Source organism: Schistocerca americana, chromosome 6 (genome assembly GCF_021461395.2).
Source record: "Schistocerca americana isolate TAMUIC-IGC-003095 chromosome 6, iqSchAmer2.1, whole genome shotgun sequence".
NCBI lineage: Eukaryota > Metazoa > Arthropoda > Insecta > Orthoptera > Acrididae > Schistocerca > Schistocerca americana.
Genome location: NC_060124.1, coordinates 127,816,983 through 128,970,415, shown reverse-complemented (window position 1 = coordinate 128,970,415; position 1,153,433 = coordinate 127,816,983).

Genomic DNA, 1,153,433 nt, shown 5'->3' with positions numbered 1-1,153,433 from the left:
CTATAGAAAATGAAGTCAAACAATTATCGAAGGATGTCAGATCACAGGCAACGCAAACCACACCTACCGAAGCAAAAGCAGTAGGCAATTTGCAGATGACAGCCACAGAGGTAGCGAGTGCAAATTTGTCGCGACAAAATCCGGGTTCTGAGTAACGCGGGACACGGATATTTCAGCCGGCTTCAGACAGAAAGCGTGCTTGACCAAACAACGGGCGGTTTCCAGTGGTATAACCCCTGCGTTCGCACAGCGGCTTGTGGCGTCACAAATACAATACTGGCCATTAAAATTGCTACACCACGAAGATGACGTGCAACAGACGCGAAATTTAGCCGACAGGAAGAAGATGCTGTGATATGCAAATGATTAGCTTTTCAGAGCACCCACACAAGGTTGGCGCCGGTGGCGACACCTACAACATGCTGACATGAGGAAAATTTCCAACCGATTTCTCATACACAAACAGCAGTTGACCGGCATTGCCTGGTGAAACGTTGTTGTGATGCCTCGTGTAAGGAGGAGAAATGCGTACCATCACGTTTCCGACTTTGATAAAGGGCGGATTGTATCCTATCGCGATTGCGGTTAATCGTATCGCGACATTGCTGCTCGCGTTGGTCGAGATCCAATGACTGTTAGCAGAATATGGAATCGGTGGGTTCAGGAGGGTAATACGGAACGCCGTGCTGGATCCCAACGGCCTCGTATCACTAGCAGTCGAGATGACAGGCATGTTATCCGCATGACTGTAACGGATCGTTCAGCCACGTCTCGATCCCTGAGTCAACAGATGGGGACGTTTGCAAGATACAACCATCTGCACGAACAGTTCGACGACGTTTGCAGGAGCATGGACTATCAGCTCGAAGGCCATGGCTGCGATTACTGCATCACATACAGGAGCGCCTGCGATGGTGTACTCAACGACGAACCTGTGTGCACGAATGGCAAAACGTCATTTTTTAGGATGAATCCAGGTTCTGTTTACAGCATCACGATGGTCGCATCCGTGTTTGGCGACATCGCGGTGAACGCACATTGAAAGCGTGTATTCGTCATCGCCTTACTGGCGTTATCACCCGGCGTGATGGTATGGGGTTCCATTGTTTACACGTCTCGGTCACCTCTTGTTCGCATTGACGGCACTTTGAACAGTGGACGTTACATATCAGATGTGTTACGACCCGTGGCTCTACCCTTCATTCGATTCCTGCGAAACCCTATATTTCAGCAGGATAATGCACGACCGCATGTTGCAGGTCCTGTACGGGCCTTTCTGGATACAGAAAATGTTCGACAGCTGCCCTGGCCAGCACATTCTCCAGATCTCTCACCAATTGAAAATGTCTGGTCAGTGGTGACCGAGCCAGTCACTACTGTTGATGAACTGTGGTATCGTGTTGAAGCTGCATGGGCAGCTGTACCTGTACACGCCATCCAAGCTCTGTTTGACTCAATGCCCAGGCTTATCAAGCCGTTATTATGGCTATAGGTGGTTGTTCTGGGTAATGGTTTCTCAGGATCTATGCACCCAAATTGCGTGAAAATGTAATCACATGTCAGTTCTAGTATAATATATTTGCCCAATGAATAGCTATTTGTCATCTGCATTTCTTGTTGGTGTAGCAATTTTAATGGCCAGTAGTGTAGTTAACGAGCGGAGCGGCAACGGCATGTACGATGTGCTTAACTGTTGCCCGATTATGCTCACCACGCCACACTTTCCAAGTGCTGCTAGCTTGATGGAGAGTAGGAGAGAGTATGGCCAAGGTAGCGTATGACACCAGGTGCGCGAAAGAAATGAAAGTGTGGTAGCTCGAAAGGCCCGATATCCTCAGGGAACTTTTCGATTTTAAACACTTCCAGTGAGAAAGTTTCAGCCCTGTAAGCCTTTCGCGGGCACATTTTTTGTAGCAACTCAGCGAAGATTTTTTTTTTTTTGCTTCCCTATTACAATTGTGGTCAACTGACTATATTTATTTTTTGCTTATCTTATTTTTGTGATTTACGACCAAAAACTATGGTGGGACATATATCACAACGGTACCTTTTTGAGGTAAATGGATTTCCTTCATCCTTTTTGTGAGCTGTTATGTGTTGCCATTACACCTAAAAATATAATGAACAATGTTTTCCGTTTTTATTTTTTTTACTTTATTTAAAAAATCGATATTGAAGTTTACTTACCACAATCTGAAAACAATCCTAGAAACTTTATAACGCTATAAGCTGATACGGGTCACAATAATGCACGTACATTGCAGAAGCAAAACAATGTGTTCCGACAACTGTAGTGTTTCCACGATAAATATAAACTGATTGATGTAGCAGTTTTCATACACGTGGTGCAGTGTAGTACCACAAGTTGTCAGACATAGACAGAGATAGTAAGACGTATTCCCAAAACCGTTGGTCTAGCCCTACGTTAGTGGCAAATATGCTTCACAAGGACCACGAATGACAGATTAATTCTGTGGTAGGTATACTTCACAAACCCCTTTCAGAAACTGCTTTGGTGATAACCATACTTCCCAAGAACGATTAAAATACCATTGTTTGGTGGGATATACACTTAACACAGTCTTGAAGGCTATATTTAATAACAAACAGTAACTACAGCCGTTGCAGCGGACTGCGTCTAGATACCAGGACCGTACAGAAGTGGTAACACGTATTTCCTTAAACGGTATGTTCAATGAACAACAGATCCGACAGAATCGAAGGCAAAAGTAATTAGAGAATGAAAGAAGAGAAAATAACGGTGGAAACAACAGGGAAAAAAATTGACAGAATAACGGAAACAGGCAGCTGCAACAAAGCACAAATCAAAGAAACTACCGTGGCAACAGATACATTGGAAAAATAACGGAAGCGGCAGCACGATCAAAAGTGCCAGCGGCAGAACAGTGGTGCAACGTGGCGAGACAACAGTAAGGACAACCACCCGCGTTTCGAGCAAAGATGGCGGGGAGCAGATAATAACAATAATCGGGACTAAACGGTGGAAATCATACCACCAAACCCGGAGTGGGGCGGGGGGGGGGGGGGGGGGAGCGAGGGGGATGGGACACGTCAAGAAGACATCGAGCAACAAGACTGACTGGGCTGGGGACCGGGGAGGTCTGAAAACGCGCCCGTAATTAGACTCTGAGCCACTCATATGAGTGTTACTTGAAGAAAAAGAGAATCAACTACAAAAATAAATCCATCCCTACGTCAAAATAAGAGAGGGGAGAGCACGTGCACGGCAGTAATTGTCAGCGAGAGCCAACTCTCAGCAATTTCAGACTATGTTTTCGCTAAATGTTGATATTCATCAACCCGCCGACTCTCGCAGTCCAGAAAACAAAAGTAAAGGGTGGGGTGATTGGGAAAAGTACTGAATTATAGCAGCAGAGACACTTAGAATTTTAATGCCAAGGTCATAAGCTAACTAGCAATCAGTTTATCGTAAAAAAATTGACGACTGATGTAATAATCGGTATGGACATTCGTTCCATTCAGGAAGCCATCTTAATATTGGACGAGGCGAGCTGTAGCTAGGGAAAGATAATAAAATCAAAATCCGATTCGGTGAACAAGCAATAAAAGCCCAGATTCCGGCGAGCTGCTTGAAATTGCAGCACTCAAATCAGCAAGCGCATAAGGACGAGGCACACGAGAGGAATTACGGAGGTAAAGAAGAATGAAAATTAGAGAGAGCAGCTAGTAGAAATTCACCGTGAGATAGATGCCAAACTAGGGCACTATCTCGACTTCGACGAGTAATGACTTAAAAAATATTTTGTATAGTGCAGATTTGCATTTACTCTCTCAGTAGAGATTAGTTTCACTTGATCGTGATTTTTATTGTTTTGCGTTCCTTTCTTATATTAATAATGTTCAGATGCAATACTTACTTTGGGTGAGTTTGGGTACGAGAATATAGTCTGAATATCCTAGAAAATCACTGAGCAATCCACGAAATATCCTCGAGTTATAGGACTTTCATCGTGATGTAACTATCTGTTGTTGTCGGTTAGGTATTGTTTCTATTCACTACCTCCAGGCGGTATCTATAAGGGACAGGGCCACTCTTAGTATCGCGTTACTTAAATCTGTTGCGCAAATTTACACACTTGTAGCTACCTCCATACTTCGAGAGTTCAGGGGTGTGTAACACACACACACACATTCTCAATTCACAAGCCATGAGGGCTAGAAAAATAAAGGGTAATCTCCATGAAAAAAATTATTTCTGTCTCTGAAACCTCCATTCTCCGTCGTGTCCGGTCACGTGGTTTTTCAGAAATTGTAATGATGGATGAAAATTTTTAATGAAATGCAGAGGCATTTCAGCAATAAGAGTCAAGTTTTTGTGTACGATGCACGTATTACGAACAAATACATTTCGCTTGACTTCAACGGAAATAGTAGCCTAAAAGTACCTATAGTACCTTTGTATAACATACATCGGGGACTCTACATTTACATCTACATCCATACTCCGCAAGCCACCTGACGGTGTGTGGCGGAAGGTACTTTGAGTACCTCTATCGGTTCTCCCTTCTATTCCTGTCTCGTATTGTTCGTGGGAAGAAAGATTGTCGTCGGTATGCCTCTGTGTGGGCTCTAATCTCTCTGATTTTATCCTCATTGCCTCTTCCCGAGATATACGTAGCAGGGAGCAATATATTGCTTGACTCCTCGGTGAAAGTATGTTCTCGAAACTTCAACAAAAGCCCGTACCGAGCTACTGAGCGTCTCTCTTGCAGAGTCTTCCACTCTTCGCGATTACTAAATGATCCCGTAACGAAGCGCGCTGCTCTCCGTTGGATCTTCTCCATCTCTTCTATCACCCCATCTGGTACGGATCCCACACCGGTGAGCAGAATTCAAGTAGAGCCGGTCGATGTGGCGGAGCGGTTCTAGGCGCTTCAGTCTGGAACCGCGCGACCTCTACGGTCGCAGGTTCGCATCCTGCCTCAGGCATGGATGTGTGTGATGTCCTAACGTTAGTTAGGTTTAAGTAGTTCTAAGTTCTAGGGGACTAATGAACTCAGATGTTAAGTCCAATAGTGCTCAGAGCCATTTGAACCATTTTTATTCAAGCAGAGGGCGTACAAGTGTACTGTAACCTACTTTCTTTGTTTTCGGGTTGCATTTCCTTAGGATTCTTCCAATGAATCTCAGTGTGGCATCTGCTTTACCGACGATTAATTTTATATGGTCATTCCATTTTAAATCACTCCTAATGCCTGCTCCGAGATAATTTATGGAATTAACTGCTTCCAGTTGCTGACCTGCTATGTTGCAGCTAAATGATAAAGGATCTTCTTTTTCTATGTATTCGCAGCACATTACACTTGTCTACATTGAGATTCAATTGCCATTCCCTGCACCATGCGTCATTTCGTTGCAGATCCTCCTGCATTTCAGTACAATTTTCCATTGTTACAGCCTCTCGATATACTACAGCATCATCCGCAAAAAGCCTCAGTGAACTTCCGATGTTATCCACGAGGTCATTTATATATATTGTGAATAGCAACGGTCCTACGACACTCCCCTGCGGCACACCTGAAATCACTCTTGCTTCGGAAGACTTCTCTCCATTGAGAATGACATGCTGCGTTCTGTTATCTAGGAACTTTTCAATCCAATCACACAATTGGTCTGATAGTCCATATGCTCTTACTTTGTTCATTAAACGACTGTAGGAAACTGTATCAAACGCCCTGCGGAAGTCAAGAAACACAGCATCTACTTGGGAACCAGTGTCTATGACCCTCTGAGTCTCGTGGACGAATAGCGCGAGCTGGGTTTCACACGATCTTCTGTTTCGAAACCCATGCTGATTCCTACAGAGTAGATTTCTAGTCTCCAGAAAAGTCATTATACTCGAACATAATACGTGTTCCAAAATTCTACAACCGATCGACGTTAGAGATATAGGTCTATAGTTCTGCACATCGGTTCGACGTCCCTTCTTGAAAACGGGGATGACCTGTGCCCTTTTCCAATCTTTTGGAACGCAGCAGCTCGTGGTCTCGCGGTAGCGTTCTCGCTTCCCGAGCACGGGGTCCCGTGTTCGATTCCCGGCGGGGTCAGGGATTTTTCCTGCCTCGAGATGACTGGGTGCTGTTGTGTCGTCTTCATCATCATATTTCTTCCCCATTACGGTCGGAGGAAGGCAATGGCAAACCACCTCCACTAGGACCTTGCCTAGTAAGGCGGCGCGGGTCTCCCGCGTCGCTGCCCTACGCTGTGTAAAGAAGTATGGGAATCATCATCATCACGCATGATGAAGGATTTGTCTCAGCTGCAAGTAAAAGGTTTTCGAGAGATAGGAATATTTTTTTGGTCCTTCTAAGGCAAGTAGTCTGAAAAAAAAAATCCAGGCAGTGGTATACAAACCAGAGCCCTGCGTGGCTCCCCGTCTCACGGGCGGCCACCGCACTGAGCTTCAGCAGTCTATGACGAACGGAGCCCCCGTGACGTCACCGCACGGACAGGGCTGGGCCACCTGTCTGTGATAGGAATGCGGGGGGCCGGCGTTGACCTCTCAACCCCTAAAATCGGCCCGACCCACGAGCTGACACCGCACTGCTTCGCAATGGGCAATAGACTGTCTGATAAAGAGAGACCGTGACGTAACCGCGCAGGCCAGGCTGTTCCGCACAGTATTTTACCTTTTATTCCCACAATAAGGAACACATACTTTATTTTATCTTTAATTTACATAATTCTACTTCACAAATGAAATTTTACTCCAACAGTTTAATCAAAACTAAATGTCGTTGGCGTCGCCTCATGTAGGGCAATTAGCGCTATGTTGGGAAAAACGTTTCAGCCAACACATGCAATTCGGTGTCGGAACTGCAGCATTTGCAGGCCGCTGCCTCGTCATGAAGCTCAGTTTAGCTTTTATTGTAGATAGATGCAAACCCAGTTCTAAGCAAAGAAGGGAAAGCAGAAAGGTGGAAGGAGTATATAGAGGGTCTATACAGGGGCGATGTTCTTGAGGACAATATTATGGAACTGGAAGAGGAGGTAGATGAAGATGAAATGGGAAAAATGATACTGCGTGAAGAGTTTGACAGAGCACCAAAAGACCTATGTCGAAACAAGGCCTCGGGAGCAGACAACATTCCATTAGAACTACTGACAGCCTTGGGAGAGCCTATCCTGACAAAACTCTACCATCTGGTGAGCAAGATGTATGAGACAGGCGAAATTCCCTCAGACTTCAAGAAGAATATAATAATTTCAATCCCAAAGCAAGCAGGTGTTGACAGATGTGAAAATTACCAAACTATCAGCTTAACAAGTCACAGCTGCAAAATACTAACGCGAATTCTTCACAGACGAATGGAAAAACTGGTAGAAGCCGACCTCGGGGAAGATCAGCTTGGATTCCGTAGAAATTCTGGAACACGTGAGGCAACACTGACCCTACGACTTATTTTAGAAGAAAGAATAAGGAAAGGCAAACCTATGTTTGTAGCATTTGTAGACTTAGAGAAAGCTTTTGACAATGTTGACTGGAATACTCTCTTTCAAAATCTAAAGGTGGCAGGAGTAAAATACAGGGAGCAAAAGGCTATTTACAATTTGTACAGAAATCAGATGGCAGTTATAAGAGTCTAGGGACATGAAAGGGAAGCAGTGGTTGGGAAGGGAGTGAGACAGGATTGTAGCCTATCCCCGATGCTATTCAATCTGTATATTGAGCAAGCAGTAAAGGAAACAAAAGAAAAGTTCGGATTAGGTAATAAAATCCATGGAGAAGGAGTAAAAACTTTGAAGTTCGCCGATGACATTGTAATTCTGTCAGAGACAGCAAAGAACTTGGAAGAGCAGTTGAACGGAATGGACAGTGTCTTGAAAGGAGGGTATAAGATGAACATCAACAAAAGCAAAACGAGGATAATGGAATGTAGTCGGATTAAGTCGGGTGACGCTGAGAGAATTAGATTAGGAAATGAGACACTTAAAGTAGTAAAGGAGTTTTGCTATTTGGGGAGCAAAATAACTGATGATGGTCGAAGTAGAGAGGATATAAAATGTAGACTGGCAATGGGAAGGAAAGCGTTTCTGAAGAAGAGAAATTTGTTAACATCGAGTATAGATTTAAGTGTCAGGAAGTCGTTTCTGAAAGTATTTGTATGGAGTGTAGCCATGTATGGAAGTGAAACGTGTGCGATAAATATTTCAGACAAGAAGCGAATAGAAGCTTTCGAAATGTGGTGCTACAGAAGAATGCTGAAGATTAGATGGGTAGATCACATAACTAATGAGGAAGTATTGAATAGCATTGGGCAGAAGTGGAGTTTGTGGTACAACTTGACTAGAAGAAGGGATCGGTTGGTAGAACATGTTCTAAGGCATCAAGGGATCACCAATTTAGTACTGGAGTACAGCGCGGAGGCTAAAAATCGTAGAGGGAGGCCAAGAGATGAATACACTAAGCAGATTCAGAAGGATGCAGACTGCAGTAAGTACTGGGAGTTGAAGAAACTTGCACAGGATAGAGTAGCATGGAGAGCTGCATCAAACCAGTCTCAGGGCTGAAGACCACCACATCACAACAACATCTGACTTTTTATTAATTTTAGTGTATCATGGTTTCCGAAATTATGTATAGTTTTTGTAGTCTCTCAAGTTGGAATATGACGATGTCAGTTGTAAGAAATCCTAATGTGGCGTCTTACGTACACCTGGATTGCAAAAAAAAAGAAAAAAAAAAGCAGTAGTCTATTTCCTGGAGTTTGTCGTTGTGCACCTGCAAATATTTGCTTCTGTTGGCGAAAGTTGTAGGTTTGGCCCCATTTCCACATAGAACTTCAAATAACGATCATTTTTCCAATGCTGTAAGCATGTGGCATAAGCAAAATATGGTAGAACTCAGTACATAAAAAGTGTTAATACGTAATCAAGTATGTACCGTACGAAATATCGCATGGAATGTGAAACAAAGATAACCCACTAGCAATCCTATAGTGAACGTTGGCCATGGCTATTGTTAAAGGAAGTCGAATCAAAATACGTTGGAAAATTCTTGTTTGGAAAAAAAATAGAGACAAATACGCTCGGTCTGGAAAATACCTCAAGGAATTCATTACTACAGACAAAGAGTAAGAAGTTATTACTTTGCCTTATTTGTGAATTGAGGGTGCCCGCATGAGATCTGTGTCGGTATTTGTCAAAGGAAATAATTTTTATTAACGATCCTATGTGAAAACATTGACAAACATTTCACGATATGTGTTTATTTATCTTCCTACTACAGCGTAGAACTATTATTAATTTCATTAGATGCATCTACAGCCTTCATCCAATTATAAATGAACTGCTTTTATTGCTTCGATGTACACAGTCATACAGCAATACGTTCCCTGTCGTTTCTCGATTTTCGTTGTCTTTCTTTAAGGCTATTCTTCTCCCTATACAGGCGTATTCACATTATTTCACATGCAGTCTAGATAGTTATCAGACAGAGGCTATCTTTCTTTCTCAACGTATTTTGATTTTTGTGTTCTAACCCACAAACGTACGTAATTATGTCTGAAATCTTCGAGTCTCACTTTATAGTTTAATACGACTTTTCAGAAGCACTCATAGAAACACTGGCATTCTGTGTTTTGAAACGTATTATGCGTCGAACAGAAGAGATGGTATAAGAGACTTCCATGTTTTTCTTACTGTATAGAAGATAAGTACGGAAATTGGAGGTGCTTCGAAAAGAAAGGGAAGTGTGTCAAGAAAACGGGAAAGAACAGAAAAACTAATGGCTGGTGAGTACAGAACCATAGAGTCTGATGCAAAGCTCAGAAGTTCAATTTGGTCAGTATTTAAAACTGTAGCAGATGGTGATGACAACTTGTTGTGTGGAGTGCAATGAACTTTACTTGCATACTTAAGAGTCGTCTGGAGCTTCGCATATTTCTCACTATTCGTGTGTGTCTAAGAAACAAGTGGCATGTGTTGACCAAAAAGGCTTTTCTAAAATCTGCTCAAGGCCAGATTACTGACAAATGCGTCACTATGTGTGCATGAAATTTTAGATCTTATGAAGTTATTGGAGGTGAAGGGTTTTTGGATCTGACTCAGAGATTATTCGACACTGCAGCGACTTAAGGGGAAGTGTCCGCAAAATCTCATCCACAATTGTCTCACGACACATAACAGAAAAAGAGAGAAACCTTAGAAAGAAAATTATGCGTGAAGTAATTTATTGCGTGAACGGAAGCGAATATTCGCCGACATGGATATGCCGATATGTAGCGCAAGAGAATTCGTTACCTGACAGGTGCAGTTCCTTATTTTGTTAATGGTGACCTCAGGTCACGCTTCTTGTTTACGGCCCCGTTTTCCGACGAGTCTAAAACAAATGACAGCATTAGAAAGGAATTTTTGAGACGATTTATCTCAAAGATGTGGTGCTGTACACCGTGGACGTCCCGTAATGTAGCGCCTAGGCACGTTTCCTGTCTGCTGGAATCGTTGCCATAATCTTGAGATCACACTTTGTGGCACACGTAGGGCCCATGCTACGACCTGCTGTGTTTGAGCAGCCTCCAGTCGCCCTCGTATTGTACCCCTCATAACGTCATCAGTATGTTTTCTTTGAGCTATTTTCAACACATAGTCACCCTTAACACGTCTGAAAACGTCTGCACACTTACTCGCTGTACCGTACTCTGTCATGTACCAACACACCTGCCAGCGCCACCGTGCGACGACCACGGATCAAATGCACCGCATGGTCATACCCCGAGGTGATTTAAACCCACAAACCGCCCACCAGAGCGTTGTTTCACCATGTATCTGCATTATCCTAAATTTATGAGCATGAGTGTATTAAAGGTCGAGTGTGAGTCAAAGCAGATTGTCAAATTGAGTTACGTTGTCGATGGAATACGACACAGCTGCTACTCTTAGCTACAATCAGTTAGTAAACTAAATTGCTTCGCACAAAGCAATGAATTGCAGAATAAAGTTGTAATAAAATCACAGTTCCTGAGAGATAATAAATAATTCACGGATTATCGTTAATTTATGAGGAGCAAATCAAATATTTTCTGTATTACACATGATGATAAAACCAAAGAGGTGTTGTGATATATTTAATTTGTTTTGCGAAATATTTTTCATCGATATAGTTCATTTCAGTAATGCTTTTCAATAACACTTCATGTTTATTAAGTCTACTGACGAAATTACAAAATTTTGCTAAATCTGAGTAGAAAACAACAGCTCTTTACTGGCAAGCTATGGAAACCATTACTTCGGGCACAGAGGGCATATCAAGACTCTTTTAGCATGAGAAGAATAGAAACTGCACCTTAAAGATTTTTTTACTGGAAATACACAGTCAAAATGTTACGAGATAAAACGTTGTTTTTTATACTACGGGCTAAATATTCAAAAGTAATGTGTTCAGTTTATTGTTGACTTTCGGCGCCAGAATAAAACCAATAAATTTATCTCATGTACAGTGTGAACTTTACATAACACAGTAACTACATACGAACTATAAGTGCAGTGTTTTATCACTTCTTCTCCTCTCTCTCTGGCAGTTCCTAAATAAAACACCAACTGCAGTTTCTAAAAACTCCTTAGAAAAGTCAGGGGTGCCTATTTTTATTTGATTTAGAAGTTTTCATCTTAAGAGGCATCGAAAAACAACTAGAAGCTGCTGTCCACGTCCTACTTACGCTTCCGCTTCTCGTTTATTGCCTCGGGACAAACAAGGTGTTCGTTTAAGTGTATGTATGTGCGTGTGTGTGTTGTGTGTGTGTGTGTGTATTTGTACTGGCGTACTGGCGGCAAAAGCAGATGGCTGCTGATCCGTGTTCTGTCATACACCTCTTCAAAGCGACAAAGCTGCAATTTATCTTCGGAAGCGGAAAGACGACGCAAGTGGAGAACAGGGAGAACGAGAAGGCAGGAGGGGCGAAAGAGAATTCCACTCCCCCTCGTCCCCCCCCCCCCCCTTCCCAGGGAAGCGAGAACGCGGACGCTTGTTAGCCGTGTCGCAGTTCAGCGAACGAAATTTATTTCTGCCGGAGAATACGTCGTTTTTAATATCTGGCGCATTATTTTACATAGATTTAAGCGAACTCTGCAAAGTTTTATGGTCGCGCTGTACCGGCGAATCGCACTGAATTGCTAATAAAATTTTCCGGGTCCATAGTTCCCGATATCCTGCAGTGCGCTGCACTCCGCTCCGCCCGCGTTCGCCTTGTAAAACTGATCGGGAAATTTCTCTCGTCTTTCCTGAAATATTCCCCGGGGCGGTACGAGCCCTCATGACGCTACGTAAGTTGTAATTGAGCCAACTACTAAAGCACTCTGACCCTGGCCAAGCGCACACTTGAGATGCTCGGATGTTACATACAGCAAATCCGTGGCGCCATTCCAAGAAACTCGACCTGACTTGTGCTATTTTACGTTAACGAGTATAATGTTCTAGGAAATTCTACTATCTGTGAATTAATTTCTCTCTTCACAGCGTCTGTGTAGGTCTTTTGTGTACTTAACAATAGCTCCGAGTATGATGGTAATTCTGATGCTACGAATAGATAGTAAGGAAAAGGAAGGGGTTATTGCGCTGACTGAATGTTTTGTAAGAGGATTTCCACGTTTATAGACGATAACATAATCTGCTTAATGAAATACAACAGTAAAATTATAAACTTCGCTACTATCGATAGACAATTACGCTGAGGGATTAGATCTACATTCAGAAACAGCTTGTACGGACTTGGATGCCCCAAGCTAGAGTCATCGGTACAAATGGACGCTACACAAAAGGCGTCTAAAAATACACATCCGCTGATAATTTAACTATTTCACCTAACGAGTCCCGGATATTCTTGTCGATAGTCTGACTTCGTATTCAGTATGAGAAGAAATTCGAACGATCACGACTTCAAAGAATCTTCGCTTCTACAGCATCAGGGAATGAACAGTCTGTCACTTTGAGATGCGTATTTTTACACACAATAGCGAATGTTCCTCTTCATGTGTGGGAACTCTGATTTCCCTTATTTTATCATGATGATCATTTCTCGATATGTACATGGGAGCCAACAGAATATTTTCGATATAAGACTTCAAACAAGCAAGCATATTAACAAATTCGCTCGATAAAGTCCACTAGAAATTACAAGTCAGGAATCTCAGGAAATCAGTAGCAGTATACCCTTCTTAGTAGTATATATATATATATATATATATATATATATATATATATATATATATATATATATACAGAGTGTCCCAAAAAACCACCGACAAACTTTATGGACAGCTTCCTTGTACAGAAATAAGCAAGAAATGTCTACTAAACATGGGCTCTAGAAAGCTTACTTAAGAAGAATGAGCGCTTATTCATCTTCCATAGTGTGAAACATATCTCCTCTAGTGTAAGATCTTTGCTTTCCATATTTGGTGTGTAGGAAATATTGACTAAACCAAAAAGAAAGTGTCTGGTAAACATGTGGTCTAAAATGCGTACTATAGGAGCTACGAGCATTTGTTCATTTGTGCTAGTGTGGAACACATCTTTTCTACTGAACAAGTGTTCATAGCTCTTAAGGCATGCATTCAAGAGCCTACGTTTCCTAGACTTATTTTTGTTTTCGTCTATATTACCTCCTCTCAAAATATGTAAAAAGCAAAGAGCTTGCAATAGAAGAGACATGTCTCTTAGTATCGAAGATAAATAAGTGCTCATACAGGGTGTCCAGAAAAGGGCTCCCTGATTTCAAAATTAAATATCTCGAAAACAAAGATCGATAGAGAAATGCAGTAAACGGTATGTTTATTGTGAAAGCTGTAAGAAGTTTATACAGCACTTTGAAATAATAGTTACAAAAGCTGCTAACAGATGGCGCTGTAGGCTGTACAGCACATATCAGCATACATAAGCGAAATAATCGTATGAAAATAATCTTTGCAAACAATCACATCACAATGTTTTCAAAATGTTCACAACAGAGGTGGCGCAAACGAAGAATGAAATTCGCCATCACATTTCGTAGTGTCTCAACCGAAATGGATTCACATGCCGCAGAGATCGCCGATTCAAGCTCGTCCAGTGTGGCGGGATGCTTCGGGTAGACCATGTCTTTCACTGTGCCCCACAAAAAAAGTCACAGGGAGACAAATCCGGCGAATACGGGGGCCAATCCATGCCTGCACCAGTAAATTTGGGATATTCCAAAGCAATGACTCGATTCCCGAAGTATTCCTCAAGAAAGCGAAACACTTGTTCGGTCCTATGTGGTCGGGCTCCATCTTGCATAAACCATTCAGTACCCGGTCGATCCTCTAACGCTTGCTGTGTGGCGACAAATTGTTCCAAAATTGCAATGTAACGTGCACCAGTGACCGTTTCTCGAATGAAAAAAGGGCCAATAATGCCTCTGCTGCATACTGCAGCCCACACAGTAACATTAGGAGAATACAGGGGTTTCGCTTCACACCAATATGACTTTTCTGAACCCCAAAATCCTTCACTATCAATCATTGAAATCATATGATTAGCAAAGGCAACCCTTTGTTGCACAGCTCGTAGGGGTATGGCCTGGTGCGTTTGAATTTTGAATGGAAACATGTATAGGCTCTTTCTCAGTATTTTCTGCGTGCTGGAAAGCTTCAAACCAGTCTCAGATGCAATTCTACGGACGGATGACATTGGATTTCGCTGAATAATTCCAGAAACTGTGGCGATATTTTCAGGCATAACTGCGGTTTGCTTGCGGCCAACATGCCCCACTAGATCATCAGTTACGCTGCCTGTTCGTTGAAATTTTGCGAAGAGCGTACGAATGGTTTTCGCGTCGGGTCCTTTTGGAACATTAAATCGTGCTTGAAAACTTCGCCTTGTTGCCGTAGGACTCTCTTCTAACCTGTGGTACTCTAGCACCAGAAAAACGCGTTGTTCAGTGGAGTACATGGTTTTAATCTCTTCCTTCGGTACGCTAACCTCCTTTCACGTTTCAATAGTGGAACTGGTCGCTCTGGGCTTCGGATCACTATTTATACTAGGCATTAGGTATGGCGATTACAGCGCCATCTGTTAGCAGCTTTTGTAACTATTATTTCAAACTGCTGTATAAACCTCTTACAGCTTTCACAATAAACTTACTGTTTACTGCATTCCTCTATCGATCTTTGTCTTCGAGATATTTAATTTTGAAATCAGGGTATCTCTTAAGGTATTCCCTCTAGAGCCCTTGTTTACTAGCCATTTTTTTCTTTTGGTGTAAGGAACCTATCGCTAAAGTTTGACGCTGTTTTTTTGGGACACCCTGCAGGTGCCGCACTGTAATTCCCTTAATTTCGGTAACATTTCAATTAAAATTCAAATCGAGTTGATCTAAACTGCTGACATCTCTCTTCATAAAATAATACAAAGCTTATTTTTAACATTGTATTCAAATATATTCAGACGACCACGGGCACAGTCGGGCGTTACGTCACCGCCACTGTGTTATCGCCTCGCTGTCGACAAGTTGGCTCACAACGACCGCTTGTTGCTGCTCCACTGCTCGCGTCAGTGCCAGCGTTGCTCCAGTAATTTAAATTTTCCTGGAACAGTTTTAAGCTATTTGGTAGACAGAATATTCCCCCTCGCCAGTAGTTGAAATATTAAAATTAGGACATGACGGTCGGTATAAGCGAACTGTCACATTTCTTTGCTACTTCCACTAAGAAACTAAGCAAGGAAGATTCAGTTTAACGTCCCGCCGATAACGAAGGCATTAGAGGTGGAGCACAAACTCAGAGTCTATAAAGGGTGGGGAAAGAAACTGGTTCTACAAAAGGTTTCTGTAAAATCACAGTTCAACAACTAACGTGTAGTTAAGTAAAAGAAAGGATATGCTGTTTTCTTGGGGTACTGTGCATAGTAAACTGTGTGTGATGTTTAATACACGTGAGTTTCGGCTGAGTGTGTAACAAGACAACTATAACAAAACAATTTTAATTCGGAGTTAGCTCCATACAACGATATATCATTAATTAAAAACTTTCACACGTTTATTGTTTTCAGTGTAAGCGGCTGAACAATACATCACCTCGCACATCTAAAACACCACGAATAAAAGGTTTAAACCATAAACGCCCTTAAAAGTGGGAATCATTTCTCGAAACGTGCCGTGCGAAAGATAAATAATAAATTCGTGACTGGCAGCAGAAAAGTATTTTTATACACAAATTCATTGTTGTTACAGCCGCAGAGTTTCACCAACCATTTCTAATGGATTAAGTGAAAGAATCTGTATCTTTCTTTTTTTGTTTGGAATGTCTCATTCATTTATGAAAGAAAAAGTGTTTCCAAAAATCCTACTGGACGGTTGGATGTTAAGAAGAATTCCTCTGAAAGGTGGTAGAATACAAGTTTTATTGACATACCACCGGTTACGGGGCCTACAGCCGCGTCGTCATGTGTAACCTACATGGTAAAGAGTAATACATAGTGACTCAACTTGGTGAATATTAAAATTAGTGAACGTAATATCTAAAACTGACACACAATGTTAAAGGGTCATGGATCAGTAAATGTTGCCTACTTTATCTTGGCGAACGAAGCTTGAAAAGAAGTGCTCCACTAATTTCGGAAAAATTGCTGACGGGTGGAGCATCTAGATACAGATTCTCGTTTTAAAATTAGCCTGCATCTAAAAGAAGAAAAATTAAATGATGAGAGGACGCAATTTTTTTTAAAAGGCGAACTGACAACAAAAAAATAGTCACTACTAACGATGTGTATCAATAAAACAAATACTTTAACAACTGTCAGAGTAACTCTTTCTAACATTGCGACTTTCAACAGCAGCGGATGCCTGGAGTACAAAACACTTCGTGACTACTGGACGGCGTCGGAAATTTAATATGTTGTTGCGTAAGTTGCGCAAAAATTGAATTTTTACTCCATTAACTGCAGTTAACAAAGTGGATTTGTTTTCGGGAGACCTGGGCTCAAATTCATACCCTGCCATCCACGGGTACGTTTCTATTCCTTTTTCGTATCTTAATATCCAACTGTGCAAAAAGACACAGTTTGTTTCCTTTCCCATACTCGTCCCATACGAGTTTGTCTTCTGTCCCTACTGATCATATCGTTATCGAGGAGTTATAACTCTGTGTTTCTCGTTTAGAAGGCAACGGAAGTATACCGAATTGAGTTATCGAACTGATGAAACGCCCATTCAGTCTGAGAAGATGGTATTCGTTTGCTAATAAACGTGTCGCGGAAAAGCGAATGGTCCAGTGTTACTCGTTTTTGCAGTGTAGACACACAGAGTCTCATTAATGTCCCATCTCGAATTACTGATATTACAGCGACGCGGAGCGTAACTCTCATAACAGTACACACGACAGCGTTTTTAATTAAAACCTGCGCACCTAAAACGTAGAGGTGCAAGTTTTTTAATGCAATGTTACTTTATACTAGCGTAATTCAGAGGGAAGTTATAATACGTTGTGGATGCCAATGTACTAGATCCATTTCCCATTGACAATGTTAAATTTATTTTCCTCTTTGTAGAAAAAAAATCAATGTAACCTTAACAGACTACCTTTTGCAGTTCATCTACATGTTGAATGTGCGTTCCAGAGGTCGCTGCATTTGTATAAAGTTCCATTCAGATATGAGAAATTTACAAACTACTTAAACAATTCTCTCTACTTTGTAATAGGAAATCTGAAGACTGGGATAATGGAGCACCTCCCAATATGTTAGCGACCTCAAGCTCGGTTTAGCTTACAGTTGCGGAGCATCATATTGAACTTCCGTGAGCCAATTTTATCTTATCATCTTTCTTTATTCTGGTTCGTATTTACGTCTGGAACGATTTCTGGAAACAGTAGAATTTCCATGATATTAGCCGCACTTTAATACAAGGGGCGTTTAGTACGTAATGCAGTACTTCTTTTTTTTACCTACAGCAGGCTGGTTCTATCCAAGATTCCAATATACCACGTTATTCACCAAGTTTTTGGCTGCAAAATCCTATTTTTTCAACACAATCTGCGTGAGCCGTACGTGGCTCGTGTTCGTGCCAGTTCTTATTTTACATCTTGTTTTTACCGTACTGCCACCTCGTTATGTTAAATTTCAATTACCAGTGTCACTGAGCTACTACCTTGCCTGCCCGTGAGCGGCAGCAGCAGCGCTTATCGATATAGGCCCTGCCGTATTATCTTTGCTGGACTGCTATTACTTCCCGGGCGTCGTGTGATGAGTTACTTCGGACCTAGCAGTGTTTGAGTTGGCACGCGGTATAAGTTCAATCGGGGCGCGGCAGCAGTGAGGTCCGAAACGCCATGACTCGCCCGACGGTTGCCGACACACATGACTGGAATGGCGACGACATTGGTCGGTCGTCGGCCTGTCGTCTTGCCGGACGACATGTATTTCGCAGGCGATCGCTTATGGGTTGGCTGTGTGTGCCGACTCGTGATTCCTCCCTGTTATTGTACAGTCACTGCCGTTAGCATTGTCTAGCTCTTCGTGCAAGTGTTCGTGAAACTGTGTGTAGTTGGTGTGATTTTGACTGACAAGTTATTTTAAAGGTTGTCGGCGTACTGGTTCTGAGCAGTCGGTCGGTTGACGTGGAGCAGCGAGGAATTCTCGGCGGGGCGTAGTTTGGCCTGGCCCGCTGGTGGTCTCTACGCGGTGTCAGAGAGTATGGCGCTGTTCCCATTGCTACAAGATCCGTGGCTCACCGACCCTGGACACGAAATTTGAGTTTTGATTTAACCTACCAGCAAGTCAAGACCGTTCACATTGTGTCGTTCGGAGTTCGTTGTCTGCTGTTGTGATATTCCCGGGAGCAACAACGTGGTTTTCAGGTTGGAAATTCTAGACACCCTCCGGTGGAGTTTCACTTTGAATTGAAGTGCACCAGCGGAATCTTCTGCCTTATGGTCGTTAACGTTTCGGTTGCCTGGCCTGGGCGTTGACGTAAATTTCAGGCAGTGTAGTTTCCTCATTGTGTTGTTGCTGTCCAGTATGGTGTGTAGTTTGACTGCTCCGTGTATGATTGGTTTTGGGCGCCAATATCTTCTACGTTGTTCCGTTCAACTTCCTCTTGCGCCCTGGTCGGGTGAAGTGGAAGTTATCTTGTCGGTGCGTCCGCTGACAGTCGGTCAGTTTGGTTGTCCTCGGATCGTGGATGGTTGGCCCGACTACCTGTCTCACCTAAGCGAGCGTTAGTGTTTGAATTACAGGCTGACCCTCAAACATCTTGGCACCCTTGTGTGAACTGCCTTTTTTTTAAATTTGTTCTTGTTGTTGGTACTATTGTGGCTTCTAGCCGGTTTTGTGTTTTGAATTAGAGTTGTTTTACTCTTAAGGCCTTCAGGCTAGTTTAAAGTACTGTTTCACGTAAGCCCTTTGGCATTTTGAAAAAAAAATTGAATTTTTATGTCTTCGGCCTTCAGCGAACTTGAATTTAACTTGTTTACTTCAACCTATTGAATTTTTAAGTATTCGGCCTTCAGCCGTTTTGAGTTTCAGTTATTTGTTCTTAAGGTCTTCAGCCGAAATTAAAGAACTGTTTCACGTAAGGACTTTGGTATTAAAAAAATTAATGTTTTGGAGTTTTAAGTGTTCGGGCTTCAGCCGATTTGAATTTAACTTCTTTGTTTCAGCCTAACTAAAGAACTGTTTTAAGATAAGGCTTGCCTTTTAAAAATGGTTCAAATGGCCCTGAGCACTATGGGACTCAACTTCTCAGGTCATTAGTCCCCTAGAACGTAGAACTAGTTAAACCTAATTAACCTAAGGACATCACACACATCCATGCCCGAGGCAGGATTCGAACCTGCGACCGTAGCGGTCTCGCGGTTCCAGACTGCAGCGCTTAGAACCGCACGGCCACTTTGGCCGGCCACTTGCCTTTTAAATTTGTGATTATGCTTACGTTTTAAGTTATTGGCCTTCAGTCGTTTTTAAATGAAAGTGGCATTTAGCCTAAGAGGGCCTGTATGCCTTCACGATATCACTCTACTGGTCGACGTCGGAGCCAACATGCTGCTTCATCAATAACCTTCCCATCATCCTCATTGGGACAAACATTTGGAAGTCGGAAGATGAGAGATCTGGGCTGTAGGGTAGATGAGGAACAACAGTAGAAAGGCGTTTTGTGGGCTCCTCTCGGGTAGGAGGCCTTGTTTTGTCATGGAGAAGCAGTTCGTTTGCATTTTTGTGGCGACGAACATGCTGAAGTCGTTCCTTCAGTTTCCTGAAGGCAGCACAATACACTTCAGAGCTGATGGTTGCGTCATGAGAGAGGACATCAATCAGAATAACCCCTTCGGAGACGCAAAAGACCCTCGCCGTGGCTTCACCAGGTGAGAGCGCAGCTTTGAACTTCTTCGAAAGAGATGGTGTGGCGCGAATTCTTGGATTGTCAGTTTGTTTCCGGTTTTCGACGTGATAAACACATCCTCTGTGACAATTCTATCTATCTAGCTATCGCTTGAGCCTTGTCCCACAGTTACGCAGGGCCAGCCATCGTTAATCGGATTTGGCATTTTAATGTTTAATGGGTGGCCGGATGCCCTTCCTGCAGCCACCCGTACCCCCCAGGACGGAATCAGTGTACCCCAACTGTCTGCGTCGACTTTAATCCAGGGAATAGTGCGAATGTGTTCAGATGTCTGTGAGCCGTGTAACTGAGGCGGAACATGGAGACCAGCCCAGTATTCACCAAGCGGGATGTGGAAAACCGCCTAAAAACCACATCCAGGCTGGCCGGCACATCGGCCCTCCTCGCTAATCCGCAGGTTGGATTCGATCCAGGGCCGGCGCGCCTACCCGAGTCCAGGAAGCAGCGCGTTAATGCCCTCGGCTACCCTCTGTGACAATGTTCGACAGAAAATTTTCGCGATCAGCCTCGTAACGCGCAAGCAGTTCCACACAGACGATCATTCGCTGCTCTTTGTGGTCTCCTGTTAGGCGGCCAGGAACGCAACGGGCACACAACTTTGAGTACCCCAACTGGTGGACGAGTGTGTCAGCACTACCAACAGAGACGTCGAGTTGAGCGGCGAGGTGTCTAATTGTGATTCTTTGATCACCTCGAGTGAGAGTCTCCGCACGTTCCAACACTGCAGAAGTCACAGCTATGAGCGGCCGTCCGGCACGCAGGAGATCGGACAGGTTTCCGCGACCTTGTAGCGGTGATGACAGAGGCCTCACCCGTTGACTCACCGTACTTTTGTTCACTTCCAGGTCTCCGTACACATTATCCAAGTGCCTATGAATACATCTGCGATGCTTTGGTTTTCCGCGAAAAGAAACCAAGTGACAGCTCGGGTTTGGAAAGCATCTCCGTTACGAACGCCATTTTTAAGGCTACGTATAGCGCTGCCACCGATTGGAGCATCAAGAAACTATAGGAGTTGAAGCGGGAATATTTCGCGATGTACCACAACAAATTCCGCATTTTTTCAAGCGAAATTGGTCGTGACAAAAATTGTTGCATTACTCATTGAACACGCCTCGTAGCTATTGAGACAGTGTACCGAAGAATTAATGCTTAGATATCTTTGACAACATTGGAATTATTTTGGGATGTACACTCTTGATCTAATTTCCAGTTCTAATAAAAGCTCCATGCTATGAATGTAGCACACGAGTGTGAAAAAAACTACAAACTGGTGAAAACTGTGAACCTTATAAAATTGTTAAAAAAGAAGCAATAGACGCAACTGCTGTGGCCAGTAGAACCATTATCAATCAACTTATGATCTAAGTCTAAGAGTTGGCAAAAAAACGGAAGGGCAGGAAACACAACTGTATGTGTATGCGTGTGTCCATGCATAAGAGCTCAAGTGCACCTTTTCTGTGTGTATGTGTGTGTACGTGTGTGTGCATAAAGGAAAAAAATCGATATCGTTTACATGACAATCAAATGAAACAGTGTGAAGAGCATTCGGGAAATGCATCAAATGTATAATTCCTCATCTACTAATCCCAGAGAGACCGACACGTCTACGCCAGTTGGATGCATCAACAGTAAGGAGGTTTCTAGGGATATGAACCATTCACAGCTATCAGACCTAGTGACTTGAGAGGATTCGCTTAGGGCGACAGTCAGTACATTATTTTAATCCTCGAGTATATCGAGAAGACCGCGAATTTTAGATGAGAGACCAGGCGAACTACAAGTGAGGGGATGTATTTGTGCTGATGGAAAGCTGTTGCTGGAAGGTATTTACTGTGACGAGCCAGGCAGTACCCAGAGATGCTGAGGGAGATGAAATTAGCTGTACGAACAACGACAGCAGAACGACAACACCGGCCAAAAAGAATGAAGGATAACCATTGCTGCTGAACGCAATACAGGAAAAAATCTAATATTGTGCATTTTTCTCCTTTTCCTGTACGGTTTTTCTCAAGGGCCAAGCTTTTTCTATGTATTGTTGCTTTCTGTCGATACTGTTCCATTCACAGAGAAAGCAAGGGATCTTTTTATAACCACATTGTTGACCAAGCAGCATTGAAATCACTCTTAAATCACCACATAGTGTCCATTTGTGGTCTAAATAGCAGAGTTTGTTTAAAACCAGTTCAGGGTTTTCGTAACATTCTTTTAAGTGAACCGAGTGTCCATCTTGTATAGAAGCATACTTACTGCCATTGTGTAGAAGTACTGCTTTAAGGCTTCTTTCTGAAGAATCAATAAGAAGTCTCCACTCTTCAGGAGCATATTCTATTTTGAAACGTGCCATAAATCGAAGAACATCACTGCAAAACACCAGGTCACCTTCTTGAGAGAAGAAAGATACAAACTTCTTTTCCCTAGATCGATACCAAGAAAAGGATGTACCCGGAGCCAACATTTTATCTTTCAATCCAGATCCTAAAACCTCTGCCGATTCTTTAGAAAGGCCTAGGTCTCTAACTAAATCGTCCAGTTCAGATTGTGGAAATGGAATGGGATCGGTTGTGCCAGGATCTTAGCAATCTCTGCCTTCTTCACTATTACCCTCCTCAGCCAATGGCTCGTGATCATCTATATCATCCAAAGAATCTCGAAGAGAGGCTATTGGTACTTCAGGTCCGTGAGGAACAAGGTGATCGAATGTTAGGGTAAGAAATATCCTTTTTGTTTTTCAAATTGAAACCTCGTACGTTGCAAGAACAAAAATAGCAGTCATCACTATGATTTTTGGGCTCCCTCCAACCCACTGGTACTCCAAAACGTAAGGACTTTTTTTTACGTTGAAACCATTGCCTCAGATTTTCAACACACACTGAACAAACTTTGTGTGGGGCCCAAGGCTTATCTTGATCGCCCAACTTTATACCAAAATATGCAAAATATACTTTACAACAAAATCGGAAATGTTTCTTTGTTGCTTTTTAACGGTATAGTTACCACAAATGTGGCAGAAGCAATCTGGCGAATTTATACATCCTCTGGTAGCCATTGTCCATTGTCCATAAAACAACTTCACAACACAAGAAAACAGTCACTACTTTAAAGCACTAGTAACAACGACACTGAACAGCACAGAGTGAAGTGTTACTGTGAACTGAAGGACAATAGCAGAAGCTCACTGCTTGGTGCTGGCGAGGGAAGGGGCAGCGTGACAGAAAGGCACTGACATGAAAATACTGCTGGTTTCTCCTAATTACTCTTTATTTTATGTATATCTAGTATGAAAACGGCAAAATAACAGTTTATGGAGATCCTAAAAACCAAAATTCAGATTCACTAGAGTGCTGAAATATCGAAAAAAGCTAAAAGTAGACAAGTAGTTTGTGAAATGACTGTACGTGATGGAATTTTTTCACTATTTTTCCCGAAATCAGCGTCGAAAACACTATAAATATCACTTACTGAATTTGCAACAATTTTTATGTCGCAGACCTGTGATAATTAACTATCTCTAAAATGTAATGCACAAAAATAACGTTTAGTCTTCCGCCACAAGTACAAATTGTGAATAAGGTACAGAATCTGGTCTGCTTAGAGTTCCTCACAGTGATTATCATGGGACTCCTTTCTCAATGCCAGTGTATCTGTGTTTGTCATGTACTGGTTTGAAGTCGTTTGTTTCTTTTTTGTATTGTACCCACTTCTAAAATTTCAGACGAACATGTTCTCCATTTCTGTGACACAGACATTACGTTTATAGTCTAAATATGTCAACTTCAGCAATAAAAAAACTTAAATTTATTAATATTGTTATAATTATTGTATCAGCCTCCAATTCGGTTTACAATATATTTAATAAAGGATAGTTCTAATAGAGTAAGGAATTTATAATGTTAAATTTTCTGTAGAAACATATCACTCACTTCTTTACAAAATACGTAAAACCTACAAAGAAGTGTTACACCCCAAAAAGCGCGAATCGCTGCATTACTGACCAGAGAAGAATGTCCACTAATTCGAAAAGTTGGTTTTGATGTTTGTGGAAGTTAATTTTCATTTTATGGACTTTTGCAAAACTATTCTCTTTTAATGTTTTTCTTTTAAAATACATTTGTAAAACAGATTCATTGCTATTAGTAGCCTGCCAATTTAATGTTTCCCTCTGCAGCCTTACACTAGCCTTTATCCATACTGCAAATTTGTTGTGACGCAGTTTAGTGGCATGATGCGGCTCTGTGATGAAGACGAGGAGTTCGTCAAAAGGGAATGGTGGAGACTACAACATTCCTCACAGAGAGACTGAGCGAAGAGGATTATAATTCCGCCAGTAAAGTTCCAAGAGTCGAGAGAATAGCACGGAAGAGACAATGGTGACCCGTTCTGTAGAACATGACGCAGGAGAACAGTGCGACGAACCGCCAAGCGCATTCGACATGAAGATGTGCGGCGGATGGCCGCATTGCACTCGCGTACACACATAGCGCTTACGTTAATAGAGATGACGACGAAGAGGCACGAATGTCTGCTATGTCTCCCTGCCTTTGATATTCATGCGGTGGGAATTAATAAGGTCCTTCAACAAGGCCCTGGTACTACGAGCTGTTGGATTCTGGGGCGTACACCTTTTGTGGCGAAAGACAGAAACGAGTATTATTTGACTGGTGGCCGCAGTCATTTATGCATACACATAATACCTCCTTGGAAAGTTGTGTTATACTCGCCTAGGTGTACGCTTCCGGCGGTGCAGGCCGAAAAGTCTATTTCATTTGTTATAGAAAGGAGGGCGAACAATAGTTTCCGAAAAATGTTTTAAAAGAGTCCGTATGGACACTGCGCAAGATAATAGATATCGAATTTTCTTTCGCAGGACGTAAAATGTGGAAGAGTGATTTGACAATTGCTGACACATAACTGTTTTCTTAAAAATGTGTTTTGTGAATTAAAAACGACTAAAATTCACTGTAAAATCGCCTAATTGCGGAATTCATTCTAATAATAGGTCAATAAATACGGATGATGAAACAGTTACTGAGCAGGTTACTACCTGCTAATGTAATGATTTGAATGCAGTATTATGAAATAATCGGAAGCAAATGTAATTAGTGTGTTATTCCTTTATTCACCTCAAGAGGAAATCATTTTTACACCTTCAGTGTAGGGTATTTTGCAGGATTTGTTTTAAGAAGTTCTTTCACAGATTTTCGGTTTAGGTAGGTAGAACAAATGATTTCTGTCCTCCAGCGACTTAGTCTTAAAATGGTCGAGCGAATCCTGACCAGGTTTGAGATTCACATGTATTTAAGGCCTTCCAATATAACATGATTTCAGTTGACTTAACTTTGTTGTTTCTTCCATAAGTTTTATTTATTTCGGCTGAAATGTAGAGTTCATTATCATTTGAATTACGCTATTAGTAAAACGAACATTGAATGTAAATTTTCGATTATGTGTAGCGATGCTGTTATACTACCATCAGTGACGTACACCGTTTCCAGTGACTCAGGCAACATATAGCAAACAGAACGTTAAAGCAACCATTTCAAAATAGACTTTGACAAATCTCTCGGATGGATTTCTACAAAATTGGCAACTACGAAACGTTCGTTTTTGCTAGAATCAGCACTGGGAAAACATCCTATATGGCGACACTGCAGATAAGAGAGAGCCCAGTTCGGCCTAATGAGAATAATACCTCATATAAAAAAATTGGACGAAGTTACTTGCCATCTAACAGTATGCTGCCGTTTCACGTCCTTGTTGTTGTTGTTGTGGTCTTCAATCCTGAGACTGGTTTGATGCAGCTCTCCATGCTACTCTATCCTGTGCAAGCTTCTTCATCTCCCAGTACCTACTGCAACCTACATCCTTCTGAATCTGCTTAGTGTATTCATCTCTTGGTCTCCCTCTACGATTTTTACCCTCCACGGTGCCCTCCAATGCTGAATTTGTGATCCCTCGATGCCTCAAAACATGTCCTACCAACCGATCCCTTCTTCTAGTCAAGTTGTGCCACAAACTCCTCTTCTCCCCAATCCTACTCAATACCTCCTCATTAGTTACGTGATCTACCCACCTTATCTTCAGCATTCTTCTATAGCACCACATTTCGAAAGCTTCTATTCTCTTCTTGTCCAAACTAGTTATCGTCCATGTTTCACTTCCGTACATGGCTACACTCCATACAAATACTTTCAGAGACGACTTCCTGACACTTAAATCTATACTCGATGTTAACAAGTTTCTCTTCTTGAGAAACGCTTTCCTTGCCATTGCCAGTCTACATTTTATATCCTCTCTGCTTCGACCATCATCGGTTATTTTACTCCCTAAATAGCAAAACTCCTTCACTACTCTAAGTGTCTCATTTCCTAATCTGATTCCCTCAGCATCACCCGACTTAATTTGACTACATTCCATTATCCTCGTTTTGCTTTTGTTGATGTTCATCTTATAACCTCCTTTCATGACACTGTCCATTCCGTTCAACTGCTCTTCCAAGTCCTTTGCTGTCTCTGACAGAATTACAATGTCATCGGCGAACCTCAAAGTTTTTACTTCTTCTCCATGAATTTTAATACCCACTCTGAATTTTTCTTTTGTTTCCTTTACTGCTTGCTCAATATACAGATTGAATAACATCGGGGAAAGGCTACAACCCTGTCTCACTCCTTTCCCAACCACTGCTTCCCTTTCATGCCCCTCGACTCTTATAACTGCCATATTGTTTCTGTACAAGTTGTAAATAGCCTTTCGCTACCTGTATTTTACCCCTGCCACCTTCAGAATTTGAAAGAGAGTATTCCAGTTAACATTGTCAAAAGCTTTCTCTAAGTCTAAAAATGCTAGAAACGTACGTTTGCCTTTTCTTAATCTTTCTTCTAAGATAAGTCGTAAGGTCAGTATTGCCTCACGAGTTCCAACATTTCTACGGAATCCAAACTGATCTTCCCCGAGGTCGGCTTCTGCCAGTTTTTCCATTCGTCTGTAAAGAATTCGCGTTAGTATTTTGCAGCTGTGACTTATTAAACTGATAGTTCGGTAATTTTCACATCTGTCAACACCTGCTTTCTTTGGGATTGGGATTATTATATTCTTCTTGAAGTCTGAGGGTGTTTCGCCTGTCTCATACATCGTGCTCACCAGATGGTAGAGTTTTGTCATGACTGGCTCTCCCGAGGCCATCAGTAGTTCTAATGGAATGTTGTCTACTCCTGGGGCCTTGTTTCGACTCAGGTCTTTCAGTGCAAACTCTTCACGCAGTGCAATGCGGCCATCCGCCGCACATTTTCATGTCGAATGCGCTTGGCGGTTCGTCGCACTGTTCTCCTGCGTCATGTGCAAACTCTTCACGCAGTATCTTATCTCCCATTTCGTCTTCATCTACATCCTCTTCCATTTCCATAATATTGTCCTCAAGTGCATCACCCTTTTATAAACCCTGTATATACTCCATCCACCTTTCTGCCTTCCCTTCTTTGCTTAGAAATGAGTTGCCATCTGAGCTCTTGATATTCATACAAGTGGTTCTCTTCTCTCCAAAGGTCTCCTTAATTTTCCTGTAGGCAGTATCTATCTTACCCCTAGTGAGACAATCCTCTACATCCTTACATTTGTCCTCTAGCCATCCCTGCTTAGCCATTTTGCACTTCCTGTCGATATCATTTTTGAGACGTTTGTATTCCTTTTTGCCTGCTTCATTTACTGCATTTTTATACTTTCTCCTTTCATCAATTAAATTCAATATTTCTTCTGTTACCCAAGGATTTCTATTAGCCCTCGTCTTTTTACCTACTTGATCGTCTGCTGCCTTCACTACTTCATCCCTCAGAGCTACCCATTCTTCTTCTACTGTATTTCTTTCCCCCATTCCTGTCAATTGTTCCCTTATGCTCTCCCTGAAACTCTCTACAACCTCTGGTTCTTTCAGTTTATCCAGGTCCCATCTCCTTAAATTCCCACCTTTTTGCAGTTTCTTCAGTTTCAATCTGCAGTTCATAACCAATAGATTGTGGTCAGGATCCACATCTGCCCCTGGAAATGTCTTACAATTTAAAACCTGGTTCCTAAATCTCTGTCTTACCATTATATAATCTATCTGATATCTTTTAGTTGGTTGGTTGGTTGGTTGGTTTGGGGAAGGAGACCAGACAGCGTGGTCATCGGTCTCATCGGATTAGGGAAGGATTGGGAAGGAAGTCGGCCGTGCCCTTTCAGAGGAACCATCCCGGCATTTGCCTGGAGTGATTTAGGGAAATCACGGAAAACCTAAATCAGGATGGCCAGACGCGGGATTGAACCGTCGTCCTCCCGAATGCGAGTCCAGTGTCTAACCACTGCGCCACCCCGCTCGGTTCTTTTAGTATCTCCAGGATTCTTCCAGGTGTACAACCTTCTTTTATGATTCTTGAACCAAGTGTTAGCTATGATTAAGTTATGCTCTGTGCAAAATTCTGCAAGGCGGCTTCCTCTCTCATTCCTTCCCCCCAATCCATATTCACCTACTATGTTTCCTTCTCTCCATTTTCCTACTGACGAATTCCAGTCACCCATGACTATTAAAATTTCGTCTCCCTTCACTACCTGAATAATTTCTTTTATCTCGTCATACATTTCATCTATTTCTTCATCAACTGCAGAGCTAGTTGGCATATAAACTTGTACTACTGTAGTAGGCATGGGCTTTGTGTCTATCTTGGCCACAATAATACGTTCACTATGCTGTTTGTAGTAGCTAACCCGCACTCCTATTTTTTATTCATTATTAAACCTACTCCTGCATTACCCCTATTTGATTTTGTATTTATAACCCTGTATTCACCTGACCAAAAGTCTTGTTCCTCCTGCCACCGAACTTCACTAATTCCCACTATATCTAACTTTAACCTATCCATTTCCCTTTTTAAATTTTCTAACCTACCTGCCCGATTAAGGGATCTGACATTCTACGCTCCGATCCGTAGAATACCAGTTTTCTTTCTCCTGATAATGACGTTCTCTTGAGTAGTCCCCGCCCGGAGATCCGAATGGGGGACTATTTCACCTCCGGAATATTTTACCCAAGAGGACGCCATCATCATTTAATCATACAGTAAAGCTGCATGTCCTCGGGAAATTCTCTTTTACGCTTTTCTTTCAAACGATCGCCTATATTTTTTGTTTAGATGCGCAGCAAGTTCCGTTGGGAATGATACAGACATTTCCTTCTCAGTAACAGCAACAACATTTCATTCAGTCGACGACAGTCATCGTACGATACTGAATACTTGAACGTAAGTTTTTCATTGCTTTTCATAAATGTTTCGCTTACATAAGTACAATATCACTCTATAAATTGTAAACGACATAATTTAGCAACAAAATTTCTGCGTAAGTATGTCATAACACGATATGGGCACTTTGTAGTTTAATGACTCATTCAAACAGTGTACTACATAAAACATCAAGGAGGAAAGCGCTCAGGGATATGGATCGAATCAGTTTACAAAATGATAAGCAGAAGCGCCACGATCGTTTAAGGACATATTGTTATGCTCTCACACTGCGCAACAAAATTAAAGGATCACTTTTTCGAAAGCCTGTAACTCTCTTTCAGTCCAAGGCATGTGGTTGAATTTGGCTCAAAGGTGCCAGTAACCTTCCTCTGCAATTGTGCAAAAGCGTGGAGCCCTGCGACGTCACACTTGAGCTCGGCTACTCTTGAAGAACCTAGATATCGGCACAAGAACAAGAAAAAAGAGAAAATACCACAGATAGATGTTCATGTGAGGTAGAAGACAGAAGATGGTTAATTAAGTCTCATTGACGCCAAATTTTGCCACAAATCTACTCAACGCCACCTTGGACGTGTAACTCGATGTGAAGTTCAAAACACCCACTCTTACCCACATTTCACTCCATCCTTTGGCGCCTCTGTGATGTAGGTTAGAAACGTGACACTCATATTGAAATCACACGGTTTTCTTCTGGGTGGCCGAGGCAAACATTTCAGACATACCACCGCTCAGATCCCACGAGAAAAGGGTGTGACACAAAGGAGATTAACGGAACCGTCCCTTCTCTTGGGGCGTTGATCCCCACACATTTCGCAGCGGAAAGGACAGGTCGCAGTGCGATGAGCAACAAGAAGACGTTGTTGACAGCGTTGTAAACTGCTAGCACCTCTTTGATGTTTCTGTTCTATTCTATATCGTGTGGCTGCAACCACGTTGAACGTAAACTCACTCCTTTGGGGCGTAGTGCGGCCACAATTTTAACTCCAGTATACGGCATGGAATCACTAGGAATCGTTCAAAACCGTTGGACGAAGTTTGAATGTGACCCGAAGCCACTAAGGGTGCTTATGCTTTTTCAGATCTTCTACTTTGTGTCCACCTGTGGCGTGATCATAGGTGGATGTGACATTAACGTGTTCAAATGGCTCTGAGCACTATGGGACTCAACTGCTGAGGTCATTAGTCCCCTAGAACTTAGAACTAGTTAAACCTAACTAACCTAAGGACATCACAAACATCCATGCCCGAGGCAGGATTCGAACCTGCGACCGTAGCGGTCTTGCGGTTCTAGACTGCAGCGCCTTTAACCGCACGGCCACTTCGGCCGGCACATTAACGTGTGCGTGGATGAAATGGCAAAAGGTCCCTCTAATCCCCTCATTTCGCCAACACGTTCGGTGTCACCAACGCACCTTTACTGTCTATGTTACAAATGTAGCGGTCACAAACATCGACCCACATTCAGCCTCGCGGCTGTGCTAGCGCCTGAAGGTTAGGCAACCCCTCCGGTACCCTGCTGCCTGCCTTGAGGGGCTGGAGCAGCCGCGACGCAAAATGTTGGTCTAAGTTTCTGACAGGTACATTTATAGGGTGGTCAAAAAAAGTGCGTAGGTGGCATCGATGTTGCTGCCGAATTGGGGGGGGGGGAGGGGTGTTTGAGGAACCCTTTGCCATTCTGCTGAACAGCTAACAAAGCATGGTCGTTAGCCATACAATATCGAACAGGACATGAAAATTATTTGAGGAAACGATTACAACAAAAAACTCCTGAAATTACTGGAAAACTTTCATATACAAAGAGCCCTTGCAATAAAAATGAAAGCAATTAATGACCAAATCAATGTAAGCAATAATTCACTGATCATATTAGCCACTAAACCAATGACAAACAGAAATGTGAAACATAACCAGAATAAATAATAAATAAATCCTAGTCTTCCCCCTCTCTCCCTCTCCCTCTCTCCCCACTCTCTCTCTCTCTCTCCCTCTCTCTCTCTCTCTCTCTCTCTCTCTCTCTCTCTCTCTCTCTCTCTCACACACACACACACACTAATAGTAAAAATAAATACAAATGCATTCACACAAAGAATAACATATCCCCACATAATAAAATACACAGACACCCCCCCCCCCCCCCCCCACACACACACATACACAATGAAACAGCTATAACCTGTAAATACACACAAGTTTAACACACAATGAAAAGTGCAAGTGAAGAGTTGTAATAAATGTGGAAGAAAGAAACTCTGGAAATCTTGCCATCTGAAGTATGAGGACCGAATAAACCCATATCCAGAACCAAACACAGGGATGAGCGAAACTGAAACCGTAAAACCAGGTGACACTTTAATCTCATGAAAATTGTGTTGCAAAGTTGTTTCCAACCTGAAAAACAAGAGAGAAAAACGAGAAAACGTAACATAGTAACATGTTTGTAATTACTATATAATGCTATTATGAGTGTTATATATACAGGGTGTTACAAAAAGGTACGGCCAAACTTTCAGGAAACATTCCTCACACACAAATAAAGAAAAGATGTTATGTGGACATGTGTCCGGAAACGCTTAATTTCCATGTTAGAGCTCACTTTAGTTTCCTCAGTACGTACTGTACTTCATCGATTCACCGCCAGTTGGCCCAATTGAAGGAAGGTAATGGTGAATTCGGTGTTTGTGTTGACATGCGACTCATTGCTCTACAGTTCTAGCATCAAGCACATCAGTACGTAGCATCAACAAGTTAGTGTCCATCACTCAGTGCAATGTTTACAAATGCGGCGTTGGCAGATACCCATTTGATGTATGGATTAGCACGGGGCAATAGCCGTGGCGCGGTACTTTTGTATCGAGACAGATTTCCAGAACGAAGGTGTCCCGACAGGAAGACGTTCGAAGCAATTGATCGGCGTCTTAGGGAGCACGGAACATTCCAGCCTATGACTCGCGACTGGGGAAGACCTAGAACGACGAGGACAAATGCAATGGACGAGGCAATTCTTATGCAGTTGACGATAACCCTAATGTCGGCGTCAGAGAAGTTGCTGCTGTACAAGGTAACGTTGACCACGTCACTGTATGGAGAGTGCTACGGGAGAACCAATTGTTTCAGTACCATGTACAGCGTGTGCAGGCACTGTCAGCAGCTGATTGGCCTCCACGGGTACACTTCTGCGAATGGTTCTTCCAACAATGTGTCAATCCTCATTTCAGTGCAAATGACTTACAGTCTATCATTTCTGCTAGCATACTCTGTAGCAGGCCGCTGTCTCTTACCCAATTTAAAACGCGAATTTTATTCTGCTTTTAAAATACTGTCTGCACGTTGTCGGCCATTAAATTCGGCAAAGTATTTCTCATGAGAAGTTAAACTACTATAGCACTATCGGCGCACTGCCGTCCTTTAAAACGACCAACTAAAAGTTACACTGCTATACAGATATTATCGGTGCATTACCGTCCTTCCCCCCCACCCCCCCTCCCGTGAACCATGGACGTTGCCGTTGTTGGGGAGGCTTGCGTGCCTCAACGATACAGATAGCCGTACCGTAGGCGCAACCACAACGGAGGGGTATCTGTTGAGAGGCCAGACAACTGTGTGGTTCCTGAAGAGGGGCAGCAGCCTTTTCAGTAGTTGCAGGGTCAACAGTCTCGGTGACTGACTGATCTGGCCTTGTAACACTAATCAAAATGGCCTTGCTGTTCTGGTACTGCGAACGGCTGAAAACAAGGGGAAACTATAGCCGTAATTTTTCCCGAGGTCATCCAACTTTACCGTATGATTAAATGATGATGACGTCCTCTTGGGTAGAATATTCAGGAGGTAAGATAGTCCCCCATTCGGATTTCCAGGTGGGGGCTACTCAAGAGGACGTCGTTATCAGGAGAAAGAAAACTGGCGTTCTACGGATCGGAGCGTGGAATATGAGCGTGGAATATCAGATCCCTTAATCGGGCAGGTAGGTTAGAAAATTTAAAAAGGGAAATGGATAGGTTAAAGTTAGATATAGTGGGAATTAGTCTGGGTGCTGTGTGCTGTCCTTAGGTTAGTTAGGTTTAAGTAGTTCTAAGTTCTAGGGGACTTATGACCACAGCAGTTGAGTCCCATAGTGCTCAGAGCCATTTGAACCAAGTGGGAATTAGTGAAGTTCGGTGGCAGGAGGAACAAGACTTTTGGTCAGGTGAATACAGCGTTATAAATACAAAATCAAATAGGGGTAATGCAGGAGTAGGTTTAATAATGAATAAAAAAATTGGAATGCGGGTAAGCTACTACAAACAGCATAGTGAACGCATTATTAGGGCCAAGATAGACACGAAGCAAACGCCTACTACAGTAGTACAAGTTTATATACCAACTAGCTCTGCAGTTGATGAAGAAATAGATGAAATGTATGATGAGATAAAAGAAATTATTCAGGTAGTGAAGGGAGACGAAAATTTAATAGTCATGGGTGACTGGAATTCGAAAGTAGGAAAACGGAGAGAAGGAAATATAGTAGGTGAATATGGATTGGGGGTAAGAAATGAAAGAGGAAGACGCCTGGTAGAATTTTGCACAGAGCATAACTTAATCATAGCTAACACTTGGTTCAAGAATCATGAAAGAAGGTTGTATACATGGAAGAACCCTGGAGATACTAAAAGGTGTCAGATAGATTATATAATGGTAAGACAGAGATTTAGGAACCAGGTTTTAAATTGTAAGACATTTCCAGGGGCAGATGTGGACTCTGACCACAATCTATTGGTTATGAACTGTAGATTAAAACTGAAGAAACTGCAAAAAGGTGGGAATTTAAGGAGATGGGACCTGGATAAACTGAAAGAACCAGAGGTCGTAGAGAGCTTCAGGGAGAGCATGAGGGAACAATTGACAGGAATGGGGGAAAGAAATACAGCAGAAGAAGAATGGGTAGCTTTGAGGGATGAAATAGTGAAAGCAGCACAGGGTCAAATAGGTAAAAAGACGAGGGCTAGTAGAAACCCTTGGGTAACAGAAGAAATATTGAATTTAATTGATGAAAGGAGAAAACATACAAATGCAGTAAATGAAGCAGGCAAAAATGAATACAAATGTCTCAAAAATGATATTAACAGGAAGTGCAAAATGGCTAAGCAGGGATGGCTAGAGGACAAATGTAAGGATGTAGAGGCTTATCTCACTAGGGGTAACATAGATACTGCCTACAGGAAAATTAAAGAGACCTTTGGAGAAAGGAGAACCACTTGCATGAATATCAAGAGCTTTGATGGAAACCCAGTTCTAAGCAAAGAAGGGAAAGCAGAAAGGTGGGAGGAGTATATAGATGTACTTGAGGACAATATTGTGGAAATGCAAGAGGGTGTAGATGAAGATGAAATGGGAAATACGATACTGCGTGAAGAGTTTGACAGAGCACTGAAAGACTTGAGTCGAAACAAAGCCCCCGGAGTAGACAACATTCCATTAGAACTACTGACAGCTTTGGGAGAGCCAGTCCTGACAAACCTCTACCACCTGGTGAGCAAGATGTATGAGACAGGCGAAATTCCCTCAGACTTCAAGAAGAATATAATAATTCCAATCCCAAAGATAGCAGGTGTCGACAGATGTGAAAATTACCGAACTATCAGTTTAATAAGTCACAGCTGCAAAATACTAACGCGAATTCTTTACAGACGAATGGAAAAACTAGTAGAACCGACCTCGGGGAAGATCAGTTTGGATTCCGTAGAAATGTTGGAATACGTGAGGCAATACTGACTCTACGACTTATCCTAGAAGAAAGATTAAGGAAAGGCAACCTACGTTTCTAGCATTTGTAGACTTAGAGAAAGCTTTTGACAACTTTGATTGGAATACTCTCTTTCAAATTCTGAAGGTGGCAGGGCTAAAATACAGGGAGCGAAAGGCTATTTACAATTTGTACAGAAAGCAGATGGCATTTATAAGAGTCGAGGGGTATGAAAGGGAGGCAGTGGTTGGAAATGGGAGTGAGACAGGGTTGTAGCCTATCCCCGATGCTATTCAATCTGTATATTGAGCAAGCAATAAAGGAAACAAAAGAAAAGTTCTGAGTAGGAATTAAAATTCATGGAGAAGAAATAAAAACTTTGAGGTTCGCCGATTACATTGTAATTCTGTTAGAGACAGCAGAGGATTTGGAAGAGCAGTTGAACGAAATGGACAGTGTCTTGAAAGGAGGGTATAAGATGAACATCAACAAAAGCAAAACGAGGATAATGGAATGTAGTCGAATTAAATCGGTTGATGTTGCGGGAATTAGATTAGGAAATGAGATACTTAAAGTAGTAAATGAGTTTTGCTATTTGGGGAGCAAAATAACTGATGATGGTCGAAGTAGAGAGGATATAAAATGTAGACTGGCAGTGGCAAGGAAAGCGTTTCTGAAGATGAAAAATTTGTTAACATCGAGTATAGATTTAAATGTCAGGAAGTCGTTTTTGAAAGTATTTGTATGGAGTGTAGCCATTTATGGACGTAAAACGTGGACGATAAATAGTTTAGACAAGAAGAGAATAGAAGCTTTCGAAATGTGGTGCTACAGAAGAATGCTGAAGATTAGATGGGTTGATCACATAACTAATGAGGGGGTATTGAATAGAATTGGGGAGAAGAGGAGTTTGTGGCACAACTTGACTAGAAGAAGGGATCGGTTGGTAGGACACGTTCGGAGACATCGAGGGATCACCAATTTAGTATTGGAGGGCAGCGTGGTGGGTACAAATTGTAGAGGGAGACCAAGAGATGAATACACTAAGCAGATTCAGAAGGATGTAGGCTGCAGTAGGTACTGGGAGATGAAGAAGCTTGCACAGGATAGAGTAGCAAGGAGAGCTGCATCAAACCAGTCTCAGTACTGAAGACCACAACAACAACAACCGTCCTTTCAGTAAGATGAAAGATTATGTACACTCTACACTTTTTCTCTATTGTATCGGCACATGCCGTACTGCACTTATTTATGTTTGAATGCGTCATAAAGACGTTTACGTCACATTGTTACAAATAAAACAAACACAACACCTATACAGTTCACAAATACGTGAAGATGGAAGAACTTCACATTCACACCTTTTACTAGAGCATACGAAAGCAGCCCACAACAGCAACACATACTGATGATTCTGTAGTCCGTGATGTGGTCTTGCGTCATGCAACTCCAGACTTTCCAAAGTGGTGTTGAGCTCAACAACTGTCAGCCCATTCTCTCATCTCCAGCCTCAGCATGTAGCTCCAGTACAATTCCATGTTAATCAATGTCTGTGTTTTCGTCACAGCTGTAACTGCATACGTCTGGGGCATTGGCCTTCGCACTCTTTAACTTGTCTGTGCTTGTTCTCACCATCTGCTACTTCGCTAGCTGGCGTCACCTTTCCTTACAATTGCGATTCACATCTACAGTGAGTGAACGTTTTAGAATCTCGCTTTAATCGTAATGCACGAATTTTTATTTAGCAAATCGTTGCTTCATTACAAAGTATGAGGCCTCATTCCATCTATATTTGAGTGTTATTGTTACTAAATAAAAAAAAATGGTTCAAATGGCTCTGAGCACTATGGGACTTAACATCTTAGGTCATCAGTCCCCTAGAACTTAGAACTACTTAAACCTAACTAACTTAAGGACATCACACACAGCCATGCCCGAGGCAGGATTCGAACCTGCGACCGTAGCAGTCCCGCGGTTCCGGACTGCAGCGCCTAGAACCGCACGGCCACCGCGGCCGGCTATTGTTACTACAAACCATACTAGTGGAACAGTATTCATGTAATCATAGCGTTTTTCTACTGTCTTACATATACGAGCATTATGTGACTTTTTAATACCTTTGGGCTAATTACCTTATTCTTAGCTAGACCTTTATCCCCTTCCTTTCATATTTTTAACCAATGTGTGGTATTACTTTCTATTTTTCATATTATGTGGCCTTGTATTTACTACGTTTATGACTTTTATGAGATCTCCATGTCAGTGTAGTGTCCTATGTCGACAATACGTGTACTCCCTTGTACTCCATAAAATGGATGGCGGAAACCACTTTGCCCATAAATACTACATAACGCCGACTTTTGCCTTTCCTCCCAGACTCTTCATTAAACATTGACAGACTTTCCTGTCGCTTGGCCATCATACTTCTCCTTTCTCTCTCTATGTACGTAATTGACCGACTTTTCTGCCACCTAATAACAATAAGTCTCCATTTATTACAAACCTCTTCCCGGGGACTGTTCCTAGCCTATCAGTGTATCATAATACATTGCAGTATAAATCACTTCACCTTTGAACGCATACTAAAGAGTAACGATGTGTCTACGTTGACACAATCTGTATATAGACTCAAGACAACATTTAATTATATCCATTATATTTGTCACCAGAATTTGTGCTACTATACGTATATTGTCATATTCACTTACCTGGTTTAGCGTCTTCCTCTTATTACGCAGTCTTCTGATTATTTTTATGCATTATTTCATCTGTGTTATATATAATAAATAGCCCTCGTCTAGCTTTCTTATTCTTAAAATTTTTTCAGACATAAAGGTTTGTGTATCGTTGTTGTAAATATTTAAAAATTGTTCCACTGCAAGCTTTATAATATGCTTTTGTTATGGTATTGGTGTTTTGTTCATGTATCTTTAATTCTATATTTCGTATATTTTGGCCTGTCCGCATACATTCCATCAAATGGCAGTTTTTCACCCCTGCTAAGCAGATATTTATTCTTCTGGTAAACCTTGCGGGATGTAAGGTCGTGGTCCATGAAACTCTTCAGCTCCTAACGTTTCGTCCAGTTCTTCGCTGGACATCTTCAGAGGGGTGTTTCTCCTCCGGTGAGTCTTGCAAGACTCACCGGGGGAGAAACACCCCTCTGAAGATGTCCAGCGAAGCACTGGACGAAACGTTAGGAGCTGAAGAGTTTCATGGACCACGACCTTACATCCCGCAAGGTTTACCAGAAGATATGTCATCCGGTCGTGAAAGCCTTCATACTAAGATGTTTATTCTGCTGGGTTACTTTATTTGTGTCACAGCTTGTTTCTTTGTTGTTATGTTCAGTGCAAGAAAATTTACTCATCTTAACCTTTATAGTAAAGAATGTTAAAGAAGACAGATATAAATTATGCGATCAAAAGTATCCGGACACACCCAAAAAAATACGTTTTTCATACTAGGTGCATTGTGCTGCCACCTGCTACCAGGTACTCCATATCAGCGACCTCAGTAGTCATTAGACATCGTGAGAGAGCAGAATGGGGCGCTCCGCGGAACTGACGGTCTTCGAACGTGGTCAGGTGATTGGGTGTCACTTGTCTTATACGTCCGTACGCGGGATTTCCACACTCCTAAACATCCCTAGGTCGACTGTTTCCGATGTGATAGTGAAGTGGAAACTTGAAGGGACACGTACAGCACAAAAGCGTACTGACCGATCTCGTCTGTTCACTGACAGACCGCCGACAGTTGAAGAGGGTCGTAATGTGTAATAGGCAGTCATCTATCCAGACCATCAAACAGCAATTCCATACTGCATCAGGATCCACTGGGAGGTGAGAACTTGGACTTCATGTTCCAGCGCCGGTAAACGCTAAACGCCGCCTCGCTTGGTGCAACGAGCGTAAACATTGGATAACTGAACAGCGGAAAAACGTTGTGTGGAGTGATGAATCACAGTATACAATGTGGCGATCCGATGGCAAGGTGTGGATATGGCGAATGCCCGGTGAACGTCATCTGCCAACGTGTGTAGTGCCAAAATTGAAATTCGGAGGCGGTGGTGTTATGGTGTGGTCGTGGAGGGGGTTTGCACCCCTTGTTGTTTTGCCTGGTACTATTACAGCACAGGTCTACATTGATGTTTTAAGCACCTTCTTGCTTCCCACTGTTGAAGAGCAATTCGAGGATGGCGATTGCATCTTTCAACACGATCGAGCACCTGTTCATAATGCACGGCCTGTGTCGGAGTGGTTACACGACAGTAACATCCCTGTAATGGACTCGCCTGTGCGGAGTCCTGACTTGAAACCTATAGAACACCTTTGGAATGTTCTGGAACGCCGATTTCGTGCCAGGCCTCACCGACCGACATCGATACCTCTTCTAAGTGCAGCACTCCTTGAAGAATGGGTTGCCATTTCCCAAGAAACCTTGCAGCACCTGATTGAACGTATGCCGGCGAGAGTGGAAGCTGTCATCAAGGCTAAGGGGTGGCCAACACCATATTAAATTCCAGCATTAGCGATGGAGGACGCCACGAACTCGTAAGTCATTTTCAGCCAGGTGTCCGGATACTTTTGATCACATAGTGTAGTTCTGAATGGAAGAAGGGGAAGAACTAACAGCAGGAAAAGAAAATGAAGTATGCTGTCAGTTAACTCCGGCACCTGATAATCGTCAAAAACCTAGCAATACAAAGAACATTATTGGCTCCTGCTGTCAGTATTCACAATATTTTTTCATGTCACTGATTTTTATTTCATTTAATAATTGTTGTGCCAGTATTTCCGTGATAGAATGAGGCACTTCATTCACAACTGTCTCAAATTCAACCTAGTAATCTAGACCCAATTGATGCTTTTTAGAACTAAACTGGTAACTTCGTCTCCCACAGACGAATGCAGTATACAGTTGACCATTTTTTGCTAGCGGCCTCTGACAGAAGCTGGCTGTCACGTCTATGTTTACTAATATCTTGACGTCACTGAACTTCTGTACCGGACTTTCTAGTACCTTACTCCTATCCATCTCTGTTGCAATGGCATTTTCATCATCAAACTCTATGTTCACAACTACTTCACCTCTTGCTCTGTTTGTTGTGCTCCAAGACCAGTCTTGATTCAAGAATGCTTGAACAAATTCTTTATATGTTTTACTTATGTTATTGGCCTTTGTTCCCCACGATTTTGTCTCTCATTCTCGCCCACTGGCCACGATTCTATTTTCTGTTATTCAATCATGTTTTTGAGAATGGTGCCCTCGAACTGTCTAATGAAGGCTACTGGGCGTACAGTTCCCTTACTAAATAAATGATGGATTTTATGCGCATCAGCTTGATTGCTACGTCACTACGTGAACAATACCTTTCTTTCTTGTTCACACCAAATTTCTACCTTTTGTTTAACTTCATTCTATATTTTATCTTGTGTCTTAGTAAGAACTTTTTGCTCTACTCCTCTCAATTTACCCTCAATCGCACGTTTGTCGCCTTTACAAGAGGATTCTACATGTGAAATGTTGCAACTAAGCATTTCATGATCTTTTTTGATATTTTGTAAATTATTCCATTGTAATGTGTGCTTATCCTGACGTAGTTTGAAAGCTTTGCCTTGCTCTTGTCTTAAATTACTAATTTCATTAATTGTTGTTGCTATTATCCCCTTTGGATTCTACAAATACTCATTTAACTTTTCGAATTCATGGTCAACCCTCTGAAGTATACATGACCTACAGACTTCTTCTTTACCCCATTCTTTTGTTTCGGAATCCATTTTCTTGCTACATCCCTAAGTTTTTGCTTCAAGATTTGTATCCTTTTATTCCATAGCATCGAACTTAGCAATAGTTTGAACAATTCCTACCTTAACTTCTTTTAATTCCTCCTCATTTTCTTTTAATCCCTTATCTAATTTATTACTTAATTCCTCCCTATTTTCTTTTAGTGCTTTACTTCATTGTTCTTTCAAAATTAATTTTAACGTTGATCTTATATACTGATCAACATCCTGAGATGGTACAGTGTCAGCTGACGCTGTACGACTTACTTTCTTTACCCCACACAAGTTATTAATACTAATGTTCCAATTATAAATCTAAGACTGCTATACGCAAGCCCAACACTTACACTACTTTTCTTCCTCGATGTACTGACGCTGATTCTCGTAGCTATGGGTTGCACCTCTGGACGCAGCTCTGCTGCTGTGGTGTGCTGAAACTGGCGCATGTAACGCGCCTTGTATTGCTAACTGCGCCGGCAGTTGCTTGCTGCCACCTCACCTGTTGTCTGTGGCTGCCTCAAGCTGCTTTGCAGGATGCGCCGTCTCGTGGCATGAAGAATCTTTAAGCGATGATTAATAACATAATCCCATGGACCGCGCACACAACGGTAACTTTTGTTCTCGTGACATTTCCGTGCTGCCCATTCCTCAGTTACCGATACTACTTTGTAATCGGAAAATTTGGTTTTGCGGCATCAGATATTACAGTTGAACTAAAACATTTCAAACATAGTCAAAAGCCTGATTATCACAGTTCACATGCAGCTCTCTGGTCATTTACAGTTCACACGATTTACAGTCCTTACATAGTTCGCCGGTCGGTTACAGTTCACATTTCTCGATAATAAAATCTAGCCTCATAATTCCAAAGCACTTCGACTTCAACGATTTTTTCACCGTAGGAGATGTCATGTACGGCAAGCTGAAGAAGGGAGAGTGGGGAGAGAGCTAGGGTGATTTATACGTGCGCATCACAAACCATTTCCCTCGAAAGTATTTCTCTCCTTCATATCTCCCCTGTGGTAACGCGATCGTTACGAGATTGTCATGTAAGTGCATACAAACTGCACTATGTGTTACTACTTTATGTTTGTGTAATATACCGATACGTTTATTCAACTTCTTCTCCGTTATGGTTGTGAAGTGTTAGATACGGATGGGTAACGGTAATTACACAGCAGGAAACGAGGTTAATGTGTTTAAGTTTCCTAAAGACAATGTACTGATACTGAAACTGGTCGATTTAATTTCAAGACAGGGTTTCATACTCATTAATTATTCACGGTAAATTTAACAAGAATCTTTGTTTTGAATGTAACTTACTAGTGCATGTTTTCAGAGAATGGTATATTGTTTGTCGGATCTCTTGGCTTGAATACATTATGATTATTGCACTTCTTGCTCACTTTTCGATTGTCTCAGAAGCATTTCAAAGCTAGTGACATTATCTAGGAAGTATCTGTCATAGATGGAGAAACCATAACTGTCCCACTTTCAAAATCACGGCTTGATTCAAATGACACATCATGCATTATTGAAGTCTCTGAGTACATACTCTCTCTCTCTCTCTCTCTGATCAAGAGCTGGTCAAATTAATAGATCGCTCATTTATATCGCATAATTGTTCCCTTGGACTTTCCCGCTCGTGGTAGCCGCGGGGTCTGAGGTGTTCTGCACGGTTCGCGCGGCTCCTCCCTTGGAGGATCGAGTCCTCCCTCGGGCATGCATGTATGTGTTGTCCTTAGCGTAAGTGAGTTTAAGTTAGAGTAAGTAGTGTGTAAGCTTAGGGACCGATGACCTCAGCAGTTTGGTCCCGTAAGATCATACTATAAATTTCCAAATTTTTTCCCTTTGTCTTGTCCCGCACCATAAAGTATCCAATACCTCAATTGTAACAGGCCGCCTCGCATTTCCATTTCTGGAAACATATGCAAGATTTTACCAGACCCGTCCGACTTATAATCTCTCTGATTAATATTCAGAAACCACTGCTAGAAGATATCAAGTTGGACGCTGGCCACGTTCAAGACAGTAGTAGATTAGCGGGTAAGGTTAAATTTGCCTGTTAATTGGGAACAGAAAGTCAACAGCTATTTGAATTTCTATCGATCCTACCGGCCCTATCGTCACGTTGGTTCTTTTAAAAGAACCGAAGCTTCAGCATCTACAAGACGAGTCCTACATACTCCCATGCTGACTGAACAAAAAAATCAGTTACATCAGTAGTAGGCATGAAGTCATCGAGATTGCACTAGGTCGATGATAGTGTCCAGATACACTGTCTTCCAGGCGAACACGGACGCAGGCTAGAGATGGCAGTATCACGCTGCCTGGGCTTCCCTGTGATGTGTGGTGGTAAGAGAAGGCACGGTGACAGCTGAGGACTATGTAGACGCTTCTGCCTACCACCTATATCCCATAATGCATGATGTCTTCCCGACGATGATGGCATCTCCCAGTAGAATAAACACCTGTGTCACCAGGCCAGAATAGTGCTTTAGAGGTTTAAGAAGCATAATTCTGAACTCAAGCTGACGTCTCGACTACCAAACCCGACGGATCTGGACGGTACATATCTGGGACAGTGTCAGGCGTTACCACCGCATCCACAAACCAGCAGCCCGTAATTTGCGGGAACTGAGTTACCTGTGAGTAGAAATCTGATTCCACATACCTCTGGAAACCTACCTAGGTTGAATCCACGCCACTCACAATCGCTGTCATACGGAGTTCCAGAGGCGGACCAATAAGCTAATAAGGAGATGGTCATAATGTATTGACTCATCATTGTACGAGGGGCATTCAGTAAGTAATGCAAATTTCTTTTTTCTCGGCCAGTTTCTGTTGAAAAAGGGTGTAATTTGTTGTGAGACATCTTGGAATATTCCCTCTTCAGCCCCTATAGTACCGATAGGTAGTGGTGCTATACGTAGCCTTCAAAAATAACGTCTATAGCGGAGGTGCGTTCCAAGCAGCGAGCTGTGCTTGAAGTTTTATTTAGCGAAAAATCAGAGCATCGCAGATATTTATAGGGGCTTGCAGAATGTCTACGGAGATCTGGACGTGAACAAAAGCACGGTGAGTCTTTGGGCGAGGCGTCTGTCATCTTCGCAGAAAGGTCGCGCAAGCCTGTTCGATCTACTGCGTGTCGGTCGGATTTCTCCTTCCTTCTCCATGACTACGCAAGGCCTCACACAAGTCTGCACACTCCAGTGGAGCCCACGAAACTACAATGGACTGTTCTTCCTCATCCTTCCTCACGCTCTGCTCTCTGACTTGCATCTGTTCACCCTCAATGAAGGACTCACTCCGAGCGAAGCAGTTCGTGGATGATGAGGCAGGTTACCAATGCAGCAACACGTTGTCTTCGACATCGACCAGTAGAGTGTTACCATGCGAGCATACAGGACCTCTTGGTAAGGTGACGTAAGGCCGTCGCATTGAACACAGATAATGTTGAAAAATTGGGTTTTGTAGCCAAAAGAGTGAGGAATAATGTGGTGTATTGGAACCCTGAATAAAATCAATCTGCTTTCAGCAAAAAAATGTGTTGCATTACTTACTGAACGCCCCTCGTATATGTTATGGAAAGCTAGAAGGAATGTTAGTAAGTAATTGATCTTAAATAAGTGAGGTACTGATTTTTAGAGAGACTGTTCAAAGGTTGAGGTACCGGAAAACTACTGTCGTGGTGGTTATGGTTGTATGATAGCATTTTGCACACAGGGAAGGGACGCAACACGTCATCCGATGGGTGAAATCGGAGAGAACAATTCTTTGTATCTTCATACATGCATTCATTAAAAAATTATTTTTGACGCAGTCCGACGGAAAAGCGTTATCTGTTGGTGTTGTATGTTATACCTAAGCGCTCCACAAGAGAGTGGAAAATTTATAAACGTGACGCACTGGTGTGGCTGACAGGCGAATTTCGCCAAAAGTGGTCTCTCTGGTAGAGGGAATGACAAGGAAATTGCAGCTTTCAAACGTGCCATTACACAGCGAAATTCTTTGAAGGCAAGTTACGGTGACACCCTGTATGATATGGCAACTTTTTTATATTAGGCAGACCGTATACATTGTCTACAGGGAACTGCGAGAGTAGCCGGCCGCTGTGGGCGGTTCTAGGTGCTTCAGTCCGGAACCGCGCTGCTGCTACGGTCGCAAATTCGAATCCTGCCTCGGGCATGGATGTGTGTGATTTCCTTAGGTTAGTCAGGTTTAGGTAGTTCTAAGTCTAGGGGACTGGTGACCTCAGATGTTAAGTCCCATAGTGCTTAGAGCCATTTGAACCATCTACGAGAGTATATTGTACTGCGCCGGCTTTATGACCAGTAACGAGGAACATAATGACTTAAGAGACGAATTAAAAGGTCCATTGCTGTGGGTTCATGAACATGCTCTGAAGCATTTCTGTATTCTGATAATGTTCCCTTACTCTTTGGAAGATATGAAGAATGACTAGGTTCGGAGACCTTTACCATGGGTGTTAACAAGCAATGTTGCACTCCTGCCCCTTCGTACACTATTCTCCCGTTGATGCACAACGGTGGCTATGGTATACACTTACCGAATGTGTTTATATATTATATGGATAGTTTATAAACGTTCGGAGACCTTCGACAGACCGTAGGTAAGTACACTTAAATCACAAATGGAGTAAAACTTCACGTTTCACACACGTTAAGAATACTGGGTTACGTTAATAAAGTGCACAAAAGGAAGAATAGAAACAACCGTATAGTGTCACATAGGGTCTCATACTGGAGCCTCTACTATTATTATGAACATACATGAGTAATGAGATTAGCGATAAACTTAAAATCAGAACTGAAAACCAAGAAGTGAACAAGTGAAGAAATTCTGCTGCCTTGGAACAAAAATAACGCATGACGTACGAAGGAAGAACGACACGAATACCAGACTAGCACAGGAGACGGGTATTCACAGCAAAAAAAAAGGCTTCTAGTATAATACATCATCCTTAATTTTACGAAAAAATTTCTGGGACCGTACCTTTGGAGCAAATTATGGACTGTGGTTATATCGGAAAAGAAGAGAATAGAAGCATTCGAGATATTGTGCTGTAGAAGGAAGTTGAAAATGAGTTGGAATGATGAGATGAGATATGAGGAGGTTCTCCGCAGAATCAGCGAAGAAAGGAACGTTTGGAAAACACAAGAGGGAGGGACAGGGTAAGAGGACATGTGTTAAGACGTCCGTTATAACTTCCATGGTACTAGAGGGAGCTGCAGAGAGTAAAAACTGAATGGGAAGTTAGTGCAAGTACTAATGTGAGAGGAAAAGAATGAAAAAGCAGAGGAAGACATGACGGGCTGCATCCAACCAGTCTGAATGCTGACAGTAAAAAGACGTTCTAGCGACTTCACAATGTTCAAAAAATTGCACTGATGGCATAAGAAAGTTAATCATAGGCATAGTAGCAACCATTTCAGATACAGCGCAGTAGACAGCTAAGGGGCTGTACAAGAAGTTCATAGCAAATTAAAGTGACAATCTCTCAAGTACTCATATATTCTGATTTCAAATATATGAAAATGCCTTTTCTCCATAGGAAATTGGAATGTATATTTGCATAATGAATGGAACACTGTATGTAAAATTATTTTTGGTTTAACTGGATAACTAGCTGTAACTGAATAAGTTCTGGGAGAAATTTTCAGAGGACACCTTCGACCTGCTTGGCCTTGAGACGTGCAATATGTTGCACTACGTTGACTTCAACATGTTTATTAGTTTGATTTTCATACTTTCACTCTTTATTTTCTTATAGAATGAACTTTAGATGTGATACTGCTCAAGTAAATAAATAACCTACACAGTACGAGTGAGGAAAGCGATCATTGTGCAAAGCAGGTAAGATTTCACTTGAAGAAGCTTCTTTAAGGATTTTGGAATTCACACTCCAAGAACTGCGTTCACAGTCAACAATAAAAAGCGGTTTCACATGACCACTTATTAACAAAACTGTAATAGAAGACACGTAAATAATTTGTTTGCAGACTTTTGTTCCTTACCTAGGTTTCATAACGGAATTTTGATGTCAATTTCATTCCTCTTGTCGCGAATGATAGAAAACAGGGTTAAAAATCAAGTAAGATGTAGGCTTGGAAATTCTTGCTACCAGCGAGGCGGACGTGACCGGACGTAGCTTATGTGTAATGTTTACACTGCTAACAGGAGCGGACTATGCCGCATCACGAGGCTCGAGAGCCGTTACAAGCCGCAACCCCTGGACACAGCGAACATAGCGGAGTACGGCCTGTTCGTCACGTAGGCATCACGTGCTGCCGTGTGACACACACGCAATGCTCGAGAGTACTGGAAACCTCTAGAACAAGTGGTGCCTGTGCACTACCGACTTTAAAAAGGCCAGCCGCCGTAGTGTTGGGGGGGGGGGGGGGGGGGTGATGGCAGTGATGGAGCAGCTGGTCAGTCGGTCAGATGTGGTTTAGCTGGAGTTATGATGCTGTGAGATTGTAGTGCAGTGCTGCATAACCACGAGGGGACTTAGACTCATTTCCATGTAGTCAACACTTAGGCGGGTGCGCCCGCCTCTGCTATATTGGGACTTAGACTAAGGGAGCTATGAGAAGTTATACTGCTAAGAAGGCAGTTAGTAGACTTTGTATATAGAACTGTTTATAAAACGGATGTGCTTCCAGTGTACATATCCTCAAGCAATGGTTTATGATTGCATCCAGCGTACCCTGAGATCCCAGCCGAGTTCCGTATTTTAACTCACCCTACAGCCCTCTTTTCAGTGGAGCAGGTGCACAGAAGAGAGCCCACGACTACGAGACCTCCTGCCAATGAAGTTCTTTGACGCACATTCCTGCAGTCCTTCCACTCCCTCTCAGGACTTGTCAGTGGGACACGACACTCTTAACATTTAACTGACAGATGTAAGTCAAGAAAATTTGTGTACCAAGGCCAGAATGGGTCCTGATTACTAAACAGGTGCGTTAGCCACTAAACTACTTTGGCACAGCGGTTCACACAACTGCACAGATTACCCTGGCATGCTTCCCTGCTCGATCCAAATTATCACTGCCGCCCCAGTCCACTTCAAATTCCCCCTTACACATGAACAGAATTGCAGAGGCTCTTCAAATTCTGGAATAGCACCTTAGCATCCAACGTAAATGGGGGATACAGTCTGAAACGCAGGTTCAGATACTTACGCAAATGAAATGACACAATTTCAGAGACTGGTCTCGTACAGATATGATTTTTTATGAATATAAACTAAAGCAATGTGTGAAAATTCTACCAAGGCAGGGAATCGAACCTGGGTCTCCTGCTTACTAGGCAGATGCATTAGCCACAAAGCTACCTTGGCACAGCGATTCAAACAACTGCACAGATTACCGTGGTATGCTTCGCTGCTTGATCCACATTATCACTGCCGCCCCAATCCTCTTCAAATTCTCCCTTACACACAAACAGAGTTGCCGGGGCTCTCCATGTTCTTGATTAGCACCTCAGCATCGTTCGTAAAGGGGGGTTCCAGCCTGAAACCCAGGGAGTAAGGTTTCCAGAACAAAACACGGAAAAATATAGTATGAAAGTCGTTATGTGGAATGATAGATGTTTTGTTATCGTTATTATTGTTTACCTGTATTACATTTTTACTAAACCCCCTAGTCTATGTTATTCAGGTTATCCTTCGGTGTACCGGGTGGTTATAACTAAACTTTCCCTATTTAACACGTTCTAACACGAAAACTAGTTACCGTAGGAGCACCAGACTTGGTAGCATTAATGTCCAGATGCATGATTTCCATGTGTCACAGCCCCACCGTCCAGTTCCAACTATGGCCACCAGCTGCCGTGATCAGTCATTGTGATTCATAGTCTGCACACCTCACCAGTCACAGTGCACTTGCTCACGTGTCAACATGAGCTTGAGCATAAGGAGCAGGGCATTATTGGTGAAGCTCTATTATCAAAACAACAGTAATGCTGCGCTTCGAGAATATCTCCGGCTGAAAGGATTACGGAAGAGTCTTCTTTCACTACCTGGTGTGCGGACCATGATGGAGAAGTTCGAATCATCTGGAGAACTGGGCGTCGCTCTGGAAAGAGGCCGACGACTGGTTGCTCCACAGGTGGTTGATGAAATCGTTGTTCCTGTGGAAGCCAACGCTGCGCGCAATTCCCGATCGTCAAGCAGTGCGTGTGCCGTGTCACGACTGTTGAACATCCCGTGGTCCACTTTACGGAAGGTATTTCGAATCATTCTCAAATGGTATCCGTACAAGATCCGTATCGTGTAGCAGCTTGCACAAGAGGGCGCACAACGACTTTCTGACAAGGACCGAAGATGACGAGGGCTGGCCCTGGACCATCCTATGGATAGACGAAGCTCATTTTTTCTCTGACGGGTGATGTGAACACACAGGATTACCGAGTGTGCGAATCTTCACCTCCAGTCACTGTGCATGAAGCTCCTCTGTATGCTGAACGTGTCACCGTTTGGTGTGGCTTCACGGCTACTTTCATCATTGGCCCATTCGTTTTTGAACAGGTTGGCGCTCAAGGACCAAAGACGTGCAGCGTGACTGGCCAGCGCTACTGCGATTTGCTTCGCTAGCATTTCATACCCGCCCTACAAGAGAGAGACGCATTGAACTCGACAGTTTTCACGCAAGATGGGGCCTCACCGCACATCGCTAGTTAAGTTCATCTGCTTCTCTGAAAAACATTTGGAAACGATCGAATTATCAGGCCAGCATACCTACGGACATCGTTCGTTTTGCTGTGCAAAATGCAATCCTTCGCTTTCAGACTCTTCTGGACACTGATGGGCGCCATATTGAGCCCTTTTTGCAGAAGTAATGTTACAGATATGTAATGGTATGATGTGCCGTAGCAGCACATTAAAAGTGTTTCATGTGAACTGATTCTGCTTTATTTCTCTTTCCCATGCCCTTTCATTAATCCTACCAAATTTGGTCCTCGTACGAGAATTAGTTTCCCTGTTATAACGTGTTAAATAGGGAAAGTTTGATTATAACTACCCAGTATTCAAAATATTGTTTAGCAGGTACGTTTTAACTGGCCTTTTAAGTAAATTTGTTTTATCGAGTTCATTAATCTCCTTTGACAGTTATTTGTACAGTTTTATTCCTCAGTAAAAAATGCTGTTTTGAGTTTTATGTTTATTGTTTCTTTGAAAATGTAAGTTCACTTTAAATCTTGTTACAAAAGCATGTTTGTGTAGTAATTATTAATGTGATTTTTGGTGTGTACAACTGACTGGTAAATTTACTCATACAGTGTAATTAAAATCCCCAAAGTTTTGAACAGATCTTTACTATCAGCTCGACTACTATTTTTGGTTCTTATTCTTATGGTTCTTTTATGAAATTTGGAAACCATGTTCATATCTTGTAGATTTGTTCCCCAGAAAATAACGTGACAGCTAAGAGCCGAATATAAAGTAAAACACATTCGCTGTTACTGAAGGCAGACTGTTACTGCTGACGGGACCCTAAGAGCAAAATGTGCTGATGATATTCTGTTTGCAAGTATCTTTGTGTGTTTAAATTACTTCTGCTGAGAATCAGTTTTCATTCCCAGAAATTTTGCGCTTGTTAGAGTCTATAAAGGTGTCATCTACATTTAATTTAACGCTGTAATTTTCCGTCTTCAAGCTGAAATTCATGGCATTTGTTTTCTTTATATGTCGCTTTATTTCTTATTGACCAATTGTAAACTATCTTGAGGGTTTAAATTGCTTTCTCTGCATAGAGTTCTTTTGTCTTTTTATTGACTATGATAATGCTGTCATCAAAAAACATAATTTTCTCTCCACGACTAACGCTACTGGGAAAGTTTTCGATGTATATCAAGTACGGCACTGGTCCTAATATGCTACGCTGAGGGACTCCTGCATTAATGTATTTTTTTAGCTTCTGGTAAGTGTTTTATTGAAAGCTTAAACTTATTTGAGGTACGTGTTACCTCATCTTTATGTATTCTATCAGCTAGATATGATCGGGACCAGTCGTTAGTTGCGCCTCTTATTTCTATTGTTTCTTGTTTATTTAGTAGAATCTTATGCCCAACAGTAACAGAAGCCTTAGAAAGATATGAAAATATGGCTGCGACACATTCGTCTTCGCCGAGAGCATCAAGTACGTCTTTTGTGAATTGTACTATAGAAGATTCTACAGTATATTTCTACCCCTCGGAAACCAAACTGTGATTTACTTAAAAGGCTATATTTATTCAATTAATTTATTAATCTGTCTTTTATAATAGATTCTGTTATTTCTGAGAATGATTAAAGAAGCGAACAGACAGGTAATTTTCTTCTGCATTACTTTGCTTTAGCAGACATAGAACTCTTGTCTGTTTTAAATACTCTCGAAATTCACCCGAGACGAAGGATTTATTGCGTTCAGTGATAGCTGTAACTGTTCATAATTATACACTCATGGAAATGGAAAAAAGAATACATTGACACCGGTGTGTCAGACCCACCATACTTGCTCCGGACACTGCGAGAGGGCTGTACAAGCAATGATCACACGCACGGCACAGCGGACACACCAGGAACCGCGGTGTTGGCCGTCGAATGGCTCTAGCTGCGCTGCATTTGTGCACCGCCGCCGTCAGTGTCAGCCAGTTTGCCGTGGCATACGGAGCTCCATCGCAGTCTTTAACACTGGTAGCATGCCGCGACAGCGTGGACGTGAACCGTATGTGCAGTTGACGGACTTCGAGTGAGGGCGTATAGTGGGCATGCGGGAGGCCGGGTGGACGTACCGCCGAATTGCTCAACACGTGGGACGTGAGGTCTCCACAGTACATCGATGTTGTCGCCAGTGGTCGGCGGAAGGTGCACGTGCCCGTCGACCTGGGACCGGACCGCAGCGACGCACAGATGCACGCCAAGACCGTAGGATCCTACGCAGTGCCGTAGGGGACCGCACCGCCACTTCCCAGCAAATTAGGGACACTGTTGCTCCTGGGGTATCGGCGAGGACCATTCGCAACCGTCTCCATGAAGCTGGGCTACGGTCCCGCACACCGTTAGGCCGTATTCCGCTCACGCCCCAACATCGTGCAGCCCGCCTCCAGTGGTGTCGCGACAGGCGTGAATGGAGGGACGAATGGAGACGTGTCGTCTTCAGCGATGAGAGTCGCTTCTGCCTTGGTGCCAATGATGGTCGTATGCGTGTTTGGCGCCGTGCAGGTGAGCGCCACAATCAGGACTGCATACGACCGAGGCACACAGGACCAACACCCGGCATCATGGTGTGGGGAGCGATCTCCTACACTGGCCGTACACCACTGGTGATCGTCGAGGGGACACTGAATAGTGCACGGTACATCCAAACCGTCATCGAACCCATCGTTCTACCATTCCTAGACCGGCAAGGGAACTTGCTGTTCCAACAGGACAATGCACGTCCGCATGTATCCCGTGCCACCCACTGTGCTCTAGAAGGTGTAAGTCAACTACCCTGGCCAGCAAGATCTCCGGATCTGTCCCCCATTGAGCATGTTTGGGACTGGATGAAGCGTCGTCTCACGCGGTCTGCACGTCCAGCACGAACGCTGGTCCAACTGAGGTGGAAATGGCATGGCAAGTCGTTCCACAGGACTACATCCAGCATCTCTACGATCGTCTCCATGGGAGAATAGCAGCCTGCATTGCTGCGAAAGGTGGATATACACTGTACTAGTGCCGACATTGTGCATGTTCTGTTGCCTGTGTCTATGTGCCTGTGGTTCTGTCAGTGTGATCATGTGATGTATCTGACCCCAGGAATGTGTCAATAAAGTTTCCCCTTCCTGGGACAATGAATTCACGGTGTTCTTACTTCAATTTCCAGGAGTGTATATCACGAATAGTTCCATATCCTTGAAGAGTGTATTTCATGGTGTGATCTATATGCCATGGCAAATGAATGTATAAGTATCAATTAAAACACATGATTAATCAAGAAGTAATAAATAAACAGCAGGTATTTAGAATGTACAGCTGAAGAAAACAGTAGAATTGTTTAAAACGATTTTTTAGCTGCTGGGTTTAAATAATTTGAGCACAAACCACGTGTACCAGATTAGTAATAGTTAATTGAGATAGAGCGTACAAAATTAGCTTGTCTCATCTATTACTCTTTAATAATGTATGCCTCGAATAATTTAATTTTGTTGGCGGTTGTATTTCATGATGGGATATATGGGGAGCGACGAATCAAAGTATGAATATTCAAACGAATGGACTGGTCGTCAGCTTTCGAAGCATGATTTGTATACATCATTTTGGTTTTGTGATGTATTAACGCAGCTCCATCCATGTACTTTTCTAGAAGAAAATGTACAAAATACTGAGTGCACCATAAAACCTTGTGAAGGAAATTCAGTGTACACATAACATGCTGAAGATGATATTTCTTATTTAATTCAGAGACCTCGAGGCGAATATTTAAATTTTAACAGTGGATTGACTTATCTTCTACTTTTGAGTTAAATCACAACTCAATTTGATTGTGAAGGACACCATCTGGTTTTTCTGTTGGTTACAGTTTTGAATATTGAGATAGTGCAGGAAGCGAGCACTGAACTTGATTAATATCAAATTTCGTTGGTGTAAAATAAAATAATAAATTTATTTCTTCATATAAAAAGTATAAAAAGATGAATCTTCGACAATGTGTGTAAATTAAATATCGGTTACAATTATATGGTGCGGAGATCAGTGTCTTCGTGAACTGTATTGAGTTTTTGTAACTGGAAACTGTTTGTGATCTGGCTAATGCTGATGATGTATGTTATGTTGAGTGCAGCAACATGAAAATATTCTTTAAAGTTCATTAGATTGGTGAATGAGTTTCACAAATCGACAGTGTAATAACTATAGGAAATATTAGACAAAATTAGTTGTAACAGTTTTACTATTAATCAACTCGAAGCTTGTGGTTGTTAAGTTATGCTTAGCACTACCGGGTATCAGATAGCAGCAATGTTACGTTAGTCATTAATAGTGGACATTCAAGATCTGCCACAGTCGTCAACAGTATGAGGAAATGATTGGCGAAAAGTTGTCGGGTTTCCAGCCAATTGGCAGTGTAAAAGTACTGCGCCGTTTCGAAGAATGTCATACTCAGCATTTACATTCCCCAAACCCTACGGAATTTTTCGTTAAAAATAATTTTCATAGTCGTTTGTTACAAGAAGTAGTCACCTACTTCTGTTTTAATACCAATTATGAAAGTGATGAGTAATAATGCGTATAGACTTACTTTTTATAAATGATGTTTTAAAACGAAGCTATACAGCGGTCATTTTTCACTACTGTTAAAGCGTATCGGTCTGTCTTCCATAACGGCTCTCTATAAATCTGATGGTGGCTATATTTAGATCGCCTTGTTGTACTGTCTACACCGTTATACTCCGATCGTTTTTCTAAGGAAAAAAAAAACGTGCTCTGCAGAAACACTGACCTTCAGCAAATGCCAGCTCGTAAACTATCGTTCCTTCTTATTTGTTCATTAAAAGTGTTAGACTTTTTATGGAGAATGAAAAGCAACTCCAGCACCATCTCACTTAATTACTGGCCCTCATCTACGCATCATATACCGGTTTGTGTGTGTGTGTGTGTGTGTGTCAGCAAAAGAGAAAGAGAGAGAGAGAGAGAGAGAGAGAGAGAGAGAACGATTGCCGGATAGAGCAGGTAGAGAGGATGGGGACAGGGAGGCAGGGAGGAAGAGCAATTGCCCATCGGATGTATTCTGTGTGTGGTGCAATTAGTTTTACATTAAATACATAAAAGGGCGGCGTGGTTCATGCAGTCCTTTACCCACTATCGCGAATGTCAATTTCCGTTTAATATCCGGAGACAAGCTCTCTTGTATGGATGCACAAGCAGCGACCGAAATGTGAAAGTAATCTAAATTCAATGTAGAGCCTTGCATATGAAGCAACAGCTCGAAATACATACTATTCTCCAGCAATCGTTAGTATTTTTCGAACTCTAAGAGACAGAAATGAAAATAACCGGTTAGAGAAAATACGTAAGGTGGGTAATATACTGTATATCGCGTGTTAGTTATGTTTTTCTTCCTCAGCAACACCTTACCTTCATTGCAGGGTCCGCATCTACATAATATCAGCTCATTACAAACGTGATATTCATTGGGTTGTTGAATATTTCAGTTTGCAGCGGAATGAGAGCTGTTTTGAAACGTTCTGGTGATTAGAGTGTGGCTAAGCGAGTTCTCCGCCATGTCCTATCTGCCAAGAGTGTTAGTCCCGCAGGGTACTGAGGAGAGCGTGTGTGTAGTTTGGAAGGGACTGAAAGAACTGAAACAAGGAAGGCTGGTTGTGGTTCGTGTCTGGGTACCTCAGTCGGCAGTCTGCATTCCACACTCGTGAGGGTCGGATGTCTGTTTACGTTCCTGACGCAGAGCTCCGAGCGCACGTTGTTGGTTATTTTGTGTTAGTCGGCGCTAGTGCTTGCATTTTCGATCTGTAATGGCTCATTCGTACCGACAGTCTACCATCAGGATGAGTTTCAATAATGACTTTGCACGACCGGTTTATACGTGAAGAAACTAAAACTGAATCGCAAGATATGATTGGAATCCACTTCTCTATTACGAGCAGTGTGGTCTATATCAGACTGATCAAAGGTGCGATGTGTGACAAGATCGTACGCGATCATAAAAATAGACTTAAATTTAAACATTCTGACGGCCATGTCGGAGCGGTAGCTATTGGTTCTGCGCTATAACCCTATGTTAGGGTGCTCAGTCATATAGCAGAAAAATGGACAACCTTTACGACGTACCCGGTCCTTAATACTGTGCAACAAATACGGCTCGAGCTATCAAAAGATGTGCCGTCTTATCTCACAACTGAAGGCTGCAGAGCGATAGTCATTTATGATGGTCAGCCGAAAACTAGCTGAGGTTGTCAGGAAGGTCACGTCCGCTCGGTATGTCCCCAACGGAGAAGTGTACAGGTATAGAGAGGCGAAGTTTTAGAAACACCTATGGCGACATCCCTCCCTCTCAGATATACAAGTGTGTTCCGGAAGGACGCCCCACTGAACACTGACCTCACCCAACAGCTGGACAGACCCGTCGAAAAGCCAACGACATGACCATGGGGGCGGCGGCGACGCCCCCCGCCGAGTAGCACCGAACAATGCTTGCAGCACTGAAAAAATAGTCATCGACTGCCTTCGTCTGAGATTGCTGTGGCGACGGAGACGCACTCCCACATTCTGATACAGAAACACATACGATGAACTAACGATCCCCGAAGTGGCGCAAGAAACGACGCTTTACCCCGTCGGACGACTGCTTAATGCGTATGCAGGGCGACGAGCCAGGAACGACCGAGGAAGGCTTCCCATCCAGAACACCACAGTCTAGACAGCAGCATACGTCAAGAGCGACCTGGAAAGCTTGACAACGCAGAACTACAAGCAGTCCGGAGTCAATCCAAGGTAGTAGAAGAGGCGGCACAGAGAGACAAAGCTGGAAAGACCTCGCCGAAGACAACCTTATCCCAAGGAGACTGGGCTGATGATTGTGAAGGGGACCTACTGACAGTCGTAACAGATGATACTGCAGGGGCGGCGCCACTTAAGTTTGAAAAATAACCAACGACGGCGGGCAGGACGGTGTCACCCAGCGTGACAGTAGAACAGATGACGTTAGCTCCCATGGCTGATAAACATGCGACAGAACTTGCCTCTATCAGCATCAATACCATAACGTACTGATGTCTTTACTCGAAGATATGCTACAAGCAGCGGACATCGACATCGTTCTCCTAATAGAAGTATACGTTGATGAATTTCCTATCACGTACGGATATGAATCCTGCTTATCACACGTCTCGGAAACTGGCAGCGGCCTAGCAATACTTCTCACAGAAGGCATCACAGCAGACGATGTACTGTATCTACTGCTGGCGCGGGAATTAGAAATGATAGTGCCTGTTGGATGACTCATCAACATCTTTGCACCGTCCGGTACAGACAGCGTCCCCCTTCTTCGCAGAAAACAACTCTGTTCTGCCAAGGTCGACGCGACCGTTCACTCCTAGGTGGCGGTTTATGTGTGTACTTGCACCGAAAGATCAATTTACTCGATCTACCCCGTGCCCAGAACTAAGGATGTTGGTGCAGAATACGCGTGGCCGTGCGGTTAAAGGCGCTGCAGTCTGGAACCGCAAGACCGCTACGGTCGCAGGTTCGAATCCTGCCTCGGGCATGGATGTTTGTGATGTCCTTAGGTTAGTTAGGTTTAACTAGTTCTAAGTTCTAGGGGACTAATGACCTCAGCAGTTGAGTCCCATAGTGCTTGAACCATTTTTTTTTTTTTTTTTTTTTTTTTTTTTTTTTTTTTGCAGAATATGCATTTGGTTTACACCTGGGAGAACGCCCTTGGCCTACGTCCTGGATACACCGATTCGTCGAGTCATTCCGCTAGTCGTCTCGATCGAATATACGAGGGCCGTTCAGAAAGTAACCTCCGGTTGATTTAAAAAAATACACCAAGTTAAATAAAAATATTTTAATATATGCATTTTACAACTACATCTTTGCACTATTTTTCTACATAGTCTCCATAGCGATTGAGGCACTTATCGTATCTCTTCACAAGCTTTGAAATTCCTTCTGCATAAAAATCACGCGCTTGTGCCTGGAGCCAGCCTGTGACCGCATCTTTGAGCTCTTCGTCGTCATCAAACCGCTGTGACCCGAGCCATTTCTTCAAATGCATGAAGAGGTGATAATCACTTGGCGCCAGGTCTGGGGTGTAAGGTGGATGGTTGATAACGTCCCACTTGAAGGACTCAAGAAGGGCCGTTGTTCTGCGAGCAGAGTGAGGACGGGCGTTATCGTGCAAAAAAACGATACCGGAAGTCAGCATACCACGGCGTTTGTTCTGTATAGCCCGTCGTAACTTTTTTATTGTTTCACAGTACACGTCTTGATTAATGGTCGTACCACGTTCCATGAATTCAACCAACAACACCCCTTTGGCATCCCAAAACACCGTTGCCATCAGTTTTCTGGCAGAAAAATCTTGCGAGGCTTTTCTTGGTTTGGTAGGCGAATTTGAATGTGCCCACATCTTTGATTGTTCTTTTGTCTCAGGGTTCACGTACTTAATCCAGGTTTCGTCACCGGTCACGATTCTGTTTAACAATGGTTCTTCTTCGTTCTCATAACGTGACAGAAAGTCTAATGCAGAGGCCATTCTTTGAGTTTTGTGGTGGTCGGTAAGAATTTTGGGCACCCATCGTGCACAGAACTTACGGTAACCCAATCTTGCTGTCACTATCTCGTACAAGAGAGTCTTAGAAATCTGTGGAAAACCAGTAGACAACTCCGACATTGAGAAACGTCGATTTTCACGAACTTTTGCATCAACTGTCTGAACGAGTTCGTCAGTCACCAATGATGGTCTACCACTCCTCTCTTCATCATGAACGTTTTCTCGTCCACTTTTAAATAAACGTACCCATTCACGGACAACTCCTTCACTCATAACTCTTGGTCCGTACACGGCACAAAGCTCACGATGAATAGCTGCTGCAGAATATCCTTTGGCTGTAAAAAACCTTATGACAGCACGCACTTCACATTTGGCGGGGTTTTCTATTGCAGCACACATTTCAAACTGCCACAAAAACTAAACTAGCGCAGGTACGACGTTCACTCGACCACGGCTTGATGCCGACTGACCTGTTGAGTGCGTGAACGCACAGAAGGCGTCGCTACTCCCCCCACAACCCGCACTGTGACCAATCGGAGGTTACTTTCTGAACCGCCCTCGTATGTTACATTCAATACTAACGCTGACGCCCTCAAAGCGGAATTGTGGCAGCACGTCTGGTTTAGCCTCGATCCTTGTCGAGACACCATTGGAAATGTTTGGAGATCCTACGAACGACGCCTTCAGGCGTATTCCACATCCCAGCGTTGGTGACTGGGCTGCGCCAGACCGACATTACACCATGCAATTATGACATATGCTCGTGAGCAGGCGATGTAGCGACGTCAGATGATGGAATTCTGTTTCACGGTGCTACGGGAATGCGCCGACCAAGTGGCATCTCCGGAGCGCCAAGGGGCGGTACAATGAGCTAAGGGCGAAATTATGTCCACCGTGCGATGCCACCTCGAAGGCACAGTAGTCAAGCACGGACCCTCGACCGGGTCACAGGTGAACGCGGATCGATGTTTCACATCATCAACGAAATCAAAAGACGATGAAGAAGCCTGGTACATGCCATGGACATGGAGGATGGCACACACCTAACATCGCTACAAGAAATAGGCGATGCCTCTGGAGAACATTACACTCAGCTTTACACTGCAGTGGATAGCGACATGGCGGCCATTACGGAAGTTATATGTACGATTTTCGGCATCATTGAACCATAGACGGAAGCACAACTCATGGAAAATATTACAGAAGAGGAAGTGATAGAGGCTGCTGGTACGGGAGCAGTGAATAAATCGCCGGGAATTCTATAGGACCTTTGGCTGTGTGATAGCACCACGATGGACTGTTATCCGTCTCGAATTAATGTCTCCTGACATGCCCTTTTAGCTGGCTTTTGTGTAGCGGCATATAATCCCGATACAAAAACCTTCGGGTGGCACGCGGATGCTGTAATGTAATGTAATGTCGTGTGACGAGGGCCTCCCGTCGGGTAGACCGCTCGCCTGGTGCAAGTCTTTCGATTTGACGCCACTTCGGAGACCTGCGCGTCGATGAGGATGAAATGATGATGATTAGGACAACACAACACCCGGTCCCTGAGCGGAGAAAATCTCCGACCCAGCCGGGAATCTAATCGGGGCCCTTAGGATTGATAGTCTGTCGCGCTGACCACTCAGCTACCGGGAGCGGACACGCGGATACTGGGACACGGTGACTCTCTTCAACTGCGACTTTAAAATATTCGCTAGACTAATAGCAGCTCGCCTTCGAAGAGTATTGGGCGAAGTGATCTCACTCGATCAAACGTCGCTCGGGGGAGAAAACAACATAAAGATGGCGTTTTGTGAATATTGCGATTTGATCGCACAAGCAAAGACATGCCGCCTCCGTGCACCACTAGAGTCGACAGATTTTGATCAAGCCTTTGACAGAGTAAGCCATAGCTATCTTGCAGAAGTCGTGACACACACACACACAGTTTCCACGACCATTTATCCCTGTCGAGATGCGACTACCCCGCAATGCCTCCTCCAAAGTGATTGTCAATGGCCGTACGGCGAAATCTTTCATCGCAGCGAGATCGGTCAGACAAGGATGACTTTTATCTACGATATGATATGCACTGGCCCTCGATCCGTTGCTCTCCGGCCTTCGTCATCGCTTGACGGGATTGACTTTGCGAGGATACACATTTAAGTGCACGTCGTTTGATGATGACTTGGTGCTGGGAGTGCGGAATCAAAACGATATGCGTGTGGGCAACCGCATATGTAGACAAGACTGTACCAATGAATGTTGGCGTTGGGCTAACGGAAGAATGTGTAGCGGTTTTGCGGCTCATGGATACCTTTACCAACGACGTACACCGCACAGCAGCGTACAGCTATATGAGATTACTACAGTTAATCCGGACGGGAGTCAAAGGAAATACTACACAGCCATTAGACGTGATTCAGTGGGTCACATATGTTAACACCTGCCTAGTTTAACTAATTCTGCACTTTGCCCAAGTACTCCAGATGCCGTTGATGATAGCACGACGGTGGCGGCGTTCAGTTCCTTCGTGAGTGCAGGTCTACTGTTTAAAGTAAGATACGACACGCTTATCCCCCCTCTGGCTAGGGATGGACTGGGTCTTGTGGATATTCACTATCGAACAGTTGCGCTATATATTAGCACGATATTAAAACTGTGAGGACGACGTCAGATAGGTCTGTCAGGAATCTTAACAGAAGAATTAGCACCAGTTTCTCGAATGGCTCCAGTGACGGTCCAGCACATTTCCCAATATACACGTTCAGATGGCTCATCCATCGGCGCTCGATATCTGTCGAATACTAACTTCTGGACGAGGTAGCAATCTTATTGAGGGGAGGCATCCGCATATCAATTGGCATTTAGTATGGCGATCGATACACCATGTTCCCTTAGACGCAGAGACACGTGCAGTATGGTACCTGACAGTTAATGGTAAAAGTGTCACCCCATCAAGACACCACGCAGTTGATGTGCCAAACTCTCGACAACTATGAACACCGCCTCGAATGCGGCCCCTCGGCAGAAGTGGGACATTTGCTGACACAAATGATCGTTGTCTTCCTTCGAATAGGACAACACAACATTGTACCGGGGATTGTATTCTTCCCAGACAGGTCGTACTACCCATGTACTAAAACAAATGCAGTAATGCGGCTTCGAGACCACATCGTGTTGGCCCAATGAACTTGATGATTTTTTGGACCTTGTTTTTTTTTTTTTTTTTTTTTACAGGAACGATCATGAGTAATCAGAAATACCTACAGTATTTGTATAACTTCCTATAGAGTGCGTTTCAAGAAACCCCCCCCCCCGCATCCCGCATAGCTGGAACGTCCAGGGTAACAAAAGTTGAATTATTTGAATTATCAGTGCGCTGAAAGAACGAAGGGAAGATAAGATCGCTGTCCATCCCGTCCTCATCCTCTCTCTACCTCTTCTCCTCACCCTCTTTTTGTGCATCTTCACCTCCCCATCTCTCTGACTGTCCTACCCTACCTCACTATCTGCGCATGTCCTCCTACAACCTCTCTATCCATCTCACCCTCACCCCTTTCTATATCCATCTTCTCCACCCGCCTCTCTCGGTCCATATCCTCCACTCCCCTTTCTTTGTCATCTCCTGCTCCTCCCCTCCTCTTCTCTTCGTCCATCCCGTGTTTCACCTCTCTATGTCCAACATATGGTCACTTAGTAAAACCTCATTAACTGGTGATCGAATGACTTCGATATTACGCTATCGGAGTAATCCATAATCAGATATCTATGAAAGAAAATATGCCATGTAATAAGATCAACAGCAATGCCATGGCGCATCACAAAAACATCCATAGGCTGCATGCAAAAGACACATATCAAATACATCGAACTGTAAATGGTTCAAATGGCTCTGAGTACTATGGGACTGAACTTCTGAGGTCATCAGTTGCCTAGAACTTAGAACTACTTAAACCTAACTAACCTAAGGACATCACACACATCCATGCCCGAGGCAGGATTCGAAACTGCGACCGTAGCGGTCACGCGGTTCCAGACCGTAGCGCCTAGAACCGCTCGGCCACTCCGGCCGGCAGTCTCAGGCATCTGAGCCCACAGTTGCCTGAGACTGCAGTCGTGTGTGTGTGTGTGTGTGTGTGTGTGTGTGTGTGTGTATGTGTGTGTGTCTCTATTGTTGACGAAGGCCAATGGCCGAAAGCTTTAATTGTGAGACTTTTTTTTTATTGTGCTTATCTGCGACTCAGCATTCTTGGTTCTGAAATCCAAGAACTTGACTATGGGGAAAGATAAACAGCCATGCATGATTGTCAGTTTGAACATCTGAATAGGAATAACTGTTGGATATTTAGTGTCATTTTTACGAGTTGCATTTTTGAATAGACCTCATTCGATGTTAAAGACTACTTACATTTGCCCACTCAAAAACTGTAATTTTTTGTGTATTAATGTCTTTGAAGCGAAGAAAGAGATAATTTTTCTGTGTAGAACTTTTCTAATCTGAAAACTAATTACAATTGATGCTATAATTTATTCCAAGTCATTGAGCACATCCAAAATCCATGCCAATATATGAGTTATCATATTTACTTAGTTAGATCTGTTATGAACCAAGTACGACTTGCTTTTTTTTTATTTTAAAAAAAAAAAGGTGAGCGTATTGCACCAGGGGCAGAAAGGGGACTAGGAGGCACTTTCAAGTTAATTTCTCGAAGTCAGGCCTTGCAACACATTCTCGCAGGATTTTTATGTTAAAGTTTACGAATGCCTTTGTTGAAAGAGTATGTAAGCTTACAAAGAGCCTACACTGCCACCAAGCATAACTTATAATGAATAACAACAAAACGGTTCAAATGGCTCTGAGCATTATGGGACTTAACATCTGGGTTATCAGTCCCCTAGAACTTAGAACTAATTAAACCTAACTAACCTAAGGACATGACACACAGCCATGCCCGAGGCGGGATTCGAACCTGCGACCGTAGCGGTCACGCGGTTCCAGACTGTAGCGCCTAGAACCGCCCGGCCAATAGGGTCGGTGAATAACAACAATCACATTATTTTAATTAAGATAACTTCCACGGCAATTACACTGACCTCTTTCCAAAATGACAGATGTTGTAAGTAATGATCAAGATAAAATAGACGTGGCTCATGAGTGCCAATGTAGCAGACCTAAAAAGTGGAGGTAATTTTATTTTATACAAGTAAAATGAAAAAATTTACTAAAAATGTACAGACATGTACAAAACAATCATTTTGTACAATCCTATGAAAATACGGGGCACGAAAAAAGGAAGGAAGCAATACCTTGTCGACATCGAGGTCATTAGAGACGGAGACCAAACTCGGATTATGTCAAGGATGGCGAAGGAAATCGGCCGCGCCCTTTTCAAAGAAACCAACCCGACATTTTCCTGGAGCGATTTACGAAAAACACGGCAAAACTTAAATCTGGATGGCTGGACATGGGTTTGCACCGTCGTCATCCCGAATGGGTGTGAAGAACTTAAATTACAATTTATTGATTATGCATCTTTTGGTGTTCCAGTACACGTATTGTACAGATGGTAGTAGTCGTAACAAATATAAATCGCTAAAATAAAGTTGGGCACCAGACAACCGGAAGAATATGCCATCTAGAAATACGCAGAATCAGCCAAATTGAATATACATTAGAACAAGAAGAAAGCAAAGGTAGCTACGTAGGGGTTGCGGTGTACTAAAAATTACGTACTCAAAATATCGTTAAAAATATCAAAAAACCACGGCGGTTGGAGTGTAACCTTTGATTCAGAATTTTAAGCAGATTATACACTCCTGGAAATGGAAAAAAGAACACATTGACAACGGTGTGTCAGACCCACCATACTTGCTCCGGACACTGCGAGAGGGCTGTACAAGCAATGATCACACGCACGGCACAGCGGACACACCAGGAACCGCGGTGTTGGCCGTCGAATGGCGCTAGCTGCGCAGCATTTGTGCACCGCCGCCGTCAGTGTCAGCCAGTTTGCCGTGGCATACGGAGCTCCATCGCAGTCTTTAACACTGGTAGCATGCCGCGACAGCGTGGACGTGAACCGTATGTGCAGTTGACGGACTTTGAGCGAGGGCGTATAGTGGGCATGCGGGAGGCCGGGTGGACGTACCGCCGAATTGCTCAACACGTGGGGCGTGAGGTCTCCACAGTACATCGATGTTGTCGCCAGTGGTCGGCGGAAGGTGCACGTGCCCGTCGACCTGAGACCGGACCGCAGCGACGCACGGATGCACGCCAAGACCGTAGGATCCTACGCAGTGCCGTAGGGGACCGCACCGCCACTTCCCAGCAAATTAGGGACACTGTTGCTCCTGGGGTATCGGCGAGGACCATTCGCAACCGTCTCCATGAAGCTGGGCTACGGTCCCGCACACCGTTAGGCCATCTTCCGCTCACGCCCCAACATCGTGCAGCCCGCCTCCAGTGGTGTCGCGACAGGCGTGAATGGAGGGACGAACGGAGACGTGTCATCTTCAGCGATGAGAGTCGCTTCTGCCTTGGTGCCAATGATGGTCGTATGCGTGTTTGGCGCCGTGCAGGTGAGCGCCACAATCAGGACTGCATACGACCGAGGCACACAGGGCCAACACCCGGCATCATGGTGTGGGGAGCGATCTCCTACACTGGCCGTACACCACTGGTAATCGTCGAGGGGACACTGAATAGTGCACGGTACATCCAAACCGTCATCTAACCCATCGTTCTACCATTCCTAGGCCGGCAAGGGAACTTGCTGTTCCAACAGGACAATGCACGTCCGCATGTATCCCGTGCCACCCAACGTGCTCTAGAAGGTGTAAGTCAACTACCCTGGCCAGCAAGATCTCCGGATCTGTCCCCCATTGAGCATGTTTGGGACTGGATGAAGCGTCGTCTCACGCGGTCTGCACGTCCAGCACGAACGCTGGTCCAACTGAGGCGCCAGGTGGAAATGGCATGGCAAGCCGTTCCACAGGACTACATCCAGCATCTCTACGATAGTCTCCATGGGAGAATAGCAGCCTGCATTGCTGCGAAAGGTGGATATACACTGTACTAGTGCCGACATTGTGCATGCTCTGTTGCCTGTGTCTATGTGCCTGTGGTTCTGTCAGTGTGATCATGTGATGTATCTGACCCCAGGAATGTGTCAATAAAGTTTCCCCTTCCTGGGACAATGAATTCACGGTGTTCTTATTTCAATTTCCAGGAGTGTATGATTGATGGATATAGATCTCTATCTTTTCAGTATATCCCCTGAAAATCTATTTGCAAAGTTTCAAGAAACTGATTTAATTGCGGTGTGTAGTAAGATACTACAACTCCATGAGTATAGCTTCCGTAAGGACCACGAATACTTGACCAGTTACTGCGCGGACAGAGGCGTTTAAGCAATCATCCTTACGGCGCTTCCTTCTCGAAAAGAGCGGACAAAAACCCTAAAACTGGAAGCACTCTCTCCAAGTGGTCTACAGAATATAGATGTAGATGTAGAACAGGTACCACTGACCCATTAACACTGACGTAAGTAATCACAGTGAAGTGGTTTTTGGCGTGTCAAGGCGGACTGTCGAACGTATTTGCCAAGAGTGGTGTACTACTCACAACCCTGTAGCACGGTGTAACAGCAATGGCCATAGAAAGACCAGGTCCGGATGGAATCTCAATTCTGTTTTACAGAGAGTACTGTACAGCATTGGGCATGGCTTGTATTTACCGTGAATCTCTCGCCCAGCACAAAATAACAAGCGACTGGAAAAAAGTGCAGGTGCCTCCAGTAAATAAGAAGGATAAAAGAATGGGCCCGTTAAATTACAGACTAGTATCCCTAATTTCGGTTTACAGCAGAATCCTTGAACATATACTCAGTTCGAATACAACTAACTTTCTTTAGACAGAGAAGCTTGTGTGCACGAATCAGCATAATTTTAGAAAGCATCGCTCATGCGAAACTCAGCTTGCCCTTTCGCACATTATATACTGCGAACTATGGAAGAACGGCAACGGACAGATTCCGTATTTGAAGATTTTAGGAAAACATTTTACGCGATGTTCCGCTGCAGGTGTTGACGAAGGTACAAGCATATGGGACAAGTTCACACATATGTGACTGGCTCGAAGACTTCTCAAGTAATAGAACACAGTGTGTTGTCCTCAATGGCGAATGGTCATCAGAGCCAAGGGTACCGTCAGGAGTGCCCCAGGGAAATGTGACAACAGAAGTTGTTCTCTATATACATAAACGATTTGGCGGGCAGGACGAGCAGCAATCTACGGTTGTTTGCTGATGATGTTGTGGTGTGCGTTCAAAAATGGCTCTAAGCACTATGGGTCTTAACATCTGAGGTCATCAGTCCCCTAGACTGAGAAATACTTAAGCCTAACCAACCTAAGGACATCACACACATCCATGCCCTAGGCAGGATTCGAACCTGCGACCGTAGCAGCAGCACGGTTCCGGACGGAAGCGCCTAGAACCGCTCGGTCACAGGGGCCGGCCGTGGTATATGCTAAGGTGTCGAAGGTGAGTGAATGTCGGAAGATGGAAGAAGACTTAGACAAAAGTTTTAGTTGGTGTGATGAATGGCAGTTGTCTCTAAATGTGGAAAAGTGTTAATGCGGATGAGTAGTATACAGTATGAGTGGTGCTGCTTGATCCAGTCAAGTCGTTTAAATGTCTGGGCGTAACACTACAAAGTGATATGAAATGGGACGAGCGTGTGAGAACTGTGGTAGGAAAGGTGAATGGTCGACTTCGGTTTAGTGGGAGAATTTTAGAAAAGAACGGTCCACCTGTAATGGAGGCCGCATAAAGGATGCTGGTGCGACCTACTCTTGAGCACTGCTCGAGTGTTTGTGATACGTACCAGGTCGAATTTAAGAACGACATCGAAGCAATGCAGAGGGGGGCCTGCTACATTTGTTGCCTAAAGGTTCGAACAACACGTAAGTGTTATTGAGATGCTTCAGGAACTCAAATGGGAATCCCTGGAGGGAAGGTGACGTTCTTTTCGTGAAATGTTTTAAGAAAATTTAGAGAATCGGCATTTGAAGCTGACCGCCTAACGATTTTACTGCAGACAACATACATTGCACGTAAGGACCACGAAGATAAGATTCTAGGAAATAGGGCTGATACGGAGGCGTAACAGAGAGTCGTTTTTCCCTCGCTCTATTTGCGAGTGGAACAGAAAAAGAAATGACTAGTAGTGGTACGGGGTGCCCTCCGCCACGCACCGTACGGTGGCTTGCGGGGTATCTGTGTAAATGTAGTTGTAGATGTGCGTAATAACCGACAAGGACAGGAAACCAGTGTGAGACGTTTTCAATGAAAATCAGTTTCAAAACCCAGCAGTAGTTGCTACTGCCATTGAACAGTTGTGCGTCTCAACCTGTTTCCCAACAAACATTCTTTTTTTTTTTTTTTTTTTTTTGAGTCATCAGTCCTTTGACTCGTTTGATGTGGCCCACCCCGCGTTCGTTTCCTGTTCCAAGTAACACTTGCAACCTATGCCCTCAATTATTAGCTAGATGTATTCCACTCTTCGTCTTCCTCTAGAGTTTTTACTCCCTAGAGCTCCCTCTAGTACCATGGAAGCTATTCCGTGATATCTTAACAGGTGTACTATCATTATATCCCTTCTTCTTTTCATTGTTTTCTATATATTCCTTTCCTGTGGAGAGCCTCCTCATCCCTTACTTTATCAATACACCCCAATTCTCAACATTCTTCTGTAACATTACATCTCAAAAGCTTGGATTCTCTTCTGTTCTGGTTTTGCCACAGTTCATTTTTCACTTCTATAGAATGCTGTGCTCCTATTGCAAATTCTTAGAAATTTTTTTCTCAAATAAAGAGCTATGTCTGATACCAGTAGATTTCACTTGGCTGGGAATGCCCTTTTTGGAAATGCTAGTCTGATTTTTACATCCTCCTTGTTCCGTCCATCATGGTTTATTTTTCTGCCTAGGTAGCAGATTTCCTTAATCCGGATATTAAGTTACTCGCTGTTCTCTTTTGTGCTACTTGTAATTACTTTCGTCTTTCTTCGCTGTACTCTCAGTCCATATTCTGTACTCATTAGACTGTTAATGTAATTCTTCTCTTTTACTCAGGATAACTCACACATCAGCAAATCTTATCACTGATATTGAATTTTAATTCTACCGTTGAACCTTTCTTTTATTTCTGTCATTGCTTCTTAGATGTATAGATTGAACAGCAAGAGCGGAAGACTGCATCCCTGCCTTACACACTTTTCCATCGGAGCACTTCGTTCTTATTCTTCCAGTCTTTCTGTTCCCTCTAGGTCCTTTTACATATTGTATATCACTCGTCTTTCCCTCTAGCTTAACCTTATTTCCCTCAGAATATCAAACACTTTTCACCATTTGACATGATCGAACCCTATTTCCAGGTCGATAATCCTACGACCGTGTCTTGATTTTTCTTTAGTCTTGCTTCCATAATCAACCGCATCGTCAAAACTGCCTCTCCTTACCTTTCATAATGCCAAATTGAACGTCATCTAAAAGATCTTCAATTTTTTTCCGTTCTTCCGTACATTATTCTTGTCAGCATGCCGGCCGGGGTGGCCGAGCGGTTCTAGGCGCTACAGTCTGGAACCGCGCGACTGCTACGCTCGCAGGTTCGAATCCTGCCTCGGGCATGGATGTGTGTGATGTCCTTAGGTTAGTTAGGTATAAGTAGTTCTAAGTTCTAGGAGACTGATTACCTCAGAAGTTAAGTCCCATAGTGCTCATAGCCTTTTGAACCATTTTTTTTGTCAGCAACTTGGGTGCATGAGCTGTTAGTAGTGTGATGATTCTAGAACTTGCCGGCTTATGCAACTTCGGAATTGTATGGATGATGTTTTTCCGGAAGGCTGATGGCATATCGTCAGTCTCTCACATTCTACACACCAGCGCGAGTAGTCTTTTGCTGCCATTTACCCCAATGATTTCACAAATTGTGGTGAATGTTGTCTATCCCTTCCGCCTTATTTGATCTTAAGTCATACAAAGTTCTTTTAAACATCCAAAGCTCTTCCAGAATGAGATTTTCACTCTGCAGCGGAGTGTGCGCTGATATGAAACTTCCTGGCAGATTAAAACTGTGTGCCCGACCGAGACTCGAACTCGGGACCTTTGCCTTTCGCGGGCAAGTGCTCTACCAACTGAGCTACCGAAGCACGACTCACGCCCGGTACTCACAGCTTTACTTCTGCCAGTACCTCGTCTCCTACCTTCCAAACTTTACAGAAGCTCCGAGTTCGAGTCTCGGTCGGGCACACAGTTTTAATCTGCCAGGAAGATCCAAAACTCTTTTAAATACTGATCCTAACACTGGATCCACTATCTCTTACCTATTGTCTCCAGTTACTGCTTCTATTGTGTCATGAGGCAAGTCCTCCCCCTCATACAGGCCTTCAATGCACTCTTTCCACCTACTCTTTCCGCCTATCTCCTGTGTTTAACAATGGAATTCCCATTGCACTCTTCATATTACCGTCCTTGCTCTTAATTTTACCGAAGGTTGTTCTTACTTTTCAATATGCCGAGTTGGTCCTTGCGGCAATCATTTCGTTTCCGATTTCTTAACTTTTTCAAGAAGTCACTTCGATCTGTCATTGGGGGCCATGTCCACCGCTACGTGCACGATGGCACGATGCTATCTTCCAATAGAACAAAGCAACGTGTCATACAGCTATCAGTGTACATGCGTTGTCGAAGAGCACCACGATCAGTTTACCGTACTCCCAAGATATAAACCCAATCGAGAGTTCGCGAGACTACATCGATCGGGCTGTTGGCGTCCTGGATCCTCAACCAAGCAACCCTGCGCAGCTGGTACGGCAGTGGAGTCGACAGGGTTCTATATCCCCGCCGGTATCTTCCAGAACTTCAAAGACTCTTCCTGCGTGTCCCACAGCGGTCCGCGTTACAAAAGATAGTTATTCATGCTTTTCACAGATCATGTTAATGTGACTGGACCGTATATGAAATGAGGAAAGCACAGTGTTTGTATAATATTCGGAGCTATAATGTTCTGAAGATATAACGTCTATGCCACATATGTCCCAATGTTTATTACATTTTTGTTACTATGTTTATAAGGAACGAAGATTTTGTTACGGGAGGATAGCCAGTAGGCAGGCTCAAAGTCAGAATCATGGAACGATGCGCCAGGTGACCACGTAGCGTGAGAACGGCCGGGCGAGCGAGAGCCGTATCTGACTGGAAGAGAAAGAGGAAGTGGGGACTCACCTGCAACGATGGGCGCCAGGTAGTGAGTCTTTTATTATTTATATTTACTGTTTAAATACAATGGTACGACTCCAACTATCAGGATGGAGTTATTGCACTGATAACTTTGTGATACTAATTACAACATCAATCACTTCATCAGGATGTAATAATTACAAATTTTAGTTGCTGTCAGTGCTCATTGACGGAGAGGATGGACCAATCACAACTACGACTTAAGAGGGCAGGTACAAAACTTTTAAGATAGCTCAAAAAATGTGTGTGAAACCTTATGGGACTTAACTTCTAAGGTCATCAGTCTCTAAGCTTACACACTTCTTAACCCAAATTATCCTAAGGACAAACACACACAACCATGCCCGAGGGAGGACTCCAACCTCCGCCGGGACCAGCCGCACAGTCCATGACTGCAGCGCCTGATACCGCTCGGCTAATCACGCGTGGCTGAAGTAGCTCACTACCAAGCTACAGTCAGTTTCCGAAGAGGTAATACATGAATCTATATATATACAGGGTGATTCAAAAAGAATACCACAACTTTAAAATGTGTATTTAATGAAAGAAACATAATATAACCTTCTGTTATACATCATTACAAAGAGTATTTAAAAAGGTCTTTTTTCACTCAAAAACACAGACACATGAGCAATATCAACCCGATACTCCAACTCGTTCCACACTCTCTGTAGCATATCAGGCGTAACAGTTTGGATAGCTGCTGTTATTTCTCGTTTCAAATCATCAATGGTGGCTGGGAGAGGTGGCCGAAACACCATATCCTTAACATACCCCCATAAGAAAAAATCGCAGGGGGTAAGATCAGGGCTTCTTGGAGGCAAGTGATGAAGTGCTCTGTCACGGGCTGCCTGGCGGCCGATCCATCGCCTCGGGATAAGGTTTCATAACTAACCTTTTTCGTAGGACTCTCCATATAGTTGATTGTGGAATTTGCAGCTCTCTGCTAGCTCTGCGAGTCGATTTTCCTGGGCTGCGAACAAATGCTTGCTGGATGCGTGCTACATTTTCATCACTCGTTCTCGGCCGTCCAGAACTTTTCCCTTTGCACAAACACCCATTCTCTGTAAACAGTTAATACGAACGTTTAATACACCACCTATCAGGAGGTTTAACACCATACTTCGATCGAAATGCACGCTGAACAACTGTCGTCGATTCACTTCTGCCGTACTCAATAACACAAAAAGCTTTCTGTTGAGCGGTCGCCATCTTAGCATCAACTGACGCTGACGGCTAGTCAACAGCGTCTCAAGCGAACAAATGTACAACTAAATGAAACTTTATAGCTCCCTTAATTTGCCGACAGATAGTGCTTAGCTCTGCCTTTTGTCGTTGCAGAGTTTTAAATTACCAAAGTTGTGGTATTCTTTTTGAATCACCCTGTATATATATAATTTGATCGCATATAAAGACGCAACAGATTGTTGAAAACCTGCCTTGGATGACATGCGATGTTGTGTTAAACCAAGTCAGTACAATAGCGTGTGACGCGTAACTCTGCGTAACAACGAAATTAATTGATAAAGTTGCCTTAGAAAACATATTTAAGCGATCTATTGTGGATTCTAAGATGACGTGAAGCATTTTGTGACTTATGCAGTGCTCGAGAACTAATGATTAATGACCGGGAATTTTGCTATGGATATTAACAACAGAGTGGCTCTAAGAATCGTTTTACTAATGTTGCGATTGGGCAAATAAAACAAAATTAGTTGGCATCCTAACATTTTACGATTGCAACGCTCAAGTATTTAAATCTAAACGCTTACCACATTATTATGCACTGTTTATTGCGCGAGCGTTAAGAACTTGCAACTGACGGAGAACAAACTGGGGCAAGTACACTACTGACCATTAAAGTTGCTACACCAAGAAGAAATGCAGATGATAAACGGGTATTCATTGGACAAATATATTATACTAGAACTGACATGTGATTACATTTTCACGCAATTTGGGTGCATAGGTCCTGAGAAATCAGTACCCAGAACAACCACCTCTGGCCGTAATAACGGCCCTGATACGCCTGGGCATTGAGTCTAACAGAGCTTGGATGGCGTATACAGGTAGAGCTGCCCATGCAGCTTCAACACAATACCACAGTTCATCAAGAATAATGACTGGCGTATTGTGACGAGCCAGCTGCTCGGCCACCATTAACCAGACATTTTCAATTGGTGAGAGATCTGGAGAATGTGCTTGCCAGAGCAGCAGTCGAACATTTTCTGTATCCAAAAAGGCCCGTACAGGACCTGCAACATGTGGTCGTGCATTATCCTGCTGAAATGTAGGGTTTCATAGGGATCGAATGAAGGGTAGATCCACGGGGCGTAACATATCTGAAATGTAACGTCCGCTGTTCAAAGTGCCGTCAATGTGAACAAGAGGTGACCGAGACGTGTAACCAATGGCACCCCATACCATCACGCCGGGTGATACGCCAGTATGGCGATCACGAATACACGCTACCAATGTGCGTTCTCCGCGATGTCGCCACACACGGATGCGATCATCAAGATGCTGTAAACAGAACCTGGACTCATCCGAAAGAATGACGGTTCGTCATTCGTGCACCCAGGTTCGTCGTTGAGTACACCATGGCAGGCACTTCTGTCTGTGATGCAGCGTCAAGAGTAACCGCAGCAATGGCCTTCGAGCTGATAGTCTATGCTCCTGCAAACGTCGTCGAACTGTTAGTGCAGATGGTTGTTGTCTTGCAAACGTCCCCATCTGTTGACTCAGGGATCGAGACGTGGCTGCACGATCCGTTACAGTCATGCGGATGAGATGCCTGTCATCTCGACTGCTAGTGATACGAGGCCGTTGGGATCCAGCACGGCGTTCCGTATTACCCTCATGAACTCACCGATTCCATATTCTGCTAACAGTCATTGGATCTCGACCAAAGCGAGCGGCAATGTCGCGATACGATAAACCGCAATCACGATAGGCTACAATCCGACCTCTATCAAAGTCGGAATCGTGATGGTACGCATTTCTCCTCCTTACACGAGGCATCACTACAACGTTTCAATAGGCAACGCCAGTCAACGGCTGTTTGTGTATGAGAAATCGGTTGGTAACTTTCCTCACGTCAGCACGTTGTAGGTGTCGCCACCGGCCCCAACCTTGTGTGAATGGTCTGAAAGCTAATCGTTAGCATATCACAGCATCTTCTTTCTGTCGGTTAAATTTCGCACCCGTAGCACGTCATCTTCGTGGTGCAGCAATTTTAATGGCCAGTAGTGTACAATTCGATCGTATATAAAGACGGAACAGATTGCTGAAAACCTGCATTCGATGACGTGCGATGCTGTGTGAAACCAATTCAGTTCCATAGTTTGTGACGTGCAACTCTGCGTAACTACGAAATTATTTGATAAAGTTGCCTTAGAATACATATTTAGGGGATCTGATGTGGATTCTAAGATGACGCGAAGCATTTCGTGACTTATGTGGTGCTCGAGAACTTATGATTAATGACCGGGAATTTTGGTATGGATATTAACAACAGAGTGGCTCTAGGAATCATTTTACTAATGTTGCGAGTGGGCAAATAAAACAAAATTAGTTGGGATCCTAACATTTTACAATTGTCATTACGCTTAAGCATTTAAATCTAAACACTTACCACATTATTATGCACTGTTTATTGTACAAGCGTTAAGATCTCGCAACTGACGGAGAACAAACTGGTGCAACTATATGACACGAGGGTGGCAAATTGGCTGCAGTTCATTGACGAGAAGTGGGTAGCGGACGCACTGGATTTTCATTGTAAATCACACATATCACCACTGTGCGTCTCCGTGAACATAATGTGGCAGACGATGTTTCGAACATCCATTTCCCTGTTTACCGTGATAGCGTTACACTTTTCGGAAGACTCCACGATAGGGAGGTTCACCTTCGGAGCTGGGCTTTACTCAGAGTTGTTGTTGTTGTGGTCTTCAGTCCTGGGACTGGTTTGATGCAACTCTCCATGCTACTCTAACCTGTGCAAGCTTCTTCATCTCCCAGAACCTACTGCAGCCTACATCCTTCTGAATCTGCTTAGTGTATTCATCTCTTGGTCTCCCTCTACGATTTTTACCCTCCACGCTGCCCTCCAATACTAAATTGATGATCCCTCGATGTCTCAGAACATGTCCTACCAACCGATCCCTTCTTTCAGTCAAGTTGTGCCACAAATTTCTCTTCTCCCCAATTCTATTCAATACCTCCTCATTAGTTATGTGATCTACCCATCTAATATTCAGTATTCTTCTGTAGCACCATATTTAGAAAGCTTCTAGTCTCTTCTTGTCCAAACTATTTATCGTCCATGTTTCGCTGCCATACAAATACTTTCAGAAAAGACTTCCTGACACATCTATACTCGATGTTAACAAATTTTTCATCTTCAGAAACGCTTTCCTTATCATTGCAGTCTACATTTTATAGCCCGCATCTCGTGGTCGTGCGGTAGCGTTCTCGCTTCCCACGCCCGGGTTCCCGGGTTCGATTCCCGGCGGGGTCAGGGATTTTCTCTGCCTCGTGATGGCTGGGTGTTGTGTGGTGTCCTTAGGTTAGTTATGTTTAAGTAGTTATAAGGTCTAGGGGACTGATGACCATAGATGTTAAGTCCCGTAGTGCTCAGAGCCAATAACAATACGTTTTATATCCTTTCTACTTCGACTATCATCAGTTATTTTGCTCCCCAAATAGCAAAACTCCTTTACTACTTTAAGTGTCTCATTTCCTAATCTAATTCCCTCAGCATCACCCGACTTAATTCGACTACATTCCATTATCCTCGTTTTGCTTTTGTTGGTGTTCATCTTATATCCTCGTTTCAAGACACTGTCCATTCCGTTCAACTGCTCTTCCAAGTACTTTGCTGTCTCTGACAGAATTACAATGTCATCGGCGAACCTCAAAGTTTTATTTCTTCTCCATGGATTTTAATACCTACTCCGAACTTTTCTTTTTTTCCTTTATTGCTTGCTCAATATACAGATTGAATAACATCGGGGAGAGGCTACAACCCTGTCTCACTCCCTTCCCAACCACTGTTTCCCTTTCATACCCCTCGACTCTTATTACTCAGAGTACCTGCGCAAAAGCCGCTACAGATTGGAGAAAGGTAGCTGCCACGAGCGTAACGCGAACACTTTGTTGGAAGTGTAGAGGCTGGAAAGTTGCAATCGTCCAGGGAATTTTTTTTTTTTTGCGCCGAGAGAGTCTAAAAAAGTTGGCGGGCTGAACTCGTATGTGGGGTTATGCGCAGGCCGCGAGGTGGGCGCGTCGCGAGCAGCTGGTGGCGCCGGTGCGATGCCGCCGTGATGAGGTGGTGGCCCGCGGGTTTTGCTGGCCCGTGTCCCGTGCGCCGACCGCCGCTGTTTTGCTGGTCTAATGGCGCCGCCGCCCGCGCCTCGCTGATCCGCCTTTAAATGGGACTGTGCTCCCCCCTCCCTCCCTGCGCCTCCCCTTCCCTCCCCCCCCCCCCCCCCCCCCCAGCTCGCGCCCTCTGCTACCCACCGACAACAGGCGCGCCGCCATTCGTCTTCCTGACACATTACGCCGGGTATAAGCTCCCCCCTCGGCCCGTCTTTTTGCGCTCCTCCGAAGTCAGTCGTATTCGCAGCCAGAGGTAATATATAAAAGGCGCGGGCGTGATGCGCCTAGCAAAGTGTTTGCTACTGGTGTTAGCTTTGCCCCCTGCCGCCTCTCCCCACCGCGCCTTCTCCCTTTCGCTCCGTTCCTCGCGCTCTCTCTCTTCCGCGATCCCCCGCAACTTCCTGCCTCGCTGTTTCTCTCGCCCGTGTAAGCGGCGGCCGCTGAACCGGCAAACAAATCGCGCACTTTGCTTTTGGCCGCGCCGGACGAGAGCAAACACGCCCGATTTACAGGCGCCGTTGTCTCTGCGTAGCAGCCGTTACTGTCTGCGTCACTCGTTTCCTTCTTTCTTTTTTTCTTTTTTTTTAGTTTCTTCCGCTGGCGCTCTCAACCGTCAAGCTTATTCTCTTCTTTTTTTCCCCCTCCTAGTAAAACGCTTTCTCTCCTCTCAGAAGCAGAGATACCCTTTTATCAGAGCTGATAGCTCCGAGCCATGCAGGCAGCTGAGGAGAGCCCTCGTGTGCCACACACCCTCACATTCTAAAGGCAGTGAAATTGAGTCGCGCATATTCTCGCTTTATTTCTTTGATTGCTGTTCAACGTGAAACCCGCGCACGAGTGGAGTTTGAAACGAAAAACAAACTCAAAAGCACAGGAAGGCGGTTTTAAAAACGTGAAACTCTGTCGGCTTTGTTTGACGTTTAAAAGCGTGTAACATTCTCAATTTCAAGTATTTCATTTAACATTTGTAAACAAAAATGTTAGTTCCGCAAGGCCAAAGAAATACACTACTGGCCATTAAAAGTCATACACCACGAAGATGACGTGCTGCAGACCCGAAATTTAACCGACAGGAAGAAGATGCTCTGATATGCAAATGATTAGCTTTTCAGAGCATTCACACAAGGTTCGCACCGGTGGCGACACCTACAAGGCGCTGAAATGAGGAAAGTTTCCAACCGATTTCTCATACACAAACAGCAGATGACCGGCGTTGCCTGGTGAAACGTTGTTATGATACCTCGTGTAAGGAGGAGAAATGCGTACCATCACGTTTCCGACTTCGATAATGGTCGGATTGTAGCTTATCGCGATTGCGGTTTATCGTATCGCGACATTGATACTCGCGTTGGTCGAGATCCAATGCCTGTTAGCAGAATATGGAATCGGTGGGTTCAGGAGGGTAATACGGAACGCCGTGCTGGATCCCAACGGCCTCGTATCACTAGCAGTCGAGATGACAAGCATCTTATCCGCATGGCTGTGACGAATCATGCAGCCACGTCTCGATCCCTGAGACAACAGATGGGGACGTCTGCAACACAACAACCATCTGCACGAACAGTTCGACGACGTTTGCAGCAGCATGGACTATCAGCTCGGAGACCATGGCTGCGGTCACCGTCGACGCTGCATCACTGACAGGAGCGCCTGCGATGGTGTACTCAACGACGAACCTGGGCGCACGAATGGCAATACGTCATTTTTTAGGATGAATCCAGGTTCTGTTTACAGCATCATGATTGTCGTATCCGTGTTCGGTGACATCGCGGTGAATACACATTGGAAGCGTGTATTCGTGATCGCCATACTGGCGTAACACCCGGCGTGATGGTATGGGGTGCCATTGGTTACACGTCTCGCACATCGCTTGTTCGCATTGACGGCACTTTGAACAGTGGACGTTACATTTCAGATGTATTACGACCCGTGGGTCTACGCACCATTTGATCCCTGCGAAATCCTACATTTCAGCAGGACAATGCACGACGCATGTTGCAGGTCGTGTACGGGCCTTTCTGGATACAGGAAAAGTTGGACTGCTGACATGGCCAGCACATTTTCCAGATCTCTCACCTATTGAAAACGTCTGGTCAATGGTGGCCAAGCTACTGGCACGGCACAATACGCCAGCCACTACTCTTGATGAACTGTGGTATCGTGTTGAAGCTGCATGGGCAGCTGTACCTGTACACGCCATACAAGCTCTGACTCAATGCCCAGGCGTATCAAGGCCATTATTACGGCGAGAGGTGGTTTTTCTGGGTACTGGTTTCTCAGGATATATGCACCCAAATTGCGTGAAAATGTAATCACATGTCAGTTCTAGTACAATATATTTGACCAATGAATACCCGTCTGTTATCTGCATTTCTTCTTGGTGTAGCAATTTTAATGGCCAATAGTGTACCTTGCATTCGTTAGTGTTTTTCTACAAATATAATATCAGTCTCCTCCTTCTAGAAGATTCTAGAGATGTTTATATACCTGAATGAGAACTGTTTATAGAATACAATATTTGTGACAATGTGTGGTGTAGGACGATTAGGAAGCTGCAAGATGCTACTTGCTGCTGTGCGATCCCGTGTCCTACGGAAGACGTTCTCACACTTGAAGTTACCTTCTGTCGTCCCGGTGATCGCACATTGGAGGTAAGGTTGCCTTGTGTCCGGCTTTAGCCGGATATATTCGACATTTTATGGTCGTGTCCGGCCAAATATACGCTTTGTAAAATGAGGTGATAAAATTCAAGGGACAGCGATATGTGCTTATGCAATGGTGGTAATATGTAGTACATAAGGTATAAAATGGCAGTGCCCTGGCGGTGCTCTCATTTCTACATCTACATCTACATCCATACTCCGCAAGACACCTGACAGTGTGTGGCGGAGGGTACTTTGAGTACCTCTATCGGTTCTCCCTTCTATTCCAGTCTCGTATTGTTTGTGGAAAGAAAGATTGTAGGTATGCCTCTGTGTGAGGCATTTCTCTGATTTTTACCTCATGATCTCTTCGCGAGATATACGTAGGAGGGAGCATTATACTGCTTGACTCCTCGGTGAAGGTATGTTCTCGAAACTTCAACAAAAGCCCGTACCGAACTACTGAGGGTCTCTATTGCAGTCTTTCACTGGAGTTTATCTATCATCTCCGTAATGCTTCCGCGATTACTAAATGATCCTGTAACGAAGCGCGCTGCACTCCGTTGAATCTTCTCTATCTCTTCTGTCAACCCCATCTGGTACGGATCCCACACCGGTGAGCAGTATTCAAGTTGTGAGCGAACAAGTGCACTGTAACCTACTTCCTTTGTTTTCGGATTGCATTTCCTTAGGATTCTTCCAATGAATCTCAGTCTGGCATCTGCTTTACCGACGATTAATTTTGTATGATCACTCCATTTTAAATCACTCCTAATCCCTACCCACAGATATTTTATGGAATTAACTGCTTCCAGTTGCTGACCTGCTATATTGTAGCTAAATGTTAAAGCATCTTTCTTTCTATGTATTTGCAGCACATTACACTTGTCTACATTGAGATTCACTTGCCATTCCCTGCACCATGCGTCAATTCTTTGCAGATCCTCCTGCATTTCAGTACAATTTTCCATTGTTACAACCTCTCGATATACCACAGCATCATCCGCGAAAAGCCTCAGTGAACTTCGATGTCATCCACAAGGTCGAATAGCAACGGTCCTACGACACGCTCCTGCGGCACACCTGAAATCGCTCTTACTTCGGAAGACTTCTCTCCATTAAGAATGACATACTGCGTTCTGTTATCTAGGAATTCTTCAATCTAATCACACAGTTGGTCTGATAGTCCATATGCTTTTACTTTGTTCATTAGACGACTGTGTGGAACTGTATCGAACGCCTTGCGCAAGTCAAGAAACACGGCATCTACCTGGGAACCCGTGTCTATGGCTCTCTGAGTCTCGTGGACGAATAGCGCGAGCTGGGTTTCACACGATCGTCTTTTACGAAACCCATGCTGATTCCTACAGAGTAGATTACTAGTCTCCAGAAAAGTCATTATACTCAAACATAATACGTCTTCCAAAATTCGACAACTGATCGACGTTAGAGTTATAGGTCTATAGTTCTGCACATCTGTTCGACGTCCCTTCATGAAAACGGGGATGACCCGTGTCCTTTTCCAATCCTTTGGAACGCTACGCTCTTCTAGTGACCTACGGTACACCGCTGCAAGAAGGGGGGCAAGTTCCTTCACGTACCCTGTGTAAAATCGAACTGGAATCCCATCAGGTGATTCATATGCAGAGGTTCCCTACATGAGTTTGGCCGTACGACGGCAATTTAAAGAGTTGGAATGTGAAACAGTAGTTGGAGCTAGACGCATGGGACATTCCATTTCGGAAATCGTTAGGGACTTCAACAGGGTTGTCAGTGTTAACAGACAAGTGACACTGCTTGAAATAACCTCAGAAATCACTGCGGAACGTAAGGCGAACGTGTCCGTTTGAACATTGTGGCGAAATTTAGTGTTACTTGGCTATGTCAGAAGAGGAACGACGGGAGTGCCTCTGCTCGCAGTACGACATCACCTGCAGCGCCTTTCCTGGGCTCGCGATCATATCAGTTGGACCTAGACGACTGACAAACCGTGGCCTGATCAGATGAGTTCAGATTTCACTTGGTAAGAGCTAACGGCGCGGACCCCACGAAGCCATAGACCCAAGTTATCAACAAGGCACTGTGACAGCTGGTGGTGGCCCCATAATAATGCAGATTGTGTTTACAGGGAATGGAGTCGGTCCTCTGGTCAAACTGAACCGATCACTGACTGGAAATGGTAATGTTGTAACACCCCACCCGTCACTTATCTGGCTTTGGTGTGTGTTCACCCCAGGTAATTGACTAACAGATCAACAGAGAGGGCAAAACTGCCGCAATGTCGGATAACGCAAAGAAAGTAATAAGGCCCTGTGACTCCTGATTGAACTGCGGTGGCAGTGTTGACATTAATTGACTCAGAATTAATCCCTTTTAATTAAAAAGGGTGCACATTGATATTATATTCAGCTACTGAACACCAGATGCAAATGTTGAACATAAAATTAATTAAGAAAGTGACTTGGGATTTCAACTACTTGATTGAAAACAGATGCAGTCAATTAGCACAGATTTATTTTAACTCACGACCTTCAATCGTCATATTACATGACTCTCCTAACAGTCAGTGGTGATAAATTGCGTTTGCGTGGAGTACAGCGCGAGAAATCAAAAGTAATTCCTATCGACTGACCCAGGCATAATGCGAAGTGCGAGAAGAATTCTACAATACATGGTCCATGAAACCCTCATGGAAACTTTGCCGACGTGATCCAACAAATTAATCAGTGACCGGAGCGGGCGCAATATCACGGAATACAGCGTGGCGGAGTAGTGTCGTTGTGTGGACGTCGGCCGACCTAGTGGTGCTGCAAGGCTGCACTCGTCTATTCACTCCTAGCTATCTTGCTCAGTACATAGCTGAACCAAAACTCCCTTTCTCCAAGTTCAATCGTTCCATTTGTTAAGTCCTAAACTGCTGAAATGCTCACTCTTTCTCGGGCAAGCTGAGTAAAGAACGCCATGTCCACACTCTAGGCAAGCTCAGAACGGGATACCCCTACGGAGACTTCTCCCAGTCCGCTCTTCACCTCGGTTTCCCCTCCAGCAAAATCACTTACGCCAATTGCAGCACAAGTCGCGTTAATTATGCGTCGCTTTCCAGTGCCGACCAATACCTGCTCTGGGAAGTGAACAAATTCCCACAAAATTTCCCTTCCTCTCAACTTCTGCTATTTAGCTCCTCCCAGGCCACCCATCAAGGTTAGCGTCTGCACAAACACCAGTTTTTCCCGAAATCTGACTCCCGGGAGAGTACTTCAAATTCCTGGTCCTACGTTCCCATCGGAGGCCGGCATATTTCATTCTGTCGTTCTTCACCTGATTTACTTCAGACTCTGCGGACCGTGAATTCAGCGTGAAGTTGCTATAGTCACGAACACACATATTTTGATCTCTGTTGACCGCTCCACCGTACCTTTGCATGGCTTTCTCGCATGTTTCACTGAAAACGGGACGACAGACATTTATCAACAGGCGTACAAGTTCTCCGTCTGCTTCCCGGTACACAAGCATGAGGTCAACCACCCACTCACTGTCACTCATCTTAAGGCAGCTGGAGGCCGCGCCCGGTTACTGCTTTCTCAGAGATTGAGCCGGCCTAAGCTGCCTACTGTTGCTCCCCTTCGCCGCTCCCCCGCCGGCCACGGTCACTCGAATACTTCCCTGGGGTAAACTAGCCTCCAGTAAATCGACACGTTTCCACAAAGTCTTCATGTCGTGTGAATTACTTTAAAACCATCACCCAACATTAATTATTCCAATACGTCCATACTATACCCTCTACAAGATGCATTGTGCCTTGTCAGTCATTTTTGTTCAGCCCTACTGTTCGCTCAACGTGAGTTAGGTGATCTTTAATGACTTCATGAAAGGGGCATAGTTCTTGCCATCTTACAATGTTCGGCTGCTTGGAGGTCATTTGGACCTCATATTCCCTAACAACAGTGTCATGTTGTAAGAGGTCCATGACTAAGGAATTTATTGCTAGCGCGTTCGAGCAGATGTAATTTCGACGGATTGCTCACACGCTGCCTGCGATATGTAAGCTATAAGAGAATCTCAGACCAAAGAGCAGTGTTGGCTGCAGTAAGAGCAGTGTGGTTGTAGGAGTAGGTAGTAGCTAGCACTCGTGTGTATGAAGTTGGCTGTGCCGGTTGTGGGGAGCGATGGCGGTGCCTGAGTGATGTAGTGTAAAGTAAAAGCAGCCTCGCACATATGTATTATTGTTATATCAAGTCCCATGTAAACGTTTTAAAAAATCTCTTAATAATAATCTTTCTTATAAAAATTAACTTTTGACAATCATTCATCTCAATTTAAAGAATTTACTAATTCTACAATCCAGGGTCATCCCGATTATTGTAAAGAAAAATCAATTGTTTCTTTTTATACACGACAAATCTATCGGTCAGCATTGCACAGGGCTGTACCAGAAAAATTTGTAATAGGAGCAGATATATATGCGTTATCCGGAGACTTCACGGAGGTAAGATTTTTCAATTTATTCAGTAATATCTTTCAGGGCTATGACACATCACTGCTGACATCCAAATTTACCAGTGTAGATTCACAGTCAGTTAATTATTGAAAGGTTATATAAGTGAGCCACAATTTTTTTGAGAGATTAGTCACGTTATTATTCCAAGGTTACGTAAGTAAACTGTTGGTAGGTTACGTTGAATGTGAATGATATAAATAATTATATTTTTTCTGTTGGGAGGTTTCGGAAATTCTCTGTTGGGAGGTTACAATGTCAGTTGTTCGCGGCTGGAATGAAGAACATTCTGGACCATTCGTGCGAATGATTTGGCCACTCACATCGCTCGATACGAATCGCATCACGGGATATAATCGAGAGGACAGTTCGTGCACAGAATCATGTACCGGCAACGCTTTCGCAATTATGGACTGCTATAGAGGCAGAATGGCTTAATATTTCTGCAGGGGACTTTCAACAACTTCTTGAATTATTTCACGTCGAGTAGCTACACTACGCCGTGCAAAAGTAAGTCGGAGACAATTCAGGAGGCATCCCATGATTATGTCACCTTCGTGCATATAACTCCGACCTGTCCAGTTTTCGTTAGGCTTTTTACCAATGAAGCAGAGAACGAAGAAATCAGACCCATTGAAAACTAATGCCTTAAGCACTAGTACTGTCCGCCCCCGGTAGCTGAGTGGTCAGCGCGCCAGAATGTCAACCCTTAGGTCGTGGGTTCGATTCCTGGCTGGGTCGGAGATTTTTCTTTGCTCAGGAGCTGGGTGTTCTGTTGTCCTAATCATCATCATTTCATCCCCATCGACGCGCAAGTCGTCGAAGTGGCGTCAAATCCAAAGACTTGCACCCGGCGCACGGTCTACCCGACGGAAGGCCCTAGTCACACGACATTTACATTTACATTTTTAGCACTAGTAAGAAAAGTGAGGAGGAATAAGGAGGTTCAAAAATGGTTCTGAGCACTATGCGACTTAACTTCTTAGGTCATCAGTCGCCTAGAACTTAGAACTAATTAAACCTAACTAACCTAAGCACATCACACACATCAATGCCCGAGGCAGGATTCGAACCTGCGACCGTAGCGGTCACGCGGTTCCAGACTGAAGCGCCTTTAACCGCACGGCCACACCGGCCGGCGAATAAAGAGGTATTCTGCAAGGATAAATGTAGATATAGCAACCGATGCTATTCTTTTGCCTGTGTCCTATGTTTTTCTTCGTAGGCTGAACAATCCTGAAACACAATGCCTCAACTACGCTACACGCAGAGCGAGCAAGGCGACGTACGAGGGCTATTCGGGGAGTAAGGTCCGATCGGTCCTATCGGTCACGAAATGGAAACTACAGCGAACACAAAAAATGTTTTATTTGCAACAGTTGGCTACATCTTCCAGCTTCTTCTCTGCGAAGACATTTGTCGCAGCTTTGTGTCAGCTTTCCAGTACCTACGTCATAGAAAGCAGCCGCTTGTGCTTTTCGCCACTTCTCTGCGCTGCCCTGCAGTTCATTGTCTGTGCCAAAATGTGGGTGATCAAGCACTTCGTATCCAAAACGGTGCAGGGGTGTCCTCATTGCTCTGCAATGAGCGCTTGAGGATTGGCACGAAGTATAGCACGCGTCACGTCATGTGGGGTTGCATGAAGTCAGGCGAAATCTCGCTGCCGGCACACATACTTGGCGGTAGACACCATTGTTCTAGTCAGCTTGTATTCACCATGTGTTCAGAACTGAAATGAGAGACGAGACGCGATCGGCAGTCATACTACAGACACTGCCCAACACATCTGTGCAAAGCTTCATAGGACATTCAATGTTGTTTCCATTTCGCAACCTATCGGACTTCACTTTCCGAATAGAATGTGGCGATCAGCCGATGCCAACCCGCCTCATCCGTGCTTATTTCGACATAGGTTTATCTTGTAAAGATGAATGAGCAATTATGAGGACTGAGCAATTAGTTGTTATCATAACTGCCAAATTATGAGGGTGTTAACTAATTTTTTTTTTTTAGTTTAAACCCGTGTAAGATTGATCTTCCGAAAACCTGACTAACTGATTACTAATAACCGATTGAAAATAACCAACTGATTATATTTCTATTTAAAACAGGTATTCCGGCTTTTAGGGCAAAATATCCGGCTAAACATAATACCGAGACCAGCTTTTCTATGTATGGACCTGGAAACGCTAATTGGAGGTGTACCCTACGTGTGTCACTTTTCAGATCGTTTAAATCGCACAACAGCCCTCTCCCGTTTGTTAATCACTATGGAATTTTATGTAGCCGTTCAGAATAATGGTAGTTAACTCCTGTACGAGTTTCAGTTCCATTCTTGAAATAATTTGAGAGACATTCAAAAACGCATAAAACATAAATTTTATAACTTCTCTGTTTTCTTTAGAACACGAGAGGATGGTTCAAATGAAAAACTTCATGATTAAACTGTTAACTAAACAATGTTTTATTCATAACGACATAAGTTACGTAACGTTTCGCTTTTCACACAGTAACTATTATTTTCAGTTGTCGGACATTATTATTTTCTTTTGTTATGCTGTAAGAGTGAGTGAGCAGGTGAATTTAGTATGTATGTAACATACGAATCTTGGAATTTGTTTAGGTTGTTAATGTTATTAGCTTGTTAATCATATTTTGTAAACGAGCAGCGAGTAAATGCATGGTTAATGCACTTAATATATCGCAGCCGGTTTAAGGATTCCGGGAATAAATTCTTTACTTCTGTGCATAAGGACCAGTACAGACGACCGTTTCGGAGTTTATTAGCTTTTCGGCAAATATAAAGTTAGAAAAAAGCTTAAACCAATTTGGAATTGGTCAAGGAGGGAAAGTATCATTCTGTCTGCAAAAGTGTCTGGGAACAGCAGGGTGGGTAACCTTTGGTGACCTGCTGGCGTGATTCACATGCGGCTCGCAGGCCACGTCCTCATGGCGTGACAGCAACGCCCCTAGTGCATGAAATCAACACTATAGCCTTCGTGAGTTTAATGATTACCGGCCGATATGAGTGGCACCCGTTTGTCGAGATGTCACATCAATAAATTATGCCTCAAAACGGGTGATTTGAGGAAATGTTCATTTTAGTTTCACCAGGAACTTCTTCCGCAGTCCAGTCCCTCACACATCCCCTCTAGCTTGAAGGAAGGTGTGGGGGGACGCGTGCCGCAGATATGAGCTAACTGCCATATTCCCGCCACCAGGCAGAGGAACTAATCTGATTGACTCAATTTGTAGTTATAGAACGAGATAGAATATTATAGAAGGTTTTACCGAACTGAATATGAGTTGAAGATTGTTGACTGACGGTTGCATGTCTCGTAGGGTTGGGGCCATTCCGTTTGTGATGGGCATGATGATTGGCCACATGGTGACTGGATGCTAACGATGCGAGGTTTGCTCTAAAGCAGAGCATGGCGCATCAAAGGGTGTCTCTGGTGGGTGTCGATAGGACAGAAGTCGCTGGAGAACATCTTGAGACATTATGGGAACGCGCCAATGAACACTCTCACTGCTAGATTTCAATAAAGCGCTCATTTCGCCACTAGAAGAGGAATAATTCAATTCCCTGTAAGCATAAAAAGGAATCTGTACTTATTCGTGGAGACTAAAGCATTACAAAGTGCTCACTGTGTCCACTGGCTATGGGCAGAAAAAAATTTCCAAGTCACTTATAAGGATATTATTACAAGTGTAACTGCCAATCACAAAGATTCTTCAGACACACAAAGTAACCTCTGTGCTGGCCACTTCGGACGCCCACAATAAAGATATTAAATCAGAAAATTGTTCCAGTTCAAACACAACTTAATACCACTACACAAGACGGAAGTTCGAGCTTGCTGTAAAAATAAACAAACAGTTACTCGAGTAAGCCTGGATGGGCACCATCGGAGACCACATAATCACCTGGGATGACCGATGACGTAAAGACTTCCAGAGGTCGACGTGTTTTTTGTGGCAGGTTGTGGTACAGCGGCACTGGTGAATCTCGGTCTTACTGTCTTGGTGTAAGGGTAAAATATTTCTACCTTACAGTGACATCATTTCAATTAAATAATTGGAATGCACGTCGATGTTGTGGCAATGGGACGTAAACCTCCGTGCCTCCCTGCGACGGTGCAAGTTCAAGGTAATAGGCAAAAGGGAACACAACTATGTAAGTACTGATACTGGTGGTCGTATTAAGGACGTCACATATCGAGTGGTCGTAGCAATACTTACCGTGTCTCGGCACGGGCCTATATAGTACGCCAGCACCTGGATACATTGCTAGGTACCGTCATGTGGTGTGCGGAAGGAAGCAGTCCAGTAGGTACTGCGACTCTGCTAGCGCAACTGACGCCGCCTGGTGGGCGCCGATGTGAGTTTGCGTACACCGGGCGACCGGCAAAGCTAGCCCTAAACGTTCCGGAGCCCGCTCTACAGGTCCGTTCGGCGGGTGGCCTGTATTGCAGGCGCTCGGCGACGACACTTTAGTGCTTCTTTACAACCGCATGCTTGAGTCAAGTCTCTGCTCCTGGAGCAAGCAGAATTCTTGATTCGTGTCCAGAATTGTACTGAAGTAGTTTTAGATCCTTGGAGTTTGCATACGCTATTTCACGTCCTCTGTGTAGCTATAATTTACAGCTACGCAACGCACTACATTTGCAGCACTGAGCAGAATATTGACAACCATCATACCTACACAAGCCAGAGTAGCAGTGGAATCTAAATAAAGGGGGAAACCACAGATGTCAATAATTACCGTCCAGTATCCTTGCTTACAGCATTTTCAAAAATCTTTGAGAAAGTAATGTACTCAAGAGTGGTTAGCCATCTCAACAGTAATGGGGTACTCATTAATCACAGTTCGGATTTCAGAAATGCTGTTCCACTGAGACAGCAATATACAATTTCACTGTCCACATAATAGAGTCTTTAAATAGTAAAATGTCACCAGTAGGAATATTCTGTGACTTATCCAAAGCATTTGATTGTGTGAACCACGACATTATGTTAGAGAAATTACAATTCTATGGTATAAATGGAATAGCATATGAGTGGTTTAAGTCATATCTACAGAACAGGAAGCAAAAAGTCTCTTTATATGCTTCAAGTGATTCAAAGGAGTTTGCCACTTCATCTAACTGGGATGAAATTGCATTAGGTGTTCCACAAGGTTCGATCATGGGTCCCCTCCTGTTATTGATATATGCGAATGACCTCCCTTCTTATGTGAAAGAAGATGCTGAACTGACACTGTTTGCTGATGATACAAGCATAATTATTAATCCAGTAAAAGAAAGTCCGATAGAAAATGATACAAATAAGGTCTTTGGAAAAGTAATTAATTGGTTTTCCGCGAATGGGCTTGCTCTGAACTTTGAAAAAACACAGTTAATCCAACTTTCTGCTGCAAAAAGTATAATTCCTTCACTAAACGTAACACATCAAAAGAAGTCAGTAGCAAGGGTAGAGAATACTAAGTTTTTGGGTGTACATATAGATGGCAATCTTAATTCGAAAATTCATATTTTGGATCTCCTAAAGCGACTAGGTTTAGCAACTCTTTCAATCAGAATAATTGCCAATTTTGAGGACGTAGAAATTAGTAAGCTAACATACTTTGCATACTTCCACTCTCTGATGTCATACGGAATAATAGCCTGGGACAACTCAACACTTAGGCAAAAGGTATTCACTGCTAGAAAGAAAGTAGTTAGAATAATGTGTGGGATTCGTAGTCGCACATCTTGTAGGCATCTGTTTAAAAGGTTAGGAATTCTTACAACTGCTTCACAGTACATTTACTCAGTAATGAAATTTTTTCTCAACAACATGGACAAGTTTAAAATCAACAGCGACATTCATGATTGCAATACCAGAAAAAAGAAAGACCTACACTATCCTTTATTTAACCTATCTTTGGCACAGAAAGGGGTAAAATATGCAGCTATAAAACTTTTTGATAAATTACCAGATGAAATAAAATGTTTGACAGACAGCGGTAATAGTTTCACATACACATTGAAATCATACCTCCTTGACAACTCCTTCTATACCATAGATGAATTCTTGAATATGAGTAAATAAATCTGGAGATATAATATATGCATTTTGTGCCATTTAAGGGAATGGGATAGATAATAGAAATATTCAGGTATGACACCATAATGTTAAAAAAAACTTTTTCCTGTGCGCATTTCTTGTGCATTTGACTCGTTCCACATCATAATGGTTTTTCTGTCCTATTGATCAATGGAACACGTAACTAACTAACTAACTAATAAATTCGCTTCTCGTGTATTAATCAGACTGACAAGTAATTACTACGATATTGTGAAACGGCAATGCGTCTATTATTCCGAATTACAGGCACAGTGGTGACTACAGCCACCATGAATTACATGAAATGTTTTCGCATTTGCGAATATGGACAACCATCAGCTGTATAATGGAATGACGACAGTGAAACTCTTAGCTGGACTGGGACTCGCTCTGGGATTTCCCGCTTTACTAGCAGTTGCCTTAACTGGTACGGCTATCAAAAATGGTTCAAATGGCTCTGAGCACTATGGGACTTAACATCTGAGGTCATCAGTCCCCTAGAACTTAGAAATACTTAAACCTAACTAACCTAAGGACATCACACACATCCATGCCCGAGGCAGGATTCGAACCTGCGACCGTAGCGGTCGCGCCTAGAAACGCTCGGTCACACCGGCCGTCGGTACGGCTATCCAAGCACGATTTAGGGCCAGACCCAAACTACTATATGTAGTCATTCCAGCGTGTCCGCAGGAACTACCACTGTGGCGACTATCCAGCTGTTATGAAATACTTGAAATGTATTTTCCGTTGCGCATACGAACAACCGTCAGCTGTATAATGCAATGACGACAGTGAAAATTTGTACCGGTTGTGGTCTAGAGCTGGGATTTCCCTCATTTTCTGTAAGTGCACGATTCATGGCCAGGCCCAAACTTCGGTATGTCATCGTTCCCGCATCACAACCCTTACTGTTACACACATTATGTAATTTCTGCACAGGGGAGGATATTTTAACTGAAAGTCGCTGCCCGGTATTGGCAGATAAAGACCATATTGCAGTGCCTGTACTGTACTGTTAAGAAGAAAGATGTAATGTTCATTCAGACATGCATGATGCATGCATCCTTTAGAATATAAGGACGTGTGGTATAAGAGAGATCTCTTCAGCTGCCTGCAAAGTTCCGAGCTGTTAACTGCGATAAAAGAGTATTTCTGCTTCTGAGAGGAGAGAAATCGTTTTACTAGGAGGTAAAAAAAGAGATCAGGCTTGACCGTTGAGAGGCCCAGGATAAGAAATTAAAAAGAGTCAGTCCAGCACAAATTTTCATTGTCGTCATTCCCATGTGTAGCTGACTGTTGTTTGTATTCGTGATTGTGAACACATTCCATGTCTTTCCATTGAAGTAATTTGTATAGTGATAACTATAATAGTTTCAAATCTAGTTCTTGAAATGGGTCATTTCACCATAAAACATGTAGTAGAAATAAGATACAAGTATGATAGGTGTCATGTATAATTTTGGTGTGTGAATTTTTGGTATCTGAACCGGTTGTGAGCGAGCAGCGATGTTGTAAGCTGTATCACAGGAGTTATGCTAACATCTTTGAGCTACGCGAGGGCGCAGCGGAGCAGACAGTATTTAGCTCTGGTAGTGAGAGGAGTCGAAGTACAACTGTATTGGAGTTAAGCTGATAATTTTAAGCAGTATTAGTGAGGAACCTATGGCGATGTTATGATTCAAATTAAAATTTCTCTTTTGTTCAACCAACATGATTGTCAGACTGATAATTTTAGAACCGACAGATTTGACTACAAGCAGTTTTTATCTGTCAGAATATTCAAAGTATTCCGTAATGGTCCCAATTGTTTGCATCCCTTGGACTGGATTCTGCAATTTACGTTTTCTTTGTCGCCAAATTGGTATGTTTCTCATAAATTACAATTTATTTGTAGATTTTTGGAAGGGAAACCGTCAACGAGAATGCCACCTATTGCACGCCAATGTTTTTCGGTTGATGAATACCAAAGCGCTTTCCTCGCAGCGTACTGGTCTGAGACGACACAGCGTTCTGTAAAAAAATTGATAAATTTACCGAACTTCAACAACTCGAATTTTGAAACGATAACACAATACTTTGAATACATGGTACAACGAAACCAGCATTTTCTTGAGCCTTTCAGTCCGTCAGGTTTGATCCATCTCTGTATTTCAAAAATTCCAGGAAATTTGAAATGTGCGTTAAGAACAGGTCAACGAACACCTGACATACATGCTTTTCGTGACGTTTTACAATTACTTGAGATTGATCAGTCGTTTTCTCAGCAGAATAATAATAATAATAATAATAATAACAATAATAATAATAATAATAACTTTTCTAACAACAACCGCAATTTTCACTACAGTCACAACGGTGGTCATTCTGGTACGTTTTTCACTCACAATAAGAGTAGCTATTTTGGGAACCAAAGACGTAACAGGAATTTTGACAACAACAACAACCAGAATTTTAATGTTAATCAACAACGACATTTTCAGCAGAGCCAAAGTCTTCATAATAGCTACCAAGAGCAAAACCACAATTTTCAACAGTCTATCAGCAACATGTTAATTCCGGACAGCACATAGATCAGCCTTTGCCACAACAGCTGTCACAGCAGCAATCATTCTCGCAAAATGATTCTAGTAATAATTTTATTCACAGGAAAACTTCCTGTAAATACAGACAACAGCCATACCAGCCAAACTCTTATGGTAATGCCCAGCATTTTCAGGGTCACAATGGGGATAAACAGGGAGATAGCCCAGCATTTTCAGGGTCACAATGGGAATAAACTGGGAGATAGAGATTTTAATAATAATTTCAGGAATAAAGGACACTTTAATAACAACCAGTCTTTATGCTTAAATGAACCAGATTCACATTTTCATCCGCGGCAAGGTAATCAAAATCATTCAGAACCCCAGCTTACTGTTCAAATCATTGAAGTCGCTTTCGTCAACGCACCGAACCGAACGGTGCAGGCGCTACGCAACAACGACTGGCGGGCCAGGCGTCAGATGACGCCGACGCCGCGCCAACACAGGGTACGTCGCATTCTACACACTTTATGGAGCATATGTTCCGCTTAGAAAACTTCAGGGATTTATTGTTACGTGAAACTGAACAGCCTCTGAAGCATTTTTATCACCCTCTTATTGCCATGCAAGTAGGCAAACACGTATTAAAAACAGTTCTGGATTCTGATTCTCACGTTACTATCATGAGTGACGCAGTATTCAACCGCTGCAATTCTGATGATTCTTGTCCGATGTTACCTTTTAATAAAATCAAAGTGAATGGTACTATACCAGGTAAAAGCGTTGAAGTTATATCTCAAACTCGTTTACAATTTTCTACTTAAGGTCACACAGTTTTCGCCAACTTTCTTATAGTTCCACTATTAACGACTGAAGTCATTCTGGGCAGCGATTTCTTAAACAGACATAAAGCAGAGCTGGATTGTGACAACTCTTGTATTATGTTGCGAACCGACGACAATATGATATCTTTAAATTTTGACCAGAGCCTATCTAGTGAGGAACAAGATAGCAACCGCCTGAATTTTCTTTCTTCATGTAGAAATATCGACTGGTACACTGCACAGTTTAATTCTCCTGACCAGAACTGTGAGTATAACGATGACGACACGATTCAGAACAAAGTTCACAACTGTAAGGCCACCTCTGATTTTCACAACGATTACGGGAAATCTTACAAACTCATGTTCACGTTTTTGATAATGTCCAGGGCTCTATTTGCGGTTTTCTTTATGAATTTCAAGTTAAGCCACACAATACTTTTGTTGCACGACACTGCACCATTCCTTTTGTTTATCGGTAGAAAGCTAAATAAGAAATTAATTCCATGCTTCAACAAGGTATTATTCAGCCGGCAGACAGCCCTTATAACAGCCCGCTTCATATTGTGCAGAAGAAAGATGGTTCACTGAGGCTTGTTCTCGATTCGAGACCAATTAACAACATTATTATTGCGGAATCCGATAGACCGCAAACCTTGGAAGAAATCCTTCAGAAATTTCATGGCGTCACAGTTTTCTCCTCCCTTGATTTAAAATCTAGTTTCTGGCAGACTGAATTGCTCCCTAATCGCCTGTAATACACGGCCTTCCTCTTTTTTGGCATATGCAATCACTTCCGTAAACTTCCTTTTGGATTAAACATTTCGTCTGCAGGATTCATCGGAGGTTTAAATTCTATTTCACCAGAGCATTTGAAAAATAAGATTACAGCTTATGTCGATGATATTCTCACATCCAAAAACACCTGGGATGGCACAATGATAGCCTGAATTCTTTATTACAAGTATTTTCTGACCACGGTGTTACAGTCGACCTGAGCAAATCTGAATTTGGCAAATCTAACATCAAACTTTTAGGTCACGTCATATCTGTTTATGGCATAGAACCTGACCTGGATCAGTTGCCACCACACCCACTTCCAAACGTCAAGTCAGAAGTTTTCTCGGTTTAGTCAACTTTTTCCGTCGTTGTGTGTACTACAAGGCTCTCGATACTCCACGCTTGTGCCAACTTAGCGGCAATAACTCCAACTGGTTCTGAGACGAACAAGCTCAGCAAGAATTTGTCAATTTAAAACAAGCTTTATTAAACGCTCCTCTACTTTCTCATCCTGATCTTTAACATGACTTCTGTTTGGCCACCGACAGTTCTAAAACGGCCATTGGTGTCTATATGTTTCAAGAGATCCAAGAATATTGGTTGAAATGGCTCTAAGCACTATGGGACTTAATATCTGAGGTCATCAGTCCCCTAGACTTAGAACTACTTAAACCTAACACACATCCATGCCCGAGGTAGGATTCGAATCTGCGACCTTAGCAGCAGCGCGGTTCCGGACTGAAGCGCCTAGAACTGCTCGGCCACAGAGACCGGCTATCGAAAATGACGGAATTGTTTGCTATAACGTACCGTACAGAATTCGTCGTATTTGTCAACCGAATGCTTTGGAAGTCTGGAAAGCTTGAGAACCAAACGTAGTATGGATGTACCCCATATTACGAATGTCAAACAATTTCGCGAATAAGAAACACTCACACAGCTTTACAAACAACGTATCTACACTGAGAACTTTATTTACTATCGGATTGGCATAGCCACAGCCTACTTTGTTACTTATTGTTTTATAATGTTCGATTTCCCCTGATTTTGTAACTTGTCAAAGAACTTCACAAGTAGGACACACATGCACTGCTTTACAGACAACACACTTACACTGTGATCTGGATTATTAGCGGACTGATATCAATACAGCCTATTTGTCTTTTCTCATCTTCTAACTTTAGAGTTGGTCTTATAATGGGATTTATTTCGCTGTTACACAGGAGAATTTTCTACGATTTATTTGATGCTATCTACAGCCTGTTGCTTTCATACATTTTTGTCTACTGTCAGAAGGCATATTTGCTGAGAGCTACAATTTCTTTCTCAGGATCTATTGTAATTGCAAGTGTTTTGTGTACAGTACTGGATGTTTTAAACTTATGGCTATGAGGTGTTTTTCGTGTGGGAGACAACTGATATGGACAAAACAGGGAATTTTGTTTTGGAAGATTTCAGATGTGTTGTATTAAGAGATTTATTGCATATTTGTGTATTTTATGATGATGACTACTGATGATATTTAATGAGGTATATGATTATGATTTATGTGGCTGACGTATATGAGGTATTATGTGAAGTTACTGATGAGATGATAAAGATTATGATGATGAATAACATTGAGGTAATGGTTAGGGCTTAGGACCCTGTTTTCGTTGAAGTCGATTTTATTTCATGTGATGATATTTCTGGTTTATAAGAATAAAAGATGAGTTGGTATCAGTCATGGCAGGTTGACAATGGTAATTGTTTTTCAGCTATCTGCTGCTACACTAAAGCTTCTTTTGTATGATATGCAGTTGTCTCTTTCTTGAGATTCTTATGCAACCCTGGATATACTTGATTTTTTTCCTATTTGAGAGCAACACGACAGGCTACAGCCGTGCTACGTCTCACAGCACTGTACATTTCTGGTCTAATTACTACTATATACTATGGCATTTTTTTCCTTGCCTAATAAAAACCTCCGGCACTATCTTGACTATTTGTTCTTGTGGAGGCTATGACTTTCTCGTATCTACTGAATCAATTAGGAGGTACGTACACAGTTTGACTGACAATATACTCACACAGCTGATACTACTACACCTAATTTGTTTCTTATTATTTTCTATACTCATGCTTTGTCTTTTCAAGAATGTTGAAAGCAGGTCATACTATGCTTCGTTTGTCTTATATTTTGGATAGATTGTAGAGTGCTTTGCCAATTGGTTTATTACCTATAGGCAGTTACACTATAGACTATAGATATATATTTTCTATGATGTTTATGGTGAATCTTATCCTTGCATTTTTATCACTAGCAAATTTTAATCCTATGCATTTAACTGACACAGACCCACCTTGTGCTTGTAAATATTTCCTTTTTACCATCGTGTTACCATAGTTTGGTTAGCAGTGACAGATCTATACACTTCAGAAACTTAGCACAGACTGTTTGGTAGAAGAAAATGGTAATCGTTCAGGTAATAGGGATGTGGCAGACACTTAGGCAGACCATGTATCGTGGTTTTGCACCAGATGAATGTTCAAAGTTTGCAGTAATCAGTTTTTTTAACAGGTTGTACTGGATTGAGAATAGGTCAGGATTTGCCTTAGACAGCTAATGATATGATGTTTATGATATTCTGTACGTATTTCTGGTACTACAAAGAATCTTTATGATGTATTTCTTTTGCTATGGTGGTATGTGGTTGAGTACCTAAATTCTTCTTGCTTGATGATTACTCTTTTTCTGCTATGTGGCAGTATTTATATTGTCATATCTGACATATATCGATTATTTTGGCCAAATTCTTCTTGTTGCTATGTTGACTGGTGCGAGACAAATGACTTTAAATTACTTTTTTTCACTGGTGCAATTAGCCCAGTGCTCTCTACAAACCTTCCTTTTTCTCTTCATGTCCTATGTGTTCCTGTAGTTAGTGAAGCTCCTATTTTTCCCTTATGTGTGTTGACTATGCAGAGTTAGTTAGCCTAGATATTAGTGTAAGTATTTTTTATGTTAACATAGAGATGCTCCTGCAATCATATGGAAAGTACTTTGTCATAAAGCAACTGTGTTTGCACACATCTCTGAAGGATAACTATTTTATAGAACTGTGTTAATCATGTTACTGAATGTGACCATTTTTCACATGACACCCTGTAACTTTGTGTGCAATGATTCTGGTCACATTGCAACTAAATTTGCATATTACACTGAATGCAAAGGGGTGTTTCCATTCCATTTCTCTGTACTATGATATATTGGTCTTTGTATATGCTCTTTTCTTGCTGATATTGCTACCTTGATTATTTGCTTGGTTTTAAGCCATTTCGTCAGTGTTCAGGTGTACTGTATTCCGGTATTGTTTTTTGCTCTTTGAAGTATTTCCTTTCTCATTTTGTTTCTTGATGTAATATGTATACTAGTTCACCATTGTATTTCATTGCCTGGACATAGCCTCTTGTTTTAAACGAAGTATTTGTACTTTATTTGTACTCTGGACATATATTGAAATAATTTCATTTGGAGCCACTGATAGCTCTCATATTTTATTTGATTATACCATGGCTTGTTATTAGCCTGTACTGCACTTAAGAATATACACTCCTGGAAATGGAAAAAAGAACACATTGACACCGGTGTGTCAGACCCACCATACATGCTCCGGACACTGCGAGAGGGCTGTACAAGCAATGATCACACGCACGGCACAGCGGACACACCAGGAACCACGGTGTTGGCCGTCGAATGGCGCTAGCTGCGCAACATTTGTGCACCGCCGCCGTCAGTGTCAGCCAGCTTGCCGTGGCATACGGAGCTCCATCGCAGTCTTTAACACTGGTAGCATGCCGCGACAGCGTGGACGTGAACCGTATGTGCAGTTGACGGACTTTGAGCGAGGGCGTATAGTGGGCATGTGGGAGGCCGGGTGGACGTACCGCCGAATTGCTCAACACGTGGGGCGTGAGGTCTCCACAGTACATCGATGTTGTCGCCAGTGGTCGGCGGAAAGTGCACGTGCCCGTCGACCTGGGACCGGACCGCAGCGACGCACGGATGCACGCCAAGACCGTAGGATCCTACGCAGTGCCGTAGGGGACCGCACCGCCACTTCCCAGCAAATTAGGGACACTGTTGCTCCTGGGGTATCGGCGAGGACCATTCGCAACCGTCTCCATGAAGCTGGGCTACGGTCCCGCACACCGTTAGGCCGTCTTCCGCTCACGCCCCAACATCGTGCAGCCCGCCTCCAGTGGTGTCGCGACAGGCGTGAATGGAGGGACGAATGGAGACGCGTCGTCTTCAGCGATGAGAGTCGCTTCTGCCTTGGTGCCAATGATGGTCGTATGCGTGTTTGGCGCCGTGCAGGTGAGCGCCACAATCAGGACTGCATACGACCGAGGCACACAGGACCAACACCCGGCATCATGGTGTGGGGAGCGATCTCCTACACTGGCCGTACACCACTGGTGATCGTCGAGGGGACACTGAATAGTGCACGGTACATCCAAACCGTCATCGAACCCATCGTTCTACCATTCCTAGACCGGCAAGGGAACTTGCTGTTCCAACAGGACAATGCACGTCCGCATGTATCCCGTGCCACCCACTGTGCTCTAGAAGGTGTAAGTCAACTACCCTGGCCAGCAAGATCTCCGGATCTGTCCCCCATTGAGCATGTTTGGGACTGGATGAAGCGTCGTCTCACGCGGTCTGCACGTCCAGCACGAACGCTGGTCCAACTGAGGCGCCAGGTGGAAATGGCATGGCAAGCCGTTCCACAGAACTACATCCAGCATCTCTACGATTGTCTCCATGGGAGAATAGCAGCCTGCATTGCTGCGAAAGGTGGATATACACTGTACTAGTGCCGACATTGTGCATGCTCTGTTGCCTGTGTCTATGTGCCTGTGGTTCTGTCAGTGTGATCATGTGATGTATCTGACCCCAGGAATGTGTCAATAAAGTTTCCCCTTCCTGGGACAATGAATTCACGGTGTTCTTATTTCAATTTCCAGGAGTGTATGTACTGTGGAGGTCTCGTGGGTATAAGTGGTTAGGTTCTTACTACGGTGTGGATGGATTATTTTTCAGCGCATTCTGAGCTTGTTACCTCCTCATTACTGCCAATACCAAATTTTTCTGATGACAGTGCTAGTGGGACTGCAAAATTGTCCTGCATTGGTTGGTAATAATAAATGCATCTCATGTTGGTGCCAGTGGACTGCAACATTGTCCTTACTGGTCAGTTCTGTCAAATACTTCTCATGTTGGTGCCAGTGGGACTGCAAGATTATCCTGCACTGGATGGTGATAATAAACACATCTCGTGTTGGTGCCAGTGGGACTGCAAGATTGTCCTGCACTGGTCTGTTCAAAAAAGTATTTCTGATGACAGTGCTAGTGGGTATGCAAGATTGTGTAAATGTGCTTTTCAAATTAAATTTACGCTGTCAGTGTCTGTGGGACTGGAAGATTTTCCCTCAATGAGTCATATAGTTTGACTACACACTTACGGTGGGCAGTTATGTACTGGTTTTACTGCTCTTAGGACACTTTTTTGTGCTGCAACCTAGGGTGGTGATAAAAATTTTCTTTGCAGTTCAGACACTACTATGTGCACTGCATATGTGCATCCTAACAGCTCTCTGTACTCAGAGTTTACACATGTAATGCAGTGTGCAGCGCAGTGAGGGTATCCTAATATTTCGCAAATACTATGCTTGTAACAAAATGTTTATGTCAAGCAATGATTTGTTCTATTTTCAGTTATGCAACTGTTTATGTCAAGCAATGATTTGTGCCTATTTTCAGTTGTGCAATCGTTTATGTCCAGCAATAATTTGTACTTATTTCCTGTCATGTATAGTTTTCATATTACTTGTTTACTTGCACCGTTAAACTTTTGTATTCACCTTTCTACATCTTTCTATCAGAATATTGTTTTTGTAAAGTAAAATTTCCCAGTCTCAGGAATGTCACTGACATCTCCTCGCCTGTGAAATTTTGGTCCGCCGGGACTTCGGAATAATAAGTGTCATGTATAACTTTGGTATGTGAATTCTTGTTATCTGAATCGATTGTGAGCGAGCAACGATGTTGTAAGCTCTGTCACAGAAGTTAAGTGAGTATCTTTGAGCTGCATGAGGGTGCAGTGGAGCAGACAATGTTTAGCTCTGGTAGCGAATGGAGTCGAAGTACTGTACAACTGTATTGGAGTTAAGCTGGTTATTTTAAGCAGAATTAGTGAGGAAGCGGTGGCGATAATACGATTCAAATTAAAATTTATCTTTTGTTCAATCAACATGACTATTAAACTGATTTGCGAATGAAGAAATGTAATGGAATGTGAGGTAAATACAATAATGATATTATTTTTTCTATTGCTGTGCCTTTGAACGAACTTGTTTATTGTACTGGAAATTGTTAGATTTGAGAGATAGAAAAGTGTATTGTTTGAAATTTAAAATCTGCCTTGAGCACTTTTTCTCAATATACAAAGAAAACAGAGTGTTGTCATTTATGCACATATTTCATTTTCTTAGCAACCTTTCTCTTACAATTCTTTTTAATGGATGATCCAACCAAGTATGTTCGATTTGCAATTAACAGAGAACTCATTGCACCTCTCGAGTCTCTCTGTGCAGATACAGTAATTTGCTACTTTACGATAGTGGCTCGCAAGACAGAGCAGTACTGCAGCGCATTATCCAGATTTGTGCAGATTAGAGGTAAGGAGAAAATATTTTGATTGTTTTATTTATTCGATCAGGGCCAACTTACATCAGGGGATGGTTTTTTATTTATTCAGATAAATTTCAGGTAATAGTACCAAGATATTGATTTAGATAAGCATAACCACCATACTATACATCACATTAATATGCTAATATTGTATAGCTTTCCTCCTCCTGTATATACAGAATTTCAAAGGCAACAGACAAGTCTAGTATGAAAGCAAAAAGGTAATTCCCATGAAACAAAACGTTTCCTCAGCCTGAAACCTACATAATGTCTCAAGTGTGACTCTAAGCCAACAATATATGAAAGTATAAAATCAAAAATGATATATAATGACTGAGTTTAAAATGTTTAGACCAAAATTATCATCTTTGTGTTATATGAGTACAGTCTCAACATATGTATAATCATCTTCAATCTGCATCACACAATACACAGCATCACAGCGTCATATTGAAGTGTCTTGCAAAATATATATTTCTAGAAGATAGGCTGTATGTTGTAGCAGTAAACTTGTAAGTTCCAAATTTTCCATATAGTATTTAGAATCCAGTAAGATCATATATATTATGGTATAAAATGTGTGAGTTACTTGACCTAATCTTGGACAAGTGTTTTATCCAGTTAGCATGTAATTAATAAGTTACTTAGTTATACAAGAAAAAATCGTCACATTAGTTATTCACAAAATAAATGAAACTTAAAGTACTAGCAGTTAGTCTAGATTGGTCATAAGAATCAGATAAATATATGTAATTCAAAGGTAGTCAAGTTGCATATTTGCTTCTCGGATCATTTCTGAAACCTCAGGTTGAAGTCAAGATATAACCCCGATAATGAGAAGGGTTTCAGCGATAGAAACATATGCATATGGAAAAGACGTACACCGTTTGTGTGATCATTATATGCATGACATAGTACATAAGATAGAAGAAAACTTACAGCTTGTTAGAAACAAAGAAAAACAGAAGACAGATTTCCCATATGTTTCCCTGAATAGGATTCTCCATGTCAATGAAGATAATACCTGAACATAGGTGTTGGCATACAGCAACAAACAATAGCTTAAAAACAAACTAGCATAATAGGCTGTTTCACATAAGTTAGAGATGATAATCCAGCATGGAGATTAAACAAACTAACCCAAAAATGCCAGTGAGAATTGAAAAGAAACTTAAATAGTCTGTGTTTATACACAAAGAAAACCAGAATTCTAGAAATCAGAGTAGTAAGTTGGAACATCCAGTTCCAGACCATTTTAACAACCACAATACATAGGATAAGTTACATAAGTATACAGAACAATCAGTTCCAGATATCATCATCAGTTCATTTGAAGAACTCAAGGCAACATTTCCCTAAATCACATTTCTGCTATACAGAATAGGATTGGTGAACAAATACCCAAAAGTTCATCTACCACACACAACATGTGCGAAATTTTAAAAGCTTCCCCACCAAAGCCAGAAACAAGGAGAAGTTGAAGCAAGATAGAAGTACCATCAAATGAAAAAAAAAAAAAAAAAAAAAAAAAAAAAAAAAAAAAAAAAAAAAAAACAAGCCATGTATATATAAGTGTCAAATCCAATAGAGTTAAACGTCATGTGTAATAGAGCAATTTCATAGAGTCATGGGTAAAGATTAATAAAGAATGTCTGTAAAGAATGAAATGTAATGCAATTGGGTAAATTATCTGTTCTCACACTAGGACAAAACAGAAGATGGTAAAGCATTAAGGTCATTTCAGAGAATATTTTTGTTCCCACTCTTCAACAAAACAGAGGGGGCAAAGCATGAACGCCAAATCAGACAACACACTACCTAACACTCAGCAGAATAATCGAGCCAATAATGAGAAAAAAAAATTAACTTCATATCTTCACAATAAGACTTCAATAGAATGACAGAATCCCATTAAATACTTCAAAAAGTCAGACCACACAGCACAACTGCTTCAAAATCTACACAATCATAAATATGACGCATTACCCCCTTCTCAGTGCATCAAGCAATAAGTGTAAGACATTCTGCATGAAACTGTATCAACTGTGTAATGACTATCAATATTGGCATCATAATAGTCATTCAAGAGCATTTATTCATATATGTGAAAAGCATAAAGGCATATTAGTTGAAGAAGCATAATAAGCATGTGTCAATCATAAGCATTATCAAAGTATAAGTATCATAAGTATCTCTCTGGAGCATTATATTCATGTAAATGGGTATATTCCCAATGATTGTACAACACAGCAAAAGTAACCTCACTTATCCAATTGCCAACAATTCTACTGACAATACATAGTATCAAGCATCATAAGGAAATATTTCTCTAATCTCATGTAAAAGGAATGTGGCACTGATGTGTAAAAATGTAGAAGCAAATCCCACATTAGCTGGGGACTTTTTGTTTTCCACATGCATGGTGAACAAAGACTATACATTTCCTTGAGGGTTCAAGTTAATGATGAATGTAAGGTTTCATCTGAACAATATTCCTCAAACCAAACACTTTTCTTGATTTTGGGTAGGTAAGTTGATAAGAATTAGGATGTGGTATCTCAGAAATTTCAAAAGGTCCAATGTATATATATAAAAAAATTTAATCTCTTTGATTATTGCTTTAGATTTCTCATGCCTTTGTACTGTGTTACTTTCAAACCTTTATCATGCCTTAACATTTTCTTATTATAATAGTCTTCCATATTTTTCCTCATAATATCCTCTCTCTCCTCAGGCGAAAGTTCAAAGCATACAGAGAACTTAATTCATTCATTCAATAGGTTTCCAGGCTTCTTATTGTAATGAATTTCATATGGAGAAAACCCAGTAGAGGTGTGCCATAAATGGTTGAGAATAACCTCAAACTGTTTTATGTAAGACTACCAGTTAGTATCGTCCTTAGCACAGTACATTCTACAAAGGCGTCAGATCTCTCTCATGTATCTCCCTGTTGGTTTGCAAGAAGGTGAACAGACTGAAATATATATATATATATATATATATATATATATATATATATATATATGTATGTATGTATGTAAGATGTTATATCTGTCAAAAAACTGCTTCCAAACATTGGATGTAAATTTACTGCCACTGTCAGATAGGACTGCTTTTGGGTTACCCACATTATTGAAGTAATCACTGACAAACAATTAAATTATCTTGTGGCTAGTGGTTTTCTTCAAAGGATAAAGCTTAACTAATTTAGTGAACAAATCAACAACTCTCTTCTAGAAATATTTCTAAAATAAACATTCTCCTGCAACTTATGGGTGCACTTCATACTGCTACAATGTCCAAAACCTTCATGTACAAACTTAATAAGTAAAAGAATGTGTTGTTTAGGCCAGCGTTATTTCCACTGATCAGAAACAGGTCTGTGTCTTTCAAACAGAATCCCCATCTGTACCTGACAGTGTTGTGCAACTTTCTCATGCCCCCTTTTTACTAACTTAAGATCCTCAGCTTTTCACATATCTTAACTATCTCCTTTTCACATTTTACACCTTTGATAAACATGAGTCTGAAGCTCTTACCATCTGGTACTCCAGCATTTTCTTGTTCATTCCATATTGGCAGTCTAGATAGAGCATCTGCAACACAGTTCTGCTCACTGTTAATATGTAAAATAATATAATCAAACTGTTGCAAGAATAAGACCCAACATGTTAGCCTGTTACAATAAAGTTTGCACTCTTGCAAATAGCATAAAGCTTTATGATCAGTAAAATTTATGACCTTGTGTCCAGTTAACCAATTTCTAAGCTTTTTGAATCCCCACACAATGGCAAATAGTTCTTTTTCTATTACAGTATAGCTTCTCTCATGTTTTAGCAAACTATGGCTTGCAAAGGTGATTACACACTGCTCCGCCTGTCCATCTACTTCCTTTTGTTGGAATAAATAAGCAGCAAAACCATAGTCATTACCATGAGTCATAAGGAGAAATGGCAAAGCAAGATCAGGTGTATGTAGAATTTGGCTGTTACAAAGTTGTCTCTTAATCTCATCAAAAGCTGACTTGCAATCAGTTGACCATTCCTACATTGTATCTTGCTTTAAAAGATGATGTAAACTATTTGCATTTAAGGCTTGAGTCCTAATGTATTTGTGATAGAAATTGCATAGAGCAAAGTATGACTTTAATTTCTTTTCCTTTCTAGGTTTAGGAAATTTAGCAATAGTTTTAATTTTGTCTGGATCACATACTATTCCTTCTTCTCAAAAACACTGTCCTAAGAAATTCAAACTTTTTTCTTCAAACTTACACTTAACTGACTTAAGTGTCATACCTCCCTGCCTGAACTTATTACTCACCTCTTTAACTGTATTAACACGCTCATCACAAGATTTGCTTGTTATGAGTACATCATAAACATAAATTAAGAGTTTCGAATGCATTTCACTATCCGATAGAAGATCTAAGGCTCTGATAAACTCTACTACAGATACATTCAGACCAACAGGTACTACACAATACTGATAGCCTTTATGAGAGAATAAGAAAGCAGTATATTTTATAGAGTCTGATTCTAATGTTATTGGGTGGAAACCTGAGGTCAAGTCTAAGGATGAAAAATACTTGGCACCAGAATTTTATTGAGTAATTCTTCCACTGACTTAGGGCGATCAGTGTCTCTTCCAACAAGTTATTCAGATGACAGTAATCAAGCATGAGTGTGACCCCACCACCCTTTTTCGCTACAACAACCAAAGAATTGTTGTATTGGCTAGTACTCCTGTCAATAATCCTCCACTTTTGCATCTTCTGCAACTCTCTGTCTCCACAACCTGTACTTTACAGACAGGAATTGAATATAGTTTTATAAAGAAAGGCTGGTGCTCTTTAGCCCGTAACATGCATGTACAGTTCTTAACTGTAACTGGTTTCTCATTAAGTATGTCTCTGTAGGATCTCAACACTTCTTCCAGTTCAGACTTCTCATCTCCATTAAGCTTGTCTGCTTTTTTCACTTTATCAGTAACAAGTTGATCAAAATCTCTATTAGTTGTATCATTAATTGACAAATCATCATCATCTATGTATCCTTTTTCTACCTCAATGTCAAAACCATGTATTCTATTAGAAGTTCTGTCTCCAGTTCTTAAGTGTAACATAGCACAAGCAGAAAAATGTGTATTTGCATTGGAAAAATGTACTCCGAATTTTACTCAGTCTGTTTTGTTTTTCAATATTCAATCCATGCCTAGCAATACCTCCTTATCACTGAACACCAAACATCCTTGCTCAAAAACGCCATTGCCAACATGAAATGTAATTAAACCTTGTTTGTTTACAACTTTACAAAACTTACATGTAACACCTTTAATGATAACTCCCATTATAGGAAATTCAGTGTACTCAGAACTCTGCTTAACTCTGTCCCTGAACTTTTCAGAAACAATAGAAATTGCACTACCTGTGTCAATCAGACAATAACCATGGCAATCGTCAACTGTAATTTTGACATATGGAAGATGACATAAATCTTGCTGTTGGTTAATATTAGCTTCTCTAAGCAAATCATCCTCTATTTCTTCAAAATGTAAATCTTTCTGCAAATGGTCTCATTATTGCTAGATAGCTGTATAGGGCAAAGTGGTACCAGTGTCATGAATAACTTCTAATGCTTGATTGGATTTAAAACTGGACTTGAATAGATGTGCTCATTATGTTGCAAGTAAAATCTGGCAGAGAATGGTCAATAAACTGGCTCTATGAACTTAAATCTGACTCATCCTTACTAACATCTCTAAAATGTTCAATAATCCTCTTACTTAGCTCGCAATGCTGTGTTCCAACGTCCTGGCATTCACACAAAATATCATTAATGTGGAATGGAACAAATAGACCTTCCTGAGCCACATCACTGGCCCAGTCATGACCAATTACTTCAACATAAACTGTATCGTCCACTTCTAAAATAAGTATATCAGCTTCAGCTAAATCATTAGTGATGACAGCACACATTAGTGCTGACCCCATTGCAGTTCGCTACAAAAGTCTCCTGCTCGGGGTACATTAAAATACCAATAACAAAGTAATCACTATCAACACCTACACCATCCATAGAAAATTCAGAGTTAAACAATTTTACTGAAACAGTTTCTTCAAGTTCATAACGAGCTACAGGAAATTTCTTACTACTATACATCTGTTTACTTATAAGATCACAAAACTTATTTTCAAAATTAGTTGCATTAACAGGATGTCACATAAACTCTCATAATCAAACTCCTCTTGATCTGAATTTGTTATAAGCTGGTCATAAAAATTATTTACCTTCTCCATCAAGTGAAGGCATTAACAGTTTTCCTGGTTCTGTTTACTATGGTTTTTGTTCTATCAGTATTATTCCTATTATTATTAGTGTTATAGTAAGCATTATGATTCCTTTTGTTACCATTCTGTCTATTTTTCTGGTTGTGTTGAGATGACGACCGTTATATCTGTTGTTTTTGTTGTTATGTGAGTTACTAACTTTGTCTTCTTCCTCAAAAGCTTTGTCAAGTTTATTAACATGTTTAAAAAAATTCTGTAATGAATCACCGGGGCCGCAAACAAGGCCGCACTGAACTCTCATTGGTAGACGTCTTTTCAAGGCGTCAATAAGTATAAGATCATCAAAAGGCTCGCATCGACAGATTACCTGGTCTGTACCTACTACCGTTCAAAATGCTGTTTTTATAACCACCTGTTTATTTCGGACCAGAATTTATTCAAGAACATTTGTTCGAATTCATTAAATGTCATGTTTGGCTTTACGTTTTGATTAGTCCATGATAACGCATCACCATCAAGGAAACGTTTGGCTAGTTTAATTTTCGCAGAATCGGGCAAGCTCGGAGGAAAACTATATTGCCGTAGGTAGTCCACTGGGAGTATTTTAATATCTACAGGGAAGTATTTAAGAGATAAACTGTTACAAGCTGGTACTACATTTCGGCCAATTTGCAGATAGGACATATTTGTTTCAACAATATCTCAGTTTTGTTATTAACACTGGTAGTATGTCAACGAATTTGACAATTGTTTGCTTTTAGTTTTTGTTCTATGAACTCACTTTCCTACTCTATATATTCTTGCATAATTTTGAATTCGCTACCTAATTCAACGCGAATGACATCTTGAACGTTCTCCACACACAGCCGTACGTGATCAACCTTATCGTTTACTGTTTGAATTTCAAGGGTAGTCAACTCACGTAACTGACTGATTTCTGAAAGGGAGTTTGCTACTTGTTTCTACGAAGCCTGAATTTTCCTTTCCATTGTCTTTACAGTGTCATTTAGATCAATAATACTCTTTTTTAGGTCATTGTTTTGACTTGTAAGTTCATTCTTTAAATCATTATTCTGACTTGTGAGCTTGTGATCCAAGAGTTGAGATAATCTTTCTAATAAACCTGAAACCTGTTCATTTGGAGAAAATCCTAAGAAAGATGATGCCTCGGGTGACTGTCGCAGGTTTGGTGTCGACGATTGAGGACGTTGAGTACATGAAACCTTTTCAGTTATATCAAGATATTCCGTGCCTGTCATATTCGACGATAATATTGGGCCAAAACACGAAAATAAATCTACCTAACCAGATTATCGTCACACGCAAATTCACAATTATCCTGCCTATCAACAGTCACACGACAAAAGAAAGTTGAAAAATGATAGTCTGAGCAAAAGTAATTTAAAAATTAAAAACTGTACTCATCTCAAATATGGCCCAATGATCGGTTGCCATACCACACTTCCTGTCTCGTCCCAACTGTTGTCTGGTAATCGACTGTCAACTGTCACAATCAGACTCTGAAATGTAATGCAAAAACCAGTACACCGACCTACAGGTGTCTCAGCTCATCGGCACCGTATTAAAATGCCACTTTTAATAATGAAAGGAGGGAAATACTTTAATTAGCACTAACGCTGAGTGAGAAAACATACAGCAGCTCAAATTCTGACTTTAGTTGGAAGGTGGTAATAGTCGATTCTCAGTCATACCATCGGAGCAACTTCATAATTTGGGCCTCCACCATTCACAAGTACGAAGACGAGTGAAACTAGAAAATTTCAATCAGAGTTAATGAAAGTTCATGTAATAACTTAGCCGCTCCATATGATGAGACACTTAACTTTGATATCCTCAGATGTTGTTGCTACAGAACGTCCGCGATCCTTGGATCACTGTAGTACTTATTTTGAAGTAAAACACAAAATCTAATACTGTTCTTGTCATATATTCTGAGTGATTACGAAGGACGTAGGTGGAATATACATTGGCCATCTGACAGCCTCCGAAAATCTCTCGCACCAACAGCTTCCGAAAGACAAAGCAGAGAGACCTCGTGGTTCATGCGTCTCTTCATTTAATATACTGAATTTGAGATTTACAAAATAACAATTGAAAATCATGAGATAATTTTGATTACATGTTTAAAAAGAATGGGCTAGATATGAGAAATTTACGTACTCGTAGATCCACTTCTAATTCCAAAGAATATGAAGTACAATAATATAAATTATATTTTAATTAATTACAACTCAATAACTTTAAGTAAAATGTAACTAACAGTTTTTGGTTTGCTTTCAAGTAGAGCTTTCATTTTAGATGATCATAATGAATAAACATAGTAGTTTTTCAGAAATTGGGGAGAGGTAAATTTCAAGAATATGTGTTGCAACATGACTGCACAGTTCATATCACGAAATTTCAAAATGGGATTGTTAACAAACGGCTTATTCCCCTTGCTAATATAAATCAGATAGTATACTAACGTTGAATTTAATCGGAGATAAAAAACTCATGTGTGCTAAGTTTTTAAAGTGCAGTTTACTATTGGAACTGAGTATAGACGTAACAGTATAAAGTCAAGAAAGTTAAAAATTCGTACTAAAACATGTTGACATGAGGAAGGACTTTCAGATAGGGATGGGAAGGTAGTCCTATTTCAAAGTGTAATATTAAAGTTTCACTCTTGAGTCAAAATGGCTGGCACTGAGCACTATGGGACTCAACTGCTGAGGTCATCAGTCCCCTAGAACTTAGAACTAGTTAAACCTAACTAACCTAAGGACAACACAAACATCCATGCCCGAGGCAGGATTCGAACCTGCGACCGTAGCGGTCTTGCGGTTCCAGACTGCAGCGCCTTTAACCGCACGGCCACTTCGGCCGGCTGAGTCAAAATATAAATGAAGTGACGTAACATCTCCGGTTTGATAATGGGTGCATATGCAATACGCTCTCCGTAATGTAGAAATATCTGTCGAGTCAACACTGAGATGTGCAGAACAAAAATTTTGTTGCCAACGTATATTGCTTTCAAAAGCCACGCGACTGTTCTGCGGCGTTTGCCCATAAGTGCTCCGTAGTATTATTGCATCGCTAGTACAGACTGATTTCGTTAAAAAATACTGCGGATTTTGTACACGCGTTTCATAGGCACCTTGAAAATTTGCATTTAATATATGAAATGAACTTGGATTAAGGATTTAAAGAGATGAAAGCAAGTGAATTTCACTTGTTTGCAACAGCTGTCACAGCTCACATCTCGCTGTTATTAACGAGTCTCTGTTTTAATAAGTTATGTTCCGCTGGCGTTGGGAAATGGCTTCGCAGAATGTCAAAATCAAAGTGTCTCGAAAAACATGAAATTCAAGGAACAACATGCAGAAAATAAGCAATTTATCACTCACTGAATATTTAGGGATGCAATTTTTCCGCTATTATTTTATAGTGTCATGTGCTTAATCTTAGACCTTTTTTGGGAACTAATTTACTGGTAGTTCATACTCATTCTCCATATTATGTCTTACAGTTTCAACACAAAGCGGCATTTTCTGGTATAATAGCTGGAATTACACAAGTGTAGTACCTACATACGAGAAGTAGCTTTTCCTATTTTGTCGTATTTCGATTTTCATCCATAACAGCAACAACTCTTCACAACTGCTGTTACAAATAAATACATGTGCAAAGAAGTTTGATATTAAAGTTTCAAACTTTGCTCAAAATGTAAATAGACAGCTACAGATATCGGTCACATAACAGTTTCGGTTTGATGTTTGCGACATACGCAGTACAATAGGCTCACTCCAAAAATATGCCTGCTCTTTGGCTTTTTCCTTAGATGCTACTATTTTATGCTTGACGAAGATAAAAACGCACTTGTGCCAAAGACAGTAGTCGCGTATGTTTTAGGGAGCACCGTCAGACCAGGTAAATCGTCAGATTCACAACGTCGTAAACATTACACAAATGCGAATAAAAGGTGGTTCCAATTGTCAACAAATATTCACGATGTTGTAATAAGAGAACGAAGAAGAAGAAACTGGCTCTCATGATGACAAGTGACTAAATAAATATTTTTAAAATGATTGAAACGAAAAGAATCAGTAAACTGGAAACTATCTGCTGTTATCAAAATATCCACGGGTGTACTGCCGGTCTAGTGTCTAACGGGCACAATATTTCGGCGATCATACATGTCGCCATCATCAGGTGAACTGACGGACTGAGCTCCTGTGAACGTGCCGGCACGGAGATCCATACGCTATGGCTGCTCTTCCTGCAACGAAACTTAGCACCCGTTACAAAAGCAGTGCCTTCCACTGTAAGTAGGCTGTTTAGGTTTTTTATTGGTAACGCCACCTCTGTATGAAAATCACTGGCTGTGCTGTGTGCAGTCTGTGGCTGCTTTGCATTGTTGTAATACTCGCCATTGTAGTGTTAGGCAGCTGGCTGTGAACAGCGCGTAGCGTTGCGCAGTTGGAGGTGAGCCGCCAGCAGTGGTGGATGTGGGGAGAGAGATGGCGGAGTTTTGAAATTTGCCATGAACTGCTATAATTATATATGATGATATCAAGGTAAATACATTGTTTGTTCTCTATTAATATCTTTCATTTGCTAACTATCCCTATCAGTAGTTAGTGCCTTCAGCAGTTTGAATCTTTTATTTAGCTGGCAGTAGTGGCGCTCGCTGTATTGCAGTAGCTTGAGTAGCGAAGATTTTTGTGAGGTAAGTGACTTGTGAAAGGTATAGTTTACTGTTAGTCAGGGCCCATTCTTTTGTAGGGATTATTGAAAGTCAGATTGCGTTGCGCTAACAAAATATTGTGTGTCAGTTTAAGCACAGTTATGTATAATTGTTCAAAAGGGGACGTTCCATACCACCACACGGGTCATGCAGCTGCACATGATACTCCATCTCGAACACTGTTCTAGAACATTCCAAAACTCCTCCAACGATTAAAGACACCACCAATCAAATTCACTTCTTTCCTTTTTGGCGGGAAACGTCGCTCGCCATTTCTCATGAGAAGATTTGCGAAAGGTCAACTCGAATCCGCTGATCGTGTCCCCCTCTCATGCCTCCTCATTAAAAGGATGCCTTCTTGTCTTGTAAGATGTTATCGCTTTCCGTCCCCGAAAGCCAGCCACCGGTTGCTTTTTAGTGGCAGGAATGCATCCAGTCTCTCTGTTTACCGGCCCCGCACACAGGAAGACGCAGGGATACAAAGCTGCTGCCTTCAGACTGTTTTCAACAGAGCAGTAAAGATATTCGTCTCGGTTAAAAATGACACGTCTACTTTTGCAAACCGCCTTTGTATCGGTCGCTGCCTCGTCAGGAACGCGTAACGGTCACCACTCCCTGCTGCCAGCGTCCAGCCCAACTTCATTCCCAGACACGCAATACTACACAAAAATGTTAGTGCGTGGTACTGCCCAGTCTCAGCCAAAGAAATAAGCAATTATCCAACCACCTGTCGTCAACTGCTATATCATATCGAATTACGTATGCAAACGAACTGGGGCAAAGTATTGCCGCCTTACGTAACCTATCCCAAATATGGATAGTTTAATTTTTTGTATGAGATGGAGTCGTAAGTAGCATTTGTTATCCACTGAGGAATGCCTCATTATTCGGTGGAAAAAGGAGTTGTTAGAAGTAAGTAGTACCAATTGTCTCATTGACTCAAGAGTTGGTATTATAACAAAACGACTACACAACTAAACATTTCGCTACTGGCTATTAAAAATTGCTACACCACGAAGATGACGTGCTACAGACACGAAATTTAAGTGACAGGATGAAGATGCTGTGATATGCAAATGATTAGCTTTTCAGAGCATTCACACAAGGTTGGCGCCGGCGGCGACTTCTACAACGTGCTGACATGAGGAAAGTTTCCAACCGATTTCTCATACACAAACAGCAGCTGACCGGCGTTGCCTGGTGAAACGTTGTTGTGATGCCTCGTGTAAGGAGGAGAAATGCGTACCATCACGCTTACGACTTTGATAAAGGTCGGATTGGAGCCTATCGCGACTGCGGTTTATCGTATCGCGACCTTGCTGCTCGCATTGGTCGAGATCCAATGACTGTTAGCAGAATATGGAATCGGTGGGTTCAGGAGGGTAACACGGAACGCCGTGCTGGATCCCAACGGCCTCGTATCACTAGCAGTCGAGATGACAGGCATCTTATCCGCATGGCTGTAACGGATCGTGCAGCCACATCTTGATCCCTGAGTCAACAAATGGGGACGTTTGCAAGACAACAACCATTTGCACGAACAGTTCGACGACGTTTGCAGCAACATGGGCTGTCAGCTCGGAGACCATGGCTGAGGTTACCCTTGACGCTGCATCGAAGACAGGAGCGCCTGCGATGGTGTACTCAACGACGAACCTGGGTGAACGAATGGCAAAACGTCATTTTTTCGGATGAATGCAGGTTCTGTTTACAGCATCATGATGGTCGCATCCGAGTTTGCCGACATCGCCGTGAACGCACACTGGAAGCGTGTATTCGTAATCGCCATACTGGCGTATCACCCGACGTGATGGTATGGGGTGCCATTGGTTACACGTCTCGGTCACCTCTTGTTCGCATTGACGGCACTTTGAACAGTGGTCGTTACATTTCAGATGTGTTACAATCCGTGGCTCTACCCTTCATTCGATGCCTGCGAAACCCTACATTTCAGCAGGATAATGCACGACCGCATGTTGCAGGTCCTGTACGGGCCTTCCTGGATACAGGAAACGTTCGACTGCTAGCCTGGCCAGCAGATTCTCCAGATCTCTCACCAATTGAAAACGTCTGGTGAATGGTGGCCGAGCAACTGGCTCGTCACAATACGCCCATCACTACTCTTGATGAACTGTGGTATCGTGTTGAAGGTGCATGGGCAGCTTTACCTGTACACGCCATCCAAGCTCTGTTTGACTCAATGCCCGGCCGTATCAAGGCCGTTATTACGGCCAGAGGTGGTTGTTCTGGGTATTGATTTCTCAGGATCTATGCACCGAAATTGCGTGAAAATTTTATCACATGTCAGTTCTAGTATAATATATTTGTCCAATGAATACCCGTTAATCACCTTCGTTTCTTCTTGGTATAGCAATTTTAATGGCCTGTAGTGTATTTATCTTCGGTCACGTGTTCAAAGAAAATTCTTTTGCATTATTAAGCATAGTTACGCGCTAATACTGATGATCGTGGGTACATGCGCGTTTTATCTTTTGTGGGGAGGGGGTGGGGGTACAAGCTAGTATCTGATTGCACTCGGGGCTAATGGTCTCAGAAACATTGGGGACCACTGATGTAGAGGCTCGAAACAGTGCAGTCTGATTGCCGGGTAGGTGGCCAGCCTGATTCGTCTCGCCCTTTCCGCCACCACAGTGGCTGGGTAGCACAGGGTGGGGAACGCCCCAATCGCACAGTTGCCGTCGGCGTGTGCGCCCCGCGCCCGCGATTTTCATTTCGGAATTAGCGAGCACCGCTGATTGCGGCCAGTATTAAAATGGGTCCGAAGGGTGGACGGGACCTGTTGATTAATTTGTGAATATTTAATGGTTCAGAGTTTGGCGCCACAGTGCCGAGATCTGTTTAGCGTACAGGGGCAGGTGGCAGCAGAGGTAAACGCAGAGCCGCGTTCTCTGCGTCGGCTATGTACCGGGTTGAGCGAGAGATTTCCATCTCTGTACCTAGCCGGTAGCAAATTAGGCCTTCTCTATTTGGAAATGAAATACTAACGTTATTTTAACGATTTGATGTCTCTGCTCTTTTGGGAAGCTATTGGACGAAAATCGCCAAAACAGACCCCATTTTGTTTTTGATATATCAAAAACAGAAAACAGGAGAAAACTATGTCTTACAAACTTTATAGTGTTGTGCATCATTTACGTGGTAGACTTACGAAGAATAATTAAATTTTGTTATGGAGAAAGATTCCTTTAAAAAGCCTTACAAAACAGTTGCCAAGATTGGACACATACTAAAAGTAATCAAAGTAGCTCTGAACAAAATTTGCAGAAGTTATTAAATTAGACAACATATAATCTACTTTCGAAGTAAGTATAACATAACATTTTCTTGAAGATTACAGAATTTCTCTGTTTTTTCTTTGCTGAGAGCAAGAGCTCTGCTATATGATGTTCCTGTAAGCTTCCTTGCCGACAATTTGGTTATGTGACGTTGAAGAAAAGACTAACCAAATTTTCCCCAGCAATTGCGTCTTTGCAAGAGTGTTCAATGTTATTTCTCTCTGTCAACTGTACTAACATTCTTCACAAGTCATTATGAGTAATTCCAACAAAAGAAGCTTCCGTAGCAAGACAGTACTAAAGCACTTCTTCCTCAAGATCTTAACCTAAAATTGGAAGTTACCTCTTTTTGTTTTGTGCTATTTCGTAAGTGTTGTTTTTGGAACATGGAACTGTTTATGGACTTCCTTCCAACCTATCTGCTTTTTTTGAACTGCATAAACAGCTTCAGTCATTTCAGACGCACTCGCTTTTCTTTCATCAACCTTCCCCATTACCCTCTGGAAATCTACAACAGAATTCCGAGAGAATATGTGTGTACCAACGCTGGCAGACTTTAAACACAAAAGAATAAGGGACCGTTTTTAAGCAACTGTAGGGGCTCAGTTTACGCTGCTTTAGCCTAAGGTTTGTTAATGAAACAAATTTTTTTACCAAATGTGTAAAAACTTCAGTCATGACCAATTAACCTTAAACATTACTATTTTACACCTTTCGGTTGAAAAGCTTACTTGGCAATATCTGAGAGAAGCAAAGAAAAATGTAGCACAGTGTAAAAACGTTTTCCGTTGTCAACACATGTAAAGCCGAAATGATAAGTAACATGTGAAGTGGGCAACTTCCGCGCTTTGCTGCAGAGCGGTAGAAGCCTAAACTGCTACTCACTTTTGGTTTCACTAGAGTTCAGGGGAATGCAGAGCCAAGCGACAAGGAGTCCACTTTAGGGGAGGGTTCCTAGAGCACTTTCCTCTACTATTGTAATTGGTTCTCTATAGGACTGAAAGGGGGCTGGAGACATTTTCGTATTCAGTGACATAATACATAGCTGATTCTACCGAAAGAATAAGTTCTGCACCTTCATATCATAGCAGTACTGTAAAAGAAGGATTTGTCCAAACTTTTCAGGATGGACTGTAGCATATTATTCCTGCCTGACCTTCTAATGTGCTCGTTGAAGAGATCAGCATCAAGCAGTGGTGTGTCCACAAGGCACAGTGGCATATCACCTAGCCTAAGACCAGGCACTGAAGATGTACTTACGAGGAAAAGGGATACATTGACGGTAGTCGCACGTACCCCCTGGAGAAATTGATTTTATGATAAAGTTTCTGACATCTTCACTGCGAGAGAGAAAGATTTTTTGATTGATTTGATGAAAATTTCCTAATAAGGTAAAAATTAATTTTATTTGCTTTAAAAGCGCTCGAGCTGCTACGTGCAAAGCATTGTAACAATTTAGTATCCAGCACAGAACTTTCACCCTCTTCTTATTAAGAAAGATTAACTCAACGCAACTTTCTGTAACTTGCGATGACCATGTGTAGTTTGCATTAATTCCTTGAACAGACAACTTTAAAGTATTTTGAGAGTTGTCATTTCTTTGCAGTTCATGATTACATTGAAGAATACTATTGTAAAGCGACTTTCAAAAATTTGCCGAAACACCTTTTAAAGAAATCAGCATTAACGCAGTTTACCACGTCATCATGCATTTGACAATCTTTGTCACTCATTAGATAAAGTTTCACGTTAGCAATCTAAAATGCAGACACATTATGTGGACTCATACCACAAGGAGTTCACCTGCAGTTAGCTTGCCGCCCAGTAAATGAGATTCGGCCTTTTACTAACTGCCAATAGAAGGAGCAGCAGCAGCTTCCAGAGAGCCCTTGCCCGAACGTTATTCATTGCCGCAAGTAAACCAAAAGAGAAAACGAAAAAAATGACATTTCAGATTTCAGGGGACTTCCTTTCACACGACCAGGAATCAGTCAAGATTTTGTCAAGTTTCATGTCAGAGAAGTAAAGAAGGGAGCTTAGGTAGAATTTAGTTTTCTTTATCAGGTGACTCGTACACTTTCTTTTAAATCAAGCGTACAGATTAACTTTTGTTTTGATTCATTGTTTACAGTAGATGCAACTTCTCAAATAACATATCAGACAATATAAACAATGCAATTGCTAATGCAAAATGAATAAATAGAAAGTATTAGTAAAAACTAATTTTTAAGAAACATGCACCATCTCTGGCACGAAATGTCTCAATACAGTATCAGAATTAAGGAACTAGCACTTATAAAGTTTATTAATGGCCAAAGCAAAATTCATAACCGATGATGAGAGTAAAGTTTCTGTGGGGAAAAGTACAGTAGTGAGTATTGTACTTTAAGAATCGAGTACCTTTGAAAATTTCATGTTTTTTTATAAGTGGTTCAGTCTAGTGACTGATTGTAGAATCACACGGAGGAATGCACAATAGAGACCGCCATAAGCATGAGCAGTTTGCAGCTGTCAGAAATGAGCGTTTGTAAGTATTTTGAGTTCTTCACATTTAGGTGCTGTATAATATACAAAAGCTATTTCGAAGGCAATGTTGATGCCTTAGTTGCAGTATTTTATGCGAACGATATTCTATATATTTTTAAAACTTAAGTCCATAACTTATGGACGGTAAAGCCATAGTTCTTCGGTGATGCACCATCATATACCTAGAAACGGGAAGTGGTCTGCCATGGAACACACGACATTTGCAAACGAGCTGAGTTTATTTGATGTACTAACAATTTTATGTGTCTTTAAAACGCATATTTGGGTTAGTTTCCAGTAGCTTCTGTCTCATTAACTCACAACTGGTTTATTTGTAATATTTCCTCCTGCGACCGTAGCGGTCGCGCGGCTCCAGACTGTAGCGCCTAGAACCGCTCGGCCACTCCGGCCGGCTTTCGTATTAGAACATTGAGCTATTAGGTAGGTGGTGGTTAATGAAAGAGACGCGCTTAGCGCGATCTACTTGAAGCCAATTTGTGAGTACTACCTGAACACTGCTGTAATGGATCGCTTAAAAGCAACAGATCTCTTGTTGATAAAATATTACGAGGGCTATTTTCTTTTTCAAGCTCCGATCGGTCGCGAAATTAAAACTGCAGTGAACATTCGACGAAGCTTCGCGCGGACGTGTTGCTCAGGGTCTAGTATGCCTGTCTACAGCGTTATGTCGCACGTTTAAATTCTGAATGCACAGTGAGCACGTAAAAATGCCTGGAAAAACAGTGTCTCACGCCAAACGTAAAGTGCTTGTTGTCAGTGTTGAGAGATTCCGCCTGATTTCATACAGCCCACATAACGTACGGTACCTGTCTTCTGCGACATCAAAATGTGGTTCGGGAACTTTGAAGCAGGACGCACAGAAGTTTATAATGAAGGCGATCAGCGAAAGAAGCGACTGCCAGGCGATGACCTTATTCAGCGAGTGGATCAGACGATTCTAGAAAGTGGTCAGTTTACAATTGCTATGTTGAGTGACTTGTTTCCCGAGCATTTTGGCGCAGACAACGAGCTGAAGAATAGTGTAGAGAACTGGCTGGAAGCGCTGGCGGCTGCTTTTCATGACGAGGGTATTAGACAGTTGTTACCACACTACGACAAATATCTAAGTCAGTGTGGCGAGTAGGTAGAAAAGTAGTTGGGAGGGGTAGCTGAAAGTTGTAAATAAAATAAAAGTTTTGATTTCCACTGTAGTTTCCATTTCGCTATCTGTCGCATTATATTTATTTATAGAAACCTCTAGTACGTTTGAAACGTTTTGAACTTAGCCTGCCCTCAGTGTTGCTACCAGGTGAAACTACTTTCGTCCAGCCATAACTGTGGATTCTTTGAATGTTTCGGGAGAACGCTCACCAACTGGAAGAAATGTAGGATTAGTTCACTTTATTATACTAACGAATAAAAGACTTAACTCTAATACACTTCTTTGCCACAGGACTACTGCTTAATTTACACTTGTCATGGACTAGCAAAGCATCACTTCTGGCACTAATTAACGAATTGTTCTCTTGAAATACAGAGTTCACCATATATCTAGTTCATTAGAAATTTTAAAATTTTTTCATCCTATGCCAAGATGCTGACTACGGTCGGATTAGGTCACGAACTGGGTGAGGTCTTGCATGCTCGACACTATTTTGACCTCAGTGCGAAGGCGCTGCCGTTGCTAAGAGAGAGGCGTGGTTTTCTGGAGCGCTTTCCATACGTCGTTGCGGATTGCAACGAGACATCGATATTGTCCGTGCTATCGATTCGCGCTGACGTCTCTGACGTAGCACCGCCATCTCTGGACGATACCACACTCACATCAAACAAAATGCTTTCACACATAGTACAGCGTCACGTGAGTACATTCTCAACATCGGTGCTTAACTCTGATTTACGTCGCGAGCCACTCTCGACGACCACAGCAGGAAAGTTAAACGTAAACCTATGCAGGAGGCAAGACCTCAGGCAACAACACAGGACGAGTTGAGTGAAACCACAACAGGTGTTACTGGAACTTGTAAACAGAAACGTAAAGCGAAAGATCACATAAAAACAACATTTACTATCATCATAAAATCACCGAAGCCTTCAGTGAGGACAGCAGATGGAAGCAGCAGCAACCTGAAAGCCACAAAACCTCAAGGTGTGGTGAAGGCACCAAGAGAAAGGATCAAACCCAGTAGAAACATGACACTTACGAAAAAGCAAGAAAGAAGTGGAAAGTAAATACAAAGATGACGAGAAGGGAAAAACGTAAAGTTAATCAGCTGGAAGAAACTCCAATCATGTAAATTAAATTGCGGGATCAGGAGGAAAATGAAAAGTGAAAAAGTGCTTGCAGTGGACAATACGATAGTGCTGACTCTCTTCACATTAGGATGTTACTAGGAACGTAGCCTAACGACGGGAGCAACCGAAGACAACGACACACTCGGTAAACGTAAAAAACACAACAATGTAGCCAGAGGACTTTTGAATCATGGAAGTCAGCTTACAATTGTATAAACCAGTGATTGTCAACATAAACCGCACTGAACCAGACTGAAAATTAAAATGCTTAACCGATCATTTATATTACGCTGACGTGGACACAGCTCTTGTCCAAGAAGAGACAGCACCAAACGTTTCACGTACGCTATGTGATCAAAAGTATCTGGAAACCTAGCTGAAAATGATTAAAAGTTCGTGGCGTCCTCCATCGGTAATGCTGGAATTCAGTATGGCCCACCTTTAGCCTTGACGTCAGCTTCCACTCCAGCAGGCATATGTTGAATCAGGTGCTGGAACGTTTCTTGGGGAACGGCAGCCCATTCTTCACGGAGTGCTGCACTGAGGAGAGGTATCGATGTTGGTCGGTGAGGACTGGCACGAGTTCGGCGTTCCAAAAGATCCCCAAGGTGTTCTATAGGATTCAGGTCAGGCCTCTGTGGAGGCCAGTCCATTACAGGGATGTTATTGTGTAACTATTTCGCCATAGGTCGTGCATTATGAACAGGTGCTCGATCTTGTTAAAAGATGCAGTCGCCATCGCCGAATTGCTCTTCAACAGTGGGAAGCAAGAAGATGCTTTAAACATCAGTGAGGCCTGTGCTGTGATTGTGCAACGCAAAACAACAAGCCCCTCCACGAGAAACGCGACCACAACATAACACCACAGCCTCCGAATTTTACTGTTTAAACTACACGCTCTGGCAGATGACGTTCACCGGTCATTCGCCATATTCACACCCTGCTATCGAATCGCCACATTGTATACCGTGATTCGTCACTCCACACAATGTTTTTCCGCTGGTGAATCGTCCACTGTTTACGCTCCTAACACCAAGCGAGGCGTTGTTCGTCATTTACCGGCTTGATGTGTGGCTTATGAGCAGCCGCTCTACCACGAAATCTCATTTCCCGCCTAGCTGTTATAGTACTTGCAGTGGATCCTGATGCAGTTTGGAATTCCTGTGTGATGGTCTGGATAAATGTCTGCCTATTACACGTTACGACCATCTTCAACTGTCGGCGGTCTCTGTCAGTCAACAGACGAGGTCAGCCTGTACGCTTTTGTGCTGTACGTGTCCCTTCACGTTTCCACTTCACTATCACATCGGAAACAGTGGACCTAGGGATGATTAGGAGTGTGGAAATGTCACGTACAGGCGTATGAGACAAGTGACACCAAATCACCTGACCACGTTCGAAGCCTGTGAGTTCCGCGAAGCGCCCCATTCTGCTCTCTCACGATGTTTAAGACTACTGAGGTCGCTGATATGGAGTACCTGGCAGTAGGTGGCAGCACAATGCACCTAATATGAAAAACGTATGTTTTTGGGGGTGTACGGATACCTTTGATCACATAGTGTATGTATGTTCATATTCCATGTGATACTCGATATTTTAGAAGAATTTGGAAGGGTGATTCTAGTACAGAAAGGGTATACATTGTACAATTCAAACGTGACTAGAGATAGGAAGAGGCGTGGCTGTCCTGATAGAGGATGTGCTTTCCCTCAACATATTCGCCCCTACGGGCGAGACGGGAGTCCTTCTTCCTATTGGACGTCGAAATTTAACATTAGGAGGAGATGTCAATTGCACCGTACGGAAAGGCGATCGGTACCCGAACTGTAACTTCTGCCCAGAGTGAAAAACTTTATGAGATGGTCTAGATCTCAAAGACACCTGGAGCTATTTCCACCCTACACAGCTACAAGTGTGTCAGTGGTCAGTCCGCCAGTTGACTAGATCTATATTTCCAGCAATATGTTAAATAACCTACAAGATCATTAAATATGGCTGTAGAACATTACTGAGCACTGCGCACGCCCTATAACCGTTACGCACGCTAGACAGAAAACTTTTCTGGGGTGTGCCGTGTGGCATTTGGACATGTCGCTACTAGACGATAGTACGTTCCACGAGAAAGTTAAAGTGGTTTCGAGAAAGACGATCGAGAATGAGTGCTGTGGTGGGCGGACTGAGCCAAGCCGCAAATAAAGAAATGCATCATCCAGGTTGCATGGAATAAAACATACTGGAAGATAAATGCACTGGAATATTGCTTTATAATCATCCGGACACTCTAACGGACAGCTTAATTAACATTAAAACAATTAAGGCACAAATAGCAACACGAATTCGCGAAGCTTTATCTAGCATTAAAGTACGGACTCGCGTTATCGATGACATCAGCCATGAAACTGCATCCGTCAGCAGTATAATAAGAGAAACAGAATAGTAAACAAAAAATGATTAATAAGCTAGAACTTTATGATGAAAGTAAATATAACCAACAAAATGCGATAAAGGAATATGCTGTGAGCTAATATAAAGACTTTTTTCTCAGCACGCAATGTAGAAAAGACATCGGCAATTACTTTTTTAACAGGTCAACAACGTGTCTTGACTTAAGTGGTAACGAAGAACTAATCTTAAGGTTAAAAAAGGAGGATGACTAACTTATAATCATCAACGCTCCCAAGAGGGAAGCTACTGGACTAAATGCGAGAGATTTCGTTGTAAGAACCTTTTTAAATTGCAACAGATAATTAATTTACGTTAAAGTTCATTTTTTAAATTATACAGATTTTCGACTTTTAAGAACAGTTTTGATGTACAATGTGAAAGGATCTCACCGAATTGTACAATGAACTCTTAGTAAATATCGTCATTATTCCACAGTTTACGGAAGGAATGATCGTTCTGATACCATATAGTGCCGAGAGTAAAAGGCAGTAAAATTTCCCTCCTCTTGTATTGTTCAGCGCTGACTTTAAAATCCCAACAGGCGTTATGAACAATAGAATACAACAAGCACACCGTAAAGAAACTGGGCGGTACCAAGTAGCTGCATGTACAGGGCCGTCAATGATACATTTTTTCACCAGATAAGAAATTCAGTCATCTTCAACACCCCCCCCCCCCTCTCCCATCCGTGGAATTAAAGCGGCTCTTTCCAAAATAAGGTGTGTCCATAACGGAAGTTTTGCAGTCTACAAATCTTATCGGAAATAAAAAAAAAGCAATTTTTTTCATCTGTAGAACACTGTGCACGGAGTAATAGCATAGTTTTTATGATATTTGATAAGGATGTTTGAAACAAAGATTTAGTTTTGTCTTGTGTTTTGGTCAAATCATTTTGCAGTGTCTGATGTATACATAAAAAAAAATTAACCTATCACTCTTTCCGGACACGCCCGACGGTACTCACTCAAATTTCAGAAATATTTCTTTATTAGTGTGCACTAAATCCATTCCGTAAACTTGAAATGCATTGTAATTCCGCCTATAGATGACGAGGGTTTCTACTGCTTGTCTTCGTGCTCGTCACATCCTACCTTGGCCAGCAAGATCGCGGGATCTATCCCAAATTAAGAGCGTTCGGAGCACTATGGGCATGACCCTCGAACAGTCTGGGGATTTTGACGATTAATACGCCAAATGGACAAAATTTGGCACTATATCCCTCGGGAGGAAATCCGACAACTGTATCGTCCAGTGCCAAACCGAAAAACTGCCTGCATAAGAGCCAAAGGTGGACCAATGCGTTATTGACATGATCAGTCTGTGTTGTTTCTCTTGAAACCTAGCAGTTCGGAAGATTTCTTGGGGGTATGCATATTATTTATTTATTTTTACTTGAAGTGTATTTAACACGTCAGTTAATCAGTGTGTGTGGAGCTCAAAATTACTAGAATTGCCAGCACTATCAACACCCACACAAAGTATTTCCTAATCAAAATACCTTGAAAAGCCAAAGAAACTGATACACCTGCCTAATATCGTGTAGGGCCCCCGCGAGCACGCAGAAGTGCCGCAAGTGTGTGTAAGTCTAGGGACCGATGACCACAGTAGTTGGGTCCCTTAGGAATTCACACAGATCTTAACATCTGAACCGAAGACTGGCATTTAAATTTGGGCAGTGAACACTCTTTACTCACTCGGTTTTGCCGTACAGTCGTTTCGTAACCAAGATATAATTACTTCGTCATCTCGCTGCAGTTAGAAACCCCAGTGGCCATTGCACTCGTAAATGACATGTTGTCAAGTCATAAAATGCATAATAACAAGTACCCTGAAGAACTTCCACATATTACGGTTTCCTCCCGTTCCATTCGCGTCTGGAGCGCGGGATTTGACTGCCTAAGGACTTCGGTGCACTCTGTAATTAGTCCTTGCCTTAACGGACCTCGCGTGATACTGGTTCTCGAAACTTGGGATGTAGGTAGCAGGAGGGTAAATGACCTTTAATTTCAAACGTCCGTATCTTCAGGTTTTTTCAGAATATTCGTGATACTCTCCCACGCGTTGAAGAAACCATAAAAATACACTGCCTGACAAAAAGAGTGAAGCACGCAGAAGGGAAGGAGGCAAATAAATGAAACTTTACGGCATAAGAGCGTATGTGACGTTATTTCGATGAATACGAAATGAAGTAAAATTTACAAAGAACTTGGCAGTAGGAGCCCAGTTAACAGTATGATGCTATACCCACTCTTGCTTGGAGCATGCAGTAATCCGATTCGGAAGGGTGTCACAAAGCTGTTGCATCCTCTGTTGAGGCAATATGGCCGACAGCTGCTGTAATTGGCCCTTGACATCCTGGATACCAGCGCTGGGACAGAGTTGGCGCCCGAGATAGTCCCACACATGTTCTCTCGAGGACATCATGCAAACAGTTAACAGAAACACATGCCACGTGCGGACTAGCATTGCCCTGTTCAGGAATCGCATCACGAAACTGCAGCATGAGAGCTAACACATGTCGATGCACCATGTCCATAACTGTCAGTTGTGACAACGGAGTTCCCCGAATCAAACTGTAGGCATACCAGATGGCTCCCCACTCCATGCCGTCAGGAGTAACACCGCTGAACCTCTCTAAAACATTCGAAGAGCGAGACCTTTACGCAGATATGCCGCCTTATTCATCGACGACGGTCATTCGGGTCGACGCAGAAGAATGATTCATTGCTGAACATAATGCGACGCCATTCACTAACACCTCACGCTTTCCCGCTCAGTGTCACGCCACATGCAGCCGTTTATATAAGAGTGTTAAGGCAGCCCACACAAGTGGTTGAATTTCCCTTGTGCAGCTGCTGCTAATCTCCGACCAGAGCTGTTGGATGACAGAACGTTCCAGGAAATCCATTACTTGCTCCCCGATAGCAAGCGCAGACGTGAAGGGGCTACAGTTAGCTTCATGCACATTACGTCAGTGCCCCCTTAGGTTACAATTAGCTTCATGCACATTACGCCAATGCTCCCTTACGTTACAGTTAGCTTCATGCACATTATGCCAATCCTCCCTTAACCGGAACCTTTATGAAGGATATGCCTGCGTCACGTTCCCATTGAGTCCATCATCTGGCCACGGTTATACGGTAGCCGAACAAATCTGAATATTTCACGATTCGACCAGCTCACCAAATGAAGACCCATAATGAGGCACCTTTCAGATTCTGTCAGGTGCTGATAACCCTGTCTCACATGTGTACGCCGCATCACCGTGTACTTCTCGGTGATCACCGAACATATGACGCTGTCCACGTCCCTTACACTTATACCCTACCAGGTGTGACAACAATGCAAACCACGAACTACACTAACGTCCTCTGATGGCGTTCCACCCCTCAAAGAGGATCTTCTGGGTCTTCACTTATTTTGTCAGGCAGTGTAGTAAGAAAATAATGTAATTTTCAGTGGGCGAAGTTTTCTTAAAAACCAAATATAGGCTGTAATTCGGTGACATTGTGGCTTCCATATTGAACTAGAGCTCGAGAAGCGAGGGAATGGTATTTTCGTGTATCGCGATCTAATTTGACACACATACGTAGGTTGAAACTTGAATAGTGGCAACTATTTATTCACAACCGATCCAAAAGAGTTACATATTTGCACCTGTTACTGTCCTTCAAAGTAGTCGCCAGCGTTGTGTAGAGCCCGTTGCCAGCGATATGGACGGCGTAGTATACCGTCAGCAGAGCCTGATCTGTTGATGACGCCAATGGAGCGGTCTGCTGCCCTGTCGTATCTCTGGAGCAGTTCTGAAGCGAATGCCACGAAGTGGTTCCTTCATCTTCGGAATCAAATCAAAGTCACAAGGACTTAAGTCCTGGGATTATGGTGGATGACACAGTACTTCCCAGTCCCGTCGGCAGAACAGAGCAGCCACAACTTACGCTGTATGTGCCCGCGCATTGACGTGCAAAATGATGGGTGGATTGCGTAGAAAGTGGCAGGGCAGTGTTTGAACCCGGGACCGAAGATTTCATTAACAGCGGCGAAAGGGTTGAATTAAGTATTAATTTTGAGCTAAAAAACTGCAGTTGGCTAACATTGTTCAGCATGCTGCACCCACTTACTGCCTGATGACTATCTATTCTGGTTTACACATCAGAGACAATTAATTATTTTAATTCAGTTATGTGTTAGGAACGGTTACAGCATCCTCTCTGACGACTATGATAGAGGCATTATTTGGTTAATAAAACCATATATTCGTGTCATGATACAATGATTCACTTAATAACTCAATCCAGTACAACAAAAATGATCGTAGCCCTAACATACCACCATAATAGTATCATCTCAGAATAAATTCTCAATAGTTCACATTAAACCCGAATACCTCAATTTACAGTTAAATCAACGTGTCGCGTTATATGGGCTCTTCGATATCACTAGCTTACTTTATAGGTCACCGAGCGAGGTGGCGCAGTGATTAGACACTGGACTCGCATTCGGGAGGACGACGGTTCAATCCCGCGTCCGGCCATCCTGATTTAGGTTTTCCGTGATTTCCCTAAATCGCTCCAGGCAAATGCCGGGATGGTTCCTTTCAAAGGGCACGGCCGGCTTCCTTCCCCGTCCTTCCCTAATCCGATGAAACCGATGACCTCGCTGTCTGGTCTCCTTCCCCAAAAACAACCAACTTTATAGGTCATAGTCACTTTTCAGCTACCTCTTATGCCTTTAGTACACGTATGATATTTCTAAATATTTTCCTTGTACCCGTAACGTTCTCATGTAATGCCAAATCTCTAGCATGGACAAATACCTCAAGCAGTATTTCTGCTGTTACGCTCACTGTGTCTCGAAGGAGTTGGAGCAGTTTAGTGATAACGTATCGTCTAAAGATCATCTCGTATCCATGTGGTCTCTCGGTGCCTCGCCGTTTTGAGTCAGTGTCTCTGGATGCAAAGATAGGAAACAAATGACTCTAAGCACTTTGGGGCTTAACATCTGAGGTTATCAGTCCCCTAGACTTAGAACTACCTAAACCTGATTAACCTAAGGGTATCACACACATCCATGCCCGAGGCAGGATTCGAACCCGCGACCGCAGCAGCAGCGCGGTTCTGGACTGAAGCGCCTAGAACCGGTCGGCCACAGCGGCCGGCCGATAGGAAACCCTAAGCATTTGATACTGTTGTGTCTCTTGGTCGATGTTCTTCTTGGTCAGCGCTGTACAACTGTCAACATCTTTCTTACGTCTGCGAACAATATAGTTGGTTCAAATGGCTCTGAGCACTATGGGACTTAACTTCTGAGGTCATCAGTCCCATAGAACTTAGAACTACTTAAACTTAACTAACCTAAGGACATCACACACATCCATGGCCGAGGCAGGATTCGAATCTGCGACCGTAGCGGTCGCGCGGATCCAGATTGTAGCGCCTAGAACCGCTCGACCACCCCGGCCGGCTAACTAAATAGTATTCGCTACCTATTGTCCCCTGGTGTTCGTCATACTAACTGGTTATACAGTCGTCGTCAACTAATAGGTATCCTCTTTTCTAGTACATACTTCAACTATTTACAATACTCATTCCGTTTCGACTAATAAAGACTAGCAACTACATGAATGTGCGAGTCTGTTTTTTCGGAGATGTCCGAAAGGACAGACAACACTCGAGATCCGCAGCTGTGATAATACTATGCAAATTGAAGGGGGAGTGAGGAGGATGGAAAGGAAAGGGAACGAACTAATGATATCAGCTGTATAGAAACTTTTGTGTGGACTCAACGGCGATGAATGAAGATGTGTGCAGAACCGGGACTCGAACCAGGGATCCCCTACTTACTAGGCAGCTGCGTTAACCACTACGCCACCCAGACACTGTGTTTATCGCAAATGCTCTGACTATCTCGACATGCTCCCTGACCGACTCACACTCCCAGTTGGTGCCAACTATCTGCAGTTCCCATCCATGGCCTTCATGCTCGCTAGTTTTAGATTCTCGCTGGAGGTCGAATATAAATGTGCATCTTCACTGAAGGCTGTGGATTCATTGCCCATTAACACGAATCAATTATATGAATGAGTGGTGTGTGTTCTTTCTTCGCGTGCATTATTTACATTGACCTAAATTTTCTTGGCTTCCTCAGCCTAGCCACGTCTTTTCCCTACATTGTCTGGTGTAATGCTCATCTGTCCGCAGAACCAGAAAACTATGTTGTGTGATTCAGCGCACCAGACTGCAAGGCCAGATAAATTACATTAGGTACACCCAGCTGCTGTCATCATTTCATCCCTTGGACCTTTCCAAGGTATTATGAATGAGTCTATCCCTAACAGTACAGGATATCTCTGCCAGTATTCGAACAGGACTGCTAGAAGAGGAAAAACCCAAGAATGCAAGAACAGTACTTGTGGTATAAGAAATGCACTTCCTAGTACATACATTCTCTGCTATCACACATATAGAATCGCCACTGCAGTTTCCATTGGCAGTCTGTCTCCATTTCACTTCTGTTGGAGAACTGCCACTGCCGCCCTCCACTTGTCAACCAGTTCAACCTCCAACAGATCCCACTTCTGACGTCAGATGTGAATGGTGTCAAGATGGATGGAGTGGACGAGTAATTCCCTGTTGGAGGTGGGAAGAGGTGCAGACGATGACGGCAGCTAGTTGTTGTCAAGTTTCTTTATCATTAAACCCTGCACCAAAGCGTACCAAATCGGACACGCCACTTTAAGGGTTTATTGGAGTTTCTGCCTGGTGGCATGTGGCCCTGCTATGAGCACTTCCTTTGACAGGATGGTGTGACAGTATCCTGGCTTTGGGTGGCTGGAGTGAGTCGAGCCGCTAACAAGCCTAACGGAAGACAGCAACGTTGCCCAGGGTGATGGAACCTGGACCAATGGCTGCAGCGCTGCTTCTGGAAGAGGCCTCGTGGCAGTGTGAAGCTGACCCAATGGATAGGCCGTCAGACAGCGGCCACTGGTTCACAGTCCGGCTGGAACGAAGGTAATTGCATCAGAAAAGTGTTGGCGACCTCACAGTGGAGACCGACTTATGTACGGCGTGGGGAAAGGGAGTGGGCGTCTATGCATGGCTCTGTCGTTCTAGCTACCTGCCCCACTAACCTGAAGGTCTATATATGGCCAAACTGAGCTTCCTAATGTCGAAGCCAAGTACTGCGGCATACTTCAGTGCCCTAGAAACTTCCTGAAGGCTCGTCACTGCCTGGACTACTTTATCACTATTGAGAACACTGCTAGTATGGGAAAATACTGGATTGGCTGGCTGTGAGTCACACCCTGAATGAAGCACTGAACTGTCTTGTATCGTTACAACACAATGAAAGAAAGAAATATATGGCCTTATCGGCCGAGAGACCTCAAGGGGTAGCATGAGCTGCCCAATAGAAAAGCGTTTTCTTTCTCTGCATGTATAGCCTCTTTCCTCGGCGGGTGTATGAGAATTGTGTGTTACGCGCTCTACCTACGTAATCTTCAGCGGTCTTCCACAGCACCACATTTCAAAAGTTTCTACTCTCCTCTTGTCTGAACTGTTTGTCATTCACGTTTTACTTCCAGTCAAGGCTATACTCCAGATAAATACATTCAGGAAAGACTACCTAAAGCCCGGTTGGGGTGGCCGAGCGGTTCTAAGCGCTACAGTCTGGAACCGCGAGACCGCTACGGACGCAGGTTCGAATCCTGCCTCGGGCATGGGTGTGTGTGATATCCTTGGGTTAGTTAGGTTTAAGTAGTTCTAAGTTCTAGGGGACTGATGACCTCAGAAGTTTAGTCCCATAGTGCTCAGAGCCATTTGAACCAAAGACTACCTGTATGTGACTGTGATAGGTGTGTCCAGTTTGGTGTAATGTCTATGTTGTATGATGATGAGAGAAGGAAGATGGTGCAAATGGTGCTGTGGCAGAGCTTACTCCTGTCTGTTAGCATCAAAGAGGCTGAAGGCCAGTTCGCAAACGCTCTCACTTTATGAGACACTGTGGACAGATTTGGAATCTCACTCAGGCGACTGATGCAAAGTCTAGTTATTAGGTACTTTATAGCTCCTTCTCTCCCTTCCGACCTCTCTTTGCTTACCTCACACTGGGAACGAAATTTCTACCATCACTAGATATTGAAGTGGCTACATCTGAGCCGAGTGCATGGCAAAGGCATCTATAGGTCTTTATTGACGTTTATTATGATTTATATTTGTCTCTTACAAACCAAGACTTAACAGCTTTGCCGCGGTCGTAACACAAGTTCATGTCAGATCACTGAAGTTAAGCGCTGTCAGGCGTGGCTAGCATTTAGATGTGTGACTATTTGGGTCTGCCGAGTGCTGTCAGCAGTTGGCCAATTGTGGAACCACTTGATCGAAAAGTAGCAACTCTGGTCACGAAATTGCCAGCGGCCTGGAGAGTGGTCCGCCGCCCTGCATATTCGCATCCAGTGACGTCTGTCGGCTGAGGATCAGACGGCGGTGGTCGATGCTGTTAGCTTTCCGAAGCCTATTCGGATGGAGAGTTTTTCAGACCAACAGCTCAGTTTATGAATGCATGACTAGAAATGTTAATAATATTCATAAAGATGCTTTGGTCTAGAAAGGACCTTAACCGTGGAGGTCCCTACAGACAACTGGATGTGATACTTCCTGCAAAATGCTGACGTCATAGTTCTTGCAATCTTTCTTTATCCACAGAATGTCAAATTATTATGAATCACAATGAATAATTTTCTGAATGACAGCCTTCACTCGCAAAGGCCACCCTTCTCGCTATCGCGGTCTTAAGTCTGAAGAATGGTTTCATGCAGCTCTCCATGATCGTGTGTAAGCCTCTTCATACCTGAATAAATACTGCAAACTACATTCATTTGAACCTGTTTTCTGTAATCGTCTCTTGGTCTCCCTTCACAGTTTTTACCCTCCTCACTTCCCTGCAGCACTAAACTGATGATTCCATCAAGTGTCAAAATTTCTCCCATCAATGGATCCCTTCTTTCAGTGAAGTTACGCCACAAATTTCTTTTCTTCCCAGTACTGTTGTTCACTTCGTTATCAACTACGCGCTCTACCTACGTAATCTTCAGCGGTCTTCCACAGCTCCACATTTCAAAAGTTTCTACTCTCCTCTTGTCTGAACTGTTTGTCATTCACGTTTTACTTCCAGTCAAGGCTATACTCCAGATAAATACATTCAGGAAAGACTACCTAAAGCCGGCTGGGGTGGCCGAGCGGTTCTAAGCGCTACAGTCTGGAACCGCGAGACCGCTACGGTCGCAGGTTCAAATCCTGCCTCGGGCATGGGTGTGTGTGATGTCCTTGGGTTAGTTAGATTTAAGTAGTTCTAAGTTCTAGGGGACTGATGACCTCAGAAGTTTAGTCCCATAGTGCTCAGAGCCATTTGAACCAAAGACTACCTAACACTTAAATTTACATTCCATGTTGTCAAATGTCCCTTACTCGGAAGCACTTTTCTTACCATTGCAACTCTTCTTTTTAAATCCTTTCTGCTTCGGCCAAAACCAGTTACTGCTTTTAGGTCTCGTTTCCTAAACTAATACCCTCAGCATCGCCAGATTTTATTCGACTGTCAAGACACTGTCCATTCACTTCAGCTGCTCTCCCCAGTCGTTTGTTGTCTCTGACAGATTTACAACATCATCAGCAGACTCAAAGTTGTAATATCTTCTCCCTGAGCGTTAATTCCTTTTCCAAATCTTTCTTTGGTTTCCATTACTGAATGCTGAATGTACAGATTGAATAACATCGGAGATACGACACAAGCCTACAGACTTGTCTCTCTCCCATTTCAACCACCGCTTCTCTTGCATGCCATTCGATTCTTATAACCACTGTCTGGCTTCTGTACAAGTTGTATATAATCTTTCGCTGCCCGTATTTAACCCCACTGCCCTTCGATATCAAAAGGGCGTAATTCAGCCAACATTTTCAAAGGATTTGTCTAAGACTGCAAATGCTATAAACGTAGGTTTTCGTTAACCTATCGTCTAACATACGTCGTAGGTGCAACACTGCCTCGCGTGTTCCTACAATTTTTCTCTCCGAGATCGGGTTCTAACAATTTTTTCCATTCTTCTACAAACAATTCGTGTCAACATTTTACAACCATGACTTATTAAACTGGCGTTTCGATTATATATTCTCACCTGTCAGTACTCGCTTTCCTTGGAATTTCTTAAATCCTGAGGATGTTTCCCCTATTTCATTTATCTTGCACGACAGGCAGAATGGTTTTGTCATGGCTGGCTGTCTCAAACACACCAGTAGTTTTGAGGGAATGTCGTCTACTGTAGGGGTCTTGTTTCGACTTAGGTCTTTGAGTGTTCTGTCAGATTGTTCTCGCAGTATCGTATCTCCTATTTCATCTTCATCTACTTCCCTTTCTACAATGTTGCCTTCAAGTTCAAATCAAATGGCTCTGAGCACTATGAGACGTAACTTCTGAAGTCATCAGTCCCCTAGAACTACTTAAACCTAACTAACTTAAGGACATCACACACATCCATGCCCGAGGCAGGACTCGAACCTGCGACGGTAGCGGTCGCGCGGTTCCAGACTGTAGCGCCTAGAACCGCTCGGCCACCCTGGCCGGTCCTTCAAGCTCGTTTCCCCTGTATAGCCCCTTTATACATTCCTTCCATCTTTCAGTTTTCCCTTCTTTGTTTAGTGGTGATTTTTCATTTGAACTCATAATGATGATTTAATTACATCTCTTATCTCTAAAAGTATCTTTAATCCTTCCTAGGATTAAAATATCTTTGTTTTGGATTCTCGACTTCTGCGTTCTTTTGGCTGCGTAGCAATTTTTAATTGAGCTTGTTATAAGCCATCAAAATGGCGTATATGAGTTAATTCAATCAGCGATAGCTAATGCTGCAATCTGGTCTCGGACAGAAAATTTGGCTGTGGATCTCTTTGAAACTTCAAAAATATATTTCTTCTAATACTTCAGTGAATGAAATACGATGTGATATTTTGATACTGAAAGTACAGTAAAAGAAGGTCCTGAAAAAGGTGGAAATGCATGAGGAAATAAGAAGGTTTGCGATTCTGTCGCACTGGCGATACGCCACCTTTGCTGACTCGTCGTTCGTCGGCTTGAAGACGTCCACAAATACGCTCGACTGGACATCAGAGAATTCAAAATGCTGAGCGAGAAGTAAGCAGAAGTTTCTGCCAGCCCGGAGCGTGGAGGTACTCGATGACAACAGGCAATAACGTGAAGTGGCAGCGACGACAAAAAAAGAAAAAAAGGGGGCAGGAGTAGGGGCAGGGGGTGGGAAACGTGGAGAACAGGAGATGAGTGGCCTTCCCCAGAAGGGAAGATCACTCGGCAGGAACTGTACGACTGAATAAATATACATAAATAAACTGGGCCGGCTCCGGCGCGGCAGCCGAGGACCGACTGGAATCGATTGATTATGGATGAGAGTGGAACAAGGCCTGATGGGCGAGAGGCGCGGCTCGAGAGGGGGAGGAAGGGGCGGAAAGCGGAGACGGAATGTAAGGCAAATGTTGACATTAGGGGTCACGGCCCGCTACTGCGAACGAGCACGAATTATTATTAACACGGTAAACAGCCGGCGCCGCGCGGGCCCGGATGTCGGCAAACATGGAGGCCGCCTTCCTCCTCCGTTTCTTCTGCAGAGCCGCCTCCGTGTGCGTCCCGGTCCTCTGACGACGAGCGCCCCGAGTCCTGCCCCTGCGTGGGCAGCCGCCTCAGGATGTCGCAGACCGCAAGCGCCAGCTATTAAGACGTGTTTACCTCACTGCTCTTTTCCGCTCTCACCGTCTCGTCAGTTTAATGAGATGTGTGTCTGGAGCGAAGACACGAGGTTGCTATTTCCCACTGGGTCTGTAAGGCTTAATTATTCTCCGACGTGAGAATGCGCAGATGCAATGTTTGATGTGGAGATGACGTGCTCGTTGTCTTGGTGAGACCACAAACACACCACCAATTAAATATAGTTGTGGCAGTAACAGCTGTAACAGCTTCAGTTAAATTAAGAACGTGCTTTTCATGTTCAGAATATCTACATCTACATTTATACTCCGCAAGCCACCCAACGGTGTGTGGTAGAGGGCACTTGACGTGCCACTGTCATTACCTCCCTTTCCTGTTTCACTCGTGTATGGTTCGCGGGAAGAACGACTGCCGGAAAGGTTCCGTGCGCGCTCGAATCTCTCTAATTTTACATTCGTGATCTCCACGGCAGGTATAAGTAGGGGGAAGCAATATATTCGATACCTCATCCAGAAACGCACCCTCTCGAAACCTGGCGAGCAAGCTACACTGCGATGCAGAGCGCCTCTCTTGCAGAGTCTGCCACTTGAGTTTGCTAAACATCTCCGTAACGCTATCACGCTCACCAAATAACCCTGTGACGAACGCGCCGCTCTTCTTTGGATCTTCTCAATCTTCTCTGTCAACCCGACCTGGTACGGATCCCACACTGATGAGCAATACTCAAGTATAGGTCGAACGAGTGTTTTGTAAGCCACCTTCTTTGTTGATGGACTACATTTTCTAAGGATTCTCCCAATGAATCTCAACTTGGCACCCGCCTTACCGACAATTAATTTTATATGATCATTCCACTTTAAATAGTTCCCTACGCATACTCCCAGATATTTTATGGAAGTAACTGCTACCAGTGTTTGTTCCGCTATCATATAATCATACAATAAAGGATCCTTCTTTCTATGTATTCTCAGTACATTACATTTGTCTATGTTAAGGGTCAGTTGTCACTCTCTGCACCAAGTGCCTATCCACTGCAGATCTTCCTGCATTTCGCTGCAATTTTCTAATGCTGCAACTTCTCTGTATACTACAGCATCCTCCGCGAAAAGCCGCATGGCGTGAAAATAAGCTGGTGTTGTACCTTCTACATTAATTAAGATAGAAACTTAGTGCGAATTTTAACGTGCCCACACGAGCAGAAAGCTAGCCGGTGTAGCCGAGCGGTTCTAGGCACTTCAGTCTGGCTGGCTCTGAGCACTATGCGACTTAACTTCTGAGGTATTCAGTCGCCTAGATCTTAGAACTAATTAAACCTAACTAACCTAAGGACATCATACACATCCATGCCCGAGGCAGGATTCGAACCTGCGACAGTAGCGGTCGCTCGGTTCCAGACTGGAGCGCACTTCAGTCTGGATACGAGAGACTGCTACGGTCGCAGGTTCGAACCCTGCCTCGGGCATTGATGTGTGTGATGTCCTTATGTTAGTTGGGTTTAAGTAGTTCTAAGTTCTAGGGGACTGATGACCTCCGATGTTCAGTCCCATAGTGCTCAGAACCATTTTGAACCGGGAACAGAAAGTTTTTATTTAAAAAAAAAACCATACGATTTTACAAGACTGACTTTTACGTGTATGCACATACAACCTTGGGATACCTTTCTTAACAGCGTTTAAAAATCGAAGTTTTAATTTGCCTTTCTCAGGTATTTGGGATTTTGATCTCAGCCTTATGCAAAATACAATTTGTTTCTTTTTAATCGTTCACACGTGTTTGGACACCCATCTGTCGTTTTACGTGGGTCACATTTATTTCTGTAAAACTTTACAACGTTTAAGGCCGTTTATCTATTGTAGACCTAAATATTATAATATTTCCATTTCGTTTGGTTTGTTTCGATTGCTCATCTGAAAATTACACTGTTAGTGAAAGCAAATTTTTACAAATTGGTTTTTTGTGTCCACTTTTGTAGTTTTGACAAAATGTAATCTGCAAAGTATTCATGAAGAAACTTATGCATTTTAGAAATAAATTTTACGTATTTTACTGGACCTACATTTTCAATCCTGTTGCGTGTTTTTGGTGGATATCTCTTTCTATTTGTTTTATATTTTTTATATAATTTCTCTCTCACCTTTACTTCACACGTGTTTTCCACTAAACGTGATTTGAGCAGACACTTGCGTCCCCATTACTCACTGAAAGATGCTATGTCGCTGCTCACATGTTAACCGATTGACTTATGCTTAGTGTGGCGCTAATTTTGATGTTTCGTGAGGACTGTTGTGGTGTGTCTGCTGGAGGGGAGCGACGGGGGGGAGGGGGGGGGGTTTGTGATATGGTGTGATGTGTGCCTGTGCATGTGTTCTCGTATACTGAATGTGCTCAACACTGCACACATGGCGGTCATCCAGGCGATAGTCAAACTCGACAAAAATTTCTCGGGTGATATAAAATCCACTAGCTTGTGACCGAGTATTCCTCGACCATTCTAAAGTGGCGATTTGACGATGGACGAGGAGTACTCGATGGAAGGCACATGCATTTTAAACTGCTTGACGTGGTTGGGAGCCCAGGAGGATTTTATCGAGTTTGACTGCTGTCTGGATGAAGTTATTAGAAGGGAAGAGACATAGAATCTTGCACAACGCTCTTTAAAATATACTAATTATCTCTGGTCATGCAACCTAAGAGACCAACGGTGCGATGGAAGGTCTGTACGCCCCTTATGTCCGACTTATCGTTGAGGTAGCACATGGTTAAGAAATGCTATTACCTGCATTGTGTTTTGTCCTGTTGAAAAATGAAATATTTTGTATTTTCTTGCAATTGTGGAAAAAGCCACACCTCAAAAAAAGTCTAAGTATGTCATTCTTTTAATCAAACGAACAAGCTTGCAGCTCTAGGGAGACGTTTACCGCCAGCCACACGAAGAGGCAAATTATAACGGGTATAGAACTAAAATTTTTCGACTCATAAGTTAAATTTTATCCGAGCGTCTGCCTTCATTCACATATAAGACATAGTATTCTGATACCGGGTGAATCGTTATGAAAACCCTGTATTTTGTTTACGGGTGAACGGCCGGATTACAACGTCGAACGGGCAGAATATTTTGCAAGCGACCACTATGCCATAATCAGGTGCGCTGACGAACGGAATGCCTCGGAGTTGACGCAGGGCTTCTATCTCCTCCCCCCCTCCACCCCCTCCCCCCTCCCCGTCCTCCTTTACGAGGTCCACACCCGGGCGCGGGCGTGCTTCCTGAATCTCTTCAACTCCCCCTCGCGCCATACACAGTTTGACGACATAGGCAAGGTTACCGGATTTCTGTAGTCCGAGGTCTTCCTTGACACTACCAAGCAGAGCCTGTATTCTAGCTGGTGGATGGAAGACATTTTTCGCTTGATGTTCCAGAAGAAATGGAGGACATGAAATGGCCGCATCATCCTGCGTTTCCTGTCTTGTTTCCGCCGATTGTGCAGTCAGTGGCCGACCACGGAACTGCACGACTGCTGCGGTCGCAGGTTCGAATCCTGCCTCGGGCATGGATGTGTGTGATGTCCTTAGGTTAGTTAGGTTTAAGTTGTTCTAAGTTCTAGGGGACTGATGACCTCAGATGTTAAGTCCCCTAGTGCTCAGAGCCATTTGAACCATTTTGCAGTCAGTGTAGGACGTAGAGCTCTCTGAATTTGCCACTCTGTGTATCCATTTTCTCCAGACTACTTTCTCTGGTGTTATAGTCGACACTCGGATTGTCAGAGAGTGTGCGAACCCTTTGTACCAATGCACTGAGCGCCGGGTGGTGGTAGCAGACCGTATGTAGCTATAGGCCAGAGTGCGTCTTCTTCCACTATTCTTTTTACCTGGACATCCAGATAGTTTCATCTACACCTACATGTATACCCTGTAAATCACACTTAAGTGCCTGGCGGAGGGTTCATCGAACCACCTTCACAATAATTCTCCGTTATTCCATTCTCGAACAGCGCGCGGAAACAACGAACACCTACGTCTTTCTGTCCAAGATCTGAGTTATCTTGTTTTATTATGATGGTCGTTTCTCTTATGTTGGTCGGTGCCAACAAAATATTTTCGCATTCGGAGGAGAAAGTTGGTCATTGAAATTCCGTAAGAAGATATCGCCGCAACGAGAAAGGCCTTTGTTGTAATAATGTCCATCCCAAATCCTGTCCATGTCCGTGACACGCTCTCCCCTAGCCCTCGATAATACAAAACGAGCTGTCCTCCTGTGAACTCTCCCGATGGAATCCGTTAATCCTGTCTGGTAAGGTCCCCATATCTTGAAGCAGTACTTCAAACGAGGATGACAAGCGTAGTGTATGCAGTCTCCTTGGCAGACCTACTGTGTCTTCTAAGTGTTCTGCCAATAAAACGCAGTCTTTGGTTCCTCTTTCCCACAACATATTCTCTTTATTCTTTCCAATTTAAGTTGTTCCTAATTGTAATTCCTAGGTATTTAGCTAGATTTATGCCCTTTAGATTTGATTAATTTATCGTCAAACCGACATTTAAAGGATTCCTTTTAGCATTCATGTGGATGACCTCACGCGTTTCATTATTTACGGTCAGTTGCCAATTTTCGCACCATACGATATCTCATCTAAATCGTTTCGCAGTTGGTTTTGATCTCGTGATGGCTTAACTAGGCGATAAACGACAGAATCATCTACAGCACTGCCATTGATTGCATTCCCATTGCTATCGCGCAAAGAAGACATTCATTGTCTCTTGCCACTAGCATACTTCATACATGATCACAATCTCCTCAGATTTTTTGCCACGTATCGAGGCAAAGTTTCTTTGTGGAAAGGACTATAAGCATCTCGCATTGAATTCCGCGGTAAATTTCGAGCTACTGTAAAAGATAGCCTTTCATTGGCATTTTGCGTTTGTTGAAATCTTGGCATACTTTATTCGTCGTTTCTGCAACGGTATCTCGCTACGACAACCATGTTTTTACTGATTCCTATATCCGTTCGTCCGTCGGAAAGAATGTATGCCGATTTATTGTAAAAATATGTGCTTGTACAGTGCTTTAGATTATGTCATTCTTATCCAGCTCTGTGTTACTGGTGGCTGAAACAATTTTTTTTTCAATTGTACATACTTCCTTTCCGCAGTAAACATTGTGAAATATAAATTAAAAGCCTTATATTTTGAGGATACACATTTATTTTACATATTATATATTTTCCTCAAACTAAAAACACTTTAAACATTATTACCCGAACTAAGTTTATGGACTTGAACATTCTCTTATTTTTTACTGTCAGATATGTCGAAATTTCATTCAAAAATTTCAGTCTTCTTCATTAATATAAATTAGACATTTTTAACACTATGCATTTTTAAGACACTTGTGTATAGATTGGCTTTGTATGCAGGTTCCTTGGGAATGTCCAGATTCATCTGAGTAATCCTCAAATAAGGGCTATCGACTCGCAGGCCATTGATATTTATTTTACATTGCGCTACCTGCGGTGTGTCTTTGCCGATATTTTTAAAGATCAAAAGACATCTTATGCTTCTTTCGGACATCTTTACCATAAAAATCATTAAAAGGCGAGGATTTTTGTATAACTTTGGCCACTGAATATTATAATCTGTAAAGTCTTCTGATGTTGTAGACACAACGCTAAATTTAGAACATTATTTAGAGAAATGAAGACATCGACCGCATATTGGGCATTGAAATAAATTCAGCAAAGACGACACAAAATTTATACCCGACCGGGATTCGAAGCCAGATTTTACGCGAGTGGTTGCCTTTTTCTTAATGAACTTTCCTGGTGCCCAAAGGGAGGGGTGGGGGCAGAATGGGCAGGGGCGCAACACGAGACCTGGTCACGATGTCCCATTTCCTCCCCCCAGCAGCCAAGGGAAGCATAAGGATAATGGAGTAGAGGTTCAAAAATGGCTCTGAGCACTATGGGACTCAACTGCTGAGGTCATTAGTCCCCTAGAACTTAGAACTAGTTAAACCTAACTAACCTAAGGACATCACAAACATCCATGCCCGAGGCAGGATTCGAACCTGCGACCGTAGCGGTCTTGCGGTTCCAGACTGCAGCGCCTTTAACCGCACGGCCACTTCGGCCGGCTGGAGTAGAGGTATAAAGAACATCTATGATTTATGTATTTATTCTTTTTTGTTGTAGTTTTTAAGATTATTATTAATATTACTGAGAAGAACAGGAAACCGTAATCACGAGGAGAAGGGAACGGCGAGAAGTCAGACTCGGTAAGACTATCGACTCATAGTTTTTCGGAGAAGGATATTCCGATGACCAGAGAATAATCGGTTCCAAATGTGGAAAAGGCGTGAATCAACTCCTCATTACAGTAACAGCCAAACTCTGTGATGGACTGAGAAAGACACTGCAAAGGAAATTGGAGAAAAATTGTCTGTATTTGGGATTTCAGACAACTACACACTGGGGTTCATTAAGAAAGTGCCAAAAATTTTCTCACTGTCAGAAGTCCACAAATGCACTTCACGGAATTCGTCTTTGTTTGCTGAAAGTACCCAAGTCCGGAAAGGGGAGCAGGTGAGGAGGTATCTGATGAGGAGTCGTACAGGTAACTAGGGCCAGCATCTTTCGCAACAAGAACCAGACACCTACCGCCGTCTGCACGCCAGATGACTAGAACGTCAAGGGCGACATACAACGGGGTGAATCTTATGAAGGCGTGACCAGAATACTTGGTTCTCATTGCTGTAAGGTACCATGCAGACTCGATGCCAGTGGCAAGATAAGGAAAGCACAACGATCGGCAGAGGGCACACCAGTCGATGTGCGCATGCTTCCCTTCAACCACGTTCTGCGACCTGTGTTGTTGAAGAAAGCCATAGACTGGCTTCGTGGATGTCAAGCGCGTTGGCACTATCGAAATGTGGATACAAGTCAGTTCGAGGAAAAATGGTGGAAGTAAAAGAAGGCCCGCGAGAAGTCCGTACTGGATTAGGGCTGAGAGAGAGCATGATTCAAGGATCTCCAGCAAGACGCTGGTAAGGCATGTAGGACAATGCTGCCACAGAACCCTTTGAGAGATGATGAAGAGGACTGGGACATGATACTGGTCTAAACCACCTCTGCACCGCGGAAGGGTGAGGGTCTCGAACCTTGTCGTGAACAGCTAGCAGTGGCGAAGATATGAACCCATCGCCGCTAGCATGCGGTGGGTCGTGGACGGCGGAATAAGAAGCGTCTGTGCCGCGTAGGGCATACCTGAGGTCAAATATACATTTACATATTGTGTCCGTTGCAGAAGATCGAGGTATCGTAACCGATGATCTAAGAGCCCAGCTCATAGTTGGCCGGCAGTTGAGGGCAATCGTGCGCCGCAGGTTACTTTCGAAATCGAGTCCTAAGCATTGGATCGCAGCAGCTAAACACAATGGAGCAGCACTATCTGCAGGACACGTCGTCCATAAACAGCCCTTTTCAATCTATCCCAGGAATGTTCGATGGGATTCATGTCTGGAGAACGTGCTGGCACTCTAGTCGAGCGACGTCGTTATCCTGAAGGAAGTCATTCACCAGATGTGGACGATTGGGGTGCGAATTGTCGATGAAGTCGAATGCCTCGCCAATATGCTACCGATATGGTTGCATTATTGGTCGGAGGATGGCATTCACGTATCGTACAGCCGTTACGGCGCCTTCAATGACCACCAGCGGCGTACGTCGGCCTCACATAATACCACCCCAAAACAGCAGGGAACCTCCACCTTGCTGAACTCGCTGGACAGCATATCCAAGGTGTTCAGCCTGACCAGGTTGCCTCCAAATACGTCTCCTGCGATTGTCTGGCTGAAGGCATATGCGACACTCATCGGTGAAGAGAACGTGATGCCAATCCTGAGCGGTTCATTCGGCAAGTAGTTGGGCCCATCTGTACTGCGCTGCATGGTGTCGTGGTCGCAAAGATGGACCTCGCCATGGGCATGGGGAGTGAAGTTGCGCATCACGCAGCCTATTGCGCACAATTTAAGTCGTAACACGACGTCCTGTGACTGCACTAAATGCGTTATTCAACATGGTGGCGTTGCTGTCAGTGTTCCCCGAGCCATAATCCGTAGGTAGCGATCATCCACTGCAGTAGTAGCCCTTGGGCGGCCTGAGCGAGCCATGTCATCGACAGTTCCTGTCGCTCTGCATCTCTTCCTTGTCCGAACAGTATAGCTTTGGTTGACTCCGAGACGCCTGGACACTTCCCTTGTTGACAGCCCTTGCTGGCATAAGGTAACGATACGGACTTGATTTAACCGCGGTATTGACCGTCTAGACGTGATTGAACTACAGACAACACGAGCCGTGTACCTCCTTCCTGGTGGAATGACTGGAACTGATTGGCTGTCGGACACCCTCCGACTAATAGGCCCTGCTCATGCATGGCCGTTTACATCTTTGGGTAGATTTAGTGACATCTCTTAAACAGTCAAAGGGACTGTGTCTGTGATACAATATACACAGTCAAGGTCTGTCTTCAGGAGTTCCGGGAACCGGGATGATGCAAAACTGTTTTTGATGTGTGTATCTGACAGTAAAAAAGTAAGTGAATATTTAAGCCCAAAAACTTAGTTCGAGTAATAATGTTTAAAGTGTATTTAGTTTGAGGATAATATGTAATATGTAAAATAAATGTGTATTCTCAAAATATAAGGCTTTTAATTTATATTTCAGAAAGCTTCGTGCGAAAACGAAGTATGCCCAATTGGAAAAAAAAATTGTTTCAGCCACCGGTAACACAGAGCTGGATCAAAATTGCATAATCTAAAGCACTGTACGAGCACATATTTTTACAACAAATCGATATGCATTCTTTCCCAAGGACGAACGGATATAAGGATCAGTGAAAACGTGGTTCTCGTAGCGAGATACTGTTGTGGAAACAACGAAAAAGGTTTGCCAGATTTAAACAAACGCGGCCGCTGTGGCCGAGCGATTCTAGGCGCATCAATCCGGAACCGCGCTGCTGATACAGTCGCAGGTTCGAATCCTGCCTCGGGCATGGATGTGTGTGATGTCCTTAGGTTAATTAGGTTTAAGTAGTTCTAAGTCTAGGGTACTGATGACATCAGATGTTAGTGCTTAGAGCCATTTGAATGGTTTTTTTTAAACAAATGCAAATGCTAATGATAGGCGATCTTCTAAAATATCTCGTAATTTGCCGCGGACTTCAATGTGAGATGCTTATAATCCTTTCCACAAAGAAACTTTGTCTCGATACGTGGCAGAAAATCCGAGGAGATTATGGCTCTGAGCACTATGGGACTCAACTGCTGAGGTCATTAGTCCCCTAGAACTTAGAACTAGTTAAACCTAACTAACCTAAGGACATCACAAACATCCATGCCCGAGGCAGGATTCGAACCTGCGACCGTAGCGGTCTTGCGGTTCCAGGCTGCAGCGCCTTTAACCGCACGGCCACTTCGGCCGGCCCGAGGAGATTATGGTCGTGTATGAGGTATGCTAGCGGCAAGACACAATGAACGTCTTCTTTGCGCGATAGCAACGGGAATGGAATCTATGACAATGCTGCATGGTGTATGGAGAAGCAACGTCAAAGTTGAAACCATCTAACTTTTTTGTCCGTGTAATTAAAGAATCTGCAGAGGTTAGAATTACGGAGCCGCTGAGAAATCGTGGTAGTGGCTACGTCTACATCTCCAGTTAAGGGAACCAGTGAGGCTGATTAAGAAGACCAAGGAGGTATCAAACGAAGAACTGACTTCAAGGGCAGGAAGAGCAACAGAGAAGCAACCAGCACGCTTGCCTGGGCGCGAACCTCGGACAGTCGCAGGATTAGGGAGGGTGAGCGTGAGGGTGTTGGGGGGGGGGGGGGAGATGCTGGACACACCACGACGGTCTCTAGAGGAAAGAAGGATGGACCTAAATCGGTGATGTACTTTCCATCTGTAGTTGTCAGATAAAATAGTAGGGATGGAGTTAATGATGTTGATGAACTATGAGAACGCTGTGCAATTTATTGCCTTTGCACTAATGGTGGTATAGGTTTCCTTATTTCCCAGTTGACTTGGTAGTTGATCATGCTTTCGTATTTCATAGACGCTGAATTAATTCCATAAATGTACTGACATCAACTAAGTTTCAGTCTGCGACTCGCTAACTGTAAACTGGTGGCAGCTTGGAAGCATAAAGGGAGACCATTAACCATCCTCAGCTAAAAGAAAGCAGTGCCTCGATATGTACTACATGTCAAAGTTCAAACACTCATCTTGTATTGAACACACAATTTTTGCTTGCGTTCAATGAAACTGACAGACAAGGAAAAACGGAAATTAAGCATCTGTAGCAAGGTAAGGGCACAAATATCACTGTTGTTTCCGGGTTCGATTCCCGGCGGGGTCAGGGATTTTCTCTGCCTCGTGATGACTGGGTGTTGTGTGACGTCCTTAGGTTAGTTAGGTTTAAGTAGTTCTAAGTTCTAGGGGACTGATGACCATAGATGTTAAGTCCCATAGTGCTCAGAGCCATTTGAACCATCACTGTTGTTGAGCACAGCGTTGGGTGCAGTTTAATCGTTGAGTGTGGGAATAGTGGAAAGAAGAAAATCGAAAAATTTCAGATGTGTTGCTGTAGAAGGATATTGAAAATCAGGTGGACTGATCTGAAAAGCGGTGAGGGGTTTCTCTGCAGAATCGGCGAGCCTCGAAGGATTAGCCGAGCGGTCTAAGGCGCTACAGTCATGGACTGTGCAGCTGATCCTGCCGGAGGTTCGAGTCCTCCCTCGGGCATGGGTGTGTGTGTTTGTCCTTAGGATAATTTAGGTTAAGTAGTGTGTAAGCTTAGGGACTGATGACCTTAGCAGTTAAGTCCCGTAAGATTTCACACACATTTGAACATTTTTGAATCGGCGAGGAGAAGAACATGTGCTAAACACTGACAAGAAGAAGTGACAGGATGATAAGACATGTGTCAAGTCATCAAGGAATAATTTGCATGGCATTTGAGGGAGCTGCATTGAGTAAAGAATGTAGGAGAAGAAAGAGATTGTAGCACATCCAGCAAATAACTGAGAACATTGGTTGCAATGCTGCTCTGAGATGAAGAGAAAGTCGTGGCAGGCCGCATCAAACCACTCAGAGGAGTGATATAACAAAAAGAAAAAAAAAATCAGGATAACAAATGGGAAATTCTATACGCTGACCGCATCAAAATTTGTTCTAAAATCGAATTCTGCGGCCGATGCGCTGCTCAAACTATTTCGCACTCGCCTCTAGCTCTTCCGACCTTTCCACACCAGCTGCCGAGCCGTAAATGACTCTCCCACGCTCGCACGTGAGCTGAAATAACCTGAGGCGACACACCATCAGTTTTTCACAGCTCATAACTGTCAAGAGGTACTGCATTTTATCCTCTAATTTCTGCATATTACATGCAACAATAAATATAAATACGTCACTGGAAATGTGCTTTTATATTGGACAAAACGGTGTTTTTTTAAAGATAACTGTTATTGTTTAGTCGTAACAGGCTGATAACTGGTTTTGCAGTTAATATCATTAAGTAAAAACGTCTGACACATCATCCTAACGAGATTTGATACTACGTGACACTGACAGAGTTTGTGTTTCTAGCACAAAGATAGGGTAACGTCGTAAGATACATTTACTGCGATTATATTTTTATATGTACATAGTTATCTAAGTTCATTAGATTGGTGTCTTACATATATATACATACACAAATCAAAAAAGTTTTGAATCACCTCGGTTTCTGGGGTTCCAGAACCTGTATAGAAAATTGGAATACATCTCCATCTACATATACATTTATACTCCGCAAGCCACCCAACGGTGTGTGGTGGAGAGCACTTTACGTGCCCCTGTCGTTACTTCCCTTTCCTGTTCCAGTCGCGTATGGTTCGCGGGAAGAACGACTGACGGAAAGCCTCCGTGCGCGCTCGAATCTCTCTAATTTTACATTCGTGATCTCCTCGGGAGGTATAACTAAGGGGAAGCAATATATTCGATACCTCATCCAGAAACGCACCCTTTCGAAACCTGGACAGCAAGCTACACCGCGATGCAGATCGCCTCTCTTGCAGAGCCTGCCACTTGAGTTTGCTAAACATCTCAGTAGCGCTATCACGCTTACCAAATAACCCTGTGACGAAACGCGCCGCTCTTCTTTGGATCTTCTCTATCTCCTCTGTCAACCCGAGCTGGTACGGATCCCACACTGATGAGCAATACTCAAGTATAGGCCGAACGAGTGTCTTGTAAGCCACCTCCTTTGTTGATGGATTACATTTTCTAAGGACTCTCCCAACGAATCTCAACCTGGCGCCCACCTTACCAACAACTAATTTTATATGATCATTCCACTTCAAATAGTTCCGTACGCATATTCCCAAATATTTTATAGAAGTAACTGCTACCAGTGTTTGTTCCGCTATCGTATGATCATACAATAAAGGATCCTTCTTTCGATGCATTCGCAATACGTTACATTTCTCGATGTTAAGGGTCAGTTGCCACTCCCTGCACCAAGTGCCTATCCGCTGCAGATCTTCCTGCATTTCGCTGCAATTTTCTAACGCTGCAACTTCTCTGCACATTACAGCATCATCCGCGAAAAGCCGCATAGAACTTCCGACACTATCTACTAGGTATTTATATATATAGAGATCAACACAAACATCACTCCCGCCCTTTTTATTGCTCTCGGAAACCACACATTGCATGTTGCACCACCATACAGCGGGACTTTTAGAGGTGGTCGTGCAGATTGCTGCATACACCGGTTCCTCTAATACCCTGTAGCACGTCCTCTTCCATTGATGCATGTCTGTATTCGTCGTGGCATACTATCCACAAGTCCATCAAGGCACTGTTGGTCCAGATTGTCCCACTCCTCAACAGCGATTCGGTGTAGATCCTCCACAGTGATTGGTGGATCACGTCGTCCATAAACAGTACTTTTCAATCTATCCCACGCATGTTCGATAAGGTTGACGTCTGGAGAACATGCTGGCCAAAAAAAAAAAAAAAAAAAAAAAAAGGCTCTGAGTTGCTTCATTTACTATGGGACTTAACTTCTGAGGTCATCAGTCCCGTAGAACTTAGAACTACTTAAATCTAACTAACCTAAAGACATCACACACATCCATGCCCGAGGCAGGATTCGAACCTGCGACCGTAGCGGTCGCGCGGTTCCAGACTGTAACCCCTTCAACCGCTCGGCCACCCCGGCCGGCATGCTGGCCACTCTAGTAGAGCGATGTCGTTATCCTGAAGGAAGTCAGTCACAAGATGTGCACGATAGGGAAGCGAATTGTCGTCCATGAAGACTAATGCTTCTCCAGTACGCTGCCGATATGGTTGCACTATCGGTCGGAGAATGGCATTCATGTACCGTACAGCCGTTACGGCGCCTTCCATGACCACCAGCGGCGTACGTCGGCCCCACATAATGCCACCCCAAAACAGGAGGGAACGTTCACCATGCTGCACAGTGTGTCTAAAGCGTTCAGCCTGACCGGGTTGCCTCCAAACACGTCTCGGACGATTGTCTGGTTGAAGGAATATGCGACATTCATCGGTAAAGAGAACGTGATGCTAATCCTGGGCGGTCCATTCGGCATATAGTTGGGCCCATCTCTACCGTGCTGCATGATGTCGTGTTTGCAAAGATGGACCTCGCCATGGACGTCGGGAGTGCCGTTGAACATCACGCAGCCTATCGCACACAATTTGAGTCGTAACACGACGTCCTGTGGCCGCACGAAAGGCGTTATTCAACATGGTGGCGTTGCTGTCAGTGTTCCCCGAGCTATAATCCGTAGGTAGCGGTCATCCAATGCAGTACTAGCCCTTGGGCGGCCTGAGCGAGGCATGTAATCGACAGTTCCTGTCTCTCTGTATCTCCTCCATGTCTGAACAACATCGCTTTGGTACACTCCGAGACACTTCCTTTGTTGAGAGCCCTTCCTGGTGCAAAGTAACAATGCGGACTTGATCGAACCGCGGCATTGACCGTGCAGGCAAGGTTGAACTACAGACAACACGAGCTGTGTACCTCCTTCCTGGTTGAATGACTAGAACTGATCGGCTGTCGGACCCCTCCGTCTAACAGGCGCTGCTCATGCATGGTTGTTTACATCTTTGGGCGGGTTTAGTGACATCTCTGAACAGTCAAAGGGGCTGTGTCTGATACAATATCCAGTCAACGTCCATCTTCAGGAGTTCTGGGAAACGGGGTGATGCAAAACTTTTTTCTTGAAGTGTGTATATAAAAAAAGAAAGAAAAGAAAGAATGTTATAGCCACCCACACAGATATCCGTAGACTCGAGCTCTGCCGAGGCACACACATACTAGGTTGAGCAATATAGGGCAGTGTAGCATCAGTAAGTTTGGAAGAGGGTACGGCGTTAGTCGGCAAAGCTCGAGCTATTCCGAGGTTGCCAGTAGCATTTCTAGGAATATCAGCTGGAAGTTATTCACTTGGAATTGAGGTTAATCCCTTTTATTTTGTGTTTTTTAGGTGATTCTGTTTCATCTCTACATTAATATTACAAACTGTTGTTGTTAAGATAACCTATTACTATTTACAAAAATGTGTTTGAAGTCACGCTTGTACGTTCTGTTGCTGTGTGTTTCCATGATTAATGTGATTTGAAGAGAAGTAATAAAATGAGCTCTAACATAACATATTTTATTTCTTTGTGTGTGAGGAATGTTTCCTGAAAGTTTGGCCGTACCTTTTTGTAACACCCTGTATTTGCTGGAGGAACTGTACACCCTGCAGTAGCAAATTGGATGTACTGTGTTTTTTCAAAGTTCAGAGCAAGCCCATTCGCAGAAAACCAATCAATAACTTTTCCAGATATATTATTCGTATCATTTTCTGTTGGAGTTTATTTTACTGGATTAATGATGATGCTTGTATCATTAGCAAACCGCGTCAGTTTAGCTTCTTGCTTCAGATAAGATGGGAGGTCATTCACATATATCAAGAACAGAAAGGGACCCATGATCAAACTCTGTGGAACACCTAATGTAAGCCGGCCGGAGCGGCCGAGCGGTTCTCGGCGCTGCAGTCTGGAGCCGAGCGACCGCTACGGTCGCAGGTTCAAATCCTGCCTCGGGCATGGATGTGTGTGATGTCCTTAGGTTAGTTAGGTTTAATTAGTTCTAACTTCTAGGCGACTGATGACCTCAGAAGTTAAGTCGCATAGTGCTCAGAGCCATTTAAACCTAATGTAATTTCACCCCGGGTAGATGAGGTGGGAAACTTCCTTAAATCACCTAAACCATATGAAGAAAATTTTTGGTTCCTGTTTTGTAGGTATGACTTAAATCACTTATATGCTATTCCATTTATACCATAGAATTATACCATTTACACCACAGAATTAACCTCTTCATCTCAGAGTAGCACTTGCATCTTATGTCCTGAATTATTTACTGGATTTATTCCAATCTCTGTCTTTTTCTACAGTTTTTGCCCTCTACAGCCCCCTCTAGTACCACAGAAGCCATTAACTCATGTTTTAACATGATGTCCTATCATCCTGTCTCTTCTCCTTATCAGTGTTATGCACATGCTTCTTTCCTCTCGGATTCTGCGCAGAACCTCCTCATTCTTTACCTTTTCAAAATCCGTTTGTAGCACCACATCTCAGATGCTTCTATTCTCTTCTGTTCCAGTTTTCTCACAGTCCATGTTTCACTACCATACAGTTCTGTACTCACAGAAATTTCTTCCTCAAATTAAGGCCTATGTTTGATACTAGTAAATTTTTCTTGGCCAGGAATACCCTTTTTGCCAATGCTAGTGTCCTTTTAATGTCCTCGTTTCTCCATCCGACATTGGTTACTTTACCGTCGGCAGACTTCCTTAACATCATCTACCTCCTGAGCACCAATAGTGAAGTTATGTTTCTCGCTCTTACCGTTTGTGTTACTTCTCATTATTTACGTCTTTTTTCGATTTAGTCTCAGTCCATATTCTGTGTCATTAGATTGTTCATTCCATTCAGTAGATCATATTATTCTTCTTCACTTTCACTCAGGATAGCAATGTCATCACCGAATCGTGTCACTGATAACCTTTCACATTGTATTTTAATTCCACTCCTAAACTTTTCTTTTATAGCCATCATTGCTTCTTTGATGCACAGATTGAACAGTAAGGGGGAAAGTCTATATCCCTGTTTTACACCCTTTTTAATCCGAACACTTCGTTCTCGATCGTCTGCTCTTGTTATTGCCTCTTGGCTCTTGTACATATTGTGTATTACCCGTCTCTTGCTATAGCTTGTTGGTGTACAAATGTTGATGATAGTCGGTGCATGGAGCACCGTGAGCTGAGCCCAGTTTCTGTGAGGTACCTGTTAATGAGCGCCGGCCGTAGTGGCCAAGCGGTTAAAGGCGCTACAGTCTGGAACCGCGCGACTGCTACGGTCGCAGGTTCGAATCCTGCCTCGGGCATGGATGTGTGTGATGTCCTTAGGTTAGTTAGGTTTAAGTAGTTCTAAGTTTTAGGGGACTGATGACCTTAGAAGTTAAGTCCCATAGTGCTCAGAGCCATTTGAACCATTTGTTAATGAGCCTTGTGATCATTGAAGCACCAGTTGCACGTCGGATCGACGACGATGACTAATCAGGGACTTTGAGTGCCTATCTGACGATTGCTCTGTCCTCACGGTCTGTCGTCTCTCTAAGTCAACTGCTTCCTTCTTGACTCTGTCTTCTGCGAAAATTATGTAATGTAATAAAATAAAAATTATTTGTGACTCTTTTTCTTTGCTATCAGTGTAATGTAATCGAATGAATATGAGCCGTGACTTACATAAAAAGGAAACACACATTAATGCAATGGCTCAGCATAAAAGAGAAATAACTAATGTAGGAATATTATTAACAGTGGAATATGTTGTTTAATTTAGCCCGACGTGTATAAGCACTCGGTAAACTAGCTCAGTTCTCAGGCTAGTTCGTAATCGTCGATAATTAATTGTCCTTTTCGTATTTACCCAATACTACAGATATTATTCAAGGCTCGTCAGAAGTGTGCTTATTGCACCAGAGAATATTTTCCAAGTCTGTTCGATGTACACTACTGCAATACGTAACTTAACATAGTGGTTTCGTCTCGATTCCCTAATATAAGATAACAAGAGTAGCATCTACAATGAAATCCTATAATGGAACTCGAATCCTGTGACCAGACCTTTTCTGCCTGGGATGTTGTTATCTCGTTGTATAAAGAAAATCTGTAAGTAAAATTGTTAAATTATTAGTAGCTGCCTCCGGTCTCGTGGTATTTGAAATAAAGATAATTGTCCTAACCGATGGCATGTCTCGTAGATGAGCTAAAAGAAAAATGTTAGAGATTTATCTAAGATGGCGCCTAATAATGAAAATTCTTTGTTAAGGCCAATATCTACTGAAGACAATCCAGGTATCAGACTACCAATTGATTGACCACATACACAAATTCTTTTCACAAAATAACTATTATATTTTTCGGGTTTTAAGTACAACTTACATTATCAGCTGGTACAGCAAGATGAGCCATACAGAAGAACGTCCTCTTGGGTCCGAATCCAAGCAGATAAGGTAAGTGAAAGGCAAAGAAAAGATAGTTCATGTATATAAGCGCAAGAGTCCATGGAACATGTGCATTGTAGTTCTCTCTCTTCTTCTTTGGCGTACTTGACGATTATTTATAAAATTTATCGTAATACTTAGCTTACATCCGCAGCTCGTGGTCTTGCGGTAGCGTTCTGGCTTCTCGCGCACGGGGTCCCGGGTTCGATTCCCGGCGGGGTCAGGGATTTTTCCTGCCTCGAGATGAGTGGGTGTTGTGTCGTCTTCATCATCATCTTCATTTATCCGTATTACGGTCGGAGGAAGGCAATGGTAAACCACCTCCGGTAGGACCTTGCCTAGTAAGAGGTGCGGGTCTGTCGCATCGTCCCCTACACTCCTCGGAGTATGGGACCTCATCATCATCATCATTTAGTATATATTTTTTTAACCCCAAGTGCACCCAGGAGAAACAGTACAATTGACCCTTTCCTGCCATCATCGTCGAATAGCGGCATCGCTCCTATTCAACTACACGCCTGCTTCAAACGCTGACATCTGTGTATGTTGTTCACATGGCTGTCTGCGAGGCATAGTCACTGTCAAACTGTGTACGCAGAATGAAATTCGCAAAGGGTTCATGCCTTGTTATCGACATGTCACCTGTTTATTATTCTGGCCAGCTGCACAGTGAAATTGCGTCACACATTCATCCACCGGCCGTCAAAGTTTACAAATTTGCATTTTCCGTCCACGCCTATATGAATATTATTTTGTGACCAATCTGCATAACTCCTTCGTGGTGCGTCTTTTTTTTCCAAGAATTTATTTTCCTATGTCAGTATTGGGTAGAAGATCTGTTTCTAATTCAGATGGTGTCAAGTAATCAACGAATTGATTTCGGAAATATGTAAATAAGAAACATTGAGCAAACAGGTGTAAGTAGTGTTTATGGAGAAGACTGCTTTATGTGGTTCCAGTTCGTTGTGTGTCGTCGCTGTAAGCAGGCATCGAACCAGACGCGCTCGCCGTTAGATTTACGGCGGCCCGGCCCCTGCCAATGGCCCAGGCGTCACGTGGCCCTCGAACGGTCGCCGGCTGCCTTGCTAAATCACTCAGCGCCCAGCCGGAAGACAGGTAATAAATAAATACTTCGCGTGGGGCAGCCAAGAGGCGGGCCGCCTGCCGTTCGCGTCACGTCATCCAGCGATTCGGCGTTCTCAGGGCTGTGCCAGGGAAGAGGACGGAGTAACGTAATTGCTGAATTTATGAAAACGTTGTCGTGGTTTTAATAAATGTGATGAGGTACGCAACTTTCTGATGTATCTCACCAGACGCTGACGCAAACGCGAAAATCCACGATTACGTGACGAGCATCATGGATACTCTGGCACCGGAAAACTTTACTATACGAGCACGTCACGTAGACAGCTATTTTGCTGTTTTTATTTTTTATTTTTTTAATTAGACGCTTACGTCTGCCATGGTGGTTCGAAAATTACAACAGGAGAGAAATGGTGCTGAAAACCATTAATACGCACTGGAACTTAACATAGTGATTCCTAAATGAGTCCGTGATATTCGTTCTGACAATTTGATTCTGAAAGGTGACGTAGAAAATGCAAGTTTATTTCGTTTGTTAGTTAGATTCATGTTTGGTAAATCATTTGCACGATAAATCGTAATGATGTGGAACGAGTCATTTTGCATTCAAGTTGCACATTAATTTGTAAATATGGCTACATTTATAAGTTTTATTATTAGAATGTTGCATAAGTTCGTGGCACGTTTGCATAAGTTTAAGAAAGACAACAGGCAGGCATAACAGAGACTAATGCATTCTCTTTCACTATGTACAAAAGTCTGCCAACTGCAGTGGTGTTAATTACGGCCTCTTAATTCGACCTGGAAGGAAAATCAGGAAGGGCTAGACCAGTGGGGATTTTACACACTTCATTCACTGGTAGAAAATATATCGCATAGCAGCCAATTAAGCATTTAATTATTTTTTAAATTAATTAAAAGGCCAACCAATGAGATGAGTTTAAAATTCACCGCCAATTCTAATAATTTATAGATAATTTAAAGTTAACTTTAACCCAAGATGAGTTAACATTCTTGAGACGAGACACGCCCTATGTAAGATACAGAATGTAATAAGGGTAAAGCCGTAATAAAGGGGGGATTAAATCTAAATAATACTACTAGAACAGATCAGAATGGCCTTAATTACCAAATGGTGAGGATAAAACATGATTTACACTTGACTGATTAAAAAAACCTAAAGCCACACTTAAAACAATGAAAAACAAATTAGCAACAATATCTAGGCAAAATAATTTAACCCCAGAAACACATCAACCAATAACACACGAATAACTAAGTTACAACGGCTTAAGGAATACTGGGGGACCAAACGCACATCAAAATTTAGTTAAGGTGAAGGTCTCAAGCTAAAGGATACAAATTCAGAATTATTCCAAGTATAGACTTAACTTGAACAGGAACATTAAGTAGTGCGCCTGCGGTTGGAGCAAACACTGCGAAAAACTATCGTTTGTAGCAAACCATTAAAACAGCACGACATTCAAAGCTCATAGAGGTTCGGAGAGAACAAGTGGGTCCTAGGACAGTCTAAATTTTATCTAAGCTATTTAAAAACAATAGACGCACTATTTAATTTGTTAGGCAGCATAGACCTTTAGCATTAGCTTCAAAGAAACCAGAAAAACAAAAGAATATTATAAAGAGGCCAATAAAATAGTAAAGCAGACGCATTCCAGCATGAACAATTAACCATCCGTGGTAGCCAGTAATACTAGACATTTCACTGTACCTCCAATTGAAAATCACATCACCAATCGTTTACTTTAAAAATCAGAGGAGTTAAGGGGAAGCGGACAAGAATATGTAACGCATATACTAAAGCACACCGGCAAACTTCGAAGGAAGCTTTTGTTTGGAACACGTCACTTTACACTGGGTGAAAGTCGACAAGCACATACCCACGTGGGTTTGAGGCGAAGAACCCATCGAAACCTTTTCGGGGTGCATTTTCGTCCGAAGAAGAAGTTCCTCGGAGGCTGTACGATAGTGAGTGGAGAAGGCGAAAATTTGAGGGGGCAACATCATGTGAATGAAGATCTGAGGCGGCAAGATCGTGTGAATAAGGTGGATGCGGAATGACTTCTCAACCCAACTCCTGTACAGTGTTTTTTATCAGATTAGCAGAAGGCAGGCGAGCGTTACCGTGAAGTAGTATCGCTTCCCGCAGTCTTCCTGATCGTTGTTCTTGGACTGCGTCTGCAAGACGTCTCAGTTGTTGACAATAAATATCAGCAGTTACGGTGTAAGTAGGCTGTTGGTAGCGTCAAGTAGCGCTCTGTATGAAAATCGCTGGCTGTGCTGTGTGCAGTCTGTGGCTGGTTGGCATTGTTGGAATATTCGCTATTGTAGTGTTGGGCAGTTGGATGTGAACAGCGCATAGCGTTGCGCAGTTGGAGGTGAGCCGCCAGCAGTGGTGGATGTGGGGAGAGAGATGCCAGAGTTTTGAGAGCGGACGATCTGGACGTGTGTCCGTCAGAAAAAGGAAATTTGTAAGACTGGATGTCATGAACTGATATACATATATATGTATATATGATGACGTTTGAACATTATTAAGGTAAATACATTGTTCATTCTCTTTGAAAATCTTTCATTTGTTAACTATGCCTATGAATAGTTAGTGCCTTCAGTAGTTAAAATCTTTTATTTAGCTGGCAGTATTGGCGATCGCTGTATTGCGGTAGTTTGAGTAACGAAGATTTTTGTCAGGTCAGTGATTCATGAAAGGTATAGGTTATTGTTAGTCAGGGCCATTCTTTTGTGGGGATTATTGAAAGTCAGATTGCGTTGCGCTAAAACTATTGTGTGTCAATTTATTGATGATCAGAATAAGTAAAGAGAGAAATGTCTGAGTACGTTCAGTTTTACTCAGCTGTCTCTGTATCAAACAACGTAGAAGTTTTACCAGCACACTAATTCATAATTTTTTTCTAAGGGGACGTTTCAATGGTTACACCTCAGGTAAGCAATTCGTAGTACACCGCACAGTCGCTGCTTCACCAGATGCGTAACATTTTCGTTTGTGGACGAGCACATGTCTTTGTATGGGAAGTCCTACTTTGTTTGAGCTCAACCGTTCGTTTCTTTTCCCAATGGCAGCATAAAGACAACCCTCCCGCCCCCCCTCCTCCCCCCCCCCCCCCCCCCCCCCCCCCCCCATGGACCATGACCCTTGCTGTTGGTGGGGAGGCTTACGTGCCTCAGCGATACAGACAGCCGTACCGTACGTGCAACCATAACGGAGGGGTATCTGTTGAGAGACCAGACAAACATGTAGTTCATGAAGAGGGGCAGAAGCGTTTGCAGTAGTTCAGGGGCAACAGTCTTGATGATTGACTGATCCGGTCTTGTGACATCAACCAAAACGACCTTGCTATGCTGGTACTGCAAACGGCTAAAAGCAAGGGGAAACTACAGCTGTAGTTTTTCTCGAAGACATGCAGCTTTACTGTATGGTTAAATGATGATCGCGTCCTCTTGGGTAAAATATTTCGGAGGTAAAATAGTCCCCCATTCGGACATCCGGGGAGGGACTACTCAGGAGGACGTCGTTACGTCGTTATCAGAAGAAACAAAACTGGCATTCTACATATCGGAGTGTGGAATGTCAAATTCTTTAATCCAGCAGGTAGGCTAGAAAATTTAAAACGGGAAAGGGATAGGTTAAAGTTATATATAGTGGGAATTAGTGAAGTTCGGTGGCAGGATGAACAAGGCTTCTCGTCAGATGAATACAGGGTTATAAACACAAAATCAAATAACGGTATTGCAGGAGTAGGTTTAATAATGAATAAAAATAGGAATGCGGATAAGTTGCTACTAACAGCATCGTGAAAAGCATCATTGTAGCCAAGATAGACACGATGCCCATGCCTACCACAGTAGTACAAGTTTATATCCCAACTAACTCCGCAGATGAAGAAGAGATTGAAGAAATGTATGATGCGATAAAAGAAATTATTCAGATAGTTAAGGGGGACGAAAATTTAATAGCCATGGGGGACTGGAATTCGATAACTGGAAAAGTTAAAGAAGGAAAAGCATTAAGTGAATGTGGACTAGGGGTAAGGAATGAAAACGTAAGCTGCCTGGTAGAATTTTGCACAGAGCATAAGTTAATCATACCTAACACTTGGTTTAAGAATCGCGAAAGAAGGTTGTGTAAGTGGAAGAGGCCTGGAGACACTGGAAGATTTCAGATAGATTATATAATGGTTAACAGAGATTTAGGAACCAGGTTTTAAATTGTAAGACATTTCCATGGCCAGCTGTTAACTCTGACCATAATTTATTGGTTATGAATTGTAGACTATAACTGAAGAAACTGCAAAAAGGTGGGATTTTAAGGAGATGGAACCTGGATAAACCGAAACAGCCAAAGGCAGTAGAGAGTGTCAGAGAAAGCATTAGGGAACAATTGACAGGAACAGGGGAAAGAAATACAGTAGAAGAAGAATGTTTAGCTTTGAGAGATGAAATAGTGAAAGCAGTTGAGGATCAAGTAGGTAAAAAGACGAGGGGTAATAGAAATCCATGGGTAACAGAACAGATATTGAATGTAATTGATGAAAGGAGATCATATAAATATTCAGTAAATGAAGTATTCGAAATGGAATACCATCGTCTCAATAATGAGATCGATAGGAAGATCAAGATCGCTAAGTAGGGATGACTAGAGGACGTTTGTAAGGATGTAGAAGCATGTGTCACTAGGGGTAAGATAGATACTGCCTATAGGAAAATTAAAGAGACCTTTGGAGGAAAGAGAACAACCTGTAAGAATATCAAGAGCTCAGACGGAACACCAGTCCTATGCAAAGTAACGAGAGAAGAACGATGGAAGGAGGATACAGAGAATCTATACAAGGGTAATGTGCTTAAAGACAATATTATGGAAATGGAAGAGGACGTAGATTAAGATGAAATGGGAGATATGACACTGAGTGAAGACTTTGACAGAACACTAAAAGACCTAAGTTGAAACAAGGTCCCAGGAGTAGACAACATTCCATTAGAACTACTGGTAACCTTGGGAGAGCCAGCCATGACAAAACTCTTCCATTGGTGAGCAAGATGTATGAGACAGGCGAAGTACCCTCAGACTTCAAGAAGAATATAATAATTTCAATCCCAAAGATAGAAGGTGCTGGCTGGCGTGAAAATTACCGAATTATCAGTTTAATAGGTCACGGTTGCAAAATACTAACAAGAATTACGTACAGATGAATGGAAAAACTGGTAGAATCCGACCTCGGGGAAGATCAGTTTGGATTCCGTAGAAATGTTGGAACACACGAGGCAATACTGACCCTACGACATATCTTAGAAGATAGTTTAAAGAAAGACAATCCTACGTTTCTAGCAATTATAGACTTTGAGAAAGATTTTGACAATGTTGATTGGAATATTCTGTTTCAAATTATCTTTGTGATTGAAATTATTATATTCTTCTTGAAGTCTGAGGGTACTTCGCCTGTCTCATGCATCTTGCTCATCAATGGAAGAGTTTTATCATGGCTGGCTCTCCCAGGGTTACCAGTAGTTCTAATACAGGAAGCGAAAGGCAATTTACAATTTGCACAGAAACCAGACGGCAGTTATAAGAATCGAGGGGCTCGAAAGGGAAGCAGTGGTCGAGAAAGAGTGAGACAGGGTTGTAGCCTACCGCCGACGTTATTCAGTCTGTATATTGAGCAAACAGTAAAGAAAACAAAAGAAAAATTTGGAGTAGGAGCTAAAATCCATGGAGAAGAAACAAAAACTTTGAGGTTTACCGATATTGTAATTCTGTCAGAGACAGCAAAGGACTTGGAAGAGCAGTGAAAGGAAAGGTCAGTGTCCTGAAAGGAGGATATAAGATGAACACAACAAGAGCAAAACGAGAATAATGGAATGTAGTCTAATTAAATCAGGTGATGTTGAGGGAATTAGAGTATGAAATGAGACACTTGAAGTGGTAGACGAGTTTTGCTATTTGCGGAGGAAATGGTCTAAGTGGGGAGGATATAAAATGTAGCCTGAGGACGGCAAGAAAAACGTTTCTGAAGTAGAGAAATTTGTTAACATCAAGTACAAACTCAAGTGCCAAGGAGTCATTTCTGAAAGTATTTATGTGGAGTGTAGCCATGGAAGGAAGTGAAACATGGACGATAAACAGTTTAGACAAGAAAAAAATTGAAGTTTTTGAAATGTGGTGCTACAGAAGAATGCTGAAGATTAGATGGGTAGCTCACGTAGGTTATAATGGTTCATATGGCTCTGAGAACTATGGGACTTAACATCCTAGGTCATCAGTCCCCTAGAACTTAGAACTACTTAAACCTAACTAACCTAAGGACATCACACACGTCCATGCCTGAGGCAGGATTCGAATCTGCGACCGTAGCAGTCGCGCGATTCCGGACTGAAGAGCCTAGAACCGCTCCGCCACCGCGGCCGGCATCACGTAGGTAATGAGGAGGTATTGAACATAATTGCGGAGAAGAGATATTGTGTCACAGCCCGACTGGAAGAAGGGATCGGTCGGCAGGACGCATTCTGAGGCAGCAAGAGATCACCAGTTTAGTGCTGGATGTAAGCGGGGGGGGGGGGGGGGGGGGGAGAGGTAAAAATCATACAGGAAGACTAAGATATGAATACATTAAGCAGATGCAGAAGGATGTACGTTGCAGTAGTTACTCGAAGATGAAGAGGCTTGAACAGGATAAAGAAGCTGTATCAAACCAGTGATTTAACTGAAAACCACAACAACAACAACAACAACGACGTTATTTAGTGGGAGACCTGTCTAAAGAAGCTGCATTCTTATGACTCGCTGGCCTAACTCCTTCAACAGACAGCTGGTTTATAGCAAACTTTTCTACTTACTCTATTAATACTGGTTCGCAGCAACAGAGACGAGTGCTGTTCCGTGAATCGTTATGCTTGCTTATAAAGAATGCTTGTATCTCATTCTGTCGCCTTTGTCAGAGACCAGTACTACGCCACGACTCTTCTGGCTCTTGACAGGAACACATGTAACAACTCACTAAGAGATACGAGGGCAGATTGCTCTTGTTCTTCTAATATCTGAAACAGTAATAAACGCACAAATCTTTCTGTTGTTCTGTGCTTAACTAATAAATCTGTACAGAGAGGGTCAACTAGTTCATACTGTAAGTAGGCTGTTTAGGTTTTTTATTGGTAACGCCACCTCTGTATGAAAATCACTGGCTGTGCTGTGTGCAGTCTGCGGCTGCTTTGCATTGTTGTAATACTCGCCATTGTAGTGTTGGGCAGCGGCAGCTGGATGTGAACAGCGCGTAGCGTTGCGCAGTCGGAGGTGAGCCGCCAGCAGTGGTGGATGTGGGGAGAGAGATGGCGGAGTTGTGAAATTTGTCATGAACTGCTATATTTATATATGATGATATCAAGGTAAATACATTGTTTGTTCTCTATTAATATCTTTCATTTGCTAACTATCCCTATCAGTAGTTAGTGCCTTCCATAGTTTGAATCTTTTATTTAGCTGGCAGTAGTGGCGCTCGCTGTATTGCAGTAGCTTGAGCAGCGAAGATTTTTGTGAGGTAAGTGATTTGTGAAAGGTATAGTTTAATGTTAGTCAGGGCCATTATTTTGTAGGGAATTTTGAAAGTCAGATTGCGTTGCGCTAACAAAATATTGTGTGTCAGGTTAAGCACAGTCTTGTATAAATTTTTCTAAGGGGACGTTTCATATGTCGACCCTTAGCCGAGGATACCTCACTGGAATCTTCTGATTTTTTCCTGTAGTTTGTGTAATTAGTGTAGCTTTTGTTTATTGCTAGCGCGTAATTGTAGAGAGAATCTCCTTTGTAGTTGCAGTCTTTCATTGTGGTACAGTAAAACAGTTGTAGCATGCATGCAGTTTTACACCAAGTATTTCTCAGCAGCGCGTGCAATTAACTAGATATTTTTTCAGTGCTATGTTAATGTGTTCTCTTATTTTTGCTCTTCAAATTGTGCTTTTCTGTGTTATCGTGTGAAATATTGTGGCAATAATGGCGTGTGAAGAACGTAACACTAGGCTCCAAAGTAAACTGAGAAATAATAGTGACGACGAGCGTAGCTTATCAGCGCCGCCGAGTAATGAATTTACTAATGTTCAAAGTAGTAATTTGGTAACTGTGCATAGGGAAATGGAGCGGGCGTCAAATAATGGTGTAGACAGTGAAACAGGTAGTGAACAGGGAAGCATTATCGATCGATCGGTCGGCAACAGCTCGCCTCGGGAATCGGGAATGACAGAACACAATATTGCAAATACTGTAGACTCAGGTTTTGGGTTCTCACCGTTTTCTCAAATGAGTCAAGACACATTTTCCGCTTGTCAAAATGTGAATGTTGCCGGTGCAAATTCACTGCCGAAAAGCACTGAGGAACATGTTTCAGACACCAATGCATTGTTATTACAATTAATACAACAAATGGGACAAACACAGCAAAAGCTTCAGAAGTTAGACACAATGGAACAAAATCAGAGACAAACACAGCAAAAGCTTCAAAAGTTAGACACAATGGAACAACACCAGAAACAAACACAGCAACAGTTAGACGCAATGGAACAAAATCTTCACACCACGCTTGAACAAACACGTGAAGATTTAACTACTGAGTTACATAACATCGAATCGAAATGTCAGAAAGTCTGTAATGACGTCAAAACGCAAATTTGTGAGCATTTCCAACCTATTTTTTCGCGTCATGAAAATGCATTACAGAATCATGAAGCAGCCATAAAAGAACTGCAAACTATTGTTCATGAAAATCACAACACCTTGCAAGCTAAAATTGACTCAGTTGCATCTACCGATTCGGTTACGCAACTTGCAAAAACTCAAGAAAACTTAAAGGACACAGTAGATACGATTTCAACACAAATGGACACTCTGAAACTTGGTTCAGAAAAACACACTGAGGAAATGTGTTCACTATAGGAGAAAGTAGCCGAACTTTCGGATAAGGTCACTAACTTATCTACAAAGGTAGATGATGATCTGAATGACACAAGACCTGTAGCCTTCACTGACATAGAAGAGTATGAACGAATTAGAAAATTCAAACAGAATCAAAATCAAATCAATACACAGTAAAAAAGAGAAATCCGGGAAGTACAAGATCAGCAGACACAGGTAATACAAGAATTACGTATTTCAGAGGATACTCGCGCCCCAATACGGGAAGAGGGACACAGAAATACGGAACAGCCACAAAATAATAACACAGGGCATTTCGGAAGTTATGAAAGAAATTGGCAATGTGCACCGAATTTTGAGATGGAACGGCCGACACGACCTAACAATGACCGATATGCGACTCGCCGACATGATGATTTTGACTATAAGCTGTTCATTACTACACGAAAATTCAAAACATTTAAGAATTCTGGCAACGACATTCATCCACAAGCATGGCTCCATCAATTCTCGCATTGTTTTCCTCCCAACTGGTCGTTAGAACACAGATTATAATTTATGTGTGGCTACTTGGAGAATGAACCAGCTGTAAGAATGCGATCGGTAATTCACGATTGCCACAGTAAAGGAGAGTTTTACCATGCCTTCCTCTCAGCATATTGGTCTCAAGCCACACAAGACCGAGTAAAACATAGCATCATAATGATGAAACGTTTCGAACAATCTGAATTTTCCAGTCTTATGAAATATTTTGAAGACATGTTGCATAAGAATCAGTATCTTTCAAACCCGTACAGCCCCTCAGAACTCATCCGCATTTGCTTAATCAAACTGCCTGAACATTTACGACATATTATTTTGGCAGGACGTTGCAAAGACGACATTGAAGCATTTCAGGGACTCTTACAAGAATTAGAAATTGACACTGACAATCGCGGAACGCGAAACCAGGAACATAACAATTACAGGTCACATCCGTCGCAATTCCGCGATGAAAGAAGTAATAACTTGACACGACAAGGCTATTCTCACAACACAAATCGTGACCAAAACAGACACCACCCGTATGACAACCGTTGGCAGAGTAGTAATAACTACAGGGAAAGATCACCTCTCCGTGGTAATGACTATCACAGAGACAATAAGAGAAACAGACAATATGGGAACCAAAATAAATACTATCAAGGGAGACAGAATAACTTTAGACGCCACGGACCAGCGCGCAGTTACGATTCAGGGAGAAATTCTCCACCATGTGACCGAGAAGAAAGAAACTATGGAATCTACCGACATGACGACAGACGATATGATCCTAACGACAGACCTGAATTGCATCAGAACTGGCGGGATTCAAACAGAGCAGGGCCCTCTCGTCACGGTGAATTTGTAGAAGTTAGGTCTCCAAATCCCAATAACGACGAGCGCCAACAAAGAGACAATAGGCAAAGACTCACACCGCTGGCAGCAACAAAACGTACTTATGAAACTGATGACGCAGCTGCCGTAGCTAGTAATTACGTAAAAATGGAAGACATTAGGGATATCTTACTCCAGGAGCACGACGTAAAACTTAACAACATTGCATATCCTGTGATTCACATTACTGTAAATGACGTAAAATTTACGGCAGTACTTGACTCTGGCAGTCCCATCTCAGTAATTAGTGAAACAGCCTTTAGCAAATGCAACAAATCAAACGATTGCCCCACACTTCCGTTACGTAAGATTAAATTACAAGGTGCAATCTTTGGAAAAAGTGTAGATGTACGCCAACAAACCAACTTAGAATTCTTTTGTTAAAGCCACAGCTTCTCTATGAACTTTCTTATTGTTCCATTATTGTCGACGGAAATTATATTGGGAGTAGACTTTTTGAATGAATTCAAAGCAATCTTAAACTTTCACGATGCTGAAATAATTTTAGAGAAGGAAGGTAAGTCAATAGCTTTGAAATTTGAAGATTGGCTCTCAAACCATGACGAAGAAATCAATCGGCTTTACCTTCTGTTGGACAATAGTTCGGAATTTTCTACGGAACTAGACACTAACAATCACTCTGCAAGAACTGACAGGGATGATATCGACGGCATATTTGAAATTAATGAGTTAATTCAGAATAAAATTCAAACAATTGAGAATTGTAATGACACTGATAGGCAGGACCTTTTTGAGATTTTACAAGAACATTCTACAGTTTTTACTCATAAAACAGGAACAATCAAGGGATTTCAATACCAATTTCGTTTTCGTGAGCGTACTAAATTTTGTGTTAGACCATATGTAATTCCAGCACATTATAGGGACCGTGTTAGAACAGAAATACAATCTATGCTTGACGAGGGCATTATTGAGCCTGCAGTAAGCTCATACAACAATCCATTACATGTTGTTGAGAAGAAAAATGGATCGATCAGGCTTGTCTTAGATTCGAGACAAATCAATACGATCATTATTCCTGAAACAGATAGGCCGCAAACGTTGGAAGAACTTCTTCAAAATTTTAATGGTGTAAAAGTGTTGTCTTCCATTGATCTCAGATCCAGCTTTTATCAGATCGAACTTCATCCAGAATGTAGAAAATACACAGCTTTCCTTTGTTTCGGCGTTTGTTATCAGTTTCGGAAACTTCCCTTTGGTTTGAACATTTCTTCAGCAGCATTTATTCGCGGGCTAAATTCCATATTACCTGAGTTCTTAAAACGTCACATCACCTTATATGTGGACGATATTCTAATAGCAGAAGCTTCATGGGAACTACATAATCGCATCCTCAACAGTTTGTTACGTATTTTTGCAGAATCTGGAATTACAGTTAACTTGGAAAAGTCTGAATTCGGTAGGACAAGGTGAAGTTTTTGGGACATATTATTTCTTCTGAAGGCATTCAGCCGGATCCTGAAAAGTTAGAAGCAATCAGAGCCATTCCAGTTCCATCCACAAAAAGACAAGTCCACAGTTTTCTAGGTCTCGTAAATTTTTACCGTCGTTTTCTGAATATGCAAATTCTTGTTACACCAAAACTTTGTTCTCTTACTGGAAAAAATACTATTTGGAACTGGGACGAACAAGCACAATTGAAATTCAATTCTTTGAAAGAAGCGTTACTTCACGCGCCAATCTTAGCTCATCCAGATCTGTCACAAGATTTCTGCCTTAGCACGGATTCTTCTAAAGTCGGTCTTGGTGCCCATTTATTTCAAGAAGCCATAGAAAATGACACTACCATTCAGAAAACCATTGCTTTTGCTAGCCGAGTGCTAACAAAATCTGAAAAAAATTATTCCGTTACTGAATTAGAAGCGTTAGCTATCGTTTGGGCATTTAACAAATTCCATTTCTTTCTTTCTGGTAAGCACGTAAAAGTATACAGTGATCATCGTGCATTACAATTTCTTATGTCTTCAAAATTAAATCATGACAGGTTAAAACGTTGGGCATTGTTTCTGCAAGAATTCCGCTTCACAATAGTCTACATTCCCGGCAAGGAGAACATTGTTGCGGACGCACTGTCACGCGCACCGGCTGGGCTTGAGAAAAGTACCACAGAAGGCAACCTCGAGAAAAATTTCAGTATTCTTTACATTCAGAAAGTCGCCTTTGAAAACTTCCTCACCACATCTTTAAAGGACATTGCTCATGAACAAGATAAAGATCCGATTTGGAAAGGCATCAAGAGCAAATGGCATGAAAAGACACACACACAGATTCGGCATTATTATCTGGTTAGAAACAACATACTGTTCAAACGCTGCACTGTTGATGACAAGCTATGGGTACGTTGCATTCCTGACGATTTTGTTAATAAGCTCATTTGGTACATTCATTTCAGCTACGCACATTTTGGTCCACGAAAATGTTATCATATTCTTCGAACGACTTGTTATTTTAACAATATGGAAAAAAAGAATTCGAAGAGTCTTGTCTATTTGTAAACTTTGTCAAAAGGCGAAACCATCTACTGTCTCACATCGTGCTCCGTTGTTTCCTATTATTCCTTCTAAATTAAAAGAATTTGCTGCTGTTGATCTCTTGGGACCACTTGTCAGAACATCCAATGGATTTTCGTACGTTCTAGTCGCTGTTGAACTTACTTCAAAATTTGTTTCTTTCACTCCGTTACGTAAAGCCACTGGACGATCTGTCTCCAACGCCTTTGTTAAAAATTTCTTACGTGAAGTTGGCCACGTTGCTAAAGTCATTTCAGATAACGGACCGCAATTTAGATCTGCTGTTTGGTCACGCACGCTTCGGAATCATAAAATCAAACCTGTTTTTATTTCATTGTACTGACCACATTGCAACCCGTCTGAACGGATTATGAAAGAAATCAATAAGCTTTGCAGACTTTATTGTCACAGAAAGCATCAGCATTGGGACAGATATCTACAATTATTTCAAAATGTGCTGAATGAAATGCCTCATGATTCCACTGCTTTACCACCTACTCTTGTACTGAAGAATGAAGAACCACCGAACAGAATCAGAGAGCTTGTACCTTTCCCGAATACACGTAAACTTCGACACAAAGACATAATTGATTTGGGTCTTAAAAATATAAAATCTGCAGCAGACAAAAGGAGAGAACTACACGGTAAAGCAAATGCAAAGAAATTATATATTGGTCAGAAAGTTCTCATTAAAGCTCGTTCATTGTCACATAAGAAGAAACACTTGAGTCACAAATTCTTTCTAGTTTACAATGGACCTTACAGAATCCGACGTATACCACATGATAATTGCGTTGAAGTTGAAACTCTGCGTACTAGGAAGAGTAAAGGTTTACACCACATTTCACATGTAAAACCGTTTATTGGAAGATAATCTGCTTTTTAACTTTGTCATTGCCATAAAACTTTTCACTTTACATTACTAGTATGCTTGTCAGACTTAGAATCTGTTAACATGCAACAATGTTTGAAGTTAAATATCCAGTCAAGAACCAAGAGAACTTATTGAAACAGAAATGACGAATGCATTGTTATAGTGAACAGACGTCACAGTGTTATTGTGTGTGTACATTCTTGCTTGTTAGTTGCACGATTACGTAACGACTATAAGGCTCACATGCTTAGAACATTTACCAGTACTGCTAATGAGATTTTAATGCAACATTTTGGCTTACTTGAAAATACATTCTGGATTTAAAGTACTTTCTGTGGAATTAATGATGACTTAGCATTTGGTTTCTTTGACAGATACACGATTATATCACGACGCTACTAATGAGTGACAATTTACAATGTTGCTTTTGCGGTGTATCTGTTTTATATCCGCACAGTTTTTCTGAATTCTTCTGGAAAGCAAAACATGTTTTAGTAGTAAGCTACAATGTGAGGGCCTTTTTCGTAGCACAACAATACTTTACAGTATAGTATTTTCTTGATCACAGTAATGTACATAATAATTACGATATCTATACACAAACCATTTCACTTTCGTTTATGATGGGGTAAGTACATTGACTTCTGCAGAACTTAGCTTTCGGAGGACGATAATTACGACACTTCCACAGAATTATCTTACAGCAAGACGCACATTTAGCGCCACAGGACACGCATTTGAGTGATTAATTTTGTACTTAAAACATTTATTTTTAAAGATATTTGAAGTACAACGATATGAAGTTTTTCCATGATACATTTCATTCCATTGCTGTAATCTGTAACACCTGAGGGTACAATTACATTAATCCTCAGGGGGGTACACGCTTACTTTGTGTACCATGTGTGTGGCAACCACAAGGAACCCTAGCTAATATGGTATTTGCTTATACAACTTTACACATCAGTACCATATTTCTCTAACACACAAATCACACAGCTATCTGATCATTTAACTGAGAGATAAACATTTTTTTACTACATCAGTGTCACATGTTTACGCAATACACAGTTGGGTAACTTCACACTTATGAAACTGTATTTTGTCTGTACTTTGTAAACTGTTCATATTTTTTCGGAACCATTGTGATACTATGAGAGCTTTGAATGATATATTTGGTAAGGGAGCATGATTTTAAAGTACGTTTGAGGTAGATGACACTATTGAAATGAGCAGAGAATTTTTTTTGGGTTTTGAAATTATTACAGAAAGCTACGACGTTTTTGAGATTTGACTGAGGTGTTATGATGTTATTATTACGACGACGATGTGTACTATGCTGTTGAGATATGTTTATGATCAATAAGATGATGCTACCGTATATGAGGAATAAGAAGTATGTTGGAAACCAAGAATCGTACTTTAAGAGTTATGAAATGTGCGTAAATGCGTGACTGTATCACAATGCTGACGAGTATTTTATTTGGACACTTATATTTATAGGATTTTCTTTCTACAGATTTGCAACGCTAATTCTTGACCTGTGAAATATTTTTATGTGAGACTGTCACTATAGCGGAAACTGCTGTCGTAAATATTTCCGTAAGAAAGTTAAGTGACCACCTGCACGTAATGCGTCGCGGGCACCCACCTGGGCGACAGCCGCCCGAAAAAAAGCCATTAGCCTTTCAGCGGCACAGGTAGAAAAAAAGAAAGGGGAGGCCATTGTCCTCGCTATTGACATTTCCTTGTTGAAAGCATACTGTGGAGCTCGTAATTTATGATATTTACTAAAATGCCTAATGAAATGATTAGAAACATTTTACATCTATTGTCTTTGTAGTTAAGAGATTGCTCATTTTGTTTAATATCTGGTTTCCAGCTGTGTTGCAGCATTGGTTTCATAAAATAAAATTAAATGCATTTGCTAATGTGAACACTTTCTGTCAACAGATCTATTAAATAATAATTTTGTGATCCACATTCTTCAAAAAAGGAGCACTTGAAAAGGAAAGAACAATAAGAAGGGACTAGTAACAGTAACTGCATACATAATATTCTTTTCAAGTACATGGTAATATTTCTTTTACAATAAGTTGTTGTGGTGCACCACTTTAATTACTTAGACATTAAGATGTGATTATACATTTCCCTTATCTGCATTGTTATCTTTAGTGTACTATTTTTCTGCTTGAGCTATGTCATGTTTAGATATAAGCTGCTGTTTGCCAGGCATAGTGCTACTGAACTTTAATTTGTGTTACTCTGCTAAGCCAGATTTATTTTTTTGTTTGCTGCGCATTGCCTCATATTAGTTGTAATGTTGAATTGCTTGGTAATTTAGATTTACTGTAGCTTCCATTTTCTTTTCATTGCTGTTTATATTAATTGTTTTATGTGCTGCTGCATTGCCTCATCCCTTAGTTTAGCATCTGAGCTCAGTAGTTTTAAGTTAGCTTAAGAGGGGGTAGACTATATAAGACACTGACTGTGGAGAATAGGTAAAGAATGCATTGCGAAGTTATATGAAAAAGATTTGGGCCCAAATGAGTATTGTACAATCAGAAATAATTATTTTGAAAGAAATATGAACAGAATACAGAAAGCAGGCTTAGATAGGACTTTTTGGGAATAATGATGAACAAAGGGAGATCTCCATGCAAAATACTGCAGTAAAACAAACCCTGTCCTTTCGCTTTTGTGTTATCCCACTATATGTTTGTGTACCCTTGTGTATTTGTTTTCTTCCTGTCTCTGTGTACTGTTTCATAGAACTTTTTTCTCTTCTAATACTAAGTTACATTCACTATGATGAGGAATACTGTTATCCTCAAATACAATTGGCATTAATAATGTGTTATTTACTTTGTAAAGATGTTTAGACATTATTTACTCTGTTTTGTGTTAATGCTCATGTGTGAAGTTGATGTTTCGAAAGTTATTCTGATCTTTTATCTATTTACTTATGTCATAATTCCTGTAACACTGATGTATATGTTAGTTCGATTCTTTTGTAAAGCCTGTACCACGAATGTTATCTGTATTGTTATGTTCTTTAATGATGTATATTGTACATTTGTAATTGTATTCTTATGTTATAAAATTGTAATTGACACCAGTTCATCAAATTAAGTAACTTGTAAGTTACATTTCACTGCACACGTTTCAGTTGGTCATAGTATATGGACAATATGTGAGAAGTAGGGACTGTTAGTGTTTGCACGTGTGTTAATAATTCAGCAAGGGACTGGATAACAGCATTGCTGGTTCTAAGGACAATTTCAAAAACTTTGTGAGTGCACAAGTGGTGGTTTATGGACTTGCTATACTATCCGCAAGACTCTTCAATGGTGATTGTGCACCTGCACAGTCACAACAGATGGCTGCTGGCTATCTCTACAAGGACTACAGTGGGTCTACATCTTTGATGATCCATCAATATCATTATTTCTACAAGGACTGCAGTGGGTCTGCACCTCTGGTGGCCCACCACTACCGTAATCTCTACCAGGACTACAGTGGGTCTGCTCTGTGATGACCTACCTACCAATACTCTTCAAAATTTCGACTGACTCTGCTGTGGGTTTGCTGTGTTGTGGTCCATTACCTGTCAGCGTGTCAAGAGTCAGCACTGTCTTTCCGTTGGAAGGACAACACTACATCTTCAAGACTGCATGGGAATCCACTACTTCTGTGTGCAATTTCTTTTACTAATGAGACTTTGTGAAAAAAAAACTGTAATTACTACTGTGATGAATGATCAGGACTGTCTTTATGGACTGTGAGAAAATTTTAGCTTTTGACCAACATTGTATCAATAAGTGTGTGCATTTGATTTCTTTGTTATTGTAATTATGAAAATTTTTTTTCAAATCTGTATTGGCCACTGCCCAATCCAATTTGTAAAATTTTTTATGGGGAGCATGGGGGCTATGTAAGTAGGCTGTTTAGGTTTTTTATTGGTAACGCCACCTCTGTATGAAAATCACTGGCTGTGCTGTGTGCAGTCTGCGGCTGCTTTGCATTGTTGTAATACTCGCCATTGTAGTGTTGGGCAGCGGCAGCTGGATGTGAACAGCGCGTAGCGTTGCGCAGTTGGAGGTGAGCCGCCAGCAGTGGTGGATGTGGGGAGAGAGATGGCGGAGTTTTGAAATTTGTCATGAACTGCTATATTTATATATGATGATATCAAGGTAAATACATTGTTTGTTCTCTATTAATATCTTTCATTTGCTAACTATCCCTATCAGTAGTTAGTGCCTTCCATAGTTTGAATCTTTTATTTAGCTGGCAGTAGTGGCGCTCGCTGTATTACAGTAGCTTGAGCAGCGAAGATTTATGTGAGGTAAGTGATTTGTGAAAGGTATAGTTTAATGTTAGTCAGGGCCATTCTTTTGTAGGGAATTTTGAAAGTCAGATTGCGTTGCGCTAACAAAATATTGTGTGTCAGGTTAAGCACAGTCTTGTATAAATTTTTCTAAGGGGACGTTTCAATACCTGTAAAACTTATAAACTAAAGAAGCGCAATGCGCTAATGCAGGGTGTTCCGTTACAAACTTCTAGGATTTGTAAAAGGGAGTGTGTACATAATATTTTGAATAGAAACCCACGTCCGGAAACGTACCGTTCCCATTCAACGACGATTCGATTCTGATGTTTAACTCACCAACTTCTACGCGAGGAATTGAATTGGGCGTGACGCAGTACAGGTACTCGGTGACAATTCGAAACATAACGAAACATTTTACATGTTTACATTATTAAAAAAAACAGAGCGAATTATTGCAATGGTTGGCACATTGAACTCGCATTCGGGAGAACGACAGTTCAAACCCGCGTCCTGCTATAGTGATTTAGGTTTTCCATGATTACCCTAAATCGCTTCAGGCAAATGTCAGGATGGTTCCTTTGAAAGGGCACGGCGACCTCTTCCCAATTGTTACTTAATCCGATGATCTCGCTGTTTGGTTCTCTCCCCCAAACCACCCAACCATTATTTTAAAGAATGTATACTGTACGTACAGAATATCACTGATACATTAGAACAGCGGCCCAATGTGGCGAACACCAACGTTGTTACAGACATTGTTTCTACGAAGCATGTTCCGGTACACGTTCTCCATCCCAACTGGCGTCTCTCCAATTCCTAGTGCAAGGGCTGGAACTCGTGGTAGCAAATCTTCCCCTGTCTCGTAAAGGCAGCCATAAATTGACATCACGTGACTGTCTGACGTAACACACGTCGTCTTGTCTTCCTGTTGCATATCAGAAGAAACGGTGAGACTTTTCCCTTTCCCTTAGCAAACGTGGATGCATTGCACCTCTGAACTGCAACCGTTTTGAAATTCTAACGGGAGTTTCCGAACACGCTGTACACAGAAGAAGTGAAATAAAAATTGAACAGGTGCTGGACGAACACTCGTTTGGTTTCGGAAGTGGTGAAGATACCAAGAAACAATTTTTACGGAGTTCATAATGGAAGAAATATTAAATGGAATTGCCGGCCGTTGTGGCCGAGAGGTTCTAGGCGCTTCAGTCCAGAACCGTGCTGCTGCTACGGTCGCAGGTTCGAATCCTACCTCAGGTATGGATGTGTTCTTAGGTTAGTTAGGTTTAAGTAGTTCTAAGTCTAGGGGACTGATGACCTCAGATGTTAAGTCACATGGTGCTTAGAGCCATTTGAACCATTAAATGGGATCGGGATGCCTTCTCAGTATTTATGGTCCTAGAGAACGCTTCGACAGTGTGAGATGGAACGAGACATTTGAATTCCTGAGAAGAATGTGTAGGAAGTACACAGTAGCGTGCAGTACATACAGCAACGATGTTGCATCAATAAAAGTATACTGGCAAATTGATTTAAGAACAGTGTAGAACGTGCTCGCAGCTGGTATTAAGCCGTAAATAACGGGAACTTAGCAGTAAACTTACTTTGTCTACTGTTAATTTTTCAGCTGTAAGCTGTCCACCCAACTTCGGAGCGGATAGAATGGTCTGACGGTACGCACGGAAAATAACAGTGGAAGAAGTACGACAATGGTGGCAGAGAGATATATGCTACCATGACCCCTCTGAGATAGATGTTGCTTCACAAAGTCTAGGAACAGTACCGTTGTCTGAGTTAACTATTGCCAGCGGCTGATTTCACATTTCGTCAGTGTCAAAAATATCATCGGGATTAATTAAATCATTCACAAAACATATTTCAGACGTCTATCAGCAGCAGCAATATGTTTTGGAAACTGCATGGGCCAGAGATGTATTGCATTCATTTATTATTACTACCAGCTTCGGACACAAAACATCAACTTGGTATCTGTAGAAACGCAGAGAAATAAACGGATTACAGAATCCCGAAGACAAACAGATCGTCATATAGAAAATAATAATATTCACATGCAACACAAACAGAGACATGGAAACACATTTACAGTTATTTTCATTACAACTATGTACACATAGCAATTCGAAAATTCATAAATATGAAACAGCAACAGATTGACTGGACGTATGCGGTCAAAACGTAAACTGTTCAGGTGGATGAGATGTGTGACGAAAGCAGTCGTAGCCACAGAGATGAAGCAAAGTTGGCGAAATCGATGTAAAGAGTGCCATATGACAATACAACTATGAAATTAAAACAGTTTTTTATATGACTGAGAACAAAGTGTGAAACTTGAACAGCTTGTCACATAAGGAAACCTAAATATGGAAGAGCAATAAAAGTTATCAACAACTATTTCCTTTTAATTTTTATATGGAAAAATCAAACAAGACTCTTGGTATCTTTATAATGTCACTTACCTCGTAAAAATATAATGTCGTATCATTGGGTAAAAAGAGCTGGAAATAAAAATGGGAGGTAACCTTCAAGCAAACATATTAATAGTGTATGCCCAACGAATAACTGGAGCTGAAGAACATTACATACTAGCAAAAAGTATTGTAACAACTGTGGAGTTCAGTTTAGAAATATACCCATAAATAAAATGAACGAAAACCTTAACCTACTGCTATCAGTCTGTATAAATTCAAGCAAATAAAAATCCTTTGAGTTCTGTCATATATGGGAGTGATGCGAAACATTCATTAGTGAAAAATACGTAGAAACAACTAGCATGCATAACTGCCTAATAATACCAGTCATAATCATGGTAGCTAGACTGGGCCAAAAACCAGTATCTTACCAGGGGAACCAATAGGGGCAAGACATATAAAAACCCCAATGCTTGTCATGCAGGAATACAAACTCACTTAAAACGTAGTACCCTAAGTTAGGGGCATTTAGGGAAACAAAGGAGCAATCCAGTTTAAGAAGATGTCAGCAACCATATAATGGCGAAGAAAGATATTGATATGAAAGACAGGAGCAAGGGTACATAAAAGAATAGCCCATACTACATGAACTCAGCTTGAAAATTTAATCAAGAAGCTAAACTTACCGAAACCTTTAATAACACGGTCGTGCCTATGTAACATAATAAACGTGTAGAGTGAAGAGTTGTAAGAAAAACCATTACTTTACATTAGAACAATAAAGATATCCAGTCAAAAGACTTACATCCCAAAAAGTACAGCATCATGGCACAGGTCTGAACACTGATCGTGTAAATGTTGCTGTCACTAACAACATATTAATAACCTCAACGAAATTATATAAGTAATTTTAATTTTTTAAATCAGTCTGCTCATTCAGTATTCCATATGAGTATGTGCCCATGTTAGAAGGTATGTCTGTCTCTTCCAGTAAATTCATATCTATTCTCTTCTTGGATGTATGTGTCACATTACGTCTTCTGCAGTACTTGTTAGCAGCAGACACAGTGGCTGCGCCAAAGACTGAGACGGCGTGGAGTTTTACAGTTATGTATTGGACTTTCTTTACAATTTATCCCTCGTCGTCGCCGCCCAGCCCTCCGCCTGGCTGCTGCTGTGTAGATTCTCCGACAGTGCACCCAACGCGCGCCGCTGGTCGCACTCGGAAGCCTGAGGCCACCAGTGCTCCGCTGAAGCCAGGATGCCCTGTGGTTGTGATGAACTCGTCGCCGTGAGGTCAGCTGCCGACGCCTACTGCACCGGCGGCTGGGAAGCCGTCAGTCGCGATGTCCGCGAGGTCCTCTCATGTGCGGACCACGCGCCGTGGGGCCGGGTTCTGTGAAGTCCGGGCGTCAGTCCCCGGCGGCGCCTGTGACCAAGACCGCGCTGCGGCCGGTCCTGCTGGAAGTTCTCGCTGTAGTTAGTCAGCCATGGTGCCGACCGAACTCAGGCTGGCCTCCAGAGCTGAAGTTGACATCTGGCGGCGAACGGATGACTCCTGAGAGCTGGAACAGACTTCCAGAATCGTCACCTACGAAGATTGAACATTCGGACACGGACCACGTCCGTCCTCAGATCCGAACTGCTTCCTAATGACTTCTGTCCGTTGCTGCCTGCGCTCCACTATTTATATCCGGCAGCAGAACGCTTTTTACCCTCGGTGGTAGCTTTCTGTTATTACTCCCGCAGTATATTGCAGCTTAACTTAGCGAACTGGCCTCACTTCCCCTTAGTCAGCACTCTCCAGGCTTCGCTTGGCGCTCGGTCTGTGTGCGTCCTTGCTTCAGCCGGTTGGTAGACTGCTGCTGTCAGCAAGGCTATCTGTGCCTGCTTACTTCGCATCGCCTCGATCGCCGGCGTGCCTCTGTTTTGCCATTCTCCACTGCGTGAAGCAACGCTTACTACATGTGGCCGCAACAGTCATTTCAGAGTGTGAGGTTTTAGATGTGCAATTAAACCTGATGTGTTACTTGGGTATGAGTGTTCTGTGAAGCTTGTTTTTAGCTTTCTCCCTGGCTGACCTGCGTAGAAGTTGTCACACTGCAAACATTTTATTTTATATACGCTAGACTGGTCATATGTGGATTGATTCTCTATATTATGGTGTACATTAGTGTCAATGCTATTACTAGTCTGTAGGAGATAATGACACAACTTTTGCATAATTTCTCTGCTACCGTTTCACAATAACATATTTTGTTTTCTCCAGGTCTTTTATTTTTTGCAATATAATTTCTTGTTTGGATGCTATTTCAGTTCATACCGATTTTGTACTAGTATGTGACGTAATGAACTAAGTCCAGCATTAACATTATCATTTGACAATGGCGACCTAACTGTTCTGTCCAGCACTGAATGGAAGTTGGCAAGCTTGTGGATAATGGGGTGGCAAGATTTTCTACGTACAATCACATTAGTAGTTATTCCTTTTCTAAAAAAATGAAAGTGCTGCTTACCATCTCTTTGAAATATTCTTAAGTAAGGGAAATTAATGCCTCAATCGTGTTCTATTTCAACAGTAAATTAGATACGTGGGTGTACACCGTTAAACACTATGTCATTAGTGTCCCCATTCGAAAGAATAATGATATCATCGATATATCTGTTGTAATAGATTACCTCACTAACAATTTCAGATTTGTTACTCCAGATTTTAATTTCAATACTGCCACAAATGCGTTGGCAAGGGTACCAGTTAAACAGTAATCCAAAGTCACGTTATCTGGTTGCTGATAAAGATCTCAGTTGAATGTAAAGTAGTTGTGGGACAGACCTCAGGTAAGTAGTTCTGTTGGCTCCATAACTGCTGAAAAACAAATTTTTTATACTGTATAAGATTTTTTCTGACAAACTCATTGGATTTTACGAAAGGGACATTAGTGCATAAGACTGTAGCATTATCTGGAATCTGAATGATTTAACATGAGAAATCAAGTCATTAGGACTTTTGTTTAATTTCGTGTAATAGTGGAATAAATAGTTATAGTCACTGTTTGAAACTAAATTTCTGTTGTTTGCCACAGTGAATACTCTTACGTTTCCCAGATTTTTCCTTGCATTCATATTTCCTTTCCGTTAAATGATATGAAAGCACCGAATTCTCGAAAACTCTGTTGTCATTCATTAAACGCTATTGATTTTCGCAAAATCCAGGGGCGATAGCTGCTGCGCAGCAGACATAGCAGACATGAGCCCCTGTAATTTAGATGCTGTCAGTATCTTTCCGTTACATCCTCCATATCGAAAAACACTGCGGTCGGAAATCCGTGTCCGAAACGGTCATCCACCGAGGCAACAGAACATCACATTCATAGGAGACAAGACCTGTCTACGCAGCAACTAGCTCCATCTTCTCCACTGGTGATGGTAGCAGTCAGTAACGATCACGAATAATTAACAACACTCGACTATTGCGAGATGTTCCGTCTGTGGTCCGTCAGAGTACAAAGTTACATTTGTTGTCGAAGGGGCGGCCTAACGGCAGTCGCTGGCGCTTATAACTTCGACGTGTCGTAGTTCCTATATTCAGTTTATTCAAGTCACCCTCTACAGCCCCTCGACGTTTGCAAATATAGTTTTTAGTGCTGTGTATTGTGTTTACTTGCCTTGTATGAGTCTAATAAGCTGCTTTTGTCATTGTTTGATTACGCATCATTAATGTGTTTGCCTGGAAGTTAACTGCCATTTTTTCCCTAGCTCTGTTTAGCAGATAAGACATTTTACCATATTTTACACATTGTATAACTTTATCATATTACTGAGAATATTGTTAGTGATATGTATGGTGCCTTCCACAATAGCTTATCTGTCTACGATACTGTTTTATGGCTCTGTGTTACTGCCAGGATTATGGTTTCTGTTGTTACTGAATTCTTATTCACACTAATTGTCTTTATGTATTTTCCATTGATGGCTATTTACCATCACTCTTACGTACGGTAGGTCTAAGGATTTTTGTATACTCGGGTTTATACTGTTTGTTACTAGTAGATTAAGACATTTTCCCGCTTCATGTAGAGGTACTTTTCTAAAATAAACTCATTCGTTTCATTACTTTGTTTTAGTATGTAATTCTTACAATATTGAGTTGCTTTGTATTGATAAAAGTCGGCCGCTGTGGCCGAGCGGTTCTAGACGCTTCAGTCCGGAACCGCGATGCTGCTGCGGTCGCAGGTTCGAATCCTGCCTCGGGCATGGATGTGTGTGATGTCCTTAGGTTAGTTAGGTTTAAGTAGTTCTAAGTTCTAGGGGACTGATGACCTCAGATGTTAAGTCCCATAGTGCTTAGAGCCATTTGAATCATTTGATAAGAACAATAACCAGCAAATGTCATTGGTTGAATATATGTTTTCTGCTATTTTTGTCCCCTAACTCTTTTAAGCAAATGATAAGACGCTGTATTTTTACATTGTAAATGAGGTTATAGCGATACTGCGATTCTTGTCAGTATGATTTGGTGCCCATGATAGTAGCTCTTCCATATCAATTACTTAAGTAAACTTGTTTAGTGATAACTGTTATTATTTTTTCGTATTGATGTTTTCTTATTTGATCAGCTGTTCAAGTTTCACACTTCGTTTGCAATTATATAAAAAATTGTTTTCATTTGATAACTGCATTGTCTTGTGGCATTGCTTATTCTGTCAACTTTGCTTCATCTTTGTGGATGTGAGTTCTGTGGTCACTCATCTCATATCTGTGAGCTATTTACATAGTCCAGTTTAAATACTTTTGCACGTCTCAGTTTGTGAGACATTTTGTTAGTATTGCTCATTCTTTCGTAAGTATCATCGTTTGTGTTCTGCAATTTATACGACTACTTGCGTCTTTTTTTGTTTCTGTGATTCATTTCTTTCTTTGCGTTGCTACAGATATGAAGTTGATGGATTGTGAGCGAAACCGGTGATAATAACAAATAAATGGAATACGGTTCTGTGCAACGCATTTTTCAAATAGCTTTTATATAAGCTATATGCCAGAAGGATTCAACAGACATTAAAATCGGGACGCTCTTTTTGTCCGTCGAGTGGCTTGCGTGCAATGAAGCTCTCAGTCGCGGAAACGCTATCAGCCTGTAGCAGACAGACATAACGTCGATGACTCGCCCAACGTTCTTGAAATGTATGTAAAGTACGTCTGATATACGATAAACCACAATGACAGTGAATTTTAGCATCTTATACTAGCCTGCATTCCATGGAATCAATAATTCACAAAGTCAGCCAGTGTAGCTGTCTTTAGTAATGGCAGAGAAATAATCTTGGGTTTATGTTAAGAGAGAAAACGGCCTATTTCAGAAGAAAGATTCCCTACTAACTCCGGAAAGGCCATGAGCCTGTTTACCTTCGTGAGGTGGAACTCACCTTCAGTTTGAACTGCAAAGCTTTGCGGTTCAGCCGGTTTTTCAGCGAATGATAAGAACTCTGCAAAAGACACCAAGTCCCAGAGTGCCGTCAGTATTACGATATGCACGTACGGTTACTCATAGGGAACGTGTGCAAGAAGAACATGAACCTCTCAAAATAGTTTTTGAAAATAATGGCCATCCAACTTCCAAGAATCGCAAGGTTCCGAAGATGTCTAGATGGTTTACAGCCAAAATATGCTACCAGACGGATAAAGGTGAGGACATGGTGGCATGTTAACATAAATCGGTACACGTTCACACCATCGGCTGGATATGTAAGCGATTAAAGTAGGCCGGCCCGTGTGGCCGAGCGGTTCTAGGCGCGTGAGTCTGGAACCGCGCGACCGCTACGGTCGCAGGTTCGAATCCTGCCTCGGGCATGGATGTGTGTGATGTCCTTAGGTTAGTTAGGTTTAAGTAGTTCTAAGTTCTAGGGGACTGATGACCTCAGATGTTAAGTCCCATAGTGCTCAGAGCCATTTGAATCATTTTTTGGCGCGCGGGATTAGCCGAGCGGTCTTGGGCGCTGCAGTCGTGGACTGTGCGGCTGGTCCCGGCGGAGGTTCGAGTCCTCCCTCGGGCATGGCTGTGTGTGTTTGTCCTTAGGTTAAGTAGTGTGTAAGCTTAGGGACTGACGGCCTTAGCAGTTAAGTCCCATAGTACACATTTGAACATTTGAACCATGTTTTGATTAAAGTAGTAACTCTGTGTGACAGGTAGAATGACAACCGGAGAGCATTACTGTTATTTGTATTTAATGCTGTTACCAGGCCTGGTGGGTATATAAAAGCCGTGAAGAACGTCAGATGTTGAGTGATCACTGTGAGGGATTCGGGACACACCGCGTACTTGTATTAGGCAGCGTTACACCATCTGACAGAGTTTCAAAGAGGCCTCATTGTGGGTCTGCATTTGGCCGACTATTGAATGGCACAGTCTGCAGATTTGTGGTGCATCCGGATGTTACAGTGACCAGATGTTAGACTGTATGAGAACGTGAGGGTACGCATAATCTCCGTCAAGGTTCCAGTTGACCACGTTGAACTACCACAAAGTATCGTTTTTTTAATCTTAAATCCTCTGACTGGTCCGATGCGTCCCGTCACGAATTCCTCTCCTGTGCCAAGCTATTCATCTGAGGGCAGCAACTGTAACCTACGTCCTCAATTATTTGCTGGATGAATTCCAATTTCTGTCCTCCTGCACCGTTTTTTCTTCTACAGCTCCATCTAGTACGATGGAAGTTATTGCGAGGTGTCTTAACAGATGTCCAACCATCCTGCCCCTTCTTCTTGTAAGTGTTCTTCATATAATCCTTTCCTCGCCAGTTCTGCGGAGAACGTCCCCATTCCTTACCTTATCAGTCCTCCCAATTTTCAGCATTCTTCTGTTATACCAGATTTTGGATGTTCAGATTGTCTTCTGGTTTTCCCGCAATCCGTGATTCACTAATAAACAACGCTGTGCTCCACACGACATTCGTGGAAATTGCTTCCTCAAATTAAGGAGTGTTTTCCATAATAGTAGACTTTTCTTGACCAGGAATGCCCTTCTTGCCTGTGCTAGTCTGCTCCTTATGTCCCCCTTGATGCGTCCGTTCTTTGTTATTTTGCTGCCTACGTAGCAGAATTCCTTAACGTCTTCGTGATCACCAATGCTGATGTTAAGTTTCTCTTTGTTGTCATTTCTGCTACTTCTCATTACTCTCACCTTTCGTCGATTTACTCACAATTCATATTATATACTCATTAGACCATTCATTGCATTCAGCGCATCCTGTAATTCTTCCTCATTTTCATCAGCGAATCTTATCATTGATATCCTTTTACACTCAATTTTAATGTCAGTGTCGAACCTTTGTTTTATTTTTGTCATCATTTCTTAGCTGTATATAGGATGTTTCCGTAGGAGCTTGCAAAAAAATAACAGGACATACAGAATGCTCCGCTAAAAGATTTGAGGTGCGGAACCTGGGATCGGAGAGGCCAGCTTAAGGAGATATGGAAGTAAACTTGTCTACAGCTTTGTCCAGCATTACCGTTTTCCAGCTTACAATTAACATGCGTAGAAGTTTACACGTACTGTGCTGTTTATTTACTTGTACATTCTTTATTTCCTGCAAAGGATACAAGGAGGAGCACCCTGATTACTTGGAAGTAATGATGCGGGTTTTGTTTACTTTACTTGTCCATAAGGTGGCTCTGTTGTCTCGTATTTACATAGCCCCATGACAGAACATGCTATGAATCAATGACACACCCATCAACTACTCAGTGCTATTCAGAGACGTACAGTGCAATACCATGCACAATACCGCTACGGTTTCGGAGAACTCACAGACAAGCACCTTGTGGATGGGGGAAGTACGTTGCAATGCTCTCGCTGCTAAAAGGCTGTACAGAGAACGATTTCCTAACAGGCATCATCCTCCACGACGAGTGTTTGTTTCTCTCTATCGATGAATGCGAGAGATTGATTCACTGAATAGAGGACCATTCGCATACCGGATTTTGAAGAGGAGGTGCTGGAACGTGTTGCGATCTCCACTACTCGTCGTATTGCATGTGAAATGGGCGCTGCCGCATACTATCTTGTGGCGAGTAGGGAAGCGAGGGATATTGTTGTAACAGGGGCAAGTAGTAACAGGCTCTTTTCACTAGGATCTTAAGCTTTATTAACGTATTTCTTTGTCTCGATGTGACCTATAAACCGATGCGCATCATGTGGCCATAGCCAGTGTCCCGCCGGCCGGCGCAGTGAGCGGAAGTGTGCACGTGCTTCACTTTTGCCAAGTAATATAAAATTGTACTGTCGTAACATTTTGGTTTGCGTTATTATTATCGACTAATTGGAAACTTTCTATATCTTATTTACATTCAAATTTATCTATCTCTGCTAATGTGTAACAGTTTTTCAGATTGCTAAATTGTTTAAATAGTTATCTTGATAAATGTTAAAAATTATACCATGAGGTTGTTGTTGTTGTTGTTGTGGTCTTCAGTCATGGTTAAACCATGAGGTTAGTTGTAACAAAATCCCGGGGCTTGTTGTAACATGTTACAACATGCCCCACGTTATGATGTAGATACCTACTTATTTCTTTTCCTTTCTTCTAGATTGAGGGTGTATAAAAGAAAGTAAGAGCGGGCAACACAAAGCCAAGAAGTGTACGAGTTAGTGGCAGCTGAAGTTGAAGAAAAAAAATGCAGTATTCAGAAAGCTAGTCAGACTTTCGGATTATGTCATGTCTCTCTTTATAGATACATAAAGAAAAATAAGAATAATGAATGGTTAAGAGTTGGTTATGTTAAGCCTAGACAAGTATTTACTGCAGAAGAAGAGGGTAAGACGGCTTCCTACCTACTCAAGTGCGCCTAAATATATTTTGTACTACTTCCTACAGAAAAGTAACGAAACTAGCTTACCAATGCGGTGTGCAGCTTAATGCTAAAAACATTCCTCCTTCTTGGCATCAAAATAACAAGGCTGGTACTGACTGGTTCCAAAATTTTATGCGCAGAAAGCCACAGTTATCTTTAAGAACACCAGAAGCGACTTCTTCAAGTCGAGCGACGTCGTTCAATAAGGCTAACGTTAATTCATTCCTTGCAATATATCAACGACTTCTCCAAAAATATCAGTTTTTAATGCTTCTCGAATATGGAACATCGATGAAACAGGGGTCACAACGGTTCAAAAATCTAAGAAAATAGTAGCTGCTCGTGGCCAAAAGCAAATTGGAGCTATCACATCGGCTGAGAGGGGAACTCGTGTAACACTTGCTTCGTTTTTCCCAGGCTCAAATATTCTGAAATGTTTTTTCGTGGTGGACCTCCAGTTTGCATTGGAGCTGGTAAATCCTCTGGATGGATGACCGAAAAAGAATTTATAATTTTTATGGATCATTTTATCAAACACGCCAAACCCACCAAGGAAGAGCCAGTTCTGTTGTTACTTGATAACCATAGCTCACACGTGAATATTGGAGTTGTTGGAAAAGCCAAAGAAAATAATGTCATCATGTTATCGTTTCCCCCGCACTGCTCCCACAATTTGCAACGTCTAGACGTAGGAGTGTACGGCCCTTTTAAAAATAGGGCACAGACAGCATGGATGCACAACAATATGGGGAAAACGATGACAATATATGACATCCCAGGTATTATGAAAGAGTCATTAGCGCTTGCCTTAAACCCTGCTAATATTATGAGTGGATTTAAAACCTCTGGTGTGTGGCCTTTGAATGCTGATATTTTCCAAGACTCTGACTTTGCGCCATCTTATGTTACTGATCGTCCAGATCTTACCCAAGAGCCAGAGTTGTTAATGTCACAGAAAATTTATCATTGAATCTTGAAAATCCAGAACTATTGGATTTTGCCCCTGAATTAGATACCAGCACCACGGAAATTATAAGCCAAATCGAAACTGCGAACGAACCAACTCCGAGTTGCTCCAGTCTATAGAAACCTTTTTTGCCTTAGACCTCTACCAAAGGTGCCACCAAGAAAAACTAATACAAATAGCAGACGCAAAAGAAAATCTACACTATTGGTGGACACTACTGAAATAGAAGCTTTACAAAAGGAATATAAGGAAAAGATGAAGAAAAAACAGAAAAAAGATGACAAAATTAAAGGAAAAGGTAAAGGAAAGGGGAAGGGGAAAGGCAAAGGTAAATCAACAAAGCATAAAACCGGAGTGGACAGAGCTTAAAAAAAGATTTTATGTTCAGATTCAGAATCTGAATCAGAAGAGTGGTCTTGTCTGGTATGTGGTGACGCTTACACAGATTCAAATAAAGAAGATTGGGTCGAGTGTTGCACTTGTAAGATGTGGGCAGATGTAGGATGTGTTACAGGAGACACTATATCATTTATTTGTATTAATTGTAGCTCAGATGAAGACTGAATTTAATTATAATGAAACCCACCAAATGTTGATTGGCATATAAGTGCAATACATTGTTAGATAGATATTAAAAAGAGATAATTACGAAGCATACCTTAGATATAAATAATTTATTGCTTACTGTGATTGAAAAGTGCCATAATGATTATAAGTAGTGTTTAACTAAATAAAGCTGTTAATTACTTAATTTTTAGGTGTTGATCACTTAAAAAGTGTATTTAAGTTGATTTTTTATAAGAATTACATTATACCTACTTTAGAAAGATGTAAATTTTGTTAACAATAAACAAAGAATAAATGATTAGAGGTATTATTGTTGTTTTTTTGTCGTTACTACTTGCCCCGTAGACGTTACAACTTGCCCCAAGCACGAGGTAAGTTGTAACGCCGCACTTCTTCTAGCAAATAATTCATTGTAAAATAATGACCAATAGTTATGGTATTATTTTTACTTGATTTGGTAGAGGAAGAGTTACAGGATCCATCCATCTTTATTTAGTAGCAATTTCATCAATGGATCTCAAGATATATTAGTTTTAATGAAAACTGTTACAACAAGCCCCTCGATCCACTACTCTACGAACAAAAATTACACCCATATTACCCACAACAAGTCTGTGCAATGCTTCTGCCTGACTTTATGCCAAGGGTCGCATTGCGTAAGTGGTTGCTACAACAATGGATTGTTCGACCAGATTTCCCTACATATCGTGCTGTTTACTGACGAGGCCTCATTTGATCTTGATGGCATTTCGAACAGCAGGAATAGTCATGTGTGGGATGAGGAAAATCTGCATGCTGTAGTAGAGTCAAGTACGTTTTGCTGTGAATATCTGGGTCGGCTCTGTAGGCGACAATCTCGTGGGGCCATATCTTCTACCTGGCCGTCTGAATGGCCACCAGTACTTGGGTTCTTATTTAGAGTTCTACATGAGCTGCTGGAGAACGTACCCTTGGCTGTACGTGAGAACATAACGGTGCACCGCCTCACTTCAGTGTGAATATCCGCAACCGTCTCAATGCTGTATTTCCTGTTCGCTGGATTGGAGGGCGACGTCTATTCCATGGCCTGCGGGGTCACCTGACCTGAATTCCCTTGATTATTTCCTATGGGGATATCTGAAGTCAGTTCGGTGTGAGACCCCAGTGGATACGGGCATGGAATTGTAACTGCCTATGATATGATTCGAAACGCACCAAGGATATTTGTCAGGGTGCGGCAGAATCTTCTTCGCCGATGTCATGCTTGTATTGGGGCTGATGGCCGTCAGTTTCAGCACATTTTTTGATACAGTACAAATGGTACATTCATTGTGTCGGTGAAGTTGCAGTTAACTAACATGAAAAGTACACGGTAATTTGATTTTGTTCCTAGTATCCCCTTAAGGTGGCTTCTTCAACCCCAGGTTCAAAAATGGCTCTAAGCAATATGGGACTTAACATGTGAGGTCATCAGTCCACTAGACTTAGAACTACTTAAACCTAACTAAGCTAAGGACATTACACACATCCATGCCCGAGGCAGGATTCGAACCTGCGACCGCAGCAGCAGCGTGGTTCCGGACTGAAGCGCCTAGAACCGCTCGGCCACAGCAGCCGGCCACCCCCTGGTTCCCTACCGCAAATTGTTCCGTGGAGCATCCTCTATGTCCTGTTAAATTTTTTTTTTGCAATCTCTTACGGAAACACCCTATATATTGAAGAGTTGGAGACGAAAGACCGCATCCCTGTCTCAACCCCCTTTTTCATCCTATTGTTCCCTTATGGTTGTTGTACATATTGCATTTTACCCGTCTTTTCCTACAGCTTACCCCTATTTTTCTCAGAATTTCGAACATCTTGCACCATTTTACAATGTCGAAGACTTTTTCCAGATCGATAGTTCCTATGAAAATGTCCTGTCTTCTTCCTTGGTTCGGTTATCAATCGTAACGTCAGAATTGTCTCTCTGAAGCCTTTGCCTTTCCTAAAGCGAAATTAATCGCTATTTAACAGATCGTAGATTTTCTTTTTCATTTTCTGTGTATTACTGTAGTCAGCAACTTGGATGCATGAGGGGTTAAGCTGATTCTCGATAATTCTAGCACTTGTCGGCTGCTATTACCTTCGAATGTTTCATGGTATATCGCCAGTCACACACATTCTACAGACCAACCTGAATAGCCATTCTGTCGCTAATTCCCCCAATGACTTTAGGAATTCCGATGGAATGTTATTTATCCTTTCTGCCTTATTTGGTCTTAGGTCGTCCACAGTTCTTTTTAATTCTGATTGTAATACTGAGCCTCCTATCTCCTAACTGTCGATTTCGGTTTCTCCTTCTGTCGCGTCATCAGACGCATCCTGCCCCTCATAGAGGCCCTCAGTGTACTCTTTCCATCTGCCCGCTGTTCATCAGTGTCCAGGAGACGACTGTCAGCGCGAAGTCCATTAACATGATAGCGTGGAGCCGGTGTCTTGCATATTTTTTATTCGGCTGGTCCCGGTGGAGGTTCGAGTCCTCCCTTGGGCATGGGTGTGTTTGGCCTTAGGATAACTTAGGTTAAGTGGTGTGTAAGCTTAGGGACTGATGACCTTAGCAGTCCCATAAGATTTCAAACACATTTGAACATTTTTTTAATATTTTTGTTGGTGACTTGATACCATGTCACACGACTGTGGTGGGTAGAATGTGGTTATGCATAATATTTCACACTCGTGGTCAATGGTCAGTTGCATCCTTGGTTTCTGCCACATTACACAGAACTGCCAGCAGAAATATGGAGTAAAAATCTTTTGCCTCTGACGTGCATGTTGCAAGGAGATCTGAGATCACATAGCTGTATTACAAAATGAATCTCGATACATGGTAGAACTGTGTCGCAATGTGCACCTCCGACAGTGGCAGGACGTGAGAGACTGGCATCGAAACCCCCAATAGGCAACCCGTGAGGGAGGCGTGCTGATTGGACCATCGTTTCCAATAATGCACATATAGAGGACAGTTGCCCGTGCCTGGAAGTTAACAAATCCCAGCCCTCCACTGCACAAGGGGACGGTAATAGTATCGTAGAGTACTCTGAATACGCATCCTGAGATAGGTAACAGCTGAAGGTCACCTGAATCCTTCATCCTATCACCATCAGTGGGAGGTGTTGTGCCATGTGACTGAGTGTTGATGTCACATAAAGGTTCTAGTATTTCACACGTTGCAGCTAACTCAAGTCTCAGATCAGGTTCTGGCGCATCGTCAGTTGCACGATCGGCAGTAACCGTCGATAGTTTCCCGTGGCCGTTCTGCGCACATCTTTCGTAAACGTGCTCTCAGATGTCTCAGTTCAGCAATTGGTGGGAGAGAGGTGACAGAGACTGGACCGAGGCCGCGCTCGATATCCAACGCCGCCGACTTGTTGATGTTCAGAAGACTGCCCACGGCCTGTCTATATCACTCAGTCCAGCTTCGTACGCTGCCAAAAGGCACCGCAGGGCGTCGATGTGGCTCGGGGGGAGATCCTATATGGTCCGTCACCTGTAAGAGGAAGTAATGCTGCACTCTGTACAAGGCTAGATCGAAATCGATGGAGACTATCTCCGCTCTCAGGCGGCACGCCGAGGCGATCGTATTTATGTTTCTGCAGTCGCTGTTAGCCATCTTTATGGTGGCACCTTCCTCGTGCGATGTCTGTTCCTGGGCGAGGATCATCGGCACAGTCGACTTAACAGGATCTGCCAAATGGCTGACAAAGGTCTTGTTATCTGCGTTCAACATTTTAAGTGGCTGATAGTTATTGTCCGATCGCCCTCCCATTGCCTTGTCCTTTGACGAGGGTAGATAGTACAGTGCAGCCCAGGGACATAAGTTCCTCGAAAATTGTAGCCCAGAGGGGCATCATGAAGTCACGGAAGGTCTGGTAAAAATCGATTGGTAGTCCATCGGACCCTGGAGACTTATTGACCGCATCCTGTTCAAGCCGTCCTCCACATCTTCAGCTGAGAATTCCTCCATTAGTGCCGTCGCTGTCACCGTGTTGACAGTGTACATCATCTGTTGAAATGCTTCTGCTGTGACCTCATCATCTACGGCTGTTTTCTGCGAAAGATGACGAATATGATCCTCCATGGCTTTCACTATGCTTGCTTGGGTTCTGCAGGAGCGTCCGTCTACCGTTGTGATTAACCTTGGCGATGTAGGCGCATGTCTGCCACAATGTGGAGCATGGTGGGTACCTCTGCTACTGTTCGATCATGTCGTCCCGACCGGACAGGAGCCTTCTAATCGTCGCTTTGACATCGACAGTATGCGGGTCGTGATTCGGTGTCATTCTAGTTGTTTTTGTGGCAATGGGAGTAGAGATTCATGAACTCTGAGCGCCGCATAGTAAAAATCCAATGTCTGCCAGTGTTGTACAGCCGTGTCCTTGCCAAACGGATTGCACAAATCCTGGTTTGGCGCAGAGGACCCATCACACCATATCCGAGGGGTGTCGGGAGCGACATTGTTCACAGTTGGCCCATGTTGTGGCAACTTGTCGACGGTAGTCCAGGTCCTGGAGGTGATTTACATTCATCATCCAAAAACCGTTACTACGCTGGGGGTGCAGTTGTATTGTGTAGATACAGGCCTGAGTCCATTGTTCAGTGGCCATCGCTACCTGCGTAAGACCTAGTGAAACATACATGTGATCCATTCGGCTCACTGATTAACTGGTAAGATGTGTGTGTCCAGAGCTGTCGCCATGTACCTTGTCCCACATGTCGTACATATGAAGATCGTGAACCACCATACCCAATTCCAGACAAGGTCTTCTGTTTGGGACTTCGTCCTTGGGATGAAGGACGCAGTTGAAATCGCTGGCGAAGACGCTGTGTTCACACCATCCTGGGGGGCAGTGGGCGATGTCCGCGGTGTAGGACCTGGTCCACTAAAGATGTTTGTGGTACCCAACAGTGCATAAACATCAGTGAATGGGGTGTCGAGTGCCGTGATAACTAATCCTGGATCGGAGGGTAAATACGTCACACACTAAAATCGCCACGCCAGTGTCTGCAAGACCACGAGGCGTCATGTATATTACGTAACCACAGCTTTACTTCCATCAGTACCTCATCTCCTACCGTCCAAACTTGAAAGTTTCGCAGGAGAGCTTCTGTGAAGTTTCGAAGGTGGGAGATGAGCTTCTGCCGCAAATAGAGCTGTGAGGACGGGCTGGCTCAGTTGGTAGAGCACTTGAGCACAAAAGGCTAAGATCCACAGTTCAAGTCTCAGTTCGACACAGTTTTAATGTGCCATTTTTGTTTCCTAGAAGTTCACACTCGCTGCAGGGTGAACATTTATTCATGTTGATATTCCATGTGGCCAAGCGCTAAGCCAGGTGGTGTGGTCGTTGGGAAGGGTTATCCATAGTGATGGTGGAGAGAAGCGGACTTCAAGTGTGACGTCACACCGCCCCAACTGCAACCTTCGTGGTGTTGTTCAAATTCGATAGTGCGGCGGCACCTCAACAGGCCCCAGATCGGGGTCTGCCTGGTTTCGATGTCCTCGGCCCACGACGCGGGCACGGAAGTCTGTTCATGTTCCGTAAGTCATAGTTGTTGATACGAAGGGACCAAGCGGGATCGCAGCCTTCATTGGAGCCTTCCTGCTAATCACTGTTCGCCGCAGAGGACTGAGGCCACCGTACTGCCGTCCATTTCACAGGTGTGGTGTTAGTGGCATCCTTCAGGATTCAATTCTTCTTCTTCCAGCGAGTGGGAGCTGCCGTGTTCCGACACGGGCCTGCGACGTTTCTTTCGGAGTTTCAATGAACACTGTTTTCGTGTGTGCCCTTCCATGTCGGATGATATTGACTGACGCGTCACCGGCACAGAGGCTTCGATTGGTACGATTAGTGAATCGATTGACATCCCGCAATCTGTGGGGCCTGCCGTCTTCAGTGTTATCGATGGCGTCTCACAGAGTTCTGTCACTGAGCAGGCTGCCTGACCGGCCAGGCGTGTTTTGGGCGGGTTTTACCGGTACAGCAACGTCGATGTTTTGGTTCTGGACAGGAGCAGACACCACGAGCGTCGTAGCGTAAGTCACTGGTTGTATCGTTGGCGTCAGTAGAGGTACCACGTCCTGCTGTGGAAGTTGTGTGATCCGACGCTGGGGAGCATCCAGATCACGCTTTAAGTTGGCCATCATAAATAACTATGGCATAGCAGTGTCCTGTCTGGAGGGGATGACGATACATGTCATGGGAACACACATACCTGGTGATATGTCTTAAGTTGGGTCCAGTTACCTGCTACATGTTCTTGTAGGGACGGAGTGCCGCCACGACATCTGCCGTCGGGAGTTCGAAGTGTATCTCTAATATGCACATGTCCGCAGCCTCAGTCTGGAATGGTGAACCTCGTCGTTGCTTGGCATAAGCGGAGTCCTGTAGAGTCGTCAGTAAGTTTAACTAGTACTTATTGTCGAAAAGTTTATGCTGACAATGTCGGCAACAGGTATCTCGGCACCCTCCCTTAAAAGTACTCAACATCGAGTGCTTCTGGCCTGGCAAAGCGATTTCAATAAGCAAATTTCTGCGTTAATTTCCTGTATTGATTTGCCACTGTCTTGTCGCGCTACGGCGTCACTTTATTGCTGAGAGGAGGAAGTAAACAAGGCGAGCGCGCTCGAGCTGCAAGCGGAAACACACAGAACGTCCGCTCTGCTCGGGTACTAAGGCCAGACTTACCCCTAGACTCCGGCTGATATGTGCACAAAGGACATCGCAACCCCTTCTCGTCCAAGCCTGCCATCTGATGAAAAGCAACTAATTCTGTGCAATATTTTATGTCTCCCACGCCATTGTTCGGAGACTAGCAGCAGCCACACTATGTAATTACCATCACATGCGTAGGCTGCCGTCAACAGCACAATAGCCGGCCGCTGTGGTCGAGCGGTTCTAGGCGCTTTAGTCTGGAACCACGCGACCGCTACGGTCGCAGGTTCGAATCCTACGTCGAGCATGGACGTGTGTGATGTCCTTAGGTTAGTTAGGTTTAAGTAGTTCTAAGTTGTAGGAGACTGATGACCTCAGCTGTTAAGTCCCATAGTGTTCACAGCCATTTGAACCATTTGAACAGCACAACAAAAATGGCTGGGTTTGGAGTCGTGTAGTGAACAGGAAGCAAGGACTGGTGATGACTGGCGTGGCAATGCGTTCAGCGATGAATCGCGGTTCTGCAATACCCCAGATGATCACCACCAGTGAGTACTGTGGTGAACTGGGGAGAGGTTGCACTTTTTCGATGTTTTGGAGAGGCACAGAGATGTTACATCTTGCGTCATTCTGTGGGGAGCCATCGCTTATGACTTCGGGTCACGGCTGTTAGTGAGTGATGATGTTTGAGTGGCTGTGAGTTACTCCCTGTCTCCGATAGAACGTCTGTGTGACCACTTCGGATGTCAACTCTGTCCCAATGCTAGTATCGAGAATATGAAGAACAGCTGTAGGCGAGTTTACTCCAGGTGACACGCTTCCCAAACGAATCATTGCATGAACCCAGGCCAAAGTGCGTGCATGCAACGTCATAGTGATAAGTGGGCTCTAACTGTCAAGTTATTTCTAAATTTGAGTCGAATTTGTAATTTCTGAAGTAACATCACTTACTCTCTCAACCCATTTCCTCAGCCAACTCTGGGTGCTCTATCGGTCAGGCAGTGTATTAGCAGCAGGCAAAGTATAGTTATAGCTAAAAACCGTAGATTTGTTGATCAGTAACATACCATGAGAACATGAACAACCGTTTAGTTTGTTTAAATTATACGTCCAAGAAGCAACAGATTGTATGATATAGCACTACATAATGGAGTTAGCTGCTGCATCCAGAGACGGTTAACCTGTGTTCACGGAATGTTGGTTTGGTTCAAAAATGGTTCAAATGGCTCTGAGCACTATGGGACTCAACTGCTGTGGTCATTAGTCCCCTAGAACTTAGAACTACTTAAACCTAACTAACCTAAGGACATCACAGACATCCATCCCCGAGGCAGGATTCGAACCTGCGACCGTAGCAGTCGCACGGTTCCGGACTGCGCGCCTAGAACCGCGAGACCACCGCGGCCGGCTGTCGGTTTGGTGACGAGATTACCTAGAGAGAGGGAATGATGGAGGACATATTCACTCTAGAAGCTGAAACTGTATTGCTCATAGCAAAGTAATGCGACTCCACAGAGCTGAAAAGCAAAACAGCCGCAGTCAGTAATAATCAGTCGAAATAACTTATGAGGGTCACTCCAAAAGAAATGCACACTATTTTTCTAAAAATACAGTTTTCAATCTGCATGTGTGAAAGTTTTACAGTGTGTAGATACATCCTTCCGGCTTGTTTTCAACCTTAGTTCAACTTGTTCCCGTGAGTGGCGCCTTTACAGCATGTCTTCAAGATGGCTGCTATACTTGACGTTCGTCAGAAGCAACGTGCTGTCATAGAATTCCTGTGCCGTGAAAACGAGACAGTAGGAAACATCCACAAGTGGTTGAAAAATGTTTGTGGAGATACTGCTGTCGATTCCAGTACAGTTAGTCGGTGGGCAAGCAGGTTACGTGATGAAAGCGGTCACGGCAATATTGATGATTGTCCTCACTGTGGCAGCCCTCGTACTGCACACACTCCAGACAATGTGCAGAGAGTTAACGAATTGGTGACTGCTGACAGACGCATCACAGTGAACGAATTGTCACGCTACGTTGGGACAGGGGAAGGAAGTGTTTGCAGAATACTGAAAAAGGTTTGTGCCAGGTGGGTTCCCAGGATGTTGACAGTGGTTCACAAAGAAACAAGAAAAACGGTATGCAGCGAACTTTTGGAACAGTACGAGAATGGTGGAGATGAATTACTTGGAAGAATTGTGACAGGTGATGTAACATGGCTCCATCATTGGAGTGGCATTATGCAAATTCACCCAAGAAAAATAAATTCAAAACCACACCTTCTGCTGGAAAAGTTATGGCTATGGTGTTTTTCGATTCCAGAGGACTCTTGATTGTGGACATCATGCCAAGTGGAACCACCATAAATTCTGATGCATATGTGACGACACTGAAGAAACTTCAAGCTCGACTGAGTCGTGTTCGACCACATCGGCAAAAGCAGGATGTTTTGCTGTTGCACGACAATGCACGGCCACATGTCAGTCAAAAAACCATGGAAGCGATCACAAAACTCGAATGGACAGCACTGAAACACTCGCCTTACAGTCCTGACCTGGCTCCATATGACTATCATCTCTTTGGGAAACTGAAAGACTCTTTTCGTGGAACAAGGTTTGAAGATGATTACTCCCTTGTGCACGCTGCCAAACAGCGGCTCCAAGAGGTTGGTCCAGAATTTTACCGTGCGGGTATACAGGCGCTGGTTCCAAGATGGCGTAAGGCAGTTGAGAGGGATGGAAATTATGTGGAGAAATGAAAATATTGTTCCTAAAGGGTGTATCTACACACTGTAAGACTTTCAAAGATGCAGAATAAAAGATGGATTTAAAAAAAATAGTGTGCATTTCTTTTGGAGTGACCCTCGTATTTTTGCTTTCGCATCATTGTCCATAAATGTCCTTAAAGGATCTCGTATCATACCAATACGGTTACTTACCGATTTACTTCATAAAATTACTTCCTAGAAATTTCCTTACATACAGGTCTGAAACAAAAGTTACCTTTGACATAGGAGATCACATTGTTTGTGCTGACAGCACCTACAAAGCACCTACAAACCACAAAACAAAGCTGAAAATATTGGTAACTTCACACGGTATATACTCCGTTTACGCTAGTAAATGAAAGGCTATTTGTTTGGTTGGTAGACGCGTTTCTATTTTATTTTCGAAGCATCTTCAGTGGCTTATAACACATATTTTATTTCCTACTGCTTTATATATTAGAGATGTTGGGAAATAATTCTGAATTTGTGTCTACTTTATAGCTTTTTGGTTATTTTTGTGCATAAGTTACTCAAGAGTTTTAACAGTTTTACACTTCAATTACAATTTCGTGTGGTCTTTTTCACGCAAATAACCTGAATGAAGTGGAGACTGCAGGCAGAGGCATGGCTGGGGACGGGCCGATGGAGGTTCAAAACTATGTGGACGACGTCATAGAATGCAGTTTACGGCAGAGCTAAGTACAGTTTTTGAAAGCGATTTAGAGATATATCAGAAGATAGGGGAGGCGTCGTGTAATCAGCAAAGAAAGAAAAGACAGGGAAGAAGCAAAAGCTGCGACTTCCTCGGACATCAAGGACGTCACGAAGGGGATAAGTTATTCTAAGACTGCAGAAGTCGATGCGAGGGAGCTTGCTGGAAGGTGGAGAGGGAGGAGGGGAATAGGAAGGCAGAAAAAAGCTCTAAAGTGCCGCGCCAAGCCACAAAATTCGATGAGTATCGGGGTGAGCTGAATCAGAAGTTGGAGCGCCACTGAGCAAGAAATTTTGTGACGCAATGCAGAAGTCGATCTAAGGTTACGACCGTGTAAGCTTCCAAGTAACTCGTTTAGAAGTCTTGGTTTCCCAGGAGACGTCCGTCCAAGTAAGTACAACAGAGTAGCAGCCTTCCATGTAGCGTATGGTTACAGTTTCAACGTCCAAGACACATTGCTATTTTCTGTATGAGCTACCAACTATGAACATCAGCGTTGCAAAAATTGAAAGTAGAGAAAACTTTTATGAAACAGCACTCGTTCTTCAGTCTGTTCCCCTGTCCATTATCAGTGGAAAGAGAACTTCGTGCGTAAATCTGACTACAATAACGAGAGGTGCGGAGTTACCATTCGTGACTTTTAAATCATAAGTTGAATAAGTCCTCATAGGAGCAAGTAATGTAAACAAGATTACAAGATACGCCACTAAAGGGTGAGATGCTTTTCCTGTATGTGTGGAACGGTTACGAAGTATGTATTAAACTTCTGCCATATTTGTCAGGAACACTACACTAGCAGCCGAAGAATCTGAGCTCAAACATAGTGAAGTATCTCGAACAGTAGTAGCAACGATAGCAGAAGTTATAGTAGTAGTAGTTCTGTTCATCTGTAGATCACTTTTACAAAGATATCCGACATTTCGTGGTTTCAAAATTTAAGAACAACAAAAATATATACAGGCCAATGCATACATACAGGTCCAATTTGACAAAGATGGAAAATGCAGTCGACCGTGTAGGTCATCCTGGAACTTGCCTCACGTAATTTCGGGAAACCACGGAAAACCTAAATCAGGATGACTGGATGAAGAAAGGAGCCTCTACCCCCTGAAAACCATGCGTATGTTTAAAACAGGGCTACTTATTCGGTTTATGAAGTTAGTTAATAACGTAAAAGGCTAGTGTTACACTGTTCGTTCATCTCTCAGTCCGTCACTTCACATCTGCACACACTGTAAACATATTATCTCATAATGGAACACTACACACACTATCAATGATTTCAAGATCATAGTGACGATGTTAAATTTTCATTTTATGTAAACCTCATTTGCTAGTCTGAAAAGTTTGAAAGGAGTATACTGGGGAACGCTTGTTTGTGGCACCAGAATAAGATAAGAATATTAATGAATTAAAATGAAACTAGTGTACTATAAACAATGAATGTCTCTGATAGGCTCGATAATGTGGATCGCTGACTGTGTGCGACCACAGAACCAAAGATACTGTACTGCTTTGTTGGAGTAAGAGAGTGCTGGGTGCTCAGGTGTAGGTAGCTGTCTGTGAGGGAAAGACGATGGAGTAGGTAGTTCCTGTGGTGCGCTGCGAGAAGCCACCAAAAGTTAGGTTAATCTAGGTATGTCAATACTGTTGAACCTGGAAACAGGCAAATAACGTAAAGATTTAAATAATTATGATTTCTGTTTTTGCCAGTACGTTAGTATAGATGAGTTGGCTGATAACTTGTTAACAGAGCTATGTATAACTTGATGATTTGCATTTATGTTGGATTAATGAAGTTAGATAATACTTGCTGTTTAAATCTCATTGTTTGTGAATCAGTTTTTGAGTAATGTAAATTCAATTGTCAGATGTTTTTGAAAAGACAAACTTAACTTGGAATAAAATTTTGATGAAAAAGTGAGTGTTAGTAATTCACCATAATCAGTATCGCCCCCAATCCAGGTCATATTTTTCAAAGAAGTTGGATGTTCTCAAATGTTCTCGTTTATCATCCAGATGAATTTCTTGTGCATTTCAAGTATTATGTCCGGCATTGCAGACAGCTGAGCCTGTAGCTAGAATATTTATATTTTTTTTATGAGATATTAGAATGTATCGCGTTACTCCGCTGCTGCTTAAGTGGTAAGACAGTTTAATTTATTTGCTATGTGCACAGGGACCAATGTTATCAGTTTTGAACTGGGCCAGATGATTCAGTGCCTAAGGGGCTGAATATATTTTGCAGTGACAGTAGTTCTTTATTGGTATTGGTTGAATTGCCCAATCGATTCGTGTAAAGTTTTGCTAACAATAAGACAGAGTAAGCACACCACTTGCACTTATAAAACACTACACCACAATTCGAGTTCTGTACCCATTCAAAAGTTCAGACTTCATTCAACATAATAGTAAAGTTATTTTAAATTTTTTTAAATGAACGTTACAAACTGATTCAATATCCCTCGATAATGAGTAAGATTTTGAGCTCAGAAAGAGGGTGAGGTGTTAGTACTTTACGTTGCATGGCTTTGAGAGTAAGGTTTACCAGAAAAAAAACAGAAGAAAAAGAATACAGTGAAATTCTCGTGAGAAATGGTTAGTATTTTAAGATCGTTATTATTATTTATTTGTGTTATTTTTTTTATCAAACCTGTATTCCATTTTATTTAATTAATCATTCACTCTGTATACACTCTAAGGAAAAAAGCCCACGAAGCAATTAAGGGAATGGGATGGAAGTAGATGGGATGTACGCGAACAAACAAACAAATTATTACTACTTCTGAGAAACTGGATGATTTATTCAAGAAAAAGAGCTTCGCAAATTGAGCAAGTAAGTAACGCATACACCTCTGGTCCTTATGCAAGTAGTTTTTTGGGTTGGCATTGATTGGCAGAGTTGTTGGATGTCCTCCCGAGGGACATCGTGCCAAGTTCTGTCCGATTGTTAGTTAGATCGTCAGAATCCCGATATGGTTGGAAGTTCCTCTCCATAATGCTCCAGATGTTCTCTATTAGGAAGAGATGCGGCGACCTTCCTGGCCAAGGTACGGTTTGCCAAGCACGAAGACAAGCGGCAGAAACTCTCGCCGTTTGCGGAAGAGCATTATCTTGCTGAAATGTAAGCCCAAGACGGCGAGCAATGAAGGGCAACAAAACGGGGCGTAGAATATCGTCGACGTACCGCTGCTCTCTAAGCGTGCCGCGGATGACAATCAAAGGGGTCTTCCTATGAAATGACATGGAAAGCCAGAACCGGAACTCCGGTTGTCGGGCCGTATGGCGAACGACAGTTTGGTACACCACAGCTGACTGGGAAGTCTCCAGACACGTCTTAACTTGTTATCCGGATTCAGTTTGAAGCGGGAGTCATCACTGAATGATTATACTCGAGTGCACGCCCCGATGACCAGCGAAGACGAGTCCGCAGACGCCCCAGCCAGCTGTTGGATACTAATCTGACTGTCGGCCGTCATACGGCCCAACATCCAGGAGCGATAGTCTGGAATGCGATTTCTTTTCATGGTAGGATACCTTAGGTTGTCACCCGCAGCACCCACACCGCACAACGGTACGTCGACGATTTCTACTCCCTGTTTTGTTGCCCTTCATGGCACGTTATCTTAGGCTTACATTTCAGCAAGGTAATTCCCACCTGCACACTGCGAGAGTTTCTACTGCTTGTGTTCCTGCTGGCCAGACATTACTGTGGTCAGCAAGACTGCCATATCATTCCTATCTCGGATTTTGACGACACAGCGTGCCAGTTGTGGACAGAATTTGGCAAGGTCGCCCTCAGGACGAGATCCCACAACTCTGTGTCAAGCCGAGTAGCTGCTTGTATGAGGGCCACAGTTGGACCAACGCGTTATTGACTTGCTCAATTTGTGCAACTCTTTCTCTTGAACAACCATCCAGTTTTTATGAAATTGTAATCATTTGTATATAATTACTTAGTAAACACAGTTATGTTCGCTTAAAAGTTGTTACTTGTTATTTATTGATGAGTGTTTTCGATCTACTACTGAGATCATCATCAGACCTATACTCCTTGCGGGCAGTAGGAAACCCTGACGTGGAGCACCTCTGTCCGTACTGGCGTTGAGAACACTGCTCACTGTGTGTAATAAATGTTTGTGATACTATTAGATCGCTGTTTCCTAGAACATGTTCCAGAATGTTTTAAATGATTTGTCTGCTGGTACAGTCGTGGACACAATGAGCGAGACCCTCGCCTCTTCGTTATGCTGATCCGCATAGCTTTAAAGTCTCCTACACAGCATAACAGGTAAGGCGACGAAGTGCTACCAACACACTACGCACAGTCGTGAAATTGACAAACTTGGTCAGACTGTTTTCAATCATGTGTAAGACTATATTAATGCTGATTAGTGTGTTAAACACAACTCGTAAATGTAATTAGTGTGAACTGTACTAATAAAACTGAATTTTGGCTTATCAAGATAACATAACTGTTTTAGTGGGACAAAGTACCCCAGATCGTTACGAATTAGCAGAATATTATGCGCATTCGGCCGCGAAATGGTCTGTGTCAACGTTCAGACCAGTCATACTGGATTACCGTTGCTGACCTACCATGAAAGTGAGCAAATTGAGCAATGCGTGAAGATTCATAACGAAATTCAGTTAAAAATCATTCAGAGCCACACTCAAGTGAGTTCAGTTAATTGAAAGAAGCGGAAATAGTAGGCAGTAACAAGTATGAAATTCTACAAGAGTTTCATATTGACATCCTCAATGCGCCGGTACAAAATAAAGGTAGCAATAAAACGTATTATGGGCACGAGAATTTCTTAAAATTCCTTTAGTTATAGTCTATCTGCCTCCATCGAGATTAGAACCGAAAACAAACCAGACCTCCCTTGCAGTAGCAAACAACTTTCACTACGCTATCAGACAACCCAGGCAAACAGCTCTCTGCCGGCCGGAGTGGCCGTGCGGTTCTGGGCGCTACAGTCTGGTGCCGAGCGATCGCTACGGTCGCAGGTTCGAATCCTGCCGCGGGCATGGATGTGTGTGATGTCCTTAGGTTGGTTAGGTTTAATTAGTTCTAAGTTCTAGGTGACTGATGACCTCAGAAGTTAAGTCGCATAGTGCTCAGAGCCATTGAGCCAGCCATCTATTATTAACCCAGACATGAATACGCCGGCGATTTCGCAATGAATATGGCAAAATGATCTGCAATTTCTGTTGCATAGAGCTTTGTGGACTCAAAAACAACAATTTTCTACCTTTATGTCACCGCTTATGTGACAATCATTCGAGATGTTTATCGAAATAACGAAATACTGTTATTAGTGAGTAAATTTAGAAGGATAACTCTGCACCACCCCAGGAAATAAACGGTTACATAACTGCCAAACTTAATCTACAATGTTTCTAATTCTCCATTAGACTCGCCACAGTCAGAAAACGTTCATTAGCTGAAGCGTTTCTTAAGCTAGCTAGCAGTGGCAATGCTCGCACTTCTAAAACGCGATGGCATTAATACTGGGATCTGAAATACAACGTGTATAGGTAAATGGATTTTATTTGCATTCTTGTAAACGCGATATGGATCGAAAGCGTAGCTGCGATTAAAATGGAACCCTACTAGTCTTACTTTCTAGTCCGTCTATCTTTCTACCCAACCCTTAAACCCATTTACCTCGACTGCGTGTAGATATAATAAGCGGATGTGTATCGCACTTCCTGCGGTATACAGTCTCTTGGTGGTAAAAAAAAAAAATTGAGCTCCTACGTCAACGTAATCTAAAGATATGGGCGTTTATGAAAAGAAAATTTACGTGGAAGGTCATAAAATGGCTCTAAGGACTATGCGACCAAACTGCTCAGGTCATCAGTCCCCTAGACATTTAACTACGTAAACCTACCTAACCTATGGACATCACACACATCCATGCCAAAGGTAGGATTCCAACCTGCGACGGAAGCAGCCGCGCGGTTCGTGACTGATGCGCCTAGAACCGCTCGGCCACCGCACCCGGCGAAACCCTTTTCACCTCATGCATAATGATAATATATACTGTCTAGTGCGGATAAACTGTAATCACCAGCAATTCAGATCGTTTGATCACGAAACTTTTACGAAGCTACATTCAAATTTTGATCGAAGTCGTCTGCAATATCCACTTATAAACACCCTAGGAACGTCGTATGCGATATCCACTTCTAAAGACGCTGGCAGATATTGCAGTACCATAACAAGTAGTCAAGAATTTATTGTTATTCGTCCATGCATGAGCCTTTATTTCAGTGTTAATTTAACGCACCTAGGTGTTTGTCTATGGTTGAAAATAATGAACAAAAAAGAAAGAAACAGCAAACAACTTCGATATTCAAATCAAATGTAACTCACATGTCGCAAGTACAACATAATTTCGTTGTTACATCTACATGACTACATCTACAGGATTTCTTTGCAATCTAGACTTACGACCCTGGCAGAGGGTCATCGAACCACCTTCGGACTATTTCTCTATCGTCCCATTCTTTATCAGCGTGAGGGAAAATGGACCACATAAATCTTTTCTTACGAGCCCTGAATTACATTATTGCTGTGGTCATTTCAGCCTGTGTAAGTTCCCGAGGAAATAATGTTTTGGCATTCAGAACAGATGTTGGTGATTGAAATTTCTCGTAAAGACCTCGCGGCATCGAAAAACGCTTTTGTTTTCATGAATCTCACTCCAACTCGCTTATCAAATCTGGACTCTATCTCCCCTACTTCGTGACATTACAAATCGTTCTACCATTCGTTGGACGTTTTTGTAGTGCACCGTCAATCTCTTCTGTCAAGGATCCCATACTACACAGGAATACCATAACAGTGGACGGACAAACGTAGTGTAGGTAGTGTTTTCAGTAGACCTTTTGCGTATTCTTAGTGTGGTGCCAATAAAACGCAGTCTTTCGTTTGCCTTCCCCACAAAAGTATGTTTGCGATCGTTCCAGTTTAATTTTTACTGGGTACTGAGACGAACTGAGAGTATATCGACTTGTGTTTTGTCATGTGACTGAAAGTTAGTTATTGTTACTGGACGCAGCTTTCTTGTTTACTGTTTTTCCTCATTCAACAGAGTACACTCCTCGTACACTACACGTAACTGTTTCAAAGTACTAAATTGTTACTGATGTTACCATGTTGCAGTGGTCATCTAAACTTGCCGTTTTGAAACAAAGGAAAATATGATAGCGAAATATGGCAACTAAGAAGCGGACTATCCAAATAAACAAACATTTCCGGTTCAAGTCGTTGCAGGAGGTCTACTACACAGTAATGTAAATTAGGAGCAAAATCCATTAATAGATCGTTAGCAATAAAACCAGCCCTCATAATGTAGACTGTCACTACAAGAACGAAAGTTTCCAAACATGTAAATGAGTAGTCGAGGAAAGTGAACGCATTCTATCTACTGAATCGCAACGCACGCCACTTACGAGGGGACCCGCCAACTGTCATACCCCGAGCTTGCTGAAACTTCGCTCAGTGAAAGAGGGGACAAAATAAGCGAACACGTGTCTCTGCTCATCTGCATACACTCGACCGCTTCTGAGAAAACGACGGTCAAAGTTTTCAATGCGCTGTTGCAATAGTGTAGATACCTTTTAGCGTGTAAGGATTCAATTTAAGCGGTGGCTCAGCGGCTAACGTCGCAACTTCAGAACTTTGCGCTGCAAGCTCGAAACTCGGTAGTTCCTTTTTTTGTCCTAACTCACTCTCTAAATTATCTACGTCTGTTTACTCCAATTTATGTTGAAACAATATTGTCGTTATTCGCCAATTAATTTACTGTGTAAAGAAAGAAATTAAAAAAAATAAACGCATGAGAAAATGATGTGAAATACTTGTGTGAATGTCCTTGCAACCTTACGGGTTGTAAGGAGGTTCAAAAATATTTCACATAATTTTCTCATTCATTTATTATTTTTTTAATTCATTAATTACACAGGAACTTAAGTGACGAATAACGACAACATTATTTCAACATAAATTGGAAAAAAACATTAGTAGATAATTCTGATAGAGAGGGAGGAAAAAAGATAATAAAAAAAACAATATAGTCTCGAACTCGGGAATCAAAGATAAGAAGGACCGACGGTAGCCTCTGAGCCACCGCTTCAATTGCATTCTCGGGCGCAAAATGTAGCTACACTATAGCAACAGCGCGTTGATAACTTTGACAATAGTTATCTCGGAAACGGTCGAGTGTCTGCAGATAAGCCGAAACACATGTTCGTTTATTTTGTCCTCCCCACACTGAGCAAAGTTTCCGAACAATCAGCGTGTGGCACCTGGCGAGTTCCCTTCGTTAGTCGAGTCGCTTCTGACGCCTGGCGAGAATTATGTATGCCTCAGAGTAAACTGCGCTACTTGGAAACACGGCGGACGAGGATAAACATGTTTTCCTTCTTATAAGGCAACCTTCTACAGCTAAAATTCACGGAGTGTTCTCCAGGTTGCCTCAGATATTTCAGAAATGTCTCTTGCGTTAGGCCTGCCTTATATGGAAAACGTAAACATTTCATTTCATGTAATATTTATCAGGATAAGATATGACAAAAGCGGACCAGTCCCTTCTTGGAAAAATTACAGATTCTAAGTTGCTCCACTGTGTAACGACACGGGTACGGGCTTGCGATCTCTTGTTTATGCCATCGATTTCCGTGTTACACATACTTGGCGATTGTGCTGTGGCTACAGTCGTGGAGGAGGCAGTCTGTTTCCTACTAACGCTGTTTTCGCAGCAGATATTAACCGCGACGAATCTTTCAGTCAACGCTAAATGGCCCATCTGGCTGAGGCAGACAAGGGAGCTATAATAGCACTCCTTGCAGAGGGGGTTTCAAATGGCCATACAGCAAGAATTATGGGTCTTCACAAGTCGACGGTAGCCAGTGGATCAGACGAAAGGAAGAAAGTGGTAACCTGAATGGGAGGCCTCATGGCCGTCGCCGCAAAACAACAGCAGCTCAGGATCGGCAGATACGCCGTTTCAGTGAGAACCACCCATTTGTCAACGTAAGATTAATTCAGCAGACTTTGGGTCTCAATGTTAGCAACAAGACCGTCACTCGTCGTCTTTGGGAAGGTGGACTGTGAGCAAGAAGGGCTGCTGTGAAAAAGACATAGACTGTTTCCCACAGAGAAGCCCGGCTTACTTTTGCTGCTGAAAATGTCGACAAACCTCTCCAGTTTTGGAGGGGAGTGATTTTTCTCGGACGAAAAAGTTTTCTCTACGGCATCAACCGGAAAAGTGCTTGTTTAGCGGCCAAAAGGTGCTAGGTATAACCCCAAATATATTTACCGTTGCCAAAGGAGTGGCAGGGAGTCGGTAACGGTATGGGCATGGATATCGGCCCATGCGTGTGGGCTCCTGTGGGAAGTGGAAGGAAGACTCGATGCCCGCAGTTACATATAAGTTCTGGAGAACGTGATGTTTCCTTCTGTGACAGCAAGATCTGGCGATGATCAGATCATGTTCCATCAAGATCGCTCGCCTATTCATATGGCACGTGTGGTTAAGAGGTGGTTCGACAATCATAGTAATATTACTGTAATGGAATGGCCACCTAAAGGAGCTGAAATGAATCCCATTGAGAATATTTGGGCAGAAATGGTCAGAGTAATACGGGAAAAGCGACAGTCACCGTCGACTCGCCGACAGCTTTCTGATGTGATTAATGACGCTTGGAACGAGTTACTTGAATTTCCTAGTTATGTGGCTACAGTTGTGGGTTCATTGCCCAACAGACTTCGAGCCGTTGTGGAAGCCGAAGCAGGCTATACGCGATACTAAGCAGCATAAGCAGAAGTTTTTTTTAAGCCCTTAACCAATCAGCTGCAACAGATTTTTCAAGTTATTTTTTTACAGACGTATATTTTATATAATTTTAAGGAAACGCAGTAAGTGGAATTTGGACAAACAATTTAATTCACAACAAGATATGTAATATTTAATTTACTAAGAGAAGATATACTCACGTTATATATTCATGCAGACTCTAAAAAATACATGATACACTTGTATATGCAACAAGGGTAAAAAGCAATTCAGCAGTAATGAAAAATATTGAGGAGAAGCTCGCCGATGAAGGTGTAATAGGAGAGCGAAGGCTGGGCTAGAAGGGGAGGTAAGGAGGCCCCAAAAAGAAGAGAAAAATCAAATACCCAATAGACTTAGAGTCGTTGTTGCAGCAGAGGGCGATTGATATATACGACTCGGAGCAACAGTAGAAGAATACTTTTATTTACTGATTTTTGAGGCTTTATTTTGTGACGGCTAAACAGTGGTGCTTCATGAGACCCACTGTTTGTCCACATGTGGCTAAACATCAGAGGTGTAAAAAGTTTTGAGAGGTGCCAAGGTCTCTGGAACGGTAACGTGTTTTAGACAAGAATATGATTTTTAGTTCATTTCATTTTAACCATTCACAGCTTGCTTTGAGATTCTAATCTATGATTTTATTTTATTATTATGTATCTTTTCTTCAGTGAAAGTGAACGGTAGTAAGTTTCAAGATATAAAGAGTAATTGGAAGTTGTTGATTTGTAGAATAGCGTATTTAACAGTTAATATTTTCAACAAATCCGTAGTTATAGGGCATATTAAAAAGCAAGCCAAAAATGACATTGTGGAAAGATCAGGTTGGTCTCTAAAGGGTGACGATGGTCAAATAGCAAATACTAAACTAAGGGGAACAACTATTGTTGATAGTGAGAAGCCATAATCGATATGCCACTATTCATTAATTGTATTTCTGAAGTTTATCGTCGATCCTAGGACTGAAACCGATACTCTGTTTTACGTAAAGAATACAACCTTTAAAATTTACGTAGCAGCGCAGAATATTAATACACAGTATACAGCTCAGGAACCTAATTCCACTGCCTTTAATTTTATTCTCACGGATGACTTTGAGACAGTAAATAACAAGAGGAATTACAAAACTCTCAGAATCAATATAGAGAATTCAAGTGTCCAGTGGATTCAAAAGTTTGCTATAATAGCGAATAATTGCTTTCACCGACTCTTTCATGCCTCCGTTTTCTCAGTCAGACAATGTTTCAAACTAGGACTAGCAAGGTAAAATATTTTTTCCCACAGATTTTCAAATTGGAAGTCGAAGAGGAAGTTAGATAAATTACGATGACAACAAACGTTTTGCAAGTAGACTGGTCACTGTAGGCATCCAACGCTTTTATTGTTTGTGTTACATGCGCAGTATGTAAACAGGCAGCGCCACCAACACACAATACCACTAAGCTATAAAACAAACTGTAGCAAAACAGAGCATCCTAGTTATCCATGTGATGGATAAGACGACTAATTTGCAACATAAATATCAATGTAAGCAGCAATTTCAGTTGGAGTGTCCATCCTTGGCCCAAATAACACACATTTCCTACGTCTTCAGTCCGAATCATGTAGCAAATGTAATTTAAAGGACATAAAAATATCGAGTGCATTTACTAACATAATTATGAACCACTCAAGAACGTAAATCGATGGTCACATAGTTGTCAAACGTATTCTACGGTGTTGTCATTGTCCATTAGACTAGCAGCGGGAAGAAAACGTTCGTTCAGCTGATGCGCTTCGAAGACGCCACAACATCGTCTGCCACGACTTCGTGGGAAACGAAATAACTCAAGTATAAGCCAATGTGTTCTATACGCATATCTGTGACTATTACTTGGCACTAAAGTGTGGTTATGGATAGTACGTATGCTCAGATTGCGAGTCTAATATCATAAATAAAGACAACGGGAAATGAATTAGGCGTCCTTCCTCCTCCGTAACATCAAATGAACTGCGCAGAAAATCATTAACCAGAAGTGAATAACTTTTTGGCAACGTCCGATGATATTAACAGCTCTCCGGCGAGGGTTAGCCGTGTCTTCAACGGCTTCATATCAAGGACCGCGCGTCTGCTTGCGCTGTCAGTTCGAATCCTTCCCTGGACACGGATGTGTGTTAGGTTAGGTAGGTTTAAGTAGTTCTAGGTCTAGGGGACTGATGACCTAATCAGTTTGGTCGCATAGTCCTTAGAGCCATTTTATGACCTTCCACGTAAATTTTCTTTACATAAACGGCCGTATTTTCGATTGCGTTGACATAGAAGCTCACTTTTTTACCACCAAGGGACCGTATACCACAGGAAGTGCGATACACTTCCGCTTATTATGTCTACCCATAGTGGAGGTAAAATGGTTTTAAGGGTTGCGCAGACAGACAGACGTTCAAGAAAGTGAGACTAGTAGGATTCCATTTCTACCGATTTAGGTGACGAAATTCTAACAACGAAAATAGCTACAACAGTTACTGAAGATGAGGGCCTCATAAATAATTCCTCCTACTCTTTATTCGAAATGTTCTAGTTGCAGTCGATACATCAGCATATTAATCGCAGCTGCGCTTTCGACCCAAATCGCGTTTACAGGAATGCAAATAAAATCCATTTGCATATACACGTGGTAATTCAGATCCCAGTATTAATGCCACCACGTTTTAGAAGTGCGAGCATTCCCACTGCTAACTAGCTTGAGAAACACTTCGGCTAATGAACGTTTTCTGGCTGTGGCGAGCTAATGGAGAATTAGAAACATTGTAGAATAAGTTAGGCAGCTATGTAACCGTTTATTTCCTGAGATGGTGCAGAATTATCCTTCTAAATTTACTCACTAATAACAGTATTTTGTTATTTCGATAAACATCTCGAATGATTGTCACATAAGCGGTGACATAAAGGTAGAAAATTGTTGTTTTTGAGTCCACAAAGCTCTATGCAACAGAAATTGCAGATCATTTTGCCATTTTCATTGCGAAATCGCCGGCTTATTCATGTCTGGGGTAACAATAGAGGGCTGTTTGCCTGGGTTGTCTGATAGCGTAGTGAAAGGTGTTTGGTACTGCAAGGGAGGTCTGGTTTGTTTTCGGTTCCAATGTCTAGGCAGATAGACTATCACTAAAGGAATTTTAAGAAATTCTCGCGTCCCTAATACGTTTTATTGCTACCTTTATTTTGTACCGGCGCCCTGTGGATGTCAATATGAAACTGTTGTAGAATTTCGTACTTGTTACTACCTACTATTTCCGCTTCTTTCAATAACTGAACTGACTTCAGTGTGGCCCTGAATGATCTTTAACTGAATTTCGTTATGAATCTTCACGCATTGTTCAATATGCACACTTTCATGGTAGGTCAGCAACGGTAATCCAGTATGACTGGTCTGAACGTTGACACAGGCCTTTTCGCGGCCGAAGGCGCATAACATTTTGCTAATTCCTAACGATCTGGGACACTTTGCCTCAATAAAACAGTTATATTATCTCGATGAGCTGAAATTCATTTTATTAGTACAGTTCATACTAATTAGCGTTTCTTTTTTCATTTATATCTTATATTTACGTGTTGTGTTTAACACACTAATCAGCATTACTATAGTCTTACACATGATTGAAAACAATCTTAACAAGTTCGGATAGTTTGTCAATTTCACGCCTGTGCGTAGTATGTTGGTAGCACTTCGTCGCCTTGCCTGTCATGCTGTGTGGCAGACTTTAAAGCCTTGCGGGTTAGCATAACGAAAAGGCGAAGGGTCTTGCTCGTTTGTCCCGGTCTAGCGCCTGCGAAGCCGACCACCCGCTGTAAAGACCTGTAAAGCGGGTCCCGGTTCGTTTAGGGGTCAACTTTGCCGGTACCCCTGTACTTGCAGACTCTCATCGGCAGGCACCAGGCGGCCTTACTTGCGCCACAAGAGATCGCGGTGTACATGGTCATCATTTCTTCGCACAACACTTTTCTGGAAATAGTCCGCGATGCATCCTGGAGCGAGTGTCTTGTATAGTCCAGCGCCGAGCTCGCAAGGCGTTCACACCGAGTGAGTCATCTGGGCCAGGAGCCGAGAACTTACTCTCTTCATTAATCAGTTACTCATTCCGGTGCCATCGTAGCAGCTGAGGCGCCGTCCACCGTCATCATACCGCCGAGATGTTGACCCAGGAACTCTTCACGTCCTCGGCCATCCATAAAGGTTGTGTAGTTACCGACACCGATCATCAAGAAGCACAATAATAATTGTTTCGTTGTTTAACTTCTCCGCCAAACGCCGTGCTTCCATCTTTGTCTGGAGGTAAAATTTTTGTGTAACCGGAAAACTGATTTTGTTTTCTTTATCATTCCTTATTGTGGGCATCAGAATCGGTCAGTAGATCGGTTACTTTGTACGCCAGAAGACAACGTGTCGGCAGTTTAGAGCTAATAAAATCCTTACGAGTAACATAGAAATTTTTCTGTCCGTAGTCTGTAGACGTAGCAAGTCCCATCTACCGGCCCATTTGATTAATTTCTGCATGGAGCATGGATTTTTTTTGAGACTGTAGGATGAATTTCTTAACGGAAATTTATTTTTAAATTAGTTCGTTCCAGTAGTCTCTTTAATATTCTTCGGCACTTTATTACACAGTTGTACTCCTTGCTATAAAATGCAGTTTTGAGTTTGTGCCGTGTCGGGTCACATGTTTGATATCCCAACCTCCAGAGATTTCTTTTAAGTCGTGTGTCGCTCTCGAGCCGCATGACGGCGGTCGGAGAGGGCTACCGGTATTTGATGTAGGCGAGTGCCGTGGGAGCCAAGCGCGGGGGACGGTGGGCAGCCAGCTGCAGCGATCGGAACTTAGAAACATCTCACGGAAACCAGCGCCGGGGCCTGCAGCCCATCATTGGCAGTTAGCACTGCCACAGTGATACTACGATTCAGTGAGCCAGAATCGTATGACGATATTTATCTTAAATGGAAAGGGTCACCTCATCAGAACATCGTGGGAGTAAATGGTAGAATGACAAGAAATTATCTTAAAAATACTAATTTTTTTGCTCTCAGTCAATACTGATCAGGCTGAAGTTGGATTGATTTACAGTTACTTTTAGCAAAATAATGAAAAAAATCAATATGCTTTCAAAGCTATGATTTTTCTGAATCACCAGCGTGATGACATTCAGACATATAAACGCTTTATCTGTGCAAAAGGCACCCGAATGCTCTTTGAAAGATTGTAAATTCAGATCCAAATCACTCTGCAATGTTAGGGTACCTTATAAAAGGGACGTATACTGGACAGCATAGACTTTTTGTTCCAGTATGGTAGAGAATTAACGATAAAAAGCAATCACAAGTGGCGAAAAAGACTTGAAGATTGTGAAATATGCAGTACAAAAACAATGCAAACAATAAACGTGACACTTACACCAAAAAAGCTAAAGGAGCGCCAATTTAAACAACTTAATCTGGAAAACCAGTATGCAATGCCTATAATGAAATCAATCCCTCTGAAATTTACTCAGTCTCGTGAGCACCGAGGTCTATGGCCCTGTGCAATAAACTGATAAAATTCCCTATGCAAATAAACAATGAAATACATTTCCCGTAGCACTTGAGTAGCAACGGATGTAACCTTGGTATTCTGTTCTCTCCACAGTAGGCGTACAAAATATTCAATCTTGGCTCAGCGAAGTGCAATACCGGCCGTAAAATAGCTTCATACAAATAATGTCAGTAGATTAGTTGATAAATGAATAACCTTGCAAATGTTCAGTGATAATTTCGGATATTGGCTCAGCGCTATGCAATACTGCCCGCTTTCCAGATTCTGGCATATTCATATTTTTCTGATTCTGATTGAAAAATAACTTAAAGAAAAATGCCATCTGTAACGGCCATCTCCTCTCAAAGTTTCTCTCTTTCTGTGTTCATTTCTTCCCTGTCCGCCTCTGCCTTCTTCCTCTCGGTTTCAGACATTATCTTCCTGTCGACTTTTGCTATTTCAAATGTTATTTTAAAACATGGTGGCATATCTCGCTTATCTACAACCCTGGTTTACTGGGCGCACACTATTTTCGGTTTCGTTTGACTGCTCGTCTCTTGTGTCTTCACTTACCCATAACGCATCACGTTTTCCCGCGTTTCAAGTATGTTACATTTTTCTACTAATTCATCAACTGGAGATCCGGAAAACTCAGTTTATGATTCTGCCGAAGTTTCTTCCTGCGTGATTTTTTTTTTTTTGCTTCACAAGATCGAGCTGTATCTGCGCGATCCATGATTAATAGAAAAAAAAGAAACGAATAACAGGCCAATCACTCTTCAGATGTTAACGGTGAACACTGTATTTGTAAACAAATTCCCTTTTCCAAGATTTTCATACGCTGCATATTTGTTCATACGCTGAAGGGATGAAACTCGTGGGATACCTCATAACATCGTCTCGGGCCTCCTTTTGCCTGTCGTTGTGTAGAAACTCGACGTAGCATGAATTCAACAAGTCGTCGGAAGTCCGATGCAGAAATATTGAGCCATGCTCTGTAGCAGTCCATAACTGCTGTTGCTGGATTATGTCCCATAAATGTTCAAAAGGATTCATGTTGGGTGATTTGATTGGCCACATCATTCGCTCGAACTGTCCAGAATGTTCTTCAAATCAATTGCGAACAATTGTGGCCCGATGACAAGCCGCATTGCCATCCTTATAAATTCCATCGTTGTTTCAGAGCACGAAGTCCACTACTGGCTACAAATGGTCTTCAAGTAGTAGAACATAGCCATTTTCAGTCATAGACGTAGTCCATTCGACGTAAACACAGCCCACACCATTACCGACCCACCACCAGCTTGCTACCTTAGTGCCTTGCTGACAACGTGAGTCCATGGCTTCGTGGTGTCTGCTCCGTGGTGTCTTGCCAACTGAAATCGGCACTTATCTCACCAGGGCATGGTTTTCGATTCGTGTAGGGTCCAATCGATATGGTCACTTGCCCAGGAGAGATACTGCAGGCGATATCGTGCTGTCAGCAAATGTTGCTATAGCCGATTAACGCCAAATTTCACAGCGCCGTCCTGAAAAGCACGGTCGTCGTACGTCTCATACTGTTATCTGAGGTTATTTGACGCAGTGTTTCTTGCCTGTCTGCATTGACAACTCTACTCAAACGCCACTGCACTCGCTGTTAACTAAAGGCCGTCGCCACTGCGTTGCCATACTCGCGAACGCACCACACAAATGACCAACAAGCGATTCTGTGCTCACGTAGAATCCAACGCAATTGTAGAGGTGTGAAATTGATAATTATTCAGGTGCTAAGTGCAGTTGCAGCTGAAGTTATATAATCCACGCAATAACATACACTTCAATTCATATAATTAAATAAGACCCAGCTAACCTTCCAGATTAAAAGAAAAGAATATAAGGAAACACTGGCTCAGTGAGACTACAATTCGGTGAGTTTGAATCCTCTGACGATAATTATTTTTAGTGAACAGGCTCGCCTCATCAGGACATTGTGAGACGAAACGATGGAGTGGAAAAAAGGTATCTTAAAAGCACTAATTCATTTGCGCTCAGTCAATATTGTTCAAGTTGAAGTTGGATTGATTTACAATTACTTTCGTAAAGAAACGTGAAAAAGCAATACGCATACAATGTTTACGCTTTTATGAATCACCAGTACGATAATATCCAGATATATAAACTCTGTATCTGTGCAGAAGGCACCCAAATACTCTCTGGAAGATTGTAAATTGAGATACAAATCGCTTTCCAAAGTCAGGTCAACTCACAAAAGGGGTATACACTGGATAGCATCGATTTTTGATACAAGTATCATAGAGCTCTAACTATAAGAATCACTCTCAAGTTGTGAAATAGATTCGCAAACTGTGAGCTATGCAGTTCAAAGACAACGCAAATTCTAAATGCGATACATAATCCAAAACGGCTAAAGGAGCGCCAAGCTGAAGCAGGCTACCGAGCAAGGACTGGTCAATGACTATAAAAGAACCGCCACTGTGTGCTCGCCTCAAAATGGACTACTGACTCCCAAATGCCACACACTTCGCAAGCTTACCGTGGGCGAGGAGGAAATCGCATGATTTGCCACTGTGACAACTGAAAATCTCCCTTTCTCTTCCTGCATTCAAGGGAAAGCTTGTAGAATTTTCTCCTCCAGCTCTTATTGTGTTGCCTGGCCACAAACTAAAAGTTTACAATTGACAGTGTACTAGCCCTCGTCTTATGATTGCTGGAACGATTTCTGGGCGTGTAAATACAGCTCGCTTCCCCCATTGTTTACAGAAGTATAGCGACGGTTCTGTTCTCTCTGCTTCCGCTTGTAGGACATCCTGCGAGCATTTGTTGAAATCTCTTGGAAGCTCACGTGGTTCACACTGCTCTGAAAGTACTTTGGCTAAAGATACACCCATAGCGGCTTACTGGTGCGAGCACTGGACATGGAAGTTCCTGATGGGAAACCTCCTAGATTTCCGCCATTGTCTACTCACTGCCTAAGACTTGCAGGCAACACGTCTCGCCGCATTTCAGCTACTGGGAGAAACACCATCTAAAATGCCAGAATTCACAGGCCGCGGTTTAATTCACACGGTTTACGAGAATACAACATACAATAATTATATATGTTGTCGTTTAGTGGCATATTACAAACCACTATCGTCACAATGCACAAAAGTGATCTGAGTGTTCAAAAATGGTTCAAATGGCTCTGAGCACTGTGGGCCTTAACATCTGAGGTAATCAGTCCCCTATAACTTAGAACTACTTAATCCTAACTAACCTAAGGACATCACACATCCATGCCCGAGGCAGGATTCGAACCTGCGACCCTAGCGGTCGCACGGTTCCAGACTGAAGCGCCTAGAGCCGCTCGGCCACACCGGCCGGCGATCTGAGTGTGGCTACTTCTAAAACAGCTTCCTGAACAGGAGTCTGCAAACGCTACCGTGTGGCATATTTATATTTATTGCACGCGGAGTATGAAGCAGTGTATGTTGTGATACAGAGTAGGCACAATGATGCCAGCACACAGCGTGGATGTGGTTCTGCACATTAAATGGAAGTTGATTTTTTGCCAAGAGCGTCAATCATATGCTTATTCAATGATTTTAAAACTTGGTTGTGTGTTCAAGTATTGTGACTGAATATGAGGTTCACTCCTGTGCATTAAGATTTTATCATTGCCTTATGTAAATGAATTGGCATATATGTATTGTTTTGTGATATGTGATTTGTATAAGACGTTATTCGGTGTTGTTGGTAGCTGGTGTGTGAGTTTTTGGATGTTGGTAGTAGTGTGGAGCGAGGTGTAGTCAGAGGCTATATTACCGATCCCAGATAAGTTAAAGTATTCTTTGACATACTTCGTTTTTGTTGCCATTTCTGGTCGTCGCAGACTGACACACATTTTAAGGAGTATGTGTTGTCTGATTGGCACTGATGGGGTGAATTTATTCTTTATTTGACGTCGTTCTGTGGTGGTTGTCATAACGATATTTTGTGTTCGGTTATCTTAGTCCTACTTAAGTCCTTTCGAGCTACAGAAAAGTATATTTATCTTACTCTAAGTGGGTTCTGCTACATTAAATGAAATTTTTGATACTAAATAGAATAACTGCTAAATTGTGCCCCAAGTCTGCATAACGCCCCTACTCCACCTAGGTCTCATGCTACAGGTTTTATGTTTATTCTGCCTTATAGATATAAGTTCAGTCTAGTTCGTGTTCCATGGTCATGGACAGAACCGTTTGTGCATATCATCAATGTTACTTTTAATGTGTGCAGCTTACTGGATAATAAACTCACATGGTGGAGTTAAAATCCCCAGTGTTTTGAACAGATCCTTACAAAGAAGTCGACTACAGTTTTTGGTTATTATTCTTATTGAGTTTCTTGAGTTTGAAAATTGTTTTCAGATTTTGTTCATTGGTTTCTCAATAAAGAACGCCATAGGTAAGAACTGAGGGGACACATGAATAGTACGTAAATGAAAGACACGGACTGTTACCCACTAATGAGACTCTAAGAGCAAAACATGTTAATGATATTTTGTTTGCAAGAATCTTCGTGATTTCACACCACTTCAACATGAAATCAATGACATTTCTAGAAATTTTTCAAATGTGACAATCTAGAGGTGGCATGTACATTTAATTTTATAGTGTCATTTCCGTTCTTCAAACTGAAATTCATAGCATTAGTTCTTTTCTTTATTGCTTGTTGATCAACTGTAAATTTCTTTGAGTTATTATAATACTGCTGTCACCAGTAAAGAAAATTTTTCCCAGTGACTGACTCCCTTATTAATATAACCTGGTTTACAGGGGATGTGTAGTATATAACTTTCATTAATTGATAACATGCGTACGTGACGGGGAGCCTAGCAGCGTTACAGAACCACATTCATACATTTACACGCCTCACAGTCGTTACACACGCGCATATAGCACAAAAGAATAAATAATACACAAGCGCAGTGATAATAATAATTGTCTGTAGAAAAGCACTGTAACACCGTGAAAGCACTGTTTTGCATTTTTGAATCACAGCTATAATCATGTACACTAAACTGTTGCTAGGCCGGCCTTCAGCAGTCCGGCCGCTCAGCAATGCGGCTCGCGGCCGGCATCTGGTTGCTCAAGGAGAAGCGACGACTACAATAATGAATTCTCGTGTGCAACAAAGTTGTTGGTTTATTACAATGTTAAACCCTGCTGTACATGTTTGAAATTCTAGCCTTCTTAATGGGTCAGTATCAAGGCTTCTAAAAGGAAGCTCGTTTTTCTAGACCTCAAAGAAGAAACTCGAAGTTAGAAATAAGTTGAACTGAGGTTGTTCGCAGGAAGCTATTGCTGCTGAGTGCGATTTTGGCCGAGCAACTATTTGCAACCAAACTTTAACAGACGAAGAGATAAACAAAAACCTACGGGAAAGTTATGACGAAGATAATGAAGATGAGGACACAGGAGGAGAGAACTTGAAGATATCTTACACTGCCGGTGCTGAAGTTGCAGACATCTTCCTGGAGTACAGTATGCAAAAATCAGAAATATGAAGTGCCGATGTAGTGGTCGTAAAGCCGATGTGTGGTAAAGCATCCTGCCGTCACGTGTATCATTGCAACAACTAAAAATCTGGGGCATGTTGCGTAATGAGTAACACTACTATTTACGTGCACAGTCAGGGACTAAGTTTTGATTTGAAATGTCTATATCTTTGAATTTAATAAAGTATAATCCCATTGCGTGTTCAGCAAGTTTAAGACACTGTCAATACCCTTGCGATTCCGCTAATCCGGCATTTATAAGTCTAAGGAATGCCTAGATTAGTGAGAGTCTATTGTATTTAAAAATAACTTACTGTCCATGTAGAATTAGTGAAATTTAATAGACACCGTATGACTCTGTACTACTAGTTACTAACTGCTTATTTCGTTGTTCAAAGTAAATTATTTTCCAACGTTTTAGCAGTAACTCTTATGTAGTACTGAATAAACACAGACCTGGCAACTAGTTTCACTTTAGCAAACTTAGTACGAAAGACACTTTGCTTGAAAAGTAATTATTGTATGTAAATGAAAATTGTAAACAACTCTGTGTTCAGGGCACCTGCAGCTGTGGAAATACATCTTGTGGAATAAAAGTCGCCAACAGCTGTGTGTAAGAGGGCTCTACAAGTAAATTTCCAAGAAGGTACTGTAATTAAAGTGTACAGGAATTCGTATTCCGAGCAGCCCTCTGCTGTTGCTCATGTGCTGCTCGTGAACAATAAGTCCCTGGTGCAGCAGAAATCGGCCTATCGAGAGAGAAGAAATCACATCCAGAGAAGCCTGCATCAAAGTACATTCTATTATACATCATCGGCTATCCTCACAAAAAATCCTCAGTAGTGGTAAAGTGCCGGCTAACATTAATTCAGGCATCCTTTAAAACAAATTTATTAACAAAGATATCTTAAAAATGCTTGTAGTAACCCTTCAGTTTATAATAACAGACTGACACCAATTCAAATCTATAAACAATATTCAGATAACTGCAATATGGTAAAGCATTTGAAAACACAACAACAAATTAGAGCGGGACCCCCTTATCACGAGTTTTATACACACCAGTTTTTCTCGTGCCACAATTTTTGTGTAGAGGAGTACCGAACAATTTCATAACAAGTTTAGGTTCAAAACTCCTTCAGATGAACGTCAAATTAAGAGAAGTGAAGTGTTCCATTACAAAAGGTAATCACTTAATTCAGGAACAAATCTGCAGCATTAGAATTCATCCCCTGCTACCTCAATGGGTTTACGGAGCCGTAATCTTGCAATCTCATTTTATTTCACACGTCAGCCTTGTGCACGCTCCCTGGCAATACATTACACACATTATGAAATTGGTGCGATGAGACCTAAAACAAAATCCATACAAAATAATGGCAAACTTGTAGCATGAATAGTTAAAACAAATAAAGGACCAGCCGCGAAATAGTGGAACTAATGGCGCCCGACATGGGCTGACTCAATTATAATTTTACAAGACGAAAACCGAAACACAGAGATGGGGAAGTACTCAATAATAAAATTTCTGTAGCTTCAGGGGGAATTATCCCGTACGCGTGATAAATGCAAACACGGCGCTCCGACGTTATAGTGACGGCTGTACTGATCTCCAATCGTTGCTTTAACCGCTGATCTCCTTCGTGCAATACCAGTATTGTGCAACCGAAGCGCTTTTGCGCGCAAAAGAGGAGCTCCTTTCCAAGTTACAGCACTCCAGACTACGGCTCTCAGCTACAACTAGGGCACACTTTAACTCCAGGTGAGGCCAAGTCACTTTCCGGCGCATACACGGGCTGCACCCAGCACAGGCCCCCACTCTCCACCTTCCTCGTGCCACTGGTAACTCAAGACACCATAGGTACTCGTCACACCACAAGCCTCTCTGGCTAATTGATTCCACACAACCAGCGATAACACCGAAGAGGTAAAAAGTGGGAAAATACCACAACTTTGCGGAAAGTTTGGACGTGCAGCACAAATGTAAACCAAGTCTGTTTTTGATCCGTAACTTTAAAACATTCATGTAATTGCAAAAATGCGTCGTTTATAACGTATGAAAGAGCCGAGACAATTATTGCTTTACCTGTTTCTGCGATGAACATCACCCAGCATGTGTAAATCATCAACCGCAGAATAATATAAGTACTTTCACATACGGAATTCTCAAAAAATGGTTCAAATGGCTCTGAGCACTATGGGACTATGAATACCTTAACTGAAGTTTGAAATTAAAGCAGTGAAATCGAATGATATTACTTTAATGCTGGCGTTTGAATTTCAACGACACTCGAGTTCATTTCGGAAAAGGAAGGGACCCTGCTTGGTAATGCAATTGGGACAATGAGTAATCAAGGTTCATGCTAAGTTGCTGTATTTTAGTGATGCTAATGGAATAGTTTGAAAAGCTGAGGTCTGCCATACAGTTATAAAAATTTACGTGCTTTCAGTGTTCCTTGTTGGTTGATTGAAGGTTTGACGTCGTCGATCGAGGAGGAGGCGACAATCACTCATTGTCGGCCATAGCTGTTGCAGAAGCTGGATGTTGGCGCGCCTTCTTCTCGGCACGGTCACCGGGCGAAACGGGCTCTTGGTGTGTGCCAGATAATGTTTCCCGCCCGCGACACCGTGTCAGAAACTATCATAGCAAGTCGAGCACAATTACATGCTGCCAAACCCCGAAAGCGCGGCAACTCGCGGGAGCGTCACTCAACACACCTGCTCCACCGCACTACTCCAGCCACACTCGGCTCTGCCTGCGCTCCACGCGGCAGAGTTAACACTACCAAAGATCCTACACAGTTTGGTTCTCCACACGACCTATTCATGTAATCGTTTGATAGCATAGTTTTCCCTAGGCAAGACCCAGCATAAAAATACAAATAGTGTTTACAAAACAAACCAATTATACATCGACATAAATGCATGAATATATATATATATATATATATATATATATATATATATATATATATATGTATGTATGTATATATATACAAATAGTAAAACAATTACAATATAAAAGACACAGAAATGTCATATCCTCAGGTAACAAAATAAGGGAAAAAATTTATAGTACAATAGTACAAATAGGAGGGTATGCATTTCCAGCGTTACAACCTCACAAAACCAAACCTAAAAAACTCTTATAACCCCAGTAGCTCAGTGGTTGTAATATGTCAGAACGACCGAGAGGTATAGTTCGGGGGACAGAGATGACTCACGCCGAAGCGTGCAGAGAAAAACACACAATGAGTCATTTACTTTATTACATTGCAGGTACACAGCAGGCCTCGCAATGAAATATGCGGTGGCGCTGCGCAACGTGCACGGCACAGCGCCAACGCGAATGCCAGAATCTGCAGTGTCGGCTGCCGGTTCCCCAGCCTTGCGGACGTAGCGATCCCACTCGGGCCGTGGCTAAGTGGCCGCCGCGTGTTTAACCTTCATGCGCTCGCGCTAGAGATAGTCACGCGAGCGCTCGCGCGGGCGGTCGGCCGACCGCCCGAGAGTTTTCCTCAATCTCTTGAGTTTTTCCGTTTTTAAAGGTCATATTTCCATAAAATATCGACATAGGATATCTCACACAATATTGCAAACACATTTGTAATCAAAATTATTTATTTAACAATAAAATATACAATGGAATACAAAAAGGAAGCCAAATACCCAAATAAAGTATAAGAACATTTTTTTAATTGTAATGTTTTGGGACTGTATAATGCAATACTTAAGACTAGAATTATTCACTGTCTTAACTCGTCACAAGGAAAGCTAATTTTGCTGTGCAAAAAGACTTTTTGATTGAAAACGTCACAATCATTTCTGTCAGATGAAAAATGCTGATCCGTCTGTATCCATTTCATTTTTGTTTTGAGGTTGACAACAATTATTGCACGTAACTGACGTGGTTGAATGTCGTAGACAGACGTTTCTTCCACATTCACCGCATTCTCTCTTTGTTTTTATATTCTTTTCTGAGCCGCACAAATAACATATTCCTCTCCTTTTAGGGATTGATACAGCTGGATAAACTACGTCACTCTCTCTGTAATTTTTCAAAAATACTAACAAATCTTTTGATAAATGCTTCAGTTTAGCTCTTTCTCTCAGGTTTTCGCTCATCAGTTCCAAAGATAACGCATGTAAGAATTGTCTTCTCGTTTTTTCCTTCATATTAGCTGTGTTGAATTGAAAAATGCCTAACGAATTTATTCCTGCCAAGTCAAGTAAGCAGAAAAAAAAAATATACATGCAGGCCACCTTTGTGTTCTTCTTGATGTTGAAATCTTGGAGCATATGAAGTCTACAGTATCAGCTCCACCTTTGGTTGAATTATAGTCTGGGATTTGTACAGGTTTTTTTGTATCTTCATTAATGATGTTGGTATCATGCATTGTGGAGAGCACTACTACAGCTTTCCCTTTTTCATAGAAACAAAAGTTTTGTCATCTTGACAAGCGAACATGTAGTCTCCTGCTACTGCATTTCCATTTACTGTCACAAAATTCTGGGGGAATTTCTTTTTTATTTTTCTCTCATTGTACCTAAAAAAGTGAGGCCTTTGCTAAGGAGGTATTCAGACGTAAGGTTTCGTCGTTCCCTTTAAAAAATAAAAATAATTGTTACTTTTGCCAACAGAAATTTCTTAGAGTGAGGAGGAGGAGGAGGATTAGTGTTTAACGTCCCGTCGACAACGAGGTCATTAGAGACGGAGTGCAAGCTCGGGTGAGGGAAGGATGGGGAAGGAAATCGGCCGTGCCCTTTCAAAGGAACCATCCCGGCATTTGCCTGAAGCGATTTAGGGAAATCACGGAAAACCTAAATCAGGATGGCCGGAGACGGGATTGAACCGTCGTCCTCCCGAATGCGAGTCCAGTGTGCTAACCACTGCGCCACCTCGCTCGGTTCTTAGAGTGACGAAGTGCTAGAGTAGAAAGAAAAACAGAATTTCTGATTGGCAAAATTTATAGAAAGTAATGCATATTCACTAGAGAATTGGAAGAGTCTATAAAATTGAGGAATTATATGAGAATTACAAAAAGAAATAGTTACATTCCGAAGTAGACGAGTAGAACAAAGTCACGTAAGCGCTCGCAAGGCGGTAAACTGACCGCCGAACGTGTTCGGGCCTATTTGAACTTGTCCTGAGAGGCAGAGAGGTGCGACTTGGACGAACTTTGAGCAGCATCTGTCGGAAAAAGGTGCAACTAGAGAATACATGTCCCTCCGCCGCCTCGTTACCTTTGTGGAGTAAGTATGGCGCGAAATTGCAAAAAAGGCGGTCACTTCACCGCCTGCGCGAGCGCGTGAAGGTTAACTGTGTCCGTGGCCCGGAACAAGACTGACTCTCCCTCAAGCGCGACTCGTGGACCCATGTAGAGTGCCGAAGGGAAGCAGCCGACCGCTGTCTTACTGTGCGTTAGCAGCTCCGGCCGTCTGCGCAGGGCAGCTCGTTCAGTGCCCACAGTGCACCCAGGAACCCGCGGGTCCGCGTGCCCTCCTCTGCGGGCAGCGGCTCACAGTCCGCCTGACGATGCCACCCAAAGAGCGGAGGCTAGCAGCGCTCTCACTCCTCACGCCAGTGCAGCTCCTAGGCTCGGCGCGTCCAGCCACAGTAAAGCCGTCGGCACACGGACCGTGCATCCGAACGTTGAGCGTTGAGTGTGCCCAGTTTCTGACGTCATAGCGTGGAATAGCACGTTCGGGAGTCTTTCCGAACGTGCAGAGCAATATCTAGCATGTCAGATATTCTGAGCGTGCGTCTGAGCGTTGACCAATGAGATGGCACAACGCCACCTACGTCACAGGCACGCCGTCTCCCTTCAGCACAGAGTTGTGAGGCGCCATATTGGCATTCATTTCAAGTCTATACATGTATATGCCGTTTCTGAGCACCAGCGAAGTGAGAATCACTGGAAACCCCGTCGTTAACTGTGTGATTCGTTCCAATAAAATAATGAGAAACATCATAGTCGTGGCAAAAGAATTATTGTAACGAGCGTATTATGAGAGTATGCCATTTGATGGCAGCGACTCACTGAAGATCCATCCAAAGCGCATTGTTCTACGTACAATTTGTTATAATTAAATTTCAATTAGTAACATAATTATCTACTATTAACGTTTTTAGCAAGGGGTAATATAATATATTTAAGAAACATGATTGTGTTGTATGTTTAACGTAAGGAGTAGCGTCTCTGTCTAGTAATGAATTTTTGTTGGGGTGGTGGTTCGCGTCTGAACAGTTCCAAATTTTGTTTCCCAACATTCGCGTTTTTATTAGGTTCTGATACTTTATTATTAGTTTAATATAAGAATATGCTACAATATTTGATGTTATGTAAATATAAGGTCACCTTTTTATGAGGGGTGACTGTTGGATTGGCTTAATCTACAGGACAGCTTGCGCTACTTGTATAAAGATATTTTGCTCCTTTTTCTTTTACGCTTCGTAATTCACATGTTGCAGAGATTCTGCTGCTGGGTAGGAACAGTGATCAAGTAAGACTGACCTTGGGGTTTTACTAAAATGTGGGAATGATGAAATAATGTTTATCTTATTCGTAGAAGTATTCTAAATTTGTACCGCACTGTTTGTGATGGAACTTTTACAAGCCTGTGTACTTATTAATTGGACATGGCACTTTCCTTTTCGTGGACGATACAGGAAATGTGCGTTTTAATAGAGCTAACGTGGGAATTTTACGCGCGCCCGTTGAGTAAACAGTGTGATTTACGAACTAGAAACATCCCTCAAACTGCCGCTGGAGTGCGTTGCAATCGCGTATACCACGTTGGGGCCCACGTACCGTATGCACAAGTCGCATCGTTCCTGAGCGTTCAGCAGCACGTTGAACTTGGCACGCTCAACGTTAACGTTCGACAGCACGGTCCGTGTGCCGACGGCTTAATGATGCGTCCGTGCAGCGGATGTTGGCAGCTTCAGGGCGCTAGCTGGCCGCCGATATCCATCACAAAAAGGCGTCGTGGATGCCTTGCAACGTAAACAATAGTCATTCTGCAACGTAAACAATAGTCATTCTCTCCAGTTCTAGATGCGGGCACCACTGCCTCCTTTGAGCCTCTGGGATAGCTTATTTAGTTAGGTAGCTAGTTAGTTATGTCATGTTCCGTGGATCATTTTCCCGATTATTTTATCGATATGATGTGGAACAAGTCAGATTACAAGATACACTACTGGCCATTAAAACTGTTAAACGGGTATTCATTGGACAAATATACTAGAACTGACATGTGATTACATTTTCACGCAATTTAGGTGCACAGATCCTGAGAAATCAGTACCAAAAACAACCACATCTGGCCGTAATAACGGCCTCGATAGGCCTGGGCATTGAGTCAAACAGAGCTTGGATGGCGTTACAGGTACAGCTGCCCACGGAGCTTCAATACAATGCCACAGTTCATCAAGAGTAGTGACTGGCATATTGTGACGAGCCAAGTGCTCGGCCACCATTGACCAGACGTTTTAAATTGGTGAGACATCTGGAGAACGTGCTGGCCAGGGCAGCAGTCGAACATTTTCTGTATCCAGAAAGGCCCGTACAGGACCTGCAACATGCGGTCGTGCATTATCCTGCTGAAACGTAGGGTTTGGCAGGGATCGAATGAAGGGTAGAGCCACGGGTCGTAACACATTTGAAATGTAACGTCCACTGTTCAATGCGAACAAGACGTGACCGAGACGTGTAACCAATGGCACACCATACCATCACGCCGGGTGATACGCCAGTGTGGCGATGACGAACGTGTGTTCACCGCGATGTCACCAAACACGGATGCGACCATCATAATGCTGTAAACAGAACCTGGATTCATCCGAAAAATGACGTTTTGCCATTCGTGCACCCAGGTTTGTCGTTGAGTTCACCATCGCAGGCGGTCCTGTCTGTGACGCATCGTCAATGGTAACCGCAACCATGGTCTCCGAGCTGATAGTCCATGCTGCTGCAAACGTCGTCGAACTGTTGGTGCAGATGGTTGTTGTCTTGCAAACGTCCCCATCTGTTGACTCAGGGATCGAGACGCGGCTGCACAATCCGTTCAAATGGTTCAAATTGCTCTGAGCGCTATGGGACTTAACAGCTGTGGTCATCAGTCCCCTAGAACTTGAACTACTTAAACCTAACTAACCTGAGGACATCACACACATCCATGCCCGAGGCAGGATTCGATCCTGCGACAGTAGCGGTCGCGCGGTTCCAGACTGTAGCGCCTTGAGCACCTCGGCCACTCCTGTCGGCTACGATCCGTTACAGCCATGCGGATAAGATGCCTGTCATTTCGACTGCTAGTGATACGAAGCCGTTGGGACGCAGCACGGCGTTCCGTATTACCCTCATGAACCCATCGATTCCATATTCTGCTAACAGTCATTGGATCTCGACCAGCGCGAGCAGCCATGTCGCAATACGATAAACCGCAATCACAATAGGCTACAATCCGACCTTTATCAAAGTGGGAAACGTGATGGTACGCATTTCTCCTCCTTACACGAGGCATCACAACAACGTTTCACCAGGCAACGCCGGTCAATTACTGTTTGTGTATGAGAAATCGATTGGAAACTTTCCTGTCAGCACGTTGTAGGTGTCGCCACCGGCGCCAACCTTGTGTGAATGCTCTGGAAAGCTAATCATTTGCGTATCACAGTATCTTCTTCCTATCGGTTTAATTTCGCGTCTGTAGCACGTCATCTTTGTGGTGTAGCAATTTTAATGGCCAGTAGTGAATATATACACACATGAATAGTGCTAATATTAATATTACTAAAATTTTTAGTTCTACACATGCAACTGCAATTAGAGGTACCTTTTTTTTACCATTACTGAAACAGAAACTCGTCCATGGAGTAGAAGGAGTTGTCCAAAAGAAATGATTTAAGCTAGATTTAAAACTTGATCTGCTACATGCCAGACACTTTATGTTGTCGGGCAAATGAAAGATTTTTGTTACTGAATAATGTACTCGTTATTGAGCAACTGACAGCTTCGATAACGGAGAGGAAAGGTCATTTTCCCTCTAGTGTTGTACGTATGAACATCACTGTTCTTCGCGAATTGAGATGGGCTATTTGTAACGAATTTCATTAGCGAATATATGTACTCTAATAGTGCAGTTAAAATACCTAACTCCTTGAAAAGGTGCCTACATGACGTCCTTGGATGAACATCACTAATTATTCTCACTGCTCTCTTTCGTGAGATCAGTACTTTATGTCAAAGTGGTGAGTCACCACAGAAAACTATTTCATAAGACATAATTGAGTGGAAATATGCAAAGTATGTTAGGAGGCTGATGTGTTTATTACCAAGACTAGCGATTATACGAAGAGCGAAAGAAGCTGAACTTAGTTGTTTGAGAAGTTCAGTAATATGCTTCTTCCAGTTCATGTTGTCGTCAATATGAACACCCGAAAATTTGGAGAAATCTACTCTGTTGACTGAGCCCTGTTCATAAGCTACATCAGTTGTCGGTATGACTCTATTCGGTGTACAGAACTGGATATAGTGAGTTTTTTTCAAAATTAAGGGAGAGTCCGTTTTCTGAGAACCACTTAACCCATTACTGGCCATTGTCCCTTTTTTGGGACACGTATATTTTACTTATTTCTACATAAGAAATGGAGCTTTTAGCCTTTATTGTTGCACCTGTAGGTTCAACTAACTGCTATAATGCCTGTAAATGTAAAATAAAAAACTTTTTTTCTAAGTACTGCATGTCAGGAAAATTATAAACTTGCCAATTTTTTGTTCTCGCACTTGGCAGCACTGTATGTCTGCTAGTAGTTCCTGGACGACAATGAGCTGTGATTTAGTTGTCTGGGCGTGTTTGTTCTGAACATATGGATGTCCGTGTAAGATTACGTATACTTCAGATTTTTTCAAGTAAGTGCAATATCGATATATTTTATGCGTCCCAATAATGGGACAATGGCATGTTGCACTATCATTTATTGTTGATGTGCCTATATGGGTGGCGTAGAGCTACTGGACAAGCAAATATCACTTTATAGGACGAGGATAAGGTCGAAGAAATGGTGGTGGCCATTATTCACACAGATGTTAGATATCTGCGTAGTAAACACGTGGCGTACATACCAAATTGCTAACTGTAATGAGAAGCTCTGACTTTTGGATGTCCGAAGGAGAATAGTGATGTTTTACCTATCAAAGAAAACAGGATCAGTATAAAACGCAGAGGACCACAAGGAAGCAAATTGATGGGAGGATGGGTGACCACAGTTGTACGACTAGATCTTGGAAATCATTTCATTGTGCCAAGTAAAACGCAGAAGAAATGTGCTTACTGCAAGAAAAAAAACAACAAAAATTGTGATAGGTGCAATGTTGGTGTACACGACAAGTGTTTTGCTTCATTTCATACTGAATAGACATTCAATAATATTAAAACTTTCTTTATTTATTGTTTGTGTTGTTTCTTACACTATTATGAATAATATCTTCAGCTGCTTTTTCTGGAATGGGATTTATTATAACACTCGTGTCATCTGCTAAAAGTACTAGTTCAGGTTGCTGAACGTTAAGTGGGAGGTCGTTCACACGAATAACGAACAGCAGAGGACCTAAAATGGAACCCTGTGGGACTCACTTTATACACCTTCCCCTACGCCTCTGACATAGTTAAAAAATGGTTCAAATGTCTCTGAGAACTATGGGACTCAACATCTGAGGTCATCAGTCCCCTAGAACTTGAACTACTTAAACCTAACTAACCTAAGGACATCACACACATCCATGCCCGAGGCAGGATTCGAACCTGCGACCACAGCGGTCGCGCGGTTCTAGACTGAAGCACCTAGAACCGCTCGGCCACTGCGGCCGGCTGACATAGTTCCTCTGGAGGAGACAAGTGGAGTGCTCCTTATTAATTCCAACGCCAGCTTTCCTCAGCCAGCTTCGGCCCCTACACACATTTCACTAGGCGCTGTTGTAACTGCACCGTATGGGTTCTTCATAGAACGTCGGTGCCCTGTGCTGTCCTGATTACTTCCCATTTGTATACAGTTCTCGCCAGGACGTGCCTTCTAGTCTGCGAGCGGTATCGTAAACCTGTTCCACAGAATCGTCTACAAAATATCAACACTGCCCGCGCGCGCCTGCCATCCGATATGCCAGTCGGTCTGTCAGATATACCTTTCAGCCATAGCTGCGCGAGATTTACAAGAATTCCCCAAATCTACGGCTGTACGTATTCGTGACGCAGCAAAACTAAAATACTGATAGTAGATACACAGCTGCCAAAACATTTTATAAGTGTGCTAACAGGATATTACATCGGTGCGAATACAAGGCTGCTGTCCTAAGGAAACAGGTAATTTTATTTACGGATAATTCTAACATTTACACTGTTCCAAGGTGTTTTATTCCAGTTGAGATTCAATGTTAAGGCTCCGAATTTGTTTAGGCGACCATGTAAGGATTGCTTTGAGTCTTATGGTCGCGCTGAAAGTTTAAACTTACAGCACGTGTAGCCCTTCCCTATCGAGTGAGTGGAGTTCTTTCATTGGATACTTTAGTTAAATAAATTAATTTGCGCGTGTGATATTTAATTCAAGCAAATCACCACTCATCAAATCAATGGTCTGTTCTGTACGCTGTTTTTTTTTTTTGCGTTGGGTTATTTTAATTGGTGAAACACTAATTCTTGTGAGTGTCAACTAGTTGTGTCTTACAAGACGCTGTCCTCCGTTCCTTATTCGAATTTCAGGCATTTTGCCAATTGAAAAACTTGCTAGTCTTGGGACTCCAAAATGTACGAGTATATGGGAAAAAAAACTTTGGTTTGCCAAGATCAAATAAATTAGTCTTTATTGTTGACCACTGGTTTCGACAGTTCTGTCATCTTTTCAGCTTCAGAAACTTTTTCTTATAAAACGTGTTCCATCGTGAGGTAGAACCTCAAGCCATGATGTCATTACTGTATATAAAAACGTAGTTAAAGTCACCGTTTGCGTATGGGCATGTTCGCATATGTCTCACTCGCAGAGGCCTATTAATTCCTAAAACACACGATATACATTAAAGTGTACATTTGTACATCTGTTTACGTTTGCGTGACATGGATACACCTTAGCTGAAGCATGTGGTGCAACTCGGACGAAAGAGGTATGCCCGCCTGCCGAAAGTGGTCTTTATGGTAACACGTCTGTTTACCATTTCTGGCTCTTGAAGTCATGATTACTTTCTTCTCATCGAAAGCGAATTTCGTGTTATAGCATACAAATGACGCACAAAAAGTACTGATCGATGTTTTCAACTAAGGAATGTTGCCATATATAGGTTTGCACACTTCACCGAGGTTCGGCGAGCTCCTGCTTTTAACTGGCATGGAACCAGCAGGGAATGCCAAGCTCAGATTGGACAGTGTGGTAAGGCTTGTGCACCAAAACATTTAGCTTCGGTTCTTATTAAAATAATTGTGATTGCGGTTTTTGCTGTTTTAAACAAACCGAATGTCGTGAATAAAACAACTGGTATACCTTTTGAATTTTCGACTGCATCACATTACTTTTTTCTTTTTTTAAAACTTATGGTTTTAGGGCGCAAAACTGCTACGGTCATAAGCACCCATTCTGTGGCTCAGTGAAGGATAAAAGACCGAAATTTAAATCAGCAGCAATGGGGGCGAAACTCAACAAGCAGGGAAACTGAAAACGGAAGGAAATCTTAGAAAAATGATATTGAAGGGGGGATGTTTTCCCCGAAGAGAGCTTCAGATGACCGATGTCATCTCACTGACATTGATAAACTCAAGGACACGATCGGCTGAGTGCGTGTCATCCACTAAAAGGGAAGACATATCAGGCGACAGCTATAAACGGGCGCGTACCGGATTAAAATAGAGGCACTGAAGTAAAAGGTGTCTCACCACCCAAGGTAGAGAGCAGTGGGGACAAAACAGGGGAGGATCGCCACTTAAAAGATGTCGATGGCTAAAAAGACAGTGACCAATCCGGTGTCTAGTTAAAATTACCTTCTCCCGACGACGAGGCCGGTAGGAAGAGGTCCAAGCACAGGGAAGAGGTTTTATGCCCCTTAATTTATTATCGGGAAGTGCAGACCAGTGTGTGTGCCATAAAAGAGTAACAGGACGACATAAAACGCTCTGCAGATCGGCAAAGGGAACCATGCGAACAGCGGGCTGAGGAAGGGAGACTGCAAGCTTTGCAGCTATAACGGCTGCCTCGTTTCCGCAGATACCAACATGCCCTGGGATCCAGAGGAATGCCACAGGGACGCCCCCCTCCCCCCCCCCCCCCCCCAAGTGGAGCATGTGGAGGCAGTCCTGAATCCGCTGGGTGGACCAGAGGGTGGACGGGATCAAGAGCTTGGAGATTGAGAAGAGAGCTGAGGCAATCAGAGCGTACAATATACCGTATTCGCTTATGGCAATGTATGTATTGGACAGCCTGGAGAACAGCATAACGCTCCGCAGTAAAGACCGAACACTAGTCGGGAAGCTCAAATCTAATAGGGGTGTCGCCAACAATGTAGGCTCTCCCAACACCAAAGGTGGTCTTTGAGTCATCAGTGTAAATGCTCATAAATTAGTGCAAATGCGCACAAATGGAGAATGCATAGAGCAGCAAATGCCTAACGATAAACTATTGGGGGGTACTATCATTGGGAAGCTGGCAAAGGTCATGGAGAAGGCAGGTCTGGCGAATCCAAGGTGGCGCTGTACCCCCATTTGTCAAGAAAGTTTTAGGAAATTGGAAGGAAAGGGAATGTAGCAGTTGACGGAAGCGGACTCCCGTTGGTAGTACTGGTAAATGGTGGCGTGCATACTCTAAGCCCAGTGGGGTGTCGAAAAAGGGCATGGGTCAGATGAGCAGGCATGGAAGACAGCTGCGTAGCGTAACGACTCAGGACAGCTCACCGATTGGACAGCGGAGGTTCAGCAGTCTCGGTGTAAAGGTTCTCCACGGGGCTGGTGTAAAAAGCTCCAGACGCTGAACGCAGTCCACGGTGGTGGATAGAGTCTAGACGCCGAAGAACAGATGGCCGCGCAGAGGAGTAGATTATGCTTTCATAGTCCAATTTAGAGCCCACTAAGGCGTGATATAGGCGAAGGAGGACCACAGTCCGCTCCCCAGGAGGTACCACTCAGAACGCGGAGGGTGGTGAGGCATCGCAGACAGCGTGCCGAAAGATTTGAAACGTGAGAAGACCAGCACATTTTTTTGTCAAACATAAGTCCCAAGAATATGGCGACGTCCGCGAACGGAGGGTCGACAGGGCCTAGATGCAGGGAAGGAGGATAAAACTGCGTATGACGTCAAGAATTTACACAGATGGTCTTACTGGGAGAAAATGCTCCATAAGTGGAGGCGATCGAGACATCCTTGATGACGTCGTTCAAGAAGGCTGTTCCGTTGAGAGCTGTAGTAGGTAGTAAAATCGTCGACAAAAAGGGAGCTCGAGACATCGGGAAGGAGACAATCCATAACTGTATTGGTAGCGATGGCAAACAGTACAACACTTAGCACGAAGCCCTGGGGCACCCCGTTTTCTTGGGAGAAAGGACGGGAGAGAGTAGTGTTCACCTGCACCTTAAATGTGCGCTCTGTCATAAATTCACAGACGAAAAGGGGTAGCCGACCTCGAAAACCCCAAGAGAAGAGTGTGCGGAGGATGCCAGACCTCCAGCAGGTATCGTATGCCCCTGCAGATCAAAAAATATAGCTACCGTTTGGCGTTTCCTGAGAAAATTGTTGATGATATAAGCGGAGAGAGCAACAAGATGGTCAACTGCGGAACGATGCTTTCGGAAACCGCAATGGGCAGTTGTTAAAAGGTTTCGGGACTCCAGCCAACAGCCTAAATGGCAATTTACCGTACGCTTCAAAACCTTATATTCGCTACTCATGAGAGAGATGGGACGATAGCCGGCCAGTGTGGCCAAGCGGTACTAGGCGCTTCAGTCTGAAACCGCGCGACGGCTACGGTAGCAGGTTCGAATCCTGCCTCGGGCAAGGATGTGTGTGATGTCCTTAGGTTAGTTAGGTTTTGGTAGTTCTAAGTTCTAGGGGACTGATGACCTCAGATGTTAAGTCCCATAGTGCTCAAAGCCATTTGAACCATTTATGGGACGATAGCTAGAGGGGAGATGTATGTCCTTTCCAGGTTTCCGAACAGGAATGATTATAGCTTCCCGCCGTCTTCTGGAAAAGTTGCTGTCCGTCCAAATTCGATTATAAAGGAGAAGGAGGTTACGCAGACTACGATATAATAAATGCAGCAACATTTGGACGTGGATGCCATCCGCTCCTGGGGCGGAAGTGCGAAAGGAAGAGAGTGCGTGTTCGAGTTCCCGCATAGAAAAAAAGGAATTACAGCATTCGCGATTTTGAGAGGAGAAAGCAAGAGGTCGCACTTCCGCAGCAAATTTCTTCGGGAGAAATGCGGCGGGTAATTTGAAGAGCTTGAAATCTCAGCAAAGTGTTGACCCAGTGAGTTGGAAATTGCGACTGGGTGCACTGAGGTATCTTGCGCGACAGCTAGCCCAGAGATCAGGGAGAAACTAGACGTGCCGGATATACGTCGAATTCGACTCCAAACTACAAATGAGGGAGTGAAGGTGTTAAAGGAGTGGTAAAGAAGTCCCAGCTTGCCTTCTTGCTATTGCGGATGATGCGACAGCATTGCGCACGTAACTGCTTATAGCATACACAAAAAAAGGATTTAACTTCTGAGGTTATCAGTCCCCTAGAACTTAGAATTACTTAAACCTAACTAACCTAAGGACATCACACATATCCATGCCCGAGGCAGGATTCGAACTTGCGACCGCAGCGGTCGCGCGGCTCCAGACTATAGCGCGTAGAACCGCTATGCCACTCCGGCCGGCTAGCATACACAGTTTGCCAACGTACGATGGTGGCGGAAAATGCGAAGAGCACGTCTCCGCTCACGTATTGCGTCACGGCACGCCTCGTTCCACCGAGGAACTTAGGGGCGCCGCGGCAAAGGGGAGGTACAAGGTATTGGACGTTCCGCGGCTGTAAGAATAACTTCCGTAACATGAGTGACCTGATTGTCGATGTTAGGAAATTCACGGTCATCAAATGTTACTAGAGAGGAGAAAAGTGTCCAGTCGGCTCGGAAAAACTGCCAGTGTCTTGGGTGCATAGATGGCAGTTGTGCATGTAATCGAAGGACACATGGAAAATGGTCACTCGGGTGTGTATCAACAAGAGCAAGCCATTTAAAGCGCAGAGGTAGCTGAACAGTACCGACCGAAAGGTCCTAATGAGAATAGTTTAACGTGGAAGTAGACAAAAAAACCAGGTTCCCCAGTGTTGAGGCAAACAAGATCCGCTTGGTGGAAGAGGTCGATCAATAGGGAACTTCTCGGATCAGGACGTGGAGATCCTCAAAGCGGGTGGTGGGCGTTGAAGTCAGTAACAAGCAAATAGGAGAGTGCAAGCTCACCAAGGAGATGAAGGAGATCGGCTCTTGCCATTGGAGTGGATGATGAAATGTATATGGTACAAAGAGAGAAGGTGTATCCAGAAAGGGAAAGGCATACCACGACAGCCTGGAAGGAACTGTTTAAGGGGACTGGGTGATAATGGATAGTGTCAAGGAGAAGAATCATAAGTCCTCCGTGTACCGGAGCGCCATCAACAGAGGGGAGCTGAAACCAGACTGATTGCAAATGAGGGAAGGCAGAAGACGACTGGGGAGTAGGATCGTAAGAGGAGCGACAATTCATCCCGATTGGAGCGAATTCCGCGGATATTTCTATGGATAACTGACATAGGGTGGACAGAAAAGGGAAAAATCCCACCATGGTTGCCGTCAACTAAGCGACCGCTGAGAGCCGGCCGCCGCCGGCATGGAACGGCGTTCAGCCAAAGGCAGAAGATCATAATCCATAGGTTGTTTGGTGGCAGCTCCTGCGTCCGGTGATCGGCTGGTTGATCGGCCGCCAGCGGTGCGTCTCAGCAACACAGAAGACGGCCGAGGGCGGTTACTCCTCGGTGGCACTTTTGAGGGACACGCCCTTGGCGGAGAAGGAGAAGAACTTTGTTCCTTATGAGCCTTCTTGGAAGCAGGATGTTGAGTTGATGGAGCAGTCGATGGTTGCCAGGTCTGGGTACGTAGAAAATCTTCACGGGTAGGCTCTGTTTTGGAAGCCCGGGCGTCCGTTATTGGGGCCTGTGATCTAGCAGGAGCCAATGAAGGTTGAGCCGTATAGTGAGCGAGTGATAGAGGGGAGGCTGAATGGCCGAACTTTGGGCTGGCTGATCTGACGACCGTGGCGCTAAAGGTGAGATCGCAAGTCTGCGTGGCTGCCTCCTTAGTAGGTCGAGGAGAGGCGAGGACGGTGCTATATTTACCCGATGGGAGCACAGTGGGCTCTCTATTGGCGAATAACTTACGAGCAGCAAAGGTAGACACCTTTTCCTTCAATCGGATTTCCTGAATAATTCGTTCATCTTTAAAAATGGGAAAATCTCTAGAGGAAGCAGCATGGTCGCCCATACAGTTGATGCAACAAGGGGATAGAGACAGGGAGGAATGTGGAAAGGGAAGGTATGCAGCCCGGAAAGGAAAGGCAGCTGCACTAGCTCGGGGTTCTGTGCTCGCCACGCACGTACGAAAATGTTCAAATGTGTGTGAAATCTAAAGGGACTTAACTGCTAAGGACATCAGTCGCTAAGCTTACACACTACTTAACCTGAATTATCCTAATGACAAACTCACACACCCATGCCCGAGGGAGGACTCGAACCTCCGCCGGGACCAGCCGCACAGTCCATGACTGCAGTGCCATGAGACCGCTCGGCTAATACCGCGCGGCACACGCACGTATCCACAAGAGTTGTGGACCCCCTGGGGGGACATCACATTACAGAATATGATATATTCTTGGGTCAGTGAGCTTGATACTTGGTGCCAGGGGATGGTCTGATCCTGGCTCTTGGTATCGAAACCGGTACAAAAGTAACAGTACGACTGTTCACTAATGGAAGCAAACTGCTTAAATTTTACTGGTTGCTGATACGACCGACAGTATGTTGGGACCTCTCTGTAATCAACCAAAGCCCGAATATTCTAGTCTCGTATAGTAGCAATCCATTTCAGACAATAATACGTGATCACGAACCGACGCCATGCTAATCATTGCACTGGGACAAACTATTCGGAGTGAGTACGCCAGGTTACGTTCCCATTGCGACCCTCACATGAACTGCAGTCTCAGTACACATGAGCTACTATGGACGCAGTGATAGCGTTAGTAAGGGGAGTTTTGTCCTTAAAGTAGTTTAAACCGCCATATCTGGTATTCATCAGCATTTATCATGGGTTATGATCTCAACGTCGAAAACATCAGGGCGCTTCCTGTGCGCAGATAGGTCCTATGAACTTCTCAGGATGTGACTGGTCTAGTGTCCGGATGAGATCAACGAGCTACCAATCCGCCCCTCCCCCAACCACTTCTTTGAACTTCACCGCTCTCCCCGTTTCAGGTTGTTCACCATCTAGTACCAGCTTCCGCATCTAATTTAATAGGTAACCCCGAACTGTATTAAACTAGTTAGACATGAATTTCACAATTTGCCGACGGCAGAGCACTATTTTCGGCGTAAGGCAAGCACGGATGATGATACACATGCGAGTAAAGACTTGAATTAAGGTAATGCTGACTCTGCATTAGTTGTAATATTGAAACATAGTCGTTGTGAGACATTAAAGAGTTAACACAATGCTGTGACTGTAGGACAGTGAACAACTTGAATGGGTAAGAGAAAAGGAAGCTGCACCAGTGAAAGACGCCTTTCCTCTTGAGCGATAATGTAACGACTTTGGTGCCAGTAATTAAACATTCATTGGTAGGTATAGTTACTCGAAATTAGAATTTACTGACATCATAAGCTATATGCAGGAACAGCAAGTATTTAGTTAACCTACTACTATCATTAAACGTTGTAAGTTGTATGTTGGCATTTAGTTAAAAACATAATATCCAGCAGTTTTGTTCGGTTTTAAACGTTGCAGCACAGTGTATTTACTAAAATGGATTTTAATGCTATATGATTTGCCCTTCCATTAGCTTTTCCATGATAATCTTACGGTGCAAAGTCTTACGGCTACCCAGTACGTAATCTCATCTAGCCATCCACGAACAAATGGCCAAGTGTCGACGTTTACGATGCAGTCTCACAGTTTATGGCGCAGCTCGTGCGTGTTATACACTTGCAGGGAGGTATACAACAATTAAAGGATGTCAGTGACACTTTCATCTCGAAACATGCACCGCAAGAAAACATAAACTCTCATTAATAATTGTAAATATATCACCAAACGTTTTCGCAAATAACACTGTACATCTGCATCTCCATGTAGAGATTACGCAGGTTACTGTCCTGTGTGTGGTGAGATTCCCATTTATTTTTCAGAATACTCCAGACGAAACCAGTTCTTCATTTGCTACTACCGGTTTTATGTGCTGTTTCTATTGCACGTCGCTTTGTAGCAGTACTGTACTTACAGGTATTTACATATTACGACGATCTTCATAAATTTACAGATTATGCTGGAATTTCACGCTGTAGGCCTACGAGTACAGTAACTGGCCACATTTGCTGCGAGGAAAGCTTTGCATTTTTCTCATCGGGAAAGTGTTCTCCCGGTGCTGTCTGTGGGTTCTCTTTGTTGACACGTGGCTGTCAATGAATCTCATGTGGAAGAGCTCAGGTTCCCGTGGTCTCAGGTTAGCGTCTTTTATTAGTATTCAAAACGATCGCGGTCCCGCCACAACTTAAATTTTGAATGAAAATCATCAACTTTGGCGACTGAAACTTCCGACATAAGAAGTCACCCTCAATCTGCCAACGACCTTGTCAAAGACGTCGGAGGAGCGACAGAGGTTCAGGGCACTCTTTTGCCCTTCCAGTGGGAAACTGCCCCTAAAGGCGGAAGAATCAGCAACGACCAACGACATGAGGATGCAGAAGGCAATGGATACCACTGGTTTAAAGACACAAAATGTACATGTATCCATCGAACACGTGGCCTGTAATTGAAAAATTGTCGTGATGGTCTCTATATTGGCAAAATATTTCGAAATGATCTCCTATTCGGGTATCCGGGAGGGGACTGCCAGGAGAGAGGTGACCATGAGAAAAACATTCAATAAACAAGGAAAGTATATGTCCTATAAACCAAGGCGTGGAATGTCAGAGGTTTTAACGTGGTAGGTGTTGTGGTTGGCAGGAGAGCCAACACCGTGTTACTAGAGGAGGCCGAAAGGCACGCGTTTTAGCTCACGCAGTGAGGTCTGGAACAGGACAAGGAAATTAGAATTAAGGAAAAACGGACGTAGCTGGTGGAATACTTAACTTTAATTCATTAATGATGAACGTCGCTCTTGACGGTACATGATTCACAATATCAATAGCAACTGAATATGGCGCCTTGCTAGGTCGTAGCAAATGACGTAGTTATCGTCTCGGCAAATGAGAGCGTATTTTGTCAGTGAACCATTGCATAGCAAAGTCGGTTTTACAACTGGGGCGAGTGCTAGGAAGTCTCTCTAGACCTGCCGTGTGGCGGCGCTCGGTCTTCAATCACTGATAGTGGCGACACGCGGGTCAGACGTATACTAACTGACCGCGACCGATTTAAAGGCTACCACCTAGCAAGTGTGGTGTCTGGCGGTGACACCACAGTAGGGAGCTTGAAAATCTGAGAAGGAAAATGAAAAATCTCAATCAGGATATAGTGGGAGATCAGTGAAGCGGAACGAAACAAGACAAAGATTTCTGGTCAGATGAGTATAAAGTAATATCAACAGCAGCAGAAAATAGTGTAGTGGGAGTAGGATTCTTTTGAATTGGAAGGTAGCGCAGAGAATGTGTTACTGTGAACAGTTGAGTGATATGGCTATTCTTATCAGAAGTGACACCAGACCAAAACTGACAATGATAGTTCAGATATGCATGCCGACGTCGCACACTGAGGATATTGAACGGGTGAGTCAGTAAGTAAAGGGGAATTAAAATCTAAGAGTCATGGGGGACTGGAATGCAGTTGTAGGGGGAGGAGTAGAAGAAAGGGTTACAGGAGAATATGAGCTTGGTACTAGGAATGAGAGAGGAAAAAGACTAAATGAGTTCTGTCATAAATTTCAGCTAGTAATAGCGAATAATCTGTTCAATAATCACAACAGGAGGACGTATGGTTGGAAAAGGCCAGGAGATACAGGAATATTTCAGTTAGATTATATCATGGTCGGGCAGAGATCCCAAAATCAGATACTGGATTGTAAGGCGTACCCACGAACAGATATAGACTAAGATCAGGTTCGATTCCCGGCAGGGTACTGGGTGTTGTGTGTCCTTCATCATCATTTTCATCATCATTGACACGCAAGTCGCCGAAGTGGCGTCAACTAAAAAAAACTTGCAATGCGGCGGCCGAACCCCGAAGGGGATATCCCGGCCAATAAATGCCATACGATCATTTCATTATAATATAGCAGTGATGAAGAGTAGGCTAAAGTTTAAGAAACTAGTGAGGAAGAATCAGTACTAAAGAAGTGGAACAGGGAAATACTAAGCAATGAAGAGAAATGCTTGAGGTTCTCTAAGGATATAGATACTGCAACAATCAACAGCTCAGTTGGGGGTTAAGTTGAAGAGGAATGGACATTTATAAAAAGGGCAGTCACAGAAGCTGGACAGAAACACATCTATAGAGTCCGCTCAGAATAAGACGGGCGGTAGATGCGCAGACGGCAGGTCACGCCTGCGGAGAGCAGTAGCCATGAGGGCTGCAAGAGGGTGCTGTAGCGGAAAAGCCGAGCGATGGAGGGGGAATGAGATTCTAAACTGAAGTCTACACTCAATTTTTTTATAAATATTAAGCAAGGTCCATCCACACCCTCACTTGCATCATGACCGTTCAAAAAGATCTTTTACTTATACTTTGATTAGTATCCAGAAAGGATTCCGCCGCAAATGCAGCAATTTACTTTCGCCTCTTGTGCTTTCAGAGAAGTGTCACGAGTGTCGAATTTTGAGTAAAACCTACACATTTATCGTGTTGCCATGTTAAAATTTGCTTCTTTTTCCAAAACACAGCGAAGTTTACGTAGTCTCAACTCACTAATATGTCGTGCAGACACGGTTGCGAGAGAATTCTGAAACAGTACTTTATTAAGTGAACAACTCAGGAAAAGTAAGGTCAGTATCTCATGAAAAGGCACACCCTCAGTACAAAATAAACGTGTAATATCTTCACTTATGTTGTTCCAAAACCCACAGCATTTCTCGTTTCACCAGCTATTGATGGCCCTTAAAAATTACATTCTCTCATCGAAAAAGTCTTTAGTTTTAGCGGCATAACACAATAGATAATGAAGTTCTGCATGTTGTTGTTGTTGTTGTTGTTGTGGTCTTCAGTCCTGAGACTGGTTTGATGCAGCTCTCCATGCTACCCTATCCTGTGCAAGCTTCTTCATTTCCCAGTACTTACTGAAACCTACATCCTTCTGAATCTGCTTAGTGTATTCATCTCTTGGTCCCCCTCTACGATTTTTACCTTCCTCGCTGCCCTCCAATGCTAAATTTGTGATCCCTTGGTGCCTCAGAACATGTCCTACTAACCGGCCCCTTCTTTTTGTCAAGTTGTGCCACAAACTCCTCTTCTCCCCAATTTTATTCAATACTTCATCATTAGTTATGTGATATACCCATCTAATCTTCAGCATTCTTCTGTAGCACCGCATTTCGAAAGCTTATATTCTCTTCTCGTCCATGTTTCACTTCCATACATGGCCACACTCCATACAAATACTTTCAGAAACGACTTCCTGACACTTAAGTCTATACTCGATGTTAACAAATTTCTCTTATTCAGAAACGCTTTCCTTGCCATTGCCAGTCAACATTTTATATCTTCTCTACTTCGACCACCATCAGTTATTTTGCTCCCCAAATAGCAAAACTCCTTTACTACTTTAAGTGTCTCAATTCCTAATCTAATTCTCTCTGCATCACCCGACTTAATTCGACTACATTCCATTATCATCGTTTTGCTTTTCTTGATGTTCATCTTATATCCTCGTTTCAAGACACTGTCCATTCCGTTCAACTGCTCTTCCAGGTCCTTTGCTGCCTCTGACAGAATTACAATGTCATCGGCGAACCTCAAAGTTTTTATTTCTTCTCCATGGATTTTAATACCTACTCCGAGTTTTTCTTTTGTTTCTTTTACTGCTTGCTCAATATACAGGTTGAATAACATCGGGGAGAGGCTATAACCCTGTCTCACTCCCTTCCCAACCACTGCTTCCCTTTCATGCCCCTCGACTCTTGTAACTGCCATCTGGTTTCTGTACAAATTGTAAATAGCCTTTCGCTGCCTGTATTTTACCCCTGCCACCTTTAGAATTTGAAAGAGAGTATTCCAGTCAACATTGTCAAAAGCTTTCTCTAAGTCTACAAGTTCTGCATACCAGAATGAAACATCTGGAAACATCCCCCAGGCTGTGGCTAAGCCATGTCTCCGCAATATCCTTTCTTTCAGGAGCGCTAGTTCTGCAAGGCTCGCAGGAGAGCTTCTGTGAAGTTTGGAAGGTAGGAGACGAGGTACTGGCAGAAGTAAAGCTGTGAGGAGGGGGCGTGAGTCGTGCTTGGGTAGCTCAGTTGGTAGAGCACTTGCCTGCGAAGGGCAAAGGTTCCGAGTTCGAGTCTAGGTCCGGCACACAATTTTAATATGCCAGGAAGTTTCAATTTCTTCATAGTAATCATATGGCAAAATACTCTTTATCTGCTATCGTTTGACAAAATTTCGTTTGATACCTCAAAATGTTAATGAAATATAAGGAATGCTGCGGGTATTTAACTCTGGCTTTATCTCTGGTGCGGTGCTATCGAAAATGACTGTGCTACATTGGCTCAATTATCTCAATATTGGTGACAGATAATGACCTCCACCCAAGTCCAATGAAAATCAGTATGTTAGCTAAATTCTTACTCAGCAACATATTATATTATGTGCACGAAATGCAGAATCATAGCGACCCCTACTTTTCATTGAAAACTTTTCGAATTTCGCGCAGTGTCTTACTTCAATGTAAATACCATAAAGAAATGAAATGAAATATTGTGTGGCTAGGGCCTCTCGTCGGGTAAACTGGTAGCCTGGTGCAAGTCATTTGACTGGACGCGACTTCGGCGAATTGCGTGTCGACGGGAGTGATATGCTGTTGAGGACAACACAACAGCTAGTCCCTGAGCGGAGATAATCCCCGACCCAGCCGGGAATCGAACCCGGGCCCCTTTGCTCAGCATTCGGCCGCGATGACCATTTTTTAAATTTGTTTTTCATTTTTGTTATGTTCTTATTTGTAATTCTTTTTTTCTATCGTCTTTTTATATTTTTCTGTTTATTTATTTATTTTATTTTCTTTCGGGGGTCTCCACAGAAGCCAGACGGCGGGATGTCCAGATCGTCTTCTCCGTCAGCGAGGGTGGAACACTCCATAATTATCATTGATGTCTCTCATCACTCCATCATGTGTAATATCTCAGACTCTTCTCACACCTGGTGCACCCCAATGGTCTGGAGGGTGCGTAAACAACGAACCCAAGTAACTCGCAAAGAGTGAACCATACGACGCTCTGCGCCGTAAATCCGTGTAGTTGCTCGTCAAATAATGCCAAAATCTAACAACCCTGTAACGCTCTCACTAAAAATGTATGACAATGGCATACTCTTAATCCACACCGTGGCGTTGTGACGAGTAGCAGGGAAGTAAGCGACGTCAGGCTGGATCAGTCCGGTGGGCTGTACGGACTGGGGCGTCCGTAGCAGCAACAGTGCCAACATGCGTCGTGTGTGGAGCCAGCAGGCGGCAGCCATATCACAAACGAAACGGTGCATGTCGGTGTCAACAGCGGCGCATCTGAGGCAGAGAGGATCCTCGGCAAGATATATCATGCGTAAGCGTTGTCGGGTGGGGAATTTTTCAGTCGTTATCACCTACCAGTGCCTTGACCGTGGTGGGAAGGAAAGGCTGCGGCCGGTCCCGGCGGAGGTTCGAGTCCTCCCTCGGCCATGGGCGTGTGTGTTTGTCCTTAGGATAATTTAGGTTAAGTAGTTTGTAAGCTTAGGGACTGATGATCTTAGCAGTTAAGTCCCATAAGATTTCACACACATCTGAACTTTTTTTTTTTATTTTTTTTTTTATTTTTTTTTTAAGGAAAGGCGAGTGTGTGTTGCTCCACACCCGCCTCCATCTTACCGCCTGATGGCGGCATTCAGCCACATTAGCAGGAAGCGTCCGTTGAAAGTAGCGGTAGTAGTCCTTGGTTCTAGGATCCCGCGTGGTCGGTAAGACATCCAACAGATAATTCGTGTCGACCAGGTAGGTTGGTTGGTTGGTTTGGGGGATTAAAGGGACCAGACTGCCATGGTCATCGGTCCCTTTTTCCAAAGACAAAGAACACCCACAGAGAATAAAAACAAGGAACAGAAGAGATCACAGACGATACAGAACAAGAGATACTGAGACAAAGACAAGACAAAACAAACTAAAACCACACAGCGTGTGACGGTGGTTGGCCGACCATAGACATAAAAAAGGAAAGGCCAACCACTTAGAGACACATTAAAAAATCAGTGTAAAACCATAGGCCAAAGGCCAGAATCAACACAAAACAATAAAATAAAACAGAAACACTCAGAGTAAACGATAAAATCCCCCTGCCCGAATAAAACGTAAAACTAAGTCAGCCATAGTGGAGTCGTCTGTTAAAAGGGCAGGGAGCGTAGCAGGCAGCGCAAATGTCTGCCTGACCACAGCTAAAAGGGGGCAGGCCAGCAAAATGTGGGCCACTGTCAAAGCTGCCCCACAGCGACATAGAGGTGGGTCCTCCCGGCGCAGTAAATAACTGTGTGTCAGCCGGGAGTGGCCAATGCGGAGCCGGCAAAGTACTACTGAGTCCCTGCGAGTCTTTGGTAATGGGCACTGACATACTCATATTCAGTCCTCTGTCCACATCCATGAAGTGCGACTTTCACAAGCTGATAAGGCTCCTGGCCACCTCGCCGTGTCGCTGAAGCCACGCGATCGCCGTTCTTATATATTCGTCCAACCTCGCCAAGAAAACTACATCGTCCGCATAGGCACAACATTTAAAATGACCATTGCGGAGGCGAATACCCTCGAAACGCTGTCGGAGACCATGAAGTGGAGGCTCGAGGGCAACGGCGAAGAGAAAGGCTGACAGAGGACATCCTAGGTGCACTGAGCGCTCAATAGTAAACGGTGGCAAGTGGTAGTCATTGACTAGGACTGTGGAAGGGGCTCCTTGGTTCAAAAATGGTTCAAATGGCTCTGAGCACTATGGGACTCAACTGCTGAGGTCATTAGTCCCCTAGAACTTAGAACTAGTTAAACCTAACTAACCTAAGGACATCACAAACGTCCATGCCCGAGGCAGGATTCGAACCTGCGACGAAGGGGCTCCTTGGATGAGACGGAGAACCACACCTGCCGATATTGGGGACAGTCCCATCTTCTTTAAGACAGCCTAAAAGAAACGGTGTTCAACTCGGTCAAATGCGTGGTTTAGGTCAACCGCCACTAGGGCGCCTTCTAAGCGGCATGACGACACGAGCACCACCACATCTCTTACGAGCTTAACGCCGTGTGTATATTACTGCCACCTCCGAGACATGTTTGGTTGGCATGAATGGCGTCTTTGACAATAGGAAGGAGGGGAGCACGAAGAATGCGGGCGAACAGCTTACAATCTGAATTCACTATCGTCAATGGCGGGAAGTCTTGCGGTCTGCACCCCCGGTTTGGTTTTGGTATAGGGATGATCATGCCCTGCAGAAATTCGGGGGGACGTGAAATTCCGGATCCAGGACTTCGCAGCACATCTACCGCCAAACTTCCCCCATCAGGTCAGAAAAGATGCCATAAAATTCAAGTGGAAGACCATCAGATCCAGGGGAATTGCTTCTCGGGCCCCACGGCAGGGACATGTGCATTTCTTCCCACGTGACGGCCTCCAAGAATGTGGCGTCGCCTTGCGTCCAACCTTAAAGTGGCAGGTCGTGCAGGACGTCCGCAATGTCATTGTCGCGCCTTTGATCTGCTAGATAGAGAGAGCGGTAATAATCTGTGAGGGCAGGGGAGATGGGGTTGTGTGTCTCTGCGCTTTGTCCGTCCGCAGAAATAACTGCCATGATGAGTCATCTCTTACGATATCTCCGTTGTCTGACGACGTGATAAAGAGAAGCACTTCCCTCTGGGATGGAATCTTGTAGTCTCGCTCGAACCTGCGTGCCGTCCAATCTGTCAGCTGTGACCTGGAGAGGCCGTGCCTGTGTCCGGTGGACGGCCATTTGGCGCTCTGGCGACGGTAATTGCGACGTCAGTTTTCGCAAGATCGTGCAGTAAAACTCAGAGGTCAACCGGAGCCAAAGCACGCTGTCTCATCCATACTCCATGAGCGTGAGGCGAAGAGTCGGTTTGGCGAAGTACGTCCACCATTGTGTTGTGGAAGCATAGGTACGACGTCGTCGCTCACATTTGTGCCAGGTAGCAACCCTCTTCCGGAGAATGTTGATGTTAAGAGTCCAGGGTTCTCTACTACGGCTCGTCTGTTGTCGTGGCAGAGTCACGGCGCAGATGAAGCCCTGATGATCGGTGAATGCAGTGGGCCACAGCTCAGCACCGACAGTCGCTGCCCGAAGACCTCGGGACACGTAAATCCTGTCCAGCTTGCTGGCCGAGTGGCTGGTGAAGTGGGTATATCCGCGACGGTCACCGTGGATTAGTGTCCATGTATCATGCAAAGCGAGGTCCCTGACCATAGCATGAAGGGCTGGACGTGGAACATGGTGAGGGACCTGATCCTCAGGACGTAAGACGCTGTTAAAGTCCCTGCCCACCAGTGATCTGTAGCGCCTTGAAACAATGGAGCCACCTCAGTGGAGTTATAGAGTGTTCGCTCTCGAAGCTTCGCAGTACCAGACGGGGCCTACAGATTCACAAGGCGGACTGCGCCGATGGTGAGCGCAATGCACCTCGCTGATGGCAAGCACTGAGTATCCGTTGGTTTGATGCCATCACGTAGTAGTATGGCCGTACCAGCACCACTGTCGGAAGTTGGGTTGACGTAAGACACGTATCCATGAACATCCAGGCGCAGATCAGCCCGTACCTCTTGAAGGAACACGGTACCAATGTGCGCCGCCTGAATCATACCCTTTAACAAAAAATGGCTCTGAGCACTATGGGACTTAACATCTGAGGTCATCAGTCCCCTAGAACTTAGAACTACTTAAACCTAACTAACCTAAGGACAACACACACATCCATGCCCGAGGCAGGATTCGAACCTGCAACCGTAACGGTCGCGCGGTGCTAGCTGAAGCGACTAGAACCGCTCGGCCACTTCCGCCGGCGCCCTTTAACAATTGGGTTTTGATCGTGGAAATGCCATTTACTATCTCTATCCGATACACCTGGATCATTTGATAGTACGAAGACATATACTGCAGTCGTTTAAGCCACTAAGCGCCACGTCGCCCATCCGACAGTCTCTGTCACCCGTGCCATATATATTATTGATTGGCTGAGGCAAAATGTCCGTCCGACAATCCGCTGGCCGTGGGCATCTGGTTGTCGCTCATCTGATGTCTTAGCTGCAAAATCACGAGGAGGCTCGTCGTTCAATTGAGCATCGTGAGCATGGCTTTGTCCTTGGGCGGGCGTTGCCAGCAACGAGACAGAAACGGGCCGCAGAGGGATTTTCCTCATCCTCCTCCAACGTGTCACCATCTCGCGAGTCATTTCCTGCTGACAGCCTCCTCTTCTTTCGTCACTTGGGCGACTTCTGCTTACGGGAACGCGTGTCCGCGTCCTGTGGCTCACGACAAACAGTAGGCACCTCCCGCATCTCCGTGTCCGAGCTCCAATCGATCTTCTGTTGCTCTCCTTCCTCACACGGCTGGGGTGCAGACGTGGTCGCTGCTGTCAGGCGCGGCAACGGTTCCGATTTAGGCTGCATCGTCGTGGGAGCGGAAACCGGGCCCGGGGTGGTCGACAGCTGGAACGGAACAATGTCCGCGACTGACATGTCCTCGCTGCCTCAACGTATGATTTAGGTAGCGTTATCGATTGCCATGGAGGCGTCGTGTCTGCACGTGGTATTTGGACCAGGGCATTCGGAGTATACATGCTCTTCCTCCCCGCACCCTGAACGAGTCTGCGGTTGACCGTCATAAATGACGATCTCTCGACAGCCAGCAACAGTCACGTACGATAGGATGTGTTTGCGCAGATCGATTCGCACCTGACGCACTCCATTCAGTACAGGATACGCCTCGAACTTATGCCACTTTTCTCTCACGCGACTTAGTACTTCCGTGTAAGGGCGCAGCGCGTTCATGACAAGCGTGGTCGGAACTTCAAACGGCAGCCCCAAGGTTCGGATGTTCCGAACGCCGAGTCCTGCTTTGTCACTACACCCACGTTGCCGTTGGAAACGACGTACATAATCGGTGGAACGGCGAATAAGCCCTACGCACGCTGCTTCATCGACAAATTTCTGGTAAACTGTGCTGGAGACGATCGAAAGATGTATACCGGTAAGTTCCTGTGGATCAAAATGGTTCAAATTGCTCTGAGCACTATGGGACTCAACTGCTGAGGTCATTAGTCCCCTAGAACTTAGAACTAGTTAAACCTAACTAACCTAAGGACATCACACACATCCATGCCCGAGGCAGGATTCGAACCTGCGACCGTAGCGGTCTCGCGGTTCCAGACTGCAGCGCCAGAACCGCGCGGCCACTTCGGCCGGCTCCTGTGGATCGACGTGAATTACTTCACTCAGGAAACGCTCTACTTGGTATGACTTAGGTCTTGCTTACCGGGCATGGAACGTTAATTTAATCGTGGCCTTTCTATAAGAAACCGCCATCGTCGTTCGGGTTGATCTGTTTACACTGCGATGCCACTACCCACGCGAGTAAACAACGGCCCGCTTGCGGAGCGCCGCACAGGGCTCCGCGCACGTCCGCTTCGCAACACGGCTGAGAGCCGACTGCCACTCAGCTATCGAGGCGGACGTAAATATCACAATAACTATGACCATTAACGAAATGATGGGCACATCATAATGAACCTGACATACAAAGCTACAACTAAAGCACAAATGAAATTTTTACCAAACAAATTCTGTAAAATCGTTTGAGAAAGACTGCAGAGCGTGCGTCTCGATTCTGTCGTGGCTGACAGGCCAAAAGGTGGCAGACTGTGTGGGACTCCCCTTCCGAATAAACGAATGAACTCGCGCAGTGCTTTGGACGAAAACCAGTCACTGTTTATCGGCCGCCGTATGCTGCACGGACTCTACAAAGAAGTTAACTTTGAGGAAACTATGGAGTACAGAAAAAATACTTTAGTTGGTCGATGAAAGAGGAAGTACAAGAATGTTCAGGGAAATACAGGAATACAAAAATAAAAGTCGCTTAGGGATGAAATAAGTTGGAAATGCAGGGGAGCTAAGGCGAAAAAGATGTATTGCAAAATGTGAAGACATCGAAAAAGAAATGATTAACAGAAGGGGTGACTCAGCATATAGAAAAGTCAAAACGACCTTCGGTGAGATTAAAAACAACGGTGGTAACGCTAAGAATGCAATTGGAATTCCACTGTTAAATGCAGAGGAGAGTGTGGCTAGGCAGAAAGAGTACACTGAACACTTCTCTGAGGGGAGGGGGTGGGGGGGATTTTCTGATGTGATAGAAAAAGAAGCTGGAGATCATAAGGAAGAGTTAAGGGATCAAGTGTTAGAATCAAATTTAACAGGGAATTTAATATGAAATAAGGCAGAAAGGACGGATAACATCCCATCAGTATTTCTATTCACATTGGTGTGTAGAATGTATGAGCCTGGCTATGTACCATCTGACTTTCGGAAAAATATCATACAACCACTTTCAAAGACTGCAAGAGCTGGCAACTGAGAGCATTACTGCAAATCAGCTTAACAGCTCACGCATCCAAGTTGTTGAGACGAATAATATACAAAAGAATTGAAAAGAGAAGTGAGGATGTATTAGATGACGGTCAGTTTGGATTTAGGAAAGGTAAAGATACCAGAGAGGAGCTCTGACGTTGCGGTTGATAATGGAAACAAGGCTAAAGAAAAATGAAGTTACTTTTATAGGATTTGTCGACCTGGAGAAAGCTTTCGGCAATGTCACATGGTGCAAGAGGTACGAAATGCTGAGGAAAATATGGGTTAGCTATAGGGAGAGACGGATACACAACATGTACAAGAGCTATGAGGCAATAATAAAAGTGGAAGACGAGGAACGAAGTACTCGGATTAAAAAAGGGTGTAAGACAGGGATATAGTCTTTCACCTCTGCCGTTCAACTTGCACTTTGAAGATGGAATTATGGAAATAAATGAAAGGTTCAAGAGTGGAATAAAAGTTGAAGGTGAAGGGATGCCAGTGTTAAGATTTGCTGATGATATTGCTATCCTCAGTGAAAGGGAAGAAGAATTACAGGATCTGCTGAATTGAATAAATAGTCTGCTGAGAACAGAATATGGATTAAGAGTAAATTGAAGAAAGACGAAATAGCGGAAGTGAGAACAGCAAGGAACTTAACATCAGGATTGATAGGCAGGAAATAGAAGAAGTTAAGGAATTCCCATACTCAGGCAGCAAAATAACCCACGGCGGACAAAGCAAAAGCAGACAAGCACTGGCAAAAGGGCGTTCCTAGCCAAGAGAAGTCTACCGGTAGCAAACATAAGCCTTAAACTAAGGAAGAAATTTCTGAGAATGTACGTTTGGAGCACAGCATTGTGTGGTAGTGAAATATGGACTGTGGGAAAACCGTAACAGAAGAGAATCGAAGCATTTGTTGAAAATTAGGTGGACTGAAAAGGAAAGGAACGAGAAAGTTCTGCGCAGAATCGGAGAGGAAAGGAATATATGGAAAACACTGACAAGAAGAAGGGGGAGAATGATAGGACATCTCTGAAGACATTGGGGAGTAACTTTCATGGTACTAGAGACAGCTGAAGACGGTATAAACTGTAGTGGAAGACAGAGTTTGGAATACATCTAGCAAATAATTGAGAACGTAGGTTGCGAGTGCTACTCTGATATGAAGAGGTTGGCACAGTAGAGGAATTCGTGTCGGGTCGTATCAAATCATGACTAAAAAGAAAAAGAAAAGAAAAAGACTGAGCAGTTTTCGTGGAAGTAAGCCCCTGCGGCCCGTTTCATGCTTTTGCTGGCAGAGCCGCTCTCTTAGCCCTGCTGTTCCCAGAGAATAATTGAGCATGGCATTTTAGCCTATTCTGGTGAGATATCGCAAGGCGAGCCACCGAGGCGCTGCCAGACAATGAAAGTCCGTTTTTAACCCCTAACTCCAATATTAGTGTACCAATCGAAATGAGTCATCTCACTACATTTCTTGGTGCGAAGAAGCCGACTAGTTGATGGGACACGGTACCGACCTCTAATTTGCTAAACTGCATTTTGTACGGCAGAAGTGGGAAGGTTCTTCAGCATTCCTCCATGTTTTCATGAAATAAGAAATACGCACGTCAATCACATTTTTTTTTTTTAAGTAGGGAGCTGTGAAGGGAGATCTATGTTCCGTGTCAACTGATCGCCATCCGCCGTGAGGGTCGCCTGTCTCCTTGCTGCCGTTTGGTGCTGATGAGCACGTAGGTTGCTGGTTTTGGGGAAATGTAAATATCGAAATTCTGTTAGCGCTATCCATATTGAGTTTTAGGGAAATTTTTTCCTTGCTAATTTTTATTTTGATTTTTTTAGTCATTAGAGCAAATACACTGATTAGCCAGAACATTAAGACCATCTACCTAATAGGCGGATAACAGTGGCGACGCGTCGTGGCATGGAAGCAATGAGGCCTTGGTAAGTCGCTGGAGGGACGTGGCACCACATCTGCACACACTAATTCCCTAATTTCCCTAAAATTCTGGAAAGGTGGGCGATATGTTCTGACGCCACGTTCAGTTACACCCCAAATGTGTTCGATCGGATCCAGATCTGGCCAGTTGGGCAGCCAGCACATGAATAGGAACTCGCGATTGTGTTCATCGGTCCACTCCATCACTCTCCTGGCCTTGCGACATGGCACATTATCTTGTTGAGAAATGTCACTGTCATTAGGAAACGTGATCGTCGTGAAGGGGTGTAAGTGGTCTGCAACCGGACTACGATGCCCCTTGGTCGTCATGGTGCCTTGCACGAGCTCCACTGGAGCATGGATGCCCACTTGAATGTTCCCAGGTATAATGGAGCAGCCGCCAGCTTGTATCTGTTTCGCAGCACAGGATTCAAGCAACTGTTTCCCTGGTAGACGACCGATTCGCGTTCTCCCATCGGCATGGCGAAGGAGGTATCTGGATTTATCAGATCAACCACTGTTCTGTCACTGCACCAATGTTCAGTGCCAATGGTCACGTGCCCATTGAAAGGTGGCTACACTGAGCCACAGCGCCAGAGATTGCGCCAAAGAGTATTATTCAGCCGCCTCCACTGGCAGTGTTTGTTGAGATGTGGTAGTGGAGAGTGCTTATTGAGAAGTAGCAGTAGGCAGTGCTTGTTGAGATGTAGCAGTGGTGAGTCGTTGTTGAGAAGTTCCCATGGAGAGTGCTTGTTCAGATGTTGTCATATTGTTTTGATGGGCTAGACACCAGATGTTGTTGGATTGGGGATGATAAGAGTGTACTTTTCGTCAATATATATGAAGGTAAAAAATTCCTTTTTTTCTATTATTTCAATGTCTTAAACAATAATGCCTCTTGGTCACAGGTTCAGTCAACAAGCATCTGGCTCGTGTTCTTGTATTGGACTGTATTTCTGGTTACTATGTGCAATTATAGTACTTCTGTTTATTTTTTTTAATTACTTCAGTATAAATGGTATTTAAAATATCTTGTCGTATTGAGGAAGAACCGTGCCAGATGTGTACGTTGAATCACAATTCCACACACAGAACAGCGACACTTGTGCCTTGTTGTTTCGTAGCTTTCATAGTTGCTGGGGACTTAATTAATTAATTATGTTAACGGAAATTTCCTTTCATTCTTTGTTGTTGTTCTATGCAGTCAGATTGCGTACAAATACTAGTCAGGGCCAAACGTTTACGAGACTTCGTAACCGGACAGACAGCGACTAAAATTAAAAGTATTTGCATTCATAAAATAATTAAGCCGCCATGCACCATTTCAGTAGTATTTGCCGATGTCGTGTTGTTAACATTGGCCCATGCATCGGTCGTTGGCTGCGGAGGCCCATCGTTGGGAGTGTTAGTTCCTTCAAAGTAAACGGCCTGTCCTGTTTTGCCAGTCTGCCCAGCCTACGACGTCCGACATCGGTAATGAGGTGTGGCCGCCCAATTCCGCAAGATCTGGATGTGGTTTCACCTCGGTTTCGCCATGTGTTGAAAACACTCACCAAAGCACTCCTCGAACACCCGACAAGTCGTGGAGTTACCGAAATTCTCGTGCCGAGCTTCCGAGCCGTCACACTTTTCCTTCGGTCAAACTCAGATAAATGACGCGTCTTTCCCACTCTAAAAACGGACAGCACGCTCACTGACACCACAAACACTTTGCGTATGTCCGACTGGCAGTCATTCATCGCCAGGTGACGCTGCTACCGTCTGAACGGGTTTATATCGCTGAATGTCAGTGGTCACAATGTTCTGGCTGATCAATGTAAAAATCTGTTAATCTCAGTCTAGACTTAAATTCAATATCCTTTATACAGGGTTATTACAAATGATTGAAGCGATTTCACAGCTCTACAACAACTTTATTATTTGAGATATTTTCACAATGCTTTGCGCACACATACAAAAACTCAAAAAGTTTTTTTAGGCATTCACAAATGTTCGATATGTGGCCCTTTAGTGATTCGGCAGACATCAAGCCGATAATCAAGTTCCTCCCACACTCGGCGCAGCATGTCCCCATCAATGAGTTCGAAAGCATTGTTGATGCGAGCTCGCAGTTCTGGCACGTTTCTTGGTAGAGGAGGTTTAAACACTGAATCTTTCACATCACTATGCTTGAAACTTGCCCGCACGCGTTCAACCGTTTCTTCACTCACTGCAGCCCGACCCGTTGATTTCCCCTTACAGAGGCATCCAGAAGCTTTAAACTGCGCATACCATCGCCGAATGGAGTTAGCAGTTGGTGGATCTTTGTTGAACTTCGTCCTGAAGTGTCGTTGCACTGTTATGACTGACTGATGTGAGTGCATTTCAAGCACGACATACGCTTTCTCGGCTCCTGTCACCATTTTGTCTCACTGCGCTCTCGAGCGCTCTGGCGGCAGAAACCTGAAGTGCGGCTTCAGCCGAACAAAACTTTATGAGTTTTTCTACGTATCTGTAGTGTGTCGTGACCATATGTCAATGAATGGAGCCACAGTGAATTTATGAAATCGTTTCAATCATTTGTACTAGCCCTGTATTGTCCTAACGCTTTTCCATGGGCAGGCGACACACTAGCAACAAATGACCCTGGTGAATACCTATGCTTGTTTTCTCATTGTGACGGCGTTATCAGTGTTGGCCAGACTTAAGGATCAGTTATATTAAGAACTCAGAGAAAGGAACGTGTATTCTACATCTACATCTACATTTATACTCCGCAAGCCACCCAACGGTGTGTGGCGGAGGGCACTTTACGTGCCACTGTCATTAACTCCCTTTTCTGTTCCAGTCGCGTATGGTTCGCGGGAAGACCGACTGTCTGAAAGCCTCCGTGCGAACTCGAATCTCTCTAATTTTACATTCGTGATCGCCTCGTAAGGTATAAGTAGGGGGAAGCAATATATTCGATACCTCATCCACGGACGCACTCTCTCGAAACCTGGACAGCAGGCTACACCGCGATGCAGAGCGCCCCACTTGCAGAGTCTGCCACTTGAGTTTGCTAAACATCTCCGTAACGCTATCACGGTTACCAAATAACCCTGTGACGAAACGCGCCGCTCCTCTTTGGATCTTCTCTATCTTCGCCCGTCAATCCGATCTGGTACGGATCCCACACTGATGAGCAATACTCAAGTATAGGTCGAACGAGTGTTTTGTAAGCCACCTCCTTTGTTGATGGACTACATTTTCTAAGCACTCTCCCAATGAATCTCAACCTGGTACCCGCCTTACCAACAATTAATTTTATATGATAATTCCACTTCAAATCATTCCGTACGCATACTCCCAGATATTTTACAGAAGTAACTGCCACCAGTGTTTGTTCCGCTATCATATAATCATACAATAAAGGATCCTTCTTTCTATGTATTCACAATACATTTGTCTATGTTAGGGGTCAGTGGCCACTCCCTGCACCAAGTGCCTATACGCTGCAGATCTTCCTGCATTTAGCTACAATTTTCTAATGCTGCAACTTCTCTGTATACTACAGCATCATCCGCGAAAAGCCGCGTGGAACTTCCGACACTAGCTAGTCATGTGTGATGGAAGATTTGTTTAATCACGAGATTACAGTTTCGTTCAGCAACTATGACCCAGAACTAGGACCCAAATTTTAGGACTTATCTTCTGATTTTAATAACCACGACCGCTTTCCCCCTCTAGTGTATGTCACACCGTTATGTAATATCTCAGGACGCACGACATACGCCACTGCATAGCGGGCTTGGCTGCCGAAAACGGTCAAACTTTTTTAAAGTAGAACGAAGTGTGCAAGTGGTGCTGACAATTCATTCTAAACCAATACAGCAGTTGCGGAACCTACGTGAAGATGCTGCAAGCGCAAGCCAACAACAAAAAACAGTACTAAGTGCCTACCAAGTAAGTACACACATCCAGCTACAGTATGGTGTACCGGTAGTGTTCTGAAGAAATGAATGTTTGCAAGTGGGCTGCTTCTGTGTTGGCAGCGCTGTGTAGCGCTTTGCATTGGATCTCTGACTGCGCTTTCTTTGTGAGAGACTCTGTGGCTGGTTTGACTCGTTGTTGGAAGTTAATCGCCAGTTGTGTTGGGCAGTTGGAAGTTAGTCGCCAGAATGGATGGAAGTACTGTTGGGCAAGTGTAGGTGAACAGCCAACAGTGATGGATGTTAAATGTGAGAAGTTAGCATTGATGGAGTGTAGAGGTCTGAAGAGTTAGCGTAGGCTAACGATCTGTACATGTTCGACTTGGAGATTGAATATTATTCATGATTATATACCTTTGTACTAGATGTCAACGACGATTTATATTCGTGTTTTAACTGTATGTCACATTATTAGGATAAAAACTACATTATTTGGTTTGCAACAAAATCTTTCCTTTGCTAACCACATGCCTATTAGTAGTTAGTGGCTTTAGCAGTTAGAATCTTTTATTTACCTGGCTGTATTGACGCTCGCTGTTTTGCAGTAGTTCGCGTAATGAAGATTTTTGTGAGGTAAGTGCTTAATGAAATGTATAGGTTATTGTTAAGATTTCCTCTTAGTCAGGGCCATTCTTTTGAATTAATTATTTGAAGTCAGGTTGTAATTTTTTTGGAGCAGTCAGATTGCGTTGCGCTAGAATATTGTGTGTCGGTGTTGACATGATAAGAAAAAGTAAAGAGAAAGTAGGCTCAGTTTTACTAAGCTGTTTCAGAATCAAATAACGTAGAAGTTTCATCTTCTCAGTCATTCTGCAATTTAAGTACAGACACACTCATTTAAAAAAAGCAGTTCCATGTTTTGCCAAAGAGTTGTTTAAAATTTAAGAAGGGTAGGTAATAAGGATAAGGAACTGTGTTGGAAGTTTTTGAAAGAATTTAAAAAAAGAACTCTTTTTGTATGTCAGGCTAATACCTGCAATCAGGGAACTTTCAACATCAAACATTGCTTTCCGAAATACGGAACTATATATAGGAATATTTTTGTATATACACTCCTGGAAATTGAAATAAGAACACCGTGAATTCATTGTCCCAGGAAGGGGAAACTTTATTGACACATTCCTGGGGTCAGATACATCACATGATCACACTGACAGAACCACAGGCACATAGACACAGGCAACAGAGCATGCACAATGTCGGCACTAGTACTGTGTATATCCACCTTTCGCAGCAATGCAGGCTGCTATTCTCCCATGGAGACGATCGTAGAGATGCTGGATGTAGTCCTGTGGAACGGCTTGCCATGCCATTTCCACCTGGCGCCTCAGTTGGACCAGCGTTCGTGCTGGACGTGCAGACCGCGTGAGACGACGCTTCATCCAGTCCCAAACATGCTCAATGGGGGACAGATCTGGAGATCTTGCTGGCCAGGGTAGTTGACTTACACCTTCTAGAGCACGTTGGGTGGCACGGGATACATGTGGACGTGCATTGTCCTGTTGGAACAGCAAGTTCCCTTGCCGGTCTAGGAATGGTAGAACGATGGGTTCGATGACGTCCCCTCGACGATCACCAGTGGTGTACGGCCAGTGTAGGAGATCGCTCCCCACACCATGATGCCGGGTGTTGGCCCTGTGTGCCTCGGTCGTATGCAGTCCTGATTGTGGCGCTCACCTGCACGGCGCCAAACACGCATACGACCATCATTGGCACCAAGGCAGAAGCGACTCTCATCGCTGAAGACGACACGTCTCCATTCGTCCCTCCATTCACGCCTGTCGCGACACCACTGGAGGCGGGCTGCACGATGTTGGGGCGTGAGCGGAAGACGGCCTAACGGTGTGCGGGACCGTAGCCCAGCTTCATGGAGACGGTTGCGAATGGTCCTCGCCGATACTCCAGGAGCAACAGTGTCCCTAATTTGCTGGGAAGTGGCGGTGCGGTCCCCTACGGCACTGCGTAGGATCCTACGGTCTTGGCGTGCATCCGTGCGTCGCTGCGGTCCGGTCCCAGGTCGACGGGCACGTGCACCTTCCGCCGACCACTGGCGACAACATCGATGTACTGTGGAGACCTCACGCCCCACGTGTTGAGCAATTCGGCGGTACGTCCACCCGGCCTCCCGCATGCCCACTATACGCCCTCGCTCAAAGTCCGTCAACTGCACATACGGTTCACGTCCACGCTGTCGCGGCATGCTACCAGTGTTAAAGACTGCGATGGAGCTCCGTATGCCACGGCAAACTGGCTGACACTGACGGCGGCGGTGCACAAATGCTGCGCAGCTAGCGCCATTCGACGGCCAACACCGCGGTTCCTGGTGTGTCCGCTGTGCCGTGCGTGTGATCATTGTTTGTACAGCCCTCTCGCAGTGTCCGGAGCAAGTATGGTGGGTCTGACACACCGGTGTCAATGTGTTCTTTTTTCCATTTCCAGGAGTGTAAATACAAAGCATGGTCCTATGCCAGCAATTTATGAAATTACAAACTAGAATAATCTTCAGTGCATTGAAATCAGACATAAAGAACATAAAAGCATTCGATATATTTAAGAAAGAAGTGCTGAGAAGTGCATCACACTGACACGGATGTGACACTTTGTTAGCTAAAGAATATTTGCGATACGTTTACTAAGTCTTCTCTGGGACATTCACGGGCGGAAGTATCACACATAGGAAAAATCCACTTTGTTGTGCAGAGGTCAAATGAATTTCTTGGAGAATTACAACGGTTCTTCCTACCTGCGACATTGCCAAAGGGGGCTGCAGCCAGGGGCCGGTACCACAAAAATTAAACTATGTGCCGTTGTTTTAATAGCAACGGCCTTGCCGCAGTGGATACACCGGTTCCCGTGAGATCATCGAAGTGAAGCACTGTCGGGAGTGGCCGGCACTTGGATGGGTGAGCATCCAGGCTGCCATGCGCTGTTGCCATTTTTCGGGGTGCACTCAGCCTCATGATGCCAAATGAGGAGCTACTCGACCGAACAGTAGCGGCTCCGGTCACAGAAAACCATCATAAGGGCCAGGAGAGCAGTGTGCTTACCCCACGCCCCTCCTATCCGCATCCTCAACTGAGGATGACACGGCGGTCGGATGGTCCCGATGGGCCACTTGTGGCCTGAAGACGGAGTGCTGCTGATGCTGCTACCGCTCGTTGTTTTAATAAAGTGGTACGGGTCCTCTTATAATCTTAAGTGACGTATACATAATTACATTGCCTGCTAAAATCTTAAGCACCCAAAAGACAGCATTAGATGTCAGTGCAGCTTCGTGTTCTGTGACTAGTAGAATGGAGGGAAAGTGCATTAGAGTTGTTCGTATTTAGTGTGGTTACGAGGGCTGGTAGGGTATACAAGAGGCATTCAAAAAATGGCTCTGAGCACTATGGGACTTAATGTCTGAGGTCAACAGTCCCTTAGAACTTAGAACTACTTAAACCTAACTAACCTAAGGACATCACACACATCCAGGCCCGAGGCAGGATTCGAACCTGCGACCGTATCGGTCGCGCGGTTCCAGACTCAAGCGCCTAGAACTGCTCGGCTACAGCGGCCGGCCACAAGGGGGGGGGGGGTGAACAGCAACAGATGTTGAGTGATAACTTGACGTTATCAGCACCTGACATGCTTTGAAAGAGTCTTTATGAGTCTCCCTTTAGCCAGATGGTCGAATCGTTCAGTGTCTAGATCTGTGGGAAATTCGGATGTGGCAGGGGCCCATTGTCGGACTGCATGGGAACGTAAGGGCACAAATACTCGTTGTCAATGTTCCTTTCGACCACGTCTGACGACCACAAGGGGCATTACGGTGTTGTCCAACAAGCACGTCGTAATGACTCTGCACAAGCGTCTGCCATCCGAGAACAAGCAATGGAGTCCCTGCAACATTCTGAGTCATTCCGCACCATCGATCGCAGACTGACAATAGTCAGACTTGGTAATTATTCTCTGCATATCCATCTTTTCAGAGATGGTTGCGGGACTCGACTGTTACTACAGGATATTTAATTTCCAAACTTATTTTGTAAAAATAAAACAGTACTAAGTTTCCAAACGTATTTTATAAAAGTTTTATAAAAGTCTGGAAATTATACGAGTGAAAGATGTTTGATTTGAGATCCTGTAGGGTATTATGTCCCATGCGGACATTGCCTTTAAAACAATAAAACAAACGCCTGCTTTAGGGGTAGTGCTGTGACCGGAAAGTATGGACTGCTGAGGAGTGATATCGCATTGTGTTACGCTTTCAATCGCGGTTCTGCACGGCCCCAGATAACTATCGTTGCCGAGTAAGGCGGCTACCTGGGAAGAGATCCAGTTTTTTCAAGCTTTTGGAGAGGCGCAACGATTTAATTCGTGGAATCATGGTGCGGTCAGCCGCCGGGTATTGTTTCAGGTCACGGCTGGTTGTGATTGATGGAAGTCTGACTCAACAATTGTACATCACGGAAATCTGCTTCCTCACGTGTTATCTCTCACGCGACAGTATTGTGGTGTCATTTTTCAACAGGATAATGCCCGTCCACACATGTTATGCGTTTCTATGAACTGTCTGGGTGATGTCGAAGTAATCCCGTGACCAGCAACAACACCAGATCGGACTAAGACTGTTGATATTTTTAAAAAATATTGGGGATCCGATATATCGATATTTGAAAAGGTATTACAACCTGCTCTCGATAAATCGAAAAAAGGTCATCGATATATCGACATATTGACGGAAAAATATCGACGTACTTGCCTATAAAAATATCGACTGCACGTTGTTAAAATACCGCCAGTTTTAGAGCTGTATATTTAAGTATGGATGTGTTATTACTCGTAGATATTCTGTACACAAAAAGCTAGCAGCCTGCCTATTCCTCTTAGAGCAAGAATAGAAAGTAAAACGATGCAAGTTCAAGCTTGGCGATAACCACTTTGCTAACAATGGTAACTGCATGCAAGTGGCACAATGAAAGGTGCCCGATGGGTCCGTTGTTCGTTTTCGTCAGATATCGGATTCCTAGGGAACATTTCACGTTTTTTCATTTCCGCCAACGCCAGCGATCTAGCAGTTGCAGCGTCAAAATTGCGTGGTGAAGCCTAAAAGTTGCAGTTTATGTTGTTTTAGCGCTGATCAGGTTAGCATTTCCCTCCGCCCATCCCAAAGATCAATCTTGTCATTTAGATTTTCATCATTTTCGGCAACTGTTTTTGAAGAATGCCTATGTAAAGAAACAGCACTCTGGTTGCGTTAAAAATGGGGTGTTTTCTTTTTTAAAGCAACTGGTGTGTAATTTCTTCATGTCGGAAATCTTGTTATTCCATTCAAAGCGTCACTCAAAACCTTCCCCCCCCCCCCCCCCCCCCCCAAATCCTATCGGACTACTACTTTTGTACCACGTATACTTGCTTCGCACAGTCAGAGAGAAAAACTGGACGCAATGAAAGCCCAAAAAATAGTAAGACTCCTTGACACAGTGAAAGTAAAATCATGTTATACTACAATTTCAAAAGAAAAACTTCAAATACTTTCCTAAAATCGCGAAAAAAAAATACTCATATAATATGAAATAAAAATATCGGCAATCCATATTGGCATTTTGACATCGATATACCGGCGAAAAATTATCGCCGACATATATGGACATTTTTAGATTAATATCGATATATCGAAATTTGGTCAACAGTCATAGATCGGACCCGCAAACAGTATGTGTGGGGCCAGCTGGGACGCGAACTGCATCCCAGCGCCAGAGTCCAAGACATGACAGACCCTTTACAATAATCATATGCCAGCTTGCCTCAGAAGAGAGTTCAACATCCTTATGACACCGCTCCCAACAGAAACTGCGTGCATGCAGACCGGAGAGGGTGCATCGTCATACTAATAAGTGGGCTCATACTTTCGAGTGCTTTGTCACTTCGATTCGATTTTGTAATCACTGATATAACGTCAAATTTTCTGTCAGCCCGTGAAGCTGCGTTCTGTTTCCTCCTCCCTTTTGGGTACTTCACTTGCTTTTCCTCTGGCAGCGTATTTGGAACTTGCTTGTTTGGCTGTTTCAGTTGGCAGTTGGTATGAATTAAGTGAACATTCAATCCTCAAAGCCTACGCTCGGTCATGTCAAAATTCCAAGTTTCTCATGGGTGTACACGTGGAACTTCAGTTGGTATAACGTCCAAGGGCTTTAAAGGAGTGGTTCACGGATTGTTAAGTAGTTAGAGGTGCGATTTCACGGAAAGCCGATTTCTTCCACATCTCATTTCATCCGAACCAGGACGCAAAACTTCTTTCTTTTACTTCCCGTCGCCCGAAATTAATTCTTGAAGCTCAGGGATAACACATTCAATCTATCGGAACGGGTCAGTCGATAATAAATATTAATTAAAGCGATGTTGGCTGTAAAATGTTTTTCCGATTCGTATTATTCATTGCACGCAGTTCCCTTCGCAGTGTACTCACGTAAATAGGTTGAGATGGATCTGCATTCTCTGGCAGAATGGGTTTTGTCAGATTTGAAACAAATTGTCAGTGAAAAGGTTTTACACTCGTGTCCAATCCCTATCGATCTGATCTTTTTACGACCACTTTTTGCCAGTCATCGTTGATACACTATCCAACTACGCAACTTTATTCACGGTGTGGCCATGTTCACGTCTAAACAGGATGTGTCACGTCTCCAAATTGGCTCTTCTTACAGCGCTGATTCTATCCAACGGACCAGTATACACACACACTGCCTCATTTCTTTGACTTGCGATAGCGGCGAGCGTCACATGACCGCGTGGCATTAGTTCTCAACCCTCCACGGCGCCCCAAGATGACAAGTAAGCTCTTTGAAAGGAGAGACTGACATTTCGTCCACTAAACCAATAAAAACTACAAAAATGATCGAGGGATGACTAAGTATTGAATTTTGTATTAGTTTACTTGTTTATGTGAATTACCTTACATGTATGAACCATCCACTAAATGATGCAGAATTACTACCTAAGCCGTGCATTTCCTTACAATCATCTAGCGATGGTAACGAAAGAAAGAAATCTTAATGTGTCCCCGACTTGTATTAGTAATATTGTAACTGCTATTACGTTTCCTTCAGATATATCCAATATTACCGTCGTTTGTATTTGAGCCGTGCTTGCGTTAGAATCGATTTCTTCCACTTATTAAACCTCTCCGCTCATTATATTGTAGCGTTTATGCCACATTGCTGTCCAAATTTATTACATTTTGTTGCTATGTTTTAATGCACAGTAGAGGAAGTTTTTGTTACGGGAGGCTAACGAGCAGGTAAGCTCACAAAGCACTCACATCGAACGACGCGTCAAATGGTCAGATAGCGTGAGAAAGGCCGGGCGAGCAAGAACCATATCGTACTGGAGAAGAGAGACAGTGGGGATTCAGCTACCACACTTTCAGCCGTGCTGATGACGTTATTTGCACCAAGAACTTGTTAACAATAATTTCAATATCACTCAGTTCATCATGAAATGATAATTACAATATTTAGTTACTGTAATTGATTTTGTATGGAAATGATGGACTAATCACAATTGTGCCCTGACAGGGCAGGCGCCTGATTACTGAAGATAGCTCACAACTAGTAAACGATCGGCTTCCGAGGAGGTAAAGCATGAATCCATGGATGAAATCTGATCTCAGGTAAAGATGGAACTGTCTGTTGAAAATCTACCTCGGATGACGTACTTGTGCGATGCTATGTTAATTCAAGGCAGCAACACGCGATCTAGTATGTGAAGTGGAACTCAACATAAAGACAGAAGTAATTGTTGCAGTTGCCTCGGAAAATATATTTATGGGATCTCATGTTGATTCTAAGGTCGTGTGACTTTGCGGCGCTCGGGAACTAATGATTAATGTCCGGAGATCTTGTTATGAGTATTAACGGTATACTGACTGATCGTTTCGCTAATACTGCGATTAATGAAATAAAATGAAATTAGTTGGCATCCTAACATTTTACGATTCTTATTATGCTTAGCATCTAAACCTACCCACTTGCCACGTTTTTATACGCTGTTTATGGCATAAGCGTTAGAGCTCGCGACCGACGGAGAAGAAACCAAGCGGGACAATGGCTACGGGACATCTTTCGAAGACGTGAGATGTGTAGGTTTCCTCCTGTTGTGCTAGGGAACGTGATCGCAGAAGTTTCGTGCTATAAGCCACCGTTTTTGTTCATTTCTGCTCATCTTTGATGTGGCAAGTTTCATTTACTGTTACACTTTTGCCGGCCGGTGTGGCCGTGCGGTTCTAGGCGCTTCAGTCTGGAACCGCGTGACCGCTACGGTCGCAGATTCGAATCCTGCCTCGGGCATGGATGTGTGTGATGTCCTTAGGTTAGTTAGGTTTAAGTAGTTCTAACTTCTAGGGGACTGATGACCACAGATGTTAAGTCCCACAGTGCTCAGAGCCATTTGAACCATTTGTTACACTTTTCCTCCATTGTGTGACGAAAAATATCTTTGAACAGCAGTTAATTTTAATAGGATGCATTAAACCCCATTATAGTGTAATAGTATCCTAGCAACAGGTTCACCGGCGTCTCATGAGAGGGGGCGTAGCAGCACTCCTAGATGATTTGAACGCACGCGTGCTCCTTCCTGGACGGAATGTTTGTTTTCTCCTCTGCATAGTAACTGGAGCTGGTCACTGAGGACGGAGGTCCTGTTCGCTATGTTATAGATGGCTTTGAAAAATTTGCCCACTGTATTTGAAGAATGGTTCAAATGGCTCTGAGCACTATGCGACGTAACTTCTGAGGTCATCAGTCGCCTAGAACTTAGAACTAATTAAACCTAACTAACCTAAGGACATCACACACATCCATGCCCGAGGCAGGATTCGAACCTGTATTTGAAGAATTACTGCTTGTATCTGCTTTTCTGGTGGCAGGTTTGCGTCTTCAGAGTCGGCACGTTTCTTACATGTATTACTTTGGTTTGTGGATGCAGAGCTGCCAGTATTTAATATACAGTCAGGCATTGGAGTAGAAAGAAAAAAGGTGAGCACCTTTTGTCATGTGTGACCAAAGTGTTAGCTGTAACTCTTTGCTCATCGAGCGAGGCTTTGTTATAGGGACTGAATTTGGATTCTCGCCTTTAGCGCTGTCTAGGTTTGTGTAACCACCGTTATTTTGACCTTGCAGCTAGTCCCCAACATGCATCAGCATTTCGGATTACCAATATAATGCCGAATTATTTTTCAAGCCTCTTGCAAAATGCAAACGGAATTTATGCTTTAGTGTTGATCGTTTTTTGAAGATATTTTTCTAAAGAGTAAAATTTTGTAAATTGTGTGCTTCCTTTTTGAAGGCCCATGCGTTAAAACTATAAAGAAGTTAACCCCTGAAAGAATTTGTTCTCTTTTAAACACTCTTGTGTTAAGTTACTACCGTTATTATTTTGTCACAGCTGAAACGACAAAGGACGTTATGAAATATCTGAACTTGGGAATTAAAATTTATTTATGTTGCTGTTACCTCGTGTCTATGTGGTTTTAAGCTTTTTTCTTTGTCTGTCCAAAAATTCCTAATCTAAGCCGAATGAAGGGGCCGAACGATGTCTGGGCTAAGCTCTTTTAACTAGTGCTTGCTCCATCAGAAGTCACATATAACCGAAGCGTGTATGTAGTAAACTTCGTAGGCAACGCAAGGCAAATATCTTCAAGAGGAAAACCAAGCAAAATATGTGTCTATGATAATATTACTATGCCAGTTAACAACAGCACTTAACAAACATTATGTCATGCGTCTTTGTTAGTAATTTAAACGTAAGTGGCTTCTGTTTTTCAGTTCTTCCTTCGAAGTGAAGGAGCTGGCCATCAATAGTAAATACATATTATTACTACGCTGTTCTTGCCCGCCCGGCTAGCCGCGCGGTCTGACGCGCTGCTTCCCTAGTTGTTGGTCAAAATTGGTTCATTAAAACCGTTTTCTTGAATAATGAACATCCGCTGTATTAGTTCCTATATCTGATTTATGTGGAGTGTGTTACTTGTTAGTATTCTTCCTGCTGTCAGACAAATATTTTGGGTACGTAAATTCCGTCCCTCTCTTAAATATAGGTTATTTATCTATGTAAAAATATAATTTCTTCTCAACGGCGTTGGGATTTAAAGATCTTGGTGGTAATTGATCATAAATGGCGAACAACAGACAGGTTAGGATTGTGAATCACCAAATACAGTGGAGAGCGTCTACTTGAATGTTGAGAGGTACATGATGCGATCACAAACACGAACTTCGAAATGAATAAAAGAAGGAATTACACATGGATATCTCCACGTATACAATAAAGACGAAGATAGCACTTAACGTACGGATCTGTTCGTTAACTGTAATGTTCTTCTATTTGACGCCATGGTGAAGTTGTAACATGTGCTCTAATTACGTGAGTCTTCAAGACTTTAATATCAGAGCCGAACATGTTCATACAGTGATTAAGATCGATTTGCTGTAATAAATGAACTCAACCCTCTTACGACCGATGCTGGCGATTTTGTTGTTAGAATATTATTAATTCCCAAAGACGGTTGTCGTATCCTGATGTCTCTTCCCCACAGAGGTGGTTGTGTTGAGGCCCTCACGTTATGCTTGTTATCGGATGCCGATGTTTCTACTTAATATTGCATGACGCATTAGGATCAGGTCATTTTCCTTTTTTCTGACGCTTAATCGACAATAGGAGATGTGAGAATCTTTCCTAACAATCCTTGGAATATCACCAATGGGAACTGGCACTCTTCCAAAAACAATGGAGAATTCAGTAGCCGTGGTGTCAGAAACGGACCCAGCGCACGTATCCTACTACACATGCTTCAAAGTAATAAATGTGCTGATCACTCTATAGCAGAAACGGCATGATACCGATACAGGTCAACAACTGTGTTATATGGTGGGATGTGGAATCGTCACAGATTATTTCGCAGCTTAGACTAGCGCTTAAGCAATACGAGATCTCCTTATCTTGAGAACACAACCTGCACTGCCCGAAGACAGATGCTAAAACTAACGGGTTGTAAGAAAGAACTAAAAACGTCTTAACTGGGTAAATTATTTCGAAACTATGAACAGAGATATAAAGTTGTCTGATGTGTGGAGTACAACAAGGAAACTCAGAGTCGTAACCGGAATCCGGACTAGGAGAACTTGTTAGATGTTGTGCTTGACAACTAAGTACTTTACGAGAAAATTTATTGGCCAAGACAGACAGCAGTCCTACAGTAGATTAATCAGTCTCATACGGGAAATAAAAGAAATATTCTTCCGCACATAAGGTCCACGTTGGAAATGTGGAGCCTTTGTCTTCTTCTAGTTTAAAGCATTACAGTCGGTGTGCATCATCTACCATCGTAAATAAACAGATACCTATATAGTCCCGTTTGGAATCCCGTTCCTGTATCGGTTGCTAAACCTTGGTATTCTTTATTACAGTGTTATGAAAAATTGTCACAATCAGGTCAAGTGTCTGTGCTTACGTTAACCATTATTGGACGCACATTGTTCATTTTTATGCTGCAGGCTTGTGATATCAAGTGATTTCAGCAGTAGGACGTTTATTCCTTGATCCAATGCTGAAGTATTTCAAACATTTTCGTCTACTCCCGTGTTTTTTTTTCAATTTTTACAGCGGAGGCGATAGCGATTCGACAGACTTTCAAATCTGGCCGTCCTGCAGGGATTCAGAACGTTCTGTAGCGTCACACCCCAAAAGCGTATACGGGGGAACACCGATAACAGAACAGTAAAATGAAAATTGAGGTAATGGATATAAGGCAAGAGGTACGATAATTTCCTTTCTGTGAGCCCGAGGTCACATGGGATTAGTTTATAATGACATGGCCGAACAGATGGTGAAGAAGGTTAGTGTTTCTCGCTCTGTAATGAATGTCATTCTACCATTCTCATATTTCAGGTTACGGATGAGGAAACTGGCCAAGGAAGAATGGGCAGAGGAGTGGGTCTTTTATTATGCCATAGTAGTCAATACTATAACTCGATACAAGCACTTATTAGAAGCTCCTTCTGCTTTCGAAAATTTCGGGAAAGCAGGAAGATAATAACTGTACTAACCATAGCTCAACTCTTTCCAATGTACGTCGGACAGGTATCAAGCATAATCCTTCCAGTGACTGTGAGAACATAGTAGCAGGAGATGTAAGCAACTTGTTATTTTCCTAAAATTACATAAAAACACAGCCACACCATTTACTGCAAAATCTTGAAGGTGTCCCTTGCATCAGGAGGTCTCGTTTTATAGTATTATGAAGATCTTCCAATATCCTCAGTTCTCACGAAGCATCTACTCTACATCTAAATTTTGTTTTTTCTTTCTAGGTTAGGTAGTTTACTAAACTTGGTGGGCCTGATTGTAGTTTGTACTTTCCACAATGCCAGTTTGTTGCAGTATTAGCTTGGTTTGGAGAAATAATTGTAACTTCAGGTATATACCCTACGCTGTAAGAGATTGTTTATTTACAGACAACAATGTAACGACATATTTTTTTCGACGTACGACAGCGTGCTGGAAAGTAATGCCTGCAAATTTCTTAATCTGTTGTCAGTGACGGGTGTGGTATTACTTGTCATGCATACTTTGTGTTACTCGATCGACATTCTCGCTTCGCTGACGCAAATGGAAAGGCTCCGCCACTAGAGTGCTCCGAATTGTAGCTTGTAATATGGCTGTGTGTAACTTAATTATGTCTTTGCGTGAGACCAGGATCTCAGAAATTGGAAGCTCGAATTCGAGGATTTCGTCCACACATGGGACATAGACGAGCGCTGCGACATCTTCAACGATCCGTCGTCCTGTTTTCACACTCATCGATCTCGCTCCATACAATCCCGACTAGCTCCCACCAAATTTCCATCTGTTTCCAAAAAAAGTCAACAAAGCGAAACGTTCTACAGTGGCGGTATCAACAATCTAGTGTCTCGTTTTGGAAGAAATACGTTCGTCAACAAAGTGACTATGATGAGAAATAAAACCTTGACACACTGAGTAAAACCCAGCTAAGACAAATGAGATGTACGTTGCCTGGATGTAAGGGTTTCTCGTTACGTAGGGCACTAAATATCTTTGTTTCACGGAGAATAAGCAACTGATTTTTGCAGTTCCATAAAAAAATGGCAGAATGCGCCATATAAGCAGCGACTATAGAAAGTAACACACGTCGTCCCACGCTAAGATCACTGCGCAACAAGACTGACGCGTTGTCAGAAGAAAGTAGATGTCCTGTGTCACCTACACACACAGCTCCGCTGCAGTACGGATAATAGCTGAGTGACAGGGTGACAGTGACATGGGGTGATGACTGGAAACGTGCTCCAAAGCGGAGCTACGCGGGACAGTACCATTCGTGTGGGCAAAACGTCTAAATTGCACATAGACTGACAGTGAATTCTGGAGCTATGTGGACAAATTGCAAAGTGACGTCCGTATTCAAATGTTATCAAAAGCGTCACCAACGCTGCTCACATGTGGGTGAAGTTGATTGGAAAGCAAGGTCATCGGCATCGATATCGACCATAGACGCCAACGTCCAGGCCATTGACGAACTGATTCAAAGCAGTCATTGTTTTCCGGCGACGAAAACATTCACGTGGCGGTTCTGGAAGGCTCCGTAACTAGCGAGCAAATTTTTTCTGTCGAATAACTGAATGACTAACAGAAGGCTCCGAAGGTTGTTTACAGGGACTTGTTGACTATGTTGCAAAATTGTCTCATCTGTCTGTGTCAGTTTGAAGCGTAGGAGAGCATTCAATAAAAGTTACTTGGCCTACCATGAAAATGTGGAACTTACTGTTTGATGGCTAATGGTATGAAAAATTTTTTCATCGTATTTTCAAATACAACAACAATCTATCATTTTGTGGTACTTACACAACTTCATCTACGTATTTCAACCGCCAGTTTATAAGCAAATGGCAGCAAAGTAATCAGAAGAAATATGTTATTTCTAGAATGGAAAACGTTTGTGAGTCCTGATGTGGGGTATACACTATATGTTCTAATACTTTGGTGAATAACAAGAATTTTTGTAATTTAGTATGTCAGTCTTATTTGATCCCAGAACAAAATATTGACCACCAATATAAAGCTTTTGAGTCACAAAATCTAAGCTAAGCACTAAGTAGGCTATACAACTTTTTTGACTTGCACGAGGTAATAACGTGTTTATATGGAACTTGGTGTATTATCTGGTGTTTCATAATCAGTGTGTATGCTTCTCATTCTCTCCTGAGTTCTGTTTGGTATATTCTGTCTGTGGTTGATATGTGAAGATTTCTTAGGACAAACATTGGTCGCAAGTGGAAATTGTAAAATAATTTGAAATCGTACCTACTACTTATATTCTGCTTTCTGAGCATATAATATTTTGTATTTGTGCAAAGATTTTTGCAGCTTAGCTCAACAAACGCAAGCAAAATAAGAGTAGCAATAAAATTTCTAAATTTCTACAAAGTAAAGCCACAGTGGGTTCCGCCTGTTCAATTTAGGCGTTTTTCAAATAACTCCGCACTTGCCTGTTCTGCGCCCCAGGTGATTTCAGCTTATTTGGCTGCTTGATATATGAGGACTGTCCTTTTATTAAGGTCCGATCGGGCGCGATATGAAAACCACTGTGATAATCAAAAATGATTTATTTGCAACAGTTGGCTATACCTTCCAGCTACTTCTCTACATAGCCGCCGTCCCGCCTTTGTCAATTTTCGTATCATTGTACTACATTTCCAACACCCTTGTCATAGATGGTAGCTGCCTACACTTTCCGAGCCGGCCACGGTGGCCGAGCGGTTCTAGGCGCTGCAGTCCGGAACCGCGCGACTGCTACGGTCGCAGGTTCGAATCCTGCCTCGGTCATGGATGTGTGTGATGTCCTTAGGTTAGTTAGGTTTAAGTAGTTCTAAGTTCTAGGGGAATGATGACCTCAGATGTTAAGTCCCATAGTGCTCAGAGCCATTTGAACCATTTTGCACTTTCAGAAAACTCTATACGCTGGTCTGCAGTTGTTGTCTGTACCAAAATGTTTTCTTCAAGCAGAGCGGTTCATGTGAGCTGAGATGAAGCTCGGAGGGAGACATTTCGGGCTGCAAGGCGGTGATCAAAAACTTTCAATCGAAAATGCTGCAGGAGCATCTCCATCGCCCCTGCAGTGTGTGGCCAGAACTGTGACGAAGAAGAAAGTACCTGACAGTTACGATACGTGTCCTGCATGTAATAAGGCGTAATCTCTCGACAGCCTCTTGTACTTGGCGGAAGACACTACTTTGTAGGCATTTTTACCTGCTCTCTGTTCGCTCACAACTGAAAAGAGCGTCGTGACCGATCGACGGCCATACTTGGGACACTGCCCGAGAATCTGTGCAAGGTTTCATTGTATTTTTTTCGTAGTTTAGACTTCACGACCTTGCAGACCTTAATAAAGGAACAGCCTTCATATAAAATGACTACCAGCACTAGCTCAAATTAAAGACGCGTAAAGAGGAAGGAAACAGGTTTCGCAAATGCGTCTTCGCCCAGCGGCATCAATCTTCTTAATCGGCTGCTATGTATGTTTTGAATGTGGACGAGTAGGATCAGCAGCACATGGCGGCGGTGAGTTTAACACGCTGGAGTTTTCTACGATTCAAGCTGTTCAGCGATCTCAATTGAAATGTACACTCCTGGAAATGGAAAAAAGAACACATTGACACCGGTGTGTCAGACCCACCATACTTGCTCCAGACACTGCGAGAGGGCTGTACAAGCAATGATCACACGCACGGCACAGCGGACACACCAGGAACCGCGGTGTTGGCCGTCGAATGGCGCTAGCTGCGCAGCATTTGTGCACCGCCGCCGTCAGTGTCAGCCAGTTTGCCGTGGCATACGGAGCTCCATCGCAGTCTTTAACACTGGTAGCATGCCGCGACATCGTGGACGTGAACCGTATGTGCAGTTGACGAACTTTGAGCGAGGGCGTATAGTGGGCATGCGGGAGGCCGGGTAGACGTACCGCCGAATTGCTCGACACGTGGGGCGTGAGGTCTAGAGGTGTACATGTTCCGCTTTTAACCCGCCCATGCTTGCCCGGTGGCCAGGCGGGCAGGCCGCCGCGCGTTGTCAACAGAACGGGCGGGCTGCTTCACTCCCAGCCAAGCCAAGCACAACCCAACCCGGGCAGTCTGCGGGAAACTTGCTTGCCTGCCCATATTACTGCTGAGCTGCGCTACGCAGCCGTTTAGGCTGCGCGCTTCATTGTCGTACTATGAACGTTAATTAAAAGTTTTTATTTTACCTGAGCACCAAAAGACAAATTAATTTCAGGTCAAAAAATATTGGATTTTATTTGTACATTCTTCCTTTACGCGTATATTTCGGGCTTATTATCTATATAAATAAAAATGAATTGCCAAATGCGTTGATAAGCGTAAAACTCGAGAACGGCTGGACCAATTCGGCAATTTTTTTTTTGCTGTGTTCGTAATTCTCAGGACAAGGTTTATATGAAATAAAATTTTTCGAAGATCGACCGAAAAATTGGAAAATTTGAGAAAAACTGAAAGTGTGTTTTCATTGTGTCCGTGTGTTTGTATTGCATACAATCTTGATGAAATTTTGCACACTATACCTTGAAACCAAGAGGAAGGTCACAGTCAACTTAAAATTTCGTAGGGTGCATGGCAGAGGTTACTTTACCTAACGGAATTCGACAAATTGTACGTTTTTATTCCGATCTTGATGAAATTTTGCATACTTGATATTCAAAGCAGGATGATGGGCGCTGTCTGCCTAAAATTCTGAATGGTACATGGTGGAGGGTACTTTACTTGCACACTTCTTCACCAACCTACAGTTTTATTCCGATCTTGCAAAAATTTTGCACACTTGACCATCAACGGGAACATTACTGTCTACATAATATTTCGGACAGTGCTTGGAATAGAGTACCTTACAAAAGATTTTGACATCGTTTGCGGGTTACCATGAAATCCTTCTCCCTCTATACTGCTAAATGGTCTCAGGTCCTTAGCACACATTTCGACGCCCTTTTCGGCCACTAAATCTTTGTCCTCTTTCAAGATATTTACGGAGTGAGGGAACTGCTTGTCAAATTTGCACACATGTCGTAACATACTCGAGGTTCCTAAATAAGTACTTAAGAGCTTTTTACATTGAGACACACACACCGATTTATTTGAAGCGGCCTCATAAACACACGAAAACGTTTCCTATGGGGCACTTGTGCTCTGTTTCGTTACCAGCATGTATTCGCCAGTTGTCAATTTTTTTTCAATCTCACTGAAGTTCGACCTATTCATTGTGCTGCCCCCACCGTTGCGATAAATGTACTGCAGGCTAACTACCTGGCTACTCTAGTCACGGTAGCTTGACAGCGCAACCTGTTGTCAGGCGCAGCAAGCTGAGCGGGTCCCGTGAAGCTTGGCAGGCCTGCGGGAACCCAGGTAGCCCGGGCTTGCGGGAGCCCAAGTCGGTCGCATTACCCACTATGCCTCAGTACACGCGCACTCTTGTGTTTACGTCGCGGCAGGCTGACCTGCATGAATGGTTGCAGAGGAGCAAGGGGCAAGCAGGCTGCAATGGGAATTTGTACACCTCTGGTGAGGTCTCCACAGTACATCGATGTTGTCGCCAGTGGTCGGCGGAAGGTGCACGTGCCCGTCGACCAGGGACCGGACCGCAGCGACGCACGGATGCACGCCAAGACCGTAGGATCCTACGCAGTGCCGTAGGGGACCGCACCGCCACTTCCCAGCAAATTAGGGACACTGTTGCTCCTGGGGTATCGGCGAGGACCATTCGCAACCGTCTCCATGAAGCTGGGCTACGGTCCCGCACACCGTTAGGCCGTCTTCCGCTCACGCCCCAACATCGTGCAGCCCACCTCCAGTGGTGTCGCGACAGGCGTGAATGGAGGGACGAATGGAGACGTGTCGTCTTCAGCGATGAGAGTCGCTTCTGCCTTGGAGCCTTGATGGTCGTATGCGTGTTTGGCGCCGTGCAGGTGAGCGCCACAATCAGGACTGCATACGACCGAGGCACACAGGGCCAACACCCGGCATCATGGTGTGGGGAGCGATCTCCTACACTGGCCGTACACCACTGGTGATCGTCGAGGGGACACTGAATAGTGCACGGTACATCCAAACCGTCATCGAACCCATCGTTCTACCATTCCTAGACCGGCAAGGGAACTTGCTGTTCCAACAGGACAATGCACGTCCACATGTATCCCGTGCCACCCAACGTGCTCTAGAAGGTGTAAGTCAACTACCCTGGCCAGCAAGATCTCCGGATCTGTCCCCCATTGAGCATGTTTGGGACTGGATGAAGCGTCGTGTCACGCGGTCTGCACGTCCAGCACGGACGCTGGTCCAACTGAGGCGCCAGGTGGAAATGGCACGGCAAGCCGTTCCACAGGACTACATCCAGCATCTCTACGATCGTCTCCATGGGAGAATAGCAGCCTGCATTGCTGCGAAAGGTGGATATACACTGTACTAGTGCCGACATTGTGCATGCTCTGTTGCCTGCGTCTATGTGCCTGTGGTTCTGTCAGTGTGATCATGTGATGTATCTGACCCCAGGAATGTGTCAATAAAGTTTCCCCTTCCTGGGACAATGAATTCACGGTGTTCTTATTCCAATTTCCGGGAGTGTATTTCATTTCCTTAAGTCACTTCAGGCGAACGCCTGAAGAGAAGGATATGATCGATTTGACGACACAGCTTTGTCCAATCCGAACATCACCGAGATGTCAAAGCCATGTTTTAGTTTCCGCTGTCTTGTTATTCTCCGCATAGGGTGATGTTCCAACACAACTCTAGACATCCTTTTAATCTGGTGGCAAATTTTAGAATCGTTAATCGATAGTTTGCGTCGTAGTAGTAAAGTCAGCATCTTCCCAATTCGTACCTGGAGCTTACAAAAATCACTCACTATTTTTACTGGAAATATAGCCTGAAGAACGTTAGTAATGGCCCATACAATAAATAGTTGACAGGTAACATCCATTCCCACCCGTCCTTTTTTTGTTTATGATGTTTTACTGAGTAGTGAAGCTTTTCCACTATCATCCACGTTAACAGTTACCCCGACGACACTGGTCACAAATTTCGGCAAATATTTGAACGATACATTCATAGCGAACAAGCACATCAGATTCGGAAAATAGCCGCTAGTTGCGTTGACTTTGAGACGTTGCGTTGTCAATGTACACCTGAGTAGAAAATGCAGCTCTAACAGAACAATGAAGTACTGTGGCGTTGACAAATGTTTTTTATGGCCGTAGATTTTTTAATTTATTTGCACATCAAACTTAGGCGCATTTAACTAATTATATTCCATATATATCTTTTTGTTATTGATATATTGGTCTGTCCGAATAAAACGCTAAAGATAGCGCTTTCAGGAGCACGCAAATAAAATTTAATATTGTCTTTCTATCCACAGTATTTAAATTGAAAATGCTATGAAAGGAAGGAAGATTATTATGTAGAGCCGACGCGAAGTAGTACCGACGTGCGTGGTACTGGAACTTTACTTTCCAATGGGCTAAGAAGGATATTTCATTTATTTTGCTAAGAATGTTAACCTGTATAAAGTATTTTGAAACACTTAAAGTAAATGACAACGTTATTGCTGAGCTGATCAAGACATTCAGTATGAAGTTGTTACTGCGAACCGCTTCAGTTCTGTCTCCCACTATATATGGTTCTAAGCAGTGGAAAAACAAAAAGCTGATATTGTGAGGGAAGAGCGATAATGAGCTAAATCTGGGATATCTTTTATTTTCCATTTACTCCCATCTTCTTGTTGATTTAACACAAATTATATGTAGTAATCTGACTTACAGGTGTGTACTTAAAGAAGAAGCTTGACTGGGATGCTCGTTTTTCTACTGCAGTGAAACATTTACATACGACTCCAGATTCTTTGGATCACATTCACTCAGTCCTGGTTCTCAAAAAGGTTAATTTGGTTAACACCGGACGTGAGGTAATCTATTTGCGTAGCACTTACGGTGAAGAACTTATCTGTGTTGGTGGTTGGTCGTAGAATCACGGATACGGATGAGCAGTTTAACAGAGTTATTTCCATCGGTCTTAGATTCACTATTGTTGGGAGAAACATGCGCATGCCAGAGATGAAGGCATAAGAGTTAAAACTGCGCAGCTTACATTCCCGACTACTACATCTGCGCCGTGGACTGATGAAACTAATTTCAAGTGAATTAGTGCAAATAGCATGCGTTGCTCACTTAGTGGAACCCAAAGGCCTGTGCTGAGTCTGCTTTAAGTGTTAATCCTATAGAGACGTGTGAGTTCATCGCAAATCCCATTAAATGATCGATATATTGTATTCGTTCGTTTCACAATACTGGCACTGAAGTGGTAGACCATAAAGAGAAAACAAAAATAATGAATTTGATTTTCAGCAAAACCACGGATGATCTTAATACGCTTCTTGCTTTCAGTCGTGGCACAGACGCCCACTGGTAGTTTTTAACAATTTATTACGAAAAAGAAAATCCATTAAAATCGATGAAGAGAGGAAACACATCTGTATCGGATGAGATACTTCGACATTCTACAGAAGTTATGTAAGAACTTATGCCCCTTCAGGTACCAGTTTACCGTAGACCGCTGGAGCAACTGAGGGTACCAACAGATTGGAGAAGAAACGCAGGTCATTCCCGTTCCCGAAAAGGATCTTCGGACATATGCACGTAACTATAGCCCTAATATTGCCACGACAATCTGTTGTAGAAAAATGGAACACGTTTTCTGTTCTAAAATTACGAAACTTGTGCAGAAAGAAAACCTAAAAAGAGTCATCTGAAAACGCAGACCTTGATCGACTTAGTGGTTAATGTCAAAAGTTCCTTGTGGCCACTCGCAGACGAATATGTGTCTTTAGGATGGTTGCGATGCCAAAGGACTGTAAGCGAAATCCCGAAATTTCTATGGAACAGGGACAGGTAGGACAATGAAAATTATAAACACACTGCATATAAACAGATGAAGAAGTCCATTACTATTCGTTTACGGTATAGGTGAAAAATCAATGGAAGCTGACACAACGATAAAATACCTGGGATTAAACGTCCGCTGAAGTGGAATGAAGACATAAAACTAATTATAGGAAAAGTAGATACCAGGCTGCTATTCACTGGAAGGGTCTTGAAGAGATGAAATTCAGCCACGGAAAAATATATTTAGAAAAATTTTGTTCGCTCACTTCTTGAGTACTGTTGATCAGTCTGGGCCGATTACCGGCTTTGATTAATTGAAGGATTGGAGGAGATCCAACGGGGATCGATAGGTGTCGTTGCGGGATCGTTTAGCAAGCGCGAGAGCGTTATGGAAACGCTCAACTCCGGTGGTAGATGCTAAAAGGGTTGTGCACCATGGACAAGTCATAGCGTAATGACAATGATGTGAAACAGCTCTTACGGTAGTGCGCCATTACGCGATCTTCTCACGCACCTCTGCGAAAACAACAGGAATGGTGGAAAGGCAGAAGTGCTCTCCGCCACATGCCGCGACTGCGACTGCGACTGCGAGTGGCACATACCAAGCACTCAGGAAATATCCGTAAAAAATCTCCAAAATTACGTTGATGGACCCCGGATTCAAGCTGTACAGGCCTATTACTCTGATTAGGACATATGAGATCACAGCATTCAGCTGTTAGCTGTTTTAATTGCTGATGCACACAGCAGGCGGTTTCTGCGCGAACGTTGATGATGGCTGAGTTTCGACGATTGCTGATTCGCTTCGTGGTTTTCTAACTCTGATATCTGGCACACCGAAAATCTTGAATGTCCTTTAAAATTCGTCTAAAAGTTCAAAATAAAGGAATAAGAGAGACCTTCAGAAATTCTCCCATTGCTCGCATTTACTTTGACTAGAACGGTCCTCGGTTTTATTTAATGTGATCAGATCGAAAGGTTTGCATATTGTAATATTTTGGCAACAATTAGCTTCAACATGCACGCAATATGATTCCAAGAGGCATTCGTCGTGAAATTTGTGAAATTTATGTACCGAAGCTATCAGACAATCTACAGTTCGTTGCAGTGTGTGGAAATTTATTTCTGTTTTTGAAGAAACAACCCACACTGAATGGGGCTAGTATCAAAAACGACTGAATGTAGGCGTAAATTGCATGTTCAGAAGAGTGAACGGCAGCGAAAAATGACGATACATTCAATATGTTAACGAATTAACTAAGAAGTTTTGTATGCAGTTGTTTCTAGATAGGGCTGACTGGCATGGTTTGGCTGTGAAATATCCCCCACCCCCCATAGAAAATACCATGTACACACACGACTGAAGGCTTTAAGTGTGAAACTTGTGCTAATACAATAGTGCTACAGATGGGAGGTTTACTTGCTCCTTTCTAGGACAGTCCAGTGCTTGGATGGTGCGGAAAAGATGAGGAAGAGGCAACGAAGGAAGACTTTATCTAAGGTTCCAGACGAAAAGTGTGAGAACTGAGTAACTGAATTAATTAGGACTTTTCACATTAAGCTAAAAGGCATGTACTGGGGCGAAAGGTGCACAATACGATCCACATCAGAAATTACACATGTGCCCAAAAGCTGACAGTAATCAAGAAATGACATAACACTTTTAACTGGATATCTGAAGAGCTACCGAATAACTTGAACTTAATCACTTGATATTTATAAAACATGTAATGAACCACGTTCATAATTCAGAAACACGTATCTAAAAGAAAGAAAAGTATCTCCAGTAACAACGTAACTATTGTTATCCTACCAAGGCTTTCTAATGGCGTGCCATATTCTCGGTCAATACTTTTCAGATTCAGAGACGTAGTTGTCTTTTCAGCCCGTGAATACTTTCCATCACGTAAAACGTATCTTTCTTCGTAGTTCGATCTGAACGGATATTATCACCAATAACAAGCAACCATTGACAGCCGTGCAGCAAGTTTGGTCAACCGTACCAAGCAAAAATTGTGCATGTGTCTGCAGTCTCTCAAATCTATACCCACTTTTAGACACCAGGTTCTCTCCGTGGCTAGCCAACAAATATGTACAGTTACGTAGGGTAATGCCTTACCAAACCAGGTCCTAACCACGAATGGCGCGGTATCTTGATAGTAACATCGACGAAAAACAAATTTTTCATGCACACATAGAAATCGTCTGGCAGAAAGGCATTAAAATCCTCAACCAAACAGCAACAATTGGCCAAAGAAATTTACAGCTGCCAGTAAGGTCAGTAAGAAAGAGCCACAATACAAACTTAATCGCAATTTCGGGCTACAGGTCGTGCTTTTGGTCTCACAGAGCCAGAAAGGTTAGGATACCAGAGGCTCTACGGCGGTCACAGAGAACTGTACTACTGCGCCTGACAGCCCCGTGTAGGTCAGCATCGTCTGAGGCGCTGCTGGTAATATTAGGCTTGTCGCTTGTAGGCATAACCGTAAGAAAGACAGGTCTACAATATTGATTTAAAAAGAGCGGGCATAATAAGCTGATGGAGATACTGGGCATACGAGCCACATCGAATAAAGAAATAACGGCGTCTATTGACAGAGAATGACAAGAAATCTGGGACAGGACAGAAACAGAGAGCATAACTTACCAGTTCCTTCCTAACATAAACGGAAGGACCAGAGTGTCATATTCCTTTCTGACCAAAGCACCTATGTACTACCTGTAGGGTCGTGGTCCATTCCTAGCTACTTACTTACTGCAGGTATAAAACACCACATACTCTTGTTTAAAGTGACTAATTAGTATTTGTTATGTTGTAATGTATAGTTATATTTACTGGTTCAAAAATGGTTCAAATGGCTCTGAGCACTATGGGACTTAACATCTGAGGTCATGAGTCTCCTAGAACTTAGAACTACTTAAACCTAACTAACCTAAGGACATCACACGCATCCATGCCCGAGGCAGGATTCGAACCTGCGGCCGTAGCGTATATTTACTGGCATTTGGTATATTTGGTAATATGAAGTTGAACTCAGGACTTAAGTTCGTAAGAAATCTTACAATTCTTGAAAGCTGATCAGCAATGCAAAAGTTAATCAGAAATGCAACTTTAAGCTGTTAACTGCAATGTTCATGGCGAGAGTATAGTCTGTACTGTAAAATTCAGCCGGCCGAAGTGGCCGTGCGGTTAAAGGCGCTGCAGTCTGGAACCGCAAGATCGCTACGGTCGCAGGTTCGAATCCTGCTTCGGGCATGGATGTTTGTGATGTCCTTAGGTTAGTTAGGTTTAACTAGTTCTAAGTTCTAGGGGACTAATGACCTCAGCAGTTGAGTCCCATAGTGCTCAGAGCCATTTGAACCATTTTTTTGTAAAATTCAAGAAAACTGTCCTGTTATCAATAATAAAAGCAATCCGATTCCGAGCAAAATATGAAATATAAGTAAACAGCAAAAATGCACTGTCTGAAAAGTATGTCATTGTTGAAATGTTAATTTATTACACGTAAATTATACAGGGCGTTACAAAAAGGTACGGCCAAACTTTCAAGAAACATTCCTCACACACAAATAAAGGAAAGATGTTATGTGGACATGTGTCCGGAAACGCTTAATTTCCATGTTAGAGCTCATTTTAGTTTCGTCAGTATGTACTGTACTTCCTCGATTCACCGCCAGTTGGCTCAATAGAAGGAAGGTAATGTTGACTTCGGTGCTTGTGTTAACATGCGACTCATTGCTCTGCAGTACTAGCATCAAGCACATCAGTACGTAGCATCAAAAGGTTAGTATTCATCACGAACTTGGTTTTGCAGTCAGTGCAATGTTTACAAACGCGGAGTTGGCAGATGCCCATTTGATGTATGGATTAGCACGGGGCAATAGCCGTGGCCCGGTACGTTTGTACCGAGACAGATTTCCAGAATGAAGGTGTCCCGACAGGAAGACGTTCGAAGCAATTAATCGGCGTCTTAGGGAGCACGGAACATTCCAGCCTATGATTCGCGACTGGGGAAGACCTAGAATGATGAGGACACCTGCAATGGACGAGGCAATTCTTCGTGCAGTTGACGATAACCTTAATGTCAGCGTCAGAGAAGTTGCTGCTGTACAAAGTAACGTTGACCACGTCACTGTATGGAGAGTGCTGCGGGAGAACCAGTTGTTTCCGTACCATGTACAGCGTGTGCAGGCACTATCAGCAGCTGATTGGCCTCCACGGGTACACTTCTGCAAATGGTCCATCCAACAATGTGTCAATCCTCATTTCAGTGCAAATGTTCTCTTTACGGATGAGGCTTCATTCCAACGTGATCAAATTGTAAATTTTCACAATCAACATGTATGGGTTGACGAGAATCCGCACGCAATTTTGCAATCACGTCATCAACATAGATTTTCTGTGAACGTTTGGGTGGGTATTGTTGGTGATGTCTTGATTGGGCCCCATGTTGTTTCACCTACGCTCAATGGAGCACGTTATCATGATTTCATACGGGATACTCTACCTGTGCTGCTAGATCATGTGCCTTTACAAGTACGACAGAACATGTGGTTCATGCACGATGGAGCTCCTGCACATTTCAGTCGAAGTGTTCGTACGATTCTCAACAACAGATTCGGTTACCGATGGATTGGTAGAGGCGGATCAATTCCATGTCCTCCACGCTCTCCTGATCTCAACCCTCTTGACTTTCATTTATGGGGGCATTTGAAAGCTCTTGCCTACGCAACCCCGGTACCAAATGTAGAGACTCTTCGTGCTCGTATTGTGGACGGCTGTGATACAATACGCCATTCTCCAGGGCTGCATCAGCGCATCAGGTATTCCATGCGACGGAGGGTAGATGGATGTATCCTCGCTAACGGAGGACATTTTGAACATTTCCTGTAACAAAGTGTTTGAAGTCACCCTGGTACGTTCTGTTGCTGTGTGTTTCCATTCCATGATTAATGTGATTTGAAGAGCAGTAATAAAATGAGCTCTAACAAGGAATGTAAGCGTTTCCGGACACATGTCCACATAGCATATTTTCTTTCTTTGTGTGTGAGGAATGTTTCCTGAAAGTTTGGCCGTACCTTTTTGTAACACCCTGTAAATGGCCTACCTGTCTGCGCAGTGAGTAAATGCTGTGCTGTTGTTACCCCCGAACTACTGCAGCTGTTGCTCCTATGCTAGTCAAAAGATAAAAATTAAAACATCTAGCAACGCAAACTATAGAGCCATTCACGAATCTTCCATGCTAATAAGTCTGATTACTGCTGTGATCATTGTCAATTAAAGTTCTTTTACTGAGAAACTCGGGGAAGCTAAATTGTATGTGTAAAACTTGAAATAAAGAGACGAATGCTGATTGACGAAAACCAATAAATTAACTATATTAACAAAACTTTACATCACTAAGTCAAAATATTTTAATACTTGAAATATTAAAAATTCACTTTACACTAATAGAGAAAAATCCTGAACAACTTATTTTTACTTTCTTACAAATACATATGCTATCCATCTTTGAAGAAAGATCAGTAAATCACACATTATTACGTCATTATAAAAATCTCCAATTCTAAATCCCTGACCAGATTAATTACTGTGCGCTGTTACAGTACCTTTTCAAGTATTCTGAATGAATTTACAAAATATCTCTCCATAAAAGAAAAATAATATAAGAAAATTATTGCCGGCACACATTACAATCTAAACACATCTTACTCCATCATAAGATACAACCTAACTACTCGTCTCTCTCTCTGTCCGAGACTGCACTCCACTCACAAGCAAAGTTCTGCTAACAGTCTCTCGTAGCGCAATCTGTTTGGCAGAGATGATTCCCGCTATTACTCAGATGCTATCGAAACTTTACTTTTCCACGTGACGACCAAAATATCACAAAAATTACAATTGTCTGTATATAACAAAACCCTTACATTGTTAAAGTGGGTCGCATCGCCTATTAATACGCCATCAGATTAGATGTTACAGACCAGGAAAGGAATGTCTTTGGTAAAACAACAGTCCATGGCATAATAAGGAATGAGGAACTGTGACATCAGCTGAGGTCGCTCAAAGTTAAAATATCAGTTTATGAACTTCAGACCTACATGGCAGAGAGGCAACAAAGAAGAGACCACACATCATAAAAACTAGGCTCGCCACGGCAGAAGATGGAACTACGACAGCCTTCGGGAGCAGTGAGGACATTAGCCTCGAGGAGGATCACAAAAGATTTCCTGACACCGTAACAGCTACCCCCGAATCTCTGCACCTTTGGTGGCACAGCAACGCAGCCCTGTGATTCTGATTTTACCTCTGCGCACCGAAGGATGACTATTTAGACGAATCAGAAATCTAGTTTGGTTTTGATACCACGCACTATATTACAGTGTAGTGCAGTTTAGTGTAGTGCAGTTCAATAGCGCAGTCCGCAAACATAAATTACCAACTTTGAGGTCGAGCAATGCAGCACAGAGTAATAAACAAGCAGTATACGTTTTGTGGATTCTAGATGGACATATATCTGTTTGCCAGATGGCCATGTGGTAGTCCGTAGACTTCTTTTCTCTTTTTTAATTTTTTCTTTTTATGTAGATATCTTAATACATTTTTTCCACAAAGAGATTATAAAGCTTAGTTATATTAACACATTTGGAATTTTGTTAATATATTAAGCGCTATATTCATGCCAGTTCATGTTTAGCATGTGGACTGTCCTTGTATCTAGATAAAAGACAAACAGAAAATATCAAATAAATAAATAAATTACTCGCTATTATGTATCTGCTAAAGGCAGCATGTGCTAATTCCCCACTAGACCCTTACGCAGCGATAAAATTTCTGCAAAATGAACGGAGATTAACGTGTGAAGAACACAGCTCGTCATCATCCATGTAATGTCTTTTCGTAGGAGCCCTGTTCAGACATGAAAACGTCACCCACTGAAGGCCGCCTGGTCAGTGATACACAGCTGTAGAGGAAGAGCACCTAGTCAGAGTTAAGCTCTGCAGCCAGCTATGTTGTGGAGATAATTGGCGTTTGTTGTGGAGTTAAGCCTAGATATTGCTTGTGTTTTGGAGTAGTTGCTATAGATCAACCTTGCCATGGTAATTGTGTCTCCGAACGGTCAGCGAGACTCTCAAATGGCACTTGGTAGGCCTTCAACTTTGATCAATTTGCTAGCACTGTCTCATTCGTAGTGAAGCTTCCGAGGTTTCTGAGATAGAGGGGAGAGTTGAGCTGGGTCGTGTCCTGTGTACAGATTCTCGTTGCATTCAAGTGGCTTCCATATTCGAAGCCTGCTGTTCACCTTTGCATCGCTGTTGTCACAGTTCCGTTTTATGCTAAAATCTTGACTGCCAGTTTTAATATATTATTATTGTTGGTCAGTTAGTTAAAATATTCTCTATTTATTATTATTAATAAATATTCTTTATGTGTGCTTTAATTTTAATGATTGTTTTACGTATTGGTTTTAGTTGGTTTAGCTTAGGTCCTTAGTTCCTTTTATCTTTACTCTCCTGAAAAACTGGAAAAATAAATATTTCGTTTTAATTACCACGGGAGAGTAAAAGATGTATTCCGCAGCGACGATCTGGCGGAATTTTTTCGTCGTCACCTGCTACACCTGAAATCTATAAGGCCTTTACTCGCTACGCAGATCGTTCGGCACAACTGTGTGCTATGTTGTTTGATGAGTCTGGATTATAGGTCCAGAGATTTAGCAAGCTAGAGTTTATTAATTCGGAGAAAATCTCTCGACGAATTCTGACCGTGAAAATGCAGGTTCACGCTATCATTCCAAACTTCACTTCCGAGCGATCATGTTAGCCTGTATCAAACATACGAATCACTTCACGTAAATTGCAATGTCATTGCTAAGCTGATCATGACCTTCAGTATGAACGAAGTTACTGCAAACAGCTTCAGTTCCGTCTCCCACTATATATGGTCCTAAGCAGTGGAAAAAGAAATTTCTGATATTGTGAGGGAAGACTGGCAATGTTGACTGGTAATGTTTAAAGTTGGGATATTTTTAGTTTTCCACTCACTCTCACCTTCTTGTAGAAATAACGCAGATTATTTGTGGTAATCGGGCTTACAGGTTTGTACTTTATGGAAAAACTTAATTGGGATGCTCGTTTTACTTCTGCAGTGCTACATTCTCATTACAAGTGATTCCAGAATCCTTGGATCGTATTCAAGGAGTCCTGGTCCACAAAAAGTTTAATTTGATTGACACCGGATATAAGGCAATCTATCTGCATAGCACATACGGCGAAGAACTTATCTGTGATGGCGGTAGTTCTGAGAATTAAGGATGAACCTTTTAGCAGACATATTTTCTTTGCATATAGATTCGTTACTGTTGAGAGAAACATGTACTTGCCAGAGATGGAAACGTAAGAGTTAAAATTTAGTAACTTGCATTCCAGATTACCGCATCTACGCCGTGGACTGGAGAAACTATTTCCACGTGAATTAGCGGAAATAGCATGCGTTGCTCACATCGGCAGTTTGGTGGAACCCAAACCGCCCGTGTTGAGACTCTTTTAAGTGTTAATCCCTTGGAGACGTCTGAGTTCATCACAGATCCCCTTAAATAATCGAAAGCTTATATTCGGGCGTTCGTTTGACCATACTGGCAAGGAAATGGTGCATCGCAAGGAGAAAACTAAGTAATGAATTAGATTTCTATAAAATATTTCACCACGGATGACCGTAATACGGTTCCTTTGCGCAGAGAAAAATAATCACGAAAAAGAAAATCAACTAAAATCTCTCACCAGAGGAAACTCATCGAGACCGGATGAGACACCGGGACATTCTACAGAGTTTATTCGAAGAACTTGCGCCCCTTCAAGTACCAGTTTATCGTTGGTCGCTGGAGCAACTGAGGGTACCAACGAATTTGAAGAGCAGCGCGGGTCATCCCAGTTTTCGAGAAGTGTCTGCAGATAGATGCACATAATCATAGACTTACATTGCTTCGACAGTCTGTTGTAGAACAGTGGAACACGTTTTCTCTTCACGCACTACGAAGCTTTTGAGAAAGAAAATTCAAAGAGAGTCTTCTGAAAACACAAATCTTGATCGCCTTAGAGGTTAACGTCGAAAGATCCTTGAGCTACACGCAGAAGAGTCTGTTGTCTATAGGACGACTCGAATTTCAATAGACTGTAAACCGGAATTCAGAAATTTCTACAGAGAATCGATAAGTAGCACTAGAACAGGAAGGACAATGAAAATCCTATTGATTTTAAAATACTGCGTATAAATAGTTGAAAAGATCTATTATTGCTCGATTACGGGATCGACGATAAATCAGTGGAAACTGAAATAACGATAAAATACCTGGGATTAATCGTCTGCTGAAGTGGAATGATGACACAAAACTGGCTAACTGAAAAGTAGATGCCAGGCTGAGATTCACTGGAAGAGTGTTGTGGGGATGTAATTCATCTACTAAAAGATACGCATACAAAAATCTTGTTCGGCCAATTCTTGAATACTACTGATCAGTGTGGGTCCTTTACCATCTTGGAGTAATAGAAGAGTTGGAGAAGAAGCACCGGAAATCGACAGGCGTCGTCATGGGATCGTTTAGTAGGAGCGAAAGCGTTCAAAATGGTTCAAATGGCTCTAAGTACTATGGGACTTAACATCTGAGGTCACCAGTCCCCTAGACTTAGAACTACTGAAACCTAACTAACCTAAGGACATGACATACACCCATGCCCGAAGCAGGAGTCGAACCTGCGACCGTAGCGGCAGCGCGGTTCCGGACTGAAGCGTCTAGAACCGCTCGATTACAGCGGCCGGCAGCGAAAGCGTAATGGAAATGCTCATCGCTAGTGGCAAACTTTACAACAGTTGTTATGCACCTCGGAGATGTTACTGTTGAAATTCCGGGAGAGTAAGTTCCAAAGAGTGTCACAAAACATATTATTTTCTCCCTTATAGCTCTCGGGAAATGACAGTGATGTGAAAATCAGAGTAATAAGGGCAATGTGTCACTACGCAATCTTCTCACGCAACTCCAGGAATATAACAGGAAAAGTGGGTAGGCGGAAGCACTCTCCACCATGGTTTCCATGTACAGTGATAAGAGATTCACACTGGGTACTGTGAGTCCCACGTAACACTCACTTATGAAATACCGGTAAACAATCTCCGTACGTGTGAGATCACAGCATTTAGCTGTAGCGGTTTCTATTGTTGATGCACACAGTAGGGGGTATGTGCGTGGGCGTTGATGATGGCTGAGTACAGACGAGTATTGGTCACTTACCTCTACTGCCTTCATGTGTTCTAACTTTGATATCTGCCTTTCTTCAATAAGTAAGTTTGTTTCGGCGACGACCTATACTCCTTTCAGCGAAGATATGCACCTCACTTCAGTTTTCACCACATTCGCCTTCTACAAACACCGATACGCACGCGAACAGCTTCACTTCACCAGGCAGACAAATGCTAGGCAACACACGCATCATGTCCTGCGATGACCATTGTTGTGAGCCTCACCTGGAAGGAAAGTTAAATAATTGCCATCGCTTGTGAGTCTAGAAAACTGTTTTTGTGACCATACGCAATTTGTTCATCAATGTCGTGGTCATCTGTTATAACTATCCTCATACGGAAAGAAAATGACATTAACAATCTATTTCTTCATCATCGAAAATCTTGAATATAATTTAAAGTTCGACCAAAAGTGCAAAATAAGTGGATAATAAGACCTTCAGAAATTCCCACATATTTTGCAGTTATTTTGACTAGAATCGCTTCTCGGTTTATTTAATTGTAATCAGATCGAAAAGTTTGCATACTGCGATATTTTGGCAACAATGAGCGAGAAATATGATTGCAGGAGGCACTGGCTGTCAAATTTGTAAATTTATACACCAAAGCAACGAGACAATCTATAGATCGTTCCAGAGAACGGAAATTTGTTTCTTGTTTTTTCGGAAAAATGGTGTGGGTTCCTGTTGTCATGTCCTAGTTCATGAACCACGGGCAACGTATGAGTGGCCAAATAAGTGGTCCTGACAGTTGGGATACCAGTTACTTTAGAATAAGGCTGGGCATCTCGGGCATTTTCTGAATCGTGGTCACTTTTGTGCTCAGACGGCAAAGACTACCAAATCCACCGGTTAGTCCCTCAACCGTCAGGGGTAAAACTCAATGGGACCCGGGGCAAGTAAGGCTAGCAACCTGCTTCCCTGGCACTTTAAATATGATGCTGGCAACAATCAGAGCAAAATGCCTTGGACCTTTGGGGGTGACGGAGTCCCACCTCTAATTGATAAACCAGGGACTCCTAAGATACGACTCGGCAAACGAATGGTAACGAGATGGGGAGCTATTAATATCAGTGGGGGCTACTATGGGAAGAAGGTAGAGCTGGCAGAGGCTGCAGGTAAGATGGGGTTGGACGTTTTAGCTGTTAGTAACATTCGGGTAAGCGGTGAGAAAGAAGATGAAGTGGGAGAATACAAGGTCTACCTGTCAGGAGTAAAAGCAGGAGTAGTACAATGGGGTGTAGGGCTTTACATCAGGAAAGAAATGGAACCCAGCGTAGTTGCAATAAGGTATGTAAACGAACGACTGATGTGGATAGATTTGACAGTGCCTATCAAGAATATTAGGATTGTGTCAGTATATTCGCATTGTGAAGGGGCAGATCAAGATAAGATGGATAGTTTTTATGACGCACTCAGTGATGTAGTTGTTATAGTAAAGGACAATGACATTGTTCTGCTCATGGGTAATTTTAATGCCAGGATTGGAAATCGAACCGAAGGGTATGAAAAGATTCTGAGCAAATTTGGAGAGGATATGGAGGAACGGGAAACAACTCTTGGATTTCTGTGCCAGTATGGGCTTAGTAATCACAAACTCCTTTTTTAAACATAAGAACATTCACCGGTATACTTGGGAAGGCAGGGGAACCAGATCTGTCATTGACTATATAATAACAGATCAGGAATTCAGGAAGGCTGTGAGGAACACACGTGTATTCAGGAGATTCGTTTATGACACTGATCATTATTTAATCTGCAGCGAAATTGGGATTGTGAGGCCGAAAGTGCTGGAGATCAGGTCCATATGTAGGAGGATAAGAGTGGAGAAACTTCAGGATAAGGAAATCAGGCACAAGTACGTAACAGTGATCTCAGAAAGGTACCAGTTAGTTGAATGTAGTCAATTACAGTCATTGGGAAAGGAATGGACAAGGTACAGGGACACAGTACTAGAAGTGGCTAAAGAATGTCTTGGAACAGTAGTGTGTAAAGGTAGGATGAAGCAAACACCTTGGTGAAATGACACACTCAAGGCAGCCTGTAAAAGGAAAAAGAAGGCGTATCAAAAATGGCTACATACTAGAACTCAGGTAAACAGAGAAAGTTATGTTGAAGAAAGAAACAAAGCCAAACAGATAATTGCAGCATCCAAGAAGAAATCTTAGGAAGACCTTGGAAACAGGTTGGAGATTTTGGCTCAAGCTGCTGGAAAACCATTTTGGAGTGTAATTAGCAGTCTTCGAAAGGGAGGTAAGAAGGAAATGACAAGTATTTTGGACAGGTCAGGAAAACTGCTGGTGAATCCTGTTGATTCCTTGGGCAAATGGAGGGAGTATTTTGAAGAGTTGCTCAATGTAGGTGAAAATACGATCAGTAATGTTTCAGATTTTGATGTAAAATGGGATAGGAATGATGATGGAAATAGGATCACATTTGAGGAAGTGGAGAAAATGGTCAATGGATTGCAGTGCAATAAAGCGGCTGGGGTGGATGAAATTAAGTCGGAACTCATCAAATACAGTGGAATATCAGATCTTAAATGGCTATACAGGATAACTGAAATGGCGTGGGAGTCGGGACAGGTTCCATCAGACTGGACGAAAGCAGTAATCACACCAGTCTTTAAACATGGAAGCAGAAAAGATTGTAACAACTACAGAGGTATCTCTTTAATCAGCGTTGTGGGTAAAATCTTCTCAGGTATTATTGAAAAGAAAGTGCGAGTATTAGTTGAGGACCAATTGGATGAAAATCAGTGTGGGTTTAGGCCTCTTAGAGGTTGTCAGGACCAGATCTTTAGCTTACGGCAAATAATGGAGAAGTGTTATGAGTGGAACAGGGAATTGTATCTATGCTTTATAGATCTAGAAAAGGCATATGACCGGGTTCCTAGGAGGAAGTTATTGTCTGTTCTACAAGATTATGGAATAGGAGGCAAACTTTTGCAAGCAATTAAAGGTCTTTACATGGATAGTCAGGCAGCAATTAGAGTTGGCGGTAAATTGAGTTCATGGTTCAGAGTAGTTTCAGGGGTAAGACAAGGCTGCAACCTGCCACCACTGTTGTTCATATTATTTATGGATCATATGTTGAAAACAATAGACTGGCTGGGTGAGATTAAGATATGTGAACACAAAATAAGCAGTCTCGCATATGCGGATGACTTAGTTGTGATGGCAGATTCGATTGAAAGTTTGCAATGTAATATTCCAGAGCTAGATCAGAAATGTAAGGACTATGGTATGAAGATTAGCATCTCCAAAACGAAAATCATGTCAGTGGGAAAGAGATATAAACGGAATGAGTGCCAAATAGGAGGAACAAAGTTAGAACAGGTGGACGGTTTCAAGTACTTAGGATTTATAGTCTCACAGGATGGCAACATAGTGAAAGAACTGGAATCGAGGTGTAGCAAAGCTAATGCAGTGAGCGCTCAGCTACGATCTACTCTCTTCTGCAAGAAGGAAGTCACTACCAAGACAAAGTTATCTGTGCACCGTTCAATATTTCAACCAACTTTGTTGTATGGGAGCGAAAGCTGGGTCGATTCAGGTTACCTTATCAATAAGGCTGAGGTTACGGATATGAAAGTAGCTAGGATGATTGCAGGTACTAGTAGACGGGAACAATGACAGGAGGGTGTCCACAATGAGGAAATCAAGGAAAAACTGGGAATGAACTCTATAGATGTAGCAGTCAGGGCGAACAGGCTTAGTTGGTGGGGTCATGTTACACGCATGGGAGAAGCAAGGTTACCCAAGAGACTCATGGGTTCAGCAGTAGAGGGTGGGTGGAGTCGGGGTAGATCAAGGAGAAGGTACCTGGATTCGGTTAAGAATGATTTTGAAGTAATAGGCTTATCATCAGAAGAGGCACCAATCTTAGCACTGAATAGAGGATCATGGAGGAATTTTATAAGGGGGACTATGCTCCAGACTGAACGCTAAAAGGCATAATCAGTCTTAAATAATGATGATGATGCGGAAAAATAGCCGACACTGAATGGGGCGAGTGTCAAAAACGACTGATTGTGAGGCTTAAATGTCGTATTCATAAGAGTGAACAGTGGCATACAATTGCGAATCCTTCAACGTGTTAACGAGTTAACTATGGAGAATTACATGGAGTTTTTTCTAGATACGGCTGACTAGCACAGGTTGGGCGTATGAGGTTCAAATGGTTCAAATGGCTCTGAGCACTATGGGACTTAACCTCTGAGGTCATCAGTCCCCTAGAACTTAGAAATACTGAAACCTCACTAACCTGAGGACATCACACGCATCCATGTCCGAGGGAGGATTCGAAGCTGCCACCGTAGCGGTCGTGCGGCTCCGGACTGAAGCGCCTAGAAGCTCGGCCACTGCGGGCGGCCGCTTATGAAGTACTAAGTAGCAGAGTCCCCTGTAAAATACCGTCCTCAGACAATACCATGTACACATACGACTGAAGGTTTTAAGTGTAAAACCGGTGCTAATACAAAAGTGGTGCAGATGGGAGGTTTATATGCCCCTTTCTAGGACAGTGCAGTGCGTGAAAGGTACATGAAAATGAGGAAAAGGAAGGAAGGAAGACTGGGTTTAATGTCCCAGAGAAAAAGCTTGAGAATGGAGTAACTGAAGTAATAAAGACAATTCATGTTGTTAGCAAAGGCGAAAGGTGTAGACTACGTTCTACATCAGAAATTACGCCTGTGCCCAAAAGTTGAGAGTAATCAAGAAATGACAGAACGCTTTTAACTGGATGTCTGAAGAGCTGTGGAATAGCCTGAAGTTAGTCACATGATGTGTATCTTACAAATATATCCAAAACTTGCAAGGAACCATTATCATAATTCAAAACAATATGCAAGTAAAAGACAAAAGTATGTATTGGAAAATTCTTTCGCGACAACGTAACAATTAATATGATGTGTGATTATTTCCAGCGGCTGTTACTGGTGTGTCACGTTTTCGGTCAAGACTTGTCAAATTCAGAGACGTAGTTGTCGTTTCAGGTTGTGAATACTTTCCATCACATAAAACTTGTCTCCTATCCTAGTTCGACGCGAATAGATATTGCCGGCCGGGGTGGCCGAGCGGTTCTAGGCGCTACAGTCTGGAACCGCGCGACCGCTACGGTCGCAGGTTCGAATCCTGCCTCGGGCATGGATGTGTGTGATGTCCTTAGGTTAGTTAGGTTTCAGTAGTTGTAGTTCTAGGGGACTGATGACCTCAGAAGTTAAGTCCCATAGTGCTCAGAGGCATTTGAACCAATAGATATTATCACCAATGAGTAGCAACTATGAACAATTGTGCAGTATGATCAGCTGTGCCAAGAGAAAATTGTGCTTGTGGTTGCAGTATCTAAAATCTTTATGCACCTTTAGATATCAGTTTCTCTCCTGTAGCTAACCAACAAAGATGTATAGCCACGAAGGATAATGCCTTCCCATACCAGGTCCAAATCACGACCAGCGCGCTATTTTGGTATCATCATCGACGATAGGCAAACCTCTCATGTACATATAGAAATCGGCTGGGACAGAGGAACACTTAGTGAAAGAAGTTTTCAGCTGTGACTAAGATCAGTAAAAATGTACCGCAATCATTCTTAATCGCTATTGTGGGGCTGCAGGTGTAGCATTTGGGCTCATAGAGTCGGAAAGATTAGGACAGCACAGGATCTACAGCGAGCAGAGAGAAGTGTACTACTGCACCTGAAAGGCGCGTGCAGATCAACACCGTTTGAAGCGCTACTGGTGATATTAGGCTAGCTACTTCGAGACCTAAGCCTAAGAAAGAAAAGTCCACAATATTGGCCCAAAAAGGGCGATCATGGAAAACTTATTTAGTACTTCATGTAAAAATGAACATTATTTGGTTTCTTCGCTCTCTCTCTTTCTTACTCTTTCCTCGTGCTTGCTTTACAAGGTAGAACTGATACTGACTTACCTCTGCACAGACGTCCTTCGGCGTACAGTCCGTGTTGTCCTCTTCGTTCTGGATGCGACTGGCAGAGTCTGGAGTCCGTTGGTAGGGAAATATCTCAGAGACAGATGCAACTTAATTCACCCTTCTCTTCCTCAAGTGATCATACGCAAGAAAGAATGGGTGGTTTATTTTTACCATTACGTCCCACGTAAAATGGCATATTTCTGACAGATGAGAATATTCTAGACGCTCGATTTACCATGCTATAACAGATTTTATACAACACAAGCAGTCCATAACTGAAGCGTTCAAACAGTGCGAAGTATGATGCTATAGGTGGCTGTTATAAATTACGACGTCAAATAGAATAGGGAACTGAGAGATACAGAAATGAAAAGGTGAGGTAATAATTTTATGGAAAACGCTCTACGGAATTAGAGGCACGTTAATGTGAGTACTGTTAATTGTAATAGTTAACCTGCCACTTGAAAGGAAAAAAGAAATTGTGTACATGTGCAAAGTGTGGAATATGTGAAGCTAATGTGCATAACATAAATACACGAAACAAGTAGTAAAGTATGAAGACCAGAATATGCCCGACCGAGACTCGATCACGGAAGCTTTGCCTTTCTGTGAAGTTGGGAAGATAGGAGATGAGGTATTGGTAACTACATCTGTGAGCACTGGTCGTGGGTCGTGCTTCATTAGTTTAGTCGTTAGAGCACGTGGTCGCGAAAGGCAAAGGTCCACAGTTCGAAACACGGTGCTGTACACAGTTCTAATCTGCCACGAAGTCTCAAATGTGTCGCCAACTGTAAACGTAAGAGCTGGCTAACGAAAATGCAAATTTATGCTGACAATACTACCCTAAATGCTCCGCAGAATTACATTCAATTAAGATTACATCCTATATGGTTGTTAATAAGAGACACGTCATGTATCTTCATAAATTTGTTTTTGGAATAAAAGTATTTAGCCACATATAATACATTCAGACTCATTACACGCTATTGTGTATTAGTATCTGAAAGCGTGTAATCGCTCCAAATTTATTAATTCTAGCTTTCGTTTACTAGTTCACATCTGTAATGTTAGAACCATTTCTGTTTATCTACATTGTCATTCTTTCTAGTAGTTGTTCTATGTCACTTCCTTATGCTTGGTGTCCACCAGAGTATGCGTACTTTTCTGATAGTTACAATATTGTTTTCTAGTGCCTAAGTCCTTATCAGTTTGTTAATAACAAAAAATGTTCAGATGTGTGTGAAATCTTATGGGACTTAACTGCTAAGGTCATCAGTCCCTAAGCTTACACACTACTTAACCTAAACTATCCTAAGGACAAACGCACACACCCATGCCCGAGGAAGGACTCGAACCTCCGCCGGGACCAGCCGTACAGTCCAGAACTGCAGCCCCTTAGACAGCTCGGCTAACCCTACGCGGCTGTTAGTAACATCCTTAATTCGTAAATAATACTTCATGTTTCGTTACGGTCCCAGCGCCTATGCTGCAGTGGAATACGTGCTGTAGGTGTCCATCGAACAACGTACCTTGGTTTCAATTGGAAGAACGAGCACGTATTCGTAAGCACCAGTTCATTCAATCAAATTATCTCTATTCGTAAACAAAAGGAACGTTCTGACATATATACCACGAACGATTAGCAACATATATTTTCAACTTTCACAAGATTTCCAATAATCTATGTTGTCACCCCCCCCCCCCCCAACAGAAAAGTCTACGGCTATAATCCAAAGTTTCACTCATCCTACGTCTCCTTAAGACCGAATATGTTGATGAGTTGTCGATGTCAACATCCGCAAATCATAAAGCCGGTGTGGGGATGAATGTGACTGAAACAGCCAGTGTCATATTTGTAATAAAATACTCCTATCTTTTCTATCACCTTAAGGTAGACCACGCCCATACTGAAAAAATGTCTGAGACATAGTTAAGGCCTTTGTCGGGGACATACGCCCATAAACTTTACGTGACGTTCTTTGCTGTATTCGGGCTTCGTGGTTTGAGATTTGCGCCTCACTGTTTGGCGGGTACGGCAGGAAAGAGCGAGTAGTGTACAAGGTTTCCTGTTTGTTTCCACCCTTGAGTCTTACGTCTATCGTTTGTCTTAAGGAACGCCAAAAAATAAATGCGGCTGTAAGCAATGTCATCAGATTTTCGGGTCACCTCGGAGATCTGCCTCAACCTGACAAGATAATTCACCCAGTGCTATAGTCGCCATTAAACAATTGAGTCTGGAAGGGAGCTTCCTTCTGTCGTGAGTATAGAAACCAAATTCCATATGCCTCATTACACTTTCGTATCACTTAATGATATTCGTATGATGGTCATTTTTCTTAAATTCAGTAACGTCGGTATTTATGGGCTAGGACCTCGTATGGACCACACACTACCTCGATCAGAATGATTTACGACTGCAGTTCTCTTGTTTTACCCAAAACAGTTTGTGTGTGCTGTCATTAGCTCTTACTGCTTCTTCTTCTTCCCCTCAGGTATTGGATAAAGGCGTGTGTCCACTAGCAAGTAACTTCAGCAAGTAACTTCAGGAAGTACTTGCTGAGGTGTTTACATTACTACGAAAACTTGCGCTAGTTGACTTCTGCAAGTCGTTTCGGCAAGTTAATTTCACGAACTTGCTGCAAGTACTTGCGGAGGAGTATCCACTACAGTTCGCGTCGTGAGACAGGCAAGTTGTAGATTACAATGTCGTGTGCACAAACCAGAGCAGCGGCCAGTGTTGTTATATTGTTGTTGTTAAACAAAAAGCGTTACGAAAAGCGGAAAGTTAAGAAAAAGAGAAGTGTTTTAGGGTAAAGAAATGGATACAGAGGCGTTCATGCTTAAGTTTCCAAGAAACATTACTGAACGAACTGAAATCCGAGGACTTTGCTCAGATTAAAAACTTTCTGAGAATGTCTTTTCCAAGTTTTGAACACCTCTTGTCAATCGTTGAATTAAATATTCGGAAACAGGTTACAAATACGCGGCAAGCTACATCACTAAGAGATCGTCTTTTAACTACTCTTCGATTTTTAGCCACAGGTAAGAGAATAAAACACTTAAATGGCACATAAATATTTATGTCAATAGTCGTACATTTATATTGATTTCACTGAATTACTTTTTTTTAAATTTTAGGCCATAATTTTGACTCTTTGATGTACCTCTTCCGAGTACCCGTTCGCACAATTTCCCGAGTTGTTACGGACTGCTGTGTGGCTCTATATGAATGTTTGAAGAGAGAATATTTGAAGGTTAGTATTTTGATATGTCATAACACAAATAATTCGCTTAAGCAGAAAATTTGCGTAATAGTTATTCTGTGGATGATGAACTTGGGCAGCATCAGAAATAATATTTACTTTCTCTGATGGTGTGTAGATGAAATTTCTTTCACCTGTCATCCAAGAATTAGTTATAGTTTCATCTTCCTCAGATACTTCTAGTATTGCCTTTTGTATTAAACTCCTTAATTTTCATTCGACTTGACGTTTGTGTTAGTAACCTTAATTCCGATGCCACATAATCTGCAAACACCTGATGTTCATCAAAACAGGTTTGTGCATCGCTTCTATTGCCTTGTTTAGAATAGTGTCTGAATTTTCCTCGATATTGGTTTTCTTTTCAAAATTCTTCTTTCCTGTGCTCTTTCCTGGACTGTATCTGTCTCACATTCATTATCGTCTCTGGCGTTTTCTGGTCCCTAAAATGATCATTGTAATGTAATATTTATCTTCAAAGGGGTAAATGCAGAAATAATTTTGTTTTCTATAATTTTAGGGACCTTCAACAGAAGAACAATGGTCACAAATCGCTACTGGTTTTGAAAATAGATGGGATTTTCCAAACTGTATTGGCGCTACGGATGTAAAACATACAGTCATACAGGCTCCCAAGAAAGAAGGCAGTGTGTACTTTAATTATAAAGGGAACCACAGAATTGTGCTACTGGCACGATGTGGGCAGTAATGGCAGAATATCTGATTCATAATTGTAGACTGTCAGAATGTCTTGAGTCTAATTCTTTGAATGTACCAGTTCCTCGAAATTTACCTGGTAGAAATGTGCAGCTACCTTACGTCATTGTTGTTGATGATGCATCTGCTCTACAAAATTATATTATGAAGACCTACCCTTTTAGAGGCCAACCAGTGCAAAATCGTTTGTTTAACTATCGGCTCTCTAGAGCAAGAAATGTGTCTGAAACTTTTTTGGCTTATATGCACACATTTTCGAATATTACGAACGCAAATTCTTCTAAAATCAGAGAAAGCGATTTGTGATCTTCACAAATTTTTACTTACAGAAGAGGGTAGAAATTCCGTTTATGCCCGACCTGGCACATTTGATTCTCAAGATTTATAGACGCAAGGAGAATGGCGCAAATACCTATGGACAGAAACGAATATACCGCTGGAACTAATAAACATACATATCAAATGGCTCTGAGCACTATGGGACTCAACTGCTGAGGTCATTAGTCCCCTAGAACTTAGAACTAGTTAAACCTAACTAACCTAAGGACATCACAAGCATCCATGCCCGAGGCAGGATTCGAACCTGCGGCCGTAGCGGTCTTGCGGTTCCAGACTGCAGCGCCTTTAACCGCACGGCCACTTCGGCCGGCAGCCTGGCAATACAGACGCCTTTAAATTTAAGGTGATTTCTGATGAGAATGTAAACATAAATACATCTGTAATAATAGTAATAAATACTATATGCAGAATATTGTTTCACTTACCATATTATCTTCAGTTTCTTTTAGTGTGCAGGAGCGAAACATAAATTTCAAGGAATCAAAGAATTCCCATTTACTTGTATATAAGTCGTCTGAACTTTGTCCACTTTTTCTTTTCTTCGATTTATTTAGTTCTTGATTATCCTGGGTACGCATATCGTGGATTTTTTTCCGTATTTCTGGCTCTGTAGTGTGGAATTCTGACGCAATAATTTCCAATGCGTCTTGTTTTTTAACCGATTTTTAAAGTCCATGTTTTGTGTGTCGCACAACACGGGAAAATACTCCACTCGCTGAATAAGCCATTGTGTTTTTTCACTCGTCCACACGAACATCAAGACTGACACTTCGTACTGTATATACCTCTGCAAGTTACGAAAAAACTTCCCGCAACTGGCAAGTCCAGCACGTAATTGCAGCAAGCTATGGAGAACAGTTTACACTAGCTTGAGGAAGCTACGTCTCCAAGTTGACGAAACTTGCGGAAGTCAACTTGCTGCGGGTGTTTCCACAAGCAAAGAACTTGCAGAAGTAGCTTCTGCAAGCGACTTGCGGAAGTTTACTTGCTAGTGGACACGCGCCTTTAAGGCGTTACTGTACCCCTGTTTCCCGAGGTCTTCCTACACCTCTACTTCCATGGCACTCACAATTTGTAGCCTTTAAGGGGAGTCTCTCACTCCCCATTCTCTCCAGTTGTTTGTTCCATTTTCTTCTATAATCCAAAATTTTGTCACTGTGACCAAAGTTCTAATTCCTCTTTAATACCTTGATTCCTTAGTCTGTCTTCTATTGTGCACGATTTGCTCTTCTCGTTTCTTTAGCAAGGACACGACTTTCCTCCGTTTTGGCAATCGCCCAAGTCTCGTATCCATAGAGCAGTGTGGAGACTGCTACATTTTTCTAGAATTTAATTTTTTATGATTTTACCACACACCCGGCTGAACTTAATTAGCATAATTTCTATATTTTTGCTGTATCCGTCTGTCACCGTACGTTCTAGGTAATTTCTATGGTTTATTTGTTCTAACATCTTTCGATCTATCACTATTTTGTTTTTAATGTGTTCCTTCCCCATAAAGACCACTGCCTTTGTTTTTTCTGTTGAGATCACCATGACAAGTACGAGACTTATGCGTTTCAGTAAGTAGGTTCCTTTCGAAAGGTCCTTTTTACTTTATCTTGTAAGATCACTCCATCGTCGGCATGCAGTATGTTATTTAAAACATTTCTCTTGTCTAGATATAAACCTCTTTGAAATACTGCTCTACATATATGCATTAATTCATGTGCACAGTTGTTGAATAAATCTCGGGAGATACAACAGACTTGTCGTACTCCGTCGTTGGTTGCATCTCCTTAGTCATTTTTCCATTGAGATCTAGAATGATTATCGTGTTCTGATGTAAATTTTTTATCACATTTGTTCGACGTTTCGTATCTTCACGATATTTCATTATCTTCCACAATTTCTTTCTATTGACACTGTAAAAAGCTCTATTTTTATCAATAAAAGCGATGTGCGTTACTTATTATATTCTCTGCGTTTTTGTATTATCTGTCGAGAAGCATTCTTTCCTGAAGCTCATTTGTTCTTCATTCGAAGTATTTCCATTACATTTTTAAGGCTCTTGTTTGAAATTTTAGCATATACCGCAAATGATGAGTCCAATAGACTTATTTCTCTGCAGTTACTGCATAAACTTACATCCCCTTTTAAAAAAAAAATTGATATTATCCTAGCAATCTTCCAGTTGATTATACTCTTGCTCTTACAATATTCATTTAAGAGATGGAGCAGCTGTAGCATCATTCCTACATATTTTAGCAATTCAGCATTACAACCGTGTCTTTCTCCGGCTTTCGTGCTCTTAAGTACTGTTAAGGCAGATGGTACCTCACATAACCCCTCTAGATAATGAATCTGTTTATGAGGCCTCCAGTATACTCCATAACTGGTTCGAGAGGAGGCGTATATCGCACTGGTTACCAAGCACGCGGAATCTTAGAAGAACTGTTTTTGTATCTTCCATCTATGCTCGTTGCGATGCCGTCTTCTAGAATGCATTATTACTAGGCTTGATACGACTGCTTCTAAACTACGATGGTCACTCCAAAATAAAGGCACACTATCTTTGTAAAAATACATCTCTCATTCTGCATGTGTGAAACGTTTACAGTGTAGAGATACATCCTTCCCGCTTGTTTTCAAAATTAGTTCAACCTTTTCCCGTGAGTGGCGCCGTCACAGCATGTCTGCAATATGGCTGCTACACTTGACGTTCGTCAGAAGCAACGTGCTGTCATAGAATTCCTGTGCTGTGAAAACGAGACAGTGGGAAACATCTACAAGAGGTTGAAAAAGGTGAATGGAGATGCTGCTGTCGATCGCAGTACAGTTGGTGGGCAAGCAGGTTACGCGATGAAAGCGGGCACGGCAATATTGAGGATTGTCCTCGCAGCGGAAGGCCTCATACTGCACACACTCCAGACGATGTGCAGAGAGTTAACGAATTGGTGACTGCTGACAGACGCATCGCAGTGAACGAATTGTCACGCTACGTTGGGATAGGGGAAGGAAGTGTTTGCAGAATACTGAAAGTGGTAGCATTAAAAAGGTTTGTGCCAGGTGGGTTCCCAGGATGTTGACATTGGCTCACAAAGAAACAAAAAAAAAAAAAAAAAAAAAAACGGTATGCAGCGATCTTTTAGAACAGTACGAGAATGGCGGAGATGAATTTCTTGGAAGAATTGTGACAGGTGATGAAACATGGCTCCATCATTTTTCACCAGAGACGAAGAGGCAATCAATGGGGCGGCATAATCCAAATTCACCCAAGAAAAAAAATTCAAAACCACACCTTCTGCTGGAAAAGTTATGGCTACGGTGTTTCTGGATTCCGAAGGACTCTTGCTTGTGGACATCATGCCACGTGGGACCACCATAAATTCTGATGCATATGTGACGACACTGAAGAAACTTCAAGCTCGACTGAGTCGTGTTCGACCACATCGGTAAAAGCAGAATGTTTTGCTGTTGCACAACAATGCACGGCCACATGTCAGTCAAAGAACCATGGAAGCGATCACAAACTCGGAAGGACAACACTGAAACACCCGCCTTACAGCGCTGACCTGGCTCCATGTGACTATCATCTCTTTGGGAAATTGAAAGACTCTCTTCGTGGAACAAGGTTTGAAGATGATGACTCTCTTGTGCACGCTGCCAAACAGTGGCTCCAACCGGGTCGTCCAGAATTTTACCATGCAGGTATACAGGCGCTGGTTCCAAGGTGGCGTAAGGCAGTTGAGAGGGATGGAAATTATGCGGAGAAATGAAAATATTGTTCCTAATGGATGTATCTACACACTGTAAAACTTTCAAACATATAGAGTAAAAGATTAATTTAAAAAAAAAATACTGAGAATTTCTTTTGGAGTGACACTCGCAGTAATTCACATACTGCCCTTACTGAACCTACTCACTGACAGCGTTCATGACACACTTCATTCTGTACAGGTTCGCACCTTCTCCCACGTCCTAATACGCATACTGAATTGCTTATAGCCTGTGAAATCCGTGCGAAATACATCATACTACCATTCTATCAGTGGTTTTGCCGCTATACAGGTATACAACAATTTCACACATTTTCCCGTCCCTCTCTCTGTCTTCGTTCATCTCCTCCTCCTCCTCCTCCTTGCTTTCTCTTTTCTCCTCTGTCTCACGCTGTTTTCAACCCTGCCCCCCCCCCTTACCCCTCACCAACGTAGTGAGAGGTGATTCTTAACGCCACAGTACCTTTATCCAGCCAATATGAGGTATATACAATAAGTCTGGTTGAAATCGATGGGTGGTTTGAAGGTGATGTGGGACAACACACACATGCATGCTGTTTCTATACTTTTAAATATCCTATAGCCTTTCCACATATTCCTTCTCCATAGCAATGATATCCAGACTACATGAGTATGACAGTACACCGTGGTGACCTAAATATCGTTTATTCGTACCTGCAAATGGACATGGAAGGAAACCATCGATACAATAGCTATTGTATCTCACTTAGCATTGTAACAATTTATCCGTCACAGCCCATATCTTTAATAAGACTGAATGTTTTGACATAGATTTACTGGCCTGTGATGGATCAGACACGAAGTATAGTATTCCACCCGAACTTGGAACGGGATAAGGAGTCGCAAGACAAAAAATACCTTTTCTCTGTCATGTGTGTTCGGACGCATTTGCTGCTTCTGCACTCGAGTGTTACTGTTGTAAGCAGGTATCTGCGTCTCTTCTACATATTTCTGGATGTGTCTTCTCCACACTCATAATCGACCCGAGCAGCCAGTACCGTGAACTGTTTGCTGTCACCATCACTGACTCAGGCCTACTGTCACACTGCAAGCAGAGATAAAGAAGGGGAGACAAGGAAATCGACTCGCATTGCTAAACCATTTAGTAAACTATTTAGTAAATCATATCATATTAAAATAAGGAATTCATAAATCTCACGACTTAAATACAGTATTTCATGTTTGGAAGACAAGACTGATGTCTGTCAAAGTAGAAAGCTAAGGGACATAGACCAAGACAGTTTTATGTGGCGCAGACTCGCAAGAAATATTAATAGGTTAGAGTAACTCCGCTAACCGGAAACAGTGAAAGAAGCATACGATGCGGAGAAGTGTGCGGATATGTAGAGACTACAAGAAAATAAGCGGACTATAACCTGTGCATGATACAAAATATTCGCAATCAGGAAAACGTTAACTCAAGTAGGGAAGTATGAAACAGTCCAAGACTGGTGACCTGATATCTTGTGTTTACGTTTGTTTAATGGCCAGAATATTGATTAACACTGTCGGCTATTTTTCTGTTTAAAAAAGTACACTATTGGCCATTAAAATTGCTGCACCATGCAGATGACGTGGTACAGACGCGAAATTTAACCGACAGGAAGAAGATGCTGTGATATGCAAATGATAAGCTTTTCAGAGCATTCAAACAAGGGTGGCGCCGGTGGCGACACCTACAACGTGCTGACATGTGGAAAGTTTCCAGCCGATTTATCATATACAAACAGCAGTTGACCGGCGTTGCCTGGTGAAACGTTGTTGTGATGCCTCGTGCAAGGAGGAGAAATGCGTACCATCACGTTTCCGACTTCGATAAAGGTCGGATTGTAGCCTATCGCGATTGCGGTTTATCGTATCCCGACATTGCTGCTCGCGTTGGTGGAGATCCAATGACTGTTAGCAGAATATGGAATCGGTGGGCTCAGGAGGGTAATACGGAACGCCGTGCTGGATCCCAACGGCCTCGTATCAGTAGCAGTCGAGATAACAGGCATCTTATCCGCATGGCTGTAACGGATCGTACGGCCACGTCCCGACCCCTGAGTCAACAGATGGGGACGTTTACAAGACAACAACCATCAGCACGAACAGTTCGACGACGTTAGCAGCAGCATGGACTATCAGCTCGGAGACCATGGTTGCGGTTACCCTTGACGCTGCATCAGAGACAGGAGCGCCTGCGATGGTGTACTCAGCGACGAACCTGTGTGCACGAATGGCAAAACGTCATTTTTTCGGATGAATCCAGGTTCTGTTTACAGCATCATGATGGTCGCATCCGTGTTTGGCGACATCGCGGTGAATGCACATTAGAAGCGTGTATTCGTCATCGCCACACTGGGGTATCACCCGGCGTGATGGTATTGTTTACACGTCTCGGTCACCTCTTGTTCGCATTGACGGCACTTTGAAGAGTGGATGTTACATTTCAGATGTGTTACTACCCGTGGCTCTACCCTTCATTCGATCCCTGCGAAACCTTACATTTCAGCAGGATAATACACGACCGCATGTTGCAGGTCCTGTACGGGCCTTTGTGGATACTGTTGAGTGGTACTTAAGTAAATAAATTAGTGAAATCAAAGTGAACTAGAAATTAGAATATAAATGGAAAACTTGGTTTAGTTTAGAGAGTTACATACTGGCATTCAGTGGGCAGAACAGCAGAAGAGACAATGACCATGAAGTCAGCAGTTCCACAGAAGCGGGCGCTGTCGATTCAGCCGTCAGGGCATCGCCCGACCGGATCACGTGTTTCTCAGTTGTCGCATGTGAGCAAAGGCCCTCGCCTACATTCCAAGAGCCAATGACCGACGTTAAGAAGATTCTTCGAGAAGCTTTTCAACGTGACGGAAGAGGCATTGACCGGCTCACGTGTTTCTCAGTCGTCACATGCGATCAGAGGCCCCCGCCTACATTCCAAGAGCCAATGACCGAGGTCAAGAAGATTCTTCGAGAAGCTTTTCAACGTGACAGAAGAGGCAATGGCCGTGAAGTCGTTCACCTCCAGTGAACTGAAGTGAATAAATACGCGAGACGCGGTGGGCCCGACAGAGGAAGACAGATGAAGACAGATGAAGACAGACGGAGACGAAGACGAGAGACGAAGGAAGAAAAGAAGAGTAGCAGTAGTTTTCAGTCAGTTTCGGTGCTGAAGACCGTCATGCAAGAAGAGACTGCATCATGCACAGACGCACCAAGTCTGCCGCTGTAATGGAATAGCGAGCAGCAGCCGCGGCGCCAGAAGACAGAAGTTAAAAGGTATTGGAAGTCTGGTTTTTACATACCCGGGTGACTCGTGAGGACGGGAAGGAGACGGCCTCACATCAGTAGTTACCTGTGAGCTGGGATGAAGACCTGACAGCCGAAGACTGGCAAGCGGGAGTCCGTGGTTCGAGTTCGGGACACTGGCCTTCCACCGCCGCGCCGCTCCGCTGGTCGACGCACAACACACGCGGCCGCTTAGAGAAGAGAAACACTGGGACGCCACATTCAAGGTATCACCATCCGATGCACGACGTCGCTCGCAATAATTAAACGGGCCACCTCGCGCTGCGCGTCTCCGGTCAGCTGGGCGAGACGGCGACACGAGATACACACCGCTACGCGTAATCAGACGCCGCCGCCGCCGCCGCCGCTGTCGCAGCAGAAGGCTACGCAAACGACACGGCCGCCGCTCTCCGAACCAGAACGTCCCAGTAAGATACAGTTGTACGAAACTTTCAATAAAAGTTATCTTATGTAAAAATTATGTTTCATTCGACCTCATACCCGAGCCAAGGAAGAACCCACCCTGCCCACATGTTGTAAGAGAGAAAAGTTAATTTATTTAATATTTTCACCCTGACAGAATGCTTTAGAATGCCCATCCTGACAATTGACAGCATCAAAAGAGAAAACCCAGTTACATTGAGTGACAGAACTGTCACATTTAGTAACACAAATGTTATATTTAGTGTCCAGAAGCCGTAATAGTTGTTACAATTGGTGTCAGAGAAAAAACCCTTGGCTCAATATGAGGTGTGAATGACAGTCACTAAAGGTCCACAGTTAGTTTTTTTTAATGTGTGAAGGGATAGAGGTTTGCATAGCAGTCGTAATATTTTCTTTATTTAGAAGTGTATTTTCTCTCATGATTTTAAGAGTTTGTCGGAAATATTTAAAACATCTTTTAAATTCAGTATAGTAAGATAGTGTAACTAACGGTTTGTAAAATGATGACAGGAAATCGTACAAAGTCAGAGTCAGCACCACAAGCGGTTTCTACTGATGAAGCTATTCAGAGCTTAGTTAATCAAGTAGCACAGCTTAAAAATGATAATAATGCATTGTTTAAGCAGTTGTGTGAGGTTAGGCAAACCAGTTCAATCCCTCCCACCCTAGATTCCTCAGCAGCAGCCTTAGTAACTCCTTTTTCAGGTAAACCTGGCGAGGACATAACAGCCTTTTTTGATGATTTAGTAGCAGCTGCAAAGTTAGGATCATGGTCAGATGAACAGCTCTTACAAATGACAAAGTTAAGATTGACAGGAGAGGCTAAAGCACACGTCTTATACCATGAAGAACTACGGAATGCTCCAACATTTGAGGAATTGAAGAAAGGATTGCTTAAACGTTTTCAAAAACAGAACAGCTGTAGATTTTATAGGGAACAGTTAAACACTATCACTCAGAGGCAAAACGAGTCGTTAGAAAGCTTTGTAGATAGGATTAGAAAAGTTAATATTAACACCTATCAGTTGACAACTAGTGATGAAGCAAATAAAGTTATTTTACAAGAGGCAGAAGATAGAGCTCTGGATACATTTTTACGTGGGTTACCTCCTGAAACGTCCCGTCGTGTCAGGGCGGAGTTTCCTAAAAATTTAGCGGAAGCTGTATCTGTGGCGACGGCTTTCGAAGAAATAGACATTGCCACCAGGTACAAGGAGAAGCGAAATGTATTTTCAGCAGGAGTACGATGTTTTAGGTGCGATCGACACGGACATATAGCAAAAAACTGCAGACAACCTCAATGCACTAATTGTCAAAGAATAGGTCACACATTCAAGGAATGCAGGTCTAAGAAAGTTTTTGGAAATAGAAATCAGTTAAACTGAAACGGGAATGTCGGAGCCGCCGCCAGGCGTTCCCAATAAAATTTCATGCCATTAAGGCGAATGTGAAGGCGGAATGCTGGTTATCTGCTACCATACAGGATAAAGAGGCAAGGATACTAGTGGATACAGGCGCAAACGTATCAATAGTAAGTAATGAATGTATTGGAGAAAAGAAATATGACCCTCCAAGGTATAGATTGAGTGGAGTAGGAGGAGGTACAGTGAAGTCATTAGGATGTACATCATTGATTTTCTATATTCACGGTGTACAATTTCAGGAAGATGTAGAAGTGGTAACAAAGGTAACTGACGGCTACGACGCGATCCTAGGGTTGGATTTCCTGAATAAACATCACGCTAAAATCGACCTCAGACAGCAAACTGTAGAACTTAGCGGAATAGTGTTTCAGCTAGGTGACACCGCTGCAAAGGGCCCTCTGCCGCAAGATTTCCCTAACCGGAAGGCGAAATCAACTATACTGCGTGCAACGTCCTTGAAGGTTGATTCGCGGGATCAGATACCATCTGGCTCAGGAAAACTTCTCTGGATGACCGTTGACCACGAAGTACCTACAGATACAGTGTGTCTAATAGAGCCATTAGAGGAAAATGAGGAATTAGATGTATCACATTGTTTTGTACGTAGGAGTGTTGTACGGGTTCAAGACGTTGAGGGAGAAAGAAAAGTACCGGTACATATTGACAACTTCGGAGTGGAGGACAAAGAGTTGCATAAGGGAATATTAGTGGCTACAGTCAGTACTTTTGAAGAAGAAGATTTCATTTGGTCAGATATTAATGATGGTCAGAAACCAGACGCCTATAAAACCGCATTGCGCCAGAAGATTGAGCATTTGAAAGGAAAGGATAGAGACACGATAGAAGCAGTTTTAGTTGAGTTCCAAGATTTATTTAATGCAGAAGGTCCATTGCCAGCAACAGATATCACACAGCATAGGATCCCAACAGGAAATAGCCCCCCAGTTTATAGGAAGCCTTATAGAGTTGCGCATCACTTACAGCCAGTACTGGATGAATTTATAGAACAGCATCTAAAAGATGGAATTATAGAATATTCTGATTCGCCTTATAATTCAAATATTGTAATTATTCCAAAGAAGTCTCCCGACGGTACGAAACGATATAGATTTTGTTGTGACTACAGACACCTTAACAAACAAACTATCTCAGATGTTTATCCTCTTCCAAACATTACAGATATCATTGACAGTTTGGGTAACAGTAAATATTTTTCAACAATCGATCTACGTAGTGGATATCATCAATTGGAAGTTGCACCTGAAGATAGGCATAAAACAGCATTTTTTACCCCTGGAGGCCACTGGCAATTTAAAAGAATGCCTTTCGGTTTGAAAAATGCACCAGCAACTTTTCAAAGACTACTCGATGGAGTATTGCGAGGACTCAAAACTCAGCAATGTTGTGTATATCTAGACGATATTATTGTATTCTCCAGAGACATTAATGAACATGCTGTGCGTCTGCGTAATGTTTTTCAGAGACTTAGAAAAGCTAAATTAACATTAAATATGGAAAAATGTAGTTTTGCATTGACAGAGGTTACATACCTAGGGCATGTCATTAGTGAAAAAGGAATTAAAACAGATCCTCGATTAATTTCGGCAGTTAAGGACTTCCCAACACCACAACGCGTTAAGGAAGTACAAAGTTTCATTGGTCTCGCATCGTATTACCGAAAATATGTTCAAAATTTTGCTGAAATTGCCCGACCCTTAACCCAATTGTTAAAAAAGGGTGCAAAATTTCATTGGTCTGAAGATTGTGAATCTGCATTTCAAACCCTTAAAGATAAGTTAACACACAGTCCTGTATTAGCCTACCCAGATTACAATAAAGAATTTATTTTATCCTGTGACGCAAGTGGTCATTCAGTAGGAGTTGTTTTGAGTCAGAATATTAATGGCACGGAACACCCCATAGCCTATGCTTCGAGACAACTAACAACGGCAGAAAGAAATTATTCCACAACGGAGAAAGAATTGTTAAGTGTTATTTATGGTATCAAATACTTTAAATGCTACTTGCATGGTAGGAAATTCAAGGTTATTACAGACCACGCAGCTTTAAAATGGTTGCTTGGATTAAAGGATCCATCTAGTCGTCTTACCCGTTGGGCCCTATGTCTTTCCGAAATGGATTTCGAAGTTATCCATAAACCAGGCAAAAAACACACGAATGCAGATTGCCTAAGTCGGAAAATAGCACTTTTGGAAGCAACAGGCCGAGATACTGAGGACTGGAGAAAGGCACAAGATGAGGATACAGAATGTAAAAAATACGCAACTCAAAAACAATTTTGCTTTGAAGATGGTGTATTATGCCGTAAAACAAAACTTGGACCGCGAATTGTTGTTCCCCAACACCTTAGACAAGAAATAATGGCAGAGGCCCACGATCATATCCTTGCAGGACACGGTGGACAGCGGACAACCGAAAGACGAGTAGCAGAACGATTTTGGTGGCAAACCAGAAAGCAGGATGTTGCGCAGTACGTTCGTAATTGCATTGCGTGCGCACAACGAGCTGAACTCTCTCGTTCAAAAATACCCTTACAGAGGCTCCCCGAGGCTTCATGTCCATTTCAAATCTGCGGAGTCGATCTCTACGGGCCATTTCATAAAACACCTGCTGGTAATAAGTATGTTCTTACAATTATCGATCACTTTTCACGCTATCTAGCTATGGTGAGTCTCCCAGATCAGCAAGCAAATACAGTTGCCCAAGCTTTAGTTAACAACTGGATACTTAAATTTGGAGTACCTGAAGCTATTATCACAGATCAGGGATCTAATTTTATGTCTGAATTAATGAAACAGCTATGCCACTTATTAAAAATACGCAAATTACGCACAACTCCGTTATACCCTCAGTGCAACGGGCGCACAGAAAGAGTTCATCGGACAATTGGCAAGATGCTTAGTTATTATATTAACGAACAACATTCTAATTGGGATACGTATTTACCAATAATCGTGTCGGTATACAACGCCAAAACGCATGAAGCAACTGGCATGTCACCTTATGAAGTGGTCTATGGGAAAAAAATGCCGTCCCCTTTTGATGTAATCAGGCAGAAAAACGGAAAAGTCGGAGAAACAGTAAGAGATTTCAGTCGAATGATGAAGGATCTATGGAAAAAGGTTCAAAAATCTAATACAAAGGCTTTGGAACGACAGGAAAGATTAGGTAATACCCAAGCTAAATATCCAAATTACAAAATCGGTCAGTGGGTTATGCTTTCAACTCCTTACATAGCTAAAGGAAAAACGAAGAAATTTGTAACAAACTACAGAGGTCCTTATCAAATTATTGAGATCACGTCACCAGTCAACGTTAAATTGCAACTGCCCACCCGAACTACCATTGTCCATGCAAGTCGTTTAAAACCTTTTAAGGGCGCTCCAGATGTAATTCCTTCAACACTAGTGTCTGCTTTTCCGAAGGATGGAGGAGGTTCCCGTAAAGGAAAAAGAGTGGCCACGCCAGCACAACATACAGACATGGCACCATACAATCTTCGTTCAAGGGTGCGAATGTCCTAGTTGAATCTTAGTAGACTATGGACAGTATACAAATGTAAATAATTAATAAATTATAATGGTTTATTTTTTAAGAAAGAAAAGTTGAACGTAGAAACAAGTAGATCTTGTAGTTAACAATGTATTCCTTCTGTTCTTTGTTTTTGTTTTTTACTAGGTTGGTAGGTTCATAACCATGTTGTTTGCTTTTTTCAGAAAACGCCATGCAAGCATTTCCTACATAAAACCTGTCCTACCTCAATGACTCCCTTGACAGTTCCCTTCTGAAGTCATTAGATATGTTCATAAACTCACAGCAAGGCAAAATTGATGCCAATGTTATGATGCAACATGTCTTAAAATTAAAAGGTGAACACAAAACTAAAATTATAATGCTAGGAACGGGTATATCTGGAACCTTTGTGTTGGTGTTTCTGCTTTGTACAGTTTCCTGTTATTCAAGACGAAAAAATAAGCCAAATAATAATATACCACTTCATCAAATCCCTGTTAACTGGATACCACACTCTTAACTGGTGTACTTCAGCAGTTACTTTTGAGCATTAGTGTATTAATTTTGTTTATTGTACTTCATTCTTTATTAAACAGTCTCTTGTTAACATAAACAATACTGTAGAATAGATATTCTTACATTAGTATAGGGTAGATTAAACAGCTGTTGCCCTGTAATTTTCTAAGTGCAAAATCTATTTTTTGTGTATTCATTGTCATCAAGATTTGTTACACTTATTACAACCATTTATGTAAGAACTATGTGATTCATGACCTTACAGTGCTTTTGTAAAGTGATAAAGTATTTTCCACATACTTAATGTGAAGCGTGTGTAATCTTCTAACTCGAGAGTTTTCAGTGTTTGTGCTTTTTTCGTGTGAAGAGTGGAGGAATGTTGAGTGGTAAATTCGAGGGCGAATTTCTCCGAAGGGTGGAGGAATGTTGAGTGGTACTTAAGTAAATAAATTAGTGAAATCAAAGTGAACTAGAAATTAGAATATAAATGGAAAACTTGGTTTAGTTTAGAGAGTTACATACTGGCATTCAGTGGGCAGAACAGCAGAAGAGACAATGACCATGAAGTCAGCAGTTCCACAGAAGCGGGCGCTGTCGATTCAGCCGTCAGGGCATCGCCCGACCGGATCACGTGTTTCTCAGTTGTCGCATGTGAGCAAAGGCCCTCGCCTACATTCCAAGAGCCAATGACCGACGTTAAGAAGATTCTTCGAGAAGCTTTTCAACGTGACGGAAGAGGCATTGACCGGCTCACGTGTTTCTCAGTCGTCACATGCGATCAGAGGCCCCCGCCTACATTCCAAGAGCCAATGACCGAGGTCAAGAAGATTCTTCGAGAAGCTTTTCAACGTGACAGAAGAGGCAATGGCCGTGAAGTCGTTCACCTCCAGTGAACTGAAGTGAATAAATACGCGAGACGCGGTGGGCCCGACAGAGGAAGACAGATGAAGACAGATGAAGACAGACGGAGACGAAGACGAGAGACGAAGGAAGAAAAGAAGAGTAGCAGTAGTTTTCAGTCAGTTTCGGTGCTGAAGACCGTCATGCAAGAAGAGACTGCATCATGCACAGACGCACCAAGTCCGCCGCTGTAATGGAATAGCGAGCAGCAGCCGCGGCGCCAGAAGACAGAAGTTAAAAGGTATTGGAAGTCTGGTTTTTACATACCCGGGTGACTCGTGAGGACGGGAAGGAGACGGCCTCACATCAGTAGTTACCTGTGAGCTGGGATGAAGACCTGACAGCCGAAGACTGGCAAGCGGGAGTCCGTGGTTCGAGTTCGGGACACTGGCCTTCCACCGCCGCGCCGCTCCGCTGGTCGACGCACAACACACGCGGCCGCTTAGAGAAGAGAAACACTGGGACGCCACATTCAAGGTATCACCATCCGATGCACGACGTCGCTCGCAATAATTAAACGGGCCACCTCGCGCTGCGCGTCTCCGGTCAGCTGGGCGAGACGGCGACACGAGATACACACCGCTACGCGTAATCAGACGCCGCCGCCGCCGCTGTCGCAGCAGAAGGCTACGCAAACGACACGGCCGCCGCTCTCCGAACCAGAACGTCCCAGTAAGATACAGTTGTACGAAACTTTCAATAAAAGTTATCTTATGTAAAAATTATGTTTCATTCGACCTCATACCCGAGCCAAGGAAGAACCCACCCTGCCCACATGTTGTAAGAGAGAAAAGTTAATTTATTTAATATTTTCACCCTGACAGAATGCTTTAGAATGCTCATCCTGACAATTGACAGCATCAAAAGAGAAAACCCAGTTACATTGAGTGACAGAACTGTCACATTTAGTAACACAAACGTTATATTTAGTGTCCAGAAGCCGTAATAGTTGTTACAATACAGAAAATGTTCGACTGCTGCCCTGGCCAGCACATTCTCCAGATCTCTCACCAACTGAAAACGTCTGGTCAATGGTGGCCGAGCAACTGGCTCGCCACAATACTCCAGTCACTAATCTTGATGAACTGTGGTATCGTGTTGAAGCTGCATGGGCAGTTGTACCTGTACACGCCATCCAAGCTCCGTTTGACTCAATGCCCAGGCGTATCAAGGCCGTTATTACGGCCAGAGGTGGTTGTTCTGGGTACTGATTTCTCAGGATGTATGCACCCAAATTGCGTGAAAATGTAATCAGACGTCAGTTCTAGTATAATATATTTGTCCAATGAATACCCATTTATCATCTGCATTTCTTCTTGGTGTAGCAATTTTAAAGGCCAGTAGTGTTCTTGTTTTTTTCTTGTGGGGACATGTGAGAAGTCTTGTGAACGAGACGCCTACCGAGACCGAAGAGAATCTCCTTGTTAGAATTAACGCTGCCTGCGACACTCTACAAACGACATGAGGGATAATATAACGGGTAGGATAGAACTTTGTGCGACGATGCCATGACAGCATACTGGGAAACGCCATTCTGAACAACTGTTGTAAATGTAGGAGGTTGTGAAACTCGTTCACGTAAATGGAATTCATTATTACTGTATGATAGTCTCTCTGGCATCAAGTAACGTGCTCCATTACTAGTCCATCAACAGGGAAAATTGTGCAGGTATTAGGGTGTATACAGAGGGAATTCCGTTCGTCGTGATCAGGGTTTTGAAGTTAGGGCCCTTAGTTTGATCGCTGCAAGAGGCTAAAGCGGAGCTATAGCAGATTATCGTAGATAATTTTCGACTTGATCGTTTCCGGACTAGCGTCTCCTACCTCAAAATGATAAATTTACTCTGCTCCATCATCTCTGAAAGTTTATAACGTCATCAAGGAATTGCCCTTTATTGTTAAGAGTCTTTTCTATTTTTGACTCAGCACCTTACCTTTCCCAGCTCCATGCTCCCTGCCATTTGAGTGTTAAACTTCACGATTCATTACAACGCATTTATTCTATTATTGAGAAATTGTTAGAATCTTCATGCGTCTGGGAATCTGTTCCATATTTTCGTCATCAGTCGACCGTACCAATTACTGTCGAACGTCTTTCGTAAATCTAGAAAGAAGAAATGTACCTGCTGTTTGCAAGAAATCAAGTGTAAGAAACTGAGATGTCTTTCATGAGAACCGTCTGTTGTGAACCAGTTCTTCTTATTTCAGAGAGGGATTTTTTTTCTTTAATATCCGTTGAGTCTAGACTACGGTCTAACCATCTTCTACAGGCATACTTTGGTGTTATTGGTTGGCAGTTTTGTGAATTCGTTCCTTGACCCTTGTGGTGCGGCGGGTAAATAGGCATAAATCTTCTTCGCCATTTACAAGAGCCAGAAAAATAATAATGCGGTCAGGCGGAAAGTGATGGAGAACTTACTGACCATAATTCTCAGTCTGCAAGTGCACATTATTCTTGCTCACTGAAGTAAAATGTTGCTACTTGATATCTACTCTGCGGGATCAGGAACTATAATTATAAATAAGATTTTTGAGTTCTAACTAATAGATATACTCAGTAAATGTTCAGACGCACAATATAACATAACATTCCTAATAATAATAATAATAATAATGTCGCTATCGGAAACAGCACTATTAATAGTTCAGAGGTGAGCGCTGCGGGAAGTTCCAAGTAAAATGGTCTCTCACCCTGACATCTATTATCACAGTAAACTGCTCGCTTTGATAGTGGAAAATAATCTCGCCACTAGCCACGGTGTTTTTTCAACATTACGGGTGGCACACAAACAGCTACTTCTGTGAAATCTAAGCGATCCAGGAAGGTGTGCAGTCCTTGCGAGTTCACTTCTTGGTCTTATCGCAAACGTGTTTGGTGGCTGCCTGGATGTAATGTCATCCGAGACACGGCGCACACAGGCCTTTGACTAACGCGGACAGATTGATATCTCGGAGCGAAGTGTCTCTTCTTACTCCTTCACCGGGGATATCACACAGAATCGCCGTACTGTCCACCAGGTTCACACGAGTGTAATACTTCAGACCTTCAGGATACTTACAAATCCGATCTGAGGGCTTTCATCTGTTTCTTCGGAGGAGAGGTAGTGTGGCGCCACTCCATGGACTGCCGTTTTGCTTCCGGTTCCAAGTGATGAATCCATGTTTAATCGCCTGTGAAGATTTTAGACAAAAATGTTCACAATCAGCCTCGTAACGCGCAAGCAACTCTGCACAGATGGTCTCTCGTTGCTCTTTGTAGTTTTTTCTTAGGTGGCGAGGAACCGAGCGGCCACACAAAAAAATGGTTCAAATGGCTCTGAGCACTATGGGACTTAACTTCTGAGGTAATCAGTCCCCTAGAACTTAGAACTAATTAAACCTAACTAACCTAAGGACATCACACACATCCATGCCCGAGGCAGGATTCGAACCTGCGACCGTAGCGGTCGCTCGATTCCAGACTGTAGCGCCTAGAACCGCACGGCCACTCCGGCCCGCGAGCGGGCACACACATTTGAGTACACCAGCTACCGGGCTAGTGTGTCGGCGTTACCAACAGAGACGACCAGTGGGGCAGCAAGGTGTTTGTTATCCGTCGAACACCTCGAATGAGTGTCCGCACATTCCAACACAAGCAGGAGTCACTGCTGCGTGGAGCCGACGGGCGATAACGACAAACGCCTTTCCCAACGACTAGCAGCGCTTTTGTTCGCTACCGGGTTTCCGTAGACATTCTGTAAGCGCCTGTGAGTATCTGTGACGCTCTGATTTTCAGCCAAAAGAAACTCAATGACAGCTCTCTACTTGGAATGTACTTCTGTTACTGACGCCATTTTGAAGGCTACGCACAGCGTCGCCAGTTACCGGAACTTCATGAAACTTTGGGGATTGAATCGGGAATATTCCACGATGTCACGCAACAAATTCCGCATTTTTTCAACCGAAACTAGCATTGCATTTACGTTCGTCATATACCCTCTGAGGCCTGGCAAAGACACTAAACATGAACAATGCTAATGCACTGTGGTGGCATTTCCCAGAGAATTTCAACTCTAATTATTGACATATCTGCTGATTTTGTGGTCATGCAACATCCTTACATCGTGCATAGTGCGCCCTGCGGTGTAGGCACGCGGTCTAGGGCATCCTGTCACGGTTCGCGCGGCTCCCCTCGTTGGAGTTTCGAGTCATCCCTTGGGCAAGGATGTGTGTTGTCCTCACCATAAGTTAGTTTAAGTTACATTAAGTAGTGCGTCAGCTTAAGGACCGATGTCTCAGCAGTTTGGTCCCCTAAGATCTTACCACAAATTCAAAAAAACATTTTTCTGTATCGTGTTTCAACGGTAGTCAGCACTTCAGCCTAGCTTTTCCTGTAATGTGCGATGCCTAGTCCACACGAGCTTGTGCTGGGTCTTGGATTTTTCTGAGTGTATGTAAATCATTTCCCTCAACACTTGTAGGACAAAAGTTTCAGATTTGTAATTGACATTACGGTAGCTGCCTGTAGTAATATAATTGCCGCAGTACTAACTAAAAAAATGGAGCAGCAGCAGAAAGTTACCATCTTTCATGTCGATCGCTCTGTATACTTGATCTGTTGGATGGGTTTGTTTCTACAGCCTATTGAAGTAGACATACTACGTGTTGCTTTGAAATTGGCAAAACAGCCACAGACGGGCCAGTATGGACCGACCGACCGCCAAGTTATCCTCACCAGTGGCGTAATTTGAATGCGGTACGGAGGAGCGTCTGGTCAGCACAACACTCTCCTGGACGTTTTCTGCTTTGCGGACCTTGCAGCCGCTATTTCTCATTCACGTCATTTCTCAGTTAGCGTCACGGGGATGAGTGGGCTCCAGCCCAGACCCACACCAAAGAAAAATCCCCGGCAGTATCAGGAACTGACCTCAGATCTTCCTCACTACGCTGACCAGTCAGCTACGGAAGCGGACCTGGAATGCACACCAGTACTAAAATTATTTATCGACTGCAGTCGTCTTCATGAGCATCAAATAACTGCTCCAGTATTTTATTTTTTTTACATGTGCTTATGTTTTGGGATTAATTTGTTACCAACAGGCAGACCTAAACATATATAGAAACAATATTGTTTATGAACAGATGTCGCGGCATAGACAATTCTTAATACGAGGGTTGGAACTTTAATAGTGGCAACTATTTATTTACAGCTCGTACAAAATAGATACGCGTTTCAAAGTCTTACACCCCTTCAAAGTAGTCACCAGCATTGTGTATAACCCGTTGCCAGCGATGTGGAAGTCGTAGGATACTCGTAGCAGTGCCAGTTGTGTTGACAGTTCGAGCAGCGCGGTCTATTGCCGGACGAATTTGTAGCAGTTCTGAAGCGAATGCCGTGAAATGTTTCCTTCAGTTTAGATATCGAGTTGAACATACGAGGGCTTAAGTCAGGGGAGTGCAGTAGGTGGTATAGCACTTAGCAGCCCAATCAGTCAAACAAATCAGTAACAGCTTTCACTGTACGTGCTTGAGCATTGTCCTGCAAAATGATGGTCAGGTCCTGCAGAAAGTGTCATCACTTCTGTCTCTATGTTGCTCATTTTCATTTTTGGAGCACAACCTACGACCAGCTACGGGTTATACACAATGCAGGTAAGTACGACTTAGATCATACGTAGAAAGAAGTGCTGCAGTTTAGTACAGAAGGTAATTGACAGAAATACGCAATGAGTCGAAAAGAAATGACTCTTCTATTCAAAGATAATAATTACGCTCACGTCATCCCGATTCATGGACATGGGATTTAAGTCGTGGGAATAGGCAGGACAATCTATTCGCCGAATCCCCTCCTTCAAGGAGCTTCTCCGCCTGCGCTATTCGATGCGACCGCGCATTGTCATCCATAAAAATGAAATCAGTGCCGAATGCACCACTGAAAAGACGCAAATGAGAAAGGTATACAAAGTCACGCTAACGTTGACTGGTGAGTGAATAGTGTTCAAAGATCTGAAGCTCAGTAAGCGCGTACAACATTATGCCTCCCCACACAATAACACCTACGCCACCAATACGATCATGTTTGACAACGTTCCTGGGTGCATTGAGTGTTCCCTCTTCTCGCCATGTGATGTTACGCGCACCATTGCCGGACATGATCGTTTTAGTGGTTCACATGTTCTGTTGTGGGAAGGCAAATTATTCTATATTCCAACTGAACTTCGTCGGCTTACACCAGCCAAAATTCTTTAAACAGCAGCTACGAAACATTTGCTGTAACCAGAACTAATTTTTCATTTTGCAGCTACGTGCTGAGATTTTGAAGCTTCCTAGTATATTATGTGCCGGATCCAGAGTTGACCTTCAAATCTCTTAAGACGGTACAGTCACCGGTCAACGATCTTGCGACATTGTACACCTTCTCCATGTGCATTCGACTCCTACTTCATTTTTATGGATGACAACGCGCAATCTCACAGAACAGCGCAGATGGATGAGTTCTTGGAAACGAGAATATTCGGCGAATGGACTGGCTTGCTTATTCCCTTGACTTCAATTCCGTCGAGCATATGGGGGATCCGTTAGTGTTGATGGAAGACTGGAGCACACCACCGCAAGAATTCCTTACCAACTTTGTGGCCAGTATGGGAGCACTTTGCAGAGATTACACTGCCGTTCGTGGTGATCACACGCCTTACTAAGAACCATGTTCCGCCATTTGTAATTGCCTTGAATCGCGTTAATTTCAATGTAATTATTATCTTTGACTAAAAGTGTTATTTCTGTTCGTCTCCTTGTGTATTTCTCTCAGTTACCTTCTGCACTACACTGTAACAGTTCTTGCTATGCATTGTCCAAGTTTCATCGAGCTATGTTGCTTGACAATGACACATGATGCGAACATTAGTTTCGTCCTTCGATTTTGCAGATCAGTGTAGTTGCACTCTGAAAAAGTACAAAATTTTTCACTTCTTTAAGAACGTGCTTATGGACAGTAGCTCGCACTTTGAAAATAGTTGACTATAATTAAATGGATAATGGAGTCATCTTCCACAACAGACCACGTGCTGATCAGCTATCTTCACAGAAGAATAATTGTGGTTGATATTTTGTCTTCCGTATCAATTTATGTTAAGATAATCTAATACAGCGTGAAAATCATTGGACTTCAACTTAGGGCTTAAATATTGCCACTCCGTAATCTGAAGGAATAGCAACAACGGCGTTTGTAAGTATGATACCATCTACGTCCAGATATTATTCCCAGACTTAACAAAATCCACTGACTATGACCTTGCATTTGTGTCTGTTGGAGACTGCGTAATCTGAACCCAATTAATTTATCTTACTTCCCAAATCATTCTATTGCCTCCTTAGCCTCATTTCTCCTTGTGTCAGTTTCTTTAGATGTAGAGAATTCCAACTGAACTTCGTCGGCTTACACTAGCCAAAATTCTTTAAACAGCAGCTACGAAACATTTGCTGTAACCAGAATTAATTTTTCATTTTGCAGCTACGTGCTGAGATTTTGAAGCTTCCTAGTATATAATGTGCCGGATCCAGAGTTGGTCCAGGAGCACTGATTTTTGCGAACAATGCTCTTACTAATACTGTGTGCCGGACCAAGAATCGAACTTGGGACCTCTGCCTTTTGCGCGCGAGTGCTCTACCATCTGAGATACCCAAGCACGACTCACGCCCCGTCCACACAGCTTTTCAGCCAGTACCTCGTGTCCTACCTTCCAAACTTCACAGAAGCTCTCCTGCGAAACTTGCAGAACTAGCACTCCTGGAAGTAAGGATATTGTGGAAACATGGCTTAGCCACAAAGCCTTAGGGACGTTTCCAGAATGATATTTTCATTCTGCAGTGGAGTGCACGCTGATGTGGGCGTGAGTCGTTCTTGGGTAGCTCAGATGGTAGAGCACTCGCCTGCGAAAGGCAAAGGTCTCGAGTTCGTGTGTCAGTCCGGCACAAAGATTTAATTTGCCAGGAAGTTTCAAGTCAGCGCACACTCCACTGCAGAGTGAAAATCTCATTCTGAATGCCCTTACTGTCTGAGCTACCCGAAGATGTCTCACGACGCATCCTCACTGCTTTATTTCTGCCAGTACCTGCCTCCTGCAGCACAAATTTCACATACTCTCCCGTACACGAAGGGCGTTCAGTAAGTAATGCATCACATTTTTTTTTAGAACAGGTTGATTTTATTCAGGATTCCAATACACCGTATCATTCCCCACTCTTTTGACTAAAAAAATACTATTTTTCAACACAATCTACATAAAGTGCGCTCTTACTGACATATGCGGTTGGATAGAAAGTTTTCTAACAGACAGGCAGCAGTATGTCGTCCTGAATGGGGTGACTTCAACAGAAGCGTAACTTCAGGTGTGCCCCAAGGCAGCGATAAAAATAGGTCCTCTGCTTTTTACGATTTACATAAACGATCTGGTTGATGGTATTGACAGTGCCTGAGACTGTTTGCCGATGATGCTGTAGACTACAGGAAAGTAGTATCACACGAAAGTTGTGAACAAATCAATGAGGATTTGCAGAAACGAAATGCTTGTTGTAATGACTGACAGTTATCTCTCAATATTAGTAAGTGTAACCTATTGCGTATAACAAGGCGAAAATCCCCATTAATGTACGAGTACAAAATAAATGCCCAGTCTTTGGAAGCGGTAACGTCCGTCAAGTATCTGGGTATGACTATTCGAAATGTTCTCAAACGAAATGATCAGATTACACAAGTAACGGGTAAGGCGAACTCTACATTGCGGTGTATTGGTAGAATCCTGAAGCGATACAGTCCTTCAACAAAGAAATAGATTACAATACATTAGTTCGTCCAGTTTTAGAGTATTGTTCGTCTGTATGGGACCCTTACCAGTTGGGTCTGATTTAAGAGATTGAAAAGGTCCAAAGAAGAGCGGCAAGATTCGTGACTGGTACATTTAGCCATCGCGAGAGCGTTACAAATCTCATAGAAAGTTTGAAGTGGGACACACTTGCCGATAGACGGCGCGCTAAACAGAAGGAGCTGCTCACTAAATTCCGAAATCCGATCTTCACCGAGAATGAAGAACATATATTATTACCACCAACTTTCAAATCGCACAATGATCACCATTCAAAGATAAGGGAAATAAGAGCTCGTACTGAGGCGTTCAGACAGTCGTTCAGTCGTTTTTCCCTCGCGCTATCCGCGAGTGGAACAGCGGTGGTGGGGGGGGGGGGGGGGTACCATATCCGTTCATTGCGACTGCCTTCCGCCACCTCACTGGGAGAGCCTCTATGCCCTCTTCGTACCACTCTATTGGTCGCTTCGGAGCCAACAACATTTTCTGCATCAATAACCTCCCCATCACCCACGCACTGCTTTCCGTGGAGTGCATCCTTCATTGGGGCAAACAGATGGGATTAGGATGTTGCGATGAGTAAGGACAGCCCAAAGAAGTTCTTTGAGCTCCTCTTCGGGTGCAGGCACTTGTGTGAGGCCTTGCGTTGTCATGGGGAAGGAGCAGTTCGTTTGCATTTTTATGACGATGAACTCGCTGAAGTCGTTTCTTCAATTTCCTGAGGGTAGCGCTATACACTTTGGAGTTGATCGTTCCTCCAAGAGGCAGACATCAGAGAAACCCCTGCAGAGTCTCAGGAGACGTCGCCATGACTTTACCGGCTGCGGGTGACGTTCTGAACTTTCTGTTCGGAGGAGAGGTGGTGTAGCACCAGTCCGTGTATTGCCGTTTCGTTTCCTGTTCCAAGTGATGAATCCATGTTTAACCGCCTGTGACGATGTTTACCAAACAACTGTCATGATCAGACTCGTAACGGGAAGGCAACTCCGTACACATGGTCCTTCGTTGCTCCTTAAGGTCTACATCTACATTTATACTACGCAAGCCACCCAACGGTGTGTGGCGGAGGGCACTTTACGTGCCACTGTCATTACCTCCCTTTCCTGTTCCAGTCGCGTATGGTTCGCGGGAAGAACGACTGTCTGAAAGCCTCCGTGCGCGCTCTAATCTCTCTAATTTTACATTCGTGATCTCCTCGGGAGGTATAAGTAGGGGGAAGCAATATATTCGATACCTCATCCAGAAACGCACCCTCTCGAAACCTGGACAGCAATCTACACCGCGATGCAGAGCGCCTATCTTGCAGAGTCTGCCACTTGAGTTTATTAAACATCTCCGTAACGCTATCACGGTTACCAAATAACCCTGTGACGAGACGCACCGCTCTTCTTTGGATCTTCTCTATCTCCTCCGTCAAACCGATCTAAAATGGCTCTGAGCACTATGCGACTTAACTTCTGAGGTCATCAGTCTTCTAGAACTTAGAACTAATTAAACCTAACTAACCTAAGGACATCACACACATCCATGCCCGAGGCAGGATTCGAACCTGCGACCGCAGCGGTCACGCGGTTCCAGACTGAAGCGCCTTTAACCGCACGGCCACACCGGCCGGCCTCAAACCGATCTGGTACGGATCCTACACTGATGAGCAATACTCAAGTATAGGTCGAACGAGTGTTTTGTAAGCCACCTCCTTTTTCTGAGCACTCTCCCAATCAATCTCAACCTGGTACCCGCCTTACCAACAATTAATTTTATATGATCATTCCACTTCAAATCGTTCCGTACGCATACTCCCAGATATTTAACAGAAGTAACTGCTACCAGTGTTTGTTCCGCTATCATTTAATCATACAGTAAAGGATCCTTCTTTCTATGTATTCGTAATACATTGCATTTGTCTATGTTAAGGGACAGTTGCCACTCCCTGCTGCAAGTGCCTATCCGCTGCAGATCTTCCTGCATTTCGCTACAATTTTGTAATGCTGCAACTTCTCTGTATACTACAGCATCATCCGCGAAAAGCCGCATGGAACTTCCGACACTATCTACTAGGTCATTTATATATATTGCGAAAAGCAATGGTCCCATAACACTCCCCTATGGCACGCCAGAGGTTACTTTAACGTCTGTTGACGTCTCTCCATTGATAACATTGATAACATTGATAAGGTCTTCGGCGAGGAATCTTTGAGCACTTCAACTTTTCATAAGAGTCGGATTCCCTCAACGCCCACTCCGGCATGATGGCCAACAAGAAATGTCTACTGTCATTTCTGCATAAGGGTTAGTTTTCACTAGAGTGAGGTCTCGCAGGATGTGGGTCCTGCGATGTTTGTGTATTTCTATTTAAGATTAACCATTAATACGCGCTCATCAAAAAAATCGTTCAAATGGTTCCAAGCACTTAACATCTGAGGTCATCAGTCCCCTAGACTTAGAACTATTTAAACCTAACTGACCTAAGGACATTACACACATCAACACATCCATGCCCGAGGCAGGATTCGAACCTGCGACCATAGCAGCAGCGCGGTCCCGGACTGAAGCGCTTAGAACCGCTCGGTCACAGCGGCCGGCAGTGCTCATCTGGAGATAGTTGGGGTCGAAAATTGAACGAAGGGTAGCGGTTTGAAGGGCAGAGAGGAAAAAGTTACAAGGCAAGAGCCAAGGGAACAAAACGTCTGCGATGGTTGAGTCGAGTTGTAAGAGCAGTAACGGTTTAGTTGCTGCCTGCGACAGTTCATGCAAGCGTAGGCTTTGTCAGCAGTGGGTCTCATGCAGGTCGATACCTTTGACGTTGTGCGGTGCTGTTGCTCTGCGTCTGCCCTGGGTGCCGGTGTAGATTTCTCGGTCAGCGTCAGCATACCTGTAACAGGTTCGTTTTGTGTCCGATAGGTCATATATCAGATTCACAGTGTAGGGTAATGTTGGCGATATGTTTTTGCGTCAGTGTGCGAGCTTGTCGCTCTCCCTACTGCAGCCTGTCGGTCGCCTTTAATGGCAGCTGGTATATCCAATCAACGTTGCTTATTTGTAGGGGCTTGCCGACGTTTGCCGCTTGTGGGTGTCTGTTAGCTTGGCATAAGTGGTTATGCCATAGCTAATAGTGTCTTTGGGCACTTATGCTTCACCTATGGTTGTGATCATAGTATCTTCTAGTAAAGATGAAAGGAATATTCGAGTGTCTCGAGTTCCTGTACAGTTGCGTGGCGTATTTTTTGATTACTTCCTTGAGGGTTTCAGGGCGGTACTCATTATGAAGATCCACGGTGCTTGTGTAGCGTGGAGCGTTGCTAATGATGCGTAGTACTTTGTTCTGTATGATCTGCAGGTGCTGCAGGCATGTAGGAGCTGCGTATATCCCCAGACGGGAGCTGCCTACGTCATTAGAGGTCTGATCAGTCTCATGTATAGGGCTGTCGACACCTTCCTATTCAGTGTACTTTCCGTGTTGAGCATTAGGTAGAGTTGTTTGAACCTCGTGTGCGCTCTGTTGGCAACGTGTTCGATGTGGTCCCCCCCCCCCCCCCCCCCCCCACGCAAGTTTCCGGTCCAGCCAGACACCGAGTTATCTGACTTTCTCTCGGAAACGTATTGGGCGTGTATGTAGTGTTACCTGTCTACAGTGTTGGTGTTTGCGCAATAGTTCCGGACTGCGTGTGAACAGTACGGCTTCGCACTTGTTGTCGTCTACTATATTGCGCTATCGTTCCAACCAAGGCTCGGCAATCCTGAGTGCCGTCTCTCTTCGTGAATTTATGTTCGACGGTTTCCAATTTGCGCAAGGATGGCTGTGTCATCCGCGTAGATGGCTAACGTCGTGTTTTGTGTTGCTGGGAAGTCATTAATGTACAGATTGAACAAGATGGGCTCCAGAATGCTTCCCTGGGGTACTTCATCTAGGATACCGTGTTGTGTCGATTGTTTTCCCTGCACGTCAGTGTTCGTGAGATATAAGTGTATGAGACGTACGAGTCCGCCGTGGAAATCAGCTTCGCTTAGTTTGCGTATAAGGCCTTTGAGGTAGACACGGTCGAAAGCTTTTTCGATGTCCAGGAACACGGCCCCTGTGGCGTTGTTTATGTGGTAGCCGTGTGTAATATGTTCTACTACGTGGAGGAGTAGTTGTGTTGTTGAGTCGAAATTCCTAAAGCCGAATTGCTCCGGACTTATGGTGTCCTTGGCGATGCAGTGCCTAGTGATACGCTTGATTGTTACCTTCTCAACAACCTTGCTGAGTGAGCACGGCAAACTGATGAGTCGGTAGTTTTGCGGGAGGGAGTGGTCTTTCCCTGGCTTCCTGAACATCAGGACCGTGGCGCCTTCCAGAAGTCATGGACGTGTTGCTGTTTTAAGATGGCATTCTTTATGTAAACAAGGTATTTTACAACTCTATCCATGAACTACTGGAGGACACGGTTTTAATGCCTTCAGGCCAAGGTGGTTTCCTAGCAATGGTAATTTCGTTTGTACTAGTGCGTTCGATTTCGTGGCGCGAGGGCTGGGCTACAAGTCATGTCCTCGTCCGCTTCAAGTGTGAATACTGGATCTGAAGGAGCCAGATTCGGCATGAAAGACGATGCAAGTGTTGTGACCATAAGCTCTACCTTCTCCGTCACGGTGTAACCTGGGCCGTCCTTGTAGAGTAGGAATGTAATGTTTCTCCCTGGTGAAGTGTCTGGCTGGCTTTCCCAAGCCAGGACGTGTAGTATCTGGCCCTGCGAATTTCTGTCCCCCAATAATTAATTTTTTTATATCTGGGATTCACAGTCATGTAGAACTTTATAAAAGACATATTTACACCAGTGATATTAACACTTTCTTTATTTCACGATTGCAATTACGGTCTTAGGCCATTATCAAGTGCAGATTTTTGTGGCTTTACGCCATGTCAACTGAAAATTATGTCGTTGTCATTACTATTAAATACGAATGTATTTAATAGTCATGGGGCTACACGCCTACTTTGTGTACCATGTGTTTCGAAAGCACAAGGAGCCCTAGCTAATATGGTATTTGCTGATACAACTTTACACATCGGTACCATATTTCTCTAACACATAAATTACACAGCTATCTGATCATTTAACTGAGAGATACAAACATTTTTTTTACTATGTCAGTGACACATGTTTACGTAGTTACACATTTGGATAACTTCATACTTATGAAATTGTATTTCATCTGTACTTTGTGAACTGTTCATATTTTTTCGGAACCATTATGGTACTATGAGAGCTTTGAATGATGTATTTGGTATGGGATCATGATTTTTAAAGTACGTTTGAGGTAGATGACACTATTGAAATGAGCAGAGAATTTTTTTTTTAGGTTTTGAAATTATTGCAGAAAGCTACGACGTTTTTGAGATTTGACTGAGGTGTTATGATGTTATTATTACGACGACAATGTGTATTATGCTGTTGAGGTATGTTTATGATCAATCAGCTGATGCTATATGAGGAATTTGATTATGCTACGCTATTATTATGATGAAATATTGAAGAAGTGTCGACGAATATGTATATGTATAATAAGGTAAGGAATAATGAGTAGTGGCTAGGGACGCTGATTTGTGAAAAAGGATGTTGGAAACCAAGAATCGTACTTTAAGAGTTATGAAATGTCTGTGTATGTGTGAATGTATCACAATGCCGACGAAAAATTTTTTTGGACCCTGTTATAATTATAGGATTTTGTTTCTACACATTTGTAACGCAAATTCTCGACCTGTGAAATTTATTTATGAGACTGTCACTGTAGCGCAAACTGCTGCCGTAAATATTTCGGTAAGGAAGCTAAGTGAACTTGACGTAATGCGTTGTGGACTCCCAGCTGTGCCAATCGCCTGAAAAAAGAAAGCCATTAGGTGGAGAAAAAAAAAGAGGCCATTATCCTCGCTATTGACATTTCTTTGTAGAAAGCATAGCAAATACCACACGCTCAAACTTGAAAACATATGATTACACTGTGGAGCTCTTAATTTATGATATTTACTAAAATGCCTAATGAAATGATGAGAATCATTTTTACGTCTGTTGTCTTTCTAGTTGAGAGATTTACTTTACTGCCTTTGGAGACGCCATTTGCCTAGTGAACGAATTTTCAAGCATTGCTTTGTATATATATTTGCCTATTTTGTTTAAAATCTAGTTTCTAGTTGCACTGCAGCATTGGTTAAAATAAAATGTAATAGATGTACTAATATCACTATTTTCTGTCTACAGACCCAGTAAAGAATAGTATTATGATGAACATTCTTAGAAAAGAGAGCACAAATAGACATTTCTCTTCACAGGAATTGCAAACATAATTATTTCAACGATTTGGTAACTTGTTTCGTAGAGTAAGTCAAGGTGATGCATCACTCTAGTGTTATGATGTCACATAGTTACTAGACATTTCCTATCTTTATTGTAATATTTTTTCTGCTTGAGTTTTGTCACATCTAGATATAAGTTATTGCATTTGCTGCTGCTGTTTGCCAGGCATTATGCTTCTGAATTTCACTTTGTATTACTCTGTTACTCCAGTTTTACAACTGATTTATTTTTCTTGTTTGCTGCGCATTGCCTTATATTATTTGTAATATTGCATTTGCTTTCCTAATTTAGATATACTGCTGCTTGTTTTGCCAATTTGCATTTTTTGTCGATGCTGTTTGTCTTAATTGTTTTGTGCTGCTGCATTGCCTCGTCCCTTAGTTTATGCATCTGAGCTCAGTAGATTTAAGTTAGCTTAAGAGGGGGTACACTATAATGAAGAACGAAGGGAGATCTCCAAGAAGTAAAGAAAGTTTTGTTTGCAAAATACTGCAGTAAAACAAACCCGGTCCTTTCCTTTTGTGTTATTCCGCTATGTGTTTGTGTACCCTTGTGTATTTGTGTTCTCCCTGTCTTTATGTATTTATCTTATGATAGTTATGTTGCATAGTTTTTCTAATACTATGTTATTTACTTTATAAAGATGTTTAGACATTATTAATTCTGTTCTGTTTCAATGCTCATGTGTGAAATTAATGTTTCGAAAACTTTTCTCATTATTTTATGTATTTACTTATGTCATAATTCCTGTAACACTGATGTATATGTTTATTTCGATTCTTTTGTAAAGCCTGCATTACCACAAATGTTATCTGTATTGTTATGTTCTTTAATGATGTATTTTGTACCTTTGTAATTGTAAATTTATAATTGTATAGACACCAGTTCTTCAAATTAAGTTTCATTTCAGTGCACACGTTTCTGTTGGTCATAATATATGCACAGTATGTGAGAAGTTGGGCCTGTTAGCATTTGCATGTGTATTGATAATTCAGCAAGGGACTGGTTAACAGCATTGCTGGTTCTAAGGTCAATTCCAAAAACAGTTTGTGAGTGCACAAGTGGTGGTTTATAGACTTGCTATATTGTCTGCAAGACTCTTTAATGTGACTGTGCACCCACACAGTCACAACGGATGGCTGCTAGGCATCTCTACAAGGACTACCAATACCATTATTTCTACAAGGACTGCAGTGGGTCTGCACCTCTGGTGGCCCACCAATACCATAATCTCTACCAGGACTACAGTGGGTCTGCTCTGTGATGACCTGCCTACCAATTTCCTTCAACTTCGACTGACTCTGCTGTAGGTTTGCTATGTTGTGGCCCATTACCTGTCTGCATGTCAAGAGTCAGCACTGTCGGCCGTTGGAAGAACAACACTACTTCTTCAAGACTGCATGGAAATCCACTACTTCCGTGTGCAATTTCTTTTACTGCTCAGACTTTGTGCATAACATTGTTATTAACACTGTGATGAATGATCAGGATTGTCTTTATCGACCGTGAGAAAATATCAGCTTTTGACCAACATTGTATCGATAAGTGTGTGCATTTGATATATTTGTTAGCGTTAATATAAATTTTTTTAACAAATGTGTATTCGCCAGTGCCCAAAACAATTTGTAAAAATTTTTGTGGGGAGCATGGGGACTATGTAAGTAGGCTGTTTAGGTTTTTATATTGGTAACGCCACGTACTGCTCTGTATGAAAATTACTGGCTGTCCTGTGTGCAGTCTGTGGCTGGTTAGCATTGTTGTAATATTCGCTATTGTAGTGTTGGGCAGTTGGATGTGAACAGTGCGTAGCGTTGCGCAGTTGGAGGTGAGCCGCCAGCAGTGGTGGATGTGGGGAGAGAGATGGCGGAGTTTTGAGAGCGGATGATCTGGACGTGTGTCCATCAGAGACAGTAAATTTGTAAGACTGGATGTCATGAACTGATATATATATATATATATATATATATATATATATATATATATATATATATATATATATATATATATATATATATATAATGACTTGCGAACACTATTAAGGTAAATACATTGTTTGTTCTCTATCAAAATCTTTCATTTACTAACTATGCCTATCAGTAGTTAGTGACTTCAGTAGTTAGAATCTTTTATTTAGCTGGCAGTATTGGCGCTTGCTGTATTGCAGTAGTTCGAGTAACCAAGATTTTTGTGAGGTAAGTGAGTCATGAAAAGTATAGGTTATTGTTAGTCAGGGCCATTCTTTTGTAGGGTTTATTAAAAGTCAGACTGCGTTGCACTAAAAATATTGTGTGTCAGTTTAGTGTTGATCAGAATAGGTGAAGAGCGAAATGTCTCAGTACATTCAGTTCTGCTGAGCTGTTTGAAAATCAAATAATGTAAGAGGTTTATCAGCACAATCGTTCATAAATGTTTCTAAGGGGACGTTTCAATAGTAATAACAACCACATATAAATGTGTCAGCTCATTTTAAGTTGACATGGCGTAAAGCCACAAAAATCTGAACTTGATAATGAATATATTTAATAGTAATCACAACGACATATAAATCTGTCAGTTCATTTTGACATGGCGTAAAGCTACAAAAATCTGCACTCGATAATGGCCTAAAGCCGAAATTGTAATCGTGAAATAAAGAAAGTGTTACAGTCACTGGCCTAAATATGATGTCTTTTATAAAGTTCTGTCCCCATTCTTCGTTTCGAAATGTTTGTATTTTGTCTCGTATTGTACCCTGGAGCCTGTTGACGTGCAGTTTATAGAACGGGCGCCTGGTACGCTGCCAGTATCTCCTGAGGCGGTTCCTCATTGAGATAAGGCCCAGAATTTCCTGGGGCAGGGCCATCGAGTGTTGTTTTGGTGTTGTGTGTGGAATGGTGTCAGTCATTGTGTCTTGGACGTTAGTAGTAAGAGCCTCCACCGCCTCATCAATTTCTTGCGTTTTGTTAATTTCCTGTGTGTCCGAAACACGACTATCAAGCGTTTCCTTGAACAGGGTACAATTCGGACGCTTGTAGTTCAGTATCCTGCATGGTTCTGTGTCCCGCAGTGTTTCTTCTGTGTGAAGTATTACAGGCATGTGGTCTGAGGCCAAATCGTTTTCAACCATAAGGTTGAGTGTGCATGTGATGTCCTTGATGAAGGCTATGCCTAACACGTCTCCTTTGTCGGGACTGTGTAGGCACGCTCGTGGGAACGTCCGGCCCAAGTATAATGTAGTTTCGGCCTAGTGCATATTCTCATAGTTTCTTGCCGTTGGAGGTGCGTATTCGTGAGTTCCAGTCGGGGTGTTTTGCGTTTAGATCTCCAACTGCGATTAGCCGTAGTGGTATGTTGAGAACTGTGTTGATATTTCATGTTACTATGTTTTTCGGAGGAATGTCCAGCGACTCCAGTGCGCTGTTGGCTCGTTTGAATTTGACCCTGATGGCCGTGGCCTCTAGTTTCTCAAGTGCAGGGAGCTCGATGTTCGTTTTTCCATGTATTTGTGTATGATATGCTGTGCCGCCTCCCCTCCTGCCGTCCGCTTGGTCGGTACGATAAACGCAAAAGCCTGGGATGTTTGGCTGTTTGCGAGGCATAAGCAGTGTTTCGTTCACTAGGGCGATTCGGATACCCTTTCGCTCCATGAACGCAACCATTTCGGCTTTTTTGTTTGCGATCCCCTTGGCATTCCAAAACAGGATCTGTGAGTTTGTGTAGGCGTCTGCGTTTCGCGGGTGGTGGGGTGTGTTATCCGTTTATTGGTGTCTAGTACCCCAACTGGTAGACGCGTGTGTCAGCACTACCAGCACAGATGTTCAATTGAACAGCGAGATGTGATATGTAGATCTTCTCGAATGAGAGTGTCCGCACGTTCCACTGTTTCAGGAGTCACAACTGTGTCGGCCGTCCGGCACGCGGGATATAGGACGCGTTTTCACGACATTGTTGCGATGATGGCAGACTCCTGGCCCACCGTTCCACCGTGCTTTTGTTCACAGCAAGGTCTCACAGACATTCTGCAAGCGGCTACGGACTAAAGAAAAAAAGGAAGTCAGAGGCAGCTCTCTGCATGGGTCGCACCTCCGCTACAGACGCCATTTTGAAGATACGTATAGCGCCGTCACCTATAGGAACTTCATGAAAGTATATGGGTTGTAGTGTGAATATTCAACGATGTCTCAAAACAAATTTCGCGTTTTCTCAACCGAAATTGGCGGAGAAAAAGAATGTTGCATTGCTTATTGAACGTCTTTCGTACTTCACTGCTCTCGAACTCCTGGAATAGCCATATCAGGGAACAATGGCTTACTTTCCCTACTCGAGCCAGGAGGATAAGCAAGATTCCAAAAATTTACAACTTCATGTAAGGAAATAGAGGGAATGTATACATATACTAACATGTGTTGCTGTTGTTGTGGTCTTCAGTCCTGAGACTGGTTTGATGCAGCTCTCCATGATACTCTAACCTGTGCAAGCTTCTTCATCTCCCAGTACCTACTGCAACCTACATCCTTCTGAATCTGTTTAGTGTGTTCATCTCTTGGTCTCCCTCTACAATTTTTACCCTCTTCTCTGTCCTCCAATACTAAATTGGTGATCCCTTGATGCCTCAGGACATGTCCATCCAACCGATCCCTCCTTCTAGTCAAGTTGTGCCACAAACTTCTCTTCTCCATAACCCTATTCAATACCTCCTCATTAGTCAACCCAGCTAATCTTCAGCATTCTTCTGTAGCACCACATTTCGAAAGCTTCTATTCTCTTCTTATCTAAACTATTTATCGTCCATGTCACTTCCAGACATGGCTACGCTCCATACAAATACTTTCAGAACCGCTTTCCTTGCCATTGCCAGTCTACATTTTATATCCTCTCTACTTCGACCATCATCAGTTATTTTTCTCCCTAAATAGCAAAACTCCTTTACTACTTTAAGTGTCTTATTTCCTAATCTAATTCCCTCAGCATCACCCGACTTAATTCGACTATATTCCATTATCCTCGTTTTGCAAGACACTGGCCATTCCGTTCAACTGCTCTGCTTTCTGTGACAGAATTACAATGTCATCGGCGAACCTCAAAGTTTTTATTTCTTCTCTATGGATTTTAATATCCACTCCGAATTTTTCTTTTGTTTCCTACTAACATACAAAACTGAAATCAAACAGTCTTATCCCATAAAGGAGCAACAGCTACAGCATTTTCTCGGACCTTTAATATGAGGCTTGTTCTTTAAAGGAAGTACCGTTTTGAAATGAAAAAAAAGACGTGCTAAGATATCTCAATAATTTTATTTTGACATGAAAGTCTGTACCTTAATCTTCTTTTCTACATAATGTCTGTCAATATTGAGGCACTTGTCATAACGTTGTACCAGTTTTTGAATACCGTCCTCATAGAAGTCTACCGTCTCACTTGTTGACCACTGCATCACCACTGTTGTGACTTCGTCATCGTCTTGAAGACGCTGACCGCCCAGGTGTTTCTTCAAGTGCTGGAACAGATGGTAGTCACTGGGCGCAAGATCGGGGCTGTACGGAGGATGATCTGGAGTTTCCCATCGAAAAGATGTGATGAGATCTTTGGTCTGATCCGCCACATGCGGACGGGCATTGTCTTGCAGCAAAAGGATGCCCTTGCTCAACTTCCATGGACTGTTGCTTTGATTCTGGTGTGACGTAGGCCACCCGCTTTTCATCACCCGTAACGATTTGTCTTAAGAAATCATCACCGTCGTCGTGGTACCGCTCAAGGAAAGTCAATGCACTGTCTAAACGTTTGGTTTTGTGCACATCCGTCAACATTTTCGGTACCCATCGTGCCCACAATTTTCGGCAATTCAAGTGCTCGGTTACAATGCCATACAAAACACTACGAGAAACACTAGGAAAGTCATCCCGCAGGGAAGAAATCGTAAAGCGTCTGTTTTCTCTCAGATTACTGTCCACTTCCTGCACCAAACTTTCATTAACGACCCAAGGACGGCCACTCCGTTGCTCATCATGCACATTTGTGCGGCCATCTTTAAATGCTCTCACCCACTTTCTTACCATTCCTTCACTCATAATGTTTACACCGCAAACTGCACAGATCTTAACGACGAATATCGATCGCTTTCAGGTCTTTAGCAGTAAGAAATCTTGTAACAGCCCGTATTTCACAGTCGGCGGGACTCACGATTAGCGGAGGCATCTTAAACACGTAGTACACAACGTAAAAAAGGAAGAATCAGACTGCAATGGCGTCAGTGCGTAGATTAAGGTACAGGCTTTCATGTAAAAATAAAATTTTTGAAATATCTTAGCATGTGTTTTCTTAAAAACACGCCTCGTAGTACTAACTTGCTACAAGAATCTGGGAAACGTAAACACTGAAGAAGATGTTTCATAGCCTGCATTTCTCCACATTCATTCAGTAACTACACTCCTGGAAATTGAAATAAGAACACCGTGAATTCATTGTCCCAGGAAGGGGAAACTTTATTGACACATTCCTGGGGTCAGATACATCACATGATCACACTGACAGAACCACAGGCACATAGACACAGGCAACAGAGCATGCACAATGTCGGCACTAGTACAGTGTATATCCACCTTTCGCAGCAATGCAGGCTGCTATTCTCCCATGGACACGATCGTAGAGATGCTGGATGTAGTCCTGTGGAACGGCTTGCCATGCCATTTCCACCTGGCGCCTCAGTTGGACCAGCGTTCGTGTTGGACGTGCAGACCGCGTGAGACGACGCTTCATCCAGTCCCAAACGTGCTCAATGGGGGACAGATCCGGAGATCTTGCTGGCCAGGGTAGTTGACTTACACCTTCTAGAGCACGTTGGGTGACACGGGATACATGCGAACGTGCATTGTCCTGTTGGAACAGCAAGTTCCCTTGCCGGTCTAGGAATGGTAGAACGATGGGTTCGATGACGGTTTAGTTGTACCGTGCACTATTCAGTGTCCCCTCGACGATCACCAGTGGTGTACGGCCAGTGTAGGAGATCGCTCCCCACACCATGATGCCGGGTGTTGGCCCTGTGTGCCTCGGTCGTATGCAGTCCTGATTGTGACGCTCACCTGCACGGCGCCAAACACGCTTACGACCATCATTGGCACCAAGGCAGAAGCGACTCTCATCGCTGAAGACGACACGTCTCCATTCGTCCCTCCATTCACGCCTGTCGCGACACCACTGGAGGCGGGCTGCACGATGTTGGGGCGTGAGCGGAAGACGGCCTAACGGTGTGCGGGACCGTAGCCCAGCTTCATGGAGACGGTTGCGAATGGTCCTCGCCGATACCCCAGGAGCAACAGTGTCCCTAATTTGCTGGGAAGTGGCGGTGCGGTCCCCTACGGCACTGCGTAGGATCCTACGGTCTTGGCGTGCATCCGTGCGTCGCTGCGGTCCGGTCCCAGGTCGACGGGCACGTGCACCTTCCGCCGTCCACTGGCGACAACATCGATGTACTGTGGAGACCTCACGCCCCACGTGTTGAGCAATTCGGCGGTACGTCCACCCGACCTCCCGCATGCCCACTATACGCCCTCGCTCACAGTCCGTCAACTGCACATACGGTTCACGTCCACGCTGTCGCGGCATGCTACCAGTGTTAAAGACTGCGATGGAGCTCTGTATGCCACGGCAAACTGGCTGACACTGACGGCGGCGGTGCACAAATGCTGCGCAGTTAGCGCCATTCGACAGCCAACACCGCGGTTCCTGGTGTGTCCGTTGTGCCGTGCGTGTGATCATTGCTTGTACAGCCCTCTCGCAGTGTCCGGAGCAAGTATGGTGGGTCTGACACACCGGTGTCAATGTGTTCTTTTTTCCATTTCCAAGAGTGTATTTTCATTTCGTTAGGTTATTCTTAAGTCGTCTTATTTATGACCTAGGAATTTTTGATTTTGCAATGGACTCCGCACCATAGCAGATCAAACTGTGTGCCAGACTGGGACTCCAACGCGATCTGGCAGACAGCTTCAGTCAGCCAGAAGTTTTAGCTGGTGTATCTTTCCTTTCAGAAATTTGCAGCTTCTGCAGTCAATGTTGTAAGAGTGACAATTCCTTTTTCGAAATCCGTCGCTCCCCCTCCCTCCGTCGCCTCCCCACACCGCACTCACTCGCTTCCATAAATAATGTCTTACAGTTCCTCTACACGTATTTGTGACTGGGGCACATCTGAGGAGATACAGGAAATGTATTATTGAGAAGAGGTAATGTTCGTATCCATAGAAGAGCTGGGAGAGTGTGAGGTAAAGGGCGAATTGTGACGCCCTGAAAATATTCTAAGTGGGCTTGGTCGCACTGGCCGCTCGGCCAGCCGGAGCCCAGCAGCAAACACGTGGTGGCGAAGATTAGGCGGAGGAGAGGGGTAGCCCCAGCGCATGGTCCAGCCGCGTGGCTGCGAATTCTGCTGTGACGAGGACGGTGCTCTGTGTCGGTGAAGGAGATGTCTATGCTGGGAGTGTCAAAGATGGCGGACTTTGTAAAACCATAATAGGAGACATTTCACAGTTCGTATAGAAATTAATAGTAGCCAGATGAATCATGATACCTCAGAAAGAAACATGCACATTACTATTATTTGCACGGTGATTCTGATGGTATGATCAGATTTTCAATGTCTTTATTACCTTAAAGTTTAGTATCTGACGGGAAATTATAAAAGTAACACCCAGCAACGAATTTCCAAAATATAAACGCTTCATCCGATTTTGTCGATAGCCGTGTCTTTAGAAAGCTGTTAGTGTAAACGTAATCTGGTTTAAATTACAGGCATGTAACTTGAATAGTACATGAGTTATTGGAGGTCACCGTGGCCGATTACTATCGATCGCGTCGGGCCATAAGTACTCCACAGTTGCACGAAAAAAAAAAAACGGTTGCAGCATGCTTATAAATATATTTATTCATCTATGTCTTTGTTTATATCCAATGTACAATATTCATGAAGAAACTGGTTAAATATTTACTGTGTTTTAGAAAGCACAGAGACATTAAGCTACTGGCTTACCTTTTGCATCTATTTCTTTGATATATGTTTATTTAATTTGCTTATGTATCTAATAATGTGTGTTAGAGCGTGTTTATGGTCCAGCCGTAGGAATATTTTCTTAATTTCAAGTTATTTAAATGTAACTCCAGTATTTAGTATGTGTTTAAATATATTTGTGAGTGGACGTTGGATTGAAGTCATGGTGCGAGCGCTCTAGCCAATCACAGCGCTCGTGAATGGGGAGACTGGATGGAAGAGCGTTCGGGAGAGGAGGGCACGGGTAGTCATGAGCAGCGCGGCAGTACTGGAGAGTACGGCACACGACACGGGAAGTGCTGGACGCAACGGACGCGGAGTCTGCAGAAGGACTTGCACAGTGGAGTAGCTTGTGCGTGGTCGCGGAGAATAGAAATATTTCGGAGTGCCGACCTCTCTTGTATGATTTCCGTGGCTTCTGCAGTGAAGACGTAGTGTGCGTTTAGAAGTGAATATCTCGCGAGATATGTTGTTGTTCAGAACTAATTATGTGCAGTAGGAATCCATTGTCTCCCTGTTATTTAACTTATAGTTTATTTAACTGCTGGACCATAGACACCAATAAGTGTTTTGCCAAATATACCACATTCTCAGAAGTACTTCTACTATCGTACTCATCATTTAAAGTCGTTGAGATAGTACCTGCAGATTTTATTTAATTGCAATCTTTCATTTATAAATTTATATGTTACTTTCATAATTCGCAATTTCCGGGTGACAGAAAACTTCGACCATTCGATTCATGTGTCTATTCCTACCGTATACTGTAGACTCAGCAGTATTTGGCCTGTAATGCGGCAACTACGTATCCCAGTTCCTAGACAACGAAACCAGCCAAAACTTTTAATATTTCAACTCTGAGTCGGAAGGTCCATAGTTTATTCGAAAGCCCGCAAGAGTATCCCGATACAGAAATGCTACAAGCTAGTAATGGGAGATTGACGAGCTAAGTAGCTGATGTAATACCGAACATTGCCAGCACCATATCGAACTAGATATCAACGGACGTATCCGTGTGATGGATAGGTTAGTCCCTGGAGACAAGCAATTATGAGATATCACAGTGAATTTTGACGGCATTCCGATGCACAAGAGACAGAAATAGAGATAGTGTGTGCGTGTGTGTGTGTGTGTGTGAGAGAGAGAGAGAGAGAGAGAGAGAGAGAGAGAGAGAGAGAGAAACAGAAAGCCCAAACCGTTCGTTTTTCTGTGAATGTTTACATGCTTATTACTACTGCGCGTCCAGAATAAAAATTAATTAAAAGTTGTGCCCGTGTGCGCGCACGTCGATCAGCCTTCAGGGATTTATGCATTTCATTTCGTTCCGTTCCGGATGACTAGGTGACGGACGGCGTCGCTACGGCCCGGCCAGCGGACGGAAGTCACTTGCAAATAAAATTTCGCTGAACAAACGACAGAATGAGCCGCTCCCGGCCAGCAGCCAGACCAATTAACGACGTGGATCGGCCATCGGCCGTTATTTGTCAGCGTCGATGCCCCATTATTTTGGAACAAGCGCGAACACAATAGCTGATAGCCAGAACAGCGGTTTTGTGCAACAGGGCTCGCACTGGCGGGAAACCAACGCGACGGCAGATGTTTCAGCGAAAATTCGTTAACGCGATCGCTGATAGCTACAGCGCTTCGGTGCGCTGCTTGGACAGCACTAAACCGAACGGCAAACGTGTACTCAAACATACGGCTTTCAGTTCTTAGGTACTGACTGTGCTGTCTATACAATGCCGCAAAAGAGAGGAAAAGGATGGAATTGGTGCGAAATGTCACTGAAATTTAATTTTGTTATTCATCGCCTATTTTCAAAAGCATTCGGCAAATAGTATTTTGAGAAATATTTCACTACGAATAGATTTAGAAATAATACAGAATTCTTACCGCAGTCTTATTTACAGAAAAAAATAAGCGTTTTGAACTCCTAAAGAAAAGACCTTTGTATTTATCATTAGCATCGAACTGTCACAATTTTTAGGGTTCGTATCTCAATCGGTAAAAACGGAACCCCCATATGATCACTCTCTTGTCCGTTTGTCCGTCTGTCTGTCTGTCTGCCCGACTTTTAAAAAGACTTTCTCGGGAACGGTAAGATGTAACTAGTTGAAATCTATGTCTCACTGATATGTCCGCGTGAGTAGAAGAAACTAACGATCGAAGTCCGAAAACAATTTATTGGACTGTTCAATTAACCAAAACAAATTCCCCAAGTATAACACCAACAGAAAACAGTGATCCGTCTTCGAATTACAACTACATACAAGAATAAGATAGAAAACAACTGAAATAATTTCCTACTAGTCTGCGCCAGAGACTTCTCCGATATACCAAGCCTAATCCAGAGATCAGCGAGAAGATCCAAGCCGGGCTGCCGGGGCGGCAGCTATCCAAGTCTGCTGGAGGTCGGTGAACTGCCGATGTGCGGTTTTTTTGCTTTATTGTTATTTTGAAACTTGTAGTACAGGCAGGCCTGCAGCAGCATACGACGCTGCTCTTTGGCCGCAGAGAAACACAGATACACAAATGAAGACATTTAGAGAAAAAACATGGTGGACATATAAACGGAGACAAACACTTTTTAAAATACAAGGTGCCGTTCACGGGCGTAGAGTCCAAGATAAAATTGTTCAGACGCTTGGACACAGACAGAAACGAGAATTGTCTCACGTGAACGTAGGTGCACAAAACGAGTAACACTGAACCACTTAAGCACAAAACGACGGCACACACAGAACACGAGGCGTTGATCTCCGGCGCGCGAATGTTCACTAACCGTGTACGAGTCCGAGGACCTGCCAAGAGAGGAGGAGGGGGGTGGGAGAGGGAGAGGGGAGAGCAGATGTGGCATGTGAGACAGGGGGAAGGGGGAGGGGAAACCCGGGGGGCGAGGGGTGGAGGGAGGGGACGGGGGAAAAGGAAAAGGAAGGGAGGGAGGGTGCCTAAAGGAAAGGACACAGGAAGTGGGGGGGGAGGATCAAAGTTGATAGGAGGGGTAGATAGAGGGGAGGAGGACATCACCAGGGAGGGGGAGCTGGCGGAAGCCACCTTGGGAAAGGGTAAGGAGGGTGGAGAGATGGAGACCGGGTGGGACGTGGGAATACAGGTGCGGCAGTGGTCAGGGTTGGGAGAGGATGGGTGAGACAAGCGGATGAGGAGGATCGAGTTTGCAGGAGGTGTACAGGACCCGTATCCTTTCAAGGAAAAGGAGGAGGTGGGGGAAGGGGATGAGATCGTACAGGATGTGCGTGGGGGAGTGGAGACGGATGTGATAGGCGAGGCGGAGAGCATGGAGTTCAAGGATTTGGAGGGATTTATAAAAGGTAGGGGGGGCGGAGATCCAGGCCAGATGGGCACAAAAAAGGATAGGGCGGATGAGGGATTTATAGGTGTGGAGGATGGTGGAGGGGTCCAGACCCCACATACGGCCGGACTGGAGCTTGAGGAGACGGAGTCGGGAGCATGCCTTGGCTTGGATTGTCCGGAGATGGGGAGTCCAGGAGAGGCGACAGTCGAAGGTGACCCCAAGGTACTTAAGGGTGGGAGTGAGGGCGATAGGACAGCCATAGATGGTGAGATAGAAATCAAGGAGGCGGAAGGAAGGGGTAGTTTTGCGTACAATGATCACCTGGGTTTTGGAGGGATTGACCTTGAGCAACCACTGGTTGCACCAAGCGGTGAACTGGTCAAGATGGGATTGGAGAAGGTGTTGGGAGCGCTGCAGGGTGGGGGCAAGGGCAAGGAAGGCGGTGTCATCGGCAAACTGGAGAAGGTGGACGGGGGGTGACGGCGGCGGCATGTCCGCCGTGTACAAAAGGTACAGAAGGGGGGAGAGGACGGAGCCTTGGGGCACACCAGCGGAGGGTAAAAAGGTGTAGGAATCCGTGTTATGGATGGTGACATAGTAAGGACGGCGGGCAAGAAAGGAGCCGATCAGACGGACGTAGTTAATGGGGAGGGTGAAGGTTTGGAGCTTGAAGGGGAGACCGGAATGCCACATGCGGTCATAAGCTCGTTCGAGGTCCAGGGAGAGGAAGATTGCAGAGCGATGGGAATTAAGGACCTTGCTGAAGACCGAGGTAAGGCTGATGGGACGGTAGGAGGAGACGGCGGGCGGCGGTTTGCCAGGTTTAAGGAACATTGGGATATGGGAGGTTTCCACAGGTCGGGGTAGTAACCGGTGGACAGGACTACATTGTAGAGCCTGGCCAGGGTGGAGAGGAAAGAGACAGGAGCTTCACGAAGGTGACGGTAGGTGACACGATCGTGACCAGGAGCGGTGTTGCATTTTGTGCGGAGTGTAGCAATGAGATCCTGAGTAGTGATAGGGGCATTGAGTTCCGTGTGTGCAGTGTTGTCCAAGTACTGGAAACCAGGAGCGAGGGGAGGGACAGAGGTGTCAGTTCGATCGCAGATATCTGGGAAGAGGGAGTAATCAAACTGGGGATCATCAGGGATGGAAAAGACATCGGAGAGGTAAGAGGTAAAGTGATTGGCCTTACTAAGGGAGTCAGGGTGGTCATCATGGAGAAGAGGATAGTAGGGGGAGGGTTTAGTTCCGGTAGGGCGACGGAAGGCTGACCAGAACTTGGACGAGTTGATAGGTAGGGTAGCATTTAAACAGGTGCATGTCTGTCGTCAGTCCTGGCATTTCTTAGCCACGAGCAAATTACGAATTGTCGCTGGAGTTGCCGGTGGCGTCGTAGTGTGTCCGGGTCACACGTGCGGAGGAAGGCACGGTAGAGACGGCGGGATTCACGGAGTAGGAAGACGGCCTGTGGGGGTAAGGTAGGACGGTGGGGGTGGATGACGACAGTAGGGACATGGGCCTCCACAGCCTCAGACAAGGTCTGCTGGAGAAAGGAGGCAGCATTGGTTACATCATCAGGGTGGTGGTAGGTGAAGGGGTGGCTATCGACCTGGGTGGAAAGGGTATGCCAGTAGGCATTCCAGTTGGCACGAGAATAGTCATGGATGTACTTAGGGGGAGGTTCATTACAAGGGTCGGGGCGGGGCGGGGGCGACGACCGTCTGAAATGGTGAGGAGGACAGGGAGATGGTCGCTACCAATAGGCTCCAGGACATTTGCCGTTATGCGGCCAAGGAGGTTGGGGGAGGAAAGGATAACATCAGGAGTGGAGTTGGATTTGGGACGGGTGTGCTCGGGGATGGGCATGAGGTCGCCTTGAAGGGAGGAGAGGAAACGATGCCACCGCCGTAACTGGGCGGCGGAACGACTATGGATGTTGAGGTTGGCGGTGATCACGTAGGAGGAGAAGGTACGGTCAATGTGGGAGAGGAATTCGAAGGAAATAGGGGCGTTAGGGCGGACATAGATGGTGGCACAGGTAACAGTAAGGCCGGGGAAGAAGAGACTAAGGATCAGGTGTTCGGTGGGGTCGGGAAGGAGAGGTTGGAGCCAAACGGGGGTCTGGCGGTGGTGACCAATGGCAACTCCGCCATGTGCTATTGGGAGGGGATTACTGGAGCGGTGGAGGAGGTAGGGCGAAGTGTGGACGGTGTGGTGGGGTTGGAGGAAGGTTTCATTGAGGAGGAAGGCATCAATGCGGTGGGTGGCAAGGGTGTGCATGAAGAGGTTTTTGTTGGCGGGAAGGGAGTGGATGTTGTTGAAAAGGATACGGTGCTGTCACGCCATAACAGGAATTTAAACGAGGGTGTCAAGACGGGAGAAGGTGAAATGGGCCTGGATGTTGGAGTAGGTGGCATACATTTTGAATTGGAAAACGGAACGGGCAGCGAGGGAGATCTGTTGGAGGGTGTGGGGGCGCTGAAAAGGATGAACATTCTTAAGGATGATGGTGAGGAATCTGATGATGTCCTCAGCGGTAGGGGGTGGGCGAAGGGAATTGCCGGGAGGGGTGGGGGCGTCCAGAGGACGGACAGGAACGGTGACTTTAGGAGTGGTAGGAGGGGGTCAGGCCTTACATTTTTGGGAGTAGGTAGGATGAGGGAGGTTACAGGCATTACAGGAGGGGGGGGGACTGGAGATTGGGGCACTGCCGTAACAAGTGGGCTTGCCTACAGTGCGGGCAGGTGGGGGCCTCGCGGCACTCAGATGTCGGGTGTGCATTATACCGTAAGCACCTTTGGCAGCGGAGGAATTGAGGTGGGGAACGGGAGGGGTCAACTTTATAACATTGGTTAAAAAGGAGGGCACCCTACTTCAGGAGACGGTCTATGGAGGGGGCGTGCTCGGAAAAGACCCGCATAAGGTGGGTGGGGCCGCGTGCACCTCCAGATGGGGATGTGCCTGAAGCTCTGCCAACACCTCCTCCTCCATGAGCGTCAGACTAAGCCGAGTGATCACGGCGGTGAGGGTCAGCGGGCGACGCGGGGGTTGGGGTTGGTGGGAGAGAGGTGGGGAAGGAGCAGGGGTGAGGGAAGCATTAGGGTCAAAGCGGGTGACAGGGATGCGGGAAAGGAGGTCTGTGTGGAGGGTAGGGCTGGGGGAGGAGATGAACACCGAATCACGGTGAGGAGTGAGGAGGGAGATGAGGGTCCCAGGAAAATTCTGGCGAAGGAAGAGGATGACGTTCCGGGCTTCAAGAAGGGAGGGATCAGGACAGGAGAGGAGGTAGCGGTAGGAGGAGGGGGTAGAGGAGGAGGAGGAGGGGGCAGAGACAGGCGGGCAGACATCCATGGCATCATGGGTGGGGGAAGGGGGACGAGGTGGAGCCTTTTTGGGAATAGAGGAAGTAGGGGTGCCACTGGGGCGCTTGACGGCAACAGAGGAGGTGTGGGGGATGGGAGCGACTGGAAGGTGGCGGGGAGTGGCAGGTCCCGGTGCTGGAGGCGACGCCGGAGACGGTGAGGGCGATGGCGAAGGCGACGGGGAAGACGATGACGATGAAGGCGAAGGGGAGAGTGGAGCGTGGGCCGTAGCCCTCCTGGTGACCACCCGAGTGGGGGCCGCAGAAACGGAAGGAGCAGAGAGAGGGAGTGGAGGGAGGGGATCAGAGGAAGCGCGGGAGGGAGGAGCTGGGGATGGGGCGACAAATAGGGAGGGAGACAGGAGATTGAGGAGTGGGGGGATGGACTGAGGGGGGAGTGATGCGGCACACCACGTGATAGTGGTGGCAGCAGCGGAGGGGGAGGTGTATATGATGGCAGTAGTGGTGGCTGTAGAAGAGTTGGTGGGGTTCGACATTATGAAAAGGGGGAAAAACACAGTACAAGACAAGAAGCAGACGAGAGACGGGCAGGGCGACGAGAGACAGAGTAGAAAGGAATGGAGAGTGACGAAGGACGAAGGAGACAGGGGCCGAAGGCCCACTCTGCTGCTGCTGGCGGGGTGGGCGACCTGGCTGGCAGGACGGTGGGGACGCCTCCACTGCTGCTGCTGGCGGTGGTGGCACTGCTGCTGCTGCTTCTGGGGGCAGCTAGGACTGCTGCTGGCTGCCGGCTGCGACTGCTGGTGGCTGTGACCCCCACTGGCCGCTGGCTGCTGGCAGGGACCGCTGCTGGTGGGGACCGCTGCTGGCTGCTGGCGGGGACCGCTGCTGGTGGGGAGCGCTGTTGGCTGCTGGCGGGGACCGCTGCTGGTGGGGAGCGCTGTTGGCTGCTGGCGGGGACCGCTGCTGGCTGCTGGCGAGGGCCGCTGCTGACTGCTGGCTGCTGGCGGGGAGCGCTGCTAGCTGGACTGCTGCACGCCGACGGGCTGGTTGGCTGGCTGGCTGGCTGGCTGGCTGGAACCTGCAACACCTAACGCTTCGATTGGTACCCGAAGAGCACAATCGAAGGGCGGTATTCAACCGAATTACCGCCGGAGAAGGCCGATGTGCGGCCGAGCGCCGGCCTTTAAAGCGCTTCGGCGGATGAGTACCTCGGAACTATTTTCCATCACGTGGTTTGACGTGTGAAAATAGTTGCGGGATCTGCAGCGACCTCTTCCTTATGTTTATGTGGGCTGGTTGTGGCCCCTGGTGCCCGCTGGTGTCTTTGCTGTGGTGTTGTCGCAACCCGCGGCTGCAGGCTGTCAGTTTGGATGCTGATACTCTAGTGGCCGTGACGTCTGGTGGCGAAAGCCACAGCACTCACACTGAGGTCTACAGTCCCTTAGCGGTGTAAAAAATTGAGGTCAATGCAATCAGAAGATACGTCCATTTATGTGACGTATTCTGATACTCACTCATCAGAACATATCGGATATTCCACGTTCAGAGAGAGTCATGAAATTTAGCATGAAGCAAGGTTTCACGGTACAGCAAAAGGAAAAAAAATCCGCAAATTGTTTATTTGTAATCATATCACTCGAATCTTTTTTTTCCTTTTCTTATCTGACTGTCAGTCTGTCCCATTTCTCTTCGGAACGAGTAGACGTATCAAGCTGAAATTTATGTTCCATACTAAGGTATACAGTTCCTTAGCGGTATAATAAATGTAAGCTTTTTAGTCAATGCAGCCATAACGTACGGCCATTTATGACACATATTTTGATACCCGAAAACTCGCCCATCAAAACCTATAGGTTACTTCTTGTTTATCTAGAATAGTGGAAGTTTGAAAGAAGCAAAAGTGCCACAGAGCAGGTAAAGGAAAAAGTCAGAAAATTGTTAAATTGTAATTATATCAAGCGAAAAAGAAAATTTCTTTTGTCATTTGTTATCCGACATCAAATTTGAAATTAAAACATTGTCGAATGTTTTGGAATCCCTGGGACCGATATCTTGCCAGTGTCAATGTCGGTAACAGGCAAAAACCCGTGGAGGTCCTAGATTCCGGGAATGGATGAAATGTCTATACAAGTAAGTAAGTTGTACGGAGCCCCAAGTGTTCTGATGGCACCTGGTCAATTTTTTCATTAATTTTCTACTAAAACTTTGATCTTCTACGGAATAATTTTTTCAATAAGGGGAGAGAGAAATGATACATGAATGATTATTATCTCAGGTATCTTTTCGCTTGGTAGACGTTGGTAATCTGTTTCCACTGAGGTAAACAACTTGCTCTGCAATATCTTCTCCGAAGTCAAAGAGGACAAGCACACAGCAACGGCACACCCATGCCAGCGACTAGCGATTTTCGATCAGACAGTGGAACACAAAGTGTGATTTCATCTGCAAGAAGACATACAACTGGAAGTCTACAATAACGAATTTTTATTGGGAAAGTCCAGAAATAAACAAATTGACAGAAAAGTAAATTTCAACACCAACACATGATTTATGTGGAATAAAAATTTCAGGAATACAGTTGTATAGGTAACATATTTTAGGCAAACTAAAGACTGCCTTTTATTGGCAGAACACTTAGAAAATGTAACAGATCTAGTAAAGAGACTGCCTACACTATGCTTGTCCGTCTTCTTTTGGAGTACAGCTGCGCGATCTGGCAGCCTTACCAGATAGGATTAACGGAGTACATCGAGACGGTTCAAAGAAGAGCAGCAAGTTTTGTATTATCGCGAAATAGGGGACAGAGCGTCACTGACATGATAAAGGCTTTGGGGTGGACATCATTAAGACAAAGGCGTTATTCGTTGCAACGGAATCTTCTCACGAGATTTCAGTCACCAACTTTCTCCTCCGAATGCGGAGATATTTTGTTGACATTGGCCAACATAGGGAGAAAAGATCATCGTAATAAAATAAGGAAAATCAGAGCTCGCACGGAAAATTATAGGTGTTCGTTTTTTGCGAGTGCTATTCGAGACCGGATTCATAGAGAATTATTGTGAAGGCGGTTCGGTGAATCTTCTGCCAGCCACTTAAATATGATTTGCAGAGTATCCTGATTTCCAGAGTATCCATGTAAATGTAGAGGTGATGTGCAATGTCACATGTTAATGTAAGTGCGTGATAAGCCGTTGCAAATGTGAAATGCTGGTTCATTAATAACCTGTGTAACCACCAGAAAGTTGAATGCAAGCATGCAACATTGAATACATTGTACTGTACAGATGACGGATATCAGTTTGTGGGATAGAGTTTCTTGCCTGTTGCACGTGCTCGGTCAATATAGGGGCAGTGAATGCTGTTTGTGGAAGACGTTGGAGCTGTCGTCCAATGATGCCCCATATGTGCTCGACTGGAGACAGATCTGGTGATCGAACAGGCAAAGGTAACCTGCCAGCACTATGTAGAGCATTTTTGGTTACAACAACGGTATGTGGGAGAACGTTATTCTGTGATCCTACCGGAACCCCGCCCCCCCCCCCCCCCCCCCCAGAATGCTGTTCATGAATGGCAGCAGAACTGGTCGAATAACCAGACAGATGAACAATTTTGTAGTCAGGACGCATGGGGTAACCACGAGAGAAATCACACCGAAGACCATAACTCCAGTTGTAGGTCGAGTACGTCTAGGCCAGTGATACTCAAACTTTTTGAGCTTCAGGCTCATTTAAAAGGCCGCAAATAATTGTGGGCGCACTGTATCTGCATTTCTGAGGAATGTTTTACGACAGTCAATACAGGAAATAAATATTGTGATAAAATAACAATTAAGTCATTTTATTTTGAATTTCAAATCCAAACTACAGAAAATACAACTTATATTAATCAACAACATATATTATCACAATATGAACAAATAATTTTTGTATAAAAATGTGAGAAATTCGTGAAGCACGATTGTCACCAAAATGCGAGGGCCGTGTTGCCTCCCACGCTGACAATGGGAAAGGCGAGAGAAACTATTAAGCGAAACGTATTGAAATGAAATAATGCAATAAAACTAACGATTAATTGTAATTATAGAGAAAAGTAATTACGCAATTCAAATAAAACGTACGTTACGTCTACTCTTTCTAGTGTTTAAAGTAAACATGAGCCTGATGTGTCTTCGTGACTTCTTCAATATTTGGAGATGTATTTGAAAGGCAAACTCTCATTTTCTCGTCAATGCAAGAGTTCCTCTCTTTTTATTTTTAATTGTGGTGACGGCAGAAGATCCCAATTCACATAAATATGTCGTCGAAATTATAGTAAAATATTCAAAGCCCTTTTAGAGACCGACACATATTCTTGTTTTATAGAAATCCAAAAGGCTTCAAGAGACAATTCCTTATGCTTATCATCAATTCACGATCAGTAGATATATCTGCCAGTTCTTCTTCTTCTATTAATGTTAAGCCGAAATTACCAGAAATTTCCATCAATGGGTTTCGAATCCAGTCGTACTGTTCAGTGTTGAGGAGCGAAAATATGAACACTTTCTCTTCTCAACTTTTTAAATGATCTACAACTATAGAGATATTTCATTTATGCACATGCTCCTTACCAACGGGAACATTTCCAAGTTACCTTGAACAGCTTTGCTTTTCTTTATTCGTAGTTTTCCGTGAAACGCTTTAATTTTTTCGTTGGATATGCGTGCTAGTGTTCAAAATAATGGACTACTGAAATATATCGGCCAAATACTGCAATCTGGCAACCCAAAATTCACTCCAAAGGAGGTTACAAAAATGTAAATGGTTCATTTCTTCGAAAAACTCGAGAAGTTCCTGTCGTAGCGCGTGCACACGGATAAGTACTTTCCCCATCGACAACCACTTGACTTCAGTGTGTAAAAGCAACTATCTGCTCCTGACTTCATATCGATACAAAGTTTTTCGAATATTCGGGTTTTGACAGGTTTTGTTTTAATAAAATTTATCATCTGAACAACTTGCTCCAAGACTTTACTTAATTTTTCTCTCAATGTTTTTGCTGTTAATGTCTCCCCAAGAAGAAAGCAGTGAGCTACGATAACATCTTCATTTCCTTTTTTAAAAAAGAAATAAGGCCCTTAACACAGCCTACCACTGAAGGGGCGCCATTTGTAAAAATGCCTACACACGACTTCCATGTTAATTTCCAATTGTTAAGATAATCATTTAAAATTGATACCCAGGAAACAGGTTCAGAATAGGAAAGGAGCAAACATGAACACGTGGAAGGGAGACCCATCAGATAGTTCGTCATTTTCACCAAATTAACATTTATTTAAGAAAACATACAGATCAATTAAATTCCAGATTAACAACAACATGAAAACCATCAGAATTATAGTGACATATAAAGTGACAAACTACTGAAATTTACCAATATAAGCAAAAGGAAAAAGTATTCAATAAACACAAAGCATCTGAGTTTATAACAGTAAGAATTAAATTTGAATCGCAATTTACAAAATTTATCAGTTATTCCCGCCAAACTCCACAGCCTACAACCCTGACTGAAGTCGCTCAACCCAGGTATAGCTGTAAGGAACAAGACAACTAGGCATTTTTTGATACGTGTTACAGACGACCCCCCCATGAACCATGGACCTTGCCGTTGGTGGGGAGGCTTGCGTGCCTCAGCGATACAGATAGCCGTACCGTAGGTGCAACCACAACGGAGGGGTATCTGTTGAGAGGCCAGACAAACGTGTGGTTCCTGAAGAGGGGCAGCAGCCTTTTCAGTAGTTGCAAGGGCAACAGTCTGGATGATTGACTGATCTGGCCTTGTAACAATAACCAAAACGGCCTTGCTGTGCTGGTACTGCGAACGGCTGAAAGCAAGGGGAAACTACAGCCGTAATTTTTCCCGAGGGCATGCAGCTTTACTGTATGATTACATGATGATGGCGTCCTCTTGGGTAAAATATTCCGGAGGTAAAATAGTCCCCCATTCGGATCTCCGGGCGGGGACTACTCAAGAGGATGTCGTTATCAGGAGAAATAAAACTGGCATTCTACGGATCGGAGCGTGGAATGTCAGATCCCTTAATCGGGCAGGTAGGTTAGAAAACTTAAAAAGGGAAATGGATAGGTTGAAGTTAGATATAGTGGGAATTAGTGAAGTTCGGTGGCAGGAGGAACAAGACTTCTGGTCAGGTGACTACAGGGTTATAAACACAAAATCAAATAGGGGTAATGCAGGAGTAGGTTTAATAATGAATAGGAAAATAGGAATGCGGGTAAGCTACTACAAACAGCATAGTGAACGCATTATTGTGGCCAGGATAGATACGAAGCCCACACCTACTACAGTAGTACAAGTTTATATGCCAACTAGCTCTGCAGATGACGAAGAAATTGAAGAAATGTATGATGAAATAAAAGAAATTATTCAGATTGTGAAGGGAGACGAAAATTTAATAGTCATGGGTGACTGGAATTCGAGTGTAGGAAAAGGGAGAGAAGGAAACATAGTAGGTGAATATGGGCTGGGGGACAGAAATGAAAGAGGAAGCCGCCTGGTAGAATTTTGCACAGAGCACAACATAATCATAACTAACACTTGGTTTAAGAATCATGAAAGAAGGTTGTATACATGGAAGAACCCTGGAGATACTAAAAGGTATCAGATAGATTATATAATGGTAAGACAGAGATTTAGGAACCAGGTTTTAAATTGTAAGACATTTCCAGGGGCAGATGTGGACTCTGACCACAATCTATTGGTTATGACCTGTAGATTAAAACTGAAGAAACTGCAAAAAGGTGGGAATTTAAGGAGATGGGGCCTGGATAAACTAAAAGAACCAGAGGTTGTACAGAGATTCAGGGAGAGCATAAGGGAGCAATTGACAGGAATGGGGGAAATAAATACAGTAGAAGAAGAATGGGTAGCTTTGAGGGATGGAGTAGTGAAGGCAGCAGAGGATCAAGTAGGTAAAACGACGAGGGCTAATAGAAATCCTTGGGTAACAGAAGAAATATTGAATTTAATTGATGAAAGGAGAAAATATAAAAATGCAGTAAGTGAAACAGGCAAAAAGGAATACAAACGTCTCAAAAATGAGATCGACAGGAAGTGCAAAATGGCTAAGCAGGGATGGCTAGAGGACAAATGTAAGGATGTAGAGGCCTATCTCACTAGGGGTAAGATAGATACCGCCTACAGGAAAATTAAAGAGACCTTTGGAGATAAGAGAACGACTTGTATGAATATCAAGAGCTCAGATGGAAACCCAGTTCTAAGCAAAGAAGGGAAAGCAGAAAGGTGGAAGGAGTATATAGAGGGTCTATACAAGGGCGATGTACTTGAGGACAATATTATGGAAATGGAAGAGCATGTAGATGAAGATGATATGGGAGATACGATACTGCGTGAAGAGTTTGACAGAGCACTGAAAGACCTGAGTCGAAACAAGGCCCCCGGAGTAGAGAATATTCCATTGGAACTACTGACGGCCGTGGGAGAGCCAGTCCTGACAAAACTCTACCATCTGGTGAGCAAGATGTATGAAACAGGCGAAATACCCTCAGACTACAAGAAGAATATAATAATTCCAATCCCAAAGAAAGCAGGTGTTGACAGATGTGAAAATTACCGAACTATCAGCTTAATAAGTCACAGCTGCAAAATACTAACACGAATTCTTTACAGACGAATGGAAAAACTAGTAGAAGCCAACCTCGGGGAAGATCAGTTTGGATTCCGTAGAAACACTGGAACACGTGAGGCAATACTGACCTTACGACTTATCTTAGAAGAAAGATTAAGGAAAGGCAAACCTACGTTTCTAGCATTTGTAGACTTAGAGAAAGCTTTTGACAATGTTGACTGGAATACTCTCTTTGAAATTCTAAAGGTGGCAGGGGTAAAATACAGGGAGCGAAAGGCTATTTACAATTTGTACAGAAACCAGATAGCAGTTATAAGAGTCGAGGGACATGAAAGGGAAGCAGTGGTTGGGAAGGGAGTAAGACAGGGTTGTAGCCTGTCCCCGATGTTGTTCAATCTATATATTGAGCAAGCAGTAAAGGAAACAAAAGAAAAATTCGGAGTAGGTATTAAAATTCATGGAGAAGAAATAAAAACTTTGAGGTTCGCCGATGACATTGTAATTCTGTCAGAGACAGCAAAGGACTTGGAAGAACAGTTGAATGGAATGGACAGTGTCTTGAAAGGAGGATATAAGATGAACATCAACAAAAGCAAAACAAGGATAATGGAATGTAGTCTAATTAAGTCGGGTGATGCTGAGGGAATTAGATTAGGAAATGAGGCACTTAAAGTAGTAAAGGAGTTTTGCTATTTGGGGAGCAAAATAACTGATGATGGTCGAAGTAGAGAGGATATAAAATGTAGGCTGGCAATGGCAAGGAAAGCGTTTCTGAAGAAGAGAAATTTGTTAACATCCAGTATTGATTTAAGTGTCAGGAAGTCATTTCTGAAAGTATTCGTATGGTGTGTAGCCATGTATGGAAGTGAAACATGGACGATAAATAGTTTGGACAAGAAGAGAATAGAAGCTTTCGAAATGTGGTGCTACAGAAGAATGCTGAAGGTTAGATGGGTAGATCACATAACTAATGAGGAAGTATTGAATAGGATTGGGGAGAAGAGAAGTTTGTGGCACAACTTGACCAGAAGAAGGGATCGGTTGGTAGGACATGTTCTGAGGCATCAAGGGATCACCAATTTAGTATTGGAGGGCAGCGTGGAGGGTAAAAATCGTAGGGGGAGACCAAGAGATGAATACACTAAGCAGATTCAGAAGGATGTAGGTTGCAGTAGGTACTGGGAGATGAAAAAGCTTGCACAGGATAGAGTAGCATGGAGAGCTGCATCAAACCAGTCTCAGGACTGAAGACCACAACAACAATTACAGACGACGCTGCAAAGCACTCCCACGGCAGTAACTTAGACCTCGGTGGGTTGGGCAGGATGCCAAGGAGGTAGCGGCCCAGAAGTCACGGCTGCAAACACCAAGGTAGACAAGCGTGTTTCGCAGTCAATTGTGAACATAAATCATACACGAGGCAGCATCCTCATACAATAACAGAATATACACGCTCAACTTATATGTATATAACTCGCTAAGATTGACAGAGGTAATTAGAATGGATTTGTTGTACACAATGAATACATACGCCTCTGTCTAGGTAAGACGATAAGCGAGTACATGTAACTGACAAGGTGCAGGTACAAACAGAGCAGTTGCTGTTAAACCCTTAAGCAAAGCAGAAAATTTCACATAGTTTTAGCCCTATGTAATTCAATTATGATTAAAACACATCAAAGTAGGTTAGAATAAATAAAATTCACTAAATCACAATTAATTACCTGAGACAGTACGATGACATTATCACCAGGTACAGCGCCACTCACCGCTGTTACCGCTTCAATTTATAACATCGCACCCAAAGCGGGTGCGCACAAGCGGTTTACCAATTAACAGAATCACGTGGCTTCAAAAAGGACGTACTAAGAACCATTGGGCACTCTCAAGCCACGGCACATTCCACAACAAGGGGGAGAGGGGGGGGGGCGTCACCAGAGCTCCAGGGCACGACCTTTGTCACCTTCTTTAGCAGCTGTCCAAAACTCGACAAGTCGCTCGGCGATCTGGCTGGGTACATGCGTTGTCAAACCCAAATCGGTCCAACCAAACCCCGCCGTCAGGCTCTGCTGCTCCAGCCCTCCTCCTTCCGTCACGTGCCCTTCACAACTCCGCCGCGCCGAGCCTCCACACCTCAACCAGGAAAACCAAAGATAAGTCACAAGGGAGGTGACTATCGATACCGGTGTCAGAGGTAGTTAGGCCAGCAAACCGAGCCGCCGCGGCTCAAAAATGTAGAAAACATCACCATTAATAAACACAATTATTTGCAAAAAAGTCACTGTTTCAGTATTTGATCTTGATTAATGAAACGGACAAATGCAAGAGTTGCGATTGGTTGGTAATGTCTGTTGGTTCATCAACTTGCAATGCAAAGTTTGAATGCCTGACTTTATTACTGCATACATTTTTCTCAGTATCAGTAGATATTTCCACAATACGCGTGTGAACCATATCATTCGACAAAGGAATCTTGCTTATTTTTATAGCTGATTCAATTTCTAGCAACGTCATGACCATTTTTTTTTTTTGTAAGCAGGCAAAATAAGTGGCTCGCCTGCACTATGAGCTTTCATACTCTTTGCTATTAGTTGAGAGACGTGGTAGGAAGCGATCAGGGCTTTGTCAGAAACAGACATTACACTTTTAGAAGAATTTGCTGCCCTTGTTTGTTGTTCAGACAATCTTTGAAGTAGCTGAGCCATGCGTGGCTTGTGTTCATGCCATCACTTACTTAACATCCTGTTTTTGCCATACTGCCACCTTGTTATGTTAGTTTCAATTACTTGTGTCACTGAGTTGCTGCGTTGCCTTCCCTTGAAACACCACAGCAGCGCTTATCGATATAAGCCCTGCCGTATAATCTTTGCAGAACTGCTATGACTTCCCGGTCGTCGTGTGTCGTGAAGTCAGTTGGAACCCGCCAGCAGTGGGATTCGGACCTGGCAGTCGGACAGTTGGGATGCAGCAGAAGTTGGAGCGGCAGTGAGGTTCGGATAGCCATGACCCGCTCAACCATTGCCGGCACACATGGCTTGAGTGGGGACGGTCTTGGTTGATCGTCGGTTTGTCGTCTTACCAGACGACGTGTATTTGCTCGCCGATCGCTTTTGGATTGGCGGTGTGTGTCTCAGCTTGTGGTTCGTCCTTGTGATTGCACAGTCACTGCCTTTAGCATTGGTCGCGTTCTTTGTCTAAGTGTTTGTGAAATTGTGTGTAGCCTGTGATGTCGACTGCCCAGTTACCCTTAGTGCTGTCTCCGTGCTCATGTGCAGGAGTCGGTCGGCTGGCGTGGAGCAGCGAGGAATTCTCGGTGGGGCGTAGTTTGGCCGGGCCTGCTGGCGGTCTCTATGCGGTGTCGGAGTGTGTGGCGCTGTTCCCATTGCTACAAGGTCTGTGGCTCACCGACTCTGGACACGAAAGTTGAGTTTTGATTTAACCTACCAGCAAGTCAAGACTGTTCACATTGTGTCGTTTGGAGTTCGTTGTCGGCTGTTGGGATATTCCCGTGAGCAACAATGTGACCTTCAAATTGGAAAATTCTAGCCACCCTCCAGTAGAGTTTCACTGTATTTGGTTATTTGAACTGAAGTATACCAGCGTAATCTTCTGCCTTGTGGCCGTTAACTTTCCAGTTATCTGCCCTGGCTGTTGGCGTAAATTTCGGGCAGTGTAGTTTCCTCACCGTGTTGTTGCTGTCCAGCACGGCGAGTAGTTTGACAGCTCCACATATGATTGGTTGTGGGCGCAAATATCTTCTACATTGTTCCGTTGTACTCCCTGTTGTGCCCAGATTGGGTGAAGTGGAAGTCACCTTGTCTTTAAGTCCGCTGACTGTAGGTCGGTTGGGTTGTCGTTGGATCGTGAATGGTTTGCCCGACTGCCTGTCTCACCTAAGCGAACGTCAGTGTTTGAATTACAGGCTGACACTCGAACATCTGAGCGCCCTTTTATGTACTGCCCTATTTGTTTTTTAATTTGTTCTTGTTTTTTGTACTTGTACGGCTTCTAGCAGATTTTTTAAAAAAATTAGTGTTGTTTTGCTCTTAAGGCTTTCAGCCTAGTTTAAAGTACTGTTTCACGTAAGCCGTTTGGCATTTTAAAAAATTTTAATGTTGTTGATTTTTTAAGTCTTGAGCCTTCAGCCGAATTTGAGTCTGAGTTGTTTGCTCTTAAGGCCTTCGGTCTAAATTAAAGAACTGTTTCACATAAGGCCTATGGTATTTAAAAAAAATAATGTTATGGAGTTTTAAGTGTTAGGCCTTCAGCCGATTTGAATTTAACTTGTTTACTTCAGCCTAACTAAAGAACAGTTTTAAGATAAGGCTTGCCTTTTAAATTTCTGATTATGGTTGCGTATTAAGTTACTGGCCTTCAGCTATCTTTAAATTAAAGTGGCTTTCAGCCGGTAATTGTGTCCCAAAGGTTAAAGCGGTGTGCTTAAAAAAAATTTTTTTTTTTGGGCTCTTGTAATGTTTGATCAAATAAAAAAATTGACAGCCCCTTATTTTGGCCCCTTTCCACAATCTAAGTTACCTGTCCTGTTCTGCGGATAAGCGGGGCGCCTCAGTAGCTTACAGGTTTATCTTAAAAATGTGAATGCATAGTTTTAAAATGTTTGCTCAGTTTACTAGGAAGCAGAGATTCATTTGCCATTTTATACCCACATACTAAGCGTAGTGGGAAAGGACAATCTTCACTCCCTGTTCAAGTGAAACCATAGCTTAAGTAGCTTTCATTGTGCTTACGAATAGGCCGCAGTTTTGCTTTTTTACTTCCACTTAGCGTTTGTTCACTTTCAGAATCGGATTCTTCGACGGTATGCTTGTTTTTCAGAAAGATGTCCATTTTATTCGATTGTATTTTGCATATAAGATTCACTTCTAGTTCTTTTAAAACAAGCAGTACGCTTTACACAAAACACGAGCCCCACGTACACTACCAACAACTCACTGACGTATCACCTGAAAGCTCTGCGCTGACGTCAAGCGTACAACAATGGAAACGTGTTTTCCTTCTGGCCTGGATTCTTGTGCTTCCATGGGTTAACAGTGCTGCCGTTAACCTTGCTGGAAGCTTTTGTCATGAATGTGTTGGATCACTAACTCCAGTGGAAATGACTTTCAGAAGTAGCAACGCTTCATGAACAATGACGACCATGTTCGCATGTGCTGCTCATCTGTAGCAAACAACATGAAATGAAATTATTGTAGTCACGGACAACTCAAGGTCAAAAAAATAAGTAGCTCTCATAAATAATTTCCTCTCGCTATTTCTCTTTCCAACAATATTTCATTGGAAACAGTAAGGCACGCATTTTCAATAAAATATGATTAAAAGTCACTGGTTGCGGACGTTATTTATAATTTTTTGAGACACTGTCACGGTACTTAATTAGGTCATAATGGCCAATAATAATAACATGCAATTCACTTCCTACATACTGTTGCAACGTCACTCGGAATAGGTTCGCAATCATGGGGAGCGACACGAAATCTTCTGAATGCAATGGATATGTTGAAATCAAATGCATAGCGCATAAAGCTCAATTTCAGCATGGCTACCATCATAAAAGAATAACTTCCATAGGTAAATCAACGGGGAAACAAAAGCACGACACGATCAAATAATATCTGTAAGAGCTTCCGTCGGAAAAATCCGTGAGTCGTCAAATATTTTTTCACTGGTTTCTCCTGATTGTGAACGTTCGGATCTGACCAGAAATCCGTTAACGCTTGACAACCCTGTGGATTATCTCAATGCTTACTTACAGTGTCGCACAGTTTGGTTAGTGAAAGAAGACATGGAACGAGGCGTGCGAAAATAATTTGCATGGCGCCTACTGGGTAAAAGGTGGTAAGAGGGGGGATGGTTAGGAAAACATCACGATCAGTGCTAGTCAACCACGGATGCCTGTTCGACTGGTACCCAACTGCGACTAAGATAGTTATAGTTTACACACAAAAGTTTCGCTATAAGCGCATTATTTCTATCGAAAATTGTGAAATTAAGGTAAGTCTATTGTAGGTATTATACCTATCGTGAAATGGATAAAACTGAGTAGCTATATGTTCTGTTATATTTGGCCACATGTTGTCCTAGAATACTACAGCGCTTACCCGTAAATGTTATAGGGCGCACCTGTGCGCCCTGGCACACACTTTGAGGATCACTGGTCTAGCCGGCAGACAGGTTGGGTGCATGTTCTCAACTGGTCTCATCACTGGCAGAACTGCCTTTCATCAGAAAACACAACGGGCCTCCACTCTGCCAACCTGTACTTGTCAGAACGGTATTAGCAAATACTCAGGTGAGCATCTGGGGTGTTTTTCCTAGAAGTAAAAATGAGAAATGCCAGGATTCGAGGAAACATGGGTTTTATTCCCAAGAAACACCACTAAGGGGTACAATATGAAGAGTCGGCAGAAGTGCCAACACCGTGTTGTTTGAGGAAGCCGAAATGCACGCTATAAGCTCACGCAGGATGGCGTGAGGTCTGAAACAGGATACGTAATGAATGCTATAAAGAAAAGTACGTAGCTTCTGGAATACTTAACTTTAATCCACAATTGTAGAACATCGCTCTTGACTGTACAGGCATTAATATAAATATCAAATGAATACGGCGCCTTGCTAGGTCGTAGCAATTGACTTAGCTGAAGGCTACGCTAACTATCTTCTCGGCAAATGAGAGAGTCTTCGTCAGTGTCTGTTGCTAGCTACGTCGGCTGTACAACTGGGGCGAGTGCTAGTACGTCTCTCTAGACCTGCCGTGTGGCGGCGCTCGGTCTGCAATTACTGACAGTGGCGACACGCGGGTCCGTCGTATACTAGCGGACCGCGGCCGATTTAAAAGGCTACTACCTAGCAAGTGTGGTGTCTGGCGGTGACACCACACAATACACATGAAAACTGGCCACAGAAGCGGAATGAACCGCACATGGTACGGAAAGAGCATTGCGCCCTCAATAGGAAGGACTGGTGGGTATGTCCAGAGGGTAAGCAAGCCGGCTGGCGAGAGAAAGAGGCCTGCTGTTGCGGCCGCTACCTCGCCGGGCTTCTTGCGTACCTCAAGTGAAGGCACCCGGTCCTCCCATTGGCTGGTTTGTAGCACAAAGTTGGCGTCTCTCACTCAGAAATAACGTGGTGGCGTCTCTAGCTCAGAGTAATAGCGTGGGAGCCGATCAGACACACTGCGGAGTAGTTCACGTAATTGCCGGCGATACTGCCTAAGGCTAAGTCAAAATGATGGAAGTATAATACAATAAAATTGTTTACCATTATTACCCGTTACCATGAAAAATTCCTTCCCCCTTCCATGAGAGCCGGTTAGGGGTCTGTGACTGTTTGAATGGTTCACACTAATCACTCCCAACGACCAGTGCAAAACACAAAAAGTTTGAAATGTCCCCTTAGAAAAATTTATGAATTACAGTGCTGATAAACCTCTTACGTCATTTGATTTTCAAACAGCTGAGCAGAACTGAACGTACTCAGACATTTCTCTCTTTACTTATTCTGATCAACACTAAACTGACACACAATATTTTTAGCGCAACGCAATCTGACTTTCAATAATCCCTACAAAAGAATGGCCCTGTCTAAAATTAACCTATACCTTTCACGAATCACTTACCTCACAAAAATCTTCGTTACTCGAACTACTGCAATACAGCGAGCGCCACTACTGCCAGCTAAATAAAAGATTTTAACTACTGATAGGCATAGTTAGCAAATGAAAGATTTTGATAGAGAACAAACAATGTATTTACCTTAATAGTGTTCAAAAGTCATCATATATATATCAGTTCATGATATCCAGTATTACAAATTCACTCTTTCTAGTGGACACACGTCCAGATCATCCGCTCTCAAAACTCCGCCATCTCTCTCCCCACATCCACCACTGCTGGCGGCTCACCTCCAACTGCGGAACGCTACGCGCAGTTAACAGCCAACTGCCCAACACTACAATAGCAAATATTCCAACAATGTAAACCAGCCACAGATTTCACACAGCACAGTCAGTGATTTTCATACAGAGTGCTATGTGGCGTTACCAACATAAAAACCTAAACGGCATACTTACAAGTTTTTCTTTTGGGGGTGCATGGAAGGCGACAGACATTTAGTGTATATTTAAAAGAGGGGTCTTAAAGTTAATGTAGGGTTAAATCCTCATTTAAAAACAGTTGAATATGATATATATGTAATAGGGACGGGGGTACAAAGTTTGTCTTTTTACTTTACAATGTCAGTATCCATTGGTGTTACTTGAGTCGTTCATAACTGGAAGTCTCTGTTAACGTAATGCCTTTTTCTACACACTTTATGAAACCGTCGGAGTCGGTGCAGCGGCCAATAGTCGACCGCGGGTGTGCAGCCAAGGCGGGGGTGGGCGTAGTGGCGGCAACCACCTGGGCTGCAGCTGAGCCGAAGTGCATTGTCACCCGGGCGCGGGGTAATACGGACCTGGAGTCGAAATGGTTAGAGGGCAAGCTGGCCGAATGAGAGCTTGTCAAGTACCAGCGACTGCAACACTCCAAGTGGGAATCGCGTCAATGGAGGCTTAGGTGTCTGACAATAAAAAGGGGGAAATCTAACAATAAGTGATAGATACGAATACATAATGACACTGAAAGAGGCATAATTGGCAGTTGAAGAAACAAGGTATTTTACTCCTGGCATCCGAAAATTACTTTGCCATGAATTGTTTGTAACAAATTTGAGTAAAACTTGAGAACACAGTTACACAAAATTCTATGGCTTAACCTACTGGGAGGGCCATGCCTGTGAAACAGTGTGACTCATCGGACGTTACCGTCTGGCAGGAGTGACGAAAGAACACAGTTGCTTGACATCCGACAAGCAGCAAAGTTATAGTTCTGTCCCTTAAGGGCCGGCCGGTGTGGTCCAGCGGTTCTAGGCGCTACAGTCTGGAACCGCGCGACCGCTACGGTCGCAGGTTCAAAACCTGCTTCGGGCATGGATGTGCGTGATGTCCTTAGGTTAGTTACATTGAAGTAGTTCTAAGTTCTAGGGGACTGATGACCTCAGAAGTTAAGTCCCATAGTGCTCAGAGCCATTTGAACCAATTTGTCCCTTAAGGTTGGGCATGCGTTATCGAAGTTTGAAGCGTTCGACATCTTTCATAGGCTTTGCTTTTATTAGGACACTCTTGACGCCTTACGGCAAGACCTGAATAAGCGAGACGGATAACTGCAACAAGAGAGGAGCGATACCTCGGTATAATGTGGCTGGAAACGAATTTGGTAATCTTGGCTAGCTCCCCATCGACAGAAGAAAGAAATACAGAAAAGAGCTGACAACACAGCAATAGGGTAGGTGACAGAAACGCGAGGATCAAAAAATTAACTGCAGCATGCGGTCATGGGCTCCCACTGGCAATTTCAGCAGAACGGACGCACATGCTCTGTGCCGCGTCAGTAGCGTAAATAAGCGTATCGTCAGAATCGATCCTAGCTTATTCGATCTACCGTAAAAGTCAGTAAGTGTCTAATCTCGCGTTAATCGACAGACTAAGCGTTTCGGCGTTTCCGTTGGCCTAAGGGCGTAATGGCGTGGTCACTAAGCGAGTTCTTCGCAAGTCGATGTGGCATACGCGATAGAGGTTGTGGTGTCACCGTTACTGACATTAACTCCAAATGTATGCTAGTGCACGTAACTGCTACCAGTTTTATGTGATAATCATTTCCTATCTTCCGTTCTACTGGGAACTGCTGCTGTAGCTGAATTACAGATTACTGTATATTCGTAACAACTCATTCCCTTTAGCCTTTCTGTTCATGACCAAGTGTAAGTTGTAGGCTGTCTAACGTTGGGTAGCTCGTGGCTGCTCTAATACAAACTTATTCACACATTCCCGGTTTCCTGTAACTGTGCATAAATTTGTCACAAGTGAAAAAGCGTTACCTAGCTAGCTCGCTTATCAGTTCTCATTACTTGAATACTATCATTTTCCTCTGCTCTAGCTGCTGATGCTTAACACTACGACTTATATTACAGCATGACACAACTAGAAACATAAAGAGCATAAGTAATCGTTACCAATTTTTTTGTTTTAGCGGAAAAGCCTGCATCTCTCTTGCAGTCAGTTTTGTCCGGGTAATACATTTTACAGGTAAAATGTCTATTATATCGTGTTGTGGCGTTTTTTCCGATTTGATTCCTGTACTTCAGGGCATAGGGACGCTTGCTTGTGACGCTAGGTCGTGATACAGCGTTATCCGATCAAAGTGTGCTGTTAACGATCAGATAACTGAATTTCGGCATTCAGTAGAGGGAAGGGTCCCTCGTAACGAGGAGAGAACTTCTTAGTTCGTCCCCCCTTTACCACGGGATTTCGGAGCAGTACCAAATCACCGGGTTATTATTGACGGAGGGCAGTGCCTTTGTTGCTGCGCTTTAGCTGCTTTTGTATGGCTCTGAAATTAGTGTGTTTGTTTCATATGGCTTTGAGACGACGGGACAGCCTTTTCACCTCGACCATGTTCACGTCAGTGAGCAATTTGTCAATCTTAAATGATGAATTCATGGGTCTCCCATAAACTGCTTTGTATGGGGAATATCCCATTGCCTCATGGTCACGACTATCGTATGCTGAGGTGAAAAGTATTATGTATCTGTCCCAATCTAACTGAGTCTTCCCTATAAAATACGATAGCATTTGCACCATAGTTTTGTGCACTTGCTCTAGGTGCCCGTTGGCTTTAGGGTGAAAGGGCGTAGACAGCCATTTGTTGAATCGTAATATTTTGCAAACTTGTGCAAACAGTGCCGACATAAAATTTGAGCCTTGGTCGGTATTGCGTCAGGACTTCCTAAAGGCGGTACCAAGTGACTGACAAAACGCAAGCAACAGTTCCAACGGTCATATCTGCAAGTGGTTGCAAAATTAAGTACCTTGAAAAGTGATCAATAATAGACAATGTATATTTATTATTCTTGGTGCTTTGTGGAAATGGACCGCAGATATCCAGGGCACCAATTTAAAATGATTTCGAAGCTTCAGGTAATGTTTGTAAAGGTAATTTAGACCTTGGTGGAGATGCTCTTTGCACACAAGGCGGACAAGTTCGTATATACCTCCTAACGTCGGTTTGTTGACCTCCCCATCTGTGATTTGAGGCTATTCTTGCATTCATGGCTTGCAGCCCATTATGGCAGGCCTGTGAACGGTGATGACACTGTCCTATTATCTGAAGTTGCAATTCTTTAGTTACTACTGCTCTGTTGCCTAACGAGAAACATCACATGTTTACACACCTATAACCTTACTGCTTAGGCCGTCGGCAGTGGCGTGCAGGCGGCCATGCTTATACCGAACCGTGTAATCATATTCTGACCATTTTAATGCTCTTGTAGTCAAGCGACTAGTGGGATCTTTTGAACCTATATTCCATATTAAAGCAGCGTGGTCTGTAATCACAGTGAACTGACGTCCACACAAATAACACTTAAAGTAATTTACTCCAAACATGAGAACTAACAACTCCTTCTCAGTAGTACTGTAATTAGTTTCTGCTGAGTTCATTTGTCTGGAGGTGCAACCAACTGATCTTTTCTCACCATTATACACCTCCGACAGCGTAACCTGATGCGTCTATAGAAAGAATAAAAGGTTTTTCAAAATCTGTATACACATTAGTAAAGGTGGACTAGTCAAAATTTCTTTAAGTTTCCTCTTTGCTGCTTGGCACTCATTCGTCCATTCAAATTCTGCATCTTTATTTAGTGATTTTGTTAATGGCTTTGCTATTGTAGCATAATCCTGCACAAAACGACTACAATGGTTGGCTAAATCTAGGAAAGATTTTAATTCTTTAATAGTTCTTCGGGTCGGAAAATTATCCACTGCTTCATTTAGTCTAGGATCTTAACTAATGATGTGCCCCAGGTACTGAACCTGTGCCTGTGCAAAAGAACATTTTTCCGCTTTTAAACTCAAGTGTGCACTTTGCAATCTAGACAGTACATTTCTTATTTTTGCAGCACGCTCTTCCAGTCTTTTTGCAAATATTATGACGTCGTCGAGATGCACAAGACACATAGTAGGCTTTAAAACACAATAACAAGTCGGAAAATCTCTGAACGGTGGCAGGTGCATTTTTTAGGCCAAAAGGCACGCTTAAGAATTCATACAGTCCAGAGGGGACCACAAAAGCAGTTTTTGGTCTATCGCATGGTGCAGATCGGAATCTGATGATATTCGGAACTCATGTCCAGGGTGGTAAAGTATTAGCAGTTTCCTAATCTGTCATATGTCTCATCGATATGTGGCAGGGGGTACGTATCTGGTGTGGTAACCTTGTTTATCGCTCTAATATCAACACACAAGCGATAGGTTTTCTCCCCATTGATTGACTTTTTTTGGCACGACTATAACTTGACTGTCCCCAGGGATGAATTTTCCCTGCAGGCAATTGCTGTTGAATCGTATCTTCGACAAAAGATTGTAGTTAATGGTGTAAACGATACGGCTTCTGCGCTGTTGGTTAGCATCTCCTGTGGGAATTTCGTGTTGTACGGGCTTGGTTGGTGGCAAATATTGCCTTTCCTTGAATAACCACCCACATTCCTCTAAAACTGTGTACAAAAGATTTTCGTTTGATTCTGGCACATGTGCCAACTTCTCTTTAAACCGATTTCTTAACGAAGGTGCTAATGCGCAAATCTTCCTCACAGGTAACTGCTTGCGTCTTTTCTCTTGACACTGTTTCTGGTTCGAAATTTCTATTTGCGTAGCTTCTTCGCCACTGGCTAGTATTGTGCAATGTGGGATTTCTACATCCCGTCGACCAAAAATTGTCAACATGCACAGGTATTTGAAATCGGTTTCCTTATACTGCGGGTCTACTTAGACCTCTCTTTACATGGATTTGCAGCCTGTCAACAAAGTCATTCTGGGAGAGCGGGTCGACCAGAAAGTCCAGTCTCGGCGGTACCCGACTTTAGACTTCAACCCAGACAACTAATTGTTGCAGGTGTGATAGTTTTCAAAGCAGAGACTAATTGTTGCAGGTGTGATAGTTTTCAAAGCAGAGACTAATTGTTGCAGGTGTGATAGTTTTCAAAGCCCATTTACGCGGTTCGGTTGGATCTTGTGAGGGAGGCCTCCCTTCACATGTTCTACGCAGACCAAACTGTTTCGCACTGTCCGGACAGTGGGGTGTGTCACGAACCGAGCAGTGTGCGCCCCGCAATCTATCAGAGCCTGATAATATCAAAATCCCGCCTGCGTTTCTTCATTACTTCCATACGGAAGACATTTTTTTTCTCTCCAATGTGGAGGTCTGTTGTACAGGTGCCTGCAGGAACGATCATCTCGTCCCAAAGTCCACTTATATTGTAGCGTGGCGGTTGTAGCACACGCTTCTCATTATTAGAAACAAAAAGAACACTAACCTGAGCTCCGGAATCCACAAGAATTTTGACAGTCTTCCGTCCGAGCTTCCCCTCGAAACTTAAGTTTGACACCTCTGTGGGCTCTCCCCTTTTTATAGGGTTCATATACACTACTGGCCACTAAAATTGCTACACCACGAAGATGACGTGCTACAGACGCGAAATTTAACCGATAGGAAGAAGATGCTGTGATATGCAAATGATTAGCTTTTCAGAGCATTCACTCAAGGTTGGCGCCGGTGGCGACACCTACAACGTGCCGACATGAGGAAAGTTTCCAACCGATTTCGCATACACAAACAGCAGTTGACCGGCATTGCCTGGTGAAACTTTGCTGTGATGCTTCGTTTAACGAGGAGAAATGCGTACCATCGCGTTTCCGATTTTGATAAAGGTCGGATTGTAGCCTATAGCGATTGCGGTTTATCGTATCGCGACATTGCTACTCGCGTTGGTCGAGATCCAATGACTGTTAGCAGAATATGGAATCGGTGGGTTCAGGAGGGTAATACGGAACGCCGTGCTGGATCCCAACGGCCTCGTATCACTAGCAGCCGAGATGACAGGCATCTTATCCGCATGGCTGTAACGGATCGTGCAGCCACGTCTCGATCCCTGAGTCAACAGATGGGGACGTTTGCAAGACAATACCATCTGCACGAACAGTTTGACGACGTTTGCAGCAGCACAGACTATCAGTTCGGAGACCACGGCTGCGGTTACTCTTGACAGTGCATCACAGACAGGAGCGTCTGCGATGGTGTACTCAATGACGATCCTGGGTGCACGAATGGCAAAACGTCATTTTGTCGGATGAATCCAGGTTCTGTTTACAGCATCATAGTGGTCGCATCCGTGTTTGTTGACATCCCGGTGAACGCACAGTGGAACCGTGTATTCGTCATCGCCATACTGGCATATCACCCAGCGTGATGGTATGGCGTGCCATTGGTTACACGTCTGGGTCACCTCTTGTTCGCATTGACGGCACCTTGAGCAGTGGACGTTACATTTCAGATGTGTTACGGCCCGTGGCTCTATCCTTCATTCGAACCCTGCAAAACCCTAATTTCAGCAGGATAATGCACGACCGCATGTTGCAGGTCCTGTACGGGCCTTTGTGGATACAGAAAATGTTCGACTGCTGCCCTGGCCAGTACATTCTCCACATATCTCACCAATTGAAAACGTCTGGTCAATGGTGGCCGAGCAACTGGGTCGTCACAATACTCCAGTCACTAATCTTGATGAACTGTGGTATCGTGTTGAAGCTGCATGGGCAGCTGTACCTGTACACGCCATCCAAGCTCTGTTTGACTCAATGCCCAGGCGTATCAAGGCCGTTATTATGGCCAGAGGTGGTTGTTCTGGGTACTGATTTCTCAGGATCTATGCACCCAAACTGCGTGAAAATGTAATCACATATCAGTTCTAGTATAATACATTTGTCCAATGAATACCCGTTTGTCATCTGCATTTATTCTTGGTGTAGAAATTTTAATGACCAGCATTGTATTTCATTGGGGGCGAGGGTAGATGGCAGAACCTACCAGAAACGCTCGATTCCCCTTGGAGTATTAATCCTGTTTGACGGATTATTTCCTGCCTGCTGGTACTTTCCTCGTGGGGGAATTTGGCCACTTATTTTGCGCACAACGATCCTGTGCGTGTCCAACGGTATGGCATTTCTTACAACAGGAAGCCCGGCAGCGCTCGGCCGTATGGTTGGGCTTTCCGCATCTTTGGCAATCCGTGTCGTTAATGAACAGATGTCGTGCTTCGCTGGCGATCGCAGGGGCGGATAAAAATCGTACCGCTTCCTCGTGTAATGGAGCAGCTAGTCTGTCTGCTTCTGAGATGGGGAAGGCTAGACTTACCTCATTCCCTATAAGTGGATTGATTCCACGTATGAATGAACCGATTCGTCTCGCTTCAGCTTCTTCGATTAACACTTCATTACGTGTATTATCCCTTTCTAGGCTTCATGTACAAGATACTTCCCTAATTCTGTCTGCAAATGCTTCAAATCGTGTCCGCTTTACTGTCTAAGGATGGACGAACGACCACGGTAGCAGCTAACCCCACGCTTATCGGAGCAGTACTCTGCTAATCCGTTCACCGAGAATACAAAAGTGGATGCTTCCAGCAACGTGTCTATTGATTCAACATAAGCTCTCACATAGGCCCGAAAGCTTTAGCTTGGTGACACTTAACAAAAGCTGGTCTGGCCGTGCACATGTACGTCCCACATCACTGACGTTTTGCAAAAATGTTGCTTGGCTTTCCAGCAAAGGAAGGTACTAATGTTACAGCTGGAAGCGAACTGACTACATCTGGTACTAATTTTTCTGTTTCAACTTTAGGGGCTCTTGATGGCACAGAGTTGCTGCAGTTTCGGCAGCTCGGGTTTCATTTTTGCGAGTTATCACTATAAGATGGCAAGAACTATGCCCCTTACATGAAGTCATTAAAGATCACCGAACTCACGTTAAGTGAACAGTAGGGCTAAAGAAAAATGACTGACAAGGCACAGTGCATCTTGTAGAGGTTATAGTATGGACGTGTTGGAATAATTAATGTTGGGTGATGCTTTTAAAGTAATTCACTCGACATGAAAACTTTGTGGAAACGCTTCGATTTACTGGACTTTGAGGTTCGCCGATGACATTGTTATTTTGTCAGAGACAGCAAAGGACTTGGAAGAGCAGTTGAACGGAATGGACAGTGTCTTGAAAGGAGGATATAAGATGAACATCAACAAAAGCAAAACGAGGATAATGGAATGTAGTCGAATTAAGTCGGGTGATGCTGAGGGAATTAGATTAGGAAATGAGACACTTAAAGTAGTGAAGGAGATTTGCTATTTGGGAAGCAAAATAACTGATGATGGTCGAAGTATAGAGGATATAAAATGTAGACTGCCAATGGCAAGGAAAGCGTTTCTGAAGAAGAGAAATTTGTTAACATCGAGTATAGATTTAAGTGTCAGGAAGTCGTTTTTGAAAGTATTTGTATGGAGTGTAGCCTTGTATGGAAGTGAAACATGGACGATAAATAGTTTGGACAAGAAGAGAATACAAGCTTTCGAAATGTGGTGCTACAGAAGAATGCTAAAGATTAGATGGGTAGATCACATAACTAATGAGGAGGTACGGAATAGAATTGTAGAGAAGAGGAGCTTGTGGTACGCCTTGACAAGAAGAAGGGACGAGTTGGTAGGACATGTTCTGAAGCATCAAGGGATCACAAATTTAGCATTGGAGGGCAGCGTGGAGGGTAAAAATTGTAGAGGGAGACCAAGAAATGAATACACTAAGTAGATTCAGAAGGATGTAGGTTGCAGTAAGTACTGGGAGATGAAGAAGCTTGCACAGGATAGAGTAGCATGGAGAGCTGCATCAAACCAGTCTCAGGACTGAAGACCACAACAACAACAACAACAACAACAACAGTTTATCCCAGGGAAGTATTCAGAGTTGACTGCAGCCGGGTGGCGGCGCGCGGCTGGGAGCGGCGAAGGGAAGCGACAATAGGCAGCTTAGGGCGGCTCAAACTCTGAGAAAGTGGTAATGGGCGCGGCTTGCAGCTGCCTTAAGATGAGTGACAGTGAGGGCGTGGTTGACCCCATGCTGGTATACCGGGAAGCAGACGGAGAACTTGTACGCCTGTTGATAAATGTCCGTCGTCCCATTTTCAGTGAAACATCCGAGAAAGCCGCGCAAAGGTATGGTGGAGCCTCAACAGAGGCCAAAATATGGGTGGTCATGACTGTAGCAACTTCACGCTGAATTCATGGTCCACAGAGTCTGAAGCAAATCAGGTGAAGAGCGACAGAATGAAATACGCCGGCCTCCGATGGGAACGTTGGACCAAGGAATTTGAAGTACTCTCCTGGGGGTCAAAATTTTGGAAAAATTGGTGTCTTATGCAGATGCTAACCTTGATGGGTGGCCTGGGAGGAGCCAAATAGCAGAAGTTGAGAAGTAAGGAAATTTTGTGGGTCGGCGCTGAGAAGTGACGCATAATAACGCGACTTGTGCTGCAATTGGCGTAAGTGATTTTGCTGGAGGGGAAACAGAGGCGAAGAGCGGACTGGCAGAATCCTCCATAGAAGTCTTCTGTTCCCAGCGTGCCTAGAGTGCGGACGTGGCGCTCTTTCCTCAGCTTTCCTGAGAGAGAGTGAGCAACTCTGCAGTTTAGGACTTAGCAAAAGGAACGATTGAGCTTGGAGATAGAAAGTTTTCGTTCAGCTATGTACTGAGCAAGATAGCTAGGAGTGAGTAGACGAGCGCAGCCTTGCAGTAACACAAGGCTGGCTGACGTCCGCCACCCTTCCACGCTGAATTCGGTGATATTTCGCCTGCTCCGGCTTGAGTAAGGCCACTGATTAATTTGTTGGATCACGTCGGCAAAGTTTCCACGAGGGCTTCATGGGCTGTGTATTCTTCTCGCACTTTGCATTTCGCCTGGGTCAGTCGATAGGAATTAATTTTGATTTATCGTGCTTTACTCCACGTAAACGCAATTTATTCCCGCTGCCTGTTAGGAGAGTCATGTAATGTGATGACTGAAGTTCGTGAGTTGAAATAAATTTGTGCTAATCGACTGCTTCTGTTTTCAGTCATGTAGTTGAAATCCCAAGTCACTTTCTTAATTAATTTTATGTTCAACATTTACATCTGGTGTTCAATATCTGAATATAACATCAATGTGCACCCCTTTTTTATTAAAAGGGATCAATTCTGAATCAAGTAATGTCAACATTGCCACCGTAGTTCAATCAGGAGTCACAGGGTCTTATTACTTTCTTTGCGTTATCCGATATTGCGGCAGTTTTGCACTCTCTGTTGATCTGTTAGTCAATTAGCTGGGGTGAACACACGCCAAAACCAGATAAGTGACGTGTGGGATGTTACATCACGTTAAGCCGTTCCTGTACCTTTATTTTTTCGAGTGACGCGGTGCTGATCTGTTGTTGCAGTAAAGTAATGCGATGAGGCTCGTTCGGGGCCGCAGTTGCGGCATCGGTAACCGATTCGGTCCTCTCCGCTGGTTGGCGAGGCCGTTACAATGCTAGGGCTGAGACCGAACAGATGTATACAAAAGAATTCTCGCTCTATTCTAGGTGATGGACAGATACCTCGGCGGAAGTTCGCCGGAGTTGTTACCTAGCAGAAAGCATTGCAGTGACACTTACATCACATGGAGGTGGCGTCGGCGTGGGCGGCGAAATCGGCGAAGGTTATGAAGGTGGCGGCGACGGGGGCGGCTCCGAGAGGCGGCTGCCCCGCTGCAGCATACAGTGGCAGCGCACGGTGCGGCGCGCGCCGCGGCCTGGGACGCAATGTAGCGGCGCACGGCCTTTAAGTGCGTCCGCGTGCTTGATTGGACCGTCACTGTCTACACGTCATAGTGCGCGCCAGAAGGCCGGCAGTGACTGCGGGCAGTTGACTACTGCTCTTAGGCAAAGCAACGGAACATATGTCGTTGTAACTGCTCAGGAGTCAGCGGTCGTGACGTCATCGCGACTGCCGCGTCTCGGCCGCTGCAGAAGCCGTCAAGCAGTTGGGCCGCGACTGCCAGGTGTGTGACGACTGCAGAAATCAACGAAGCGCTATGTCGAAGAAAGGTTTTCACGATGACGACGACGAACAGTTAGTGGAGTATGTGAGCAGATACTCTATACTGTATGATCATAAGCATACACATTTCATAAATGTGATGGCAAAAGATGTGTGGAAGATGATAGGAGAAGCAATGAAAAAAGGTGGTAAGTGTTTAGCATATACATATTCATTTATTTATGTTTTTTCCTACTGTGACAAATTGTACAATATGGAGGCTACAACAATGCTTCCATTCTTTCTGTTATTAAATGATTACAACAATAGTCGTTACGAGTAGTAACAATAATTTATTTCCTTTATTTGAGCCTTAGTTCTTTTCCAGGCTGTAATCATTGCTTTATAGGTTCACAGAAGTAATTCTTAAATGTATCTCTTACCTGAAACCATTTAGCTTGGTAGAATCTCCCTGTTCGGTGCAGGGGGATAATGTTCTGTGGTAAACTCACGTCATGGTCAAGTTCGTAAAAAGGTCGTCCTCTTTTTTCTAAATAGGCGTCCCAGAGGAGATTGTGTAGACAGCAACAAGCTGTAACGAGTTTATCACATGTGTTAGGTTGCAGATTCAGATTTGTGTGGAACACTCGAAATACCTGACACAAAAGCGTTTTCAGAAACTCGACGCGCTCGTGACAATTTATAGTTGAATGTTGCTTTTGATTTGTCTTGCTGGGCAGACGAGCGGGTGTAAGGCTTGAGAATATGCTTTCGCAAGCGGAATGCATCGTCACCTATTAATAATAAATGGCATCTTGATGTCAGTTAATGGAAGCTCTTCATCTGCTAGAAACACGTCTCCTTTCATGATCATTTTCCCCATTACTGACTTATTAAATATGCTACTGTCTCCTTCCTCCCCATACGAACCTACGTCTATCGCAACGAATTTACAGCTTGCATCAACCAATGCCAAAAGTACTATGGAGAAGTACCCTTTGTAAGTCCAGAAAAGGGAACCACTTTTTCCAGGACACCGTATCCTTATATGTTTCCTACCAATCGCAGCACAGCAGTTAGGGAAACCCCAAAGAGTGTAGAATTCTTTCGCACCTTCCCTGAAAGATTCTCGAGATGGAGGAGGCAAGAAGATAGCTGCCAAGAGTTGGCACATAGCTTCTACTGTTTCACGAACTATGATGCTCACGTAGCTTGGTGATATCCGGAAACCATATCCAAGGGACACGAAACTCTCCCCTTTAGCTAGAAACCTGTAACACAAACCAGAATTATTATTAATAGTGAAACATAAATAATATGTCTTGTCCTAATTACACAGCTAAACAAATATCGTTCCGTTTTAAACGGTCCGCGACGGCTAACAGCTAGGAGTCGCCATGGTTGCCAGCACATAGGATCGGCAGGAAAATATCGATTCGGATCGAACGGTGGGGAAGATCCCACTCTCGGACACCTGTTTATACATGGTATAAGAGCTGCTCGGGTGGGCATCCGTGGTATTTTTCCTGTACGAGAAATGCCAGTATTCAGGACAAAACGGGTTTTATTCACAAGAACTACCACTAAGGGGTACAGTATCCGTGAAAAGTGGTTACGCCCCGCGGAGTGAAGCTCACGTAGTACGGGAAAAGCATTGCGCCCTCAATAAGAAGGGCTGGCGGACACGTCCAGAGGGTAAAGCCGTCGGCACACGGACCGTGCATCCGATTGTTGAGCGTTGAGCGTGCAGAGTTTCTGACGTCATAGCGTGGAGTAGCACGTTCGGGGGTCTTTCCGAACGTGTAGAGCTATATCCGGCATGTCAGATATTCTGAGCGTGCGTCTGAGCGTTGACCAATGAGATGGCACAACGCCACCTACGTCACACGCACGCCGTCTCCATTCAGTACAGAGTCGTGAGGCGCCATATTGGCATTCATTTCAAACTTATATGTATATATTCCGTTTCTGAGCACCAGCAAATTGAGAATCACTGGAAAACCCGTTGTTAACTGTGTGATTCGTTCCAGTAAAATAACGAGAAACGTCATGTTCATGGCAAAAGGATTATTGTAACTTGCGTATTATGAGTGTAGGCTATTTGAAGGCAGCGACACACTGAAAAATCCACCCAAAACGCATTGTGCTTGGTACAATTTGTTATAACTAAATTTCAATTAGTAACATATCTACGATAAGGTTTCTTTTGCAAGGGGCAACATACCATGATTAGTCACAATCGTTGAATTGATAGTTTAGCGTGCCGGAACAGTAACTCAGCATGTTCGGTCAGAGGGTTAGCCGCCCTCTGTAATAAAAAGACTGAGTTAATGGATCAACGACGAACTGAAACGGGTGTCTTGCGACGTTCGCCCCGAGCAGAACAACGAACGAAAATCGAACAAAATGAGACTACTAAAAAAAAAAAAAAATAAATAAAAGCGTAATGAGTAACGTCACTGGCTCGTGTTGAGTTGTTAGAAGGGGCGGTGGTTCGCGTCTTGACACACTTAAATTTTATTTCCTAACATTCGCGTTTATGTTAGGTTCTGATACTTTATTATTAGTTTAATGTAAGTATATACTATAATATTCGATGTTATGTAAATATAAGTTCACCCTTTTTTGAGGGGTGACTTTGTTCGATTGGCTTAATCTACAGGACAGCTTGTACTACTTGTATAAAGATATTGTGCTCCTTTTTCTTGTAGTCTTCGTAATTCACATGTTGCAAGGATTCTGCTGCTGGGTAGGAACAGTGATTAAGTAAGACTGACCTTGGGGTTTAACTAAAATGTGGGAATGATGAAGTAATAATATTTATCTTATGCGGAGAAGTATTCCAAATTTGTACCGCACTGTTTGTAATGGAACTTTTATAAGCCTGTGTCCTTATTGATTGGATATGGTACTTTCCTTTTCGTGGACGATGGAGGAAATGTACGTTTTAATAGAGCTAACGTGGGAATTTTACGCACGCCCGTTGAGTAAACAGTGTGATTTATGAACAAGAAACATCCCTCAACTGCCGCTGGAGTGCGTTGGGATCCCGTATACCACGTACCGTATGCACAAGTCGCATCGTTCCTGAGCGTTCAGCAGCACGTTGAACTTGGCACGCTCAACGTTAACGTTCGACAGCACGGTCCGTGTGCCGACGGCTTAAGGAAGCTGGCAAGCATGAGAGCGACTCGCTGTTGCGGCCGCTACCTCGCTGACCATCTTGCGTACCTCACGTGACGGCAATTCAAACGATACTGTAGGTGCAGAAGTGCTTTAAGGCAGCCAATAAACATTATCTAGTTAATCTTTGCAGGGGTACATCACATGATTTGGCTTGCTAGCCAGGACCGCGTGGTTTCCTGTCGCAACAGCGACAGAGATTTCATCCGGTGAAACTACTCCTCTGTGGACGAGAAGAAACATTTTATTCCTACCGTAATATATCTCCGTTCCACGATGTGGCCTGGCTCAACAGCTTAACTGGGCAACGAACTTGTCGACAAGTGCCTCCGACGAATCTCTTTTTCAGGGTGAAATACAGTTGCCCCATTTGTGGGCACCAAAAGGCGCATGGGAAAATGTCTGCGTGATACTACTCGAATCTTCCACTGGGAAGTGTAGGACACTGATGATGAACGCATCTCCACCAGGGATGCTATAAATAATCCACTGACGGATAAAAAACCCCAACATCAAAAATATTTAAGTTACTGGCAGATTAAAACTGTGTACCGGACCGAAACTCGAACCCGGGACCTTTGTCTTTCACGGAAAAGTGCTCTACCGCGAAAAGCAAAGGTTCGGAGTTCGAGTCACGGTCTGGCACACAGTTTTAATTTGCCAGTAAGTTTCATATCAGCGCACACTCCGCTACAGAGTGAAAATTTAATTCTGGAAAAATAATTAATTTAGAGAATGAAATTTCGGGAATATAATTTTGTAGGTAACGTATTTCGGTGATTAAATTTGCACGATCACAGGTTAATATAAGCGTGAGATAAGTCATTGCAAATGTGACATGCTGGTCCATTGGTACATTAAAAACCGGTGTAACCATCGGAATGTTGAGTGCAGGCGTGCAAACGTGCGTGAATTATATTGTACAGGTGCCAGATGTCAGTTTGTGGGATGGTGGTCCGTGCCTGTTGAAACGTCCCTTTAGAAAAATTATATACAAGACTGTGCTTATACTGACACACAATATTTTTAGCACAACGCAATCTGACTTTCAAAAATCCCTACAAAAGAATGGCCCTGACTAACATTAACCTATACCTTTCACAAATCACTTACCTCACCAAAAATCTTCGTTACTCGAACTACTGCAATACAGCGAGCGCCACTACTGCCAGCTAAATAAAAGATTCAAACTACTGAAGGCACTAACTACTAATAGGCATAGTTAGCAAATGAAAGATTTTGATAGAGAACAAACAATGTATTTACCTCAATAGTGTTCAAAAGTCATAATGTATACAGCAGTTCATGACATCCAGTCTTACAACTTTCAAAACTCCGCCATCTCTCTCCCCACATCCACCATTGCTGGCGGCTCACCTCCAACTGCCGAACGCTATGCGCTGTTAACATCCAGCTGCCCAACACTACAATGGCAGACAACAATGCAAACTAGCCACAGACTGCACACAGCACAGCCAGTGATTTTCATACAGAGCGCTACGTGGCGTTACCAATAAGAAAACCTAAACAGCCTACTTACATAGCCCCCATGCTCCCCACAAAAAATTTTACAAATTTTTTTGGGCACTGGCCAATACACATTTGTTAAAATTTTTTTCACAATTACAATAACAAAGAAATCAAATGCACACACTTATTGATACAATGTTGGTCAAAAGCTAAAATTTTCTCACAGTCCATAAAGACAGTCCTGATCATCCATCACAGTAAAATTGCAGTGTTTTTTTTTCTCAAAGTCTGAGCAGTAAAAGAAAATACACACGGAAGTAGTGTTGTCCTTCCAACGGAGAGACAGTGCTGACTCTTGACATGCAGACATGTATTGGTCCACAACAGAGCAAACCCACATCAGAGTCAGTCGAAATTTTGAAGAGTTCAAATGGCTCTGAGCACTATGGGACTCAACTGCTGAGGTTATTAGTCCCCTAGAACTTAGAACTAGTTAAACCTAACTAACCTAAGGACATCACAAACATCCATGCCCGAGGCAGGATTCGAACCTGCGACCGTAGCGGTCTTGCGGTTCCAGACTGCAGCGCCTTTAACCGCACGGCCACTTCGGCCGGCCTTTTGAAGAGTATTGGTAGGTAGGTCATCACAGAGCAGACCCACTGTAGTCCTGGTAGAGATTATGGTATTGGTGTGCTACCAGAGGTGCAGACCCACTGCAGTCCTTGTAGAAATAATGGTATTGGTGGATCATCAAAGATGCAGACCCACTGTAGTCCTTGTAGAGACAGCCAGCAACCATCTGTTGCGACTGTGCAGGTGCACAATCACCATCAAAGAGTCTTGCGGACAATATAGCAAGTCCGTAAACCACCCCTTGTGCACTCACAAATTTTTTTTTTAAATTGTCCTTAGAACCAGCAATGCTGTTATCCAGTCCCTTGGTGAATTATTAACACACGTGCAAACACTATGAGTCCTTACTTCTCGCATATTGTCCATATACCTTGACCAACAGAAACATGTGCAGTGAAATGTAACTTACAAGTTACTTAATTTGATGAACTGGTATCAATTACAATTTTATAACAAGAATACAATAACAAAGGTACAAAATACATCATTAAAAACATAATAATACAGATAACTTTTGTAGTAATAGGGGTTTTACAAAAGAATAGAAATAAACATATACATCAGTGTTACAGGAATTATGACATAAGTAAATACATAAAAGATCAGAATACTTATTGAAACATCAACTTCACACATGAGCATTAAAACAGAACAGAATTAATAATGTCTAACATCTTTACAAAGTAAATAACATATTATTAATGCAAATTATATTTGAGGATAACAGTATTCCTCATCATAGTTCATGTAGCTGAGTATTAGAAAAATTCTACAACATATGTCTTATCAGATAAACATATAAAGACAGGAAGAACATATATACACAAGGATACACAAACACATAGTGGGATAACACAAGGAAAGGACAGGGTTTGTTTTACTGCAGTATTTTGCAAACAAAACTTTCTTTACTTCTCAGAGATCTCCCTTCGTTCTTCATTATTTCCAAAAAGTCCTATCTATACTTGTTTTTGTAATTTTCTCATATAACCTCTCAGAGCATTTCTTCAAATTCATCGCAACTCATTCTCTTATAGGCTACCCCCTCTTAAGCTAACTTAAATCTACTGAGCTCAGATGCATAAACTAAGGGATGAGGCAATGCAGCAGCACAAAACAATTAACACAAACAGCAATGACAAAAAAAATGGAAATTGGCAAAGCAAGCTACAGTAAATCTAAATTACCAAGCAATGCAACATTACAACTAATATGAGCCAATGTGCAGCAACAAGAAAAATAAATCAGTAGTAAAACTAGCTTAACAGAGTAATACAAAGTGAAATTTAGTAGCACTATGCCTGGCAAACAGCCGCAGCAAATGCAATAACTTATATCTAAACATGATAAACCTCAAGCAGAAAAAATATTACAGTAAAAATGGCCACGTTTAATACCTACGTCACATCTTAACACTAGAGTGATGCATCAATGTAACTTGCTTTAGCAGACAAGTTACCAAGTCACTGACAAAAATTATGTATGCAATTCCTGTAAAGTGGAAATGTCTTTTTGTGCTCCCTCATTTTTTTGGAGTACATCCATCATAAAGTTATTTTTTACTGGATCTGTAGGCATAAAATATTTATATTAGTACATCTATAGAATTTTATTTTAACCAGTGCTGCAGTGCAGCTGGGAACTAGATATTAAACAAAATAGGCAAAGCAAGGCGTGAAATGTCATTCACTAGCCATATGGCATTTCATAATGCAGTAAACAATCTTTCAACTAGCAAGACAATAGACACGAAATGTTTCTCATCATTTCATTTCAGTAAATATCATAAATTAAGAACTCTACAGTGTAATCATGTTTTCAAGTTTGAGGGTGTCGTATCTACGATGCTTTCTACAAAGGAATGTCAATAGTGAGGTTAATGGCCTCTTTTTTTTTCACCTGTGCCTCTGAAAGGCACACACTAATGGCTTTTTTCCAGGCATCTGTCGCGCAGCTGGGTGCCCACGACGCATTATGTAAAGGTGGTCACTTAACTTTCTTACCGAAATATTTACGACAGCAGTTTCCGCTACAGTCTCATATAAAAATATTTCACAGGTCAAGAATTTGCGTTACAAATCTGTAGAACCAAAATCCTATTGATATAACAGAGTCCAAAAAATTTTCGTCGGCATTGTAATACATTCACGCATTTACATACATTTCATAACTCTTAAAGTATGATTCTTGGTTTCCAACAACCTTTTTCACAAACCAGATTCCCTAACCACTACTCATTGTTCCTTACCTTATTCGTCGACACTTCTTCAAATTTCATCATAACAGATACGTAGCATACTCAAATAACTCATATAGCATCAGCTTATTGATCATAAATATACCGCAACAGCATAATACACATAGTCATCGTAATAATAACCTCATAACACCTCAGTGAACTCTCAAAATCGTCGTAACTTCCTCCAATAATTTCAAAACCTAAAAAAAAATTCTCTGCTCATTTCAATAGTGTCATCTACCTCAAAGGTACTTTAAAATCATGCTCCCTTACCAAATATTTCATTCAAAGCTCTCATAATACCACAATGGGTCCAAAAAAATATGAACAGTTCACAAAGTGCAGACAAAATACAATTTCATAAGTGTGAAGTTATCCATCAGTGTAATTACGTAAACATCTGTCACTGCCGTAGTAAAAAAGTTTGTCTCTCTCAGTTAAATGATCAGATAGCTGTGTAATTATGTGTTAGAGATATATGGTACTGATGTGTAAAGTTGTATAAGCAAATACCATGTTAGCTAGGGCTCCTTGTGCTTGCAAAACACATGATACACAAAGTAAGCATGTACCCCCCTGAGGATTAATGTAATTATACCCTCAGGTGTTACAGATTACAGCAATGGAATGAAATGTATCACAGAAATCCTTTGTATCATTGTACTTCAAATATCTTTAAAAATAAATGTTTTAAGTACAAAATTAATCACTCAAATACGTGTACTGTAGCGCTAAACTGTGCATCATGTTGTAAGATAATCTCTGTGGAAGTCTCGTAGTTATCGTCCTCCGAAAGCTAGGTTCTGCAGAAGTCAATGTACTTACCTCATGATAAACGAAAGTGAAATGCTTTGCATATAGATATCTTAGTTATTACGCTTATTGCCGTGATGAAGAAAGTACTGTGCTGTAACGTATTGTTGTGCTATGGAAAAGGCTGTCTCCTTGTAGCTATACCACAAAAGTTACTACTAAAACATGTTTTACTTTCCAGAATAATACAGAAAAACTGTGCAGATATAAAACAGAAACACTGCAAAAGCAACATTGTAAATTGTCACTCATTAGTAGTGTCGTGATAAAATCGTATAGCTGTCACATAAACTAACCACTGTGTCATCTGGTATCTCTCAGAAAGTACTTTAAATCCAGAATGTATTTTCAAGTAAACCAAAATCTTGCATTAAAATCTCATTAGCAGTACCATTATATGTTCTAAGTATGTAAGTCTTATAGCCGTTCCATAATCGTGCAACTAACAAGCAAGAATGTACACACACAATAACACTTTGTCGTCTGATCACCATAACAATGCATTCGTAATTTCTGTTTCAATAAGTTCTCTTGGTTCTTGAGCGGATATTTAACTTCAAAGATTGTTGCATGGTAACAGTTTCTAAATCTGACAATGCATACTAGAAATGTGAAATGAAAAGTTTTATGGCAAAGACAAAGTTAAAAAGCAGATTATCTTTCAATAAACGGTTTTACATGTGAAATGTGGTGTAACCCTTTGCTCTTCCTAGTACGCAGAATTTCAACTTTAACACAATTATCATGTGGTACACGTCGGTAAAGAATACTGGAATTTTTCTCAAGGTTAGCATCTGTTATTTTTCTCAGAGCCAGCTGGCGCATGCGGCTGCCTGCGGTGCGAGTCATTGTCTGTTCCTTTGTTGGCGCGCGTCGTTATTGGGATTAGGAGACCTAACTTCTACAAATTCACCTTGTTGAGAGTGCCCTGCTCTGTTTGAATCTTGCCAGTTCTGGTGCAATTCAGGTCTGTCGTTACGATCATATCGTCTGTCGTCATGTCGGTAGATTCCATAGTTTCTTTCTTGTCGGTCACGTGGTGGAGAATTTCTCCCTGAATCGTAACTGCACGCTAGACTGTTGCGTCTAAAGTTATTCTGTCTCCCCTGATAATATTTATTTTGGTTCCCATATAGTCTGTTTCTCTGATTGTCTCTGTGATAGTCATTACTGCGGAGAGGTGACCTTTCCCTGTAATTATTACTACTCTGCCAACGGTTGTCACACGGGTGGTGTCTGTTTTGGTCACGATTTGTGTTGTGAGAATAGCCTTGTCGCGTCCAGTTATTATTTCTTTCATCGCGGAATTGTGACGGGTGTGACCTGTAATTGTTGTGTTCCTGTTTTCGCGTTCTGCGATTGTCAGTGTCAATTTCTAATTCTTGTAAGAGTCCCTGAAAACCTTCAATGTCTTCTTTGCAACGTCCTGCCAAAATAATATGTCGTAAATGTTCAGGCAATTTGTTTAAGTAAATGCGGATGAGTTCTGAGGGGCTGTATGGGTTTAACAGGTACTGATTCTTGTGCAACATGTCTTCAAAATATTTCACAAGACTGGAGAATTCAGATTGTTCGAAATGTTTCATCATTATGATGCCATGTTTTACTCAGTCTTGTGTGGCTTGAGACCAATATGCTGATAGGAAGGCATTGTAAAACTCTCCTTCACTGTGGCAATCGTGAATGACCGATCGCATTCTTACAGCTGGTTCATTTTCTAAGTAGCCACACATAAATTCTAATCTGTGTTCTAATGACCAGTTGGGAGGAAAACAATGAGAGAATTGATGAAGCCACGCTTGTGGATGAATGTCGTTGCCAGAATTCTTAAATGTTTTGAATTTATGTGTAGTGATGAAAAGCTTACAGTCAAAATCATCATGTCGGCGAGTCGCATGTCGGTCATTGTTACGTCGTTTCGACGGTTCCGTCTCAAAATTCGGTGTACCTTGCCAATTTCTTTCATAATTTCCGAAGTGCCCTGTGTTATTACTTTGTGGCTGTTCTGTATTTCTAAGTCCCTCTTTCCGTATTGGAGCGCGAATGTCCTCTGAAATAAGTTATTCTTGTATTACCTGTGTCAGCTGATCTTGTACTTCCCGGATTTCTCTTTGGTGTTGCGTATTAATTTGATTCTGATTTTGTTTGAATTTCCTAATTTGTTCACACTCTTCTGTGTCATTAAAGACTACCGGTTTTGTCTCATTCAGATTATCATCTACCTTTAGATAAATTATTTAGCTGATCTGAAAGTTCAACTACTTTTTCCGATAATGAAATAATTTCCTTCATGTGTCTTTCTGAACCAATTTTCAGAGTATCTACTGTGTCCTTTAAGTTTTCTTGAGTTTTTGCAAGTGTGTAGCCGAATCGGTAGATGCAACTCAGTCAATTTTAGCTTGCAAGGTCTCATGATTTTGATGAACAATAGTTTGCAGTTCTTTTACGGCTGCTTCGTGATTCTGTAATGCATTTTCATGCCGCGAAAAAATAGGTTGAAAATGCTCACAGATCTGTGTTATTACTGCATTACAGACTTTTTGACATTTCGATTCAATGTTATGCAACTCAGTAGTCAAATCTTCACGTGTTTGTTCAAGTGTGGTGTCTAACTTTTGAAGCTTTTGCTGTGTTTGTCTCTGATTTTGTTCCATGGTGTCTAACTGTTGCTGTGTTTGTCTCTGATTTTGTTCCATTGAGTCTAACTTTTGAAGCTTTTGCTATGTTTGTCACTGATTTTGTTCCATTGTGTCTAACTTTTGAAGCTTTTGTCCCATTTGTTGCATTAATTGTAATAACAATGCACTGGTGTCTGAAACATGTTCCTCAGTGCTATTCGGCAATGCATTTGAACCTGCATTATTCGCAGTTTGAAAAGCAGAAAATGTGTCTTGACTTATTTGAGAAAATGGTGAGGACGCAAAACTTGAATCTACAGTATTTGCAAGATTGTGTCCTGTCATTTCGGATTCCTGAGGCAAGCTGTTGCCGACCGATCGATCGATAATGCTTCCCTGTTCACTAATTGTTTCACTGTCCACACCACTGTTTGCAGCCGGCTCCATTTCCCTATGCACAATTACCAAATTACTACTTTGAACATTAGTTAGTTTATTACTCGGTGGCGCTAACACACTGCTTTCGTCTTCACTGTCATTTCTTAGTTTACTTTGGAGCCTAGTGTTACGTTTTTCACACTCCATTATTGTCACAATATTTCAAACGATAACGCAGAAAAGCACAATTTGAAGAGCAAAAAGAAGAGAACACATTAACGTAGCACTGAAAATAATATCTCGTTAATTGCAAGCGCAGCTGCGAAATACTTGCTGTAAATCTACATGCATGCCACAACTGTTTTACTGTACAACAATGAAAAACTACTACTAAAAAGGAAATTATCTCTATAATTACGCGCTAGCAATAAACAAAAGCTACACTAATTACACTAACTACAAGAAAAAATCAGAAGATTCCAGTGAGGTATCCTGGCAGGGTCGACATATGAAACGTCCCCTTAGAAAAATTATATACGAGACTGTGCTTAAACTGACACACAATATTTTTAGCGCAACGCAATCTGACTTTCAAAAATCCCTACAAAGAATGGCCCTGACTAACATTAACCTATACCTTTCACAAATCACTTACCTCACCAAAAATCTTCGTTACTCGAACTACTGCAATACAGCGAGCGCCACTACTGCCAGCTAAATAAAAGATTCAAACTACTGAAGGCACTAACTACTAATAGGCATAGTTAGCAAATGAAAGATTTTGATAGAGAACAAACAATGTATTTACCTCAATAGTGTTCAAAAGTCATAATGTATACAGCAGTTCATGACATCCAATCTTACAACTTTCAAAACTCCGCCATCTCTCTCCCCACATCCACCATTGCTGGCGGCTCACCTCCAACTGCCGAACGCTATGCGCTGTTAACATCCAGCTGCCCAACACTACAATGGCAGACAACAATGCAAACTAGCCACAGACTGCACACAGCACAGCCAGTGATTTTCATACAGAGCGCTACGTGGCGTTACCAATAAGAAAACCTAAACAGCCTACTTACACTGTTCCACTTAGTTTGTCAACAAACAGACGATTAATGCTGTTAGAGGATGACGCTGGACGTCATCGCATGACGCCCCATATGTGCTCGATTGGAATCGACAAAGACAGACAACATGTCAACTCTCTGTAGAGCATGTTAGACTACAACAGTGGTATGTGAGCGAGCCTTATCCTGTTGGGAAATACCCCCCTGAAATGCTCTTGATGAATGGCAGCACAACAAGTTGAATCACCGGACTGACGTACAAATTTGGAGTCACGGTGTGTGGGACAAACTCGAGAATGCTTCTGCTGTCGTACGAAATCGCTCCCAAAACCATAACGGCAGCTGTAGGTGGGGTATATCTAGCACACAGACAGGTTGATTGAATACCCTCAAGTGGCCTGTTTCTAACCAACACACAGCCATCACTAGCACCGAAGCCGAACCAGCTTTCTTTAGGAAACACAAAAGACCTCCAACCTGCCCTCCAATGAAGTCCAAATGGAACTGGTTTGGGAACATGTAAGTAGGCTGTTTAGGTTTTTATGTTGGTAACGTCACGTAGCGTTCTGTATGAAAATCACTGACTGTGCTGTGAGCAGTCTGTGGCTGGTGTTGTTCCATTGTGTCTAACTGTTGAAGCTTTTGCCCCATTTGTTTCATTAATTGTAATAACAATTCACTGGCGTCTGAAACATGTTCCTCAGTGCTTTTCGGCAGTGCATTTGAACCGGCAATATTCGCATTTTGAAAAGCAGAAAATGTGATTTGACTTATTAGAGAATACGGTGAGGACGCAAAACCTGAATCTACAGTATTTGCAAGATTGTGTTCTGTCATTTCGGATTCCTGAGGCGAGCTGTTGCCGACCGATCGATCGATAATGCTTCCCTGTTCACTAATTGATTCACTGTCTACACCATTATTTGCAGCCCGCTCCATTTCCCTATGCACAATTACCAAATTACTACGTTGAACATTAGTTAATTCACTACACGGAGGCGCTAACACACTGCTTTCGTCTCTTTGTCATTTCTCAGTTTACTTTGGACCCTAGTATTATGTTTTATACACGCCATTATTGTCACAATATTTCATACGATAACGCAGAAATGCACAATTTGAAGAGCAAAATAAGAAAACACATTAATATCTCGATAATTGCAAGCATAGCTTGGTGCAAATCTTACATGCATGCCACAAGTGTTTTAATGTACAACAATGAAAAACTATAACTACAAAGGAAATTCTCTCGCAAGAAAAAATCAGAAGAGTCCAGTGAGGTATCCTCGGCTAAGGGTCGACATATGAAACGTCCCCTTAGAGAAATTAATGAATTACTGTGCTGGTAAACCCCTTATGTTATTTGATTTTCAAACAGCTGAGCAAAACTGAACGTACTCAGACATTTCTCTCTTTACTTATTCTGATCATCACTAAACTGACACACAATATTTTTAGCGCAACGCAATCTGACTTTCAATAATCCCTACAAAAGAATGGCCCTGACTAACAATAACTTACACCTTTCATGAATCACTTACCTCACAAAAATCTTCGTTACTCGAACTACTGCAATACAGCGAGCGCCAATGCTGCCAGCTAATTAAAAGATTCTAACTACTGAAGGCACTAACTACTGATAGGCATAGTTAGCAAATGAAAGATTTTAATAGAGAACAAACAATGTATTTACCCTAATAGTGTTCAAAAGTCATAATATACACTCCTGGAAATTGAAATAAGAACACCGTGAATTCATTGTCCCAGGAAGGGGAAACTTTATTGACACATTCCTGGGGTCAGATACATCACATGATCACACTGACAGAACCACAGGCACATAGACACAGGCAACAGAGCATGCACAATGTCGGCACTAGTACAGTGTATATCCACCTTTCGCAGCAATGCAGGCTGCTATTCTCCCATGGAGACGATCGTAGAGATGCTGGATGTAGTTCTGTGGAACGGCTTGCCATGCCATTTCCACCTGGCGCCTCAGTTGGACCAGCGTTCGTGCTGGACGTGCAGACCGCGTGAGACGACGCTTCATCCAGTCCCAAACATGCTCAATGGGGGACAGATCCGGAGATCTTGCTGGCCAGGGTAGTTGACTTACACCTTCTAGAGCACGTTGGGTGGCACGGGATACATGCGGACGTGCATTGTCCTGTTGGAACAGCAAGTTCCCTTGCCGGTCTAGGAATGGTAGAACGATGGGTTCGATGACGGTTTGGATGTACCGTGCACTATTCAGTGTCCCCTCGACGATCACCAGTGGTGTACGGCCAGTGTAGGAGATCGCTCCCCACACCATGATGCCGGGTGTTGGTCCTGTGTGCCTCGGTCGTATGCAGTCCTGATTGTGGCGCTCACCTGCACGGCGCCAAACACGCATACGACCATCATTGGCACCAAGGCAGAAGCGACTCTCATCGCTGAAGACGACACGTCTCCATTCGTCCCTCCATTCACGCCTGTCGCGACACCACTGGAGGCAGGCTGCACGATGTCGGGGCGTGAGCGGAAGACGGCCTAACGGTGTGCGGGACCATAGTCCAGCTTCATGGAGACGGTTGCGAATGGTCCTCGCCGATACCCCAGGAGCAACAGTGTCCCTAATTTGCTGGGAAGTGGCGGTGCGGTCCCCTACGGCACTGCGTAGGATCCTACGGTCTTGGCGTGCATCCGTGCGTCGCTGCGGTCCGGTCCCAGGTCGACGGGCACGTGCACCTTCCGCCGACCACTGGCGACAACATCGATGTACTGTGGAGACCTCACGCCCCACGTGTTGAGCAATTCGGCGGTACGTCCACCCGGCCTCCCGCATGCCCACTATACGCCCTCGCTCAAAGTCCGTCAACTGCACATACGGTTCACGTCCAAGCTGTCGCGGCATGCTACCAGTGTTAAAGACTGCGATGGAGCTCCGTATGCCACGGCAAACTGGCTGACACTGACGGCGGCGGTGCACAAATGCTGCGCAGCTAGCGCCATTCGACGGCCAACACCGCGGTTCCTGGTGTGTCCGCTGTGCCGTGCGTGTGATCATTGCTTGTACAGCCCTCTCGCAGTGTCCTGAGCAAGAATGGTGGGTCTGACACACCGGTGTCAATGTGTTCTTTTTTCCATTTCCAGGAGTGTATACATCAGTTCATGATATCCAGTATTACAAATTTACTGTTTCTGGCGGACACACGTCCAGATCGTCCGCTCTTAAACTTCTGCCATCTCTCTTCCCACATCCACCACTGCTGGCGGCTCGCCTCCAACCGCGCAACGCTACTCGCTGTTAACAGCCAAGTGCCCAACACTACAATAGCAAATTCCAACAATGCAAACCAGCTACAGACTGCACACAGCAGTCAGTGATTTTCATACAGAGCGGTAAGTGACGTTACCAACGTTAAAACCTAAACAGCCTACTTACAAACAGTGTAATGCACTCTAAGAGGCATCTGTCTCGGAGCTGTCCTTGAACTAACCGATTTGTGACAGTTCGTTGTATCACTGCGATGCTGGCTGCCGCTCAAATTGCTGCTGCAGATGCAGTACGATCCGTCACAGACATAAGCCGAACACGATGATGTTCCCTGTCATTAGTGCCACGTGGCAGTTCAGAGCCCGGACTCCTTGCGAGTGGTACATTCTCGTTACCACCGCTGCCATAAATCTTTTACTGTGGTTACATTCCTGGCAAGTATTTCTGCAATATCGCAGAAGAAACATCACTCTTCTCGTAGCCCTATTACGCGAAATCGTTCGAACTCAATCAGCTGTTGATTATGGCGTCCTTGTCGCCTTAAAGTCATTCTTGGCTAACATCAACTCACCATGTTCATGTCCATGTATTTAAAGCAAACCTGATTTTCATCCTCACAGTGGCACTACGAGAGGCACTCTTATGTGACTGGCTTGAGATTTGAATAGACATCATCTTGATGGTGTAGAAGAACATCTATTAGCTCTCGTTAATGTCCCACAACTCCTTCTTGGTGCTGCGATTTCTTCCAGCAGTGTATACACGGTGTGCACACGAAGCTCCCTGATTTCCAGATGCAATTAAAAACTACGAGGCATAGATACTTGTGGTTTGTAGAATCACGTAAAGCAATTCGAAACGTTTTGCAAAGGTTTTATGCTAAACGATTCCTTTCAATTTGTTTCAGATCTGTAGGTCTTACGTACTTAAACGAAGTTTATTGTAAGAACTACACGTTGGACGGCACATCACAGTTTTCGAAGTCCGAACTGGGAATTGTAGCGTCTCCTGGCCAATCGTCATAAAAAGCGTATGACAGAATTTTTTCCGTGTGTGTAAGACCAGTTAACATGTATCGATATAGTACCTCGAACACAGCGAAAGATAATTAATTTAAACACGAATAAACATGACCAAGTGAAGTAATAAAGCAAGACTGTGTAAACATTTCATGAATATATTATGTGTGTAAGTAGAACATTCATAATTATTTGACGTTTTATGCATTTTTTGACTTTGAATCCATGACATCTTTGACAATCGTATTCTTGTTAAATGAATTAGTGATTATGATCTGTGCCTCAGATAAAAAGGACACTTCAGCACATGTATAAACAGTAAAAAGCATTGTAATAATCTCTCTGTTCTTTTTGGGTTTCGTTACGAGTAACACTTGCGTGTTAAGCAAATGTATGCGCTGGCCGTGAGTCTTTTGTTCATGAAGCTTGAGATCCGCCATTAGGCGAGTTGTTGTAAAAAGGCGTGTAAAATTAACGCATTTTTGTTTGAATATTAGAGTTTGAGCAAATATGTTTTTAAAATAATTTGTAAAGTTGCCAGCCATTCGTCCCGTAAATAATTTAGAGATTTTCACCATTTAATTTAGCGGAAGCCGCTGGACAAATATGCGAGGGCAACGGCCACAGACGCGACACATTTAAAAAATATTTATTTCAGGCATTGCAGTCGTCTCGCCGGTAAAGCGAGGTAACATAATAATATTTAACATTTTCTTGCAGCTTCCAGCAGTGCCGGTAGACTATATTATATTATTCAGTGCATTTCTCAATTTGATTTGGAAGGTACTGTGCGACATGTTCTATGCGATCACAAAAATATGACGAATAACTGTTATGATTTTATCATTTTCACATTTTGTGGCAAGGTCTGCTCTGTGAAACTAAAGCAATATTTTACATTTTTTCCCTGAGATTAAGAGAACGCGGGTTAGCCGCCCGCCTCTTCTAATTAACAGTATTCAAAAATCCGCTGCATAACGTAACCAATATTCAGTGCTGTGAGGCTCATTTGAATTTCATTACTGATTTTTCTGAATACGATGCAAGGTAATGAGTTTAGATACAGTTTTCTTTCTTTTTTGATTACGTTACAGTAGCAAGTGAATGTTTCCTACATGATTATCCAGAGCAGATGTGGAAAAGCAATAATTTGATCCACGGTGTGCCACATTTATAATAAAAGTGTTTATTCCCTCTCCCACTCCATGTCTGAACTTAACATATGTGTGCTAGTGTGACTCATACAGCCAAAGTGAAATGTTTACTCAACGTTACTCAAAGTTACTTGCTTTTATGAAGAAAGAATTACCAAGTAAAGACAGTGTAATATCACTGAATCGAAACCATAGGAACTTGTTACAAATAATTTTGTGTATTGCCATCAGCTCTCAGTTTCAGTTTTATATCAGTCTGAACATTGCAAATCCAAACTTTAATATCGTAAAGCAAAGTTACTAGTTACCATGCACCAACTTACTTTCTGTTACACACACATATAATCACATCTAAATAAATAAAACCACAAGCTGAATAAAATTAACTGCAGTAGTAAAAAAGTGAGAGGAGGAGTAAGGAAGACGGAATAGAATTTTCTTCTCACCTGCAAGATACCGATCTCCAGTGACTATCCCAAATTCAGCTTTTCTCTATTCGGCAGACAATAGCCTCTTTTTGCTATCGCCTCTCCTCACTCCGTAAAACACTGCTGGGCTAACGCCACAGGATGTCCTAACTATTGTCCAACAGCATGGCGGCACTGTCGGGAATCATAAAGGCTCTTCTTGAGCGTGGACGCAACTTGAACGCTTCCTCTAGCTGTCCTTTCTCAGAAGAGCTCAGCATGGTTCTTGACTGTTCCTGCTCGCAGCTCGGCCTGTGTTGTCCAGTGTGCTTCCAGATATCCTCTTACTCCCATCTAGCACGCAAATCTGTTTTAGTTTACTACGGGAACTGTTAGTCGTTCTTGAAGTTAATATCAGTTCCATACTCCGATTATAACTAATTATTCAAGTCGAGGGTGGGTCTCTACTACGAACTTACATGAATTTGCATATTTTGTGCGACAGTTCCGAAAAACTGTCGTGAAAGGACACACCTTGAAAGGTGGCTACACTGAGCCACAGCGCCAGAGATTGCGCCAGAGAGTATTATTCAGCCGCCTCCACGGGGCAGTGCTTGTCGTGAAGTCGTAGCGGAGAGTGTTGGTTGAGATGTGGTAGTGGAGAGTGCTTATTGAGAAGTAGCAGTAAGAGTGCTTGTTGAGATGTAGCAGTGGTGAGTCGTTATGAGAAGTTCCCATGGAGAGTGCTTGTTCAGAACTTGTAGTATTGTTTTGATGGGCTAGACACCAGATGTTGTTGGATTGGGTATGCTGTAATAATTAGAGTGTGCTTTTTGTCAATATATATGAAGGTAAAAGAAATTGTTTTTTTTCATTATTTCAATGTCTTAAACAATAATGCCTCTTGGTCACAGGTACAGTCAACAAAGCATCTGGCTCGTGTTCTTGAATTAGACTGTCTTTCTGGTTTCTATGTGCAATCATAGTATTTCTGGTTTTTTTAAATTACTTCAGTATAAATGGTGTTTAAAATATCTGGTCTTATTGAGGAAGAACCGTGCCAGATGTGTACGTTGAATCACACTTCCACACACAGAACAGCTACACTTGTGTTTTGTTGTTTCGTAGGTTTTATAGTTGCTGGGGACTTAATTAATTAGTTGTGTTAACGGAAATTTCCTTTCATTCTTTGTTGTTATTCTATGCAGTCAGATTGCGTACAAATACTAGTCAGGGCCAACCGTTTACGAGACTGCGTAATCGGACAGACAGCGACTAAAATTAAAAAATATTTGCATTTTTAAAATTTAATTAAGCCCCCATGCAACCTTCCATAAAATTTAAAATGTTTGCTTAGGTCGTGGCGTCCAATGTGCAAGTGCATCAAGAAAATTTTATTCCTAAGTGACGCTGGGTTTATATGTTCGCAAGATACACACTTTGGGATGTATGTTGCAAATGTTATATGTTTATTTACTTATTCATTACCTAGCAAACAACCGCAGACTTTTCCATGAGTGTTGGTTGCGAATTAAACTTTTGTGTTCCAGAAACATTCTATCTCCTGCTTCATATTCCTCAAATTTTGTCACTGTAGCCTAATTTATCTGCTTCCATAGCAAACTATACAACTGTAATAACATTTCGTTGATTAGCTCCCCCTGTGGTTTGCACCCTACACTCACATATTCAGTGCTTTGACTAAGACAATGATCATCTAAAATTCATTCCCCAAACAATATGCTGGTTAACTCATTCAGTCCTTCATTCTACGTGACACGTGTGACATTATTTAACTACGAAATAGTACCAGAGATCAAACTTGATAATATGAAAAGATGGACCACACAAAATACATATAAAACAGAAATGTCATCAAAGTTCATTACGAAAATATGGCGTCGTAACTTACAAAAAATCATATACAGTACATGGTTAGAATTATAAAACGTGAGTCATAACAATCAGTCATAAGTTTAAATAATATTTTAACAATAAATTTTCCAATAAATGCAATTTCATCAGTAGGTGCGATAATCTTTTTTGTATGACAATACGTATGTTACTGTTCATGATTAAAGTACACGTCCATAAATATAAATTTTGACTACTCATTTACCATCCAGTGGAGCTCATACACAACTTTGTGTCCTTCCTTTAAAGTACTCGTAGTTTTTCCATCATTCTACTCAAAAATATTCATATTTCATAAATACAACTCGCATACGCTGTTCTTTTTAAAACTCATCACAATAATTACTAATCACATCAGAGTGAAACATATTTTTCAACAAAATGAAACTACCTACCTTTGAAAAATTTATTTTGTTTACTTAGAAATTATTTCTTTACACAAAAATGAAACTGCTTATATTTACAAGCGTCAATTAATGAAACTATACTTGTTGCTTCAAAACTTTTGTCTTGACACAGCAATGATGCTGATAATATTCCATAAGTTCAAAATTCTTCTTATGACATGAAGTTAAATATGTAAATATTGATGTTACACTACCTCCTTCATTGTTCTTTTTATATCAGTCATACATTCACATTCATCAGACATTGCGTAGGATTCAGTTGGTGTGGAACCTGGGATATATTTTCGTTATTAGTTGACATGCACTAAGGTAGACCCGACAAATCCTTCGGTAGCGTGTGGGTCTCTTGTTATTACCCATGCTAGTTGCAAATTCGGTCACCTTTAGTCTGCTGTGCCCACCTTCAATTCCTGATTTACTTACTCCTAACCTTCTGACACATTGAAACGGTCATCTATTTACTCAACTACTGAAAATCAACGTCCCTTTTTATCGATTCAATGTGCATCCTTCATGGTTGGAAATCGTAAATCTGCAACGAAAGTAAACATATCATTTGTCCCAAAATACACATGAAAATCATCCTGTACAATTACTGCTATTTTCTATCATTTTATTTTGACTGTATCTTTTACCTTATCTATTTTTATTCTTATTTTACTCTCACTGTGTTCCATCGTTATTTCTTGTATGTTTCCACAGGAACTGATCGAGGAAAGACTCCATTTTGTAATTCGTCCTCTTTCAATTTAATTTAATTTTGGTTCTGTCACTTGGGTAATCGTCTCTGACGGCTCACATCACCTCAACAGTAGCTGGGGATACGTAAAAATCTCACATCTTATTCTCATTAGCTGAAAACTAAAATAGTCATTTAAATCGACGTATTGCCCTAAACATCTTCTAATCTTACACAAAATCATGTAACTCACATTCTCACAACTCAGCAGTCTCGTGTGGGCCTGCTAAGCTTCATAAAACGGGCATCCCCAAGGATCACCTTCATCATTACTGTCGAGTGTGGCACTGTCATTTCGATCGTCGCAACTATCTTCCACTCCAATCAGGTCCCCTCACGTATGACACCTCTTCATCCTCGCTTGTCTCATCTTCCTTTCCAGATACATTAACAGCGCAGTGACAAAACCTCTTAACGCGAAAATGGGAAAGCCCTTCTTTTTTCTATTTCTAGAAAAACTTAGCTCCAAGCTACGCATTGCACAATACTAACACCTCTTATTCTTTCTGAGTTCAACATCTCACTTCTTACAGAGGGATGCTGACTCAGTTTTTCAGGTCAGCAAATGAGAAGTTGTTGTACAGAAAATGGCCCAGAGATCACCAGTGTGTTTGTATTTGTGTGTGAAGTGTTATGAAACAATGTGTGTATAGTGTGTGCAATGACTGATAGTGAGATATGAGTGAACAGTGTGGCATTACATTATTTAATAAGTTATTTGTAAAAAAAATATTGTATACCTGGAGTAAATCTAATGATTACCTCTAACTAGAAGTCTGTATACCTATGTGTATACGAATTAGCTTATTTTCAATTGATCTAATCTTGTAAATACTTTGACATGCCCTATATTGTTGTCAAAAGATATCTACGGATGAATAAAGCTACTACTACTACTACTATTAAATTACAGCTAACGAACTCTGTTTCTTCATCTCAGAGGCACTCTTCCATACATCTTCCCTTTCGTTGTCACCTTGAACATCTATTTGAGCTCTTTAATTTGTTCCAGCACACCTGCAAAGGCTCCTGGCGACACGTCACCCTTATCATCTTGTTCTTCGTCTGGCAAAACAGGAGCTACGCTTTCCGTGACATCATCGATTTTTATAGTGGGACCTAGTGTCGCGATTTGCCTTACGTTTCCGTACTTAAATTTGCGAATTATGGCCAGGTTCACTTGTAGGTAATGGTGCCACCTCCTCGTTCCTTCCGCCAGTCGAATATTCTTCCTTCCTAACGAATAACAGACCTGATAAATATCCTTCCGCAGTGGTTGTTTCTGTATGTATCGTAATTTGAGCTCTTCTCCATTTAAGTTTATCTTTGCTAATCCCCTTTTCAAATCCAGTGTCGCCCGATATTTAAGGAAATGCAATTCCGATATGGTTTTCATTGTCAAATTCTTTGCGATCAAAATGTTAGCTGTCAGTATCGTCGACTGACATTCAAAATCTATCCATACTTGTTGTTTAATATCGGAACATTTCGCGTGCAGAGCATCCTGAGTCTTCGTTCCTTGCGTCTTGTGAGGCAGTCACCATTTCTTCTTATCATGCATAGCATGTAATCCCCGATCCAGCACCGAGACCTGGCTGCACGAGTCGAATATGCACTTAATCTCTTTTCCTCCCTTTATACATCCAAGGTCGGATATGTCATTACTGTTCTGTTCTACCTTCCCTCCCTTTGTTAACGCCATTCTCAGCTCCGCACAATCCACAAACAAAGCTGTTGATAATCTATTACTTATTGGGCTTCCTAAACGTACCACACCCATAAACCCCACGTGTAATGCCGTGGCTCCACGTTTCTTGAATTCTGCTATCAGTTCGGTCCTATGACTTCGATTATTTCTATTCGTCCTAATGGTCCGTAATATTTTCTGTCGTACCATCTGTCGTCGTTTCCTTTTGCATCGTATCTACCGTTGTCTCTGCGGTTATTTTTCCAATCGTATATCCGGTTATCATATCTTACATCGTTATTCCTCACTTCTGCTCCGTTACTCGCTTCCCGGCAGTGGTGGTTGTTCTTCCTATCCTATATATTCCAATTTCTCTGCGGAGAAGGTCTCGCTCCCCAATGCGGATTATTTGCTTTGCAGGCGAACAGGTTGAAAATTTGGTTGTACGAAGTGCACTGGCCTGTTGGCTTCCCCACTCCTGTCATACCCTTATTCACGCAACAACTCCTGGAATCAAAATGGTTCAAATGGCTCTGAGCACTATGCGACTTAACTTCTGAGGTCATCAGTCGCCTAGAACTTAGAACTAATTAAACCTAAGTAACCTAAGGACGTCACACACATCCATGCCCGAGGCAGCTCCTGGAATCCCTTTATGTCATCCACATACCAACCAGAAATCCGTATTCCCTTCTGATTTTATTCAGTAGCCTACTCACACAAGTCTGTAGCAACTCGGAAGGTGGCTATGGCACAATGTTCTTTACTATGTCTTAAGTATTACAATGAATCTGACAGTCTCGATCCTATATAATTTTTGATCATCATTGAGTTATTTTAATTTCTTCTTATTTTTCTTTTGACCAGTACACCTCGAGGCATGCACTTGTAAACTCGAAGAACGTGCTACATTGCTTTGCCGTTGTTCTCATATTCGTAGCAGCTTCTCATCTAAAATGTTTGCGTAAAGAAACGGATATTCACTGCATGCGGTCAATATCTCAGCATCATTTTGCACGAGTCTTCTATTCATAATTGGTAATTAAAATGATTCTCATTACCCGGAAACAGTGAAAATTTCTGTATCATCATAAAGTGTTTTCGAAACTCTTCCTGATCTGCATCGCACGATGCGGTATCTGTAGGTACATCAGTAATTTCTGTCGTATCGGAGCGTGGCGGATATCCCCTAATTCTACATACTCTTTCCGTTAGTTCGAGAATTTCTTGTTTGTCCCTTTGAACCACTTCCATTCTTTTTCGTTATCGCTTGCGGAATATTTTCTTTCCTCTTTTTGTTTCATCAATACATGTAATGTTTCTCTGTTTCTCCGATTTAGCGTTTCTTGTGCGGTTTTGAACTGTGTTAGATCTCCGCTTGTTCATTAATATCTGTCGGTACTGTCTGGTCAGAAGAGGTCTCATAGCTATTTGCTAATAGTTGCACGATGATAACTAAGACTCCCACCTGATCTACCACTTTGTCCACGGTCTCCAAAACAGTGTCCACCTCCTTTTGCGAGTTAGTATAATCTGCTCTTCACGAATTAATCTTTTCAATGGCTTTAATGTTAACATCCACTCTCGAATTTATTTTACGTATCTTACCATCGACACATCTTCCTTTCATTTCGCATTCTGTAATGTGATCACTGATTTTCTTATCTATGGCACTGATTTGATCATACAGCTTTTTGATTAACTTATCGACTTGTTTCTAGTTTTCCTCTTCTCATCGTTTAAATCGTGCCTCATGCTTGTCTTACCTTAAAAGTTTCTTTGCACTTATCAAGGAAATCGGCAATGGCTTTAAATCGTCGTTCATTCTTTTCTTCAGTACATTTAAACTGTTCGTCAATGTTCTCTTTGATACACCCAAATTATTTGTTAGGCTTCTCATGACTGTTCTTAATGAAATCCTCATTCTGTGTAAACTGCTGAAGCAAAAAGGTCGATACATCAGTGGCGGTGGTGTCAGTTATAGACTAGCATTACTCTGTTCTATTCTTTTGGGTCTCGTAACAAAATTTCACAAGCCTCTGTGCCTCCTGTTTCTATTTTCTATACTTCGTTAGTACTGGTTACTTGATCTCGTTCTTCAAAGATATTGCATTCCTCTTAATTAATCTCTTCCATCGGTTTGCGGTTCTTTGTACCCTGAATAATCTCCCTTGGTGATTCAATCTCTAAATTTCCGGTACACTGATCTGATTTATCTGTAACTTCTGTTTCTAGTTCACTCACTCGGGCTCTTGCCTCACTCGCGTAATTCTTGGCATACCCCAACGGAAAACTGAAAATCCCAAACATTTCTATCATTCATACCACAACCTGACACAAGTGCTTCAATATTCGTGAGTACGCTTACCTTCATTCTCTGTGTTACACATAACACACATACACAGATCAAAATTTCGTCTACAAAATCTCAATGATGAGTCTTCTTCTCCGCAACAATGGAAAAATACATAACCAACCTCTTCAGTTCCTCGCTAGAAACATTACATAAATGATTATGTGCTAGCTTTTAATATTTAATTAATATAAAGGCGATATTGTATAACTTTCTATCAGATTTTTACTTTTGCAAATACAATTGTGATATTGGGAGTTCTCTGTGAAAATATACTAGGCAGGTTTTGCTTGGAAGCATAGGAGAAGATGATGTTCCGTCAATGTAGAACACATAGTTAATTGAGTCAGGGGAAAACTGATAATAAATCGCAGAAATATTGAGTGATTGTCGAGGAACTGATTAGGACAGAATAGAACAACGCAAGGTAAAAGGTTATAGAATGTAGTTGGTCACACCTCTGGATGCAAACTGTTCACGAGTTTCCTAACACAAATCTTCAGAATGAGGCTCTGAGATCGTCATTATAAACTGACTTGGAGTTCCCTACACCATACTCAGCAGTGGCTTGGTCTGAATGTATCTGTTGGTGTTCGAAGTACTGCGACTTCAGTCAGTAGCAGCACCAGTGGCCCTCTCCTGCAGCTAAGTGCTGAGTGGCTGAATAATTTCTAAGTCCTCTAAATTTATCAATGGAGTGGTTGTGATGGGGAGCCTGTCTTTGACCAGTAGTTATGTCGATCCATCTGTTTTCTCTCTGGGCAAGAGCGTCTGACAAGGAAACCTCAATTTGCCACGTTTTTCGAGACCGGCTTAATTTGATTGGCTAGGCTCTCAATCTTCTGAGCTCCAATCGATGAAAATAGTCCTCAGAGAGCTGGGCTAAGTTTTACTACACAGTGAAAAAGTCGTTTTTCGTTATTCCTATTTCTCTCCTTGGCCAAGCTTCCCTTGGCCTCTGACAGGCTATCACTGTATAAGAAGTTCATGTGAATCTATGTCTGTCGATATTACATCCTTAAACATAGTCTTTTGTAAGAACAACGCGTTCGACGACGTCTCACGTCTTCCAAAGGCTTATCTGCGAGTTTTCTTTTCACCTGCAGGAAAATGATCTCCAGCATCCATCCCACAGTCGACTATTCTGCGCTTGGTGGATAATAGCACCTTTTTACTAACATTTCTCCTCACTCCAACTCATAAAACATTTGGCTGAGCGAACGCCACAGGATGTCCTAACTGTGTGGGGCATTGTTGGTAGTCACAAAGGTACTTGCTGGGCCTGGAGGCCACAATGAACACTTCCTCTCTCTGCTTTCTCTCAAAAGAGGTCAGCGGAGTCACGGATTGTTCTAGCTCTCAAATTCAGCTATGTCACCCCCTGTGCTTCCAAACATCCCCTTATTTCCAACTAGCATACAAATCTGTTTTAGATCACTGGAACTGTCAGTCGCTTGCTCATTCTGATTGTAATTAATTATTCGGGGCGAGGGTTGTCTTTGCTGTGAGTTTACATGACTCTCGACATGTTGTGTGACAGTCCCAAAACACTGTCCCTTAACACTACACTAGGCTTGTTTATCTTGCTCTAGATTACTGGTGTGCGGTCTGGGATCTTAATTCGATAGGACTGACTGAGGACGTCGAAACAGTTAAAAGAAGGGCAGCTCGTTATGTATTATAGCAAAATAGGGAAGCTAGTTTCATGGATATGATAAGCAAGCTGGGATGGCAATCATTAAAATGAATGTATATTTCCTTGTGAGGTGATATTTTCACGATATTTCGATCAACAACTGAATGTGAAAATATTTCTTTGTGACCTGCCTACAATGAACATCGTAGTGAAATAAGAGAAATCAGGGATTGTACAGAAAGATTTAAGTGTTCATTTTTCCCACATGCTGTTACAGAGTGGAACGGTAGAGATTTAGTGTGAAGGTGTTTTGAGAGACCCTTTGCCAGGCACTTAAGTGTGACTTGCAGAATAGTCATGCAGATGTAGATATGGGGTCAGTCTATGTCACGTAAAATAAAATAAGTATACCGCAAAGTACAAGAATCCCCAAATTCAATAAGACGTCAGATAGCACCAAACAAATGAAGCAAAAGTCTTTCATTTTATAAGCAAAATGAATTAAAGATTGCATGAAACTAAAGTTAATTACCTTCTCACAAGCAGTAAAAAGGAAACACTAAGTAAACAGAGAATGAAAATCAGAGATCTCCCTGTCCACCAGGTTACAGAAAACAATATAAAATTGTGTTGCTTGAGGCCTTCCCGACGGACTAATTGTACTTATAAATATGGTTCTCGGGCGAGACGTCGGATGTCGTTGTGAAAGCTCCACAATATTTCGTCTGCGCAACTGACCGGTATCTTCAGGTGCGGCGAACACTCTCCTCCCGAGAACAATATTTACAATATGAAATTGGTTGGTAAAACTTTAAATTAAATACTGTGTTTAGTCTAGGCAGAATTAAAGCCATGCCTACATATTCGTTGAAAAACGAGCACTTCCTGTCACTGTGCTTTCTTAGGAGAGCTCAGCAGGGTCCCAGACTTTTTTTTTTACTAAAGATCATCTTCTAAGCAGCTTTCATCACGAACAAATAGGCATCTGTTGCCCACCACAATACATCCATGATATTCGTGATACACATGCACTTTCGCTGTAAACTTTAAATAGCAAATGGCTCTGAGCACTATGGGACTTAACTACTGTGGTCATCAGTCCCCTAGAACTTAGAACTACTTAAACCTAACTAACCTAAGGACATTACACACATCCATGCCCGAGGCAGGATTCGAACCTGCAACCGTAGCAGTCGCGCGGTTCCGGACTGAGCGCCTAGAACCGCTAGACCACCGCGGCCGGCTAAATAGCAAATGTCTCCGTATTTGGAGTGTGTGTTTTTTCTCACAGGATCCATGATTCCCTTCCTAACCTCATATGGGCTCCCGGCTGACTCCATAAGTGGCGAGTTCCAAGCCGTTCCACAAAATTATTTTACCATGCAGGACTTTCGGCTAATCAGCCTCCAGGGCAGAATGTAAGCATCGCAATTTGCTATTCATGATAACGGTAGTAATACGTGCCGCAATCTGCTGCTTGCCGGCAGTACTAAGTTTGTTTCCCAACAGGTTTAGGAAACATCGGCCCTCATATAAAAACCACTCGCTTACGAAAAGATGGTCGACCCAGGCCACCACCTATTTACGTGCATTCAGGACAGACCAGCCCGTTCTCTCCAAACTGGAGAATATCGCCCACCACGAGGAACCGGAAAGCCGGCGCTTATGTTCACAACGGCGAGCAGCACGAGCTGGAACCATGCAAGCTATACTCTGAAATTTTAACATGTGTATCATCATCCTGTCCCCACTTCTTGTCAGTGATTTTCACGCACTCCATTCCTCGCCGAAACTGCAGGTAACCTCATCATTTCTTATTGCTCCATGTAATGTGCAACATTACACCAAAGCAACATACCACCTCATCTCAGATTCTGTGATTCCCTTCTTCTCCGATTTTCCACAGTCCATGATTCACTGCCTAACAATTCTGTACTCCAAACGTACAATCTCTGAAATGTTTTCCCCATATTAAGGACTGTGTTTACTGGTAGAGCTCTCTGGCCGGGAATGCCCTCTTTGCTTGTGCAAGTCTGGCTTTTTCGTGCTAGTTGCGTTATTCATTATACAATATCCGTGAAAAACATCTGGAAACCTATTACTAGACATCAGTATGGGATCTGTCCATCCTTCGCCTTTAGGATGGCAAGAACTCTACTGGCTACACTTTTAATGAGGTGTGTGAATGTTTATGCAGGAATGGTAGCCTATTCATCCTCAAGCCCCGAAACCTGAGAAAAAAGTGATTTTGGACACAGGAGTCTGGAGCGTTCCAGAGGTGCTCCATTGGGTTTAACTCGAACCTCTAGGCAAATCATTGTCTCACAGACACTGATTTATGGTAGCGTGCATTGTCATGCTGCTGAAAAAATCAGCACCTGGACAACATTCCTATAATGTACTCAGTACACAAGCCATTTAGCGTTGTCTTAAGCGCGATGAGGTACTAAAAATGTCTCCACATCCTCCGTACTTCACTGTTGGCACTACACGTGATGGCACTTAACATTCCCCAGACATCCGCCAAATGCGAACCCGTCCAACGGACTGTCGCAGAATATAGTGTGATTTATGATCCCAAATCACTCTTTTCCTCTCAAATACCGTCGAGTGGCGTCTCTCTTTACACCATCTCAAGCATCGCTTGGCATTGACTATAGAAATGCTTGGCTTATGAGCAGATGCTCGGTCATTGTACAACATCCTTTTTCATACCCTATCCGTAGCCATCGTGACAGACTGCTGGCAGCAATCTAAAATTCACGAGTGATTCCTTCTGCTGGTTTTATGTGATTTTCTACAACCATCTTCCACCACACTCGATGGCCCCAGTCCGTCAGCACGTGAGGTCAGCCTGCCCTTGACTTAATGTTGTTCCTTCGCAGTACCACTCGAAAATCAGATGGGACTTTTGCAGCCTTAGCGGGGTTTAAATGTCCTTGATGGATCTGTTACTCAAATGATATCCAGTCCTTAGGTGACGTTCGAAGTCACTAAGCACTTCAGCCAATTCATTCTTCTGTGAGTGCTTCTCTACTAACAATAACTCCACACAACCTTTTATAACGGCGGGTCCACCTACCGTGACATCTAGAGGTCAATTTCGCATTACAAAGGACGTCCAGATACTTTTTGCTTCCAAGGTAGCTGTACTCCTTAACTTCATCTACTTCTCGGTCACTAACTTTGATCTTACTGTTGCTACTCCACATTACTTTCGCCCTTTTAGAGTTCTGTAACTCAATTGGTGTCTTGATTTTTCAGTCTTGCTTCCGTTATCAAGCAGAGCGTCAGAAATGCCTTTTCCTAATACCATACTGATCATCATTTATCAGATTTTCAGTTTACTCTTCTATTCTTCTGTATATTGTTCTTGTCAGCAACTTGGATGCTTGAGACGTTGTGCCGATTGTCCGATGGTTCTCTCACTTATCTGCCCTTGTTACTTTCCATATTATGTGGCTGAATTTTTTCCGAAAGTCTCACAGATTCCACACACCAACTTGAATAATAGTCCTGTGGCCACTTCCCCCAATGATTTTAGAAATTCCGAAAGAATGTTATCTATCCTTCCTCCTTTATTTTATCGCAGGTTTTACAAAACTGTGTTAAATTCTGATTCTAATACTGGATCAACATGCGTTTTTCGTGTGGCCTCCTATCTCTTCTTCTATCCCATTATCAGACAACCGGCCCCTAAGGCCGAGCGGTTCTAGGCGCTTCAGTCCGGAACCGCGCGACTGCTGCGGTCGCAGGTTCGAATCCGGCCTCGGGCATGGAGGTATGTGATGTCCTTAGGTTAGTTAGGCTTAAGTAGTTCTAAGTTCTAGGGGACTGATGTTAAGTCTCATAGTGCTCAGAGCCATTTGAACTATAATCAGACATTTCATCTCCCTCGCAAATGCCTTGGATGTATTCTTTCCGTCTACCTCTACGTTTAGCCATGAGATTCCTCAAGCACAATGTAGACTCCTTTGCATTTAATGTCACTGAAGGTGACTTTTCTTTTACATTTCATGTCATTTTACGAGCGTTCATTTCGCCTTGCTTCCTGAAAGTTCTATTTATTTTATTCCTAAGTAAATTATATTGCTGTATTCCTGACTTTCCATGAACGTTGTTGTACATCCTTTATGCATCGATTAGCTGAGGTATTTCTCCGTTACCTTCCTTTACATATCTTTGTCCGAACATCATCTGTCATTGCCTTTTTTAGAGGTGTCCATTCCTCATTAATTGAACTGTGGTATTCATTATCATAGTATCTATAGCTTAAGAGAATTTCAGACACATCGTCTCATTCTTCCGCAACTTAGTCCCACTTCTTTCCACACTGATTCTTCTGGATGAATCTACTCGTCGTTATTACGTAATTGTGTTCCGAACCCGTATGTGCTCTTGAGTACGCCTTACATTCCAGGATCTGATTCCGGAATCAGTATCTGACCACAGTGTAATCCCACTGGAATCAGATCCTGCCTCCCGACATCTTTCAAGTATACCTTCTATACCTGTGATATTTCAAAGGCGTGTTCCTTACTGGCAGCTGAAAATTATTGCTGAATTCAATTAGTCTTTCTTGTCTCTCATTCCTAGTATCAAGCCCACATGCACCTCTGCCTTCTATTCTTTCCACTACTACCACCACGATCCAAGCCGACATGATTATTAGGTTGTCATTTCCCTTTATATTCGGAATTGCGCGTTCAATACCCTCATATACTTTCTCTACATTTTCTATTTCTGAAGTCGGCTTGTATGTCTGAACTGTTGTTGGCGTTGGTTTGCTGCTGATTCGGATGAGAACACAGCTATCATTGAACTGCCCTACCTTCGTATTCATAACGAATTCTACTTCCATTATACCATTTTCTGCTGTTTGATATGACCATACATTCGTCTGGCTAAAAATCCTTATCGTCTTTTTGTTTCATTTCATTGATCACTACTATACACTGAACATTTGCATTTCTAGATTTTATCGCTTCCCCGCTGAGGTATGTTGAAACTGTGACATCACACGCTCCTACTTGCAGAATGTCGCTCTTTCTTTGACTGTTGAACTTTTTCTAATGGTCACCTTCCACTTGGCAGTCTCCTCTCGGAGATCCGAATAGGGGAATAATTCGGATTTTTGCTTGGACAATCAGGACACATATTCAATTACAGGCCACATGCCCTGTGGATACACATTCCGTGTCTTTAATGCAGTAGTTTCCTTTGCCCTTTGGATCCTCGCGCCGCTGACGCATACTCATTAATCCACCTTTCATGGCAGTTTCCCACCGCGAGGCCCGTAAAGCCTTGAAACATTATCTGCACCTCCGCCTTTTTTGACAGAACCGATGGCAGAACAAGGCTGATACCTTATACCTGAAGTCTTCGGCCGCCTTTCTGAGATTTTTATTCAGATCTTGCGCAGCTGGTGGGATCTAACCGGTGACGTAGGATATTTTCATTTCTACTCGAAGGCGATACCCCTAGATTACGGATTTTCTGTCAAAGATGTAGATGTTATAATTTCGAATGGGCATATTAGGCTCAGTGGAAAGCCTATCGAGTTAAGTCAGTATTCACTTCTTAAATCACGGTCTACTTTACGCCAAATTCGCAGTTGCGTAATACTCTAATGAGTTCCGAGGAGAGCCAGTTCTTCCATACCTAATTTCATTCACTCCAGAGCTCGTAATAGTTTTTACTTCGTGTCGCAAGACACGAATTACCGACCCCATTTTCAATTAATTTTTGTCACTCATGAGATATTGTGGGAAACATACAAGATGTCTTAATGTTCATAACTCTTGACAGATACCTTATTCATATACCTAGTTTTTTTCTGGAAATTCAAAAGTTACATTAGCAAATAAAAAAAATAGTGTGTTTTTTATTAGAAAAGATTTGTCATTATAATCATACATCAATTCTGCGGAGAACCTCCTCAATTCTATTAAATAGCCACAAACTTTTGGGGACGATCCCTTACTGTATTTCTTTTCTTTTTTTACTGTCTAGTTTAATGCGGCCCGCCACGAATTCCTCTCCTATGCCAATCTCTTCATCTCAGAGCAGAGTAGCACTTGCAACCCATGTCCTCAATTATTTGCTGGATGTATTCCAGTCTCTGTCTTCCTCTTCAGTTTTTGTCCTCTAGAGCTCCCTCTGGTAACGTGGTAGCTATTCCCAGATGTCTTAACCAGGTTTCCTATCATCCATCTTGTCAGTTTTCAACATATTCCCTTCCTCTCCGATTCTCCACAGAATCTCCTCCTTATTAATCCATCCAATTTTCAACAGGCATCTGTATCATCACATCTCAAATGCTTCCATCCTCTTTGGGTTGTTGTCGCCAAACTAGTCCAGACGTTTTGGCTCAAGCCTGAAGGGGAATGGCAGGCGTAGCGCCCATCCTAAGGTTTTGAGATATCATTCAGTCCCTTCTTCTTGCCAGTGGTTTCCACACATTCCTTTCCTTTCCAATTCTGTGGAGAACCTCCTCAACCGTTACGTTATAAGTCGCCTAATTTTCAAGATCCTTCTGTAGCACCAAATATCAAATGTAGCGATTCTCATCAGTTCCGGTTTTCCCACAGTCCATGTTTCACTAGCATTTTATCGGTTTCGGTCCTCATGGGTTTATCTTCATCTCCTTGCTCAGTTAGCAGCATCTGTAATATTATGTATGTGCTGAATCACATACATCACAATCAAACCTGACATGTAGGGCAAGCCCAGTGTGACTGTATATAATGAGAAACGTAAAATCTACTTGTAGTTAAGTCAGGAAACATAATCAAAAAAGCCAGGCTATTTGTTTTTAGAAACTCCCTAGTAAATACTTGTATGGTTACAACGATATGTATTAAATGCGACTAAAATCAATTCCGTTTTAGCCTATCCTACACGGCTCATAAAATTTTAGGAATACTTCGTAAAATTTTTACTGAGTCTTAAGTAATTGTGGGAATTTGTTACATCTTTCCCGGAACAGTGTCTCGTTTCTGTGCGTCAGCGTCGAATCTAAACAATTTCGAACGTCTAAAAATGCATTCAATGGAGCACGAAAATTTGAGCAATACCACACCAAGGAGCTGTTAAGGTTGTCAAAAGATAAGATTTATTACTTCAAAACTGGCACTCTGAGATAGTAATAGTAAACATTAATGGTAAATAAATTATCAGTCGTGATATATTCTGTATATTAACGATACACTTTACATGACAGTTACCAATATCTCGTCATAAACGCGACTCCATTATAAATTTTCAGGTATCATACGCACTCCAATTCAGTTACATAAATCGTCAGTTCTCTCTTATCAATTATTAGTTATGTTATCGAAAGTGTCTCTCAACTAAACTGCACAAATAAGGTTTTACTCTTCTTTCATATTTTCAAGTGTGTGTGGGGTTAGATCCAAGGGAGTTGGTCACGAAAGAGTGAACTAGCAATAGCTTTTTTGTATTTGGATCCAAAGGCGCAAAAAAGTCTTAAAATAAGACATTTTACTTTGTGAAACCGACATTTGAAATTGACTTCTAAAAAAATATGTATTATAATACTAAAATAAGAACTTTACTGGTGACAAAAACAAAACAATAGCCAAATAAGGGCAGTCTGTACGAAAGTGTACATCCGTGAAATCAAAATATGCTTCCGGTCAATATGCAGTATCGTGTCACTTTAGGCTGAGTGTTTTTAATGTGCTTGGCCTCTTTGGGTTGCTGTCGCGAAACTAGTCGGCGCGTTTCGGCTCTAACCTGTAGGGGACAGGCAAGCATAACGGACATCCTGAAGTTTGGAGATATCATCCTGTCCCTTCTTGTTGTCAGTCGTTTCCATATATTCCTTTCGTCACCAATTCTGCGGTGAACCTCCTCATTCCTAACTTCATCAGTCCAACAAATTTTCAAAATCCTTCTGTAACACCACATATCAATAGCATCGACTTTGATCAGGGCCTGTTTTCCCTTAGTCCATGTTTCATTACCATACAATGCTGCGCTGCGCTCCGTACCTACATTCTCAGAAATTTCTTCCTGAAATTAACATCTAGGTTTAATACTAGTAGACTTCTTTTCGCCAGGAATACCCTTTTTGCCAGTGCTGGTCTACTTTTGAAGGCCTCGTTGCTCTGTCCGTCGTTGGTTATTTTGCTACCTAGTAAGCAGAATTCCTTAATTTTGTCTACTTCTTCGCCATCAGTCCTGATGTTAAGTTTCTCACTGTTCTCATTTCTGCCACTTCTCATTACTTTCTTCTTTCTTCGGTTTATCCTTAATCCATATTCTGTGTTCTTAAGACTGTTCATTTCATTCAGCAGATCATGTAATTCTTCTTCACTTTCACTAAGGACAGAAATGTCATCAGCGAATCGTATGACAGATATCCTTCCGCCTTGAAATTTAATGGCACTTCTGTACCAGTCTTTTGGTTTCCCTCATTACTTCTTCAGTGTAGAGGCTCAACGTACACTCTTTTACGCCGAGTACTTCGTTCTTGGTTGTCCACTCTCTTTATTTCCTTTCGCTCTTTCTATACCTTGCCCCTATTTTTCTCAGAATTTCGAACATTTTGGACCATTTTACATTGTCGATCGCTTTTTCAGGGTTTTTCTTTAGTCTTGCTTCCATTATCAACTGCAACCTTAGAATTGCCTCTCTGGTGCCTTTACGTTTTCCTAAAGCCAAACCGATCGTCATCTAACACATCGTCAGTTTCCTTTTCCATTCTTCTGTATATCATTATTGTTAGCTGTTACGCTGATTGTGCGATAATTCCCGCAATTATCAGCTCCTGCAATCTTCGAAATTTGGTGGAAGTCGGATGGTATGTTGCCACACTCACACATTCCACACAATAACATGAATAGTCATTTTGTTGCCTCTTCCGCCAATAATTTTAGAAATGCTGATGGCATGTTATCTATCGCTTCTGCCTTACTTGATATCAAATCTTCCTAAGTTCTTCTAAATTCTGATTCTAATACTGGATTCCCTATGTCTTCTAATTGGACTCCTGTTTCGTCTTGTATACATCAGACAAGTCTCCCCCTCATAGAGGCCTTCAATGTATTCTTTCTACCTATCCGTTCTCTCCTCTGCAATTAGCAGTGGAATTCCCGTTTCGCTCTTCATGTTACCATCTTGCTTTTAATTTCACCTAAGGTAGTTTTGACTTTCCTATATGCTTAATCAATCCTTACAATAATCGTTTCTTTTTCGATCTCTTCATATTTTTCATTCAGCCATTTTGTCTTAGCTTCCCTGCACTTTCTGTTTATTTCATTCCTTAACGACTTGTATTTCTGTATTCCTAATGTTCCCTGAACATTTTTGTATTTTCATCGATCAACTGAAGTATTTCTTCTGTTACCCATGGTTTCTTCGCAGTTACCTTCTTTGTACCTATTTTTTTCTTTGCATCTTTTGTGACGGCCTTTTTTAGAGATGTCCACTCCTCTACAACTATACTGCCCACTGAGCTATTTCTTATTTCTGTATCTATCGCATTAGAGAAACAACCGTATCTCGTCATTCCTTAGCACTACCGTATCCCACTTCTTTCCATATTGATTCTTCCTGACTATTCTGTTCCACTTCAGCCTGCTCTTCATCACTGCACTGAGTCTATATCTGCTCGTGGGACGCCGTACAGTCCAGTATCTGATTTCGGAATCTCTGTCTGAACATATTGTAATCTAACTGCGATCTTCCCGTATCACTCGGCCTTTTCCAATTCAAGTATACCGCTCTCTGCTGTAGTAAGCTCCCGTGGGACCAAACTGCTGAGGTCATCGGTCCATAGGCTTACACACTACTTACTCCTTACCCTTACACTAACTTATGCTAAGGACAACACATACGTTCATGCCGCGTGGCGTACCTCTTCCTTTTGTGATTCATGAACAGAGTATTCGCTATTACTAGCTGAAATTTATTACGGAATTCAATTAGTCTTTTTCTTATCTCATTCCTTGACCCAAGCACATATTTTCCTGTAACTGTTTTTTCTCTTCCTTCCCATACAACTACATTCCAATCCCGCATGACTATCAGATTTTCATATCCGTTTACGTACAGTATGATCCTTTGAATATCTTCATATGCTTTCCCTATCTCTTAATCTTCAGGTTGTGACATCGGTATGTGTACCTAAGCTATCGTTGTCGGTGTTGGTTTGCTGTCGATTCTGATAAGAGCAATCCTATCACTGAACTGATCACAGTAACACACTCTGTACCCTACATTTCGATTCATAACGAAGCATACTTCTGTTATACCATTTTCTGCTGGTGTTGATATTACCCTGTACTCATCTTACCAGAAATCCTTGTCTTCTTTCCATTTCACTCCACTGGCCCCCACTATATCTAGGCTGAACCTTCGCATTTCCCTTTTCAGGTTTTCTAGCTTTGCTACTACGTTGCGGCTTCTGACATTCCACATCCCGACTCGCAGAACGTTATAATTTCATCGGTTATCCCATATTTTTCACGGCCACCTCCCCCTTGGCAGTCCCCTCCGTTATCCGAATGGGGGACTGTGCAAGAATCTTTTGCCAATGGAGAGATCATCATGACACTTTTTCAGTTACAGGCCACATGTCCTGTGGATACGTTACGTCATTAATGCATTGGTTTAAACTACCATCTGCATTCACATGCCGTTGATCATTACTGATTCTTCCGCCTTTAGGGGCAGTTTACCATCCCAAGGAGAAGATAGTTCCCTTAACCTCTGTCTGCTCCTCCATCCTCTTTGAAAACGCCGTTGCAGAATGAGGGTGACTCCTTATATACCGGAAGTCTTCGGCTGCCTATGCTCATTATTAGTGCAGCCAATGATGATTATTTATCAAATTTCAATTTACCAGAACTAGACTGGGACACTCAGATGTTTAGGACGGATGGTAGGGACAGAGCATCGAGTGACATTATACTGAGTGCACTATCCGAAAATTACCTCGAGCAATTAAACAGAGAACTGACTCGTGGAGATAACATCTTGGACCTACTGATAACAAACAAACCCGAACTTTTCGACTCTGTAAGCGCGGAACAGGGAATCAGTGATCATAAGGCCATTGCAGCATCCCTGAATATGGAAGTAAATAGGAGTATAAAAAAGGGAGGAAGGTTTATCTGCTTAGCAAGAGTAATGGGAGGCACATTTCAGACTACCTAACAGATCAAAATTTCTGTTACGACACTGACGATGTTGAGTGTTTATGGAAAAAGTTCAAGGCAATCGTAAAATGCGTTTTAGACAGATACGTGACGAGTAAAACTGTGAGGGACGGGAGAAACCCACCGTGGTTCAACAACAAAGTTAGGAAACTACTGCGAAAGCAAAGAGAGCGTCACCGCAAGTTTAAACGCAGCCAAAACCTCTCAGACAAACAGAAGCTAAACGATGTCAAAGTTAGCGTAAGGAGGGCTATGCGTCAAGCATTCACTGAATTCGAAAGTAAAATTCTATGTGCTGACTTGACAGAAAATCCTAGGAAGTTCTGGTCTTAAGTTAAATCAGTAAGTGGACCGAAACAGCATATCCAGACACTCCGGGATGATGATGGCATTGAAACAGAGGATGACACCCGTAAAGCTGAAATACTAAACACCTTTTTGCAAAGCTGTTTCACAGAAGAAGACTGCACTGCAGTTCCTTCTCTAAATCCTCGCACGAACGAAAAAATGGCTGACATCGAAATAAGTGTCCAAGGTATAAAAAAGCGACTGAAATCACTCAACAGAGGAAAGTCCACTGGACCTGACGGGATACCAATTCGATTCTACACAGAGTACGCGAAAGAACTTGCCCCCCTTCTAACAACCGTGTAACGCAAGTCTCTAGAGGAACGGAAGGTTCCAAATGATTGGAAAAGAGCACAGGTAGCTCCAGTTTTCAAGAAGGGCCGTCGAGCAGATGCGCAAAACTATAGGCCTATATCTCTGACACCGATCTGTTGTAGAATTTTAGAACATGTTTTTTGCTCGCGTATCATGTCATTTCTGGAAACCCAGAATCTACTCTGTAGGAATCAACATGGATTACGGAAACAGCGATCGTGTGAGACCCAACTCGCTTTATTTGTTGATGAAACCCAGAAAATATTAGATACAGGCTCCCAGGTAGATGCCATTTTCCTTGACTTCCGGAAGGCGTTCGATACAGTTCCGCACTGTCGCCTGATAAACAAAGTAAGAGCCTACGGAATATCAGACCAGCTGTGTGGCTGGATTGAAGAGTTTTTAGCAAACAGAACTCAGCATGTTGTTCTCAATGGAGAGACGTCTACAGACGTTAAAGTAACCTCTGGCGTGCCACCGGGGAGTGTTATGGGACCATTGCTTTTCACAATCGGTGGATGATGCTGTAGTATACAGAGAAGTTGCAGCATTAGAAAATTGCAGCGAAATTCAGGAAGATCTGCAGCGGAAGGGAGTGGCAACTGACCCTTAACATAGACAAATGTATTGTATTGCGAATACATAGAAAGAAGGCAGAAGGGATAGATAACATTCCATCAGAATTTCTAAAATCATGGGGGGAAATGGCAACAAAACGACTATTCACGTTGGTGTGTAGGATATATGAATCTGGCGACATACCATCTGACTTTCGGAAAAGCATCATCCACACAATTCCGAAGACGGCAAGAGCTGACAAGTGCGAGAATTATCGCACAATCAGCTTAACAGCTCATGCATCGAAGCTGCTTAAAAGAATAATATACAGAAGAATGGAAAAGAAAATTGAGAATGCGCTAGGTGACGATCAGTTTGGCTTTAGGAAAAGTAAAGGGACGAGAGAGGCAATTCTGACGTTACGGCTAATAATGGAAGCAAGGCTAAAGAAAAATCAAGACACTTTCATAGGATTTGTCGACCTGGAAAAAGCGTTCGACAATATAAAATGGTGCAAGCTGTTCGAGATTCTGAAAAAAGTAGGGGTAAGCTATAGGGAGAGACGGGTCATATACAATATACAATATACAATGTAGCTCGCCCTATTTGCCCAAGAAATTCACAGTGCCGTAGACACTGGCGAGCAGATTGATGCCGTATTCCTGGACTTCAGGAAGGCATTTGATACGGTTCCGCACTTACGTTTAGTGAAAAAAATACGAGCTTACGGAATATCGGACCAGGTTTGTGATTGGATTCAGGATTTCCTAGAAGAAAGAACACAACATGTCATTCTTAACGGTTCAAAATCTGCAGATGTAGAGGTAATTTCGGGAGTACCGCAGGGAAGCGTGATAGGACCTTTATTGTTTACAATATACATAAATGACTTAGTTGACAACATCGGTAGCTCCGTGAGGCTATTTGCAGATGACACGGTTGTCTACAAGAAAGTAGCAACATCAGAAGACTCGTACGTACTCCAGGAGGACCTGCAGAGGATTAATGCATGGTGCGACAGCTGGCAGCTTTCCCTAAACGTAGATAAATGTAATATAATGCGCATACATAGAGGCAGAAATCCATTCCAGTACGATTATGCCATAGGTGGTAAATCATTGGAAGCGGTAACGACCGTAAAATACTTAGGAGTTACTATCCGGAGCGATCTGAAGTGGAATGATCACATAAAACAAATAGTGGGAAAAGCAGGCGCCAGGTTGAGATTCATAGGAAGAATTCTAAGAAAATGTGACTCATCGACGAAAGAAGTAGCTTAAAAAACGCTTGTTCGTCCGATTCTTGAGTATTGCTCATCAGTATGGGACCCTTACCAGGTTGGATTAATAGAAGAGATAGACATGATCCAGCGAAAAGCAGCGCGATTCGTCATGGGGACATTTAGTCAGCGCGAGAGCGTTACGGAGATGCTGAACAAGCTCCAGTGGCGGACACTTCAAGAAAGGCGTTACGCAATACGGAGAGGTTTATTATCGAAATTACGAGAGAGCACATTCCGGGAAGAGATGGGCAACATATTACTACCGCCCACATATATCTCGCGTAATGATCACAACGAAAAGATCCGAGAAATTAGAGCAAATACGGAGACTTACAAGCAGTCGTTCTTCCCACGCACAATTCGTGAATGGAACAGGGAAGGGGGGATCAGATAGTGGTACAATAAGTACCCTCCGCCACACACCGTAAGGTGGCTCGCGGAGTATAGATGTAGATGTAGAACAACCAAGAGGGACTAATAAGAGTGGACGATCAAGAACGAAGTGCTCGTATTAAGAAGGGTGTAAGACAAGGCTGTAGCCTTTCGCCCCTACTCTTCAATCTGTACATCGAGGAAACAATGATGGAAATAAAAGATAGGTTCAGGAGTGGAATTAAAATTCAAAGTGAAAGGATATCAATGATACGATTCGCTGATGACATTGCTATCCTGAGTGAAAGTGAAGAAGAATTAAATGATCTGCTGAACGCAATGAACAGTCTAATGAGTACACAGTATGGTTTGAGAGTAAATCGGAGAAAGACGAAGGTAATGAGAAGTAGTAGAAATGAGAACAGCGAGAAACTTAACATCAGGATTGATGGTCACGAAGTCAATGAAGTTAAGGAATTCTGCTACCTAGGCAGTAAAATAACCAACGACGGTGGCAAAGAAGGCATTTCTGGCCAAGAGAAGTCTACTAATATCAAATACCGGACTTAATTTGAGGAAGAAATTTCTGAGGATGTACGTCTGGAGTACAGCATTGATTGGTAGTGAAACATGGATTGTGGGAAAACCGAAACAGAAGAGAATCGAAGCATTTGAGATGTGGTGCTATAGACGAATGTTGAAAATTAGGTGGACTGATAAGATAAGGAATGAGGAGGTTCTATGCAGAATCGGAGAGGATAGGAATATGTGGAAAACACTGATAAGGAGAAGGGACAGGATGATAGGACATCTGCTAAGACATGAGGGAATGACTTCCATGGTACTAGAGGGAGCTGTAGAGGGCAAAAACTGTAGAGGAAGACAGAGATTGGAATACGTCAAGCAAATAATTGAGGACGTAGGTTGCAAGTGCTACTCTGAGATGAAGAGGTTAGCACAGGAAAGGAATTCGTGGCGGGCCGCATCAAACCAGCCAGTAGACTGATGACCAAAAAAAAAGAAAGAAGGGTCCTTCATTGTATGATTATATGGTAGCGGAACAAACACTGGTAGCAGTTACTTCTGTAAAATATCTGGGAATATGCGTACGGAACGATTTGAAGTGGAATGATCATATAAAAATTGTTGGTAAGGCAGGTGCCAGGTTGACATTCATTGGGAGAGTCCTTGGAAAATGTAGTCCATCAACAAAGAAGGTGGCTTACAAAACACTCGTTCGACCTATACTTGAGTATTGCTCATCAGTGTGGGATCCGTACCAGGTCGGGTTGACAGAGGAGATGGAGAAGATCCAAGGAAGAGCGGCGCGTTTCGTCACAGGGTTATTTGGTAAGCGTGATAGCGTTACGGAGATGTTTAGCAAACTCAAGTGGCAGACTCTGCAAGAGAGGCACTCTGCATCGCGGTGTAGCTTGCTGTCCAGGTTTCGAGAGGGTGCGTTTCTGGATTAGGTATCGAATATATTGCTTCCCCCTACTTATACTTCCCGAGAAGATCACGAATGCAAAATTAGAGAGATTCGAGCGCGCACGGAGGCTTTCCGGCAGTCGTTCTTCCCACGAACCATACCCGACTGGAACAGGAAAGGGAGGCAATGACACTGGCACGTAAAGTGCCCTCCGCCACACACCGTTGGGTGGCTTGCGGAGTATAAATTTAAATGTAGATGTAGATGTAAATGACAAATTCAGTTGCTCGTATTAAAAAATACATTGGCAGTTATTAGCTGCAATGCTGGTAAGACGTTACGTTGTAGCCTTCGAAACCACGGGTTTGTGAATTTCATAGGTTACGTAATTTCGCATTCGGACAACATTTAGCATAATGGCGTCCAGCCAGGCAATGTGCCCAACCATCTGACGGGGCAAAGCGGGTAACTGGCGGACGCAATCGATAATAAGAGAAGAGCGCTTCATGAAATAAGTTTACTGAGGAGTTAATGTTTTAACATCTTGGTGAAACACTATGATCTCTTACTACAGGAATATGTTAAGATGCCATCAGATTAGGTAAGAAAACCACTACAGAAATCATAGGATTCCCCAGTTTTGCTACAGTACCCAAACTATTCATTGTCTCAGGAAACACACTTCAAAGAAGGGTTCTTAAAAACGTGGCGTTATTGAAGACAAGAAGATTCTCTTGAACTTGGGTCTTCAACCAAGAGCAAGAGGAAGAACTCCTTAACCATATCACTGGTATTTAACGAAGATATAACTATTACGACATTTCAGCTTGCTGAGCGTAATACTCTACCACACTCATTCAAAAAAGGGAAAAATGTAGCAGGCAAGTATTGGGTTACACAGTTTAGGAAGAGACGTCCAAACAGAAGCCTTACAAAACCATATTCCACTTCATCCGAGTCTTATTTTCTCCTTCCTCTCTGTCTCTAACCAATTTGCTCTGCCAACTGGGCAATGGTTTATGCTAATACATAAAATCCATATGTATACATGGTGTCAGAGAAGATCAACATTTTCCTTAGAGTGGCCACTTAACCCAGCTTTCCCCTACATCTACGTGAATCGGAGATAAAAAATCTTTGACAATGTAGGTTTCAGTGATTGGAATGTTGTGTCAGCTACTGTGGGTGTCAGCACGGACCCAAACAAGGAATGAGAGAAGTTGCGATGGCCGGTGGCAGGAATCCACAATGATCTGTACATTAAAGATTAATGTGTTACTATATTTCTGCAAAGAAGTGAACCATTATTTGTTGTATGTGCTGCTGTGGCTCCTAGATGCAGTTACTTATAGAATTACTACTCTCGGAACATGGGCTAAGTATCGTCTTGTTACTACACAGTACTGATGCTCTCGAAGTCTAAGACCCAAATGGACCGACCAGCGATGGGCGGCTGGTTAAATCAGCATTGACAGGGGGCGCTGAACTCTGTGTTTTGGAGGTGTGGCGCTGCCCACTGTTTCCATTGGTGCGTGGATCAGCGCCTCCTTGATGCTATGTCGTGGTGCTGCACTGGTCGGTGTGCACGCTTCAGGACTGCATATTCCTTCCCCAAAGTGCCGCCACGTTTTCGTGTGGGGAGCCATCTTACGACAAGGCAGGGGGGGGGGGAGGGTGGAGGGAGAGGGAAGCAGAAAGCTGGGTGGAGTCAGGAGCCGGGAGCAACAACTGGGACCGACGCCGAACCCCTGGCCGCGCTCCGACATCCATCCAGCGCTCAGGGGAACGTCGGCTGGAAAACGCCCAGAAAGGCACCCAGCCTCTTCCTGAACCGGTTCAAAGAAAAACGGTTTCAATGAGAACGGCGGCGACGCTATGCCCACGGCGGGTGCCGGGAAGAGCGTCGGGAAGTTCAGCTGCTTCGGTGGCGAAGGCGATGGGTCCAGCTCCATCACACCGCAGGCGGTGCCGAAGTGGCACCCAAGGGCGACCGCACCGGCCGCATGTTCCTGGTAGGATGCGAATCTGGGGACAGAAAAACAGCGGAAGAACCTCGCAATCGACAAGCACGAATCTGTTCATGGTGAGGGCCGAGCAATCCAGCAGGACACTGAATTACATGCATGCAACTGTCCCAATTTCGGAGAATCGTTCCTCTTCCAGAGTCTAGTGCGACCAAAATCTCTGAAAAGGATAGAATCATTAGGCACAAAGCGATACTTGCGGAGCGTGGGAGGCGCCGTGCTTTGCGGTTGGTGCAGCAACTGCAGCAGCGTGTGGTGGCGCCGGCCATGTAGGAGCTCCGCCGTCGACGGACCGTTGCGGGTTGGGAGCGGTACGTTGCGGGGAACAGCAGGATCGTTTCCTCCCGTGTATGGGAGGCACGTAATTTGTTCATCTGTTGCTTGAACGTTCGCACAAATTGTTCAAATAGTTGCTCAAAGAGTTCACAACAATAAGCCAGCGAGTGTTCCAAAAGAGGCCAGCAAAGTCAATATGCACTCGTCGGCCACAGCGCCTGAGAATTTGGCCAAGCTGAAAAGGTCTGTGACGCATGCGATAGGTTTTCAGCACAAGCGTGACACTGTCTGTTCAGTGTGGACGTCCATGTTACGGAAGCGCCAGTGTCTAACTGAAGTCGTACACACAAAGTCCGGCACTGACTAAGTTCACAAACAGTTTGACTGTCATTAAAAAACAGTTGGGGTAAAGGCACTTCCTGAATTTGGTCGTTACTACACTCATGCTCATAAGTTAAGGATAATGCTGATACATGCTGAAACAACGCTCTGGTGGGCGGTTTGCCGGTTTAAATCACCTCGGGCTAAGACCATGTGGTACATTTGACGTGCAGTCGTCGCATGGTGGCGCTGGCAGCAGTCCACGTACACAGAGGTATGTTGGTGCATGTCAAAATGGTTCAAATGGCTCTGAGCACTATGGGACTCAACTGCTGAGGTCATTAGTCCCCTAGAACTTAGAACTAGTTAAACCTAACTAACCTAAGGACATCACAAACAACCATGCCCGAGGCAGGATTCGAACCTGCGACCGTAGCGGTCTTGCGGTTCCAGACTGCAGCGCCTTTAACCGCACGGCCACTTCGGCCGGCGGTGCATGTCAGAGTACAGTGCAGCGAGTAAGTGCGCAGACGTTTTCAGACTTGCTAATGGTGACTGTGTGTTGAAAATGGCTCAAAGAACACACATTGATAACGTTATGAGGTGTAGAATACTCGGGCAACTGCAGGCTGGTCAAACACAGCAGGTCATACCACGGGTCCTCCGTGTGCCACAAGATTATGGGAATGATTCCAGCAGACAAGAATCGTGTCCAGGCTCTAAAGTACGGGACGTCCACAAGAAGACCGATATCTCACCATCAGTGCCCGCAGGCGGCCACGGAGTACTGCAGGTAGCTTTGCTCGCGATCTTACCGCAGCCACTGGAACAGTTGTCTCCAGACACACAGTCTACAGACGACTCAACAGACATGGTTTCATCGCTCGGAGACCTGCAAGGTTCTTTCCACTGACCTGGAGAGCCCGTAAAGCCTGATGTCAAGAACACAGTACATGGTCATTGGAACAGTGGTCCCAGGTCATGTTCACAGTCGAGTCCAGGTATAGTCTGAACAGTGATTCTAGCCGGGTTTTTATCTGGCGTGAACCAGGAACCAGATAACAACTCTTTAATAACCTTGAAAGGGACCTGTATGGAGGTCGTGGTTTGATGATGTGGGGTGGGACTATGATTGGTGCACGTACACCCCTGCATGTCTTTGACAAAGGAACTGTAAGAGGTCAGGTGTATCGGGATGTCATTTTGCAAAAGTATGTCCTCCTTTTCAGGCGTGCAGTGGGTCCCACCTTCTTCCTGATGGATGATAACGCACGGCCCCACCGAGCTGCCATCGTGGAGGAGTACCTTGAAACAGAAGATATCAGGCTAATGGAGTGGTCTGCCTATTCTCCAGACCTAAACTCCATCGAGCACGTCAGGGATGCTCTCGGTCGTCGTATCGCTGCACGTCTTGAAACCCCTACGACACCCCAGGAGCTCCGACAGGCACTGGTGCAAGAATGGGAGGCTATACCCCAGCATCTACTCGACCGCCTGATCCAGAGTAAGCCAACCCGTTGTGCGGCCTGTGTAAGTGTGCATGGTGATCATATCCCATATTGATGTTATTAGTGCCAGTTTTGTGTAGTGCCACGTTGCGTGGCACCACATTCTGCAATTATCCTTAATTTATGAGCATGAGTGTAGTACTGATAGCCGGTTTAGAAAAAAACTACATCCACTTAGTGGGCAGGTGCTCTGCTCTTACGAGAGCGAACATGGGTAGAGTTCTTTTTCTATTGCAGGCACACAGACTGCACATGACATGGCCTTCCACAAGCAAAGAAAGTTGCGTTCCGCGAAGGCCCACGTTATCTTTTGCTCGTGAAAAAGCATCGGTAACATGATTTCACAGCAGACACGCACGTTGTTGACACTTACTTGTTTACTCTGGACACGGCGCGGTGGCCTATTAGCGCGCTGCGGTCGATCGCACAGCTCAAAAATGGTTCAAATGGGTCTGAGCACTATGGGACTTAATATCTGTGGTCATCAGTCCCCTAGAACTTAGAACTACTTAAACCTAACTAACCTAAGGACATCACACACATCCATGCCCGAGGCAGGATTCGAACCTGCGACTGTAGCAGTCGCGCGGTGCCGGACTGCGCGCCTAGAACCGCTAGACCACCGCGGCCGGCGATCGCACAGCCGTATCTCTTTGTCACTCTGCGGTACACTGCAAATGGGAGATACCTCAATGTTTCCCATGGCATTATCACACGTGTCCCGAAGGTCAATAATCCGTCAAACTTGTTTCAAAGTAGGATGAGAATGTTTGAGAATTTGTTCAGGAATCGTACTGTTTGGCATATTGTACACATTGCATCACTACAGTACTGTCGACGGCTGCATTGGAAACGACACTGTCGTGTCTGACCCCGACGTCCAGTGACCTTTTGATGGAATGTCTGCTCTGACATCTTCGGCACTCGAAAGGACTTGTATCGAACTGCAGCACCTGTACCTGATCCTCGTAATACTTAATGAGGGCGGAAACAAAATCTTGGAAAACTTTTGAGTGAGTCGGTGAACTCCTCTGCCGGCTGTTCATGAAAAATAAGGAAGTTTCATAGTACCTTGCACTTGATGTGTAGCACAATGAACTTAGTTTATTACTTGTTTCAGTCCTCTTGTTGATTATCAAAAGCACAGAATGGCGGAATGCACGGATGCGACGTTGTGGATTTGGCTGGCTGTTGTGTCGAAGTTGATGCAGCAGCGGCTTGTGCATTACTGAACTGCCGTCACGAAATGCAACATTTAGTGGTTCTGAAACTGAATAGAATGCATTAGATCAAAGCTAGCAGCAACCGGAGGCGTAGGCGCAGGTGGTGTGGGAGACGGGTTAGAGACCTTTTTAATGAGTGGAGAATGGAGTTAAATATTAGTGACACGCTGTGACGGACTGACGTAGAGCGAAGGCAGCGCTGGTTCTGTAATCTGCGGCGCCAGATATTGTGTTGGCTACAGTGGGAGTCAGCACAGACACAAACAAGGAAGGAGAGAAATTCCGATGGCCGGAAGCAGAAATTCAAAATGACCTGCACACTAAACTTTACGATTAATATAACACTTTATTTCTACAAAGTGCGAGAACCATTACTGTACTTGCTGTACACTGAAGCGCCAAAGACAATTGTATAGGCATGCGAATACAAATACATTGCTATGTAACGGACTAACGACTAATGAAGAGAATCGTTCAACGTTACAGAAGTGCAACCCTTCCGCAAATCGTGCAGAATTTCAATGCTGGGCCATCCACAGGTGTCAGCGTGCGAACCATTCAACGAAACATCACCAGTATGTGCTCTCGGAGCCGAAGGCCCACTCGTGTACCGTTGATCACTGCACGACACAAAGCTTTACACCTCGCCTAGGCCGCGCGGGGTAGCCGATAGGTCTAAGGCGCCATGCCACGGTCCGCACGGCTTCCCCCGTCGGAGGTTCGAGTCCTCCCTCGGGCATGTGTGTGTGTGTGTGTGTGTGTGTGTGTGTGTGTGTGTGTGTGTGTGTGTGTGTGTACGTGTGTGTGTGTGTGTGTGTGTGTGTTGTCCATAGTGTAAGTTAAAGTTAGTTTAAGTAGTGGGTAGGCTTAGGGATCGATGACCTAAGCAGTTTGGACCCATAAGATTTTACCACAAATTTACAAAATTTACCTTGCTTGGGCCCCACACTGGACTGTTAATGACTGGTCTGACGAGTCTCGTTTCAAGTTGTATCGAGGGGATGGACGTGTTCGGGTATGGATACAGCCTCGTGAGTCCATGTACCCTGCACGTCGGCGGGGGACTGTTCAAGCTCGTGGAGGCTCTGTAATGAAGTGAGGCGTGTGCACTTGGAGTGATGTGGGATCCTGATACATCGACACAACACTGACAGGTGAAACGTATGTAAACATCCAGTCTGATCAGCTGCAGCCATTCATGTCCACTGTACCTTACGACGAACTGCGATTTCAGCAGGACTATGCGACACCCCACACGTCCAGAATTGCTACACAGGGGCTCCAGGAACACTCTACCAAATTTAAACACTGCCGTTGGCCACCAAATTCACAGATATGAACGTTATTAAGCACATCTGGAATGCCTTGTTCCGGAGTGACATCCACCCGTCTTATGTATTTTATGGACAGCCCTGCAGGATTCATGATGTCAGTTCCCTCTAGCACTACTTCAGACATTCCACGTCGTGTTGCGGCATTTCTGAATGCTGTTGGGGGCCCTATACGTTATTAGGCAGGTGTACCAGTTATTTTTACACTTCAAAGTATGTGCTTCTGTGTCTTCTATGTGCAGTTACTCATACCGATTATCACTACTTGCAGAATTCATGCTAAGTACCGTTTTGCTATTACTCAGTACCGATGCTCTTTAAGTCTGCGACAGAACTGGACCGCTAGCAATAGGCCGCTGCTTAAATCAGCATTGACAGCGGGCGCTGGACTCTTCATGAAGGTGTGGCGCTGTCCGCTCTTTTAATTGGCGCGCGGTTCATTGCCCTTTTGATGCCGTTTCGTGGCAGTGCATTGGTCGGTGTGCAGTCGATGCCTTAGTACTGCACAGAAAGTGGCCAAAAAATACATCAGACAAGTGGGAAAGTTCTGTCTATTCTAGCGTCTTAGCACAAAACTGACGGGCGTAGTGACCTTGGGCACCACATGTAATAGCCACATTACCCTAAAGGCACGTCTTTTAGCAGCAGAGGCAGGATCACCAGCAGGAAGTGCAGATATATCCAGCCTGTGAATCGTCGTGGAACGATGACTCGTCTCGCGAGGCGGTTGCCAATAATCCCCGACCACACATTGAGGCTTATGGTTCACTGTCAACATACTATGACCATGAAGATTCTCCATAGCCCACAAGTGGGAGCTTCGGAGGTTGACAATACAACCCCTTGTAAAGATAGCCTCATCAACCATCCTCTGCATGAACGAGCGACAAAACAGTCACCGCGGAGGCAAGTCCATGGGTAATAAGGCCTGGGCCAGAACGTGTTGTAAGTGATGCAGATAGGAGCACTTGCAATGAAAAATGTCCTGTACATTCGTCTGGCGGGCCTTCTACGTGGTGCCAATACCGGTGTCACTGTCAAATGTGTTTTATTTCCCCCTTCAAGAGGATGTACCTCCCTGAAAACGCATTTCTGGCTGTATGTTCATATGACCTTTATTGCTCCTTATACTCTGTAGGATCGTTTCATGCAGTCACTGTCAAACATCATATATTTCCATCTTCAGGAAGGTTTACCTTCCTCGAAATCATTTTTCGCCGTATGCGAATTTGACCATTTTTGGTCCTTGCCCCTGTAAATTGTTTCACGAAGTTTTCTTCCACATTTAGCAGTTGGCCTGTATGGTCGTCCATAGCAAAGTTACTAAGAGGAATATTCAGAAAGTAAGGTCCGATAGCCCACCCAGCTAGCCGCATGGTCGAACGAGCCGCTTCCCGAGCGGGTAGGCGTGCAGGTCCCCAGCACGAATCCGCTCGGAGGAATAGTGTCGAGATCTGGTGTGCCAGCCAGCCTGAGGATGGTTTTTAAGGTGGTTTTCCATCTGCCTCGGCGAATGTGGGCTATTCCCCTTATTCCGTCTCAGTTACATTAAGTTGGCGATTACTGCGCAAATGCTGTGACCTGTTGTGGTGTTGTGAACACTGAGGGATACAGCGGGACGAAGCCTCTCCGTCATTTCTAGGATCCCGGTTCGATACATACATACATACATACCGATAGGTGACGGAATGGAAACCACAGTGAAAATTAAAAATGTTTTATTTGCAACACTTAGCTACACATTTCAGGTACATCCCTGCATAGTCACCGCTCCAACTAAGACATTTGTAATAGCACTGTACCAAGTTTCCAATACCATCATCATAGACAGCAGTCACCTGTGCTTTCTGCCAATTCTATACGCTGATTTGCAGCTTGTTGTCTGCGCAAGAATGCTGTCTTCATAACCATCGGTTCATGTGAACAGAGCTAAAATACAGAGGAAGAAAAGTCCTGACTGTACAGTGGGTGATGGAACATTCCCCATAGAAAACGCTGCAGGAGCGTCCTCATTGACCCTAAAACTGTCATTGAAGAATAAAATGCATGACAGTTACGTTGTGTGGGTTGCATGAAATAAGGGGAAATCTCTCGCTGGCTCTCGTTATTGGCAGGAGGCACTATTATTCTAGACACTTTTACGTGCTCACTGTGCGCTCGTAAATGAAAAGAGGGCGTGACGCGATCGGAGGGGATGCTAGAGACACTGCCCAAAATATCTACGAAGAGTTTCAATTGGATTTTCACTGTGATATCCATTTCGCGATCGATCGGACCATACTTTCCGAATAGCCCTCCCAAATCGTGTGGAACACTGTGCATTTTTAATACCATAGATTGATTAAACCGTAAGTCGTTTAGTAAAATTTTAAACAATTAATGAACAATCCTTCAGATCTATTTTACAGTTGCCGGCCACGGTGGTCTCGCGATTCTAGGCGCGCAGTCCGGAACCGCGCGACTGCTACGGTCGCAGGTTAGAATCTTGCCTCGGGCATGGATGTGTGTGATGTCCTTAGGTTAGTTAGATTTAAGTAGTTCTAAGTTCTAGGGGACTGATGACCACAGGTGTTAAGTCCCATAGTGCTCAGAGCCATTTGAACCATTTGAACTATTTTACAGTCCAATTCCGTCGGAGAGTGGTCAGTGTGGTCTACTGCCACGCCGTGGATCTGGATTCAATTCCTGGTTGTGTCAGGGATTTGTTCTTGATGAGAGGACTGGTCTGGGGTCCACTCAGACTCGTTATGCCAACTTAGGAGCTACTGAATGGGAAGCTCTTGAAAGCCGACAGCGGTCGGGAGAGTGGTGCGCTGAGTCCACGCCCCTCGATTCCGCACCCAAATGACGCCATTAGCTGAGGACGATACGGCGGTCGGTCAGCGGCAATCGGCTCGTCTGAAACAGAAACAACGGAGGTTTGCTTTGCTTCGTTTTTGCTCCATTATAGATTTTTTGTTCGAAGTTTACTCTAAACATCTGCTTTTGTTGGTAAATCAGAAGTGGGTTTGTTTATACCAGGAACTACGTGCTCCACGATCGCATTAATGAGAGCCGAGAAAGGAGTGGCAGCACTGGTCGTAAATTTTTAATCTGCAGATCGATTCCAACTGCTATGTAGCTATCTTCAGAGTCACAGGAATAAAAGGACACAATGAGAATCAGACATTGAAACACAAATTGAAAACAGATCTGAAATACCTCAGTCTGTAAAACATAAATTTACATACCAACTATATCCAAGTGATCGTTGTCATTACAAATAAGAAACAGTAAGACTAAGCTTGCTGCGAACATTTCCATGCAGCTAACCGCGGTAGGTGATGTCAGTAGTAACTTGCGCCTTCTTTGTTATAGTCATTTGTATACTACATTTTTAAACAATAGTTAAAAATAAATAAAATGCGGTTGCCTTACGTACATTTACACTGGTGTCCTTAAACAGAAAATACATGCAGTAATTATGTTATGACCAAAAGGAAGAATCCTCATATACAGGGTGCGCATTAATAAAACCGACAAACTTGGGGACGGATTCCCGGCGGGAAATGGAGGATAAAAGGACCTATGATTATGAGTCGAGGAACGACAAGAAATCGTCCGGGAACCCAGTACAAAGCTGCAACGCATCCACGCCACAACAGCTGTTCAGAGCGGCCGCCCTGGGGTTGCAGGCAATGGAGGATACACATAATCGGACTTCAGCTTCACCATGTTGGCGGGCCTGCTTACCCAGAGCTTGCACTAGGGATTGTCACAACATTCTGTCCAGTCCGGTCCTCTAAATCTGCTGTATGCATAGTCCGCCCTCTCCCTGCACGGCCGTCTGTCTGAAAGGACCCATGCTCACATAAACGGACAAAAAGGATTTGAAATGTTGTCTGACTCGGTTGGTATCTATGAGGGTACTTGGTTTGGTATTGCTGTGGTGCCTCTCGACCGTTTCCATCTGCTTGGCCGTACACAAACATTGTCTCGGCTTGTTCCCGACATGGATACCGGACCATTCTGCTCCTTATAATACAGTGCGTTAAAGGGAGGTTTGCTATCTTTGGCCCGAAAAAGCGTGTTCTTTGAGAATTTTTAGTCGGGATATGTTATAGATATCAATGTCAACTTTGGTCAAAATGTTTATTGATATTTCCTCTACAAACTGGAATTTTTCCCACCGGAAATGTCGAAGAGCAAAGGCGGAAGTGCTTTCGGAACGAAACAAAATTTCGATGTAGAACTCCAAGCGCGGTATGTCACAGGTCGGCCGGCTCGTCTGAAATCAAAATTGAGTTGACGTTAGCGAAGTAATAAGATTATTTTGGAGTTGTACCTCGCTTAAGTTATTTGGACCACAGGAAACAAAATGGCGGCCATCTGAAAAAAATGGTGTTTTTTCATCGATTTTTTGACTTCGTCGGCAAAGTAAAAATACTTTTAGTTGATGGATCGGAATAAAAGTGGTACAACTCCTAGACAATTTAGTTAGCTTCGTCGTTAACAGAGAATCATGCCAATCGGTTAAGTAGATTTGAAGTTACCATACTGCGCGACAAAAAAAAGTCATTTCGAGAAAAACGCGTTTGAAGTTTTGACTACATATAAATGCAATATTACGCAACTTACGTTCTACCTGCTATTCCGGGTCCACAAACTAGTCCTTCTTCCTCACGGAGGGCGTTCTGCCCGATCTGGGCCATCCTGCGCTGCTCCAGAGCCGCTAGTACGGCCGGTGACAAGCGGTTTGCGGCCGCTTGAATCCGGTGGTCGTCCGAATGCTTGATGAACTGCGTCGAATAGAGTCCCAGCGTGACGCACATCGTTGCCATGGTCTTCAGAATTGGTGAATACCCTTCGTTGAAACTGCTCACTGCCAGGAATGTCGCAATCTCCACAGTCTTCGCACCAGAATGCAAATGCTTTGGGCTAACTTCCAAACACACGCGTTCAAACTTTTATTTGAATTTCGTGTGTTTCTTCGGAAGCACCGGTACAATAACTCGTCCCCCGAATGAAAAAAAACTGGTGGGTGAAAAAGGTCGATTTCAGGCAGGTACAATTTTTTGTTCAACTGCGAATAACAAAAACATTTGCGTTCCGTCTTCTGAAAAACCGTTTCAGGTGTGGATTCGAAACACGTTTATGGATCAAAAAATGCAATGAAAAAAAAAACAATTTTTTGAAGCAAATGAGAGTAAACTTCCCCTTAAGCACACAGTCTGTAACACGCAACGAACACACGGCACGTCGTCAGCGGAACTTAATTCGTCAGCCCCATCTACCGCGGCAGCGATGCATTTCCGACCACATGTTCTTAGGACTTTTCTTCCACCATTTCGAGTCAGGAATCCGTCCCTGCAGTTTGTCATATTAATTTTTACTCCGTACGTGGCGCAAATTGGAATAATAAACAACTTTGGTTTTTGTATAAAACCTAAATCAATACTAATAGTAAGAAGTTATACAAAACGGCAACATATCGCATATGGAGTGCTTAATTACCTCTTCCAACGTAGCTTGTATTACGAAAAGTTACTTATTTTGTTGTGAAGTATGACCCAGTGTTACGACTCATAAAAAGTTCCTACAATGATTACTTTTTAAAATACTTTTTAAAACTGTAGTGTACAAATGGCTATAAGAAAAAGGACGCTAGTTTCTATTGCCGTCGCATACACGGAAACACAAGCATCAAGCTCACTGTAACTGTTTATTATCTGTAATGGCAACGTGGTAGCATATGCGAATTTGTTTACTGTGAGTGGCCATAACTTCGATATAATTCACATGTAAATGAATTTTGTGATCTGGTATTAATTAGTGTTTTAATGCCTGGTATTCATTATGTTCTTTTATTCATGAAACTGAAATCGCTCTGCATTAAACCCATTAAAAATTTGCTTAAAAAATTAAAGCCAACAACATTCTGATATAAACAATTCTAGTATATTCAGCGAAAAAAATTAAAGTAACCGATGCTGCCCTTCGTTCTTTCTGGAATAAGGAGCAAGTTCAAATTAGGAACAATAGGCCTAAATGTGGCACGGCTTCCGGCTATTTATGCACTCTACGTAACATTTATAACGCCGAGAGTCAGCAGCCAGTCTCTGCACGGAGCGTCGATCCTCGGCAGTATTTTGTGCAAATACGGCCAGAGCACCATATAGGTTTGTTAGCGAGGCGCACAGTCAGATGGCGGAGTAGGGAGATAAAAATGACCATTAGTAGGGAGCACCCATTTGTGCGCCGCGAGGCGTGAAGTTGTGCGGGGGAGGATAGGGGGTGTCGGGCCCTCTGCAGAGCCAGAAGCAGAGCCGCAGTGGCAGAGGGGAGGGCTGGGGAGAGCACAGGACGGATCGACCGCCAGGCGGCCAGCCATCTATGCCTGCCGCCTAACAAGCAAAACACGCCAGCCAGCGCTAGGGGCCCGGCCGGCACCCCAGCGATGAGAAATGCGGGAGCGCGCGCGGCCAGGAAATCACCAATCACCGGCCGCTAACTCGGTTAGGGCCGCGGGGGCCAGCTGCTCTAGATACTCCCCATTAAAAACAGACTGGGCTGCCCCTGCCGCCGCCACTCGCCCCGGTGATTCAGAGCGGGCGCTGAGCCGCTGCGACACCAGGGCGCGAAGCGACACCGCCGCGCCGGCCCGGAAAAGTCCCAGTCGCAAACGCCGAACTGCACGGATTCTTCGCTGTCCCACTGTCTTTTAATTATCAGTCGCTCATTCTGCGGTTGCGATTAGAACCTCGCTCTCATGACTCTTCTCACTTTCTACATTTTATTTCTTCCTTTTTGTTGCCGGCCGGAGTGGCCGAGCGGTTAAAGGCGCTACATTCTGGAACCGCACGACCGCTACGGTCGCAGGTTCGAATCCTGCCTCGGGCCTGGATGTGTGTGATGTCCTTAGGTTAGTTAGGTTTAAGTAGTTCTAAGTTCTAGGGGACTTATGAACACAGCAGTTGAGTCCCATAGTGCTCAGAGCCATTTGAACCATTTTTCCTTTTTGATTTTTCAACATTCAGGCTGGATCGAACCTCAGCTCACCTTTTCATGAACAACTAGCTGACTACATCTACATCTACATGTCTACTCTGCAATTCACATTTAAGTGCTTAGCAGAGGGTTCATCGAACCACAATCATACTATCTCTCTACCATTCCACTCCCGAACAGCGCGCGGGAAAAACGAACATCTAAACCTTTCTGTTCGAGCTCTGATTTCTCTTATTTTATTTTGATGATCATTCCTACCTATGTAGGTCGGGCTCAACAAAATATTTTCGCATTAGGAAGAGAAAGTTGGTGACTGAAACTTCGTAACTAGATCTCGCCGCGACGAAAAACGTCTTTGCTTTAATGACTTCCATCCCAGCTCGCGTATCATATCTGCCACACTCTCTCCCCTATTACGTGATAATACAAAACGACCTGCCCTTTTTTGCACCCTTTCGATGTCCTCCGTCAATCCCACCTGGTAAGGATCCCACACCGCGCAGCAATATTCTAACAGAGGACGAACGAGTGTAGTGTAGGCTGTCTCTTTAGTAGACTTGTTGCATCGTGTAAGTGTCCTGCCAATGAAACGCAACCTTTGGCTCGCCTTCCCCACAATATTATCTATGAGGTCTTTCCAACTGAAGTTGTTCGTAATTTTAACACCCAGGTACTTAGTTGAATTGACAGCCTTTAAAATTGTACTATTTATCGAGTAATCGAATTCCAACGGATATCTTTTGGAACTCATGTGGATCACCTCACACTTTTCGTTATTTAGCGTCAAGTGCCACCTGCCACACCATACAGCAATCTTTTCTAAATCGCTTTGCAACTGATACTGGTCTTCGGATGACCTTACTAGACGGTAAATTACAGCATCATCTGCGAACAACCTAAGAGAACTACTGAGATTGTCACCCAGGTCATTTATATAGATCAGGAACAGCAGAAGTCCCAGGACGCTTCCCTGGGGAACACCTGATATCACTTCAGTTTTACTCGATGATTTGCCGTCTATACTACGAACTGCGACCTTCCTGACAGGAAATCACGAATCCAGTCGCACAACTGAGACGATACCCCATAGGCCCGCAGCTTGATTAGAAGTCGCTTGTGAGGAACGGTGTCAAAAGCTTTCCTGAAAGCCGGCCGAAATGGCCGAGTGGTTGTAGGCGCTACAGTCTGGAACAGCGCGACCGCTACGGTCGCAGGTTCGAATCCTGCCTCGGGCATGGATGTGTGTGATGTCCTTAGGTTAGTTAGGTTTAAGTAGTTCTAAGTTCTAGGGGACTGATGACCACAGCAGTTAAGTCCCAGAGTGCTCAGAGCCGTTTGAACCTTTCCTGAAATCTAGAAATACGGAATCAACTTGAGATCCCCTGTCGATAGCGGCCATTACCTCGTGCGTTGCGCAAGAACGATGTTTTCTGAAACCATGCTGATTACGTATCAATAGATCGTTCCCTTCGAGGTGATTCATAATGTTTGAATACAGTATATGCTCCAAAACCCTACTGCAAACCGACGTCAATGATATAGGTCTGTAGTTCGATGGAGTACTCCTACTACTCTCCTTAACACTGGTGCGGCCTGCGCAATTTTCCAATCTTTAGGTACAGATCTATCGGTGAGCGAGCGGTTGTATATGATTGCTAAGTAGGGAGCTATTGTATCAGCGTAATCTGAGAGGAACCTAATCGGTATACAATCTGGACCTGAAGACTTGCCCGTATCAAGCGATTTGAGTTGCTTCGCAGCCCCTAAGGTATCTACTTCTAAGAAACTGATGCTAGCAGCTGCTCGTGTTTCAAATTCTGGAACACTCCATTCGTCTTCCCTGGTGAAGGAATTTCGGAAAACTGCGTTCAGTCGTCGTTAACAGTACCATCGGCACTGCGCATGCGTCATTTGACGGGTATATACTTTCATTGAGCCGTGGTAAAAATTGCTGTTTTGAAGAGCGCGCCGCAATGCGTTGTGTGAAGCAGTCGCCCTCCGTTTCTGGCGGTGGCGCTGCTGTGGCAATCGCAGCTTTGGTGTCTCCCTCTGGTGGGAAAGGGGAAAAGTTGCCTGTTCCCGTGCATTTAAGGGGCGCTATGAGCTCGCCAGTTGGTGAGTCTGGGGCCAGTCGGAGTCAGTCTGGGTCAGTGTCTCGTCCCCAGCTTGCTAGTCTGTCTCTCGTCCGCATTTGTGAGGCAGTTAGTGTCTGTCTGTCATGTTTGTCGAATTCGGTGGGTTAACGAATTTATTGCTTGGAGTGTAACGGCCTAATTCCTGAAATATGTTTTTATCTTGCCTATCATCTTGAGAGGCGGTATATGTATACTGTAGAGTATGTTAACTCGTTTGGCTGAACTTGTATAATTTTATATAAGATTGTATCTCATGGGCTTTTTTTTAAATGGTCATTTTAGTACATAAAGTTGCCATGCTTCCGCCGTAAGACTTTTCTTAGATGTTAAATCAAGTTGCACCTTCAGTGGCAAGTTAATCTTTAATTTTAGTGTTTGTCGATTTCCACCCCTCGTACGGGGTGCATAGTTTGTGTGCTTGTGTGAATTGTGAAAACTTTTGCTTTAAGATAATCTGGTGTGTTGCAGATTTGCGCCAATGTAGTCTTTCAGAGGTTGTTGTGAGCGGTCGTGACTACGGTCGTGTCAAAAGGGAGAGGCAAGGTTCTCATCCCGAAACCTCATACACTCAAACAATTTGTTTCTTTCTGGCTCTGAATAAATTGTAACTTGATATTTAGAGGGTGCTTTCTGTTTATAATTTTAAATCTGTTTCTTTAAAAAAAAGCTTTTAGGAATAAAATTCCCATTTGCTAAAAGCAATTTCATTTTGATTTCATCAGTTACTCCCTGGCAACTACTTCCGCTCTCTCATAGTGTGATTAAATGTGTTAATGTTCTTGATGAATCGCCAGTAAATAAAGTAAATATTTATGTATATTCTTTGAAAATAAATCCACGGTTCACTCATATTAGTCCAACTCCTCCCAACCCCCTCTCTCTCCATTTCCTCTTTGAGCCCCTTCTGTTCATCTCCCCCACACCCTCTCTCTCTCTGTGCACCATCTCCCTCCCCCACTCTCTGTCCATGTCCTTCTGCTCCTCTCTCTATTCATCTGCTCAGCTCGTCCTTCCGTTTCCCTCTCGACGGTATCACGCTCGCCCCAGTAGTTGGCTGGTGGTGGAGTACTTCATTCCAGATTGTATTTAATGTGTGTACCATATTTAGATGAAATCGTTTCAGAGGCTTAGGACGAGGTTGCTGCCAGTGGCTTTGCCCATGTACACCCCTGTCAGCTACACTACTGGCCATTAAAATTGCTACACCATGAAGATGACGTGCTACAGACGCGAAATTTAACCGACAGGAAGAAGATGCTGTGATATGCAAATGGTTAGCTTTTCAGAGCATTCACTCAAGGTTGGCGCCGCTGGCGACACCTACAACGTGCTGACATGAGGAAAGTTTCCAACCGATTTCTCATACGCAAACAGCAGTTGACCGGCGTTGCCTGGAGGAACGTTGTTGTGATGCCTCGTGTAAGGAGGAGAAATGCGTACCATCACGTTTCCGCCTTGATAAAGGTCGGATTGTAGCCTATCGCGATTGCGGTTTATCGTATCGCGACATTACTGGTCGCGCCAATGACTGTTAGCAGAATATGGAATCGGTGGGTTCAGGAGGGTAATACAGAACGCCGTGCTGAATCTCAACGGCCTCGTATCACGAGCAGTCGAGATGACAGGAATCTTATCCGCATGGCTGTAACGGATCGTGCAGCCACGTCTCGATCCCTGGGTCAACAGATGGGGACGTTTGCAAGACGATAACCATCTGTACGAACAGTTCGACCACGTTTGCAGCAGCATGCACTATCAGCTCGGAGACCTGGCTGCGGTTACCCTTGACGCTGCATCACAGACAGGAGCGCCTGCGATGGTGTACTCAACGACGAACCTGGGTGCACGAATGGCAAAACGTCATTTTTTCGGATGAATCCATTTCTGTTTACAGCATCGTTATGGTCGCATCCGTGTTTGGCGACATCGCGGTGAACTCACATTGCGTGTATTCGTCATCGCCATCCTGGCATATCATCTAGCGTTGTGGTATGGGGTGCCATTGGTTACACGTCTCGGTCAGCTCTTGTTCGCATTGACGGCACTTTGAACAGTGGACGTTACATTTCAGATGTTTTACGACCCGTGGCTCTACCCTTCATTCGATCGCTGCGAAACCCTACATTTAAGCAGGATAATGCACGACCGCATGTTGCAGATCCTGTACGGGACTTTCTGGATACAGAAAATGTTAGACTGCTGCCCTGGCCAGCACATTCTCCAGATCTCTCACCAACTGAAAACGTCTGGTCAATGGCGGCCGAGCAACTGGCTCGTCACAATACGCCAGTCACTACTCTTGTTGAACTGTTATATCGTGTTGAAGCTGCATGGGCAGCTGTACCTGTAGACGGCACCCAAGCTCTGTTTCACTCAATGCCCAGGCGTATCAAGGCCGTTATTTACGGCCAGAGGTGGTTGTTCTGGGTACTGATTTCTCAGGATCTATGCACCCAAATTAAGTGAAAATGTAATCACATATCAGTTTTAGTATAATATATTTGTCCAATCAATACCCGTTTATCATCTGCATTTCTTCTTGGTGTAGCAATTTTAATGGCCAGTAGTGTATATTTGACATCTATTTAACGTACTAAAAATGAAGATACACAATTTCAGAGACTCTGCTGGTGTCATGCAGATATGATTTTATGTATATAGACTGAAGCGGCGAGTGAAAATTGGCACCAAGGCTGGGCATCAAACCTAGGTCTCCATTTACGTTCGATACTGTGGTGCTACTCCAGAACATGGAGAGCCTCGTCATTTGTATTTGTATGTAAGGGGGAATTTAGACTGGGACGGCAGTAAGAATTTGGATCGAGGAGGGAGTCGTGTCAGGTTAGTCCGTGAAGTTGTGTGAACCTCTGTGCCAAGTTGGCTTAGTGGCTAACGCACCTGCCTACTAAGCAAGAGACCTTGGTTCTGGCCTTAGCACAAATTTCGATTCGACGCTTCAATCTATACACATAAAATATATTTAAGCTACTTCACAGTAGTTGTACGCATATTTTTCTTGTATCTCTAGCGAATCTCGCCCTGCAGTTTTGTTTTCAAGCAACTCCATTTTTATGTCTTCACAGTTTCCTGAACTACAGGGTGTTTCACGTTACACTCTTTTCGAGCCTGTAGAGGAGACTTACTAGATCAAATTTTACATAGGAACCCATGTCTGGAAACGTCATCAAATGACGCTATAGAGTGTCAGAGTTATAGCATGATTATGTGGTGATATTACAGACGTTCTAAGATCTTTGAGAGGTATAAAAGTAGGTGGGCTAGGCCGTTTGTGGCACATTTTATTAGTGCTGGTTACCTATATTAGAGGCAGGTACGCACTCAGGGGAAAACCTATTGTTCCCCCTTGATTAATAGGTACTTAACCTATTGTTCTCCTTTGACTGACAGTTCCTTAACCTACTGTTCTGCTAAGGATCCTTCTTTTTGATTGACAGGCACTTAACCTAATGCCCTCCTCTCCCACTCCCCCTTCCCCCCCCCCCCCCCCCCCCCGCCCTCAGGAAACACCCTTCCCCTCACTGTTACAGGTACACTTTCGGGTTTGAGTTATGAGAATAACCACTCTCACTCTTATCAATTTGATTGCCTACTTAATTAAATTGAACAATTAATTGACTTCCTCCCCTGGTAAAACCCTGCACCTCCCACCCTCCCTCCTGAAAATTCGCAGGAAGAAGACTCTGGTGATCGGTCATTTGGAGGGAATTCGATTGAAGTGTATGTAATACTGTTTAAACAATTTATACGATGTAAGGAATATTATTTAATTACTTATGGGAGTATATGGATTATAGTTTATTTATTTAGTTACAGAAATAAAAGAAAGGTTCAAGAGCGAAATTAAGATTCAAGGTGAATTGTACCGATGTTACGATTCGCTAATCAGTTAGCTATCCTCAGTGAAAGTATTGGAATGAACAGACTTTTGAGTAAAGAGTATAGATGGAGAATAAATCGAAAAAAAGACGAAAGGAATGAGAAGTAGCAGAAATGATAAAAGTGAGAAACTAAACGGAAGGATTGATGATCACGAAGTAGATGAAGTTAAGGAATTCTGCTACATATGCAGCAAAATAACCTATGACGGACGGAGTAAGGAGGACACAAAAAGCAAACTAGCACTGGCAAAGAGGGTATTCCTGGCCAAGAGAAGTCAGCTAGTGTCAAACATAGCTCTCAATTTGAAGGAGAAATTTCTGAGAATGTACATTTGGGCAAACCATACGGACTGTGGGAAAACCATAACTGATGAGAATCGATGAATTTGGTATGTGGTGCTGCAGAAGGATGTTGAAAATTAGGTGGACTGATAAGGTTAGTAGGTTCTCCGCTGAAGTGGCGAGGAAAGGAATACATGGAAGCAACTGACAAGCAGAAGGGACAGGATGACATCTCCAAACCTTAGGATGGCTGTTATGCTCGCTGTTCCCGTACAGGCTAGAGCTGAAACGCGTCGACTAGTTTGGCGCCAGCAACTAATGTCTGAAGTAGTGCTGGGGGGAACTGACATCATGGATCCTGCAGGGCTGTCGATAAATACATAAGAGTACGAGGGGCGGGGATCTCTTCTGAACAAGGCATTCCAAATGTGCTTAATAATATTCATGTGTGGGGAGTTCGATCATCAGCAGAAGTGTTTAAACTCAGAAGAGTGTTCCTGGAAACACTATGTACCAATTTTGGACGTGTGGGGTGTCGCATTCTCCTGCTGGAATTGCCCAAGGCCGTCGGAACGCGCAACGGACATGAATGGATGCAGGTCATCGGACAGGTCGCTTATGTATGTGTCACCTGTCAAAGTCGTATCTAGACGTATCAGGGGTCCCATATCACTCTAGCTGCACATGCCTCACAACATTACAAAGCCTCCAGCAGCTAGGACAATCCCATGCTGACAAGAGGGTCCATGGGTTCATGAGGTTGACTCTATATCGTACACGTCCATCCGCTCGATGCAATTTGAAACGAGACTTCTCCGACCAGGCAGCATGTTTCTAGTCATCAAACCTCCAATGTCGGTGAAGACGGGGCCAGGCGAGGCGTAAAGCTTTGTGTCGTGAAGTCATCAAGGGTACACGAGTGGGCCTTCGGCTCCGAAACCCCATATCGATGATGTTTCGTTGAATGGTTCGCACTCTGACACTTGTTGATGGCACAGCACTGAAATCTGAAGCAATTTGCGGAGGGGTTGCACTTCTGTCACGTTGAACGATTCTCTTCAGTCGTCGTTGGTCCTGTTCTTGCAGAATCTTTCCGACCGCAGCGATGTCGGAAATTTGATGTTTTAAAGGTTTCCTAATATTCTCGATATACCCGTGAAATGCTCATACGGAAAAATCCCACTCCATCGCTACCTCTTATATGCTATGTGCCGGCAGAAGTGTCCGTACGGTTCTAGGCGCTACGGTCTGGAACCGCGTGACCGCTACGGTCGCAGGTTCGAATCCTGCCTCGGGCATGGATGTGTGTGATGTCCTTAGGTAAGTTAGGTTTAAGTAGTTCTAAGTTCAAGGGGACTGATGACCACAGCAGTTAAGTCCCATAGTGCTCAGAGCCATTTGAACCATTTTTTTAATGCTGTTTGCAACGACTATAACACCATGCTCAAATTCACTTAAATCCTGATACCCTGCCATTGTAGCACCAGTAACCGCGCTAACATCTGCGCCAGACACTTTTTGTCTTATATAGGCGTTGCCGATCGCAGCGCCGTATTCTGCGTGTTTGCATATGCTTGTATTTGAATACGCATGACTATACAAGTCTCTTTGGCACTTCAGTGTATAAAAAAAGCTATTGCTAATTCATTCATTCGTGTCCTACTCCCTTGGAACCAACCCCACACAAGTTTGAACATATGGAGGAAGAGTAAAACCTTATTTGTAGCGTTTGGTTGAGAGATATTTTCGATAATATGTGGAATAACAGATAAGGAAGAACTGAAGACTTATACAACTGAATTGGAATGTGTACAATACCTGAAAATTTCGTAAATGAACTTGTAATGGGTTTACGTTTCTGACGAGATATTGTTAACTTTGATGTAAAGTGTATCCCCAATAAACAGATTGATATCACAACTGATGAGTTATTTACCGTTAATGTTTACCACTGCTATCTCAGAGTCCCAGTTTTGATTTTAAGTAATAAATCTCGTCTTTTGCCAGCCTTAACGACTCTGAGGTGCGCTTTTGCATAAATTATCGTGCTTCAGCTAAGACTCAGAAACAAATTTTACAAAGTATTCCTAAAATTTTATGAGCTCTGCGGAATGGCCTGAAACTGAATTGATTTTAGTACCGTTTAACACATGTCGTTGTAACCATTCAAGTATTTGCTAGAGAATTTATAGAAAGAAATTTCCTGGCCTAATGAAAAAGGAAATGAAGATGAATTCGTGATGGCCGAATCCGATAGAATGTGAACAGATTAAAATAACTACGCTTGGCAGGAACATTGTTAAAAAAATTACGTCAAGCAAGAAATCTTCTTTGACAATATCTCAGATCTTGGAAGAAATAACCATTTGTTTGTAAGTATCGAAGTGCACCATTTTCAGAAAAAAGTTTCAGTTTATGATGGCAATGAATTCAAGAGACAATACAGTACATTGGTTTACGCAAACGGTATCAAGATGCTGGAGCCTCATTTTATTGAAGTGCGTACTTTAACCTAAAAATAAGAAAAATAATTTCCATTCCTCAAAAATTTATGAAATTGAATTTGTTGCCCCTTAAAATATGTCACTAATTTCGGACCATATATTGTCGCATCTCAGTCAATTTTCATATAAGAATTGCAATATTAAAACTTCGTAAAGCGCGGCATTGTTTCGTGATGAAGAAGACTACAGTGATTTAGTCCGAATGTTAAGAAGTTCTGAAGAATAATTGTAACGGATGAAACAATGAAAAATATTTATTTTACTAATTATGAGTGTGCCCCATTGCGAACCCCCCCCCCCCCCCCCCCTCTCAGTCCCCGTAGTGTTTTCTTACTTGGATCTTGAAGGGGACGTAACGAGTGTCCTATTTATCTTGAGATTCTTTTCTTCTTGCCTCCTTCCTGTTAAACCCGTCACTGAATGTCTGTATTTCGATCTCTTTCGTGGATAAACGGGCATGGCATTTCTTCGTCGTAGGAAAAATCGATGTACCAGTGAAATGAAATTTCCACCACTTCCCCTACCCATTTATTTAGAGAAGCGTTAGAATTATGGAGCATGACAAACAATAAAGGCAAGAGAAATCATTTCTTTATAGAGGGGAATCACAACGCACCTCATCCATTTGCTTCTGTATCGAAATACAGGGTGACGCGAAAATACGATCACTTCTGAAATGGGCCCGGGCAGACGATGCAGCAGTCATCATAATAGTAGTCTCTGGCTACGAACAACTGCACCGCTAAGCAATCAGGGCGCCAGCCGTCGACGTTTTCTTGCAGGGGGAGGGTGGCGCGGGAGGGGAGGGACAAAGGGGGGGGGGGGCGCAGATTTTTACTGTCACCTTCCTGCCCCCACAAGTATAGCTGGCCATCAACCCCAGTTGTGCCACACTAGACAGTGATTTTGACACTACTAAAGGTCAGATACATAAAAAATTTGAATGTAATAAAGTTTTAAATATAGCTGCATGGTCAGTGACCGTTTAAAAAGTGAAAGTAATACAAGAACAGCCTTCGGTCGCAAAAATTAAGTCTTTTGACCTGGTTTCGGCACTACTACGAGCGCCTTCATTATAAGTAAAACATTCAAACATAAGTACAAAAATTAAGGAGAAATTTTTTTATGCAAGTGTAAGTACTGACTAATAGTAAAAGAAAGAAACAGTACTTACACGTCACGTATAAAATAAATATCAAGCGACAAAGCATTAGTCACGAAATTAAAAAAAAAAGAATACATGAAAGGTGAGCCACTACGGGCTGCTCATCCATGTCAAGCCACAGGTAGCAACAGACTGAGGCGCCCGCGTTATCAACTGCGGGCAGGTCAACATTGCTCCGAGAGTGCCATCTAGTAGCTGCAAGCACAAGTTGGCTACTTAACATTCAGAATTTAGACCGACGAATTTTATGATGAACAAATATTTAGTACATGAAGAAAAAGGCAATAATTTGTCTGTCAGCAGCACCATGCAAGTGCAGTTTAAAGGCTCAAAAAGCCATTATTGTAGAATTACAAAGGGGGCTGAATGACTCAGCCTGTAGAAAACCGATATAATAGGAAATGTAGCCAATATAAACAATTTAATAAGCAAAAAATTACGAGTCGACTTAGATAGAAAAAACATTTCGGTAACTGCACGAGGGAACACAAAATCAAATATCAACTAACAGCTTTATACCATAGAAAAAGTTTTTATTACGCAATTGTATCTGATCTTTAAGAATGAGGCCATCATTTCGAGAAAGATGTTTAAAAATTTTTAATTCATTGAGAATATCTAATCTACGCTCTTTCTTCTCACTGTGCAAAATGTTGATATCGTAAACAGCTTTAGGCGTATGACCTGTAATCAAGCCCTCAGCCCCCAAAACTTCATTCTTAGTTTAAAATTCACAAACCTAACCATCCGATACGCCCGATTTCTAATAGTATGAATAGCGCGTACCATGATTAAGCCAAATTTCTTCACGAAACTCATCATCATCATCATCATCATTTAAGACTGATTATGCCTTTCAGCGTTCAGTCTGGAGCATAGCCCCCCTTATACAGTTCCTCCATGATCCCCTATTCAGTGCTAACATTGGTGCCTCTTCTGATGTTAAACCTATTACTTCAAAATCATTCTTAACCGAATCCAGGTACCTTCTCCTCGGTCTGCCCCGACTCCTCCTACCCTGTACTGCTGAATCCATGAGTCTCTTGGGTAACCTTGCTTCTCCTATGCGTGTAACATGACCCCACCATCTACGCCTGTTCGCCCTGACTGCTACATCTATAGAGTTCATTCCCAGTTTTTCTTTGATTTCCTCATTGTGGACACCCTCCTGCCATTGTTCCCACCTACTAGTACCTACAATCATCCTAGCTACTTTCATATCCGTAACCTCAACCTTGTTGATAAGGTAACCTGAATCCACCCAGCTTTCGCTCCCATACAACAAAGTTGGTCGAAAGATTGAACGGTGCACAGATAACTTAGTCTTGGTACTGACTTCCTTCTTGCAGAAGAGAGTAGATCGCAGCTGAGCGCTCACTGCATTAGCTTTGCTACACCTCGCTTCCAGTTCTTTCACTATGTTGCCATCCTGTGAGAATATGCATCCTAAGTACTTGAAACCGTCCACCTGTTCTAACTTTGTTCCTCCTATTTGGCACTCAATCCGTTTATATTTCTATCCCACTGACATGACTTTCGTTTTGGAGATGCTAATCTTCATACCATAGTCCTTACATTTCTGATCTAGCTCTGAAATATTACTTTGCAAACTTTCAATCGAATCTGCCATCACAACGAAGTCATCCGCATATGCAAGACTGCTTATTTTGTGTTCACATATCTTAATCTCACCCAGCCAGTCTATTGTTTTCAACATATGATCCATAAATAATATGAACAACAGTGGAGACAGGTTGCAGCCTTGTCTTACCCCTGAAACTACTCTGAACCATGAACTCAATTTACGGTCAACTCTAACTGCTGCCTGTCTATCCATGTAAAGACCTTTAATTGCTTGCAAAAGTTTGCCTCCTATTCCATAATCTTGTAGAACAGACAATAACTTCCTCCTAGGAACCCGGTCATATGCCTTTTCTAGATCTATAAAGCATAGATACAATTCCCTGTTCCACTCATAACACTTCTCCATTATTTGCCGTAAGCTAAAGATCTGGTCCTGACAACCTCTAAGAGGCCTAAACCCACACTGATTTTCATCCAATTGGTCCTCAACTAATACTCGCACTTTCCTTTCAACAATACCTGAGAAGATTTTACCCACAACGCTGATTAAAGAGATACCTCTGTAGTTGTTACAATCTTTTCTGTTTCCATGTTTAAAGATTGGTGTGATTACTGCTTTTGTCCAGTCTGATGGTACCTGTCCCAACTCCCAGGCCATTTCAGTTATCCTGTGTAGCCATTTAAGACCTGACATTACACTGTATTTGATGAGTTCCGACTTAATTTCATCCACCTCAGCCGCTTTATTGCACTGCAATCTATTGACCATTTTTTCCACTTCCTCGAATTTGATCCTATTTCCATCATTAGTCCTATCCCATTGTACCTCGAAATCTGAAACATTACTGATCGCATTTTCACCTACATTGAGCAACTCTTCAAAATATTCCCTCCATCTGCCCAAGGCATCCACAGGATTAACCAGCAGTTTTCCTGACCTGTCCAAAATACTTGTCATTTCCTTCTTACCTCCCTTTCGAAGACTGCTAATTACACTCCAGAATGGTTTTACAGCAGCTTGACCCATAGTCTCCAACCTGTTTCCAAAGTCTTCCCACGATTTCTTCTTGGATGTTGCAATTATGTGTTTGGCTTTGTTTCTTTCTTCAACATAACTTTCTCTGTCTACCTGGGTTCTGGTATGTAGCCATTTTTGATACGCCTTCTTTTTCCTTTTACAGGCTGCCTTGACTGTATCATTCCACCAAACTGTTTGCTTCATCCTACTTTTACGCACCACTGTTCCAAGACATTCTTTAGCCACTTCTAGTACTGTGTCCCTGTACCTTGTCCATTCCTTTTCCAATGACTGTAATTGACTACATTCTTTCTGAGATCGCTGTTATGTACTTGTGCCTGATTTCCTTATCCTGAAGTTTCTCCACTCTTATCCTCCTACATATGGACCTGACCTCCAGCACTTTCGGCCTCACAATCCCAATTTCGCTGCAGATTAAATAATGATCAGTGTCATCAAAGAATCCCCTGAATACACGTGTGTCCCTCACAGCCTTCCTGAACTCCTGATCTGTTATTATATAGTCAATGACAGATCTGGTTCCCCTGCCTTCCCAAGTATACCGGTGAATGTTCTTATGTTTAAAAAAGGAGTTTGTGATTACTAAGCCCATACTGGCACAGAAATCCAAGAGTTGTTTCCCGTTCCTGTTGGCCTCCATATCCTCTCCAAATTTACCCATAACCTTTTCATACCCTTCTGTTCGATTTCAAATCCTGGCGTTAAAATCACCCATGAGCAGAACAATGTCATTGTCCTTTACTATAACAACTACATCACTGAGTGCGTCATAAAAACTATCCATCTTATCTTGATCTGTCCCTTCACAATGCGAATATACTGACACAATCCTAATTTTCTTGCTAGACACTGTCAAATCTATCCACATTAGTCGTTCGTTTACATACCTTTTTGCAACGACGCTGGGTTCCATTTCTTTCCTGATGTAAAGCCCTACACCCCATTGTGCTATTCCTGTTTTGACTTCTGACAGGTAGACCTTGTATTCTCCCACTTCCTCTTCTTTCTCACCCCTTACCCGAATGTCACTAACAGCTAAAACGTCCAGCCCCATCTTACTTGCAGCCTCTACCAGCTCTACCTTCTTCACAGAGTAGCCCCCATTGATATTAATAGCTCCCCATCTCATTACCATTTGTTTGCCAAATCGTATCTTAGGAGTCCCTGGTTTGTCAGTTAGAGGTGGGACTCCGTCACCTCCAAAGGTACGAGGCATTTTGCTCTGATTGTTGCCAGCATCATATTTAAAGTACCAGGGAAGCAGGTTGCTAGCCTTACTTGCCCCGAGTCCCATTGGGTTTTACCCCTAACGGCTGAGGGACTAACCGGTGGATTTGGTAGTCTTTGCCGTATGAGCACAAAGGTGACCACGACTCAGAATATGTCCAAGATGCCCAATCTTATTCCAAAGTAACTGGTATCCCGACTGTCGGGACCACTTACTTGGCCACTCATACGTTGCCCGTGGTTCATGAACTAGGACATGACTACAGGAACCCACACCATGAACCACGAAACTCTGAAAAAAAAATCATTCATCTTCGAGAACAATTATTCTGTCACGCCTTAGTCCATAAAGTAAAAAGATTTAGTACGCAGCCCAGATACCAAGTTGTTTTCACTAGAAATCAAACATCTTTATACAAACGTTCCGGTACAAGAAACGCTTAGGATCGCAGAAAAAATTCACGTCATTTCAATAAAGAACTTTCAGACGAACAAATCACTGCCTTTATGAATCTAATGAAAGTCGTTACTAAATACAAAAAAAAAAAATGGCTCTGAGCACTATGGGACTCAACAGCTGAGGTCATTAGCCACCTAGAACTTAGAACTAGTTAAACCTAACTAACCTAAGGACATCACAAACATCCATGCCCGAGGCAGGATTCGAACCTGCGACCGTAGCGGTCCTGCGGTTCCAGACTGCAGCGCCTTTAACCGCACGGCTACTTCGGCGGGCTTTACCAAATACAACTTGAGCCGTAGTGCGCCTTTTCTGGCACACCATCTCTTTGGCAGTACTATCGATTACCCGGCTGTACTTCGATCTTTGCGCCTTTTGTGATCTGGCGGCGGGTATTAGGAGTAGAGGAGTTGGTCGTCGGACTCGATACGAGGCGCTAGGACGTGCCTGAGGGGACGACGGAGCAAACACGCGGGCTCGGCCAGCGATGGCGCGGCCGGTCTGCCTTGCAAGACAGTCGGGAGTTTGTGGCGGACCTGTCTGATGTCATCTGCGGGCGCTGCTCGTCACATTGCTTTGGTACCTGTTTTCTCGAACAGACCAATTCCTCGAGGCCATCTCGAACAACGCCCTCCATCGTACGTGTAAGTGGTTTAGGTGCCTTCGTTTTGTGGAACCATTTGCGTTGTAGCGACTGTCATTTGTGGGTTGGTTTGTTGGTGTAGTGTATGTGTTGTTGAAGTAAGAGGAACCGGCAAGAGGAGTGACCGGAAGGAGACCAGCAGTCAACACTTCCTTCAGGAAATCAGCGTCCCCGAAAGATGTAGTCACTGTAAACTATTGAAGATATTAGGTCATGATCTAGTTGTAATTTGCTGCATACCAAACTTAAACAATTCAGTTACATTGCAGACCTATGCAAGGGAATTAAGGTGCACAAAACCTAGTCTGTGCTGAAGTGCATTTGAATAACGTAATATTATCTTGAAATTTCTCCATTTCATCTTGTACACATTGTCGGTCTTTATCATGTGTGGAAATATTGTTGGGAAACTATGAGGGTGTAATGGTCTGATACATTTTCAGCATTGGATTTGTGTACATTTCTTAGTTTAAATGTTTTACGGCATTGATATTGCTGCAAAAGCTGTCACTTTAATTAATAGCACTTATTGATTTTTTAATTTATATTATTGATCTCTTAAATTATATTAATTGATGTTTGTTCGGTTTTTGCCGTGTTTTATGCGGTCTGTTTGTGTTTCAGTTTTCTGCGAGTTGGGGTGCGTGGGAGCGGCGCCACGTTCTGCTTACGTGCGCAAAAGCTGTGACGTGTCGTCTAATGGGAAGTGACTCCCGATTGGGCCCCGGCGTTTAGGTGTTGTTTTGGACGGCTGGTCTCCTGCTTCCGGCATTTAAAGTTAAGTCACCTTTTGCCCAGGTCAGCCTGGAGCCACTGCCCGTTTGATAAACTCGCATATAATTAAAACAAAAAATTTCTTGTCAATGAATTATATTAACTGTGATGTGCTTCTGATGTAATTTACTGTTCGTTAAGTGATTGTAATTTGCTGCTTGCTTAAGAAGGAAGCTGTCGTATTTTGATGTTACCTAAATGGTGGCCACATGTTGGTTGTAAGTTAGCTATTGGATTAATGTGGTAATTTATTTGCAACACTGTCGCACTAGGGCTTGTCTAATTAACTTGACTCGTTACAGCTTACGTTGTCACCTTGTCGCCATACACAGCCATGGCTTGCATGTGTGACCAGCATCAACGGCTATTATTCCCGATCAGTATAGTTCATAATTGTCAGGGATAATGTGCTAAGGCATACTCTCACTCACAAAGTTCATAGCACTCTATAACGTGATCGTTGATTCCTCTCCTGTACGCGAATTCAGCCAACATCTCGTTACCGAAGTTACATTGTTCTTATTTATATTTCATTTCATATTTGTTTCTTGTAATTCGTTAGGATATCTCGCCGGAAACACTTTGTGATACCAAAACATTTGTTTTATTTGATAGTTGAATTAGCCTTTATTATCAGGGCTCTTTGCCAGATACGGGTGAGTAGCTATTAATTTATCATACATTGAATTATGTTGAAGGAGCAACTCTTAAATTGACCACAATATTGCAGCTGTTACATTTTCAGCGAAATTCCTGGACACGCCTTTACACGAGGGGAGTTAAACACGTAATACGACACATTCTTTGCTAGGTTGGTTTTATTCAGGATTCCAGTACTCCATTTTGTTCCCCACTCTTTTAGCTTCAAAGTCCAATTTTTCAACATAGTCTCCGTTCAATGCGACGGTCTTGTGCCTTTATGCACACCTGGTAGCATTGTAATCATGGAAGTCGGAGCCAACGTCTTATTACATCACTAACTTCCCCATCATCATCGCACTGCTTCCAACGGAGTGGGTTGTTGATTGGGCCACCCAGATGGAAGTGGGAAGGTGTGAGATCCTGCCTGTAATGTGGATCAGGAAGAACCGTTCAATGAAGTTTTCTGAGTTTTTCTCAGATGGGCAGGCTTGCGTTGTCATGGAGAAGGAGAAGTTCATTCGCTTTGTTGTGGCGACAAACTCGCTGAATTCGTTTCTTCAATTCCCTGAGGGTAATACAATAGACTTCAGAGTTGGTTCAGAATGGCTGGAAGAACTATGGGATTAACATCTGATGGCATCAGTCCCCTAAACTTAGAACTACTTATACCTAACTAGCCTAAGGACATTGCATGGGCGCTTAATTAAATAAAATGCAAATAATTTTAATTTCAGTAGCTGTCTGTTGGCCCTGAGTAGTATTAGTACGCAATCTGACTGCATAGAATAACAAAAAAGAATGGAAGGAAATTTCCGTTAACACAATTAATTAATTAAGTCCCCAGCAACTATAAAAGCTACGAAACAACAACTACGAAACAGCAAAGCACAAGTGTAGCTGTTCTGTGTGTGGAAGTGTGATTTAACGTACACATCTGGAACGGTTCTTCCTCAATAAGACAAGATATTTTAAACACCATTTACACTGAAGTAATTAAAAAAAACAGAAATACTATAATTGCACATAGAAACTAGAATTGCACTCTAATACATGAACACAAGCCAGATGCTTTGTTGACTGAACCTGCGACCAAGAGACATTGTTAGTTAGGAAATTTGAAATAAAAATATTTTGTTTTATTACCTCATATATATCGACGAAAAATAAACTCTGATCATTACAATATCACCAATCGAACAGCATCGGCTGTCTAGCCCATTAGAACAACTGCACACGACTTGCTCACAACTAGTAGTGCTATCGACATCCTCTCAACAAGCACTGACCACGGCTACCTCAGAACTACTACAGCTCACGGCAACTTCTCAACTACTACTGCCAGTGGAGGCGGCAGAATAAAACTCTTTGGCGCCATCTCTGGCACTGTGACTCAGTGTAGCCACCTTTCATATGCCCCTCCTCCACAGCTAGAATTTGATGATATTTTTGCCAGCATTGGTGGTGAAAATAGCACCAAATTCGTCCAAAAAAAAAATACAGACAAAAATAAAAGATAGTACTAATAAGTAAATATCACATAACTAAATAAATTTTGGCTTTGCACTGACCCTTCAATAACTTAATATATAAAATACTGTAAGGAATACAAATGCTTGCATACATGTGATTTTACCTAATAGTTTACACAAGTATCATTCAATCAATGGCACCAGCAATGACAAATAGGTGTAGGTAAGAGTCTCATAACATTTCATAAACAGTAAATACACAAAAAAATCAGTTTATACAAATATTCACATAAAATCGTTTCAATAGTTCAATAAACAAGTAGCACTCCTCAGAGTAATTGACAGTTCCAATATTAGCACCCAGCAATGGTCAACAGGTGCAAATAGCAGTCTCATAACATTTCATCAGCAGTATTTAAACAGCTCCAACAGTGGCACCCAGCAATGGCGAGCAGGCGCAGACACCAACAAGTGACATTATCTCAGTAGCAGCAGTTCCATCAATGGCACCCAGCAATGTTGAGCAGGTGCAGACACCAACAAGTGACATTATCTCAGTAGAAGCAGTTCCATCAGTGGCACCCAGTAGTGTTGACAGGTGCAGACACAACAAGTGACATCATCTCAGTAGAAGCAGTTCCAACAGTGGCACCCAGCAATGTTGAACAGATGCAGACAGCAAAAAGTGACATCAGTAGTAGCAGTTCCATCAGCGGCACCCAGCAATGTTGAACAGGTGCAGACACCAACAAGTGACATCATTTCAGTAGAAGCAGTTCCATCAGTGGCACCCAGCAATGTTGAACAGGTGCAGACAGCAACAAGTGACATTATTTCTGTAGAAGCTGTTCCATAAGTGGCCCCAGCAATGTTGAACAGGTGCAGACACCAACAAGTGACATTATATCAGTAGAAGTAGTTCCCACAGTGGCACCCAACAATGTTGAACAGTGCAGGTAACAGTCCATAATATTCACTATCTCTAATTAGACAGTTGATCAGAGTTCATCAGCAGAAATTAAACATTTCCAAGTGGCACCCACCAATGTTGAACAAGTGCCGGTAACAGTCCATAATATTCACTATCACTAATTGAACAGTTCATCACAGTTCATCAGCATTAATTAAACATTTCCAAGTGGCACCCATCAATGTTGAACAAGTGCAGGTAACAGTCCATAATATTCAGTATCACTAGTTAGACAGTTCACCAGAGTTCATCAGCAGAAATTAAACATTTCCAAGTGGCACCCATCAATATTGAACAAGTACAGGTAACAGTCCATAATATCCACTATCAAGTTCATCAGAGTTCATCAGCAGAAATTAAACATTTCCAAGAGGCACCCATCAATGATAAATAGATGCAAGCGCGAACAACAGTTTGAATGCACACACAATTGCTTTTACAAAATTGTTATCAATGCTCTTACACTAAACATACAAATTATAATATACACACAAATGATATCAGATAATTGTCATATTAAATATTACAAATACACAAATATCAATAAACCTATAATATTAATGAGTGCCAGTGCAAGCCGCAACAAACAAGTAAAATAATATTTAGGAGATAGGTCGGTACCAATTATTTGGGATTAGGAAAGGAAAACACACAAAACACACTCACTCATCTTTCGTCCACATTTAAGTACTACTGTGTAATTGAATAGTGTTAACTGTGTAAATGCAATTCTGTCAAAATCTGATGTTCAACACGTGTATCAAGTAGTAGTGGCAACAGTGTATAACAGTCAATAATAGTTAGTCAACGTCATAGTCATGATGTCAAGACCAATGTTTACCAAGCCATATCAAAATGTACGGTTGCTGAACAACTGTCAGTGTGCCAAGATATGCAATTACTTCATCTCTCCAAAAAAAAGTATATACTGCTCATTGATTTAACAAAGTGTGTGTGTAGACAATCTTCCTTCCACTTGAGTGTTCTAGTCTGCCATCCTCATCCTCCTTGTTCCATATAAACCAACAACAACAAAAAAATGCTCCTCACTTACTTTACCTCTTATCCACCAAAACTCCAATAATCATCAGCATCACATAATCTTAATACTTCAATAATACCTCTTACGTCGATACATATAAACCTTATCATCAATATCATTTACCTTACCTCTTGTCCACCAAAACTCCAATAATCATCAACAACACACAATCTCAATACCTCAATAATACCTCTTCAATACTTCGATAAATATAAACCTTACCGCCAATATCATTTCACTTCCATAACAACTCTTTCCTCTAGTCAGTCTCCTCGAACAAGTACAGATAAATCCCAGTGCAAACTTCAATTTATCATCCCATGCAGTCCAAAGACACAATGTCCACACACAACCTCTGTGTAATCCATCTGACCCAAATCTTCTACTCATTATGAATTATAAAATACATTTTGGTTACCTTGTCCATCATTAAATAAAAGAAATGCATACATGACCTCTAACAGCCTTTAGTTTGAATAACTTTCAGTAAGTAAATACGAGTACGGAGTGTTAATGATCGTAATATTTTACAGTGTGTACACCACTTTAAGAATCATGGCAAAACAGAAGCAAACATGTGGAGTATTTTTTGTGTCAAGTGTCACTTGCTATTTCTATTGCTCACGAAGAATGCAGTGTAATAACTGTCAATGGTCTAAACCTAGTGTTGGTATTTCATGTCGTTAGCTTCCTTTCTATTAGCATAAATTTATACAGCTTATGTGACTTCAATGAAGTTTCTTGTACCAATGTCGTTCGTGGAATTATAGCAGTTAATTTTCTTATCTTAAAATATAAAGCACTGAGCGTAAGCAAAACATGCAATAGCGATTAAATATACCAGTAGAGAACAGAATGTTAACAAGTGGATGTAGCACAATCCCTATAACGAGGCTCTGCCAAGCGAACAATCTATAATTAATACCATAGTGTGACCTAAACTCCATGTTCGTACACCGCATATCAGCATTTTTATATACCAAATTAAAGAGTAGTTATGACAACAAACAGAAATGTGCAAATATGCAATCCATACGCAAAGCAGCAATTATGTATCTTACATAATAAACAGGTCATTAGCATCATATTAGCATAAGCAAATAAATGTTCATATGTAATCTTAATAAGTAAACATGAAGGCGCAAGCAGATAAATAACAAAGTATAACTTACATACATAACCACAATCAGCACAATTAATCAGGTGACAACTATAATTTAAGTAAATAAGCACAGCAGGCACATAATAAAAAAAATGTGACATCAGTGAAAAAGCATAGCAGCCAAGCGATGCATAATATACACAAGTAACAACCATGATCATTAATAAAACATTGTCAAAATCAGCAAATGTACGCAAGCACGTCGCTTCACAAGTAAATTCATAGAACATAAAATTTAGCACACAGTATAAATCACGTAATCGCGAGCAGCAAATTACGTCTAAAGTACGTACCTAAGTGGAAATACGTTACCTGAAAAATAAACTCAATTAATAGTTACCTTTTTAGTTTATTACTTTCTTCTTCGAAATTACATTCTTCGTGAAATTTTCTCGATAGCAAGTCCTCTTAACGTCGGACACACACAGAATTTACCTGAAGTTCTTAAATATTTTATACTACCGTATCCTGAAAAATACTGAACGTTAATAACATAATTTATCAAGTCACTATAGCTTTATGCTGAATTTATTCAGAGAAATTGGACTGTGTACTTGTTTACGGCAGTCAGTGCATTCGCACAGAGCGCTCGATAAGCTATAGGTATGCGTGACGTAGGAAGTAATTGTTTGCGGTCAATGACTGCCTTGTGCGGCGCGCAGACTTGACTGTTGCTTTGAGTATGTGCCGCCGCCAGAACACGGCGCGGTATCCTTGTATTCTCTGCGTGTTTACGTATAACTGTTAGTTTCTCGAAAGTATGTCATTCCACAAAGATTTTAACGTTCGATATATGATGTATTCCCTTAGAGCGCCGAGATTTAAGAGTTTCTACATCGATAGTGTTATCATGAATAATTTTGCGAACTCTATATGGACCGTAATAAAGCAGAAAAAATTTGCGACACAAGCCTTTTCCTTTGTGAGACAAACGGTGAGACATAATTAACGCCTTTTGACCAACTGACAAGGTTTTTAAACGACCAGGACGTTTAGCTGACTTCTCTCTTCTAGCAGCCGCAGATGCAATATTTTGTAGAGCCACATTGACAACTTCAGAATGCCTCAGTTTCCGTGAAGGCGGAAAAGGAACGATTTCAGAAATGCGATTTGTCGGTGCTTTATTTTTTAATATCAATAAAGGCAGTAAAGTAGTTGAATCATTAGGGAGTTCATTAAGAATGTTTTGAAAAATATGAAGAAACTGATCCCACGTTATGTGATTCTGATGACAATAAAGACGACACAATTTATTGATTTCCTTCATCCATCTTTCTGAAGCGTTAGATTGAGGGTGAAAAAGTGAAATGAAAATTCGTTTAATCTTACGACGCCGTAGAGTATGAAGCCAAATTTTAGAGCGAAACTGTGTTCCATTGTCTGATATAACTTTATCAACATGTCCCACTTCTATAAGAAAATGTTTGATGAAGGCATTAGATACTGAACGAGCTGTTGCTTTGCGTAAAGGTGTAAAACACACATATTTGGATGTCAGTTCCACTGCTACCAAAATATACACAAAACCATTAGTAGAACGAACCACTTGATCGAACAAATCGACTGCAGCCATCTCCTTTAATTTCGCTGGAATGATAGGAAACAACGGTGCTCTGTGAGAAATAGTTGGCGGATTAGCCTTTGGACATAATTTGCATTTGGCAAGAACAGATCGAATACGTTTTTCCATATTACTGAAGTAGCAATTTTCTCGTAATTTATGAAAGCATTTTCTGGGACCAAAGTGTGCATAACTGGAATGTGTATACCAAATCAATTTATAAGCCCACTCATCAGGAATGCAAACTAACCAAACAGAATTGTCGACCGATTTTCGTTTAAAAAGAATATCATTGCGAACTAAATAATACTGTCTGATCGCTAGGCTTTCCTTCCTCCTCCACTTCTCCTTAATGTCCTTCCAGATTGGATCCTTGTTTTGCTCCTTAGCGATGTCCTGGAGCGAAGAAGAAATAAAATTTTCAAACGCAGCACCTTGAATATACATCAAACAATAATTGTTTTCTTTCCAGTCCTCCTCGGCACTTTGTTTCAAACCCATAGGTGCACGTGATAAAGCATCAGCAACAATATTTGAAGAACCCTGTATGTAAACAATACTAAAATCAAATTCCTGTAGATACAGCGCCCATCGTGACAATCTTCCATGAGTTAATTTTGTTGACATAAGAAATTCCAGAGCTCGATGATCGGTGTAAACCTTAGTATGTCTCCCATACAAAAATGTCCGAAATTTTGTGAAAGCCCAAACAACAGCCAAGGCTTCATGTTCCGTAATCGAATAATTCTTTTCTGATTTAGAGAGAACACGACTTCCAAATGCAATAGTTTTCTGTACTACAACGCCGTTTTCTTCTATCTCTTGAAATAAGTGTGCACCTAGGCCCTTGTATGATGAGTCCGTCGCCAAACAAAAATCTTTGGATAAATCCGGATGTGAAAGAAGTGGAGCAGCAACTAAAGCATCACGAAGTTGTTGAAATTCTGATTGAGCTTCCTCATCCCAACACCAATTAGAATTCTTTCCGGATAGTTCACATAAACGAGGTGTGGCCAAATTGTCCAATCTAACAAAGCGTCTAAGAAAATTACGGACACCAAGGAAACTACGAACATCACGTTTTGTAGTAGGAACAGCATAATTATGAATAACGTCTAGTTTCTCTGGATCAGGAAGAATACCTTCTGTAGAAATAATATGCCCAAGAAATTTCACCTGAGAACGACCAAATTCAGATTTTTTCAAGTTCACTGTAATGCCAACTCTTGCAAAAATACGTAATAATGAATCCAAAATTTTGTTGTGCTCACTCCAAGAACGTTTTGCAATAAGAATATCGTCAACATATGAAGTAATATTGTCACGCAGATAAACAGGTAAAATTTCGTTTAAACTACGAATGAATGCTGCTGAAGATACTGTAAGTCCAAACGGTAATATCCGAAATTGATAACAGTTACCAAAGGCTAAAAAGGCAGTGTATTTTCTACAATCAGGGTGAAGTTCTATTTGCCAAAAACTTGCGCGTATATCAATCGTGGATAAAACTTTAATTCCATGGAAATGTTGAAGAAGTTCATCTAGATTTTGTGGACGGTCAGTTTCAGGAATGATGATATTATTTATCTGTCTGGAGTCCAGAACCAAACGAATTGACCCATCCTTTTTAAGATCGACGTGTAATGGGCTCGTATAAGGACTGACTGCTGGCTCAATAATGCCTTGATCTAACATGTATTGAAGTTCACTCTTAACCTTGTCTCTGTAAGCCAAAGGAACAGCGTACGTTTTCCCCCGAAATGGTGTGTGTTCTTTTACTTTAAATAAATATTGTAAGCCTCGTATAGTTCCTGTGTGGTGACTAAATACTGTAGCATGTGAAGTCAAAATTTGGTGCAGTTCTTCTCATGCGACGTCATCTGGCACATCAGCTTTCTTAACATTTTCATTAATTAATTCTTCGCTATTAATTATATCATACATCGCGTCTCTGTATCTATTGTCGTTGTCATGAATGAACACATTTTCGTCCTAATGCTCAGCGAAAACATCAGAAGTAAGAAACCTTAAACATTTTGTGTCTGATTCAGATTTCGTTAAACACTCGAAAAACTTCAAACATTTCGGCATTCCGGCAACAGAATTGTAGTTTTAGAAACAGGTAACACAGGACAAGCAATAGTTCTTACACATATACGAAAAACTGATTCACTAATAACATTCAATGGGCTCCCAGAATCTAAAACTGCAGTGAACTTATTCTTATCCACACATACTTCAATAACAGGATGTAAAAACGCGTCTACATTATTTTCCTTTTCGTCTAGCAAAATGTCTCTCATGTCTTCCAGGCGTACGTAGTGTAAAGTCGTAGCGTCATTACTTTCTGAACCGTCTATATTGCTGCCAGAAGCCGAAGCTAGAAGTCATTGTCGATTGTTTGCGTCACGTCTTTCATTATTCGCGTCATTTCGCGGATCAGTTTCTACGATTTGCACTTGTCTCTCGGAATTTATGTCACGCGGAGGATGCCAATTAGGTCCCTCCTGTCTGTTAGATGTAAATTCTTGGTTGTGTCTGTTATCAAAATTTCTATTTTCGTGTCTATCTGCATGACTGCTTCTTGTGTAATTTCGACTGTCACTTCTGAAATTATTGTTATATCTACTACCCTGGTTATTTTTGTAGTAAGAATTTCTATTGTTGTGTGAATAATTTCTGTCTTGATGATACCGATTACTGTTTCCGTATGATTGATCATTCCGGTAGGAATTTCCGTTATTATAATTGTCTGTGTAATTTCTGTTAGAACGTCTGTTATTGTCATAAGGCTGATATCTATTGTCCTGTCTGTTTCGTTTGTCATTCTCAAAATTACCCATATAACGTCCGTTCCGATCATTATCCCTTCTCTCTGAAAATCTATTGTGATTACCGTTACTGAAAAAATTGCAAGAAGTCCCGTCGTCATTGTCATACTCAAGTTCTTGTAGCAAAGTCTTAAAAGTCTCAATGTCGTCTTTACATCTTCCGGCTAAAGCAATTTGTCTTATCGATTGTGGCAGCTTAGTTAAATAAATGCGAATTAATTCAGTCGGGCTATAGGGGTTGGAAAGGAACTGATTCTTTCGAATCATGTCTTCAAAGTATTCTGCTGGCGTGCGGAACTCAGACTGTTTAAAATTACGCTGCATAATAAGACTGTGTTTGACTCTGTCTTGCGTGTTTTCGGACCAATATGCCGATAGAAATGCATGATAAAAATCATTTAAATTATTACAATCTCTAATAAGTGCGCACATCCGCGTCGCCGGTTCGTTTTCTAAATATCTACACACAAATTACAGTTTGTGACTTAGTGGCCAATTTGGTGGAAGTGCGTACATAATTGATCTATCCATGAACATGGATGATGTCATTCTTAGAATTGCGAAAGATCTTAAATTTCCGAACAGTTAAAAAGTGTTTATAGTCAAAGTTTTCGCCTCATGGCGACAAAGACCTACCGCTTCTGTCCCAGTCCGAATGTCGATTATTGTCAAGTTCGCGCGCCTGGCGGTCTCTTGTTGCATCTCGTAAATGAAATAAATTTTCTTCAAAGCTCTCTGCTATCTGTGATTCTAAATACCTTCTACTGTCCTTTCCTACGATTTCGCTTTCAATTTGTTTGACTTGCTTACGTAACGCCTCAAATTCCCTTTTAACGCGTTCATTAAATTTTCCCTGATTTTCCACATGTTTATTTATGTTCTGGTACTCTTCTGCTTCTGCAAATTGCAATGAAGCTGTATCATTTGAATCTCTGTCTCCATTTAAACTAAGACTTGTCAATTTATCTGAAATCTCCTCAACTCTTTCCGATAAGTCACCTATCTGTTGTTTCTGTTTATTTACGTCTTCCGTAAGTGTCGCTACTCGGGTTTCGGTATTGACACATTTAGTAGCTAACTGTTTATACTGTTTCGTTAGGTTATCTATTCTGTCAATTGGTGTTGATTCCTCGATTCTTTCAAATATTTCTTCCTTATCGTGTGCACGTTGTAAATGTAACTCTGAAAATTTTTGTACTATCACGCGATCTCTTTCTTCTATCCTGCTCCTTTGGTCTAATTTCTATTGAAACTAATCTATTATTGTGAGCATTCAAAATTGGTTGTACTTCTTCTCTAATTTCTTTCTTTAATTCATCTTTCATGTTTTTAAAACATGTCCCTATTCGTGAGTCTAACCGTGTTTCCATTGTTCCCATATCAGTTTCTAACCGTGTTGCCAATGATCCCATCTCTCTTTTTAATTCAGATCTTAACTGTGTTTCCATTGTTCCCATACCAGTTTTAATTGTTCCTATCTGTGAGTCTAACCGAGTTGCCAATGTTCCCATCTGTGATCCCAAATTTAATATCGCACACATCAACTGCTCCATATTAACTGGTTCAAAATTCTTTTCGCCCCTAATGTTTCCCGTAAAACTAACTTCCTACGTCATAGCTGTAACGCTATCTGTGTATTTCAGAATCTCCTATCGTTAATCTCATATTCTGAAAATTTACCGATTGTGAAAAATTTTGAACTGGTTCCGGACTATTTTCCCGGTTCATTAAATTGTTTTCTACTTCATTATTCATCATACTGTTCTCCTGTGTTGGCGAGTTCGCCGTGTTAACAATTTCGTCATTCTGACTATCCATCATTTTTGCCTTTTTCATCGATCTCGTAATCATTTACAAAACATACAAAACTCGTCACTATACGAAAATTACACACAATATAACACTTTATCACCAACAATAACATTCACACGAAATGCTTCCCGACAAACACGCCTAACAAACCATTAAAACCTTCACAATTGCACAAAATTGTCAAACCCGTGTACGACCCATCAAAAATTAAATTCCACAAAAATACCATCAGAAGAATGACAAGACAACTACAAATGTTCAATTACAAAATCTATACACGCAATATAGACTACAATTACTAAATTACAGATTACTTCAACAATATTACTGTCTGTTATTTTTACTATCAAAAGAATTCCAAGGGATGATCCGAAGCAGCGGTCGCTACGTGCATAGGGGCTTAATTAAATAAAATGCAAATAATTTTAATTTTAGTAGCTGTCTGTCTGGTTACGCAGTCTCGTAACCGGTTGGCCTTGAGTAGTATTAGCACGCAATCTGATTGCATAGAATAACAACAAAGAATGAAAGGGAATTTCCGTTAACACAATTAATTAATTAAGTCCCCAGCAACTATAAAAGCTACGAAACCACAACTACGAAACAACAAAGCACAAGTGTAACTGTTCTGTGTGTGGAAGTGTGATTCAGCGTACACATCTGGCACGGTTCATCCTCAATACGACAAGATATTTTAAAACCATTTACACTGAAGTAATTAAAAAAAAACCAGAAATACTATAATTGCACATAGAAACCAGAATTGCACTCTAATACATGAACACAAGCCAGATGCTTTGTTGACTGAACCTGTGACCAAAAGACATTGTTAGTTAGGAAATTTGAAATAAAAATATTTTGTTTTATTACCTCATATATATTGACGAAAAACACACTCTGATCATTACAACATCACCAATCGAACAGCATCGGCTGTCTAACCCATCAGAACAACTGCACACGACTTGCTCACAACTAGTAGTGCTATCGACATCCTCTCAACAAGCACTGACCACAGCCACCTCAGAACTACACAGCTCACGGCAACTTCTCAACTACTACTGCCAGTGGAGGCGGCGGAATAAAACTCTTTTGGCGCCATCTCTGGCACTGTGACTCAGTGTATCCACCTTTCAACATCACACACATCCATGCCCGAGACAGGATTCGAACCGGCGACCAGAGCAACAGCGCGGTTCCGGACTGAAGAGTCTCGAACCGCTCGGCCACAGCGGCCGGCACTTCAGAGTTGACCGTTGCACAACAGACAGAATGACCCCGAGGCCATGACTTTACCATGTTAGGGTTGTAAGGTGTCAGGCAAATCCAACACCTTCCATGAAAACCCTGACATGATAAGCAAATCCAGTAGTATGTCACATAGCTCCGAATAAATCGTGACATTAAATTAACCAAAGTAATACGAGTAACGAGTGAGCAAATGGAATACCACAGACCAACACAAGAATGCCTAAATGTATGTCATACCTGACCCCCGTGAGACAGACGCAGTTCCGAGTGGAGAAACGAGAACAGAAGCCGAGAGCAGAACCGTGTTAAGTTAGAAGGCCCTACGATGAGGGACGGACACCCACGTCGCCAGCTAACCGCTAGGACCATCCCCCCCCACCCCCCCCCCCCCCATCCCATGTTAAAAGCTAGAGCCCTCCAGAAGAACAGTATAGATCTTACGATAACACAAAAAGGGCCACCCCAACCACAAATTTTAGCGTGAGACTTTTTCGCGTCTCTGTTACGTCAGGACCACCCCCCAGCCCATGTTAAAAGATAGAGCCCTCCAGAAGAACAGTATAAATGGTTCAAATGGCTCTGAGTACTATGGGACTTAACTACTGTGGTCATCAGTCCCCTAGAACTTAGAACTACTTAAACCTAACTAACCTAAGGACATCACACACATCCATGCCCGAGGCAGGATTCGAACCTGCGATCGTAGCGGTCACGCGGTTCCAGACTGTAGCGCCTATAACCGCACGGCCACTCCGGCCGGCAGAACAGTATAGATCTTACGATAACACTAAAAGGACCACACCAGCTGCAAGTTTTAGCGTGAGACTTCCGCGTCTCTGTTACGTTGCAAACTTTAAAAACATTGCCCCACCACGAAAAGTATAACGTTTCTCATTGGATAGACAGAATTTTTGTAGGCGGAGCTTAAGGTTAACATTGAGACCCTGATTGGTCAGATGAAAGCACAGCCAGATAGTTTTTTTAAACCAACTTCGGTAAATTGTAGTAAGGAGAAGTTAGAGTTGCTTCCGAGACGGCGAGGTGAGCAGAGCTGTGCTAACCGCCGCCCCCTGACGAACACCGACAAGGTAATGAACGCACGCGATGCCGCATAACAGCGCATAAAGCTTCACTCAGAACTGCAGAAGTCTCATCTGTTACACCCCCTTTTTGCGTAATACTAGTGTCGATCGTCAATTAAAGCTCATGGTGTTCACATTTGCCACTTGAAGTAAAAATCTGAAACACGATTATTTTTCTGTTATATAGTTTTTGAGAAGCCGCATCAGCCACTGTAATTTACGACAAGTTAGATAAGTAATTAAAGATAATTGAGGGTCACTGTAGACCATTTTGATAGTTTTCTCTCTTGTGAAACTTAATTTAAACCTAGATTATAGATGTGATATGGCATAGGTCATCCTTCGATCCATTGTAGAACTTGGAAACCCACTCAGGGAATATTCGTTCACATTTTTGTTGAATGCAGTTGATTTTTATCATCCTGTATTAAAACATTTCCTTTTATCAATAGTGCAAATTTATAAACAATGTTTTGTGAGTAGAATAAAATTTCCAATGGTAAACTTAACTGCTTTTCGACGTTATTTTACCAGCTAACTAAAAATAGGAAAGCCTTGAACCGCTTCCACTAAATTTAGTTAGTATTAAGATTTTTTGACAGGGAGTGCAGTGGAGCTGACGCTGAAATCATTAAGTATTTGGTTATATCATCGCTAGTCTCACTGAACTCTTCTGAACTCTACATGTCATGTGCGGTCTAGAGTCTCCTTACCAGCAACAGGTCCCAGGTTCAAACTAGTCAATTCCCTAAAAAACACGCTCAGAGCGTCGTTGCGCGAAAGTGGTAGGGAGACACGATATGGAACAAACAGACACCACGCAGAATGTTAGAGGGTGCGGATGTGAAATTTTTCTCCGGAAGATAGTGTGGCGCCAGTCCGTGGATTGTCGTTTTGTTTCCGGTTCAAAATAAGGAACCCACGTTTCATAACCTGTATCGATGTTTGTCAAAAACATGCGACGATTAGCCTCATAACGCGCAAGCAGTTCCGCACATATGGTCTCTTGTTCCTCTTGACTGTCTTCTAGTTGATGGCGGGGAACCCAACTGTTGGCCGAATGGGTAGCACTACCAGCAGATACGTCCAGATGAGCAGCGAGGTGTTAGATTGTGATCCATCGATCACCTCGAAAGAGAGTGTCCGCACGTTTCAGCGTTGCAGGAGTCACAGCTGTGTATAGCGTGCCGGCACGGGGGAGATTGGAAAGGTTTGCGCGATCTTGTTGCATTGATGACAGACGCCTCGCCCAATGAGTCACCGTGCTTTAGTTCACTGTCAGTTCTGTGTATACATTCTACGAGCACCTATAAATATCTGCGACGCTCTGGTTTTCCCCCGAAGGAAAGTCAATGGCAGCAGCTGCTGGAACACACCTATGTTACAGACGATATTTTGGTGGCTACGTATAGCACCACCACCCATCGAAACTTCATGAAACTAAGGGACTAAAGTGGGAAATGTCCAGTTGTGGAACGAAGTGCTTGATGGTGATCAGTCGATCACTTCGAATGAGTGCGTCCAGACGTTCCAACACTGCAGGAGTCATACCTATGGGCGGCCGGCCAGCACGCGGGAGATCGGACGGGTTTGCGCGACCTCGTTGCAATGGTGACAGACGCCTCGCCCGACGACTCACCGTATATTTGTTCACTGTCAGGAAACTGTAGATATTCCGGAAGCGCCTACGAATATCTGCGATGCTCTGGTTTTCCGCAAAAAGTAACTCAATGACAGCTCTCTGGTTGGAATGCACCTCCGTTAAAGACGCCGTTTTGGAAGGATACATATAGCACCGCCACCTGTAGGAAATTCACGAAACTTTAGTGGCTGGAGCGGGGATATTCCACGATTTCCCACAGCAAAATCCGTGTTTTTTCAACGGTAACTGGCCGTGGAAAAATGTTTTGCGTTAGTTCTGAATGCCCCTCGTATACGAAAAAAAGCTCATAGTAATTAGACATAACACTATACGCTAGAGATAAATCAATTTTCGAAACTAGCTTGTATTATGTACTGCAGGTGTGGCTGATAATGGGCAACTGCGCCCAGTACTAATCAGGCAGTAAATAAATAACACTCCCTACTGGGCGCTTTTACCCCTAAATACACTGTGCAAACAAATTTTGCAATTTTATCGAATGCCCCTCGTACAAAGGCCACGTACGCCTATAAATTACAACAAGGTTAATAAATTGGCCCTGTCTAACGAGAACATAAAAGACTACTAGACAACGGGCTGCCTCTAAGGACGTCGCCCGTCTGCGGCTGGGACACTTGCCGAGCCGCTTAGGGCGCTGTGATCTTCGCCGCTGATACTTGCAGCCGAGCGCCTGCCTTCGCCTGCTGGCTGAGCCGCAGGGATCTGGGCGCTGAGCGGACGACTTTTGCGGGAGGGAGCACCAGGGGCGGAACACGGCGCCTCATTACGGTCTGCAGGCCGCCGCATTGACAAACTTGGGCGCGGCTGATGAAAGACATCAGGGAGCGCTGCTCGCTTAGCTGCCGCCGCTACTCCACCCTCAGCCCGCTCCGCCAGCCAGCGGCTGTCGCCAGCATCTGGAGGGGAGCGGATAGCGAGTGGCTTTCAGCAGACGCCTCCGTCACCCACCTCAGCCTGCGTTGGAAAATACAACTACACTCGTCGTCAGGGGCCCACATCAACCAGAGTACGAGTAAACATCACGACTTTTAGCTTTCTCTCACAGTGGCATTTTTTTGCACATCTCACCGCCTTCATGAAATAATTTTACAGCTAACGAGAGGGTGCTTTTCTTTTGCTTCCATCCATCCTTGCAACATTACATATCGTCGAAGTCGTCGTCGGCTGATACTCGTATCCGGGTTTTCATTTCTCTTTTGAGATTTCCTTTGTCACGGTTCAGGCGTGGAAGTGTCGTAGATAGCTTAGCAATCCAATCCTAGCGTAGAACAGGCGGCCACAGACATTACAGCTGATGGTGGAGGGCGTGGCTGAGCCTGGAGGCGTTTACGTCTCCGGCGTTTGTCATTCTCCATTCTTCGACGTTCCAGCTCAAAGTTTTGAACAGCATTTCAGGTACCTGAGTGCCAGTGACTTCGAGCTTCAGCTATTGTGGACCAGTTACTCGGATCGGTGTTCAAGTTTTTCATATCCTTATAACCTTTGGGAGGGGCACCTCATGGCCTTTTACCTGTGCTCACTTCGCTGTACAGCATTTGGCATGGAAGTCTGTCATTTTTCATCCGCTGGACATGTCCGACCCATCTGAGTTGATGCTTCCATGGTATACATTTTTGCTTTCTCAAGAACAGCCGTGTTGGATATGAAGTCATCCCATTTCGGGTTCATGATATATCTTAGCTTCTGTTGGTTGAAGCGTTCTAGTTTCTTCAGGTCACAGCAATATAACGTCCAGGTTTCGCAACCATATAGCAGGGTGGAAATGACTACAGCTTTGTACAACATCAGTTTGGTGTGCAGTGTTAGGTCTTTATTCAGGAAGACACGCTTTGTAAGACGTTCAAATGCTACATGGCAGCACGTAATCTATTCTCCACATCTTTTCCAGATGAGCAGTTAGACGACAGTATGCTTCCTAGGTAGAAAAAAGAGGAACCAGCTAGAAAAAAGGGGAACCATTGAAGATAACAATCGAAAACTTTTCCACGTTATTTAACAGATAAGATACAAAAAAACCAGAGACATAATTTTTAAGTTACTCTATTTTGGATATTTTTACATGTTGGCCCATAGATTTGTGCTTATTCAAATCACTACCATGATAATGCTTCAGTAGGTGTATTATGTTACAACGAAATAGGTCACAAAGTTTCATGTAAATATCGCAAGTAGTTTTTGACATACAATGACGGAACAAGAAACCGCAACACCAAGGAGTTGTGCGCTGTGAACGATAACTAGTTGGTAGTTTTTACATCTTCATGAGGACGCCTATTCAAATTTCGCACCAGTTGCGTAAGAGTGGCGCTAGTAGCTCCAATTCGAGAATGTAAATCTGGTTTGTTTTAAACACATGTTGTGGCGGTCGTGAGCGTTAGTTAACTTTGAGGCTGGACGTAAAACGTCGTGTGACTACGGCCTCCCGTCGGGTAGAGCGTTCTCCAGGTGCAAGTCTTTCGATTTGACGCCACTTTGGCGACTTGCGCGTCGATGGGGGGATGAAATGATGATGATTAGGACAACACAAAACCCAGTCCCTGAACGGAGAAAATCTCCGACCCAGCCGGGAATCGAACCCGGGCCATTAGGATTTACATTCTGTCTCACTGACCACTCAGCTACTGGGGGCGGACAGGCTAGACGTGATGAGTTGTTAGTTAACAATTCCGTTAACTCGACAAAGATACCATTATCAAAACGTCACTGAGTTCGAACGAGGTCGTGTAATCTGGCTACGAGGAGATGGATGTCGCTTCCGCGATACTGCGGAAAGGCCTGGCAGTAATGTAGCCACTGTGCATGATTGTTGGCAGCTGTAGTCACAACAATGTACGGTCGCAAGAGTAAAGAGCTCCGCACTGACATGTGGCATTATCGAGAGGACAAACCATCGTGTTTGGCTTATGTCTCTGGTGAATCGCACTGCATGCGCAGGAGCAATTTGACCAGCAGTTGGTACCACAGTGACACAACGAACTGTTACAAACCGGATACTTCAAGGACAGCACTCAGCCAGACACCCTGTAGCCTGCATTCCGCTGACACCAAACCACCGCCATTTGCAACTTCAGTGGTGTAAAGCGAGAGCTCATTGGAGAGCAGGGTGGGGTTTGTTGTGTTTTCCGATGAAAATTCGTTCTGCCTTGTTGCTACTGATGGCGCTGCGTTGGTTAGAAATACGCCAGATGATGGCCTGCCACCGACTTGTCTCCGAGCTAAACACACTACACATAGGCCTGAGCCGGCCGGTGTGGCCGAGCGGTTCTAGGCGCTTCAGTCTGGAACCGCGCGACCGCTATTTTTGCAGGTTGGAATCCTGCCTCGGGCATGGATGTGTGTGATGTCCTTAGGTTGGTTAGCCTTAAGTAGTTCTAAGTCCTAGGGGACTGATGACCTCAGATGTTAAGTCCCATAGTGCTCAGAGCCATTTGAACCATTTGAACCACAGGCCTTAAGTTATGTTCGAGGGTGCGACCTCGTATGACGGCGGGAGCATCCTCGTGGTTAACCCATGCACCATGGCAGCAGATTTGTACTTTAGCCGGATGGTTCGACCTGTTGTGCTACCATTCAGGAACAGCATTCCAGTTTTTTTCTCCAACAGGATAACTCCACACACATACCGCTGTTGTAACCCAAAATGCTATATAGTGTCGACAAGTTGACTTGGCTTGCTCGATCATCAGATCTGTTTCCAATCAGCATATATGGGAAATCCTTAAACGGCCGGCCTCGGTGGCCGAGCGGTTCTATGAGCTTCACTCCGGAACCGCGCGACTGCTATTGTCGCAGGTTCGAATCCTGCCTTGGGTATGGATGTGTGTGATGTCCTTAGGTTAGTCAGGTTTAAGTAGTTCTAAGTTCTAGGGGACTGATGCCCTCCGATGTTAAGTCCCATAGTGCTCAGAGCCATTTGAACCATCCTTAAACAACGACTTAAGTGTCATCCACAACTAGCATTAACCGTCCCTGTATTCGCCGACAAAGTACAAAAGACATGTAAATCTATCCCACAAACTAACATCCAGCACCTATACAACGAAATGCATGCACGTTTGCATGCGACATTCTAGTGATTACACAGCTTGTTAACGTTCCAGCGTTTCACGTTTGCAAAGCTTATCTCGCACTTATGTTAACATGTGTTTTTTGCAGTGTTAATGACTTCAATATATTAGATAGACAAACGTATTCCCCAAATTTCATTGCTCTAAATTGATTATTTTTTGGTGTCGCAAGTTTGTCCGTCAGTCTATGTATACAAAAAGCATAAAGTAGTCATTTTAAGAAAATCACGATTGAAGTTTAAAGTGATAAGAACGAACTCACATTTTTAAATTAATGTTCAAGAACACGCAATAGCACAGTCAGCCTCATCATCTTTGCAAACTTTCGTCTCTGAAAACACCTTCCCTCTGGATGATCTTCCATCTTTGGTGGTCAACACAGCTGCACCCGCTGACTTGGCATGACTCAGCTTCTCTTTTAATTTCAACCGATTTAGAGAATGACAGCCGTGGTTGATGTTTACACGAATTAGAACTATTATTCTTCTCATATTTCCATCATTAAATATTAATACACCATCACTGACTCCCTATTTCAGTGTACTAAATCCTACAAACACATTTTTTGCCACTCGTGTCCAGATGTTGTTGAAAGACGCATTGGATTTCTGAGGAGATTTGGGTGAGCTAGGTAAGTAGAAATTGGACTGGTGGCTTTCAAACCAGCTTCAGGAATAGAGTTCTTCTGTTAAAAACCAACTCCTGAAACTTCAGCCCCACGGAATTTACACCGTGATTCAGGTCCAGGTGATAACACTGGAAGTATCGGTTTCCTGTCAGTTGAGAGTTTTTGGATGTCTGACGCCAAAATTGCTTTCTTTGTACTATCTAAATCACTTCTATTATTTATGATAGTCGTTGCATAACACTGCTGAAGCTGATCTGTTGTTTCATCAGTCAGTCCGCTCCTCAGGGGCTTACCATCTAATAATACTGTGGTGCGAATAGTTTAATTTTTCTGTGGCACGGGCCTATCCTCTTTCGCAAATATCCTACGAGTATTTTTTGTCGACTGTTGAAATCACAGTCTTCTAATGTTCAAGATATCCACCTATACACAGATGTATATCCGGAATTACGTAGTTTTAGAGATTTCCAAGTAATATAATAAAATTAAAAATAAAATACTTTTAGCCATGACACGAATGTAATTTATATACCATTTCGATCAGGAAAGAGTGAAGAATATTGTTCGCCTTTTCTCGAAAATTTATATTTGTTGTCTGTAAACTCTTCTTAATACGACGAAAAGAGAAATACACTGCTCGCCACGCATACTGCAACGTTCTGACGATGGAATGCAGCATGGTAGCCTATCCCAAAACTGTCACGTAGGTTCTTTTATCATTATTAGTTTTTACATGTCTGAGTGGAAAAGAAAAAAAAACATAGGTAGCGAATCCACATTCGTACCTCACAGTATACAAGATTGTCACAAGGTACACTGTATCAAAAAAACACTGTAAACCTTAATACAATGACGAAGGGCTAGTTTACGAACATTTATGTAGAGACAGAAATTTACGCTCAGGAGAAGTCAATTAATGAACAACGCACATTGAGAAGCCCTAATTTTTTCAACATCTGCCACCCAGTTATTGAAACTTGCTTTCCCGCAAGTTCGCAGCTATAACTAGCTGTTTGTAAACATACTTTTGTAAGCAATCTACGGTTCATCCAAGGTATGCGAGAGCCCTCAACAGTTCCCGGTGCTTCTAATTTTACTCGTTGGAGGTCGTATCTTTACGTTCGACTTGGACACCTCACCCATTGCAATTATTTTACACTTTTATTAATTCCATTTACTTACGTTCCGCTTTCTTTTTAAAAGACAGTTATAATTCTTAAATACGAAAGAATATAACTCCTTTAAGGTAAATCATGCGAACAGTTTCTGGATTGTACATTTTTATAATTACGACATGCCCGTTTTCTCATGATGCCATTTTGCGCAAAACTTTTTAAAATAAACTCGGGCATGACAAGCATGCAATGTACTTTTGAAATGCTTCAAATAACTCAATTTAGGCTAAACCATGTTAACAGTTGTAAAGTATCGGATTGTACACTTTTTATGATTACGACACCTCCACTCTCTTCATGACGTCATTGGGCACAAAACTTTTTTAAATCTGCTTGACTTTTCTTGTTTTTATCATTTGACGTTGCTACTCTGCAGCTTAACATAAGTTGTGTAATATTTCTGCACTTGTACTGTCCATGTATAAGCATCGTCTCTCAACTCCTGTTGTAAGAAACAATAACGTCCACAGAAAACAATGAGATCTTTCCGTACTGACATTTGGCAGTTTCAGATACATTTGTAATGGCCTAACATAGGGACCGAAATCGGTCGTGTAAACTTAATAAAGTTCTAAAAACAAGCAAGTGGAGTGGTGTTTCATCTAATTTGTGATACTATGTGTCCATCCCCATGGCCAATGTATCTATTTTTAACATTATATCACAACTACAGACCATGTTGAATGCTGCCAGTGACTGCCCAGCTAATTACTTCTTCTCTCCCATTCTTTTTGTTAAGGTGACGGTCCTGTGATTTTCCGTAGACTTGGTGAGATCTTTCTAGCTGGCTTGGTCAACATATAAATCTACTTAAAACTAGTAGAGGTAATAATTTGTCCAGGGATGAAAGATGTCCTTCAGAGCAAGAAGACAATGCAGAATTCTTGCAATAGGCACTCTCACTGGCTCACAGTAATTATTTCAGTGGAGCAGGCACTCTCACTGGCTCACAGTAATTATTTCAGTGGAGCAGGCACTCTCACTGGCTCACAGTAATTATTTCAGTGGAGCAGGCACTCTCACTGGCTCACAGTAATTATTTCAGTGGAGCAGGCACTCTCACTGGCTCACAGTAATTATTTCAGTGGAGCGTGTGATTTCCCAATTGTGCCTATGTGTGAGCCGTTTGATAGGCCGGGGTTAGAAGCTTATCACGGAGTAGGAGAGGTTTTCTGCCTTCCTCTCGACACCAGGGCATCGTTGGTTAATCGCCAAAAAATCTGTGAGAGTAGGTGTTTGTTCAAGTTATTTACAAAATTACAACTGGTCAGTACTCGCAAAAAAAAAATGGCTCTGAGCACTATGGGACTCAACTGCTGAGATCATTAGTCCCCTAGAACTTAGAACTAGTTAAACCTAACTAACCTAAGGACATCACAAACATCCATGCCCGAGGCAGGATTCGAACCTGCGACCGTAGCGGTCTTGCGGTTCCAGACTGCAGCGCCTTTAACCGCACGGCCACTTCGGCCGGCCAGTACTTGCAAGTTCTGTTGCAATTTGGCCCGCGCGATCCTACTCTGGCGGAAACAGCCGTTTCAGAAAATTAAGTGAGACAACAATTACTGGCAGACGTTTGACGAGACAAGAGCTGCTTGCAGGCGACTGGTGAGACGAGACTTACTTTCATAAAGAAGGATGTCTCCAGTTTAGTACTGAGTAGAGAGGATGAGACGGACTCAGAACTGGTAGCCAGTGACGCCGCCGCCTTCCATATTCATGCTGTGTAAGAGTGGTAAAAAGGCGCCGGCGATGCAGTCGCCTAATTGAGGGTGGCTGAAGGCTTGTAAACTTTCGAACGAAGTTCGAATTATATTAATATCTTCAGCTGCTGACGGTCGTTGATATATATCAACGGGGAGAGGTGATAATGTGTGCTCCGACAGGGACTCGAACCCGGGATGTCCTGCTTACATGGCAGACGCTCCATCCATCGTAGTCACTTTAATGAAATTAAAAAAAAAAGTAATTAATTAATAGTTACCTTTTTTTTAAAAAAATATAGCGTCTTTGATTTTATTTTTCTTTCCTTCTGTACGTACGAACTTTGTTGTAGGATCTCTTATTTACGTGTGGTAATAAAAATTCATTTACACAGAATTACGTACGTTTAAAATTATGTGAATTCATATTAACTGATTAAGAATATTTAGTTGAGAATTAAATCCTTTATATAACTCGGCCTCGGCACACATTTTCTAAATGCAGTGGTTTTTTTTTTTTAATATTTACTGAATTCTTTCCCGGCATTAGCTATGGAACACAAGACTGTCTCTATTAGCAGAAAATGGTTAAATACTGCCAAGCCGACGTTTAATTATCATCGATAAAACACACTTCACTATACATTTAAGTTATTTGAAAGAACCAAAATTGTTAAATTCCAACGTTAACTATCCGCCTATGAATGCACAAATGTGAAACTAGTAAATAACTCCGTCAGTCTCAGGATCGCTGTAAAAGAAAAAATATTTTCTTAATTCACTGCTAATTTTTATCTGCTCCCGATTTACGGGTTTGGTTAATTTTTCTTAGCGGAAACAATTTTTTAAATGTGCCGCCGCTGCAAATCGTTCGGTCGCGGCACAGCCCAGCAACACCGCTAAAAACGCTGAAAATTGTTTAAAGAAATATTATAGATGACATGGGCAAGCTAATTTACATTAATAATACACACTTTTGATAAATTACAATGTATTTAGACCACAACAATAAGTCAATTTCTCCTCTAATGGCGGCTAAATCTAGATACAGACAGAAGAAGTCTACCCGTTCATAAAATGCTACGTCACAGCTTGCTCTCGCTTTCAGCTCTACAGGGAGACGACAAAGAATACACACTACGTGGTGGTTTCTATATTACTGCTGACCATTAACATCTCTTTGTAATCTTACAACATTATTTTCCTCTGTGGCTGAATTTTACATTTTTGTTATCGCAGATATTGACACATTTCGCAATTACATTATTAGTATAGAAATATTACAATCATAAATACATCGAGAATATTACTACAGAAAATATTACAATAATAACGAATGTCTTTTACACAAAATTAAATAATATTTTTTGTTAAATAATTACAGTATATACAAATTGCTTCATAGCAGCGTATATGGTACAATTAAATTTTTGTTTATTAATAGTGTGAGTTTGCCAGGGAACGTTACACCACCGAGAGCACAGAAGACAATGCGACTGCAGGGACTTTCTCGCGCACGCCTTCCGCGAGACCCACATTCTCACCGTGTATATCCACACACTACATTCGTAGTGTCCCACCCCAACACACTCATTACTCGTGGAAGACATTCTTACCAAGTCCCGTAAGAGTTCGGGGAATGTGTGTGCATCCTCATGGCCGGTATTGCCAGAACTATATACTTATATGGATATAGTGCTGTTCTTTCGAACATTGCACTCATTGACTGTATCTGTGATTTAGTTTCATGACTATGGTTTTATTGCATTCACACTCCGGTGCCAAGTTCAGATTTCATAATTCAAATCTATTGACCATTTCAGTGTTCACATATGTATCTGAGTGGGTACTTCATATGTCTGATGCTTTATTGTAATGAATCAAATTGTTACAGCAACCACCAATTTCCTTTCTTAACATATATCAACCCTATTGTTAAAATGTCCATGTGTGGTGTGATACCCTAATTTTAATGATTAATTGTGCCACACCAAATAATTTTCCTTCAATAAGAAATTTCCACAGTGGGACATTGATATTTCTTCAATTTCTGTGGTCTTATGGAGAGCTTCCCCTCTCCGTAGCTTACCAGGGATAAAACATACAGCATCTTAGCGGTATGATAAACAACTCAATCAGCACCTCACAAAACGTGAAATTTACATGAAACGCCAATTGAAGTAAAAGTCGACTACAAAATCGATTAAATATTTTGATAAAGACACACAAATACGCGTTCTAAGAAAAGAAAAGAAAAGAGAGGGAAGGAGAGGGGAGGGTTGGGGAGGGGAAGAGAAGGGAGGTGAAGGAGAGGAGAGGGGAGAGGAGGAGAGGGGAGGAGAGGGGAGGGAAGGAGAGGAGAGGGGAGAGGAGGGAGGGGAGATGAAGGGTGGGGAGGGGAGGGGAGGGGAGAGGAGAGAAAACGACACACCGAGAAAGAATTCTTCGAATGAGACGGAAATCGGTAGCTATGTGTACATGTACAGTCAACCAATTATTACAGTTTCAGAAAAATGGGGTAATTTATTCAAGACAAAGACCTTCACAAACTGAACAAGTGAATAATGCGTTGGTCCACTTCTGGCAGTTATGGAAGCAGTTATTCGGCTTGGAACTGATTAACAGAATTTATGGATGTCCGCCAGGGATATCGTACCAATGCTGTCCGCACGTTAGGTCGTCAAAATCCCGAGCTGCTTGAAGGGTCCTGCCCATAATGCTCAAAATGTTCTCAATTGCGGAGAAACCCGGTGACCTAGTTAGCCAAGGTAGGGCTTGGCAATGAAAGACAAGCAATAGAAGCTCTCGCCGTGTGCGGGCGGACATTATCTTGCGAAAATGTAAGCCCAGGTTTACTTGTCATGTAGGGCAACAAATCGGGGCTTAGAATATCGTAGACTTACCGCTGTGAAGTGCGGACGATAGCCAAAGAAGTCGTGTTATGAAAACAAATGGCATCCCATACCATCATTTCTGGTTGTCGGGCCGCACGGCAGGAGACATTCAGGCTGCAATCCTATCGCTGTCCAGGACCTCTCCAGACACATCTTCGGCCTGTGATGCCTTTGACTGGAGTATAAATGTCTTCAGTGATGAGTCTCGCTTCGAATTGACCAGCGAAGACGTCTGGACACGCCCCAGACAGCAGTTGGACACCAGCCTGACTGTCGCCATTTATACGGCCACCAGTGATGGTCGGGAGTTCAATTTAATTTCACTGCAGGGCCCGTTTGGTTATTATTCGTAGCACCCCTACAGCACAGAAATATGTCAACGATATTCTGTGCCTCGTTTTGTTGCCCTTTGTGGCAAGCCATCCTGAGCTTACATTTCGGTAAGATAATGTCCGGCCTCACATGACGAGAGTTTCTACTTACTGTCTTCATCTTTGTCTAACCCTATCTTGGTTAGCAAGGTCACCGGATCTCTCCCCAATTGAGGCGTTTGTAGCATTATGGGCAGAGACCTCCAACCATCTTGGGATTTTGATAATTTAACGAACAAATTGGTCAGAATTTGGCACGATTTCCCTTAGGAGGACATCCAATAGCTCTGTCAATCGGTGGCAAGCCGAATAACTTCCTGCATAAGGGACAGAGGTGGACCAACGCGTTATTGACACGCTCAATTTGTGAAGCTTTTACTTTTCAATAAATCATTCAGTTTTTTTTTTTTTTTTTGAAATTGCAATAATCTGTTTGTTTGTGTACATCAGTCTAACGATTTTCGTCTGTTTCGAATAACTGCGTCGAAGTGTGTCCTTACCTTTTTTCGTTAGAGTGTATTATCAGTGAAACTACATGATGGAACAAGGTGAAATAAGTGGAAAAAGTGCATACATAGAAGATAGGTGTTCTTGGACCGGGACACAATTCTCCGACAATGAAACCGCAAAATGAAGAAGTAAAACTCGTAATTAAGGCGCACTTGTGGTCTGTAGGAGCCGGCACGGTAGCACAGCGGGTGGGCTCAGAGAGTTAGCTGCTCTCTGAAATAAAAAAAAATTGAGTGAATGGATATCGATGAATCTGAAAGGGTCTCGTGGGACGTCAGTGCCGAACAATAAGTGCAACGGACAAATTCAGGTAAAAAAGTAGCGTCTTTGATCAATAATCAAACAGTTCTAGGTCCCGGGTTCGAACCAAGCAACCGCTTAAATTTTGAATTAAAATGATGAGCATTGGAGGCCGAAGACTTCCGGCATAAGAAGTCACCCTCGTTCTGCCGACAGCCTTGTCAAATAGGGCAGATGAGCGGATAGAGATTCAGCGCAATCTCTTTTATTTCGGGTGGGGAACTGCCTCTAAAGGCAGAATAATCACCAGTGAACAACGGTATGAGGATGCTGAGGACAATGGAAAGCACTGCATTAAAAAGACATAATATCTATCCACAGTACATGTGGCCTGTAAATGAAAAAGTTTCATGATGATCTCTTCATTTGAATCTCCGGCAACACTGCCAAGGAGGAGATGGCCCTGAAAGAAAGATTAATTAAGCAGCGAAATGATAACGTTATACGAGTCGGGAGGTAGAATGTCAGGAGTTTTAACGTGAGAGGGAAGCTAGAAAATCTGAAAAAGGAAATGCAAAGTCTCAGGCTAGAGATAGTGGGGTTCACAGAAGTGAAATGGAAGAAGAAGACAAGGACTTCTGGCAAGACAAGATGGGGTCGTACTAACAGCAGGAGAAAATGGTATAATGGGAGTGAGATTCGCTATGAATGGGAAGGCAGGGCAGAGAATGTGGTACTGCGAACAGATCAGTGATCTGATTGCTCTTATCAGCAAACCAACATCGACAATGATAGTTCTGGTATACATGCCGAATTCGCAAGCTTGCAATAAAGAGATAAAGTATATGAAGATATTGATCGAATAAGTGAGTACGTAAATACAGATGGAAATCGTCATGGGGGACTGGAAAGCGGTTGTAGAGGAAGGAATAGAAGAAAGGGTTACGGTAGAATATGGGTTTGTACTAGAAATGAGATAGGAGAAGGACTAATTGAGTTCTGTTATAAGTTTTAGGTTGTAATAGAGAATACTCTGTTCAAGAAACACAAGAGGAGTAAGTATACCTGGAAGAGACCCGTTAGATTACGTCATGGCCAGACAGAGATTGTGAAATTAGATGCTGGATTGTAAGGTATATTCAGGAGCAGGTACAGACTCAGATCACAATTTAGTAGTGATGGAGAGTAGGCTAAAGCCAAGAGAGTAGTTGGGAAGAATCAGTGCTCAAAGAAGTACGATACGCATGTATTACGGAAAGAAGAGATAACTTGAAGTTCTCTGAGGCTATAGATACTGCGGTAATGAATAGCGCAGTAGGCAGTTCGCTCGAAGTGGAAAGGACATCTCGGAAAAGGGAAATCACAGAAATTGGAAAGAAACACATAGGTACAAAGAAGGTAACAGTGAAGAAACCATGGGTGACTGAAGAAATACTTCAGTTGATCGATGAAGAAGGAAGTAGAAAAACGTTCACAGAAATTCAGGAGTGCGTATGTACAAAACACTGATGAATGATATAAACAGGAAGTGCAGGGAAGCTAAGACGATATAGCTGCATGAGAATATGAAAAAATCGAAAAATAAATGATTGTCGGAAGGTCTGAGTCAGTATATATAAAAGTCAAAACTACTTTCTGTGAAATTAATAGCAAGGGTGGTAACATTAACAGTACAATGGAAATTCTATTGTTAAATTCAGAGGTGAGAGCGGATAGCTGAAAATAGTACATCGAACACCTCTGTCAGGGGGAAGATTTGTTCGATGTAGAGAAATAGAAATAGGAGACGAAAATTACAGAATCGTTGAGAGATCCGTTACCAGAATCAGAATTTATAAGAGCTTTGGAAGACTTAATAGATAACATCCCATCAGAATTTCTAAAATCATTGTAGATTTCTAGCCCAGCGCGAAGTCCCAAGAGACGAGAAAAGGGCAGGTGACTCCTGTGTACAAGAAGGACGAAAGAACGGATCCACAAAATTACAAGCCAATATCCATAAAATGGGTTTGCTGCAGAATCCTTAAATATATTCACAGTTCGAACATAATGAATTTTATTGTGACCGAGAAGCTTTTGTCCACGAATCAGCATGCTTTTCGAAAGCATCGCTCGTGCGAAATTCCGCTTGCTCTTTTCTCACATGGTATACTGCGAATTATCAGTGAAGGGCAACAGGCAGATAACATATTGCTAGATTACCGAAAAGCGTTTGAAAAAATGGTTCAAATGGGTCCGAGCACTATGGGACTTAACTTCTGAGGTCATCAGTCCCCTAGAACTTAGAACTACTTAAACCTAACTAACCTAAAGACATCACACACATCCATGCCCGAGGCAGGATTCGAACCTGCGACCGTAGCGGTCGCGTGGTTCCAGACTGTAGCGCCTAGAACCGCTCGGACACTCCGGCCGGCAAAGCGTTTGACAGGATGCCCCATTGCAGGCTGTTAACGAAGATACTAGCATATGGAGTAATTTCAAAGATATGACTTGTTAAATTATGGAACACTGTGTGATCTCCTCGATGGCGAGTGTTCATCAGAGACAAGGTTCAAATGGCTCTGAGCACTATGGGACTTAACAGCTGTGGTCATCAGTCCCCTAGAACTTAGAACTACTTAAACCTAACTAACCTAAGGACATCACACACACCCATGCCCGAGGCAGGATTCGAACCTGCGACCGTAGCAGTCGCGCGGTTCCGGACTGCGCGCCTAGAACCGCGAGACGACCGCGGCCGGCTTCAGCAGAGACAAGAGTATAGTCAGGATTTCACCATGGAAGTGTGATAGGATTGCTGTTATTTTCTATATACACAAACGGTCTCACGGGCAAGGTGGGAAGCTGTCTGCAGATTTTGGTGATGATGCTGTGGTGTACGGGAAGCTGTCGAAGTTGAGTGACTGTAGGATGACAGAAGATGACTTAGACAAAATTTCGAGTTGTTGTGATGAATGGCAGCTACCTCTAAATGTAGAAAAACTTATTTTAATTCAGATGATTGGGAAAAACAAACACGTAATATTCGGATACAGCATTAGTAGTGTCCTGCTTGATACATTAAAGTTTTGTTCCACAATGAGACTCGACGATCAATTCTCTCATACAAAGTTGTTTGCAGTTGGTTAAGAAGGTGTGTACATCCTTGTTCGAAGTACATTAACGGCCACATATGTCTTTCTTAATGGATGCACTTCTGCAGCGTAGTGCAAACAACGTTGCCAATACGCGGGCCCGTCCACACGCCTGGATGGTTACAATCATGGTTCCGTAGTCAAACGCAAACATCTTTCTATGAAGGCAGTCAGCGTCTTCCCTCACAGTGGAATATATGGATTAACAGTTATGGAGTTTACTTTTGAAATAATAAACAGTTTACTTCATTTCATCCATCTTCACCGTTTTCATTTGTCTGCCAATATTATGTCGTCGTTAGCCTCAATGGTTATGTAAAAGAAAAAAATAACGGCTGTAGTCGCCGCAGTGTCTTTGCATCGTACTTTTCAACAACACAATATGGTATGAAGACACAAAATAATAATATTTTTGTAACCGATAATCAAATGTTAAGAAAGCACGTAAGATCAAAACTACAATATCTTGTATTTGTTAGGTATAATTTTGATATGTCGCATATTTTCAGCAATATGCATTTGAGAAACTGGACAGTAGCAGTACTTCATTTAGTAAAAGATTTTTATTTAACATTTTGATCTATCTGGAATAAGTCTTATTTGATGCTATTTTGTCTAAAACTGACATGGCGATACCGTGGCTGTGTACAATTAATGTAGGTTAATTCTTACAAAGAAGAAAACAGCAACCAGCCACTATTAAATAGCAGTATTAATAGTGGCTGGTTGATGTTTTCTTCTTTGTAAGAATTAACCTATATTAAGTCTTCAGAATGAGACATTCACTCTGCAGCGGAGTGTGCGCTGATATGAAACTTCCTAGCAGATTAAAATTGTGTGCCCGACCGAGACTCGAACTCGGGACCTTTGCCTTTCGCGGGCAAGTTTGGAAGGTAGGAGACGAGATACTGGCAGAAGTAAAGCTGTCAGGACCGTGCGTCAAGTGTGCTTCGGTAGCTCAGGTGGCAGTCAGCCTTCGGCGGCGCAGCGGTTCGGACGGTGTTTACGTCCCTGCCGCACGTCTGCGCGAGAGGTGTTTACGTTACGTGTGTAGCGGTGTGTCGCGGTAATACATAGAACGAATCATGGCCTTGTCCTTCCGCAAATCGACACTGAAATTTAGTTTTGTTAACGAATATGCTCGACCGAAGGCTTACGAGATCGAACGTTATTTACGGGACGAGGTGAAAATCGAACCTGACGTTCTAGTTGGAATCTACTTATCTATAGTCAGCAGCGTGGTTTATGTCAAGCTTATAAATGAAGCGGCATGTGACGAACTACTACTTCGACACAGACAAGGACTTCGTTTCTGTCATTCGGACGGGAATGTTGGAGCGGTAACAGTTGAACACGCCGGCATGGGACTCAGAACGATCCGCGTCTTTGAGCTTCCATTCGAAGTGCCAGAAGAATTGGTGACAGACGCCCTGCGTCCTTACGGAACGGTCCTATCCCACGTGGCTGAAAAATGGGCGAGCTTCAAGACGTATCCTGTCCTCAATGGCGTCAGACAAATACGGATTGAACTCCGAAAACACGTCCCGTCATACTTGTACATCGCCGGTTGTAGGGCGATTGTCATTTACGACGGACAACCAAGGACGTGCTCTGGATGTGGGAAGGAGGGACACATACGTTCTGAGTGTGCTCAACGAAGGTTATTACAGCTGCCACGGGATGATCCACCCCTCACGCCGCATCCGACTGTGCTCCCCATGACTTACGTCGCCGCATTACGCGATGACGTGGGCCGCGAGACAGACGCGTACCAGAACACACAGACAGCGGCGGATCGTGGCGAGCCACAGCAAGACGACGTTGCGCTGGACCGCCTGCAGCAGTCACAGGACGCCCTCTCTTCGGTTCCGCTTGAGGCCCCTTCAGATAAGGCACTTGGAGACGTCGAAAATACGACGGCGCACGATTCTGACGTCCCGCACGAACAACTGGAGACCATGCTGACCTCTGATTCTGAGGCCCGGCAACGTAAACAGCGCTCACCAAAACGCCGGAAGAAGCGCCGCCTCACGGTGGAGAACGATCACTCTGATCTAGTAGATAATTCTGAGAAGTTTACGGGTACAGAACAGAGACCATGGATACAGAAGAACTACATCGCGTGGATGCAACGGTGGCCAGCGGGACGGCGGCACGACCTACTGCTGACGATGCTCCAGACACAGCGAAGGAGCTCGATAGACGGCAACAGGCTACTGAGGAGGCTACGGCGCCTGCATCGCACGACAACGATGGGACACTAGGGGACTGGTCAGAAGAGCCACCCCCTTCGGGAACAGATGATGCCGGAGGAACTGCTCCCACGCACTCTCCCGGTGTACGACCGGCAGGGTGCACGGAATAATGGCAGACTATATGAGGGGACGGCGGGGGACGTTAGTCCGACAGCAGCCCATGTACGGCAAAATTAGCGACCGTACGCTACCCTATCTACGTTGATCGCCATGCACCAAGCTTATCGGATAGGGTCTGTTAACATCAATCGCATTGGGACGCCGGTGAAAATCAAGATGCTCAGTGACATGATAAAGGCTGCGGATTTAGACATCGCACTATTACAAGAAGTTCGGGTACTTCCCCCCTCGGACTTTTACGGTTACGACATTTACTGTTCCCCGTGTGACGAGAGAGGCGTTGGTACAGCTATACTATTAAAGGAAGGGATACGTGCAGACGAAGTAGAGTATTTGCCTTCTGCCCGTGGTACGGCCGTGACCATAGGAAGAATACGTTTGATCAACATATACGCACCGTCAGGTTCGGATAAGAGAAGGGACAGAGCAGATTTTTACGCCCATGAGGTTGCACCGTTGTTCCAGGGACGATACGATGGTTGCATACTCGGCGGAGATTTTAATTGTGTGCTTGACAGAAAGGATCAACAACCTAACTATACTACTAGCCAAGAACTTAGGGAGCTGGTCAACGGGATGGAATTGGTCGATACATGGGACCTGAAGTATCGCAACCAACCAGGATATACATTTTTTACTAGCCACTCCGCGGGCCGTTTGGATCGAATCTACGTTTCAAGGGCGTTAGCAGTGTCGACGGTGGACGCAGAAATATGGCCGACAGCGTTTACAGACCACGAGGCATATATTTGTACAGTTAACCTTGATAGACAGCAGGTGTGGAGACGGAGGGGTAATTGGAAGATGAACGTCTCCCACCTGCGAGATGCAGAATGCCGACGCATGGTGGAGGACGCGTGGCATGGCTGCCTCCGTCGACGAAATTCTTTCGGTTCTATCCTGCAGTGGTGGATCGAGTGCGCGAAGCCAGCTTTACGGAGGACGTTAATAGGTTATGGGAAGGAGGTTTCTCAATGGCAGCGCACGACCACTGAGTTTTACTTTACGGCTCTCCGGGAACTGTTAGCTCAACCACCTACACCAGAACGCCAGACGGCCGTCCACCGCGTTAAGGCGAAGCTGGTACAACTTGCGACGCAGAGGATGGCAGGTACGATGATACGCGCGAGGTCGCAGGATTTCCTGCCCAACGAGGTTCCCTCGATGCATTACGTGATAAAGGAAAGACGAAGAAGACGCAGGAATTTAATACATGAGATCGATCTCGGCGATGGACGTCGTTATACAACACAAAGGGGCATAGCACAGGCGTTCACGGATCATTTTAGCAGATTCTATGCGAGCAACGGGGAGGGTCAGAGGGAGCTGGAGAACGTCCTGGAAGAGATCCCTGACGCGACGACTGTGAACGGGGAAGCAGACGGGTTATCCGAAATTACGTGTGAAGAGCTGGAAGAAGCGATTACACGAGGTGCTTGCAACAAGTCCCCAGGTCCAGATGGATTCCCGTTGGAATTTTACCGTGCCTTCGTGACCATTATGACACCGATGTGGCTATGTATGTTTAATGAGCTTCTGCGGCAAGAAGTACCGGTTCACATTCAGTTCCCGGACGGACTCATGATACCGATACCGAAGCCCCGTGGTGGCAAACGGCCTTGTGATTATCGCCCCTTGACCCTCCTTAATAGTGACTACAAGATCTTCATGCGCATCCTGGGAAGTCGTATCAAAAAGTCGCTGGAGCATCGAATACATGCCGATCAGACTTGTCTTGGCGGCATCAGTAATATCCACACAGCCTTGGGAGACTATCGTGACGTCGTCGCCCTCGCGGCTGCATGCCGCCTCCGGGGGGCGATGGTTGCTGTAGATTTCGATCATGCTTTTGATCGCGTGGATCATGTGTACCTCGCGGCGGTGATGAACAGGATGGGTGTCTCGCCATTACTGACCAATGCTGTGATGCGGCTGTTGCACGGCGCCAGATCAGCGATGGTGGTCAACGGAGGGAGAACTGAGTATTTTAAGATCTTAAGATCAGTGAGACAGGGTTGCCCCTCGTCGATCCTCCTTTATGCGATTGCCTTAGAACCGTGCCTCGCAGGCCTTCGCCGCCGTCTTACCGGGATCTCCCTACGGCATTTATCATTCAAATGCAGAGCATATGCGGATGATATTGTGTTCCTCGTACGGAATGAGAGGGAGACTCAAACAGCACTGGATTGGCTACAGACGTATGGGATGGCAGCTGGAAGTGTGGTCAACTACCGAAAATCACAATTCATGCATGTGGGGCGTGGCCTAGAACCAGGAACGGAAGGACCCTTACCTGCGGTGGAAACCCTTCGCTGTTTGGGTATCACCTTTCATAAAGAGACAGCGGGAACGGCTGCGGACAACTACCGAAGACTGTTACTCAGAGTCCGCACGGCAGTACGACTAAACGCCCTACGGTCGATGGATATGCTGCAGCGAGTGTTACTCGTCAACCTTTATCTCGCGCCCATGATGTGCCACCTGACACACCTTCTCCCCTTGACGCGTACGATGGCTATGAGGATTCAGGCGGCTTTTGGGTACTATGTGTGCCTGGGACAACTCTTTAAGGTACAGTACAACACGCTTACCCTCCCAGCGCGAGAGGGGGGCGTTGGTTTAGTGAACGTGCACGAGAAGGCGCGTGCCATGTTTATTAATACTATGCTCAAACGGTGGCGCAACAGGAACCACTCGCTTACGGGGACGATCATCGAAGAACTCGTACCAACATCGCATCTTCCTCCAGTCAGTGTCGGCCATATATCGCCCCCTTTAACGTATGTGCGCACGTTCATCGTGGAACACAGTTACGTTCGAGAGCGTTTACCGACGACCCGACAGTCGACATCGAAGGACGTGTACCATCTGCTCCTTCGACAGATCGCCCGGAATAGGGTGGAACGCAAACATCCAGCTGTTAATTGGCACGTAGTGTGGCGCACGGTCCACCACCCCCACCTACCTACATCAGTCAGATCAACATGGTACCTTGTCGTCAACCGAAAATACCCTACAAATGATAAAAAGTACGCAATACATTTGGCGGATTCGCCCTTGTGTCAGCAATGCGGCGTGCTGGATACGGACGACTATCGGCTGGTCTGCGGCGAGGCATTGGCTGTCTGGACTCTCGCAAGAAAGATAATAGCGTTCATGCGGCGCACTATCTATACAGCAGTCTCTTCTGACATAGTATTTTTTCCAGAGGAAACGTATTTTCCGCGTCATAAGACGAACGCGGTGGCGTGGATCACAGGTATGACGGTCCATTACATTTATAGAGACACACGTACGAACTTACTGAACGTCCTGGATTACTGGCAATACTTGCAAGATGGACACACAAAACTATTACGGCTACAAAAGTACAAGGATTGGTATGCCAATTTCCTAGTAACGGTTTTTGCGGACCCGCCATATACCTGGGGTGTGCCGGGTGCGCAAAGATGAGCGGCGGTGTTGTCTTGTGAAACCGACCAAGTTAAAGTGATCGACTAAGAACACTATGCGAGTATGCGACTTGCGAAAAACTCACGCTTGAACAGTTATCAAATGGATGTATTTCAAATTTTGTTTTCATATCCAAAATACTTTTCTTTAGGGTGCCGGAGGTGGCCCCACTTCGATTTTGTTGTTATTTCATGCTGCATGGTAGGACGGCAGCAAGGATCCTTCCAGAACAGTTATCATGTGACAGGACGTACTATGTTTATTTTGTGAATAATAAAGGTTTCTGTTTCTCCTACCTTCCTTCATATAAATAAATTAAAAAAAAAACCTCACTAAAAAAAAAAAAAGATAAAAAAAAAGTGGTTAGCGAGACAGAATAAAAAATAAAAAAAAAAGGTGGTAGAGCACTTGCCCGCGAAAGGTAAAGGTTCCGAGTTCGAGTCTCGGTCGGACACACAGTTTTAATCTGCCAGGAAGTTTTACATTAAGTCTTATTTGACCCTGATGTTTCTTGCTTAGTGCTTCTACCTGTATGGTCGTATTATTCGCAAGTCTTTTCCGTCCTAGCAGAGTGACTCTGCTATTCTGGATTTGAATTATGGTAGATCGTTTTGTTTATCATGTGGTATTTTCATAATGTCACAGTTCTTCTCTGCAGTGGTACAAGAGATTTTAAATCTCCATTTGCATTTCGTGGAGAATAAAAGGTCGGCGATCCATTGATAATAAAATAAAAGCTTCAGAGTATTAGCAGTTCGTTATATTTTCCATATACATTAAAACTGTTGTGGTTGGATGTTCATACGAATTATTAGAAGCATAATAAATCAAAGAATACATATATCCGTAAATAATGAGTGCCATTGGTCGCTGATGTATTCTAGTGTAACAGATCAACTGAAATACCAGCTTTCACCTTGCTTGATTTCATCTCTCGCATGTGCCGATAAAGGTACAAAAATACCTAATGAAGCGCATTTTACACAAACAGCGTTCTACAACTAACTGTCACTTGCAACTAATTTATTGCATCAACGTGTGATATACGTCACGTCCAAGATACTATAGACCAAACAATTTTCAGAAGTAAACTCCTTTGTTACTAACTTTAATTGTTCAAAAAATGGCTACAACTTCTCTAGTGTCTCGAACAAAGGAGCGAACAGCTTGGTCGATGCAGTCGCACGTGAGAGGCTGTGGTCACTTCGTGAAGTACTTGCACCTACTGTGAATTTGCACTCAAAAGCTGTTAACCTTCAATGTCTTAACTTCGCTTTGATATGATGCGGATTTGCGGAGCACGGAGGTGAGTCGTTAATATGGGGTTAATGTATAATTAACGTAATTCTTTATGACAAATTGCAACTACTGGAGACTGTGGCTTCACAAGTGCACAACTGTACAAAGTAGTCAGGGGTAACAACATCTATAAACTGTAGGAGCGATGGGGAAATGGTGGACTCTTACGGAGGAATCAAAATTAGAATGTCAAAAACTTGGGTGCTTATTTATTAGACTGCATTTTTATTGAATTCTATAAATTTCATTGAAGTAATTTCGCTGAAGTATGTAAATTTGGGAACAATTTTGTTTGGACGCTCTCTTGTACTAAGTGAATCAAGTGAAAATACAGTTTTGACTGGCAGTACCCACAGATGGAAGTAGTAATGGTCACAGAAATCTTTTATGGGGTTGGGTTTAAGCAATAAATGTTACATTGTCACAAACAATGGAAGAACACAAATATAGCTTTATAATGAAGGAAACCAACTGTTGTGTACATAGTTCCGCGTAGTCAGCGCGTACAAAACTTTCCCACTAGAGTGCGCCCCGCTAAGCACAACAGCGCAGGCGCACCGCTCGTCCGTCTCCGCACTACGAGATGGCGCTGCCTTAGAGACGTACCAAATTCTGCCTCCGCCGATACGCGTATTAATATGTAACGCAGCCAATGAGATTGCTGCTAACGTAGAACCTTTTCTCCTCGCGGATCACACTCGCGCAGTGATACCTGAACGCGCGAGGTATTAAACGAGTGTACAGACCTCCGATTAGTCAGTCTGCATTTGTCTGCACCAGCCTGTACCAGTCTGCATTAGTCTGTACCAGTCTATAGTCAAGTTTCAGTCTGCACCTAAGAAGATTACCATATTCCTGTACATAGCCACGAAGACAAATGAATAGACACTTTGTCAAGTATCAGAGAGATGTGAGAATAAGATTAACGTACCAAGACCAAAGGAACCTCAGATTGTCAATTGTAAACAGCATCCAGAATCAAGTTACATAATGTCTATGCTTTTTATTATTTTAATAAATGTGTGTGAAAATTAATCACGTTTTGTTTAAAGCTGGTCACCGTCAATCTGCTACTCTAAGTGTGCAAGTGGCATTTCTATCGTCTGACCTAACGGCAGAAGATAAACACGCCACGATAAGACCACGAGACATCTTGCTCTGACACTCGCCTACTTCGTTAGAGCGACAAGTCAAATAATCTTATGGTGTGTGTACCAAAGGTCTTGCAGTACGCACACCACACCAACTCTCAAATCAAGTGGAATACAGCGCAACCATATTTAAACTCCATATTATGGGATGTAAGAAATATGAAATTCAAAAAAATAATAGCGTGGCGAAATTTGAATACGTGAATGCTTCCTACGTAGTTCGCAATCTTCTACACAAAAATCACTCTTATAGTAGCCTGGTCCATCCCACCCTGAACAACCAGAATGTGCCATAGACCACAGATTGTACACCTATACCATATTTCACCATTCTTTCCATAGTCTGCACAAACTAGCACTTTTCCCTGCCAATTTCAAAGTCGTTGTCAAAATTATCATCGCACAGGTCTCAATGCCCTCCACACATCACATGCAGGAGCTAGATTCCTTCTCGGTCCTATAATTTTCTTCGGAAGGAATGGTTTCCCCTTCTGTAAAGTCTTTGATATCTCTTTCTTTATCTTTATCGCCTTATTTGCCCGTTCTTCTTCAGAATTCTTTTCATGAGGGACTCAGGATTAGTGACTGTCGCCATTTATATCCTGGTCTGCTCTTCAGGGCGTTGCTAGTACGGGGAATTGGTGATATTTTTGCAAATGACTTTCTTTTGCTGCCGGCCGTTGTGGCCGAGCGTTTCTAGGCGCTTCAGTCCCGAACCGCGCTGCTGCTACGGTCGCAGCTTCGAATCCTGCCTCGGGCATGGATGTGTGTGATGTCCTTAGGTTAGTTAGGCTTAAGTAGTTCTAGGTCTAGGGAACTGATGACCTCAGATGTTAAGTCCCATAGTTTTCAGAGCCATTTCTTTTGTTGAAAGATATTGCATCCTGATTTTCATTTACATTACTGGATCTTCCAGCCAGAAGAACATAGAATATGTATATTCTGCCTTACTGAAGCTTCCAATCCGGCTCACGCTGATTGGTTCTGGCTTCCTTACAGAAATATTGCGACTGCTCTTCAGAAAACGCTCAAAATCTGTCTCTTCCCGGTATATGCCCGACGGGGTTGAAATTGTTACCTAGTTTGTTCCTTTTCGCAAATTCATATGCTTGGATCGCACTCCATTACAGACGCCATTTTGAAGACTACGTAGAGCGCCGCCATCGATTGGAGCTTCATTAAATTATTTGATCTGAAGTGGGAATGTTCCACAGCGTTCCGCAACAAATTCCAAAGTTTTTCAACCGAATGTGGCCGAGGAAAAAAAGTGCTGCATTACTTGTGCAATGCCCCTTGTAAAAGCAAATAATGGAAATCCGTTTAGTTTGATTTTTCATCGACGTATAATAAAATCATTTTTTACGTATTTAATTATGTTCAGTTGGATCAAAACATGGACCAAGGTATCAACTGATTACATCTCCAGTGCAAGAGAGGCTCACATTGCCAGGATTTCAGTTCACGCAGTATGCACGTCCTTCAGTAGCATGGGCTGCCTATTTCCCATGTACCCATCTATACACTTTCTAACGAAACTGCCAAAATAATGTTCTGAAACCCATTCCTTGAATTTGTATGGGATTAAATAAAGGCTGCATGGAATGAAAGAATAAGCTGCATGAGCACGAAAAACTAAATTTGAAGTAAATGCAAACCATTATTGAAACATGGGAAGCCAATGTAAAAGTGCACAGCTTCGATAGTCTGGAGTATATTCGATTCCTTGTTGCACAATCTCGCTTAGTGCGCGATACTTCGATTCTCCTCGGATTTCTGCTCCAGGCTTCGATGCGAATCTTCAGGTGTCATGTGTTCAGTGAGGAAGATTAATGCAACGACACACTGCAAGTATGAACTGGTCCCAAGCATTAACATCCCATTGCACGCAACAGGTTACGGACATCGCTCCATTCGCCTAATCCCTGCCTTGTGGAGGAAAGAGTTCATGAAGTTATGTAACGAAGCAGTGTCACAACACTATGGTAAACCTGCATTTTCATCTAGTTGGCTAGATCTCGTCGTTTTATGGTCTTACTGTCAGGTTTATTGTAAATTTAGCATGCATTACTGGCTTCGTTACATTGTCGCGCCATTGGTATTTGGATACACTGGTGAATACATTTTCAGCTATAAGACAAGTGAATTTATTACAATGGGATTAAATAACTTTAATAACCTGCGTTGTAGGTGATAAGAATAAATATACACACGTATTTTTTTCTTTTACAACAGTGGGGTTGTATTACGAAAAAGAAGTTACCTGGTACACCAACAGGAAAGTGACTGCTATCGACCACTAGGGTACATCTTCATCAATCCAAGAGCTGCCACTAGATGGGTCTGCCATCGCCATCAAAGAATAACTTATGTCACATAGCAAGCTTGTTACGAACGTTTCTGCTCTGAAATGAGTAGATGCCAAAGACCACAGTTGTTATATCCGTTGTAATTACACCCGTTAGGTCGCGTTAATTGCTTACTGTTCTTCTTTCGCTATTATATTTCGTCTTGAGTCATATATATTGTTACTTTCCAGAGTTTCTTTGAACAAGGAAATCTGTATAGGACATTTGTCAAAATTTTATGATTTATTATTTGTTGTACCGACCCATTAATTACTTAACTAATCGTAATTTGGTTGGGAAGTTAAATGGTTAAGGCATTTTGTGCTATCGATAGTATTTGTACGTAAATAAATGAGGTACATGATACCTAGTTTGTGTTAATAGGTTTTTATTCTTGGCTGAATAAAATAAACAAATTATAACAATATTAAAATTCTTCTCACTGAAAATAACTAAGACATTAATTATATTTATTATATCATAAGTGATGCAAAGTACTGGAATTGAGTGTGGACCAAATGCTACTAAATGAGTGTGTAATCAGTCAGCACAGCCGAAGTATCAGCGAAACATTTCATAGCTATGCTAGCGAAACATTCATACTACGATTTTAACACCTCATTAAGATGTCTGTGAGTATACAGAGTTTTCAGTCAGTACTGTGACTGACTTAGGGTGTGCAGTACAATTTATTTATGGATATAGGATTCATTAAAGATTTTTACCAGTACGTAATTTAGTGAAATTAAAATATTTTAAGAAGGCGATTGCGAGATTTAGATTTGCCAACCAACCTTCAGAAGTTACGAATACCTATTTGCAAAGAGTATTGGAAAATATTATTTTGAAAAAAGTTTTATTCTTACCTGAACTTAATTTTAAACTGATGGTCGATGAGCTGAATTTCCACAAAGAATGATACAATTTTAAAGCTAACTTGAAACGGAAGCATATGATTGATACCATCAATGTTATTGCCAATGTCTTATTCATTTCCCACTGATGCTCCTCGTTATTATTTAATTTCACAATATAGCAGTGAGTGCTGGAGAAGTACTTCAAGCTGAGGTGCATTTCTGTAACACAGAATCTGATTTTGTCCATTAGTTGAAAGTTATGCTGTTTTCGACGTAGAAGAAGCACCACATCTTGCCACATATTTCACAAGTCATTTGTTACAGCATTATAAAGTGTTAGGCACATCCACTCGGGGGAGATTTGTCATGCTGGTCGACTTTAGTGTTGTTGTTGTTGTGGCCTTCAGTCCTGAGACTGGTTTGATGCAGCTCTCCATGCTACTCTATCCTGTGCAAGCTTCTTCATCTCCCAGTACTTACTGCAATCTACATCCTTCTGAATCTGTTTAGTGTATTCATCTGTTGGTCCCCCCCCTACGATTTTTACCCTCCACGCTGCCCTCCAATGCTACATTGGTGATCCCTTGATGCCTCAGAACATGTCCTACCAACCGATCCCTTCTTCTTGTCAAGTTGTGCCACAAACTCCTCTTCTCCGCAACTGTATTCAATATCTCCTCATTAGTTACGAGATCTGCCCATCTAATCTTCAACATTCTTCTGTAGCACTACATTTCGAAAGTTTCTATTCTCTTCTTGTCCAAACTATTTATCGTCCATGTTTCACTTCCATACATGGCTACACTCCATACAAATACTTTCAGAAACGACTTCCTTACACTTAAATCTGTACTAGATGTTAACAAATTTATCTTCTTCAGAAAACCTTTCCTTGCCATTGCCAGTCTACAATTTATATCCTCTCTACTTCGACCATCATAATTTATTTTGCTCCCCAAATAGCAAAACTCCTTTACCACTTTAAGTGTCTCATTTCCTAATCTAATCCCCTCAGCATCACCCGACTTAATTCGACTACATTCCATTATCCTCGTTTTGCTTTTGTTGATGTTCATCTCATATCCTCCTTTCAAGACACTGTCCATTCCGTTCAACTGCTCTTCCAAGTCCTTTGCTGTCTCTGACAGAACTACAATGTCATCAGCGAACCTCAAAGTTTGTATTCCTTCTCCATGAATTTTAATTCCTACTCCGAATTTTTCTTTTGTTTCCTTTACTGCTTGCTCAATATACAGATTGAATAACATCGGGGAGAGGTTACAACCCTGTCTCACTCCCTTCCCAACCACTGCTTCTCTTTCGTGCCCCTCGACTCTTATAACTGCCATCTCGTTTCTGTACAAATTGTAAATAACCTTTCGCTCCCTGTATTTTACCCCTGTAACCTTTAGAATTTGAAAGAGAGTATTCCAGTCAACATTGTCATGCTTTCTCTAAGTCTACAAATGCTAGAAACGTAGGTTTGCCTTTCCTTAATCTATTTTCTAAGATAAGTCGTAGGGTCAGTATTGCCTCACGTGTTCCAACATTTCTACGGAATCCAAACTGATCTTGCCCGAGGTCGGCTTCGACCAGTTTTTCCATTCGTCTGTAAAGAATCCGTGTTAGTATTTTGCAGCTGTGACTTATTAACCTGATCGTTTGGTAATTTTCACATCTGTCAACACATGCTTTCTTTGGGATTGTAATTATTATATTCTTCTTGAAGTCTGATGGTATTTCGTCTGTCTCATACATCTTGCTCACCAGATGGTAGATTTTTGTCAGGACTGGCTCTCCCAAGGCCGTCAGTAGTTCTAATGGAATGTTGTCTACTCCCGGGGCCTTGTTTCGACTCAGGTCTTTCAGTGCTCTGTCAAACTCTTCACGCACTATCGTATCCCCCATTTCATATTCATCTACATCCTCTACCATTTCCATTTAATCTACAGTTCATAACCAGTAGATTGTGGTCAGAGTCCACATCCGCCCCTGGAAATGTCTTACAATTTAAAACCTGGTTCCTAAATCTCTGTCTTACCATTATATAATCTATCTGATACATTCTAGTATCTCCAGGATTCTTCCATGTATACAACCTTCTTTTATGATTCCTGTACCAAGTGTTAGCTATGATTAAGTTATGCTTTGTGCAAAATTCTAACAGACGGCTTCCTTTTTCATTTCTCACCCCCAATCCATGTTCACCTCTTATGTTTCCTTCTCTCCCTTTTCCTACTCTCGAATTCCAGTCACCCATGACTATTAAATTTTCGTCTCCCTTCACTACCTGAATAATTTCTTTTATCTCATCATACATTTCATCAATTTCTTCATCAAATGCAGAGCTAGTTGGCATATAAACTTGTACTACTGTAGTAGGCATGGGCTTTGTATCTAACTTGGCCACAATAATGCGTTCACTATGCTGTTTGTAGTAGCTTACCCGCACTCCTATTTTTTTATTCATTATTAAACCTACTCCTGCATTACCCCTATCTCATTTTGTATTTATAACCCTGTATTCACCTGACAGAAAGTCTTGTTCCTCCTGCAACCAAACTTCATTAATTCCCACTATATCTAACTTTAACCTTTCCATTTCCCTTTTTAAATTTTCTAACCTACCTGCCAGATTAAGGGATCTGACATTCCACGCTCCGATCCGTAGAACGTCAGTTTTCTTTCTCCTGATAACGACGTCCTGTTGAGCAGTCCCCGCCCGGAGATCCGAATGGGGGACTATTTTACCTTCGGAATATTTTATCCAAGAGGACGTCATCATCATTTAACCATACAGTAAAGCTGCATGCCCTCGGGAAAAATTACGGCCGTAGTTTCCCCTTGCTTTCAGCCGTTCGCAGTACCAGCACAGCAAGGCCGTTTTGGTTAGTGTTACATGGCCAGATCAGTCAATCATCCAGACTGTGGCCCCTGCAACTACCGAAAAGGCTGCTGCCCCTCTTCAGGGACCACACGTTTGTCTGGCCTCTCAACAGATACCTCCCCGTTGTGGTTGCACCTACTGTACGGCCATCTGTATCGCTGAGGCACGCAAGCCTCCCCACCAACGGCGAGGTCCATGGGGGTGTTACTAACTAGTGTTACTAACAGAAAAAGGTTATTGTCTTACATTTCTTTAAAGTGATAACTAAGTTGACACTGGAACAATGCTAACTGTGTACGTTTTCTTTCCGTTTATCATGTATACTGAATTCACAAAGTCAGAACGGGAGAGCTTGTGCGCGTATGAGGCTCACACCTAACGGTGTAGCGGCACAGTACGAGATGGGATAGACTGAAACCTCGCTGTGAACGCTACGTACTTTTGTGTCATCGTCTTGCACACATTGTCTACATACTGTTTGTACTGCTGGACAGTAGATGCTGTCCAGACACGGCACTGTCACCAGATTACTCTCCACAGCGATGGGAGACGTCGTCCTCATATGGTACCACCCCAGTACGTAACTGAATGGTCTTTCAGCTGAATCCATAGGAGTGCTTGCCTGAGACGGTCATTGGCACATGAATATGTCTTCTATGACAGTCTTCAGGCACAATGCTCTCGTCAGAAAAGAGAATCCTCTCCTCAGATTCCATTCCAGGTGATCTCTTGCCCAAATTGTCGGCGTACCTCTTTGGTTGAGAGTGTTTGTGCAGTCGTTGATAAAGGATTCCTAGAGACAAAATCGATACTGTGGAGATGTTTGTCTATTGAAGGGCAGAGACAATTCTGGTTACCTCAGAAATGCAACCCGCAGTTCTCGTCAGTTTCCAATGTTAATCAAGAGCGATAATAGGTACTATGTAAGACGTATGCGTTGCCGGCGATGGGCAAGACATGGGAGAGTCTCTGGCCAGAGAGCAGTATGTAGTTAGTTGTTGGTTGTCGCTAGTCGGCAGTAGTCTTGTGTAGTCTGCGTGAGTCGGCAGTAATCGGCAGTTGTGTGCGCGTGTCGGCGTGTCATGAATCACAAAGCATAGGCCAGCATTGCACGGAGCTGTGCCGAAATTTTTTTATGTAAGAGCAGATATATTCGCAGTTTTTATTGAGGTAAGAATTTTTGCCTTTTTTTTTTTATTCAGAATGCAGGGCCGAGGCGCAGCGTTGCTGTCGTCATAAAATTTACCAAATAATTTTTATAATATAAAGTAATTTTTTTAAAAAGAAATTTGATGACAATTCACATACATTACTAGACATGCGCAAGGCTGCGTCTTTACCTTCTACAGTAATACTCATCCTCCACAGTCTCGACCAGAGCAGACTCCGGACACGCGCCGACACGCGCACACAACTGCCGATTACTGCCGAATCACGCAGACTACACAAGACTACTGCCGACTAGCGACAAGCAACAACTAACTACATACTGCTCTCTGGTCAGAGACTCTCCCATGCCTTGCCCATCGCCGGTAACGCATACGTCTTACAACTGGTCCTAATTTAATGTTGCTGACCGCGGGAAAACACTTAGAAGCAGATATTCAATGTCTTGTGTATCGCGACAACGGCTAGATGTTGGCATGGCGTTGCAACTGTGAACACTACATTCGGTGGTCAGCTTCCTGCGCCAGCAGATCTTACTGTCGTAAAGTCGGATTTCGAGCACTATCCAAGCTTGAAACGATCCTCAGAGACATGGTGACAGACTGAAAGCAAGAAACGTTCTCCCGTCGATAGGTGGATACCAGAGGTGTACGAATATTCCTCCCAGCCTTCCTGCCCATCTCCGCTGCAACCATTAAAGAAGTTCAACCTGCCGCAACGAGACACAAGAGTACATGTATACTGAAGCACAGTGGCTAAAACACATCAGTTAGGTTTCCTTCAAGCTCGACAAGCTTCGAGGGACTCGTTCAGGCTGCTTCACCCGACAACAGATTGCGCTGACGATCCATCGTGACTAGAATGGTATTTATTTTTGTAGGTACATTCACTATAGCTCATTTATCATAACGGTGGGAGCAGCAAAATGAACAAATCTAATTTAAAGGAGACTGAGGAGAAGAACTGGGAAATATATACCAGTAACGAAACGGAGGCCGAGTCTAAATCGGTAGGTGTCTCGCAAAGCAAACTGTGTAAAATTTACTGAACACTGTTTCCGGAACTTCCCGTTTGATATATGTTTGTGAATTAGAGCAGCAGTTTCTTCTGTCCATAAATAATTTAAACGAGGACAGACTTCGTGGATGACAGGTGTGTGAAAATTTGTACTAAGGACTTGCCATTTAGCGTTGTCTAGGCATTCTGAGCCTAGGGCAATCATTGATTGAAACAGGAAAAAACACGGCTCAGTGGATATTCAAAATGACATCCTAGTGATGTGTAAAAGAGTGTGAAGGAAGCTTAATATGAAAGGAAAGTTTCTTCTTTCAGATATGTACTTTTAAGATTAACACGATATGAAAATCGAACTTTGTGTTCACTACAATGCATTTGGGAATTTAGAATGAACTACTCTGGCCACTTACAAGGAATTGTGCGATACTGCAATATACATCCTGGAAAAATTGACGTTGGTATAACTTGGGATATTTTTAGCTGAAACACGCTAAGGTTACAGATGCTAGCCTTCCAAAACCTTATATTAGCTGCCGTTGCAGTGTAGTAGTCTGCTCTGTGTCGGCTCGTATCGATTGCCTGCAGATCGAACCTCTAGTCAGTTCTTCCCTACGGTCACTGGGCGAAGCTCTTGCGCCGCATCATCCGGTTTGAAATGTTAGCGTGGCTGGCGAGTGCGGAATGAACGGTCACCGAGGAACTGGAGGAAAGAAGTCGATTGGAGGAATCGTGTGTTGACACAGGCTCGTAGTCGGTGTCTTGACCAATTCGCTCTGGGGAACTAATGCAACGGGAACGAGTTTGATTATGATTAGCTGACCTCGGTGCGCTGCAAGGGCTGCAGTCAAGCAGTGTTGCGTGGTCTACTTTGGGGCCTTATTGGGCTATGTTGTTACTGCTCTGCCCTTTGTGATTATGTCCTGAGTTATGAACTTGTGCTTTTCTGGAAGTATGGATCGGGCGTTGGTGTGGTCTGTGTCGCTTATCCACTGTGTCCAAAATTACAGTAACAAAAGCAAATTTTGCAAGGTTGCCTTTATATTGCCACAAAACAATATGAACAGGTGATAGTAAAACAGGTACAATGTAATTACTCGTAATACAAAACGAAAACAACTGCACAATGCTTAACGGTAGACAAAATTGTTCTTCACTTTTTCCAACTTATCGGAATTGTACATACACTCCGACAACTGGTTAATTTGCTCAGTATGGGGTGTGACCGCCTCTGGCAGCAGTACAGGCCTGGCAACGACGGTGCAAGCTGTGGATGATGTCATAAGTTCCATATTGAGGCATTAACGTCCATTCTTTTTGCAGAGCTGTTCGCAGTCTTGGAGAGTGGTTGGTGGACGCTTACGTCATGCAAGCAGACTCCCTAGCGCATCCCAGACATGCTCTGTGGGATTCAAATCGGGAAAGCGAGCAGGCTACGCCATGCGTGCAGTATCTTCCGTTTCCCAGAAAACATCAACCACCCGTGTTCTGTGAGATCGTGCATTATCGTCCATCAATACCGCGTCTGGGGCCATGGCACCTCGCAATAACCGCTGATGAGGTCCCAAGATCTCGTCACGATACCCGACAGCAGTTAAACTTTGCCGATTGAACTGTACGCTTTAAAGAAGAAGGGTTCTTGTGGATTTCAGGAAGAGGGGTACGTGTGGTAAATACAACCCCCGCTTACTTCATTAGCGATCCGTCTCTTGATTGGTCTCTTTCAGCAATGTTTGGGTTCCACGTTCCCTCTAGAAGCGAATCCATAGAGAATCACTCTTCAGACTAAATCGGGACTCATCTGAGTCGTTGTGGCACAACTTGACTAGAAGAAGGGATCGGTTGGTAGGACATGTTCTGAGGCATCAAGGGATCACCAGTTTAGTATTGGAGGGCAGCGTGGAGGGTAAAAATCGTAAAGGGAGACCAAAAGATGAATACACTAAGTAGGTTCAGAAGGATGTAGGCTGTAGTACGTACTGGGAGATGAAGCAGCTTGCACAGGATAAAGTAGCATGGAGAGCTGCATCAAACCAGTCTCAGGACTGAATACCACAACAATAACAACTGAGTAATCAACATTAGCTCCATGTTCGACCGCCCAGTTGGCATGGCATGTTGATGACTCCACTCTAGACGTTCCCTTCCGTAAAGACGTGTCAGAGCTAGACTTATAGCATGTCTCCGACAAAGGCCACTCTCCCGAAGCATTCTACACACCGTTTGTCTCGATACAACACGTCCATCGGATGCAGCGAGCTCATATGTCACTTGACGTGCAGTACTAAGGCGTAATGTCGTCCCCTTACAGCCAAATAAAGGTCCTCTCTTCAGAAGGCACACGAGGCCGGCCCTGGTCTTCGGGATACAGTTTCCATCTCTATAAACTAACGCCACATCGGAGAAACAACAATACGATACACATTAAGCCTCGCGCCAAATCAGTTTGCGACTGTCCTGCTTCTTTTCTTTATGTGGCTCTCCACAGCAGAGAGCCTGGTATGCATCTTCTGTGTGCCGTATTGTACCATCTGTGACTGTGTCACAGCGATTGTGGGTGTAAGTCTAGCCTGCAAACACTAACTCGTTTCATAGGTGTCCTGACGTCATTGTTGCCACGGTTATCCGTGGATCGGAATGCCACCTTCCGTGCAGAACATGACCGTAAGGACATCTCGTGGACAATTATCTTGTTGACAGTATTATTATATCCTGTATTAGACACAAGAGGGGGAAACAGCGGTTTGTTGCTTTAATTTTGGACACCAGTGTAGAAACTGCTGGATGGTTCAAATGGCTCTATGCAATACGGGACTTATCATCTGAGGTCATCAGTCCCCTAGACTTACAACTACTTAAACCTAACTAACCTAAGGACATCACACACATCCATGACCGAGACAGGATTAGAACCTGCGACCGTAGCAGCAGCGCGGTTTCGGATTGAAGCGCCTAGAATGCTCGGCCACAACGGAAGGGCTCAAACTGTTTGAGTCTGCCCCTTTCGGTGTTTGCTGAGCGCCGCATGTTGCTTTCCTGAAAAGTAATTTAGTTTTGTTCCCCGGGTGTCACGATTGTGGTGACAGTTCTTCACTGTTTGGTTTTAAGATACCTCCGGTAACGGAGCTATTTTCATCGTGGTGAAGTTTCTCCCATGTTTTGTCACTGTTTTGTTTTAATATACCTCCGGTAACAGAGTTATTTTCTCCGTAGGAACTTTCTCCCTTAATCGAGTTTCTTCTCGCCAGATGATGCCTAACATCGTTACATTACTTTTAATGATATTTAGATATTTTCCTGGCCACATCTATTATTATACCATGTGCTCTGCCGGAGAGCTGCGAAATTTTCTGTTGTGGCACCCTTGGATCTTCTAAGGCGGGATATCTTACTTGGTCCTTGAAGCCTGATTGGATCTGAGGCCGTCTTGTACTGGTATCTGACTATTATATTATTAACAGAACCAGGACTTCAACCCAGAAAGGTTGCTTATATTAATATACTTTTTCTTGGATCTCACCGTGCTAAAATTGTACTGTTCTTGAAAGTCTTAGTTTAGTACGCTAATCCTCGAATTTTGTTAAATATTGTACCCTATTCTCGATTGCTTGTTAAGGAAGCTATTTGCTGGAAGTATTGAAACATCCCCTTTGGAAAATTATGAATTACTGTCCTGGTAAATCTCTTACGTTACTTGATTTTCAAACAGCTGAGCGAAACTGAACGTACTTGGACATTTCTCTCTTTACTTATTCCGATCAACAGTAAACTGACACACAGTGTATTTTTTTTAGGGCAACGCAGTCTGACTTTCAATAATCCCTACAAAAGAATGGCCCTGACTAACAATAACCTACACCTTTCATGAATCACTTACCTCACGAAAATCTTCGTTTCTCTAACTACTGCAATACAGTGTGCGTCAATACTGCTAGCAAAATAAAAGATTCTAACTACTGAAGGCACTAACTACTGATAGGCATAGTTATCAAATGAAAGATTTTGATGGAGAACAAACAATGTATTTACCTTAACAGTGTTCAAAATCCACCACTGCTAGCGGCTCACCTCCAACTGCATAACACTACGCGCTGTTCACATCTAACTGCTCAACACTACAATAGCAAATATTCCAACAATACAAATCAGGCACAGACTGCACACAGCACAGTTAGTGATTTTCATACAGAGCGCTACGTGGCGTTACCAACATAAAAACCTAAACAACCTACTTACATGGAAATCATTATTGGGCACTGCCCAAAACAATTTGTAAAATTTTTTGTGGGGAGCATGGGGGCTATGAAGGTAGGCTGTTTAGGTTTCTATGGTGATAACGCCAAGTAGCGCTCTGTATGAAAATCACTGACTGTGCTGTGTGCAGTCTGTGCCTGATTTGCGTTGTTGGATTATTGGAGTACTGGGCAGTTGGAAGTGAACAGCACGTAGCATTTCACAGTTGGAGGTGAGCCGCCAGCAGTGGTGGATGTGGGGAGAGAGATGGCAGAGTTTTGAGAGCGGACAATCTGGACGTGTGTTCGTCAGAAAAAGGAAATTTGTAAGACCGGATGTCATGAACTGATATTATGACTTTTGAACACTATTAAGGAAAATAAATTGTTTGTTCTCCATCAAAACCTTTCATTTGCTAACTGTGCCTATCAGTAGTTAGTGCCTTCAGTAGTTAGAGTCTTTTATTTAGCTGGCAGTATTGGCGCAACCTGTATTGCAGTAGTTTGAGTAAAGAAGGTATTTGTGAGGTAAGTGATTCATGAAAGGTATAGGTTATTGTTAGTCAGAGCCATTCTTTTGTAGAGATTATTTGAAGTCCAATTACGTTGCACTAAAAAAAAAAAAAAATGTGTGGCAGTTTACTGTTGATCGGAATAAGTAAAGAGAGAAATGTCTGAGCACGTTCAGTTTTGCTCACCTGTTTGAAACTCAAATAACGTAGGACAGTAATTCATAATTTTCCAAAGGGGATGTTTCGGTGTGTTATCATACTAACTGACTTTTTGGTCTCTAGTCATCTTCTTTGACCCTTATTTTATGAGTGCCCTGCTGTTGCCTGATGGGTCAGCTACTTGTTCTGCAGTCTATCCATGCACTCTATCTAATCAAAAAATCAAAGATTTGGGAACTACCTCCATTGTACTTACGCTGCACCCCGCCTGACCCCTATTCTTTTTTCCAGTCACAGCAGGGTATATCCGAAAGAGTAGATGCCACGCATTCATATAATTGATTTATCTCGATGGGCGACGAATCAGCAACCTTCAGCGTGGATACACTATCACGTTCGACTTCTTGCATGAATTTAAAACTAGCGAGTATGGAAGACATGGACGGGGATCGCGGATAGGTGGTTCTGGGTGGGAATGTGCGTTGGCTAGGGAGTGTACCGAGATTGTTCGTGTTTTCACGATAAGCACTGTGTCCGGATAGTACAGTGTTTAACGCAACCGCCTAGTAAATAGGACATCTGGGGTTCGAGTCCCAGTTCGGCACACATTTTGACTCGTCACCGGCGATTCCGCACAAAGTCCCGCTGAGGCTGTTATTACAGTTCATTTTATTTCCTTTCCTTTCTCACCTCTCCATCTACAATTTACATAATACTTTGTGGTGTACTTTGGTGAGATGAGTGTATGTTCCCTATTAATCTCCAATGTCGTACTATGCACTTCATTTATCCACTCCGAAATGACTGGGAGCTGTTTTGAAGGCCAATCGTTTTCCTACACTTCGTTAGACATGGTAATGTGTTACGCTTTTGGTGTTTGCATATTTTTGCCCAGCCCGTGAATGCAACAAATATACTTGTCAGTAAGCTGATTTCTCCATAGAGTGTTTCACAATTCATGTTATGAGATCGTAGAGGGGCTTATTAGATAACGTTTTACATGGGAACCCTGTCCAGAAAACGGTTTGTTTCCATGATAACAGGAAAACAAGATGTACAGATTTCACACCGATTTACTGTGATATAACAATAGCTGTTCGATATGACGATCACCAGATTCGGTGCATACAATGTACATGCAAGATAAGTTTACATAAACTGTGTCCAGCATTGGTGGTTTATGGTTAATATATTCTGCTGCAGCCATGATCCATGCAACCAGATCTTTCTCCAATTCGTAAAGAAGACTCTTCATGTTAAATCTCGAGATCTTGATGGCCAAGCATGTGGTCCACCTCGACCGATCTATCTACCTCTGTAGACTACATTGAAATGGCTTTGGACGTGAACTGCAACATGTATTAACATGCTATCCTCGGCTGGACATCATTAAAAAAAAGGCGTTTCTGGTTGCGACGGAATCTTCTCACTAATCACCAACTTTCTCCTCCGAATGCGAAAATATTTTGTTGACAACGACCTACATAGGGAGCAACGATCACCACGATAAAATAAGGGAAATCAAAGCTCGTACGGAAAGATATAGGTGTTCATGCTTTCCGCGCGCTATACGAGATTGGAATAATAGAGAGTTTTGAAGGTGGTTCGATGAGCCCTCTGCCAGGCACTTAAATGTTATTTGTAGAATGTCCATGTAGATGTAGATGTAGATGTACTTCGAAGTTTTTTTCGCGTTATGCGATTACGCTCAGCCCGTTTACAAAGTATTTTTAGATGTGTAGACCAGTTTACAGGATTAGTTCAGTTATTATTTGGGCAATGTCCTCGCAATTTCGAGTGATTTTGTCGGCTAGGGCACCTATCAGGATGAACGTATACACACCCGATCGAAATAAGTTGGCTGGTGGCAGGGAGGGAGGGGGGGGATGGCGCGAAAGTGTCGAGATGAATGTGGTGGAGTCTGGAGGCAGCTGTAGGACACCCGGCCATAGTGGCCGATCGGTTCTAGGCACTACAGTCTGGAACCGCGCTGCTGCTACGGTCGCAGGTTCGAATCCTGCCTCGGGCATGGATGTGTGTGACGTCCTCAGGTTAGTTATGTTTAAGTAGTTCTAAGTTCTACAGGACTGATGACCTCAGAAGTTAAGTCGCATAGTGCTCAGAGCCATTTGACTTTTGAGCTGTAGGACAAACTAGCAGCAGGATAACACTCATAAGTAAATAAAGTAGATAATTAAAAGATACAACCTTACTTCCTTTCTCCCCAGCAGCTCAGCACAGACTGAGTAATTTCCCTGCCAATCACAAGTGGGGGGTAGGAAGTGGTTTGTGGGAGCGGGGGGGGGGGGGGGGGAGGGGTGGGAGGGAATGAAGGAAAAGTGGGAGAGGGGGATGGAGTGGAGGTGGTGATGTCATCAGTGCGACATTGCCACATCTACCCCCAGGGAGAGGAGATAGGTGCCATAATCTTGAACAAATTTCGCCCCACTTGTGGGCAAGTATCTGTGATTGTCATGTGACTGGATCACACATCCTTTCTCCCCACCTAATTGTGGAAATTAATGCTGACTGACCAATGGCACATCTTCCAAAATCTTTGCCAGCACTTGCAGGAATATCAAGTACCTGACACCTATTAGGTGGGGAGAAAGGATGTGTGATCCAGTCACATGACAATCACAGATACTTGCCCACAAGTGGGGCGAAATTTATTCAAAATTGTGGCACCCATCTCCTCTTCCTGGGGGTAGATGTGGCAATGTCACACTGATGACATCACCACCTCTACTCCATCCCCCTCCCCCACATTCCCTTCATTCCCTCCCCCCCCCCCCCCCCACAAACCACTTCCTACGCCCCACTTGTGATTGGCAGGGAAATTACTCACTCTGTGCTGAGCTGCTGGGGAGAAAGGATGTAAGGTTGTGTCTTTTAATTATCGACTTTATTTACTCATGAGTGTTATCCTGCTGCTGGTTTGTCCTACAGCTCAAAAATCCAATGGCTCTGAGCACTGTGGGACTTAACTTCTGAGGTCATCAGTCCCCTAGAACGTAGAACTATTTAAACCTAACTAACCTAAGGACATCACACACATCCATGCCCGAGGCAGGATTCGAAGCTGCGACCGTAGCAGTAGCGCGGTTCCAGATTGTAGTGCCTAGAACCGATCGGCCACTCCGGCCGGGTGTCCTACAGCTGCCTCCAGACTCCACCACATTCATCTCGACACTTTCGCGCCATCCCCCCCCCCCCCCCCCTGCCCCCAGCCAACTTATTTCGATCGGGTGTGTATACGTTCATCCTGATAGGTGCCCTAGCCGACAAAATCACTCGAAATTGCGAGGACATTCCCCAAATAATAACTGAACTAATCCTGTAAACTGGTGTACATGTCTAAAAATACTTTGTAAACGGGTTGAGCGTAATCACATAACGCGAAAAAAACTTCGAAGTACATCTACATCTACATCTACATCTACATGGATACTCTACAAATAACATTTAAGTGCCTGGCAGAGGGCTCATCGAACCACCTTCAAAACTCTTGATTAATCCAATCTCGTATAGCGCGCGGAAAGAATGAACGCCTATATCTTTCTGTACGAGCTCTGATTTCCGTTATTTTATCGTGGTGATCGTTGCTCCCAATGTAGGTCGGTGTCAACAAAATATTTTCGCATTCGGAGGAGAAAATTGGTGATTAGAGAGAAGATTCCGTCGCAACCAGAAACGCCTTTTTTTAATGATGTCCAGCCCTAGTCCTGCATCATTTCTGTGACACTCTCTCCCATATTCCGCGATATTACAGAACGTGCTGCCTTTCTTTGAACTTTTTCGATGTACTCCGTCAGTCCTATCTGCTAAGGATCCCACATCGCGCAGCAGTATTCTAAAAGAGGACGGACAAGCGTAGTGTAGGCAGTCTCCTTAGTACGTGTGTTACTTTTTCTAAGTGTCATGCCAATGAAACACAGTCTTTGGTTAGCCTTCCCCACAACATTTTCTGTGTTTTCCTTCCAATTTAAGTTGTTCGTAATCGTAATACCTAGGTATTTAGTTGAATTTACAGCTTTTAGATTAGACTGATTATTCGTGTAACCGAAGTTTAACGAGTTCCTTTTAGCACTCATGTGGATGACCTCACACTTTTCCTTATTTAGGGTCAACTGCCACTTTTCACCCCATTCAGATATCTTTTCCAAATGGCTTTGCAGTTTCTGTTGATCTTCTGATGACTTTATTAGTCGATAAACGACGGCGTCATCTGCAAGCAACCGAAGACGGCTGCTCAGATTGTCTTCCAAATCGTTTATGTAGGTAAGGAACAGCAAAGGGCCTATAACACTACCTTGGAAAGCCAGAAATCACTTTCTTTTTACTCGATGACTTCCCATCAGGTACTACGAGCTGTGACCTCTCTGACAGGAAATCACAAATCCAGTCACATAACTGAGACGATATTCCATAAGCACGCAATTTCACTACGAGCCGCTTGTGTGGTACAGTGTCAAAAGCCTTCCGGAAATCCAAAAATATGGAATAGATCTGAAATCCCTTGTCAATAGCACTCAACACATCATGTGAATAAAGAACTAGTTGTGTTTCACAGGAACGATGTTTTCTAAACCCATGTTGACTGTGTGTCAATGGACCGTTTTCTTCTAGGTAATTCGTAATGATCGAACACCATATATGTCCAAAATCCTGCTGCATATCGACTTTAACGATATGGGCCTGTAATTTAGTAGATTACTCCTACTACCTTTCTTGATTATTGGTGTGACCTGTGCAACTTTCCAGTCTTTGGGTACGGATCTTTCGTCTAGCGAACGGTTGTGTATGATTGTTAAGTATGGAGCTAATGCATCAGCATACTCCGAAAAGATCCTAATTGGTATGCAGTCTGGGCCAGAAGACTTGCTTTTCTGAAGTGATTTAAGTTTCTTCACTACTCCGAGGATATTTACTTCTACGTTACTCATGTTAGCAGCTGTTCTCAATTCGAATTCTGGAATATTTACTTTGTCTTCTTTTGTGAAGGCGTTTAGGAAGGCTCTGTTTAGTAACTCTGCTTTGACAGCACTGTCTTCGATAGTATCTCCATTGCTATCGCGCAGAGAAGGCATTGATTGTTTCTTGCCGCTAACATACTTCGCATAGGACCAGAATCTCTTTGGATTTTATAGCTGCAATCGCGGTTGTTGAGTCCGTCCCTGGTAGGAATTTCGATAATCTCTGTAATGAAGCTGCTCTAGTATTTAGAAGTCTGTGCCATGACACTGGTATGTTGATAGTCCATTTCGTGATTTTCGGACAACCAGTGCCCTGCGACCGCCAACTTGTTGGGGTACATAAGTCGAGTGTGCCTCTAATTTTCTCGGCAACGGTCTTCGATGGTGCGCACTGTCCCAAAGAATTATGACAAATAATTAAGCAGGTATGTAAATCTTTTCCCTTTAAAATAAATCAAAATAATACAAAGATCAACTCTTAAGCTCATTGACTACACCCGTTAAAAAATAATATGTTAAAAAAATAATATACAATACAAGTTTTATGATTTCGTGCTGGTCATGCGCTGTAGTGTCACGTGCTGTCCTTCAGGATCACATGTGGCACGGGAAAGATTATAAAAAACCTTAACAAGGCGCAACCAACTTACAAAAATTGCATATGGGATTATACATCGATATGGATGCGGCTCGCAAATCTTAAAACGGGCGAGGGAGTAGATGCGGTACTACCGAACACTTCGACTATACCGATAAGAGACAAATCAACAACTGCTGCAAGGCAACCTTATCAAGGCAGTAACAAAATATTTGGGACTTAAAACTCTTGGGAGGGCCACAGCAAACCACAGAATCACGTCCCAAGCTAAATTATGAAAACACTCTCGGCGATTTCGCCACGACAAGTAGAACAGTAAAGTACCATAAGAAGTGAACTGCATTTAAGACGATTCATAAGCGGCCGACTGAAACGCTCCCCAGTCAATCTTTCCATTACTACAAACACGTAACAGTACGTCCGATGTTCACCCGTAGACACTACCAGAATGTCAAATTACTCGTTATAACTGTAGATAACAGAAACTTCGTGGCAGATTAAAACTGTGTGCCCGACCGAGACTCGAACTCGGGACCTTTGCCTTTCGTGGGCAGGTGCTGTACCATCTGAGCTACCGAAGCACGACTCACGCCCGGTACTCACAGCTTTACTTCTACCAGTATCTCGTCTCCTACCTTCCAAACTTTACAGAAGCTCTCCTGCGAACCTTGCAGAACTAGCACTCCTGAAAGAAAGGATATAGCGGAGACATGGCTTAGCCACAGCCTGGGGGATGTTTCCAGAATGAGATTTTCACTCTGCAGCGGAGTGTGCGCTGATATGAAGAGCTTCTGTAAAGTTTGGAAGGTAGGAGACGAGATACTGGCAGAAGTAAAGCTGTGAGTACCGGGCGTGAGTCGTGCTTCGGTAGCTCAGATGGTAGAGCACCTGCCCGCGAAAGGCAAAGGTCCCGAGTTCGAGTCTCGGTCAGGCACACAGTTTTAATCTGCCAGGAAGTTTCATATCAGCGCACACTCCACTGCAGAGTGAAAATCTCATTCCTTAGATAACAGAGTTTAACACGCTGGAGGCCGACTTAGGTTTCATATCACAAGCAATGATTCGGTCCTTCACTTGGATCGACCTTCGATCCAAAACAGTCATTTACTTGAAGGCAGCTAAAAATAGATGACAACGCCGATGTCAGTACTCTCCTTCCAAGCAGCGCTGTAACTGGAGACTGCAGTACCGAATCAAAGCTTACACCATTCACAAGTCTGATATACCCGCCACCAACATGCACTTTTTAGAATTCTTATCTTCACCTTGTACCCTAAACTTGCCATAATTCTTCGTCAGAATACAAGGGCAGAACCAAGAAATCACTTCGCAGTCCTTGAATGACCACACGATGACCGTCATCGGGATAACACAAGCCCTCCACACTAGGGTCTTCGAGCCCACGGTGTTCCGTCCCCAACCGATCTCTTCCGTGGGACCCACTGACCAAGCGGCCTTGCTCTCCGACACCGAGATCGCTACTCATGCACAGTCCAGAGCTACAGAGCTAGCTACCAGCAGCCGTCTTCTTCCTCGTTCTGTCGCCTTGTGGCGCGCCGGAAGCCAACTCGTCAAAGATATGCGGCGACCAGTCCGATCCCCTGGAACGTCTCATACCAGACGAGTGTAACCCAAAATGCTTGCGTGGTAGAGTAATTATCCTTGTGATGGAATAATCGAAGTGACGTCACCATATATTTATAGGGTATACCAGGCTCCTCCCAGTGAATTCCGTGGTAGAAACGTGTTAATCATTCTGCTCTCCTATGGGTTTTAGCACACTTCACATACGTGAAAGACCTCGATGATGCAACGTTTGGTGAGAATGATTGTATTACAAGTAAACTGGCATCTTCTGCGTACGCTACGAATGCAGCTTCTTTAATTATGAACTGCTCACTGTCATCATTACAGAAAATCTGAGCAACTGCGATGATGTTTATACCTTCAGATACCATTTTTGAATGCTATATGCATGGCTCATCATATGTTCATTCCTACAGTTCGTTGCACGGCACCAGTGAGTGGGCAGTAGTTAATCACACAGTCGTGTAGAACTAGGGCACACACTGTAGTGTACTCTGGGAAATTTGCCAAGGATTCAAATTCAAATCGTACATCTATAGCTCCAGATTTAATTATCTCGTTCTGATTTGAGCATCTATTATGAAGATTGACACCAACTCCTTGAATTTTTGTGGACTTGGCAGGCATCCTCCCTTCTCATAATAAGAAGCACTGTCTTCGTTGATAATACAAGGACGCTAGAAAGCTGGTGGCTGCTGCGAATCCCGGCTGGTTTGCGGTAATCACCGCTTCTGGCCCCGACAGATTTCAGCAAATTGAAGGTCGTCGTCATTGCTTCCTCCTTCGACACGTCCTGGCTGGTTGAAGGTCACCGTTGCTTCTGGGTCTCTGTACGTACGAGGTTAGTTATGATTCCTCTTTAGATGTAGTCGTACAATGATTTCCTCACTATGAAAGTCAACAAGTTGTTTACCCTGGTCCACAACATGCAGCTCTAGATAGTCCAATGTCTGAGCTGTTACTAGATGGTACATACTGTTGGTAGGGATCTTAACGATCTTACACCATATTCCAACTTATTAGGAGAATCCTTAAACTGTATGATCAATCAATTGTTGAGATAATATTTAGCTGCAGTGTTACATTCTACATGGACTGTACTGACAGGAAATATATCCACTGATATGTAAAATTTATTACGAACCTTTTTCAAAGCCTCTCCTTTCGTGAAAACAACTAGCTATCCTACTGAAACTTTCTGGTTAAACTCCGTCGATGCACTCGCTGTCTTTATTTCAGATTTAAGTGTTTTGATTTTAATTATTTTTATTTATACGTCAGGTTCTGTAGGACTAAATTGAGTAGCAAATCTCCAAGGTCACGGAACGTGTCAGTACATGGAATTACAATGTAAAAGTAATGACAGATAAAAATTAAATGTTTATGAACCCAAAAAAGTCAAGCCATAAGTTTAAGTACACGCAATCAACAATACAACAAGAATCAGCCTAATTTTTCAAGGAACTCCTCGACGGAATAGAAGGAGTGACCCTTGAGGAAACTCTTCAGTTTCGATTTGAAAGCGCATGGATTACTGCTAAGATTTTTGAATTCTTGTTGCAGCTTATTGAAAATGGATGCACCAGTATACTGCACATCTTTCTGCACAAGAGTTACGGAAGTCCGATACAAATGCAGGTTTGATTTCTGCAAGGCATTAACTGAGTGAAAACTCCTTATTCTTGGGAATAAGCTGACATTGTTAACATGAAATGACAGTAAATAATATACATATTGGGAAGCCATTGTCAAAATACCCAGACTAGTGAAAAGGGGTCGACAAGAGGTTCGTGAACCTACACCACTTACTGTCTGAACCGCTCATTTTCGAGGCAAAACTATTCTTTTAGAATGGGGAAAGACACCACCAAAATAAAATATCATACGACATAAGTGAATGAAAATAAGCAAAGTAGACTAACTTTCACGTCGAACAATCACTTACTTCAGATACCTTTCGAATAGTAAAAATGGCAGTATTAAGTCTTTGATCAAGGTCCTGAATGTGGGCTTTCCACAACAGTTTACTATCTACCTGAACACCTGGAAATTTGAACTGTTCAGTTTCACAAGCAATATACCAATTATGTGAAATTAAAATCTCAGGGGACTTTAAATTGTCTGTTAGAAATTGAAAAACTGAGTCTTACTGTGATTTTGCGTTAGCTTATTTTCTACAAGTCATGAACTTGTCATGAACTGCAATATTTGAAACTGAGCCAGTGTTGCACACAACATCCTTTACCGCCAAACTAGTGCCTTCAGCAAACAGAAATATTTTAGAGTTACCCATAATACTAGAGGGCTTATCATTTATATAAATAAGGAACAGGAGTGGCCCCAACACTGATCCCTGGAGCACACCCCATTTTACTGTACTCACTCAGATCCCACATCACAACCATTCTCAACACTGCGAATAATGACCTATTGCTGTCTGTTGCTAAAGTAAGAGATGAACCAATTGTGAGCTACCACCCGTATTCTGTAATGGTCCGACTCCTGGAGCGCCGGCTGATGTTGCCGAGCGGTTCTAGGCGCTTCAGTCTGAAACCGCGCGACAGCTAGTCACAGGTTCGAATCCTGCCTTGGACATGGACGTGTGTGATGTTCTTAGGGTAGTTAGGTTTAAGTAGTTCTAAGTTCTAGGGGACTGGCCCGCATCTCATGGTCGTGCGGTAGCGTTCTCGCTTCCCACGCCCGGGTTACCGGGTTCGATTCCCGGCGGGGTCAGGGATTTTCTCTGCCTCGTGATGGCTGGGTGTTGTGTGCTGTCCTTAGTTAGGTTTAAGTAGTTCTAAGTTCTAGGGGACTTATGACCACAGCAGTTGAGTCCCATAGTGCTCAGAGCCATTTGAACCATTTGATCTAGGGGACTGATGACCTCAGATGTTAAGTCCCATAGTGCTAAGAGCCATTTTTTTTTACTTCTGGAGCAATATATTGACACTAATACAATCAAACGCCTTAATTAAATAAAAAAAATACGCCTAGAGTTCGAAACCTTTTCTTTAACCCGTCCAGTACCTCACAGAGGAAAGAGAATATATCATTTTCAATTGTTAAACGACTTCTAAAGCCGAACTGTACATTTGATAGCAAATTGTGTGATATAAAATGAACAATTATCCTTACATACGCAGCCTTATCAATAACTTAAGCCGCGCGGGGTAGCCGTGCGGTCTGGGTGCCTTGCCACGGTTCACGCGGCTGTCCCCGTCGGCGGTTCAAGTCCTCCCTCGGGCATAGGTGTGTGTGTTTTCCTTAGTCTAAGTTAGTTTAAGTTACATTAAGTAGTGTGTAAGTCTAAGGACCGATGACCTCAGCAGTTTAGTCCCATGAGAACTTACCACAAATTTCCTGATTTCCAATAACTTTAGCAAAAACTGATGGCATAGAAATAGGTCTAAAATTGTCTACATTATCCCCTTCTCCCTTTTTATAAAGCGGCTTTACTACTTAGCACTTAAACCGTTCAGCACACTGTCCATTCCCAAAGGAAAATTACAAATATGGCTAAATACAAGGCTAACATGTGCAGCCCAGTACCTTAATATTCTGCTAGGCACTCCATCATATCCATGAGAGTCCTTAGTCTTCAGTGATTTAATTACTGACTCAACCTCCCCCTTGCTTGTATCATAGAGGAGTATCTCAGACATTAATTTTGGAAAGGCAACTGCCAGGAGAGTGTATGATTCACTGTAGAGACTAAATTTTTATTTAATTCACCAACAATGCTCAGAAAATGGTTGTTGAGTACTGTACATATATCTGATTTATCAGTAACAGAAGTATTTTTACTACGAACAGGCTTTATATTGTCAACTTGTGCTGCTGACCAGACTCTTCTTTCACAACAGACAATATGATTTTAATTTTATCGTGTGAATTAGCTATTGTGTTTGGTTACCACATACTCTTTGCCTTCCTAATAACATTTTCAAGGACCTTACAGTACTGTTTGTAACGGGCTACTGTAGCTTGATTGTGACTACTTCTTACATTCTGATATAGTTCACACTTTGTTCTAAATGATATCCTTATCCCGTTAGTCAGCCACTCAGGCTGCATTTTACTGCTAGTACCCCGTTTAGAACGTTCTAATGTAAAGCAACTCTCAAAGAGCATGATAAATGTGCTAAGGAAAGAATTATATTTGTATATAATATATAATGTCCTGTGACTAGGGCCTCACGTCGGGTAGACCGTTTGCCTGGTGCAAGTCTTTCGATTTGACGCCGCTTCTGCGACTTTCGCGTCGATGAGGATGAAATGATGATGATCAGGACAACACAACACCCAGTCCCTGAGCGGAGAATATCTCCGATCCAGCCGGATCTACATCTACGTGATTACTCTTCTATTCATAATAAAATGCCTGGCAGAGGGTTCAATGAACCACCTTCACGTTGTCTCTCTACCGTTCCACTCTCGAACGGCACGCGGGAAAAACGAGCACTTAAACTTTTCTGTGCGAGCCCTGATTTCTCTTATTTTATCGTGAAGATCATTTCTCCCTATGTAGGTGGGTGCCAACAGAATGTTTTCGCAATCGGAGGAGAAAACTGGTGATGGAAATTTCATGAGAAGATCCCGTCGCAACGAAAAACGCCTTTGTTTTAATGATTGCCACTCCAATACACGTATCATGTCTGTGGCACTATCTCCTCTGTTTCGCGATAATACAAAATGAGCTGCCCTTCGCTGTACTTTTTCGATGTCATCTGTCAGTCCACCTGATGCGGATCCCACACCGCACAGCATTACTCTAGAATAGGGCGGACAAGCGTGGTGTAAGCAGTCTCTTTAGTAGACCTGTTGCAAATTCTAAGTGTTCTGCCAATGAATCGCAGTCACTGGTTTGCTCTACACACAATATTATCTATGTGATCGTTCCAATTTAGGTTATTTGTAATTGTGATCCCTAAGTATTTAGTTGAATTTACAGCCTTCAGATTTGTGTGACTTATCGCGTAATCGAAATTTAGCGGATTTCTTTTAGTACTCATGTGAATAACTTCACACTTTTCCTTATTCAGGGTCAATTGCCACTTTTCGTACCTTACAGAAATCTTATCTAAATCTTTTTGCAAGTCGTTTTGATCGTCTGATGACTTTACAAGACGGTAAATGACAGCATCACCTGCAAACGATCCAAGACGTCTACTCAGATTTTCTCCTATGTCGTCAATATAGATCAGGAATCAAGGAGGGCCTATAACACTTCCTTGGGGAACGCCTGATATTACTTCCGTTTTACTAGATGTATTTCCGTCTGTTACTACGAACTGTGACATTTTTGACAGGAAATCATGAATCCAGTCGCACAACTGAGGCGATTGTCCGTAGGCATGCAGTTTGATTAGAAGACGCTTGTGAGGAACGGTGTCGAAAGCCTCCTGAAAACCTAAAAATATGGAATCAATTTGACATCCCCTGTCGGTAGCAATTATTACTTCATGAGTATAAAAGGCTAGTTGTGTTTCACAAGAACGACGTTTTCTGAAAGCGTGCTGACTATGTGTCAATAAATCGTTTTCTTCGAGGTACTTCATATTGTTCGAATACAGTATATGTTCCAAAACCCTACTGCAAATCGACGTTGGTGATACAGGCCTGTAATTCAGCAGATTATGGTGTGACTTCAGCAGTTTTACAGTCTTTAGGTACGGATCTTCCTGTGAGCGAGTAGTTGTTTATAATTGCTGAATATGGAGCTATCTTATCAGCATACTCTGAGAGGAACCAGACTGGTATACAAGCTGGACCGGAACCCTTGCCTTTATTAAGTGATTTAAGCTGCTTCGTTACTCCGAGGAAATATACTTCTATGTTTCTCATCTTGGCAGTTGTTCTTGATAGGAATTCAGGAATATTTAATTCGTCTTCTTCGGTGAAGGAGTTTCGGAAAACCGTGTTTAATAACTCAGATGTAGTGACACTCTCATCAGTGACTTCACCGTTGTTATCGTGCGGTGAAGATACTGATTGCGTCTTGCCACTGGTGCGCTTTATGTATCACCAGAATCTCTTTGGGTTTCCTGCCAGATTTCGAGACAGAATTTCGTTGTGGAAATTAATAAAAGCATATCGCATTGAAGTACGCGCCATATTTCGAACTTCTGTAAAACTTTGCCAAACTTGGAGATTTTGCGTTCTTTTAAATTTTGCGTGCTTTGTTCGTTGCTTCTGCGACAAAGCTCTGTCCCGTTTTGTGTACCATAGGGGATCAGTACCATCACTTATTAATTTATGTGATATATAACTCTCAATTGCTGTCGATACTATTTCTTTGAAAACATTCCACAACTTTTCTTCACTTATATGATCAGATCGGAAGGAGTGAGGACTGTCTCTTGAAAAGGCATTAAGAGCATTTTTATCAGCTTTTTTTAAATAGATATACTTTACTTTTCTTTTTGACTGTTATAGGTGTTACGGTATTCAGCCTAGCAGCAACTGCCTCGTGGTCGGTAATCCCTAGTTGGAAGAAACATAGTCTGCATCAGATCATATGAATTTATGAGATCTACGAAGATCCTTCCTCTTGCACCATCATACACAAAATTAATATTGAAGTCATCACATGTAATTGACTTCTGGTACTTCCTATAAAGTGAATCAAGAACCTTCTCTAGCTTGAGCAGAAATGCTCTGAAGTCAGAGTTAGGGGACCTGTAAACAACAAATTCAACTGCCCCTGCACAACATTCAAATACTTTTTTAGTGCAGTGTCGTGATATGTCTATGGACTGAAATGGAATATTGCTTTTTACATACTTGGCCACTCCCCCACTCCTCAAGGAACTCCTTTAAAAACAGCCAGCTAATCTGTATCCTCGTAAAGGAAGCCTATGCACTGTCAGATTATGTAAGTGGTGCTTCGATATAGCAATAATTTCAGAATCAACAACTATAAGCAGTTCACTAACTTTATCTCTAATAACTCTAATGTTTTGATGAAACATGCTAATTCCTTCTCTTCATGGAAACATGACGTCCTCTGGAGCTGACCCCTTAGTTAGAGGGACTTCCTTTAAGCAGGTATACCTATCAGCTGACTTCAATCTAAAAATGGTGCAGCTGTAACACCAACTATTACAGGAATTTTTCCATGAGTGATCCCACCACCACCCCCTACACTGTCACCTATAATCTTTGCCAGCCTTCCCTTTCTATACCTATTGAGGTACTGCACTTATCACAACATTTTTCCAGATCGTTTTAAAACGTCGTTTAAATCGCCAGTATCGAATGCAACAGGTTCTGCTTCCACAATTTCTTCTCTACCATTAATTTCCGGATGAAGTTTATTGTTGGCCTCTGTGATATTTGGAATGCTGTTGTATTTTCCAGTCCAATCTGTCCAATACTCCATTCTCCACTGCTTAATTCAATTAGTTGGAATTAGTTCGCACATAATACTGACGATCGTTCTTTTAAAGTCAAAGTATACGACCTCAACTGACGGGTGGACGTTTACTGCACCTCATTATATACATGCTTCTTCGTAAACGTTAGTAGGAATACAGTGCGCATATGCCTACATCAGCATGCATTGAAGCCTTGTTAGCGATGAAAGTTGTCTTCTGTCGGTGAAATATCACTGTAACTCTTCTTGTAGCTTTAAGTCTCCAAATGAATCGAAATAGTAGACATTATTTGTATTTTTCTTAACATACGCCACCCATTGGTTTCCTGGTCCCCCAGCAACTTCAATTTCACAGTCCCACATTCTCTGGATTTCCACGTAGTCTTCTGTAATGCACCCCTCATAAACACACCACGGGACCTCGGAAAGCTGAGTTTTTGCCTAACAAACGTGAGCAGGCCTATATTTGTAAGCGGCCTATCCGGTATTTATGAAGAAACCTAGTCTTTTGTTGATGGCAGCTGCTTTCATCATGGGGTTGCATCTTCGTGCTTCCTCTAGCTGTTCCTGGGTGTTGTGTGGGTTATGGTGATTGTTCTGGCAATAGCTGCAGCATCACCAGCCAGAGAACCAATCACTGAGGGGCCCACGATGGCAGGTATGAGGAAGGAGGTAATTCCTAAAAATCAAATAAAAATGGTCTCTATACTGTTTACAGATTTGTTGGCAGCCCTTTCCTCAGACCATCTTCAGGCTTTTCACCGACCTAATCCTTCCTGATGTCGTGGGTATCACTGCAATGTGCGGTGGTTTGATTGGCCCATTAAGATCCAGTGCGCTTTTGTTTACATACATCCCTGTTAGGGTACAGTTTTTTAAAAACCGTTGCCTTGGTTTCTTCTTCTTCATCGTTGTCTTCTTCTTCTTCCTCTTCCTCTTCCTCTTCTTCTTCTTCTTCTTCTTCTTCATCTTCTTCAGTGCACGGCTTGTGGCGTTCATAACTTGGTTGAAATTCACACCAAAGAACAACTTAATTTTACCGCCCATCGTTTCATCAAATAAAAATGCTGCAATGGTCTGCCCTTTATCAATATCTTGTCTTGCACCTATTGCTTTGGCCTTATCAGATAAAATTCGGTCTGCAGCGCGACGTCTTAGGAGATGTCTGCGTTTTGCATATGCTATATTGTGTTTCAATACTTCTCGTGAAACAGCTTAATCCCCATAGCACCACAGCTCAAACGTTTTCGAAGCTTTGTACCAGGTCTAGTTATACCCCAGAATGTGCAGATCAAATGGAGGTTTGTTGAGAAAACCACGACCTCTCTTATCATGCATGTTATTCTACTTTGCTGGTTGTGCTCTGTGCACCCAGTTATACGGCAAATCGTCAGTTTTGTGTTTCAGGAAAACCAAGCCCTGTAACTTGTGCTGTTTTCACTCGACGTCTTACGACACACACTATGAGAAACGTGTAGGGTTCTGAGCTCTTCTGCATTTGCTTGGTGTAAAGGATCCTGAAATTTCAGTGCCACAGCAATCCTCTAAGACGTAGATTCTGTGATGTTTCTCTGCAGTTCGGAAACTAAATATCTCACTCTAGCAATTTGGGAGGTATGACTTCTCAGATGCTGTCTTGTGTTTTCAGATACGCACCTACAGTAAAATTCTGTTTACACGAATCCAGCATTTTTACACGACAGGAAAAAAGATATGTATGTATAGCTATGAAAGAGGCTTGAAATTCAGCATATATCAAGCAGTGAACATGTAAGTCAGGCACTCCACCCAAGAGAGTGGGGGCACACAGACAGGGAATTCGTCTATTTACAAAAGGAAAGTTTCGGACTCTCGAACGTGGAGTTAATGACCTCGAGACGTGTTCCCTACAGCTCCTAAGAAAAATCAGTGCATTAAATTCTAGGATTACCCAACTTAAAAAGAAAGTAAATGACTTCGCTGTAAAGCTTGATAGATTTGAAAATAATGTGCACGACTTTACTTCTCCATTGCTTGATGTATACCTCTAAGTGGCATCATTCAGTTTTCTTGTTTTGTCAGTAATGAAAAACCAATACTGTGCGTGATTCCAGCAATCTCCACAATTTTCGCCAATTATTTGAATGACATGTTGGTCTCTACACGTGCTTGGTAAATTTGCTTTACATCCAAATTGCTTTATTTGAATAATGAGGTTTGTGTTATCCTTACCAACTGTTTTGGGATTCTGGAATATGACTCAAATAAACTGTATTAATACCCATATTAGATCCAAAACAAAAACAACACAGAATTTTGCTCTGGTTTTCCGTGGCAACATCATCAAATATGATCATGGTGTTTGGATTTACTTTTTCTGATGGGAGGATTTCACTTCTTTGACTGAATATTGTGTATGTTACACAATCAACACCTTATAGTATCTTTTTCAGCAGTCTGTACTTTGAACAGTGTTTTTGGAAACATTCATACATGCTCAAATCAGACTCCATCCAGGTGTGTTAGCAATGACTTTCCACAGGTGGGTGGACCTATAATTGTCACACGTTTATTATGGGGGAGGAGTGTCCCATTCTTCTTCTATTTCTTCTGGTCTTCTTCTGCATCGTTACAGGACTAGTCACTCACAACAAATTCCTTGTGTTGTGGATGCTACACCCACCCCGCCATGATACTGACGGTGTGGAATGTTTATAGGAAATAAATGTCCTCAAATAAGCTACAGGGTGTATGTACACCAGGTCATGTTGTCTGTCTTTCAGTTTAATAATGACTGAAGACGCTGACGCGGTTCACACAGCTTGCTGCTGTTGCAGTATTCTAGACATCACATTGAAAATACTGATAGCTGTAACATTATAATTCAGGTGGTAGCGTTCTGGTCTCCCGAGCACGGGACTTCAGGTTCGATTCACGGCGGGGTCAGGGATTTTCATCTGCCCCGAGATGCCTGGTGTTGTTGTGTCGTCTTCATCAACATCATTCATCCCCATTACGGTCGGAGGAAGGCAGCGGCAAACCACCTCCATACCTCCATTAGGACCTTGCCTAGTATGGCGGTGTGGGTCTCCCGAATCGTTCCCCTACGCTCTGTCAAGTAGAATGGGAATTCCCTACAGAGCGTAGGGGAACGATTCGGGAGACCCACACCGCCGTACTAGGCAAGGTCCTAATGGAGGTATGGAGGTGGTTTGCCGCTGCCTTCTTCCGACTGTAATGGGGATGAATGATGTTGATGAAGACGACACAACAACACCAGGCATCTCGGGGCAGGTGAAAATCCCTGACCCCGCCATGAATCGAACCTGAAGTCTCGTGCTCGGGAAACCAGAATGCTACCACCTGAATTATAATGTTACAGCTATCAGTATTTTCAATGCGATGTCTAGAGGGAGGTCGTAGCTTCTTTGAATGTAAGATTCACATTCTGGCTCGCTATTGTCTACAGCAAGATTCCGCTTCTGCGCACTGGCGTGACGTCACACACACACACACACACACACACACACACACACATATATATATATATATATATATATATATATATATATATATATATATATATATATATATATAGGGTGTATCATAAATAATGGTGTAAACACACACAGTTGAAAGTAAATGATACTAGAAGCAAAAATGTGCAGTAAACATAGGGTCGAAAATGCATACCTTAAAAGCTACGAGCATTTTTTCGTCTTCGATACTGTGAAAAAAATCTCTTCTACTGCAAATCCTTTGCTTTCCATATTTTGTGAAGTGGTAGTATGGACCAAAATAAGAAAAAAAGTCAAGCAAACATGTGCTTTAAAACGCATACCTTAAAAGGTACGAGAATTTGACCATTAGAACAGTTGTGTTTCAAAGTAGCAAAGATGAACAAGTGCTCATATCTCGTAAGGGATGCGTTTTAGAGCAGCTTCTTGGAGTATCACAGTTTGTTCTGTCGGATCTGAATTTCCCACGTTCTTGCAACTGTTATTCTACTCTGGGAAATGTGGGATGAAATGAAGTCATACGATGTGGAAAGTACTTGTGGTATGGACGTTGAGATTCTCTTCTACCGCCGCGAGCTTCGCCGTAATTTAACAGCACGTCATTTACACATCACCATGAAGCATGAAAACAAAAGACAGATGAGAACAGAGGACATCACGTGACATCGCGTCATCGTACCATTCATGAATGTCGGTAGCCTACCATTACAGAAAAACTGCGTAAGAAACATCTATCTCGCAATTGATTAGCTCATGTTTTCCTTCTAACATGGAAACGAACCGTTTCCGGACTCGAGTTCCTATGTAGAACGTGATCCAACCAATCCCTTGTAAAAACTGTAGAAGTGTGTAACGTGAATTGTGAAATTTCCGGTATAGTTGTAAACTTTCACGGCCGGAATTGTCGTAGTTAATAAAGTGTTCAGGACTATTATGCCGCGGTCTAATGGATTTCACGTCAAAAACCCAACGTTTCGTCTCCATCTGGGAAGAACATTTTCAAGGGAGGTCGTAGCTTCTTTGAATGTAAGATTCACATCCTGGCTCGCTATTGACTACAGCAAGGTTCCGCTTCTGCGCACTGGCGTGACGTCACATGTTTTTAATACACGAGCGCAATTGACCGTTATCGACTTCGTCGTCTGCTGTTGCTAACAACCCATGGTAGAAGACTGGTACACATCTTCTTCAGCACCGGAATCCAGATGTCATTCAATATCATGCCCTCCGCCTTCCTACTGAAATTCCTGGGGTGTTTTAGAATCTATATAGCCTCTTTGTATAGTCTTTCATGGTATCCGCTTGTAACTGCTAGTACTTCAGTCCTATCAAAATGAAAGTTTTGTGGCCTCCTGGCTAGAAAGCATGTTGCGCAACAGCTGCTCTGTCGGTCTCTTCTGTTCTGCAATTACCATTGGCTCTTCTAGTCTTTTCTTGAGCGTTCTTTTTGTATTACCCATGTAGACCTCACCTCAGCTACCCGGAATCCTATAAATTCCTGCTTTTTCCACCTCTTCGTGAGCATCCTTGACCGAGTTTTGGTGATCTTGTATCTTCCTGTCGGGCTTTCAGATTACCGCGATGTTCCGCTTTTTCAAAATTTTTCCTGTCCATTCAGTAACGTCCTTAATGAAACGCAGGATAACTTTCGATTTCACCGGCGCTTGAGCATCGATATGATTTCTACGCTGTCGTCTTAAAGCCGTTTTCACCTCAGCGATGGAATAACCATTCTTGAGCAATGACTTGTTGAGATGTTTTAATCCTGTGTCAAGCTGCTCTTATTCGCAGATTTTTCTTGCTCTATTCGCCAACGGTTTATGATGCCGCTTTTGTTGTTGGATTGTAAGGTGAAATTCATTAGACCACGGCATAATAGCCAGGAACATTTTATTAATTTTGTCAAACCGTATAGTTCTTCAAGTTATTACTGTTTCCTTTTTTAAACAATGTTATTACCTTTGCTTGTAGCCATGCCTGTGGGATAGCTCCACTTCTCCCTTCTTAAAATAATAATAGTGTCTGCTATAGTAATTTGAGGTAGATCGTTTTTATTATTCCGCCATCTACGTGGTTAAAGTGTCGTTTTGTCACAATGGAAACCGCCTGGTGCTCCGTGACGGGTTCGCAGCTCTGGACAGTTGGTCGCCGACCGTCGCACAAAAAGGGAGGACCAGTCGTGTCCCCACACTGCGCTATACGTGACCGGCCGGCCGGCTGGCTCCCGCTCGGTAGCGCCGCTTATTGTTGTTTATCGGCGAGCTGCGAGCTGCGGGGGCGGCTTAGTTCCCGCTGGGGGCGGCGGGGGCGGAATTTATGAGCGGCACGTCGCACAGCGCCGGCCCGGCCGCAACTGCGCCGCAACTTGCGCCCCCGGGGGCGGCCGGAGGAGGATTTTTGCTTCCGCGGAAGTGTTAGCAGGGGCGCGCGATTCCCAGCACGCGTGCGGCTGTCTGCTATCGGGCGGGGCGTGGCCGCGACTACGATGGCCAGAAAGCGAGCAGTCTGGACGAACAGCGGAAGGGTGAAGGTGCCGCCGGTTAAAATTATTTCAGCTGAAGTATCCGCATACCCGTATGTAATGCGTAACTGACCACTAGATGTCACAACAAATTGAGACTCCTCTATAAAACAGTCCTTAGAACACCAGCAACAGCAGGCTGTCAGCAGAGATCAGTCACTTCGGAAGTGGGTTAGTCATTGGATGTCTCCTAAGTAACAAGTCCATTGCAGTTATTTAAATACTCTAAAAGCTGTCCACATCGACTGTTAATATTGTGAAAAGATAACCGGAAGGAAAAACCAATAATGTGGCGTTTTATTTGTGTCGGCTCGACGGTGATGGTTGCCCCGGCCTGGTTGACATGGAACAGCGTCCGTCGATCGCGACAATTCCGATCCGTAACCGTTAAAAACAAACTCCTCGCTTGGTTGATTACCTTCAGACGCTGTCTCCCTTAGACTCATATCAGCGTGTCGATGGAGCAGCACGCTGGAATGTGTAAGCAGCCCTTGTTTAAAATTGAAGCACTGGTGTTCGAAGTCTGTCGGTCTTCTTTACTTCGAATCCACAGCGACTGCACCACTCGTTACCACAACAATTCCCTTGATCTGAAGCAATTAATCAAATATGCTTCGCGTGTTCCCGACAGGCTGATACACTTAGGCGAACTTGATAACTGTAGTTCTTATGCCCGGTTTCCGAATGAGTGTTCAAACGCAGATAATAGGATATCTTCAATTATAAAGTCCATCACTCAAGCCGATGCCACATCATAGATTTGCGAGGATGTTGATTTATTAATTGATACGGTGTTAATTCAACAACTAATACGACGTAATTCCATAGATAAAATACTCTTTTGACATCGTACAGAAGGCGTCGTATTCCGGTGTACACTTGCTGTTCACTGTTAATAAAATCACTAAATAACCTTTAACTTCTGAGTTCTCTCAAGAAATAGTTAATTTCACAATTACACAGTAAATTTCCATTAAATGACATAGCCCACACGAAGCATTAAGGTATTGGAGTTTATGGAACTTCGTAATTATTTAAATCTGCACTTAAAACACACCGATCTGTCGTACAGGGTCTTGAATCTATTTGCATCAGCGATTCTGATACTGACTACAGCTTCCGACAACACGGCGTAACTGTAAGTTCTTCATAATCGCGTGTATCTGTTTCTTAGTAATGGTTAATAATGGTTTATGTCGGTGGTTGGTATATTGCTGTGTCCTTCGATGTTCGTGACAATCACAGATCATGAAGGCTAAGTCCCAGCGTTAATCAGGTGTCACACGATTTACTTTTATTTCACATATAATAACTGCTCCGTTGTCTGGCTAAACTGTAAATGTTATTTTACTTCAGTTAGAAATTCTGACTAGTACGCCAAGTCGATACTGGAAAACTTTTAAAACTTCAGATCGGTATGAAACAATCCAGTAGCGTTCAATAGGCTTCTACTACTGTGACGTCTTCAAGAGAAACTGAATTAACATCTCCATTGCAGTGTTACATTGTAGTCGCAGGGAACTTACAGCTCGAGGCGGCCACAACTCTCTTCTTGGATAAATGTTATCTGATCTATTTATGGTCTGGGCTTTAACCTTCGTAAATAATATATTTTGAATTATTTATCGAAAGTTTCAGGCTTCGTATCATGTGATAGTCTTTCATTTAGTCCTTTCTTTATAATAAACATAGTATTCATGCTTAATTCTACATAATTCGAGCCAAGAGAGATACAGGCTGACTTCGTTGCCGAATGATGCGGGAGTAAGCCGCAAATGCATGGATCTTTGGAGGTTTCCTCTATCAGACTTCACAAAATTCCTTTGTATTGTTACTCAAAAGTTTTAAATGCGTTTCGATAGTTAATAAGTAAACCATTTGCGGAAAAAAGTACGCCAAGTCACTAGTAATTTCAGCTAACACTCATGTGATATATGTTAGCATAGCTGACCTTTGAAATGTAATGTTTTTTTTAAGCTCTTAATTACGTAAAAGTAATAGGTATTTTATGAGAATATTGACCGAAACTGTTTTTTTATGTTATAAGCATACATAATAACGACAATACAAACCATATTTCTATCAAAGGAAAATAATCTATTATGAATTCACTTTCCACCTGGACGCATCGTGGTGATTCTTCAGTAGCAGTCACTAAATCCGAACCTAAAACCGCTCAATATGTTTAAAATAACAAACTCTAGGTGTGAATAAACCACAATGAACCGAACGAGAGGGGCATACCGAAATCCAAAAGCTCTCGGTACAGTTGTCGAAAAATCGGCAAGAGGACCGATCGGTAACAGGTCTCCGAAGCTTGCTGAATAGGAACTTCAGATAAAGAACCGAAAATGACGTCACTACCGAGGTTTACTTAGTGCACCGAACGCTATGAACAATACAGAAGGACATAGGGGGCGCTAATGGCGGCGCCTCCGATCTTAACTGCGCCCTCTCGCCTCTCGCCCATAGCGTGAAAGCTGCCAGCTGACCTCGTCGTCACCTGCTGAGCGGGCTGGGACCTCCACTACGTCGTGATTATCACTCCATAAGGCGTTCCGCTGCGGCCACACTTGCGTTTTTGAAGCTGGATGCTCAGCACCAAAAGAAGCCACAGTTGTAGGCATGCTGGAGGGGGCCAGTGGGACCATACACAGCGTTTTCTTCTGCCAGCGTCACACGGGAAGTCGCATCCTCAAGGCCAGGTGCTGGTCGGATAGGCCGAGACCCATTTCCCAGCGCCAGTTTACGCTGCTCCCTTTGCATTCCCAAGTAGTATGTGCAACACATGTAGTATAATGCATGTGGCGATGTGCTAAATTACAGTTCTTTCGATGTGTGTGACAGAAAAAATGGAGCATGACACCGAACGTATTATTTTTTAAGTTCAAGCTCGACCTTTTTTATACGACATTCAATACGCGTATTATAAAAATAGACAAAAAGGAAAAGGGGGTAGGGTAGATATGACATCTAGTGTTGTTGGTGAAGGTTGGGACGAGATGGAAAAAGAAGAGAAAGAGGCCTTGAGTATGCGTAATAAAAACATTCAGTCACGGTAGTATACATACATCAAAAGAAGTTTTGAATCGCCTGGGTTCCGAGACTTCCGGAATCTATACAGAAAATTGGAATAGAGGTAATCATAAACACCATTTCTGCTCTTTTTATTGCTCATGAAAACCACACATTGTATGTTGTACCACCATACAGCGAGACTTTCAGTGGTGGTGGTCTAGACGGCTATACACATCGGTACCTCTAATACCCAGTAGCACGCACTCTTGTAGTGATGCATGCCTGTATTCGTCATGGCATACTATCCAAAAGTTCATCAAGGCACTGTTGGTCCAGCCAGATTGTCCCACTCCTCAACGGTGGTTGGTGGGTCAGGTCGTCCATAAGCAGCCCTTTTGAATCCATCCCAGGCATGTTCGATAGGGTTCATGTCTAGAGGACATACTGGCCACTCTAGTCGAGCGATGTCGTTGTCCTGAAGGAAGTCATTCACAAGATGTGCGCGATGGGGGCGAAGATTGTCGTCCATGAAGACGAATGCCTCGCCAATGTGCTGCCGATGTGGTCGTACTTTCTGAGGATGGCATTCACGTATGGTACAACCATTATGGTGCTTTCTATGACTATCAGCGGCCTACGTCGGCCCCACATAATGCCACCCCAAAACAGCAAGGAACCTCCACCTCGCTGCACTCGCTCGACAGTGTGTCTAAGGCATTCAACCTGACCGGGTAGTCTCCAAACACGTCTCCAACGCTTGTCTGGTTGAAGGCACAAGGGGCACTAATCGGTGAAGAGAACATGATGCCAATCTGAGCGGTCTATTGGGCATGTTCTTGGGCCCATCTGTAAGGCGCTGCATGGTGTTGTGGTTGCAAAGATGAACCTGACCATGGACGTCGGGAGTGAATTTGCGCTTCATGCAGTCTGTTGTGCATATTTTGAGTCGTAACACGACGTCCTGTCGCTGCACGAAAAGCATAATTCAACATGGTGGCGTGGCTGTCAGGGTTCCTCCGAGCCATAATCCGTAGGTAGCGGTTATCCACTGCAGTAGTAGCCCTTGGGCAGCCTGAGCGAGAGATGTCATCGACAGTTCATGTCTCTCTGTATCTCCTCCATGTCCGAACAACATCGCTTTGTTTCACTCTGAGACGCCTGAGCACTTCCTTCGTTGAGACCCCTTCCTGGCACAAAGTAACGGCCAGTATTGACCAAAAAATTCAAACGCCTCTGAGAACTATTGGATTTAACATCTGAGGTCATCAGTCCCCTAGAACTTAGAACTACTCAAACCTAACTAACCTAAGGACATCACACACATCCATGCCAGTGGCAGGATTCGAACCTGAGACCGTAGCGCCTAGAACCGCTTGGCCACACCGCCCGATCAGCCAGTATTGACCGTCTCGGCATGTTTGAAGTACAGACAACATTACCGTGTACCTCCTTCCTGCTGCAATGACTTGAAGTGATCGGCTGTCGGACGCCGTTCGTCTAATAGGTGCTTATTATGCATAGTTGGTTACATATTTGGGCGGGTTTAGTTACAGTCAAAGGGACGTGGCTAAAATGGCTCTGAGCACTATGGGACTTAACTCCTAAGGTCATCAGTCCCCTAGGACTTAGAACTACTTAAACCTAACTAACCTAAGGACATCACACACATCCATGCCCGAGGCAGGATTCGAACCTGCGACCGTAGCGGTCGCGCGGTTCCAGACTGTAGCGCCTAGAACCGCTCGGCCACCCCGGCCGGCTCAAAGGGACGGTGTCTGTGACACAATGTCCACAGTCAACGTATATCTTCAGGAGTTCTGGGAACTGGAGTGATGCAAAACTTTTTTTGATGCGTAAGAGGACCAACAATACGTGAATCTTAATATTTAAATTTTATGAAGTGTATTTGGTAAATTACATTTCTTACACTAAGCACGTTATATCACAATACATGTGCTTCATTGACTTATAGAATATTAGATCTGTCTTGTTATGAGAGCAGTCTTCTTTTATTCATCAATGTTTGCACATCGGTTTTGTCAGGGTGCAGAACCTGCGGTAGAACAGAACTTTTCAGCGAACTGATCTCTTTCATGTGTTCGTGTCACGGTCCTTCTTGTCCCCTGTGCGGGAATGGTGTCCAAAGGACCCGATAACGTGTCCTCAAAGTTGAATCCATCGTTTTCCCTCATAAAGTTTTACAGTACAGAAATAGCCTTAGCATCGATATCAATCAAGTCGATACTAACATCAACCTGACGGTGAAATATATGCCATTTATTGGCTAAACTACCAAATGCACATTACACGTACCGCCTGGCATTCAATCAACAGCAGTTAAAAATTCTTTTAATGTTGGTCACGTCTTTTCTAGGGTATTGACTTATTTTCACATAGAGCAAAGGCTTCATCTGCCCCAATTACATGTGCCCGTTATAGTCGTTTGGTAAGAGGGCTGGTTGTGGTGTCGGTAAGTTGTTTCAAAAGGGTACTTTGCCAAAATCAGTACTTTTCGATATATCTGAATCTCCTCTGTTGGTTGGTAGGTTGGTTGGTTGATTTGGGGGAGGGGACCAAATAGCGAAGTCATTGGTCCCATCGTATTGGGGAAGGATGGGGAAGGAAATCGACCGTGCCCTTTCGGAGGAACCATCCCAGCATTTGCCTGAAGCGATTTTGGGGGAATCACGGAAAATCTAAACCGGAGTAGCTGGACGTGGGTATGTACCGTAGTCCTCCCGAATGCGAGACTAGTGTGCACCATCTCGCACGCCCCAACATCACATATCTCAAGCTGTAATTTATGTTAGTTACCGCCATTAAAATTTTTGAAAAATATATCTTGTATTTAAAGTATTGACTACTCGATCTCTATGGCTTAATCACTCTAATATGCTTGCCGTCACTACATTCCACGCAATGTGGGAAATTAGCATTTGTTTCAAAGTGTAAACCAGTATTCAACCAATCTTCAACAGTTAACTGTTTCGTATATCGGTACTGCATTGTTTCCCAGTTTGCTGAGCATGTCTCTCCAATAATCTTTGAAGTTGCTGATACGTCCAAGTAGAAACAAGAAGTGTAACAAGTGATGGAATTGCCATTTGCGAGATATCTACAACGTAACATTTATAATTGCATAAAAGTAGGGCAAATATGTATATTAAGTGTCTTTTTGAGGGAAGGATGTGCAAAAAACGTGGAAAAATATAAAGGATAGCTACTACAAAACTTTGAAAAATGAGGGTGGCAAGTGTGGAAAGCCATCAAAATCGAGAAAACATTACATTTATCATATTCAACTATCATTTCTCCAATCTCCATGTGTAGAGGAGACAGAGAGTACTTCATATTTATACTGTTACTGCAATTTTAGGTTCCTGTTCATAAGCAAAAAGTTCATAGATTTGTGATAATGGCATTCATTGAACAATTTTAATTTGTGTTGGAAATCAAATGAGGAGCAAGAGTAGCCTTTCTTGTAAAAATATATTGTACAGTCTTTATAATTTGAAACTAAAATTATTGTCAGAAAAAATAAGTTATAGCATCGTTACATGTGCATAATTCAATAAGAATAGTTATTAAATAACTAATATAAAAGCAGTAGGTAGTCTGCCTAGTTGCTAAGATCTAAAAATCATGATAACGTTTTTGCCTAAATATATCCATCGATGGTAGTTGTCTTGGTAATAGTGGTCATAGTAACAAGGTGGCGGTTGCATGGGTGTATCATAGGGAGGTTGGCGTGGGTTTGGGTGTTCAACACTGCCTCCCTCCATCCAGGAATGTCAAAAAAAAAAAAAAAAAAAAAAAAAAAAAGGGAAAAGAAGGCGAAGCGATTTTATAATCAACTTCCTAGTTCATTCTACGTGAATAATAGGACAGTATCTTACTGCCATTTTTTATTCCATTACAAGTCTACTTCATTACGAAGTCCGTCTGTTGAAACCCCTACCTCTCCCCCCAAATCAAATCCTGGCTACAATTATGGTTGCCATGGTACCAAGGTGGGCTACATATAGGGCTACATATTTTACATATGTATGTGCTGAGTATATGTGGTAAAATACGTATCTCTTAAAACAAATCGTAAAATTTTACTTTTGATAATTACAATTTTCCCTTTCTTCGACAGGACCTCTGGGATTATGGCAGTCGATCTAACAGAATGTAGACAAGATGCCGACAACAACACTGCACAAAAAGAAATAAATCTACATCTACATTTACATGATTACTATGCAATTCACATTTAAGTGCTTGGCAGAGGGTTCATCGAACCACAATCGTACTAACTCTCTACCATTCCACTCCCGAACAGCGCGCGGGAAAAACGAACACCTAAACCTTTCTGTTCGAGCTCTGATTTGTCTTATTTTATTTTGATGATCATTCCTACCTATGTAGGTCGGGCTCAACAAAATATTTTCGCATTCGGAAGAGAAAGTTGGTGACTGAAATTTCGTAAATAGATCTCGCCGCGACGAAAAACGTCTTTGCTTTATTGACTTCCATACCAACTCGCGTATCATATCTGCCACACTCCCTCCCCTATTACGTGATAATACAAAACGAGCTGCCCTTTCTTGCACCCTTTCGATGTCCTCCGTCAATCCCACCAGGTAACGATCCCACACCGCGCAGCAATATTCTAACAGAGGACGAACGAGTGTAGTGTAAGCCGTCTCTCTAGTGGACTTGTTGCATCTTCTAAGTGTCCTGCCAATGAAACGCAACCTTTGGCTCGCCATCCCCACAATATTATCTATGTGGTCTTTCCAACTGAAGTTGTTCGTAATTTTAACACCCAGGTACTTAGTTGAATTGAGAGCCTTGAGAATTGTACTATTTATCGAGTAATCGAATTCCAACGGATTTCTTTTGGAACTCATGTGGTTCACCTCAAACTTTTCGTTATTTAGCGTCAACTGCCACCTGCTACACCATACAGCAATCTTTTCTAAATCGCTTTGCAACTGATACTGGTCTTCGGATGACCTTACTAGACGGTAAATTACAGCATCATCTGCGAACAATCTAAGAGAACTGCTCAGATTGTCACCCTGGTCATTTATATAGATCAGGAATAGCAGAGGTCCCAGGACGCTTCCCTGGGGAACACCTGATATGACTTCAGTTTTTCTCGATGATTTGTCGTCTATTACTACAAACTGCGACCTTCCTGACAGGAAATCACGAATCCAGTCGCACAACCGAGACGATACCCCATAGGCCCGCAGCTTGACACCGACACGTGCAGTACAACATACAGCCTCTCCCGCTGTTCGCAAAGCGCAAAAGCAGAAATAAATTCCGCTTCCGAAGAAATGGAAACAGGATGAGCTCGAAAAAAATTTTTTGGGCGTTCTGCAAACGAATTTGCAACGACCGCAATCAGAGGCCTCTAGAATTGTTGAGCGGATGAAATGTTCTTGCTTTCGCAAATGCACCTTATTAAGAACTTTTCCCAGCTGAAGATGGATTTTCAGTTAAAATATGTGCAATTGGTTCAGTCCTACAGACATGCACAACCGTCCAGAATTACATCTGTATGACACCGACTATCATCTCATCCCACAAGCAGGACAGCTGCAATGAACTCTGAGAAAGAATGAGAGGAATCAGTCCTGTCCCTTTTCCATTGTAAAGAAATAATAAAATTGATAATACAACTTCATTTACCTCATAGTAATTGATAGTTTTTCTTCAGCCCTTACGCAACAACGTAGTCGAGTGTTTCTTCCACTACTAATGATTAGTTCGCAGAGTTTCGTACGACTTAATAGACATCCCGTAATATTCAAAAAATTTTCAGGTTTTTCTGGAAGTTTGATGTGCAGTAGACCGAATTATTCTCTTTCTGATCTGTCCTCAGTTATTGGATGAATCCAAAAAAATCTTTGTCTGCGTCGTCTGCGTCAAACCAATAACAACGCAGCACATATTGTTGTTGCAGATCGTTTGCTTAATACATCCATTTCTATATTTCTATGCTGCGATGTCACCCACACAGGTCTGAAACGCTGCTGAGCCAGACATGGCCACAATCACGTTTTCGGACGCTAGGACGCGTTGTGTTGAATGAAGCTACTATACAAGGGGCCGAGCGTGGGCACTACCAGACGACTTTTGAAGCTCCTTCGTTTGACAATGAGCATCAAGCTTCAAAAAACTCAAGTGTGGCCGTAGCCTTACACAAAATAATATGACTGTTTTATGAATGCGTGGTGTCTGATCTTTAGGACATGTCCGAAAGAACAGACACCATTTATTCATACAATAGATTCGTCTCGACGGGCAATGATTCCTCAACTGCGGAAATCGCAAAGTAGCATGGAGGACATAGGCAGGGACTGCGATGGGGCTAGGTGGGAAAGTGGGTCGAGAAACACTGTGTCCGGATGGCGTAATGGTCAACGCAGCTGTCTCGTAAATAAGAGACCCCGGGTTCGTAACCCGGTCAAGCACACATTTTCACTTGTAGCTGCTGATTCCACATAAAGTTGCGATACAGCTGATGTCAACGTTTCGTCCTTTACCTTTGTCCCCCCTCCACACTTGGTTTACATAACGTGACTTTTAATATACCAATCAAAAGATCGTATATTATTAGCTTAGTGAAGCTAGAAGGGCTTAGCGGAGGAGGTAAGCCCCACAGCGACTGGGGTGTGTTACTATACTACTGGCCATTAAAATTGCTACACCACGAAGATGACGTGCTACAGACTCGAAATTGAACCGACTGGAAGAAGATTCTGTGATATGCAAATGATTAGCTTTTCAGAGCATTCACACATGGTTGGCGCCGGTGGCGACGCCTACAACGTGCTGACACGAGGAAAGTTTCCAACCGATTTCTCATATGCAAACAGCAGTTGACCGGCGTTGCCTGGTGAAACGTTGTTGTGATACCTCGTGTAAGGAGGAGAAATGCGTACCGTCACGTTTCCGACTTCGATAAAGGTCGAATTGTAGCCTATCGCGATTGCGGTTTATCGAATCGTGACACTGCTGCTCCCGTTGGTCGAGATCCAATAACTGTTAGCAGAATATGGAATTGGTGGGTTTAGGAGGGTAATACGGAACGCCGTATTGGATCCCAACGGCCTCGTATCACTAGCAGTCGAGATGACACGCATCTTATCCGCATGGCTGTAACGGATCGAGCAGTCAAATCTCGATCCCTGAGTCATCAGATGGGGACGTTCGCAAGACAACAACCATCCGCACGGACAGTTCGACGACATTTGCGGCAGTATGGACTATCAGCTCGGAGACCATGGCTGCGGTTACCCTTGACGCTGCATCACAGGTGGGAGCGCCTGTGATGGTGTACTCAACGACGAACCTGGGGGTACGAATGGCAAAACGTTATTTTTTCGGATGAATCCAGGTTCTATTTACAGCATCATTATGGTCGCATGCGTGTTTGGCGACATTGCGGTGAACGCACATTGGAAGCATGTATTCGTCATCGCCATACTGGCGTATCACCCGGCGTGATGATATGGGGTGCCATTGGTTACACGTCTCGGTCACCTCTTGTTCGCATTGACGGCACTTTGAAGAGTGGACGTTACATTTCAGATGTGTTATGATCCGTGGCTCTACCGTTCATTCGATCCCTGCGAAACCCTACATATCAGCAGGATAATGTACGACCGCACGTTGCAGGTCCTGTGCGGGCCTTTCTGGATACAGAAAATGTTCGACTGCTGCCCTGGCCAGCACATTCTCCAGATCTGTCACCAATTGACAACGTCTGGTCAATGGTGGCCGAGCAACTGGCTCGTCACAATACGCCAGTCACTGCTCTTGATGAACTGTGGTATCGTGTTGAAGCGTCATGGGCAGCTGTACCTGTACACGCCATCCAATGACTCAATGCCCAGGCGTATCAAGGCCGTTATTACGGCCAGAGGTGGTTGTTCTGGGTACAGGTTTCACAGGATCTATGCACCCAAATTGCGTGAAAACGTAATCTCATGTCAGTTCTAGTATAATATACACTCCTGGAAATTGAAATAAGAACACCGTGAATTCATTGTCCCAGGAAGGGGAAACTTTATTGACACATTCCTGGGGTCAGATACATCACATGATCACACTGACAGAACCACAGGCACATAGATACAGGCAACAGAGCATGCACAATGTCGGCACTAGTACAGTGTATATCCACCTTTCGCAGCAATGCAGGCTGCTATTCTCCCATGGAGACGATCGTAGAGATGCTGGATGTAGTCCTGTGGAACGGCTTGCCATGCCATTTCCACCTGGCGCCTCAGTTGGACCAGCGTTCGTGCTGGACGTGCAGACCGCGTGAGACGACGCTTCATCCAGTCCCAAACATGCTCAATGGGGGACAGATCCGGAGATCTTGCTGGCCAGGGTAGTTGACTTACACCTTCTAGAGCACGTTGGGTGGCACAGGATACATGCGGACGTGCATTGTCCTGTTGGAACAGCACGTTCCCTTGCCGGTCTAGGAATGTTAGAACGATGGGTTCGATGACGGTTTGTATGTACCGAGCACTATTCAGTGTCCCCTCGACGATCACCAGTGGTATGCGGCCAGTGTAGGAGATCGCTCCCCACACCATGATGCCGGGTGTTGGCCCTGTGTGCCTCGGTCGTATGCAGTCCTGATTGTGGCGCTCACCTGCACGGCGCCAAACACGCATACGACCATCATTGGCACCAAGGCAGAAGCGACTCTCATCGCTGAAGACGACACGTCTCCATTCGTCCCTCCATTCACGCCTGTCGCGACACCACTGGAGGCGGGCTGCACGATGTTGGGGCGTGAGCGGAAGACGGCCTAACGGTGTGCAGGACCGTAGCCCAGCTTCATGGAGACGGTTGCGAATGGTCCTCGCCGATACCCCAGGAGCAACAGTGTCCCTAATTTGCTGGGAAGTGGCGGTGCGGTTCCCTACGGCACAGCGTAGGATCCTACGGTCTTGGCGTGCATCCGTGCGTCGCTGCGGTCCGGTCCCAGGTCGACGGGCACGTGCACCTTCCGCCGACCACTGGCGACAACATCGATGTACTGTGGAGACCTCACGTCCCACGTGTTGAGCAATTCGGCGGTACGTCCACCCGGCCTCCCGCATGCCCACTATACGCCCTCGCTCAAAGTCCGTCAACTGCACATACGGTTCACGTCCACGCTGTCGCGGCATGCTACAAGTGTTAAAGACTGCGATGGAGCTCCGTATGCCACGGCAAACTGGCTGACACTGACGGCGGCGGTGCACAAATGCTGCGCAGCTAGCGCCATTCGACGGCCAACACCGCGGTTCCTGGTGTGTCCGCTTTGCCGTGCGTGTGATCATTGCTTGTACAGCCCTCTCGCAGTGTCCGGAGCAAGTATGGTGGGTCTGACACACCGGTGTCAATGTGTTCTTTTTTCCATTTCCAGGAGTGTATTTGTCCAATGAATACCCGTTTATCATCTGTATTTCTTCTTGGTGTAGCAATTTTAATGGCCAGTAGTGTAGAAAGAGCTGCCGTGGAAGGCGTAGTCTCACACTAAAACCTCCAGATGTCAGACAGTCAGATCGTGTACATCGTTACAGTATCAACAAAAACACCGATATAGCTTGTGCTAAGTGCTGTTGTACAGGAGAAAATGCATAACTGCTGAGTAATAAGTACCACATGACCTGCGGAGCATGGGAAAAGCACAACTATGAGAATCCGTCTCGTAGAGCTCCCGTGGGAAGTTGGTAGAGCTTTAGCTCGTCGTATCAAGGGTCACTGTTTCGAGCCAATGTGTTGCCAGGTTTTGATCTATATGAAACAGTTATATGAGATAACACATTCCTCTCATGTAACATGACTGATCAGAGTTCATAGGTGAACGGCGGTGCTGTCAGCTGTCAGTAAATTACTCTACTATTCTTGATTTTATTCTTATTGTTGTTGTTGTTAATACTTCGCAAGTTTGATACAATTATTTCTTTATACTTCTGTTGTGCTTATTGTGCGAAACTGTATATATATTCTATAAGTTTGCAACTTTCAAATAAACGAAAGGTAAGCAGACTACCAATGGAATATTGTTGTAAACTCCGACTAGTCCTTTTACATGTCAAGACGATATTGTCCCATACAACAGTTTCGCAAGTACTACAGTATAAAAATTGATAAAAACACGGCTCGATCTCGGGACGCCTTGTACGAGAAACTAACGCTCTAGCATCTTCCCAAAGGGAGCTCTGCGTGACAGATGTTCACAGTTATACTTTTCCTGTGCTCTGTAGGTCATTTGTTACCTATTACGTTCTGTTTACGCCCGTTCTCCTGGGCGAGAGCACGCAGCCCAAACTATACCGGAGTTTGGTTTATGCTCTGTCGATGTACACCGTTTGATGCTGATCTGACCGACATCTGCAGGTTTGAGCGTCAGATGCAGCAACGTTATGCAGTCTCGGAACAAAAAATCTACTCAATATTTTGTAGTTCTCCATAGCTGTAGGTAATGTGGCTCAATGGGCACCACTGATTTTCATATTTCGGCAATCATGAGCCAAATACAACTATATATGAATGAGTTGTATGAACCAAGAGTAGAAAGCAGTACCAGCATTAACCCACGACTGCTTTAAATTTCATCTTCATCATAGTAGAGCAAATTATAGACTTCAAATAAAACTATATTAGTACACACACCAGAAGAAATAATAAACATGTCAGTTTAAATGGGGATTTCTGCAAGTAATGTAACACTTTTTTTTCTGAAGGCTTATTGGTTCGAGTACATTACATAATTCCTCACTCTTTTGGCTATAAAACACTATTTGTCAATATAGTCTCTTACTAGGACGGCCCGTATGTTCATTTGGTACTACATTACAGGTCGACGTCGTAGCCAACGATTTGCTTGATCAGTAACCTCCCCATAACGAATGAATTGCTTCCTGCAGAGTGCATTCTTCATTGGGCCAAAAAGATCGTGTGAGATCTGGGCTGCAGGGTGGATGTGGAAGAACAGTCCAAGAAGTTTTGTGAGCTTCTCTCGGGTGCGAAGACTTGTTTGAGACCTCGCGTTGTCATGGAGGAGAAGTTTCTGTGGATTTTTGTGACGACGAACGCTGAAGTCGTTTCTTCAGTTTTCTGAGGTAGCACAGTAAACTTCAGGGTTGATCAATGCACGATGAAATACGACGTGAAATAGAATAACCCCTCAAAAGTCCCAGAAAGCCGCCGCCATGACTTTATCTGCCGAGGGTACGCTTTGAACTTTTCCTTCGGCAGAGAGGTGGTGCGGCACCACCTTAAGGATTTCCATTTTGTTTCGTGTTCGAATTTATGAACCCATGTTTTACCGCCTGTGACGATAATCGACAAAAAATTGTCACAATCAGCCTCTTAACGTTCAATCAATTCCTCACAGATGGTCCTTAGTTGTTATTCATGGTCTTTTGTTAGGCGGCGAGGGACCCAGCGGCACACACTCGAGTGCGCTAACTGGGGGACGAGTATGTCAGCATTACCAACAGAGACATCGAGTTGAGCAGCGATGACTGTGATACATCGATCATCACGAGTGAGAGTGTCCGCAGTCCCATCGTAGCAGAAGTCACAGGTATGTGCGGCTGACCGACACACCGGATATCGGACAGGTTTGCGCGACCTTGTTACTGTGATTGCAGACACTTCGCCCGACGATTGACTGTGCTGTTGTTCACTGCCAGGTCTCCATAGATACTCAGCAAGTGCTTACGAATATCTGTGATGCTCTGGTTTTCATAAAAAAGAAATTCAGTGACAACTCTCTGCTTGGAACGCATTTCCTTTACAGACGCCATTTTGAAGGCTTCTTATAGCACCGCCACCAGCCGGAACTTCATGAAACTATAGTGGCAGGAGTGGGGATATTCCACGGCGTCCCGCAACAAATTACGTCCTTTTTCAACAGAAATTGGCCGAGAAAAAAGTGTTGCATTATTTATTGAACGACTCTCGTAAATGATTAAACTGTTCGAGGAAACGCCTCGGATAAGCAGGTTCCGACGGTCCTCGTATCGAACCGCTCTGGATAATACGTTAGCTGGTAAGGACAGTCTCAGCCTCAGGGTGGCTGGAATTTATAATATCCCATGTGATCGTGGACGCAATTGTATACCTTAGACCATTCGTACCGTTGCCAACCGCTATGCAGAACACCAACGGCATATTAAAAATAGAGAAATAGAAAAATCAGCAACTGCGAAGCACAGCCTCACTAACGAACATAAAATACTGTTTGATGAAATAAAAATTTTGTCCCATGCCTCCACATACTAGGATTCTGTTATTAAGGAGGCTGTTGAAATAAGAATGAGCGAGAAGAACTTTAACTCTGATAGTGGAAACTATCTGAGCGGTGCATGGAAACGAGCGCTTGATGCAGAGAAGCAGCACAGACATTCCTTGCAAAGTTTACTTTCTCACGGAAGCGGTGGCGCCACCACCGCAGACATTGACATCGTCTGCGACAGCAATACTTAATCGCTGACCAATCGCAAGTCTCCCTCGTTCTACATAAGGCCAAAACTAGACATGATTGTTTTAATGGGATTTCCGCGATCGTTCTTTAAATAAAAATACGGCATTTCAGTCTTTGATCGGTATTTTTTATTTTCAATGACAGGTTTCAGGCTAGCTGCCCATCTTCAGATCTGTTACACAAAGTTAAAAATATAATTAACCAGAGAGATACATTTACTGATGAAAATATCGTAGTTTACAAAAAGAAGAAATTTTGGAATGTATTAAATGCCAACATATCATATATTGCAGTTATCAAGTAACTTGTCAGTACGGAACTATCGGTTCACTGTCATAACTAAAGTAAATTTTAATCTGTTAAAAGCTTATATCGCAGTTACTGTTTCCAATAAGGTTTCGCCAAAACTGCGATATAAGCTTTAAACAGATTAAAATTTACTTTAGTTATGACAGTGAACTGATATTTCTGTACTGACAAGTTACTCGGTAACTGCAGTATATGGTCTGTTGGCATTTAATACATTCCAAAATTTCTTCTTTTTGTGAACTACGATATTTTCATCAGTAAATGTATGTCTCTGGTTAATTATATTTTTAACTTTGTCTAACAGATCTCAAGATGGGCAGCTAGCCTGAAACCGGTCATTGAGAATAAAAAAATAGCGATCAAAGACTGAAATGCCGTGTTTTTATCTATATAAGGCCACCACAGCAGCAGTGAAGAGTCGCTTGCTCCTGATGATGACGATGGAGGGTATTGTCGAAAGCTCGAGATTTTATCTCGAAGTGACGCGGCAAGAAAACTCTAGAATGTTTTACATACCAGTGGCGTTGTGAAAGATTTCATTGTCATACTTTAAACATTATGTTATGCAATACAAATCTTAAAGCTTTTGTATAATCTATTTATCTGATACAAGATTAAAAATTGTAGGTGATTCATTAGTGAAGAACATCTGAATCCATCAGTTTTTAATGGCTGGTTTTCATCTAGAATTCTGTTACTTCATTTCTGCGTGGTTTCAACTACTAAACTTTACTTTCTATTAGATCAGACTGATTGTATGACAGATATTTCAGCCGGCCGCGGTGGTCTAGCGGTTCTAGGCGCTCAGTCCGGAACCGCGGACTGCTACGGTCGCAGGTTCGAATCCTGCCTCGGGCATGGATGTGTGTGATGTCCTTAGGTTAGTTAGGTTTAAGTAGTTCTAAGTTCTAGGGGACTGATGACCACAGATGTTAAGTCTCATAGTTCTCAGAGCCATTTGAACCATTTTTGAACAGATATTTCAGCTTGAGCTGTCCCCACCGTACTGAATGTTCAAATAACTTACGTGAACCCAACTGGGTAACATCCTCGAGAAGAAGCTGCATTCTCGTGAGCTATTTTCATGTCAGATTTATTTTCTTTTTTACGTGCAGCGAAGAGATAGTAATACGGTATAAATTAGCTTTGTTATATTGTAATTTTGGATGGAGGAACGTTATTATGTGACCCATTTCAACCGCTTGCAATGTCTTACTATCTGCCCACAGACCTTGTTATGTTCTAATTTGTGGGCGTTGTTTTCTTTCGTGGTTATTGGTACAATAACAGTAGACAGCATTGCTGTTTGCCTATTTTTTGTAGTTAAGAACTGACACATTTGATTTTACATTTCATTTTTGATGTAAGTGTAAATCTTGGCGTTGTAAAAGTTGATATTTATGTTAGACATTTACATTAGTGTTGGCTTCTCATTCTTTTCTGCAGCATCTGACTGGCAACACTGAGTCACATGAAATGTTGTAGCTATGTTCAGAATTTCAATTCTTTCCATGTGAGGATCATCATATACAGGGTGTATCATAATTAATGACGTAAACGCACACAGTTGAAAGTACACGATGCTAGAAGCATAAAAGTCTCAGTAAACATAGGGTCGAAAATGCATACCTTAAGAGCTGCAAGCAATTTTTTTCCTTCGATACTGTCAAGTAAATCTCTTTTGCTGCAGGCTCTTTGCTTTCCATATTTTGGGAAGTGGTAATATGGACAAAAACAAGAAAAAATGTCAATAAACATATGCTCTAAAATGCATACCTTAAAAGTCATGAGCACTTGTTCATTAGAAGAGTTGTGTTCCAAAGTACCAAAGATGAACAAGTGCTCATAGCTCTTCAGTTATGCATTTTAGAGCACATGTTTACTGCACATTTTTTTCTTGTTTTGGTCCATATTATCACTTCCCGAAATATGTAAAGCAAAGAGCTTGCAGTAGGAGAGATGTACTCCACAGTATAGAAGATGAAAAATTGCTCGTAGCTCTTAAGGAATGCATTTTCGACCCTATGTTTACTGAGACGCTTTTGTTTCTAGTATCATGTACTTTCAACTGTATTGTAAACCCTGTTTCGAAGTTGTTTGACGTAACACTACGCAACTAAATATCTCGACTCATCGTACGACATAAATATTCTAGGTGAAAAAGTGATGTTAGTATAGTAAGGGGGATGTGTTTGCGCTACAAATGGCCGGCTTCTAAACACACCTCCTGCATAGATGGAGTCAGCCTTGTGTTTTCAAATGGAACCCCTCATTTTTATTGCATATTCGGATTCCACGCAAGAAAAAGAAAGGTGCGGTTTTCTCAGTCTATTGGTTTCTTTCGTTGCAGATGGCGCTGTAATCGACAAATATTAAGTGTGCCTCTTTAGAAGGCAGACGTTTACACTTAAATGGTAAATGAAATGAAGAATCAAATGCGTCGGTTCTTTTTAGCAAAAACAGGCACACTTGATATTTATCGACTACAGCGCCATCTACCACGAATAGAAAACTGTGGATTGAGTGAACCGTACTTGTGTCTGGCGTAGAATCCTACTATGGGGAAGGGAAGTTCCCATGTGAAAATACCAAGTAGGTCCTGTCGACGCAGGAGGGGTGGTTAAGAGGTGGCCATTTGTAGCGCAGATAGGTATCCTATTTTGCTAATTTTGCTAATTTTTCTCTTAGAACATTTTGCTAATTTTTTTCTTAGAACATTTTTTTCGTACAGTGCTTCGTTTTCGAGATATTTAGTTTTCTCTAGTTAAAACGAACGCACTGCATATTGCACACTGTTCAGCCCGTGATAGCACGAGGTGACACAGACACTTCAACATTTATTAAATGCTTAAAACATGAGCATCTTTATTTACACTGATTGTAATACATAAAGAGGAACAAGATAAATGCATAACTTTCTTCTTCTATCCCACTCTGACAGTCCGATACTACTGTGGACCACTGATTGTCAATACAATATTCAATCACTTGCCGAATTAGTATCAGTAGCGTCATGCTAGATGCATTCATTCTCACTGCGACATTTGCGAGATCTGGGAAGAATCCCAGAGCATAGCCACTTAAAAAGATGCATGAAGGATTATATTTGGTTGCAGTGTCGAAGCGATGACGGTGTACCCTATTCGCGAATATGGTCTGTGACGCTAATACGCAGTCCTTGCTATGAATTTTTTCGCTTCCTTAACACATGAAACTGTTTGTATACGATGTATTGTCTAGTATAAACATGTACTGTAAATACTATGTTTAAATTATGTAATATTTAACACTGGCAAGTCAGGGCATATTTCATTAACGTTGAAGTCAGAGAGATTGTTTTGTGGTGCCGCTGGGCGCGGGAGCGCGCCAGCGGGTAGTAACTTGTAGCAGAGACGCCGTGCCAGGAGTAAGACGTACAGTCGAGTGCTGCTAGTCCTAGCTGCGTTACATCTAACGGCTAGTGTGTGGATCTAAGTACGACGGGAAAGTAATGGTCGGCATATCTGGAAGCATGGCCAGGCAAGTTATTATGGATTAATGGGCATAGTGCTGCAGAAACGAGGACTTAAATGTGAAGCGCACTGTGGGCCCAAGTCGCAACAGCAAAAGCCCGCTACCACATTGTGTCGCTGCCGTGGACTTCCATCGATCCACCGACAACGAGGGAAGTAAGATCAACGTAATTTTCGTAGGATAAATTTGTAGAGGGCTTGCAGTGGCTGCGCTTTTCTCTGAAGTGGAACAATTAATAACAAGCACTTTATAATCGAAGTGTTGCAATTACATCCCACCCGACCATAACACCAAGTAGGTTCCTTCCGATTCTTACCTTATTGAACCAAGTGTGTCACGCCATTATCAAGGGAAAATATGTTAATTATCAAATTATTTGCATAGACGGTGAAGACTAAATTTCAGACTGGTTATCGTAGTTAATTGTTGCACTTAATAAGCTTACGCCAAGCGTAGTAACTTAATAATAGACTGAAGTAATAAATTTGATTATTAAGGTTTATTTCAATGCATATTCGGCTGAAGTTAGTTCAAGGATATTTCATGAAACTATAAAGCTTATTCCACCTGACAATTCCCGATTAATGAATAATTATTCAGTCAAAACATAGTTAATCAATTATTGGCAATATATTTCATTATCAGTAGATTAAACTGTGCAAAGTACCTAATTTTAAAGACAGAATGACAGTCCATTATTCAAAATCTCGATAGATAATTATCTGTGTTGTCAGCATTGCACTGAGTTGACAAATTATGAACAAAATAATTATCAAAATACTTATTGAAAGTTAACCATTAATGTTTAAGTGTAGTTAAATTGTTATGACATTGTTTTATATGACTACTGAGCCTGACACAGCACTTACTTAAAAGTTCCTGTTCCACCTGCTGCGCTACAAACAGGTAAACTTTATTTTTGAAACAATTATTCACGTACTTAACAGTACTGTCGCTCATCAGTTGAGCTGGCGACCGATTTTTTAATTGCTTTTACAACTTAATCATTTCTTTCGGCAAAATTTCCACTGGCAAAACTTATTTCCAAATTATTTCCATTATTTGATTTACCGACCGTTATTGAATGAAATTACTCGTTCAATAACGATCAAGTTAAAACGTCTCCTGTTTCCCGCGGAGTAATCATGATTTACTTCGGATTCGGATGCCTTATCCCGACACGGGTCAAAATTCATAATTCACGGTCATTGCAACTTGTAATTTCGCAAATCCCGGGAAGCAGGGGGGGTGTTAAAGGCCCCCCTATCGGAGGACAATAAGCTCTGCGCAGTGGTCCGCAGCGGCACGCTGGGGACTATTTTGAATCTCGTCTTCCGAGGTAATCTGTGCAGCGCACGTCACGCCTTGTGCGGCCGACCAAGACAGCATTCCTCCCCTCCCTCCCCCCCCTCCCCAAGAAAAAGGAGAAACAAAACATGCCCATGGGCTCGGGCAACAGCGTGAGGTGCTGCTGAAGGAGTTGGGTGTGGCGCAATGGCAGTTGGTATCAACCAATTTGCATCCCAAGATTAGCCATACGATTAGCCCTAGGAAAATGCTGAAGGTAGGACCTCCATCCAGCGGCACAAGTGGGTGTTGCATTGGCGTTGCTGCAGACGTCGAAGATTGAACGGTTGACACGGGCTTTATGTCCGTGACTGACGCTCAGAATGGTTGCGTAGGTGGGCAGGAGTTGAACTCCATGGCAGAGTCGTCCATTGAGCCATGTGGCACCGGGAAGGCCTGCTCGGGGGCAGCAGTCTAGGTTGCAGGCGGGGCTGCTGAAACACGATAATCTTCGGCAGGATCACTATAATCGCGTTTTTCTGTCATGGATGGGTGCCTGTTTGGCAGCAAGTTTTGACCGCGGTTTGGCCTGTCATCTGAGTGACAGTGTCGGATTCGAAGTTGTGAAGGTTGTTACAGACATGATAGAAAACTTTTTCCTTTATGTGGAACTTCTTTGCGATGGTGGAGCGTGAAGCAGGGTATCGAGGGTGAAATACATGCTGCAGAGAGCGGTGGCGATAACGATGTAACAATTCTGCTAACGAAACGTCATGAAAGGCACTAGTACGTGTACGTGACTGAGTTAGACTGAATACGTGTCGTTATAAATATGTTCAGTCTACATGACTACAAATAACACACTGATGATTGCTGCACTGTCAGTTGATATCTAGATCTGCCATGCATTACGATCGATGCCGACCTTCTTTCTGTCCTGGATTACTTCAAGAACGTGGAGCACTATCATTCCTATTGAATCGAAAACGACGAAGAAGTGTTGTGTGGCTACTTTCACAGCATCAGGAGTGCGGAAGAACATCGGGACCACGTGCTACAAACATTGGGAACAGTCCCAACAGAGAACACAAGAGAAAGACACCAGTTCCCGGCTCACGCAAAGACCCACCCAAGTCAGAAAATTTCCGCCCTGCACTGGGAGGCATGATTATCAAACGGCGATCAGTCATTGGGTAGCTTTGGAACAAATCTAGCAGCCCGCCTGTGAAATGCTTCTATGTCCTCCCTCAATCCGACCTGATAGGGATCCCAAATGCTCGAGCAGTACTCAAGAATAGGTCATATTAGTGTTTTATAAGCGGTCTCCTTTACATCCAACATTGATGCGTGTATTTCACGCATTGTTGCTTGTCTGTTAGCACTGACCAACTCTACGCGAACGCTGCTGCTCCCGGCCGACCGGAGTAGCGAGCGGTTCTAGGTGCTACAGTCTGGAACCGCGCGACCGCTACGGTCGCAGGTTCGAATCCTGCCTCGGGCATGGATGTGTGCGATGTCCTTAGCTTAGTTAGGTTTAAGTAGTTCTAAGTCCTAGGGGATGTTGAGTCCCATAGTGCTCAGAGCCATTAGGATCATTTTGCTGCTCCCGGTCGTTAAGTGAAAGCCATCGGCCTCTGCTTTGTGATAGATGGCGCTGTAATATTCACAAACATATGGCCCACAGTTTTAGACGAATAGCTGGTAACAGGTAGGTTTTTTAAGTTAAAGTATAGAACGTAGGTACGTTTGAACATTTTATTTCGGTTGTTCCAATGTGATACATGTACCTTTGTGAACATATCAGGCCGGCCGTAGTGGCCGTGCGGTTCTAGGCGCTACAGTCTGTAACTGAGCTACCGGTATGGTCGCAGGTTCGAATCCTGCCTCGGGCATGGATGTGTGTGATGTCCTTAGGTTAGTTAGGTTTAATTAGTTCTAACTTATAGGCGACTGATGACTTCAGAAGTTAAGTCGCATAGTGCCCAGAGCCCACTGAACATATAGTTTCTGAGGACGCATGCTGTTACAGTGTGATTACCTGTAAATACCACATTAATGCAATAAATGTTCAAAATGATGTCCGTCAACCTCAATGCATTTGGCAATAAGTGTAACGACATTTCTCTCAACAGCGAGTAGTTCGCCTTCCGTAATGTTCGCACGTGCATTGACAATGCGCTGACGCATGTTGTCAGGTGTTGTCGGTGGATCACAATAGGAAGAAATCCGGGGACGTCAGATCTGGTGAACGTGCGGGCCATGGTGTGGTGCTTCGACGACCAATCCACCTGTCATGAAATATACTAATCAATACCGCTTCAAACGCAGGCGAGCTATGTGCCGGACATCCATCGCGTTGGAAGTACATTGCCATTCTGTTATGTAGTGAAACACCTTGTTGTAACATCGGTAGAACATTACGTAGGAAATCAGCATACATTGCTCCATTAGGTTGCCATCGATAAAATGGGGGCCAATTATCCTTCCTCCCATAATGCCACACCATACATTAACCCGCCAAGGTCGCTGAAAATGGTTCAAATGGCTCTGAGCACTATGGGACTTAACTGCTGTGGTCATCAGTCCCCTAGAACTTAGAACTACTTAAACCTAACTAACCTAAGGACATCACACACATCCATGCCCGATGCAGGATTCGAACCTGCGACCGGAGCGGTCACGCGGTTCCAGACGGAAGAAGGTCGCTGATGTTCCACTTATCGCAGCCGCAGTGGATTTTCCGTTGCCCAATAGTGCATATTATGCCGGTTTACGTTACCACTGTTGGTGAATGACTCCTCGTCGCTAAATAGAACGCGTGCAAGAAATCTATCATCGTCCCGTAATTTCTCTTGTGCACAGTGGCAGAACTGTACGCGACATTCAAAGACGTCGCCATGCAATTCCTAGTGGACAGAAACATGGTGCGCGTGCAATCGATGTTGATGTAGCATTCTCAACACCGACGATTTTGAGATTCCCGAATCTCGCGCAATTTGTCTGCTACTGATGTGCGGATTAACCGCGACAGCAGCTAAAACACCTACTTGGGCATCATCGTTTGTTGCAGGTCGTGGTTGATGTTTCACATGTGGCTGAACACTTCCTGTTTCCTTAAATAACGTAACTGTCCGGCGAACGGTCCGGTCACTTGGATGATGTCGTCCAGGATACCGAGCAGCAAACACAGCACACGCCCGTTGGGCATTTTCATCACAATAGCCATACATCAACACGATATCGACCTTTTCTGCAATTGGTAAACGGTACATTTTAACAGGGGTAATGTATCACCAAGCAAATACCGTCCGCACTGGCGGAATGTTGCTTGATACCACGTACTTAAACGTTTGCGACTGTTACAGCGCCATCTATGACTAAGCAAAAAAAGTGGTCCAACTAAAACATTCATATTACCTTACGTACTACACGAATATGTAATTAAAAAAAATGGGGGTTTCTGTTTTAAAAGCCGGCCGCGGTGGTCTAGCGGTTCAGGCGCTCAGTCCGGAACCGCGGGACTGCTACGGTCGCAGGTTCGAATCCTGCCTCGGGCATGGATGTGTGTGATGTCCTTAGGTTAATTAGGTTTAAGTAGTTCTAAGTTCTAGGGGACTGATGACCACAGATGTTAAGTCCCATAGTGCTCAGGGCCATTTGAACCATTTCTGTTTTAAAGAACGCAGTTGATATGTGTTTGACCTATGACAGCGCCACTAGCGGGACAACCATAGCACCATCTGGTTTCCCCCTTGAAGCTAGACGAGTTTTGTTCTTTGTAGTTTTTCGTTTGATGCTTATTTCGTGAGATATTTGGCCTGGTCACTATCAATGGACCATCCTGTATGCGTGGAGTCCGAAGATTTCCAGCTGAAGTACTGCTCAGAAACGCTCGTTTTCGCCAATGTAAACAAACGGTCGTCGAGAACCGGATACTTCCACCCTCACTGTGAATGTATGAGAAAGGCGCGAACGAGACAAACGAACCGAGAGTAGGCGATAACCCGTGGCGGCGCGGCATCTGTCACTTCCGCTACATAAAGGCGGGCCGGATCGCTCGCGCGGGCTGGGATGGGCGGTCCGGCGCTGGCTGGTGCGGCGCTGCGACCGGTGTTGATGGAGACCGCGAGCCCTGGCCCGGCCTGCCTAATTTATGGGCGGGCGTGCTTTATTAGCTGCCGCCGTAATTAATATTCAGGGCGGCGCGGCGCCGGGCGCCGCATTAAGGCACGGTGCAGACGCCGCCCCGCACTTGTCGCCACCCACTGCCAGCACAGCGCCGCGCGGCAGCTGTCGGGGCTGCCAACGTTACAGAACGCGACGCGCCAGAGATCGACGGGCTCCCCGAAACTGTTTGCCGGCACGTCGCGCACGGCTCGATACGAGGACCGTCGGAACCTGCTTATCCGAGGCTTTTCCCTGGAACGGTTTAGCCATTTACGAGGGGCGTTCAATAAATAATGGAACACTTTTTTTCTCTCGGTCAGTTTCTGTCGAAAAAATGCGAATTTGTTGTGCAACATTGTGGAATATTCCCACTTCAACCTCCGTAGTTTCACGAAGTTCCGATTGGTGGCGGCGCTCTAAGTAGCCTTCAAAATGGCGTGTGTAACAGAAGTGTGTTCCAAGCAGGGAGCTGTCATTGAGTTTCTTTTGGCGGAAAGTCAAAACACGGCAGATATTCATAGGCACTTCCAGAATGCGTATGAAGACCTACGTCAATAAAAACATGGTGAATCGTTGAACAGCTATGACACGTGTAATTTTGAAACGTGTGTGCACTCTCATTTGAGATGAGGGACGGGTCACAATCAAACACCTCGTTCCACTGCTGGACATCTCTTTTGGTACTGCAGACACATTCGTACACCAGTTAGGGTACTCGAGGGTGTGTGTCCGCAGGGTTCATCGCCTCCTAGCAGAAGACCGTAAAGAGCAATGAGTATGGCGCAATGAAGGTTGCACTCCACAAGAAGCAGTCCTTGGATGATGGGGAAGACGTTGGTTCTGTCGTCGACCAGTAGAGTGGTACCAAACGGGTATATAGGCCCTTCCATTAAGATGGCGTAAGGCCATCGCATTGAACAGATTTTAATCCGCCAGGAAGTTTCATATCAGCGCACACTCCGCTGTCGAGTGAAAATCTCATTCTGGAAATATCCCCCAGGCTGTGGCTAAACCATGTCTCCGCAATATCCGTTCTTTCAGGAGTGCTAGTTCTGTAGGGTTCGCAGGAGAGCTTCTATAAAGTTTGCAAGGTAGGAGACGAGATACTGGCAGAAGTAAAGCTGTGAGGACGGGGCGTGAGTCGTGCTTGGGTAGCTCAGTTGGTAGAGCACTTGTTCGCGAAAGGCAAAGGTCCCGAGTTCGAGTCTCGGTCCGACACACAGTTTTAATCTTCCAGGAACTTTCAGAGATTATACAGGTTTGAGACATAAAAAAATGTTTCAAATTTATTAAGTGATTTTTATAGTGTTTTCAACGCTGATTTCAGGAAAAATAGAGAAAAAATTCAATAAAGTACAGTTATTTCACAAACTACTTGTCTAATTTGTCTTTTTTCGATATTTCAGCACTCTAGTGAGTTTGAATTTTGGTTTTTAGGATCTACTTAAACTGTTATTTAGCCGTTTTTATACTACATATACGTAAAGTAAAGCGCAATTAGGTGAAACCAGCAGTATTTTCATGTCAGTGCCTGTCTGTCACGCTGCCCCTTTCCCCGCCATCACTAAGCAGTGAGCTTCTGCTATTGTCCTTCAGTTCACAGTACCTCTTCACTCTGTGCTGTTCGCGTGTTGTTGTTACTAGTGCTTTAAAGTACTGACTGTTTTCTTGTGTTGTGAAGTTGTTTTATGGATAATGGACAATGGCTACCAGAGGATGTATAAACTCTGCTACATTTGTGGTAACTATACCGTTAAATAGCAATAAAGAAACATTTCCGATTTTGTTGAAGAAGTATATTTCGTCCATTTTGGTATAAAGTTAGGCGCTCAAGTTAAGCCTTGGGCCCCCACAAAAAGTTTGTTCAGTGTGTGTTGAAGAACTGAGGCAATGGTTTCAACGTAAAAAGCAGTGCTTTCGTTTTGGAATACGAATGGTTTGGAGGGAGCCCGAAAATTCATAGTGATGACTGGTAGTTTTGTTCTTGCAACGTATGAGTTTTCAATCTGAAAAACAAAAAGGATATTTCTTACTTTAACATTCAATCAGCCATTCGCCCTGTTCCTCATCGACCTGAAATACCAATACCCTCTCCTCCTTATTGTTTGGATGTTACAGATGATCACGAGCCACTGGCTCAGCAAGGTGATAGTGAAGAAGACAGAGATTGCTACGATCCTTGTACCACCGATCGCATTCCATTCTCACAATCTGAACTGAACGATTTAGTTAGAGACCTAGGCGTTTCTGAACAATCGGCAGAGGTTTTAGGATCTAGTTTGAAAGATAAACATATGTCGGCTCCAGGTTTCTTGGTATCGATCACGGGAAAAGGAGTTTGTATCTTTCTTCTCTCAAGAAGGTGACCTGCTGTTTTGCAGTGATGTTCTCGGACTTGTGGTGCGTTTCAAAATAGAATATGCTCCTGATGAGTGGAGACTTTTTATTGATTCTTCAAAAAGAAGCCATAAAACAGTACTTCTACACAATGGCAGTAAGTATGCTTCTATACCAGTTGGACACTCGGTTCACTTAAATGAATGTTACGAAAACCCTGAACTGGTTTTAAGCAAACTGTTATTCAGACCACAGACACTATGCGGTGATTTAAAAGTTATTTCAGTGCTGTTGGTCAACAAAGTGGCTATACAAAGTTCCCTCGCTTTCGCTGTTAATGGGACAGTAGAGACAGAAAACAACACTACATGAAAGAAGCTTGGCCCTTGAGAAAAACCTTACACGTAGGGGTTAAAAATGTTTAGAGGAAAAGCCTTGTGGATCCCAAAAAGGTGTTACTTCCACCACTTGACATTACGTGGGGGTTGATGAAACAATTTAAGGCATTGCCGAAAGAAGGGGAGTGTTTCAAATATCTTTGTGGACAGTTTCGTGGTTAATCCGAGGCAAAGCTAAAGGAAGGAATCTTTGAAGGACCAGACATTAGGAAACTGATGACAGATCCAAATTTGTGGACAAAATGGAAACAAAAGAAACGGCAGCATGGACATAAATTAGTTGTTACCTCTTTCTTAGGAAACAAAAGAGATCCAGACTACAAGACAATCGTCGCAGACATACTCGACAACTTTAAGAAGCTTGGGTGTAACATGAGCGTTAAAGTTCATTTTCTCCACTCACATCTTAACTACTTCCCTGCAAACCTTCGTGATGTAACTGAAGGGCAAGGCGAAGGATTCTACCGAGACATCAAAGAAATGGAAAGAAGATGTCAAGGAAGATGGAACGTCAACATGATAGCGGACTACTGCTGGATTATAAAAAGAGATTATCCTCAACGAGTCTACAGCCGGAATAGCAACAAAAGAAGCTTCGACAGAAAGCGAAAGCGTTATTACAAGGACTTATGAGCTTAAAGAGAAATGGAAGTGTACTGGAAATGTAGTTTAGAGCATGATTTATCAATAAAACAAAATTTTATATTATTGGAAAAAATGTGGCAAATTGCTTAAATATGGTTATTATACCCAAAGAAACTCCCTTTTTTGTGAGAAAATCTGACGTGCTAGAGAAAAAAGGATTGAATTTTTGAAATCTGCGCTGAAACTTACATGAAAATGAGTTATCAAATTTCAAACAACTTTCAAAAAATATTTTTTGCAGACCTGTGTTGTTTATGTTGTAAAATAGGATTTTGTAAAGAAATCCTCCCAGAAAAAAATATCTTGCATTGCAATAACCAGCGATTACATGAGATCAATTTACATTTCACGCCACGACTGAAAGAAAAAGAAAAAAGTAATAGAATGTTGGGTAAAGTGGCTTCAGTTTTTGATGTACAGGTGTTTAACAAGAAGATTTTAACATAAAAATCGCAATATACTACCATGCCTAAGCCGCTGACATTCAAAACAGCTTCCAGTCGTCTCGGAATGTATGGTTTTCTTCCCACAAGAGTGTAGCATATTGAGGTAACATTCTTCCCGCAAAATTGTGCCAAGATCAGGAACCGAAGAAGAAGATGGATAGCGATCGCTCATTATTCGCTCAAAAATAGACCACAAAGGCTCAATAATAGTGGTGGTCAGGGGAGATGCGAAATGTGAACAGGGACCGTGCCTTCTTGGAACACAGCGTCATGTTGCGGAACAAACTTCATATCACGGTATGTTCATGATCAGCCAAAATCATCAACAATCCTTCGCAGTGATGCGAACTTGCTGAGTAACGGTGGGGGCCAAGAAACATCACGATATGGCTGCCCAAATCATCACCGAACCCCCGCCAAGTTTCACTTTTGGGACGTAAAGTCGGAAAAAGTGTGAAACAAGACTTAGCCACTCCACAGTTCAGGTTTTATGGCGTCCGCACCATATTTTCTTTTCTGAGGTATTTGCATCACTGTTGGTGATTTTGAAATCCCATGGGGCACCCTTCCCGTTGCTTTGGCGCTGAGAGAATTTGCGAGTGCGATGGTCAGTTCTGCGGTGACTTTTGCATCTATCGACCTCTCCTATTTTCGTCACAACCACTTTCAATGGCCGTCTGTCACCATCACACAACACACACTTTCGCACGCGTTGTGACATAACGGACGATGTCTTTCCATTTCCCCCTTGCGGTACAAATCTTTGATTCGGTGACTTTTGAAACACCAAACACGTCGGCTGCCTTGGTTAGGGAAGCGCCTATCACAAGAGCACCGAACTGACTTACCTCCGGCATAACGCACTCTCGAGTACACACACATTGTGAGACTTTAGTTTGTCCTGGCACATACAATGTACAGACAACTCACGAGAACGTAGCCGGATGACGTCCTCGACAACTTGAAAATGGAAGGGATGTGCTCCCGTCGAAATATCGGTGGTTGTCGACGACGTCATCCTGATACATTCACGTAAGATATCTGAACACGCAGAATACTGTTCTATCAACGACTGACAGTTGCAACGTACTGAGGCATTGCACGAGTGCCGTTGATGCCCAAATACAATGGCACACCTTGCATGTATGGTTACCATCTACATTTATGTTGAAGCATCCGTTGCTAGCATTGGTTCCACATTACCGTTGACCCCTTGTAACAATCGCAAATGTCTCCAGTTATCAACGACAATAGCAATGGTTAAACGAGTGCTCTGAAAATGTTTTCTTAAATTCAGTGTATTTGGCAGTATCTCTGAGTGCGTCTCGGTTTAATAGTTTTCTTTTTAGTTAGTGAATTCAGGTTTTACGTTTGATTCGGCAAATTTCGTATCCACACGTGTGTGTTGAGTATAGGCGAAGGAGGGGTGATTTCGATGCCCCTACAGTACAACACAGACAACAGACGGCTGAGCTGCGGTTGCAAAAGATTCTGTTCCCTTTCAGACATCTCCAGGAACTATGTTGGACTCCCACTCCCATTCGTTGGCGGTTGTTAGTAAAAAAATCTGCAATACACGCTGAAGAGGAGTCTACGGAGGTATCACAACAGGATCAGCCCAGCTTTCCCAGCACGAGAAAAATGCGCCAAAGTGAGGCTAGTCTGAATTTAAGAAATCCAAAAACCATCCCTGCAGTAGCTGACCAGGTACCATCTGCCACTATTGTTTCAAATGTACCTGGCCCCCGTGTAAACGCAGTTTCTGCCTCTGACACTTGTCAGCAAAATATGGGAAACATACTTCCTGTAGAGTCTCTAACGACTCAGAAGCTTTGTAATTTCTACAGACGAACAGATAATGGCCCGAATGTAATTTCTATGGAAATTTTGGATAAATACATAGACCGCTTGCATCCTATACTGAGCGAGGTGGCGCAGTGGTTAGCACACTGGACTCGCATCCTAATTTAGGTTTTCCGTGATTTCCCTAAATCGCTTCAGGAAAATGCCGGGATGGTTCCTTTGAAAGGGCACGGCCGACATCCTTCCCCATCCATCCATAATACGATGGAAGCGATGACCTCGCTGTTTGGTCCCCTCCCCCGAATCATTCAACCAACCAACCATCCTATGACTCTACAGAAAATTTTGCATCTTTCTCAACATGAGCTGAAGAATGCTATAATTAGCATACACCAATCAGCCAGAACATTATGACCACCGATCTGCTACCGATATAAATCCGTCCAGGCGATAGACTCGTCACCTGGTGAGGTGTAAGACACACGCACGGGGCGTCAGTAAACGTGCGTGCTCTCCGTGTGCAGAATGGGGAAGGCTCGCGATTTATCTGAGTTTGACCTTGGGCAGAGTGTGATGGGCCGAGGCTATGCACGAGCATTTCGGAAACTGCATGACTCGCGTTCGAGGAGTGCTGTGGTTTCTTCAGCATATGGTGGAATCAAGGTGAAACCACGTCCAGAGGTCGTGATGTTCGGCGGCCACCCCCTATTACAGGTGCGACGTTGTGGGCTCGGTGGACTAGTAAAACAGAATAGGTAGCGCACTCTTACGGAACTAACATCAGAATTTAATGCTGGGCAGAGTACAAGTGTGTCTGAACAAACAGTGCACCGAACACTCTTAACGATGGGCCTCCGCAGTCGACGAGCCATGTATGTGCCAATGTTATGACCACGACATGGTAACTACGCTGAAATGAGCGCGTCATTATCGGCACTGGACGCTTGCGCAATGTCAAGCGTTGCATGGTCTCATGAATCGTGATACCCTCTTTATCATGCTAACGGTAGGTCGCGAATCTGTCGTCTTTCCCGAGAACAGCTCCCTGACACCCTTACTGCGGGATGGAGACAAGCTGGCGACAGCTCCAATATGCTTTGGGGAACATTTATCTTGGCATTCACTGTCCAGTGGAACTCGTGGAAGGCACCATGACGGCCAAGAAGTATCATACAATGGTTTCATACCACGTACACCCCTTCATCGTGATCAAGATTCACAAGGGCAGTGGCATATTTCGACCCATTAATGCGCTATGTTACGAACCCAGGACTGTGATGGAGTGGTTCCAGGAGCACAGTTGGGAGTTACAGTTGATGTGCTGGGCCCCCAACACGCCAAATCTGAACCCGATCGAACGCAACTGGGCCGGAATTGAACGTGGTGTCAGGGCTCATTTCCCCTCCTCCCCGGAATTTACGGGTATTAGGTGTCTTGTGTGTGCAGATGTGGTGCCAACTCCTTCCAGCGACCTACCAAGGCCTCATTGCTTCCCTGCCACGACGAATCACCGCCGTTATCTGTGCCAAACGGTGGACATACCGGCTATTGGGTAGGTAATTATAGTGTTATGGCTGATCAGTATACCTTCTGCGGGAAAACCAAATTGAAGGTTGAATTAAAAACTCTAGATAAGGCCAGTTGCTTGGTAAACAGTGAATTATTAAAATCTAAAAATGTAGAAGCTTGCATTCCTTATTTCTTTGTCCACAAACATGGAGTAATAAGCAAAGTTGCCACAATTCTTGAAGCAGCATAGATTTTGGAAGTCGTCCATGAGGGCGCAAAGTTTGTATAATGTGATGAACGAAGAAACAGGAGTCAATTTAGAAGATACAGGGGATCCAGCATTAGAATTAGAATTTAAGAGAGCTTTGGAGGACTTAAGATCAAGTAAGACAGGAGGGATGGATAACATTCCATCAGAATTCCTAAAATCATGGGGGGGAAGGGGCAACAAAACGATTATTCACGTTGGTGTGTAGAATGTATGAGTCTAGTGACATACCATCTGACTCTCGGAAAAATATCACCCACACAATTCCGAAGACTGCAAGAACTGACAAGTGCGAGAGCTATCGCACAATCGGCTGAACAGCTCACGCATCCACGTTGCTTACAGGTCTAGTATATAGAAGAATAGAAAAGAAAATTGAGAGTGTGTTAGATGACAAACAGTTTGGCTTTGGGAAAGGTACAGGCACCCGTGAGGCAATTTTGACGTTGCGGTTGATAATGGAAACAAGACTAAAGAAAAATGAAGACACGTTCATAGGACTTGTCGACCTGGAAAAAAAGAGTTCGAGCCGCGAGGAATTAGCCGAGCGGTCGAGGGCGCTGCAGTCATGGACTGTGCGGCTGGTCCCAGCCGAGGTTCGAGTCCTCCCTCGGGCATGGGTGTGTGAGTTTGTCCTTAGGATGATTTAGGTTAAGTAGCGTGTAAGTTTAGGGACTGGTGACCTTAGCAATTAAGTCCCACTAAAAAAAAGAGTTCGACATTGTAAAATGATGCAAGATATTCGATATTCTGAGAAAACTATGGGTAAGCTAAAAGGAGAGACGTGTAATATACAATATGTACAAGAGCCAAGAGGGAATAATGAGAGTGGACGACCAAGAAAGAAGTGCTCGGGTTAAAAAGGGTGGCAGTCAGGGATGTAATCTTTCGCCCCTAATATTCAATTTGCTCGTCGAAGAAGCAATGATGGAAATGAAAGGAAAGTTCAGGAGTGGAATTAAAATTTAAGGTGATGGCTGACGACATTGCTATCCTGAGTGTAGGTCAAGAAGAATTACACGATCCACTGAATGCAACGAACAGTTATGCGAGTACAGAATATGGGTTGAGATTAAATCGAAGAAAGACGAAAGTAATGAGAAGTAGCAGAAATGAGAAAAACTTCAAACTTAACATCAGGATTGATGGTCACGAAAAGCACTGCCAAAAAGGGCATTACTGGCAAAGAGAAGTCTGTTGGTATCAAACATAGGGCTTTATTTGAGGAAGATATTTCTGACAAAGTGCTTTTGGAGCACAGCACTGTATGGATGTGAAACATGGATTGTTGGAAAACCAGAACAGAAGAGAATCGCAGCATTTGAAATTTAGCGCTACATACGAATGCTCAGAGTTCGGTGGACTGATAAGGTAAGGAATGACGAGATTCTGCGCAGAATTGGAGAGGAAAGGAATATGTGGGAAACACTGACAAGGAGGGACAAGATGATAGGACGTCTGTTAAGGCATCAGGGAATAACTTCTATGCTACTAAAGGGACCTGTTGAGGACAAAAACTGTAAAGGAAGACAGAGATTGTAGTACATCCAGCATACAATTGAGGACGTAGGTTACAAGTACTAGTCTGAGAAGAAGAGGTTGGCACAGGAGAGGAATTCGTGGCGGGCCGCATCAAACCAGTCAGAAGACTGATGACTTAACAAAAAGAAAGAAAAAAGGCGTTATACAGCTTACAAGTAATATGTAATCGACGGTAATCGACAAATTGTGAAACTGTAGACCTTCGACCCTCAAACATTACCAGGCCCTGTGTCTGCCCATGGAACAATATGTCCTATAGAACCCTATGTGGCAGCTTTCAGGCAGTGCTTTAAATGCCTCCGATGCGGGCACATCAGCAAACAAACGTCCGTCTCAGGTGAGATGCAATAAATGTAGTGGGCCTCATTATTCAGAATTCTGCGCCTCACCTGTTGCTATTTGTGCTCCCTGTGATGGTCAACACTCATCCAAAGATCGATCCTTTCCTGAATATCATAGACAGCGCAAAGCTGTGGAACTAATTACATTTAATAACACAGACTTTAGGGATGCGCTGAACTTGACTCGCACGCCAACCTTCGCTTCCGTCACAGGGTTGACAATAAGTCTTCTATCCCTGGTTGATAATTTCTTTTCAAATAAACAACAGTGTGACATATCACCAAAAAAAGAACATTTCCTGCCACTGCCCTTGGCAAGCTTACATCGTTATCAGCGTGCAAATGGAATTGGTGCTAAACGGGTGGACGAGCCTCTTCAGTCAAACATTGGTCATCGACCTTACCGCCGACAAGCCATAGTAAGCGAACGCTAATGTATATGAGTGGTCTCAGTACCGAAACCTGCTATACGTCAGGCAACATGCAATCATTCCTGTATGTCAGAATCCCTATGTGCCTGGTTCCCACAGAGTAACAACTTCCCGAGTAATAAGGTAATAAAGGTTATAGTCATTATAATTCAAAATGAGCGACTAAACACTGCTATAAACGATAACGGTATCAGGATTCTCGTAACAGGTATCTTTCGTTGTAAATCTTTAACATAGTGCAACTCTTCAGCAACTGTGAATTATTCAGAAATTAAGAAAAATCAGCCTTCAATTGCAAGGTAAAATTTTATTAGTTTACCTAGGTTTCGATGCCAGTAATGGTATCTTCTTCAGAACAAAAATTAAATTTGGTCCTCAAAATAAATTTTTGTTCTGAAGAATATACCATTATTGGCATCCAAACCTAGGTAAACTAATAAAACTTTACCTTGCAACTGAAGGCTGATTTCATTAATTTCTGAATCTTCGATTGTCTCCCAGTCTAAATTATGGACCTTATAAAAGTACTGCAGCTGAGAACGCAAGATCAGTTAACTGCAACAGAGAAACCTTGCGAACCTGATATAGTCCAGTTATGCGAAACATGGTTCAAGTCTCAGCAGACTGTTCGCTTTAAAAATTATTTCGTAATAATGGAGGACCGTCTCCGTGGGAAAGCTGGCGTCGCTGTATTAGTTTAAAGTGCGCTGACGTATAAAAAATTCCCGCTCAATGCAAGAAACAATGAAACAGAATTACTTGCTGTTCAATTACAAGGTGTTCAAAAAACATTTACAGAAATCTGAGTATAAATCTCCCAACTATAGAATTCTGTCAGTTGAAGTGATACTCCTAATAAGCCCGCTCCGGCCTCCATTTATGACCTTGAATTCTCATCATGTTGCAGGGGAAGAAGACGGGTCTGAATGACAGAGGAATGGCAGGGCTTCGATGGCTGTTATCGAAGACATTAACCTAGCGACAGTGAACGATGGAGCTGCCACTAAGGTGTCTGCTCCCTTCCGTAGATGTTCTGCAATAGATATAACGCTTTGCACCGCTAGATTTTCTGAATTTTAACACCTTACGCTGACTCGGTGGGATCAGATCATCTCCCAACAGAATTCTTCATTAGCATAAACTTTGACACTAATCAAATATTTTACGCCAATAGTAAGTGGAAAAGTATAGGGAGACAGTTCGAAGAAACCACGAAACTATAGATTGAACCTTACAGGAAAAAGAAGCTTACCAAATTTTAATGAATGCTACGGAATCCGCTGCGGATATCAGCATTCCCCAGAAAAAAGCATTAAGCATTTACTGTTATAAAGCTACATCCCCCTCCGCCGTGGAATCCCGAATGCTCTAGAGCAGAGGTCTCCCAACATTTTAGCCTAATGGCCACACTGGCTCTTACACTAAGTCCCAAGGGCCAAGACGCAACTACAGTGTGTCTAAGTTTTCGTGAGACCTCATACCCTAGTACTGCTCGGAACTCCTCGGCGGTAACTAGAATTTTTCGTGACGATTTGCACTGCTGGCAGTGTTTCTGAGCTGACACTAAGCCGCAGTAGTCATTTTGCAATGAATTGCTTATTTTTTCACCTTGAACTGCCGCTTTCATTTCGTTTCATATACAAGAAAGTAGTATATACTTCGTGTAGGGCCCCCACGAGCACGCAGAAGTGCCGCAACACGACGTGGCATGGACTCTACTAATGTCTGAAGTAGTGCTGGGGGGAACTGACACCTAGAATCCTGCGGGGCTGTCCATAAATCCGGATGAGTACGTAGGGATAGAGATCTCGTCTGAAGATCACGTTGCAAGGGATCCCAGATGTGCTCAATAATGTCCATGTCTTTGGAGTTTGGTGGCCATCGGCCCGCTCCCTGCGCCACAGATATATCAGTCACCGTCTTGTCCTGAAGCAGAAATTTTGCTCGTAATTCAACACTACAGCACGTTGATAAAATGAGCTACAGACTGTCCAACTTTTCTTGAGCCATGCCAGCCGTTACCTAAGGGAACGAAAGGTTTAACGGTATTGCGGCCATGTGACGAGGAATGTTGCGGTAGGGACATTTACCACAGTGCTGGTACCAAACGCAGCTGGCGGTATGTTCTGACCGCTTGACGTCCGGAAGTAACAAGGTTCGTGGAAGCTCGTTACAACGACCTTCACAAGTGGTACTTATTTCTAGCAATGTACAATGAAACGCCAGATATGTAAACAGACTCGATACGGAGCTGCGATCGGCAACACCTATATAAGACAAAAACCGTCTGGCGCAGTGCGTTTGAGCGTGGTGTTATAGTCGGCTCACTAGCTATGGAACGCAGCATCTCCGACGTAGCAATACAGTGGGTTCTCCCGTACGACGAACCATCAAATCTCCGACATCGTTGTGGGCAAAAACTGATCCTCCAAGAACGGGACCAAACGACGACTGAAGGCAATCGTTCAAAGTGAAAGAAGTGCAACCTTCCGTAAACTGCTGCAGATTTCAGTGCTGGGCCATCTACAAGTCTCAGCGCGCGAGCCATTCAGCGAAACATCATGAATATGGGCTTTCGGATCCGAAGGCCCACTCTTCTACCCTTGATGACTTCATGACACAAAACTTTACCCTCGCCTGGGCCCGTCATCACCAACATGTCTCTTGATGGCTGGAAATATGTTGCCTGCTCGGACGAGTCTCGTTTCAAATTGTATCGAGCGGATGGACGTGTACGGGTGTGGAAGCAACCTCAGGAATCCATGGACCTGAAAGTCAGCAGGGGACTGCTCAAGCTGGTGGACGCTCTATAACTGTGTGGCGCATGTGCAGTCGGAGTGATGTGGGACCCTTGATACGTCTAGATACGACTCTGACAGATGACGCGTAAGTAAGCATTCTTTCTAATCATCTGCATCCATTCATGTCCAATGATCATTCCGACGGACTTGGGCAATTCCAGCAGAACAATGCAACACAACACACGTCCAGAATTGCTATAGAATGGATCCAGGAACACTCTTCTGAGTTTGAACACTTCTGTTGACCACCGAAGTCCCCAGATATGAACATTATTGAGTATATCTGGGATGTCTTGCAACGTGCTGTTCAGAAGAGATCTCCACCCCGTCGTTCTCTTACGGATTCATGGACAGCACCGTAGGATTCGTGGTGTCAATTCCCTCCAGCACCACTTCAGATATTAGTCGAGTCCATTCCACGTCCTGTTGCGGCACTTCTGCGTAGTCGCGGGGGCGCTACTCGATATTAGGCAGGTGTGCCAGTTTCTTTGTCTCTTCAGTGTATAATAAAGTATTGCAATTGTGCCTTTATAGTACAGTACATATTATTTTGGAAGAAAATTGTCTAAACATGTTTATTAACACCTGTACCTCAAAATTAGCCCAAAAAGAGACATAGCAAATTTGTAGCGTGCATAGCAACAGCCTTGTGGGAATTTCTAAATAATTAGTGTTTGCTAACGACGACAAATCAATAATGGAAAAAAATGGTTCAAATGGCTCTGAGCACTATGGGACTTAACATCCGAGGTCATCAGTCCCCTAGAACTTTGAACTGCTTAAACCTAACTAACCTAAGGACATCACACTCAGCCATGCCGGAGGTAGGATTCGAACCTGCGACCGTAGCACTCGCGCGGTTCCGGACTGAAGCGCCTAGAACCGCTCGCCCACCCCGGCCGGCTCAAAGGGACGGTGTCTGTGACACAATGTCCACAGTCAACGTATATCTTCAGGAGTTCTGGGAACTGGTGTGATGCAAAACTTTTTTGATTCGTAAGAGGACCGGCTTCTCAATCAGTATCCTCTGTTTTGGTTTCTAAGGATATTCGCCTGGATAAAGTGATAGTCACTTTTCTTAAGAGTATAAGGTAAAATCTCGAGCACTCACATTTTCATTTATCTGTATCAGTTATTATTAAATTTTAGTAGTTTGAACTGATTCATAAATATGACTAGTTTACTTCACTTTCTTTTTGTTGAACATTATCGTGGTAACACTTGAGCTCTCATTTGTGTAAATAGCCGTTTTCCTATTTCCTACATGCAGTTACGTAATCTATATAAGCATGTGTTATCGACTGCTAAATAGAGTGCAAACTCTGGAGGCATAAATAAAACAAAACAAAATAATACTCTATAACAATCCATATTTTCTTCTTGGTCTGAAGATATAATTATCTGTAAAGTGATCGAGTTTTTGAACGAGTAGCAAGATATTTAACGAAAAAGGAGTAAGCTTTACTGATAACAAATTACCAATATATTGTAGTACCTCTTCCATTACCAACCGTTTTTTATTAATCATTATGTACCAGGTCTTAAGGTAGGCCGCTGACAATCCAGTTTAGAAAATTAGGACTAACTCGTAGGGCAGCAGTATATAATCAGTTTTTAATTGCAATATTGCATGCCTGTGCAGTGGCTGTGTAGAGCTATACCCGTGTGGCCTGTTCCCACGCTATGCATGCGTCAATTGGCGTAATGCATAATGCGGTACGAGTGTGTAGCCGCTTCAATGAACCAATTTTAATGACACGGCAATATTTCACCCATGTGGGAAAGGTAAGGATGAAAGAAGTTTGCGAATGATATGTCACTGCAAGAAAAATAGAAAGTTGCATGATACACAGAAAGAAATGCTACAGTATAGTACAGAAGATAACTAAAAGAAACACGCAATAAAAAGTACAGAAATTACATCTTTATTCGAAGACAATAATTACATCGAAGTCAGCAGGAGTTCTCTGGGACAACGTTCGTAATAGAATGTTTGATCACCATGGACGGAAGTTCTTTCTATGTATGGTGCAATTTTTCCGCCTTTCTTGGCAGTGACACCTCATTCGCAAACTACTTTCGTCCTTAAGTTTTCCACATCGGTGAATTATTGCCATGCAAGTCCGTCCCCTGGTAGCTGAGTGGTCAGCGCCTCGGAATGTCATAACTAACGGCCCGGGTTCCATTACCGGCTGGATCGGAGATCTTCTCCGCTCAGGGACTGCGTGTTGTGTTGTCCTTATCATCATCATTTCATCCCCATCGACACGCAAGTCGCGAAGTGACGTCAACTCTAAAGATTTGCACCAGGCGAAAAGTCTACCCGACGAGAGGCCCTAGCCATAAGACATTTCCATTTCCTTTGCCATATATCACCGTCGTGTCATTAAAATTGGCTCACTGAAGCGGACAGAAGTACAATCACAAGTTGACATTTGCAACTTCCTCCGATACTGGTCCCAAGGTTAGTAAAGTTGTGGGGCGTACCATTCATCCACCAGCGCGGTTGACAGTGATAGATGGGATTTACGTCGAGGGGGGGGGGGGGGGAGGGGGGAGGAGAGGCAAGTCTATGCATGGAGTATCCTTTCATCCAAAAACTCCTCTACATGCGCAGTTTGATGCTGTCGTACGTCCTCAGCCATAAAACTGAAGTCAGTACAGAATACACCTCTGAACAGAAGCACATCGGGGAGGATTACAGTGTCGCAATAACGGTGACAGGTGGGTGAACTATGTTCAAATATTTGGATGTGAGAACGCCAATGCAACATCGTACATCTCCATACCAAAACACATGGACCGCCAAAACGATCACGTTCGACAATGTTCTCGGATGCATTACGTACCCTCACATGGTGAGAGGTGTGAACACATAATGCAGCCAGGAACGTAGTGCAGCACGTCCGAACACACCAATGACCATCCAGCAGTTCAAACACGCTGACAGAGGAATGGAACGCGCTACCACAAAAACCCTTTATCGACCTTGAACACGTTGCGGAGCGTGCACTGCTCTGTCTGGTGATCACACACCCCATTAAGGACAATGTTCCGCCTTTTGCAATGTCCGGGGGACCATAATAAATTCTGGTGATTTCAGTATAACAGTTGTCCCTGAATTAAAGTATCATTTCTGTTCTTCTCACTGCTCATTTCTTTCGTTTACCATCTGTACTGAACTGTAGCAGCTCTTTGTATGTATGGTCCACTCTTTATAGAACTATGTTACTTACCAGTGACACATCATGCGAAAGCTACTTGAGCCGTGGCCGCTGGCGCTAGGATGTTCTACTTGCATCGCTGATATCGATATTCGGCTGTCTTGCTATCTTTGACTGCTCCCCCCGGTGGTTTTCCGGGTGAACGTCTGACGGGAGAGGCTCCGGTCGGCGTTCAACGAGCCAACTTGTGTTGAAAACAAGCCGGCGTCCCTAACCGTGGTGCATGGGCCTCGCCGTGCTCGCCGTCCCGGATGTACGGTGCGGATCCTTGGGCTCTTTGACGTGCAAAATTGTGGTGGGTTCGTCGTCTCACGCTGAACGGCTTCCCAGCTTGTAATTGCAAGCTCCAAGTTGCGTATGACCTTATTCTGTGTTTAACTAAGAAGACTGTAACATGGGTAGTTGCCGGAGATGGTTCTGAACTTGGTTCCATAGTGGATATTTTAAGGAGGCTGATGTTCCTCATTTAGTTTCTCATCATCTGTGCAGTGAGTGTTTTAAGTGATTTTCATACAATTTTTAAATTGTTTTAGGACATATTGACCGCTTGGGAACTGGTTGCCGTTTTGTAAGCGCCCGGAAGCCGTAGAGTTAATCGTTTAATCATTTGTCACGGCAGCATTTGGTGTGTTTATTTAATGTTGAAAGTGCCTTAAGGCAACTGGAAGTGATCTCTAAGTTCCCTGTTAATTTACTGGGAGACGGGTAATGTTAGGGTATTGCTCCGTATGAATTTGGGGGCATGCTTATTTAGTCCCCCTTAAACATCCCAACAACCACCACCACCGCATGCTTATTATATATTCCAAAGTGGCTATGATTTGACCTTGTTTTCATTGCAATCAATGTGTGCTGCAGGTAATTTGTTAAGTATGCTCGTTTCCTGGCGTCGCTGCGGTTATGGGCTCTTGTCAGGACCGCTCATTGTAAGGCGAGTCAGACAATATATAAATACACTACTGGCCATTAACATTGGTACACCAAGAAGAAATGCAGATAAACGGGTATTCATTGGACAAATGTATTATACTACAACTGACATGTGGTGATTACATTTTCAAGCAATTTTGGTGCATAGATTCTGAGAAATCAGTACCCAGAACATTCACCTCTGGCCGTAATAACGGCCTTGGTACGCCTGGGCATTGAGTCAAACGGAGCACGGATGGCTTATACAGGTACAGCTGCCCATGCAGCTTCAACACGATACCACAGTTCATCAAGAGTAGTGACTGGCGTATTGTGACGAACCAGTTGCTCAGCCACCATTGACCACACGTTTTCAATTGGTAAGAGATCTGGAGAATGTGCTGACCAGGACAGCAGTCGAACATTTTCTGTATCCAGAAAGGCCCGTACAGGACCTGCAACATGCGGGCGTGCATTATCCTGCTGAAATGTAGGGTTTCGCAGGGATCGAATGAAGGGTAGAGCCACGGGTCGTAACACATGTAAAATGTAACGTCCACTGTTCAAAGTGCTGTCAGTGCAAACAAGAGGTAACCGAGACGTGTAACCAATGGCACCCCATACCATCACGCCGGGTGATACGCCAGTACGGCGATGACGAATACACGCTTCCAATGTGCGTTCACCGCGACGTTGCCAAACACGGATGCGACCATCATGATGCTATAAACAGACCTGGATTCATCCGAAAAAATGACGTTTTGACATTCGTGCAACTAGGTTCGTCGTTGAGTGCACCATCGCAGGCGCTCCTGTCTATGATGCAGCGTCGAGGGTAACCGCAGTCGTGGTCTCCGAGCTGATAGTCCATGCTGCTGCAAACGTCATCGAACTGTTCGTCCAGATGGTTGTTGTCTTGCAAACGTCCACATCTGTTGTCTAAGGGATCGAGACGTGGCTGCTCGATCCGTTACAGCCATGCAGATGAGATGCCTGTCATCTCGACTGCTAGTGATACGAGGCCGTTGGTATCCAGCACGGCGTTCCGCATTACCCTCCTGAACCCTGATTCCATATTCTGCTAACAGTCGTTGGATCTCGACCAACGCGAGCAGCAATGTCGCGACACGATAAACCGCAATCGCGATAGGCTACAATCCGACCTTTATCAAAGTCGGAAACGTGATGGTACGCATTTCTCGTCCTTACATGAGGCATCTCAACAACGTTTCACCAGGCAACGCCGGTGAACTGCTGTTTGTGTATGAGAAATCGGTTGGAAACTTTCCTTACGTCAGCACGTTGTAGGTGTTGCCACCGGCGCCAACCTTGTGTGAATGTTCTGAAAAGCTAATCATTTGCATATCACAGCAACTTCTTCCTGTCGGCTAAATTTCGCGTCTGTGCACGTCATCTTCGTGGTGTAGCAATTTTAATGGCCAGTAGTGTATAAACCGCCTGCTAGTGAGCCTGTGCACAAGCCGTGGGGAGTGAACGCTCGTATTGCATGCCGGCCGTAGCAATATTGCTTCCAAATACTGCTGTGGGCCTTAACGCTGTTCTCTAAAGTTAACTGAGGCCACTTTGTTAATATGTGTGTTTCTGTAAGTTACGTTACAGGTTGAGTTATTACTAGCCATTCTTATTTAACACTTATGTTAATCATTTCTGTATTTTTAATGAACGTGCAACTTGTTATTTTTCCTGTGTGCCAGTTTTGCGACCTTGGTTGACCCACTTTGCATTTTTAGTGTAAGCATGTTTCACTGTGAACCTTTATGTGGACAGTTCAGTTTTATTAAGCTTTAAGATCTTAGTTCTTTTTTAAATGAAGTTGTGGTATTATGTGGCTGTGTAACTTTGGGTTGGAAGTGTATAGTGTGAATAGTCTTTTGAGATATGGTTAAACAAGAACGATTGTTGATGATTGATTATTCACCGTGCCTACTATCTACGATTTTGGTTGCGGACGCAAAATATGATTCTCATTCGTGTTCATGTAATTCAATTAAAGTGAAGATTTGTATTTTGCATCAGTAAGAGGGTATATGTCCGTTCTGAAGTTTGCCGGCCGGAGTGGCCGTGCGGTTCTAGGCGCTGCAGTCTGGAGCCGAGCGACCGCTGCGGTCGCAGGTTCGAACCCTGCCTCGGGCATGGCTGTGTGTGATGTCCTTAGGTTAGTTAGGTTTAAGTAGTTCTGAGTTCTAGGCGACTGATGACCTCAGAAGTTAAGGCGCATAGTGCTCAGAGCCATTTGAACCGTACTGAAGTTTATAATAATGTCTGTTTTGAGTCAAATTAAAATTGTAAAACAGTCACAAACTTGTCCATCACCAGTGATCCAAGGCTTCCTGGTTCCTTCAAATAAGTGTGGTGAGATAGTAATTTTTTATTTTCTAAGGACTTGAATAGTACCACGGTTCACTACTTCCATCCTTAAGTTTTGCACACCAGTGTAGTTTACTAAGTCAATTTCAATTCAGTATCTTTGATAATATCTGAAGTATTGAAAATTACCTAAAACCGAAAATATCTTTTAGTAAATAATAAGATGCAGTCTATGTATTATTGGGATGTGTGTGGAGGGAATGGGAAATTAAGTATGCGGAGAGAATTGGAAGTATACGTGAAGAATTTGAGCGATTAAGAATATCGGGAAGCACGTGTATAAGGTTTCACAGCAGCAGGAGGTTTACATGCGCTAAGTGTAAGGCATAACGTAAAACCCAGCTGGTATTTATAGATGCAGAGTAATATGTAAGCGTCTGGTTAACTAAATTTGTTCGGAATTTTTGAAAATATATTTTGGCTTTAGATGTAAATTTGATTTAAGACATATACCGGTCACATAGGGCTGTTACATAGTTATATGAAAACAGATGCAATACTCGTTGGACCTAGTCGGATCAGGAATTCAGAAGAGATCCCGTTCCACGCTCTGCAGCTGCTGCACGGGCTAGCGTATCTAGGAGTTGTAAACTCGTCAGTAGACAATAACGTTGTGTATTAGCGGCTATGACAATCCTGGCTCTGACAATTTTGGTAACGGGATAAAAAATTACATTTGGTAAGGCACAATGTGATTACGTACAGTATAAAGTTGTTATGTGTAATCGTTTCTAAAAGTTTATTTTGATGAGTTAGATGTGCACTTCTTACTAAATCTAGTAATACCACTTGGCATGTTACACAGACGTCGTTTAGATCATAAAAAACTATTGAATACCGTGCAAAATTCAGCCTATTAGTAAGATGACTTTCATGGTTCCTTAACAGAAGGTCTTGAGTCCGAAACTTTCTAGTAGACCAAACCTGTTTGCTGGACCGGGGTCGAACCCGCGATCAATTCGTTTCGTGGGCAAGTGCTCAACAAAACCAGCTATGCAAGCTCTGACCGAAGTGAAACTGCGAGGGCGTGTTGTGAGCCGTGCTTGGATGGCTCAGACGGTACAGCACTGGCCGGTTTAAGACAAAGGTGCAGATTCGTGTCTCGATCTGGGGTACAGGTGTTATCTGATCTGAGGAGTGGAATTAATTGCACGCCATGAACTGCTCGCCGGAAACTTGTAGTCATACTGCGGATTAATTAAGAGTTCTTGTGACTTTGCCATTTGAAAATACAAATCGGATACTCCTCAAAGAACAGATCAGTTAGTGGAGAACCTAATCCCTGAGTGCAGAACAAACTTTGTAGAAATAAACTGCAAACATGATGCAGTCTAGGGAATGATGTAATGCAATCAGTTTTCGCAACTTTTTCTGGCTGAAGTTCTTAGGCAATACTAACAACAGCGTTGCCGAATGTTTACGTGAGCGATAATTAGGAAACAGGTACATCAAAAGTGCATATACACGCTAAGACAAAGAAGAAGAAAAAGAAGTAAAGGACGCACGACGAAAGAATTATCCAAATGGGTCGATGTGATGTAAATGTGAGAATAACTAATGACCACAATTTTTTAAAAAATCGATGATTTGTTCAACAGAAAGAGCTTCGCAAATTGAGAAAAGTATCACGTTGGACCACCTCTGGATATGTCTCTCGTATACGTAAGTACAATGAGCAAAGGTTTCTTTATTGCTGGAAAGAATCTACTAGGAAACCCATGGAATTCAGGGCGACAGAGCTCAAATTCATTACGTTAATATCAATTTTTTTTTAAAAAGGGAAGGCAATTTTAAAGATACTAAAGCACTTACGAGCCAGGGATCTTAAAAGCAGCACCATGCAGTGTCATTTTGATATAAAGTGAATTAAGATCGCTGGGAAATATGCTTCTAACGGTGGAGCAATCACCATATCCTGTCTTGTATAATAACACATAATATAGGTTATAAATGGCTACTGTATCTGCGTTGATTATTCATTGTCCAGCTGCGACATTGTTTTATCACTGCCCGTCTCATGCCACTTAAGATATGTAATTGTTTTCCCGCAACCGACATAAAATATGACACCGAGGTTTAACTTGTCCAAATATCCATGACTTTCTGTCAATCAGACTAATGTTCCAGAAGAAAAACACAGATCAGATTCAGGCGCTGCCAGTGATCCTGAAATAGATGTGAATGATATTCTCAACACTTCCGAGAATGAACGATACGGTGCTGACTCTTTTCAGAGTAGGGTTAATTATGACAACGAAATCGACACCGTTTATCATGGCAAGATGGACGGTGCTCTAGGAGTTCGAGAGGACCCAACAGAGGTACTAAGACAGCACATCAAAACACAAAAAAAGAGGTCACGTTGGACCACCTCTGGATATGTCTCTCGTATACGTAAGTACAATGAGCAAAGGTTTCTTTATTGCTGGAAAGAATCTACTAGGAAACCCATGGAATTCAGGGCGACAGAGCTCAAATTCATTACGTTAATATCAATTTTTTTTTAAAAAGGGAAGGCAATTTTAAAGATACTAAAGCACTTACGAGCCAGGGATCTTAAAAGCAGCACCATGCAGTGTCATTTTGATATAAAGTGAATTAAGATCGCTGGGAAATATGCTTCTAACGGTGGAGCAATCACCATATCCTGTCTTGTATAATAACACATAATATAGGTTATAAATGGCTACTGTATCTGCGTTGATTATTCATTGTCCAGCTGCGACATTGTTTTATCACTGCCCGTCTCATGCCACTTAAGATATGTAATTGTTTTCCCGCAACCGACATAAAATATGACACCGAGGTTTAACTTGTCCAAATATCCATGACTTTCTGTCAATCAGACTAATGTTCCAGAAGAAAAACACAGATCAGATTCAGGCGCTGCCAGTGATCCTGAAATAGATGTGAATGATATTCTCAACACTTCCGAGAATGAACGATACGGTGCTGACTCTTTTCAGAGTAGGGTTAATTATGACAACGAAATCGACACCGTTTATCATGGCAAGATGGACGGTGCTCTAGGAGTTCGAGAGGACCCAACAGAGGTACTAAGACAGCACATCAAAACACAAAAAAAGAGGTTGCTTCATCAGAGGACATATACAAAGAAGGCTCCAGATTCCGAACATACCGGTTAACCTCAGGAGAACTACTTAGACGTTGTGGGTGAAGAGCAAAAAGATGTTGACACAACAAAAAGAAAAAGAAGCGACTAAGTAAAAAAAAGAAAATCTGTCGGTATTTTTCTTTCAGACCGAACAGAATGACGACATACAAATCCTTATAATGTTATAAGCCTAACTAATTACACTGCTCCTTGAAAATATGTAAATGAGTGTAGAAAGTTTTCAATTCTCCCTTTATTTGCCTATATCTCAAGATGTCCGAGAAAATATATGTCAGCTTTAGAAACCATTTCATTTGAAACACGAATACAGGGCTGCTCAAAAAGAAGGAACAGATTTCAAACGTTTATTGATTCCAAATTACAAAACATAGAAAAACAGTTCCAAGGTTCCTGGACAGAGAACATTTCAAATTCTACGCATTCAGTGTCAGCACCATGTGTTACACGACAAATGTCAAAGCGGTGGCTCATTTTCTGCCTTACACGAAGCAGCTGGTCTCCTGGTACCGAATTCACGGCTTAAAGAATGCGGTGTCGGAGACTTTCTAGACTATCAGGCATAGTGCGGATAAAAAACGCGATCTTTTGCGTAACCTCACAGACAAGAGTTGCAAGGTATAAGGTCTAGAGACCGGGGAGGCCACCGGCGATGAAATTCACTTTCTGCATCTCCTCTTCCAATTCAACGAGCTGGAATGGTGTCAATCAGGTAGCGTCGGAAGTGCTTAGAGATATTTAATATGGAAAACTTACTTAATTTTGTAACTCTTGCACACTGCATTGCAAAACACAATAAATATGTTAGTATTAATATTACATTAAGGTCTATTTACTTTCAGTACTCATTGAAGTGGACATAAACTGCAAAATTCGGTGATATTATTCCTCCAGACGGCTGTTAACGCTAGAGCCAATTTTTCAAATGTTACCACCTAAGGGTTAATAATAATCTTATAATTTCTTTGGGAAGCCGTAGATAATTACAGGGAAATTCACCGTAGAATACTGAGAGTCCATTATTACATTTAATATGATAGCAACAGCGTCATAAAACTCCACTTACACTACTACTGCGCACAAAAGTATACACAAAGTTTGCAATAAGATCGCAAGAGTAAGAAAGGTAAAGCGAGGCCGCAGTAAACCGCAAAAGAACGAGCAAATAGATGAAAACTGGTTGTCGGAGATGTGTGACAACGAGAAGAAAAATCTTGCAGTGCGAGTGAGAACTAAGAGGGCTCGTATATGTACGAAATCAGGCAAGCTGATGGTTACTTTCAGAAAAGGCTTTCGCCTTACATTATCGACGAAAGTGTAGAAATTATTCCAAACTCAGTTTGTCATCCAATACTTCCAAATTTATCATCAAAATTGAATACAAAATAATACAAAAATAAGTTGTGTTGGAATTCAGGAACGGAGGAAGGAATTCCGATCTTACGTTTATTAATGGAAAGATCCTAGAATTTAGAAGTGGTCAAGGTACAATAATGTTGAACGTAGGTTTAATTACGGACCTCCAAATGGAACGCCAAACGAAAATCTAAAACACATTAATTGACTTCGTAAAGTTGGAAAAAAGTGTGACGAGAGTGTGTAAAATAAAATAGTCCGACCAGTGAGAAGGATAAGAATGAATCAGAGAGCCGTACGAATCATTGACAGCGTGTACAAATAATTAAGGAAACAGTAACCTACGGAACAGAAGCAGATAATAAAAAGGATGTAAGCCAAGTTTCTAGCTTTTCAACTTGATTATCACTCCCATAGCTTCACCACAGGCCTGTTATTTTGATGCTTTATATAACTATTATTATTGTCAATGTACATTTACACAGTGAAAACGCGCTTGTGGAAAGAATGACTAGACACAAAAGAAAGGTGGTACGAGAAAATGGAAGGGAGGCTATATGAATAAATGCTATTTCCTCTGGCTCTTAGAAACACCACTTATTAGACAATTTGAAATACGAACAGTGCGCAGTCGCCGTGGCAGGTAATGCGGTACTGAAGCCGTAACAATGATTGCAACAGAAAGTACCAGAACACATTAAAATTCAGAAACGCTAGTTGCTTTTTTTGGAGTTTCCTCAGATCACTCCAGATTAACGAAACCGTACACACGCCATCGGCCCACTGCCTTTTATCATTTTTGCTCTGTAAAATCCATTATAGTGGTCGTTCACCACCTTCATTGTAAAAGTAAGGCCACCTCATGTGCTGCGACGTTGTTGAGGTTGCCTAGTTTTCAGGGCTCACGTGTCTGAATGTCTCCGCAAACGTTTGGTGAATTCGTGCAGCGTTGGCACGAATTCACTATGTTCTTGATGGTTTAACTCCAGCTTACGCACCTAGTGAAAATAAAACCAGTACAAAAAAACATACAATGTACTTTTAAGTATCCTAACGATTATATTAAATAAAATGCCTTGCATCAACAATAACATGCAGATTTTGCATAGTCGAAGCAAGGGGCGGTATCTTGACTTGCTTGAAGAACTTAAAATATTACCAAAAGAAATGAACCCGACCAGAATCTTAATGAACAGAGTAAGTTTTCCCGTAATGCTTGTTCTAACATTCACGATGACGTTTTCCAGTAAATACAAAGAGCTTAATGTTCTCCCTAGTTCCGCCAACATGGATGCGTTTATCGTGTTATTTGGGTTTAGATGGAAGATTGTCGGCGCACTGTGAGGCCTATGACATACATAAACACACTAGTGCATCGCTCATCAATCAGTCTGCTATGGCAGGTGGCGCATGCTGGTGGCCACATAACTGAATATCCCTGAAAAATTCCACAGAATCTTGCCATTATGAAAATTCCCTCTTAACACAAGCCAATTTAATTAGTGCAACTGTTAATTGGGAATTACAAATTATTTATAATTTAATAGTGCACAAATTCCCTATCACATAAGCTAACAAGTGATCCTCTAAAGGTTTCTTACCTTACATCTCAGAGGGAAGGCATGTGCAAGGATGGCGCTTGGCTCTTGATTGCTTCCTACAATGAAGCTCAGAACACGAGCTTACTACACAGGTTACATAGAACAAGGGACCGCCATTTCTCCTTTAAAGTTCTCGACTTGAACTTGCCTTCTGGAACGTGTAATAGATATCCTAGAATACTGCAAGTAATCTCTAGCTTTTGAAAAATATATTTACACTCCTGGAAATGGAAAAAAGAACACATTGACACCGGTGTGTCAGACCCACCATACTTGCTCCGGACACTGCGAGAGGGCTGTACAAGCAATGATCACACGCACGGCACAGCGGACACACCAGGAACCGCGGTGTTGGCCGTCGAATGGCGCTAGCTGCGCAGCATTTGTGCACCGCCGCCGTCAGTGTCAGCCAGTTTGCCGTGGCATACGGAGCTCCATCGCAGTCTTTAACACTGGTAGCATGCCGCGACAGCGTGGACGTGAACCGTATGTGCAGTTGACGGACTTTGAGCGAGGGCGTATAGTGGGCATGCGGGAGGCCGGGTGGACGTACCGCCGAATTGCTCAACACGTGGGGCGTGAGGTCTCCACAGTACATCGATGTTGTCGCCAGTGGTCGGCGGAAGGTGCACGTGCCCGTCGACCTGGGACCGGACCGCAGCGATGCACGGATGCACGCCAAGACCGTAGGATCCTACGCAGTGCCGTAGGGAACCGCACCGCCACTTCCCAGCACATTAGGGACACTGTTGCTCCTGGGGTATCGGCGAGGACCATTCGCAACCGTCTCCATGAAGCTGGGCTACGGTCCCGCACACCGTTAGGCCGTCTTCCACTCACGCCCCAACATCGTGCAGCCCGCCTCCAGTGGTGTCGCGACAGGCGTGATTGGAGGGACGAATGGAGACGTGTCGTCTTCAGCGATGAGAGTCGCTTCTGCCTTGGTGCCAATGATGGTCGTATGCGTGTTTGGCGCCGTGCAGGTGAGCGCCACAATCAGGACTGCATACGACCGAGGCACACAGGGCCAACACCCGGCATCATGGTGTGGGGAGCGATCTCCTACACTGGCCGTACACCACTGGTGATCGTCGAGGGGACACTGAATAGTGCACGGTACATCCAAACCGTCATCGAACCCATCGTTCTACCATTCCTAGACCGGCAAGGGAACTTGCTGTTCCAACAGGACAATGCACGTCCGCATGTATCCCGTGCCACCCAACGTGCTCTAGAAGGTGTAAGTCAACTACCCTGGCCAGCAAGATCTCCGGATCTGTCCCCCATTGAGCATGTTTGGGACTGGATGAAGCGTCGTCTCACGCGGTCTGCACGTCCAGCACGAACGCTGGTCCAACTGAGGCGCCAGGTGGAAATGGCATGGCAAGCCGTTCCACAGGACTACATCCAGCATCTCTACGATCGTCTCCATGGGAGAATAGCAGCCTGCATTGCTGCGAAAGGTGGATACACTGTACTAGTGCCGACATTGTGCATGCTCTGTTGCCTGTGTCTATGTGCCTGTGGTTCTGTCAGTGTGATCATGTGATGTATCTGAACCCAGGAATGTGTCAATAAAGTTTCCCCTTCCTGGGACAATGAATTCACGGTGTTCTTATTTCAATTTCCAGGAGTGTAGTTTGGGAAACTTTCTGGTGGAAATAATGGTCGTGCAGGTTGCACAAAATCATAATTAATCGTTACTGTAAGATAGGAGTGCTCTTAGCCTCATGACTTTCACAAATTTTATAAGTATGTGCTTTCGTATTTAATTTGCCTACAGATCAACATGTAAATAAGTGGAAGAGATTTTGTAGCAATGAATGATTACTGAAAAGCCACAAGACACAAATTCTTTTATTGGTAACGTCATAGTTAGTAACACGAAAGACACGTGGTACCCACAGCCAAATCATTGGCTTTACTCACAGTGTAGTTGTGAAACTAACTAAATGCTAGAAACCTTTGGTGAATGAAAAACCTGTTTCCTTAACTCGATTATGGATTAAATGAACCGTGTAAATAGAACGGAAACAGATCCACATTAATCTCAATTGCTAGCTTTACTCAGCTATTCATATTACTTCAGTACTCCAAAGAGATTACCTTTCCACTATGACTCGGCTAGTTGTATTAGAGAAATTTAGAAAAATATTACCTTAGCTTCCAGAGTAGATGCGTACAGAAATATTATGTGCAGTTTTCAGTAAGCCTCATGTATACAAACCCGCGGTTTAGTTCGTAGACCACTCTCCTTCCTTCTTAAAATAATTCAAGGCAACACATAACACACAAAAAGGAAATGCACATCCCCAACCGCCAGAACAGACTAAAAATGGTTCAAATGGCTCTGAGCACTATGGGACTTAACTTCTGAAGTCATCAATCCCCTAGAACTTAGAACTACTTAAACCTAGCTAACCTAAGGACATCACACACATCCATGCCGGAGGCAGGATTCGAACCTGCGACCATAGCGGTCGCGCGGTTCCTGACTGTAGCGCCTACAACCGCTCGGCCACCGCGGCCGGCCCAGAACAGACTAGAACAGAACAGAGAAAACTTATTTCCTTTAAACATGCAAGCCATGTGAACGGTAACCACGCTTTCAATTCTCATTGACAGAGTGTTTGCTCGCCTCTAAGATCTTAAACACCAGCGCAGCAGGAGGAGAAGTGACTACACGGATAATCGACCAATGTCGACTATGACAAAGGCTGCTCACGAGCAAGAGACACACAAAACAGGATACATGAAAATTGGCAGATCATAACAGACAACTTTCAACTTGGAGGTAGTTTAGAGAGCCGACATTTGGGACGGACTGAATAACGATTTGACTGCCACCAGCATAAGCAAAACACATAACCATAAGGAGTAGGAAACCTGTTGGCATTCCACACATCTTTCTGGTCGTCTCTGAATGGATAAATACAGGTCCTGTACGGTTCTCAAGGGAATTTTATACTACACTACTGGCCATTAAAATTGCTACACCAAGAAGAAATGCAGATGATAAACGGGTATTCATTGGACAGATATATTATACTAGAACTGACATGGGGTTACATTTTCACGCAATTTGCGTGCATATATCCTGAGAAATCATTACCCAGAACAACCACATCTGGCCGTAATTACGGCCTTGATACGCCTGGGCATTGACTCAAACAGAGCTTGGATGGCGTGTACAGGTACAGCCGCCCGTGCTGCTTCAACACGATACCACAGTTCATCAAGAGTAGTGATTGGCGTATTGTGACGAGCCATTTGCTCGGCCACCATTAACCAGACGTTTTCAATTGGTGAGAGATCTGGAGAATAGGCTGGCCAGGGCAGCAGTCGAACATTTTCTGTATCCAGAAAGGCCCGTACAGGACCTGCAACGTGCGGTCGTGCATTATCCTGCTGAAATGTTGGGTTGTGAAGGGATCGAATGAAGGGTAGAGCCACGGGTCGTAGCACATCGGAAATGTAACATCCACTGTTCAATGTGCCGCCAATGCCAACAAGAGGTGACCGAGACGTTTAACCAATGGCACCCCATACCATCACGCCGGGTGATGCGCCAGTATGGCGATGACGAATACACGCTTGCAATGTGCGTTCACCCCGATGTCGCCAAACACGGATGCGACCATCATGATGCTGTAAAAAGAACCTGGATTCATCCGAAAAAATGACGTTTTGCCATTCGTGCACCCAGGTTCGTCGTTGAGTACACAATCGCAGGCGCTCCTGTCTGTGATGCAGCGGCAAGGGTAACCGCAGCTATGGTCTCCGAGCTGATAGTTGTTGCTGCTGCAAACGTCGTCGAACTTTTCGTGAATATGGTTGTTGTCTTGCAAACGTCCCCATCTGTTAACTCATGGATCGAGACATGGATGCAAGATCCTTTACAGCCATGCGGATAAGATGCCTGTCATCTCGACTGCTAGTGATACGAGGCCGCTGGGATCCAGCACGGCGTTCCATATTACCCTCTAGAACCCACCGATTCCATATTCTGCTAACAGTCATTGGATCTCGACCAACGCGAGCAGCAATGTCGCGATACGATAAACCGTTATCGCGATAGGCCTCAATCCGACCTTTATCGAAGTCGGAAACGTGATGGTAGGCATTCCTCCTCCTTACTCGAGGCATCACAACAACGTTTCACCAGGCAACGCCGGTCAATTTCTGTTTGTGTATGAGAAATCGGTTGTACACTTTCCTCATATCAGCACGTCGTAGGTGTCGCCACCGGCGCCAACCTTGTGTGAATGCTCTGAAAAGCTAATCATTTGCATATCACAGCATCTTCTTCCTGTAGGTTAAATGTCGCGTCTGTAGCACGTCATCTTCGTGGTGTAGCAATTTTAATGGTCAGTTGTGTAATTTCCAGTTAAACAGTGGCAAGTTCAGGTAACGATGATGGGGGTGGTGAGCCTTTTTCTCCAAATTAGACCACGGAAGCTCAATAATATTAAAATGTGGTAACTATGGTTGCCAGGGGGACACAATTCATCCTCATGCTTACAAAAACAGCCCTGGACGGTGCTAGTCGTGCGAAGAATACCATGTCTTCTTGGAACACAGCATCATCGTTGTTAAGTCCGCCCCAGTAGCTGAGTGGTCAGCGTGACGGATTGCCGTCCTCTGGGCCCGGGTTCGATTCCCGGCTGGGTCGGAGATTTTCTCCGCTCAGGGACTGGGTGTTGTGTTGTGTTCATCATCATTTCATCCCCATCCGGCGTGCAGGTCGCCCAATGTGGCGCCGAATGTAATAAGACCTGCGATATGGCGGCCGGACCTGCCCCGCGAGGGGCCTCCCGGCCAATGACGCCAAACGCTCATTTCCATTTCCATCGTTGTTAAATAAACTTTATACCGCAGGATGGGCCTGATCAGCTAAAGTGGTCACGTAACCCTTGGTAGTAAGGCGACCTTGGACTGTAACCATATGGCCTACGGACTACGACGGTATGGGTGCCCAGATCATCATAGCACCCTCGACATATTTCGCTCAAGGGCTGAAAACTCGGGCAGAAGTTGGAAAGAGTGTGAAACAAGACTCATCCGACCAAATGACGTCATACCTTCACTCGATTGTCCAGGTTTCACGTTTTCCTGTTAAGGGCGTTAGCATCACTATTGGGTGGTTTTGGAATTCCAGCTCCATCTGGAATTCCCTGGTAATGGAGCTCCTTATGTGCTGCTTTGGTGCTGACAGAGTTCGCGAGTGTGAAATTTAGTTCTGCATTGACTTTTACAGCTGTCGTCTTCGTACTTTTCGTCGCAATCCTCTCCAGTGAAACACTATCACGATCTCTCAACACGCACTTTCGTCCTCGTTGTGAGATTGCGGAGATGTTTTTAGGCTTACTCTTTACGCGACATAGATCTTCGATACAGTGAGTCTTTAAACATGAAACACTATGGCTCTCTTGGTTGTGGAAGCACTCACCCTACGCCACCAACAATTTGCCCAGGTTCGAATTAGCTTCCAAACATGCACTCATAACTACACAGGAAACAGTTCTGACCAGGAATTGACACTTGCAACAAGCTGAGAACATTGTACAGGTGTCATTCGTACTCAAATACAACAGAGCAATCTGCAAGCTTTGCTAGAGTCACCATTTATTTTCAAGCCTGGATTTTTCGCGGTGTTTCGATATTTTTGTTCAACTGTGTACAACTCACGTATGGACTGTGAAGACAAGGTATCAGTGCTCGTGTTGAAGCATAGGGACAGTCGTTTTTCTCTCGTCACATCTGCTGACGGAAAAGGAAAGGGAATAATGACCAGCTGTGGTAGAAGGTATGCTCCGTCATGCAACATGTATTGGCTTGCGTGCGTCGACGCAGAAATTAGATGACGTTACTGTTACCACCTTTGTGTCGTAATAAAATGCTGTCCATTTGGCACTGAAAGACCTAAGTCGAAACGCCCCGGGATTAGGCAACATCCCATTAGAACTAATGACAGCCTTGGGAGAGCCAGGCCTAACAAAACTCTATCTTCTAGTGAGCAAGATGTATGAGACAGGCGAAATACCCTCAGACTTCAAGAAGAATATAATAATTTGGAATCCCAAAGAAAGCAGGTGTTGACAGAGTGAAAATTACCGAACTATCAGTTTAATAAGCCACGGCTGTAAAATACTAACACGAATTCTTTACAGACGAATGGAAAAACTGGTAGAAGCCGACCTCGGGGAAGATCAGTTTGGATTCCGCAGAAATGTTACAAAACGTGCGGCAATACTGACCCTACCACTTATCTTAGAAAATAGATTGAGGAGAGGCAAACCTACGTTTCTAGCATTTGTAGACTTAGAGAAAGCTTTTGACAATGTTGAGTGGAGTACTCTCTTTCAAATTATGAAGGGGACAGGGGTAAAATACAGGGAGAGAAAGGCTATTTACAATTTGAACAGAAACCAGAAAGCAGTTATAAGAGTCGAGGGGCATGAAAGGGAAGCAGTGGTTTGGAAAGGAGTGAGACAGGGTTGTAGCGTATCCCCGATGTTATTCAATCTCTATATTGAGCAATCAGTAAAGGAAACAAAAGAAAAATTCGGACTAGGAATTAAAACCCATGGAGAAGAAATAAAAACTTTGAGATTCGCCGATGACATTGTAATTCTGTCAGAGAGAGCAAAGGACCTGGAGGAGCAGCTGAACGGAATGGACAGTGTCTTGAAAGGAGGATACAAGATGAACATCAACGAAAGCAAAACGAGGATAATGGAATGTAGTCGAATTACATCGGGTGATGCTGCCGGAATTAGATTGGGAAATGAGACACTTAAAGTAGTAAAGGAGTTTTGCTATTTGAGGAGCAAAATAACTGATGATGGTCGAAGTAGAGAAGTAGAGAGGGTATAAAATGTAGACTGGCAATAGCAAGGAAAGCGTTTCTGAAGGAGAGAAATTTGTTAACATCGATTTTAGATTCAAATGTGAGCAAGTCGTTTCTGAAAGTATTTGTATGGAGTGTAGCCATGTATGGAAGTGAAACGTGGACGATAAATAGTTTAGACAAGAAGAGAATAGAAGCTTTCGAAATGTGGTGCCACAGAAGAATGCTGAAGATTAGATGGGTAGATCACATAACTAATGAGGAGGTATTGAATAGAATTGGAGAGAAGAGAAATTTGTGGCACAACTTGACTAGAAGAAGGGATCGTTTGGTAGTGCATATTCTGAGGCATCAAGGGATCACCAATTTAGTATTGGAGGGTGGGTAAAAATCGTAGAGGGAGACCAAGTGATGAGTACACTAAACAGATTTAGAAGGATGTAGGTTGCAGTAGGTACTAGGAGATGAAGGAGCTTGCACAGGATTGAGTAGCATGGAGAGCTGATCAAACCAGTCTCTGGACTGAAGACCACAACAACAACATTGCCTATATAAGTGTGTAACACACTTCATGCCAATTTTAGATTTGTTGGATGCCGCAGACACGGTGTTGCAACTTCAATGTCCAGAAGTGTGTTATTACGAAGTGTATCAGTGACATCCCATGTGCGGACAGATATCATTTACAAACGCCGAGCTTATCTGGGGCTAGGAAAGTGCCGGCTGTGAGCGGTAAGTAATGGGCTGCGAGGAGAACGGCGCCTCCCGGAAGATGCGTGGAGTGGGACCATCGCCGATGCGGAGCTTCCATTAGTCACGGCGCCGGCCGCGGCCGCTAATTACGCCTTCGCTTAAAACACATGTGCCCGGACTCTCGCCTCCTGAAATAATCGCCAACATTTACACTCGTACCGCTCGCGCCGAGGATTAGGCAGGTCCGAGCCGCAATAACTTACGGCACAATTAACGTCCTGCCGTATGATACGCGAGCTTAAGATAATGTAATTAAACTGCACTCGTTGATACATTTGTGAGCCTCTGGACCGCTGCGAGCTTTCGCGAGAAATTAATTTCGACTGGTTCGATTAGGGGAGAAACATGTAGAAACAGCAGCGGCTATGATTTTATCTCATTTTTGTCTAAGCGTAACAGAACTAATAATTATGAACAAGTAATTGGTTTAATTGTAAAATAACTCTTTCTGCCAGCAGTCACGGTTTTCTATTTATTTGTATTTTGGACGAGGCGTTTCGGGAAATGACTCACATTTTTCCAGTGAATTTCTTTTATGCTATGTCATTTATTACGTTGTCCTCGGTGGTGAGTGTTCGTCGGAGGTGAGGGTATCATCTGGAGTGCCCCAAAGAAGTGTGGTAGGTCCGCTGTTGTTTTCTATATACATAAATGATCTTTTGGATAGAGTGGATAGCAATAGGCGGCTGTTTGCTGATGATGCTGCGGTGTATGGGAAGGTGTCGTTGTTGTGTGACTGTAGGAGGATACAAGATGACTTTGACAGGATTTGTGATTGGTGTGAAGAATGGCGGCTAACTCTAAATATAGGTAAATGTAAATTAATGCAGATGAATAGGAAAAAGAATTCCGTAATGTCTGATTATTCCATTAGTAGTGTAGCGCTTGACACAGTCACGTCGATTAAATATTTGGGCGTAACATTGCAGAACGATATGAAGTGGGACAAGCATGTAATGGCAGTTGTGGGGAAGGCGGATGTCGTCTTCGGTTCATTGGTAGAATTTTGGAAAGGAGACCGCTTATAAAACACTAATACGACCTATTCTTGAGTACTGCTCGAGCGTTTGGGATCCCCATCAGGTCGGATTGAGAGAGGACATAGAAGGAATTCAGAGGCGGGCCCTAGATTTGTTACTGGTAGGTTTGATCATCACGCTAGTGTTACGGAAATGCTTCAGGAACTCGGGTGGGTGTCCCTAGAGGAAAGGAGGCGTTCTTTTCGTGTATCGCTACTGAGGAAATGTAGAGAACCAACATTTGAGGCTGACTGCAGTACAATTGTACTGCCGCCAACTTATATTTCGCGAAAAGACCACAAGGATAAGATAAGAGAGATTAGGGCTTGTATAGAGGAATATAGGCAGTCATTTTTCCCTCGTTCTGTTTGGTAGTGGAACAGGGAGAGAAGATGCTAGTTATGGTACGAGGTATCCTCCGCCACGCACCGTATGGTGGATTGCGGAGTTTGTACGTAGATGTAGATGAAGATGTAGATTTTTCATGTTTTCGATGTGGGAGATGCTGCATTGTTCGTCTTTACTATAATATGCGAAACATGCTCAGTTCTTAATTATTGGTCGATTTTGATGTTGAGCTGACGGCGATTTTCCAAAGAACTCTTACCCGTGCGAATGCGTGGGATTGATAGTATACATCAAAGTATCTTTTTTTAACTGGTGAGTACGTGTTTACTTTCCACGTCCACGGTGGGCAGCTAGCGTACCGCCAGCTTTAGCGGATCGTCGATTTCGCCGAGTCAGTCGCGGTGCTGGAGTGAGTTGTGAGACTATCAGTGGTGATGAGCGTGGAACATTGCCACATTACCCTGTGTTGCTGGCGATTGAGGAAGTTATTCTCGGTGACTTTCTACATACAGTGCGTTACCCCCAGTCCAAGCCTGGCTGTTAACTTGTTGAAGAGCCTTGAGAAGGAAGGGAGCCAGAGTTGATAAACATTTTACCCACTGGTGACACCACAGTGGTGTCGTGCGCGAAATAGCGGTCAACGACCGGCGACACCAGAGTGGTGTCGTGTGCATGGTATCGCTCAGTGGATGCCGACACTAAAGTGGTATCGTGAGCATATTATCGCGCAGTGGCCGGTGATAGTACTTTAGTATCTTTTTCATTGTGATGGTGTTTTATTTAGATAACAATAAGTTACACACGTCAGGAAGTTCTTTGTTTTTATAAGTGCTTGTGCACTTTCATGATGGCAGACAAAAGTGACGATAAGATTATTTACGATGAATGCGCGGAAGTCTTGTCTGACGTGTCGGACGACTTGTCCGATTGGGAAGAAGACATTGCGTATCATAATAATGAAAGTGAAGTAGAATCGTCGGAAGATAGTGAAATACGTCCAAGAATAATTCGGCGAACGCTTCGGTTGCGAACTGATTCGGATGAATCAGACGAAGAAGATAGATTATGATTTACTGAGGACCAATAATAAATTTGAAGGCCCTCCAGGTCCAAACAATTTCCCAAAGATATACAGAGTGTCGTGGATATCGTAGAATTATACATTGGGAACGATCTATTTCAATATATTATGAACGAAACCAACAAGTATTACCGTCAAAATTGCAATAGAAGGAAACTGGATAAAAAAATGCCAAACTTGTCGACGTTACGGGACCCGAATTTAGAAAATGGTTTGGGCCTGCTATACTTATGGGAATTGTAAAAGAAGCAAGGATCGATAATTACTGGTCAACGAATCCGTTGACAGACACATCGATATTTGGCAACACGATGTCCCGCAACAGATTCAGACAAATATTATAATTTTTACATTTTTCCGACAAAAATAAACCGGAAAATGTCGACCGGCTGTTCAAAGTGCAATTCGCAATTGATCATTTTTCCAAAAAGTTTAAAGAAACGTTTAATCTAAGTCAAAACATCTAAATTGAAGAAGATATGACACCGCGGCGTGGACAGTTAAATTTTAAAGTTTACAATCCGTCCAAAATTACGAAATATGGAATACTCATTCGGATGCTGTTTGATTCGAGTACGGGACACATTTCCTCATTCAAGATATATTCCGGCGCTGGACAACCTTTAGCAAAAACAGTGATGGAACTATTGACAACTTCTTATGGAAAGTGGCATCACGTCTACATGGATAATTATTATAACAGTGTAGAAGTTGCAGAGAAGGTACCTGAAAAGAAAATTCGAGTTTGTGGAACGATACGGCAAAGTAGAAGATTTCCAGAAAAATTAAAGCGCGCAGAAATCAATGTGTACGAGACGTGCGGAAATTGCCACTGAATCTTTAACTCTTCTGTTTGCTATTGTTAACATTTTACTTGTGTTTTTATCAATATCATCTAAATGTTAGTGTGATCATGACAATTACCGATATTTATATAATACGCCTTTTTTTCCTCTGGGCCGGTTGCTGTATGTAAAGTGTTTAATGTTACTGATTTGTTTTCTCAGCTGGGAGCCCTTTTACACTGATCAGCCAAAACATTATAACCACTGCCCACTGCAAGACTGGATGCTTCCTGGTGGTGTTGTGTGCACAGCTCGCAGTAAAACAAGCATGTAAGTCGAGGAGAGACGGATGGGGGATCACCCTGGCGAAGGTACGCGCTACAAATGGAGAAATCCACCGAGATAAGCAACTTTTCCAAAGCGCAGATTGTTATTACGCAGAGCCTGTGAACGAGTATCTCGAAAATGGCGAAGCTGGTCGAATGTTCACGTGCTACTATCGTGAGCAATTAAAGACAGTGGTAGAAGGGAGTGAAGCTACCATTACGTCCACGACTCTTCACAGAACGAGAGGAGTGGAGGCTTGTCTGCTGTGGAATGCAGGATAGATGAGGATCTGCGGCACCTCTGACGAAAGTGCACAATTGCGTTGGATGCACATGTGTTTCGGAACACACCATTCACACCATTGTTGAACAATGGGCTCCAAAACCAAAGGACCCCTGCACGTTCACATGTTGGCCCAACGACACATCCATTACAAAGATTGGACCGTGTGTACCCGGAAACGAGCCAGCTCGACGGATGAACCACGTTTTTGCTACACTAGGTCGATAGTCGTGTCCACAAACGTTGTTATGCAGGCGAGCAGCTGCTCGAAGCGTGTAGTGCTCCACGGACGCAGGCTGTTGGGAACAGTATTATTGCGTGGCACCTGTGGTAGTAATCGAAGACACCACTCAGCTGAGGACCACCTGCACCCTTTCGTAGTTAATTTCTTCCCTGACGACGATGTCATTATTCAGCAGTATAATTGCCCGTGTCTCGAAGCCAGAATCGTGCTACAGTGGTTCGAGAAGCATGATAGTAAAATCATATTAATGTCGTAGCCACCGAATTTGCCTGATATGAACCTTATGTGGGTCGCTATCGAGCGCCGTCGCTACGTACCAAAATCAGCGGCCAGATTTTTATGGAAATTGCACGTCTTGTGCGTAAACATCTGGTGTCGCATAGCTCCATAAATCTACCAAAGAACTGTAGAATCGATTATGCTCAGAATCGGTGATACATTGCTTATAAAGATTTCCCAACAAGATATGAAGCAGGTAGTCATAATATTTTGGCTCGTCAGTGTGACTACTGTTTATTCCTAAAGTTATTGTGATATTCCAGGAAATACCAGAACACAATGTTACCAGCACATAACCGCAATTATATTTTATGTATATTCTGCTGTAACCTCTTTAAATGTTTTTAAAATGTATCTGGGAAGTTCAGGAACGGGATTAAGTGTGGGATTATAATTCAGAGTAAAGAGAATATCAGTGATAAGATTCGCCTGTGACATTGCTATCCTCAGTCAAAGTGAAGAATAATATGGGATTTGTTGAATGGAATGGACAATATAATGCGTACAGAGTATGTACTGAGAGTAAACTGAAGAAAGATGAATGTAATTAGAAGTGAGAACAGCGAGAAACTTATCACGATTGATAGTCACGAAGAATATGAAGTTGAGGAATTCTGCTACCTAGGCAGTACAATAAACCATGGTACACGCAGCTAGGAGGACATGAAAAGCATATTATCAATGGTAAAACGGGAATTCCTAGGCGAGACAAGTCTACTAGTATCAAACATAGGCCTTAATTTGAAGAAGAAATTTCTGAGACTGTAGATTTGGAGCACAGCATTGTTTGGTAGTGAAACATGGACTGTAAGAAATCCGGAACAGAAGAAAATCGAAGCATTTGAGATGTGGTGCTAAAGAAGAAGGCTGGCGATTAGGTGAGCTGATAAGGAATGAGGAGGTTCTCTGCAAAATCGGTGGGAAAATGAATAAGAAGAAGGTACACAATGATAGGACATCTTTTGAGACACCAAGGAATAACTTTCATGGTACTAGAGGGAGCTGTTGATGTTAAAAACTTTTGAGGAAGATAGAGACAGGAACACAATCTAAAAAAAAAAAAAAAAAATTAAGACGACGTAGATTGACACAGAAGACGAATTCATGACGGTTCATGTTAAACAATTGAGATCACAGGTGACAAAAAAAGTCTAGGATGTTAAGCTTTTAGTTATTTAATCATTATTGACATCTCACTTGTTTTTCTATAGCCAAATATGACTAGCTGTCTAAATAGGTGTTTTAATGTTGCTAATGCTCCTTTCAGTTTTGTTTCTCTGTTATAGTTCAGCATCATTTGTTACCCTGAATATTTGTTATTAGTATTCCAAGGTACCAGTGGGTTTGTTATGTCAACGTTAGTGAACCTAATTGTTACGGAAGTACATCTCTTTAATTGTGCTGAAGTAAAAATTATTTAATTAGTTGTACTAGTCATGCGAAGGCCTTCATTGCTTATTAATTTCACAAAAATACTGAGTAAATGTTGTTCTCTTGTTAAATGATGAAATCTAATTTTCAGAAAATCCTATGTTGAGATATTCTGTTATTTCTGCAGAGGGCCAACCTAATAAAATTGTCTGCGCAAATAACCTAGTAAAAAATTGTGATTTTTCATGGCCTGACAACTTACAGCTCAATCCTATCTCCCTGATCTCTATCAAACTTCTACTTAAGGCTTTCCTGTGGCGACTTATGCAAAATCTTAAAATGTGGGAGTTTCTACACAGGTGTATGTTAATGTGCCATTAAATTATTTAAGAAAATCAATACAACAGTCTAGAGATTTCCAAGTTATACAACAGGTACTGGTCGTATAAGAAAAGGAACGATGCTGCGTGTTACAACAGCGAAATTATTCAGTACCTCATGAAAGACAGTTAAAAGAAGAGTTCTTGAAAGCAACTGTAATACTACTGAAGGCAAGAAGATTTTGGGACCTTCAAATACGTATTCAACTAAGAACAAGGTGAATGATACGTCATCCATATTTTTGACACTAAAGGAAAGTGTTATAGCATGTTAGTAACTGAGTTACCTCGCATTCTTTTTAGCTTGCTGAACGGAATGTCTAGCACACCCATTCAACAAAGACAAGAAGATGGCAGGCTAGAATTGAGTAGCACAGTTTAGTAAGAGAGGCACAGACGTAAGCCTTAGAAAAGCACATTACACTTCATCTGAGTCTTATTTTTCCTTTTCTTTGTTTGTGGATGCTATGCCATACCTGCAGAGCAAAGTGGTCATTTTGCAGGCTTCCACTTAAGCTCACTTTTCGACTGCAAAAGAAGGATTTGAATAACAATACAATTGTTTTGTAGTTACAGAATGAATACAGTTTGTACAGATATAATTCACATGATTAGCTATGGCATGATGTCACAGAAACAAAATGGTTCAAATGGCTCTGAGCACTATGCGACTCAACATCTGAGGTCATCAGTCCCCTAGAACTCAGAACTACTTAAACCTAAGGACATCACACACATCCATGCCCGAGGCAGAATTCGAACCTGCGACCGTAGCGGTCACGCGGTTCCAAACTGCAGCGCCTAGCACCGCTTGGCCACACCGGCCGGCTGTCACAGAAACACATTTTTCTGATGGTGACCACTTTATCTAGTTTTCCCCTACTACAATTATACTTATGTGCGGCACATAATTCTGTATATTTTGGCCTAAGAAGATGAGTCCCCGAAACCTTTATAACCAATAACAATGTCGTGAACATTAGCTAGAATAAACTGTACAGAAGACCGGCTGAATATTCTACCGTCCTGTACGCTATTTATCACATTCAGTTATCTTACAGCCCTTCATACATAGCAGAGTACGCAAGGTTGTCAATATTTTGAAAAGATATACATATATGACACGAAGTGGAACAAATGCATTGAAAAGTAACTGGAGGATAGTGAACCTGGGGACACATGATGTTTCTTGGTCGGTGACTGATTTTAGGATTACTAGAATGTGCACTAGAAACCACCATAAGCAGTTTATGACCTTCTCTACCGTTTTTATTGTGAGAAATGAGCTTGTGTTTTCAGAGCGTTTGTAAATATTATGAGTTCTACATTGTAAGTGCTGTGCAATATACACTGTCCAGTCTCTTTTGTATAACCACCTGCCAAAAGCCTAAATAACTATCCTTTGCAACGCAGGCTGATGCGAAATGTTCTGGAAGAGAGACGTGGAGCCATGCTAACTGCAATGACTTGGCCAGCTGCTTTACGTTTGTCGGTTGAGCATCTATGGCGCGAACAGCTCGACCAATGGTGTCCCATAGATTATAGATTGGGCTTAAATCCAAGGATTTTGGTGGCTAGGGGAACACGGTGTTCTTAGAACCACACACGTTCATTGCGACCTGTGTGAAAGTTGCGTTGTCCTGCTGGTAGACGCCACTGTGCCGTGGAAAAATAAACTGCCTGTAAGGGTCAATTTGGTCCCAAGGATAGTTCCATTGTGTATTTCAGGACGACGAGATCATCCAGGAAATTCCACTATAACATTCCTCAGACCATAATACTTCCTCATTGTTTGCTTTCAGACATTCCAAGTCGTGCACGCCAACAGCCATCTGTCTGATGGAGCACGAAACGTGGTTCATCTGAAAAGCCCTCAGATCCCCTGCTATACCCGGAGGACAGGGCAGATACTTTAATTTGTGGAAAGGGGCCAAAATGAGTGGCTGTCAGCTGCACTCGAACATACTATTTTATTCATTACAAAAGTAAAGAAAACATTAACAACAGAGCAAGCCAAGCTTTAATTTTAGAACCTAATTCTCCATTCAATCTCAAGTCTCAAGGGCAAAACAACTTTAATTTAAAACTGGCTGAAGGCCAATCACTTAAGGCCCAAAACAGGTATTTCAATTTTAAAAGGCAGAAAGCCTTGTCCTAAATTTCTTTAAACCAGGTTGAAGGCCCAAACAATCTCACGCCTTAAGGGCAAAACAGCCTTAATTTAAAATCTGTTAGAGGCCATACATAAACAAACAACAAGGACAAGTAAGAAAAGGCTTCACAACAAACGGCGATCAGAAGTTTCCAAGAGTCGTCCTGGAATTCAAACACTAACGCTCGCTTATGTGAGACAGGCAGTCGGCCCAACCAATCTCGGTCCGACGACAACAAACGACAGTCAACAGACCAGACAACAGGATAACATCCGCTCACCCTACCAGCACAGAACAGGGAGATCAATGGAACAACGCAGAAGGTATCGGAGCCCACAACGAATTACAAATTCAGCTGTCAAACTACACGCCGTGGTGGACAGCGACAGCTCGACGAGGGAAATACACTGCCTGGGCAGGGCAGGTAACCGGAACGTTAACGGCCACAAGGCAGTTAAGTTAAACTCGACAGGGCAGTTAGGATTTCGTCAACTTGAAAACAAACACTGATGCTCGTGGGAATGTCCCAACAGCCCACAACGAAATTGAAACGACACAGTGTGAGGCCGGCCGGTGTGGCCGTGCGGGTCTAGGCGCTTCAGTCTGCAACCGCGTGACCGCTGCGGTCACAGGTTCGAATCCTGCCGCGGGCATGGGTGTATGTGATGTCCTTAGGTTGGTTAGGTTTAAGTAGTTCTAAGTTCTAGGGGACTGATGACCTTAGAAGTTAAGTCCCATAGTGATCAGAGCCATTTGTACCTGGTTAATTTGAATTCACTTGCTGCTTATTTGATTGTAGTAGAATAACAAAGCAATAGATCGACTATTAACAACAGTACTGCAAAGATTTTCTCAACTGAAACACTTTTTAATGTGAATAGAACATTTGTTTCTATTTGCGTAACCATGTTGTACCTTCGAATAGTTTTTTACATTAGTAAAAACCTTTTTTCCGGACTAATTCTCGTCATTTCAAAAAACGTATTGAGCGCACAGAATGCGAATGCCATTATTTCGAAATGGAATAAGAGAGGATATTAAATTTCTATATTTAAGGGAACAACATTTCTACGCTACTGGTTGGGAGACAAAAGAAGAACGAAAAGATTTAACTTGCCAGTGTTGGTTCAAATGGCTATGAGCACTATGGGACTTAATTTCTGAGGTCATCCGTCCCCTAGAACTTAGAACTACTTAAACCTAACAAACCTAAGGATATCACACATATCCATGCCGGAGGCAGGATTCGAACCTGCGACCGTAGCTGTCGCGCGGTTCCAGATTGAAGCGCCTAGAACCGCTAGGCCACTCCGGCTGGCCTTCCCAGTGTATCACTTAGCTTTTGCATCCCGCTCAGTAAGATACCGGGATTTTCAGAATATTTCAGAAAAAAAATTCAATTGACTTGTACTGATTCGCCATAGGCAATACACTAAATTGTGTTATCTCAGAGATCAAGTCGAGAATGATGTGGAAAAAATATGTTAGGAAATGCCTCAAGTTAAAGTATATGGGGAATAGCAAATGTAGCTGTGGAAAATGTTAAATACAGGCTCATTTCAGCTTTCCGATTTTGGTATCTGTAAGGGTCAGTCAAATTAAAAAGAACCGGATGGAAAAAATTAAGTAAACTATTTATTATTTCAAAAGCAAAGGCCATTAATGTTAATACATTTAGGCCACTCTGAGACAAGACGGTTGATGCCTTCTTTGAAACATATTTGCGGTTGCCTAAGGAGCCATGATTGTGCCCAGGGGTGAACCTCTTCGTCCGAAGTAAATCGGCGGCCACGAATGCCTTTCTTCGGGGCTCCATACATAAGGATATCGCATCGGGAGAGATCGGGACAGTATGGAGAATGTGTAAGTTCTTCTCAGCGTAACTTCTGCAGCGTAGTAGAAGGAATATCTGAGAGGGCGTTAACATGCAATAGAATGACGCTTTCCGTCAACATTCATGGGCGTTTGGACTTGATGGTATGTTTCAGTATGTGTACGCGTGGAAAAACAGAATAACTGCAAATGCAGGTACACAGACTTGCCCACGTAATTTTGAGATCTCAACAAGCAAAACCAAAGTAATTACATTCTGGGGAAAATATCCAACAAAAGTAAGCTTGTCACTTTTGGAAAAATAATAGACCAAAGAAATCATTTTATGTATCTAGTCTGTAGAGGTGTTTTTAACTATGGAAATGTTGAGTAAGTACGAACTATTGCGTTGAACAATAAGAAGGACATTCGGGAATAAAGTTAGAAAAGAAACTTCAGTGAATTTTTATAGAAATTAAGGTAGTTCCTAGTTTAATATGTGTAGGCGAAGCATGGGTGACGGAGGAAAAAAATAACTAATGCAGCAGAAATGAGATTTTTAAGATCAGTAAGGAGCGCACAAGACAGAACAGAATAAGGAATGAATGTATTCGTCAGGAGCTAAACATCTTTTGTGCTGAAAGACAATATAACCGTCTACAGGAAAAATAGGAAAATTATGTGGGCAAGATGGAGGAAAATTGAATACCGAGAGTGGCAAGATCCTACATACCAGGGGGAAGGAAAGATGTCGGCCGACCAGGGAAAAGATGGAAGAAGGGCGGAAAGAGTCAAAGCTACAAACCTTGAAGAAAGGAAGGAAGAAGAAGAAGAAGAATAACAACAACAACAAGGAGAAGAATAAGACAAAACGTATCTAACGTAGCGTTTTGTAAACTGTGAAACTTCTCAATACTATGTTTTGCCGTTGTAAAGTAAAAGAAAACATCACATTCAGAAGATGCTTCCCCTGACATTTACAATTATCATCCAAGGGTAGTAGTGACTGAACTGACTTTTTCTTGCTCTTGTAATTCATCACCTTTCTCGTCCTCAATGCTTGATTGTCTTAAAATGATGTTCACCGCATTCAGTGTTACTGTAGCAGGGGCGATCAAAATTTTTATATTTGAGGGCGTTGCCGCTGCGTATAGCCTACATAGTGAAACTCCGATGCGAGTACATAAGCACCGACGTACAGGAGGGATTGGTGTGTCATTCGTTTCTTTCCGACCTCCATGCGGTCAATGCGGAATCGAGAACTATTTTGACGTTATTATCAAACTCGTACAGACGTACAGTAATTCTTTTTTTGACTCCCAATGGACAAACACCGGTAGACTTCCATTGGCGAATGAAGAATGTATATGGGGCAACATATGTATCAAAAAGAAGCGTTATGGACAAGAAATGCTGCTGCTTTATGATAAATAATGTCCTGATACTGCAAATGTCGTAACAGAATCTTTGTAAAGACATAATCGGGATCCACTCTTTACTGGGTCTTCTGACACATAGCGATTAATCTGACAGGGACAAATACCTGACGCAGTCGCTCTGCAGAGCATTTCTGAGAAAATACAGTTGGCGTTCATCCCAACTACAGAGCATTTTCGAAATTTTCCAGCTACACGTGGCGGACTCTACCGCTGTCTGACAACAGGAGGTAGCTACCGCTGGAATGTTATCGACAGCTAACACTAACACCTCTAGCACTGATTTTGTGGCCGTTATAAGCGTATTTGACGCTTATGTAGAATACAGCGGCATTTAACCATACTTTCAGTTTGACCAGTAGAGTTCACGTTGCTCCTGCAGGTGATCACACACTTTACGATCAGTTTCTTTTGAAATGCGTCCTGAATAGATAAAAAAAGTAGGAAGACTCAGGACAGAACGGAAGTGTGTTTTTTTCTAGACTGGAGAGTGCTGCAACCTATTTTGAGACATGTGACGTGTCTCTGAATGGAACGGAAAGTGCGACACCCATTTTGACTTGGTTTGGAGTGCGATTTGTGAGTGAACTGTAATGATTAACATTTCCGGTTCTATTTTTATAGCTTTTGGTGAATTTAGACGCAAGAGGAGCCGTTGATTGTTAATTGTGCGTCATTAAATCACATGTAATACAAAGTACGTTTAAATCCGTCAGTTATTACGCTCCATAAATGTTGTTAACTCGGAATGTGTTCCTGGGGCGCAATGGGACGGGACGAATTGGGATGGTATCTCATAAAGGCGTTAACGTACACTAGAAAGATTAATAACACAACAAATTGACACTAAATCAATGGAAATGACAGTTTCAGCTGTTTTATCTTGTGAGTTTTAAAAGCATCTGAGGAGTTTAACATACCGAAATCAACTTTGGGGAGACACTCTCGTAAAGGTAACAATCCCAACCAAAGAATTGACAAATCTGATGGGAAATTTAAAAAAGTGTTCATTGTAGAGCAAAACGATGAGCCTGAAGCATACCTGAAGTCAATGGACATCAGACGTTCTAGTACGACGATGAAACATACCGTAGTCAAACTGTAAATAGGCAGCGCAAAGACATCATCCACACAGGTTTGACAAAAAAAAAAAAAAACTTTCAGTGGGCAGAACTGGGTTATATAATTTAATAGAAGGCATCCTATTCGGAAGACATAAAATACCTCTGCTGCACGAGCGACGGGATTGAGCAAAGTAACAGTAACACTAACTTCGTGCTAAGCATTCTTAATAACTACACTTTACAAAGTGACAAAATATTTTCATATTTTCAACGATTCTGTTGAAGTGTCGATATTCCTTAAAGTAAATTGTTCATTAACCAACTTTATGTTAGTTTTAAGAGCTAAGATCTAATCGTCCAAAGTTTCTGCAGTAATTTCGCAATACCTGCCTTATACTATTCTGCTCTGTGGATGGGGCAGAACTGAAAATATGTATCCACTTCTTTGACAAAATGTAAAAAATACGTAAAATATAGTTTTAAGTAATTCTCAAGTGAGGTACATTAGTTCATACAAGAAGATTTTTTATACTTTTAAGAAGTTTTTTCTTCCTCTCCTTTATTTTACAAAAAATCTTAAACAATAAGTATCCCTTTCGGCCCTGTGTTCCTCTACCGTCTTGCTGCTCCCTAGTCTTACCACCGTCTATGCTTACGACTACACGGAAGATCAGAGAGCATCCAGTCTCTCATTGTAGTCGTTCTGGCGAGAGGTACGCATGAGGTGAGCAAACTAAGCTTACGCGCTTTCAGTATTCGTGATAGCATGGCCTTTAAACCATCAATTGATCCAGAATTTCCTTTGCCGATCTCAACAGTATGTAATGAGAAGCTAATTAATAACATCAAAATCAAAGTTCGCAGGTCTGCTAATGCTCAGAATAAAACTGTACAGTGAAATATTTTACTTAAGAAAACGCCTTGGGAAACCAGCCTCCTGTGCTTAGAAAAAAATTGCACCCTTCAATAAAATTACGTGGATCAAGATTATAAGAACAATAAGCATTTCATCAGTAAAATCGCCTTGGAGACACAAGAGTCAGAAAAACACACAATGAAGAGGAGACTAGACTCTTCAAACTATTAATCAACATAGTAACAGACTAAATTCAAAAACATTAGACAGTACAACGTTAAATACAAATGAGTTTCAGTTATTAAATGAAGTATTAAAGGCCCAATGTCAGTTTCTAACCACAATGAACAAAAACTTAACTTTGCCAATTAGTTAAGTGGACTAGTTGCAACAGGTACAATTTATAGATGGAGTCCCTGTGGAATACTGTAAGGTGGCAAAATAAGTGGTCAGATTCACAACTTACATGAGACCTTGATACATAGCAACGAGAAGGTGAATACGACACCTAACGTAATTCGGCGGCTATGAGAACATTTGCCTATCAGTATGTAATACAAAAAGGGATGACAGTCAGTAAATGGTAATTAACACACTGTTCCTATACACTGTATGTCTTTGAGCGGAAGGTGGAACAGGCAAAGTGAGTCGTTTTTAGTTTGAAAAGCCAGGCTGACAATGGCGTAGCGAAGGTGCACTACAGCAGGGGTTACGACGAAAACCGCATAAAGGGGTGGCAGTAGGAAGATCAGCGACACTGACCAGGTGATTCAGGGGGGAGGACCGCATGTAGTGGTACATCTGCACAAGGAACAGAGAAAATGCTATAGAAAGCTGCGTTTCGGAATTCGACGAGGATACGAACACAAAGTAGTAACGCATTTTGATCACGTGTTAAGCGAGTGCGACACACGGAAAGGTCAATGTACTTTAGACGACTAGAACGGACACAAAACGTCCGATTGACGGAAACAAACCAGGAAGAAGAAAAGTACTGAAGTTTCGAAGCAGTTTGGTGGAAGAGACATTGCGGTTGGTAGAGAGAGTTTCCACAAAATAAGAGGAACGCTCCTATTGGACCAAAAAGGCCGTGATTTGAAGAACGAATGAACCCATGTGGGGGAGGAAGTTCTGCCATGAGTAGGAGAAGAGAGAAATTTTCGTGGACTCTTCTCTGAAATGGCATCAAATGCAGAATGGAGCGCTTAACGCTCTGTACGACACAGAGAAGAAATTTGTGTGTGGACACTGCATTCACAGGGGCTGTAATCCAGCTAGAGATTAGCTGTAGCAACGTTTAGCTCTAGCTGTGGAGAACCAAACCAGCCAAATTAGTTAATTGTTCTTGCAAGAACTGCATGCTGTTCCAACCATGAGCGTACGTATCGCCACATACTAAGACTAGGGCTGAGTAGATGTTTTCTCGCATAACGAGAAACATAGGCAAAGTTTCTGCTGGGAAGTGCAGCAAAGGCCAGATTAGTTTTGTAGGAATTTCATTGGGAGAGAGTGGCCTTGCAGCCGGCTGCTCGTCGCAGCTTAAGGTAAATACCGCGTACAGGGGCGTAAACTTTGTTGGTTCACCAGCTTGAGTCCACTGTAAACTCGAGCGGCCTTGGGTGATCTTGTTCTCAAATTTGTCACATAACTAACCATCAACCGTAGATTTGATTGTCATCCTAAATAGTACCAAACTTTGAACCGGAATCGGACGATTTTCGTAGCATTTACCAACATCATAATGTATGTGTAGGAGAAATTCTGTAAAGAAACTTCCAATTAAACTTTCATATGATTGTGCTTAGGGTTAATGTTCTTTCAGAGAATTAATATTTAGTAGTATTGTGTACAGGATTATTTAACTTTTTGATGTTGGCGAGATGCGTTATCCATTGCGCTGTTTTTATGTCCTCGTGTTGAAAACTGTGTAAAAGCTGTAATTTTTGTGCTAAAATTTGCGACATTAAACTTGTCATTTCAACTTACACAGTTGTTCTCAATTCTAGAATAAGCACCCACGTTCCAATAGTTACAACAACAAGGTGTGTCCCCCGACGTCTAGAGGTCTCTTTCAGATCGCAGATGTGCGCACTGGTCAGGGCGACACTCAGCGACCCAAGCAAGTTAGCTTAAAGCAAGCAAGGAAGACAGCTTCACGCAAGCAAGTACATTAACAACAAGGATGCGAGAAAGGCCTAGGGTATAAGAATTTATTAGTCGAGATAGAACAGAGAAAACTAGCGTTAACTACACAGAGTGATAGGAAAAATTTGAACTACAGTACTAATATTAAATTTGCTTTAGCTATGCCTTGCACCAGGCCACTACGCTTGGGAATGACACAAATTTAAGCAGTCGTCCTAAATGCCTGGGACTTACTACCTTGAAACATCAAGAACATGAACAATCTTACAAACACAATAAAATGCAATTAATCTGCTGACTAGGCAGAACAAGAAACTTATAGAAATCTTTTATATATAAATTTCAATAAAATACTAGCTAGTTCACAAATTTACATCACAAAGACTTGCATCGCTATGCAGTTTGCTAAAAGTAAAATGCCATAATTTAAAACAACTAAAATTACATGTCAGTAGCTGACAGTTTACCACAGATTTATCAATGAGTCCAAGAGTAAATAACAAGTCATGCACACCAAGCAGAACAATCATTCAGTGTCGTAGCACAGTTTAAACTTAGCAGTCCACATTGGCAATACTGGAACACACCAAGATCCATCGATTTTTCTGTACAAATAGTTGCATGAATTTAAAACAAATAGCTCACATGCAAACCTAAGCAATGTCACATTACACATGAACCAAAGCAAGTGGAGACAGTCATTTAAAATACAAGCTCTCAGCCATGCTGGCAATACAAATGCAGAAGGAAGCAGTTACAATGCTCGGATCCAGAGTTCGGGTCAGAAATACTTTCGTTTCCAGGAGATCGGCTTCGTTCTCCGCAAATGTGGCTTCATTAGACAAACGGAAGGCGCCAAAAATCAGTTCCGTCCGTCGACCAACGTCGACATGCAATAAAAATACGTCACGACCACCAGGATAGCGACCACTGCCAGCCTCCAAAGCCCGTGGAGCTGCCACCAGCTTGCAGTACGTCCAGCAGCACACACTTCGTCGTAAACGGCCTTGACAAGATCGTTGCACTCGCCTCACTAACGCCACGCAACTCCCTCTCGCTTCGCTTATCTCCCTGCCCCAGAGCGCCACCTAACCAAACGGCGCCCAACGAATCAAAGATGGATCACAGTTGGATGGACTCGAAACGTGCTGCCAAAGCTCACAGTACAACTCGCTAATAACAGTCAACTGATAACTTTTCTCATTGGTAACAGGAAGCATGTGAATGCACCTCAAAGAATACATCATAGAAGCCACCACTTGAGGTATAGTAATGGGCGCTAACCAATCAAAAAGCTGCATCGCTTCACACGATGGGGGTTTCCCTCTTTCCAGTTTGCTGACTTTCACAATTTAACTAAACGATGAAAAGAAGCTCATCCGAAGCTGAGAAGTGGATACAACGTTATTCATTTCCCCAATGAATTCTTTATTCGCCCATTTATGATTCCTCATATCTGACCTTGCCAGAAGGCCAGACTTACCAAATAATAGAGCTATCTCAATCAGGAGGAGGTTAAAGTTGATTCAGACATCTCGTTCCACACCCAGAAAGACATCATAACTGAAATGAATCCATTACAATTCCGGGATGAAAACATGGACTACTTTTCAAAAACGTTGATAGGAGAAAGGCGTTTCCAGATTCATATTTCACAAACCAAATGCTATAGTCTGATATGCAGAATAAATAATTTAGCAGACAGAAAATAATAATATATGTGCATTTAAACCTTGCTATTTCCACTTAAAAATATTTTCTACTGGGTCTCTGGGGCAGAACTATGGATTACTTCGTGTTGGATTTTGAGGAGAGAACCTTGTTACATACAATTGTAAATTAGTTGTTTCAAATACGATTATCTTGAATGTTGTTTTTCTGCTATTTGCTTCCTATCTCTATGAATTTTTTAGGTGATGATGCAAGATTTATTTGGGCACATATTCTTAATCTCCTATTTATTGACATTATATTTAACTTTCAGTTTGGTAATTTTTTTTGTGTTTCTATCTCTGGAACTCTCGTGCCAGCAGGTTCAGTCAAAATCTTGCAAACATGGTTGGTGTGAATAAACAAGAGGCACTCTGTGATGAACTGTCTTCCATATTATGAATCGCTGAAATACACAGTAAAATGAACTTCACCGTAAATTAACGATCTTTAGCCAATAACTGACCTATATATCACATAATTGTGACATATATTTAACCTGTCACTCGTACACTGTACACAATCACAGATTTAGGTCTGCCTTAGCTGAGTTTGGAGCAGGAGCAATTAAAGATTGAGGCTCTATATGTGCGACACGTGTTACTTGTGTAGCTGTCAAGATGTGTATTTGACAGGTGTTTTGTCTTGGCAACACTGATCTTAGCCATGTTTACTTTTAAGCCAACGTCTTCTGTTTTCTTACAAAGCAGTAAACAAACAACACTTATATTATGGAAAGATTTGTCATACATTGAACTTGCTAGTTACATATGGTAACATCGTTCAGAGCCTGAAAAGTAAGTGGGGATCTCTGATTGTCAACAACACAGCGAAGCTAAACAGAAGCTTGTGCTATCCACCAAGGTCACTCAGAGCTGGTTTCTCAGGATGGGGCAGGATAAGGTTACGATTGTGGATGGGGTCGTAATCAGTTACTCTCAGTTGCACAACAAATACGTAAACTTTATTTAAAGAACTTAAAATTTTAAAACAATCTCTTAAAAACACAATTGACTGTGTGACGGCTGAAGGCCTTATCACAGCAAAAAAATTCCACAATTTTGGGGCCGAAGGCCACCAATAATAACCTCAAACAACAACCAGCTGAAGGTCTCAATTAGAAGTCAGAAGAACAATTCCAAATAGCACACATTTCAACAAATATTTTGCTTTTAAAACAGGTTTGCTTTAAAAAGAAAACTTATTGTAACACGGCTGAAGGAATTATTGTGAAGGAAGTGAAATTATTGCTCCGCTGAAGGCCACACACAACTTCAAAGCACTAACGGCAGAAGTCCTGAATTACAAGTCAGAAGAACAAATCCAAATAGCACATATTAGGATAAATACTTCGTTTTAAATCAAACTGTAACATGGCCGAAGGCCGTATTATAAAAGAAGTGAAATTATGACGCGGCTGAAGGCCACAAACTATTTCAAATAACAAAGAGCTGAAGGCCCAAATTAGAAGTCAGGAAAACAATTCCAAATAGAACTTTTAAAATAAATACCTTGCTTTAAAACAAGTTGCTTAAAAGTACTTACTGTAACACGGCTGAAAGCCTTATCACTAAAGAAGTGAAATTATTGCTCGACTGAAAGCCACACCAACGATAATTAGAAAATTACAAATATCCTTAAAACAAACATCACAATCTAAGGAACCAGGACAAGCAGTTCTCAGCAAGTGTTCCAAGAGTGGCCCTGGAAAGGTAACTCAAACATAAGGTAAGGTGAGACAGGCAGCCATGAGTTGTACTCACGTAACAGGATGGCAGCTCAACTAGGGGCAGCTTAAGCGTCGACCGAGCGACTAACTAATCTGCCTAACGTCCGATCACCGGCACAACGATGGAATATTTTTTGGCAAGGGCGAAGAGAGAGACAGCACTACGTCTTCAGAAAACACCCAAGGCCGAAGGAAACACCAGAACCAAGGTAGACCTCCCAAAAAAAAATGCACAATACAATACAATACAAGAGGCTGTCGAACTACACGCCGTGTTGGACAGCACAAACATGATGAGGGAAGATACACTGCTGGAAAAGTACGCTAATCTCCAGGGGAGGTAACTGGGGCGTTATCGGCCACAAGGCGGAAAATACCGCTGGTTGGACTTCACTAATAAGAATAATACTAAATTCAATGATGAGTGACAAATAGAGAAAGACGGCTGCAGAGCTTCACCGCCTCGAAACACTTCATTCGTTGTCGCCAGGATAAGTGGCCCTGGGAGCAACAACCTGCCGACCAAAGGCGAGATCTCAGAATAGTCGCTGCATTAGCAGTTAACTCTTCACTCAACTTAAACGTCCAGGGTTGGGTGTGCAACGAAGTCGCTCTCGCAGCTATCCCTCCTCCATCCGGCAGTGGCAGCACGCCGCCAGCGGCCCCCGCTTGCCCTCGCGCTGGACGGACCTGCTCGCTGCTGCGCCCCCAACCGACCTGATGTCCGTTCGCAACTCCCCACCAAATCCAGTACGCAGACAGCATTAAAATAACTCCTCATTCAAAACCACAAGATACACACGGATCCGGGAAAACAATTCTACTAACAACTCACAATACTAAAACCAGTCACTGTGACACAACACGGACGAATTATGAGTTGACACAGACGCAGAGAAGCCGGAAGCTATCGGAAGACCAAATGCACGTCGTCCGCTGCGACGATCGACCGAACGACCAACCAACGGTCGTCCCCACTCAAGTCAGGCACGGGAAAGATCCCCGTATAAATCGTCGACTGACCACTTATTGCCTTGAGGTCACTTCGAATGGCGGACACACACACAAGTGAAAGCTGCACTACTCGAATATCACGCTCCATTCAACTAAAACTCGCTTAATACGGCCCTTGACGTGGACTTCCACTCTCGCGACCACTTCCTTCAGTCCGTGTTTTGCCAGCGGTCGGGCGAGTACTGGCTGTCTGGACCGCACTGCTGCTCCATCCCAACTCTCCTCCCTCGACACACGACGACCCGGAAATGTTAGAGGCCGCTCCAAAGATGCCAAGCTATGAACGGGATCATCGCGAGCCGCACACAGCTCAGTCGCGGATTTGATGCTCTGCTTTTTTTTACATTCATGAGAGCTTCTATAATTATGGACCTAAAAAAATAACCACAAAGCATTAGATAGACAGCAGCATTCATGTACGCCAACTGTCAGAAATCTTAACAGCTTTTATTTGGCTGCAGTTGTCGAAGATGTAGTCGGTACTCATAGTCATATATACCAGTATTAAGATATAATTATTGGTTTTATCTTGTTATCGAAAGCCAATCATAAATTAACTACTCTACTGTTCTGTATTAAGTCTACAGTGTGAAACTGGCCTTTCTACTATTTAAATCACATTATTCCTTTATTCTATAACAGGTTTATTTTGCTCACGTTTTCAGTATGTAATATTATAAAAAGAATCCGTAATATACTGCGCTCATTATTGGATAACGAGTACCCTTGTTCTCATGTTATTTTATTTATTAGTGTCAGAAGAAGCACCATTCTCATTTTATTTATCACTGTCAGAAGCAGCACCATGGTACATATTATAGTGTGTAGAACATTCCACATAAAATACATACAGAGAAATACAACGTAGAATTGTAGATATAAAACCATGTAAAGATTACAGTACATCAAGTATAAAAGTAGGAAATACATGTCGTGGTTTCAAGCTAGAGTTAAACATTTCTTGTCCAGAAAGTGCCGACTCCAGTTGCATTTTGCTTTGCTGCCTTAATGTCCTATAATGCATTTCGCGGGATACAGTGCGCAGGTGTTCATAAAGGGTCTTTCCGTAAGAGCGTGGAAAACTTTAACACGACATAGAGGATGCTCCACTGAACAATTTGAGGTAGGGAACCTGGAGTCGTAGAAGCCAGCTTAAGAAGGTAATAGGAATAAAATAAGATTATTGTGGACTTCTACATTTACAATTACAGTTAACTGCAGATACCACAATTGGCACAATGAACGTATCATTTGTACTGTATCTCACAAAATGTGCTGAAACTGACGGTCATCAACCTGAGTGCAACCATAACATCGGGCGAACAAGATTCTGACACATTCTGACATATATCCCTAGTGTCTTTGGAATCACATCATAGACATCTAAAACTCCGGCAACGAATACCATCTGCATATTCATTGGAACCTCCCACACAAGTAACTTTAGATATTCCCTTACGAAATAATCAAGAGGATTCAGGTCAGGTGACTACAAAGGTCATCGAATATGACATCCCCTTCCAATCCGGAGACAGGGAAATACGGCAATGAGATGGTTGCGGACATCCACAGTGAAGTGAGGTAGTGTATTGTCTGTCGTTGATTCATAGCACGTTCTGTCATGGGACAATGTAAATTCGATACAACAGAGCCACCTTACGGACAAGTAAAGTAAACAAAACCTGTATTAGACTTCCTAGTAATCAGGTTGGTCCTCATTGTTTCCTTTCAGGAAGTAAAGAATGTGCATGTAAATAAACCTCACAGTACGTATGTTAGTTATACATAATCTCGAAAACAGTAGTGCTAGACAAAGCGGTAGACGAGTTTGCTTCCATATCTCTTTAAGCTGGTTCTCCGAGCCCAGGATTCCAACCTCAAATTCTTCAGTGGAGCATTTCCTATATCTTGTTATATCTTTGCCCGCTCTTACGGAAACGCCCTGTATGAAACTTGGTTTGTAGTAGTCCACATTCGCAGAGGTTAATCTACCGGGTAGGCCCATTTACTAACAGTATCTCTTGCTCTTGCGGTGCCTTTCAAGTGTCCCAGTTTTCGCCGCAGTGTGTTCAAATGGGTCTGAGCACTATGGGACTTAACATCTTAGGTCATCAGTCCCCTAGAACTTAGAACTACTTAAACCTAACTAACCTAAGGACATCACACACATCCATGCCCGAGGCAGGATTCGAACCTGCGACCGTAGCAGTCCCGCGGTTCCGGACTGCAGCGCAGTGTGTTGCTAGTTTCTCTTACGACTCCATGTAATGTTGATTTGAGGTCTTCCTCCGAAGGTCCACTCGTGTTTTAGGTTCTTCATAATCCTCCGTCGATCTCAGGAAACTTTGCTTTGATTTTAATCGCTGATGAGCAGGTTGGAGACCGTAGAGGCTGTGGCGTTCCGATGCTGTCTCTCTAAGGATGGCAGACAAGTTTACTTTCATATTTTCTTAACCTGGCTTCCCCGACCCCAGGTTTCCTACCACAAATTGTCGAGTGGAGCAGACAGGTGGTGGATCTTGTCCAGAAGTGTGGGCTTCAGACATCCCGTGATGATTCTGCTGGTTTTGTTGAGGGTGACATTAACTTGCTTTGCGTGTTCTGATGCGTACCAAACCAAGCATGCGTACTTGCCGACAGAGCGACAGAGTGAGAGTGATGAGGTATTGAGAACCATTGCTTTGGCTCCCCATTTAGAGCTTATCAGCTTGCGAATAATATTATTTCTTCTGCTAACTTTTAGTTTGGTGTTAAGGCAGTGCTGTTTCACCAACTGCGACATGATGCGTATACAAACAGTGATCCAATATTCTCAAATGTTTTTTATTTTTCCAGTCTTTGGACACAATATCAATTCTTTACCGAGCGAGGTGGCGCAGTTGGTAACACACTGGACTCGCATTCGGGAGGACGACGGTTCAATCCCGCGTCCGGCTATGCTGATTTAGGTTTTCCGTGATTTCCCTGAATTACTCCAGGCAAATGCTGGGATGGTTCCTTTGAAAAGGCACAGCCGGCTTCCTTCCCCGTCTTTCCCTAATCCGATGAGACCGATGACCTCGCTGTCTGGTCTCCTCCCCCAAACAATCCAATCCAATCCAATCAATTTTTTAGATGATGACCGGTTTCATGTCCGTAATGACCATCCTCAGATCTCCATTACGGCCTTATCGCTTTAGGACATGGTGTAAATAAGATCTGAGGATGGTCATTTTTGACTGAAACCGGTCATCATCTATAGAATTGATATTGTGATCAAAGACTGGAAAAATAAAAAACATTTGCAGTGCTGTTTGTATAATTAGGGCTCTATCTAGTGTTACGTCCAAGTATTTAGGGCTGGGACAACGCTCTAATAGCATCACTTACCATTCTATCTGTAATTTTCTATCGACCTGATTGTTCTAAAGGTGGAAGGCACATACTTGTGTTTTCGTTGGATTTGGCTTGAACTGTTTATTTCGGTAATGATGATCTAGTTCTGCTACGGCCTTACTCAGACATTTCTCCAACTCCTTGAATGTTCCTAGTGCTGAAACAGCCCTGACGTCTACGTATATGCAACGATTTGTGCAGGGCGAGGAAAACGAAAGTGGCTCGGACTACTGGATACGACTGGACGTGAATTTATGCATTTAACGGTGGGGGAAAATACCTACTTCCAACAGGATGGAGCAGCTGCCCACACAGCTGGCTGTTCCTTGGAGCACATTTACAGAATCTTTAGCTGACAGATTTGTTAGAAGAGGTAAGTCTCGTCAAGGCCCTTAGCTGGCAAGCCAGATCATTTGACCTGTCTGTGTGCGATTGCTTTGCATGGGGAGCCCTAAAGTCTAAAGTGTACCGCAGCAACACTCATAGTTTGTGGCAGAACATTTTGGATGAGATTGTAGCAATTCCAGTAGTACAGCTTCGATCCGCCTTCAGCAATTTGTTGACCAGGGCCCAGAAGTGCCAAGAGATGAATGATGGTCACTTTTAGCATCTGATGTAGCGAAGTTAATACTGTATTTCCTTTCCTCTCTTGTGTTTCTGTGTACCCGGGAACTCTGTGCTACGGGCCACTTTTATTTGATGCACCCTGTACCTGCAGGGAGGGGTTCATCATCGGTTTAAATGTTGATCAGTACCAATGACAACACACTTGCCTGTGGCAGGCCATTCCTCTGGTTTCTCCATCTGCTTCGTTTTCCCTGAAGCTCCACTAGGAAGCTCCGATTGTGGTGCAGGTTTCTGATGATGTTTGTAAGATTAATGCCTTTTTTTTTTTTTTTTGTAGCACGTGCCTTCTGCTTCAGGAGTGGGAGATCGTTGGTATCTTACGTAGTCACAATCTCGATGAAAACGGAATCCGTTATATAGCGAGGAAACCATCGTCGAGATGCGAGTTAGACTGAGCACTTGTGCGGTACAGCTTTTTTCAGAACTGAATCCAGCCTGTTGCGGTATGAGGATAAAAAAATGGCTCTGAGCACTATGGGACTTAACATCTGAAGTCATCAGTTCCCTAGAACTTAGAACTACTTAAACCTAACTAACCTAAGGACATCACACACATCCATGCCCGAGGCAGGATTCGAACCTGCGCCCGTAGCGGTCGCGCGGTTCTAGACTGAAGCGCCTAGAACCGCTCGGCCACACCGGCCGGCAGGTATGAGGATAGGTTCCACGGTCAGTGTGAGGCGGTTTTATATGAGTCTTTCGAAAATTTTGTGTGTACCACGTAACAGGGAGGTTAGGTGGTAACTCCTTGGGTCGCCGGCTCCTTTACCCTGTTTAGCTATGAGCTTGGCTTTTCGCCAGTTGATACGAATTTTACACCGTTGTAGACTGGTGCTGAACGTGTACAATAGCCACAGTTTAGGAAACTGTCCCTAAAGGCGGAAGAATGAGCAATGATCAACGGCATTCGGATGCAAAAGACAATGGAAACCACTGCATTAAAGACTCATAATGCGTATCCTCAGGGCATGTGGCCTGTTATCGAAAGAGGGTCATGAAGATCATCCCATTGCCAAAAGATTCCGCAACTTTCCCCCGTTCGGATCTCCAGGAGAGGTCTGCCAAAGGGGAGGTGACCATGAGAAAAAGATTGAATAACCAACGAAGTGATAATGTTCTAGGAGTCAGGGTGTGGAATGAGAGACGTTTGAACGTGGTAGACAAACTAGAACATCTGAAAAGGGAAATATTAATGCACAAGGTAAATGTAGTGAGGGTCGGTGAAGTGACATGGAAAGAAGGCAAGGAGTTTTGGTTAGATGAGTATAGGGTAAAATCAACAGCAGCAGGAAATGGTATAACGGGAGTAGGATCCATTCTGAATAGCAAGGTAGGACAGAGAGTGAGTTACTGTAACCAGTGGAGCGATAGAGTTATTCTCATCAGAATCGACAGCAGACCAACACCGGCAACGATAGCTCAGGTATACATGCCGAGGTCACAAACCAAACATGAAGAGATAAAGAAAGTATATGAGGATTTTGAACGGTAAAAGGGAGATGAAAATCTCATAGTCATGGGTGACGGGAATGCGATCGTAGGTTAAGTAGTAGAAGAAAGTGTTGCGGGAGAATATTGGCTTAGTACAAGAAGAGAGAAAGGAGAAAGACTGACTGAGTTCTGAAATAAATTTCAGATATTAACAGCAAATACTCTGCTCAAGAATCACAAGAGGAGGAGGTATACATGGAAAAGACCAGTATATAAGGGAAGATTTTAGTTACATTACATCATGGTCAGGCAGAGATTCCGAAACGGATTGTAAGGCTTACCCAGGGGCATATATAGACTCAGATCACAGTTTAGCATTGATGAAGAGTAGGCTGAAGTTTAAGAGACGAACCAGTACGAATCAGTGCGCAAAGAAGTGTGATACGGAATTATCAATGAATGAAATTCTCTGAGGCTATAGATCCTGAGATAAGAAATAGCTCAGTAGAACGTTCAGCTGAAGATGAATGGATATCTCTAAAGAGGACAATCACATAATTGGGAAAGAGAAAATTACGTACAAAGGAGGTAACTTAGAAGAAGTCATAGGTAACTGAAAAAATACTTCCGTTGATGAAAGAAGAAAGTACAAACATATCAGGGAAATTCAGGAGTAAAGAAACACAAGTTGATGAGGGATGAAATAAATAGGAAGTGCAGAGATGCTAGGACGATGTGGTTGCACGAAAAATGGAAGAAATCGAAAAACAAATGGTTGTTGGAACGACTGACTCAGCGTATAGGAAAGACAAAAAATTAAAAGTAAGGGTGGGGACACCAAGGGTGTGACGGCAATTACTCTATTACATGCAGAGGAGAGAGCGGATTTGGGGGGCGGAGGAGTTCGTGAAGGCCTCTATGAGAATTAAAATAAAACTGTCAATCTGCTGGATGACGATCACTTTGGCTTTAGGAGAGGTAAGGCGCCAGAAGCAATTGTGACGTTGTGTTGGATAAAGGAAGGAAGACTAAAGAAAAATCAAGAGTCGCTGGTAGGATTTGTCGATCTGGAAAAAGCATAAGACAGTGTAAAATACTGCAAGACGTTCAAAATTCTTAGAAAAGTAGGGGTAAGTTATAGGGAAAGACGGGTAATACACAGTAAGTACATGAGGAAAGAGGCAATAATTAGAGTGGAAGTGCAAGAACGAAGTGCTCGGATTAAAAACGGTGTAAGGCAGCGATGTAGTCTTTCGCCCACACTGTTCAATCCATTACGGAAATAAAATAAATGTTGAAGAGGGGAATTACAATTCAAGGTGAAAAGATATCTTTGATACGATTCGCTGGTGATACTGATGTCCTGACAGAATGTGAAAAAGAATTACAGGAACTGCTTAATGGAATGAACTGTCTAATATGTACAGAACATGGACTAAGAGGAAATAGAAGAAAGACGAAAGTGTTGAGGAGCAGCAGAAATGGGAACAGCGAGAAACATAACACGAATGTTGCTGATCATGAAGCAGATAAAGGTAAGGCATTCTCTTACAAAGGCACCAACATAACCGATGATGGAGCAAGAGGACATAAAAAGCAGACTAGTACTGGCAAAATAGGGCACTCCTAGCCAAGAGAAGTCTGTTGGTATCAGAAACACAGCTCTTAATTTGACGAAGAAATTTCTGAGATCGTACGTCTGGAGCACAGAACTTTATGGTTATGAAACATGGACTGTGGGAAATCCGAAAAGAAAAGGAATCGAAGCACTTTGGATGTGGTACTACAGACGAATGTTGAAAATTGAGTGGAGTGATAAGGTAAGGAATGTGGAGGTGCTCCGGAAAATCGACGAGGAAAGGAATGTATGGAAAAGACTGAGGGAGATGGCGCAGTGGCTAGCATTCGGGAGGACGTCGGTTGAAACCCATGTCCGGCCCCCTGATTTAGGTTTTCCGTGATTTCCATAAATTGCTTCAGACAAATGCCGGGATGGTTCCTTTGAAAGAGCACGCCCGTCTTCCTTCCCCATCGTTCCTAATCCGATGGGACGGATGACCTCGCTGTATGGTGCCCTACCCTAAATCAACCACTTACCAAACACTGACAATAAGAAGGGACAGGAGATTAGTGCATTTGTTAAGACATCACGGAATAACTTCCATTGTACTAGAGGGAGCTGTAGACAGTAAAAACTGTAGAAGTAAACAGAAAATGGGAATACATCCAACAAATAATTGTAAACGTTGGTTGCAAGAGCTGTCCTCAGATGAAGAGGTTGGCACAGGAGAGGAATTCATGGCGGGCCGCATCAAACCAGTCAGAAGATTGATGATTAAAAAAAAATGTTTAAGTGTCGTGGGCAGTCTGAGGATTTTCTCTTTCTGTGTTGGTGAATTTTGTTGTATGGTGTGTCCTACACAGGCCTAACTCCGTTATGGCCGGTTTCTTCGCATGCCTTAGTCTACAATACTATTTACACTCGATGATCATGCTGTTGATGGATCGTCCACTCATTTCACCACAGATTTTTTCCCTTTGGTACCAGGTACGCGGTACGTTGGCGACGTTTGCAAGTGGCTTTCTTTTTTGCCTTGTTGATCTAAGACAAACTTTGATCTTCTTGGTCGGTTTGTAAATAGTCTTTACCTGTTTGTGCACAATATACAGCAAGTTTGGTCCATCACCCTGTGGATGTACGTAGGAAGGCTGTAGTCGACATCTCTTATTCCGCAGAATGTTAAATTTCGTGACCTTTCTTATGAGTAATCATTGCTACTCACAATGCTTTCAAGGTGCTATTCGTCATGCGCCCCTTAAACAAGTATTAATTATCCTTTTCTGATTCGGGTGATGATCGTGATGATCTGACAGATTATGCAGATAATGGTCCTTACGCGTCGGTTTTCTACACACGCTATGCCCCAGTTTCTTACCATTCCTCGTAGCTGTTGGTCCTTTTCTATCTTCGTAGTAAATTTTATGTTAGCATAGACATTGTATAGACGTCTTGGGAAGTCATCGAGCTGTTTTTCACTGTGGTCTCACATGACGAATATGACGTCGTGGTACCTGTATCACACCTCAGGTTTACGAGGTGCCAAGTCCAGCATTGTTTGCCGAACTAGTCCATGAAGGAACTGGCCACCACTGGGCGAAGTGAAATGCCCATGGCGATGCCTTTCAGCTCCTCACATGAGGGGCGTTCAAATACGTAGCCTCCAAAATGGTCTCTGTAACAAAGGTGGGTGCCAAACAGAGAGGTGTCAGTGTTTTTCTTTTTTTTTGTGGGAAACCAGAACATCACAGATATTCATTGTCACTGGTAGAGAGTATACAGAGCTCTGGTAATGAAAAAAGCACTGTGAATCGTTGGGTGAATCGTCTGTCATCATGGCAACAAGATCGCGCAAACTCGTCCGATGTCGCGTGTGACGGCTGGCCGCACACAGCTGTGACTCCTGCAGAGTTTGGAACGTGCGGACACTCTTATTCGAGACGACCTACGTATGGCAATCAGACCCTAAAGGGGTTATTCTGTTTAATGTCTTCACTCATTGGAGGGTCAACCCCGTAGTGTATTGTGCTACCCACAGGAAACTAAAGAAAGGACTTCAATGTGTTCGTCGCCACAAAAATTAAAACGAGCTTCTCCTTTTCCATGACAAGGCAAGGCCTCATGCAAGTCCCTGCACGCGAAAGGAGCTCACAAAACAGCATTCGAATATTCTTCCTCATCCGCCCTACATCCCGCATCTCGCTCCTTCCGACGTCCACCTGTCAGGATCAATGAAGGATGCACTTGTGGGAAGGAGTACGTGGATGATGTGGAGGTTATTGATTCAGTAAAACGTTGGCTTCGACGTCGACTAGCATACTGGTACCTTGCGGGCCTACAGGCCCTCCCAGTAAGATTCGTAAGGACGTCGCTTTGAACGGAGATTACGTAAAAAAATAGGATTTTGTATCAAAAACCAACCTGTTTTGGGAGAAAAAGTGAAGCTTTATTCATCGAACGCCCCTTTTAGAAATCACCATTGCGCATGAAATAGATCGCGGTAAGAGATACTTGAAAGACGCTGGTAATGCCATGTGGGAGAAAACCGATATGCTTCAGAGAATCATTGAACGACGCTTTGGTAAACAAAGAAACAAAATGAAATCTGAACATGATATCGTTTGGTCCAAGTTTTTGTTTCAGCTTCACAATGAATAAGGACTCGAGACAGCAGGCGATTTGTCAACAAGCGGCCACGAAGGTCAATTTTGTAGAAAAGTACCAGTTTCTGGGAGCACCTCCCAACACTTCTAGCGATTTTGCCTTTCTAGAAATTTGAGTGGCTTGTACGACGAATGAGAAGTGGAAAGAGGTACGCGCCCTGTGACTCCGGTTAGCGGCTTACAAGGTGACAGGCCAGAAGCTGAAGCAGGGTTTCTCCTTGCGGCAGCCCCACTATATGATAAGGGCGACACTTGTGAGAGGCGGCAACCCCCAGCTAATTAGCTGGTTACGCCGCCGGTAACGGGTCGTTACTGTAGGCGCGGCCCGCCTCACGCACCAGCCCCGACGGTTCCGCGACCGTCCCGTAAACAAGGCATAATTAGCGAGGCCGTGCGCTCGGAGGCGGCAGGATAACTTATTTCATTAGCACTAACTCGTTAAGCTGCTCCGTGAACTCGGACAACGGTCGCTAGGACTCTGACTCTCAGCCAGGAGTGTGACGGCGTGGTTGGAGTTGGGGGGGGGGGGGGGGGGGGGTGAGGTGGACAGGAGTTGTCGCTCCGTGAACCTCGGGCGACGCCCCGGACATTCAGCGCCGCCTCTCGGCTGTTCACCCGTAGTGGCGGCAGAACACCAGGCGACGGTATCACGTTCGCAAGGGACTACAACACGTAGTTACGGGGCCGCCTTAAGAGCTGCAAGTGCTGGTGAATAGTACAGTTATTCAATCAGGTGCTGGTCAAGCATTTGATTCTTGAGGAAGTCTAAATTTATCAGTCTCTCCCCCGCTCGATACCAAATATCCTTTCGCCGGCCGCTGTGGCCGAGCGGTTCTAGGCGCTTCAGTCCGGAACCGCGCTGCTGCTACGGTCGCAGGTTCGAATTCTGCCTCGGGCATGGATGTGTGTGATGTCCTCAGGTTTAAGTAGTTCTAAGTCTAGGGGACTGATGACCTCAGATGTTAAGTCCCATAGTGCTCAGAGCCAAATTTACTTCCCAATCAAAAGGAACTGGATACAGTGGACAGTAATATGGGACTCGTCCATCTTTCACCGTTATCAGGGCTTAGCCTCTGCTGGGGAAAGTGTCAGTGAGGTTGTAACACGCCCGGGGTACGAAAGGGTGGGGTACCTTAAAGTGGTTGTCGTTGCGGACTTTGTTTTTCTTGACCGTGCGCACTGTCCACACCACGTACCTGGTAATCCCGCGGGGGTCGCACTGCTCTGCTCCACATTGCTGTTGGCTTGCCTGAAATTGTCTATCGAAATATGCAAGCGGGTTTAGGGGAGCCACTCAACATTAAAACACAACACTGTCCTATGTCTGGTATGAACATCTATATTCTGAGACGATATGGAAACCACAGGTTGCACTGTTTACGCTCTAAATCGTAAATGCTTATCCCAATTAACAATCTTGATGGTTAACAGTCAAAAATATATTTCAGACGAGCGTACGCGTAACCGACACGACGCGGGTGATTGTTGATGATGCGGAAGCCGAATGATCGAACGAAAGTTCTTACGCTCGTCACACATACAGATATCTGGTAATAGTCCTCCTTGTCACTACTAATGATATAACACTGTTCGTAAAGTTAATTTTTCAGTTCTCAGTTCTCACTTGTACGAGCGTGCGCGTAACCGCCGCGGCGCGGCTGATTGTTGATGATGCGGAACGCGATGATCGAACGCACGTTCTCACGCTCGCTACAAATGACTGGCACTTGATTGCACTCTTTTGTGGTAAATAGTATTACTGATTCACATTTGTTCATTCTTGGAGACCGAACACGGCGCGGATGATCGATGCTATGCGACACGCAACGAGAGGATACATAAATACGTTATTAACGCCACTGCTCATTTTCAATTACTTCTTGACGCACTTTCCTCTGAATCACTTCCATATTTCATCACTTTACTGTAACAGCACTTCTAGCAACACTTCAACGTGAATACTAGAAAAAGCCTCTCACATACAGAGCTCGACTCTCTACAGACGCGGGTGCCCGCAAAGATACTCCACAACTAAGCCAGCGATATGACAATACGCTTACAAGGTGTCTGAATGTCTTTGAAGGAATGGCAGCCTATTCTTCCTCAGGAGCCGAAAACAAAGAAGTTCGTGTTACGGACGCTGGCGCGTAGTCGACGTTCTAACTCATCCCAAAAACGTTCCATTGGGCTCAAGTGGGGACTCTAGGCTGGTAAGCCCATTCAGAATGCTGCTGTTCATAAGCCAATGGCTCACAAATGCAGCTTTATGACACGGTGTATTATCATGCTGATACATACTGTGAAACTCTCCGAACTGTTCTCCTTCGGTACGCAATACAACCTGTCCATATCCTTCCGTGTTTAGCGTTTTCTTAACCGCAATAAGGAATCACACTCTAACCATGAAGAACATCCCCATACCGTAATACCACCTCCTCTGCACTTCACTGTTGGCACTGAATATGATGGCAGGCAACGTTTCCAGGTGTTCGGCAAACTCAGACCGATCCCTTGGATTTCCACGGGATATAGTTTCAGGGGTAAGACAAGGCTGCAACCTCTCTCCACTGTTGTTCATATTATTTATGGATCATATGTTGAAAACAATAGACTGGTTGGGTGAGATTAAGATATGTGAACACAAAATAAGCAGTCTCTCATATGTGGATGACTTAGTTGTGATGGCAGATTCGATTGAAAGTTTGCAAAGTAATATTTCAGAGCTAGATCAGAAATGTAAGGACTATGGTATGAAGATTAGCATTTCGAAAACGAAAGTCATGTCAGTGGGAAAGAGATATAAACGGATTGAGTGCCAAATAGGAGGAACAACGTTAGAACAGGTGGACGGTTTCAAGTACTTAGGATGCATATTCTCACAGGATGGCAACATAGTGAAAGAACTGGAAGCGAGGTGTAGCAAAGCTAATGCAGTGAGCGCTCAGCTACGATCTACTCTCTTCTGCAAGAAGGAAGTCAGTACCAAGACTAAGTTATCTGTGCACCGTTCAATCTTTCGACCAACTTTTTTGTATGGGAGCGAAAGCTGGGTGGATTCAGGTTATCTTATCAGTAAGGTTGAGGTTACGGATATGAAAGTAGCTAGGATGATTGCAGGTACTAGTAGATGGGAACAATGGCAGGAGGGTGTCCACAATGAGGAGATCAAAGAAAAACTGGTAATGAACTCTATAGATGTAGCAGTCAGGGCGAACAGGCTGAAATGGTGGGGTCATGTTACACGCATGGGAGAAGCAGCATGCATAGCACACGCCCGTTGGGCATTTTGATCACAATAGCCGTAAACCAACACGATATCGACCGTTTCCGCAGTTGGTAAACGGTCCATTTTGACACGGGTAATGTATCATGAAGCATATACCGTCCGCACTGGCGGTATGTTACGTGATACCTCGTACTTATACGTTTGTGACTATTACAGCGCCATCTAACACAAAGCGAAAAAGTGGTCCAACTAAAACATTCATATTACTTTACGTACTACACAAATATGTAATAAAAATGGGGGTTCCTATTTAAAAAAAAACACACAGTTGATATCCGTTTGACCTATGGCAGCGCCATCTAGCAGGCCAACCATAGCGCCATCTGGTTTCCCCCTTCAGGCTAGACGAGTTTAGTTCTTTGTAGTTTTTTCGTTTGATGCTTATTTCATGAGGTATTTGACCCGGTCACTATCAAAGGACCACCCTGTATACCGGACTCGATTCAGCCTCCTGGTGTTGTTGTTCTTTGTTCCTTTGCTCTGGTCGAGGGATATGCGGAGCGTGTTGCTCGTATCAACGTATAATAGGTTTCATTAGAGCTGTGATCTGATTATGTGGTTTGAAATTATTGGGGTTTCGTACATTTGCTTTATGTTCAATGTGTCATTGTTCATGAAGTACAGTTGTTTTTTCCTCGTGCGTTGTGCACTAAACCGCCAGTTGGCTTTCTTGAGTATTTCGGAGCCCAAAATCTTATGAGCCTAGTGGATTCAAATCTTGTTGTATGTATTTAAGTGGTGTTTATATAGGCGATTGTTGTCAGCCAATCGTTCGCGACTTCCTTCCACCTACGTTTCCAGTCCCACACGACGGTTAAGTATTTACCGTTTCCGCCTTGTGGCTTGATTTGAAGTTGAATCTCGGTTAGCCTCTGAGCTTCTCTACAGTCAGGCGTAAGCGGGAGTTGTTGCCTTGGCAGTTAACCTTCTATCTTTTAGCAACTTCTCGCAACTGTTTTCTTTACGCTGCCAGCATGTAATCTGATGACTTAAGTTTTACCCGTCTTACTTAGAAGTTGTTCATCAGGCTATCATTGCGCTTTAGTGCCCTTGTACGTGTACTAATTGGTTGCTTAGAAAAGGAGTGGCGTGCTGAACATCACATCGGGGCTCCCATAAGTAATTTCGAGTCTGTTCGTGCTTCAATTGTTTTGTTTCAATTTCATGAACTCCTTTTTAGGTAAACCTGAATTATTTGTTGTATTTTAGTCAAAAGTTTTGGTTTCCCTAGAATCTCTGAAGAGATTGTTATGTAACTTCAATTGGTGAAATATTATCCTCATTCTCTTATTGGAATTGGCTGTAAATATTTCAACAACAGTAAACAGTGGCACACAAAAATAATATATTTTGAAAAAGAGAATAAAATTTCTTGTAAATGTAAACTTTCATACTTTATGTACCCCCAAATGGGTTTTGGAGATTGAAGAGCGAGCATTTGAATTAAGACTGTGATTTTTTTATTATTTGATCTCAGTGAAACATTTGTTAACGTTGTCGATCGATTATCAGTAATTGTTGTTTAATTGTTTTATCTAATCGAATAGTTTTGTCATAAAAAGTTGAAGTCCTCTTGACCTAATTGGTACAATTATTTTTCCAGAGGACTGTTAAAAATCTTGATACGAATGATGATCAGTCCTTATTTGGGCGGTATTTCCTCTCCTAGGCAATGTTACATCAATAGTGCATACCACCGGCACTCATTTAGTGGGATGTAGAAAACCGCCTAAAAACCGCATGCAGGCTGGCCGGCACACCGATCCTCGTCGGTATGATACCGAGGCGGTGCGTTAAAATGCACTGCTACCAGCGGGTCAGTTTCATAAAATATTGAAAGACTGCTGCCAATTGAAAATGATCAACTGATACTTGCCTATGAATAACTGCCAATTGTTACGGACTAACCGCCAACTGCTATGGAACGTTCGACCAATGATAGTAAAAGGAAATGTAAGGGGCAGTAGGTGTTAACTTCACCATAGCCTGTGCACGAATGCTCTATATGCATTCGACAGTTCATGCAGTACGAACGTTGCTGTGGAAATGATTAATGCGATATTCCTGTGTGGTATGGCAACACGTCTGCAAGACGTCATTTGAGTGCATACGAGCAGTTGGATGCACTGTGACTACGCTTTAGGGTGTGTCCAAAAGTATCATATCATGATTCAAAACCGCCGATGAAGACGGAAATACTATGCGAAAGATACCGATGGTAGTAGATGGTCCACCACACCGCAAGAGGATGGATACTAGCTCTCCTGGCGATAAGGAACTGACATCTCACTCGAAGGCAGATCGCTGCACACCTTGCAACACCTACCGGTACACGTCTCTCTGCCGGAACCAATTCGCGGTGATTAAATCGGGCGGGCTTCATGCTCGGAATGCTTTGGTATGCATCCCTCTTGACCCATGCCATCGTCGAGAAAAAGTTCTTTCGTGTACGCAGCATATTAGCTGGGGTCAGCGACAGTGGTCCAGAGTGATGTTCTCCGACGAATTCCGGTTCACTGTGGCAAGTGATTCCGGTCAACACAACAAGTGGTGTGGAGAGAGAGGGGAACGTGGGACACACGACATTCATGAACGTAATCGATATGGTGTAAACTTTAAGGTGTGGGCCGGCATTATGTGCAATGGCCGAGATACCGTTGCTGCACAGTGGTTTAGCAGGGAGATTATTCTGGATCACGTTTCTCTAAACGTCCATACAGGACCGCTGAGGTGTCGGAGACACTGCAAGCGGAAGACACTGAACATATGGCATGGCCTGCCTATTCCGCGAGCCTAAATCCAATAGCGCATGCCTGGGATGCTCCTGGCAGATTGGTAGCCGGTATTAACAACAGGTAAAAAAAAAATGTGCGTTAGTGACCAAGGAAGTCACATTCCTTACTGAAAGTCCGATATCGACCCTTACACTGGGAGTCTGACCTGCTTTCCCATGTTATGAAATCTGTACCATTTTTCATTGTAAGTATACAACTCTACCTCTATTACGTACGTCCTGCGTTTCATGTCGTCTATCATTGCCTGTAATTATTCCTGGCTGCGCGGGATTAGCCGAGCGGTCTAAGGCTCTACAGTCATGGACTGTGCGGCTGGTCCCGGCGGAGGTTCGAGTCCTCCCTCGGGCATGGGTGTGTGTCTTTGTCCTTAGGATAGTTTAGTTAAAGTAGTGTGTAAGCTTAGGGACTGGTGACCTTAGCCGTTAAGTCCGTAAGATTTCACACACATTTGAACATTTCAATTATTCCTATCCTTGTTCCTTAGCAAATCTCAGGCAGTATCTTAAAATGCTATTTAAAATCTCCGGCTTTCTTATAAGAAATATATGGGACAAGAAGGTTAAGCATTTGCTGAAATAATGTTTTATAAAGGAAAAAGGTGAAAATAAAGAATAAAAATAAAAAGGTACAAATAAAAACTTTAAAAACACAACATTTGAATATGGCTATGTACTATGTACATAGTCAGCAGTCCTAAGCTTGGATTAATGGACGACTGTTGCGATTTCCTTTGACGGTCGAAAAACCCACAATTAAAATATTTGTGGTAGAAAACGACATGCTGAAGTCGCATGTAACAAACCCCACGGTCGGAAAATCCACGATACCGGAGGGCTACGCGCTGCATGAGTCGGATCTTCCGCGGGAGCTTGACGGAAGAGCAACCCCACAGTCGGAGCACCCCAGCAGCCGTCTTGGTATTGGTGTGCGGGACACCGAGTGACTCGGTGACGCAGCCATAGAATGTTGTTTAATTCCTCCCAAAAGAGTTACATGTATTTCAGCGTGACTTTTTGAAGTAATCCTGTTGATGAAGTTATTGCCAGTCGTGTCATCACAGTTGCCAGTTACAGTGCAGAACGCTTTATACTCTGTTCGTGGCATCTTGATCATCTCTTCGCTGATAGTTTTAGGTAACAAGCTGGTTGCCTAGGTCACCCCCTGCATAATGTTTTTTTTTTTTTTTTTATCATGAAACATTATTAAGTAGGGTTACCAATTACTGAGACAAGTTGTCAACTCTTAGGCAGTGGTATAATTCTGTATTTTAGACTTTGCAAATTTAATTTCCAGCCTATGAAGGCTTTCACGACGGGATGTTTCAGCTGCCGAGATTTATTACGGGTTGTATGGCCGTGGTCCATGGAACCCTTCAACCCCTGACGTTTCGTCAAAAGCTACGTTGGACATCATCGGAGGTGCTCCTGGTTGTGCTGAGTCTTGCCGACGGACGAGTCGGAAATCGAAGAACGGTCTAAATACAAGTGACCTGCAAGTGATGTATACAAGATTCCGTGTACGTGTGGTAGAGTCTACATTGGAACTACAAAGTGAAGTCTTTGCCGACTAGGGAAAACAGACAAGTCAGTCGTGGAGGAACATGCTCATCAGTCGGATGATCACGTAGTGAAATTTTCGGAATCTGAAGTTTTATGTACTATGACGAACTATTATCAAATGGTTCAAATGGCTCTGAGCACTATGGGACTTAACTGCTGTGGTCATCAGTACCCTAGAACTTAGAACTACTTAAACCTAACTAACCTAAGGACATCACACACAACCATGCCCGTGGCAGGATTCGAACCTGCGGCCGTAGCGGTCGCGCGGTTCGCGACTGTACCGCCTAGAACCTCTCGGCCACTTCGGCCGGCGAATTATTATTTCAGGTGAATACAGGGTTATAAATACAAAATCAAATAGGGGTAATGCAGGAGTGGGTTTAATAATGAATAAAAAAATAGGAGTGCGGGTAAGCTACTACAAACAGCATAGTGAACGCATTATTGTGGCCACGATAGACACAAAGCCCATGCCTACTACAGTAGTACAAGTGTATATGCCAACTAGCTCTGCAGATGATGAAGAAATTGATGAAATGTATGATGAGATAAAAGAAATTATTCAGGTAGTGAAGGGAGACGAAAATTTAATAGTCATGGGTGACTGGAACTCGAGAGTAGGAAAAGGCAGAGAAGGAAACATAGTAGGTGAATATGGACTGGGGGGAAGAAATGAAAGAGGAAGCCGTCTGGTAGAATTTTGCGCACAGCGTAACTTAATCATAGCTAACACTTGGTTCAACAATCATAAAAGAGGTTGTATACATGGAACAATCCTGTGGATACTAAAAGCTATCAGAAAGATTATATAATAGTAAGACAGAGATTTAGGAATCAGGTTTTAAATTGTAAGACATTTCCAGGGGCAGATGTGGACTCTGACCACAATCTATTGGTTATGTAGATTAAAACTGAAGAAACTACAAAAAGGTGCTAATTTAAGGAGATGGGACCTGACTAAACCAATGGTTGTAGAGAGTTTCAGGGAGGGCATAAGGGAACAATTGACAAGAATGGGGGAAAGAAATACAGTAGAAGAAGAATGGGTAGCTCTGAGGGATGAAGTAGGGAAGGCAGCAGACGATCAAGTAGGTAAAAAGACGAGGGCTAATAGAAATCCTTGGGTAACAGAAGAAATACTAAATTTAATTGATGAAAGGAGAAAATATAAAAATGCAGTAAATGAAGCAGGCAAAAAGGAATACAAACGTCTCAAAAATGAGATCGACAGGAAGTGCAAAATGGCTAAGCTGGGATGGCTAGAGGACAAATTTAAGGATGTAGAGGCATATCTCACTAGGGGTAAGATAGATACTGCCTACAGGAAAATTAAAGAGACCCTTGTATGAATATCAAGAGCTCAGATGGAAACCCAGTTCTAAGCAAAGAAGGGAAAGCAGAAAGGTGGAAGGAATATATAGAGGGTCTATACAAGGGCGATGTGATGTATGTATGAGACAGGCGACATACCCTCAGACTTCAAGAAGAATATAATAATTCCAGTCCCAAAGAGAGCAGGTGTTGACGGATGTGCAAATTACCGAACTATCAGTTTAATAAGTCACAGCTGCAAAATACTAACGCGAATTCTTTACAGACGAATGGAAAAACTCGTAGAAGCGTACCTCGGGGCAGATCAGTTTGGATTCCGTAGAAATGTTGGAACACGTGAGGCAATACTAACCTTACGACTTATCTTAGAAGAAAGATTAAGAAAAGGCAAACCTACGTTTCTAGCATTTGTAGACTTAGAGAAAGCTTTTGACAATGTTAGCTGGAATACTCTCTTTCAAATTCGAAAGGTGTCAGGGGTAAAATAAAGGGAGCGAAAGGCTATTTACAATTTGTACAGAAACCAGATGGCAGTTATAAGAGTCGGGGGGCATGAAAGGGAAGCAGTGGTTGGGAAGGGAGTGAGACAGGGATGTAGCCTCTCCCCGATGTTATTCAATCTGTATATTGAGCAAGCAGTAAAGGAAACAAAAGAAAAGCTTCTTCACATTGGAATATACTCAGTGTCATGCTGGTTTATTTTTCTTAGGTGTTATCGTGAACAGAACTGTCTGCTCTAAACACATAACAAAAACAATACACGTCTGTTGAAAAAATGAGCGAAGTCCGAAACTAGGCAGCTAATAAACAATTAGCAACTTCGGTGTTTAACATTTAAAAATATCTTTTCCTCAGTATTTGAGTTATGCAAGACACGATACGCTGAAAATCAGAATTTCTCCTCCCTGTTGTTACACTTTTGCGTAAGCTCCCGCTCCTTACCACTACTCAACTCAGATCGTGTTATTCTTTAAAATTCTGTTATCTAGATTGATTTCTTTGATTGGAAGCGCATATTTGTTCTGTGGCATTGGGAAAAGAACACTTAAACGATATAATGTGAACCAATAGTAATAACGTAACAGCGTCGTAAACGCTTGTGTCACCGTCAGGGAAGGAGCTCCAAAAAAGTCTGGCCTGCTGTACTAAATGTAATCAAACACGTAACTCAGGTACTGTTCGTGTGTTTAGCGGTGTGCTAGAAGGGCTTATACATGCTCTGCCGTTTTAGCAATCCGATAACTTTCTCGTGTCGCTATTGAGGCTTTCACAGTGTTTACGTCAACCGAAAAGTGGATACGGTTTTCGTTTGCGAGCGATTGTCCTCGAACTGTTAGAGCAGCATGTGCGGTTGTGTACTTAACGGTATTCTCTGATCGTGCCAAGCCCTCATAATACTTCTTTACAAACATAAAAAATCGAGAAACTGGTCATGTTATGAACAAAATACGTCAACGTAAAATAACCACAAGTGACGATAGAAATACAACTAACAGTTTAACAGTGGTAGCACACAGTCCTGATATGACCATGACGCAAGTGTGCAAGCGAGATCAGACAAAGGAGAGTTCTGCGATTACTACATTTCGATGCGTTTCACTCCATCAACAGTTTCATAACAACGACTTTCTTAATCAGTTACTACTCTAGAGACTATTACAGCTCTTTATTTGTGGCAGATCCACAGATTTTCTGCATTCACAGCTGTAAAATTGTTTTGACCAAAGTCTCACACGACAAAAGTCACTATATGCCACGGCTTCAGATATATCTGAAATAAGAAGTAAACCAACATTTGTAGCCCACTCCATTAAACAATTAAGAAATGGATTATCATTCAGAAACCGAAAAATCGGGTGAAATAACTAAAAAAAGTAGCTTACCTCGCAGTAATATGACGTCACGTCAATGACCAGATGACAGGTAGACAAACATCTCTCGTAGGTGGACCGTCAAATAACATTGCAAATTATGGGTGCAAAGAATTCCACCTTTCAGTAAGGTACGGAAGCTCACACTGGGGCGTATCGCTTCCAGTCGGGTGTGCCGTGGCAGTCCTCACAGGGGAAGTGACGCGTCTCTTATAGCCTCTCCTTCCCAAGTGGCTCTTTCCGCCTTCCCGTGGTGCCTGACGTTAAGCTTGGCATTCTGCCTTGCGACAAAAAGGAGAGCTGCGACCCAGCCTGATGCGAAAGCGAAGGGTGCGTGGCACAGGGGGAGCTGTGTCGAGGGACCGAACACCAGTCCCTTTCTGTTCGCAGGGCACAGACCAGCAGGTGCTCTGCATGCCGGCGACTTCGTTTGTAGGCGTGGGATCACGGCGCGAGTCGGCAAGGGTGCTTCGCCGCGCCCCTGGGTAACCGGGGCGTGTTCTGCCAAACCCAGGAGGTGGTGACATCGCCTGGGCTAGGTTAGATGGGCCCAGACCGTCGAACGACTGGGGGACCGACCCACCACCTGAGTAGGAGTGGGTCCTTGGCCTTCAGGTGGAAGCTCAGGCTAGTAGGCGGCGAAGGGCGAGGGGTGCATCCGCCTCTCCGGAGTGCGGGGTGCACTTACCGAGGAGCGTCGTGTGAAATCGTCGACGACGAGGCTTTCGACGGGGACCAGTGCGCTGGCAACGGCGCGCTGAACCCGGCAGCTCTGGAGTGCCCTTGACCTAGGGGCGAGGTTGGTCGGCGAGCTGCAGAAGTCCCCTCCCCCCCCCCCCCCCCCCCCATGACAGTGGAGCCGGTCCGGGGCAAGAGATGGACTCCCATCATTTTTTCACTCGTCTATAAACATGGCTGAATCAGAGACGAGTGACTGTAGTGCGACCTCGAGGGCGTCGATCGCGACTGTTCCTGCCTCACAGGAGGAAGCGGAACAGAACGAGCAAAACACTTTCGAAAGACATACTAAAATTAAATTTTGGACTCGAGTGTGAAAAACGGCAAAATCAGCCAGGCTGCAGTCCTGGCAATCAAAAATGAGCTCGCCGCCTGGGCCATTGCAAGTGCAAAGCTTGAGGGGCGACTCGAAGAACTGGAAAAAGAGCACAACAGATTAAGGCAGCAACCAGAAGAAATACTAAATTTAATTGATGAAAGGAGAAAATATAAAAATGCAGTAAATGAAGCAGGCAAAAAGGAATACAAACGTCTCAAAAATGAGATCGACAGGAAGTGCAAAATGGCTAAGCTGGGATGGCTAGAGGACAAATTTAAGGATGTAGAGGCATATCTCACTAGGGGTAAGATAGATACTGCCTACAGGAAAATTAAAGAGACCCTTGTATGAATATCAAGAGCTCAGATGGAAACCCAGTTCTAAGCAAAGAAGGGAAAGCAGAAAGGTGGAAGGAATATATAGAGGGTCTATACAAGGGCGATGTGATGTATGTATGAGACAGGCGACATACCCTCAGACTTCAAGAAGAATATAATAATTCCAGTCCCAAAGAGAGCAGGTGTTGACGGATGTGCAAATTACCGAACTATCAGTTTAATAAGTCACAGCTGCAAAATACTAACGCGAATTCTTTACAGACGAATGGAAAAACTCGTAGAAGCGTACCTCGGGGCAGATCAGTTTGGATTCCGTAGAAATGTTGGAACACGTGAGGCAATACTAACCTTACGACTTATCTTAGAAGAAAGATTAAGAAAAGGCAAACCTACGTTTCTAGCATTTGTAGACTTAGAGAAAGCTTTTGACAATGTTAGCTGGAATACTCTCTTTCAAATTCGAAAGGTGTCAGGGGTAAAATAAAGGGAGCGAAAGGCTATTTACAATTTGTACAGAAACCAGATGGCAGTTATAAGAGTCGGGGGGCATGAAAGGGAAGCAGTGGTTGGGAAGGGAGTGAGACAGGGATGTAGCCTCTCCCCGATGTTATTCAATCTGTATATTGAGCAAGCAGTAAAGGAAACAAAAGAAAAATTCGGAGTAAATATTAAAGTTCATGGAGAAGAAATAAAAACTTTGAGGTTCGCCGATGACATTGTAATTCTGTCAGAGACAGCAAAGGACCTGCAAGAGCAGCTGAACTGAATGGACAGTGTCTTGAAAGGAGGATACAAGACGAACATCATAAAAAGCAAGACGAGGATAACGGAATGTAGTCAAATTAAATCGGGTGATGCTGAGGGAATTCGATTAGGAAATGGGACACTTAAAGTAGTAAAGGAGTTTTGTTATTTAGGGAGTAAAATAACTGATGATGGTCGAAGTAGAGAGGATATAAAATGTAGACTGGCAATGGCAAGGAAATAGTTTCTGAAGAAGAGAAGTTTGTTAACATCGAGTACAGATTTAAGTGTCAGGAAGTCGTTTCTGAAAGTATTTGTATGGAGTGTAGCCATGTATGGAAGTGAAACATGGACGATAAATACGAGTAGCTTGGACAAGAAGAGAATAGAAGCTTTCGAAATGTGGTGCTACAGAAGAATGCTGAAGATTAGATGGGTAGATCACATAACTAATGAAGAGGTACTGAATAGAATCGGGGAGAAGAGGAGTTTGTGGCACAACTTGACAAAATGAAGGGACCGGTTGGTAGGACATGTTTTGAGGCATCAAGGGATCACAAATATAGCATTGGAGGGCAGCGTGGAGGGTAAAAATCGTAGAGGGAAACCAAGAGATGAATACTCTAAGCAGATTCAGAAGGGTGTAGGTTGTAGTAGGTACAGGGAGATGAAGAAGCTTGCACAGGATAGAGTAGCATAGAGAGCTGCATCAAACCAGTCTCAGGACTGAAGGCCGGCCGGAGTGGCCGTGCGGTTAAAGGCGCCGCTGTCTGGAACCGCAAGACCGCTACGGTCGCAGGTTCGAATCCTGCCTCGGGCATGGATGTTTGTGATGTCCTTAGGTTAGTTAGGTTTACTTAGTTCTAAGTTCTAGGGGACTAATGACCTCAGCAGTTGAGTCCCATAGTGCTCAGAGCCATTTTTTTCAGGACTGAAGACCACAACAACAACAACATATAGAGAAGCCATCGAAATATATAAACATGGGGATAATTGTAACAGAAAAGAAGAAGCTTTGAAACTCAGCGATATCTGGCCAGTGGCTCTTACAGAATCGATGGGAAGTTTTTATCTTTGACGTACTATTATCGATAGCTATATTTTATCCTTGACAAGGTTTATCTCTGCTGGCACGTGAAATCCAGACCACGTCCACTTTCCACAGTATTTAGACCGTTCTTCGACGTCCGCCTCGTCAGTCGGTAAGACTCAGCACAACCAGGAGCACCTCCGAAGGTGTCCAACGTAGCCTTGGACGAAACGTCAGGGATAGAAGAGTTCCATGGACCACGGCCATACAACCCAGAAGAATTCTTGGCAGCTTAATTTCCAGATTTTCAAGATAGTTTGGTGTTTTAAAATATAAAAGATTGTTTTACAAAAATCTTTTAATGCCTGGATCACACTTACGTAATAATGCAAAAACATGATGACAAGCTAGTAAATGGTTATTGATGGGTGAATGGTAATCTGGAGTGTAATTTGCAAACAGAAACTGGGGGGAAGTTAGCCAGTGTGAAAATCTGGTTCAAATGGCTCTGAGCACTATGGGACTCAACTTCTGATGTCATTAGTCCCCTAGAACTAGTTAAACCTAACTAACCTAAGGACATCACACACATCCATGCCCGAGGCAGGATTCGAACCTGCGACCGTAGCGGTCTCGCGGTTCCAGACTGCGCCTAGAACCGCACGGCCACTTCGGCCAGCTGTGAAACTCTGCTGTCTACTGTAAGTTCTGTGTGTCACAAAATTTTTCTGGGTCGCCACCCAATTTAATTAAAATTTGGAAAATATAAGAACTGAATTAATCAGTGAATTGGAAATATAACTAACGTGTCAATATTAATGAAAAGATTCAAGTGAATAAATAGAATGAGTATATTGGGACAATTTAACTACAACCGTTAAGTCAAATAATTCCGAGTAAGGAGGAGCTTCAGGCTGAAAAATAAAAATAGAGAGAGAGAGAATAAGAATAAGATGATCAAAGTCTACAAATATAAGACCTGCCTTTTGTGCTTCAGAAACGACGGGTGGGATGCATTGAAAATAATTTTATAAAAGCGGACGGGTTTGTCTGAGAAACAGTCATCTCAGTTTAACATAGTTTATTATAATAAAACATCACATTAAAAATTACGAAAGCAGTTCTAACTATGATATGTCGTTGTCTGTTCTTTAATTAATTAATTCACTTGTATTATGATGTTGAGTACTGTGGTACATTGCGATAACAAGTGAAAAGGAAATCTTTGGCGCGCATGGGAAAAGTTCACACAAACATGCACGATTCATGCACACAAGAATAGAGATCAAAAAAATTTTTGCTCATCACAGAAAGTCACAGGCTCAGAGGTTTATCCCTACCGCTACGACTGAATCAATGTAAATACGAATACTATGGAGCACTTGCCCACAAAAAACTTATATACATCACCTTGCACATGAAACTAAGCTACCGTGGCGTGAAACACTCGCAAAAGCCGTTAAATATTCGTGAACAAAGCAAAATTGTTAAGATCCGTGGAAACTTCAAGAACACAAAAGTAAATAGTATAGGCACAAATAGCAATAAAATATCGCGCGGAATTAAGACTCACACTTCATCAAGATGGTGGTGAAATTACATACAGTGAAATTACCACTACGTGGTATGAAAAATCTACACGATCTTGAAACTCAAACGAAATGAAAAGTAGAAGAAATAAAGCATATGCACACGAGGAAAGTTCACACATACATTCCTGTTGAAAGATCAGACAACTGAATTTTAAACCTGTGCTGGAGTAACGAACTTCCTACATCACGTGTAGGACCACGCGAGGACCGAGAAAACTTACTACATACAGAAAAATATACTCTGAAAAATGTAAGAATTCGACTACCGAACTTAAAACTGAACTATCAGAACAAACGTGTACACCAGTTGGAATAGCTACACACCATTCCACAACAACACATCCAGCAGTGCCAAGTCGCTCTTAAGAGTCCCGTCTTCATTCACCAGAGCTTACTCTCCCTGCAGCGAACTTCTCCCAGGTGGCCGGAAGAGACCAGAGGGGTCCTTTCCGCCACCAACTTGACTACTGTCGATTGACTACCGAAAGGACGCAAATTTGTTTGCCTTGACAGAGAAAAGCTACGTCGGCTACACTGTTGTTACCACAACACACAGCCAGATGCTGTTCTGTCAAGATGCACGCTCACGCACTCATTCATACAGATGATAAAGAGAGAAAAGCAATTTGGGAGCGGAAAATGTAGGTAATATATATAGGAATAGGTGCTTACTGGAAAATCTGACACTTCAATGTAGTTCTGTACCAATGAATGGGGACAAACATGAAATTACAAATAATTGAGCGTGACAGCACGAAATACAAATTAAATACTATGAAACTAATCTAAAAGAGACGTTTCTGTAGTTTCGGTTGTATGTAACAACCATCTTCAGATCTGTAAAAATATGAAATACAGAAATTCAGCCGGCCCTTGTGACCGAGTGGTTCTAGGCGCTTCAGTCCGGAACCGCGCTGCTGCTACGGTCGCAGGTTCGAATCCCACCTCGGCCATGGATGTGTGTGACTTCCTTAGGTTAGTTAGGTTTAAGTAGTTATAAGTCTAGGGGACTGATGACCTCAGATATTAAGTCATATAGTGCCTAGAGCCATTTGAACCATTTGAACAGAAATTCATCTCAGAGAAACGTCTTTATAAGTAATATCCAAGACAAAAATATTTGAAGAAAACACGAATAACAAACATGAAACCTATTACTCTAGTAAAAAATTGCAGTTTATAGCATCGTAGGTACAAAATGAACGAGGATCACAATCCACTTTACAATGCTACACCAACAAATAACTTTTTTTTGTTGTAACCTGTCATTCATATATTAAATGGGAGTTGAACACTATCTGTTCCAGTAATAATCATGTAGTAACATGCATTTGTGTAGAAAGCAACATGAATATGAAATTTGGTGCTAAATGAAACAACAAAACTGAGTCAGGCCGTACAAATGTTTGAATACATACAAAAAAGATAAAAAACAAATAACTTAGCAAACTGGTTTTTCCATACCAAATAACTTTAAAAATTTTAAAATGACTGAAGGAGACACTATTAGAAAGTCAAAAACTATCGTTTATGGCAGCACACAGGGAAAAAATATCCAATACAACAGTCATCTGAAAGTAAAAATACAAGATTCCAGTCTGGCACCGATAATTTGACAACATACCATACTCGAGCGAGAAGCAAGTTGAACAAAAACTGGTTTTATCAGAAAAACCACATCAGTCATTAACTTGTAATTATGCGAAAGGCAAGCAGGGCAGAGAAAAACTTTTATGCGACGGCACGTAAATTGAGAATAGTTCTGCACCTGTGGGAAACGACCCATACAATACATTGTAAACACAGGGCGACTCAAAAGTAGGGGAAATTATGGAACGTGCTGTGGTGCTGAATAACACATAGAATGCTGCTCGCACTGTTTTTCCCTTTAGTAAACAGTAAATATGGAGGACGGTGCGCAGTGTGCCTTTGCAGAAAAGGCTATTAGAAGAATGAATGTGCGGAGGCCGAGCGACGAGAATTTCGGCGTCGGCGTCGAATGGTCGTGTTCTCTCGGCGCGCAGAATCAACACCTGGTTCCGCATTTTTTAAAGTAACGGCTTCCGCAATGGGGAAGCAATCTGCAGGGAGGCCACAATCCGCCCGTACGGGTGACAATATGGAGGCTGTGGGAACTGCTTTTGTAAGAAGCCAGCAGCGCTTTGTTCAACATCACGTAGTCTCTCTAGCCTGGCATCGTTCCAGTGTTCAACGAAAAATGAAAGTGGTTTTAAAGTTCCATCACTACAAGCCCCAGATCGTTCAGCGATTTCACTCCAGTGATCTGCTAATCCGTAGACAATATGCTGAACGCATGACAGCAAAAACGACAATTTCGTTAACAACCCGTGCATGTCGCACGAAACTCACTACCACCTCAGTGGCTTTGTCAGTAGACAGAAATTTTGCAACTGGTCTCAGCAGTATACACGCGAGCTACACGAGCGTCCATTGTACAACAACAAGGTTTCTGTGTGGTGCACAGTATCAGCGAATTGCTTTATAGTATCCTACTTTTTTTGAAGATGATGATGGGTGCGCAACCACTGTAACGTCTATTCGGTATGTTGCTGTAATGGGAAGTTTTGTTGGCCATGAATTCCCCTATTTTCCTGCCAACAGATGACGGAGCAGCGGCAAATTCGGTACGGATATCGACGGGAGGTGTCCGACTATTGTTTGGTAACGGTGTCATTTCAATGCACGCTCGCTGTGCATGGCCCCCAATATCGCCTGACCTGACAGCACTCGATATTTTTCTTGTGGAACCATCTTAAAGGCGCTGTGTACTGTACTCGACCTGCTACCACCGAAGAACTTACAGCAGGAATACGAGAGGAAATCTTCAGGATTCCTTTTGAAATGTTAGATCGAACCACGCATTATGTTCCTATCAGGCTGCAGCAGTGTGTACGCCGAGGGGAGAACTCATCTGTCGGTTGTGATATTCAAGCAATAAAAATGTTTGCTACACTGAGTAATGGCACACATTCTACTATACGTTGACGTAAATAAATACGTGTAAAGTAACTGGGCTCATCCATTAATCTACACTCCAAAAATTTCGCGTTATTTTGAGTCATCCTGTAGCAGTAAATGGAATAAGCAGTAACAAAACTAAAGGTAAGGACAAACCCAGGTCGATAAAATGTCAATCATAAAACATGAAGTGGTCATCTTTACTTCATGCAACACGTCTGCAACGAAACAAAATGCATGTATGTCCACCCGGATTCACTTGACTACACCTATTCAAAGTTGAAAATAACTGACAGGACAAGTAGATGGCGAACAAGTATACCTTTTTACACAGATTTACACACTATGTCAGTGTCTGAGTGCAGCCACCAGGGATGAACTATATTTTTTATGTTTTATTCTATTATAGTATCTGAAAATTTAATTTGGCTACAGATATTCATGAATCTACTTCGCTTTTCCCTGAATCACAAACGCACCATGTGGCACGGCATTAATATGAGATTTGTGAATGAAATCATTCAAGGAGCTCATTTAATCCATATTACATTGAAAAAGACGTGTAGAATAATATCAGGATGCTTGAGGGCAACGCCTACCTACGAACTCGACAGCCTGGGTGGGATCACTCCACCAGATATAAGACGGGAAGTTGCCGCTAACACCGAGAAACTCGAAGTGATACTAAACGCAGCTTACCCGTTGCATGGACACCAAGATCTGCTAAGCAGGCTGAAATCTTGGAAGATCTTTCTAAAAACTTCTGTCAATGATTGCACATCACCGTCAATGGCACGACAAAACCTATTGACAACAAGAAATGCAGATACCACGTCATGGATCTCACCTTCGGAGGCCCTCCCCCCAGTAGAAAATCTGCATTGGAAAACGTGGAAGTCCCTCAACAGACTAAGACAGGGGCGGATATGACAAAGGATAATATGGCGAAATGGAACTATCTTGCGGACCCATAAACCTTACGCGAATGTGGAGCCGAACAAATCACCAAGCTTCTGTACAAGTACGCTCAGTGCACAGTTTCCTGTACGCTAGAGGACCAGTTACATGCCCGGGACAATGCTGCCGAGGTAGCTAATTCTCGGTCTGATTATATTTAGAGTTCTTAATGCATTTATATACAACTGTTATAATATGGCAGAAACTGTCTCACATTGTATCTGTATTTCTTGTATACGTATTAATTCTATATACACTCCTGGAAATTGAAATAAGAACACCGTGAATTCATTGTCCCAGGAAGGGGAAACTTTATTGACACATTCCTGGGGTCAGATACATCACATGATCACACTGACAGAACCACAGGCACATAGACACAGGCAACAGAGCATGCACAATGTCGGCACTAGTACAGTGTATATCCACCTTTCGCAGCAATGCAGGCTGCTATTCTCCCATGGAGACGATCGTAGAGATGCTGGATGTAGTCCTGTGGAACGGCTTGCCATGCCATTTCCACCTGGCGCCTCAGTTGGACCAGCGTTCGTGCTGGACGTGCAGACCGCGTGAGACGACGCTTGATCCAGTCCCAAACATGCTGAATGGGGGACAGATCCGGAGATCTTGCTGGCCAGGGTAGTTGACTTACACCTTCTAGAGCACGTTGGGTGGCACGGGATACATGCGGACGTGCATTGTCCTGTTGGAACAGCAAGTTCCCTTGCCGGTCTAGGAATGGTAGAACGATGGGTTCGATGACGGTTTGGATGTACCGTGCACTATTCAGTGTCCCCTCGACGATCACCAGTGGCGTACGGCCAGTGTAGGAGATCGCTCCCCACACCATGATGCCGGGTGTTGGCCCTGTGTGCCTCGGTCGTATGCAGTCCTGATTGTGGCGCTCACCTGCACGGCGCCAAACACGCATACGACCATCATTGGCACCAAGGCAGAAGCGACTCTCATCGCTGAAGACGACACGTCTCCATTCGTCCCTCCATTCACGCCTGTCGCGACACCACTGGAGGCGGGCTGCACGATGTTGGGGCGTGAGCGGAAGACGGCCTAACGGTGTGCGGGACCGTAGCCCAGCTTCATGGAGACGGTTGCGAAAGGTCCTCGCCGATACCCCAGGAGCAACAGTGTCCCTAATTTGCTGGGAAGTGGCGATGCGGTCCCCTACGGCACTGCGTAGGATCCTACGGTCTTGGCGTGCATCCGTGCGTCGCTGCGGTCCGGTCTCAGGTCGACGGGCACGTGCACCTTCCGCCGACCACTGGCGACAACATCGATGTACTGTGGAGACCTCACGCCCCACGTGTTGAGCAATTCGGCGGTACGTCCACCCGGCCTCCCGCATGCCCACTATACGCCCTCGCTCAAAGTCCGTTAACTGCACATACGGTTCACGTCCACGCTGTCGCGGCATGCTACCAGTGTTAAAGACTGCGATGGAGCTCCGTAGGCCACGGCAAACTGGCTGACACTGACGGCGGCGGTGCACAAATGCTGCGCAGCTAGCGCCATTCGACGGCCAACACCGCGGTTCCTGGTGTGTCCGCTGTGCCGTGCGTGTGATCATTGCTTGTACAGCCCTCTCGCAGTGTCCGGAGCAAGTATGGTGGGTCTGACACACCGGTGTCAATGTGTTCTTTTTTCCATTTCCAGGAGTGTATTTAGTATAAAAGGTGTACAACTTTGCTTCCGCCGTTTGCCGATACGTGGCGACAACAGTAAGTAGCGGTCGAAAAAAACACCTCGCAGACGGCAGGCAGTTAGCTTGGACCTCGGTCAGCATAACCTCATTCAAACATTAGTCGATTCGTGTCTGCATCATAAAGTTGTTCTTGATTCAAAATGTCAGTTTACGAGCCTAATTCTCGTCATTTGCGGGAGGTGTTACAGTTCTGTTTCAATATGAAGAAAACAGCGGCTGAGTCTCATAGAATGCTCTCAAGTACGTATGTTAAGGACGCTATTAGTGAAGGAACGCGTCGTGAGTGGTTTCAACGCTTCAAGAACGGTGATTTTAACGTCGTAGACCGGCATAGAGGTAGAAGAGAGAATGGTTTCGAAGATGCAGAATTGGAGACATTTCCGAGTGAAGACTCACGTCAAACTCAAGAAGAATTGGCACTGTTAGTGGGAGTGACACAGCAAGCCATTTCAAAATGTCTCAAGGCTATGGGCATGATTCAGAAAGAACGAACTTGCGTCCCGTGTGAGCTAAACCAAGAAACGTTGAGCGGCGTTTGTGTGTTTGTAAACAGTTGCTTCAGAGGCAGAAACGGAAGGGATTTCTTAAAGGCATTGTGACCGGGAACGAAAATGGTTTCATTGCGATAACCCTAAACGCAAAGAAATCATGGGGATATCCCGGCCATGCTTCCACGTCGACGGCCAAACCGAATATTCACAGCTCCAAGATCATGCTCTGCATTTGGCGGGACCAGCTCGGCATCGTGTACTATGAGGTGTGAAAATCAAGTGAAACAATCATAGGTGCTCGTTATCGCACGCACTTAATGCGTTTGAGCAGAGCATTAAAAGACAAACGGCCGCAATACAGCGAGAGGTACGATAAAGTGATTTTGCAGCACGACAACACTCGACCCCACGTTGCAAAAGAGGTCAAAACGCACTTGGAAACCTTAAAATGGGAAGTGCTACCCCACCCGCCGTATTCTACAGACATTGCTCCTTCTATCACCTGCTTAGATCAATGGCGCATCGTCTGGCTGACCAACACTTCCGATCTCATGAAGAAGTCACAAATTGGATCGATACGTGGATCGCTTCAAAAGATGAACAATTTTTTCGACTTGGGATTCGTACACTGCCCGAAAGATGGGAGAAAGAAGTGGCCAGCGATGGAAAATACTTCGAATGATACATGTGTAGCCAATTTGTTTCATTAAAGCCTCAAATGTTGGGGAAAAAACGGCGGAAGCAAGGTTCTACATCTTGTATTTTTGTTTATTTTTGTCTTTTTTTCTACGCAACGCTTTTGACACGAATAAGTAAAGGAATTTAATCCTTAGAACCTGATATGTAAGGGATGCATTGCGCTAGCGTGTTCCCTTTGAACCAATTTTTAGTAAGAGATTTTCAGATTGTAAGATAAGTTTGACGCTGATGCAGTTTCTCCGAAAGCTTCAGACGGGGAAGACCAACGACTTTCACTTATTACTGTTGGTCAAATAGCTGTGATTTTCAGGTTGTTAAACACTAATGGGTAACGGAAGATTATCCACCTTTTCGAAATTTACAGAACCCATTTAGGTGTTACTTGATACGCTTTGAGATAGTGAAACTACGATCTCACACTTCACAATGCATGTTTAATTATCAGTAAGCCATTGCTGCTAAATGAATTTTCAGCCACAGGAGATAGGACATTTCTAAATGTTTAATACCAAAGCTGCTAATTATTTACTGGCCGACTAGTTTCGAGCTTTGCTCATTTTCACAAGGCACATATTCTGTATTTAGATTATGCTTCCTGTTACATTCTAATTCATAAGTGTTTATCCCAATTAACAATCATGATGATTATCTGTCCACAATATCAATCAGACGAGCGTACCGGTAACCGACGCGGGTGATTGTTGATGATGCGGAAGCCGAATGATCGAACGAAAGTTCTGACGCTCGCCACGCATACTGATATCTGGTAATAGTCCTCCTTGACACTTGTAATGATGTAACACTGATTATAGAGTTAATTTTTCAGTTCTCAGTTCTCACTTGTACGAGCGTGCGCGTAACCGTCGCGGTGCGGCTGATAGTTGATAATGCGAAACGCGATGATCGAGCGCGCGTTCTCACGCTCGCTACAAGACACTGGCACTTGACTGCACTCTTTTATGGTAACTAATTTCTACTGATTCACATCATTTCCCTCTGGAGGACCGAACACGGCGAGGATGATTGATACAGTACGGTACGATACGCAACGAGAGGATACACAAATACGTTATCAGCAGCACTGCTCATTTTTAAATTACTTCTTGACGCACTTTCCTCTGAATCATTTACTTATTTTATCACTTTACTGTAATAGCACGTCTAGCAACACTTCAACTTCCATACTAACAATGCCTCTCACTTGCAGAACTACACACTACACAACATAACAGTTCCGTGTCCCATGCTCGACACTCTACAGACGCCGCTGCTCGCAAAGATACTCCACAACTAAACCAGCGATATGACAGTATGCTTACAAAGTCTTCATTAACCAACAAGATCTGCTCCACGTGACAACGATATACCAGTATTATATACAATGGACAACTTCTTCACATTGGAATATACTCAGTGTCATGCTGGTTTATTTTTCTTAGGTGTTATCGTGAACAGAACTGTCTGCTCTAAACACATAACAAAAACAATACACGTCTGTTGAAAAAATGAGCGAAGTCCGAAACTAGGCAGCTAATAAACAATTAGCAACTTCGGTGTTTAACATTTAAAAATATCTTTTCCTCAGTATTTGAGTTATGCAAGACACGATACGCTGAAAATCAGAATTTCTCCTCCCTGTTGTTACACTTTTGCGTAAGCTCCCGCTCCTTACCACTACTCAACTCAGATCGTGTTATTCTTTAAAATTCTGTTATCTAGATTGATTTCTTTGATTGGAAGCGCATATTTGTTCTGTGGCATTGGGAAAAGAACACTTAAACGATATAATGTGAACCAATAGTAATAACGTAACAGCGTCGTAAACGCTTGTGTCACCGTCAGGGAAGGAGCTCCAAAAAAGTCTGGCCTGCTGTACTAAATGTAATCAAACACGTAACTCAGGTACTGTTCGTGTGTTTAGCGGTGTGCTAGAAGGGCTTATACATGCTCTGCCGTTTTAGCAATCCGATAACTTTCTCGTGTCGCTATTGAGGCTTTCACAGTGTTTACGTCAACCGAAAAGTGGATACGGTTTTCGTTTGCGAGCGATTGTCCTCGAACTGTTAGAGCAGCATGTGCGGTTGTGTACTTAACGGTATTCTCTGATCGTGCCAAGCCCTCATAATACTTCTTTACAAACATAAAAAATCGAGAAACTGGTCATGTTATGAACAAAATACGTCAACGTAAAATAACCACAAGTGACGATAGAAATACAACTAACAGTTTAACAGTGGTAGCACACAGTCCTGATATGACCATGACGCAAGTGTGCAAGCGAGATCAGACAAAGGAGAGTTCTGCGATTACTACATTTCGATGCGTTTCACTCCATCAACAGTTTCATAACAACGACTTTCTTAATCAGTTACTACTCTAGAGACTATTACAGCTCTTTATTTGTGGCAGATCCACAGATTTTCTGCATTCACAGCTGTAAAATTGTTTTGACCAAAGTCTCACACGACAAAAGTCACTATATGCCACGGCTTCAGATATATCTGAAATAAGAAGTAAACCAACATTTGTAGCCCACTCCATTAAACAATTAAGAAATGGATTATCATTCAGAAACCGAAAAATCGGGTGAAATAACTAAAAAAAGTAGCTTACCTCGCAGTAATATGACGTCACGTCAATGACCAGATGACAGGTAGACAAACATCTCTCGTAGGTGGACCGTCAAATAACATTGCAAATTATGGGTGCAAAGAATTCCACCTTTCAGTAAGGTACGGAAGCTCACACTGGGGCGTATCGCTTCCAGTCGGGTGTGCCGTGGCAGTCCTCACAGGGGAAGTGACGCGTCTCTTATAGCCTCTCCTTCCCAAGTGGCTCTTTCCGCCTTCCCGTGGTGCCTGACGTTAAGCTTGGCATTCTGCCTTGCGACAAAAAGGAGAGCTGCGACCCAGCCTGATGCGAAAGCGAAGGGTGCGTGGCACAGGGGGAGCTGTGTCGAGGGACCGAACACCAGTCCCTTTCTGTTCGCAGGGCACAGACCAGCAGGTGCTCTGCATGCCGGCGACTTCGTTTGTAGGCGTGGGATCACGGCGCGAGTCGGCAAGGGTGCTTCGCCGCGCCCCTGGGTAACCGGGGCGTGTTCTGCCAAACCCAGGAGGTGGTGACATCGCCTGGGCTAGGTTAGATGGGCCCAGACCGTCGAACGACTGGGGGACCGACCCACCACCTGAGTAGGAGTGGGTCCTTGGCCTTCAGGTGGAAGCTCAGGCTAGTAGGCGGCGAAGGGCGAGGGGTGCATCCGCCTCTCCGGAGTGCGGGGTGCACTTACCGAGGAGCGTCGTGTGAAATCGTCGACGACGAGGCTTTCGACGGGGACCAGTGCGCTGGCAACGGCGCGCTGAACCCGGCAGCTCTGGAGTGCCCTTGACCTAGGGGCGAGGTTGGTCGGCGAGCTGCAGAAGTCCCCTCCCCCCCCCCCCCCCCCCATGACAGTGGAGCCGGTCCGGGGCAAGAGATGGACTCCCATCATTTTTTCACTCGTCTATAAACATGGCTGAATCAGAGACGAGTGACTGTAGTGCGACCTCGAGGGCGTCGATCGCGACTGTTCCTGCCTCACAGGAGGAAGCGGAACAGAACGAGCAAAACACTTTCGAAAGACATACTAAAATTAAATTTTGGACTCGAGTGTGAAAAACGGCAAAATCAGCCAGGCTGCAGTCCTGGCAATCAAAAATGAGCTCGCCGCCTGGGCCATTGCAAGTGCAAAGCTTGAGGGGCGACTCGAAGAACTGGAAAAAGAGCACAACAGATTAAGGCAGCAACCAACCAAATCCTGGGCTGCAGTGGCTGCACAAGCAGTCACAAAACCCCAAACCACCAAGGAAACAATTGCTAAGGTTACAAAAAGGCCGGACACGGCGGTCTTTTTAAGACCCCTGCTCGGACAAACAGTCAAAAAAGTACAAGAAATATTCACCACTACAATTGACCCCGCTAAAGACAAAATCAAAATAAACAAAGTTGAGGCAACAAAAAATGTAGTAGTAGTTGACGTAGCAACTGAGGAAGACAGAGACAAAATTTTAAACAACACTAAACTGAATACAGCAGTCAAATGTGAACCACCGAAAAAGCGAAATCCGCTGGTGATCCTATATGATGTACCAGTAGCATTAACAGAATCAGACATATATGAGACGCTATATAATCAAAATTTCGATGAAATGGAGTGGGAAACATTCAGAAACGACTTCAAATTACGTTTCAGAACAGGGCCCCGGGAGCGTGACGTCGTACATCACGTTGCCGAGGTCTCTGGAAAGATGTGGCGCAGAATCACCACTATGGGGAGAGTCTACATAGGTTTCCACGCGATAAACGTACGAGATTACCTAGTGGTTCCCAGATGCCACAACTGTGGCGACTTAGATCACATACATAAGTACTGTGAGAGGAAGCCGGCCTGTTCCAGGTGTGGGGCAGAGGATCACACGAGGAAAAACTGCAGCAAAGCTGGAATCTTCATACCCTGCATAAAGAGAGGCAAAATGTCATGTAACACCACTGGTAGAAATTGCCCTACCTACAGGATGCTTGAGGAGAGACTCATAGCCCGAATCGACTATGGCTGAGTCCCTAAATGGGAACAGGAAGCCCAAAAGAAAGTCTCCTAGCAAGAGGTTGAGGGATGCAATAAGGGCCAACAAATTCAGAGAATTTATACAGAAGATCACCAGGCCACAACACCTCACAATCATAATGAAAGATGTCTGTATCCAAACAGATCCTTGTGATCAGAATGATGCACCCTCCCCTCCGAATGGGGGACAAAGGTCGCCTAAAGATCAAGCACGACCACTTGGTCATCCTGTGGTAGGGAAATTATTAATGACAGAAGACCCAAAGACAAAAAGCCAGGAAGAGCAAGCGCAAGTAAATAAAATAAGTAGCACTAGTTTACCGACCAACATAGGTACACCAATAAGCCCACATATCGAACGAGGGCCAGGAATAGATCCTGCCAGGATTTACCCCAACCTGGAGCACGCCTTACAGCTGTCTAGACTAGAAGAGCCAGCCACCCTCACAACAGCCTTGAGGCATGTGGTGCGTGTCGGCCATGAATACAGCAGAGACATTACATTCCCAGTGATGGAGGCTGTAGACAGAATACAGCTCAAGACAATAAATCTCCCCACAGACTTCGGAGCCCTGCGAGACCTGGTCAAGAAAGTATTCGAAAGGCGAAATGAAAAATTCGACCTTAACGAATTATACAACCAATCTGTCATCACTAACGGCAGAATAGCATACGACTGGCGCAAAAACTGGCCGGAGTCTCATATACACACATACTTCCCACATGAGACAGTTAAGAGTGGGACAGATAAACACACATAATAGTAAACTGGTTCTGCAGGAACTCCAGAAAGTGGTGGAGGAGAAGAGTCTAGATGTATTCTGCATACAGGAGCCATACTCCCGGGCTGGACGGATCCCGTTCACTGCAGTCAACTGGCAACAAATTTATAGTGGAGCAGAACCAAGAGCTGCGGTAATAATCATAAATAAAGCGTTGAGAGCCACCATATTAGCACAATTTTCAGATGACCACTGCAACGCCGTGGAGCTTCATTCACCCACGGGATACTATAAATGGTTAACATGTACTTCCAGTACGGAAGACAAATAGATGAATTCCTGGACATGCTCGTCCAAATAGCCACGACGTTGCGGGGACAAAAAATTCTTGTGACTGCAGACATCAATGCAAAATCCCCCCTGTGGTTCAGTGGTACTCAGGACGACCGAGGAGAAACAGCTGTCGACACAATCATGTCATTAAAATTAATGGTCGCTAACAAACAGGGAAACCCTTCCACCTACACTGGGGGGGGGGGGGGGAGGACAAGGTACAAACATTGACGTTACCCTGGTAACGCCAAACCTTGCAACAAAAATATCGAACTGGACAGTTTGGGATCAGATTACTACTAGTGACCATAACATAATAACATTCACCATTGGAGACAGCGGGTGCCACTGGGACATGGGGTGGGAAACGCAGCTCAACTGTAATAAAACCGACTGGGTCCGCCTGGCGTTACTGGAGGGTGATGTCAACGTAGAAGAGTATGCCAGAGATCTTACAAGTGTGATAACCAGGGCAGTGAAGGCAGCTGTACCAACCAGGAGGAGGGCCGTCGCGGCCTCCCCCTCACCATGGTCAGCCGAACTGGGGCAAATGCGCCAGGCAGCAAGGAGGGCGAGGGGGTATTACCAGCGGTGTGTCGTCTGGCATGAAAAGCAGCGCTGGCTGCAGGTATATAGAGAAGCCAAAGAACAGTTCCAACAGGAACTCAAGGCTGGCAGGATGAGGAGCTGGGAGAAGTATGTGTAAAGCCAATTGGCTACAGACCCCTGGGGATTACCTTACAAAATAGTAAGAGAAAAAATTAAATCACCTATGGTGCTATCTACCGTTAGGGACGGGGACCGGATGACGGAGACCTGGCAGGAAACTGTGGAGGTCCTACTCCGTGCCCTGTTACCTGACGATAGAGAGGAAGATGACTCTGATGAACAACAGCGAATAAGAAGAGAGAACCAAAGGGTCTATGAAAACAACCGTGTGGTCTACCCCTTCTCTGAAGAGGAGGTAAGCTCCCAAATAAAAGCTCTCAAAAAAGGCAAAGCTCCTGGCCCAGACGGCGTTATTGCGGAGGTGATACAGTACCTCGCCCCCCAGCTGGTGGCACCTCTCACTCAGCTGTACAACGAGTGTTTACAGCTTCAGACATTCCCCTCAATATGGAAGAAGACGAATGTAGCCATAATCAAAAAAGGCCCGGACAAAGACCCTAAAGAAGCCAAGTCATACAGACCCATATGTCTACTGGACTTGTTGGGCAAGCTCTTTGACAGGTTGCTGGCAGACAGGCTGGCTGCACACCGAGTCCTGTGCGGGATGAGTGACAGGCAATTCGGTTTTCAGACAGGACGGTCGGCGTCTGACGCAATCGCCCTGGCTGTGAATGTCTGTGACTCTGCCCCGCACAAGTACATAGTCGGCATCATGGTGGACATCAGTGGCGCCTTTGATAACCTGTGGTGGCCTTCGCTCTTCTCCTGCTTGCGGGAGAAAGAATGCCCAGGGCCGCTGTATGGCTGTCTCAGGAGCTATTGTGAAGAAAGGGAGGTCTGGCTATCGGCCCCTAGCAGCAAAGTCAGTAAAAAAATCACCAAGGGGTGTCCTCAGGGATCTGTCCTGTGGTCACTCTTTTGGGACATAAACATGGAACCACTCTTAGAAGAACTAAAGAGCAGTGAAGATGTGCTAGAGGTCATAGCCTACACAGATGACCTCCTCCTGCTGGTCGGCGGCTGCAGCCGCGAAGATTTGGAACCAAAAGTAGAAAGAGCTATTACAATACTGACCACATGGTGTCATAAAACAAAAATGACCATCGCACCTAATAAGTCAACCTACCTGCTGCTCAAAGGTCAACTCATAAGAAATCCTACCATCAGAATAAATGGCCTACCAGTCCTCAGGCGCCGAGAAGCCTGATATCTTGGTGTCATCGTCGACGAGAGGTGGAACTATGCATCGCATATTGACACAGTGACACAAAGATCACAGTACTACACAACTTAATCGGAATAGGACACAAAAGATACCACCTCCCACCTGATCTTATTAAATTGTACCATAACAGCATCCTCACATCCATAGTAGGCTACGGGTCAGCGGTCTGGGCACACAGGCTCACGAGGGTCATGCCTGCTGTGGCCGTAAGAAGAGTGCAGCGAAATATGCTCCTACGGTCAGTAGGCGCATATAGAACAACTCCAGGAGGGGCACTTTTAGTACTGATGGGGTTATGTCCACTGGACATAAAAATTAGGGAACAGGCCACCTGGTATTGGATAAAGAAAAATAGAAGAGAAAAAATTGAAGAAATCATGGGGATATATGTAGGGGATAAACAAAGCATCAAAAGAAGGGGAATGTAATTATGGCAGGAACTCTGGGATAGTGATGAGACTGGTCGAAGAACACACGAGCTGCTTCCAAATATACAGGAACGTCTAAAACTTACCTACATTAAACCCACCAGGGGATTGCTGCACTTTCTTACTGGGCACGGACCCTACCCGACATATCTGTGTCGGTTCGGGAAAAGGGCAACATCAGCGTGTGACTGTGGAGTAGTGCAGGGCACTCCAGACCATGTGGTGTACGAGTGTCCCCTCTTCGACGATGTAGCACAACAATTAAGGGAACAACTGCCGAATAACGACACGCACCATCTGCTCAGGCACGAAAACACCTTCAATGTTTTGAATCATCTAGCAGACGTAATTTCTGAAAAAGTCCTCAAAGAATATTTAAGAAATAATCAATAAATAAATAAACACCAGACTTGTCACGTACACCCTCCCTGTTTCGCCGGGACTTGGACTTGGCCAGCCGCCTCATGGCTGGAATCCGCCAGGTTTTCGGAATAGGTTGGGGGGGCAGTACATTACCACCGGACCTGACCACGCACCGATTATGACATTAGATATAAGGTTAGTTATAGGTTCAAACTAGGATAGTTGAATAAGTATAGAACTGCAGCGATGACGTCACCGGCCAGCCCAGTGCCAGGGGCACTCCCACTGGGATTAGCTCAGTGGGAATGGCCAAAAAATTAGGTTTGTATCTTATTCTGGCTCACTTTTAACGCTGCAGGTAGAGTAGTCATAATAATAACCATCTGCAAGTAGTGTCTTAACAATAGAAGCTAAAATCAAGGTAACACTAGACAAATAATAACATAGTATAGTATAGTAGAATAACCCCCATAGTGGTGATGGATTGTAGTAAAAACCTGTAGTGTTAAACATAAGAGCTACAGATAGAATATAGAAATAGTTAAAAATAGGACCTACTAATGTATTTAGGTAGTAGGTTACATTGTATCACGATAATGATCAAATAAAGATTTTTTTATAAAAAAAAAAAAAAGTGGACGTCACGCACTAGACCAATGTTAAACTAAGTAACGACCATGTGCTGACGTGTAAGATTTCGATCAATAAAAACATTTGACAAATGTGGCGGATTTGTTTACCGTGAACTCTGAATATTGTCTACAACTGTCACGCGACGTGTCTGTGCACGATTTTGTTTATGCGTGAAGTATCGTTAACACGTAAACGAAAATTCTGTGGCGCGAACCTCTCGATCAATTGGCCTGCTTGCAGGTGGAGTGCAGCTTTCATATTCAGCGTGACAAGAGGAGGGCGCAAGTGGCGGGTCCGTCGTTTTGCTTTCACGCCGGGAACAGCGGGCAGAGTGAACCTGCGGACGTTCTGGAGGGACTGGGACGAAGAAAGATCCTCGCCCCTAACCGGTACTGAAATCGGACCTGAAGGATCAGAGTCTCCTACTATAGTCGTTAGGCCAACACGGACCCCTATTGCTAGCAGACCATGAAAGAATCAGCCTTCGCTGTATGCACGAATGATAACTCAAAATCCACGCCAGCTGAGAGAAGTGGATAAATAACGATGTTAGTCTGTCAACAGGTCGAGTGGGCTGTTCCTATTCCTAAAAGAAATTCTGCCGCAGTCATTGACAGACAGGCCATTGGACAGGCGGTACCAAAATGGTGGACGTCCCATTCCTTGTTCACAGAATATTTGGATATCGTTGACTCGGTCGTTAGGGAATTAAAGATATTTTATACGCTCAGCAGACTTAACACGCCTGGCATATTTTTGGGAGGAAATTTAAAATGCCTACAAGGAAACATTGATAGCTCCAGATGACATGAAAGGCCTTAAAATGCAGGCTTATGCTGCGATAATTCTGGATGAAAGTCGGTGAGCAGTATTGTCTACCCTGGATCGATTAATTGCATGTATCGGCGTCCAAGGTTAATATTTCCAGCACTTAATATATAGCGATTACAACAGACTTAGGAACAGGACCTGAATTCAGTGTTTTTAAAATGTGCCACAGTAGGCAGGCGTTTATTGGACCTCTTTTTTAGACGCGACGCTGTCATCATGTTACTATTCGACAAGTTTCATACATGTTACATTATTGAAATCCTTTGCCTCGACTCTTTCCGGTGTCTCAGAAAAAGTAGATGAATTGAATAAAGCAAAGTTGGTCTCGTGATTCAGCAACATTAAAACTTTAAAAATTACTTTGAGATGCAGCAAGATGCCGTAGGAAGCATGAAACTACGTTATATAACTGGTACACTGCACAAATTCTTAATAGGTCAATAGTAAAACGTCATCAGTTGGAGAAAGAATGACTAATGTTACGCGTTTCGAGATAATCCATCATCATATACCAGACACATCGAGCTGTGCAGATGAACAGAAGTTATATATTACCTGGGTAACTGTCAGACGCAGACTGCATGGCATGCTGCCTCTGTCAGTTATACAGGGCGAGTCACGTGCCCCTACCGATGTCGTTTTATGCAACCCGCAATGTTATCTCTGGCCTTCAAAAACTATTCATGAGATTTTCATAGGCCCTCGCTCTGTATGCGCAAACTGGTAGTCCTACAGAAGAAATGATCATGACGTGTTTGTACGAAGTGTGATTTAGTTAAATTTTGTAACTCCGTACGTTTTCGATTCAGGTCCTTCTACCAACGTGAGATTCAAATTCACCCCCATCCCACACTGACCTTCGACCGGTCACGATTCCTGGTATGCTGTTCATGGCACTCCTTGCTACCACTGTACAAAACATATTGACTGCACGAATTATTTCCGATATTCGAACATTTTTGATCTTCAATGACTGGCCTCATTACGCCATCGGCTTAGTCGAGCAATAGCAAATCGTTATTTGTTTGTGTAAATGTTACCTAACAATGTTGTGAATTTTAATAGCATAAAATAAGCAATCACATAGTTGTGTTCGTCAGGTCTTCTGATTACGAAATTATTGTGCTTTTAAGGATTAAGTATGGATCGAATTAACAACGTAAGTACTATTACGTGACATTTGCAAAACTCGTTCTTCTTTGATATCCTTCAGGGGCACATTTAAATTAATAATGTCAACAACCTAGCCAACTATGGAGGTGGCGCAATAGCCTAAACAGCAGAGACCGATAAAGCTTTAATATCGGGGATAGTTCATGTAGTCAGAAATTTTTGTACATTGTTAGGTGGGAGTGCCATGAATAATATATTAGAAATGCTGACTGGTGAGGGATGAGTGTGGGGACAGAGGTGAGTATGAGGGTAACTATTGTACGTTTGTCTTGACTAACTCGGAAACCTTGGCCACCAGCGAAAACTTATCCAAATACAAAACTTAACTACATTAAATTTCCTGTAAAAAGATTCTGTCCATTTCTTCTGCGATTCTAATAGTTTACACGTAGGGAGCAAGAGAATTTCGAGCGTCGTTTTTGATGGTCAGATGAAACATTGCATGTTGCTTAGAACTACATCGTTAGGGGCAGCTGAATAACCTTGTATATGTAACATACAGCTTGAGTTCGTCTGATACCAGTCTATGAGTTATTCCGAAATGCGTAACATTAATGTCATTCATTCACCAGCTGATGACGTTTTGGTGAGCGATCTATTCCAATTGTTATAAATTACGTCAGAAAATTCACCACTCTGGTCGCCGTAAGGTAGCAAAATCACAGCGCCCTGCAGAGACTTCATGAATTTTTTACGGTCCACATCTCCACTTTTAAAATTTTGACGTTGTTGCATTTAATGTAAAAGAATGTACAAAATAGAAGAAATAATAGCTGTTGTTGCAGACTGACTTCATACAAGACTTCTTAAATGCCACTTTTCCTAGAAGATCGATTGCCCTTGCATCGCCAAGAATTAGGGTTTCTCGCTCGCCAGATCTAAACCCAGTGGACTTTTTCATCTGGATATTTATCAGGTCCGATGAGCATCACATTGAAATGTCTCAATATATGTTCATGTTGTTTATAGTCCATAACAGAATTTCAAGGGGAAAATGCTAAGTGAATTTATGGACAACTTTTATTTACTAGTTGTAATATATATTGGTTTGCTCTGTGTTAGCTGCCTCTCTCCGCGTTCTAGCATGATTACTCATTATTTGAACAGCACTCTCTCTTTCACTCGTCTCAAGTCCGTAAAAATACAGATATTTCTCAAACAATTTTATTAAGCAATGAAACCAGATTTTGGGGCAAAATTTTTAACTGTTTTAATAAACGCAAGTTATTGATATCAGTCTACTGCGGTTAGCTGATAATATAGCAATAGTAGCTGAAAATGAAGAATAGAATCGGTGTTTTACGGAAATGGGACAAGTGTTAACAGATGACTGCGATGTACATACACTGTCGGAAAAGAAATCCAACTCCCTAAATGTCTGTGTTCAGTGGCACCCGGCATAAAGTCAAGCGCCGGCACGACGGGCAGCAATGTTGGAGCAGAGAAGGCTGTGAGACTCTATGACGACAACGAGGTAGTAGCGCCATCTACACGAAGAGGACGTAAGCGCCGCACTGCCTGGTCGTGGCCCAATTGAAGACGAGGCGTTCTGCGAAAGCTACAGCAGCGACTTACTAACAACACACATCAAAAAACGTTTTGCATCAATCCCGGTTCCCAGATAGACATTGACTGTGGATATTGCTTCACAGACACAGTCCTTTTGACTGTTCAGAGATGTCACTAAACCCGCCCAAAGATGAAAACAACCATGCATGAGCAGCGCCTGTTAGACAGAGGGTGACCGACAGCCGATCAGTTCCAGTCATTCCACCAGGAAGGAGGTAGAAGGATCGTGTCGTCTGTAGTTCAACCATGCGTGACGGTCAATAACGCGGTTCGGTCAAGTCTGCATTGTTACTTTGTGCCAGGAAGGGCAGGTGTGTCGGGGTGATCCAAAGCCATGTTGTTCGACCATGGAGGCGATACAGAGAGACAGGAACTGTTGATCAAATGTCTTGCTCAGGCCGTCCAAGGGCTACTACTTACAGTGGATGACCGCTACCTATGGATTATAGCTCGGAGGAACCCTGACAGCAACGCCACCATGTTGAATAATGATCCCAGTGCAGCCACAGGACGTCGTGTTACGACTGAAACTGTGCCCAATAGGCTGCATGATGCGCAGCTTCACTCCCGGTGTCTATGGCGAGGTCCATCTTTACAACCACGACACCATGCAACGTGGTACAGATGGGCCCAACAACATGCCGAATGGACCGCTCAGGACTGGTATCATGTACTCTTCGTCGATGAGTCTCGCATATGGCTTCAATCAGACAATCGTTGGAGACGTGTTTGGAGGTAACCCAGTGGGGCTGAATGTCTTAGACACACTCTCCAGCGAGTGCAGCAAGGTGGAGGTTCCCTGCTATTTTGGGGTGGCATTATGTGGCACCGACGTGCGCCGCTGGTGGTGATGGAAGGCCCCATAACGGCTGTACGATACGTGAATGCGATCATCCGACCGATAGTGCAACCATATCAGCAGCATATTGGCGAGGCATTCGTCTTCGTGGACTACAATTCACACCCCCCATCGTGCACATCTTGTGAATGACTTCCTTCAGGATAATGACATCGATCAATTGAAGTGGCCAGCATGTCCTCCAGACATGAACCCTATCGGACATGCCTGGGACGGATTGAAAAGGCCTGTTTATGGACGACATGACTCACCGATCACTCTGAGGGGTCTACACCGAATCGTCGTTGAGGAATGGGACAACATGGACCAACAGTGCCTTGATGAACGTGTGGATAGTATGCCACGACGAATACAGGCATGCAAGAGGACGTGCTACTAGGTATTAGAGGTATCGGAGTGTACAGCAGTCTGGACCACTGCCTCTGAAGGTCTCGCCGTATGGTGGTACAACATACAATGTGTTGTTTTCATGAGCAATAAAAAGGGCAGAAATGATGTTTATGTTGATCTCTATTTCTGCGGCCGGCCGGAGTGGCCGAGCGGTTAAAGGCGCTACAGTCTGGAACCGCACGACCGCTACGGTCGCAGGTTCGAATCCTGCCTCGGGCATGGATGTGTGTGATGTCCCTAGGTTAGTTAGGTTTAAGTAGTTCTAAGTTCTAGGGGACTTATGACCACAGCAGTTGAGTCCCACAGTGCTCAGAGCCATTTGAACCATCTATTTCTGCACATGTTCCGGAACTCTCGAAATCGAGGTGATTCAAAACTTTTTTTGATATGTGTATATTGTCTCGCTTGTATTACGAATTGTGTATACTGAAGGGACTTCTTAATTGTCTCTCACCCATTGCTTGCGACACTTCTGTATTTCACAAAAGTTAAGTATTGTCATTTATCTTACTGTACTAAAAATTCAGTAATACGCCTTGCTTGAATTGTTGTCGAGCGATCCTGGAAAGCAGGTTTCCTAGGCAGTGTATATTAGACGAGTGGACAGGGCTCAGCAGGTATAATATGTGCATTCCGAGGGGTTGTAATGTTAGTGATTCATTTGTCATGTTTATCGGTGATTCGGGGGGACTGTGTGTGCACCCACTGTTTTGACTCTGCAGGCTGTAACTGTACAGAGTCTAGAGGTGAACAGGGGTTACAACATTCATTCCAGGCTACAACCACGCCCCACCGATGAGTATGTACTCCTCTTGAAGAGCTTCAGCCAATAGAACTGGGTCGCATTTTGGGCCTGCAACCAGCTGGATTTTGGCCATGAACTATAGGCTCTGCTTTCAGGAGTGGTCTGTGGAACGTTCGTACACCTACATACCAAGTTATGGACCTCCACGTGTTACTGCCACGTCAAAAACGACGCATTATGCGAGCGATGGTGTCCCACTGAACTTCATCCAGGGACGAAATCTGGGCAAATATTGCAGCTGTTACGTCATCAGGGACCATTGGGAACCGTCTACTTGCAGCTGGACTAAAATCATGTGTGCCTCTGGCCGCGCTACCACTGACGCCACAACATTGCCAATCATACCTTCTTTAGTATAGTGGAATAGTCGATTGAAGAACGAAGTAGCGCTCTGTTCGTAAGTGATGAGGGTTCGATCTGTCAGAATTAGAGTGACGGACTACACATGTATGGCGTATATCTGGTGAGTTGCCTATACTGCAGAGCATTCGCCTCAACGCAAAGATACCATCCCACGCTTCATTGTGTGGGAGGCAGGAAGCTACAATTAGCGGACACTTTTGGTGATTCTGCAGGGCAAAGTAATCAGGGTCCTCTGCATCGTACAGGCTGTTATCCCATCCACAAACGTCTGCTGTGACGCAGTGTGCTCTTCGTTGCGTAAAACAACTGCCGTGCCCAGCAAGATCACCAGATCGTTCGCCAATTGAACTCGTATGGAGAGTGATGAACCGGGAACTTCCTCGTTCTCCAGAGTCTGCAACAAAATGCTCTAGGTGATTGGAACAGTCTATCGCTGAATGCAATTCGACGCCTTTATGATAATTGGCATATGAGAATAAACACCTGCGGTGCTGCCAGAGCGGGGTACACTGTGCATTGATGCGACTGTCTGAGCAGCTTTTATTGTCACATGTGTGTTTCATTTGGTCTGAATTTCTCATTATATACTCGTACAATGATCACTGTCACATCATTTGTCAATAAAATGACATTGTCCCTGAGGGTTTTGCATTTTTATTTTCAGCAGTGTACGAACAATAAGAATCCTGGTGTAATGGAGTGTACACCAACTGGACATGCTGGACTGAAAAAAATTTTTAAAAAAATCTTCACCTTATGCCCTTCAAGGTTTAGGCAATACGGTGGTTCCGACTTCGCGTAATTAACTCCATTTCTTTTTCGGCCGTCCTACACCTCCTCTTCTGGGCTTGTACTTATTTACAGCGATTGGAATGCTGTCTTCATACATTCTGCTCTATATTTACATTATAAATTCCCAGATCTGTCCGGATGCCATCACTTTTTATGTGGTCTCTCTTTGAGCACCCCCTTTCGTTGTGCTAAAAGTCTCATTGCTGCTGACCATATCGTATTTTCATCCCACTGTCCCTCAATCCAGGATTCGCCGCCATCAAGGTGCACAGGCACTGCCATTGTTTTATACAGTTTTAATTTAGTGGCTTTTTTATAATAATAAATTGGGTATAGCGCTGTTCAGTGGGAGAAATGGAAATGGAAAGGACTACACAAGACTAACGGACCTTTTACAAAAGAAACAGTAGGTACCAAACGGAATTATCAAACCTGGGTACAAGACATGTAGTTGTTGCGATCTTCATTCTGGAGACAGGTACGAGGCAGCTCCAGTTGGTAGTCCAACCGGTGCAACGCTCTACATAACTGCAGCAAGCCACATCCACTTGAACTTGCTTCCACAGTCGACCTTTGTCTTGACAGTCTGCAGTCCCCACGTTTCTTCCATTAAGAAATTAAGATTTTCTTGAAGCCTCAGGATATGTTCAATCGGTCCTGTCACTCCTATTAGTTAAGTTATCCAAGATCTTGACTCCACGACTCCATCCTGTACTGCTACATTGGTTAACGGAGCTACGCAGTTAATCTTCAGTACTTTCCTGTAGCACCACATTTCAAGATCTTTTAGTCCCATCTCATATGTGCGTCTTATCGACCACGAATCCATTGAATGCTACACTACAAACATAATCAGTAAAGATTAAACAAAACAAAAATTTATGTTCTGTCTTTCAGAATAGTCTTTCTTCTTATTGCCAGTCCAGATTTTATATCATCTTTATTTTTGCCATCGTAATTTGTTTTACTTCCCAAACGGCAAAACTACGCATTTTAATGTCGTATTTCCGGGTCTAAATACCTCAGAAACTGTTGTTATTAAAGTATATTTCAAAAATGGCTCTGAGCACTATAGGACTTAACAGCTGAGGTCATCAGTCCCCCAGAACTTAGAACTGCTTAAACCTAAGTAACCTACGGACATCACACACATCCATGCCCGAGGCAGGATTCGAACCTGCGACCGTAGCGGTCGCGCGGTTCCAGATTGAAGCGCCTGAACCGCTCGGCCACTCCTGCCGGCCAAAGTATATTTCAATAGTCTACTTTACATTTGCTGATGTTCGTTTTATTACCTTTTTTCAAGACGATATTCATTCGATCTTCCACGTTCTTTGCTGCCACTGACATACGTCATCACCAAACATTACAGTTTATATTTTCTATCCCTAAGCTTTAATTCCTTGCCCTTGTTTTCCTTTACTGCTTGTTCAACGTACTGGTGAAATGACTAGAAAGATAGGCTTCAACCCTGTATGAAGGCTTCATAAACATTTATAACTGGAGCACAGTTGCCTTTCGTTCTGAAACATCGAAAATCGGCAAGACATTAGAAAGTTTGGAAAGTGGTGTTTCAGGATTCTGTTGAAAATCCAATGAATTGATCGAGCAAGGAATGAAAATGTTCTGCAAGGAGTGGACGGTAAAGAATGCCTAATTAACAACGTATTGTATTTAAGATATTATGAGGTAAGTGATTTCTCAAAAATGTATTTGATGGACTAGGCAAGACTGGATATGAGTGCATAGGACATATAAATATTTAAGAATAGCTGTTAAAAGAATACAGAAACCAAAACACAATGTCTGCTGAAAAAGTGTGAAGTAATCGAATCAAAGATTTCAACAGTGAACATCAAGAATGATAAAGGAAATCGTTTGTTGAACGCAGAGAGACAGAGCCGATAACTGAAAGGGTGGAGGTTAAATAGTTGTAAAAGTCATTAAAAAAGAATTCCATACAGATTTGGAAGACATAGGGCTTTGGAAAGACTGCATTAAAACAAGATGAAAAATTTATGGAGTCAATGCGCAAACATAATGAAACGGTTATTCAAGTTAGTCAGAATCCGTGAGACTGAAGATGTGCCACCGAACTTTGGGAAAAATGTTGTCGAGACAATACTGATGACAGAAAGGGCAGATAAGTGTCAGAATTGTCACGAAGTCTGTCTATCGGCTCATGTATCCAAATTTTTCAAATGGTTCAAATGGCACTGAGCACTATGGGACTCAATATCTGAGGTCATCAGTCCACTAGAACTTAGAACTACTTAAACCTAACTAACCTAAGGACATCACACACATCCATGCCCGAGGCAGGATTCGAACCTGCGACCGTAGCGGTCGCACGGTTCCAGACTGAAGCGCCTACAACCGCTCGGCCACACCGGCCGAATCCAAATTGTTGATGACGATAATGCACACAGATGGAAAAGAAAATTGAAGATCTGTTGGATGGTGATTAGTTTGGCTTACGGGAAGGTAAGGGCAGAAAAGCAGTTCTGAGGTTGCGATTGATAATGAAAAAAAGACAACCCCCTAAGCGCCCAGCGACCTAGTTGTAGAACACTTGCTTTCCATTGTTGAAACATTAAACAATATACGCCGCGTAATTTCTGTCTGCATTCATCGCTGCAGCCTTGATTTCAGCTACAACTACAGTCGATTTGGAAACCATGTGTCTTCGTCCGTGTTTGTATGTCTTTAAGTCAATATTACTGATTTTTTTCCTGTGCATATTATTTGCTTTCTGTTTCGCTAGATGTCTTCCGAGAAGGGTAGGTGAGCTAGATTACTCAGTATTTCAATGTTGAAAGTCTATTTATGCCAGCTGTATAAGATACCTGATGAAAACTAAGAATCTCGTACAAAAAAATTTGAGCTGAAAATCGAGTTCTATAAATAGGACACTGGACTGTTATAATACTCACGGCCGGTATCCTTTCCTGTCAAGAATTCTAATATGTATTGGCAGAAAATATTCAAATCAGCAGAAGATGTTGTAGAATACTTGTCTTCTGAGGATATAGAGGAAGATATGGTTGTATTACCAGCTGATATTGTTGAGGTGACAGATGAAGGGAGTTTCGATTATGATGAAACAGGCTGTCCTAAGGAGCTGGATATTCCAGGGACTGTAGAAATCAAAGTGCCAGAGGACGACGACGACGACGCTCCATGCTATTTTGAAACTTTTTCATGTAATGCCAAGGAAACTGAAGTCAGTCACAACCGCAGAATACTTCCTGTAAAAAGAAAAAAGTGTGAACCAACGGCAATATGGTCTAAGAAAAATCGTAATTACAGTTTCGGCAATGTAGGTGATCTGACACAAATTAAACACGAAATTATTGCGAGTGCTCTAGAGTGTTATATGTCACTGGACATTTTTGAGCTGCTAAATAGCATTATTCAGGAAACTGAAAGTGGAAGAACGAGCCACAGTATTCTACCAAAGTACATGAACTGCAAGCTTTCATTGGTTTCTTAAGTAGGAAAAGGAAGAGAAGGAAAAGTAGTATGTGAATATGGACCGAGGGTAAGGAATGAAAGAGGAAGCCGCCTGGTAGAAGACAGAGATTTCGGAATCAGCTTTTAAGTTGTAAGACATTTCCAGGGGCAGATGTGAACTAAATGGCTCTGAGCACTATGGGACTTAACATCTATGGTCATCAGTCCCCTAGAACTTAGAACTACTTAAACCTAACTAACCTAAGGACATCACACAACACCCAGCCATCACGAGGCAGAGAAAATCCCTGACCCCGCCGGGAATCGAACCCGGGAACCCGGGCGTGGGAAGCGAGAACGCTACCGCACGACCACGAGATGCGGGCAGATGTGAACTCTGACCACAATTATTTGGTTATGACCTGTAGACTAAAACTGAAGAAAATTCAAAAAGGTGGGAATTTAAGGAGATGGGAGCTGGATAAACTGAAAGAATCAGAGGGTATAGAGAGTTTCAGAGAGAGCATTAGAAGAATAATAGATAGCTTCGAGAAATGAAATAGTGAAGCCAGCAGAGGATCAAGTAGGTAAAACGGGTAGTAGAAATCCACGGGTAACAGAGGATATATTGAATTTAATTGATGAAAGAAGGATATATAAAAATGCAGTAAATGAAGCACGCAAAAAGGAATACAAAAGTCTCAAAAATGAGATGGACAAGAAGTGCAAAATGGGTGAGGAGATATGGCTAGAGGACTAATGTAAGGCTGTAGAAACATGTATCACTAGGGGTAAGATAGATACTGTGGATACCGCCTACAGGAAAATTAAAGAGACGTTTGGAAAAAAGAGGACCCCCTGTATGAATATCAAGATCTCAGATGGAAAACCGGTCCCAAGCAAAGAAAGGAAAGCAGAAAGGTTGAAAGAGTATATAGAGGGCGTATACAAGGGCGATGTACTTGAAGGCAATATTATGGAAATGGAAGAGGACGTAGATGAAGATGAAATGGGAGATATGATACTGCGTGAAGAATTTGAAAGAGCACTGAAACACCTAAGTCGAAACAAGGCCCCAGGAGTAGAAAAAATTCCATCAGAACTATTGATAGCCTTGGGAGAGCCAGCCATAACAAAACTCTTCAATCTGGTCAGCTAGATGTATGACACAGGCGAAATAGCCTTGAACTTCAATAAGAATATAATAATTCCAATCCCAAGGAAAGCAGGTGCTGACAGATGTGAAAATTACCGAACTGCACTATGTGATCAAAAGTGTCCGGACACATGGCTGTAAATGACTTACAAGTTCGTAGTGCCCTCCAACGGTAATGCTGGAATTCAATAAGGTGTTGGCCCACCCTTAGCCTTGATGACAGCTTCCTCTCTCGCAGGCATACGTTCAATCGGGTGGTGGAAGGTTTCTTGGGGAATGGCAGCCCATTCTTCGCGGAGTGCCGCACTCAGGAGAGGTATCGATGTCGGTCGATGAAGTCTGGCACGAAGTCGGCGTTCCAAAGCACCCGAAGGGTGTTCCATTGGATTCATGTCAAGGCTCTGTGCCGGCCAGTACATTACAGAGATTGTAACCACTCCGCCACAAGCCGTGCGTTATGAATTGGTGCTGGATCGTGTTGAAAGATGCAGTCGCCATCCCCGTATTGATCTTCAACAGTGGGAAGCAAGAAGCTGCTTAAAACAAATCAATGTAGGCCTGTGCTGTGATAGTGTCACGCGAAACAACAAGGGGTGCAAGCCCCTCCATAACAACGCGACCACAACATAACACCACCGCCTCCGCGTTTTACTGTTGGCAGTACACACGCTGGCAAATGACGCTCAACGGGCTTTCACCATACCCTCACCGTGCCGTCGGATCGTCACATTGTGTACCGTTATTCGTCATTCCACACAACATTTTTCTAATGTTCAATCGTCCAATGTATATGCTCCATACACCGAGCAAGGCGTCGTTTGGCATTTACCGGAGTGAAAAGCAACTGGAATCACTCAATAGAGGAAAGTCCACTGGACCTGACTGGATACCAATTCGATTCCACGCAGAGTACGCGAAAGAACTTGCCCCCCTTCTAACAGCCGTGTACCGCAAGTCTCTAGAGGAACGGAAGGTTCCAAATGACTGGAAAACACAGGTAGTCCCAGTCTTCAAGAAGGGTCGTCGAACAGATGCGCAAAACTATAGACCTATATCTCTGACGTCGATCTGTTGTAGAATTTGAGAACATGTTTTTTGCTCGAGTGTCATGTCGTTTTTGGAAACCCAGAATCTACTATGTAGGAATCAACATGGATTCCGGAAACAGCGATCGTGTGAGACCCAACTCGCTTTATTTGTTCATGAGACCCAGAAAATATTAGATACAGGCTCCCAGGTAGATGCTATTTTTCTTGACTTCCGGAAGGCGTTCGATACAGTTCCGCACTGTAGTCTGATAAAGTAAGAGCCTACGGAATATCAGACCAGCTGTGTGGCTGGATTGAAGAGTTTTTAGCAAACAGAACACAGCATGTTGTTATCAATGGAGAGACGTCTACAGACGCTAAAGTAACCTCTGGCGTGCCACAGGGGAGTGTTATGGGACCATTGCTTTTCACAATATATATAAATGACCTAGTAGATAGTGTCGGAAGTTCCATGCGGCTTTTCGCGGATGATGCTGTAGTATACAGAGAAGTTGCAGCATTAGAAAATTGTAGCGAAATGCAGGAAGATCTGCAGCGGATAGGCACTTGGTGCAGGGAGTGGCAACTGTCCCTTAACATAGACAAATGTAATGTATTGCGAATACATAGAAAGAAGGATCCGTTATTGTATGATTATATGATAGCGGAACAAACACTGGTAGCAGTTACTTCTGTAAAATATCTGGGAGTATGCGTGCGGAACGATTTGAAGTGGAATGATCATATAAAATTAATTGTTGGTAAGGCGGGTACCAGGTTGAGATTCATTGGGAGAGTGCTTAGAAAATGTGGTCCATCAACAAAGGACGTGGCTTACAAAACACTCGTTCGACCTATACTTGAGTATCGCTCATCAGTATGGGATCCGTACCAGATCGGTTTGACGGAGGAGATAGAGAAGATCCAAAGAAGAGCGGCGCGTTTCGTCACAGGGTTATTTGGTAACCGTGATAACGTTACGGAGATGTTTAATAAACTCAAGTGGCAGACTCTGCAAGAGAGGCGCTCTGCATCGCGGTGTAGATTGCTCGCCAGGTTTCGAGAGGGTGCGTTTCTGGATGAGGTATCGAATATATTGCTTCCCCCTACTTATACCTCCCGAGGAGATCACGAATGTAAAATTAGAGAGATTAGAGCGCGCACGGAGGCTTTCAGACAGTCGTTCTTCCCGTGAACCATACGCGACTGGAACAGGAAAGGGAGGTAATGACAGTGGCACGTAAAGTGCCCTCCGCCGCACACCGTTGGGTGGCTTGCGGAGTATAAATGTAGATGTAGATGTAGATATGAGCAGCCGCTCGACCATGAAATCCAGGTTTTCTCACTTCCCGCCTAACTGTCACAGTACTTGCAATGGATCCTGAAGCAGTTTCGAATTACTGTGTGATGGTCTGGATAGGTGTATGCCTATTACACTTTATAACCCTCTTCAATTGTCGGCAGTCTCTATCAGTCAACAGACGAGGTCGGCGTGTACGTTTTTGTGCTGTACGCGTCCCTTCACGTTTCTGCTTCACTACCAGATCGGAAACAGTGGACATAGGGATGTTTAGGTGTGTGGAAATCTTGCTTACAGACGTATGACACAAGTGACACCCAATCACCTGGCCGTAAGTTCCGCGGAGCGCCCCATTCTGCTCTCTCATGACGGCTAATGACTACTGAGGTCCTGATATGGAGTATGTGGCAGCAGGTGGCAACACAATGCACCTTTTATGAAAAACGTATGGTTTTGGGTGGTGTCCGGATACTTTTAATCACGCAGTGTATCAGTTTAATAAGTCGCTGTTGTAAAATATAAACACAATTCTTTACAGACGGATAGAAAAACTGGTAGAAGCCGACCTCGGAGAAGATCAGTTTGGATTCCATAGAAATGTTGGAACACGCGAGCAAACACTGACCCTACGTCTTATCTTAGTAGATAGGTTAAGGAAAGGCAAACGCATGTTTCTAACATTTATAGACTTAGAGAAAGCTTTTGATAATGTTAACTGGAACACTCTCTTTCAAATTCTGAAGGTGGCAGGAATAAAATACAGGGAGCGAAAGGCTATTTACAATTCGTACAGGAACCAGATGGCAGTTATAACAGTCGAGGGTCACTAGAGGGAAGCAGTGGTTGAGAAGGGAATGAGACAGAACTGTAGTCTATCTCTGACGGTATTCAATCTGCATATTAAGGAAGCAGTAAAGAAAACAAAACAAAAACAGGAAGGGCATCCGGCCACCCTCTGAAACTAACATTGTCAAACTCTATAGTAACAACCCAAACCCGTCAGCAGCTGGAGCGGAATCCGGATACAACAACTACTACTAGTACTGTACCCAATGTTTGGTAACACAATTTGTTCTTTTGCGAACAATAAACATGGCCAGCAAAGAAGGATTGCTAAGTTTCTAACTCCCTGCGATCCGTTCTAAATGTTCAAATGTGTGTGAAATCTTGTGGGACTTAACTGCTAAGGTCATCAGTCCCTAAGCTTACACACTACTTAACCTAAATTATCGTAAGGACGAACACACACTCCCATGCCCGAGGGAGGACTCGAGTCTCCGCCGGGGCCAGCCGCACAGTCCATGACTGCAGCGCCTTAGACCGCTCGGCGTGATCCATTCTGTCCGGCTACATTGACACATGTGGAAATTTCGAACATATTCTCGATTTTTGTCTTTATGAGATGCTCTGAGATTAAGTAATTCTGGACAGGGTCTGCCAGATGGCAGAATTTACAGTTTTTCGTTTAGGCTCTAGACGGAACGGTCTTTGAAGCATTCGTCATATTAAACACTCTCACTCCATCATACTGCAAACAGGGAATAAAGAAGAATATAATCATTGATTGTATCGCAATCGACAAATCAAGGGAATGAAACATAATGTAAATAAATAAATTACATAATTAGATAGTACTGATATTGGAATCGAATCTCCGAAGTCGGAGCCCGCATCTCTTGGTCGTGCGGTAGCGTTCTCGCTTCCCTCGCCCGGGTTCCCGGGTTCGATTCCCGGCGGGGTCAGGGATTTTCTCTGCCTCGTGATGGCTGGGTGTTGTGTGATGTCCTTAGGTTAGTTAGGTTTAAGTAGTTCTAAGTTCTAGGGGACTGATGACCATAGATGATAAGTCCCATAGTGCTCAGAGCCATTTGAACCATTTTTTTCCGAAGTCGGAAACAATAGTTCTAATTCTAATTTCACTTTCACTTGGAAAAAATCTTTCGCCATGCGCCAGCTAACCAGCTGGACGCCGGAAGAGTCGCAGCAATCACATCTACCACTTGTCGCTGAAAATCATGTCTAGGGTGCCTGTGCTCCTTCACGAGTATCGCACAAGTAGCTCTCAGTTCAGCACTACGAATTGCAGCTTTTCCATTGCAGAAAAGCGAACTGCGGGAGGAACTTCTAAGTCTCCGGAAAGTAGGAGAACGATTAATAATAAAATTTTTCTTTTTCACTTTTCATTTTCAGAGCTGGTTTGGGTAAACGGCGCTTACCTAACATACTCGGAATGTAGGTTCCTGTCGAGCCACTGTCCATCGAAAAGAAATGGTCAACAGTGGGATTAAATATGGGGGTGAAAGGAATCGATTCGTTGATGACATTCATATCATCAATGAAAATCAAGAGTTGCAGAACCTCATGAATAGAACGGCGTAGTGTGCGTAGCCGCGATAGAATTCCACATTCCCCACAGAACTGCCGTGCCGCGTGTGCTCGCTGGCTGGCCACAGTGCTGTGTGCTGTGAGCTGCAGCGGCGGCAACAGATGGCGGTGTCCGCCCCCAGGGCTGGCCGGCGCTGCGCGGAATACAAACTGGCGGAGCGAGCGCCGGGCCGCCTCCCGGGGGAACCCCCTCTCACCTTGCAGCGCACGTTCCCTCCCTCCGCCCGACCACAGCGGCTGACCCTAAATTAATTCATCTCGTAAATCCGGAGCGACCACGCAGCTCCGACGTCTGGGGACCCACACCTGCAGCGACGTGGTGCTGCCTTGGTCAGATGTGTATGTAAGGCCAACAGCACTCCCCGGTGGGTTCATTCTCCTTGCAGTTGATGTTGGCGCTACACAACCATCACTTGGGCATTATGTTTCATGCGCACCAAGGATGTTACCTGTACTTTCCATTTCATGACATATGTGGAGGTGCAAAAAAGTCTCGCATTGTGGACAGCGTTAGGGTACATGGTTATGTCCCACCTGTGAATCCACAAACATATCCAGAGTGTCCATAAACTGCGCTATCAAAAATCATATCTTGGAAACTATTGCAGATGGAGATTCATGGTTTGTTGTAAAACGTATAGGTCTCTTAGTAAATTTCTTGCCTTAGTCCTTTGTCCATTTGAATTGTTAAGCATCAAAAAGGTGACACACAAGAAGAAGGTGCTATGTGTCATGGGCTATATTGAAACTAAATCAGAGACAATTACTGGTGCCACTATGGGAGGGCACCACAGGCAAGAACAAGGTATTTAGAAACTTTAATGAAAAAGGCAACGTCAAAAACCTACCTTGAAGCGAATGTACCTTTGTACTCAAACATGTGTTGACATGATGCAAGCCGTATTTCAATGCAGGCCCTAGAAGTCAATTCTTCGTGCATCACATGGATTGCAGGATGCAAGATCAGCTGTCTATAAAGTGTTCCATAAACTGCTAGGCTTTATTGTGTACAAAGTCTGAAAGGTCCATGAACAGGAGTCGAGCGTTCTTCCAATGCAGTACACTTTAAAGTCCTCCATGCTAGCCTCTATACGTGCTATTAAGTGAAAAGCTCCTGTTTCCAGAAGACGCAACATCTCACATTTGTTTCCGTGTGAACCGCCTCAGCACTACGATTTGTGCCTCCACAAACCCGATGAACACACACATAAACGTATCTTTGACGGCCTGAGACTTAGTGATTGCTGTAGCCTAATACACAATAGGATCGTAGACCAATTTTTCTTTGCAGAGAAATTCATAAACAGAAATTTGCAGATGAGGGTACTTTTTGTCTGTCATTGCAACTACAAAAATGAGTGATTTTTTCACCAGACGCGTTTCGCTTTATTGAGATAAAACATCATCAGTGGTGATGTGTTTTAGGCTGATTTCTCGCTTACACCGGGAAATGCGATCACTATGGCCACACAAATGAAGAATTTACTGATGATTTGACGATTAACAACTGTATGAAATACTATTCCAAATTATTCACTGAATGTTTGTTTCATGACATTAGCTGCAGTATGTACAGATGAATTACCCGGCTGTGCTAGGCCAGGACATGATCCCAGACTTATCACTTTATCTTAAGTGGTCGACTTAACTATGTTGAGTATCCGGGCAAGCCTTCTGGCCCAACCTAAACCTCCATATGTCATAATCAGTGTTCTTATATCATAATATTATCTACATTCCCTTTTAAGCTTGCAACAAAAACAAGGACATCTCACAATGAAAGTGGTATCGATTCCTTGTGGTGATGTCATTCTCCATAAGCGAAAATCAAGTATTGTTGCAAGCTGAAAAGAGAGATTTACATGAAATTAGGACGTAAGGACGTGGACTGCGACATATGGAGGTTTGTGTCGAGCCGGTTGAGGCGACTTCTCGATAACTGAGAAATCCGAGTTGAGCTCTCGGTCTGGCACAAATCTTTATGTGTTACAACTGGGTAATACATGTATACCCACTGCAGCTGATTACATGAAATTAGTATTCAGTAAATAATTTAAAACAGCAAATAGAAATGTTTAGCTGGAGGTGTTCGAATATTTCCTGGTACCACAGATCGAAGAACTGCACCTGTCCATCATCTTCCAGCGTGACTATGCTCAACCAGTTCAGAGTTTCAACGAGCGGGATGTGCTGAATGACACATTTCCTGAGAAGTAGATGGGCCTTGATGGTCGTATCGCACAGTCTCCGGATAACCACCCAACTAGACTCCTTTTGGTTGTGTTACATAAAGGATCACGTGTACACAACACAGTCATTGATACTACTGTCTTTAGTGCACAAACCAATGAAGCAATCAGAGCTGCTGATGTTGCAATGCTGACTTGTATACGGGCAGAACTCGAATATCGTCTCGATGTTTTACGAGCGACGAACGGTGCACACACTGAAATCCTGGCATAACAGACAAAAAGTTCTGAAAGCTGCTAAGCGTTTTATGACGCTCTTTATCTACTAATTTACTAGTTACGATCTCTTGAAATGGTATCAGGACTGTACAGACGCCCTCTATGACACAATTCTGTAGTTAAAGGAGTCTATCCATAAACACGTACAGCACAATTCTACATAAAATCAAAGAATGTATCTGTAAGACACTTGAGTGTGAACTTCAGATAATTGCGTGTGTGTAGATGCAGATATTAAAAAAAAAAAGTCGCACTGTAACTTGGAAACCACGTCGAACTGGAGGTTCCCCTATTACTGGCAGTGTAAGTCTGTGTAGCGGCTAGAGGAAGGCAAGGGAATGCAACACCGATTAGAGGCACTTCTGTACTCTGTATGATAAAAGATCAATGACAGCTAGTGGCGCTGTTGGTAGCTTCAACCGTAAAGTGCAAACGTCCGCCGCAAAACCGAAAGCGACAGTGGCGTAATCATGTGGTAATATTGACACGTCGCCAGAAACACGTAAACAAACGAAATCGCGTTATGTGATTGATTGTGCCAGATGCGCAAAGCAGCAATGCCAGGGCAAATTTCATATTGACTACGATAAACCACCACAGTACTCAAAGCAATTTACAAAAGCCGTCACCTAGAGTGTGGACAAAAAAAATTTTGTTATAATTTTTTTTTCATAACGCGGGGCTACAGTCATAATATGTTCCTTAAAGTCAGTACCGCCATTAGACTGTTGTTTATTTACAGTGCTACCTTACACTTACACAATCATGATTCCGGCTTGAAAGTGCCATTATTATAAATTGTCTAAGATGGCATACTGTCGTATTAAAAACTCTATTAGACACACTGTCTCTGCCAGAAGTATCGACTCTTAGACAATGTGTCTAATAGTGTATTTTAATTCGACAGTATGCCATCTTAGGCAATTTATAACACTTAAAACACTTGACAATGGCACTTTGAAGCAGAAATCATGATTGTGTTGTAATGTAACACAGTAAGTAAACAACAGTCTAATGGCGGTACTGATTTTAAAGAAATTTTGTTATTTTGCACTAAAAAGTGGTAAGTTATTCTAGGTGTGAATAGTAAAAGGGGTTTGTTGCAACTAACAATCAGATTTAACTCATCTATCTTTAGCCACCGCTGGCTGTTGTGTTCTAGCAGGTAGAGCATTCTGGATTCAGACCCCAAAGATCATAGGTTTGACCCTAGACAGCAGTGGGTACTTTTCTCGTTCCAGTCACTCCTGGACGGCCCTTGGTCCACTGAGCCTGCTATCAAGTGAGTACTGGGGGTTTTCCTTGGAGTAAACGGCAGTCGGGGCGAGGGGTCCATTCTGCCTTGCAGACACTTCAGCATCCTGGTAATAGGCTAGTAATACATGTCTTATTTACTTTTACCTTAAGTCATTGGAGTTAAGTGCTCCACAGTGATGATTATTTTCAGTAATAAAGCATGTCTTAGCTGAAGACTCACGACTGGGAGTTGGTTGTGGTCTACAGGACGAACACAGATTCAATATAGCTCTCCAAGCTAGTCTGTCCTCGGCAAGCCTCTTCAGCTCTGCATAACTAGGAGCTAGCCGATTCGAAGAAATTTACACCACCAGTATGTGACCATTTAGGGGAAGAGATTTGGCGGCATGTAGTTTCTAATTAGTGGATCTACATCCACTGTCGTAGATTAAACTTGTCCTCGCAGCGTCTCGACATACTGTGACTGCATGTTTATAATGATATGTCCATTTGATGAAAACATAAAACGTTGGGATCCTCTTGGAACTATCTGGAAGGGGTTCTTTGTGTTCTTGCACTGGGTTTTCTGCACATCCCACTCATCAATGTGACTACTGCCTATGTTTGACGTCAGTGTGCAATAACCATTCTCAGACGGCAGGTGGCAGCGCAAGCATTGCCGGGGAACCTGGCAAATAGTACAGTCGTTGCCGTAATGCGGAAACGGAGAGCTTTATCTGACGTCCAAAATGGCTTTCGGGCCAAGGTTGGAAGCATTTTCGAAACGGCTCAATTTGTAAACGGTTTGCGTGTCGCCATGGTTAAAGTATACTGTACATGGAAAAATAGCGGTACCCAAAAGAGGCGCTAAGGCAGATGGCAGAGCTATGTTGACAGCAGTGAGCTTATTGTATTGAGGTTCTATTTTTTCAGTTTTCGTTGTGTGACTGCTGCTCTGGCCGCCCACTTCATGCATCGTAGCGTCTACTGCATCGGCATCCCACTTTACTTCCAACCAACACGGGATGCCTGCAGCACAGGTAGTGTATTCACCACGAAAATCTACGTTGTCACACAAATATTTACCGGCCCCCACAACACAACACAATACCAGGACTCCAACAGCGGCCGCCAGGGACCACTACCCGTTCTCAGAGCCTGCAGAACACCTTTACCAGAGATCGCAGCAAGCTCAGAAACTATTTTCATACGCCAGGCACGTGGTCGAAAATAGATCCGGCCGATACATCCGCCAAACGGGCTTTATAGGGCGGTGCACTGCCGCAAAGGGCAGTTAGATGCCCCGCTTGGTAGTTTAAAGATATACCACCCTGGCAGCCACTGGCAGACGCCTCTTCTAGCTAGCCGATCTCTTGCGGATGGACTTGGTATATTCGACAAACTTCTTGACACTGTGAAATTGTTTCGTTGTGATCTCTCCCCGTGAAGAGACGGACTTCCCCATTATTGTTTCTTATTTTATATTTGTGACGATCCGCAGTCTGGATCGAGTCTGATGTTCTTTTGGAGATTGCATTATAGTTTAGTTTGGTGATTACAATAAATTGTTTCCGGACCTGTGTTTTCCGCATTTCTATTCTGCTAGTGCAGATACTTAAAGTGCGCCAGACATTTACGTTAGTTCTGTGCGCGCCGTGTTCCGTGACATTATAAAATTATATCTCTGTTTTTTTTGTTTTGTTTTGTTGTTACGGTGTAGTTTTTGGTCCTCCTCTATATCAACCAGTGCTTTGTATTCAATGAACTCGGTGAAAATAGGACAGTGGACTTTAACATCCTTACTAAATTTTTCTGTAATGGAGTTTAACAAACCGACAGACAAAACGCCTCAAAGAATTATTCAGTTACAAACGCGAGAAAGCGTCTGAATTTCTGCCTTTAACTAACGGCTCTCCCTCACTAGTTGTGATACCCTTTGACATGAAATTATGCGCATCTTATTAAATATTACGGTTACATGAGGTATAATATTTCGTCATTACAATATTTCCTCGTTTATTTCACTTTTTAGTTTTAGTGCTAAACACACCGCAGTCTCATTCAGTTCTCATTAATACCGGAAGAAATGGAACAATAGGTAATGCAATTGACTGGAATTTGGAACGACGGCGCTTAAATTTCGGTCTCGCCATCCCGATTTATGAATTTCGTGGTTCCCTACGTGATTTGAAGGGCATTTCCAGGTTGATGATCAACGTATGTGTAGATTTTGCGCCGTTAAGAATGGCATGAAGAGTTCTGTCTACTAAGAAGTCCTTAACCTGGTCACAAATTTGGACCGATATTCCATAAAATAGTCTCTTAGTCACCAAGCTCCAGCGTAGAACTGAATGAGATATCTTTCGTAAGTCAAAGAATTCAGCTGGGTGCGCTTGTCCAGGCCATCCTGGATTTCATGGAACGAGCAGAGCGTACTGAGTACCACAAAGTCCCTGTCTGCGCAATACATGACGATTTTATGGAAGATATTTTCTTTCTGCAAGAACGTCGTAGCGCATAAAACGTGTTCCACACCCCTATACCATCCGTTCGACTACACATGTAAATGGAAATGACCTGTGTTTTTATTGTCAACCGCTCCGTATGCTTCTTGCTCCAGTGACTACGATAAACTGGCCTAGAAAGGGAACAAAATCGTGGGGCATTCTCCCTGCATCATAACTGTCTAAATGACTCCACTTCTCATATACATTCAATTTTGTTTATAAGTTGATAGGTTGGTTGGTTGTGGATTAAGGAACTTAACGGCGAGGTCTGTAGTCACTCGATCAAGAGGTAGTTAATCTGGAGTTGTCATCTTCAAATTGGAATGAATTATGACAGTATTTATGAGGGATAGAAGTCGAGACATCGCTAGTTCAAAATGGTTCAAATGGCTCTGAGCACTATGGGACTTAACATCAATGGTCATCAGTCCCCTAGAACTTAGAACTACTTAAACCTAACTAACCTAAGGACATCACACACACCCAGCCATCACGAGGCAGAGAAAATCCCTGACCCCGCCGGGAATCGAACCCGGGAACCCGGGCGTGGGAAGCGAGAACGCTACCGCACGACCACGAGATGCGGGCAACATCGGTAGTAATGTTGATGCCAGAGCTGAGAAATAATTAAAAGAGAAGTTAAAGTAGTGTATATGGATCGGCCGGTACATAGATCATAGAAAGTGAGAGATCTTTCACTTTTCATTTGCGGTGACAGAAGACCCACCTGCCCACCTGCCTCTTTTTCCCCGCTGAACCGGTTAAGGGCGAAGACAGTTAAAGAGTAAAGAATGCCTTCGAGCTGAGAGATTGGTAACAGTAAAAGAACGTTGAAGACGCGATGGACAGCAGCTGGACTGGAAATAATAAAGATGAAAGGAATAATCAGGCCAGTAATAAGGTGGAGTCTGCCAAGTGTCCCCTGCGGCTCTGTATGTGATGAGGGCCGTCCCTCCTTAATTGGTCCCACTCCCGTTCCTTTGTAGGTCCGAATAGTCCGTAAGGCTCAATGAGGAAGACAGCACCCACTATTCACTGGAGCGCTACCCCTAAAAAGAAAAATAGGGTTCGGCGTAAAAATGAGGCTAACTACATCTAAAAGAAACAGGCTAAAAAGGGATGACTATGGCACTGTAAAAGCAAATAGGTTAGAGGGTCTTCCTGAGTCAGCATGCAGCAGGAGTCGCCTCAATCCCAGCCGCTCTGATCCCGCTCCGCAAGTAGCTTGAAGCCTTAATATCAGAATAAAAACCACTTTCACAGAGATAATGAAAAATCATTTAAACTGTCCATGAGTCTTTCGCCAGTGTTGGAGACAACACATCCGGAAGATAATGTTAGTACGGAGATTAAGGAGGACGTGGCATTCCACCAGGATGTGAAGTAATGTCTGCAGATTCAGAATGGATCGCAACAAAAAACTGAATTATGGGCTAATCTGGTACAGCCAATGAGAAACCGAAATAGGATGGTGGGTTTCTTCTTGGAGGAACGCAAGGAGAAGTGCCATAGAGCAGTAATCTTCTTGATATGGCGGAGTTTGTTAGATGAGGCAATAGCCCCTAGGAGGATTTTTCCATTTTCGAATGAGCAGAGGTCTTATTTGCACCTGAAAAGCCACACCAGGAATTGTCAAAGCAAACGCAGGGTGAGTAATCGCTACACTGGATTACCCACATGACTTGGGACGTAGAGAGAGACAAGTGAGCTGACAGAATTAGAACGAAAGTAATCAACACAACATATCACAGGGTGACCAGACTGCTCATCAAATCACTACAGATTAAAAGGTCAAAGAGGTTGAAAGGTGGCTACACTGAGCCACAGCGCCAGAGATTGCGCCAAAGAGTATTATTCAGCCGCCTCCACTGGCAGTGCTTTTCGAGAAGTCGTGGTGGGCAGTTCGTGCCAAAGAGTACTATTCAGCCGCCTCCACTGGCAGTGCTTTTCGAGAAGTCGTGGTAGGCAGTGCTTATTGAGATGTAGCAGTGGTGAGTCATTGTTGAGAGGTTCCCATGGAGAGTGCTTGTTCAGATGTTGTCATATTGTTTTGATGGGCTAGACACCAGATATTGTTGGACTGGGGATGCTGTAATGATCATAGTGTGCTTTTCGTCAATATATGAAGGTAAAAAATTCCTTTTTTTTGTATTATTTCAATGTCTTAAACGATAATGCCTATTGGTTACAAGTTCAGTCAACAAAGCATCTGGCTCGTGTTCTAGTATTAAACTGTATTTCTGGTTTCTATGTGCAATTATAGTATTTCTGTTTTTTTTAAAATTACTTCAGTATAAATGGTGTTTAAAATATCTGGTCTTATTGAGGAAGAACCGTGCCAGATGTGTACGTTGAATCACACTTCCACACACAGAACAGCTACACTTGTGTTTTGTTGTTTCGTAGGTTTTATACTTGCTGGGAACTTAATTAATTAATTGTGTTAACGGAAGTTTTCTCTCATTCTTTGTTGTTATTCTATGCAGTCAGATTGTGTACTAATACTAGTCAGGGCCAACCGTTTACGAGACTTCGTAATCGGACATACAGCTACTAAAATAATAAAAAGTATTTGCATTCGTATTTTTAATTAAGCCCCCATGCAAGGTCTGTTTAAAAAAAAAAAGAAAACAGAAGAAAACAAGGTTTTCTGAATGGCTGTCATATCAGCCGTGAAAATACTACATGGTCCCGGCAAGAAATATTGTACCTGATTGTCAGGAGTTGTTCAAGCCTATCCTGTCTTATCTGTGGCTTTAGCGCCGTCAGTGCAATTGAAGGCAGGACCCTCATACTATTCAAGAACTAAGAGGAACAGATGCCGAAAGGTCAGTTGGTGGTGGGGGGGGGGGGGGGGGGGCAGAAACTTCAGGTCCTTGAAATATATCGGTCCTAATTCGTGGTCTGTGTATTAACGAAGAAGGGGGGGGGGAGGGTTGATGTGTAGGTCAGGAAGCCATGGACAGCACATTCTAAGGAGGTTACATGGAGATCCTAGCAGAGGACCTAGAGAAACTCATCCCAACTGCAAATTCCATCAGAGGGTTGATGCTATTACATGACCAGCTGTCAATGGTTGCTTGGGGAGTGAAAGAACTCGGCAGTTGGGAAACTGAAAATCATTCATAACAATAACACAATTTATTAAATTTACCTAAGCTGTGATAAACACATAACAAGGTAAAAATTCTAATACTACTCGGGAAACTAGAAAATATGAAAAACAAATTGCTAAGGTTCACCCTAGATATAGCTGGGGTGGTGAAGTGAAATGGAAAGACGACGAGGATTCTGGTCAGACAAGTATAGGGTAATGTCAACAGCAGCAGAAAATAATGTGACAGTAGTCAGATTCGTTATGAACAGGAAGATAGGGCAGGGTTTGAGTTAATGTAAAAGGTTCCGTGTCAGGGTTGTTTTCGTCAGAATCAACAGCGAACCACCACTGAGAACAGTAGCTCAGGTATATGTCCCGACGTAGCAAGCAGAATTTCAAGAGATGGAGAAAGTGTATGAGAATATTGAAAGGGTAATTCAGTTCGTAAAAGGAGATGAAAATCTAATACTCATGGGGGACTGACACGCGGTTGCAGGGGAGAACATGGGGTTCGAAATAGAAATGAGGGAGCAGAAAGATATTTGATTTCTGTAATAAATAATGATTACACCATGGTCAGGTAGAGATACAGAAATCATATATTGGACCGTAAGGCGTACTCAGGAGGAAACACAGACTCAGATCACAATTTAGTAATAATGGAGAGGAGGCTGAAGTTTAAGAGACTACTCAGGATGAGTCAATGCATAAAGAAGTAGTATAGGGAAGCATTTAAGAATGAGGAGATACGCTTGAAATTCTTTGAGCCTATAATGATGTGGTAACGACCAGCTGAGTAGGCAGTTCAGTTGCAGAGGAGCGGACATGATTAAACAGGGCAAGCACAGAAGATGGAAAGAAAAACGTAGGCATAAGAAAGGTAACTGCGAAGGCATCAGGGGGAACTGAAGAAATACTTCAGTTGATCGACGAAAGAAGGAAGCAGAAAATGTGGAGGAAAATTCAGGAATGACAAGAATGATAACAGAAGAGTGGAAAAGAAAGCTCAGGATCCATTAGATAACGATCAGTTTGGCGTTAGGAAAGGTAAGACACCAGAGAGACAGTTCAGACATTCGGAATGATACTGTTAGCGAGAATGAATAAAAACCAAGACACACTCATAGGATCTGTCGCCCTGGAAAAAGCGTTTCACAATGTAAAGTGGTGCAAGATACTCGAACTGAGAAAAATAGGGGTTGGCTGTAGGGAAAAAATGGCTCTGAGCACTATGGGACTTAACTTCTGAGGTCTTTAATCCCCCAGAACTTAGAACTACTTGAACCTAACTAACCTAAAGACATCACACACATCCATGCCTGAGGCAGGATTTGAACCTGCGACCGTAGCGGTCACGCGGTTCCAGACTGTAACGCCTAGAACCGCACGGCCACCCTGTAGGGAAAGATGGGTGATAACAATATGTACAGGAATGAAGAGAGAACAATAGGAGAGGAAGACAGAGAATGAAGTGTTCGAATTAAAATGAATGTAAGACAGGGATGTAGTCTTTCGGCCTATTGCTCATTCTGTATATCGAAGAAGCAACGAAGGAAATAAAAGAAAGGTTCATGGGTGGGATTAAAATCACGGTGAAAGTACGTCAGTGATAAGTTTCGCTAATGACTTTGCAATCATCAGTGAAAGTGTGTCGTGTCCTGACATAGGTCGGAGAGGGAGAAAGGGGTTACTGGTAAGTCTACGCTCCGGAGCGGTACAGAGCAGAAGGCGCTTGGTTGTTTTCTTCTATCTGAGCCAATACTGGTACAGGTATTTACTAGAAATGCACGTGGAGAGACGTGGTAGGGAACTCGTTGTGGAGACTCTTGGACAAACAGGGTTTTGAAATAGTTGTTTATTCCAGACAGGACTAACTAATACAGTGGAGGCTAGTTCTAAAAGCATGAATAACACTGTTACAACAGAAGCCAGTTCAGAAGTCCCAGGAGTGGATGCTAACCACAGTAGCAAACACTAGAAGCATCTTAAGGCAACAACTTAGTTGCAAAACCAAACATACTGAATGTGACACTGTTCACTGAGGCACTCCAAGTGAGAGTGCAGACTTACGCGGAGTTGGACCGAGGCTGGAGTCGACGGACGCGGATTCGGCGCCCAGATCGTCTGACTGAGAACTCTGCCAAAAATCGAAATCTTGGGGTTTTAAAGAGTAGCGTGGGAGCACTGTTTTTCCCACTTAAAACCACCCAGCCAATCCCGCAGGTCTCTTGCAGGCGCCTGCCAATCAAGGTTTAGTTAGTTCCCCTCTACTGCTCCTAAGGCGGGGATGTTAATGCAGTTCCACTAAGTTCGTATTTGGTATGAACATTGTTCAGCTGAAAGCTAAACGTAACTGCCCTGCCAAATAAGGCTTTCATCATTACTGTTATACGTCATTTAGCCCCGCCCCTCAGGTTCCCTGTGCCGGCCGCGGTGGTCTAGCGGTTCTAGGCGCACAGTCCGGAACCGCGCGACTGCTACGGTCGAAGGTTCGAATCCTGCCTCGGGCATGGATGTGTGTGATGTCCTTAGGTTAGTTAGGTTTAAGTAGTTCTAAGTTCTAGGGGACTGATGACCACAGTAGTTAAGTCCCATAGTGCTCAGAGCCATTTGAACCATTTTTTCAGGTTCCCTGTGAGTAGGGACTGTTAGGTCAACAGTTTGTTGGCGTTTTCGCTCTCTTTCTAACCCGAGCCTATTGACGTTGCTGTTCTCAGGGCTGGTACCAAGCTGGCTTTATATGATAGTACGTGCCTGCTGGTTACAAAGTTCTAGGTGGCAACCTACCACAGCATCTAGACGACATATGAAGTTACATGTTAATTCCTTGAAGAGTAACTAACGCCCTAGGACCGTGTCTGGGGGAGTCGGCATTTTCGCAAGGCTCTCCCCTTACAGTTTACTTCATGTAATAATATCTCTCCTAGTTTCGTCTGCCCTCAGCATCGTCTCTGCTCCGCGCCTTAGAGCGCATGTCCTCCTTTCTCACAGCTTCAAGACAACACTACAGTAGCAAGGAATAATGAATATACTACAAGTGAAGAAGAATTACAGGATTTGTCGAATGGAATGAACAGTCTAATGAGTAAATAATATGGACTGAGAGTAAATCGAAAAAGACGAAGTAAGGAGGAGTAACAAAAATGAGAACAGCGAGAAACTCAACATCTGTATTGGGAATCACAAAGGAGACGAAGCTAAGGAATTCTGTTACAATGGCAGGAAAATAACCAATGATGGACGGAGCAAGGGGGACATAAAAAGCACTGGCATAAAGGTCATTCTCGGCCGAGAGAAATCTGCTAGTACGCGGTACATGTACATGGACTGTGAAACGTGGACTGTGGAGAAATCGGATCTTAGGAGAATCACATTTGCTATGTGGTGCTAGAGGAGAATGTTGAAAATTAGGTGGAGTGATGAGGCAAGAAGTGAGGAAATTCTCTGCAGAATCGACGAGACGAGGAAAAGAATATATTGAAAACACTGACAAGAAGCATGGACAAGATAGTCAGACATCTGTTGAGACAAGAGTGGCCAAGATTTTGACACACGGGCCTTGGCAGGAATCGAGTGCCAAAGCGCTCAGCCTCGCTTCACATTTCCTCCTTCGCCATACTGCGCTGTCTGAGGAATGGGAAGAGGGGAAAACAGCGAACTCACCGCATTTAAATGGCCGTATAGTCGTAGTGCTTATGATCTGATTTTCTATTTCACATTGCTCAGCAATACCGATCACACGCCGAACAAGTTTTCAGTATTAATTATTTTTTGCATTGTCGGCATACAGACTCAATTTTCCATGTGCTCGTCACTTACTTGGTTCCATAATCGAAAAAAGATCTTTCACACAAATATGTCGATCGAAATATAGTAGCACTTTTGCAGTCTCGCTATGTGGAATTGGAAAATCTACCTGAGAAAAACAGTGAAGACATCACTGTCTGGCTTCTCCTCCTTCGTGGGTCCTAAATTTTAGTTTATTAAGTTGGTGGGTAACGATTTCTTCGTTCTCCAGGGTCGTGTTCAGTTTATTTTTGTCCAAAGCTTGTCCAAAGCTGAGAGGACAAGTCACAAACTTCATTAAAATCTCTTGAAACAGTAATAACGGACATAACGTGGCTAGACATCGTCGTAAATTGTTCATTCCTGTTACTAAGCGAGCTCAGTCTGATTCGGTGAACAAACACTATTTGTTTTTAAGTAGAACGAATTTCAAGCACTCAGAATTGAAAATGTCTTGAAACCTTATATTCGTCGTAATTAATTTTCACGTCAGATTAGACCCTGAAACTCAGAGAGGTTGCTGGAATGAAGTCGGTGAAATTCTTCAAATAAATGACAGGCAGGTGATCGCTCTATGCTGCGGTCGAAAGTTAACTTTTTCATGAAACTTATTTAAATGCTTGTGAACTGAAACTGACTTCAAAATTGAAGTAAGTGCACTGCTAGTATTTTAAAACCAATCGAAACTTTCACAAATAACAATTTTCAACAAGAAATATAAACGTAACCGAGATTCTAACTGCGAGAGAGCTAACAGAACAGAAGAAGATATCGCTACGGTGTAAACCATATACTACCAAAAACAAAACGTTGAACACTGGAACACCTAATTGTTATTCCGAAGCCTTTATCTTCCTTGAAAAATCTAAATTATTTTATTACATTAATAAAGTTATAAATTTCAAACAGAAAGTGACATAACAAATCATCTAAAAACTCAAATTAAGTATAAATAAATATTTCGATTACTATACTACGAAAGAGTGATTTCAACGGACAGTTTTAATGTAAAAAGATTTGTAATTAATAATTGATTATCTTACAGGTCAGTCAGTTACATTTGAACGTGTACAGGCAAGCTTTCAACCGAAACAGTAAACGGTCTCGAAAACAGATGCAAAACCTTGTAAAACTATTGCTGTCATCCTTGAAAGGCCACAATGAATTCTTCAAACCTCGCGCTTCCCTTAATGCCAGTGAACGTAGGGCAATGGATTTTGTCAGAATGCGTCCCTTCTACAACACGATTTTATTTTTAAATGCATCTCGATCAAATCAGAAAGAAGTTATCTTGCAATTACTTACTGTGGGCAGCGTTCAGCCAAGTCCTCTTACAATGCGAGATTTTCTAATTTTGCTTTCCTCATAAATTGAACAACAGCGAGATTTAAATCGAAAAATCGGTACAGGTGAGCCGCTTGACTAAACCAGTGCACTTTTTAGTCATATCAAGCTGCCACATTCTTTGTTGACTTCCAGTGAAAATTGTTGCAACTGAAAGTGGAATGATGGGTGCTATTTCAGAAATTTTACCATGCATACCACCGATTTCTTCAGGTGCCCCATGCCCGTAAATTTAACAAAAAGTGCTTCTTGATGTACATAACTGTGAATCCCGTCTGTCGATTGTTGTAATTTTTTTCCTATATAAAAAGGAGGAAAAGTGAAAAGTGAGTTGCTCACTGATGAAATAATACCTGCTCCTAAAAATAAAAAAAAAATAAAAAAACTACTAATTGTTATCGCGGTGACACGTAGTATAATGAAAATACTTCCGTAAAATGTCACTAAACAGCTGAATTAAAATGACAGGCAAAGCCAAGTTTGCAAGGGAACGCCCCACCAATACGTTTAGATGGATTAACAATAATCAATCACTAAATTCCGGGACAATTTACAAGTGAAGCACAAATTCTTAATGCGGCTAAAGAGCCACGTAATTGGCGGAAAAACTATTAACGGCACACAAACTACTCTTGATCCAAAATTATTATTACTGAAGAAAATCCAATTAATATTTGGCATATAATAATAACACAATTTGAAATAACCTCAGAACCAATTGATAAATACTGGAAACAAGAATTCATTACAAATGTACTCCGCGCGAGACGGAGCCCTACTATAGATCAAAATACTGATTTTTAGAATCCTTTTTGGTTTAAAAGCACTTAGAGTTGGAGATTAACATCGTTGACACAAGGGTACATTTCTCAAAAGTTATTAAATGTCAGTCTCTCAACATGTTGGCCAACACTTGATGCCAAGCTATAATTACTTCTTCCGGCTGACACAAAACAGCCGAGTGACCATGTTGTAACATTCCGAGAAGGCTCTGACCTGGTGCAGTCTCTTGGCTGGGGCATGCCGGTGATAGCAGATCTGCGTAGATTTGTTGACCGTGCCCTCACAGTCGATGATTACCTCCAGGCTTCGACTGACGGAGCTTTGCTGATACGATTTACTCTGTGTGCCGGTGTAATCTGCCATGATCCAGTACAGGCTGTGTATCCTTGGCCAGACGGAAAACCTCCTGTCTCGGCTGCTAAAGGCAGACTGCCCGCCCGAACGGTCGATTCCGCACTGCTCAACTTGGCCAACTGCCCTCTGCTCTCTCTTTCCATACGACCAGCGTGCTCTCTGAATATGGGCAGTGAACCTCGGACTCAGTCGGAAGAAGCGACCTCAGACAATAGCAGACTCCTCTTCAAGCAATCATGTCCTACCATGTCCGTATCCCGTCAAGGAAGAGAACTCGGTGCATGTCTTCCGCACCACCTGTCGGCGAACGATTTTGAGAGCAAAATTTATGGGACCAATATGTGTAGCGTGAGCTATTGATCCTCGCATAACAGCTCAGATGCATCTGTATGCTAAAATAATTTCTTAGGTCGGATAGTTAGGAAGGAAGAAAAAAGAAATAGTGGGGTTCAACACCCCATCAACAGCGAGGTAATTAGAGATGATGTAGGAGCGCGGATTGTTTCAAAGACGAAGGAGGAAATCGACTGTGACCTTTCAAAGAGACCATCCCGTCATTTACCTGGAGCTAGTTAAAGGCAATCACGGAAAACCTACAATATGTGATCAAAAGTGAACGGATACCTGGCTGGAAATGACTTACAAGGTCGTAGCGCCCTCCACCGACAATGGTGGAATTCAATATGGTGCTGGTTGACTCTTAGCCTTGATGACAGCTTCCACCCTCGCAGGCACACGTTCACTCAGGTGCTGGAAAGTTTCTTGGGGAATGGCAGCCCATTCTCCACGGAGTGCTGCACTGAGAAGAGGTATCGATGTCTGTTGGTGAGGCCTGCCACGAAGTCGGCGTTCCAAAACATGCCAAAAGTGTTCTATAGGATTCAAGTCAACACTCTGCGCAGGCCAGTTCATTACAGGGATGTTACAGTCGTGTAAACACTCCGCCACAGGCCGTGCATTATAAACAGGTGGTCGATCGTGTTGAAAGATGCAGTCACCATCCCCGAATTGACCTTCAACAGTGGAAAGCAAGAAGGTGCTTAAAAGATCAATGAAGGTCTGTGCTATGATAGTGCCTTGCAAAAGCACCACACGTTAACACCACCCCTTCCGAATTTTACTGTTGGCACTGCACACGCTGGCAGATCACGTTCGCCATACCCACACCCTGCCGTCGGATCGCCACATTGTGTACCGTGATTCGTCACTCCACACAACGTTTTTCCGCAGTTCAATCGTCCAATGTTTGAGCTTCTTACACCACGCGACGCGTCGCTTGGCATTTACCGGAGTGATGTATGGCTTATGAGCAGCCGCTCGACCATGAAATCCAAGTTTTCTCACGTCCCGCCTAACTGTCATAGTACTTCTAATGGGTCCTGATGCAGTTTGGAAATCCTGTGTGATAGTCTGGATAGATGTCTGCCTATTACACGTTATGACCCTCCTCAACTGTCTGCGGTCTCTGTCAGTCAACAGACGAGGTCAGCCTGTACGATTTTGTGCTGTACTTGCCCTTTCACTTTTCCACTGCACTATCACATCGGGAACAGTGCACCTAGGGATGTTTAGGAGTGTGGAAATCTCGCATACAGACGTGTGACACAAGTGACGCCCAGTCACCTGACCACGTTCGAAATCCGGGAGTTTCGCAGAGCGCCCCATTCTGCTCTCTCGCGATGACTAATGACTACTGAGGTCGCTGATATGGAGTACCTGGCAGTAGGTGGCAGCACAATGAACCTAATATGAAAAACGTATGTTTTTGGGTGTGTTCGGATACTTTTGATCACGTAGTGTAAATCTGGAGGGCCGGACGCGCAATGGAACCGTCGTCCTCCCGAGTGCGATTCTTGTGTGCTAACCACTGCTCTACCTAGCTCAGCGGATGGTTATTCAATCGTCGGATAGCGATTGCATATATGAAAAGAGTTGATACCGCTGGAAGCGAAGGCGGAAGAACCCATTTCAACAAAGCGACTGTCTATGGGACTAGTCTGGAATGCGACAGTGGCCAGTCTTACTCGATGTTCAGAGTTGCCGCTGAGCCATAAACCTCGCAAATATCGACCACTTAGAGTAAGAGCAGGGCTCGGCAAACATAGAGAGGCACGATCCGTACCCCAAGGGATGTGGGCAAGGAGGCAGAGAGAATTAAGCTTTCCCATACAGTCGACGATCTGTCCACAGTAGGGGAAATAGCCGGTATCACTGAGATTGGATACTAACTCTTGTATTTTTTCCCATCTTCAAAATATGAGAGATAGTCTCCATTCCTGAATTTTACATTCCTCGGTCAGGATTGCAACACTGGAGTTCGAAGAGAGTGGTCGACCCCACAGCTGACACAGGTACCTGGTAGTGCATATGGTGAATTTTCGTGAAGTGTGTAACCTCCCCACAAAAAATTATTAAATTGAAATTAAAATAATTATTATGGATAGCGATTCTAATTTTTGTGTGACCTCAGAACAAAATTGGTTCCCATTTATAATCTCCATGCACAAATCATTCACATTTAATGTGCCCACAAAATTCTTTTCTCATTTAATGTAAGCTCGAAACACAAAAATTCCTAAACCTCATAATAAAAAATAAATTCAGTAACCTGGTAAAATTTGGACGACAGCAGTGCTGCGTCGTGGCCCTGTAAGATCATTCTGAATAAAAGGCAAAAATTCTTACCTCAATAAAAAAACGGCGAATATATCTGCTCTTACCTAAAAAAAATTTTTCGGCACAGCTCCGTGCAATGCTGGCTTATACATTCGTGATCTGTTAAAGGAAGCAACTGATTTTTTTGAAATGAATGCTTTTTTTAAAAAAAAAATACTTTATATTACCAAAATTATTATTAGGACATTTTTAAAAGCATTCGGATGACAGTTCAGATACATTACTAGATATGCGCGACGCTGCTTCTTTACCTTATACAATAATACTCCATCTCCAGATTCCTGACCAGAGCAAACTGCAGACAAGCGCAGACAACCTCAGACAAGCGACTAGCCACGACTAACTGCTACAGTTACACAGTTCGTACTGCAGTCAACACTGCTCTCTGGTCAGCGATTCTATATCGCAGGCAGCGCATACCTCTTACATAACCCTCCACTGGGGGGGGGGGCAAAAATTTGGCAGCGATGGTGAGTCAATTGGACTTACCATGAGCAACAAATTTTTCTTAATTAACTAAGTTTACAGTCACAGAATATATACATATGTATATAAGTGCAGAACATGAAATAAAATATAGTGCACATGCACTGAGTACAGAACGTATCAAGCAATGATAAAATGTATACGCAATGAGTACAAAACATATTAACAAATGACATAAAGTACACACGCACTGTAGTACAGAACATATCAGGCAATGACAAAATGTATACGAAATGAGTACAAATCATATTAGCAAATGACATAAAGTGCATGCACACTGTAGTATTTTTTTCCATTTTATCAGAACTAGGATAGGGAAGGGGAGGATTGCATCATGGTTGTAGCACAGTAGGTTACACGTTGCTGCACTGAAAGTCCATATCTTTCTACAGAAGCACAACACCAAGTGAGACAATCTCAAGTTCTCTTCCCTGAAGTATTAATCAGTGTAGCCAAGACACTGAAATTATGTATTAATATTCAATGTTATCATTTTGGTAGTACATTAGGTACACCAAACAGTGGGACCATAATAACATCTCCATCGCTCAAGGTGGTGGACAGCACGTCGTGTCAACACCACGTTCTTGTAAGGTACACCAACGTAGAATTAGTGCAAAAACCAAATATAGTGCTCCATGATCGTGAGGATAGACAGGACAAACGGATATTGCAGTAATTCCTGGTAATTAGGTCAGATGGTGAAGGATATTAAGTCTTATGCCAGTCATCATTGAGAATTACACTAGTCTATCAACTGATTTGAGTAATTGGTGGCACTCATCGCCTAGTTACTGAACATTTCTGTACTATGTATGAAGTATTACAGAATAATGTACATAAGTTATCTGATTATAGTGAACATTGGCACTCACTGCCCTGTTTCAAACCATTTTATGCATTATTCAAAAGTGATCATTCAACAAGAGTTAATTAATGGCATACTATTTACATAATTCAGCTAGTTATAGTAATCATTGGCACTCATTGGCCAGTTACAAACCATCAGAAGTCATCCTTCAAAACAGGAGTTAAAGAATGTATCATCAAGCTACTAGTATTCATATACATAGCATGTAAGTGACATAATACAAATATAAGAAACAGTGGCATTCATTGGCCAGTTACTAAACATATAGCAAATATTGAATATTACAAAACATTTTTCATCATTCAAGTGACATACGACATATTTAAGAGAATTATTGGTACTCATTGGCCAGTTACAAATCATCAGAAGTCATCATTCAAAACAGGAGCTAATGAGTGTAGCATCAAGCTACTGGTATTCATATATAATAGCATGTAAGTGACATAATACAAATATAAGAAACAGTGGCATTCATTGGCCAGTTACTAAACATACAGCAAGTATTAAATATTACAAAACATTTTTCATCATTCAAGTGACATATGACATATTTAAAATAATTATTTGCACTCATTGGCCAGTTACAAATCATCAGAAGTCATCATTCAAACAGGAGCTAATGAGTGTAGAGCATGTATGCATTATTACAAAATATCATTCACTATTATTCAGAACTCATCATTCAAGTGACATATGACATATTTAAAATGTAACACACTGTAACTATTACTCAAGGTCTGTGATTAGAAAAACATCATTCAGTATTACTCAGAACTCTTAAACTGGTAGCATTATTTGGGACTGTTAATACATTTTTTTATATATACTAGCAATGCATTGTGTTGGGATCGATTATTAATTGCTGGGGCATAAAAATATTTACTCTTGACTTATAGTTGCAAATGAGGATAGGTAACGTCATTCATCATGAGTCAGCTGTAGCAAGGTTATGAAACCAGTAGAGTATATGTGATCACATTCATGAATAACACAAACAAATGGGTAAAAAAAATGCAAGTACTAGAACAGGTTTAATGACCTACTGCTTATAGCACATTAATTTCATGAATAGCCTCTCCTGGAAAAAATACAAAATGGATTATTAAGCTGAAAGAAGAAACGCATATTATGCTGAAAAGTAGTGAACTTCGAATTAACAGGTAATGAAATGTGTATTAAATATATATGTTCTCTAGCTGTCCTTTCCAAAACCTTCAGTCATCATACCATGCGACATAAGACATACTGTCAAAACGAACTGGAACAAATACTTAAATAACTACATAGCATTTCTTAACTAACAGTAAATATATAAACTTCATCATTATCCTCATCTGCAAAGAAAAACTTAAAAGTGGTGCGTTTAGTGGCCATATAAAGTTTAGCACTATCAACACCTGTAAACAAAAACTTCATTATTCATATCACCATAACTTCATTATTATCATCACCTGTAATGAAAAACTTCATTATTCATATTACCATATTCTTCATCACTATTCATCACCATTCATTATCATCTGCAAAAAGACACTTCATTATTCGTTATTCATATTACCATTTACTTCATACAACTATTCGTAGTATAGAGTTCCTTATTTCTAGCATATTTCATCACTAAAACTAAGATGCGTAGTTCTGTCTGACAGCCTGCATCAATCGTCTCGTATTCTGAAAGAAAAAAATTAGTTAAGACCGCTATCATACCATGTGTATAGTATATTCTTGTTAATGCTTGTTAATTCTGATCCATTTACTCTTCGTGACGAGGTATTGCATCTTCTTTCGTTCATTCCGAAGGTGAAATTCCCATTTCATAGTAATCCACTGTGGTTTGTTTCATTTATTTCTTTTACACGTTATTGCTTTCAGAAAATGATGAACAATGATTAATGTCTTGCATTTAAATCATATACCCATTAAATAAAAACTGGTTTCTAGTGATATAATTGAGCATACAGCATAGCATGACAGAAAACGTAATATGTCAAAAACATAGGGAGTGTGCAGGTGCAAAAAATGTACACAGAGTATCACAATATAGCAGCAAAAAAAAAAAAAAAATGTAAAATAGTCACGATGTTGAGATATCATAACGCAAAATATCAAAGTCAACTGGTGTTTGTTATATCTTAAAGATTTCATAGTGCATACAAACAAAACAGGAAAACAATCATACATACATGAAGAATGGAAAATGTGCACGGTCTGATGTGTAGCGACAAGAAAAGCCTTTCTTTGTTCAGCTTGTATGTTCTGTAGTTGATAGAGGCGAAAGTCGAAGGCTTTAATGGAGAAAGAATTTGATAAAATTAATATGTCACTAGATAGAATTGCATAATTGGTCATAAAATATGTAAGCCTATCTGGAAAAATGTGCATGGTCTGATGTGTAATGACAAGAAAAGCGACCAGCTAACCTTACCTTGCCGGGCACTTGCCAAGAAAAAATACGATAATCATCAGTAAGTAGTCACATAAATATAATTGCATCATTGGTCATATAAAATTCAGGAAATGGCATTACAGTGTGATAAATCATAAAGTATATTCATTTAATAAAGGGTTTAATATTGGAGACATGGTGATTGCCTTTACTTTTTCTGGTTCTCAAAGTTTCGATGTGTACTACATTGGAGTGAGGAATGCTGCGAATTCGATATGGACCTACGTATAGAAGCTCAAATTTACTACAGCTACTCTTTCTTCTGTTAGATAAATAATGTGTGCGTACCAGTATATTCTGTCCAATGTGAAAGTCACGGCGTGTACAAACCTGTTTTTGCTGTCTTCTCCGGCGCTCTGCGGCACGTTTGATGTTGTTCAGCGCAATGTCAATTATTTCACGGTGTCGTAGTAGACGAGATGTAGGAAAGGTTACTAATTCTTTAATTTTGTTAGGTGGTTCAACATTTTTCAGTATAACAGTCGGAGATAGCATAGTAGATTCATTTGGTATGGAATTAACTACATCTTGGAATGAGAGTATGTGTCTGTCCCAATCAATATGTTTTTTATGGGAGTATATTCTACACAGTTTACCAATTTCTTTCATTAGTCGTTCACAAAGATTCGAAGAAGCATGGTACCTGGATATATAGATCGGAGAAATGTTTCTAGCTCGTAACATACGTGTCCATATAGCAGATCTAAACTGTGTTCCATTGTCGGAAATTACTTTCAATACATGCCCTACATGAAATAGAAAATGTTTTACAAATGCTTTCGAAACAGTTTTAGCAGTAGCTCTGCGTAACGGAGTGAAAGTAACAAATTTTGAAGTGAGTTCAACAGCGACAAAGATGTAGCAAAAACCTCTATTAGTTCTGGGAATCGGACCAAAAATATCTACAGCAGCCATGTGTCTCAATTTAACAGGTACAATGGGATGTAACGGAGGAATATGTGAAGTCGTATGTGACTTAGCTTTTTGGCAGATTTTACATGACGCTAAAACTCGTCGAATACGTTTCTCCATGTTGGTAACATAACAGTTCTGTCTCAGTATAAGAAAACATTTTCTGGCTCCGCAATGTGCGTAACTTAAATGAGTATACCAAATTAATTTGTTAACAAGCTCGTCAGGAATACATAATAACCAATTGTGGCTGTCAGGGTGAGAGCGGCGAAACAGTATATTATTCCGTACAATGTAATGGTTTCTAATGGTAACATTATTCCTATCTTGCCAAAGGTGTTTAATTTCTTTCCATACGTTGTCTTTACTCTGCTCTTGTGCTACGTCTTGTAATGACGACAAAATGAAATTTTCAAATGCAACTTGTTGAATGTACATGACGCTGAAATTTGCTTTGCAGAAGTTGGTTGCGATGTCTTGCTGATTGTTGCTGAGAGAACGGGATAATGCGTCTGCTACAATATTTTGTGTGCCGGGAATGTGAACAATTGTAAAATTAAATTCCTGTAAATAAAGTTTCCATCTGCTTAATCTGTAGTGTGTAAATTTAGCGGAAAGTAAAAACTGTATAGCTCTATGATCTGTGTAAACGGTAGTGTGTCTTCCATAAAGAAAATGCCGAAATCTCGTAAATGCCCAAACAACACATAGTGTTTCAAGTTCTGTAACAGAATAATTGCGTTCAGCAGGTGACAGAATGCGACTTGCAAAGGCGATGTTTTTAATTACTGTAGTACCATCTTCTTTAATTTCCTGAAAAATGTGTACGCCTAAAGCGGTGTTAGAACTGTCGGTGGCAATGGAAAAATTTCTAGCAATATCTGGATGTGATAAAAGTGGTGCATTTAACAAAGCTTCTTTCAGGTTCATAAATTCAGAATGTGCTTGCCTATCCCATGACCAAATAGTGTTTTTACCTGTCAATTGACATAATCTAGGGGCGTCTAAAGTAGAGTAATGTATAAATATACGAAAAAAGTTAATTAAACCCAAAAAGCAGCGTAGTTGTTTCTTCGTCGTAGGAACAGTAATTTCACTTAAAGCTTGAAATTTTTCCGGGTCAGGAGCAATGCCTTCTGCTGAAATTACATGTCCAAGAAATTTTATAGAAGCTTTGCCAAAGTGCGATTTGCTAAGATTAATTGTGAGTCCTTGTGCACGAAAAGTTCGTAACAGTTGTTCAAGAATCAGACTGCGTTCAGACCAGTTAGTTTCTGCAATAAGAATGTCGTCTACATACGTTATGATTCTGTCTTTTAATGCAAAAGTGCGTATCTGATCTCGTCAAAAGTAATAACATTTTCGTGAACAAGATTCTGCGTGTCAAAAGCATTGCTTGCGTTGCTGGAAGATGCAACCTGTACTGTATCTAGTGAAATTCTATCTGACGTACTATCATTTGCGGGAGGATGCTGTAGCATTTCGAGTATTTGAACTGTTTTGTTATTTCGTCCTGACGTATTACGTTCGGGATGATATCTACTGTCTGGTTCGTTCATGATAATATGTTATTGCGGATGATTTTGCTGCTGATAAGACCGACTGTTATTAAACGTACGCTGAAAATTGTGCTCATTACTTTTACGTCTCTCATGATAGTCACTGCTATATGGCGCGTTGCGATATGAGCTAAAATGGTGTGTCTTCTGCACGTATGATTTCCCTGTTCGGTGCATTACTATTTGTTGGAGCTGACTCTATACGTGCAGGCGGCGAAACATTAAAGCTTGTTTGACCTTGCAGACTGCATTGTTGGTTAGGTATGCTAACCGGCTGGCTTTCATGCTGTTGCGGTGAAAAACGTCTATTGTTAACAAAATGTGGTTCCTGTTGCTGATAATTTTGACGATACTGATAATAAAAATTTTGTCTGTTATTAAAGTTATGCTGGTATTTCTTTTCATTTCGGGAGTGTCTAATGAAAACTGTCACTTTCGGTAAATTTTGTCATATCAGGTTTTCCTTACTCATTCCTAATTCTAGATAAATCGATAGTTGAAGAGCTGTTTTGATAGATATAAAGGATAGTAGAAGAGAAGGCAGCAGTGCAGAAAACTGAAGAGGAAACAGCACTACTAAGGCTCGGGACCCTGTGCACGCTACTGCACATATTCATCGAAGTGTAATGAATCCCCTGAGGTTAATTACGCGCTGCAAATTAATTTTAGTTTCTGCGTTACAGGCAATGCCGGTTAAAATTTAAAAGCAAATTGTCGTATCCAATCCAATTCTAGTTTCTGTGTTGCAGGCCAAGCTGATGAAAATACAGAAGCAAATTGTCGTATCCAGTCGAAAGAGTGAATCTGTGTTCTGTCATTATTAACTACCTTAGATTTCTTTACAGATAAAAATTGCTTGTAATCAGAATTATCGTCTCGTAATGTCTGAACAGGTTCAGGATTGTATGACAATCTGTTTGTCTGTGTCTCTTCGGATTCTAACTCACGTATTCTCTGTAAATTACCTACATGATACTGGCTGTGTCAGTTTGACAAATGTTCGCAAAGTGGCGTATGCTGTGACGTGTTAGTGACTGAAACATTTTTCATTTCCGTCACTTTAATACGTTCGTCTATTTGGCTGATCTGATGTTCACATTTCTTATCGACTTCCGTATCCAGATTGTGTGAAAGTTCTGGTGACTTTAAATTATACTCGTCGCGTATCTGTGTTGCGTTTTCTGAACATTGTTCAGTGACTGCACCAATTTCGTCTCTAAGTACTTTAGTTGTGGCTGCATGTGTATTACTTAATTCTTGAGCCACAGATCTACTTTCTTCACTATTGTTCCTAGCACAAGCCTTAATTTCCTCACGCAATTGTTCTTTAGTATCGTGACATTGCACGGCAACGGCTGTAATCTGTTCACTAAGTTGTTTGTTCTGTTCATTTAAGTTGTCGTGTTTTTCATTCAACTGTTTGAAATTTTCATTAAGGTTGTCTTGTTTTTCATTCAACTGTTTGAAATTTTCATTCAACTGTTTGGTATTGTTATCTTGTTTTTCATTAAGTTGTTTGAAATTGTTGTTTAGTTTTTCATTCCACTGTCCGAGATTTTCATTACGTTGTTTGTACGATTCCTTAATTCGTTTGAGATTTTCATTAAGTTGTTTGTGCTCATTGTCTAGTTTTTCATTCATTTGTAGTAATAAAGCCATAACTTGATCCCAGCCAAAGTTATCGGCTCTATTCTCTGTACTGTGTGATGGTGTATTTGCATTCGTCACGTTTCGTGAAACCATTTGGTCATTGTCTGACTCGCGAAAAGGTTTGCTAATTGGATGTGTACTGTTAGTCACTATCTCGGAATCAAATAAATCTGACGTATTTTGACTACATTGTTCATCTTCGTGACAAAAATTTATCTGTTTACTATTCAAATTTTGCAAACCGGGTATGTCAAACTGCGCAGCGTTCATTGTATCGGAACATGCCGCGTCATTAATTGTCGTTAAATTAACAGAGGACACAATTGAATTTGTTTGCTCATAATTAGCATTAAAATCATTATTAGTGATCGGTACGCACTGATTGTCTGTAAATGGAGGACTGTCATTAAGACACTGAGTGCCGCAAGTATTATCGGTCAAATTATTCGAGTCGGCTATTTCACTCATTGCACATCGCGATGTACTGTTAACAGTTTTTCGCGGCATTTTTCACAAATCAAAATTAAGCACAAAATGAAACAAAGACAAAACAAAAATGGAACAAACACAATTACAACAAAGAGCAATATATTGCCGATGATCTGTGAAAGCAAGAGTGACTAATCAGTAAATGCGTAGCGCCAGATGCAAACTACATTTAAGTAAATAAGAGCCGATATATGACGACTTCTCAGAAATTCACAAAGAAATACGATCCTGGCCGGATGTCGCCAAGTGTAACCTCCCCACAAAATTTTTCACCGCAACCTCTCATCAGAAAATGTGAACATAAATAATATTCACGCCAAGTGTAACTTCCCCACAAAATTTATATTGAAATTAAAAATAATTATTATAGATAGCGATTCCAATTTTTGCGTGACCTCAGAACAAAATTGGTTCCCATTTATAATCTCCGTGCACAAATCCATTCACATTTAATGTGCCCACAAAATTCTTTTCTCATTTAATGTAAGCTCGAAACAAAAATTCCTAAACCTCATAATAAAAAATAAATTCAGTAACCTGGTAAAATTTGGACGACAGCAGTGCTGCGTCGTGGCCCTGTAAGATCATTCTGAATAAAAGGCAAAAATTCTTACCTCAATAAAAAAAAAACGGCGAATATATCTGCTCTTACCTAAAAAAATTTTTTCGGCACAGCTCCGTGCAATGCTAGCTTATACATTTGTGATTTGTGAAAGGAAGCAACTGATTTTTTTGAAATGAATGCTTTTTTTAAAAAAAATTACTTTATATCACCAAAATTATTATTAGTACATTTTCAAAAACATTTGGATGACAGCTCAGATACATTACTAGATATGCGCGACGCTGCTTCTTTACCTTATACAGTAATACTCCATCTCCAGATTCCCGACCAGAGCAAACTGCAGACAAGCGCAGACAACCTCAGACTAGCGACTAGCCACGACTAACTGCTACAGTTACACAGGTCGTACTGCAGTCAACACTGCTCTCTGGTCAGCGATTCTATATCGCAGGCAGCGCATACCTCTTACAAGTGGCTATTTATAGTCTTCACAGACCGGGTCGGATATACGTCAGGAAGACATATGACCGATGCACCGGCATTTAAAGCACCGCATTAGGATTGCGAAATACGTCCTGATGTTGCAGTGTCATATAAGATTGTCACCTTGTCTGAAAACAAATCCCCTAAAAAGTGAGAATAAACGAAATGGTGTCAATTTATTTGTGTGGCGGATCTCGGACAACACGAGGTACGAAACGAATCCCTCGCGTCCAGGTGTCCACGTAGTTTACATCCGTCTGTAGCGATCAGTTCTGATGAAAAATTAATATCGGACCAGTATTTAGTTTCTTATGCAGTCTTGCGATTACAGGTTCACCACCAAGTTGTTACAAGGGGGTAACCCTAGGACTAACTCAGTTCAGATGGAAACACCACGCAGTCACTAAAGGATAAGAGTTCGCCAAATGTGTGTTCAGTAATCTCTGTGAAGAAAACTGGCTTAGCACAAAGTAAGGATCATCAAAGATAAGAGATCGTCTAATGTGGTTTCAGTAATCTACGAGAAGTACACTGGATTAATAGAAAGTAAGGACCATCATATGCTTGAGTAAAAACCAGGAAGCGACAGTTTAACGGTAGCACCGACCACCTTAATCGGCAATCGATGGCAACGTTAAACCTCTGCGAGGAATTTTTGAGAACGTTGTGACAGAGAGGTAACCTAATGAGAATAGAACAATCATATTGGGATTCGTTTTCGAAACACTGCAGCAGAATATAAACAACAGTAAACAGCAGATTCAGGAACAGACGTTCTCCCAGCACAAGAACAAGTTGCAGTAATACGTATTAATATCGGTCGCCAGCCTAATTAGATATTCTTGTGTAAAGCAATATAATAAAGCAGGTGGCAGCCCGCATCTCGTGGTCGTGCGGTAGCGTTCTCGCTTCCCACGCCCGGGTTCCCGGGTTCGATTCCCGGCGGGGTCAGGGATTTTCTCTGCCTCGTGTTGGCTGGGTGTTGTGTGCTGTCCTTAGGTTAGTTAGGTTTAAGTAGTTCTAAGTTCTAGGGGACTGATAACCATAGATGTTAAGTCCCATAGTGCTCAGAGCCATTTGAACCAAAGCAGGTGGCAGCGCTAAGGCTAAACTACCCTCCCGTGACAAACTAAACTCTTTCCTCGTATCTGTTCACACTATAGAACAGTAACCTAACCTTATAGATAAATGTACTACGAACTTGGAAGTCAGACAAACAAATAGTCAATGAGATAGAGCAAACAATAACATATGCCTCTCAACAATACGCACCTTGTGTGAGTTATATGCAGCGGTTTATAGGACCAATCACCAGCACACATGAAACTAATAGCAGTACTAAACAGGGAAGAGCATGCAATGATTCTGACTTGAATCAGGGGGTCTGTTAATAATTGTACTTCATAATATGGTTGCTTAGTACAGGGTCTCTATGCTTGCGCATTAACCAACTTTCAATAGAATAGCTAACACAGTAAATATTTCTTTCTTAAGCTCAATTTGAAGCAGTTAAGCAGAATGCAAATCTAGCTACACTCTGCTTCATTAACTAACTATCCTAGCACATGAGGGCCCTTAAACCTTCATGCTCTGAAGAAACATGCTCATTAACAAAGCTACACGAGTACGTATGAGAAATGGTGGGTATTCTCATTAATATTTGTTATTTAAATAAAGCAAAGATCCTATAACTCTTTAAATAACGAATGTGCTTTGATAAGCGGTGTTTTAGCCTACTCAAAATATATTTGGTTATGAAAATGGCAACACAACATTAAATTCAAGTTCAAACACTTTTCCATGAAAGGAACGCTGAAAAAACCTTGTTATTCAGGTCAAAGTAAATAAATGTAACAATTAATAATCTTTATCACTTCAGATCAATATTATTGTTCTTTAAACTAACAGCTTTACTATTTTCAGTCAGCTTTTCAAGTAACGCAAATTATTTAAGAAAAGAACTGCACATTGATTTAAAAATGCACTGGAAGTAGAGTGCTTCTCAAACTATAAAACTGAACTATAAACACTATGACTCCACATATTAGAAAGCAATCACAACTATTTTCACAGGTGCCAAATACGTCTTTCCATTATACATTAGGACACTCGGTATTAAACTCACTAGTATAGGATTCCTACCCAGGTTCGTTATTTGGAATAATCATGGATTTAAAATAAAGTTTTTAGCAACACCACGATTATTATTAAAATCAACCAAATTTCACAAATACGGAGTGTCAAATGTAAACAGTTTAGTGGAAGGCTGTTGGCACTGGTGACGTAATTTACAGTGCCTGTTAACATGGCGTCGATGCAGTCATGGCAGTACTGATGGCCTCGCCTTGTTACAGATCTTCTCGGCATTGGAATTATATTTTTACAGGGTCAAAAACCATGCCTTGATAGTAGTATCCTCAAAAGCACCATCCGAGGCTCATACATACTGCTCTTAAGATCCTCTGGCCTCAAAACCCCAAGAATATGAGCCACAATGCGCCGCTACTGCTTGTGAGATGTTAACCACAGCACTGATTGGTCCTGACTCCTTACCCATCAGAAAGGAAGAGTTGCCACTTGCGCCCAAATCCCACCTTTTCCCCTCTTCTGGCTATTTACCTAGCTACGGGGCTTCCCCACATCATTTACATTCAACTCTACATTCCGTAACTATGGACCAAGTAATGCACATTACCTTATACAACATTCATTCCAGTAGTTATTTAAATCCATAAGCACAGTTAAAACAACAATGTTCAAAAAGTTCATGTAGCTAAAATACATATACATAGTCAAAGAATTTCCATGACAGATACAACACTCCTCATAAGCAACACTACAAAGTGACATAGAAATATCGGTACAGATACAAAATAGGTCGAAAATAGGTGTTACATATGCCCCATGATTAATTGATGTTAGGAAAACGTCAATGAATCATCAATAACACCTAAAGTGTCGAGCAGTTAAAAAAACGATCCAACGAGAATTTGTCATGAAAAAATTACATCACAAAACACACTAAAACACTATACACTTCATACACATCATTCCCATAACAAGACTTAAGTATCATTATTCAAATATATACCCCTATCATAACTGACTCTCATTTTGTGAAACAATAAGTTGAGTAGTAATCAAAATGTTTCTGTACTGCCAAGAACATTAAGTAGCATGTTGTAAGTGTTCAAAATAATGTAGGTACACATATACAAGTATACATCTAACAATATCACAAGAGGTTTTACGCTGTACATTTAATACATTTTGCAGTATCGTTTTGGAGTTACTAACCAAGAAACTTTCAGTGCTGCTTCTAATAATAGCAGTACATTCATTGATGTTTACATAAACATACAAACATATCCAAATTTAACTTGGTATTCTTTTCTAACTGCCCTGATTTGAAACAGACAGTCCATCTTTGAAAACCATAGCAGTGCACATACAACACTAACCAAGATAATAATCAAATAAATTGGCTGCTTGCAATAGCATCTGGCAGTCCATGTTTGCAAGCATTTCAACACCATATATACACTATATATTACACATCTGACTGCCCAGTTTGGGTTTTGGCAGTCTATTTCAGACATATTTTACTGCCCCACTTTGGGAAGTCTTTTATGCTGCCCACTATGTATTTAAGGCAGTCCACACTTCTTTTCAGTTGGGCAACATTTGCCTTTAGTCATTTCAGTATAGGGTTCCACTCTTTTTACAACAATTTTTAGAATCTCAATCTTACAAGAAAGTATCAGCAATTTTACATAGGTAACACTATTTTTATAACGACATAGCATACAGTTAAATAGTTAAATACAGTACAATAGCTCATAAGATAGGTATATTCCTTTTAGAGCATAGTATACATTTTTATTCCAGTATCATTTCTGAATATACTTCATTTACTCATTAAATAGTAGGCATTGTTGTGAGTTATTTCTTGTGTAATGAATGGTCCATATATCACAATTTTGAAATTTCATAGTTATTACTTTTTCTTTTTCCAACCATTTACGCCAAGGATCATTTCAGTATTTAAATCTGGTACGACCAAGGAATCATGTTTAAGCTCATGGCCTTTCATACTGAACTCAGCCAATGCTTGGTTCTTTTTTGGCTTACAGATTTATCTGTGGCATCTGCAATCTTTACTCAACTAGCCGACATCTTGACCAGTCCAGGTTTATCACAGACGTATTCGAAAAATGATTGAGATATGGTACTTATCTGAGAACCAGTATCCAGAAGTACTTCTATTTTGACATTGTAAATATCAACCGGGATTATGGTCTGTTTGGTTGTTAAATTATTGTCATTATATTGCTCCTCCCACAAGAGATCTTTTTTGACCATAATATCGGCCAAAGACATGTCCTTCTCCTGCAAATCTCTTACATCTGGTGGCTTCTCTGGTCTCTAGAGTTCAAAGTTCGCTGAAATGGTACCATGTCATCAGGTGGTTCTTTCCTTATTTGTTCAGTAATTAGACATTAGAACTTTGTTTTGAAACATCATCATTGGTTGGTACAACATTGCAGCTAGTTGCACCTTCATATGTTTCAGGTATACCGAAATTTTTGTCATCTGAGCAGTTGCCCGAATCCAAACCGACAACTCTACTTCGCTTTCTGGATCTGGAGCTTTACTACGACAGGCGCAAAGTTCGTTTTCTGATTTCTCGTCAGACCTTAACTCAGGCTCGCAGTTTTCTTCTTGTGAGCTATCATCCTCGTCAGCTCTAATAACGTCCACAGGTACTTCATACTACTTATAATCTTCATGGTCTTCGAGAACACGTAAACAATTTTCTATATTTTCATTATTTTCAAATTCGTGCCTCTCGGTAGGAGTTTACATAGTTTGTGAATCGTTAACACAGGTGATTCCCTCATTAATACTGAAGATTTCGCCCTGCAGCATCCTTCTGTACATAACGACCTTTCTATTGGCTGCACATGAATGTTGCATGGCGCTTTTTACCTTCTCCTCCTTATTTTCGGGCCATCTCACCTTATCCGCGTCCCTATTATCTCTCCTAGCTTCAATTAACTGTTTGGTCGCATATGTTTTCTTAAAATCATCCCATTTGCGTTTTGTGAGGCCCCTGTACAGATCTCCCATCTGCACACACCATTCTGTCACCTCTGAAATATCATTTTCGCCAGTTACACTACTATTTGTCATCGCGCTTTCTCTTACGTCTATGAACCCGCGCACTCTTTCCTCGTCTACGCAACTATTATTTGCCCTAGTAGTTTCGCTGCTACCTGCTGAGTTGTTTACATTTTGTTCCGCCGCTTCACATACGGCTTCTCTTGGAACAGCTGGAACATTCATTTCGGTTGTTGCTCCCTGATAGCTTATAAGTTTGCTAAACCCAGGCCCATTGCTTGGTACTGGGGAATCACCCGAGCACACACCTGTCACTGTATTTGTGGCGTCGCGCTGCGCCACGTGACTGCTTTCCTGTTTCATTATTAGGTGACTATTTCGGTAAATTCTGTCCGCGTCAGTTTGGCCCTTAACATCGGCGGTATTCAGTTGTATTCGCTTTGTTGTGCGTTTTGTGCGGAAAGACATCTATAGTGACCGACAGAGTTTCCTCTTCCTCTGCCCTAGACATACCTCTTTGAATCACACCGATGCGATAACCAAAGCCGTCGTTTTGTCCGTTACGATTGCGGTTTTTTCTTTTAGTATTATTCTGGTAGTTATCTCTATTTCCTTCGTCTTCCACCCTTTCTAAGAACGCTCAGAAGCTTCAGTGGTTGCTCCCTACGCATCTTTCAGTATCTTCAGGGAGCTTTTTCCATAAGTTCCCAGATAATTTCGGATTCTCATCATTTACTTCTGAAGTGTATCAACTTCCGGTAAATGTATTCACAGAAATCTTTTAAAGAGTTCCTGCACCTATTATCATGGAGTTTATCTTTCGTAAACTTCCGCCATAAGTAATCCTGCTTTTGGTAAGACCAGTTCTCTTCTGTGAATTTTTGTTAAAGTCGTCAAAAGTCATTTACGCAGTGTTCATGTAAGTCCCCAGCACTTGGCATTGCCTGCCAAGGCGCTGATCATCACATTTATCTTTTCGTAATCAGATAAATAATCAGGAAAATTTCTTTCACAATTCTTTACGAAATCTGACGGACGCCATCCATTATCTTTCTTGGCGGGATCGAACCTTTCCTTGCCTTACAAAAAATTGTTAAGTGGTGTTAATTTACTAATGACACTAGGCCTGTCTCGTATTTTACATTCAAGGTCAGAATTTTTTCCTTGAATTTGTGAAGTGTTTTGATCACACTTTAGTTCGCATTCAAAAACTTGTTACTTAAAAATTTTTCAATAACTGAAACTGTTCTTCTCAAATGTGAGATGTCGTTCTTGCACTCGTCTACTATTTCAGTTTTCGGACCCAAAATGTTTTCGTCCGCTTTCGTCACTACCAAAGGTTCTGTGCTTTTCTGGATGTTAATGATTTCAACATCCAACCTTTCATTAATGTCATTAATTTGTCCCTTCATATTAGCCAAGTTTTCATTTATGGATTTAATTTTAATTTTTCATTTCTGTGATAGTGAAACTTAAAGTACCTACTTTTTGGTCTACCTGTTCAACTCAGTAACTTATTTCCGTGTTATGAAACTTAATTTGACTTTTGAGATCGCTAACCAGTGTTTTAAGCTGGCTTTCTAAATTGCTACCTTGGGTTGCAATTTGGTTATCAAGGCCACTCAATAGTGTTTTCATTCGATCAGACAACATTTTTAAATTGTTAATCACACTCAACAGTGGTCTACTTTCTTGTTCCGCCTCATATACTTCTCACGGTTCTTTCTTTATTCGTTGCGAATGGAACATGTCAACTAATTTGTTCAAATAACGTTATTGTCAACAAAGACTTCATCACTTACGGTCCCAACATCTCTATCTGTTCAGTTAAGTGTTCATGATATTGCGTGTAGGCTAGTTGCCTATAACTAATGGCCATATGTTATCTGCTCACGTGAACTATACTTCTGCTGGCAGCACTTCCCATAGTGCCCGGAACTATTCATTTTAGTTCACTTGGCGAAGTTACTGCACTCATACCTTTGTCCATCCTGATTTTATACTACAATTTACTTTTTTATGCAACGTCTACTGTTGTTCTCTCTTCTGGACTTGATTGCACCCTCACTGCTCGAACCACACTAGTTTTTCACTAGATACTTATTGTATTTTATGATCGATAACAATAAACGTCCTGTCACGCGGCGCGAAGTGTAACGGTAACACCGACCACCGTAAATGGCAACCGTTCCGATTCTAACATTAAACCTCTGTAAGGAATTTTTGAGAATGTTGTGACCATGAGATAACCTAATGGGAACAGAACAATCGGATTGGTATTCGTTTCCGAAACACTCCAGCAGAGTGTAATCAATAGTAAACAGGTGCATCAGAAGAGATGTTCTCCCAGCACAAAGGCAAGTTGTAATATTACGTACTAATATCGGTCGCCAGCCTAATTAGGCATTCTTTTGTCAAGAAAAATAATAAAGCAGAAGGCAGTGCTAAGGCTAACCTAACCTTCCTTGACACAGACACTAAAATCTTTCTTTATGTCTCTTCACGTTACTACACAGTAACCTGTCTTAGCAGATAAAATTACTACTAACTTGAAAGTCAGACAAACAAATGGCCAATGAGATAGCAAACAGTAACACATGCTTCTCAAAAACACGTACTTTCAATGAACTAGAAGCACCAGTTTATAGAACCAGCCACAACACACTTGAAACTAATAGCAATACTAAACAGGAAGAAGCATGAAATGGTTTTGACTTAAATCAGGGGCTCTATTAATAATCATACTGTATAACATCATTGCTTAATACAGGGTCTCTATGCCTGAGCAGTAACCAACTTGGAATAGAATAGCTAACACAGTAAATATTTCTTTCTTAAGCTCAGTTTGAAGCAATTCAACAGAATGTAAATCTAACTACAATGTCTCTGAACGAGCGTTTGCTTTTCTTTATTGATTAAAAAACCTAGCACATGAGAGCCCTTAAATTTTCATGTTTTGAAGAACCATGCTCAATAACAAAACTACGCAAGTATACATTAGAAATGGTAAGTATTCTCATCAATAATTATTAATTAATCAAAGCACAATAAACTATAACTGTTTAAATAACAAATGTGCTTCGACAATCAGTCTTTTGACCTACTCAAAATATAGTTTGCTGTGCAGATGCTAACACAACATTAAATTCCAGTTCAAACACTTTGCCATGAAATGAACACTGATAAAACTTTGTAATTCTGATGAAAGTGCATAAATGCAAAAACTAATCGTCTTTTTCACCTCAAATCAATGATATTGTTCTTTTAGTGAACAACTTTACTATTTTTAGGCAGCTTTTCAAGTAAGGCAAATTATTTAACAAACGACTACAGTTTGGTTTAAAAATGTAATGGAAGTGGGGTATTTCTCAAACTATAATACTGAACTTTTAGCACTAGTTCTCTACAGATTAGAAAGTAATCACAACTATTTTTACAGCTGCCGAATAAGTCTTTCCATAATAAATTAACACACTCGGAATTAAATTTAGTAGGATAGGATTTCTAAGGGCTCATCCACACGCGAAGGCGATAATATAAGCGGTATCAATAAACAATATGTAGTTGCAGTGGAAAAACAGCAAGTGTTTTAATATTCTACTTCAGCTCTGACTCCTCTCAAGCTACTTAGAGTGGTGCGATAATCTTGTTTCTGTACGGACGCATTTATTCATTGCTCCGTAACTCCAGACATTTTATTATATACTGAACATAGGCAGATTTAAAGAGGCGCATCGGCGTACTCATTTACATTGATATACTGACAAGCAACAATTATTATTTACATATAAGTGTCTATTCATAATTTATGTGATTTCTTGAATATATATTTCATTAATCTCTATGTATTTATTTCATTTTAGTAGTTTTAACAATGATGTAAGCGACAGCTACATGGCAGCGGTTTGTGTGCCGTCTGATGACAAACTATTAAGTCCTAGCATAAAAGAATCATAAGTTAAACTTCACGGAAATTTTCCTGCAAGAAGTCCGATATTTTGTTTTGGGAACTTGCAAGGCACACAGTGATACAAAAATACTTAGCAAACGCACGACCTCAGCTACCAATGCCATTGTTCACACGCCAGACAATGTGTGGGAAAATGGCATTGTTTAATCTGAATATTTCGAAATGTTAAAATTGTGTGATCTGTATGCTCATCCTCACATGCAGAAGCAATATTATTATTTATAATATTATTTATAGATTCCTGTCTAAGTATGTGATTTGAGATAATCGCAGGTGTAAGACAGAGTTTTTAACGACACAACGATTATTATTAAAATCAACCAAATTTCACAAATACCTGGTCCATTTACAGAGTGCCAAATATAAACAATTTAGTGGACGGCTGGTGGCACTGGTGGCGTTATTTGCTATGGCTGTTAAAATGACGGTGATGCAGTCATGGCAGTACTGTTGATCTCGTCCTGTTACATATCTTGTTGGTGTCTGAATTAAATTTTTACGGGGCCAAAAACCATGCCATGATAATAGTATCACCAAATCCAGCATCCGAGGCAAATAAATACTGCTCTTAAGCTCCTCTGGCCTCAAAACTCCAAGAACATGAGCCACAATTAACCACAGCACTGCTCTGCCCAGACTGCTTACCCATAACAAAGGACGAATTGCCACTTGCGCGCCAACCACACCTTTTTCACTCCGCCAGGCTACTTCCATAGCTGCGGGGCTTCCCCACATCTTTTACATTTAACTCTACGTTGCCTAACTATCGACCAAGTCATGTAGAGTACATTATATAACATTCATTCCAGTAGTTGTCTAAATCCACAAGCACATTTCAAACAACATCGTTCAAAAAGTGCACATAACAAAAATAAGTATACATAGTCAAAGAATTTCCATGACGCATACAGCACTCAGCATAGGCAAAACTACAAATTGACATAGAAATATCGATACAGATGAACATAGGTCGCAAATAGGTGCTACAACAGGAGTAAGTGACTGCAAGTCTTAGGTTTTGTTTTTCTCCCTTGGCGTGGCCAAGGAGGGAACGTTTATCAGGATCTTAACGATGTGTACTGAATTTCGATTTGTCTGAAGAGAGTATCGGAACCTCGTTTCTATCTCCGCAATGATACCATCGATTCCGAATGAGTGCTCCTACCGCAGTCTCCATGCAGCCAGAAGAAAGTCCACCTGGCATAATGGCCACTGGCCGGAGTCCCCGACTACTTGACATGTGCATCTTGGACATCCCCATGTGGTCAGGGGTTACCAGCTTATGGTTACCTGGGTACTGGCCGATCTTCCCCTCGTGACCCACTCATTCTACAAAAGAATTTAGAAAAGGTGGAGGTCAACACCATGTGTGGAACCAAACAACAGTTAAACAAAGTATGTGGTGTACAATAAGGGTAATAGAGAGGCAAAGCATTAATTGACATACTATGGGTGACTTAGGTTGTCAACAGGGAATCTGTCCCAGAGAATAAGTCTGAGAAAAGGTACAGACAGAGAGTAAAACTGCACCACAGGATAGGAAGAAGTACGAATCACAGCAAAGGAAGAAGTACTGCAGTGGCTTACGGCACTCACAAAAGACATGTGAGCGCTTTCGTGGGACACAGTTAATACAGTAATGGGAATCATTGTAAACGACAGCCACATATAATGCACGTGTTGACTAAAAACACAATGGAAGTTCTGTAGATAATGGATAGTAGCTTGTCGTAGTGAATAGTTGGTGGTGGGACTCGCCTTAGGATAATACTTAGCTCCATGCTGTGATTCCGTCACAGTTTTATATGTTTAAATAGAGCAGCTCTGATTATTGTCTTTTCCCGTCTGTGGTCAAGAGCCTTATGTCGTAATTACTGTTGTGGTTGCCCGATTCTGTCTACTGAGGAAAGGTTGATTTTAATTCTGTTTCACTGCGTGGAAGGCCGGCCGGAGTGGACGAGCAGTTCTAAGCGCTACAGTCTGGAACCGCTAGACCGCTGCGGTCGCAGGTTCGAATCCTGCCTCGGCCATGGATGCGTGTGATGTTCTTAGGTTAGCTAGGTTTAAGTAGTTCTATGTTCTAGGGGACTGATGACCTCAGCAGTTAAGTCCCATAGTTCGAAATGGCTCTGAGCACTATGGGACTTCTGAGGTCATCAGTCCCCTAGAACTTAGAACTACTTAAACGTAACTAACCTAAGGACATCACACACATCCATGCCCGAGGCAGGATTCGAACCTGCGACCGTAGCAGTCGCGTGCTTCCGGACTGAAGCGCCTAGAACCGCTCGGCCACCACGGCCGGCTAAGTCCCATAGTGCTCAGAGCCATTTTTGAACTGCGTGGAAGGCATTCAGTTATACGTGAGCCCTGTTTCAAGAATTATATTGGACTTCAAGTTAAGTTCTGTTTGTTATTCTTCTGTCAAGAAGGTGTTATGTTTAACAAACTCCTTGTAAAATTGAGCCTACGCCTGCTTATCCCCATCCCGAACGTCATTCCATCCAAACCCTACGCTACAGAATGAAAAATATGTAGGATGTGAACTTCAACACAATCAGAAAAAAATGGTTCAAATGGTTCTGAGCACTATGGGACTTAACTTCTAAGGTCATCAGTCCCCTAGAACTTAGAACTACTTAAACCTAACTAACCTAAGGACATCACATACATCCATGCCCGAGGCAGGATTCGAACCTGTGACCGTAGCGGTCACGCGGTTCCAGACTGAAGCGCCTAGAACCGCTCGGCCACATCGGCCGGCCAGCACAATCAGAATACGATGAAAATGACTGAGATGTTACTTTAGAAAACGTACATATCTTTTTATATTAACAGTATAGTCTGGCTCTAGTGCACATATGCACCTTCCTTCTATAATTAAGTAAATACAAATTTCATTTGACTCGATAATGTAAAACGCATATATCCACGAAAGGTACCAGCAAACTGTATTTCAATTCAGAACTCCTCAAATGTTCAGAGATTGCGGGCTTCGTTTGCTAAAACAAGAAAATATAAAATTATTTCGTTTGCTTTTTGAGCGCTGCCTCACTTCTCTCCGGTCTTCCGTTTCGGCGCTGCAGAGTTGACTTACCTTGAAAATGACTACTCGTATCATTCCATGTAGGATTTCACGGCCGGCGTCTTCATCAGTAAACACTTCCGGGCTAAGTTGCCGTGGTCGATCTGTAGAACTTCTTCTCCCTGACGTTTTGTTCTCAACTATGGAGAACATCTTCCGAGGTGAGTCAACGAAGGGATGAAACTCTTCAATACCTTGCAAGGGTCTAACTACTGCTGGTTCTGTTCCTAGGCGTCTTCAGCCGCTTCTGTTTAAAAACTATCACATCTCTAACCTGATGAGTGGCTGGAAGAAGAATTACGTCCACCGTTTTTGATCGTCATGCAAGTGATGCAGTACGCGATAAAACAAATAAACGTCGTGTGACTAGGGCCTCCCGTTGGGTAGACCTTACACCGGCTGAAAGCCTTTCTATTTGACGACACTTCGACGACCTGCGCGTTGATGAGGATGAAATGATGATGACTAGGACAACACAGCACCCAGGCCCTGAGCGGAGAAAATCTCCGACCCAGCCGGGAATCGAACCCTGGCCCTTAGGATTGATATTCTGTCGCGCTGACCACTCAGCTACCGGGAGCAGACAGTACACGACAGAGAAGTGTCAAACGCCGGAAGCGACAGCCGCATTGTACGTCTATTGCACATTTCATAGTGCTTACTCCGTTGTGTATCGGTATGTGCAAAATCTACGAAAATATATCTACAAAGTAAGCGCTACGTGGAACACTCTACATGTGAGTGTCAGCTGGAAAAAAAAAAATACTGTAATGGGGTGCAAGGACAGTCTCGTTGAATACCAAATGTTTGATTCCGGAAAAAAAGCAAGAGAGTGGATGAAACCAACGGTTATTGAAGAGATATATAATGTCCAGTTACATTGATGTGACCACCTATCAAAAGTCTGAACAGGCAGATTTTGCAGCACGAACCCCTGCGATACGTGCAGGAAGAGAGTCAGTTTCTGGAAGGTATAACCAGGAGTGTGGAGCCAAGTCGACTCAAGCGCTGCAGCGAGCTGCCCAGCATTCGCGGTTCAGGATCCACGGCGCAAATAGTTTATTCGAGGTGTCCTACACATTCTGATTGGTTTTTTAGTTTGGTGGGCATGTGAAGATGGCAAACTCATCCTAGTGATCTTCATAACACTCACGTGTAATGCGAGCTGTGGGATACGTTGAAATGTTCTGCTGATAGAAGCCATCGTGCCGAGGAAAAACAGATTTCATGTTGGGGTGAACATGGTACATAAGGATAGATGAATACTTGTGTTGATCCACTGTGCCTCGCAGAATGACTTGATCTCCCAGGGAAGACCCTCCGGCCTGGACGCTACCGACGAGTCTTGCAGCTTCTTTTCTTTGAGACGTTTCACATCGTACACAACAAGGGCGATCTGTCCGATGGAGATGATGTATGATTCATCTGAAACAGCCACTCAGTGGACGTCCAGTTACCGTATTAGGTGCAAATTCCAGCATTCATCGCCGATGAACAGCAGTCAGCATGGATGCGTGAATCAGGTGCCTGCTGCGGAGGGTCTTAAGCAGCAATGCTTGCAGAACAGTTGTTGCGGAGACGCTATTGGTAGCTCCTTGGTTCATCCGGCTGCTCTGTTGCTCAACAGCTGCAAGTCTGTCAGCCCGTACAATTCTCCGCAGCCATCGTTCAATCCTGTTATCTATGGACCGTGGTGCACTACAGGTGCGTCGGCGCCTGTTTTGGATAACATTTTGCGGTATACCTTAACAACACTGGTACGCGAACAGTTTACAAATTTAGCGATTTCGTAAGTCTTACCAGCCTTGGCCCGAAAGCCAATGATCACGCCCTTTTGGACGTCAGATGAATCGTTCCGTTTCCGCATTACGACAACGGCTGTACTGCTCCGGCCCGCCGCCCCCCATTTTCCCCAACGGATTCCATATACTCTCCACTGCTAGTGCTGCCATGTGTGTGGTTATTGCCCGTTGACGCCGGACATAGCGCGGTGGTCTCATTAATGTGTGTGGACCGTGTAGCAAAGCAGCCCGTAGATTTAAGGCAGTTTCTCAATGCTGAAAGGGATACCAGCTGAGGTTCACCTAGAGCCCCTTGCTGGCAGCCATTTGTCGAGAGCTTGGATGATAAAGAAGGCCCCCACGATGAAAATAACGCAGCCTCCAGTTCCACCTCACCACATCCTTCTTCATCATAAGCGTGTGTAAGGACTGAGACAGTCCATGCAAATGGAATGACATCCGTTGTGCTTCGAATTTATACCTTTAACCTCCCTCGCCATGAAACTGAAGTTCAATTATTGTCACTGAATAACATCTAGTTCCTTGAATGGAAGCTTTTGGGTCAGAGAAGTCGCTTCCCCAATATTTTTACACAATTATCTCTCGATCTTCCACGTAGAAATTTTGTTACTATTTTGAATTCTCAAGTCTATAAAACAAAATGATTAGAAGTTGCATTTCATAATCGCACTCTGTCTGACGCTCGTTCTCGAAGTCAGCACCTGGTATGATATCTCTGTGGCTCTGCAGAATACCACGATTGTTGACACTGGAAATTCTTAAAATAATCAGAGGCACAGTCGTACGCCTTGGAGAAGCCGTCTTGGGTACTACGACGTATTTACTCTGCAGCATGGGAATCGTTGTTCAACCTGTATATCATTTTCGATAAAAGTCCACAATTTAATCTCTTAAAATAGAGTATAAACTACCGCGTTGCAGGCTCTACTGATTTCCCAAAATATAAAGTTCGCTACGAGCAACGACACACCAAATATTGCTCCGAGTCACAGACAAGGGAGAAGTTGAAATAAAATATTTTACACTCATGAAATTGTGTTTTCCCATAAGTGATCTTTATAGCTACATTCGTCTACATCTGCGTGATTACTCTGCTATTCACAATAAAGCGCCTGACAGAAGGTTCAATGAACAACCATTCCAGTATGCATCATCCTATTGTACGAGATTACATATTATCATAATTCATCAAATTACATTTGGTATTCATAATTACCGCTTACAACAATGCCGCTAATTACAGTCCCATTGCGATCCTACTCTCCGCAATTCTAAATCAGAAGTAAGTAATTACTTGTACAAGCAATGTTCCGCATTATATCTATAGAGTCTTTATATCACGAGTCACAGATAATCTTTCTCTCTCAGTCATAATGACTCTTTGAGCCATATAAATAACTTGTGCGATCACATATAAGACGTGTTCAACTTTCGACTCTTCTGCCAGCAACTCCTAAAGAGATATTAAATTGTTACAAACGATTGTTCAGTAACGGTTACTAAAACTTCCAGTAGGATTCCAGTTAACTCCTAAAGAGATATTAAATTGTTACAAATGATTGTTCAGTAACGGTTACTAAAACTTCTAGTAGATTTCCAGTTCCTTGTTGATGTTGTAGTCTTCAGTCCAGAACCTGGTTTGACGCGGTTCTCCAAGCTACTCTATCCTGTGCAAGCCCCCTCATCTCCCAGTACCTACTGCAACCTACATCCTTCTGAATCTGCTTAGTGTATTCATCTCTTGGTCTCCTTCTACGATTTATACCCTCCACGCTACCCTCCAATACTAAACTTGTGATCCCTAGATGCCTCAGAACATGTCCTACCAACCGGTCCCTTCTTCTCGTCAAGTTGTGCCACAATCTCCTCTTCTCCCCAATTCTGTTCAATACCTCCTCATTAGTTATGTGATCGACCCATCTAATCTTCGGCATTTTTCTGTAGCACCACATTCGAAAGCTTCCATTCTCTTCTTGTCCAAACTATTTATCGTCCATGTTTCACTTCCATACTTGGCTACATTCCATACGAATACTTCCAGAAACGACTTCCTGACACTTAAATCTATACTGGATGTTAACAAATTTCTCTTCTTCAGAAACGCTTTCCTTGCCATTGCCAGTCTACATTTTATATCTTCTCTACTTCGAACATCATCAGTTATTTTGCTCCCCAAATAGCAAAACTCCTTTACTATTTTGTCTCATTTCCTAATCTAATCCCCTCAGAATCACCAGACTTAATTCGACTATATTCCATTATCCTAGTTTTGGTTTTGTTGATGTTCATCTTATACCCTCCTTTCAAGACACTGTCCATTCCGTTCAACTGCTCTTCCAAGTCCTTTGCTGTCTCTGACAGAATTACAATGTCATCGGCGAACCTTAAAGTTTTTATTTCTTCTCCATGGATTTTAATACCTACGCCGAATTTTTCTATTGTTTCCTTCACTGCTTGCTCAACATACAGATTGAATAACATCGGGGAGAGGCTACAACCCTGTCTCACTCCCTTCCTAACCACTGCTTCCCTTTCATGTCCCTCGACTCTTATAACCGCCATCTGGTTTCTGTACAAATTGTAAATAGCCTTTCGCTCCCTGTATTTTACCCTTGCCACCTTCAGAATTTGAAAGATAGTGTTCCAATCAACATTGTCAAAAGCTTTCTCTAAGTCTACAAATGGTAGAAACGTAGGTTTGCCTTTCCTTTATCTTTCTTCTAAGGTAAGTCGTAAGGTCAGTATTGCCTCACGTGCTCCAATATTTCTACGGAATCCAAACTGATCTTCCCCGAAGTCGGCCGCTACCAGTTTTTCATTCGTCTGTAAAGAATTCGTGTTAGTATTTTGCAGCTGTGACTTATTGTACTGATAGTTCGTTAATCTTCACATCTGTAAACACCTGCTTTCTTTGGGATTGAAATTATTATATTCTTCTTGAAGTCTGAGGGTATTTCGCCTGTCTCATACATCTTGCTCACCAGATGGTAGAGTTTTGTCAGGACAGCCTCTCCCAAGGCCGTCAGTAGTTCTAATGGAATGTTGACTTAGGTCTTTCAGTGCTGTGTCAAACTCTTCACGCAGTATCGTATCTCCCATTTCATGTTCATCTACATTCGCTTCCATTTCCATAATATTGTCCTCAAGTACATCGCTCTTGTATAGACCCTCTATATACTCCTTCTACCTTTCTGCTTTCCCTTCTTTGGCTTTTCTCCAAAGGTGTTTTTAATTTTCCTGTAGGCAGTATCTATCTTACCCCTTAGTGAGATAAGCGTCTATCCTTACATTTGTCCTCCAGCCATCCCTGCTTAGCCATTTTGCACTTTTTGTCGATCTCATTTTTGAGACGTTTGTATTCCTTTTTGCCTGCTTCATTTACTGCATTTTTATATTTTCTCCTTTCATCAATTCAATTCAATATTTCTTCTGTTACTCAAGGAGATCTACTAGCCCTCGTCTTTTTACCTACTTGGTCCTCTGCTGCCTTCACTACTTCATCCCTCAGAGCTACGCATTCTTCTTCTACTGTACTTCTTTCCCCCACTGCTGTCAATTGTTCCCTTATGCTCTCCCTGAAACTCTGTAAACCTCTGGTTTAGTCAGTTTATCCAGGTCCCATCTCCTTAAATTCCTACCTTTTTGCAGTTTTTCTTCTGTTTTATCCACAGTTCATAACCAATAGATTGTGGTCAGAATCCACATCTGCCCCTGGAAATGTCTTACTATTTAAAACCTGGTTCCTAAATCTCTGTCTTACCATTATATAATCTATCTGATACCTCTTAGTATCTCTGGGATTCTTCCATGTATACAACCTTCTTTTATGATTCTTGAACCAAGTGTTAGCTATGATTAAGTTATGCTCTGTGCAAAATTCTACCAGACGTCTTCCTCTTTCATTTCGTACCCCTAATCGATATTCACCTACTATGTTTCCTTCTCTCCCTTTTCCTACTCTCGAATTCCAGTCACCCATGACTATTAAATTTTCGTCCCCCTTCACTACCTGAATAATTTCTTTTATCTCATCATACATTTCATCAATTTCTTCATCATCTGCAGAGATAGTTCCTTTAACTGCTCTTAACTATTGCACTGTGCCTATTAGCAAAATCTACAGTGGGCTTCGGGTAAGAAACAAATCTGTTTCTGAGTTTATTACTATTGCGCCATTACCAAACAGTGGATATTCGTTGATACGAGTATTATGGGCAGGCGAAATAAGTGTTGGATCTAATTTGAAATACCAGACTGTAAAACGTTTGCTCATTTCAGCAGTCACTATCTGATGCATAGTAAATCAAACTTTCCCTGGTATGCTTCGTAACAGACCCGGTAATAACCGAACTAATTCATTAATGGAAGCAATACTATGAGAAAAGAAAATTAAACTAGCAACACACGTTTGCATTAAGTCGCAAAACGAGGAATATCATGCATATTTTTAAAAATTGAACATCAGTGAAAACCAGTATCACCCACAAGATAGTATCAAGAGTGTAGCAGTGAACAGCTTATAGTTGATCAATGTGCATTGCGGATGTAGACCCAGTACTTTAATCCTAATTGGCAAACAAGAAACACTGAAGACCTAATGGGTATACAACTTAAAGTCGGTTGAATGATGTTGTGGTTTCAAAGATCTGAATGTGCATGGTTTGGCAAGACGTGGTACATAATATCCTGTTCGAGATAGTTTGTAAAACATCAACAAACACACTTTTACAGGATCTTGCCCATCGTCCATCCGATCAATGTTTATAATTAAGACCTACCTCCTTAGCTGAAGATGCGTATTGTTGAAAATTGGAATTAGTATCTGTACAACTTAATATCAGATGAAATTCATCAAATACCACCACCTTTGATTCAGACAAAGGTTGCATCTCTTAATATGCAATCATGAAATGGTGGCAGACAAGGTTACACTAAACCACCCAGTAAATGATCGGGAATGTTGAATGAGAAATAGTATCTGAATTTGAATTATGTAACTTCTTCAAAACCAAATGAACGTAGTGACATCCAACCCCACTGCATTACAACCGCAAGTGAAACCGAGTCAGATACATTAGCAACATATGAACTCAATTCCATTCACGGAAAGTTTAGGAATGAACCAAACCGAAGGAAAGAGAACTGAATTGATTGCATAACGTTTCCGACGAAGTTACAAGATTTTGACTCTGCAACCACTCTGTAGCCCACTGACTTCACAAAGATACGAATGATTATCAACATAACGCAGATGAATACACATTCACTCTCACTATTTATAACAAGACTTTTTTTAATGTGCGTTTTGAGTCGAAACCCATTTACAGTTGAACAATACACTATCTGATCGCAAGTACCAGGAGACCAATTAGTGGACTTTAATACGGGGCTTGAACTCCGCCGGGGACACTTCCAGTCAGGTGTCTGAATATCTGTAGAGCATCGGCATCCCATTCTTGCTCATGACCCGATGCGACAGAAGGTAGTGATGCTGGACGCTGGGTCTCGGGCGAAGTCAATGTACTGACTAATGTCAAATGTGCTCCATTTGGTTCAGAACGTGACCTTGGGCAGCCCATGATATTGTCCACAAATCACTCTCACAGATGGTGCTTTGTAACAGGGTACTTCACCATGCTGGTACAATCATTGTCTCCGAACTGTTCCTCTAGTGTACAAAGTACACTGGGCTGTAAAAGGTTTTCGTATCCTTCCAAACTTAGCGTTTTTTAAGCAGAATTAGGGGACAACACCTTAATCTCGAAAACCACACCCATGCGCCAACACCACCTCCTCCGTTCTTCATTTTGGTGCTACACATGATGGCATGGGACGTTCTCCAGGTATTCGTGAAACTCAAACCCTTTCATCGAATTCCCACTGGAAATAGCGCAATTCAACACTCCAACTCACTCTTTTTCATTCGCACTTTGCACTACTTGTAGCCTCGCTTACCACGGATTATATAAATGCGTGACTTATGATGAGCTGCTCTAACATTCTACCCACATTTCTTTTAACTCGCTAAGCACAGTCACAGTGCTAGGTGAACTGCCGACTTACACCGACTGCATAAGATTTTTCAGAACCCACACTCCGCATTTCTCGATGATTCGTGTTACTATGAACATGAGGTTTACCTGGTCTTGTTCTATCTTTGGTTTTCCTTCGGTCGTACCCCAATGGAGTGTTATTACTTATATCTGAAATTGTCAGGATTGTCAAGAAAGGAAACGACGATGAAATATAAATACGTTCATTAAGCAACCATTTTGAGATCGCTCACGGTAAAATCTATGTCAGCATATGGCGTATTGAAAACCCAGCGTCGTCTATAGAGATGTATGAGTAACACGGACATGCTACCAGCTGTATAGGCGACGAAGGGTTTTCACTACACTATATGCTGACGTATACTTTACGGTGAGTGGTATGAAGATGGTCGCTTAGTCAACTGAAACTAGTTATCACATCCCAATGTTTTGTAATGTACGCAATCTAGAGTATTACTTTTCACTGTAAGTATGTATCTGCCGTAGTGGCTAACGATGGAAGCTCCATGCCGGTTCTTGCGCGTGACCCTGTTGGCTTTGAAACAAAGGTAATGTATTGCGCAGGAATAGGCAGGAAAACCAGTTTTTGGGCGATTATACGATTGTGGAACAATCACTGGGAGAAGCCACATCGATTAAATATCTAGAATTATGCGTACTTAGCGATTTAAATTGGTGCAACGAAATAAATTTAATCGCATGTAAGGCAGATACTGGGTATAGACACATTGGAGGTAACTTTCAGAAACCCTTTCTCGAGCAATACTTCACTATTGGTCGAGAGTTATGCCGTCATTTCGCTACTCAAAGGGCGAGGCTACGACATTCGGATCGCGAATTACTTCAAACTTTGTTCATTAGGACAACATAATGTGCAAGCAGTAAGGCGTGCCGCTTAGGCGCTTTCGAGAAAATTACAAGAGATGTTCTATGCATCAGTGATGTACCAGTGAACTGCAACCCTCAGCCAGAAATGGCAGCAGTCGTGTGGTTAGCTTTCAAGCTCCCTCGTGGATAGATCGCTGGACCCAACCCCGAATTTTTTAAATTTATAATTTTCCATACGAGAGCTGCATTTTAAAGATAATATTATAAAGATACGGGTGTTTGCATGGACTTTTATTCAATTTCCGATGTCATTCCGTTGTTCGCAAACTTTTACTATCGCAACAAATATCATATTTACAAGTATCGAAAAGCAAACGACTAAATGCATAATGTTTCCCTGAAAATGTATCCCTGACGTGATTTCAGAAATTCTTTATACTTGCCATCAGATGAGGTGCCAGAACCGCTTTGTACCCGGACTTTTTGGTCTCCAAATACGTCTCGAGAACGATGGGCAGGCTTAGAAAGTCAAAGACAAACGTCGATAAAATTGTAAATAACTTCTTTCGATAATACAATGAGTTACCATATGCCAGAATATGAGAATAATGTACTATTAATCGTCGAATGAGCTTTCGACATTACAAGCTACAATATATTTTTATATAGACACAGACAACATTAATTAAAACGTCATCTGCTATATCTAATGAACGCAGTTTCCCCACATGCACAAGTAAATTTCAGAGTTTCGAAGGAAAATCAAAGCTCGTTGACATCTTGAAAAATTTCATCATTTTGACAAATTGCATCCGAGCCACGCGAAAGCAACATTTTCCTTAATATCTGTGACACAGATTGGTAATGTACGACTGAATGTATTTTTATAGGCTCTTCACGAGAAGCAATTTCTCATTCGATGTCAATCAAATACGAAAAAATCTGAAGGCGCTTGATATTACCTTTCAGATATAATAATGTAGAAATAACATGACTAGTGCTGAGACAAATATAAATTAAAAAAAAAAAGAAAGATGAGCGGGACTTGGTCCAGCTATCGACCGATTGCTGAACTTGAACACTTGGCACAAAACCGCTGCCAGCTCGTGCTTAGTGTCGCAACTAACCGGTACGTCACTGATGCATAAAACTTCTCTTACGATATTCTCTAAATCACCTGAGTAGGACGTCTTAGTATATTATATAGTAGCACATCATATTGTCCTAATGGACTATGAAATGTGTGCTCAAGTTGAAGTAAATTTGTGACCTCACCATCGTGGCCTCTCGTCCTCAGTTCCATTTCTGCCCCGCTCTGCAGATGGCGCCAAGGCTAGCAGCGTCTGCTCGCTGGCCCAGAGGGTGCACCGAACAAGAAATCAGCCATCAGTGTCGACTACTAGACGACCGCAGCAAAGGTGACGGGTCTCGTGTACGGCACATGACCATCGGGAAAACGGAGCCAGCGCCGGGGAAGTCGCCGGACATCTGGTGGCTAAGAAAACATCGAGAGTGGCGTCGGAAGCATGGTATTGGTGTTGTCTCTGTTCTTGAGTACTGAGTTGGGCAGCAGACTGGTCGGAACTTGAAGCCAGTGCCTCGAATGACGAAGAGTGTCTGCTGACTGACTACACTCAGAGACTGGGTTTGAGTGCACCAGCTGGACGAGCCGTTCCGAGCAGTCCGCTTCTCGAGTGGTTGGTCCCAGACTCTTGTGTCGGGTAGCGGACGAGCTGGAACTTGGTGCCAGCACCGAGGAGATAAAGGGTGGCTGCTGGTTGGCACTCAGAGAGCAGCGTCGAATGTACGGGGGCGCGATATGTGCACGTATCTGTGTTCCTAGCTGGTCTGTTCCTGGAGCCTTGCCGTGAGCAATGGAACAGCTAAAGGTTGGAGCTGTCACTGTGAGAAGCTGCTGGCTGGGAACATTTGGACAGCTACACCTAGTACACCGCGGATGGGCTGTTCGGTGTTGTCTTGGTTCCGAGAAATCCATTCTAAGTCTGTTGGAGAACGGTGAAACAATATTGTTAAGGCTTTCGGGGCCACTTGGTGACAAACTGCCTATTGGCTTCTGTCTCGGGTTCTTCGGCCGACGTTCATCTAATGATTCCATTACCTGCAGTGGAGGGTGAAGCTTTGACAACGCCAGTCACTCGTGCTGGCGAAACGCCCGTAAAATCATTAGATGACCGTCGGTCGAAGAACCCGACACAGAAGCCAATTGGCAATTTGTCAACGGTGAAACAGCCTGGAATTAAAGGTGCGCGCCTGTGGAGCCGACTGGTAGTCGGCAGGTGACGACGCAAGGGAGTGCGGGGACTAGTGGCTGGAGAACGGGCCAGCCGGTGTTTTTCTGGTGGCAGGAAGCGCGCGCATGGCAGCGACGGTGCTAGTGCAGTGTGCCACTACGCAGGACTACTCAAGGAAGGTCCCGTGTGTTGCAGTGTGCAATTAACGATTCCTTGATTATAGTTACGCCTTCCTTTGCCGTGTCGCTGTGATATCGCTTGGATATGTGTTAGTTGCCTTCTCGAGACAATGCAGCTTACTGCAAACAACTACTCACAGTATGCAACACAGGCACGACGGTTAGCACAAAGTGATTTTCCTTACATTGATCGGTGTCATTTCAACCTGGGTGTTGGGAAGTTCTTGTGGCAGATTAATGTTGTTACTTATGAAACACTGATTCTTAAATTCTCATGCTTTGAGCCAAGCGTCGCATTTCCTTCCTTGACTGGTACTTAGCTGCTTAGTTTCTTGTTGTGGGCTTGCTGACTGATATTATTCTGTTAGGTTAGATGGCACATGTGTTTTCAAGGAAACAGGTTTTCAGTTCTTGTAACAAGGTTGCCTTAAGACAGGAACGCGTTGTTGTCTCGTTGTGTTCTTGCATTTATTCTTTGTAAATTATGTATTAATTATGGTGGTAGTCGGCCGGTGTGGTCATGCGGTTCTAGGCGCTACAGTCTGGAACCGCGCGGCCGCTACGGTCGCAGGTTCGAATCCTGCCTCGGGCATGGATGTGTGTGATGTCCTTAGGTTAGTTAGGTTTAAGTAGTTCTTAGTTCTAGGGGACTGATGACCTAAGATGTTGAGTCCCATAGTGCTCAGAGCCATTTGAACCAATTATGGTGGTATCTTCTGTGTGTTAGGGAAGGGTTTTAGTGTTTGCTTTTCGAGGATATCTAGGATTTTTAGCCAGTACTTATTTAAAGGTTCTGACATTTTTAATAGACCTTTGAAGTGTGATTTATTTCTACAGTTACTGGAACTCTGGGTATTGCTATACCTCTCGTATAAGATGTTTAGAAAATGTGAATCGCGAGAGTTTATAATTATTGTGCTCATTTTAAATAATCTATTTGGGAAGTGCTTTACGTAATATTTTACTTATTGTGTTCAGTAACTGATTGTCAACAAATGGTGTCATAGCTAAACTATAATTATGTCTTGAAAACCGGGAACAACTTCCTCTCCATAGCCTACGTTGCCGCTTGAATTTCCGCTGTATCACAGTTCTTGGATCCATAAGAGAGAGAACTTATAAAGTAAATAGAGAAGATGTGTAGAAGAGCAGCTCGTTTCATTCCAGATTCGTTTAGTAGGCATGAAATCGCTACGGAAATTCTCAGTTTACTCTAGTGGCTTACGCTGCAAGAGAGGTGTTCTTCATAGAGCTGTGGTCCTCTTTTAAAATTCTTAAAGCGTCCGTTCCTATTAGAGATGATCTACATGTTGCTTCTTTCTAGACATGTCTCGCGAAAAGAACCTGAAGGTAAAGTTAGACTTTTGAGGTCAGACGGAGGCTTGCCGACAATCGCTTGTTCCTTCTAGCATTCGCGACTGGAGCAGAAAAGTGGGCAAGTTACAGTGGTACACAAAGGTACCTTCGCCCTGGCTTGGCTTGCGGAGTATACTGGATGTAAAGAATAAAGTATTCCATATTCTGAGAGGTTGTAAGACGGACAAAAATAAGGCAAAAATTTCCAGCAAACGCGGGCTCACAGAAACATTCCTTACGAGCTATAAGCCAGTTCATCTTCGCTACTATGAAACATACCTGCTGCTACTACAAGCTCTTTAGACCTACAGAATGCAGCAAACAAATGAAGAAACATTCCTCTGTTATTGTCTATGGATACAGCATACAGTAAGCATCGATTAGTGATGTTACTGTATGCTGATTCACAATTCTGTAAAATGTCAGTTCCCATGGAACCAGTTTGTGTTTTGATAAGTCTGTAAAACGCTTTTAGGTTGTAGATTTGCATTTAACAGGGTAATGGAAGCCTATCACATGCAAAATGGTAAACATTATCTGTTATGTTCTAGAAAATGGCAGCCACAACGGGCCCCGTGTCCTGTATGTTGAGAAATACGCAGGAGACTTAAACAAAAGCTGGAGATGTGGTTCTTGCACGATGGAGTACCAGCCTATTTTCTCCGAAATGATGGAGAACACCTCACAAGTCCGGTCTTAATCTCTTGGACTTGTAGTTGTGGACACCTGAAATCTTTACTGAATACAGGTCCCATTAGTGATGTACAAACGTGTCATCAAGAACTGCCACAGCGTCCGTCATCAACCTGAAGTTTTTCAGAGAACGTATGTTTCCATAGGACGGGAGACAAATTCATGCCACATCGAGCAATTCATTAAGTGAAGGCTCATAAGTGCAGCTCGTATGCACATTGCTTTACAATTACTACGGAAGAGAGAATTTTTGGACAGGAATAATCACAGGCAATGATGGACAACATTAAACACACGACATACGTAATAGAGGTTGCGTGGTATATCTATAACGAAAAGAGTTACAGATTTCACCACATGGGAAAGCGGGATAACAGAAATCAATAATAAAAACTAGACTCCGTCGGAACAGACCTCGGAAGTCTCAACGGTACTGACTGACCGCCGTGTCATCTTCAGCCCATAGACGTTAATGGATGCGGTTGTGGAGGGGCACGTGCTCAGCATACCGCTCTCCCAGCCGTATGTCAGTTTACGAGATCGTAGCCGCAACTTCTCAGTCAAGTAGCTCCTCAGTTTGCCTCACAAGGGCTGAGTGCAGCCCGCTTGCCAACAGCGCTCGGCAGACCGGATGGTCATCCATCCACGTGATAGCCCAGGCTACTAAACTATAGAGGAGTCCTTATGGAATATTGTCCCACTCTTCTATCAAGGTGGTTTTCAGTTCTTTCACGATTCAGGGAGGGGTGTTCGTTGAGAAACACATCGGTCGAGAGGATCCCATGCGTGTTCTATAGGGTTTAGGTTAGTTCAATATCTTCAGCTTGTCCTACACCACAGCGGTCCTGTGTTGCCTAGCGCTGTCGTCCTTAAAAGTCTGGATCTACTGCATGCTTAAACAGACGGTTATAATCTCTCTACCAATCCACTGTGCTTTACGGTACTTCGCCCAAAGACATGCAGCGGTGTTCGGCTATTGTGCATATGTCCGCTCACACCATAACGCCTGTTTATTTATTATAAGTCAAGTTCCGTAGGACCGAATTGAGGAGCAAATCTCAACGTCATAGAACGTGTCAGTACATGAAATTACAACGTAAAAGTAATAAAAGATAAAAATAAAATATTTATGAACCCGAAAAAAATCAAGCCGTAATGTTAAATAAACGCAATCAACAATACAATAAGAATCAGCTTAATTTTTCAAGAAACTCCTCAACAGAATAGAAGAAGTAACCCATGAGGAAACTCTTCAGTTTCTATTTGAAAGCGCGTGGATAGATTAATTTTCGTGTCGAACTATCACTCACTTCATATACCGTTCGAATAGTGAAATGGCAGCATTAAGTCTTTGAACAAGATCCTGAACGTGGGCTTTTCACGACAGTTGATTCTCTGTCTGAACACCTAGAAATTTAAACTGTCCAGTCTCACTAATCATATGCCCATTCTGTGAAATTAAAAAGTCAGGTTTTATTGAGTTGCGTGTTAGAAGCTGTAAAAACTGAGTATCACTGTGATTCAGCGTTAATTTATTCTCTACAAGCCATGAACTTATGTCAAGAACTGCACTATTTGAAACCGAGCCAATGTTGCACACAACATCCTTTACTACCAATCTAGTGCCATTAGCAAGCAGAAATATTTTACAGTTACCTGTAACACTAGAGGGCATATCATTTATATAAATAAGGAACAGGAGTGGCCCCAACTCTGATCCCTGGGGCAACCCCCACCCCCACTTGACCATACCCCACTGAGACCCCACATCACAGCCATTCTCAACATTGTGAATCAAGAGCTTTTGCTGTCTGTTGCTAAAGTAAGAGGTGAACAAATTGTGAGCTGCTCCATACCGATGATGTTCATGAACCTTCTGTGTCGTGTAACGTGTTCCCCCTCTCTCAGCACTAACTGGTGGCCAGAATCACTTGCAGCTGTGAAGCTGGATTCGTTGGAGAACATAACTCTGGACTACTGCTGCTGACCCCAACCACTATGCTCCCTATACCAAAGAACGATTCCTCATCAATGGCGTGGTTGAATTATTATACATTTATCGGACTTTCTAGCATAGAAACCAGCCTTCTGTAATCGCTGCAAAATGATTCAGGCAAGGAAACGTGTACCGGTAGTGGTTGCAACGTCTGCATCAATCTGCCTAATGGTGAGATGTCTGTTCCCTTTCACCACTGGAGCGGCATGGTGATCCGTCTGCGACACCGGCGTGTTTTCACATAGTATTTCCACATTGTATTTCCACCTTCAGCGGCTTTTTTACATCACGAGTTGACACTTTTGAACACACCCTTTACCATGGCCACGTAGTGATACTTTAACCGGCTTCGAGCCGTTAAACTACTAGTCCACAATTGCAAGTAGCCAAATGACGTCTAGTAGACCTTGTTGCCATACCACACGGTGTGTCACACTATTGGGTTCCACAACAACCTTCGTCAGATAAAGTACTGCATTGACTGTCTAATGCACACAGAGCGTTAGTGTACAGGCTTCGCCGCAGTTAACACATTCCGCTCTTAACATTTCCTTTTCTGTCATCGGACGTGTATTCCATAGAAATAGTTGGCTTTTCCATAGCAAGTGGAAGTAGGTCTTTACCAAGTGTCCGTTGATCCTTAGAAACTGGCTAGAGCGTAATAGCAAGCAGATCATATTAGAAGCTGTCGTGTTTCACAATGACAGGGTAATGTGTTCTCATTAGTTCACTACTTTCTATAGGTAGTTGGTAATAGGAAAGTGCTTTCTCTAGGAGTGACATGTTGTAATGTTTGTCTAAAGTTAGATGCGATGTTTATGTGTAACAAAGAATAGTTATATCAAGTGGTGAGCTTACTGCGTATCTGATTACGTGTATCTGTGTATTTACCTTACCCTGTTTTAAACAATCTGTCTACTAGCAAGAAAGCAATACCAGTAAACCCAAACTAATCAAAACCTGTGCGCGATAATCGATAATGACAAATTAGAGTTAAGTATATTCAGATCTACTCGATTTTTTATTTTTTATTTTTTTCTTCAGTCTTCTGACTGGTTTGATGCGGCCCGCCACGAATTCCTCTCCTGTGCTAACCACTTCATCTCAGAGTAGCACTTGCAACATACGTCCTCAATTATTTGCTGGATATATTCCATTCTCTGTCATCCTCTGCAGTTTTTGCCCTCTACAGCTCCCTCTAATGCCAAGGAAGTCATTCCCTCATGTCTTAACAGATGTCCTATCATCCTGCCTCTTCTCCTTATCAGTGTTTTCCACATATTCCTTTTCTATCTGATTCTGCGTAGAACCTCCTCATTCCTTACCTTATGAGTCCTCCTAATTTTCAACATTCGTCTGTAGCACCACATTTCAAATGCTTCGATTCTCGTCCGTTCCGGTTTTCCCACAATCCATGTTTCACTACCACACAATGCTGTACTCCAGACGGCCCTGTAAATCTGAATAAGTACAAAAATAGTTCCTGTGCGAAAATCCATATACTGCGTGAAATAAATTTCTTACCTCATGTTGTTGTCGCTTTGGGTAACGTGTTGTTCTGTTCTCAACACTGCTGAACTAACTACAGTTGGAAAAGCCAAAATGCTAAATATTTGACTGACACACATTTAGAATTTGTTTAAATAAAAACGACCTGTAATTGGGAGGCGAAATATGACTGAGGAGAAAATCATACTGTATTGTGAAACTGATTTGCAAACATTAAGCCATATCATAAAAATTACATTTACGCAAACAAACGATCTTTACGAAAAAAATACAATAAAAACTCGGAGTTGCATATAAAGGTGGTCTCACTTTAATTCGTTGTACAGAAAAGGCGCATAAATACATGAATACTGATTACCTTATTGTAGATCGATGTAACAATATGTAGGAAGATTCTTCATCAAAATTTCATAATATGTGTAGTATTTTCTTAATTAATTTTGCTTCAAATCTTATTTCTTCCATATATCATTAATACACAGCACTGAAATTACTAAAGCGATTATTTAGTACTAAGCGACTGTCCATTCTGGAGCATCGCAACAGACACCGCCAGTCTCTGGAGCGCTACGCCTGACCAGCCACTGCCCAGTACCGTGCGACCTAACAGAAGCTCATTGTTACACATACTCTGACTCACCGATAGCTGCCTCGCAGCGTTTTTTCACACGTACATCTATGTAATCGAAATATCGCCTATGCTCTTAGATAACACGTTAAAATTTACAGTTTTCACTATAAGTACCTATTTCAATGTTCGTAGCTCTTTACGTATTCACTTTGGCAACCATCGCTTACACCGCATTTGTATCTTGTTTTGGTACATACTATCACCTCTAAAAATATGGAATACACCTTTTATATGCAGATTTGAAAGTGAATGCTACACTGCTCACTTTAGTTTATAGCTGGCCATTATAATTGCTACACCACGAAGATGACGTGCTACAGACGCGAAATTTAACCGAAAGGAAGAAGATGCTGTGATATGCAAATGATTAGCTTTTCAGAGCATTCACACATGGTTGGCACCGGTGGCGAGACCTACAACGTGCTGACATGAGGAAAGTTTCCAACCGATTTCTCATACACAAACAGCAGTTCACCGGCGCTGCCTGGTGAAACGTTGTTGTGATGCCTCATGTAAGGAGGTTAAATGCGTATCATCACGTTTCCGACTTTGATAAAGGTCGAATTGTAGCCTATCCCGTTTGCGGTTTATTGTATCGCGACATCGCTGCTCGCGTTGGTCGAGATCCAATGACTTTTAGCAGAATATGGAATAGGTGGGTTCAGGAGGGTAATACGGAACGCCGTGCTGGATCCCAACGGCCTCGTATCACTAGCAGTCGAGGTGACAGGCGTCTTACCCGCCTGGCTATAACGGCTCGTGCAGGCACGTCTCGATCCCTGAGTCAACAGATGGGGATGTTTGCAAGACAACAACCATCTGCATGAACAGTTCGACGACGTTTGCAGCAGCATGGACTATCAGCTCGGAGACCATGGCTGCGGTTAACCTTGACGCTGCATCACTGACAGGAGCGCCTGCGATGGTGTACTCAACGACGAACCTGGGTGCTCGAATGGCAAAACGTCATTTTTTTTCCGATGAATCCAGGTTCTGTTTACAGCATCACGATGGTCACATCTGTGTTTGGCGACATCGCGGTGAACGCACATTGGAAGCGTGTATTCGTCATCGGCATACTGGCGTATCACCCGGCGTGATGGTATGGGGTGCCATTGGTTACACGTCTCTGTCACCTCTTGTTCGCATTGGCGACACTTTGAACAGTGGAGGCTACGTTTCAGATGTGTTACGACCCGTGGCTCTACTCTTCATCCGATCCCAGCGACACCCTACATTTCAGCAGGATAATGCACGACCGCATGTTGCAGGTCCTGTACGGGCCCTTCTGGATGCAGAAAGTGTTCCACTGCTGCCCCGGCCAGCACATTCTCCAGATCTCTCACCAACTGAGAACGTCTGGTCAATGGTGGCCGAACAACTGGCTCGTCACAATACGCCAGTCACTACTGTTGATGAACTGTGGTATCGTGTAGATGCTGCATGGGCAGCTGTACCTGTACACGCCATCCAAGCTCTGTTTGTCTCAATGCCCAGGCGTATCAAGGCCGTTATTACGGCCAGAGGTGGTTGTTCTGGGTACGGATTTCTTAGGATCTATGCACCCAAACTGCGTGAAAACGTAATCACATATCAGTTCTAGTATAATATATTTGTCCAATGAATACCCGTTTATCATCCGCATTTCTTCTTGGTGTAGCAATTTTAATGGCCAGTAGTGTATTTACTTAGTTACTGTGTTTATGACCCTGGAGCGTTGAAGCTCTCGCAATTTTTTCCGGACGAGTGGTCCCGGCGGCCGGCCGTGACCTGGGGGCCGCTGTTCCCGCAAGCGCGTCACGCCACACGTGGCCCGCGCGCGGCTCCCGCAAGAAGCCCGAGCGGTGACGTCAGGCGGTCCGGCCGGGCCGCGCAGGTAATTGCGGGCTCTGGACGGCGCAGGGTAGCCTGAGGCTAAGGCTAAGGCTAAGGCCGAGGCCGGGCCCGGGGCCTTCGCCACATACAGCCGGCCGCAAATTAAATGAGCAGCCGGCGCACGCCGCGCGCATCCTGATGCCGCGGCCGCTGGCTGGCTTCCAATCGCCTGCGCGCTCTGCATACACCTGCTGTGGAATAACCGAGAAGCGACAAATTCACTTTTTCTGTTATACTGGAACTACCCAGCTCTTTGGTGACCTCTCACATCTTTTCGGCGTGACTGATTAATGGTGTGCTACCGGGTGATCATCCGACTCATTATTTGGCCAAATGCAGAGCGGAGCGAAAACTGCATTCCCTATAAATTACACAGTGGTTTTTTGTCCGAATTTCCATAAGCAAATGAAGACTGCGAGATGGACAAACATGGTATCCACTTGAACAGCATTCCGGCCGCTGTGGCCGAGCAGTTCTAGGCGCTTCAGTCCGGAACCGCGCTGCCACTACGGCCTCAGGTTCGAATCCTGCCTCGGGCATGGATGGGTGTGATGTCTTTAGGTTAGTTAGGTTTAAGTAGTTCTTAGTCTAGGTGACTGATGACCTCAGATGTTAAGTCACATAGAGCTTAGAGCCATTTGAACAATTTGAACTTAACACCATGAGCTTTATTTTGAAAAAAAAAATTAATTGTTTAATTGCCTTAAATTACTCAAGGTAACTACGAAATTTTTAATTTATGATTTGAGGGAAAGCTACACTACTACATTCAATAAGTAATGGGACTCATTTTTTCTTCTCTGGAAGTTTCTGTTCAAAAAATGCAGAATTTGCTGTGGGACATCGTGGGATATTCACGCTTCAGCCCCTACAGTTTCATAAATTTCCGGGGGGTGTCGGCGCAATACGTAGCCTTCATAATGGTGTCTGCCTAATGGAGGTGCGTTCCAAGCAGAGAGCTGTCACTGAGTTTCTTTTGACGGAAGCCAGAGCGTCGAAGATATTCATAGACAAAGAATGAGTACGAAGATCTGGCAGTGAACAAAAGCGCGGTGAGTCTTAGGGCGAGAGCGTCTGTCGTCATCGTAGCAAGGTAGCGTAGACTTGTCCAGTCTTCCGCTTGGCCGGCCAGAATAGTCGAGCGGTTCTAGGCGCTACAGTCTGGAACCGTGCGACCGCTACGGTCGCAGGTTCGAATCCTGCCTCGGGCATGGATGTGTGTGATGTCCTTAGGTTAGTTAGGTTTAAGTAGTTCTAAGTTCTAGGGGACTGATGACCTCATAAGTTAGGACCCATAGAGCTCAGAGCCATTTGAACCATTTCTCCCGCTTGCCAGCCGGCTGCCACACTGCTGCGACTCCTGAAATGTTGGAACATGCGGACACTCTCGCCCGAGGTGATGAAAGGATCACGAACACCTCGCTGCTCAACTGGCCGTCTCTGGTGGTAACGCTGGCACACTCATCCACCATTTGGGGTACTCAAATGTACGTGCCCAGTGGGTTCCTCGCCGACTAACAAAAGGCGATAAAGATCGACGAAGGGCTATGTGTGCCGAACTGCTTGCGTGTAGCGAGGGCGATCGTGACAATATTTTTGTTGACCATCGTCTCAGGCGACTAAACATGAGTTAAATCACTTACAACCGGAAAAACCGGAAACAAATTGTCAATCCATGAGTGGCGCCACAACACTTTCCTCCGAAGAAAGTGTTCAAAGCCACACCCTCAGACGGGGACGGTCTTTTGATACACTGAAGTGGTTATCCTGTTTGATGTCCTCCCTCGTGCTGCAACGAGCAACTCTCAAGTGTTGTGGACTACTCTCACGAAATCAAGAAGCGACTTCAACGTGTTCGTGATCACAAAAAGCCAAACGAACTTCTCCATCTACGCAACATCGCAGGGCCTTCAACAAGTCTGCAGAACCGAGAGGAACTCAGAGAACTTCACTGCACTGTTACTCCTTCCGACTTCCATTTGTTTCGTCCAAAGAATAATGCACTCTGCAGATTGCAGTAGTGGATTATGGGCAGGTTACTGATGCAGCAAGACGTCGACCCGTAGAGCGGTAACATGCGAGCGTACAGGCTCTCCCAATACCACGGCGTAACGCCGTTGCATTCAGCAGAGATTCTGTTGAAAAATAGCGTTCTGAAACCAAAACAGGTGGGAATAACAATGTGTACTGCAGTTCTGAATGAAACCAAGCTGAATATTTCGTCCATAGGAGACGGCATTATGAGGACTGCCACTGTTGATAAATACAAATAAAACAGTTTCTGCATTAGCCACTTGTTTATTTCGCTACTTCGCTTTCGATGTTTCACACTATTGTCTTTACCATGACTGGTGTTGGCGAAGAGTTCGGAAGTCTTTTCACAGTCGCAGACCAGTTGCAGCGTAGGTTATTTTGTGTCTTTTGGTAATGATAACATTTGCTTGTTTAGAAAAGGCACTTTAGTGGTTAAATGCCCAGCTCAATACATAGGGCGTATTGTCTACACCACATTCAAAGAACACATCAACGCCTTCTGATACCACACACCACACAAATCTGCAGTAGCCTGTCATATAAAAGACCCAGGACATCCATTTGACAATGTAGAAACAGCGTTGAAATTCTACATTCACTGAACAAAGGATATGAAGAACCTGAACTTGGAACCTACGTACACATAAAGAAATTTGGGGCACCTCTACTCAACGACTACTGTGAAGCACACTCAATCAGCGTTTTCAAAAGCTTTGGGAAGTACTTGATGCAGACTCATAATTTGCAGTTTCGGTGCACAGCAATTTATCTAACCACTCCTATTCATGCCTCAATAAGGTCAGTCTGTATCAAATTTGCATAATATTTTTATATATAATAAATTAATATAGTAATTGAAGTGTGCACTACCTATATTCAAGTGCAGCCCATTCACATTTTTTGAAACAGAAGGAAAACATATTTGTGTACATAACCGTTTAAACAACATTTTATCAATATTTTTGTATCCAATGGCGCAGTACATTCATATTTAAAATAAATAAATAAATGAATAAATAAAAAATAAAAGTATTTATAAGTTCCTAATATAACAACAGAGTTGTGCACATATCAACATTCTGATGCAGTCAGTTCATATTTTTAAAAATAAAAAAAAAACATTTTTACGTAGAAATCATTTTATCTTTCAATATCTGTATCCAATGCAAACTTATCTGCAACATGTACGATATCTTTGAAGAAACAATGTAAATGTAATGTGCAGTGGCGAGAACATACATCAAGGTACGGTGTGCAGACCATTCACGATATAGTCGCTGTAAATACAATTCCCTGTCAGAAGTACATGTTTTTTTTAACCTCTAAAGTGCCTTTCCTATAGTAACAAATATTATTCTTATCAAAAGACGCAAAATAATCTACACTGCCCTTTATCTGGGACTGTGGAAAGATGTCTGTGCTCTTCACCAACATAAGCCCTGTAAATAAGCAATTCTGCACCTGAAGATGATGGTGTGAACCATCGAAACCCGTAGTGCAACATAGGCAAGTGACTAAAGGAGAAACTGTTTTATATGTAAAGAAACCAACCTGCTTGCATTACTTATTGAACGCCCCTCGTACTTGGCTCCAAATTTTCATAACCAAACTAAGAATGGAATATGGGTAAACGGGCATCAAGCTGAACAATGTGAGGATTACTTTCGAAAAGAAGAAAATTTAGACATATTTAGAAAAAATTAATCAGTGATTTGAGTGAAAATTACATAATATATTTTTGTCTGAATATTCATACTCAAAGGATGAGTGGGAAGTAGACGAAAGCGGTAGAAAACTAACCAGTGTTAAGTAATTTTTTGAAATTAATCCTTACAAGTAAGAAAAAGTTATTTAATGAATTAAGGGAAAAATTTTTACCTGAACTTTTATAGCCAAACTAGGAGTGGGAAATGGATTAATTCGGTATCAAACTGAACAATGTGAGATCAACTTTTTTTTAAAATGTATTTAACTGCTTGAAACGAATCATGGTAATAAAGAAAAACTTATTTAGTGATTTCGGAGAAAACTGAAATATTTCAGGAGTAACTGCTGCTAGCTAGGTAAATGAAGTATCAAAATGTTCATCTCGTCGAACGCTAGCTATTTTTCACATAAAAAATTTGCAATTATGTGATATCTGTCAAAACAAGTTTTCATCTAATAAAGTATTAAATTCATGACATCTCGAGAACAGAAGGCACTAGGAAGATAAGTGAAGTGTCGAAGTACATCTCTTTAAGGCCTAATAGTAATATGATATTGTAAGGTGGCAGAATAAATGGTCAGATTCTCACCTTACATGAAACCTTTACAAATCGCAATGAGAAAGTGAAGATGACACCTAACGTAAATCGACAGTTACGAGAACATTTGCCTATCAATATGTAATGCTAAAAGGGATGACAGTCAATCGACGGTAATTAACACAACATTCCTATACAATGCATGTCTCTGAGTGGAAGGTAGAACAGGGAATACGAGTCGAGTCGCTTTTAGTTTTGAAAAGCCAGCACCAGAACGGCGTGCCGAAACCGCACTGCAGGATTTACGCCGGCGACCACTTATGGGGGTGGCAGGGAAGAGGACAGCGATCACGGGTCAGGTGATTCAAGCTAGAGGGCTGCCTGTAGCGAGGGCATCGATACAAGGACAAGCTTTAGGAAACTGCGTTTCAAAATTCCAACGGGAGACGAACAAAAGCAAGTGACGCATTTTCGTCCACCGAGTGCGACACACGGAAAGGTCAATGTACTTTAAGCGTCTAGAACGGGCACAAAACGTCAGATTGGCGGAAACTCACTAGGAAGGAGAAAACTACTGAAGTTTCGACGCAGTTTGATAGAAGGGACGTTGCGATTGGTAGAGGGTGTTTCTACAAAATGAGAGGAACGCTCCTATTGGTCGAAAAAAGCCGTGACGTGAGAAAGGAACCCATGTGGGGGGAGGCAGTTCTTCCATGAGAGGACAAGAGAGAAATTTTGTAAAGGGGACTCTTCTCTGAACTGGCGTCAAGTGCAGAACGGAGCGCTTAACGCTCTGTACGACACAGAGAAGACATTGGTGTGGACACTGCGTTCACAGTGGCTGCACTACAGCTGAAATTAACTGTAGCAACGTTTAGCTCCAACTGTGGAGAAACGAACCAGCCAAATTAGTTAACTGTTCTTGCGAGAACTGAGAGGGCACTATAATATGCATGTTGCTCCAACCATGTAAGTGTACATCGCCACATAATAAGACTAGGGCTGAGTACATGCTTTCTTGCATAATGAGAAACATAGGGAAAGTTTCTGCTGGCAAGTTCACCAAAGGCCAGATTAGCTTTGTAGGAATTTCAGTGAGAGAGAGCGCCTTGCAGACAGCAGCACGTCGCAGCTTATGGTAAATACCGCGAGCAGAGGTGTAATCTTTGTTGGTTCACCAGCTTGCGTCCACTGTAAACTCGAGTGGCCTTGGGTAATCTTGCACTCAAATTTGTCACTTGACTATCCATCCACCGTAGACTTGATTGTCATCCTAAATAGTACAGAACTTTGAACCGGAATCGGACGATTTGTGTAGTACTGACCAACATCATAACTTATGTGTAGGAGCAATTTGGTAAAGAAACGTCCAATTAAATTTTCGTATTACTGTGCTTAGGATTAACGTAAAGAAACTTCTAATTAAACTTTCACAATACTGTGCTTAAAATTAATGTTCTTTCAGAGAGTTAATATTTAACATTGTTGTGGATAAACCTGTTTCACTTATACTGCTGACCATTAACAGTGCGGCCCCTCAAATTCAAAATGCAACAAACGTCATATGGAATGACGTGTACCTTCAAATGGATCAATAGATGTATGTTGCAACAACTGTCCTGAGATGATTATGCTTGTACAAGATTCACTAGAGAGGAGAGATACTTCAAAATAGCTTATGGATAGAAAACCACAAGAATAATCACAGGCTGTTACTTTTTTCAGATTAATCTGTTTTTAGTGAAGGCACTTTTGAACTTGAGCAAGTCTGTGTTTTTTCGTTCTTTGATTCTTTCATTTCTACTGATCTTGCTTCCTAAATGGGTGACTCAGCTTGTTGGCAGTAGCTTGTCACGAACATGCATAGATCTTTCACTTGCCCTGTTTTGTCGAATATTATCATTTTTGTTAAATTTGTTAATTGTCGTGTTATATTCTTTTCATATAAATTAGTTCAGTGAAGTGAACACAGCTTCAAGATTTCGTCTCTGTCAGGTAACACTGCTATGCCGCCAGCATATTTCAGCATATCTAACCTTGCCACAAAACTTAGTCCCCACCCCCCTGCCCTTTCCTTCTCTGTCATCTTTCATTTACGTGACTTTGGTCCCCTCCAGTCAGCGCGACGCATCTGGTTCAAATGGCTCTGTGCACTGTGGGACTTAACATCTGAGGTCATCAGTCCCCTAGATTTAGAACTACTTGAACCTAACTAACCTAAGGACGTCACACACATCCATGCCCAAGGCAGGATTCGAACCTGCGACCCTAGCAGCAGCGCTGTTCCGGACTGAAGCGCCTAGAACCGCTCAGCCACAGCGGCCGACTGACGGATCTGGAATTCAGGTCAGTAGTGACCTTGAGAAAATTGTCTGCATGTTTTAGGGTAGTTTTGGGGGCACCTATCATGAATGTCAATCTGCGCCACATTTGTTCAAAGAACGTTGCACATTAACTGGATTCTCCGGTTCATACTTATTTCCTTTTCTTTCAAAGCCTGGCTACTATTGCCATTATTATTATATCCCCACATCAGTCGTTAGCATCCCTTTCTCCACACATCCAATATATGCTGTTGCCATATTCTGTAGCCAGGTCATAAATTATTGTAACCCTGATGGTTTCCCGATAGCGAGCAAGGCACGTCACGCTGTTTGAATTGTGAAGCTGCGATACTATTTTGTCCGCTCTCAGAAGGTGTCGTTCCAGCTGCATTCACATGAATTCAGCCGCTGATCCTTCTGATAACGTTAGTATTTCAATCGTATATAAATTCGTAAACATCTGTGACGCATTCCTGCAGTGTGGCGAACGATAATTGCCATTAAAATTTAATTTTCCACTAAGATCACTGCTATGAAGCTGTTGATTACCGTTTCCCTCGTCCGTACAATCAAATCGCATTACGTCGCCAAGTCTAGCACAGAACATGTAGCGTCAAGTAATTTGTCGGAAAATGCAACTACTTGGTGTATTTGGCTCTGTGTGAGGGACCCACTGTAATTTCACCTGTGATGGAGGCACAGGAGGTGACGTTAATAGTGAGTCGTTTCTTTGTGAAACCGCAAACTCGTCGAAGCACGGATTCCACGAGGTATTGGAATCGTTCTGGTGAGATGTCGATCTACTCAGTTCTGCTGGCAAATGAAGAGAGTTTTTAAAAAGAGTCTTTTCTCCAAGAAATGAAACTGTTCAGGAAATACAAATTTTAAATTATACTCTCCACCTTCGTTCATGGCACATGGCTCCACTTTTATATTCTAAATGCAGACACAAGGGAGAGAAAAATGCTTGTCGTCCAGATGAATCTTAGACTATGTCTTTACAACCCTTAGTAAGACCTGTGCAGGGCTACTGTAGCGAGGCGTGGAACATAAAAGTCCAGAAAAGACTAACAGCCAGTGAAAGGAAATTCATGAGACGAACAGCTTGGTACATCAAATGGGATCAGAAAAGGAATAACGATGAGACGAACAGTTGGGTACATCAAATGGGATCAGAAAAGGAATAACGATGTGTCAAAGGAAATCAAAATGGAACTCATCATACATTATACAGGGTGTTACAAAAAGGTACGGCCAAACTTTCAGGAAACATTCCTCACACGCAAATAAAGAAAAGATGTTATGTGGACATGTGTCCGGAAACGCTTAATTTCCATGTTAGAGCTCATTTTAGTTTCGTCAGTATGTACTGTACTTCCTCGATTCACCGCCAGTTGGCCCAATTGAAGGAAGGTAATGTTGACTTCGGTGCTTGTGTTAACATGCGACTCATTGCTCTACAGTACTAGCATCAAGCACATCAGTACGTAGCATCAACAGGTTAGTGTTCATCACGAACGTGGTTTTGCAGTCAGTGCAATGTTTACAAATGCGGAGTTGGCAGATGCCCATTTGATGTATGGATTAGCACGGGGCAATAGCTGTGGCGCGGTACGTTTGTATCGAGACAGATTTCCAGAACGAAGGTGTCCCGACAGGAAGACGTTCGAAGCAATTGATCGGCGTCTTAGGGAGCACGGAACATTCCAGCCTATGACTCGCGACTGGGGCTCGAACTACGAGGACACTTGCAATAGGCGAGGCAATTCTTCGTGCAGTTGAAGATAACCCTAATGTCAGCGTCAGAGAAGTTTCTCCTGTACAAGGCAACGTTGGCCACGTCACTGTATGGAGAGTGCTAGGGGAGAACCAGTTGTTTCCGTACCATGTACAGCGTGTGCAGGCACTATCAGCAGCTCCACGGGTACACATCTGCGAATGGTTCATCCAACAATGTGTCAATCCTCATTTCAATGCAAATGTTCTCTTTACGGATGAGGCTTCATTCCAACGTAATCAGATTGTAAATTTTCACAATCAACATGTGTGGGCTGACGAAAATCCGCACGCAATTGTGCAATCACGTCATCAACACAGATTTTCTGTGAACGTTTGGGCAGGCATTATTGGTGATGTCTTGATTGGGGCCCATGTTCTTCCACCTACGCTCAATGGAGCACGTTATCATGACTTCATACGGGATACTCTACCTGTGCTGTTAGAACATGTGCCTTTACAAGTACGACACAACAAGTGGTTCATGCGCGATGGAGCTTGCTTGGGGGCTTATTAAATATATATAAGAATGCAAATAATTTTAATTTTTCGATTTAGTAGCTGTATGTCCGATTACGAAGTCTCGTAAACGGTTGACCCTGACTAGTTTTGCCGGCCGCGGCGGTCTCGCGGTTCTAGGCGCCCAGTCCGGAACCACGCGCGACCGCTACGGTCGCAGGTTCAAATCCTGCCTCGGGCATGGTTGTGTGTCATGTCCTTAGGTTAGTTGGGTTTAAGTAGTTCTAAGTTCTAGGGGACTGATGACCATAGATGTTAAGTCCCATAGTGCTCAGAGCCATTTGAACCATTCGAACTAGTTTTCGTACGCAATCTGACTGCTTAGAATAACAACAAGGAACGAAAGAAAATTTTCGTTAACACAATTAATTAATTAATTAAGTCCCCAGCAACTATAAAACCTACGAAACCAAAACACAAGTCTAATTGTTCTGTGTGTGGGAGTGTGATTCAACGTACACATCTGGCACGGTTCTTCTTCAACAAGGCAAGAAATTTTAAATACCTTTTATACTGAAGTAATTAAAAGAAAATAGAAATACTATAATTGCGCAAGAAAACCAGGATTACACTCTAATACAAGAACACAAGCCAGGTGCTTTGTTGACTGAACCTGCAATGACGCATTATTTAAGACACTGAAATAATAAAAAGAATAGGGAAAAATTTTTTTTACCTTCATATATATTGACGAAAAGCACTCTGATCATTACAATATTTCCATTCAAACAATATCTGCTGTCTAGCCCATCAAACAACTGCATAAAACTTGGAACAAGCACTCCCCACTATGACTTCTCGACAAGAACTTTTCACTACGACATCTCAGCAAGCACTCTACCACGAGTTCTCGACAAGCACTGCCAGTGGAGGCGGCGGAATAACACTCTTTGGCACAATCTCTGGCGCTGTGGCTCAGTGTAGCCACCTTTCATATGCCCTTCCTCCACGGGCCAGAATTTGATGGTATTTTTGCCAGCATTGGTGGTGAAAACACCACAAAATTCGTCCACAAAAATACAGACAAAAATAAAAGATAATATTAATACGTAAATATCACATAATTAGATAAAATTTTGGCTTTGCACTGACCTTTCAATAATCTAATATATAAAATACAGTAAGCAATACAAATTCCTTCATACATGTGACTTTACATAATAGTTTACACAATACACAAAAAATCAGTTTATACAAATGTTCACATAAAATGCTTTCAATGATTAGTTCCAGCAGTAGCACCCAGCAATGGTCAACAGGTGCAGACACCAACAAGTGACATCATTCAGCAGAAGCAGTTCCATTAGTGGCACTCAGCAATGTTGAGCAAGTACAGACACCAACAGGTGACATCTTTTCAGTAGAAGCAGTACATCAGTGGCACCCAGCATTGTTGAACAGGTGCAGACACCAACAAGTGACATTATCTCAGTAGAAGCAGTTCCATTAGTGGCACTCAGCAATGTTGAGCAAGTACAGACACCAACAGGTGACATCTTTTCAGTAGAAGCAGTCCATCAGTGGCACCCAGCATTGTTGAACAGGTGCAGACACCAACAAGTGACATTATCTCAGTAGAAGCAGTCTGTCAGTGGCACCCAGCAATGTTGAACAGGTGCAGACACCAACAAGTGACATTATCTCAGTAGAAGCAGTCCATCAGTGGCACCCAGCAATGTTGAACAGGTGCAGACACCAACAAGTGACATTATTTCAGTAAAAGCAGTCCATCAGTGGCACCCAGTAATGTTGAACAGGAGCAGACACCAACAAGTGACATTATCTCAGTAGAAGCAGTCCATCAGTGGCACCCAGCAATGCTGAACAGGTGCAGACACCAACAAGTGATATCATTTCAGTAGAAGCAGTTCCATTAGTAGCACCTAGCAATGTTGAGTAGGTACAGACACCAATAAGTGACATTATTTCAATAGAAGCAGTTCCATCAGTTGCACCCAGCAATGTTGAACAGGTGCAGACAGCAACAAGTGACATCATTTCAGTAGAAGCAGTTCCATTAGTGGCACCCAGCAATGTTGAACAGGTGCAGACACCAACAAGTGACATTATTTCAGTAAAAGCAGTCCATCAGTGGCACCCAGCAATGTTGAAGAGGTGCAGACACCAACAAGTGACATTATCTCAGTAGAAGCAGTCCATCAGTGGCACCCAGCAATGTTGAACAAGTGCAGACACCAACAAGTGACATTATCTCAGTAGAAGCAGTCCCTCAGTGGCACCCAGCAATGTTGAACAGGTGCAGACACCAACAAGTGATATCATTTCAGTAGAAGCAGTTCCATTAGTAGCACCCAGCAATGTTGAGTAGGTGCAGACACCAATAAGTGACATTATTTCAATAGAAGCAGTTCCATCAGTGGCACCCAGCAATGTTGAGCAGGTGCAGACAGCAACAAGTGACATCATTTCAGTAGAAGCAGTTCCATTAGTGGCACCCAGCAATGTTGAACAGGTGCAAACAAATGACATTATTTCAGGAGAAGCAGTCCATCAGTGGCACCCAGCAATGTTGAACAGGTGCAGACACCAACAAATGACATTATTTCAATAGAATCAGTTCCATCAGTGGCACCCAGCAATGTTGAACAGGTACACACAGCAACAAGTCACATTATTCCAGTAAAAACAGTCCATCAATGGCACCCAGTAGTGTTGAGCAGGTGCAGACACCAACAAGTGACATTATGTCAGTAGAAGCAGTTCATCAGTGGCACCTAGCAATGATGAGCAGGTCCAGACAGCAGTCCATAATATTCACTATCACTAATCACACTGTTCATCAGAGTTTATAAGCAGAAATTAAACATGTCCTAGTGGCACCAATCATGTAGAAAAAGTGCAAGTAACAGTCCATAATATTCACTATCCTAATCACACATTTCATCAGCAGAAATTAAACATTTCTAAGTGGCACCCATTATGTTGAACAAGTGCAGGTAACAGTCCATAATATTCACTATCACTATTTAGACAGTTCATCAGCAGAAATTAAACATTTCTAAGTGTCACCCATCATTTTGAACAAGTGCAGGTAACAGTCCATAATATTCACTATCACTAATCACACAGTTCATAAGAAGAAATTAAACATTTCTGAGTGTCACACATCAATGTTGAACAGGTGCAGGTGTGAACAACAGTTTGAATGCACACACAGTTGCTTTTACAAAATTATTATCAATGCTCTTACACTAAACATACAAATTATAAGAAACACACAAATGATATCAGATAATTGTCATATTAACTATTACGAATGCACAAATATCAGTAAACCTATAATATTTATGGGAGTCAGTGCAAGCCACAACAAACAAGTAAAATAACATTTAGGAGATAGGTCGGTACCAAATTTGGGATAGGAAAGGAAAACACACAAAACACACTCACTCATCTTTCATCCACATTAAGTACTACTGTGTAATTGAATAGTGTTAACTGTGTAAATGCAATTCTGTCAAAGGTTTGATGTTCGACATGTGTATCAAGTAGTAGTGGCAGCAATGTATAACAGTCAATAATAGTTAGTCAACGTCATAGTCATCATGTCAAGACCAATGTTTGCCAAGCCAAATCAAAATGTACGGTTACTGAACATCTGTCAGTGTGCCAAGATATGCAATTACTTCTTCTCTCCAAAAAAAGTATATACTGCTTAGTGATTTAACAAAGTCTGTGTATAGACAATCTTCCTTCTACTTGAGTGTTCCAGTCTGCTATCTTCATCCTCCTTGTTCCATATAACCAACAAAAAAATATGCTCCTCACTTACTTTACCTCTTATCCACCAAAACTCCAATAATCATCAGCATCACATAATGTCAATACTTCAATAATACATCTTACGTCGATACATATAAACCTTATCATCAATATCATTTACCTTACCTCTTGTCCACCAAAACTCCAATAATCATCAGCTTCACACAATCTCAATACCTTAATAATACCTCTCCACATAATCTCAATACCTCAATAATACCTCTTCAATACGTCGATACATATAAACCTTAGCACCAATATCATTTCACTTCCATAACAACTCTTTCCTCTAGTCAGTCTCCTCGAACAAGTACAGATAAAATCCTAGTGCAAACTTCAGTTCATCATCCCATACAATCCGAAGACACAATGTCCACACACAACCTCTGTGTACTCCACCTGAGCCAAATCTTCTACTCATTATGAATGATAAAATACATTTTGGTTACCTTGTCCATCATTGAACAAAAGAAATGCATACATGACTTCTAACAGTCTTTAGTTCGAATAACTCTCAGTAATTAAGTACGATTACGGAGTGTGAATGATCATAATATCTCACAGTGTGTACACCACTTCAAGAATCATGGCAAAAGGAAACATGTGGAGTATTTCTTGTGTCAAGTGTCACTTGCTATTTCAATTGCTCACGAAGAATGCAGTGTAATTAGTGTCAATGGTCTAACCCTAGTGTTGGTATGTCATGTCGTTAGCTTCTTTCCTATTAGCATAAATTTATACAGCTTCCATAAAACCTCCAGCTCATGTGACTTCTATGAAATTTCTTGTACTAATGTCGTTCGTCGAATTATAGCAGTTCATTTTCTTATCTTAAAAATATAAGGCACTGAGCGTAAGCAAAATATGCAATAGCGAGTAAATATACCAGTGGAGAACAGAATGTCAACAAGTGGATGCAGCACAATTCCTACAACGAGGCTCTGCCAAGCGAACAATAATTAATACCATAGTGTAACCTAAACTCCATGTTCGTACGCCGCATATCAGCATTTCTATATACCAAATTAAAGAGTAGTTATGACAACAAACAGAAATGTATAAATATGCAATCCATAAGCAAGGCAGCAAATACGTTATCTAACATAATAAACAGGTCATTAGCATCATATCAGCATAAGCAAATAAATGTTCATATGTAATCTTAATAAGTAAACATGAATGCGCAAGCAGATAAATCACAAAGTGTAACCTGCATACATAATCATAGTCAGCACAATTAATCAGGTGACAATTATAATTTAAATAAATAAGCACAGCAGGCACATAATAATAAAAATATGACATCAGTGAAAAAGCATAGCAGCCAAGCGATGCATAATATATACAAATAACAACCCTGTTCACTAATCAATCATTCTCAAAATTAGTTAACGTACGCAAGCACGTCGCTTCACAAGTAAATTCATAGAACATGAAATTAGCACAAAGTCTGAATCACGTAATCGCAAGCAGCAAATTACGTCTAAAGTACGTACCTAAGTGGAAATATGTTACCTGAAAAATAAACTCAATTAACAGTTACCTTTTTGGTTTATTACCTTTTTTTCTTCGAAATTATATTCTTCCTGATATTTTCTCCATAGCAAGTCGTCTTAACGTCGGACACGCACAGAATTTACCTGAAGTTCTTAAATATTTTATACAAACGTATCCTGAAAAATACTGAACGTTAATAACATAATTTATCCAGTCACTATAGCTTTATACTGAATTTATTCGGAGAAATTAGACTGTGTATTTGCTTACGGTTGTCAGTGCATTTGCACTGAGCGCTCGATCAGCTGTAGGCGCGTGACGTAGGAAGTAATTGTTTGCGGTCAACGACTGCCTTGTGCGGCACGCAGACTTGACTGTTGCTTTGAGTATGTGCCGCCGCCAAAACACAGCGCGGTATCCTTGTATTCTCTGCATGTTTACATCTAGCTGTTAGTTTCTCAGAAGTATGTCATTCCACAAAAATTTTAACGTTAGATATATGATGTATTCCCTTAGAGCGTCGAGATTTAAGAGTTTCTACTTCGACAGTGTTATCATGAATAATTTTGCGAATTCTATATGGACCGTTATAAAGCAGAAAAAAATTTGCGACACAAGCCTTTTCCTTTGTGAGACAAACGATGAGACTTAATTAACACCTTTTGACCAACTGACAAGATTTTTAAACGACCAGGACGCTTAACTGATTTCTCTCTTCTAGCAGCCGCAGATGCAATATTTTGTAGAGCCAGATTGACAACTTCAGAATGTCGCAGTTTCCGTGTGGGCGGAAAGGGAACAATTTCAGAAATGCGATTTGTTGGTGCTTTGTTTTTTAATATCAGTATTGGCGATAAAGAAGTTGAGTCTTTAGGAAGTTCATTCAGAATGTTTTGAAAAATATGAAGATACTGATCCCAAGTTCTGTGATTCTGATGACAATAAAGACGACACAATTTATTGATTTCCTTCATCCATCTCCCTGAAGCATTAGATTGAGGGTGAAAAAGTGAAATGAAAATGAGTTTAATCTTACGACGCCGTGGAGTATGAAGCCAAATTTTAGAGCGAAACTGTGATCCATTATCTGATATAACCTTATTAACATGACCCACTTCTTTAAGAAAATGTTTGATGAATGCGTTAGATACCGAACGAGCTGTTGCTTTGCGTAAAGATATAAAACACACATATTTTGATGTCAATTCCACTGCTACCAAAATGTACGCAAAACCATTAGTAGAACGAACTACTGGACCGAACAAATCGACTGCAGCCATGTCCTTTAATTTCGCTGGAATGATAGGAAACAACGGTGCTCTGTGAGAAATAGTTGGCGGCTTAGCGTTTTGACATAATTTGCATTTGGCAAGACCAGATCGAATACGTTTTTCCATATTATTGAAGTAGCAATTTTCTCGTAATTTATGAAAGCATTTTCTGGGACCAAAGTGTGCATAACTGAAATGTGTGTACCAAATCAATTTATTAACCGACTCATCAGGAATACAAACTAACCAAACAGAGTTGTCGACCGATTTTCGTTTAAAAAGAACTTTCCAGATAGATCGCAAAAAGGAGGCGTGGCCAAATCGTCCAATCTAACAAAGCGTCCAAGAAAATTACAGACACCAAGGAAACTACAAACATCACGCTTTGTGGTAGGAACAGCACAATTACGAATAGCGTCTAGTTTTTCTGGATCAGGAAGAATACCTTCTGTAGAAATAATGTGACCGAGAAATTTCACCTGAGAAAGACCAAATTCAGATTCTTTCAAGTTCACTGTAATGCCAACTCTTGCAAAAATACGTAATAATGGATCCAAAATTTTGTTGTGTTCACTCCAAGAACGTTTAGCAATAAGAATATCGTCAACATATGAAGTAATATTGTCACGAAGATAAACAGGTAAAATTTCGTTTAACCCTGCTGTTCTGTTCACTTTTACTTGACATATATACTGTTCGGGTCAATATGACCCGACATATCAAAATGCTTTAGAAACATAAATTTTGGTACAGTTTTAGCTATCGACATTGTTGTTCTATTCCAGTACCTTGTTAGTAATAATAATAATAATAATAATAATAATAATAATGGTAATAATAATAATAATAACAATGCATACAACTTTATTGAGGGATATTTTTCATTTAAATATGCACATAAATTTGAAACAACAGACAGTTTCCATTACAGGCATTCAACTTAGAAAGCACTACAGTTTTTCCATACTTCTATTCTTATTGTTGACAGTTTAGACGTAAGTATTGACATTTTCTAACAACAGACAGTTGTCATTACAGATATTCATCTTAGAGCACACTACAGTACAGAACACACTACAGTTTTTTTATTACATTCCAACATAGAAAGCACTACAACTTTAGAATCCTCTCTTCTTACTGATTGTAGTTTAGGCACAAGTATTCACATAAATTTGAAACAACAGAATTTTCAATACAATCATCTTATAAAATACTACAGTTCTTTTCTTACTGCTTGCACTGTGGACACAAGTAGGTTACATGTTTCTTGCAAATATGTTTACTACATTTTCCACACACCATGTTTGTTTTATTGTCATTACTTGATGGACAGAACTTACAGCGTGCACGTTTTGTAGATTTTCTTGTTGTTACCGATTCTGACACACCACCCACATCATTCGGGTTTTGGATGCTTGTGACCATTCTCAAAGAATCTTCTGTTCTTGGGAAATGCGTTCTTGATGCAATATGTTCTTTTATCAGTGACTTTCCAAGTTCCTCCAAGAATATTCTCCTTCTAGTCAATTTGCTTGCATTCCAATTAGGGTCAACCGAAATCCACAAAACGTATGCATTATAAGCAGAAACATCAAGAATATTGTAGAAAACTATCATTGGCCACCTATTACTTTTTCGTTTGCATGTATATGTACCTAATAACTGATCAAGCGTGTCTACAGCACCTTTGGTTGAATTATAGTCCAAAATCATTTTTGGCTTCTTATCAGCCCTGTCACTGATTTCCGCATCATGGTGGAGAGTGCTCATAAGTACAACATTCTTGTGTCTCTTAGGAATATAATTAACCACAGTAGTGTCATTTGTGAAGTAAAATGAAGAGCTGTGTACCTCCTTGTTGGTCATTTTGTGTGGAAGCTCCGGCTTATTTTTCCGTATAGTTCCCAACATAGTCAATTTCCTTTTCAGAAGCAGCTGCCCCAAATTGTACGACGTAAAAAAGTTGTCACACGTGATATTCTGACCACGTAACTCAGAAGTGAGATCAGATACCACCCTCATTCCCTGATTTCTTTCTGGTGCCGCTCCACTCACCTTTCCTGTATAAATTTGGGCTTTCAGTACGTATGAAGTTTTGCTGTCACACATGGTCCATATTTTGATCCCATATTTTGCCGGTTTACTTGGGATATACTGCTTGAATGGACAGCGACCTCTAAATGCTACTAACTGCTCGTCAACAGTAACATTTTCTCCTGGATTATACAGTTTAGGAAGGACCTCTACCCACTTCTCCCAAATACTACGAATTGCGGCAAGTTTGTCAGTACGTCGTCTTTCCTCTCTAGTAGATTTCTTGTCAAATCGCAGGACACGTGATATCTTACAGAATGTTTCATGAGACATGGTTGCTCGAAATATGTTTCGCCCAGTATCTTTATCCCACAAACTTTTTGTAGACTCCCCATGAGATCGATATACACCCGCTAGGAGTAAGAGTCCTAAGTATGCATGGAAAACAGAACCATCAATATCTGTCCACTGTTCACCATAAACTCGCTGCCCTTCAATATTTGTCATCTCTATTATTTCATTTTGAAGCGCTGTGTGAAATACTGCTTCAAATGAACATTTTACATCAGATATTCTGCTGACTGCATACCTGGTAACTCCTGGGGTACTCTTGATGATGTTCGAAGCTGGTAGGCGACCATGTTGTGCTGGTGGATGCAACTGCCATTCTATATTCCCATTTTTAGAAAGAAAAGTCTCTACACTATTTTGTATGGGCTGTGGACTGTCGTAACTGTCATCGGAACACTCGCTTTCAGATGCATTGCTGATGTGATCTTCAAACTCAGAAAGTGATCCTTCATCTGGTGAGGCATTTACTATTTCTTCCAACTCACGATCATTCAATGGTCTCATCGCCATGGTGTCACAAGTCAAACTGGGCAGAAACAAAGCATTCCAATTATTGAGAACTGCCAATTATTATTTCCTGGGGAAAGCAACAAACAAGCCCATTGTTGTGAACGCATGGAGCTTTAGGTGATTGTTGAGAGTAAGTTGGAATGATGCAGTCACTATTCCCACACAACACAACAAAAATAATTTTCGCCATTTCCAGATTTTAGAAATAAATACGAGTTACACTAAACATATTTGTGTCGGGTCATTATGACCCGAACATTACATATGCAACTATTACAGTTGAAGCCCAAACTTCTTAAACTTTTTTAAAACCTTTTAAAACACATGCTGCTCATCCATTTTCAGACAAAGTCACAAAGTTTCATAAATATATATTGGTATTTACATAATGTAAAATAACGTTCATATTCGTTTCGGGTCATATAGACCCGAACAGAACAGCAGGGTTAAACTACGAATGAATGCTGCTGAAGATACAGTATAAAGTCCAAACGGTAATTTCCGAAATCTCTTTTGGGTAAAATAGTCATATCCGGTTATTCTTTAACGATTCTCTAGATAGATTGATAGTCGAAGAGTTGTTTTGACAGATGCAAAGAATAGTAAAAGAGTAGGCAGCGGTGCAGAAAACTAAAAGGGAAATAGCACCACTACAGCTCGGGGCCCTATGCACGCTACGGCACATATTCACTCAGTGTAGTGAATCCCCTGAGGACTTTAATAGCTGTACATAATTTCCAGTTTGTGACTTAGTGGCAAATTTGGCGGAAGTGCGTACGAAAATTGACCTGACCATGAACATGGATGTATGTCGTTCTTAGAATTGCAAAAGATCTTAAATTTCCGAACAGTTAAGAAGTGTTTATAGTCAAAATTTTCTCCTCGTGGCGACAAAGACCTACCGCGACTGTTTCAGTCCGAATGTCGATTATTGTCAAGTTCACGCGCCTGACGCTCTCTTGTTGCTTCTCGTAAATGAAATAGATTATTTTCTTCAAAGCGCTCTGCTATCTGTGATTCTAAATTTCTTCTGCTAACTTTTCCTACGATTTCGCCTTCAATTTGTTTGACTTGCTTTCGTAATGCCTCAACTTCCCTTTTAACGCGTTCATTAAATTTTCCCTGATTTTCAACATGCTTATTAACGTTCTGGTACTCTTCGGTTTCTGCAAATGGTAATGGAGCTGTATCATCCGATTCTCTGTCCCCATTTAAACTAAGACTTACAAGTTTATCTGAGATCTCCTCAACTCTTTCCGATGAGTCACATAGTTGTTCTTTCTGTTTATTTACGTCTTCTGTAAGTGTCGCGACTCGAGTTTCGGTATTGTCACATTTAGTAGTTAACTGTTCATACTGTTGCGTTAAGTTATTTATTCTGTCATTTGGTACGGATTCCTCGATTCTCTCAAATATTTCTTCCTTATCATGTGCACGTTGTAAATTTAACTCTGAAAATTTCTGTACTATCACACGATCTCTTTCCTCCTGTTCTCTATCCTGTTCCTTTTGTCTGATTTCTACTGCAATTAATCTGTTATTGTGAGCATTCAAAATCGGTTGTACTTCTTCTCTAATTTCTTTCTTTAATTCATCTTTCATGTTTTTGAAACATGTCCCTATTCGTGAATCTAACCGTGTTTCCATTGTTTCCATCTCTGTTTTAATCGTTCCTATTTGTGAGTCTAACCGTGTTTCCATTGTTCCCATCTCAGTTCTAATTATTCCTATATCAGTTTTAATTTCAGATCTCAAAGTTCCCATCTCTGTTTTAAATTTAGATCCCAACTGTGATCCCAGATTATATATAGCACCCATCAACTGCTCCATATCTTCTGTCGTTAATCTCGTATTCTGAAAATTTTCTGATTGAGAAAAATTTTGAAATGGTTCCGGACTATCTTCTCGACTTATTAAATTGTTTTCAACTCCATTATTCATCATACTGTTGTCCTGGGTTGGCGAGTTCGCCATGGCAACAATTTCGTCATTCGCACTATTCATCATTTTCGCCTTTTTCATCGATCGCGTAATCATTTACAAAATATACAAAACTCGTCACTGTACGAAAATTATACACAATGACTCCTTATCTTCAACAATACCATTCACACGAGATGTTTCCCTCAAACACGATTAACGAACAACTGAAATAATTGTACTAAATTGTCAAACGCGTGTACAAGACAACAAAATTAAATTCTGAAATACCATTAGAAGAATGACAATTACCAAATCTACACATGCAAAATAGACAACAATTACTAAACTACAAATTACTACAACAATTCTACTGTCTACTATTTTTACAATCAGAATAATTCCAAGGGACGATCCGAAGGAGCGGTCGCCACGTGCATGGGGGCTTATTAAATATATATAAGAATGCAAATAATTTTAATTTTTTGATTTAGTCGCTGTATGTCCGATTACGAAGTCTCGTAAACGATTGGCCCTGACTAGTGTTAGTACGCAATCTGACTGCATAGAATAACAACAAGGAATGAAAGAAAATTTTCGTTAACACAATTAATTAATTAATTAAGTCCCCAGCAACTATAGAACCTATGAAACCAAAACACAAGTCTAATTGTTCTGTGTGTGGGAGTGTGATTCAACGTACACATCTGGCACGGTTCTTCTTCAACAAGGCAAGAAATTTTAAATACCATTTATACTGAAGTAATTAAAAGAAAATAGAAATACTGTAATTGCGCAAGAAAACCAGAATTACACTCTAATACAAGAACACAAGCCAGGTGCTTTGTTGACTGAACCTGTAATGATGCATTATTTAAGACACTGAAATAATAAAAAGAATAGGGAAATTTTTTTTTCCCTTCAGATACACTCCTGGAAATGTAAAAAAGAACACATTGACACCGGTGTGTCAGACCCACCATACTTGCTCCGGACACTGCGAGAGGGCTGTACAAGCAATGATCACACGCAATGCACAGCGGACACACCAGGAACCACGGTGTTGGCCGTCGAATGGCGCTAGCTGCGCAGCATTTGTGCACTGCCGCCGTCAGTGTCAGCCAGTTTGCCGTGGCATACGGAGCTCCATCGCAGTCTTTAACACTGGTAGCATGCCGCGACAGCGTGGACGTGAACCGTATGTGCAGTTGACGGACTTTGAGCGAGGGCGTATAGTGGGCATGCGGGAGGCCGGGTGGACGTACCGCCGAGTTGCTCAACACGTGGGGCGTGAGGTCTCCACAGTACATCGATGTTGTCGCCAGTGGTCGGCGGAAGGTGCACGTGCCCGTCGACCTGGGACCGGACCGCAGCGACGCACGGATGCACGCCAAGACCGTAGGATCCTACGCAGTGCCGCAGGGGACCGCACCGCCACTTCCCAGCAAATTAGGGACACTGTTGCTCCTGGGGTATCGGCGACGACCATTAGCAACCGTCTCCATGAAGCTGGGCTACGGTCCCGCACACCGTTAGGCCGTCTTCCGCTCACGCCCCAACATCGTGCAGCCCGCCTCCAGTGGTGTCGCGACAGGCGTGAATGGAGGGACGAATGGAGACGTGTCGTCTTCAGCGATGAGAGTCGCTTCTGCCTTGGTGCCAATGATGGTCGTATGCGTGTTTGGCGCCGTGCAGGTGAGCGCCACAATCAGGACTGCATACGACCGAGGCACACAGGGCCAACACCCGGCATCATGGTGTGGGGAGCGATCTCCTACACTGGCCGTACACCACTGGTGATCGTCGAGGGGACACTGAATAGTGCACGGTACATCCAAACCGTAATCGAACCCATCGTTCTACCATTCCTAGACCGGCAAGGGAACTTGCTGTTCCAACAGGACAATGCACGTCCGCATGTATCCCGTGCCACCCAACGTGCTCTAGAAGGTGTAAGTCAACTACCCTGGCCAGCAAGATCTCCGGATCTGTCCCCCATTGAGCATGTTTGGGACTGGATGAAGCGTCGTCTCACGCGGTCTGCACGTCCAGCACGAACGCTGGTCCAACTGAGGCGCCAGGTGGAAATGGCATGGCAAGCCGTTCCACAGGACTACATCCAGCATCTCTACGATCGTCTCCATGGGAGAATAGCAGCCTGCATTGCTGCGAAAGGTGGATATACACTGTACTAGTGCCGACATTGTGCATGCTCTGTTGCCTGTGTCTATGTGCCTGTGGTTCTGTCAGTGTGATCATGTGATGTATCTGACCCCAGGAATGTGTCAATAAAGTTTCCCCTTCCTGGGACAATGAATTCACGGTGTTCTTATTTCAATTTCCAGGAGTGTATATTGACGAAAAGCACTCTGATCATTACAATATTTCCATTCGAACAATATCTGCTGTCTAGCCCATCAAACAACTGCATAGAACATGGAACAAGCACTCCCCACTACGACTTCTCGACAAGAACTTTTCATTACGACATCTCAGCAAGCACTGTACCACGAGTTCTCGACAAGCACTGCCAGTGGAGGCGGCGGAATAATACTCTTTGGCGCAATCTCTGGCGCTGTGGCTCAGTGTAACCACCTTTCAAGCTCCTGCACATTTCAGTCGAAGTGTTCGTACGCTTCCCAACAACAGATTCGGTGACCGATGGATTGGTAGAGGCGAACCAATTCCATGGCCTCCACGCTCTCCTGACCTCAACCCTCTTGACTTTCATTTATGGGGGCATTTGAAAGTTCTTGTCTACGCAACCCCGGTACCAAATGTAGAGACTCTTCGTGCTCGTATTGTGGACGGCTGTGATACGATACGCCATTCTCCAGGGCTGCATCGGCGCATCATTGATTCCATGCGACGGAGGACATTTTGAACATTTCCTGTAACAAAGTGTTTGAAGTCACGCTGGTACGTTGTGTTGCTGTGTGTTTCCATTCCATGATTAATGTGATTTGAAGAGAAACATGGAAAGTAAGCGTTTCCGGACACATGCCCACATAACATATTTCCTTTCTTTGTGTGTGAGGAATGTTTCCTGAAAGTTTGGCCGTACCTTTTTGTAACACACTGTATAAGCCTACTAGCAAAACTATTGGTGAAAATGTATACAACGGGTGAATGCAAAGAGGATCCCAAAACCCATGCAGTACACCACGCCAATGGTGTAAAGTCGCCAGGATGATCAATAAAGAAGTGACGAGAGACTAAGAGTCAAAGACGCCTAACACTAGGTAAACGAAGGAAATAATGATGAAGAAGAAAATCCTGAACCTTGGGAAGCATTAATTAATGCACTTTGGATTTAAACTGATTTTTTTTTTTTTTTTTTTTTTTTTTAATGGGTTCTGAGCGATTGTGTTTAACTACTAACTGTCGCAACCTCCCGTTCCTGAGCACTTAATCAGTAATACAGTTCTGACTTTGGCGAACCGTCCATCGGAATGGAGTCCAACAGACAAAATTCCCGTTAAAGCCCAGCGGATGATTATTTAAAAGTGTATCTGGCTGCCTAGTACCTAGAATCTCAAAACCTCAAGGGTAACACTCATCTCAAAAGACTTTCTTCAAACGTGATGTCATTTTGACGTCACAGGCAATGTCCACACTCGATGTGGCAGGCACCACATTTAGTGAAGCATATTTAGATGTTTTGCATTACAACCTGCAGTATGCCCTTTCAAAGCAATGACGCACTGAAAATTTATCACAACCACGTCACCGTTATCATCAATTTTACTTAATAAAGCATGAACGATATAAGCCTTCAAGAAATAATGTAATAAGGAAGTCACGAAACTTAGTGATACTGTCGTGTTTTATAGAGTCAAAAGATGTAGTTTCGCATCCCACTACATGTTGATATTTTTTTCCATCTTAACCTTAGTAACACGTACTGGGACTTTCTTATGAATGAAGTACAAGTATTTTCTGTAATATTTGATGCTGTTTTCATTTCCAACTGGTTAGATAGCTAATGATGAAACATATAGTTGGTGATTTTCCGATTATGTGGCTAGGCAGGAATCTACGAGGTCTGATTAAATTACTGCAGCTGAAACGAACAGCAATAAAACTCATATTCTTCCTTCTAACAAATATTTGGGTCTTTATTTCCGAATATGTGGTGATTTCCGAGTAGGTGATACGGCAGGAACTAGAGAGTACAGCGTGTAAAAATCGACGCCATTGCGAGTTTTTGATTCACATTGTAAAATATATGTGTATATGGAAGGAAACCAGTTAATACAACAATAAAATATTGTTCAATTCAAGAAGGTACGTGTTATTGTAAGCCCAGCGTATACTTCTATTGTGATTTAATAATAAATACCAGGTTGAGAACGGTTCTGACGGGAGCGTTCAGTTCTAGTGAAATAGTTCGATGTTTTCTTCGGAAAAGAAGACACTTCATGTATCATTCAAATCCACAATAGTACCTGGACATTTCTCAGAACTGAAAGCAATCTGATTGCAATGCAACAGAGCCCCGAAGAATATTTCTCCGAACTTTGGTTACCACTTTCAGCTCAACACGGTATCTGCAGCATCTGGAGCAGATTTCTACAACAGCGGAAGCGTGTAATCACAATCAGTTTCACACATCGCCATGTGTACGCTGTATGTACTTATCCACAACAGTGAACATACAGCTACTCACACACACACAGAAAGACAATACAAGGTGGTGTGTGAAAAATTTCAGTCTAAAGGTCCTGTGGAGCTAAACAGTAATTAGCCTAGTAGTAGTAGTAAACAATTTTTTTTTATTCAAGGAGCCTTCATACCGTCTTTGTTCCCTCCATCGGACGTGTCCACACCGTCCCAGTTCTCGAGCATCACTCCTGTGTGTGACTGGTTGCATCACATCCATCTCCCATGCTTCGCTGCAGCCAGTCCATTTCGATGGTCTCATTTTCCCCCCTTGTCTCTCATTCAGTGTCCAACAATCAGAACCATATGTCAGAATGCTTTCAACTACAGCACGTACTACTTCCTTTGTTCGTCTGGAGATGAGCCGACTCCAAAAGATACCATGCAATGATCTAATAACCACTCTCGTCCTACTTTTCCTGTGGAATACGTCCACGTCTTACGGTCAGATCTTATCGGCACTAGACCCTGACACTTGAAGACTTCTGCATTTCTTTTCGGACCAAACTGAAAATCCAAATTCTCGCCTTGCCAACTTCCAACAACAAGATAGTCAATTTTTTCCATATTGACTGTTAGTTCCCATTGTTTGTAAGTGTCGATTAACTTTCTCCAATGATACATGGCATCATCCTTATTCTCAGGCACAATCGCTTGATCGTCGGCAAACGGCAGTGAATGTAAACTTTGATGCAGTACTGAAACGTCCCCTTTGGAAAATTTTGCAAGACTGTTCTTAAACTGACACACAATATTTTTTAGTGCAACGCAATCTGACTTTCAATAATCCCTACAAAAGAATGGCCCTGACTAACATTAACCTATACCTTTCACAAATCAGTTACCTCACAAAAATCTTCGTTACTCGAACTACTGCAATACAGCGAGCACCACTACTGCCAGCTAAATAAAAGATTCAAACTACGGAAGGCACTAACTACTGATAGGCATAGTTAGCAAATGAAAGATTTTAATAGAGAACAAGCAATGTAGCAGTTCATGACATCCAGTCTTACAAAATTCAAAACTCCGCCATCTCTCTCCCCACATCCACCACTGATGGCGGCTCACCTCCAACTGCGCAACGCTACGCGCTGTTCACATCCAGCTGCCCAACACTACAATGGCAGACAACAATGCAAACTAGCCACAGACTGCACACAGCACGGCCAGTGATTTTCATACAGAGCGCTACGTATCGTTGCCAATAAGAAAACGTAAACAGCCTACTGACATAGCCCCCATGCTCCCCACAAAAAATTTTACAAATTGTTTTGGGCAGTGGCCAATAAAGATTTGATAAAATTTTTCATAATTACAATAACAAAGATATCAAATGCACACACTTATTGATACAATGTTGGTCAAAAGCTAAAATTTTCTCACAGTCCATAAAGACAGTCCTGATCATTCATCACAGTACAATTGTAGTGTTTTTCTCAAAGTCTGAGCAGTAAAAGACAATGCACACGAAAGTAGTGGATTTCCATGCAGTCTTGAAGAAGTAGTGTTGTCCTTTCAACGGAAAGACAGTGGTGACTCTTGACATGCTGACAGGTAACGGGCCACAACAGGGCAAACCCACAGCAGAGTCATTCGACGTTTTGAAGAATACTGGTAGGTAGGTCACCACAGAGCAGACCCACTGTAGTCCTGGTAGAGACTACGGTATTGCTGGGCCACCAGAGGTGCAGACCCACTGCAGTCCTTGTAGAAATAATGGTATTGGTGGGTCATCAAAAATGCAGACCCGCTGTAGTCCTCGTAGAAATAATGGTACTGGTGGGTCATCAAAGATGCAGACCCACTGTAGTCCTTGTAGAGACGGACAGCAGCCATCTGTTGCGACTGTGCAGGTGCACAATCACCAGCGAAGGGTCTTGTGGAGGATATAGCAAGTCCATAAACCACCACTTGTGCACTCACAAAGTTTTTTTTATCTAATTGTCCTTAGAACCAGCAATGCTGTTAACCAGTCCCTTGCTGAATTATTAACACACGTGCAAACACTATCAGTCCCTACTTCTCACATATTGTCCATATACTATGACCAACAGAAACGTGTGCAGTGAAATGTAACTTACAAGTTACGTAATTTGATGAACTGGTGTCAATTACAATTGTATAACATAAGAATACAATTACAAAGGTACAAAATACATCATTAAAGAACATAACAATACAGCTAACATTTGTAGTAATACAGGCTTTACAAAAGAATCGAAATAACATATACAACAGTGTTACAGGAATTATGACATAAGCAAATATATAAAATAATGAGAATAGTTTTCGAAACATTAATTTCACACTTGAGCACAGAAACAGAACAGAATTAATAATGTCTAAACATCTTTACAAAGTGAATAACATATTATTAAGGCAAATTATATTTGAGGATAACAGTATTCCTCATCATAGTGAATGTACCTTAGTACTAGAAAAATTCTACAACATAAATCGTATTAGCTAAAAACATAAAGACAGGAAAAACACAAATATACAAGAGTACACAAACACATAGCAGAATAAAACAGGAGGAAAGGACAGGGTTTGTTTTCAGTGTAAAATTTGATACTGCAGTCCAACCCAAAACTTCATTCCATAGATCTTTCATCTTATTTCAACAATTGTTTCCACCAAAAAAATCCTATCCAAGCATGCTTTCTATATTTATATGTTCATATATTTCTTACCCCATTATTTATTTTCCATTATCTTACCTCATCATTTATTTCCAAGAAAATCCTACGTAAACCTGTTGTCCCTAAACCCAACTTTTTTGCTCATATCCTCTTTCAAAATACTTTTTTGGCCAAACCATTTTCTTATAGCTTCTCAATGCATATCTTCCAATTCATCACAATTCGTTCTGTCATATAGCCTAACCCATCTTAAGCTAACTTAAATCTACTGATCTCAGATGCTAAACTAAGGAACGAGGCAATGCAGCAGCACAAAACAATTAACACAAACATCAATGACAAAAAATTCAAATTGGCAAAGCAATTGCAATACTACAACTAATTTAAGGCAGTGTGCAGCAAACAAGAAAAATAAATCCGTAGTAAAACTGGCTTAACAGCGTAATACAAAGTCAAATTCAGTAACATTATGCCTGGCAAACAGCAGCAGCAAATGCAATAACTTATATCTAAACATGACAAAGCTCAAGCAGAAAAAATATTACAGTAAAAATGGCCATGTTTAATACCTATGTCATATCTTAACACTAGGGTGATGCATCACCTTAACTTACACTATTAAATAAGTTACCCAGTCATTGACAAAAATTATGTATGCAATTCCTGTGAAGGGAAATGTCTTTTTGTGCTCCCTCATTTTTTTAAGTAGATCATAAATTGGTTATTTACTGGATCTGTGGGCATAAAATATCAATATTAGTACATCTATTAAATTTTATTTTAACCAATGCTGCAGTGCAGCTAGAAACTAGATATCAAACAAAATGAGCAATCTCTCAACTAGAAAGACAATAGATGTAAAATGTTTCTCATCTTTCATTAGGAATTTTAGTAAATATCATAAATTAAGAGCTCCACAGCGTAATCATATATTTTCAATTTTGAGTGTGTCGTATTTGTGATGCTTTCTACAAATAAATGTCAATAGCGAGGATAATGGCCTCCTTTTTTTCTCCACCTTTTTTTCCAGGCGACTGTCGTGCAGCTGCCCACGTAATGTGTCGTGCCCACAACGCATTACGTGAAGGTCGCTTAACTTTCTTACTGAAATATTTACAACACCAGTTTGAACTCACAGTGGCAGTCTCATACACAAAATTTCACGGGTCGAGAATTTGCGTTGCAAATGTGTAGAAACAAAATCTTATGAATATAACAGTGTCCAAAAAATTTTCGCCGGCATTGTCATATATTCAGGCATTTACACACATTTCATAACTCTTAAAGTACGATTCTTGGTTTCCAACATCCTTTTTCACAAGTCAGAGTCCCTAACCACTATTCATTACTCCTTACCTTATTACACATATACATATTCGTCGACACGTCAATCTTGCGATGACACTTCAATATTTCATCATAATAAAACATAGCATAATCAAATTCCTCATATAACATCAGCTTGTTGATCATAAACACACCTCAACAGCTGGCCGAAGTGGTCATGCGGTTATAGGCGCTACAGTCTGGAACTGTGTGACTGCTACGGTCGCAGGTTCGAATCCTGCCTCGGGCATGGATGTGTGTGATGTCCTTAGGTTAGTTAGGTTTAAGTAGTTCTAAGTTCTAGGGGACTGATGACCACAGTAGTTAAGTCCCACAGTGCTCAGAGCCATTTGAACCATTTGAACCATACCTCAACAGCATAATACACATCGTCGTTGTAAAAATATCGTAACACCTCAGTCAAATCTTGAAAAACGTCGTAGCTTTCTGCAATAATTTCAAAACCTAAAAGAATTCTCCGCTCATTTAAATAGTGTCATCTACCTCAAACCTACTATAAAAATCATGATCCCATATCTAATATATCATTCAAAGCTCTTATAGTATCACAATGGTTCTGAAAAAGTATGAACAGTTCACAAAGTACAGACAAAATACAATTTCATAAGTATGAAATTATCCAACTGTGTAATTGCGTAAACATGTGTCACTGATGTAGTAAAAACATGTTTATCTCTCAGTTAAATGTTCAGATAGCTGTGTAATTTGTGTGTTAGAGAAATATGGTACCGATGTGTAAAGTTGTATAAGCAAATACCATATTAGCTAGGGCTCCCTGTGCTTGCCAAACACATGGTACACAAAGTAAGCGTGTACCCCCTGAGGATTAATGTAATTATACGCTCAGGTGTTACAGATTACAGAAATGGAATGAAATGAATCACGGAAAACCTTTGTATCTTTGTAATTCAAAAATCTTTAAAAATAAATGTTTTAAGTACAAAATTAATCACTCAAATACATGTACTATAGCGCTAAACTGTGCGTCTTGTTGTAAGATAATCTTTGTGGAAGTGTCGTAGTTATCGTCCTCTGTAAGCAAAGTTCTGCTGAAGTCAATGTACTTACCTCATGATAAACGAAAGTGAAATGCTTTGCGTATAGATATCTTAGTTATTACGCTTATTGCCGTGATGAAGAAAGTACTGTGCTGTAACGTATTGTTGTGCTACGGAAAAGGCTGTCTCATTGTAGCTATACCACAAAAGTTACTACTAAAACATGTTTTACTTTCCAGAAGAATTCAGAAAAACTGTGCAGATATAAAGCAGATACAGCACAAAAGCAACAATGTAAATTGTGTCACACATTAGTAGCATCGTGATATAATTCTGTAGCTGTCAAAGAAACCAAATGCTAAGTCATCTTTAATCCCACAGAAAGTACTTCAAATAAAGAATGTCTTTTCAAGTAAACCAAAATGTTGCATTAAAATCTCATTAGCAGTACAAGTTCTAAGTAGGTAAGCCTGATAGTCGTTATGTAATCGTGCAACTTGTTGCAAGAATGTACAACACTGTGTCGTCTGTTCACTATAACAATGCATTCGTAATTACTGTCTAAATAAGTTGCCCAGGTTCTTGACTGGATATTTAACTTCAAACATTGTTGCATGGTAACAGTTTCTTAAGTCTGACAAAGCATACTAGAAATGTGAAGTGAAAAGTTTTATGGCAAAGACAAAGTTAAAAAGCAGAATATCTTTCAATAAACGGTTTTACATGTGAAATGTGGTGTAAACCTTTACTATTCCTAGTACGCAGAGTTTCAACTTCAACGCAATTATCATGTGGTATACGTCGGATTCTGTAAGGTCCATTGTAAACTAGAAAGAATTTGTGACTCAAGTGTTTCTTCTTATATGACAATGAATGAGCTTTAATGAGAGCTTTCTGACCAATATATAATTTCTTTGTATTTGCTTTACCGTATAGTTTTCTCCTTTTATCTGCTGCACATTTTATATTTTTAATAGCCAAATCAATTATGTCTTTGTGTCGAAGTTTACGTGTATTCGGGAAAGGTACAAGCTCTCTGATTCTGTTCGGTGGTTCTTCATTCTTCAGTACAAGAGTACGTGGTAAAGCAGTGGAGTCATGAGGCATTTCATTCAGCACATTTTTAAAATAAGTTTAAATATTTGTCCCAATGCTGATGCTTTCTGTGACAATAAAGTCTGCAAAGCTTATTGATTTCTTTCATAATCCGTTCAGACGGGTTACAATGTGATGAGTACAATGAAATAAAAACAGGTTTGATTTTATGGTTCCGAAGCATGCGTGACCAAGCAGCAGATCTGAATTGCGCTCTGTTATCTTAAATGACTTTACTAACGTGTCCAACTTCACGTAAGAAATTTTTAACAAAAGCGTTGGATACAGACCGTCCAGTGGCTTTACGTAACGGAGTGAAAGAAACAAATTTTGAAGTAAGTTCAACAGCAACTAGAACGTACGAAAATCCATTCGATGTTCTGACAAGGGGTCCCAAGAGATCAACAGCAGCAAATTCTTTTAATTTAGAAGGAATGATAGGAAACAACGGAGCACGATGTGAGATAGTAGCTGGTTTCGCCTTTTGACAAAGTTTACAAATTAACAAGACTCTTCCAATTCTCTTTTCCATATTGTTAAAATAACAAGTCGTCCGAAGAATATGATAACATTTTCGTGGGCCAAAATGTGCATAGCTGAAAAGAATGTACCAAATGAGCTTATTAACAAAATCGTCAGGAATGCAAAGTACCCATAGCTTGTCATCAACAGTGCAGCGTTTGAACAGTATGTTGTTTCTAACCAGATAATAATGCCGAATCTGTGTGTTTGTCTTTTCATGCCATTTGCTCTTAATGTCTTTCCAAATCGGATCTTTATCTTGTTCATGAGAAATGTCCTTTAAAGATGTGGTGATGAAGTTTTCTGAATGTAAAGAACACTGAAATTTTTCTCGAGGTTGCTTTCTGTGTTACTTTTCTCAAGCCCAGCCGGTGCGCGTGACAGTGCGTCCGCAACAATGTTCTCCTTGCCGGGTTTCAGGCGCTGATAACCTCGCTGTTGTGCGCCCTAAAACACTAATCATCATCATCATCATCCTTGCCGGGAATGTAGACTATTGTGAAGTGGAATTCTTGCAGAAACAATGCCCAACGTTTAAACCTGTCATGATTTAATTTTGAAGACATAAGAAATTGTAATGCACGATGATCACTGTATACTTTTACGTGCTTACCAGAAAGAAAGAAACGGAATTTGTTAAATGCCCAAACGATAGCTAAAGCTTCTATTTCAGTAACGGAATAATTTTTTTCGGATTTTGTTAGCACTCGGCTAGCAAAAGCAATGGTTTTCTGAACGGTAGTGTCATTTTCTATGGCTTCTTGAAATAAATGGGCACCAAGACCGACTTTAGAGGAATCCGTGCTAAGGCAGAAATCTTATGACAGATCTGGATGAGCTAGTATTGACGCGTTAAGTAGCGATTCTTTCAAATAATTGAATTCCAACTGTGCTTGTTCGTCCCAGTTCCAGATAGTATTTTTTCCAGTGAGAGAACAAAGTTTTGGTGTAACTAGAATTTGCATATTCAGAAAACGACGGTAAAAATTTACGAGACCTAGAAAACTGCGGACTTGTTTTTTTGTGGATGGAACTGGAATGGCTCTGATTGCTTCTAACTTTTCAGGATCTGGGTGAATGCCTTCAGAAGAAATAATATGCCCCAAAAACTTCTCCTTTGTCCTAACGAATTCAGACTTTTCCAAGTTAACTGTAATTCCAGATTCTGCAAAAATACGTAATAAACTGTTGAGGATGCGATTATGTTGTTCCCATGAGGCTTATGCTATCAGAATATCGTCAACATATAAGGTGATGTGACGTTTTAAGAACTCAGGTAATATGGAATTTAGCCCGCGAATGAATGCTGCCAAAGAAATGTTCAAACCAAAAGGAAGTTTCCGAAACTGATAACAAACGCTGAAACAAAGAAAAGCTGTGTATTTTCTACATTCTGGATGAAGTTCGATCTGATAAAAGCTGGATTTGAGATCAGTGGAAGACAACACCTTTACACCATTAAAATTTTGAAGAAGTTCTTCCAACGTTTGCGGCCTGTCTGTTTCAGGAATGATGATAGTATTGATTTGTCTCAAATCCAAGACAAGCCTGATCGATCCATTTTTCTTCTCAACAACATGTAATGGATTGTTGTATGAGCTTACTGCAGACTCAATAATGCCCTCATTAGGCATAGATTGTATTTCTGTTCTAACACGGTCCCTATAATGTGCTGGAATTACGTATGGTTCAAATGGCTCTGAGCACTATGGGACTCAACTGCTGTGGTCATTAGTCCCCTAGAACTTAGAACTAGTTAAACCTAACTAACCTAAGGACATCACAAACATCCATGCCCAAGGCAGGATTCGTACCTGCGACCTTAGCGGTCTTGCGGTTCCAGAATGCAGCGCCTTTAACCGCACGGCCACTTCGGCCGGCCAATTACGTATGGTCTAACACAAAATTTAGTATGCTGAAGAACACGAAATTGGTATTGAAATCTCTTGATTGTTCCTGTTTTGTGAGTAAAAACTGTGGAATGTGCTCGTAAAATCTCAAAAAGGTCCTGCCTATCACTGTCATTACAATTGTCAATTGTTTGAATTTTATTCTGAATCAACCCATTAGTTTCAAATATGCTGTCGATATAATCCCTGTCAGTACTTGCAGAGTGATTGTTAGTGTCTAGTTCCACAGAAAATTCCGAACTGTTGTCTAAGAGAAGATAAAGCCGATTAATTTCCTCGTCATGGTTTGAGAGCCAATCTTCAAATTTCAAACCAATTGACTTACCTTCTTTCTCTAAACTTATTTTAGCATCGTGAAAGTTTAAGATTGCTTTGTATTCAGTCAAAAAGTCTACTCCCAATATAATTTCCGTCGACAATAATGGAACAATGAGAAAGTTCATAGAGAAGCTGTGGCTTTGACAAAAGATTTCTAAGTTGGTTTGTTGGCGTACATCTACACTTTTTCCAAAGATTGCACCTTGTAATTTAATCTTACATAACGGAAGTGTGGGGCCATCGTTGGATTTGTTACATTTGCTAAAGGCTGTTTCACTAATCACTGAAATGGGACTGCCAGAGTCAAGTACTGCCGTAAATTTTACGTCATTAACTGTAATGTGAATCACAGGATATGCAATGTTGTTATGTTTTACGTCGTGTTCCTGGAGTAAGATGTCCCTAATGTCTTCCATTTTTACGTAATTACTAGCTACGGCAGCTGCATCGTCAGTTTCATACGTACGTTTCGTGGCTGCCAGCGGTATGAGTCATTGCCTATTGTCTCTTTGTTGGCGCGCTTCGTTATTGGGATTTGGAGACCTAACTTCTACAAATTCACCTTGTCGAGAGGGCCCTGCTCTGTTTGAATCCCGCCAGTTCTGATGCAATTCACCTCTGCCGTTACGATCATATCGTCTGTCGTCATGTCGGTAGATTCCATAGTTTCTTTCTTGTCGGTCACGTGATGGAGAATTTCTCCCTGAATCGTAACTGCGCGCTGGACCGTTGCGTCTAAAGTTATTGATTGTGTCGCCCTTGATAATAATTATTTTGGTTCCCAAATTGTCTGTTTCTCTGATTGTCTCTGTGATAGTCACTACCGCGGAGAGGTGATCTTTCCCTGTAATTGTTACTACTCTGCCAACGGTTGTCATACGGGTGGTGTCTGTTTTGGTCACGATTTGTGTAGTGAGAATAGCCTTGTCATGTCCAGTTATTATTTCTTTCATCACGGAATTGCGACGGATGTGACCAGTAATTGTTGTGTTCCTGTTTTCGCGTTCCGCGATTGTCACTGTCAATTTATAATTCTTGTAATAGTCCCTGAAAAGATTCAATGTCGTCTTTGCAACGTCCTGCCAAAATAATATGTCGTAAATGTTCAGGCAATTTGATTAAGCAAATGCGGATGAGTTCTGAGGGGCTGTATGGGTTTGACAGGTACTGATTCTTGTGCAACATGTCTTCAAAATATTTCACGAGACTGGAGAATTCTGATTGTTCGAAATGTTTCATCATTATGATGCTATGTTTTACTCGGTCTTGTGTAGCTTGAGACCAGTATACTGAGAGGAAGGCATGATAAAATTCTCCTTCACTGTGGCAATCGTGAATGACCGATTGCATTCTTACAGCTGGTTCATTCTCTAAGTAGCCACACATAAATTCTAATCTGTGTTCTAATGACCAGTTGGGAGGAAAACAATGAGAGAATTGATGGGGCCATGCTTGTGGATGAATGTCGTTGCCAGAATTCTTAAATGTTTTGAATTTACGTGTAGTAATGAACAGCTTATAGTCAAAATCATCATGTCGGCGAGTCGCATGTCGGTCATTGTTACGTCGTTTCGGCGGTTCCATCTCAAAATCGGTGTACCTTACGAATTTCTTTCATAATTTCCGAAGTGCCCTGAGTTATTATTTTGTGGCTGTTCCGTATTTCGATGTCCCTCTTCCCGTATTGGAGCGCGAGTGTCCTCTAAAATACGTAATTCCTGTATTACCTGTGTCAACTGATCTTGTACTTCCCGGATTTCTCTTTAGTGTTGCGTATTAATTTGATTCTGATTTTGTTTGAATTTCCTAATTTGTTCGCACTCTTCTGTGTCATTCAAGACTACTGGTTCTGTGTCATTCAGATTATCATCTACCCTCGTAGATAAATTATTTAGCTGATCCGAAAGTTGAACTACTTTCTCTGATAATGAACTAATTTCCTTCATGTGTCTTTCTGAACCAATTTTCAGAGTATCTACTGTGTCCTTTAAGTTTTCCTGAGTTTTTGCAAGTTGCGTAACCGAATCGGTAGATGCAACTGAGTCAATTTTAGCTTGCAAGGTGTCGTGATTTTCATGAACCATAATTTGCAGTTCCTTTATGGCGGCTTCGTGATTCTGTAATGTATTTTCATGACGCGAAAAAATAGGTTGGAAATGCTCACAAATTTGTGTTTCTACGTCATTACTGACTTTTTGACATTTCGATTCGATTTTATGTAACTCAGTAGTTAAACCTTCACGTGTTTCTTCAAGCGTGGTGTCTAACTTTTGAAGATTTTGTTCCATTGCGTCTAACTTTTGAAGATTTTGTCCCATTGTGTCTAACTTTTAAAGATTTTGTTCCATTGTGTCTAGCTTTTGTAGCCTTTGTCCGATTTGTTGCATTAACTGTAATAACAATGCACTGGTGTCTGAAACACGTTCCTCAGTGCTTTTCGGCAGTGAAGTTGCACCGGCAACATTCACATTTTGACAAGCAGTAAATGTGTCTTGACTTATTTGAGAAAACGGTGAGGACCCAAAACCTGAATCTGCAGTAGTTGCAAAATTGTGTCCTGTCATTCCTTATTCCTGAGGCGGGCTGTTGCCGACCGATCGATCGACAATGCTTCCCTGTTCACTAACTGTTTCACTGTCTACACTATTGTTTGCAGCCCGCTCCATTTCCCTGTGCACAATTACCAAATTACTACTTTGAACATTAGTTAATTCATTACTCGGCGGCGCTGATAAGGTACGCTCGTCGTCACTATTATTTCTCAGTTTACTTTGGAGCCTAGTGTTACGTTTTTCACACGCCAATGTTGTCACAATATTTCACATGATAACACAGAAAAGCACAATTTGAAGAGCAAAAATAAGAGAACACATTAACGTAGCACTGAAAATGATATCTCGTTAATTGCAAGCTCAGCTGCGAAATACTTGGTGCAAATCTACATGCATGCCACAACTGTTTTACTGTACAAGGATGAAAAACTACAACTACAAAGGAAATACTCTCTACAATTACGCACTAGCAATAAACAAAAGCTACACTAATTGCACAAACTACAAGAAAAAATCAGAAGATTCCAGTGAGGTATCCTCGGCTAAGGGTCGACATATGAAACGTCCCCTTTCGAAAAATTATACAAGACTGTGCTTAAACTGACACACAATATTTTTTAGCGCAACGCAATCTGACTTTCAATAATCCCTACAAAAGAATGGCCCTGACTAACATTAACCTATACCTTTCACAAATCAGTTACCTCACAAAAATCTTCGTTACTCGAACTACTGCAATACAGCGAGCACCACTACTGCCAGCTAAATAAAAGATTCAAACTACGGAAGGCACTAACTACTGATAGGCATAGTTAGCAAATGAAAGATTGTAATAGAGAACAAGCAATGTATTTACCTTAATAGTCATAATATATGTAGCAGTTCATGACATCCAGTCTTACAAATTTCAAAACTCCGCCATCTCTCTCCCCACATCCACCACTGCTGGCGGCTCACCTCCAACTGCGCAACGCTACGCGCAGTTCACATCCAGCTGCCCAACACTACAATGGCAGACAACAATGCAAACTAGCCACAGACTGCACACAGCACGGCCAGTGATTTTCATACAGAGCGCTACGTAACGTTGCCAATAAGAAAACATAAACAGCCTACTTACAGTACTGTCACATCCAAACTTTTGCAGTGTCCACTAACCAGGAATAACTTCTAGATAAAACTTAAAAAAGGCTGATGACACGGAATATCTTTGTCTTAAACAGTTACTTGTTTTAAAGCTTTCCGATATCTTACAACGAACCTTCATAAGTGCCTCGAACTGGTGGTACATCCTTTTCACCAGCTCTATCAATGCACCACACAAATGCACCATGCATCCCAGCATTTTCCAGTGCTGTCCATAGTAACCTCCTTGGCACAGAATTATAGGCCTTTACTATATCGACAGACATAAAATGGAGCTCTTAATTTTTTCGACCATTTTCTGACTCATCTTTCGTGCACAAAAGATGTTATCAACACAGCTTTCCCCAGAAGTAAAACCAGATTGTTGCTGCGGTACAGCAACCTACATCTGCATCTACTTAGCTTCTCAGGAAATCACACGTAAGTGCCTGGTAGCGGGTTGATTGGACCTCCTTCACAGTAGTTCTCTATTATTCCACTCTCTAACAGCGCACGGAAGAAACGACCATCTGCACAACTTTTACCATCTGTTCTTTACTGTACTACTGAACAACCTACTGTAATTTATTTTACCCTAAAACATTGAAGAGAAATGAACTTCATACAAAAAGTTAATAAATTATGCCGTCATAACACGTCACTGAGCGGCAGTTTGAAAAGCTGCATCAACAGAGTGGTGGCTGCCGCAGCGCGACTCCGTAAGAGCGCTTCTACCTCGGGCACCGCGACACAAGAGCTGACTTGAATTGGAATCTAGCACTTGCAGTAAACACAGGGCAGAGCTGGGAGTAGAACTCAGAGAGTGACGTCAGAGGGAACTTTGGAATATCACCCAGCAGCCTGCGTATCCGTGGTCTAATCGGCGGCCGATACGAGGAGCTCGCTGTCCGAAGTGTGGTAGTACGGTATGCCCATTGCTGTTTGCTATGGAGCAGTCTGTTCCTGGCGGTTCACGGAAGGCACAAATTGGAATTACGCCGCGAGCGGTGTGAACATGTTGTTAAGCAGCGCTTTCTCCATTCCTGAAGCAAATTGGGCCGATATTGTGCTTATAGGAAAGAGCAGGCAGTATTATTGATTTTTCTGTTTTGTTTTGTAAATAAAAACCGTCTTTTCTGGCTGCACTTATTTCTCCCACAGGCGTTTCGCCTTTTTCACTTTAAAGCGTTATTCGTGGTATCTAGAGTAATACAGTTATGTTTTGATATGAATTATTTGTTAACATCGAGTATAGATTTAAGTGTCAGGAAGTCGTTTCTGAAAGTATTTGTATGGAGTGTAGCCATGTATGGAAGTGAAACATGGACGGTAAATAGTTTGGACAAAAAGAGAATAGAAGCTTTCGAAATGTACTGCTACAGAAGAATGCTGAAGATTAGACGGGTAGATGACATAACTAATGAGGAGGTATTGAATAGAATTGGAGAGAAGAGAAATTTGTGGCACAATTTGACTGGGATTAGGGATCGGTTGGTGGTGGACAATCTGAGGCATCAAGGGATCACCAATTTAGTATTGGAGGGCAGCGTGGAGGGTAAAAAATCATAGAGGGAGACCAAGAGATGAATACACTAAACAGATTCAGAAGGATGTAGGTTGCAGTAGGTACCGGGAGATGAAGAAGCTTGCACAGGATAGAGTAGCATGGAGAGCTGCATCAAACCAGTCTCAGGACTGAAGATCACAACAACAACAACAACATGAATTATTTGTAGATTATAAAAGAGTTCATAACTGATTACTTACAGTTCTTCGCGTTTTTGGTTGGCATGTGCGTTACCTCTAATCTGGTCACCTGCTGGAGGTCACACTACCGCTCTATTTGCGAAACATAACCACTGTTTTATGTTCCGAACTTTTTTCTTCCTGCTTTCCATATTGTTTGCAGTTAACGTTTAATTCACTATCAGTCTTCTGTCAGTAATTATGGATATTTGATCGAAAACTGATTTCAGTTTTCAGTCAGATGACCGACATCGAGCTCGTACGGATTATTCTCAAATGTTTACGCTGGCTGTACAGAAATGTAATAGTTTCTTAAATAAACGCAGAAAAAAGGCACCTGACTTTGGTAACGTAATCCTCTATTAGCATTCTCAATAGGTTAGATGCCAGAACGAAAAAAAGTAATTATCGTAATGGAAAAACGTGTACACGAGGTTTTATAACTAAAAACTGAATACTCGTCTGAAATGGAGATAAGTTCATTCGGAAAAAAAACTCTAAATGTTCTGGTGTAGATGGTTTCCCTCCGACGAGCGTACACTGGCATCGACCGCATCCCTTAGTATTCCGGTGAGTTAAGATGATCTGCTATGAAGCCATTGCTGTGCTCATTAAGCGACGTGTATGCATTAAGAGCGGTAATACTTAGCGTTATGCTGTCCAAACACGGAATTTTCATCAGCAGTGGCGGCTGGTGACCTTACATTCCGGGTGTCACAGATTTTCAGCTTGGGATAAACGTGAGAGTGGCTATCAACATATTTACACAACTACAGCCACTGCCAACAATAACAATAACAGGAATAATAAAATTAATATGCTTAAGTTTTCTGAAAAAAGGTAGGGTCTTTTTGGGTAATTTTGTTATTTTGTATATAGTCAACTACTGTTTGGGACAAGAACGAAATAACGTGTAAGCTTCCGTTATTCTCCGTTTCGCATTTTTGTGTAAGTGGGAGTTTACATGTTTTTCTTACATTTTCGGACATATGTACAAGATACCTAACACAGGTATTAGTAAACTTGCGGGCTGAAAATCAGGCATTCTTAAATTGCACCCAGACAACAGCTTACTATTATTATGCACTTCTTTGTTCGCTTGTAGTCACGCTTATTTGATTTCGTCACTTTCTCCGTCAATGGATCTGGTCTGGGTGGTTCTAATTCTTTTCCGGCTAGCTTTCCCTGGTAACTTTTTTTCTATTAGCGCTTAGAACAGATTCAACAGAGGGCATGTTGGTACTACACAAAAATGAAAATTCCAGCACAGTAAACAACCAACTCCAAACGCGAACTGTGGAAATGATTAAATTTATTTAGTACTATCTACCAACATGGTCATTTGATTAGAACACAAATGCGCTGAGCACCATAAGGGCCAAAAACACACTGCCGTCGATTCCACATTTAACTGAATATCAAAGAAACCAGTGACAGTTTTTCGTGAATGTTCATATATACGATGTGGGCCTACAGCACAGATAAACCTGACCCATCATAAGATCAGCAGATGTTAGGAGCATGAATAAATACCTCAGTCTCACAATCGATCCCCTCCCGCCGGAGATTCCAGTCCTTCCTCGTGTGTGTGTGTGTGTGTGTGTGTGTGTGTGTGTGTGTGTGTGTGTATTTCTTAGCATAAGTTTGTTTAAATACTTCAAGAATTGTGTAAGTCTAGGGACGGATGACCTAAGCAGTTTAGTCCCCTATGAATTCACACACATTTTGAACACAATCGATGATGATGTACTTTATATGTCTCAGTGCCTCAAACGGATTACTGATGATAAAATCCAAAATGTGGTATATTATAGCTCATTCATAATCTGACAAAATATGTTTTTCTGTCAGTGTAACTATAGTAAATATTAACATCTGCTTTAACTTTAGTACATACTCAGGGAACTGGCATATTGAGGAATGTGCTACCGAGCAGCGAGATTTATACGAAGCGAACGCAGATGAAAATCCGCTACAGTGTGCTACCACGTGGGGGCATTGAGTATACTTATAGCTGAGTGGTAAGTGCTGACAGTGCAGGCCGCGAACTGTGCACGTTATTTATCAAATCCAGACGCATATGGCCCGTAAGGCAATTACGTCACGTCAGTTGTGCATGCAGAAAAAAATGGTTCAAATGGCTCTGAGCACTATGGGACTTAACTTCTGAGGTTATCAGTCCCCTAGAACTTAGAACTACTTAAACCTAACTAACCTAAGGACATCACAGACATCTATGCCCGAGGCAGGATTCGAACCTGCGACCGTAGCGGTCGCGCGGTTCCAGACTGCAGCGCCTAGAACTGCACGGCGCATGCAGAAAAGCTCCTTGAAATGTGCATAACTCGAAGTGTGCTCGCGACCCTGATGCCAAGTTTCATGAATTCTAGAGAAGTAGCAATGAAGTATAGCACGGTAGATTTAGCTCTGTGTTCTTCAGATTACAGCATCTGCACTACGCTTAACAGCATTCAAAGAAAGGTGTCAAAGGTTAGAGTGTTCACGTGCTACTGTATTCTTGCACAACAGCCACCACTATTCATCAGTCTTCAATGCCTGAAAGAGACGGTTGTCTGCACGGATATCCTCATATACTACACTCGTCACTGGTTCTTATCGGAAAATGAAGTCTGATTGTGACCACGCGTACACAGCCCACAACATATGTTAGCCACGTCCAGCCTGGACACAACCTTGTTGACGTTGTTGACCTTGTTGCCCTTGTTGCTTCATGGGGCATACGCCACGGCCTCAAGCGTCGTTCCGTCGAAAGAAGTAAACCCGCTGTTTATAAGATCATTCAACACGCTGTCACCGAGCGAGGTGGCGCAGTGGTTAGACACTGGACTCGCATTCGGGAGGACGACGGTTCAATCCCGCGTCCGGCCATCCTGATTTAGGTTTTCCGTGATTTCCCTAAATCACTCCAGGCCAATGCCGGGATGGTTCCTCTGAAAGGGCACGGCCGACTTCCTTCCCCATCCTTCCCTAATCCGATGAGACCGATGACCACGCTGTCTGGTCTCCTTCCCCAAACCAACCAACCAACCAACACGCTGTCATTCTTCAATGGCCAAGCGTTGATGTTCGCCGATCAGTCACTGAGTTCTACGTTGAGGTGCGTCGAAGTTTTTATCGTACATGCCTGACTTAAATATTGACACCCCACGTTCTCCTCGAAGACGATCTGGCTCGCAGTAGACCGTCAGTCGCCCCCGATGACTCTAGGGAGCCAAAGTGAAGTCCATACTCAAATACTTGTGATCTTACTACGCAGCAATTAACGCTTTTGGTAACATTCTCTCTGCAACACCGAATTCTTCTAACGTCAGAAACCGGGATTCCTATTAAATTTCCTGTTGTGACTTGGTCAGTCAGCCAAGCCACTATGAGATAGCCGAAAGGCACGCGTTTAAGCTCACGCAGGCTGGCGTGAGGTCTGGAACAGTTAAAGGAGTTGAGTCTAGTAAAAAAAGGTACGTAGCTTCTGGAATACTTAACTTTAATCCATAATTGGTGAACATCGGTCTGACGGTACATGCATCACAAGATAAATAGCAAATGATAAAGGCGCCTTGCTAGGTCGTAGCAAATGACGTAGCTGAAGGCTATGCTAACTATCGTCTCGGCAAATGAGAGCGTAATTTGTCAGTGAACCATCCCTAGCAAAGTCGGCTGTACAACTGGGGCGAGTGTTAGGAAGTGTCTCTAGACCTGCGTGTGGCGGCGCTCGGTCTGCAATCACTGATAGTGGCGACAAGCGGGTCCGACGTATACTAGCGGACCGCGGCCGATTTAAAGGTTACTACCTAGCAAGTGTGGTGTCTGGCGGTGACACCACATTTCCGACATGCAATGATTACCGTCCGACATTCAAAAGCAGTTACTCGTGATTCGCTGGTATGCAGTCTGCAACAGACCGCTAAGGTCTGCTCTCGCGCTAGAGGCCGCAACTTACAGCAGCTTTTGGGCGTCATACAAGGCACATCTGCAGACGCCACAACCCTTCCCGTTACTTCTAGCCATGTGAGAATGAGGCAGCCAAAACATCGGGAAAGGCATCGCCACATCACACACATGTGTCAGTCTAGGAAAACAAAAGTAATCAGCGGATAGGAAGCACAGTGCAGCTTTGACGAAGAACATTCGTTTGATTTCGATAGCACAAATTTGCTGTGCAGAGCTAAAGAGCTAAGATTGTTTGGGAGTGTGTAGTAAACGAATCGATAGAAATGACAATTCACGAAAATCTCAAAAATAGTGACGAGAACTATCAACTTATTTCAGTCAGCTGCCTTGTTTCGGCAACGAATGTCGAAATCACGCTGAGCAGTGATCGACGGGCCAACCAGAACAAGAATGTCAAGACAATCAATCGAGCCCAGTCCACGCCAACGTAAGCCCCCTTTTCGTTTCCATAGCACACCGCCAGCGCGCGCTGACATTCGGAATTCGGGCCAAGGAGGCAAGCTTCCCCTCGCGCAAGGAATTATTGGAACATCTGCAATATCCTAACATTCCGGCGCAAGTTGATTTCTATGATACTCGCTGCAAAGGCGAGCAGTATATCAATGTTACCGCCTGCCCAGAAACCAGGGAGCTTTCCATCAAGTATTTGAATACATCCACACGATTACGTAATAAAAATTAAGCACAATTCCATTAAGTTTGAAATAAGTAACAAATGTCATTCTGTGTGAATTTAAATTGTTTCAGTCTCTGACCGAGGCTACTTTTAGGTACCGAGTGGTTATAATTAAAACGCAGCTACTCACAATGGTTCAGGTTGGCTCTAATTATCGTATGGCAAGAAAATTTGATAGATATTCTAATGTGTTAATGCAGAATCGATTTACGCTGGAAAGATGTTACTTCCAATTTTGGCCACAAAGTGCAAATATGGCACAGTGAGGGCAAAAAAGGCGTATAGAAATGTTTCGATATGTAATGGATCAGGAACGGGACACAGAAAAATGTCGAATCAAAAGATGTTTCAACCATGTAAATTCCAACTGTTATTTTATTTGAGCAACTAGCTTCGGCGCCACATTACGCTATCTTCAGGCCTCCTGACCGTCGTGTAAGAAGAATCCCACCTCTGGTCCAGTCAAAATACAGGCCAGCGTTCAGTGACTGGTATCCGTAGATTTTTGTCACAGTGATCCCATCGATTATCACTTTCCGACTGTCAGTCGGTCACGACAGTTTCGGCACATCACGTGGCTTACTAGTACCCTAAATTCGGCAGTTCTTTGTGTTCTCTGTATGCTGCAATGTAAAGTGTATCTCGTCACTCCGCAGAATATTGCCCAACCACATGTAAATACGTCGACTCTTGCGAGAAGCGGAAGAGCCAATGAAGAACGTTGCAGCGGGTCACGAGGCTCCAGTTGCTGCACCATCTGGATCTTTTACGGGTACCAGCGTAAAACAGACTGCAAATTTCCGTACTGGTGACCATGGGGTGGACAATTCTCGTGACATTGCAAGACCACATGCACCAGCTGGGCACGCGCTGAATGGTCAGTCACAGTAACAGCAACCTCGTGAATAACTTACACCGAGATGAGACACCTTGGTGAATGAGATTTTCTCTCTGCAGTGGAGTGTGCGCTGATATGAACCTTCATGACAAATAAAAAGTGTGTCTGTTGGACAGAGACGCGAACTCGGGATCTATGCCTTTCGCGGGCAAGTGCTCTGCCGACTGAGCTACCCAACGACGACTCACGACCCGTCATCTCAGCTTCATTTCCGCCCCTATCTCCTCTCCTATCCTTCCAAACTTCACAAGAGCTCTTCTGCGAAACTTGCAGAAGAGCTCCTCTGAAGTTTGGGAGGTAGGAGACGAGGTAATGTCGGAATTGAAGCTGTGGGGACTGCTCATGAGTTGTGCTTGGATAGAGCACTTGCCCACGAAAGACAGAAGTCACGAGTTCTAGTACCAGTCCGGCACACAGTTGTAATCTGTCACTAAGTTTCAAGACATCTTCCTCTTGCAAGTGTCACTGCAAAGTGACTTATGTTTTCGAATTTCCTCATCATCATCTTTAAACTGATGAACAACATTGGGCCTCTCCTCAGACCGTTCGAATCCTGCCACGGGCATGGAAGTGTGTTTTGTCTTTAGGTTAGTTAGGTTTAAGTAGTTCAAAGTTCTAGGGGACTGATGACCTCAGATGGTAAGTCCCATAGTGCTCAGAGCCATTTGAACCATTCAGACCATTCAGTCGTCAATACTCTCTCACTGCAGCTCTGTAATTGCTGCCGTTCACATAAAATAGTTCCACTAAAAGCGCGCAATCTGTCTTTTCGGTAGCCGTACTGCTCACACACGTTATGGCTTGTCAAATGACGGCGTGGATATCGCACCGTTAAATAGACAGAGTACAACGCCCGATTTGCACCTACAAGCCACAGTTGGAACTAATTTGATTTCCGGCGTAAATCGGTTCCGCATTAGTGTATGTACCAAGTTTCGCTTTTTATTACCCCGCCTGCAAAGCGGTGCGTGGGTCTGCTCGTGAAAACTGAAGGGTAGGCCGAATGTAGGAAGCTAGGAGGAGCAGGTGAGGTAGAACTCTCGGTACTGCAGTGTGAACTAAAATCACCTGTACTTAACTCTGCGTGCAGATGAGCACGTAGGAGTGAAGCCGTACGGGTTACTAAGTTACAAGTAGTGGTTCACCCACTGTGAAATAGAAACAATGTTGCTAGGTCGACTCCTCGGAATCAAATGGGCTGAATCTGGAGCGGATCTCGTAGAGTTGCCCAGCGCCGGCTAGAGGGCGCTGTTGTTGGCGTCGGTGTCGTAGTACCAACCTAAGAACTTGCACCTACGCCGCGGGATCGTAGCTATCGATACCACATCGCTGCCATACGTTAATTTCAGCCTGCACTGGAGTTCGGTGAGTAGCTGCACTGTAGTTATAACCACCCTGTACCAACATTCGGTACAGGAAAACAAACGAGTTTAGATAAAACTCCGCAATCTGGTCCTAGACGAGTTAATAGGCCCCGATGGAGCGCCCCCAATGGCGTCACCAGACACGGAATGGCGGGGCATGTGGTCAGCACGCCGACCACGCAGCCATTGTCGGGTTTCTTGACCTTCGAAAAGCTGCTAATCGGTCGAGTAGTTCCTCAGCTGTCCTCACGAAGCTGAGCTGGACACAGTACCAGTCCTCCGAACCATAAAAATGTCATTATCGGAAATCGGAAACGGATCCTCCGTATAGCTCGATTTGCGCTGAAACAATGTGGCTGAACTTTCTTCTTCTGATATTTTTTGTCTTTTTCTGTTTCTCTACAAGTTCAACGATGTTAAAAGTGGCTTTTGCAATACTGTTTACACATCGTAATCGGATACTCTTTCGGAAACCAATGCTCCTCAAACGAGAGAATCTGTGTACTCCATCTGTTTACGTCCGGTGCAGATGTCATGATAGAGTGTGCTTACGTTTTTCGGAATGTATTTGAGGCATGACGCACCCACCTAAAATCCTCACCCAGACTTGTCGCTCACGGCCCTCGACGTTAATCCCTCAGGCGGATTCGGTCCGGGACTTCCGCGCCACCCTCCTGTGAGCTGGAAGCGTGCGCGTTAGCTCCCTCAGGTATCAGGGCGCGTTTCGTAGTTGAGCAACTGTACATGAAAAAAAAAGTCTAGGTCCCAGTAGGACTCGCACACCGAGGGTTCCGTACATACTTAATTATGTTTCTAGAAAGTACATGCATTCCTGGAATCGAGGATCTCGACGATTTTTGGCTAACAGACATCGATACTGGTAAGATATCCGTCCAACGGAGTGCAAGACTTTCGAGAATGTTTTAATCTCAAGTTTTAAGTCTGATAACAAGTGCAAAAAATACTTTTTCTGTGTGGAATAATAACACAACCGACCATTAAAATTGCTACACCAAGAAGAAATACAGAACATTGGACAAATATATTATACTAGAACTGACATGTGATTACATTTTCACGCAATTTGGGTGCCTATATCCTGAGAAATCAGTACACAGAACAACCACCTCTGGCCGTAATAACGGCCTTGATACGGCTGGGCATTGAGTCAAACAGAGCTTGGATGGCGTGTACAGGTACAGCTGCCCATGCAGCTTCAACACGATACCACTGTTCATCAACAGTAGTGACTGGCGTATAGTGACGAGCCAGGTCTAGGCCACCATTGACCAGACGTTTCCAATTGGTGAGAGATCTGGAGAATGTGCTGGTCAGGACAACAGTCGAACATTTTCTGTATCCAGAAAGGCCCGTACAGGACCTGCTACATGCGGTCGTGCATTATCCTGCTGAAATGTGGGGTTTCTCAGGTATCGAATGAAGGGTAGAGCCACGGGTCGTAACACATCTGAAATGTAACGTCCACTGTTCAAAGTGCCGTCAATGCGAACAAGAGGTGACCGAGACGTGTAACCAATGGCACCCCATACCATCACGCCGGGTGATACGCCAGTATGCCGATGACGAATACACGCTTCCAATGGACGTTTACCGCGATGTCGCCAAACACGGATGCGACCATCATGATGCTATGACCAGAACCCTGATTCATCCAAAAAATGACGTTTTGCCATTCGTGCACCCAGGTTCGTCGTTGAGTACACCATCGCAGGCGCTCCTGTCTCTGATGCAGCATCAAGGGTAACCGCAGCCATGGTCTCCGAGCTGATAGTTCATGATGCTGGAAACGTCGTCGAATTGTTCGTGCAGATGGTTGTTGTCTTGCAAACGTCCTTATCTGTTGACTCAGGGATCGAGAGGTGGCTGCACGATCCGTTACAGCCATGCGGATAAGATGCTTGTCATCTCGACTGCTAGTGATACGGGGCCGTTGGGATCCAGCACGGCGTTCCGTAACACCCTGCTGAACCCACCGATTCCATATTCTGCTAACAGTCATTGGATCCCGATCAACACGAGCAGCAATGTCACAATACGATAAACCGCAATCGTGATAGGCTACAATCCGACCTTTGTCAAAGTCGGAAACGTGATGGCTCGCATTTCTCCTCCTTACACGAGGCATCACAACAACGTTTCACCAGGCAACGCCGGTCAGCTGCTGTTTGTGTATGAGAAATCGGTTGGAAGCTTTCCTCAAGTCAGCACGTTGTAGGTGTCGCCACCGACGCCAACTTTGTGTGAATTCTCTGCAAAGCTAATCGTTTGCATATCACAGCATCTCCATCCTGTCGGTTAAATTTCGCGTGTGTAGCACGTCATATTCGTGGTGTAGCAATTTTAATGGCCAGTAGTGTAATTGCGGATTCACAATTTTCGGATTTTTTTTCCTTTACTTGTACAGTAAAGCCTTGCTTCTTTCCAAATTTCGTGATTCTAGACCAACAGGAAGTATCCCATGGATTTCAAAGAGTGAGTTGTCGTGTACGAAAATATGTCACAAGCTGCTCCATCTTCTGTCTGCATTGACTTAGGAGCTAATGTTTATTCCATCCCCAGAATGTCTCATGAATTTTAATTAGGTACGTCTTCCTGTTCCTGAGACAAAGGATTTTGATCAGTCGGAGAGAGAGAGACAGAGAGATGGACAACAAAGTGACCATGTAAGGTTTGCGTTTTTACGGATGTAGGTACTGGATCCTAAAATAATTAGCGCAGAATATTTCATATTAAATGTGCTATACGCAGTGCGCAGTTACGTTTGAATGTTATACGTTTAGTCTATTCGCAACTTGCATTAAGGTCACAGTTATTTAAAATTGTAAAGCGGAACGAATTGTAATTGTAAACTAGAAGCTCTGTTTTAACAGCATATATACGAAAGAGATCATTTATTAATTCTGACAAATTAACGCTCGCGCTTTGACGCAATTGCTTGTTTCGCTATTGAATTTCAATCGCCGTCTTCAGGAAGGGCACTTCACTGATTCCGTATATCCAAGTCTCAGACAGCAGAATTACAAAGTAAGTCCTAAGTCCCACTTTAATAACACAAAAGTCATTAATAATATTCTGTAATTTCTACCTGACATAAATCTTTCGTTTGAAAAACTAAATGTATTGTACTGACTACCAAAAAGGAAGGTACTCATTTAAAACACACACACACACACACACACGCACACACACACACATGAACACAGACATTTTGTCTGGAGCTATGTACAAATACACGGTCCAATCGCATTAACGTGAGCACCGCCTATGGTCGACGTCAACCTGCAGATGCCAGGTGGCAGTACTAGGAGTGCGGAGTATATAAAGCGTGGTTGGGGGATGCGGAAAACAGTGCTGTTGTTGTCATAATGTGGAAACGGAGTGATTTATGTGAGGTCCAAAAATGCATAGTCATTGACTTTTGGGCCAGGCTGGAAGAATTTTAGAAACGGCTAAGTTTGTAAATTGCTCACGTGCCACCGTGAATAAAGTATACGGTGCATGAACAAATGGTGCTGTCAAAAATCGGTGACGATGCAATTGTGGTGCACCAGGGACCATAGTTGACAGGGTTATATGACGGCTGTGGAGATATGTACGGCTGAAAATGTTGAGCAACTAACCACCCACATATAACAAGGGCTACCAGTAGTGTCTCCTTAATGACCATTCTGCGAATGTTGCTGCATGTGGACTTCTGAAATAGGCGCTTGGTTCATGTATCTACGTTTGAAATCTGGTTTCCAGGACAGAGCGGATCAGGTTGCGGAAAGGGGACCAAATCAGTTGCTGCTAGTTGCACAAACATACAAACTTTATTTTACTAGAAACACTTAATCACACATGCCTTTACAAGGACTCAAAACAATACGGCTGAAAGCCCGAACACAAGTTATTAAAATTGCCTTAAGGAATACACGTGGGTGAAGGCCTTACGTAAAAATATTTCACGTAAAAGCTCGACTGAAGGCCACATACTGAACATTGAACAACTCAAAGCTTAAGGCCTGGGTAACAAAGATTTCAAATGGAGCCCAATATCTTTTTTAAAATAGTTTTAAGAAAATCAGTCTTGAAATCTTAGTTTAAGTAGGCTGAAGGCCTTATTTTAAAATTAAAAAAAAACTAAATTAATAGAGGGCTGAAGGTCTCGCACAGTACTTCAGACTAAAAGAAAATCACAATCTTTAAGCAACAGTACAGTGGTGCTCAGAAGTGTTCCAAGGGTAGGCCTGAGGAGGTAACTAACGTATAGTTAGGTGAGACAGGCAGCCAAAAGTAAGATTAAATAATCGGATGGCCACCCGCCCCAGGGACGGCTGAAAGACCGACCAACCACCTAATCAATTCCCTTCAGCGCGACCAACGGCACGAAAACGGAAAATGTCAGCGAGGACGAGATACCAGCAGCACTACGTCTTCGAATATTGGCGTCTAAATAAAGCCAAGGGTCAATAACCACTCAAAAATATGAACAACACCAAAGGCTGCCGAACTACACGCCGTGCCGGACTCTGTCCCAACCGACAGACTGACAACTCCAGTGCGCGGGCAGCATTAACATAACTGCTCAGTCGATTTCACACAGGCTAGACACAGTTGCACGAAAACACTTCCGCAAGAACTCGAACGATGCTAAAAGCAATCACTGAGGAACAACAAGGACGAATCACAAGGGGAGACACACAGAGAACCCATAAGTGGTCGGCGAGCAAATACACGTCGTCCTATGAGAGGACCAACCGAACGACCAACCAAGGTCGTCCCCACGCAAGTCATGTGTGTCTGCAACGGTCGAGCGAGTCTTGGCTGTCCGGACCTCACTGCAGCTCCATCGCGACTCCTTGATGTCCGTTCGGAACACGACGACCCGGATGCAATGGCTCGGACCCAACCATGCAGAGGTAACACTTGCCCGTTGGCCACCCGACATCTATGCACAACGAAGGAACCTACCCGCGTCCGGCAAGATGACCAACTGACAAGGCCCAGAAACGGTCAAAAGAACCAATACACGTCGCCCGATGAGACAACCGACCGAACGACCAACCAACGGTCGTTCCCGCTCCAGTCGGGCAGTGCATGTGTGTCGCCAGCGTTCGGCGAGTACTGGGCGTCCGGTCCTCACTGGCGCTGCGTCCCTACTGAACACGCGACACACGACGAGCCGGAAATACTAGCGGTCGCTTCAAAGATAATACGACGGTGCTCTTATCGATAAGCGCTGCTGCTGCCACTCACGGGCAGGCAAGGCAAAATCTTAGTGACGTCAGTAAATCGAATCAGAAACGAGGTGACAATTTCGTAAAGAGAAGCTGTCAAGCAAGAAACGGCATGAACACGAGCCGCGTACGCTCAACGTTGACTACGGTTCATCGGCAACGAAGGCCGGAATTGGTAAGCAGTTACGACAACTGCACGGCAGCCGAGTGGTGAGAGGTGCCTTTTCCGATGAATCACGTTTTATGCGTCATTGGAGGGATGGCCGTTGGCGTGACGGTTTGAAATGTATTGAAGGAAACAAGGACGGAGCCTTATGGTCTGGGGAATGTTTTCGTACCATTCCCTGGTATTTCCTTTGCACGATACCATCTTCCAGCGGGACTATTCGCTCCATGGATCCTCAACAGAGAAACCAAACGAAATTTTCCATAGCAATGGAGTCGCCATTTCCTTACACACCAGTCAGTATGTAGTGCCATGTCGAAGACTCTCTTCCTCCATGTCTTGCAGTGTTTCGCACTGTAGGAAAAGGTTATTCAGGCTTTTGACAGATGGTCAAATTAATGTAACTGAACAGTGTAGTGTAGTTACGTCTAAGATATCCAGGAGGTTTGCCTTGGATGGGAGGTGCATGCTGGAAGTGGAAACCAACTGCTAAACATTAACAATTGGTAGTCCGTCTACCACAGTCGCAGACTACTATCATTTGGCTAATGAGAACGAAGTTCTGCAAAAGTGCACCCTGCTCTAATGAGCAGGGAATAACATATGCAAAGAAACAGGGAATTGTATCTATGCTTTATAGATCTAGAAAAGCCATATGACCGGGTTCCTAGGAGGAAGTTATTGTCTATTCTACGAGATTATGGAATAGGAGGCAATCTTTTGCAAGCAATGAAAGGTCTTTACATGGCTAGTCAGGCAGCAGTTAGAGTTGACAGTAAATTGAGTTCATGGTTCAGAGTAGTTTCAGGGGTAAGACAAGGCTGCAACCTGTCTCCACGGTTGTTCATATTATTTGTGGATCATATGTTGAAAACAATAGACTGGCGGGGTGAGATTAAGATATGTGAACACAAAATAAGCAGTCTTGCATATGCGGATGACTTAGTTGTGATGGCAGATTCGATTGAAAGATTTCAAAACAATATTTCAGAGTTAGATCAGAAATGTAAGGACTATGGTATGAAGATTAGCATCTCCAAAAAGAAAGTAATGTCAGTGGGAAAGAAATATAAACGGATTGAGTGCCAAATAGGAGGAACACAGTTAGAACAGGTGGACAGTTTCAAGTACTTAGGATGCAGATTCTCACAGGATGGCAACATAGTGAAAGAACTGGAAGCGAGGTGTAGCAAAGCTAATGCTGTGAGCGCTCAGCTGCGATCTACTCTCTTCTGCAAGAAGGAAGTCAGTGCACCGTTCAATCTTTCGACCAACTTTGCTGTATGGGAGCGAAAGCTGGGTGTATTCAGTTTACCTTATCAATAAGGTTGAGGTTACGGATATGAAAGTAGCTTGGATGATTGCAGGTACTAGTAGATGGGAAATATGGCAGGATGGTGTCCACAATGAGGAAATCAAAGAAAAACTGGGAATGAACTCTATAGATGTAGCAGTCAGGGCGAACAGGCTTAGATGGTGGGGTCATGTTACACGCATGGGAGAAGCAAGGTTACCCAAGAGACTCATGGGTTCAGCAGTAGATGGTAGCAGGAGTCGGGGCAGACCAAGGAGAAGATACCTGGATTCGGTTAAGAATGATTTTGAAGTAATAGGTTTAACATCAGAAGAGGCACCAATGTTAGCACTGAATAGGGGATCATGGAGGAATTTTATAAGGGGGCTATGCTCCAGACTGAACGCTGAAATGCATAATCAGTCTTAAATGATGATGATGAGAAAATTCATGTTACTAAAATATTCATCCCACGTGAACATTAGTGTCCAAAGTACGCCAGCAAATTATTTGTCAGAAAATGAATGCACCACTGTTTGAGTCAACTTACAATTACACAGTTAGGTGATCGCCTTGATTTGTCCTGCCGTAATCTGACGAATGCTCCAAAACGTGTACTTAGAACCTCACACGCAGAGCAGCGGTGACGCCTGATTTGAGGTCGTCCCTCTCTTGGTAAACGAGCTGCTGTGTGCTGGAGTGAGGCTGCGACTGGGTAAAGCTGAGATGTCTCTGGCCCATGGGGTTGGAGACACTACTGAACGATTTCGATATTGGGCTAAGAAGGTAAGTATGGTGACGGCGAGAAAATGAGACTCTGGGTTGGATTACTAGTAAGCTTTTTGTTTCTTCTTCGTCTGTTTCTTCACGCACACATGGTCTTAACACTTATCCTCTTTCCATTTGCTCCGTTGGATGCGTCGTTCGAGATGTCTAAGCCTCACTCCTGTGGTTGGGAGGGTGGTGGTGGTTACCACCGCATAATTGAAAAGGCGTGTGTTTCAGTTGTATCTCTCACTCTCTGCTGCTCTTCTGCATAATCCTATCTGACTCTATAATTAATTCATACGCTGCTCTATCCTTCCTGCTTTTTACTGCTGCCAGGGTTAGGCTAGAGGCAGCAAAATGACCTGGAGTCGGTTTGTCTTCGAGGACCGTTTATAATGTCTCCCTCACCTGTACTTGCACAGTTTCTATATGTACGACACTCCTTAATCAGCTTTAAGATGTAATGTAGCTAGATCTTACTCCTATATATTTCCGATCACATGAAATTCATTGTTCCACAACCTCACAAGTCCGAAGTTAAATGAACTCCTTTAATCTGTTTGGTTGTACTGTTATGAACTTCTTATTCGTTAACTGAAGCGCTATACGAGTATTCTGTCCACGAGTCCTTACAACACAAAAAGGTCCTCTCCGTGGGCTTGTTAACTAATTGAACTATCATCTTCCCACATTTTCATCATGGAAAGCTACCTTGTCTCCTGCCTTGAAATCCTTGGGGTTTTGAATGCGATGCTAACATTCCTTATTCTTCTTCCTACAGATATTATTAAAAGTCCTTGCCCTCTGATACATCTGGAGCATCCCTTTAGTTCAGTCGCATAATCATCGTCGTTTTGTTCTGCTTTGGCCGTGTCACACTGTAGGTTCCCAGGAATGATTCATATTGCCCCAAAATTTGTTTGAGTGGAATGAACACAGTTGATGAATATATGAATGGTTTTATATACTAAACTGACAAAATGCATCCATTCATCCTTTCATCTTCGATGTCCATCTACTGGCGAATCATGAAATTGCTTCATGACAACTGCCTAATGACTGCAACTCGATCTTCTGGTATACGTGACAATCCATCTGTTACTGTGTTCCGTGATCTGTTTTTGTGTATTATTTCCAAGTCGTATTCTGCCAGTTTAATCCTGAATTTCGTTAATCTTAACAGACCACTTCTATACATCAACGATTTCAAGGGCTTGTGATCGATACACACAAAGAATTTTATTCAGTACACGTCAGGTCGTTATTGTTTCGCTGCCCCAGCTCATACTATGGCTGAGTGTTCTCGTCTGATTGTACTATATCTTTCCTCGGCGCAGTTCAGGGTTCTAGATGCAAAGGATACTGTAAGACCTGTGATAATTCTCTTTCACTCCGTAAACAACCTATCGACTCTCTGCTTGTGTCTGTTGTGATTATCAACTGCTATGTAATATAAGGATACTGAAATATTTGGGGCTAACTATTTTCTCTTTCAATTTCGTGAAGGCTGAGTCGACCACTTGTAGTTTACTCCTTTCTTCAATAATTCATGTAATGGTTTCAGTATCGGACTGAAGTCCTTGATAAAATGGCAGTAAAATAACATGATCCCTGGGAAAATGTTTTAGTGCACTGGGTCTTGGATACTATCGTGCTCATCTTGGATCCGTTTTTAATCCTCGTATTGTAATTGTGTGCCCGAGGTAAGTTATTTCTTTCTGTAGGAAGTCACAGTTGCCAACCTGCATTTCGAAAATTTGCAGTCGGAAACCTCTCAAAAACTTGCTCATGTCGGGCATTATGCTCCTCTAATGTAGCTCTCAACACGACCACGTCATATAAATATATAAACATCTCGTATCCCTGAGGCCCCTTTAATACAGTGTTCATTGGTCTATAGTGCTAATATAACTGCAATTTAATCTCTGGAAGTTGCAAAATGGCTCAAATGGTTCTGACCACTATGGTACTTAACATCTGAGGTCATCAGCCCCCTAGAACTTAGAACTACTTAAACCCAACTAACCCAAGGACATCCATGCCCGAGGCAGGATTCGAACCTGCGATAGTAGCAGTCGCGCGGTTCCGGACTGAAGCGCCTAGAACCGCTCGGCCACGACGCCCGACCTCTGGAAGTTGCAAGTATCCACTACTTTCGCTTCCCTGTAGCATTCATCTTCTTGGGAATAAATAACGGAAATTTTTTGTCCACTTGTGATGTTAATAATATCTTACCTTAACAATGCATCTTTTTGTTTTGGGGGATTCCTTTTGCCCCTGTCGTAGTTGATACGGGTAGATATTTATATCTTTTCTTTGCGCCTCTGGTTCAAAATGGCTCAAATGGCTCTGAACACTATGGGACTTAACTGTTGAGGTCATCAGTCCCCTAGAACGTAGGCTTACTTAAACCTAACTAACCTAAGGACATCACACAAATCCATGCCCGAGGCAGGATTCGAACCTGCGACCGTAGCGCAGTTCCGGACTGTAGCGCCTAGAACCGCACGGCCACTCCGGCCGGCCTGCGCTTCTGGTTTCGACTTAATCACATACTTTACCATATCTGTGTAGATACAGCTATCTCTGAGAATGTGAAAAACATCATGAGACTCAATACATAATTCAGTAATCGAAGTCCTTTCTTCTTTGTTTAAGTGATCCACTTGAACTATTTCCCTTTAATCTGATAGTTGGAGACATTGTCTCTTGGTCCACTGAATCTATACTTTGTATGTGGTTTTCCTTCCCTTCTCCCATGACAGGTACTACTTCTATCTTCACCTTGCAAAATTCCAGCGTAACTTCTTCTTCCATGGTATTAAAAATACTTGTGATTCTACGCATGGTCACCACTGCTGCATGCAAGTACATGCCCGTTTGCAACTGCTACCTCTTTATTATTCCATCTGTCAGATCTGTGTTCTCCACTTCAGCTCTTTAAAATCTTTTCTTCTCTCTGGCCTATTAGTATAATGTCACACAGGCCCTCTTCCCGTCTGCTACTCATCTCTGTTCCTTTTGCCTTAGACATAGAAAACTGTCGCTTCTCATTCATTTTGGTTCCTCACTCTGGAGGTCTTTTTTTCTCTCGGCTCTATGTCTGAATCTACCCGTGTTCCTACTCATACAGCTGGTGTCGCATTAGCCTTTGCGACCCCTATCTCTCGGCTACCTAATATCGCTTCTATCTGACTTTGCCTCTTTCTTCACTGCTCTCTGCCAGTCCACAAGATTAGACAGTTCGGCCCATATTCCGTTTGTAACAGTACAGGTATGCCCATGATGCACAGCGTCTTCGTTGCGTAATCTTTTAAACTCTCGCAGAACTCGTGGCCTTTGTTCCTCTAGTACATCTAACTCGTTCTCCACTATATGAAACCTGTGTCACAGACACACATAGTAATCTATCAGTATTAACATCGCAGCTCCACTGTCTCTTACTTCTTTAGTGATGCCTTTAAGTATCATCCTTTCGTCCGCGTTATTGCCCTCCTAATTCATTAACGCCCATTCCTTTTCTAGCCTAAACCGAGCGGCACTATCTACTACGAAACTTGTGGCTCCTGCGCTTCCCTGTGCGCATCTGATATTCACGAAATCATTCCTGCCCTCGTAGTCAACATACAGCTTTGCAGCACGGGTCATCTGCATACTCATGCCAGTCTATTGTCTTCCAGTTTCTGAACCTTCGTATCTGTTGTCCTATCATTGGTATTCCACTGTTAGTGTAAGTGTGGCGCTTCTTTACAAACGTATCTCGGATCTCCTCTTATCATGTCGTGTTGAATGCTATTGATGATCATATCGATGACATTCCGTGGGTAGCATGATTCAAATCGCCCTGTGATGAGCTCTGCATAGTATTTCCCCCGTCATTCTCAGCAGCGATAGAAGGTAGGGTGTCCGCTTTTCTGCTGCACTGTAGCTCGGCTGAAGGGTGTCTTTTTTTCCTGATGTGTCTCTCCACAGTGCAATTTCTTGCATAATGGCCTCCTCTCTTACAACTAAAACGATGCTGCTTCTACTAATGCTAGATCCATTGCTTGAGCTAACGATAAATCCTTTCCCCTTGCTTGCAAGAATGTTTTAATCCTCTTATCTTAGCTCCCGCTGTAGGAACACTGCTCGCTCCAGATTCCCAACTAGAGCTTGACTGCTCGGAATGTCTGAATCCCTCATCACTCGCTGGACGGTTACTCAAAACTGGTGCTGCAATGTACCAATGCAACCAGCCCGTTCGGCCATTGTTTCGGCCCTGTTCTGCCTAGTAGGGTATAACAGAAACGTATGAGAATTCCATGTTAGTCTTGACCCATTGATATCCAACAGCATTCCCTTCACATCTTCCCATCTTGATATAAAATCGAGTATGAGTCCTTTACTTCGAACTTCGGCCAGAAAACTTCTTTTAACAAATTTTCGTAGCACACTATGCCTATGGCTTGGCGTTGGTTCGAAGGTGAGATCACACTTCTCTAAGAATTCTCTAAGTTCATCTTTATTTACATCAAAAGATCTCAGAATTAACTTAAATGCCTCAGACAAGACTGTGCTGAGCAGGAGGCTTCCCACCTTCCAGACTTACGTTTAGTAATTTTTCATCGTTTCTCAAAGCCGCTGAGCTTGTCTCCATACTATGTTGTGATTTATTCACAGCGCCTGTTGGCCAGTCGAGTGGCGCTACATTGGCATCTCGTGAAGGCGTAACGTTGGAATTTGATGCGGTCATCATGCACAAGTCAGTGATTCAGCTGGCTCGGACCTCGACCATCGTAACTACTGTGAAGTCGTCCTCCGTTGTTTACTGTAGCGGGCTGTTATGTAACCAGGCACGGTGGACGACCTGCTGACTTCTCGTCTCGTCTCGTCTCTTCCCTCTTCTTGCTTTGCTGCTTCTGTACACTAAAAAGGACTCTTCTGCTGTTCAGTGTATTTGGTTTACCTTGATTCGTCCTGAGATGCCGCTTCCCAGTTCCCCTAAATGAAAATTCTATATTTTGTACTCTAACGCGCCTTTACTTCTTAGTAAAGGTATTCAACCAGGTATCGAATCGTAGATCCCACACCTGACACCAGTTTGTATGTCGTTCCCGACATGGGTCGCATATACTTATAAGCTCACACTCAGATGAGAAGTGACACAGGATTTGAGGCTATTCGTACCCAGGTGGACGAGAAGCTGTGTACTGGAGTCAATCTGGAACAAATCCAAGCTGACATTTTACTAGTCTCTGTGGTTGGAGTTAGTATAGAATGACTTGGCTGTTAGGCTAAAGGGGTTGAAACTATGGTAAGTAAATGGGTCTCTACATTGGCTTACTAATCTGCTTTTTATTAATTCACATGTTTACTTTGAACATGCAGAGGAGCACAGACACTGGTTTATAAATTCAGTAAGTGTGATATAGATGAACCGGCTTAATGGAGTCTCTAGTCAATTACCAGAACAAATTGCCACCCTGGCCTATAACTTTATCAGGTTTCGTATATACACAGTGACGTAAGGTACTTCATGCCACGCACTTTGAAGTGACAGATTCTACAGCTGTGATGGAACCCTTCGGTTCAAGTAATCGTCACAATGAATGTGACGCACTGACATAGTTACATGTAGACAGATGAATGACAAAGTAATAACACTACTCCAGAGGTTCATACAGGCAAAGTTTGGAAGTTCTTCTTAGTGCACAAGTTCAAATGAGTATAAATGCTCTCTCATGGCTTTCGGCTGGAGGTCCCCTCGATCTGGAACTCTTGCCCGTCTGGAACTCTCCTCTATGTGGTACTCTAGAGTGCTCGCCGTTTGACGCCCTCTGTATACGGTATTTTGAGCTATCTTACAGATGGAAAGTGACTGCGTCACATTTTACCTCCAATTTGCAATTAGTGAGCGTGAAACCAGCGATTTATCAGTGCATATCTCCTCTTAATGGACTGACGAAAGCGGCTTGCATTGTACGTCTCTAAATTATAGGGCTTAATGCCAATATTCATACCTACACGATTTTCTGGCAGCTCTAAGTGATTCGGTCATTCCACTCCTTTCCTTAGGAAAAGAGTGGTTCGGTATGACATAAAACTGCATCGTCTGATTGTACGCCTACAGGAAAAGTAAAGCGACAGGAAGACAAGGTAGGACGTCAATGTAACTCTGTACATGTGCGCACCATCGGAGGGTATGTAAACGATAAGTGTTACAGTTCTCTGTGACAGGTAGAACGACCACCAGCGCCCATTAGCGTTGTTCTTGTTTAGTGTTGCTACCAGACTTGGAAAGGTATAAGAGGGGTGAACAGCATCAGATGTCGAATGATCACTGTCGAATACAGAGAGACGCCGCGTAGTCGAGCGTGACAGATTCGTTGGTGTCTCATTATGGGTCTCCATTTGGTCGATTGGTTAAACAGTGCATTATGTATGTTTGTTGGGCATTCGAATGTGGCAATGCCCCAATGTCGATCTGGACGGGAACATGAAGACAGTCACACGCATCGTCAAGGGCCCTGTCGACAACTTCTGCCATCACCAGGGACGATGGTGGTATCGTGCACAATGAACATCGTAACCCCTTCACGTCTGCGTCTGCCAGTCGAGAACAAGTAACGCAATCCCTGCAACGTGTAACACGCCCGGGAGTACAAATGGGGGTGGGGGACCCTTAAACTGGTTGTCGTTCCTCGATTGTGCGCCCTGTCCACACCTCGTACCTGATAATCCCGCGGCGGTCGTATTGTTCTGCTCCACACTGCTGCTGGCTTGCCTGAAATTATCTATCGAAATATGCAAGCGGGTTTAGGGAAGCCACTCAACGTTAAAACACAACACTGTCCGACGGCTGGTATGAACAGCTGTATTCTGAGACGATAGAAGAAAGTCGCAGGTTGCACTGTTTACATTCTAATTAAGAAATGCTATCCCAATTAATGGATGATTAACAGTCCACAGTATCATTCGGACGAGCGTACGCGTAAACGACACGACACGGGTGATTGCTGATGATGCGGAAGCCGAATGATCGCACGTGAGTTCTTACGCTCGTCACGCATGCAGATATTTGCTACCAGTCCTCCTTGTCACTAGTAATGATATAACACTGTTCGTAAAGTTAATTTTTCAGTTCTCAGTCCTCACTTGTACGAGCGTGCGCGTAACCGTCGTGGCGCGGCTGATTGATGATAATGCGGAAACGCGATGACCGAACGCACGTCGTCACGCTCGCTGCAAGACACTGGCACTTAACTGCGCTCTTTTATGGTAACTAATTTCTACTGATTCACATCAGTTCACTCCGGGAGACCGAACACGGCGCGGATGGTTGATACAGTACGGTACGACACGCAACGAGAGGATGCACAAATACGTTATCAGCAGCACTGCTCATTTTTAAATTACTTCTTGACGCACTTTCTTCTGAATCATTTACTTATTTTATCACTTTACTGTAATAGCACTTGTAGCAACACTTCAACTTCCATGCTAACAATGCCTCTCACATGCAGAGCTACACATTACACAACATAACAGTTCCGTGTCCCGCGGTCGACTCTTACAAACCTTATGTGGCATCCGGGACCATTGGAGGCTAGCAGCAGACATACTGGGTTATTACAGTCCCATGTGCGGGCCGGCGCTAATACCAAAAAACAGTAGTCTGATTTTGGTGTTATGCCATCATCGGGAAGCATGGACCGCTGATGAATGACGTTGAATTGTGTTCAGCAATGAATCGCCGTTCTGCGCTACCATGGATGATTAGCATCGGCGAATATTGCGCCGACCTGTGGAGAAGTCTCGATCTTTCAGTGTTTTGAATAGGCACAGCGGGGTTACTCCTAGCGAGAGTCATCAGGTATGACTTCTGGTCAAGGCTGGTAATAATGGAGTGAACTTAGATGGCACAGGTCTACGTCGCAAGAGCGAGACAATAGTGGTGGTTAGCATCAAAGAGTCATGGGAATGACTGAAAAAATAAAATTTTCTATGGGCGCTCTGTTTCACATATAGCAACCCATAGCTAGACGTAGTTCGCTGAGCTGACATTCAGACATACCAATCGACTATTGAGTATTAAAAGAGGAATTACGTGCCTATTAAATGAAGCAGTTTTTTCTACAAGACTTCTTTATTAAACACACCACATTATGAACGTTTTCACACACTACACACTACGCCTTAAAACTGCATTGTTGCTCGTACATCTGGCTAAGAGGTTATGCAGCTAAAAATAACGATATTGTAAGTAGCAATTTGTGAAGTACAAATTTTCATTCAATTGACTATCGGCTCCAGGATAAATTATTTCACTCATTAAAATCGTGATGGCGTTGCTTTCTGTATGTTACTTTCTTAAAATTTACAGATTTATGCAGTCACGCCTTTGGCTTCTCTCCGCGAATGTAATGCCGTCCATCATTAGTGTTACACTTCCTCAATTTTGGTTATGCTCATACTGTAAATATTTTGATTACAAGATATAGTATTACAATTATTCTGCTGAACCGGCGACTGCTATTGTCAGGGGACTCAAATTAATGTTGGTTACCAGAATGCTTTTGGCATCATTCCTCGCAAGCGGTTGCTAAACAAATTGCCTGCCTACAGAGTGTTGTCTCAGCTGTGCGACTAGATTCGTCATTTCCTGTCAGAAAGGTTATGGCTAAAGTTCGTAGTAACTGTCATCTGGTGAAAGTTATACCTGGGATCCCACAAACAAGCGTTATAGGCTCTATGTAATTCTTGATTTGTATAAGCGTTTCAGGAGACAATCTGAGCAGGCCCCTTACTCCGTTCACAGTCTAATGTAGAAACCAGAAGTTCAAATGACAAAATTATTTAGGCGCGATGTCTGCAAAGTACGAGACATTCTCCTCATGAGTAACAAAAATTCTGTTAAATTTCGGTTACACTATAAACGATACAAATGTAGCGGTTGTCGATTCAACTACATAGCTAGTGATTAGGATTACGACCACCTTAAACTGTCGAAAGACTTAGAAGGTGGAACAAACCTACTTAAGAAACAGCCAGCAATACGCTTATCCTTTTCTCGGCCCTTTACCAGATAGGATTGTTGGAGGACAGCGAAAAAGTTCAAGAAAGAGCATCTCATCCTGTATTAAGTATTACGAAGTAGGGGAGAGAGTGGCAAGTATACTTTGTGGATAACATCGGAAGTTCACTGAGCCTTTTTGCGGATGATGCTGTGGTATATCGAGAGGTTATAACAATGGAAAATTGTACTGAAATGCAGGAGGATCTGGAACGAATTGACGCATGGTGCAGGGAATGGCAATTGAATCTCAATGTACACAAGTGTAATGTGCTGCAAAATACATAGAAAGAAAGATACCTTATCATTTAGCTACAATAAAGCAGGTCAGCAACTGGAAGCAGCTAATTCCGTGGATTATCTGAAAGTAGGCATTAGGAGTGATTTAAAATGGAATGATCATATAAAGTTGATCGTAGGTAAAGCGGATGCCAGACTGAGATTCACTGGAAGAATCCTAAGCAAATCCAATCCGAAAACAAAGGAAGTAGGTTACAGTATACTTGTTCGCCCACAGCTTGAATATTGCTCACCGGTGTGGCATCCGTACCAGATAGGGTTGATAGAAGAGATAGAGATGATCCAATGGAGAGCAGCGCGCTTCGTTACAGGATCATTTAGTAATCGCGAAAGCGGTACGGAAATGATAGATAAACTCCAGTGGAAGACTCTGCAGGAGAGACGCTCAGTAGCTCGGTACGGGCTTTTGTTGAAATTTCGAGAACATACCTTCACCGAGGAGTCAAGCAGTTTATTGCTCCCTCCTACGTATATCTCGCGAAGAGACCATGAGGATAAAATGAGAGAGATTAGAGCCCACACAGAGGGATACCGACAGTCTTTCTTTCCACGAACAGTACGAGACTGGAATAGAAGGGAGAACTGATAGAGGTACTCAAAGTACCCTCCGCCACACACCGTCAGGTGGCTTGCGGAGTATGGATGTAGATGTAGCTATATAATAACTTAAATGCGGTGGCAATAATCAAAGCAAAGGCGTTCTTCGTTGCAGCGATATCTAGCGTAATTGTTTTCGAGAGCTCGTTTCGACAAAGCAGTCTGCGACCTCGATGTTGGGTTAAGAAAAACTTTCCGCGCAGGAGCCCTTCACGAATTTACAGAGACCAACTTTGTTTGGCTGTATGAAGCCTCAGCCAAACACTGGCGTGTGAACTGCGAACTTATGTACAAGGGGGCTGCAGAAAGTAAGTTACAGATTATGGAAGGCCAAATAACTTTTATTCAGTAGCCCACTACACTTCAAAGTGAGACAGATACCTGTCACCCCTGTCCAACAGAGTGACTAAGTATCCGTAAACAACGGTAACAACGATCTAACAATCGTTGAGTTCCTTTAAGACATAAACCCGTTCCCTTGTCACGGAGCTATTCCAGGACTGCTGTGTGAAGCTCCTCGTTCTCGGAAAATGTGCCATTGCTGAAAATCAGTTCTTCGACTACCTGGACATTGTCGTCTGTGGTTGATGACGATGGCCTTCGTTCCGAATCAGACCCACGCACGTTTGTGTGGTCTTCATAAAATTGCTGGCACCATTTCACCACGGTTGGACGCGACATTACATCTCTATCACCGTCCGTACAGGCCTCGGAAGGTCCAATGGTACCGACTAAGCACCGTGTGGCATGTGGTCAGCACATCGCCCTCCACGTCGTGTCAGCTTTCGTGACCGAAGCCGCTACTTTTCAGTCAAGCAGCTCTTCAATAGGCCTCACAGTGACTGAACCCCGCTTGCCAACAGCCCTCGGTAGTCGGTCACCCATCCAAGCGTTAGCCAAGCCCGACTGTGCTTAACTTGGGTCTATCTGACGGGAACCGATGTGACCACTGCGACAACGCCGTTGGCGCATCAGAATTTCACGGTGAATCTGTGTGCAGTTCCGACTTTTGGTTCACAAGAATAGTACTATCCAACGTAAGTTAACTTACATTTCTAGTTTCTGCACCACTCCATTCGCACGCTGTATTGCAGCCGTGAAACGTAGAAACGCAGCAGAAATGTGTCTGCATGGAGCTTATAACATGTATTCTCCTCTCACAGTGTAATGTGGGTGTCTTAGTTTGAATCTTCAGCTCTTCTCATAGCTGACTATGTCCTTTAGGATTTCATGGCACAAGCGACAATATATGTAACATTAAAAGATTTTTCTTTACAGACGAATGGGGCCATACTTTCCTTAAAATAATCAAAGGTTTGTGAACCGTTTCGAATTTTTCCCAGAAATTTTGAAACTTCTACTTCGTATCTTTTGCTTTATAAAACAGTTCAAAAGCACTTGTAAAATGCCATGTATGACGTACTGAAATGCAGGTTTTATGAGAAAATTAATGATTTTTTTCGGATTATTAACCGAGATATAGCGTCATGTTATCGTTACATTTTGTCAAGTTACCTACATTCATCAGTATTGAACATGGCGATTAGGAAAGCTGGTGAGATATCGCTAAAAGAGGACTGTTTTCATCAACTGATAACCAGAAAAAACATCATCACCGCATATTGCTGTTCACAAGTACTTTGTATGTAGCCAAAAAGGTATACCTACTAGAACAGGCACTCCTGCACTAATACTTATAAAATGTGCGCTCACAGTTACGCTGAGTTATTACAACTCACACAAATGCTCACCGATTATTAGTTTTATCGCTAAACGTTGTGACAGCTTTGTGATTTTATAGGAATCAATTCGATTTAGATTCATTATCTTTGGCAAGGTAAATCTGGATCGTAAAAGCAGAATATTGAAAATTATGTAGACTGAGTTTAAGTGGACTGAAAAGAAAAGAATGAGGGGGGAAGTGATAAGTGGGAAAGTCTAACAACAAAAAGATACACGATTGTTGGATAGGTATCAAGGCAACAAAAAATATTTTCTTTGATACCAGAGAGGCAGTAGAAGGTATCACAGATAATGGGCCTATATAACTTACAGAAATAGCTTGTCGTATTAAATGATTAATTGTTACATAGCAAAATTTCTATTGGCTTCCACATAATAAATGTCCTTATGTGGAAAACTAAATATATATTTTGTAAGACTTAAATATAGATACGACTTCGAAGGAAACGTTATTTGGATTCGGGTCATTTGGTAGGTGTTGCAGTAAGCTAGATACATATTAGTCACGTCACGTTCATTCGTCACAATCGCAAAAATATGTGCTCTCCAAAGTCCTAGAAACAGACGTGACAGTACCCAGAAAAAGAGTTAGCAGTTGGCCACGGATTTCAATTTTCGTTTATACTCAGTCACCAGACTATTATTGGTAATCCTATGTCAAGATCTATAAAAGAGCAATTAAGAGATAGCAAAGTTCTCGGAAAAAGGCTGAACAACTTGAGGTTTGCGGATGATATTGTCCTATTTGCAAATGACACAGAACAACTTTAAGTATTAGTTAAACTAGCATCAGTGTGCTCTGAAGCTGGCTTAAAACTGAACACAGATAAAGCCAAGGTAAGTACACAACTCCCAAGGGTCACAGAATGTATCCATCTGGCTAAACTGATAAACACGAGAGGAGATTTAAAACCAGAAATATTACGACGAATTAAATTGGGCTGGCAAGCTTATGGGGGGCACTCTTCAGTTTTGAAATCCAAGATGTCGGTTGAGCTGAAGAAATCTATTTCTGACCAATGTATATTGCTAGTAATAACTTATGGCTGCGAAACATGGACATTACATGAGTTCACTGTTAGGAAGCTAACAGTAGCCCAAAGCGGAATGGAAAGATCAATTTTGGGTTACACAAAAAAGACAGGAAGAGAGCGGTTGAAATAAGACGAACAACGAAGGTCACCGACACAATGGAAAGAGTGAATACATTGAAATGGCAGTGGGCTGGTCATGTTGCTCGAACAAAAGATGTTAGATGGTCTAAACAAGTCCCTAGACTGGAGATCAGTTTACCGAAGAAGACGTAGACGAAGACCACGAGACAGATGGGAAAGAGACATAAGGAAGACAGTGGGATACAATTAGCAACGGGAAGCTCAGGATCGGAAGAAATTGAAGACCTTATTGGGATGATATGTTACACGCCGACTCAAAAAGGCCACATCATTGATAGAACTGGCTGATAACGATGATTGGTATTTTAGCCAAGTCAGTATACTATTAATTCATAGTTAGGCGCATATTGAGTTGTTTATCATATCTCTAAGAGAGAAGAGAAGCTTCCCCTAAGACCACGCAAATTTTATTCAAGTACCACTGTCATTCAACCAAACTTGAAAATAAGGGTATGACATCACACATGGGTAACAGTTATGTATATTACTATAAGGTATCAAGATATGAATTACCCACTGAGATAAGTACGTAAACATTTAGAAAACGGGGAAAGGATTACCACTGGGAAATCTACCTTGGTGCAGTTTGGTGAACACAACAGAAGTATAATAACGAGAATATATTTCGGATAGTGCCAATGAATGAAAGATTGATTAGTGGTTTAAGGAAGGAACTCGCGATAATAAGTTTAACAACAGTGGAATTGCGTACGTGCGTGATGGAAGCAGCGCTGCCAAAGCAAGAATTGTGCATTTAGCCCCTGACGAACGTAAACTAACATTGTGGCCCACTGGACTCTGTGACTCCACCGGTGGCTCATTTTTATTGTCTGGAGGTGGAAGAAAGCGGCAGTAATGGCTAGCAATTTGAAGTCCAGTTCACACTGTTTTCGGCACTAAACTTCCGTACGACAGCAAGTCTCTTGTTATGAGTCATCAGGCAGCAGTTAAGTCTTTACTCTTCCTTCTCTCAGCAGCAAGTCTTTATGTTAACTCCCTGAAAATCTACTGTATCTGCCAGTGTAGGAATGTCACTGACCAGTTGTAGCAGACTTTCCGAATACTGACCAGTAATAATTTTGTTAATAAGTTAAACAAATTCTTCTTCTGTGCATTTTATTGTAGTCAATGCTGCTGTGGCTTATGGAGGAAGCCAGAATCTCCCTCCCACTCAATCACAAGACTGATTCAGATTAATGAAAGTGCTTACATGCAGATGTGTGGGAAAGGATGGATTCTACAGAAATAAATATTATGACTCAGTCAGAAAGCCCATTGCAAGGATTTGTAAATGAACATACTTCTGAGGCATGACTTCTGACGAGGGAAACTCCCCATCGCACAGACCTCAGATTTAGTGGTACGAGGGCACAGTGGATAGCCTGTCAAGAACTGAACACGGATCAAGCACAAAAACAGGAAGGTGTACTGGACTGTGACAAAAAGGAAAATATAAACAATCCCAAAGAAAGCAGGTGTTGACAGATGTGAAAATTACCGAACTATCAGGTTAATAAGTCACAGCTGCAAAATACTTACGCGAATTGTTTACTGACGAATGGAAAAACTGGTTGAAGCCGACTTCGGGGAAGATCAGTTTGGATTCCGTAGAAATGTTGGGACACGGAGGCAATATTGACCCTACGACTTATCTTAGAAGAAAGATTAAGGAAAGGCAAACCTACGTTTCTAGCATTTGTGGACTTAGAGAAAGCTTTTGACAATGTTGAGTGGAATACTCTCTTTCAAATTCTGAAGGTGGCAGGGATAAAATACAGGGAGCGAAAGGCTATTTACAATTTGTACAGAAATCAGATGGCAGTTATAAGAGTCGAAGGGCAGGAAAGGGAAGCAGTGGTTGGGAAGGGAGTGAGACAGGGTTGTAGCCTCTCCCCGATGCTATTCAATCTGTATATTGAGCAAGCAGTAAAGGAAACAAAAGAAAAGTTCGGAGTAGATATTAAAATTCATGGAGAAGAAATAAAAGCTTTGAGGTTCGCCGATGACATTGTAATTCTGTCAGAGACAGCAAAGGACTTGGAAGAGCAGTTGAACGGAATGGACAGTGTCTTGAATGGAGGGTATAAGATGAACATCAACAAAACCAAAACGAGGATAATGGAATGGAGGCGAATTAAGTCTGGTGATTCTGAGGGAATTAGATTAGCAAATGAGACAAAGTAGTAAAGGAGTTTTGCTATTTGTGGAGCAAAATAACTGATGATAGTCGAAGTACAGTGGATATAAAATGTAAACTGGCAATGGCAAGGAAAGCGTTTCTGAAGAAGAGAAATTTGTTAACATCGAGAATAGATTTAAGTGTCAGGAAGTCGTTTCTGAAGTGTAGCCATGTATGGAAGTGAAACATGGACGATAAACAGTTTAGACAAGAAGAGAATAGAAGCTTTCGAAATGTGGTGCTACAGAAGAATGCTGAAGATTAGATGGGTTGATCACATAACTAATGAGGAGGTATTGAAGAGAATTGGGGTGAAGAGGAGTTCGTGGCACAACTAGACTAGAAGAAGGGATCGGTTGGTAGGACATGTTCTGAGGCGTCAAGGGATCACCAATTTAGTACTGGAGAGCAGCATGGAGGTTAAAAATCGTAGAGGGAGACCAAGAGATGAATACACTAAGCAGATTCAGAAGGAAGTAGGCTGCAGTAGGTACTGGGAGAGGACGAAGCTTGAACAGGATAGAGCAGGATGGAGAGCTGCATCAAACCAGTCTCAGGACTGAAGACCACAACAACAAACAATGAACGGTCGAAGAACGAGAAGTGCAATATACAGCAGCCGAGAAGCGAAATGGCGTCGTGGCTATGCGGTTCGGTTGTTGGACAGCCAAGCGCCCGAGTCGGTTCAAACCCAACTGATTAAAAACACTTTGCTTTGGCCTTTTAGCTTTTTTTCAAATTTGTGTCTGTTTCGTGGTGTAACGTCCGTTTGCAACAGCGAGTTATTGCTTATAATTACAGCTGATTCTACACAGCTACTCTACCAGCAGCCGAAAAGAAGTGCTTTCGAATGGGAACCGCAAACGTTTGACAAGGCGACAATTCATCCGAATGCTCCACCGGAAAACACGTCTGGTGTGCGGTGTGTCATACACGGCATTAGTGACAGTACGTGTGTCATATGATAGGAATCTATTTCGACACACGTAATTTCTTCGACTGGTAAGTGAATGAGATATGCATCCTTGCGTGATATAGGTGTTGGTATGAATGTGATCACTCCCAAGGAAATAATGAATACATAATAGTGTCTCACATAAGCTGCAACAATTGTACGCAACAGTTTCGAAAGCACCCAGTTTCTGTGCTCTGTCAAAACATATGTTTTAACGTTTTTGAAGTTGCGTTCCGTTTTGGAAGTCGTGACTTGAATTCCTTTTGTTGTAGCATAGTTCATACTCTTATTTGTCGTTTCTATTTCTGCGAGACGTCTGTGTTTTATCTCACCTGCTCTCACTATTCATCACATTTACTTGCGACGATAACGTATTTCTGCCACATGACTCATATTCTGTAACCAGTGTGTAGTATGACAACAGCCAAGAAAGAGAACAAACATTTCAATGGCCGGACGGAGAATTCATAATGTTGTGTGAGGAAAAAAGTGATACCAGTGAGTTTCGAACGCGGCTCGCTCAGCTGGAAGTCCAACACCATGATACTTTTTTTTTAACGGAACCTTCCCGGGGCAAATTGTAGGTATAGGGGCGAATTGAGCAGAGGTCGCCGCCCGAGACCTGGCCACGATGTCCCGTTCCCACCCTCCAGGAAACAGGAAAAGCGTAGGGAACATGGAGTAGAGGTACAATGAACATCGTTTATTTTTATTTATTTATTTTTGTCATTAATACGACCGAGAAAATCAGGAAACCGGAGGCACGCGAGGAGGAGGGCACAGCAAGACGTCGGACTAAGAAGAACATTCCGGATTACCAGTGAATATATCGGTTCTAAGTGTGGAAGAGGCGGTGATGAACCCACGACGTTGATGCTGGTTATGGTAGCCCTATAGTACACTTCTTGTTCTTGGATCGTTCATTTCTTTCACGCTTGATCTGTGTTCAGTTTTTCACGAGCTATGAAGTTGACCAACTTACAACTAAATCTGAGGGGTGTGCGATGGGAAGTTTCCCTTGTGAAGAAAGCAGTGGGTCTCATGCTCTACCATTTCTGAAGGCTGCACCTGACCTTTTTGTAAAAGCAATCGTCTTAACGTCTGAAGCAATACTGTTTTACGGCGGATGGCTGGCCCTTTGGATCTTCCAGTGTACGGAGTGGAATGAAGCGAATTCTGCTCCCCCTACCTGGTGCCAAGGACAAAAAATGGTTCAAATGGCTCTGAGCACTATGGCACTTAACATCTGAGGTCATCAGTCCCCTAGAACTTAGAACTACTTAATCTAACTAACCTAAGGACATCACACACATCCATTCCCGAGGCGGGATTCGAATCTGCGACCGTAGCTGTCGCGCAGTTCCAGACTGAAGCGCCTAGAACCGCTAGGTCACATCGGCCGGCTCCCGAGGACAGTATTCTGCCCTGAACAAATTTATGACTCTCCCTTGTCCTTTTAAATAAAGTCCCATATTGTGAGCCATCTAGAAAAAAAACCTCCAAGGCTGCAGAAAATGACAGGCACCTCACCGTTATAAATGGAAGGGAAGTAAGTTAGCTGGGCAGCCACTGGTAGTATTGAATATCGTCTGCGGTTAATTTGCACTGTTAAACCGCCGACTAGAATGACCATGAGTATGTGCATATAAGATTATAATACATGTTTTTGACATGTAACCGTACCACAGATCTCTTGTTTTACACTCAAATAGGCACAAATGCATTCTATTCAATCCCATACATACACTGACGGACAAAAAATCGCAACGCCAAGAATCAGATGTGCAACAAAAAAAAACAGTTGACAGGCGTCTTCCTACATGTGAAATATGATGTCTGTTCAGGTTTCTCGCCCGTCGCATAAGAATATCGCTAGGTTTGTTTTAAATAAATGCTGTAATACTCATAAGCGTTAGTTACCTCTACGGTGGGACGCGATTAGTCAATAATGCCTTTAAGGCCTCAAAGGCGACATCATCAGCACCTCACTGAGTCTGAACAAGGTTGTGTAATAGGGCTACGAGAAGGTGCATGTTACTTCTTCGGTATTGCAAAATGAGTTGACATGAATGTAGCCACTGCACATGGCTGCTGGCAGCGGTGGTCACGAAAATTTACTGTCACAAAAGTCCGTGCTCCAGATGGCCACGTGGCACTGCCAAAAGAAAGACCATCGTGTTCATCATACGACTGGCGCATCGCACTGCATCGCCAGCAGCAATTTGAGCAGCTGTTGACACCACAATGCACAACGAACTGTTACACAGCAGATACTTCACGAACAACTTTAAGCCAGAACCCTTGTAACATGCGTACCACTGACTACAAACCGCCACAGTTTCCGACTTCAGTGGTGTCAAGCGAGATCTGATTGGACGGTGGAATTGAGGTCTTGTGTTTTCTGCCGAAAGCTGATCCTGCCTCGTCCCCATTTACGGCCATATGGTTAGCAGGAGTCTAGGTGAGCACCTGCAACCAATCTGACTGTAGTCCAGAGAGACTGGACATACACCTGGGGTTATGGTCTGGCACGCGATTTTATGTGATAGGAGGAGCAGTCTCTTGGTTATCCCACACACCGTGACTGCAAATTTGAACAAGTCCGGTGACTCGACCTGTTGTGCTGCGATTCATGAACAGAATTCCATGGCGCGTTTTCCAAAAGGATAACGCTCGACCACATACCGCTACTATAGCCCAACATTCTCTACGGAGTATCATCACGTTGCCTTGGGCTGCTCGGTCACCAGATCCCTTTCTATCGAGCACATCGGCAACATTATCGGACGACAGTTCCAGAATCATCCACAAGCAGCGCTAACCGTCCGTGTACCGACCGACCAAGTGCAACAGACGTGGCACTCAAGCCCACAAACTGACATCCGGAACCAAGTGCGACACCACGCACGCACTATTGCATGCTTTCATTCAACCTTTTAGCTGTTTAACCGGTTATTTATGTCTCAGCATTTCACATTTTCAATGGCTTATCTAGCCGGTAGCTTAACCTGTGATCTAGCAACGTTAACCATTTGAATATGTTAACTAGACAAATGTATTCACGAAATTTCGTTACTCTACATAACTTATTTCTTGGTACTGGAACTTTTTTATGTCGCTGGCCGGGGTGGCCGAGCGGTTCTAAGCGCTTCAGTCCGGAACCGCGCGACTGCTACGGTCGCAGGTTCGAATCCTGCCTCGGGCATGGATGTATGTGATGTCCTTAGGTTAGTTAGGTTTAAGTAGTTCTAAGTTCTAGGGGACTGATGACCTCAGATGTTAAGTCCCATAGTGGTCAGAGCCATTTTTTTTATGTCAGTGTATTATAAACACGAAAGTCTGTCACTCCAAGCTGTAATAGCACGACGAATTTGGAAGAAATTTGGAATGGAATTAGCTTATATGTTAAATTAACGTACAGAACAGTTTCCAAAGTATGTACTACAAGATGTCTTGACTTTAAGCATAAAAAAGGAGTGGCACAACCATTTCTCTTAAAAATGTTATCATTTGTGAAAATGATTTTGTTGTTTAATATGCCCTACATAAAATGATTCAACGTAGTGAATACAATGCCTATACAATAGTTAGTGTTTAACCCATTGTACTGTATTTTAACCGGGGGCCTAGAAACGACGGAGAGGGTCCGTACTCGCCGCAGCCGCAGTGGTCCACAGCACCACGACGACTACCGCAGTCCACTTCAATCCTCCGCCGCCTCACACCGAACCACTGCGTTGTGCGTTTCGGCTCCCGGTGGACCCCCCCAGGGAACGTCTCACACCAGGAAAGTGTAACCCTTATGTTTGCATGGTAGAGTAATGGTGGTGTACGCGTACGTGAATAACTTGTTTGTGCAGCAATCGCTGACAATGTAGCTGAGGCGGAATAAGGAGGACCAGCCCGTATTCACCGAGGCAGATGGAAAACCGCCTAAAAACCATCCACAGACTGACTGGCTCACCGGACCGCGACCCAAGTCCGCCGGGCGGATTCGCGCCGGGGACCAGGCGCTCCTTCCCAATCCTGAAAGCCGTGCGTTAGACCGCAAGGCTTACCGGGCGGGCTGTGTTTAATCCATATTGTCATGGAAGTTTTTTGCATTGTACCTTCTGGGCGCCAGGCATACCTTACAGCTTCTGAGACCTTCTAAACTCAAAACGACTGCGTCATTTAAATGGTGTACGACGAAGCGATGTCATACCTTTAAACGTAGAGCGTGGTAGGCATTCAGTGAGGCTGGATCTGATGATATGCGAGTGTATCCGCTGGTAACAGGCATACACGTGAGGGCAAATGACGTCGTTGCACGTACAAATATTATAATATTTGCCCTGCAGCGAACTACTAATCGCTTATTTTCTTTCTTCGTCCATATAGTATGTTTGTTACTCCTGGCTGCGCGGGATTAGCCGAGCGGTCTCAGGCGCTGCAGTCTGGGAGTGTGCGGCTGGTCCCGACGGAGATTCGAGTCCTCCCTCGGGCATGGGTGTGTGTGTGTTTGTCTTTAGGATAGTTTAGGTTAAGTAGTGTGTAAGCTTAAGGACTGATGACCTTAGCAGTTAAGTCCCATAAGATTTCACACACATTTGAACATTTTGTTACTCCTGTACGCTGAATCAGCAGGTTGAATTTGGATGAACTTTGGAATGGAGATAGCCTATACTCTAAATTAAAACATGGTCTTTTAGTCCTAAAAAGAAATAATCACTTTTCCAAAAGTGAGATTGTGAAAATAACTGCAGTTCTCGTGCGATGGATAACTTGACTATAAAGTCATTAATGAAACTCAAGTATTTACTAAGGAGACTGCCTACATTAAGCGTGTCCGTCCTTTTTTAGACTACTATTGCGCGGTGTGGGATTCTTACCAGATAGGACTGACGAACTATATCGAAAAAGTACAAAAAGGGCAGCACGTTTTGTATTATCGCGAAATATGGGAGAGTGTCACTGAAATGATTAAGGATTTGGGCTGGACATCATTAGAAGAAAGGCGTTTTTCTTTGCGACGGAATCGTCTCACGAAATTCCAGTCACCAACTTTCTCCTCCGATTGCGAAAATATTTTGTTGACACCGACCTACATAGGGAGAAACGATCACCACGATAAAATATGGGTAATCAGAGATGGTTCGGAAAGATATAGGCGTTCGTTCTTTACGCGCGCTATACGAGATTGGAATGACAATTGAGAAGGTGGTTCGATGAAACCTCTGCCAGGCACTTAAATGTGATTTGCAGAGTATCCATGCAGCTGTAAGTAGAAAATGAATACATTAAATTTGGCGTAGAGGCTTGTTTTTAACTGTTTCCACAAATGAAATTATTGATATCATAAATTCCAGTCACTTCAACATACTTACCTTTCTAGTTGAAACGCTTGAGGTTTCCTTTGAAAATGGTCATCACTATAAACAAGAGTCAAGGACAAACGTTAAGTGGCGAGTATTGTTCTGGGCACACCACATTTTTCACACGGGCAGCTCTGCGTTGTCTAAATGCGTGTGCCGTGAGCCAGAAGTCTCTACATATACGCGGAGAGCAATAAGTAACGGAACATTGTTATTGTTACAGAGACGTGTTAAAATTCCGGCTCTCCATATACACCAAGGAAAATATGTTTTTTCCCCATGCTAGGCATGTCGCAAACAGTCGAGATTATTCGCTACTCAGTCGCGTAAAATTTTTTTCCTTCATTACTTAAGGAAATAATTTTTACGTTATCGAGTAGCGATTTCAAAACGTGCCTGCAAAGGGAGCAAGTAATCAAATAAATACGATTTTTAGCGAAGTGCCTAGCACGGTAAAAAACATTTTTCTTGATGTTTATGGAGACCCAGAGGTCTACTATAACATGTGAGTTAGATGTATTCCGTTCCGTCAGCTTTTCCCATCGTCGTTGCTAGGCCACAAGTGTCTAGCGCCGCACTACTTCCATGATATATGTTTTGTCATGGGACATACGTTTGGGTAGCGAGTTTCAGCATTAACATTTCTCTATAAAGAACTGTTTAACCGCGGCTAACATCTCGGGTCACGGCTAGTAATACATACTCTAGCTTCACATGGACATGCTCATGTTTCCCATTTTTTTATAAAGAAGTATACACTGGAAATTTCGTAAGGCACAAGAATGTTGACAGTCAAAGAAAACAGACCAAGGAAAACGAACTGTACAAGGGAAAAACCGGACTTTCATAATTTAATATCACTGGTGACGCATCGGAATGATAAATGGAACGCTAATGCATAGATACTGCGGCGAACTAACAGTAAACTGAGCAAAACTGTGTGTGACATGAGAGGTAAATTACATGTCGTCTTTTTGTTATTGGCAACGATAATTTTAGAACCGCAATTTCAAGAAAAGTTGAAGTTCACACTGCGGCAGAATAACAAGTTCTACACTCATTGAGAACTAGTATACGACGACAATATATTCGCGGAAGTGCCTCTTTTGATTTGACAGCTGATAAATAGCAAACTAACATTTCAAATTAATTATTGAGACATTACATTAAAATTTCACTCACTGGCTAAATTATATTTCGAAGGTAAATTGCAAATCTGAAACATCCTTTTCTGTCCTTTCGAGTGAGACTTAATAACGAACACCAACTTTTATGAACTTAAATAATGACATTTTTTGAAATATAACGCAGGTAACAAAGGAACAACCACTTCCTTCCCGAATACAGGTTTTCGAAAGTAAGAATCGTTTCTTGTACTTTCATCAGTGGGCAGCGTAAATAATGTAAAGAATTCAGGCACAAAACACGTGAAATGAAGGAATTCAAGCTTTATTAATCCTCTGGGAACAACGAGAAAGATGCGGGCTTGCATGATTCCTTTCTTGGTTCTGTAAATAACGTCCGTTCATTTAGATGCAATTTTCTGACTACCAATGCTTTTTCCTGGGCTAAACTTTATCTTCCGTATTGGTCGGGTGGACCGTGAAATGAGGGCAGAGCCAACTTTCGCAAGAGAATCTCAAATTTCATTTGCATTTTAAGCGACAAACAATTCTTGGTGGCGGCGGAGTACAATCGACATTCTTCTGGGAGAATTACGTGAGCGTAAGGCCGTTCCGCGCACAGCCTCCGTATCAAAGAGAATTAATTTGTTTCCAAGTCTGTTTGTTCCCGCGTTTCTGGATGAACTGGTCCGTGCGCTATGCGCTGAAAGACTGACATTCTCTGCAAAGCTTGTATAACGCTACGTTACAGAAGTAAGTTTGAACTAAATCGTCGTGATAACCTGAGAACGTAAGTGAATTACAGTGGAAAATAAAATAGAGGAGAGACCTCTAAATGCTACTTATCGGTATGCTAAAACGCGCTAGAATCTGCTAAAAACATTGAACAGCCTAGATGCATAACTATTCCTTTATTTGAGTCAGTGTTTCGACAGACTTTGTTGTCATCTTCAAGTATTAAAAATACTTGTTATGGAACATCCATTTTACGTTGGACCCCCAAGCAGAGTTTTCATGTGGTCCCAGGTAAGCTACATCTCAAAATGAGAAACTTCGAGCTAGGGTTTGTAGTAATGTCTATACCACAGATGGAACACTTTCCAGGATACAATACGCATTTGGCACAGAAGTCAAATGTTGACTGGAAAAAATGGCAAATACTGTCTCCCTATGCGTGAAAATCAATCAAAATTGGACATAGTGCAGAATACCACATCCACTTTTAGAGGCCAGGTATGAAGATATCGGTTCTTCATACGTATCAGTAGTATCTCCAGTAGATGTAGTGTTTAGAAAAATAGACAAGTGGCGTAAACATCAAACCAAAGTTGAAGCCTACTAATGCTATAAGAGTCAATTAAGAGTTATTTGCGGAGGTTCTCTATCGCTATCGTTTGCGAGCTATTCTGTTTACTTCAACGAACTCTCGCAACAATGCACTTCGAAGACCTCTTACCACTGCATTTTTTCGAGTAAGTATTTTGCGACCATATCCGGTCGGATAGCAACGCACGTCAATACGTTTTTCCGGGATCCTGCGAGTCGCGCTGGCTCCGGATCGAATCCGCCCAGCGGATTAACGACGAGATCAATCCGCCGACCACCCTGGGTGTGGTGTATTTTAGGCGATTTTCCACATCCAATCAGGTGAATACCATTCTGGCACTCACGACCTACCTCACATGATTTGCAAACAGAACGTTTGCACACTTTCACATGGAACAACGCTAGATGCGGACAGAGTACTCCAATTTCGTCCCAGGAGGCGGGGGAGGCCTATTGATGGTGACAGGAAGGACATCCGGCCACCATCTATCGCTAACGTTCCCACATCCATAAATTAACATGCCGACTGTTTGTAGACACGGCGTAAAAACCATGACTAATAAGATTATGAACTACTTTTCAAGAGAGGGCAAATGGAAAAGTTTTCTTTCTGTTTCGTGGATAAAATACCAAGTTAACCTACACCATAAAGGGTAAGGCGAAATGTGTTTCGAAGATCCTGACACACAATGCTTACAGTTTAGTGGGGACTTGAGATTGTTTTTCAAACAGTTCATCAGCTCTTGTTATAATGAATAAATTACTGAAAACACGGAGAATTGACAGATGCTTTTCTTCTAGGTTCGGAAAGTCACATCCGGGGGTTGCAGCATGGTGTAAGCTATTTCCAGGCTGCAGTTATTCTCCTTGCGGTCTAACTACACAACGCACTCCCAGATAATAAATGCGTTCTTCCCGATCGTCAGCAAGGCGCTCCTCATGTATGTTTGTGTCTAGATCCGCTGGTCAGTTTCCCTGTAATCTCTGTAGACAGCGGATTGTTGTTATTCTAAGGCCATTTAGTCTGATTCAGATAGTCGTACATGCGCTTTGCCATTGTGGCTCCAATAGAATATTCGTGAGTCTTAGTTCTCCGAGGCCAATCATCCTTAAGACCGGGCACCTTCTCGCCTTCGTGCCTCAATTCTTTTCCTGCTATACAGAGGTAGATACAATAAGTACTACTTTTCATAAACTTCCTTTAACTTAAACGTCGTTATTATTAGTCCCTAGAAGTTGTGTTGTTGTTGATGTGGTCTTCAGTCCTGAGACTGGTTTGATGCAGCTCTCCATGCTACTCTATCCTGTGCAAGCTTCTTCATTTCCCAGTACTTACTGCAACCTACATCCTTCTGAATCTGCTTAGTGTATTCATCTCTTGGCCTCCCTCTAAGATTTTTGCCCTCCACGCTGCCCTCCAAAGCTAAATTTGTGATCCCTTGATGCCTCAAAACATGTCCTACCAACCGGTCCCTTCTTTTTCTCAAGTTGTGCCACAAACTCCTCCTCTCCCCAATTCTATTCAATACCTCCTCATTAGTTATGTGATCTACCCATCTAATCTTCAGCATTCTTCTGTAGCACCACATTTCGAAAGCTTCTATTCTCTTCTTGTCCAAACTATTTATCGTCCATGTTTCACTTCCATACATTGCTATATTCCATACAAATACTTTCAGAAACGACTTCCTGACACTTAAATCTATACTCGATGTTAACAAATTTCTCTTCTTCAGAAATGCTTTCCTTGCCATTGCCAGTCTACATTTTATATCCTCTCTACTTCGACCATCATCAGTTATTTTACTCCCTAAATAGCAAAACTCCTTTACCACTTTAAGTGTCTCATTTCCTGATCTAATTCCCTCAGCATCACCTGATTTAATTCGACTACACTCCATTATCTTCGTTTTGCTTTTGTTGATGTTCATCTTATATCCTCCTTTCAAGACACTGTCCATTCCGTTCAACTGTTCTTCCAAGTCCTTTGCGATCTCTTCCCTAGAAGGCTTTACTAAAATGTATACACAGCATAATCGTCTAAACAATAAGGCAATGATCAGTAATCATCAGAGTGGTTGACAGATTCGCAGACTTATCAAATTACTTAAAAGACACAACTAGCATGACTTCAGCAGAGATAAATCGTGAAGACGGTTAGATAACAAAAAAGAAAAAAAAATACCGGTGCACCACAAAGGAATTAACCGAAGGGAGCAGAAATCTGAGGATAAGATGTGCATGTACAGATAAACAAATGATTACAATTTAAGACTTCAGAAAAAAATGTATGATTTATTCAAGAGAGAGAGCTTTACAAACTGAGGAAGTAAACAATGTATTTGTAAACGTCTGGAAGCAGTTATGAATTGGCTTCCCTCGGCTTGGAATCTCATTGGCTGGAGTAGAATTGTCTTCAGTGATGAGTCCTGCTTGAAACTGAGCACCGATAACCAGCTCAAACGTGTCTGGAAACGCCACAGACATCAGTGGGATACTTGACTGTCGCTCGCCATGCGGTTCGCCAGCCAGGAGTGTTGGTTCCGAGTGCCGTTTCATTTCATAGCAGGATCTCTTTCGTTGTCATCCGGGACACTCTGCAGCGCAGGGCTGCGTCGACGATATTCTACGTCCATTTTTGTTGCCTTTAATAACAAGCTAACCTGGGCTTACATTTCGGCAAGATAACGCCCACCCACACATGGCGAGAATGTGTACCGCTCGTGTTCGCGCTTGCCAAACCCGACCATGGCCAGCAAGGTTGGATGATCTCTCCGCAGTTGAGAACGTTTGGAGTATTATGGGCAAGGCCCGCCAACAATATGTGGTTTTGACGATCTAACACGCTAACTGGAGAGAATTTGGCACTAAGGTCACCAGAAGAGAATCCAACAACTCTTAACAAACCGCAAGCCTAATAACATCTTTGATAAGGGCCAGAGATGTACCGATGCATGAACTTGTGAAGCACTTTCATTCGAGTAAATAGTAATCATTTGTATGTATGTACATGACCATCCCATCTACAGATTTCCATCCGACTCAAAATTCCTTCCTGCTGCGTCTTTTTATTGTTTGAGAACGTATTTTAATGATAACCCAAATGGAAGAGAAAGGTTGCTCACAATGCACTTTTCTAGCTTTTACCAGCAAACTTTATTTAATATGGAAACAGTGAGATAACACGTTGGTATATTGCTCACACATTCACTAACTACACATTCAACTAAATGCAGCAACTACGATTCACGTACAGTGCATACCAATCCATATTATCTACATCTACACCGCTACGTTCAACGATACTTCTGGGCCGTTATTAGAACCACTAATTCCTTTACTGAGCATGGCGTATGCAGAATACAAAGGAACTGTGAAGAGAGGCGTTCGTTTCTTCAAACTTAATATTTTGTTAATATTTAATAAAATAACATGAATAGACGTAATACTTAAAATAAGATAGAGTATTCCACTACACATATGGTTTACACAACAGTTCCACATTAGAAACATGACGCATTCATTTCGAACTTCTGGTTCTTACTACTTCTACATCTATTGACGTGTACCACACGCTGTATCCTGAATGATCTAAGTAAACTGGGAACAATAAACTGGGAACAATTTAGTGTCAATTCCTGTCATTTGCAGGACAGTTCGTGCAATTTCCCTACAGCTTCATGTTCAACTTCTAACAATTTTGTAGATCTTTTGCATCTATCATATATTTGACATCTCTCGGCAGCCTTCCTATTTTTTCCGATTCCAGTCTTACTACGTATTGTCCTTCAACCTAGTGGAAGCTGGGAATGGTACCTTTTTCTCTTACCTAATCTGATGGAAGCTGGGTATGTTACTGAGGGTAGGTGGCACAGAAGGCAAGTCATTTGGAAACCTCTTGATAACTTCGCCATATATATAAATCCCAACACCTATGACACCCTTGGCAATACAGCCATCACACTTACACAAGCTCCTGCATGATACTTTCAGACGGACTAGGTGCTGGAGTTTACATGAAATGTAAATCGTCTGAACCCTTCTGACAGTAACTGGAAGAATGTCTGATTGCACTTAGTTAACATCTTCAACTTCATATAGGAAATGAGGTAGAAATGCTAGTACAACATACCTACTTTGGGCTTTTCTGTCTGGTGTGTGCAGTACAAACATAAAAGTCAACTCAGCTGTAACATATATATAGGAATAGCTCGGAGTAGTTCTTGGAAGAAGATCAACTGCAGTAAGTTCTCTCAGCATCAATGGAACAACTGAAAATAGAGGTACATGATATGACACAACTGGCGGTTTCACATTTAGCCAGAACATATTTAGTGCCAAAACTTTGTTAATGGATTTCTCTATATTCGTAAAGTAACGTGTCAAATTTTGTGAAAATATTTCTTTGCACCAAAGTGTGTATATCTCAAATGTGTATGAGAAATCAATTTCTTGACTATTTCATCATTTTTGCAAACAACCCACTTCTTATCTCCACATTTTATCGTAAGGAAAATATAATTTCAACAGTTAAAACCATCTAATTACAACGTTTCTACCTCTCCGTTTCTCTTGAGCTTCTTCCCAGATGGATGTAGTTGGCATGATGAGTGGTTTTGATGAGTGACAGCCTGCTCAAAACGTAGGAAAGCCTAAGTTAATGCAGTTAAGAAAAACGATTCTATGAAGTAGAACTAGCAGTGTGCTGCTTGACACAGCCATGTCAGATACCTAGGCTTAATACTGAAAAGCGATATGGAACGCAACACGCATGTTAAGGGCAGAAGAACGGAAGTTGAATGGACGAATTTAGTTTATTGGAAGAACTCTAGGAAAGTGTGCGTCATCTGCAGAGGAGACCATGTATAGAACACTAGTGCAACTCACTCTTCAGTACTCTCGCGCGTTTTGTATCACCACCAAGTCAAATCAAAGGAAAACATTGAAACAATTCAGAGTCAGACTGCTATATTTGTTATCTACAGCTTCGTTCAGTATTTGAGTATTACGGAGATGCTTCATGAATTCAGAAGAGAGTCTCTAGAGGAAATTTAGAGAACCAGCATTTGAAATTGACCGCAGAACGATTCAGCGGCTGTCAACGTACATTTAGCGTAAAGATAAGAGGAATTAGGACTTTTACAGGGGCTTAAGACAGATGATTTTAACTCGCTCTGTTTAATACTGGAACAGACAAGGAAATGACTAGTACTGGTAGAAGTTACCTTGTGCCATGCACCATACTGTGGATTGCAGATTATCGATGTAGATGTACGCCTTTATCTTGTTCCTTAGCAGTATTTTCAAGTGTGTGCATAACGAAATACTCAAAAGCAACACCCTGTAAATATATGACACTTAAATTGACTTCTTCATCTTCATAGTCCCTTGCGTAAATCGGAGGACACCTTGAAAGTGTATGAACAATACTAGCTTTTCTAGAAATACAAACTATCTTGAAGTTTAATTCTTGTAGATACAATGCCCACCTGGATAAATGACCACATTGCACTTATAAAAAATTACAGTGCTCGATAATGAATGTAAACACTCATCTTACGAAACAAGTAACATGTGAATTTCATGAAACCCCATACAGCAGCTACAAATTCAACACCATGACTGAATAGTTGTGTTCACAATTGGTGAGTACAGGCTCGCAAAAACAATAGTATGACGCTTCATCACTCTACTTCAAATTCTTGGAATAGCTCAGCATCGAGACCTGTCTGAGAAGTAGTTGAGCTTAAAGAAAATCTTTACTTCAGCCCAAAAGAACCTGTTCCACACACTTAGAATCAGTCCCAAGACGTTTTCTTCACCTTCAACGCACATAATCTTTCATAGCGAAAATATTTACATCTGGAGATGTTTTCATAAAACTGATTAGTACTTATATGCTCTAATATGTTTTCTCATCTTAGTTACAGGATATTCTGTAATCATCTCAATTCCTGATGCACTCAAATGTCCAAGAAATTTCACCTCATGGCTACCATATTGCAATTTTCCTACATTAACAATGACACCAGATTTCCTGAAAATGCTCAACAACCTATTCAAAATTTAATTGCGCTTTTCTCGATTCATTTCTGCAATCAGTACATCAATGTAGGTAGTTAATCCCTTTCTCAAGTCTGCTGGAATATTGTTATTATAATCACTAAAAGTGCAACTGTACTGTCAATCAACCTGAAGGGAAATTCTGAAATTTACATCAGAAGGCCGTGAAATTTCGAAATATAGGGAGTGTCAGTAGCTTAATTGTATTCCAGATTGAGATTTTCACTCTGCAGCGGAGTGTGCGCTGATATAAAACTTCCTGGCAGATTGAAACTGTGTGCCCGACCGAGACTCGAACTCGGGACCTTTGCCTTTCGCGGGCACGTGCTCCACCAACTGAGCTACCGACGCATGACTCACGCCCGGTACTCACAGCTTTACTTCTGCCAGTACCTCGTCTCCTACCATCCAAACTTTACAGAAGCTCTCCTGCGAACCTTGCAAGGCAAAAATCAGAGCAAAATGCCTCGGACCTTTGGAGGTGACGGAGTCCCACCTCTGACAAACCAGGGACTCGTAAGATATGACTCGGCAAACGAACGGTAACGAGATGGGGAGCTATTAATATCAATGGGGGCTACTCTGGGAAGAAGGCAGAGCTGGCAGAGGCTGCAAATAAGATGGGGTTGGACGTTTTAGCTGTTAGTGACATTCCGGTAAGGGGTGAGAAAGAAGAGGAAGTGGGAGAATACAAGGTATACCTGTCAGGAGTCAAAGCAGGAATAGCACAGTGGGGTGTAGGGCTTTACATCAGGAAAGAAATGGAACCCAGCGTAGTTGCAATAAGGTACGTAAACGAACGACTGATGTGGATAGATTTGACAGTGTATAGCAAGAAAATTAGGATTGTGTCAGTATATTCGCATTGTTAAGGGACAGATCAAGATAAGATGGATAGTTTTGTGACGCACTCAGTGATGTAGCTGTTAGAGTAAAGGACAAGGACAGTGATCTGCTTATGGCTGATTTTAGTGCCACGATTGGAAATCGAACAGAAGGGTATGAAAAGGTTATGGGTAAATTTGGAGAGGATGTGGAGGCCAACAGGAACGGGAAACAACTCTTGGATTTCTGTGCCAGTATGGGATTAGTAATCACTAACTCCTGTTTTTAAACATAAGGACATTCACAGGTATATTTGGGAAGGCAGGAGAACCAGATCTGTCATTGACTATATAATAACAGATCAGGAATTCAGGAAGTCTGTGAGGGACACACGTGTATTCAGGGGATTCTTTGATGACACTGATCACTATTTAATCTGCAGTGAAATTGGTATTGTGAGGCCGAAAGTGCAGGAGGTCTTGTCTATATGTAGGAGGATAAGAGTGGAGAAACTTCAGGATAAGGAAACCAGGCACAAGTACATAACAGTGATCTCAGAAAGGTACCAGTTAGTTGAATGTAGTCAATTACAGTCATTGGAAAAGGGATGGACAAGGTACAGGGACACAGTACTAGAATTGGCTAAAGAATGTCTTGGAACAGTAGTGTGTAAAGGTAGGATGAAGCAAACAGCTTGGTGGAATAACACAGTCAACGCAGCCTGTAAAAGGAAAAAGAAGGCGTATCAAAAACGGCTACATACTAGAACTCAGGTAGACACAGTAAGTTATGTTGAAGAAAGAAACAAATCAAAACAGATAATTGCAGCATTCAAGAAGAAATCTTGGGAAGACTGTGAAAACAGGTTGGAGACTTTGGGTCAAGCTGCTGGAAAACCATTCTGGAGTGTAATTAGCAATCTTCGAAAGGGAGGTAAGAAGGAAATGACAAGTATTTTGGACAGGTCAGGAAATCTGTTGGTGAATCCTTTTGATGCGTTGGGCAGATGGAGGGAATATTTTTAAGAGTTGCTCAATGTAGGTGAAAATACGATCAGTAATGCTTCAGACTTCGATGTACAATGGGATAGGAATGATGATGGACACAGGATCACATTTGAGGAAGTGGAGAAAACGGTCAATAGATTGCAGTGCAATAAAGCGGCTAGGGTGGACGAAATTAAGTCGGAACTCATCAATTACAGTAGAATGTCAGGTCTTAAATGGCTACAGAGGGTAACTGAAATGGCGTGGGAGTCAGGACTGGTTCCATCGGACTGGACGAAAGCAGTAATTACACCAATCTTTAAACATGGAAATAGAAAAGATTTTAACAACTAGAGAGGTATCTCTTTAATCAGCGTTGTGGGTGAAATCTTGTCAGGTAATGTTGAAAGGAAAGTGCGAGTATTAGTTGAGGACAAATTGGATGAAAATCAGTGTCAGATTAGGCCTCTTAGAGGTTGTCAGGACCAGATCTTTAGCTTACAGCAAATGATGGAGAAGTGTTACGAGTGGAACAGGGAATTGTATCTATGCTTTATAGATCTAGAAAAGGCATATGACCGGGTTCCTAGAAGGAAGTTATTGTCTATTCTACGAGATTATGGAATAGGAGGCAAACTTTTGAAAGCAATTAAAGGTCTTTACACAAATAGTCAGGCAGCAGTTAGAGTTGACGGTAAATTGAGTTCATGGTTCAGATTAGTTTCAGGGGTAAGACAAGGCTGCAACCTGTCTCCACTGTTGTTCATATTATTTATGGATCATATGTTGAAAACAATAGACTGGCTGGGTGAGATTAAGATACGTGAACACAAAATAAACAGTCTCGCATATGCGGATGACTTAGTTGTGATGGCACATTCGATTGAAAGTTTGCAAAGTAATATTTCAGAGCTAGATCAGAAATGTAAGGACTATGGTATGAAGATTAGCATCTCCAAAACGAAAAAAATGTCAGTGGGAAAGAGATATAAACGGATTGAGTGCCAAATAGAGGAACACAGAACAGGGGGACGGTTTCGAGTACCTAGGATGCATATTCTCACAGGATGGCAACATAGTGAAAGAACTGGAAGCGAGGTGTAGCAAAGCTAATGCAGTGAGCGCTCAGCTACGATCTACTCTCTTCTGCAAGAAGGAAGTCAGTACCAAGACTAAGTTATCTGTGCATACTTCAATTTTTGGACCAACTTTGTTGTATGGGAGCGAAAGCTGGGTGGATTCAGGTTACCTTATCAATAAGGTTGAGGTTACGGATATGAAAGTAGCTAGGATGATTGCAGATACTAGTAGATGGGAACAATGGCAGGAGGGTGTCCACAATGGGCAAATCAAAGAAAAACTGGGAATGAACTCTATAGATGTAGCAGTAAGGGTGAACAGGCTTAGACGGTGGGGGCATGTTACACGCATGGGAGAAGCAACCTTACCCAAGAGACTCATGGGTTCAGCAGTAGAGGGTAGGAGGAGTCGGGGTAGACCCAGGAGAAGGTATCTGGATTCGGTTAAGAATGATTTTGAAGTAATAGGCTTAACATCATAAGAGCCACCAATGTTAGCGCTGAATAGGGGATCATGGAAGAATTTTATAAGGGGGACTATGCTCCAGATTGAACGCTGAAAGGCATAATCAGTCTTAAATGATGATGATGATGATCTTAAAAGTCTCCAAGTGTTCACTTACTGGTATGCCATGATAGTATTTGAAGACCATAGGGGTCAAAGTTTGAGGCAGCAGTACCTTCGGGTCACCCTTCCCAGGCGTCACACAACACAAAACGTTCCCCTTTAGGCATAGGGCCTAACAACGTCCCTGCGCTGTATTCTGTTTAAGCTTGAGCAATACGGGGTCTTCTTCCTGCTGCAGAGCGATATTTTTGAACAGCAGTTGTAACCCACTCAGAATGTCACAACTGTGCTCATTGAACTCTCGCGACAGAACCCCATCACCCAGAACCACACAGCTGCTGTTATCCCGACCGCTGGCCTCTCCGAAACCTCACTCTTCGAACTCCGGCTCGAACATTCGGCTTAAGCTGTCAGCCACAACATTCTCCGAGGCCCTAAATATGCTCGACCCTGAACTTGTGAAATTCGTGTCGCCCAACTCGGTATTCTACGCGTTCGCCTCCGTCTTCCAAGCACCCAATTAAGCGCTTCATTGTCCGCTTTCAACAGAAATGTTTCGTGTTCGAGATATAATTTAAATTTTTCGAGCGCGAACAGGACTGCTAGGACCTCAAGTTTGCTTACGGAATAATTTGCTTCTAACGGAGAAAGACAACACGAAGCGTAAGCTATTGGGCGTCTTCCCGACTCCTCCTCTTGCAACATAACTACAGCAATTCCCGAGATGGAGGCATCTGACTGAACTATAAAATCCTTGTTGAAATTGGCCATCGCTAACACAGGAGCGATGGCCGACACTTTATTTAAAGCCTCGAATGATGTCTGCTGGGAGATCCCCACTCAAGTTTTCTACTCTTCTTCCGAAGCTCGTTTAATAGGACAGCTAACTGGACAGAATTAGGAATGAATTTTCGAAAGACATTAATAATTCCTATAAAACGATCCACGGCCTTCACATTTTTAGAGTTTGCGAAGTAATAAATGGCCTCAGTACGACTTTGGTCAATTCTGACTCCGTTTTGGGAGACAATATGCTCCAGGAAGGATATTTCAGGCTGCGCGAATTTAACCTTATATGGTTTGACTGTACACCCGGTTTTACGCAACCATTGGAGTACCTCGTGAACATTCAAAACATACTCTTCAAAACCATCACTAAAATCACCAAATTATCACAGCGCGGGGCTTAGCCGAGCGGTCTAGGGCGCTGCAGTCATGGACTGTGCGGCTGATCCCGGTGGAGGTTCGAGTCCTCCCTCGGGCATGGGTGTGTGTGTGTTTGTCCTTAGGGTAATTTAGGTTAAGTAGTGTATAAGCTTAGGGACTGATGACCTTAGCAGTTAAATCCCATAAGATTTCATACACATTTCCATTTTCACCTAATTATCCAAATAATGGAACGCACACTCAAACCTAAGATCCGAGAAAACTGACGTGGATACCTGACAACACAGCTGCACATGCCGATAACCCAAACGGAACTATTGTACTCGTAAAGTGACCAGTCTGTCGCAAAGGCTGCCACCGGTTTAGATTCTTCTGCTAGAGGCACTTGATAATACGCTTGATTCAACTCGAAGGTATTAAAAACCTTTGCCTCGTGGAACCAGGAGAAATACGAATGCAAATCAGAGAGAGGTGTAGACTTTACCACAATTTTTTTATTACGCGCCCTATAATCCACCACCTGACACACTCCCCCCTGCGATTTGAGGACCACAAATATAGGTGAAGAATACGGAGATTTAGATGGCCTAATCACCCCGTCCTGCAACATTTCCCGAATAGTTTCCCTTAATACTTTGATACGAGATGGGGATAACCTATACGGTGGGCACCTTGCGGGAACATTGTCTGTTAATTCGATCTTATACTCGGCATTTTGAATCTCACCTAACTGATTGGTTAGCGCATCACTTAACTCGGTACACAAATCGACATTTCGCTGTCTCTGCTATGGCGTTAGCACACTGTGTAAGTAGGCTGTTTAGGTTTTTTTATTGGTAACGCCACGTAGCGCTCTGAAAATCACTGGCTGTGCTGTGTGCAGTCTGTGGCTGGTTTGCATTGTTGTAATACTGGATGTGAACAGCGCGTAGCGTTGCGCGGTTGGAGGTGAGCCGCCAGCAGTGGTGGATGTGGGGAGAGAGATGGCGGAGTTTTGAAATTTGTCATGAACTGCTATATTTATATATGATGATATCAAGGTAAATACATTGTTTGTTCTCTATTAATATTTTTCATTTGCTAACCATCCCTATCAGTAGTTAGTGCCTTCCATAGTTTGAATCTTTTATTTAGCTGGCAGTAGTGGCGCTCGCTGTATTGCAGTAGCTTGAGCAGCGAAGATTTTTGTGAGGTAAGTGATTTGTGAAAGGTATAGTTTAATGTTAGTCAGGGCCATTCTTTTGTAGGGAATTTTGAAAGTCAGATTGCGTTGCGCTAACAAAATATTGTGTGTCAGTTTAAGCACAGTCATGTATAATTCTTCAAAGGGGACGTTTCAACTGGACTCGCATTCGGGAGGACGACGGTTCAATCCCGCGTCCGGCCATCCTGATTTAGGTTTTCCGTGATTTCCCTAGGTCACTCCAGGCAAATGCCGGGATGGTTCCTTTGGAAGGGCACGGCCGACTTCCTTCCCCATCCTTCCCTAATCCGAGCTTGTGCTCCGTCTCTAATGACCTCGTTGTCGACGGGACGTTAAACACCAATATCCTCCTTCTCCTCTGCTACGGCAACAAACACTCCAGATTATACACGGAAATGGTTTCCACTGCATTCATTATGTGTCTGGAACCGTTAATACGGCGAGGTACACAATGTTTACAGAACTTTTAAGGCTTTCCCCTGGAAAACTCTAAATATAACTTGCTCCAATCCCACTGGGGCACCAGGTCTACCTTCCCGATAACATCGACATCCAATACAGCCGGTACCGACAGATTACGCGCCATTTGGACAGCAAATTTCCACGTATACTCACCAATTCGGATCTTAACCATAATTGTCCCCAAAACTTGCATTTCCTCTGAGTTGGCTAGTAGGCAATAGACAATTTTGTCAATTACGGCAACTTGCAGTGTCCGCTTACAGTATCTTCATAAATATTTGTCCTTCCCGTTTTCAGGGCAGTTTTCGGCGATATGCACCTGTCCTTGCACTTTAAACACCTAACTGCAGGACAGTTCTTAACTACATGCCCACTGATTTACACTCAAAGCACTTTACTCCCATGGACCCTGCACGTCTATGAGACTACAATTATCCAGTTCTTGCTGTTGAGAACCTTTTCCCTTACCACGTTGTTTGTCGGCGTAGACGAGAGCTTGTATCCTATTGATCAATTAATCTAACAGATCAATTAATCTAACAGAGACCTGCAACGGTCGCTAGGATGCCCCCCCTCCCCCCCCCCCCCCCCCTGGAGAATATTCTCGACTACCTCCGCTTCACTATAATTAAGACATAATCTCCTGGCACTATCCTTTCCCCGTTTAACATACTCCTCTGACGGATCGTTACCATGCTGGACTTCAAGATATCCCTTACCAATAGCTTCATGTCGCACTAGGAGGGACATAATTATGGCAGATTAACTCCCGAAATTCACTAAACGACAGCCCACGACGCCTAGCGTCCATTAACAGTCGCCTAGCGTCCATTAGCAGTCGCGCGGTTCCGGATTGTAGCGCGTAGAACCGCTCGGCCAGCGCGGCCGTCAAAGCGCTAAGTACCAGATCAATTGAATCTAATGGTATCGTACTTACCTCTCGTAGTAATTTTTCTAATGGGTTGGGCAACTAAGCGAAAATATCAGTATCTTTTATAGAAGGAATAGAAGGGGCCTCGCTCGCAACTTGTCCTAAGGTAGGCTGAGATAATTCCCCGCCCATGGTGTCTCCTCCACGTACTAACATCCCCTGGGTACGCCCTAATAATGCGTTTAACTGTTCAGGCAATTCTTTACACTAGGTGTTGGACGGGTTGACGGTACACAGATCGTGAGCTCTACCAATATAACGTATAATCGGAACTCTCACTATTAATCTATAACCGTGACGGCTCACTGAATTCAAAGAAGGAAATTATTGACTGTAACTCGCCTATTGCACAATTAATGCTGGATACGGCGTCACTCACCTTACTTTCCTCCAGCTGCTGCTGTACAACCGGACGGTCAACAACTTCCCGCAGCCTCCGTGCTAACTCTACCACGCTGCCTGATGTATCGGCCCCCCGCACACTTACTTCGTACACTAATTCTTCCTTCCGCAACTCCGACACCCCAATCACCTCTCTGGCTGCCATACTGAAACAATAAAACACCGTAGTACTATCGGCTTTACGAAGCCTCACACCACAACCACGTTTTACTGCCATAGTGTAACAGAGCATTAAGTGGAAGGGCTAGGGGTGAGGAGGTAGGCGTATTACAACAGTTTTAATAATTTTATTGTAGCTAACCATCCAGTAAAATCCACTGATACTCTTAAAACCAAACATTTAAAAACACGAAATAATTGATTTAAAACAATTTCAAAAAACATTTACAATGAAACATTTAATTTACTTTAATGTAGTAACTCGGCCAAGAAAAACTTTACAACCAGTGAAACGTCCCCTTAGAAAACAATTAAAAATGACAGTGCTGGAAAACCTCTTACGTTATTTGATTTTCAGACAGCTGAGCAAAACTGAACGTACTCAGGCATTTCTCTCTTTACTTATACTGATCATTACTAAACTGACACACAATATTTTTAGCGCAATGCAGTCTTACTTTCAATAATCCCCACAAAAGAATGGCCCTGACTAACAATAACCTATACCTTTCATGAACCACTTATCCCACAAAAATCTTGGATACTCGAACTACTGCAATACAGCGAGCGCCAATACTGCCAGCTAAATAAAAGATTCTAACTACTGAAGGCACTAACTACTGATAGGCATAGTTAGCAAATGAAAGATTTTAATAGAGAACAAACAATGTATTTATCTTAATAATGTTCAAAAGTCATCATATATATGTCTATCAATTCATCACATCCATCTTTACAAATTTCCTTTTTCTGGCGGACACGCGTCCAGATCGTCCGCTCTCAAAACTCCGCCATTTCTCTCCCCACATCCACCACTGCTGGCGGCTCACCTTCAACTGCGCAACGCTACGCGCTGTTCACATCCAACTGCCGAACTCTACACAAGCGAATATACCAACAATGAATCCAACCAGCCACAGACTGCACACAGCAGTCAGTGTTTTTCATACAGAGCGCTACGTGGCGTTACCAACATAAAAACCTAATTAGCCTACTTACACCAGAAATGAATATAACACATGCGCTCATCCTATCATAATTACTGCAGTTCCTCATTCGTCTGTCTCTGCTCAATGCAAACAGTTACAAAAGAAACTACTACTAGAATTTGTCTCTGGAAGGGAGACGAAAATAATGGTTCAAATGGCTCTGAGCACTATGGGACTCAACATCTTAGGTCATAAGTCCCCTAGAACTTAGAACTACTTAAACCTAACTAACCTAAGGACATCACACACACCCATGCCCGAGGCAGGATTCGAACCTGCGACCGTAGCATTCCCGTGGTTCCGGACTGCAGCGCCAGAACCGCGCGGCCACCGCGGCCGGCCGAAAATAATGATCTGAATACAATACATATGAGTAGCATGACAAGTTTTACGACCGCCCTCCCGCAGAGTTCTCTTAGTTAAATATACGTCACATCTGAGCCCCATAGAACACGCCCGACATTCAGACCCCCTGGTCGACGATCGTTCCAATCACCACAGCTCACAATAACTCAAAAAATTTAAAGATCGGTAGTATCCACGTTGTCGCCGATACCGACCAAATGCATCTTCTGTCCGGAACACGTCGTGTAGCAGGTTGAGGCAATTCGGGGCTCCGCTTCTCCGTCTCGCTGCCTAGTTGCAACCGTCCTCCACGTAGCTGGCTCCAGCCGCCCCTCGTGGCAGTCGCTAGAGGGCGGCACCTGAGTGGAGCTGGTCGCGCCACACTGGAGAACCGGCGCGGGAAGGGTGCGCGCCACATTCACAGTCGTCGGACATGTTGCGATAATAACATCGGCAAAAGTTTTATCTATAAAATTAATACTGATGCGCGAAACTATATCGCGAGTGTTGTTTTATGACTAACTACAGTTGTTTTAGTAATATGTTTCCTCATTTGTATGCTGTATCTGTATCTCTTTACCCCCGATATATGTTTTTACTGCATCATCGCCTGAAGACGTGGATGTGGTTGAGTGGATGTACTCTTGCCCATTTCGAGTTTGTTATCACTAAGGACCTCGTCTTAGACGATCGTTAAGTATTCATCTCATTACCCGGTACTACTTTACTGGCCATTAAAATTGCTACACCACGACAATGACGTGCTACAGACGCGAAATTTAACCGAAAGGAAGAAGATGCTGTGATATGCAAATGATTAGCTTTTCAGAGCATTCACACATGGTTGGCGCCGGTGGCGACACCTACAACGTGCTGACATGAGGAAAGTTTCCAACCGATTTCTCATACACAAACAGCAGTTCACCGTCGTTGCCTGGTGAAACGTTGTTGTGATGCCTCATGTAAGGAGGAGAAATGCGTACCATCACGTTTCCGACTTTGATAAAGGTCGGATTGTAGCCTATCGCGATTGCGGTTTATCGTATCGCGACACTGCTGCTCGCGTTTGTCGAGATCGAATGACTGTTAGCAGAATATGGAATTGGTGGGTTCTGGAGGGTAATACGGGACGCCGTGCTACATCCCAACGGCCTCGTATCACTAGCAGACGAGATGACAGGCATCTTATCCGCATGGCTGTAATGGATTGTGCAGCCACGTCTCGATCCCTGAGTCAACAGATGGGGACGTTTACAAGACAACAACCATCTGTAGGAACAGTTGTAGGACGTTTGCAGCAGCATGGACTATCAGCTCGGAGACCGTGGCTGCGGTTATCCTTGACGCTGCATCACAGACAGGAGCGTCTGCGATGCTGTACTCAACGACGAACCTGGGTGCACGAACGGCAAAACGTCATATTTTGGGATGAATCCAGGTTCTGTTTACATCATCATGATGGTCGCATCCGTGTTTGGCGACATCGCCGAGAACGCACATAGGAAGCGTGTATTCGTCATCGCCGTACTGGCGTATCACCCGACGTGATGGTATGGGGTGTCATTGGTTACACTTCTCGGTCATCTCTTGTTCGCATTGACGGCACTTTGAACAGTGGACGTTACATTTCAGATGTGTTACGACCCGTGGCTCTACCCTTCACTCAATCCCTGCGAAGCCCTACATTTCAGCAGGACAATGCACGACCGCATGTTGCAGGTCCTGTACGGGCTTTTCTGCATACAGAAAATGTTCGACTGCTGACCTGGCCAGCACATTCTCCAGATCTCTCACCAATTGAAAACGTCTGGTCAGTGGTGGCCGTGCAACTGGCTCGTCACAATAGGCCAGTCACTACTGTTGATGAACTGTGGTATCGTGTTGAAGCTGCATGGGCAGCTGTACATGTACACGCCATCCAAGCTCTGTTTGACTCAATGCCCAGGCGTACCGAGGCCGTTATTACGGCCAGAGGTGGTTGTTCTGGGTACTGATTTCTCAGGATCTATGCACCCAAATTATCACATGTCAGTTCTAGTATAATATATTTTTCCAATGAACACCCGTTTACCATTTGGTGTAGCAATTTTAATGGTCAGTAGAGTAATTTTGAGGTGTTTTGAATTTTCGAATCTTTTCATGTTTATATGCACTGCTTAACATTCCTGGGTCATTTTGCCATGTTATTGTCATTTTGACTGTACTTTCCTTGAACATACCGTTAACTATATGTCCTCCCGCACTCTTTAGACAACGGATTAAATGAGGACGCTCTACTAGATTTATTTTACATTATCAGAATGTTCAGTCTGCGCTGCTTTTGAAGTTCCTGGCAGGTCAAAAACGTGCACCAGACCTTTGTAAGGTATGCCGGAGAACTTCTGTGAACTCTGGCATGTAGGAGACGTGCTGGTGAAAGTAAAGCTTTCAGGACGCGTCATGAGTAGCGCTTGGGAAGGTCGCCTGAACAAAACGCAGAATACAGCGTGAAAAGCTACCCATAGGACGCATTTTTGGAGAGAGAGAGAGGGTGGACTAGAAAGGAGGATAGCACGCAAAAGAAATAAGTCTATAGAGCACCTGCCCTCGCAAGGAAACGTCCCACGTTCGAGTCTCGATCCGCCGCACAGTTTTAATCCGTCAGGAGTTTCGTTTAATGTCATTTGAGTCAGCAGTTGATTTGTCTCTGCGTGTCGTTGCATGAAAACTCACGCGGGTGTCGTACCATCATGATAATGCCGTAACTTTCTGATATCGTGAAGGCTGATAGTTCGACAAGTCTTATGAACTGTTGGTGGTTATTAATTTGTTGCTAAAGAACATCGACACGCGGGAACAGGCAGATCTTCAAAACCGATGTGTTCGACGTAGTAGTGATTTTGATACAAGGAAAGGAAATAAACAGCCATAGTAATCCATTAGTCGTGTGTGAAAGATATGAACAGAGGTTAACTGTTCCAAAGTATTAACAGATGTTGTGTAGTCCTATTTATAGCCTTGTTTACCTCAGTCCATATTAACACCATTAGAGTCTGTGCTGTTTCATGACGTTTTCTAGTGGTTGAAGAGATACGCAGTTCGAAAGGCGAGAGTAAGTATGTTTGCTAAAATCTGAGATCGATTTCAGTATGAATTAAGCTCACGTTGAGCAATCAAACTATGATTCATTGAACCACATTTTTCGAAAAAGCAAATTGAGAAGTGTACTCTGGAACTTAATATTTTTACATTAATTATCCAAACACCTTTTCTAATTCTTATTCACATTTAAATTATATTTTTCCATGTATGATGCGTTTTGTTCGTCATATTCCACAGTTTTCTTTAGTTGAATACCGCTATTATTTCATTTAAGGTACAAAGTAAAGTAGTTCAATTGAATAGTACATTAATGGTTGATCGAAGTTAGCATTATAGGGACGATAAATAAAATATTGCTAATGTGGAGACTCCATGGCTAGAATGCAGCATGTGAAGTGTGTTTTGATTGCTTAGTAGTTCAACACTAATAAATTTTTACATATTTTCTTGTAGAAAGAATTTATTAAAACTGTCGTAGTGATTATTACTTAATATACGTAATGTATAACCCATACGAGTATTACATGACACTGATTTTAATTGTCTTGGTAAACTTCTTTGTTCAATATTTCATTATGAGCACACGAGCTATGTTCACGTCACGGAAAATTGGCAGCGGATAAAAAATTGTTTGAAAAATGAATTGGCGACCATTCTATACATTAAGTGAATTAGTTTTATTATATAACTTCTAATAATCTGTAATTAATTCCTTTCTCCACAAAAATTTAAGTACACTACCGAAATTTGTACGTGTTAAAGGGAGTAGAACGTTCTCGTAGCGGTAACTTGTACACTTTCCCACAATGATTAGATTTTTCTGTTTCACAATCGATGTATTATTTCGAGTCACTAAGCTCATTTAGTCGTGGTCATTACCAATTGCTCATGGAAATTCAAGGTATATCGACTCAATGGCGTTATTTAGTGTCTGTGACACTACCTACTCTGAACAGTAACATTTCCTCTGGCGTAATCATCCGACAATAACGCTGCGAGGAAGAAAATATCAAAACAAGGCATCGAAGTCCCGCGGCGTATCTGGATCGCCGACAAATGTGTAGCACATTCGCACTGAAATACCAGGAGTCACGAGGTCAGTATATGTCAACGACATGGACATGATGTTCACAGCACTTACTGTAGTGACGTCGTGGTTTTACAAACCAACGCAACTACCACAGGCACGGAGTGTTTTTCTGGAATAGAGTCTCTTAGTTTATAGAGTAGATCTCACTGCGGATATGTTACGTACATGATGCGTCAAATGCTTCTCATACGTTGGGAATGTAACGCGGTACAGGCAACGGCTTTTTCGTGGCCCTGCAGTGTTAACACACTTAAAAAGCTCAGGAACTCTTACCGCTTTTACTAAACTTACATTTGTGCTGGGGTATGACGTCACACAGTATTTTTTGAATTCAAGTGCAGTTAGTCTTTGTGGCTGTCGACCGCTACCAGTAGCTGTAATCCGATTCTTGGAACAGCTTTGTTCAAACAGCTTCCAAGTAGCACAGTGGTTTGTTGGTGGCTGTCTTAAGTGATCGGTGTATCACATTTCCTAGAAACATTGGGCTAGCTGGATTTGACAAACTACTTACATTTGTGTTTTCTATTAAATAGAAAAAGAAGGCAAATTGTTGTCTACAAAGAAAAACCGACGCAATTTAATGAAAAGTCCTCAAAAACAAAACTAATTCTAAAATAAAATCTTTACAAATTTTCCTCTCCTTTTCTATTGTACCATCTGAGGGCCGCTTTAATTCGGGTGAGCTTCGTTTCTTTGGTCTTAACCTTGTCTCATACTCTTTCGTTCTCTTTTTTCTATTCTTTTTTCGCTCTTCTGTAGATGATGATTTTGCTCTAGGTCTAATTCTGCCCTGGAAATCTATTACAGCCTGAAATTTTTATTTGAAAATCGTTGTGCTACAAATATCTGTTTCATATATTCCCGCTTCATCCAGGTCCGTTTGTACTGGTTAGATCCAGCGTACTTTGGTTCTCTTGTCCACAAGATACTGTTTTACCCCATGTGTCATCGTCCCCCCCCCCCCCCCCCCCCCCCACCCTGAGTTTATGCGCAGTATCTGTGACCAGCAGCAGGGAGTGTTAAATGAAGCAACTCGTAAGTCCTGCATGGAATTCTGTGTCGGAAATAACTGTGTGAGCAATTCGCTTGCTTCGCTACCTGACTACTTGTCAGAAATTTTATATTGTTGGCCGAATGATAAAATTTTTTATTGCTGCATATTGAACTCCTCTCTGAATCTCTTACAGTTTTAACAATTGTTAATAAAGGTCATTTTCCCCCTAGTAGTGTAGGTACGCACATCACCGTTCTTCTCAAATTGTGATTGATTATTCCTGACGAATTTCATCAGTAGATTTATGTAATGTGACCGCGCAGCCCAAATGCCTAGCTCCTTGAAGCAGTGCCTACGTGGCGTCCGTGGATTAACACCATATATTATTCTTACTGTTGTCTTTTTTATAATCAATAGTTTCTTTCTAAGTCATGAATTACTCCAGAAAATTATTCTATGCGACATTTTTGAGTGGAAATGTGCAAAATACGTCAGGAGCTTGATACCTTTGTTTCCAAGATTAGCACTTGAGCGAAGAGCAAAAGTCGCTAAACTTAATTGTTTGAGAAGCTTAGTAATGTGTTTCTTCCAGTTCAAGTTTTCATCAGTGTTTACACCTGTGTTTTCTCCAAAATTTGGGGAGAGTCCATTTCCAGACAACCACTTAATAATTCTTCGAAATCTGATTTAATAACTCTTCTGTTGCTTTCTCTTTAATGGGATTCATTTGAACAATAATATCGTCAACAAAAAGTACCCAATTTTAGTCGTGGGATGTTAAGCGGAAGGTCATTCACACATATAAGGGACAGGAATATATCTACATCTACATCTACATGGTTAGTTTGCAATTCACACTTAAGGGCCTGGCAGAGGGTTCATCGAAACATTTTCATACTACTTGTCTACCTTTCCACTCTCGAATGGAGTGTGGGAAAAAGGAACACCTAAATCTTTCCGTTCGAGTTCTGATTCCTCTTACTTTATTATGATAATCATTTCTCCCTACTTAGGTGGGTGTCACCAAAATATTTTCACATTCGGAAGAGAAAGTTGGTGACTGAAATATCGTAAATAGATCTCGCCACAAAGAAAACCGCCATATTTCAGTGACTGCCATCCCAACTCGCGTATCATATCAGTGACACTCTCACCCCTACAGCGCGATAACACGAAACGAGCTGCCGTTCTTTGCACAATTTCGATGTCCTCCGGCAATCCTACCTTGTAAGGATCCCACACCGCGCAGCAGTATTCCAGCAGAGGACAGACAACTATAATGTAGGCTTTCTCTTTAGTGGGTTTGTCGCATCTTCTAAGTGTGCAGCCAAAAAAACGCAATCTTTGTTTCGCCATCCCCACAATATTATCTATGTGGTCTTTCCAATTTCAGTTGCTCGTAATTGTAATTCCTAGGTATTTAGTCGAATTGGCAGCCCTTAGATTTATGCGATTTGTCGTATACCCAAGATTTATCTCATTTCTTTTAGTACCCATGTGGATGACCTCGCACTTTTCTTTGTTTAGTGCCAATTGCCACTTTCCGCACTAAACAGAAATTCTCTCTAGATCATTTTGTAATTGGAATTGATAATCTGATGGTTTTACTAGATAGTAAATTATAGCGTCATCTACAAACATTCTGAGGGGGCTGCTCAGATTACCACCTAGATCATTTATGTAAATCAGGAACAGCAGACGGCCTATGACACTACCTTGCGGAACGCCAGATATCACTTCTGTTCTACTCAATGATTTACCGTCTAGCACTACGAAGTGTGACCTCTCTGAGAGGAAATCACAAATCTACAACTGAGACGATACTCCATATGCATGCAATTTGATTAATAGTCGCTTGTGAGGAACGGTATCAAAAGCCTTCTGGAAATCTAGGAATGTGGAATCGATCTAAGATCCCTTGTCGACAGCACTCATTACTTCATGGGAATAAAGAGCTAGCTGTGTCGCACAAGAATGATATTTTGTGAATTCGTGTTGGTTATGTATCAGTAAGTAATTTTCATTAAGGTAATTCATAATGTTCGAGTACAGTATATGCTCCAAAAACCTACTGCAAATTGAAATCAGTGATATGGGTCTGTAATTCAATGGGTTACTCCTATTTCCTTTCTTGAATAATGGTGTGACCTGTGCTACTTTCCAATCTTCAGGAACAGACGTTTCGTCAGGTGAGCGGTTCTATGTAACTGCTAAGAAAGGGGCTACTGTGTCTGCATACTCTGAAAAGAACCTGATTGGTACACTATCTGGACCGGAAGACATGCCTTTCTTAAGTGATTTGAGTTGTTTCGCAACACCTAAGATATCTACTTTTATGTCAATCATGCTAACAGCTGCTCTGGTTTTAAATTCTGGAATATTCACTTCGTCTTCTTTCATGAAGGAATTACGAAAAACTGTATTTAATAACTCCGCTTTAGTGGCACCATCATCGGTAACATTTCCATCGCTATCGCGCAGTGACGGTATTGACTGTTTTTTACCATTGGTGTACTTTACATACGACCAGAATCTCTTTGGGTTTTCTACCATATTTTGAGACAATGTTTCATTGCGGAAACTATTAAAAGCATCTCGCATTGACGTCCGCTCTAAGTTCCGAGCTTCCGTGAAACTTAGCCAGTCTTGGGGATTTTGAATTTTTCTGAATTTGGCAAGCTTTTTTCGTTGCTTCTGCAACAGTGTTCTGACGTGTTTTGTGTACCATGGTGGATCAAACCCATCTCTTATTAACTTATGCGGTATGAATCTATCTATTGCTGTGGATACCGTATCTTTGAATTTGAGACATATCTTGTTTAAATTGCTCTAAGTACTGTGGGACTTAACATCTGAGGTCATCAGTCCCCTAGACTTAGAACTACTTAAACCTAACTAACCTAAGCACATCATACACATCCATGCCCGAGGCAGGATTCGAACCTGGGACCATATCAGCCGCGTGGTTCCGGACTGAAGCGTCTAGCCGCTCGACCACCGTAGCCGGCGCCATATCTGGTCTACACTTACGTAATTAGCTTGGAAGGAATGGAGACTCTCTCTTAAGAAGGCAACAAGCGAATTTTTATCTCTTGTTTTAAATGGTTATATTTTGCGTTTATTTTTAGTGGTTTTGGTTGATATGTTTCTAGCCTCGCTACAATGACCTTGAGTTAACTAATCTCTGTATCCGTGGTGACGCTCTCTATTAGATCAGCATTTTTTGTGGCAAAGAGGTCAAGTGTGTTTTCGCAACCATTTACAATTCGTGTGGGCTCATGAACTAATTGTTCAAAGTAATTTTCAGAGAAAGCATTTAGAACAATTTCGGAAGATGTTTTCTGTCTACCACCGGCTTTGATCATGTATATTCGCCAACAAATCGAGGGTGTATTGAAGTCTCCTCCAACTATAACTGTAAGAGTGGGGCACTTACTTGTAATGACATTCAAGTTTTCTTTGAACCGCTCAGCTATTATATCACCTGAGTCCGAGGATCGGTAGAAGGAGCCAATTATTATTTTGGTACAGCTGTTGAGTATAACCTCTATCCATAGGTCAAAAATGGCTCTGAGCACTATGGGACTTAACATCTTAGGTCATCAGTCCCCTAGAACTTAGAACTACTTAAACGTAACTAACCTAAGGACATCACACACATCCATGCCCGAGGCAGGATTCGAACCTGCGACCGTAGCAGTCCCGCAGTTCCAGACTGAAGCGCCTAGAAGCGCACGGCCTCTATCCATAGTAACTTGCAGGAACTATCTATTTGAACTTCACTACAATATAAACTACTACCAACAGACACAAACGCACCACCTCCTACTTTATTTAATATATCCTTTCCGAACACGGTTTCCGCCTCTGTAAAAATTTCGGCAGAATTTATCTCCGGCTTTAGCCAGCTTTCTGTTCCTACAATGATTTCAGCCTCAGTGCTTTCTATCAGCGATTGAAGCTCTCGTACTTTTCCAACACAGCTACAACAATTTACAACTACAATACCGACTGTTGGTTGGTCGATTCTAATCGTTTCTTTGTTCTGTACCCTTTGAGAGTGGAGCCCTTTTCGATCTTTCCAGAGACTGCCTAGCCTAAAAAACCGCCCAGTCCACGCCACACAGCCGCCGCTACCCATGTAGCCACCTCCTGTGTGTAGTGGACACCTGACCTATTTAGCGGAACCCGAAACCCCAACATTGTATGGTGCAAGTCGAGGAATCAGCAGCTTACACAGTCACAGAACCGTCTGAGTCTCAGATTCAGATCCTCTACTCTGCTCTGTACCAAAGGTCCACAACCGGTCCTGTCGACGATGCTGCAGATGGTGAGCTCTGCATTCATCTTGCTAGCAAGACTGGCAGTCTTCACCAACTCAGATAGCCGCCGGGAACCAGAGAGAATCTCTTCCGATCCATAGCGACACACGTCATTAATGCCGACATGAGCCACCACCTGCAGCTGGCTGCACCCTGTACCCTTCATGGCATCCGGAAGGACCCTTTCCACATCTTGGATGACTCCCCTCGTGCTACTCCCTATGTGATTTTACCGCAGTCACTAACATTTTCTACCTTTTCGACACTGTGTGAATTATCCAGCACAACCTTTTGCATTATGTTTGTCAACTATAGTTCAGAACAGCTATGTGAAAAGTCATGAGATCCATAAAACTTGAGTTTTTTAAGAGAGTATCATGATCCACAAAATGGAAGTCATTGGAGAGATCATAAAAAATACCAACTGCACACACACACACACACACACACACACACACACACACACATATATATATATATAAGTGTGTGTGTGTGTGCAATTGGTATATATATCTATATTTCTTGAGAGACATTTAACAATCAAATATTGGAACAAGGACTACATTAAATAATAAGAAGTGATTAAAGTAAGGATTGCAAATTGAAAATTTGTGGTAAAGTCTTACGGGACCAAACTGCTGAGGTCATCGGTCCCTAAGCCTACACACTACTTAATGTAACATAAACTAACGTACGCTATGGACAACACCCATGCCCGAGGGAGGACTGTCACCTCCGACGGGGGGGGGGGGGGGGGGGGGGGGGAGGGTGGCGGGAGCCGCACGAACAGTGACAAAGCACCCTAGACCGCGCAGCTATCCCCCGCGGCCTAACGATTGATAACATTATAATTTAACTGACGTATCACGTTACTACATAATGCAACCTTTTTATCCGCCCGTTCAAGAGGAACGCTACGAAGCAAGATAGCAGAAGATAATGCTGACGCACCCGCATTAGTAATTTCCAAACTAGCAAAAAACAAAAAGCAGTCATAACAGAGACCTTTAAGCAATTTTCTATATCTCTGTGATCTGGCAGCTATGAGGATAAAGTTAAATGTTGTATTATAAGTGTTTATTTACTCCAAATCAGAAACGCTTGGTAAAGTACTACTGAAAATGTGGTTTCCCTTAATTTGAAGCACTATGTGATGGTTTCTAGCATTATTATCTGACAGCAAACTAGATGCGAATTCCGTATTACAACCGGTTGGCAAACCTCCCGACATAATACTGTTATGACGTTAGTGCAGACAGTAAGTGGAAACAATGATGAATAATTTTTTTGTTCCTGACCACTTCATAAATCGTAATACGCGGACAACACCACAAACTGGTTGCACATCTACATCTACATCTACATCTACATGGATACTCTCCAAATCACATTTAAGTGCCTGGCAGAGAGTTCATTGAACCAACTTCACAATTCTCTATTATTCCAAGCTCGTACAGTGCGTGGAAAAAATGAAAACCTACATCTTCCCGTACGAGCCCTGATTTTCCTTATTTTATCACCACGATCGTTTCTCCCTATGTTGGTCACTGTCAACAAAATAATTTCGCATTCGGAGGAGAAAGTTGGTGATTGGAATTTCGTGAGAAGATTCCGTCGCAACGAAAAACGCTTTTCTTGTAATGTTCGAAATAATTTTCAGAGAATGCGTTTAGCACAATTTCGGATGATATTTTATGCGTACCTCCATAATGAAACATATATTTTCGCCAACATATCGAAGGTAAATGAAAGTCTCCACCAACTATTAGCGTATGAGTCGGGTACGTGTTTGAAATCAAGTTCAAGTTTCTTTGAACCTTCCAGCAAGTGTATCATCTGAATTGGGAGGTCGGTAAAAGGATCGAATTATTATTTCACTCCGGTTGCCAACAATGACCTCTGCCCATACTCACAGGAAGTATATACTTCAATTTTGCGACAAGTTAAACTACTTCTGACAGCAACAAACACGCCACCGCCATCCGTGTTTATCCTATCCTATCCAGTGGGCAGATTGGAAGGCGAATGAAATTAGGATAGAAATTAAGTGTTTTTGTACGAGATCACTGTTTTTAGACGTTCTACAGGCTTATTAAAATACAAAATCTCTAATAATATGCGCTTCAATGGCTATTGGATTATTCCCAGAGAGAAATGCATGCTGCTTTATGAGATCAGTCCCTGCTATCCTATCCGTACAGCCCTAAATGAAGCTAAGACGGTTAAAACGAAACTCTTCTATAATCGAGTACTTTCAACAGCTGGTGTGAATTTGTCGGAAAACTCTTATTAAATCAGAAACGACAGTGCCGCTCAAGAGACAATACAAATTTTGAAATGGCTCCACCTCATTCTTTTTCACCGTCTGTTGCTATCGTATCTTCTTCACCTTTTTCTTCACTTCTAGAAGAGCTTCGATATAAACGCACATTTGATACTTAAAATTGACAATTAGGCTGTGAAATGTTACCTTTGCCTTTATACCATACCAGTAAGCATAGAGCCTCTACGTAAGAACACCTCAAATGAGTGTTTCTGTATTGTCCTGAATGAGAAACGAAAGGCCCAGTATAAGCAAAAATGGTTCAAATGGCTCTGAGCACTATGAGACTTAACATCTGAGGTCAACAGTCCCCTAGAACTCAGAACTACGTAAACCTAACTAAACTAAGGACATCACACACATCCATGCCCGAGGCAGGATTCGAACCTGCGACCGTAGCAGTCGCGCCCAGTATAAGCAAACTCTTCCGTTGCAGAGGGAACACAAAGTGAAGCTGGCCGTCACTTGGTGAGGCTGCCAGAAACCCCCAGGAGGAGGTGTTTGCGTTCTGTAAATGTTTGCACGGCCCCCGGCAGCCGCCAATGCTGTCGACACCTCACGGCTGTCCCTTTATTAACACTGGCCCGCGCCTTAACGAGCCGCCGTCTCAAGCAACTGCGTGAAGCTGAATAGCGCCGACGGTGTATGCAACCGTTCCTGACCTTCTGTTTGCTGGTCCATCGCACGTTAGGCGTTGCGCAGCACTATCCTGCATCACGCCAATTCATTAACTATGGCGAAATACCACGCGGCAAGAAATTCTAAGGTAAGCTAAACGCACAGATAAACTCAAAGGATGAAATTATATATATATATATATATATATATATATATATATATATATATATATATGTGTGCCGAATAATATATATATACACTCCTGGAAATTGAAATAAGAACACCGTGAATTCATTGTCCCAGGAAGGGGAAACTTTATTGACACATTCCTGGGGTCAGATACATCACATGATCACACTGACAGACCCACAGGCACATAGACACAGGCAACAGAGCATGCACAATGTCGGCACTAGTACAGTGTATATCCACCTTTCGCAGCAATGCAGGCTGCTATTCTCCCATGGAGACGATCGTAGAGATGCTGGATGTAGTCCTGTGGAACGGCTTGCCATGCCATTTCCACCTGGCGCCTCAGTTGGACCAGCGTTCGTGCTGGACGTGCAGACCGCGTGAGACGACGCTTCATCCAGTCCCAAACATGCTCAATGGGGGACAGATCCGGAGATCTTGCTGGCCAGGGTAGTTGACTTACACCTTCTAGAGCACGTTGGGTGGCACGGGATACATGCGGACGTGCACTGTCCTGTTGGAACAGCAAGTTCCCTTGCCGGTCTAGGAATGGTAGAACGATGGGTTCGATGACGGTTTGGATGTACCGTGCACTATTCAGTGTCCCCTCGACGATCACCAGTGGTGTACGGCCAGTGTAGGAGATCGCTCCCCACACCATGATGCCGGGTGTTGGCCCTGTGTGCCTCGGTCGTATGCAGTCCTGATTGTGGCGCTCACCTGCACGGCGCCAAACACGCATATGACCATCATTGGCACCAAGGCAGAAGCGACTCTCATCGCTGAAGACGACACGTCTCCATTCGTCCCTCCATTCACGCCTGTCGCGACACCACTGGAGGCGGGCTGCACGATGTTGGGGCGTGAGCGGAAGACGGCCTAACGGTGTGCGGGACCATAGCCCAGCTTCATGGAGACGGTTGCGAATGGTCCTCGCCGATACCCCAGGAGCAACAGTGTCTCTAATTTGCTGGGAAGTGGCGGTGCGGTCCCCTACGGCACTGCGTAGGATCCTACGGTCTTGGCGTGCATCCGTGCGTCGCTGCGGTCCGGTCCCAGGTCGACGGGCACGTGCACCTTCCGCCGACCACTGGCGACAACATCGATGTACTGTGGAGACCTCACGCCCCACGTGTTGAGCAATTCGGCGGTACGTCCACCCGGCCTCCCGCATGCTCACTATACGCCCTCGCTCAAAGTCCGTCAACTGCACATACGGTTCACGTCCACGCTGTCGCGGCATGCTACCAGTGTTAAAGACTGCGATGGAGCTCCGTATGCCACGGCAAACTGGCTGACACTGACGGCGGCGGTGCACAAATGCTGCGCAGCTAGCGCCATTCGACGGCCAACACCGCGGTTCCTGGTGTGTCCGCTGTGCCGTGCGTGTGATCATTGCTTGTACAGTCCTCTCGCAGTGTCCGGAGCAAGTATGGTGGGTCTGACACACCGGTGTCAATGTGTTCTTCTTTCCATTTCCAGGAGTGTATATATATATATATATATATATATATATATATATATATACTCCTGGAAATTGAAATAAGAACACCGTGAATTCATTGTCCCAGGAGGGGGAAACTTCATTGACACATTCCTGGGGTCAGATACATCACATGATCACACTGACAGAACCACAGGCACATAGACACAGGCAACAGAGCATGCACAATGTCGGCACTAGTACAGTGTATATCCACCTTTCGCAGCAATGCAGGCTGCTATTCTCCCATGGAGACGATCGTAGAGATGCTGGATGTAGTCCTGTGGAACGGCTTGCCATGCCATTTCCACCTGGCGCCTCAGTTGGACCAGCGTTCGTGCTGGACGTGCAGACCGCGTGAGACGACGCTTCATCCAGTCCCAAACATGCTCGATGGGGGACAGATCCGGAGATCTTGCTGGCCAGGGTAGTTGACTTACACCTTCTAGAGCACGTTGGGTGGCACGGGATACATGCGGACGTGCATTGTCCTGTTGGAACAGCAAGTTCCCTTGCCGGTCTAGGAATGGTAGAACGATGGGTTCGATGACGGTTTGGATGTACCGTGCACTATTCAGTGTCCCCTCGACGATCACCAGTGGTGTACGGCCAGTGTAGGAGATCGCTCCCCACACCATGATGCCGGGTGTTGGCCCTGTGTGCCTCGGTCGTATGCAGATCTGATTGTGGCGCTCACCTGCACGGCGCCAAACACGCATACGACCATCATTGGCACCAAGGCAGAAGCGACTCTCATCGCTGAAGACGGCACGTCTCCATTCGTCCCTCCATTCACGCCTGTCGCGACACCACTGGAGGCGGGCTGCACGATGTTGGGGCGTGAGCGGAAGACGGCCTAACGGTGTGCGGGACCGTAGCCCAGCTTCATGGAGACGGTTGCGAATGGTCCTCGCCGATACCCCAGGAGCAACAGTGTCCCTAATTTGCTGGGAAGTGGCGGTGCGGTCCCCTACGGCACTGCGTAGGATCCTACGGTCTTGGCGTGCATCCGTGCGTCGCTGCGGTCCGGTCCCAGGTCGACGGGCAGGTGCACCTTCCGCCGACCACTGGCGACAACATCGATGTACTGCGGAGACCTCACGCCCCACGTGTTGAGCAATTCGGCGGTACGTCCACCCAGCCTCCCGCATGCCCACTATACGCCCTCGCTCAAAGTCCGTCAACTGCACATACGGTTCACGCCCACGCTGTCGCGGCATGCTACCAGTGTTAAAGACTGCGATGGAGCTCCGTATGCCACGGCAAACTGGCTGACACTGACGGCGTCGGTGCACAAATGCTGCGCAACTAGCGCCATTCGACGGCCAACACCGTGGTTCCTGGTGTGTCCGCTGTGCCGTGCGTGTGATCATTGCTTGTACAGCCCTCTCGCAGTGTCCGGAGCAAGTATGGTGGGTCTGACACAACGGTGTCAATGTGTTCTTTTTTCCATTTCCAGGAGTGTATATATATGCCGAATACTGCAACGAGTCACTTTTTTGAAATATTTGGTTATTGCGCTAACTAGTTTTCCACACAAGCGACTTACTATTTGACGCCTCTCCCCTTTTCCCTCGTACACTTCTAGTCTTGTCAGGTTTTGCTACGCACTTTATGCCGTTGTTGAACTGGGGAACCCCTGGCATCAGTCTTAGATTGGCACGCAATTTTCTACTGGAACTGATGAGAACAGCAATATTATAAGGAAGACGAGACGTTCTGATGAAGAAAATGAGATGAATACAAGACTGCATTCCCAAATCGGCGTAACTGGTTTTCGTGGTCAGTCATTGATGGGAGATGGTATACCGTGAATCGGTAATGAATGAATGTACAACTAATTACAATCCGACTTCGTAAATCATGAAAATATGATAAAGGCAGGTTTTATGATCGATCATGCAAATTTTCATATAGCTGCTACAATGGCGGCCCATCATTTACATCACCTCGTCTCAGATTGATACAGAAAGAGATAAATACGGATTAGGAAAAGTTAGATGCAATGACTTATTTTAAATAAGAACATTTGATAGCTTAACTGATATACTTTTCACAGAATATGTATACATTAAAAGTCTTCTTCGAAATGTCAAAAAGGAGAGAGTGAGTGAGTGAGGAGATAAGGTACCTCGCTACAGAAATTAGAATTATTTGTTTCAAGAGGGATTAATTCACATTCGAAGAACCACAGATACTTTTAGATAACTATTTTACTACATTGCATCGTTCCACCTGTAGAACTGTCGGTTGTGCAATTAATTTAGAGAAAGGGGTATCACAGACAGTAATGTCATACGAATCTTATCATTGTACGACGTATATTCGGAGAGTAAGTTCCGATCGGTCATGAAATGGAAACCACTGTGAAAATCTAACAATGCTTTGCACAATTTGTTCGACAGTGTCTCTAGTATGTCTGTCGGTTATATCACTTCACTCTTTTCAATTTGAAGCCCATGGTGAACACATAAAGATGCGTAGAAAATAGTGTCTCCCGCCAAGTATGAGGTCCTGGTGAGAGATTTCGCCTGATGCTATGCAGCCCACATTACATAACTGTCATACGATTCCTGCTTTGTGACAAATCTCGGTCGCAATCTGCAGGGGCAATTAAAATGCTGCTGCAGCATTTTCGGTGCTGTGTTGATCACCCGCACTACAGCCCGTAATTTGCTCCCTCTGTGTTTCATCTCTGCTCACATTAACTACTGTCAATGAAGACAACATTTTCGCACAGACTACGAGCTATAGATGAGCGTAGAGAATTGGCGGGAAGCATAGGCGGCTGCCTTCTATGGCGAGGGTATTGGAAAGTTGGGTGACTACGTAGAGCAGTGGCCGGAAGCGGTAGCTAACTGTTGCACATGAAATATTTCTGATTTTCAAAGTGGTTTCCATTTCGCGATCAACCGGAACTTACTTTCTTAATAGCCCTAGTACTATGTATGACATAATTGATACAATGAATGTAAACTAGAAAAATGTTTATCGACACAATAATGTTGAATGCGCACATTTCTGAGTCTTTGGCCAAACATTAATAAAACAAAGAAATGCTTGATAATTAATTGAAACCCTCAGTTGACGACAGGTGTTGTTGACGTACCTCGATGGGGACATTTGAAAATGTGTGCTCTGACCGGGACTCGAACCCGGGATCTCCTGCTGACATGGCAGACGCTCTATCCATCTGAGCCATTGAGGACACAGATGAGTAGCGCGACTGCGGGGACTTATCCCTTGCACGCTTCCAGCGACACCCACATTCCCAACTGTCCACAATCTACATACGTAATGTAACTAATAGATTTTTTTTTGAAAAAATATGTAAAAATCAGCCAACTGGTTGCATTGGTTTTCTATATACCTTGACCAGGTTTCGTCACCTCTAAGGGTGACTTCATCAGAAGGTAAGGTAATTACATGAAGAACATATCGTCAAAGATGTACAGTGATTTAAGAGCTGAGTTGCTCAAGTCATACATTATAAGATAAAACAAGCATTCGCACAGACGAAGGTCAATGGCCGGGTAGCCTTTAACTGTATATGAAGATAGTAACTGTTCTTGAAAGAACAGATACCATTGATGACCGTGCAGCTTCTCTAGAATAAATGATAATTAAATGAAACCCTCAGCTGCCGACAGGTGTAGTTGATGTACCTCGATGGGGACAGTTGAAAATGTGTGCCCCGACCGGGACTCGAACCCGAGATCTCCGTCTGTGCGAATGCGCACAGGTTGCCCGAACTCTAACCGCGCGACTGCTACGGTCGCAGGTTCGAATCCTGCCTCGGGCATGGATGTGTGTGCTGTCCGTAGGTTAGTTAGGTTTAAGTAGTTCTACGTTCTAGGGGACTGATGACCACAGATGTTAAGTCCCATAGTGCTCAGAGCCATTTGAACCATTTTGCCCGAACTCTTACGGGAATCATCACCTTAGTGGGCGCGAGTAATGAGTGGATGGGTAAATATCATTTAGTTGCATTACGTTGTAGATTGTGGACAGTTGGGAATGTGGGTCTCGCTGGAAGCGTGTAAGGGATAAGTCCTTGCAGTCGCGCTTTTCATCTGTGTCCTCAATGGCTCAGATGGATCGAGCGTCTGCCATGTAAGCAGGAGACTCAGCGTTCGGATCCCAGTCCGGGCATATATTTTCAAGTGTCCCTATCGAGGTACATCAACAACACCTGTCGGCAGCTGAGGGTTTCAATTAAATATCATTTATTCTAGAGAAGCTGCACGGACATCAATGGTATCTGTTCTTTCGAGAACAGTTACTATCTTCATATAAAGAAATGCTTCTTGAAGCGCCTCCCAAAACTAATCAATTAACACCTTAGAAATTAAATACTTCTTCATAAAATGACTTTAGCAGGAAGAGCTTTTTCTAGAGCGCTGTAATAAACTAAATAATCTTACAAAACATCAATAATTGGAAAACGAATATAGTCTCCTGCTGGACAATATAACTGGTAGAGCAAAAGTTAATGTTCCTACAAGCCAGTGAGGAGCACACTCGACGTGAACGCTAAGTCCGGGCCGAGCACGAGTAATGAAAAAGTTAATGCTCCTAACCACAATCATGGAAACGGTGACAAAGTGCAGACACGCCGAGCTGTCAGAGTCCGGTCCCCGGTGAGGCGACGGCGGACGATACAATGGACGGCTAAAGCGGCGGCGGCTCCAGTGAAGCCCATCGGTTCCGGGCTGGCAACGTCACTGCCTCCTGCTGCTCTAGCGCGAGCTTAAATCCTCGACGTGCGGAGTACTACATCTTTCTGATTTGCTGCTTGCCTGCGTCGCGGAAGTACAGCGAAGTCTTGATCGGCACACGCAGCTGCTAGTTGTGCGCGACCATTGGGATTCTGGCGCGGCTGCCACGTCGCCCTCTGACGGTCTACTCGCTGACTTCTTGGGCTGCCGCGGTTCGAGTGCAGCCGTGGGCGTTGAATTGTGCAACGAGCACACATTCGACATCCGACGCTCTGCGTTAGGTGCACCTCAGCACACTGATGTCCTTTTCAGCTTGAGTTTTCATCCCACTCCTCAACCTTCCTTCTATTTCTGTCATTACTTCTTCGAAGTATGGATTGAACAATAGGGGGCGAACGACTATGCCCCGGTCTTTTACACTTTCTGATTCTAAAGCTCCGTTCTAGATCTCCTATTCCCAGACTATACGAGTAACGGATCTAAACTGCATCTCTGGCAGGCATACCCTTCTGTAGGGAAGCGTGTCAGACAGTATGTTAGAGTAGTAAACGGATGGGATAGATCACGCCGTAAATTACTGTACTTTCAGTGTCACTGAGTGTACCTGCTAAAATCCTACTCAAAACCGACGTTTTTCGATAGCGGGATCGTACAAATTCGTAAACTGTGTTGCAGCTCTTAGTAATGAAAACAGAAATACCGATTTATTGCAGAAATAAATGGTATTCTCATACAATACGTAAGGCAATGAGAACTCTCTCAAACTATATTTAAATTTTTTCACGGAGAGATGTTTCATGTTTCAAAATTTATTGCGTCATTTTTATTCTTGTTTTATTGTTCTCCTTCGTCACAAATGAAGAAAGGTTTGGCCAAAAAAAAATTTTCCATTTATGTCGTGGAACATAAGGATTATCCCATTTCAAAAGACGCTCTCAACTTTGCAGTAATGTCAAAGGCAGTATTTGCCGTTACCTAACACCATTCGATATTATGTAGCCAAGTATTACTGATCGCTAAGTCAGAAATTTGATTAAGATGACTGTAGATCAACTGAAATGTTAAGAAACCTGTTACCAGAGGTTTGAATTGAGCGTAGAATTGGAAAAGTTTAATTTATTGTGGATATTTGTTTCCTAAGAGCTATATCCGGGGTAACCATCTCTGGACGTACACTTAAAACAGTATCCATTTCTACATATTATAATGATTCCAGTTGCAACCTCCATGCTGCGTTCATGAACTAATCACTCAAACTGCATAATACAAAGGATTTCATTATCCGTTCTCGCTTTCCGCGCCCGGGTTCCCGGGTTCGATTCCCGGCGGGGTCAGGGATTTTCTCTGCCTCGTGATGACTGGGTGGTCTGTGGCGTCCTTAGGTTAGTTAGGTTTAAGTAGTTCTAAGTTCTAGGTGACTGATGACCATAGATGTTAAGTCCCATAGTGCTCAGAGCCATTTCATTATCCTTATAACCTACGACTTCTGTATACCAGAAGTCAAGAGTTCAATTACGTTACATAAAATTTAATGATTGGTTCATTTCTTTTTAATGGTTTAGATTTATGTGACTGTCTTATTCACATTTCCTTCACACAAACGGCCAATGTAGGGTTTGGCAAGGACGATGACAAGTACTAGAACTTTTCACCGGGTGTGGCTGGGCATTATCGTGCTGAAATGTAACCCCAGTATGGCTTGTCATAAAGGGCAGCAAAACGTGGTGGAGGGGGGGTGGGGGAAGGGGTGGTACAATGTCGTCGATGTGCCGCTGTGCTGTAAGGGTGTCGCGGCTGACGACCAAAGGGGTCCTGCTATGAAAAAGGCTGGCGTCCCAAGTCATCACTCCTGGATGTCGGGTCGTATAATCTAGGCCCATTATTTACATCACCTTATTACAATTTCCAAATTGCCTCGTCTCAGACTGACACAGAAAGAGATAAATACGGACTAGGGCAAGTTACATGCAATGAATTATTTTAAATAAGATCATTTGTAACCCACCGCTCTCTGGAGCGCCCCCAGACACGTCTTCCCTGGTCATCGTGGCTCAGTTCGAAGTGGAAGTCATCACTGAAGACAAAGCTACTCCAGTCAGTGAGGTTCTAAGCCAAAGATGTGTCTGGAGATGCTCCAGACAGCAATGGGGTACCAATCTGACTGTCGCTCGCCATATGGCGCGACAACCAGGAGTAATGGTCTGGGTAGCCATTAATTTTCATAGCAGGACCTCTTTAGTTCTCATCCGCGGTTCCCTTACAACACAGCCGTACGTCGATGATATTCTACTCCCTTTGGTTGCCCTTCATGATAAGCCTTCCTGTGCTTACATTTCAGCAAGACAATGCTAACCCGCACGTGACGAGATTCTACTGATTGTCTTGTCGCTGGATCTCTCCCCAGTCCCCAGTTGAGAACTTCTGAAGCGTTATAGGCAGGGCCCAGCAAACAGCTCAGGATTTTGACGATCTAACACGCCAATTCCTCCGAGCCATAATCAGTAGGTAGCGGTCATCCACTGCAGTAAGGCATGTTTGAACTACAGACAACAGGAGCCGTGTACCTCATTCCTGGTGAAATGACTGGAACCGATCGGCTGCCGGAGCCCCTCCGTCCAATACTTGTTGCTCATGCATGGTAGTTAACATTTTTGTGGGTTTAGTGACATCTGTGAACAGTCAAAGGGACTGTGTCTGTCACACAATACCCACGGTCTACCTCTATCTTCATGAGTTCTGGGAATCGGGGTGATGCAAAAATTTCCTTGATGTTTGTATTTTTCGGAGATCTAGAAATATGGAATCTGCCTGTTGCACTTCTTCCATATATTGTAGCATATCATGTGAGAAAAGTGCATGCTGAGTTTCACACAAGCGATGGTTTCTAAAACCATGCTGATTGGTGGGAATAGGTTTCTCAGTCTCAAGAAAGTAAATATATTCGAACTGAGAATACGTTCAAGGATTCTGCACCAAACAGAAGTTAGGTATATTGGTGTTTCATTTTGAGAGTCCGTTCTTGTACCCTTCTTATATACTGGAGTCACCTGTTGTTTTTTCCAATCGCTTGGGGCTTTGTGCTGGGTGACAAATTCACGATAAATGTTGGCTAGGTAAGGAGCCAATGCCCTTCGTAAAACCGAACTGGGATTCCATCAGGAACTGGTGATTTATTTTCTTTCAAATCCTTCAGCTGTTCCTCTACGCCGGGGATGCTTATTACTGAGTCGTCCATAGGGGAGTTCCGTCCAGTAGTCAAATGACAGCATGTTTGCTCGATTCTCCTGTGTGAACGACTTTTTCATTGAAAACTTCGTCTTTCGTTTTGCTATCTTCAACTGCCACACCAGACTGGTCAACAACGGACTAACGCAAGCCTTAGACCCTCTTTATATAGGATCATAATTTCCTCAGGGTCTCTGCCAGGTCTTTTGCGAAGGTATGACGGTAGTAACCGTCGTATGCTTCGCGCGTAGATGCGATATGCGTTGTCGGTGCCAATGTGAGCCAGACTATTACACCCTGCATGCTCGATAGCCGCAGGCAAGGCCGCCTCCACATCTCGGAAGTGACCCCCTGAAAGACACACCCAGTGCACATTGGCTTTGTTTCCGAAGCTGGACGCTATCTGCCTAGGGGGCTCCATAATGCGCCTAACGTTGTAGCTCCAAATGACTAGTAAACCCTTCCCCCGTGTGCGGAATCGGACCCTGCTAAAGGAGCAGCCGCCGGTCCACTCACAGGGTGAATGGGCGACGCCATGAGACCATTCTCCACACTGGCCCTCCGCCTGTAGTGACGCGAACGCTTTACCACTCGGCACTCACCCTGCTGTGAGGGTAGATCCACCGCGTCGGGTGCACTAGGAGGGGCATCAGAAGCAGAGCCCTTGGCCAAAAAGGGATTACTACGATGGCCCATGCGACGCGCCCGATTCTCCACCACCGCTACACCCCGAGACGGTAGCCTGAAGGTGATTCACCGTAGCCACAAGTGCACTCAGCTGTTCGCGAACTGTGGCCAGCTCCCCCTGCATCCGTGTACAGCATGCACACATCCTAACTATCCTACCAAGACTAAATGACGAAGTAAACTATAAAAGCACACAGAATCCTAGATAGGCAACTTACTACTCTCCAGATGCGTCACCGGTGGACGCTGATGTGTTATTGAGCTGTGTAGTCCAGTGAACAACTACTGCGCTATGAATTTATACTTACAAAAACGCGAGATTAGGCCTCTTAAACAGAAAAACACGTATCAAATTTAATAGATATTGCACGAGGAAAACTTGCTGCTCTTTAGACGTGTATCAGTTGAGAGCTGTAGCCTGATTGACATTCGCCTTTCACTGCAGCATACTCCTATTTTTCTCAGAATTTAGAATATCTTGCACAGTTTAACGCTGTCGAAGGCTGCTTCTAGATCGACTATTCCTAAAAGCGTATCTTGATTTTTCTTGAGTTTTGCTTCCATTATTAAGCAAACCATCAGAATTGCCTTTCGGGTGACTGTGCCTTTCCTAAAGCCAAACTGATCATCATCCAACACATCCTCAAATTTCTTTATCTTTCATCTGTATATTATTTTTGTCAGCAACTAGAATGCATGAGCTAATAAGCTGATTGTGAGATAGTTTTCGCACTAATCCTTAGTTTGTGTCATCAGAGTTGTGTGAATGATATTTTCCTGAAATTCTGATGGTGCGTCACAGTCTCATAGATTACACACATCAGCTTCAGTAGTGGTTTGGCTGTCGTTTCTCCAAACGATCTGAGAAATTTTGATGGAATGTTATGTATGCATTCTGCTTTTTTTTTACCTCAAGTCTTCCGGAGCTCTTATAATTTATGCTACTAATACTGATTTCCCTATGTTTTCGTTATCGACTCTAGTTTCTTCTTCTACCATCAGATACATCCTCTCTCTCATAGAGGTCTTCAGTGTACTCTTTCCACCTATCCGCTGTTTCCTCTGCGTTTATTGTCACCCCCCTATTTTTTAATTTCAACGAAGATCGTTTTAACTGACGACGATCAGTTCTTTTTCGATTTCTTCACAGTTTTCATGTATGCATTTCGCTTTGCCTGCCATTCAGTTGCTATCTATTTCATTGATAAGTGACTTATATTGCAATTTTCCTGCCTTTCCATTTACGTTTTTGTACTTTCTCCACTCGTCGATCAACTGAAGTATTTTTTCTGTTACCCACAGCTTTCTTCGGAATTGCCTTCCTTACATCTGTCCGAAATGGGTGATTGACCTGTTTCGACATGTGCTCTCCTCTTCAAGTGACAGTATATTCCTCATCACAATATCCACATCCTTAGCGAGCTTCAAACACATCTCATCATTCCCCAGTACTTCAGTATTCCTCTTCATTCGACTCTGATTTTTTCGTATGATTATCTTAAAGTCATCACCATTACTAAAATATGGTCTGAGTCTGTATAAGCTCCTGGGTATGCCTTTCAGTTCAATGGCTGATTTTGGAATCTCTGTCTGTCCATGATATAATACAGCGGGAATCTTCCCATGTCTCCAGGTATTTTCATAGCAAACCTCTTGTGATTCTTGAGTAGATTATTCTCTATTAATATCTTAAATTTGTGCGGAACTCAATTAATCTTTCTCCTCTCTCATTTCTACCGCCTAGCCCGTATTCTCCCGTAATCGTTTCTTCTACTCCTTCCACTGCAACTTTGTTCCAATCCCTTGACATTATTAAATTTACATCTCCATTTACATACTCAATAACCCATTAAACATCCTCACACACTTTCTTTATCTCTTCATCTTCTTCTAGCTACGTCGTTGTAAGCTTTGGTTTGCTGTCGGAACTGTTGAGAAGAACCCTATTACTTAAATATTCACAGTAGCTGACACTCGTCCCAGTTTCCTGTTCATAAAGAATTCTCCTGCCGTTACACCACTTTCTGCTGCTGTTCATTCGTCTGACCAGAAATTCTTATCTTCTTTCGATTTAACTTCAGTGATGGCCACTATATCGAGATCTATCCTTTGCATTTCGCTTATCAGATTTTTCGAGCTTTCTGACATTCCTTGCTCCGACTCGTAGAGTGTTATCCCTTTGTTAATTTTTCTATCTCGTTCCCTTGGTCATTCTCCCATTGACAGTCTTTTCATGGAGAGATAATCGCAATACGTTCGCATTACAGTGGCGGCCGATGATCATGTGCTAATGTGCTAGAGTACACTGTCAATATAGCACTTAAAATTATGCCATTTGTCTAGAGTAGTAAACCGCTTTAAAAGGACGCCATGTCTCTTCTGAAATGAAACTAAAACGGACGAAAACATGTTCTGTTGCGTTCTTTCCACCATAACTAGAAAGTACTGTCGAGTGCTGAAATGATGGTCAGTTGCGCTACGATCAGTTCAGTGAAGGGATGGAGCTATCTGTTTTCGACTGCTCAATTTTTCTTTGAGAGATCATGTAGAGTATTGTACAAGTGTAGATTATGAAGAATTGTTAAGGAGCGGTTGATTTAGCGTAGAGTACGAGGGCTTTTGGAGGAGCAGTTGTGAGAGTGCAGGGGTCCCCTGGGGGTGTGCGCAGTGGCGCGCTTCTTTGATGCGGGGTTTCTTTTGTGTCGAGGGGAAGTGTCAACTGAGCTGTGAGAGTACCATGCCTTCCTCGAAGAGAGAAACTTTGAAATTTAGCTTTGAATGTAACCCGAAAGGCCAACCACTCCCACTATTTGGAGATGCTTGGTTAATGATGTAAATCTGCTTGATGAGGAAGTGTGAGGTAATCACAGTACTGCGAATAGTGGACTTGCAAAATGTATAAACAGTGGCTTTTGTGATGAAACAGTCAGGAACACCAAAGGTAGCGTAAAATTTAAGCAAAATAATGGGTTTGTTAGCACAGTGTAAATAATGTTCGCAGGTCTTGGCTTGCGATGGTGAGAGCTCATAATTTGCCTTTAGAAGTGCCCCTCGAGAAGATAACAGAAATGCTTGGTTTGTATAGAGCAGTAGACGTTATCAGAAAAGAAGAGTGATCAGAAAACTTTTGGCGTGGTAAGCTCAATGGCAGTAGAAGAGCTGAAGTAGAATTACAAAATCGCATACCCTCTTATGTGACTGTGAGAGCTCACAGGGCGAATGTTGTGTATGAAAATTAGTCCCGAACATCCTCCATACGCAATTGCACTGAACTCCTGACAAGAAATTGTGACCGTAACGTCCTGTACAGCTCCGTATTTAGGAAAGTCCACCTGAAGTAATGGCATACGCAAATGTTTTCAGAGTGGAATGACCCCACTGTGGCTATATAATGGCGTAGCAGTGGAAGAAATGTGAATGAGGAAGTTACAAAATCTATTAACAACCAACAAGAGAACCGAACGGATAGCAATAAATGTGTTGCTATGAGTAACACAACCGACAGAAGTGGTACCGGAGTCACTGATGATACACGTCATCAGGAACACTAGAAGGCGCCTAAGCAAGTTGAAGAAAATACGAAGATGGCAGCGAGCCTTAGAAAAGCTACCATCACATGACAAGCGAACGGAATAGAGGGCAAACGATCGAAGTAAATTAACAGACAAAACTGCTATCATTATCACTGGGAGCGTACGGCAACAGGAACATCAGAATGCGCGTCTGGAAGTAAGAGAAGGTGTGGAGACGGCTGCAGGCTTCGGTGACTGTCAACATGTTAAAACTATATATTGTAATTACTGAGAAAGGTAATGCGACGACGAATTTATTTGTGGTGGAAGGTACCGTGCTGTAAAAATCCGTGGAAAATGGACGAGCTACCAAAACCTCTTACACACTTCGACAGTCTTCATAATATTCCTGGCGAAAGCAAAACCAACAACTGTGACTTGTTGAAAACGGATACAGCAACCAGCAAAGAAACTGAGAAGAGAAATTGACGCATCAGTCTCTACTAACAAGGAACATAAAAGGGTAAAGAAGGACAATGACATCGCGCCAATGTCTGTGTTACATGCCACGGGAATATCAGGAGCTGCGTGATAAGACTGACGAGCAAAATTTTATATTCTGGGCAGACGAACCACCGGACCCACTAGATGAAGCCTGACTGCGACCGTACAACAGAAAGTAATGTTACTCTGTGTTTTAGTTATTCAGAATGGCAATACTGAGGACAGTGTCTGTGAAAACGTATGAATAACGTCGTTTGTGATCGTATATTAAGGATGGGTCTGGTAGCACAGTTTAAAAGACGTATGCAGATCTTGGCTTGTAGTGTGATTTAGATGACACTGAAAAAGCTTGCGTTGTTTACTAAGAGAAATAGAACAAAAGTAAATGTGCGAAATACGGAGGAATCTTTTCTATTTAATTTGATTGCTTCAGTGAAGAGTGTAAGTGTGGGTAAGGGACTGAGTGGAAGTAAGCTTTGATCTGTGTTTGTGATTCCTAAACCTATTATTGTTATTATTACTAAGAACCTGTATTTCACTAAAAGAGGTCTTAACAGTTCCAGTGACCTACATTTTTCTGGTATGAATTTGGTGTCCTCCTGTCCATATTTTGTTTGTAGTAGTGTACAACCTAAAGATGCCTCATTTTTAATTGTATTTGCAGATAATGACACACACATTTAAAGACTGAGCTTTACCATAAATGAGTTTCTTTATCGATATTTATTTGCTGTTGCCAAACAGATATCTTGTGAGATTCTGAAATGTTTGATCACAGACCTAAGGTAGATTTTTGTGGTCCTGATTCCACAGACACCTAAATATAAGCACTTTATCTGTCGCTGTTGGGTTTGGCTAAAATGGTTCAAACGGCTCTGAGCACTATGGGACTTAACATCTATGGTCATCAGTCCCCTAGAACTTAGAACTACTTAAACCTAACTAACCTAAGGACGTCACACAACACCCAGTCATCACAAGGCGGAGAAAATACCTGACCCCGCCGGGAATCGAACCCGGGAACCCGGGCGCGGGAAGCGAGAACGCTACCGCACTACCACGAGCTGTGGACTCTCAACATGTAAATAAATCTTTTTAATATTAAAACTAAACAAAAGTGGTCACTGTAAAGAAAGTCAAGTACACTGACTGGCAATTTGTTGGCTCAAGTTTGATTCACACTATTAGCATCCTTTATTTCGTTTTATTATATTCCTTGCAATGTCGAACTGTTAATAATAAAATTTAAATATATGAGTTTTTAAAGCGTTCAACGTATATAATTAAAATCAATATATTCAATTCAGTTTTGATTACTACCCTTCTAAGTCAAAAGGTGGTAAAAATGAGGGTATACAGGAAAATTTAGCATGATAGTGTTTTCTGAAGAGGATCTGCTTAGAGGCTCTTTTCCCACAAGTCTTTTGAGGAGAAAATGAGAGATAAGGAGCTAGGTGGAACTATTAGAAATTTAACTCGAACAAGGTGCGCTTGGGACAGGGCTCACCGATTTGGCTCATCCTAAGTGAGTAGAGGCCGGTAGATGCCTCTTTCAAGTTCCTAGAATATTTCACTTGAGTGCGCCTCAGGGAAACATAAAACGCTCCCTAGCGGTTTAAGTGTAGACTCTGAGGGATTTTTGAACAGCAGCTGACATATCGGTGCCATGTGACATACTCCTTTGGTCGAGCACACCGACTGGCAATTTGTCGGCTCGAATTCCAGTCCTGCTGCTGCCGTAGTTTTCATCCTATTTTATTCCTCGCAGTGGTAAACGATTAATTACAAAATTTAAATATATTTGAACAGTACAATTTACGCATATAAAATTAATATATTTCATTTATATGAAGATAGTATCTGTTCCCGAAAGAACAGATACGACTGATGACCGTACAGCTTCTCTAGAATGAAATGATAATTAAATCGAAACCCTTAACTGCCGACAGGTGTTACTGATACACATCAATGGGGACAGCTGAAAATGCAAGCCCCAACCGGGACTCGAACCGGGCATTTCCTGCTTACATGGCAGGCGCTCTATCCATGTGAATCACCGGGGGCACAGAGGATAGTGCGACTGCAGGAACTTGTCCCTTGCAAGGCTCCCGTGAGACCCACATTCCCAACTGTCCACAACCTACATTCATAGTGATCGTAGTTTTCCTAATGTGAATGGGCAAATATATATTAGGAACACTACGAACACTACGAATGTTGATTGTGGACAGTTTGGAAAGAAAAACATAGGTACAAATAAGATAACTGAGAAGAAACCATGGGTAACAAAAGAACTACTTCTGCTGATCAATGAAAGAAGGAAGTAAAAATATATTCAGAGAAATTCAGAAATGCAGAAATGCAAGTCTCTTAGGAATATAATAAATTGGATGTGTAGGGAAGCTAAGACGAAATGGCTGCATGAAAAATGTGAATAAATCAAAAAAGAAATAATTGTCGGAAGGACTGACTAAGCATGTAAAGAAGTCAAAACAAATTTCGGTAAGATTATAAGCAAGGGTGTCAATATTAAGAGTGCAATGGTAATTCCACTGTTAAGGGGAGTTAGAACGGAAATTTTTTTCACATTTTCGGATTTTTATCTCATTATAAAATCTGAAATTTTCTGAATAAAATGATGTATGCAGGATGTACATAAAGTCTGGGAACACCTAAGTTATTTATTGCACAAGAACCAAACATTGTACAGATATCATACACATGTCATTTTGAAGAGAAACCCTGAAAGTTTTTTTTTCTTTCAAGTATACCGCCACAGCGTAGTTTGGTAATTTGTCGATAGTCAGCGCTAGCCGCTAACATGGAGAGTTCAGGTGCGGAGCGAGCTTTCTGTGTGTTGCAGTTCGACAAAAACAAGTATGATGCAGCTGTTCAAAGGATGTTTAGAACCAATTACGGTAAGAAGTCACCAACAAGAAAGGGCATTTACAACTGGTACTACAACAAATTCGTTACGACGAGTTGCTTGTGCACAGCGAAGAGAAACGGACATCCCAGTGTGAGTGAAGTGAATGTGGAGCACGTACAAGAAACATTCATAAGGAGTCTGCCGTATCACTTATGGTTCGCATATCGAATGTTTCTCTTCAAAATGCAGTATCTATGACCTCTGTACAATGTTTAGTTCTTGTACAATAAATAATTGAAAGAGTTTCTGGACTTTATGTACAACCTGTATATCACTTATAAACTCACATAGGAAGTATTTTATTTAATTTTTTAAATATAATCTACACCGATTGAAAATTATAAAATTTTTACTTGCATTACTTCAAGATCTAATAAAATCGGTAATTTTTTGTGTAGAAGGCTGTGAATTGCTGTGTTATAAAGGTCATGTCCAGAAGAGCATGGGCACCAGGATGAGAAAGTTGAATCAAAGTCTGAGAAACAAGTAACTTTCTGATGGTAAAACCACAAGAGGCAGGCTGACAGACAAAATGATTGATGAACTACAGCAGTATTATGGGATGGACACTAGAAATGATACCGAGGATTTTTTGAAAATGAAGCAGGCAGTATGGGCAACATTCTTCCACAGACTGCTAACTGATGAAAAACCAGTACGCCACCTTTGCCATCCTGGACCTGATTCATGATACAATTACCGCAATGCCCAGTACTCAATCAGTCCATACAGCTATAAACATTGCAACCCAGCAGCAGTGATGGATAACATATAAAATATTTACAGCGACCTGGCAAATCCTGAATTGCTGAAGATGTGTCTGCATGGTCAGACTCAAAATTCTAATGAGTCGTTCAGTAATCTTATATGCACCCGTTTACCAAAAAATATTTTTGTTGGAATGAAGACACTGAAGTGGGGGTCAATGATGCTGTTATTGCTTTCAATGATGGTAACATTGATAGGGTGAAAGTGCTATAGCATATGGTAATTAATCCTGGAGCAAACTGCTTCAGAGAACTTGAACAGACGGATAAGGTTCGCATTAATAAAGCAGAGTATACAGCACAGTTGGCCACTAAGGAGTCCAGAAAGAAGAAAAGAAGAAAAAACTTGGAAAAAATTAAGAGGATGATATACAGTATGGTGCAGGGGGCTTCTGAGTGATTAAAAATAAAAAAAAAATAAAGCATATATTAGGTGAGTTACAGTCTTTTGAAAGTTTAGAAGCCGTTCCTGAAAATTTACATTTTCTATTACATTTTTCCCTAAATCTCAGAAACCACTTCGTGTAGAGTATTCAGATTTTTAGGGAGTAATAACATACATATCCTGAGTCTACTGAACTAAAGGAGGAATAAATTTTATGTATAATTAAAACTATTTAGGACAAAGTACAAAAAAGTACACAAAATTTTACCCCTGTAATTAAAGAATTGTATTTCTGAAAGCAATGGCTGAAATGCAAGACGCAGAACATACAGTTTAATGTCCTGAAAACGTTTCATGGCAATGGGTACAGTGGTTCCTGAAATACAGGGAAGCCAAGTCACTACAATTAACGTTGTCGGGATAGGGCGTTACAACTCCCCTTAAATGAAGAGGATAGAACGGATAGGTGGAAAGGGCACATGGAATGTCTCTATGAGGGGGGAAGATTTGTCTGATGTGATAGGAAAAGAAACAGGAATCGATTTAGAAGTGATATGGGATGCAGTATTAGAATAGGAATTTAAGAGAGCTTTGGAGGATTTAAGAACAAATAAGGCAGAAGGAATATATAACATTCCATTAAAATTTATGGTCATAGGAGGAAATGGCAACAAAAGAACTATTCACGTTGGTGTGTAGAATGTATGCGTCTGACTTTCCGAAAACCATCATCCACGCAATTACGAAGGTTGCAAGAGCGAGAATTATCGCACAATGAGATTAATAGCTCATGCATCCAAGTTGCTGACAAGAACAGCATACAAAAGAACGGAAAAGAAAACTGAGGGTGTGTTAGATGACCATCAGTTTGGTATTAGGAAAGGTAAAGGTACCAGAGAGGCAATTCTCTCCTTTCGGTCGATAACGGAAGCAAGACGTAAAAAATAAATAAATAAATAAAATAAAATCCTCGTTAATAGGGTTTGTCGACCTGGAAAAATCGTTCGTCAATATAAAATGATGGAAGACATTCAGTATTCTAAGAAAAAGAGGGGTAAGTTATAAAGAAAAACGAATAATAACAATATGTCCAAGAACCAAAAGGGAACGATATGAGTGGAAGACCAAGAACAAGTGCTCTTTTCAGTTTATATATGGAAGAAGCAATGACGGTAATAAAAGAGTGTTTCGAATTTGGTATCAAAATTCAAAGGGAAAGTATATCAGTGATACGATTCTCTGATGACATTGCTATGTTCTGTTAAAGTGAAAAAGAATTACAGGACTCGCTAAAAATGGAATGAACAGTCTAATGAGTACAGAGTATGGGTTGAGAGTAAATCGAAGAAAGACGAAGAAAGTAATGAGAAGTAGCAGAAATGTACCAAGAAACTTAACATCGAGATTGGTGATCACGACGTAAATGAAGTTAAAGAATGCTGCTGCTACCTAGATAGCAAAAATAACCCATAACGGACGGAGCAAGGAGGACATGGAAGGCAGATTAGCACTGGCAAAAAGAGCGTTCCGGTCCAAGAGAAGTCTACTAATATCAAACATAGACCTTAATTTGAGGAAGAAATTTCAAACAATCTACATTTGGCGCACAGCACTGTATGGTAGTGAAACATGGACTGTGCGAAAAGGGGAAAAGAAGAGAATCGAAGCATTTGCGAAGCTTTGCTGTAGGAGAATGTTAAAAATTATGTAGACTGACAAAGTAAAGAATGAGGAGATTTTCTTTAGAATCGGCGAGGAATGAAATATATGGGAAATACTGACAAAAAGAATGGACAGGATGGTAGGACATGTGTTAAGACATCACGGTATAACCTCCACAGTACTAGAAGATGCTGCAGAAGGTAAAAACAGGAAAAGAACACAGAGATTGGAAAGCATTCAGCAATTAATTGAAGACGTATGTTGGAAGCGCCATCTTAAGATGAAAAGGCTCACACATTAGAGGAATTTGCGGCGGGTGTATCCAGTCAGAAGACTGATGACGGAAATAAAATCCTCATGCCATTGATCATTGATGATTCTACTGCCGTTTTGCTGCGCTGTCCCTTCGCAGGGGCAAGAGAGTGCCCTGAACCTCTCTCCGCTCCTCTCCCCTGTTTACTAGGCCGTTGGCAGAGCCTGAAACCTTCGGCGACCATCGCTGATAATTTTTATTGAAAGTTATGGAAGTGACGGACGCATGACGATTTGATTACTAATCAGGGACACTTCCCATACGCCACAGGCATTCCTATAATTAGTTTTGCGTAGTTATTCCACTTCAGTCGCCCTGGAAGTTACTCTTAGGTTTCCTACAGTAGCCTTGTGTCCAGTAGTTTATCGCCAATAGTTAAGTCGAACAGCAGTGAATCTTTTCGCCTCTTCATATACAATATATTTCTCCAAGTTCACGATCAACTGATAGACCCTGCTCCGACCATTGAACCTCTGCAGTTCTTCCAGCTTTCGCTACACTCTTTTGACGTTGCAGCCTACTTATTGACAACATGTGTCCCTGCGAACACATTCACGGTCTTTCCGACGTTTAAAATTACTGATACCCCAACGCCCCTCTCCCATTACAGTCCATTGCGGTAAGACAAATTTGACTTTTCGTCTTTCAGTTTCATCCAGTTCAGGGTCCGTGTGCTAACAAGTACAGAAACTTGACACAAATCTGGTCCGATAATCAGGAGGTACGTTTTATATTCATTAAATAACGTTGTGGAACTGTGTCGACTATGCTTCGGAAATCAAAGAACGCGCAATCAGCCAGGGGACAACTCTTATCTGTACGCCAGCCGAGTTTCACAAGATCTCCGTTTGTTGAATTCATATTGATGCAAATGGAAGGGATTCTAGTTTTCTAAATATTTATTAATGCGTTAGCGAAATACATTTTCCATAATTCTGCAATAGAGTGGAAGTTAAATAATCTTATATTTATGTGCTGGCCTACGTTCCCATTTGAAAATGGAAATGGGAACGAACTTTTTTCTCAATCGCTTGGTACCCGTCGTTCCTCCGGAGAAAATAGGTAAATTGCTGCTAGAGGGGACCAATTCCATTGGTGTAATCTCTGTAGAATATCATGGGAATCAGATCATTGTTAAGCCTGTTCTGTATGACGCTGAAACTGTCTGATGACCTGTAATAATCTTGTCAGTGTTAACTATATCGAAAATTCACCCCTTTGACTGGGGTCAATGGACCTCCTAGTCCTACTGCATGTGATCCCCCACACACTGTTGCAGATCGGTTATGTACGAGGGTATTTGAAAGTTCTTATCATGATCCCGAAAAAATAAAGTTAGGTGATAATTGTTTCTTTCTCTGCGGGTACATTCCAGTCCTGGACACACTGAAATCAGCGCACCACTATGCCGCATCATGCCTATAATGAGCCGAAACAAAATGGAGAGCCCATTGATAAAGTGCGATAATTTATTTTGTTTGTTTGAAGACGAAAAATACTGAAGTAGACCACGGCTAGTTGACAGAAATATATGGTGACTATGCGCCATCATAGCTATAGAAGGATGTTGAAAATAAGATGAACTGGTGAGATAAGAGATGAGAAAGTTCCCCTCAGAATCGGGGAAGAAAAGACATCTGGAAAACACTGACAAGATGAAGGCGACTTTTAAGGATTCCATCACATTTTTATTAATATCATCATTATTAATTAGATTATGCCTAATGTGGTGAGACACCAGGAAATAACTTCCATGGCGCTATAGGAAACTTAGAACGAAAACTGTAGAGGAAGATAGAGATAGAAATACATGAAACAAATGATTGAGAATGTTGGTTGCAAATGCAACTGTGAACTGAAGAGGGAGAAGAATTCGCAGTGGGCCGCCCCAAGCCAATCGTAAGACTGATGACTGTAAAAGAACTGCGCTTAATGTATCCATGGCGACTGGTCGTGAAAAACTGGAAGCGACGCATGCAGCATGCAATGCGCACACTGGCCACGCAACGCAGAGGAGCATCCAGGTGGCGCAGCCGGACACTGCGCCTGCAGGCCAGAGGTGCACTACGATTAGTGGCTCTGCCAGCCCCCGTCATCCTGTTCAGTAAACATATTATAAACAAGCAATTTAAATTTAAATTAATTCGTACCGCTCCGTACCCCTGACAAAAATGAATGCGACGCTCGAAATGGCTTTTGAAGCTCATTTCAATTAACGAGCGCGGAATTACCCCGTCGCGTTCCGTTCGACGCTGTGGATACACGTTTCCACGCTCGCGGTCTCAATTTGGCGGACACGCCGCATCGCTTTTAAGCGGGCCTAATTACTGGACGCGCTTAATCTTGCCCGAGCGTCAGCGGGTTTTTCTCCCTGCGAACCCACCAGAATTCAATTACGTGCACTAAGCGGCGAAAAGGCTGTTGTCACATCGTTGCGGTAGCCGTGATGCGGATCCGCTTTCTCAATGCTTCCGGAGGTAGCGACACGTGTTTTACTATACGGACAGTCTAATTCCCTACTGATGAAGCAATGCAACAAACTGGGTGACGTCAGCAGATAAATCAACAACCTTTGCCAACTATTCCTAATACAGGGGGGAGCGAACGGGAGTATTGATTGTGGTGTAGAATCTGAATCACTTGCTACATCGATAACCGAGACACTATCAAAATCTTTGTCTAAACACATGACTTTTTAATGCAGTTTTACTGCTTATCGCGTCTGAATAGCACTAAATTGTAGCTTGCGTATATAATCATAGGGGCACAACTCTCCCTAGTTAATAAATAGTTTTATAATTAAATGAGAAGACCAAGTGCAATGCACTTTACTTCAGTGAATGACAAGAGAGTGAGCGTTAGTCGGGCCTCTCTGGACAACAATAATGTACCACAGCGAGAACACGAAACTTCATAGTGCACTAGATTATATTTATTAGTAGTGGGTCGCCTAACCATGGAAAAGTAACCTCAGAATGTAAGGCTCTCGATATATAAGTCAAGACTGAGATTATCGGTTATTTATTTGCTTTAATGACACATACACAGTCCGGAACCGCGTGACTGCTACGGTCGCAGGTTCGAATCCTGCTTCGGGCATGGATGTGCGTGATGTCCTTAGGTTAGTTAGGTTTAAGTAGTTCTATGGGACTGATGACCTAAGATGTTAAGTCCCATAGTGCTCAGAGCCATTTTTTGACACATACACAGAGGTGCCAGAAGTCATGCGATGCCTCCTATTATCGTGTCGGGTCTCCTTTTGCGCAGTGTAGTGCAGCAGCTCGATGTGGTATAGACTCACCAAGTCGCTGGAAGCCCCCTGTAGAAATATTGAGCCATATTACCTCTGTAGCCGTCCATAATTGAGGAAGTGTTGCCAGTATAGCATTTTATGCACGAACAGCCCAAATTAGTCGCTCGAATTATCCAGAATGTTCTTAAAAAGAGTCGTGAACATTGGTATCCATAAAAATTTCATCGTTGTTTGGGAATATGACCATGAATGGCTGAAAATGGTCTCCATTTAGTAGAATAAAACCATTTCCTGTCAAAAATCTCTTCTCATGGACCAGAGGACCCAGTCTACCCCATACAAACACAGCCCTTACCATTATGGAGACACCAGTAGTTTGCACAGTGCCTTATTGACAACTTGGGTCCATGGCTTCGTGGTATCCGCACTACACTCGAACACTATCATCAACTCTTACGAAGTGAAATCGGGACTCATGTGAGCGGGTCACGGTTTTCCGGTCGTCTGAGATCCAACCGATATGGTCACGAACCCAGGACAGGCATGGTGTGAACAGAGGTACTTGCGTCGGCCGTCTGCCGAGATAGCCCATTACCAGCAAATTTCGCCGCACATTCGTGACTGTTACGTCCGTCGTACGAGCCACAGCGATTTCTGCAGTTGTTTCACGTAGTGTTGCTTGTCTGTTAGCACTAATAACTGTATGAAACCGCCGCTGCTCTTGGTCGTTAAGTGAAGGCCGTCGGCCACTGCGTTATTTGTGTCAGGGGTAATGCCTCAAATTTGGTATTCTTGGCACACTCTTGACGCTGCGGATCTCGGAATACTGAATTTCCTAATGACTTATGAAATGGAATGTCCCATGAGTCTAGATTCAAATACCATTTCGCGTTCAAAGTCTGTTAGTTCTCGTCGTGTGACCATAATCACGTCGGACACTTTTTCATGTGAATTATTTGAGTACAAACGACAGATCCTCCAATGCACTGCCCCTTTGTACACTGTGTACGTGACACTACCGCCATCTGTATATGGGTTCATCGCTATTACTTTACTTTTTTTGATTCAGTGTACATCACTATAAACTTTCCGGAGACATAGTTTTCTAACAATCATATCACATTGCAAAATGAGACTAATATTGTCGGGAAGTACCAAAAAGTGTTGAAGACTGTGTGGACCAGGTCTACTCATCCGGACAATTAGCGAAATTAAAGACACAGCAAGAAGGGAAATGAAGCATCCCAAGTTGTGCAGCAAAGTAACCAAATAACAAGTTGCTCAGAATGTGAATCACGTTACTGTCATTGAAACACCTACATTTACCTAACAACAACTAGCATGCACCAGTCGGCACCAAACGGCGACACACAGACGAAACGTCCAACACGGTGGTCTGGAGCAGAGTAGCCTAACTGACGAAATATCATTTAGAGAGGACGACCCATTGCTATTCTGAACATTCTGCAAGAGAGTATGGCTTATTTTATGAAAAATCAGGAGAATGTAGCAGGAACTTCTCACTCTTCGTGTACCAAACGAACATTAGCAGACACGATGTTGGTGCCAGAGTGTGGCAGTGTCGCCTCGAATGGTCAGTTCCGTTGTGCCAATAATAATGGTGGGCAACTCAAGTGAATCACGAAAATTCTGGAGCGTTAACAACCATTTACCTCACGCTGGTCATGCAGAAAAAGGAAGCTAGTCCAATTTAGTTTTTCTGTATGGATGGCAGAGACGACACACTTCCCCACCGGTAGCTAGGTCATGTGTTGCACTGCTCCAAAAACACGAGGCAGGCCACATTCTCACTTCTGAGAAAAAACACTGTGACCCTGGGGGGCTTCGCGTCTTTTAGTGAGATCCACTGGCTACCTTCTGCCGGCATCAGGCCCCTAAAACCGCACCAGCGGTGCACCTTCCCGGCCCGAAAAAAACAAAACATTCCCCCTAGGCATATACGTCCAGCACTCTCAGCAATTCAACTACCAAATAGTGACAGAAAATGCAATAATACACACATCAAAAAAAGTTTTGCAGCACTTCGCGTCCAAGAGTTCCGGAACCTGTACAGAAAATGGGAACAGATCAACATAATCATCATTATTGCTGTTCATGCAAAGTTCCATCTCGAAAATCACCCCTCTGTCATTCGGCAACGCAATGGTTTCTTCGTCAAAAGAAAGAGAAATAAGTCACTGGGTGCCATTTCAAGGAATTTTAGAGCCCAAAGAAGCAGCGTGGGCTGCAGTCGCCGGTACAAAATGATCTGGATTGTTGTCGTGTACCAAAAGCACTACTGGGCAAGTTTTAAGGACGCTTTGTGGTTACAGCATCTCGAAATCAGGGGATTTGATAGTACATTCCTGTGGCAGTCTGTCCTTTAGGAGCACGACACCTTGACAGTCTCTAAAAACACACATCATCACCTAATTCGGCAGTGCTAAATCAACATGTTTCCCCTCCTACTTTTCTCCTTTCGGTTCACAGCTCTCGCACGTGGTGACTAGGGGACCAAAGAAATCATACGAATTGGCATGACTCAGAAGCGACATTCCGTCTCCTTCGCAGATCAACAGGCTTTTTATATAGTTGTGGACAATTGCAGAACCCAATGGCCAGTGAACCTTTTCATGTTTAAAACGTCGCGCAAGATGTTGAAAACTGAATCGTAACTGATTTTAATTCTTTTCGGTAACGACTCTGTATTGATACGCCTGCCTTCCAGCACCGGAGTCCCTACTTCACACATAAATGGTCTGCCACTTTGTGATTCCGACTTTTTTGACCACAATGAATGTTTCTGCGCGACTTACGCACTGTGTCATATGATGTTGCATAGCCACCGCATATTTCTGTCAACTAGCCGTGATCTACTTCAGAATTTTTCGTCTTCAAACGTATAAAATAAATAATCGCACTTTATCAATGGGCTCTCCATTTTGTTTCGGCTCATTATAGGCATGATGCGGCACATTATGGTGCGCTGATTTCAATGTGTCCAAGACTGGAATGTACCTGCAGAGAAACAAACAATCATCGCCCCCTTTATTTTCTCGGGTTCATAATAAGAACTATCAAATATTCTCGTACATAACCGATCTGCACCAGTGGAGTGCCTGGGTACACATACAGTAGGACTAGGAGGTCAATTGGCTCGAGTAAAAAGAAATGAATTTTCGTTGTAGTTAACGCTGAGTATTAGAGGTCATCAGACAGTTTCAGCGTCATACAGGACAGACATAAGAAAGATCACATTCCTACAATATTCTACAGAGATTACACGAATGGAATTGCTGTCTTCTAGCAGCTATTTACCTATTTTCTCCGGAGGAACTTCGGGTACCAAGCGATTGAGAAAAAAGGTTCATTCTCATCTCAATCTTCAAGTGGGAACGTCGGACAGAAGCACATAATTATAGGCCTGTTTCACTTTCAATCTGTTGGAAAAATTATGGAGAATGTCTTATGATAACGCATTGTTAAGTATTCAGAAAACGAAAATCCCTTCCATACGCATCATATGAATTCCACAAGCGGAGATCTTGTGAAACCCGGGGGGCATATCTCTTCCACAGCCACATATCTCTTCCACATGATCCACTACCATACAGTGCCGTGGCCCGAAATTACATTCTCAGAAATTTCTTCCTCAGATTTAGACAGATGTTTGATACTAGCAGACTTTTCTTGGCCAGGAGCGCTCTCTTTACCCGTGCTGGTCTCACTTGTACGTCCTCCTTGCTTCGTCCGTCACCTGTTATTTTGCTTCCAATGCATCGGAATTCCTTAACTTCGTCAGCTTCGTTGTCCCTAACTTACGTTTATCGCTAATCTTATTTCTCCTACCTCTCATCACTGACACCTTTCTTCTTTTTATCCGCAGTCTGGGGTGTGTCCTCATTAGACTGTTCATTCCATTCAAGAGTTCCTGCAATTCTGAAAGCTATCCATCATAGCTCTTTCGTTATAACTAATCCTGTCATGTCGTTGCTTCCACCCCTCGCTGCTTGATTATGAGAGTAGCTGATTTCGAGGATGGAACAGGATCTCCACCGATGTCTAAAAAGTTTCAGCGTTATTCTTGTACTCCACATAATGTATGCTGCTAATTCAGGTTTGACAGTCCTTGAATGTTTCTGCGAGGACAGAGAGGTTAACTGTACCGAACCTGCAGGTATAGTGGTGAAGGTATTGCCTCCCTAGATTGGCCAGGCATCTTTGGAGAACACATTCTCCTCCACCGCTTTTGCGACCAGCGAACGGAAATCAGTTTGAAACGACACCTTCTGCATGGCTTCAGGAAAGACAGACGTTGTTGTAACCCAATTTGCAGCTGGTTCCATAAAGGTACTGGATTACTTTCGGGAAATACTATTCTTACCATAAAAGCTTGAAACTCACATAGTTTTTATTGACTGTGAGAAAATCATTCGACCTAGTAAGTAGAGACAATTACGGGAAATCATGACTCAATCACTTAATTAAAATATTAAAATGTATATATAAAGACTCTAAATGGAAGGTGTAATGGGGGTTTATGCCTCTCTCCTATTATATTTCCGATTTATATAGACCATATGATGAGATAATGGATGTATAAAATTAAAGGAAATATTTGTATCGCATCAAATTTAACGCTTAAGACAATTCTATCTGCTGATGATCAGATTATTATAAGTAAAACCAAAGATGAGATGAAAAGAGGAGTGTAATTGTTACAGAAATTACCTGAGAACTGTAATTTCAAAATACCCTTAAATAAGAGAAGAATAATAGGCTTCCAATCTAAATAAAACGTTAGAACAAAAATTGTATTCAGTAACACAATATTAAGGAAAGTCACGTGTTTTAATTACTTAGGAACATATGTCAGTTATAAAAATGAAAATCATTTTAAAAACAAGTTATCCACGTCTCAGCAAACTTACGGTACGACAAATAGAGACTTAAAACTGAAAGCAGAAAAGAAATATAAATGAAATGCTGAAAAGCAGTGGCTGTTCGTGTTTTTTTCTATGTGTCTAAAGCACGGACCATGGCTAAAGCTGATAAGATAGAGGCAGGCGAAATGAATCTGTTAAAACAGTTAAAGGGTGTAAGATCTTAAATAAAATTACAAATGAAAAAAAAATTGGGAAGAGTTACGAATAAGCTCTTTGTAAGAAAAAATATTAAACTATAAAGAATGTTGGAGAAAGCGCGTTGATAGAATGTCGACGAAGAGGACCCCAGGCAGAGTGCTGCACTATAGACCTACGGGGACAAGATATCCAGGATATCAAGGAAACGAAGGTCATATACGTTCCGAAGCCGAACAGGCCACATTGCTTAACACACGATGTGCAGAAGAAGAGGAAGCAGAAGAAAAGGAAGAAGAAGAAGAAGGCGACTATTATTTCTAAGAACTTTATCCTTCAGAATGAAGATGCTAGTTGAAGTTATAGCTTTAAAGCACATATATATTATATATGAGACGAGTTTTATTAGCTTTTGCGAGATTGTTTCGTGTTCTGAATCACATTGGCCACGTGTAGTGATCGCCCAAAGGATGTTTGCGGTTACCGGAAGTTTATCGTGGTAAATTTACCATTAGCTATTAGCAGTGATGAAAGCGAGCATTATTTTTGCTTGTGACAGGACTTAGGGAGTTTGTGTCGTCCCGTTCCTGTCTCGGTCACATGTGAACGTGTAGAAAGATAAAGATTATGTTGAGTGAGGACAACTCACTAGCAGAGGTTCAGTTATTAAGCTGCGCATGCTGTACAATTCACTACGTAATTTAATGTCGGAATAATAGTCAGCACTTTCTGATATTTCAGTGACGACCAACCACGTATCCTTCAGACGAACCATAGCCTGTTGTAGTCTTAATAATTAAACTGAGCTCCCCCCCCCCCCCCCCACTCCACCCTCGTCTCCCCCTCAATTCCACCCAAGTACCAGAAGATCGAGGATTCGTATTAGGAAAACATATTCAACTTTGCAGCAGCATGGACTATCAGCTCAGAGACCATGGCTGCGGTTACCCTTGACGCTGCATCACAGACAGAAGCGCCTGCGATGGTGTACTCAACGACGAACCTGGATGCACGAATGGCAAAACGGCATTTTTTCGGATGAATCCAGGTTCTGTTTACAGCACCCTGATGGTCACATCCGTGTTCGGCGACATCGCGGTGAACGCACATTGGAAGCGTGTATTCGTCATCGCCGTATTGGCGTATCACCCGACGTGATGGTATGGGGTGCCATTGGTTACACTTCTCGGTGATCTCTTGTTCGCATTGACGGCACTTTGAACAGTGGACGTTACATTTCAGATGTGTTACGACCCGTGGCTCTACCCTTCACTCGATCCCTGCGAAACCCAACATTTCAGCAGGATAATGCACGACCGCATGTTGCAGGTCCTGTACGGGCCTTTCTGGATACAGAAAATGTTCGACTCCTGCCCTGGCCAGCACATTCTCCAGATCTCACACCAATTGAAAACGTGTGGTCAATGGTGGCCGAGCAACTGGCTCGTCACAATACGCCAGTCACTACTCCAGAATTTAACGATACTTTATGCAACGCCTGAACATTTCATTTTTGGAACAGTTGTACATCTTTGTCGATCGCAGCACAGTGTTGTATGGCGTAGAACTCTGAAGCGGACTCTTTTCTAATTGTTCTGCGGTCTGTGTGTACTAGTGATTGATTCTTTCATGTGTTTTCCCCCCAACGATCCCATAATGCATGTGGTGCTTACAATGATCTCGCGCGTAGAAGAGAGTGCAATCCCTTTGAGATTTAATGATGAGTTGTCTATTGGTTAAGCGTGAGGACCAGATACATTTATCCTAACATGTTTTTTATTTGTTCAATGTAATTACCCAGGTAGTAATTCATAGCATTATCTGATCAAAAATATGTTCAAATGTGTATGAAATCTTATGGGACTTAACTGCTAAGGTCATCAGTCCCTAAGCTGACACACTACTTAACCTAAATTATTCTAAGGACAAACACACACACCCATGCCCGAGGGAGGATTCGAATCTCCGCCGGGACCAGCCGCACAGTCCATGACTGCAGCGCCTGAGACCGCTCGGCTAGTCCCGCGCGGCCATTCTCTGATCACTTAATCACTATTCAAATTTAATTGTCTGCATTTGTAATGCCTCTCTTGCGTAAACTTAACTTGTGACGCACTGCTGAAAGTAGACAATTAGTAAGCTACTCGAGGGCGATATGAGGAATTAAAGTATAAGTCGTTATCTGTAGCCAGCCAGTTATAAAATCACTGACCACACTGTCGTATATAGGAATGCCGCCTACCCCTTTTTTATTGATGGACTTGACTGTGACACGTTTGTTAAACACAATTAGATGAAAATAAAGCCATATTCAACCACAGTCCGCCCTGCCAGCATTAGTATTTCCCTCTTCCATTCATCAGAAATCCTATGATTCATCCTCACAGCCACTGAGGATAGCAATTTCCTTAGACAATTTTATCACTCATATGTTTTTAACCTAAATTTCAAGCCCACCCCCGAAACATTCATTTTATTTTCATCATTGACCTTCGACTTACACATTTAGGAGTATGGGCGAAAGAATACTTCCTTGTCTTATATGCCATCCAATTCACCACTTCGTTTTTGTGGTCTTCCATTCTTACTTTGTCCTGTTGGCTTTTGTACATGTGATATATTTTCCGTCTTTGCTTAAGCCTGTTTCCCGGAAAATTTAACATCTTGCGCCGTATTACATTGTGTAACGCTCTTGCTGTGTCCGCACACTGACGGAATAAAACGTCACCGTCATGACCAGGAATGTCTGTGTGCAGTTGTTCCTTCTATCACTGTTCAGTTGTTAGTGTTGTCGGCCTTTCCAGTCTCACGCTTGTAGCCCTCGGGCGTCCATGCCTTTCTTAAAATCCCATACTCTACTTGCTTCTAGACGACCTTAATTTTTATCTCAATTCTGCAATTTAATATTCTTCGGACCATCTGTACATAGAATTCGTCTTATTATGTCCAAACCCTCTCAGGGTTTTATATTTAGTTAACTCTGTGTGTTACATAGCCGATTCACATTTTACAGTCCTTTGTTTCGTATGGCATCCATTCTTGCTGCTCCTCAGCAACGCATACAGCATTCCGTTTCAGATGCAGGTATTCTCTTTTAGTGCATTTGTGATAAATCATCGAATCTTGGCACACTATCGGACTTCCATAAGGAAAGTAGCCGCACAAAAGGTGTTGAGGAAGCTGTGCGTTATAAAGGAATTCGTACCGTGAAATTGATTAGAGCTATTGTAACCTAGGTCTAAGTTCTAGAGATCATTACTCACAGTAAATGCTAATAGTCACTGGTAAAGCACAAGTCATTTTCTGTAAGTGAGAGTAGTATTTACCTAGGAAATAGACAGCCCACATTTCGGCAGTGAAATTAATACCTTGACTGTCTGAGATTCTCAATGATAAGAAACGTAAGATGTCGCTAACGTGTTCCATAGTTTGGCCAATGTAGGTAATTAATCTACACTCCTGGAAATTGAAATAAGAACACCGTGAATTCATTGTCCCAGGAAGGGGAAACTTTATTGACACATTCATGGGGTCAGATACATTGCATGATCACACTGACAGAACCACAGGCACATAGACACAGGCAACAGAGCATGCACAATGTCGGCACTAGTACAGTGTATATCCACCTTTCGCTGCAATGCAGGCTGCTATTCTCCCATGGAGACGATCGTAGAGATGCTGGATGTAGTCCTGTGGAACGGCTTGCCATGCCATTTCCACCTGGCGCCTCAGTTGGACCAGCGTTCGTGCTGGACGTGCAGACCGCGTGAGACGACGCTTCATCCAGTCCCAAACATGCTCAATGGGGGACAGATCCGGAGATCTTGCTGGCCAGGGTAGTTGACTTACACCTTCTAGAGCACGTTGGGTGGCACGGGATACATGCGGACGTGCATTGTCCTGTTGGAACAGCAAGTTCCCTTGCCGGTCTAGGAATGGTAGAACGATGGGTTCGATGACGGTTTGGATGTACCGTGCACTATTCAGTGTCCCCTCGACGATCACCAGTGGTGTACGGCCAGTGTAGGAGATCGCTCCCCACACCATGATGCCGGGTGTTGGCCCTGTGTGCCTCGGTCGTATGCAGTCCTGATTGTGGCGCTCACCTGCACGGCGCCAAACACGCATAAGACCATCATTGGCACCAAGGCAGAAGCGACTCTCATCGCTGAAGACGACACGTCTCCATTCGTCCCTCCATTCACGCCAGTCGCGACACCACTGGAGGCGGGCTGCACGATGTTGGGGCGTGAGCGGAAGACGGCCTAACGGTGTGCGGGACCGTAGCCCAGCTTCATGGAGACGGTTGCGAATGGTCCTCGCCGATACCCCAGGAGCAACTGTGTCCCTAATTTGCTGGGAAGTGGCGGTGCGGTCCCCTACGGCACTGCGTAGGATCCTACGGTCTTGGCGTGCATCCGTGCGTCGCTGCGGTCCGGTCCCAGGTCGACGGGCACGTGCACCTTCCGCCGACCACTGGCGACAACATCGATGTACTGTGGAGACCTCACGCCCCACGTGTTGAGCAATTCGGCGGTACGTCCATCCGGCCTCTCACATGCCCACTATACGCTCTCGCTCAAAGTCCGTCAACTGCACATACGGTTCACGTCCACGCTGTCGCGGCATGCTACCAGTGTTAAAGACTGCGATGGAGCTCCGTATGCCACGGCAAACTGGCTGACACTGACGGCGGCGGTGCACAAATGCTGCGCAGCTAGCGCCATTCGACGGCCAACACCGCGGTTCCTGGTGTGTCCGCTGTGCCGTGCGTGTGGTCATTGCTTGTACAGCCCTCTCGCAGTGTCCGGAGCAAGTATGGTGGGTCTGACACACCGGTGTCAATGTGTTCTTTTTTCCATTTCCAGGAGTGTATTATCAAACAGAGACTACGTGTGATGAAAAAGTAATAAATAAAGAAATCACGTTTACCGAAGACATGTTTTATTAGAATCCAAGAAGTTTACAGTGGTTCAAATTGAAGTACCCAAGAACGATGCGTATAGTACGCATTAGTTCAACATACGTTTTCTCTGTTTATGCCAAATATTGTGAAGAGCTGTCTTTAATGTAAAAGACCATCTCAATGTAACAGGCAGGCTTCGTCGCTACTTGATCCGACAGCAGCAGGTTTTGTTCACATACGGTTTTGAATTTTCTACGCCCTTTGCTTCGTGATAAAGACATTATCCGGGATACCAATAGATATTTTCGACATTGGTGTATCCACTCATACAATGTGATATACACGTAAACGGTCAGAATTAGGACTTACTATGTAGGATACTTTATTTACTGCTTTTTGGTTACTACACTACTGGCCATTAAAATTGCTACACCAAGAAGAAATGCAGATGATAAACGGGTATTCATTGGACAAATATATTATACTAGAACTGACATGTGATTACATTTTCAGGCAATTTGGGTGCATATATCCTGAGAAATCAGTACACAGAACTACCACCTCTGGCCGTAATAACGGCCTTGGTACTCCTGGGCATTGAGTCAAACAGAGCTTGGATGGCGTGTACAGGTACAGTTGCCCATGCAGCTTCAACATGATACCACAGTTCATCAAATGTAGTGACTTGCGTATTGTGACGAGCCAGTTGCTCGGCCACCGTTGACCACACGTTTTCAATTGGCGAGAGACGTGGAGAATGTGCTGGCCAGGGCAGAAGTCGAACATTTTCTGTATCCAGAAAGGCCAGTACAGGCTCTGCAACATGCGGTCGTGCATTATCCTTCTGAAATGAAGGGTTTCGCAGGGATCGACTGAAAGTTAGAGCCACGGGTCGTAACACATCTGAAATATGACGTCCACTGTTCAATGTGCCGTCAATGCGAAAAAGAGATGACCAAGACGTGGAACCAATGGCACCCCATACCATCACGCCGGGTGATACGCCAGTATGGTGATGACGAATACACGCTTCCAAATTGCGTCCACCGCGATGTCACCAAACGTGGATGCGACCATCATGATGCAGTAAGCAGAACCTGGATTCATCCTAAGAAATGACGTTGTGTCATTCGTGCACCCAGGTTCGTCGTTGAGTACACCATCGCAGGCGCCTCTGTCTGTGATGCAGCGTCGAGGGTAACCGCAGCCATGGTCTCTGAGCTGATAGTCCATGCTGCTGCAAGCGTCGTCGAACTGTTCGTGCAGATGGTTGTTGTCTTGCAAACGTCCCCATCTGTTGACTCAGGGATCGAGACGTGGCTGCACGATCCGTTACAGCCCCTGCGGATAAGATGCCTGTCATCTCGACTGCTAGTGATAGGAGGCCGTTGGAATCCAGCATGGCGTTCCGTATTGCCCTCCTAAACCTACCGATTCCATATTCTGCTAACAGTCATTGGGTCTCGACCAACGCTAGCAGCAATGTCGTGATACGATAAATAGCAATCGCGATAGTCTACAATCCGACCTTTATCAAACTCAGAAACGTGATGGTACGCATTTCTCCTCCATAGACGAGGCATCACAACAACGCTGTTTGTGTATGAGAAATCGGTTGGAAACTTTCCTCATGTCAGCAGGTTGTAGGTGTCGCCACCGACGCCAACCTTGTGTGAATGGTCTGAAAAGCTAATCATTTGCACATCACAGCATCTTCTTCCTGTCGGTTAAGTTTTGCGTCCGTAGCACGTCACCTTCGTGGTATGGCAATTTTAATGGCCAGTAGCTACCTTGACTGTCTGAGATACTCAATGACAAGAAACGTAATATGTCGATAACGTGTTTCATAGTTTGATCCAATGTAGGTAATTAATCTATTATCAGACAGAAACTACGTGTGATGAAAAATAAATAAATAAAAAAATCATGTTTACCGTAGTAATGTTTTATTAGAATGCAAGATGCTTACAGTGGTTAAAATGTGAAGCAGCCAAGAACGACACCTACAATACGCATCAGTTCACGATACGTTTGCTCTGTTTATGCCAAACATTGTAAAGAGCTGTCTTTAATGTAAAAGACCCTCTCAATGTTTCGTCGCTACTTGATCCGACAACAGTACGTTTTGTTCACATATGGTTTTGAATTTTCTAAGCCCTTTGCTTCGTGATAGAGACATTATCCGAGATACCAATAGATATGTTCGACATTGGTGTATCCACTCATACAATGTGATATACACGTAAACAGTGAGAATTAGGACTTACTATGGAGGCGACTTTAGTTATTGCTGTTTGGTTACTACTTCCTAACGCAGTTTGTATACTTGGTTCAATGTTTCGGTGTAAACCCCTGTTTAATACCAGTATATGAGAGTTTCGTTTCCGTAATGCCATTTCGTGGTGTTGTGTGTCTTGTCGTCATTTTCCTGAAAGCTTGTTTTAGTCACTGTAACGCATACTGTTTCCATTTTATTGTTTAATAACACGTAAGAATCAACATATAACTTTCTAAAAATTCAATTAAAGGCGAATACTCATATGTATCCCAGTTTATTTGCCCCATGATATATGCTTTATGTAAAGATGGGCAGAACGAACTGTTACATGTTTTTAATAGTAACAGATGTGCAGATGTGTGTGAAATCTTATGGGACTTAACTGCTAAGGTCATCAGTCCCTAAGATTACACACTACTTAACCTAAATTATCCTAAGGACAGACACACACACCCATGCCCGAGGGAGGACTCGAACCTCCGCCGGGACCAGCCGCACAGTCCATGACTGCAGCGCCTTAGACCGCTCGGCTAATCCAGCGCGGCAATAGTAACAAGAAAGTGAAATAACAAATACTGAAAAATCCAGATCGCTAGACGCTTAAGCCCAGATGTCTAATACGTTGCGGAAATATTCTTGAAAAACCCCAAAACCAAGTTTTAAATATGTAAGACACGAATCTTTATGATCCTCTAAGAATTTTTCCCATAGAGATCTTGACGATCTGCCTGGTCTAGTGGAATGTTTAAAAATCAGTCATATTCTACACCTGAAACGAAGAAGAAATCTTAACACGAAGTTCTATAAAAAGTAGATTCTGTCACGCACATCACCATTATTGATGGATTATAGCTGGGGGTTTAGATGTAGAAAAGGCGCTATAAATAAGGAAGCTTAGATGATAACTACATTTTTTCGGTTAGCACCGTGCGATACTGCCGTAAGTTTGAAAGAAAAGTTTTATGCGTAGCTTACATACAATCTAAGGCCATTGTGATAAATATTGGATTAGAGAGATCGTTTTGGTTCGTGAATAATTGGTCGTTTAGGTAGCAGCGATTGTAGGAGACGCATAGCGCCATATTTCCGGAACGTAATTGTGACAGACAGAACAGGACGATTTTGTCCCGACCAGGAGCACATTTCCAGCGACTTTACTCACAAAGGGAAGAAGTGAAGAGGCTAAGACAGGCAGCGAAAATGTGTAAAGGATATTTCTCAAGTTTAAGACATTGTGTATTGGCTGTAGAAACGCATAATTAAAGCAGACGATTGTCTTGGTTCGTGGAAGCGTACAAATTGCCTACTTTGAGCCAACAGTTCTCTTTGCCTGACAAACGTTTATCTGTAAGCGCTCTGGATGCTAATGAAATTCATGCGTAAACTCACGAAATATTTGATGTTCTACTATGTTTGCCAAAGCGCTGTTACTGAAGTGTTCACAGATACGAAAGGCATAAAGTAATGCTTCGTTTCACATGCAGAGAAATTTTATACCATACCGAGAACGGACACAAACGGTATACTGGCAATTTTACTTCAAACTGCGGTAGGAATAAAATAATAGCAGTTTATAATTAAAACCATACAAACAAAACCTTTCAGGGCAGAAATGTCTAAGTGTAATAGCTGAGTGTCACTGTTGGACACGGATCTGGTGTCTTTAAAAGACGTCCACACAAAAAATCGAATCCGTATTATATTCAGGCATGTCTTTAGTACTTCTTCTATGCCATAGAGGAGATGATAAAGTATTAGAACGTTCAGGAGGTAACGTATTCCTTGTAAGGCATTTAGGCAAATGAGAGCGTACTTAGTTAACTCGACCATAAAATCTCTTTTCAACAATCGAATAATCGACTAGGAAACAAAGTCAAATACTCCAGAATGAGATTTTCACTCTGCAGCGGAGTGTGCACTGATATGAAACATTCTGGCAGATTAAGGTAGGAGACGAGATACTGGCAGAAGTAAGCTGTGAGGAACGGGCGTGAGTCGTGCGTCGGTAGCTCAGATGGTAGAGCACTTGCCCGCGAAAGGCAAAGGTCCCAAGTTCGAGTCTCGGTCGGGCACACAGTTTTAATCTGCCAGGAAGTTTCAAAGTAAAATACTCTTTGAAGTGTAAGCCAGTCAGAAAGCACAAACAAATAAAAATGTAAACATAAATTTTCTCAAATTGCTTGCCGCCATACTCTGTTTACACAAATGGATTTACCTTAAGGTATTTACATTCGAAAACCAAGCTGTAGAAGTTTCAGTCGTTCCTTAGAAAATCACGATGGAAAGTATTGTAAATTATTTCAGTGTACACCAGGCTTCGGAAACAGGGTAATCTCGTCAGACAACGCTCTCTTATTAAAATAATTGTTATTCGAAAAATGAGCAGAGATCACTCCACAGATAAAACGAAATATTAAGGCCGGAACAGGAAACTGGAATTTAATGGAGGAAGAGAAAGGGGTGGAGAACGGGGAGAAAAAATAATCACCAGCTATGTTATTCCTATATTTGCAATACACAGCAAAGGATTTGAAGTACTACGCAGATACCGAAGCTGAGATCTTCACCATAGTTTCGCATTTGTTTCTTCTTAGCTGATTCCTGGTTCAAAATTGGTGCATTAGCAAGAATCGAACAGTATCCCTAGCATTTTAAGAAAATTCGTTTATTTTTCTGGATCCTATTTCTAGATGACTGATTTGTCATCACAGCCTGTTGTTTTAGGGAGGGAGGGAAGGGATGTGTTGACAGAGCACTCTCCAACAGTTTAATAACCTGTATAAATTTCTCGCTTGCAAGTGGGATAAATAACAAAGAAAATCACTTACCCGTTAGCTTCAAAATGTTAGTAGTTTTACAGTTAAAACAGTCATTTTATTTATTCCAAGACAGTGTTATACGCAGACGGTAACTGAATCGAATTAATTTTCATCTGTTTTCACAGGATTGGTTTTTACAAAAGCTATGTCCTAATTAGCCTAACGATCGAATTTTATGATCTGTTTACTTTTTGCACCCCAGTTTGCTTCTTGGTATATAATATTCACAAGGTCGCTGGTCGTTACTAGGGTTTTCGTCACTGGATGTCTTTTACTATTTCGCCTCTAACTATAAGGAAAGGTTTTAATATTTAATAACAGTTCAGATCGCAAGTTCAACGAATTTATTGATTTCCAGGATCTGCTATAACCATTATGAAACCTTCTAGAAGAACAAAACCTTTTCTTAATATATCTATATCTACATCAGGCTTACTGGCACCACAATGTGTGAAAAGATACAGCTGTACCATATGTAGGATCAACAGAGTGTGTTGTGTTGTACTAAGTTCCATTCAGGCGTTCCACACCACATTTCAACACAAATGTGCCTTGCAAGTTCATTCTGTACTTCTAGTAGATGTTATGATGAGCATGGTGTAAATAATTAATTACCAAATTGTACGAACATGTACTGCAGACTTTTACTATCTTAATAAAAGGACAATAGTCACTGATTCGAATTCATATCAGAATTTAAATATGTAAGTACACATTAAACACAAAATTTTACAGATGTGATTTCACGAGTATTTCGTGGCAGAGTGGTCACATTCGGTAGCAGCCTGGTCCAAATTCCCATTAGGTCAGGCAGACTTATGTTCGTAACGTGTAATGTTTATAAGAGGGTTCTGTGTATTTTGCGGACAGTGACGTTCCAAGATAACCTCCTGGAGAGTTATGTATTATCTGCAAGTCAGAGGAACTACGCATATCAATCGTTGTTGTCCTGCAAGATCTGCTACAGAGAACAACACATGAACCAGGGTTTTACAGAATATGGTAGCGAGAAAAATCGGATTAAACACTACTCAGGAATGTCTCTAGGAAGAACATTTGTTCGGGAGGTATGCAATTTTTAGCTTGGGGAAACAGAGCGCGATGGAAGAGAAATGGTCGGACTCATGGACCATGTATTGTCTAGTAATAAAGTGCATTGCAACAGTTATAAAGTTCCGCTTGCCTCAAAGCAAAAACAATAGTGTAATAGTATGGGACACATCTCACGCTACTATATTGATGAGAAGTTGTTAGTTATTTGAAAGTAAATTCTTTAGTAAAGAAAAATGCAAGAATTTAAGTGTGATCCAAAATGAAAAAGTTTTAAGGAAAAAAGCTTTGGTAGCGTACTGTGGTTATATTCTATCTGATATCACAACTGATCTGCTTATTTTCTTATTCACTGCAAGGGCTGCACTTACGTTTATACGTGATAAACACAGTTACGGACACCGGGCAGAAGGGGAGGGGCAGAATTGGGCAAAAATTGCTTGTTGATGTGGTCTCTTTTAGTCGATGTGCAACAATGTATCCCAGCAGGTTCCACCATCTCTGGCGAGCTCCTCACTGCCAATGGAATTCGGCTGTTTTTCGTAAGTCTCTCCCCCATCTGCCAACTTGTTGGTAAACTGGGCTCCAGCCTAGTGTTTGTTTTGACTATCTGGTATTCTTTTTTGAACTGTGTGACCAACTCACTGCAATTTCAAGGAATATACACTTTTCGTCTTGTCATTGACCTTTGTTGTTCGTCTGATAATTCTTTCTTTCTGTCCTTCTTTGGGCAGCGCAATTCCTGTTTGAGCGTCTATGAGTTCTCTAAAAATTAACTCATTTAGCGTGTATGTCTTGCAGCCTTTAAGGTGTTACTGGTAGCGTACATTGGTCAAAAATGAGTTTCTTCAGCTCAGTTGACCTCTTAGAATTGAAAACTCAAGAGAATCTAGCGTTAAGTTTGCCTGTCCAATTTAATACCTCGAAATTTTTCTGATCTTATGTATTTTTAATAGTTCGCCCACAGAATCTTATAGACACAATCAGAGATTGCAGATGTCATAGCAATAATACCAGCAAGGACGTGGACAAAATTCAAGTAACAAGATATTAAGACAGCTAGAGGTACTTAAGCTGCGCTGCAACTGTTGACTGTGGTTACAGTGGAAACGACTAAGACTACTTCTAACAATATGTAACTGCCACGGAAGAATCCCAACAACATACTATGTCCTCATTGCTGACAAAGTGTCCCTCACATCAACACAGTCACGACTGGTGTGGAAGTATGCTCGTTGCTGCCCAGTGGGATTACCGACGAATATTGATCACGGGCGGCGTGTATCCCTCCACTTAGGGGAAGTCGAGGACAACGGCTTATTCTATATCGCCCAGTGGCGTTAAGTGAAGTGAAGTTCATTTCAACGGTGGCGTGAGCATCACATCGCGATAACAACAGTTCACGTTTTCTAGCTGGATATCATAAAGAATGCATTGCCACATTAATTAGCTCCACAACATGAGACTACAAAAATGTCGTTATACACTTAGGGAAAAAATTGCAGAAGCAAGAAGAGGTTATGTGATATAAACGAATTTGGTAGACATGTTTCTATATCTCAGAGATGCTGCCCATTCAAATTTCTCGAAAGTCGCATAAAGATGGCGCTAGTAGCGCCACTTTGCGGATGAAAATCCGATTTGCTTTAAATACACGCTATAAAGGGCGTGAGCGTTAGTTACGTATGAGACTGGACGAGGTGAGTTGATGTTAGTCAAGAAGGCCTTTAAGGCGACAAAGATATCATTATCAGCACCTCAGTGAGTTTGAACGAGGTCGTGTAATAGGGGTGTGAGAAGCTGAACGTTCCATCTGCCATACAGGAGAAAGACTGGGCAGCAATGTGGTCACTATACATGACTGCTGGCACCGGTTGTCACGACAAGATCGAGCTCTGAACTGACACGTGACATTTCCGGCGAGGACGACCATCGTGTTCGACGTGGGGCTCTGGCGCATCCTACTGCACCTCCAGCAGCAATCTGAGCAGCAGATGGCACCACACTGAAAAAACGAACTTTCACAGATCGCTTACTTCAAGGACGTCTCGAGCTAGACGCCCTGAAGCGTGTATTCCACTGACTCAGACTACCTCCACTTGCGACTACAGTGGTGTCAAGCGAGAGATCATTGGAGGACGGGGTGGAGGTCTGTTGAGTTTTCTGATGAATGATGGTTCTGCCTCGGTGCCAGCGATGGCGGTGAGACGGTTAGAACGAGGCTAGTTGAGGGCCAGCAACCAACTTGTCTGTTAGACACACAGGACCAACACATGGAGTCCTAGTCTGGGGCGCGATTTCGTATGACAGAAGGAGCTCTATCGGGATTATCCCATGCAAATTGACTACTAATTTGGATGTCGGTCTGGTGATTTGAGCATTCCTGGGGGCGTATTAAAACAGAATAACGCCTGCCCACGTAAAACTGCTGTAACACAAAATGCTCTACAGAATGTTGACATGTTGACTTAGCCTGCTCGATCTGACTCCATTCGAGCACATATGGGACAGCATCGAATGACAACTCCAGCGTCATCCACAAACTGCATTCAGCGTCCTCATGTTGATCGACAAAGTTCACAGACATAGAACTCCATCGCACAAAGTGACATCTGGTACCTGTACAACGCAATGCATGCACGTTTGGATACTTACGGTTAACATTCTGGTGGTTACATCGATTATTGATGTATCAGTATGTCATATTTGCAATGGATCATGTCGCTCTTACATTATCCAGTGATCTTGAAATTTTAATCATTTAAATATACTATTTAGGTCAACTTATTCGCGAAGTTTCGTTACTCAACATTAATTATTCTTGGTGTTGCGATTTTTTTCCATCAGTGTGTATGGTTTGGCTAAACTGATTACACTGAGTACCGAGATGGTCCCTTTTAAAAGCTCAGATGTGATTTCCTTCCTCATTGTTGTAACCGCGCTGATGCTGTCGTATTAACCGTCTGAGTTGTTTAGTGAGAATTTACTATCCTTATTTTTTCTCCAGAAGGTAGTTAGTAAATCATTTATTGGCTAATTGTACAATCGTCGCTGAAATACAAAACGTAAATTTCTGAGCTGGGTAGTCATCGTGGCCTGTCCGCAACTTCTAACAGTCCTCCTACCCTTATCGTCGTAACTAATTCAAATACTGATTCTTGATGGAAGATTAGATATTGTGCTCAGAAAAGGAAATATTATTTTCCCTTGTTCTATAGGACTTTATATTCTTTTGTCTAAGTTTCGGTCTGGAATCATGTTTTCTGGTACTTTACTGATTCCAAAAATTGACACTTAAAAAAGTTGTACATATGTCTATACCTTAATCTGTCACTTCTCGACTTGAACTGTAAAAGCTATCTCTGTTGACTATTTTCATGGTGAAACAGTTATATCTGTATTTTATAAGCTCATGACATTCATTGGGATGCCGGCCGGAGTGGCCGAGCGGTTCTAGGCGCTACAGTCTGGAACCGCGCGCCCGCTACGGTCGCAGGTTCGAATCCTGCCTCGGGCATGGATGTGTGTAATGTCCTTAGGTTAGTTAGGTATAAGCAGTTCTAAGTTCTAGGGGACTGATGACCTCAGAAGTTAAGTCCCATAGTGCTCAGAGCCATTTGAACCATTCATTGGAATGACATTTAATCTAACTTCAACTGAAAATATAGAGCTGTGTACTCAGAAATGGTTATTTTTAAATGCCTATATACGAATAATCGCACCAAAGTCGCAAACTGAAATCGTTTTCACCGCTATGTAGACGTTGCATTATGTAAAAGAGGCCTATATCTGAAGTGTCTGCGCTCGTTCACTAGAATATCTGGGGATACACAGAGTTGTTTTTTGTTTAATTTTCTAATATTTCTAATAACAGTTACAGCCTTTTCCACTGTATGTAGGAGATCTGTATCTGTTACCTACTATTTCTTCCGGTCTGAGCAATATTCAGCATAGGATGAGTCTGGCTTCCTTAATCTCCAGCTCCTATGCTGTTCTCTCGGCCTACAACTGATTGATCGCCCAGTCTGTCCCATATAACTGAACTTACACTCTTATCGTATGATCTTATAAACCCAACTGTTCCGCAGACAGTATTGGAAATATCAACGTAATGTCTGCGCAACATATAAAAACACAGATTCTTACACTTGAGATTGTTACGTGCCTTGTTAGAAATAATACCTATAAAAAGTAAACAACTTAATTTATGTAAACAGGATTCCGCGGCCGCTGTCACAGTCAGTGGAATTCTTCTTGGTGCGTGACCGCATCGGCAATTTGTAAAATTATTGCGAATGTCCTTCCTCAGGTTTCTAGGTTTCTATCGTAAATTGTCAAAGTTAACCAATTTTCTGTAAACAAAATTCATTAATACGATTAGCTTGAATTGTTGTCTACCGATCCGAAAAAGGTTTCCTAGGCACGCCATATTAGACGAGAAATGCGGGATACAAAAGTTATCATTGAAACTTTCTGGCAGATTAAAACTGTGTGCCCGACCAAGACTCGAACTCGGGACCTTTGCCTTTCGCGGGCAAGTGCTCTACCAACTGAGCTACTGAAGCACGACTCACGCACGGTACCCACAGCTTTACTTCTGCCAGTACCTCGTCTCCTACCTTCCAAACTTTACAGAAACTCTCCTGCGAACCTTGCAGAACTAGCACTCCTGAAAGAAAGGATATTGTGAAGACATGGCTTAGCCACAGCCTGGGGGATGTTTCCAAAATGAGATTTTCACTCTGCGGTGGAGTGTGCGCTGATATGAAACTTCCTGGCAGATTAAAACTGTGTGCCCGACCGAGACTCGAACTCGGGACCTTTGCCTTTCGCGGGCAAGTGCTCTACCAACTGAGCTACCGAAGCACGACTCACGCCCGCTACCCACAGCTTTACTTCTGCCAGTACCTCGTCTCCTACCTTCCAAACTTTACAGAAGCTCTCCTGCGAACCTTGCAGAACTAGCACTCCTGAAAGAAAGGATATTGTGAAGACATGGCTTAGCCACAGCTTGGGGGATGTTTCCAGAATGAGATTTTCACTCTGCAGCGGAGTGTGCGCTGATATGAAACTTCCTGCCAGCACTGGTAGAGCACTTGCCCGCGAAAGGCAAAGGTCCCGAGTTCGAGTCTCGGTCGGGCACACAGTTTTAATCTGCCAGGAAGTTTCATATCAGCGCACACTCCGCTGCAGAGTGAAAATCTCATTCTGGAAACAGTTATCATTGCCTTTATCATTTTAATGGCCGCTAAAATACGGAGTAGTGATTGGCTGTCTCTTTTTAATAGAACGCGTTGATTGGCTGCGGGGAGGGAGAGGGATGCAGGGGTAGATGGTAAGGAGGGGAAAAGGTGGTGGGGCTTATCATGTGATGATGATGACGTCACAGATAAATGGGGCGTGCCCTCATCACAAATGTAAACAAAATGAACGAGCATGCCCAACGTAAAAGAAGTTTGCCAGGTAGTTGGAAGACATACTACTGTGACGGCCAAACAGATTTTCGAAAGCACCAAAGATGCAAATTAATTGCGTTTAGAAGTTAGAGAACCTTTTCAAAATACAAATTCAGTGCGTCAAAAATGCAGTGAACCGCCCAGTACGCGGCAGTTCTGGCGCAACTGTGGCAGCATACACGTCTGTACACGGAAGACATAATGAGTCCCAGAGGGTCTCAGCAGAGGAAGGAAGGTCTTTCCTTCCTATCGCGGTCTATTCCAACTCTGCAGAGATCGCATTTGCACACAAATGGAAGCGGCTGAATGCGTGATGGCACGCACGGACGTTATAAGTACTTTGCCACGAGAACCATGCGAACAAACTCGCACAATGACTGCCATATGAATCACAGCGAAGAGCTAGAGATCGTCTCGGCAACAGCGTGGAAGGCAGAAGCATACATGAAAAATTTTTGCTTCATAGGAGAGGGACACAGCTAATGATACGAAAAACCACATTTAAGCAAGAATCAGGAGACACCATACTGGTTTAGCTACATGCATTTGAAGCCCACATTTGACGGTTTTTATATTACAACATATGTTTCATAAATATATACCGTTTCAAAGCACCGACACATTTAGAACCGATTTGTTATAATAAAATAGGGCTGGTTAAATTCTTTTCGTGTTTGATGCCTTCAGTAACTTGAGTATTATGATAATATGCCATTTCCAGGCATCGTTGCATTTAAGTTTTATCAGAAATGCCTCTTTTTCGGTACGATTTCTTATAATCAGAAGTTGCTTAATGATTTAACGGCAGTTGAGACGTAGAGTGCATTGTAATATCGAAGACTCAGACTGATTCTGCCGTCTGTTGACGTACTGTACTGGATGGCAGGTCTGAATTGTTGCAGCCTCGTGTTCTACTTCCCACGTACATTATTCACACGCACGCACACTCACACTCTCACGTACTCGCACATACACACACACACGCACACACACACACACACACACACACACACACACACACACACACACACATGCAAAGATCCACACTCATACCCAGTCACCCACTCTCACCCACTCTCACTCTCTCACACACACACACGACAGAACGAGCCTAAAAACATTAGCAAAGTACAGAAAAATTATTAGTAACTTCGCAGTAAATAAAAAAATTTTCGACTTGATCTACAGGAGAACATGCACTACTCCTTCTAGTACTAGCTTTAGCACTTCGTTTCAAGTCTTGCATTTTAATTGTTCTAACAGTTCTGCTACTGAGTAGAAAAAATTTTTATCTTACGTGGAAAACTATTGTAAATTTATATCGCATTATTTGTAATGGAAGTCTTACGCTGAGGTGACAAAAGTTTTGGGTACCTCCTAATATCGTGTCGGGCATCCTTTTGCAAGGCGTTTTGCAGTAACTCGACGTGCCATTGACTCAGCAAGTCGTTGGAACTCCCCTGCAGAAATATTGAGCCATGCTGCCTTTACAGCCATTCATAATTGAGAAAGTGCTGCCGGTGCAGAATTTTATGCAAACTGACCTCTCGATTGTATCTCATAAATCTTCGATGGGGTTCATGTTGGGCCATCTTAATCATTCACTCGAATTGACAACTATGTCAAAGCAATCACGAACAATTGTGACCAGTGACAATTCAGTCGTTGTATGGGAACATGAAGTCCATGAATGGCTGCAAATGGTCTCCAAGCAACTGAATGTAACTGTTTACAATGATCGGTTCAGTTACATTGAGGACCCAGTCCATTCGGCATTAGCACAGGGCATACTATTATGAAGCCACCGCTAGCTTGCATAGTGCTCTGTTAACAACTTGGGTCCATGGTTTCGTGTGGTGTGCACTCGAACCCCACCACCAACTCTGACCAACTGAAATAGGGGCTCATTTGACCGGTTGTTCTTTTGGATATTGCATTATTATTTCGTTTCGGTGAGTCCAATAAATTGTTTTCGGACTTGGGTCTCCTGCATTTCTACTCTGCTAGCGCAGAACCTTTAAATACTATTGCGTAAGAAACGTTAAGTTCTGGATTGGAAGTTACTGCTGTACTTCAGGATATTTGGTGGAAGGGAAAGGTTGAGATTGTTCAGGCGTAGATGAAGACAAGGAGAGCATGGAGTTGACATTATAGTCCAAGAGGATGGTAGAGAACCGCTCTGGAGAGAGCAGAAATGTGGGAATTTTTTTTTCTCCTTGGCACGAAACAGCCGACGTCATCGGTCTCTAGGCTTACACACTACTTTATCTGAGTTGAACTAACTTACGCCAAGGACAACACACATACCCATGCACGAGGGAGGATTAGAACCTCCGCCGGGGTGAGCCGTTCGAACCGCGGCTGTTGGTGAGACTTATACAGGGTTATAAAGCCATGAGAAGAAGGAGAAGATAACAGTCTGCTATGACGGCTCACAGTTACGAGATACCAAATAAATACGCTTTATGTAGATAGAGAGACTGCCATTCTGCCAGCTGCCATCAACAACACATGCTTTTTCTGCTGAACTATCATCCATGGATGCACGAGCTATAATGTTCAGAGTGATTAGTTTTAGTAGGGTAAACCTTGGTAAGTTCGTGGCATTGCTTATTTTGTGATACTTTGTGGATTCCTCTCCACGGATTTATCAACCACGCTAGATGTGCAGTCGCTGACCCACAAATAGCAGCACATGTCCCCTACCTGCAGCGGCATTTCACGCCGCAGAATTCCACGCTGCAGAATCCCACGTATTTTCAGTACTGATCACTCCTCATATTAACAAGGTAACATTTTTTGATTTTGCACAGATGTTTATGTGACATAAATACGTTTTTCTGATTAAGGTTTGTGTTTTTGCGTTCGTTAGTTTAGACGTAATAGCTTTAGATGCATTAGTAAAAATCTTAGCATTTTAACTGCCATCTTGCGCCACTCTAGACAGTCTTCGCAAATATTGCCTAATAAACTTATTAAAAAGCGGATATTTAATTATTTGTAGTAGCATGCCCGTGGTATAGATAGAGCACTTCATTTTAAACCAGATAATACTGTATATTAAATCTACATATCACGAATTAACCAAGCTATCACGAACTTAACCACTTTTTTCCTTCTGCATTTTAGATGCCTCCAAAATATCGCAAATATGACAACCAATACATTATTACAGCAGCAAGGTTGGTAAAAGAGGAGAATTACTCTATTTACAAGGCTTCAAAGCAATGTGAAGTGCCATGGTCTACCCTGTAAGACTTTCTTAGCATGACTGAAGGTGAATGTGTAGGCCTACCTAAATTAGGGAAACCGTTTGTTTCACCCGTACAAATGGAACAAAGAATATGTAACTACATACTTTCCGTGCAGGAATTAGGATTCGGATTAACTGTAATTCAGATTCGAAAACTGGCATATAAGCTAGCTACAGCAGCTGGTGGGAAACATTCCTTCAATGAAGAACAACAAGCTGCAGGGGACTGGTTGTGGAAAGATTTTAATACACTTTATGGGCTTACCTTAAGAGTACCTGAATATATAGCTGCTTATAGATCTTCAATGGGAAATTACTGACTTTTATCAAAAATTAGAAGCATTAGTCCCAAATTTAGGAGTTCAAGATCGTCCACATCTAGTATGGAATTGCGATGAGACAGGGCTCTCATATGTGGTGAAAGCATCCAAGATCGTTACAGCAATCGGCAAAAAGTATGTATATAGATGAACGCTTGCTGATCGAGGTGAAAATCACACATTGCTTGCCTGTGTCAATGCTAGTGGTCCCTGGATACCACCCATGGTGATATTTAAGGGTGTTCGAATGTCAGAAGACGTTCTGAAAGATGTAATTTCTGGCACCATTGTGAAACTATCATCACCATAAGGGTGGATAAATCGAGAACTTTTTCTGGAATGGCTCAATCATTTCATACAATGTACACCTCCTGCTAGAGCTATAATTTTAGGAATGGATTCCCATGGATCCCATATTTCAGAGGAGGTCATTGATCTGACCAAGAAGAACCAGATCTTTCTTCCGACATTTCCTTCTCACTCTACTCACATTCTGCAACCACTGGATGTAGGGGTATATAGGCAAATTAAAAGATCATGGGGAAAATCTTTAAATAGCTATATGGTCAAGAATACAGGTCTCAGACCCAAGAGATCTGATTACCACAAATTGTTGAAACCTGCTTACTACAGCGCTTTCAGTCCTGAGACCATCATATCAGCTTTTAGGAAGACTGGGATATATCCATTTAATCCTGCCGCTGTGACTGATGAGGCAATAGCAACATCAAAGCTGACAGACAAACCTGCAGAAGACAACCTGGAACCAGCATTAGATGATTCAGAAATTCATTCAGAGGTGAATGAACTTCTTGGTCTGACTGTCTTAACAGATGATGGGAACAAATGCAAGCGGAGGAGAAAGACAGATAGCAAGGCGCAATGTCTGCCTCCAATTCAAGAAGCAGCTCCCAAAAGAACCAGAGGTAGGCCTACGCATTTTCTAACATATTATATCACGTGCTTCATTAACAGAGTTGACAGTTGTTCCTTCGAGTTGTTGGTTATTTATTTTAATGAAATTTATTGATTTATAGGTAGGCCACGAAAGGAAGATACATTAAATCCACAACCCAGCACCTCTGGAGTGACAAAGAAGAAGACGAAGGATGACAATAAATGTGGATCCTGTGGCCACAGTCATTTAGAAGACGCGAGGAAAAAATCAGGGGCGCTATGGACTGAGTGTAGTTTTTGTTTAATGTGGTACCATTCGAAGTGTCAACATACTTTTGAAGAGACTGAGGACGTTTCTATGTGTACCAAGTGTCAAAACCTTTCTGATGAAGACTAAAATGAGGCTTTCATTTAATCAGTAAATTCAGTTCAGTGGTTTTGTTCATTACTTCATCACTACTTTATCATTATTATCATAAATAAGCCTCAATGTCGTAAAATGTCAAAATGAAATCTTTTATAGCAATACAATGCTTTCATTATTTACATAATGCATTATCAGGAAATTACTGCATTATCACGAAATTACCCAAGTAATGTCACGAACTTACCAAGGGGTATCACGAAATAACCTACAAAATTCTTAGTTGATGAAATCATAAGGGAGAGAATGTAGTATCAACTAATCGCAACATTGTGCATAATGAGTAATGCATTTAAGGACAGGCTTACATATGTAATTCAGCAGGCTTTCAAAATATTTTTTATGTAATTTAAATTAACTTAACACAGAAATCCTCACGAAATTACCAAGGTTTATCCTGTTAATTGCTGTGAGGTATCCACAAAAATAACTAACTGCTGAAGACAGGTAGTACATTTTGCGTTCAGTGGTCGTATACTGACAGCTTAGTTCAAGTCGTCATAAACTCATATAAATAAGAAAGTGATTGTTAAGAAACAGGATCTAAATGTAAATTCATATAATTTTCTTCAAAGGTAGTTAAACTACGATAGGATGGTTTATACTAATGCTCAGAAAACACATGGCATACAGAATTCCAGCACATGAGAAAATCAAACAAAGTAAAATCTGCGCCAGTCGCAGAACATTGAAAAGCGGCTTTAGTAGGTTGTACGATCATATTAAAAGGTCTACCAGTCGCATGAATTAGAGACAAACAAATTCTGCACCTAGGATCGAAACATTCTCTCCTCAGAAAGTCACAAATAACGGATCTCCACAAGGCCTGAAAGTTTCAGTGAACTACTCTCCCATCAATTTCGCAGTGTTAACGAAGAAAATGATCTTGTACGAACTTCATGAGGTATGTAAATGAGTAGTAAACCGATACTACACGTGTGGCAGTACTGCACGCCGTTAAACTACATCTTACCACAGTGCAGAGTTGCACACAAAATTACCATCAGACAGCAAGAAAAGACCTTCCGCTACGCTCGCCGAAACCCAAAGTGCCTCTCGAAACCCGTGACACAAAATCCGCAGGTCGATGGGCTGCCACCCTGTGGGTCAAATCAGCGGGAACTCAAAATGTCGACCTCAGCGCCCCCCCCCCTCTCTCTCTCTCCCTGTCTGTCTGTCTGTCTGTCTGTCTCTCTCTCTCTCTCACACACACACACCCACCCACCCACCCACCCATCAACCCACCCACCCACCCACACGCTCACACACACACACACACACACACACATATATATATATACACATACAAAGATAACGTACGCTGACACAATCGATAACTAGGCATACAATAACATCTTTGCAACAAGCAAGTAGTAGGCGAAATAATGAAATAGAGTTGCAAACTAAACTGTGGAAGTTGTTAATGTACCAGCAAACGATTATCTTGAACATTGACTAATCATGTCACTAAACGTCAAAAAATTTTTGTGAAATAACTCAGTGGTAAACTGCAAAAATAAGAGTGATAATCGTACACAAGAGTCGTAACATTGCTGAGTGGTGTCATACAACAAATTATGCTGACCTCCATACATGAAGCCGGATAACAGTCAATGTTAAAAGGAAAAAAAAGACACAAATAATACACAATACAGGCAGTATTTACTATCTTCTGTTATACATGTATTCTCTTCTATTACACCTCGTCAAGTTTGTCTCGTTCATTAAATTCTGCTGTCCAGTTAGTAATGACTACACTCTCTGCTACACGGACACTGGACCTCCCTTCCCAACCAAATCAGTGCACACATTCCAGCTATAGAGGTTACACTTTCATACAGATAGTTGACATCAAATTTTCAAATTGTTAAATTGACTAGATTTTGTAATTATATGACATAAACTGTCACCTGTGAAGTATCGTTCCGTTTTTTCCACCCTTGTGGATGTGATATTCCTTTCTCGCCAGATGGCGGTAATTGCTTAATACACTACTGGCCATTAAAATGCTACACCACGAAGATGTGCTACAGACGCGAAATTTGACGGACAGGAAGAAGATGCTGTGATATGAAAATGATTAGCTTTTCAGAGCATTTACACAAGATTGGCGCCGGTGGCGACACCTACAACGTGCTGACATGAGGAAAGTTTCTAACCGATTTCTCATACACAAACAGCAGTCGACCGGCGTTGCCTGGTGAAACGTTGTTGTGATGCCTCGTGTAAGGAGGATAAATGCGTACCATCACGTTTCCGACTTTGATAAAGGTCGGATTGTAGCCTATCGCGATTGTGGTTTATCGTATCGCGACATTACTGCTCGCGTTGGTCGAGATCCAATGATTGTTAGCAGAATATGGAATCGAGGGGTTCAGGTGGGTAATACGGAACGCCGTGCTGAATCCCAACGGCTTCGTATCACTAGCAATCGACATGACAGGCATCTTATCCGCATGGCTGTAACGGATCGTGCAGCCACGTCTCGATCCCTGAGTCAACAGATGGGGACGTTTGCAAGACAACTACCATCTGCACGAACAGTTCGACGACGTTTGCAGCAGCATGGACAATCAGCTCGGAGGCCATGGCTGCGGTTACCCTTGACACTGCATCACAGATAAGAGCGCCTGCGATGGTGTACTCAACGACGAACCTGGTTGCACGAATGGCAAAACGTAATTTTTTCGTATTAATCCAGGTTCTGTTTACAGCAGCATGATGGTCGCATCAGTGTTTGGCGACATCGCGGTGATACTGTCGTATCATCCGGCGTGATGGTAGGGGGTGACATTGGTTACACGTCTCGGTCACCTGTTGTTCCCGCTGACGGAACTTTGAACAGTGGACGTTACATTTTAGACGTGTTACGACTCGTGGCGCTACCCTTCATTCGATCCCTGCAAACCCTACATTTCAGCAGGATGAAGGACGACCGCATGTTGCAGGTCCTGTACGGGCCTTTCTGGACACAGAAAATGTTCGACTGCTGCCGTGGCCAGCACATTCTCCAGAACTCTCACCAATTGAAAACGTCTGGCCAACGGTGGCCGAGTAACTGGCTCGTCACAATACGCCAGTCACTATTCTTTGATGAACTGTGGTAGCGTGTTGAAGCTGCATGGGCAGCTGTACCTGTACACGCCATCCAAGCTCTGTTTGACTGAATGCCCAGGCGTATCAAGGCCGTTATTACGGCCAGAGGTGGTTGTTGCGGGTACTGATTTCTCAGGATCTATGCACCCAATTTGCGTGAAAATATAATCACATGTCAGTTGTAGTATAATATATTTGTCCAGTGAATACCAGTTGATCATCTGCATTTCTTCTTGGTGTAGCAATTTTAATGGCCAGTAGTGCAGTTTACCCTTAATACGATGCGAAATTCGAATTTCATTATTTTATTCGATGAATCGAACTGACTGCAGGTAAACATGAAGACTTCATTTCTACTGCCTCTTGTGCACAATCTGGTGCCGCACAGGGTACATTTAACGTTCTTTCGACAAACTTGAGGTATGAGGGAAGTCCCATGCGCGTCAAGCACAACCGAACTAGCTGCACAACAGCACGGAGAGAGGAAAGTTAAATTCGCGAAACTGTTCCGTTTTCTTCGCAGATTTGTGGACACTTGCCTGTGCAGCCTGAGTGAGCGGGCCGCTTTGTCCCGCAGGATTAGCGGGGCCCGGGCGGGCTGTCGGCGGCGCGCGGTGAAGTCGGCAAGTTTGCGCCGGCAGCTGTCAGCGCGCCGCCGCGGAGCCTTAATTAAATCACGCCAATTACAACGCGGCTGCCGGCTTGCTCGCACCACGCACCTCCGCGGCCAGATCTGCGCTTTGCGCTGCACTGCGCTGCGGGAATTAATCTAATCCGCGCCGCGGCCACCCGCTGCATTGGCACCTCGCAGCGTCAGCGAGTTCTTCTTGTGTTGCTCTGCAACGTCCGGTGGAGCTCCACAGCTGTTGGTGAACTAGAGTAAGCTGAAGACAATGTCTCCTTGTATAAGCGTAGGCTTCCACTGCTGTAGCCATCTTCAGTGAAAGATATGTGGTCAGTTATAAAAAAAATGGCTCTGAGCACTATGGGACTCAACTGCTGTGGTCATAAGTCCCCTAGAACTTAGAACTACTTAAACCTAACTAACCTATGGACATCACACACATCCATACCCGAGGCAGGATTCGAACCTGCGACCGTAGCGGTCGTGCGGTTCCAGACTGTAGCTCCTTTAAACGCTCGGCCACTCAGGCCGGCTGGTCAGTTATACACGGTTTCTTCTGGTCTGAGGCGCTCCGACTTTGTGAGGGGTCCACTTGTACGTGGAGCCAGATTTTGTATTATAATTAATGAAAAATGACCTGAAAGGTTTGTCACATGTAGTACAGATTGCGTCTTTGACACCACTGAACCAAAGTCGATGCCTGAGTGGCAGAATCGAGTGTAAGTACACTAGTGGCCATTAAAATTGCTACACCAAGAAGAAATGCAGGTGATAAACGGGTATTCATTGGACAAATATATTATACTAGAACTGACATGTGATTACATTTTCACACAATTTGGGTGCATAGATCCTCAGAAATCAGTAACCAGAATAACCACCTCTGGGCATTGAGTCAAAAAGAGCTTGGATGGCACGTGCAGGTACAGCTGCCCATGAAGCTTCAACACGATACCACAGTTCATCAAGAGTAGTGACTGGCGTATCGTGACGAGCCAGTTGCTCGGCCACCATTGAACAGACCTTTTCAGTAGGGGAGAATGTGCAGGCCAGGGCAGCAGTCGAGCATTTTCTGATTCCAGAAAGGCCCGTACAGAACTTGTAACATGCGGTAGTGCATTATCCTGCTGAAATGTAGGGTTTCGCAGGGATCGAATGAAGGGTAGAGCCACGGGTCGTAACACGTCTAAAATGTAACGTCCACTGTTCAAAGTTCCTTCAGTGGGACCAAGAGGTGACCGAGACGTGTAACCAATGACACCCTATACCATCACGCCGGATGATACGACAGTATGGCGATGACGAATACACGCTTCCAATGTGCGTTCACCGCGATGTCGCCAAACACTGATGCGACCATCATGCTGCTGTAAACAGAACCTGGATTAATACGAAAAAATGACGTTTTGCCATTCGTGCCCCCAGGTTCGTCGTTGAGTACACCATCGCAGGCGCTCCTGTCTGTGATGCAGCGCCTAGGGTAACCGCAGCCATGGTCTCCCACCTGATAGTCCATGCTGCTGCAAACGTCGTCAAACTGTTAGTGCAGATGGTTGTTGTCCTGCAAACGTCCCCATCTGTTGGCTCAGGGATCGAGACGTAGCTGCACGATCCGTTACAGCCATGCGGATAAGATGACAGCATCTTGACTGCTAGTGATACGAGGCCATTGGGATCCAGCACGACGTTCCGTATTACCCTCCTGAACCCAACGATTCCATTTTCTGTTAACAGTAATTGGATCTCGACCAACAGGAGCGGCAATGTCGCGATACGATAAACCGCAATCGCGATAGGCTACAATCCGACCTGTATCAAAGTCGGAAACGTGATGGTACGCATTTATCCTCCTTACACGAGGCATCACAACACTGTTTCACCAGGCAACGCCGGGCAACTGCTATTTGTGTATGAGAAATCGGTTGGAAACTTTCCTCCTGTCAGCACGTTGTAGGTGTCGCCACCAGCGCCAACCTTGTGTGAATGCTCTGAAAAGCTAATCATTTTCATATCACAGGATCTTCTTCCTGTCGGTTAAATTTCGCGTCTGTAGCACGTCATCTTCGTGGTGTAGCAATTTTAATGGCCAGTAGTGTTGGAGCGCGTGGAGTGCAGTAGCAGTTGTAGTTGCACTCTGTTACTGGTAGGATGTAAGACTTAAAGCTAGTGGCTATCTGTGAGAATTTATTTGTTGGTCTAACGACGCAGCATAATACAGTTCTTATAAAAAGAAGTAATGAATGATATTCTTTGTGCTCACACGGAGCCAGTAGATGTTAGGTTGTAAAGTATATATTATTTATTTGTGAGGTTATAAGATTATCAAGAATTTGATGTGTTCCTAATCGTTCCCAAATATTGACCACTGTCCCTGACAATGAGAAAATAGTAATGAATAGATACTATAATTCAAGGGGAAAGCAACTGGAACCAATATATAAAGTCATGAAAATTTGTATATTCAGCTTTAAATATGCAGCAACGCGACATGTGGATTTCGCTCAATTTTATATTACTGACCCTCGAGTGTACGAACCAGCTTTTTCCATCGGATTTAATGTTTAGGTTGATGAGGTATATCCATTTGTAATCCTGATACAGAGCAGTTAAATTTTGGAATGTATTTCGTCAAACGATGTCAGACTTTTTCTCGTGTAACAGTCCAAGCTTTTTTTAACTACGTCAGTAAGTGAGAATCGTAGATCAGCTGAGCCGCTCACTGATTTTGAAGTTAATGTAAAATGTTTCATATCAGATTTTGCGAAGGAGAAACTTTATTTTGAACACAATTTTCAAGCTTAAGCATTCGGTCCAAGCATATTCCATTACCAGTACCTCATCCCCTTCCATGTCGTGTTTATTTAAATCCAATGACTATTATTTAAAGGAAATCATTTTCCTGTCATCAGATAAATACACTAAGCGATCAAAAGTATCGGGACACCTGGCTGAAAATGACTTACAAGTTCGTGGCGCCCTCCATCGGTAATGTCGGAATTCAGTATGGTGTTGGCCCACCCATATCCTTGATGACAGCTTCCAGTCTCGTCGGCATACATTCAGTCAGGTGCTGCAAGGTTTCCTGGGGAATGGCAGCCCATTCTTCACGGAATGCTGCACTCAGGAGAGGTATCGATGTCGATCGGTGAGCCCTGGCTCGAAGTCGGCGTTCCGAAAGATCCCAAACGTGTTCTATAGGTTTCAGGTCAGGAGTCTGTGCAGGCCAGTCCATTACAGGGATGTTATAGCAATATAACCACTCCGCCACAAGCCGTTCATTATGAACAGGTGCTCGATAGTGTTGAAAGATGCAATCGCCGTCCCCGAATTGCTCTTCAACAGTGCGAAGCAAGAAGTTGCTATAAACATCAATGTAGGCCTGTGATGTGACAGTGCCACGCAAAACAACAAGTGATGCGAGCCACCTCCATGAAAAACACGACCACACCATAACACCACCGCCTCCGAATTTTACTGTGGGCGCTGGCAGATGATGTTGACCGGGTATACGCCATACCCACACCCTGCCATCGGATCGCCACATTGTGTACCGTGATTCGACTGTTCAATCGTCCAATGTTTATGCTCCTTACACCAAGCGAGGCGTCGTTTGGCATTTACCGGCGTGATGTGTGGCTTATCAGCAGCCACTTGACCATGAAATGCAACACCTAATTGTCATAGTACTTGCAGTGGATCCTATGCAGTTTGGAATTCCTGTGTGATGGTTTGGGTAGATGTCTGCCTATCACACATTACGACCCTCTTCAACTGTCGGCGGTCTCTATCAGTCAACAGACGATGTCGGCCTGTACCCTTTTCTGCTGTACGTGTCCCTTTACGTTTCCACTTCGCTATCACCTATAAAAATGTGGACCTAGAGATGTTCAGGAGTGTGGAAATCTCACGTACAGACATATGACACAAGTGACACCCAAACACCTGACCACGTTCGAAGTCCGTGAGTTCCGCGAAGCGCCTCATTCTGTTCTCTCACGATGTCCAATTACTACTGAGGTCGTTGATAAGGAGCACCTGACATTAGGTGGCAGCCTAATATGAAAAAGTATGATTTTGGGAATGTCCAGATACGTTTGATCACATAGTGTATTAATGCGCCAGAATCAGAGAAGTATTAATGTTTGTAACAGTTTCAAATCGGGCAGCATTGCAGAGCTCTGCGCCAATATCCAGTATTTTCATTGAACGTTTGCAAGGTTATTCATTTATCAGCCAGTTTACTGATATCATTTGCATGAAGCTATTTTACGGCCAGCATTGCACTTCGCTCTGCCAAGACTGGATACTTTCTATGCCTATTGCGGAGAGAACAGATTACCAAGTTTACATCCGTTGCGACTATAGAGCTAAAAAATATTTATTTCGTTGTTTATTTGCACAGGAAATTTTGTCAGCTTATTGTACAGAGCCATAGAACTCGGTGCTCACGAGAAGCCGTAGATTTCAGAGTGACTGTTTGCATTATGTACACTGCATAATGGTTTTCCATATTAAGTTGTTTAATTTTTTTGGATTACATTAAAAATGATTAAGCACACCATTTGCTCGTCAATATATCACACAGTAAATTAACAAACAAACAGCATTAACATTTTTATAAAGAACGTTACAACTTCTCCTTCAACCGCTTTCTCTCAGAATAGCACAACATATGGTGACAATACTTTCGTAGACTTTGTAGGCAGGTATGTGAATGACTGGAGTTGCAATTGCTTGTGACAAGGAGACTGGCCACCAGAGTGAATCACTGTTGTTCCTGTTTAGTGTTGCTACCAATCCTGGTACGGTACATTTGGAGCATTCAAAGCATTAGGGTTTAAAAGGCCATGGTGGAAGAGACAGAGGTGCCGTGTGATCGAGTGAGACATCGGTATCGGCTATATGATCCCTACTATGTTTTACTGTGTGAAATTTAGCCCAAATTTACCTCCCACTCTATAAAACGTCTTTGTAGTACCAAAACTATGTATCCAAAAACTGTTATCTAACTTATACTCGTATGTTATCTTTGACTAAACAAAACGTAATATGAATTGAACTGTAACTGGTCAGAATACAACCTGTCTTTGTATTAAATTCGCAAGTGAATATCCTAATCTTAATTTCCACGTACGTTGTGGCTTGAGAAAATTGTTACAAATTTCTGGAAGGCACAACAGCAAAATGCAAGCAGGCAGCGGCGAAGCTAGATTTCTATTTTTAAGTAAAGTTTACAAATAGTATTCAAATTCTGGCATACCATATGATGCAATGTGGTAATGAGTAATGATGAACCTTCTTTAAACTGTGAGATCGTGAGAGTAACTTTTCCTACGAAGTAATGTTCCATGGCACCGATTTTAGAAAGAAGTATGTATGCAAAAAGACAGAGTAAAACTTAGCGTGATCCTTACAGATAACATTGGCCTAAACAATACTATGCTTTACAAAGTGAACACGGACTTAGGAAGGGTACCATGTTAACGGAGATATCTATAAAAACTAAACATCCTAATCAGTGATATGTTAATGCATGACTCGGGGAAGTAGGATTGGCTTTCTCTCAGCTGTGAACAAGTTGACAAAGTTAAATATCTGACAATAATCATTCCGAAAAGCTAGTGCTACAGTCTTACCTCAAACATCTGTGTATGACAGATGTGTATGATTTTCGCACAAAAAAATCTATCTGCGTGGAAATGTCTTAAAATAACAGAAACAAATAAATTCCTGGTTTCTAGATCCTCAATATGAAAATAAAAGACGCTGGGCGTTTTCCGATATTTCTCATTTATTTAAATTAATGAGGAACCACTTTCTGGACGATGGAATAAGACTTCCAAGCGGGAAAACTGTTAACAAATCTGTTGCAGAAAGACTGCTCGCATTAGATTACAATTCGCCTCAGTGTCAGAGCAGAGAACGTCAAAGGGTTTATTTAGCTATACAGCTTTTTTCGCGTACGACGGCTAAAGCCATAAGATACCTGACGCCCGAAGAAGAGGAAGCAGCTAATTTTTTTCAGCTTGCCAACGAACCATTGACGTCCTGAATGCCCAAAGATCAAACAATGAGAATACGTTATCCTGTGGTTATGGGACGCACAAAGATGTTCAAGAAAGGCTACTAAGGGCACTGTACTCATGTACCGAAAAAACAGTACAAATAGTTTGCTCCCATTCCAGAAAGGCACCATGGAAACTTTTCGGTCGTTATTTGGACTGTTTTCAGACATGATATGTATTCGAACTTCGCGACTGAATCAAGGTGCTCTGAAAAAACTATTCTCGCAGATAATTTCCACTCGAAGCCTTCTCCAACAGAAGTGAAACATCGATTACGGCTGCTGCTCTTGGGGCACAGTGCTCACGATATTCCTTTATCAAATGAAACTTTGGAAGAGGCTGATGACTGTGATGGACTTTTGACGTCAAATCTGTTCAGAGGAATTTTGCCCGACGTGAGCGAAACACTGTAAATGGCAGATGATGAAAGAGAACTGTAGGGTATTAATTATCCTCTTCAACCTGCGCCTGAAGAATCAGCTGTCAGCGAGGGACTTCTCTGCAGAATGATTCCGATACCTGGCGAGCTACAGCGCATATCGTGCAAATAAGTATGACGACACACTGGGAACACCGTTAGTGATATTTTAAGTCCTTCTCCAATAGATGTGGAACATATTGGCTGGACATATTGGTGTGGACATACAATTCCGACCGGTGACTGGCTACACAAAGTGTCACAGTTTGAACTTATTTTTAATGAATTTAACGGTTTACAAAGTATTTCGTAGGAAAGAAATGTAGTAAGAACAATCAGCGCTGCTAACTAAGTATGCAGATTTTTCACCATAAATCATCACATGTATGTAAGAACAAGACTTTATATTCGGATACTACTTCCTAACTTGAAGCTTAAAATGCAAAAGTTGGCAGCAGCAGAAAAGCGAAAATGCCTACAGTGGCACTCCTCATCTACTACTAACAGGTAAATCAACTGTTTTAAATAATTATATGATAAGTTATTGCGTTATTCGTGCTTAAGAGCCTTTCACTCAGCCCGCCCCTGATACCTTTGCTCCTATAGTGATGTCCACGCGCCAGTCAATCGCTTCGAGCCAACCTTCTTTTCAATAACCTTGTCTTCAACCAAGAATGTATCAGGCTGCGCAGAGGCAGAAACTGGGCCACCACAAGACCAAAGGATGTTTAACAGTAACATAACTTGTTCTCTCTCAGATGTGCACATCGATAACTTACATAAATCAAAATGACATGCTAACCTCAAGCAGCACCTAACAGACTTTTGAAATAGGACTTATTGGTGCTTCACATTTATCCAGTTAATCGAGTCGTCAATATCCAGATTTCTCCGGCACTGAGATTGAACAGTCATCCAGTGTCGGGCTGTACGGGAACTTGAGGGCAGGAAAACCTGTCATCAAAGTTTCGGTCGACCATGTCTGACCACCACAAGGGAGGATCGCTATGCTATGCAGCAAACACATCGTAACATCATCAGATATGCAATTTTTTGCATGCTAATCGTTATACAAACATATAAAACATAACATAAATTACTATTGCACTGTGGAAAAAATAGCGCAGGTGAAGATTTAAATGAAATTCAAATGAAATGAGAAATAGATGCAATGAAAGCAATAATGGGGACGAAAAAACATAAAATATGTAAAATTAATTAAAGCATATGAACAAAGATTTCAAGTGGAAAAAGAATGATACGAAGAAAAATCAGAACAAATGAAAAATTGATGTTATGATAAAAATGATGTGACAAGCGACTAGAAATAAAAAAATTAGATTTAAATCAGCTACCTGAATGAAAATGATGATTAAAGCCTTTTCGATAAAGATTTAAGGAGGGATGTAACGGTAGGTGTACACATTTATTTTAAAAAATCATTACAGGCATATTTACTAGTGTACAAATCTAAAATTTTGTATGTGTAAAGCAAAATATCTCTGATTTAACGTGAAAATATAATGAAACATGTAGGTTAATATTTTGCCAGAAATCTGAATTTTGAATTTTTTATTGTCTCTTTATAAAAGGCCATAACTCAAATTCTAATCATACAGTTAATCTGAACATTTTATTTTAATGTCCTGAGAAGGTTATAAGACCACTGAACTACAGTTATGAATTTATGTTAAAAATTGTACCATTAACAGTGTTTTTGATTTTGCACATCAAAAATTAACTTTTTTCTACATACAATCATTTGAAAATCAGAATTGTAATTGCAGGATCTCGTATTTTTTAGTTCCAGGGAGACAGCAACACGCTGCGAACAGTTCCTGAAAATTTCCTAACATTAGTGCATATACGTTTTGAGAAAAGACTTCTAATAACATAAAAAATGTAAAACAGAGAAAATTTGGTTCAAAGACTTTTTTCTCATACTTCTAAGCTTACCTCAAGTTTTGAATCCTCCATACTGGTATTCCTCATTCTGCCAGTTTCTTCTTTGAATCTGCCGGGCCTGTATTTGCAGGTAAGACACTGATCTGTTAGCTTTCTTGACTCTGCTGTCGCCGACGGTGTAAAATGCTTTTGTTGTAAACACACCAGCATCTATACCAACTCTCTTCAGCACTTCAATTCTGGCATTATTTCCGTTATTGGAAGACAAAACTGCATCATGGACACCTATTTTAAGTACATCTACTTCAAGTGCACAGAAGGTCGTTTTGGAGCATCTAATCCAAATTAAATTATTGAGGCTTTCATTTGCATTTTGTGTCTTTCCGTGAAGACACTTCCTCAATAAATCAGGATTTGCAAGAAATCTGAATGTGGGCTTAATTGCATTCATAACAGGTTCTGGTAATGAGTGTTTATATGAATACATCTCATTTCTGTTGTTGAACCTTCACCAATCTTATTTTGGACACAGATTATGCACTGGTGTTAGGTCAGTGGATAGTTTGAAGACAAAAAATGTCCCACACAGCACGTCTAATTGCCTCTATTTTATGTGTGTTTTTTCTGATAGCTCTCCCATAAAATAACTGAAGAGAATAAATTTCTTTCAGAGTAAGCCTGCCTTTTCCTCCTAATGGGTTTCCATGCTCAAGTACTTCACCTTTCTTCTCTTTCAACAGGCGACGAAGCGTACCACCAAGCCTCTTTTGGATGTGGCCAACACATTCCAATTTTTGTATTATTGTATAGTACGGATTTTTATCTGTTACAGCTTTGACCAAAGATGAGTCCCCGAGGTATTTAGTATACGTAACACCATACTGGTCCTCAGATCTGGAGAACATCCTCACAACTGCAGCAGCCTCCATGCCCCCACTTGAGCCACTATAATTTTTAGAGCTCTACTGCATGTTTTTCTTGCTGCAGTTTCTCACTGTCTTCATTGTTGGACATTTTCCTGGTTGCACACTGGTGGCAGTTCAAAATGGTTCAAATGGCTCTGAGCACCATGGGACTCAACTGCTGTGGTCATAAGTCCCCTAGAACTTAGAACTACTTAAACCTAACTAACCTAAGGACAGCACACAACACCCAGCCATCACGAGGCAGAGAAAATCCCTGACCCCGCCGGGAATCGAACCCGGGAACCCGGGCGTGGGAAGCGAGAACGCTACCGCACGACCACGAGATGCGGGCCACTGGTGGCAGTATTTAGACGTAATTTCTACATCTGAAACTTTACCTAAATCAACACCAGTAACAGATGCAGCTCCATACAGAGATGTAACATTTGCAGGAGAAACACTGTCGTGAATGTCTACCCTAGGATCTATTTCTTTTTGATTTATTTCCATCAATTCCTCCACTGCTTTCTTCATAGCAATTTTGGCAATACCGCATACAGAATCAGAAATTTCTTTATTAATTCTTTCAAACCTTGCACAAGGTGGATGCATGTTCAGAGAACCACACAATAAATTACCTCCTTCCCTGCCCTGTCCAAGGCATCTCAGAGAAAATGCTAACCTAAAATTGCTTTCATTGATACCAGTGTCAGTTTTTTTGCGATGAAAATGAAAATTCATAGCCCCTCGAGTTACAAATTAATTTAAAATCACAAGCTATTCCCACTCTTCTCCCTTCAACAACAATCATGCATACCGTATTTTTACGGCTAACACATGAACATGAAAACTTTGTAGCCTGGCAGAGAAGCTCTAAATCAGTAAGTCTAAATCCAGTGGAATCCATATCAACTTCATTCACGCAGCTGTACAGTTCTCCTGTCCCAAGTTTCGATGCTGAAGCTGAGAGATTATGTTCTTCATTTCGAGCTGCTTCCCCTTTTTTGTTGGTAAACCGATATCCATGAAACCTCCGATTCCTAAACACAGTTTTGCCAGCACGAATTATGCATAAATCTTGATTTCCACGTAACGGTTTGCGCATGTAACCTTCCACCTACTAATATGTGTAAGTATTGTAAAACGTAAATAAATCACATGCAAGAAAGTTTTCAGGCCAAGATATAGATGTCAGCCAGAGATATAGATGTCAGCCAAAGATATCGAAAGAAAATAGTCTTTACAGAGACAAAAATTTCGCTGATGCAAACAGCTTCCCAAATTTCGGAAAAGTTGGGAGTGACCGCGAGTGCAGAGTTAATCAGTTTAACAGTTGAAACGCATTTCTAAGGTTGCTATCACGACAAAATTGACACACGACATAGATTAAACTGTGTAGATCAAGAAAATAATATTTTAGAAAAATCGATTTTTTGGACCAAAATCCATTACATCCCCCCTTAAGAATAAGAACGTTTACAGCACCTTGTCAGATTCTAATCTCTGCATGTGGAGCTACAATCCCATCTATTTACACCGCGCAACCATACAGCCTGTGTATCTTTTTTAACACTACTGAGTATCACACAAAACACCGCTTTTTTTTCATCAGTTACTCGTAAATGAGCTCCCACCAGGGTAAATGGCTGCATGTGTGATTCTGTGAAATTAATCTGCAAAACCATATATGTCCTATCACTGGGAACCTCTCCTTTTAAGTATACGAAATGGACAATAACCCACAAGAGATTCGGATACACAATAATAAGAATACCCACAAACAAATCATTTACAGCAAAAGTTAGAGATTATTGGAATCCTTATCACGCTCAGTCAGGTTGTATTAAAACGTCCTTAAAAAGAAATGTTGTCAAAATGAGAGCGGCGGAACAAAGGAGTCGGCCATGTGAAATGCAAGTTATAAAAATAAGCGTGGAGAATAATATAATAAAAACACACCAGGCAGATTAAAATTCCCCCCCCCCCCCCCCCTCCCCGCCCCAGTCTCTGTTTCTTTTATTTAGATGTACCCGACGATGCAACTTCAGTGTTACGAAAAATAAAGTATTATTCAGCAGCTGCTGCGGCTTTGTTTAACAAAAATTTATGGAGATAATTCTGTAGTAGGATTTTGTACGTAATTCAGAGTCCAGTGTATCTGTTAGTCAATGAAATTAAGGCTCCTTAATAATAACTTAATAGAAAGTCAGTTCTGTTTCATTACATGCTCAAAGAATTTATTGACCGAAACAGGCAGTATATCCTCTCTCGGACTTCAGTGTTGAAAGATTATGAAGTTGCTTCGGTTGTAATAGCAGTAGTAGTAGGGATGCTGGTGGATATACTAGTAATTGTGATTGTTTTATTCATCCATGGATTACCTTTACAATAAAATGAGACATGTCATATTATTACAGTTCAAGAAAACACGGAAAATTTAATCCTGGCTTCAGGACAGAAGAAAATAGTCTTTATCCTCCCAAATACAAGGACAGTCTTTTAGAAGCAACCTACAATACTATTTTGTTTATACTTTTTTCAGAGAAGTGGACTAGAATAAAATGTATTGTTTTTGTGCATAGAGATCGTGAAGTATCAACAGATGGAACTGTAACTCCTTTCTGCCACAGAAATTAAATTCTGGATTATATTCGTTCGTGGAAGTGAAAAGTGGACGTAACCAATGTAGTTGAGAAGAGGATAGAAGCATTTGAAATGGGGTGCTACAGGAGAAAACTCTTTATCAGGTGGAAAGATAGAGTAGGTAGGTGTACGGAATCGAACTGGACTAAATGTCATGACACAGTCTGAGGGAAAGGAAAGATCGGATGACAGGACACATCACGAGGTGTAACGTACTAGTCAGTCAGGATACGGAGGGAAATATTGGAAGTGAAGGGGTGAATAATGTAGAGGGAACAAAAGCTCAATTATAGTAAGCTAGTCGATATTGATGTAGATGTGTTGGCTGAGAACAAACTCCAATATCATGGCTAGACAAACTATATAATTCAATAAAATTTCAAAATAAAATACGAGTTTTGCTGACCAAAGCCCATTTGGATTGAGTTACTCTAATATTTCGTAAGCTTGGGCATTGGTGAGTCGTTGCTGCACTCCACCAGTCAACAGAACAAGACGAGGGCAAAGCACTTAAAGAAGATATAAAGCACGCTATGACAATTCGGTAATGTGAATCTGACTTGTAATATCGAAAAGCTTTTGTCAGTGGCACCTACAGTTCGTCAAGTATATGGCATGAGCCATCCATACACGTTTAACTTTGTGCCATCTTGCAGAGGGTAGTTTCAATGGAGTATTTACTAGTAAGTAGTGTACTAACGCATATGAATTTTGTGGCACGTCCTGTACGATGTTGCAAAGTCAACCTTCTTGCACTGGACGAATATCTTTTATAGGGTGATAACTTAAATCTGAATCGTTGGAGGCAGCTGGAAGAACAATTTTCTTCGCCTTTCTTCACCTACTGAGTATCCTGCACTTTCTGTTGGTTCGATCAGGTGATCATCTTTCGTTTATGGGGCGCTCGACTGCGTGGTTATCAGCGCCTGTACGAAGTACCAATCCTTACACAGTTCACTATAGCCACTTTCACGAATGATGATGAAATGATCAGGACAACACAAACACCCAGTCCCCGGAAGAGAAATTCCGCAACCTGGTCGGGAATCGAATCCGGGAACTCGTGATCCAGAGGTAGGAACACTAGCCACTAGACCACGAGCTGCGGACTCGATCAGGTGACAGACTCGTATGGAACTTGGTTAGAAACCTAGAGAACCAGTGGTACTGGCTCTGAGCACTATGGGACTTAACATCTATGGTCATCAGTCCCCTAGAACTTAGAACTACTTAAACCTAACTAATCTAAGGACAGCACACAACACCCAGTCATCACGAGGCAGAGAAAATCCCTGACCCCGCCGGGAATCGAACCCGGGAACCCGGGCGTGGGAAGCGAGAACGCTACCGCACGACCAGTGGTACTGAACCTGATCCCTATCACCCACTAATGGGCGTCCAAATTTCATTTTGAGCTGCAGACAACAGGTTTTTCAACATTTTCATTACGTTTTCATAGAACACCGACGTAAGGTATTTGGTAATAAATTGTTATAATATGATTTGACTTGCTGCAATTCTGCTTTATACATTTTATAAAGTGAAGTTACTTTCCTATTATATAAATTATCAATACTGTAGGACTGCTTGTAACACTACCGTCTGCTACTACTATACCATAACCTCAAAGCTGAAGGCAGTTGGTATAGTGAAAGTAATTATAGTATGAAGAAGCAGAGCAGTGTTACCCTCTGAGAGGAATATTGTTATGTCGAACTAATGGAGGTGGCTTATCGGAAATGAAAGTAAGAATTACGTAAATATTCAAACAGTAACAAATAATATTGTACCTAGTTACACTGTTTAAAGAATAAAGAAATAGGTTGCCAGTCTAATTAGGCAAGAGAATGATTGACATTCTTGCTTAAGAAAGTAGGTATGAGTAACTTTCATGGACAAACACAACCTATATTTTGCCACACACGAGTGCAATGAACTGTGACACCTGCTTATGTTAACGTTAGGTTTGGAGTTGACGGAGTTGAACAAATTATTTGCATAAATATAGCAGATAACAATACACATTATTACTTTCACGGCTTATTCAAACTGAATGGTCTTTATAACATTACTATTAATATACACTGTAGAATCCCAAATTGGACATAGGTTCAGTATTATTTTTCAAACATTTTACTAGCTGGCATAAAATTGTAAATGTAATTCACTGTAAAATTGTGAACTGATTACAGGTAAAGTCTCTCTCAATTAAATATTATTCTATTTAGAATTAAAGTTAATTGGAATTCACTAACAGGTTACTTTTTACTGTCTTTTCAATAAAGAAATTATTGTTTTCGTAAATAGTGCTCTTTCTATTAATTGTTGTTTATAATGAGTATAAAGGATAACCTGCGGATCCTATTACGCAATTAATATTCACTTTCAATACCCAAAAGAAACAAGTGCTTAGCAAGCATGAGTATATAGATTTCCACTATAGCAGTTTTCCACTTTTACTACAGTGAGACACAAAATTAACATATTTGTAGGATACTGACTCACCTTTTGCGATTTACAACAGGCAGCAATATGATCATTTACTAAGCAAAACTTTATAAGCCTCAGTTTTAAGAACTTTTAATTTTGAAGTAGGCAACAACATATTAATAAGCAGTTTCAATAGGAAAATTATTTTCAGCAAGCATCAATTACTTTAGTTCACTCTCTTGCCACTTTAACTTTCATTTTACTATGTTCAAGAGGCATCAATTAGTTAAAGCACTAGGCTTTAATGTTCTTTCAATAAGTACACTCTGTAATCACTTTATTTCAAACGGAGAGGAACGTGAGAGGTGTTATGATAAGGAAAAAATCGAGGTAGGAACATAAATTCAGTTATAAGTTACCTTGTATTTGAGCACACTAACACATCCAACAAGCTGATCCTTCACTATACATTACTATAGTGCTCCATTACAGTGATTGCGCAATGTGGTGGCGATTGCATGTTGGTAGGTGGATTTGCAGGTAGAATTGCTTGAGTCTGTCATTTCTTGGTGGCGATGACAGATATCAATTTCAGAATAGTTACAGCTCTTTATCCATCCATCCGAGGCATTGGAAAGCGTCAGGAAAAGCCTCACTCGGAACCAGCACAATATACAACTTTTACGTGGGCAGTTCACAGTCTTGTAGCTTGTTCCCGACTGACTCTTGGTTCCACCTTTTCTACCTAGGCCAACCACCATTTGCGCGCGCTACTCAGTTTCGTTCCCTAGGGGAACCAGAACACCTTTTACATATGACATAACTAAGAACTCTGAGTGAAGGCCAGCAGTTTATATAACAACAAACAAACATTTTAAATGAAACAGAAACTTTGCCCATATTAAAATTTCCATAAAAATTTATTTAAACAAAATTACAATTTTATACAGTAAATTTTGTCTGCCTCCAAATGAGACAAAGAATTTAAATGATAGATATACTACATTGCATAGAATCAAACCATGACATCAAAGTTTTTTAACTTTTTTTTTATACACAGAAAGGAATAAACACTCTCATGATATCGATTCAATCCAACAGCATTTACAGATACTCAACGTTATAATATTAAACCAAAACAAAAGGCAAAATAAATCCTTACAGCATTAGAGCTACGGTGTTACAAGGTGGGCGGTTAGAAAATTTTAATATTAACAGAGATTCAAAAGTGGATTGCAAGATGCGAAAGGTTAACTACCCTGGTCTAAATACTTCAGAGACGCAGAAATATTTTGAGAGAATACACTGATGCTTATCAAACCGAAATAACAGTCTGTGATGTGACTGTATGACGCACCTCTCTCTAGATGCCTTCTTTCCCTATTCAGTCATGCTGGTTTGATCAAGTACGTCTCATAGATAAATCGTAGTTCCTAAGATTTGCCACTTTCCAATGTGGAATCGAATAGTAATAGGGTGTAAAAGTCTGGAGACGGAATGTCTGTTGCATAGCAAAATACACTGCGGTTCAGAAATCTGGGGAAAGGGATATGCACATATACAGTTAGCGGTAGTAACGGTACACAAGTTATAAAAGGACAGTGCAATGGCGGGTCTGTCATTTGCACTCAGATGATTCAGGTAGAAAGGTTTCCGACGTGATTATGACCGTACGACGTGGATTAGCAGACTTTCAACGAGGAATGGTAATTGAAGCTAATCGCATGGAATATTTCATTTCGGAAATCGTTAGTGAACTCAATATTCCGATTTCCACAGTGTCAAGAGTGTGCCGAGAATGCCAAATTTCTGGCGTTACCTCTCACCATTGACAATGCAGGGCCCGACAGCCTTCACTAAACGACCGGGACCAGTGGGGTTTGCGTTGAGTTGTCAGTGCTAACAGACAAACAGCACTGCTTGAAATAACCACAGAAATCAAAGTCGGACGTACGACGAAAGTATTCGTTAGAACAGTGCAGCGAAATTGGGCGTTAGTAGGCAGACGACCAACGCCAGTGCCTTTGCTAACAGCACGACATCGGCTGCGGTGCCTCTCCTGTGTTTCTGACACTATCGGTTGGACCGTAGGTCACAGGATAACGGAGGCCTGGTCAAATGAGTTCCTATTTCTTTGAACATAGCTGCTAAGGTTCAGTGACCGTGTCAAAATTATACTAGAACAAATAAGCCTTCGGTCACAGTGTTAAGTCAAAATTGGCCAGGTTTTGACGCTACTATGAGCGTCGTCTTCAGAATTAAACTAACTGTTCTAAAACATAATAGGTATATAAGACATTAATAAACTAAAGTGTTTACTGACTGGAAAGAGATGCAGTACTTACAAGTCACATTCTAAAAAAATCTAAGCCGGAAAGGCGACGTCATGAAAAGTTATAAATAAGATAAGATGACCAGCCGCTAGGGGCTGCTCGTACCTGAGTGAACACGGGTTGCAACAAAACTGAGGTGCCGACGTTAGAAAGTGTGAGCAAGTAGACATGGTGTTGCTACGAGCCCCATCTAGTAGCCGCAGAAACAACTAGGCGACTGTACATTGAAAATTAGATACATGAAATTACAATGAAGCTGATTCAGGCATAACGTAAGCACTAATAGTAAGATGAAGTTACATATTTATCTGCTTTAAACAGAGATACATTTTGTAACGTAAAAAAACGTAAGTTATGACATACAAGAAAACAGCAAGGACGTAACAGAAAAATAACATTTTGGCAAACTGCATGAGGAAATCTGAATCAAAGATCAAGCAACGGCTTTATACAGTCGAAAAAATTTTTGTTTCGCAGCTGCAGCTGTTCGTTGAGAACGAGGCCATCCTGACGAGATAGATGTTTGAAAATCTCCAGTTCCTCTAAAACATCTAATCTACGCCCCTTCTTTTCGGTATGGCTCTGAGCACTATGGGACTCAACATCTTAGGTCATAAGTCCCCTAGAACTTAGAACTACTTAAACCTAACTAACCTAAGGACATCACACACACCCATGCCCGAGGCAGGATTCGAACCTGCGACCGTAGCAGTCCCGTGGTTCCGGACTGCAGCGCCAGAACCGCTAGACCACCGCGGCCGGCTTTTCGGTATGCAGAATATTGCTATCGCCAATGGATTCTGAATGTACAGTAGCCTAGTTGTTTCTGCGGCTACTAGATTGTTCTAATATAGTTCCTATTTCATTTGGTAAGAGCTGATGGCAGCGTACGAGCGTGGCGCAGACCACACGAAACCGTGGAACAAGTTGTCAACTTGGCACTGTGCAAGCTCGTGGTGGCTCCATAATGGCGCGAGCTGTGTTTACATGGAATGTACTGAGTCCTCTGATCCAGCTGAACGGTCACTGACTGTAAATGGTTATGTTCGTCTACTTGGAGACCATGTTCCCAAACAAGGATGGAATTTATGTGGATAGACAAAGCGCCATGTCACCGAGCCACAATTGTTCGAGATTGGTTTGAAGAACAAGCTGGATAATTCTACCGAATGATTTGCAGCCAGCTTGCTCGACATGAATCCCATCGAAAATTTATGGGACATAATCGAGAGGTCAGTCAGTATACAAGGTCCTGCACCGGCAACGCTTTCGGAATTATGGACGGCTGTAGAGGCAGCATGGCTCAGTACTCCTGCAGGGGACTTCCAGCACCTTGTTCAGTCCATGCACGTCGAGGTACTGCACCACGCTGGGAAAAAAGAGCTCCAGCACAATATTACGGCTGTATCCCGTGACTTTCATCACTATATCTATAAGGGACGTTCAAAAATAAACGATCCGGAGGCATAATTACAGAAACCAGTACCTGTATGTTTGACTTCTTAAGTAATAGAAACCAGTACGTTGTCCTCGATGGTGAGTGTTCATCGGAGGTGAGGGTATCATCTGGAGTGCCCCAGGGAAGTGTGGTAGGTCCGCTGTTGTTTTCTGTCTTCATAAATGATCTTTCGGCTGTTGAGACACTTGTCCCACTGTGACACAAGGCGATGAATGGCTGTCTCATAAAATTCCTGGGGCTGCAATGTTAACCAGTTCCGTACATACAGCTGGACATCGTCGTAAGAGATGAATCGTTCCTCTCAGGGGACAAAGATGGCGCCCTTCTGATTCACTTCCTGCAGCACAGGTCATAGTGAATGCCCAGCGTTACTAGTAAACCTTGACCACCCTCCTCCAAGCGATGAAATCAAAACGGCCAGGCAATTTCAGCCGTGGGATCATTCTGCTCTACGACAATGCAAAGCGTCGTGTGGCCAACAAAGTCGCCACAATCCTGCAGAAATTGAAATGAGAGGTTCTCGGCCACTCTCTATACAGTCCGGACCTCTCTCCCTGTAATTACGCCATTTTTGGTCCCCTTAAAAAGGCTCGGAGGGGCAAACAATTCACCTCAGACGACGACGTCGAGCTGTAGGTGCGGAACTGGTTAACATCGCAGCCCCGGGAATTTTATGTGACAGCCATTCACCGCCTTGTGTCACAGTGGGACATGTGTCTCAACAGCTAGGGTCGATACTTCTAACATACAGGTATTGGTTTCTGTAATTATGCCTCCGGCTCGTTTCATTTTGAACGCCCCTTGTAGTATTCTAAAACGTCTATTACATTCATTGTCACTGAAAATAGAGAAACAAATTAAACTTTCAATTTCCGGGTGGAACGCGTATATTGGAGCTGTAGTTAGGGTGCTTTCTACGCATAAAATGTAACTGTTCTAATGAACGTTGGAAAAAAATTACGTATTGAACTACATACATACTTCACAACCTACTGTATGGTACATGACATCCTGTACCTTTTACCACTACTAGTAATTTTTTTCCTGTTCCGTTCACAGATAGAGCATGGGAAAAACGATTGTGTGCATGCATCCGTACGAGCCCTAATTTCTATCTTGATGGTCCCTAATCGAAATGTATGTTGTTTCGGTAAAATCGTTCTGCAGTTAGCTTCAAATACCGTTTTTCCATTCTCGAAAGTGTTTCGCAGAAAGAAAGTCGTCTTCCCTCCAGAGATCCCCATCTAAGTTCCGTAACACTGGCGTGTTGACCAAACCTACTTGTAACAAATCTAGCGACTTGCCTCTGAATCGTTTCGATGTCTTCCCTTAATCCGACCAGGTGAGCACCAAAGCACCAAAACAGTTGAGCAGCAGTCAAGAATGGGTCGCTCTAGTTTTCCAACCAAAATCGTCCATTTGTCCATATAGCCAACCTTACGTGCTCGTTTCATTTCACATAGCAAAAAAAAAAAAGAAAAAAAAACACCTACGAACGGTATACAGTGGGAAACAGATCTCTGTCGATATATTAAACTCTAATGCAACGGAGCGAAATAATTTTTATATTTGAAATGTACGTGAAAAGCTACATTGAAAATAGCAATCATGATGTCAGATTCCTGCTGTTTGTTTGTTTGTCAGTATAGTATTGTATTAAGTATTCTCCACTCTCATCGATAGCTGGGTTACAGAGCACAAACATGTAAATGTAGTTAAAATCGACAAATATATCACAACGAGTGACCTCTCAGCGTCTTGCGGGTTAAAACAACTTATCTGAAGTTTTCCTTTAAAGCAAGACAGGTTATCAGATATAAGATATTCATATTACACAAGCGAGGACATGTTTGTTGTTTGGCATCTTTTCTTCGGAAATCAGAGATGTCTAGTTCTATTATCTTTTACGTTTAAATTTCATATTTTTTTCGAATGTTAGAGGGTTTATTATGATTATTTTTTTAAATATAGCGGCTCCCAAATAGTGAGCCAGCGATAGCAAACGTAACAGCTCAATTCTGTATTAATAAAAATGATCCATGAGGGTCCTGTAAAATTGTGCACTTCCTAAAACAAGCCACAGTGTGTGCAATAACATGATAAGTAATTTCTTGAAAAAGGGAAGCTACCATTCTTTCTACTCTGCTAGACGTTCTAGATGTTATGTTTCTTCTTTCAAAACGGACATTACAAAGAGTATGAAACATAACCGCTCCATCTTGTGTTGTCCAACACGGTGTTGATGAACAAACATTCTCATTACGCTCTTGAAGAACACGGTGTCGTAGGGTAACAGACAAATCGCCATCTCAAGATATACACTGCACGCTTCCAGAGTGTCTTTTTCTTTTATTATTTATTTCGCGTGTTGGCCCCCACATCTCCGGAGGGAACTTTTGAAGAGGGGAGAAAAGGAGGAGAAACACACAAGTAAGCCAGTAAATCTAACTCTCTTAAAGTCTCGCCGGTCGGGGCGGCAACGAAACTCTCTCAGCCACAGTTCTATATCTTCGGCCGCGGAGACGTTTATTCAGTCTCCATAAAACTCGGCGTTTACTGTATTTCCGCAACTTATATTTCACATTGAATAATGACCGAGGCGGTATTCAACTTTTATATGTGCGTTGCGGGAATAATAAGGAGCAACTCGTCTCGGATCGTGACTGAAAAACCGTTTGGACCATTACGGCCGCGGCTGCACGTCACTGTTTTGTTTCCCGCTCGCGTCTCGCCAGCCAGGCCCCCCGAGAACTGCCGCAGACTCTCTACAGAATGAGACCAGGAGACCCTACCAGAGCAGAATATCCCATGCTACGCTTCGCAATCCCAAGATTACGTGAGAATGCAGTTCGCTAATCCCCCTTTACTCTTGTATTTAGAAACTAAACATCTCATCTGCCTGATTCAGAACGTTGAAGACAAACAGGGAGAGCCGGCCGGAGTGGCCGTGCGGTTCTAGGCGCTACAGTCTGGAACCGAGCGACCGCTACGGTCGTAGTTTCGAATCCTGCCTCGGGCATGGGTGTATGCGATGTCCTTAGGTTAGTTAGGTTTAAGTAGTTCTAAGTTCTAGGCGACTGATGACCTCAGAAATTAAATCGCATAGTGCCCTGAGCCATTTGAACAAACAGGGAGAGGTGCATGTGTTGTTCCGCTGATCTATCCAACATCTGTCCAGCGACAGCCTGGGTGTCTGAATCACCATTGTTAACACTGTAGGCAGAGATGAGCAAGGGAGAGAATCCGTCCCCACTCTAGGAAAGAAACTTTCCACAAACGGTACTGGTTTGGTGTCCTTCCAAAGAGAAAGACGGCTCAATTCCATATTGGTCTGCAGGTAATCGGAACTTGTAATAGACACTGAATAGTATCAAATGTACCTAACACCATTTGTAGTGAAATCTGAACACTATTTAATATCATAACACTCTGCGTTATGTGTTACTAACAGCTATAGCTGGTTCGGTCGAACGAGGCCAGCTTTATATTTAACTTGAAAATACAGGACGTGTGCCAACACTGGCGTCAGCTAGTGTTTGTAGTCACACAGTTACTAACACATAACGAAACCAGTCGACGTCGATCGTAGTAAAGCCCGCATCTCGTGGTCGTGCGGTAGCGTTCTCGCTTCCCACGCCCGGGTTCCTGGGTTCGATTCCCGGCGGGGTCAGGGATTTTCTCTGCCTCGTGATGGCTGGGTGTTGTGTGCTGTCCTTAGGTTAGTTAGGTTTAATTAGTTCTAAGTTCTAGGGGACTGATGACCATAGATGTTAAGTCCCATAGTGCTCAGAGCCCCTTGATCGTAGTAAAAGTCTTGATGTGTAGGGGCTTAATTCTGCCGAACTTTTTTTTTTTTTTAGTCATCAGTCTTCTGCCTGATCTGATGTGGCCCGCCACGAATTCCTCTTACACGAGGAATTCTCTTCACCTGAGAGCAGTACCTGCAACCTTCGTCCCAAATTATTTGGTGAGTGTATTTCAGTTTCTGTCTTCCTCTAGAGTGTTTAACCTCTGCAGCTTCCTTAGGTACCATGGTAGTTATTCCGTAATGTCTTAGCTGATGTGCAACCATCCTGTCTCCTCTTCTTGTCAAAGTTTTCAATATTCTCCCTACCTCGGCGATTCTTCGGAGAACATCCTCGTTCCTTACTTAGCTGTATACCAAATTTTCTACACTCTTCTTTAGCACCATATCTCAGACGTTTCGATTCTCTCATTTTCCTGTTTTCTCACAGTCCATGTTTCATTATCATACAGTGCTGTGCTCCAAACGTACATTATCAGAAATTTCTTCCTCAAATTAAAGTCTGTGTCAGATACTAGAAGACTTCTCTTGTCTAGGAATACCCTTTTTGCCAGTGCTAGTCCGCTTTTTACGACCTACTTCCTCCGTCCGTCTTGGGTTATTTTGCTATGTAGGTAGCAGAATTCCTTAACTTCAGTTACTTTCCAGGTCAACAGATTCAATGAACGCGTTTTGGTTTTCCTTTAGTCTTTCTTCCATTATCTACGGCAACGTCAGAACAGCCTCTTGGGTGCCTTTATGTTTCCTGAAGCCAAGCTGATCGTCATCTAATCACATCCTCAATTTTCTTTTCCACTCTTCTGTATATTATTCTTGTCAGCAGCTTGGATCACTGAGCTGTTAAGCTGATGGCGCGATGATTCTCGCGCTTGTCGGCTCTTACAGTCTTAAGAAATATGTATAAGAAATTTTTCCGAAAGTCAGATGGTATATCGCCAGTCTCGTTCATTCTACACACCAATGGGAATAATCATTTTGTTGCCACTTCCACTAATGATTTTAGGGATTCCAATGAAATGTCCATTCCTTCTACCTTATTCGATTTTAAGTCTTCCAAGGCTCTTCTAAATCATGATTTTAATACTAGATCATACACCTTTTCTCTAAAGACTTGTGTTTCTTCTTCTATCACGTCATCAGATAAGTTTTGCCCCTCATAGAGCACTTCTATGTACTCCTTCAACCTATCCACCCTCTCCTCGGCATTTAACACTAAGATTCTCATTGCACTCTAAATGTTGACATCTTGCATTTAATTTCACAGAAGATTGTTTTGACTTCTGTACATGCCGAGTTAGCTCTACCGACAGTATCTTTTTTTTTTTTTAAGATTTCGTCACTTTTCTACGTAGCCATTTCCCTTTAGCTTCCCTGCACTTCCTCATTAGTCATTCGCAGATGACTTGTATTCCTGAATTTCCTTGAACGTTTTTTTGTGCTTTCCTCTTTCACCAGTTATGCGAAGTATTTTTTCTGTTAGCCATGATTTCTTCGCATCTACCTTCCTTGTACCTACGTTTTCCACTCCAATTTACGTGATTGCTCTTTTTAGAAATGTCCATTCCTATTCAAGTGAACTGCCTACTGCGACTTATCGCACAGGCCTTAGCGTATCTCTTTATTTCTAAGTACTTAGTACTTAATACGTACCGATAAATGGTCGTAAATGAACTGCCTGTTATCTGGCTATTTGGTACATAGCGGAACTGATGGTGCCACCAATGAACCTGAGAGGAGGACCAATTTTATACATTTAGGGTATGCCTTGAAGTCTAGGACACACAGCTTCACTCTTCGAAAATGCTTTTTTATAATACGTTGGAATTGAAGGTGATAACTTTCTCAGAAAATGTGTTTCCTTCAGTACAGTGTCTTTAGAGTCTTTCTTAAGGCTTTTGCACTGAACTGGGATTAAGAGATTCGAATTTTCGCTTCGATAAGCCTATTTATTGAAAACAACAGGAACATCCGCCATATCAGCAGGAAGACGCACTATCTCTTCATCTGCATTTAGAGTTTTGAGTTGCTTTCTCTCACCTTTCGTTTGATTACTTATGAAACATTTGTGACTAATGGAAACCACGGAAGTAACTTATCATATCAGAAAAAATGTTACAGAAACATAGTATCAGACCGGCGCTTAGATCATTAATATAGTTACGTCAAGAACACCGAACTGCAAAGCCTAATCGGTCTCTTCAGCGGGGTGTACAAAATTCAGTGTATATGCAGTGAGTTGTACAGTAGAACAACAAAGAACAGCATTAATACACGGCTGAAGAAACATAGAGGTCTTTGCGGACTAGGAAAAAATTAAAAATCCGTTGTGCCAAAGCAAATGCTTCGGTCAGGAAGTCATGAAGTGAAGTTTTCCAAAACTTAAATTGTATCTACAATGACAAACTGTTATCCAAGGCTCTGCAAAGAAGCTCTCCAAATATTTACACGTGAGGATAATTTTAACAGAAAAGAAGATGCCGTGATACTTTGTGATATAAGGGATGATGCTCTACAGAATCGATAGATACTTTTATTTTTAATAGGCGACCATAGATGGTTAATTTTTGTCTCTGACAAGCATTTATTATGCCAGTCATGTTAAGTACCACACCGACTTTTTACAATATTTATGTTGCTCTCTGTGAGTCGGCAAGATTGAGTGGAGGCAGGAGCATCTCTGAAGACATTCAGCGAAACTCTGTTCGAAATGTTACGCACGGAAAAGTTTCATGGACCACAAATATACAACCCTGAAGACTCAACAACATCTAAGACATCTGATCGTCTGAACCTTCACTGTATAGCCCTCTACGGTCAATCAGTCTCATCTGCCAATAGTTCAAATAAAAGCCCAAAGCAAATTACAAATAGAACAATCGGCCGAAAATGGGGATTTCCTGATTCAACTATTCTCTGTGAAGGCCTAATTGCGACTTCTTATCATCTATCCCAAAGTCACAAGGATGCCTGCGCTCCGAAAGCTCCACTAAATTCTCGGAGTACATTAATGTTCTTACGAAAGATTTTCATTGAACAACGTCAATTGTGATTATGTCTACCTCTGATGTCACCGGAGCAACTTTTAATAACTCCTGAAAACGTTTCTTCCTTTCAAATATCTTACATCTCTATTTTTCATTACTTTGGCTGAACAACAGTCCGACAGAACAAAATGGAAATAAATAAAATTGTGAAATACGGGTGATGACTCTGTGACGGCTCTCGTGACTGTATACACTGATCTGTTGAATATGCAGGTCAGGCCTGAATTAGCAGTCGAATGTAATTTTCGCTGATTGTGCTGTTGTCTGGAGGGAAATATCGTCGTTGAACGACCGTAAAGAAATGGAGAAGGACGTGAACAAAATTTCCACTGTCGGTGAATGTTGGCTTTATTTAAATGTGATTAAACGTAAAATAACAGCTAGGACGAAGAGGAAGCACCGATAGCATCCATTTAAAGGGTTAGCGATGAATTATGATAAACTGAATAAGAAAGGAAATAAAAGAAATGCACCAACTACCGAGAAATCACACTGTTATCACATTATCTTACGATAATGGGAATGATCGTAGAAACGAGACGGAGAAAAGTACTAGAACATCAATTTGAGAAACGCCAACATTTATTCAGAAGTAACAGGAGAACGATAGACCTCATTTTCCCTCTGTCATTTAATCGAGAAGTATTGGGAAAAAGGAAAGGCTCTGACGATAGTGTTCCTGGATTTGAAGAAAGCATAAGGCAGTGTACCAAAGGGTAAAATATGGGAATACTTGAGAAAACATGAAGTTCTTGATTCACTAATAAAAATTTTCAGATAATGTATGAAGTTTGTGAAAGAAGTGTACTATTAGGAGGTGGAAGAGCGAAATGGTTTAAGACAAAGAGAGGCAAGAGAGCAAGATGGTTTAAGACAACTCTTCATTACACTTATGACATGAATCACAAAAGAAATCAAGGCGGTAGAAAACGATGTCAAAGATTTAGCTTTTGCTTCGTCATTTGGGGAGAGACCGCAATGAAACTTCAAACAAGACTGGATTATAAGAGTAAATAGTTCAAGTTGACTGCGAGTAAGACCAAGACAGTGGCAATGAAGATGTGTGGGACACATTCACCTTGTAACAGCACACTGGAAGGAGATAAGGTTGAATGTGTGAAAGGTTTCAATTATGTAGGTAGTCTCTTATCAAATGTTGGAAATGCCGAAACAGAAGTTTTAAACATAGTAGCAAAAGGATCCAGCTTTTTCCACCAAGTAGGAAGCCTAGTCTGGGACAAAGGATTAAACAGACTATGTATGAAACCTACCTCCTGGAAATCATGAATTATTATCTGGAGACCTGTGTCGTAAATAAGAGAGAAGAGAATCTGATACAGGCATGTGAAATGACGTTCCTTAGGTCGGCTTTACAAAAAAACAGAAGAGACAGGATCAGGAACGAATATGTAAAGAGAGACGTGCAGGTGACTTTGAACATGAAGGAAAGAATGAGCGCTGGAAAATTAAACTGGTAGGGTCATGTGAAGCGAATAGACCAGATTCGAACTCCACGTCAATATCTGGAGATGTAGGTACCAGGAAAAACATCGATTAGGCGGCTTAGGAAGAGACTGACAAACCAGGTTAATGCAAATCTCAAGATGAGGCGGGTAACGTGGGACGCAGATGAGAGAGGAAAGCTATACCATCAGCTCAGGGAAGGCATATTATTTACAAAGTTCCTACCCGACTAGTTGGAACGAAATTCTGATGATGAGGATGAAGAAGAAGCAATGTGAAATGGAACGATTACGTACTTTCAGAAGTAGAGAAGGCGATTGAAAGACTTATATTTCTTGAATCTTGAGAAAGTGTCGTTAATATTTAAATAAATGGTGCTAGTGCGACCAACTGTAATTGTTCAGATGACTGGAGTCCTTGTGAAGTAGGTGTGCCGTAAGGTCGAATGACCTCATAGACGCTCTACCAAAATCATAACAGCTCGATAATATCCCCAGAAAATGGCGGGATCCTAAATAGAATTCATTAAATAAGTATTGAAACTTTTTTCGAAGAAGAGAGGTTAGGGAGCATACAGAGGTATGTAGAAAGTCATTTTTTCTTCGCTCAAGACATGAATGGAATAAGAGAGACGTCTGATGATATTGGCGCCAAGTATTCTTCTCTATGCACTGTACGTAGAGTTGTGAGATGTACAGGGTAAAATTCGGGAGGCGTAACACCAATTTCGTTTCGTGAACAATTCTAATTGTCGAAACGAGATTGTCGGCATATGATAATACGTAGAGATGGATGTATCTTCTATGTTTAATCTTGTTAGCTTTTGTATCAACTGTTACACTGGTGCAAGTATGTGTTTGTTAGATCGAACGAAGTATTTTATTTAACGGTATTTGAAAACTCTTGAAAACACGAATACAGTGATCGAACGAAGTATTTTATTTAACGGTATTTGAAAACTCTTGAAAACACGAATACAGTGATATAACGCTTGTTAATATTAGCACTCAAATGTTATGCAAAATTACTGACGAATGATATAAAGCTGAAAGATAAGGCGAAACTTTCAAGCCAGGTTTCGTCGCGGTATGAAACTTTTCGATCGTTTTCTTGTTTTCACGATCTGTTCACTTAAAAATGAGTGCGTCCGTAAATGTGAAGCACTTTCCCTGAGCCACTTTTGATACGCTATAAATGAGCATATAATTGGAGTTCCATTAACAGTAACCGTGGCTGAACTAGTATCCATTCCACTATCAAGAGGAAGTACACTATCTGATCAAAAATATTAGGAGACCCCAACACAACGTGGAACTAACCAACTGATGTCAAGGGAGGCAGACCAGCCAGCAAAAAGGCGGCGCGGAACATTGTGCTGTCAGTAAATAAGTATTAACAGCAGAGTAGTTCAGTCAGAAGATCTCAATGACTTTTAACGTGGCGCTGTCGGTGGATAACAATTGTGTATAAAATCTATTAAGCGCATTTTACACTTATAAAGGCTCCTGAGTCTACTGTTTGTGATGAGAAGGAACAATCACTGATAAATCAAGACCAGGCAGTCATCAAGTACAAGGGACCGATGACCACGTAGTTTGGTCCCTTTAAAAATCAATCCAAACAACCATCCAATCAATCATCATGTACAGACGGACAGGGACCATATAGCACTAGAAAGGATGGTTGTAAAAACGCATAAAATCAGCAGAAGAAATCACTTATGGGAATTAAAGTGCTAGCAGCAGTACATCTAACACCATGACTTTGCGTAGGCAGTCATAAAGAATGTGGGACAATGGTTGAAGAATCACGACGCTTGTACTAGTGGTGGATGACCGGAAACGAGTAATTTAGAGCCATGATTCACACTGTACCCTGTGGAAATTCGACAGAAATGTTTGGGTTTGGCGGATGTCTGGAGAACGTTATTTTCCCATCATGTGCAGTGCCAACAATGAAGTGCAGGATAGGTATGGGGGCGTTTCTCGTGGTGGCGGTTGCATCCCTTATTGCGCGTAAAAAATGCTCAATGCGGATGGGTATGAACATGTTTTATTGCTTTCCGCACTGCATATAATATAGAAACGATAATTCGTCAGCGTTCCAAACCTAAACGTCCTTCATTATTACCTTCTCCGGTTTCGACGATTGGGGAAAAATGGCTTGAGGGAATCTGGCTATAACACCTCCGTAGACATTGAGATATCTCATTGAAAGTGTCTCCAGCAGAGTTCAAGCCGTCATATGGACGAAGGGAGAACATAGCCCATATTAACCTTCGCTAATAGGTGCTCGGATACTTTTGATCAGGTAGTGAACGAAGGTGCCGCCTGACATAAGAGCTCCACTTGATAATGTTTTGAACCGCTCACGACATATGAAAAATGTGTTCGGTGTTACGCGACTCTGTATGTGTACAATGTAGGTGGAGATTTCGACCACTTCCGAGGGGCAGTGCAGCTCTGTCGATTTGACTAGAGCAAGAGCCAGATTAGAACTTTATTTACCTGAACCGTGCAAGACAACACTCCTTACCTTACAACTGAAATTCTCGCTTCCATCCATTCACATGCTGAAACCTATTCGGCATTTACAGAGGGTAGGCAAAATAACGTGAACACTGGTAGTAATAGGATGGTTTTGTCCAACGGTGAACAACGGAAGGTAAGGCACGTGTCGCGCTTGACTGTGCGTGTTCAGTACCGACTAGGCATCAGTGCGTGTTGTTTATGAGTAGTGCACACTTCGTATTTGCTTTCAGAGGCTGAAGTCGACGTGCAGTGAAACACGCAACAGAGTCCCAAAGAGGGCAGATCGTGGGGGGCCCGATTAGCTGGATCATCAGTAACCAAGAGAGCCAACTTACTGAATGTTTCAAGAACAACTGCTTCAACATTCAGGACACCCTACATGAAACTGGAAAGACATCATCGTGTAAAAGTAATAGTGGGCGGAAATCAAAACTAAATGACGGAGACCGTCGTACGCTAACACGAATTGTGTCAAAACAACAAAAAACTACGGCGTCCAAAGTGACTAGAGAGCTCACAGCCATCTTCGAGATCCCGAATCTATCGACACTGAACTCCATAAAGCGAATATTCATGGACGAGCTGCTATACCGAAGCAGTTGGTGACGATAACCAACGCAAAGAAGCGTGAAAAATGGTGTCAGGAGCTTAAATCCTGATCAGTGGAAACACGTTATATGGTCCGACGAGTCAACGATTTCGTTGTTTCCAACATAGGGCCGAGTTTGCGCCTGGAGAACGCCAAAAGAAGTCTACACTCTTGATTGCTTGATTTCAACGGTTAAGCATGGAGGTGCAGGTGTGAAGGTGTAGGCAGTCATATCACGATATTCCGCTGGTCCCATCATTACTTTCAAAGGGCGTGTTACAGGCAACGATTATGTGAACATTTTAGATGGTCAGGAGCACCCCATTATTCGAATATTGTTCCCCAACAATGATGTCATATTTCAGAACGATAATACATCCATTCTCAAAGCCAGGACTCTACAATCGTGGTATGGGGAGAACGCAACTGAACTGCAGCGTCTACCCTGGCCAGCACAGTCCCCGGACTTGAACGTTATCGAACCCTTGTGGGCGCTACTGGAGCACAGAGTCCGGAGCACATTTCCGCCTCTCTCGTCAGTGCAGGAGTGAAGAAATGCTTCTGATCAAAGAGTGGTATAACATTCCACTGGAGACTATACAATCATCATATGCCAGTATTGCAAGAAGAATCTCAGCTGTATTACGGGCAAATGGGGATCCAACCCCTTATTAATAAACCATTCCCAAGTAAGTTCGGGGGTTTACGTTATTTTGCCTATCCCCAGTACTTTTAATTATTGATGCCAACCGTTCTTCTCAATGGATGACTAAATTTCAGGTGTAAGTCTGCACAAGTATTGAGCTAAAAGATCATTATCAAAGTGCCATAATAGGCTATAAAGGATTTACCACAGCTACAGGACTTTCTGTCATCACTCACTGCAGTACTAGTAATTTACATATCCGATCAACTCTTAATAATCACACTGCCGGCACCGCTTAACTCATCTGAATAAAAAATCCTGACTCCACAAGACACAAATAAAAAAGTTGCTTCCGAGCATGTCAACAGCACCGAACCGATCAAGGAAAGATTACTTGTTCCCAACACATGAAAATTCCCTTCAGGCACGTGATGTATTAAAAAGCTACTCATCAATAAATTTTAAGACTATCTTTCGTGCAAGACAAAGTACTACAAAATTATTTGCGTAGAAAGTATTAATATCTCCTTTGAAACCTGAACGTGAGCAGATGAACTAGTAGTTCACAAAGAATGTTTTTATCAGCATCTCTTGATGGTTCTGACATATGACTTTGTTTCATGTATTTCATTTAGGTTTCTTGAATGTGATCTCCAGATTAATTCTGTTTTGACAATGATGTGCTTGACAACCTTCTTGAAGCTTATGACTGACTAGTTTCTCGTTGCAGAAGTTATGTCGCTGTCTTTGCTGCGTTGTTGTGAGCATTATACTGAATCAGTGTCATCACAGCTGTGAGGCAATCGACCCTGAATTCGACATGTTGACGTATGTTGACCAGTAGATTATATTATATCAGCCAAAACATGACTCTTTGCACAAAACTGGACGTCACTGTGGCGGTGTACCTGTTGCACTGCACTTGTTCAAATGGTTCAAATGGCTCTAAGCACTATGGGACTTAACATCTGAGGTCATCAGTGTCCTAGACTTAGATCCACTTAAACCTAACTAACCCAAGGACATCACACACATCCATGCCCGAGGCAGGGTTTCAGGGTTCGAACCTGCGACCGTAGCAGCAGCGCGGTTCCGGACTGTGCAATTCTTCAAAACTGCTTGAAGCACACGAAGATCTTCTGTGATGGGAACTTGTTGGAAATAAAATATTTGGCATAGTATGAAGTCCAATAAATACATTAAGTCTTAGTGAGGTTATCTAAAGAAATACGGTACGTAATTTATTCCCTGATTCTCCTACAAATACTTGTGTAAATGTAGACTGCCCGTGACTGTAAATGAAACTGTGTAACAAGAAATTTAACTTTGAAAATAGAAATCTACAGTAATGTAAACACCATATAATATTCTCCTTCGTAACTTTTAGTCGTCAGTTGTTTTAAAACGATTTAAGGCGTCTACAGTTCCACCGTATTTTCATTAATTCCATTACCTACAGCGAATAGCCTCTTTGTTTACCTACAGTTCGCAGATGTCCATATTCTTTGAAACCAAGAAGTAATTCAAGTGCGACAGTAGAAGTCTGCTACGTGGTTTAATTTACATGAGATGAGAAATTCCACGTACGCAGTACAAATTGTAGGAATTCTTTTGCGCTTCTAGTACACCCTTAAATTCAAAAAATTGTGAATACTCCCATTTCTTCCTCCAATTTGCAGAACATTTTTCCTCCGGTATGTCAGAATGCATCCTCCAGAGTCTCGGCACTCGTCGAAATGAGAGTTCCGCTTCTCGTTTTAATGCTGACCGTGTATACCGAGGTGCAAACACAATTGCGACTACGCACACACACACACACACACACACACACACACACACAGGGAGAGAGAGAGTGAGAGAGAGAGAGAAAAGAGAAATACTCATCGAGGTAGTAGTGGTGAAGCTGCACAACTAGCTAGCGCATATGGATAGTTTAATTGTGCCCCCCCCCCCCCCCCGCCCTTTTTTTTCTTTCTGCTTCCAAAATGGTCAGTGTGTTTGCCTTTTCGAGTAATTTCTTGGCGCGTATGCGCGTTTCGCCCTAGTAAACGAGCTTCCAGTATTTTTTGCAAGGCGTGTACCACTCTCTACAAAAGTATTAATTCGAGTGAAAAGGCTTTTACTGCACGTCAACATTATATAAATGCCAGCGATGTAAATAATTCTACAAATATCGCCTGATTTAGAGATAAAGGCTTCATCATTTTTAATTTCTAGCTCCTTGCCGTTGTAATGAGTGGCATTTCCATTCATCTCTCTCGCCACATATTTTCTACTCTAATGGTTGGTTAGTGTGCTGAAATTTTTAGTTAATATCGACCATAATCTTTAAGGCAATGTGATTTCACGAGTCCTGAGTTAATTTTCTCATTATTGACATGCAGTAAGTGTCTTGGTACAGTGACTGTCATCAGATTCAAATGCTCACACAATGGAAGAGCAGAGAGAGAAATTTTAATGAATTTATTACAACAATGCGTACGAGAACAAGCTAGCTGGGAGGAATAAAGGAAAGAACAAAATATAAAAGAGTAGCAAAGAAAGGGAAAGGTTAACAACATAGTGAAACTTTATTAAATACATAATTAACCATCAACATAAAAATCACAGAATCAAAAAATTAAACTGAGGGGAAATTCATGAATTACTAAAGGAGCAAAAACTAATACTCTGAATTACAAACTAATGAGGCTAATTTCCTTTAACTAAAAATAGATAACATGCCAAACGAGGTTGATTTGCAGTCTACAGTGCAATAAGTGTGACCTGATACAAAAAGCGAAAGTTTCCAAATCCGTCGTGCTGGGTATCAGAAAATGTAACTAATGGACTGCTTCATTGTTTAAGTCATTAATGGGAAACAGATGCTTTTTTTCTAAAAAACATCAATTACTATTAATGAAATTAAGTTTATATTTGTAACAATAACTTGCTGATTAGTGGAATTAATATATATATTTTTTCGTATAAAGTTTGTTTCTGATATTGCTGTTCTGCTGTGTAGAGTGATCGTGAAGAAATTAACGTTGTAACGAAGGTTTCAAACATAATTCTGAATTCATTAAAATATAGCTAGAATCAGATTGTTTGTACTGAAATATTTTAACACCCTTTGACTTTTTGCAATGGAACATTACTCCGATGTATCAAAATGATGCATTAAGTTCTATAAATATCACCACATACCAGTTGTGATGAATCAGTTTAATGAAGCACTCCCCTGTCACTGTAACCTACGAATACATACACACAGTGTTAGTACAATGTGGCGCGTACGCAAAATAGGGAACTGTGTTTGAACAACGTGCTGAATTTACTCGCTGATATCCACAACAATTTATTTAAATGTGACTAGTTTCAAACACATTAGAAAATGACACGGAAAATCAATGTGTTGTCGCAACGATGTTCTGTGCAAATTGAAAAATATCTGAAATATTGCATGTATGTTAGTTATAGGCAAAGATATTCCCCTATACAAAAGTCATTCGGTTATCGGCCGTGCTTAGAATTAATCTTTCATTCAGGGACTTCAGCATATATCGTCATTTTTACATTTTCTATCATTATTCATTTGCTTCTATACTACAATTATTATGAGGGCTATTTGGAAAGTAAGGAACGATAGGTTGCGAAATGGAAACCACAGTGAAAATCAAAACTGTTTTATTTGCAACGGTTAGCTACACCTCTACTTCTCTAGACTTAGACATCTGTCGTACCGTTGTACCAACTTTCCAATTCCCTCGTTATAGAAGACAGCCGCCAGTGCTTTTCGACAATTTTCTACTCTGGAGTGTTGTCTGTGTCAAAAATATTGTCTTCGCAGCCAGCGGTTCACTTGAACAGAGATGAACCTCAGGGGTAGCCAATTACGGTCTGTAGTGTGGGTGATCATACCCTTCCCATCGAAAACACTGTAGGAGCATCTTCATTGTCCCTGCAGAGTGCGGCCGAGAATTGTCGTGTAGAACGAACTGCATGACAGCTATGTTATGTTGATTGCATAGCTTCAGGCGAAATCTTTCTCTCAGGTCCTCATACTTGGCGGGAGACGCTAATTTATAGCCATCTTTGTGTTCTCACTGTGAGCTCAGAACTGAAAAGAGCGACTAGCATACTAGATGCAGTCCCCAATGCATCTGTGCAAAGATTCATCATATTTCCACTGTATTTTCCATTTCGCGACCAGTCGTTCCTTACTTTTCGAAAACCCTCGTATGTTCTTGGAGATGCAATCCATATATGCAGCAGAATAAAAGATGGTTTGTTTTTATGTCATTCACATTTCGCTTCGTTTTAGTTATGAAGCACTGTCAATGGCCACTAATAAAAATTCCATGTATTATATGGGATGTCCCGCATTCTCTGCCACTTCACGTATTTCGGAAGGGAAACAAACTATGAAAAATGCAGTTAGGCAGGAATGCACCTATGTCAGTGACTCACACAAACCATAAAGTTAAACAAATATCACTTTCAACACAAAGTTAGGTTTTTGAAAATAACACCTGCATGTTTTTTCCTACGGAAATGAAAACAATAGGTACTGTTAGTGACGGAAGTCTTGTTTTCACTGTTCTAAATCTCAGTCTTTGGAAATAGGTATACACTTCAAAGTATGGCAACGATGTCAAAGTTTCTACCATGATGCGCAGATTAAGGCGTCAAGACAGCGCAGGCAACCCGCGTATACGGCGTTACAGTATTAGGGCAGAAACTGTAGCACTGTTTCCATTATTTAACGTCCGAGTATCCAAGAATGTATAGGGCTTAGAGTCGTGGAACTAAGCCTGCAATCACTAATTATATCTCTAGTCTTCATTTCAGTAGAAACAAGGCCCCGGGATTAGACAACATTCCATTAGAACTACTGACCGCCTTGGGAGAGCCAGTCCTGACAAAACGCTAGCATCTGGTGAGCAAAATGTACGAGACAGGCGAAATACCCTCAGACTTCAAGAAGAATATACTAATTCCAATCCCAAAGAAGGCAGGCGTTGACAGACGTGAAAATTAACGAACTATCAGTTTAATAAGTCACAGCTGCAAAATACTATCGCGAATTCTTTACAGACGAATGGAAAAACTGGTAGAAGCCAACCTCGGGGAAGATCAGTTTGGATTCCATAGAAATATGGGAACACGTGAGGCAATACTGACTCTACGACTTATTTGAGAAGCTAAATTAAGAAAAGGCAAACCTACGTTTCTAGCATTTGTAGACACAGAGAAAGCTTTTGACAATGTTGACTGGAATACTCTCTTTCAAATTCTGAAGGTGGCAGGGGTAAAATACAGGGAGCGAAAGGCTATTTACAATTTGTACAGAAACCAGGTGGCAGTTATAAGAGTCGAGGGGCATGAAAGGGAAGCAGTGGTTGGGAAGGGAGTGAGACAGGGTTGTAGCCTCTCCCCGATGTTGTTCAATATGTATATTGAGCAAGCATTAAAGGAAACCAAAGAAAAATTCGGAGTAGGTATTAAAATTCATGGAGAAGAAATAAAAACTTTAAGGTTCGCCGATGACATTGTAATTCTGTCAGAGACAGCAAAGGAGTTGGAAGAGCAGTTGAACGGAATGGATAGCGTCTTGAAAGGAGGATATAAGATGAACATCAACAAAAAGCAAAACGAGGATAATAGAATGTAGTCGAATTAAGTCGGGTGATGCTGAGGGAATTAGATTATGAAATGAGACACTTAAAGTAATAAAGGAGTTTTGCTATTTGGGGAGCAAAATAACTAATGATGGTCGAAGTAGAGAGGATATAAAATGTAGACTGGCAATGGCAATGAAAGCGTTTCTGAAGAAGAGAAATTTGCTAACATCGAGTATTGATTTAAGTGTCAGAAAGTCATTTCTGAAAGTATTTGTATGGAGTGTGGCCATGTATGGAAGTGAAACATGGACGATAAATAGTTTGGACAAGAAGAGAATAGAAGCTTTTGAAATGTGGTGCTACAGAAGAATGCTGAAGATTATATGGGTAGATCACATAACTAATGAGTAGGTACTGAATAGGATTGGTGAGGAGTTTGTGGCACAACTTGACTAGAGGAAGGGATCGGTTGGTAGGACATGTTCTGAGGCGTCAAGGGATCACCAATTTAGTATTTGAGGACAGCGTGGAAGGTAAAAATCGTAGATGGAGACTAAGAGATGAATACACTAAGCAGATTCAGAAAGATGTAGGCTGCAGTACGTACTGGGAGATGAAGTACCTTGCACAGGATAGAGTAGCATGGAGGGCTGCATCAAACCAGTCTCTGGACTGAAGACCACAACAACACTGACTATTGTATGCAGTTTCTGCACGGCTGAATCAACAAGACCCTAGTATTTCTACGGCGCATTCTCTTTACAGATGAATGATAATTTTCTAGGGATTGTGTTCTCAATTCTCGAAGCAGCCAAGTCCCGGCCACGTTCAGGGAACCCAACACAGATCAGTGTGGTAGCAGATATTCTCTGTGGTCATGTGACTGGACCGTATATGCTGCCACCCAAGCTCGCAGGCGGCGTCAACTTGACTTTATCACAACGGTTATCGGATGCTGTGTCTTTGAACATCCGTCAAGACATGTGATTTCAGCAAATAGGCGCACCAACTCATTTTTCTTGTCTTGTTCGGTACCATCGTGATCAATGTTTCATACACATACAGACATACAGAGGCGGTCCATTCACATGGCCTCCACAATCACCGCATCGTCTATACGGAAATTTTTGCTGCGAGGTCGAAAAAAGATTTTAGGTTATGACACTCCTGTGGACACAGAAGAAGGTCTGGTATCAGGAATTGTGGTCGCTGCACGACATATTGCAGAGTCACCTAGTGGGATAGAGCGTGTATATCACAACTTCATTCGTAGGTGCAACGTGTGCACCGAACTTGGTGATCGCAACGTCGAAGCTTACGTGTAGTGAATCAGAATACTAACCCTCCTTTCAAAAGGACAAATAAATATGATTATCCACAAACAACAGTGTTTATTAAAACTTATTTGGTTTCCTCTCTGTTTCTTGGGTTATTAATGAGTGGAATTATAAAACAGCTAATATACTGAGTCATGCCTAAAAATTACTTGTGAAACTGGTCACGGTGGCAACCTGTTCTGAAATGATCGTAGCACGGAATGGCACTTTTGCAGATGTGTGCTCCAGCAAAATACGTTATCCACTCTGTCCCCTCTACAAGCCCTAGAAGTTTATAAGGGGAATTTTCTTATACCCTGTATGTGTCGTCGCCTTGGAATTGTACATCGTTGGGTCGGTACACCAGGTTGTCCCACTTTCGGCATGTGCGAGCATATTTGGCTCAAATACTTCATTCCCAATAAAAGTATTTAAAAACGTTTGTTAGTTGTGTATATTTACTGTTAATAGTGCTAAAAACTGACGCTTTGTGTTTTCTGTCGTCTTTGGTTTACGTTGTGGTGTTTATATGCAATTTGTTAGTTTATTTCTCATATACGAGTATGTGTCATCGTGTGTGGTGAGAGATACGTGAAGGAAGGGGAGAGTTTAAGTAGAGGGAATCGAATTGTTTTAATTTTTTATTTTCTGCGCATCTAACATATTCAGAAAGTCGACAGATACAGATACAATTATACATGCTTCATCCAACCACTTGCACAATCAAAAATTAGCAGTATGTTGCACATACTAAATAATTGACAAATAATTACGAACAACAAAATTCACAGCCACAAACAATCGATAAAACACAAATATGGTACAAAGACTTAACCCAAAAATCAAAACACAGCAAGAGAAAAACGAAAACAAGCAGAGAACACAAACCCCAAAGAACTCCACAAACAATACAGGACGCATAGGAAAGTACAATAATAACGCCCGTACATGAGTTACAGAAAGGAATGGTACATTTTAACGTAGAAGCAGAAATCAACACACAGGATAGCAACTATATCAGTGAAACGGGGATTACAAATTGCTTGCAGAACAAGAAACGCACCCCAGTCACATTTGCAAACGACAACATACAAACCAAATAAATACCAAGGAGCACGTATATACCAGTTATAATGCCGAGAACGTGAATCAGTATATCTGGGGATGACATGCAGGAACTTCAAAACTAGGCTAAAGAACATGTAAGAAACTAAAAGTATGAAACTAATCATTCTACCTTTGCTGAACACCTGATAAGACAGACACAAAGCATCCAGCATGGAACAAGGCATGAAAATTATTAGAGTGAACAGTCACAACAAAAACTCTTGCTCTTACAAGAAAACTTCCACATAAAAAGAGCCCTTGCAATGAAAAAGATACTAATTAGTGAGCAAATGAATATAAGCAGTAACTCATGTTAGCCACAAAAACAATAACAAACAAAAATCTGAAACAAACAGAGTCAATAAATAATGACTCTTCCTCTCCCCCCTTCTTTCTGTTCTCTCTCTCTCTCTCTCTCTCTCTCTCTCTCTCTCTCTCTCTCTCACACACACACACACACACACACACACACACACACACACACACACACACAAATATCCAAGCAATCGATGTGTTGTAATAAATGTGGGTAGAAATACGTCGGAAATCGACCAGCTGGAGCATGGGAACCGAATAAAACCGTATCCAGGACTACACGTATGGACTAAAAATATAGGAAATCGTGAGTACTATTACAGAGCAATAAGTGGAGGGGCTGGTAGTGAGGAGGTGGGCGTAATACATCAGTTCTGAGAATAATTTTCCTGTAATGACCACCCAAACATTAAAAAAACACAAAATAATTGATTTAAAAAAATATATCAAAAAAGCTTTACAATGAAGCTTTAGTACTTAATGTTGACCAAGTAAACTTTACCACCAGAAGTGAATACAACACATGCATTCATCCTGTCAAAGTTACTGCAGCCCCTCATTCATCTATCCTTGCTCAATGCAAACTTTTAAAAAAGAAAACCACTACCAGAATTTGTCTCCGGACGGGACACGAAAATAACCATCTAAATACAGTACATATGAATAGCATGACAAGTTTCCGGACTCCACCTCCCGCAGAGTTTTCTGAGCCACATAGAACACGCCCATGTATTCAGATCCTTGGGCGACGATCGTTCCAGTAATCACAGCTCACTATAACTCAAAAGGTTATTGGTCGATACTATCTTCGGTGTCACCGATACCGACCAAAAGCGTCTTCTGTTCGAAACACGTCGTGTAGCCGGTGACGCAGTCTGGGGCTGCGCTCCTCCGTCTCGCTCCCTGGTTGCAACCGTCCTCCACGTAGCTGGCTCCGGACGCCCCTCGTGGCAGTCGGCAGAGGGCGACACCTGACTGGCGCTGTCGCACCACACTGCAGTACCCGAGCGGGAGGGTTGTGGGCGGCATTTGAAGGCGTCGGACATGTGTCAGTGATACCATCGACACAGTACCATCAAACGATAATTTAACATCATGAAATTTGTGCCATAAAAGTTATTTTTAATCTGAAAAAGCAGAGAAAAAGATAACAAAACGTAACATAGTAACATATTGTAACTTCTACATAGTACATTTATTATATGTATAAAAAGGAACATGTTCTACTGGCCGGTCATCCCGCCTGGACCTCCGTCCCTCCTATCTCTTACAAATCCCTTCAAATCCAAGAACGCCATGTGCTCTGCCTCGCCTTTTGCATCCATCTCCCCTCCCCCTCGCAGATCCTATATGACCTTATTACGTTCCCGCACGTCCTCCTTTTCCTCGAACGGGTGCAGATCCTCTACACCTCCCGCAAACTTGATCCCCCTCACCCACTTGTCTCTCCCATCCTCTCCCACCCCCGTCCGCTGCCGCTCCTGCATTCCCACATCCCACCTGGTCTCAATCTCTCCACTCTCCATACCCTCGCCCAAGGTGGCTTCCACCAACTCCCCCTCACTGATGATGCCCTCATCCCCTCCATCCACCCCTCCTACCAACTCTGATGCTCCTCTACCACACCCTGTGTCTTTTCCTGAGGGCACCCTCTCTCCCTTCCCTCCCTCCTCCCTTCCTCCCTCCCACCTCCCCCAAGGCTTCCCCTACCCCACTACCTTCTTTCTCCCCCTCCCATCTCCTCTGCCACTGGCATCTACATCCTCCTCTCTCCCCCCTCCCCCACCCATTTTTTTCCCCTTTTGGCAGGTCCCCAGACTCGCACGCGTACAGTGAACTTTCGCGCGCCGGAGATCACCGCCTAGTGTTTTTGTGTGCTGTCGTGTTCGTGTTCCGGTGTTTCATCGTGTGTGCTCCGACGTTCGCGTGTGTCATCTCTGTCATCTCTGTGCGTGTCCACGTTTCTGAACGTTTTTGTTTTGAACACTGCGCCCGTGAACGGCTCCGTGTGTTTTAGTTTTGTATATCCACCATGTCTGTTCTGCGATTGTCTGCTTTTGTATCATTAGTCTTATCTGTGGCCGAAGAGCGGTGTAGTATGCCGTTTGTGGACTACCTGTACCAGGTATGAAAACAACAATAAAGAAAAGAAAACTGGCCACTGAAGATACTTCACGAATAAAAGAACGATTATGGCAAAAAACAAACTGCTTTTCATTTAGTTGCATGTAGAGTAGAGTTTTCTGTTGCGATTTTTCATTCTGATACTTTTCAAAAAACTGATCCATGTTAGATTGTTCACCCTCATGCTTTTACCGAGGGAGGGGGTACAATGATCACCACATTGTACTCTCGTTCAGGAGGGTTGGTTGGTTTGTTTGGGAAAGGACACCAGACAGCGAGGTCATCAGTCTCATCGGATTAGGGAAGGATGGGGAAGGAAGTCGGCCGTGCCCTTTCAGAGGAACCATGCCGGCATTCGCCTGGAGTGATTGAGGGAAATCACGGAAAACCTAAATCAGGATGGCCGGACGCGGAATTGAACCGTCGTCCTCCCGAATGCGAGTCCAGTGTCTAACCACTGCGTCATCTCGCTCGGTACCATTCGGGAGGAAGCCAGTTCAAATCTCTACCTGGTCATCCAGATTTGGATTCTCTGTAATTTCAATAAATCGTTAAGACGAATGCTGGGATCGTTCCCCTGAAAGGACATGGCCGATTTCCTTCTCCATTCCTCTCCACTCCTAGCTTGTGCTCTGTCTGTATTGTCCTCGTTATCGACAGGACATTAAAACCTAAACTACCTTCCTTCCTTTTCATGCTCGTACCTCCGGCTCTTTATGTGTAGTTTGTATCTATTTTTTAAATTTCTTCCTGTCACCCCAGGATAAATTTATTTGTTGTCATTTAGTTGTACTTTGGTTGATGTCCAACGAAGGAGTCCATTGTTTTAAAATCAGAACATGAAAACTAAGATGGATAGAGCAATGCAACATACGAGATATCTTTCTCAAAATGAAGAAGAAATAGCTGTGCCAGTGTTATTAAGAAGTTCTATGCAGTGTTCCATTGGACATGCATGCATGTCCGAAGGAACATTGCAACACAGGGGTTTCTATTTTGTCTTTATTCGCCAACATCAGGTTCTCGATTCTCAATGAATATGTCCTTCCTGATTGGGAATATGGGGATACACGTAACGTACGTGTGCAGTTTGTGCCAAAAGGACTATGACGTATGCCAGCTTGGGTCTGGCTGTAATGTGTGCACGGACAGCCAAAGTGGTTTAGGTGAGCGCTCGCATAAAGCGAGAAATTCGGGTTCGAGTCCCTTTCCGACATAAATTTCCAATGTCGTCATTGAAAAATACAGCCGCAGGTGGTTCATAATGGCAAATGCGGTTACATTTCCTGTATTCGTGTAAGCTGTAAGAATTACATACAGATTTCTCTCAACAGCAGTTACAGGAACTGCGGAAATACGGAGCTGTACGCTGTACAGCTGGAATCAGCATAAATAAACAAGCTCGTCCTCTCTAAACAGTCTATACAAACTTTTCAAAGCGTTCACCACTCGTAGGAGAGAGGTCATGTAAATGAAAAATGAAATTTTCCATCCCTTCTTGTAGTATTTCAGTGGAAACAGATTATGTGGCAACACATTCCACCCCGTCCATTGTGGTAGGATCTTCCCGGTAGACTGTGTTTTTCACAGTGTCCCCCAGCAGTCAAAATGAGACAGATCGAGGGATGTGGGACACTTTTACGCAATGATTCGTCTGCTGAACTATCCGCATCTTGCACGGACTTCTCGGTGCTTGATCGATCCTCCAACGTTCGCTGTGAGGCGACGAAGTGCTCCAAAGTAACGACGCAACGTTCACTAGTTGTTGATCTGCGTAGGAAAAAAAAAGGGCCGATTATCCCTCTGTTGCATACCGCAACTCAAACCGTAACTTTGTATTTTTTCGGATTTTGTTTTTCATTAATCTATTGAGCTGGAGGTGTGCTCATCTGTGAACCAGATGCTACCTACATAAAACCATTCAAACTCAGTCGTTGTGAGAATTTCATTAGCAAAATCACACCCTTGGCGCATTGTGAGTTCGCGTATGACCCGATGACTTTGGATTTAGAATGGAAACATGTTTAGGCACTCTCTCATACTAGTTTGTCTTCGATGGGTCTAAAGTCATTATCTGCTGCGATTCCGCTGATAAATTTCCTCGGACTTTGGTGACATTTTTGGAAGAAATTACTGTTGGACGGGGATCAACACTCGCCAGCGTCATTAGGAACGCTGCTTGTCCGATTTCGGTGAAGAAGTAGCGTAAGGCTACATGCAAACGCACTTACTTTGGACGGCCGGTAAAATATCGGCCGTCTGCATTACAGCTGTGAACCATTGGAGGACACTGGAGATGGCACGCTGGTGGACTACGGACCGGCAACGGAGGAAACCTGGTTAGTAGCCGGCCACTGCCATTACCACGTAGCGGCTTCGGGCCGCTGGCGGGAATACAGTGCTGCACGTATTCAGATCGGAGCTTGCGCACTCACCGATTGTTTGCCGGCCATCCTCCCTCATCAGTTCTCGCTGTGACTCCTTGCCGTACAGTCGACTTTGCACGTGTAGGACTAAAATACAGGGTGTTTCAAAAATGACCGGTATATTTGAAACGGCAATAAAAACTAAACGAGCAGCGATAGAAATACACCGTTTGTTGCAATATGCTTGGGACAACAGTACATTTTCAGGCAGACAAACTTTCGAAATTACAGTAGTTACAATTTTCAACAACAGATGGCGCTGCAAGTGATGTGAAAGATACAGAAGACAACGCAGTCTGTGGGTGCGTCATTCTGTACGTCGTGTTTCTGCTGTACGCGTGTGCTGTTCACAACGTGCAAGTGTGCTGTAGACAACATGGTTTATTCCTTAGAACAGAGGATTTTTCTGGTGTTGGAATTCCACCGCCTAGAAAACAGTGTTGTTGCAAAAAGACGAAGTTTTCAACGGAGGTTTAATGTAATCAAAGGACCGAAAAGCGATACAATAAAGGATCTGTTTGAAAAATTTCAACGGACTAAGAACGTGACGGATGAACGTGCTGGAAAGGTAGGGCGACCACGTACAGCAACCACAGAGGGCAACACGCAACTAGTGCAGCAGGTGATCCAACAGCGGCCTCGGGTTTCCGTTCGCCGTGTTGCAGCTGCGGTCCAAATGAAATGACGCCAACGTCCATGTATCGTCTCATGCGCCAGAGTTTACACCTCTATCCATACAAAATTCAAACGCGGCAACCCCTCAGCGCCGCTACCATTGCTGCACGGAGACATTCGCTAACGATATAGTGCACTGGATTGATGACGGCGATATGCATGTGGGGAGCATTTGGTTTACTGACGAAGCTTATTTTTACCTGGACGGCTTCGTCAATAAACAGAACTGGCGCATATGGTAAACCGAAAAGCCCCATGTTGCAGTCCCATCGTCCCTGCATCCTCAAAAAGTACTGGTCTGGGCCGCCATTTCTTCCAAAGGAATCATTGGCCCATTTTTCAGATCCGAAACGATTACTGCATCACGCTATCTGGACATTCTTCGTGAATTTGTGGCGGTACAAACTGCCTTAGACGACACTGCGAACACCTCGTCGTTTATGCAAGATGGTGCCCGGCCACATCGCACGGCCGTCTTTAATTTCCTGAATGAATATTTCGATGATCGTGTGATTGCTTTGGGCTATCCGAAACATACACGAGGCGGCGTGGATTGGCCTCCCTATTCGCCAGACATGAACCCCTGTGACTTCTTTCTGTGGGGACACTTGAAAGACCAGGTGTACCGCCAGAATCCAGAAACAATTGAACAGCTGAAGCAGTACATCTCATCTGCATGTGAAGCCATTCCGCCAGACACGTTGTCAAAGGTTTCGGGTAATTTCATTCAGAGACTACGCCATATTATTGCTACGCATGGTGGATATGTGGAAAATATCGTACTATAGAGTTTCCCAGACCGCAGCGCCATCTGTTGTTGAAAATTGTAACTACTGTAATTTCGAAAGATTGTCTGCCTGAAAATGTACTGTTGTGCCAAGCATATTGCAACAAACGGTGTATTTCTATCGCTGCTCGTTTAGTTTTTATTGCCTTTTCAAATATACTGGTCATTTTTGAAACACCCTGTATAAAACAGCCCGCGGGATCTAAGCAGCTGCTTCCCGAGCGGGAAGGCGTGCCGGTCCCCGGCACGATCCGCCCGGCGGTGTGCCTGCCAGCCTGTGGATAGTTTTTGAGGCGGTTTTCCAACCACCTGGGGCAATGCTTGCTGGTTCCCCTTATTTCGCCTCAGTTACACTGTGTCAGCGATTGCTGCGCAAACGCCGTTTCCACACACGCGTACACCATAATTATTCTACCGTGCAAACACTTCACTTGGGATTACACTAGTTTGGTATGAGACGCTCTCGGGAGGGGAAGGTGGAAGGGGGGCTACTGGGCCCCGAACCGCACAATAACCCTGGGTTCGGTGTGGGGCGGATATGGGGTGGGTGGACTGCTGTGGCCTTTGTGGGGTTGTGAACTGCCGAGGTCTACGGCGAAACGAATCCTCTCCATAGTTTCTAGGTCCCCGGTGTGGTGTTCGCTGTGTTATTCAGTGGTTTGGTATTTAACTATTTTTGTAAATGAAAATGATAATCTTATTTTATTACATTGAGTAATTACTATATAAATTTTCTCCCGGCTAAAGAATTGGTCAAGTTGCTAAAGAACTCCAAGTTAACATCGTGTTAAAGTGTTGTCTGTAAGTTGTGTAAGTGTCACTAAATCACAGTTCATACAACAGATTCTATACAACTATGGATTATGATGGAAACAGTTATCTTCAACAAAATGATCATTAAAACCACCGAATATCAGCCGCGCACAACACTGTATTACGTTCAGCATTTATGTCTGCAGAGTTGCGTAATTTGAATTTGCCGCTGAGACAATTGTTAAGATGGCGGCAGACAATTGATAGAGACTTTCTATTGTTAGAGCAAATGAGTATTTTAAATGCTTATTCAACTTTACAGAAACTCTACTTTCGTATTGTGCACTATTTAGACTTCATCAAGCAAATATTTGATTTGTTTCTAAGGAAAACACAGACAAAAACGCGATACAAATCGCTATGATCAATGGCTGCGCTCCTTGCAGCGGAAAGAAATAATTAACACAGATAATGCTTGCTGAGAGAGGAATTACGGTTACAAGTAATTATTCACTCATGGTTATAATAATAATGAACTCTATTTTCAAGTAATAATTAACAAATAATTACAATTTATTAACAGACCTCAGTTCGATATGCGTCCGGTACCTACAAAAGCCATGCAACAAAAGGTAAAACAAAGGAAGACAAACGCAGATCATAAAATGAATTTACAATTATCATTGTCTTTGTATGATACACATCGATATGTCCGATTACATCATAGAATATTATATAAATAATTAATTCACTATTTTTTCATATGTCGAATAGACAATGTTTATAACTGCCAGAGGCACAATTTCCTCTCGTCGCACTGTAGCCAAAAATTTATCTCGTGGATATTACAATGCCCCTTGGGCTGAGAAAAAAAATTAGTTTATCTTTTGTATTTTTTTATCAGTCTACGTAACCCACGTAGATTTGCTACTCTCAAGATGCATATGTTTAGTTTCAATGTTGTTTTAGGCATGACAAAATTATAGTTGAATCGAGTACTTTAAATGACTTCAGTGACTGTATTATCTCGGAAATTGCTGCGGATACTTCCCGGATAATTTATCTCCCCCCCCCCCCCCCCCCATTTGGGTTCACTGGACTCGGAAAACCGGGAATAAAACCGTCCAAGGGGCTTCAAGAAAATACAGACACCTACTTTTAACAGTCAGGCTTGACTGTTGCTGGTAAATGTAAATTTATGACTCTGTTGTAAGTATCTGAGATCATGAATGTTTTTTCATGGTGGTATATCATAATTTCCAAAGTCACCCATTTATCGAATGTCATAACAGTTTCCTGCTGACGTCGTAATACCGCCCTCGTGTCGAGCCTTTGGGTCGCAGACAGGTAGTGGCTGCTGCTGGACCGCCCCCGGCCGAGTTGGTGGGGCGTCGGTTGCCGTCGACTGCATCGTGGTTTGGATCTGCTGCTGGCTGGAAGTCGCGCTGCAGCAGGCCTTGCTTCTCCTTTCCCACGTCCCTCAGTTTAAGACGGGTACATGAAATGTCAAAATATAAGCATGAGTGACAAGATAATTACTATTCTCATCCTGTGGAAAAGTTTATTAGTGTCCATTTCACTTCCATTCACACGGATGGAATTAGACTCTTTTTGGAGTATGTTCTGCATCTTGACACTGTTCAACACAATGTAGTGATTCACATGTAAGTTTATCACAATATGCACATTTTGAACACTGCACCGTTAATCATACAAGTATCCGTAGTGTGCTTCGTTCATTTAAGCGGAATGTAAATATTTTCGCGACGCGCTGCGTAGCCAACGTTGCATTATTCTCTTGCTGCGCGGCTGGCTGTACGGTCTGTCGCATTAAATTTGGCATGCGGAGACGCTTCACATCAAACTACTAAAGGTCATCAGTTCAAATTAATTATTAATACAGTAAACAGTACTCAACGTTCATAGCGTTGTTGCTAACTTTGACACTCCAAGAGCGTTCATAAGGTTGCGTGATCACCGTTTTTATCATGTTCATCATTATTCACAATGTAAACACAGTTCTTCACGCGTCCACTAGATCCTGCGAAATACGTTTCACTGCTCTGATTGCTGTCAGTAGTTTTCCAGAGTACTTATCAGACAATCTATATGCAAATGACACTTTTCAAATAATGAGGTCTGGTACACTTGCACGTAAGTTCATATTACCATGACTGAATAACAAAATTTAAAATTTTACACTGTCACATGAACATGAGACAATATAAAACTTTCAGAATCTGCTACATGATCTTGACCATGAGATCATTACTGAACTGTCCAGATAACAGTACATTTCCATTTTTATTACAGATACATATATTTATATTTTTTATTTTTTATTGAGATTGTTATTTACCTTTTTTTTGGGACAGATGTCCATGTTCGGTTTATCTAACAGGAATGTTGCTCATAAGAGCATTTTAAATGACTTCGTAATGAAACCGTGTACGTAGATCAGTGCACATTCAGATTTCGCTTCACTAGTGGTGAAAGCAGTTTATTTTATTTTTTATTTATTTTTTTTTTCAGTCACACAGCTCACACACTGCCAACACTCGCTACATGACTTAATCTTATGAAAATATTTTTTTTTAATATCCGTTCTTACACACGAACAAACATATTACTTAAGCATTTTAATCATTTCTATGCTACGTATAGAAAGGTAAAATTCCTCACATTTAATGCAATAACACTCAAGTGTTTATCAAGTTATTTATTATGGGGATTCTCTACTCCTTATTCAAATAGTTCTACAACATTACAGTGTAACACTTGACATAAAAGCTTATAAACTAACACATACATAATATTATCACATTATTACTACTAATTATTTTACCATAAACATTATATTTACAGTTATGGGATAGTGAACTTGCACTTCTGATTGGTCTTTCGTATATTCACTTCGTTTTTCTTAGTCCAGGTGACCGAGTAAGATGCTGTGCAATAGGTCTTGTGCGGATATACTCTCATATTATACTGGTAATCTTTTATGATTCCAGGGCGTTCAATGAACGAGGTATCCGGATAATAATTCTGTTAATCGTCTAGTCTCTGAAGCATTAATGCAAGTTGCCTCCTGTACTTTCTCTTCTATTATTGTGACGATGTCACTCATGTTGCTGGGTGCATCGTTACTTCGATTTTTGTGACACATCTGTGGGTGCTTATGACACTAACAACTTCTGTTTGCTGACAGAAAGATTCATTTTTCTCATCAGCAGAAGGTTCGCACCGAACTCCCGATTCAGCATTAATGTTATGGGTCGCTGTTGGTACTTAAGTGCACATGTCCCACGGGCGAGATCAATTACAGCTTCCCTTTCCCGAAGGAACTCAAGACCCAGAAGCACCGGTACTGACAAGTTATCCATTAGTAGGAACGTGCATAATAAGCGATCATTTCCCAAGGAAACTTCCACCTGTGTCTGGTATTCTATACTCTGTGACTTTTTTCCCAATGCCCCTATAACCTTACAATTTGCAACCGGCGAAATCGGCAACCTCCTTATCTCCGATACCTTCTTGAAAAACTGCGTGTTCATAACTGATACATTAGCACCTGTGTCAAGCAGAATAGTAGTTGTTACACCATTTACAGCTCCGGTGACACTTGCTTGGATATTTTCCCTTTGTGGCTTATCAGAGACAGCAGGTTGCTGATATAGCTCATCTTCGATCCTGTTGCCATCCTGATACCGTATCATGTTTATTTTTTGTTCCGTCGACCTATTGCGTTCATTGTTGGCCTCGGTCACCTGGCGAAGGCCTACAGGGACCGAAATTAGTTTGTTGGCTTCTGAGTGTTTTGTTTTGTTTCCGAAGGTACCCCCACTATTCTATCATTTTGTGAGTTTTCAGTCGGAGGAGGCCTGCTTGGATCCCACCACGGTGGACATTGATTGCTTGGTGTAGGTACAGCCTGTACATAATTTATTGGCTGACCTGAATTGATAGAATTATGCAGCGGCTGCCAATGACTTGGCCCTGGCTGTCGCCCTGGCTGTCGCCACACCGCATATTTTTAAGCTTGTCTTTATATGGACTGTTGTCATTTCGTGTCTTTCGGTTGCTATTGTTATTGTTTGGGTTTTCATTGTGACACGGCCTCTGATTACCATTCGGTTGTTGGTGTTCTTCGGCCTTTTGATAATTACTGTTATTATTATTAGGATAACCAAAATTTTGGTTGTAGGGATTCCTACTACTATTATTATTATTGTATTTTCCGTTACCATAAGCTTTACTTTTATTTTTCTTTGGACTACCTTCGCCCCTATTTCCATTATTTCCATTCCATGAATTTTTTCTATTAGGACTACTATTATTGCTGATCACGTCAGAATTTTTTCTGTCGTCTTCTTGCACTAGATCCAGAGAATCAATTACAGACAGAAATTCTTTCAGATCGGTGTCTGTAATATTAAATAATTTTTCTCTAATATGTATGGGTAATCTAGCTTTTAACACTCGCAATAAGTCTCTGGTGGTTACTGGCTCATCCCAGTACCGGGTCATGTTAATATATTTTTCAAAGTACTTTCTTAAGGAACCTGACTTCGGATTGTACATTTCTGCATTGTAAACAATTTTACGGAGTCGCTCTTGAGTAGACGCTGACCAGAATTGATCAAGGAACGCCTTCTCAAAGTCGTAGAAAGTCTTGCAAGTTTCTGCTGCATTTAATGCCCGGAGCGACGCATCACCAGAAATATGTGAAACCACAAACTGTATTTTCTGTTCTTCCTACCATGATTTTGGAAGAACACTTTTGAAGTTTCGAATGAAAACTACAGGATGTATGTTTTTCTTGCTTTCTTCGTTAAATATTTGAAACTGTCTATGCTTAATTAGGCTTTCTTCATGCATCAAAGTAGTTAAGTGCATGGAATTGCTATTATTCGCAGGTGGTGTGGTTACTTTATTACAAGTACATTCTATTCCACTATTATTGTTCCTTGGTGTCACGTATTGCTCTGGTAATATTGGTTGATTACCAAAATTTGGTCTTCCTCGTGGTGCATTAATATTCGCCGTCAGATTATCTGCGATCTTTTGCCTGTCAGTACCAGTGTTGTCATTACTGCATACTGTCAGATTTTCAAAGTTTTGATTTTCGGAGCTCAGCACCCTGGCTGCTTCTGTTCGGACTTGCTTTCTGATTTCCGAGGGAATGTCCTCCTGCATTGTTTCCACAGCGGTAGCCAAGGCTTTGAATTGGTTCTCTAGTCTATCTACTTCAGTTTGAAGACTATTGACCTGAAATGGAATGTTTGTTAACGGTTCAATAGTGGTTTCTACTGCATCGATCTCCTGCTTAAAATGGGTAGTAATAGCATTATCACGATCGACCAATACTTGATTTATCCTACGGACAATTTCTTTATCTCTTTCCAGAAAAATTTTGTTTATATTTTCCATAAATTTCCTTTTCTTGGTCCCTGAGCTCCTGTTGCTGTTTTTCTATAAGCTTTTCCTGTCTACGTTTTTCCTTTTCCTGCTGACGTTGTCTTTCACGCTCCTGCTCTTTAAGCTCGCGTTGTTTTTCACGCTCCTGCTCTTTAATAGTAAACTTTTCAAATAATGCTGTTAGCATAACCTGTATGGACATAGCTTGAGCATTGCTAACTTCTGTCCCTTGCCCAGAAGAAATATTGTTATTAATTCCTAACTGGTTGAATCCAGGAGTGTCAGTTTGTTTTGGCAACTCCTCGGTTTTACTGTCACTCGGGACATCAGTTTCTAAATTATCATTCATAATTAAATTTTCTAATAATTCGACAGAAATATGGGTAGATTGTTCTATCTGAGACTCTAATGTCATCTCTGCAACAGTATGCTCATTCGGTTTATTTTTCTTTTGTTTAACCATTCTATCACCAATATAGCACAATAAATATATAAATCACTGACAAGCACCAGTTGACACAAAATGATCTTATAACTAACACATATACACAAATAACACTCAAAAATATTATTCTCGCAGCTAGAATATTCAACTACTACTACTTATAGCTGCAGGTACACGTACAAATTCACATGCGGAGGGTGAGTCCCACCGCCACACTTTCACCTGCCTCCGTTAGGCCAAATTTTACTGCTTGACTGATGTAGTACTATCACCGTCAGAGGGTGGTACGGGGCTACAGGTCCCACCGCCACACCTCCAAAGTGAATTGCAGTGACGCGGTCACTGCCCTGTGGAAATTCACTGTCTCACCAACACAGTTAGACCGCAATAGACCGGTGATGCTGTACTGTAACATATCACCCCGGACTAAAAGTCCACAAAAAAAAAGTGCAAATTTACTGCCTCACCAACACGGTTAGACCGCAATAGACGGGTGATGCTGATTAGTAACATAAAACATAATTATAAACTCCTGCTCAGCTATGGCAATTCACATGAGACCGCGATTTACTGCCTCACCAACACGGTTAGACCGCAATAGACGGGTGATGCTGATTAGTAACATAAAACATAATTATAAAATCCTGCTCAGCTATGGCAATTCACATGAGACCGCAATAGACGGGTGATGCTGATTAGTAACATAAAACATAATTATAAAATCCTGCTCAGCTACCGCATATGTACGTCTGCTCCTACCCGAATTGATTGACAGTAATGGACTGCACTGCTTATGTGAAGCAACTCGTGTGTCGGGCACCAGTGCAGATACAGATTCGTACAGCAGTTCGGTGGAAGATGCCAATTCACATGAAACAAGTAATTAAATAATGATTAATAGTTTGCTTTGGTACTCCGTACCCGAAGTAGAAAACAATTTCAATTATTAAAATGAATAAATGTGCATTGGTGGCCCCAGGTTGGGCGCCAGTGTGGCGTTCGCTGGGTTATTCAGTGGTTTGGTATTTACCTAATTTGTAAATGAAAATGATAATCTTATTTTATTACATTGAGTAATTACTAAATAAATTTTCTCCGAGCTAAAGAATCGGTCAAGTTGCTAAAGAACTCCAAGTTAACGTCGTGTTAAAGTGTTGTCTGTAAGTTGTGTGTCACTAAATCGAACAGATTCTATACAACGATGGATTATGATGGAAACAGTTATCTTCAGCAAAATGATCATTAAAACCACCGAATATTAGCCGCGCACACACTGACGTATGGTACCTGAAACAATATTCTTCGCAACTCGTGCGTAATTAATTTCGGCTCCATACATCAACTAGAAAAGTTTGTTATAACGTTCGTGCTATGAGCAGTGTTTTTAAAGAACCAATCTGATTCGAATCATTTTCATTCAAATGAGTTCGGGACCACCGGTGCACATTTATTTTTACACATTTGTATTACGTTCAGCATTTATGTCTGCAGAGTTGCGTAATTTGAATTTGCCGCTGAGACAATTGTTAAGATGGCGGCAGACAATTGATAGAGACTTTCTATTGTTAGAGCAAATGAGTATTTTAAATGCTTATTCAACTTTACAGAAACTCTACTTTCGTATTGTGCACTATTTAGACTTCATCAAGCAAACATTTGATTTGTTTCTAGGGAAAACACAGACAAAAACGCGATACAAATCGCTATCATCAATGGCTGCGCTCCTTGCAGCGGAAAGAAATAATTAACACAGATAATGCTTACTGAGAGAGGAAATTACAGTTACAAGTAATTATTCACTCATGGTTATAATAATAATGAACTCTATTTTCAAGCAATAATTAACAAATAATTACAATTTCTTAACAGACCTCAGTTCGATATGCGTCCGGTACCTACAAAAGCCATGCAACAAAAGGTAAAAACAAAGGAAGACAAACGCAGATCATAAAATGAATTTACAATTATCATTGTCTTTGTATGATACACATCGATATGTCCAATTACATCATAGAATATAATATAAATAATTAATTCACTATTTTTTCATATGTCGAATAGATAATGTTTATAACTGCCAGAGGCACAATTTCCTTTCGTCGCACTGTAGCCAAAAATTTATCTCGTGGATATTACAATGCCCTTTGGGCTGAGAAAAAAATTAGTGTATCTATTGTATTTTTTTTATCAGTCCACGTAACCCACGTAGAGCTGAATTAGGATTTTGAGGAAATGGAAAAAAAATTGTGTACTGTGTGTCATACTTCATTAGTTCCTTATGTCATGCCTACATTATTTGTCACACAATATTATGCAAATAAAAAGTATTTGTTTTAGTTCAAGTTAAAAATAATTCAAGCAAATCAGACCTATAATTTCTATTATTATTATTTTTTCATATAGGACACTTTTTTAGAGTCTTGGCGTGTATGTCTGTTAATCAGAGCACATGGTAATAACTTTTATTTAAAAAAAATTACCTTAGGTTCTTTTCAAGCGAAGTATATCAAAACGTTAGAGTGTAAAAGTAAATAAAATCAGAATACAATTAAGGTGAAAATGACTCCCTTCATTTTGATATACTGGACATCAGTAACGTTGAAAAAGATTTATTAATAACAGCTATCTGTAAGTTACATTTACTTTATAGTAAAAATGTTTGGAGCTCTATCTCCATTCGATATTTGCACGTATAACGTTCCGTCGTAACATCAAGCGCCGGCACGACGGCCTGGAACTTCACCGCAGAGAAGGCTGTGACACAACGGTAGCCAATAGCCCGCTGACTTGGACCGCACCACGACAGGAGCGGCTTCTACAAGAATAGAATATAAGCACCGCTCCAGCTAGCAATGGCCGCACTAGAAGAGCCGACTAAAAGACGAGCCGTGATCCAAACGATTTAGCCGTGACTTGTGATCCATATTAATTGCTTGCAGGGAAATTGTATATATCGAAGGACATTGATTATTTGCGTGTCGCCAGTTGCTTGCCTCACCTCACTGTAAAGAAGGCAAATTTAAGTGCTGTCAATTCATTTTATTATAATAAACTTCCTTTATTATGATTTGCTTGAATGTAGCTACCCGAGAAAACAGCTTCCTAGGCACTCTATATTAGACGAGTGGGCAGGATCTTAACATATAGCTCTACAATAAATTTAATCCGCAACCCGGTTAATCCGCACTCAGATAAACGAGAGTCGACTGTAGTTTTATTCTTTTCGTTGTTTCAGGAAAAGCGGTAACGGAGAGGAGGTGTAATCTTCACGATGCATTTTCAAAATCAAGGAGAAATCTGAAAGAATGAAAGAAAAGTGGAGCCGGCGCACCTAACATTAAAAAATACGTTTACGCTTACCGAATGCGATTTTTGAATAAACTGTATCAGTCCAGGGAAGTTGCACAAAGTTTAGAAGACAGTATTGTTATCAGTGATGACCAGTAGCTGCAATGATCGCTTGTCGACGAAATCGAAAGCCTACTACACTGTGAAGAAGGCAACAGCAACGAAAACAATACACACCATAGAAAACGATACTCCTCCCAGACGAACCTGAACTAAAAACAACCAACACCCAGTGCCCACATATCATTCTTTCAAGGAATTCTACCACACCTAATCAAATCTGACGATGGTGAGGTTTTCGAACTGCAAATAAGTGTTCTTTAATTAGTTTCAAAAAGCAATGACAAAAAATACTCAACCAACCGCTACTATCAGAAACACAGCCATATTACCATCAGAACTACCCCCTACCACAGCCTCCATCGTTTCGCCATTCTCAACCGTCATACTCAAACCAATTCAACTCAGATAACTACTTCCAGGCATCATTTCTCCAAAGTCATTAATTCCGTAATCCAGAACTTTGCAGTTATTCCAGTTCAAATAACCAACAAACACGCTCATCGAAAAGAAAGCAACGTGAGTCCCAACGACAGCAAACCATTCCACAGGTCTGTCAAAAATCTTCGGCAGCCGCATCCCCTGATTATTAACCTACGTACAGCGCTTCCCCATCTGTTTCTGTATCTACAGATATCACCTACGAAAATCCTTAATTTAAAGTGAGTTAATTTGCTTTTTATTAATATAAAACAATAAAATTTGTGATTAGACTAAGCTTCCAAGATGGACAGACGTATTTTGAGCTTATACATAGGCTAAATTTTTACTTTTATATGCACTTCAGTTATTGTTTTCCATCTTCATTGAACAACAAACATGTTGAAATGTGTATGAAATCTTATGGGACTTAACTGCTAAGGTCATCAGTCCCTAAGCTTACGCACTACTTAACCTAAATTATCCTAAGGACAAACACACACACCCATGCCAGAGGAAGGACTCGAACCTCCGCAGGGACCAGCCGCACCGTCCATTGAACAATAAATAACATGTTATCAGTTGTGGTACATATGTCTGATATCGCACATCTTCAAAAAATATTTTGTTGTCCACTCTAAAAACAAATTGGCATTCTTTCATGTTGAAGATCTTTCTATTTTTAAGCAAATAACTGAAAAAAGTGCACATGTGTTTACCTATTGAATTAGTAATCAGGCACTTTCATTTAAATCTGTCTGCTAGTTTTTTTTACTTACCGCAATGTAAGACCGAGCCTTTCATGTGATCGGATCGAATTTCCGGTTTTGGTATTCTGGCTCAGGATTTCATTTTTCAGCTTTTAGTGATGTTCCTCAAAGACTGCCGCAGGCATTATGAAGAAGTTAAAAACTTACTCCCAGCACGCCGAAGTTCTTCAAAAAGTGTGTAGAATGTTCCCTATTTTGGTTAATTGGATGAATCCAGCACTTCCACTTCTTCCTAAGGAGCACGATAAGAAGGTAGAACAACCACATTGCAATACCTCGTTTGCTTCCCATTTTCCGCACTAGACTCTCTCGCCTAATACTTTCCCACTCACCCTTGAGCAGCACATCCGACACTGCAGTGTTCATTCCCAAGCCATAGCACAGCTAGAGCCCTCCAGTCTCCAGAACCGTCTCAAAACCACATCCAAAAATATTTTACTTCTTTTATAAGTTCATAGGTTGCTAGAGAGCCATTGCCAGTTTGTCAAAAAAAAAAAAAAAAAAAAAAAAATTCAGGCACCTCTCAACACCATCCACATACCTGGAGAAATGCATAATACACTCTACTATTTTCGATCATGGACCAATTTCACAGTGGAAAAATATATACTGCGACAACTTCACGTGGCTTGCACGCCATTTAACCTGAAAAGCATGTGCCATTGCTGATCTCAAATTATAAGAGAATAACACTAAACGCTATAATGAAGACTTAACCAAGCAGAAAACAACACTGAAAATATGCTTGGTTAAGACGGTATCATAGCGTTTAGTATTATATACTTACGTTTTCAAGTCAGAAATAGCGTACAATTTTCTGGTTAAATAGCGTATATACCACGTGAAGTTGTCACAATAGAATAAAATGCCGATGTTTCGACCGACTTCGCAACGGGCCTCTTCAGCGCGACGTTTCTTCTTTTTCTACTGCTCTAATGTCTGCTCCCTTTTCTCATCCTCTTCCTCTGTCTACCTCCCTCTGTCAGTTTCATCGCATTAGCTTCATCACGCTTTTAATAATATCCTATTTTTTCGTCTTCCTATGTCTAGTGCCACTTCATGTTTCACAGACTATCGGCTGAAGAGCGCGTGCATCGCTGCTGCCAGCCTGCCCTTGAATCGAGGGATGTAAACAACAAACGAGTGGAAAAGAACTGAAAATGGAACTGCTCTACGGGTGCCACGTTTTACACCTGTGCCACATATTCGGGACTATGGAAAACTTTCTGACACTGGTCACCGTTCCTGTCTTAGCCCATCGTTCCACTCGCTGGCAGCAAAAACTAACCTGAGTGTAGTGCGTGCGTCCGGCCCAGAGGCTCACCGGCTCCCCTGTACTTGCAGAAGCGGACGGGAGCTGTCGCCGCTGCCACTTCGCTATTCCGTTTCAGCGCCGCCCTCTTTTGTGCTCCGCTGAGCGCTACCGATTTTCTGCTACCCTGTATTTCCGTCCGGCCGCGGATTTGCGTCATCTGTCTACTTCGAGAACGCGCGTCTGAATATTCTGCTCGCTTTGCATATTAACATCCGCAGAAAATTTTACGAGCGAACCGTCCTTCTCTCAATTACACGCGCTGCTCCTTTCCTTGGAGCGACGTACGGAGGATCACAACGAGGAAAAGTCAAAAGCGGTGTGGAAATAGTTAAATTCACACTTCAGGGCCTCCAGGTAGGTGCAGCGTTGTCGATCGGAGACGTGAACATATATTTCTGCAGCACAGATTACGCTCGTGCATTTCGTGAACACGGGTGTTTGAAGTACGACTTCAGTACGAAGAGTGTAACGCACCAGATGTGATCTATTTAACTTAAAAACATGTTTCGCGGAAGACATGGCCCCACTGTCGAGTACTATAAATAAGGAGAACACAAATTATTAAATGGCTCTGACCACTATGGGACTTAACATCTGTGGTCATCAGTCCCCTAGAACTTAGAACTACTTAAACCTAACTAACCTAAGGACATCACACACATCCATGCCCGAGGCAGGATTCGAACCTGCGACCGTAGCAGTCACGCGCTTCCGGACTGCGAGCCTAGAACCGCGAGACCACCGCGGCCGGCACACAAATTATTACATCGACATATGTGACACACCAATGTTATGGAAATCTGTCTGTGTGGTTCACGTACTATTACATACCTCAAAAGTATTATGCCGGTAGGCACACTCGAAAACAGGCTAGCGGCTAACATGCAGTGTCTAACATATAGAACTGCCCATTGTACATACCATGTGTTCACTAGCGAAAGTCAAGTGCCAATCATGAACCGAAGATTGTAATATATACTTATACAACAGTGTCAGCTATGCAGCTATCGGCTCAAAGACCTTTGATCTTCCGTCTGTGTCATACCAAAATCTAAAAAGAATTCTACACCTTTGTTATAACCTTCGCATCTATTGACATTTGACAGATCGTTCAATATATATCATCCCACAGTGCAAGACTGACGTTGTCAGTCGCACTTGGTTATGAAAGTCGACAAGACAACTTCTTGCAAAACGCAAGTTCTCGTTTAGAGCCTCATTCCGGCACACAGATTTCAACTTCCAGTAGGTTTCAGAACAACGGTTTCTCTCCTGCGAATGGTTATCTTCTAGATTCTACATGTATTTACTCTTTCAGCTATCCTCCTGTTTTTATTCACTTTTGATTTGGTGCGTTAGAAACCATAGTAAAGGTTTGGTAACTTTTATTCAGAGTCGGAACCACTTTTCTTTTACAGTCAGATAACAAGCATCATTTGGGTCAGAATGAGATTTTTCACTCTGGAGCGGAGTGTGCGCTGATATGAAACTTCCTTGCAGATTAAAACTGTGTGCCGGAACGAGACTCGAACTCGGGACCTTTGCCTTTCGCGGGCAAGTGCTCTACCAAGCAACGTACAGTTCGCGTCAGCCGGCATAAAAAACTTGTCCTCTACCAAGCACTTGCCCGCAAAGGCAAAGGTCCCGAGTTCGAGTCGCGGTCCGGCACTCAGCTTTAATCTGCCAGGAAGTTTCATCATTTGGGACAGTTTACCATCAAGTAATGAGGCACGAAAACAGTTACTGCTTGGTTTTAGATTAATTTTTTGAGCCTCTTACCGAAATAATCGAATTTTCTCAGTGAAAACAGGAGGTCAAAAAATCTCGACTCACTCACGCAATTTTTCCGTATTTGATTAAATTATCATTAGAACATCGACAAATGTTCATATACATTGTTTTCAAAATATCTGATCCCATATTCATAATTCTACAACAAACGATAAATTTTGACATTTCATTCCATTTTTACTTTGGGAATACTACCATAAATTTCGAAGTTCACGTTTCTAGCACTACCGTCTTCACGTCAACTCGTTTCAGTCGTTATATTAAATATATGATTTGCATGAATAAAGAACCGGTAAGGTTTGATGGATTTCCTTTTGTATTATGAGTGACATAGTAAACAAAAAAAAAAAAAGTACATGATTCAGAATTCGTACGGTCTAATAATGACGTCAGAAGCAGAAGTTGATAAGACACTCTCTCGCTCAAAGTTGGATAGTAAATGGTAAATAACACGACATGTACACTTGATGGCTATCGAACTAACAGTACCTTCATGTACCAGTTTACACAATGACCACATTGATGTCAGCCATACTGAAATTCTGATAAAATGTCAGTAACACAGTCTGTTTTATTTTGAACATAAAAATATTACATAAGAGGTCGTAATCCTATTTATTTGTTGGGCATGCTAACAAAGAAGCGACCTGAGTTCACCACACCAGGATGAGGGTATACACCTCAATACTTGACAGACAAAATGTCAGAACAAAAGTTGCACTCTGCACTTGTCGTTGATATCCACCAGAGGGTTGCACGTTTTAAAAATAAAATAACATGATGACATGAAAGAAAGATCGATAGAAGAACGCAACAAAAAGAATGTTTATTGTGAAAGCTATAAGAATTTTATACAAATAATTTCAAAAAAGTAGTTACAGCTGCTAATAAATTGCGCTGCACGCCGTACAGTTCATGTCAGCCGGCATAAAAACTTGTACTTTGCATTCAGTTCTACAGTCACATAACAATCTTTTCAAAATGTCCACCGCTCGTAGTTGATAGAAGACGAAAACGGAAGCGGAATACTTTGTCACACAGATCTAGCATTCGAGCTCGTCCAGCTAGGTGGGATTGTTCCGCTAGACAGAGCCTTTCAATGTTCCTCACGGAAAGAAGTTCCAACGAGGCAGACTTTTGTGAATATGGAGGTCAACTCATATTTGCTCAAGTAAATTTGGGATAATACAATCGAATGAATCTGTTCCAGAAATATAAACCAAGAAAGCGAAACAAATGTTCAGTGGCATGCGATCAGGCTGCGTCCTGCATGAACCATCGGTGTTGGATCGATCCTCCAATGCTTGCTGTGTGCCGACAAAAACTGTTTAAAATTACAGCTTAACCATAACTATCTATCATTTCTCGTATGAAGAAGTCCCCAGATGTCAAGGACGTTTTTGTTGCTCTTCTGCATATCAACACCTCTGTTGGTTCTATTTTCATTCTTTTGTTTCACTAAGTTCACACTTCAGAACTATAGTATAAAACTCTCCAAATGAATGTGTCGATGAATACTTTTCTTCTTCCAGTACTAAGGTGGCTCTGTGTACTTATTGATATTTCTGACGGCGCGTTTAGTAACTGCAATTTTTCTTTTAATACACTTCCGTTGTTAATTAATTTTCGATGGTTTATTAGTACTATTCATGGTAGTGACGTGAAACTCGTCTTTTTACATTCACATTACACATTCATATGTAAATATTGCTACATGCTGAGAACTTACAACTGCTTTCTTTTTCCTTTTAAAATACAGTTGAGTTGGTAATTCCTATCCCCAGGTTTCTCATATTACAGAAATAGGAATTCTACGGAATAGAATGCATTGTCAAGCAGAAACATTTAAAGTTTGTTCTCAAATTTACCTCTGCTGCCTACCAGTAATTTTATTCCATTGGATACGGGGTAAAAAATTTTGTGAGCAGTTTTGTATACCTGTTTTTGCTGAGGATAACCGTTATGTGGACTAAAGAATGTTACTTTTCCTTCTGGATTTGTAAATATGTACATAATTGTTCATTCTGAGCTGCAGTGGATTGCTTACAAACTTCACGAGGGAATCAATATACCGTGAGGCGTTGGTCAAAATGCCTAACTTTATATACAGATTTATGCGAAATGATCGTGGGTCAGCACGACATATTATTCTTACAGTACTTTACTGAGCAACGAATATTTCAATTCTTGAAGTTTAGTTACTCCAGAATATTACTCCACATTGTATTACTGAAAAAATTTCGCAAAACATGTCAAGTCCTAATATTTGAAGTTATTTGAATTGTAGCTGTTGATGAACTAACTTCTTATAGGTGTGCCAAAACCTGTTTTTCCAGTTTAAATTCTCGTCAATACTGACATCTAGAACGTTTGTAGTTTCCTTTCTACTTGTAATTTCTCCACAACCTTCTAGGCTTATATATTTGTTGTAGTACCTCTAAATGTGAAGAACTGTGTGTCGCCTTGAAACTGAGAGTGAGACCATTTGCAGAAACCCCAAACCATAATTTAAGAATCTAATTACTATTTCTTCTGTTGATGTATGTGTGTTAGTACTGACTGCAGTACTAATGTTATCGTCAAGAGGAACTAATTCTGCTTGTTGCAAGTTACACAGTAAGTCGTTGAAATACATGCGAAATAATACTGAATCTAAAACTGTGCCTAAAGGAACCCTATGAGTGATTTCTCCTCCGTCAGCAGAATCTCCCCTGCTTAAATTCGCTGAATTTTTAAGTATGACCTTCTCCATAAATATGTTAGATCTTTCATTATCCATTGGCTGGCTATACAGTTAGTCCCATTAAACTAAGGTTTATCCAGGAGAATATTGCGATTCACACAGGCAAATGTCATAGATAGGTTACAGGATGTGTAAACTGCCATCTGTTGCTGCACTCCCCAAGTAGAAGTGTCATTTACTTACATTAATATATTAATTTCTGTCTTATGGTTGTCCTTACTTGTCTGTTCGGTTTTTCTATCATCATTACTTTATTCTTGTTTGCGTATATTTTCAGTTTGTTGTGGTTCAAGGCATCAGGCAAACGTTTTAACATCTAGCCGCCGTCGTGTTGACAATACGTTTACTGTATCACCAGCAACGCTGCCTTTGGGGCTTCTACTTATTGTTTGTATTACATTTTACCACCAGTGGTCTAAGCGTAGCATCGTTGATTAGTAACAAAAAAAAAAAAAAAAAAAAAAAAAAGGTCCTCGGTCTCGGGTTTGAATCCCATCACCAACTAAATTTTGATTAATAATCACTATTGGCAGCCGAATACGGACTGGGGTTCAGGGCACTCATGTCCTTGGGGATGGGAAACTGCCCTTAAGGGCAGAAGAATAAGCAATGATCAACGGTATAAGGATGGAAAAGGAATGGAAACCACTGCATTAAAAAGCATAACGTATATTCACAGGAAATATGGCCTGTAATTGAAAAAGTGCCATGGCGAGCTATCCGTCGGCAAAAGATCTCAGAATAGTCGCCCATTTGGTTCTCCGGGAGGGGATTACCAGGGTGGAGGTGACATTGAGAAAAAGATTGAATAACCAACGAAAGGATAACGTACTACCAGTCTGAGCGTGCAATGTCAGAAGCTTGAAAGTGGTAGGGAAGCTAGGAAATCTGGAAACGGAAGTGCAAAGGCTCAATCTAGATAGAGTCGGTGTCAGTTCAGGTATACATGCCGACGTCACAACCTGAAGATGAAGAAGTAAAGAAAGTATGAAACGATATTAAAAGAGTAATACAGTATGTAAAGGGAGAAGGAAATCTAATAGCCATGAGGTACTGGAAAGATTTGTAGGTAGATGAGTAGAAAAAATAGTTACAGAAGAATATGGGTTTGGGACAAGGAATGAAAGAAGAGGAAGATTAATTGGGATCTGTCACAAATTTCAGGTAGCACCATCGAATACTCTGTTCAAGTATCACAAGAGGAAGTGGTATACTTGGAAAAGGTCGGGTGACACGGGAGGATTTCCGTTAGATTACTCATGGTCAGACAGAGACTCTGAAGTCAGATGCAGAATTGTGAAGTGTACCCAGGAGCAGATACGGGATCAGGTCATAATGTAGTAGTGGTGAAGAGTAGTCTAAAATTTAAAAGATTAGTCAGGAAGAAACAAAACCGAAAGAAGTGGGCTACGGAAGTACTAAGGTGTGAAGAGATTCACTTGAAGTTTTCTAAGGCCTTGGATACAGCAATAATGAATAGCTCAATACGCAAGCACAGTTGAAGAGAAATGGATATCTCTAAAAAGGGCAATCGCAGAAGCTGGAAAGTAAATCATAGATACAAAGAAGGTTAACTGTCAAGAAACCATGGGTAGCTAAAGAAACACTTCAGTTGATGGATGACAGAAGGGAATACAAAAAAACTCAGGGAAATTGAGGAATACAATTCGCTGAGGAATGAAATAAATAGGAAGTGCTGGGAAGCTACGACGAAATGTCTGCATGAAAAGTCTGAAGATATCGAAAAAGAAATGATTGTCGGTACGACTAACTCAGCACACAGGAAGTCAAAGCAACCGTCGGTTGGTGGTAACATTATAACGGCAATGGGACTTTCACTGTTGAATGTATAAGAGAGAATGGGGAGGTGGAAGACGTGCGCTGAAGACCTCTATGAAGGGGAAGTTTTGTCTCACGTGATAGAAGAGAAAGCAGGAGTCGACTTAGAATAATTCGAGTTCCAAGATTGAAGTTCATTTTAAATAATAGAAACTGACTGGTGCACAATGATTTGTATAGTAGCAGCTGTGCAGAAATAACTGAAAAACTCAAACTGATGTAATGAGAAAGCAAACCTTTAATAGTGGTGAAATGAATAATCTGACTGCAAGAATTTTGAACAGTATAAACTGCCTGAATATTGAACATTGACATAAAACCTACGATGATTAGTTATGCAAAACTGATCACAGATCCTCAAGTAAAACTGAATCACAACAAAGAACAATTTAACTGTTTCTCAATCATGTAAGTTAGCCCTGACTGAAAAAAAAATTTAAATTTTTAGTCCTTACCGCTCTTCTGCACAAATCTGCATAACGCGTTGGAGTACTGTAGTGTCTTTCACGCCAGTATGCTAAAACTGCAAATTATTATATCTACACAGAGACACTCGTGAGGTGCAATTAAGTTCTCTGTTAGATGCTAATCGAAGTATTTTCGGAACACACTTGGTTCCCTTTCTACTCTTGAAACAACCATGATCAATTAAAAATTCTAAGATTAAGATAGGTGAGAAATGGCGCTGCAATAATAAAAGAGTGACTTCAAAAAAATTACCTTATAATTCCTCTTCACGTAAATAAAAGATTCCATTACACTTCCTCCTTCGCAGAACAGTTACCATTACATAATCATTTTAATTAAACACATCGATAAATTGGGACTTTACATTTGAAACACAGCATTACAACTGCTTCTTCACTTCAACACAGCTAAGCACTATCTGCTACTGCGCCAACTTGCACACCAAAGATAATCACATAACCTTCCGATACACCTTACAACATCGCTGCTAGCTCACATGTAACAACATGAGAGCAAAGATATTACATTACTGTACAATCGATTACTGCTCAAATGACACTCCTCCGTGTGGCAGACCAAAATTTCACAGACGAGGTGATGTCAGTGACGTGGCTAAGACTGGTAAATTTTGCCTTACAAAAGAAATATTCTGATTAAAATATGTAGAAATGTGAGTACAAAAGTAAGTTTAAAGACGCAATAGATGAAAATACAGGTAATAATAAACATATACATGACAGAAAATAAGTACATATTATGGTTGGACTTAACATTTTGTTAAAAGTACAACATTTGTAGAATATTGGGGTACGCTCACAGTAATGCACACTGCTTAGATGTGTCGTACAGACTTACAAGTTCGTGACGCCCTCCATCGGTAATGCAGGAAATCAATATGGTATTAATCCATACTTAGCCTTGATGACAGCTTCCACTCTCGGCGGGCATACGTTCATTCAGGTGCTGGAAGGTTTCTTGGGGAATGGCAGTCTATTCTTCACGGTGTGCTGCTCTCAGGAGAGGTATCGAAGTCGGTCAGTGAGGCCTGGCAAGAAGTCGGCGTTCAAAAACATTTCAAAGGTGTTCTATAGAATTCAAGTCAAGACTCTGTGCAGGCCAGTCTATTACAGGGATGTTATTGTCGTGTAACCACTCCGCCACAGGCCGTCCATTACGAACATAAGCTTGATCGTGTTGAAAGATGCAATCGCCATCCCCGAATTGCTCTTCAACAGTGGAAAGCAAGAAGGTGCTTAAAACATCAATGTTGGTCTGTGCTGTGATAGTGCCACGCACAACAACGAGGGGTGCAAGCAACCTCCATGAGAAACACGACCACACCATTAACACCACCGTCTCCGAACATTACTGTTGGCACTATACAGGATGAGTCACCTAACATTACCGCTGGGTATATTTCGTAAACCACATCAAATACTGACGAATCGATTCCACAGACCGAACGTGAGGAGAGGGGCTAGTGTAATTGGTTAATACAGACCATAAAAAATGCACAGAAGTATGTTTTCTAACACAAACCTACGTTTTTTAAATGGAACCACGTTAGTTTTGTTAGCACATCTGAACATATAAACAAATACGTAATCAGTGCCGTTTGTTGCATTGTAAAATGTTAATTACATCTGGAGATATTGTAACCTAAAGTTGACGCTTGAGTACCATTCCTCCGCTGTTCGATCCTGTGTATCGGAGAGCACCGAATTACGTAGGGATCCAAAGGGAACGGTGATGGACCTTAGGTACAGAAGAGATTGGAACAGCACATTACGTCCACATGCTAACACCTTTTCATTGGTCATTTCACTGACGCACATGTACATTACCATGAGGAGTGAGGTACACGTACACACGTGGTTTCCGTTTTCAATTACGGGATGGAATAGAGTGTGTCCCGACATGTCAGGCCAATAGACGTCCAATGTGGTGGCCACCATTTGCTGCACACAATTGCAATCTCTGGCGTAATGAATGTCGTACACGCCGCAGTGCATCTGGTGTAATGTCGCCGCAGGCTGCCACAATACGTTGTTTCATATCCTCTGGGGTTGTAGGCACATCACGGTACACATTCTCCTTTAACGTACCCCACAGAAAGAAGTCCAGAGGTGTAAGATCAGGAGAACGGGCTGGCCAATTTATGCGTCCTCCACGTCCTATGAAACGCCCGTCGAACATCCTGTCCAGGGTCAGCCTAGTGTTAATTGCGGAATGTGCAGGTGCACCATCATGCTGATACCACATACGTCGACGCGTTTCCAGTGGGACATTTTCCAGCAACGTTGTCAGATCATTCTGTAGAAACGCGATGTATTTTGCAGCTGTTTGGGCCCCTGCAATGAAGTGAGGACCAATGTGGTGGTCGTCAATGATTCCGCACCATACATGTACAGTCCACGGTCGCTGTCGCTCTACCTGTCTGAGCCAGCGAGGATTGTCCACGGACCAGTAATGCATGTTCCGTAGATTCACTGCCCCGTGGTTTGTGAAACCCACTTCATCGGTAAACAGGTAGAACTGCAACGCATTCTCTGTTAATGCCCATTGACAGAATTGCACTCGATGATTAAAGTCATCACCATGTAATTGCTGATGTAGCGACACATGAAACGGGTGAAAGCGGTGACGATGCAGTATGCGCATGACACTACTTTGACTCAGTCCACCGGCTCTCGCAATGTCAAGTGTACTCATGTGTGGGTTCATGGCAACAGCAGCTAACACACCAACTGCACCGGCTTCTCCTGCGACGGGCCTGTTACGGACCCGTTTGCGTGCTACGACCATACCTGTTGCATACAGTTGGCGGTAGATGTTTTGCAATGTGCGGCACGTTGGATGCTCTCTGTCCGGGTACCATTCTGCATACACCCTGCAGGCTTCAGCTGCATTTCGTCGACACTCGCCATAGATGAGTATCATCTCCGCCTTTTCAGAGTTCGAATACACTATGGTCACAGTTCCTACAACACTACACTATCACAGACGTCTGGTAACACGGTGTACTACAGTTGGTCTGCGTGCGGGGACGAATGCAGAATAACAATAGCAGCAAGCGCTACATGCGGACACTGCGACAGCTAGACCAAACCACAACAGTGCACTATAGCCACACTCGTAAACACGGTCGTCATCGTAAACATGTCCCTGCAGATGCTGCTCGCCGACCGTGGCCCGTGTTTGTTACAACACGCAACTGAACGCCGGAGGTTTCAAGCGTCAACTTTAGGTTACAATATCTCCGGATGTAATTAACATTTTACAATGCAACAAACGGCACTGATTACGTATTTGTTTATATGCTCAGATGTGCTAAGAAAACTAACGTGGTTCCATTTAAAAAAACGTAGGTTTGTGTTAAAAAACAAACTTCCGTGCATTTTTGTATGATTTGTATTAAACAGTTACACTAGCCCCTCTCCTCACGTTCGGTCTGTGGAATCGGTTCGTCAGTATTTGATGTGTTTTACGAAATAAATCCAGCGGTAACGTTAGGTGACTCACCCTGTATACGCTGGCAGATGACGACGTTTAATGGGCATTCGACATACCTACACCCTGCCATCGGATCGCCACATTGTGTACCGTGATTCGTCATTCCTCACAACGTTTTTCCACTGTCCAATCGACCAATCTTTACGCTCCTTACACCAAGCGAGGCATTGTTTGGCATTTACCGGCGTGATGTGTGGCTTATGGGCAGCCGCACGACCATGAAATCCAAGTTTTCTCAACTCCGCCCTAGCTGTCATAGCACTTGCAGCGAATCCTGATGCAATTTGGAATTCCTGTGTGGTGGTCTGGATAGATGTCTGCCTATTAGACATTACTACCGTCTTTGACAGTTGCGGTCTCTGTCAGTCAACAGACGAGGTCGACCAGTGCGCTTGTGTGCTGCACGTGTCCCTTTACGTTTCCACATCATTATGACATCGTAAACAATGAACCTAGGGACGTTTAGGAGCGTGGAAATCTCGCTTACAGATGTATGACGCAAGTGACACCCAATCACCTGACTACATTCGAGGTCCGTGAGTTCTGCAGATTGCCGCACTGTGCTCTCTCACGATGTATAATGACTACTGAGTTCACTGATATGGGGTCCGTGGCAGTAGATGGCGCCACAACGCACCTAATTAGAAAAACGTATGTTTCTGGCGTGTCCGGATACTTTTCATCACGCAGTGTATATGTACTGCACAGAGTAGTGTCCTGAGTACAAAGAAAGTGTTCATCACCACCACAGGTTGCAACGTGCACCTGAACTAAACGGCGCAAAACTCGTCTTCTTAGCAGTAAAGCTTCTAATTTAACTCCCAACCATAACTGTGTAGGAAAAGTATACGGCACATTGCGGGAAAATCTTGCAGTCCCACAGAAAATGACATATATTTTATTAGAAAAACACAATGAGACGATCTTGCTGTCCCACAGGAACGTTCATCGGAAATATGTTGTATAATTGAACAGTACAGGACAGTCTTGCTGTATCGCTGGCACAGTCATCGGAAATATATGATATAATTGCAGTGCAGGGCAATCTTGCAGTCCCATTGGCACCGACATCAGGAAAATTTGGTAGTGGCAGTAATGAGGAGGGAGCAAGGTCAGAATGTGCTAAAAAGTAGTCCATCCACAGCGTAGCAAGAACCTAACCACTCATTATAAAAAAAAGTCATCACGAGATCATCCAAAGTACGTATAATATTAAGTGCAGTACAGGCTAATCACAAGCCAGGCTATAAGAGTCTACACTCTCTGGACAAATAAAATGTGAGGGCTAACAGCTACTCCCATTGAAAATATTTCAATATTTGTGCAGAGTGCAAATAAAGCAGGACCCTTCATATAAAAAAAGAGGGTATGTCCAGGCAATGAAATACAATGGTGAAAAAAGCAAATATGTTACATCGAGGAACAAATGAGAAAGATATTACGTTAAAAACCAAAAAGTACCAGAATACAGTACATCTTAACACTAACGAAATGGCTTAAAACCAAGCAAGTAATCAGCTTTTCAAAAGATTTACAAAGTCCAATATGTCATGGTAGATACAAGTAGTATGGGAACATTCCACTTCATTCAGTGTAATATAGAGAGCAAAGTACATGTCAAAATCAATAACAGGAGTATCACAGTTCTACAAAATAGTTAATGAAAATATTTTCCATACGATTGCAAGTACATCTCTATGTTAACATGAAATATTTATATTAATATGTAGGTTAACTATTTCTGCAGAGGTAACACGCAAGGGAATAATAGGAGCTCCACTAACTATGGGAACAAGTAGGACATGAGGAGAAAAAAGGAAAATTTGTATAGTGCACTAGGCCTTAATTAGCTGTGGAAAGAATTAATTTAAAATCATTCGTCGTGCATTAGTCAACGTCGAAAAAAGAAAAGTTTGGCGAAAATAATGAGTAAACGTATGTGAGAAGCTAATCGAAAATGTGAACCTGTGGGGAAGAAAACAAGTACAGAATATAGTAAACATCATACAGTTTGCTGACAAAGGCAGTGCGTTACCTGTTTTCAACCTGGGGAGATCTGTAAAAAATGATTATTACAAACTTCGAAAATTAATCAGTTGCAGAACCACGATACATGGTTCGACAAGGTGTCTGCCACATTACCGTTACGTGAACGCTTACCACTTACTTCTGTATGTACCAAACCGACTGCACTAAGCTGCTGAAACATATAGATCAGTCACTCATTAACAAAATTATGGTAGTACGATGGCAAAAAGGAAACATTTAGAAGCAGAAAGTGGGTCTGTATCAGTTAATTACATAGGATTAAAATGTGCTAGTGGTAAAAAATTGCAAGACTAGGGTTCACCATAAACATCAAAGAAAATATAAGCCTCACTCTATAATACAACTGTATAAAGGTAATAACAAATTGCAAAGCGCTCTACAATCTGTCCCTAAATATAAGGCAAATGAAGGATAGTATGACCCACATACAACATTCTTGGAAAGACAAAGCATGAGTATGGAAAATGATAAGACATAAATTAGGTGTAGTAATACCATTTGTGTGAGTATGTAATCCGTAAAGCTGTGTATGTGTTTCCTAATTCATTTGGTACACATGAGAAAGTTATAGTTTCCGCAAGAAAAAATAGTCAGGGTAATTCTGTAGATTATTAGTAGACAAGAAAAAAATGTCGTACATATGGTAGTAATTAGACCAGAAATGTACATTGCTGTAAGATGTAGCATGGCTGTAGCCTGCTGTGTTGCTCTGAAAGAGGAAAGGAAAAAAAGCTACCAAGTATATTTAGGATTGCATAAAAATCTGATAAAAGTGTCAACTGCATATCATACAAAAGAAACTTTTGTGTAATAGCAAATAGCTGTAGAACAGTTACTATTGTCAACGTGGCATGACTAATCCAAACTCACCTTTTATACTTATAATCCAGAAATATCATCACGTGAAATAAAATCGACCTCAACAAAAACAAGGCCCCTAAGCCCTAATCATTCCCTCAATATTATTCATCATCATCATTATCATCATCTCATGAGGGACTTCACATAATACAACATATAAAAATGCCACATAAATCATTATCATATACCTCATTAAATAACATCAGTAATCTTCATAATGAAATTCACAAATACGCAATAAGCTTACACCAAAACAAAATTCCCTGTTCTGTCTACATAAGTTGTCTTCCAAACGAGGAACACTCCATGGCCGTAAGTATAAAACATACAACACTGTACACAAAACACTTGCAATAACAATCGATCCTGAGAAAAGGAAATTGTAGCTCTGAGCAAATATTCCATCTGACGGTAGACAAAAAATGTACGAAAGCGACAAGGTATGGATAGCATCAGATAAATGGTAAAAAATTCTCCTGAGTAACAACATTGTAAATCCAAATATAAGTGCACGTCCAACGTTATAAGAAAAGACAAATAGGCTGTAATGATATCACAGTGTAAGTGTGTTGTCCTGAAGTTGTGTACGTGTGCCCTATTCATAGAACTCTGTGAAAAGTCACAAAATCAGGGTAGACAGAACATTGTAAAACAATATATGACAACCTAGGTTGTGGTCATACCAATCCGATAGTAAACAAATTCTCATTGTAGGCAAGTTGTCTGTAAAGCTGTGTGAATGTGTCCTATTGGTGAAATTCTTTGACATTCGTAATATGGTGTGTCAGTCGATATTTCTGTTTGAAGAAAGGAAATACAGTCGATAAAAGTCTTGTTCCTCGCCAGAGCGGCTCTGATCAAAATTTAAACGTAATACAAGAGTTGTTAAAATCCAGCACTGCTTTATGTCTATTTAAGAAATCGATGCCCAGAATGACTTCAGTTGCTAATAATGGAACGATAGCAAAATTGGTGAAAAATGTGTGACTTTACGTGGAAAACTGTGAGTGAGTTTGAGATTTGACTTCAGCGCTTTTACCAGGTACAGCAGCATTTATTTTGATTTTATTGAGAGGTAAAATCGGACAAGAATCATTAGAATTTCAGCGGTTGAATGCAGAGTCACTCAGACAGTAGCAGGAGACTCAGAATCCAGAACTGCTTTTAATACGTGTTTGCCAACCTGAATGGTAATAACAGGATGATGAAAACGTTTCAGGGGCTGTTCAGATTCACAAAACAGTTAATCTCTGATGTCTTCTAAGCGGATCATCATCATCAGTTATCTGCTATATTAGCAGGTCGTTTGCCTCTCCATTTTCTGCGATCCATTGCTTCCTTCTTAAGGCTGCTGTATGTTGTACCGTCCATCATGTCATCCAGTATCTGGAATCTCTTCTTTCCTCGCTTCCTTTTCCCTTCTACATAACCTTCTAAAACTGTTTTTATCAGTCCGTCATTCTTTCTTAATATATGACCAATCCAATTTCCTTTTCTTCTCTTTATTACATCTAGTAACTGTCTTTTCTCTCCCACTCTTCTCAGTACCTCTTCATTTTTTACTCTGTCCACCCAACTTAATCTTTCCATCTTCCGCCATGTCCAAATCTCAAAAGCCTCCAGCCTTTATCTGTCTTTTTACCTCATAGTCCATGTTTCAGCGCCATATAGAAGAACACTCCATGCAAGACATTTTATGAGTCTCTTTCTGAGTTCTCTGTCCAGATCGTTGCAGAAGGTTCTCCTTTTCTTATAAAACGCCTCTTTTGCCATTGCTATCCTTGTTTTAATTTCTGCGGTGCACTTCCAGTCGGTGTCTATGCTGCTTCCAAGATACTTAAAATTTAGCACCTGTTCTAGTGTTTCTCCATTCAGCATAATTTTTATTTCCTTATTTCCTCCTAGTGCCAATACTTTTGTTTTATTTGTGTTAATTTTCATTCCACATTTTTTTCCGTTAGTTGCAATTGTGTCCACCAAATCCTGTAATTCTTTTTCCCCTGTGGCTAGAAGGACCATGTCATCAGCAAATGTCAAACACCCTACTCTTCTTCCTCCAATTTCCATTCCTTTGTCATCTAATGATCATTGTTCAATCATATTTTCCAAGTAGAGGTTGAAACGTGTAAGTGATAAACAGCATCCTTGTCTTACTCCTTTTCCTAGTCTGATCCAGTTTGTACTTTCTCCTCTCACTTTAACTGAATCTTTTTGATTAAGATATAATGAGTTTATAAGTCTTCTGATTTTCCAGTCCACTCTCTTTTCCCTCATTATACCCACCAGCTTGTCCCAAACCACATTGTCAAATGCCTTTTCTAGATCGATGAAGCACATATATAGGTCTCTTCCTTTTTCAATAAACCTTTCTCCCAAGATTCGTAGGAGCCCTATTGCATCTCTGGTGCCCGTATTCCGTCTAAAGCCAAAGTGCTCCTCTCCAAGATTCTCCTCCATTACTTTTTCAAGTCTTTTATTAATTATTCTTAACGTCACTTTGGCTGCATGTGAAATGAGGTTGATTATCCTGTGCTCGCTGCATTTCTTGGTTCCTTGTTTTTTCGGTAATGGAATCATTACTGTTGTCAGAAAGTCCTCAGGCCATTCACCACTGTCATATATTTTATTACATAACCTCAATATTTCTCTTATTCCATCGTGGTTCAAGCATTTTAGTATTTCTCCCGGTATTGTATCTGTACCTACCGCTTCGCCATTTTTCATTGCAGCTATGGAAGACTTTACTTCTTCCATTATGATGGTCGGTCCCTTCTCGTCATCACTTACACTGTTGAGTGATTCAAGTTCCAAAGTTTCTGGTTTGCTATTTGTGTCATATAGCTCTTTTATATATTCTTCCCATCTCCGGAGGACATCGTCACGATCTTTGTACATTACCTCTTCGTCTTTACTCAAAGTTTCCATAGGAGCACTTCCTGCTCTGTTTTGTTCCCATGTCACAGTCTTTACTCTGTTGTATAGTACGTCGTATCTTCCCTTCCTGTCCAGTTCTTCAATTTCATCACATTCCTCTTTTAGCCATTTTTCCTAGCCTCCTCTGTTTCTCTTCGCAGTTCATTATTTAACCATCGGTATACCTTTCTTGCATCTTCAGTGTTCTTCTTTTTCAATTTTCTTCTCTCCTCCATCTTGGAAATCATTTCTTGTGTGACCCATGGTTTTTTTTACCTTTTCCCTTTTACATATCCTATATTTTGCTGTCCTGCTTTAATGATTCCTTCTTTCAGCATATTCCAGTACTCGTTGGCATTATCAGGTGCTTCGTTGTCTCGTAATGTGTTTAGAAACTCCCAAGACAGCATTTCTGTAATTTGTTCTTTGTTGGATCTTATCTTCTCTAAATCCCACTTCTTCACCATGGTCGGCTTCTTCAGTTTTTTCATTCTTATTTCTATTTCTGCCATAAGTAAGTTGTGGTCACTATTAATATCTGCTCCTGGGAATGTGTGTACCAACTTGATTCCATTCCTGTATCTTTCTTCTAACAGTATAAAATCGATTTGGTTTCTGTATTAATCCCCTGGTGATTTCCAACTGTAGAGCCTCGTCTTGTGGTTCTTGAACCAGGTGTTTGCCGGTATCAGCTGCCTTTCCCTGCAGAAGTCAATTAACCATTCACATCTGTCATTTCTCTTTCCAAGACCATGACTGCCAACTATGTGTCCCTCTTTCCCTTCTCCCACAATGGCGTTCCAGTCTCCCATTACTATTTTGCAGCATTTTTTATTTTCGTCCATTATTCTCTCTATTACATTGTACGTTTCCTCTACAATTTGGTCATCATGTTCTGAAGTTGGCATATACACCTGGACAATCAGTAAATCTTCTTGTGCTCCTTTCAGCCTTGCACCAATAACCCGGTCATTTGCATAGTCTACATATTCCACACATGTAGACAATTCCTTTGTCATAATCATTCCTACTCCATTAATTCCTTTTACTTCTCCTTCTGAGTAGTAGAATACATATTCATCTGACTGCAACTCTCCATGTCCATTCCATCTTACCTCAGCAACTCCTACGAGGTCCATATGATTCTTTTCCATCTCTCTTTTAAGGTTTTCTAGTTTTCCTGCTTGTATCAGAGGTCTCACATTCCAGGTACCAATTCTCGTTTTGATTTTTTGCCTCCATTCAAGTTGTACCCCCCGGAGATCCGAATGGGGGACTATTTTACCTCCGGACACTGATTTAACATGAGAGGAAGTCATTTTTTGTGCATAAAATGGAGACTGCATTATGCAGGGAAGATAATCTGCGGTGGTATTCCGTTGCCTTCCGCAGTTCTGGAGGCCGTCCCTAACATGGGATACAGGCGCCTTTTGCAGCCGCCCGCTCCGGGTCAGACGCTGCATGAGAAGTAGAGGTTGGAAATTGAAAGACGCCTAGCCCTCGAAACCTAATAGCGTCAGGGTCGGAAAAGAACAAGAGCTGGCCGAGGGTGACCAGATAGGAAAGATAAAAGTGAGAAGCCTGGCATAAGTAAGTGGAAGCATTGCCAGGACTCAGCTCGGGGCCCCGTGGTCGCCAGCCACGTATCACTAGGTGTGACTCCCTGAGGGAAAATATCATATGCTCTATAATATCTGCTGAATGCGATGTACCCTGTGTTGGCGCGGCGTCGGCATCATCTGACACCTGGTCCACTAGTCAATGTTGCGTAGCGGATGCGTTGGAAGATGTGACTTCAATGATCTGAACAGTGTGCTGAGGTTCTGAATGCTTTTGATTACCTTGTTGCGGATGAAAATGTGAATCTGGTCACATTTAAGCATAAAGGCTGGCTGTTATTAAAGTACCTTTTATTTCCATAATTATGATTGAAATTTCTATTTCTCTGTTCATTCCCATTGTGGCCATGAAGATGCTGGGCATTGCCATAGGAGTTTGCTGGTGCGGTTGCTGTCTGTTGCTACGCACATTGTTTCTGTGTACAAAATTATTGCCAGAATTGTTTTGCAAAATTGCTGCTGTGTCAGCTGTTGCGGCAAAGGCTAACTTATGTATTGTTCTGATTTAGCATATTGCCGACTAGACTGTTGAAAATTGTGATTCTGCTGTTGGTAGTCATTAGGAAAACTTTGGTTCTGCTGGAAATGCAGTTACCGATTACCATTAAAATTCTAATTGTTGTTGTTGAAATGCCTGTTACGTCTTTCATTCAAAAACTAGTTACCCTTATTGCGATTGAAAATCGTACCAGCATGACCACCGTTGTGTTTGTAGTGAAATTTACGAATGTTTTTACAAAAGTTATTATCATTCTTCTGTTAAGAAAAATGAGTAAAATAAAACGTCCGAAACGCATGTTGTTAAATGTTTGTTGACCTGCTCTTAACGCTTTTTTCAGATTTCCTGGAAGATTTGAAATGCAGAGGTGAATCATTTGTCGGACTGAACGGCTCAGCTAAATGTTGGTTTTGTTGTACCATGTATTCAATGTATTGTGTTAACGTCTCAAAACTGGTTGTTGAAATTTGATAAATTAACTAATGTGTCTTTTGCTTCACGCTGTATCTTCTCAGACCAGTAATCTGTGAGGAAAGCGCTTTGGAATTCCTCAACCAGAAAAGATTGGCGTGCAATAGGGCACATTCTCGTCGACGGTTCCTCCTCCAAAAAGCTACAAATAAATTCTAATTTATGAGAGACAGGCCAGTTTGGAGGCAAAGAAAAGGTGAAATTGCTGAATCCAGTCCAGGCTATGTAGACATCTAAAACCATTTCGAAACACCTTGAATTTCCTGACAGATAAAAATGCTTGTATTCGAATCCATTGGTTCTAAAATTATCAAAAGGATGCTCTCGTCTGAAAAAGGTGAGAGAGTTGTCATGTCATTGTAAAAAGTCTCTTTCTCTGACTCGTTTAGTAAGCTGAGGTTGCGGAGAATGTTCTATATTCTCATCGGTACAAAGAGTGGCAAAATTATGGGAGCAGAGAAATGGAATAGTTCTCATAGATAGGCGAGCATTAATTTTATCAAGTTCCTGTCTGATTTAGCGATTAATTTCGCTGAATGACACAAGTAAGCTCTTATTGAATATTTGAAAAAACTTCAAAATATTTAGTCCTTACCTTTAGTCTGCGCAACTCTGAATAACGCGCAGTAATGCTCTGCCTTGCGCGCCACTATGCTAAAGCTGCCTTTTATTATATCTACACAGACATACTCGTTAGGTGCAATGAGTTCTCTGTTAGTTGTAAATCGAAGTAATTTCCGAACACACGTAGTTCCTTTTCCATTAAAAAAAATGGTCAGTTAAAAAACTGTGTGAGAAAAATAAGTGAAAAATGAAATAATGGCATAAATGACAACACTAAGTATTTTTGGATACTGTGAAAAAGTGCTTATAGATGAGTTCAAATTTAATGAACGTCTTAACATCCAAATAGTACACTTTCCCATATTTAAAATCTAGCAACTCTCAGGACAATAACCAAGTCAGTCAGATGACGCAGCAATAGTGAGAAAAGTGACATCATTAAAATATTTACTTCTGAAATTCCACTTCTGGTTTACACGTAGTTCTAAGCCTTCTTCTTCACAAATCAGTTTCCGTTACAATCTTGATATAATCATGTTCATTAAACACATTGATCAAATGAGACTTCACATTTCGAACCTAACATTACAACTGCTTCCTTACTCCAATACATCTTAACATTATCTGACCCTGTGCCTCCACGCACAACAAAGATAACCTAATTTCTGCAATAGAGCTATACAACATCGCTGCTCGCTCACAATCGGTTAAGATAACAAAACTATACATGTTCCCTGTCACTGATATACTGAGGAGGACGTCTCAGGCACTGCATTTCTGGAGAAACGCGACGAACAAAAACGTGATGCAGGGGGAATAATCGCAGATGTGGGGATCTGAAATGTAGTGCTACAGAAAAATGTTTAAAAAATACAGTGGATCGTTGAAGTACAGAAACATAATGAGGCGGGAATATGATTAAACACAGAAGAAGTGACAAGTTAGTTTTACATTTTTTGAGACCACCATGTATATACACATGTTAACTGCAGAACGGAGAAAGAGAAAAGGGGGAGAGCGTGGCTTTAAGAAGACTGGAACAAGTTTGCTTGTAGGTACAGTCTAAGGTCACTTTACAGGAGAAAAATTGTCGTGGTCGCAGGTATGTTGAGTTACAGAGACAGGAACTGAAGTGCGACGGCTTCAGTAAAATAATGTGCTTAAATGAATGCCATTCCCATATTAAAAGCAATCGTAGTTTCGGATTAGCCTCTATGTCACAATTGTGTGCCTGTTTATGCACTTCTGGACTTGCAAGGAGTAGTCACATAAAATCGAGACAAATGGAAAAAAAGTAACTAACTGTTCAATATTTCAAAAATAATCACCCTAACTGTAATTACATTTATCTTACTGTGAGACAAGACCGTCAATGCTTTCATGGATAAATGTTTTCGAATGCCTACGGAACCATGCTTGTACCCAGGCATACACCACTTCATCTGTAGCAAATAGACGACCACGGATGTGTACATCTACATCTACATGGATACTCTGCAAATCACACTGAAGTGCCTGGCAGAGGGTTCATCGAACCACGTTCAAAATTGTCTATTAATCCAATCTCGTATAGCGCACGGAAAGAATGAACGCCTATATCTTTCCGTACGAGCTGAGATTTCCCTTATTTTATCTTTGTGATCGTTCCTCCCTACGTAAGTCGGTGTCAACAAAATATTTTCGCATTCGGAGGAGAAAGTTGGTGATTGGAATTTCGTGAAAGTTTCCGTCGCAACGAAAAACGCCTTTCTTTTAGTTACGTCCATCCCAAATCCTGTATCATTTCTGTGACACTCTCTCCCATATTTCGCGATAATACAAGACGTGCTGCCTTTCTTTGAACTTTTTCGATGTACTTAGTCAGTCCTATCTGGTAAGGATCCCACACCGCGCAACAGTATTCTAAAAGAGGACGGACAAGCGTAGTGTAGGCAGTCTCCTTAGTAGGTCTGTAACATTTTCTAAGTGTCCTGCCAATGAAACGCAGTCTTTGGTTAGCCTTCCCCACAACATTTTCTATGTGTTCCTTCCAGTTTACACGCGTGAATTTCTTCAAGGCTCCAAATATATGGAAATTGCATGGGGAGAGACAGGGACTAAATGGAGAATGTATAAAGGCTTCCCAGTGACACTTCTGCTGCGTAGTCGAAATAGTCTTGTCAACCTTTGGACTCGCAATTTTCATATTTTTGGAGCCCTTGAGAAAGACATTCGTGGTCGTCGATTTGCATTAGACAAAAAGGTGCACTTCTGGGTACAATCATGGTTCCGCAGGCTACCACAATGATTTTTCCATGAAATAATAAACGCTTTACTTACATACTTCCATCCGTCTCGTTTTCATTTCACTGCCTCTTACAAATATGCGACAGAGTGTCATACGTGTTCCGCGAGGAGTGAGCATATCACACTGTCGCTTAACTGGAGAACGTCCAGCACTTCATAGAGATGGTAGGGAAACACACCAGCCAGCTCGCAGTTGAAATTCTGTACTGATCTATGATATATTTCCAGTTATCATCACGTCGTCTTCCTGGTACGGGACTACAAGTCCCACTGCCACACCATCACCTGCCCATGTTAGGCAAAATTTTTCTGCCTGACTCATGTAGTACTATCACCGTCAGAGGGTGGTACGGGACTACAAGTCCCACTGCCACACCTCCAAAGTGAATTGCAGTGACGCAGTCACTGCCCTGTGGAAATTTACTGCCTCACCGACTCAATTAGACCGCAATAGACCGGTGATGCTGTAATGTAACTTATCACCCCGGACTACAAGTCCATTAAAAAAAAAAAAAAATCCTCCCCTGCCCTGGCGTACAGGACTACAAGTCCCACGCCACACCTTCACCCGCCCACGTTAGGCAAAATTTTTCCGCCTGACTCATGTAGCACTATCACCGTCAGAGGGTGGTACGGGACTACAAGTCCCACCGCCACACCTCCAAAGTGAATTGCAGTGACGCAGTCACTGCCCTGTGGAAATCCACTGCCTCACCAACACAGCCAGACCGCAATAGAGCGGTGATGCTACAATTCACCTGACCGCCCAGTAATTGAACCTTCTTATAGTGAGGCGGCGAACACATCGGCTCTGTCTGACCACCACCCGGCTGTACCTGCACCTCCCTCTACGCCGTCACGCCACCGTGGCGAGTCTTCTGGACACCCTGACCCAGTCGGAAAGTCCTCTGGCCGTCGCTGCAGACGCCCCTCCGCCCACGCGGGCTGTGGTGGCAGCGGATAGCGCTCCGATACCCCCCTGCTGGGGGACGCCGCACCGGATGGTCCTGTGGTTGAGGAAATGGCTCATGCTCCCGACCCACGTTCTCAAGAGATCCCGTCAAGCCCTCTGAAGAAAGAGAAGATACCCCCCCCCCTTTGTTGTATATAATGTCATTAATTATACGAAACTGAACACTGAGCTCCAGCGGCTCATTGTCGGCCAATTGAGAGCTGTTTACCAAAAAGATCATGTGAAATACCTGCTTGACAGTAGGGACGACTATCTTACCATTCTCGATCTCGTAAAATCAAAGGCGATGCCTTACTTTACCCACCAGACGTCGGGTAATCGCCGCACCAAAATCGTCATCAAGGACTTGCCACCAGAGGTTACAGCAGAGGAGGTCAAGGAGGAACTGCTTCGACTCGATTTCGAAGATCCTTTGGTCCACTAGTATAGCAAGAGGAATCCTGAGACCAGGGCACTGATCCCCTGCCCTACCCACGTCGTCTCCCTTTCCCAGAGGGAGGACATAGAGCGGATTTACCAAATCCGGTATCTTCTGTACACGAAAGTCCGGAATGACTCGTACGAGGGCCGCAACAAGCCAGCCATCTGTCGCAAATGCCAACGTTTACGACATACTGGGAATTACTGCTCCCTGCCGTTGCGGTGTGTTAAGCGTGCTGGCCCACATTTAGTGGAGAACTGCACACTCCCTGCTTTGGAGAAACCTACCTGTGCCAGATGTTTGGGAACGACGCACGATCCCCACCACATGGCATCCTGGAGGGGGTGCCCTGTTTACCAGAAGGCACTGAAGTCTCGTCTGCCCAAAAAGAAACCAAGAACAAATCGACCTCCCCCACCGCTACGGGACATGACCAACTATCCTGTTTTGCGGGGTCAGCCTGGTGCACTGCCCTCAGCAGCCACTCTGGTACCAGCCACTCAGGCACCAGATGGTTCGGTGGCTCCTGTGCCCCTTCCTGCCCAGTCCATCTGTGGCTCTATCTCAGCCCTCTGCCCCTACCCCCACTCTGCCTACTACTATACCTGCACCTGCAGGCCGTAGGGGCAAGCAGACCATCCGGGACCCTCCCCCAGTGGTGGAGACTGATGTCTCCTTTCGGGCGGATATGCGTGAAATCCTCCAGGTCATCTCCTTTTTCACGAAACCCCACATCCGGGCTGTTATTCGTGACACTGCACAAAAAATCCGTCAGTCAGAGGACGGGTTCTCCAAGGTCATCGCCCTAGTGGAAGGGTTTAGTCAAATATTGTAATGGCGAATGGACCTCCACACCACCGCCAGCCTCCTCAGGATCTTGTCACTTGCATTTTTAATGCCAATGGCATAAAACGTATGAAGACGGAATTGAACACCTTCCTCCATGACTATCGTGTGGATGTTTTACTGGTCACAGAAACACACCTCAAACAGGCAGACGATTTCCGCCTTCGCAACATGGTGTGTTACCGCTCTGACCGCCTCAACCGCCGTGGTGGAGGCACAGCTGTATTCCTCAACAAAGCTCTTGTCCTTACCCAAGAGACTCTCCAGCCAATGGAACACATAAAGGCCACAGCGGTTACCATCTCCACACGCCTTGGTGCCATTACCTTTGCAACAGCGTATTTGAGCCCAAAAAAGCCACTGCTGGAAGCAGACCTCCGCACATTGTCATCCTTTGACAGGCTCATCATTGGGGCAGATCTCAATGCCAAGCACCCAGCTTGGCATTCTCGCGTGTATAACCCCAAAGGCCGGCTCCTCCTTGACCTGGAGGATACTTTAGCACTATCAGTCTATAGCCCCCACGAACCTACCCATATCCCAGTCCGTACTAACTGCCATCTTCAAAAACATCACCGCTCAGTTTTCACCGGAAGATCTCCACGAACTGGCCTCTGACCGTGAGCCAGTACTCTTGCACCTCACCAATGCTGCCCTTTCATTTGATGTTCATTCCACTGCGATCCTCACCAATTGGGACAAGTTTGCCAGGGTACTTAATAACACCACTCGATACGACCTCGATTTGACAACACCAGCCAATATAGTCCGTGCTGTGGATTACCTTACCGCCAAAATACAGAAAGCAGTGAAACTCTCCACCTCCACTGCACCTCGAAATTTAACACCCCTGGACGACTTGCCCCCTCTGTTACGAGAGCTGAAGGTGCAAAAGAACCGCTACCGCTGGAGGTGGAAGCAGTTTCGTGACCCTCAGGACAAACGCCAAATGAGACGCCTCCAACGCGAATTCAGCCACCGGCTCGCCGAATGGAGGTCTGAACAGTGGGAGGACAGGATGTCCACTTTGCTACTCCACCAAAAATCTGACTGGGCTGTCATTCGCACCCTGCGGAGTTCTAAGCCAGCGACTGCCCATCCTATTCGCACAGCAGCGGGGTTGTCATATGATACCCTGCAAATTGTGGAAACGCTGGCAGATGCGTTCGAGTCCCAAAACCGCCCTCTGGTCCAGGACCTTTCTCCGAACGAACTACAGGAAGAACATGAAGTCCTGACAGCTGTTGCTGCTTTCCGCAGCCGCCCACCCCAGTCTGCTCCCCTTCTTACGTCCATGGCAGAAATTCAGCGCATCTTTCGACGGAAACGTGGCCGGTCGGCCCCTGGATTGGACGGAATTTTAAATGAACATCTTTGACACCTTCCCCGCACACCACTCATCTTGTTCACCAAGATTTTAAACTGTTGTCTCACATCTGGCCTTTTCCCCCCTCAGTGGGAACAAGCCAAGCTGACTGCGATCCCCAAGAGGTTCAAAGACCCTACAGTCCCCACCAACAACAGGCCCATCAGCCTCCTAAACACTACGGCGAAGGTCCTTGAATCTGTGATCCTTCACCAACTTTCCCAACCTCTTGCGGCAGCTGGGACGATCCGTCCTGAACAGTTTGGATTCACTTCGCACCTCTCTGCTGATTTTCAGGTCCTACGGATCACTGAACACATCAGCAAAGGCTTCAACACTGCCAAGTCGACAGCTGCCGCTTTTCTGGACTTGCAAAACGCCTACGACAAGATCTGGCACGACACCCTCGTACACAATATGCTGTCACAGACCCTTATACCGGATATTTACGTCAAGATCGTGGATGACTTCCTCCGTGGTAGGACTTTCCTAGTGGCTCAACGGGGAATGCGTTCTGGCATTCGCCAATTGTCGACAGGCACTCCGCAAGGATCGGTGCTATCTCCCATCCTTTTTAATATCTATGTCAATGATATGCCGGTCATCCCCGAGTGCCACCTTGCACAATACGCTGACGACACAGCACTATACACCACTGGCCGCATTACTGACGCCGTCGTCGCCCGCCTCCAGCGACAGGTGGACGCCACTATCACCTGGTGCCGGACAAACAAAATAGCTCTCAATGCCGCCAAAACTACGGCAGTTTACTTCACGAAACGGCGCCCAGTCCTCCACCGCAATATCTCGATTGCAGGTGTGCAGGTGCCCTGGTCCCCGACAACCGCCTACTCGGGGTCCAGATGGACCACAAGTTGCTCTTCCACTGTCATGCGGAGTATGTCATCAACAAGGGGCAAAAGCTAACCAGGGCTTTGTACCCGCTCTTTCGCAGTAGGGAACTTAACCTGCATACCGAGCTCCGCATTTACCGAACAGTTATCCCTCCTGCCCTCACGTATGGATCTGCTGCATGGGCCACGATTAGTGTCACCAGGATGCGGACATTGCAGCGCCTTCAGAACAAGGTGCTCAGGTGGAGCCTGCACGCCCTGCCACTCACGAGAATTGTCACTCTCCACGAGGAAGCGGACCCCTAAAGACGACCATACGCAACAACGCGCGGCGGCTCTATGAGAAAGTGGATCCCTTGCGGGACACTGTCCATGGGTTACGCCACGTTGGGACCACACTTCTACGCCGCTGGCATCGACATCTGGTTCCCCTGACCATCCTAGAGGAATCGGATTCCGACCATGGCTAACGATAGGTCTGGCACGCCCACCACGGACGCATCCTTTGGCGGGACTAGCCCCCATTCTACGTCCAATACTTTCCAATCATACCTGCCCACGTTAGGCTAAATTTTTCTGCCTGACTCATGTAGTACTGTCACCGTCAGAGGGTGGTACGGGACTACAAGTCCCACCGCCACACCTCAAAAGTGAATTGCAGTGACGCAGTCACTGCCCTGTGGATAAATTTACTGCCTGACCAACACAGTTAGACCGCAAAAGACCGGTAATGCTGTATTGTAACATATCACAAAATGTAGTTAACTGATATACACATCAGTATCAACTACATGGGCTAATGGTTAACAATGTTTACGTTTCCAATTCCCAGGACGGTATGCTGGGGAATAACCTAATTGCACATAGTATTAAGAATAAATTCCGTTGCTCGCAATAAACGATCTCGAGAAATTACTTTCACGTGTGAATCTTTTAGTTCGACGTTACTAGAACTGGTAAACACATTTATGCAGACCCGCGGTCGACAACCCACTGTGTACTATACTGTGTACTGTATACTATAAGAAATTCAAGCTCAACGCCGTAGTTTGTTTTATGTTGTATAAGCCCGAAACATTCATTGTACACTCTCCGTGTGTTCTGATCCGTTCCATAAGAACCTTGTCGGTTAGCACTAGTCACTTCTTTGTGATGTGTAATTGTGAACTGAAAGTTGAAACAAAATTCTTCAGATTGGGTTTCACCCGTTTTTTTCCATAAAGTGAATTCACCGTATGGTCGACGTAGATTCCAAAGACCACCATTTTCCCCCAAGTCTGATACAACCGTTGAAGAAACAGAAACCATTAATTTCGGCGATAGTTAAAGAGACTGAAACTATTAAGAAGTAAAGAGTATGGACAGTGAGCACCACTGAAGTGATAATATTTCATATTTTCTTTCTGCAATTTTAATGTGGCGAATATTACGCTAACTGTTAAACATCTATTGTTCATGTGATTTTCGAAGGGAATAACTGACAAAATCTCTGGTTTCTCCGCCATTTAAGATAGCTAGGAAAAATATTATTGCATTACATACAATCATTAATCTGCCTATTTCTATATATGTTAAGGAGATAATTCAATTCAGAACCTTACTAACCCAACTAAAAATAAAATATTGTACTCCATGTTATCGTAGGCATAGATAAACATCGATACAGCTCGATGTGCAGTGCCATGCATCGTGAGTTTTTGTATATGATTCGCTCGCCTTTTTAAAGTATTTTTTTCTTATGGTAAACACAAAGTGAAAAGTAACGAAAAAGCAGACTATATGTATTAGTGTCGTGCTTCATCACCAACAATGTGGACACCAGAGAGCCCACAAATACGATAGCTAACTCGTCAACTTCAGCAAAAATGCAAGAACTTCATACACCAGCGGACTACTACTACAGCAAGCAAAAGGAGCATCTGGTACAATAACTACGTCTGTGAACTGCGGCTTGTACTACTAAGTAGCGCGGAGATGTGTTCAGTAGATGGACAGAGCGAAAACGAGACGATCGACGAACAAGTTAGAACACGCATCGAGACACTTAAATAATTTTGTTTGTTATAAGAATGTTCAGGGCAAAATTAAGTTGTCTGTACTGATGCTTTGACTGTCAGGAAAATGAGAACCGTCGCCAATGAAAAATAAAGTGATATCGCAAATATTAGTTCCCAGCTTCCGTTGGAAAGTATATACATCAGCGGACCCGCTGGTTCTTGGTTCTGTGGTGGAACCAACTGTAAATAGCAGTTTATGCTTCTACAGTTCTGTAGCGAAGTGCATAATTCGTGTTACTTGTAAGTTTGCGTATACAAGTTGTTACAATGGAAATAAGTGCTTACGTTTTCTATATTTTTCTTTGTTTTCCTAGATATTGGCCGATAAAGCTTTCAACAAATATGTGTTCTTGAATATGAGGCTACTGTTTATGACCAAATGGATTGATGTATGATTGGTTCAAAAATTTATTAGGTTAGTGAAGTGTAGGCTGTAGTTACGCAAACTGGACCCCCTTCAGCTAAGTAAACCGGAGCCCTTACTTTTTCATTTTCAGTGTCTGCCCGTATTTTTATTTTTATTCTTTTGGTATTCTACTGCACAATCGAAGATGGTAAAGGGGACCATTTATCAAAGAATGTGGAGTCCTTCTAAAATGACCAAAGCTGTTAATGCAGGTCCGAAAAAGAAGATGGGTTCGAAGAAGGCCAGTAAACAGTTTAATGTTCTCAAAACAACTCTTACAAGATTGTCGAGCGTGAAGTACGGTAGACCAGAGAAAGCTGCAAAAACAAGGAAGGCGCACATACAATTTTTATGAAGAGGTTTTTATTTTCTGTACAATTAGCAGACGAAATTGCTGACAAAAACGGGGTCATACTTTTTCTTAAGCTTCTCAAAACTAAACGTCAGAAAGAAAGTTTACTGGCACATCCTATATCAGGGCTCTCGCCATCGGCAAAGAAATCGTCTGGACAATGTTATAATGTACCTGCTTTGGAACTAAATTACGTTCTCTTTAATTTAGTACGTTTTTCCAGTTCGTTTCAGAGTATTTTGCTTATTTTTAGAAGGGTCCAATTTGAGAAATATTTTTCAAACTCGCTAAGTGAAAGGTTTCCGAAGCATTTTTAACGTAAGATACGTATGATATTTATAACAGATGGTAGATGATATATACGGTAGATGATATATACGGTAGATGATATTTACTAATAGTAGAATGTAAATGAATAGTGACATTATAAAGTATATATCATATGATTTTAAAACGTAATTTTCTACTATGTTCAATTCCAAAAAATCAAAGACAAAATAGGGAACCGGTTTTGTACACTTTCCTCTATATAACGTCCTTCATGTTCAGCTTGTAAGGGTAATTAACGCGCTCATAAGCTGGTATGCAAAACGGTTGTCGTAATATACGCTAGCCTCTCTCGGAGACTTGTCTTACTTTAATGCTCCGATTCCAGTAATTCATGTACAATTTATTTGCCATTGTGAATATTTCTGCTGGCACATGGCATCAGTGTACGTATACCACTCTAACGTACGCTTTGTAAAGTAAATATGTACTGAGTATGCGACAGAGTGCTTTCTGCTCTTAAGCAGATTCCCAGGGCCTTCATGAAATCGTAAGATTCGATTCCTTCTCGCATTTTATATTTTTGGTGTGGACGAGATGCAAATTAAAGCACAGTACGTCCAGTCAGTAAGCAGCTGCGATTAGATTAACACAAGTAACAGAATACGTAACTGTTTCAACGTGACTGAGATTCACATATTTAATGAGTTGTCGTGGAGCAAAGCAGTAATTCTGGAACAGTGAACCTGTGGACTTACTGCCCTGGACATTGAAATCGGACGCAAAGGTGCGATGTTTTAGGTACTGAGGAGATGAATATTCTTGAAATTAACAGATTCATGTCGACATATGCCTATCACCGTCTGAAAACTGTTAAAAATATTCCAAGTTTCTTCGTGTTGCTATCCTGCTGATTGAAAACTTCAGTAACAGGCACACACTGAGACGGAGAGGACATGGTGAACGACAGTCTATTCTGTCGGGATGTATGGTCGTAGCAATTTAAGTACACTGGAATGTGACAGAAAAGACAAACACGATGAACAGCATGTGAAAAGAGTTGCACCACCGTGGGGATAGATTAAGAATGTTCGAGAATAGTAAGAAGATGGATGGCTGACTGTTCACACTAACAAGGGAACCGCCCCATCGCACCCCCCTCAGATTTAGTTATAAGTTGGCAGAGTGGATAGGCCTTGAAAAACTGAACACAGATGAATCGAGAAAACAGGAAGAAGTTGTGTGGATCTATGAAAAAAATTAGCAAAATATACGAACTGAATAGTCCACGTGTAACATATGCAACTTCAAAGGTTAAGTGCAGTCAGGAGCGCCGTGGTCCTGTGGTTAGCGTGAGCAGCTGTGGGGTGAGACGTCCTTAGTTCTAGTCTTCCCTCGACTGAAAATTTTAATTTTTTGTTTTCAGACAATTATTATCTGTCCGTCCGATGCGATCACTTTTTTGGGAGTGATAATCACATCCACAAGAAAACCTAAATCGTGCAAGGTAGAAGAATCTTTTTACCCATTCGCCAAGTGTACAAGTTAGGTGGGTCGACAACATATTACTGTCATGTGACGCACATGCCGTCAACAGCATTGTATATAATATATCAGACGTGTTTTCCTGTGGAGGAATCGGTTGACCTATGACCTTGCGACGAAATGTTTTCAGTTTCCATTGGAGAGGCACGTCCTTTCGTCTACTAATCGCACGGTTTTGCGGTGCGGTCGCAAAACGCAGACACTAAACTTATTACAGTGAACAGAGACGTCAGTGAACGAACGGACAGATCATAACTTTGCGAAAATAAAGAAAACATATTTTTCACTTGGGGGAGGACTTGAACCATTGACCTCTTATTCCACAGCTGCTCACGCTAACCACAGGACCACGGCGCTCCTGACTGCACATCACTCTTGAAGTTGCATATGTTACACGTGGACTACTCAGTTCGTATATTTTGCTAATTTTTTTCATAGTTCCACACAACTTCTTCCTGTTCTCTCGACTGATCTGTGTTCAGTTTTTCAAGGCCTATTCACTGTTCCAACTTACAGCTAAATCTGAGGGGGGGTGCGATGGGGAGGTTCCCTTGTAAGGAGGAAATTCACGTTCGAATCTTTTTCTGGATCAGATCTTGTCACAACTTACTGCTTATTACAGTGCATGTCACCATTAACAAATCTGTTTAACTGTTATTAATTCATTTCACTGAATTCGTTAATTTTATTCTCGTTGAATCTAGTTAAATCACTTCATTGAATTTATTCAAATGAAATTGCGTTACCATATTCTGTAACTACCACATTACTTCCTGTAGAATTTAGTGTTCGTGGACGATGAAACAGTTTTAGATTTCACGCTTTGTAGCGTTCTCGTGGTTTTCCATGCGTCGAACTGAATGAGGTTACATTACAGCCCCTGAATTATGTGTTGTACATTAAGAACGACATAATTGGGGCCTGGGATGTTAGTAGTGTCGATAATGCCATCAAACGTGCACTTTTTGCATGTATATTTGAACACTCCGCGTTAATGAAGCTCTTGTATTCAGTTTTACGTACAACCGAAATCCCTTTTCTGTTTTAGCACAAATCGCCTAGGGACACGTGGTTCGGTAAATGTATTTGCGAGGAGCGGGTCGCTGGTCAACGATTGTTTGTTCGACGGGAAAGGTCCTCTGAACGGCATAAATGATATCGCTGATTGACGTTTATTGCCACTTATTAATCAGCTCTAACGACTTGTACCCTGTGTTTCTTACGACAGCGAACTGGAGTGTCGATAAGTGTTCTGTTACAGCCCCACTGTCTCACTATCTAATTCTTATAAAACCAATTCTTGCTAAAATTTAACGTCTTTTACCTTCCCTTACGTAAAATTAAATTCTACTCTGACGTATTATTTGATGTATATTGTAAGTGAAATTGTTGCACCACAAAAGCCTCTTCTTTTGGGTGAATCGCAGTTGTCTCTTATTTACATCACACTCAGTCAGTTTGACTTGATTCTGGATTATAATTTCTGAAGCGTGCCCTGCTTCAGTTCAGACAATAAATAAAACGATTTCAATCCATACAAGCCCAATCAACTCCAAGAACATGAAACTATGCAACAAACGAAAATACAGATTCAGTTACATATTATTTTTGATACTCTCGTTTGGATCAGTGTCCTCAGTTTTTACTCACGTTGTATAGGCTACACACCCAACGCAGTTGAATATAATTCCATTCTGTTCGATAAATTCTTCATTTGAATGTTCCTGCGAAACGTCGAGCGCCGGCAGACAGGTCCTGAACGTTAGAGCACAGAGGGCTGTGAGACCACGTCAGCCAACAGTAAGCTGACCGACCCCTCTCTAGGACGACAACGAGACAGCAGTGGCGTTTAGGTGAAGAGAAAAAATGCGCCCCTTCGCGTGGCCACAGCCCAGTTGACGACCAGCCGTTCTACGAATCCTACAGCAGCGACTTGTGAACTGTATTGTATCACTTTTATTAGGAGCTGTACACACTGAAATGAAATGTAGTGTGGTTGGAGCCTCCTATCAGGCAGACTGGTCACCTGGTGCAAGTCTTTATAGTTAACGCCACTTCGGCGACTTGTGCGTCGATGGTAACCTATGATGATGGTAACACAACATCCAGTCTCTGAGCGGAGAAAATCTCCGACCCAGCCGGGAATCGAACCCGGGTCCCTCAGCATACCATTCCGTCGCGCTAACCACTCAGCTATCGAGGCGGGCAGTTGTATACACTGAAGTGACTTCTTATCTGACTGTCTCCATTTGCTTGCGACACATCATTGTAAATTCCCAAAGTTAAGTATTGTCACATATCTCACTGTTTTTATATATATAAAAAAAACCATTAATACGATTTTCTCGAATTTTTGTCTAGCGATCCGAGGAAACGAGTTTCCTCGGGCACCCCATATTCGACGAGTAGGTAGGACGCAACACTGAACAAGAACAGTTAGGCGTAATTCAAGTATGGCCCCAACTACACAGATGGTATCCAAAGACAAGGACAAGAAAGGTTGCTATTTTGGAATAAGAGTTTTAAAAGCAAGATACACAAGCAAGATACACTTCGTATTTAAACTTTTAGAAAAAGCTTCGCGACATACATAAACTGAACATATTTTGTCTCACATAATTAAAAATTTATCAGAAAAAAAATTAGAGCGAAATACGGCTACTCTGTTAAGTGCTCCACTTAAATTTACTTTTATTTTATTTTAATTACTTTTTTTCAGTCATCAGTCTTGTGACTATTTGATCCGGCCCGCCACGGATTCCTCTCCGTGCCAACCTTTTCGTCTCAGAGTAGCGAATGGAACCTACATCCTCAGTTATTTTCTGTATGTATGCCAATCTATGCCTGCCTCTACACCTTCCTCTAGTAACATGTAAGTTATTACCCGATGTCTTTTCTCAGGGTTTGCCATATGCTCCTCTCCTCGCTGTTTCTCTGGAGAATCTTTTCACTCCTTACCTAATCAGTCCACCTAATTTACAACATTTTCCCACAGTCCACGACTCACTGCCACACAATAGTGTGCTATGAAACGTACATTATCCGAAATTTCTCTCTCACATTAAGACCTATGTTTGGAACAAGTAGACTTCTCTTGGATAGGAATGACCTTCCTGCCTGTGCAGTCTGCTTTAGATGTCATCCCTGCTAATTTCTGCTACTTCTCATTACTTTCATCTTTCTTCGATTTACTCTCAATCCATATTCTGTACTCATTAGAGTGTTCATTCCATTCAGTAGGTCCGGTAATCATCTTAACTTGAGGACAGCAATGTCACTAGCCGAGTATTAATCACATTCTTCACTTATATATTCGTCATTACCTATTGGACGTACAGATGAAGAGCAGAGGTGAAAGACTAGGGATGTCTTGTGCCTTCACACAAGCAAAATGGCTTGGCTGCGTGCTACAACTTGTACTGTAACGGGTGTCTTGACTACAGCTCTCAAGCCTGACCTGCTACTAAATGCCTATGAAATTTTACGACTGTAATCCATAATATGTGTAATTAAAGCGTTAAACATTTTGGTTGAAACTGGATACACAGGCGAAACGTCGTACCGCTCAAAGTATAAATAAATGAATAAATAAATTGAACGGAATAACAGCTAATGCAGGAAACTTATTTCTTTCAGAAAGTTCGTCACGTCTATGCACACTGTTCCGAATAACATTGTGGAGGTTTGTGAGATATGTTTTATGAGTGTTTGGCAGTAAGGGACCCACAGTCTCTGTTGGCACGTTACAGAATAAATATTGGCAATATGCGCCTTGTGTCTTGGTAGCAAATGGTTCTAATTACTCACGATGCTTGCTATTGGCAACATTAGCACCTACTAACTCCTTCACTCTGAAACTTAGATACAGTACCGTTCGGTTTTTGTCTAGGGCTTGTCTTTCAGGCAGTGACATATTGCAGTTTGCACAGCTGTACTGATGAAGTACATTTTCTTCTGTCATTTTCTCCAAAGTAATGAAGAGTCACCACGAGTTCACTGAATGCAATTCTTCTTCATTTCCACTACGCCTAAGAGAAATCGCATCCTATGGTAATTGCGTATTACGTGCTTTCTCGCTGTTGTGCTGGTATTTTTGCAGAAGCATAATTAGCTGAACTAACAGACAGAACAAATCCTAATTGTATAAGTGATAATTCTTTCTGTATTTGACAATTATTTATTTTCTTTTCGATCAACTATTGCAATGTTGGATTTGTAGCCACTGTCAAGTAATACATTTCAGTCCTTCCGATTTTTTAATAACATCTCATGTCGTGTTGCACGTGAAGAACATCATATTAATTGTTTGGCATCTTTCACCATACTTGGCTGGCCCGGTTAGCCGTTCGGTCTAACGCCCTGCTTTCCGGGCGGGAAGGCATGCCAGTCCTCGGCAAGAATGCGCCCGGCCGGCTAGTGTCGAGGTCCGGTATGCCGGTCAGTCCGTGGATTGGTTTTTAAGGCCGTTTTCCATCTACCTCTGCGAATGCGGGCTGGTTCCCCTTATTCCGCCTCAATTACACTATGTCGGCGATTGCTACACGAACACTTTCTCCACGTACGCGTACACATTGGGGTTACCCTCGTCTGGTATGATGGATTCGGTGTGGGGCGGCCGTGGGGTGAGTGGACTGCTGCAGCCTGTTGTGTGGTTGTGAACCACTGAGGGCTACGACGGGGACGAAGCCTCTCCGTCATTTCTAGGTCACCAGTTCCACACAGTACACTATACTTTTAATTTGTTCCTTAACAAACGACTTAAGTTACACCAACATGACGATCCCTGTATGGTCAAATACTGAATCAAATGTTGCAGCCATGAAACCTGGCACAAAAGACAACTAATTTTGATGATATATTGGCCGGCCTTTGTGGCCGAGCGGTTCTAGGCGCTTCAGTCTGGAACCGCGCCACTGCTACGGTCGCAGGTTCGAATCCTGCCTCGGGCATGGATGTGTGTGATGTCCTTAGGTTAGTTAGGTTTAAGTAGTACTAAGTTCTAGGGGACTGGTGACCTCAGATGTTAAGTCCCATAGTGCTCAGAGCCATTTGAACCATTTGATGACATATTGAGACAATCGCTAAGTAGACTTTTACAAGCATAGCTTTACCAAGGAACGTACTTAATGGCAACACTCTTTAATGGTTACCTACATTTTATAGCTGACAGTGAGGACACTGTTTAATAATGCATTTCTAAATCAATTTCAAAGAGCTATAGCTTAACAATCTCTACTCAATGAACTGAAGTCGTCGCTTTTAAAAGCGAGGACTCGGTTCCAACCAGAGCTTTAATAAAAGGCCAGAAAACAGAGTGAATGAATTCAACACTTTGGAAAATACCATTTATTTCACATAAAAAAACCTAACACTGCATAGAAACGTGAGGAAAGAAATTCTATTATAATCATTCAAAACAAGGTCAGCGAGACGTGAGCAACGACAAGCTGGAAACGAGACAAGAGTGGAAGAAGAAAAAATCAGGTTAAGACGATCAATTGGCTACGATAATAAGAGATACAACAAATAGAAAAGCATAAACGAACAGATCAGATACTATAGAAGTAAATGAAGAGATCATTTCAAAAGAATGAATGAAAATACAATGCTAAAAGTGATAATGACTTACGGAACAAATGGTAGCCGAAGAAAGAATCAGAGAGACCAAATAAAAACTAACTACAAAAGGATGCAATAGGGAAATGCTTTGCACGTACGAAAGGAATAAAAATCTTGAAAGGGCGGGGTTTTCGTAGACAAAATTTTAAGTTTAATTCAAAAGGAATAAAAATAACAGCTAAATAGTGTGAGTGACTGTGATCCCCAAATAATACGAAAACACAAACACAACACAATTATAGGGTCACTTATTTGAAACCCCGCAATTGTCTCCCATTGCCAATAGAAGTTTGAAATTTCGCTAATAGTTGCCTTTAGCCCTCCTCTGTGATGGAGCAGAAGTGTCGGCCTTACGGCGTTTCTAGTGGACGCTTGAAATGGCAAAGTGTCTACACGTGCGAAAAAACATCATGGCTCAGAAATTCATGTGAGATATAATATGAGTTAATGATACAACGTTGGCACCAGAATCCGCCAGAATTATGCCCAACGCCACCGTGGACGTGTCACACGATTAAATGGTCGTCACACTCCTCTTAATCACATTTCACACCTTTTGTTGGCGCCACTGCGTTAAAGGTCACAACTGTGAAGCTCGGAGTTGAAATGAGGTCTCTTTCTGGGGGCTAGGAAAACATTTCAGACACATCGACCTTCAGAATCGAAAAAGGCTGGGGGAAGGGGTGGAACATTTGTGCCACACGTGCGTCTTTGTAGAACGTTTCAAAAGTGTTTCTTCGGGCTCCCTTTCGGCTGAGTGGTGAGCTGCTGATTTTCTAGCACCTGAGGGCAGGCAAGACCTTTGACACTCCGATAGGTTCTGCGTACCTGCAAGCTCTGCTGGCCTTATAGCGCCGGAGGACAGCACCAGTGGAGCGCCATTCAGTTGAATAGGTGTGAAACACTGTACAAATACATTTTTAAAGTGTTAACCGAAGGTGTGCGGTTGGTACTAAGGATGATGGCAAAATGTATTTTTCTCAACCACATGGCAATGTAACAACCTCGGCCCCTTCCCCCCACCCCCCGCCCCCATGAACATTTCACAGGAGGGGGTGAACCAGGATGCAAGAATAGCATAAACATACCTTGCTGCTTCGGCACATGTTCGAATTTAGTCAATTGATTTCGAATGGTTTTAGTCGTTTCACCCCGTATATCAGAGTAAAAATATCTGACTCCAAAGAAGTCAGATTGCGTTGAGTGGGGTTTCAGCCCCACGACGTCTTTAGGGAAGGGCTGAATCGTCCGGGGCTTTTCAGCAGTGTCTAATGTTGTCAAGAACATCGTCCTGCTACTCGTATGATCAATGCACTGCAAACTGTCGTTTTGAATATTGGAATTTGGGAAATTTGTGGTAAGGACTATGGGACCCAACTGCTTAGGTCATAGGTCCCTAGTCTTACGCACTACTTGATCTAACTTAATCTAACTTATCCTAGGGACAACACTCACACCCATGCCCGCGGGAGGACTCGAACGTCCCACGGGAGTAGCCCCGCGAACCGTGACAAAACGCCCGAGACCGCACGGCTACCCCGCGCGGCCAACCGTGGAATATGTGGGAATCAACACTCCAAGGATACGGATCGTTCTTCGACTCCCGTTATGCTCTGCGGCCTTTTCCTGTCGATTCTGAGCGGAGAATTTATGGTGAATTTTGGTGTCAATGTGATGTCATTAAGCACCTTACACTTCACATAAATTTATGACCTGTGGCCTTTTTATGGAGTGAGTCGACACCTCGCTGTCTGAACCGTCGCCAAGAACGAGTGTGGCTTCGCAGCGCGCCATGCTTTTCCACTATTAGGGAGGGAGGTTGTAGGCACCTCTGACCCAAATTTCTAAGTTCAGCATTGCAATGAGAGACAATTACAGGGTTTCAAAAAGTGATCCTTATATGTGCACCGTACATTATTATTCCCTATGGGATTGCCGAAGACCACGGGTCCCACATACCAAGTACTCAGAAAAGAGCGTTCGTATGTTACGGTTTTTACAATTTGAGGGTTCTTCTTAAGTACTTCGGAAGATTCATAAGATGAATGGATGGAAGCTGTAAGACATACAGAGCAGTGACATCTTCATGTTTGATCTCATATTATTGGTACGGTCGTGTTCCTACTTGCCAGCAGCGTGTCGCTGATGCAAATATTTTAGCCTAATGATAGTTTACTGGGGCGGGAAGTTATACGCCGTCGAGGATCGAGAAAGTAGGTGTTGGTCGCGGGCGTTCATAATAACTTCACCAGCAACCAATTTGGTGTCACTGAGGTCACGTAGTGAATCGCTGGGCCCGAGCTGTCAAGCAAGCAGCAGTTCTGGAATGTGCCAATGGTGTGTCGAGCCTCTTTTGGTGGGAATGTCGTTGCGTTGCCGTCTACTCGGGACTGAAGTGACAAGTCATGCTTGGTATCTTCCTGGTTTAGGTGAGCCCATTCGTTCCATCTGGGCTGAGACTCCTTGGGTTACTGACTGACAGACTATACTTATATGAAGATACCATCGGTGACCGTGCAGCTCTCTGGAATGAAATGATAATTAAATCAAGACCTTAAGCTGTCGAGAGGCGTTGATATACATCAATGGGAACAGTTGAAAATGTGTGCGCCGAGTGGGACTTGAACCTGGGATCTCCTGCTTATACGGCAGACACTCCTAGCATCTGAGCCACCGAGGGCACAGAGGATAGAGCGACGGCAGGGACTTATCCCTTGCACGCTCCCCGTAAGACCCACATTCCCAACTTAATGTCCACATACACTACATTCGTAGTGCCCCTGCCCATTACACTCATTACTCGAGGCAGACAATCTTACTGAATCCCCCAAGAGTTCGGGCAATGCATGTGCATGCGCATGTGTGAAAGAACAGATACCATCATTATTGAGTTAAGGCTAACCAGCCATTGACCTTCTCCTTCTGTGCGGATGCACACGCATTGCCTGATCTCTTACGGGACTCGGTAAGATTGTCTGCCGCGAGTAATGAGTATAATGGGTAGGGGCACTATGAATGTGGAGTGTGGACATTATGTTGGGAATGTGGGTCTCACGGGGAGGGTACAAGGGATAAGTCCCTGCAGTCGCTCTATCCTCTGTGCCCTCTGTGGCTCTGATGGATAGAGTGTCTGCCATGTATGCAGGAGATCCAGGGTTCGAGTCTCGCTTGGGGCACACATTTTCAACTGTTAGACATTTTCAACTGTTCAGACAGACCCACTTTTTAAAAATTGGCTTACAGTTTTCTGTTACACGCCTTACACCATCTGGAATCAGTTTCGTTAAATATTTTCAACTATCTCATCGCTCAATGCTTCGCTATCGTAGACTATACAGTCTGCACAACTTTTTTTCCTTGTTCACAAATTGCAACACCTTATTAGCATTTCAGCTAATTAAGGCCATAAAATCGTGGTCTGTTCCGAATGTACTTTCGCTCAAAAAGCGATTCTGTTAGCTGGGGTCCACGGTTTTTGTTAATAATGACTTTTGCTGTGGTATCTCCATAGAAGCCTTCATCTCCTAGCATATATTTCTTTATATTTAACTGATAAGTGAAATTTATGTTTTTATATACTTAGCTTCCAACTTTTTTTAATGTAACAAAATATTTTCTTAAAAATTTTTATTCCCTATTTCACCGCATTAGAGGTCCAATTTCCAAAAGGAATGAAATATATATATTTTTTTATTTCGCAACTAGAAGTCAGACACTAATTTCCATAGATTCAGTTTTAAAAATGCTGTCGAAGTTCTTCACTAATGATTTATTTTCAAAATTTTCTTTTCACTCATCATTTTAGACCGGTAGCGGCTGAATTCCCAAAAATGCTAAAACACAAATTTCTTTTATTTATAGCTGGGGAACCAAACACCAGTTTCCGTAGTTCCAGCTTCAAAATTGTCTTAATAGCAATATATTTTCAAAAAGCTTTTCATCCCCTACTTCACCCCGTTTGGAGTGGATTTTCGGACAATCCCTTCTTAAACGATGTCTACAGCATAAGGATCAAGTTACTACGCTTATCGTTTTGAGACGTGTGATGATGCGTCAGTAAATCAGTTTTGCCCTATTTAACCCCCTTATATCGCCCAAATAGTGAAACAGTTATTTTTTTATTTCTAACTGAAAGGTCAAAAAATGGCTCTGAGCACTATGGGACTCAACTGCTGTGGTCATTAGTCCCCTAGAACTTAGAACTACTTAAACCTAACTAACCTAAGGACATGACACATCGGTTCTAGGCGCTTCAGTCTGGAACTGCGCGACCGCTACGGTCGCAGGTTCGAATCCTGCCTCGGGCATGGATGTGTGTGATGTCCTTAGGTTAGTTAGGTTTAAGTGGTTCTAAGTTCTAGGGGACCGATGACCTCAGATGTTAAGTCCCATAGTGCTCGGAACCATTTGAACCATTTTTGAACATCACACACACACCCATGCCCGAGGCAGGATTCGAACCTGTGACCGCAGCAGCAGCGCAGTTCCAGACTGAAGCGCCTAGAACCGCTCGGCCACTGCGGCCAGCTTCAAAATTGCCTTAATAGCAACACATAAGAAAAAAATACGTTTCTTCGCCTATGACACCAGTCCCTCAGTCGGGTCATTGCGTTTAACATGCAGAGTTTTAGAGACACGTCGGTTTTACAGTTTTATTACTAGTACAGATGTGGATAGATCAGTACTATTATCTTTATACAGCAAATGATAAAGTAAGACTATTAGGGAAAACTGCGATGAGTGCAACAGAAGTTAATCAGGCAAGGAAGAGAAGGAGCGGAAAGGAACTCTCGCCATTTTGTTTCCCCAAGCATAACCGCGCTCAGGCCGGGAGTTTCCGTTCTCCTCACGCGCAGCACTCCATGAAGCACCAGACTTCATGGCTGAAGGGAGCTCGGCGCAAAGTTTTCCCCGAGTCCGCTATCAGAACTCGATTACCGGTCGAAATCCCGAACCCAATTTGGCGCCGCGTTACTGGCGTGTCCGCAACTCGCCGTGTGTGGGGATTACGGCCGGCTGCCGCTCTGTAGCACCGCCGCCGCTGTTTCCGCTGCTCGGTGGGCGAGGCCCGCGTCTCATTACGGCGACCCCGCCGGCTCGGCTCTAATCGGGAGGGCAGCGCGGCCGGATAAAAGGTCTTAAAATTTCACTTTTTTTGCGTCCGCCAGTGCGCAGGGGGTCGGTGGGGGAGGAGGAGGAGGAGGAGGGTCCGGAAGAGGCTTCGCGCAGACCTGCGCCGCGGTCCACTGAAAGAAGAGCTCCATTACCGCGCCGACTACACAATGCACTCTGTTACATTTTTCAGCACTGTGAAAATTACATCGTGCGCGTTTCGAGTTTTAGCGGTCCGGCAAAAGGGCGCAAGCAACAACAAACGCTCGTGTGCCGGAACAAAGGCGGCGGGGCTCTCTCTCTGGAAGATGTACCTTGGCGTCAGAAGCGCTCCGGGTGACGGAGGGGCGGCTTTATCCCGAAGAGCGCTCCGGATAACGCAGAGCTGTCCGGCAGTGCCTCGCGAAAGTGCGGCGTCTGTAATACGTGGCGTGGCGTGGTCATTGGACGACGTGAGTCACCTCTCGCATTTGAGTAATTAAATTTGCTTCATGTATTAAAAAAAAAATATATCTTTACAGTCACTAGAAAATTCTTATTTGCTTCCTACCATATACATTATACATTTGAAATATACCACTGGACATTAAAATTGCTAGACCAGGAAGATAACGTGCTACAGACGCGAAATTTAACCGATAGGACGAAGATGCTGTGATATGCAAATGATTAGCTTTTCAGTGCATTCACACAAGGTTGGCGCCGGTGGCGACACCTACAACGTGCTAACATGAGGAAACTTTCCAACCGATTTCTCATACACAAACAGCAGTAGACCGGCTTTGCCTGGTGAAACGTTGTTGTGATGCCTCGTGTAAGAAGGAGAAATGCGTACCATCACGTTTCCGACTTTCTTAAAGGTCGGATTGTAGCCTATCGCGAATGCGGTTTATCGTATCACGACATTGCTGCTCGCGTTGGTCGAGATCCAATGACTGTTAGCAGAATATGGAATCGGTGGGTTCAGGAGGGTAATACGGAGCGCCGTGCAGGATCCCAACGGCCTTGTATCACTAGCAGTCGAGATGACAGGCGTCTTATCCGCATGGCCGTAACGGATCGTGCAGCCAAGTCTCGATCCCAGAATCAACAGTTGGGGACGTTTGCAAGACAACAACAATCTGCACGAACAGTTCGAGGACGTTTGCAGCAGCATGGACTGTCAGCTCGGAGACTGTGGCTGCGGTTACCCTTGATGCTGCATGACAGACAGGAGCGCATACGATGGTGTACTCAACGACGAACCTGGGTGCACGAATGGCAAAACGTCATTTTTTCGGATGAATGCAGGTTCTGTTTACAGCATCATGATGGTCGCATCCGTGTTTGGCGACATCGCGGTGAACGCACAATGGAAGCGTGTATTCGTATACTGACGTATCACCTGGCGTGATGGTATGGGGTGCCATTGGTTACACGTCTCGGTCACCTCTTGTTCGCATTGACGGCACTTTGAACAGTGGATGTTACATTTCAGATGGGTTACGACCCGTGGCTCTACCATTCATTCGATCCCCGCGAAACGCTACATTTCAGCAGGATAATGCACGAACGCATGTTGCAGGTCCTGTACGGGCCTCTCTGGATACAGAAAATGTTCGACTGCTGCCCTGGCCAGCACATTCTCCAGATCTCTCACCAACTGAAAACGTCTCGTTAATGGTGGCCGAGCAACTGGATCGTCACAATGCGCCAGTCACTACTCTTGATGAACTGTGGTATCGTGTTGAAGCTGCATGAGCAGCTGTACCTGTACACGCCATCCAAGCTCTGTTTGACTCAATACCCAGGCGTACCAAGGCCAGTAATGTATTATCAGCAGTCTGACAACGTATTTACAATTTTTTTTTTTCAATTTTCTACGTAAAACCACTTCTATTAAATAAGCTACTGAAACGGAGTTTTCACTTACTGTATATGATACAGACGGATAATTTCAAGCACATGTAATGTGATAGACTAAGCTGTCCGTCCTCTTATATCAGAACCAAATATTATTACTGCAAATGTAGGGTATGATGAATAAAGGTCCTGCCGCATGAAGCAGTCGGTTAAAAGTCGATCTTCTTCTTTCTTTGCCCTAGCGTTTATGCCACTTACGGCGGAGTCTGAATTTTAATGGTTTGGTCTGTTCCTGCTCCACAGTCATTAACACTTTGCCGTCCGCACGTCTGGTACAAATTTATTCGCTTGGAGCAGGCAGCGTAATTCGTATTACTGGGCTTGTCGCTGGCCGCTTGTCACCCTTCAGTTGAAGACAGGCTTCAAACACATTGCTTTTGCCCTTTTTAAAAAAATGGCTCTCAGGACTATGGGAATTAACAAATGGTTCAAATGGCTCTGAGCACTATGGGAATCAACTTCTGAGGTCATCAGTCCCCTAGAACTTAGAACTACTTAAACCTAACTAACGCCGGCCGCGGTGGCTAAGCGGTTCTAGGCGCTGCAGACCGGAACCGCGCTGCTGCTACGGTCGCGGGTTCGAATCCTGCCTCGGGCATGGATGTGGGTGATGTCCGTAGGTTTAAGTAGTTCTAAGTCTAGGGGACTGATGACCTAAGATGTTGAGTCCCATAGTGCTCAGAGCCATTTGAACCATTTTTGAACCTAACTAACCTAAGGACATCACACAAATCCATGTCCGAGGCAGGATTCGAACCTGCGACCGTAGCGGTCGCGCGGTTCCAGACTGAAGCGCCTAGAAACGCTCGGCCACGCTGGCCGGCTGCGCGTTTTAATTTTTCCGGAAATCCTTTCTTTTCTGTATCGTTTCACAAACTCGAATTTTCTTTTCAAGTAACTTCTCTGCAAGTTCCACACTGTTATAATAGTTATCCACGTAGAGGTGATGTCATTTTCCGTAAGAAGGTGTCAGTAGCTCCATCACTGTTTTTGCTAAAGGTTGTCCAGCTCCGGAATATATCTTGAATGAGGAAATGCATCCTGTACTTGAATCACACAGCATCCGAATTAGTATGCCATATTTCGTAATTTTCGACGGATTGTAAACTTTAAAAATTAACTGTCCACCCCAAGGCAACATTCTTTTATGAACTGAAATGTTTTCACTTAGATTTTGGAAAAATAATCAATTACGAATTGCACTTTGAAAAGCCGGTCGGCGTTATCCGGTTTATTGTTGTTGTCGGAAAAATGTAAAATTGATAATATTTGTCTGAATCGGTTGCGGAACATCGTTTTGCGAAATATCGGTGTGTCTATCAACGGATTCGTTGACCAGTAACCATCGATCCTTGCTTTTTTCACTGTTCCCATAAGGATAGCAAGCCCAAACTATTTTCTATGTTCGGGTCCCGTAACCTCGACAATTTTGGGATCTTTTTTATCTAGTTTCCTTCTATTACAATTTTAACTGTAATACTTGTAGGTTTCGATGCAAATATATTCAAATAGATCGTTCCAAATATATAATTCTGCTATACTCTCGACGCTCTGTGAATCTTTGGGAATACTTCAAATTTATTATTGGTCCTAGGTAAATCATAGTCTTGTCTTCTTCGTCTAATTCATCCGAATCAGTTGCCAACCATAGCGTTCGCCGAATTCATCTTGGACGTATTTCACTATGTTCCGACAATTCTGCTTCACTTTCATTTTGCCCGCATCTCGTGGTCGTGCGGTAGCGTTCTCGCTTCCCACGCCCGGGTTCCCGGGTTCGATTCCCGGCGGGGTCAGGGATTTTCTCTGCCTCGTGATGGCTGGGTGTTGTGTGCTGTCCTTAGGTTAGTTAGGTTTAAGTAGTTCTAAGTTCTAGGGGACTGATGACCGTAGATGTTAAGTCCCATAGTGCTCAGAGCCCCCCTCCCTCACTTTCATTTTTTGATTTCCAATGTCTTTTTCCCAATCGGCCAAGTCGTCCGGAACGTCAGACAAGGCGTCCGCGCATTCATCGTAAACAATCTTATCGTCTCTTTCGTCTGCCATCATGAAAGTGCACAAGTACTTATAAAAACAAAAAACTTGATAAGTGTGTAACTTATTGTTAAGTAAGCAAAACACCAACAGAATGAAAAGGGTGCTAAAGTGCTGTCACCGGGCACTGCACGATACTATGCTCACGATACCGCTGTGGTGTCGCCAGCCGTTGACCGCCATTTCGCTCACGACACCACTATGGTGTCACCGGACGGCAAAGTGTTAAGATAACCTAAGGGGGTAAAGTCGTCTGCCCATGTGTCTGTGAATCGTGTAAACCTTGTTTCGAGCGCTATCGTATTTTGGCTGATTGTGCATCGTGTTCTCAGATGCGGCATTCGGAGACTTGCCCAGTATTGAAACTATCGAAAACGATTATCAAAAGTAATGATGTGAGATGTGGCAGCCGCACTTGCATAAGGGATAGTATATAATTCTATACGTACATCACCAAACTGATTTCATAAATAAAATCAGTTCTTGCATTCTAGCAAGTTACGTATTGCATGTAAATCAGCAAAAAAATGGTGCTCCGCTTTCTCATATCCAAGGTTTCAGATTTCTACATCTTCTGCAAGAGGTTCTGTCCCATTCCAGTACTGCTAAAAGAGGCACAGATTTATTCTAAAATTTCTGTTCACCCAAGTCAAATCAGCTGTAATAAGAGTTTATGCGCTTTTCAAGCAATTGCATCAACTTTTTTGCAGATCTAATAGTCATGACACAATCTATCTGAATCATTGAGGCGACAAAAGCCGTCAGGAAACGATAGGCAAATATAGCGATGGCGATAGTATCGCTTAGGCGGGGTACAAAAGGCCACTGCATCGGCGGAGCTGTCAATTATACTCAGGTGATTCATGAGGAAAGGTTTCTGACGTGATTATGGCCACACGACGAAAATTAACATACTTTGAATGTGGATGGTAGTTGGAGCTAGATGCATGGAATATTCCATTTCGAAAATCGTTAGAAAATTCAGTATTGTGTGTTGGGCATGGCACCTTATATCGCTCTCGTCTACAGCCTGTGTATCTGGAAAATGACTCATGCGTGCTCAGTGACAGATGGTCTGAAGCGGGTTCAGTCGAATACATAGTTCTAATTTTCATCTGCAAGAGGACAGTAGCGGACAGGACTAAACAGAAAGAACTATAATGTAGTTAAGGATGTGGTCTCAAGTAAATATGTAGATCATTGTTTTGCTGATGAATGCAGTACGAACTAGTGCGAGAAAGTTTTAAGACAGTGCGAATGCAGACGAGGGGCAATTTTGTATCATAATATGTTAAGTAAGTTTATGGTATAGGGAAAGCTAATTCGAATGTAAATGAAAATAGTTAATTACGTAAAGTATAAACAAAACATCGAACTGTTAAATATTTATTTCGGGATAAGTACAGTTCTAAAGTGTGTTATTTGTTGATTGGTTAGTCATGAAAAGCGCGGACTAACGCGGGAGAATAATGTTTTTATATTGGCCTTAAAGAAAACTGATCGATCAGATCGGAGTATTCGTCGCGCGTCTTTTCTCTTGGAGATATAGAATGATTACAGCAGTCAAGGAGAGTCGGAGCCCAGCCTTTGAATGATACGGTCGGGTGTAGTATGAGCTCCGAAGGACGTTATAATTTGCCAGTTTTAGTTGTGCTAAAGTTTCAAAAGCGTTCTAAAGCGAAGGCATATTTATCCCGATGTGTTTTTTGTTTTAGAAAGTGCAGATTTTTAAGTAATTTTGTGTATGAGAAAAGGCAGTAATTCCGAATGGCGTATTGAGCAGATCGACGACTAAAAACCTGAGTGCATTAGACACCGAGAAACTGAATGGTATGGCGAGGATTTTCATTTAAGAACAAAAAAAAAAATGGTTCAAATGGCTCTGAGTACTATGGGACTTAACTGCTGAGATCATCAGCCCCTAGAACTTAGAACTACTTAAATCTAACTAACCTAAAGACATCACACACGTCCATGCCCGAGGCAGGATTCGAACCTGCGACCGTAGCGGTCGCGTGGTTCCAGACTGTAGCGCCTAGCACCACTCGGCCACTGCGGCCAGCATTTAAGAACAATCCGTGCTTATTAGCTGTTCAGATTTCGGGAAATACGCTACCATAACCTTGCTAACGTGAATGAAAGGGCCTGTGCATGACTGTGTTAAGATTAGCACGGGCTTGGCAGCGAACGTGTACATTTCAAGGCTCAGAATATACTGAAGTTTGAAGTTTTGTCAGTATTTCCACCTTTTTCACGATTCTCAGAATAGTTACGTTTTATGCAGCCTGGTGGGAGTTGCACCACGGTAGGTTTCTGCTCGGCTTTCCCACCGGCGATCTCCTATAACGAGTTCATAGGTAGCAGCTGGTAATGGACGGACATAACCGCGCCGCACGTGTTTCTCGGTGTCAAGGGTGTGCTGAGAACACCAAAATTCAGGCATTACCGCTCACCACGGAAAATACAGCCACCGACTGACTTCACGTAATGACCGAGGGCAGCGGCGTTTGCGTAGTGTTGTCAGTGTAACGGACAACTGCGCGAAATAACCGCAGGAATCAATGTGGGACGTACGACAAGCGTATCCGATAGGGCAGTGGTGCGAAATTTGGCGGATGTAATGTCCCCACAGCAAATACCCTCTACCAAGCACCAATTAATCAATTTCAATCAAACCATCCACATTCATTCACTTTGGAATAGTTATCTGATTTGATTTTCTCGTAATATATGCGGCGCAAGCTCGTCGACGCCAGAGTATTTTCTAGTGCATTTATTCTTTGAAATAACAGAGATGCATATATGCATTCTCCATGGTTGTTAGAGGAGTGGTAACTAGGACAGCTTCTGGAGTATCTGTTGAGGGATTGACGTGTTTCTGAGAGATACATATTCTGTTTTTCTTCTCGCTAAAACGAGCCAATTAACATTTGTGCCGCTAGCGGTTTGTTTTGAAGAGAAAGAGATTGTAAAAGGAAAATAGTTAAGACGTGGAATCACCGGAGATCTGGACTTGTAATGGAGATGGATTTAATACACGATTTCCTCCATAAATAAGGTTTGTGACTTTTTTGTTCTGGAGTGAATGAACGAATGATTTTTTTCTGAATCATTTGTTGATCACGTTGGCCCTGTAATTAGTGGGCAAGTTTCAGCTGTGTCGAAGAGAGCCTGCAATCACTGCGTCTGTGTTAAATCGTCCAAAAAGGCTTCGTACACATCTGGAATTCGCAATCTTTCGCAAAAGGAACAAATTGTCTAAGCGATTGATTCTCCCGACTGACTGCAGTGTTTAACAGTAATAATAAATGTAAAGATCTCTTACAGCAAGCCAGCCGCTGATTACCAAGACGAAGGACTCCACCAAAGATTCTCTTTGGCTGATTCTTTTTATCACTATATCACGTAATGAAATCTTATATTAAAAACTATACATAGATAAAGGAGAGAAAGAGAGAAAGCGAATGAAAATAGAGATAATACTAATAATTCTCCATTAGTCAAATTTTTCGCCTGTCTTATCACGGATCAGCCAAGAACTGGGAGGGCCTTACTTTACTGTATAGACTTGTGTGTGAAGGTGAAGGGTTCTTAAAGACAACAGATACACGTCTATACAGACAAGACATTACACAGAGATAGCGGTAGCTGCATTGATCATCTATTCTTAGATTAAAGAGACGGCAACTTATTATCCGAACATTAAAATGTTAAACGGTACTGGGCTGTGGCAACAGACGAGCATTAGTGGGGTATGGCAGCAGACCACCGACGCGAGAGCCTTTGCTAAAAGCACGACATCGATTGCTGCGCCGCTCCTGGCCTTGTGGCCATTTCAGATGGAACATACACTCCTGGAAATTGAAATAAGAACACCGTGAATTCATTGTCCCAGGAAGGGGAAACTTTATTGACACATTCCTGGGGTCAGATACATCACATGATCACACTGACAGAACCACAGGCACATAGACACAGGCAACAGAGCATGCACAATGTCGGCACTAGTACAGTGTATATCCACCTTTCGCAGCAATGCAGGCTGCTATTCTCCCATGGAGACGATCGTAGAGATGCTGGATGTAGTCCTGTGGAACGGCTTGCCATGCCATTTCCACCTGGCGCCTCAGTTGGACCAGCGTTCGTGCTGGACGTGCAGACCGCGTGAGACGACGCTTCATCCAGTCCCAAACATGCTCGATGGGGGACAGATCCGGAGATCTTGCTGGCCAGGGTAGTTGACTTACACCTTCTAGAGCACGTTGGGTGGCACGGGATACATGCGGACGTGCATTGTCCTGTTGGAACAGCAAGTTCCCTTGCCGGTCTAGGAATGGTAGAACGATGGGTTCGATGACGGTTTGGATGTACCGTGCACTATTCAGTGTCCCCTCGACGATCGCCAGTGGTGTACGGCCAGTGTAGGAGATCGCTCCCCACACCATTATGCCGGATGTTGGCCCTGTGTGCCTCGGTCGTATGCAGTCCTGATTGTGGCGCTCACCAGCACGGCGCCAAACACGCATACGACCATCATTGGCACCAAGGCAGAAGCGACTCTCATCGCTGAAGACGACACGTCTCCATTCGTCCCTCCATTCACGCCTGTCGCGACACCACTGGAGGCGGGCTGCACGATGTTGGGGCGTGAGCGGAAGACGGCCTAACGGTGTGCGGGACCGTAGCCCAGCTTCATGGAGACGGTTGCGAATGGTCCTCGCCGATACCCCAGGAGCAACAGTGTCCCTAATTTGCTGGGAAGTGGCGGTGCGGTCCCCTACGGCACTGCGTAGGATCCTACGGTCTTGGCCTGCGATGGAGCTCCGTATGCCACGGCAAACTGGCTGACACTGACGGCGGCGGTGCACAAATGCTGCGCAGCTAGCGCCATTCGACGGCCAACACCGCGGTTCCTGGTGTGTCCGCTGTGCCGTGCGTGTGATCATTGCTTGTACAGCCCTCTCGCAGTGTCCGGAGCAAGTATGGTGGGTCTGACACACCGGTGTCAATGTGTTCTTTTTTCCATTTCCAGTAGTGTATACTACTGGAAAATCGTGTTCTCATCAGATGAGTCCCGATTTCACTTGGTAGGAGCTAATGGTAATGTTAGAGTGCGCCCCAGACCCAGGTTGTGAACAACGCACTGTGCAAGCTGGTGGTGGCTCAATAATAGTGTGTGCTGTGCTTACATGGAATGGACGGCGTCCTCTGGTGGAACTAAACTGATCGTTGGCCGTAAACGATTATATTCGGCTATATGGAGACCATTCGAAGCCATGAATGGATTTCTTGTTCTGAAACATAGGTGTCACGTCACCGGCCCACACTGGCTCGGGACTCATTTGAAGAACATTCTGGACAATTCGAGAGAATTATTTCGAGATCCGGATCGCCCGCCACGAATCACATAGAACACTTTTTGGACATAATCGAGAGACCAGTTCATTCACAACACCCTGCATCGGCGACACTTTCGGAGTTATGGATGGCCACAGTGCTGGCATGGCTCAGTATTTCTGCAGGGGTCTTCTAACGATTTGTTAAGTCTCTACCATGCCGAGTTGTTGCACTACGCCAGACAGATGAAGGTCGGACACTCTTTGATCTCCTGAGTGTAATTCGCAGTCTGAATGCTTTACAACGAAGGAATATGTTCTGTGCTTTTTATCGACACTAGAGGCTCAGTGATCGTGGTAACCTGTGATATATGACAAATAATTCAACACTGTTGGGTTCTAGAATTAATTCTCACTGAACGTAATAGAAAACTGGTGGGATTGGACGGTGGGGTGGGAGTGGCGGTTCAATGGGAGACTTCAATCAAAGATTACTGAGAGTATTAGTCTGTAATCTGTTTCCAGGATCAGAGGATTCTCTGTAAAGTGGACTCCAAAAGATTCAATTAGAGAACGTTTTATTTCAAGACAACTACAGCTCCTTAATGGCACTCACGAACAGAACTAAGAGTCACAGCAAACGAAACTTCACATGCGCTACAATGCGGAACTAAAACACGTGTTGTTCTTTTCTGCTTTTATGTATATAATTTCTCGTATGACGAATGTATAAAGAATTCGTAATGCTGTTTATTTCCCCGACCAGCGTAACAGTCATTTAAATCAAGGATCTACGATAGAGAACTCTAAAAGACATAATAAATGCTAACATGTACAGGATTCTTGTGTCACGATATTTTGCTTTGTATTAGTAAAGTTGTAGATATAATAGTGACTTCTAAAAAAAACTACTTTTATAGGCAATAAATTGCAGTATTCATTGCTGAGCGTGGTGATAATGTGGAACATCGCAGACTGACGCCTCGTCATGGTTTTGCTGGTGGTATACTACTGCATTTCCCCGACAGTCGATCACGTATAACGGGATCACATGGATGATTTTAACAATTACTTGTGATAAAAACTTGTTATTCAACTTCTTGTGCATTTTATTTTCTTAGGCAGAGATTCGGAAAACCGTATAAAACCCACATGGTGGCAGGTTTGCTGATACGCCACATTGATTTGGCTTGCTAGCCTTCGCTGTCTCCCAACCTGTCGCTCTGAACGTTTACCTAGGCGAGCGCACCGTGACAGTTACCCACATAGGCACTAAGTAGTCATTGTGCAGAGTAGGAGCATAAAAATAGTATCCAGTTTCAATGTTCGAAGCTCATTTCGTTATGCCATTAAAAAAATTAGCATACTAAGAACAGTCTCCCAACCACGATTTGAAAAAAATTGGAATATTGACAGATGTAACATCAGGAACTTAGCTCTTTCCAGAACTTAAATTTTCCCTTACTCAGAAACGAAAAAACTTAGAGCCATAAAATAATGAGTTATCTCCGTAGATGAACTTTTAGTAGATAATACGCGGGATCAAGTAGGTAAGGCAGACCACCAAATTCATAACAAGAAAATATATCGGGTCCTTTTTCCGCTAAGTTATAGCGGACAACGCGACGAATTCAGCCAAAACTTTTTAACCTTTCTAGCTGCCAAAATAATGACACCAACTTGCAAAATAGAACTGTATTCTTAATTCTGAGACATTGCAAAGAAACTTTGAAGAGAACGTCATCGACATAACACGTGTGAAACATTATCATTTCTTTTTTATTTTATTTTTATTTTATTTCTTTTTTTCGAGACTTCTGTCTAGTGACTGGGTTAATACATCATACCACGAACTCCTGTACTGCGCCGGTCGGTTCATACAGACTGTTAATGGCTCCCTTCGTCCTCAATTATTTGTTGAATGCATTGTAATCTGACTCTTCCCCTACAGGTTTTACCCTCTACAACTTCCTCTAGTATCGTGGAAGTTATGTGCTGTCGTCTTGTCCCGTCTTCTTGTCACTGTTTTCCTTGCGCTCTAGTTTCCGCCGATTCTCTGCAAAACCTGCTCACTCCTTAAATCAGCCACTAATTTTCAACATCCTGTTATAGCACCACGTCGATTCTCTTCCATTGTTTCCACAGTACGTGATTCAGTATCACACAATGATGTGCTGCATTTCAAAAATTTCTTCCTCAAGTTTAGGAAAATTAGGAAATTTGCGGTAAGTTCCTATGGGACCAAACTGCTGAGGCATCGATACCCAGGCTTTCACACTACTGAATCTAACTTAAACTAACTTATGTTAAGGACAACACGCACACACCCATGCCCTCCGACGGGGGAAGCCGCGCGAACCGTGCCAAGGTGCCTAAGACCTGGCGGACCTCAAATTAAGGCCCATGTTTGATAAGGGAGACCTATTTGGTCACTAATGTCCTATTTCTCTGTATCACTCTGCCGTTTATGTCTTCTTGCTCAGTCCATGACTCGTTATTTTACTTTCAAAGTAGTTGAATTTCTTCATTTATTTTCCATGGTGTCACCAATTTTTACATTATGTTTATCGCCAATATTTCTACTACTTTTCGCTGTTTTCGAATTACTTCGGTTTACTTTCAATTTATAGTCTGTGGTCATTAGACTGCCACTGCTGAATTGATCGCTAGAATAACTGGTCATTTTCTGATCAAATATTCTCATTTGTTCAATAATTAAGGATCTTTGATCAGAAATTAACTAGTTATTCTATTTACCTAATTACCAATGACATAAGTCTCCAAAAGTATAAGTCGTGGTCGATGGCCTCCAGCAGCTTAAAATCGTTGGACTGTGCGTTCCATTCAACAGATCCTGTAATTAAAATTGCAGAGTAGCAACAAGTCGCACGTAATTTTTTCTCCTGTGCCTTTAACAGTGTGGTACCCGTTGCTCTCTCAATGTTCACGCCCTTGCTTATAATTTCACCGAAGATTGTGAAAGTATGACGCCTGAGATTCTGTTGCGCGCATACACAAACTCTTGAGTCTGACATTGAGACGTGGTGGTCAAGGGAAGGCAGGATTCCATTACGATTATGGACGGGGCTGTAATCAGTTACTGTTGGTTCCCTATTGCAATTACGCACATTTATTTGAAAACGGTAATTCCAGACTGACCAATAATAAAGATATCACACGTTATTAATGAAAGAATAAACAACCGTGTAATTAATAGTGCTTTCAGCGCATTACAATTTACCGAATGAGCATAAAATACAGACACAGCAAATTATGTTCACGGCTGAAGGCCTTTAACGTCAAGAACGGCAATTATAAAAAATTTAACAAGCACATTGTAAAACAGCACTGCAATAGCAAAGGTTAATTTAAAAAGATAGACAACTAATCACCAAACGGGTGAGACAAAATGATGCTAAACATGGTAGCACATCTATTTAAACCCGCTGTAGTGCCAAGAATGGCAATTATATAAAAAAATTAAAAAAAAAAACTTACAGCAAAACAGCAAATACAACAGCAAAGGTTAATTTAAACGGACAAGCAACTGATCACCAAACAGGTGAGAAAAAGTGATGGTAAACTTGGTAACACAATCATTTAAACCTGCTGTAACGCCAAGAAGGGCAATTATATAAAAAGATTTAGAAACATACAATAAAACAGCAAATACAATAATAAAACACAAAGGCCAGGCACAAACGGTGCACCAGGAATCGACCTCTGAGTAGGTCCGGCAAAAAACTCTTTCGGGAGCGATGAGGCAGGCAGCCAAGAGTTGCATTTAATTTACAAGATGGTAACTCAGACTAGTGGCAGTCTAACGAATAACTATTGATAATCTTTCTGAGGCTACCTGACGTCCAATAAACCAAATTCTCCGTCCGCAGAATACTGTGCTTAGAGCGCCCAGAACGAGAAAGGAATCACTACTAACAGAGTAAAAGAATCGCCAACCAACCTACAATCAAGAAGGCTGTCAAAACTACATGCCTCACTGGACGGCAACGGCAAGGCGAGGAAACGTACACTGCCGTTGCATACACTAACCCTCAGGGGATGTAACTGGGGCGTTAGTGGCCACGAGGCAGGAAAAATACCGCTGGTTGAACTTGACAAATAGTAACAAACTGAACGCAATAAACAGTAATTAGAAGTGCAGGAAAGTTAATCAGATCCGCCCTCCCCAAGCACTCCACTTTCTGCTCTTCGTCTCGCCAACACTACGAGCAGCAAGAAGAACCCAAGTCACTGGAGAATCGCAAGATGTCACAATGGTGAACGTTTCTCTACTTGAACCCAAGTGAACTCAACTTACAACTAGCAGGATCCGGTTTACGATGAGGTCGTGCACCCTAGTGACCACAGGCCTTCTATCCGGCAGTACATGCGCGCCGCCAACGGTCCTAGCGTGTTCTCGCACTGCGCAGACCTCGCTCCTCCTGAGTGCCCAACCGAACTGCACAGTCACTCGTCCCTGAACAACCACGATGTCGCCCCAAAGATAGGGCCCCAGTTACTACATATCGATAACCGCCGGTGCTGGCACTAGCGGACAGGCAACGATTGCGAAACCAAGTGGCACCAGTCAACACGAGAAAAAGACAAAACAACCGCAACCGCAACCATAGCAACTAAACGATACGGTCTGCTCTCCAACAGAGACGGAAACCTACAAACAGCACCAACACGAGCCGCAGCACGGCTCAGAGATATTATTATCGCGAGTACTAGCGAGCGAGCAGTAGTCGAGGGAAGTCGGAAGTGGCCGGTCGCGATGTGCGGTGGAGAGAAGCTGCGCGATATGGAGGTCGCAGCCTGCCATGATCGTGCTAGCAGCGCCGGAAGAGAGTTTGGTGTTCATTGAGGATTTTTTTGGTAATCTGCCTTTTCCGGTGCACTTAGTTGTTGGTTGTTTGCGCACTGTAGTGATATTGTCAGATTTATGTATGGATGCTGTCGTATCTTTGTTGTTGCTAGAAACGTGTTTATGAGTATAGACGTTGTCGAGTGATTAAAGATCTATGTAAAATTTATCAGCATTTAAATCATCTATTTTCTGAATATAGTAAACCAAATATTTTAATGATTTCTTTCATTTTTCTTTACATCGATTAAGCTTAGCTGATCAGACTCTTCCTGATCATTCAATTCCTGTGTATAAATATATAGCATTAATCGTTCCCATTGGTCCAAGTATTGCACTCTACATGGATCACAGTATTGCCTTTTGAAATATTTTAGCACGTTGCTGATCATGCAATTGCAGCGACCAGACAAGGTAAGTTGTGTTTGGCATACAGGAGCATTGCAGGACAGTTGTTAGGAGACATTAGAGGATATTTTAAAGCTCGCAAGCAGACAGCTGAAATTTGAGTTCTTCACAATTTATGGGAGATACAATATATTATTATTGTTATTTCTGTTCTTTTTTTTTTGTTTTCAATCAGAATTCCATTTCTGTCAGAGACGGATCGTCACACGTATTTCCGTAGATCTTTCAAAACTAACTGCGAACTCGTTTCAACTGTTTTGACTTTTCTGTGTGCTGAATCAGGTCTTTCTACGACCACAACTAACTAGGTTTTTCACATTTTTCTTGCAGCCATTTCGCGTTGGCTTCCCTACACATCATATTTATTTGGCCTGTAAGGGACATATTGCTGTATTCCTGTCCATCCTCGAACGTTTTTATACCTCCGTCTATTGTCGCTCAATTGATTTCTTCGCTTACCCAATATTTCTTCGCATTTAGCTTTCATTTACCTGACTCTGCCAGTTCAGCCTCTGTGATTACCATTTTAGAGAATTCCATACCTAGTCAAGTGAAACGCTTTCTATGATGTTCATTATCGCGGCATCTAGAGCACTGGAGACCTCCAAATGCATATCATTCCTCAGTACTTCAGCATCCCACTTCTTTCCAGATAAATTCTTCCGAACAAGTCTCTTAAAATTGAATCTACTCTTAATCGTCATTAAATTGTAATCCTGGGTACGTCTTACAAGCCAAAATTTGATTTCGGAATATCTGATCATGATACAGTCCAGCTGGACTCTTCACTTGTCTCCATGGAAAGTACACATTCGTGATTTTCGAGCAGTGCTTCCTTTATTACCAATTTAAACTTATTGCGAAACTCATTAATCTTTCTCCTCTCTCATTCCTATTCCTTGCCTGCTACCGCATTCTAATCCCTCCCCCATCATCGTTAGATTTTCACCCTTCATTTGGCCGAGCGGTTCTAGGCGCTTCAGTCTGGAACCGCGCGACCGCTACGGTCGCAGGTTCGAATCCTGCCTCGGGCATGGATGTGTGTGATGACTTTGGGTTGGTTAGGTTTAAGTAGTTCTACGTTCTAGAGGTTCAAATGGCTCTGAGCACTATGGGACTTAACATCTATGGTCATCAGTCCCCTAGAACTTAGAACTACTTAAACCTAACTAACCTAAGGACAGCACACAACACCCAGCCATCACGAGGCAGAGAAAATCCCTGACCCCGCCGGGAATCGAACCCGGGAACCCGGGCGTGGGAAGCGAGAGCGCTACCGCACGACCACGAGATGCGGGCAGTTCTAGAGGACTGATGACCTCAGATGTTAAGTCGCATCGTGCTCAAAGCCATTTGCACCATTTTTTTCACCTACCATAATATACTGAATTGCTTTTTCAATATCTACACAAGCCTTCTCTTAATTAAACAGCAAAAACATAAAAGAAGCGCTAACCATTGTTCTGCAGTCAGAAGAAGAGTCGTCACGAACTTCTGCCTTATTTTGTTGCACGAAAGGTGAGACAATACGTAATCGGGTATTGGTAGTTTATTTCGTATTATGACCGTCATTTCAAGTGCTCGAAAGATCTATCTTGGACACTGATGTGTATAAACCGGCTCCGGACAGACAATGCTGCAAGCTGAATTTCATCTGTACTTGCTGCAGAATTGTTCCATGCTATGTAGCATTTCATGGGTTTAGGAGTTTCCGGTGTTTCCTATTGGACTGCTTCTATTAATTTCCTTTTAGATAACATTCCAGAGGTGTTAAGTCTGTGTTTCTGAAACAAGCGACTCAACGACCTTCAAACCGTCCTGGCGAGAAAGTCTGTGAATATCCGCGCAGAATGGCCTGGACATCTGATCTATGTCGACACATTATCACGTTTAAATATTGACCTTGTACAGCTCTACACCGTCCCAGCGTTTCTGCTAGTGCTGAAATGTGTTCATGAAATTTTCTTTTCGGAGCATATGAAGCACCTTTTTTGTTTCGAGCCTCATCCCCGCAATGATGTCAAAACGGTAAACCTCGTCTTCTCATCATCCATAATGATCCACGACATGAAGGACGAGTCATCCACGGTACGCTCACGGAGGCCTTGGCAGACTACGACGAGGTACTCCTGCAGTCTTTCAGCTCCTGGGGACGATCTTGATAGAAACGGTCACACGTTGAAATTACTCGTCGAGAGTGCCTGCACTGTTTCGTATGGCGCACCGACAAAGTCAGCAATGTTGTGGACTGTTCTCTGACGATCCTCGCGCAAATTTGGTGTGTTACACAGATGGGCTCTAAACTTTGATACCACCTCGTACAACGTGCATTGCGTTATGTCCATTGGAATATCTTTGAATAACTGCAACAATACAGTTGTCACGAACTGTAGATATATATAACTATATGTAACTATATAAAACATTGACTAATCATACAGTTCTTGGAAAGACTGTACGGCGTATTGACAGGTCGACGTGACTGTTTATTCGCTTCTCTGAGCCAGTATGGATGTTCAACTGACCACTAGACCACATTCCGAAGATTGACTTCCAATACTGTGTAAACGATGCTGCATTTTGCAGTGAAACGCCGCATCATGTATTAGTTTTCGTAGTCACCATTTCGGGGAGTTTTAACCGATTTTGAAAGTCATTGAAGCTATTCAAGGAGCGAAATGTGGAGAGAATGAAATGCGTTTAAATGTGGTGGTCCCACAACACCGTATGGTAGCATGCAACGAATAGTACCATATGGTTTGTATGTTACGGCTTCTAAAAATGTCAGTTTCATTCGTCGCCTCTGTTGCTGTTTTTTGCCGATGACGTGTTTTATTTTTCAAGTATAGAGTTTGTTGAAACTTTCAGGGTAGCAAAAAACGGTTTGAGGTCTTCGCGTAATCAGGATATGTTTCAACACACAGCGGCACCTCTCGGTAACAGCTTGGCTACAGTCGCCATGGACGAAAATAATATTCACTTTTACGATTGTAATATCCATTACGGAAATCTGATTAAATTTCCGAGTGAGTTGTCTGAATAATAAACCAGCTGAGCACAGTTTGAATTTCCTCATTTTGAGAAGACCGAAGAAGCGATCTGTTTACTTTCTGAAAACATTCAACAGCCTAGATTGCACAAATACTTCTTTATTTAAGGCAGCCGGTTTCAGCAGAGTTGCTGTCTCCTTTAGTCTTAATTTTCTTTAAATCTGAAGACGACAGCAAAGTTTGTCGAAACAAGTTATCGTAAAGAAAGAAATATCAATGCGATCTAGGCTGTTGAATATTTTTAGCAGAACACAATGTTTCCTGCGTTCCGTCTTAAAATCGATTCAGCAATGATTTTGTTTCATTACGAGTTCTTTTGTAATTATACAGCTCTTTTTTTTACACGTTTCTAAAACCTTTACATGAAACCATGTTTTCTGTGTCTTTTTTTCTCATCTTTTGTTACTCGAGTACCTCATGCTTCTTGAGTTGTTGCTTCAATACGTTCTTTGATTTTCTCCCAACCCAGAAACATATTATCCTCTGCATTAATGGCGTTCTCTTTTACTGTATCTGTTAATCGTTTCTGATATAAATTTTTTGTAGATTCATTTCATAGTGACTTTATGTTAAACTTTCTTTGTTTTACGATTTGTTCTTTAGCATCGTTCTTCCATCTTACCTATTTTTAGGATGTGAAGACTGTGATCACACCCTAAGTTGGCAGAGATTAGTGTCATAATATCTAGTGCTGACTGGGGATGTAGTTCCTGTTTGAAACAATGTTGTCTGTTGTAGATCTATATCCTATCATGTTCAGAAAATTGTATTTGTACTGCTCTTTGTGGTCGTAAAAGTTCGTAGCATGCGTGTAGGGTGATCACAATGTCACCATTATCATTTGTTAAGTATTCAGTAGTACATTCTTTAGCTCCAGGGCCGACTCTATCTCCAATACGAGCTTATCTTCCATTACAACTGTAAGTTCGTTTGACGGTGTCAGGTTGATAACTTCTTGTCGTCGTTCATAGCAGTCATCTCTTTTTATAGGTTTCCAATCCTCTAAGCTGCACAGTGAGATAATTTTAAGTTTTGTGGTGAAACAGCTTCAGTTTTACTAAAACTTTTTTTTTCAGAGAAGTACTAGCATTCTTCAATAAGACATTTGTATTTCTTGTGGACATGTGTTCCTACTCCTGGTTTTGCTTTTGTCTCCGTCTCGACCCCACTACAAATGGGTAGGTACTGGTCGCATTCCTCCTACCGTTTTCGTTTCTTTTTTTGTACTCAGATTCTACGTACGGAGGTTTCACGATGTTTCATTTTCTATACGTTCTTCACCTGTTTTAAATGATTTTCTGTTCAATGTTCCTATTCTTAGAACAGTTATTTTCCCATGTCTTAGAGATGTTCCTAGTCTTGGTCGTCGTAATTGTAATCAATCCTTTCTGAGGCCAGTACTGGTACAGTGAAGTTACACCTCCAGCAGGTTGCTGACCTGGCTGTCGGTAGTAATGTTTCCAAGGTTTTCCTTTCTCTATGATGGTTGCTTTAATCACAGCTTAGGAGTCCTACCTACCGCAGAAGCTTTTGTTTTGGAGTTCTGGCATGTTCTAGTATTTGGTGCTCTCACACTATTAATCCTACTAGACTACAGAAGGCGATGACGTTTTCTTCAGCATTTTCTTCACTTACTCTTTTGGTCGTCCAATATCCTATTTCACAAGAAATGAGCTTTAAGCGTCTGAGCTGAGGACAGAAAATTAAAGACTGCATTGAGCCTCGAACCCAATACCGTTGTTTTCGAAAAAGCAAGAATTGGCCAAGAGAGGCTGCCAGGAAAGAAAACGTAAGAGCTTGATGCCAATAAGTGCAAGTAATGTCAAACTCAGGTCATAGCCCCACCGTCGCTACACTGTATACACTCAAGTCTGGAGAACCGTAAGGGCCTGAATGAGAATAAAGGGTGACAAGTGCTACTGAATTTTAGTTTTCAGAATTTTGCTTTTGCTGGTTAGTCCTTATCCTGTACCGATTCTTAGAGATTGTCTCCCAGAAGGATCTACGAAGGACTTGGATTTCATACCCCGTCTACCGCGAGATCGTTAGAGATGGCAAGCTAGTTAGAAGTGGGGAAGTATGGGGAAGGAAATCGGGCGTAACTTTTGAAAGGAACCACTCTGGCATTTGTTTTATGTTTAGGGGAATCACCGAAAACCTTAATGAGGATGACCGAATATGAACCGCCGTCCTTCAAATAGGCCAGTGTCTTATCTCTGCACCACATCACTAGGTTCCGCACACATCGAAGGGTGGAGTGAAATTTCAATAGGGACCATGGACATCAAGATCCACAATTCTTTTTTTGTTTCTCTTTTTTATAAGCCAAATTTGTATTTTAAGTTTAACATGCTTCTTGGTAAAAATCATCCCGTAAGTTGGGCTGCAGGCATTCATTATATGGCACTTACGTCGTAATTACATAGTTCACAGTATTACGAGGCTAAAAGTTTACACGGATGTCTAACGAGTCCAAAAACTGGAAGTGTAGCAGCTAATTGGCTACTGAATTGAATGAATGAATCTTGCAACGTGATTGTCAGAAGGATATTTTGATTCACATGACACTGAAACAGCATTACTTTTGGACGTATGATGTCATATGCTTCAATGCCTTTTTTAACTTACACACCTTAGAGGTAAGCGTAAAATTTTACTACTTGTAATGTTCAGCTATTTGTCGTTCGAGTTGCGCCGGAAAGCCAAAAGTACTTGTAAAAACAGTTAATTTTCGATGGGCCGCTATCTCTGAGAAACCAGAGCACATTACTGTGATCGTTTCATGTAAGAAACTCGCATTTGTGAGGAAAGAATTTGTTTCAGACCGCTGCCGCATTTACTGTAATGGGAAATACCATCTCATCATAGCTGCAGTACCAACAGCGACATTCACGGGAAAGAGCGTGAAATAAAATTTTACGAATTCGACGTCGATGAGCTGCTCGTTGTAAGCGGTAAATATATCTTTCTCATGATTGGAGGAAATTTCATACCGCAGAAGCCACAATTCTGACGTCTACAGTGAATTTCTAGTGCTAGAGTGTTGCCTACTTCGTAATAAACGTAAAATGTAAGGTAGATCAGCTTAAATAGCTCCGGAATGTAACGACATAATACGCGTTTGTGAGCAAAGGTCTAATTTCACAGTAGTTCAGTTCTACTGTTGTCTAAAAGTTAACTTATCTCATGTTAAAAGATATATTCTTTCAACATTTACTGCTAAGATGGAAGTGTCATTAATAGTGATCATTATTCTAAGTAATTGATAAGCTCACCGAGCCACAACCCTCTTCAAATAACAGGCGAGTCAATCTACGCCGCTTTAAATGGTGTAGATATGTTGCGTATGAGACAGTCGTTTGTGCGGAATGAGTGCAGTAACATGGTTCGACGATAATATACGACAGAATGACATCAAGGGCTATCGTGTTTCCACCTGCACATGACTACACTGTAAATTTGTCGATGTATCCACAAGGGTTGGACAAAGAAAAGGAAACATCGTGAGAAATGCATGCTTGAACATAAAAGCTGACGGTAGACAAGCCAGCATGTTGCTCTGCTGTATGTTACCTCGGAACGTACCTGTGCAATGTCTTCAATCTGTTGGAAGTTTTAGTCATGATCAGAACAGTGTCCTATGTAGTTCAGAATGTATTCTTCTTAAACTGATGGAAATACACTCCCGGAAATGGAAAAAAGAACACATTGACACCGGTGTGTCAGACCCACCATACTTGCTCCGGACACTGCGAGAGGGCTGTACAAGCAATGATCACACGCACGGCACAGCGGACACACCAGGAACCGCGGTGTTGGCCGTCGAATGGCGCTAGCTGCGCAGCATTTGTGCACCGCCGCCGTCAGTGTCAGCCAGTTTGCCGTGGCATACGGAGCTCCATCGCAGTCTTTAACACTGGTAGCATGCCGCGACTGCCGTGGCATACGGAGCTCCATCGCAGTCTTTAACACTGGTAGCATGCCGCGACAGCGTGGACGTGAACCGTATGTGCAGTTGACGGACTTTGAGCGAGGGCGTATAGTGGGCATGCGGGAGGCCGGGTGGACGTACCGCCGAATTGCTCAACACGTGGGGCGTGAGGTCTCCACAGTACATCGATGTTGTCGCCAGTGGTCGGCGGAAGGTACACGTGCCCGTCGACCTGGGACCGGACCGCAGCGACGCACGGATGCACGCCAAGACCGTAGGATCCTACGCAGTGCCGTAGGGGACCGCACCGCCACTTCCCAGCAAATTAGGGACACTGTTGCTCCTGGGGTATCGGCGAGGACCATTCGCAACCGTCTCCATGAAGCTGGGCTACGGTCCCGCACACCGTTAGGCCGTCTTCCGCTCACGCCCCAACATCGTGCAGCCCGCCTCCAGTGGTGTCGCGACAGGCGTGAATGGAGGGACGAATGGAGACGTGTCGTCTTCAGCGATGAGAGTCGCTTCTGCCTTGGTGCCAATGATGGTCGTATGCGTGTTTGGCGCCGTGCAGGTGAGCGCCACAATCAGGACTGCATACGACCGAGGCACACAGGGCCAACACCGGCATCATGGTGTGGGGAGCGATCTCCTACACTGGCCGTACACCACTGGTGATCGTCGAGGGGACACTGAATAGTGCACGGTACATCCAAACCGTCATCGAACCTATCGTTCTACCATTCCTAGACCGGCAAGGGAACTTGCTGTTCCAACAGGACAATGCACGTCCGCATGTATCCCGTGCCACCCAACGTGCTCTAGAAGGTGTAAGTCAACTACCCTGGCCAGCAAGATCTCCGGATCTGTCCCCCATTGAGCATGTTTGGGACTGGATGAAGCGTCGTCTCACGCGGTCTGCACGTCCAGCACGAACGCTGGTCCAACTGAGGCGCCAGGTGGAAATGGCATGGCAAGCCGTTCCACAGGACTACATCCAGCATCTCTACGATCGTCTCCATGGGAGAATATCAGCCTGCATTGCTGCGAAAGGTGGATATACACTGTACTAGTGCCGACATTGTGCATGCTCTGTTGCCTGTGTCTATGTGCCTGTGGTTCTGTCAGTGCGATCATGTGATGTATCTGACCCCAGGAATGTGTCAATAAAGTTTCCCCTTCCTGGGACAATGAATTCACGGTGTTCTTATTTCAATTTCCAGGAGTGTAGAACGTGGGCAGATTGATGGTTAACTCATATCATCTACAAAAATAAGTTAAGTGATCGTGACAGACGTTCATTGAGGACGACTGTGACCTAAATTAAGTGGACGATATTGCAGAAATAAATTACGCATTCACTAATCCTGTCAGCATCAACACAACACGAAGGGAGCTCCATAAGCAGGGACTTTTGAAGGACGAGCTGAAATTACAAAGAAACGTTTATCAGTGATTCAAATACCCGTAACAGGAAATTTTTTTTACTGAAGCCATGAAATGTGGAATTTGGAACAATGAAAGAAGCTCATTTGATGGGATGAGTCTTGTTACAGAGTTTTTCCAACTTCTGTCTAAGTTTACGTCCCAGGATTAAAACACATCGGGGATTCAGGGATGATTTGGTAGACATATCGTGGTGATCCATGAGCCCCATGCTTACTGTCCAAGAGAGCATTACTGCGAAGGATTATGTGAACAATTTGGCTGATCAAGTCCAGCCCATGTGTGAAATTCCCTAGGCCGATATACCAACTTGTGACATACCGTCTGCTGAATGAGAAACCCTATCTTGTGACATACTGGACCCCTTGGACTGTCTCGTACGGTAAGCAGTAGATTTACAGTGGTGCGCGGCAGATCCTCTTTGTGATTTACCTGCGCGGTGGTAGCGTAGTCAGCCTTCGTACTTTCTCGATCTGTAATCTTACCTGCTCTTACATGCAGTTCAGCCGCTCGTACGTTATTCGGCACCCTGTGGATTCTGGACGTAGCAAATACGTAGACCTAAGGTTTTGGAGAGGAATTCCGGTGCTACTAAATAATGCAACGGAGCTCTGATAACAGCAGTTATATTCTTGAGAAATGTTGGCTCAAAATACTTTTATACAATTTGTTACAAACAAATTGCAAAATCGTTGTTTGCACACCAGAATCCAGCCAGATGGCGATCAGATGGATATGCCCCTCTAAGTGGGTTTCAGATCACTGTCGGATACCGATTGTATTTGGTATTTGTCTCAGTCAGGCTAATCCCGTCTGTGATCGTATCAGTATAATTCACTCAGCTGCCATGCGGGTCTTTTAATGCACAAGGCCAAGACCTTATATTATCGAATGACACGGAACTCAGTCTTTACTTACACTTGATACCTCGCATAGTAACAAGCGTGATCATAACCAATGGATCATAATATTAATAATTGCTCAGATTAGGTGCACAAGACAGACCTATTGCTTTTGCCTCAAAATGGTTATCTCACACTCAGTGCAATTATTCTCAAATAGAAGAAGAGACACTGTCTGCTGTGCATGGTGTGACCAAATTACATCACAATTTGTACGGTCGCAAGTCCTATTTAGAGATAGATCACAAGCCTTTGCAGTCCTTGTTTCATTCGTCAAAGCAGGTTCCTACGCGCATTGCGCAAAAATTGCAACTTGGGGTTGCTGCTTGCGAAATATCAGTATGAATTATGTACAGACCTACGACAAAGCATGGCAATGCAGACGCTCTATCTCGGCTTCCGATTGGCTCAAACTCTGATTTTGAAGCGTCTTGTTGCCAAATCGATGCGTAGGACTGTGAATTGCAGGAATCTTTTCCCTTACCCTACAGAAAAATTGCACAGGCCACGATAGTAGACCCAGATCTCAAGATTTTGTTGTATTACATTCACATGTCTTGGCCTCGTTCGATGAACAATATTCAGAACTCAGTAGTGCGTCTATATTTTGCAAGTCGGCATAACCTTTCAGTTGAACAGCTTGCTGCTTGCGAAATATCAGTATGAATTGTGTACAGACCTACGACAAAGCATGGCAATGCAGACGCCCTATCTCGGCTTCCGATTGGCTCAGACTCTGATTTTGATGCGTCTTGTTGCTTATAATAGAAAATGATAGTGGCCGCCGGCCGCTGTGGCCGAGAGGTTGCAGGCGCTTCAGTGCGGAACCGCGAAACCGCTACGGTCGCAGGTTCGTATCCTGCCTTGGGCATGGATGTGTGTGACGTCCTTAGGTTAGTTAGGATTAAGTAGTTCTATGTCTAGGGGATTGATGACCTCAAATGTTAAGTACCATAGTGTTTAGAGCCATTTGAACCATTTTTTGACAGTGGCCAATCACGTGTGCTTATTCTCAAAGTGTAGCAAAAGGATGTGTTGCGATTGATCCACCGAGAACTGTTCGCACTAACCATCGCGCCGGCACTGTACTTGCCATGGCATGGACGCCCATGTTGAACAAATGACATCACAGTGTCGCGCATGCGTGGAAAACCAATCCGCTCAGCTGCAGACATTCTCAGCTTCGCCTGTAGCTCATGAGCCATGGCAGCAAGTGCACATTGACTCTGCAGGACCGTTTTGGAACACTCGTTGGCTCATAGTGGTTGACTCTTTTAGCAAGTTTCCATTTGCGGTACTTACGAACTTTACCACATCACGTAGCACCATTCAGGCGTTGTCCTTCATATTTTGCGTCGCAGGTTTGACGGAAGTAAAGTACTTGTAGGACAACGGACCACGTGATTTTGAACAGTTTTGTGAACGAAATGGCATTCGTCATCTAACCAGCGCTCTGTTTCACACCCAGCCCAACGGAGAAGCTGAAAGCTTCGTGCGCACTTTTGAATAACGGATGGCCAAGCGTCGCACCACTCACCACGGGAACAGGCGCTGCAACTCTTTCTCGCCTCTCATCGCTCCGACCCTTGTGACGGACCATCACCGGCGGAACTTCTGCATGGCCGCCACCATCGGATGCTGCTACACTTGGTACACCCACCGCAGGATCCGACGCCGCAAGTATCGTTTCGCACCGCGCGATCTCGTTTTTTCAGGGTTCATGGAAACTGTGGCCGCTGGGAAAGAGGCGTGATCCAAGAACGTATTGGCTCTTTTATGTACTTGAATGCAGCACCCGATCGATTACGGCGCCGCCACCAGAAACAAATTCGTGCGTATCACTTGCCCCCTGATAAACACTCTCGGTCTGCATGTTTTCTTCCCCAAGATTCACGGCTCACGGGACCGCGAGGCCATCGCAGGCGCCCGGGGCCCCCAGGCCACCAGGACACTCCAGGAGAGCGGATGGACGATGCGCCCTCGCCCCCGCTGTCACCGCTCGCCGAAGGGATGGACCTAGATCCGCCGTCCTCGTCATAGCACTGGGACACGCCCTCCAGCCTGAACGTGTGCCCTGGCAGCAATGTTACGGAGTATGTTACTGTTGCCTCGCAAGCCAGACGGCGGAGTACAGTCGGGAGTACGCCCTCCTCCACAGTCACGGCTCCCATCTCGTCTCTACGTCCTGCATTTGTCATTAGCATCCTCCCTACACGACAATGGTGCGGGATTTCGGGGGGAAAGTTGTGCTGGCGTAAGCTGTCACCAGCACAACGGTCGGCTAAGACGTAGCAAGAAGATCGATAGTAGGCGCTGGGTCATGCGCACCTGTCACGAGAGAGGCCAGAGACATACCGACAAGCTACACGCCACCAACGACCTCTCGGCAGCATGTATTTAGGCCACCGCCGCTGACCAGAGACAAGCACTAGCTCAGACACTGACTCACACTCCAGTTTGGCATCTCTCATTCAACTGCAGTGTAGGTCTGTTTACGTCTCAGGCTACGACAGTATATACAGTCAGATTATAGCAAGGTTTGGAAAATTGGAAATTTGTGGTTAGTTGTGTGGGACCAAACTGCTGAGGTCATCGGTCCCTAGGCTTACACACCACTTAATCTAACTTAAACTAACTTACACTAAGGACAACACACATCCCCATGCCCAAGGGAGGATTCGAACCTCTGACGGGGGCAGCCGCGCGAACCATGCAAGGCCCCTAGTTTGCACAGCTAACCCGCATGGCTATTGGAAGATTACCGATATTGTGTGCAAGAGGACTATTACGGATGAGCTCGCACCACAACACATGGACTCTGTTAAAGTTAAGTAGGAGCTATCTGTTCATGTAAATAAAGAACTGCGTTAATCCACGTGTGCATTTGCGTCATAGAAAGAGGGTACCGGCCACCATAACAAGAACCTCTCCCTTGCTTCCTACGGTACAACACTCTACACCATAGATTATGCCTCATAAACAAAAGCGACACTTGTGTGGTGAACAATACACTGTAATACCTTATCTGACATCCCCATCTGAAACAAAGATCATCGAGACTCCAAAATGTACAAGTTCTTTTAGGGTTCAAAATATCTCAAATATGACACTAGAAATCTTTGGCCCTATACTACTGCATCATCCGCGAAAAGCCGCATGGAACTTCCGACACTATCTACTAGGTCATTTATATGTATTTGAAAAGCAATGGTCTCGTAACACTCCCCTGTGGCACGCCAGAGGCTACTTTAACATCTGTAGACGTGTCTCCATTGAGAACAATATGCTGTGTTCTGTTTGTTAAAAACTCTTCAATCCAGCCACACAGCTGGTCTGATATTCCGTAGGCTCTTACTTTGTTTACCAGGCGACAGTGCGGAACTGTATCGAACGCCTTCCGGAAGTCAAGGAAAATGGCATCTACGTCGGAGCCTGTATCTAATATTTTCTGGGTCTCATGAACAAGTAAAGCGAGTTGGGTCTCACACGATCGCTGTTTCCGGAATCCATCGATTCCTACAGAGTAGATTCTGGGTTTCCCCGAAATGACATGATACGCGAGCAAAAAACATGTTCTAAAATTCTACAACAGATCGATGTCAGAGGTATAGGCCTATAGTTTTGCGCATCTGCTCGACGAACCTTCTTGAAAACTGGGACTACCTGTGCTCTGTTCCAATCATTTGGAACCTTCCGTTCCTCTAGAGACTTTCGGTACACGGCTGTTAGAAGGGGGGCAAGTTCTTTCGCGTACTCAGTGTAGAATCGAATTGGTATCCCGTCAGGTCCAGTGGACTTTCCTCTGTTGAGTGATTTCAGTTGCTTTTCTATTCCTTGGACACTTATTTCGATGTCAGCCATTTTTTCGTTTGTGCGAGGATTTAGAGAAGGAACTGCAGTGCGGTCTTCCTCTGTGAAACAGCTTTGGAAAAAGGTGTTTAGTATTTCAGCTTTACGCGTGTCATCCTCTGTTTCAATGCCATCATCATCCCGGAGTGTCTGGATATGCTGTTTCGATCCACTTTATGATTTAACGTAAGACCAGAACTTCCTAGGATTTTCTGTCAAGTCGGTACATAGAATTTTACTTTCGAATTCACTGAACGCTACACTCATAGCCCTCCTTACGCTAACTTTGACATCGTTTAGCTTCTGTTTGTCTGAGAGGTTTTGGCTGCGTTTAAACTTGCAGTGAAGCTCTCTTTGCTTTAGCAGTAGTTTCCTAACTATTTTATTGAACCACGGTCGGTTTTCCCGTCCCTCACAGTTTTACTCGGCACGTACCTATGTAAAACGCATTTTGCGATTGCCTTGAACTTTTTCCATAAACACTCAACATTGTCACTGTCGGAACAGAAATTTTCGTTTTGATCTGTTAGGTAGTCTGAAATTTGTCTCCTATTACTGTTGCTAAACAGATAAACCTTCCTCCCTTTTTTTTATATTCCTATTTAGTTCCATATTCAGGGGTGCTGCAACGGCCTTATTATCACTGATTCCCTGTTCTGCGCTTACAGAGTCGAAAAGTTCGGGTCTGTTCGTTATCAGTAGGTCCAAGATGTTATCTCCACGAGTCAGTTCTCTGTTTAATTGCTCGAGGTAATTTTCGGATAATGCACTTAGTACAATGTCAGTCGATGCTCTGTCCCTACCACCCGTTCTAAACATTTGAGTCTCCCAGTCTATATCTGGTAAACTGAAATCTCCACCTAAGACTATAGCATGCTGAGGAAATTTATGTGAAATGTATTCCAGATATTTTCTTAGTTGTTCTGCCACTAATGCTGCTGAGTCGGGAAGTCGGTAAAAGGAGCCAATTATTAACCTTGCTCGGTTGTTGAGTATAACCTCCACCCATAAGAATTCACAGGAACTGTCCACGTCTGTTTCAGTACAGGATAAACTACTACTAACAGCGACAAACACGCCACCACCGATTGCATGCAATCTATACTTTCTAAACACCATCTGTGCCTTTGTAAGAATTTCAGCAGAATTTATCTCTGGCTTCAGCCAGCTTTCCGTACCTATAACGATTTCAGCTTCGGTGCTTTCTATCAGGGCTTTACCAACGCAGCTTCGACAGTTTACAATTACAATACCGATTGCTGCTTGGTCCCTGCATGTCCTAACTTTGCCGCGCACCCTTTGAGGCTGTTGCCCTTTCTGTACTTGCCCGAGGCCACCTAACCTAAAAACCCGCCCAGTCCACGCCACACAACCACTGCTACCCGTGTAGCCGCCTGCTGGGTGTAGTGGCCTCCTGACCAATCCAGCGGAACCAGAAACCCCACCACCCTATGGCGCTAGTCGAGGAATCTGCAGCCTACACGGTCGCAGAACCGTCTCAACCCCTGATTCAGACCCTCCACTCGGCTCTCTACCAAAGGTCAGCATTCAGTCCTGTCGACGATGCTGCAGATGGTGAGCTCTGCTTTCATCCCGCTAGCGAGAGTGGCAGTCTTCACCAAATCAGATAGCCGCCGGAAGCCAGAGAGGATTTCCTCCAATCCATAGCGACACACATCATTGGTGCCGATATGAGCGATCACCTGCAGATGGGTGCACCCTGTACCCTTCATGGCATCCGGAAGGACCCTTTCCACATCTGGAATGACTCTCCCTGGTATGCACTCGGAGGGCACAATGGTTTTCTTCCCATCCCTTGCAGCCATATCCCTAAGGGGCGCCATTACGCGCTTGATGTTGGAGCTCCCAACTACCAGTAAGCCCACCCTCTGTGACAGCCCGGATCTTGCAGACTGAGGGGCAACCTCTGGAAGAGGACAAGTAGCCATGTCCGGCTTAAGATCAGTATCAGCCGGAGACAGAGCCTGAAACCGGTTCGTCAGAAAAACTGGAGAGGCCTTCCGTTCAGCCCTCTGGAATGTCTTTCGCCCCCTGCCACATCGAGACGAGCTCCCACTCTACCATGGGTGAGGGGTCAGCCTCAATGTGGGCAGTATCCCGAGCTGGCCGCCCCCGACGGACCTACGTCTGGATGCCCATTGGCAACAGCCTCAGGCTGTGTGACCAAAGCCAACACCGCCTGAAGCTGGGAGCGAAGGGAGGGCAACTCATCCCGCATCCGAACACAGCAGTCGCAGTCCCTATCCAGACACAGCTTTAGTTCCAAAACGCCAATGAATAATAGATCTTCACTAAACTGGAATCTTTTGTGTGTTATCGAAGGCATTTATTTGTGTCAATTATAATATTGTGCCAGAGAAGTTTATTTTATAGGGAAATGTACAGCAAATGCTACATTTAATTCTTATTTAACAAACAGAATGCAGACAGTTACCCTAGGCTGTTCGAGTTCTGTAAGGAGGGACGACATCTCAGCACGGGGAGAAATTATAGTGGGAGTCCTGCAGGTTCGATCACTGCCCCACTATCACTCTTCCTTTGAGTTAATGATCTGCTATTTTATTTAAATTAGGAAGAAATGTTAGTCGTGCTTGCAACTGATGCCGGACGCTGTGATCGTGCTGTTCTAGGCGCTTCAGTCCACAACCACGCGGCTGCTACGGTCGCAGGTTCTAATCCTGCTTAGGGCATGGGTTCAAAATGGCTCTGAGCACTATGCGACTTAACTTCTGAGGTCATCAGTCGCCTAGAACTTAGAACTAATTAAACCTAACTAACCTAAGGACATCACACACATCCATGCCCGAGGCAGGATTCGAACCTGCGACCGGAGCGGTCGCTCGGCTCCAGACTGTAGCGCCTAGAACTACACAGCCACTCCGGCCAGCCTAGGGCATGGGTGTGTGTGCTGTCCATAGGTTAGTTAGGTTTACGTAGTTCTAAGTCTAGGGGACTGATGGCCTCCGATCTTGAGTCCCATAGTGCTTAGAGCCATTTGAAGCATTCTTTTGCAATTGATACTAGCATTAGTACGAGGCCAAGAAAAGTAGCATCAACAGAGAAAATAGAATTGATACATTCATGAAATTTATTGAAACTTCTGTGCAAATGGGCTAGATTTAAACTTAGAAAAAAAAAACAGAAACATCTTGTAAATTCTAAAACATCCATCGCACACCGACCAATGCAGTGCTATAAAACGGCATCAAGAAGATGCCGACCTACGCTCCAATGGAAGGTGCGGGCAGCGCCACACCTCTAGTTAGGCAGAGTTCACCAGCTCCAGTCAACACTGACTTAACCAGCCACCAGTCGCTGGTCGGGCACAGTTCGGTCGCGGACTTCGAGAGCATCAGAGCTGAGTAATAGGAAGACAATATTTAGCCTGTCTTCTATGAGTAGTAATAGAACGTAAATATAATTGCATGTAAGAGGCGTAGGAAGCTCATCAAGCCTCCTCATAACGAGAAGCTATGTTTCTTTTAAAAATAAAGTGTCTATTAATTTTAAAAATTTTTTCACAAATAATTTTGGATTCCTACCACCAGAGATCGCAACTTCTCTACTTCCTTGTTTGTGTCGCTCCTATCTCCCACAGCAGCCGCCACAAGCGATGAGGATTCCCAAACCGATGCTACTTTTGCTCTTTGCTGCCCCGTCACAGAGCGTCACTAATATTTCTCTTTTTTCTTTCTGCCACTGCGCGATAGACAGAGTAAACAAATGTCAACGTGTGTATCTGCTGTGAAATCATGTCTCCTTTGCTTTCCTCGCATAAAAGACGATATTTCCCTCTGCAGAGTGCAACCTGCTTTACCTGTGGAAAGCCAGGTCATATACTGTCTGTGTGCTTGCAACAGAGAAAGAACTCTATCCACATTTGCTCTCGTAAGTGCGGAGCATCTTCTCACTCAGGGAATGCAGTTTTTTTCTAAACGGGCTACCGGTACTAGTAATGACCAAATCTAGGACGTGCCTTCACTGGCGCCCAAGTGCTGTGCGATGACAGTCAGACTAACTGTTTGAGAACTTCGTCATTTCCGGACGCTGTGTGTGACGTCAGTTATACACGGGGGCTTCAATTATATTGTTTAATAGTACCCCTCATGAACAGCTGGTCTCACCACAGTTTGCAATATCTGGCACGCAACTTACTGCATATAACAATCAGGACATCCAGTGCTTGGAACACGTAGCTTCCCTGTCACATTTCAGTCTCACACCAGAACAGTGACATTTATAATTTTGCTTCCGCGAGACTGTGAAAATACTTTTGAGTGAGATTCATTTGATTTGTTTGGTCTTCGTATTCAGGACACTGTACATTCTGTTTCTGCTTTCAATCTAGAAGACAGTGTTACTAATTTGACTGAGGTGTTTCCTGATTTATTTTGTGGAGGACTTGGCACAGCAAATAATTTTGTGACGCACGTCACAATGAAGAACAACAGGCAACCTAAGTTTTTTCGGTCGCGTGCCGTCCCTTATGCACTTAGAGACATAGTTGGAATTGAACTCAACGAATGACAAGGCAGTACCCTTAGTAACCCTATCAAAGCCTTCTGGAAGAGTTCGTCTTTGTGTTGACTTTAAATCTATTGTGATTCCACAGTCTTATCTATTGCCTCGCGCTGTGTAATTTTGGAAATTTGTGGTAATGTCTTATGGGACCAAACTGCTCAGGTCATCGGTCCCTAAGCCTGCACAGTACTTAATCTAACTTAAACTAACTTACGCCATGGACAACACACACACCCATGCCCGAGGGAGGACTCGAACCTCCGACGGCGGGGAGCTGCACGAACCGTGACAAGATGCCTCAGACCTCCCGGCTACCCCGGGTGGCGCTGTGTAATTAATGGACAGGCCTGGTGTAGGCTGGTATTTTTCTTTTGTTTAAATGGCCTAACACAATGTGTACTGATTCCGCTAGATGAGGAGTCTCAGAAGGTGTTTGTGATCAATTTTTGCGCTTACCCTAAGGCAGCTCTTCTGCGTTTGAAATAATCCAACGCTACTTAGCACAGCCTACTGCAAAATTTCCATTCTGTTCAAATACTTGGACGATATTGTGGTGTCAGTACGTACACCGAAGGAACATATAAGTCACCTTCTTACACTTTTTCAAGTACTTTCAGCTGCAGGTTTGAAGTGTTGCCTGGACAAATGTGCCTTTTTTCAGTCTGAAATTCAGTACTTAGGTCATGTTCTTAATAGAATAGGTGTTTATCCCGTTCAGTCACAGTTTCTTGCGATCCGGGACCTTCCTGTCCCGCGGAACATGACGGAATTGCAGTCAGATCTTGTTAAACTGACATATTATATCGCGTTTATACCCAAAGCAGTCTAGATCGCTGCTCCGCTGCATCGTTTGCGCCCGAGTAATGTGCCTTTTGTTCGGACAAAAGAGTGCCAAAATGCTTTCAAGATGCTTAAAAATGTGCTGTTGAGTGACAGATGCATTGTTCATTTCCATCCCGCTAAGCCTATGGTTTTGGCAGCGGCAGCTTCTTGGAACGGAATCACAACTGTGCTCTCGCACAGGTTTTTTTTTCACATGACTGGCCGGTTGCTTTCGCTTCCAAGTTGTTAATCAAGACTCCATGTAACTTTTTAAAAATCGAGAAGGAAGTGTTTTCTATTACCTATGACGTGACATAGTTTCGCCATTGTCTGTCTGGTCGGAAGTGTTACCTAGTGACGGACCACATGTCACTTTTAAGTCTTTGTTTCATCCGTCCAAACCTGTTCCGCCACGCATGGCACAGAAACTACAATGTTCGGCTTTGTTACTGTCACATTATTAGTAAGAAATATTGTACCGGCCCAAGTTGAAGCATGCAAATGGTGACGCTCTTTCTCGCCTTCCTGTTGGCCTTGATTCGATGCTACTGTCGTTTGCCGCGCGGGATTAGCCGAGCGGTCTCAGGGGCTGCTGTCATGGAATGTGCGGCTGGTCCCGGCGGAGGTTCGAGTCCTCCCTCGGGCATGGGTCTGTGTGTTTGTCCTTAGGATAATTTAGGTTAAGTAGTGTACCCGTGGTCTAGGGGTAGCGTCTTTGATTCTTAATCAAAACGTCTTCGGTCCCGGGTTCGATCCCCGCCACTGCCTAAATTTAGATAAATAATCAACATTGGCGGCCGAAGACTTCCGGCATATGAATTCAGCCTCATTCTGCCAACGGCCTTGTCAAAAAGGGCGGAGGAGCGGATAAGAGGTTCAGGGCACTCTCTTGTCCTAGGGGTGGGAAATTGCCCCTAAAGGCGGAAGAATCAGCAATGATCAACGACATGAGGATGCAGAAGGCAATGGAAACCACTACATTAAAGACACGTAACGCGTATCCACAGGATATGTGGCCTGTAATTGAAGAACTGTCATGATGATCTCTCCATTGGCAAAAGATTCCGGAATAGTCCCCCATTCAGATCTCCGGAAGGGGACTGCCAAGGGGGAGGTTACCATGAGAAAAAGACTGAATAATAAACGAAAGGATAACGTTATACGAGTCGGGGCGTGGAATGTCAGAAGCCTGAACGTGGTAGGGAAACTAGAAAATCTGAAAAGGGAAATGCAAAGACTCAATCTAGATATAGTAGGGGTCAGTGAAGTGAAGTGGAAGGAAGACAAGGATTTCTGGTCAGATGAGTATCGGGTAATGTCAATAGCAGCAGAAAATGGTATAACAGGTGTAGGATTCGTTATGAATAGGAAGGTAGGGCAGAGGATGTGTTACTGTGAACAGTTCAGTGACCGGGTTGTTCTAATCAGAATCGACAGCAGACCAACACCGACAACGATAGTTCAGGTATACATGCCGACGTCACAAGCTGAAGATGAACAGATAGAGAAAATGTATGAGGATATTGAAAGGGTAATGCAGTATGTAAAGGGGGACGAAAATCTAATAGTCATGGGCGACTGGAATGCAGATGTAGGGGAAGGAGTAGAAGAAAAGGTTACAGGAGAATATGGGCTTGGGACAAGGAATGAAAGAGGAGAAAGACTAATTGAGTTCTGTAACAAGTTTCAGCTAGTAATAGCGAATACCCTGTTCAAGAATCACAAGAGGAGGAGGTATACTTGGAAAAGGCCGGGAGATACGGGAAGATTTCAATTAAATTAAATCATAGTCAGACAGAGATTCCGAAATCAGATACTGGATTGTAAGGCGTACGCAGGAGCAGATATAGACTTAGATCACAATATAGTAGTGATGAAGAGTAGGCTGAAGTTCAAGACATTATTCAGGAAGAATCAATTCGCAAAGAAGTGGGATACGGAAGTACTAAGGAATGACGAGATACGTTTGAAGTTCTCTAACGCTATAGATACAGCTATAAGGAATAGGGCAGTAGGCAGTACAGTTGAAGAGGAATGGACATATCTAAAAAGGGCCATCACAGAAGTTGGGAAGGAAAACATCGGTACAAAGAAGGTAGCTGCGAAGAAACCATGGGTAACAGAAGAAATACTTCAGTTGATTGATGAAAGGAGGAAGTACAAACACGTTCCGGGAAAATCAGGAATACAGAAATACAAGTCGCTGAGGAATGAAACAAATAGGAAGTGCAGGGAAGCTAAGACGAAATGGCTGCAGGAAAAATATGAAGACATCGAAAAAGATATGATTGTCGGAAGGACAGACTCAGCATACAGGAAAGTCAAAACAACCTTTGGTAACATTAAAAGCAACGGTGGTAACATTAAGAGTGCAACGGGAATTCCACTGTTAAATGCAGAGGAGAGAGCAGATAGGTGGAAAGAATACATTGAAAGCCTATATGAGGGTGAAGATTTGTCTGATGTGATAGAAGAAGAAACAGAAGTCGATTTAGAAGAGATAGGGGATCCAGTATTAGAATCGGAATTTAAAAGAGCTTTGGAGGACTTACGGTCAAATAAGGCAGAAGGAATAGATAACATTCCATGATAATTTCTAAAATCATTGGGGGAAGTGGCAACAAAACGACTATTCGCGTTGGTGTGTAGAATATATGAGTCTGGCGATATACCATCAGACTTTCGGAAAACCATCATCTACACAATTCCGAAGACGGCAAGAACTAACAAGTGCGAGAATTATCGCACAATCAGCTTAACAGCTCATGCATCGTAGCTGCTTACAAGAATAATATACAGAAGAATGAAAAAGAAAATTGAGAATGCGCTAGGTGAAGATCAGTTTGGCTTTAGGAAACGCAAAGGGACGAGAGAGGCAATTCTGACGTTACGGCTAATAATGGAAGCAAGGCTAAAGAAAAATCAAGACACTTTCATAGGATTTGTCGACCTGGAAAAGCGTTCGACAATATAAAATTGTGCAAGCTGTTCGAGATTCTGAAAAAAGAAGGGGTAAGCTATAGGGAGAGACGGGTCATATACAATATGTACAACAACCAAGAGGGAATAATAAGAGTGGACGATCAAGAACGAAGTGCTCGTATTAAGAAGGGTGTAAGACAAGGCTGTAGCCTTCCGCCCCTACTCTTCAATCTGTACATCGAGGAAGCAATGATGGAAATATAAGAAAGGTTCAGGAGTGGAATTAAAATACAAGGTGAAAGGATATCAATGATACGATTCGCTGATGACATTGCTATACTGAGTGAAAGTGAAGAAGAATTAAATGATCTGCTGAACGCAATGAACAGTCTAATGAGTACACAGTATGGTTTGAGAGTAAATCGGAGAAATACGAAGGTAATGAGAAGTAGTAGAAATGAGAACAGCGAGAAACTTAACATCAGGATTGATGGTCACGAAGTCAATGATGTTAAGGAATTCTGCTACCTAGGCAGTAAAATAACCAATGACGGACGGAGCAAGGAGGACATCAAAAGCAGACTCGTTATGGCAAAAAATGCATTTCTGGCCAAGAGAATATAAAATACCGGCCATAATTTGAGGAAGAAATTTCTGAGGATGTACGTCTGGAGTACAGCATTGTATGGTAGTGAAACATGGACTATGGGAAAACCGGAACAGAAGAGAATCGAAGCATTTGAGATGTGGTGCTATAGACGAATGTTGAAAAGTAGGTGGACTGATAAGGTAAGGAATGAGGAGGTTCTACGCAGTATCGGAGAGGAAAGGAGTACGTGGAAAACACTGATAAGGAGAAGGGACAGGATGATAGGACATCTGCTAAGACATGAGGGAATGACTTCCATGGTACTAGAGGGAGCTGTAGAGGGCAAAAACTGTAGAGGAAGAGAAAGATTGGAATACGTCAAGCAAATAATTGAGGACGTAGGTTGCAAGTGCTACTCTGAGATGAAGAGGTTAGCACAGGAAAGGAATTCGCGGCGGGCCGCATCAAACCAGTCAGTAGACTGATGACAAAAAAAAAAAATGTGTACAATCTTAGGGACTGCTGACCTTAGCAGTTAAGTCCCATAAGATTTCATACACATTTGAACATTTTTTTTTTTCTACTGTCGTTGTTAGATTGATGCGCAGAACACTGAACTTTTACAGACTCTCCTAATGCAATACAGGAAAATTGCACAGGCCACAGAAGCAAATCCTTACTTGAAGCATTTTTTGCGCTACATCCGTACTGGTTGACCTCGTTTAGTGAAAAACTTTCGGAATTCTTTTGTGTACCGATATTTGGCTTATCGGCGTAATCTCTCCGTCCCGCAAGGTGTGATTTTCTTGCGAAATGATTCTGGACAACCGCGTGTGCATGTTACTAAAGTTGTAAAAATATTGCTTCACCAAGAACATTGGAAAATTGTAAGGACAAAACAGTTAACGCGTCTTCACTGTTCTTGGCCGGGTATGGCATTCAACAGATGACGTCACAGTATCTCGCTTGTGCTGAAAATCTATCGGCTCTGCCGCAAACGTTTTCAACTTGGTCAAAGTCTCAGTCACCGTGACAACGAGTGCATACTGACTTTGTTGGTTCCTTTCGGATCAGTTGTTGGCTTATTGATGGTACTCCTTTAGCAAATATCCGTTTGCAGTGCCCATGTCATCTCGACTATTTCGTGTGGTACCATTCAGGTTTTGTCATCTATTTCTTGCTTCGACGGTTTGCCTGAGGTGTTGGTTCCAGACAACGGACCACAATTTACGGATCGGGACTTTGAACAGTTTTGTACCGCCAATGAATTGCTCATCTTACCAGTTTTCCGTTTCATTCTCAGTAGAACGTTCAAGCAACAAGATGGACAGACTGCGTGCCTCCTCCACACGAGAACAGGCACTGGTGCTGTCTGTCTCAACATACCGCTTATGCCAGCCCAGTGACGGCCCGACGCCAACGGAGCTTCTGAAAGGCTGGCGCCACTGCACGCTGCTCCAGTTGCCGCGCGCTCTGCAGCGCAATGCACCTGCCACAATCCGCAACTACAGCTTTACGTCTAATGTTTCTACCCTTTCTAGAGCTTTTGGTCGACCCAAGCGCTGGGGGAGAGGAACGATTCTTTAAATGTATATTTAATTGAACCTCCTGCTGGTTTGTTGCGCCGTCAGAACCAGATTCGTGCTTATCGATTGTGAAATTCTTCCGCTGAATTCTCTTTCCCAGATTCGCATCTTACTGGGATCTTGCGGCCAGCGAGGGCCCCCGGGTTCCTCTTCGGCACTGCCTGTGGAACCGATGGACCTGGACCCATCGCCTTCGCCGCCGCAGCAGCTCAACTTCCCGGCGCTCGCCATGGACGCGGCGCCGTCGTCGTCATCGCCCCTCTCTGCGATTTTTGTCGGACCGGTTTAAGAAAAGGTTTGGCGAATTTTCGGGGGTGTTCGACAGACGTTCCCCTCACAATGCAGAACGAATGTCGTGGCACAGCCGACGTCGGGCTGGCTGTCCCATTTGCGGCTCCCTCCCCTCTCACCTTCCAGTTTCCTGCTACCTTCCACCCCCCTCCCCCCCCTTCCCCGTTGTCGTCAGATGGCTCCCTGTATGCCAACAGCATGGCGTTCTGAAAGGTTGGAGGGCGTTGGGAGTGAGGCAGGAATGTGCAGTCCTTATTCACCGACTGCACACCGATCAGTGCAGCACCGCGTAACGGCGTCAAGAAGGCGCCGATCGAAAGGGCGAGTAGCGCGAGACCTCCAGCAAGGCAGAGTTTACCGCCCCCTGTCAAGGCTGACTTAACCAGCCGCCCGTCGCTGGTTGGGTCTAGTTCGGTAGCAGACTTTAGGAGCATCAGTACTAATAGGAAGAAATTAATTAACCTGCCTTCTGCGAATAGTATCAGAGTACAAATGTAAAAGCATATAGCAAGTACAGGAAGTACATCAAGACGCCTCATAATGAGAAAATAAATTATGTTTCTTTCCTCTTTAGAAATAAAGTTTTCTATTAATTTCAAAGTGTTGTGTACAGATCATTCTGGATTCCTGCCACTGCCCGTTGCAACATCTCACATTCGTTGTTTGTGTCGGTGCTGACTACCACAGTAGCAGACATAAAACATCCAGTTCCGGACTGTCAAAAATATGTGAGCCGTGGTCGGCTCGCGCTGATGCTGATTTTCCTTCTTGGCTTTTTGTCACCATCGAGTGGCGTCTCATTGCTCTCTCAGTTACTACCTGAACGGGTTCCTCACTTACCTCTGTCAGTGGCAGCAGCAGGGTTTATCGATACAAGCACTGCTGTACCTTCTTTGGTGTGGCCGCTGTATTTCCGTGTCATGGTGTGTGTGGGGCAGTTGGTCGGTTGCGACGGAGCAGCGAGGAAGTCTCCAAGGTGTGAGGTCAGGCTGGGGGGGCTGCTGGTGGCATGCACATGCGGTCGGAGTTGCGTGGCACTAGCTGTGACAGCAGCAAAGTTCGTCGCCCACCGAACCTGGATTCTGGAATTGATTAATCAGTGAACCTGTTATGAAACCTCGACTGCTGTGACATCTCTTCGTTGATTACTGATTGTTGCTTCCTGGGCTGTTCCCACAAGCAGCAACACGAGTGTGTGCTGCAGTCGACATAATTTTGCAGCCATCTTCCTGTATGGTCTTTAACTTTTGAAATGATTATAATTTATTAGTGAAGTGCACCAGTGGTATCTTCTGCCTTTTGGCCATTAACGTTCCAGTTACCTGCTCTGGTCGTTAGCATAGTTTTCTGGCAGTGTGTTTTCTTCACGGTGTTGATGCTGTCCAGAATGGCGTGTAGTTCGACAGCTTGATGTTCTTCTCCCTTTTTCTTTGAGTGGTTATTTTGCCTTGACTGTGTTTAGACACCAATTATGAAGACATAGTCCTGCCACAGTCCTCGTCATCGCTGATATTTTTGGTTGTCGTCCCATTGGTCAGGTGGAAGGGAATTTACTGGGTTGGTGGTTGGTTCTTCAGCCCTCCCCAGGCCGACCCTTGGAACACTTCTGAGCACCACTGTTCTGTTGTTTGTGGTTGTGATTTTCTTTCGTCGCAAGTACTGTGCCAGGGGTTCAGCCAAGTATTAATTTTGTCTGTTCTATGTTCAGTATATGGCCGTCAGCCAAACCTTACTTGAAGTATTTGAAGATTAAGCCTTCAGCCAAGTTTTATTTAAAATTCTTGTTTGCTCTGTATTAGGCATTCAGCTGTGTGTTTTTTTTTTTTAAATTTGTGGCTTTCAGCCATAATGTGTAAATTCTTGTCTGTAAGGTTTCTCTTTAATTATCTTGAAATCTTAAAATGGCCTTCAGCTGTACTGTGTAAATGTTGTTCTTAAGGTTCGTCTTTAATTATTTTGAATAATTGTTTGGGTCTTCAGCCGTTAGGATATTTCAAGTTTTCTTACGATGGTTTTCTGTTGTATTGTGTAAATGCTTGTCTTTAAATGTTGCGTTTTATTATGTTGAAATATTATTGGGCTTTCAGACGAGGAAATAATTCAAATTTTCCTTAATATGGCTTTTAGCCGAAATTGGTAAATGCTTGCCTTTTAAAGAATTTCCTTTGTTGATCTGAAATATTATTCGGGCCTTTAGCTATGAAGATATTTCAATTTCTAAATTCTTGTGCCTTAAAAGGAAATATTTATGGATATTTTGATTTTACTTAAGTAAGGCCTTCAGCTATTTCTCTAAATCCTTGTGCTTTAAAACGAATTATTTGGACCTTATTATTGAGAAGTTACTTCGGCCCTCGGCCGTGAATTGATCCTTGTTGTTTTAAAGAGAAAACTGTTCGTTGTGTTTTCAAGGAATGAAGTTCTGTGTTCTTGTGCAACTAACAGTAACTGATCTTAGCCCTGATCGGCTCTGTCCTGCGAAACCAGGTTTCAATATCCTATTCCAATTAACCTTTTATACCAACAAGAAATAATAAACATGTTACATAACTGTAAGTTCACAGGTATGCATGATGATGAAAAATTAACCTTTATAAACCTTATTGTATATTTGCTAAAACGTTTACTCTCAGCTTTTGCCTACTTTGGGGATATTCTCGTTTAACTCCTCGCTTAGGCACTCAGTTTTCGTTGAACAAAGGAAAATTACGTGTGGAGTTCAAAGACGTAAGTAATCTTTCTTCCACATGGTGTCTGATTTTGTCATATCAGTAATGGTTCGTGACTACTCCTGTAAAACTACGATAAGCTATGGTACACCATCGTAATTACGTGTGCCCTGTAGCAGTTTTTCTAGTAGTTTTGGACAGTTAAAGTCGCAACCGCGTTACCTTTACGTTAGGTCTGTTGCTTACCTATTGGGAATTACCTCATTTCCATCGGTTGCTGCATTATCGGCCATGTTCAAAATTGTCATTTCCATCGCTTTGTTCACATTTACGGTTTTATGTCCACGTGTTCAGACTTCAATACCCGATCTGCAGTCGCGGAGCAAATAAGCATTAATGGCTTGTTATTGCCACAAGTACTTGCATGTGCTAACCAACCCAAAAACCAACGACGTATAGCAGCTATAATTTACAGTCTGCAAATTACGTAAATACTGGTGTAGTGTAGTTCAGTACACTGTCCTCAGTCACCAACAGAAATATCTGCGCTTATGCCCATTATGCCCTCTATAATAAAAACCAATTTGATTTGATACTGGAGCATATACCTCCATGATGAGATATTTTCTACATGTGCTAAAAATTGTAATCTATGCACAAAATGAAAGCAACTTTTTCCTAATCAAATGGTGGAAACAGTCGAACGAAAGCATTCAGGTACAGTGCATGCATTGCATAGCGTCACGGTATCGGCAGCACAGAAATTCTGTGTATGTCACCTGGTTTGTCTAAGTAATATTAGAGCGTAATTAAATACGAATACCGACCAAAGAGACCTCTACAAATACACCCACTCACGACAGGAATAGAGGCAAATACGCATGCAATAAATGAAATCACCTCGGGCATTACCGCTTGTTTGATCATTCCATTCCCCTGATGGAAATATCCGTCACTGCATTTTATGTGATTCAATTTCCCGTTATATAGTGTACGCAGTTATAAGGTAAACAGAGCAAGGAGTAGAAGTAACTATCAGATGTGGTGTATAAATATACGCATACAGCTGTTTTCAATGTGTGCGGTAACTACAACAAGTAACGGTATAATAGTGCAAATCATCGTCAGCATCGACGTCATCATGGGTTGGTTCATCTGATATGTTACTGTTTTAACAGTTTACCTCTTTATGTGACTTCTCAGTCCACCCAGAAGAGATATCTATTTTCTTTCTATTGTTACTTATTATCTCATATTCTCTTGAACAGCATTTCACAGCAAGCAGTAAAGGAAATCAAAGGAAAATTCTAAGTAGGAATTAAAGAAATAAAAATTTTGATGTTTATCGATGACATTGTAATTCTGTCAGAGACTGCAAAGGACTTGGAAGAGAAGTTGATAGAAATGGACAGTGTTTTGAAACGAGGGTAGATGATGAACATCAACAAAAGCAAAAAAGGGTAACGAATTAAATCTTATGATGCTGAAGGAATCAGATTAGAAGCTTAAAGAAGTAGCTGAGTTCTGCTAATTGGGCAGCAAAATAACGGATGATGGCCGAAATAGAGAGGACATAAAATGTAGACTAACAATGACAAGAAAAGCATTTCTGAAGAAGCGAAATTTGTTAACATGGATGTTAACATGGAATATAGACTTAAGTATTGGGAAGCCTTTTCTTAAGGTAGTTGTCTGGAACGTAGCCATGTATGGAAGTGAAACGCAGATGATAAACACTTTATGAAAGAAGAGAATAGAAGGTTTTGAAATGCGATGCTACAGAATAATGCTGAATGTTAGATGGATAGCTCACGGTACCGAACAAAAATGGGAAGACGAGAAATTTGTGGTACAACTTGACTAAAAGAAGAAATCGGATGATAGAATAAATTTTGAGACGCCAAGGAAACGCAAATTCAGTATTGGAGGTAAATGTGGGGAGTGAAAATTGTAGAGGGAGATCAAGAGATGAATGCAGTACATAGATTCAGGATGTATATTATAGTTATTTGGAGATGAAGAGGCTATCACAGTACGGAGTATCATGGAGAGCTGCATCAAACCAGTTCAAAATGGTTCAATTGGCTCTGAGCACTATGTGACTTAACATCTGTGGTCATCAGCCCCCTAGAACGTAGAACTACTTAAACCTAACTAACCTAAAGACATCACACACATCCATGCCGAGGCAGGATTCGAACCTGCGACCGTAGCACCTAGAACCGCTCGGCCACCACGGCCGGTATCAAATCAGTCTCCGCCCTGAAGACCACAACAACCAATGAATGCCTGGATCTGGGATTCCCCTTCGCATTTAGCAGCCTAGGTCCTCTATCGTGCTACAGAACCGTGAGGCATATTTGTTCTGTAATTTTTTTTGTTATATCTCCTGTTGTGGGTTCCCAATGTTCTATGTATTGTTGCACACGTTTTGTAGAATATCACAACATTACTTTCAATGTCTGTCACGATAACACCTGATATTGCATCCAGGACTTTTTTTAATGAGTAACACTATGGATACTGATTTTTAATGGAATGGAGTTTTTTTTTGTCAATATGCCTCGAGCTTAATTTCGTGTTACTCTAGGTATTGTGATAATATTGTTTAGAAGTTTTCTATAGCTGGTAAATGGATTTATGCAGAGTATCTTCTGAGGGTAATGAAAGTGTCTCCTTCTGACTCGACTCAATCCGGTAGATATTCTGCTTTCCATGTTCAGAGTATATCCGCTCTGAATGAGTTGAGTAAGTCTGGTAACAAACTGCAGGTTTGTCTGTCTCCTTGGTTTATTAGTATGAGTTTACTAACCTATTTCAAGCGAAATAACACATATAGTTCTGTAAACTTCTGAGAAGCACAACCTTCAAATAAGGTACTTCAAGCTTCACAATAAGATCCTCTGCTTGGCACTGCGACAACAAATTAGTGTATAGATAAAATAACACACTGAAAAATCCAGAATGGAGTAATAATAGTAGTGTGAAAAGGGTAGAGCGATTCTCACCATCTAGTGGAAGTGCTGAGCTGCAGACATGCAGAACAAAAAGGTTTCTGTTAAAAGGCCAGCTTATAAAGTAAACACACACATTAACGCAAGCACAACTCTCGTACACTTGACCATGTAAGTGTGTGCGTGAGTTGTGCTTGAGGGAACCTGTGTGTGTATGTGTGTGGGGGAGGGGGGTTTGCTAACTTTAGAAGAACACCTTTTGTTCGAAAACTCACTTGTTAGCTGTCTTTTTGTTGTACCTGTCTACCACTCAACACCTCCACTGTGTGGTGAGTAGAAATCTATCTTTCTCTTAATAGTGTATTGATAAATAGCTTTTACTTGGTGAGTGACTTCACGCAGGATTTCATTCCTGTATTGAATTGGATCTGACTGAAGGCTCCTTTTCATACTAAGCTTATTGTGTTTTTTTTTTTGGTAAGACGCTGAATATTAGGAAATGTTGGTGTTCTTGTTATTGCCATCAATTTTATTGTTACTTGGGCGACGTTAATTTCATATTCTATTTTATTATTACAGAATTTGTCCAACTATAGATCGCTTGGAAAGGGTATAATCTTTTTCATTTTATCGTCCCAGAACTTCTTCATGCTTTGGCTGATGGCCTGCATCTGTTCATCCGACATCACCCTCCTAGCTTGTGAATTTCGTTGTTGGACATCAAACGTTGTTGTATCGGTCAGTAGCCTGACACTTTCCCTGTTGTGTATCGTGTTTTCCGCGATTTTAAGTTTCCTCAAGTCCTTTCTTGTCTCTTCCAGCCATCCCGTGGCGTTTATTAATTTGCAAATAAAATTAAAAATTTTCTATGTTAGCCTGTTGTCATTCATTGTGTACATACTAAAGTAAAATTTTAATCTTCCATTTCTTATTAAGTGTGTGATCGTTTCTATATGAAGCTTCATGTCTCCTCTTCGTCCAGTAGTTATCTATTTTCTTTTGTGGTCCTAAAATTTTTCTGAATATTTTCCTTTCCTTCTTTTCCAGTTCTTTTCGTTAACCTTTTTTATTCAGTGTGAGACATTCGGATCCCTAAAGTGCTTCCGGTTTAATTAGTGTTGTGAAGTGTTCAGTTTTTGCCTTGAATGATACTGATCTCTTATTTCATTGGTTTTGGGAGAGTTTGTACGCTAATTCCACTTTCTTCGATCTTTCTTTACTTGTGGTGTTACCTAAACCATTGCATTGTAACCATCCTCCCAAATACTTAAACTTATCAACTCTTTTGATGTTTCCGTGTTGCGTTTGTATACATTTTCCTCTGTAGTGTTTACGTTCAATGTATTCCGTTTTCTCATACGATATTGTAATCCGCTCTTTGCTACAGTTTTATGAAGTGTTTCTATTATTATCTTTGCATCCGTTTTGTCCATGGAAATTACTGCAACATCATCAGCAAAAGCGAGATTTTCACCTGAAATTTTCCTTTTCCTTGTCCTAGGTGGATTCCTTCGAAGTTTTTCTCTTGTAGTTCTTTATCCCATTCTCTCATGACCTTATTTAAGACTAGACTGAAGAGAGTCAAACGCCCTGCCGAACACCTGTGTTGATTCTGAAGGGTTCAGAAACTTCTACAAATAAAATTTTTGAAATTGGCTCTTTGAGTGTCTGTTCGACTAATTGTCTGGCGGTTTTGTCGATACCTGCTTCTTCCAATATTGGGAATACTGTCTGCCTGTCTACAGAACCGTATGATTTTTTGAAATCAATGAATGTAACGACTGTGTTAAGATTTCACATTGTTCTGATCATGAGGATCGTTTTCTGGTTAAAAATTTGCTTTGTCTACGATCCATTTTTTCTGAACCATGCATGGTACCTGCCATTGCGTGTTCTGATTGACATTCTGTCTTATTCAGTAGGGCTTTGGACATAATTTTGTTGGTGTCTAGAAGCAGAGATATACCTCGATAATTGCTGGTGTCTTTCCTGTCAGACTTCTTACGTAGCGGATCGATTTTTGCTTCTTTCCAGTCGTCTGGTATTATTTTTTTCTCCCAGTAATCTTTAACAATCTCATAAACGACTTCAGCTTCCTGCTTCCCTTCCAGTTTCCACATCTCAGCTAATAAGCAGTCTTCTCCTGGCGCTCTGTTGTTTTTCAGCTGACCAACGTTTTGTTCAATTTGATGCAGTGATGGTAGTTCTGAAGGTGATATTTCATTTTCAGGCTGTCTGAAAATTAGTCGTTGCGTTGGTTCCTCGCAGTTTAGAAGAGTTTTGAAGTATTTTGCGAGTAACCCACAGTTGTCTTTGTTGTTGGTAATCTGTCTGCTGACTGGTTTGATGCGGCCGGCCACTAATTGCTCTCCTGTGCTAACCTCTTCATCTCAGAGTAGCATTTGCAACCTACGTTCTCAATTATTTGCTGGATGTATTCCAAGCTCTGTCTTCCTCTACAGTTGTTGCCCTCTACAGCTCCCTCTAGTACCATGGAAATCATTCCCCATTTCTTAATAGATGTCCTATCACCCTGTCCATTCTCCTTATCAGTGTTTTCTACATATTTCTTTCCTCTCCGATTCTGCGCAGAGAATCCTCATTCCTTACCTTATCAGTCCACCTAATTTTCAACATTCGTCTGTAGCACCACATCTAAAATTCTTCCATTCTCTTCTGTTCCGCTTTTCCCACAGTCCATGTATCAATACCATACAAAGCTGTACTCCAGACTTACATTCTCACAAATTTCTTCCTTAAATTAAGGCCGATATTTGATATTCGTAGACTTCTCTTGGCCAGGAATGGCCCTTTTGCCGTTGCTAGTCTGCTTTTGATGTCCTCCTTGCTCTGTCCATCATTGGTTATTTTACTGCCTAGGTAGCAGAATTCCTTACCTTTATCTACCTGCCGATGCCTACTACAGTAGTACAACTTTATATGCCAACTAGCTCTGCAGATGATGAAGAAATTGATGAAATGTATGATAAGATAAAATAAATTATTCAAGTAGTGAAGGGAGACGAAAATTGAATAGTCGTGGGTGACTGGAATTCGAGAGTAGGAAAAGGGAGAGAAGGAAACGTAGTAGGTGAATATGGATTGGGGCTAATAAATGAAAGAGGAAGCCGCCTGGTAGAATTTTGCGCAGAGCATAACTTAATCATAGCTAACACTTGGTTCAAGAATCATAAAAGAAGGTTGTATACCTGGAAGAACCATGGAGATACTGAAAGGTTTCAGATAGGTTATATAATGGTAAGACAGAGGTTTAGGATCCAGATTTCAAATTGTAAGACATTTCCAGGGCCAGATGTGGACTCTGACCACAATCTATTGGTTATGAACTGTAGATTAAAACTGAAGAAACTGCATAAAGATGGGAATTTAAGGAGATGGGACCTGGATAAACTGAAAGAACCAGAGGGAGAGCATAAGAGAACAATTGACAGGAGTGGGGGAAAGAAATACAGTAGAAGAAGAATGGGTAGCTTTGAGGAATGAAATAGTGAAGGCAGCAGAGGATCAAGTAGGTAAAAAGACAAGGGCTAGTAGAATTCCTTGGGTAACAGAAGAGATACTGAATTTAATTGATGAAAGGAGAAAATACAAAAATGCAGTAAGTGAAGCAGGCAAAAAGGAATACAAACGTCTCAAATATGAGATCGACAGGAAGTGCAAAATGGCTAAGCAGGGATGGCTAGAGGACTAATGTAAGGATGTAGAGGCTTATCTCACTAGGGGTAAGATAGATACCGCCTACAGGAAAATCAAAGAGACCATTGGAGAAAAGAGAACCACTTGCATCAATATCAAGAGCTCAGATGGAAACCCAGTTTTAAGCAAAGAAGGGAAAGCAGAAAGGTGGACGGAGTATATAGAGGGTCTATACAGGGGCGATGTTCTTGAGGACAATATTATGGAAGAGAAGACAACATTCCATTGGAACTACTGACAGCCTTGGGAGAGCCAGGCCTAAGAAAACTCTGCCATCTGGTGAGCAAGATGTTTGAGACAGGTGAAATTCCCTCAGACTTCAAGAAGAAATTAGTAATTCCAATCCCAAAGAAAGCAGGTGTTGACAAATGTGAAAATCACCGAACTATGAGTTTAATAAGTCACAGCTGCAAAATACTAACGCGAATTCTTTACAGACGAATGGAAAAAGTGGTAGAAGCGGACCTCGGGGAAGATCAGATTGGATTCCGTAGAAATGTTGGAACACGTGAGGCAATACTGACCCTACGACGTATCTTAGAAGAAAGATTAAGGAAAGGCAAACCTACGTTTGTAGCATTTGTAGACTCAGAGAAATCTTTTGACAGTGTTGACTGGAATACTCTCTTTCAACTTCTGAAGGTGGCAGGGGTAAAATACAGGGAACGAAAGGCTATTTACAAATTGTACAGAAACCAGATGGCAGTTATAAGAGTAGAGGGGCATGAAAGGGAAGCAGTGGTTGGGAAGGGAGTGAGACAGGGTTGTAGCCTCTCCCCGATGCTATTCAATCTGTATATTGAGCAAGCAGAAAAGGAAACAAAAGAAAAGTTCGGAGTAGGTATTAAAATCCACGGAGAAGAAATAAAAACTTTGAGGTTTGCCGATGACATTGTAATGCTGTGAGAGACAGCAAAGGACTTGGAAGAGTAGTTGAACGGAATGGACAGCGTCTTGAAAGGAGGGTATAAGATGAACATCAACAAAAGGAATACGAGGATAATGGAACGTAGTCGAATTGAAATAGTAAAGGAGTTCTGTTATTTGGGGAGCAAAATAACTGATGATGGTCGAAGTAGAGAGGATGTAAAATGTAGACTGGCAATGGCAAGGAAAGCGTTTCTGAAGAAGAGAAATTTGTTAACATCGAGTATCGATTTAAGTGTCAGGAAGTCGTTTCTAAAAGTATTTGTATGGCGTGTAGCCATGTATGGAAGTGAAACATGGACGATAAATATTTTAGACAAGAAGAGAATAGAAGCTTTCGAAATGTGGTGTTACAGAAGAATGCTGAAGATTAGATGGGTAGATCACGTAACTAATGAGGAGGTATTGAATAGAATTGGGGAGGAGAGGAGTTTGTGGCACAACGTGACTAGAAGAAGGGATCGGTTGGTAGGACATGTTCTGTGGCATCAAAGGGTCACCAATTTGGTACTGGAGGGCAGCGTGGAGGGTAAAAATCGTAGATGGAGACCAAGAGATGAATACACTAAGCAGATTCAGAAGGATGTAGGCTGCAGTAGGTACTGGGAGATGAAGAAGCTTGCACAGGATAGAGTATCATGGAGATCTGCATCAAACCAGTCCCAGGACTGAAGACCACAACAACAACAAACAACAACATCTACTTCGTGACCATCAGTCCTGATGATAAGCTTCTCGCTGTTCTCAATTCTACTACTTCTCATTACCTTCGTCTTTCTTCGATTTACTCTCAATCCAAACTCTTTAGTCATTAGACTGTATATTTCGTTCATCAGATCATTAATTCCTCTTTACTTTCACTCAAGATAGCAATGTCATCAGCGAATCGTATCAATGATAGACTATCCTTTCACCTTGATTTTTAATTCCACTCCTGAACCTTTCTTTTATTTCCGTCATTGCTTCCTCGAGGTGCAGATTGAACAATAGGGGCGAAAGGCTACATCCTCGTGTCAAACCCTTTTTAATACGAGCACTTGGTTCTTGGTCGTCCACACTTATTATTCCCTCTTGTCTGTTGTACATATTGTATATGAGACGTCTCTCCCTATAGCTTACCCCAACTTTTTTCAGAATTTCGAACATCTTGCGCCATTTTACATTGTCGAAGGCTTTTTGCAGGTCGACAAATCCTACGAACGTGTCTCGATTTTTCTTTAGACTTGATCCATTACTAATCGCAACGCCAAACTGATCGTCATCTAGCGCATCCTCAATTTTCTTTTCCATTCTTCTGTATATTATTCTTGTAAGGAGCTTTGATGCATGATCTGTTAAGCTGATTGTGCGATAATTCTCGCACTTGTCAGCTCTTGCAGTCTTCGGAACTATGTGGATGAATTTTTCCGTAAGTCAGACGTTGTGTTGCCAGATTCATACATTCTACACACCAACGTGAATAGTCATTTTATGGCCGCTTCCGCCAATGATTTTAGAAATTCTGATGAAATGTTATCTATCACTTCTGCCTTATTTGATCTCAAGTCCTCCAATGCTGTTTTAAATTCTAATACTGGATCCCCTACCCCTTCAAAATCGAATCCTGTTTCTTCTTCTACCACATCAGACAAATCTTCCCCGTCATTGAGGTTTTCAATGTATTCCTTCCACCTATCCGCTCTCTCCTCTGCATTTAACAGTGGAATTCCCGTTGCCATTATAATGTTATTACTCTTACTTTTAATGTCACCGAAGGTTATTTTGACTTTCCTGTCAGACAAATCTTCACCCTCATAGAGAGGCTAAAACGTCCCCTTAGAAAACTTAATGAATTACTGTGCTGATAAACTTCTTACATTATTTGATTTTCAAACAGCTGTGCAGAACTGAACGTGCTCAGACATTTCGCTCTTTACTTATTCTGATCAACACTAAAATGACACACAATATTTTTAGCGCAACGCAATCTGACTTTCAAAAATCCCTATAAAAAAATGACCCTGACTAACAATAACCTATACCTTTCTCAAATCACTTACCTCACAAAAATCTTCGTTACTCGAACTACTGCAATATAGCGAGCGCCACTACTGCCAGCTAAGTAAAAGATTCTAACTACTGAAGGCACTAACTACTGATAGGCATAGTTAGCAAATGAAAGATTTTGATAGAGAACAAACAATGTATTTACCTTAATGGTGTTCAGAAGTCACAATATATATGGCAGCTCATGGCATCCAGTCTTACAAATTTACTGTATCTGATGGATAAACGTCCAGATCATCCGCTCTCAAATCTCCGCCATTTCTCTCCCCACATCCACCACTGATGGCGGCTCACCTCCAACTGCGCAACGCTACGTGCTGTTAACATCCAACTGCCCAACACTACAATAGCGACTATTCCAACAATGCCACCCAGCCACAGACTGCACACAGCACAGCCAGTGATTTTCATCCAGAGCGCTACGTGGCGTTAACAATATAAAAACCTAAACAGCCTACTTACAAGGCCTTCAGTGTACTTTTTCCACCTATCCGCTCACTCCTCTGCATTTAACAGTGGAATTACAGTTACACTCCTAATGTTACCACCCTTGATTTTAATTTCACCGAAGTTTATTCTAAGTTTCCTTTACGCTGAGTCAGTCCTTCAGACGGTCATTTCTTTTTCGATTTCGTCACATTTTTCATGCAGCTATTTCGTCTTTGCTTTCCTGCTCTTCCTGTTTATTTTGTTCCTCCATGACTGTTATTTCTGTATTCCTGAATTTCTCAGACCATTTTTGTACTTCCTTCTTTCACCTACCAACTGAAGAATTTTTTATGTTACCCATGGTTTCTTCGCAATTGCTTTTGTTGTACCAATTTTTTTCTTTCCAACTTCTGTGATTGCCCTTTTTAGGGATATTCATTCGTCATCAACTGTTTTGCCTAGTAGAGCTATTCCTCATTAAAGTGTCTATAGCTTCAGCGAACCTCAAGCGTATCTATTCATTCCTTAGTACTTCCGTCTCCCACTTCTTTACGTATTGATACTTCCTGACTAATGTCTTAAGCTTCAGCCTACTCTTCATCACAACTAAATTGTGATCTAAGTCTATATCTGCTTCTGGGTACGCCTTACTATACAGTACCTGATTTCGAAATCGCTATCCGAACATGATGTAATCTAACTGAAATCTTCCCGTATCACCATGCCTTTTCCAACTTACCCCCCTCCTCTTGTGGTTCTTGACCAGCGTATTCACTATTACTAACTGAAATTAATTACAGGACTCAAGTAGCCTTTCTCCTCTCTCATTCCTTGTTTCTAGCCTATATTCTCTTGTAACATTTTCTTCTACTCCTTCCCTTACAACTGCTTTCCGGTTCTCCATGATTATTAGGATTTCATCTCTCTTTACGTACTGAGTTATGCTTTTAATATCCTCATATACTTAATCTCTTTATCTTCAGCTTGTGACGTCGGCTTGTACATCTGATCTACATTTTTCGGTGTTGATTTGCTGTCTATTCTGACAAGAACAACCTAGTATTACAGGTGATTCAAAAATATTTCTGTTTGCTGATGACACCAGCTTGGTAGTGAAGGATCTTGTGTGTAATATTGAAATAGTATCAAATAATGTAGTTCATGAAATAAGTTCGTGGCTTATGGAAAATAATTTGATGCTAAATCACAGTAAGACTCAGTTTTTACAGTTTCTAACTCACAATTCAACAAGAACCGATATTCTGATCAGACGGAATGGGCATATTGTAAGCGAGACGGAACAGTTCAAGTTCCTAGGCGTTCGGATAGATAGTAAGCTGTTGTGGAAAGCCCACCTCCAGGATCTTGTTCAGAAACTAAATGCTGCTTTATTTACCATTAGAACAGTATCTGAAATAAGCGACGCTTCAACACGAAAAGTAGTCTAGTTGGCATATTTTCATACGCTTCTGTCGTATGGTATTATTTTTTGGGGTAATTCTTCTGATTCGAAAAGGGTATTTTTGGCTCAAAAACGGGCTGTTCGAGCTATATGTGGTATAAGTTCGAGATCGTCTTGTCGACCCGTATTCAATAGTCTGGAAATTCTGACATTGCCCTCACAGTATATATTTTCTTTAATGTCGTTTGTTGTTAGCAATATTAGCCTATTCCCAAGAGTTAGCAGCTTTCACTCAGTTAATACTAGGCAGAAATCCAATCTGCATGTGGAATGCACTTCCTTGACTCTTGTGCAGAAAGGAGTGCAGTATTCTGCTGCATCCATTTTCAATAAGCTACCACAAGAACTCAAAAATCTTAGCAGTAGCCCAAACTCTTTTAAGTCTAAACTGAAGAGTTTCCTCATGATTCACTCCTTCTATTCTGTCGAGGAACTCCTGGAACAGCTAAAAAATTAAGCAAATTCCGGTGTTACATTGTTAATTTTCTTTGTTTAAACTTACGACTTGTCACCTGAATACGTTTTTTTTTATATTTCATTTTATCTGTTTCTAATATCGTGTTATAATTTCATGTATTGACTCGTTCTATGACCATGGAGACTTCTCCTTAATTTGGTCCCACGGAACAATAAATAAATAAATAAATCACTGAACTACTCGCAGTAACACACTTGTTGCCCTACCTTCCTATTCATAACGAATACTACTCCCTTTATTCCATTATATGCTGATCTATTACTCAGCTACCCGTGCAACGGCAAGACAAAAACAAAATAAAATGTTCACTGAGCACTGTCACGTAAATCTACAATCTAAACCAAGTGTTCAGAATCATGCATCAATGCCTGAACAGAACTGCGTGCAAGCAGGTACACGCACAGAACCCAGTTGGCACACTACAGTGAATAGGTAGCACAGACTAGTTTACTGAAATCTCGAGGGACGTGGCGTACTTGATTTCATCAAACAACATGATCTTGATCAATAAAATTCTTCCAGGTTTAAGGCCGCATTGTCAACTATAAAATTCCGACGGTACGCCAACTATTGCAAGACGCCTTCCTCAGGATGTATTGCTAACTGCTGAATGAGCACTAGTTTGGGTACTTATATACTGTGGAGGAGTGCTGTCATTGGATATCAGGTTGAGGATGGTTGGTATTAGATGTCCTTCTATTGTTCTTGGCATTGCGTGTTGTCATTCACGGAAACAGGCGTTTTCCATTGGAGTTTCCTTTGCTGCTTGGCATTGGTGGAAATCGGCGAATAGGGAACTGAGCGGCAATGCAGACAATGAAGGAAAATCCAGTGGAAAACGCCTATTTCCACCAATGACAACGCGCAATGCAAAGACCAATGAAAGAACACCTAATACCCTTTCTCCTCACCCTCAGATACAACAACCCGCACCCCTCCATAGCATACAAGTAACCAAACTAGTGGTCATTCAGCGGTTAGCAATAAACCCTGAGGTAGGCGCCGAAACGTTAGAATTTTATAATTGACAACGCGGGCTCAAACCCGGAAGTATTTTATTGACTGTGAAATCGGCCACGGAAGCCTACGTTTACATTTAACATGTTCTTGTTTGCGTCTATCCAACAACCAACCACTACCCAATTGTACCTGTGAAGCCTGCCTGGCTGGCCATTCAGCTCTGCCGTCTGGCATTCTTCTCTCTGTGGCACTCGACCTTTCGTCTTTGTGGTACTCAGCGTTCTGTTTATAGTAGCGTACACAGCAGCCACCCACACTGGCTCCGGATGGCGTTGTAGCATCGCTTCTGCGAACAGCGACCTCACACTGCAGCGATGCGTCACCGCAGCTCTACCCGCGCGGCCCTTCATATTACCGCGCTCTTGAGACGTCTAGAAACGGCACAAAGTAGATGGGGCCTCGAACCCAGGACGCTTAAGGCGGACACTAACACGCTGGCCCAACGGATATGCTGAGATCCGCGGCTTGTGGCCTCGCTTTTCCACGCTGCGCGTGCGTAATAGTGATGGGAAAAACCGACCGGTTAAATCAGATACCAGTATTTTAGTTCTGATATAATTCGGTATTTTAGTCTCGGTTATTTTCACTAATAAGTGGGTAAAAATACGAATTGTCAATTAGCTTTAGCACAGTGCTAAAATTTTTGTTTTTTTAAATAAATCTGTTATAAAGATAGATAAATTTTTATTCGTAAAATTTTCATTGCTTTGAAACATTGTGTTGTCATAGAACACGGAAAAAATCAATAAAATGTTAATAATAATATCTGCAGAAACGAGCGGCAAACGTGTGGCACAAGTATTTGTACAACACTGTTGAGACAGTAATATACCTGCAAAATGTAAACTTCACGGCCAGAAATGACGCAATTAATACAATTGTTCGGGCTGTTATGCCTTGGTAGAATGAATTTCACTTTAAAATCTGACGTTTCGTCCCCATGTGCGAAGGACATTTTCCAAGGGGTTGGGGTTGGGTTGTTTGGGGGAATAGACCAAACTGCGAGGTTATCGGTCTCATCGGATTAGGAAAGGACGGGGAAGGAAGCCGGCCGTGTCCTTTCAGAGGAACCATCCCGGCATTTGCCTGGAACGATTTAGGGAAATCACGGAAGTTTCCAAGGGGGATAGTAGCTTTGCTGAATGTCCGATTCACATCCTGGCACTCTACTGACTACAGCAAAATCCCGCTTCCGCGTGTTTCCTCGCAGTGGCGTGACGTCACATGTTTAGAGCCGCGGCGCTTACGTCACAAATTCACCACTCTCTCAGCTCAGCAAACAAAATGCGTTTCTAAACCTATTAACTCGCAGCTGTGCGTGTACTACTAACGAGAATTGAATCTTCTACTAGGATCTGCTATCATGTAGTCTTACTGATTAACAGTAGTACAACAAAATTTAAGAGCAATACTCGATATAAATGATGTAACGGCTTGTTTATAGCATTTAGTTCAAATGGTTCAAATGGCTCTGAGCACTATGGGACTTAACTTCTGAGGTCATCAGTCCCCTAGAACTAAAAAGTACTTAAACATAACGAACCTAAGGACATCACACACATCCATGCCCGAGGCAGGATTCGAACCAGCGACCGTAGCGGTCGCGCGGTTCCAGACAGTGGCGCCTAGAACCGTTCGGCCACTCCGGCCGGCTATAGCGTTTAGTCTCTTCTGCTTAACAGTCCTCATTTCAAACGAGAAGTTGTGCCTTATGCAACTGATAATCATTTTGCGTGATTTTAATTTTATTGTACCCAGTACAAATGTAACAAATTATAAGTAGGCCTATGGACTTCCTATCATCGTAGGACTAATAACGGTAAAAGTCCATAATAGCGGATTCCAGTAGAAGATGCAATTCGCGTTTGTACGTACGTACAGTCGTCGACAAAACGAGCGCCGGCCGAAGTGGCCGTGCGGTTAAAGGCGCTGCAGTCTGGAACCGCAAGACCGCTACGGTCGCAGGTTCGAATTCTGCCTCGGGCATGGATGTTTGTAATGTCCTTAGGTTAGTTAGGTTTAACTAGTTCTAATTGCTAGGGGACTAATGACCTCAGAAGTTGAGTCCCATAGTGCTCAGAGCCATTTGAACAAAACGAGCGAGACCCCCCGCCTTTTCGTTATGCTGATCCGCACAGCTTTAAAGTCTGCTACACAGCATAACAGGCAAGGCGACGAAGTGCTACCAACATACTATGCACAGGCGTTAAATTGAAAAGCTATCCGAAATTTGTCAGACTGTTTTCAATCATGTGCAAGAATATATCAATGCTGATTAGTTAGTGTCTTAACCACAACACCTAAATATAAGATATAAATGAAAGAAGAAACGCAAATGAGTATGAACTGTACTAATAAAAATGAGTTTCAGCTTATCGAGATAACATAACTGTTTCAGTAAGATAAAGTATCCCAGATCGTTACGGATTAGCAAAATATTACGCGCATTCGGCCGCGAAATGGTCTGTGTCAACGTTCAGACCAGTCATATTGGATTACCGTTGCTGACCTACCATGAAAGTGTGCAAATTTAGCAATGCGTGAAGTTTCATAATGAAATTCAGTTAAAAATCATTCAGTGCCACACATAAGTCAATTCAATTGTTGACATAAGCGGAAAAAATAGGCAGTAACAAGTATGAAATTCTACAAGAGTTTCATATCGACATCCACGGGGTGCCGGTACAGAAAAAAGGTAGCTATAAAACGTATTGGGGGTGCGAGAATTTCTTAAAATTCCTTTACTTATAGTCTATCTGCCTCCATCGAGATTAGAACCGAAACAAACCAGACCTCCCTTGCAGCAACCAACACCTTTCACTACGCTAGCAGACAACCGAGGCAAACAGCCCTCTTTTATTACACCAGAAATGTATAAACCGGCAGTTTCGCAATGAAAATGGCAAAATTATCTGCAGTTTCTGTTGCACAGAGCTTTCTGGGCTCGAAAACATGAATTGTCTACCTTTATGTCACCGCTTATGTGACAATCATTCGGGAAGTTTATCGAAATAATAAAAAACTGTTATTAGCGAGTAAATTAAGTAGGATAATTGTGCACTACCTCAGGAAATAAAGGGCGACGTAGCTGCCAAACGTGTTCTACAGTGTTTCGAATTCTCCATTAGACTTGCCACAGTCAGAAAACGTTCATTAGCCGAAGTGTTCCTTAAGGTAGCTAGCAATGGGAATGCTCGCACATCTAAAACGCGATGGCATTAATAGTGGGATCTGAATTACCACGTATGTAGGCAAATGGATTTTATTTGCATTCCTGTAAACGTGATTTGGATCGAAAGCGTAGCTACGATTAATATACTGATCTATCGACTGCAACTGGAACATTTCGAATAAAGAGTAGGGGAAATTATCATACGGCCCTCATCTTCAGTAACTGTGGTAGCTATTTTCGTTGTTAGGATTTCGTCACGTAAATCGGTAAAAATGGAATCCTACGAGTCTCACTTTCTTGGCCGTCTATCTGTCTACCCAACCCTTAAATCCCGTTTACCTTGAGTACGGGTGGACATAATAAGCGGAAATGTATCGCACTTCATGCGGTATACGGTCCCTTGGTGGTGTAAAAAGGTGAGCTATGCCAACGCAATCTAAAGATACGGCCGTTTATGTAAAGAAAATTTACGCGAAAGTTCAAAAAATAACTCTAAAAGCTATGCCACCAAACTGCTGAGGTAGTCAGTTCCCTAGACCTAGAACTACTTCTGCCTACCGAACCTAACACACATCCATTCCCAGCGGAGGATTCGAACTGACGGCGCAAGGATCCGCGTGGTCCGCGATATGACGCCGTTGAACGCACGGCTAACCCCCGCCGGCAAGCTGTTAGTATCATCAGGTGCTGCTAAAAAGTTATTCACTTCTGGTGAATGGCTTTCTGCGCAGTTCATTTAAGAAGGAATAACTAAAATATATTTGATGTTACGGAAGAGGAAGGACGCCTATTTCATTTACCCTTTTCTTTATTCACAATGTTAGATTCGCAATCTGAGCAGACATAACAACAGACACAACGGGCATAACCAAACATTAGATCCAAGTCATAGTCACAGATATACGAATACAATACATTGGCTTATACTTCAGGTATTTGGTTTTTCACAAAATGGTGGCAGACAATGCTGTGGCGTTTTCGAAGCGCGAGATTCTCCACTGCTAGCTATCTCAGCACATCAGCTGAGCAAACTTGCATAGTATGTTGGTAGCACTTCGTCGCCTTGCCTGTTATGCTGTGTAGCAGACTTAAAAGCTGTGCGAATCAGCATAACAAAAAGGCGAGGGGTCTCGCTCGTTTTGTCCACGACTGTACCTAGTTACGAGTTAACAGGTGTAGGAACGTAGTTTGTCTGCTGAGTTGAGCGAGCGAGCGCTGGTCTACCTTCGTAATGTATGCACCGCGGCCTGCCTTTCTCGTAGGCCTCATTTTGAGCACGCGAGCACAATTGCTCGTTGTCGACTGCCGTTGTCCGCTGTTGCTATCATCCCATGCTGGAAGACCGGTACACGTCTTTTTCAGAACCGGAATCCAAATTTCATTCAATTTTATGCTCTCCTCCTCCCAACTGAAATTCCTGGGTAGTTTACAGTCTGTATAGCCTTTCATGGTATCCTCTTGTGGCTGCCAGTACTTGAATCCTATCAAAAAGAATGTTGTGGTCTCCTGGCTGTAAAGGATGTTTCGCAACAGCTGATCAGTCAATCTCCCCTCTTCCGCAATAGCCCTTGTGCCTTTCGAGTCGTTTATTGACTATTCTTTTTGTAGTAACCTTGTACATCTCCCCACAACTACACGGAATTCTAAAAATTGCAGCTCTTTCCAATAGTTGTCGAGCATCCTTGGCCGATTTTAGGTGGCCTTGTATCTATCGTGTGGGCGTGTAGATTACCACAATGTTCCGATTTTTCAACATTTTTCCCATGCAGTCATTCACGTCCTTAATGAATGACAGGGAAATTTTTTATTTCACCGGCGCTTGAAGACAACGTTCTTTTCACCTTAGCGAACGAATAACCATTCTTGAGCAATGCGTTGGTGAGATCTTTTGATTCTGCGTAATCTGCGTCAAGCAGCTCTGGTTCGCAGATATTCCATGCTCTGCACGCCAACGTTTTTATGCTGCCGCGTTTTTGTTTTCGGTGGTGGTTCGAATCCCTGTGTAAATAATGGTCATATCGGCGTCCGGTTATAGCGAACTTCTTTATGGAAACATTAGAGAAGTAGGCATTGGAAACTGCGAACAAGAAACCGAATATCTGGTTCCGTTACATTGATGATACGTTTGTTTTGTGGTGGCAAGGCAGGGAGGAATAGTATTGTTTTTACAAACATCTGAGCTGGATCAATCTGAAGATTCGTGTTACCAAGCAGGAGGAGGCAGGTGGAAGATTAAATTTTCCTGATGTGCTAATTTTCAATAAAGGAAATGGTAGCTTGGGCCACACGGTTTGTCGAAAACTCACGCACACATACCTACAACGGAATTTGAACTGCGACCCACACCAAAAGCGAGGCATCACGAAAACGTTGGCGGATAGAGCAAGAAACATCTGCGAAGCAGAGGTGCTTGACGCAGAATTAAAACACTTCACCAGTGCATTGCTCATGAATGGTTATTCGTTGTCTGAGGTGAAAAGAGCGTTAAGACCACCAAATAGAAATTACAGCGATGCTCAAGCGCCGGTGAAATAGAAAGTTTTCCTGCCAGTCATTAAGGGCGTGACTGACCGCATGGGAAAAATGTTGAAAAAGCAGAACGTCGCGGTAATCTACACACCCACACGAAAGATACAAGACCAGCTAAAATCGACAAAGGATGCTCGCCAGCAGAAAAAGCTAGAATTTGCATCATTCCGTGTAGTTGTGGGGAGGTGTAGGTTGGTACTACAAAAGAACTGTCAGAAGACGACTCGAAGAGCATAGGGGCAATTGCAGAAGAGGGGAGATCGACAGATCAGCTGTTGCGGAACATGCTTTACAACCAGGAGACCTCCACATTCATTTTGATAGGACTCAAGTACTGGCAGCTACAGGCGGACACCATGAAAGGCTATACAGATCGTAAAATTCCCCAGGAATTTCAGTAGGAAAGTGGAGGGCGTGAAATTGAATGAAATTTGGATTGCAGAGCTGAAGAATATGTGTACCAGTGTTCCGCCATGGAATAATAGCAACAACGGAAGATGGCAGTCGACAACGGCCAATTCAAAATATGTGATGTGAGCCAGGGTGTGAATCGGACATTCGACAAAGCTACGATCCCCCCTGGAAAATGTACTTCGCAGATGGGGACGAAACGTTGGGTTTTAAGGTAAAATCCCTTCGACTACGGCATAATTGCCCGGAACACTTAATTAATAGTAGTATATCTGTTACCAAGTAGAGTGGTGTATTAGATGGTACGTGTGTACAGGTAATATGTAAGACTTGCCCCATCTGGTCTGTATAGTGGTTTCTCATGGTGCCGGTCGGGCATCTGTTGTATTACACAATGACATCATCCCTGATCTGGAAGAATTTTACGATGTGCTTTATCAATGAAGTACAATGCTCCATTTGCTCTTAAAGATTAAAAAGGGAGAAGTCACAACAAATTTGTGACGTAATGTAAGGAGAAAACTAAAAACTTAAAAATTCATTCAGAGTCACAACAAAAATGAAGAGCAGCTGATTGGCTAGCTGTGTGTACATAGCACGCCTTTTTCTGCTTCTAACCCTTGAAAACGGGCAATTTAATAAGAGAAAGAAAATTCTTCAACCTCAGTTTTCACACTTTAGCGCTAACTTTTCGTAACCTCCAAACGATTACCAATTACAACATAATTTTTGAGCGGAATTTAAAAACATTAGAATCATTAGGAGAATACCGCAGATATTTTGTGGTAGTCAGCCATTTTATCACTTTCTGAGTAAAGCAGCGAACTTTGTACGGACTAAGTTTTATTTTATTTGCCTGTTTAATTTAATAATTTGATTCTATGTATCTTTAAACAGGAAGTCAAAAATGCCTCAAATGGCTCTAAGCACTATGGGACTTAACATATAAGGTAATCAGTCCCCTAGACTTCGAACTACGTAAACCTAACTAACGTAAGGACATCACACACATCCATGCCCGAGGCAGGATCCGAACCTGCGGCCATAGCAGCCGCGTGGTTCCGTACTGAAGCGCCCATAACCGATCGGTGACAGCAGCCGGCAGGAAGCCAAAATTCTTCAGTGTCTGCGTTTGTTACAGAAAATAATAGGATTAAAAAAATCTAAAATCGGTTATTTCAGAAACCGGTTATTCTGAGCGGTTTTAATAGTATGGTTAAAGTGACATTGAGAAAAACCGACAGAACCAGTTACCGGTTGTTTCAGCGATAGCCCCCACTCTCGTGAAGAGTCCATGAAACCTTTTCTCTGCGAACGGGCTCTGTATGCCGACGTCCTCTGTTATGACACCCCCTTGGTGCTTTCGCTTTTGTAACGAAAGAAAGCTTAAATAGGTGAACCAAAACAGGAAAAGTCAGTTGCATCTACATCTACATCTACATCTACATCCATACTCCGCAAGCCACCTGACGGTGTGTGGCGGAGGGTACCTTGAGTACCTCTATCGGTTCTCCCTTCTATTCCAGTCTCGTATTGTTCGTGGAAAGAAGGATTGTCGGTATGCTTCTGTGTGGGCTCTAATCTCTCTGATTTTATCCTCATGGTCTCTTCGCGAGATATACGTAGGAGGGAGCAATATACTGCTTGACTCTTCGGTGAAGGTATGTTCTCGAAACTTTGACAAAAGCCCGTACCGAGCTACTGAGCGTCTCTCCTGCAGAGTCTTCCACTGGAGTTTATCTATCATCTCCGTAACGCTTTCGCGATTACTAAATGATCCTGTAGCGAAGCGCGCTGCTCTCCGTTGGATCTTCTCTATATCTTCTATCAACCCTATCTGGTACGGATCCCACACTGCTGAGCAGTATTCAAGCAGTGGGCGAACAAGCGTACTGTAACCTACTTCCTTTGTTTTCGGATTGCATTTCCTTAGGATTCTTCCAATGAATCTCAGTCTGGCATCTGCTTTACCGACGATCAACATTATATGATCATTCCATTTTAAAACACTCCTAATGCGTACTCCCAGATAATTTATGGTATTAACTGCTTCCAGTTGCTGACCTGCTATTTTGTAGCTAAATGATAAAGGATCTATCTTTCTGTGTATTCGCAGCACATTACACTTGTCTACATTGAGATTCAATTGCCATTTCCTGCACCATGCGTCAATTCGCTGCAGATCCTCCTGCATTTCAGTACAATTTTCCATTGTTACAACCTCTCGATACACCACAGCATCATCTGCAAAAAGCCTCAGTGAACTTCCGATGTCATCCACAAGGTCATTTATGTATATTGTGAATAGCAACGGTCCTATGACACTCCCCTGCGGCACACCTGAAATCACTCTTACTTCGGAAGACTTCTCTCCATTGAGAATGACATGCTGCGTCCTGTTATCTAGGAACTCCTCAATCCAATCACACAATTGGTCTGGATGGAAAGCAGCTGCCTCGTAGAAATATTTTGGGGTTTGCGCAAACCAACTGGTGCGACGCCCGTAAACCAATCAAGCAATTATCAGAGTATTCCTGCTCATGGAGGGAGATGGAACATCAGGTAGCACAACATAACTCAAAGTTTTTTATATTTTTGTGGGGGTCCACAGCCTTAACGTGTTTTCAGAATGAAAACATGGTCTAGACAGGCTGTATTCTTTTTATTATCTGTATGATTGGCCTATTTCAACCTTTTGCCATTTTCAAACATGAATCTTAAGCTTCCTGTTATAATTCTCGTCGTAAGTTGTTACGAAGTCAGGTGGCCAATGCTAAATATAAACATATATTGCAGGTTTGGCAGTGAAGTCGGTAAGAAGCTGGTTGCATAGTTTGTATTTGCAAAGGCTTAAATAATTAGTAGTCGTTGGTAAAAAATAATATATATTGTACTTAACTTTTGTTACATGCTTCTTCATATGCTGCACACACATAAATACAAACATATCTAGAGAGTCATTACTTATGCCATACTAAGCGCCTTGCTAGAGGTTCCTTCCTATCAGCTGAAGGCTATGCTACATTCGTAGTTCAAGTACCGAGCAAGAGTGGACGAGAGCTCACTAGATACCTGTCACCAGCCGCGGAGCGGCGCTAGTCGCGTCTTGCGGGTCCAGTGATATCTATCACAGACCGGGGTCGATATCTGCAACCCGTAACAAGTATGGTATCGAACGTTGATACCACACTTCCAGTTTCATTTTACATGATAATATATCGCTGGTACATGTGGAAGGCAATACATCTTACTTTTGTGAATATATGACACAAAAACAATGTCCTATTGTTTATTGTTGTTGTGCCGCATATTGCAACATACTGTGCTTGTTCCACAAAATCTCTGAAGTAAACTGCACTCCCGTCCACGTTGACCAGCGATATATTATAATGTATAATGAAGCTGTAAACTTAAGATACGTGCTTGAAAATGACCAAAGGTTGAAATTTGCCAATCGTATAGATAATCAAAATAATACAGCCTACCTGAACCATGTTTTCATTCTCAATACAGTTCGCAGCTCGTGATCTAGTGGCTAGCGTTGCTGCCACTGGATCACGGGGTCCCGGGTTCGATTCCCGACCGGGTTGGGGATTCTTCTCTGCCCGGGGACTGGGTGTTTGTGTTCTCATCATCATCATCATCATCGTCATCATTCGTAACAGTGGGTAGACTGGATTGAGTAAAAAAATTGGTCTGTGTAAAAATTGGGACTTTTTATGGACGCTGATGACCGCGCAGTTGAGAAAATGAAATGTTGTGTGGCTAGAGCCTCCCGTCGGGTAGACCGTTCGTCTGGTGGATGTCTTTCAAGTTGACGCCACTTCGGCGACTTGCGCGTTGATGGGGATGAAATGATGATGATTAGGACATCACAACACCCAGTCCCTGAACGGAGAAAATCTCCGACCCAGCCGGGAATCGAACCCATGACCTTAGGATCGACATTCCGTCACGCTGACCACTCAGCTACCGGGGCCGTACACCACGTAGTTGAGCACCCCACAAACCAGACATCATTATAATTCTCAATACAACATAAATTCTGTCGTTTGTACAATGAAACCGGTGACGTAAACACACAGTGTGTGTGTAAACAAAAAGAAAATGTGACTGCTGTTTATAGAATTGTGCGTGATCTAGTGCCGAGCGTTGCTGCCTCAGGATCACGAGGTCACGGGTTCGATTCCGGACCGGGTTCGGGATTTTCTCTGCCCTGGGACTGGGTGTTTGTGTTGTCCTCCTCCTCCTCCTCCTCATCATCATCATTCGTAACAGTGGCTTGATTGGATTGGGTAAAAAAATTGGTCTGTGTAAAAATTGGGACTTTTTATGGGTGCTGAAGATCGCGCATTTGAGTACCCCGTAAACCAGACATCATCATCATTATCAATACAACATAAATTCTCAGTCGTTTGTACAATGAGACTGGTGACATAAATATAGAGTATGTGTGTAAACAAAAAGAAAATGTGACTGCTGTTTATAGAATTGTCGTAGTATACCGCTCCTGATGGATGAAGGCCGAATGTTGTAGCGTTCAGACGGATAGCTCGGCGATACCCTTTCAGCGTTGGCAGCCCGCTCTTCGCGCGGTTGCGGCTCACCGGTCCGGCAGTCGGGGGGAGAGACGGCTCCCTTGGCGAAACTAGAGGGCAGCGGCGTGTTTCCGGCGAGGGCGACAGCGGCAGGCTTTCACAGGGCGGTCGGCGGGAACTGCCGACACGGCCGGGGCGCCGCCTCCGCCACAGGCCGGGCAGCCGCCATCAATCACACCAGCTGGCAGCGCACGCCGCACGAGGCACGCCAGCGCCCCGCTGCTGCCAACTTCATCGCGCCTTCCTGGCGTGGTACGCACGCTACACTGAGGCGACTAAAGTCGTGGGTTAGCGATATGCGCATGCACAGATGGCGGTAGTATCGCGTACACAAGGTATAACATGGTAATGCATTAGCGGAGCCATCATTTGTAGTCGGTGATTCATGTGGAAAGGTTTCCCGCCTGTTATGGCCAGACTCTTGGAGCGGAATGGCTATTGGAGCTAGAGGCATTACGGCAAGAAAAAAGAATAAAAGTGGGATAGTGTTATTACTTTCATCCTTCTTTACCTCCTCTGCATTACTGCAGATGACGTGTTATTGAGCACATTTGTACTGTGCATGCAGTACACGTGAGGTGCCTAGTTGTTTCCATTGCCCTGTGTGGAATCCGTAAGTTCTCGTACACTTCACTAACCTGCTGTCTTCATGATGATGATGTCCTCAGCGCAGAAAACAGCACACAGGTTGTGGATTCGTTTTCTTGAGGCTGAAATTAGCTTCGCAAGGAACTGCTGCTACGAATAAACTGTAACTCATTCGGGATGTCACTCGCGTTTTTACTGATATAGACACGCGAAACTATTCTTGATCACAACGTATTGAACATATCTTTCCACAGTCATTATATCTAGCTAAAGTAACATGGAATACATCCTGCCACAGACAACATGTCTGTCTACTGGAACCGTCAGAACTGGACAATAAAATTACATGAAACAAATACTACTATTATAGACAACATGGCTGTACCTAGCCACGGTCGGAACTGTAGTAAATAAAACTGCATGAAACAAATACAGCTATAACAGACAACATGTCTGTCTACTGGAACGGTCAGAACTGGAGAGCCTGACTGCCCGAGACACTTCGCGCGCCAAGCCAGCAAAGCGTGACCCGAACGCCACCGAAGTGCATCGGCAGTAATATCGTCAGTCTTTTGTTTTAGTAATACTTTGATTTTAATAATTTTGAAATGACTGACTGATATCTGGCTGTTGAGAGATGTTTATTTAAAAAAATGAATTAATTTGGATGACAGGTCTAATTAGTAACAGCAACTAAAGTTTAACGTTTTGGCGCTCTACCGACGAACACAGCAGCCAATCACAGAGCAGCAGCATCATGCAGGCGGTCTTTCTCACGGGAATGGTACCGAATCTAACATCTGTCACCGGTACCTCATCCCACATTGCGTCATCTCTATGCTTCTTGCATCTCCACTGCCCTGGGAATAGAATCCTGGAGCCTAATATGATGGCTGAATAACCCAGAAATATTACAGCGTGGGACATGCCATTTAGGAAACTGTTAGGGAATTCAGTGTTCCGAGATCAACAGTGTCAAGAGAGGGCGGGATGACAAAATTTGAGGCGTTACCTCTCACCACGGGCAACGCAGTGGCCGACGGCCTTCACTTAACGACCGAGAGCAGTGGTGGTTGCATAGAGTTGACAATGCTAAAGACAAGCAACACTGCGTGAAATTACTGCAGAAATCAATGTGGGAGGTGCGACGAACGTATTTGTTTGGACAGTGCGGTGAAATTTGGCGTTAATCGGCTATGGCAGCAAGTGCCTTTTGCAATAGCATGACGTCACCCTCAGCGCCTCTCCTGGGATCGTCATCACATCGGTTGAACCATAGACGTCTCGAAAGCCGTGGACTGGTCAGAGGCGTCCCAATTTCAGTTGGTAAGAGCTGATGGCTGGTTTCGAGTGTGGCGCGGACCCCACGAAGCCATGGACCCAAATTGTTCAAAAATGTGTGTGAAATCCAATGGGACTTAACTGCTAAGGTCATCAGTCCCTGCTTAACCTAAATTATCCTAAGGGCGAACACACACACCCATGCCCGACGGAGGACTCGAACCTCCGCCGGGATCAGCCGCACAGTCCGTGACTGCAGCGCCTGAGACCGCTCGGCTAATCCCGCGCGACTGGACCCAAATTGTCAACAACGCACTGTGCTAGCTGGTGGTGGCTCCATAAAGGTGTGTGCTCTGTTTACGTGGAATGGAATCGGTCCTCTGGTCCAACTGAATCGATCATTGTCTGGAAATGGATACCATTTGATTCCGATGGTGATGCGCCCTGTCACCAGACGAAAATTGAGGCGACTTTTTGCAGAAAATTCAGGCCAATTTGAGCCAATGATTTGATCATCCGGATTTTCCGACATTAATGCCATCGAACATTTATGGGACATCATCGACAGGGCAGTTCGTGCACAAAATCCTGCACTGGCAACACTTTCGCTGTTATGGCGGGCTAGAGAGGCAGGATGAGTCAATATTTCTGGAGAGGACTTCCCACGACTTTTTGAGTTCAAACCACGTCGAATTGCGGCGCTGCACCGGGAACGAGGAGGTCCGACCCGACATTACGAGGTATCCCACAACTTTTGTCACCTCAGTGTAAGGAGGCTACTCATTCACACGTCTCTGTTCCTCTTTCTTTCCCAGAATTTATCACCTTGTACTGAGTCCTCTGTTTTGCACGATTTGGCGATTTTACTATATTAGAGGCGTTCAGTAAGTAATGCTACACTTTTCTTTCTGAATGCAGGTTGGTCATCTGTTCTCCTCTCTTTGAGCTATGAAACACTAGTTTTGGATATAAGCTCCTTTCAGTGCGACGGCCTTGTGCCACCATAGTGGGACGGCCTGTATGTCCAGCTGGCGCTGCTCAACAGGTCGAGGTCACAGCCAACGTCTTGCTGCTTCAGCAACCTCCCCAGCATCCAATCCATGTACTGCTACACGCGGAGGATGTCCTTCATTGGACGAAACAGATGGAAGGTACGAAATCCGGGTAATAGGGTGGATGAAGAGGAGCGGTCCAAAGAAGTTTTGTGAGCTCGTCTCGGTTGCCCAGACTCCTGTAAGGCCTTGTGTTTTCATGGGGAAGGGGTATTTCTTTTGCGTTTTTGAGGTGACGAACCGGCTGAAGTCGTTTCTCCAAACCCTTCAGGGTAACACAATACACTTTGATCGTTGCACCAATAGTTAGGACATCAAGTGGAATGACCCATTCAGTACCCCAGAAGACCTTCGCCATGACATTACCAGCTAAGAGGGAGGCTTTGAACTGTTTCTACGGGGCAAAGATGGTGCGGCGCAACTCCATGGATTGCCGTTTTGTTTTCGGCTCGAGGTGCTGAACCAATGTTCCATCTCCTGTGGTCATTTTTGCAAAAGCTTTTCACTATCAGTCTCAATGCGCAAGCAATTTCGCACTGGTGGTCCTCCGTTGCTTCTTGCGGTCTTCTTCTAGGTGGCAAGGAACCGAACTGGCACCTCATATGACAGTGTCCACACGATACCACATTACAGGAGTCACAGATGTCTGAGACAGACCGGCACGTGGGAGATCGGGCAGGTTTACGCTAACTTGTTGAAATGATAACAGACTCCTCGCCCAACTACTCACGTGGTTTTGGCCAGTGCCAAGTCCCCGTAGACATTCTGCAAGCGTCTGTGAATATCTGCAATGCTCTGGTTTTCCGCCAAAAGAAACTCAATCATAGCTCTTTGCTTGGAACGCACCTCACTTACGGACGCCACATTGAAGGCTTCGTATAAAGCCGCCACCTGTCGGAACTTAATGAAACTATATATCCAACAGCTAATTCCACGTTTTTAACCGAAATTTGCGGGAAAAAATGTGTTGCATTACTTATTCAACAGCCGGCCGCTGTGGCCGAATGGTACTAGGCGATTCAGTCCGAAACCGCACTGCTGCTACGGTCGCAGGTTCGAATCCTGCCTGGGGCATGGATGTGTGTGATGTCCTTAGGTTGGTTAGCTTTAAGTAGTTCTAAGTGAATGGGACTGATGACCTCAGATGTTAAGTCCCATAGTGTTTAGAGCCATTTGAACCATTTGAATTTATTGAGCACCCTCGTATTTTAACGTTTTAGCAGGATGCATTTGCTTCAGTTAACCTCATGGCAGTGTGGGTGGAGAAGCCGCGTGCGCCATTCGTCTGTAAAACATGTGAACTTCGTGTGTGTTATCATGTACTTCACTGTTTGTGTATGGTACTTCTCACAGAATGGAGGCCAGCCCATTCCACCTGGGTCTTGTACAAGAGATAACGAAAGCCTGCATTTTTAAAATTTTTGTCTGATGATATCTCAGAAATAGTTGTTCTGCAATCAGTGTGTAATGCTCATCCTGAAATTTTTTTAATTTTCTGCTATGACATCAGGATTTCTTTACAAAACAAGAACTAATATTTTACAGTCCCAGTAACTGAAGCACAAATATTAAAAAGAATGTTTAATTAATGTCTTTATCTTCATAATTATAATTTCAATTTTAGGCATATCTTAAAATACTACAAATATTTATCTTAGCATCACTATGAGTACTATATTACATTTAATTTTAATATTTTCTCTTTTTAGGGTTCTGTATCTCAGTCAGTATAAAGTGAGCCATTTTAAGATCACTTTGTTGTACGTCTGTTTGTCTGCCTGGGTGTAGTATGAAAAATGTAAGCTTCTATGTCAATGAAATCAAAATATATGGCTAATTATGTTACTTATTTTGATTCTCGCAATCACGTTCATCAAAACAGAGTACTTCATGTTCACCTAGTATCATAAAATTTGACAAGTAACAAGAATTTGCAGTAAAAATAAGAGAAAAATTCGGTAATTGTTTATTTGTTGCTATATCACATAAAAAACTTTTTTTGGCATTTGTTGTCTGTCTGTCTGTTAAGGCACCTTTTCCGCAGGATTTAATATAAGTATCAAGTTGAAATTTATATCAGATATTAAGGTCTACTGTCTCTTGGTGGTGTAAGAAATGTAAGCTTTTAAATCATGCAGTCAAAAGATATGGCCATTTATGTTGCATACTTTGTTACAACCCACTAATCAAAACTAATTCATCAGCTATATACATTCATGCCTGGTGATGAAGCAGTCAGGTGCAAGTCCGGGCCGGCCAAAGTGGCCGTGCGGTTAAAGGCGCTGCAGTCTGGAACCGCAAGACCGCTACGGTCGCAGGTTCGAATCCTGCCTCGGGCATGGATGTTTGTGATGTCTTTAGGTTAGTTAGGTTTAACTAGTTCTAAGTTCTAGGGGCCTAATGACCTCAGCAGTTGAGTCCCATAGTGCTCAGAGCCATTTGAACCATTTTCCTGCAAGTCCGGAAACCGAGAGGTCGCGAGATCGAATCTCGGGCAGACCACAGATTTTTCAGTCATCGTTTTAACGATGTTTGGAGTTGCCATAAGAAACACATTGTTCGGATTCCATGTTAAACTGTGCGTCACCTTTTTCACAGTATGTTAATTAGGGTAGGTCAAGGGCATGCATATCATCAAAGTGGCATCCAATAGAAAGACTTGCAATAGGTCATTGAGACACATAAAATTATTACTATTATTATCTTTACACATCATTAAGTTTGTATGGAATCCTTGGAGCATGTCCCCTACTCGCACTTGTTTTTTCGTATATGTGGTAATGATATCAGCATCAGCTAAAGATACTGGTTTCATTTACATGCAACAGGTTTTGGTGTTACAGTAAACCACTTCAGGCCCCTCTATGACTCTCGGTGATCAGCATGCAGACAAGCTCCACACATCCCCCACACAGTGAGATGATCTATGGCCGATCTCCCACTACTATATAACGATCTTGATTGTTCCAGGAATGTGCAGCTGGGATACATCGCCATCGCTTGCCACGGTAATGATGCATGATACCCATGCTAACAAATCCAACCTTGCATGAACTATCGCAGCTAGTAAGCCATTACCACTCTTACTACCCATGCCACTGTCGCATAGGTTTTTTCCCACGGCACGAGCCTTGACACTTTTTTCCCTCTGTTCTTCAAATTGCTACCCTCACTCGCGTTTCGTCCACTGTCTATCACATGGTGGACCCTGTTAATGAGTAGTCTAACCCAAACGCACGGATAACATCAGAGCCCAGCATCCTGTGATCCACTTACTAGATAGCTAATATGTTGACGGAGGTGACAGTAGAACTTTTGGTTTGGTCACTACGTTGGTGCGGGCGTGGAGGGGCCACATCTCTTTTACCGTGGTACTGGGAATCATACATCAACATGATCAGAGTCACAGAGGTGCCTGAAGATATTGTACCATAACACCGAGACCGGTTGCTTCTGAGTAAAACCAGGAAATACAGCTAATGGTGTTATCTTTACTACATATCTCGTATAGAAACAGCTGTTTTCCCAATAACCAAGAGAAAATGGATGTAAGGTGTTTTCCCAGTTTTTAGTTTCCTTTCAGAACAGTCATCTTTACTGTACCCCTTCAATATCGAACAATAGTCGGTCATCATACTTCGAATGCACCTTCCCGGGCACCTCTTCCCCAACTAAATGTCCTGGGGAGAGTGCTCACTACAACGTCCTATTTTTTTGGGCGATAGTCCATATGTTAGCGTAGAAGTTGACATTTACACTCATGTTGCGGCACAGCGTATTAATATTTTCCAACATTGTTCTGATAATGTTCTTTTAATTGGGATCTATTTACTACCAATGTTTCAGTAACAGATCCGACTGCAGTCCATGAATCTTTTCCTCCAACATTATCTCAAATTTGATATCATTTGTTAATTTTTTGAAGAAAAGGACCAACAAAATATCCACCTTTCATTATTTCCTGGCTGTTGAATAGAATATCAACGAAGGTACTTAAGGCATGATCCATCTTGTACAAGGACCCTCAGAAACTGCTTCATAAATCCTAAACTGGTATATAATGGTGGAAGCAATATGTCCTTGGAGTTCAAAAAAGATATTTCTAGTCCCAGGTACATAAATCTCTGATGAGGGTACACTTTTACAGTACAATGCTCTTGCTTTGCCCGGATAACTCGTTCACATAAAAGGATTGGTACTATATTGCGCTCACCTTGCCTTTCTAATAAAATTCATGACTGTAACCAAAGTAAAATTTATTCCATCTACATCTACATTGATACTCCGCAAGCCACCCAACGGTGTGTGGCGGAGGGCACTTTACGTGCCACTGTCATTACCTCCCTTTCCTGTTCCAGTCGCGTATGGTTCGCGGGAAGAACGACTGTCTGAAAGCCTCCGTGCGCGCTCTAATCTCTCTAATTTTACATTCGTGATCTCCTCGGGAGGTATAAGTAGGGGGAAGCAATATATTCGATACCTCATCCAGAAACGCACCCTCTCGAAACCTGGACAGCAAGCTACACCGCGATGCAGAGCGCCTCTCTTGCAGAGTCTGCCACTTGAGTTTATTAAACATCTCCGTAACGCTATCACGGTTACCAAATAACCCGGTGACGAAACGCGCCGCTCTTCTTTGGATCTTTTCTATCTCCTCCGTCAACCCGACCTGGTACGGATCCCACACTGATGAGCAATACTCAAGTACAGGTCGAACGAGTGTTTTGTAAGCCACCTCCTTTGTTGATGGACTACATTTTCTAAGGACTCTCCCAATGAATCTCAACCTGGTACCCGCCTTACCAACAATTAATTTTATATGATCATTCCACTTCAAATCGTTCCGTACGCATACTCCCAGATATTTTACAGAAGTAACTGCTACCAGTGTTTGTTCCGCTATCATATAATCATACAATAAAGGATCCTTCTTTCTATGTATTCGCAATACATTACATTTGTCTATGTTAAGGGTCAGTTGCCACTCCCTGCACCAAGTGCCTATCCGCTGCAGATCTTCCTGTATTTCGCTACAATTTTCTAATGCAGCAACTTCTCTGTATACTACAGCATCATCCGCGAAAAGCCGCATGGAACTTCCGACACTATCTACTAAGTCATTTATATATATTGTGAAAAGCAATGGTCCCATAGTTCGAAAAAATCTGTACGTGATAGAAGAGAACTAAAAACAGAGTTGAAATCCGCATCAAAAAATTATTTAAGAAGTTACATTTATTTCTAAGGACCTGGTATAAACCAGATTGGACCAGTCATCACAGGAACAATGACGATAATGACTGCAAAAGGTCAGTATCAGAGACGTCACACATCAGTTTAGAAGAAAGGCCATTACATACGGATTGCTTCCGCAGTAATGTGCAAACAAGTCCTGTAAGAAGTGCACAGTGGAGCTCTGTGACAAAAGAGTTATTTATTACAGACAAATTATAGTTTATTACATAGCAGCGAAAGTTCATGTTAGAAACTTTGTTGAAAAATTAGCTATGATTTCTCTATAACAAATGAATCCATTGTCACAGAACTCAAATGTTTACTATGCGTTTCACAGCGGTCTTAACTACGAGATGTTTGTAGAGACAAATGAATATTTGGATATAACCAAGTAAAGCACATTCGGCTTACGTGATAATTAGCTCAGTCTTCTCAGTTGTCGTAGTCATAATAACTGATGTAAGAGGTTCAAATGGCTCTGAGCACTATGGGATTTAACATCTATGGTCATCAGTCCCCTAGAACTTAGAACTACTTAAACCTAACTAACCTAAGGACATCACACAACACCCAGTCATCACGAGGCGGAGAAAATCTCTGACCCCGCCGGGAATCGAACCTGGGAAGCCGGGCGCGGGAAGCGAGAACGCTATCGCACGACCACGAGCTGCGGACTATGTTAAAGGTCCAGATGGTAAGATGATAACATCCTTCGTACACAAATAAACACAAGTCTCTGTGTTTAATGACAGAAGTTTTATTTATTTATCCGTGATGATCTTTTCATTAAAATATTACGTTACCAATCTCAACCGATTTGCAAAAACCGCAAATCTTGTCAACAAATTACAGACACATCTTTAGTCTACTGATTCTAGACTGAAAAAAGTAATAAAACCGTCTTAAAATCGTATTCGGGCTAGCAGGTGCATCAGAAAAATGGTCATTAATCCGTCACATAGGTTCTACTCAGGTCTGGCTCATGTCCCCGTCTCGCAAGTTAGTGGCTCAAATGGCTCTGAGCACTATGGGACTTAACATCCATGGTCATCAGTCCCCTAGAACTTAGAACTACTTAAACTAACCTAAGGACATCACACAACACCCAGCCATCACGAGGCAGAGAAAATCCCTGACCCCGCCGGGAATAGAACCCGGGAACCCGGGCGTGGGAAGCGAGAACGCTACAGCACGACCACGAGCTGCGGGCGCGCAAGGTAGTGCACTGTGACTTAGGCAGTAGAAGCAAGGCGTCTTCCTGTGACAGAGATTTAGAGTGATACCATGGTTTTGATGAGATAGTGAGCAGTGTTCCTATGTAAGATAACGGGTATTCAAGGTTCGCCACTGATCTGTTCCCTCAAGTGCTTTGCTTTTGTTCTTTTTATAATCGTGATGTAGTGACGTGACAAATGTTGATTTTATTTTGTGGTTCTGGGAATTTGTTAACTAATCAAAGATCCATGTACATTCTACAATTAATGAGTAGTGAAACTGTATGATGTCTAGGAAGATCCTGTACTAGGTGTATTAGCTCCACAAATATTTAAGATCACACGAGATCCTCTTTTTGCGATTCGACAACACACAGTATCGAGTCTTGAGCAGTAGCTTATGATAAACATTTAGGGCATCCACTTATGAAAGCTTTATTATATTTAAAATTACCATAAAATTACCAAATAAGCAGCAACCAGTCCCAAAATCATGTTTTCCTCTTTATTTACTTTTGCAAATCGATTTCAAACGATTAAGAGCCATCATCGGTGCTATAAAGATAAGAATAAAAATAAAAATAAAAATAATTAATAACAGTGACAAAATGAATAAATGTACATAAAGCAACCTAAAACCATTTAAATGTATATAGACACATTAAACCATTTAAAATGCACATACAGATTTACCTTTCAACGTATATAGTCCCTGAGTAGTAACACTGTCTAAAGCACAGTTCAAACATAAAGTGATACATAGAGAATTGACTATGGCAACGAGAAACAACAAGGGGGCATTGCAAAGCGAACCCGCCCTCTATGCGGAAAGATACAGCTAAAATAAAAATGAGATGAAGAAATGACATACAAAGTGCAGTAAAATATAATGATAAAATATTGAAAAATTTACAAAAGTGAATACATTGACAAAGATTTTGTCAACCACATAGTACAGTTATATACGCCAAAAAGCGATTGGACAAATTAGTAAGAAAGGAAGAAACATAGGTGAGAATCACACCATAGACAAAACTTTAAAAAACTTTTTTTAAAAATTCTAAAAATATTTATCATATTATCGAAGAGCAAAAATAATCATAATGCCAAAATGTAAAATCGGTGTTGGCATCCATCTAGTGCACAGTTAATGAAATTCAGGAAGATCTGATTTTTTTCGGCAGATGGCGCCACATTGCTGAATGCACATGTAAAGTTAAACTAAGTTGAGATAAGAAAATTACGAACACGAACGATTTCAATCGTATTAAAGAAACAAGACCAAATGCAGAAATAAAGTGCTGGCACACTTCATACATGGGAAAATTAACACAGTCTCGATAGGATGAATTGAAAAGTCGTAGAGCCTCTTACGGTGTGCTCGTATATCATGAGACGTAAATCCACACCATGTGTCTGACGGTGCAGCCGACAAAGACGGCAGACGCCCAATTAAATGGCTTTAACGCAAACTTAGTCACAATAAGATAATTCATCACACCAATCTATTTATCTCCCCCCCCCCTACCCCTTTCACTCCTCCCTCTTCCACCCCCCCCCCCCCCCTCGCTTTTCCTTGTCCTATCATTTCCATTCCCATCAAGCAAATGCTCGGCCAAGAGCTCCCAAACCTGAACTCCCCTCACATTCACCTGCTCATTGAGAAGGCGCACGCTAGCTGATCTATGATGACGAAAGATCTCCATATCCTCTAGCAAATCAAGATAATTTCCCTTTCCTGCTCTATGGAATAACCTCACATGTGTCTCAATTTGAGGAAGTTCATGTTCACTATTTATAATGTGGGCTGCAAAATTCGACCTATCAGCCGCGTCCTTTCTGTCAACGGCGACATGCTCAGCAAATCTAGTTTCAATTTTCCGCCCAGTCTGACCTACGCAACATGCTTTACAGCTTGGGCAAAGTATTTTGTAAGCCCCCGACTGGTGCAAAACTTTTACTTTATCTACGCCATGATCTAAAATTTGTCCCAAATTATTCTTAGTTGGAAAAGCAATCTTAACCTTGAGTATCCTAAAAATAGCTGCAACTTTAAGACTAGCTGCCCCGTAAAATGGTGAAGAAATATATTTCATTTTCCCCTACAATTACTTCATTTGCTCCCATGTCTTTACATTTATTGGCAAATTTTTCATAAATTTTTTGAACGAAGGCTAGCGGATAATTATTAGATTTAGCTATGGAAAAAAAAATATCTACCTTAGTTTTACGATCCTCTTCAGAAAGAGAGGAACAGAAAATACGGTTAAATGCAAATCTGAAGAACGCCATTTTATGCTGATTAGGGTGGGCTGGATGATGGTTTATGATACAGTCAGTATATGTCTTTTTTTCGAAATATGCCAAAATGAAGCCTTCCGTCTCTATTCCTTATGCATAGATCCAAAAAAACTAATAACCCCATTAGTTTCAAGTTCATATGTGAACTTTATTTTAGCATATAAAGCGTTAAATGAGGATACAATTTAGTTAATGTCATTTTCATCGCCATCCACCAAGCAATAATGTATCATCAACGTACCTAACGAAACGACAATTTTCTGTGCCAACTCAACATTGTCATCAAACCATTTGCTTTCAAGGTGATCGATGAACAAGTCAGCTAAATAACCAGAAATCGCGTTTCCCGTATTATATTTGATGTCCATATCTGTAACTGTGCAGACCACAAGTTGATCACTAATTCAGTTGCTGCGATTGGGGGCCGTTTTTTGCAAAAAAATTTACAGGGTACACATTTATTTAGTTAAGAAGCAAGTTGAGACGAAAAATTTTTTTTTTCAGTCAGCAAATTTCCTACAGTTCTGAATATGTTTTGAGACAGTCTTTGCGTATACGTAACTGCTGGGAGTAGAAAAACAGTTTTCTTCTTGAAAACCCGCTTTAAGCTCAAATAAAAACAGGGATACATCAATATTTAATTGTTGTTTGTTACATTAAAGTTTTAAAATAATATTTCTCTTTTCTCTTCTACAAAACTTCAGGAGACCCTTCATCCTCATAAATTCTCCTAGAGCTGTCATGATCATGACGCTCCTCACAACGTGGAGAGAGTATATCACTATAGAAACTTGCCGCATCCTTAGGAATGGAAAATAAACGCATGAGCTTCGTTACACCCTCCTTCTTTTCTGCACTCACTTGATTTATCTTGGGAAAAATCGCAGCACGTTTCACGGCTTTTAACGAAGGACTGTTTTTCCCCAATCATCACAACAGGCTTCTGATACAGATAAATTGAATCTTAACATTCTCTGTGAGTTATTGCTTGTACACCCATTATTTTGAAAAGAAAGGTAGACTTCAGTTCTTCCTTAGAAGTCCATTAGAAGTCGTAGGAAAACCAGCCTTTTCCCCGGACCATCACCTTTTAAAACTTCATTAGAATTCTCCTGTATTCACAATCTGATATGTTCTTTTCTTTCTTCGTACATTCCTTCTAAGCTGTAACGAATGCACGACCCAATAGCAAGAAACTGTCTGCTAATAGGAAAATAGCGGGTAAGTATGAAGAATACTTTAGTGCATTCCATAAAATGTTCCAGCAAACAGAGCATTATAAAATTCTTATTCTGGTTTTGTGCATGAGTCTGAAAAAAACTCAAGCTTCAATCCTCTCTTACAAATACCTCCAAATCACTCACCTCTGCCAGCTTCTATTTCACACCAAGTAGATTGAGAAATGTTATCAGTATCTAGTTTTGTTTCACGTATCGCCACAGTAAGGTGTAGAACCATATGTCGCATGCCCAAAGGACTTCTCCAATACAGAGTTTCGGCAGAGATCGATTTGTGGTACGTCAAAGACGACTTTTACAGTGCCTTCAGAGTACATATTCAGGAATACATCTAACGGCTTTGCAAAGGTAAGTAGCGTAAAATGAGTTCTGAAAATACTCCTGCAAATGCATGAGGCAAGTTTTGCAAAAACGGGCTTTATTATATGTTCTGTAAGTGTGGATTAAACCAAGTTTTACGAAGCTGGCTGCATAGGCTTATAGAGAAAACTGAGCAGTGTATGTTAAGAGAAAAACTATTAAAAAGTGGGTAAAGCGAGTTTTGTAAAAACGGTCCTCGATGATGCTTAATTGATCTACATCCAAAACTATATGTATCATTTTAATTAAGTAATGTGTGTAAGGACTATTACCCCAAAAGGTAGCTTAAACGGTTCTTAAGTGAAGGGGCAAATGTTTTTCTATGCTTTTCTGAGATTTTCACTGTTATTTGGCTGTATTGGCCATTTGTATCCAAGGTGAGATAGGGACTTTCTCAGATGTTCTCGATAGTTTACCTACCATTTTTCCACTTGAAATTACTGAATAATTTTTTACGTAGGTGTAATATTTCACTGTGGACTGCTGCTTTAGTAAGTAATCTACAGTGTCATAAAGTTGGTATGTGGAGTACTAACATTAGAGAGCTTGGATTTTGTCGTGTAGCCTTTGCTATCTCATAATTTTATCCACAACTCCAGTATTTTATCAGTATATTGTCCCTTACAGTGATCCTGGGTAATGGGATCAACCTAGGTGCTAAATACATCACTGATGCCTTTTATGAATTGCATTTTACTTTTATCCAACTGCCTTAAGCAGCTTAACTTACCACTGTATTTAGCTTGGGATCTTTTTTTGTACCCACTTTTTAATCCTTAAAACCAGAACCTCCCCTTCCAATGGAACAATTTACTTATATTTCATTTGTTATTTTATCATTACTTTACTTCAGTGATAAGTGGGTAGAGAATACATTTCTGGCATTCGAAGCAAATGAAAATTCTATTTGTATCCAGAAATCTGACATTTTCCATTATTCAGAATGAGAGTGTGCTACGTAATTTCAAAAAAGAATTTGTACTTTTGTATTGTAAAGTGGGTTAATAGAGATAATGTCTGGGTTATTGTTATAAGGTACACCATTCCTTGGTCTTACAAACTGAATTCTATATTTGACTGAAGCTCCGTTAATATTTTGAGCCTGTGCAAGTTTGTGTAGGTACTACTCATAAAAATAATTGCATGATGTAGCAAGGTTTTACCTCTTTTGTTATTTTTTTAAATATACTTAACCCACTTCTTACCAAAGTCTGGTATTAACGTTTGAATCAAGTTGATTTACTATGTTTGTCACCCAAATTTATAGAGAATTAAATGTTCTGTTATGCTGATGATACATTTTATATTTTGCTATTGGTACCACTATGCAGTATAACGATTAATACTTGACAGACAACGCGAGCTCCTACACGTTTCTAGGGACGTCTGTGAATGTTTGAAAGATCAGTGCTGATTCAGTTCGACCCGTATCTACTCTTTATTACACTCAGTTTACCACTGTAACGCTAAACCATTAAGAGAAATTGTTTCAGTCCATTAAAACTTGTTCCCTTACACCACTTTATTCATTATCTTACAAATATGACTGAATATTTCAATTGAACATTTAATATTTTATTATTTACTAGTCCGACGAAATACAATGTTAGCCTCAATTTACATTGAATGAAATATTGTAACAAATCTTTCCCACAACATTAAGGCCCCTACTTGGGCAAATCATTTTGCCAGGTTTGGAAGACACTCTGTCATAAGTCCACATTCCTCTGGAAGGAGGGAAAGAATATGGAAGGTGGCACTCAGTCAAGGAATGTTGTTGTTGTGGTCTTCAGTCCAGAGACTGGTTTTATGCAGCTCTCCAAGCTACTCTATCCCGTGCAAGCTTCTTCATCTCCCAGTACCTACTGCAACCTACATCCTCCGGAATCTGTTTAGTGTATTAATCTCTTGGTCTCCCTCTACGATTTTTACCCTTCACGCTGCCCTCCAATACTAAATTTCTGATCCCTTGATGCCTCAGAATATGTCCTACCAACCGATCCCTTCTTCTAGTCAAGTTGTGCCACAAATTTCTCTTCTCTCCAATTATATTCAGTACCTCCCCATTAGTTATATGATCCACCCATCAAATCTTCAGCGTTCTTCTGTAGCACCACATTTCGAAAGCTTCTATTCTCTTACTGTCCAAACTATCTATCGTCCCTGTTTCACTTCCATACATGACTACACTCCATACAAATACTTTCAGAAACGACTTCCTGACACTTTAATCTATACCCGATGTTAACAAATTTTTCTTCTTCAGAAACATTTTCCTTGGCATTACCAGTCTACATTTTATATCCTCTCTACTTCGACCATCGTGAGTTATTTTTCTCCCCAAATAGCAAAACTCATTTACTACTTTAAGCGTCTCATTTCCTAATATAATTCCCGCAACATCACCCGATTTAATTCGACTACATTCCATTATCCTCCTTTTGCTTTTGTTGATGTTCATCTTATATCCTCCTTTCAAGACACTGTCCATCCCGTTCAGCTGCTCTTCCAATTCCTTTGCTGTCTCTGACAGCATTACAATGCCATCGGCGAACCTTAAACTTTTTATTTCTTCTCCATGGATTTTGATACCTACTCCGAATTTCTCTTTTGTTTCCTTTATTGCTATATTCTCTTTATTTTACCTAACTTGTTGTTCTATCATTTAACGTCAGCCCTGAACGCCCATTAACATGTCCTAATCGCTTGACCACCTGTACATTGTCGTCAGACAACCGCACACTTCTAGAACCTACACAACTAAAACTAAGAAAAACCAGAGGAAAACTAAAATACTTTTACGGGGATATGTGACTGGCTGATCACTTGCCAAAAAACACAGATGAGCCAGCCACCCAGATAACACTTTAAAAACGCCACCCTCAAATTTTAGGGAACAAGTCGGACAATACACGACAGTTTAAAAGTTGTACTACATTCCGTCGGAAAATTTGCCTATCTGAAAACAAACACAGTCCATTAAAATGTGGCGCACTGTGATGTGTACGCCACAAGCACCACACGTTGGTGGGTCCTCTCGCCGGAGCAAGAAGCCATGCGTCATAGGGCTATGGCCTATACGAAGACAAGAAGGACCTCATTCCGCCTAGGCGATTATACGGAGGTATACCACGGCCGCGTCGTGGACTTCACCAGACGCTAATTATCTGTCATTTCCAGCCACTCTTCTTCCCATCGACGCATGATTCTGTGCCCCAACAGCAATGCAAAAGCGTACTGGGAGGAGGCATACTGAAGCGTCTGGAGATCATAACACGCCTCCTTGGTTGCTACATTCTTCCTTTTGTTTCCTGAAATATCCATGTGTCCTTGCACCCAGCAGAAAGATACTTTTCCAGACTATGTAGCTGCAGGAAGGCGTCCTGGATATTATGGACTTAGTTATATGCTTTGTAGATAGTGAAGGATACTCAGGAGATCGGAACAGACAAGAAATTCAGCACTCGAAACACTTCTCATGTACTCCAGTGGCAGCAAGAATGTGGATAATTTCACTTCTCTGACAGTGAAGTATTGAGTCAGACGAACCTTGAGGACATGACCAGGGAAAAGATCAGGGCAACAAACGGAGTGCCTCTGTGTCCAAATATACTCAGGAGTGCAACCTCTGCTATAGAGCACTAAATCTAAAATTACTCCGGGCCTCTGGAACAACCAGGGTGGCAGACGGCACACCAAGTGATTCCAGTATACGCAGCACGCGGATCTCAAACGGCCTTGCTTCTTGGGGACGACTGGAGGAAAGGTGTTCGAAAGAAGGGCGAGCTACAGTATGTTACACTAGTGAATTCGGATCCCTGGACGCAACATGAGGAACTGCGCACGGATGGTGAGCGGCGGTTCCCCAGCCTCAACACTGGGTACGGAGCTGGTCCTATAAGCACCCGTGGCCAGCCCAACCTCTCATGGTGGATAGCGTCGATAATCTTCAGATAAGAAGGCCTCGCTGACCCATACACTGTACGTTCGTAGTCTACACACGATCGCACGAAAGCCTTATAAAACAGGACTCCCAAGACTTGTGGCTACGGTACTTTAATATTTTCAGTGCCTTCTGGACTCTGACTTTCAAGGTCTCTCAGGTGTGATAACTGCAGCGCCACACCTTATTTTTAAATATGTTACGACGCTAAACTAAAATCCGTGCGAAAAGGTCTCGGAAGACCACAACGGTACTGACCGACTGCCTTCTCATCCTCAGCATTTAGGCGCCACTGGACGAGGATTTGGAGGGGAATGTGTTCAGCACACTGCTCTCCCGCACATTGACAGTTCTCGGTGACCGGAGCAGCTACTTCTTTATGAAGTAGCACCTCAGTTTGCCTCACAAGGGCTAAGTGCGCCCCGCTTGCCAACAGCGCTCGGCAGATAAAAAAAAAAAAAAAAAATGGCTCTGAGCACTATGGGACTTAACAGCTATGGTCATCAGTTCCCTAGAACTTAGAACTACTTAAACCGAACTAACCTAAGGACAGCACACAACACCCAGCCATCACGAGGCAGAGAAAATCCCTGACCCCGCCGGGAATCGAACCCGGGAACCCGGGCGTGTGAAGCGAGAACGCTACCGCACGACCACGAGATGCGGGCTGCTCGGCAGATCGGACGCTCACCCATCCAAGTGCTACACAAGCAGGACGTCGCTTAACTTCGGTGGCCTGACAGGAACCGGTGTTACCACTACGGCAAGGCCGTCGGCAAATATATTTCAACACCAGCATGAAAATTTTCGATCATGTGTGGAGAGTACTAAATCGTGACCTTAACAGAATCATTTGAAGAGGGGCGCAGCGATGATAATTTAAATTAACGCAGAAAATTGTTCTGGTTAATTTTCAGTAAGTTCGGAAGAGTTGACAGAGATGAAGATTCAGTTTTGTGCTTCTCATACATTCGTAAAACTCCTTGGTTTTCCCAAATTGCACCATTTGCCTAATATCTCTGCTGGCAACTCTCATTATATCGATCGGCGGTCCACTTCAGTATTCAATTACCTTCCAAAATTCAGCAATAAAATTCGGTCCTCAAATAAATCATCCCATGACGATGACGAACTAAAAAAGTTCCTACACGTCTTTATCATATTCCAGCATATCAATATTCTTGAGTCAAATACACGTCGACTTGCACAGTTATCGATGTATATTTTTACATCAGTAGTCATGCACTAACACAGATGTCCTTAGTATCAAGTTTAAACAGGATCTGATCTTGAACATGGGATTTTTCCGTTTCCAACATAGCTCTCCATTCTTACAAAATATTTCAACAATTATTTTCATTAATTGGTTTAAGTCAAAGGCGAAAATACGCACCGACAGGATCTTCTCTCGCCTGATAACCTTCGAGAGGGGGGAACAGGGAATAGATCACTGTCATTCACGGCGGCGTCTAAGATGTTGCCGACTGCAAGCTATGGCGCCTTCACTCGACATGAAACAGAGTACACAGTCCGCCTCCGCAGCGCAGCGGTAGCGTTACCGCCTACAAATCAGGAGGCCGGGTTCGATTCCCGGTAGGGGACTGGCTGTTGTGTGTCCTTCATCATCATTCTCGTCATCATTGACTAACAAGTCACAGAAGTATCGTCAACTAAAGCCCCCCCCCCCCCCCCACTCCCGAATAAGGCCTCCCGGCCAACAAAGCCATACGAACATCATTATCATCAGAATACACACACAACTTTGAGTATACAAAACAACCATTTTTACTTACGACAACAATATTGGACAATAATGCTACTCAACTTAAGCCATTATGTTGGTATAATATGGACTCACTTGCCAACTGAACGGTAGGGGATGGTGTAGCTATCTGCATTTTCTCGTCACGCCACACAACCACGAAGTTTGGAGTACAAAATGAGACCCAGGCACTTCACTGAGTTCTTAAAATGTACTACGGCGTCCCTCGTATGCAAATCAGGTAAACTGAAAGTGCGACGAGAACTATTAAAACGAAGGCACACACATACTTACGTGCAGAAAACTGAAAACCCGTCTTTGCAGTCCACTTATCTAACCTCTGCACTGTAAACTGCAAACTCATAACCTGTACAGACTTGTAACTGCAGACCGTCAACAAATAACAGGGACGGCAAACCTGCTCAAGTACACTGTGGTCATGACAGTGAATCTAAATCACTTATTCCTTGGAAACCATTACGTTATAGGCCAAGAACACGTTAGTAGAATTTGTTTATCCTGTCCGACATGGATCATCGTCTGATCAAATGGTAAGTGGGAACCGACGTACCTTTGGAGGCGCTACTTTGTGATCTAGTGTACTCGAGGTGGAGTACCGGCGGGCGCCTGCCGCAGGGAGTGGACACTCACCGCTGGCCTAAGGCTGCTGATTTACGCGCCTTACCTTTATGAAGCCGGCCTGCGGGATTAACAGTGACTCCGCCAGCCCGCACGGTAGCCCGGCCAGGAAATTGCGGCCACTAAAATACGGCGCCACCGCCGCGGCTTAGCGGGCCTCAGCGCCCTCGCCTTACGCACTCACACACAGAAACGCATACTAGCGCGCGTGCGAGAGCTCGCGTCGCACTGCTGACATACGATAGTTACCTTTCCAAATCTCATTACGTCAAATATTTTTCTAACACGACGCAATTGTCTCTGGTCCGTATGGTTGCGCAGTAAGATAATCTTTGAATTTATCCCCTACGACCATAAATACACTACTGGCCATTAAAATTGCTTCACCAAGAAGAAATGCAGATGATAAGCGGGTATTCGTTGGACAAATATATTATACTACAACTGACATGTGATTACATTTTCACGCAATTTGGGTCCATAGATCCTGAGAAATCAGTACCCAGAACAACCACCTCTGGCCGTAATAACGGCCTTGATACGCCTGGGCGTTGAGTCAAACAGAGCTTGGATGGCGTGTACAGGTACAGCTGCCCATGTAGCTTCAACACGATACCACAGTTCATCAAGAGTAGTGACTGGCGTATTGTGACGAGTCAGTTGCCCGGCCACCATTGACCAGACGTTTTCAGTTGGTGGGAGATCTGGAGAATGTGTTGGCCAGGGCAGAAGTTGAACATTTTCTGTATGCAGAAAGGCCCATACAGGACCTGCAATATGCGGTCGTGCATTATCCAGCTGAAATGTAGGGTTTCACAGGGATCGAATGAAGGGTAGAGCCACGGGTCGTTACACATCTGAAATGTAACACCCACTGTTCGCCGTCAATGCGAACAAGAGGTGACCGAGACGTGTAACCAATGGCACCCCACACCACACGCTGGGTGATACGCCAGTATGGCGATGACGAATACACGCTTCCAATGTGCGTTCACCGCGATGTCGCCAAACACGGAAGCGACCATCATGATGCTGTAAACAGAACCTGCATTCATCCGAAAAAATGACGTTTTGTCATTCGTGCACCCAGGTTCGTCGTTGAGTACACCATCGCAGGCGCCCCTGTCTGTGATGCAGTGTCAAGGGTAACCGCAGCCATGGTCTCCGAGTTGAAAGTCCATGCTGATGCAAACGTCGTCGAACTGTTCGTGCAGATAGTTGTTGTCTTGCAAACGTCTCCATTTGTTGACTCAGGGATCGAGACGTGGCTGCACGATCCGTTACAGCCATGCGTTTAAGATGCCTGTCATCTTGACTGCTAGTGATATGAGGCCGTTGGGATTCGCCACGGCGTTCCGTATTACCCTCCTGAAGCCACCGATTCCATATCGTACTAACAGTTATTGGATCTCGACCAACGCGAGCAGCATTGTCGCGATACGGTAAACTGCAATCGCGATAGCCTTCAATCCAACCTTTATCAAAGTCGGAAACGTGATGGTACGCATTTATCCTCCTTACCCGAGGCATCACAACAACATTTCACCAGGCAAAGCCGGTCAACTGCTGTCTGTGTATGTGAAATCGGTTGGAAACTTTCCTCATGTCAGCACGTTGTAGGTGTCGCCATCGGCGCCAACCTTGTGTCAATGCTCTGTAAAGCTAATCATTTGCATATCACAGCATCTTCTTCCTATCGGTTAAATTTCGTGTCTGTAGCACGTTAACTTCGTGGTTTGGCAAAATTTTAATGGCCAGTAGTGTATTTGAAAAGCAGGGGGTCAAACTTCAATTTAGGGAGCACTCTAAACTCCTGCCTCCCCTTAAGATAGTCTTAGGAATAACATCTGCTTCTACAAGTAGAGGACGTCTCAGGGTCATTACCAAATACACGTACGAGTCACTTTAGTGAGATTACCTTCTATGTTCGACGTCAACATTCAACAATCACTCACAGACGGCAGGTGGTAGCACTTCCTGTGGAGAGTATAAAAAGCGTGTCAGGGAAACGCGGATAAATGTGCACTCGTTGTTGTAAAATGTGAAAAGTTAACGATTTATCTGACGTCCATAAGGGCACGATCAATGGTTTTCAGACCGAGGATGGAAGTCTTTCCGGAACGGCAAAGTTTGTAAACTGTTCGATTCCTGCAGTGCTTAAATCGCTCTGAGGTGAGAAAAGTCGTGGCATACCTGCCAACACCGTATCGGACTACTTTTTGCGCGGGGTAGTGCAGCAACTCGTGGTGGACTCAACAAGTCGTTGGAAGTTCCCTGCAGAAGTACTGAGCCCTGTTGCCTCCACAGCTGTCCATAAATGCGGAAGTGTTGCCGGTGCTGGATTTTGCGCACGAAGTGACTTGCCGATTATGTCTCATAAATTTTCAGTGGTATTCGTTTTGGTCATCGATGTTTCGAAACGCGAAGTACATGAATGGCTACAAATGGTCTCCAAGTAACTGAATGCAACCACTTCAGTGATCGGTTGGGTTGGATGGAGGAGCCATTCCATTCGATGTAAACACGCCAGACCATTACGTAGCCACCAGCAGGATGCACAGAGCCTTGTTGACAGTTTGGGTCCATGGCTTCGTGGGTTCTGTACCACAGCTCGAACTTTACCATCAGTTCTTACCAAATGGAACCGGGACTCATGAGGCCAGCCCAAGGTTTTACAGTCGTCTGGTTTCCAATCGATATGGTCACCATTCCAGGAGAGCCTGCTAACAAAGACAGTAGCGTCGGTCGTCTACTGCCATAGCTCGTTAACGTCAAATTTTACCGCGCTGTCCTAATGGATACGTTAGTCCTACGTCCCACATTGATTTCGGTGGATATTTCACACAGATTTGCTTATCTGTTAGCACTGACAACTCTACGCAAACATCGCTACTCTCGGTCTTTAAGTGTTGGCCGGCGGCGGCTGAGTTAATCGAGGTGAGAGGTAATGCCTGAAAAATGGTATCCTCGGCACTGTGGATCTCGGAGTACTGAATTATCTAACGACTTCCGAAATTGAATTCTAGCTCCAGCTACCATTCACGTTCAAAGTCTGTTAATTCCCGTGGCGCTGCTACAATCACTTCGAAAACGGTCTTACATGAATCAAATGAGTACAAATAAGAGGTCCGACAATGGGCTGTCCTTTCATACCATGTGTATTTAATACTACTGCCGCATGTTTACGTACATATTGCTTTCGAATGAATATCTCACTGTATATCGTGAATGGCAAAATGGCGCAATACAAAATTGGTGATGAGGCAGCTGTAACGCACCATGGGACATCGATGACACGTATGGATAAGGCTACGGAGATGTGTACGGACGAATAGACATGGAACTGTTCAGTCAATGATGCCCAGATGAACCATGTTGCTACCAACAGTGTCTCCTTAACGAACGAGATGTGAAAGGGCGAATAGACGTGCAGCTGTTGAGCAACTGACGGCCAGATGAACCAAGTGGCTACCAACAGTGTCTCCCTAACGAACAAGATGTGTACGGGCGAATAGACGTGTAGCTGTTGAATGTGATAGTCGCTCATTGATCCTATGCTCCATTGGTTTTCTTGCGGCTCCGTGGGCATTACAGAATACATTGTAAATAAACACAATGATGACGCCACTCTCTCTACATATATCAGTTACAATCACTTACACTCATACATATACAGGGTGTTACAAAAAGGTACGACCAATCTTTCAGGAAACATTCCTCACACACAAAGAAAGAAAAGATGTTATGCGGACATGTGTCCGGAAACGCTTACTTTCCATGTTAGAGCTCATTTTATTACTTCTCTTCAAATCACGTTAATCATGGAATGGAAACACACAGCAACAGAACGTACCAGCGTGACTTCAAACACTTTGTTACAGGAAATGTTCAAAATGTCCTCCGTTAGCGGGGATACATCCATCCACCCTCCGTCGTATGGAATCCCTGATGCGCTGATGCAGCCCTGGAGAATGGCGTATTGTATCACAGCCGCCCACAATACGAGCACGAAGAGTCTCTACATTCGGTACCGGGGTTGCGTAGACAAGAGCTTTCAAATGCCCCCATAAATGAAAGTCAAGAGGGTTGAGGTTAGGAGAGCGTCGAGGCCATGGAATTGGTCCGCCTCTACCAATCCATCGGTCACCGAATCTGTTGTTGAGAAGCGTACGACCAATTCGACTGAAACGTGCAGGAGCTCCATCGTGCATGAACCACATGTTGTGTCGTACTTGTAAAGGCACAAGTTCTAGCAGCACATGTAGAGTATCCCCTATGAAATCATGATAACGTGCTCCATCGAGCGTAGGTGGACGAATGTAAAATTAACTCTAACATGGAAATTAAGCGTTTCCGGACACATGTCCACATAACATCTTTTCTTTATTTGTGTGTAGGGAATGTTTCCTGAAAGTTTGGCCGTACCTTTTTGTAACACCCTGTATGATACAAGCCTTTCACATCACGAGGAAAGCGAGCATTATGTGCAGTGAAAGAAACCCCTTTACCGTTAGGCACCTGAACATATCCTCTATGTTTCCCTGCCAAAACTGCAATCCACACGTTTTTCCCGCTGTTTACCGTGACTATTTCCTTTTGCTTTTCGTCTAGCAGACACTCACGAGGGCACCTACAAACGATCGAAGTTAGCGCAACGGTTCTGAAGAATTACCCATAGCGTCGGTTCTGTACAACCATCCACTAACGAATGCAAGCATAATCCCAATGTCCGTACGAGTATATCCATCTTAAGATAGACTGAGAGACGTCGGTTATTATTATCTGCTTCTTTCGCATTCAGCGATTTCAATGTGTCACCTGTTACCCAGTTTTTCGCAGTTACCTGTTTTATCCTGGAGGTTAGAGTATTCCAATCCTTCCCTATAAGTTTGTGGTCCGTGACAGACAGGTGTGGGCTAGCATTGTGTCATGTCATTGACCGGCGTGTGCGCCAGTGAGGTACTCCATGCGCGAAAATTAAGGAAGATTAGTGCCCCGTCAACATCGAGTTCATTAGACATGGAACACAAGCTGGGATTGAGAAAGGATGGGAAGGAAACCCGGCCTTGATCTTTCAAGGGAATCATCGAGGCGTAAGTCTTAAGATATTTAGGGTAGTCACAGAAATCTTAATCAGGATGTTTGGACGGAAATTAGAACCGTCGTCTTCCTGAATGCGATACAGTTTGCAATCACTTCGCCAAGGCGCACGGTCTCAGCTGGAAAGGCGTCTTTCATTCACCAATTACTAAGAGGGCAAGATTATTATCAGTTACTAGGTCACATACAAATTTATGTAGGAGAAGTACCTGTAACGCCGTAGTAGCACTGAGATATCTATTATGGACTAAATAAAGATTTTTTGCTCTGTTCGTGGGGTTTATGATACGATGAAATATCCAGGCTGTCTGTTTTATTTCCTGCTCTTGTTCTGTATTCAGGAACCAGACGTTCCGCTCCGGATCATTTACATCTAAATTCTGTCACTGACAATCAAGGATTCTAACCTTCTCTTTTAAATTTTGATATAATTCAAAAATTCAACTGAAGGAGTACGGTATATAAAAGAATCCGCGATAATGTCTGGCACGTTATTCGTAAAAGTCCGTCTTCACCACGAATATAAGTGGAAGTCAAGTGAAACCCAACACCCGCCACAGTGGGACCATGGAATGGTTCCACTTAGAAATACTCACCAGACGCGTTCAGACATTTATCCCGCCGAGAGACGAGTCGATCAACTCCTGTTTCGCAGAATGCGGTCGGCGCTGACAGATGCACAACCAAACCCACTCGTCCACTTCCTGGTCCGACTGAAACCGACGTCCACGGACGTCTTTCTTCAGATAGCCAACGATGTGAAAACCACACTTTGAACGATCTGGGCTGTACAGAGGAAGTTCAGTTTTCCCCAATCATATCGCTGAAGCGTAGCCTTCATCCGATTGGCAGACATTTAATGTCTCGTCAGTCTGCAATTAACAGTAGATCTATTGTCTTCTACTTGACATGTATTTTCAGCCAAAACTGCTTTTCTATTGAGTCATCAATGTTCACAATGGCTGTTTGCGGCCCGTCGCACTAATTCTTCTCCTGTGTCAACCTCTTCATCTCTGAGTAATGCTTATCCTACGTCCTCAATTATTTGCTGAACGTATTCCAATCCCGATCATCTTCTGCAGTTTCTACACTGTACAGCTGTCTCTAATACCATGGAAGTTATCCCATGATGTCTTAACAGAAGTCCTGCCATCCTGTCCTTTCTTCTTGTCAGTGTTTTCCGTATATTCCTTTCCTCGCAAATTGTCCGTAAAACCTTATTATTCCTTACCTTATCAGTCCACCTAATTTTCAACATTCTTCTGTAGCATCTCTACTAAAAGGTTCGATTCTCTTCTTTTCCCCTTTTCCCACAGTGCATGCTCCACTACCATACAGCAACACCGTACAATCTCAGAAATTTATTCCCGAAATTAAGGCCTATATTTGATACTAGTAGACGTTTCTCGGCTGTAAATGCCGTTTTTTTCCAGTGCTGACTGCTTTCTATGTCCTTGCTCCGTCTCTCACGGGTTACTTTACTCTACAGGTCGCAAGATTCCTTAATTTCATATTTTTAGTGATCACCAATCCTGTTGTTAAACTTTTCGTTGTTCTCATTTCCGCTACTTCCCATTACTTTCACCTTTCCTCGATTTGCAGTCAAGAGGCCATTCATTCTTTTCAGCAGGTCCTGTAATTCTTCTTCATTTTCACTGAGGTTAGCAATGTCCTCAGCGAATCTTAACACTGATATCCTTTCACTTTGAATTTAAATCCCATTTATCTATTTCCGTCATTGGTTCTACGACCTATAGATAGAACAGTAAGGGTCAATGGCAGGACTAACAGGACGTTAAAACCGCTATGCTCTCTCTCTCTCTCTCTCTCTCTCTCTCTCTAACATTTCAACAGTTGAACTGTTAAGTTTCACCTCATGTGAAAATGTTCTATGTTTCTTCGATATAGCAACAACTGGATTATAAAGTCTCTCTCTCTGATACTGCCAAGCTCCTCCCTCCAAAAACTGGAGTTTTAAGTATCACAGAAACTGTGTAAAATGCAATAAAAAATATCGCAACTTTCTCCTACACAAAGCACAATCCTCAGTCTGAAATATTTTTCACGTAACTGTTTACTATATGCTTTGAATTCAGCGTCTCTTGTTTTCAAATCGATTGACGTAAGAAGAGAAGCAGTTATGCTGTCTGTAAAATCAGCTGGTATGGAATTTGCGCTTCACTAACAGACTTATGTACAATCAGCATACACCCACTTATATTACAAACTATTTTATATTCCAGGCATCTGCAGCTGTTGAAAGGCATGATGTTAGGAAGAACTGCGCTAACAGGTAGTACAACTGTTGTTTATTAAAACACAACAATTTTACCAGCTGTTAGCGGAATTATTCCTGACATCACACATTTATATACTAGTGTGAATACTCCTCCTCATAAACTTTATGTTCTAACACATACTTGACAATACGGTTTAACATGTTCCCATCATAAACTGAATGTCTCCATGGCAATTCACATCACAGCATAGAAGATGCAAAAGTTCACTATTCTTGGACGCTTTAAGCATATGCCCTGTGGTTGGTATTGATATGTTGACTTAAACGTAGCACCCCAAGCAATGTACTAGTGGTGGAATTTCCCACAATTTTGAACTGAGCTCTTCAATTTGACAAGCAACCAGTGACTACAGGGGAAAACCCATTGACGGTCTTGGATTTTACACTTAGTACATGCGATCTGATGATCATGGGGGTTATGTCAGTGAGATGTGACTTAAGACGATAAGCAAAACTCAGGAAATCTGGCAACCATGTAGGCTGTGCCAGTACCCACCAGGTACACGATCTTGGATTCTATGCCCAGTGTCCCCAGGTCAGTCATCTTGGATTCTGATGTCTTGTGGCTGCAGAAAACTCTGTGGCACATGTTCGCCGTCTTGGATTTTACACTTAGCACAACAGAAATGATAATCATGCTGGCGAGGCCAGTATCACCAGCATGCATTCTAAACTTGACATGATACAGCATGGGCTAATGTCCTCAAGTCTGCCATCTTGCACTGTATATTAGCACAAGTGATCTACTTCCACAATCACTCATCTCGGGTTTATGAAATATCCCGTCAATTTACACTTAGGACAATTCGGCTGTTAGCACAAGCGAGCTGTGACGTCAGAGCGGGAGGAAAACACAGTGTTCTATTTCCACCATCTTGGATTTTAGGTCAATTTGGCTGTTGTGAATTTCCTGCTATTTTTCGATTTTATACATATGACAATTTGCCCTGCACTTTCAGACTGGTGGGTAGAAATGTGTGTATGTATGGGAGGGGGGTGGGAGAAGGAGACAGGGGAATGTGGGTGGGGAGGCGGAGGGGAGAGAAATTTTCAAATATCTTATCTCTTAACGGCGCATGGTGGCTTCATCGATGACGTTATCGGAAATTTGCCAACAATGCAGAGTGGATCAGAACATCTGCAGCCCCATTATATAGATATACACTTTATACACTTTATCTGCAGTGATGAATGATGAGTATTGGTTCGTGCTTTTAGAAACCATTTGAAAAGAAATGAATATTTAGCAAAACTGGATTCAAATACCTTTCGGTTATCAGCAATCAAATAATTTCTCTGCAGATTTTTGCTTTTCTCTGTATGCTGCCTATCACTTTTCCGTCGCGAGAGCATCTGGAATAATCAGTAGAAGCTCTGAAAATCATTCTACGTAATCTGTGGTATTCTGTCTCCATTTTTAAGCCATCATATCTGCTCCGAAAAGTAAACCAGTTTTAATATCTAATTAGCAATGTTTATCTTATTTAGCTGCTTACCGTCAGGCGCAAGACACTTTACGAGGTGTCCTCTGACACGTTGGTAGAGATTGTCACTACACGAGAATTATTCAGACTCGAGCTCTTGCTCAGTGGGATGGCTGGCAGAGGTACATTCCGTAGCCATCTGTTATAACGGGTATAATTCACGCCTGCGTCTAAGTCTCGCGATAAATGGCGTAGTTAAAATAACACATCGCTGAGGACCTGTTCTCTCTTTCTCTCCTTTTTCAGCCACTACGGCTACGTACAGTATTTATATAAGCTTGGTGTGAAGTTTCCGCAATTCACATTGTACTTTGGAATAAATATTGGTATAACATGCGTTGCGTGCTATTCCAGTTTTTGTCAGCACCTTTTTTATCCGTTCATGGTTCATCTCTGAATATGTGTGCTGTACATTCGCATATCTTTTGACCATACGTGACTAATAGAGACAGCAGATAATAAGCGGTAAAACTCATACAGGATATTTCTTCAAGCTGTATCAACTAACCCATATGTCCAATGTGCGTAGAATCTTAGATATTGTGAAACAGGACACTGATGAGAAAATTTAATCGCCTTCTGCACTAAGAAGGCATGGTTCCTAAAAAAAGTATAAAGTAAGCGATTAGGGCCTACACTACAATATCCATAAAAACGAAATTTGATTGCATGTGCACTAACGAAGTTTCCAGGCCTACAATAGTATCCCGCGAGCCCAAAAATTTTCAAGACAGGAATATTAAAAAATTAAGGAATGGCAAGACGGTGATTTTAATACTTCAGGTGTTGTTCAAAGTCTCGCCCCACTTGAGGGCAACACACAGAACGCTCATATAACAGAGTGAAACTATCAGGAAAGTGTTCTCTGGAATCTCCAAGTCGCGTGTCACATTAGCATGAATGTCGGTTATTGTCTTCAAAGTGTTCCCTTTATACGGATTTCTGTACTTTAGTTCGTATCATAACACCAAGCTTCGTTATCCTTAATAATTTGTTTTTCCATATAAGAACTGTCAGTGTTATGCATTTCAGTAAAGTCATGGCAGGTGTCGAAGCGTCTTTGTTCCTGACCGAAAGTTGAGGCGTGCTTGACAAAATCATTCACACACACACACACACACACACACACATATATATATATATATATATATATATATATATATATATATAAGTGTGTGTGTGTGAATCTAACTTCTGCACCATTTCAGTGCAGTAATGTGTTGATTGTAAATAAGTATTGTAGTAGTTCTATTATATGTTTATTATCCCACAAATAAAAAAGAAATTAAATTCAGTATATTAATGCGATCTTAGTAAATGAGTGTTTGTAAAATTATTCTTTCATATAGTGTTCATTAAAAAAATGACGATCATTCCACTTGGGACCTGTGGAAGGTGCATTAGCTTATTTGTTTCAGTTGTAAATATTTGTGGTGTATTATTGTTTTCCTGACATGTTCTACATCCTGGAGGACCTCCTCACTACGGATAAATTGGAATGAAAGTAAACCTAATATAATCTAATCTGTCATCGGCTACCGGTCAACAGCTGTAAACAGTGGTTAAGTCCACTGGCACGTATGATTATGTATTTTATTTTTAAGGCAGTTGTTTGTTATTAGTTAAAATAAAAAAGAAGAAAAACAAGGCGGTATACTCATTGACTGTGGGAGATTGCTCAGTAGTACGACACTTCTAGAACGAAACGCAGTCGCGTTGGTGAGGCCAGCTCAAACATTAAATCGAACCCAAACTAAGAAAGAGAACATCATAAGCCAACTCGTCTAAATTCCAACCGCCGCGCCGTCAAAGGCGCCTGGCCACAGTTCGCGCGGCTCCAACCGTCGGAGGTTCGAGTCCTCCCTCGGGCATGTGTGTGTGTGTGTGTGTGTGTGTGTGTGTGTGTGTGTGTGTGTGTTGTTCTTAGCATAATTCAGTTTAAGTTAGATTCAGTAGAGTGTAAGCCTAGGGACCGATGACCTCAGCAGTTGGATCCTATAGGAACTTACCAATACCAAATAAATTCCAATCGCAGATCCTAACAGCTGGGAAAATTGTGAATCGAATAGCCGGAATCACGTTGCATGGGGGCTTAATTAAATTTTATGCAAATAATTTTAATTTTTTTAGTAGCTGACTGTCCGATTACGAAGTTTCATAAACGGTTAGCCATAACCAGTATTAGTACGCAATCTGACTGCATAGAATAATGAAAGAAAACTTCCGTTAACACAATTAATTAATTAAGTCCCCAGCAACTATAAAACCTACGCAACAACAAAACACAAGTGTAGCTCTTCTGTGTGTGGAAGTGTGATTCAACGTACACATCTGGCACGGTTCTTCCTCAATAAGACCAGATATTTTAAACACCATTTATACTCAAGTAACTAAAAAAAACAGAAATACTATAATTGCTCATAGAAACCAGAAATACAATCTAATACAAGAACACGAGCCAGATGCTTTGTTGACTGAGCATGTGACCAAGAGGCATTGTTGTTAGCCCATCAAAACAATATGACAACATCTGAACAAGCACTCTCCATGGGAACTTCTCAACAAAGACTCACCACTGCTACATCTCAACAAGCACTCTCCACCACGACTTCTCGACAAGAACTGCCAGTGGAGGCGGCGAAATAAAACTCTTTGGCGCAATCTCTGGCGCTGTGGCTCAGTGTAGCCACCTTTCATATGCCCCTCCTCCACGGGCCAGAATTTGATGGTATTTTTGCCAGCATTGGTGGTGATAATACCACCAAATTCGTCCAAAAAAATACAGACAAAATAAAAGATAATATTAATAGTAAATATCACTTCACTAAATAAATTTTGGCTTTGCACTGACCCTTCAATAACCTAATATATAAAATACAGTAAGAAATACAAATGCTTTCATACATATGATTTTACATAATAGTTTACATAAGCATTGTTCAGTCAATGGCACCCAGTAATGTTGAGCAGGTGCAGACACCAACAAGTGACATTATTTCAGTAGAAGCAGTTCCATTAGCGGCACCTAGCAACGTTGAACAGGTGCAGATACCAACAAGTGACATATTTTCAATAGAAGCAGTTCCATTAGTGGCACCCAGCAATGTCGACAGGTGCAGACAGCAACAAGTGACATTATGTCAGTAGAAACAGTTCCATCAGTGGCACCCAGCAATGCTGAGCAGGTGCAGACACCAACAAGTGACACCATTTCAGCAGAAGCAGTCCATCAGTGGCACCCAGTATTGTTGAACAGGTGCAGACACCAACAAGTGATATCATTTCAGTAGAAGCAGTTCCATCAGTGGCACCCAGTAATGGTGAACAGGTGCAGACACCAACAAGTGCCATCATTTCAGTAGAATCAGTCCATCAGTGGCACCCAGTAATGTTGAACAGGTGCAGACACCAACAAGTGCCATCATTTCAGTAGAAGCAGTCCATCAGTGGCACCCAGTAATGTTGAACAGGTGCAGACACCAACAAGTGCCATCATTTCAGTAGAAGCAGTCCATCAGTGGCACCCAGTAATGTTGAGCAGGTGCAGACACCAACAAGTGACATTATCTCAGTAGAAGCAGTCCATCACTAGCACCCAGCAATGTTGAACAAGTGCAGACAGCAACAAGTGACATCATTTCAGTAGAAGCAGTTCCATTAGTGGCACTCAGCAATGTTGAGCAGGTGCAGACACCAACAAGTGACATCATTTCAATAGAAGCAGTTCCATCAGTGGCACCCAGCAATGTTGACAGGTGCAGACACCAACAAGTGACATTATGTCAGTAGAAGCTGTTTCAGTGGCACCCAGCAATGTTGAGCAGGTGCAGACACCAACAAGTGACATTATTTCAGTAGAAGCAATTCCACCAGCGGCACCCAGCAATGTTGACAGGTGCAGACAGCAACAAGTGACATCATTTCAGTAGAAGCAGTTCCATCAGTGGCACCCAGTAATGTTGAACAGGTGCAGACAGCAACAAGTGACATCATTTCAGTAGAAGCAGTTCCACCAGTGGCATCCAGTAATGTTAAACAGGTGCAGACACCAACAAGTGACATTATATCAGTAGAAGCAGTTTCATCAGTGGCACCCAATAATGTTGAACAGGTGCAGACACCACCAAGTGAAATCATTTTAGTAGAAACAGTTCCATCAGTGGCACCCAGCAATGTTGAACAAGTGCAGAGAGGAACAAGTGACATCATTTCAGTAGAAGCAGTTCCATCAGTGGCACCCAGCAATGTTGAACAGTTGCAGACAGCAAGAAGTAACATCATTTCAGTAGAAGCAGTTCCATTAGTGGCACCCAGCAATGTTGAGCAGGTGCCGACACCAATAAGTGACATCATTTCAGTAGAAGCAGTCCATCAGTGGCATCCAGCAATGTTGAGCAGGTGCAGACACCAACAAGTGACATTATGTCAGTAGAAACAGTTCGATCAGTGGCACCCAGCAATGTTGAACAGGTGCAGACAGCAGTCCATAATATTCACTATCACTAATTAAACAATTCATCAGAGTTTATCAGCAGAAAGTAAACATTTCCAAGTGGCACCCTGCAATGTTGAATAGGTGCAAGCACGAACAACAGTTTGAATGCACACACAATTGCTTTTACAAAATTATTATCAATGCTCTTACACTAAACATACACTTTATAACAAACACACAAATCATATCAGATAATTGTCATATTAACTATTACAAATACACAAATGACAGTAAACCTACAATATTTATGGGTGTCAGTGCAACCCACAACAAACAAGTAAAATAATATTTAGGAGATAGGTCGGTAACAATTATTTGGGATTAGGAAAGGAAAACACACAAAACACACTCACTCATCTTTCATCCACATTAAGTGCTAATGTGTAATTGAATAGTGTTAACTGTGTAAATGCAATTCCGTCAAAATTTGATGTTCAACATGTGTATCAAGTAGTAGTGGCACAGTGTATAACAGTCAGTCAACGTCATAGTTATCATGTCAAGACCAATGTTTGCCAAGCCAAATAAAAATGTACACTTGCTGAACAACTGTTAGTGTGCCAAGATATGCAAATACTTCCTCTCTCCAAAAAACAAGATATATACTGCTTATTGATTTAACAAAGTGTGTGTGTGTAGACAATTTTACTTCTACTTGAGTGTTCTAGTCTGGCATCTTCATCCTCCTTGTTCCATATAAACCAACAAAAAAATATGCTTCTCACTTACTTCACCTCTTATCCAGCAAAACTCCAATAATCATTATCATCACATAATCTTAATACTTCAATAATACCTCTTACGTCGATACATATGAACCTTATCATCAATATCACTTACCTTACCTCTTGTCCACCAAAACTCCAATAATCATCAACTTCACACAATCTCAGTACCTCGATAATACCTCTTCTTCACGTCGATACATATAAACCTTATTACCAATATCATTTCACTTCCTTAACAACTCTTTCCTCTAGTCAGTCTCCTCGAACAAGTACAGATAAAATCCTAGTGCAAACCTCAATTCATCATCCCATACAATCCGAAGACACAATGTCCGCACACAACCGCTGTGTAGTCTATCTGAGCCAAATATTCTACTCATTATGAATTATAAAATGCATTTTGGTTACCTTGTCCATCATTAAATAAGAGAAATGCATACATGACCTCTAACAGCCTTTAGTTTGAATAACTTCCAGTGAGTAAGTATGAGTGCGGAGTGTTAATGATCGTAACATTTCACAGTGTGTACACCACTTCAAGAATCATGGCAAAACAGAAGTAAACTTGTGGAGTATTTCTTGTGTCAAGTGTCACCTGTTATTTCAATTCCTCACGAAGAATGCAGGGTAATAACTGTCAATGGTCTAAACCTAGTGTTGGTATGTCATGTCGTTAGCTTCCTTCTTACTAGCATAAATTTATACAGCTTCCATAAAACCTCCAGCTCATATGACTTCAATGAAGTTTCTTGTACCAACGTCGTTCGTAGAATTATAGCAGTTCATTTTTTTATCTTAAAAATATAAGGCACTGAGTGTAAGCAAAACATGCAATAGCGAGTAAATATACCAGTGGAGAACAAAATGTCAACACGTGGATGCAGCACAATTCCTACAACGAGGCTCTGCCAAGCCAACAATCTATAATTAATACCACAGTGTAACCTAAACTCCATGTTCGTACACCTCATATCAGCATTTCTATATACCAAATTAAAGAGTAGTTATGACAACAAAACAGAAATGTGTAAATATGCAGTCCATACGCAAAGCAGCAAGTATATATCTTACAAAATAAACAGGTCATTAGCATCATATCGGCATAAGCAAATAAATGTTCATATGTAATCTTAATAAGTAAACATGAAGGCGCAAGCAGCTAAATCACAAAGTGTAACCTACATACATAACCACATCAGCACAATTAATCAGGTGACAATTATAATTTAAATAAATAAGCACAGCAGGCACATAATAGAAAAATATGAAATCAGTGAAAAAGCAGTGTAGCCAAGCGTTGCATAATTACATAAGTAACAACCCTGTTCATTAATCAATCAGTTTCAAAATCAGTAAACACGAAGTATGAATCACGTAATCGCGAGAAGCAAATTACGTCTAAATTACGTACCAAGTGGAAATATGTTACCTGAAAAATAAACTCAATTAACAGTTACCTTTTTAGTTTATTACTTTCTTCTTCGAAATTACATTTTTCCTGAAATTTTCTCCACAGCAAGTCCTCTTAACGTCGGACACACACAGAATTTACCTGAAGTTCTTAAATATTTTATACAACCGTATCCTGAAAAATACTGAACGTTAATAACATAATTTATCAAGTCACTATAGCTTTATACTGAATTTAATCGGAGAAATTAGACTGTGTATTTGTTTACGACTGTCAGTGCATTCGCACTGAGCGCTCGATCAGCTGTAGGTACGCGTGACGTAGGAAGTAATTGTTTGCGGTCAACGACTGCCTTGTGCGGCGCGCAGACTTGACTGTTGCTTTGAGTATGTGCCGCCGCCGGAACATTGCGCGGTATCCTTGTATTCTCCGTGTGTTTACGTATAACTGTTAGTTTCTCAAAAGTATGTCATTCCACAAAAATTTTAACGTTCGATGTGTGATGTATTCCCTTAGAGCACCGCGATTTAAGAGTTTCTACTTCGACAGTGTTATCATGAATAATTTTGCGAACTCTATATGGACCGTTATAAAGCAGAAAAAATTTGCGACACAAGCCTTATCCTTTGTGAGACAAACGATGAGACTTAATTAACACCTTTTGACCAACTGACAAGATTTTTAAACGACCAGGACGTTTAGCTGATTTCTCTCTTCTAGCAGCCGCAGATGCAATATTTCGTAGAGCCAGGTTGACAACTTCAGAATGCCGCAGTTTCCGTGTAGGCTCAGAAATGCGATTTGTCGGTTCTTTATTTTTTAATATCAATATAGGCGGTAAAGAAGTTGAATTATTAGGGAGTTCATTCAGAATGTTTTGAAAAATATGAAGATACTGATCCCAAGTTCTGTGATTCTGATGACAATAAAGACGACACAATTTATTGATTTCCTTCATCCATCTCTCTGAAGCGTTAGATTGAGGGTGAAAAAGTGAAATGAAAATTGGTTTAATCTTACGACGCCTTGGAGTACGAAGCCAAATTTTAGATAGAAACTGTGATCCATTATCTGATATAACTTTATCAACGTGACCCACTTCTTTAAGAAAATGTTTAATGAAAGCATTAGATACTGAACGAGCTGTTGCTTTGCGTAAAGGTGTAAAACACACATATTTTGATGTCAATTCCACTGCTACCAAAATGTACGCAAAACCATTAGTAGAACGAACCACTGGACCGAAAAAATCGACTGCAGCCATCTCCTTTAATTTCGCTGGAATGATAGGAAACAATGGTGCTCTGTGAGAAATAGTTGGCGGCTTAGCCTTTTGACATAATTTGCATTTGGCAAGAACAGATCGAATACGTTTTTCTATGTTACTGAAGTGGCAATTTTCTCGTAATTTATGAAAGCATTTTCTGAGACCAAAGTGTGCATCACTGAAATGTGTGTACCAAATCAATGTATTAACCCACTCATCAGGAACACAAACTAACCAAACAGAGTTGTCGACCGATTTTCGTTTAAAAAGAATATCATTGCGAACTAAATAATACTGTCTAATCGCTACGATTTCCTTTCTCCTCCACTTCTGCTTAATGTCCTTCCAGATTGGATCCTTATTTTGCTCCTTAGCGATGTCCTGGAGCGAGGACGAAATAAAATTCTCGAACGCAACACCTTGAATATACATCAAACAAAATTGTTTTCTTTGCAGTCCTCCTCAGCACTTTGTTTCAAACCCATAGGTGCACGTGATAAAGTATCAGCCATAATATTTGAAGAACCTTGTATGTAAACAATACTAAAATCAAATTCCTGTAGGCACAGCGCCCATCGTGACAATCTTCCATGAGTTAATTTTGTTGACATAAGAAATTCCAGAGCTCGATGATCGGTGTAAACCTTAGTATGCCTGCCATACAAAAATGTCCGAAATTTTTTGAAAGCCCAAACAACAGCCAAGGCTTCAAGTTCCGTAATCGAATAATTCTTTTCTGATTTAGAGAGAACACGACTTCCAAATGCAATAGTTTTCTGTACTACAACGCCGTTTTCTTCTATCTCTTGAAATAAGTGTGCACCTAGGCCTTTGTATGATGAGTCCGTTGCCAAACAAAAATCTTAGATAAATCCGGATGTGAAAGAAGTGGAGCAGCAACTAAAGCATCACGAAGTTGTTCAAATTCTGATTGAGCTTCCTCATCCCAACACAAATTAGAATTCTTTCCAGATAGTTCACATAAACGAGGTGTGGCCAAATTGTCCAATCTAACAAAGCGTCTAAGAAAATAAGAGACACCAAGGAAGCTACGAACATCACGTTTTGTAGTAGGAACAGCATAATTACGAATAGCGTCTAGTTTTTCTGGATCAGGAAGAATACCTTCTGTAAAAATAATATGACCAAGAAATTTCACCTGAGAACGACCAAATTCAGATTTTTCCAAGTTCACTGTAATGCCAACCCTTGCAAAAATACGTAATAATGAATCCAAAATTTTGTTGTGCTCAGTCCAAGAACGTTTAGCAATAAGAATATCGTCAACATACGAAGTGATATTGTCACGAAGATAAACAGGTAAAATTTCGTTTAAACTACGAATGAATGCTGCAGAAAATATAGTAAGTCCAAACGGTAATTTCCGAAATCACTTTTGGGTAAAATAGTCATATCCGGTTACTCTTTACCGATTCTCTAGATAGATTGATAGTTGAAGAGTTGTTTTGATAGATACAAAGAATAGTAAAAGAGTAGGCAGCAGTGCAGAAAACTAAAAGGGAAATAGCACTACTACAGCTCGGGACCCTGTGCTCGCTACGGCACATATTCACTTAGTGTAGCGAATCCCCTGAGGACCTTAATAGCCGCACATAAATTCCAGTTTGTGACTTAGTGGTTATGCAAATAATTTTAATTTTTTTAGTAGCTGACTGTCCGATTACGAAGTCTCGTAAACGGTTGGCCCTGACCAGTATTAGTACGCAATCTGACTGCATAGAATAACAACAAAGAATGAAAGAAAACTTCCGTTAACACAATTAATTAATTAAGTCCCCAGCAACTATAAAACCTACGAAACAACAAAATACAATTGTAGCTGTTCTGTGTGTGGACGTGTGATTCAACGTACACATCTGGCACGGTTCTTTCTCAATAAGACCAGATATTTTAAACACCATTTATACTGAAGTAATTAAAAAAACCAGAAATAATATAATTGCTCATAGAAACCAGAAATACAGTCTAATACAAGAACACGAGCCAGATGCTTTGTTGACTGAGCCTGTGACCAAGAAGCATTATTGTTTAAGACATCGAAATAATAAAAAAAGGAATTTTTTTTACCTTTATATATATTGACGAAAAGCACACTCTGATCGTTACAGCATCCCCAATCCAACAATATCTGGTGTCTAGCCCATCAAAACAATATGACAACATCTGAACAAGCACTCTCCATGGGAACTTCTCAACAACGACTCACCACTGCTACATCTCAACAAGCACTCTCCACCACGACTTCTCGACAAGAACTGCCAGTGGAGGCGGCGAAATAAAACTCTTTGGCGCAATCTCTGGCGCTGTGGCTCAGTATAGCCACCCTTCAACGTGTCGATAACAGGTATGTTACTCAGGTGTCTAATTCCACGCAGTGTTGCTTGTCTGTTAGCAATGACAACTCTACGCAAAAGTCGATGCTCTCAGTCGTTAAGTCATAGCCGTCGGCCATTGCGTTGTCTGTGGAGAGAGGTATTGCCTGAAATTTGGTATTTTCGGCACAGTCTTGACACTGTGGATCTTGAAATATTGAAATATTTTAAAGATTTCCGAAATGAAATGTCTCACGCATCTAGTTCCAACTATCACCCTGCGTTCAAAGACTGTTAATTCCCGTCATGCTGCTGTAACCACGTCGGAAACCTTTTCACATGAATCACCTGGGCACAAATAACAGTTCCGCCAATGCTCTGCCCCTTTATACCTTGCGTACGCGATACTATCGCCATCTGTATATGTGCATGACTTCCGTCACCTCATCGTAAAATGACTGTCTCCTCTTCCTTAGGATTGATCGTCTGAACGTGACTGGTCGCAAACAGTTACGGCATTTTGAAATGCTCATTTGACGGTGTGCGAATTAAGGACAGAAAATAAAATAACATCATTTTTTTGTTTGTTTTCAGGTATGTGTTGCAATCCTGGTAAACACTTGATGCCGCGCAGACGTCACTAGAAGTGCAACGCAGAACGCTAGGATTGTCGTGGAACGCTAGGAATGTCAGTGCTCCCTAAATCGCTTCAAATAAATGCAGGGATGGTCCCTTAGAAAGGGCACGGCCGACTTTCTTCCCCATCGTTCCCCAATCCGATGAGACCGATGACCTAGATATTTGTACCCGAACCCCCAGATTAACCAGGCAACCAATCACCGTAACTGTTAAGCCATTTATGCCACTGAGAGACAAAACGGTCAGTGTCTTAATGGAAAGTGTTTGCGATTCTCTAAGGGAACACGATTGTACTAAGCGTGTACCTCCTAGTCCGAATCAAATCAACGTCCACCAATGCCTTTCTTCAGAGCTATAAAAATACGGAAATCGCTTGGGGAGAGATCGGGAGTGTACGGAGGATGTGTAAGGGCTTCTCAGCGAACGAAATGTCTGTACTGTGCTCGGAATAACCTGGGCAATATGTGGATAGGCCCAAAGGTTGCCAAGGTTGTATGAACTACAGTGCAGAACTCTCGCTGGGAAGCCCTTACACATATTCTATATGGTCCCGGTCACTACCCAAGCGATGTCCATGTTTCTGGAGCCCTGAAGAAAGGCATTTGTGGCCGTCGATGTGCTTCGGACCAAGATGTGCATATTTTTCCGTGAAGACTTTGACTGTCTTGTCTCACAAAATTGGGAATTTGTGGTAAGATCTTATTTGACCAAACTGCTGAGGTCATCGCTCCCTAATCTTATACACTACTTAATCTAACTTAAACTAAGTTACTCTAAGGACAACACACACACAAACCCATGCCCGAGGGAGGACTAGAAACTCCAAACAGGGGGGAGTCGCGCGGACCGTGACAAGGTGTCTCAGACCGTGCGGCTACCCCACGCGGCTGTCTTGTCTCACAGTGGACTAGAAGTATTAATAGTTATGAGTATTACTGTTGTAGTAATAAACGGTTTGCTCACTTTATACTGCATCTGCCTCATTTCATTTTACTGACTATTATTAAACTACCAATATTACATTGGCCCTTAAGGAAAGCTCTAATCGTAGAAATTTTGTTTGCCCCTATTCGGCAACAGAGAGAAACATTTGTCTACCGGTCGTTGCGTTGTCACCACACGGAAAGGGATAACCATAGAGTTAAAGAAGTCCTCGGCCCCACCGAAAACCCGTAACAGGGGCTGATCAGTACAGCCCACAAGCAGGTTTGGAACCGTGCACTATGTATTTAGTCGTGAAGCTTAATGCACAAAATATGAAACTGCTGCACATAATGCGATACGTCTCATCTGTTGCGCGATTGTTTTTAATTAGTTTTTGCTTCAATTACTGTGATTTATTCGCTTCTTATTAACGTGAACGTTGGCGAAGCTGTCTGTTACCATGATAGTTAACAGCACGCGCTGACCTTTCACCTTGGAATCAGACCTGTAGAGTCCAGCATTGCTATTAATTCAGTCTTATTGTCAGAGCGTGGTATCGATGGACATCAGAGTTGACTCCACTCACCATGACGGGCGTCGACCTACTAACTGCCGGCCACCCACATGTTGTCGCTAAACTGCTAACCTCTATGATCTATGTCGCCCCTTACATCGAATATCTAGAAGATGGCTAGTTAACAACCCCTTTTCTTACTCCGAACTGTTTCCTTTGTTTCCTACGCAAGCAAGGTGGTTACTTTGTTAGCTTTCATGTCGGTATTCCGTTTTAACATTCTATGGGTTGGAGTAAGCAAACCTCTGTATCTCTTTCATGCAATTTCAATTCAAATAATTTTTCTATCTAACAGGGAAACTGGTAGTCCGATATTGTGGATTAACGGTTCTATAATGGAAAGGCTGTATAAAATTTCATTTGTGTTGAAGAACGTAAAATTCTCCTTACTATTTCTTGTCTGTAATTGTTGGAGCTGTCCAGATACATTCATACAGTAAGTTTCATCAGAAAAACCTGCGGTGTGACGAGAAGTTCGATACTGCTGTTACTGTGACAAGAGAATTTCGCTTGAGGTAAGATATTACTTATCTGAGAGTATGGAAGGAAGGGACAATTAGCGAAAGATTAACCCCAAGTGTCACACACTGGTCACGCATTCAGAAAGACGGTGATATACATCCTTGCCCCGGTAGACTGATTCAGAGTTCCCGCTATTTCCCTAAAATGCTTTAGGCAAATGCTGTGATGGTTCCTCTGTGAAGGAAACGGCAGAGCTGCTGCTTTGCCTCTAACGAGGTGATCGTCGAGAGGATGTTAAACGCGAATCTTCCTTTTCACATAAATTGTTTGTTCACGACCATGAAACGCCAGAAATACTCATTGCCAATGGTCGGTTTCTCATTCGAAAATACTTTCTTTTGGATTAATCATAATTCTGATACTGAAGATTGGAAAACTGAAGCTTCGATTACATTCCCTATCTTAGACAAACATCTGTTTTATTTCCCTGTTTAACTTACTAGGATGGTTACTGGTTAGAACGTTACTCACAATGATTAGCAATGAGCTAAGTGAAAACTTTGAACATGAATCACATCGTTGATTTCACACCAATACGGCATCTTGCGTTCACCGAGGAAGACGTTGCGTTGTGGGGCTCGACGTACAGTAAACGTGAACCTTAGCCTTGGTCTAATGACCTCTCCGCCCACGCAAAGCAAGAAACCTCATGTTGCTACCTTCATTCTACAACTTTGTGGTTGGTCTTAGTCGCGCAAGCAGTACTGAATGACATGATTACACTCGTTTATCTTCATAATCAGGGCACAGTTCTGGACATCAGGATCAGTTTCAGATTGTGTGACTGTTACCAAAGTTAAACCTCTACGCCTTTGGGATGCGGCTAGCACTTCATATCACAGGCAATTCGCTTCTACGTATATATACCTTACTCGACTGCACTGTCGGCTCTACTGCATTGCTCTTCGACCTGGCAGTATAAATACCTTCAATTTAAAGTGTTTCACAGTCATTATTTATACCTTGTTCAAAACACACAGACTTCTTGTAAAAACTATAAACATAAAGATACATATTGGCACGAATTCTCAGTGGCTCCATTAATAGGTGCCACAGTACAAAATCAAAGGTCTGGCATTCAAACTTGGGATTCTTTTCTCGCGCTTCTATCTTTTTCTACCTTGGGTTTACGTGAAAAATACCAAGTTTTCCTGCGGTTCGAAGTAAAAGTAAACTGTACGTTACCCTGACAGGTATAAGGCATTTCAAAGATCTGAGAAAGGCAACAATGTACAATCTGCAAGGTAATCATTCTCGAGTTAATGACGGGCTTACCTTGTATATTAATTGCTAAAACATCACTGCATACGTTTAAATATCGCTTCTCAGTATTGTACTCCTGCATAGTGGACGGAAAAAGAGATAGTGTTTTCGATACATCATGGCAATCAGTTTGGCGCGTCGGAAGCTATTCGCTTTTATGAATTTATCTATCCTTTTTCTATAGATGTACGTTACACTACGACTTCCAACTTAGTGACGTCTATGTCCATTTCTCGTCAGGGAATTATTAATTCAGCAGAACAGGTGGTCAAGTATGCCTAATTCTTAGATAGCAGGAATGGGACTACATGTACGTGTAATGGCTGTGAAATTCGACGAATTTCTCGTCTTTCGTCTTTTATCACGTATGTGTACCTTGTTTTACACTGTTCTGTCACCAGTAGTTCATTCTGGCGGACAAGTGATTATACTGCAACTTATTCTTCAAAAACGCTACATCATTAGTAGCCCTATATGTAAGAAAAACACCTTGGAAGGTAACCCAAAGGAGTCCTCCGTTGTAACAGTATCTGAAATCGGGGAATTATCGTAATGAACGGTGTTCGGCTGGCACGTTTCTTTTTATGCCTAAAACCTTTATACTGGTTTACACATATTTTCCTACTTGAGGCTAATCTTGTTTGCTTTAGGTATCTGTTTTATCCAGCAGCTCCAATAATCGCTTCTGTACATTCTAATATTTGTTTGCTCCTATCATTTCATTTCACCGATGTTCCTTCTAAGTTAACTGTTACTTAGTGCCGTAGCAGATATCCCCTCTCCTAGTAAGGGTCTTCATTACATTTATCTCATTCATTAATTTTAGTAATACTTCTTTTCGTATTTCGCCTCTCCACGTGATTTTTAACATTCTCCAACAAGTTTCCATCTCATCGTCTGATACGAGTAGATACCACTTGCTCAAGAAAGATTTTATCGTCTGTTCCCTTCTACCTTTGGTATCTTCCTTGTTTAAACTATTCAGAATTTAATTTTGAGGTAAAATGTTTCAGTTCTTGTTAAGGAAACCATTATTCTCCCGCCTATTTCTCAGCACCACTGTCGTCTTTATTTTGTTTATCCTTAAGCCATACTCTACGCTAAGCAAGCTCACTGGACAAAAAATTTGTCACTCTCAAGACACATCAGGTTGATAGCACGTAAAATCACTTACAGCCTCGGTAACAATCTCAGTTCAGCGAGGAAGAGGGTCCACAACTTCTTTCATATACACAACATCGAGGTGGCGTGACTCATGTTTAGATCCTTTCGAGCCACTAAATTGCGGGGATACTGACACCTACTAATCACCTGCTGTTCCAAATAGTGGCAGACACTTCCTACGACATTAGGATCGGGTGCTTTAGCGAACGAGTGTAAGTACGACAGAGCGTCTGATTGTGCGTCGAACGAGAAACATAGTCGGGCAGCCCTATAAAAGTAACTGTTGTCTTCATGGAAGACGGGAGTGTCCACAGCATATTCATCATGAAGATGTTGAGAAAGTGCAACATTTCATTACCGAGCACGTTGAATTAAACATCTTCGTTTATGAACACGCTAACTTGATTGAGTGAGCCTAGTTTGTGAAAAAAAAAAAATCACAGAGTAACGTTAGACCTGAACTAATAGCCTTCGCATAAGTCGCATCAAACGCCTCATTGGGCCTTTCGTGCACCTGTCGCCTTGCATCATCTGCAAAGTGCCGAAACTGCGATTCTTCGGCCCAATGAAGACGTGAAGATGTATATGCCTCTTGGAGGAATGTCAGTTTAGAGCCGTTTAGGTCGAAATGTTCACATGAAAGCTGATCTGGACCTTCTTTCACTGACGCCAGCTAGTTCTTTTTGGGTTTGACATAATTGTCAATGACAGTGTTTGAAATTTCTCTGCTGTCCTTGTCAGGATCTACAGCACTGGAAATCAGAATCAAGACATGGATATTTCCAGGATCCAATCTTACCTCATCAGCGGAGTGTGCGGTGAGATAAATCTTTCCGGGCGATTAAAACTGTGTGCTGGAGCGAGACTCGAATTCCGGACCTTTGTCTTTCGCGGGCAGGAGCTGGACCACTGACTTACCCAGGCACAGCTTTACTTCCGACTGTAACTTGCCTCCTACCTTCCACACTTCACAAAACTTCTCCTGCGAAACTTGTGGGAGTTTAGGTAGTTCAGTGGCAGTTGCCTCTGCGGTAGCACATCGTGTTCGGTCAGAGGGTAGGCTGCCCTCCTTAATAAAAAAACTGAATGAGGTATTCAACGGTGAAATTGAAGGGGCGTCATGTGAGGTCTGCCGAGACGAAATGATGAGAACCATGATGAACAAAATGAAGAAGAAAAAGTCATAACGTTTGGCAAGGAACAGAAAGGTTGCACGATCAAATCCCGGCCGCGACAAAAGAAAAGTGGTAAAGCACTCGCCCGGGAAACGCAAAGGTCTCCAGTTCGACGCTCGGTGCGGCACACTGTTGTCATCTGCAGGAAGTTTCATATAAGACCACATTCCCCTGTAGAGTGAAAATTTCTTTCTGGAAGCATCCCGCAGGCTGTGGGTAAGCCATATCTCCGCAATATCCTTTCGTCCAAGAATGCTAGTCTCGCAAGTTCCGCAGGAGAACTTCCATGAAGTTTGGAAGGTAGGAGACGAGGTACTGATGGAAGTAAAACTGTGAGGACTGGTAACGGTCGTGCTTGCGTAGCTCAGTAGTAGAGCAATTGCCCGCGAAAAGCGAAGGTCCCGAATTCACGTCTCGGCCGGGCGCCCAGTTTTAATCTGCCAGGAAGTTTCCCATGAATATTTACGCAAAAATTAGCATTGTCAGGTGGAATAGTTGTACACAGTGCATATGTAATAGTACGAGATCCAGTATACAGACAAATGTATCAAATTGTATAGCATTTGGTCTCAGTAGCAGAGTGTAGTGGGTGATCACTTTAACTCAAAAATGGTTCAAATGGCTTTGAGTACTATGGGACTTAACTTCTGAGGCCATCAGTGCCTTAGACTTAGAACTACTTAAACCTAACCTAACCTAAGGACATCACACACATCCATGCCCGAGGCAAAATTCGAACCTGCGGCCGTAGCGGTGGCGCGGTTCCAGACTGTAGCGCCTAGAACCGCTCGGCCACCCCGGCCGGCTACACTTTAACTAAAGACATCAAAATATGTCGGAGAGAGACATCCAGTGATATCACACTCGACCCCCTACCCGCACCGTGCGTGGGTGTTGGGTGGTTGCTTCGAAATCTTCGATGGGAACCGCCGATTTTTTTTTTCAGATTACGATTTTACAGCAAAATCTTCATACGTTTTATCTGAAGCAGTTTCGTTTCGCCACAGATGGCGAGTATCCAATGAATGTGAGACTCCACCTCCATGCTGCGAGAGTAGGCAGGCCAGTTTTTCCACTTAGAAACCCCATTCACAATGTTGTACTTCCGACATATCTAACAGGGGATTACCCGACGCCGGCCGCTGTGGCCGAGCGATTCTAGGCTCTTCAGTCCGGAACCCCGCGACCGCTGCGGTCGCAGGTTCGAATCCTGCCTCGGGCATGGATGTGTGTGATGTCCTTAGGTTAGTTAGGTTTAAGTAGTTGTAAGTTCTAGGAGACTGATGACCTCAGATGTTAAGTACCATAGTGCTCAGAGCCATTTGAACCATTTTTTTTGCAAATTCAAATGTGCTTTCGGTGCTTTATATTCAGATGATACGTTGCGTGGTGCGATCGTGTACAATGTACCTGATGTCAGATTCAGAGAACAAAGAGAACAGAGAACAGTCCAATCCATCATTTCAGCAGGTTGTGCAAATCTTAGATCAGTAAAATTCGAGTGCTCTGTCGGCTATTAAATTTGAGCCATTTGATTACCCGACGGTCCACAGTGGCCGTGGCTCGAGGTGAACGCTACTCTATATTTCCAAATAGAGTAAGTGTTAAAAAACCTACTTCAGTACATTTAGTGACCCACAATTCAAATGATACTACACTGGACAGAAGCATATTCGCGGGAATGTCAGCAAAGGCGTTTCTGATGCGGTCGACCATGTCTTCATGGTCTGTTGGCACTTGCTGGGTCGGCCGCGGTGGTCTAGCGGTTCTAGGCGGTCAGGAACCGCGCGACTGCTACGGTCGCAGGTTAGAATCCTGCCTCGGGCATGGATGTGTGTGATGTCCTTAGGTTAGTTAGGTTTAAGTAGTTCTAAGTTCTAGGGGACTTATGACCACAGATGTTGAGTCCCATAGTGCTCAGAGCCAGCCAGCCAGCACTTGCTGGTACACTTTATCTTTTACATATTCCCAGAGAAAGAAAGCCGGCGACGCCAAATCCGGCGACCAAGCGTACCAATTAATAGAGCAATCTCTGCCGATCTTCCGTCCTTCATTTAGGTAAGGGTTCAAATGGTTCAAATGGCTCTGAGCACTATGGGACTCAACTGCTGTGGTCATCAGTCCCCTAGAACTTAGAACTACTTAAACCTAACTAACCTAAGGACATCACACACACCCATGCCCGAGGCAGGATTCGAACCTGCGACCGTAGCAGGAGCGCGGCTCCGGACTGGAGCGCCTAGAACCGCACGGCCACCGCGGCCGGCTTAGGTAAGGCGCTGGGCAATCGTCATGTTGAAACCACATACGTTTTCGGGCGTCCAGTGCAACATCGTGCCGTATTACCGGTAGTTCCTCTTCCAAAAACGTTCACTATTTGCGTCCATTGAACTTGCAGCCGATAAAATACGTACCTATGAGTTTGTTCCCCGTAATGCAACACCACACGTTAACCGACAAAGTGCGTTGATGGTCAGCTTGTGTAGCCAGTGGGGTTTGTCTACACTCCAGTAACGTATGTTATGCCGGTTAATGCTATCCTTGGTTAGTGAATACAGACGCATCGGAAAATAATACTGGGCAAAGAACGAGGGGCAGTGACAAGTGATATGGATGATACTTAAGAAGATGCAGTGTTCTGACAAGACTACCTACGGACATATCGGAAAGCCAGTGTAATTGCTGGGTGCTTATCCGTTGGTTGTGGTGCACTCCTCTAGTTCAGCTATTTCATTAGCTTCTCCTGTAACACGTTTGCTTCGTTTCTGTTCGCCGGTCTGTACCCTGCTATCGAAACAGGACGGCTAGAATTAATCCAGTCTCATCCGAAATGTTCTGCTGCAAACTATGAAGCTTGTTCCGATACACCTTAGACTTGAGGGCTCCCCACACGGGCTAATTGCACACTGACAGATCAGGTGAGGTGACCTGAGTGTCCAGCAAGGGCTACGACCAGACTCATCTCTGCTAACAACTCTGTCAAGGGTGAAGACTGTGTAAATGTACTCCAGAGTTTGGCTGGCTGTGCGGGCAGTTGCTCCATCCTATTGGAAGTAACTGCAGGTCTTTCCATGCTCCGTTGTATGCATACATTCAAATCCTATGGTATTTGTCCCGTCCTGTAGAGAATCCGCCTAGATACACTGACAAACTGGGTACCTTTATTCAGAGTGTGATGATGATGATGGGAACGTCCAAAAACGATAGCCTCCTTCTTCCATTATGTGACGTCTCCACATCGACCCATTTATGGCACTGACCAACTGGCACATCCACATCACTCCAGTGACGCGTCCTGTATCATACGTGAAGGGTCACGTGAGTGTATGGTACCATTTCTACAGCATCTAAAGCAGTCCATAGCGGGAAATGAGTTCATTTAAGTGGCTGACAAATATTTTGTGCTATGAGCTTCTGATATTCATTTTTTCAGTCTCTGAAGTTTTCCATACATCAGATGAGAGGGGTTAACTTTGGGATTGATATATTTCTCCCATACTTCTATTTCTCTTCCTAAATATTTTATTAATTCCTCCCATGCTTCGTTGACGTCAAGCTGAATACAGCTGCATCTCTCCTCTAATACGCTCCTCAACACGAACTTTTTTTTATTGACATCATATTATTTCCACATAGGTTCTGTAGATGTTGCTCAACATTCATCCATCTTTATACTATGAACAGTATGTAGCACCCGATATTGTCAGAGGCTTACCTTAGGTTCAATGATACTAGGAAGGTATCATGAGTTTTCTTCAGTCAATAAAAGCAACGTCAGAATTGCTTCTCTGCTACCTTTCCACTTCCTAAAAGCAAACTGAGCTTCGTCCAGTGAGTAGTGGTTATATATTCCTAATAAGATAGGTTTGGTATCTCGCTAACAGCTCCATTATTGTATTTATGAGTTCTATAAATGGTGGTTGTAGTTGAGGGAGGGATGGGGGCGTTACTGTACAGTGAAGCATAAATGATGTAAGACTTGATAGCGAGAAGAAACTCATAATTTAATCATGATGATACTGTGTTTTCTTAATTATTTGTAACTCGTGACTGTCACTAACAATGTCATGAATCGCAGGTGAAATCTGTACGTAGGCAATACTGTTATGATACTTTGAGAGTCAGATAAACGTATTGATTTATGAAACAACTGAGGATTCTATCTGTGACTGTCTCACCTAGTTTTGCAGAGTGCCACAGTATCAGTCGACTTCTAGGCACTTTGGCCACAACTTCAGCCAAAAAATGCTTACTGATAATGTTTGCATAAATTACCGCCTGCCTAGGTGGACAAGGTGAAAATTCTTGGACTGGCAGTAAAACTATGCATCCAATTAGTCAAGAACGCTTGCGTCACATTCATCAGTGATTTCTCTGCCCTTTGTGAGTCATTTAGTAATGGAATCCCTTTTCACCTGTGCACAAATGCACTATGAGTTGGTGCAGAAACTGATTACACTCAATGACTTTCACGTTATGTTTTGACCATTATTTATTCACTTACTATGTGTTACTGGTGACAGCTTTCGCCATTTCCAAAGACCGACGATTTGTAAGATGGCAAGATTTTAACACCAAAAATTTAATATTGTATTCTTTTAGATTTGTTTTTATACTAGATCACTGTTTATGATACACATTCCAATTATTAATCATTTCATTGGCTGATACTGTCTGGCAATAAGTACTAACATTTTGTGTATTACTACATGTCCGAGAGTTAATTAGAGCTGATCACTGACAGAAAGGGCAAAGTGAGCCATACAGCTCTCAGAAGCCACTATCGGTTAGAGAGGGGCTGGGAAAAGACTTGTCATGTTCTGATGGGGCGGACATTTACAGCCCTGAGAGAGAGCAGAGCGTGGGAGCGGCAGTTTATAACGCTGGAGACCACAGAACCGCTGTACCATGGACACAGCAGGCTGAAGGCAGAAAAATTGAGAATAGCATACCTGGAGAAAGAGCGTTGGTGTTACAACAACACGGAAAGAATTCTTTTAGCGGAAGTCAATGTGTGGGGTCACATACGATGGTTGCAATCTCACTTCAAATATATGTTCTCATGGGAAACACCAAGGAACCGTCCTCACCAAACAGCAGAGACGCGTATTTGATGGGTGGAGCCCCAGTGGTGTAGGAGGGGAAATGGAAACTTCCAGAAAATCTTCTGAAAGGACTATGAGTTTCAGGTCATTGTCTGGCAGATTCATGATCAATTTAGGTGGAGGTAATGTTTTTGCAACAGCCGCTGGAATTCACTGCCTGAGTCCAAACGTAGACACTGCATGTCTAGGAGTGAATATGACATGGAGAAAGACTTCCCTCCGAGGATAGATTGAGAGCACCTCTTTGCTTGGATCGAAGACAGTTCCGTTCAGGGATCGACGTAGAGATTCTGCATGTGAGAGCCACGGTGAAGTGTTGGCTTAAAAACAGGGACCGAAATCGTTTGTTTGAGACAGGTTTGTTACTCTGTTTACTTTAGCTCTTTGTGGAGTGTAACACATGGTAAAGTGCTTCTTTACGGATAAATATTTGAGACGAATTTCTGTCGCTGGCTAGTGGGCGAACAGAAATCTTTATTCATGTTCTGTCTTATACTGAGGTGATTTCGGCCCTAGGAGTTTGCGAACGGCATATTTGGTCCACGGTATAGGCAGAGAATTGCAGATACCTCACGTACATCATCTGCACAGTGACCAGCGCCCAAGCGAGCAAATCATTGGTGCAGTACAACTGCTGTCCGTACTTAAAAGATGACGTGCGCACATTTGTTAGGCGGAGAGGGAAGCACAGTATATGTGTTGAGTACCACTTGCTTCTCCACTGAATATTTTCAAAAATTGCCAGTCAGGGTGTAGGACTTCTGTTTTCACTGCTAGTCAGTATCATTCAACTTGCGTCCGTCTAATATGGGGGAGGGGGGAAGTTGTCTAAAGAAATTCAACCTCGACATTACATGTAGTGCAGAATCTGAAATTATATCCTCCTTACATATACAATTTTTTTGCACTCTACATAGATTTTTTTTAAAAAAAAAGAATTTACGGTATCTGCCTTGTGATTTATTCTACAGGGTGTCCAGAAAAGGGCTCCCTGATTTCAAAATTAAATATCTCGAAAACAAAGATCGATAGAAGAATGCAGTAACCGGTATGTTTATTGTGAAATCTGCAAGAAGTTTATACAGCAGTTTGAAATAATAGTTACAACAGATGGCGCTCGCTGTACGCTGTACAGCTCATATCAGCATACATAAGTGAAATAATCGTATGAAAACAATCTTTGCAAACAATCACATCACAATGTTTTCAAAATGTTCACCATTGGCACTACAGAGGTGGCCCAAACGAAAAATGAAATTCGCTATCACATTTCGTAGTGTCTCAACCGAAATGGATTCACATGCCACAGAGATCGCCGATTCAAGCTCGTCCAGCGTGGCGGGATGCTTCGGGTAGACCATGTCTTTCACTGTGCCCCACAAGAAAAATCACAGGGAGTCATATCCGGCGAATATGGAGGCCAATCCATGCCTACACCAGTAAATTTGGGATATTCCAAAGCAATGAGTCGATTCCCCAAGTATTCCTCAAGAAAGCGAAACACTTGTTCGGTCCGATGTGGTCGGGCTCCATCTTGCATAAACTATTCAGTACCTGGTCGATCCTCTAACGCTTGGTATGTGGCGACAAATTGTTCCAAAATTGCAACGTAACGTGCACCACTGACCGTTTCTCGAATGAAAAAAGGGCTAATAATGCCTCTGCTGCATACTGCAGCCCACACAGTAACTTTAGGGGAGTACATACCAATATGGCTTTTCGGAACACCAAAATCGCCAGTTCTGCTTATTCACGTATCCATTCAGGTGGAAGTGTGCTTCATCTGTAAACCAGATGCAGCCAACAAGAAATCCTTCACTATCAATCATTGTGATCATCCGATTAGCAAAGGCAACCCTTTGTTGCACAGCTCGTACGGGTATGCTCTGGTGCGTTTGAATTTTGAAGGGAAACATGTGTAGGCCCTTTCTCAGTATTTTCTGCGTGCTGGAACGCGTCAAACCAGTCTCAGATGCAATTCTACGGACGGATGACATTGGATTTCGCTGAATAATTCCAGAAACTGTGGCGATATTTTCAGGCGTAACTGCGGTTTGCTTGCGGCCAACATGCCCCACTAGATCATCAGTTACGCTGCCTGTTCGTTGAAATTTTGCGAAGAGCGTAAGAATGGTTTTCGCATCGGGTCCTTTTGGAACATTAAATCGTGCTTGAAAACATCGCCATGTTGCCGTAGGACTCTCTTCTAACCTGTGGTACTCTAGCACCAGAAAAACGCGTTGTTCAATGGAGTACATGGTTTTAATCTCTTCCTTCGGTACGTTAACCTCCTTTCACGTTTCAATAGTGGAACTTACCGCTCTGGGCTTCAGATCACTATTTATACTAGGCATTACGTATGACGATTACAGCGCCATCTGTTAGCAGCTTTTGTAACTATTATTTCAAACTGCTGTATAAACTTCTTACAGCTTTCACAATAAACATACCGTTTACTGCATTCCTCTATCGATCTTTGTTTTCGAGATATTTAATTTTGAAATCAGGGAGTCTTTTTCTGGACACCCTGTAGTTGCATCCCGATACGAATGACAGATTAGATGAGCTGAACTTAAATGAATTAAAATCACAAAACAATATTTTGTTTTATGCAAGTCACTGAGTGCAGATTATTAATGGCAGGATCATCTTAATCATTTGTAGGCACGAGAATTCCATTGCGGAGGCAATATTAGGCAACTACACATACGTTACAAGCACCATGTCGTGATGATTTTCATCAGCGTCCTGGATCGTACAATGCTATGAGAAAGCCTAGCCTTTCGAAATGGCGAAAGCCGAAACCTGTAAGACATAATAAGTGAATAAAAACTGCGGTCAAGGCAGTTAGTTTATTAGTTACATGTTCGTTAGATTATTTTAACGATTCTCTTACCAAAATAATATATGTGATATGTATACAAGATCAGTGTTAAGCAAATTATTGTACTCCTATTCAAGCAACTACACTTACAAACAATTGCACTTTCATTCTTTTCTCTTACTGGCTACAAGTTTCTCTTGTATACAACTATTTGAATGGAATTCCTTCTACTTCTTAGTTACTTCTCAGAAGGGGTTGGTCATAACCTTTTCCTACTCCCGTAACTGATCTGTTCCTCTATTTCTGTTGAATTCTTTAACGACGGCAGATGTAATTGTACCTCTACCTCCCTTTTTTATCGTAGTAACTATACCATTATATCACTTCATAACCGGCGATGGAGCGTGTGGTTCAAATAATAAGTAACGATGTGTAAGTATCTGCAAGTAAACGGGGCATTTGTGCTTGTAGACAACCCGTTGGAGCGTCCTTTTGTACGGTACGTAGCGTTAATGCTGAAGTGAGTGTCACACGAGATGTACCGTACCCTCCCGTGCGGCGCGTAGCAAGTTTTCCTTCTGTTTCGCTTCAAGTTAGATTGCCTGCTTTCTAACGCACGCATTTATGTTCGGCAGCCAGGAAGGAAATTAACTGCGGAATGGAGCAATAAAAAGCGGCGGCCCCGCGTCACATACCGTCGTAACGTTGGCGACACTGCGCTGGCGCCTCCATGACGGCAAAATTACGGTCCCAACGACCGTCCCGGCGCGGTAAACCAGAACGGCGTCAGCTCTCAGACGTGGTCCGTCTAACTTCGTTACGTGTGTCACAATGGCATGTCCTGCACCACGTCTTTCAGTGTTCCAGACTTTTCACGCTTCGCATAATAATGCGGAATCTCTTCTGTCTGTTACGTAGGGAATCGTGGCGAAACTCTTCCTCCAGCGATAGGAGTCTCAAACAGGGATGTTCGCCCTGAATAGAAAGACACCACGTTTTCACATTTGTTTCGTAATGCAGTGTGCCTTTTTATGTGGTGCGCAGATCGTAAAAAGTACCACCAACCAAAAATAACTCGCAAAACCGTCATCCTATTCTTCTGAAGTGGTCGTTGTGGTTGCGGTGGGGTTGGGGAATCAAGAGAGTGGAGCAGATGCGAGAATGTATTGCTGTTCTCAGTTAATTCTTAGTCGATGTTTGCTGTTGCACTATTCTCGCCAGTTACAAAGTATCCTAAATGGTTTATTCACAGGGTCCATTGCGAGGTTATTTCACACAGTTCTCGGTTTTTAAAACGCCAAGATCGGCATTTCCTTTTCGTTGTTCTTCTTGAAATCAGATGACAGGTGTACGGCTGTTATGGTGCTAACCGTTTTCTCAGTCTGTCTACACTTCTTCGTCCACTTGATTTGTAAATCTTGACATTAAGATCAGTGCATCGTTTCTGCTTCTATTTGTATGTTACTTCCAATTTTATCTATTCTCTTTTCTGTCTAAAGCTACTGACATCGAGCTTCTTCTTAATGTTTGGTCATTAATCATCTTTCGAACTAATATTGCAGAAAAATGAAAAACAGAATTTTTAAGGTTTGATAGAAATCTAGAACACGTAAAATTCAAAATTAGTACCATAGTTTTTTTTCAGCAGAATATTATGGAAGAGAATATTCAAACTCGAACCAAACGGGTAGTGTCTTGTGTTATTTAGAACGTACGTTTGAGAGACAAAATCGGCTCATCATTTACAAGCAGTAGTGAGTGCTATAGACACGAAGAGCTCAAGTTGATTCCATATTTCAAGATATACCGAAGATTTTTGACTCTCTTCCTCACAAGCATCTCGTAAATCAATTACCTGCCTGTGGAGCACTATGTGCATTGTGCGACTGGATTCATAATTTACTGTCAGTAAGCTTACAGCTCGTAGAACTGATGGAAAGTCACCTAGTGAAGAAGTGACATTTATGGTTCCCAAAGGAAGTGTTATGAGCCCGCTGATGTTTCTAATCTATGTAAATGATTAAGGAGTCAGTCTGAGCAGTCCTCTTAGTCTGTAGAATATACTACAACTTACCGTCTAGTAGAGTTGTCAGGAGATCAAAACGATTTGCAAATAGATTTCTGCATGATGTAAAAGTGGCAACTGACACTAAACAAAAAAGAAGGGCGAAGTTACGAAAATCTTAAATTGGAAACATAAAAATTTTCAGGAGGAAGGTGAGCGACAGACTGCGCTTTATTGGCAGAAAACTTAGAAGATGCAATAAATCTATTAATGAGACAGCGTGAATTACGACTGTTCGTCGTCTTCTGGAGGCCGTTGCATGGTACGTGATACTTCTTTTATTATTTTTTATTTTTGATTCATCAGTCGTCTGACTAGTTTGATGCGGCCAGCCACGAAATCCTCTCCTGTGCCAACCTCTTCACCTGAAAGTAGCACTTGCAGCTTACGTCCTCAATTATTTGCTTCATGTATTCTAACCTCTGTTTTCCTCTGCAGCTCCCTCTAGTACCATGGAATTTATTCCGTAATGTCGTAACAAATGTCCTACCATTTGGCCCCTTCTTCTTGTCAGTGTTTTCCATATATTCCTTTGCTCGCCGATTGTACAGAGAACCTCCTCATTCCTTACCTTATCTGTTCCCATAATATTCAACATTTCTGTATCAAAAAACCTCAGAAACTTCGATTTTCTTCTTTTCCAGTTTTACTATAGTGCATGATTCACCACCATACAATGCTGTGTTCCAAATGTATATTCCCAGGAATTTCTTCCTCAAATTAAGACCTATGTTCGATACTAGTACCGTGCTGGTCTGTTTTTTATGTCCTCCATCCTCCATACGTCATGGGCTTTCTCTGCTAGGTATAAGACGTCCTTAACTTCACCTCCTTCGTGACCACCAGTCCTAATGTTAAGTTTCTCGCTGTTTCAATTTCTACTATTCACCATTACTTTTGTCTTTCTTAAATTTACTGACAATCCATATTCTGTACTCATTAGACTAATTCTTCTTCACCTTCAATGAGGATAGCAATGTAATCAGCGAATCTTATCACTGATACCCTTTCACCTTAAATTTTAATTCCACTCTTGGACCTTTCTTTTTATTTCCGCATTGCTTCCTCGATATGCAGGTTGCATAGTAGCGGTGAAAGGCTACATCCCTGTCTTACACCCTTTTTAATCTGTGCTCTCCGTTCTTGGTGTTTCACTCTTATTTTCATTCTGGCTCTTATATATATTGTATATTACCCCTCTTTCCCGATAGCTTATCGCTGTTTTTCGCGCAATTTCGAACATCTTCCACCATTTTACAATGTCTAACGAATTTTCCACATCGACAAACCCTACGAGCGTGTCTTGATTTTTCTTTAGTCCTGCGTCCATTATAAACCGCAACGACAGTATTGCCTCTCTTGTGCTTTTAGCTTTTATAAAGCCAAACTGATGATCATCTGAGGGATCCTTAATTTTCTTTTCCATTCTTCTGTATATTATCCGTGTCAGCAACTTAGGTGCATGGGCTGTTAAGCTGACTTGCTCTTGTTGCCTCCTGCAATCTTCGGAGTTGTGTGGATGATGCTTTTCCGAAAGCCTGATAGTATATCGCTAGAGTAATAAATTCTACACACCAACGTGAATAGTCGTTTCCTTGCCACTTCCGCCAGTGACTTCAGAAAGTCTGATTGATTGTTATCCAAGTCTTATTCGATCTTACGTCCTCCAATCATTTATTTTCTGATTCTAATACTGGATCCCCTACCTCTTCCCTGTCGACCTCTGCTTCTTCTGTCACGTTGCCAGACAAGTCATCCGACTGATAGAGGCCTTCAATGTACTCTTCCCTTAACAGACAAGATTTACGGGAGTCACTGAAAATATTCAAAGTGCGACAGTTCCTTTTGTGCTATTGCTAACTAGGAGAGGCAGTGTCGCAGATGTGATACTTGTTTTTCGGTGACAGTCGCGAAAAAAGCGGTTTTTGTTGTAGTGAGATCTTTTCACAAAACTTCAGTCACCATTTTTCTCTTTCGAACATGAAATTATACCGTTGACTCCCGCCCCCCCCCCCCCCCCCCCAACTACATAGGGAGATAAGACTGTCCTAATAAAATAAGAGAAATTTTTTCCACATTTTACTCGACACTGGAAGAGCTGAGAAGTACTCTGCGAATCCTCTGCCACATACTTAAGTGTGAATTGCAAAGAAGTCATGTAGGTGTAGAATCATCAAACTTTTGCCTAAATTGCTGTCTTCTTACAATTGTTCCAGCTACTAGAAATTAGTGTAGTGTAGAGCTTAAAATGTTATTTTACTTAAATCTGAAATAATAATCAGTCTTGACAGAACATTTTTATTAAAATTACATTATCTTTATCAGATCATGTCACTGAAATCCAAAAGTAATTCTCCTTAGGGGGTAACAGGTGAAAAAGTATTACAATCCACATTCTCAATAAAATATGGATACACAGGCATAATAAAATAGAATGGTTTGTATAGTATTAGGTGATGAACTGTGACAATGAACGGAGCACTGATAAATGTCGGAAGACACCTCAGCCAACTGCTACATAGCATACAATTGCTATGAGCAATAAAGGGGAACCTGTGCCCCCCAGCTGCTGCATGATCTCATAGTGAGCTAACAGGGCTTAACATTCGATGATGACTAATGCGAAAACTTAAAATATCATTCCCGATGCAAACAAAATACGATATGAAAGATTACCTAAATTCAAGTTGTTCTTACTAGTACATGCTTTACATTAGCGAAAGGTAATTTCAAATATGTATGAAAAACCAATAAAACTGGTTGTAAGAACGATAACTGCCATGTGTGGGGATTGCCTGAAGGTTCAAACTCATGTGTGGAAGCAAAGATAAGCGGAGAGACGCAAACCGTTGCCGTGGAAACAGTAACGTGGAACCTCTCAATAAGTAACGTCAATGACGAGGAATATGGCGCTTAGAGATGTAACGGCAGGAGAATGCCATCGGTTACCATGGAGACAGGTAGCGACGAATGGGGGCTAGTATCATAGCTTTGGAAGTATAAATCCTAAAAGTCAATGATAAAATGGTAGAAACGGCGAACAAATGTCTGGTCGTACTTAAAACGGTACAAACATAGTACACTTATAATTAGTCGGAAAAAGGGCCATATATACCGTTAAAGACATATGAAGTAACGTCTTGACAGGTACAATGACATCATGATCGCCTTTACAGTCTAATATCTGTCATACAGAAGCGTGAGCTACAAATGATAATTTAACAATATTGTGGGAATAAAATGAAAAACATTAAACAGACAGGCATTACAGTAAATCGTCAAAAATGTCAACGAAACGTTTCTCCCTAAAATCCCAATGATCATTTAATAGAGAAGACGTTTGTTTTTATAATGGTTATAGATTTTAATTCCTTTCAAAGCATTTAGTAAATGTCCTTCGAGGGCGTTGTATGGATTTTTTAAAGTCTCTCTAATAAACTCTTCTGAACGTTTATTATGCATTAAACGCTGACCAAACAATGACTTAGTACACGCAACACCAGTTATGTGCTCTTTGGGGCGAGTAAGTAAATTACGACCTTTTTGTACTGTGTGCCGACAATTGCAATCATTACAAGAAACTCGTTCAAGTATTTACTATCTCGACTACCAACTGTATGTTTCAGCTTACTTTGGAGTAGGTTGCTGGTAGCAAACGCTGTGGCTGTATCTGTCTTATTTTATTACTCTGTTTATTCTATCAACTAGATTACGGTACCTATAAAGGACGCTCTGGCGAATTTCGTAGTTCTGATGGCAGGAGAGTGTGGGCACTTTTGCATTAATGCATTAACTGCAGTGTCAACCTCATTTACATTGAAATCTTTAACCCTAGGTATTTGTTTCAACATCACGATTTCTTTTTTAATTTCATCAGCAGATACTGGTTATTTTAAGACCCTGTGGATCATTGAAGAATAAACGAAGGAAATACATAAATTAATAAAAACCTCTTTTATATCATTTGTATGATAAGATGCAGCGTTGATAATGATATTTGTTGTGGCAGGTTATCTGTCAGTTGCGATGTTATCTTTTCCATTACTGTTAGAGACCGTAAGATCAAGGAAACTGGTGCTTTTGTCCTTTTCCTGCTCTATGGTAAAAGACGTTTTTGTATGAACGTTACACAGAACCTCTATAAAGCAACATCGTATGATCCAAATTTCTCTCGTACTAAATGATATATTTAATATTTTACTGATTCTCTTTGAAAAATTATATCTTGGTGTAATTCAGATCCAGAAATTACAGACAATGTCATGTACGAGGGTTGCCCAGGAAGTCATGCACCGCATATTTTTCTTCAACTATTCTTCATTGAATGGTCTTTTATCTACACACCCTATTTTTCCACATAATCTCCATCCCGTCCTATGGCCTTCGTCCAGCGCGACATAAGGTCGTGCATGCTCTGTCGCTACCAATCCTTTTCGTGGTGGCGTAGCCAGTGCTTCACTGTGTGAATCGTCTCCTCATCGTCCTCAAAATGTCATCCACGAATGGCATCCTTTAATGGCCCAAACAAGTGAAGTCCGAGGGAGATAGGACAGGTGTGTTAGGTATGACAGCCTTGGATGGCCTCATCGACCGCAGCAAATAATGGAGCTCTCCCGAACAGCCTTCTGATGACCTCATCCTCTGTGCCCAGCGACTAACTCTACCTCTGTCGGCAGCAGATGCTCCATAGACTTTGTACAAGCGGTTGTGAATATTCCCCTCAGTTTCTTTCTCTTCAGTGAGAAATTCAAATAGGCCATGTTGGTTGTAACGTACATCACCTACAGACGCCATTTTGAAACTGTCCTGCAGCTACGCTATGTGTCGGAAATGACGAAATCACTCACGAGAATCAATTAATACTTACGTAACGTTTGGCATTCGTAGCATTGCTTTCGGCTGAGAAAAAAAAGCGGTGCATTACTTTCTGGACAACCCTCGCACTGTAAGAGATAGGTGGATGGTATATTGCTGCTTTATAAGGCGTCAAGAGAAGAAATTGGTTATTTGGCTGTAGTTCAGGTAACATTCGCCCAAAATTACCTTTCCACAAAGAGCGGAAAAAGGACAAAGCATCAGTTTGCTTGATCTTACTATACCAAAAAATAATGGCAAACATCACTTCGCCGTTCAGAGAAAACTTAAAGGGTATTAAAATATCCACTATCTGGATAGGAAATTAAAAAAGAAATGGACATGTTGAAGCAAATCGCTAGGGCTAATGATTTCAAAGTAATTAAGATAGATTTTACATTTGGTAAGTTAAAGCAAAAATCCTCAGACGTTTCTATCACCACTACATCGAAATTCTTCGAAATAACCTGTACAGGACATCTATCTGATAGAATACAGAGATTACGCAAAAATACAGATATAATTTTTGCGTTTTCAACTAACAGCTACTCCGAAATAGGCCTTAATGTATAACTGAAGATAAACATTCAAACTCAGAGGTTTACAAGATTTTTTTTTTGTAATGATAGCGACTGTCAGTACGTAGCACAAACAGAACAGGTTGTAATTTTCTTACTCGCTTCAAAGAGCACACAACTCGTGTTGCCTGAACTAAATCATTGTTTGATCAGCATCTAATGCATAATGAACATTCAGAGAATTTGAACATTCTACACCACACCCCAAAAGGACAATTATTAGATGCTTTGGAAGACCTTGATATCCATACCCATAATAAAAAACAGACATCTAGGAAGAAACATTTCTATGATATTTCTGATGATTTATGAAATGCATGTCTGCTCTTTTGATTTTCTTTTTATTTTGAAATATATTTTTAAATAATCTTTATTTTTCCACACTTACCCGCTTATTATAAAATGTACACTCTGTGTTATCCATATGGGACGGACATTGGTAGATGTGATGAACGATACATATAAACAAATGATTAAAATTTCAGAAAAAAATGGAAGATTTGTTTAAGAGAGAAGCCTGCACAAACTGATCAAGTCAATAACTCGTTGAGCCGGCCGGTGTGGCCGTGCGGTTCTAGGCGCTACAGTCTGGAACCGCGCGACCGCTACGGTCGCAGGTACGAATCCTGCCTCGGACATGGATGTGTGTGATGTCCTTAGGTTAGTTAGGTTTAAGTAGTTACAAGTTCTAGGGGACTGATGACCACAAAGGTTAAGTCCCATAGTGCTCAGAGCCAATTGAACCACTTGAATAACTCGTTGGTCCACTTCTGGCCGTTATGAAAACAGTTATTCGGCTTAATTGATAGAGTTATAGATGTTTTCATGAGGGACATTGTGCCAAATTCTGTCCAATTGGCACGTTAGATTGTCAGACTCCCGAGTTTGTTAGACGGCCATGACCATAATGCCTTTAACGTTCTCAGGTGTGGAGAGATCCGGCGATCTTGCTGGCCAAGATAGGCTTGGTAAACACGAAGAGAAATAGCACAATCACTCGCCGTGCTGGCGTTCATTATCTTGCTCAAATGTCAGCCCAGGATGGCTTGCCATGAACGACAACAAAACGGGCTGTGCTGTAAGGGTAGCACGGTATTATGAAATGAAAGGGCACCCAAAATCATCATTCCTGGGTGTTGGGCGCTATCGTAGGCGACAGTCAGGTTGGAATCTCACTACTACCCTGTGTGTATCCAGACTTGTCGTCGCTGGTCGTCGGGCCTCAGCTCGAAGTGGGACTAGTCACTGAAGACAATTCTACTTCAGCCAATGACATTCCAAGTTATTCTCTGGCTCAATTTGTGACGTTATTTCTCTAGAGTAAGTTATCCAGTTTCTCTGAAATAGATCTGATTTGTTTGGTTGCATTTATACATGACATATACCGATCTTCGTACCATTCGGAGAATTACTTCATGGTGCGTCGGATTTTTTGTCTCATAGCGTATGATTGTCAGCTCGTAGTTTCATATCACAGATGTCATCCTATAAAGGTCATAGTAGTGTCAATTATATGTGTACTATCTTTTCTCTGTTTTAAATACGACCAATTCACCATGTCTCAAGACGTTTCTTCACTGCTTATACCATTTTTCATCGAGTTTGTGGGTTTATACTTGCAAGTCTCCATGGTGACCTACGACGTTCTTCTACCGTCACATCTCCGCACACCACATTCTTCGTCATCGACGCTACTCATCGAGGGGTTCCGTGTTACCGTCTCGACGGCAACGGTTGGCGTCCCTCCGCTTATCTTGCTTCCACATCTCAGTTTGAACTTTCACACAAGTCTCATAAATGGCGATGTAGCATTCTTACAATCAACGTTATTGGTCTTCCGTACACGTTTCTAGCTAACTTTTGCTAACTAAAGTAATTATGGCCAATTTAAATTTATTTACTCTGACATACGTTATTTTATTTTTATCTACACTGATCATCCAGATCTTTATGACCACCTACTTAGTAGCCGATATATTCACCTGTGGGACGGATAAGAGCGGCGACGTGTTGTAGCTTGGAGGCTACGAGTCCTTGGTTGGTCGCAGAGGGCAGCTGGCACCTCATTTGCACAAACAAGTAGCCTAATACACACTCCATTACACTCCTGGTCTTGTGACTAGTATTACCTTGTTGAAAAATGCCACTGCCGTCGGAAACATGATCGTCATGAGAGGGTGTATGTGATCTGCGATACTCCTTGGTCGTCATGTAGCCTTGCACGAGCTCCATTGGACCCTTGGATGCCCACGTGAACGCTCCACTAAGCGTAATGGAGCCGCCGCCAGCTTGTCTCCAACCCATAGTACAGGTATCAAGGAACTGTTCCACAGGAAGACGGTGGATTCTCCTCCTCCCGTCAGCATTCATCAGACCATGCAGTGCTCTGCCACTGCGCCAACGTGACGTTCCGATGGTCAGGTGCCATTTTGAGTCGTAGTTGCCAATGTCGTGGTGTTAACATTGGTACATGTTCCGCCCCCGGTAGCTGAATGGCCACCGACACGGGTTGTTAGTCTTCTGGGCCCGGGTTTGATTCCCGGCTGGTTCGGGGAATTTTCTCTGCCCAGGGACTTGTTGTTGCGCTGTTCTCATCATCATCCCATCATCCTCGTCGGATGCCGGCACCCAGCGAATGGTCTGCCCGATGGGGGGCCCTAGCTATACGATTAAATAAATAAATATTGGTACATGCATGTGTGGTCAACTGCAGAGTCCATCGTTAGGAGTGTTCGGCACATTTTTTGTTCAGACACACGTGCAGTTTTCTCAGCATTAAAGTCAGCTGTTAGGTCCGACACATTTCGCCGCCTGTCCTGTTTTACCGATCTGCCCAGCCTACGACGTCCGACATCAGTAATGAGGGGTGGCCGCCCAACTCAACGATGTCTCGACGTGGCTTCAACTTGGTTTCGTCACGTGTTGAAGAGTCACCTCAACGCTCCTCCAGTCCCGATAAGTCTACAGCTTCCAAAATGCTCGTGCCGGGCCTCCGAGCCATCAGAATCTGTCCTCGGTCAAACTCGAACAGATCGCGCACCTTCATATGCTACACAGGGACAACACGCTCACTGATACTACATGAACCGTGCCTGTGTCTGACTAGCATCATTCCCCACCAAGGGACGCTGCTATCGCCTGGACGGGCTTACATCGGTAGTAGGTCGGTGGTCATAATGTTCTGGCTGCTCAGTGTAGATTGACACTTTAAGTTTTCACGTACGTATCATCCTAAGTTCAGCCCTACAGGCTCCCGATGAGATCATGTAGCAGGCGAGAGGCGGTGCTTCTGCTCATAGCTGCCAGATGTGTTTTCCTACACTTGGCAGTGCTCCGCCAGTCGTCTCTGCTCACCACCTAACGGTATAAAAAAACCTTATATTTTATTATGGCTGTAAATCCATATTTTATTGTTTGGATGCATAATACAACTGTCTTACCTGTTACCCAAATCCCAAATGTTTCTATTCTCTTCGGTTACAGTTTTCCAACAGTCCATGTTTCAGTACCACACAGTGTTGTGTTCGAAACTTACATTCTCTGACACTTCTTCCTCAAATTAAGGCCTATGTGTGATACTAGTAGACTCTTCTTGATTAGGAACGCCGTCTGCTTATTATGACATACTTCCTCCGTCCATCATGGACTGTTTATTTACCTAGGTGATAAAATCCCTTAACTTCATATAGTTCGTTATCGCCAATTCTGACGTTAAGTTTCTCGCTGTTCCCATTTCTGCAATTTCTCATTACTATCCTCTTTCTTCGATTTACTCTCTGTCCATATTCTGCACTCATTAGTCTGCTTATTCCATTCAACAGATGATGTAATTATTCTTCACTTTCACTTGGGATAGCAATGTCATCAGCAAAACTTTCCACCGATATTCTTTCACAATAAATTTTAATTCCACACATACTCCTTCGTTTTGTTTCCGAAGTTGTGTCTTCTGTGCGTAGATTGAAGAGTGGGGACGGACGACTACACCCGTGTATTACATCATTATTAATCCGAGCACTTCGTTCATGGTCTTCCAGTTTTATTGCTCGATCATGGTTCCTGTAAGTGCCGTACATTATCCGTATTTCCCTATAGATTGCCTCTGTTTCTTTTTTCAGAATTTCGCACATCTTGCTTCATTTTACATTGTCGAACATTTTTGCAGGATGACAAATTCTATTAATGTGTCTTTGTTTTTCTTCAGCCTTGCTTCCATTATCTGCTGCAATATCAGAACTGCCCCTATGGTACCTTTATTTTTCCTAAAGCCGCAGTGGTCGTCATCAAACACATCCTCAGTTTTCTTTTCCATTCTTCTGTATGTAATTAATGTCAACAACATGGACGCATAAACTGTTAAGGTGATTCTGCAACAACTCAGCACTTTTCGTCTCTTGCAGTCTTCGAAATTCTGTGGATAATGTTTCTCCGAAAGTCTGATGGTATATCGCCAGTCTTAATCATTTTACACACCAGTGGGAATAGTCGTTTTGTTGCCACTTCCACAGTGACTTCAGAAATTCTGATGGAATGTTATCCATCACTTCTGCCTTATTTGATTTTAAGCCTTCGAAGGCTCTTTTAAATTCTGATTCTAATACTATCTCTTCCCTCTAGATTCCTGCTTCTTCTTCTATCACGTCATCAGACAAGTCCTCCCCACCACAGAGCCAACAGTATTTTCTTTCCACGTATCTGCTCTCTGCTCTACATTTAAGAGTGGAATTACATTGCACTCTTCATGTTGTCATTGTCCAGCCTTTGTATCTGCACAGTGCATGTACTAATGTGTGCAAACTTAGCTTACCACTTAGCGTGCAAATGGACAAAACATCTGAACTGTCTTCAAGCCCAGGGTGTTAAACATTCTAAATAAATATAAACTTGGCCCTGTAAGGCAGGTAATATCAGGAGCGGATCGTATCAAAAATCATTAGAAATGCTACTGTCACATAGCTCGAATGCATGAATTAATAAAGGTGAAAGTTTCGGGTCTATTCTAGAAAGGCAAAACAGCTATTCCCGTTTTTATTCTACATAAAATTTATTAACTGTGCCTTCAAGCATCAAGTGATACACAACAATCACGTTCAAATACTTCTCACACTCAATAACCAAATATTTAACTCTTGGACATACTGAAGTGACAATTATAAAAATTGTTATCTCTATATAAGAAAAATTTTTATCACAGGAAAGAATGATTAATAATCTTCATCAGCTCATTTACATCTACGTTGTCATAGCTGATCAATGCACTGAGTTGCAAGATAATAACTTTACTTTTTGAACCAATGAAAAAAACTCTCATGTACTCAGTGTAAGGGTAGGTTAGTATCCACTCTTATTATATTCAATGGTCAAGCATATGCAAGTAGGAGTGGGCAGTTTTAGACTCAACATTTCCTGTTGCCTGATGTGCAATGGTACTTTACCAAGCGGCAACGGCGATGTCTCTGCGCTGGATCTGAAACCCTAATTCCCTTCTCTGTCCTTGACTGAATTCACTCAGTTTCAACTTTCCTGCATTCCGTAGACTGTTGATTTTTCCCTAGTCGAAATAATGGCTATTGGACACTCACTAAGGGTTGGAGCAATGTGCACAATTTCTTTGCCTGCAAAAATTCCCACAGGAGTATTTAACTACCACTTTGTTATCTGTCGCCATGATATGTGAAGTGTATCGTCCTCACTTCGCATAAAGCAAAGATCTCAACACCCATGCTAGTTTCCACACACTTGTTTGGTCTGCTGTGAGACGAGAGAGAGAAATCTAGAAATTTTAGTTCTGAAAATGCTTTCATATAATAGGGATCTCCCCATGTGTCGTATCTGTATCACCCAGTATAGCTTCAGCCAGTCACCATCTCACTAGAGGTGAATTTTTTTTTTTTTTTTTGCTGGGTCACAACCTAGCCCTGTTAATGCCATGAAGCCACTTACCCTCAGTCTCGGCCGTATTTATGTTAAAAAGAAAAATGTATTGTTCTGGCCTTATCCCTTTATTTGCAGAAGCTCACCGTTCTCTTGTTAAATGTGGTTTTCCGTTACCATTAACCACCTGCTTGGTTCGTTTCCAAAATGTGTTTCATTTAAACTTGTTTATTCAATCCCCTGTTCATATATTGGTAGGTATTGTTTTGTAAGTTTTTGGTACATGAGATTAATTGCAATTGCCTTTTGCTGATATACGTAATACAGTTATTATTTTCTGAGGATCCCATACTATATCATACTGTTGTTATGGATCAAGCTTATGTAAGATTGGTAAAATCCGGATGCCTTACAATGTTATTGTCATTGCTTTTCGATTTACCAAAGGTTGCTTTGACTTTTCTACATGCTGAGATAGTCCTTCTGACAATCATTTCTTTTTTGATTCTTCGTGTTTTACATGCAATCATTTCGCCTTAGATTCCCTGGCCTTCCGATTTATTTCGTTTCCAACTGACTTCTATTCCCGTATTTCTGAATTTTCCTGCTCATGTTCGTTCTTCCTTCTTGTGATGATCAACTGAAGTATTTCTTTTGTTGTCAATGGTTGGACTCTTCGCCATTACTTTGCTTGTAGCTACGTTTTTTTTTCAACTTCTGTGATTGCCCTTTTGAGAGATGTCCATTCCTGTCTCATGTTATCGCTATCGTCGACGAGACTCAGAGGGCCATAGACACGGGTTCCCAGATAGAGGCCGTGTTTCTTGACCTCCGCAAGGCGTTCGATACAGTTCCCCACAGTCGTGTAATGAACGAAGTAAGAGCATATGGACTATCAGACCAGTTGTGTGATTGGATTGAAGATTTCCTGGATAACAGAACGCAGCATGTCATTCTCAACGGAGAGAATTTCCGCACATGCGTGACACTGTGACGTCATCTGTTCTATTTGGGTGACCATACCCTGCCAAGTACAGTGTCGACGCGCTAACTGTCTGGTACGAACAATCCCCCAGTGTCCTTGGTGAAGTAACTGCAACGCTTGTTTGTGCAATGTCCACTGCCATTTTGAACAAGAATCACACACTTCTGTTCAGCAAGGCTAAGCTGACGTGCAAAGTATCGGTGCAGTACAGGATTCTGTACGCTATACAAGGAACGAGGCCTAGATATGCGAACGTATGTTAGCAAAATATTCAAATCTGGATCAGCTTCCATGGCTGTGCAGTTTTCTTAAAGTTCAGCGAAAAAGACTGAAGCAATTCAGAATCCTGAGCATCGAAGTAACAACAAGATGCAGCAGAAGCGTCAAAGTCTGTATCAGGGCCAAACGGAAGACGTGAAAGTGCGTTCGCATTACTATGTTGAGCTGCCGGACGATACACAATCTCGTACCTGTATTGAGAAAACAACAAATCCCATCTTTGCAATTTTTGGGCAGTTCGTACAGGAACCGGTTTCGTCGAATGAAACAAGACCTGCAATGGCTTGTGATCTGTCACTAAGTAGAATTTTCTACCATACAAATATTGGTGAAATTTAGTGACACCATACACAATAGCCCAAGTCTCTTTTTCTATTTGCGAATTGTTACACTGGGCTCTGGACAGCACTTACAACTGGTTTCTCAGGATCAAAGTGAACTAAGCATCGATCACTCAGTAACGCTTCTTTAAGTTTTCGGAAAGCTGCTTGGCACTCATCTGTCCAAACAAAGGGGCCATTCTTCCGACGCAAGCGATGCAGTGGAGCTGCGGTTTGTGCAGCATTCGGTATGAACAGAATATACTAGTTCATTTTCCCTAAGAGTAACTGCAGTTCTGCGATATTGCGAAGAACTGGCAAGTCTCGTATGGCTAACAAATGCTACTGAAAGGGATGTACACCTTGACTGCTTATGACATGACCAAGATACTGCAACTCAGGTTTAATTTTTTAACACTTGTGCAGTCTACACTTTAGTCCTGCCTCAGATAACACACGAAACAAAGCTCTTAAATTCGCAGTATCTTCTTCAGGAGTACGATCTGCTACTACAATATCGTCCAAATAGTTTGAACAGTTTTGCATTTGTGCAGTCAGCTGTTCCAGGCACCGTTGGAAAATGGCGGGTGCAGATGCACTGCCAAAAGGCAAATGCAAATATTCAAACAAGCCCAAATCAGTATTTACTATACAAACTTTTGGAGATTCTTCATCGAATGGTATTTGCGTCACGCAAATCAATTTTTGAAAAGTAGCGTCCAGCGCCTAATCTGTCAATGAGATCCTCTGGGCGTGGCAATGTGTAAGTATCAATGACAGTTTGTGAGTTGACTGTAGACTTAAAGCTAGCACAGAGATGAATGCGATCTGAAGGTTTGGGGAGCAAAACCAGTGGACTTGCCCGTTGACTAGCTGATATGGGCGCAGTAAGTCCATTGTCTTGCAATTCTGTAAGTTCAGCGGCGCCTCTGTTCCGTAATGCGATGGGAACAGTTCTGGCCTGGCAAAATTTCGGCTGAGAGTTGTCGTTCGTCGTAATGTGTGTAACAAAGTTGTTAGCTTTGGCTAAACCTTCAGAAAAGAGTTCCAGGAATACTTTTAGCAAGCTAGCTACTCTGTCTTTTGCATGGATGCAGACACTGACAACACATGGTGCTGAATGTTAAAGCTAAACAAATCAAAAGAATCAAGACCAAATATGTCCTAATACACGCGTGATTGTAGTACTGTGTATGTCACTTTTCACGTATGCTAGGAACACATGGCAGGCAAAGTACAGTGTCCGAGAATGGGAATGTCTTGTCCATTATAAGGCGTCGGTTGCGCGCTAGTTTTAGACAGGTGTGGAGAGCCTAACAGTTCATATGCGTGACGATTTAGCAATGTAGAGAGACACCCATGACCAGCTGAAATTTCATATGCTTCCCACAGAGAAGTAATTGAACAAAAAGTTTGTTTGACTGGCATGTCACTGAAGAAAGTGCACTCTTGCTAGGTTTGCGAATGCCTATTGCAGACTTTGAATATACTGCATTGAGGACATGGGCGTTATGACTAGATTTTTGGGGGTGGGCCAAATTCTTATGATTGTTCCGTTGCAAACATACGGGTTATACATGTTCTTTCTTACCACAGGTGTAACACTAAACGTGTCGGGAGGGCATTCTTAGCGCTTGTGCTGTGAATAACACCTAGGGCAGAACTTAATTCTGTTCCCCTGTGTAGCTGCCTGAGTAGCTAACAGCTTACGTGGCGTGGAAGGTTGTTTACTCGGTGTGGCGAGCTGCTGCCACCGCCGAAAGGGCCGATCACAACTAAGGGACTCATCCAGACTAATGGCTGGCTGCTCAAATTTAATAGCCGACAGAGCACTCGAATTTTACTGATCTAAGATTTGCACAACCTGCTGAAATGATGGATTGGACTGTTCTCTGTTCTCTTTGTTCTCTGAATTTGACATCAGGTACATTGTATTGTACACGATCGCACCACGCAACGTAACATCTGAATATAAAGCACCGAAAGCACATTTGAATTTGCAGTTCCTTGCCATACCCTGCAAATAAGTTACCCTCTCGCGATAAGTCTGTCATGACCGTTTTTTTTTTTCATTTGAAGAATCGATACCTAGCTGCTACCAAATTAACTTGTTGGTCATAATAGCTTCTGTACCACCCGTTCATAACTAGTTTCGCTCTGAGCGGCGTTTGGAAAAAGTTGGTTTATTAGGTGGACCACTGCACTTCCTACCATAGTTAATAGATATCTACATCTACATCTTCATCCATACACCGCAAGCCACCTGACGGTATGTAGCGGAGGGCACCGTGAGTACCTCTATCGGTTCTCGCTTCTATTCCAGTCTCGTATTGTTCGTGAAAAGAAAGAGTGTCGGTATACCTCTGTATGGGCTCTAATCTCTCTTATTTTATCCTCATGGTCTCTTCGCGAGATATACGTAGGAGGGAGCAATATACTGCTTCACTCCTCGGTGAAGGTATGTTCTAGAAACTTCAGCAAAAGCCCTTACCGAGCTGCTGAGCGTCTCTCTTGCAGAGTCTTCCACTGGAATTTATCTATCATCTCCGTAACGCTTTTCGCGATTACTAAATGATCCTGGCTGGCCGGTGTGGCCGAGCGGTTCTAGGTGCATCAGTCTGGAGCCGCGCGACCGCTACGGTCATGCCTTGGGCGTGGATGTGTGTGATGTCCTTAGTTTAGTTAGGTTTAGGAAGTTCTAAGTTCCAAGGGACTGAAGACCTCAGATGTTAAGTCCCACAGTGCTCAGAGCCATTTGAGCCAAATGATCCTGCAACGAAGCGCGCTGCTCTCCATTGGATTTTCTCTATCTTTTCTATCAACCCTATCTGGTACGGATCCCACACCGGTGAGCAGTATGCAAGCAGTGGGCGAACAAGTGTACTGTAACCTACTTCCGTCGTTTTCGGACTGCATTTCCTTAGGATTCTTTCAATGAATCTCAGTCTGGCATCTGCTTTACCGACGATCAACTTCATATGATCATTCCATTTTAAATCACTCCTAATGCCTACTCCCAGATAATTTACGGAATTAACTGCTTCCAGTTGCGGACCTGCTATATTGTAGCTAAATGATAAAGGCTCTTTCTTTCTATGTATTCGCAGCACTTTACACTTGCCTAATTGAGATTCAGTTGCCATTCCCTGCACCATGCGTCAATTCTTTGCAGATCCTCCCGCATTTCAGTACAATTTTCCATTGTTACAACCTCTCGATATACTACAGCATCATCCGCAAAAAGCCTCAGTGAACCTCCGATGTTATCCACAAGGTCCTTTATGTATATCGTCAATAGCAACGGTCCTACGACACTCCCCTGCGGCACACCTGAAATCACTCTTACTTCGGAAGACTTCTCTCCATTGAGAACGACATGCTGCGTTCTAGGTAGGGTGGGCATGTTGGAAGACACAAATGCAACAAACAGACAAGGCAAGCAAGCAAAATATGTACAGAAGTAAAAAAAAAAAAAACTGCAATGCCCACCTGAAAACACTGATTAGCAAAAACGACAAGAAACTGCTAAAGCCAAGAAATGCCCCTGCAAAGTAAAGACAAGAGAGAATTAAGGCGGCAGCAAAATGCGAAATTAGATGGCCATCTGTCACAGGGTTCGGCGGATAATTGTCGCCAATGTGGGGTCCTGCCCTCGTCTCTTATAGGGTGCCCAAAGGACGCTGAGTTCTCGGAATTCTATACAACAATTCAAGCAGATGACATTAAAAGTTTTTATTTCAATAAATTAGATTGACAGTACTTACGTTTATATTAATAAGAACGTGTCGCAAGCGATGGGCGACATGCAAACAGTCAGTGTCTTTCTCTACATACTATGTCCACACAAGCAATGGATATGGGTCACTAATAAGTACTATCGTAGTGCTCTCCTAGTGCTAGTCTAGTACCGTGCAGCCGAGGCTGGCAGGAGCGGCGCTTATATTCTATTCTTGTATAAGCCACTCCTGTCGTGGAGTGGTCCTAGTTAGCGTACTATCGGCTGACGTCGTCTCACAGCCTTCTCTGCTCTTGTGTTCTTCGTTTTCGTGCCGGCACTTGTTGATACGGCGGAACATTCCTCCCTCCGAAAGCTACGGACTGTCGTCGTGTAGTTAGTGCGACCACGGCTGCGGAGGTAGGAGGGTGGGCGTCTCGCGGAGCCGGAAAGCTATGACTGCAGGGGGCGTTAATCTTCTGGTCGTACTCCGCCATCCGGCCAGCTCTCTGGCGGAAACGTTCTACGGAAAACGACCAGAAGGTTACGCGTCCACCTCCTGATTCCAGGAAACAGATGAAGAAGGCGGCGACTGCTGCGTTATGGGCGGGTCCAGCTCCATCCGTAGGATGAGAGGAGGCGGAGGAGGCGAAGGCTCTGTCTCCATGAGGTCATCCCAAGGGGATGCACAACTCTGAACACACGGAAAAATCTGCACTATAGAGCACGAAGGCAAATCGGTATGGGGGAGGAGGGGGAGGACCCGGGCAGATGAGGGGGAGGGGATGGGGAGGAGACGATGGAGGAAGGGGGCACAGAAAAAGGGGGGAGCAAGGTGGACGCGAAAAGGAGTGGGGAAGACAGTGGAGGGGAAAGAAAAAGGAATCGGATGCTTGGTTTGCAAGTTTTAGCCACACTCTATCATACTGTATTTCTTCAGGTCACAGTACAACATATGCATAATTGAAAATGTGCGTCACATTGACATTATTTTTCTTATTCCTAAAGTATATTTTTAACAGCATGGGTTTCACTTCCTGTCCATTTAGGTGGCACTAAAATTGTTTAAAATATATCTGTTTTGCCTGTCAGAAGTTTCATTTAGTAGGAAAAGTGTTGGATATTCAACCGTTACTTGGCTGATCTGTTGCAATACCTCTTCGTGCAGAGGCTGAAGACATGATTTTCTTCAGGTGATCTCAACTGGAACAGACATCCTGGTGTACAGGTATTTCTGTAAATATTTTTTCATGATAGCATTGTTAAGCTTAGAAAGAGGAAGACCACATGCTGCAAATGTCTTTGCTGTTAAAGTAAACAAATCATTTTTAGCCGGCCGCGGTGGCCGAGCTGTTCTAAGCTCTTCAGTCCGGAACCACCCGACTGCTACGGTCGCAGGTTCGATTCCTGCCTCTAGCATGCATATGTGTGATGTTCTTAGGTTAGTTAGGTTTACGTAGATCTAAGTTCTAGGGGGCTGATGACCTCAGATGTTAAGTTCCATAGTGCTCAGAGCCATTTGAAATCATTTTTGTTTTTTGAATGTGAAGAAGCCGTTACCTCGCCAGTAAGTTGCTGTCGAAATCCACTTTTACTACACTGTAGTTCCTTATTCTTCTCATGTTTTGTGCTAGCTGTATGCAGCGTAACAGGATTATGTTGATGTATTTCATCATTTCTTATTGATACATCACAAACACTGCATGTTAGAACCGACCCGTCGCTCTCAATACGTTCTGCACTAAACTCCTATGCAGTATCAGGTATTCCTATGGTATAGTCATACCTGATTACTGATGCTGGTAACACATGAAAATGGCAGAGCCACACACAAAGCATATTCGGAAACGCTGCCTACGTAATACTAAGAAGGCCAGTAGATCAATAGTTCAACAATCGTTCATAAGGTTCTCACTTAGGTCCCACTTAGGTCAGTATCTGGAGCCCACGGCCTTAGCAGCGAGCTGAGCAATTACGTAGAACCAAGCTTTGCAGACAAATACCTCTCCATTTCCTGGCATTTATAATAACGTTAGTTTTTTCCATTTCTTTCGAAATAAAATGTGTCAAAACACAAAAAAAACGTGTTAGACAAATGGAAAAAAAGTGTAGAAATTATCAAAAGGAGCGAAAACTTGTAACTAGAGCTCAATTAGTGATACTCATTTAATACGTTCGTTGCAAGACAAGCTAATGTGGGCATTTTAATAGTAAAACAACTATGCTCAGTTGGAAAAAAAAGAAAGAAAAGAAAGGTGCAGTTGACAGTCTATAAATCTCGGTTTCGATCGTCGGACAGTCCTGGAATTTTTATGTGGCACATATCACTTCTTTCACCTCAGGCGAGGTTTTTGTTGTGAAAAGTTCCGAGCCGCACAGTGGTTCGAAACCCACGTTAAACTGTATGTCATGTAACCTGCACCCAGAGATTGATAAGGATCACACTCTCAATGTTTTAGACAGTAGGGCAGACTGTTACACCTTGGGATGCTTTTCAGGCCTTCGCCTCTAGTCATTTCTCTGACAGAAGTTTAATATATTTTCTTATCTCATTTTTATGTGATGATGTGCTCTTTTTATGTAATGCAGGTCTTCTCTGTAATTAAAAAACGTACTCTGCAATATTAAGATTTTTCTAAATGTAAAAACATGCGCTAAGTACAGTACGGTCGCGTACGAGGAACCCAATATTCTATTCGAATTTAAAATCATTTCAATTGATAAAGTCTTATCAGTACCGTATTTAGTTGTCTGTCTGTTACACTATTACTCTGCTGCAGAAGTAGCATAAAAATATCACAAATCAAATTTATTTCGAAAGCCATCGGAGACCAACATAAATTTCCGTATTCAAGACTGGGATATTTCAGATGACTAGTGGCTCAAAAGACTCTCAATAAAATGTTTAGAGCTCGAAATATTTAGAACTGCTGCATAAAACACGACCTGACGTATAGGTATTCAAAAAATTGTAGAAAATGGCGGAAATACCTTACGGCGGTCTCTAATGCGCACTCCTTCACGTGATTCCAAACTCAGTCACTAGGTGGAAGTATCGACCAATTTACGTAATGTGTTCCTAATATATTATCCTCTAGTGACACCTCTCTTCCCTACATGTTACTTGCAAGCTAATAGTCCATAATACGGGCCTTGGTAAAATAGTCCCCCATTCGGATCTCCGGGCGGGGACTACTCAGGAGGATGTCGTTATCAGGAGAAAGAAAACTGGCGTTCTACGGATCGGAGCGTGGAATGTCAGATCCCTTAATCGGGCAGGTAGGTTAGAAAATTTAAAAAGGGAAATGGATAGGTTGAAGTTAGATATAGTGGGAATTAGTGAAGTTCGGTGGCAGGAGGTAACAAGACTTACGTTTCTAGCATTTGTAGACTTAGAGAAAGCTTTTGACAATGTTGACTGGAATACTCTCTTTCAGATTCTAAAGGTGGCAGGGGTAAAATACAAAGAGCGAAAGGCTATTTACAATTTGTACAGAAACCAGATGGCAGTTATAAGAGTCGAGGGACATGAAAGGGAAGCAGTGGTTGGGAAGGGAGTAAGACAGGGTTGTAGCCTCTCCCCGATGTTGTTCAATCTGTATATTGTTCAAGCAGTAAATGAAAGAAAAGAAATATTCGGAGTAGGTATTAAAATCTATGGGGAAGAAATAAAAACTTTGAGGTTCGCCAATGACATTGTAATTCTGTCAGAGACAGCAAAGGACTTGGAAGAGCAGTTGAATGGAATGGACAGTGTCTTGAAAGGAGGATATAAGATGAACATCAACAAAAGCAAAACGAGGGTAATGGAATGTAGGCGAATTAAGTCGGGTGATGCTGAGGGAATTAGATTAGGAAATGAGACACTTAAAGTAGTAAAGGAGTTTTGCTATTTGGGGAGCAAAATAACTGATGATGGTCGAGGTAGAGAGGATATAAAATGTAGACTGGCAATGGCAAGGAAAGCTTTTCTGAAGAAGAGAAATTTCTTAACATCGAGTATAGATTTAAGCGTCAGGAAGTCATTTCTGAAAGTATTTGTATGGAGTGTAGCCATGTATGGAAGTGAGCCGGCCGCGGTGGTCTCGCGGTTAAGGCGCTCAGTCCGGAACCGCGTGACTGCTACGGTCGCAGGTTCGAATCCTGCCTCGGGCATGGATGTGTGTGATGTCCTTAGGTTAGTTAGGTTTAAGTAGTTGTAAGTTCTAGGGGACTGATGACCACAGATGTTAAGTCCCATAGTGCTCAGAGCCATTTTATGGAAGTGAAACATGGACGGTAAATAGTTTGGACAAGAAGAGAATAGAAGCATTCGAAATGTGGTGCTACAGAAGAATGCTGAAGATTAGATGGGTAGATCACATAACTTATGAGGGAGTATTGAGTAGGATTGGGGAGAAGAGAAGTCTGTGGCACAACTTGACCAGAAGACGGGATCGGTTGGTAGGACATGTTCTGAGGTATCAAGAGATCAGAAATTTAGTATTGGGGGGCAGCGTGGAGGGCAAAAATCGTAGAGGGAGACCAAGAGATGAATACACTAAGCAGATTCAGAAGGATGTAGGTTGCAGTAGGTACTGGGATATGAAGAAGCTTGCACAGGATAGAGTACCATGGAGTTCTGCATCAAACCAGTCTCAGGACTGAAGACCACAACAAAAACAACACTATGGGGAAAGGAACATATGAGTAATATTAGTCCAAATGTTCAGAGTTAACACACACACTCACACACGCACGCACACACACACACACACACACACACACACACACACACACACACGCAACGACACCGGCAGCAGAGTCAGGCACGATGTTGGTAGTGCTTGATGGCTGTCGCTTCCCAAGTGTGGATTTTTCAAGGGGTTATGTTACATGTGTTGACACCAAATGGAATTTAGTCTACTAAACGAACTGAGAGAGAGACTAGCTTGTCTGGCTTACATTCCCAGAGGACGATGTGTAGGATTTGAAAATGACGATGATATTAAACAGCTCAGAAGATACAGTTAATTTCTATGTTTTATTTAGTATCACAGTTACAGAAACTAAATCCCTAGCAGAGGTACCTCCACAATAGCAGCCAAGTGCATCTACAGAAACAGGAACTGTCAGCGTTCTGTGTCGACTCCAAAATACTTTTTCGTGGTTGTGTTCCACAGCTTTCATAAATGGAAACAGTGGTCTGGTCAGATGAGTCACGATTTCAGATGGTAAGAGCAGATGGTAGGGTTCGAGAGTGGCGCAGATCTCACGAAGCTATCGGTCCAAGTTGCCAACAAGTCACAGTGCAAGCTGGTAGTGGCCCCATAATGGCTTGAGTTGTATTTACATGGAATGGACTCGGTCCTTTGGTCCAACTGAAAAGATCGCTGAATGGAAATGGTTGTGTTACAACCTGGAGACCATTGGCAGCAATTCACGGACTCCATGTTCCCAAACACCGATGGCATTTTTATGGATGATGACGCATCGTGTCACGGGGACACAATTATTCGCAACTGGTTTGAAGAACATTCTGGAGAGTTCAACCAGTGTTTTGGCCATCCAGACTCCTCGAGGGTAATCCCATCGAACTTTCTTGGTCCGTAGTCGAAAGGTCAATTCGTATACAACATCCTGCACCGGCAACACATTCGCAGCTGTGAACGGCTAGAGAGGCAGCAGGCCTCAGTATTCCCAACGACTTGTTGAGTGGAAGCCATAGCGAGTTGCTACACTACGCAGGACAAAAGGAGGTTCGACACGATATTAGGAGGTATCCCACATGTTTTTTCACCTCAGTGTTAAAAAGAGAGAGTGTTTATGATGGGTAGTACGCTACCGCATGAGAAATCAGTGAAGGGCTTAGGACGTTGTTCGAGACCTATCTCTCTGTCCTGTCCACTCATAATATCCCAAGAACAACGCAAAAGGATAGCCATTAAGGCTAATGGAAGCCCTTGGGCCGGCCGGGGTGGCCGAGCGGTTCTAGGCGCTACAGTCTGGAACCGCGCGACCGCTACGGTCGCAGGTTCGAATCCTGCCTAGGGCATGGATGTGTGTGGTGTCCTTTGGTTAGATAGGTTTAAGTAGTTCTATGTTCTAGAGGACTGATGACCTCAGAAGCTGTCCCATAGTGCTCAGAGCCATTTTTGAAGCCCTTGAATAATACGTTATGTCAGCACAGGCAGGGTAGAAAGGTAAAACGATACAAAAGCGATTCAACGAGCGTCCAGAGACAGCGAGTAGGCAGTCAATAACGCGGAAGGCAGACGTTGGAATCAGTGAGAAGCAGTCACAATGGACGAAGCCAGAGATGCAAGCTGAAGTCGCTGGGAATAACTTAGCTGCAGCGCTGGTATTACGCTTTATACAAGGCTTACATGAAACACACAGAACGTTAGGAGAAATGATGTACTGTAACACATTATTCAACAGCTTCACGAGTTGAAAATGGAATACGCGCCTATGTACTGCCCTTGTACACCTTGTGTACACAATACCACCGCTATCTGTACATGTGCGTATAGCTATCCGACGACTTTCGTCACCTGAGTGTATTGTCTGTAGATCTTGATTCTCTCATACCACTTACTGCATCTTTACTTTCTAAGCTCATTGCCTCACTGATTCTGTCGCCTTACTGATTCCTTTATGAGGAGCGTCAGAGCAAGCCCATCTTGTCTTCATTAGGAGGTCGAACGATTACTACAACACACACAAAATATTAGTTCATTTTCCTATAATTATTGAATATAGACTACTTAACTTAAATGGATTCCATGTCCACTTAAATGACTATACACTATATGCTACTGTTGCGGAGTGGAAGAACAACAGTTTGTACTTCAATACTGGTGAAGCGTAGACACATATCCATTGTACATCTAACTTCAAACTTCGGTACACAGTTACAATTAATATTACAAGCGTTGCTAAATCTGAACTATGTTGACGCTGCAGAGTGTGGCGAGCGGCGCTGCCCTCTGACAGAAGTAGAGCAGCAACTTCGTACGGAACCTCTTGATGGCGTGGCTTTGACGTCACTTGCTTCACTAATATTTATTTCACTAATATTTGTTTTCCTCATGCTTCTACCCCAACTGTGAGGTGATTTGTGGCTGCTTCTACCACTCTGAAACACTTGATTTACTTTACTGCCAATGTTGTTTCCATGTATTGGCTTTTTGTTATATACACAACAGTGTGCGTTGCTATAATAATGCTCACGAACAAATAAATTAGAAACTCTTGCCTATTAGCGTGTAGTAATTGTATTCATCTTTGTGACTGTGGCGATGGGTCGTGCCGTAAACTCTACTGTGTAGGAGCCTGATACATTGTCCCTCGACAGTCGCCCAGAGCTACTGCCTGCCGCAGTTTCGAAACGAACCCATCACGCTGGATGGATAGAGTTTCTGCAGGATAAAGTGACTCCAGCGTAGAAAAGATTCTCATCCTGAGCACTCGTGGAGTCCATCCATACATTGCGAAGGCTTCAGTTGACTAATATGTAAACCTATCCAAGGGATACTCTTCGATTTTGATCGTCTTTGAAGATGTAGTGTAGAGCAAAATAAGAGACACACACTTTTTACGCGTGTCCATACGGACGTTAAGGGGTTGAAACACCACCTTGAAAAAAACTGAGTTTATGTTCCTGAATCAATACAGTTGAAACTGTAACGGATATAAGAGAAACATTCAAATCAAACTTCCCGGTTTTTAATGTACGTTACAAACGTGCGCCAATATTTGTCAAAAGTCATTTTTTCTGAAACATACTCTCTCTCACTATTTCGCTTCCCATTTCGACATTTGAATAATAGCAAGTCATATAGCATCGTCAGAAACAAATCGAGCCGCCTATGTGAAGCTGTATTGAAAAAAAAAAAAAAAAAAAAAAAAAAAAAAAGACTCCTCTCATGAAACTGAAGTTGGCCGAGGTGTTTGGTGTGCAAAATCAAAGTGCATTCAGAATTTTTTTGACCCGAATAATTCCGTGGTCCCTCATTATTGTACAGATTTGCAGTAATCTTACAACAATAATGTACAAGCACTTCACATATATTGTAACATAATTAAATCTTGTAACATTACATGAAAATATAAAATAAAATGTAAAAATAAACCAACACAAGATATCTTATAAGAGAAAATATATATGTAGAACAATATAAGCAGAATATGTATTTAGAATATATTTATCTTTTTCGACAAATGTGGGTGCAACGTTGTAATGTAAATTAAAAATTCATAGAACTTTTATTTGAAGCTTTTGTTTTTTTAATACGTCTTACCGTTTTAACCGCATTCACTTAGAAATATCAAACGCATTTTTTTTCTCTTTTCTGTGAGAGGGTGTGGCATGCCCTCAACGGCCGTGTGGGCACGTATAAAACATGTGTGTCTGATATTCTCGCTACACTACAACGTATTCAAAGCCGATGAAGACTAAGTGTATTCCTTGGGTAGGTTTGCTTGTTAGTCTGCTTCCTGGTGCCCAATTTAAATGCTACACCTCTTGCTAATCTCATTTCTGCTACTCCTCATTACCTTTCTCTTTCTTCGGTAAAAGTAAAGACAAGAGAGAGGCACTTATGACATTGAATCTCGTAACGGAAACAGGAATTAAGAAAAATCAAGGCACGTTCGTGATCTACGGCGCAGTCGACCTTGTTTCAGTGGTTACCTAGGTGCTATGTCTCGTTCTAAATTGAAGCTGTAATAACTAGAGGAACTCTGGTGCCGCTAGTTTTAGAAGGCCAAGCGCGGTGGCGTTGAGGAGAGAGAGAGAGAGAGAGAGAGAGAGAGAGAGGGAGAGAGATCCATGAGCGACGGCTTCCTTGCAGAGAAGAGATGGAGTCACCGTAGAACTAGCCTTTCGCCGCGGGCTGTGCATTGTGTCGACTGGTGGTCGTACGCGCCGCTGCTCAGATCGGCGAGGCTAAACGAAGTACTCACGGTCTCAGTGCCTGCACTCGGCGCGTGTTTAGCTTGGCTTACAGTTAGTTCCAAGCGTGGATCGTGCTTGTGTGGATCGCGCTTTCGGCAAATGCAGTTACTATTTGTTTGATACTGAAGGCAGCGCTCGAGTCACAACTTTTGAAACAAGCTGTTGCCGACAGTGTGTGGAACGTGCTCAGCCTCCTCATTTGGCTGATGTACCTGCATATGATAATTGAATCACAGAACTAGAGATGAAGGTGGCAGTGAGAGGTTTGTTACTGGTAAGCACTACCCTGCAGTAAATATATGTGTTAAAGTAAAAATTCATGAAATTCGCCATCCAGGTTACCAGATATGTAACGATAAGTCAGAATGTTATGGCCATCTGCTTAATAGCTTGTTTGTCCGTCTTTGGAACAAAATACATCACTGAATCTGCTTATCAGGGATCCACCGAGCGAGGTGGCGCAGTGGCTAGCACACTGGACTCGCATTCGGGAGGACGACGGTTCAATCCGGTTTAAGAAGGTATCTGGCGTTAGATGTCTACACACAGGTCATGTAATTCGCGTAACTAATGGGCCGCTCATTCGGGTACGTGGTGATGGCGCCAAATAGCAACCAAGAGGGGTTCTATAGGATATACATCTGGCGAACTTGATCGCTGAGAAATCAACATGAGTTCACTGTAACGCTCCCCAAACCACTGAAGCACCGTTCTGCCTGCGAGACACGGACAATTATACTCCTGAAAGAAGACAACGCCGTGGGGGAAGACATCAAGCATGAAGCCATGCAGGTGGTTCGCACCACAGGTCCCATGCAAGCGGAGGAGAACGTCTCCCATAGCATAATATGGTCAAGCCATCCTGCGTCCGTTCCGCACTGCATGTTTCGAGTCGCCGTTCACCTCGATGATCACGTTTAAGGAGAAGACCGTCGACCTAGGGTAGAAAAAATGTGATAAACCAACATGTCTCCATTGATAGACGGTCGAATCCCGATGGTCCCATGCCCACTGCAATTGTAATTGACGATGTCGTTGTGTCATCATGTGAACACGTAGGGGGGGGGGGGGGGGGTCTGCTGTAGAGCTGTACAATCAACAATGTACGATGAACCGTATGCTGCGAAACACTTTTACGTGCACCTGCGTTGTGCTCTTTCGACAGAGTCGTTTTCAAGGTATTAGTTCACAGGCTCAGCATGTGATCTCCCCTATGTTAAAGTCGCTTATCTCAGTGGATTTCCCTATTTGCAGCCCATATCTTTGCTAGAGTGATCCCCCGTCTGTGTCTGCTCTGCTTACATAATTTTTTTACCGCGCCACATGCCTACAATACCACCATATGGGATCCAACGTCAAGGTGGGGCGTTGTCATAATGTTTTGGCTGTTTAGTGTGGACTTTCTTTCTCTGTTCATGTAGTGACGTGACAGAAAGACTTTTATTCAAAATTTAAAGAGTGCGGTGGGAGGAGAGATTTAGATATTTAAATTACTAGCTGATTTTGTTACTTAAATCACTTAACTCTTTTTCTTTTCCGGCAGCAAACGTTCTTGGTACCTTAAATTCCTTGCTTGAAATTACCTGGTTATTGTAAATGCTTGAGAGTTTTTGTGTTCCAGGAGTTACAACTGTGTGCTATTGCTGTACTACTAAAATTAATGTAAGACCATACCGGAAGACATAGAATTGGCACATATCAATAAGACAAGCTGGGCGCCAGCGCAGATGTGTCCTTTTTGGAAAAAAAAAGAGTGTGATTTTTTTCCTCTTACTGAGAAAGGAATTCACTTAATTTCCATATATTGCTTATTTTTCATGCGATTTCAATTTTTAATAACTTCTGAGTATCCCGTACTTTTATTATAACGTTTTATCGTATAGAATTTTTTCAAATATATGAAACGTTGGAAAGTTGAAATTTTTGAATGTTTTTTTTATTTACTGCAGGGTTTATTTAAAACTTTTGGTTATTTTTTCATTGCAAAGCTTAAATAATTTAAAATTTAAACTGTCATGTCATGTCATCTCATGTCGTTCATCAAGTAAAAGATCGGCTAAATGCAAACTTCCTCATGTTCATCGGAAGAATCGTAAGGAAATCCATGATAGAAGTGGCTTATAAGGTGCTTGTTCGCCCGATTCTTGGGTATTGTTCATCTATCTGGGGTCCCTATCAGGCAGGACTGATGGAGGAAATAGGGAAGATCCCACGAACAGCGGTGCGTTTCGTCACGTGATGGCTTAACTGGCGACAGAGCGTTACAGAGATGCTAAGCAAGCTCCACTGGCAGACGTTACAAGAGAGACTCAGTATTTAAATTTCAGGACAGCACTTTTCAGGACTCGGACAACATGTTTCTTCCCCAGATATTCATCTCGCGTATTTACCACGAGGAGGAAATTCGAGAACTAAGAGCCAATAGAGAGGCTTACCGACAATCACTCTTCCCATGCACTATTCGCGAGTGGAACAGGGTTGAAGGGATCAGACAGTGGTACCGAAAGTACCCTCCGCCACACACCGCTAGGTGTCTTTCGGAGTATGATGTAGATGTTGCCTCCACAGATTGTCCACATGTATGCCCTGCGAGATCATCTCGTTTGAACCCATGTGACTTTGGACTCTGGGGATTTCTGAAAGAACGCGTTTACCAGGAACACGTTCCGTCTCTATCTGATCTGGAGGCCAGCGTGCAGGTTCACGGGAGCTGCTGCTGGCAATTGTCGACCACGTTGTTTTTCGGATGCAGCGCCTCGTAGATGTCTCCATTGCTCATATCGAGCAGGTTATATAAGCGGCGGCTAATACTGCTATCAACGTTATGTCTTTCTCGCTTCTTTGACCTTACTGCCTACGTCCCTTTACTCCTCCATTACGTATGGAAATATTTCTGTATGTCTTTCTTGCATTCGCAGTGCCTGATTTGTATCTGGAACTAATTATTTTTCCACCATTAATCGGTTCCGCATTATCGCGTTATAATATCTACCAAGTTTCGCTGCCATGCGATATTAACGTCCCACACTGCATCTCATTAAATAGCTGCACAGGACTTCATCATCATCACTTTAATTACGCTCTCCGTGTAGTCTGCGCGGACTGGTAACTTACTGAGCGTTTAACTATCGAAATTAATAATCGCCTGTACCAATAGGGATATTACTGTCACCATTCTCTCTCACCTGCCTTCACCTGACGACCAATAATGCCGTAAGTTAGGAGAGCGAGGATCAAAATACATACTACGACTACTTTCTACAACAAACTACGAAATGCGACAGTGGCCAAGATACTATGAATAGTAGTAATACCCGAGGATATCCTTTAGAATGGAAACAGGATTACCATTACTGAAATTTCAGTCTGTTACAGCTAATGGTTCATACGTAAGGATCTGAAGCACCACGTATGGGCTCGGTGGACATTGGGACGTCATTTTGAGGTAACTCGCACCTGATTGTCTCACAGCTGAGATCTTTTCGACAAGGGCCGCTACCTCAGGCGGTGTTACAAAGAATATTTACATTTCGATTTCCACACAATCTGCATAGTGGAGAAATGATTGCAGCTTGGTTTTGAAATCGAAAAATAGTTTGTATGTCCTCAGATGATGGGAGAGTTGTGCCTGCGGCAAGTTAAGAATGGATTCAAACTTTGGCTTAAATATATTGCTTAACTTGGACTGTTTCCCATCAATACGGAAACAGTGTCTATTGCTTGGTATGCCGTAGCAAGCTACAACTGGTTTTCATCGAATGCCTATTCCTTAAGTCGTTGCCATTCATGGGCTTTATGTTGTCCCACAGTTCCATTGATTGTTTTAGATATTTCCACCTGCTAAATCTACAAAGTTGTGTGAATTAGAAGAGGACATCATACTTTTTGTACATTCTTTCAGAACAAACTATTTGTCGTGTCTGGTTGTACTCCACCGGCAACCATTCTACAGTTACATCGTAGCTGCCCCAAGCGACCAGGAAGCCGATGTCCTGAAGACTTCAATAAAAGAAACATTTAGCTCAACTGACGATCAGCCAATAGAATCCAGCCCTCCACTTCTAACCAATTTACTTGCACAGGACTGCTTTGATTCTATTCTCCTTGCAAGTTTATGCTGTGCAAGTCTCTTCGGGTCTACGCCACTACTGAAACCTACATGCGTTTGAACTTGCTTATAATGTATTCAAGCATTGTTCTCAGTTTACAGCTTGTACCCATCCCACACAGACTTCCCTCCATTACCATTTTGATGATTTCTTGATGCCTCAAGACGTATCCTACATCTACAGCTGCATATCTGTAGATGCTCTGTACGCCATCGTACGGTGCGTGGCGGAGGGTATCATGTGCCACTACTCGTCATTTCATTTCCTGTTCCATTCGCAAATAGAGCGAGGGAAAACGACTCTGTATGCCTCTGAATGAGACCTTATTTCTGGTATCTTATCTTCGTGGTCCTTAAGCGCAAAGTATGTTGGCGGCAGTAGAATCGTTCGTCAGTCAGTTTCAAATTCCGGTTCTCCAGATTTTCTCCACAGTGTTTCTCGAAAAGAACGTTGCCTTCCCTCCATCGATTCACCCTTGAGTTCCCGAAGAATCTCCGTAACACTTACGTGTTTTTCGAATCTAGAGCCAACAAATCTAGCAGCTCTGGTACGGATCCCAAACACTCGAAGAGCACTCAAGAATAGATCGCACTACATCTACATCTACATCTACATTGATACTCCGCAAGCCACCCAACGGTGTGTGGCGGAGGGCACTTTACGTGCCACTGTCATTACCTCCCTTTCCTGTTCCAGTCACGTATGGTTCGCGGGAAGAACGACTGTCTGAAAGCCTCCGTGCGCGCTCTAATCTCTCTAATTTTACATTCGTGATCTCCTCGGGAGGTATAAGTAGGGGGAAGCAATATATTCGATACCTCATCCAGAAACGCACCCTCTCGAAACCTGGCGAGCAAGCTACACCGCGATGCAGAGCGCCTCTCTTGCAGAGTCTGCCACTTGAGTTTATTAAACATCTCCGTAACGCTATCACGGTTACCAAATAACCCTGTGACGAAACGCGCCGCTCTTCTTTGGACCTTCTCTATCTCCTCCGTCAAACCGATCTGGTACGGATCCCACACTGATGAGCAATACTCAAGCATAGGTCGAACGAGTGTTTTGTAAGCCAGCTCCTTTGTTGATGGACTACATTTTATATGATCATTCCACTTCAAATCGTTCCGCACGCATACTCCCAGATATTTTACAGAAGTAACTGCTACCAGTGTTTGTTCCGCTATCATATAATCATACAATAAAGGATCCTTCTTTCTATGTATTCGCAATACATTACATTTGTCTATGTTAAGGGTCAGTTGCCACTCCCTGCACCAAGTGCCTATCCGCTGCAGATCTTCCTGCATTTCGCTACAATTTTCTAATGCTGCAACTTCTCTGTATACTACAGCATCATCCGCGAAAAGCCGCATGGAACTTCCGACACTACCTACTAGGTCAATTATATACACTCCTGGAAATGGAAAAAAGAACACATTGACACCGGTGTCTCAGACCCACCATACTTGCTCCGGACACTGCGAGAGGGCTGTACAAGCAATGATAACACGCACGGCACAGCGGACACACCAGGAACCGCGGTGTTGGCCGTCGAATGGCGCTAGCTGCGCAGCATTTGTGCACCGCCGCCGTCAGTGTCAGCCAGTTTGCCGTGGCATACGGAGCTCCATCGCAGTCTTTAACACTGGTAGCATGCCGCGACAGCGTGGACGTGAACCGTATGTGCAGTTGACGGACTTTGAGCGAGGGCGTATAGTGGGCATGCGGGAGGCCGGGTGGACGTACCGCCGAATTGCTCAACACGTGGGGCGTGAGGTCTCCACAGTACATCGATGTTGTCGCCAGTGGTCGGCGGAAGGTGCACGTGCCCGTCGCCCTGGGACCGGACCGCAGCGACGCACGGATGCACGCCAAGACCGTAGGATCCTACGCAGTGCCTTAGGGGACCGCACCGCCACTTCCCAGCAAATTAGGGACACTGTTGATCCTGGGGTATCGGCGAGGACCATTCGCAACCGTCTCCATGAAGCTGGGCTACGGTCCCGCACACCGTTAGGCCGTCTTCCGCTCACGCCCCAACATCGTGCAGCCCGCCTCCAGTGGTGTCGCGACAGGCGTCAATGGAGGGACGAATGGAGACGTGTCGTCTTCAGCGATGAGAGTCGCTTCTGCCTTGGTGCCAATGATGGTCGTATGCGTGTTTGGCGCCGTGCAGGTGAGCGCCACAATCAGGACTGCATACGACCGAGGCACACAGGGCCAACACCCGGCATCATGGTGTGGGGAGCGATCTCCTACACTGGCCGTACACCACTGGTGATCGTCGAGGGGACACTGAATAGTGCACGGTACATCCAAACCGTCATCGAACCCATCGTTCTACCATTCCTAGACCGGCAAGGGAACTTGCTGTTCCAACAGGACAATGCACGTCCGCATGTATCCCGTGCCACCCAACGTGCTCTAGAAGGTGTAAGTCAACTACCCTGGCCAGCAAGATCTCCGGATCTGTCCCCCATTGAGCATGTTTGGGACTGGATGAAGCGTCGTCTCACGCGGTCTGCACGTCCAGCACGAACGCTGGTCCAACTGAGGCGCCAGGTGGAAATGGCATGGCAAGCCGTTCCACAGGACTACATCCAGCATCTCTACGATCGTCTCCATGGGAGAATAGCAGCCTGCATTGCTGCGAAAGGTGGATATACACTGTACTAGTGCCGACATTGTGCATGCTCTGTTGCCTGTGTCTATGTGCCTGTGGCTCTGTCAGTGTGATCATGTGATGTATCTGACCCCAGGAATGTGTCAATAAAGTTTCCCCTTCCTGGGACAATGAATTCACGGTGTTCTTATTTCAATTTCCAGGAGTGTATATTGTGAAAAGCAATGGTCACATAACACTCCCCTGTGGCACGCCAGAGGTTACTTTAACGTCTGTAGACGTCTCTCCATTGATAACAACATGCTGTGTTCTGTTCGCTAAAAACTCTTCAATCCAGCCATACAGCTGGTCTGATATTCCGTAGGCTCTTACTTTGTTTATCAGGCGACAGTGCGGAACTGTATCGAACGCCTTCCGGAAGTAAAGAAAAATAGCATCTACCTGGGAGCCTGTATCTAATATTTTCTGGGTCTCATGAACAAATAAAGCGAGTTGGGTCTCACACGATCGCTGTTTCCGGAATCCATGTTGATTCCTACATAGTAGATTCTGGGTTTCAGAAATGACATGATACGCGAGCAAAAAACATTTTCTAAAATTCTACAAGAGATCGACGTCAGAGATATAGGTCTATAGTTTTGCGCATCTGCTCGAGGACCCTTCTTGAAGACTGGGACTATCTGTGCTCTTTTCCAATCATTTGGAACCCTCCGTTCCTCTAGAGACTTGCGGTACACGGCTGTTTGAAGGGGGGCGAGTTCTTTCGCGTACACTGTGTAGAATCGAACTGGTATCCCGTCAGGTCCAGTGGACTTTCCTCTATTGAGTGATTCCAGTTGCTTTTCTATTCCTTGGACACTTATTTCGATGTCAGTCACTAATGTTGTACATGTGGTCTTCTTTGCAGGTGAACCACTCTTTCCTAAAATTCCCCCAATAAACCGAAGTCGACCATTTGCCTTTCCTACTACAGTTGTCACATGCTTGATCCACCTCATATCGCTTTGCAACGTTATGCCTAGGTATTTAAACGCCTTGACTGCGCCGAGCAGGACACTAGTAATACTGTATCCCAACATTACGGGTTTGATCTTCCTGCTCATTCGCAGTAACTTACCTTTCTCCACGTTTAGGGCTAGCTGCCATTCATCATACCAACTGTAAATTTTGTCTAAGTCGTCTTGTATCTTCCTACAGTCACTCATCTTCGAGACCTTATCGTACACCATGCCATCGTCATAAAACAACCGCAGTTTGGTGCCCACCCTGTCAGTCCAATCTTTTATATATAGAGAGAACAACAGCGGTCCTATAACACTTGCCTGGGGCACCCCTGACGATACCCTTGTATTTGATGAACACTCGCCGTGCAGGGCAACATAGAAGGTTCTATTATTTAAGAAGTGTTCGAGCCACTCACATACCTGTACACTTATTTCATACCTTCGTTAGCAGTCTGCAGTGGAGCACCGTGTCAAATGCTGTCCGAAAATCTATAAATATGGAATCTGCCTGTTGCCCTTCAATATATTGACGTCATGACCACGTGAGAAAAGAGCAAGCTGAGTCTCGCACGAGCGATGCTTTCTAAAACGATGCCGATTCGAGCACATAAGTTCATAGTCTCAAAAAGTTTACTATATTCGAACTGAGAATATGTTCAGGCTTCTTCCGCAGACAGAAATTAGGGATATTGGTCTGTAATTTTGCTGGTTCGTTCTTTCACCCTTCTCATAAACTAGAGGCACTTGCACCTTTTCCCGATCGCTCTGGATTTTGCGTTTGGCGAGTAATTCACGGTAAATCCAACCTAGGTAAGGGGTCAATGCCGTAGAATACTCTTTGTAAAATCGAACTTGGATTCCATCCGAACCTGTTGGTTTATTTGATTTCAAATCCTTCAATTGTTTCTCTATGCCGGCTATGCTTATATATATGTCTTCCATACAGGAGTCAAATGAGGGTATGTTTACACGGTTCTCCTGTGAGAAAGATTTCGTGAAGGTGAAATTTAAACCTTCAGCTTTCGTCTTTCTATCGTCAACCGCCACAAAAGACTGGTGAACAAGGGACGGAACTGAAATCTTAGACCCGCTTAGTGATTTTACATACGACAAGAATCTTCTCAGGTTCTCTGTCAGATCTTTTGCTAAGGTGTGATGGTGCTGTTGTATGCTTCGCACACAGACATTTTCACAGACGCACCAATCTCTAACAACCTTCGCCTTGTCGTCATTTATGCGTTCCCTTTTGAACCGGGGGTGCAACAGCCTCTGCTTCCTCAGCATCCGCCGAATGTTGTTATTAAGCCGGCCGAAGTGGCCGTGCGGTTAAAGGCGCTGCAGTCTGGAACCGCAAGACCGCTACGGTCGCAGGTTCGAATCCTGCCTCGGGCATGGATGTTTGTGATGTCCTTAGGTTAGTTAGGTTTAGCTAGTTCTAAGTTCTAGGGGACTAATGACCTCAGCAGTTGAGTCCCATAGTGCTCAGAGCCATTTGAACCATTTTGTTGTTATTAAGCCATGTTGGGTCTTTTCCATCCTTTATACGCATACTAGGTGCATAACTTTCCAGACTACGACTTAAAATCTGCTTGAGCTTTGCCCATAATTCCTCTACAGCCGTGTTAGTGCAACTAAGAGATGCCAATTTACTAAGTGAGATGTTAATAACTACTTATTTGCTCTGTCTAGCAGAGACACTCTTCTAGTCTTCTTGACTGACGTAATCATAATTGCTATAATGATGTCATTACCACGATCGCTAATAGCCGTTTCTATACCGACATTGTCGATAAGGTCCGGCCTATTTGTGTCTACAAGATCTGAGATATTTCCATTGCGTGTGGGCTGCCGAGCTAGCTACTCAAGGTAATTTTTAGAAAACGTGTACAAAAATATTTCGCATGTGTGTTTGTCTGTACCATCTGCAATGAATTCATAGACATCCCAGTCTACACGGTAGCTGAACCAGCGAGTATTGCATGATCTGGGTATCTACGCGCTATTGACCGTAGACTTTTTTTGAATGACTCGAGAACTGTCACAGCAGAATCGGGTGGCCAGTAAGAACATCCTTCAATTAACTTCGTTTCGTCTACACCTGTTGTTATACGTCATCAGATGACTTCTCTGTGACACTCAACTTCGACCTCGAAAGAGAGAATATTTTTGTCAGATGCAATGAAGACTCCCACTCTTATAGCGTCTAATCTGTCTTTCCGATGTACTCACTAAATATCTCAGAGCTTTTCACTTCGGTTTCAGCTACCTCTCCGTCCCAAGAATAATCTGAGGGCGACAACTTTCCTGGACGGTAGCAAATTTGGGAACTTTATTACGAATACTGCGACAGTTTACTGATAAAATTGTGACAGTCGAAGTGTCTTTATTCTAAACGCCATTTGACTGCCCTTGCTGCACGTCGACTGGCGAGTTTTCGTCAGAGCACCTCAAGCTACTGCCTGGTCTAAAAACCCTCATGTGCACTCTACAAGTACTCTGGTACCCGAGTAGCTGCTTCCTTTGTGTAGCGACCCCTGAACTATCAAGGGGAGTTCTACAAATCCCCACACTATACGTATATAAATATGCAGCCAAGACCGTCACAGAATCGACGAAACCTTTGGTTGAGACCCTCCACTCGGCTCCAAACCAAACGATCACGATCAACCCTGAGAACCACGCTGCACATTGCGAGCTGTGCAAGACCAGCAGGTTTCACCACCTCCGCCAGCCTGACGAAAGGAGGATCGCCTCAGAACACATGCGACGGCGTCGTTGGTTCCGACGTGCCCCAAAACATGCAGACGACTGCATCCTGGATGCCCGATAACAACAGGCAAGGCTGCCTCCAAATCTTGGATGAGGCGCACTGAGTACACATTGGATTTCTTTCCAGCCCTGAACCCTATCTGCATAAGGGGCTCCATAACGCGCTTAACATTGAGCTCGCAGTAACGAGTAAACCTGTCCACCCGTGTGCCTGCTCGGACCCTGCTGAAGGAGCGGCCACCTGTCCACGCACGGGGTGAACGTGCAGGGCTAAGCAGCCAGTCTCCACATTGGCTCTTCTTCTAGAGCGATGCGAACGCTTTAACGGCTGCCACTCACACTGCTGTGTGGGCGGATCCACCACGTCGGATGCACTAGGAGGTGCCTCAGAACTACAGCCCGTGGGCAAGACAACGGCTCCGGACGTGTCCGTTGCGACGCGCCAGATTCTCCGCTAGGTGGTTGACTGTATCCAAAAGCACATTCTGCTGTTCGTGGACTGCGGTCAGCTCCTCCTGTGTCCGCACACAGTATCCACACATTCTAGTCATCCTAGCAAGGCTAACTGAAGAAGTGAAGACTAATAGCAGACAATCTTAGATACGCAACTTGCTACCCTCCTGATACGTCACCGATGTACGCTGATGCGTAAATGGGCTACGTAGTTGGCTGTTCAGTGAGTAACTATTGCACTACAGAATGAAATTACAATTACAAAACGCGAGATTAAACCTCTTACAGTAGAGAAACACTTCCGAAATTTAATAAATACACCACCTGGAGAAAATAGAAAAAGGTAAACACTTAACATGCCGCTCTGCAGACGTGTATATGCTGAGAGATGGAGCCCATCAATCGAGACCTTCTTTTGGTCAGGATGTCTTATCACTTTCTTTCTTCCAAAATACGATTCAGAATTAAGTTGTTCGGTCTCCCCACTTACTCTTTAGCAATGTTCTGTAGCACCACATATCAAAAGCTTCTATTTTCTTATGGTCCACGTTTCATTTCAATGTAAGGCTTTTCTTATTGTCAGTTTGTACGTTTATCTTCTCTGTTTCTGCAATTGTCAGTGTCTTGCTCTCCAAATAACGAAACTCGTTTGCTACTTCTTCCAGCGATTGGTCTCCTATTCTAATTCCTTCAGTATCGCCTCATTTAACACGACTAAACATCATTACTGTTGCTTTAGTGTTGTGGATGTTCATCTTACGTCTTTTCAAGGCGATATACCGTTCGATTACCTGCTTTTGAAAGTGTCCGGCAGAATTACTGTATCATCAGTAAAAAATCAAGGTGGTTCGATGAAGCCTCTGCCGGGCCCTTAAGTGTGATCTGCAGAGTATCCACGTAGATGTACAAACGTCTTCTTTCTTTCCTTCACAGCTTGCTCATTGTACACAATGAGTAGTAATGGGGATACGCCAAGGTCACAACCACACCACAAATACGGCCATCCTCTTCGTGTCTTCGTCAATGATAATTTCTGTATAAAGTCTGTAATATTTGTAAATAAGCTTTCTTGCAGTGCATTTTGTCCCTTTCACCCTCAGAATTTCGCTGAGAGTTGTCGAGTCAGTAATACCTTCCAGAAAAAAAAATTTCTGCATATCAGTACCAGAATCGTGCTGCTGTGCCTTGTTAGCACCGTAAGTGAACACTAGTTGATGTATTGTCCTCCAAATTTGCTTTATAGAAACCCTGTGTGAAATATCACGGCCAGATCTGGGTCAGAAACGACAGGACCGTAACTTAAGAATAAAGCACGCCGTTTGCATAGACATGTTGTGTCACAAACCTCCAGAAATCTACCAACAAGTTTTTGGGTCCATGCCACTCAGGATCGCTGCTGTACTGGGTTACAAAGGTGGACCAACACGCACTTCAGCAGGTGGTCATTATGTCTTCCCTGATTTGTTCACCATGTGGAATGGTTTTGTCGTTGCTGGCTTTTCCAAGGATGTCAATAGTTCTGTGGGAATGTCGTCTACTCCAGGAGTCTGGATTCGACTTAGGGCTTTCAAGTCCTCTCGCAGTGTCAGATAGTCTCTCGTCATGTTCATTCATTTCCTCCTCCGATTCCATAATATTGCTTCAGGTTCATTTTCCTAGTACAGCTCTTCTATCTATTCGTTCTACGTCCATATTTCTCTTCCTGGTTCATTACTGAGTTGTTATATGAGATTTAATATTCATACTACTGTTCCTCATTCCCCAAAGTTGTCTTCAATTTTTCTGTAGAAGACATCTATCTTTCCCCAAGCCATGAATGCTCTTGCAGCCTGCCATTTGTCCTCTAGCCGTACCTGTTCAGTCATTTCTCGCTTTCAGTCAATCTAATTTTTAAATGTTTGAATTCCTTCTTTGACTGCTTTCTTTGTGTAGTTTTACATTTTATCCTCTTGTGATGACAATAAAGCGCAATACCATCTCGTCTTATTCAAGCATTGGCCTTGTGTGTATGCCTATCTGGTCATATTTCAAAGCTATCCTATCATCATCTGTTATATTACTTTCCATGTTTCCTTCAATCGTTGCGTAATTCTCCCTAATAAACTCTGAAAACCATTTGATTATTTTAATTTATCTAGGTCCTATCTTGTTAATTTATTTCTTTTCTGCTGTTTGTTCAGTTTCAATCTTCAGTCCATAATCAAAATACTGTGATCAGGGGCCATGTATGCTCACGAATATATTTTGCAACTTAAAAACTGATTTCTTCATCCGGGTCTCATCTAATGGTAACCTCCACGTCTTTTCCTCTTGTAATCATAAACTAAGTGTTTGCTTTTGATGATATTGTTCTCTGTGCAGTTTTCTACCACGTGCCTTCCCCTTTCATTCCGTTTTCCCATTCTGCTTTCTCCTATTATTTTTCCTTACTTTTCTACGTATCAGATTACAGTCTTCCATCAGAATTAAATTTTCGTCTTCGCTATGTCAACACCTTTTTGTCTTATGACACAGTGTTTCAATCTTTTCATCATCTGTGCAGCTAGTATGCACACAAAATTCTACCATCGTGTTGTGTGTTGGCTTCATGTCTACTTCGGCTACAATAATATATCTTGGTATTACTAACTTACTCGTATGCCTATTTTCTTATTCATTATTTTGTTTACTGCTGCCTTACTTCTATTTGATTTTGTGTTCATAAACACGTGCTCCTGCTGGTGGTACTAGCATGATCCTTTTAATACACTTAGCTGTGGATATTACGCTACGATAAAACAACACATAGATCCATGTATCGGTCTGTTACACTACAGACAGACTACAGACAGCTGGACGATCTAATAATGTATACAGGCGGATCAAATACACTACGGGTACTGGCTTTGCACACATATTGTCAGTTCTGGAGACACAGTAAAATAGTTTGCCCCGTTAAACATAGATTATGACAGTAGAATTCACTGCAGTTACTGCTGTGTTCCACTATACATCGCAAGACGGGGACGTGTAGTCTATTACACTGTATGTTTCTCAAGCAGCACTAAAAGTACTGAATATTCACTGATAACCACAGAATTACAACTCCTTGGTGCATACGATAATGCAATATGCAAAATACTTGTAAGAAAGAGCCAATATAGTTATTGTTATATTGGTGTTAAATTAAACAGCTGACAAGTTAAAGAAAGATGCGATTACCACGAGTAGTCAGGAGAATGGTAAACTGTCGTACTGATTTCGTAATCCCATTCAAGGAAGCATTAAGAAAAGAATAACACTGTGGATGGAAAAGATCTAGCCTTATCAGAAGGTATCGCTTTGGCAGAATACACCACTGCAGTAGATAGGTATACCAAACGAATCGTATCACGAAGATTTTAAGTAACAGTTCCACAACTAAAATTCGTTACACTGAACGACATATAGAACGAGTTTTAAGTGCATGGAACAAATGAACATTAACTACATCACGCTACTGAGCTTATTTGTCATTGCATGGAACAAGCAAAGGACATATGGGTTCAAAGCATCATACTTTTTTCTCGACGGCCAACAAGGGTCTCAGTAAAGTCTACAAATAAAAAAATAAAAAACAATGCCGACAGTAGGTGCAATATTAGGAGCTGTGATATTGGAGCGTACAACAATGTGATCATATGTAAAAAAATGGTGTAACTGTATTTTATAAACGATAGTGCTGATTGTATGATACACGGCATGACTTTTTTTTGTAGAATCATCAGTCATCCGCCTGATTGGATGTGATGTATTCCAATCTCAGTTTTCCTCTACAGTTTTTACCTTCTACGTCTCGCTCCACTACAATAGAAGTTATTCCCTGATGTCTTCACATAAGTCATACCATGCTATCCCTCCTCCTTTCCAGTGTTTTCCATATATTGTTTTCCTCGCCGATTCTACGAAAAACTTCCTCATTCCTTTCCGTATCAGCCCACCTAATTTTTAATATTCCTCTGTAGCACCAGATCTCAAATGCCTCGGTTCCCTTTTTTTCTCCTGTTCCCACAGTCCATGTTTCACTACCATACAATGCTGTCCTCCGAACGTACAAAAGTACATTTTCATAAATTTCTTCCTCAATATATGGCCTATGATTGGTACTAGTATACATCTCTTGGCCAGGAATGCCATTTTCGCCAGTGCCAGCCTGCTTTTTACGCTCTCCTTCCTCGGTCTGTCATGGGTTATTTGCTGCCTAAGCAGAAGAATTTATAAACTTCACCTACTTCGTGGTCACAAATCCTGATATTAAGTTTCGCGATGTTATCGTTTCTTCCAGTTCTCATTATTTTCCTCTTTTTTCGATTTAATCTCAATCTGTATTCTGTACCCATTAGACTGTTCATTCCAGTCTGCGGATCCTGTTATTCTTCTTTACGCTCATCAATGACAGCAATGTCATTAGCGAAAGTTATTCAGCTAATTTTATCACTAATATCCTTTCACCTTTTATTTGCATTATAGCTTCGTCGATGTATCGATTGTGTAGTAGGGGCGAAGACCACATCTCTACCTTACACCCTTTATAATCCGAGCACTTCATTCTTGGTTCTCCACTGTTATTGTTCTCTTTCGCTCTTGTACATATTGTATAGTACTCATATTCTATAGCTTAGTCCTATTTAACTCACAATTCCGAAAATATTGCACTGTCGAACGCTTTTTCCGGTTCGGCTTGTCCTACGAAGGTGTCACTTCTTTTAGTCTTTCATCCATTGTCAACCCACAACGTCATAAATGCCTGTCTAGTGCCTTTCCCTTTCCTAAAGCTAAACTGATCGCCATCTAACGCACATCAATATTATTTTCCATTCTTCTGTAGGTTATTATTGTGAGCAAGTAGGATCCATGAGGTTTTAAGCTGGTGGAGCGATAATTCTCGAAGTTCTTGCAATCTTCAGAATTGGGTGGATGATGCTTTTACGACAATCATATGGTATATTGTCAGCCTTATAGACTCTACACACCAATGCAACTTCCCCCCAATGATTTTAGAAATTCTGATGGAATGTTATCTATCCTTTATGACTTATTTGATCTTAAGTCCTCCAAAGCTCTTCTAAACTCTGATTATAATACGGCATTTCCTATCACTTTTAAATCGGCTCTTGTTTCCTCTTCTATCACATTAGCCAAATCTTCCCCCTCACAATGTCCTTGAATGTGGTCGTACTTCGCATCCGCTCTCTTCTCCGAATCTGGCAGTGCAATTTCTATTGCATTCTTAACATTAAAGGCCTTGCTTCTAATTTCATCATAGGTTGATATGACTCTGCGATTTCTTCACATTTTTCATACAGCCATTTCCCCTTAGTTTTCTTGCAGTTCCTTTTTATTTTGTTCGTGACAGGTATTTCTGCATTCTTGAATTTCGCTGAACATTTGGACTTCCATCTTTCATCGATCAACTGGAGTATTTCTTTTGTTACCCGTAGTTTCACGCAGTTACCTTTTGCGTACCTAGGTTTTATTTCCAACTTCTGTGACTGCTCTTTTTAGAACTGTCCATTCCTCTTCAACTGAGCTGCATACTAAGCTATTCCTTATCGCAGTACCTACAGTATTAGATAACTTCAAGCGTATCTCTTTGTTCCTTAGTACTTCCAAGTCCCACTTCTTTGCACATTGATCCTTCCTGACTAGTCTCTTAACTTCAGCCCACTGTTTGTCACCACTAAATTGTGATCTGCTTTACATATGGTCCTGTGTACGCCTTACAGTCAAGTACCTGATTTATGTGTGTTCAAATGTGTGTGAATTCCTAAGGGGCCAAACTGTTGAGGTCGTCGGTCCCTAGACTTGCACACTGCTTAAACTAACTTATGCTAAGAAAAACACACACACACCCATACTCTAGGGAGGACTCGAAGCTCCGACGGGAGGGGCGAGCAGTCCATGACATGGCGCCTGAGACCACGCGGCCACTCCGCGCAGCTCCTGATTTATGACTTTCTGTCTCACCATGATGTAATCTGAAATCTTCGGTATCTCACGGTCTTTCCAATAATTTCTCTTCCTCTTTTCATTACTGAACAGGGAATTCGCTATTATTAGCTGAGATTTGTTGCAGAGCCTTACTAGTTTTTCTCCTTCCTCATTCTAAGTACCAAGTCCATATTCTAACGTGACACATTCTTCTGCTCCTCTTCCTACAACCGCATTCCAATCCCCCATGAGTATTAGATTTTCATTTCCCTTTACGTAATGAATCACCCGTTCAGTATCCTCATATACATTTCCTATGTGTTAATCTTCAGCTTGCGACTGCAACATGTATACTTGAACTACTGTTGTCAGTGTTGGTTTGCTCTCGATTCTGATGAGAACAACCCTGCCACTGAAATGTTCACAGTTACTCACTCTCCGTCTTACCTTCCTATTAATAGCGGTTGCTACTCCCGTTATATCATTTTCTGCTGCTGTTGATATTGTTCTATGCCTATTATTGTCCTCTTTCCACTTCCACTTCCATTTACTGACCACACTATATCTAGATTAAGCCTTAGCATTTTCCTTTTCAAGCTTTGTAGCTTCCTCATCACGTCCGAGCTCCTGATATTCCACGCCCCAATACGGAGAACGTTATCCTTTCGTTGTTTATTCAATCTTTTTCTTGTGACCACCTCACTGTTGCCAGTTCCCGACCTAGAGATCCATATTGGGGGCCGGGGGACTAGTCGGGAATTTTTCGCAAATGGAGAGATCATCATGACACTTTTTTCTATTAAGGGCACGTGTCCTATTGATTCGCATTATGTTTATTTAATATAGTGGTTTACATCGTCTTCTGAATCCTCATGCCGTTGATCATTGCTGATTATTCCGTCTTTACGGACAACTACCGAACCCAAGGAAAAGAGAGTTCCCTGAACTTCTGTCCGCTCCTCCGCCGTCTTTGACAAAGCCGTTGGCTGAAGGAGGGTGACTTTTTATGTCGGAAGTCTTTGACCGCCTTTGTTGATAATTTTTATCGAAAATTTAGGTGTTGGCTGGTTTTGAACCATGAACCGAAGGCGCTGACAATGTTAAAGAAAGGTGCCAACCCCCCTTCCCCTCCTCCGACGACGGATGCTCCTTTTTTTCCTTAATATGGATAATAAGGCATTAGAGCCAAAACTATACTTTAACAGTTCAATAAAATCCATTTCAGAAGGAAATGACATACCAAGTGTTAAATGATGAGTTTAACTCTGTTAGTGTTTTGTAGAAACTAATACTTCCCGGTCTGCAAACGTTATAAAAAAAAAAAAAAAAATTACAAATCTTAAATCATCTAATATCTCTAAGTAGAATCTGGCATGAAACAAACGACCAAAAGCAATAGTCTTTCGCGAAATATTTAACGTACATTGGGAGCAAAGTGGAGGTAATTATGTATCATTTGGGCCCAATGTAAGTTCATTTTTAAAACATGTAGTGCAAGAACATATTGTAACGAACAAACAGCTGCATGAAAAATTACAACAGAAATAGAGAGAAGCAGAATCTAATATAAGTAATATGAGCAGGTAATATATCAAACATATGATCTATAGGGATGCGCGGTGTAGCCGCGCGGTCTTGTGCGCCTTGTCACGGTCCGCGCGGATCCCCCCGTCGGACATTCGAGTCCTCCCTCGGGCATGGGTGTGTGTATTGTCCATAGCGAAAGTTAGTTTAGATTAGATAATGTAGTACGTAAGCTTAGGGATCGATGAACTCAGAAGTTTGGTCCCATAAGACCTTACCACAAATTTCCAAATTTCATCTATATTATTTTAACAATATTCTGGCATCGATACTTTGCATTTCTATTTACGCCTGAAAATCAAAGTGAATAAACGTAATTAGCTGAAGAATTGTTGTGAAATGAAAGTAATTACTTCAGATTTATAATTAAATCATGCCAATCACGTTGAAGAACCACTCATTTCCTGCTTTGACAGTGGCAGCCTTAAAATCCAAAGTAAATCACGCACAACAGCGATGTCATCAATTAAACAGCGCTACGCCAACTATGTAATGTGACACTCGTTCAGTTCATTCATTTACACTGGACTCGACAATCGTAACAAAAAATTTTCAAATCAAAGAGATCTCTGGTACCATCTGCAAGTTAGAATCCTCTTACTTTGACACAATGAACCAAGCATGTTACCAATTTCAAACCTCCACTGTATAGCGCTTCGCCCACGCATTAAGGGCCTGCAATATGGCGGAGAGAGTGACAGCTGGTGCGAGCGCATCTTTAACAGATGTAAATTCAGAAAGTCATAACTGCGAACTACGAAAATTATGGCCTAAATTTTTGCTCGGGATCGGTTGCTCGTGTTGATATTTTGCAAGTGCGCTCCTCCTTAAAATATGATTTCAAAGTGGTATTGTTCCCTCGCCACTCCGCGTCGCGCACCTATCAAAAACAAGCGAGCGAGGCTGCCTCTCATAGCTCACGATTTCGGCTTGGAAACCACTTAAACCCAAACCGGCCGTACGTGGTTAAATACATGCGTGTTCAGCAATAGAGACAGCCGAGTTGGAAGATGAATGTGTCTTTCCTACGTAGTTTTGTTTCAATGAGTGCACAACCTCGATTTTTAAAACACTTGCCAGAGGCAATCCAATATACTTTTTGCTCTGCTGTTGTTATGTATGCCCCAACAGGTGCAATTCCGACAACTGCATCTCTGCCGGTGTGGTCTTACCGTTTCACGTGGGTTATTTACCGTAACACCGGTACGCACTACACGCAGAGCGTCGCTCCTGTGTTTCGCCTGTGGGCACGTGTGCGTTTCGCGCTGCATATTAACAGCGAAATGTGGCGAAATATGCAGCGCGCGGCGGACGGGTAATTGTTTGCGAGCGTCATAATGAAAGGCAAATATTTTCGTACGGACAGTGTGAAATTTGTAGTGGGCGAAAACATCATCTCTACGTCCAACTAAAACACTGGAGCCTGTTAACGCCGGTGTACAGACACAGAAATATTAACTGAATTAACCTCTAATTTCATATTCGCCTTTGTGATTTTTGTCTGACAGACTCGGACTCCGCGTAAAATATAATAAAGCGTTCTCGCCTAGTGTTATCACGACGTTAGGTTCAGAATGCTGTCAAATTTTTCTGAAGAGCCCCCAAATTCAGGAACGCGTGATGTCCGCAAGTTTTACGCTTTTACATCAATACGGTGAAAAATGTGCCACAAATTGCACAAAACCTGAGGCTAGCAACAAGAAGCTGTGAAAAAAACATTAAACTAAATCCATCTTTTACATTTTAACCTGCCCCTCAGGCACTAACGAGTTGCTGCAAATACGTAGTGCATAACCATTTAAGAGATTACCTAAGGATGAACGAATTAATTATCTGACATCGAACAGGTTTTCGGAAACGTCACAGAACCCAAACTGCCCTTATAATATATGAAAAGCACCAGTTTGCTTTTGTTCTACAATATTACTTTTATTTTAACCGGTTTTCGGCTTACAAGGCCATTTTCAGACATTTAATGTTATCACCAAAAAAGTTACAATGCTTGCAAACAACATTGGAAGATAAATAACGCGTCTAGACTGAAGTAGAAACACAGAGTAAGTAACACCTTTGACAGTGTGGTTGTAATGCAATGAAAAAATAAAAATTGGACAGTACATAAATAACAATGGAGGAGACAGGAAAACCTTTAACACAAAATAGGAATAGCATGCCTACATAACGGTTTATATTAATAAACAAAACTAATAAAATAAAATAAAATTAGTAGTATACGAAGCTGCATCGGGAGGTATGAAACATGGAGAGTGATAACCAAACCAATTAAAGGAAGAGACAATTATCAATGTAACTATAGAATACATAAGGAACTTAAGCAATATCAATAACATAAACAGAAATAAATAAATACAGGAAAATGCAAGCGTTTGAGGGAAGCTACAGTAAATGCACTCTTTGAAAGTGTGGTGGTACTGCATTTTGACGTATTCCCATTTTCCTGTATTCATTAAATTCTTTTGTTTTGTTGAAGTTGTCTTAGTATTCTATATAGGCTGTAGTTTCAGTAGTTAAGGCTTTCTTTTAACTGGTACTTGTATTACAGTCAATGTTTAACACCCCCTGTAGTTGTCTCATCAAATATTGATCATATTTTACTTTGTTCGTTTATTTAATACAAACTGTTACCCAGCCACTGTTTTGATTATAATGTTAATGTCAAAATGCAGTACCACCACACTTTCAAAGATAGCATTTGCGGTAGATTCCCTCAAACGCCTCCCTTTTCCTGCATTTATTTATTTCTGTTTATGTTATATTGCTTAAGTTCCTTATGTGGTCTATAGTTACAGTGATAATTGCCCCTTCTTTTAATTAGTTTGGTTATCACTCTCCATGTTTCATACCTCCTGATGTAGCTTTGTAGAGTACTTATTTTATTTTATTTTAATAGTTTTGTTTATTAATATAAACTGTTATGTAGGCATGCTATTCCTATTTTGTGTTAAAGGTTTTCCCGTCTTCTCCATTGTTATTTATGCAATGTTCAATTTTTACTTTTTCATTGCATTACGACCACACTGTCAAAGATGTTACTTACTGTATGTTTCTACTTCAGTCTAGACGTGTTACTTCTTTTCCAATGTTGTTTGCGAACATTGTAGCTTCTTTGCTGATAATACTCAGTAAATGTCTGAAGATGGTCTTGTAAGCCGAAAACCGGTTAACAATAAAAGTAATATTATGGAAAAAAAAAGCAAACTGGTGCTTTTCATTTATTATAATGTCGTTCTACCGAGAACCGACGGAAGATTCTGTTAACACAAAATTTCTCTCATCGAAGTGAAGAGAGGGAAAGGTAAGCTAGGAATTGAGACACTTAACAACAACTATCTCTTGCGGACGAGTGCCAAGGTACTTTCTGTAAACGTAAGAGAGGCGTTCAATAAATAATCCAACACATTTTTGTTCGCCACTTTTAGTTGAATAATGGTATACCTGCTGTTGAACACCGTGCAATATTTACACTACAGCCTGCATAGTTTCAAGAAGTTCTTTCAAAATGGCGTCTGTAACTGAGGTGCGTTTCAAGCAGAGTTTTCTTTGGTGGAAAACTGGAGCACTGCAGACATTCGTAGGCGCTGGCAGAATCTCTGCTGAGACCTGGAAATGAACAAGAGCAAGGTGAGTTGTTGAGCGAGGGGTCTTTCATCACAACAAGGTCGCGCAAATGTGTCCGATCTCCCGCATTTCGGCCTGCTATGACCCTTGCAATGTTGGACTGCAGCATGTTCGTCTCCATGAAACTTCAAACTAAGCACTTCTTGTTGATGACAACGTACCTCACAAGTCTGCGACCACGAGAGGAGGTCGTGAAACGTCATTCACCCTGCATCCCCGGTCTCGCACCTTCCGACTTCCGTTTTCTTGGTCCCATGAAGGACACACTCCGCGAGAATCAGTACATGGATGATGGGGAGGTTACTGATGCAGAAAGACTTTGACTCCGACGTCGACCAGTAGACTGATACTATACGGGCATAGAGCCCCCCCCCCCCCCCCCAACCCCCTGTAAGGCCGTCGTATTGTACAGAGATTATGTTGAAAAAAAGGGGTTTTGTAGCCAGAAGAGTAGGGAATAATATAATGTATTGGAATCCTGAATAAAACCAATCCGGTTTCAGAAAAAAGGATGTAGCATTACATATTGAACGCCATCATTATTAATGCCACATATAGCGCTCTGTCATGCTGCGATTCCCGTCGGTATGTGAATGACTTTTAATTTTTTGCGAGCGCCAATCCAGATGATCAAGTGTTTGCTGTAACTGTGACGAAGATAGAAGAGCTGTTTATTACCGGGTCAAAAACGTGGAACGCTTGCTATGCCCTCTAAATCGCAAGCAATTCTCATAACCCACTAATGACTAATAAATATTGCTTTGTCGATCACTCCAACGCATTAGTAGTCGAAGTTCAAGGACAGAACAGTCACAATTGTAGTATTGTTTCAATACGATTCTCCCAGTTAATTATTCTCTTGTGTTGGGTTCTAAATTTAAATTATATGTGACAGTAGGTGACTTGTTCGTACGCGGCACTCATCTTACAGTTACCAGGAAATTTTAGAGTACTCACTTACTTATTTTCCGAACCTATAGCACATTAAATTTTCGTTTTTCGATATTTCACGGCTACTTTGCCGTCGTCCTTTGGTAAAATTAGAGCTTTATGATTCCTTTCGTTGTTTGTTTTGAGGCAGGAAAAGTGTTCTAAGATGTCAAGTCAAGCGCCGGAACGCCAGTCGGAAACAGAGCAGAGAGGTCTGTGAAGAAGACGTCAGCCAAGTCTCCAGGACGACAACGCCACAGCAGTGGCCTCTATGTTGAGAGAACGTAAGCGCCATTCCCGACTGCCAGCGGCCCGGTTCTACAACAGCTTGAAGACTAGCAACTAGACAGAAGCGAAAAAGCTCATTACTTTCCTCGTACATTCTATGTATCTCAATCTTGGTCTTGTTATGCTGAAGAACACTGATTATTTTGTCTGTCGCTCTTTGCTTGTGACACGAAGTTAAGTATTGTATTTTTTCCTTTTCGTAATAAAACTCATTGATAGGATTTGTTTGAATGTGGTCCATCGATCCTAGGCACTCCATATTCGACCACTAGGCAGGATGCAGTTTTCTTATCGATTGGAGTAGCTGACCATAGGGAAATCCAGTTTCATTATGCTACTTCTGCATCTAGAAACCACAGTTATCACGCCACTGAACTTTTTCAGATTGGCCTATGGTAAACTCTATCCGACCACCATGGGCGACGATTTCTGGATTTTCTGGGGATGATTTCTTCCAAAGCAGACTACATCTTCCCTCTGGGGTGGCATTCAGAGGTCTGATTCTCTGAATGAGGTTCTCCCTTGATTTCAGACGAGGGTGATGGAAAGGTTGTTGGACACTGGGCGCTTAGGATTGTATATTTATATTTACGTTCCATACCTTCCGACAACAGCTCTTCCTGCATCTGGATGAGCGTTAAGACGGTTGACTCTAGTTAATGATAAAAGTTATTGCAGTTTAAATGAGTGCGGAATTGACAGGCTTTGTATGTGTTGGAAGTATTAATGCCATTTATAGCGATATATCAGTGTTCTTGCTGCAATTGCAAAAATCAGCTTCTTCCTGTTATTTCGAAATACTGCAGTTCGTTGTCAAACCTGGTTCCAATTATACGACGTTTGCATTCTGTTTTTCAAGTTATTACTATTCTGTAATGTTATACATCGGCTATTTACGCTAATTGAAGCTATTGGAACAAAAATGTCGATAAAATAATATCTTCTTGCAACATTCTAGTACCTTTCTATTTTGTACATCGTAAAACGAAACGATACCCCGTTGTTGCGACAACAGTACAGTACTGTGAAAATTTACTTTATAATTTACAAGTGGAATAATACTGCAACGGCATAAATCAAAATAGCTGTGAGTTAAGCAAAAGTTGTCCATAACGAGAAGGTCGGCTTGACTACCGCTATGTTCTACTGGCTATGACACGATTGGACTCTTCCTCCGACCTATGCACTAATGTGAACTGACTATAGGGACAGCTACTTTAAACTAGGCTAATGGCGTACGATCGTACGATTACTTTAAAGCACGAAGCCGCCTTTAACGTCCGGGGAGAAGGAGGGGGGGAGGGGGGGGGTCTAGCTTCATACCTGTCGTGTAATGTACACTGTCCAAATAATTCTAAGAAGACGCTTAACCTGCACGCAAGATAAGACTGTCAAAAAGCAATGGGCCTTGTCATAGTGTCGCTATAGTTTACTAAGTATATTCTCTAGGTCACACAATACAAAATATATGGGCAAAACGACAGATGGACATGCTCTCCTTCATCACCCGTTTCTAAGCGAGATACTTTGCGAGGAAAAAAAATTGTACACACTTGCCATTTTTTGAAATAATCGCAAATCCTTTAAACCTTAAATACTACAGGCATACGAAGTCATTCAAAAATTCACAGACTTCAACACAATACTGCTGATCAAGAATCCGTAAAATCTACTGCAGAAAATTTGACGTTCTCTATACTGGGTGAAAGTAAGTAAAACCGACAACCTACCAGGGACGAATTCCTGACTGCAAATGGAGCAAGAAATGTCCTATGGATATGTGTCCGGAAATTCATCTTTGCCACGATAGATGGCGCTGACGAATGAAAGTTCGTCTCACCAGGTGCATTGTGTTTCTTGTGTGTTACAAGTTGTGTCACCTGTATACAGCAGAATTGTCCGGTATTCATGCCGTAAACAAGCTGAGATGGTGTTTGTATACCATCATGCACATGGAAACGGTTACTCTAAACCAAGTACCCTCACAGGCAACAGCCACATCACATAACAATTCAAGCCCTTTTTGGGCATTTGTGTGACCATGGGTCCTTTCAGACAGCCGAAAGTGCAGGGATGTGGCGGACTGAGCTTACAGCAGATCTGGAGGACCGCATTGTACAGGATATTGAAATGAACTCTAGTACAACCTCTGAAGGTGGCCCGCCGACATTGAGTAAGATTATGTGTATACCGCATGTCATCCGCTACTATCCCTATCACCTGCAACGAGTGCAAGGGTTTCCAGCAGCGGATTTCCCTCTACGGGAAGAATTTTGTTGGTGGTTTCTACAAGATATCATCACAAATATGCGATTTTTGTCATCAGTCGTCTTTACCGACGCAGCAACTTTTACCAGAACTGGCATCTCAATCTGCATAGTAGACATTTGACTTGGAGACTCCAAAATAGGGGCATCAGTGACAGGCTCTATGGACCTTGGCCTCTGACTCACTGCCCCTAATGCCGAATATCCAGCTATGGCCGCAGCCAAAAGACACGCACCGCCTGCCGCAACCACGCCACTGCCAGATGCTGCCGTCCATCGCCTGGTGATTGATTTGAGTTCCTACACTACCTACAGAGTTAACTTACCAGATCTGTTTGCCTCTCAGCAACAACTACTAAACCCTCGATAACGACCCTGTGAGCTTTGTCTAATTAGTAACAGGTACACCATTATATGGACATTACACAGCAGATCACTGACGGTCAGCACCATCGTGCGTGTGTGGCACTTGGGCAGATGACCATTTGGGTTCCCATGTTCTATTGGACTCGTTACTCCTTGGCCAAGTAGTAGCGACTTGAGAACACTATAACTGACAACAACTGGGAGATTAATGTGCTGACCACACCACTTCATATCTTCAGCCGATGTCACTGGTCAGCTGAGGATAACCCAACGGTCCTTCCCAGTTTAGCAACTTTTTTTTTGGTCATCAGCCTACTGACTGGTTTGATGCGGCCCGCCACGAATTCCTTTCCTGTGCTAACCTCTTCATCTCAGAGTAGCACTTGCAACCTACGTCCTCAATTATTTGCTTGACGAATTCCAATCTTTGTCTTCCTCTACAGTTTCTGCCCTCTACAGCTCCCTCTAGTACCATGGAAGTCATTCCCTCATGTCTTAGCAGATGTCCTATCATCCTGTCCCTTCTCCTTATCAGTGTTTTCCACATATTCCTTTCCTCTCCGATTCTGCGTAGAACCTCCTCATTCCTTACCTTATCAGTCCACCTAATTTTCAACATTCGTCTATAGCACCACATCTCAAATGCTTCGATTCTCTTCTGTTCCGGTTTTCCCACAGTCCATGTTTCACTGCCATACAATGCTGTACTCCAGACGTACATCCTCAGAAATTTCTTCCGCAAATTAAGGCCGGCATTTGATATTAGTAGACTTCTCTTGGCAAGTAATGCCTTTTTTTGCCATAGCGAGTCTGCTTTTGATGTCCTCCTTGCTCCGTCCGTCATTGGTTATTTTACTGCCTAGATATCAGAATTCCTTAACTTCATTGAATTCTTGACCATCAATCCTGATGTTAAATTGCTCGCTGTTCTCATTTCTACTATTCTCATTACCTTCGTCTTTCTCCGATTTACTCTCAAACCATACTGTGTACTCATTAGACTGTTCATTCCGTTCAGCAGATCATTTAATTCTTCTTCACTTTCACTCAGGATAACAATGTCATCAACGAATCGTATCATTGATATCCTTCCACCTTGTATTTTAGTTCCACTCCTGAACCTTTCTTTTATTTCCGTCATTGCTTCCTCGATGTACAGATTGAAGAGTAGGGGCGAAAGGCTACAGCCTTGTCTTACACCCTTCTTAATACCAGCACTTCGTTCTTGATCGTCCACCCTTATTATTCCCTCTTGGTTGTTGTACATATTGTATATGACCCGTCTCTCCCTATAGCTTACCCCTACGTTTTTCAGAATCTCTAACAGCTTGCACCATTTTATATTATCGAACGCTTTTTTCAGGTCGACAAATCCTATGAAAGTGTCTTGATTTTTCTTTAGCCTTGCTTCCATAATTAGCCGTAACGTCAGAATTGCTTCTCTCGTTCCTTTACTTTACCTAAAGCCAAACTGATCGTCACCTAGCTCATTCTCAATTTTCTTTTCCATTCTTCTGTAAATTATTCTTGTAAGCAGCTTCGATGCATGAGCTGTTAAGCTGATTGTGCGATAATTCTCGCACTTGTCAGCTCTTGCCGTGTTCGGAATTGTGTGGATGATGCTTTTCCGAAAGTCAGATGGTATATCGCCAGACTCATATATTCTACACACCAACGTGAATAGTCGTTTTGTTGCCACTTCTCCCAATGATTTTAGAAATTCTGATGGAATGTTATCTATCCCTTCTGCCTTATTTGACCGTAAGTCCTCCAAAGCTCTTTTAAATTCCGATTCTAATACTGGATCCCCTATCTCTTCTAAATCGACTCCTGTTTCTTCTTCTATCACATCAGACAAATCTTCACCCTCATAGAGGCTTTCAGTGTATTCTTTCCACCTATCTGCTCACTCCTCTGCATTTAACAGTGGAATTCCCGTTGCACTCTTAATGTTACCACTGTTGCTTTTAATGTCACCAAAGGTTGTTTTAACTTTCCTGTATGCTGAGTCTGTCCTTCCGACAATCATATTTTTTTCGATGTCTTCACATTTTTCCCGCAGCCATTTCGTCTTAGCTTCCCTGCACTTCCCATTTATTTCATTCCTCAGCGACTTGTATTTCTGTATTCCTGATTTTCCCGGAACATGTTTGTACTTCCTCCTTTCATCAATCAACTGAAGTATTTCTTCTGTTACCCATGGTTTCTTCGCAGCTACCTTCTTTGTACCTATGTTTTCCTTCCCAACTTCTGTGATGGCCCTTTTTAGAGATGTCCATTCCTCTTCAACTGTACTGCCTACTGCGCTATTCCTTATTGCTGTATCTATAGCGTTAGAGAACTTCAAACGTATCTCGTCATTCCTTAGTACTTCCGTATCCCACTTCTTTGCGTATTGATTCTTCCTGACTAATGTCTTGAACTTCAGCCTACTCTTCATCACTACTATATTGTGATCTGAGTCTATATCTGCTCCAGGGTACGCCTTACAATCCAGTATTTGATTTCGGAATCTCTGTCTGACCATGATGTAATCTAAGAAATCTTCCCGTATCTCCCGGCCTTTTCCAAGTATACCTCCTCCTCTTATGATTCTTGAACAGGGTATTCGCTATTACTAGCTGAAACTTGTTACAGAACTCAGTTAGTCTTTCTCCTCTTTCATTCCTAGTCCCAAGCCCATATTCTCCTGTAACATTTTCTTCTACTCCTTCCCCTACAACTGCATTCCAGTCGCCCATGACTATTAGATTTTCGTCCTCCTTTACATACTGCATTACCCTTTCAATATCCTCATACACTTTCTCTATCTGTTTATCTTCAGCTTGCGACGTCGGCATGTATACATGAACTATCGTTGTCGATTGTGATTAGAACAACCCGGTCACTGAACTGTTCACAGTAACACACCCTCTGCCCTACCTTCCTATTCATAACGAATCCCACACCTGTTATACCATTTTCTGCCGCTGTTGATATTACCGGATACTCATCTGACCAGAAATCCTTGTCTTCCTTCCACTTCACTTCACTGACCCCTACTATATCTAGATTGAGCCTTTGCATTTCCCTTTTCTGATTTTCTATTTTCCCTACCACGTTCAAGCTTATGACATTCCACGCCCCGACTCTTAGTACTTTATACTTTCGTTGATTATTCAATCTTTTTCTCATGGCAAACTCCCCCTTGGCAGTCCCTTTCCGGAGATCCGAATGGGAGACTATTCCGGAATCTTTTGCCAATGGAGAGATCATCATGACACTTCTTCAATTACAGGCCACATGTCCTGTGGATACACGTTACGTGTCTTTAATGCAGTGGTTTCCATTGCCTTCTGCATCCTCATGTCGTTGATCATTGCTGATTCTTCCGCCTTTAGGGGCAATTTCCCACCCCTAGGACAAGAGAGTGCCCTGAACCTGTATCCGCTCCTCCGCCCTCTTTCACAAGGCCTTTGGCAGAATGAGGCTGACTTCTTATGCCGGAAGTCTTCGGCCGCCAATGCTGATTATTTATCAAAATTTAGGCAGTGGCGGGGATCGGACCCGGTACCGAAGGCGTTTTGATTATGAATCAAAGACGCTACCCCTAGACTACGGGTAGTAAAAAAAAAAATGATTCAAATGGATCTCAGCACTATGGGACTTAACATCTGTGGTCATCAGTCCCATAGAACTTAGAACTACTTAAACCTAACTAACCTGAGGACATCACACACATCCATGCCCGAGGCAGAATTCGAACCTGCAACTGTAGTAGTCGGGCGGTTCCGGACTGAGCGCCTAGAACCGCTCGGCCACCGCGGCCGGCTTATTTCATAAGCAATAGCGATTGTGGACGTGGTGGTCACTGGTTTAATCCCAGAATGTGGTGGACATTTTTCCTCGTTCTAGTCACTCTAGGAGGGCCACAGGCCGAATCGGTCTGCTATCAAATTGGCCCAGGGGTATTCTCCAGAGAGAAGAGGGATGGGAAGAAGTTGGCCAGGGTGATTGGCCTACCACCCTTAAACTCTCAGTGAGGCGGCAAAGAAAGCGTGCCATCTACTTGCAATCAGGCCAGCAGTGTGGCCACAGGTTTGTGCCCCAGGCTTAACAATTTCTTTACGAATATCAGACTAAAATATGACGCTCAAAGAATGTCAAAACAGCGAAAACTAATAAAACTAATGTTGCAGAGGATCTCGGATGGTATAGCTGTCCACCGATCTTGAGTCAGGTTTCATGTGAAAGAGAAGGACAGAAGATTAGTGTCCAGTGCCCAGTCGAGCTCGTTAGAGACAGAGTATTGCTGTGACAATGGAGAACGGGTTGGTGACTTGGCCTTGGATTATTGTGGACTAAGGTACGTGCATTACAGCTGTGTTAAAGTTATTTCTGTTAAAATGCCTCGCTTAATTTTCTTGCCACTTGGCAACCGAACTTTATGTAAGTGTGTGGCTAGCAGTATTTTCTTACATTCTGTGCGAGTGCATGAAATTAAATTACTCACGTTCTATCGAAGTGAATTATTAATAGGCAGTTACTGAATGTTGGTTTTACGATTTTAGCCAGTTTTTTGTCTTGAGAAACGACTGTTTCTGAAACGTGTGATGGTGTTCTTGATGTTATAAATTCAATCAGTCATTTCCTTAACGTTAAGTTAGCTTCACGTTTTGGCACAAATTTAGGGAGTTAGTAGTAATTTAAGATGTTGATTACATTAATGATTGCTTGATACGTAAAGCGAACATCTTTCTTAAAATGCCAATATTCTGAAAATTCTTTTCTCCTTCTTAAGATTTCATTATCATAAATACATGCAATAAGTTAAGGTTGCTATACCAAATTAAGCTTGCCAATTGCTAAATAAATTTTCTGTTAAATTTTTTTTTAACTGTGGAAGGTGTTACTGTTGTCTTACCATTGGGTTGCCGTTCCACACCACAGTCCTTGTGCTGGTCTTCACCTTCCTCTTGGTAACAGCCATTTCAGATGTATGAGTATGTATGTCCGCCCCTGGTAGCTGAGTGGTCAGGATGTTAATTCTAAGTGCCCGGGTTCGATTCCCGGCTGGGTAGGAGATTTTACTTGCTCAGGGACGGGTGTTGCACTGTCCTAATCATCATCATTTCATCCCCATCGACGCGCAAGTCACCAAAGTGACGCAAATCGAAAGACTTGCACCCGGTGAACGGTCTACCCGACGGGAGGTCCTAGTCACACGACATTCACATTTAGTATGTATTATGCAGGGTTGCCACAGAAATGTTGCGATGAACTTGGAGGGGTTGTAGAAAGTGTCTTGAGGATACGGGCGTACGGATGTTTTGTAAAAGCGCCGCGGATAACAACCAAAGGAGTCCTGCTTTGAAAAGAAATTGCAACCCCGACCGTCAGTCCTGGTTTCCCGGCCTCATGGCGGGTGACAGTCGAGTTGGTATTCCCCTGACAACTGGACAGAATTTGGCACGATATCCCTGAAGAGGGCATACAACAACTCTATTAATCAATGCCAAGCCGAAAGCTGCATGTATTATGACCAGACGTGGGCAAACGTTGTCCTTGACTTGCTCAAGTTGTCAAAAGTTTTCTCTTCATTTAACTATCCAGTTTTTCTCATAATGTAATCTTTTTTTTTTTGTCTGTACACGTACATTACAACTACCAACTTCCGCCCCATTCGGATAATTCCTTCGTGGTACGCCCTTTTGTGTATATTGAGGGCTTGTGCAATCAAAGGTTTCTGTCTAGAACTGAACCCTCTCAACTGCTTGAGATGAAAGGAGGAGGTGCTTGAAGTGCTTGAAGAAAGAAGCAGGGGCATCATTAGAATTCATCTACTGGCAATAACGGCTAGAGGGACCGGCGACTTGGTGATCACGTGGCTCTTGATTATAGGTCGCTTCTCATACTGCTTTGGAGGGAGCAGTTGCCCACTCGATGATGATGATGTTTGGTTTGTGGGGTGCTCAACTGCGCATACAAATTCCCAACCTTTGGTGAGTCCAATCTCGCCACTTTCATGACACAAACACCCAGTCATGTCGAGGCAGGTGAAAATCCCTGACCCTGCCCGGAATCGAACTCGGGACCCCGTGCTCGGGAAGCGAGAACGCTACCACGAGACGACAAGCTGCGGGCTCGAACACTCGAATCAGGCCTATGGCGTAATCCCTAAGTGACTTTTGCGGTTAGGAGTCTTACCACTGCACCACATGAGGAGGTACGTTTCCTTCTCTAGATTCTCTTGGTTTGGTTGGGTTGTTTTGGGGAAGGAGACCAGACAGCGAGGTCATCGGTCTCATCGGCTTAGGGAAGGACGGGGATGGAAGTCGGCCGTGCCCTTTGAAAGGAACCATCCCGGCATTTGCCTGGAGCGATTTAGGGAAACCACGGAAAACCTAAATCACGATGGCCGGACGCGGGATTGAACCGTCGTCCTCCCGAATGCACTTGATTTGGTGTTTAGTTCAGTTAACACCAACGTAGCCAACTTTCTTCCCTGTCTCTTGACAACAAACTAGTAGGAAGACATCGGAATCTCCAGTATTTCGCTGGGAGGATAAAGATAGGAGCAACTGTCGTAGCTCTTGCACATTAATCGCAGTACACTTATGATGGCATATTCATTTTCCTGGAAGTCGCTTTGCTACGCCCTTAACCCAGCCTCTCTTTCTTTCGCCTCTCTTCTCTCTGTCTCGTGTGTGTGTGCGCATGCGGTCGCTTCTGCATCCATATATGCTGGGGCGCGGCGCAAGAGCTTAATTTAAATGAGCGAGCGGAGGCGGCGGCGACTCAATTACGCGAGGCTTGCGCAGCGTGGGACAGCCGGCAGCGATAGCAGCAGCAGCAGCAGCAGCAGCAGCGGGTTCGCGTGCTGCGGACTGCCTGCTGAGCTGCGCCAGGTCGCGCAATTTCACGGCCGGCTCGGCCCCCGCGGCGCCCTGGAATTCATTAACATTTCGCGCGCGCCACGCCGCGCCGCGCGTCGCGCCGTGTCCTCTGGCGCGCTGAGCTGAGCTGCCGGAATTCGGGACGCGTTCGCCGGCGCGGGATCGCCTGCGAGGCACTGTTCGGCGGCACACCCCGGCCTGGCTGCGGTACCTCATTCCCAAGGAGGCCGCCTCGCGTGCCGCTCTGTCCCAGCCAGACATGCGGCGTCAACGTTTCACCCAAGGTTCTGCGAAGCAAGAAATGTTACAGCAAGGGAGTGACGGCTGTCGTTCTTCCTCGTACAAGCATTCCCTTACACGTGTGACTTTCTTGTGTCTGGTGTTCGCTCGAGGCAAATGAGTGTTGCAGTGCCCCTGTTGTGTTGTTCCTGTACTGACATCACTTGCCACGAGAGGTCGCTTGTGTGGAAACCTCGGAGACAAAATGGCGTGAGGCTAGATTGAAGAGTTTTTAGCAAACAGAACACAGCATGTTGTTCTCAATGGAGAGACGGCTACAGACGTTAAGGTAACCTCTGGCGTGCCACAGGGCAGTGTCATGGGACCATTGCTTTTCACAATATACCGGGTGATCAAAAAGTCAGTATAAATTTGCCGGCCGGTGTGGCCGTGCGGTTCTAGGCGCTTCAGTCTGGAACCGCGTTACCGCTACGGTCGCAGGTTCGAATCCTGCCTCGGGCATGGATGTGTGTGATGTCCTTAGGTTAGTTAGGTTTAAGTAGTTCTAAGTTCTAGGGGACTGATGACCACAGATGTTAAGTCCCATAGAGCTCAGAGCCATTTGAACCATTTTTTGGTATAAATTTGAAAACTAAATGGATCACGGAATAATGTAGATAGAGAGGTACAAATTGACACACATGCTTGGAATGACGTGGGGTTTTATTAGAACCAAAAAAATACAGACGTTCAAAAAATGTCCGACAGATGGCACTTCATCTCATCAGAATAGCAATAATTAGCATAACAAAGTAAGAGAAAGCAAAGATGATGCTCACTACAGGAAATGCTCACTATGTTCATCATCATTCCTCAACAATAGCTGTAGTCGAGGTATAATGTTGTGAACAGCACTGTAGAGCATGTCCGGAGTTATGGTGAGGCATTGGCGTCGGATGTTGTCTTTCAGCTTCCCTAGGGATGTCGATCGATCACGATACACTTGCGACTTCAGGTAACCCCAAAGCTAATAATCGCACGGACTGAGGGCTGGGGACCTGGGAGGCCAAATATGACGAAAGTGTCGGCTGAGCACACGATCATCACCGAGCGATGCGCGCAAGAGATCTTTCACGCGTCTAGCAATATGGGGTGTTTTTTTGGTTCTAATGAAACCCCATGTCATTCCAAGCACGTGTGTCAATTTTTACCTCTCTATCTACATTATTCCGTGGTTTATGAAGTTTTCAAATTTATACTGACTTTTTGATCACCCAGTATATAAATGACCTAGTAGATAGTGTCGGAAGTTCCATACGGCTTTTCGCGGATGATACTGTAGTACGCAGAGAAGATGCAGCATTAGAAAATTGCAGCGAAATGCAGGAAGATCTGCAGCGGATAGGCACTTGGTGCAGGAAGTGGCAACTGACCTTGAACATAGACAAATGTAATGTATTGTGAATACATAGAAAGAAGGATCCTTTATTGTATGATTATATGATAGCGGAACAAACACTGGTAGCAGTTACTTCTGTAAAATATCTGGGAGTGTGCGTACGGAACGATTTCAAGTGGAATGATTATATAACATTAATTTTGGTAAGGCGGGTGCCAGATTGAGATTTATTGGGAGAGTCCTTAGAAAATGTAGTCGATCAACAAAGGAGGTGGCTTACAGAACATTCGTTCGACCTATACTTGAGTATTGCTCCTTAGTGTGGGATCCGTACCAGGTCGGGTTGACGGAGGAGATAGAGAAGATCAAAAGAAGAGCGGTGAGTTTAGACACAGGGTTATTTGGTAAGCGTCATAGCGTTACGGAGATGTTTAGCAAACTCAAGTGGCAGACTCTGCAAGAGAGGTGCTCTGCATCACGGTGTAGCTTGCTGTCCAGGTTTCGAGAGGGTGCTTTTCTGGATGAGGTATCGAATATATTGCTTCCCCCTACTTATACCTCCCGGGAAGATCACGAATGTAAAATCAGAGAGATTCGAGCGCGCACGGAGGCTTTCCGGCAGTCGTTCTTCCCGCGAAGCATACGCGACTGGAACAGGAAAGGGAGGTGGTGACAGTGGCACGTAAAGTGCCCTCCGCCACACATCGTTGGGTGCCTTGCGGAGTATAAATGTAGATGTAGATGTAGATTATATCCTACTGTGTCGTTTGATTTATGAACGACGAAAGTACGATTATGACGGTGTGAGGTAACGAGCCGTCGCACGCTGTAAATATTCTAAGTTCGGAGGAAGCAAGACCGCACGGTTCGGTCGGCGAGCGTGGGGCGCTCGGCTGGCCGAACACTCGATGCTGAACGTTAGCCGGACAAGAGCGGTAGCCCCAGAGCATGGTCCACGCCGAGCACGTGGCTGGCAATTCCTTAGTGACGCTGTGCCAATGAAAGAGACTTGTATGCCGTGAGCGCCAAAGACAACGGACTTTGTGAAACCATCATGGCAGACAGTTCGTACGGAAATTAATAGTAGCCAGATGGATCATGATACCTCAAAAAGAAACATGTGCATTACCATTATTTGCACGACGATTCTGATGGTGTAATCAGATTTCCAATATCTTTATTAGTTTAAAGTTTAGTATCTGACGGTAAATTATACAACTAACACCCAGCAATGAACTTCCAAAATATAAACGCTTCATCCGATTTCGTCGATCGACGTTTCTTTAGAAAGCTATTGGTGTAAACCTAAATTGGTATGAATTACAGGCATGTAACGTAAATAGTAATGGTTCAAATGGCTCTGAGCACTATGGGACTTAACGTATGTGGTCATCAGTCCCCTAGAACTTAGATCTACTTAAACCTAACTAACCTAAGGACATCACACACATCCATGCCCGAGGCAGGAATCGAACCTGCGACTGTAGCGGTCGCGCGGTTCCAGACTGAAGCGCCTAGCACCGCACGGCCACACCGGTCGGCCCGTAAATTGTACATCAGTTATCGGAGGTCAAAGTGGCCGATAACTATCGATCGCTTCAGGCATAAGTACTCAACAGTTACACGAAGAAACGGTAGCAGCATGCTTATAAATATATTTATCCATCTACGCATTTGTTTATATCCGATGTATACTATTCATGAAGAAATTGATTAAGTATTTACTGTGCGTTCGAAAGCACAGATACATTAGGCTCCTCGCCTTCCTTTTGCTTCTTTTCTTTTGATATAGGTTTATTTAATTGTTTTTGCATATAATAATGTGTGTTAAAGCGTGTTTATGTTACAGCCGTAGGAATATTTATTTAAATTCAAGTTATTTAAATGCAACTCCAGTATTTCGTGTGTTTAAATATGTTTATGAGTGTACGTTGGATTGAAGTCAAGGGGCGAGCGCTCTAGCCAATCACAGCGCTCGTGAATGGGGAGGCTGGATGGAAGTGAGTTCAGGAGAGGAGGACACGAGGCGGTTTGCGGAGTACGGCACAGGACACGGAGGGGGTGGTGGACGTGAAGGCGCGGGAAAGACTTGGAATGTGGAGCGGTTATCGCGTGGTCGGAGCGCCGACTTGTGCACTTGCGGGATTTCTGTGGCTTCCACAGTGAAGACGTAGTGTGCCTTTAGAAGTGAATATCTCGCGAGGTATGTTGTCGTTCATAACTAATTACGTGCAGTAGGAATCTATTCTTTCCCTGTTATTCAAATTATATTTTATTTAATTGCTGGACCATCGACACCACTAAGTGTTTTGAAGAAATATACCGCAATCTCAAAAGTACACAACTGGCCATTAAAATTGCTACACCAGAAAAAATGCAGATGATAAACGGGTATTCATTGGACAAATATATTATACTAGAACTGACATGTGATTACGTTTTCACGCAATTTGCGTGCATAGATCCTGAGAAAAAGTACCCGGAACAACCACCTCTGGCCGTAATAACGGCCTTGATAAGCCTGGGCATTGAGTCAAACAGAGCTTGGATGGCGTGTACAGGTACAGCTGCCCATGCAGCTTCAACACGATACCAGAGTTCATCAAGAGTACTGACTGGCGTATTGTGACGAGCCAGTTGCTCGGCCACCATTGACCAGACGTTTTCAATTGGTGAGAGATCTGGAGAATGTGCTGGCCAGGGCAGCAGTCGAACATTTTCCGTATCCAGAAAGACCCCTACAGGACGTGCAACATGCGGTCGTGCATTGTCCTGCTGAAATGTAGGGTGTCGCAGGGATCGAATCAAGGATAGAGCCACGGGTCGTAACTCATCTGAAATGTAACGTCCACTGTTCAAAGCGCCGTCAATGCGAACAAGACGCGACCGAGACGTGTGACCAATGGCACCCCATACCATGACGCTGGGTGATACGCCAGTATGGCGATGACGAATATAAGCTTCCAACGTGCGTTCACCGCGATGTCGCCAAACACGGGTGCCACCATCATGATGCCGTAAACAGAACCTGGGTTCATCCGAATAAAATGACATTTTGCCATTCGTGCACCCAGGTTCGTCGTTGAGTACACATCGCAGGCGCTCCTGTCTGTAATGCAGCGTCAAGGGTAACCGCAGCCATGGTCTCCGAGCCGATAGTCCGTGCTGCTACAAACGTCGTCGAACTGTTTGTACAGATGGTTGTTGTCTTGCAAACGTCCCCATCTGTTGACTCAGGGATCTAGACGTGGCTGCACGATCTGTTACAGCCATGTGAATAAGATGCCTGTCATCTCGACTGCTCGTGATACGAGGCCGTTGGGAACAGCACGGCGTTCCGTATTACCCTCCTGAACCCACCGATTCCATATTCTGCCAACATCCATCCATTGGATATCGACCAACGCGAGCAGCAATGTCGCGATACGATAAACCGCAACGGCGATAGGCTACACTCGGACCTTTGTCAAAGTCGGAAACGTGATGGTACCCATTTCTCCTCCTTACACGAGGCATGACAACAACGTTTCACCAGGCAACGCTGGTCAACTGCTAGTTGTGTATGAGAAATCGGTTGGAAACTTTCCTCGTGTCAGCACTTCGTAGGTGTCGCCACCGGCGCCAACCTTGTGTGAATGCTCTGAAAAGCTAAACATTTGCATATCACAGCATCTTCTTTGTGTCGGTTAAATTCGCGTCTGTAGCACGTCATCTTCGTGGTGTAGCAATTTTAATGACCAATAGTGAACTTCTAGTATCGTTCTCATCATTTAAAGTCGTTAAGATAGTATCTGCAGATTTTATTTAATTGCAATCTTTCATTTATAAATTTACATGTTACATTCATAATTCGCAATTGCCGAGTGATAGAAATCTTCGACCATTCTTATCGTATACTGTAGACTCAGCAGTATTTGGACTGTAACGCGGCAACAACGTATCCCAGCCCCTAGACAACGAAACCAGCCAAAACGTTTAATATTTCAACTCTGAGTCGGAGGGTATGCAGTTATTTGTGAGAGCCGGCAACGGTGCTTCCTTTTTACAACAAGTAAGACATAGTTACGGTATTACGAAAATAACTGTGCTATTACTGTTCATTAATGATAAAAAAGTTAACTGTAAATGGAAGGGGGTCGCTGCTGTCAGCTGCAGTTGGACGTTAACCTGAATCAGCGACTTCGAGCGAAAATATAGCGTTTCACAGCTGCGGGATCTGGGTCGTGTCTGTTCATTCGAAGGGACACACGTAATGCATTCCTATAATTGGTAAACCTGGCTGGGCAATGGATCCAGTTTCTTCAGTGCGAATGTATGAGAGACGTCCGACATCCTGTGTGAATGTCTGAGTAGCGAACGGGAGTATAATGGACCAGGTCTGCGTATAATTGGAGCTGGGTGGCAGTGTGGGTCGGCCGTGATGGGTACCGATACAGTCGGTGCAGTTGCGATAAAACTGTGTTTTGGATGGCGCAGTGGTTACCGTACCTGCGTAGTAAGTAGGAGATCTCGGGTTTGAATCACGCTTGGGTAGAAATTTTTCTCTCGATGGCGCTGATTCCCCTTAATGTCGCGCTGCAGCTGACACCAGTGACCCCATTCCATTTACATATAGCGTTTCACAGCAGCGATATCTGCGTGGCGTCTGTTCTTTCGAAGAATAGACACAGTGCTTTCATACACTACTGGCCATTAAAATTGCTACACCACGAAGATGACGTGCTACAGATGCGAAATTTAACCGACAGGAAGAAGACGCTGTGATACGCAAATGATTAGATTTACAGAGCATTCACACAACGATGGCGCCGGTGGCGACACCTACAAAGTGCTGACATGAGGAAAGATTCCAACCGATTTCTCATACACAACCAGCAGTTGACCGACGTTGCCTGGTGATACATTGTTTTGATGCCTCGTGCGACGAGGAGAAATGCGTACCATCACGTTTCCGACTTTGATAAAGGTCGGATTGTAGCCTATCGCGATTGCAGTTTATCGCATCGCGACATTGCTGCTCGAGTTGGTCGAGATCCAGTGACTGTTAGCGGAATATGGAATCGTTGGCTTCAGGAGGGTAATACGGAACGCCGTGCTAGATCCCAACGGCCTCGTATCACGAGCAGTCGAGATGACAGGCATCTTATCCGCATGGATGTAACGGATCGTACAGGCACCTCTCGACCCCTGAGTCAACAGATGGGGACGTTTCCAAGACAACAACCATCTGCACGAACAGTTCTACGACGTTTGCAGTAGCACGGACTAACAGCTCGGAGACCATGGCTGCGATTACCCTTGACGCTGCATGACAGACAGGAGCGCCTGCGATGGTGTACTCAAAGACGAACTTGAATGCACGAATGGGAAAACGTCATTTTTTCGGATGAATCCAGGTTCTGTTTACAGCATCATGATGGTCGCATCCGTGTTTGGCGACATCGCGGTGAACGCACATTGGAAACGTGTATTCGTCATAGCCATACTGGCGTATCACCCGGTGTGATGGCATGGGGTGCCATTGGTTACACGTCTCGGTCACCTCTTGTTCGCATTGACGGCGCTTTGAACAGTGGACGTTAAATTTCAGATGTGTTACGACCCGTGGCTCTATCCTTCATTCGATCGCTGCGAATCCCTACATCTCAGCAGGATAATACACGACCGCATGTTGCAGGTCCCGCACGGGCCTTTCTGGATACAGAAAATGTTGGACTGCTGCCCTGGCAAGCACATTCTCCAGATCTCTCACCAACTGAAAACGTCTGGTTAATGGTGGCCGAGCAACTGGATCGTCACAATACGCCAGTCAGTACTCTTGATGAACTGTGGTATCGTGTTGAAGCTTCATGGGCAGCTGTACCTGTAAACGCCATCCAAGCTCTGTTTGACTCAATGCCCAGGCGTATCGTGGCCGTTATTACGGCAAGAGGTGGTTGTTCTGGGCACTGATTTCTCAGGATCTATTCACCCAAATTGCGTGAAAATGTAATCAAATGTCAGTTCTAGTATAATATATTTGTCCAGTGAGTACCCGTTCATCATCTGTATTTCTTCTTGGTGTAGCATGTTAATGGCCAGTAGTGTATAAAACAGCTATAGTTTATGTTCGAGATATTTAGCAATCATACCAAACCGCTAGCTCATAGGGTGATCGGTACCTAGAGACTAGAAAATTGGTCAAGTCGCACCAATATCCAAGAAGGGGAGTAGGAGTAATCCCCTCAATTTTAGGCCCATATCGCTAACGTCGATTTGCAGTAGGGTGTTCGAACATATACTATGTTCGAACATTATGAAGTGCCTCTAAGAAAACGATTTATAGAGACGTAGTCAGCACGGATTCACAAAATACCAGTTTATACTCATGAAGTAATGAGTGCTATCGAACGGGGGTGTCGAATTGTTTCCATATTTTTAGATTTCCAGAAGGCTTTCGACAGTGTTCCTAATAAGCGTCTTCTATCCAAACTGAGTGCTTATGGCATATCACCTCAGTTGTGCGGCTGGATTCGTGATTTCCTGTCAGAAAGGTCGCAGTTCGTAGTAACAGACGAAAAGTCATCGAGTAAAACAGAAGTAATATCCGGCGTTCCACAAGGAAGTGTTATAGGCCCTCTATCGTTCCTAATCTATATTAACGACATAGGAGACCATCTGAGTAGTGCTCTTAGATTGTTTGTAGATGATGCGGTCATTTACCGTCTTGTAAAGTCATCAGGTGATGAAAACGATTTGAAAAATGATTTAGATAAGTTGTCTGTACGGTGCGAAAATTGGCAGTTGAGCCCGAATAAAGAAAAGTGTGAAGTTATTCACGTGAGTAGTAAAAGAAATCCGCTAAATTTCGATTACACGATAAGTCACATAAATCTTAAGGCTGTAAGTTCATCTAAATATTTAGGGATTACAATTGCAAATAACCTAAATCGGAACGATCGCATGGATAATGTTGTGCGTAGACGAAACCAAAGACGTCGATTCATTGGCCCCCGGTAGCTGAGTGGTCATCGCGACAGGCTGTCAAACCTAAGGGCTCGGGTTCGATTCCCGGCTGGGACGGAGATTTTCTCCGCCTTGGGAGTGGATGTTGTGTAGTCCTAATCATCATCATTTCATCCCCATCGACCCGCAAGTCGCCGAAGTGGCGTCAAACCGAAAGACTTGCACCAGACGAGCGGTCTACCCCACGGGAGGCCCTCGTCATACGACGCTATTATTATTGGCAGAACACTAAGAAGGTGCAAGGAGTCTACTAAAGAAACCGCTTGCATCACGCTTGTCCGCCCTATGCGGGAGTATTGCTGTGCAGTGTGGGATACGCATCAGGTGGGACTGACGGATGACATCGAAAAAGTTTATAGAAGCACAGATCAGTTTGTATTATTGCGAAATAGGGGAGATAATGCCACAGATATGACACATGAATATGGGGTGGCAATCGTTAAAACAAAGGCGTTTTTCGTTGCGACGGGCCTTCTCATTAAATTTCAATCACCAGTATTTCCTACGATTACAAAAACATTCTGTTGGCACCCACCTTCTTATGGAGAAATGGTCATCACGATAAAACAAGAGATATCAGGACTTGCTCAGAAAAATTTAAGTGCTCAATTTTCCCGCGCCCCGTTCGAGAGTGGAACGGTAGAGAGAGAGAGCTTTCAGGTAGTTAATCGAATCCTCTGCCAGGAACTTACACTACTGACCATTAAAATTGCTACACCAAGCAGAAATGCTGCTGATAAACGGGCATTCATTGGACAAATATATTATACTAGAACTGACATGTGATGACATTTTCACGCAATTTGGGTGCATGTATCCTGAGAAATCAGTACACAGAACTACCACGTCCGGCCGTAATAACGGCCACGATACGCCTGGGCATTGAGTCAAAACAGAGCTAGGATGGCGTGTACAGGTACAGCTGCCCATGTAAACACGATACCACAGTTCATCAAGAGTAGTGACTGGCGTATTGTGACAAGCCAGTTGCTCGGCCACCATTGACCAAACGTTTTCAATTGGTGAGAGATCCGGAGAATGTGCTAGCCAGGGCAGCAGTCGAACATTTTCTGTATCCAGAAAGACCCCTAAAGGACCTGCAACATGTGGTCGGGCATTATCCTGCTGAAATGTAGGGTTTCGCAGGGATCGAGTGAAGGGTAGAGCCACGGGTCGTAACACATCTCCAATTTAACGTCCACTGTTCAAAGTGCCGTCAATGCGAACAAGAGGCGACCGAGACGTGTAACCAATGGCACCCCATACCATCACACCGGGTGGTACGCCAGTATGGCGATGACGAATACACGCTACCAATGTGCGTTCACCGCGATGTCGCCAAACACGGATGCGACCATCATGACGCTGTAAACAGAACCTTTTCATCCGAAAAAATGACGTTTTGCCATTCGTGCACCCAGGTTCGTCGTTGAGTACACCATCGCAGGCGTTCCTTTCTGTCATGCAGCGTCATGGGTAACCGCAGCCACGGTCTGCGAGCTGATAGTCCATGCTGCTGCAAACGTCGCCGAACTGTTCGTGCAGATGGATGTTGTCTTGCAAACGTCCTCATCTGTTGACTAAGGGATCGAGACATGGCTGCACGATCCGTTACAGCCATGCGGATAAGATGCCTGTCATCTCGACTGCTAGTGATACGAGGCCGTTGGGATCCAGCACGGGGTACCGTATTACCCTCCTGAACCCACCGACTCCATATTCTGCTAACAGTCATTGGATCTCGACCAACGCGAACAGCAATGTCGCTTTATGACAAACCGCAATCACGATAGGCTACAATCTGACCCTTATCAAAGTCGGAAATGAGATGGTACGCATTCTCCTCCTTACACGTGGCATCACAACACCGTTTCACCAGGCAACGCCGGTCAACTGCTGTTTGTGTATGAGAAATCGGATGGAAACTTTCCTCATGTCAGCACGTTGTCGGTGTCGCCACCGGTGCCAACGTTGTGTGACTGCTCTGAAAAGGTAATCGTTTCCATATCACAGCATCTTCTTCCTGTCGGTTAAATTTCGCGTCTGTACCACGTCATCTTCGTGGTGTAGCAATTTTAATGGCCAGTAGTGTAATTGTGAATAGCAGAGTAATCACGTAGATGTAGATGAACTGAGCCGTGCCGAAGTATCAATCTTGCTGGATCGAGCAGTAGTTTTTCGGCTGTTTTTTCAAAGATAAAAGCTAAGCAGCTGTTTTTTATAATATGTATCTGAGTGTTGTAGAGGAGGAGCAGAGGGAGATGAGTTGGAGAGCGGAGTTAGAGACAGAGCGGCGAGCGCGAGCGTGGCGTGGCTGTCTGCAAGTAGCTGGGGTCAACGAGACAGGGCGCACCGGGCCGAGCAGTGCGGTACTGCTGGACACACTCACACACACACACACACACACACACACTCACACACAGCAAGGAGAGCGGTGGACGCACCACCTGGTGGCTCGGCGGACAGTGCGGGGGCGGAATCTGTATCCGTTAGCTGGCGCTCGACTATCCGACATAGCCGTGCGTGCCTGAATAGGCGCCGACAGAGGGACGTGCAGCTGATGGTCGTCTACGTGCTGAGACAGAGGGTACCTGAATCTGCAGGGGGACGTTTCATTGCCACGCTATTGTGCTGGTGAACACAATTAATGCGGATTTCAGTTGTACTAAATTCTGATAGAATCTAAATGTCAAAAAACAAAAAACAAAAATAAAAATGGAATCGTGCCCTGCTGTAGCCGACGAATGGTAATTTGATAAACTGTGTTCAGTTTTGATATCTGGTTCATTTAAAGTCAGACAGTGAGTGCAACTTTGCCTGAAGTTTTGTGAAACATGTAACGAAACTATTGTTACTTGGGGAGAAAGTGAAATTTTGCTGGGTTGAAAACCTTCAACATTGAATAGAGATTATATGATTTAAACAAAAAACCTCAAATTTTTATTATTATTCTTGTGTTCCATAGACATCAACAAACGTTTGATCATATGGGTGTTTCTTACTGATCACATTGGCCTCCACCACTCAAAGAATTACTTTGAGACAAATGCAATCGTTTACTGCTAGAACAGTTTCCAAAAAATTACACTTTAGTAATTAGTTCTGCAGTGACACTTATATACGAGGGTCACTCCCAAAGAAATGCTCACTATTTTTGTAGAAATACAGTTTTCATTCTACTTATGTCAAAGTGTTACAGTGTGTAGATACATACTTCCCGCTTGTTATCAAACTTAGTTCAACCTGTTCCAGTGAGTGGCGCCGTCACAGCACGTCTTCAAGATGGCTGCTACACTTGACTTTTGTCAGAAGCAACGTGCTGTCATAGAATACCTGTGCTGTGAAAACTACACGGTGAGAAACATCCACTAGAGGTTGAAAAAGGTGTATGGAGATGCTGCAGTCGATCGCAGTACAGTTAGTCGGTGGGCAAGCAGGTTACGTTATGAAAGCGGGCACGGCAATATTGAGGATTGTCCTCGCGGTGGCTTGCCTCGTACTGCACACACTCCAGGCAATGGGCGGAGAGTTAACGAATTGGTGACTGCTGACAGACGCATCACAGTGAACGAATTGTCACTCTACGGTGGGATAGGGGAAGGAAGTTTTTGCAGAATACTGAAAGTGTTGGCGTTAAAACAGGTTTGTGCCAGGTGGGTTCCCAGGATATTGACAGTGGCTCACAAAGAAACAAAGAAAAAAAACTGTATGCAGCGAACTTTTGGAACAGTACGAGAATGGTGGAGATGAATTTCTTGGAAGAATTATGACAGGTGATGAAACGTGGCTCCATCATTTTCCACCAAACACGAAGAGGCAATCAATGGAGTGGCATCATGCAAATGCACCCAAGAAAAAAAAATTCAAAACCACACTTTCTGCTGGAAAAGTTATGGCTACGGTGTTTTTCGATTCCGAAGGACATCATGCCAAATGGAACCACCATAAACTCTGATTCGTATGTGACGACATTGAAGAAACTTCTAGCTCGACTGAGTCGTGTTCGACCACATCGGCAAAAGCATGTTGTTTTGCTGTTGCACGAAATTTGCACGGCCACATGTCAATCAAAAAACCATGGAAGCCATCACAAAACTCGGATGGACAACACTGAAACACCCGCCTTACAGTCCTGACCTGGCTCCATGTGACTATCATCTCTTTGGGAAACTGAAAGACTCTCTTCGTGGAACAAGGTTTGAAGATGATGACTCCCTTGAGCACGCTGCCAAACAGTGGCTTCAACGGGTTGGTCCAGAATTTTACCGTGCGGTATACAGGCGTTGGTTCCAAGATGGCGTAAGGCAGTTGAGAGGGATGGAAATTATGTGGCGAAATGAAAATATTGTTCCTAAAGGACGTATCTACACAATGCAAAACTTTCAAACATGTAGAATAAAAGATGGATTTAAAAAAAAAATAATGTGCATTTCTTTTGGAGTGACCCTCGTAATTCAGTTCATTTCTTATACGTATCTTAGTTCGGTGTATCTCGAAGTAATCTGCTTCGGTCCATTTCATCTGCTAAGTGGATCAAGTTACGTGAGTTCCATGAAATAATCCAGCTACCAAGTCATTTTATAGTGGCTTATTTATGACAAGCTGCGCCATTTCTCTTAGTGGGAGCCCACTCCACATAACAGGCTACATAGTCACAATACTGTGTTACAATAATTAGATTATTGCACAGACATGCGACACAGTGGTTGCGTCTCAAAACTGTCTCCAACTGCCGATTCTTGAGCCTTGTGCTCCTATATATACGTTTTTCAACAATCAAGTCAACAAAACTACAGTACAAATTTATCAAATTAACAATTAAATGTTTAGCATTTTTATGAGTAACTATCCACAAAATCTTGCTTATTTTATGCTGAAACTGGTGTATACAATAAAAAAGGCTTTTACATAGGATATACATCATAGTATATATAATACTGAAAGGTAACACAGCTAAAAATTTTTTCTTAATTATGGCTCCATTTGTAAATGCAAAATATTACGAACATATATTGGAAAAGCATGACCTACTAGTAAACGAATGGAATAATAAATTTTGTGAGATTTAGTGTATTACGCGAAATCACTTATTAGATACCATTGGAATTACGGAACTTTCAAAACAGGAGCGTAAAAAGGTTCTTTAATTTCTAACAGATCGGTCAAAGTAACGGGTAATGCTTAAGAAGTAAATTGCTGTTAATTATCAGGTTTAAGTTAAATAGCAACAAAAGCTTTATAAATTTTCTGCCTTCTAGTAAAACTAATGTGGTCAGAGCGTAGTTGTTGAAAGGTCAGTGTGATTTGTAAAAGACTACTAAGAAAGCTAACAGCATATGTTTCTATTTTATGAAGCTGGAATTTTTATTAACGGGTGTTATACATAGAACTGAAAAGAGAAGTAATTTGTGTGCACAAGATCTCGATACTTAATCTCTTTGCTAACAACCGAGTAATACGATAGAACACGTTACAACTGTGCAGCAGTGTTTGAATCTTGTTTGGACTACTGACGTCAAATAAATGTATTAAATGGTTTCTCTTGACATTCAGAAAACTACAAGTTAGTTCCGTTTCTCTAAATCAGTTTCCTGTCTTTGGTCGTAACCACTGTAGTCGAAAATCTCCAAATTGCAGAGAAATGAGAGGATAGGAAAAGTTCCTTTTATATGTTTCAAATCACCAACGTTTAATTCCTTCAGAAAATATGTACGCTACTGGCCAATAAAATTGCTACACCACGAAGATGTGCTACAGACGCGAAATTTAACCGACAGGAAGAAGATGCTGTGATATGGAAATGATTAGCTTTCCAGAGCATTCACACAAGGTTGGCACAGGTGACGACACCTACAACGGGCTGACATGAGGAAAGTTTCCAGCCGCCGGCCGCGGTGGTCAAGCGGTTCTGGCGCTCAGTCTGGAACCGCGCGACTGCTACGGTCGCAGGTTCGAATCCTGCCTCGGGCATGGATGTGTGTGATGTCCTTAGGTTAGTTAGGTTTAAGTAGTTCTAAGTTCTAGGGGACTGATGACCACAGATGTTGAGTCCCATAGTGCTCAGAGCCAAAGTTCCCAACCGATTTGTCATACACAAACAGCAGCTGACCGGCGTTGCCTGGTGAAAGGTTGTTGTGGTGCCTCGTGGAAGGAGGAGAAATGCGTACCATCACGTTTCCGTCTATGATAAAGGTCGGATTGTAGCCTATCACTATTGCGGTTTATCCTATCGAAACATTGCTGCTCGCGTTGGTCGAGATCCAATGACTGTTAGCAAAATATGGAATCGGTGGGTTCGGGAGGGTAATACGGAACGCCGTGCTGGACCCCAACGGCCTCGTATCACTAGTAGTCGAGATGCCAGGCATCTTATCCGCATGGCTGTAACGGATCGTGCAGCCACGTCTCGATCCCTGAGTAAACAGATCGGGACGTTTGCAATACATCAACCATCTGCACGAACAGTTCGACGACGTTTGCAGCAGCATGGGCTATCAGCTCGGAGACCATGGTTGCGGTTACCCTTGACGTTGCATCACAGACAGAAGCGCCTGCGATGGTGTACTCAACGACGAACCTGGGTGCACGAGTGGCAAAACGTCATTTTTTCGGATGAATTCAGGTTCTATTTACAGCATCATGATGGTCGCATCCGTGTTTAGCGACATTGGGGTGAACGCACATTGGAAGCGTGTATTCGTCATTGCCATAGTGGCGTAAAACCTGGCGTGATGGTATGGGGCGCCATTGGTTACACGTCTCGCCAACCTCTTGATCACATTGACGACACTTTGAACAGTGGACGTTACATTTCAGATGTCTTACGACCCGTGGCCCTACCCTTCATTCGATCCCTGCGAAACCCTACATTTCAGCATGATAATGCATGTTGTAGGTCCTGTACGGGCACATTCTCCAGATCTCTCACCAATTGAAAACGTCTGGTCAATGATGGCCGAGCAACTGGCTTGTCACAATACGCCAGTCACTACTCTTGATGCCCGCATCTCGTGGTCGTGCGGTAGCGTTCTCGCTTCCCACGCCCGGGTTCCCGGGTTCGATTCCCGGCGGGGTCAGGAATTTTCTCTGCCTCGTGATGGCTGGGTGTTGTGTGCTGTCCTTAGGTTAGTTAGGTTTAAGTAGTTCTAAGTTCTAGGGGACTTATGACCACAGCAGTTGAGTCCCATAGTGCTCAGAGCCATTTGAACCATTTTTTGAACTACTCTTGATGGACTGTGGTTTCGTGTTGAAGCTGCATGGGCAGCTGTACCTG